The sequence below is a fragment of the Chiloscyllium punctatum genome, chromosome 1, assembly GCF_047496795.1.
Source record: "Chiloscyllium punctatum isolate Juve2018m chromosome 1, sChiPun1.3, whole genome shotgun sequence".
NCBI lineage: Eukaryota > Metazoa > Chordata > Chondrichthyes > Orectolobiformes > Hemiscylliidae > Chiloscyllium > Chiloscyllium punctatum.
The window spans coordinates 55,039,312-56,192,744 of NC_092739.1; the positions used below are offsets into that span (position 1 = coordinate 55,039,312).

The 1,153,433-nt window shown below is 40.9% G+C and overlaps 2 protein-coding genes and 1 pseudogene across 6 annotated transcripts; 1 reads left to right on the top strand and 2 right to left on the bottom strand.

The window, feature by feature from the left end:
- Positions 1–199,765: 199,765 nt before the first annotated feature.
- On the bottom strand, positions 199,766–925,244 carry ppargc1a (peroxisome proliferator-activated receptor gamma, coactivator 1 alpha). 4 transcript variants are annotated; one of them, XM_072563267.1, is made up of 15 exons: positions 923,458–925,244; positions 566,494–566,596; positions 338,507–338,686; positions 264,922–265,116; positions 262,582–262,704; positions 259,295–259,508; positions 254,939–254,984; positions 254,755–254,828; positions 230,002–230,959; positions 219,858–219,974; positions 216,351–216,471; positions 216,131–216,252; positions 214,339–214,425; positions 214,018–214,169; positions 199,766–200,871 (listed from the first exon to the last, which is right to left on the bottom strand). In XM_072563267.1, the coding sequence occupies exons 1-15, from the start codon at positions 923,520–923,522 to the stop codon at positions 200,768–200,770; spliced, it is 2,661 nt and encodes an 886-aa protein (XP_072419368.1). In that variant the 5' UTR covers positions 923,523–925,244; the 3' UTR covers positions 199,766–200,767. The 4 variants fall into 4 exon arrangements, with proteins under 4 accessions (XP_072419368.1, XP_072419460.1, XP_072419547.1 ...); XM_072563359.1 differs by lacking the exon at positions 214,339–214,425; XM_072563446.1 differs by lacking the exons at positions 214,339–214,425; positions 566,494–566,596; positions 923,458–925,244 and adding an exon at positions 341,752–341,880.
- Positions 419,148–419,813, top strand: LOC140482269 (leucine-rich repeat-containing protein 51-like; annotated as a pseudogene).
- A 98,139-nt stretch (positions 925,245–1,023,383) lies between the features above and the next one.
- Positions 1,023,384–1,129,290, bottom strand: dhx15 (DEAH (Asp-Glu-Ala-His) box helicase 15). 2 transcript variants are annotated; one of them, XM_072563632.1, is made up of 14 exons: positions 1,129,017–1,129,290; positions 1,092,072–1,092,429; positions 1,089,379–1,089,572; positions 1,087,650–1,087,809; positions 1,083,596–1,083,814; positions 1,066,213–1,066,380; positions 1,046,632–1,046,718; positions 1,045,143–1,045,292; positions 1,043,858–1,043,966; positions 1,041,577–1,041,768; positions 1,040,206–1,040,328; positions 1,030,420–1,030,610; positions 1,027,770–1,027,939; positions 1,023,384–1,024,053 (listed from the first exon to the last, which is right to left on the bottom strand). In XM_072563632.1, the coding sequence occupies exons 1-14, from the start codon at positions 1,129,085–1,129,087 to the stop codon at positions 1,023,936–1,023,938; spliced, it is 2,310 nt and encodes a 769-aa protein (XP_072419733.1). In that variant the 5' UTR covers positions 1,129,088–1,129,290; the 3' UTR covers positions 1,023,384–1,023,935. The 2 variants fall into 2 exon arrangements, with proteins under 2 accessions (XP_072419733.1, XP_072419809.1); XM_072563708.1 differs by lacking the exon at positions 1,129,017–1,129,290 and adding an exon at positions 1,128,715–1,128,890.
- Between the last annotated feature and the right edge of the window lie 24,143 nt (positions 1,129,291–1,153,433).

Sequence of the window (1,153,433 nt, forward strand, 5' to 3'; positions counted from 1 at the left end):
GATTGCCAAGAAGTTTTCATACTTCTGGGTGAATCAGAGTCTGCCAACCCAGCTCTGTTGGACAAAGAGCCTTTTACAGGTGTGTTAATTGACCAATTGTGGAACTAAGTGACTTATACATCATCAACAGTACCAGGTTTTTCAGAGCAGCAATAGACTAACAGAGGCAAACACTATAAAGAGGTTTATGAATAGGGTAAAAAGGTCAGGCCACCTCAAAAACTTGTACAGAACACTGCTTTGCCTTCATCTAGAACATGCCTCCAACTCTGGTTATCACAGTTTGGGAAGGCCATCGGGGATTTGGAGAGAGAACAAAAAGGAATTGCTAAAATATTAAGGGATTTCCTTTGTCCAACATGCAAATAATTGTTTATTGTATGTTTCAGAGCTGGGTTGGCAGACTCTGATTCACCCAGAAGTATGAAAACTTCTTGGCAATCAAAAGAATCCAACAACCTTAGAGTTTGTATAAGGTTTATATACATTAAACATCATCAGGCATGAAGCATGGACAAACTGGGGGAAAAAGAAACTTGTGTAATTTCCTTAAAGAGGAAGAGACTAAGAGGACATATCCTAAAGGTATTTAAAATCATTATTGGTTTTCAATAAAGTAAGTTTCCAGTAATGGAATGGTTGGTAACTGGAGAGCATTAATCAACTGCACAATGCTGGAACTCATGGGATCCTGGGCAAATACAGTTAGCAGTATGTGTCCATGACTCAAAGAGCTTCAATTCAGAGTTATTGACTTGGAGGCTAAGTTGCACATGCTGTCAAACTTCAGGGAGGGGGAAGAGTTACCTGGACACTTTGTATCAAAGAGGCAGTCAGAGCTTTCAGGATAGTATCTTCGGATTTGGTCAGTGGTCAGGGAAAGGAAGGTCTAAGTGCAAATGAGTCTGTTACTGTGATATAGTAAGTGAATGGGAAGGTTATTCAGTCTTCAAATCTATACAACAGGTTTCAAGATCTTGCAACATGTGTGAGTGAAAGTCATGGGCACAGGCAGGAAGAGGAAACTGACTGTGGGGCCATGGTACATGAAGTCATTCAAACAAGGAATATTCTCAGGAATGCCCTGGTAGTAGACAGCACTATAGTCAGGAGAATCGACATAGTTCTCTGCAACAAAGAGCAAGAGTTCAAAGGATTGTTGAGTAAAAAGGCTTGGGACATTTGCTTTAGACTGGGGAGGGACTTGGAATGGAAAAGGGAGGATCCAGTGGTTGTGCACTGTATTGTCAAATTTGATGAAAGGCAATCAGTGAGGCAGAATTCCAGGCACTTTTCTGTGTAGATAAACTTTATTAACCACTCAATCTTACAGCTCCTTCCATTCACCAGTCCCATCTATACCCATTTTTTTTGTCTACCCAGCCAATTAATTAACCAATTGACCCCTACATTCTGTTTCACTATTTGCTATATTAACAGATTTTCTGTTTGTCTTTAAATAAAAACTTTTCATTTGTGGGATGTGGGTGTCACTGACTGGCAAGCATTTATTGCCTGCCTCTAGTTGCCTTTGGAGGAAGTGGCGTGAGCTGCCTTCTTGAACTGTTGCCCCACCCCCCCCCCACCACATGCTATTAGAAGAGTCACATTGTCATTAAGGAAGGAATTCCATGACTTTGACTGAGCAAAAGTGAAATATGTCTAAGTCAGGATGGTGAGTGGCTTGGAGGGAAACTGGTCGGTGGAGGTGTTTCCATGTATCTACTGCCCTTATCCTTCTTTGTGAAATTGGTTGTGATTTGGAAGATGCTGACTAAGGATCTTTTGTACATTTGGAGGTACGCAACATTTCTTGGACAAAACTAATGAAAATTAAGCATTATAATTCAATATTCGATATATTACCTTGTTTTGATAAGGTAGCAAAGTTATATTATTTTATATTCGATATGAGACAATAAACCTTCACTTTCATTTTTGAACAAAGCAGCCTGAACAAGAATATACATTCTCAGATTTTTATTAACTCCTCATACCAGCAGACATCCTTCTTTGGAGATCTCCAGGAATTTTTCTGGAAGAGTCACCTTTTTTTGTGGGAGCTAATTACTGCTGATGTTGGATTCTGCACTGTGTTATGGACCAGGCCAGACCCCTTAAAACATTTCAAGAAAGTAGCCCAGACCCTAACTTTGCTTCTAATTTTAAGTAGGTGTACAGTGGATATTCCAGGAGATATGCAGTTGGTCAAACCACTTAGTTTTAAACAAAACAAAATGTATTTACAAGATTACTGAAAGAAACACAATCAAGAAAGAACAGAATACCGAAAAACTTAACCTATCAAAAAACCCAACAGACTATACCAACTTAATGATGTTGTTCCAAATACTTGTAATGATCCGCATAAACACCCTTGGCACAAAAGAAAAAATTAAGCACAGGGTCTTACAGAAGAGAAGTCAGGGAGAGAGTACCAGCCTGGGCCTGCTTCTTTGGGTCCAGCAGCATCAAAACTACTGCTAAATATCAAAGTAAACCAGAGAAAAGCTAAGCTAGGAGAACTGGCCACTTCCCTTTCATTGTACAAGTGTTTTTTTCTTAAACTTGAAAGCCTTCTGCCTGAGGCAGTAGATGTTAGCTATAATCAAATTGACTCTGAAAACAGTCAAACCCAGACTTTTCAGAGTCTGTGCCTTTTACGATCTCTCTGAAAAAAAAACCCAAGGACAACATAATCTTGTTAAAGGAGCAGCATCGTCACAACTGAAAACAAAAATGCTGGAAATCACAGCGGGTCAGGTAGCATCTGGGGAGAGAGATCATGCTAACATTTCAAGTCTAGATGACTCTTAACGTCAGCCCTGATGAAGAATCATCTAGGTTCTAAACATTAGCTTGTGAAACATTACATGAAGTGAGTTGAATTGAGGTGACTTCAATTGTTCCTAAACCAGAGATGTGTTATATTCTCTGAACAGGTTGATTAAAAAATATCTTTACTCTGATTAGCAAGGTTTGAGAAGTTTGGGTCCACTACGTGGATGACACCTTTGTCATCACTAAACAAAACAAATTAGAGGAAACCTTCAAGACCGTCAATAATACCCTTACATGCATAAAATTCACTAAAGAGGAGGAAAACAACAACCAGCTGCCATTCCTAAATGTCACAGTAGAGTGACCAGCCAATGGGGCACTTCAAACCAGCGTCTACAGGAAAACAGCACATGCTGACCAGATCCTGAACTACAGAAGCAATCATCCCAACACTCGCAAATGAAGCTGCATTAGAACATTGTTTCAATGAGCCACCACACACTGCAGTGCAGAGCAGCTATGCTGAACAGAGGAAAATCACCCATACAGTGTATTCAAAAAGAAGGAGTACCCGATGAACACAGTCCACTGATTTCTCGGCAACAAACCCCAACAAGCAGACAAAATACGCCCAGAAACCCTAGCCACTCTCCCCTACATCAAAGACACCTAGGAATGAGTGCCAGACTACTTAGACCTCTTGGCATTATGGCAGCCCACAAACCCATCAACACACTAAAATAGCAGCTAATGAAGTTGAATGACCCTATACAGACAACAAGCAAAACTAATGTCTATAAAACTATGAACAATATGAGGTCCAACAGCAGCAGGAACATTGTTTTTAAACAATGAGTGATTAGGAGTTGGTGTGGACTGCCCGATAGTGCAGCAGAAACATATTGAATAGTAGTCTTTGAAGAGGGATTGGATATATACTTTAAGGAGAAATAAAACAGTGATAAAGGAAAATTGTGGATGAGTGAACTTACTAGATTGTTCTTTAAAAGGATTAGCACAGAGTCCATAGGTTGAATGGATTCTTTTTATGTTGTCCTATTCTTTGATTTTCCAAATGTGTGGTTCAGGCTCCATGAAGGGAGGCCTGGTGACAGCCAGCGCAACCTTCACCATAGCAAGTAATGTTGACTTGTGCTTGTATTTTGTGTAACTGAACACCAGAGGGCACTGTGATGGCAGTCAACAATTAAACTTAAGCACTCTGATGTTATTTATATATCAATAAAGATGGCTTCTGAGAGAGGGAAATAAAAGCAACCATTGGAATACTACAACCACTTGAATGTTTATTGAACATAGAAGTTAGCAATGAGCATAATGAACAACGCTTTGTTACAAAGTTAGAATATCGAATATCTTTGTTACTTAAGTTGAGGCTGACATTCTCACTGCATTTTTACAATATCAGTCAGCATGATTTTGTCAATGAAGAATATCAAATCGGATTTAACTGACCCAAAGCAAATGGAAAGATGAAATTCTGATCTTGAGGCAAACAAATTTATAACAGATGCCAAAACAGAAAAGCATTTGGCTGACCTCAATTCATTCATGTGCTTCTAAATACTCACTAATTCCAACTCAAATTATGGATTCTAAGAGTTTGCGGACATTGATTAATATAATTTACTATTACCTTGTTTATCTTATCATTCTTGGACAGAGATGTTGGTAAGAATCCAATCTCATAGATAAATTTGCATATTTAGGTCAGATTCAAAAAAGATGGTCAGTCTTGGCGTAGGTAAAAGAATGTGTGAGGAAGCAGCAGATTGGCTGCAGAGCTTTACAAAATATAATCTCTTACTGAAATAACTTGGATGGCACAGTGGAATAGACAGAGAAGCAATTTCTTAAATTTGGCAAGGAAAGATGAGAAGATAAATTCCTAAATTTGCTAGTTTTAAGTTTATGAAAATTAATGTAGGCTATCACAAGATCATTTATAACAGACAAGAACTACATTACAAAATAATCCCTAATTCAGAAATAATTGATATTCTTCCACAAGCGTGACCAGAAGATTGCTGTTTAGGGAAATAAAAAAATGTCACATTGAGCAAATGAGGGTTGGGAAATGGTGACGAGTTTGGATTAAGGAATACAGAGTTTGGATTAAGAATTGTGTGAGAATAGATTAGAAAGAACTTTATTTTGCTCACAAAGGATTAAAATGTTCATTTCACAAAAACATCATTGGTTACCACGTTTAACTCTGTGCCTGGGCATGGAGCTGTTTATCAAAGTTAAACGCGATGTCGATCCTTCATTGCCATATTCTGTCAGTTGAAAACATTAAGACAACAAAGTGATTGCCCTGAATACATTGCAGAATAGTGTTTAACAGAGGCAGGACAAGCAGCATGAAGACGATCAGCTAATTTAAATATTTGAAAGAGGTTGAGAGCTTCTGATTAATAAATCAGCTTTGTGAAGTTTAATCCCTGCCACCTGAATTTAGAATTAGAATTAGGTTTATTGTACTCAAGTACAGGAGTACAATGAAGAGTTTACAATGTCACCTTTCATCTTAGGTACAAAATATCTAGGTACAAATCTTAAATACAAAAAGAGGAATAAAGAAAGTAAGTTGCATTACCTTACAGTGATTTATAGTATAAGATAGAAATAAGACAAACATTACAGTCAGATGAGCAGATTACAGATAAACATTACATTGCTGTAGATCAGTGCAGGGATTTCCACAAGTGGTCTGACTGGCATCGCAAGCCACCGACTGCTCGCACCAAGCCCCAGTCCAAAAGCCGGCCCCGATCCACTCAGAGTCTCCTGGCCACTTTGCTCCAGCTCTCAGCCACTCCACTCCATGCCTCCAGCCCCCTCTGCACTGGTTCTCTGCTGCTCTGTACTACTTCATGCCTCTGGGCCAGGTTGCAAAAAACCCAGCAGTTGAAGGGAACTGATGGATGTGTGTCAGGAGAAGATATGTGCTTCCCACCACTGCTCAAACATCCCTCCCACAATTGGACCACCTCCAATACACCGACCAGAGAGCTCACCTGAGGAACTGGGAGAGGTTTTAGACCCTAATCAATATTAGGGATCGGACCTCTAACCTGGCTTCTATACCCTACTAACAGCAATAAGAGACCCACACTTACTCTTATTTCTTATCTTCTTGAGTGCATATCATTGCAGAATGTGGACATTTATCCTACAATTCCCATTAATGGTGTTTGAAAACATTCAACTTGCATCAGTCTATTGTTTTTTCTCCCATAGAGTGACTTTTTTTTTCAAAATAAGCTGTTTTTCATCAGATTGCGTTCTCAGAGTGAGTGGATTTTAAAGAATTTTCACATATAAAAGTCACGATGAGAACATTTAGCTAGCCACTTTCAGAACAGGATCTGCAATGGATTGCCAGTTTTATGCAGGATTACCCAACAGTATATATATAACTCCTGTTGAATTGCTTTCACTATTCCTTCCAGCAGTACATCCCAGATCATAACTCACTGTGTTATTTCTTCTCATCATCCATCTGGCTCTACTCCAGTGCCTTATAGGATCTTATTAAGAACGAAGAGGGCCATGGAGCAGAGGAAAGAATAAACAAATGTGTTACTTACCTTGAGTAGATACTGTAAATCATCCATGGGAGGTGAAATAACTCCACTGAGGCTGTTATCCCATCACCAAGTAACCTTTTATTTACACCTGCATAGTACTTGACACTGGTCAAGTGTCCTCAGAGCCAGCTCTGAGTGAACTGAACCTCTGACACTCCTGTTTATATCTGTCAACCAGGGCTCCCTAATTTGACCAATTTAACAACTCCAATCAGGGAACTCATATCCTATGAGGTGCACCTGGCTGACCTTGTTACAATCACCACAGGAAGTTATACAAATACTAAATAAAACAATAAACTAAATAACTGGGAATAAGACTTTTGAGGCAGATACTTTTTTAAAAGTTATCTTAAGTTGATTTTGTAAGATGATATGTACATGCTAGAAATTTACAAACGTGAGTCTATATCTTTCACTATTAGAAAATAAGGATTTGTTTTTATTCATTGACTTTCACAGCCTCAGGATATCTTAAAGTCTTTACAATCAATTTTGAAATGTCTCAATAAGGCATGTGAAATCTTTACCTTAAGGTAGTAATATAATATATTGCCTTCAGATATTTACTGTATTACATTCTAACCAGTGCCATACTTAGGCTTTACCAGGATTGCAATCAACATTAAAACTGCACTCCACATTTCACAGTGCATGTAAACGATTCTACTGAAGGTCTGTTGGCAATTTATTAAATGGATGTAACAAGATGAAGCTGGGGTGAAAATCATTTATGGACTTTTCCACTAGAATGTTAAAAAAATCTAATGAAGTCAAGTACTGAATGGATAACTATTTTATTGTTCAAATCCCCTTAGGGTATATAAACAATATGGTGCGAAACAATTAATTTTGATTTAATGCCCAGCTATTGAACTGTTGACATTTTGTTGTATAGCTTTAATACAAGGCTTACCTTTTCCCTTTTGTCCCTGTTAGCAGATGAATCATCATATCCTCCGTACAAGGGAAATGAAAATGATAGAATCTTAATCCTTGCATGGAATCTTTTCAACTATTGACTTCAACATCAATGAACTTTATCTTATGATATTTGGCATTTCAGTATTAGAGATACATTTTGGATTATTCATGTTCTAATAATATGTTTAATGTTACTCCTAGTACCAGCTGAAGTTGAATTCACCGCCGTGAATTATTAACCCTAAAAACATGAGATGGTGGATGGATGGAAGATACACTCAAATTAAAAGTAGTTCCACCTAAATTTAGTAATAGAAATGTATGTATATACCATGTAGACTTCAAACAATGAAGAGCTGCTGAGGGTCATGTAAGGTGTCCCTGAACATTTATTATTTAGTTGATTAGTCTTTGTTTTCAATTGTTAGAAATGAATAATTCATTCAGAAAACTTTTAAGCCATGTGCAAGTCATACACTGACAATTCTCTCCTGCAGACTGAGTCAACAGAGCATAGCAGATGCTTATGCACTACAAAGAGGATTTCACTGATGTGAAATATGTAAGACTGATTTGGTTATGGATTCAGAATAAATCTGTGTAAATGAGAAGATGTGTCCCCCTGTCGATTCAGATAGTTTCTCTTGGTTCAAGAAGTTGCCATCGATGTGTAGCGTCTTCCCCAGAGACCGAAAAATGTGGTTGAGAATGTTAGATCCAGGATGGTCTCAGAGCTCCTCAGAAAGTTCAATGAAATCTGCTGCCTCTGTTAAAAGAGCGATTATCTTGACTTTCATTACCCTAGGGGGATTAGCCTATGATTCAGGTTTGGATCCCACTTTCACTTGTTGAAGTTTTGGCCTCATTTCAGCATCACGTAGAGCCAGAATTAGAAAAAAAAAGCTACTGAGCAGGAACAGTAGAAGTCTAGCTACCATTTCCATTTTTGGGAATTTTCAGAAATACAGGAAAGAAGCAAGACAAGAGCATCACATGTTACTGGTTACAGGTCACTGGTACCATTCCAGAAGTGGCCATTTCCGAATGTCTGCAATTTTAGTCAAAGTGGCTGGGTTTTGAAAGCTTTCCTGAATCATATCTGAAGAATGGAGGCATGAGCCATCAATGGAGGCAGTAAGTGTATAAAAGGTGAATACTTCCTTTATAGTTCAGCGTTAAATGCTATAGCTTCACTTATGTCTAAGTTTACGGAAGTACTTGAAGATTGTGTTCTGCTTGGAAAAGGTAATTAACCATTAAATAATGTGAATACCAGGATGTTACTTAGCTGTCAAGGGATAGAGCAGCAGCATTGTAAAAATGGAAAAGTCTTCAAATGCATCTGGTTAGATTATCTGCTACATTAGGTGTTAATTGAATTGTTCATAATGAAAGGCTCACCAAGTGTGAGATCCAGAATTAATTATTTCATCTCACTCCATTATTGTCATTCATTCTTTGCAGAATTGATCAGTCATCTGTTTAGTTGGTTGAAAGTGTTGATAGATAAACAGGTGTTAATTCAGATCGTCGCAGCTATCTGCTTAGCTGTTTGAAAGCTGTCACATATATATCAGCCTTTCTTTGCCTTCAAAGGCATTGATAGATTCTATACTTTAGAGTGTGGTTACATATGTGTCCTGGAGAATGTGCGGATAATGGTTTGGCTGCCTTGAAAGCCACATTTTTGATTCTATACTGCAGAGTTTTTCTACACAGCTATCCTGGGAATTTTCATTTGCTTATTTTGATAAATTTATGAGCTTCTAAAGAGAAAGTGTTTTTGAAATGCCTATTTACATTTTTTTTTAAATCTGAAAACATGCATTAAATTTTCAAAATGCTATTATGGGGCTTGTTAATTCTGTTTTCCAAAGTGGATATTGGATGAGTGGGTGTCAGAATTTGATAATGAGAGGATATTAGTGGTGAAAGGGAAATTAAAGGATTGCATGGTTCAGGCAGACAAAGGTGAGGAAGGAATTGAAAGCACATAAAGGAGTTGAGGAGATGAGGAAGGACGAGCGTTGCTGATAAGGATAAACCTGATTTATCAGAGAGATGAATGCATTGAGATAGATTAATGAAGTGGAGGGAGTAAATGAGAACAATGGAGTTTAGGAAGTAGGACAATGAAGAACTGAGCCAATATCTCTGGGAACAGAGGAAAATCTTTTAACCTGGCCACTTTGGAATTGGTCCACCTCCGCCTCCAGAAGATGAAAATTAAATGTTGAGACAATTCCCCAAGCCCCAAGACCTTCATTTCCATGATGAAAATTCAGCCCATGTCTTTTTCAGTACATCAGCTCGTGGTTCTATGTCCTAATGATCCCGGGCCAAGGATTCTCTTGTTCTGGGAAACTCTAGCCTTAATCCTTGCTGGGAAAGTTCTGCAAGAAATGTTTGGTGAGCATAAGGTCTGAACGTTACAAATGACAAATAAGGAACTCTATAGGAAGGTTGTGTCTTGGCGTGTTTAACTAACAGTAAGAGTGTTTCAGAAGGGCAACAACTTTTTGGCTCCACAACTATCTCATTGGATCTAGTGTTTAGAAAGAACTTATTTTTGTAGTGTTGCTGACATTGTCATCTGGATAAAACTTTTTCAAAAATTCTTTTACATAGTGTGAACATCATTGGCCCAGTCAGCATGTGTTCTCCCGGCTTCATTGCCTTTGAGAAGGTGGTGGTGTCTTCTCAAATTGTTGCAGTCTTTTGATATAGACACATCCTCAGTGCTATTAGGGAGAGAGTTCCTGGATTTTGATCCATCAACAGTGAAAGAACAGTGATAAAGTTCCAAGAAATGATGGCGTGTTGTTTGGAGGGAACGTGCAGGTGGTGGTGTCATCATGCATCTGGTACTCTTGTATTTCTAGGTGGGGTAGAGGTCACAGGTTTGCAATGTTCTGAGGAAGAGGTTCTAGTGAGTTGCTGCAGTGCACCTTGTGGAGCAGGGTGTGAATTTTGAAGGAGGTTGATGGGATTAAAGTCAATGAGATTCATCCTGCATGGTGTCAGCTTTCTTGAGAATTGTTAGAGCTGCACTCATCTAAGCAACTGAAGAGCATTCAAGTACTCTTGACTTCTGCCTTGTAGGAAGTGGATGTACTTCGGGGGAATCATATATTCAAAGATATATTCATGGCAGAACTTCCAGCCTCTGACCTGCTGTTGTAGCCACAGTATGTATATGGTCCTTTTCAATTTCTGGTCAACAGTAATCCCCAAGAGGTTGATGGTGACAGATTTAATGATGGTAATACTGTTGCATGTCAAGGGAAATCGATTAGATTCTTTCCTGGTGGTGATGGTGAGTGCTCAACACTTGTGGAGCCAGTATATTATGCTCCAGTTATTAGTACCAAGTCTGGATGTTGTCCAGACCTTATTTATAAGGGTACAGACTGATTCAGTATCTGAGAGCACAATTATCAGCGCACATTCTTTGACCTTATGAGGGAGGGAAATGTGGCAGGATTTTGTATCCAGTATATCATAAACAACAATGAAGTGATCACCAAAAGAGAAAATGCTGGAAAATCTCATCAGGTCTGGCAGCATTTGTGAGGAGAGAAAAGAGCTGATGTTTCAAGTCTAACTGACCTTTTGTCAAAGCTGAAGTGAACAAGCTGCCTTCTTTCAGGAGGGAGCAAGTTCGACAAGGCAAATGTTGCCAACTCCCTGCTTTTCTTCAATAGTGTGTTAAAATGGTTAGTGTCCACTTGAATTACCATAACAGAGATATCTGAAGTTTAATGCACTATCTAAAGTAAGGCAGCTCTGACAATGCAATACTTAATTTATATGTCAGTTCTGCAATGATCGTTAAACTACAGGTTCTGAATCCTGAAATGAGCCTTATCCATGATCTTCAGACACAGAAGTGAGAATCTAACTAAATATTGCAGACATTTAAAGAAGTACAAGTGGGAGAAGTTCAAATTTCAGTAGTTTATAGGAGACAGTATATTTTTTCCCATACCTGGGGGCTATTCGATTAATGAAACGTGCTGTGAACACAGAAACATCTGGTTGGGGAAAATTGTCCTTTGAATGGGCACTGACTTGACTTCCTTTCGTTATTTATTTAAATGAGAACTCGGACAGTAGGAGTTCAAACGTTAACATGGAACATCTACCATGTTAAACTGAACTATTTCTGATTTTCATTTATACTTGAGAATTAGTATTATGTTATTGTGTTGTCAGCACATTTATTTGAAATGTACTGAATATAATAATGCTTTTTAGTAGTGTGATTCCAACCAGTACAGTAGTAAGATCATACTGAATAATGAAGCAATTTCTGATCTTTTCTGTTATACTTAATTCACAGTTGCAATTATACAATTGCATGTACACTACTGGCTAACAGCAATCACTCCACTTAATGATCTAAGCACACCAATCAGAGTTTCTTTCCTTGCATGGAAGGAAACAGAAAGGAGTGTTTGATGAAAATTCTGTAGACAAACAATATCTTCTGCTGTGTCAGCTGGACAGAGGTAAGTTAGCCCACAGTATAATAAGAAATCTCAAATTAAGTTGTACCTCATGCTGCGCTGCTGCACAACTTCACCAGCTTCTCAATGAAATCATAGCTGGCATTTCAATAAATGGAGAGCTCTGTGAGATAAATGGCAATGGCACATGACAGGACCTGTGAAGCAGTTATTGAGTTACAGTGGCAAAGTTTACATTACTCTAGATTTAGATAAAAGACAACATATAGAAGACAAATGACAAGACGACATCAAACAAGATTGTGTTTATGCAGTGACAGCAGTAATTCAATTGAAGGAACTGGTGATTTCCCTGTGGCAGAGTACAGTTTCCCCTGAGTGATTTTTATTAAAAGGGTGGAAGCCATATATTGAGCCCAATAGAAACAAGACATAGCTAAGCATTAAGCAATTGTTGTTCTTCCCAACTGCTGTCTTTCAATACATCAGCTGTCAATGTTAATACAGCCTGTCAAACATAAGATTTGTAACTTCTGATTTCACAGATTATGTTTTCCTAATAATTAATGCTTGCTGTTCATTCAACAAGAATAATTTTTTAAATATCTGTCAAGTAATTTTACAGTTATACAAATAATCTTGTGTGAGCAATCTGATCTTTGAGGAATTTATAACAGAAAAGAAGTAACAACGCTTAAGCTTAATGGGCTTTTGAAAAAAATCACAATCAAGTTTTCTTTAAAGAATCTGAGACTTGCACTTATAAAACTGCCATTTAGATATCAGCATAGGCTTTGTGCTGTTACTGCACTTTTGAACTATAATTACTGTTCTAATGTGGGGTACCTGGATTTCACAGAATCAAAGAAGTACAGAAGTGTTACGATGCACAAGGAGGTCACCGGCCCATTGAGTCTGCTTCAGCTCTCCAAGTGATCATCATGATTTAGTACGATTCTCCTGCATTTACCTCAGACTTTTGCATGTTGTTCTAATTCAAGTAATTATCTAACACATCTTGAATTGCTCAATTGATCCTTGCCTCTACAGTACTTCCAGACAGTGCATTCTACACTTGAACCACTCAATGCAGAAAAATGTTCTTTCTCATATCACAGTTGGTTTTTTTTGCAAATCACTTTAAATCTATGCCTTCTCATTCTTGTTTCTTGTAAAAGCAGGAATTGTTTCTCCCTATTTGCTCTATCCAGAGTTCTCATGATTTTGAAATCAATTTATCAAATCTGCTCTTAGCCTTCATCTTTTGTTATCAGTGATAGGCAACATGGCTTTGTGCAGGGCAGATCGTGCCTTACCAACTTAATAGAGTTCTTCAAGGAAGTGACCAAGTTGTTAGATGAAGGAAGGGCTGTTGATGTCATATACATGGACATTAGTAAGGCATTTGATAAGGTTCCCCATTGTAGACTAATAGAGAAAATGAAGTCACATGGTGTGCAGGGTGTTCTAGCCAGGTGGGTAAAGAAATGGAGACAGAGAGTAGTAGTTGAAGAGAGTTTCTCGAAATGGAGAAAGGTGACCAGTACTGTTCCATAGCGATCAGTATTGGGGCCACTGTTGTTTGTAATATACATAAGTGATCTAGAAGAGGGCACTGTTGGTATGATCAGCAAGTTTGCAGATGACACAAAGATTGGTGGAGTAACAGAAAGCATAAGGGACTGTCAGAGAATACAGGAGGATATAGATAGACTGGAGAGTTGGACAGAAAAGTAGCAGATGGCTTTCAATCCAGACAAATCCAGTGGGTGGCACGGTGGCACAGTGGTTAGCACTGCTGCCTCACAGCGCCAGAGACCCGGGTTCAATTCCTGCCTCAGGCTGTGTGGAGTTTGCACATTCTCCCAGTGTCTGCGTGGGCTCCTCCGGGAGCTCCGGTTTCTTCCCACAGTCCAAAAATGTGCAGGCTAGGTGAATTGGCCATGCTAAATTGTCCATAGTGTTAGGTGAAGGGGTAAATGTAGGGGAATGGTTGTGCTTTGGCGGGTTGGTGCGGACTTGTTGGGCTGAAGGGCCTGTTTCCACACTGTAAATAATCTAATCTAAATGTGAGGTGATGCATTTAGGCAAGTTTAATTCCAGAACGAATTATACAATGAATGGAAGAGCCTTGGAAAAAGTTGATGGGCAGAGAGATCTGGGAGTGCAGGTCCATTGTACCCTGAAGGTTGCTGCACAGGTGGATAGAGTGGTCAAGAAGGCATATAGTATGCTTGCCTTCGTCGGATGAGGTATTGAGTATAAGAGCTGGCAAATCATGTTAAAATTGTACAGGACATTGGTTCGGCTGCATTTAAAATACTGTGTACAGTTCTGGTCGTTACATTACCAAAAGGATGTGGATGCTTTGGAGAGGGTGCAGAGAAGGTTTACAAGGATGTTACCTCGTGTGGAAGGTGCTAGCTATGAAGAAAGGTTGAGGAGGTTAGGTTTATTTTCACTAGAAAAAAGGAGATTGATGGGGGACCTGACTGAGGTTTACAAAATCATGAAGGGTATAGACAGGGTGGATAGAAACAAGCTTTCTCCCAGGGTGAAGGATTCAATAACGAGAGGTCACACTTTCAATGTGAGAGGTGGAAAGTTTAACGGAGATACATGCGGCAAGTACTTCACACAGAGGGTGGTGGGTATTTGGAACGCATTGCCAGCAGAGGTGGTAGAGGCAGGCACGGTGGATTCATTTAAGATGCATCTGGATAGATGCATGAGTAGGTGGGGAGCAGGGGGATACAGATGCTTAGGAATTGACCGACAGGTTTAGACAGTGCATTTGGATCGGTTCAGGCTTGGAGGGCCGAAAGGCCTATTCCAGGGCTGTAAATTTTCTTTGCTCTTTGTTCTTTTGAATGAGAACAGTTTCAGCCCCTTCAATCTATCCTTTCAATTCAGTTTCTCATCCTTGTCACCATTATTGTTCACATATTGTAAACAGTACTCCAGCTAAGGTCTAGCCGAGTGTCTTATACGAGTTTAATATCATTGCTTCTGTACTTTAAGTTCATATTAATAAAGTCCAGATTGCTGTATTCTTCATTATTCTTTATATTCTTCATAAACTGCTCTCACCACCTGGCCTGCAACTTTTCAATGAGTTGTGTACTTAGACATCTAAGTCAGGGTGATTTCGTCTGCCACTCAAGCTCTGAAACCCAGAGCTCAAGTTTCTGCAGTTGGCAGGATTTCCTGCACATGTGGTTGCTCAGGATACCAGTAGGGTCCAGTAGGACTTCTCATGTAAACTAGGCCACACATTCCACTAGATTGATCAGTGCTGCTTTTACAGTAACTTTATTCTGCTTTAGATTACTTATATTACTTTACCACATTTGCCCTGATCCCTTATTCCTTGTGTTTCTCACTTAGATCTAAGGACAGCTACTTAGTTAAAATTTATAAATTCTCTTAATTTACAGAAATTTAAAGACAGGCCCTACAAACAGTTTCTTATCAACCAATTAACTTACTGAAACAGAGTGGAGAAAAAGAACTGCTCCCTGCTATTCACCAAACACCCTACTAAGTGCATTCTAATTCTTGCAGTCGACTTTACTTATTGCACCTCTTTACTCCTCTGCACCAGAGGTCATAGCAATAAGGTTTCGCAAACAACAGTGGGACAGTGAACAGGTAATCTGTTTTAATGAAATTGATTGATGGACAATTATTGGTCTAGACACCAGGGAAAATTTCCTTTTCCTCTTCAAATAGTTTCTTGAGATCTTTAATTGCCTTCTTGAGCGGGTAAGAATAGGTCTTGGTTTAATATTCACCTGAAAGGCTCCACCAATACAGAATGCTTGCAATGCTGTTTTGGAATTACAGAATAGATTTTACACTCAAGCCTTTAAAATGGGGCTCAAGTTTGCAGCGTCCTGATCCAGAAGCAAGATTGCTATCAACCAAGTCATCCATCGTCAATACACACGGAGCATCTATACTTATCATGGTTATAATTGGAAAAAAAAACATTGTTTCTTCTGGATATCAATATCATAATTTTAAATAATATTGATTTGTTGGTCTGCTAATGGTAGCTTATTTATATTCTGGCAGAAAATCTTGAAATTGAATTCTAAACAAACCAACTTGCATTGCTTTGTTGGCTTGATTCAGATGAATTCCATATAATATTAATAGTAACCCAAGCTTATACGACTGCTGCAGCATGAACATCAATAAGACATTATTGATTGAAAGAAAACTTTTAATTAGTGTAAGAGAGTTTGAAACAAACTTGGTATTGATCATAACAAACTTTGTAGCATAATTGGATACAATAGTGCCTATTTTTGAGTCAGTGAAGACAATCAGTGAAAGATGGTAATTAGGAGTGGGGACAGAATGGGAAATCTAGAAAAGTTTCCTTGATGTTCTATAGGACTCCACAGCAGCATATCATTTTGTCTCCAATAGGTTTCTTGTTTGACTGCCTGGCTGACTGATGGGCTTGCTGACTGTTAGCCAGGAAATCAGTTCTGAATTGGTAAGTGGCGAGATTCAGAAGTGATGTGACAGAGGCACAATTAGAAGTAAATGGATGTGATGTAATTGCCATTAAGGAGATTTGATTTTAGCATCACCAAACCTAGGGACTGAATACTCAAGGATATTTGACATTCAGAACAGACAGGAAAAACAGGAAAAGGATATGGAATGATGTGAGAGCAACATATGGAATCAGAGCATTAATGAGAGAGGATCTTAAATTGGAGGAGCTACATATAGAATCTATTGGGGTGAGCTAAGAAGTGGCACATTTGTACAAGTTGTTTGTAAACCACCAAACAGTAGTGGTAATATCAGATATTGTGTAACTCAGAAAAACTGAGTTGCACATAATAAGGTAATTCAGTGCCTATGGTCACTTCACTCTAAATATAGATGAGATAAATCTAATGAATACCAATGCTGTATATAATTCCAATTCCTGGAAAGGCTATGGGATGATTTTCTATAGCAGTATGCTGAGGGAATAGATTTGAGGAAGATGATCAGTCATGACATAGAATGGTGGAGCAGGCTTGAAAAACGAAAAGGCCTATTCCTGCTCCTATTTTCCTGTGGTGGGTGGAATATTTGGATGTGGGGTTTGGAGATCACTGTGAGGTGAGAATAGAGATCGTGTGGCCAGGCAGAGCTCATCCTGGGAGGTTGTGAATCAAACAGAGTTGGGATTGGAGATTGCACAGGTTCGCACATATTTCAGCACAAAACTAAGTTTGTTTGACCCAGCTCCTACTGAGGGAAAAGGCTAATTTAAATATTATTATGCTAATTCATAATATTTTTTGCAAACGTTCATTTTATGAGGTGCAAGAAGAATTAGTATTTGAGCCCCCTCTGTAACATTTCCAAGTTTGCAGATGACACAAATTTAAGTGGGAATCTGTGATGTTAGAATGATGCAAAGAAACCTTAAGGGGATTTATACAGTGAATGTGTAAGACAATGGCAGATAGAATATAATGTACATAACTATGAGGTTATCTACTTTTGTAGGAGCAACAGCAATGTGGAGCATTAAATAGGCAGTATTGATGTACAAATACCCCTGTTCATAAGTAACTAAAGGATAAAATGCAGTTGCATGAATCAACAAGGAAGGAAAATGGAGTTTTGGCCTTTGTCACAGAGGATTTACATATAAGAGTAAAGATGTCTTTCTTAAATTGGATATAATCTTGGTGAGACTTTAGCTGGAGTAGTGAGTGCAGTTTTGATTTACTTATCTAAGGAGATACCTATCATAGAAGCAGTAGTGGTGGTTCACTAGACTGATTCCTGCAATGGTAGGACCATTCAATGAGGAGAAATTGAGGAGACAGGGCTCATATACTCTAATATTGAGAAGAAGAGAGAAGAAGAGAGTTTAAAACACACAGAATAAAAGGGCTAGCCATTTAAGATAGAGATGAAAAAGAATTTCTTCACTCAGAGGCTGTTAAATGTTTGGTATTCTCTACCCTGGAGAGGTGTGGAAATTCAGACATTAAATATGCTCAATATAGAGATTACTAAATAGAATTCTAAATCCTAACGGCATCAATGAATATTGGGGAATAGATTTGAGGAACATGATCAGTCATGATATAGAATGGTGGAGCAGGCTTGAAAAAACTAGAAGTTCTATTCCTGTTCCTATTTCCCTGTGGTGGGGCTGAATATTTGGATGTGGGGTTTGAGAATAGAGATTGTGTGGCTAGTAAGAGGTCATCCTGGGAGTTGTGAATCAAACAGAGTTGGGATTGGAAATTGCACAGGCATGGATATATTTCAGCTCAAAGCTAAGTTTGTTTGACCCAGCTCCTACTGAGTCACATGCAGCACTGTAAATGCACCCACTTTATGAATCCAGACCTTCTTACCTCCTTTCATCCATTCATCCTCAAGCTCTGGGAAGCCTGGCTGATATAAGTTTAAGGTTAAGAAAGAAACTACAAGTATGAAAGCATATGGCCTCCTTAAAAGACTTTGGCTGTCTTGATATTTGAGAGTAGTTTGGTCACCTGCCACTCATTCTGTCCCTCACCTCTATCTACCGCATGAGAACAGATTAGCCAGAGACACCGAATACTGCCTCCGCAACTATCACAGCCTGTAAAAGCAGAAGAGGATCTGCTGGAGGCAAACTGGATTTCTTTTTCAATTTTACTTCCCAAGCAAACAAGACTGTCAATTTCTATGGATTAAACTTAAATTTCCCCACTTTCATTTATAGATCTCTGGCATCAGCTGGAAATGAGCTTCAGTGACATCATAAAGAATTATTTTCCATATTAGGAACAGAAGACTATTCGCTTGATTTTTTTCCAGCATTTGTATCACAAAAGTGATGTGATCCATTATTGAGTACATTAACAGGAAGATTTCACTTGAACAAATAAAGTCAAGTTTCCAAAGGCAGTATTTGCATAGTGAAAAAAGGATTTGCTTTAGCATATTGCCAGAAGACTGGCTAGAAAGAAATATTTACATGGCTGGCGAGGATAGTGTATGCTCAATTCTTTCTGAAAATGCATCTGAAATTTGGAAAACAATAGAGTGAGCTGCTGGGATCGCACAGAGACGCACAGATTCATTGATGACATCCAGATAAATCCTGGGTGTTCACTGGTAACAGATCGGTGCACCATTCTAGGGAGAAGTGAAGAGAGTTGCTTGGGGTAGGCAGCAGGGGTTTGGTAGCCAGGTGGGGAGGAAAAAAGTCAGGGAAACACACATTGGTGGAAGTTGCTAATAGAACACTGAACTGCAGTTTTAATATTGGTATGCTACATATTATGGCACAAGGGTGGCACGATGGTACAGTGGTTAGCACTGCTGCCTCACAGTGCCAGGGGCCCGAGTTTGACTCCCACCATGGGTGACTGTCCATGTGGAGTTTGCACGTTCACCCTGTTTGTGTGTGGGTTTCCCCCGTTTTCCTCCCTCAATCCAAAGATGTGCAGGTCAAGTGAATTGACCATGCTAAATTGTCCATAGTGTTAGGTACATTAGCCAGGGGTAAATATAGGGTAAGGGAATGGGTCTGGGTGGGTCACTCTTTGGAGGGTCAGTGTGGACTTGTTAGGCTGAAGGGCCTGTTTCCACACTGTAGGGAATCTAATAAAAATTACAAAATTAGACACACATGTAATGCAAGTGATTTAATAATAATCGACAACTTCAATTTGCATATAGACTGAGCTAACCAAGTGAGAACTAATACAGTAGAAGGTAAAATTCTGACGTGTGTACAAGATGGGTTTCTAGAGGACTATGTTGAGGAGACAACTAGGGATTGGTCTATGTTGGATTTGTTATGCTAAATCTTACATCCTTTATCTAATTGCATTTTAGGTCCAGCAAGATTTCTTGCCTTGTCTTACCAAATGCATTTTATTAACACCCTACCCTGACCCATGGCATCCCTGACATTTGAATCTAGCCCCATCCTTAGCACATACATTTCCCAGTAAATTCCACCAGTCAGCAGATCTCCACTGAATAACCAGCATCCCTCAGGCCTGTGTTAGCTTTAAAAACCTGTTGTGCACCATACAAAAACTGTCAATTCCTGACATTTGTCCAGACATGGTAGAAATAGGGGAATTGTCACCCAGCATGTGGGGCAGAGACCTGGAGATCCTGCTGGATGAAGTGGTGTAGATTTGGGACTTCCCCTTTCCCCAGGAATAGCAGCAGAGTGCACAACAGTAGGCTGTGCCAACCTAATCTGAGTTTCCCACTTGGGCCTCAGCGAGGAATGGACAACATTGTAGGAAAGCAGTTAATACCCTTCTTCACTGCGGCAGCTCCACTCTGATATCTCACACTCACTCTCTCTTGACAACTAGACCCACCTCCCACCATGGTCATGCTCCAGCACTCCTGGCATTACTTTGAACATCTTCCTTCATTTGCTGTCACTCAGCTCAACCTCCAACATCATGAACCCTGTGTGCCCTCTGTGCTGCCGACTCGCTTGGGACACTTTGCCACCTGCAACAAAAGTAAAAACTACGCCACCCATTTTCATTACTCCCTGTTTCTCATTCCAGGAGGAGAAAGAGTGAAAATGGGTGGTGGACTGCCTGACATTCATCTCTTCATCTCTTATATGAAGAACATCCCATGCCTGTGCTGACTGATTGGTTCAAATGTTACCCATGATGTACTCTGCTGAGATAATTGACTGAAGGCTAGTCTCCCTTGACTTGGTTGAGGCTTGCTGACAACTGTGAGAGGTTCCCTGCCGCTGTGTCTGTGCTAAATGGCAAGGTAAGAGAAAAACATGATCCTGGTATCTCTGGCTGAGGGGGCAAAGTAATACAGGAATGTGTGAACATCCAGATGGGCTAGGTGTAAGGGAGTGCTATGTCAGGGAGCAAAGAGCCTGGAGGTCCCACCTGATTCAGTCCATGAGCTGGGTACGTGCCCCTACATGCACAATGTACTTACTACAGCATTTAAGTGATGGTTACTAATCAGCACTGACATGTAGAAACATACTAGAAGTGGATTGGAAAAGGCTTGGTAAGGTGGGAAGCTGAATATTAATGAGTTGAGTTGGATTTCTCCTAATTGGTAACTTTCTAGTCAGAAACTCTGCTTGTCATATGCATAAAAGATGGCATAAAATGCTCTGAAGTCCAAATCGGCCTTGGCAAATGTCTTGTCTAATTCTGCCACCCTGAGTCGAATGATAGGCCATATCATACAGACCTCTATAAGATTCTGCCTGATGTTCTGTAATGAGAAAGAGTTATTTAATAACTTTGCTTTAAGGTGTATCAAGAGAAATAGTGACTCTAGTATAATAGAATTTTACATTAAATTTGAATGCAATATAGTTAATTCTGAAATTAGGGTCTCAAACCTAAGCAAAGGAAATGATAAGTGTGTGAGTGACACATTGGGTGAATTGAAAAAATATATACCAAAAACTTTGATGGTAGAAAGGTAATTGCTAGTATTTAAATAAATACTTCAACACAATAGAGGCATAGCACCGAAAAAGGGAAGCTGAATCAACTATGATTATTGAAATAAATGAAAAACTGCATTAGACCAAAGAAAGTGGCTTATAACAATGTGAGAAAAAATGGTAAGCCTGAGATTGGGTGCAATTTATAACTCAGCAAAGGATGGCCAATAAGCACACAAAGAAAGAGAAAACGAATATGAATGCAAGCTAGTGAGAAAACTAAAGTTGGACTGTAAACGCTTCTATTGATATGTGAAACGAAAGAAATTAACAAAGATACATAAAGACCCACTTTGGTGGGAGCAGGAGAACTAATAGTGGAGAACCGGGAAATGGAAGAGAAACTAATCAGTTACTTTGAATCTGTCTTTGTGGAAGAAGATGTTAAAAAAAATCCCAGCACAAGAAGACAATTAAGAGACTTGCATTTTGGAAGAGCTGAAAAAAATTAATATTAATGAGGAGATAATATCTGAAAAAAATGTTGATTTGAAATTAATAAATCTCCTAGACCAAAGCATTGAAGAAAAAACAAAAATAATAATGGGTGTATTTATGGTTGCTTTTTGTAATCCTATACATTCTGAAAATGGTTCTGCTAAATGTGAGGTAATAAATGTAACCCCACTACTTAAGAGGGAAGAATGAAGGAGCCTGGAAACTATAGACCTATTTGCTTGATATACTTTGTGGGTAAAATGTTGGGATCTGTTATGAAAGATGTGTTAACAGAATGTTTGGAAACAAAATGGCTGAATGGGCATTCAACATGGATGAGATAGATTTTGGAAATGACGTTATAGTTTACAAACCTGTTGGAGTTTTTTTGAATATTGTACTTGAAGCGTACATAAATGAGAACCTATTGCTGTGATCTATTTGGATTTTCAAAAAAACATTTGATTAGATCCCACACAGGAGGTCAATAAGTAAAATTAGAGAACATGGGATTTTTACAAATTGGTTAACAGATGGAAAGCACAGAATGGCAATAAATGGATCATTCTGTCTGGTAGGCTACTTCTAATGGGTGACTGCCCAAGGATCATAATTATTCACAGTCTAAATTACTTATTTGATGTGCAAACCATATGCAATATTTTCAAATTTGCTGATGACACCAAACTGGGTGGAAATGTAAATTGTGAGAGGGGCGCAAGAGGCTTTGAGAGGTCTTGGACAGGCAACATGAATGACATAGAACAAGGCAAATAGAATATAATGGAAGTGGGTGTGAAGTTAATCACTCTTAAAGGAAAACAAAATCACAGGAAGGCAGAACATTTCTCAAATGTCAGGGAGTTGGGAAGTGTGAGTGTCCAAAGGGATCTGAGTGTCCTTGTCCATGAGTCACTGAAAATAAAAATCAGTAGTAAGCAATTTAAAAGGAAAAACGTATGTCAGCCCTCATTCCAAGAGCATTTGAGTAGAGAGTAAAGATGTTTTGTCTGTAAACATGTGAAGCCTTAGTGAGACCTCACCTAGAGTATTGTGTAAAGTTTTAGTCTCTTTATCCACTAGGAGATATACTTGCCATAGATAGAGTGCAATGGAAGCTCACCAGATGAATTTCTGGAATGGTGAGTTTGTTTTATGAAAAGAGATTGTGGTTGCTGGGTCTGTAATCTCTAGAGTTTTGGAGAATGAGAAATGATCTCATTGAAACTAACAAAATTCTTAGAGGATGACTGGGTGGATGTTTCCCTCTTATTCTTGAAGTCATCACAAAAGTTAAAGGTTTTATCAAAATACATAAAATTTCCCAATTTACCTGTCTTTTAGGCCCAGGTTGACATAAAGTGCGGACAACTTTGTGTACTTTCCATGAATTCCTATATTTTGCAAATAATTAATTTTCATCTACAAGTAAACAGCTATGGAAAGTCAACATATAAATCTCTTAGATTAAAACACTCATTCCCTTATAAAATAACCCCATACACACAAGACAGGCACAAAAACAACATTAGTTATGACTGCAGGGAAACTCTGGGGAAAGGCCATTTAATGGTACCAACAGTGTTTGCCAAGATAATCCTTTTATCTTGTTAGGATTCACTATTTGTCAATCTCCCTCTTGTCCAGGTGTTTTCAATTGCACGCTGAAGGCACAAAGTGACTGATTCATAATTTATAAAATCTCTGATTTACAAAGAGTTTTTTGTGATCTAGTGGAGGTATCCCTAGCTCTCAGCAAGAAGGGCCAATGTTAAATCATATTAGCTCCAGAGATGTGCCATAACATCTCTGAACAGGTTCATTAGAAAATATCTAAAATATCAGACTTATTGGTTAAAAGCTGTAGCTTATAATAAATAATCTGGGAAAGACAAATGGTTTTTATTGCAGAGAGAAAGACAGCTTATCCCTTTCCAGGGGTCCAAAAGCTTCTGCCCTTATTGTTCATACCCACGAGCTGTTCAGCTAGCTGGGAGCTGATCACAGTTGACAGGCAGTATGCCTGTGTCATCAACAATTGGTCACCACTCCACAGGACACTCAGCTACCTGTTGCAATCTGAATTTCATTTTGTACATATCCCATGGCGCCTTCTCATCTGCAGCAACATTCCCTTAATGCTTGAGCAACCAGCAGTGAAAATGGCATTTACGGTGGATGTCAGCAACCTACCTTCAGAATCCTTTTTTTTTGAAACAATCCTGTTCTCATTTCAGTCTGCAGTCACCAATATGGTGAAAAAAGTAAGATATGACCTTAGAGAGGTCTTACCCATTTCCAATTTAGGGTGGCATGGTGGCTCAGTGTTTAGCACTGCTGTCCTACAGTACAGGTACCTGGGTTCAGTTCCAGCCTTGGGTGACTGTTTGGAGTTTGCACATTATCTGTGTTTGTGTGGGTTTCCTCCCCCAGTCTAAAGATATCCAGGTTCAGTGGATTGGCCATGGGAATTTCAGGGTTACAGAGATGGTGTGGGTCTGGATGGGATGCTCTTCAGACGGCTGGTGTAGACTCAATGGGCTGAATGGCCTGCTCCCACTCTGTAGGGGTTCTATGCTAGCATTATGAGATGGGTTTTATGATGGATAGAAAGGCAGTGAGCTGGCCCCTGTCATCTTTTGTTAGCTGAAGTCATGCCTGGAAGAAAAGGGTAGGGGAATAAAATCCAACTCACAGTGTTTAATATCTGCATGGTCTTCATGTTGTCAATGCCAAGCAGAAAAACAACTTGGCAGTTAATCTTCCTCTTCCTCTTCCTTTCAAAAATGTACTCAATGTTCATTTACAAAGCAGTGGCAGAACAGAAACTACCTGTGACAGACATGTATAGTGGGTCCTTTCCTACAATGAAATCTAATCACTTCTCATTGAAATGTCATGACAGCAGATTTCAGCATTCATCATTACCAGAATGGTTTATATGAACAATTAATGGTTTCAGCATTCAATCTTTTTGAGCAATATCTATCATATAATAGTGTTTCCTTTGAGATGATAGATTTCTCTTATACATAAAGGTGGATGAGTAATAATAATTGATATTGGTTTGTGGATCTCATTGGTTGCAGATTTACTGTCATGGCAGTGCAGTCACTTCAGACAAGCCCTCAAATCTAAAGAATGAGAATAATTGGCCTGCCAGATTTTCAGCTTGAAACATATTGGAGGTAATTTTGGCTGCATATGATATATGTTGAAATAGACCATGTGTTGAAAGCATTATTAAAAAATGGGGAGAGAAATGATTTAGACATGAATATAGGAGGTATGATTAGTAAATTTGCAGATGACACGAAAATTAGTGGTGTAGAAGACAGCAAATAAAGATACCACAGAGTACAACGGGTCTTCGATCAGATGAGCCAATGGGCTGAGGAGGGGCAGATGGAGTTTAATTTAGATACATGTGAGGTGCTACATTTTGGTAGGTCAAATCAGGATAGGACTTATACACTTAATGATAAGGTCCTGGGGAGTGTTGCTAAACAAAGAGACCTTGGAGGGCAGGTTCATAGTTCCTTGAAAGTGGAGTCCCAAGCAGTTAGGGTGGTGAAGAAGGCATTTGGTATGCTTGCTTTTATTGTTCAGTGCATTGAGTATAGGAGCTGGGAGGTCATGTTGCGGCTGTACGGGACATTGGTTAGGCCATTTAAATCTGATTTCCCTGTTATAGGAAAGACGTTATTAAAATTGAAAGGGTTCAGAAAAGATTTACAAGGACGTTGTCAGGGTTGGAGGGTTTTAACTACAGGAAGAGTCTGAATAGCCTGCGGCTTTTTTCCGGGAGCGTCAGAAGTTGAGGGGTCACTATATGGAGGTTTATAAAATCATGAGGGGCATGGATAGGCTGAACAGTCAAGGTCTTTTACCAAGGATAGGGGAGTCCAAGATATAAGAGGGACCTAAGGGGTAACTTTTTCACAGAGATGGTGATGTGCATGGAATGAGCTGCCCAGAGGAAGTGGTAGAGGCTGGTACAATTGCAACATTTAAAAGGCATCTAAATGGGTATATCAATAGGGAGAGTTTAAACAGATATGGGCCAAATGCTGGCAAGTGGGACTAGATTTATTTAGAATGTCTGGTCAGGATGGATGAGTTGGACCAAATGGTCTCTCTCCATGCTGTACACCTCTTTGATTCTATGACTCTAAGTACAATGAGTCATTATTGCTCATTTTATATGCTCAATGTAAAAAATACCCTATTTTAATAAATTTGGAAATTTGTAGGACTTTGTATTTGTAAGATTTTGGATTTAAACATATGAACTATGCCCTAAATTTTTCTAGGAGAAAGTGAGGACTGTAGAAGCTGGAGATCAGAGCTGAAAATTCCTGAATTCTTCAGGAATTCCTGAAGAAGGGCTCATGCCTGAAACGTCGATTCTCCTGCTCCTTGGATGCTGGCTGACCTGCTGCGCTTTTCCAGCAACACATTTTCAGCTATGCCCTAAATTTGTAAACCTAAACATATTTTACATATTTCAGATGCCAAGATGATGCTTAATGGTCATTTAATAATGAGCGCATCTTTTAGATTAAGGCATTGAACAATTACTGAGCAATATAAGACTATTATTTTAGGCCTATGTGGGCATGAACACCAAGTTTGCTGAAGTGAACTGGTGCAGTAAGCTGTGGGTAGGTCAATTAGAGACACAGTGGCAGACATTTAAGGAAATATTTCAGAATACTAAGAATAAATATATTCCTAATTCAAAAATTCTAAAAGGAGTACCCACCGTCCATGATTAACTAAAAAAGTTGGGAAAAACACCAGACTTAAAGAAAATGCATATAATTACACAAAGATGAATGAAGGCCACATAATTGTCCAGAATATAAAGAATGGCAGAAAATGGTTAAAAAGTCAATCAGGTATATGAGAGAATACTAGCTAGAAATATAAAAATGGATAACTACAGTTTCTGCAATTACTTAAAAAGGAAAAGAATAAGTAAAGTGAGTGTTGGTCTTCAGAGAGTAGGGATAGAGAGTTAATTGTAAATAAGGAAATATTAGATGGATGAATATTTTGCTTCTTCACTATAGAGGATCTAATTATAGCTGTAAATTAGAAATATGGAAGTGAGAGAAGAAATTGGTGAAATTAAGAACATAAAGCAAGTGGTACTGAGCAAATTGATTAAGCTGTGCACTGACAGGTCTCCAGGTCCAGATGGACTTCATTTTAGGGTATTAGCAGGGTAATTAGCTCAGTTAGCTGGATGGGTGGCTTACAATGGAGTGTGAAGTTAAAAGTGTAAGTACAGGACCCTCTCATGGCACAGTAGTAGTGTCTCTACCTATGAGCTAAGAGAGGTAGGTTCAAATCCTACATACTACAGCAGTATATATTAACATTTCTGAACAGGTTGATTTGAAAAATGGTTAATTTGTTAAAAGAAGTATGGGTACAGTTTCTGTATTGGTGAGGTTACCATAAAGGATTCTCCTTTTCAATCTTTCTTCTTGCCAGAAGTATGGTAACCCTCAGATGAAACTGGCACCAGTTGTTTCTTTCTAATGAGAAAGCAAACCTATGGTATTATAAGACCATGGTTTTTTATATTAACACAGGTGTCTAGTAAGCTCATTGTTGCGTTGGTGTTAATCTTCCAAAAACCCATCAACTCAGAAAATGTTCTACCAGACTGGGAAGTAACTCTTCTATTCAAAAAGGAGGGATGCAGAAAAACAAAATACAGGCCAGTTAGCTTGCCATCTGTCATGGTAAAGGTGGTAGAATCAATCCTTCCATTTATTCTGTCTTGCTTGTGATGGCCATTTAACACAATATGCAATTTAACAGATTCAGAAACTGTCTGTATCCAAATGTAGCAAGAGCTGGACAACCTTCAGGGTTTGGGCTAACAAATGGCAAGTAACATTCATGACTAACAAATTCCAGGCAGTGACCATCTTCAAAGAGACACAAACACTGACATTTAATGACTTTGCCATTGATGAATTCCCCAGTATCAACATCCTAACATTGACCAGAAACTGAATTGGACAGCCACATAAATGCTCAGCTATAAAAGCAGGTTACAGGCTCAAAATCCTGTAGTGAGTAATTCACCTCATGACTGCCTAGTGCTTGTCTATCATCTAGAAAGCACAAGTCAGGAGTGTGATAGAGTATTCCCCACCTGTCTGGATAAGTGCACCTCGAACAACATTAAAGAAGATTGCCATCATCCAGGACAAAGTAGGTGACTTGATTGGCATTACATTCACAAACATTTAATGCTTACACCACTGGCACTGAGTTTCAGTGGTGTGTGCCATCTAAGAAATTTGCCAAGTCTCTCGAGACAGCATCTTCTAAATACATAACCACTGCCATCTAGAAGGACAAGGGCAGCAGACACATAGGTATACTATCACCTGCAAGCTCTTCTCTAAGCCATTCAGCAGCTTGACTTGGAAATATGTTACTGTTCCTCCACTGTGGCTTGGCCCACATCATGGAACTCAAAGCCCAACAGTATAGGGGGTGTATCTACTTCAAATGGACTGCAGCAGTTCAAGAAGGCAGCTCACTACAATGATATCAAGGCTAACAAGAAATTCACAATAATTGCCCACATGCCATGAATGGCAAAATTATTTCTACTTGTGTTATCTGTTCATTCATCTTATTTTGAATGATTTATAAAGGAAGAGGCTTTAAGTTTGATTCTTTTACCATTTTCAGAACTCAGATCTGATTTGCAGGTGCAATCTTATCCATAATTTATATCCTTCCTGTCACACTCTTATCATTCCCCTGCATTATTGTCCTTTTCCTTTCTCTTTAACTTGCCAAATCTCACCACAAGTGAACTGTCCCCCTCACTATTTAACTCAAAGCTCTCTGTCAGTACTACTGCATATGGAGGACCTGCTGGCCTCTAATTCTGCATTGATCTTAGGGGAGAAGATGGCCTAGTGGTACTATTGCTAGGCTATTAATCTAGAAACCCAGTTAATGATCTGGGGAGCTGGGTTCAAATCCTATCATTGCAGATTGTAGAATTTGAATTGAACAGAAAAAGAGTAACTGGAATTAGGAGTCTAATGATGGCCATGAAACCATTGCTGATTGTCAGGAAAAACCTATCTGCTTCACTAATGTCCTGTAGGGAAGGAAATCTGCCATTCTTACCTGGACTGCACCGCATGTGATTCCAGATCCAAAGCAATGTGATTGACTCTTAAATGCCACCTGGGCAATAAATGCTGGCTGGGCCAGGAACACCCTCATCCTGTGAATGAATGTGTCAATAGTCTGAGTGACACACAATATAGTTAACCTTGCTCAAAATAAGTGACATGACTCACCATCCAGCAGCTGTTGCCTCCACAAATTCTGCTCCAGAACCTTATTATCAAAGAAGTTGTAACAATAAAATAATGTAAACAAAGGAATGATACAGTGGGGTTATTTGATTAGTGTCATCAAGACTTAGTGACCTGAGTTCTTTTACATTGGTTCTGAAAAATGAGTCCATGAGAGCATAAGGCATAGGAGCAGAATTAGGTCATTTGGCCCACTGAGTCTTCTCCACCATTCGATCATGGCAGATATGTTTCTCAATCCCAATCTCCTGCCATCTTCCTGTATTTCTGGCTTAAATACACTCAATGACTTGGTCTCCACAGCCTTCTGCAGTAATGGGTTACATTGATTCATCACCCTCTGGCTGAAGAAATTCTTCCTCATGTCAGTTCTAAAGCATTGTCCCTTCACTCTGAGGCCTACTCTCTTACTAGTGGAAACATCTCCACATTTACTCTATCTGAGTACTGCGATCCAATGACCCAGCATTTTTTTTTAACTGGTGTTCTTGGTGGCGGTATTTCTTCGGAGGCTTTTGACCCAATGATATGGCGTCCCAGCGTTTCAGTTTTTGTCACGTCATGTCGTTCTCATTGTGGATCTGCTTTCTTCAAGACCAGGAGCCTTTCAATGGGTTTTGTTGAACGTTGTCTTATATTTACTTTATTTTACTTAACTTTGTAACTTGTGATTTTATCACAACTTCTGTCATTATAGGCGCCATGGTAGAGCGACTTAGAACACTTCTCATTGTATTTTTATTGTAAAAATACATATGACATTAAATTCTAATTCTAATTCCAGATATTTCAGTATTCTGTAAGTATCAGTGAGAATCCCCTCATCCTTCTAAAATCCATCAAGTGCAGACCCAGCGTCCTCAACTGCTCCGCATATGTCAAGCCCTTCATCACCAGGATCATTCTTGTACACCTGGTCTGGACCCTCTCCAATGACAGCACATGTATTCTTAGATACAAGGCCAAAATGGCTCACAATATTCCAAATGCTGCCTTATACTGCCTCAGCAGTACCTCTCTGCTTTTGTGTTCTCGTCCTCTTGAAATGAAAGCTAACTTTGCATTTGCCTTCCTAACTGCCAATTGAACCTACACATTAACCTGAAGAGAATCCTGAAGTATCACTGCTAAGTCCGTTTGTGCTGCAGATTTCCAAAGCCTGTCCCTAGTTATGAAATAGTCTATGCCTCTAATCTTCCCGCATAGCTTCACACTTTCCCATATTTGTCTTCCATCTGCCACGTCTTTGTCCACTCTCTGAGCCTGTCCCTGACTGCTCTTAGGAGGCCTGTACATAACTCCCATTCAGGTCATTTTTCTCTTTATGGTTCCTCAACTTTACCCACACAGCTTCAACAACTTTCAACTCTATATCACTTGTTGCTATCAAACTAATTTCTTTTCTTACTAACTAGGTAACCCTGTCCCCTCTGCCCATCTGCCTGTCCTTTTGATAGGACGCATATCCTTGAATATTTAGTTCCCAGTCCTGATCCCCTTGCAACCATGTCTCTGTGATAATCACAATGTTGTACCTGCCAATTTCAATCTGCCCATTTACCTTGTTTCATGTACAGCATGGATTTAGGTGCAGCACAATCAGTCTGCATTGACTGCCCCACTTCTCATAGATGTCCCCTTATATGCTGTGCCTGAAGTGAGGTCCTGACCCTTTCCATGCTCTCTGTCTTATTACTAGTTCTGGAAACTTTAACCTCTACTTTGCCATCCGCCCTTTATCTATTTCCGTAATTTTCCATATAACTGAACCCACGCACCCAACTATTTAGTTTAATGCCCTGTCCCAGTCCTAGTTTTTCAATTCACAAGGATTCTAGTGGTGGACGGAGTGCTGCTTGTGGATGTGGCGCCAATCAAAATGGCTACTTTGCCCTGCATGATGTCAAATTTCTTGAATGTTGTTGGAACTGTGCTCATCCAAGAAAATGGTGAGAATTTCATCACACTCCTGCATCTCATCTTCTCGATTGTGGACAGGCTTTGGGAGTCAGGAGGTGAGTAACTTGATGCCATGCTCCTAGTTTCTGACCTGCTCTTGCAGCCATTGTATTTATGAAGCGAGAGTCAAAAAGGGTGGTGTTGGAAAAGCACAGCAGTTCAGGCAGCATCCAAGGTGCAGGAGACACAACGTTTCGGGCATAAGCCCTTCATCAGGATATTGATAGTGGAGGATTCAGTGATAATAACTCCAATGAATGTCAGTTAGATTGTCTTTTATTGGATATAGTCATTGCCTGACATTTCTGTAGTGCACATGTTTCTTGCCTCTTGTCATGCCAAGCCTGGATATTGTCCAGATCTTGTTGCATTTGAACATGGACTGCCTGAGTATTTGAAGAGTTGTGAATAGTGCTGAACATTGTTGCATCATCGGAAAACATCCCCACTTCTGACCTTATGATGTGTTCAGGACATACTTGAGCAATTTTCCACATTGTCAGGTAGATGCCAGTGTTGTAACTGTACTGGAGAGCTTGGCTAGGGGAGCAGCAATTCTGGAGCATAGGTCTTAAGTATTATTGCTGGAATGTTGTCAGGACCAATAGCCTTTGCAGTATCTAGTGCCTCTAACTATTTCTTAATATCACATTGAATGAATCAAATTGATTGAAAACTGCCATCTGTGATCCTGGGCATCGCTAGAGGAGGCCAAGATCACTTCTGGTTGAAGATTGCTGTGAATCCTTCAGCCTTATATTTTGCACTGATGTGTTGTTCTCTCTCATCAATGAGGATGGAGATATTGTTTGACCTTCCTCCTTCAGTCAGTCCTTTAATTGTCCATCACCATTCATGTGGCAGGATTGGCAGGATTGCAGAGCTTAGATCTGATCCATTGGTTGGGGAATCACTCAGCTATCACTTGCTGCTTATGCTGTTTGGTAGTCCTGTTTGGTAGCTTCACCAGATAGACACCTCATTTTTAAGCATGCCTGGTAATGCCCCTGGCATGCCCTCCTGCACTGCCCAGATCCAGGGTTGATCCCCTGGCTTGATAGTCATGATAGAGTGGGGGATATGCCAGGCCATGAAGTTACAGATTATGTTGGGGTTCAATTCTACTGTTGTTACTGGCCCACAGTCTCTCATGGATGGGAATTAAATTCACCCTTTCCAGTAATGCTTTTGTGTTATTTAAAGCTAAATCAAAATTTTTCTTCTGTTCATGGTTATAACAGTTATTTTAAATGGATGATAAGCTGAACTCCCAAGGCAATAAACCTGATCTACAACAGTCAGACAGTTGCTAATAACATTTGTTAAATTGGGATTCTTGTTGACACATTTTCACACTCTTCCCTTGAAGAATGGTGTTGTGAATAGAGAGAAAAAAATGGAAGGATTTGTAGACTGATGGACTGTCAGGCAGGTGATGATATGAATGTGATAACTATCATTAGAGTGCAGAAAGGGTGATTAATCTTCTATGGCAAAAAAGCCTCCATAACCAAGCCAATGAGGGTGTACAGATTTCAACAATATGCATTTATATTTCATCATTAAGTGGTTAAAATGTCCCAAGCTGCTTTACAGGAATTAATTAGCAATCAAAATTTGATACCGAATCACATAAAAAGAAATTTGAGTGGTTTGTCAAAAGTTTAATGAAAGAGGTTGAGATCTGAAGAGGTTGGAAATGCTGGATCTTAGGGCCTGGGTAAATGTGGACATGGTGAGGTAATGGGAGATGAAATTGAGAAAATCAGGGCTGTACAAGAGGCTAGAATTTGAGTACTACAGAAATCCTGGAGAGTCGTATGGCTGGAGGAGGTTGCAGTAATGGGAAAAGTTGAAGTTCTACAAGGTTTTGGAAACAAGGATGAGAATTATAAAATTCAGGCAGATCATGCTGGATGTCAAAGTTCAGAGGCGAAGCTCTGGTTTCCATTTGCCAAAAATGGGATTTAAACCAGCACCTTCACACATAATAGTGAGCATGCTCCTATGAAGCCATAGGCTATTAAATTGACATGCAAGGCTCTGTAGCTTATAACAGCCTATAAGAACCATTGCTAAAACAATGTTAGAATCGAAAAGCACAGGAGGTCAGGCAGCATCTGAGGAGCAGGAGAGTAGACGTTTCGGGCATAAGCCCTTCATCAGGAATTCCCACTTTGCTGATGAAGGGCTTATACCCACTCCTCGGATGCTGCCTAACATGCTCTGCTTTTCCAGCACTACCCTTTTCCACTCTGACTCTCCAGCATCTACAGTCTTCACTTCCTCCCTAAAGCAATGTTAGTTGAACCAAAGCCAACTAACACCTTTGTCCTTTTAGGAAGTAGAACATTTGTGTTGTACCATCAAATCTTCATGTTTTTGGCTTTAATCGATTGATAAAACTGTATGCTTTTCAATACAAATATAAGATGCTTCCTTCAATAAAATTACTAAAAGAAATCATGCTCTATTTTACTAAGGATTCAACAATGAGACCTCTGGTCTCCCAAGTGCCTATCTGCCATCTACAACAAACAAGTCACTACCTGGCCTCCACTATTTAGAAGGGCAAGGACAGCAGATACATGAAAACATCACCGGCTGCAAGTTCCTCGACAAGTCACTCACCATCCTGACTTGAAAAAATATCATAATTCCTTCACTGGTGCCAGCTCAGGTGGTGGGCTATAGTGGTGCAGTGGGTAGTATCCCTACTTTTGGAATAGAAGACCTGGGTTCAAATCCTACCTGTTTCAGAGGTGTGTAATAATGTCGTTGAACAAGTTGATTAGAAATAGCTTTTGAACTCCCTTCCTAACAGTATTTTGGTAATGTAAATCCTAGAGGACTGCAATGGTTCAAGAAAGCAGCTCACCCCCATCTTCTCAAAGGCAATTAGGGAGGAACATTAGATTCACAACTTGTCAACTATTCTCACACCTATAAATGAAGAAAAAAATATTGTCAAAGTTTTCCCAGCATTTTACATTTAAGGCATAATGAAAATAAATTCCTGCCTTTTCCCCATAACCTTTGATTCCCCTACTGACTAAAAGTCTGTCTACTCAGCCTTCAATATACTTAAAGAACCAGCTTTGACAGCACTCTGTGGTAAAGAACTCCACAGGTTCAATACTTTGAGAGAAGAAAATTGTCCTCATCTAAATCTTAAATGTGGGACCCCTTATTCTGAGATTATGCCCTTTGTTCTTTGACTTTCCTATAAGAGGAAATAATCTTTCGGCAACTGCCCTTTCGAATGTCCTAAGAATCTTTTATGTTTCAACAAGATCACCTGTCACTTTTCTATAGTCTAATCAGTGCAATTTACTCAACTTCTCCCCAGAAGACAGTCCTTCCATATCTGGCGTCAGCCCAGTGAACCTTCTCTGTACTGCCTCCAATGTCAGTATATCTTTCCTTAGATAAGGGGCCCAAACTGTTCACAGTATTCCAGCTGTTGTATGACCAGTGCCTTGCATAGCTATAGCAAAACCTCCTCTTGTGTAGCTGTAGCAAAATTCAGCACATTTGGATTTGCCTCTCTTGAATTTTAAGGTGTCGGAATCATGGTTAGGCCCAGATATACAAACTTATCCAGGCTGAAGCTGGATCTCACACTTCCTTTTTGTGAACTTTTTCAAGATCTCCTCATGTATGACCTCAATAGACTGAAGTAAAGCCTCCCAAAATTTCAAAGAAAACTCTTTCTGTAAGCAAAGAGATTGGGTTCATCATGCTGCCACTGATTTTATAATTGTCACCGTAAACGTGCCATTGTAGACATGTATATGTCTATAACAAAGACGAAGTAGCATATCTCTAAATGAGCCTTAGGTCAGTCAGTCATTACAAGAGGCTCCAGCATTCCAAACTCAAGAAGATGAATGGCAGAAGATCCTGATCACCACTTCCATGCAGCATCAGTGAGGCTATGCTCTTGTCTTTCTGAGTGGAATAACTTCTGCCATCTGTAAAGGTATCAGTATGCCTCACAGGACAATGCTGCACTAATTCCAATGTGTAACTTTGCCATTTCGGCTTAATGGAAATAAAAATCCAGAGAACTGTAAAGGGACTATTGTTTAGTCAGTACTTGTTTTACTTGCTTGCATAAAGTTAAGACTTACCTCAGTGACTTGGGTTTATGAGTGGTTAATCTGCAGCCACCAGAGTGTTGTAAAAATAGTTTGCCCTCTCAACAATATTAAGGGCTAAAACACTTAAGAGGAATGCTTCTCTATGTGATTATACAGGAGATCTATCTTGTTAGCAATCTACTCCTGCCAAACTTTTTTCCCTGCTTTACTGTCTCCTCAGTGGGCACATTGGCAAGACAGTGAAAGTCAGGATAGCAAGGGCAAAAAAGAGCTTCACTATCATATCTACGTACAGACCAGATAGTAACCATTCACTCACCTCTGGTATCTCTTCAGCAGTGACTATGATTGATCTTTCTTGTATAATGAGATTATCGACTGAGAAGGGCCCCATAATGACTCAACATTTAATTTCACTTTCTATAGATGTCCAGGAATCCAGGAGTCAGGAAGGGTTAATGTAACACCTCTGTTTAAGAAGGAAGGGATGCAGTATATGCGAAATTATAGGCTGGTTAGCTCTACCTCGGTTGCTGGTAAGATTTTAGAGCCCATTATTAAGGATGAGATTTCGGAGTACCTGGAAGTGCATGGGAAAGTAGGACAAGTCAGTACGGCTTCATCCAGGGGAGGTCATGCCTGAAAAATCTATTTTTGAGGAGGTAATGAGCAAGATAGACAAGTGAGAGCCAGTGGACATGATTTATTTGGATTTCCAGAAGACCTTTGACAAGATGCTAAACAGAAGGCTGCTAAATAAGATAAGAGCCCATGGTGTTAGGGGAAAGATATTGTTGTGGATTGAGAATTGACTGAGAGTGGGGATAAAGGGACTTAGGAGTCATAGTTCAAGATTTTCCTAATGTTTGCATGCAGCTTCATTTAGCAGTTAGGAACGTAAATGTTATGGTAGCATTAGTTTCTAGAGGACTAGAATACAAGTGGCTGTATAAGGTTCTGGTCAGACTGCATTTGGAATATTGCAAGCTGTTTTGGTCACCGTATCTAAGGAAGGATGTGCTGACCTTGGAGAGGATCCAGAGGAGGTTTACAAGAATGATCCCGGGAACAAAGGGCTTGTCATATGAGGAGTGGTTGAGTGGTTGAAAATAGAGCTGTTTGTGTGTTTTTGTGTATCGCTTGCGAATTATCTTCTATTTATTGATTCTTGCAGTTGGCACATTTGATGCCCAGAGGTAAGTCCTGATCTTGCTTTTTAGCTTAAGAAATATGTTATTTCTTGTGGCTTCTCTTACCTTAGGCACGCTTGGAATGTCAGTGAACTGCATCTAGCACAATCTTGATATTAGTAGATTAATTGAAGCTGGCCTCGACTGCATTGACCAGCTCCCTCTATACTGCTTGTTTCTGTCAGGGTACAGGGCATGAGATCACAACTGTGGGATAATGTTCATGGTCAAGTGAGGGGTGATTGTCAGTGTGGGGACAGAGGTTACAAGTGAGGGAGGAGTGATTATTATAACCGGGGGAGAGATTGTGATTGTGGGGAAAGAGATTGCATTTGATGTGGTGAGGCTTACATGTAATTACATGAGATGGAGTAATTAGCAGTTGGGGAGCTGGAAACAAAAAGGTTTGCTGTACTGCCCACCTGACCCGTACAAAGTGATTATAATGCTTTTGCCAAATATATCTGGCATCTCTTCACCACTTTTTCGTTGTTGAGTTTTCAGAGGCCTAGGAAACACAGATGAAATATGCTAAAATTGAGGCATAAAACTTTTTAAATGCTTCTACAGACCAACTTATCTCCTAATTGAGACCTAGGTTCAAGTCCCACCTGCTGTGGACGTGTGCAATAACATCTCTGTACAGATTGATTAGAAAAATAGGTGAACTAAAAGCATTAAAACAAATTCCAATCATGTTTCAATTTCCTTTGGTTAAAAAAAATTGCCTTACTGATTACTTTAATTTCACATCACAAACATTTCTGTAGAATACAGTGAGTCCCTCTTTTATCACAAGATTTGATTATTCAAAGTAAGTGGAATCTTCAACAGCTGTTCCCAGATCTTGTGATGCCAAGCTGAGTCATTTATAGCTGTTATGCTCTGCTTACTATCTTCTGCTTCTGTTGGGCATAAACAAGTTTAACTCTTACATTCCTCAGCGAGCAACATTCAATTTTCATGTGTCTGGACTATATTTTCCTATGGTTTTTATTTATAAGATATAATGACCTGATATCAGAAATGGTAGATGGAAACAATTTTTCAATGGATCTTTTCATTTATTTTATTTGAGCTGGGCATCTGGCCAATCAGACGGTGTCTCAAATAACTCTCCGGAAGTGAAGTGGTTACTTAGTTGGAATGAAAGATGAAAAGGTCAGTAATTTGTCTAGTAATTGGTTCTTTTGGAGCAGCGCTAGTATCTCTACCTGCAGGCCAGAAGAACTGGGTTCAAGATCCACTTGCCGTTGAGGTGTGTTGTAATAGATTGATTAAAATACTTCAGTGACTCCATTGTAAATTGAGAGAAGTCTACTTCACCTGTATGCCCTTCATGACATAGAATTTTCAAGGAACACAAAAAGTTCTGAATAGTTCAACTGTTTTGAAGTGGATTCCCAAGAAATAAATTATAAATCTAGAAGCTATTGCTTGTAATATTAGTATGTAAATTTAGTAGCTTAAAATAAGGATGGAAGAATGTCATGAAAATGTTGTGTTATGGTACTTATATTATAGGCATTAACAGCTCAGGTAAAAATCTTTAGAGATAATGGATTTTATTTTAAAAGATTGTTTTGTTAATTGCAGAGTGCTATGTTGAGCAGGAAGACAAAAACATCTCTCAGGTGTTATCAACACAGAAAGAAGTAAATGCGATTCAGATTTGAAATCTGCATACAAAAGTAAACAGCGCTTTGTCTTTTCCCAGGTCAATAATATGGAATATGAAGATGGTGATTAAAAAAAAATAAAGTCCAACCAAACTCCTAGACCCAGGTTGCTGCTCTGCCGTCTGCAACTGGATCCTCAACTTCCTGACCCAGAGATTGCAATCAGTGAGAACAGGCAACAGCACCTCCTCCATGATAATCTTCAACACTGGCGCCCTGCAAAGCTGTGCACTCAGGCCATTACTGTACTCCCTACACACTCATGACTGTGTGGCCAACTTTCACCCCAATAATTTTGCTGATGACACCACCATTGTAGGTTAGAACTCGAACAATGACAGAACAGAATACAAGAAAGAAACACAATACTTCTCTTCCTCAAACACCAGCGAAATTAGAGAGCTGCTCATTGACTTCAGGAAGCAAGGTGGAGGGAACACCCTTGTCTACATCAATAGTGCTGAGGTGAAGATAGTCAAAAGTGTGAAGTTCCTACGAGTGATGATCACCAATAATCTGTCCTGGTCCACACTATGGTTGACAAAGCACAACAATGTCTCTACTTCGTCAAAAGGCTAAGGAAATTTGACACATCCATAAAGACTCATCAATTTTTATTGATGCACTATAGGAAGCATTCTATCTGCATGCATCACAGTTTGGTAGAGCAATTGCTCTGTCCACGACTGTAAGAAACTACAGAGAGTTGTGAACTCAGTCCAGCCAGTAACGCAAGGCAACAACTTTTTTTTTCTCAGTGTGGTAACCCATTCATTTTGAAGATGATTTTGATATTGCATAATCAGCAAGAGAGAAGAAGTATCTATTACATTGAAGTCAATTTCAGACAAGAAATAAATTTCTTGACAACTGAACTAAAAGTTGGTTTAGAACTCACCGCTTTGAAAGATATAATGTTGAAACCCAGACTCATTATGTAATTTAGTTCATAATTATTAATATCTCCATCCCAGTCTGATTTTAGGATCCTTGCATTCTTCAATGATTGAGAATCCACAATATCCTCAGGAAGACGGCATTACTATATTTTATGTTTTCATGATGTTTTATTACATATTCATGTCATGATTTTTGAATTTCTTTTTGAATGTTCCTCTACTTCTCTTATGACATTACTGTTTATGGGATCTTGCTATGTGCAAACTGGCTGCAGCAACAACATTGACTACTTTTCAAAAATACTTTATTAGCTTTAAAGCACTTTGGAACATCTTATCATTTTGAAATGTGTGACATAATGCAATTTTTTTTCAAGATGTCACTGTATAAAATGTCACTTTTTTATGATCCAATCTGATAAATCTAAATGTAACATTAATCATCAGTATTCCATCAGCAAAACAAACACACAATCTCATGACAATGATTTTAAACACTGACACCTACTCAACTGCATCATTGTCTACAGTCCTTTGCTTGACCAATGTCTAATTCAGCTGTATCATGACAGGCACAGATATAGTTGGTTGGATCATCACCTTACTTGACATACCGTCTCCAATAATCTGGCTCTTAAACAGTGGAGGCAGCAGGAGCAATGTTGCAAGAAAGTTCACTTTGAAGACCTCAAATATGTTACCCAGGCAGCCCTTATCAGTTAGCGTCTTCCTGCCAACATCTCGCTCACTCCAGGAATAACACTATGTCCATAGTGTCTTGTCAATCATAAAGTTCATGAAGAGAAGCAACAACATTGAGGTCCTCAGTCTCTGTATCATGTAACATGACTGGTTATGACAATGAGATATAGGACTTAATTGAGCATAAGTGCAAAGCTTTTATAGCTCACAATTACACTATTGCTTAAAAAGAACTGTGCAATAGGCAGCTGAAAGAAGCAGTATTGTATAAAATGGTAGGTAGTAAGGGCTCCAACAACATTCAGACACAATGATATTTATCCTTTCCATTTCAAGTTATCCAAACCCAACCACCAAAGGGCCACTGACAGTCAAGCAAAGAGGGGAAATCATCAAAGTCAGGGAGGCAGTCTGTGCGACTGGAAGAAATAGTTTTAACAATTCCTTAATTGAAATTATGTCTTTGATGTTAAGGTGTTCAACTCCACTCGTCTAGACCTCACCCATTTGGTTTGGGTGCTATCCTGATCGAGACCAAGATTGCAAAAGCAAATCAATGGCTGAAAAGCAACAAGGTCTTTGGAGTAGTAAGGATTCCTGTTGGAATTCTGATAGATTCACTCCAGGCAAGCTCTGCAATATCATAACCCTCACTTGGGAAACAGAGTGCATACCCAGCAAACTCAGAAAGGCTGTGATCATGACTATATTTGAGAAAGGAGGCAAGTCTGATGACAGTAACTGAAGAACAGACTCCCAGTTGTTGGTCAAAAGGAAAAGTCTTGCAAGGTTATTCCTCAATTATTGCCTCCCAGTGGAGAACAAACTCCTTCCTAAGTTGAAGTGTGGCTTTTCACCCATCAAGAGGCACCACATATGTAATCTTCATCAAATGACAAATTCAAGAAAAATACAAGGAGCAGCACTAAACACATGACCCTTTTTTTCAGCCAATGAACTTTAACAAGCTTAAAGTTTTGTGAATTATTTTTATATTTGGCTGCCTTCATAAATTTATCACTATCCATTGTCTACTCCATGACAACATGCAAGCCATGATCGCCACCAGCATAACCACCAGCTCGGTGAAGACTGGGGTGAAGCAATGTTGTGGCATTATTACACCAACTGTCTTTTTCATTTTCTCAACACTGCACCTCACCTGCAGAAATCTGTTCAACCCACACCACCTTCCATCGAAACTATGATCAACATAACTCCAGTCACAAGCATTACTATCGAGATGACGCTTGTGAGTGCACTTACTCAGGAACTGAAGTCAATTGACTTGTATTAGCATGATGCTTGTGACACTATTCTGAACATTAAAGAGATAGATAACCTTCTCTATTCCCTACTTTGTGATCTGAATTGGTTTTCTCTTGCTTATGAGTAACTGCTATCTGACAGGTGTGGGTTACAGTAATTCATATATTTACAGTATTATATATGATTGTCAGTCATCTGTCAGTACAGACTATTATATCCTTTCTTTGCAATATCTTGAAGAATGTTGTCAATTTTATGATATCCATCATGATCTCATTATCATATCCATTTTTGTTATTTGACACAAGTCAATGTTGACTCCTTTTTTTTAAATAGATCTGTCCTTTCATTAAACACACGGAAAACTAAGATCCTCTTCTAACCAGTTCCAATGACACATCATCTCCACCTGGCAAACCTGGATGATATTTCATACCTTGGCAGCCTCTTCTTGATGAAAGTGGACATTGATAACAAGCCAGATCAGGCATTGGCTCCCTGGCACCAAGAGTCCTTGAGGACCAGGATGACAAACCTAATACTAAGTTGTTGCTTATTTGTCTCTCTAAGTCATGGTTCACTGGCAGCAGTATTCATATGCTCCTGTTTGCTTAATAGAATTGAATAACCTACACCAGGCATGTTAGAGCACTGGAGAAGTACATCAGCAGTGCTTTTGCAAGATTCCTCAAATCTAATGCAAGCAAGGCAGTTAAAGAGCAGCACCTTTTTCGAAGACAAATGCTCAGCAGCAAGGTGGTAATCATGCAAGACCAACTCTGCTAGGTGAGACATCTCATTTATACACCAGGTTCCCAGAGCAACTGTTCTACTTAAAGCTTAGTCATGACAGGAGACTCACAGCAGAGGTCATGTTTAAGGTAGATCCTGAAATAATCCCTCAAGAGATCAACTATACCCTGCATCTCATAGGACTCCCTGACATATGTCTTCCCAAAATGGTGAAGATTCATCTGGGAAGGCATTAAACACAGCAAGCAGCTTCATCAAGAGCAGGCCGAAATGAAGCTGAGGGACAAAATTACAAATACCTTATTTGTCTGACCTTCAAGCACCACATGCCTCATATATTGCAGATTCACACTTTGAATTTATCAGCAATCTCATAAAACATCAAGTCAGAATAGAAACAAATCATCTTCAGTCCTGTGGGACTGCCCAAGAAGATGTAAGTTAAATAATTTCTATCCAGCTCCAAATGAATAAAGACCCAATGTCTGAAACTTATGTTAAATTAACAATAATTACTTATTACATGCAGAGGTAAAACAAAAATACCTGCTGCATCTATTCCTATCATTATGTAGAATGTTAGATAGGAAGTAGAAGGGCTAACAATCAACACTTTGTCTGGAATGCGCAATTTGACCCAGTCACTATGATAGACTTCATAGTTATGAAGCAGTGCCAACCTCGCCAATTACAAAGAGCTGACATTACCAACACAGTGCTAAAATTACCAAGTTCAGGGAGTACATGTCGCTGACATTAAGAGGTTCATGGAATGTGCAGATCCAACACTCTGGTGTTCAGAAAAAATGCTGCACTAACACTGTCAAGCTCAGAGTGTACAACGCTTACATTACTGTTTTAGAAAACAAACAAAGCTAACACAATCCAGTTCAGACAGTGTGCAATACCAAAATGATCAAATGCAGAAAGCAATGACTTTAGCACAACTGCGTTCAGTGAGCACACAGCTATAACACTGGCAGTTAGAGAACACATAAAAACATAAGAAATAGGAGCAGCAAGTCAGACTGACCCTCAACGTACCCCACTATTCGGCAACATGATGCCCGATCTGCCCCAGACCTCAACTGCTTTTTTGTGCCAGATCCTCATTGCCCACAACTTCTCAATATTTCAAAAATCTATTTTTAAATACTTTCAGTAAAAGAACATAATGTTCATACTGGTGAAGTCAGAGGAATGGCATTACTAAGATAATTGATTTAGAGAGAGGAGGTTCAAGGTGATGAGCTATTGCAACATGTGGAGAAAAAAAAGTTTTAGAAAGAGCAGAGCCCAAAGAGCAGAGTGCAAAGTTAATGTTCTCAGACAACACAAATAAGTTGCCTACAGGTGGCATTGCAGGACGGAAAATAAAGTATCCCCTGTATGACAAAATAAAAAGTTCATTTAATTACGTTGATTCTGTAGCTAATCTCTCTACTTTATGAATCCTTCTCCCCCTCCTTTCCAGGTACTGCTCTCCCCTCCCTTACCTCACATACTGAAAATTGAGTTTTTCATTTTCCCTAGCCTTCCCCTTTCTCCTTGGCAATAGGAGTCTGGCTACTGATACTGTCTCCTTGCCCCTATTCCCCACCTTGCTCCAGGTGCAGGACAACCCTGCTCATCGTGCTCCCAGATCCCAGTCCAATCTGGGCCATATCTGGTTTTGAGTATTTGAAGTCATGCTCCTTGCGTGTAGTGAATTCATCTCCTTAAATTAAAGTTCTTCCTGCCAATCACATTGATGAATGGCTTGATGGAAAAATATTCTCCTGCCTGTTCAGATGGCCGATCCTCCCAATACAGCATGATGTGATGATGTTGGTATTGTACTGGGGTGGATGAATTCAGAAGTCACACGACACTAAGTTTTAGTCCGACAGGTTTATTTGGAATCACAAGCTATTGGAGCACTGCTCCTTTGTCAGGTGAAGGAGAAGCACTCTGAAAGCTTGTGATTTCAAATAAACCTGTCAGACTATAACTTGGTGCCATGTGACTTCTGATGACAGCATGAAATTATGTCATGGAGTCATGTTCAGTTCCTAACAGTATTGTGCCCAATCACTATAAAATGAAAAGTGATCGGAGTATGAAATCTGAATACAACCTGCTTTATGATAAAGACCAACTAGAGAGTATGTGAGTTAATTATTCAATTAATCACAAATTTTTATTGTCTTGTGATTTGATCTTTGCTGTTCTGACTCCATTGGCAGTGAAAATCATGGCAGGATTGAGTTAGCTGTGCAAAGTGAGATAAAAAGGCTCTAGCGAAGACGATAGTGCAGAATTAAAGGCTGGAGTTGAAACTGGAGGTGAGTGAGTGTCCTTGACTTCATTTTGTACACAGTTGTGAAGGACAGCCACTAAAGATTCACCTTTAAGTGAGTGATTTGGCAACAAGGCTACAGCCAAGGAGGCACTATTGCAGAGAAGGCAGACGGAAAGGAGTCATAGGGAGGGGAAGCTATAGATGTAGTTCATTTTGGCGGAGACTACTAAACAAGGAACAGAGAAAGAGGAGGAGGAGGAGGAGAACAGCTGGCCAAATGCAGCAATAGCTTTCTGGCTCACTGACTGAACAGCATGATATTGCTGAAAAGCTGGGAGATTGCAGGGGGTACCAATGGCTGCTATGTCCAAGGAAAAAAATATTACTTTGAAAGAAGAGATTGCAAACAGCTATCAAGTTACTTAGTATGTCTGAGCATCCACACCTGAGGTAGATGTAGTTCTCCAGGGAGGTAGTCACACCTATTTGCCAGATGCTCACAGATCCACTGTGTGGATGACTATCAATGCCTGTGGTGCTGAAGGTCAGAGTTGGATTGAATTTTGTTGCTCGGGGTCCTTTCATGGATCAGCAGGAGATCTCTGCAGAATATCATAATCAGCAGCGGAGCTTGTGAGTGATGCAGTGATCAGGAGGTTGGACAACTTTATAAAGTTTGACAACTTCATTCAGGCATTTTCATCACTATAACCAGACCTAACAGAAACTCCATGTTGTACAGACTTTCTCTGCAAATTCACCCAGACTGGATTTTTTTTCTTTTCCAATTATGCAGGTGGAGAACCTATTGTTTGCCCACAAACTGTAAGAAGACATGCAAAACGTCATGGCATAAGTCTGGGTAGGCAGATGTGTAACCATTTCACTAGCCTTTAGAAAGTGGAGATGGATAACAGTCATAGTGAGCTCCTCAAGAGGACTACCTCGTCAGGAACTGCAGTGGTACCACTGCAGCATATACTCAGAACACCTGCAAAGTTCAGTCTGTTCCTGATGCTGCTCCTCATTTGCTTGCCGCTCACTACCAGCAGACACTTTTAACTCCCTAATTGCAGCTCCTTCCTGGTCAGTACCATTTCCTCCTCTCTGCTCTACATCCTTCCCTTGGTCTCCATTCAAAGTCACAGAGTCATAGTGTCATACAGCACAGAAACAGATCCTTTGGTCCAATCAATCCATGGCAACCATTATCCCAAACTAACTAGTCCCACTTGCCAGTGCTTCACCCATATCTCTCCAAACATTTCTTATTCATGCACTTACCTGAATATTTTTTGAACATTGTACATATCGCTGCATCCACCACTTTTTCTGGAAGCTCCTTCTACTTGCTGAGTCTTATTTTGCAGCCATTAATTGACTGTCAGAGCAACTAGAGGATTGGCTGGGAGCAGGTGCACTATCCTCACATCTATTGCCAATGTCACCAATCTGCTGAAGGTAATATTCCCGAAGAGTGTGCAGAAAGTACTTATTCAGCATTTGAAAGCATCAGTGCATGGCAGGTTATATATAATTATTTCAATTCATACATTATAAGATATAAAATGGATGCCTTATCTTTTCATTTACTGACATAATTATTTCCAGTACTGGCATAAAAAGATTTCTTTATTCTAAGATTTGATAGCTACCTTGAAAATGTTTACTCGCTTTGCATTGCTCATTGCAGAAATGCCAGAGATTAACAATGCAACTTCAATACCCATCTCTGTATGTTCTTTAACAATAGAAACTGCATTTGCATCATCACAGTCTTTCTTGGCTCATAATATTTTACAATATAAGGGGGAACAAAATCACTAATGTGATCAGTTTCTAACCTTCAGGTTATTATACACAGCTATAGGATATTCATTCTAATCTTCAAGATGACATTTTTAAAATAGTCTTTTTCAAATTACATTCTAGCAATAGTTGAGCAAGAATGGACGAAGTGGAGTTGAACAGGCTCTAAGTGAACTTTGTTGGAGACTCAGGTGATTCACTGAGGGGTGACAATGGTCTGGTGGTGTCTTTGCTAGAGTATAACTTCAGCAACATACAGAATATCCTGGGAACATAGATTTAAATCCTTACCATGGTAGATGGTGGAATTTGTATTCAATGAATACCTGGAATTCAAACTGCAATGATGACTTTGTCTGATTGTTGGAGGAGAAACTCAGGTGATTGGTTGTATAATACTTAGAGGCAAGAATTAATTCTCTGAGCACAGATAAGCTACTCAAAGGAAATGTTTGACGCTGGACTTTGGCCTGTGGAGTAGATGGGAGAGGTGTGTAGAATCAAGCAAGTAGTAGCTCCTAAAATGACAAATCAAAAGGATATCTGTGGTGGCGGTAGACAAGCAAATTAATTTTTCATAATAATACAGTCAAGAGAAGGGCTCAATTTAGCTCTGAATAATTGAAGATCCCATTTCACGAAATGTACCAAATGAACATGGTCCTATTTAGAACTGAGTACCTTTGCCTTCTAAAGGCATAGAGGTGGGTAACTGATAGAGTCAATGCAATTCACAAATATAACTGCCATATTTGGCCACAATATAATGGTTGTCATACTTCAAAGTAATTGATTTTATCTGAAGAACTTGGAAATGGTACTGATTCATATTTTAAAGATTTTTATTGAAGCAAATTGTTATTTTCAATTTGATAATTAGTGTGCTGAGTTGTTTTTTTTTTCAAAATAGAATACAGCCAAACTTCTGAAATGCATATTATATATCATACAGATCAAATGTGTAAGGAAAATTCTTTAAAAACATCTGATATCACCTTGAGCCAATGAAAAACATTACACTCAGAATGAAGCAAACTCATCTAACACCCGGATTGAATTCTGTAGCTTTACATTTTTGTCTCAATTTCACCCTACATAATCTCAGGTTCAGACTGGACCTTCATTTTACACTCCACTTGATTTTAGTGCACCAATGAATACTACAATCAACGAAATATGTATGCAATGTGTTAAACAGGTCCCTGACCTAAACTTGCACAGTGATTACTTGGGTTACATTAATTTTGTGCTTTCCTTTTATATGGTTTGAGATATGGTTTGAAATCAGCTCTGGTGGCATGGCATCCATTCAGTTTGTGCCCACTGAAAGCATCTGGAATGCTTTCGATTCACTGCTACAAGCCTTCTTCTGGTATAAGTCTAAGTTACAGACAGGAGATGTAGTCTCTGGCAACAGATAGACTCAATCTTTTTAATAATAAATTAGATTATTACATAGTGCTTAATACTTGGTTGCATTAGATCTGAGATATAAGAATCCTTTGTAGGACCTCAGGCTATGCTTAAGTGTGAGAATTCATTATAGCAAGTAAAACAAACTAGTGCACAACTTCATAACAACTGAACAACTGGTTGGCTCCTCCCAGGAACAGTCTTTTGTTTCCTGATGGAAGAGCAGTGGGTCTGTCCATCAGATCCTTTAAAAGGCAGATATGCAGCAGGGGTACACACTAACATTAGCATCATGCATGAAAGCAAAACTGGGAAATGGACAGTCAACTTTTACATCTTATATCTTTCACAAACACAGTATTCTTAATGTGATCTGATGACTATGTCATTGCGTCATTGCTTACCTTCTGCAGTCTTGTCTACTGCCCAGGTATTAAAAAGTGAACTTGCTGAACTGTTGCTGCTTGCCCAACTGAGGCACAAATCAGAGAATTAAATATAGACATCAGTGTGTCTTGTTTTTAGCAAGGTGGACTTTCTGAATTCTGAGGAAGATCTGATCCATTTTGACGATAGATCCTCAGAGCTAGGGGAAACTGGAGGTGAAAAATTAGTCTCATTAGGCAACCTGCTAGTTCTACACTGCTACAAATTCTTATTGCAACTGATTGTACTCCATCCAGGAGTAAGCATATGCTGTGCTGAGAGGTCCGTTCTCAGGAAGAGATTCGAAGATAATTTTGTGCTTTCCTTTTATATCTTGAGATATGGTTTGAAATCAGCTCTGGTGGCATGGCATCCATCCAGTTTGTGCCCACTGTATATCACTGTATTGCAATCTGCAGATTAAGAGGTCTCAGTAGTTTGAGATTCTTTCATCAGCACCTTCCAAACACATGACCACATGTCTAAAAGGACAGGATCAGCAGATAAATAGGAAATAGGTCAAAATCTTGGAATTCTCTCCAACAACACTGTGGACATACCTATGCCAAGCAGACTGCAGCAGTTCAAGAAGGTATCTCATTACCTCCTTCTTGATGGCAATTAGGGATAGGCCAGCCAATGAGACCCACAATCCATAGATGTCAGAATTTAATTAGAATAAGATTCCAATTTGCTGCACCACGAATGCTCAGTTGAATGAGAAGAAAGACGAAAGGAGAAACATATTGATAGGGGATTTGTTATTTAGGAGAACACACATATTTCTACATCTTTAAGTGTGACTCCAGGTTAGTATGACTTTGGTAGGAAGGGAGGTCTAGTCCAGCAATCTGAATTGCAGTTTCTGTGAAGTCAGATAAGCTTCACAACGACTTGATTCACAGCTTCCACCATAGCCTAGATGTTGGAAGATTTTGAAAGATAAAATCAAAACATTTTAAACATGACTCTACTTATTTATGACCCAGCCCATCCCCATTGACTCTTCACACACTCCATGCTAATTCATGACAGTTCCAGGCCAATTCACCAATTAATTCTTTTATAACAATGTCGTCTGTGGAGATACTTGTAAAAAAAAATGACTTTTAAAAAATTGGGTCTGTTTTCATTAGAACAGAGATTATGTGATTGCTTGGTAGCATTGCCAACAATTTTGAAGGGATGGGACAAAATAGATCACAACAGACAATTTCAGCCCAGTGATTGAGATATCTAGAATAAGGGCTCATAAGGATAAGATTAAAGATAAAAGATTTCAAACAAAGCAAGGCTGTATTATTCCATCTCGTTAAGGCATTTTGTTTATCAACATAATTCCTTATTTACTGCACATATTTTGTTTTCTACCATTCGGAAAAGCAACTTGCTGTAGAAAAATCTTAAAACAGCCCAAAAGAATACTTAAGATCGAAGATACCACCCTGACACAATGCGCACACTCACATTCTTGTGCACAAACATGAATTAGAACAATATGTAACTATAGGAGAAAGTGAGGACTGCAGTTGCTGGAGATTAGAGTCAAAACATGTGGTGCTGGAAAAGCACAATCGATCAGGCAGCATCCGAGGAGCAGCAGAGTCGATGTTCGAGTATAAGCTCTTCATCAGGAATGCTGAGGGACCCAAGGGGACTGAGAGACAAATGAGGAGGGGACTGGGGCTGGAGTAAGGTAGGTGGCCATGCGATAGCTACATGAAGGTGGGGGGCAATGGTGATAGGTCAGAGCAGGAGTGTGGAGCAGGTAGGTGGGAAGGAAGATGGACAGTTAGGACAGTTCAAGAGGGTGGTGCCGAGTAAGGGGGTTGGATCTGGGATAAGGTCAGGGGAGGGGAGATAGGAAACTGGTGAAACCGACATTGATCTCATGTGGTTGGAGGGTCCCAAGATGGAAGGTGAGGTGTTCTTCCTCCAGGCTTTGGGTGGCTAGAATTTGGCAGTGGAGGAGACCCAGGATTTTCATGCCCTTCGTGGAGTGGGAGGGGGAGTTGAAGTGTTTGGCCACAGGGAAGTGGGGTTGTTTAGTGTGTGTGTCCCAGAGATGTTCTCTGAACTGTTCCACAAATTGACATCCTGTCTCCCCAGTGTAGAATAGACCACATCGAGAGCAACAGACACAATAGATGACGTGTGTAGAGATGCAGTAAAATCTCTGTTGGATGAGGAAGGATCCTTTGGGGCCTTGAATGGAGGTAAGGGGGGATGTGTGGGCGAAGGTTTTACATCTCTTGCAGTGGCAGGGGAAAGCACTGGGAGTGGAGGGTGGGTTGGTGGGGGGCATTGACCTAACAAGGGAGTCATGGAGTGAATGGATTCTGCAGAACTCAGATAAGGATGGGGAGAGAAATATATATCTGGTGGTTAGGTCTGTTTGTAGGTGGTGGAATTGGTGGAGGATGATGCATTGTGTCTGGAGGTTGGTGGGTGGATGGTGAAGACCGGGGGTTACTGTCCTTGTTGCGATTGGAGGGGAGTTCAAGGGTGGAGGTGCGGGAAGTGGAGGATATGTGCTGGAGGGCATCATCGACCACGTAGGAGGGAAATTTGTGGTTCTTGTAAAAGGAGGCCATTTGGGATATTTTATGGTGGAATTGGTCCACCTGGGGGCAGATGTGGTGGAGGCGGAGGAATTGGGAATAAGAGATAGCGAAGGACACCTCCCTCTCCTTCCTAGGAAACTTCACGAACACCTTCCACCCTGATCTCAAGTTCACCTGCACCATCTCGGACACCTCCCTCCCCTTTCTGGAACTCTCCTGCCGATCCAACCTGTACCCTTCCACTGACATACTCATTCAATTGGCTGAACTGGTCCTCACCCTCAACAATTTCTCCTTCAAAGCCTCCCACTTCCTCCAGACAAAAGGGATATCCGTGGGCACCCTCATGGGCCCAAACTACGCCTGCCTCTTTTTCGGGTAAGAGGAACAGTCCATCTTCTGCAGCTACACTGGCATCATTCCAAACCTTTTCCTCTGTTACATCGATGACTGTATTGGTGCCACATCGTACTCCCACGAGGAGGTTGAACAGCTGATCAACTTCACAAACACTTCCACCCTGACCTCAAGTTCACCTGGACCATCTCAGACACTTCCCTTCCCTTCCTGGACCTTTTCATCTCCATTGTCAGTGACCGACTCAACACCGACATCTACTTCAAACCCACCCACAACTACCTAGACTTCACCTCCTCCAACTCTGTCTCCTGTAAAAATGGTATCCCTTATTCCCAATTCCTCCGTCTCCATCACACCTGCTCTCAGGAGGACCAATTCCACCACAGAATATCCCAGATGGCCTCCTTCATCAAGGGCCATAATTTCCCCTCCCACATGGTCAACAATGCCCTCCGGCGCATCTCCTCCACTTTCCACACCTCCATCCTTGAACTGCACCCCTCCAATTGCAACAAGGACAGAACCTCCTGGTCTTCACCTTCCACTCCACCAACTTTCAGATACAACATATCATCCTCCACCATTTTCACCACCTACAGTCTGACCCCATCACTAGAGATGTAGTTCACTCCCCACCCCTATCTGCATTCCACAGAGACCATTCCCTCTGCTATTCCCTTGTTAGGACCATGACCCTCACCATAGAGACATAGAGATGTACAGCATGGAAACAATCCCTTCGGCCCAACCCGTCCATGCCGACCAGATATCCCAATCCAATCTAGTCCCACCTGCCAGCACTCAGACAATATCTCTCCAAACCCTTCCTTATTCATATACCCATCCAAATGCCTCTTAAAAGGTGCAATTGTACCAGCCTCCACCATTTCCTCTGGCAGCTCATTCCATACATGTACCACCCTCTGTGTGAAAAAGTTGCCCCGTAGGTCTCTTTTATATCTTTCCCCTCTCACCCTAAACCTATACCCTCTAGTTCTGGACTCCCCAACCCAGGGAAAAGACATTGTCTATTTACCCTATCCATGTTCCTCATAATTTTGTAAACCTCTATAAGGTTACCCCTCATCCTCCAACGGTCCAGGGAAAACAGCCCTAGTCTGTTCAGCCTCTCCCTGTAGCTCAAATCCTCCAACCCTGGCAACATCCTTGTAAATCTTTTTTGAATTCTTTCAAGTTTCACAACATCTTTCCAATAGGAAGGAGACCAGAATTGCACGCAATATTCCAACAGTGGTCTAACCAAAGTCCTGTACAGCCGTAACATGATCTCCCGACTCCTGTACTCAATACTCTGACCAATAAAGGAAAGCATACCAACGCCCTCTTCAGTATCTTATCTACCTGCGACTCCACTTTCAAGGAGCTATGAACCTGCACTCCAAGGTCTCTTTGTTCAGCAACACTCTCTAGGACCTTACCATTAAGTGTATAAGTCCTGTGAAGATTTGCTTTCCCAAAATGCAGCACCTCTCATTTATATGAATCAAACTCCATCTGCCACTTCTCGGCCCATTGGCCCATCTGGTCAAGATCCTGTTGTAATCTGAGGTAACCCTCTTCGCTGTCCATTACACCTCCAATTTTGATGACATTTGCAAACTTATTAACTGTACCTCTTATGCTCGCATCCAAATCATTTATGTAAATGACAAAAAGTAGAGGACCCAGCACCGATCCTTGTGGCACTCCACTGGTCACAGGCCTCCAGGCTGAAAAACAACCCTCCACCACCACTCTCTGTCTTCTACCTTTGAGCCAGTTCTGTATCCAATGACTAGTTCTCCCTGTATTCCATGAGATCTAACCTTGCTAATCAGTCTCCCATTGGGAACCTTGTCGAACGCCTTACTGAAGTCCATATAGATCACATCTACTGCTCTGCCCTCATCAATCCTTTTCGTTACTTCTTCAAAAAACTCAATCAAGTTTGTGAAACATGACTTCCCATGCACAAAGCCATGTTGACTATCCCTAATCAGTCCTTGCCTTTCCAAATACGTATACATCCTGTCCCTCGGGATTCCCTCCAACAACTTGCTCACCACCGAGGTCAGGCTCACCGGTCTATAGTTCCCTGACTTGTCCTTACCGCCCTTCTTAAACAGTGGCACCACGTTTGCCAACCTCCAGTCTTCCAGCACCTCACCTGTAACTATCGATGATACAAATATCTCAGCAAGAGGCCCAGCAATCACTTCTCTAGCTTCCCACAGAGTTCTTGGGTGCACCTGATCAGGTCCTGGGGATTTATCCACCTTTACCCGTTTCAAGACATCCAGCACTTCCTTCTCTGTAATCTGGACATTTTGCAAGATGTCACCATCTATTTCCCTACAGTCTATATCTTCCATATCCTTTTCCACAGTAAATACTGTTGCAAAATACTCATTTAGTATCTCCCCCATTTTCTGTGGCTCCACACAAAGGCCGCCTTGCTGATCTTTGTGGTGCCTTATTCTCTCCCTAGTTACCCTTTTGTCCTTAATATATCTGTAAAAACTCTTTGGATTCTCCTTAACTCTATTTGCCAAAGCTCTCTGATATCCCCTTTTTGCCCTCCTGATTTCCCTCTTAAGTATACTCCTACTTCCCTTATATTCTTCTAAGGATTCACTCAATCTATCCTGTTTATACCTTACATATGCTTCCTTCTTTTTCTTAACCAAACCCTCAATTTCTTTAGTCGTCCAGCATTCCCTATACTGACCAGCCTTTCCTTTCATCCTGACAGGAATATACTTTTTCCGGATTCTTGTTATCTCATTTCTGAAGGCTTCCCATTTTCCAGCCATCCCTTTACCTGCGAACATCTGCCTCCAATCAGCTTTCAAAAGTTCTTGCCTAATACCGTTAAAATTGGCTTTTTTCCAATTTAGAACTTCAACTTTTAGATCTGGGCTATCCTTTTGCATCACTATTTTAACACTAATAGAATTATGGTGCCCTGCCACTGCAAGGAGTGCAAAACTTGTGCCCACACCTCTGCCCTTACCTTCCATATCTGACAGAGATTTTCCTGCATCTCCATGTATGCCATCCATTGTTTCCGTTGCTTTCAATGTGGTCTCGTCTACATTTGTGAGACAGGACGCCAACTTGCGGAATGTTTCAGAAAATATCTCTGGGACACGCACTAAACAACTCCACTACCCTGTGGCCAAACACTTCAACTCCCCCCTCCCACTCCACCAAGGGCATGCAAGTCCTGGGCCTCCTTCATCGCCAAATTCTAGCCACCCGATGCCTGGAGGAAGAATGCCTCATCTTCCACCTTGGGACCCTCCAAGCTCATGGGATCAATGTCGATTTCACCAGTTTCCTCATCTCCCCTCCCCTGACCTGATCCCAGATCCAAACATCTTACTCGGCACCACCCCCTTGAACTGTCCTGTCTGTCCATCTTCCTTCCCACCTATCTCCTCCAGCCTCTGCTCCAACCTATCAGCATCACCCCCCACTTCCATCTACCTATTGCGTTCCCAGTGTAAATATCTGGCTTAGTTCGAGGCATTTAGAAGCCTTTAATGATATATTTGTTTCAGTTACTTATAATACAATGCTATACTTAACCATTAACTAGCACAGTGTGTAGTGCAACCCTTGTATGTACGAACAAACAGTGGAAAAGTACTGAGTACGTCTGACTTGTAAAGATGTGCTGATGTGACCACACAATAGAAAAAAACCGTTAACGCAGATCAGAATGTGCTGGACTGATTCCCATATCTGGTAAAAGAACCTCATGTACTAACGGCTTAATGAGAGCGGCCACAGTTGTGGTCAGGGGAATGAGATAAACAGCAAGGGTGTTACTGCCCTGTGCGGACAGATACGGGATGTGTGGTACTCTGTGGTTGCAAGAGGAGGTCACGTGGAGACTGTTTCGCGCGCAAGAGGAGGTCATGTGGAGACTGTTTCGCGGGCAGAAGGAGGCCACATGGGGTTAGACATCGGGAATGCGAGAAGGCGGAAAATGGAGTCAGATCAACAGCTAATCAGAAGACAATCCCACCTCAGTGATTGCATGACGTTCTGTACTGTATAAACGACTGGGTCAGGGACAGGAATACCTCGGACTTCGTGAACTGACACACTTTGCTGTTTGTCAGGGACGGGAAGTCCTAGACCCAGAGCTCTGTATACTTTATCCACTTACTGCTAAAATAAACTAAAAGTTTGAGACCGAATATCTTCTCCTATTGCTTCATTAAAGAAGATGCAGGACTCGGCTCACACATAGAGGAAAGTAAGCTGGTAGATCGAGCCAAAGTCCGACACCAGCTACTTTCTCCCCTGCCCCACCTCCCTCCCATTTATCACTCAGCCCCCTGGGCCCCCCATACATTCCTGATGAAGAGCTCATGCTCAAAACATCGACTTCCCTGCTGGATGCCGCCTGACCAGCAATGCTCTTCCAGCACCACACCTTTTGAATATGTAACCATATACAAAGCATGGCTGACAATGCTAGTTCCTTCAAAATGTCACTGAAACAATTTGCTCTGGTATCGAAAAATCTATATATATTCATACTGGATTTTAAATTTTATGAGTATATTTACTTTAGACTTATTTACAAACTTGCATAGACTTGTGCCATAATTCATTAAGAATAATTCTCCTGATCTGTGTTCTCATTCAAGATAATGGTCTTGTGATTGCAACTGATTAAAAGCATATGATTTCAAGGTTCTTACTGGAATTTACTGAGGTGTTTTAACAATAAGGAGTAATAAGACTACGGTTTTGGATTTTCCTGTTTTGAACTCAATGTAATATACAATGGTAGAATGCAAAATAAATAATCTGGGAATGATTGAGGAGGAATTGCACTAAGTTTGTTAATTGTAAGTACATGGACTTGCCTGTGGACTACTTGTCCTGTAATCAGCTTCATCAGGGGACTAATAGAGGTCAAATAAAAGGACAGACACTCTAACATGAATGTACTGTGATCAAATTAGCTAGGTGGAGGTCAAAAATGATGCATTTAATATAGAACATAGCTCAAATGAAAAATAACCAGAAAACTTGTCAAATTTACAAAAACCACATATTTTCTTTGCAAAAAGCATTTTAAGTATCATATGTACACTTGCAGCCAAAAACTGCTTGCAAAACAATTTGTTAGTCGAAGACACATTCCATCATGTGCAACATGCATACATGTCTGGGGGGGCGGGTCTATCAATAGAAGGGCAGCTGACACCAGCCAACTCTATTTTACATAGATCCTGATTTCATTTCAAAGAGGTTGAATTGTTAATTAACTTTGAGGGCAAGGACACAAGCCACCTCCTTTGACATTCCTTGCTTCATAGATCAGCCAGCTTTTACTTGTGAGGGCTGCAAGAGGGTATGTCATCCTGCAAACACTTAGGAGATAGAATGATTCAATAAGAAAATTAAATTAGCACAGGCAGCAGTTTCAAGTTGATTAAAGGTCCGGAAAGTATCTCTTTGATAGTTTGTGTGGGCTGTGTTTCAAAGTGTAACAAATCAAATCTGCATGGTATCACCATTCCTTTAAAGTTAGCCTTTCATCGCAGTGACCACTTCTTTCTCTTTTTTTTATTAATTCACTCATCACAGTGATACCTTGAAATGATTTGCTGCCTGTAAGGAGAGCAAGCAAATCTGTTTTTTAATAGTGAGTAATATTAATTTATACATTTAATTACAGACCAACAAGGTTTGAACATATTTACTCAATGTTTGCTTTCATGCTTTTAACATTTCCACGTGCTAGATTTCACACTCTAGTAAAAATTTAAAGACATTTCATGCCAAGTTGATTGGAAATTAAAATGGTGTGACTTATGATTGTAAGCCAGTATTTACTTTGCTATAAAAGAAACACTATGACTGCCAAGTACTGCGCTTGTGAGGGTTTATTGCTTTTGACACCCTACAAATTTTCACAAGGTCAAACCCATATTAAGGTCTGATAGAAAGGCCATTTCATTCTAAGAGACGAAAGTAACTCTACTGAAAGATTTTGATGCGTTTCTAAAAATTGTTTGCTAGAATGCTCGTATAATTATGCCACAGAATATTTATCAGACCCAAATAAATTATTCTGTAACTATGTGACTCCCAAACTGAGTTATGATAATCCTCTAGTCAGCTTTATTCTCTTCTTTCTCTCATGTAGTGTTCTGTGTGTACTTTGATTTTCTCACTGAATCTATGATCTGCACGATTCTAATCTTATAAACAAAGAAGTTCCATTCACTTCTTTCCCTTGCAGGCCAATGGTGAACATATTAACACATTGCAATTCAAGCGTGATAATGATCAGCCTGAAGTAATCTTATAATACAATGGCAAAATAACTATTGAACCAGTATAGCAGTTATTTGATACCCAGTTATTTCTTCAATTTTTGTATTCCCCATCCACCCAACCCTCCCCCACTCCACTCCTCAAACGATATTGTTAATACCATACTCTCTTCTCTTCTGTCATGGCTACAAAATTGCAATCTTATATATTTTTGAATTGTCATTTGCTGGTGCAGAACTTGAGCATTGCTGAGAAATGGCATATTTTTACTTTATTTTGCATTCATCAGGACGTTTCTAAAACTGCTAATGTAAAGGGAAATTACATTTTATACTGTGTGAGAACAGGGTGCTGTTTGGTTGGCAAGTGAACTCCATTGGAGACATTGTGATAGAGAATGCTGCAATTAGATGATGACTGACAGTTAATTGCAAAGCTTTGTTCAAAGTTAAACCATGCAGGCGGATTCTGATTGATCATGTCATCCCCTGAGGAATGCATCAGGGAATATGGTCAGCGTGGAGTGGCTAGACTGAAAGGTCTGTTTCTATGCTGTATGACTCTGGCTCTATGACCATGACCATAAGTTAGCACTCAGCACATGATCCAGCAAATATTTCCATATATCCACTAAACATGTACCTAAAATTTAATCTATTTCCATCCTTGTGTAACTGTACAGCAGGTCAGGCAGCATCCGAGGAGCAGGAGAATCAATGTTTCAGACATAAGCCCTTCATCAGGAAAGATTTTACATAGCTTATTTTCAGGTCCATATCCTTCCAAACCGTTCTTATTCAAGAACTTGTTCAAATGTCTTTTAAACATTGCCTTTGGCAGTTCATTCCGCACGTGAATGATTTGCTTTGTAAAAAAAGTCACCCTTCATGTCCTTTTTAAATCTTTCTCCTCTCACTGAATAGTATACCCCTTAGGGAAAATATTTTTTGCTATTCACCTTATCTATGTCCCTCAGGATTTTATAAACCTCAATAGGGTTACCTCTCAACCTGCTATGCTTCAGTGAAAAATGCCCCAGTGTTTTCATTCTTTTTATTTGTATCACAAATCCTGTATTCCTGGCAACATCCTGGTAAATCTTTTCTGAACCCTCTCCTGTTTAATAATATCCTTCCTATAACATGGCAACCAGAAATGCACACAGTACACCAACCCCCTGCACTTAGCAACAGTTCCTGTGGAGCAAGGTAAGCCTAATAAAAAGTCAGTAAAATATTAAACAGAGTCAGTGTGTGATTTCTTGGATTAGTTAATCACTAAAACGGTCAAGGTGAAATTTTCCAGATATTTTCCCTAATTAGCCTTGGGTTTGTAGGTTATTTGCCTCTTACAGGTAAGTGTGAAGTTGCTGCTGGATATATTCGAACATTGTTCTTAGATGTATTGTTCTGAGAGGTATTTAACTTGTGTGACTAGAATTGGGGTCAATGGATTGTAGGTAAAAGCTTTCAGTTGCCATTCCTAGTGTCACTGAAAAAAACTGACATTACTTGTCCCAGAATTTGCTCAAAGCTGTTCTTGTTCTCCAACCTGCATGCAATGAAAACCTCCCTCTAATTAATGTAAATCTCCATTCTGGCAACAAGGTTATAGTGGAGAAAACAGAGTAGGGCTGAGGAAATTCTCAACCTTCAAGCTCCAGCACCAAAACTCCTAAATAAAAGGCCAGACTTTTATGGTCCCAACTGGGGCTGAAATAGAGATGAGTGCTTAGAAGTAAAATCCTTGCAGATACCCAATTCCCAATATCAGCACTTTGTTCTGGCATGGGCAAGAGTGTGGGGTTTGTGATGCCTGATATGACATGCCAGCATGATGTGATATAGTGTGATATACTGATATTCTGCTGCTATCACACAGTGATATCAATGTGGCTTGCATAACATAAGGGCAGCACATAGATCACATAGTACTGAAGAATTCAATGAATTTTTATTAAAGCACTTTGTATGTACATATGTACATTACAATCACAGGCACCTGCATTTCTGAGCTGAAGCAAAGCAATTGGATCTAACGTAGTACACTTCCCTCAGCATGTTATAGTACTAGACAAAAAATCCCAGTCAGATGGAGACTGAGACTTTTACACCATTGAACCACATGATATGGGGAAGACTTTGTGAGCATGTTCCTTAAAGTTATATTAAACATATACTGACACAGCTCCCATTGGGATTAGCAAACAGTGAGAGAGACCGACCTCATAAGCTTTGATAGATGGTCCATTTTCTTCTTGATTTTCATGGAGGCAACCACTATGGGGAAGACTTCCTGATTTATTGCAGATAGGTGGGGTCACTGACTATGACCTGGAGATGGCAGGAATGATTTCCTCTTTGCTGTTTAATTGGAAATGCTGCAATTTGAGGTTTATCTGCACCATCCTCAGACAGAACTGACAAAGCTTTAGATGGGGGTGTCTTGTTTTCTGGTGTTAATTTAACTTTTTTAAAAATTTTGACAGTTCTATGGGAACTTGAAGGAATTGCAATGCATTATAATATGGCAAAAAGTAAAGCCTTGAGTGAGTAAATGATGGTGAGGGTTATTTATTAAGGATGAAAACAAATGAAATGCAGTTTTGGGAGTGAAGGGGATGAAAAGTGATGCGTATCTAATAAACTGACATGCATTGTTTTATTTACTATTTTAAATTGCTAATATCTCATCTACAAAGATGGCCCTCAAACATGGGCTGCATAAGCATTGATCCTCTGGTCTGGAACTATATCTGCTTTGGACCTGCCCCTGGATCGAGGTGGACCTGTCTTCAGCCTCAACATGGGAATAGGGCAGGTGGGTTCCTCCAAGACAAGATGGCATTGTGGGGTTAGGACATTTCTTGACACCCAACAACAATATTAATGAAGGGATGGCAGTGGCATGGTGGTAACATCACTGGACTTGTACTCCGGAGCCACAAACTAATGTTCTGGAGACAATGGTTTGATGCCCATCCTGGCAGATAGTGAGATCTGAGCTCCATAAAGAATTGGAAGCTGATTGTAATCATATCACAATTGATTCAGAAACCCATCAGGTTCGCTAAAATGTTATTAGCTTTTAAAGCTCCCTGAAGTTCATCAATGTTCCTGGAAGAGCACCTTCCAAGCCCATGACTCCTGTCATGATTAGATTTCCCACAGTGTGGAAACAGGCCCTTTGGCCCAACAAGTCCACACCAACCCTCCAAAGAGTAACTCATCCGGATCCATTTCCCTCTGACTAATGCACCTAACACTATGGGCAATTTAGCATGGCCAATTCACCTGACCTGCACATCTTTGGAATGTGGGAGGAAATTGGAGCAAACCCATGCAGACACGGGAGAATGTGCAAACTCCACACAAACAGTCACCCAAGGCTGGAATTGGACCCTGGCGCTGTGAGGCAGCAGTGCTAACTACTGAGCCACCATGTTGTCATCTAGAAAAAGCATAGTAGATACATGGGAATATCAGCACCTGCAAGTTCTGATCCAAGTCACTCATCATCCTTCCCTAAAAATATGTTACTGTTCCTTCAGTGTCATTGGGTCAAAATCCTGGAACTCCCCTCCAAATGGCATTATGAGTCAACCTACATAAAATGACAACAATTGTTCAAGAAGATGGCTCATTGTCACCTTTCTGAGGGCAAACAGAATGGACAATAAATATTGGCCGAGCCAGTGAAGTCACATCACACAAATGAATAAATAAAATGGCCTAGAGAGAGCCAATAGGTTCAAGGGCGACTAAGATTTAGGCAACGCAGCTTGTCCAAGTCAGCAACACACACATTGCATGAAACTCTGATCCATAATGCTTCTTTGTAACACTGTTTTGCACTTACTGTTTTAAAATATCAAATAAAATTGCAAAAAGGAGGAGAAAAAGGCTAGGGACAATCCTTACACATGAAGAATTTGCCTTCTTCTTTAACTGAAGAAATGTTTTGTAATTCAGTAAAATGTAATTTTCCAATAATTGAAAATAGTATCTTTGTATCATGTGGCCTTTAGATAGCTAAAGGTAAAAGTTGCTGCGGCAAAATACAAAATAACTTGAACTGGTAGATAACAATCCAAGCATTAATCTCCATAATTCCTAATTAAGCCCATTAAAGTTAGCTGATAAATTACAGTTATGTGCTCATGAACAACCACATGGTGTGTTACTAGTCCAAACCAGATCAAAAGAAAACTTATACAGCATACAAACTGTAAGCTAAAAATCAGAGTTATAGCTTTTACAATTTCACAATGAAAATCAGCTCTCCTTTATTGTAAATGAAAGGTTCAGAAGTAACAAGTGACCTTGTCAATAAGTCAAGGCTAATGTGCAGGTGCAGCAAGCTATGAGGAAGGCTACTGGAATGTTAGTCTTTATTGCCAAAGGATTTGAGTACAGAAGTACTGACTCTTTGTGAGTAGCCCTCACACAGACAGGATTAAATTCCCTGCAATTAGACACGTCCATCTCATAGAATATTGGAGCCCTGCCTTACCTGATGCAGTGATCTCCTCCAGTTTGCTCCCTGCATGATTTCAAGCTAACCCCATCAATCAGACTGACTTACAAATGTGGAAATTCACACAAACGCACACACCCTATGCAGTTAAAACCTCACTGCTCACAGGGCTTCCCTGACCTCTGGCTCCTTCGAACTTCACTTGAGTAAAGAAATTAAAGTTGTCCCTTTGTGTTCAAGGCTCTAGAGTGGGTACTGAACCCACAACCTTCTGAATGGAAATACATTAACTATTTCTTTATATGTACTGGATATTGTAAGATTACACTGGTAATGTTGACACTGTTATATTGAAAATAAAATGCCAAATTAAATTACCAAAAAACTTTGGTCACAAAATTATGCTGGTAGATGTCATGGTGGGTTGGGAGTAGAGAACATGAAATAGGTGATTAATAACTTCTGACCATTTTGAGAAGTGTGAGAGTGTGGCTGGGTCATATAAGGTATCAGTAACATATCTCATGCTGAGTGACACCATATCTGCCTTTTTAAAATTCATTTATAGGATGGGGGTGTTGCTAGCTAGGCGAGCATTTATTTCCCATCTCTATTTGCCCAGTGGGCAGTTAAGAGTCAACCACATTGCTGTGAGTCTGGAGTCACATGTCGGCCAGACCAGAAAGGGATAACAGATTTCTTCCCTCAAGGACATCAGATGGGTTTTTGCCAACAATCAAAAATGGAGTCATAGTCATCATTAGACTCAGATTTGACAATAGACAATAGACAATAGACAATAGATGCAGGAGTAGGCCATTCTGCCCTTCGAGCCTGCACCGCCATTCAATATGATCATGGCTGATCATTCCTAATCAGTATCCTGTTCCAGCCTTATCTCCATACCCCTTGACTCCACTATCTTTAAGAGCTCTATCCAATTCTTTCTTAAAAGAATCCAGAGACTGGGTCTCCACTGCCCTCTGGGGCAGAGCATTCCACACAGCCACCACTCTCTGGGTGAAGTAGTTTCTCCTCATCTCTGTCCTAAATGGTCGACCCCGTATTTTTAAGTTGTGTCCTCTGGTTCGGCACTCCCCCATCAACGGAAATATGTTCCCTCCTGCCAGAGTGTCCAGTCCTTTCATAAGCCTATACGTTTCAATCAGATCCCCTCTCAGTCTTCTAAACTCAAGGGTATACAAGCCCAGTCGCTTCAGTCTTTCCGTGTAAGGCAATCCTGCCATTCCAGGAATTGACCTCGTGAACCTACGCTGCACTCCCTCAATAGCCAGAATGTCTTTCCTCAAATTTGGAGACCAGAACTGTACACAGTACTCCAGGTGTGGTCTCACCAGGGCCCTGTACAGCTGCAGAAGCACCTCTTTGCTTCTATACTCAATCCCTCTTGTTATGAAGGCCAGCATGCTATTTGCCTTCTTCACGACCTGCTGTACCTGCATGCTTGCCTTCATTGACTGGTGGACAAGAACACCCAGATCTCTCTGAACAGCCCCTTTACCTAACTTGATACCATTGAGGTAGTAATCTGCCTTCCTGTTCTTGCCACCAAAGTGGATAACCAGACATTTATCCACATTAAACTGCATCTGCCATGCATCTGCCCACTCACCTAACTTGTCCAGGTCACCCTGTAATCCCCTAACATCCTCATCACATTTCACCCTACCACCTAGCTTTGTGTCATCAGCAAATTTGCTAATGTTATTGCTGATACCATCTTCTATATCATTTACATATATTGTAAAAAGCTGCGGTCCCAGCACGGATCCCTGCGGTACCCCACTGGTCACTGCCTGCCATTTCGAAATGGAGCCGTTAATCACTACCCTTTGTTTCCTATTAGCCAACCAATTCTCTATCCAATCTAGTACTTTGCCCCCAATCCCGTGCGCCCTAATTTTACTCACTAACCTCTTGTGTGGGACTTTATCAAAAGCTTTCTGAAAGTCCAGGTACACTACATCCACTGGATCTCCCTCGTCCATCTTCCGAGTTACATCCTCAAAAAATTCAAGAAGATTAGTCAAGCATGATTTCCCCTTCATAAATCCATGCTGACTCTGTCCTATCCTGTTACTATTATCCAGATGTGCCGTAATTTCATCCTTTATAATAGACTCCAGCATCTTTCCCACCACTGAGGTCAGACTAACTGGTCTATAATTTCCTGCTTTCTCCCGCCCACCCTTCTTAAAAAGTGGCACAACATTAGCCGCCCTCCAATCCTCAGGAACCAACCCCGATTCTATTGAACTCTGGAAAATAATCACCAGCGCATCCACGATTTCCCGAGCCACCTCCTTCAGTACCCTGGGATGCAGGCCATCAGGTCCCGGAGACTTATCAACCTTCAGACCTAACAGTCTCTCCAACACCAAATCCTGGCAAATAGAAATTCCCTTAAGTTCAGGTCCTTCAGCCACTGTTACCTCGGGGAGATTGCTTGTGTCTTCCCCAGTGAACACAGATCTGAAGTACCCATTTAATTCCTCTGCCATTTCTTCGTTCCCAGTAATATATTCCCCTGCTTCTGTCTTCAAGGGCCCAATTTTTGTCCTAACCATTTTTTTGCCTTGGACATACCTAAAAAAGCTTTTACTGTCCTCCTTTATATTCTTGGCCAGTTTACCTTCGTACCTCATTTTTTCTCTGCGTATTTCCTTCTTACTAATCCTCTGTTGTTCTTTAAAAGCTTCCCAGTCCTCCGTTTTCCCGCTTATCTTTGCTAAGTTATACTTTTTCTCTTTTAACCTTATATGTTTCTTTACTTCCCTTGTCAACCACGGCCGCCCATGTCTCCTCCTGGGATCTTTCTTCCTTTTAGGAATGAACTGATCCTGCATCTTCTGCATTATACACAGAAATATCCGCCATTGTTCCTCCACGGTCTTCCCTGTTAAGGTATTAAACCATTGAACTTTGGCCAGTTGCTCCCTCATAGCTCCATATTTCCCTTTATTCAACTGAAATATTGTCACTTCAGATTGTACCCACTCCCTCTCAAATTGCAGATTGAAGCTTATTGTATTATGGTCACTACTTCCCAATGGCTCCTTCACTTCGAGGTCACTGACCAATTCTGGTTCGTTACACAATACCAGATCCAGAATCGCCTTATCCCTGGTCGGCTCCAGCACCAGCTGCTCTAAAAATCCATCTCTGAGGCACTCCACAAAGTCTCTTTCTTGAGGCCCGATACCATCCTGATTAACCCAGTCTACCTGCATGTTAAAATCCCCCATAACAACTGTAGTAACAGCTTTGCGACAAGCCAATTTCAGCTCCTGATTCAACTTACCTCCAACATCCAGACTACTGTTTGGGGGCCTGTAGATGACTCCCATGAGGGTCTTTTTACCCTTAGTGTTTCGAAGCTCTATCCACACTGACTCTACATCCCCTGACTCTAGGTCCGCCCGCGCAAGGGACTGAATATCCTCCCTTACCAACAAGGCCACCCCACCCCCTCTGCCCGTCAGTCTATCCTTACGATAACACGTGTAGCCTTGAATATTCATTTCCCAGGCCCTGTCCCCATGAAGCCACGTCTCAGTTATCCCCACAATATCGTATCTGCCAATTTCCAAAAGAGCCTCAAGCTCATCCACCTTGTGTCTAATGCTTCGTGCATTCATATATAGAATTTTTAATTTGTTACTGCTCTCATCCTTCCCCTCAACCCTTATTTCACTCAACTTTACAGCATGATGCCTTTTCCAGTTTTCTGCCTCCTTGATACAGTTGTCTTTCTTGACTTCTCTTGTTCTAACTACCCCTTCAATTTCCTTTTTAAACATCCAGCTTGTCCCCTCCCCCCCGCTACTTAGTTTAAATGTAGCGGTGTTGCAGCAGAAAACCTGCCTGCCAGAATGCCGATCCCTGTTCTATTAAGGTGCAAGCCATCTCTCTTGTAGAATTTATGGTTACCATAAAATATACCCCAGTGATCCAAGAACTTGAAACCTTGCTTCCTGCACCAGTTCCCCAACCACACGTTCAAGTCCATTATCTCCCGGTTTCTGGCCACACTAGCCCGAGGAACTGGAAGCAAACTGGAGATAACCACCTTGGACGTCCTGCTTTTTAGCCTTCTTCCTAGTTCTGCGAAGTCTCGCTGTAGTATGTTCCTCCTCTTCTTCCCGACATCATTTGTGCCGACGTGTACCACCACCTCGGGCTCTTCACCCTCGTCCTTGAGGATGTCCTGCACTCTGTCCGCGATGTCTTTCACTCTAGCACCAGGAAAGCAACACACCATCCTTAAATCCCGTCTGCTGCCACAAAAACCCCGGTCAGTTCCTCTCACGATGGAGTCCCCTATTACCACGGCTCTATGTGATGTCTGACTCTTCCGCTCTGCTTCTGCGGCAACTTTTGTTTTATTATTGAATTGAAATTCCACTATCTTCCTTAGTGGGATTCGAATCTAGGTCCCTAGAACATTAGCTGGGTCTCTAGATTAACAGTCAAGATTAGAATGGTGCTGGAAAAGCACAGCAGGTCAGGTAGCATTCGAGTAGCAAGAAAATCGATGTTTTGGCAGGAGCCTTTCATCAGGAATCTGTGATATTACTGTGATGATGCTGTCACTTTAAAAGGTTATTTTGGACTTTTTTTTGTTGAAGAGAGGTTGTAAAGCAGAGGTACAGAACTAGCTATTAAAGACAACAGCATGTGAGGCCTTGGGTTTTTTTCAAAAGTTGGAACAATGGAAGCAGCCTGGGTGTGGCCACCTCTCACAGACCAGGCTTTCTAGCTTTTTTTTGGCTTTACGCAGCAGAAGGCATTGCGGTCTCAAAAGAGTTGGAAGCTTCAGTGAATGACTCCTTGCTGCTATTCTCTCTGAATATTCACTTGATGTTTTTTCCTCCTGGATTGGAGAACTACATGTAAGAATCTGTGTCTGAATTTGCCTTTTTGCCAAGAGGTGTGTTTATGGGACGTTACTATATTGGAACAGTTAATTAGTAATAGGTACTGTATCAATTAAAGTCATAGAGTCATAGAGATGTACAGCACGGAAACAGACCCTTCGGTCTAACCCGTCCATGCTGACCAGATATCCCAACCCAATCTAGTCCCACCTGTCAGCACCCAGCCCATATCCCTCCAAACCTTCCCTATTCATATACCCATCCAGATACCTTTTAAATTTTGAAATTGTACCAGCCTCCACCACTTCTTCTGGCAGCTCATTCCATCCATGTACCACCCTCTGCGTGAAAAAGTTGCCCCTTAGGTTCTTTTATATCTTTCCCCTCTCACTCTAAACCTATGCCCTCTAGTTCTGGACTACCCCACCCCAGGGAAAAGACTTTGTCTATTTATCCTATCCATGCCCCTCATAATTTTATAAACCTCTATAAGGTCACCCCTCAGCCTCCGACGCTCCAGGGAAAACAGCCCTAGCCTAATCAACCTCTCCCTAAAGCTCAAATCCTCCAACCCTGGCAACATCCTTGTAAGTCTTTTCTGAACCCTTTCAAGTTTCACAACATCTTTCCGATAGGAAGGAGACCAGAATTGCACGCAATATTCCAACAGTGGCCGAACCAATGTCCTGTACAGCCGCAACTTGAACTCCCAACTCCTGTACTCAATACTCTGACCAATAAAGGAAAGCATACCAAACACCTTCTTCACTATCCTATCTACCTGCAACTCCACTTTCAAGGAGCTATGAACCTGCACTCCAAGGTGTCTTTGTTCAGCAACAGTCTCTAGGACCTTAACATTAAGTGTATAAATCCTGCTAAGGTTTGCTTTCCCAAAATGCAGCACCTCACATTAATCTGAATTAAACTCCATCTGCCACTCCTCAGCTGATTGGCCCATCTGACCAAGCTGCCATTGTATTCTGAGGTAACCTTCTTTGCTATCCACTACACCTCCAATTTTGGTGTCATCTGCAAACTTACTAACTATACCTTTTATGCTCACATCCATTATTCGGTTAAGTTTTCCAATGGTTAAGTTATACTCAATTCCTCTTTCTTTGGTTTGTATTTTAACTGTACTGTTTAAATAAATTGTGTTTTGGTTAATGCCAAGTAGTCTGACCAATCGCATTGTAACTAGAGCATGGCACTTCACATCTATCTTTAAAATAAGAAAAGATTGGGGTCTAGATGACCTTCTTAAAATATTTTGAGGGGGTCTGGTCTGGTCCATCTCAGATAATATCACTAGAGCAGCACCTCCCCTTAAATTTAGACATTGCAAGTTTTGTTAATGACCTCTTTTAAAGACTAACTGCAAATTCAGCTGCACAAGGTATACCCAAACGTGTTCTTTCTAAATGTTTCAATGTTGAACTTTCAAGTGAGGTGTTTTTGACTTTCTTCTGCTAATTGAATCTACCCTGTCATTCAAGAAAATCATGGCTAACCAGATTGGAGCCTTAACACCACTTTCCTTCTTGTCTGTATATTGATTTTCTTGAGCAGCAAAAATATGTTTGGTTCAGCCTTGAATATTTAATGACCGAATCCCCACTCTGGAGAAGAGAATTCTAAGACTGAAGACCTTTGAAATGAAAGAGCATTTACTTTTGAACTGTATCCTATGGTTCTAGATTTCAGCATGTACAGAAACCTTTTAGTATCTGTCATATCACACCCCCACAGAAAATTATAAGTTTTAATGAGATCATCTCAGTACTACTTCACAGTTCACCATTGTTTAGGTGCCATCTCACAATGTCTTGCACAGTTGCACTAAGTGTTCCCTGCTTTTAAACTCCAACCCCTTACAATAAAGGCAAACATTCCATCCTAATTACTTCCTGTGCTTCTGTGGGAACTTATTGTGATTCTTGCGCAAGATTCACGCAGATCTCACTATACTGCATGGTTCTTTGGTCTCTTAATTTAAAAAAATTCTGCTTTCCTATCCTTCCTGCCAAAGCAGACAACTTCACATTTTCCCATTAGATTAGATTACTTACAGTGTGGAAACAGGCCCTTCGGCCCAACAAGTCCACACCGCCCCGCCGAAGCGTAACCCACCCATACCCCTACATCTACCCCTTACCTAACACTACGGGCAATTTAGCATGACCAATTCACCTAACCTGCACATCTTTGGACTGTGGGATGAAACCAGAGCACCCGGAGGAAACCCACGCAGACACGGGGAGAACGTGCAAACTCCACACAGTCAGTCGCCTGAGGCGGGAATTGAACCCGGGTCTCTGGCGCTGTGAGGCAGCAGTGCTAACCACTGTGCCACTGTGCCGCCCATATTACACACTATCTCCCAGATTTTTACACAGTCACTTATACAATCTAGATAATTTCTTGGGCTATTATATTCTTGTGGACTCTCACAACATGCTTTCTTATGTACCTTGGTATCATCAGTAAACATGGCTATAATACTTCCCTTTACTCAAGACTTTAATGAAGATCATAAATATTGGTAATCCCAGTACTGATCCCCGGGGACGTTGTTGGTAACAGATGTTGGAACAGCTTTAGTTTCTACTGTGCCAGTACTTCTCAGCATTGTCTCCTCCAAACAATTCAGGTAAAGTAGGTATGCCTGTCCCCTGATAACTCTCTGCTGCTTTTTGGGGGCCATTTTTCCCCTGAAAAGGAGAGAGAATAGTGTTAGTGAATGTGTTGCAATGTTTGATTGATATACCTGTAGTAGCTGAAAACATGTGGAAGCTGCAGGATGAGGGTGTGAGACTTCAGCATGGTCAGTGAAGTGGAGCATGTATATGTGAGGTTGCTACAAGTTACTAATGTCCGAGTGCTAGTGGTGTGGTATGTTGATTAATTTGTGGGTTTGGTGGTGTGGTAGATGGGAGATGGCATTTGAAGAGGCTGCAATTACACTCCTCATATAAGGTTTTAGAAACTTTATGTCACTGTATCCAAGTCCTCTGGGGTGCACTTCTTTGCGTTACAAACTACACAGCAGTTTAACCTTTAAGCTGTGTGAGAGGCCCTTGTGAAGGTTGTTGTTTCTGCAAAAATCATAAGGCTGAGTCATGGGGGGTGGGGGGGGGAGCAGTGGGGGGGATATATGTTTAGCTAGATATGCTTGCAAGCAGTTACAAGTAGCTGCATCTTGTTTCGGCAAAAATCGCAAGGGGGAATCATGAGGGTATATTCCAAGAAGTAACTAACTGAACAGGGAGGTGGTCGACTGGTAGAAACAGATGTATTGACATGACTGTTGCAATTGTCACACACATAGGGAGTTAGTATGAACAAGATAACCAAATAAGACCCTGTGTTGCATCAGCAAAAGTAATAAGACCCAGCTATCAAGACGGAGGGGGGGGGGGGGGGGGGTGGTGGGGGGGAGGGGGTTGCACGCCACAGACAGATGTGGTAAACAGATTAGATTAGCAGAAGTAAGAGGGTAGTACCAAGAGACTCAACTGAACTGTATAAATTGTAATGTAACCTCCTGATCCGGTGTACCTCCTTTATGGTCACCCGGCTTGCAAGAATGTATGAATAAAGACTGCTTCAGAATTTGACATGGACTGAAATTATTGAACAGTGAGCTTCATTTCTCACAAGCTGCAATCATGTTTCTTGAATAAAATTCTGATTAATAAATAGCACTGTTAAGAGATTTGAGAAAAATATGAACTGGACAGAACAGTAAAATTTAGGCAGAAGATCAGTCATAACTGTTTTGAATGATGGAATAGGTTCAAAGATTCATAAAGTCAACTCCTGCTACTATTTTTTATGTTATAAGAAACAGCATAACTTGTGGAAAATTAGGATGGACTGAACATGTTATTAGTAGAAAAAGTTTTGAGGTGGTTTTTCAAGTAGGAGTTTAGTAAGGTAAATGAATTTAGGTGGCAATAGTTGAGAGGCCAAGGCAGAAAGACTGGCATTGAGAATTAAGTGAATACACTAAACCAATATCTATGAAACAGAGCATATGGTTTGTTGAGGTGAATACATGAAAGTTTTGAAGATGTGACCAAAGACTTTGAAGTCAATTCAAAGGTATATCGGGTCAATGGAAATTGAACAACGTTCCAATAAGTGTGGATGAGGTAGTGGATTACAGCATTCAGTATTCACCAGTTTGGGTGAGGGATGGAGGGAGGTTAGTTAGGGGAGCATTGAAAAGCTGATGAATCTCAAAATGATAAAGTAATGAAAAAGGTGATGTGAGTGTAAATCAGATCTGAAAACAAAACATTATGTTGCAAAAGTGCAATAGGATGTCAGTTCTTGATCAGGAAAGGATTTAAACGCATATATTGTGTGCACAGGTGGACTGAAACCAGGAATCACTTAATTAAAAATGTAAAAAGTTATTGGCAATTTTATAGACTGGTATAGATAGTGTTCAGGATGATGGAGTGCCCCATGAGACATTAATTATATTCAGAGCACGTTATGGTTATTATTTTCATGATTATTTCATTATATAGATATTGGAAGAGAGTGCACTGATATTGTGTGATAATTCACTGAAACACTTATAACTTGGAAGCAAGCAAACAGGCTGTGTGACTCCTAGGAGCCATGCAACGTAGGGATATTTTCACATTTTTAAAAAAGCTTGAAAAGGTCTCCAGACAAAAGAAGAGATTTATTTTTACCAAATGCAGAGTCACCATCATTAGTTTAATCACAGATTACATTATAATTTCCAATGCAGAAAACTGATGAGAATAGCATAGATTTTTCATTATGACCAGGAATGGAGAGTACAAAATAGGTAAAAATAAAACAATTAGTTAATTCAGGCAAAGAGTTGATAGTCTTCAACCAACAAGACAAAGTGAAAGTGCACCAAAGCAACTATTAAGATTGAAAGTTTTTTTGGTTATGATCACATTTTGGTCAAGGTTGGACTGAGATAATACTGATAAAAGAAAAGTCACTGTATATTATGCACAATTTATGTCAAAAATATAGGTTTAAGTATCATTATGCATGTGTAACTAAATATTTACTATAAAGTTTAAACTTTAGCAAAAAATCTTTTAGGCTTATGGCTTAGCATTCATTATCTTTTCATACAGTCGTTCTCCTATAACATGCGTTTTCTCAATGCGATTTGGCTGAAACGCAATTGGTGAATTGGGGAACGATTTTTTTTAAAAACACAAACTCCTGTTGGCTATTACATGATTCCATACCTGATTACTTTAAGTCCACTCTAGGTGTTTACTTCAAGTTAAGCAAAAGAGTTTGGATGACGGGACACAGTTTTTTGGACCTTTTTGTTGATATATTCGAGGATGTTATTAGAAATTATTGCAGGAGAAAGATTTGGATTTCAAGATTCTCCTCATTCTGGACAATGCACCAAGCCATCCTCCCACCGTCAGTGAACTTTCTGAAAACATCAAAGTGCATTTCTACCTCCAAGCGCAATGTCTCTTATTCAACCCATGGGCCAGGGTGCAATAGCAGCATTTAAAGCTTATTATTTATTTGTATTCATGAAGCTGATTGCGGCTACTGAGGGGGATAATGAGGACAGTGTTCTTCAATTTTGGAAGAGCTTTACCATTGAGAACACTATTGACATCATTGTGGAGGCCTGGGATGATGTCGGTAAGGACTGGTTGCTTGCAGTTTGGCAGAAGCTTGTCCCAGATTTTCTTCATGATTCTGAAGGCGTTGAACCATCAGAGCAGCTTCCAGCAATCAAAGAACATTGTGTCAGTCTTACAAAGCAAGTTGGATTTGAAGAAATGGAGACAACTTGCTGCTGTGGGGGAAATTGAAGTTGGAGATGAAGACGATGAACTCCAGGATGCAGCACCAAGAGAACTTTCCACTTCTCTTTTGTCTTCTACCCTGAGGGAAGTTGAGAAGAAGCTGCAGCTCTTAGGAGACAATGACTACAATGCAGAATGCAGCAGGATAGTAGTCTTATCTGGCTCCCTATGAACAGCTTCTTCATGAAAGAAAGTGGCAAAGCAGTAAAAACTAGATATCGTTTTTAAGCCAAGCCCCCAAGTAACAGTCTGAGGACAATGAACCACAGCCATCCATTTATAGAGTCATAGAATCATAGAGATTTACAGCACGGAAACAAACCCTTCAGTCCAACTCGTCCATGTTGACCAGATATCCCAACCCAATCTAGTTCCATCTGCCAGCACCCGGTCCATATCCTTCCAAACCCTTTCTATTCACATACCCATACAAATGCCTTTTAGATGTTGCAATTGCACTAGCCTCCACCACTTCCTCTGGTAACTCATTCCATACACGTACCACCCTCTGAGTGAAAAAGCTACTTCTTACATCACTTTTATACCTTTCCCCTCTCACCCTAAATCTATGCCATCTAGTTCTGGACTCTCCCACCCCAGGGAAAAGACTTTGTCTATTTATCCTCTTCATGCCCCTCATAATTTTATAAATCTGTATAAGATCACCCCTCAGCCTCCGACGCTCCAGGGAAAACAGCCCCAGCCTATTCAACCTCTTCCTAAAGCTCAAATCCTCCAACCCTGGCAACATCCTTATAAATCTTTTCTGAATTCTTTCAAGTTTCACAACATCTTTCCGATAGGAAGGAGACCAGAATTGTACACAATATTCCAAAATGGCCTAACCAATGTCCTGTACAGCCGCAACATGACCTCCCAACGCCTGTACTCAATATTCTGACCAATAAAGGAAAGGATACTAAACACAATCTTATCTACTTGCAACTCCACTTTCAAGGAGCTATGAACCTGCACTCCAAGGCCTCTTTGTTCGGCCTGGGACCTTACCATTTCTGCACTAAAATCTTTTTTGTCATAAATGTGCACGCAGAACTGCACCTGAAAGTAGTGATGCTGCTGCTGATGACCATCATCCCTGTCTTCATACAGTACTGTAACTCAGCAAACTCAGCTACCCCTTAAAGTGTTACATTTATTGTATCATTTCATTTAGATATATGATTTTAGCATTTACTTAGACTGGGCTATCATTTATATTAGGCTAACTACTATTTTTGGTTCGATGTTTGCTGATATTTTTGGTGGTTTGCCCCTACCCTGTTTTCCCCATAGGCCCCATTATTTCTATTGCGCGATTTTCTATAATACAAGATTGCACAAGAACATAACTACTGCGCTAAAGCAGAACAGACCTTACTAATAGCATACTTTCATAAAAATACACTCAAATGCCCTGGCACAAGTCTCTCCAGAAGCACTTGAAGTGTGTAATACATGCAGTTCTAATTCCACATAAAGGAACTTATTAGCTTAATGAAGATATTACTGTGTTTGGAAGAGTACTGAGAGCTCATGCCGACATTCTCTTTTGAGTGAGTAATACCATTCATTCTGATTTATCTGAGTAGCCTCTGTAATACTAGATAAGTTTATAGCTCTCAACACTGGAGATGAGCCATAAATCTTTCCTGTCACTTTCAGCCATGGCTTACAGAACTGAAGAAAACAAAGCAGAAAAGTTTACTCCTTGAATAACTAGTTGTGAATGGCCTCATGTTTGAAAACAAAAGCTTTTTGATTTGTAATTAAAGCAGAATTCTGACATGTATTGGAAAAACCAAAGTTTATAAATGGCTTGGGGGCGATGCTAAAGGGTTGGAGAATTGCAAACTTTACATCCTCATATTAAAAACAGTGTGAAAATAAACCCTGTAACAACAGGCATGTCAGTTTAAATTTGGTGGTGGAAATAACAGTCCCTTTGACAAAGGCAGATTAATAAAGAAAACCTAAAATGGATTGGTTATAGACAAATCATGTTTAATTAACTGATTGAGTTTTTTTTAATCAGGTAACAGACAACATTGACTAGCAGAATTGATGGCTTGCACATGGACTTCTAAAAAGCATTTGATAAACAGACACATGATAAGTTTGTCAGCAAAGATGAGACCTGTGAGATAAAAGGGTTACTGGAAGCCTAGATATAAAATTGGCTGAGGGACAGGAAATGAAGAGTAGTGCTTAATTGATCTTCTTTGGTCTGAGGGATGATACACGGTGATATTCTCCAGGGGTAAGTCCTAGGAACATTGCTTTCCTTGATATATAGTAACATCTTAGACTTTGGTGTACCAGTGCACAATTTCAAAATTTGCAAATATTTGAAACACCTCCAAACTGGAAAGAGGATGGTGACAGACATACTAAGGACAGAGACATATTGGTAGAATGGACAGATATATGACAAACTTAATAAAAAGAAATGTGAAGTAATACATTTTGATAGGAAGAATGAAGAGATGCAACAAAATAAATTGTATGAATTGGGAAATGATTTCAGCAACAGAGACCTGAAGGTATGCATGCATAGATTGTTGAAATTGTCAGGGAGATTGAGAAAATGGTTATAAAGGCATGTGGTATGCTCAGCTTTATAAAGAATGTATGGAAAAGTAAAACAAATGTTGTAATCAACTTCTATAAAGGAGAAGGCTGTGGTGAAGTGACATTATCAATGCACTAGTAATACAGACCCAGGTAAATATTTGAAGGGACATGGGTTTGAATGCCACAGTGGAAGATGATGAAATTTGAATCCAATAAAAATCTGGAATAAAAGAATTAACTCAGTGGTGACCACTGTGACTTGTTATAAAACTTATCTAGTTCACTAATGTCCTTTATGGAAGGAAATCTTCCTTTCTTAAACAAAACAAAGATCTGCAGATGCTGAAAATCAGAAACAAAAACAGAAATTGCTGGAAAAACTCAGCAGGTCCGGCAGCATCTGTGGAAAGAAAGCAGAATTAAGAAAGCAATTCTGAAGGGTCACTGAACCTGAAACATTAACTCTGCTTTCTCTCCACAGGTGCTGCCAGAAATGCTGACTTCCTCCAGTAATTTCTATTTTTGCTTTAATCTTTCTTCCTCATCTGGTTAAGCCTCCATATTCCTCCAGACCCTATGGTTGATATTAACTTCCCATTGGACAACAAATGCTGGCTGAACCATTGATGCCCAAATTCTATGCAGGATTAAAAATAACTTAATTTAGCCCCAGTTAGAGTATCACATTCAATTCTGGGCGCTGTACCTCAAGAACATTGGAAAGGGTTTAGACAGAGTTTAAAAAATGATTTACAAGCTGTTTCTTGGGTTGAGAAACTTCAGTTATGAGAAGTTTGGGCCTTCTTCTTTAAAAAGAGAGAGTTGAGAGGAGATTTGGTAAAGGTGTTTGGAACCATCAGGGTATACTCAGAATACACAGAGAGAAAGAACTTAATTTCAGAGGGGAGGTGAGACTGACAGCCATAACATCAAAGGCACATTCGACTGAGTGTTGCATCAGGAGACCCAGCAAAACTGGAATCAATCAGTATCAGTGGGAAGACTCTCTGCTGGATTGGAGTCATGTATAGCAATTGGGAAGATGGTTGTGTTTATTGAAGGTCAGTCAGCTCAGCTCTAGGACAGTGCGGCAGGAGCTCCTCAAGGTAGCGTTCTTGCTCAACCATCATCAACTGCTTCATCAATGATCTTCCCTCCATTATAAGGTCAGAAGTGGGAATGTTTGCCAATGTTTAGCCTCATTCATGATTCCCCAGACACTGAAGCAGTCAATGTTCAAATGCACCAAGTCCAGAAAATATCCAGGCTTGGACTGACAAGTGGCAATTAACATTCACACTACAAACGTCAGGCAATGAACATATTCAACAAGAAATGATCTAACCACCACCCCTTGACAGTCAATGGTGTTACCATCTCTGAATCCCCCACTATCAACATCCAGGGGGTTACCATTGATCAGAAACTCAACTGGACTCACCGCATCAACACAGCGACTGCAACAGCAGATCAGAGGCAAGGAACACTGTGGTGAGTAATTCAATTTCTGACTCCCCAAAGACTGCCCACCATATACAACACGCAAGCCAGGAGTGTGATCAAATACTCCCCACTTGCCTGGATAGATTCAGCTCCCACAACACTCAAGAAACTTGACATCATCCAGGACAAAGCAGCGCACTTGATTGATACTACATCCACACTGGACACTCGGTACCGCAGTGTATATTATCTGCAAGATGCACTGCAGAGATTCACCAACGGTCCTTGGATAGCACCTTCCAAACCCATAACCACTTCTATATAGAAAGTCAGGGCAGCAGATAGGTGGCAGCACTACCATTTGCAGGTGCCCCTCCAAGCCACTCTCATCATCCTGGCTTGAAAGTAATTGTCATTCTTTCACTGTCACTGGGTCAAAGTCTTGGAATTCTCTCCCAAAGGGCATTGTGAGTCAACCTACAGTATGTGGACTGTGTAATGTTTGTTATGAGGTTAGCTCAGGTGGACCTCATAGAATATAAGCTCCCTGATTGGACCAGATTAACTTGGTCCAATCAGGGAGACCTGGCTGACAGAAATAAACAGGAGTGTCAGAGGTTCTGTTCATCAGAGCTGGCTGTGAGGAAGCTGGACCAGTGTCAAGTACTATGTACATACAAATAAAGTGTGACTGGGTGACAGGATACCGGCCTTTATGGAGTCATTTCAGAATGCAGTGGTTCAAGAAGGCAGCTCACAACCACATTCTCGAGGGCAATAAATACTGGCCAGCTAGCAACACCCATAGTCCACAAGTGAGGACACATACTTAAAGTGATTGACAAAAGAGCAAACAGTGTCATGAGAATTTTCTTTTGCTCAGCAAGAACTGCTGGAACTGAAATTAACTGCCTGAAAGTTTGGTAGAGATAGGTTCATGCATGGCTTTCAAATGGGGTACCATGTAATCATTTGAAAAGAAAAAAACATGGAGGTTTCAGAACATTCAAGGCTTTGGGCCTAGTACTGGAAGGTGGGACTAGAGTAGATGTAGCACAGCTTTGGCAGCACACGGCCTCCAATGTATTATATGATTTGATAATTACAATATTCTGGGAGAGGATGGGATGGTGGTAACAGCTGGATTATTCTTGAAGAGAGCACAAACTCCATTTTTTCAAATACACTATTTATGTACTGTAACCATTTTCCAATTGTACAATTGCATGATATTAAGAAATTTATTGGTGTTGCAAATTGATCACACTAAGAGTATTAAAGAAATTTTAAAAATTAAGATATTTCAGCCTCTGGAAACTTATAACTCCAGTTCATCCATTTTCCTATCAAGGCCTCAAGTTGTAATGTTGCGAACCAAAATATCTCTTACCAATGTCACCTTGTTTGGTGGTTTATTGTAAAATTCATCACTCCTTTAGTAAAAACATTTTTCTTGATATTTACCACAACTTTAGTTTACATTAATTTACAATTTTATTCTCTTGCTCTGTCATGGAATTTGGCTTTATCATATCTGAACATTTTAATATTTATTTATCACACAAGATCTTCTATTTACCACTTCTTTTAGAACATAATGCTTCAAGTTTTAATCTTTACTTGTTGTTCATTCACTTTGCATTTGGCAATAGTCCTGTTCCTCTTCACTGTTCCCCTTCAATACAAGTATAAGTCTGAAAATTACTCTTTGTAGTATTTGAATTTTACTAATTCTCCAGTTGTCACAAAGTGTAAAATGGAGCAAACATCTGCGACGACATGGTTCTGGCACTTCTATATTGCCCAGCATTTCCAAATATTTTCTCAATAAAAAGACCTTGATCCCTTTCCTTATAATTGACCCAAGTTCAGCTATGAGCTCAAGCATTTGTGATGGGGATAGATTTCCTGATCATTACACAGCCAGTTGAACTTGCATGAAGAACATCATCAGGACAAATCATTTGTCTGATACTTTAAAACCAAGCAAATAGAAGGACCTAACAACAAAACAACCTTTTTGCTTCCCCAGTAGGTACTTCATCGCTTGACCTATTCTGTTGCTCTTCTTGAAGTCATCAGTTTCATACCAGGACTACTATCTCAGGAGTTTCAGACCTGCATTCTATTCTGGCTGGGCTGCCAATCCACCAAGATGATCCTAGAGTCACCAGGATCTAATTACTCTCAGTGGTACTGCTTCAAGAAACCCAAAAACACCGAAAATCTAGACTGTTAAAATTAATTAGGTGCCTTTTGTTCTATTTGAAAACCTTTGTTTTAGTTACGTTGAAAGTTTTGGAGGTGGAAATAAGGACTCCACTAGGCAGTCTGGTTGGACACAGTAAGTCATGTGATGCCACCTCCAGGAATGTGCCCAACTTATTTGCATTTTGGGTCTGTTCAAAAGCAGACGGGCATTAATACCATGTGCGAGAGCAGAACGGGAGAATGGACAATCAATCTTTAGATTTTATATTTGTCATGAACACAGAATTCTCAATGTGATATGATGACTATATCTTTGTTTAACTTCTATAGTCTTATATAGTGCTCTGGTATTAAAAGGTAAACTTGCTGAACTTAAGTTGCTTACTCAATTGAGGCCCAACTCAGAATTAAATATAGACATCAGTACATCAGGTTTTCAGCAAGATGGACTTTCTGAATTCTGAGGAAGGTCTGATCCATTTTGAGGATACAGCCTCAGAGCGGGGTGTGCTGGAGGTGAAAGACGAGTTGCATCAGGCATCTTGCTGGTTCCAGACTGCTACAAATTCTTGCAGCAACTGATTGAACTCCATCCAGAAATCAACATATGCTGTGCTGAGAGGTCCATTCTCAGGAGGAGATTTAAAGATAAACAATGTCCTACGTATATCATTCTGTTCTAATTTTCATATTAGGAGGGCTGCAGAAATTTAAGACTTTTCTTCCAAACACATAACCATTGCTGTCCAAAAGGAGAGGGGCAGCAGATACAACATCATCAACTACAAGTGACTCTCCAAGCCACTTTCCACCCTGACTTGGAAAGATATCACCATTCCTTCACTGTCACAGGATAAAAATCCTGGAATTCCCCCTCTAACAGTATTGTGGGTGTCCACACACAAAACAGACTGTGGGGCTCAAGAAGGCAGCTCACCACCACCTTCTCAAAGGCAGCTAGTGATGAAAAATAAATGCTGGCCAACGATGCCTATGTCCCCTGAATGAATAAAGGAGGCAATTGACTTACAGGAAAACTCTGGCCATCCAGTGGCATTTTCTTCTGATCTTGGTTTTTAATGAAGAATGGGAAAGGAGAGGTAAGCATTGTCCCCTCACATGAAATGTGTGACCACCCTGTTTCAACCCAGCATTTCAGTGGGAATCACTGCAGTCTCTCAATATTTATATTGTATATTTAAAATTCTGATCAGTTGCTTTGCAGCATTTTTAAGACATTGATGGTGATATGTTAATGATACTTCCCAAGACCTGTTCAAGGATACTTTGTGATCATTTGCTTCCATTTGTTGTGTAGTACACCCCACATATCTTATCTATGTAAATAATACTTTACATTTATCAGTATTACATTTCAACTGTCATCTGTCTTCCCAATTTTAAATCATATCAATCATCTTTTAGTTTATCTGGTGTCTCTGCTGTTCTCCATATTTTTAAATAATTAGATTTGACCAGCATGTAGTTGGTTTCATTAGTTATTTAGATTAAAAACAATAGGGTTCCCAGAATAAAACTCTGTGGGACTTCAATCAACATTTGGAGCAGCCTCACATCACAATGCTTTAATTTTTGTAATTGAAAACAGAAAATGCTGGAAACATCTAAGAGGTCAGACAGTGTCTAATAAGCAGGAAGGTAGTGTTAGCATCTCAGGTTTCAACTTATTTCTTATTCTCTTTGAACTATTTGATTGGCATTGGATATCCACTGCCTGTTTTATTTGGTTCCAATGTCAGGAATTGCCTTCTGCCAGAAAAGCCTCAGCCAACATTTTAATAAAGAGATTGTGAGGATTGTGAGATCCAATGTTACTGCCACTCAGAGTGAGTCCACTGTCTTCAAAGTATGAACCTCATTACTCAAAGGGGCAGGCAGATGTTTGCAGCAATCTGTCTACCAGCAGATTCCTGGGATTATTGAGGTGCCAGACATGAATGTAGCAGTGGCACATAAAGGTGATAGGCACAGTGCCTCAAATTTGTCTCTATCAGCACAATATTTTAAATTTCATTGCAATAGATGTTAGTTTTTAGAATTAATTACACCGATTGCATCAATATTCTGTTGCTTCTAGGAGTGGTAACAAAGGAGGTTGGAGTGTGGGAGGGAGAATGAACATAATTGAGTGGGAGGACAAAAGTCAGTTTCAAGGCAGACCAAACTACCCAATGTTAAGTGTTAGCCAAACAGTCTTACGTGTATTTCCATGTCATATATGTTAGTTAAAAGGCAATCTTGTCAGAGTTAAATTTCCTTTCCCAATTTAGTAATGCTCTAGCATACAATACATGCCCTTAAATTTATAACTATATTTTCTACACACCTTTGGGGTTATCATTGACCAGAAATTGAATTGGATCAATCATACACATACTGGGGCTATAAGAGCAGATCAGAGGTATGTAATTCTGCACTGAGTAATTCCTGTCTGTCCTCCCCAAAGACTGTCTACCTTCTGCAAGGCACTAGTTTGAAGTTCTTTTATATTTCACAATACAAAAGGAAGCTTGAAAGCATGAAGGACAAAACAGCCTATTTGATTGGCTTCCCATCCACTAATTTCAATATTCTGTCCCTTCATCTGTACAAAGTGAAAGCGGTGCATATCGTCTGCAAGATGTACTTCAGCAACTCACCCAGGTTCCTGTAACAGCATAACTTCCAATCTTAGCTTCTAGCACCTCGAAGGACAAGGGCACTATCACTGGCAAGATCCCCCCCTAGCCACACACCATCCTGACTTGAATCTTTATCACCTTAGTTCATTGTCAATGGGTTAAAAACTGAGAACTCCATTCCTTACAGCACCATGACTGTCCCTACACCCCAAAGATTTCAGCAGTTTAAGAAAGTAGTTTACCACCAACTTGTTCAGGGCAATTAGGGATGGGCAATGCCCTGTATGAAACTTGGGCGAGTAGCTGATGATTTCTTCCCCTTGCAGAGTGCTGTTCAGCAATGCGATGGTTGAAGTCAGGTAGAGGCAGTCTAAGGGCCAGGGGCAAGAAGACAAGCTGAGGGAAGTATGGAGTCAGGGGCAGGCAAGGTAGTCCAGGGAGAAAGGAAGCCTGGGGCAGGGAGGCTGGCCAAGGCAGGAGCTCTGTGCAGGGAGGCTTGCTAAGGAAGGGCAGGAGTTTGAACAGGGAAGCTAGTCCAGAGTTATCAGAATCCTGGGTGGGGAGGTTTGCTGAAGGAGGGGGTTCTGGGCAAGAGGTCTGGGGCAAGGATGCGTGAGGGAAGGTGGAGCTTGGTGATCCTTTGTGTGGGCCAATCCAAGATTAAGGCCATCCTACTTGTGCATCATATACTACTCAGACAATATTGCAATATCAGTTTCCTGCTGATCCTGTCTGTCAGTGACAATGTCAACTTCCTGATTTTGTAAGGGGAAGAAGCACTTAGAGAAGGTCAAATTGCCTCATCCCCACAGGTCTAGCCATTGATGTACTCCACCCCTGCCGTACACATATCTGGTAGCTACTATGTGTCCTCTACTATTCTACGTTGTCCATAGTGGCTGCTATTCTCTCCCATGGAAGTAGACAGTGCTCAGATGTTGGCACCATGACAGTAGCCATAATACGGACAGATTCTCACAGCCTTCACTCTAAATGGTACATGGTTATGGAACATCTTCCAGATATTTCCCATCTCTGCATCTTTATCAAGGCTGAATTCAGAAATTCATTGTCTGCAGAGGGCTCAGCAGATACCTGATATTCAGCAATCCTTCGAATATCAGAGAACTCAGCTCTCACATTCTATGACAGCCCAAACATGTTTAAGATATGTTCAACAGATTACAACTCTGAGTTCACTTTTTGTGGTGAATGCACCATCAGCCCTGATGGTGCATCCTTTGAGGTTTCTGAGATTTCATCCTCAGTGGAATTAGAACTGAAAGTTGATCTTGGGGACATCTATCTCTCCCATTTGGTCTTGCGGCTGGAATCTGCATTGCAGAGCAAAAAGAATTAGTTGTTGGTTATGCACAAACTTTTTTCTCAATGATGCTTCAAACTTTAATCCTGTAATCCATTGGTCAACAGCAGCCTCACTGGAATGCTGCGAGATTTGAATCTTTCTAAATACATAGGCTAGTTCCTGTTCCTCTATGGCAATGTCTATGGGCTCCTCCACAAAGGGGTAAGGATTCTTCTCTTAAAAGCACCTTTACTATCTCCAATTGTAAGGATTATTCTCCTGCAAAGAGTGTCATCCCAATGGAATGCTTGGCAATTTATGAATATGCATGCATAACCAGTTTCGTGAGCCCTCTGCATTAAGTGGTTGGTACCCACACTGTCCTGCAACTGGTACCATCTTCAGTTAATAAGGTGGCTTCTACACATTCAATCAATATGTTCCATCTGCTGCTGAGGCCTACTATCTAAACTTCTTTCCAAATTCCGTCCGCACCCACACACTTAAATTGCATCATGTCCTTACAAGTGTCACTACACAAAGCCATTTATCCTTGCAAAGTGCAACAGATCATTCATACTTTTCCTACACTTCACCCGGGCTCTGGAGTGGGCCCCACCACTGCTAACCCTCACTCATACCTCTGTGCAGACTGCCTTTGTCAGATGGGAGGGCCATCCAGACACTCCTGAGAAACTGGACCTCCCAGTTTTCCTTGATGGCGTGTTGGAGAATCAGCAGTGAGGTATCACTAAACCATGGAGCCACTTGTCTTCTGAGACCATATCAACAGCAAGACAGCCAGAGGTGGGAGGGGCAAGTCTTGGGGAAGGAAGAAAAGATTCAATTGCAGTACAAAAGTCAGGGAGATGCTCCTGCCTTGCAGAGGATTAATGGTTTTCCAGATACCCTTTAAGTAAGCTGTCTAGACCTTAAATCTGTGAGGAAGTGGCAGGGGGATTGCCTACCCTGATCACAACATTCACCTTATTCCTTGTGCATCCGTATCTAATAAGCTGCCCACAGTATAATCATGTGGAAAAAGGCATCTCTCCAGAAGTGAAAGCTTTACTTTTCTCCAGTTCTACTGAATTAAGAACAGAAGATTCCACATTGTCTTTAATCAATTTTTGAGGATGTGAGCCACACCAATTTGTTTGAATCTGTTGGTGTTAACTAACATATGGAAAAAAATATAGAAAAGATTTCTGCTCACAAACACCATTCCAAGTATAATAAAATGTGTCAGTTCAAGGAAGTAATCTCGATAAGAAGTCAGATGCAGTACTATACAGCATCATCTGAAGACCTCAAGGAGCTTATCACTTGTAATTATTCACAAGTTTCTTTTATTATTCTTTATATAAACATATTATTATATTATTTTATATAATTTAAAATGAGGTTCTTGTGAGTGATGTATTTCTTTTACGTGTATTAACTATTTAGCAGGACACTTGAGTAACCTTTTAGAAAATATTGCATTGGGAGAAATGAAACCCTCCTGCTAGCACAGATTAATGAGAATTTCAAAATGGTTTAAATATCGTGGAGGACAATTTATATCCAGGGAGAATCTTTTATTCTCTCCACTGGTGAAATTAAGTAGGCTCACATTGCTGGAATTTTCTCTCTAAAGTTTTTCTGCCTCTCTGTCTTTCTTACCTACTTTAAAATTGCTTATTAAAACCTTACTTGCTGGCCAAACCTTTGGTCATTTTCCCCAAATATCATCTTTTGTGATATGGTCAAATTTTGTTTGGTTACACCTCTGTGATATGCTTTGGGATGTTTTACAATGTTGATAGCACCTTATAAATAAAAGATATTGTTAAGGGAGAGAATTCTACAAGAATTATTAATGTAGGTTGATGATATCTGATATTTAAAATAGCACAGTGAGTTTCATACAATCATGGTGGTAATGTTACTGTAAAGTAAATGCACAGAAACTTGAATAACAAGTAAATTATTTTTGAAAAGCTGAGAATTTATGGTACATCTGTATAGAGCCTTGGTTAGACAATACTTGCATTACTGAGAACAGTTCCAGCTTCCATTTTATAAAAAGAGTGACAGGCACTTGAACAGAAGAAAATGAATGACTAGAATGATACAAGATACAAATATAATTTTCCAAAAAAAAACAAATAAGCAAAATGTGTTTTTCTCCTAAACAGGAGTTTTCGAGTTGCCAAATATAAGGCTTTAGGGTTATGGAAGCTATTAATAGTTTTCAAGAAGATGCTTGTGGGCAAGACTAGAACTGAGAATAATCATTGTAAGATAGTCACCAATAAATGCATTGAGTAATTGAAAGGAAACTTATTTATTACTATAATGATTGGCAGCTTGGGTGCTAATTGAAGCAAATAGAAAAGATTCATATAGGAGGAATCAGGATAAACACTTGTGAAAGAAAGGAATATAAGAATATACAATGGAGTTAAATGAAGGATATTCTGTATGAGATGCTTGAGCATAATATAAAGTCGAATTAGGTTGAATGGCCTGTTTCTGTGCTGTAAGCATTTTTGAATAAGAAGAGAATTTCTTGTCCATATGTTACTTCAGTCTGTAATTTCTACAGAACATCTGAATACAGTAATCTTCACTGCAGCCATTCAATTGAGTTACTATCGTGGAAGCAGTTAGCGAAGACATGCACTGTTAGTATAAGATCCCTCTCTCCTACATTTACTCCCAATATAGCTCGGTTTTATTTCTGACCAAAATTTTAATCATTTACTAATTTTTAATTTTATGCCATTTTACCTTTTCAAATCCATTATATACAATTTAATACAATTTTCCCCTTTCTTCCTTATATCTTTCAAATTCTTACATTCCAGTCTATTCCTTCATTTTTCTTAGAAACTGTTTCTTTTCTTCAACGTTGTCCATTGGAATATGAATTTTAATTAGCCCAGTGGTTGGGAAAGCAACTTAATTTCAAAACTTTCCCACTGGCACTTTTAGTCAAACAGTTGAAATGAACTGGAGTAGGATATTTGGGAAGTGGGGTGGTGTCTTAAGCAATCTGAGGTGACACTGTCTAATCTTTTCTCTTTTTTTCCTGTGAAGGATTTCTTTTGTATGCTTTGAACTGCCTATTAATATTTGGTATACATAAACTCAGTCAACAATCTACCCCTGTCCCATGATAAATGGTCAAAAACTCAGTGCCTGAGACAAAACATTCTTTTCTTATGACATAATGAATGGGATGCATCTAAGGACTGTACTACTGACATTTACTTGCTTTTATTTTCATCTCACTGTTCTGAATTTTTTTTTAATCCCAACATCTGTCTTCTTCGCTCTATGCTATTTTTTTCACTGCAGAGTTCATTGACTCCTGGATGACACAGCATCTGCTCTCACTTCAATTGAACCTAATTTATCAGCTCATCTACACCTGGACCATCTCAAACAAAATAAAAGTCATACTATCCAAAGTAACATTCCAATTCTGAAAATGTTTGCTAATATTGTTGTTGCAGAGAGAATTTCAATGACATTTGCCAGTTGGAGATAAAAGGTGATTGCCATAAGTAAAGGAAGGCAATGAAATTAAATTGTTCTAGTTATACCAATACCATGACTTTTTAAAATTGCATCATTCTTTTCTCAATAAAAAAACTTATTTTTCTTTTTGTCAGCTGTTCACACACCAAGCCCACAGTTTCTGGATAAGCCATGAAATGACTGAATGGCAGAAAAAGCTCAACGGGCCGAACAGCCTCACCCTATTCCTATTTCTTCTGGTCTTAACTTATTTCTTTACTCAGACAACTAGTTTAAGGGAAGTGTTCTGCAGTGCTCCACAAAAATTGAGAAAAGGCAACAAGGTGAGTTTGATAAACAACCAGACGACAACAATGTTGGATATTACAAGCCTGAGTTTCTGATCAACTTTTGTGACAGCTCTGGGTGCAGGAGGGGTTCAATTTCCAATGCACAAAGGTTATAGAGTCATAGAGATGTACAGCATGGAAAAAGATCCTTCGGTCCAACCCATCCATACTGACTAGTATCCCAACCCAATCTAGTCCCACCTGCCAGCACCCAGCCCATATCCTTCCAAACCCTTCCTATTCATATATCCATCCAAATGCCTTTTAAATTTTGCAATTGTACTTGACTCCACCACTTCCTTTGGCAGCTCATTCCATACAAGTACCACCCTCTGCGTGAAAAGGTTGCCCCTTAGGTCCCTTTTATATCATTTCCCTCTCACCCTAAATCTATGTCCTCTAGTTCTGGACTCCCCCAGCCCAGGATAGTCTATTTATACTATCTATGCCCCTTGTGACTTTTGAAACCTCTATAAGGTCACCCCTCAGCCTCCGATGCTCCAGGGAAAACAACCCTAGTCTATTCAACCTATCCCTATAGCTCAAATCCTCCAACCCTGGCAACATCCTTGTAAATCTTTTCTGAATTCTTTCAAGTTTCACAACACCTTTCCAATAGGAAGAAGACCAGAACTGCATGCAATATTCCAACAGTGGCCTAACCAATGTCCTGTACAGCTGCAACATGACCTCCCAACTCCTGTACTCAATACTCTGACCAATAAAGGAAAGCATACCAAACGCCTTCTTCACTATCCTATCTACCTGTGACTCCACTTTCAAGGAGCTATGAACCTGCACTCCAAGGTCTCTTTGTTCAGTAACACTCTCTCGGACCTTACCATTAAGTGTATAAGTCCTGCTAAGATTTGCTTTCCCAAAATACAGCACCTCACATTTATCTAAATTAAAATCCATCTGCCACTTCTCAACCCGTTGGCCCATCTGATCAAGATCCTGTTGTAATCTGAGGTAACCCTCTTCGCTGTCCACTATACCTCCAGTTTTGGTGTCATCTGCAAACTTACTAACTATACCTCTTATGCTCATATCCAAATCATTTATGTAAATGACAAAAAGTAGAGGGACCAATCCTTGTGGCACTCCACTGGTCACAGGCCTCCAGTCTGAAAAACAACCCTCCAGCACCACCCTCTGTCTTTTATCTTTGAGCCAGTTCTGTATCCAAATGACTAGTTCTCCCTGTGAGATCTAACCTTGCTAACCAGTCTCCCATGGGGAACCTTGTCAAATGCCTTACTGAAGTCCATATACATCACGTCTACTTCTCTGCCAATATCAATCCTTTTTGTTACTTCTTCAAAAAACACAATCAAGTTGTGAGACATGATTTCCCATGCACGAAGCCATGTTGACTATCCCTAATTAGTCCTTGCCTTTCCAAATATATGTACATCCTGTCTCAGGATTCCCTCCAACAACTTGCCCACCACCAATATCAAGTTCACTGGTCTATAGTTCCCTGGCTTGTCCTTACCACCTTTCTTAAACAGTGGCACCACATTCGGCCAACCTCCAGTCTTCCAGCACCTCACCTGTGACTATCAATGATACAAATATCTCAGAAAGAGGCCCAGCAATCACCTCTCTAGCTTCCCACAGAGTTCTAGGGTACACCTGATCAGGTCCTGGGGATTTATCCACTTTTATATATTTCAAGACATCCAGCACTTCCTCCTGTGGAATACTTTCTTCAAGATGTCACCATCTATTTACCTACATTTTATATCTTCCATGTCCTTTTCCACAATAACCCCAGTTAATAACTGGAGTTGTTAACAACTCCACTTAACAACAGCCTATCAAAAAAAAAGCTGAACGAGAGCATAGGTCTGGAGGAAACTGTGATTGCCATCCACCAGATGAAGAGCAGCAAAGCCCCAGTGCAGTTGCACTTGAAGTCTTGTAGTGTGATGGCCATGTCATACACATTAACCTCCAAGAGATTTTCATAGCCTGCTGGGAGCAGGACAGGATTCCACAGGATCTTTGTGATGCCATTATCATCACATTGCACAAAAGCAAAGGAGAAAAGTCAGATTGCTCCAATTACCGTAGAAATCACCTTTCCATTGTTGGGAACATCCTGGATAGATTACATCTGAACAGGCTCGTGGCTACCTTCTAACCTCATCCTTCTAACCTCAAGTATATGCAAGCCCAGTCGCTCCAATCTTTCAACATATGATAGTCCTGCCATTCCGGGAATTGACCGCATGAACCTACGCTGCACTCCCTCAATAGTCAGAATGTCCTTCCTCAAATATGCAGACCAAAACTGCACACAATACTCCAGGTGCGGTCTCACCAGGAACCTGTACAGTCGCAGAAGGACCTCTTTGCTCCTATTCTCAATTCCTCTTGTTATGAAGGCCAGCATGCCATTAGCCTTCTTCACTGCCTGCTGTACCTGCATGCTTGCTTTCATTGACTGATGTACAAGAATACTTAGATCTCATTGCACTTCTTTATCTAACTTGACTCCATTTAGATCGCAATCTGCCTTCCTGTTCTTGCTACCAAAGTGAATAACCATACTTTTATCCACATGAAACTGCATCTGCCATGCATCTATCCAATCACCTAGCCTGTCCAAGTCACCCTGTATTCTTATAACATCCTCCTCACATTTAACCCTGCCACCCAGCTTTTTGTCATCAGCAAATTTGCTAATATTACTTTTAATATCTTCATTTATGTCATTAACGTATGTTGTAAACAGCTGCGGTCCCACCACCAAACCTTGTGATACCCCACTGGTCACCGCCTGCCATTCTGAAAGGGACCCGTTTATCATTACTCTTTGCTTCCTGTCAGCCAGTCAATTTTCAATCCAAGTCAGTATTTTGCCCCCAATACCATGTGCCCTAATTTTGCTCACTAATCTCCTAATTTATCAAGGCTTTCTGAAAGTCCAGGTACACTATATCCACTGGTTGTCCCTTGTTCATCTTCATAGTTACATCCTCAAATAAATCCCAGAAGATTAGCCAAGCATGATTTCCCCTTCATAAATCCATGATGACTCTGACCTATCCTGTTACTGCTATCCAAATGAGTCATAATTTCATATTTTATAATTGACTCCAGCATCTTTCCCACCACTGATTAGATTAGATTACTTACAGTGTGGAAACAGGCCCTTCGGCCCAACAAGTCCACACCGCCCTGCCGAAGCGCAACCCACCCATACCCCTACATTTACCCCCTACCTAACACTACGGCAATTTAGCATGGCCAATTCACCTGACCTGCACATCTTTGGACTGTGGGAGGAAACCGGAGCACCCGGAGGAAACCCACGCAGACACGGGGAGAATGTGCAAACTCCACACAGTCAGTCGCCTGAGGCGGGAATTGAACCCGGGTCTCTGGCGCTGTGAGGCAGCAGTGCTAACCACTGTGCCACCGTGCCACCCATGTTAGGCTAACTGGTCTATAATTCCCTGTTTATTACTCTTTCTCCTTTCTTGAAAAGTGGGACAATATTAACCACCCTCCAATCCACAGGAACTGATCCTGGATCTATAGAATATTGGAAAATGATTACCAATGCACCCATGATTTCTAGAGCCACTTCTTTAAGTACCCTGGGATGCAGATCATCAGGTCCCGGGGACTTATCAACCTTCAGACCTAACAGTCTGTCCAACACCATTTCCTGCCTAATATACATTCCCTTCAGTTCATCCATTATTCGAGGTCCTTCAGCGACTATTACATCTGGGAGATTGCTTATGTCTTCCCCAGTGAAGACAGATCCAAAGTACCAATTCAACTCTTCTGCCATTTCCTTGTTCCCCATTATAAATTCACCTGTTTCTATCTTCAAGGGCCTAATTTTAGTCTTAACCATTGTTTTCCTTTTCACAGACCGAAAAAAACTTTTACTAACCTCCTTTATATTTTTGGCCAGTTTGCCTTCGTACCTCATTCGTTCTCCACGTATTTCCTTTTTCGTTATCCTCTGTTGCTCTTTAAAAGTTTCCTCTGGCTTCCCCTCATCTTTGCGATGTTATACTTTTCTTTTATCTTAAGTCCTTAACTTCCCTCGTCAGCCACGACCACCCCTGCCTCCCCTTAGGATCGTTCTTCCTCTTTGGAATGAACTGATCCTGCATCTTCTGCATTATATCCAAAAATACCTGCCATTATTGTTCCACTGCAATTCCTGCTAGGGGATTGAACCATTGAACTTTGGCCAGCTCCTCCCTTATAGTTCCATAGTTCTCTTTGTTCAACTGCAATACTGACAGTTCCAATTCTACCCTCTCCCTTTCAAACTGCAGATTAAAGCTGATTGAATTGTGGTCACTACCTCCTAATGACTCCTTTACTTCGAGGTCCCTGATCAAATCCGGTTCGTTGCACAGAATTGCCTTCTCCCTGGTAGGCTCCAGCACAAGCTGTTCTAAGAATCCATCTTGGAGGCACTCCACAGCCTCCCTTTCTTGGGGTCCAGTATCACCCTGATTCTCCCAGTCTACCTGCATGTTGAAATCCCCCATAACAACTTTAGTAATACCTTTGCGAAAGGCCAATTTCAACTGCTTATTCAACTGACATCCTACATCCAGACAACTGTTTGGGGGCCTGTAGATAATTCCCATTTGGGTCTTTCTACCCTTAGAATTTTTCAACTCTATCCATACTGACTCTACATCTCCTTATTCTATGTCCCCCCTTGCAAGGTACTGAATATCATTCCTCACCAACAGGGCCACCCCACCCCATCTGCCCATCAGTCTGTCCTTTTGATAGCATGTATAGCCTTGAATATTCATTTCCCAGACCCTGTCCACTTGAAGTCACCTCTCAGTTATCCCCACAGCATCGTACCTGCCAATTTCCAACTGAGCCTCAAGCTCATCCACCTTATTTCTTCAGCTCTGTGCATTCATATATAATATTTTTAATTTGTTACTCCCCTCACCCTTCTTATCAATCCTTATTTTACTTGACCTTACTGTATGATGCCTTCTTGAGTTTTCTACTCCGTTAGTTCTGTTGTCTTCCTTAACTTCTCTTATTCTCACTTTCCCTTTCCCTTTAACTTCCTTCTTGAATTTCCAGTTTGTCCCCCCTCCCCCCATTACTTAGTTTAAACACATCTATGTTGCAGTGGCAAACCTGTCTGCCAGAATGCTGGTCCCCCACCTATTAAGGTGCAACCCATCCCTCTTGTATAATTTAGAACATACCTACTTAAGTAGCACTCACTAACCTTCCCAACAGCCTCTGTACTTCGACCTCACTTCCGCCCAGCTCCTGCTGCTCTCTGCTGCAAAAAAGATTGCTGGCTGTGAGGTACGTACTTAAATAGCTCTCAATAACCTTCCCAACAGCCTCTGTGCTCCAATCTCACTTCTGCCCAGCTCCTGCCACTCTCTGCTGCAAAAAAGCAAAGCAAAGCATGGTTTTCTGAGGCGGTAAAACTCGTCGGACTAAAAGTCAGTTTAAAGAAATCAAAGATCCTGTGTCAGCCTGCATGCTGGGAACTGAGCTCAATAAAAAAAGTCTGGGATTAAGACTCTAATGAAGACTATGAGGCCATTGCCAATGTCAGAAAATCCCATCTGGTTCAATACTATCTATCAGGGATGGAAATCTGCCATCCTTACACAACCTGGCCTACATGTGACACCAGACCCACAGCAATGTGATTGACTCTCAACCCCGCTCTGGGCAATTAAGGATAGGCAATAAATTCTGAAACAGACTGAGGATCAGTTGCTAGTAGAAACTAACACAATGGATGCAGTAACAATATAGTAGTCCTTTTAGGCAAAAGGAACTGACAGCCTTGAGATCAGAATGCAGGGGGTGGATGTTATACTCTCCTGATTCAGTAATTACAAGCCTTCCACATTTTTTCAGAGAGATTCCCACTGTAATTATGTTAGCATCATTAACACCACTCCATCTCAAGAATCCCACATCCAGACCAAGGTCAATCAATAGATGTACTAACTGATTACAAGGAATCTCAGATTTGGCCTGTTGCTGAATCTCACTGCATAGTAACAGGTGATGTCCACATCTGTGAATGAGTGAGTTTAAGAAAAATGCCATCGAGTAATTTACCTATTTATGGTATATTGTCTTGCTAAATGTTGCCATAAACAAGGAAGTGGACAATAGATTTTCAAAAGCAAACAGGGCATTCAGCAGATTCTACAACCAAGTGTAGAGCAACCACAGCGTGGAGACAGGCCAAACTCAAAAGCTACAAACCTGTAGTCCTCACCACCCTTCTGTATGTTGCTGAATCATGGGGCCTTTACCCCATGAAGTACACTTTCTGGAGTATTTCCATTGTGCTACCTCCACAGGACCATCAAATTTCGCTGGTGTGATCATATTGTAAACAGCCAATATCATCAACATCAATGCAATCCATCTACAAAATCAATTTTATTGGATAGGCAATTATTGCCTGCTCAAGAACTTACTGTATGGGGAGCTGGCCACAGGTAAATAAAAGAGAGACTCCACACAATTGTTTTAAGGACGCCCTTTAGAAGTTCCCTGCTGTGTGCACATCAATCATCATCAGTGGAAAGCATAGTTCATAGATCATGATGCCTGATGACCTAATATTAGGATTGGTACAGACACCTTTGAGACTGAATGAAGAACCAACTTGAACGGTATGCAAGACAAAAGAAGGAGAGAAGGACAACTCTAATTGTTTCCAATAGCAACTGCACTGTCACATTTCCAGAAACACAAGCACAGATTTAGGAGTTGATAACAGATTCAAGACATTTGATTTGAAAAGGCAGTGATTTGTGATCTAGAGTTTTTTTTTAAGGAAAAGGGTGATGACGGCAAATTTCACAGTTTGGAGGAGAGCGCCTAATGAGAGAGAAACATTAACAATACCAGCTAACCTGGAGAGGAAATTGAATGATCAGCAGTTGAGTGGGAATAAGGTCAAGGAGGAGCAGTTAGATATCATGGACAACATTTAGTTGAGAGGGACGAAACTACAGAAACAAAAGTTGAGTGCTGGAGCAACCGTGTACATCAGGAGTTTGGCCCGGTGGGATAATGGAAAAGAAAGGCATAACAAAGGCCGTTGATAGCATGATCTTGAGGGAAATAACAAAAAATTCTATGACCTCCTTGCATTTATTCTTGGGGTTGAGACTAGTGGAGACAGGAGAGAGAAAATTACAAGGACAGTCTGCAGTTGAGTAAGGAAGGGTTATCTTTGTATTCCAGGTGATCCAGGTTTTATATGGCCCAAAGAGATCTGGTGGATAACAAAATCAATTGTCCACCATATTCTTTCAGAGCTGTGCAGAACAATGATGCATACTGGTGTGATGATAATGTCAATGTCACCAGATTGTGCAGAGAGATCTGAAGGAGGCAGAATCTGCATCAGAATGTAATAATTTTAACTGAACTACAGTGGGGATGTAATGGCCTAGTGGCATCATCAAAGGACTGTTCGGCCAGAGACCCAGGAATGTTCTGGAGACTGGGGTTGAATCCCACCATAGCAGATATTGGAATTTGAATTAAATAACAAAAACATCTGGATTAAGAATCTAATAATGACCATGAATCCATTGTCAATTGGCAAGAAACACTCATCTGGTTCAATACTGTCTGTTAGTGAAGGAAAGCTGTTATCCTTCCTTGATTTGGCCTACTTGTGACTCCAGATGCCCAGCATGGTCAACAGATTGTTGACCCGTACCTACCCTCAGCAATTAGAGATGAGCAATCAAATTGTGGCCTAGCCAGTGACCCAGTTATCCTGCAAATGAATAAAAAAACTTACAAAAATGTACTTTCCAATTTGCTGTGGTCATGTGACTTTTACCATGAGGCATACACAAACTATCTGCATCTTAGGTTGAACACACTGCTGTGTTGTACAGTCTAATCATAGTGTCAGAAGTTGCACTTAGATGACTATTGCAGAGCTGCAAGGAAGCAGTTACTGTCAGAAAGACATTGGGATGTGGAGATCTCTGAGCTGCGATTAAGATGAATAAAAAAGACAAACAACAATGCAAGCAACAGTTAAAAACATTTGTTAAGAGAAAATGGCTGCAGCCTTTCTGCCCCAGTTGACCTATCATCTCGGCCTGCTCCTGCCACCTACCCAAAATTCACAAACATGACTGCTTCACTCGACCTATTTTCTCAGTCTGCTCCTGCTCCACTGAATTCATCTCTACATCCCTTGGCACTGTTCTGCCTCTGGTTCAGGAATTCCCCACCTATGTTTGGAACACCACCACGCCCTCCACCTCCTCCATGACTTTTATTTCCGTGGCCCCCAACACCTCATCTTCACCACGGACATCCAGTCCCTATGCACATCTATCTGCCATGATGAAGGCCGCCAAGCCCTCCATTTCTTCTTCTTCCATTGACTCCACCAGTACCCTTCCACTGACACTCTCATTCAATTGGCTGAACTGGTCCCTACCCTCAACAATTTCTCCTTCCAATCCTCCCACTTCTTTAAGACCAAAAGGGGTAGTCATGGGCACTTGCATGGGCCCCAGCTCTGCCCATCTCTTCGTCGGGTATGTGAAACAGTCCATCTTCCGCAACGACACTGACACCATTCATCACCTTTTCCTCTGCTACATCGATGACTGTCGGTGCCACTTGTGCTCCCATGAAGCAGTTGAACAGTTCATCAACTTTACCAACACATTCTTCCCTGACCTCAAGTTCATATGGACCATCTCAGACACCTCCCTCCCCTTCCTGGACCTCTCCATCTCCATCAATGGCGACCGACTCAACACGGACATCTTCTGCAAACCCACCGACTCCCACAGCTATCTGGACTAAACCTTCTCCCACTTTCCTCCTGTAAAAATACTATCCCTTACTCCCAATTTCTCCTCCTCCACCACATCTGTTCCCAGGAGGACCAATTCCACCACAGAACACACCAGATGACCTCCTTCTTCAAAGACTGAAATTTCCCCTCCCACGTTGTTGATGATGCCCTCCAGCACGTCTCATCAACTTCACACACCTCTGCCCTCCAACCCCACCCCTCCAACCTCAACAAGGACAGAACTCCGCTGGTCCTCACCTTCCACCCCACCAACCTCCGGATACATCGCATTATCCTTCACCATTTCTGCCACTTACAAATGGACCCCACCACCAGAAAACTATTTCCCTTCCTATCCCTGTCCACCTTCTGTAAAGAACATTCCCTCCGTGAGTCTCTTGTTAGGTCCATGTCCCCCACTCCCGACACCTTCCTGTGCCACCGCAAGAATAACAAAACCTGCACTCACATCTCCCCCCTCACCTCCATCCAAGACCCCAAAGGATACTTCCACATCTGTCAGAGATTTACCTGCACTTCCACACACATCATCCGTTGCTTCCGATGTGGTCTCCTCTACATTGGGGACACCTACTTACAGAATGTTTCAGAGAACATCTCTGGGACACATGCATTAAACAACCCCACCGCCCTGTGGCCGAACACTTTAACTCTCCCTCACACTATATCAAGGACCTGAAGGTCCTGGGCCTCCTCCACTGCCAAACCCTTACCATCCGATGTCTGGAGGAAGAACGCTTCATCTTCCGCCTTGAAATCCTCCAACTACATGGGATCAATGTGGATTTCACCAGTTTCCTCATTTTCCCTCACCCCAGTTTATCCCAGATCCAACCTTCTAACTCGGCACTGCCCTTTTGACCTGTCCTACCTATTCATCTTCCTTCCCACCTATCCACTCTACCTTCCTCTCTGAACGATCACCTTCACTTCCAACTTCATTTACCTATCACATTCACAGCTCCCTTCCCCCCAGCCCCACCCCCTCCTCCCATTTGTATATTAGCCCCTTTGGGACTCCCCCTTATTCCTGATTAACGGCTTATGCTCAAAATGTCGACTCTCCTGCTCCACAGATGCTGCCTGACCGGCTGTGCTTTTCTAGCACAACACTCTTCGACTTTGATCTCCAGCATCTGCAGTGCTCAGTTTCTCCATTGCAGCATTTCACCTACCTGTTCAAATGGAGTAGGCAATGTAAAATAACACTTAACATTTTTTCCATGCACATTGGCAGAATTATGAAACAGCAATAGATTTGTTCGTCAAGGAGAACAGTTACAAATTGCTACAGCGAGAAGATGCTGTTTCAAACATATTCCACACAAAGTCTCTTTGACGAACAGAGAAAAAACAGCAGCTTTGAAGGTATCCTATGAATTCAAAATGAACATTACTTATGATGATATGTGTGCGATATCAAGAACCAATGTGAAAAAAATCCATTGATCAATATGTAACGTCATAATCTCATCTTGCTGAAAGCTGTAAATCTGTGCAACTAAATGATGAGCTAATCAAAAGTTGAATAATTTTAGACATAAGAGATCCACCATGACAGTGTTGCTGCTCCAAGAAGAGAATCTGACTTTTGAAGGTGTTATAAACATGCACAAAAGCTGAGGCTATAAATCAACAGCTACACCATCTGGTGGCAGCACAATGGCTCGGTGGTGAGCACTGCTGCCTCACAGCGCCAGGGACCTGGTTTCAATTCCCGCCTCAGGTGGCTGTCTGTGTGGAGTTTGCACGTTCTCCCCATGTCTGCCTCAGTTTCTTCCCACAATCCAAAGATGTGCAGGCCAAGTGAATTGGTGATGTTAAATTGCCCATAGTGTTAGGTGCAAATGTAGGGGAATGAGTGTGGGAGGGTTACTCTTCAGAGGGTCGGTGTGGACTTATTGGGCTGAAGGGCCTGTTTCCATCCTGTTGGGAATCTAATATGCATGGACAGAATCAGGGAAATTTGTCCACAATTTGGAGATGCAGCCCAGACCTATGTATCATGTTGATAAGCATCCTACATTTTGTCAGGACCAACAATGTCGAGAAAAGCAGCCAAGCATCCATAGAAGAGCCAACAAAAAAAAAATCAAGCTCAAAGGATAAGTTGTAAGTATTGTGGATGTCATCCAATAATGTAAACTTAAGTAAGGTTAGTATGGAAAAAAATATTTTAACTACAAGAAGCAAAATTATTTTGTATATTTAGCTCTTACATTTAGCTCTGTGGGCGGCATGGTGGCACAGTGGTTAGCACTGCTGTCTCACAGCGCCTGAGACCCGGGTTCAATTCCCGCCTCAGGCGACTGACTGTGTGGAGTTTGCACGTTCTCCCCGTGTCTGCGTGGGTTTCCTCCGGGTGCTCCGGTTTCCTCCCACAGTCCAAAGATGTGCCGGTCAGGTGAATTGGCCATGCTAAATTGCCCGTAGTGTTAGGTAAGGGGTAGATGTAGATGTAGGGGTAGGGGTATGGGTGGGTTACGCTTTGGCGGGGCGGTGTGGATTTGTTGGGCCGAAGGGCCTGTTTCCACACTGTAAGTAATCTAATCTAATCTAATTTAGCTATGAACCAGAAAGGGAAGTCTATAAGGATGATTAAGGTGATTGCCATAGAGATATCAGATCATGATTTGATCAAATCAACAATGGGTTCCAAAGAAATGTCAAGTGAAAATTTGGATAATTCAAACTACACTTTAGACCAGGTTGGCATTGTCAATTCTGAAGGAAAATTTAAATTGCAATGATTGTAATGAAAACAGCAGAATGGGAACATCAAATGAATATCAAAAGCCAGATGGACACTGGTGCTTCTTGCAACATTATGAGCTTTGCAGACTTGAGTAAAGCTACACCAGATGGCAATCCGTAAGTGAAACCCTCAAGCTAAACTTGAGGCTCTGTGATGAAACAATTCTCAACCTGAGAAGATAATTTCTTCTGAGAGTTCATTACTCTGGGATGGATGTACAGCCACAAAAAGACATGACCCACCCTCACTAGTATCCTTACATACAGATAAGAAAGGACTCCACTTCATCTACACATCCATCCAAGGACAAGCCAAACAGAAACATACACGAGAATCCCTAGAAGCTTGGCATTCCAACCGGAACTCTATCAACACACACATTAACTTGGATCCCATTTACCATCTCCTGAGACAAAGAACAGAAAATTATATCACCACAGGAAATGACACCACCCCAGGAAATGGCATCACCAACCCAAGGAAACCATAACACATAAATAAAAAGCGGTCATGCCACCAGTGCTTCATCCAGAGGCTCACTGTTGCTGTTACCTAGTATGGTGATGAAACGTCTGAAAATGAACCTTCTTGCTCAGTGAGCAAAGCTACATCTGGGAATCCAAACAGTTAATATGTAGCTTGAATACAAAAATCCAATGATCTTTTTTAAATTTATGATTTGTAATCTACAATTTTTATTTTTGTTACATTTAAGTTTGTCCTGTTAGAGTGAAAATGAACTTACAAAGTAGCATAGGGGCGGCACAGTGGCACAGTGGTTAGCACTGCTGCCTCACAGCACCAGAGACCCAGGTTCAACTCCCGCCTCAGGCAACTGTCTGTGTGGAGTTTGCACATTCTCCCCGTTTCTGCGTGGGTTTCCTCTGGGTGCTCCGGTTTCCTCCTACAAACACAAAAATGTGCAGGTTAGGTGAATTGGCCATGCTAAATTGCCCATAGTGTTAGATGTAGGGGAATGGGTCTGGGTGGGTTGCTCTTCGGAGGGTCGGTGTGGACTTGTTGGGCCGAAGGGCCTGTTTCCACACTAAGTATTATATATATAAATCATATGCAGTATGTTAGCCCCAAAAAGAGGTTCTTATTTCAACTAAAATGCAATATTGGTTATTTGATTAAGAACTGAAAATGTGTTGCTGGAAAAGCACAGCAGGTCAGGCAGCATCCAAGGAGCAGGAGAATCGACGTTTCGGGCATGGGCCCTTTTCAGGAATCAGATTCCTGAAGAAGGGCCCATGCCCGAAACGTCGATTCTCCTGCTCCTTGGATGCTGCCTGACCTGCTGCGTTTTTCCAGCAACACATTTTCAGCTCTGATCTCCAGCATCTGCAGTCCTCACTTTCTCCTATTTGATTTAGAACTTAACTTGTTTGTGCAAAATATTTTAAGATGTAAATCCAGTAAAATTCAGATTAAGAATTAAGCATAAAATTTAAACAATAAAGCAGCTTGGCAGAATTATTGATCTGTAATGTTTAGAGCATGACCAACTTTAAGCTCAAGGTTATAAGTCAATAGTAGATTACCTTTTTTTAATTAGTGCAGCTTTTTCTGTTAAACTGTTGTTCTTTCAACACTCAACTGGGAATGAACTTAACAGTGCTGCTCAAGGTTAGCATTTGGGGTAAGAAAAACAAAATAAAAGAAATAATGGCAGTTAAAGAAATGGATGTTTTACATATTTATGAACACAATTTTTAATTTTAATTTCTAATAATTAATATTTTTATTTTAATGCTACCATATGTTGAATCCATAAGAACATAAGATGTGAGAAGTAGACCGCACAGCTCCTTGAGCCTACTCTGCCATGAATACAATAATTAACCAGGCATGGACACTGAAACCACAGGCTGTTAATAAATGTGCTGAGATTAAGAACTGGGAAGATATAAAAGTGCCTCAAAGGAAAACAAGTATAGCAGATGTCTGAAACAGAACAAAATACTCTGTGCACACTGAGTCAAAGCCATACCTTCAAAGTCTTACCTTACACCAAAACCTTAAAGGAAATTAAGAAAGTATTGTTACTAAATTTAATTTATATCTGTAATTTGAAAAGAAAAAGAAAGTCAATTGTAATCAGCCAAAGTATGCACCAAGATTTTATTGTTTGCTTTTTAGTTTTGAAGTTGGTGGAATTGTAAATAGTTTGTTGAGATAATAATGTATGTTTTATTAACAGGAACAAATGTAATATATTCATATTACAGTACTCCTGTAATGTGTGGTCTAGCAGCATGCTGGGATAGCTAATGCATCATCTTAGAAGACTACCACAGGCTCCATGATGTATGCACCTGCTCTCTTCTCTTTGAGATATCAGCATTTGTGCTCCTGCCAGTGTTTCAACTGGAAGCTATTCCATTATGGCAGTTCATGCACAGCATTGCTCCCTAAATATCCTTGATGCATGCAGGATTTGTTAGAGACCCTTTCTCTTCTTATCCAGTCCTTTGACAATGTTTTAAATTATATATTTAACAAAGAACAAAGATATGTTCCAGTGATACTAAAAGGCAACTGTAGCTCGTTTGACCATATATTTGAGGCTGGCTTTCTTGCATTTTCCATCAAGGACTGAGTAGACAATGGTGATTGTTCAGGTGGTTCAGCGACTCTCAGCCTAGTTGTTTATTTTGTGGTGCTGTGGAGTGTTGTAGACAATGTGGACATTGGTTGTGGGCAGTTGTATTCCCTGCTTACTTTAAAGATTTGTATTTGTTCTTCTGAATGGATTTCAGTCCCAAACTCTTCAGCCTTGGGAACTCTGTGTAGGGAGGAGAGGAAAGGCAAGGGGTAAGCATCGGCCTGCTTCTGGGCTTCTCATAGTCGCCATCCACAGATCCACACAGTGAACCGCAGATGAGATTGTGAATGCTGAATGTGTCTCCTTTACAGCTGTCTTCGTGCCCTGACATCCTTGGAGAGAGAGAGAGAGAGTGCATCAATACCCTTGGGGCATTTAGAAACCAGGGCAGAGCAGAAGCTGGAGTGTATTATTTCCCCCTCTGATTCCATGGCACAGTAGCACAGTGGTTAGCACTGCTGCCTCACAGCACCAGAGACCCGGGTTCAATTCCCGCCTCAGGCGACTGACTGTGTGGAGTTTGCACGTTCTCCCCGTGTCTGCGTGGGTTTCCTCCAGGTGCTCTGGTTTCCTCCCACAGTCCAAAGATGTGCAGGTTAGGTGAATTGGCAATGCTAAATTGCCCGTAGTGTTAAGTAAGGGGTAGATGTAGATGTAGATGTAGGGGTATGGGTGGGTTACGCTTCGGCGGGGCGGTGTGGACTTGTTGGGCCGAAGGGCCTGTTTCCACACTGTAAGTAATCTAATCAAATCTATTCTCCTCCCTCTCTTCCTACTTATCCTTCACTGTGTCATTGTTATATTGCCCCTAGTGGGCAGAGCTTGTTAATTGTTTGGAAGATTTGGTGGTGGTATATATAAATAAAAAGGACTGATCTTCTGCAGTAAGGAAGCAATTTGGAGTTTCTTTCAAATGATTAAATGCAAATAAACAGTCTTAAAAGACAGACTGACTCCTGCTCAGAAAGTGGATGGCTAAGTGTTAGAGAGAGTAGCAGACGATTAATTTTGATCTCAAAAGAATAAGATGGAAACGTAGACTTGGATTACTTTCCTAACCATGAGGAAGAAGGAGAAAGTGAGGACTGCAGATGCTGGAGTACCAGAGTTGAAAAATGTGGTGCTGGAAAAACAGAGCAGGCCAGGCAGCATCCGAGGAGCAGGACAATCGACGTTTTGGGCATAAGCCATTCCTGAAGAAGGGCTTATGCCCGAAACGTCGATTCTCCTGCTCCTCGGATGCTCCCTGGCCTGCTGTGTTTTTCCAGCACCACATTTTTCAACACTAATCATGAGGAATGATTTGGAGATGCCGGTGTTGGACTGGGGTGTACAATGTTAAAAATCACACAACATCAGGTTATAGTCCAACAGGTTTAATTGGAAGCACACTAGTTTTCAGAGCGACGCTCCTTCATCAGGTGACAGTGGAGGGCTTGATCGTAACACAGAATTTATAGCAAAAATTTGCGGTGTGATGTAACTGAAATTATACATTGAAAAATTGATTGTCTGTTAAGCCTTTCATCTGTTAGAATACAGTGATAGTTTCACTTCTTTCATGTGTAAATCACAAAACCTTTTTTTAAAAGTTGCATTCTCGGGTTAGCTGTTAACAATGGTGATAGCTAGACAATATGTTGAAGGTGTTGGCCCCCTGTGTTCTCTGTCTATCACCTGATGTTTAGATTGATTCTAATCTAAAAAGTGAGATAACAGAGTTTTACATAAATTCATGCAGTTTTTGAGCTCAGAGTTCTACATGAATGTATGCAGTTTTTGAGCAAAGTGCAATGTAACTCTGCAAGTACAAATTCACGGTGAATACATTACTTTTATGATCCACTTGGGAAAGTGCACTGATTCTGAAGCTCCACTGCTCCCTGGATTGCCATGAAAGTTAATGAGTTAATCAAAACACAAATTCCCTAATCTATTGTCTGCTGAAATCAAGTTAACAGAGAGAAAAAAATATCAGGTTCCTCTAGTTAACAAGAATCCCTATTGATATCAAGTCAGTAAATTCTAATCACAAGTTAAAAACTAGGAGATGTTATCATGTAACTCTGCTAGTTAAGACTGTAATCCCTTTTGTAAAACCCACATACAGAAGCAGACAAAAATACCATCAATCAGCAGAGTTCAATAGCATCAGTCCACAGGGTTCCTTCTGACCTGTCAAGTTCTTTCACTTCTTTGCAGGAGGCACCAGTCAATTGGTATACTGACTACAAAGTTTCTTAGTTACTGGTGAAATGCACCAACTTACAGCAAATAATGAGAAGGAAAATAAATGAGTTGATTCAAGCATTTCTACTGCAGTGACAGAGACACACAGCCTGACCTTCAAGCAGTCCAAAGACTTCTCCCTGCATCCATCACACCCAAAAGTTATTCAGGAGCCAGAGTTATCACCAGGCTGCTGAACTTTGGCATCCAAGACTGGTCACCATTGCACAAACCAGCTACCTGTTACCAGCCACCAGTCAAATCTCACTCTGTACATGCGCCACCAACCAAATTGCAAAACCAATTTGTCGACCCATCATTCCAAAAACATAAAACTACTCGAGGATCCCAGAGTTGTAGATAAGGAATATGAATCCTTTGTTGAACAAATCACATATCATGTGAGATATACATATATATATATATATATATATATATATAGATATATATATCAAATAATGTGAGACAGCATGGTGCCCTATTATAAGTGTCTCTCATTGCTTAGGAATTTCATAAAGTGATGGTATGTTCTGAAAGTATAGGACAAAAGTCAAAATATGTTTGTTTCACTTTGTAAAATGGTCGCCAAATTCAGCATTACCTAATAAACAGCAAGGACTAAGAGACAATAATGGAAAAGGTTATGGAAAAATGGATGGGAGCAAATGGAGTGACAACAAAACTGCTAACAGAACAGACAAATTTAGTGAATTCTGATTTTACGACATATGTGAGCATTAAGTATGGTAGTTATGAACAGTGATGCAAAAGGTCCATTCAGCCATGGTTTGTGTGAAAATCATCCAGTAGTTGATGAAATGTTCCACAAGTTGCTGGTTGATCAACAAACTGCAAGTTGCACGTAGCACTGGCATGGGCAGTACATGCCAACAATTCTTTGCAAAGGTATCAGTGTCTTCTGTATTTTTTGTAATCCTCTTTCCCTAAAAGGAACAACTATTAGCTCCACTTTTTCCATTCACTTAAATACTCTACATACTGACAAGGAAGTGTTTATTAAAGCTGAACCATTAAAACATTTGATGAGCTATACGACATTAGAAGACCATTTAGGTGAGACTTTTATTATTAGAATCAGGGGTATAGGGAATTGATACGTCAGGAAAAATTATAGGATATGATTGGAGAAGTCTAGTAGGACAAAATGAGAATCAGACCATGAAAGCACATTCCCCCAAGTAGGCATGCATTGTGAATTTTCAAAATTGAACATGAAACAGGTGATATTGATGAGCCATGTTGTACTTCACATTCCAATCTATTTTGAGTCAGACTTAGATCAGGAGATTGTGTTCAATAGTTCTGATGCAATAAATTTGCTGATCATGACGGACAAGAATAACTCCATAGAGGCTGGTATCCCATCACCAAGTCACCCCTTATTTACACATAGAGTCCTTGACAATGATCCAGCTCCCTTCGAGCCAGCTGTCAGAGTGACAGGATGCCTGACACTCTGGTTCTCATCTCACAGCCAGGGCTCCTTGATTTGTCCAGATTAACCATCCTAATCAGCGAAGTCATTCTCTATGAGGTCCAACTGGTTGACTTCATTACAATCACAACAACCCTCCCCTTCTGAGTCCAAGAATGTAGGCCAGTTCCTTTTTTTTGTAGTTCCTCCTGGGGTGTTTTAACACCAATTCCTGATGAAGGGCTTTTGCCCGAAATGTTTATTTTCCTGCTCCTTGGATGCGGCCTGACCTCCTGTGCTTTTCCAGCACCACTCTAACCTTGACTCTAATCTCCAGCATCTGCAGTACCCACTTCTGCCCTGTTTTAACACCAATTCTGCCTCTGATATGGGTGGTGCCTCTAATGCAGAGTAGCTAGCCTTTTGCGCACAGAGCATCTCGGAAGAAATTCATTCTCTCCTTCAATTAGCAAAAGCATCGAGGCAACCACGACATCCACTTTATCCATCACAGATTCTGAGGTATTCTGAGAACAGCTAGAAACACTGTTGAGAAGCTGGACACATTTTGCTGCTGCACCTTTTGTGAGTTTGCTGCTTTCATTTGGTCCATATTCTTGCTTAGTACTACTGCACCTATCTGAACCTTATACATCACTGGACCTGACCTCGCATCAACTATACCTCTTACCCATGCAGAGCCATTCCTGTGGTTCCTATATCAAACTTCATCTCCTGAAGTAAACTGTTTCTCTATCTTAATGGAGTCTTGTATTGGGCATTAGCATTCCTGATGTTGTTTCACCAACCCCCATCCCCCACCCCAGTGTGGAGTCTTCTCCCATTAGCTATTTGATCAGTTGAATGAGGGGTAGTTCATAGTCAAATAGGAATTGGGACAGTTTGCTACCTAGTGAAGCTATAGGCTGTTCCTTTAAGCCTGCCTTCAAAGTTTGGACTGCTCTTTCTGTCAGACCATCAGCTGATGGATGGTATGGAGCTGTCCATATATGTTGAATATCACTCTACTTTAGCAAATACTCAAACTAGGAGAAAGTGAGGACTGCAGATGCTGGAGATCAGAGCTGAAAATGTGTTGCTGGAAAAGCACAGCAGGTCAGGCAGCATCAAAGGAGCAGGAGAATCGACGTTTCAGGCATAAGCCTGAAGAAGGGCTTATGCCTGAAACGTCAATTCTCCTGCTCCTTTGATGCTGCCTGACCTGCTGTTCTTTTCCAGCAACGTATTTTTCAGCCCGACTACTCAAACTCTCTGCTTGTAAACAATAGCCTGTTATATGTGACCATTATATGTGACCAACACTTCCAGGAGTCCATATATTGCGAAGATGTATGCAGTTTTTCTGTCATCACCCCCATATTAGACTTCCAGAAAGTCTACTTCTGGGAATCCTCATCTTTCTGCAATTGCAGGTACACATGCCACCTGGCCAGATTCGTAAAGGACAGCCCTCCCTGCCAGCTTTGTGTATAAATCCTTTATGTGAGGAAATGGGTATGTATCCAGTTGTGAAAAGCAGCTAATCATTTGTTTAAAATTTCCACAAAGGAAAAACAACCTGCTGGGTTTCACAATGGGTACGACTGGTACTGCCCTTTCCGCAAACTGGACAATTTTGCTAATTGAAGGAGAGACCGAATTTGATGATTCCTTCGCTTTCCAACCTCCTGATTTCTGCCTCTACATGTGGCCATTAAGCAAATAGCTGAGGTCGCACCTTGCAGAATCATAGAATTGCTTCCTGTTCAACATGTAAGGTAGCCTTAGCTCCTTTGATTGTCCCTAGAATTTCCTGAAAATCTTTTGGGTATTTAATTAGGACTTCACTCAGGCAGCCATTTTCTAATTGAAAAATGATGAGGCAATCAAGGTGAATCTTTCTCAACAAATTTCACCCTATTAAGCTTGGGTCCCAAGACTTTTGCTAGATTAGATTCCCTACAGTATGGAAACAGGAACTTTGGCCCAACAAGTCCACACCGACTCTCCAAAGAGTAACCCACCCAGACACATTCCCCTACCCTATATTTACCTCTGACTAATGCACCTAACACTGTGGGTAATTTATCATGGCCAATTCACCTAACCTGCACATCTTTGGATTGTGGGAGGAAACCCACACAGACACAGGGAGAATGTGCAAACTCCACAAAGACAGTCCCCCAAGGCAGGAATCAAACCTGGGTCCCTGGCACTGGGAGGCAGCAGTGTTAACCACTGAGTCAGCATATCGCCCATAAATCAATACTACAATCAGGGTTAACTGAACCAGCTGCTTCTCACAAGAGACCGGAACCAAAGTTGTCCCCTCAATCTGTAAACATTCCCCGGTCTAGGTTCCCAATCTAGCCAAGGTCTTGTACAAACTTATGTGTTGGAGTCCAGAGCAAAGTTTTAATAAAGACTTTTAGATTAGATTAGACTTACAGTGTGGAAACAGGCCCTTCGGCCCAACAAGTCCACACCGACCCGCCGAAGCGCAGCCCACCCATTCCCCTACATTTACTCCTTACCTAACACTACGGGCAATTTAGCAGGGCCAATTCACCTGACCCTGCACATCTTTGGACTGTGGGAGGAAACCGGAGCACCCGGAGGAAACCCACGCAGACACAGGGAGAACATGCAAACTCCACACAGTCAGTCGTCTGAGGCGGGAATTGAACCCGGGTCTCTGGCGCTGTGAGGCAGCAGTGCTAACCACTGTGCCACCGTGCCGCCCACTTATTCTGTGATCACTGAAGTGGCTGCGCCAGTATCAACCTTTATATAGAACTGGTGACCATTTAAGTGGATGATTATTTTGATTGGTTCTGATCTGGGTGTTGATAAGCAATTTCTCCTGGATCTCCTGGATACCAGCCAATAAGTTCTCCTATTCAATTTAGGTCTAGTGGAACTCTTTTGCTGTCCCAAGTCCACACAATGGCAGCAACTAGAATAGCTTGCCAGCTCGGATCCTGAAGAAAATTTTAACCGTTTGACCGAGGCTTGGCTTTGTTTTGGCGTTTTCCTGTGGCTGATCTAGAATCACTCTATTCAGGATATGGCCTGACTGAGGCTATGCAATTGCCTTCACTCAAGTGGTATTCCCCCAGCTCAGTCAGACTGGCCAGGGTGTCCACTTCCATTGGAATACACTGCAATTTATATGCTCCACTTGCTGCATTTTCAAATGACACCGCCAGTTGTAATGCCTGTTTGAAGTCCAGTTGGGCTTCAGCAAAAGGCACTTTTGCATGGTTGCATTATTAATCCCACATACCAAATGGACTCTCAGCATCTCATTAAGGGTTAACCCAAGGTCACATGTCTCTGCCAGTCATCTTAACCTAGTCAAAAATCCCAATATAGATTCCCCAGGTTCTCAAATAGCCGAGTAAATCCAAGAGCATCTCAGAATCAGAGGAGACTTGGGGGTCATAATATTCCTTTGCTAAACTCATCATCTCTTGAAAGGTTTTAATTTCTGGTGCCTCAGGGAAAATTAGGATTGTAATAATTAAAAAGGCTACGTGTCTACAAGCTGTCATGATAATTACCTGTTGCCTTTCATCTGCCCCAATGTCATTTTCCCAAAAAGAAAATCTTTCCTCCTGGACCCAGTCTTCGATGGTTGGATCAAACAGGTCCAGCTTCCCAAATAATGGCATGATGCGAGAAATGCATACTCAAATTGAAAAATGACTGTTTTGAGTGAATTTTTTCAGGAGCATGCTTTTCTCTCACACCACCAAAACTCCATAGAGGCCAATATCCCTTCACCAAGTCACCTTTTATTTATGTGTGGAAAGTCCTTGACACTGATCCAGCTCCATCAGAACCTCTGACACTTTTGTTCTTAGCTGTCAGCCAGGGATCTCTGATTGGGTGTGTTAATGTGTTCCAGTCAGGGAACTCATATTCTATGAGGCTCACCTGGCTGACCTCATTACAATCACTAAACTAAGATGGAAGTTTACACCAACAATTTAATTGGACTGTGTCAATTCCATCTTAATTGATCATGCCAGATCCATACAAAAAATGATGTGGCTGCCTCCAAAGGTGAAATGGAGGAAAGACAGTTCAATTGGTTAGGCAGATAGATGAGACCACAGACAAGCTTTGAGTTAGAATTTACTTTTGTTTTGAGTAATCCTAACATTGAGTACAATTAAAATGTAAAATATTGAAGACTGTAAACTGTAATTTCCAGTTTTGGATGCTTTCAAAATCAAAAAAATGATTAAAATCATAGAATCCCTAACTGTGGAAGCAGGCCATTCAGCCCATCAAGTCCGCACTGACCCTCTGAAGACCATTTCAACCAGACCCATCTCCCCATCCCTTCCTTGTAACCCTGCATTCCCCATGGCTAATCCACCTATTTGGCACATCCCCAGACACTATGGGCAATTTAACATGGTCAATCCACCTAACCCGTGTATCTTTGGACTTTGGGAGGAAATCAGAGCACCTGGAGGAAACCCACGCAGACACAGGGAGAATGTGCAAACTCCACACTGACAGTCACCAGAGGCCGACATCAAACCGAGGTCCCTGGTATCATGAGGCTGCAGTGATGACTACTGAGCTACCATGATGCCCATTAGTTTTAATGATGTCTTGCATGCCAACCTTAGTGATGGCTTGTGTAGGTTCATGATACTTTGCATGGGAGAGAATGGAAGAAGTTGCTTTTTGGATTGGGAAGCCAAAAATAAAGAGTAGTAAAGAGCACACTGACTGATAATTTAACACTCATCGGTGCAGTGAATCTGGTCCTTTATTTATCCAGCAATATGTGTAATATAACATGTGAAGAAATATTGTTTAATGCCCAAAGGGAGGTAGATCCTGATTTCAAAATATTACAACTTATCTTGTTTTTTTTCAAAATGGACACTGGCTGGATTTCAGAATGACTTATCGAATACAATTTGCAAGTTCATTACCTCAAGAAACAACAGCAAATACCAGGACAAAAGCAAGACCATGTCCCCCTGGAATGTCACATTCCTAGCAATGTGTTGTTTAAACATTACAGCCAAGTCAACATAAAGGAACTGCAGATGAAAATGTCTATGGCAGCCATTTCAGAACAAAAGAAACCATTGAAGCACACTTATTCTTGACTCTGTGCTAATGGCTCCATGGCTTCCTGAAGAAGGGCTTATGCCTGAAACATTGATTCTCCTGCTCCTCAGATGCTGCCTGGCCTGCTGCGCTTTTCCTGCACCACACTTTTCAACTCTGGTCTCCAGCATCTGCAGTCCTCACTTTCTCCTAATGGCTCCATAGCTTTCTGCTACAAAGCGCAATGGGTTTTCATGAAGAATAACAAACTTATCTCATTGAAACACAGAGAAGGCTAGAGAACCTCCACAGGTCTGGCAGTCTGTGTGAAGAGAGAAATTGAGATGTTTTGAGTCCAGTTTGACTCTTATTTAAGGACTCAGCTAGGAGTGGTATTATTGAATCACTCTTTGTGATGGACATTGAAATCCCCCACCCAAAGCACATTCTGTGCTGTTGTTATCCTCAGTGCTTCTGCCAAGTGCTGTTCCACAGGAAGAACTAATCCCACAGCCAAGGTTTGTCAGAAGGTGGTAATCAGCAGGATATTGGAAATTAGGCAGGAGGTTAAAAAACGGGTCCTCATAGGTAGTAATATCTGGATTACTCCATTGCCATCTGCTAGTAAGACTCGAACAGAAGGAAACGGAGGCTGGTCCAGTAAAGAAAAGGAGCAAGTTAAATAATCAAGGTAGGCAAGAGCAAGGCAGAAAATGAGACAAGACTGATAAATTAAACTGTATTTATTTCAATTCAAGAGACCTGACAGGCAAAGCAGACTTAGGACATGGCTAGGAACATGGAGCTGGGGCACCATAGCTATTACAGAAATTTGCCTTGGGGAGGGACAAGATAGGAAGCGTAATGTTATAGGAAGGATGGAAAGGAGGACAAGGGGTTAAGGATATGGCTTTACTTAGGGAGGATATTCCTGGAAGATCTTCCAATAGGTGGAACTGAGAAATAGCAAAGGGATGATCATCATATTGGGATTTTACTATAAGTTCCCCAAAACTGAGTGGGAAATTGAGAACCAAATATGTAAAGGGATCTCAGATGTCTGTAAGAATAAAGGGTTGTAATAGCATGGGATTTTAACTTTCCAAACATAGCTTAGGACTGCCATTGTATTAAGGACTTGGATGGTGAGGAATTTGTTAAGTGTGTCAAGAATGTTTTATTATTCAGGTTTTGGATATACCTACTATAAAAGGAGCAAAACTTGACCCTCTCTTGGGAAATGAGGCAGGGTAAGTGACTGGGGTGTCAGTGGGCGAGAACTTCGGGGCCAGTGATCACAATTCCTTTGGTTTTAAAATAATCATAGAAAAGGATAGACCTGATCTAAAAACTAAAGTTCGAAATTGGAGTAAGGCCAATTTTGGCAGTATTAGGCAAGAACTTTCAAAAATTGATTGGGAGAGGCTATTAACTGATAAAGGGATGGTTGGGAAGCAGGAGGCCTTTAAAAATGAGATAACGAGAATTCAGAAACTGTATGTGCCTGTTAGTGCAAACTACAAGGCTGGTAGGTGCAGCAAATGCTGGATGCCCAGAGAAATTGATATTCAGATCAAGAGAAAGAAGGAGGCATATATCAGGTATAGACAGCTGGGATCAAGTGAATCACGTGAAGAGTATAAAGGCACAAGAGTATACATTTAAAGGAAATGAGGAGGGCAAAAAGGAGACACAAGATATCTTTGGCAAATAGCGTTAAGGAGAATCCAAAGAGATTCTCCACATAGACTAAGGGGAAAAGAGTAACCAGGAAGAGAATGGAGCCCCTTAAAGATCAACAAGGCCATCTGTGTGTAGAACCACAAGGGATGGGTGACATACTAAACAAGGATTTTGTGCCAGTATTTATTGTGGTGAAGGCTATGGAAGCTAGAGAATTTGGGGAAATAAAATGTGATAACTTGAAAAATATCTATCTTACAGAAGAGGAGATGTTGAATGTTTTAACATACATAAAGGTGGATAAATCCCTGGGACCTGAACAGGTATTCCGGAACTTTATGGAAAGCTAGGAAAGAGATGGCTGGGCTCCTTGCTGAGATATTTGTATCATAATAGCCACGAATGAGTTGCCAGAAGACTGGGGGCTGGCTTTTGTGGTGTCATTTTTTAAGAAAGGCAGTAAAGAATGGATAGAGAACTATAGACCAGTGACCCAGATGTCAGTGGTGGGTAAGTTGTTGGAAAAGATTCTGAGGGACAGACTTTACATGCATTTAGAAAGGCAAGAACTTTTTAGGGAGAGTCACTATGGCTTTGTGCGTGAGAAATTGTGTTTCACTAACTTGACTGAGTTTTTTGAAGTGACAAAGAAGATTGATCAAGGTAGAGCTGTAGATGTTGCCTATATGGACTTCAGCAAGGTGTTTGACAAGGTTCCACATAGCAGACTGGTTAACAGGGTTAGATCACAGGGTTAGAGGCATTGCATACAAAATTGGCATGACATTCGGAGTCAGAGGGTGGAGGAGGGTTGTTTTTCAGACTGGAGGTCTGTGACCTGTGGTCTGCTGCAATGAGTAGTGCTTTGTCCACTACTTTTTGTCATTTATATAAATAATTTGGATGTGAATGTGGGAGGTCTGGTTAATAAGTTTGCAGATGACATCAAAATTAGAGGTATAGTAGACAGTAAGGAAAGATTACCTCAGAGTGCAATGGGATCTTGATCAGATGGGCCAATGGGCCAAGGGGTGATAGATGGAGTTTAATTTAAATGGCTATGAGGTGTTGCTTTTTTGTAAAGTAAACCAGAGCAGGACAAGATAGTTAAAGATAGGATCCTGGGGAATGTTGCCGAACAAAAGGACCTTAGAGTACAGATGCATAGTTCCTTGAAAGTGGAGTCGCTCATTGACATGGTGTGAAGAAGGCATTTGGTAATCTTGCCTTTATTGATCTCTGCACTGAGTGTAAGAGTTGGGGGTCATATTGAGGAAGTACAGGACATTGGTTAGGCCATGTTGGAATAATGCATTCAATTCTAGCTTCCTTGATATAGGAAAGATATTGTTAAACTTGAACGGGTTCAGAAGATTTATTGGGAAAGATTGATTAGGCTGGGGCATTTTTCCCTGGAGCATTGGAGGTTGAGGGGTGACCTTATAGATCTTCATAAACTCATGGGGGGCATGAATAGGGTGAATACCCAATGTCTTTTTTCCAGAGTAGGGGAGTCCAAAACTACAAGGCATAGGTTAAAGGTGAGAGGGGAAAGATTTAAAAGGGACCTGAGGGGCAACCTTTTCATGCAGAGGGTCATGGGTGCATAGAATGAGCTGTCAGAGGAAGTGATGGAGTCATGTTGGATAAGGCTGAAGACAACAGCAACTCATGAAAGGCTTTACAGTGGGCTGCTACATGAGTGGAATTGTGCTGAATCATTCAAGTCTGCTAAGTGCTAACATTGCAAGAAATCAGTAACTGCTGTCTCCACCAAACTTGGACACAAATTTAGGATTGGTCACGTGCATGGATAATTCCAAATAAGGTATACACTTAGTACAGGGGTCTGTGTCAAAGAAGCCCACGAAATCCTTGAATTTCAACAGGACTTCGAAGAATAATGTTGCAAGAGGTATCCTACGTCAGGAGGCCTTGAGAAGAGTTTCAACCTGGCCAGCTGACAACTTGCCCAGGTAATAATGTTTGGGGTTAGTTACAGAAATCAGGGTGTGAAAGTCAGTTGTTGAGATATCTCTAGTCATTAAAAGTGAGTGTTATTTGTTTAAGTACTTTATACATTAATTGAATTTTATAGAGTTCTAAGCGTCTCTATTGTGTCTTCGCCTATGTATGTACTGTTGTCTCTCAGAGATAGGCAGCAGAATTTAGTGTCCCTGGGTGGGCATCAATAAAAAATAGCTATAAGTTACCCTGATGCCAGACCTAGTCACTTCTGAATTTTCCAACATCCTGGAGGAGTAAGTGGATGTGAGAACAAAGAGGTGGAAATTTGGGAGTGAGAAAGATAAAAAGAACTGCAGATGCACCAAAGAAGTTAGTGCTAACAGAGAATGGTGGGTCCAGGGGACTGTGACTAGAGTGGATTTCTCCAACAGTACCTGGATGGGAAATGGGGAAGCACTGTGAGTATACCGGTCGGATCGGTACAGGAATGGGAATGCATAGGGATACTCTCTGGAGTATGGCAAAAAACTATATGGGAAAAAGGATCTTTAAGAATATTCAGAAAGCTGTAGCAGTAGGCTGTATGTTGGAAGACTGGGCTAAAAGCCAGCAGCGAGAACTAAAGCTTCAAACAGGGGTTGCCGAATTTAGAGAAGAGATAAAGGGACTGACTGAGAAGGTCAGGAATTTACAATGTCAGAGAGATACATACCTCGTGCTTCTGAACCAGTATCAACTGCAGAGTGAGAAATTGATGAGGGAAAAGGAGAAAAATGAAAAGGATACTGAAAGGGCTCACCTGCAAACTGAAGAGTTAAAAGAGTAGTGATTTGAAAATGGCTATGAATGTAGTACACAAGTCAGCACAGGAGCGAAACAGGACCTCAGGCAATCATACAAAGTATATGAAACAGATAGAGAAGTTACAGAGTCAGATATCAGCATAAAGACGAATAATATGTGTGTTTACAACCCCACCCTTTATGAAGGATAGAAGGAAGATGCTGATGTTGACTGGGGAGGGCTAACAGATGAAACAGCTAGACATGCCCCTATGGACCCCTGATCACGAGGAGACAACAGACAGCAGTGCAAGGAGGCCAGCAGTCTCCCGATATCATGTATACCACCCGTTATGATGTTCAACAGCTAAGAGATATAGTCAAGTGTGAAGGAGATTGTCAGCCTCAGATGACTCCAGGAGCTGTTCCAAGCTACCCACAAGCAGCAAACCATACACGAATTAGATAATAAGGAGAAGAAAAAATACCAATACTGATGAGTCTCCATTCCACTGTTCATGCAGTTTTGCCCAAGCCAAAAAAATTCAAGAGGGGAAACATTAGATGAGTTGAAGGAGACTGTGCTGACCACTGTGGGAGCTAACAGAGAGGACTTAGTGGAGGCCTTGAATAAGTGTAGACAGAGGGAAAGGAATCACTCAACTGCATTTCCTGCGAGACTTTGGCTAGTGTTCCAGAGTGTATATGGCCCAGGCTGAACCAACGAAATTTGGCTGCACATTTTGACAATCAATGCGTCTATACATAGGTGTCCAATGGGACAGACAAATTGCGAAAGGTGTGTGATATGTTTGACCCCTCCAACAATACATACACGGAGGGGTGGGTGTTGAGGAAATGGTCAGAGCTTGGGAAAAGGAGACAAGAGGACTTATGACACAGGGAGGACAATAACACCTCTTAGAGATCAAGGAGCAGCATGGAGAAATGAAGGAAAGGGACCAGTGCCAAGGGGACCACTGCCGCCCTATCAAACGATAAGAAGGGAAAGCAGGTGTGGATGAGAAGTCCTGCCTGAGGCCATAGGGAGTACTGGACCCTTGGGGATCATAGAAGTGCCAGAGATTGTCCAAACCCCGGAGGGGCAGGGCAAATCAGATGCAGGCCCAACCCTTGCCACTAGAGGGACTCCAGCCCACGCCACAGAAATTGCAACCAATTGAAGCAACAAGTGTGTTGTACCCAACCCAGAATGACAGTCTCAGGCCTCTCCAATATGGATGTGTGATGCAAAATGGGATGGGAGAGAGACCCTTAGTAGATGGGACCATGGGGGATCCCACATCACCCTGAACACATCTACTGTAAATAGTGATGAATGGAAAATAGAAACAAATAATTGAGGGGTTTCACAGGACATTCTCAAGTCGGACAAGTGTTAATAAAACTCGCAACAAATCAACAGATTATCCTGGGAAGTGATTACTTAGCCAGAGTAGAGCTCTACTTTGATCCAATAAACTGCATGATATGGCAAATGCCAGGAATAAGTGAGGAGCAGTTTCTTTTGCTGAAATCCCTGTAAAAGACAAATAAGACGAGATTGTGTACTGTGGGAGAAATGTGGATCAGAGCTACTGACATGAGTGAGGACCTGATGGTACAAGAAATTATTGGACAAAACCAGGAGGTGTTTGCTGAACGTAAGCATGTGTGGACAGATGCAAGGGGAGGTATGCATACAGGGCCCAGAACTAAAACCCCAAAAGCAATATGGCTTCCCCAACCAGGCTGAGGATGATTGAAATAACCGCACAGAGGTTGGCATCCTGAGACAAAGTCACCCTTTATTTACATGATCACCAGCTCAAAGCCAGTCCCTAGAGTGAGGAGACCTTCTGAATTTCCCTTTTATTTTTGTTTCTTTTTCCTTTTACAAGTTACCTATTATTTATTTTTGTGCACAGCACACTGACTGTGGCCAGCCAGCTCAGAGTCAGTCCTTGAAGTGAGGAAACCCTCTGAATCCCCTGTTTATATATTCTTTTTATTTTATCAAACTGTACTAAATAAAAAAAAGCAGTTTACAAGAAACAGCAATTTACAGGGGAAGGGACAGCAAGGCCAGACCCCAAACCCCACCCTACAACCATTTCACAGGGAAATTCAGAAGAACATCAAATCCCATTTTAACTCAAAGAGGAAGCAGTATACACAAGCACATACAAAACAGTCTGACCAACCGAACAATAAAACAGTGCGTATGACACAGCCACCCCTGGTAAACCAGCACATGGCACGTCCTTTCCAACTTCTGGCCACTCAAAGGCAGCCTACTCTTATGCCTCTTCCTGCTCTCAGGCCACCCTGAAACACCTTCTGGCCACCTCCAGGACGGCCTGTTCCTATACCTCCTCTGGACGACAGCACTTAGGACAGCCTACCCACCTTCCAGTTCACGACCTGCCCCTATAGACCTTCTGGTTCTCGGTCTGCTCTGACACCTTTCGGCCACCTCTAGAACAGCCATACCACACCTCCCTCAGGACAACGGCTCTCAGGACAGCCTACCCAACCTCCAGCTCTCAGGGTGACTGGCATCAGGATGGCCTACCCACCTTCCGCTCATGGGAAGGAGTACCCACCCTCTGGCTCTTGGGGTGACAGCTTTCGGGCTGACCTATAAACCTTCTAACTCACAATAAGACCTGCCAGACCCAGGGACACACAAGACCCAGTGCAGCTGATAAAACCAACCAGCAAAAAAGACGAGTCCATTACCAGAAACAAAGCCCACTCCTGAAGGCAGAGTCCACTCCCAGAGGCAGCAAATGCTCACCTCCCAGCACACATGCAGATGTGTCCAGTCCCTACAGAGGCCTGGTCCATCCTCAGAGGCACAGGCCCACTCACAGGGATACTGTTCATTTGTAAAGGTGCAGTTGACTCACAGGGGCTCAGTCCAAACATCAAACAGTGAAAACACTTGCAAAAAAACAAGTGCAGTCTCTAAAAACCATAGTGAAAGGGCTGAGTGCTGGCCCAAAATCACCATTGGCCTTGCTCAAAAGAAAACACAAGCTGCAAGCCCCCAGCCAGTGAAACAACAGTTCCCGAGTGAGAACTTAAATACAACAGTAGCACACTGACTGTGAAGATCAACCAGCTCAGAAATCAGTCCTAAAAAAGGAATAACAATAACAAACTGGCTGTGTAGATCAGCCAGTTCAAGAATCAGTTACCAAAAAACCCAACGGCAGTACACTGGCTATGACCAGCCAACTCAGAGCCAGTATCTAGAATGAGGAGTCTCTTTGAATCTCCTTTTTTCCTTTTCTTAACCCACACTACCACTTAACAGCAATAATGCTTATTTTTCCCCGCACCCATGTTATGTGTGCAGGTGTTGGACACAGTGAAAAATGACAAGTGTGTAAATCTTTATTTATATTCCATCACCAGGAAGGAAGGAAACACCTGAGTGGCCAGTGACAAGCAATGCTCTTCTCAAAGGTCAATGCTGTGTGATCAAACAGTGAAGGGGAGGGCAGGGATTAAATCAAAATGGAGTTGGAGGGGGAATAATACACTCCACTCCCTGCGGTGCCCACCTCTCCCTGAAAATCTCAAGGGTGTTTGTGGACACCGTGTGCTCCTTCTCCACAGACACCCGGGCTATGACATAACGTGGAAGAGGGGCAGGCAATTGGCCCTAACGACCCCCTCCACAACCCGCTGCCTTGACCTGTTTATTGCCAGTTTGGCCAGGCCCAGAAGCAGATCTACAAGTAGTCTACTGACCTACGCTCCCCCTCCGCACAGGGTACCCAAAGATCAATCCAAGATGGAGGATGGGAACAATTTCTGGCTGTAACAGCTGCTCCTTTTTTGAGGTATTTTAGGTGCTGGAGGTGATTTCCTCGGATTCCAGGAGCAGCAATTACCGTTTTATATGCTGTTATATTGTTACAGAGTCATAAAGTCATAAAGATGTAAACAGACCCTTCGGTCCAACCCGTCCATGCCGACCAGATATCCCAACCCAGTCTAGTACCACCTGCCAGCACCCGACCCATATCCCTCCAAACCCTTCATATTCATATATCCATCCAAATGCCTCTTAAATGTTGCAATTGTACCAACCTCCACCACATCCTCTGGCAGCTCATTCCATACATGCACCACCCTCTGCGTGAAAAAGTTGTCCTTTAGGTCTCTTTTATATCTTTCCCCTCTCACCCTAAGCTGAAAATGTGTTGCTGGAAAAGCACAGCAGGTCAGGCAGCATCCAAGGAGCAGGAGAATCAACGTTTCAGGCATGAGCCCTTCCTCATTCCCGAAGAAGGGCTCATGTCCGAAACATCGATTCTCCTGCTCCTTGGATGCTTCCTGACCTGCTGCGCTTTTCCAGCAACACATTTTCAGCTCTGATTTCCAGCATCTGCAGTCCTCACTTTCTCCTCTCACTGTAAACCTATGCCCTCTAGTTCTGGACTCCCCGACCCCAGGGAAAAGACTTTGTCTATTTATCCTATCCATGCCCCTCATAATTTTGTAAACCTCTATAATGTCACCCCTCAGCCTCCGACGCTCAAGGGAAAACAGCCCCAGCCTGTACAGCCTCTCCCTATAGCTCAAATCCTCCAACCCTGGCAACATCCTTGTAACTTTGGAAAAAAAGTCAAAACAACAGCAGCTTTAAAAGGGAGAAGAACAGACAAAGGAAACACATGGTGAGGTCAGTACACGAGAGAGAAACAAACTGACACGGCCTTTGCTGTTTGAATTCATGTATCGCTGGACATCGGAGTGCGTCTGGGAAAATTAACAAACAGTGAAATTCACAACTGATCTTGGAGGAACTGTTGGGCAAAGTTCACAGCACAGAATCAGGTAAATGCATTATTGTTTTAAATTTGGCCTACAGAACGTCTGCAGTAGTGAGTAGAGTGGGTTCTTTCTTGAATATATGTTTTTGGAGATAGGTCTCTTGATTAAATTTAAAATATAACCCATAACTATGAATTTAACCTGGGGCAGTGTTTGTAAAGATATAAGATGGTGTTATTTTCTGGGTCTGTAGATTGTGAAGGAGCAAAAATGTCCTTTAGTAGAGTGATATGTGTTTCTTGTCAGATGTGGGAGGAATTTGCAACAGTAACACTATGTGATGAATGGCAGTTATAGGAAGTGGGGAAAGTTTCAGATGCAGTCACATAGATGGGTTAACTCCAGGAAAAGTAAGAGAGGTATGCAGCTAGTGCAGGAGTTTTTGTGCTATACCCATTTCAAACAGGTATACTGTTTTGGAAAATGTAGGGGGTGATGGATTCTCAATGGAACATAGCATGAACAGTCAAGTTTCTGGTATTGAGACTGGCTCCAATGCAACGAGGGGTATGTCGGTTTCCAAGAGATCAATTGTGTTAAGGGATTCTCTAGTCTGAGGTACAGACAGACGTTTCTGTGGCCAGCAGCAAAACATCCCTGGTGCTTCCCTGGTGCCAGGATCAAGGATGTCTCAGAGACGGTGCAGAATGTTCTCATAGGGGAGATGGGCCAGCAAGAGGTCATTGTCCATATTGGAACCAATGACATAGGAAGGGAAAAGGTTGAGATTCTGAAGGGCGATTACAGAGAGTTAGGCAGAAATTTAAAAAGGAGGTCCTTGAGAGTAGTAATATCTGGATTACTCCCGGTGCTATGAGCTATTGAGGGCAGGAATAGGAGGACAGAGCAGATGAATGCATGGCTGAGGAGCTGGTGTATGGGAGAAGGATTCATATTTTTGGATCATTGGAATCCCTTTTGGGGTAGAAGGAGGACAGATTGCACCTAAATTGGAAGGGGACGAATATACTGGCAGGGAAATATGCTAGAGCTGCACTGGAGGATTTAAATTTGTAAGGTGTTGGGGGGAGGGGGGGGGGGGGAGGGGTTGGGACCAAGGGAGATAGTGAGGAAAGAGATCAATTTGAGACTGGTATAGTCGAGAGCAAAAGCAAGTCAAACAGTCAGGGCAGGCAGCGACAAGGTAGGACTAATACTTTAAACTGCATTTATTTCAATGCAAGGGGCCTAACAGGGAAGGCAGATGAACTCAGGGCATGGTTAGGAACATGGGACTGGGATATCATAGCAATTAAAAGTATGGCTCAGGGATGGGCAGGACTGGCAGCTTAATGTTCCAGGATACAAATGCTCAGGAAGGATAGAAAGGAAGGAAAGAGAGGAGGGGGAGTGGCATTTTTGATAAGGGATAGCATTACAACTGTACTGAGGGAGGATATTCCCTGAAATACATGGGTGGAAATATTTGGGTGGAACTGAGAAATAAGAAAGGGATGATCACCTGACTGGGATTGTATTATAGACCCCCCCCAACAGTCAGAGGGAAATTGAGAAGATCTCAGCTATCTGTAAGAATAATAAGGTTAGGGGATTTTAACTTTCCAAACATAGACTGGGACTGCCACACTGTTAAGGGTTGAAATGGAGAGGAACTTGTTAAGTGTGTCCAAGAAAATGTTCTGATTCAGTATGTAGATGTACCTACGAGAGAAGGTGCAAAACTCGACCTACTCTTGGGAAATAAGGCAGGGCAGTTGACTGAGATGTCAGTCGGGAGCACTTTGGGGCCAGCGACCATAATTCTATTCATTTTAAAATAGTGATTGGAAAGGATAGACAAGATCTAACAGTTGAATTGTTATATTGGAGAAAGGCCAAAATTAACAGTATTACGCCAGAACTTTCAAAAGCTGATTGGGGGCAGATGTTCGCAGGTAAAGGGACGGCTGGAAAATGGGAAGCCTTCAGAAATGAGATAACAAGAATCCAGAGAAAGTATATTCCTGTCAGGGTGAAAGGAAAGGCTGGTAGGTATAGGGCATGCTGAGTGACTAAAGAAATTGAGGGTTTGGTTAAGAAAACGAAGGAAGCATATGTAAGGTTTGGACAAGATAGATTGAGTTAATCCTTAGAAGGGTATAAAGGCAGTAGGAGTATACTTAAGAGGGAAATCAGGAGGATGCAAAGGGGACATGAGACAGCTTTGGCAAATTGAATTAAGGAGAATCAAAAGGGTTTTTACAACTACATTAAAGACAAACGGGTAACAATGGAGAGAATAGGACCTCTCAAAGGTCAGCAAGGCGGCCCTTGTGTGGAGCCACAGAAAATGGGGCAGATGCAAAATGAGTACTTTGCATCAGTATTTACTGTGGAAGAGGATATGGAAGATATAGAATGTAGGGTTATCAATGGTGACACCTTGCAAAATGTCCAGATTACAGAGGAGGAAGTAAAGGTGGATAAATCCTGATCAGGTGTACCAAAGAACTCTGTGGGAAGTTGGAAAAGTGATTGCTGGGCCTCTTGCTGAGATATTTGTATCATCGATAGTCACAGATGTGGTGCCGGAAGACTGGAGGTTTGCAAATGTGGTGCCACTGTTTAAGAAGGGTGGAAAAGACAAGCCAGGGAACTATAGACCTCAGTGGTGGGCAAATTGTTGGAAGGAATCCTGAGGGACAGGATGTACATGTATTTAGAAAGGCAAGGACTGATTCGGGATAGTCAACATGGCTTTGTGCATGTCTCACAAACTTGATTGAGTTTTTTTGAAGAAGTAACAAAGAGATTTGATTAGGGCAGAGCAATAGACGCGACCTATATGGACTTCAGTAAGGCGTTCAACAAGGTTCCCCATGGGAGACTGATTAGCAAGGTTAGATCTCACAGAATACAGGGAGAACTAGCCATTTGGATACAGAACTGACTCAAAGGTAGAAGCCAGGGGGTGGTAGTGAAAGGTTGTTTTTCAGACTGGAGGCCTGTGACCAGTGGAGTGCCATAAGGATTGGTGCTGGGTCGTCTACTTTTTGTCATTTACATAAATGATTTGGATGCGAGCATAAGTGGTACAGTTAATAAGTTTGCAGATGACACCAAAATTGGAGGTGTAGTGGACAGCGAAGAGGCTTACCTCAGATTACAACAGGATCTTGACCAGATGGCCCAATGGGCTGAGAAGTAGCAGATGGAGTTTAATTCAGATAAATGCGAGGTGCTGCATTTTGGGAAAGAAAATCTTATCAGAAGTTATACACTTAATGGTAAGGTCCTTGGGAGTGTTGCTGAACAAAGAGACCTTGGATTGCAGGTTCATAGCTCCTTGAAAGTGAAGTCGCAGGTAGATAGGATAGTGAAGAAGGCATTTGGTATGCTTTCCTCTATTGGTTAGAGTATTGAGTACAGGAGTTGGGAGGTCATGCTGCGGCTGTACAGGACATTGGTTAGGCCACTGTTGGAATATTGTGTGCAATTCTGGTCTCCTTCCTATCGGAAAGATCTTGTGAAAGTTGAAAGGGTTCAGAAAAGATTTACAAGGATGTTGCCAGGGTTGGAGGATTTGAGCTATAGGGAGAGGCTGAACAGGCTGGGGCTGTTTTCCCTGGAGTGTCGGAGGCTGAGGGGTGACCTTATAGGGGTTTACAAAATTATGAGGGGCATGGATAGGATAAATAGACAAAGTCTTTTCCCTGGGGTGGGGTAGTCCAGAACTAGAGGGCATAGGTTTAGGGTGAAAGGGGAAAGATATAAAAGAGACCTATGGGGCAACTGTTTCACTCAGAGGGTGGTACATGTATGGAATGAGCTGCCAGAGGACAGAGGTTGTGGTGGAGGCTGGTACAATTGCAACATTTAAGAGGCATTTGGATGAGTATATGAATAGGGAGGGTTTAGAGGGATATGGGCCAGGTGCTGGCAGGTGGGACTTGATTGGGTTGGGATATCTGGTTGTCATGGACGGGTTGGACTGAAGCTTTTGTTTCCATGCTGTACATCTCTATGACTCTCTGACTATCAGGAGTGTGAGACTGAAGTGCAACCAAAAACAGAGAAGAAGGTTTATAAGAAAATCAAAAAGGGAGTGCAAGCACCCACACCCATTGCATACATAGTCCACAGACTCCATAGCAGCACAGAACAATCAGTTGGGCTGGGAGTCCATGAATTACCACAATCTGCGGTAGCAGGGGACTGCCACATGCAGCACCCTCCACCCCAGATCCCCTCCATTGGGGATTCTATCACCTGGTGGGAAATGGGCACACCAAGGGTATTTCCGGATGGTGGATGAATCTTCTGTTTATTTATTTTTCCTTTTTTTAGCCCCCACACTGTGGCCTAACTGCGGTAGTGCTTATTTTTTCCCCAGCACCCATGTTGTGTGTGGGTGGGTGTGAGACACAGTGAAAGACACAAGGTGCATGAATCTTTATTCAGTTTCCACCACCAGGAATAAAGGAAACACCCGAGGGCAAATGCTGTGCGATCAAACAGTGAAGGGGAGAGCAGGGGTTAAATCAAAATAGAGTTGGACGGGGAACTAATACATTCCACTCCCTGTGCATACAATACAGCCCCCCAGAAAACCCAGCAAGCCCCCCGTCCCTGCCACCTTCCGGCCACTCTAAGGCAGCCCGCCCCTACCCACCTTCCGGCTCTCGGTCCAGCCCATGCCCCTTCCAGTTCTCGGTCTGCCCTGACACACCTTTCGACCACCTCTAGGACAACCCACCCAGGGTGACAGTGCTGAGGACAGCCTACACGCTTTCCGGCTCTTGTTCTGCCCCTACATACCATTGGGCTCTCAACCACCCCGATGCACCATCTGGCCCATGGACTGCCCTGACACCTTCCGGCCGCCTCTAGGACAGCCCATCCCCTTCCCCAGAGATGACAGCGTGCAGGGCAGCCTACAAGCCTTCCTGATCTTAGCCTGCACCTATGCACCTTCTGGCTCTTGGCTGGTTTGACACCTTCCGATCACCTCTAGGACAGCCCGAACTGATCACCCCTTCTCAGGATGACAGTGCTCAGAACGGCCTACCCACCTTCTGGCTCTCAGGGCAACTGGCATCAGGGTGGCCTACCCACCCTCCAGCTTTCGGGACAGCCTACTAACCTTCAGGTTCACAGGATGGCCTATCCATTCTCTGGCTTTCGGGATGACAGCTTTCAGGACGACCTATGAGCCTCCCAACTCACAGTAAGGCCTGCCAGACCCAGGGACACACAAGACAGTGCAGGTGACAACCCCAACAAACCACATGACAGAGTTAATTATCAACAAGCAGAGTCCTTTCTGTTACATAGAGCCCATTAGTGTAGACAGTTCTCTTCAAAATGTTGAGTCCATTCCCAGGAACAGAGTCCACGCCAGTATACAGAGCACATTGTCAGAAATGGAGTCCACTCCAAACTGCAGAGTCCATTGCTAAAAACAGAGTCTACAACCGAGGGCAGAGTCTACTCCCAAAGGCAGCAAATGCACACCCCACAGCACATAGGTATTCAATCTCCATGGAGTCCTGGCCCATCCTTGGAGAACCAGGCCTACTCCACAGGTACACAGTATATTGTAAAGGTGCAGTTAACTCACAGAGGTTTGGTCCACTCCTGAAGGAAAGCTCTTCTCCTAAACTCCAGGATCCAACAAGTGCTCGCCTCCCAGCACACACACACACACACACAGATGTTCGATCTTCAAAGGCCCAGTCCAAGGGCTAGGCCTCTCCATAGGAACAGCTCATCTGGTAAGATGTATTTCTTCACAAGGTCTCAGTCCAAACACCAAAAAACAGTAAAGACACATACAAAAAAACAAAGAAAACTAGAGTCCAAGGGAAACACATTGTGTGCACCAAGAGTTTAGAAATCTCTCTCTCTCTCTCAATCAAAGTTCCAATTACTATCGTGTTATGTAAAAGGTAGTGTAAAGCCTAGTAGCACAAGAGGTATTAAGACAAGTCACGTCTCCAAAATATTCACCTATTTGGCCAGTTAACAAATTAGATGGCAGTTGGCCACTGATTATTGATTATTGAGAACTAAAAAATGGTAACACCCTCAATGTCATCCACACTGGTTACTAGCCCCAAAACAATGATTAAACAGAGTGAATTGGCCACAGTGGTTTACGATGTTGGAGATAAGTAATGGATTTTGGTCAATCCCCTTAACCAAAAACTGTTCATATAAATTTCCATTTACCTTTAAGAGACAGCAATATACATGGACAGCTTTGCCAAGGCAATTCACAGTTTCCCATCAATATTTCATCAATGTTTAAGTAATAGATTGCTGGATTTCCACAGGCCAGACTGCCTGATACAGTATGTTAACAGGAACCAAACAGAAGCATTATCGGCTCCGAAGTGAGTTGTTGCAACTACGAGAGGAGCTTGGGTTAAAAGTGAACATGAAAAAGGCTCAGAAAATGAGGCAGGAAGTGAGTTAACTAGGAGTGGTTTTTAACTCCAGGATAAACAGAGATAGACAAACAATAAAACAACAGCTAGATTTCCCATTTCCACAGATGTAAAGGGATTAAGACCATTTTTGAGCTAGATTCAGTATTGGAGAGATCATATTGAAGGTTTTACTACACAGGCAGCACCACTAATGACATTTGTAAAGAAAAATGATCCATGGGAATGGAAGCCAGAACACACACAAGCAATAACAGCTTTGAAACAAGTCTTACCGAGTGCTCCTGCCCTAAAAACTCCAAATCCAGTTGAGCCATTCTCCTTGAAGGTGGCTGCAACACAGTCTGCAGTATAGGCTGTCTTATTGCAAGATGGGCACGGTCAGTTGAGACCAGTAACCAAGATTCTCACATGCTTAGGCTAATTCAACAGGGGTGCACAGCATGTGAACAACACTTATGGACGGAGGTGTTCGGGACGATACAACGTTTTACCTATATTGTAGACTTGAACTCATCGACAATTTTGACAAAACATACACCCATTCAGATGCTGCTGGATGGTAGCATTAATGATGACAGGGTGACCCAAAACAAAATTGCGAGATGGATACTGTTATTTCAAGGGTGAAACATAGAGGTAAAACGGGTTACAAGTAATACCATGTTAATTTAACACGGGACACCCCATGAGTGTCAGGAGGTGATCGAAAATAATCCCAAAGGACCATTTGTATCAAAACAAAAAGGAGGGAGTACTGGTGAAGAGAACACAGAGAATGCCCAAGGCAAGAGACAGATAGAAATAGGAGAACAGCAAGAGAATGCCCAATGGAATGCCACATCACCCTTAAAAATATTTATGGACAGCTCTTCATCTGTACAGGTTGAAGAATAGAGAACTGGCTGTGGGATCCACACAGAAGATAAAGTGTATCCAGGACTTTGTGGGAGGCTAGGGAGGAAATTGCAGGGCCTCGAGTAGAGATACTTGTATCATCAATAGCCACAGGTGAAATGCCCAAAGATTGGAGGGTGGTTCACGTTGTACCTTAATTTAAGAAAGAATGCAGGGAAATGCCTGGGAACTACAGACTGGTGAACCTAATGTCTGTCATGGGAATGTTGTCAGAGGGGATTCTGGGAGACAGGATTGACAGATGTTTGGAGAGGCAAGGACTCATTTGGGATAATTAGCATGGCTTTGCATAGGAATACGTATCGCACGGATTTGATTGAGATTTTTGAAGGGGTGGCCAAGAAAGTAGATGAGGGCAGTGCGGTAGACATCTACATGGACCTTAACAATGCCTTTTACAAGATACTGCATGATAAGTTATTGAATAAGAGTAAATCTCCCAGGATCCAGGGAGATCTAGCCAATTGGATACAAAATTGGCTTGATGGAAAAAGACAGAGAGAGGTGGTAGACGGTTGTTTTTTTAGACTGGAGGCCTGTGACCAGCAGTGGGCCACAGGGATTGATACTGATTATTTATCATTTATATCAATGATTGGATGAGAATTTAGAAGGTATGGTTAGGAAGTTTGTGGATGACACCAAGATTGGTGGTATAGTGGACAGTGAAGAAAGTTATCTGGGAAATCAGTCAGATCACTGAGTATAGGAGTTAGGACATCTTGTTGCAGCTGTACCAGACTTTGGTGAGACCACACTTGGAGCACTGCATGCAGTTCTGGTCATCCTACCATAGAAAGGACATTATTAAACTAGAAAGAGCGTAGAAAAAATTTACAAGGATATTACCTGGACTGGAAGGTTTGAGTGAAATACAGCCTCAGTTGACATTAGTCACACTGAATGAACCCTCAACTAGCATTATTTGAAGTGGGGAATAAGACAATACAAAAGCATTATTGCTAAAAAGACAGCTTTACATTTGAAATTGTCCACAAAGCTGGAAAACCTAGTAGATGTGTTATTGCTATTTTTCCTCCATTTTCTTTAAGTGGAAGCTTTTGGTCCGAGGGTGGGGAGGCTGGACTCATATTTAATTAGGCAGGCTGATGTAATAAAACTCTGTTGCCTCCTGCTCTCCATTCAATTAACTCCTTGGCGGTAAGCCCCATGGTTGCCCCTCCCATCTGGTGAAAAGCAAAATATTGAGAGTGCTGGAAATCTGAAATAAAAACATAAAATGATGGTTTGTAGCACAATTTTTCCAAGATCCCTTGAGTTCTGAAGAAGAGTCATATTGGACTCAAAATGTTAACTCTGTTTCTGTCTTCACAGATGCTGCCAGAACTGAGTTTTCCAGCACTTTGCTATCTTGGTCCCCATCTTGCTGCCAATTGTGGCCCTTAATTTGCCAATACGACCATTTAAGGGCCTCAGCCTGCTGCCTCTGGGGTTAACCCAGCTTCAAGAGGGCCTGTCACCATGCAGGCTGCCAAGCCATATGAGTTGCTTGTTATCTCAGGTCTGGGCAGCAGGGGGTGCCTTCAATGACAAATTAGTAGCCGATTTGTGGGATTTGTGCTGAGAATCAACTCCAATCCTTGCTTCTGACTTCCTATGAGTTCCAATCTGAGAACCTCCTACCATCCCAACTTATCTGGATCCTCCACAATCCTGGAAGTCTGGCTCTGGTCTTTCAACAGCAGTTTTCTCCATGATGCTGCTGAGCATAATGCTGACCTCTGCTCAGTTGGTACCTCTTGCTGAAAGAGGTTTTGGTTCCAGCCTTCCAGTGGACTTAACTCATCGCTGCCTCAACCAGATTCCATCTTTCCTGACCATTCTAAAATGAATCATTATTTGTAGTTGAAACACCTGAGGATGATCCAAGACACTTAATAGAAACTAATACTTAGTGCATTTGCTCAGATGTGATATTTTTTACAAGCTGAAGTTGAAATAACTCTGCAATGAAATGTAATCAGTTTATGGAAATGCATGCTAATTCATTTCAAGGCTTGAATTTCTCCCGGAAAGAATCGGTAAGTTCAAAAATGGAACAAGTTCAAACATTGCACCAAATTAATCACAGCAAGTTCGATTTCCTGTGGGAGGAAAAAAGACTGTGTTAATAATTAGGAGTTCAAATTATATGATAAATTTTCTGGGATTTTTTTTCAGTTGCTCAGCAATGATTTCTCTTCCCACTTCTGCATTATTGTCTCTGGTGTCTTCCATGTCATAATATCAAAACACCTGTGAGCAAAGACACAAATGGCATATGACTGTGAAAACATTAAATTATCCTCATCCTTCTTGCTTTGTCTGTAGCAATTCACACAGTTAACCATACCATCCTCCAACAACAAATTTCCACTGTTTTATCTATTTAATCGCAGCCAAAGAATCATGCACAATGATTTCTCTTCCCTCCCACATATTCCCTATGGACTTGTCCTTGGCCCCCTCTTAAATTTGATCACTCTGCTGCATCTTGGCAACATCATTCAAAAACATAGTTTTTTTCCTCATGTGTCCTATTGACTCCCAGGTCTACTACATCACTACCTCTGACTAAACGTTCTCTTTACTTATCATTGTTTCTCTGACAGTGACCAGATACTCTGCCACTTAGTACCACTATTCCAAGTGCCCAGACATTAACTTTGGATAGCACCAAACACATCCTTATCACCCACTTCTCTGTGACACACCCTGCCAAGCCATCAGCCCAAATGCTCAAGGAGATGGCAGAATGTCCTGCCAACTTCACCATTTCCCATCGTTGCAATAACAGTGCCCACACCTTCCCAAGACAGTGGTCTTTCTTTCCCTCTCCACTATTACATCCTTTCCTGACCTTTTCTCACTAATCCTCCTTTTGATGTGCTACTTTTGCTCAAGTCGGAAAACCCACAGCCCAGCTCAATCATTAACCTTCAGACAGGATCACTAAAAGGGCAGAGCAGTAAATATTTACTCCAAAGTCAGGAGGAAGTCAAGCTCATAAATGCACACTCCTTTCTACAGTCGGATTTATGAAAGCAAAGATTTCTTGACTGTGTGAAATTTAATTGAAATGGGACACTTAATTCTGACAAAACCAGCTTTTAATAAGATACAAATACAAACAGATGAGCTTCCCAACACCTGCTATCAGGAAGGTCAACCTGTCTTTTAAAGGTTTAAGAATAAATTGTAAATGTTAATCCTGGAGCTAAGATTCTGAATTTTGAATTCTCAACTGATCAAGACTCCCATTCACTGTTCTCCTTACTTTCTCCTCAACCAAAAGGAATCACTTAAAGATTCCATTTCAGTCTCAAAGTGAGGGTCAATAACTTATCTAAACAATGAAATAGAAATAACAATGGGTTCAATCTTAACATGCTTTGATAGAACATTCCTATCATCGAGTTCATAGGAGGATTGTTCTCTGAGACCAAGGAAGTTTTCTAATGTTAAAAAACATAGAACATTACAGCGCAGTACAGGCCCTTCAGCCCTCGATGTTGCGCCGACCAGTCATACCAATCTAAAGCCCATCTAACCTATGCTATTCCATGTATGTCCATATGTTTGTCCAATGATGACTTAAATGTACTTAACGTTGGCAAATCTACTACCATTACAGACAAAGCATTCCATACCCTTACTACTCTCTGAGTAAAGAAATTACCTCTGACATCTGTCCTATGTCTATCACTCCTCAATTTAAAGCTATGCCCCCTCGTGCTCGCTATCACCATACCTGGAAAAAGGCTCTCCCTGTCCACCCTATCTAACCCTCTGATTATCTTATATGTCTCTATTAAGTCACCTCTCAACCTTCTTCTCTCCAACGAAAACAGTCTCAAGTCCCTCAGCCTGTCCTCGTAAGACCTTCCCTCCAAACCAGGAACATCCTAGTAAATCTCCTCTGCACCCTTTCCAAAGCTTCCACATCCTTCTTATAATGCGGTGACCAGAACTGTACACAATACTCCAAGTGCGGCTGCACCAGTGTTTTGTACAGCTGTAGCATAACCTCATGGTTCCGGAACTCGATCCCTCTATTAATAAAAGCTAAAACACTGTATGCCTTCTTTACAACCCTGTCAACCTGGGAGGCAACTTTCAAGGATCTGTGTACCTGGACACCGAGATCTCTGTGAAAAATGTGTTGCTGGAAAAGCGCAGCAGGTCTGGCAGCATCAAAGGAGAAGGAGAATCGACGTTTCGGGCATAAGCCCGAAATGACGATTCTCCTTCTCCTTTGATGCTGCCTGACCTGCTGCGCTTTTCCAGCAACACATTTTTAAGCTCTGATCCCCAGCATCTGCAGTCCTCACTTTCACCGAGATCTCTCTGCTCATCTACACTACCAAGAATCTTACCATTAGCCCAATACTTTGCATTCCGGTTACTCTGACCAAAGTGAATCACCTCACACTTGTCTGCATTAAACTCCATTTGCCACCTCTCAGCCCAGCTCTGCAGCTTATCTATGTCTCTCTGTAACCTACAACATCCTTCGTCACTATCCACAACTCCACCGACCTTAGTGTCGTCTGTGAATTTACTAACCTACCCTTCTACGCCCTCATCCAGGTCGTTTATAAAAATGACGAACAGCAGTGGACCCAACACTGACCCTTGCGGTACACCACTAGTAACTGGACTCCAGGATGAACATTTCCCATCAACCACCACCCTCTGTCTTCTTTCAGCAAGCCAATTACTGATCCAAACTGCTATATCTCCCACAATCCCATTCTTCCGCATTTTGTACAATAGCTTACTATGGGGAACCTTATCGAATGCCTTGCTTAAATCCATGTACACCACATCAACGGATTTACTCTCATCTACCTGTTTGGTCACTTTCACAAAGAACTCAATCAGGTTTGTGAGGCACGACCTACCCTTCACAAAACCGTGCTGACGGCCCATAATCAAATTATTCTTTTCTAGATGATTATAAATCCCATCTCTTATAACCTTTTCAAACACTTTACCAACAACTGAAGTAAGGCTCACTGGTCTATAATTACCTGGGTTGTCTCTACTCCCCTTCTTGAACAGGGGAACCACATTTGCTATCCTCCAGTCTTCTGGCACTATTCCTGTAGACATTGACAATTTAAAGATCAATGCCAAAGACTTGGCAATCTCCTCCCTGGCTTCCCAGAGGATCCTAGGATAAATACCATCCAGCCCAGATGACTTATCTATTTTCACACTCTGCAGGATTTCTAATACCTCTTCCTTGTGAACCTCAATCCCACCTAGTCTAGTAGCCTGTATCTCAGTTCTCTTCGACAACATTGTCGTTTTCTAGAGTGAATACTGTCGAAAAATATTCATTTAGTGCTTCCCCTATCTCCTCTGACTCCACACACAACTTCCCACTACTATCCTTGATTGGCCCTAATCTTACTCTTGTCATTAAATACCTTTTATTCCTTCAGTACCTATAGAAAGCCTTAGGGTTTACCCTGATCCTATCCGCCAACAACTTCTCATGTCTCCTCCTGGCTCTTCTGAGCTCTCTCTTTAGGTCTTTCCCGGCTACCTTGTAATCCTCAAGCGCCCTAACTGAGCCTTCACATCTATTCCTAACATAAGCCTTATTCTTCCTCTTGAACAGAGATTCCACTTCCTTTGGAAACCACGGTTCCCATGCTCTACAGCTTCCTCCGTGCCTGACAGGTACATACTTATATAGTACACTCAGGAGCTTTTCATTGAATAAGCTCCACATTTCTGATGTGCCCATCCCCTGCAGTTTCCTTCCCCATCCTTTGCTTCATAAATCTTGCCTAATCGCATCGTAATAGCCTTTTCCCCAGCTGTAATTATCACTAAAGTAAACATAACAGAATTGTGATCGCTATCACCAAAGTGCTCACCTACTTCCAAGTCTAACACCTGGCCGGGCTTGTTCCACAGTACCAAATCTAATCTGTACCAACCCCTTGTAGGCCTGTCTACATACTGTGTCAGGAAGCCCTCCTGCACACACTGGACAAAAACTGACCCATCTACAGTACTCGTACTATAGTGTTCCCAGTCAATATTTGGAAAGTTGAAGTCCCCCATGACAACAATCCTGTCTCTCTCACTCCTATCGAGAATCATCTTTGCTATCCTTTCCTCTACATCTCTGGAACTATTCGGAGGCCTATAGAAAACTCCCAACTGGGGTGACCTCTCCTTTCCTGTTTCTAACCTCAGCCCATACTACCTCAGTTGATGAGTCCCCAAACATCCTTTCTGCAACTGCAATACTGTCCTTGAACAACAAGGCCACACCTCCCCCTCTTTTACCATCTTCTCTGCTCTTACTGAAACATCTAAATCCTGGGTCCTGCAACAACCATTCCTGTCCCTGCTCTATCCATGCCTCTGAAATGGCCACAACATTGAAGCCCCAGGTACCAAACCATGCTGCAAGTTCATCCACCTTATTCCGGATGCTCCTGGCTTTGAAATAGACACACTTCAAACCAACTTCTTGCTTGCTGGTGCGAATCTTGCACCCCTGAAACTTGATTTTGGACCTCCCTACTCTCAACCTTTTCTATACTCAAACTACAATTTTGGTTCCCATCCCCCAGCTGGATTAGTTTAAACCCACCCCAAAAGCCTTAGCGAATTTCCCCCCCAGGATATTGGTACCCCTCTGGTTCAGATGAAGACCATCCTGCTTCTAGAGGTCCCACCTACCCCAGAAAGAGCCCCAATTATCCAAGAATCCAAAACCCTCTCTCCTGCACCATCTCTGTAGCCACATGTTCAACTCCTCTCTCTCCCTATTCCTCGCCTCACTAGCACGTGGCATGGGCAATAAACCAGAGACAATAACTCTGTTCATCCTAGCTCTAAGCTTCCATCCTAGCTCCCTGAATTTCTGCCTTAAATCCCCACCTCTCTTCCTACCTATATCATTGGTGCCTATGGGGCTGCTTGGGGCTGCTCCGCTTCCCCCTTAAGGATCCCAAAAACACGACATCAGAGACATCACGAACCTGGCACCTGGGAGGCAACACAACAACCATGAGTCTCTCTCATCCCCACAGAACCTCCTATCTGTCCCCCTAACTATGGAGTCCCCGATGACTACTGCTCTGCTCCTCCCCCTTCCCTTCTGAGCAGCAGAGACAGACTCTGTGCCAGAGCCCTGTGCTTCACTGCTTTCCCCTGGTAAGTCGTCCCCCCCAACAGTATCCAAAACGGTATACTTATTGTTGAGGTGAATGGCCACAGGGGATCCCTGCACTGCCTGCCGGTTCCCTTTCTGTCCCCTGACTGTAACCCATCTGCCTTTTTCTTGACCTGAGGAGTGACTACCTCCCTGTAACTCCTCTCAATAACCCCCTCTGCCGCCCGAATGATCCGAAGTTCATAGAGCTCTATCTCCGGTTCCCTAACGCGGTTTTCAAGGAGCTGGAGTTGGGTGCACTTCCCGCAGATGTAGTCAGCAGGGACACTAGTGGTGCCCCTTACCTCCCACATTCTGCAGGAGGAACATTCAACTGCCCTCACTGCCATTTCCATGATTCTAAATTCCCAAAGAGACTTGAAAAAATAAGGAATAAAAAATAAACTCGTTACCTTAGCAATCTGGCACACAGAACTTTTTTTGGTTAGAAGAGGAGGATGGGTGTGAGATACTACCCGAGTAGTGTTTCGGGTAACGCAACCACACAAATATATGACTTCCCAGAAGTCCTTTGCTCTTCCCTCGCACCTCTCAGCAAATGGAGGCCCGACTTGTGAGATAAGTCCATTTTAATGCGGGAAATCTCACCCTTCCCAGCAGCCCTCGCTTCACCACTCCTTCTCTCCTCGCCGGTCTGGCAAAATGTTATCATCTCACTAATTACGTACTCCACCCCTCGGACCTGGCTTATCGGACTCTGCAACAGGCTAGCAGTAATTGCCATTTTGTGGATATCACGGCACATATCAACATCCTTGAGGCCAGTGCCATATTTAAATGCTGTTATGCGACTAGTTGAGCACTGGCCCTCTGGAACTTCCATGTCCAGTTCCATACATTCTTCCAGGGCAAGGTAGTTGAGGGCCAAATCTGATTTGCCTATAAGCACCTCAAGGTTCTGGTGGATTGGGCGGTTGTAGGGTAGGGCCTAGAGGACCATCAGAGGGGGCTGCATCATCAGACCTTGACAGCCTGATCAGAGGTTGCCACTGGATCAGTGCAGTCTGCATGGTGCAGTGTGACAACCAGCAGTGTAAGATGAAGCTTAATAACCTGCTAAAGTAAGTGCTGCCATCTTGTCACTGCTACCTCACATTCATTCTATCTCTGTTACTGCCAAGGTTTGTGCTCTACCACTTGCATTATTGCATGCAACATCTTCCCTCCCTTACTCCTACCCACCCCAACACCAATACACCTACTTGCCCTCTGCCCTGCCTACTCTTTCTGACACCTCACCATTTTCATCACTTGCACCAGCACCAACAGAAATGCAACCCAACTTCACGTCATTCAAACCTTCCTTTTCTCTCATTACAGGAGAAAATGGCTCATAATCATGTCAAAAGAGCCAAGATGGGTAGTTGGGTGCCCGACATGCATTTCCTCACCACCTACAAGGAGAGGACCATAGTGTGGTGTACTCCTGAGAGGGATGCAGAAACTTCCATGCCCTGGAAACCAAAAATAAAGAAGCATTATTCAGTGTTGTGCTACAAACTCATTGTCTCACTGTATATTTATTGCTACTATGTCGTAACTTCTACTCCTTGGTCACTACATTCTCTCTCTTGTCTCCAGCAGGTACCAAAGGGATGTCTGTGGTACTCGTGCTCAAGAAGGCTGCCCCACCCACCTCCCCTCTGAGGAAGGGAGCACAGATGTCTCAGGAAACATCAGTAATGTAGCCTCCCGCACTCTTCACTAGCTCTAATATTGACACCTTTGAGGATTAAATTTAGGGGAGAAAGGGGAGAACAAACAGATATCGCTGGCAAAACTCAGCAGGTCTGGCAGCTTCTGTGGAAAGAAAGTAAGGTTAATGTTTTGACTCAGAACATTAAGTCTGCTTTCTCTCCACAGCCGTTGCCACGTGCTGTTGAGTTTCTCCAGCAATTTCCGTCTTTCTTTCATTTCTTCACCATCTGCAGTTCTTTGTGTTATTTTAGAGTTGGAAGAACCTGCTGGTGAGCATATAACTGTGGCATCACCCCAACTGGTTAAGGTAGAAGCCCCTCAGGTTGCTGGCACTTTGAGGACTGCCTGGGACCGGGCACCTGCTCAGCCGCAAGCAGGAGAGGACCCCATGGTGTCAGCAACTAACAACTTCATAGAAATGCACGAATAGCAAGCAGGTTTTTTGGGAACACTGGACAGCCTATCATAAAGACCGTAGGATTACAGCAATGCAGTGAGGACCCTACTGCCTCAGGTACGCACTCATTTGGTTACTTCCAAGGACAGGTGCAATAGAGAGCCAAGTCTAGCATTCTCAGTCTACTGGATATGCACATGGACCTGCACTTCATCTCTCTAGGCATTGATACTTAGCACCAACAGCAAGGCAACAGGGGCTCTAGTGACTTGGACCTCACTCAAACTGCTCCTAACTCACAAACAGACAAGGCACTACCATGAGGGAACTAGCCAGAGGACAAACAACGTGCACCTTGCCTACCCCAGTGGTCTCCTTCCAGGACACTCCAGAGGAGGCTGGACCTTCTAACGCCACTCTGCTTGCCACCCTCAGCTCTGTGGGAGGACAAGCCTCTGGGGGCACCTAACCAAGCCTTCAAGATCAATAGACTCAGGTGTACAGCTTGGATATATTGCAGTCAATTTGATCGTGATGTCCACAGTTCACCAACAAGTGAAGTAGGTTTTTGGTAAATTATATACAGCCAGTTCAAATTTTCAATATGCTCTGTATATGAGGCTCCATACAGAAAGTACAGCATTAGAAAATTGCATTGACAGCATGGGTCAAATACTGTAATAATTTTCTTGTGTTCAACTGACTAATTTGCATTTTCTGACTTGTGGCATTAATAATATTGATGGAACTTGGGTACGCAGGGATCAGGAAAGTGGATGTCTAATAGACCTGCCAATCTTCACCAATCTGGTACATGTTCCCATTGGAAGTTTACGGACACTTTAGTTCATTTTTATTCCTTTTGGAGAGACCCCTAGTGGGACTTCCATTTATCTTAATCTTGAGGTAAATGGGAGCAGTTTGTTAAAATCCTAGTTCAAAGGGTCTCAAGGAGTGAATTGCAACAGTGCTTTGTTTTTTAGAAAGAAAATTGGTTGGAGTATTTTTCAATGTTTTGCATAGATTACAATTTTTTTACAATTATTTTCCCCAGTCCCTGTGCAATATTTTCTTTTAAATTTCAGCCAATGTTTAATGTGTTTTTCCTTAAAGGACAAAATCTATTTACACAATGAGGGGAGTAGCAGGGCCAATGTTAACAATAGCACAGAGAAACTGCTCATACATTAATTCCTCACTGAGTAATCTCAGGACAGCAGGATATTTTTTAAAAAATGCATGATCTGCATCTTCCATAAACATATCATTCAAGCCTCCTTAGGGTGCATTACTGTTCCTGGAAGATATGCTGAACTTAGTGCCCTTTTACGATGCAACTAAGGGACACTTGCAAACATTAATGAAATGCCCTCAGGACATTGGGACATTCTGGTCCACTGGCTGTATTAGTAGACCATTTTCTCACCTTATCCCCTACAATAAAGAAGCTAATGTTACTGCAGAGAGAAAGCAGAGTTAGCATTTCTCTGAAGAAGGGTCACTGGACCCAAAACATTAACTCTGCTTTGTCTCCAAAGATGCTGCCAGACCTGCTGAACTTTTCCAGCGATTTGTTTTTGTTTCTGATTTCCAGCATCGGCAGTTCTTTTTTTCTAACTATTGTTAGTATCGTGTCCATCAAGAGACTTTGTCTCACAGAGTTCACATGATAAGTCATTTTAAACATTTTATACATTGTGTGTGTTAATATAATTACTTTATTGTGTAGGATTGAATTAAAAGACAGGGCTGTGCATCTATTAACCTGTAGGTATTGGGGGTCAAAGTGTTAGAAACTGTCTCCTTTGAAGATGAGATTTTGCTCCTCCAATTTGTGAAATGATTCACTGGAGCATTGCAGCATGCCGAGGACAGACAAGTGGACATGTGAGCAAGAAGCTTTGTTAAAATGACCAGCTACAGGAGTATACAATGTATTGAAAATTGCACTTTGCATTTTGTCCATTTAAAGCCACCATGTACATTTATACCAGCAGAGGAATGCCAAGACATAAGGAGGGATAAATATTGTAAGAGCACACATTCTGTTGTTTTTATTCATTTGTGAGATGTGGGTCTCGCTGGCTTGTCAGCATTTATTGTCTGTTCCTAGTTGCCTTTGAGAGCTGCCTTCTTGAACCACTGTAGTCCGCCTGCTGTGGGTTGACCCACAATGTCTTTAGGAAGGGAATTCCAGTATTTTGACCCAGCGGTAGTAAAGGAATGTTGATATATTTCCAAGTCAGGATGGTGAGTTGCTTGGAGGGGATCTTGAATGTGGTGGTGTTCCCATATATCTGCTATCCTTGTCCTTCTAGATGGAAGTGGTTGTGGATTTGGAAGGTTCTGTCTGAGGATTTTTGATGAATTTCTGCAGTCCATCTTGGAGATAGTACACACTGCTGCTACTGAGTGTCAGAGGGCGTGGATACTTGTGGATGCAGTGCTGCTTTGACCTGATGGTGTCAAGCTTCTAAAATGTTGTTGGGGCTGCACTCATCCAGGCAAGTGGGAAGTATTGTGCCTTGTAGATGATGCACAGGCTTTGAGGAGTCAGGAGGTAAACTACTCGCTGCAGTATTCCTAGCTTCTGACCTGTTCTTGTAACCACTGTGCTTATGTGGTGAGTCCAGTTGAGTTTCTGGTCAATGATAATCTCCAGGATGTTGATAGTGAGGGCTTCAGTGATGGTAACACCATTGAATGCCAAGAGGCGGTGGTTAGATTGTTTCTTAATTGTGATGGTCATAGCCTGATATTTTTGTGGCACAAATGTTACTTGCCACTTGTCAGCCCAAACCTGGATATTGTCCAGATCTTGTTGCACTTGAACATGGTCTGCTTCAGCATCTGAAGAATTGCAAACTGTGCTGAATATTGTGCAATCATCGGTCAACATCCCCAGTTCTGACCTTATGATGGAGGGAAGGTCATTGATGAAGTAGCTGAAGATGGTTGGACCTACCCTGAGGAACTCCTGCAGTGATGACCTGGAGCTGAGATGATTGACCTTCAACAACCACAACCATCTTCCCATGTGTCAGGTATGAGTTTGCCCTCTGATACCCATTGATTCCAGTTTTGCTAGGGCTCCTTGATTTCACACTCTGTTGAATCAGCCTTGATGTCAAGGGCTGTCACTCCCACCGCACCTCTGGAACTCAGCTGTTTTATCCATGTTTGAACCAAGGCTGTAATGAAGTCAGGAGCTGAGTGACCCTAGTGGAACCCAAACTGGTTGTCACTGAGTAGGCAATTGTTGAGCAGCTGCTGCTTGATAGCACTGTTGATGACACTTTCCATCACTTTATTGTTGATTGAGAGTAGACTGATGCGGCAGTAATTGGCCAAATTGAATTTGTCCTGCTTTTTATGTACTGGACGTACTTGGGTAATTTTCCATACTGGGGTAGATGCCAGTGTTGTACTGAAACAGCTTGGCTAGGGGAGCTGCAGTGTCTGGAACACAAGTCTTCAGTACTATTGCTGGAATGTAGTCACGGCCTATAGCCTCTGCATTATCCAGTGTCTCCAACTTTTTCTTGCTATCATGTGGAATGAATCGAATTGGCTGAATACTGGTATCTGTGATGCTGGGGACTACTGGAGGAGCCCAAGATGGATCATCCACTCAGTACTTCTGGTTGAAGATTGCTGCAAAAGCTTCAGCCTTATCTTTTGCACTGTTGTGCTAGACTTTTCCATCATTAAGGATAAGATATTTATGGAACCTCCTCCTCCAGTGAGTTGTTTAATTATCCACCGCAATTCAGGAGTAGATATGGCAAGACAGCAGAGCTTAGATCTGAACCTTTGGTTGTGTGATCACTTAGCTCTGTCTATCACAAAAGATCTGCTTTTGTTATTTGGTGTGCAAGGATTTCTGTTTGGTAGCTTCACCTGACACCTCATCTTCAGGTATGCCTAGTGCTGTTCCTAAATTGTCCTCCTGCACTCTCCATTGATCCAGCATCGATTCCCTGGCTTGATGGTAATAGTCGAGTGAGGGATATGCCAGCCCATGAGGTTACAGACTGTGCTGGAGTACAGTTCTGCTCTTCTTGATGACCCACAGTGTCTCATGGAGGCTCAGTTTTGAGTTGTTAGAGCTGTTTGAAGTCTGTCCCATTTAGCACGGTGATAGTGCCACATAACACAATGGACATTATTCTCAATGTGAAGGCAGGACTTGATCTCCACAAAGACTGTGCAGTGCTCACTCTTACCGATATAGACATGAACAGATGCATCTGCAGTTGGCAGATTGGTAAGGTTAATGTCAAGTATGATTTGCCCTCTTGTTCATTCCCTCACCACCTGCCACAGACCCAGTCTAGTAGCTTTGACATTTAGGACCTGACCAGCTTGATCAGTAGTACTGCTGCCAAGCCACTCTTCGTGATGGACATTGAAATCCCACACCCAGAGTACATTTTGTGCTCTTGCCAGTCTCAGTGCTTCCTCAACATGGAGAAGTAACAATTCATCAGCTGAGGGAGGATAATATGTGGTAATCAGCAGGAGGTTTCCTTGCCCATGTTTAACCTGGAGCCATGAGTCTTCATAGGGTCTGGAGTCAATGTTGAGGACTCCCATAGCAACTCCTTCTGACTGAATACCATTGTACTGCCACCTCTGCCAGGTCTGTCCTCCAGTGAGACAGGACATATCCAGGGTTGGTGATGGTGGTGTCTGGGACATTGTCTGTAAGGTATGATTCCGTGAGTATGAACATGTCAGGCCGTTGCTTGGCGAATTTTGTATAAGCCCCCAGATATTAATGAGGAAGATTTTGCAGGGTCAACAGGGTCTACTGTTGTCTTTTCCGGTCCCTGGGTCAATCCGAGGTGACATACCTGTTTTCATTTCTTTGAGACTTTGTAGTGATTGGTACAACTGAGGGCTTGCTAGGCCATTTCAGAGGGCAATTGAGAATCAACCACATTGCTGTGGGTCCAGAATCGCATCTAGGCCAGATGGGGTGAGGATGGCAGATTTCCTCCCCTGAAGGACATTAGTGAACCAGGTGAGTTTTTCCAACAAGTAACAATGATTTTGTGGTGATCAACAGAACATTAATTCCAGATTTTTTTAAAGATGAATTCAAATTCCACTAATTGCCGTGGTGTGATTTGAACGTGAGTCCCCAAAACATTAGCTGAACTTCTGGATCAACAATTAATACCACTAGGCCATCGTCTATCCAACATATAGTTCTGATTCTGTTTGCTTCTCTGTATATCTCAATGTTTCAATGGCAACAAGGATGAACAATAGGAAAAATGTCTTTCAAATAAGAAACTTTAAGAAGGTGTTGATCTACTTTTGGCAGGCAGCAACTTAGGTCAGAGAGAAACTGTTTGATATACTCAGATTATCAACAGGGAAGACTTCTGAGTGGACATAAAGACTCTAATGTATAAAAAAAATCAAATACAATTATTCATGAGTTATTGAAGAGATTTTTTTGAAAGGAATATGATCTTGGATCCTTGGTCATGCACTATCATAGTGTTGATCAATATGGTATGAACTATCTGAATTTACTAACTTTTCAAGTGCATTTAAAAACATTCCTACATTGGCAAAAGTAACTGTGGCATTTCAGAAGAACACTATCAGATTTTGTGGTTACAAACGACAAAAGAATAAAGACCTAACTTCATCATCATTGAGGTTAAGAACTGCACCTGAGCAAAATGATTGTGACTCTGAGTCATAGAGTCATACAGCACGGAAACAGATCCTTCGGTCCAACCCGTTCTATCCAAACATAATCCCAAACTAAACTAATCCACCTGCCTAATCCTGGCACACATCCTTCCAAACCTTTCCTATTCATGTATCTATCTAAATGTCTTTTAAACATTGTAATTGTACCTGCAACCACCACTTTCTCAGAAAGTTAATTCCTAACGTGAATCACCCTCTCCGTAAAAAAATGGTCTCTTATGTCTTTTTTAAATTTCCATCCTCTCACCTTAAAGATTTGCCCCCTAGTCTTGAAATCCCTAATCCTAGAGAAAAGATAACTACTATTAACTCCATCTATACATCTCATTATTTTATAAACTTCTTTTGGATTGCCTGTCAACCTCTTACGTTCCAGTTAAAAAAAATCCCATACTATCTTTTGTTATAACTCAAATCATTAATACCCAGCAACATCCTGGGTAGATCTCTTCTGAACCTTCTCTAACTTGATAATATCCTCCCTATAACTGGGTAATCAGGATTGGATGCAGTATTCAAGAAGAGGCCTCACCAATGGCCTGTACAACCTCAACATGATTGCCCATCTCCTATACTCAAAATGAATGAGCAATGAAGGCAAGTGTGCCAAATGCCTTTTTAACAACCCTGTTGATATGATGCAAACTTCAATGAATTATGTATCTGAACCCCTAATTCTCTCTGTTCTACAAAACTACCCACGGCCCTACCATTAATTGCATAAGCCCTAAATAGTGCACTAATAACATATTATATGACCAAGAAATATAGAATAAACAAAGGAAGCTGTCTTCAAACACATTAACAAGAAGGAAACAAGGCAATAGGCTAATATTACATCAATTGAGGCAAGTAACAACCACATGTGACTTCAGTGTGTTTGATGTTTTGAAAGAGAAATCAAAACACAAATAGTTCTCTGGTGAGGATGCCAAAAAACACTTGAGAAAGACAGAAAGCTATTGCTTCTTGCTTTTGTATATTGCATCTCCTGTTTCAGGTACCAGTTTTACCAGCTTTTAATTAACAGCCCAGTTAACCACTCAATCTACAGCAACCCCACCCACTAGGCACTTGTTTTTCCTCTTCTTCAGCCTAAGGATACTTAAATATTTATCCTTCAAATTAAACCAGAATTCTCCAGAATGACATTAAAATATACTTTGTTTTAGTATCAATAAATGAGTATGGCATTTTAAAAATCCTGAGAATTTTCAAAGGTTTGTCACTGTTGCAAGGGAAACTTAATTTTCACATCTCCTGGTTGGCAGACAATGGGACAATTCTGAAATTTATTAAAGGTTTTGGCCCTCATGACATTGATAGATGCTCAAGTATTTAAGAGATTATTTACATCCAAGCAGCCAAGTGAGTAACATGTAAGGCTGGTTTTTGCCTTTGAAAGAAGGATAAACATATATTCTAGGTCATCCACCTCTACATTGATTACGCTCTGTTGTAGTTTTGCTGTGGCACACATTTATGACACCCCTCTGTTAGTATTGATCTTAATACTTGATCGTGCCAATAGGTGCCATAGAGTCAGTCTGGGCAGATCAAAAACAATCACCTAATTATTCTAAATCCATTTTCCAGCACTTGACATTGAGAGCACACATCTAAATACTTCTTAACTGTTATGAGGATTTTTTCCTCTGCCACCTTTATAGGTAGTAAGTTCCACATTCCCACCACCCTCATGGTGAAACAGTTTTCCTCACATTTCCACTAAACCTCTTCCTCCCCCCTTAAATCTATGCCGCCATAAGACCACAGGATATAAACGCAGAGTAAAATAGCAATTTATTGTCACTTGTATTTATGAAAATACAGTGAGATGTGTATAAGTCACCACAATTTGATGCCATTTTAATTACAGAAATTAAAGAAGGAAATAATTGAGACAAAGTTAAGAAAACGTTCATCATTTGTTCCCTCCAGGGCTCCTGGGTTTCTACAGGACATCCCTGCCGAAGTTACTCCTGTGGCCACCAAAGCAAGCATTCCTGGACCGGACCCCTCTATGCTGCCACCACCGAAGTCAACACTGAAGCTACTGCATCACCACCATAGCCAGGAGGAACAGTAAGGACCCATCGAGTTGTCAATGCTGAAGTTGTCACTCAAAACATCACCATTTCAGTTGCCGCCCAAAGCCACCATTTTGCCGCCATAGCCGTAAGGAATGAAACGGACCACCATGCCACCATAGCTAAAGCCACCGCTGAAACAGCTGGACCAGACCCACCGACAATGAAGCCTTCAATACAGCTGCAGCCCCCATGGCCAGGAGAAATGGACATCTAGATCCACCTAGTAACTGCCTTCATCCACTGAATTAGGCCATTCAGCCCATCAACACTGCTCTGCCATTTGATCATTAGCTGATATGTTTCTCATCCCTAATCTCCTGACTTCTCTGTTGATCCCCCTACAGAATCTACCTATTTCTGTCTTAAAGATACTCAACAACTTGGCCTCCAAAGCAGCAATGAATTCCACAGACTCTGGCTGAAGAAATTCCTTCTTATTTTAATCCAAAATGATCATCCCTTCACTCTGAGGCTGTGCCCTCATGTCCTACTCTCTCCTACTAGTGGAAAAATCTTCTCCACACTCATTCCATTCAGGCATCTCAGTACATGTAGACTCCGCTGTCCAAAAGTAGAGCGTTCCCAGGAAACCTTTCATAAGCTGAAAATGGCGTAAAGCAAAGGTGCATGTTTTATATTGGAAAAAGTACCGCCATTTCTTGTAAAAGCGAAAATGCTCTTCAGACTGGCAAAAACAGGTACTAATGTAGGTCTTTCGTAAAAGTGAAATTGCATAAAGCAAACATTCAAAACGTGGGGGATAACTCTGTTCTGTAAGTTTCAATGAGAAACTCCCATATCCTTCTGAACTCTGTCAAGTTACAGACCCAGCATCCTCAAAAGCTCCTCATATGACAAGCCCTTTATCCCCAGGGTCATTCTTGTCAACCTCCTCCAGATCCCCTCCAAGGCCAACACTTCCTTTCTTAGATATGAGCCTCCAAACTTGTTTACAATATTCCAAATGCTTTATGTCCAGAGCCTTATAAGGCCTCAGCAGTACAAACCTGTTCTTGTATTTCTAGCCCTCTCAAAATGAATGCTGATGTTGTATTTCCCTCACAAACTGCCAACTGAACCTGCATTGATCCGTCCATCAAGGGGAAACATGTTTTTCCTGTCTACCCAATCTGTGTCCCTCATAACTTTACACACCTCACTCATGTCCCCTCTGAATCTTGTCTGGTTTAAGGAAAGCAACCCCAGTCTGTTCAATTCTTTACCAGGCAACATCCTGGTAAATTTTCTCTGCATCCTCTCCAATGACATTTTATCCATCCTACAACATAGATTCCAGAACTGTACACAATACTCTAGCTGTGGCATAACCAACATTTTATACTGTTCAAACATAACCTTCCTTCTCTATTGGACCTTCCTCTATGCCTCAACTAATACAGGCATATGACTTCTTATCCATTTTATCCTTCCATCGTAAGCCCTTAACGGAGTGGTGTACGTGCTCACCAAGGACCTGCTGATCCTTGCTGCTTCCCTGCGTCCTAATGTTCAGTGTATATTCCCTTTCCTTGACTCCAGATCTACAGCAACGTGGTTGACTCTTAACTAAAAAAAATTTTTAAAACTCATCTGATGATGGAAAAAGACAGTTATGGCTTGCTAACACAGTTATTTCTCGGACCATAGGTGATTGGATGATTGAATATTTATACTCTCAGTCAAAGCTCATTTTATGGATATTTTAGATTACAAACATAAAGCAAAAGGTTTTTATATTATCATTGTTATTCTAAGTAATATGATCATAAAATAACATTATGAAAAGAAGACGTGATTGAAGTTTCCTACAATTTAATGCTTTTGGACATGCTGGAAGCTATATATATGAACACTTAGGACCCTGTTTTAAGTAGGCAAAAGGAGTTCATACATACATTAGACTTTCCTCATTGGGAAAAATCAAAGAGGTCATGGAGAAGGTCAATTTTTGCTGCTTGCCAACGGTAACACACTGACAAATCGAAGTCTATCTACTTGGCCTCCGAACCAAGATTGGCGATTGACTGCTCCTGTTGTATTTCCATGCCAATGATGGCCCAAAGAATCAACACCTTGTCCTCATATGATATGAATTTTCATCCGTTTCTAATCAGTAGCTTCAACCCTCATCTTGATGAGTGCAATGTGAAAAACTGTGACTTGATGTCTCCTTTTAGCAACATATATAAATGCTTCTATACATTCATCTTCATGATTTCCGTTTTTTTTATCTGTGCCTCTCTGAGAGTAGGTAGACACTCCTATGATTTCAAATCTTCTTCTTACTTAATGAAACTAACAATTAGCGTTTCCCCATTCTCCTCAACATTTTCACAAAGACACTCAGGAAGTAATCTAGGGAGATTTGAAGATCTGAACCACAGTAAATTTCATAAATTGAGTGAAATGAGAAAAAAACAAAAGCCAGAAGATTTTTGACAAATCCATGTGGATGAGTGTACTTTGATAATATCAGAACTCATGGTGGCACAGTGGTTAGCACTGCTGCCTCACAGCGCCAGAGACCCGGGTTCAATTCCTGCCTCAGGCGACTGACTGTGTAGAGTTTGCACATTGTCTGCGTGGGTTTCCTCCGGGTCCCCAGGTTTCCTCCCACAGTCCAAAAACCTGCAGGTCAGGTGAAATGGCCATGCTAAATTGTCCGTAGTGTTAGGTAAGGGGTAAATGCAGGGATGGGGGTGGTTTGTGGTTCAGTGTAGACTTGTTGGGCTGAAGGGCCTGTTTCCACACTGTAATCTAATCTAATTGGCTGACAACAGGCAGTTCTTAATCTATTAAATCTCTTTTTTTTTGATAATGATTATAAGGTCAATTTCCAACTGAATAAAATATTTAACTATTTAACTCTAGCACCTGTTAAACATTTGACTTTAGAAGGAAAGAAGTGTTGCATAATCTTGAATGGGTGAACATCAGGGTCACGGGAGGTTTTACAACTTTTTTGTATGATCGCTGTTATAGCAAAACTTCTGTACAATGCTATCTTCAACAGTTTTAAACAAGGTGACATCCAAAATTATGTCTGCCAGTACTATAATCAATTTGCAAATTTTAAGTGGTGATCAGTGAATTGGAAATTTAAAAGACTCGTAAATATTTTCAAAGGACATGAGAGCCTTTGAGGCAAGAAAGTGGTTGACAATAAGAGAGTGGATAGCATGATTAATATAGAAGCAGGAAGTGGAGTCCTGAAAGTAAATTTAACAATCAACCAGAAGCAATGTGCGATTTCTTCCAGCTCATAGTATTGGAATCTCTAGTGATTGTTTTTATTTAAAACACTCTGTAATACTAAAGTTACACTCCAAGAATTACTTGATAATGCAGATCTATAGTAATATAGATTGTAGTTAGATAACCGTGCAAGATTTGTTCTGTGTGCTACATGTCTTGGTGTAAAACATATTATTAAAAATAGGAGCTAGAAGTTCGACACTTTCTTGATCTCCTGCCATGTCATTGATTGATATCAAAGATCACTGATATGAAAAAGAAATGATGAGAAAGACAATTTACAGTGTTTCCCCAGGATTTATAAAGGTGAAAGTCTTGGCTTTCTTGTGGCTGTAAGATGCTTTATCTAAAATAAGTTTGGCAAATTCAGCCAAGATATAACTGAGTCCAAACTTCATAAAACAGGCCACATTTCAACACAACTTGACAGTAATTAAATATTCTCAGTGTCGAGGCCATTAAAATGACTGGCAAAGGAACAGAGCATATTCACAGTGTCATTAAATGGGTTGTTTAGAGGCTTTGGTCGAAATATGTATTTTTACTTAGATGATGAGTGCTGTACTTAAACTGAGGGCTCATATTTAGAGAATATTTGCATCGACAATATGATTTATGCTGATGTAAATGATCTTAATCCGAAACTATGTTTGCTGCTGACCTCAGTATTTATGTTGTCAAGAAATAAGCACTGAGCAAAACTGCAACAGATTTAAATTTTCACAAATATTTTCGATATTTCCAAACAGCAATTACTTGATGGCGGTAAATTAGAAATTTATTATACCATTTCGATGGAAATTATTGCTGCTGATGGTTAGCAATTTTTTTGAAAATAGACTTTGAAATTAGAAAGGCAAAAGTGAGGATTGCAGATGCTGGAAATCAGAGTTTAGATTAGAGTGGTGCTGGAAAAGCACAGCAGGTCAGGCAGCATCTGAGGAGCAGCCCTTCATCAGACTTTTGCCTGAAACGTCAATTTTCCTGTTCCTCAGATGCTGCCTGACCAGCTGCACCTTTCCAGCACCACTCTAATCTAGACTTTGAAATTAGAAAATTTTGTAGCTTCAAATTCTCATACAGTTACTGAAAATGTTTTCATAAAACAAGGCTAACCAATGCTAGGCCAACAGTCATTATTCTAATGCAAGATCCTGTGTAATTCACATTGTATCATGCTCTGACAGAATTGGCAAGGAAATTGCTAGCCAATTCCTTTATATATGGAACCCTTAGAAATTTAGTTTTCAGAGAATTCTAATGCAATTAAATAAAATAGTTACTTAGGAAAAGTAAGACTATTAATTGCATCTTCTAAATTCTTTGTAACTATTTAACTGACCCGATAATTAATTCATACACTTGTGATTCCACTTCCCCTGATCTGACCTAACGTTCCCCCTCCCAAACACTCCCTATTGGACCTGATCCAACCTGACAGCCCCTGGGCTGGATCAAATCCATAGACCCCAGACCCATACCTGAAACTTCCAAACCCAACACTGGATTTGACCTGATCTGCCAGACCCAGACGCTTCCTCGCCCTCTGACAGGTCCAACCTGACCTGATCCTACCTGATCCTACAAGAACCCACCCTGATTTACTCCAAACTATGCATAAATGTTCTTTCCACTTCACACCCTGGCACCCTACCCACTTTGCAGCCAACCCACTTCTCACTAGCCATTCTTCCTTGTTGGTAGTCTACCCCAATCCCAAGTGACAATTTACAAATCTGATATCATGGCACTTTAACCACCAGACTCCCTGTTTCCCTACCCTCTCTGCCACTCGACCCTCCCAGATTCTAGCATCATATTTACCTTATGACCTTAGGCTTTGACAGCGGCTGTCAAATTGGCTGAGCCTCTACATTTCAGACGACTGGTCTGAAATGGGAGATATGGCTTGTCTTGACAGCTACAAAAGAACTGCATTTCTGAAGAAGAGCAAATTAAATCTAAGAGGGGATTTGATGGAAGTTTTCAAAGTCATGAAGGATGGACAGAATAGATTAGGAGAGCCTGTGACCACTCATAAATAATCAAGAACCAGAGAGCAAAATTTTAAAGTATTTTGCAAAAGACACAAAATAATGTAGAAATAAACTTTTGTCACACAGCTAGGTTGTATTAATTCTTCACGCGGCTTGTTAAGATCCAGATGTCACTGTTTGGAAATGTGGTGGATTCAATTGAGGTCTTGAATTAAATGATTATTTAATTTGAAACAATGTGCAATGTTATGGGGGAAAACCAGGAGATTGATACTAAGTTAAAGTGATCAGGTAGCCAGTGCGGGTATAATGGGCCAAATGGCCTCCCTTTGCACTGTAACAATTTGGTGATAAATCACACTTTTTTATTTTAGTCTGGTATGCAAACAGATGTTTTTGATTTATTCATGGGATGTGGTGTTCCTGGCTAATTTGGCATTTATTAACTATCCTTAACTGCCCTGGAGAAGAGGATGGTGAGTTATCTTGATGAACTGTTGAAGTCCTTGTGTGTAGGTGCACTCACAGTTCTGTTACAGTGAGACCTCCAGGACCTTGTTAGTGAAGGAATAGTGATTTAGTTCATAGTTAGAATAGTGAGTAGCTTGGAAGAAACTTGCAGGTAGTGGAATTGCATGCGTCTTCTGTCCTCTTTATTCCATCTGGTAGGGACTGGAAGGTGCTACCAGAGGAGTTGCAGTGCATCTTGCAAATGGTATATGCTGCTGCCACTGTTCTTTGGTGCCAGAGGAGTGAATGAGTAAGGTAACATGCCAATTAAATGAGCTGCTTTGCTTTGGATTACATCAAGCTTCTTCTCTATTGCTGGAACTGCACAGCTCCTGGTGAATGCAGAGTATTCCATCATACTCCTGACTTGTGCTTTGTAGCATTATGAAGTCAGCTGAGTTAATCACATGAGTTAATCACAATTGTGTGCCATGTATGCTACTTTCCACTTATCAGCCAAATCTTGTTACATATAAATACAAGCTGCATATATTGGAAGAATTGCAATGGTGCTGAACATTGATGAGACCATCAAAGAACATGCACATCTCTGACATTATGATGGAGTGAATGCTATTGATAAAGCAGCTGAAGACAGTTGGGCCTTAAACACTATCCTGAGGAACTCCTGTATGGTGTTCGGGGCAGAGATAATGATGTCCAACAATCACGATCATCTTCCTTGATGCTACACTTGATCAAATGGTGCAAAGACAGGCACTCTCACTTCACCTCTGGTGTTCAGCTTTTTGTCCATGTTTAGACCAGCATGGTAATGACAGTGAATGGTGGTGAAACCCAGACTGAGCATTTGTGTGCAGGTTATTGTTGAGCAAATGTTACTTGAAATGACTTGATGACAAATTCCATCATGTTGCTGATGATTGAGAGTTTATTGATAGAATGGGCTGGGTTGGATCTGTGCTGTTTTTTGGCAGAGGACGTATCTGGACGATTTTCATATTGGTAGGTAGACAGAATTATAACTGCACTAGAACAGCTTAGCAAGGGCCATGACTGGTTTTGGAGCACAAGACTTCAGTGCAACGCCCGAATGTTATCAGGGCACATGGCTTTTGAGGTATTCAATGCCTGTAGCTGTTAATTAATATCATGTGGAGTGAATTGGATTAGCTGAAGTCTGGTATCTGTGATGTATGTGATGGGATAGTTGAATTCCAATAAAATTTTTAATGTGACTTTTTAAATTTAATTCCTCATTATTTTTGAATATTTCTTCCTCCATCACCAGCCCACTGTTAGGTGGACTATATAATACCTCAATTCATTTAATGAATCCTTTGTTACATTTTATCTCAATCTATATGAATTCTATTTTTGTCTTGCTGAATACTGCCTCACTTACTTCTAATGGCAGTATTTTATTGCTGAAATTATAAGTTCTTCCTTCGCTCTTTTCTTCCCCTCCATTTTTATGATATTTTCTACAATAGGCCTGGTTAGCACAAATTTTATAGTTAACTGCTCAGACCTTTCTTGATCTTAAACATTGGGATTCTTCCCTAGAACGTTTCCACCATAGTTTCATAACTCACCATGACATTATATCTCTTTGCTATAATTCTCAAACTTCTCTCCCTGTCTGTTATTCTGCTGTCCAATTTATACCACTTTGAGATTCATCCTTTTTTCTTTACAGATCCTGTTTTCATCTGCTTTATGCCTTCCGCCAGCAGCACTTTTTAATTCAATTAATAAGTGTAGCCTTCTGTGCTATCATAGATCTTTCCATTTTGATATTTCTTGCCCTTGGTTCCACATGAAATAACTGCACAGAGGCTAGTATCCCATCACCAAGTCAGCCCTTTATTTACACGCACATAGTGTACTGGCCATGAACGGCCAGCTCAGAGTCAGTCCCTGAAATCAGGAGACTCTCTTAAACCCCTGTTTATGTCTATCAGCCAGGGCTCCGTGATTGGCCCAGGTTAACAAACCCAATCAAGGATCTTATAGTCAATAAGATCCATCTGGTTCTAATCACGATGCACATTTGCTTAAAAATAGTTCACTTCTAACACGTTTTTGCATTAATGAAATTTCATTAATGTTGGGCAAGACTTTAATTGTGCCCCTGGACTGGTCTGGGAGGTGGAGAAAAACATATAATGTGGTGGGAATGAGTGGGTAGAGTGCCCATCACCTTCCTGATTCCTCCTATTATGTGCAGGTGGGAAAAGTTTAGGGCAACCTATTCATTCAGAGGCCATCTGAGGGCTTTAATTCTGAACTGCTGCTGGAAAATTGCCCAGTGAAGACAGGACATCTATTGGATTTAATCCTAACTTGGGTTCAGGATATGGCCACAACAGTGTACCAATGATTCTCCACTTGGGGGACAGGCCCAGAGCCACAATCAGTAAATTCCATCAATTAACTCTGTTTCTCCCTCCATAGATGCTGCCTATCCTGCTGTATTTGTTCTAGCAATTGCTGTTTTACTTTCAAATTCATAGCATGTACAGCATTTTGCTATCATTTACACTTGAAAGGTTGCTAATTTTCAAATGATCTTTCTGAAAAAATGGTTGTAAACGCTAGAATGTGACAGTAATGCTTAACCCAATTAGACTTTTCTGTCCACCTTAGCTGAGATATTAAATCACAGATAATGATTTCTAGACATTAGGAGCTTTTTAGTTTTAGGGTAGATTTTGTCAGGTCTCAACCTTTTACAGGCAGACAAAAGCTAGAAGTATTTTGAATTTAGAAGAGAGCTATTCACTTGTATTTGTCTACAAAGTTAACTTACTTAAGATCACAATTAGCTCTGTCTCATACTCTATGATGTGATATATTTAATGGGGTCATTTGATAATAGGGGCTGGATTTTTAAATGGGTTTGGAATCCAGATTGGAGACAAATGGGTGCTATTGGGTTCTGTGTGCAAGTTTGCCATAATGATCCTGTCCTTTAGCCATTTTCAATGAGGACAGCTCCAGCATGGATCATTTCCCATGTAGCAGTGGTGAACAGCCAATTAAAGCTAATACTCATTTATTTTGAAGCCTATGAAGGAACTGTTCCTGCACCAATTGTAATTTCTGGTTGACAAAGTGGAAGTCCATGTTGACCTGGATCATATCTAAGACAACACGGTGGATATAGGGTTGGGGTAGGGTGCAAGCCACAATAGGTCAGGCAGGAGAAGCGTTGGGTGAATTGTTAACTCAACCTTTACTCTCATGCTAGCTGCTGAGCAGGAGCAGAGAGAGCTGTGTCAATATGGCATCTGATCACATGAAACTGGGACCTGAGTGTGTAGTGTTCCAGAGATGTCCTCTCTGGTTCATTCTAGTACATAGTGCATTTGCTTAATAAATATTATTAATATTTACTGACAAAGGTGTGGACTCAGACAGAATCTTGCTACATGATGGCAAATGGAGGCCACACCCCACAGAACCAGCTGCAAGTGCCTAAAGAGAAATATAATGATGGTTAAGTGCAACAGGTAAAGGACAAGGCCAGCCCAGCAATCTGACCACAGAAAAGGTGAAAGGTCTGAAGAGAAGTCCCAGAGAGAGATTTAACAGCAGGTGAAGGACTTTGAGGCCAACAGAGTCACTAGACCAGTCTAACAACTAACGTAGACAGCAGCATAGAAGACATGAACTTTGAGTAAAATGTGCAATAAATTTGGCTCTAAACTATACAAGAACTTTTCAAAAATGTAGAGAGCCTTAGATAGAATCAGCAAGAGTAAAACAGACATAAGTCTTTATAAACCATTCTCTGTGGAGGGTGTAGAACCAAAATCACACCTCGATAGCAACAGGAGAAGAACAAGAAAAAGGCACCAACTCCCATTTTCCAGCTCCCATGATGTTGTGAAGAAGGTCCACCTGTGGGAAGAAGGCCCACACTCCAGAAAACATTTTTGAAAGACAGCAGATGCATTACAGCAACATATCACTGATTAAAACCTGTATTGATAGAATCTAGAAGGAGGCACTTCAGCCCATTTTGTCTACACAAACCCTCTGCTCATTTTAACCTACTGCCAATCTCCTAACTTTTCTCCATAACCCTCCATATTGCTTCTATTCAAACCAGAGTTTAGATCAGAGTGGTGCTAGAACAGCACAGCAGGTCAGGCAGCATCCGAGGAGCAGGAAAATCGACGTTTTGGGCTAAAGCCCTTCATCAGGAATGGAGGTCAGGCCTTGTCATGCTTTATTCTCATTGGACACTGTAGAGAAAGGTAGATTGTTATTTAGATTGTGCCATATTAGGAAATGTGAATGCACAAAGGGATCTAGGTTTTCCTTTTCCACCAGTCAATGAAAGTAAATGTGTAGGTGCATCTAGCAATTATGCAGGCACATTGCAAGAAGAAATAAGTTCAGAAATAGAAAGGCTTTACTGCAGTTATATCGGACATTGGTATTATGACATTTGGAGTATTGTGAGGAATTTTGATCTCCCTGTGTAAGAGAGAATGTACTTGCCATTGACAGTGTGGACTGAAAGTTGACTACAGTGATACTGGATGTGGTTGAACGGTTGTAAGAGGTGAGATTGATTTGACTGGGCCCGTATTCACTAGAATTTAGAAGAATGAGAGGGGAATCTGGTTGAAACATATTAAATTCTAACAAGGCTAGTCAGATTAGATCCAGAGAGGATGTTTCCCTGGTTGGGAAGTCTAGAACGAGGGTCACAGTTTGAATGGAGAGAAGGAAACATTTCTTCACTTAGAGGTTGGTCAACTTGTGGAATTCAATACCACATAATACCGTGGAGGCTGATTCACAATACAGTCAAGGAAGAGTAGATAACACTTTGGATATTTTAATACATCAGTGGAATGGGGAGGATGCAGGAAGATGGCATTGAGCTAGAGGATTAACCACGATTATATTGAATGGCTAAGCAACCTTGAAAGACCATATGGGTTACCCCTGCCTCTAGTTTCTATGTTTCTATACTTAAAGTAGAAGCACTCAACAAACAAGAACCAGCCAATGACTTTCAATAACAATTTCTAAAACTCATTAAAGGCCTGGGGAAACTGAATACTACATGTCACATCACACAGAGAGCAGATGCCAAAACCATCTGTGTTTTTACACTTAATAAAGTCCCAAGTGCACTTTAAACAAAGTTACAAAATGAAATTGAAGCTGTTTAGTTTTGTTTGTCACACAATCGTCCATATGGTGGTAGGATTTGATAGCACTTCCCAAACTGAATGGGTGCACTATGAATTATGTTGACTTAAAACATTTGAACAAGGCAGTACAAGGGGTACATTCAATGATGTCTATTGATAAGAGTGCAGCTAAACTTGCAAACAAAACAATCAGTGGAGAGTGTCAAAGTTCACTGGATGAACAGTCCAAATTGCTAACCACATTTACAACACCTCCCAGTGCCAAATTTCATAAAAGTTTGCCTTTTGGGAGCATGTGTGTGTTTAAGATTTCCACTGAATGATGTCCAACACGCTTATAAAGCATGAAAGGTATCAAATGCCACATGGATAATAGTCCCATCATTGATTCACTAAAACATAACATGATAAAAGAGTTGAGAGAATTTTGCAAAGGTTACAAAATGCCACATGGATGAATAATAAAAAGTGTGAATTCTTAAAGTTAATCATGGAATCCCTATAGTGTCGAAGCAGGCCACCAGCCCATCAAGTCCACACCGACCCTCCAAGGAGCATCTCACCCAAATCCACTGCCTTATCCCTGCATTTTCCATAGTTAATCTACCTACACAATCCTGGACACTACGGGGCAATTTAGCATGGCCAATCCATTTAAACCGCACATCTTTGGACTGTGAGAGGAAATCAGACCACCCAGACAGACACGGAGAGAACATACAAACTCCACACAGACAGTTGCCCAATGCTAGAATCAAACTTGTGTCCCTGGCACTGTGAGGCAGCAGCTCCAACCACTGAACCACCATGCCCCCCTTTGATAAACTTTGTCAGGTACATTATCTAGGCAACAAGTATCACAGCAAATTCACAGATGACAGAAACTATTAGGCTATATCCTCCACCTCAGGAATATTATAAAACTCTCATGACTATGGGAATGATTAATCATCTTGGAAAATTCTTATTTCACCGAGCCCAAGTCAATGAACCTCCAAGGCAACTTTTGAAACAAGACCAGATATAATGTTAGTCAGAGCATTAACAGATATCATTTGACTAAATCGAAGAAACGTGTCTCTGTTCAGGAATCAATACTGATTATGATCTCAAGCTTTCAACTAGCTTAACAATGAATGCACCATCTAACGCTCTAGAAGCATCTTATTCCAATTCAGATGCCTCTTCAAGACACCTCACTAAGTTGGAATGACACTATACCATCATGGAGAAAAAGACACTCAAAGCAACTTGGGCATGTGAGAACTTTTCTGACTACAGGGCGACCTCCATATCCGCAAGTCCGGTTTCCATGGTTTCAGTTATCCACGGTTTATTATGGCCCGGTCATATTACAGGGAACCCTCCAGCACTAGGGACCAAGGAGCTGCCAGGAAGGTAAATTTCCCATTTAAATGATAGGGTCGCTACTATCCATGGTTTCGGGCTTCCGTGGTCGGCCTTGGAACTTTTCCCCCACTTTGTTTTATTAAATACAAAGCAAATTATAAAGAGACCACCCAGACTCCTGAGATATTGTTCATGGCTCATACAGTTTGATCTGGTTGTGAAGTTTGTTCAAGGAAAATGACAGCCTACAGCTGACACCCTATTAAGGATATCCATTAACTGCTGAGGTAAAGAAGACCAAGGGTTTGTCCAAGAATTCAAGGCATTTGTGGTTTTAATCACTCACTTCTTATAAACCAGAGCAAAGGAATTTCATGAAGCTTATGTATTTTGAAGAATGTGTAAAAATGTATGAGCCATGAACACTATCTCAGGAGTCTGGATGACCTCTTTATAATTTGTATTTAATAAAATTACTGAGGGCTGTGGTCTGTATTTATCTTCACTGTAAGATCTCTGGTTTACAGTTGTCCCCCTGTACCTGCGGGGGATAAGTTCCAAGGCTGACCACGGAAGCCCGAAACCATGGATAGTAGTGACCCTATCATTTAAATGGGAAATTTACCTTCCTGGCAGTTCCTTGGTCCCTAGTGCTGGAGGGTTCCCTGTAATATGATCGGGCCTTGATAAACCGTGGATAACTGAAACCATGGAAACGGGACCTGCGGATATGGAGGTTGCCCTGTAGTCAGAAACGTTCTCGCATGCCCAAGTCACTTTGAGTGTTTTTTTCTCCATGATGGTATAGTGTCATTCCAACTTAGTGAGGTGTCTTGAAAGGCATCTGAATTGGAATGAGATGCTTCTAGAGCATTGGATGGTGCATGTTGTGCCCTGAGGTCTGGCCAGACTCTGTCCCTAATAACCGTGGCCTGCAACATTCATTTGAACATCAGATCAGAATTATCAATGATGGTTTGATCTTTGAAGAGTGATTCATTGTCTTGTCAGCTCTTTTGCTGGACATCCTCTAGACGATCCACTTGAACATCCTGATACTTCCAAATGTCAGTCCAGGTTGCAGTCTTGGCTTTTAACCTTCTTCTCTCAATTATTCAACTACCATGCCCACAGTTACAGATTAGCTTTTCCCCATGTGGAGTTTTAAATGGGCCATAGGCTGTGAGCGCAACATCTCTCCCTTCCTCATACAGTAATGTTAACTGTCCCGATGCAAACCATGAAAGGTATTACAGAGAAAGAAAATGCTATTGGGTAGCTCAAACCTGCACCTTCAACCAGAGACACATGACCTGTGCATATTGGAAATTAGAGAAAAAGTGTATCTCAGGAACCAGGAGTGGAAGGTTATCGTAATTCTGTGGTTGTAACAATCATGATTGTCTATTATCTGAACATTGAATGGCATCATGTGATTTCACTGAAAAAGAAGCCAATCTAGCAACTCAACCCATGAGATGTTGTAGGTCATTAGTAACATCAAAATTATACTCAATCATAGTCTGTAATCTTTTATAACAGCAGGTAGGAACCCCAAAATACTACGGTGTTTCGTCCCCAAATTCCAATTTTTTTAACGAAGTGGACAGCTACATAGACAATATCATTGCAGGTGTAAAATCATTGTGTGGGACCATTGGATCGTAACACCTAAAGGTGTTAAAGATACTTCAGATAGTCTGGACTATGACTTCTTGTGACCACAGAGATAATAATGGTTTGATGATCTCTACTCAACAGCAAGTCACCCATGTACTTTATGTCCCAGATTACAGACACAATTTGTTTCCTTTCCATTGAAAATATGCAAGGACACGGGATAAAAAGCTAGTTTCAACTTAGCTGAAGTCTACTAGTAAAACTGAATGTTTACACTTGTACCAGCCTCCATGCAAGAATTAAAGTGTTATGAAGTTCATAGTTGAAGAGCTATCCCCTAGTCACCCTTGTGTAGCAGCTAATGAGTTTATCTCACTCTGAGGGCTAGACGTCAGCTAGTTAGCAGAACTGCAAAAGGGAGACCCTTTCTCACTCAGAGTACCAGCTAACCAGTTAAAAAAAGCTGAACCTGGGCAAAGAACTTCAACCAGTGTACAAAACCAAGCATTGTGAAACTGACCATTTAACTACCAACGTCAATACATTTGGTGTCTTTCGCTGTAATAGGCATAGTACATTGGGGAAAATGCAAGTGAACTGTTCTACGATTGCCCTGGCCCATCTGTGCATTGCATTACAATGCTTTGCCACAGTAGAAATCCTACAACCATAACCTCAGCAGAACCAATCTGGCCATTTGGTGGAGACCTCAAATAGCTGTGGGAGTTGGATGTTGCATAAAAGGAAGGATACTTGAAAGCTCCCAGGAGAACAAGTACACGTGCATTTTTTTTCTTATAATCAAAGCTGAATGTTAGGGAAGTGAAGACCCTCTAACTTACAAATACAGCTGGCTGTTCCCAGAGATTTCTAATGGCCATGTGAACGACTCCTTGCACTTGAAGGAACCACATGAGGCCCCTGAAGCCAACTGTTATTAGGACTTAACTATCAGCATCAGCTGTGAAACAAATGAATTTGTTGGGCTTTCTGATCAAGTTATTAGTTACCTTCCCAATGCATTTATGTGTTGCAGTATGATAATTGTTTTTATTCATTTATGCAGTATGGACATCGTATCTGTTGCCATCTCTAATGGCCCTGGAGAAGATGGTGGTGAATTGGCTTCTTGAACCACTGCAATGTTTCAGGAGTAGATAGATGACAATGTGACCAGGGAGGAAGGGCCAGGACTTTGACCCAGCAGCAATGAAAAACTTATATTTCCAAATCAGGAAAGTGAGTGTTTTGGAGAGGGAATTGTATGTAGTGAGGTTTCCATGTCTATCTGCTGTCCTTGTCCTTCTAGATGGTGGAGGTCATGAGTTTGGAATGTTCTCCCATGTAGCCTTGGGTGAGTTACAGAACAGCTATTGCCAATGCCAGTCAGAGGTGGATGAAGTGAATGCTGAATGTGGTGCATGAGAAAACCAATCAAGTAGGTACTTTGTCCTGGAAGATGTTGAGCTTTGTGATAGTTGGAACTGTACTCAGCCAGACAAGTGGTGAGTCACATTCATGACTTGTGCCTCATAGATGATAGACAGGATACGGGGAGACAGGAGGTGAGTTACTTGCCACAGAATCCCTCGCACCTGATCTACTCTTGCAACCATAATATGTAAATTGAGAGTAAATTTCAGCTATTGATCAATGGTAACCCCCAGGATGTTGATAATGGGAGATTCAGCAATGCCAATGCCATTGAAAGCGAAGGGTTAATTGTCAGATTTCATGTTGTTGGAGGTGGTCATTTCTTGGCATTTCTGTGACATAAAAGTTATTTGCTATTTGTTAACCCAACCCTGGATATTGTCCAGTCTTACTGCATTTGGATATGGACTAAGTCAGTATTTGAGGAGACACAAATGATGTTGCACATTATGCAATCATCAATGAACATTCCAACTTCTGACCTTAAGGTGGAGGTAATGTCATCGATGAAGCAACTGAAGATGGTTGAATCAAGGACATTACACTGAAGAACTCAAACAAAAATATCCTGTGGCTGAGATGATTGACTACCAATTATCTTTATGTAAGGCATAATTCCAACCATTGGAATGTTGTCCCCTTAATTCCCATTGACTTCAGTTTGTGTAGGGCTCATTGATGCTACACCTGGTCAAATTTTGCCTTGATGTCAAGGATAGTCTCACTTCTCTCATTGAGTTCAATCCTTTTGTATATGTTTGAATCAAAGTTCACAGCTGATTGAGCCTGACCAATCCCCTAGTGAGCTAGTTGTTATTCAGCAAGTGCTGCTTGATAACACTGTCAAGGGCATCTTTCTGATTATTGAGAGAGGACTCATTGGCCAGGTTGGGCTTGTCCTGTTTTTATGCATGAAGGCCATAGCTGGGCAATGACCCATATTGCCAGCTAGATACCAATATCAATAGTGTATCTGAGCAACTTGGTGAGTGGCACGATTAGTTCTGGGTCACAAGTCTTCAATACTGTTGTCAAAATGTTACCGTGGATGATGTTTCCTCCAAGCTGCTCAACTGCATAGGCACTCTGATTTTTCACGTAGGCCAACTGGTGTTCTGATACATTGAATCCTGGTTTCAGATGTTGCTGCTGTGTACAGACTTCAGAGTCCATGAACTGAAAACACATTTGAGGAAATATTTGATCAGGTCCTTTAACATTTGCAATAGCCAGTACTATTTCTTAATATCATGTGGAATGGCTGAAGAATGACACCTTTGGTGTTGGTGGGGGAGGGGATGCGGTAAGTGTTAATCAGCAGGAGGTTTGCTTGCCCACATTTGACCTATTCCCTTGAGAGTTCACTGGAACTGGGATTAATGTTGACTTTGAGGTCAACTTCCAGCTTTACTGGTAAAAGCACATATCCGTTTTCTTACTGAAGTCCATTTCTGCACTCTGTACCATACCAAGCCAAATATATTCAGAATATAAATAATTAGGGCCTATCAAGTTCCCTAAGCTTCAACTAATAATTATTCATGTATCCCTTACTTACACTGGGACTCAATGCTTTTTATTATACATTGCTTGTAACTCAGGTGATAACAAAAGAGGTAGGATGAGCCTCTGCTTCCATGTTGTAAATGAAAGAAATTCCCAGCAACTGCTCATGCTAGTCTAGTTCATATCTTGAATTCACCAGAGGTAAAAATGTGGGCATTGCCCCAAACCACATCATTTTGCAATACAGATTGTACAAGAGGTCTTTAATTACCTACTAATAACAGATAATGTCAGCAAGACACATGCTTTGGAGCCAAATAATACAACTGGGATCCTATTTGAGTCATTCTCTGGAATTCACTGCTACTTCTGTCATTCATGAATTACAGGTTTGGTGATTTAAATAGTATCCAACAGTCCTCATTAATGTCATCCATAAACTTGAACCTTATTTCAAAATCAAAGTAGTTACATTTGCACTGATTTTCCATGTTCCTGTGCTGTTTACAGAGCCTTTGTCTTCTTAACAGAGGTTGGAGCATTTTGAGAGCTAGGAAAACCTATGAAGCCTGAGCATTTGGACCTGGTGTCTGAGGAGGAATGAATTGTGCTGAACAATGTGTAGTCATCTCCACTTTTGACCTTCTGATGGAAGGAGTATCATTGATGAAGCAGCTGAAGATGGTTGGGCCGAGAACACTACCCTGAAGAACATCAGTTAGGATAATTGATCTCCCTTGCTCTCAACTGTCTTATTTTTGTGCTAGCTATGAATCTAGCCAATTTTCCCTCAATTCCCATTGCTTCTAGTTTTGCTTGATGCTGTGCTTAAGTGAAATGCTGCCTAGATATCAAGGCTGTCACTCTCACTCCCTCTTGGGTTCATCTTTTAGTCGACATTTGAACTAAGATTGTAAGGAGGTCACGATCAGGATGGCTCTAGTTGAACCTAAACAGAATATCAGTGAGTAGGTCATTCCTGTTTTCAACTACTTGATACTGCTGCTAGTGGATCCTCTGTCACATTGTTTTTTTATGCACTTATCACACATGGACAATTTTATACATTGTCAGGTAGTGACTGCTATCGCTTTAACTGTACTAGAGCAGTTTGTTCAGCTAGGATGCAGCTAGTTTCATACTATTGCCAGAATGTTGTCAGTCTATAACCTTTGTCAGATCTAAATTGTTTGAAGACTGGCCTTTATGATATGGATATCAAGGAGATGGATCACTAACTCAGAAATTCTGGCTGAAGAAGCATAAAAAATAGGAGCAGGAGTCATTCAGGCGTTCAAGCCGTGTCCCCCATTCAATAGGATTATGTCTGATAGGGAAGGGTACTCCTTTAGATATAATGGTAAGCAATGCGTATAGAAATCTTTTTGAGGGTACTTCAGTGGCATGGGTATTTCATTAATGTACAACAGTCATAACATCCATCAATAAAGGCTCACTTTCATTGTTCTATCATTTACCATAGTCTCATTTCTCACTTGGTGCCTATGTTATTGTCTGTAGTGAAAGCACTTCAGGTGAAGCACACAAGGTGATGCTGCCTTTCCTTTGGGAAACCTTTGAATGTCCCACTGTATCAGTGATGTCTACGTCTGTACTCGTTCTTATAATCTAGAGAACCATACACTATTTAAGGAGAGCAGTCACAGCTCCAAAGGTAGCATTCGGGAACTGCCATCAGTTCAACACCAGGATTTGAGTCTAGGACAGTCATTAATAGTGGATCCTACTCAGGCAATTTATGGAAGTCACAGAGGGAGATGGCCAATGTCTACTGGGGTACACAGCCAAAGGCCTTCCTCCCTTGGCTGGTCTCCACAGCACTTCTCAGTTTGTGAGGTAGGCAGAGTACCAAGAGATAACACTCACCATTCCTAGTGAGTAGTTCTCTTTAGACATTTGACATTTCTGCATGTCTGGAAACTTAATCAATAAGAACATGCTGTCACTGCAATGGTACAGTGTATGGTCCTGACATTCTCATGGCCACAAGGAGAGATGGCAAATGGGACCAATCACAGTAGATAGGATATCACAAAGCTGGAGAGCCTTCTCCAGGGTGAGTACTACCTATTAGGCCTTCTCTTTAATGGAGAGGTGGCCAAGAATATTGCAGCTCTCTGTGCACTCAGTTTGCAGGAGAACCATCTGTGTTACTTTGCAGTTAACACAGAGCTCTCACAGCTAGGCTATCAAAAGTAGATAGAAGAAGAATTTTGCTTTTGTTCTAAACAAAGGTGCCAAATGAAACACTTCTCAGACAGAGGCATGTTTAATAGTGCACACAGTGGTGTCCCATTGTGAAAACAGCATAATCAAAGAAACAAAACCTAAAGAGGCCAGGTGAATTGGCCATGCTAAATTACCCATAGTGTTAGGTGCATTAGTCGGGGTAAATATAGGGTAGGGGAATGGGTCTGGGTGGGTTGCTCTTCGGAGGGTCATTATGGACTTGTTGGGCCAAAGGGCCTGTTTCAATACTGTAGGGTATCTATCTATCTATCTAAACTCAGCAGGTCTGGCAGCATTTGAGATGAGAAAGTTCTTCTGAAGGAAGGTCGGAATATTACCTCTGCTTTCTCTCCACAGATGTTGTCAGTAAAAGAAACATGTCTGTGTAGCTCAGTCCCAGGAACTGGTTGGCTATGGAGTTGTCATGTGCTCTTTGGGATCATAGGCCAGTCATCCTGGCACCTATGAGGGCCCTCCTGAGCCATCTCAGCATCCTCAGTATCAGCTTCCTCCCCAAAGGCGATCGCCCGTTCCTTCATCTCATCTTGTCCTAAGACATCTCCACTTTGTCAAGTGAGGTTGTGGAGAGCTATGATGTTAGACTCTGTGCTTACAGCATTACACCATCTGACTGGCCCAGGCCTGAACCTCATCTTCAGCAACCCAATGGTCTGCTCCACAATGGCCTTTATGGAAGTACATGGAGTGTCATATGTCTTCTTAGCATCTGTGTGGATTTGTGAAAGGTATTGCAAAACAGGACATGAGGTGTTAGTCCTTGTTGCTGACCTGTCATCCCTGTATGTGCTATTAAGGGCTGAACTAACATTCCCTCTCATTTTCATTATGGCTGCATAGCCCTCCAAGATCAGTGAGTGCCAGATACTTCTGTAACCGGTTGCCACTACCACCATTGACATATTAACACAATTATCATGATGGCACCTTGGAGGGCACCATTCAGAGGGAATGTTGGTCGGGATGTTTGAACATTCCAGGATGTAGCCATTGTGATACCTTGTTGGATAATGTGCACAGACCTGCTACTGGTTGGATCTGAACAAACATGGAGTGAAAGTTTTTCTGCTCCTGGTGGTTGATAGGACTCTGGTGGCTATGTGATACAATCAATTGCAGTCTGCATTTGTAGAAATCCTGCAACAACAGCAAAGTGACCACCCCAGCTGTTTAACTCCAAGTATCCAAGTGCAAGTTAATAAATAGGTGATTGTTCGCAAATGGAATATCAATGACTCGCGAGGTACATTTCCAAATGAATGATGCAGAGACTCTGCAGAAGTCCACAATGGCTTGCTGAAACGATCCACTGGCATAGAAATTCAGGGCTGATGTCACCTTCAATGCAATTGAGATCAGCTTGAGGGAGACATGAGGGATATGCTGAGTTGTTGTATACATTGAAATTCTGTCACGTGCAGAAAGCCACATTAAACCCTGTAGACACAGTTTCAGGCCAAGGATCACCTCCGACACAGGCGTCTTGTGTAGACTGTTGCCCCTCTGCAGTCTGCTAATGGTTCCAGCTGCTGCTGCTGTCTTTCCTGCTGTTTCCATCAGCAAAGTTGATGAATTCTGCGGTTTCTTCTGAAAAGATGACCAGAAGAATAGTTGTTTTGATCTGGGCCATCTTGATGTATCTTTCTATGGAGACTATAATGTTTGCAGAGAATTCTGTGTCTCTTTGATACTCAGGTTGCCCCCATCATGCCAAGGAGTGTCTGTCACCTCACAATGTTTCCTGCCTGGACTCCTCCCCAATAAATTGTGTTCCATGGGAAACTGCAATCTGTACAGCTACAAAGGACAACTCCTTATGAGCAACATGATATGCACACAGTGGCAGTATGCATTACCTCAGGTGCCAAAAGCAGTCTGTGTATCCTCTCATACACAATAGTTAGCCTGTCTTCAGCGCGGTTGAAGCAGAATATTTCTAATGTGGCTTTGCCCATGATGATGCGTTCCACAAATAACTCTCTCCACCTTAACCGACAGCTTTTTCCACCTGCCTTCCTGTGAGACAGTGACCTATGGCGAGGATTGCCAGCAATCACAGTGCTTGTAATGGTTGGCTTGTGCCAATGTGTCAGCATATAGATTAAACTTGCCTCCCTTGCTGCATTGATTACTGGATATCTGAGAGATCACAGTGACAGTCAGGCAGAAAAATAATTTGGCACCATGAGTTCAAGAGACTTCAATGGAATTTAATTCCTGTTGATGTAGAACATAGAACATAGAACAGTACAGCACAGAACAGGCCCTTCAGCCCACGATTTTGTGCTGACCACTGATCCTTATGTATGCACCCTCAAATTTCTGTGACCATATGCATGTCCAGCAGTCTCTTAAATGTCCCCAATGACCTTGCTTCCACAACAGCTGCTGGCAACGCATTCCATGCTCTCTCAACTCTCTGTGTAAAGAACCCGCCTCTGACATCCCCTCTATACTTTCCTCCAACCAGCTTAAAACTAAGACCCCTCGTGTTAGTCATTTCTGCCCTGGGAAATAGTCTCTGGCTATCGACTCTATCTATGCCTCTCATTATCTTGTATACCTAAATTAGGTCCCCTCTCCTCCTCCTTTTCTCCAATGCGAAAAGCCCAAGCTCAGTCAACCTCTCTTCATAAGATAAGCCCTCCAGTCCAGGCCGCATCCTGGTAAACCTCATCTGAACCCTCTCCAAAGCATCCACATCTTTCCTATAATAGGGCGACCAGAACTCGACACAGTATTCCAAGTGCGGTCTAACCAAAGTTTTATACAGCTGCAACAAGACCTCACGACTCTTAAACTCAATCCCCCTGTTAATGAAAGCCAAAACACCATATGCTTTCTTAACAACGTTGTCCACTGGGGTGGCCATTTTAAGGGATCTATGTACCTGCACACCAAGGTCCCTCTGTTCCTCAACACTGCCAAGATTCCTATCCTTAATACTGTACTCAGCTTTCAAATTCAGCCTTCCAAAACGCATCACCTCACATTTATCCATCTGCCACCTTTCAGCCCATCTCTGCATTCTGTCAATGTCCCGCTGCAGCCTACAACAGCCCTCTATACTGTCAACGACACCTCCAACCTTTGTATCATCTGCAAACTTGCTGACCCATCCTTAAATCCCCTCATCCAAGTCATTAATAAAAATTACAAACAGTAGAGGCCCAAGGACAGAGCCCTGTGGAACACCACTCACCACTGACTTCCAGGCAGAATATTTTCCTTCTACTACCACTCGCTGTCTTCTGTTGGCCAGCCAATTCTGTATCCAGACAGCTAGGTTCCCCTGAATCCCATTCCTCCTGACCTTCTGAATGAGCCTACCGTGGGGAACCTTATCAAATGCCTTGCTGAAGTCCATATACACCACATCCGCAGCTCGACCCTCATCAATGTTTCTAGTCACATCCTCAAAGAACTCGATAAGGTTTGTGAGGCATGACCTGCCCCTCACAAAGCCGTGTTGACTGCATTTAATCAAGCCATGCTCTTCCAGGTGGTCATAAATCCTATCCCTCAGAATCCTTTCTAACACCTTGCAGACGACAGATGTGAGACTTACTGGTCTGTAATTGCCGGGGATTTCCCTATTTCCTTTCTTGAAGAGAGGAATTACATTTGCCTCTCTCCAGTCCTTAGGTACGACTCCAGTGGAGAGCGAGAATAAAAAGATCTTTGCAAGTGGCGAAGCAATTGCATTTCTTGTTTCCCAAAGCAGCCGAGGACAAATCTGGTCCGGGCCTGGTGACTTGTCAATCTTAATGTTTGACAAAATTTTCAGCACATCAGCTTCCTCTATCTCTATCCACTCCAGCATGCTCACCTGCTCTTCAAAGGTTTCATTCACTACAAAGTTCGTTTCTTTCATAAAGACAGAAGCAAAAAACTCATTTAGGGCTTCCCCTACCTCCTCAGACTCCACACACAATTTCCCTATGCTATCCCTGATCGGCCCTACTCTTTCTTTGACCATTCTCTTATTCCTCACATAAGTGTAAAATGCCTTTGTGTTCTCCCTAATCCGTCCTGCCAAGCCTTTCTCGTGTCCCCTCCTGGCTTCCCTCAGACCATTTTTAAGCTCCTTCCTCACCTGCCTGTAATCCTGTAGAGCTGAGCTTGACCCTAGCCACCTCCACCTTATGAAAGCTACCTTCTTCCTTTCGACGAGATGCTCCACCGCTCTCGTCATCCAAGGTTCCTTTATCTTACCACTTCTTGCCTGTCTCAGAGGGACATATTTATTCATCACTCGCAACAACTGTTCCTTAAACAGTCTCCATATGTCTATAGTGCCTTTACCATGGAACAATTGCTCCCAATCCATGCTTCCTAACTCATGTCAAATCGCATCGTAGTTTCCTCTTCCCCAATTAAATATCCTCCCATTTTGCCTAATCCTCTCCTTCTCCATAGCTATGTAGAATGTGAGGCAGTTGTGGTCACTATCACCAAAATGCTCTCCCACCACAAGATCTGATACCTGCCCCGGCTCGTTTCCGAGCACCAAGTCTAGAATGGCCTCTCCCCTCGTCGGCCTGACAACGTACTGAGTTAGGAAACCCTCCTAAACACACCTTTCAAAAACAGCTCCATTCAAATCTTCTGCTTGAAGGAGGTTCCAATCAATATTGGGAAAGTTAAAGTCACCCATTGCAACAACCCTACTACGTCCACACTTTTCCAAAATCTGCCGGCCTATGCTTTCTTCAATCTCCCTGCTGCTATTGGGGGTGCTGATGTGCTGGCAACATCGTAACTGCAGGCAGATGTATCTTTCTGTCCTGCCACAGCACTCTGGATAGCTAAGGGGCTCCTTCAAATGGCCGATCCTTGCAAGGTGTAACTCTATCCTCTCAAAGGAAATCTCCTCCCACTTTAGGTTCAGCCATTTCTACTGTGATAACTCTTAGAGAGTATTCTCAACAGCTCTTTGGCTGTTCAAGTGCCAATACCACCCCTTGTTCCAGCTATCCTGTACACACTCCCACCGCCCCCCCCAACCATCTCCATAACCGTCCATCCAGCCCTCCTTCATGTGCTGGCAATGTTATCATCATTAATGACCCCACCTATGCCCCAAAGCACCTCAACATTAAATCCTATTGCATGAGCTGAAGTTTATCCCTCCCTAATGGACGCTACCAACACCCTGATGTTTCTTGTCTCACCCCGAGGAGCAGGAAAATCAACGTTTCAGGCAGGAACCGAAGGACTCCTGCCTGAAATGTCAATTTTCCTGCTCCTCAGATGCTGCCTGACCTGCTGTGCTTTTCCAGCACCACTCTAATCTTATCCAAGGACTGTTCAAATGCCTCTAATGTGGCTGCATTAACTACATTAGCAGGCAGGGCATTCCATGGCCTTACCACTCTCTGAGTAAAGAACCTGCCTCTGATATCTGTCTTAAATCTATCACCCCCTCAATTTGCAGCTATGCCCCTTCATACAAGCCAATGTCATCATCCTAGGAAAAAGACTCTCACTGTCAACCCTATCTAATCCTCTGATCATCTTGTATGTCTCTATCAAATCCCTTCTTAGCCTTCCTTTCTCCAATGAGAACAGACCCAAGTCCCTCAGCCTTTCCTCATAAGACCTTCCCTCCAGATCAGGCAACATCCTGGTAAATCTCCTCTGCACCTTTTCCAATGCTTCCACATCCTTCCTGTAATCGGGCGACCAGAACTGTACACAATATTCAAAGTACGGCTGCACTAGCATTGTGTACAGTTGCAGCATGACATTCCGGCTCCAGAACTCAATCCCAACACACTGTACGCCTTTTTAACAGCACTGTTAACCTAGGTGGCAACTTTTGGGGATTTATGTACATGGACTCCAAGATCCCTCTGCACACCCACACTACCCAGAACCTTTCCATTCACCCAGTATTCTGCCTTCCTGTTATTCTTCCCAAAGTGAATCACCTCACATTTATCTGCATTATACTCCATTTGCCACCTCTCAGCCCAATTCTAAAGTTTATCCAAGTCTCCCTGCAACCTGCAACATTCTTCCACACTGTCCACTACTCCACTGACTTTAGTGTCATCTGAAAACTTACTAACCCATCCACCTATGCCTGTGTCTCAGTCATTTATAAAAATGATAAACAGCAGTGGTTCCAAAACAGATCATTGTGACACATCACTAGCAACTGGACTCCAGGCTGAATATTTTCCATCAACCACCACTTGCTGTCTTCTTACAGAAAGCCAGTTTCTAATCCAAACTGCTAAATCACCCTCAATCCCATGCCTCTGCATTTTGTCCAAAAGCCTACCATGTGGAACCTTGTCAAAGGCTTTACTGAAGTCTATGTACACCATATCAACTGCCTTACCCTCATCCATTTGCTTGGTCACCTTCTCAAAAAAACTCAATGAGGTTTGTAAGACATGATCTGCCCTTGACAAAATCATGTTGACAACTCCAATCAAATTATGCTTGCTAGATTATTATAAATTCTATCTCTTATAATCCTTTCCAAAACATTTCCTACAAAAGATGTAAGGCTTACTGGTCTATAATTACCTGGAGCATCTCTACTGTCATTTTTGAACAAGAGCACAAAACTTGCAATCCTCCAGTCCTCTGTTACTAAACCTGTAGACATTGATGACTCAAAGATCAAGGTCAAAGGCTCCACCATCTCCTCCCTAGCTTCCCAGGGAATCCTTGGATAAATCCCATCTGGCCCAGGGGACTTATCTACTTTCACATCTTCTAGAATTGATAACTCCTCCTACTTACTAACCTCAATCCTTTCTAGTCTAATAACCTGTATCTCAGTCTTCTCCTCTACAATATTCTCCTTTTCCTAAGTGAAAACAGATGAGAAATATTCGTTTAGCACCTCTTCGATCTCCACAGGGTCCACACACAACTTCCCACGTCTGTCTTTGACTGGCTCTATTCCTACCCCAGTCAGTCTTTTATTCCTCACAGTTCTTGAGGATCAAAAACATCCAGGCAGTACAGTGATAAAAAGATTCTAAACAAGCTGTCGTCTCACAACCGAATGGAAATGGAAATACTCATTTACATGCCTGCACAATATTTCTGAAACACTGTCCTTTCTGTTCAAGTGCTCTGGGAGCTGTAACCTAGGAAAATGCCCACATTTATTTCACCTATGAGTTTAATTGTTCTCGCAATTCCTTGCTGCTGATCTGATGCTGGTGCCATTTTATATTTTGAAATATCAAGTTCTGTATGTCACAATATGAATGAAGCAACAGAAATATGCTTGGCTGAACTTTGCAAATAGTTTACGTGTTAAACCTGAGCTCATTAATAACTTGGCAGTTTGATTTTAAAATAACCTGATCAACTGAAACAGAATAAGATCCACATCAGCAAAAAATTGGAAACCTATCGAGATAAGAAACTGACTCTTCAGCTAATCTTGCAAATCTGAATTTGATATAAAACAATATGAGAGCCACAGGACAGAATATCTGTGCTCAGGTAATTTATTTCAGCCGGGGCAGATGATGAAACATTATTACTGGCTTTAGTGTCCCTGGACCAGGCATTTGATAGTCAGTCATGCACAATCAATCTTGCATATGATCCTGCTGTTCAGTCTGTACATCTGTGGAAGAGTTGAAATTAGACATGGACTCAGCTGCTGTTTTTCCCTCAAGCACCATAACCTGCCAATATTCACTCCTTTGGAAGAAGCACTGTTCCTAGAGAACATGGTAGTTTATTGCATGACAGTATTAAGCACAACTACATCACTAATCATGCATAATTCCTGACTCTCTCAGGAACTGTATAGAAGAGAGCTGCACCCTAATAAGGCTATTGTAGAGCTTCCAAGTACCACCCAAAAACTATATGACATCATCAAATTGGACAAAGTTAACAAACCTTAAATATTAATGCTTTCAGAACTATTATTTCATACAACACCACCCTAGCCACCTGCTAACCTCACTCACCTAGCACCTCACATGCCTATCACCTCAGCCACTTGTCACCTCGTCTACCTATTATCTCAGCAATGTGCCAACCTATCTAGCCTCCACAGCTATCTTCCAACTCTTCCAACTTATCAATTTACTCATTCATTCATGCATCCTGGGGACTGCAAATGCTGGAGATCAGATCGAGAGTGTGGTGCTGGAAAAGCACAGCAGGTCAGGCAGCATCCGAGGAGCAGGAGACTCAATGTTTTGGGCATAATTCAGGCATAATTCCTGATGAAGGGCTTATGCCCGAAACGTCGATTCTCCTGCTCCTCGGAAGCTGCCTGACCTGCTGTACTTTTTTGGCTCCACACTCTCGACCTTAACCTTATTGAATAGCAGCTATTAAAAAAGGCGGCATTCTGTCATTGAACCTGATTCTCCTCCATTTCTAAGCTCTAAAGGAAAATTGCACTCCGCATTCCTGCTAAAGCCTGGGCTAGGAAGAAAGTCTGTGAATATTTTAGCCAAATGTCAATTGAATAATTACTGCTGCTCCTCAAAAGATACAGATCATGGGTTAATGGTTCATTTCTTTTGTTAACTACAGAAGACTAAGTTTTGTTGTTTTCAAACATATAGGTGAAGAAATTCATTAATGAGCCCCAGGCGATGATGCCATTGTAATGTATGCCTGAGCAGGGCATAATCCTAAATTGGACTTCAGGCCTCATCTAGTACAAGTTGAAGAGTTACCAGCAATTGTCAGAGCTCCACAGGGATATGACCCATCTGCAGGTTTGAATTTCAGATTGCTTCCCTTACAGTAATGACTCACTAAGTGCTGGAATGGTATAGTATGGGAGAATGCCAACTGCAGTCAGCAGTGATGCTGAGGAGTGGTGTGGAGCCAGCAGGCTCACTACTTCATATATTTCTTCTTAACATTTTGTTAAGGTCATATTCAAGCAGCAAAGCTTAAGTGGAGCAGCCTGGCAACAAATTCCTTGAGTGGTCCTGAAGCAAATATTATACTCCTTGTTGCCAGCTGCTTTAGGAGGTCATTCTCTGATCTTAAAAATTCCAGCTAAATACAAATGAAGGTTTGATGTGAATACATGAGACAGTTACACAGCGAAACAAAACCGAAATAACAATGAGACCAAACTGGAATGCAAATCTTCTAAATACAATTTTTCATTTCCTATTATTGGCCATCTACAAACAGATTTTCATGTTCATTTCTTTGTTAATTCACAGTGTGTTTTTTGATACTAAAAATTGTAAATCCAAAATGAACAAAAGCTGACCCGATTTTCAGTTTCACATTACGGTGCAGGGTTTTGAATATGAAGTTTTTTTTTTCTATTTTTGATATCTCCTTCTCTATTGGTGAGGCCAGAACTGTGTATTTCGATGATGTTTCGTTTTGATATCTAAGAACAGGTGAAGTCAGCGTGCAGTAATCGAGAGGAGGAACCTTAGCTAATTTCTCTGAGCTAGTTGTTCTAGCAGTGTCCTAATTAAGATAACCATTGATCAATTTTGGTTCTTTCAACTCTGTAAATTTTAGTACTAGGCTGACTGTTGCATTTATTTGTTGAGCCATCAAGTTGCAGATATATTTTCGAGATGCACAATTGACCAAGGGAGAAAAACAGGCATTGCACTTAAATAAAATTTAACTGGAGACTTTTTTCCTCTCATTCAATGTACACATGTTTGATTTAATTCCAGTTGAAAACTACTATACATGTTTTGGGAGGATAGAATAAGGATATTTTTCAAGTCAGCTTGTTTCTGACATTTGACACAAAGGTAGTATAATATATGGGGTATAATATATGGGTTATAATATATGGGGTAAAATATATGGGGTATAATATATGAGGTGGTATCTTTCCAGCTCAGTATGAAGTGATTCATAGCAAGAAAGTTGGAAAGGTGAGATGTCCAACAAGGACAAGGTCCAAAGATGTGCAGGTTAGATGGATTGGCCATTCTAAATTACCCCATATTGTTCAGGGATATGCAGGTTAGATGGATTGGCCATGGTTATATGTGGGGTTACAGGGATAGGGTAGGGGCGTGGGTCTGAGTGGGATGCTTTTTTCAGGGTCAGTGCAGACTCAATGAGCTGAATGGCATCTTGCTGCTCTCGAGAGATTCTAAGATTCTAAGGACCTTCTCACTGTTTAGACCAAAAGTCTCATTTTTTTAACTAAGTCCTGGATAGTGAAATTAGATTTTTGCTCAGGAGAGATGAGAAGCTAACTTACATGGATAGTACTCATTATCTCCTGCATCATTACCCAGTCTTGCCTCATTAATATGCAGTTTCCCATTTTTTCACCTGCCAGATAGAAACTAGATACTGAGAACTCCCAACCTGCAAGTCAGGGTGTGTACCTGACCACTCTAACTTGCTGCTTGTTCCCCTAGATCTCTATCTTGAGTACCTAGCACTGGCATCTCAGGGCGTGGTCGATGGGGACCAATATCATGTAGCCCACATCCATGGACTTTGGTATCCAACAGGTACCAGCCTCAGCCTTACCACCTCATGGCAGATCTCAAATCCACTACAGTATGTGTCTGAACTTTAATACCACACTTGGAATGCATCAGTACCTCCCTTTGCAGTACTACTGCAAGGACACTTTGCACATACCGATAGGCGCTTACCTCATGGATTTGGCTGGAATGCACCTCAAGGCTTCTTAGCACTCACTCACTTTGTGCCTATTTTGATGTTCGATCCAGGTGCTCTTCCTCACATTGAGACAGGGCAGTGCCAGTAAGTATCCAGCTGGAGGAGAAAACATGAACAGATCCACAATATCTCTTTTAAGACACTCTGGGGGAGGCTGGGCCTTTCACCTCTATCTTGCATGTACTCTCAGCTCTATGTGAGGGCAAGCTGAGGGGAGTGCACCTGCCTTTGGGCAGGAGATACTCAGTATGTCTGGGCGTTCTCGCTATAAAAGCCCTCGGGGCAGCCAACTAAAATCCAAGGCCAAAGGCTCTATTTAAGGACCAAATTGTGACTGCACTGAGACATAGTGGGAAGAAAAGAAAATATATGTTCACTTTCCTTCATCAGCTGTGTGCACAAATGTCTGTCTATCTGCAACTAAAATATTGAAGGTAGAAGGTAGCCAGCCTTAGTGCTGCATGATGTCCAATAGTCCAAGATGCAAAGTGAGCAGCTCCTGAACCATGTACAGACTGTAGAAATTTGTATGGTGGCTCAGGTAATGGGCAAGTTCCTACCTGACTGCTTAGAGTTGGTGGACTGGCCCATCTTCAAGAACACATCCACTACCATCACAGACTTCATCAGTAAGTGTGCAAAGGGCTGCGTTAATCCGAGTGTTCCCCAACTGGAAACTGTGGATGAACCGGAAGATCCAATCCCTACTGAAGTTCTATCTGAAGCATTCAAGTCAGGTGACCATAACCTATACAGAAAATCTAAGTGCAAAGCCATCAGGAATGCCAGGAGACAATACAAGACTACACTAGAGTCCCAGACTAACCACATGAACACACGTTGACTGTAGTGAGGCCTACATGATATAATGCAGTACGAAGTGCAGTTAATTAGAATGACTGATAACAATGCATCTCTGTCTCTCTGATGAGCTCCATGAATTCTCTGCTTGTTTTAAACAGAAGTTCAGCAAAATAATGTCACCTGCTCTGACAACCTTGTGTGCAAGTGTACTCACGGTCATTACTGCAGACATCAAATCAGCCTTCTTGATAGTGAATCCACAGAAAGTGACTGGCCCAGTTGGAGTCCCCAGCAGTGCACCCAGATCCTGCGTGGACCAGCTGGCTGGAGTATGTGCAGCCATCTTTACCTTCTCGTTACTACAATGTGACACTCCCACCTGCTTCAAGAAGACCACTATCATCTCAGTGCCAAAGAAAAATCAGGTAATGGACCTTAATGACTACTGCCCAGTGGCTCTGACATCCATCATTTTGAAGTACTTTGAGAAGTTAGTAATGGCACACATCAACTCCAACCTCCCAGAGTACCATGACCCACCATAATTTGCCTACCACTGTAATAGGTCCACAGCAGACACCATCTCCCTTGTCCTACATTCATCCTTGGAACAAGGCACCTACATCAGATTTGTTTTGGTTTGGCTTTAACTGCACCTTAAACACCATAATTCCAACAACACTCATCTCCAAACTCCAAGACCTGGACTCTGCTCACCCTTCTGCAACTAGGTTCTCAACTTCCTGACTCACGGACTGCAATCAGTAAGGACAGGCGGGAACACCTCTTCCACAATAATCCTCAACATTGGTGACTGACAAGGCTGTGAACTCAGCCCCTTACTGTACACCTTATACACTCACAATTGGGTGGCCAAATTTAACTCTAACTTCATTTATAAATTTGTTGATGACACCACCACAATAGGTCAAATCACAAACAATGTCAAGGCAGAGTACAGGATGGAGATAGGAGAAAGTGAGGACTGCGGATGCTGGAGATCAGAGTCAAAAGGCATGGCACTGGAAAAGCACAGCCGGTCAGGCAGCATCCGATGAGCAGGAGAGTCGACGGTTCGAGCATAAGCATTCCTGATAAAGAGCTTATTCTTGAAACGTCAACTTTCCTGCTCCTTGGATGCTGCTTGACTGGCTGTGCTTTTCCAGCACCACACTTATTGATACAGGAAAGAGGTAGACAGCTTAGTGGCCTGATATCAAGACAACAATCGCTCCTTCAATGTCAGAAGAATGAAGGAGCTAGTTGTCAACTTCAGGAAATAGAATGGAGGACACATCTCTTTCTGTATCAATGGCGCTGAGGTGGAGGTAATCAAGACCTTCAAGTTCCTAGGAGTAAATATCACCAATGATATATCCTGGTCCATCCACATCAATGCTACAGTCAAAAAAATCACACCAATGCCTCTACTTCCTCAGAAGGTGAAAGGAATTCAGCATGTCCACAATGACTCTTGCCAATTTTTATTGATGCATCATAGAAAGCATCCTACCTGGATGCATCATGGCTTGGTTATGGCAACTGCAGTATCCAACATCGCAAAAAATTACAGAGAGTTATGAATGCAGCCCAACCTAGCTCTCCTTCCATTGACTCTGTCTATAATTCCTGCTGCCTCAGGAAAGCAACCAACATCATCAAAGAGCCCTCCCTCCCTGGTTATACTCTCTTCCACTCTCTTCTGTCAGGCAGAAGATACAAGAGTTTGAAAGCACATACCTTCAATTTGAAGAACTGTGTCTCCCCTGCTGTTATCAGGCTTGTGAATGGATCTCTTCTATATTAGAGTTAATCTTTCTCTGCATGTTCTCTGTTGCCACAACATTATATTCTACATTCTGTTCTATTACCCTGGTGCACTTATGTAAAGTATGATTTGGATAGTTAGTGTGCAAAACAATATTTTTGACTGTATCCTTGCACATGACAACAGTAAATCAAATCAAATAAAAAAAAACTTTGGAAACTAGGCAGCCTTGCCAGTTTATTCTCTGAAGTATCTGTGCTCTTTTCCTCTGAGGTAAAGGAACGGACGCCCTTTAAGGGGCTGCTCTTTAGATAGCAAAGACTGTGACAATTCCACTTTGCACGTGTAGGAGTCAAAAGAGAGAATACATTGTTTCATGTAACAAGTTCGTTCACGGTGGGCTAATAGGAGAATAGCACAATAATGCTTGGTTGCCAAGTCATGGATGTTTTCGTGATCCCACAGGACTTGTCCTAGTTCTTATGAGCCCAGAACCCCTTTTCGTAGGGGTGAGGTCATTGTCGGGCACCTTCCCATCTTGACTCTTTTGGCTTACTGTAAGCTATTTTCTCCTGAAATGAGGTAAAGGGAAGGGTTGGGTGAGATGAAAGTAGTTAGCACAGCTGTAAGTGTTGGTGCAGGTGGGGGTAAGGTGAAGAGGTGTCTGAGTGAGCAAGCAGTGCAGACACCATGCAGAATCAATAGTGTGGGACTTCAGGCTGGGTGACAATGGGTGAGGGAAGATGTTGGCATGCAATAGCGGCAGTCGTGGAGCATTATTCTTGGTGAGATGCAGCTGCAAGAACAGAGATAGAGTAAGAATGAGGTATCAGTGAGAAGACGGTGACACTTACACTGGCAGTGAGGAGAAGGCCATTGACTATACTTACCCTGGTGACGATCTCAGGCCAGCCAGGCAGAGCCTAGTGTTGTGGGCTCTTCTGCTAGTCCTGCATGACAATGGCCCTTTTTTACACCACCCCCATAAACCAGGAGCCCTTGACCCCTGTGCACAAAGTATCAAATGAGGCAGGCACCACAGGCATTTGGTACATTGTTAATTAGGTAAGTTTGGGACAATGGGGCAAAAAAACCCATTAGTTTTTCCCTTGACGGGAGAGACACTCTCTGAAACTGATGGAAATGACAGCCAATTTCTGGTAAGAATCCATTCTTTATGAATCTGTAATGCTGCTTTCCAGCATGAAACTTTTTGATAACTATGTATTTGTAAATTTCAGAGAATGTTATCAAATCATATTAAAACCAAACTTCAGTTATGTTGGACTCATTGTTGACCCGGACAGTTAGAGAGCCAGTGTAAGACCCATATTACCTCTTCCAGAGAAGGCCAGCAAAACCAGACTCCAATCAGGCAGAGGCAAGGTCACCAGCATAACACAGAGGACCTAGGATAAAGGTAAGTGAAGTGATAGGATGGAGAGTCTTGGACTGGGGGTCACAGGAGGGGAAACATGGAGGCTGGACGTAGGGGCAAGTGGTGGCTCCACCAGGCACACCCATGCCTGATGTCAATCTCTTGATCGGGCAGCGATTGCCTTTGATTGAGGACTTACCCCATTGTGTGATGACAAGCCACCTGTAGGTGAATCATATCATGATCACTGCACAGTCCCAGCAGTGGCCAAATGAGACCATTAAGCAGTCCTTCAGTGACCACTAAAAGACTTTAGTTGGTGATGGGGCTGGAAACTTGATCATGGATGTTTCCCTCTGAATGAAGTTCTGGTAAAGGTGAGATGATGGAGTGGTTTGTGTACACCAACTTGGTCTAATTAAGTTTCCTACTTACCTCTAAACTCAAGGCCTCCAGCTGCAAAAGTCTACTTTTGTGTGAGTCAGGATTGGATAGAATTATAGAATCATTGCATTTTACAGGACAGAAGGAGTGTATTCAGCCCATCATGTCTGTACTGGCCCCTGAGCTAGTCCCAATCTCCAGCCCTACCTTCGTAATGTTCTAAATTAATCACGTTCAAATATGTATCCAACCCTTTTGTGGAATCCTCCTTCACCACTTTTCTGAGCAGCAAATTTCAATCCTAACAACTCTGAATTAGGAAGTTTCTCCTCATCACACTCCGAGCTCTGCTGCTGAAAATCTTAAAATTGTGACCCTATTTACTAACATAACAACTAGTGGAAAAAGAGTATCTTTCTTTCCCCTGTCAAAATTACTCATCATTTTGAACTCCTCAATAAGGTCAACCACAACATGTCATGGCAACCACTGCAAGACGTGTCAGAGTATCGACATGGATACCACCATTACACAATACACCATGGGGATGGCCTCAACCAGGACCTTGGGATCATGTCACACTAAAGGTGACCCCACTACACTATACATTTTCTTTCTATCTCTCTCATACACACAAAAGCACACACATACATAACTCACACACTCATGCAGACCTCTCTTATACACACGCTCTCTCTCATACATACACATACCTCCCACACTCACACCCATGCAGACACACTCTCACAAGTTTATGCTCCATCACACTCACACACACTTTACCAAGCATGCACACACGCAAACACACACTCTCTCATGCGCACTCACACTCACATGCAGACACTCACACTCCCTCTCTCTCTCTTATGCATGCACACGCACATATAAGTCTATGGGGGTAAATTTGTATTTGCAGAATTATATTTGCAGATACATTCTATTTTGCTCAAGGAGTGCACAATCTGCAGGCAGTTAATCCATATAATATTTTATAAATTCCACTTTGGAAATAGAGCCAGTCTGACTTAAGATTGGGATACAGACAGACTCTGACCTCACACCTTTAATGCATTGTCTGAGCTGAGATGTCTTTTTTTTTGGTAAAACTTTAAGTTATCTTGTGAATGTGACTTAAAAGAAGTTCTGGGATTTACACATTAATGAATCAAAACCTGCAACTCATTCTAAAAGGTGAAAGATTTAGCAGCAATCTAGGTTTGTTCAATATATCATTTCAGTTGCATGGTACTGTAATCTTTTGCAATAAATTCTGTGTCTTAAGATGCTGCTGCACAGATACCTGATGAAGGAGCAGTGCTCCAAAAGCTAGTGCTCCCAAATAAATCTGTTGAACTATAACCTGGTGTTGTGTGATTTTTAACAATGCACAAAATGTGGTCTGACCAATGATTTGTAGACGTATAGCATCACTTATTTGCTTTTGTACTCTATGCTTCTATTAATACACCCAAGGAACTTATAAGCTTTCTTAACAGCAGTTTCAGTTTGCCTGGCCATAATTCAAAGAATTATGCACTTGGACCCTGAGGTCCATCTGCTTCCATACTCCTCTCAGAGTTGTACCATTGAGTCAGTATTGTCTCTCGATGTTACTTCTACCAAAATGTTTTACCTCACATTTCTCTGCATTGAAGTTCATCTGCCAGATGGCTGCTCATTTGGCCAACTTGTTAATGTCTCTCTGAAGTCACTCAGCATTATCCTCACTATGCATATAAAAAAACTGAATTGTTTCAATGCAATTATCAAATTTGTCAGATCTAATCATTTGTCCAGATACACAGATCACTTTAACAACTCACTAAGTATCTCTACACTTTATTTTATATCATTTGTTCTGATTGAAAGGTGCAAGCATTCAGATAAAGAGGTGATATGGCATTGTCAACAATTTCATTGGCAGTTGAGAGAGTTAATGAGTTGTATATCCTGGCAATCCAATGACTTTGTGAATTTGCTTTGTTTCATTACCTTGATTATGCTGTTAGGCTTATAGGTTTATCTATGCACAATATCTGATGTTTCTGGCAGAGGAGTAAACCTATGCAACTACAATTTCGACTTGTTTGGCAGTCCAATGGGTTTATGTATCCATGGTATTTGATTTCCCTTGTGTTGACATAGTGTAAAATTCTGACTTTGTTGGCAGTGTAGATTATGCATCTGCACTGTCTGGTCATCCTGAGAGGCTTGTGAGTGTGTCCATAAAATCCAATTTCCTCAACAGCACGGCACATCAACATAACATACGTGCCTGATTTCTTCAACATCAAGTACAACGTTAGAACAGACGTCAAGGAATTTTTTTTTACACAGAAGGTGGTCAACAAATGGAATGCATTACCAAGATGTCTGATCAGGAAAAAATAAATGAAACAGTGTGAGGCCTTCTACAATATTTTTTAATTTAATTTTTTTAGTTCCCACATTTTGGATTGTCCTTCTCATGAGTTTCAAATCTTGATGCCTTTATAAATATATTCACCAGCCTGCATATCTAGGTTAACCTTTGTTAGTGGTCTAAGATCACTAACTTCTGTGCTGACTATTTTAGCCACCAAAGTTATTCTGTACCTCTTCAGAATCTTTTCCCTATCTTTAATAATCTGCAGAGAATTAGTCAGCCATGCAAAGTTTGATAAAACAGTACACAAAAACATACAGAGCATTAAAAAAAACAATTAAAGGTCAAAGCACACAGTAAATTGCATGTGGTCAGAACATGAGAGTTGTACAGTCTGTACAATACAAAATGTTACAGTATTTTGATAAAATGCTCTGTGGTTGTCATTTGCATATTATTTTCATATTAAATCACTTCCGCTTAATGTTGAAGAAAGTTTCATTATATGAACCTTAAGATATTTGGCATTTCCTCATCAGCACTTAACTCGCAATGAGTGTCTTCCCTGTCTTGGGGTTTGATTGCTGTCCCTCTAAATGTATACAACAGTATGGTTTCCTCATTCTTACACAGCGCAGTGTTACCCTTCAGTAGAGTGTGTTCATATGTGAAACATTTCTGGATGTCAGGTTTTCCTGACAAAAGCTGATAATGCACTCAAAATGTGCATCTATTGGCAATTGTTATAAAGGACTAATGCATTCAAAGTGGATCAACACTTCAAACTGGCCACAAGTATACCTATGTGAGCTCAACTATGTGAGATTCGGTTACTTAGTGATGAGATAGATTTATAAATGCTGAAAACATTTGGCAGTGGATTCCTCCTGTGATATGTGGATCATATGGATGATTTTTGAATAGCCAATGGAAAGTGGAAACCTAGTATCATGTGCAATGGCGATATACTTTAGTGTGGTGGTTATCTTCCTGGACAAGAAAGCCAAAAAGCTGACGAAATACCCAGTTGAATTTCAGTCAATTGCAAGCAGTTAGATGCCTGAAAAACTGAATTCAAATTTGTTTTCTAATTCTTCTGTGAAGAATTTTATTACATTAAAGGTGCTATATAAATATAGGTTATTGAAATCAGTGAAAGTGACTGTGATACTATCAATTTCTATTATCAATCCAACTAGTTCACTGATGCCTTTAGGAAAGGAGATATTCTGTCTTTACTTAGTCTGAGCTGTATGTGATCTAGTCTCCACACTCTGTGTTAATCTAATACAATTAAACAGGCTGGTAGGACATTTTAAAAAGCAGAAACAAAGCTGTAGGTTGATTAAAAAAAAATGCACCTATCAAAACGCCATCCTTGACAACTCAAACTGTGCAATAAATGTTTACCCTACCAGTGGATGATTCTTTTTCTAAACACTAAAACATTTTACCCCAAACTTTTTGTTTTATGGAAATCACAACAACACATTTTAGAAAGGATTTGAAAGAGATGTTCAAAATCGTGGATGGCCACGACAGTCAGAGAGAAACTTTTCTTTGGCGGAAGAGTCCAGGCCATATTGATTTTGAGGCACTTGGCAAAAGAAGTAACAGTGATATGAGAAAAAAAAATGTTTATGCATTAAGCAATTAAGATTTGGAATGCATTACATGCAAGTATGGTTGAGGCGGATACTATCAGGGCATTTAAAAGGGCACTGGACAAACACCTTAAAAGGCAGAACTTGCTGTGCCCGAAGAAAGAACAAAGGAGTACGATTAACTGACTTGATCTTGCAGAGAGCTGACAGAAATGCAATCATCCAAATGGTTTCCTTCTGTGCTGTACTCATTTTATAATTCTAAAAGTTGGCTCCTTGGATGCTGCCTGAACTGCTGTGCTCTTCCAGCACCACTAATCCAGAATCTGGTTTCCAGCATCTGCAGTCATTGTTTTTACCTAGTAAAAATTAATGTCATCACAATCAAACATGTACTTTACATGAGTGCAGGAGACAGAGAGGTCTGCAGATGCTGGAGATCAGAGTTGAGAGTGTGTTGCTGGAAAAGCATGGCAGGTCAGGCAACACCCGAGGAGCAGGAAAATCGGCGTTTCTGGCCGGAGCCCTTCATCAGGATTCCCGATGAAGGGCTCCGGCCCAAAACATCGATTTTCCTGCTTCGCATGAGTGCAAGCTATCAAGGTGACATTTCTGCTTTGCAATGTCAGAGCGATGCAGCCACACCTGAAGAAAAGCTGTGATTGTTCATGCACTTTTGTTGTGACTACAAATAACAGCACCATGCTGCATTGCAGAATTCTGGAATTCACAACCACCAACAGCTTTAATTATATTCCAATCATGCTCGTGCAAAACATGATGGTAATTTGATGCTTCGCTTTCTCACAACTTGCGCACTTGTGTTGATATTAGGTAGCAGTTTGCTTGGGTACAGTTTGTGTAAAAAGAAGTTTCAATGCCATTAAGAATATCTTTGATCACGTTATTGTAGTGTTTGTGGCTCACTAGAATCATAAATAGAACACAAGGTAGTCAAAAAGGAAATTTGAACGGGAATAATTTAATCACGTATTCTCTCAGCTCCACAATCAGTCCTGGACTGCCCCTCAAGGTCCCACCTCCAGGCCACCTGACCTGCTCTCTTAAAGGGGCAGCACACAGCCAACTACATACGTAACACACCTCCCCTTTTATTTCAATACTTCTCCTTTCAATCAACAATTAAAACTATTGTACAGGGATTGTAGCTATCATTTGTCCATTGTCAGGAATATTTACAAAGCAAAAGCACAGAAAAAGAAAACAATCCTTCTGTAGTTTACATCGACATGATCAGTCTCTCAGGGGATGCCTTTCTTAGAAGACCATCTCCCTGTCTCAGGAACGTCTTCTACAGCAGTCTCCCAGGCTTCCAGTAGCTCCTGTAGTTCCATAGGGGACATCCCTCTCTGTCTGTTGTTGCCCTTTGACACTGCTGTTGTCTCCTCTCTGGGCATGGCCAGCCCTGGCACAGAAACAGATGAGTCAGTCAACAACACTGGTCCCATTTGGACTGGCACGGTGTTTTGAGGGACATTCCCCTGTTGGTGTGGTGCAGTGACCAGCTGGTCCACATGTCTCCTCCAGATCAGTTCATCCTGAATCTGTACTGTATATGACAATAGTTCTGTTCGAGTCACCACAACTCTGGGATCCATTTTTCCCTAGACATATTATTACAGGGCAATATGGTCTCTCACCTTTAGGAAACCCTCAACCATGAGGTTTCCACCCTTCTGCTCTTCTTGATTTCACTCTACTATCTCCTGGTGTCTTCTGGCCACAGTAAGCTAAACATTGTTCACAGCTGGCAGTTGAACATTGAGAACATTGGCAAGCACTGGGCAATTGCATGTGGCATGTTCCTGTATATACTGAGGAACTTATTGAGTCACTGAGTGATCCTCCCCTTTGTGAGGCCTTTAAGGCCTGCTTCAAGGTTTGTACAAATCTCTGTGCCTGACAGTTTGTCACGGGGTGATACAGAACTGATCTCAAATGTCTGACTCTGTGATTTTCCAAGTACTCCTTGGGGAACTCTTGCACCACAAACTGTGGATCATTCTCACTCACAACTTGGTCAGGATTTGGAAACTTAGCAAATATTTTATCCAATTAATCTATCCTTGCTTCTGCTGATACTGACTTCATAATCACCATCTTGAACCACTTGGAGTGGGCAGCCATGATCATTAGTAACACCTGTCCCTCTACTGGTCCTGCAACATTGAGGTGAATCTGTTGCCATAGTGATTGAGGCCACTCCCATAGGTGAAGGGGTGACAGCAGTAGTGCCTTCCTTACTAATACACAGGATTTGCATGATCCCGCTTTTTCCTCAATCTAGGAGCCCACCTTCAGCCACCAAAAGTAGCTCCTGGCTGTTTCTTTCATTCGCATTATACTGCAGTAGCCTCAGTGCACCTATTCCAGCAACTTTTCTATGTACCGGGGAGAGATAACAACACTCATTCCCACATTAAACACCCACATGAGACAGACAACTCCCACCTACTGGACAGTTAAGGGTGTAATTCTCTGACAATTCATTCCACTTAGGACTAAGTCCACCACTCAGCTCAAGACTGGGTGATTCCGGGTAATATTCCACACTTAACTTGCTGACAATGGTAGCTTGTCTTCCTGGGAAAATTACATCATGTTCAGGTTTCAATTGGGAACATCCTTATTTTCACAGTAGTGCTATCCTTAACAAAGCATCTGCATTGCTGTGCTACTCCGACTCTCGGTATCCGATTTCATATCAATAGACTGACAGAGCCAGTGCCCCATCTCTGCAGACATGCTGCTGTCATTGACGGTATTCCCATAAATGGAGGGTCAAAAACAGAGGCTAGTAGCCTGTGATCAGTCAGTAGCACAAAGTGCCTGAACTAAAGGAGATAGGTGAACTTCTTAACACAGAGCACAATGTCCAATTCATCATTTTCTACTTGGGCACACTTCTCCTCCATCTTTGTCAGTGACCTCGAGGCAAACACAATGGGCCTTTCTGCTTCATGCAGCAAGATGTGTGACAGTACAGTGCCATAAGGCGAGGCGATGAGTGCTAACTGCAGTGCAACTTCAGGTCAAAATGAGTGAACACTTTTAAGGCTTGCTTCACCACCTAGAAAGCCTCCTCATATTCATGGATCCAGTTCCAATGCTGCCCTTTTCCCAGCAACTGATGCAGGTGTGTTATCATGGTTGCCACATCAGGAAAGAACTGGCCATAGTAATTTACAAGTCCCAAAGACAATCTCATTGAGATATCGTCTCTGGTCTAAGAGCTTTCACGACAGCCTCTACCATCTTGGGGTCTTCTGCAATCCCTTGCCATTGATTACATGGCTCAGGGACTTGATTGAGTCTTTACAAAACTTGCATTTCTCCCTGTTAATGTATAATCTGTGCTTCTGCAATCTTCATGGACTTTCTTCCTAAGTTTCTCAAATGCTCATCTACAGAGGATCCAGTAACTAAAACATTGTCCAGATAACACTGGACACCTGGCACATATCTGTCATTCTTTCTCTATCTGATCATTTTGGGATCTATAGTATAATACTTAACAAACTGATTGTCCCTCCTCTATTTTAGCTTCTACTCATATGGCCTAATATGTGGAATTTACTACGATATTATTCTTTCTGGCTCAGTAATTGACCCTGAATCAATAAGGCAACACTACTTCTTCTTATCCACACCACCGTGGTGCGCGCATGCGCACACACACACCTCTCCATCTCACGTATACTATATCCCTGAATACTGAACTGCCATCATACCCCTACTTCAGCCCTATCTCTGTGACAGCAATAATATCACGTCTCCGTGCGTTAGCTAACACCCACAATTCAACTACCTGACTCTCAAGGTTCCTTGCATCAAAATAAATGCCATGCAGCCTTGCAATATTCCCTTGTGCTTTAGCTTGATTATATTCACACTGCCTTCTAGACCCACTGGGTTTTTCTCCTGTAGCTATCTGAGCAACCCCCACTCGGCACCTCCACTCTGCATCCCATCCCCTTACCAGATTAATTCAAACACCCATCAACCACATGAGCAAAGTGTATCCCCGCAATGATGTCAGTCCCTTTCTGATTCATTGGACTAGCATTGCTCTCACGTCTAAAGCCCTCCATCCTGTTCAAACTCTTCAGTCATGCATTCACCTACTCCTATCCTCAGTAACATGTGACATGGGTAGTGATTCAGAGATGACAACTTTTGAGCCCCTGCCTTTTAATCTGCTGCCTAGCTCCTAAATTCCCCTTGCAGGACCTCAGCCCTCTTTTTACCTATGTCATTAGTTCTGAGGTGAATCAGGATCTCTCACTGTGCACCTTCTAACTGGTGAAATGTGAAGGGGATGAAGAGATGCTTCAGTGTGATTTGGACAAGTTGAATCAGTAATTGGTTTCACTTACGTAAGACCTATGATTAAAAGAACTAGTATAACACATAACTATTCCCTATGTTCATTAGTGTATAAAATTATAAACATGTTGATTTTGATATTAATGGTGGCCTTTTGGGTTAAGCTGGGGCAGTGGAAGAATTGGGAGAAATGTTGCTTTATGTGCTAATTGAGAGATGGAATTGTTTACCTGGTGAGTTGCTGACTGAGCTGCTCCGAAGAGCCCTGGCTGCAATCGGATGCTGGTGCCCTCTTGTTTCCTCACCATTGCCTGTCATTTGTGTCATCTCCCCCATTCTACTATTGGTCACTCATCCAAAACCAGTTCCATGTGTTGTCCTTGCTGTAGGGAAATCTTGTGCAACAAGCAGTCAACCTTGTTCAAAAAAAGTTTTAAAAGATTAGCCCAGCAATTACAAATCAATTGGTTTAACTTTGATGTTGGAGAAACTTCCAGAAGTTATTATTAGGAATCAAATTAATAGTCATGTGAATCGATTTGAAAGAGTAGGAAATGATGTTTTTAGGGAAAATCATGTCTAATTATCTTGCTGGAGATTTTCTTAGGAAGTAACAGAGATGTTTGATGAGGCCCAGATTATTGATGTGGTGTATATCGACTTGCAAAAGATGATTGATCCAGCGCCACGCAATAGATCTGTGAGGTCGTGGGATAAAACAAAATAAAACCAGTAACATGGATCCAACATTGGCTGAGGGATTAACAACAGTGTTGGGTTAATGAGGTTTTTTTAGACTGAAAGCAGTTTTGCAGTTAAATTCCCAGAGGTTGGTATTGGGATAACTATTTTCCCTGGTATTTATATCAATGATCTAGATCTTGTTGTGGAAGGGACAATTTCAAAGTTTGCAGAAAACACAAAACTCAGGAGAATTATAAATTGTGAGGGGCACAGTACAGAACTTCAAAAGGACATGGACACATTGGTGGAGTGGCCAGATAATTAGGAGATGGACTTCAATGCAGAGAAGTGTGAGGTGATGAACTTTGGTACAAAGAACATGGAAAGACTGTGTAAAATAAAAGGCATTATTCCAAAAGGTGTGCAGGAGCAGAAAGACCTAAGTGTATAAGTATTTAAGGCATTAAAAGTGGCATGACAGGTAGAAAGAGTTGTTAACAATGCATGCAGCATTCCAGGCTTCATAAATAGGATCTTAAGAGGACAAGAGCATGGGAGGCGATGACCTTGTGCTATTAGTGTTAAACTATTAAACTATTAACCCAGATAATGTTCAGGGAACCTGGGCTCAAATCCACCCAAACATCCAAAGTGTTGGGTTGATTGATTGGTGATTTTAAAAAGCGATTTTTAATGGTGCTGTGGTAGCTTCTGTATCTCTGAGCTGGGATTCCAAGGTTCAAGCCCCACCTGTTCTGGAAGTGCTGAATGACATGTCCGAACAGATTGATTGGAGAATATCAATAGTACAAGAGCAAGGAAATTAACCTATATATCATTGTTTAGATTTCAGATGGACACTGTGTACAATTCTGGATATCACTCATGTCAGGAAGGATGTGAATGATGTGGAGAGAGTGCAGGACAGGTTTACAAGAATGGTTCCAGAATGCTTCAATTATGAGTTAAGATCAGAGAAGTTGGGATTGTTTTCATTGGAGAGACGAAGGCAAAGAGAGGATAGAAATTTTCAAAATCATGAGGTGTCTGGACAGACTGGATAAAGAGAAACATTTCCACTTGTAAATGGATCAAGAACCAAAGGGCACAGTTTTAAAGTGTTTTACAAATGAAACAAATAGGAGATGACAATGTTTATTGACAGACAAGTAGTTAAGGTATGGAGTGCGCTACCTGGAATTGTGATGAAGGTAAGTTTAATTGATGCATTCAAGAGAGCTTTGGATGATTATTTAAATAGAATGGAATGCAGGCTTATGGGAAGAGGCAGGAGACTGGCACTAAGTTAAAATGCTCAGCAAATTGATGGAGAAACGCTGGGCCAAATGGCTTCCTTCTCCACCATAATGATTCTGTGGTTCAATGAGAGGGAACACTACTTGTGGACTATACTGTAAGAAACAGCTTGATCTGTCCAGGAATCAAAATCATTACTTGAGGACTCCAATGGTCTCTTTAAAGAGGGTTTCACATCAACCAGGGATATGATTGCAGTCCACTTCCCTGACTAAATTCCAGGGAGAAATCATGTGACGCTGTTTTGGCAGTAGAACATTGTCCCAGTCAGTCAGCTCTTTCTCACTGAATAAGATCAAAGCATTTAGCGCATGGTGGACTGGCACAGTACGGAAATCTCCCAGCAGCTTCCAGAAAAATAAGTACAGTCCTGCATGATGCACTGCTAGTGAACACATACCAGCTGCTATGGAGTGGAAGACTTTACTGTTTATGAAAGCAGCAGCGTTTATTATCAGGACCCTTTGTGCACAGTCAACAACAACCTAACACAGTATAGTAATACAGACCTATTTTCATACCTGGATTCTGCCTGTGAGAATGGGATGAATCTGTTTTCAAATTGATCTGTTCAGAGAAATTATCATGTACCTTTGGAGAAGGTGGGACTTAAACCTAGGATTCCTGGCTCAGTGGTAGAGACACCACCAGTGCCCCACATGAGCCCTGTGCACGAGACTTTCTTTCTCTTTACATCCAGAAGATTTACCACACACAACTGAGCAGCTTTCTTCCCATCACCAAATCGCCTGTGGAACAATTCACCTATTATACACCAGCACTAAATCACCTGTGTTTCTAATTCATCAAATTACATACAATGACTGGCAATTGCAATACAATACCACCAAACGTGAGAGAGAGGTAGCAGAGAGGGAGAAGGCTAAATTAAAATGGAGTTGGAATGGGACATGAGTCTGTTTGCTGCTGTGAACATAACATCAGTCACATGTTACATTTTACCACATACTGTCAACTGATGTTATTTTTGAAATTCCTCCCCATCCCTCACTCATCCCCAAGGCACTATCACTGCTGCTATGATTAAAATTGCTATTATTTCATATATACGTGGCTATGGTTGAATATTCCTATAGTTTAAACTGTAATTAAAACTGCACTTAGGGGGCTATAGTTACTTAACTAGGCAATTCATTTCCAGTTAATACAATTGTTTGGAGGTCTGGTTTTGGACGAGACAGGACCAGACAGCCTTTCAAGAGAGTTGCAGCCTCCTCTGAAGACTGAGGAGACGTTATTCTGTGTTATCACATGGTGTTCATGAGGTAAGGATGTCTCGAAGTTCTTACTGCTCTTTATGGTCTCCCTATAACCAAAACATCAATTGGTTTTCTACCTGTCATTCTTGGTCCATTTCCTGGAATCAGAAACTGACAGTCATTAATGACACTCATTACCTAAAGGCTTCTCCAGCTTCAGAGATTGCTGACATTATTGTACGAGCCTGGAATCAGCAGGCCATTCTAAGGAGTTTGATTTCTGTCCACAGTCACAAGTTGAAGTGAATCACTGTGTTTCAACATCAAAATATCACAATGTTTTGGCTGGGTTGAATATGACATAGCATTTCATTTTCTGCTGACTGTTGCAAATCCCACTCTAACTCTCAATTGGGAAACCAGTGAATGAGTAAAGCAGCAGATCTGGCAAGTTATTTGTTGCAGCATTGCAACCTATGACAAAACTTGGTGTTTATGTCAACAAACCTCACTGCCAATTTGTATATGTGGAAGACCTCAGAGGTGATAATGAGATAAATCAATTATTAATCTCTTTTGGATGCACGTAATCAGTAACAGTTGATTTGTGGTACTGTCTAAAATGAGTTTCAAATTGATTGTCTTTATATTCGATACTCCTCCTGTCTGTATTCACACCAGTCAATTGTTGCTTCCCTAATCAACCCTATTAGCTCCTGTTGTACAAAATACTTTTGAAAACAAACAACATTTATTTTTCATTTCCGCATGGAATAGAAATATTAATAAAGAACTGACACTCTTATTTGAAAGATGGTCAATCCATGACACACGATGTATACATGGATTTCAACAGGCAAGTAGTTAATTTGAATTCCTAAGTATAATTTTGTTGTTTGTCACAATTACATGTACCCAGATGTTCCTATCTCCCACCATTCACTGATCTTCAAATACCTTTCCATTTCTTATTTCAGGTTAATCGGCTCTGCTTCAGTCAGTGCCACATATTGTGACAATGTAAGAAATGTTCCTTGATGATTCTGTCAAAGATTGTGGTGGAGTAGGATGTTTCAGCCAGAGTTTGTTTACCCTGTCCCTTTTTTTGTTCTTTCTTTCTTTCTTCTTTCTCTCTTGATGTTTCATTTCTTCTTTTATTCACTCCCGGCCTTGATGCAGACCGGTGAGGTGCACTCTTGCTCGGCCCAGCCCATGGCAGTCTCTTAATCTGGTCTGTCAGTAGCACATGGTAGTCTCTCAGCCTGGTCTCTCAGCGGCCTGTGGCAGTCTCTCAACCTGGTGAGGTGACATCTTGGCAAGCAAGTGGGTCCTGCCCGGGCGTGCATGAGATCGGGAGGTGGCAGCTTCAGCAATAGCAATGGCATTGCAGACCAAGGCAGAAAGTGTGAGCAGTGAGGGAAATCACCAGGTATGTGCAGCGCGGCATCAAGAACAGGCAGCTGCGGTCTCCCAGAGAGCAAGATAAGCAGAGGACTCATCAAAGACAATTGAACTTCTAACTTTATTCCTTTATTTTTCTAGTTTGAATAAAGAAGGACTTTAATGTTAATTATTACCTTACTTCTTTATTTTCCTACTTATTCTATGAAGGTAATGCTTAACATTTTTAACTTTGTGTCTTTTACTACTTTGTACCTGAGTTTTTTATACCTAGATACCTTTGTAACTAAGACAGCACCATGTGTGGTGACATTGTAAGTTTTTCACTGTACTCCTGTATTTCTGTAGTTGAGTACGCGTGACAATAAAATTAAAATCTAAATCTAAAATTCCCCTTTGGTGGTTGAGGGAGGAATGTTAGTGAGGACCTTCTCAGATCAATAGCTCTTTTAGTCTCTTGTGCAAACAAACAGAGCTTCAAAGATGCAGCACTGTCCTAGAGTGTCAGTCTTGATTTTGTATTTTAGTGCAAAATGACACTTGGAATCAAAGTTTTCTGGCTCAAAGGAAAACAAAGTGCTACCATCTAAATAAGGACGTAAAGAAAGCAATCACTCTTATGAAGTTAATAGTCTAACAATCTAGTTATTCAAATCAAAATAATGTGAACAGCATTGGAGTCATGGATTCTCTGAATATTTCTGTGACATGTAGAAATCAGACAAGGCATTGACAGTCATGGTATAAATGGAGCAGATCTGATATTTATCACAAGTGGTGCCATCCTCCATTGCAAATGTAAATCAAATCATACAGATCATGGGAAAAGGGAAAAATGTACATCCATTTAAAAATATCAGCAGATGTTAGCGAAATAAAATCAGAACTTAAATTTGAATAAAAGATTTTATTTTTAACAACCTAATGTTTCAACCATTAAGAAAATCAGTACAGCAAGTAGCACAGTCCACTGTCTAATGGCAATGTAAAAATATATTGATCAAATTTTATCAAAATCTATGGATTACATTTGCTGGAGTTTATAACATTCACTGATATTCTTACCATTTTCCCTTCAGGGATTGCTTTAATTTACTGGTCCCTGCATTATTGATTCAAATATGTTCAAATGGCAGACAGTGTGTTCGATTATTTCGATTTCCTCATTTTGAATTGACAGAACGGAAGTACTTATGCCAGAGTCAGAATAACTTGTTTCTGTGAATGAATTTTTCTCTGCACCATAGATGGAATAGCTTTTTTACATTTGAGTGAAATTCTTCACATTAATAAAAACAAAGAGGGACTTGGGAGAGGAAAAGACATCAAGCATAGTCAGCCTTTTTTTTTAAAGACCTAGACATGAATTAACCCATCAGTGCAGAATCCGGCACAATAGTTGATAAGTGGAGAAATGTTTCTAGAACATGTTTATTAATTTTATTGGAACTTACATTTTAATGGTTTTCTTCTAGGTGCTGTAGGCAATCTGTCACCATCTGGGTATATGCGAAAAGGTTAGGCATATCGTGCAGAAGTAGAGTAATCAGCATTCAATTGCGATGGTCATTATTCCAACGTAAAATGTAAACTCTGAATTTGATATTCAAATGTATGATTTGATGAGGTATCAGAGTGAAATCTCCTAACATTTTGATGAATACACACTACCAATGAAAGAATCATCAATTCAATTGCAAACTAAAGACCAATCAAATCATTGAACAAGCAAATCCGAGAGAATAACATTGTGGGGCATGGTCGTTATTTCAGCAGAAAAGGAAAATGGATAAATGTGGAAGAGAAAATTTAGGTGCAGAAATATAACAAAATGCTTGTCATGACAGTTGTTATCCAAAGCTAGACTTTTGAGAAATTTAAAAGCAGAACTTGGAGGAGCTGACTGATGCAATGGTCTAAACATGTACCTCTTTGTTGCTGGCATAGTCAATTATTGACTCCAGTGAGTAGATGAAATCACACAAAATCTCAGACTAATTGAACTGTTACAGTGCCGGAGGCCATTCAGCCCATCAGGCCTTCATTGACTCTTCAAACAAGCATAAAGACCTAGTGCCTATCTTTATTTATTTCTCATACCCTTGCACATTATTTCCATCCAATTCAGCATTCACTGGCCTCTTGAATGCCACAAGTGAACCTGCCTCCAGAATTCCAGCCTCCAAGCCCTCCGTTTTTTCCTCTCCAGACGTCCCCAACAGTACCCTTCCACCGACACTCTCATTTCATTTGGCCGAACTGGTCCTCACCCTTAACAATTTCTCCTTCGAATCCTCCCACTTCCTCCAGACCAAAGGGGTAGCCACGGGCACATGTATGGGCCCCAGTTATGCCTGTCTCTTTGTTGGCTACGTAGAGCAGTTGATATTCTGTAATTACACTGGCACCACTCCCCACCTCTTCCTCCGCTACATTGATGACTGCATTGGCGCCACCTCATGCTCCCGCGAGGAGGTTGAGCAATTCATCAACTTCACCAACGCATTCCACCCTGACTTTAAATTTACCTGGACCATCTCTGACACCTCCCTCCCCTTCCTGGACCTCTCCATCTCCATTAATGACGACCGACTTGACACTGACATTTTTTACAAAACCACCGACTCCCACAGCTACCTGGATTACACCTCTTCCCACCCTACCTCTTGCAAAAATGCCATCCCGTATTCCTCCACCTCCGCCGTATCTGCTTTCAGGAGGACCATTTCCACCACAGAACACACCAGATGGCCTCCTTCTTTAGAGACCGCAATTTCCCTTCCCACGTGGTTAAAGATGCCCTCCAACGCATCTCGTCCACATCCCGCACCTCCGCCCTCAGACCCCACCCCTCCAACCGTAACAAGGACAGAACGCCCCTGATGCTCACCTTCCACACTACCAACCTTAGCATAAACCAAATCATCCGACATTTCTGCCACCTCCAAAAAGACCCCACCACCAGGGATATATTTCTCTCCCCACCCCTTTCTACCTTCCGCAAAGACCATTCCCTCCGTGACTACCTGGTCAGGTCCACACCCCCCCTACAACCCACCCTCCCATCCTGGCACCTTCCCCTGCCACTGCAGGAACTGTAAAAACTGCGCCCACACCTCCTCCCTCATCTCTATCCAAGGCCCTAAAGGAGCCTTCCACATCCATCAAAGTTTTACTTGCACATCCACTAATATCATTTATTGTATCCGTTGCTCCCGATGTGGTCTCCTCTATACTGGAGAGACTGGGCACCTCCTAGCAGAGCGCTTTAGGGAACATCTCCGGGACACCCGCACCAATCAACCAAACCGTCCCGTGGCCCAACATTTCAACTCCCCCTCTCACTCTGCCAAGGACATGGAGGTCCTGGGCCTCCTTCACAACCGCTCCTTCACCACCAGATGCCTGGAGGAAGAACGCCTCATCTTCCGCCTCGGAACACTTCAAACCCAGGGCATCAATGTGGACTTCAACAGTTTCCTCATTTCCCCTTCCCCCACCTCACCCTAGTTCCAAACTTCCAGCTCAGCACTGACCACATGACTTGTCTGGACTTGTCCTACCTGCCTATCTCCTTTTCCACCTATCCACTCCACCCTCTCCTCCCTGACCTATCACCTTCATCCCCTCCCCCACTCACCTACTGTACTCTATGCTACTTTCTCCCCACCCCCACACTCCTCTAGCTTATCTCTCCATGCTTCAGGCTCTCTGCCTTTATTCCTGATGAAGGGCTTTTGCCCGAAACGTCGATTTCGCTGCTCCTTGCTGGCTGCATCAACTCTGTGCTCTTCCAGCACCACTAATCCAGAAAGTGACTTCCTTACCCTAATAATAGTTTTAAGGTGAGAGGGGAAAGAGTTAAAAGGGACATAAGGAACAACTTTTTATGTAAGGATTGCGCTTGTATGGAATGAGCTGCCAGAGGAAGTGCTGGAGGCTGGTGCAATTACAACATTTAAAAGGCATCTGGATGGGTGTATGAATAGGAAGGGTTTGGAGGAAATGGGCCAACTGCTGGTAAATGGGACCAGATTAGGTTGGGATATCTGGTCAGCATGGACGAGTTGGACCGAAGGGTCTGTTTCCACATTGTATATCTCTATGACCCTAACTCACGTGCGAGTTTTTAAAATATCATATCACCCTTGCTTTTTTTAATATATCACTTTAAATCTATGTCATCTTATTCTTGTTTCTTTCATGAGCGGAAACAGCTTCTTACTATCTACTCTAGTCCGCCTGTTCATGCTTGTGAAAACTTCTATCAAATTTCCTGCCAAGCCTACTTCTCACCAAGGAAATCAGTCCCAACCCTTTCAATCAATCCTCATAACTGAAGTTTCCCATTCCTGGAAGCATTCTTGTAAATCACTTCTGCACTCTGTCCAATACATTGGTATATTTCTTGTAATGTGGTGCCCACAACTGTACAAAATACTCCAAATGAGGTCTAATAACTGTCTTGTGCATGTTCAACATCACCTCCTTGCTCTTATAGTCTATGCCCCAGTTAATAAAATAGTATAACTGCTCTCTTCATCTGTGATGCCACTTTCAATAATCTGTGCACATATACACCCAGGTGCTTCTGCTCTTGCGCCCTTCTAGAAGCATGCTGTGTGCGTTATTTTGTCTTTCAATATTCTTCCCATCAAAATGCATCACCTCACACTTCTCTGCATTAAACCCAATTTACGTCCTATCCACCAACTTGTCAATACCCTTTTGGAGTTCCACACTGTCCTCCTCACAGTTTACAATTCTTCCAAGTTTAATATCATTTGCAAATTAGAAAGTATTCCCTGCACACCAAGATCCAAATCCTTCATATATATATATATATTTTATATATATATATCAGGAAAAACAATGACCCCTCAGAGGACTCCACTATAAACTTTCCTCCAGCCTGCAAAATATCTAGTTTTCATATTATTTTGTATCTTTATATTATTTTCCAGAATTCCAGGCAAAGTTCTGGGGACATGTGTTCAAATTCTAATATGGAAAGTTTGAATTCAATAAAAGGGGAAAAACAGGTCTCTAGAACAGAGTGGTTTAAAGAAAACTATGTAACCATTGTTGATTGTTGTATAAGCCTATATATTTCAATAATAATCTTTCAGGAAGGAAATCTGCCACCTTTCCTTGGTCTGACTTATATGTGAATCCATTCTAACAGCATTCCCCAGATTCATAGCATTATAGGTTGCACCCAACCAGTACAGTCATCACAGAAATGCTTTCATTTAAATAATATTCAAATTATACATGACAATTGATGTCAAATTGTGGAGGTCTGTGACAGATATCCTGGGAGCTGCTAAAATGATCTTTCCACACTGGAGAACTGACAGATTTCCTACCTTCTTCCAAAGTCATTGAGTCAAACAAGGGTGGCTGCTAGAAAAGCAAAGTCTTCCTCCAAACCTGCTCAGTACACATTTATGAAATGCTCAAACTGACGCAGGATGAACACTGTTCTCATTTCCATCTGAGCTGTAGTAGATCAGTCCATAGTTCTTCTGATGAGATTTCACCATGTGGAAACTTACAGTATAGCCCAGAAACATGTGCTGCACCTTTGCAGCATGCTGTACCCTTCAACCTGGAGTTGACAGGTCAAGGATGACCTAGAGAAAGAGAAAATGCTAGGGGAGATGATGACAACAATCTTTTGAGGATGAAGATGAAGATTAGGACATTGACTGATAGGACCACCATGAGCAGGGCAGACCAGTGAATTATTGAACCTGAGGTAAGCTGTTTGAAATACTCTGCCGGATGAATGTGCCGGGTTTGAACTTTATTTAACTATTCAACATGCCGTTGTTGGCAATCTGTTAAGTAGAACCTCCTCAGTGCAAAGAACAGAATCATGTAAATTTTAAGGTGCTAAAGGTCATTCAGCGCATATTGTCTGCACTACGCTCTCAGCATTTCAACTTAGTGTCAATCTCTGCTTTTTCCTCATAACCCTGCACATTGAACCATTATTTCAATTGAATCAATGCGCTCATGAATACCTCAATTGAATAGGCTTCCACCATACTTACAGGCAGTGCATTCCAGACCCTAGTTATTTGCTGTGTGGAAATGTTTTTGTCACCTCACATTTGCTTCCTTTGCACAACACTTCAAGCGTGTAGACCTTGTTATTTTTGCAGTCCTTGATCTTTGTGTTGCTGAATAAATGTCTTGTTATCTGTCTGATTGTATGCTTGGAATTCCACTATTAAGTGTCTACTTATTACATGTCTGAATGATCACCAGGGAAAGAACAGAGTGCACTAACATCACAAGGTACTGAGATTAAATAGCTCTTAAGGTTATCATCAGGATATCACATGTACATTTTATGCAGGGTTATGATATTTAATATAATGTATGATGTGATTATATAATCTTTTCTAATGCCCTCATTATTGCCTGATTTATTTTCCGTCCTACAGAATATTGCATTCTAATTAGTTACTAATAATATTACAGTAGGATCCCTATTCTTTACTTTTCAAGACTCCTAAACACTATTGGAATTTTCCCTTCTTTTAACAGAAGTAAAACGTTATTTATAATGCCCTCACTAAGTCAAAACGGCTCAAAGGGTAGATATTTTCTAATCAACCTGCCCAGAGATGTCATTACACACTTCGGCAGCAGATGCGACTTGAATCTGGGCCTTTGCCTCAGAGTTAGGGACACTACCACTGCGCCACAAATGTCTTAAGAATATTGATCTAGGTCAAACCACTTACTCCATTAATGACCTTCCTTCCATCATAGGGTCAGAAGTGGGTGTGTTTTTCAGATGATTGCACAATGCTCAGCACCACTCATGACTCTTCACAATGCTACAGCCCATATTATTATGCATTAAGACCTAGCCAACATTCAGGATTGAGTTGACAAGTATAAGTAACATTTGGACTACAAAAGAGACAGGTGATTGCCATCTTAAATAAGAGAGAATCTATAAATCTATTCTTAATTTTCAACATAATTACTATTGTTGAATCATTCACTATTGACATCTTAGTTGTCATCATTGACCAGAAACTGAACTGGCAGTCACACAAACATTGTGGCTACCACAGCAGGTCACAGGCTGGGAATTCTGTGGCAAGTAACTTTCCTACCGATACTTTAAAACCCTTCTTCCATCCATGCAAAACATCAGAAATAGAATATTTTCTACTTGCCTAGAAGAGTGCAGAAATAACACTGAAGAACTTCAACACTAACAAGGGGTATGCAGCCCACTTGATTAGCTCCACAGTCAACCCCTTCAACATTTACCTCCTCACCACTAACACACGGTGGGAGCAGTGCATACATTCTACAAGATGTGCTGCAGAAACTCACCAAGGCTTCTCTGACAACACCTTCTAGACTTGTAATCACTACCACCAAGAACAGGGGTGTTAAACTTTTCAATGTAAGGGACAGATCTAAAATTTTTTCTCACTTCCAAGAGTCTAAAGTGCACATTTTGGTAAGATAACTTCATACTTTGAACCAAATGTTAAGAAAAAAATATCAATGTCAAAAGCAATAAATATGACCATTAAACACTGCCAAGCAGCAAAGCTAACCAATAAAAAATATTTTGCTTCTTTGCTGAAGCAGAAATGGAAGCAGGCAGACTAACAACCCAAGCATAACCAGGGAAGGGGAAAAGGACTGTTTACTAGCTTATGCAGTTAGGTTTAACTAACATTTATCTTGCACGTACCTCTGGAGGCACACATTATCAACTCAGTTTTGTGGAATATATAATGAAAATGAGGGTCAGAAATGGGTTGCCTTTTAACCTGACTCCTTTCCTGCCTTGGCCCTGCATGCAGAGTGGGTCTTGCAGGAAGTGAAGTGGAAAGGTGTGTGCGTGTGTGTACGCACATTCACGCATGATTCACCCCTCGTCTCAGGGTATACACAAACACACAGACACACAAATACAGACATTCTATCTCGAGGTTTGGACATGTAATTGATAAGGAAGAACTCCTTGCAGATAGGTCACTTTCACTAACCAATATTTTCACAATAAATGTGCAAGCTGGATTATCATGTACGACCAGCTGGATTCTGCCCCAAGGGCCATTTAGAGTCAGAGTTATCGAGATGTACATCACAGAAACGGACCCTTTGGTCCAACTCATTCATGCTGACCAGATATCCTAATTGTTGGCTAAATTTGACTAGAAGAACAAGAGCAGCAGATGCATGGAAACACAACCATCTGCAAGAACCCCTTCATTCCACCCACCATCCAGACTGTAGCTATATCAGCATTCTTTCACTGTTACTCGGTCAAAATTTTGTAACTTTTCTCCTAACAGCACTGTGGTTGTACTGGTTCAAGAACATGGCTCATTGTCACCTCGTCAATGACAAGCAGGGGACAATAAACACCAAGGTAGCCAGTGACATCCACATCCCCTGAGTGAGATAAAAATATCGCAGGACATCTCAAACCACTTTCAAGTTACACAAGTATTTTTAAAAAGTAGTTTCAGTTGGAATGCAGAAAATATTAAAATTAATTTGCATACAGCAAGCTCCTGCAAATAATGTGATGATGACATTGATCGGTCTTTTTTGATGTTCATTGAGGAAACATGTTGGTCAAGGCACTGGGGATAACTCTCCTTTAATTTTTCAAAATAATGCTACAGAATGTTTAATATTCACCTTGGAGTACAGACAGGGCTTTGGTTAATATCCTCACAATATTGCATCTCCAACAGTGCAGCATTCCCTCAAGAATTCACTGGAGCATCAGCCCAAATACTTCTACTTCAGTCACTGAATTGAAACTTGAACACATTAGTTTCTGACTCTGTGCTCAAACTATGTCATAATTTGTATGATAATTATGCACAAGGGACAGCATTTGAAACATTGTTTCCCTTTATTAGTCTGGTGAGGTTGATGAGAACTGCACATTTAGAAAAAAAATTACAGTAATTCTGTACAATGGTTCAACCACACTTTATAGGTAGAAGTATCAAACAAAGGAAGCTCACATGGATGTTCCTCCTCACATGTCCTGGTCAGTACAGTTCCATCAACTAATAAATCATCACCCACAAACCTAAAAGCACAGTGTCCTCAGAATTTACTTAAATTAAAATTAAGAATAGTTAACTGATATAATACATTACTATTCTAGTTATTGTACAGAGCAAATTTTATATTACAATCATTAAAATTCTCATCACGTTTGCCAGACAGGACAAAACATTACCCAAGTTGTAAAGGATAGCCAAGAACTAACATTAGCTACAAATGCACAGTTTCACTTATTTTGTTTGGGCTAGCCACTGCTAAGCACAAAACTATGAAATACTGTAGTAGCAAAAGGTCAGAAATTTAACGCACAGTAAGCACCTAAAGAAGCTGGGTAATGTGCCTGCCCTCTACTTCAAACATGATATGCTAGAATTAGATTTTTAAAAATAAACATTTATTGCTTTTTTTTGTATTTGTTTTTACAACCTTGCTATTACAATTGAGGAGAATATTCAAAATCCAGGGAAGAAAATGTAAACCTCAGTTTGGCATCATGTGATAAAATGAGTTAAAAAACCTGAAATGTGATCTAATAGTCGTCTGAACAGAGATTAAAAAAAACTAGAGGTACCATAGGTAATGAATGACTAAGTCAAAAACTTTTATATTGCTATTAGTATATAGTTACAAAGTTGAGAACTCAGTTTAGCAAATATATGAAGTTAATTTTCCAATGACAGACATTAGGTTCTCTCAATATAAATTAGTAATGGTCAAATAAACAAAATGCCACCTGCTAGAGCCTGAAGCTAAATTAGTTTAAAAGAACAGTGTAACTGGGATATGTTGGTAAAAACAATGACTGCAGATGCTGAAATCCAAATACTGGATTAGTGTTGCTGGAAGAGCACAGCAGTTCAGGCAGCATCCAACAAGCAGCGAAATCGACATTTCGGGCAAAAGCCCTTCATCAGGAATAGAAGGGCTTTTGCCCGAAACGTCGATTTCGCTGCTCGTTGGATGCTGCCTGAACTGCTGTGCTCTTCCTGCAACACTAATCCAGTATTGGGATATGTTGGTGTTGAGCAAGATGGTGTTAACACTATTCACAGGAATCTTGTCACGTCTTTTTTCAACAAATTTATTTACCAAGGCTTCAGTGTTTTTAATTTTCCTTTAAAATAGAAGGCATTTATGGGATAATGTTATTATGTGTTAACAAATAATTTAGAACACATTTGACATTTTTACATGAATCATGAGTAAACTTTTCATATTTTTCTCCTGATTTAGTAACACAAATTTAATTCAATGTAAAGGGCAAAAATGAAAGCATTTTTAATGATTAAACATTGTCATGGGAGTGGTGAAACGATTCATTTTCTAAGTTGTTCAGTTGCAAGTTTATTGTAAAGCTACCTAATGGGAAATAAGCATTGGCCCATGTGTTCAGCAGACACACAGACAACTTTTACCCATTTCAGCTTTGCACCTCTCCAAAATTTTAAATATAACAGTGTACACTAGTGTCTATCTTGTGGTTACATTCTTGGTTTAATTATTGAGAGAAAGGCTGCATTTACAGTGCATAGCTGTAACAAACAAAACATTATCATATTTACACAAAGTAAAAATAATTCAATTTTAACATTAGTAAATTCGAAACTACATTTCAGCATTAAAGTAACTAAAATATTTGAAACACCCCAGGGTATTTAATCCCAACTCTTGTCAGTAATGTAACACCACATCCAAATGTCAGATAAAATGCTGAACAAGCTGCGTATTCCACCAGTTAAATTATTGTTTATATATATGTGTAGAACAGTGTTAACTTATCAGAACATTTCAATTTTCTTTTTGTTGAATACCCATCAACTTTCCTCATATACTGCAGCAACTGGGTTCATGTAAACTTCATTTATACAGAGTGTAAAGAGGGATAAGATCCCAAGATGATTAATGCAAATTCTTTGATGTCAAATGGAAGGCTGCCTGCAAGGTTCTGGACCTTCTTTCACGAGTAGCACATTTGGCATTGGTTACCTACGCAGGCTTCGTTGGGCTTCTTTCAGCAAGGTGTCAAAATCCATTGAATCATACTTGCTTTTAGTTGAAGCAGGGTCAAAGTCATCTGAATTGGGGTCTGTAACAAAACATTGTTTCATTAATCCTATTTTTCAAAAAAGCTTTATAAAATCAATTTGTTTTAATACACATGGGTGATGAAAAGTAAAAACAAACATCAAAGTAATTTAGGTATTTTGGACTTAAAAGACTCATGATTCTTGGTAAATAAAAACTGACCTTGTGCATTCAAAGGAAATGCAAGTTTTTAAAAAATCACAAAGAACTGGGTTAAGCCACCCAAAAAAGGTTAATCCAAGTAAAAAAAAATAAGTATTCTGATTTTCATAAACTTAGGTAATTTGCGTTATTGTCTCAAATTTATTTATTTTTCAATAGTACACAACTAATTGTGGCTCAGATTTTTTGAATATTGTAATCACAAGATTTTGTTCCTAGTATACAGAATGTTTGCAGTTTTCCACTGAGCTTCACATTAAGTGTGTGTGAACAAGACACTGGCAGTGAAGTTAGCCAATAGTAATAGCACAAAATGGCTGGTAGTGAACTGACAGCTTGCCCTTCACCAGAAAAGAAAACCGAATGAAGCATAAAATAAGTTACCAACTTGCAATCAGACGGTTTGTACTAATGTTGTTAACTGATTGCATTTGATCTATCTCTAAAGGAGAAAAACTGAAATAGGTCAGTTTACTCTATTTATAATGGCTACTCCATCAGACTAGCTTAGGATAGAACTTCTTGCTCCTTTGAGCACTGTGGGAAATGGGAAGAAATGTATGAAAACATGGTGAATTTTAAAAAAAATCTTAAATGGTAAGAAATAAAATTCTGATTTCCCCTTTAAGGTTTAAATAGTAATTTCAGAATCTCGCCAATGAGTGATGACTAACTTAGTTCCATGTATTTACATATCAATGTGAATTCAACTCATCTCATTTCCGTGCAGTTCTCAATTCTCTAGTTCTTTGCCAAGAAAACAGAAAAGGCTGATTAAAAACATACAAGTAAGGGCAGTTACCTAGTGATACTAGCTCATTGCTTACTTTCACCAGACCTTAATCTAACTTTGTCTTCACTGAAACATCCCTGCATTCTGAATTCTGAAGCATCATCTCTGGGGACCTGAAATGTTAACTATTTTCTTTTCACTGATATGACTAGATCTGCTGAGCTTCTCCAGGAATATATATTTTTGTTTTAGATCTTCAGCAACTCCTCTCTTTTGTTTCATTATCCCTGTATTCTCCAAGGACACAATTCTCTTCCACTCCTTGTGCACGCAAGTTGGCATCGGCTAATCTTTGGCTTTATCACATCATCATAGTTAATTTTAGACCAACTCAACCCCTCGTGAGTTCAATTCGAACTCAGGGACACTCACAACCTGCATGCTTCTGCTCGGTCACTTTGCACACAGGGACACACCGATATAATTCACAGGATGTAATTTTGGCTCTTAGTTTCACCTTTGTGCTCACTCGCTCATGCTTACTTTGAGGATCCTGACCTCCATCTAACTCACATTGACTGTGCACTAAGAAAGTACTGACTTCAGCACTCACTTAGGCATTGCTGCTTCATTGTAGAATTCTCTGTTCTTCACCACTGGAGCCGACAAAGGATAGATGTCTGGATGCAGAGGAAATGGGGGATTGACACCAACGTTCTAAGGATGAAAAACATGGGAGGGACCTGGGAGGGACATCCAAGAGAGTAATAATAGACCAATTCATTGTTGAGTGCGAGAACCTCATGGAAACCTATTTAATACTCATATCCAGGATGAAATAACTGAGATTGGACTTTACTTGTGTAACTTGATACTGATTATACAACAAGCAACCCATGCTGTATGAAATTACAAGTGTACCTGATTATTTTTATATTCCTTAAATTTTTCGGCTGCTGAATAAATGTTTCATTGTATGTTTGGCAACTTTCGAGTATCTACACTTTATAGGTCCTATTCACTGTTTGGGAGGAAGTAGCATCAGTGAGACAGGACACTAACATTGTATGGTGTTTCGGTTAGTTTTTTTTTAGGCTTCAGTCGGCATACGATATTTGATTATTGCACAGTGAAGCTTATCATCATAAACAACAAACTGCGAGGAATTCTGAGGCTAATCTTTTATTCCTTCCCTCAACAGTTGGCCTTCAAAGTTTTAGAGTTTACACAGACTGCTAAGCAGCCCTGAAATGCTTGAGCATCCTGGAGGACAATATTTAATATGAGAGAAACACTTTGTGCAGCTTCTCTCTGCAGACCTACATGCTATGGGGGAGAGTAAACATCTGAATTTGCCTTGTACACCTCAGTCATGAATGCCAGTCCACTTCCTTGAAAAGATGATAGATAGAACGAATCATTGCTATCAGATTTGTGGCAAATCACCACTGATTCCATCGTGTGGAAGAAAAGTATAGGGCAGGCTTTAGCTCTGTCCCTGTACAATATAATTCACCTCAGTGTTGCCTACATTAAAGTAAAATACCTTGTCTACAGTCATCAACGTCACAGTTAAAAGATCCCTGATATTGTTGACAATTGATTACTTGTGAGAAATAAACAATGACTATAAGACCATAAAACAAAGCATTAGAAATTAGGCCATTGTGCCCATCAAGTCTGCTTCGCCATTCAATCATGGCTAATAGGTTTTTCATCCCCATTTTCCTGTTTTCTGCATGTTACCTTTGATCCCCTTAACAAGCAAGAACAAAAAAATCTGTTTTAAATATACTCAATGACCTTCTGTGGCAATAAATTCCACAGATCCTCTGGCTAATGACAGTTCTCCTTATATTCGTTCTAAAGGGTCTTCCCATTATTCTAAGGTTGTGCCCTTGGGTCTTCATCTCTCCTGCCAATGGAAATATCTTCCCAATGACCACTCTGACCATGCTGTACAGTAAGTTTTAATCAAATCCCTTATCATCCTTCTAAACTCCATCGAGTATAGTCTTAGAGTCCTCAAATGTTCCTCATATGTTAAGACTTTCATTTCTGGAATCATTCTCATGAACCTCCTCTGGACGCGCTCCAGGGCCAACACATCTTTTCTGAGGTCTGGGGCACAAAATTGCTCACAATACTCACAAAAGGATAAATGTGGTCTGACCAGAGCCCTATAAAGCCTTAGAAGTACATTCCTGTTTTTATATTCTAGTTCTCTCTAGATGAATGACAACATTGTATTTGCCTTCCTAACTACTGACAACCGTCAAGTTTACCTTAAGATAATCCTGGACTAGGACTCTCAAGTCCTTTTGCACTTCAGATTTCTGAATTTTCTCCCCATTTAGAAAATAGTCCATGCCTCTATTCGTCTTAGTCTATTCTACTAAATTGCATGTCCTCTCACTTTCCCATGTTGTATTTCATCTGCCTCTTTGTTGCCCACTCTCCTAACCTGTCAAAATCTTTCTGCAGCCTCCCTGCCTCCTCACTACAAAGTGCCCCTTCACCATCTGGCATTACAACTTCTTTCACCCTTTGGATGTCTGAACAGGCTGCTATTCTCCTAAATAAGAACTGGAAGAACTGCAGATGCTGTAAATCAGACACAAAAACAGAGGTTGCTGGAAAAGCTCAGCAAGTCTGGCAGCATCTGTGGAGAAACATCAGAGTCAATATTTCCGGGTTGAGTGACCCTTCCTCAGTTCTAACTTTTAACTCTGTGTAAGTGGGTTTTGAGTGGGTTAAAATTAGGCATTTGAACTGTATATATGTAGGAATTAATTAAGTTAAAAGGAAATGAATTCCAGCCAGGAAGTAGACATTATGGGCATTACACAGGTTTCTGAGATAATGTGCTGACTTTATATGTTATATTGGGAAGCCAGGGAGGAGATTGCTGAGCCTTTGGCATTGATCTTTAAATCGTCATTGTCAACAAGAATAGTGCCAGAAGACTGGAGGATAGCAAATGTGGTTCCCCTGTTCAACAAGGGGAATAGAGACAACCCAAGTAATTATAGACCAGTAAGCCTTACTTCAGTTGTTGGTAAAGTGTTGGAAAAGGTTATAAGAGATAGGATTTATAATCATCTAGAAAAGAATAATTTGATTAGGGATAGTCAGCACGGTTTTGTGAAGGGTAGTTCATGCCTCACAAACCTTATTGAGTTCTTTGAGAAGGTGACCAAACAGGTAGATGAGTGTAAACTGGTTGATGTGGTGTATACGGATTTCAGCAAGGCGTTCGATAAGGTTCCCCATAGTAGGCTATTGTACAAAATGCGTAAGAATGGAATTGTGGGAGATATAGCAGTAATTGGCTTGCTGAAAGAAGACAGAGGTGGTGGTCGATGGGAAATGTTAATCCTGGAGTCCAGTTACCAGTGGTATACCACAAGGGTCGGTGTTGGGTCCACTGCTGTTCATCATTTTTATAAACGACCTGGATGAGGGCGTAGAAGGGTGGGTTAGTAAATTTGCAGATGACACGAAGGTCAGTGCAGTTGTGGATAGTGACGAAGGATGTTGTAGGTTACAGAGAGACACAGATAAGCTGCAGAGCTGGGCTGAGAGGTGGCAAAGAGAGTTTAATGCAGACAAGTATGAGGTGATTCACTTTGGTTGGAGTAACCGGAATGCAAAGTACTGGGCTAATGGTAAGATTCTTGGTAGTGTAGATGAGCAGAGAGATCTCGGTGTCCAGATCCTTGAAAGTTGCCACACAGGTTGACAGGGTTGTTAAGAAGGCATACAGTGTTTTAGCTTTTATTAATAGAGGCATCGAGTTCCGGAACCATAAGGTTATGCTACAACTGTACAAAACACTGGTGTGGCTGCACTTGGAGTATTATGTATAGTTCTGGTCGCTGCATTATAAGAAGGATGTGGAAGCTTTGGAAAGTGTGCAGAGGAGATTTACTAGGATGTTCCTGGTATGGAGGGAAGGTCTTACGAGGACAGGCTGAGGGACTTGAGGCTGTTTTCATTGGAGAAAAGGTGGTCGAGAGGTGACTTAATAGAGACATATAAGATAATCAGAGAGTTAGATAGGGTGGACAGGGAGAGCCTTTTTCCAAGTATGGTGACGGTGAACACGAGGAGGCGTAGCTTCAAATTGAGGGGTGATAGATATAGGACACATGTCAGAGGTAGTTTCTTTACTCAGAGAGTAGTAAGGGTATGGAATGTTTTGCCTGCAACGGTAGTATATTTGCCAACTTTAAGTACATTTAAGTTGTCATTGGACAAGCATATGGATGTACATGGAATAGTGTAGGTTAGATGGGCTTCAGATTGGTATGACAGGTCGGTGCAACATCGAGGGCCAAAGGGCCTGTACTGCACTGTAATGTTCTATGTTCTATGGAATTAGTTTAGGATCATTCCTCTGCAGGAAACTCAATAATCCCAAATATGTGGGCATTCTCTTTGGTTAATAACAATTCTTCTATAACAAATCATCAAGCTGAATCTTAATTTCCAGAAACAGTTGATTGGAGTCATGTTGTTGAAAATGCAAAACATCTGGAACAGGAAGTGAACCCAACTTGAAGTCCAGCAAGATACATCTCATCATTGAGAACATCTTGTCCCATCATTTACACTTTTAACAAGCAGCAAGACCGATCCCTACTGGACTGCAACAAGTTACCAATTGCATTGATTAACACTTGTTAAGGTTTTCTTCTGATTCCAAACTCATCTCATTAACATTCCAATTGCGATCTTACCAACACTGCTCATGATATTAGATTCCCTTACAATTTGGAAACAGGCCCTTTGGCCCAACCAGTCCACACCGACTCTCCGAAGAGTAAACCACCTATACCCATTTCACTCTGACTAATGCACCTAGCACCATGGGCAATTTAGTATGGCCAATTTAGCTAACCTGCACATCTTTGGACTGTGGGAAGAAACCGGAGCACCCAGAGAAAACCCTGCAGACACAGGGAGAATGTGCAAACTCCACACAGACGGTCACCCAAGGCTGGAATCGAACCTGGGACCCTGGTGCTGTGAGGCAGCAGTGCTAACCATTGAGCCACTGTGCCATCCCTAAGATATTAGGAAAACCCAACATGGAAACCAGAGTTGTGCTTAGCGAGGTGAGCATGCTGCTAACTCCAAACAGCCTCCATGTTGGAGACTAGACACCATGTTATCCAGCCACACGTTCCTTAAGTCCATGAGCATTGCATCTTTCACGTGTCAGGCTTGAAGCACCTCATGGCACATTTCCAATCCACTTTTTCATAGAATCCCTACGGTGTGGGAAACTGGCCATCCAGCGCAATAAGTCAACACCGACTCTCTGGATGAGACATCCCACCCAGACCCACCTCACCCTATCCCTGTAACCCTGCATTTCCCATGGCTAAGCCACCCAACCCACACATCCGTGGACAGTAAGAGGCAATTTAGCATGGCCAATCCACCTAACCTGCACGTCTTTGGACTGTTGGAGGGAACTGAAATATAAGGAGGAAACCCGTGCAGACACAGAGAGAATGTGCAAACTTCACACAGTCACCCAAGGTTGAAAGTGAACCCTGGCACCATGAGGCAGCAGTACTAACCACTGAGCCACCATGCCATCTCACTTATGGGACTCTTCTGCACTTCAATGGTGTAACTTGGGCTGTACTGAAATTATAATTACAGCATTGCTGCAAGGACACTGTGTGAAAAGAGGCATGCATCAAGCTCGTGGACTGGGCCAGGTTGCATCTCCGAGTTCTTAGCTCGCTGTCATAGTGCTCACTCACTGGACCTACCTGACTGCTCACAGCATTTTCTGTCTGGCATTGCCTTGCCTTTTTTTTTGTATTTTGTCCCCTCAGCCAGACCAGGCAGTTTAATGCAGATACAAAGACAGGAGGCTTGTAATAGTTGTCAGTCAGATTCAGTAAATTCAAGGTGAGTACTTTTTGCAGAGGAGATCCAGGCACACTAAGGCAAGGGCTCAGGTCCAACGTTCTGGCTTCTGCTGCTGGACATGGGGAAAGTGGAAATGCTGCCTGTGCACTACCCCGTTAGCAGAAATTCTAGGATCCTGACCACAGAATAGGGTGCTGATTTCCCCACCTGCCATGTTCAAAATAAATGAGCTGAAAATGTGTTGCTGGAAGAACGCAGCAGGTCAGGCCGCATCCAAGGAACAGGAGAATCAACGTTTGGGGCATAAGCCCTTCTTCAGGAATTGGGTTTATGCCCAAAACGTCGATTCTCCTGTTCCTTGGATGCTGCCTGACCTGCTGCGCTTTTCCAGCAACACATTTTCAGCTCTGATCTCCAGCATCGGCAGTCCTCACTTCCTCCATGTTCAAAGTAAATGACAGGATCCGTACATGGCAGCTTTCAACTGACAATATTTGTCTGGCTACATGGTACATTTTAAAATGGTCTCTGCCTGTCAATTCCAGGACATCAGTGAGTAAAGTGATTGGTAAGATAGAGCATAAATTTGGCGTGATACATGCCACCGAAATGGAAAAGGCAATTAACATGGCAAGCTTCGTAAGATTCTGCAAGAAGTCACATTCAAAATTGCAGCAGGAATCCATTCAGCAAATTTGTTCCAACTTTCATTTAGCCAAAAAATCATAAGATTAATTTTGTCCTGCTAATGCTGAGATTCCTTTTCCATTACATATCTTTATGATTTCTTTCACTTCTTGTGCTGCTGATACATAACAGTTTTTTCTAGGCAACTATAGAAAACTGCTAACAAGAGTCTGGCAATTATAAAGAAACATCACAGATGAATAATTTACCTGATAATTTTCAAAGAGTACTTATGCAACATTTGACTTCAATTGGGATTAAATGAAATGCGCATCAGCCATGATTGAATGGCGGAGTGGACTCGATGGGCCGAATGGCCTTACTTCCACTCCTATGTCTTATGGTCTTATTAAGCCCGTAAGGTGCAAGGTGTACAGAACTCATGGAAAAAAAAAGAGTCAAACATTTTTGTTTTTATTTCTATGACACTCATATTGTAATATTTCACCTCAAATATGACCTTGTAAAGTGAACACATTTTTCAACATGACGACACCAGTCAGGCAGAGGACCAAAACCCACGCTCATCTCACCCTCAGCTTTGTTGGCTACCTTCTCAAAATTCAAATCATCAATTCCAGAAGGATATCAATTTCAGCTCTCTTTGTAGCTAAAAAAAATTCCCTTTTCCTGTTTCTAATCTTTGAATAAATGTTTAAAATTGCAGTTGCCATGAAACCCATAAAGAAAAGGTAGGGTATGAGAGTAAACTCGCTCATAATATAAAAAACAGACAGCAAATGTTTCCAAAAATGTATAAAATTAAAACGGTTGGCAAAGGTAGGCACTGGTTATTTTGAGGATGAAAAAGGGGAATTTTATAATGGTAAATGAGGAAAAGGCTGAGGTATTTTGTGTTAGTCTTCACAATAGAAGACATAAATAACATGCTAACAATTGATGACAAAGAAGCTATAGGGTGAGAACCAAGAAATGGTCGTTATCTCCAAAGATTGGGCAAGCTAATGGGGCTAAAAGGTAGACAAGTCTCCTGGCCCTGATGGAATGCATCCCAGGGTGCGAAAAGAGATGACAGGGGCAATATGCTTGTGGTAATTTATTAAAATTCAGTGGGCTTTGGGATGGTTCCAGCAGATTGGAAAACAGCAAATGTGGCACCACTGTTTAAAAAAGTAGACAAAATAAGTTGTTACTATTGGCTCATTAGCTTAACTTCTGTGGTAGGAAAAATGCTTGAATCTATCATAAAGGAAGAACTAGTGAGACATCTGGATTGAAACTGACCCATCAAGCAGATGCCTACGTTCATGAAAGGAGGTTATGTTTAACTAATTCACTGGAATTCTTTGAGGACATTGTGAGCACAGAAGACAGCAGGGAACCGGTGGATGTGGTATATTTGGATTTCCAGAAGGCATTCAACAAGGTGCCGTACAAAAAGGCTGTTGCATAATATAAAGATGCATCCTGTTTATGGGTAATGTATTAGCATTTATAGAGGACTGGTTAACTAACAGAAAGCAAAGAGTGGAGACAAATGGGTGTTTTTCAGCCATGAGTGACTAGTGGTGTGCCTCAGGGGTCAGCGATGGGATCATAATTGTTTACAATTTACATTGATGATTTAGAGTTGAGTACCAAGTGTAGTATGTCAAAGTTCTCAGATGATGTTAAAATGAGTGGTAGAGCAACGTGTGAAAAGGGATATAAATAGGTTAAGTGAGTGGACAAGAGTCTGGCAGATGCAGTACAATGTTGGTAAATGTGAGGTCATCCATTTCGGTAGGAATAACAGCAAAATGGACTATTATTGAAAAGGTGAAAAATTACAGCATGCTGCTGTGCAGAAGGACCTGGGTATCCTTGTGCATGAATCACAAAAAGTTGGTTTGGAGGTGCAGTAGTTAATCAAGAAACCAATTGGAAGATTGTCTTTCTCTGCTGTGGGGATGGAGTTTAAAAATAGGGAGGTTATGCTGCAGCTGTACAGGCTGCTGGCAAAGCCACACCTAGAATATTGTGTACAGTTTTGGTTTTCTTACTTGAGAAGGGATATACTGGCACTGGAGGAGGTGCAGAGGAGGTTCACTAGGTTGATTCTGGAATTGAGAGAATTGGCTTATAAAGAGATTGAGAAAAATGTGATAATACTCATTGGAATTTTGAAGAATGAAGAGGGATCTTATAGAAACCTAAGATTAAGAAAGGAATACATAAGATAGAAGCAAGGAGATTGTTTCCATATGTGGGTGAAACTAGAACAAGGGGCATATCCTCAAAATAAGGGGGAGCAGATTTAGGGCTGAGTTGAGGAAGAACTTCTTCACAAAGATTGTAAATCTGTGGAATTCCCTGTTTGGTGAAGCAGTTGAGGTTATCTCAGTGAATGTTTTCATGTTGTTAGTTATTATAGTTCAATATTTGCCATTTTACCACTTCCTTTTGTTGAAATTGTTTATTGTAGCCTTTAAATTCTATGATTTGGAGATGCCGGTGTTGGACTGGGGTGTACAAAATTAAAAATCAAACAACACCAGGTTATAGTCCAATACGTTTAATTGGAAGCACAGTAGCTTTTGGAGCGACGCTCCTTCATCAGAAGATAGTGGAGGGCTCGATCGAGCCCTCCACTTTCACCTGATGAAGGAGTGTTGCTCCGAAAGCTAGTGTGCTTCCAATTAAACCTGTTGGACTATAACCTGGTGTTGTGTGATTTTTAACTTTAAATTCTATAGTTTGATATTGCATATTCTGATAGCTGTATATAGAAGCTCTTTTCATACTCCAATACGAATCCCAATTTTTTCTTCAATGTCATTTACAGAAACTTAAAGTTATCATTTAACTTTTGTCTGTAATATGCTTTAATACATTGTGAAACCAGAAAAGCATAGTGCCTATCAATCAGTAAGTAACAAGATCATGCGATGTTTGAAACAAGAGGAAAGAAATATGACTTGTGCCTAAAATGGATGCAAAGTCAACAAAGTAGCTATTACAACATTGGTCTGTCCCTGGCATGGGCCAAAGCTGAATTCAACTTTACCCTTATTTAAGTGCCACTAGCGAGTTGCAAATGCTAAATGGAGAATGTCTGGTCTGGGCGAAGAAGAATATCATAGGACTTGGGAGTCACGTGGAGTCGTGATGGGTGCAGTAGGGCTGGTAGTGGATTTATAAGCAAGATGCTGCATCTCTGAATGTCCTTGGCCACAGAAACCGAAAACAAATTCTGACATTGTCTGCAAACTTTTGCCTGGTCTGATTCTGCACCCATCTCTGCTAGCCTCTCCCCAGAGTGAGGGTACATTGCAACTCCTGACACAAAAAAAGAAATGTCACCCACTTCCTGGGCTTCTATCAGGAGCCATGCTCTTCTTATTAAGTCCCACTCATTTTGCCCCTTCTATATGTGGGCTAATTTTCATACAATGCCACCATTTATTTTGTAGGTATAGACCAGGCCACAGGGCTGCCTGGCATCTGATTGATTTTGAAGTGGAAGGTAAAGTCGCCATAGTCCTATCAGACAATACAATTGCTCTCTCATTACAGAGAGGTGGTGGCTTAACCAAAAGGTCACAGAACTCAGGTGAGGAGAGAAATTGAGAAGGAGAGTTTTTCATGGTAACTTCAAATGGTGCAGGAATTGAACCCACACCATTAGCACCACTCTGCACCACAAAATGGCAGCACACACTATTTAATTTGATCCAGGTCAAGCAAAGAAACTCCTGTAAGTGCACTACCACTAACATCAAGAGCGATGTTTGGGATTAACTACTGACTATGATTCTGTGTCAACAGATCATCCCAGAAATTTCAATTTGTGATTAGGAGTTCTAGATTGAAAATCCAGGCAGAGGACATGACTCTGCTTTTTCAGGTCCTGGGACAATATCTTGTCCAACTGCTGTACTCCTGTGTATGAATTGCACTGCTTGAAACACAATACTTCGATCCTAAAATTAATTTACCCTAACAATCTCTCAAAGAACCAATGTATTTATTGGTTGTTTTGTCTGATTCCTAATAAAAGCCTCACTTAAATATGATTAGCCAAAAACTTAATACAGGCTCAGTTGTTTGGATGGCTGGTTTCAAGGCAGACTGACATCAATAGCACAGAATCAATTTCTCGACCTAGCCCCTTGCTTGAGTGGGAGAATTTAATCTGAGGCTCACTACCAGTTCTCTTTCCAATGAGAAAGCAGATGACAAAAACTCCCAATGACCAGGGAGTCTAGAAACATGGTCGCAGTCTAAAGATATAGGGTAGGACTGAGATGAAGAGAAATTTCTTCATTCAGAGAGTGGTCAACCTGTGGGATGCTTTGCCACAGAAGGCGTTGAGGCCAAAACACTGAATGGTTTCAAGAAAGAGTTAGATATTGTTCTTTGTGCAAAATGGTTTAAAGGTATGGGGAGAAAGTGGGAACAGGATACTGGGACAAATGATCATACTGAATGATAGAACAGGCTCGAAGGGCTGCATGGTCGACTTGTATTTCTATGTTTTAGACTATGATGGCTTTAACTTTAGTTATTGCCAGCTAATGTTTATACTTACCTATAAATCCCTGACAAACTAATCTTTTAGATGCAATGAAATACTTTTAAGGGATTCAATTTTCTAACAATATCCTTAATTAGCCATTTAAGTTTCACTTTACCATGCCACATATGAAATAAAAATAATTCAGTTTCCTACTGTTATCACAGCTATTCTTTCCTTAAACATATTATAATGTGCCTTTCCTAAATCCTGCCTGTAAGTAAAATTTAGTCCAATTGCAATTAGTCAGTAACATTAAATTAAATTATTGTTAGATTCGTGGTATTCTAAGGTTCTCTCACATGGAGACATGTGAAAATATACTAACCATATAACTCAATTTTTGACATCTCCAAGACATAAATGTGAGATAATATTTTGCCCAGGATACATTATGGACATTTCTAATGACACATTATGATTTTCTATTACTGAACACACATTTATGCATAATTAAATCAGAAGCATTGTTATTAACCAGAGCAAACCCCTCAAAATATATTATGAAGATAATATAATAGACTTCAACTTTTTCTTATTTTAAAGACAAGTGTAAGGCCTTGTGTTTTGGATGCAATTTGATTGGTCAAACTCCCAGGCTTGAAGCAAAACACACTTTAAACTGAAACTTTAGATAAAGTGTAAAAAAAAATTGGAACAACTCTATTGAAAAATTTAACAGAGTAATGGATGAGTGAACTACTAAACAGGCAACTGCTCCAATATAGTAACATCCCATAAACATATCTTTGGCAAAGACAAATTCAGTAAAATAGGTAGTCTCACATGTAATTCTCCAGTCCAGGAGGAAAGAACATTCAGAGAAAAATGAGAGTGCAAGGGAGCAAGAGCAAGAGAGAGAGAGAGAGAGAGAGAGAGAGAGAGAGAGAGAAAAAGAAAGAGAGCGAGGGAGCAAGAGCAAGAGCAAGAGAGAGAGAGAAAGACCTCACAATACGTTACTTTATTGGCTTGAAACAGACTGCTTGAGACCTGTCTCAACCTCTCTTCATTAAAAAAAAACCCAGGTCAAAATATGCCTCTTAAAACCATAGTATCATCACAGCATGAAAATAATAATAATTCAAAGCCACATTTAGCTCAAATATCCATACGGACTTTGAAAACATTAGAAACATTGTTTTGTACAGTAATCTCACCTAGGTCTGCATAGTTAGACTTGTAGAATTGTCTACGGCCACCGAAGCATAATTCAAAAGGGGGCTCATTTGATCTTCGCAAAGTGTTTCCATTCTCAAGGGCAGCAAATGCATCACAGGTGTAACGATATGTGATAAAAGCATAGTTGTCACTGAAAAGGATTAGAGCAAATGTAATTCATGTCACTCACTATGGAAAACCACAAATTATGTCAGACAAATCATAATCCAGTGAGTTTTCATTTGTTAGGCAGTAAAGGAAGTTTTGTTTCTATTATAGAGAGATTATGAAATACTTCACATATGCTGAATCATCCTTACCTGGCCCTGCATACATGTAACTCCAGACCCACAGCACTTGGATGACTCTTAGCTCTTCTCTGGGTTATTAGAGATGGGTAATAAATGCTGACCTAGCCAGAGGCATCCACATCCCATGAATGAATAAAAAGAATGTTAAAGTGCTATGCCAAGGCAAACATAGCAGAATTTTACAGTCCTCTATGGTCAAGTTGGGAAGCCTATCCTTCCACCAACCCATTCATCATAATCTGGCCTTGACTTAAAATCTGGTTGTTAAGCCCTCAAACAGATTGTGCATTTTTACACCAATTGTGGCTCTTAAGTAGTTCCACCTGGCTGCATTTTATCAGCCAGAAAATCCTATGGGGGCTTTGAGTGGGAGATGCAGATTGTGCCTCCTTCATAATCTCCCTTTTCTAATCAAAGCCCTCACTTTAAGATCTGACCCTTACACCACACAAACATGTGCATCCCAGGTCCCACTCCCTTCACCTTGACCCACCAGGTCAGGTACTCCAGCCTGTAGACAACCCACTCTCAAAAAATGTAGCTGTCCTTCAGCTTCTGGTTCTTCACCTTGGAGTGTAGACATTTTGGTAGCTCCATCAGGACTAGGGACCTGCAGACAAATCAAACTGGCCAGCAGCTCTTGGAGGTAGTTCTTCTTCCCTAGTTAGGGGCATAAAGTCCTTCCCTCAGAGCTTCAAATGACTACAGGGCTGCCCATCAGTATAGAATGAATTTGATGGCAATGTATTCAGTAACAGAGCATGAATTCAATCATCTATTAATTGCTGCCAATGGACACAACCTTTCAGAGAGAAAAATCCCAAAAATGACAATGAAATGAATAATTGGTTAATTTGTTTTCAGTCAAGTTGACTGTGGGAGAGATGTTCAACAGAACACAGAGAGAAGGCCCTCTTCATTATAGAATGTGGACATGGCACTTGGAATAGGTGAAAAACAGCAACTTTTTTAAAAAAGCTACATGCTCCAGCATCTATTTTAATTGGTTTTATGTGGCTTTAACTGGGTAGTATCAGCCTTTAAATAGGTTCCGTAGGTAGGTAGTTTTTTTCTTCACCCTGACAATGTGACTGCTGGCATTTTGAAAGAGATCTACACTGAATGCCTTAAATATTTATCTATTTCAGGTGGTAGTATTAGAAATGGATTTTGTTTCTAACAGTAGACCACCTAGAATCTCAATTTTCATTTATCATTTTAAATGTTGGAGAATGCAGAATGAATATTCCCACCATAACCACATATGACTAAATTGAATGTTGATATTATTCTGGTGTTGCCAAGAGGAACAAAAGCACTGCTCAAGGATGCACAAAAATAATCTGGCTCCTAGTCACCTGGACCTTGACTTCTACTACCATAACCTCAGCACTTTTCCTATTGATAACTGAATATTGGTCAGGGAGAAAAAAGTGAGGACAGCGGATGCTGGAGATCAGAATTGAGAGTGTGGTGCTGGAAAAGCACAGCATAAGCCCGAAATGTTGATTCGCCTGTTCCTTGGATGTTGCCTGACCTGCTGAATATTGGTCAGCCTTAATATGTTTTAGGAGACCTATTTGGCACCTGACATTCCACCATCTTGATATAAGTAAAACTGAGTACAGATGACTGGAGGGAATTTTAAGCTTGTTAGTCACTCACAAGTCAATAACAAGTCAATTCCAAGTCCAAGACTGAGATTCTACAACAGTTGCATCATTGATTTCATGAAAAAAAAAGGATTTTAGATTTTCTGGAGCATGTTTATGGTGTGAAACATAGTAATTTTTAACATTACCCATCTTCACGCAAATGGACAGTGCATTCTTCGATTTCACCAAAAACTTCAAAGCGTCTCTTCAGCTCGGTACGGGTTATGTCTGCTCTGACTTTTCCTAAATAAATAACACGACGTTCCTCCTGGAAAGGTTTAAAAAAAAAATCTATGGAAGTCAAAAAGTCATGGTTCTTACATTCACAGCATTTCTAATTAGAGTAAAAGCTACAACAATGCTTACAATTGCCTTTTGCCTTTGTCGCTCCCTTTGCTTTGCTCTTTCAAATTCACGTTTCTCATAGTCTCTTCGATATTCTTCCCTTTTCATCCTTTCACTTTCATATTCCTCATAGCTGTCATATCTGAATAAATTTAGTTTGTAATGAAACAAATTAAAAATGTTAGGTCAAAATTGTGCACAGTGTTTTGCATAGCAACATGCTTCATTTAACATTAATGCGCTTATTCCACATCACAAACATTTTAAATTATTACTGAATAACAGATATAAAGTATACTTCAAAGCTGAACTAGGATGCTCAGAGTGAAAATGAATGTCTTTAGGGATTCTGCCATTCAACTGTCATAACTTTAATGGCAGCACTATTTTAATGCATAAGCTAAAGATACAATAAATTTACAGCAATAGAGTGGAAAATGCCTCAAGAAAATTCTTGGGGATAAATCTCACAATGATCTTTGCAATATGACTTTTTCTTGAACTTCATATGAAAAGGTAAACATTTCTCAAAGGATTGTGATGAAATTTTACAAGTTGCAATCTCTGTAGTTGTCTTGTCATCTGGCATCTGGCTGGTGTCCTCCAAGATGATCATGATTTGCCATGATGAAAGAAGGCATTTCCTCTGCATTGAACTCATGGGCAGCCATGCTCTGAGAAGTGCTTGGTTATCCCTTACTACCTGAAACTTTGGTCACCATGAACTAGTTAGAGAAGTGGGTGTAAATGCCAGGTTCAACATTTCCTCAACTATTTACAGCTCCCTTCTTGTAAAGGGCCTGCTGGTAAAGCATCCTGTTAAAAAATTACCAGATTTGGGAATCCTAGCTGTTTTCTTATCCTTTTGAACGCCTATTCCCAACTCCCTCAAACAAATGGGTTTCACATGTGAGTCTCCTAACTGGAAACAAAAATGAAGTTTTCCTTTCAGTATTCCGAATGATTTCAGTCAAAATTAAACAGCTAGAAGAAATTGGCAAGAAACTATTCTGGATTTCCTGTCCCTCTCCTCAGGCCATAAATGATTCAGATGTTTTCTGTTTTAAGCAATTAACCTGTGCTTGGGATTTGTGATGTGTTGAACTCTGAGCCAATCCAAGGTTGGAGATTTCTACTGATGTTGAAGTGGGGTTTTAAGATTAGTTCACTGGATAAGCTTTTCTTGCCAATAAGGTAATAAGAATATAATAAATAGGAGTACACATTGAATTTGCTCCACAATTCAATAAGCTTTAAGCTCATCTTCTACCTCAAGCAAATTTCCCACACTCCCATATATCCCTCGATGGCTCATAATATCCAAAAATATATCAACCTCTACCTTAGTGAACAATTGAACCTTGGTGGCTTCTAGGATAGGATATTTCCTAATCTCCAGTTCAAAGAAAAGCAGACAATTTGCCTTTACTATTTCTGCTAGCCACAAAGAGTAGCCACAAATCTGGCTATTCAGCTGTGAATCAATTACAGAGCAGAAAATCATTTGGATAAATGTTGCATTCCATTCTTCCATAGGACATTAACAAGGTACCAAAACACTGATATCACCTCACAGTGCTGTCTTTTGTAAATTAATACTATAATTTGTTTTAGCACCTTCTATCCAGGTCTTACACGGAATGCACTAAAACATTAATTTTTCCCATTGAAGCAGAACCTATTTAATCACTTTGCCACTGATAAATTTACAGTACTGATCAAACACTACAGAAGTAGGTCAGTTACACTGCACAGAAAAAAAACCTGCAAAAGAAAACTTCAAATAATCGTCTCAGCATTTTCTCATAATTTAAGGTGCTGAACCAACAGAAATCTATCACCAACTTAAAAGCAATTGAGGAGACCTGTACTATCACAATAACTCTGCTTTGTCACACCAGTGTTTAACTCAATCCTTTAGTGTTTTAAGTTTTAAGTTCTTATGCTCATCAACATGAGGGATATCAGTGCTAAGGAATTGATCATCTTTCATCTTTGGGACCCTGAAACAGATTGAGTATCTAATCAAATTTACTTTACAAAAATCAAAATATTGGAAGACTGAAGAGGAGCTCTGAAGAAGACTCCTTGAACTCTCTTTCTCTCGCTGCAAATGCTGCTAGACATGTTGAGTTTGTCCAGCATTCTCAATCTTTATTTAATCTCTTTTTAGGTGTTGTATGACATACTGAATGTTTCCAACATGCTTTGTTTTTATTTCAAAGTTCCCTTTCACTTGTGACAACATGCAGTGAAATTTGAAACCTCGGATAAATGTATCTTATTGCACCTTCTTTCTAAAACATAAATTGCCTGTAGCTTCTTGGAACAAGGTTAGTAATGTGTTGCTAATTAGGACATATTATTATTTGCTTCTTATTTGGAGCTCAGTTCAATATGTCCACGTGTCTTTCACATAGAACTCTTGTATACACCAGACAGACTAAATGTGAAGGACTGAATGTAGTCTTTCCTAGAACTTACACTAATAGCTTTCCTGCATGCATACAAGGTCTAATTCCTGCTTGCTGACATGTCGAGAATTTGAAGCACTTACTCAATGGACAAACTTTTATTTGTTTTCCCTTTCTTTTCTGCTCTAAGTGTTCCATAATCTGCCAAGTAACTAATTTTTATTATCTCCTTAAAATAACTCTATTTTGTTCTGCCCCCACAGACTGCCTGCAATGAGAACAGATTGCGATCACACCATGAGTGAATTAATACAGACATGCCTACCAATAGATTGATTAATCTTTCTTGATTGCTATCGTCATTTTATAAGAGCAAACAGAGAGGAGGAGTTAGGAGCCTGATGCACATCTGCTGGGATGTAATGGGAGCTAAGTGCACACATTTAGTGATTCCAAACTGACAGGACTCAGAGGAATCATGGCAACAAGGAACTTGCCAGTATCAGAAACATGGTTATTGAATCAGGATGAAAGGAAAATGGAAAATAACTAGTAATACATTGGGTGGCCAAAGAAAATACATCATGGCCAAATGGGCAATTACCCTTTTCTATCAATTAAATATTCAAGTATCAAATGCTGCTTTCACTAATTTTGTCACTGGATAAGCCTCAAGAAAATTCTTGGGGATAAATCTCATAATGATCTTTGCAATATGACTTTTTCTTGAACTTCATACGAAAAGGTAAACATTTCTCAAAGGATTTCTACATACTGTAACTACATTATCTCCTAGATATAGCAGATAATACATGCTACATTTAAACATGGCAAAAGGCATCTACATAACTAATAATTTCAGATATTTAAGTTAGACATTCATTGATTTATAGAGCACCTGTCCAAAATTAAAATGTACCAACTCTGATTTTATCAAGGAAGCCAAGTTTTGATGTTTCAGTACATTTATCTGGTTAAGCACCAACCTGGAATTGTCAATGAAATATTAACATATCTAAATTAATATTAAAATATTAACATTAGGAAGGAGTGCACTAAATAAAAATGTATCAAAGGAAACATTAACAGATTCTACACTATTATATTCCCTCACCTGGGTCTACTAAAGCGGCTGTAAGGTGATCTGGAGCGTGACCTTGAATACGAACCGGGGCTTCCACGAGATCTATGTTGTACCCGACTGCTCCCTGAATCAAAGTAGTGATGTGATCTATGAAGCAAAATAAATGCAAATACATGATCACTGAAAATAACACAAAAGAGTATACTTTTTAACATATAACTTTTATTTAGTGTTTATGAAACCACTAGAAAACAGAGGATGGGATTTCATTCTTCACATGTGTAGCTGAGCCATAAGGGACATAATGAGCACAGACTGAGCACTTCCACATCAGAAGGTTGGGAAATATTGAGACACCTTTTAGCTACCTTGTTAGTCAGCAAAACTGATAACTGATTGCCTCAGGACTAGGGGATATCATGATGGAAAAGTCATTAATGGAGGGGAAAAATAATAAAAGAACTTTAAAGTATTTCCTAAATCAGATTTATGTCCTAACCCATGCAGAAGTGTACAGCACACTTAATGAAATATATACCACTACAAATAGTCTTGAGATGGAATATCAGATGCCTTGGTCATCATGAAGAAGAAAGTGAGGACTGCAGATGCTGGAGATCAGAGTCAAGAGTATACTGCTGGAAAAGCACAGCACAAAAAACACAAATGAGGCTCATTCCTGATGAAGGCTTCATGCCTGAAATGTCGATTCTCCTGCTCGTCGGATGCTGCCTGACCTGCTGTGCTTTTCCAGCATAACACTCTTGGCCTTGTTCATCATAGCCAGTGACTTCAACCAGGCCAACCTAAAGAGTGTGTTACCAAGATTTGATAAATCAGACCAAAAGGTTGTGTTCCTTCTCCCCGCCTACAAGCAGAAACTGAAGTGTGAGGATCTGGTACAGGAAGTCGTACATTGCTGGTCTGAGGTAACAGGCAAGCTTTGACATGATTACTTGGAGTCAATGGACTGGTCCGTAATCAAGAATTCAGTGGCCAGCCTAAATGAGTATACAATTACTGTCAGACTTCATCAGTACGTGTGTAAAGAGCTGCTTGCCAAAGGAATTAACCTGAGTGTTCCCCAACCAGAAATCATGGATAAACTGAAAGATCTACCCCCTATTGAAGTTCAGATCTGAGGTGCTCAAGTAAGGTGATCCTAACCTATACAGGAAATCCAGGGACGATCATTGCAAAGCCTTCACGGAGGCCAAGAGACAATACGAGACTACACTAGAGTCCCAGACTAACCGCACAAACACAAGTTGAATGTGGCAAGGCTTACACAATATAATGGATGACAAAGCCAGTCTAATAGAATCACTGACAACAATGCATTCCTATCCAATGAGCTCAATGCATTCAATGCTTGATTTAACCGAAAATCTGTGAAATTATGTCGTCTGCCTCAACACCCTTGGTACACCTACACCCACAATCACTGTCGCAGACATCAGATTGGCTTTTTAGCGTGAACCCACAGAAAGCATCTAGCTTGGATGGAGTCTCCAGCCAGATACGCAGATTCTGCGTAGACCAGCTGGTGGAAGAATTTGTAGACAGCTTTCACCTTTTCTTACTACAATGTGAGGTTCCCACCTGTTTCAAAAAGACTACTATCATCCCGGTGCAAAGAAAAGTCAGGTAATGGACCTTAATGACGACTGCCCAGTGGCTCTGACATCTATCCTTATGAAGTGCTTCAAGAGGTTAGTAATGGCACACATCAACTTCAGCTTCCCAGAGTACCATGATCTACTATAATTTGCCTACTATTGTAATGTATCCACAGCAGATGCCATTTCCCTGCTCCTACACACATTCCTTGAACATCTGGATAACAAGAATACCCACGTCATTGATGTTAGCTCTGCCTTCAACACCATAACTCTCACAAAACTTATCTCCAAACTCTGAGATCTAGGATTTTGCCCGTCTGTAAATGGAGCCTTGACTTCCTGACTCACAGACTGCAAACAGTAAAGACAGGCAGCTACTCCTCCTCCACAATAATCCTCAACACCGGTTCTCCACAATGCTGGGTACTCAGCCCTTTATTATATATAATCCTTATACACTATGATTGTGAGGCCAAATTTAACTCTAAGTCCACTGACAAATTTATTGATAACACCACTGGAGTGAGTTGGATTTCAAACATCAACGAGACAGCGTGGGCGGCACGGTGGCACAGTGGTTAGCACTGTTGCCTCACAGCGCCAGAGATCCGGGTTCAATTCCCGCCTCAGGTGACTAACTGTGTGGAGTTTGCACGTTCTCCCCGTGTCTGCGTGGGTTTCCTCCAGGTGCTCCGGTTTCCTCCCACAGTCACAAAGATGTGCAGGTTAGGTGAATTGGCCATGCTAAATTGCCCCTAGTGTTAGGTAAGGGGTAAATGTAGGGATATGGGTGGGTTGCGCTTCGGCGGGGCGGTGTGGACTTGTTGGGCCGAAGGGCCTGTTTCCACACTGTAAGTAATCTAATCTAATCTAATCATCAGTACAGGTAAGAGAGACACTTTAGTATCATGGTATAAAGACAATAATCTCTCCCTCAATGTCAGCAAAATGAACGAGCTGGTCATTGACTTTAGGAAGCGGAATGGAAGACACGTCCCTGTCTGTATGAATGGTATTGAGGTGGAGATGGTTGAGAGCTTCAATTCCTAAGAGTAAATATCACCAATGATCTGTCCTGGTTCATCCACATTGATGCTACAATCAAGAAAGCAAATTAAACCTCTACTCCCTCAGAACCTAAAGAAAATTTGCATGTCCACAATGACTCTTACGAATTTTTATCAATGCACCATAGAAACCATCTTATCTGGATGAATTACAGCTTGGTATGGCAACTGCCCAGCCCAAGACTGCAAGAAATTACAGAGAGTCATGTGAGCGCAACACAGTCCATCACAGAAACCAGCTTTCTTTCTATTGATACCATCTACACTTCCTGCTGCCTCAAGAAAGCAGACAGCAAAACGAGACTTTTCCCCACACAGGTCATACTCTTTTTCATCCTCTTTCATCAGGCAGAAGGAACAAATGTTTGAAAACATGTATCAAAAGATTTAACAACAGCTTCATCTCCACTGTTATCAGACTTATGAACGAACCTCTCACATATCAGAGTTGAATTTTCTCTGCACATTCTCTGTAGCTGTATCACTAAATTATGCATTATTCTATTATCCTGACGTACTTATGTAAGTTATGATTTGTCTGGCTAGTACACAATACAATACTTTTCAATATATCTCGGTACATGTGTTAATAATAAATCAAATCAAATTATACTTCTCCCAATGGCTTGTAAGTAAATGTATGATGCACACCAGCAGATGTAAATTCAATCTTTGGCCTTTGTTGAGCCAAATGATACCAGCTATAGGAAAATAAGTATCCTTTGTGAATAAAGAGAAATATTATTAGGCTTCCTACCTTTCTGATGATTTCTGTAATTCCATATGGTGTACGGCTGAAGACATATACATAAGATTAGCTCAAATTGCAAAGCTTTTCAGGGATGAACAGCCAGCTGCTATTCATTAGCCAGGCTCAGGTATGAAGAATGGGGGTCTAGATTAGAGTGGTCTAGATTAGAGCACATCAGGTCAGGCAGCATCGGAGGACCAGGTATGAAGAATGCTGACTAGGGCATGTTATTAAATGGCAAACTGAAATCTTGGCCGAGCAAAGTATCATCTTTATGAGAGGAAGGGAGATACACAATTTTCTGAATTCACCATGCATTGCTTATGATGTCAATCATTGCTTATCAAAGACAAGCACAGCAAGATCAATGGTAAAAAAAATCTCTTAAGTGGAACAGGGTTTAAAAAAAAAGTCACACCCTGTATCCAAAGAAAATTTTCTTAACATGAAGTAAGTTTTTATATAAATTAATAAAATACATTTATCAGGAAAGATCATTAAATTTGCTGTAGTCTGTTCAGGCTCACCATAAAATGCTGCAGGGCTTAATGATGTGCACTCAACGTTCTTTTCTCCTTGCCTCTCTCCCCTTTATTGTTAATTTGACTGCTGGTTGAGTACATCTCTTAATAATTATGTCAAACTCACACATTCATATCATGCTGTCAGTGCACAAATGGCACAATATTTTAGTAACCAACTCTGACAGTGGCAATATTAGCAGTACCAAATAATCATTGTAGCATGTACATAATTCTGTCGAGTCATAGAGATATACAGCATGGAAATAGACCCTTCGGTCCATCTTGTCCATGCCGACCAAATATCTAACCCAATCTAGTCCTATTTGCCAGCATTTGGCCCATATCCCTCTAAACCCTTCCCATTCACATACTCATCTAGATGCATCTTAATTGCTGTAATTGTGCCAGCCTCCACCTCTTCCTCTGGCAGCTCATTCCATATATACACCACACTCTGTATGAAAAAGTTACCCCTTAGGTTTCTTTTATATCTTTCCCCTCTCACCCCAAACCTATGCCCGCTCGATCTGACTCCCTCACCCCAGGGAAAAGGTCTTGACTATTTATTCTACCCATGCCCCTCACGATTACTTAAACCTTTACAAGGTCATCCCTCAGCCTCCAACACTCCAGAGAAAACAGCCTCAGCCTATTCAGTCTCTCATAATAGCTCAAATTCTCCAACCCTGGCAACATCCTTGGAAATCTTTTCTGAACCCTTTCAAGTTTCACAATATCCTTCCGATTGGAAGGAGACCAGAATTGCACGCAATATTCTAACAGTGGCGTAACCAATGTCCTGTACAGCCACAATATGACCTCCTAACCTCTGTATTCAATGCTCTGACCAATAAAGGCAAGTACACCAAATGCCTTCTTCATTATCCATCCACCTGCAATTCTACTTTCAAGGAACTATGAACCTTCAGTCCAAGGTCCTTTTGTTCAGCAACACACCCCAGGACCTTACCATTAAGTGTATAAGTCCTGCTAAGATTTGCTTTCCCAAAAAGCAGCATCTCACATTTATCTAAATTAAACTCCACCTGCCACTCCTCAGCTGATTGGCTCATCTGATCAATGTCCACTACGCCTCCAATTTTGGTATCATCTACAAACTTTCTAACTGTACCTCTTATGCTTACATCCAAATCATTTATGTAAATGACGAAAAGTAGAGGACCCAGCACTGATCCTTGTGGCACTCCACTGGTCACAGGCATCCAGTCTGAAAAGCCACCTTCTATCACCACCTTCTGTCTTCTATCTTCGAGCCAGATCTGTATCCAAATGACTAGTTCTCCCTGTATCCCGTGACATCTAACCTTGCTAATCAGTCTCCCATGAGGAACCTTGTCGAACGCCTTACTGAAGTCCACATGAATTATGTCTACTGTTCTGCCCTCATCAATTCTCTTTGTTACCAAAAGAGAAAATGCTGGAAAATCTCAGCAGATCTGACAGCATCTGTAAGGAGAGAAAAGACCTGACATTTCGAGTCTAACTGACCATTTGTCAAAGCAGCTTTGACAAAGGGGGTGTGGAAAGGGGAAGAGGGAGGGGGAATGGGAAGGGGAAGGGGGGAGGGGAAAGGGGAAAGGGGGAGGGGGGTAGGAGGAGAGGGGGTAGGGGGTAGGGGGTAGGGGGAAGGGGAGGGGGGGAAGGGGAGGGGGGGGAGAGGGGAGGGGGGGAAGAGGAGAGGGAGTGGGAGAGGGGAATGTGGGGGGGGAGGGGGGAAGGGGAGGGGGAAGGGGAGGGGAGGGGGAGTGAGGTGGAGGGGGAGTAGGGGTGAAGGGGGAAGGGGAAGGGGAAGGGAGGGGAGTAGGGGTGAAGGGGGAGTAGGGGTAAAGGGGAAGGGGAGAGGGAGTGTGGGAGGGAGAGGGGGAATGGGGAAGGGGAATAGGGGTGAAGGGGGAATAGGGGTGAAGGGGGAATAGGGGTGAAGGGGGAAGGGGTAGGGGAGGGGGAGTAGGGGTGAAGGGGGGAGGGGGAGGGGGAATGGGGAGGCGGAGTGGGAGGGTGAAGGGGGAAGGGGGAAGGGGAGGGAAGGGAAGGGAAGGGGAGGGAAGGGAAGGGAAGGGAAGGGGAGGAGGGAGGGGGAAATGGGGAGGGGAAAAGGGTGGGGGAAGGGGGAAGGGGAAGGGAAGGGGAGGGGGAACGGGAGTAGGGGTAAAGGGGAAGGGGAGAGGGAGGGAGGGGGAGGGAGGGGGAGGGGGGAGGAGGGGTAAAAGGGCAAGGTGAGGGGGAGTGGGAGGGTGAAGGGGGAAGGGAAGGGAAGGGAAGGGGAGGAGGGAGGGGGAAATGGGGAGGGGGAAAGGGTGGGGGAAGGGGGAAGGGAAAGGGGAGGGGAATTAGGCCTGAAGGGGAAGGGGAGGGGAGGGGGAGGGGGAAATGGGGAGGGGAAAAGGGTGGGGGAAGGGGGAGGGGGAAGGGGAAGGGGGGAGGGGAAGGGAAAGGGGAGGGGTGGAGGAAGGGGAGGGGAGGTGTGGAGGAAGGGGAGGGGAAGGGTGAGGGGGAAGGGGGAGGGGGAAGGGGGAGGGGGAAGGGGGAGGGGGAAGGGGGAGGGGGGAAGGGGGAGGGGGGAAGGGGGAGGGGGACGGGGGAGGGGGGAAGGGGGAAGGGGGGAAGGGGGAGAGGGGAAGGGGGAGGGGGAGGGGGAAGGGGGAGGGGGGAAGGGGGAGGGGGAGGGGGGAGGGGGAAAGGGGAAGGGGGAGGGGGAGGGGGAGGGGGAAGAGGAGAGTAGAGGTGATGGGGGAAGGGGAGGAGGGAGGGGGAAATGGGGAGGAGGGAGGGGGAAATGGGGAGGGGGAAATGGGGAGGGGGAAATGGGGAGGGGGAAATGGGGAGGGGGATGGGGTGGGGGAAGGGGTGGGGGAAGGGGTAGGGGGGAAGGGGGAGGGGGGAAGGGGGAGGGGGGAAGGGGGAGGGGGGAAGGGGGAGGGGGAGGGGGAAGGGGGAAGGGGGAAGGGGGAAGGGGGAAGGGGAAAGGGGAAGGGGGAGGGGGAAGGGGAGGGGGAGGGGGAGAGGGAGGGGGGAGGGGGAAGGGGGAGGGGGAAGGGGGAGGGGGAAGGGGGAGGGGGAGGGGGAGGGGGAAGAGGAGAGTAGAGGTGAAGGGGGAAGGGGAGGAGGGAGGGGGAAATGGGGAGGAGGGAGGGGTAAATGGGGAGGGGGAAATGGGGAGGGGGAAATGGGGAGGGGGGTGGGGAGGGGGAAATGGGGAGGGGGAAATGGGGAGGGGGAAATGGGGAGGGGGAAATGTGGAGGGGGAAATGGGAAGGGGGAAATGGGGAGGGGGATGGGGTGGGGGAAGGGGTGGGGGAAGGGGTGGGGGAAGGGGTGGGGGAAGGGGTGGGGGAGGGGGTAGGGGAAGGGGGTAGGGGAAGGGGTGGGGGGAGGGGGTAGGGGAAGGGGGTAGGGGAAGGGGGTAGGGGAAGGGGGTAGGGGAAGGGGAAGAGTAGGGGGAAGGGGGAGTAGGGATAAAGGGGAAGGGGAGGGGGGGAAGGGGAGGGGGGGAAGGGGAGGGGGGGAAGGGGAGGGGGGGAAGGGGAGGGGGGGGAAGGGGAGGGTGGGAAAAGGGAGGGTGGGAAAAGGGGAGGGGGTAAGCGGGGAGGGGGGGAAAGGGGAGGGGGGAAGGGGAGGGGGGAAAGGGGAGGGGGGAAAGGGGAGGGGGGAAAGGGGAGGGGGGAAAGGGGAAAGGGGAGTGGGGGAGGGGGAATGGGGGAGGGGGAATGGGGGAGGGGGAATGGGGGAGGGGGAAATGGGGGAGGGGGAAATGGGGGAGGGGGAAATGGGGGAGGGGGAATGGGGGAGGGGGCGTAGGGGTGAAGTGGGAAGGTGAGGGGGAATGGGGAGGGGGAGTAGGGGTGAAGGGGGAAGGTGAGGGGGAGTGGGAGGGTGAAGGGGGAAGGGGAGGAGAGAGGGGGAAATGGGGAGGGGGAAATGGGGAGGGGGAAATGGGGAGGGGGAAATGGGGAGGGGGAAATGGGGAGGGAGGGGGGAGGGAGGGGGGGAAGGGGGAAAGGGGGAAGGAGGAAAGGGGGAGGGGGAAAGGGGGAGGGGGAAAGGGGGAGGGGGAAAGGGGGAGGGGGAAAGGGGGAGGGGGAAATGGGGAGGGGGAAATGGGGAGGGGGATGGGGTGGGGGAAGGGGTGGGGGAGGGGAGGGGAGGGGAGGGGAGGTGGGGGGAGGGGAGGAGGGGATGTGCGGTGAGGGGAGGTGGGGAGGTGGGGAGGTGGGGAAAGGGGGAGGGGGGAGAGGTGCAAAACCTTGGGATGCAGAGGAAACCCATTAAAATAAGATTCCAATCTGCATGTTGGCAGCCTGTTCAGGGCTAGTGACTTAGAGTAACCCTCACCTATTGCTAACTAATTGCATTAGTGCTAAGTGAGCAATAGTTGGCAGTTTAAGGGCTAGTACTGGTCCACTGCAGAGCTGCTGCACAGTAGCAATGCCTCTTGGTGTAATTGTGAAGAAGGGACAAGCTATTAATGAGCCGACAGACCACCCATTAGATTTAACATACCCTCCCCTCTTCAAAACTGTCTGCACGTGAGCTTTAAATCCAGCCAATGAGTTTGTCCATGCTGCAACATTGGAGGTTTGGCCTGACACTGATAGAGGGGAAAATCCTAGAATTCATTATCAAAGACTTACTGACAAGGCACCTGGAAACCAGTTGAAAACCTGAAAACAGGATTGAACAGCATTGTCATGGATTTATGAAAGAGATATCATGCTTGATGAATCTACTGGAATTTTTTGAGGATCTAACCAGTAGAGTTGTAATGAGGAACCAATGGATGTGGTTTATTTGAACTTCCAGCAGGCTATCAATAAGATCCCATATAAGATATCAACATCTAAAACTAAAATGCATAGAGTTGGGAGAGGAGAAGTGACATGGGCAGAGAACTGGTTAGCAGACAGGAACTAAAGAGGAAGAATCGATAGGTTTTCTTCTGAGTGTCAGGCAGTGACTGGCGGGATACTGCAGGGATCAGTGTTTGGAGGCCAACTATTAATATACATTCATGATTTAGATGAGGGAATGATACCAAGTTCTCAGGCAACACAAAGCTGTCTAGGAGGGTGAGCTGTGACAAGGACGCAGACATGCTTCAGTCTGACTTAGACAAGTTGGGAGAGTGGACAAATGTATGGCAGGTGAAGATGATGTGGATAAATGTGAGGATATGCACTTTAGTTGCAAAAATTGGAAGGCAGATTATTATCTGAATGGTTATATATATTTGGAAAGGGGAAGGTGCAACAAGACACAAGTGTCCTTGAACACCAGTTTCTGAAAGTGTGCATGATGGCAGTAAAGGCGGCAAATGGTACCTTAGCCTTCATAGCCAGAGAATTAGAGTATAGAAGTAGTCTTGCTGCAATTGCATGGGGCCTTCTGTGCACTTCTGGTCTCCTTATCTGCGGCAGGATGTTATGGAGGGAGTGCAAAGAAGGGTTACCAGATTAATTCCTCGAATGGAGGACGAATGTGTGAAGAGAAATTGGATTGATAGGGCCTGTATTCACTGGAGTTTAGAAGAATAATGAGGAATCTCATTGAAATCTATGCAATTCTAAAAGGACTAGACTAGGTAAACACACAAAGGTTGTTGGTGATCAGCAAAGAGTCCAGAATCAGGGATCATAATCCAAGAATATAGGGTAGGTGACTTAGGACTAAGACAAGGAGATTTTGTTTTCCCCCAGAGAGTGGTGACCTATGGAATTCTCTGCCACAGAAAGCAGTTGAACCCAAAACATTGATTGTTTTCAAGGAGGAGTTAGATATAGTTCTTAGGGCTAAAGAGATCAAAGGTGTGGGGAGAAAGCAGAAACAGGGTACAGAATTGGATCACATTGAATGGCAGAGCAGACTCAATAGTTTGAACAACCCACCCCATTCCTATTTTCCACACTTCCAACAGAAGATCTAAAATACAATGTTTGGAAACGGGAACATAGACAACTTGTCAGAATTGTAACACTACCATATAAAGGAATATTACGTTACTATCAATATTTACACAATTTTATCATAGACAGAAAATTTCACCTATTAATTTTACTAATGTATCTGTAAAATAGACTAGAGACAAGATTAAAATCAGTTTTCATATAAATCTTGTTGTGATTGTGCTAAAACAAGTTGGTCAACACAACATATTCTTATATACCTAAATTAGGCATAGATTTATTTACTTACCTGGAAGAGGATTTATGATATGGTGATCTTGATCTGGAATGAGAATATGGGGAGCGAGAATAAGCTCTACGTCTGGGGTAGGAATTAGATCTAGACCTTGTCCTGACTATTCCTTGAGAAGGTGCATAAGTCTTTGGCGAGTAAACAGAGTCACTGCAGGGGGAACTGGACAGAGAACGAGAACAAGGTCTTTCTAACAATAACCCATCAGGTGTTCCATCCCACGGATACAGAAATTTTTCAGTCTCATCATCACTATCATCAAATACACCATCAAGAGACATTCCTGCATTGAGATAAGTAGGCAACTTTGAATAATATTCATGACAAAGGTCTTTTTCTCTTTGATGACTTTCTTTATCTTCTACTTCATCAAAAAAGGCTTGACTTGGATGCCCAAAGTGCTTGTTTAGTTCTGCTCGAATCTCTTGGTCTTTCAGTTGTATCCTGGTATTAGAGTAGTTGATAGGATGTATATCCAGCTGCTGACTTTCCTTCTCATATTCCTGTTCATCACTAGTGGAAAAAAAGGTTTGTTTGTGCTCCCCTGACAAGAACTCTCTGACAGGGTGATGTTGGAGTTTACCAATTTTAGGTTCTCGTTCCTTGCAGAACATTCTGGTATTTAATAATTCTGCCTTAGCATTTATGAACTGACAGTAATCATGGTCACCAAAAAGCCTTGTGCTTGACCGTTTCATCTTTCTCTCTTCATTTTGGGTAATAAGTGCACTGGATAAAGTTGAAGTTTTATTGAGCTGGGCATATAGTTCAGTTTGTTCAGGGCCCTTCTTTACAGGACTGCTCAGTTGAGAGTTAGAAGCAGAATCATTTAAACGTGATTTCTTTGGTGGTGCACTATGTACTGTAGAATTACAAGATATCTTGCATTTGACCACAGTCTTAAATGGATTATCTTGGTTAGCTTTATGTGGAGGAGTGGTTGGTGGTGTTAGACCTGAAATAAAAATGACAATATATAATTTTCTCACTAAGTGATAAGAAGTCAATCAGAATCAAGAACATTTTCATACACTACTTTAGTAAGTAACAAGGTACTCAAAACTAAATTGCATTGTGATATATTCAGTATAGCATTGACTTATGTAGCTGACAACACAATTTGCATTAATCCAGCGTGCAACAGATTCTAAATGACTTGATTACAATGTTCCTGTTTCATTGCTGCTCATTGTTTAAATGACAGGTTCACTAAGTTTTCTAAATGATATTGCATTTTCTTCAGATATGCAATATATAGAGATGCATATAAAACAAGTAATAAAACAATCTCAGCTATAATACCACATATAGGTAAATTTGTCTGAAATGTGCTTAAATAGGCTAACATGGCTCATTCAAGAATGCATTTTAAAAAATGCACAAAATCAGCTAAAAAATGACAGCTGCTGAAACAATAATTTCTTGTCTATTTCATTCAAATATTCTTGATGTCCTATGCTTTGTGGTATTAATCACTGCTGACAAATATATGTAAAAACCTATGATATCTTATGCTAATCTCAACAAATAGTGGTTTCTTATAAATATATATATGTGCACAAAAACCCTGAACTGTTCTAGAATGTCATTCAGGCTATTGTTATTCTATAATCTCTTTGCTCCCTCTGTACATGCTGCCTACTGCACTTTGCAATGAATAGGTCATATCTATTACACAAGGAATAGGTGCATTGGCAAATCATTTTGTGCAAACAATATCAGTGATGCTTAATATTTTCAAAATAGTTTTTTTAGAAAAATGGTCTTTTATGACAATGTAATTTTGCATTTGTATTCATATTTTGAATTATTCATGCACACCTGCGAATGACCTCTCCACTGAATGTTATTCAGAGTCTCTCATTATTCTGCCTTTCTTCAGATCGATTTAATAGACACTTGTCAAATGTCACAGAGAATGCCATTAGCTATAATTTCTGAACACTGAGCACCCAAATTCTTAAATGTGACTGTTTTTCATGCTATCACAAATTTTGGCGTGCAAGAGGTCAGAATATTAGGAAATCTTTAAATGTATATCTGTAGCAATGTAAGAACATTAGGAAATGCAATTACAATAAATTGCATCTACAATCTTCCAAACTACTGATTGAAATGTAGGACTGAATCTTATAGGAGTCTGAACAATGCGAGGTATGACAAGATTTGTGACAGAATTTGATAAGAAATCTGGCAAGGCCCATCTCTGCATTGGGAGTGTCTCCAGCCATCTTTTATGCTTTTCACAAGTAGCACAATGAGTTTTTCATTCACTGCGAGTTGCAATTAAGGGGCAGCATTGCTTGTTAAACGCCTTGTTGGTGACACAAACCACCTTGCAAATATTCAGCTTTTTATTTTACCAGATGGACCAAACAAGCTTGGTATTGAGAAAACCCAATGTGGAAACCAGAGCGGGTTCGTGGCAGCTCACCACTTGCTGCAATGGACCTCCACACCATGTATGGCCACACATCATCACAGGGCACGATACTGAGGTACCAACCATATACACCCTTCATCAATGAACATTGGTATCTGACATTCACCAATCTGACATGACCATCATGGCACCTCTCTGATACAGTGGCAGGACACTTCGAAAGCAGGCTTTCACTGCAGTGTGTATTGGCAGTTAGCATTTAAAGGCTGCAGTAGGGACACTTTGTTCATGTGAACAGATGCCCAGCTCATACACTGGACCAGGCTGCATCTCAGGCCTGCTCACTTGTATTTTTAGTGATCACTCACTTAGCACCTACATGCATGCAGTGTCTATGCCTTGCCATGTTAATTAATGTAATCATACAACCAGGCAGCTTGTCTTATTGGTAAGCAGTCCTCAGTCAAAGGTCATACATCTTGCTGAAGAGCAGTGTGCTAAACAATCTCACATCCAACAGTTTATGCAGAAATGCACCATATGTGCAGCAAGTAAGCATCGGGGCGTATTTGTCACTGAAGTCTATGTAAGCGTCCATCAGTCAGAGGGTCCCAACACAGTAGCTCCTGATGAAGGGCCTATGCCCAAAACATTGACTCTCCTGCTCCTCAGATGCTGCCTGACCTGATGTGCTTTTACAGCACCACCCTTTTCAACTCTCACTCTCCAGCATCTACAGTCCTGACTTTCTCTGTGCAAAGGTGGCCAAGCCGCAGGAAGGAGACCCAGCAAGTTATCCATCAGGACTGGGTTATGTAGGTGGTGCAGAAAGGGTGATAAATATTGTGATGGGGAGGGGAAACAGTCTCTTCAAGAGACCATATAGATGAGTAGGACAGCTGATCCATGGGCAGGAGCACCTGGTTTCAAGTTGGGTGGGGAGGTGGTGAGGGGATAGGGTGGTGGTGTTGTGTGAAGTAAATGACCACATTTAGCATGGTCACATCATATGCCAAGAACTGGGAGGGAAAAGTGGCCAGGAGCAGGTTCAAATGGGCAGGTTTGGTGGGGTGTGAATCCTATTGATTTACAGGAAGAACTACCAGGGATTTGGATAGTTAGGGGCTCACTGACAATTTGACATGGAGGCTGCAAGCTACTGGCTGAGGAATGTTCATTTTCGCCTTCCATCATGCTGGAAATGAAAAGTACATAATTTAGGGTCAACATGGTTACAGACTTGATCTGTGATGGAGGGGGCAGCAGGACCCACCAATGTTAGGGCTTTTAAACAGAAAAAAAAATCACACCATAGAACTATGCATTGTACAGAACAAGAGCTGTGAGGCCTCTATTCCCTGGCCATCCATTGCTCTCCCTGTGTGTTCTCATTCATAGACAATGCCAACCAATTCATTCACACCAATACTTTTGGAGGTAGAGGCTATGAAAGAATAGGGATTTTGTAAGAAGAGGGGTGAAAGTGTCAGCACCATCCAAAACCCTATATAGGTCTTGTCCTCCTTGTTTCTAGTTGATGCAGCAGGCTCTCAGCACAAACTGCCATCGTCAGTGACCATGAAATCATGCCTCATGCTGTAACAATGACAGTTGGGCTCACAGACACAGACAAACAACCAGATGTAAGGTAAAATTAGTGGCATTTCTAAAACTCTGCAAAGTCACATACACTGTCAGCCATGCCTCCAAACTGCCCACAAAATGTTTTCATCTTCTGCTCCTTTCCTCTATTTCCTAGTGTAGTCCTAAGCTCTGCAGATGGGTGAATGAAGTCTGATTGGTAGTGGAGCCCATTATTCCTGGAAGTTTGACTGGGTGATACAGGATTGACACAAAGCTGAGGGCTTTCATGCCACAGGTCAGTTTACCCTCCTTGAAGTTAACTTCCAAGAGATAGAAGACAGCAGACAGGGTGGAGGTGAAGGCACCAGCCACCTCTGGAGTGTCCTGTGCAGAGACATCTGAGGCGGATATGTGTTGTTCCTCCTCTAGCGAGGTGCCTGCTGATTTAGATTCCCTTGAGAGGAAGGATCACCTGGAGTTTGTACCACATTCTTTGTTCTTCACTCACCATGCCATCGATCTCGAGGACCAAGGCTAGGGTGCTGCAGTGCAAGTGTGTATCTCTTCAGCAGTGTCTGAGTTTGATGTACCAGACTCTCTTTGGTAGCCACAAAGTTCCAATGAATACAGGCCCAACCTATTCAACTTTCCCTTACAAGATAGTCCTTCCATATCCGCCCAGTGAACTTTCTCTGTACCACCTCCAATGGCAGCATAACACCCTCCCGCCTTTCAGTAAGGGGCCTTATATTGTCCACAATATTGTAACTGTGGTCTAACCCATGCGCTGCAGAGTTTCGGGCAAGTCTTCCCTCTCTTTATACTCTATTCCCTTTGATACACATACAGAGACAATAGAGAGGAGGGCAGGTATTGCCATATTGATCAAGGAAACAATGATAGCAGTGAGAATGGATGACATCTTGGAAGGTTCAATAAATGAAGCCATGTAGATCGAAGCTAAATATACAGAGACAAACATGCTAGGTCTGTATGTTAGGCCCCTAAACAGTCAGAAAGTCATCAAGTCCCATCATTATCAAACTTGATGATAGCAGTTCAAACATGTAATTGCATTTCAAAGAAACATAAGAAAATAAGGCAGTCATAGTCAGGGATTTTAAGTATTATCTGGACCAAATAATTGGAAATGAGCCAAGGCAAGTGAAAAGCTTAACAGTAGAGGAACATTTTGGAGATAGCAACCATAATTTAGTTAGATTTAGGATAGTTATGGCAAAGTATTGGAATGAGTCAGGAATAAAAGTTTTAAACTGGGAAAAGACTAATTCTACTAAGAAACTATTTGGACCAGGAGTAGGTATTGATGATAAAACTGTGTCAGAACACTGGGAGGCATTCAATGAGGAAACTGAGAATACAGAGTAAATATGCCCCCATTAGGATAATAAGATCATGAACCCTGGATATCAAGGGACATAAAGCTTACGATTAAGAAAAAAAGATAGGCTTATGATATATACTGAGAGTTCAATACAGCAAGTCCATTGAAAAGAATATATGTGCAAGGAGGGAACTCAAAATATAATTAGAAATGGAAAGAGAACGCATGGTAAAAACAGTGGTGGGTAGAATAAAAGGAAACTCAAAAGCAGTTATTTAAAATGTACAAAAAAAAAATAACTAAGGAAAGAGTTGGGTTCATAATGAACTATAGGGACAATCTTCTTGTAGACCCAGAAGAAGACAGCAATGACTTTGTGTTGATCCTCACAATGGAAGAGGACGACAAGTATAGATATCGGATGGAAGACTGTAAAATTATAAACAAACCTAATATAGAGACAGGAAGTACTAGCAGATTTAAAAGCTTTAAGGGTGGATAAATCTTCAGGGCTGTATGAAATGTAAACAGGATATTTGAGGGAGGCATGTGAGGATATATCAGAGGTTTTAGCTGTAATTTTAAATCCTTGCTGGCTACAAGTCAGGTGGCAGAGAATTGGAAGACTGTTAGTGTTGTCTTATTATCAAAAGTTTGTCTCCTTTTATCAGTGCTTCCCTAATTTCAAATGTCTCATCTGAAAGATGGTACTTCCTACATTGCAGCACTGTCTTGTGGGATGACCCTAGATTATGTAGACCAATGCCCTGAACGCACAACATATTAAATTTCTCAAACCTTTTCCAATAGTATTGTGAGACGTTGACCAAATAATTCCACACTACACAGAAGGCAAACAAGGGTTCAGGTTTTATACATGGAAGTAATTACCTCATTAGTTGTAAAAGTTTAAGTCATTACTCAAAAAAGATGGCTACATTTCCTGGATTCAAAATTTCACACAGCTAAATGTTAGTATTTAAATTGTTACCTCTTAAAAAGGTATTTCTAAAATTACAGAGTTTCACTTGATACTTATTATCTGGATTCTTAGACATATGAGACTAGTTTCTTCATTATATCTTCAGGCATTGTCATTTTTCCTGGAACTCTATATTTAATAATTTCAATGAAGTTTCTACCAATGCCACAGTACTGAGATAGTTCTTATCAAAGTCACAAAAGGTATCAAATATAAAATTGTGGCAGAGGTAAATGTTCCTTCTTCATTCATCTCAACCTATCTAAAGCCTTTGATAGGCTTGATCACACCATTTTCCTTTAACACCTTTCCACTGTTGTCCAACTGGATGGGACTGCTCTCAACTGGTTCTCTTCTTACCTTTCTAAACATAGCCAAGTTATCAATTTCAATGACTTATTCTCCAGCACCTATTTTGTAACCTCTGATGTTCCCAGGCCTCAGTCCTTTAATTTCCCTTTCCTATTTCTCATCTACACGTTGCCATTCAGTGATATCGTCTGAAGGCATTTACAAGGATGACACTAGTGGTAAATTACTATTATCTCTCTCAACTCTTTCACTGTTGGTAGATTACTTTTCTGACATCCAGTATTGGATGAGCAGAATTTACTCCAAATAAATCATGGCAAGAGTCATGACCAGAGGGTATGAAGAAAATCAACCTACATTGGTTCTGCACCAAGAAACGTCTTGATTTAAAAATTCTCATCCTTGTTTTTAAATGTCGCCATGACCCCACACCTCCACGTCTATGTAATGTCATCTAACCCAGTTCCACAACCTTCTTTGATATCTGTACTCTTTTAGTTTTAACTGTCTGTGAATCCCCAATTTTAATTGCTATACCACCATTGTTGGTTGTACCTTCAGTTGCCTAGATGCCAAGTTCAGGAATACCCTCTCTACATTTCTCTCTCTCTCTCTCTCTCTACTTTGCTTTCATCATTTAAAAGGTTTGTGAAAAACTTCCATTTTGACTAAGGTTTTGGTTATCTGATCATGTTCCCTACATCTGGCTTGGTGTCATTTATTGTTTTATAATGGTCCTGAACAGCAACCTGGGATATTTCATTGTGTTAATGGGGCTAGATACATAGAAAAATGTTGTTTCATCTATCATACCTTCATAAGCATCATTATCTGTCTCAAGTGATCATGTCAGACTTTGAGTTTGACATATTCTTAAATCAATGCATAAATACAGAGGCCCTCCAGTTTTTGTTTTGAAATGCATGGATAAAATCAGTGTAGCGTTTACAGCTCGGCAAGCATCATACTAGACCTGTGGTATTTCACGCCACAAATACTCATTTACACAGAACAGTTCCCAATAAAGTCCTACGTTTAAAATAAAGTCAGTTATACATGAGAATCTTGTGGCATGCAGCTCACACTGTGACATGCATCTTTTGGCTTCATACAGTTGCATTTAAAGTCAGTAATTTTCTCTGTTTAAGTTTATAGCATGAAGAAGGAGAACAGGAAAACAAACTCTTCTTTGAAGACTTGGAACTGATAAAGATGAGTCAGTGGTGATTAGCTATGAAGAGTGGGATCAGGACGTGGAGCATGAGGAGAGGAAAATAATCCAGGGAACACAGAAAGATGGTTGGGGGCACAGAATAGCAAAATGTAAAGGGCCTGGTCTCCTGGTTATGCTGGAGATAGCCTTTTAGACACCTAATGTTCTTATTTTGATGACTATGTCAGTTCTACCAAAATGTGTGTCCATCTCAGGTTGTTAACTGGCAGAATGCTTACTGGCCTTAGAGCTCCTCCACAGTATTTTAATTATCTGCACTGAGAATTTTCTAGGACGTTGTACTTTGCAATGCAAAGGAAGGAAGGGCTGGCGGAATCTGCAAGCATGCCATGTGGCGAGTTCAACACTGAACATTAATATGAATATACAATAAAAAAAGATTGTTTCTGTTGGTGAAGAATCTAGAAAAAGGAGGCACAGCCTCAAGATATCGAGTCATAGAGTCATGTAGCATAGAAACAGACCCTTCAGTCCAACCAGTCCATGCCAACCACAGTCTCAAACTAAACTAATCCAACCAACCTGCTCTTGGCTCTTACCTCTCCAAACATTTCTTACTCGTGTGTTTATCTAAATATCTTTTAAACATTGTAACAGTACCCACTTCCTCTGGAAGTTCATTCCACACACTTTATAAAATAATTGCCCGTCGTGTCTTTTGTAAATCTTTGTCCTCTTACCTTAAAAATATGCCCCATAGTCTTGAAAGCCCCCATTCTAGGGGGAAAAAAAACAGCCATTCACCTTATCTTTACCCCTCATAATTTTATAAACCTCTATAAGGTCATCCTTCAACCTTCTATGCACCACTGAAAAAAATCCCAGCCTATCCAGCCCTTTCTTCTTACCCAAATCCTCCATTCCCAGCAACATTCTGAATCTCTTCTGAAGCTTCTCCAGTTTAATAATATCCTTCCAATAACTGAGCAACCAGAAATGGACACAGTACTCTAGAAGAGGCCTCACTAATGTCCTATAAAACCTCAACATTACACCCCAAATCCTATACTCAGATGTCTGAGCAATGAAGCATGCTAAATGTCTTCTTACTCACCCAGTCTACATGTGATGCATATTCAAAGAATTATGTACCTGAACCCCAATGTTACTCTGCTCTACAACACTACCCTAGGCCCTACATCACTCTGTTCTACAACACTACCCTAGGCCTACGTTGAACTGTATTAGTCTATCCTTACTTGTTTCACCAAAATGCAATACCTTGCATTTATTCAAATAAACCCTATCTGCCAAGTCTCAGCCCATTGACCCAATTGATCAAGATCTCTTCATAATCTGAGATAACCCTCTTCATTGTCCAATATACCACCAACTTTGATGTCTAAATATTCCTTATTTATTCTTATCTAAATCATTTATATAAATAACAAACAAAAGTGGACTCAGCACTGATCCTGTGGAACTCCATTGGTAACAGGCCTCCCATCTGAAAAACAACCTTTCACCGTCAATCGCGGCCTCCTTCTGTTAGCCCAATTTTGTATCCAATTGGCAAGCTCACCCTGAATCCCATGTGATCTAACTTTTCTAATTAGTCTAGCATCCAGAACCTTGGTAAAGGCTTTACTAAAGTCTAAGTAAACAACAGGTACCGCTCTGCCTTCAACAATAATCTTGGTTATATCCTCAAAAAACTCAATCAAGTTTGTGAGATGCAATTTCCCTCACACAAAACCATGCTGACTATTCCCAATCATTCATTGCCTCTCCAGATACATATAAAATCATATCTTTCAGGATCACCTCCAGCAAGTTACCCACCAGTGAAGTCAGACTCTCAGGTCTGCAGTCCCCAAGCTTCTCCTTTACATCCCTTCTTAAACAAAAAACAAGAAATTAGGCACTCTCCTGTCATCTGGCACTTCCTAAGAGTCATAAAGTCCTACAGTACGGAGTTGGGCTCTTCAGTCCAAATTGGTCCATGCCAACCAAAGTGTTCATCCATGCCAACCCTACTTCCCTGCACTTGGCCCATATCCTTCTAAACCTTTCTGATCCACATATTTGACCAAATGCCTTTTAAATGTTGTTAATGTACCCGCCTCAACCACTTCCACTGGTAGCTCATTCCACATGAGTACTACTCTTTGTGTAAAACAGTTGCCGTCCAGGTTTCCTTTTATTTTTTCCCACTCTAACCTGAAACTAATTTCCTTTAGTCCTTGGTTCCCAACCATGGGAAAAAGACTGAGTGCCTTCGTCCTATCCATGCCTCTCATGATCTTATACACTTCTATCAGATCCCCCCTCAGTCTCCTATGCTCTAAAGAAAAAAGTCCTAGCTTGTCCAACCTCTCTCTATAACTTAGACCTTTGTAAATTTCTTCTGGACTCTTTCCAGTTTAATAATACCCTTCCTACAGCAAGGTGATCAAAACTGAACAGAATACTCCAACTGTGGCCTCACCAATTTCCTGTACAACTGTAACATAACTTTTCAACTTCTACACTCAATGCCCTCACTGAAGGCCAGTGTGCCAAGAGTCTCCTTCACTGCCCAGTCTACCTGTGACTCCACTTTCAGAGAACTGTGCACCTGAATTCTAAGGTCCCTCTATTCCACTACACTCCTTAAGGCCCTACTATTCATCATTAAACTCCTACCTTGATTTGACATTCCAAAATTCAAGGCCTCACACTTTTCTATATTAAACTCCATTTGCCATTTCTCAGCCCACTTCCCCAATTGATCATGGTCTTGCTACAATTTCTGACTATCTTCCTCACTGTCCATTATATTGCCAATTTTAATGTCATCTGCAAACTTATTAATCAAGCCTTGCACATTCTCATCTAAATCGTTGATCTAGATGACAAACAGTAATAGGCCCAGCACCAAACCATGAGGAACACCACTAGTCACAGGCCTCCAGTCCAACGAGGATCCTTCCATTATTACCCTGTGCTTCCTACCATCAAGCCAATTGTATCCAATTTGCTAGCTCCCACGCAGTCTAACCTCTCAGAATAGCCTATCATGTGGGACCTTATCAAATGCCTTACTGAAATCCATATAGACTATGTCTACCAACCTGCCCTTGTCAGCCTTCCTGGTTACTTCATCAAAGAACTCTAACAAATTTATTAGGCATGATCTCGCATACCCAAAGCTATGCTGACCACTCCTAATCAAACCGTGTCACCCATAGTTAAAAGTGATTCTAATCATTAAAGGGGTATTGTTGAGCAAACTTGAGGGTCTAAAAGGTAGATAAGTCCCTCAGTCCTCATGGAATGCATCCCAAGGTACTGAAAATATGGTGGAAGTTATTGTAGCTATGTTAGTGATAACTTACCAAACTTCACTGAACTGCAGGCAGGTCCCAGTAGATTAGAAGACAGCAAATGTCACACTGCTGTTAAAAAAGGATGCAGGCTAATAGGCCAGTTACCTTAACATCTGTAGTTGGGGAAAATGCTGGAGACTATCATTAAAGAATAGTGAGATCTCTGGATAGAAAGGGTTCCATCAGGTAGACACAGCATGGATTTAGGAAGGGAAGGTTGTGTTTGACAAGCTTACTGGAGTTCTTTGAGGATGTAACAAGCACAGAGGATGGAGGGGAGCAGGTGGATGTTGTATACTTGGATTTCCAGAAGGCGTTCGATAAGGTGCTAACTCATTCAGAAGTTAAAAATGCATGGAGTTGCAGGGAATGTACTAGTATGGATAGAGGTAAAAACAATGACTGCAGATGCTGGAAACCAGATTCTGGATTAGTGGTGCTGGAAGAGCACAGCAGTTCAGGCAGCATCCAAGTAGCTTCGACATCGACGTTTCGGGCAAAAGCCCTTCATCAGGAATAAAGGCAGTGAGCCTGAAGCGTGGAGAGATAAGCTAGAGGAGGGTGGGGGTGGGGAGAAAGTACTCTATGCTACTTTCTCCCCACCCTCCTCTAGCTTATCTCTCCACGCTTCAGGCTCACTGCCTTTATTCCTGATGAAGGGCTTTTGCCCGAAACGTCGATGTCGAAGCTACTTGGATGCTGCCTGAACTGCTGTGCTCTTCCAGCACCACTAATCTAGTATGGATAGAGGACTGGTTAATCAATAGAAAGCAGAGAGTTGGGATAAATAGGGGTTTCTCTGGTTGGCAATCAGTGGTGAACAGGGTGCCACAGGGGTCTGTGTTGGTCCCACAACTGTTCATGATATATATATAAATGACTTGGAAGAAGAGACTAAGTGTAAGATATCCAAGTTTGTTGATGACACTAAATGAGGAGTGGAAAGGCAAATGGTGCAGAGGGTGTGGAGGGTCTGCAGAGAGATTAAGATAGGTTAAGTAAGTGGCCAAGGGTCTGGCAGATGGAGTACAATGCTGTGTTGGTTATCCACTTTGGAAGTAAAAATAGTAGGTCAGAGTATTATTTAAATGGCTGAACATTGCAGCACGCTGTTGTGCAGAGGAACTTAGGAGTGCTTGTACATTAGTTGCTAAAAGTTGATTTGCAGACGCAACAGGTAATCAGGAAGGCAAACAGAATATTGGCTTTCATTGCTAGTGGGACTGAATTTAAGAGCAGGGAGGTTCTGCTGCAATTGTACAAGGTGTTGGTGAGGCTGCACCTGGTGTATTGTGCGCAGTTCTGGTCTCCTTATTTAAGGAAGGATATACTGGCTTTGGAGGCAGTGCAGAGGAAGTTCACCAGGTTGATTCTGGAATGAGGAGGTTACCATATGAGGAGAGGTTGCCTGGGATTGTACTTGCTAGAATTCAGAAGAATGAAAGGGCTTCTTAGATAAACATATAAAATCATAAAAGGGATAGGTAGAGACAGGCAAGCCGGTAGGTGAGACTAGGACTAGGGGACATGGCCTCAAGATTAGGGGGAGTAGATTTAGGACAGAGATGAGTGAGAACTGCTTTTCCCAGAGAGTTGTGAATCTATGGAATTCTCTGCTCAGGGAAACAGCGGAGGCAGCTTCATTAAATATATTCCTTACACAGTAGGATGGGTTTTTGCACGTTAGGGGAATTAAGGGTTATGGGGATAATGCAGGTAGGAGGAGCTAAGACGATGGAAAGTTCAACCAAGATCTTTATGAATGGTGGAGCAGGATCGACAGGCCAAATGACTCAGTCCTTCTATTACTATGAAACTATAATACAAATATTTATGAAAGGAGTCCTGTAATTTTCTCCCTAACTTCCTGAACCATCTAGGAGCAAGATGAGGGGAAATATCTTCATTCAGACAACTGTGAATCTTCTAAAATCCATACTCAGGGGATCTCAGATGCTCCACAATTAATTGTTTTCAAGGCTGAAGCAAATAGATTTTTCGTCACTCAAGGGATACAGATGTAAAAGTGAAACTGTGGTAGCAGATCAGTCATTATCAGATTGAAAAGTGGAACAATGTGCTATTTCGTGAACTATTGCATCTATTATTTGTTAATTATATTTTGGGACCACTGATTGCTGTACATCCAATTATGCAGATCAAGAGCTCTGCAATGTTCCAGTACTGCAGGCACACACATTCATTTGGGCACAAAAGAAAATTAATTTGGGAATAAAGGTTTTTTAAGATAGGAAACAATGTGTAAAGTCAAAGAGCAAAAATAAACATAAGAGCTATTATACAGAATACAACTAAACACTGCCATTGTAGGTTTCAACTATATTCAATTTTATGTTTCAACTGTTCCAATTAGGTATGTAATTATTTGATTGTACCACCTTAGTTGGGTGTACTGTGCCATTTTAACTCTGTTTTAATTCCTAAAGTGATTGTTTGAAGTGCTTCTACTGTTACATGCACTAATTTGTATGTGGTCAATGGAAAATATGCAGGAAGATTGTATGGAATGCCAAAGTCACGAGTAAGTCTCTCATAAGAGGGAGGCATTCTTCATAACATGGCTCGCTATTGAGTATTCAGTTTAGTGAAGTGTTTAGTCTAACAGCTTATTGAAACAAGAATGTTGAATAAATAATAAAGAAACCTAAAACTGCAAAGACATATCAAAATGCTTATAAATTACTGGGCAATGTGTAAAATTTAAAATCCAATTTCAGCTTTCATGGCTGATTTGATGAGCACTTATATGGGGAAATAAAACTTTGTTCAGAAATAGCATCTAGCCACCATATCTTAATCCTAATTATCATAAGCTCCAATGTTTTCATTTTGAAGAGCAAAAAGCTCTTACTATTTAATTAACAATATCAAGATAGCACTAGATATTTAGTTTTACATTAGTTTTGCTTTACAATTAACACTTAAATAAAAGGAAAATTTCATAGCAAGCATATGGTTACTTAAAAATAAAACATTCGTGATGATGTTACTTATGAAAACAACATTCTGTCTACATCAAAGACTGTCACCCTTCATTTCACCGGTACACTTATTTAATTGTGCACATGCATTTGCTCAAATATCCTATATCACTGTTCCCAAAGTGAGAGATTCATATTTCTGCAGCTATGGCCAATGTCTCTAAGAAGTATTTTATTCTTCGTTATTGTAATACCACATTTCTAGTGGTGAAAACCTTTTTCTGACCTCCACCTCTCCATCTCTGTAGTCCAGGGGTTCCCAAACACAAGTCTCTTTGTGTTCCCAAACACAAGATGCTCAGACTCTTATACCACCATTCACTTTCCCACTGTGCAGTTCTCTTCTCAGAGGGACACAATTGAGATGCAGTTGTATCTGCTTACAACAAGCGGAGGACAGAAACTCCCTATAATTGGAGGAATAGCGAACAATAAGAAGGTTCATGGTGCCATATGAATTTGAGCATGAGCACGGCAGAAATACAAAGCCAGCAGCTGCTGAGTTGTTATTTGAATGTGAGAAAAGGCCACTTGACTCACAGGTCAATCTGGAACTATCTAACAAAAGGTACAAGAGAATGAGTGGAAGTAGGGAGTTGGAAAGACAGGATATTGAGTGAGAGAGTTAATGGTGGGGAGTAACAGTAGAAACATTTAGGGGACAGCGATCACTGTATCAGAAGTTTTAGGATGAAGGTGGAAAATTTCATTGGTCAATCCACAGTGAAGTTAATTAACTAGCAGAGAGCAGAACTTCATGGGGCAAGAATATAGCTGGGCCAGATAGACTGGAGTCAAAGTTTGGCACAAAAGACTATAACTGGACAATGGGCTTCCTTTAAAATGTAGGTAAGGTCAAGCAGAATCATGGTATATTCCCTCAAAAAGGGAAAGGTAAAACAAAGAAATTCTAAACTCTCTGCATGACAAAGGAAATAGTAATTAAGTTAAAGAAGGAAACGTGTGCTTAGAGAGGAGTCAGTTAGGATGCATGACTGAGATTCAAACTAAGAACAAAAGATTCACTCGGGAAGTGAAAAAGCAAATATAGGAAGTGAAGTGGGATTATGAAAAGTACTGGTAGCTAAAGGGAATCGTAAAGTCTTCCATAACCACATCAATATAAAAATGCTAAAAGGGGAGTTGGGTCAATTAGGAACTGAAAAGACGATTTATATTTAAAGGAAAAAGTCGAGGTTGAGGTATTAAATTAATACTTTTGCATCTATACTTGCCTACAAGACCAAGCCATGGTGGTAAAGGAGGAAACTTATCAACTTTAAATTGTTCCAGTGACTAAGAGGGAGTGAACAGAGGAGATGTCAACATTAAAGGTAATTACGCACAGAGGACTACATGCGATACATCTAAGGATAGTGAAGGAAGAGGGTGGAAATTGCTGAGGCACAGGCAATTATCTTTCAGTCTTCCCTGGGGATGGTAGTGAATGACTGGAGAATTGCAAATATAGCCCCCTTATTCAAAAAGGTTATAAAAATAGTTCCAGAAGTTACAGATGAGTCAGATTATATTTGATAGTGGGTAACTGTCTAGAAACAATTATTTGGGATAGAATTAATAGTAACATGGGATAATGTGGGTTACTTTAGATGTTTTAGCATGGATTTCATGAAAAATGGTATCCAACTAATTTGGTAGAGTTTTTCAAAGACTTAATGGAGAGTAGTAATGAGGGCAAGGATGCTGGTAGGTGTATTTATACTTTGTTCTTATTTATTCACATGATGTGCATTACTGACTAGGACAACATTTATTGCCCATCCCAAACATCAGTTCAGAGTCAACCATGTTGCTGTGGGTCTGAAGTTACATGAAGGCCAGACAAGGTAGGGATTGCACTTTTCTTCCCGGAAAGACATTAATGAATCAGATGGGTTTTATTCCCTCCAACAATCAACAATGATTTCATGGTCACCATTAGAGTCTTAATTCCAGATTTTTATTGAATTCAGTATCCATCATCTGCTATGGCAAGATTTAAATCTAGTCCCCCAGAACATTTCTTTGGTGTCTGGATTAATCACTTTTCTAATGTATGTTGTGTACAGAGGACAATTTCAAAGCTCACAACTGACACAAAACTTGACAGAATTGTAAACTGTGAGGATGCAGTCCTTCACAAGGACATTGAAAAGATACCTGAAGGTCACTTCACCTCAGGCAAGAGGAGAGTGCGAGAAGCAGAGCCCTTCATGGTAACCTCAGCCAGCGTGGGAATTGAACATTATTAGCATTACACGGCATCACAAACCAGCCAGTGTGTCTAGTTCTGGACATCAAACTATAAGAAGGATGTGAATGCATTTCAGAGTGTGCAGGAGAGGTCAGCGAGAATGTTTCTAAGTTTGAGATACTTCAGTTATGAGAACCATTGGACATGTTCAGACTAATTTCCTTGGAGAGAAGGCTAAGTGGATATTTTCTAGAAGTTTTCAAAATCATGGGGCATCTTAAAACAGTAGATAGATAGAAATTGTTGCTCTTGATAAAAACCACACAGTTTAGGTGTTTTCTGGAAAAAGTCAAATGGGTGAGAAATATCTTTTGCAACATAGCAAGTAGAGTCAGAGATATGCAGCATGGAAATGGACGCTTCGGTCCAACCTGTCCATGTTGACCAGGTATCCTAAATTAATCTAGTCCCATTTGCTAGCATTTGGCTCAAATATATGAATCATAGATCAATTGGTTTGCAGGTGCAGCAGGTAATTAAGGCGGCAAATGTAATATTGCCCTTGATTTTGAGAAAAACGGACTTTAAAATCAGGGAGGTTATGCTGTAGCTGCATACGGTGTTAGTGAGGCTACACCTGGAGTACTGTGTACAGTTTTGGTGTCCATACTTGAGAAAGGATCTACTGGCACTGGAGGGGGTACAGAGGAGTTCTGGATTTGGTAGTGTTGGCTTGTAAGGAGAGATTGATTAGACTGAACTATACCCTTTGGAAGCTGGAAGAATGAGGAGAGATATTATAGAAACTTTTAAACTTATGAAGAGATTAGATAAGGTAGAAGCTGGGAGGCAGTTTCTATTGACAGGTGAAATTAGAGCAAGGAGGCATAGCCTCAAAAGGGGAGCAGCCAAAGGGTTGTGAATCTGTGGAATTCCCTGCCCAGTGAAGCAGTTGAGGCTACATTGTTGGATGTTTCTAAGAAAAGATAGATCAATCTTTGAACAGTAACGAAATTAAAGATTATGGTGAACGGGCATGTAAGTGGAGCTGAGTCCATAAAAAGAGCAGTCATGATCTTATTGAATGGTGTAGCAGGCTGGAGGGACAAGATGGTCTACTCCTGCTCCTCACAGTGCCAGGGACCCGGGTTCGATTCCAGCCTTGGGGACTGCCTGTGTGATGTTTACACATTCTCCCGGTGTCTCCGTGGGTTTCCTTCTGCAATCCAAAGATGTGCAGGTTAGGTGGACTGGCCATGCTAAATTGCCATAGTGGTCAGAGATGTGTAGGTTAGGTAGTGGCAGTGGTAACTATAGAATAGGGGAAAGTGAGGACTGCAGATGCTGGAGATTAGAGTCAAAATTGGAGTAGTACTGGAAATGCACAGAAGGTCAGGCAACATCCGAGGAGCAGGAAAATTGACGTTTCGGGCAGAAGCCCTTCATCAGGAATGAGGGTGGAAGCCTCGGGGGTGGAAAGATAAATGGGAGGGGATGGGGCTGGGGAAAAGGTAGCTGGGAGTGCAAGAGATGGATGGAGGATAGGGTAAAGGTGATAGGTCGGAGAGGAGGGTGGAGCAGATAGGTGGGAAGGAAGATTGTCAGGTGGGACAGGCCATGAGGATGGTGCTGAGCTGGAAGTTTGGAACTGGGGTACAGTGTGTGTGGGGGCGGGGGGGGCAGGGTGTGGAAATTAGGAAACTGGTGAAGTCCAACTTGATGCCCTGGGGTTGAAGGGTCCCGAGGTGGAAGATGAGGCATTCTTCCTCCAGGCGTCAGGTGGTAAGGCAGTGGCATTGGAACAGGTCCAGGACCTACATGTCCTCGGCAGAGTGGGAGGGGAGTTGAAATGTTCGGCCCCAGAGCGGTGGGGTTGATTGGTGCGGGTGTCACGGAGATGTCCCCTGAAGCGCTCTGCGAGACGGCATCCAGTTGCCCCAATATAAAAGGAGTCTGCATCGGGAGCAGCGGATGCAATAAATGACATTTGTGGAAGTGCAGGTGAAACTTTGATGGATGTGGAAGGCTCCTTTGGGGCCTTGGGATGGAGGTCAGGGGAGATGTGGGCGCGGGTTTTGCAATTCCTGCAGTGGCAGGGGAAGGTGCCAGGAGGGGAGGGTGGGTTGTTGGGGGCGTGGACCTGACTAGGTGGGTAACGCTCTTTGTGGAAAGCGGATAGGGGTGGGGAGGGAAATATATCCCTGGTGGTGGGGTCTGTTTGTAGGTGGCAGAAATGTCTGCAGATGTTTTTGCGGATAGTTATGGTGGGGTGGAAGGTGAGGACCAGGAGGTTCTGTCCTTGTTGTGGTTGGAGGGCTGGGGTTTGAGGGCTGAGGTGCGGGACGTGGATGAGATGTGTTGGAGGGCATCTTCAACCACATGGGAGGGGAAATTGCGGTCTTAAAAGAAGGAAGCCATCTGGTGTGTTCTGTGAAGGAACTGGTCCTCCTGGGAGCAGATATGGTGGAAGCAGAGGAATTGGGAACACAGGATAGCATTTTTGCAGGAGGTAGGTTGGGAGGAGGTATAATCCAGGTAGCTGTGGGAGTCGATGGCTTTGTAACAAAATGTCAGTGTTGAGTCAGTCGTCGTTGAAGGAGATGGAGTTGGAGAGGTCTAGGAAGGGGAGGGAGGTGTCAGAGATGGTCCATGTGAATTTATGGTCGGGGTAGAATGTGTTGGTGAAATATAGGATAGAGGGAAGTGGAAAGGATCTGGGTGGGTTACTCTATGGAGAGTTGATGTGGATTTGTTGGGCAAATGGGCCTGTTTCCACACTGTAGGGATTCTGTGATTCTCTAAATCCTTCCTATTCACATACCCATTGAGATATCTTTTAAATATTGTCATTGTACCAGCCTCCACCAAGTCCTCTGGCAGCTCATTCCGTTCACACATCACCCTCCGTGTGAAAAGGTTGTCCCTTAGATCCCTTTTAAATCTTTCCCCTCTTGCTTTAAACCTACACCCTCTAGTTTTGAATTCCCTGATCCTGGGAAAAAGACATTGGCTATTCACCCTATTCATTCCCTCATGATTTTACAAACCTCTGTAAGGTCACTCCTCAGGCGCCAATGATCCAGGGAAAATAACCCCAGCCTATTCAGCTACTGTCTATAGATGAAACACTCCAACCCCTGCAAACTATTCTGAATCCTTTCAAGTTTCCTATAGCATGGAGACCAGGATTGAACACCGTATTCCAAAAGTGGCCTAACCAATGTCACATACAGTTGCAACAGGACCTCCTAACCTCTATACTCAGCGCACTAACCAATAAAGGAAAGTGTATCAAATGCCTTCTTCACTACCCTGTCTTCCTGTGACTCCACTTTCAACAAACTATGAACCTGCATCCCTCAATCTCTTTGTTCAGCAACACCCCTAGGAACTAACCATTAATTGTACAAGTCCTGTCCCGATTTGCCTTCACAAAATGCAAAGTTTCACATTAAATTCCATCTGCCACTCTTTGGCCCAATAGCCCATTTGGTCAAGGTCCCATTGTACTCTGCAATAACCTTTTTCACTGTCCACAATACCACCAATTTTGGTATCATCTGCAAACTTACTAACCATATCTTCTATATTCACATGCAAATCATTTATACAAGTGATAAAAAGCAGTGGACCCAGCACTGATCCGTGTGGCACACTGCTGGTAACAGGCCTTTGGTCTGAAAAGCGATCCTCCACCGCTGCCCACTCTGTCTCCTACCTTCAAGCCAATTTTGTATCTAAATGGCTAGTTCTTCCTGTATTCCATGTGATGTAACATTGCTAATCAGTCTACCATGTGGAACCTTGTCGAACGTCTTTCTGAAATCCATATAGATCACGTAAACAGCTCTTTGTTACTTCTTTAAAAACCTCACTCAAATTAATGAGACACAATTTCCCTCACACAAAGCCATGTTGACTATCCCCAAGTCATTCTCTTCCTTTCCAAATACATGAAATCCTGTCCCTCAGAATACCCTCCAACAACTTACCCATCACAGATTCACTGGTCAGGCTTCCCGGTCTTTGCTTCCCTGATTTGTCCTTACCACTTTTCTTAAATAATGGAACCACATTAACCAACCTTCAATCTTCTGGCACTTTGCCCGTGGCTATCGATGATTAAAAGTCTCAGCAAGGGGCCCAGCAATCATTTCCCTAGCTTCCCACAAAGTTCTGGGGTACACCTAATCTCATCCTGGGGATTTATCAATCTTTATGCATTTTAAAATGTCCAGCACCTCCTACTCTGCGTAATGGACATAGTTTCAAGATACCACTATTTATTTCTCCAAGTCCTCTAGCTTCCATATCCTCCACAGTAAAAACGGACATGAAATACTCATTTAATACTTCACTCATCTCCTGCAGTTCCACATACGGAGAGACTTGTTGTTTAAGAGGCCCCATTTTCTCCCTAGTTACTCTTATGTCCTCAATGTATTTGTAGAATCTCTTTGATTTCTCCTTAACATTATTTGCCAAAGCTATCTAATGTCCCCTTTTTGCCCCCCTGACTAACCATCTAACCTACACATCCCTGAACACTATGGGCAATTTAGCATGGCCAATTCACCTAATCTGTACATCTTTGGATTGTGGGAAGAAATCGGAGCACCCGGAGGAAGCCCATGGAGACACAGGGAGAAAGTGCAAACTCCACACAGACAGACAGTGGCTGGAATCGAACCAGAGTCCCTGGTGCTTTGAGGCAGCAGTGCTAACCACTGAGTCACCATGCCATCCCATCAAAATTGGCCTTCATCCAATTTAGAACTTTCACTTTTAGATCAGGTCCATCCTTTTCCATAACTACATAACTATTTTAAGACTAGTAGAATTACGATCACTGGCCCAAAATGTTTCCTACTAACACTTCAGTACCTTGCCCTGCCTTACTTCCCAAGAGAAGGTCAAGTTTTGCTACTTCTGTAGTAGGTATATCCACATACTGAAGAAGAAAACTTTCTTGCACACATTTAAATTCCTCTCCACCCAAGCTCTTAACACTATGGCAACTCTAGTCTATGTTTGGAAAGTCTAAACCCCCTACCATTACCTACTTTTTTAACACATATCTGAGATCTCCTCCTTACAGATGTGCTTCTCAATTTCCCATTGAGTACGGTGGGGGGGGGGGGGGTCAATTATACAATCATAATAAGATGATCATCCTTTCTTATTTCTCAGTTCCACCCAAATAACTTCACTGGACTCCCAGGAATATCTTCCCCACGTATAGCCGTAATAAGTACATTAAAAAAAAGGAGCAAGAGTAGGCCAACTTGTCCATTGAGCCTGCTCCGCCACTCAATAAGATCATGGCTGATCAGTTTGTGGACTCAGCTCAATTTACGCACCCACTCACCATAATCCTTAATTCCTTTACTTTTAAAACATCTATCTTTGCCTTAACAAAACATGCCACTCCCCCTCCTTTCTATCCTGCCTATAGCACCTTTACTTTGGAACATTAAGCGGTTAGTCCTGCCCATCTCTGAGCAATGTTTCTGTAATAGTTATGATATTCCAGTCCAGTGTTCTGAACCATGCACTGAGTTCATCTGATTTGCCTCTCAGGCCCCTTGCATTGAAACAAATGCAGTTTATTTTTTCAGTTCTATCTCATTCTCTGCATTGCTCTTGAGTGTTTGACTTGCTCCTCTTCTCAACTGTACCAGCTTCAGACTTATCTCTTTTCTCACTATCTCTTGGAGTCCCTCCCATTGCCCACTACTAGTTTAAAGCCTTCCGACTAACACTAGCAAATCTCCCTGCCAGTGTATTAGTCCCCTTGCAATTCAGGTGCAACCGGTCCTTTTTATATAGGTTACTTTTACCCTAGAAGAGATTCCATAGATCCAAAAATGTTAATCCATCTCCCCTGACCACCTGCTCAGCCATGCATTCTTTTGCTCTATCCTCCTATTCCTACTCTCACATGTGGCACTGGTAGCAATCCAGATAGCACTACCATTAAGGATCTACTTTTTAATCTCCTGTCTAATCTCCTACATTCTCTCCTCAGAACCTTGTCTCTTTCTCTTCCTTTATCATTGGTACCAACATGTACAATGACCTTCTCCTAGTCACTCTTCAGTTTGAAAGTATTCTGCACCCTCTCCAAGTCATCCTTGACCCTGGCTCCAGGGAGGCAAACTCACCATTCTGATGTCTCACTGTCAGTTGCAGAAACGTCTGTCTGTGCCTCTGACTATACAATCCCCTAACACAATCAATTGTTTGTAACCTGATATACCCTATCAGATTTAAACGGGCATTGGATATGCATATGGAGGATAGTGGGCTAGTGTAGGTTAGGTGGGCTTGGAACGGCGCAACATCGAGGGCCAAAGGGCCTGTACTGCACTGTATTTTTCTATGTTCTATACCCCTTATTACAGTACAGTACCAGTACAGTCTTGGTACCGGAAACCTGGCTGTCAGTGCTAAATTCTCCTGAGAACCCATCACCCTGACATTTTCCAAAACTGCATACTTGTTTGAGATGGCGATAGCCACACAAGACTCCCGCACTATCTGCCTATTCCCCTACTTTTCCTGGAGGTAACCCATCTACCCAACTGTATCTGAGGTTTTTCTACTTTGCTGAAACTGCCAACCATTACACCCCTAACCCCAGTAGATTCCTCATTGCCTCTAACTGCTGCTCCAATTGATCCATGTGATCTGATAGGATTAGTAATCAAATACACTTCCAGCAGACATAATTTTCAGGAACATTGAAATTCTGCCTAATCTCCCATATACGACAGGAAGAGTACATCACACTACTAAAGGCCATCTCTGCATTTTAACAATCTACAGACGAAGAAAATAGCACAGTCTTACTGTTCTAAAATCACTGCTCTAGGACAACTTAATACTTACATTTTATATTGAAAAAATGTTTAATCAAGAAACAGATCCTAGTAAAGTTCACTCTAGTCACTATTGTAGATTTACAAAAAAATTACAGATTAAGATTAGCTGATCCCCAAGTGTGAGTAGTTCCGGTAATGAGTTATCTCTTAGATCAGCAGTGAAATTTCATTGTTTGTTATTCCTTGACTGAACTCTAATTCCACAGATGCTTGTAACAAGACAGCCAGTCAGCTGTGGAAGTTCACTGCTCGTTCTTTTTCTGAACTCGACAGCTGTTCACTGACCAACCTCCCATGTGGCCTTCACCTCTCTCTCTTTCTCACCTGGTTAAAGAACTGTTGTTTTGACCTTTTTTTCAAAGTTCCAAAAATAAAGAAAAACTTATCATCAATAATTACTGCTCCAAGAAATTGAAGAAATCAGCTCCAGCACTGAAAAAAGAATAAAAAAAAAGGAGCAGCTCTTAACAGCCACAATTCTGTCCTGTTCACCATTTTGAAATCCTATCTTAAGAACTATTTATCTTAAGTAGTTGGGGTCTAGAATGCACTCCTTGCTAGTGCAGTGAGGCAGGGTCAATTCAGGCATTAGAGAGGATGTTGGATGATTACTTAAGAAGAAACAATATGGAGAGTTACAGGGAAACAGCAAGAGGCTGGCACAAAATTAATATGCAGACAGTGGGGCAAATGGCCTCCTTCTTCACTGTAACAATTCTGTGATTCTGTTTTGGAAAGAGGCGATGCTGATTATATAAGAGACATGGAGATGGACTTGCTGAGTGAGTAAGGGTGAAGAGGAGTATGATAGAATGGGAGTTCATTGATACATCTGTTAACTCACAAATGTTTTCAAAATGTACTGATCAACATAGTACAACAATGAAACAAATTGCACAATTAACAAATAATATAGCTAAGATATTTAAATAATTTTCAATGATCTAATAAGCATACATTGAACACAGAACAAAATGCAAGTTTGTTTCCAATGATCATACAACATGGCATCAGATGGTTTGAGCTTTTCTTTTACAATCTTTTCAGTTGTGGTTATTTTCACCAGTTCAAGCATGTTATCATTCATCTCCAGAGCAGATGGGACTTGAACCAGATCTGCTGGCCCAGATGTACAGCCAAGCACTACCACTGTGCCATAAGAACATATCTTCGCAATTGTAAACTTCCTGTTCACTTGAGGGGTAGTTAAAACAATCAACTGCAAAACATTCATAAATCTGAACAGTGTACATAAGCAAAAAAGTTTGGAAATCACTGTCCTATTAAATGTTGTGGCTACTAGTACCAGGAAGAATCATTACCATTTTTGTAAAATACACCAATGAGAACAGAGTAGTATGCAAATAAACAGATGGTAGCATACGACAACTTGGAAAATATATCAGGGAAATCTCTGCTTGGAATAATACCACAATTTGGAAAATATAATCTTAGTACTGAATTGTTGATACATTTCCTAAAGAACAATCAATAGTAAAAGTAAAGCATTAATATGTCTTACCAGCAGTACCAGAGAGTTGGACACTCAGGGTACGTTCAATAGTCTTGGTCTCAAATGGGGAACCTTTAGGATCACTGAAAAAGTCATTTTGTCCTTTTAATTGTATGATTATTTTGCATTAAAAATCAAATGCATTGCTTTCTTCAAGCATGAGCAGTTTAAAAATATTTTACAAACATCTTACTTTGATGATTCTGGAGTCAATGGCAGGGACAGAGTCGTCGGTCGAGCTGTAAAAGGAAAAAACAAAATATCTTAGTTACTAATCCACTATGGTGGACTTTTCCCTTCGTTGGTGTGGTGTGAGCAATGGGGAGATTCATGGGATGTCAAGAAAAAGTTTTGCAATTTTCCCGTAAGCCTGAAATAAAGACATCAGAACTTCATCTCTGAACAGCAACTACAGCAAACATTTTATTAACCACCAAGGGACCAGGAGGATGCTGGTTGATCAAATATTCCAGATAATCAAGAGGTACACATAACGTCAGTAAATCTTCACTAACTAAAGCTTCAAGACACCAAAAAAGCAATGTAGAAACACACAGTCTGTAATAGAAATGTAATGCACGGGTATACACATCACTGTTATATTGTATATACAGCATAAATACTCTAATATCGTGGTATTTGAGGTATATAACTATACTCAGTTTATTAAGAATACTGGTTGATAAGGTGCCGTTAAAACAATGGTACCTTATTTCTATGTATTTCTATTTAAAACCTCACCTCATCATATTTATACATCACTTCCAATTATCTTTTCCTTTACCAAAAAAGTAAATGGCACATGTAAGTGAGAGCAGACGTTTGGACACTACCGCTCTCAGATTCCTTGCCCTGGCCATCTTCCAACTATTTGTTCACCACAATACTTTGCATGCCCCACAGTGCACCATCCTCCTTAACCTTTCACCTTTGCAAGTTGATATCAACAAACCACTAGCCCCACCATGTCAACATATCTACTCTAGGACCAACATTCACACCACTTTGGCTTTTCAACATTTTAGTTTGTAGCTTAGGGATCCCTCGAACTTGCATGCTTCTGCCATGTTACTTTGTGTGCAGGGATACAGATACAGCTCATGCATCTGTGCAGGATGCATCTTATGGCTTGCTAGTTTGCTTTCATAGTGCTGTTCACTGTGTGCTTACTTGCAGACTGCCAGCCTTCTTTTACCTCACATTGCTTTCTTAGTGTACACTGCCTTCAGCATTGACATAGAGACTTGCCAGCCACATATGAGTCTCATTGCATTTGAGAAAACAGGATCTTCAGTGCTCAATTACAGACGACCAACCTTGGTGGTTTGCATTGCTTTCTGGCACACAGGCTTTTCAGTGCTCAGCTGCAGGTTGTCAATCTCTGTGGCTTGCACTGATTTTTTGTGCAGAGACAGAGGGAGACAATCTGTCACAATTTGGAACACTGAGCAGTCAAGAAGGTTGATATGTTACTTTGTGATGCCATGCAATACGCATCAAGTGTACACTACAAACACACAGAATGTGCTTCAAGCAAATTGCCATGTGTGACAATCAAAGGGAGTAGTCTTTAGGGGCTCATGGTTAAATGAGCAAGCAATTCTATCCTACCAAGTCAGTCCTTGGGGTTTTCTGAATAACGGTTAAGGGAATTATCAGGAGACAGTACACAGAATCCTAGGGAAGGCAGAGACTCAAGTCTGGGAATTAACATAATTATAAGAATTTGCTAAGGCAACAGTCATTGAGATATTAGGTAATTCCAGATAGAAGCATGGTACCTCAAAGAACGAGTGGAAACTAGGAACTCCAAGTCGGGACATTCTTATGCTCACTCAGTCCTCCACATAGGGTGACGGAACATTGGAATTTCTAAAGTCATGGGTTCTCAAGAAAAAATGGACACATTAATTGTGGTATGAAATGTGTTTTATGAAGAAAGATTAGTTAGGCTGGGTGTGTTTTTATAGAGATCAGAAGAAAGAGGAATAAATTGATTGAAAGTTATGAGAGCTTGACTGGTCTTGATAAGGTGGATGCAGCAAGTATATTTACTTGTGGAAAGTCCAGAACTAAAGCACACAGTTTTGAAATTAAGGATTATCATTTTAGAACAGAGTTGAGAGCATTTTTTTCTTTCTCAGAGGGTTGTGTAACATTGGAACTCTCTCTCAGAAAGTAGTGGAGGCAGGGTTATTGGATACTTTCAAGGCAAAAGTAGGTAGATTTTTGTTTCGCAAAGAATCAAAGATTATTGGGTATAGGTTGAAAATGGAATTAGGAATACAAACAAATCAGCTGAAATCTTATTGAATAGCATAGAAGGCTTGAAGGACCAAATGAACTACTTAGATTGCTAATTCATGTTTATATGCATGTTTGTATTTTGTAACATGAGAGTACAATGTGGCACAGGGATTTTAATGAAGGTCATCCAATTTGGACCTTAAAGAGATAGAACTTTCTAAATGGTGAAGTGAGAAACAGTGGAGGTCAAGGAAGCCAGATCATGAAATTTCACTATTAAGTGCAGAAAATAAGTTAAAAAGAGCTACTGGAATTATTATCTTCACACGAGAAAAACAAAAAAGTTAAAAATTACATGAGTTACATATCGAAGGAGCAGTATTCTGAAATCTAGTACTTCCAAATAAACCTGTTGGACTATAATCTGGTGTTGTGTGATTTTTAACTTTTTCCACCCCAGTCCAACACAGGCATCTCCATATCAAGAAAACAAGAAGGTAAAGGTAATACTTCCCTCTACAAAGCTCTGGTTAGAACACACCTCGAATGCTACTAGTAGTTTTGGATTGCACCTTAGGAAGGATAAATTACCCTTGGTGGGAGGGCCATGCAAATTGTTTGAAAGATATTTAGACTCCAAGAATTAAGCTATAGATTTTTGAAGAAAGTGCGTAGGATCCTGGACTTTATAAAATAGAGGCGTTGGTTATGAATGCAGAGAGTTTACGATTAGCCTTAATGAAATACTGATTCAGTCTCAACTAGAATGCTTTATGCTTTAGAAAGGGTGCAGAAAAGATTTATGAGAAAAATGCCAGAAATAAAGGACATTATTTATGGTGTAGATTGAAGAAACTAGAGTTATCTCTTTAAAGAAGAGAAGGCTAAGGGATGATTTGATAGAGGCATTAGAAGTCATGAGAATCTGGACAGAGTAGTGGAGGTTCAAAAACAAAATGCATGCACATGCTTGAACTATGAACTAAAAATAGAAAATGCCAAAAAAACTGAGCAGGTATGAAGAAAGAAACATATTTATTGTTTCAGGTTAAAAACATTTTGCCAAAATCTACCAGATAGAGATTAACTGTGCTCATTGGTGGAAGAACTGAGACCCAGAAAGTATTTACAGTTTTAAAAAAAGACTATCAATACTATACCTTCCATCATCTGATTTTTCTTCTGGAGACCTTTCACAAGATAAGCATGATTTTAAAAAAGAGACATATTGACCTTAAAGGCTGCAGTGATCACCTGGCCACAAACTGGGGCAATCCAGCAAAATTAAATGGAACACATGAAACCAGCTACATTGAATTACCACTTTAATTATGAGGTACTAAAATTCTGGAGAGGCCAAGAAATTTGCATCTCTTGTTTTATTCACACTAAAAGGACGAATACATATATTGGAAGGTGAAAGGTTGTCTACAGCTACTTGGCTTGAAATGAAATAATGACACCATAAATAGTGACAAGGATATCAGAATCTGCAAAGGAACTGTATACAAAGAGCAGCCTTTGAGTAACAACGGAGTAATAAAGTAATATCGACACATAACAGCAAGAATAATAAAAGCTCTTCTCTCCCTTTCCCCTCAATCTTAGAAACCAGCATCGGTGGAAAAGCAACTTGGAAAAGTTACCATTCATCCACTCATCCAGGTTATCTGCAAGCTTAATCACTCCTGAAGAAAAAGGACAACAGCTAAGTTGTTGGAACTCAGGTTTCATTCCTGCTTTAAACTCAACTACCCTTACATACCTGTCTATATACAGAGATCTTCCCTTTTGAAGCTTATTCCTTAGGTTGTGTGTTGGTGTTTGATATCACTTTTACACCTTTTTTCAGGACCTTATTAGGTCACAAAATTCCTCTTTCTTTTATTTGAAAAGAACTGACTCCTTCATTTTGACTGAGTCAATTAAGTTTTGCTCCTACATTAAATTTTAAATGCTGTAGGTCAGTGCAGCATTTGCCCAATGAAGAGGTGGTTAAAAAGAGAATAACTGATCATCCCTTCTCCCCTGGTTTTAAAACTATCAATTTCATTCTATTACACACTTGTTTGACTCATCTTTGGAGAAATTAAAGTTGTACATTTACAAAATGCATGAATGTCTAGTTTGGGCTACAGAGGAAGCCCAAAGTCCAGACGTTACACTGTTGTACAAGTAATACAGGGTAGCATGGATCAACTATGAAAATAAAATGTCCGGTGAATCCAAGAATGTCTCTATGAAGGGCACTTATGAAAGGCTCGAATCTGTAACATTTTTATCTGTCAAAGCTTATTCTTACCTTGTAGGTTATGTGACTGCTGTGATTGCAGCTGTATCTTCCTTTTGGAGATGCTTTTGGCTCTATTGTTAATTTTATGATTATTTATTTTGGACTGAGGTGAATCATCACTAGTAGTCAGGTATTTGAGCAATTCAGTGCAAGGACGGCGCTGGACCTGTAACTTCTGCTGCTGCCAAATATTTCTTGCCTTGATACTTGAAGTTGACTCCACCTAATAAAAATACAAGAAAGCATCATTACTAAAAAATGTGAATACAATATATTGAACATACCACTTGAAAAATAAAGTATGTGTTACTAAATTACTTTCATAATTAGATAGTTGCTCCTATGGTTTTTGTTTTGTGTATTAAAATGAATAATGGAAAGTAGCAGCTAGTAATAATTTTGACAAGGACAGATAATTACACAAAATTAACGCTGGCGATTGTTAAGATCATGGAAAGACTTGATGAAAACATATAAGGGATTCTCTTTTTATGTTAAAATTCTTCTGTTTCTTTAAAAAAGGGACAAAACCACAAGATCTTTTGATTATTTTCCGACATATATAAATGACAGCTTGATGCTTGGACATAATTGTGTTGTACCTTGCTAACCCAATCAAAATGTTTGAGAGGCTGATGCTGGAAGAGCATAGCACATCGCGCAGCATCCAAGGAGCAGGAGAATCGACGTTTTGGGCATAAGCCCTTCATCAGAATATTCCTTGATAAAGGGCTTATGCCTGAAATGCCAATTCTCCTGCTCCTCGGATGCTGCCTGGCCTGTTGTGCTTTTCCAGCACCACACTCTCAACTCGGATCTCCAGCATCTGCAGTCCTCATTTTCTCCCAATCAAAATGTTTGCCAAATGCCTTCTAATGAAGGCAATGACACTTTCAGAAAATACTGGATCTTATTTAATTGTGGACACTGACAAATTTTAGAAAACAATAAGAAGCAATTGTTGGAAGCTAAGTGTTCCGGTACTATCTGCTTCTACAGCTATCGAAAATTCTGCCCACTGTAACTCTTCAACAATTTCAGTTTCTAATAGGTTTGCAACTAGTTAAGCATGCAGCATGTATACTATTGTAGTCTTTATTATAACACAAGTATAAGGTGGTGAACCACCTTGTCAAACTGCTGCATTCTGTATGGTGAACATACTGTCACAGCATTGCTAGGTAAGACGTTCTGTAACGGGAACAGCAGTGGTGAAGACACAATGAGATGTCTCCAACACACTGCGACTTGGAGGGGAACTTCGAGGTGCTAGTGTTCTCATGCACTTAATGTCATTGCCCTTCCTGGTGGTACAGGATACAAGTTTGGGCTGTACTGTGAAAGAGAACTAGGCGCATCGTGTGGATAGTACACACTGCAATCAGTGAGCACATCACGAATGATTAAGATGCTGGATGAGATGCATCAAATTGTTTGCTTTTTTCCAAGATGGTATTGAACTTCTTGAATGTTATTGGAACTGCATACTTCCAAACAAATAAGGAAACAGTGATTATTCCATCACATCCTGACTTGTTCACTGTAGATAATGAACAGACTCTGGATTGTCAGGATATGAATCATTCATTTCAGAATAACCAGCCTGTGCTGTGTTCTTGTAGCTGTAATATTTATGTAGTTGGTACAGCTAAGTTTTTGATCGAAGGTGTCCTCAGAACCTTAATGTTAGGAACTCAACAATGATAGTGCCATTGAACAGGATGGAGAGATATTTAGATTTCCTCTCCATAAAGTTGGTCATTGCATGGTATGAATATTGCTTGCCCGTAACTAGTCCAAGCATGAATGTTATCCAGCTATTGCTGAATATAGATACAGACTGCTCCATTATTGGAAGACGTGTAAATTTTCAGAGAATGGCAGAATAATGACAATGTTACTAAATTAGTAATCCAAAGGCTTGGACTGATCCTTGAGAGAAACGAGTTCAACTCCTACCTAGGTAGTTGGAGGAAATTAAATTTAATTAATTAATTTTAAAAAACTGAAACTGAAAACAAAGTTTCAGTATTAGTGACCATGCAATTACTGGATTGACATACAAACACATTTAATTCACTAACTTCCTTCAGGGGAAGTAATCTGATGTCCTTACACCTTTTGGCCTGTCCTCCAAACATACATGATGTCATTGACTTTTAACTGGTATCTGAAAACAGCAAATAGTTCTATCAGACGTTAAGTAGGAAGGCTTCCACCACTATCTCAAGGGCAATTGGAGACAGTAAATAAATGCTGGCCTTGATTGTAATTTTCTCCCTTAAATTAAAGGCAAAACCATGTGCAATCATCAGTAAACAACAACTTCTAACATGATGAATGGATGAAAGCTCAATGGTACGGTAGCTGAAACTATTTGGGTGGAAGACACTACTCGGAGGAACTCTTGCTTGGATGTCCTGGGATTGAGATGAATGGTTTCCAACAATTATAACTGTCCTCTTTGTGCTGTGTGCAACTATTCCTGATAAAGACCTTATGCCCAAAACATAGACTCTCCTGCTCCTCAGATGCTGCCTGACTGGCTGTGCTTTTACAGCACCACACTTGTTGACTCTGATCTCCAACATCTGCAGTCCTTACTTTATCCCTGTATGAGATCATAGACAGTGAAGAGTTTCCCCAGATTTTCAGTGAGTTTGATTTTACTCAGATTACTAGCTGCCACTCAATCAAATGCTTCCCTGATGAAAAATGTATCAAATTTACTTCACCTCTGGAAATCAGCTTTGTTAATAATGTTTGGACCAATGCTCTAATCAAGTCACAATGCCATGGTCCCAGTGAAAACTAAACTGAATCACTAAGTTGTTCGAGAACAAAGTAGACTATTTGGCTTGTTGAGTCCATATCAGTTCTTTGAATGAGCATTTTTCCTTTTCAGTTAATAATCCAATTCCGTCTTGAATCTCTCATTTGAATCTGCCATTAGTGAGCAGGCTGTTGCTAAGTACCACAATAACACGGTTCAGGACCCTTTCCATCTTACTGCTGATAATAGAGGGTTAAATAACTCACACTAAAAATCTAATTCAAACATTTTGAGGTCCAATATTGCTATAAATATCCATGCTTATGCTAGTTTGTTCTTTGGCACACAAGGAAAATAAATAGTTCTTGTGGCTTCTTAAAAAGCAAAGTTAATAATCAGGAAGGTTTTTCAAAACTTTCCAAAACCAATCTCATAAGTTTGACCTGAAATTACTCTCAAGCTTTATGGCATAAAATGTTTTATTCCTTACACATAACATTGTGATGACAGCACTGAAGCGTACCTTGACAACAGCCGGGCTTGGCCTAATCCTGTTATTATTGGTCACGTGGGTGTGGGTGCTGCCTCCATTGCATTCATTGTAGATAAGCTGTGAATTGGCTGGAGCTAGCAAGAGCTTCTTCAACTGGAAAAGTACAACCAAAATACAGGGACATTTAATGAACCATGAAATAAACAAATCTACCGGTGAACAACTTCTTAACAAATCATATGTCATTCAAACTAGTCCAGTTTCTCATTACCATGGTATGCTGTTGTTTTTAATCATTTTGAATACATTTTAACAAACCATGGTGAGAAAAACATGTTTTCACATGCTAATATGGTAAGAAAACCATATTTTAACATGCAAATATTTAGAGACCGTAAGTAATATTGCACCCAATATACAACAAAATAAACATTACAATTATTACGATAACTGGTCATGCTTTGAAACTGTAACTTTACATTAAAGCAAAATAAAGGGAGATCAAGTGACTTGTGAAGTCTGCCTGACACTATACCTGATGGTTTAATTGTTGGGGATGAAAAGGGGACCCAGACTGCCTTACTCTGAAGAAGCACAAGGTGTTTACACTTGGAGACAATGGTGAATCATCCTGCTGTAGGATCAGAATTGCCACTCATAGCAGGACAGCAGGTTGTCCTCCAGTCTGTCTGAGAACAGCAGGAGTCCTAGTTTTCAGACCGGCAGCGAGAAACCGTGTCCCTGATTTGACCAGTTTTGACTCGTGAAGTACGCTATACTTAGCATCAGTCGCACATCTTTTTCCACTCACCCCACTGTAGTCAATTTCATCCTCAGGTTTCATTGCAGGTAACCCTTATTGGTGTAACAGACATGTCCACAAATACTGAGAACCTGAACCATTCTGCAACTTCTGAAAATCACATTTTACTTTTCCTCATTGACGCCCAACCCTTCAGTTACTAATAACTTACACCTGCCAGCATTAACCCTCCCCTATCATCCTGTGATCTTAATTCTGAAGGTCCATCCATCCTGTGGGAAGCTGGCTTTTGGTCTCCTGCACAATTAAGTGCCCGTGAATGCCTCATTCCTAGCAGTTTCACAAGATTCTGCCTAATGACTACCAACATTTGTGCTATCAATGGTCAGATTGAGTCTCAAAGTCCCAGAAAGGTGTTGAGAATGCCAGATTGTAAATAATTGTGCATTAAGCAGTCTATTTACTTCAAAAGATAAAATAGAGTCGGAGTCAAAAAGATAGCTAATCATCACTTCTACTTGCATACAAGGCTCGTGTAAGTTATATTGCAACGGAAATGACCTTTGAGCAGGGAAGGGTCATGATACCTTGGAAAGCTCACAAACAAGGTTAATTTGCCAGTCATCAGGAAAGTGAGAACAAGTAGAGGCTAAAGGTCTCTCTGGTTCATCATACAGGAATGTGGATGTGAGTCTTGGATTGAAAAGACTAGATTCATGCGGGGTAAAAACAAAGTTGGAATTGCATAGCTTGTTCCAAATGAAAAATCTCTGGGATAAAAAAAAACAGGTTTGAAATTTTAAAAATTCCAAATCTGAGAAAGGGAAATCCCTGGGTGATAAAAGTACTTTTGAATTGCATCTGGGAGAATTGAATATCCACTTAAGGAACTGTGCAAAGTACGTTTTCAATTGTGCTAAACAGTAAAGGGAAATATTCTGTTTTATTGTTTAAAGTTTAAGGTTTCTACAAAGGTAGTGTTTACTCAATTGTACTTTTGTTGCAATTGAAGTTTTAAAACTTGAAATAGAGTCATAGAATCATAAGAGCACAGAAACAGACCTTTTGGTGCAACTCATCCATGTTGACCAGATATCCAAAATAAATTTCATTCCATTTGCCACCATTTGACCCATATCCCTCTAAACCCTTCTTAATCATATACCCATCCAGATGCCTTTTAAATGTTGTAATTGTACCAGTCTCTACCATTTCCTCTGGCAGCTCATTCCATACACACACCACCCACTGCATGAAAAGGTTCTCCCCCTTAGGTCCCTTTTAAATCTTTCCCTTCTCACCTTAAACCTATGCCCTCCAGTTTGGGACACTGCCCCCCCCCCCCCCCCCCCAACCAAAATGTTTTCATTTACTATTTGCAAGTTTGAATTTAACTTTAAAAGTTATCATTGCATAGATTATAGTACTCTGTTCTTAAAATGCAGCACTGAGCTTCCCGATGTTACATTTTTGTAAGCATGAAATGCTTTCATATTTTTTGTGGCGTTAATTTAAAAATCCAAACCTTATTTTGATTACATCATACCCATGCAGCGGGTAGCCAGAGGCTCATCCAATTCTTGTTAAACAGTAGGAAGGATTCTTACTAGAGACGGCTCTTCAGCCTCCGGATTCGGAGGAGTGCCGTCAGGCTTTGAGGGAGGGCCGGAATCATTGACAGTAGTCACATCTCCATCTGACAGTGCATCAAATGAAGGCAGTCCGTCCTCATCTATTGGGATGCTGTCCAATGTCTCCGTTAAAGCAGCCAACAAGTTAGCCTCATTTTCTTCATCCATCTTCTGCCAAAAAAGAAAATATCCTTTAAAACCTTATCATGTAAATTATTAAAGAGACGTATAATTTTGGATAAATGCAGTTTGCTAAAGAAAACACTGGCGGTTTAAAAAAGTATGTGGTGAGTGATACTACTACTGTCAAGCTCACATTTTCATTTTATGGAAGTATGCAAATTGAGTATATATTTTTAGTCATTTTATTTAATACATTTTATTAGTATGTTAATATACTTGTGCACTGTACAAGGCCTCAACACTTAACTCTTATTCTCTCCACTGGGAAATGCTCAGACCAGCAAGTAAAATGAGATGTAAACCTAGCAGATTTGTTGCTTCTTTGCAAGTTAATGCTTAACACAAATCTTTCAATTGATTAACCAATTTTCAAAGTAACTACTTATTCAGTATTTCATTGCATCACCCTCTTGGCATCTGCAATTATTAGGTAACTGTAAAGTTTAATGCTTTTCATAACTCTGGTGGGAACAGTGCACTGGAAATTAGGCCCCACTATCTTACAAGTTTTCACAAATGTGAAATACACCTATCTAAGAGTGGTTAATTCCTGTTTGTGATCACTACCAAAGATAAAGAATCTCATACCAGGTTTCATCAATAGACAAAACAACAAAAATGTATTAATTATCTTTTTGTAAAATACAACAAAAACAGATTATTAATTGTTAATTATGAACTTAAACTACACCCCCTTTAAATCCAAACACACACACATTCATACAGAGAATGGACAACACAGATGAGACACTCTTTTGCAGAAATAGCGTGGGTGGAAAATAAAGACAACCAGTTTGCTAAACCAAGTCCAAAGGGGATGGAATGAAGTGACTTCCTTTCGGGTTTTTTTTGGTTTTTACAATTATTTCTCACTGTTGTCAACTGCTGTCAATTCTTTAGCCAGTCAGTTGAGCATAGGTTTGGCTTGAGTTAGTTCTTTCTTTCTGCAAAACATTTTGAATATGATTTCTTTTCCACTCACAGAGGGAGAGGAAGAGACAGACAGTGATTGTGCTTACTGCTAAGTTTTTTACTGGTCTGAGTCACAACTGCTCTTTATCTTCTCAGTTCTGTGACAAACTGCCATATACAACTAATCTGTCGGCTGTTTATGGGTATTTGCATTTTATGTAGCTAAGGCAGGTGGCAGAGTAGCAGCATTTGGGTTCCTGCTCTGCTGTTTTTTTCCATCCTTTTATCTGTCTTGTTTTCTTTCTACTTTTCTTTCCTCTACAATTCTCTCTTACTTTCGGCCCTTGGAGAGCTCAGCTGCAGGTGTATCAGCGATGGGAGTGAGTGTTGGCCCAGTGGCAAGAGATGGTGCCAGAGTGTGTTAACACTGATGTTGGTGGGCACAATGCAGGACTTGAGGCAGTGGTGGTGGCACTGACATTGACCGCAGCTCTGACGTGGGTGTTGGTTCAACTCTTGCATTTGTTCTGGAAAGTTGTGGACTTTCAATTGATCTCAAGGTGGCGACACCACTGGAGATGTGGGCCCAGTGGTGAATGATGGCGCCAGAATATGCAGACTTTGACATTGTTGGTGGGTCTGCACAGGAGGCAGCAAGGCACAGGACTTGAGGTGGTGGCATCAATGACAGTGAAGCAGCCATTGCAGTAGTGGCAGCATTGCTACACTGATACATCCAGCACAGGGTGATGTTGGTGCGTCCAGCTCAAGACTCATGGCAGCAGTCGTGGCGAGGGTAATCTGAACATTTTCCTTTTGTTTCTGTTTCTTTAGTTTCTGCTCTTGTTTTTAATTATAACTATTGCATTCTATCATGGTGCCAGACAGTGACAACTGTATACACTTTTCACTGTACTTCTGTACTCTTGACAATAAAATCTAAGTTCATATACATTTTGTTTCAAAGATACCTAATGCTGGCAATTCTCACAGAAGTATCAAATCCAGTTTCAGGAAAAAGCAGTTCCACTTTTCCCTTGATTTGTAAAAACAACTTAATTTCCTAGATTACATGAGGAATGCTGTGTTTTTTTGACTGGCTGTTGTGTCAGATGTTTTGAGGGTTTTTCACCATGATGCCTAGTGAGATTTCTTGCCAAGTCTTACCGAACTCACATCAATAACTATCTACATTATCCCGTGGCATCATTCATTCCAATTCTAGTGCCAGCTGTTATTCCCAATACCGGTTGCGCACCAATATCCACCATGAAATCAGCATCGTTTGTATCTGTGCCACCTGTATGCCTGGTCAAGCGTTGACAATCTAGCCTTGGCCCACATAGCCTCCATATCCTCTTTAACTCCAACACCCCTCCCAGGGCTTCTAAATTCTACACCAATAGCCACCAGAGTCTCCATGCTCCCTTTAATTGCAATAGCCCTAAGAGCTTCCATTTTCCCTTTGACCCTGAGCCCATTTCCACCTAGCCCCCATGTGGAGACACATCATATTAAACTTTGGCACATTGTAAGAGGAAATGCATGGATGCTGCAAGCTTGCAGATAGATATGAAGTAAGACAGCGCAAAGAAAACAAGCAAACCCCTCTGAGATGTGGCGTGAACTGGATGCTTGTCCAAGTGCACAAATGTTTCCTTGCAACAGCTTTTAAATGCCATTGCCAGTGCTCTCTGCAACACAGGTCTATGCTTTCTGAGCATCCTGCAATTGGATCAGGGAAATGACATGAGGATCACGAGATGGCGGCAAATGTTGGATGCTAAAATCAATGAATGAGGGGTGTATGTGACTGTTATCCATGATTCATGCCCTCAGATGCTGTTTCATGCTGAGCAACTTGGTGGTTCTTTTCAAACAACAGTAAAATGTAATCGCCAGATACCAGCTGTGACTTCAAGTCAAGAATTCTCAAAGTCTTGTTTACTTGGCACATTTGGTAAGATAGGATGCTGATATTAATGAAGGATTTGAATACAGAAGCAGGGATAATTTGTTGTATTTTTACAGGGCCTTGGTGAGAACCTGAAATACTGTGTGCAGTGTTGTCTCCTTATCTGAGGAAGGATGTTGTTTACCAGACTGATTCTACAGAGGGAGTGCAGCAAAGGTTTACCAGACTGAAAGGGTCAAATGGCCTAATCCAGTTCCTATTTTGTACATTCCATGTTTGTATGAAGCCCAGTCTCTAGACAATGATTATTTCCAACAAGATAGAATCTAACCATCTCCCCTTGACATTCAATGACCTTACTGTTACTGAATCTTTCAGAATCAATAATCTGCGAGTCCCCATTGATCAGAAAGTTCACTGGAGTTGGCATAAATGTTGTGAATACAAGGACAGGTTAGAGGCTGGGAAATATGTGCAGTTAACTCACCTCCTGACTCATCAAGACCTATCCATGATCCAGATGGCACAACTTAGGAATATGTTTGAATATTGGCCACTAATCTGGATGAATGCAGCTCCAACAAAACTCAACATGGCTATCATCCAAGACAAAGCAGCTCACTTGATAAGGAACTCATCAATCACCTTCAACATTCATCATCAGCATACCCTGATGGACATATGCATCATCTGCAACATGTACTGCAGCAATCATCAAGATTCCTTCAACAGTAACTTCCAAACCTGAAACATTGACCACTCGGAATGATAAGTAGATACAAGGGAACATTGCTCCACCTACAAATTCTTCTACAAGTCAGAGACCATCCTGAAAGGGAACAAAGTCACCCTTCATTCACAGTCACTGGGTCAGAATCCTGGAACGCCCTTCCCAATAGCACTTTGGGCATAACTATGCCCAGATGGAATGCAGCAGTTCAAGAAGACTCAGCACCACCTCTGAAGGACAATTAGGGAGAGGCAGTAAATGCTGACCTTTTCACTGACACTTATGTCAAGATTAAATGTACGTACACAAAAAGAAAATACTGGCTAACAATTGTTCCTACTCCATGTTGTATGAAAGTAGGGTGGTGCTGTGGGGTCATCAGCCACTTGTCAAATCTGTAATAACTTGATCCTGCCATAGGTCAGCAAGAATCTTAACAACTGAAACCGGCTGTCAGTTAAAAAGATTCTAGTGTGACATTTCTAAATGCCACAGTAGATGAAAATCAAACAGAAAATCAAATAAGCAATCTAGTCTGACAGACTATTGCCCATGTGATGAAGAGAAAATTGTGCCCCAGGCTATCTGTTGCAAGTAATTGTTTATACAGTTCCTAGCAATGTAAAACTTTTACAAATGAACAATGAGTGTCTTTTAGAGAGATTTTAATATCAAACCAGTTGTCTTTCAAGTTGTCCTTGCCTCTATAAATATTTTGCAGCTTTCTAAAAAGATTTTTAATCTTCTGATATCTATTTCTAATTGCTGCCTAATCTTAATCGGCAAATATATAGTAATCATCTGAGCTACAAAACATAACATGATTTTAATTTTTTATCATAATGCAAACTGTTCTCAAATAATTCAACTCTGGGTCTCCATGTTAGCTGACATTATCACCCTTCAACTTTCTCAACCTTGCTGCAACATTGAATAGAGCTTACTACATTGTTTTGCAGATAACTTATCATCTAACTCCACAAGACTACCCTTTCTGCATTCCATCCCTACTCAACTGAACTAGCCAATATCTGTTCAACTATGACTTCTCTTCCTCCGTGCAATGTCATTTCTGAGATCCCTCAAAGATCTCTGCTCGGTCCCCTTTCCCTTTTCTATTTGTTTAATAACGTGACATTGACATCACTGGCTAGACCTGCATTGATTCCTTAATCAAATTGCCTTTGAGAATTTGTTGGTGAGTTGCCTTCTCGAACTGCTGCAACTCAGTTTGCAGCCACAGTGCTGTTAGGAAAGCTGTTAATGGATTCTGACCCAACAACAGTGAAAGGACAGTGTCAGCAAGGTAGTTGGCTTAGATGGGAATTTGCAGATGGTGGTGTTCTCAAGCACTTGCTGTCCTTGTTGATATAGATGGTAGAGGTCACAGGTTTAAGAAATCCTTTTGGAGAACTAAGGTGATTTGCTGCAGTACCTCTTGTCAGTGGGACAGATTGGTGATGGATGACGTGAAGATAGTGAAAATACCACAAGGTCTTCTTTTTGTATTTTTGATTTGGACTAAAATGGGAACAGAATTATTTTACCACCAAGGATTGGGGAAGAAATTGCTGCACTTTTAAAAATAATTTACTGAAACTAATTGTAAGCTGTGTTTACACTGTTACTTTGCAAGCAGTGGGGGAGGAGAGATAAGACAACATGGGATTCGGGTGTATGTGTGTAGATGGTGATTTGGCCAGGAACAGATTGCTGATTGGGTTGATGCAACTGTGACCATTTGTGGATGCAAAGGATCATTAGCTTGACAACAGGTCTATCACTGGATCCTGGGCAGCTAAACAACTTTTGTGTGAATACAGGGGCAGAGAGTCTACAGACTAAATGAAACAGGGATTGTCTCTAGATCTCTGCAGCAAAGTAACTTAAGCCCCTTTTGTATATGCTATTGCACCTAACCAGTGATTGTGAAACTGAACAATTAATCTGTGACTCTCCTGGATTCTCAGCAAAGAACTGAGAATTGGGAAAGAAGGAGAGCCAAAGGTCTTGGGAAGAAAAAGGAACACCATATCAAAGCTTGTAGACTGGTAAATTGAACTGTGATTCCTCAATATTTTTTCCTCCCTCCAGAAACACCACAGTATATTTTGTCTATCCATTTTTGTTGTATGCGTGTGTAGGAGTTTCAAACAGGGATTTAGAATTTCCGCTAGAATTATATGATGGTAGTTCACACTTGTTTGCTTGTGTTTAGAATTTATTTATCTGTAATAAATAGTTGTTTGTGTAAAGCAAATAAACCTTGGCAATATTTTCTGTTAAATTGCATCTATTAGTCACATGAATTTGAAACTTTACATTGTTTATAAACAAAGTTTTTAAACTTTGTGATGAACGCAGGACTGTTAGGGCTTGAACATCAGTGCACTTTCCCAAAAGGGCCATATCAATGGGATGGCAATCACGTGGGATTTTGTACTGGATAGTGTCTAGCTTTGTCCTAGAGAGCTTCAAGTGTCGTTTGAGCAGTACCTATCCAGTTAAATGGAGAGTATTACATCACATTCTTGACTTGTGCCTTGTAAATATTGGAAAGGCTCTGTGGGAAGTAAGGATGTGAGTTACTTACTACAGAATTCCTTGACTCTGACCTGCCCTTCTAATCACAGTATTTGTATGGCCCATCCAGTTATGTTTCTGTCCAATGATCACCACAAAGATTAGACGGGGAGGTAACCAGTGATTGTAATGTCATTGAATTTCAAGGGGACATGATTGGGTTCGCTCTTATATGAAAAGATTGTTGCCTGATATTTGTGTTGTATAAATATTATTTGCCACTTACCAGTCAGGCCAGGATGCTGTCCAGATTCTGCTGTGTATGGATAAAAAACATTTCATTACCTGAGGATTACTGAATAATACTGAACATTCTGCAGTGTTCAGTGAACAGCCACACTTCAGACCTCAGGGAAGCTTATTTATGATGTTGCAGAACACTGTTGACCCTAAGACACCACTCTGAGAAACTCTTGATTCAATGTGTAGAACTGATATGATTGATCTGCAACAACCACAACTGTATCTTGTGTACTAAATAGGAGTCCAACCATAGGTAAGTTTTCTCCAGATTTCCATTGACTTCAATTTTGTCAGGCTTGTCAATGCCACACTTGGTTAATTGCTTCCCTGTGACTTCATTTCACTTCTTTGTTCAGCTCTTTTGTCCATGTTAGGCTCAATGTTGCAATAAAGTCAGGAGTTGAATGGTCTTAGCAGAAACTAATCTGAGCATCACTGAATAGGTTGCTCAGTGACCTATGCAGCTTGCTATCACTTTTGACGGTTTTCCATCATTTTGCTGATGATTGAAAGAAGTCTGATAGGGCAGAAATTGGCTAGATTTGATTTGTGGGCAGGACATACTTGGGCAATTTTCCACATTGATAGGCAGATGCCAGTGTGGTAGCTGTATTGAAACACTTGGCTAGTAGCACGGCTACTTATGGAGCACAGATCTTTGGTACTATTCTCTCATGTCCTTTTAGAAAAGAAATCTGCTATCTTTACCTGACCTGGACCACAGGTAACTCGAGACCCACAGCAATGTTGTTGGTTAATTAATGCTCGAGGCAAACTGAAGGCTAGTCTTTAGCACATGAGCATTCGCGTAAGGAGTAGTGAGGGGTTGCTTCAATTGTATAGGAGCTTGGTTAGACTACACCTGGAGTACTGGTTTGGTCTCGTTATATCACAAAAGATATTCTTGCCATAGAATAAATGCAAGAAAAATTCACCAGACTTGTTCCCAGAATGATGGGACTGGTCACTGAAGCGAGATTCAGCAACGGAACCTGCATTCTCTGAAATAATGAAGAATGAGAGGTGATTCATTCAAACTCACAAGATACTTAAAATGGATAGAGAGAGTAGATGCAAGTGGTATGTTTTCCTGGATTGGGGAGTCTAGAACCAGGGGCACAATTTAAAATAAGGGGGATGCCACATTGGTTTGAGAAGAGATTTTTTTTTACTCAGTGTTGTGAATCTTTGGAATTCTCCACCTCATACGGTTGTAGAAGCTTAGTCTTTGTCTCTATTTAAAGTAGAAGTTGACTTTTTTTTATTTTTAATGGTATATAGGGTTATGAGGATGGTGTGGATTAAAGCATTAAAGTGTTTGATCGGCTATGACTTGTGTTGAATGGTGGACCAAGGCTCCTTAGGCAGCACGTCCTAAACCCATGACCACTTCCATTTAGAAGTACAAGGACAGTAAACATATGGGAAAACTACTACCTGCAAGTTTTCCTTCATGCCAGTTAGCATCTCAACTTGGAAAAGTATTGTTATTTCTTTCCTTTGGTTGGGTCTAAATCCTGGAATTTTGTCCTTAACACTATTGAAGGTGTATCTACACCAAATTGAATTCAGTGATTCATCAAGACAGCCCACCATCCACTTCTCCAGAGCAATTAGAGATGGGCAATAAATGCCCAGCCAGTGATGCTCACGTGCTCTGAATAAATTAAAGTAAATCAATAAATAAACAAGTAGATGATGATCTGGTCAGCAATGCTCACATCCCATGAATGAATTTTTAATAAGAAGACATATTGGTGTTTCTATATCTAGTCTTTCCAGCCTCCTTTGATATCATGTAGAGTGAATGAAATTGGGTATGAGATGCTGGAGTCTGCAAGAGGAGAGTGTGATGCATCATCCACTCAGTACGTCTGGCTGACAACAGTTGCCAATGGTTCATTCCTTATCTATATTATTGCCCTCTATATAAATACCTGCAGATTCAAGATCAATATTTAAAACATATCAATTCTAACTCTCTCTAGCAATTGATAATCTCTATATTTTCAAAGAGGTTGTCCAGGATGACTCATAATATTCTTGATGTTGGTCTGAAAGAAGTTAAGAAACCCTAAGTTTACAGCTGTAGCTTCTGACACAAACTCTTATCAGCCCGGTATACTGAAGACATATGGATGCTACCCCGATAAGTATTCAAAACATGTCTGAAAATGAGTTAGAAATCCAAAATGAACTTTCAATTGACTGAAAAAAGCAAGAATAGTGATTTTCTGGGACAGGTGTACGGGGGGGGAGGGGGGCGGGGGGGAGAAAGAGATGATCAATAGATTAAAAATATGATTCAAAGCTGTCCAAATAGCAGATAGGGCTAATAAATAATCTTTTTTCTGAAGGATGTAGATCAGATTTAATACTCAGGCAATGATCAGTAAGCTGATCTAAGTTGCAATATCCTCTGAGTTCCTCAGACATTTGTCTTAGTCTCAACCACTCTCAGCTGTTTCAACAATCAAATTCTTTCCAATATAAGGTCAGAAGAAAGAATATTCATTGCTGATTGCACAGTATTCAGCAATATTTGCAAGTCTTTAGATAATGAAGGAGTCCATATCTGCATGCAACAAGATCTGGACAACATTCAAACTTGAGGTGATAGGTGGCAAAGTATCATCTACACCACACAAGTGCCAGATAATGATCATGTCCAACAAAATGCTGTTATAGCACTAGTGTTCTGAATACAGGATTGAAAATGCACGAGACTTCCTCTTGAGGGGAAACAAATGCAATCACCTTGCAGCTAGGCAATTATCAATGCCGAGATAAGGGACCAGCCAATGTCTGGTGGAAGCAACAACAAAGTCACCAGCCCTGTCTTTAACTCACAAGATGTCAAGGTCATGATTACATAGCTCCCAAAAGAGCTTCCATTTTCTGAAATTTGGAGCAGCCTTCTGCTTGTTATTCTAGAGATTTGTTTTTTTTCCCCCCGAGAAGTGCTGAAAACTGCCTAATTAACCCCTTTGTTCCGTGGAACTGCAGCTAACTCCGGGCCTCACCACCAAACCATTAATCCCCATCATATGCAGTCATTTCATTTAAGTAATGAAGAATATTGCAGCACAGATAATGAATGGCCCCACAATGTACTGATGCCTCACTGTATGTTCCTCTTCAAGCCATCCAAAAATGGCAGGAGATTCTGTTTCCCAATGTCAGCAGAAGGAGGCCTTCCAATCTGACTAAGATGATTGAGGCAGAGAATGCAATGGTAAAGAGTGATGAGTTACAGTAACAAGCTCAGGAGGTGTCTGGCCCTGGCAAATCCATGTGAAGCAGTTGTAAGCAAGTTATTGCTGCGTAAATGCATTTTAGTAACTCATTAGCAACTGTTGGATTCATAAGAGAAAAACTGGATTTGACTCCACAAAAGGGAGAATGATCTCGTGACCAAAAATTTGTAAGTGGCACAGCATAGTGGCAATGCAAAGTGAGAATCTTAAAAGCCTGATACAATGTAAATTTGTGAGTCAAGTATACCAGACAGGAGTTTGTGCTCTAAGAAAATCTGCACTGAATATGCAGGAGCCCTTCATGCTGTGAATGTTATGCCAGATATAGAACACATTCAAGATAGGTGACAGGACAATTTTGAAGAAGTCATATTCAACTTTAGAGAATAACTCTTTTTCTCTTTCTACAGGTGTTGCCAATTCCTTTGAGTATTTCTTGCATATTGTATTTTTATTAGAAATTTCTATCATCTCCAGTTTTCAGAACTTCATGGCATCAGAGTAAGGATTTCTGTGAATTTGAACTCAAAATTCAGCATATAGGATATGCATGTGGTAATTGATATGAAAAGGTATTGTGCATAACAATGCATTTTATTTTGTATTCTCCACAATAGGTCCTTACAGCCAGGAGACATAGCAAATTAAACCTGCAGCAAGCTTAACCGTCATTTTTGGGATGATGACATAGATTCTCAGAGCATGCACCTTTGCAGCACACCCCTGTGCTCTCCAGCTGTGCAAAAGCATTTGTCTTAGTGGATACATATTCACAATGAGACGTGGGGGTCACAATCTGGTCAGAACTTCACAGACACATACTGCAGCTAATGGAGCATGTGATAGCACAGATTTCTAACGGTTGAAAGAATGTTAGAGAGAATTGGCCCATACTGATTATGCGTGTCCAGTAATAACTGTATGAAACCACTGAGACAGTCAGGGAAACATTTGACAGAGATGCACAATGCTGAGAGAATGTTGGAAGAACCCATGCATGGCCACAGTACAGACATAGCTTCAGCACACAAGTGCAGTGTCCTTCATGGAAGGGCTAGTAACCAGCTTCTTTGGACACTTTGCAAACTGTCAAGACTTTTTAAAAAGGTGATCCATCATTGATTATTAGGGATGAATGCTATGGAGCCATGGGAAGACCGTTTAGTCTGGGACCTTGGTAGCAGTGTCTTTTTAGGCATGCAGTGTTTCTATGATTGTCACCAGTATAAAGTTGGGAGGTATGAAAGAGCTGACTTGGGTGAGTGACGGAATCCAATTCTATCCATGGCCACCTTTAACACTGACGCCCTTCTGACCTGAGCACTTTGACCAGTAAGGAGTCTGACATTTTGCAGCAGTCATCTTCTGGTCTACATGCACTTTACTTTGAACAACCCCATCGTCAACATATTCTGGTGATGTCTCTGTGTTGTTGATGATATGTCCTTGGACTCCCACATTGAAGTTGGTGCTGGATGACATCCTTCCCTCCAGCACATTTGATCCTCACTCTATTATCCATGATCTGATTCTGGTGACCTTTCTTCCATCCACCAACTGCCATTCACCTTACAGCTACCCTCTGTCACCATTGATCAGATCCCTGTTCACTGAAACTGGCTCCTGTTACCCATGATCTACAATTTGCATTCCTCAACCCTCCATCTATTACCCTTGATCTTCCCCTCATGCCCCAAAATCTCAGGACTACTGCTGTCTCTACACTTAGATCTCACTACAATCTATTTGACCTCCCTATATAGTTTATGTTCCTATTTGTCCTTTATGCAAGCTTTCATAGCACCACCACTACCACCCTCCCTCGCTCCCACAGTTAGACATTCCCAAACCTCCTTTACACCTATCACTCTATCCATCCTCACGCCCATCTTCCTAACAGGCCATACCCTGATTTCACCGCATAGTCACCAGCTTCTCTCCTCCTCTTCGTCAGCCTATGCCTGAACCCCAGCGCAGCAACCACACTCTCTCAATTCACCAATGTTTCTGATCCTCCAGTCCAAGAAAGCCACCTAATACAAGAAAAACAGCTTCTCTTCAGTCATCATCCTGCAGGAATATCACCTCACCTATTGTACAATTATATTAAAGAGTTATGAATCCAATTTCAGAAGTTTCTTGCATGTGTCAGAGTTAATTGCAAAATGTATGATTTTATCTGGCAAACAACTGTTTAAATGAGCATGTATTATGATTACATTAAAAGTACGTTGCTAGTGCTTGTCATTAGGAAGCATGATCTATCTTCAATCCACCGCCTTATTTCATTATTTTTATCTCTGCAACAGGAAGCTTACATTTGCCTTTGGCAATATCAGCATTTGTTGTCCAACTGCACTTGAACTGAATGATTTGCTGGGCAATTTCAGAGGGCAGTTAAGGGACAACTACATTGCTCTGGATGTGAAGGCTAATGTAGGCCAAACCAGGTAAGGATCGCAGATTTCCTCTGCTAAAGGATAGGAGTGAACCAGATGAGTTTTTACAATAGTCAAGGATAGTTTCCTGAGCACTGTCATTGAGACCTCAATTTCTCTTTTTGGTAAAGAATTCCATGGATTCACTATCCTGAGAGATAAAATTCCTCCTCATCTCGGTCTTAAATGTATGTCCCATTACTCTGAGATTATTCCCTTTGGTCCCTCTCACAAGGGAAAACAACCTTTCTTCATTATATTTTTCAATAAGTTTTAACTTCCAATAAGAACAGTCCTAACTAAATTAAATTCTTCCTATAAGTAAATCAACCCAGTGAACTTCTCTGGACTGCTGTCAATGCCAGCGTAGTTATCTTAGATACGAGGACCGAAACTGTTCACAGGTATGGTCCAACTCATGTCTTGCATAGCAAAACCTCCCTGTTTTTATACTTCATTTGCTTTGAAATAACTTCCTATATCCCATTTGCCTTTCCTACTACCTGAACTTGGATGACAGCTTTTTGTGATTCATGAATAAGGACCACAGAATCCCGCTATACTGCCACTTTCTTCAATCTTTCACCATTTAAATAAAATTCAGCTCTTCTACCTTAGATACCTCACATTTTTCCCACATTATATTCCATCTGCCAAGTTTTCGCCTATTTGCTTAACCTGGCTACATCCCTTTACAGACACTATGTCATCTACATTTGCCTACCCAACATTTTTTTGTCATTTGCAAACTTTGCGATATTACAGTCAAATCTGTCACCTAAATCATTAATACATGCAGTAAATAATTGTAGACTCAGTACTGATCCCAATGGCCCTCCACTATGTACAGGTTACCATCTGGAAAATACACCTTTATTCCAACTTCCTGTCAACTATTAGTTAGCCAATTCTCTATCTATGCGAATGTACTACCCTCAACACCATGAGCCCCTTCTTATTAAATAGTTTTATGAATGAATTATAAATTCAAATTTAAAAACTTGTTTGAAATTTGTTAGAACTTTTTGAAAATGTGTGTGGATGAGGGAAGTTCTATCAATATGGATTTTAGCAAAGCTTTTGACAAGGTCCCAGCTGGGAGACTAACTGTTCACAGGTAGTGTGAACAGTTAAAGTACATGGAATTCAGCGAAACTTTGAACAGAGACTGGCTAAGTAATATGACACAACGGGTAGTGGTAGAAGGCAGTTTGAATGACTGCAGGCTGGTATCCAGTGGTAGACCACAAGGATCAGTACTAGAATCCTTATTGTTTGTTGTATACATGAATGACATAGGTGAAATTTGGGGAGAATGTTAAGTGAATTTGCACAAGACACCAAGATTGATTGAGTGGTAATAATAAAGATGATGATTGTAGGTTACAGCAAGATATAGATGAGTTGATCAGATGGGCAAACCAGTAGCAGATGGTATTTAACCCAGTTAAGTATGAGGTGATGCACTTTGGAAGATGAAACAAGATGAGGGTGTATTTAATATATGGCAGGACACGAGAGGAACAGAGGTATCTTAGGTTAATTATTCACAGTTCCTGAAATCGGCAGAGCACATGAATAGATTAGTAAGAAGGTATCCATGACATTTGTTTTCATCAGTTGTAGCATAGAGTACAAAAGCAAGGAGGTAACGTTTAAGGTGAAAAGAGCATTGGTCAGGCCACAACTGCAGTTCTGATCACCTCACTTCAGGAAGGATGTGTTGCACTATATAGGTGGTACAGAGGAGGTTTACCAGGATGTTGCCTGGGATACAGAAATTGAGCTATAAAGAGACTAAATAGGGTTGGATCATTTTCTTTAGAGAGTAGAGAAGACTGAGGGGAGGTCATGATTGAGGTGTATAGGATTATGAGGGGTATGGACAAGGTGGATAGAGAGCAGCTATTCCCTTTAGTTGAGGGCACAATCCCAAGGGTAAAGGGCAGGAGATTCAGAGGCGATTTGGGAAAAAAACGTTTTCACTCAGCGGAATGCACAGTCTGAGAAGGTAGTGGAAGGTGGACATTTTACAATCTTTAAAAAAAAAATTGGATGAGTACTTGAAGTATCATAACATTCAAAGATATGAGAAAAATACAGAAAATTGGGATTTGCACACTTTTTGTGGTAGTATATCGGTGCAGACTTGATGGACCAAAGTGTCTATGATTCTGGGACACCTTATGGAACACCTTTTGAAAATCCAAAAGATGTTACAGCTACTTGTTCCCCTTTATCTCTCTCCTCAGAACCTGCAATAAATTTGTTATGTATCGATTTCCCCTTTCAGAATCTATTCTGATTCTGCTTGATTATATGATACATTTCTAAATGCTCTCTTTTTACATCATTTGTAATAGAACATAGAACATAGAACAATACAGCACAGAACAGGCCCTTCGGCCCACGATGTTGTGCCGAACTTCTATCCTAGATTAAGCACCCATCCATGTACCTATCCAAATGCCGCTTAAAAGGTCGCCAATGATTCTGACTCTACCACTCCCACGGGCAGCGCATTCCATGCCCCCACCACTCTCTGGGTAAAGAACCCACCCCTGACATCTCCCCTATACCTTCCACCCTTCACCTTAAATTTATGTCCCCTTGTAACACTCTGTTGTACCCGGGGAAAAAGTTTCTGACTGTCTACTCTATCTATTCCTCTGATCATCTTATAAACCTCTATCAAGTCACCCCTCATCCTTCGCTGTTCCAACGAGAAAAGGCCGAGAACTCTCAACCTATCCTCGTACGACCTACTCTTCATTCCAGGCAACATCCTGGTAAATCTTCTCTGCACCCTCTCCACATCTTTCCTAAAGTGAGGCGACCAGAACTGCACACAGTACTCCAACTGTGGCCTAACCAAAGTCCTGTACAGCTGCAACATCACTTCACGACTCTTGAATTCAATCCCTCTGTTAATGAACGATAATACTCCATAGGCCTTCTTACAAACTCTATCCACCTGAGTGGCAACCTTCAAAGATCTATGTACATAGACCCCAAGATCCCTCTGTTCCTCCACCTGACCAAGAACCCTACCGTTAACCCTGTATTCCGCATTCTTATTTGTTCTTCCAAAATGGACAACCTCACACTTGGCAGGGTTGAACTCCATCTGCCACTCCTCAGCCCAGCTCTGCATCATATCTAAGTCCCTCTGCAGCCGACAACAGCCCTCCTCACTGTCCACAACTCCACCTATCTTTGTATCATCTGCAAATTTACTGACCCACCCTTCGACTCCCTCATCTAAGTCATTAATAAAAATTACAGACAGCAGAGGACCCAGAACTGATCCCTGCGGAACTCCACTTGTAACTGGACTCCATGCTGAATATTTACCATCTACCACCACTCTCTGACTTCGACCGGTTAGCCAGTTTTCTATCCAGTTGGCCAAATTTCCCTCTATCCCATGCCTCCTGACTTTCCGCATAAGCCTACCATGGGGAACCTTATCAAATGCCTTACTAAAATCCATGTACACTACATCCACTGCTCTACCCTCATCCACATGCTTGGTCACCTCCTCGAAGAATTCAATAAGACTTGTAAGAAAAGACCTACCCTTCACAAATCCGTGCTGGCTGTCCCTAATCAAGCAGTGTCTTTCCAGATACTCGTAAATCCTATCCCTCAGTACCCTTTCCATTACTTTGCCTACCACAGAAGAAAGACTAACTGGCCTGTAATTCCCGGGGTTATCCCTATTCCCTTTTTTGAACAGGGGCACAACATTCGCTACTCTCCAGTCCCCTGGTACCACCCCCGTTGCCAGTGAAGACGAGAAGATCATTGCCAACGGTACTGCAATTTCCTCTCTTGCTTCCCACATAATCCTAGGATATATCCCGTCAGGCCCGGGGGACTTGTCTATCCTCAAGTTGTTCAAAATGTCCAACACATCTTCCTTCCTAACAGGTATCTCTTCTAGCTTATCAGTCCGTTTCACACTCTCCTCTTCAACAATACGTTCCCTCTCGTTCGTAAATACTGAAGAGAAGTACTTGTTCAAGACCTCTCCTATCTCTTCCGACTCAATACACAGTCTCCCACCACTGTCCTTGATCGGACCTACCCTCGTTCTCGTCATTCTCAGGTTTCTCACATACGCATAGAATGCCTTGGGGTTATCCTTGATCCTATCCGCCAAGGATTTTTCATGCCCTCTCTTAGCTCTCCTAATCCCTTTCTTCAGGTCCCTTCTGGCTATCCTGTATCCCTCCACTGCTCTGTCTGAACCCTGTTTCCTCAACCTTATGTAAGCCTCCTTCTTCCTCTTTACTAGACATTCAACCTCCCTCGTCAACCAAGGCTCCCTCACACGACCATTTCTTTCCTGCCTGATCGGTACATACATATCAAGGACACGTCGTATCTGCTCCTTGAAAAAGTTCCACATTTCCACCACATCCTTCCCTGACAGCCTATGCTCCCAACGTATGCTCCTCAAATCCTGTCTTACAGCATCGTAATTTCCCTTCCCCCAATTGTAAAAACTTCCTTGTTGTGCGCACCTATCTCTCTCCATAACCAAGGTGAAAGTCACAGAATTGTGGTCACCATCACCAAAATGTTCACCCACTAACAAGCCCACCACTTGTCCCGGTTCATTACTGAGTACCAAATCCAATATGGCCTCCCCTCTGGTTGGACAATCTACATACTGCGTTAGAAAAGCTTCCTGGACACACTGCACAAACACCGCCCCATCCAATCTACTTGATCTAAAGAGCTTCCAATCAATATTTGGGAAGTTGAAGTCGCCCATGACTACGACTCTGTGGCTTCTGCACCTTTCCAAAATCTGTTTCCCAATCTGATTCTCCACATCTCTGCTGCTATTGGGGGGCCTATAATAAACACCCAACAAGGTGACTGCACCTTTCCTATTTCTGACTTCAGCCCATGCTACCTCCAGAGGCAGATCCCCCTCAAACTTCCTTTCTGCAGCCGTTATACCATTTCTAATTAGCAATGCCACCCCCCCTCCTTTTTTACCACCCTCCCTAATAGGTTCTAACAATTTCTCAATGACAGATGTTAAGCTAACTGGCCTACATAACTGCTTTTTGTCTCCCTCCCTTTTTGAATAAGAATGTAAAATTGGCAGTTGTCTTGGACTTTTTCAGACCTAAGGATTCTTGGAAGATTACTAATCCAAGTGTATACACTTTCTCAGTAGATACATAGAATCATAGAGATGTACAGCACGGAAATAGACCCATCTGTCCAATTTGTCCATGCCAACCAGATATCTTATATAAATCTAATCCCATTTGGCCCATATCCCTCTAAACCCTTCCTATTTATATAGCCATCCAGATGCCTTAAGTCTTGTAATTGTACCAGTTCCAACATTTCCTCTGGCAGCTCATTCCACACACACACACACACACACTCTTTCTAAATGGAGACATTGCCCCTTAGGTCCCTTTTACACCTTTCCCCTCTCACCTTAAACCTATGCCCACTAGTTTTGGACTTACCCACCCTGGAGAAATGACCTTGCTTATTTACCCTATCAATGTCCCTCAAAATTTTACAAATCTATAAGATCACCCCTCAGTCTCTGATAATCCAGGGAAAATAGCTCCAGCCTATTCAGCCTGCCCTTGTAGCTCAAACCTTCTAGATCTGGCAACATTTTTGTAAGTCTTTTCTAATGGGGGGATTGAGTTTTGGAGACACAAGGTCATGCTTCAGCTGTATAAGACACTGGTAAGGCCACACCTGAAATACTGCGTGCAGTTCTGGTCACCGCATTATAGGAAGGATGTGGAAGCTTTGGAAAGGGTTCAGAGGAGATTTGCTAGGATGTTGCCTGATATGGAAGGGAGGTCTTATGATGAAAGACTGAGGGAACGGAGGCTGTTTTAGTTGGCGAGAAGGTGGTTAAGAAGTGACTTAATTGAGACGTATCAGATAATCAGAGGATTATATAGGATGGACAGTGAGAGCCTTTTTCCTTGGATAGTGAAGGCTAACAAGAGGGAACATAGCTTTAAATTGAGGGGTGATAGATTTAGGACAGATTTCAGAGGTAGATTCTTTACTCAGAGTAGTAGGGATGTGGACCAGCCTGCCTGCAATAGTAGTAGACACGCCAACATTAAGGGCATTTAAATGGGCATTGGACATATGGATAATATTGGAATGGTGTAGGTTAGATGGGCATCAGATTAATTTCACAGGTTGGCACAACATCAAAGGCCGAAGGGCCTGTACTGCGCTGTAACATTCTATGTTCTTCAACCCTTTTTAGTTTCACAACATCTTTTAATATCCCAGATAAAATCCTTCAGGTCCAGGGGACTTATTGGAATTTAGCCACATTATTTTTCCTAGTGCTTTTGCTCATGTGATAATTATTGTACTTATTTCCTCCTCATATTTTGATGCATTGTTTAGTATTTTTGGAATGCTATTCATGTTCGCTACCATGACGATTCATACAAAATATTTACGTAACTCCTCTATTATTTCTTGGGCTTCGTTATTATTTCCTGATCTTCATTATTTTTTCCCCAGTCTCATTCTCTTAGGGGTCTATGCTCATTTTGGCTTCTCTTTTGCATTTTACATGTTTAAAGAATCTCTTACTGTCCATTTTTATAGTTTACTCTTAAGTTTTATTATCTCTATTAAATATTTTATGACATCTTTTGTTGGCTTTTAAAATTTACCTAATCCTTTGGTTTACCATTAATCTTTGCCACATAGCCAGTTTTTTTTGATATTTGATACTATCAATTTAAAACTATCCCTTTTGGCTAACCTTTATCAACTGATCTGCTTCCTACAAATCTTCTTCCTCATTGGTGTATATCTCTATTTTCTAAAGCACCTGCCTTCGTTCATGCCAACCAACTCTGTCCTCATTCCTTTGCAATTATCTTTATTTAAATTCAGCACAATTTTTTCTGATTCAAGTTTCTCATTCTCAAACTGCTAAATTCCATCATGTTATGGTCACTATTTTCTAGGGGATCTTTTACTTTCAGATCCTTTATTAAATCTGTCTTATTTTACATGGCCAATGCAAAACAGCTTGATCCTTTGTTGAATCAACAACCTATTGTTTGAGGTTACTATCACAATGCTCCTTTTTATTTCTGCCAATATCAGTATCTATACCCCTGATTATACTGTCCCCCATCACATTCCTATTGCCTCCACCTAATTGAATGGCCTCCCTCACTACAGTCAATGGTCAGTTTGTTCATTACCCCTGTTCTTGCTCATAGAGCTTGCAGGAGTCAATTATTGAAAATTCTCAAAAACTTCCCTGCAATCCCCAGACAGGCTTTCAATTTATATTCTTTAACAGAATTTGAATTTCAAAAGTTGTACTGCTGGGATCTGAACCAGCATCCCCACAGTAATAGCCTCAGTGTCTGGAGTACTAGTCCTAAAATATTGCCACTGTGCCACAATAGCTAGGCCCATTAAGTGCTCTTAGTGCCTCCAAGTAGCAGCATATGATTCTAGCCAGACTCTTAATACCTCTTCTTGACATTCAATGACATTCACTTCTTTTTTTCATTATAGCAACTTGAAGGTTAGGAACTTGGAGAGGACTAGCTCATCACCTGACTTTCCAATGCTTGTCCACCAACTATTAGACACACAACAGGAATAGGTGAAATTAGGTACTGCAGATGCTGGAGATTAGAGTCAAGTTAGGGTGGTGCTGGAAAAGCACAGCAGGTCAGGCAGCATCCGAGAAGCAGGAAAATCAATATTTTGGGCAAAAGCCCTTGATTATCCTGCTCCTCGACTGCTGCCTGATGTATTGTGCTTTTCCAGCACCACTCTAATCTTGACACAATAGGAATATAATAGTATAGGGTCATTTCCTTTGATGAATGTGGCTCCACATCACTCAAAGAACTTAATGTCATCTATGGTAAAGCAGCCCACTGATCAGTAACTATCCACCACCCTAAATATTCACTTGCTCCACTGCCAGTGCTCATTGACAGCAATGCATAGGATCTACATGCTAGATGCAGTGCATCAACTTGCCAATGTGTAGGATCTGGATTCTGGGTAATCCAAGATGGAGGACGGGAAAAATTTCTGGCTGTAACAGGCTGCTCCTTTTTTGAGGCATTTTAGGTGTTGGAAGTGATTTCCTCGAATTCCAGGAGCAGCAATTACTACTTTATTTGCTGTTGCATTGTTTTGGAACTTTGGAGAAAAAAAAGAGTCACAACAATGGCACTTTTGAAAGGGAGAAGAACAGACAAAGGCAGCACATGGCGAAGTCAGTGCAGGAGAGAGAGAGAGAGAAAGAAACCCACACTGCTAACTGACACAGCAGTGAACCTGCACCAGTTACTGCCTTTTCTGTTTGAATTCCTGTATCGTTGGACATCAGAGTGCATCTGGGAACATTAATGAACAGTAAAATTCACAACTAATCTTGGAGGAACCTGTTTGGGAGAGGTCACAGCATAGAAACAGATAAGTGAATATTTTAAGTGTGACCTTACAGTAAGTCTGCAGGAGTGAATAGGATGGGTTCTTTCTTGATTATATCTTTTATTGAGATATGTCTCTTGATTAAATTTAAAAATATAAGCCATAAGTATTAATTTAACTTGGAGCAGTGTTTTGTAGAAGAATAAGACAGTACTATTTTCTGGGTCTGTACACTGAAAGAAGCAAAAAATGGTCATTAGTAGAGTGATATGCTTTTTTTGTCGGATGTGGGAGTTTAGGGAGAGCTTACGTGTTACTGAGGCTTATATCTGCAATAAATGTCGTTGGTTGCGAATCCTATCAGATTGAATGGATTGGTTGAACAGACAGAGGCAATAAGGAATTTACAAGAGCAAGGGGATGTGATGGATGGCAGTTATAAGAAGGGAGAAAAGTTTCAGATATAGTCACATAGATGGGTTAACTCCAGGAAAGGTAAGAGAGGTAGGCAGGTAGTGCAGGAGTCTTCTTCAAACAAGTATGCTGTTTTGGAAAATGTAGGGGGTAATAGATTCTCAGAGGAATGTCGTATGAACAGCCTGGTTTCTGGTATCGAGACTGGCTCTAATGCAATGAGGGGTATTTCGGATTCCAAGAGATCAATTGTGTTAGGGGACTCTCTGGTCTGATATACAGACAGACGTTTCTGTGGCCAGCAGTGAAAAATCAGAATGGTGTGTTGACTCCCTGGTGCCAGGATCACAGATATCTCAGAGAGGATGCAGAACGTTCTCAAGGGGGAGAGGGACCAGCAGGTGGTCATTGTACACATTGGAACCAATGACACAGGAAGTGAAAAGGATGAGATTCTGAAGGGAGAATATAGAGAGTTAGGCAGGAATTTAAAAAGGAGATCCTTGAGAGCAATAATATCTGGATTACTCCCAGAGCTGTGATCTAGTGAGGGGAGGAATAGGAGGATAGAGCAGATGAATGCATGGCTGAGGAGCTGGTGAATAGAAGAAGGATTCACATTTTTGGATCACTGGAATTTCATCTGGGGTAGAAGTGACCTGTACAAGAAGGACGGATTGCACTTAAATTTAAAAGGGGACTAACATTCTGGCAGGGGGATTTGCTAGAGCTGCTCAGGAGGATTCAAACTATTAAGGTAAGGGGGCGGTGAGAGCCAGGGAGATAGTGAGGAAAGAGATCAATCTGAGATTGGTACAGTTGAGAAAAGAAGTGAGTCCAACAGTCATGGACAAAGCAGAGGACAAGGTAGGACTGATAAATTAAACTGCATTTATTTCAATGCAAGAGGCCTAATAGGGAAGGCAGATGAACTCAGGGCATGGTGAGGAACATGGGACTGGGATATCATAGCAATTACAGAAATGTGGTTCAGGGATGGGCAGGACTGGCAGCTTAAATGTTCCAGGGTACAAGTGCTACAGGAAGGATAGAAAGAGAGGTATGAGAGGAGGGGGAGTGACATTTTTGATAAGGGATAGCATTACAGCTGTACTGAGGGAGGATATTCCTGGAAATACATCCAGTAAAGTTATTTGGGTGGACCTGAGAAATAAGAAAGGGTCAGTGGAGGGGCACTTTGAGGCCAGCAACCATAGTTCTATTTGTTTTAAAATAGTGATGGAAAAGATAGACCAGATCTAACAGTTGAAGTTCTAAATTAGAGGAAGGCTAATTTTGACAGTATTAGGCAAGAACTTTCAAAAGCTGACTGGGGCCAGATGTTTGCAGGTAAAGGGATGGCTGGAAAATGGGAAGCCTTCAGAAATAAGATAACAAGAGACCAGAGAAAGTATATTCCTGTTTGGGTGAAAGGAAAGGCTGGTAGGTGTAGGGAATGCTGGATGACTAAAGAAATTGAGATTTTGGTTAAGAAAATGATGGAAGCATTTGTCGGGCATAGACAAGATAGATCAAATGAATCCTTAGAAGAGTATAAAGGCAGTTGGAGTATACTTAAGAGGGAAACCAGGAGGGCAAAAAGGGGACATGAGATAACTTTGGCAAATAGAGTTTAGGAGAATCAAAAGGGTTTTTACAAATACATTAAGGACAAAAGGGTAACTGGGGAAAGAATAGGACCCCTCAAATATCAGCAAAGCAGTCTTTGTGTGGAACCACAGGAGATGGAGATACTAATCGAGTATTTTGCATCAGTGTTTAATGTGGAGAAAGACATGGAAGATATAGAATGTATGGAAATAGATAGTGACATTTTTAAAAGAATGTCCATATTACAGAGGAGGAAGTGCTGGATGTCTTCAAACGCATAAAAGTGGATAAATCCCCAGGACCTGATCAGGTGTACCCCAGAACTCTGTGGGAAGCTAGAGAAGTGATTGCTGGGCCTCTTGCTGAGATATTTGTATCATCGATAGTCACAGGTGAGGGACACTGGAGGTTGGTTAATGTGGTGCCACTGTTTAAGAAGGGTGGGTAAGGACAAGCCAGGGAACTATAGACCAGTGAGCCTGATGTCAGTGGTGGGCAAGTTGTTGGAGAGAATCTGGAGGGACAGGATGTACATATATTTGGAAATGCAAGGACTAATTGGGGTAGTCAACATGGCTTTGTGCATGGGAAATCATGTCTCACAAACTTGATTGAGTTTTTTTCAAGAAGTAACAAAGAGGATTGAAGAGGGCAGCATCCAAGGAGCAGGAAATCGATGTTTCAGGCAGGAGCCCTTCATCAATCTGGAGTTCAGTAAAGCGTTCAACAAGGTTCACCATGGGAGACTGGTTAGCAAGGTTAGTTCTCATGAAATACAAGGAGGACTAGCCATTTGGATACAGAACTGGCTCAAAGGTAGAAGATAGAGGACGGTGGTGGAGGGTTGTTTTTCAGACTGGAGGCCTGTGACCAGTGGAGTGCCACAAGGATCGGTGCTCGGTCCACTACATTTTGACATTTACATAAATGATTTGGCTGTGAGCATAAGAGGTACAGTTAGTAAGTTTGCAGATGGCACCAAAATTGGAGGCATAGTGGACAGCAAAGAAGATTACCTCAGATTACAATGGGATCTTGATCAGATGGGCCAGTGGACTGAGCAGTGGCAGATGGAATTTAATGTAGATAAATTTGTGGGGCTGCATTTTGGAAAGAAAATCTTATCAGGACTTGTACACTTAATGGTAAAGTCCTAGGGAGTATTGCTGAACAAAGAGACCTTGGACTGCAGGTTCATAGCTCCTGGAAAGTAGAATCACAGGTAGATAGGATAGTGAAGAAGGCATTTGGTATGCTTTCTTTTATTGGTCAGAGTATTGAGTACAAGAATTGGGAGGCTGTACATGACATTGGTTCAGCCACTTTTAGAATACTGTGAGCAATTTTGGTCTCCTTCCTATCAAAAGAATGTTGTGAAGCTTGAAATGGTTCAGAAATGATTTACAATGATGTTACCAGAGTTGGAGGATTTAAGCTGTAGGGAGAGGTTGAATAGGCTGAGGCTGTTTTCCCTGGAGCATCGGAGGCTGAGAGGTGACCTTATAAAGGTTTGTAAAATCATGAGGGGCATGGATAGGATAAATAGACAAAGTCTCTTCTTTGGTGTGAGGGAGTCCACAACTAGAGGGCATAGGCTTAGTGTGAGAGGGGATAGATAGAAAAGGTATCTAAGGGACAACTTTTTCATGCAGAGGATGGTACGTGTATGGAATAAGCTGCCAGAGGAAGTGGTGGAGACTGGTACAATTGCAACATTTAAAAGGCATCTGGATGGGTACATGAATAGGAAGGGTTTGAAGCGATATGGAGCTGGTGCTGGCAGGTGGGATTAGATTGGATTTGGATACCTGGTCAGTATGGATGAGTTGGACCGAAGGGTCTGTTTCCATGCTCTACATCTCTATGCCTCTATGATTCTACATGCTAGGTGCACTGCAGCAACTTGCCAAGGCTCCTTCAACAATACCTCTAGTATCCACAAGAATAAAAGCATAAAATACATGGGAGCACCACTACCTGCTATATGCCCTCCAAGTCACACACCATTCTGCTTCACTACCATTGGGTCAAAATCCTGAAACTAAGTTACCGTAAAAGCTCTTTGGATATATTCTCATTGCAAGAACAATCAACTGGAAAAATGCAGATCAGTGATAACAGGGTACAAGGTTAAATTCTAACCATTCCAGATTGACTCATGCAAATAAAATGGTTTATAAAAATCTCAAATTATAGCAATTCAAATTGGGAATACCAGAAATTTTTAAAAACATTTTGGTAGAGAATAAACTTATATCAATTATCATGAATAAATAATCAGGAAATCAAAGAGTTCATGACAAAAGGCAAAATTTATAAAATAATTCCACTTAGTTACAGTACCAAACCACCATTTCCAGCATATGCTGAGTAATTTTGAGTACGAAAATACATGAACCTTTGCTATCTGAAATACATACAAAATCAGGCTGTGATGACTTTCACTGTTGGCTTGCCCGCAATAAGCACTATTCAATCTAACCTATCAGGAATAGTCACTTTGACAGGGTATCAAACAGTACACAAGCAAGAATTTTTACTCTAAAATGGGAACAATTAAATGCATTTTCCCAGGGTTCAGGAAACTCAGCAGTGAAATGGAGCTGGAGTTTTTGGATCAAGAAAGTTGTGAGTCTTTTACAGAGTCCTTGTAGACCGAGAAAAACAAGATGCCTTTCCTTGTCCCTCGAGGAATCTTCAGGGTTCCCTCTCCCAATTCTGGCACCTCAATTTTACTCCTGCTGTTATCTCTGACCTCCAAACCATGATCACATTATCCATCCTTGCAGTGACGGCCTGTCCTTCATCTTCACTAACTGCAATCTCTCACTCCCCTCTCTCCCACAATGTCCTTATTCACTAAGCTGCAATCTCACATTCCTTCATTCTGGGGATGCTTTCTCTCACCTATAGCCAAGCCTGAAACACTCACACCCTTTATTCTCATCGAGAAGGATACATGGCTGGGGCTTCCTGCTACTGCTGATTTTTGTTCTATCTTGCCATTCAATTCAGCTGGATCTCAATATCACAGGGGGTCTTGATGGGTTTCGTCTGGGTTGCCCAAGACTCTTCCTGTCTTCCCATAATTATCAGGTAAATTAAGGTAAATCTCAAAGTAATATTTTGTTGTCATGAGGATCATGGAAATAAGAATTAAGAAGTTCTACAGTTCTGATTTTCATAAAAAATAGAATTTTTTGGGTCGAACGCAATGAAACAAAAGACATTATCAAAACAATTTTAGAATGTTTTAAGAAAGCATGAATTCAATTTGAGGCCAAAGAAGATCATCAGACCAAAAATGTTAATAAAAAAAGACTAAGGGCAACATTGTCAAAAGTATGAGATGACTGATGTTCATCAGAGTTATGAGATAAATGGAAAAAATCATTTGAAGAACTTTAAAGAAACAAAACTTTCACTGACTTGTAGAAAATCATACAGAAGATTACCTATTGTAACATGGGCAGTAATTCTGAGGATGGAGGACATGTCAGTCATAAGTTGATAATTGGATAATTAAATCATCAACAGCATGTTATCTTTAAGTTTCCTTTATCGTTTTAAATCTTTCTTTTCAATATTCCTTCAAAAATATATAAAAGACAATGTGAATTCTCTTTAACATTCTACGTGAATATAAGGCTGATAAAAGTGTACAGTTATAAATTGTTTTCTTCTTTGTGCTGTTAAGACTGAATTAGGTTGATCACTTTGTGCCCCTCTGCTGTAAATAAAGTTGTACAGGCAAAATGTCATTCTTCTTCCCCAGTGACGTCCACCTATAGATCTCACACAAACAGGTCAAAATAGGTAGTTAATTAATCGCAACTTTATCTATTTGACCTTTGTAATATAAGAAACAAATCGATGCAGAAAAATGCAAACCACGTCCCACTTATTGTTTCATGTTCTAAAAGTTCCAAATTTGGACTTCAAAGTTATGTGCAAGTTAAAATGTTATATTATTATTAAATTATACTGCATAGTATGAACATGTAAAGGCAGTCATAAGAGCTGATTAAGGGACAGCAGGAGGGGTAGCTTATCCCCAATGTCAATGTTGGAGATACGTAGCATGCCTAAAGAAAGGTGACCACCTCAATGGGAAGGAGTTAATCATTACCAGATCTGGGTAGCCAGCAATCACTTAATGAATGTTTCCAGCCCATAAACAATTCAAATTAATTTAAGATTCTGCCCTATTAGTAACAACAATCCATGAAGTGGAGGACATTTGATGGCACTGAATTAAAAATAGACTTATGACCTGGCAGCTGGTGAGATTTAACACATATTTGCCCAACTTGACCTGATGCTCAGCAATATCACAAAGCACATGGCTTCAGCTAATCATGTGACCACCTATTGTTGATTTGCAGAATTTCTTTCAGCTTGTCCCTATGCAGCATTATTCTTTGTGTTCCAGGCTTCATCTTTGCAGTTGAGACTGGGATTATGTATTTTAATGTGAAAATCATCGACTGCAGCCCCAGTTAGGAAATATTACAAATAGAAGTTTCCGAGCCTCTGAATGATATGGGCATTGATGAATCAGTTGGGAAAATATGATAAGTTTGGAAAAATGTGATTCTCAATATCGAGGAAAAATCGCCCAATTTTGCAACTGCGTTTGAACTGAGACATAAAGTGGCTAAAGGAATATCAGCATGCATTATCATGCTGTTAGTATCTAATCTCACCTCATTAATATACAAATTCCTAACCTTTCATGTACAAGATGAGTTAGATGCCACTAATTCAGGTCAGATTGAGTTTTTGGCAATTTCACCATACCACTTGTTCCTCTGGTTCTCATCTTGGATAACAGCTCCCAACAATTCCAGTTATGTTCCATAAGCAGCAAATGACACACATGCCTTCCAACACCCTGACCCTACCTACCCATCTGCAAAGTTTGGCAACAGATATATACTGGTCTCAAATAATCATTAGTGCACACCTTTGGCTTACTTTGAATACTTTTCCAGTGCAATACTGCAACATGAGCAACTTTCATTGTAATGCTGGCAGGCTATTCTGCATGCAGGGAAAAGCATCCACCTCCTGGGTGCATCTAAGGGCTTCTCATTTGCTCTCTTAGCACTCTCACTCCTTGCCTACTTGGATGCTCACAGTATTTCTGCCTTATCTTTTTGCCTAATTCAGAGCTTAAATGCTCTCAGTAAATCTGTCTAGATTTGCCTTTTAGTACAGACACAGAGCCAGTCAGCTTGTCATTGTCAACAACAATCAGTCAAGGGAGTGGACATACTGCTGCATAGCACCACACTATATTAATGTCACATCTACACACATGCCACCTTGTGCAACAAACACACTTCATCTGCTTGCACCAAATGGCCATGTTTGAAAGTCTAAGGGGTATAGTTTCAGTCAGGCTAAGAGAAACAGACTTCAGTCAAGACGTTGTGGCAATATATACAGTCATAGTCATAGACAAGGATAGCCTACAATATCAGTCTAGGGCTTGGGCATAGTCAGGCAGCTGCTTGGAATTGTCAGGGTTAGGGAAGCTGCACCTCTACACTCTGGGATGTGGATCATAGTCAGTCCTGCAGGTCTGGTTCAAACAGCCCAGGGATTCATGGTGATCAGTCAGGAGTTGCACAGATATCAATGAGGGATACATTTTACTTCTCAATCGGGGCTGTCACTTCAAGATGGCCAGGGGAATTGGCCATGGTCAGTCCAGGGGTTCAATGCAGTGAAAGTCAAGGGGGCTTATCATGGCGATGCTGCATAAGTCAATTGTTGGGATTAGAGGCGGCATGCTGAGATGCAGAGGGAACGATCAATATGATCTTGATGATGGAGGGTGTGGAAGGGCAGTTTTTCACTGAAAATATTCCCAAAACTGTCATATACTTCATGGTAGCTCTAGTCTTGTCAAATTGCTCTACAATTCTCTGTATCTAACTAGCTACTACTCAAAATACTGTTCAAAATATTCCCCAGTACCTGCACCAAAGCTTGCTCCTTCTTTTAATATGGTCATTAAGTCTTACGAGTTATAATCAGCTCAGAGGGAGTGGGAAGGTAGTTGGGGAAGCCACATGATCTATTTTACTTGCACCGTCACTAAAAATATATACTATTTAGTCTAAAATTTAAACCACTGCACTCACCATCAACTGAGGTGGTGGTATTGTGTGCAATCCTGGTCTCCCTCCTATCAGGCGGATGTTGTGAAATGTGAAAGGGTTCAGAAAAGATTTACAAGGATGTTACCAGGATTGGAGCATTTGAGCGACAAGGTGAGGCTGGATAGGCTGGGACTGTTTTCCCTGGAGCAGCGAAGGCTGAGGGGTGACCTGATAGAGGTTTATAAAATCATGAGGGGCATGGACAGGATAAATAGACAAGGTCTTTTTCCTAGAGTAGGGTAATCCAGAAATAGAGGGGAAAAATTTAAAAGGGTTCTGAGCGGCAACTTTTTCATACAGAGGATGGTGCAAGTATGGAATGAGCTGCCAGAGGAAGTTGTGGAGGCTGGTATAATTGCAGCATTTACAGGAATCTGGATGGGTATATGAATAGGAAGGGTTTAGAGGAATTTGGGCCAAGTGCTGGAAAATGGGACTACATTCAGTTAATCTCTCTCGAGTTGGACCGAAGGGAGTGTTTCCGTGCTGTACATCTCTAGGACTATCTAAGAAAGTCTATCCATCTGGGTTTTTAATGACCTTAGTTTAAATGATGGAGTAATTATAAAACTAAGAATACTGTATGTAAGAAGTAAGGGTTAATATAACTGTTTTTAAAATTTTTTTTACATAACACAATAAAAATGTTAGGTGAAATTAGATATGTTCTTTGTCATAAGTGTTCCTATGTATTTGGGAAATTGCATTTATGTTTCTGAATCTGAACAGCCACAATAGGTAGAGTATGGATTGTACAACCAGCTAAAGTTTGCAAACTAGGTATGCAGGAGCCAATATTAAATGTTTTCCCTGATTGGACATATAATGAGGGATCCCAAGTGTGTCAAAAATTATGCTAACATCCAATTTGCAATGGGGTTCACTTGTGTTTGCTAGAAGTTGCAAATATTCATACACAAGGTCATATCCTCTAGAAGCAAAAGCAACCTGTCCAGGCCTATGGTGTTTTCAATTAAACAAAAGCTTTGGGGGACAGCAATCCCTAGAGTCTGTTGAGAATTATATTAAAGCTAGGAAATAACTACAATCTCCAAAGCAATACCTCTGAGTGCCTTTATGCAGCATAATCCCTTTGAAGTGTGGTATCCTTGTGATGCTTACCTGATGAATGAAAAATGTAAAACTTTAACAGCATGTCTCTTGCTTCAGCAACAATCTGGAGTGTGTACATCTAGTACCAATTTCACTCCTCACTCTGTCATTTGATTTCTCACATAATCATATTACAGTTGATAATTCACATCTCACACAAGCAGATAAATTTTATGAGGCTCCAATCACCAATTGGCAGCACGGGGCTCAGTGCTTAGCACTGCTGCCTCACAGCACCAGGGAGCCGGGTTCAATTCCCATCTCGGGCAACTGTCTGTGTGGAGTTTGCACATTCTCCCCATGTCTGTGTGGGTTTCCTCCAGGTGTTCTGGTTTCCTCCCACAGTCCAAAGATGTGCAGGTCAGGTGAATTGGCCATGCTAAATTGCCCACAGTATTAGGTGCATTAGTCAGGGGTAAGTGTAGGGGAATGGGTCTGGGTGGTTTGCTCTTCGAAGGGTCGGTGTGGACTTGTTGGGCCGATGGGCCTGTTTCCACCCTGTAGGGAATCTAAAAAAAATAGAGAGCCAATGCACTTTAGAAATTTATGAGCACCCTGACCACAACATTTTCATCATGGAAACCATGCTGTACTTTTCCTAGGTACAAACACTCAAAAGTATTCCTCCAACAAAATCCAGCTTGATCTCTGGAGTATGCCTTCACCTGAGCTGTTTTGTTGCATATCCAGAATACAAACAGAAAATATTCTTAGGTTATTAAAACTAAAGCTTATATTATGTCCCCTTATGTACCACTCCCCTCAAAATGAGAATAAACAATGTACTAGTCTACAATCTTGACTATAAACTGTCAAATAAATTTATTAACTATAGATAAAAAAATGGAAGTAAGCAAACATTGTGGGCTTAAAGTAATTGTCGGCTTAACCATTCACCTTTAGATCATATATGTTATAATTAAAAGGTAATGTTATAATTAAAAGGCATTTATTGATGAATGACAACAAAAGAAAACAAGAAAAGCAAAGGGAACTATTTAACTAAAAGGGTGGTAAACATGTGAAACAGATTACAGGTACAGATTGTGAAACAAGTAACTGTGATAGATATGAAAAAGAACTTCAAATTCTTCTTAATTAATAGGATGCAGGTTTAAAGCATGCGAATATTGCAAGTAAGAAAGTTTAATAGACTGGAGATTGATTGCAACTGACACTACCTGCAGAGATTCAATTCCTATACTGGCTGAAGTTGCCATGAAGATCCTACGTTCTCAACATTTCTCTCAACTGAGGCTTGGTGACCCACATCTGTGTGGATAGGAGCATTGCTGAAGAGGTCAGTGACAGGACTGTGTTTCTTTGCCGCTGCAGAGTGTCTCAAGAGTTTCAATAGCCTGATCAGGGCAAAAATGGGGACTCCTCACATCACTGTCAGAAGCAGCTCATCAGATACATACTTACAATATTATACCAATCCCTCACAGAGACTCCAGAAATACTGTCTACATTCTCTTTAAATATTTCACTTCTCACAATCATTTGACTTTTCTTTCATGCCTCAGAGAAGACAGCACAGATAGCAGGGAGAGGCAGAAAACCAGTCATCACTATATTGACATTTGTTGAGGACGACATATGGAGATAAGCCTGGTCTATGAATGCTTGGCCACTGGAAATTGAGAGATGGGATTTCTAAACAATATAGTGACAAAATTAAATATAGCACAGCTACACGGGAAGCAGCATTCGCTCATATTATCTCAATGCCAACCACCACTGAAATATGGTGATTTAGACAATCCTGACTTAGTTATCTCTCATCTTGGCTCAGATATTTCCTCCTGAGACTCAGGGTGAGAATTGGGAAATGTCAAGATCTTCATCCTGGGAAGGTGGGTGTTGAGTAAACATATGCCTGGTAGTTCCGGGTGCAGATCTGAAGGATTACAGGCCCTACCAAGGTGATTCATTTAAAAGGCTTGCCATGGTCCTCTGGGACCTTGTCCCTGTTGTTTGCCACTTTTCTTTATGCTTCAGTTCCCATCTACTCAAATACTCAAAGACCATCTATGTTGATCATGTCCCCTAACCTTCCCAAGATCCCTTACAACACCAATGTCAATTTAATGCCAACCAATGAAAACTCACTTTGCTCTTATATTTCAGGTTATCTCAACTAGTACACATCATGGGTAGACCTCAAGAGACATGGTGAGGTTAAGTAAAGTTCTGAATATCTGTTGTATTCTTCGCTATACAAAAAAAAACCCTCTCACTTATGAAATCTTTTCAAAACTTTGAAAATCCCTTCAAGTACTTTACCCCCTTATGAAAACAAGCAAACTTATATTTATAACTATACATCAAAGACAGCTAATCCTGTAATAAACTTTTTTGTGTTGTTAATTAAAATGTGAATTCAGGACCTCACAAAGTAATTATAGGTCCTGGAAAGCAGACAAACATTAACAATGACATAATGATAGCTTTTAGAGTAATGTTAATAAAAATCTACTGTAGCTGCTACATGTTTTTTATTACCTCTTACAGATATAAACAACCTATTTTTTAAAGGAAGGAGCATTAATATAACTTACCAGTTTGAGAGACTGTATGCACTCTTCAAGTTCCATTATGACTATACTAACAAGTCATAACGCCCAGGCTATGCATTATGGCCCTTGCTACGGTGAAAATTAACTGACCTCAAGTGGGCCATTGCTTATGGTTTATCATCATATGAGTCATACCCACCTCCTTCCTCCATCAGTGAAAATGGCATCTGTCAAAAATAAGGGCAGGGTTTCTGAATCTTGGTCCCAACCCCCATTCTAGATGTTCGATAGAATATCCATGACTCCATAAGAAGTTGGGTCATTGTCTGTTCTACTTTATGTCTTTCATCTCCCATTGGCAATGTAGTTGTCCCTCAGGAGCAGTGTAAAAAGAGGAGGAAGAATCCTTGGAGGAGGTCGTTCCCTCTGCTGAAGCAAAATGAGGTGACATTTCCACATCCTAAAATAGCTCGGATGCAGAATCTATAAGACCACCCGAGGCAGGTAATTGGAATTACCTACAATGTGGAAACAGGCCCTTTGACCCAACAAGTCCACACTGATCCTTTGAAGGATAACCCACCCAGACCCATTCTCCTACCCTATATACCCCTGACTAATGACCAACACTATGGACAATTTAGCATAGCCAATTCACCCGACCTGCACATCTTTGGATTGTGGAAGGGAACCGGAACATCTGAAGGAAAGCCATGGAGACATGGGGAGAACGTGCAAACTCCACACAGACAATCGCCATAGGCTGGAATCGAACGCGGGTCCCTGACGCTGTGATGCAGCAGTGCTAACCACCGAGCCACTGTGCCGCCCTCAAGGATAATTGGGTAATTATGTGGAATTACACACATTATATCTGAGCAGGAGCAGGTAGTGGAAACAGATACAGAAGTGAAGTCTCTGTTGAAAGGCGAAGGACCCTTCAAGCCCTAATCGGCTATATGCAGCTGCTGAAGCTCAGGGGTCATCAACGAAGGAGACAACTGGGAGCAGCGGTAGAAGATGTGTGAGCTCATGTTAGCATTTTCAAGGGCACAGTGTATTATTAGAGAGAAACTGATGGAATCCAACTATAAGTATGATGATGTGTCAGGCATTGCACCGATGTGTGCATCTATGGAAAGGCTACATAAAGCACCAAACATTACACAGCAATCATGTGCATTGCGGCCTTGATCAAAGATCTGCACATCACTTTGTCACCTTAAGTAGGATGCAGGAAAACCTCACCTCGGCTCTTCAACCTCTTATTGCAGCACAGCAAATTGCCTCCAGTTCTTGATTGATAGGAAAATATATGAGCGGGCCATGAGGGACAAATAGAGAAAATACATGCAAGTGGGGAGTCCACACAAAGTACTTAAGCACCTCAACCCCTTACTACCACCATTCCAAAAGCCTCCCAAACTTCATCTGACATGTCACTGTTAGGTGAGAATTTTAGACAGAAAATTCCTGGTCAGATGCTTGTGGAACTATACAAACAATATCCCCCAACCCCCGATTCTTCATGTGACATTACAACTCCTTCTGATTCTCCAATGCCCTCTGAACAGTTCCACTGAACACAACCTGGTACCCTACTGCCCTACCACCTGATAGTACCCTACACAGCTTAAACCATATGCACCTAATCACTCTTAGCCCACCTAGTTGACACGTTACCATCCTGCCACCTAATACCCTATCCAGCTGGCGCCTAATCAATCAATTACTTTACCAACTGATTTCCTACCCTCCCCTACCAAACTGGTACAGGATTTATGCTATCTCACTCATACTGCTCAACCAACACATTAAAAACTGTTTAGAGATCCCAAAGCTTTCAATGCTGTCTTGAAATAACTTCCCAGAATTAGACAACTTGTAAAAGGAGGCATTGATTGCCTTTACCCAACGATCCAATTCTATGAAGAAGAACTCTGATTGAAAAGACCTTTTGCATGTCTGTAGAGGTAGAGGTTATGGAGATTTGGCTAAAAATATGGCACTCCTCACAAGATTCATTTTGATCTGTGGAATGGGCATCGTCCATGTAAACAATACAGCATTTAAGGACAATAGACCATAGGTGCAGGAGTAGGCTATTCTGCCCTTCGAGCCTGCACCACCATTCAATATGATCATGGCTGATCATCCTTAATCAGTATCCTGTTCCTGCCTTATCTCCATAACTCTTGATTCCACAATCCTTGAGAGCTCTATCCAACTCTTTCTTAAATGAATCCAGAGACTGGGCCTCCACTGCCCTCTGGGACAGAGCATTCCACACAGCCACCACTCTCTGGGTGAAGAGGTTTCGCCTCATCTCTGTCCTAAATGGTCTACCCCGTATTTTTAAGCTGTGTCCTCTGGTTCGGCACTCACCCATCAGCGGAAACATGTTTCCTGCCTCCAGAGTGTCCAATCCGTTAATAATCTTATATGTCTCAATCAGATCCCCTCTCAGTCTTCTAAACTCAAGGGTATACAAGCCCAGTCACTCAAGTCTTTCAGTGTAAGGTAATCCCGCCATTCCAGGAATTGACCTCGTGAACCTACGCTGCACTCCCTCAATAGCCAGAATGTCTTTTCTCAAATTTGGAGACCAGAACTGCACACAGTACTCCAGGTGTGGTCTCACCAGGGCCCTGTACAGCTGCAGAAGAACCTCTTTGCTTCTATATTCAATCCCTCTTGTTATGAAGGCCAGCATGCTATTAGCCTTCTTCACTACCTGCTGTACCTGCATGCTTACCTTCATTGACTGGTGTACAAGAACACCCAGATCTCTCTGTACTGCCCCTTTACCTAAATTGATTCCATTTAGGTAGTAATCTGCCTTCCTGTTCTTGCCACCAAAGTGGATAACCATACATTTATCCACATTAAACTGCATCTGCCATGCATCTGACCACTCACCTAACTTGTCCAGGTCACCCTGTAATCTCCTAACATCCTCATCATACTTCACCCTGCCACCCAGCTTAGTATCATAAGCAAATTTGCTAATGTTATTGCTAGTACCATCTTCTATATCATCAACATATATTGTAAAAAGCTGCGGTCCCAGTACTGATCCCTGCGGTACCCCACTGGTCACTGCCTGCCATTCCGAAATGGAGCCGTTTATCACTACTCTTTGTTTCCTATCAGCCAACCAACTTTCAATCCAAGTTAGTACTTTGTCCCCAATACCATGCGCCCTAGTTTTGGTCACTAACCTCCTATATGGGACTTTATCAAAAGCTTTCTGAAAGTCCAGGTACACTACATCTACTGAATCTCCCTCGTCCATCTTCAGAGTTACATCCTCAAAAAATTCCAGAAGATTAGTCAAGCATGATTTCCCCTTCATAAAACCATGCTGACTCTGACCAATCCTGTTACTACTATCCAGATGTGTCGTAATTTCATCTTGTATAATAGACTCCAGCATCTTTCCCACCACTGAGGTCAGACTAACTGGTCTATAATTTCCTGCTTTCTCTCTCCCACCTTTCTTAAAAAATGGTACAACGTTAGCCACCCTCCAATCCGCAGGAACTGATCCCGAATCAGTGATTTGGGATCCCGAACCAGGAGAGGCAGTAGTGCAGGGTAATATGACTAGATGAGTAACCCAGACCACAGGTAAATGTGTTTTGAATACAACATAGCAGGTAATATAAGTTGAACTTAAAAAAACAAGTTGGTCATGTAACCTCTGCCAATTGTTATCAAAATCCAATGCATCACTAATATTATTTAGGGAAATAAATCCACAGATGTTTCCTCTTCTGGCTTTTATATGACTCCAGACTCAGAACAATGAGGTTGACTCTGAACTAGCCTCTCAGCAAGCAACTCAGATCAAGAAATAATTAGGGATTGGAAGTAAATGTTGGCCCAGCCAGCCATGCCCACATCCCATGAAAAAATAAAAGAAATAAATCAGAACAGGACATGTTCAGCCACCATAAAACCAATGAGATCAACTGATTATTGTGTTGCGGTTACAATAGGAGTCTAAGACTTGTAATTCAACTTTTGGATCAGTTTATCAACAAGCCACTCAAGAACCATACTTGTGTCAAATAGAATAAGTGGATAGTTGATGAAGAAAAATTCATCACTGGAAGGGGACTAGAAATATGCACACTGCCCCTAAGAAATTTCTTCCAGTATGATATAGTCTGATTGCTGCTATACATTAACTCATATATCACAAAATCAGGTTCCTGGTGATGCCTTGAAAGTTATGAACAATATTAACTATCCCATATGTTTATTTAATCATAGATGTGTACTCAGTATGGGTTCATGTATTCGTTGATGTTATTGTATACCATATACACAACTGAATACACTACACTTACTCCATTGCACTGAAAGAGTGGCCAAAGACAAGGCACATACCCTTATTCTGGATTGTCATAGATCTTATTGTCATGTGACTATCTTAAACTGTCTGGTCTGGAATCCATGCATGAACACAACTTGATATTTTGAAAGTTTTAGTATCAAATCACAAGATGCTATTGGTGCATCCAGTATTATTAGATCTTTTAGAAAATGTACACTATCATATAGAGGATGATGAGGATGGTGATTTGTTGTGTAAGGATGATTCATAAACTGAAAGCACTATATCCAATCCAAGTTGAGATCCTATAGTCAAAGCAATGTAGAATTAATCTGATGAACTATTTATGTTGGATACCAAAGACAAGCAATTTTAGCAGTATTATAAAATTGCTTTGATTGATAGCTCACTGTCATCTTCCCATGGGCAATTAAGAATTGGGAACAAATTCTAGTTATTCCAGTGTCACCAACATGCCATAAAATAAATTTCAAAAATTAGTTGGGCAGATCAAATTAACATTGTTTTTAAAAACAATCTTCCCTGCTTTGAGATTAAAGATATTTTCGATGTTGGGAGCATCATCCCAGGAAAGTAGTCAATGAGGTAAGAAAATTCTCTTTGGTCTTAAATTCATCTGTGAGATGCATCACATAGAAATTCCAGTAACAGCAAACATTTGCATTTGCACAAGATATGGATACATGTAGTTAGATGGTGTCAGAATGTAAAGTTTTTGATTTATATATGAACCACATACATATTATTCTTGCATATCAATTTCAGTCCTTAGTCACTCGATTGCTGGTTGGCAAGTAGCCTTTACAATTGTTTTGTGATGAATCAGAAAGACATGAATTAACACTACACAAAGTGGGGGGCTTTGAATGGGAATCTTGATTATTTAGATCAAAAATAGAAATTGGTAGTGAAACCCAACATGCCTGGCAGCATCTGTGGAAGGATACAGAGTTAACACTTCGAGTCCAGTAACCCTTCTTCAGAACTGTTAGCTAAAGGTGGTATTTGTGTTGATGACAGAGAAAGAAGTGAGCAGATGGGTGGAGACAGACTTCAGAAAGAGACAAAGTCAGTTAGACAGACAAAGGGATGAATAGTATTGGACAGGGAAGGAGAAAAGCTGACATTGAGAACAATCAGTAGGTAAAAATAAGTTGCCTAGGCTGAAAGCAGGCTGTGTCACAACAGGACTTGATGTGCAAGGGTGGGTAAACATCATGAAAGGAGTGATCAGGCCTCAATATTGAGTCCTGAAGGGTATAGAATCCCCAGGCAGAAGATAAGATGTTGTTCTTCCAGCTTGCACTGAGTATTAACAAAGCACTGCAGCAGGTCTGAGACAGAAATGATTACCAGGGAATATAGTGATGTGCAGAAAGAAACTAGCACACAGCACTCGGTGTGGGCTTGTAAAAAGCCCTTTGGAATAGCACCAAGATTTTCTTACTCTTGCCCTGCAACCCTTTTCCAATACAGATTAACATATCATTAGATTTTCTCCTTGCTTTCTGTAACAGCACATTGACATTTTGTGTTTCATAAGGTGAACAACTAAGATCTTTTTCTGAGGGTAAGGGACTCCAGAACTAGAGGTCATAGGTTCAACTTGAGAGAGTAAAGATATAAAATGGACTTAAGGGGCAAGTTTTTCACACAGCATGCATGGAATGAGCTACCAGAGGAAGCGGTGAAGGCTGGTACAATTACAACATTTAAAAGGCATCTGGATGGGTACATGAACAGGAAGGGTTTAGAGGGATTGGGCCAAATGTTGGCAAATGGGACTAGATTAATTGAGGATATCTGATCAGTGTGGACAAGGTGGAGTGAAGGATTTGTTTCTGTGCTTTATAACTCTACAGGGACAGTCAACTCCTCCTGAATGCTAGCATTTAATTGTTACACACTATTTTAAATTTTCTTTCTGTTTTTCTGAATAAATAGGATTTCATTTTGCAATCTTCTTGAAGAGTAATACTGAACATGAAATGAAAACACTTTTTCTCTCTATAGATGCTGCCAGATCTGAATTTCTCCAGCATTTACTGTATTTATTTCAGATTTTCAGCATTTACAGTATTTTGCTTTTCAAATAATTGAATTTTTTGAGGAAGGAGAACTGATGAGGATAAAGTAGTTTGTGCTGTATATATGGATATTATGGATATATGGAGAAAAAGAAAGGAAATGACATCACCACAGGAATGACATCTCAACCCAAGGAAACCCAAACATATGAATAGAAAGCAGGAAATACCAGCAGTTATTCGTCTGGAGGCTCATTGAAGATGTTACCTAGTATGGTAACCAAATGTCTGAAAATGAACCTTCCAGCTCAGTGATCAAACCTACATCCAGAACCTCAACCTGAGCTACAAATCTTCTCAAAACTTGCTAATATGGATATTAGAAAAGCTTTCAACAACATTCTACATGGTACATGATCACCCAATGCCCTCTTGAATGTCACCACAAGACTTCCAGAAAACACATTTCGTACCCTAATTACATGCTGAATGAATAAGTCTTTTTCTCACATCACCCTTGCTTCTTTTGTGCCTAATTTTAAATCCACGGTGCTACACTGTGCTCCTTTTACAAGCAAAGCATGTACCTTACATACTTCTACCTTCAGCCTATTCAATATCCCTGCCTCCACCACCTCTGAAACAGTGAATTCCAAAGCTCCATAACCTGCAGGGGGAAAAAAAAATCTTAATCTTGGCCCTAAATGCGTGACCCCTAATTTTTAAATTGTGTTCCCTAGTTGTGGACTCACCCATGAGAAGAACCATCTTTTCCATGTCAACCTTGTCAAGATAAGTCAGAATCTTATATACTTTATTCATGTCACTGTTCACCTTTCACTCCTGTGAAAAGACGCCCAGTCTGTCCAACCTTTCTTCATAAGATAACCCTTATTTACAATATTAATTTGTTAAATCTCCTTTGAAACTCTTTCAATTCATTCATACCTTCTTTAGACAATTCAAGAGTTGGTCTCACCAATATCCTGTATAACTAAAACATAAAATTCTTCATTTTAATATTCAATTCCTCTTGTAACAAAGCATTGCATTCCATTAACTCACTCAATTATTTGCTGTATCTGTATGTGAACGTTTTTGTAACATATATATGAGAATACCTCAATACCTCTACATCTCAGAGTTCTGAAGTTGTTCTCCATCTATTCTGCTTTCTTATTCCTCCTGCCAAAGTGAACAATTTCACATAATATATTCTTTCCGAAAGATTTTTGCCCACTCATATCTAAATATGTCTGCAACTCCTTACATTCTCTTCACAACATTCTTTCCTACCTATCTTTGTGTCATGAGCAAATTTCACAGCCATGTGTTTGCTCCACAGTATAATTGACACAAATTATTGAGTTTCAGCTTGCTCTTTGGTTGGTTCCAGAACATGCTGTTCTAAAAATCTAGCTTCAAAGCACTCCATGATCTCCTCATCTAGATCATAATTGCTAATCTGATTTAACCAGTTTATTTCAAGTTAAAATCACATATGATTATTGCCATCACTTTACCACAAACACCCAATATTTTTTCTTGATTGTGTCATCTCACATTGTGGTCACTTTCAGGGAGCCTATAGACTATTCCCATTATTGACTTCCTTCCACCATTATTCATTGTGTCCACCAAACCAATTCTATATTCTGATAATCTGAACCAATATCATCTCTAACTATTTCACCAATTACATTCCTGGGTAACAGTACTATTCTTCTACTTCTAGATCAGAGTGGTGCTGGAAAAGCACAGCAGTTCAGGCAGCATCCGAGGAGCAGGAAAAAAAAAAATCGACTTTTCGGGCAAAAGCCCTTCATCAGGAATAGAGGCAGAGTGTCTCTAGGTGACATCCTCAATGCTGTGGAGCCTCTTGTGATGCGCTGCTGTCCTGTGTCAGTTGGAATTTATGTGGTTTCGTTTCTGCTGCTTCCTGTTGTCGGTTCCAATTGTTCGTTGCTGTGGTTGATATATTGGGTCCAGGTCAATGTACTGATTGACCTGAGGTCTGTAGAGGAGTGCCATGCTTCTAGAAATTTTCTGGCTGTCCTCTGTTTATCTTGTCCTATTTGTGTTGTGATGTCTTGCTCAAATTTGTGGTCCTTGTTTTTTGTATGTATTAGCTACTAGGGACAGCTGGTCATGGCGTATAGTGGCTAGATGATGTTCATGAATGCGGATCACTAACCACTCTATCTTTTATTTAAAAACTCTCTGAATTGACAGCCAGGCTTCTCTGACCACTCAGATTCATGATAACACAAAAACTGACAGCCACGCTCAGACAACTCACCAGAACAAAAGACCCAATACTCATGTGCAGGACAGATGTGATGTACAAGATTCCATGCAGGGACTGCATGAAACACTATATAGGACAAACAAGCAGACAACTAGCAATCTGCACTTATGAACATCACCTAGCCAGTAAACACCATGACCAGCTGTCCCTAGTAGCTATACATACAAACAACAAGGACCACAAATTCAACTGGGACAACGCAACAATAATAGGACAAGCCAAACAGAGGACAGCTAGAGAATTTGTAGAAGGATTGCACTTAGCCACAGACTCTATCAATAAACATATTGACCTAGACCCAATAGACCTATCACTGCAACAATCAGAACTGACAACCAGAAGCAATGGGAATGAAACCACATAAATTCCAACCAAAACAGGACAGCAGCGCTTCACAGGAGGCTCCACAATATTGAGGATGTCACCTAGAAAGAGGTCAAAACATCTGCAACCCACGTTGCCAGCTTGGTGAATTTACCCAAAACAACTGCAACCAACACCTAAGCTACAAATCTTTACATAAACCATGTTTACCCTTAAGTTTCAGAATATTACCTCTAACAAAATTTGACAAAACTGCCCAGTTCAATACAGGGTAGATTCAATACTAAGGGAAAGAAATTCTCCGTTATATCAATTATTCAAATAATTCTGTTAGCCTGGAAATTATGTTTGGTGAGGTCAACATCAAACTAAAGCACTTTTTTCCACCCTTTTGAAACCTTGAAGATTGTGCTTTGGAAACAAAGAGTCAGTCAATTTGATATGTCAAAATTAACAAAATGCAGGAAAATCAAAACGTTCAAACCTTTCCTTACAAATTTAGCTTGCTTTCAATATGGAGAAGAAAAAATAGTCATGGGAACCAAAAGCTTTAAGGGTAAGTGGGAATGTGGATTTTGAAACACCAACAAATCAGCCATGATCTTATTCAATGATTTTAGGGCAGCCCATTAGCTCAATGGTTAGCATTGATGCCTCACAGTGCCAAGGACTCGCTTTTGATTCCAGCCTTGGGTGACTATGTGGAATTTGCACTTTATCCGTATTTGTATGTGTTTCCTTTGGGTGCTCCAGTTTCCTACCACAGTCCAAACTGGGCAGCTTAGATGGATTGGCCTTGCTAATTTGTCCAGTGTCCAGGAATGTGCAAGCTTGTTGGGGTAGCTATGGGGAATGCAGGGTTACATGGATGGGGTAGTGGGGTGGATCTGGGTGTGAAGCTCTTTGGAGAGTTGGTATGGATTAAATGGGCAGAATGGCCTGTTTTCACATTGTAGGAATTCTATGATTCTATGGAGAGACTGGAGGGGCCTAATGGCCTACTTTGCTCCCATGTATTCCCATTAGTGTTTACTGCTATACAATGCAATGGTTCAAAAAATACTAACAATGAAGACTGCATAAAGTTGCACCAATCTGATTGTCAAAAAGGACTTGGTTTGGGAAAAGCAGAACATCCTAGGATCTCAAAAGGTACTGACTTTTTATACTTATAACAATTTCCATTTTTCTGATGTAAGATGTGATTAGGTTGTTGAGTTGATGGCAGTGTAGTGGCACTGACACTGGCTGAGGAAGCCGGGGGCTCTGCCTGCATGTGTTCAACTCGACTATGGCAGCTGTTGGTATTTCAATGTGATTAATAAACATCTAGAAATGAAAGCTAGACTGGTGATCATGAAACTATGATTGATTGTTGTAAAACTTATCTGGTTCAGCAATTACCTTTAGAAGTTAGAGAAGATCTAACCTGCATGCACTCCAGACCCACTGCAATATCTCTAACTTAATCTTAACTGCTTTCGGAAATGGCCTAACAAGCCAATTATTTCAAGGCAATCAGAAATTAGCAAGTTGCCAGCAATGCTTATAAAAGAAATAAACAAGTTGAAGGGATATAAAACTCAAACATTCTTAGGCAAACTTCCATAAAAGTCATTTTATGTTTAGCAGTCACAATGTAACATTACTGAGCAGTTTAACAAGCTAATAATTATATTGTATTTGTCAATGTAAATTTTAGTGTGTTCTATCTACATTACAGAAACTGGGCTTGCATTGTCTGAAATAAAAATTATGGAATGATGAAAATTCAAGTGCTACAAATTTGCAGAGGCTTGACTGACATTCCTAAGGCATTTTAATCAATTTTTCATACATTACAGAGACTAGACTAGCTTGTAACAAGACAGCTGACCTGATACCACCATGTATATGGATTGTGACTGTAGAACACTGTGTCCTCTATGAAAGAACTGAAGGCCTTTTATAATTAGATCGACCATTTGTCTCCAGTTTTAGTAAGGCTCAGAAATTCTTAGAGGCTCTAGTAGCATGATGGCAATTGCCCTTTAACAGATAAAGTACTGCCAAGTTGCAGTGGATTAGGTAGCACATGCTCTGGCTGAGGCAAACGTGAATGGAAACATGAAACTTCAGAACTGCCAAGTGAAGTGGTAATGAATGTGGTGGAATGTTTGCATAACAGGACTGTGACCTGCACATTTGTACTTTCCACATCACGTGCCATGAGTGTAAGGCCGTAGCTGGGAGAGCGGTTAAACACCAAAGTTGACACAACTGTTTCATCTTGATTTAAACACATGAACAAGAGCACAGTTAAAACAGGATCAAATTGGTTCTGTGTTGCAAAACATGGACATGACCAAATATGAACAACAAATTCTAAAAAAAGCTTTATGCCAAACTCCTGAGACAACTGATTTTGAATAATTTAGTTAATATACAGGACTAGTTTATGTTAATTGCAACAGTCTATTTAGAATAACCTGCAATGAATCCAAAATGTTAAAAATAAAAATGTTTATTATGACAGTGCTGAGGTGATGTCACATTGTTCTGAGGGCTATATTTTTACCTTCTCTGTAATCTTAATAGTCAGCTGAAATCTTTTTCTCTGCAAGTAACAGACTGAAACAGATTAAAGTGTTGCTATTATTGAAGAAGCCAGGGCTGAATTTTCAAACTAGCTTGGAACCCATTGCCAAGAACATTTCCCTGTCCCAAGTCTAACATACATCAGCATTAGAGATGTGATATGATTTTGAAATGTGAAGTGGCTAATTGACTAAGGAGCAGGTTGGACAAATAGCAGTCTGAAGAAGGGACATAAAATTGAGGGCCTGATTTGACAGCCATGTTTACTATCTACCAATGAGTTAGCACACAAGAGTTCACAGTAGGCCAGCATTGGCTCAGGAAGGCATGCAAGGTGGGCCCAGTATTTTTTTAATACTTTTCACAAGGTATGAACTGATGATGTTGCAAAGAGGTAACTGATAATGTTCTTGGGGTCAGCTAGAACAAAAACTATATAGTGACACGTACAGGACCTAGATGGAGGTGGCTGAAAAAGTCGGACACAGAGCAGTAATGAGGAAAATATGGGTCCAAAGTTGTAACAGACTCAATAACCTGATAAATTCTGGAAAGATAGGTGGCACGTGACAGCAATAAAAAACCAACCTGTCAGTCTGATAACTGCAGCATAAACACAGATTGACTTAACTGACTGCCAATAGTTCTCACAAACATTGTCAGATTAAGTGACCAGTTGCATCACTGTGACATTAGCCATTCTCATACATGAGGTGACATTGAAAAAGCAGCATCACTATGTAGTATACTAAATAAAAAACAAAAGAACTGCAGATGCTGTAAATCAGAAACAAAAATAGAAATTGCTAGTAAAGTTCAGTGGGTCTGGCAGCATCTGTAGAGCAAAATCAGAGTTAACGTTTTAGGTTGATTGACCCTTCCTCAGAACTGGGTTGCTTGATACGAAAAATTAACTTTGATTTCTCTCCACAGATGCTGCCAGATCTGATGAGCCTTTCCAGCAATTTCTACTTTTGTCACTGAGTAGGACATAAACTCATGTTATGTTGGAATAGGTGAGAAAGGGTGGGCTACTCAAAAGTCATGCAACAGACCACTTGTTTGGCAATTCTTCAAACAGTGACTCTCTTCACCATTGATGCACAGTAGAAGCGCTGCATACCATCTACAAGATGCAGAAATTCACCAAGGCTTCTTACATGGGAATATCACCATCTGCAAGTTCCTCTCCAGCCAACTTACCATCCTGATTTAGAAACATATCACAGTAACTTTTATGTCACTGGGTCAAAATCCTGGAATTCCCTCCCTAATAGCACCATAGGGATAGCTACATCAAAAAGGGACTGCAGCAGTTCAAGAAGCCATTGCACCACTACTTTCTGAAGGACAACCAAGAATAGGCAATAAATGATAGCCCAGACAGCGAAGCTCACATCCTCTGAATGAGTCAAATAAAAAATTCTACAACTGTTGATAACTATGGATTAGTTAAACAATAGCACCTCCTGAGTAACTTCAGTTTTCATCACTACCTTTTTGTGTATCATAGAAACATAAAAACAGTGTAAGAGTAGGCCACTCAACCTTTCAAGCCTTCTCCATAACTTAATATGGTCATGGTTGATCTTTCCACTCAGTACCCTGTCACCACTTCCTCCATATATGTTTTGATCCCTTTAGTCCTATGAGCTGTATCTACCTTTGTCATGAAAATATTCCATGTTTTGCCTTCAACCACTTTCTGTGGCAGAGGATTTTACAAGCTCACCACTCTCTGGGTGAAGAAATTTCTCCACATCTCAGTCCTAAATGGCCTATTCGATATCATTAGTTTGTGACCCCTGGTTCTAGACCACCCCCCCTATCATTAGGAATATATATCTTCCGATTACCCAGTCTAGTTCTATTGGAGATTCATAGGTCGCCATGAGATACCCCCATATTAATCTAAACTCCACTGAGTATAGTCCTAGTCAATCCAGTCTCTATTCATATGTCTCCTGCAACTCCCAGAATTTGTCTGAAGTAAAGCTTCATTGCATTCCTACCATAGCAAAATATCTTTGCTCAGAAAAGGAGACCGAAGTAAAGTACTCCAGGTATCATCTCATCACAGCCTTATACAATTGCAACAAACAATCCCCACTATACTCAAATCCTCTCACTATGAAGGTCAACATATAATTTTTATTCTTCACCAGCTGCTGCAACTGCATGCTTATTTTCAGCAACTGGTGTACAAGGACACCCATGTCTCATTGCACCTCCATCTTCCCCATTTTATTGCCATTCAGATAAAAAAAATCTGCATTTGTGTTCTTGCTACCGAAATGGATAGCCTCACTTTTGTCCACATTATACTTCATCTGCTATGCATTTGTCCCACTCACCTAAGTGAACCAAATCACACTGCAGCATATCTGTAGCTTCCTTAAAGTTCACCCCCTTACACACTCCATGCCAGTACCCAACACCACCTCCTCCCCCCACCCCACCCCACCAATTCCATCATCTAAATAATGGATACATACTGTATTGTGAATATTGGGGATCCAAGCTATTATTTTCCTCTATTACTCCACTGGTCGTTAGCTGTCATTCAGAAAATGAACAGTTTATTCCTATTCTTTGTTTCCTATCTGCCAGCCTGTTCTCTGTCCAGATCGGTACACCATCCCCAATTTCACATACTATAGATTTAAATGCTCATCTCTTATGTGGTACCTTATGAAAAGCCTTCTGAAAGTCTAAGTAAACCACATCCACTGGCTCCCCCTTATCAACTCTATGAGTTACGTCCTCAAATAACAACAATAAATTTGTCAAACATGATTTCACTTTTGTAAATCCACACTGATTCTGCCCAATCCTTTTACTGCCTTCCAATTGCTCTGATTTTAGACCTTTTGTAATTATCTCTATCATTTTCCATCCTACTAATGTCTGGAAAACCGGCCTTTTTTAAAAAAAAACTCATTTGTGGCTTGTGGGCATTGCTGGATGGCCAACATTTGTTGTCTGTCTCTAACTGCCCTCCAGAAAGTGGGAAGCTGCCTTTTTGATCTGCTGCAATCCACCTGCTGTGGGTTGACCCGCAATGCAATCAGGGAGAGAATTCCAGGATTTTGATGTGGTGACAGTTAAGGAAAGGCGATATATTTCCAAGTCAGGATAGTGAGTGGCTTCAAGGGGAACTTATAGATGGTGGTATTCTCATTTCTTTGCTGCCCTTGTTCTTCTAGATGGAAGTGACCAAGGGTTTTGAAGGTGCTATGTGAGGATCTTTGTTTAATTTCTGCAGTGCTTCTTGTAGATTGTACACACTGCTACTCAGTGTCGGTAGAGGGAATTGATGCTTGGGGATGTAGTGCCAATCAAGCGGACTGCTTTGTCCTGGATGGTGTCAAGCTTCTTGAGTGTTGTTGGGGCTGCACTCTCCAGGCAAGAGGGGAGTATTCCATTACTCTCCTGACTTGTGCCTTGTAAATAGCAGACAGGCTTTGGGGAGTCAAATGGTGAGTTACTCACTGCAACATTCCTAGCCTCTGACTTGCTCAAGTAGCCACTGTGTTTAGGCGGTGAATTTCTGGTAAATGATAACCCCCAGGATGTTGATATTGGGGGATTCATTGATGGTAATGCCATTCACTGTCAAGGGACAGTAGACAGATCACCTCTTATTGGTGATGGTCATAGCCTGGCATTTATGTGGCACTAAATGTTACTTGCCACTTATCAGCCCAAGTCTGGATATTGTCCAGATCATGTTGCATTTGAACATAGATTTCTTCAGTACCTGAGAAGTCGCAAGTGGTGCTGAACATTGTGGAATCATTTGCAAACATCCCCACTTCTGTCCTTATGATGGAGGGAAAGTCATTGATGAAGCAGCTGAAGATTGTTTGACCTAGGACACTATCCTGAGGAATTCCTGCAGAGATGTCTTGGAGCTGAGATGACTGACGTCCAACAACCACAGCCATCTTCCCATGTGTGAGGTGCGTCTCCAATCACCGGAGAGTTTGTCCCCTGATATCCATTGATTCCAGTTTTGATAGGGCTCCTTGATGCCACACTCAGTCAAATGCAGCCTTGATGTCAATGGCTGTCACTCTCACCTCATCTCTGGAATTCAAGATGAATTCTTTTGCCCATATTTGAATCAAGGCTATTATAAGGTCCAGAGCTGAGTGGCCCTAGCAGAATCCAAACTGGAAATCACTCAGCAGAAGCTGCTTAATAACACTGTTGTTGACACCTTCCATCACTTTACTCATGATTGAGAGTGGACTAATGGGGCAGTAGTTAGTCGGGTTGGATTGGTTCTGCTTTTTATGTATAAATCATACCTGGGCAATTCTCCATATTGTCGGGTAGATACCAGCATTATAACTGTACTGGAACAGTTTGGTTAGGGGAATGGCAAGTTCTGGACCACAAGTGTTCAGTATTATTGGAAAGGGCCCATAGCCTTTGCAGTATCCAATGCATCTGTTTCTTGATATCACATGGAGTGATTCAAATTGGCTGAACAGCGGTATCTATAATGCTGGGAATGACTGGGGGAGGTCTAGAATACTCTGTCTTCTGTGTACCTCGTTCTTTAAATAGTGGGGTTACATTAGCTACCTTCCAATTCATAATAACTACTACAGAGTCTGTAGAACCATGAAAAATGACCGCCAATTGTCTACTATTTCTAGGGGCATTTCCTTAAGTACTCTCAGATGTAGATTATTGCACCCTGGCGATTTGAGCCTTTAAGCCATCAATTTCTCCAACACCATTGCCCAATTAATACTGATTTCCTTCCATCTCTACCTGTCACTAAGCCACATGTTCCCAACATTTTTGGGAAATTATTTTTTCCTCCTTTGTGAAGACAGAACCAAAGTTCGTATTTAATTGGTCTGCTGTCTCTTTGTTCCTCATGATAGCTTCCCCTGTTTCTGATTGTAAGGTCATGATGTGGAGGTGCCAGTGTTGAACTGGGATGGACAAAGTCAGAAGACACACAACACCAGGTTTTTGTTGAAGTGCACCTGATGAAGCAGCACTCCAAAAGCTTGTGATTTCAAGTAAACGTGAATGACTATAACCTGGTGTTCTGTGACTTCTGACTGATTGTAAGGGATCTACATTTTGCTTTACCGAACTTTTCCTAATTTTTTTCCTAGAAGGTCTGCAGTAGAGGGGTAGCACCAGTGTCCCACTGCAGTTATGACTCTACAAAGTCAGCACTATTGTGTAAGACACCTGCACCATCCAACAACATGGCCATAAATGTCTTGGTTCTTGTCTCCAAGCAGAACAGTCCTAATTTCTTCAACCTATCCTCATAATTGAAATTTCTCATCCCTAGAAACATACTTGTAAATCACTTCAGCACTGTCTCCTTAGCATTCATATCTTTCCTAAGACACCCCGAACTGTGCAGCTGAAGTCTATCAAATGTCTTATACAAGTTCAACATCATCTCCTTGGTCTTGTAGTCTATGCCCCTACCAATAGAGCTAAGGATAGCATGTTCTTTTGTTAAATCCTCTCCCAACCACCTGCCACCTTTTATCATCGAAGCATCTATAAATCCAGATTCTTTTGCTCATGCATATCCTTTAGAATTATACCCTGTATTCTATATTGACTCAATGCTCTACCTACCAAAATGCATAACATCACACTTGTCTGCATTTAACCCCATCTGAAACCTATCAGCCCACTCCACTAACCTGTTTGTGTCCTTTTTGAGTTCTACACTGTCCTGCTCACAGCTTATAATTCTTCAAGTTTGTGTCATCTGCAAACTTTGAAATTCTTCCCTGCTCACCAATATTTAGGTAATTAATATAAATCAAAAAAAGGCAAGGATCCCAAAACAAACCCTGGAGAAATCCACTACAAACCTTTCTCCAGCTTGAAAAATAGCCATTGACCACCAATGTATTTTTCTGAACACTCAGCCAAATGTGTCTAGACATTGCTGCTGCTCTCCTTTTCATTTTTATGATTTATAACATTCCTTAGACATCTGTTGTGGGGCACTGTATCAGACACATGCTGGAAGTTCAAGTAGATCACATGAACAGTGTTAGCTTCATCAAGTTAATTCTTCAAAAACTCATGCAGGTTAGTTGTGCATAATTTCCCTAGAAATTCGCGGTAATGCTTCCTCACCGACCCACCTTTTTCCATGTGACCACTAATTCTATTCCAGATAATTATTTCTAGAAGATGACCCACCACTGAAGTTAAACTAACTTATCTATAACTGTTAGACAATAATAGACAACAGGTGCAGTAGGCCATTTTGCCCTTCGAGACTGCACCACCATTCAATGTGATCATGACTGATCATCCTTAATCAGTATCCTGTTCCTGCCTTCTCTCAAGGATTGTGGAATCAAGGGTTATGGAGAGTTCTATCCAACTCTTTTTTAAATGAATCCAGAGAGTAGGCCTCCACTGCCCTCTGGGGCAGAGCATTCCATACAGCCACCACTCTCTGGGTGAAGAAGTTTCTCCTCATCTCTGTCCTAAATGGTCTAGTGGGTGGCACGGTGGCACAGTGGTTAGCACTGCTGCCTCACAGCGCCAGAGACCTGGGTTCAATTCCCGCCTCAAGCGAATGACTGTGTGGAGTTTGCACATTCTCCCCGTGTCTGCGTGGGTTTCCTCCGGGTGCTCCGGTTTCCTCCCACAGTCCAAAGATGTGCAGGTCAGGTGAATTGGCCATGCTAAATTGCCCGTAGTATTAGGTAAGGGGTAGATGTAGGGGTATGGGTGGGTTGCGCTTCGGTGGTTCGGTGTGGACTTGTTGGGCTGAAGGGCCTGTTTCCACACTGTAAGTAATCTAATCTAATCTACCCCGTATTTTTAAGCTGTGTCCTCTGGTTCAGCACTCACCCATCAGCGGAAACATGTTTCCTGCCTCCAGAGTGTCCAATCCTTTAATAATCTTATATGTCTCAATCAGATACCTTCTCAGTCTTCTAAACTCAAGGGTATACAAGCCCAGTCGCTCCAGTCTTTCAGTATAAGGTAGTCCCGCCATTCCAGGAATTGACCTCGTGAACCTACGCTGCACTCCCTCAATAGCCATAATGTCTTTCCTCAAATTTGGAGACCAGAACTGCACACAGGTGTGGTCTCACCAGGCCCCTGTACAGCTGCAGAAGAACTCAATCCCTCTTGTTATAAAGGCCAGCATGCTATTAGCCTTCTTCACCACCTGCTGTACCTGCATGCTTACCTTCATTGACTGGTGTACAAGAACACCCAGATCTCTCTGTACTGCCCCTTTACCTAAATTGATTCCATTTAGGTAGTAATCTGCCTTCCTGTTCTTGCCACCAAAGTGGATAACCATACATTTATCCACATTAAACTGCATCTGCCATACATCTGACCACTCACCTAACTTGTCCAGGTCACCCTCTAATCTCCTAACATCCTCATCACATTTCACCATGCCGCCCAGCTTAGTATCATCAGCTTATTCTTACAACCTCTCTTGAACAAGCAATAATGTTTGCAATTTTCCAGTCCTGCTGGCACTTCCACTGAGTCGAGGGAAAACTAAAAGACTAAGAGCAGTACCCTTCAAAATCTTTGATAACATCTCATCAGATCCTAGTGTCTTGTCAATCCTGATGCCTCCTAGTGACAGTGACAAGATTTATAGATGGTGGACAGGCTTTTGCAAGTCAGGAGGTGGGTTACTAATAATACATAGTCCAGTTTACTTTCTGATCTGTGGTAAAACCCAGGATACTGAAAGTGCAGGATTTTGTGAAAGTAATGCCATTGTACAAATGTTAATTGCAACTTGCCAACCCAAACCTGATATTGTCCAAATCTTGTTGCATTTGAACATGGAAAATTCAATATTTGAGATGTCACAAATACGATTCACATTGTGCAATCATCAGCATCCCCTTATGAGGGAAGGAAGGTCATTGATGAAGTAGATCACTGAAGTGTTAGACTTGTTCAAAGTCTCCCCTATTTAGCATGATCATAGTGTCACACATCAAAATGGAGAGTCTTCTCAATGTGAAGATTAGATTTCATCTTCAAAGGACTGTGCAGTGGTCACTTCTGAGATTAAACCCTCATCCCTCAGCAGCCACCGACAGTATCTAGAGGTTAGCCTGAAGAGGCTTGACATAAGGCCTCTCAGAATGTAAAGGTACCATGATGCCTGTCTGGTATCAGGGCACAATCTGCAGATGGAATTCTTGTGGCCTCAAACCTGCTGGATATTCAGGGAGTGGAGTTTTTTTTAACTCTTCAGGCATAGTTGCTTTGGATGTCAGTGTCTTAATTGCAACATGGGCCCAATTACTGAATTACTAGACCTAAGCAAAGCCACCAATGACAACAAATACCAATGCCCTTTGTGTAAGAATTAGTTTATTGGTCTCAAAATGCAGACCCCTTGAGTCCAAAATAAAATGTCCACGTGCCGTTCTGACGGCATGATGTTCGGGTGACTAAGATATGCCAACCAGGTCCACAACTGTTCCCTGGAATGTCCTGGATGCAAAGAAATTCATTCCCATAGGATCAAGGACTCCAGGAATAGCACTTCCACCCATACTTGCACTGGCTGACAAAGGGGAAACAGCTATTCTGTACTCAGCAAAATAAAGGTAATAGCTGCAGCCAGTACCACATCCACCTGAGGCCTCAATTCAAGGAGGCACTGCAGCACAATCATGTGAGATAACTGTAGGATATTTACAGGTAGGGGTCGTGCTTAAAGGTGGGGGAGGGGGCACTAAGTACTTTTGAGCAAGTGACTCATGCTCACTATTGCTGGATTGATGTCAGCCGTGGCTGGATGTCAATTGTGTTTTTCTCCATGAGTGTTCTTGCCAAGGTCTTAATCAGAGTGATGGCAGTCATGTGATGGACCCACCTGCCACCCCTCCCCATCTGATTAAATGCTCCCCACTGTCAAACCTGTTATGGGGGAAGGAACAAGATCTTTTCCCAAATGTGTCCTTACCACATAATAAAAATGAATGAATCAACTTTTTGCAGACATGTGTCATTATACAATGAACCTATTGGAAACAACACTTAGTAGATAACTTCAATGAATAATCATCCATAAATCCTTTTACTTTTCTACCTTTGTGAATGACCATTCTCTCATTAGACCATACAACTCAGAGCAGTAATCAACCAATCAAGTCTGCTTTGCTATTCAATGACAGCATGTCTGATCTGATAATCTGCAACTCCACTGACTATCTCAGCCTTGAATATACTTAACAACCCAACCTCTCTATAGACTCTGTGGTAAAGAATTCCATAGATTCTGGTCTTACTCTCCCAAAAGGCCAAACAATCCTTCCCCATCTACATTGTCAGGTCCATTAAGAATCTTACATTTTTCAATGAAGCTGCCTCTCATTCTTATAAACTCCAATGAATGCAGGAACAACCTACTTAATACTTCCTCATGAGACAGTTCCTCTTCTCCTGGGGTCAGCCTAATGAGCCATCTATGTACTGCCAATAAATCTTTCTTTAGATAAGAGGATCACAGTATGTCAGCTGTGGGTTGACTAGCATATTTGATAGTTATAGAAAGACCTCAATTTTTATGGAGCAGCAGGTCAGCATGTGGAGTGATTTAGGAGAAGATTGACACAAATGGGAAGAATAGGCCCGGCCAGGTTAATGAACACAGAGGTCTGAAGTGTTCTTAATGAAAGGAATACAACAGGTAAAGCAGATGAACTGACAGCCTAGATTAGTGTATGATACTACAATGTGGTCGCCATTGCAGAAACTTGATTGAGGAAAGGCAGGACTGGCAGCTCAACATTGCAGATATTAGATATTGCAGGTGAGATATTGAGTGATGTGAAAAAGATTGGGGATTCCATTGTCGATTAAGGAGAGTGTCACAGCTGTACTAAGAGAGGAAATCATGGAGGGATCAATTAGCAAGGCCATGTGGTTAGAATTTAAGAATAAGAAAGGTGCAATCACTGTGATGGGGTTATACTAAAGGCTTCGCAATCGCCTGCAGGAGATACAGGAACAGATATATAAGCAGATCACGGAAAAATAACACGGTTGTTGTACTGGATGACTTTAACTTTCACAATGTTGACTAGGACACCCTTAGTGCTTCTGGTTTAGATTGGGCAGAATTTGTTAGGCACTTCAGGGAAAGTTTCTTGAAACAACACGTAGATAGTTCAACCAGGAAAGATCACACTAGGCTTGTAATAGTGCACTTGACTGGCCAGGTGATCAAAGTTTTAGCCGGAGAGTATTTCGGGAACAGAGATCATAATTCAGTAAGTTTTAAGATAGTTATGTATGAGGATAAGATTGGTCATCAGGTGAAGGTGTTCATATGGTTAAAGGTTATTTACTGCAGTATTATGTAGGAAATGGGAGGTGGAGTTGGAGGGGGAAACTGTTTGAATGTAAATCCACATGATGTGGAAATTTTTAATTAGCCAATTGATCATAGTTTAGAATTGGCATGTCCCTATGGCGATAAAAGATAAGGATGGGAAAATTCAGGAATCTCAAATGACAATAGATATTGAAAGTTTAGTCAAAAAGGAAAATGAAGCATAGGTAATATTTAAGAAAGTGAAATCAGACAAGGTCCTTGGGGAATATAAAGGAAGCAGCATAGAACTAAACAAGAAATTAGGAGAACGAGAAGAGGTCATGAAATGTTCTTGGCAAGTAGGATTAAGGAGAACCCCAAGATATTTTATACATATAATAGGAGCAAGAGTGTAATAGGGAAAGGTTAGATCCACTCGAGGACAAAACAATGGAATGTTTGTGTGGAACCACAAGAGTTCCTTAATGAGTAGTTCACATTGGTATTCACAAAAGAGGACGTGGATAATAGTAAGATTAAGGAGGAATATGTTGATGTTCTGGGGATGTGAATATTGAGAAATGTGTTGGATGCCTTGTAAAACATTGAGGTAGTTAAATCCCCAGGACCTGATGGAATCTGCCCCATGATACTGAAGGAAGCAAGGGCCTTGATAGAGATCTTGGTCTCCTCTTTAACTATTGGCAAGGTCTCAGAATACTGGAGAATAGCCAATATGGTTCATTTGTTTAAGGAGGACAACAGAAATAATCCAGGAAATTACATTAAATTGAGTCTTATATCAATTATTGGAGAAGATTGTTAGGGTCAGGATTTACTCGCATTTAGAGAAGAATGGCATTATTAGGGAGAATCACCATGGCTTTATGTGGGGAGTTATCTTGTCTCAAAAATTTGATTGCGTTTTTTGGGGGTTGGGTAATGATGTTGTCTACATGGATTTTACTAAAGCATTTGACAAGGTCCCTCATGTAGGCTGATCCAGAAGATTAAGTCACATGGGATCCATGTTAAGTTGGCAAATTGGTTGTAGGAGACAGATGATAGCAGGTGTTTTTCAGTCTAGAGATCTATGACCAGTGGTGTTCTGCAAGGATTAATGCTGGAACCTCTGCTGCTTGTAATATACAGAAGTGACTTAGATGAAAATGATTCATAATGCAGATAACATGAAAATGGGTAGAGTTGTGGATAGTGAGGCAGATTATTAAAGGATTCATCAGGATATCGATCATTTGGAAAGTTGGTTGATAAAAGTTGGACAGATGAAGTTTCAACTGGACAAGTGTAAGGTGATGCATTTTGGAAGGTCAAATGCAAAAGGAAAGTACACAGTAAATGGCAGGACCCTTGAGAGCATTGAGAATACAGAGGGATTTTGCAGTGTGAGCCCTTAGCTCCCTAAAAGTGAATAACATGGTAAAGAAGGTTCAGGCAATGAGTATAAAAATTGGCAAGTCATGTTGCAATTGTATAAAACTTCAGTTCGACAAGTTTTGGAGTATTGTTTGCAGTTCTGGTTGTCACACTGTAAAAAGGAAGTGGAGGCTTTGGAAAGGGCGCAAAAGAGGTTTACCAGGATGTTGCCGGATTGGAGTGTACAAGCTATAAGGAGAGGTTGGACAGACTTGCATTGTTTCACTAGAGCATGGAAGGCTGTAAGGGCGACATGATAAAATTTTATACACTTCTGAGAGGCATGAATAGGACGGATTGTTGGAGTCTTTTTCCCAGGATGGAAATGACTAATACTGGGGGCATAGGATAAGACGAGAGGGGAAAGTTTAAGGGAGATGTGCAAGGCAAGTGTTTTACAAAGGGAGTGATAGATACCTGGAATCTACCACTGCTGGGAAGGTGGTAGAAGCAGATATATTAGCAAAGTTTATTATGTGTTCAAACAGACACATAAACAAATGGAAAATGGAGGAATATGGATCAGGCAGGGAGATGGAATTAGTTTAGAATGACAGCATGGTCAGCACAGGCATGATGGGCTAAAGGGCCTGTTCCTATTCTGTACGATGTTCAATGCTCTAACATTGAGCTGTTGGGTCTGGTTCCTTCCTGCAATAAACAGCAACATTTTATGCGTGTACTTCTATTCTGTCTTATACAGCCTTAGCTTGCCACAGTTAGTAGACTCTGCACTAAAGTTGCCGGTTTAAGTCACACTCGAGTAATTATTCTGTGTCAGCTGAGAGGCCAAACTGTCACACATCTTGACTTCTGGATGAAATGTGAAACTAGTCTCTGCCAGTAAATTTGCTACTGATGATTTTTTTTTTCATTTTAAAATAATATTCATAGGATGTGGGTGTTGCTGACTGGACCAGCATTTATTGCTCAGTCCTAATCCTTGGGAGGTGGTGGGTCTTGTGGCAACTTTTGTAAAAGGCTTCTGCCCAGCCAAGATCTTTTCTCCAGTGAACATCACGAAATGGGCATTAAATTATCACAAGTGACCACAGATTGCAACTCTCTTCTATTAGTTGAAGATATTGCTCCTCAATGTTTGTTTGCATATATTACATGTGATGGGTGCAGTGGTGGAGGCTGGGAAGCAAAGGTTGGAAAGCAGATAAAAGGACATCTTCATGGTACATTCCTAAAAACCACTATTCACAGGTTCAGGATACACAAACTACTGGGGAAGGCTATTCTAACTGTGTGCCTCTTTTAATAACTTGTTGCCTACTGAAATGAGATTGCATGATGTCTATTCATTCACTCATAGTTTTCCATGACCAGCAGACACCGCAGGAACACAATCTTGGGTTTCATTGATGAGAACAAAACTAGAATTTAGTATAGGTACAGTCAAAGAGCTGCTGCATCACATTTTTCATAGTCTCCTCTTTCTGGGAATAAAGAATTTATGTGCAGTTATTTTATTTTGGTGCCATTCAGCAAGAATAGCCATGTGAAAGATGACTACTATACTTCAAAGTTATTAATTTGTTGTGAAGTATTTTAGGTAGCTTCTGAGAGATGTGAAGCAAGAACTTTTATCATTATTCAGGTCCATTTTTAACCTTTCAGTAAGTAGACAATAATGATGGTGCAGATAGCATTTTCTGCATAAATACAAAGTCCTTTTTTTGCCAAGGGAAAGGAGTTTGGAATGCAGAGATTTATAAAGCTCATCGAGAGGAATTTTTCTCTCCCTGGTGTGGCATAAACAATGGTGAGAAAAGTGGAAAAATATGCAGAGAATGAAAAAAATCAAATTCTTTACATTTAGAAAAATTTTTCCTTAAGCCATAAGTGGCAATTTCAGAATCTCATCAAGTGACAACTCCTTTATTTTCATTCATTTGCTTCTCATTAAAGCCCCAAACTGGCATTATTTAAACACTACTTCCAATTCCCCTCTCCTTTCCTGAGGAACAAGGTTGCCACAAATTCTCTACATGTATTTCAGAGCAGGTACCCGACAGATGCAACATACTGAATATTTGTCCCATCATGCAACTGCTTCTTCACAACACTGTCCCTGCATGCTCCTTGCCCTCCATCCACCTTAACTCTTTGCCCATGTAAGTCATCATCAGCAAGCTACTATAAGACATGGGAGCAAAAGTAGCTAATTCAGCCTGTTGAGTGTACTCCACCATTCAATGAGATCATGGCTGACCTGATAATCCTCAACTCTCCAAAGTCTTCCTCATCTCTGACTGAAATATGGCATGATGTGGAGGTGTTGGTATTGGACTGGGGTGGACAAAGTCAGAAATCACACACCATATCAGATCATCGACGTGGATATTACTATCACACATGGGAACACCGCCTACCATATACACAGCAGATACTCATGTGACTCAGCCAATGTTGTCTGTCTCATGTGTAGCAGGCAAGGATGTCCTGAGGTATGGTATACTGGGGAGACCAAAAAGACACTACGATCATGGATGAATAGATACTGTGCAACAATCGCCAGACAGCAATGTTCCCTCCCAGTCAGGGATCACTTCAGCAGTCAAAGACATTCAGCCTCCGATCTTCAGGTAAACATCCTTCAAGGCAGCCTTCTAAATACACAACAGTGCAGAACCACCAAGCAGAAACTGATAGCCAAGGTCCATACCTGTGAAGACGACCTTAACCATGATCTAGGGTTCAAGTTGCACTATCCTGCTTTGACACAATCACCTTGATAAATTATTATTATCTCTCTACCTCAATTAGTTTGTACAATTTTGGATTACTTATTACTTTGATCAGACCTTCAGCATGCGACTCTTATACCTATCATGTATTCCAGTCATTTGGTTTGTTTCCAGCATCTTATTTTTAATGTTTGTCATTATCTTACTGCCTCGTTTGATCAGATTATAGGTCATCCCTTTGCTTGTTATTTAGTTGTTGAACTTTACTCACACTGTCTGACACTTTTGATCGCCTGCAGAGACTTATTATTCGACAGTCCACTCATATCATTTGTGTGATCTATTCAGCTCCTTGCCCTTGATCTCTCTGCCTATAAATTCTGTGTCTGTATGCTTCTCTCTCACTTCACCTGACAAAGAGTCTATGCTTCAAAAGCTTGTGATTTCAAATAAACCTGTTGGACAATAACCTGGTGAAATGTGTGATCCCTTATTCTGAGATGATACCTTCTGGTTCTAGACTCTCCTGAAGGGGAAACAAACTTTCAGAATCTACCCTCTCAAGTCCCTTAAGAAGGCTAGTTTCACTAGCCTCACCATCATCATTGTGCTTGTGCATAGCCCAACGCAGACAGCACGTCCGCCCTTGAATGCTTTGTTTTGAAATTGCTTTCCTAGAGCACATTCACAGACTTCAGCTCTTACAGGTTGTCACCCCCCTCATTGTTTTCTGAGCACACATGGTCTTCAGTACACAGTTACATATTGTCAGCCTCCACGGTGTGCATTGCTATCTTAGTGCAGGAGGGGAAGGTAGGCAGTTTGTGATGGTTGGAAGCAGTGAAAAGTCACATGGGTGGACATCTTGCTGAGTGACATTCCATGATGTCAAAACATGCTAGCAGTTTACATAGCAGACACAGTGCTTGTGGGCAAGCAAATGGCTGTGTGTGATAGTCAAAGGGGATTGGTCTTTAATGCACTAAAGGGAGTGTACTATAAAGTTAGGGTACCACCACATTCAGTCAAGGACTTCAACCAGTTCTAAGGGCTTAGCCATGGTCAGTCAGACACAGTCTGTGAATTGGACCATGGTCAGTCCTGCAGATCAAATGCACCTAGTGCAGAGATTATAGATAGGTCAGTTGGGGTGTTAAGAAGACATCAGGCTCTGGGAGTGCGCATTATCAGTCGGAGATGTCCTACCAAGTCAGTGCAGGGGGTATGCCACAGTCAGTCCTGTGGGGTTGTTGAATAATATTTGATTTAATTTGATTTATTGTTGTCACATGTACCAAGATACGAAAAGTGTTGTTTTGTGTGCTGTATAGGCAGATTGTGCTAATAGGTGGCTTAGGTTGTACCACTTTTTAAGAAAGGTGGGAGAGAGAAAATAGGAAATTATAGACCAGTTAGTCTGACCTCAGTGGTGGGAAAGATGCTGGAGTCTATTATACAAGATGAAATTATGTCACATCTGGATAGCGGTAACAGGATAGGTCAGAGTCAGCATGGATTTATGAAGGGGAAATCATGCTTGACTAATCTTCTGGAATTTTTTGAGGATGTAACTCTGAAGATGGACGAGGGAGATCCAGTAGATGTAGTGTACCTGGACTTTCAGAAAGCTTTTGATAAAGTCCCACATAGGAGGTTAGTGAGCAAAGTTAGGGCGCATGGTATTGGGGACAAAGTACTAACTTGGATTGAAAGTTGGTTGGCTGATAGGAAACAAAGAGTAGTGATAAACGGCTCCACTTTGGAATGGCAGGCAGTGACCAGTGGGGTATCACAGAGATCAGTACTGGGACCCCAGCTTTTTACAATATATGTTAATGATATAGAAGATGGTATTAGCAATAACATTAGCAAATTTGCTGATAATACTAAGCTGGGTGGCAGGGTGAAGTATGATGAGGATGTTAGGAGATTACAGGGTGACCTGGACAAGTTAGGTGAGTGGTCAGATGCATGGCAGATGCAGTTTAATGTGGATAAATGTATGGTTATCCACTTTGGTGGCAAGAACAGGAAGGCAGATTACTACCTAAGTGGAATCAATTTAGGTAAAGGGGCAGTACCATTTAGGACAGAGATGAGGAAAAACTTCTTCACCCAGGGACTGGTGGCTGTGTGGAATGCTCTGCCCCAGAGAGCAGTGGAGGCCCAGCCTCTGGATTCATTTAAGAAAGAGTTGGATAGAGCTCTCAAGGATAGTGGAATCAAGGGTTATGGAGACAAGGCAGGAACAGGATACTGATTAAGGATGATCAGCCATAATCATATTGAATGGTGGTGCAGGCTAGAAGGGCAGAATGGCCTCTCCTGTACGTATTGTCTATTATCATACAAAGTGCATTAGATAGCAGAACAGAGTGTAGACTACAATGTTACAGCAGCAGAGAAGGTGCAGAGAGAAAGAGAGATGAATGTTCAAAAGCTCGATAACAGCAGGGAAGAAGCTGTTCTTGAATCTGTTCGTAGCTAGCTACCTGACGAAGCAGCAGCGCTCCAAAAGCTTGTACTTTCAAAAAAAAACCTGTTGGGACTATAACCTGGTGTTGTGTTATTTTTAACTTTGTCCACCCCAGTCCAACACTGGCACATCCATATCTTGTAGATACAACACACTGCTGCTACGGAGCATTGGTGGTGAAAGGAGTGAATGTTTGTGGATGTGGTGCCAATTATGCAGGTTGCTGTGTCCTGGATGGCTCAAGCTTCTTCTTTGTTGTCAGAGATACACCAATCCAGGCAAGTGGGAAGTATGCCATCATACTCCTAATTGTGCCTTGTAGATGGTGGACAGGCTTTGGAGAGTCAGATATTGAGTTACTTGCCATAGTATTCCTAGCCTCTGACCTTCTCTGTAGCCACTGTGTTTATGTGGCAAGCCCAGTTGATTTTCTGGTCAATGGTAAACTCCCACAATGTTGTTACTGGTAGTTTCGGCAATGGTAACATCACTGAATGTCAAGGGGTGGTGGTTAGATTGTCTTTTATTGGAGATGGTCATTGCTTGGCATTTACATGGTGTAAATGTTTCTTGGTATGGGAATTTCCAAAGTAATGTGCGCTAGGGGTAAAATGAACAGATATATATATAAAAAGGGGCTGTAGAGGGAAAAGCTCATTGAGGCTTCAGGGTCAGAAATATAAAATGAACTATGAAGGGTAGACGGAATTCTTGATTCAAAGGTGGAGTCTGAAACTCACTCACTAGAACAAAGTTGGAACCTTGCACATCTGATCAAAGGGCAATTAAGCAATATCTGCTCAAAATTGCTGACACGACATGCAAAGTGGGTGGAGCTAGTTGTTTTTTCTTCAGGAGCAGAGTAAAATTCTTGGATTTGGAAGCCTTGCCAAGAGCAGTCGCAGTAATCATGCCTTATTCAATAAAACCATCCATGGTTTCAGTTTGAAATTCATCAGCAAGTTCAATTTGAAATTCATCAGCAATTCATAGTCCAAGAGAGGACCTTAAAAATTATAGCCTTGAAAATGCATATTCATTACACTGTGCACTAAGTACCTCTGTGACATGTCAGCTGAGCAACTGTAATGAGCACAAGACATTTAAAAGCACCTGAAGTTCACATTTGACAAATACTCACCACAACAAGCATTTGGAAGACAACGTTGTGGAACTGTAATATTTGTATACTGAACTATAAACATGTAGGGACACTCTCGTATGTAAAAAGGAGCCTCTTCTTGGTGACAAGGAAGAGGGCAAGCTACCACGACGTCTCATTGACAGAATTCTTCTCCCATTTTAGAACTGAAATTTTATGTATGCAACATACATTTGGATAAGGTGACATCCTCCGAAATTCCTTATGGAGGCATGACAATGAGTTCCTTGAGAAGCCTTCATGCCATATTGTGCGATGGCATGAGACTTCATTGCGATATGATCGATCCAGCAGTTCCTACAATAAAAAAAAGTCTTATTTTTCTGACATTCCCCATAGATTGTCCATCCATCAATCCCACATGGAGATATCAATGTCTGGAGTCATTGTGGCCTTGATATTCTGAAGACAACTTCGAAGGGTGAAGTAATTGCTATTTTGTGATCAAGTCCAACAAGCACAGCAAACTCCAGCAGCTGACACACAGCCTCAAGAGGGAGAGGCAGCACCTGAGGCTCCACCAAGAAGGTGCTGGTATATGTTGAGACCCCTTAACCATAGGTTTCACTGTCATTTTGTTCAACTCTCTGATAGATAATTTAGGCATGGATTAAAGATGTCCTAGGCGATTAAAGAGTTGTTATCTGCGAGAATAGGACTTGAATTCAGAATAACTGGGTGCCAATCCCATCAAGCCCTGAAGTTTGTGGCAGCAACTCATTCTAAAAGGTAAATAGGGACCTGTGTGGCATCTACGAATCGTCAGCTCATAATTCCAGAATATAACTGCTGTTATTTTCTACTGAGCACATTTTGCATATCCTTCCCTTGTGTCAAGAAGATCAAGCAGCCCAAACAATGTGATAATTCACCATCACTGGCTTCGTGCAGGCTGCTATCGATACTGTGGGGAGCCCTATCAACAACCAGCAGATTATGTCAACAGATAAAGATTGCACCACAAAGTTCAAATTATACGTGACCACTGATGCAAAATTCTGGAGGTCTGCATATGATAACTTGGAAGCTGTCATGACTCTTAATACACAAGAGAATTCACAGATTCCTACCCCCTTCCCAAGTCCTTAGGACATATAGGGATGGCTGCTGCGGGAACCAGGGGTACTTCCTCCAGACATGGCTCATCACACCTTTATGATACCCTCAAATTAACGCAAAATGTCTTGTTATCCATCTGATCATACACTTGAGATCTTTGGGTGATCCCACTTTCTAGTATCTGCACATTACAGGTGCTACTGAGCATTAGGGAGAAAAAAAAAGCAGCAGTCCATGAGACAATACATCTAATGTCATAAGGCTTTAAAGTTATGTTAACTCAAAGTTTCCATTAGAATATCATATCAGAGTGTTGTGTAGTAAAAATCTGTCATGATAGCCAACAAGTTGAGAAGAATCCTGATGAATCTCAGTTTGACCTTGTGTTATCAGTAATTCTTCAATGTTTCACAGTGCACATAAAACATTGCCAAAATGCTTCCGCAACCTGCAGGGCAGTTCTGAACCAGAAAGAGGCACCACTTTGTGCACAATATTGTGTTATGAGGGAGAATGGACAAGTGAGCTGCCCAATATACATCTCCTGCTTTTCGTGACCTTGCATTCCTTTGAAAAGCTGATAGATAAAATGAAAATTTTCTTTCATCCAATGAATCATTACTGATTCCATGCTTTCACTCACAGGATGGATATAAATGTGGAGTAAAGTATGCAAGTGAGGTCTTAGCATAATCCTTGCAAATTGCATTTAGCCTGCCCACATTAAAGTGCAATGCCTTGGCTGCAGTCCTCACCATAATGATCAAGAATCCCTGATATCTAATGCATCGACAGTAAAGAGGACTGTTGTTTGTGAGAAATAAGTAATGCTTGGCAACTACACCTGCTTACATTCTTGGGTTGTCTGAAAAAGTTCCTCATTTCTCACATGTCCTGCTTCAACAGTGAGAGTTAAAATGTCAGCTCCAGATTAATAGTGCAAATAAACATAAGTGAAACATTGTTTGCTATGATGTTTCACCCATAGTACTTATGCACCCTCAGTAAATGCATCATCAGCCTCTCACTGCATCGGAGTGCAGTTCTTATGTCCGCAGCTGAGTGGACAAGCCTGTTTTGCAGTTGTCCTGTTGGCTTGGAAAAGTTCAGTGGTTGTTCCTTGTTGTGCATTTGGGCCCAGAGGCTAAGAGTCTCCTGCTCAAGTGCAGGCTTGCTTTCCAGCCTTGATCTACAGCAAATTTGGGATTGCAGACAGGAAAATGGGGCCAGGCAAATCTGCAGTTCTCAGAGAAGCTTTTGGAGCTTTTGAAGCTTTTGGTGCTAGCCTCTAGTGGAGGTTCGCTGAGGGCTATACATGCATACAAAAGAGAGGGGAGAATTTGCCGTCTACAAAGAATAAAAGCTTGTGCAGATTAAGAATAAATTAACATTGACGGCAATGGCAGGTCAGCACACCACAACGAAGCTTATTGGGTTGGCCACTGAAGTCTTCCATATCCACGCAAGTGGTTGTGCACTTCTTTAAAAATCCAAAATTTTCTCCTTATAGGGAACCCCACTCAATAAAATGATTGATTTCATATAATTAGCTAACATCGCGTACACATAACAATAGCCAGTCATGCTGCATGTAACAAACATATGTTACAACTTGAATTACATATACACTTTTTAAAACACTTACAGATTTGTCATTCTTTTGGAATGTTAAACACATTTGTACGATAATTTACCATTCTATTGACCGGAGCAGATTCCTGCTATTGTTAGTTGCCACATGAGTCATGATGCAGTGATACTGTTGTATCACCTGATTTATACTTCAGTGATGTGCTTTATGTCACAGCATATAAAAATGTTATTTATACCATAAAATATAACTTTGGTACATGCAATATTTTATGGTAATGAAGAAATTCAAGGGTATAGATGTTTCTCAAATTTTTGAAAGCTTCCAAGGTTTCTACATTATCTCATCCTGTGGTCAATTTGGAGCATCAACCATGCATCTGAGGTAGTTTGCAGTTGCTAATTTCCACCACTCTCAGGCCATAGCATTGCACTCTATGCTTATTTTAAAGCTTTGTGTAACTAACCTGAACTGAATATTCAGAATGTCCCAGCTTCTTTTTAGAGAACCAATCTTCTTCAGCTGAGATTCAGATGTGTCCAGGTTTCAAGATATACCATTTACCGATACAGCATGAAAACATGTCACCTTGCTGTACCTGTGTAGTTCAAGCCTCCTTACAGTTTTTGCAGCAGAGTTGTAAAAATCTACACCATCGAAAAATGTTAGCCAAATTATAATCAAGGTTAACATGTTAACCTAGCAACACAAAAAAACCTTCTTATCTTCTGTTAATTGCACTGGCAGAAACTTCTTACTGATAATGAGATTGGAGGCTGGGTACCATTTCTGAACCCCACCACATTCTCATCTCTACCAGAATTAAGTCCGGTCAAATTTCATCTCTTATCGGCCAATTAAGGACCACTTAAGGGTCTCAGTCTGTTGCTGCTAGGATTCACCCAGTTGCAAAGTGGACTGTAGCCATACAGCATGCACAACAGGTGAAACTATGTGGGCTGTTTGTATTGCAGGGTGGCAGAAGAAAAACACTTGATAAAGGCAGTCAGAACCTGATCATAGGACTACAAAACAGAAGGGGAGTGTGAGTACCATAAGAGTGCCCACTGCTCTTGCCTCTGACCACCTTGCCACATACATGCCCTGTGAAATTTATTCTCCCCATAACAATACTTACCTCTGGCTTACCTCCATAATGCTAGGACCCCAAGTAAATGTTTCTCCAGCAGCAGCCAAAGCCTCCACACTGACACTGCAAGCACAAGCATTGCCAGCCTCTGATTGATTGGCAGGCAAGGTTGTACTTCCACTCTGGAGGTCTTGTTTCAGAGGTAGGACTGACAATAACCTATTTCCTGGTTAATATTTGCTTCACTTGGCTTTCCTAGAAAGAGGCACTGAGGGTTTCCTGCTGGCTCTCCAGCTGGAGGGTGAGACCTCTGATGCTGCAGCACAATTCTGTGTATCATTTCCATTTTCCAACCGTATTCATAGTAAACACTCCATGATATAATTGAGACGGTTTCAAGTTCACCATAGCACACCTAAACTGAAAACCTGCATGAGAAACATGTAAATGATTTCTAAACATACAAATCAGGAGCAGGAGTAGGCATTTGGGCCTTTGAGGCTGTTTTGTCATTTAAGATCATGGCTGATTAGATTTTGGCCTCAACACTACTGTCTATCACTCATAACCTTTCATTCCCTGGTCAATCAAGAACATACCTAGCACTGCCTCAAAAATATCCAATGAGCCAATCTTCTAAACCTCCTGCTCCTTACTTAAATCAATGGCCCCGGTCATTGGTTCCTCCATCATGGGGAAAAATGCTTTCCTGTCTACCCTATCTCCTCTCCTCAATTTTTAATATCTCAATCATGTCCCATATCAAGCTCCGATCCAAAGGAAAATAACCCCAGTCTATCCAGTCTCCCTTCACAACTAAAATTCTTCAACCCAGGCAACATGCTGGTAGATCTCCCCTGCACCCTCTGCAATGCAATTACTTATGAGATTGGGAGAATGTTGATATGCATACTTTTACTACTGGGGCACAAAATTCTCATACTATCCACAATGATGAAAGAATCCAAAGTGTTTAATAAGCAAGTGGACAAACTTTTGATAATGAACATTTTAAAAAGAGGAAAGGAAGAGCAGAACAGTACTATCTCGATTCATTCAAACACAGTACAAACAGCAGCCTCATCTTATGGTGTGAAATTCTAAGAATTTCAGCATATGCAAAGTTTGCAACAATGATCCTGTTTGCAATTTTAAGCACATGGGACACATTCACAGCAAGTTGCATGGTAGAATTATTTTAGTCTGTGTAAGAAAATTGCAGGTGATTCAAGTTGTCATTCACAATAAAAAGTTCATATCAAGAATAGTAAAATAGCACTCAAAATTAATTTAAGTAGATGGCTGAAAACTTAAGTATTTTTGAAATGATGAAAGTCAAAGTTTACACAACAGAAAATGCTAATAAATAAAGGACCAACATCTGGACATTTTCTGATAAGAGCATACATGTCAAAGGCAGAGGCCCCAAAACCTAAAGAACAAAGACTGACTGGCAATACTATTAAGGAGTTAGAACATGATTACCAGCATTTTTAAAATATTTACCAACTCAATTTCTTTTGGAGATTGTACCTGTCCAGTTGGCACTAACAATTTTTTGCCAAAGAGATCAGTCTGCATGAGGGAGCATCTAAAGTGACTATCGTAGCATGCATCACAATCAAATCTAACCCTTTCCTAATCTGGCAGAAATGCATAGACATACTTCACAGGAAAGATCACTGAGAAGTGACCATTCGTAGAAACTAAGGTTTTTTTTTTCTTCTCTCTGATCCTGGGCAATAAAAACACCAAAATGTTAGCACAGGTGGAAACAGCTAATTTCACAAAGAACAGGAGCTGCAGTTCTGATCTGCTTAGGCAATATAGAAACAGTGCCATCCAAGTTTCTATTTGATGAATCCCGAGCTTGATAAATCTGAAATTCATGCAATTGGGTGCATTTTAAATATGTATGACCATATCTGTTTTCTCAGTTCAGGCAGTCCAAATCTGAGCACTTAAAATGGTTAAGGCTTATTTGGAATGGCTCTAAATTAAAGAGGTTTGTTAATTAAAGGCGGCAATAAATTTCTCAGTTCAAATTGAATGAGGCTGCTCAGGCTCATGCGACAAGAGTCATCAAATGTTGTAAGGTCAGGAGCACGCACTTTCACTGCTACGTCATAAAAATTGCTTCAAACGCACTTTCATTTATTTCGAGAAGTCTGTTCACTGTCCCTTTACAGATCATTGGTTATACTGTTCCATGTGATAGAACTCTAATTTGAATGAGCTAATGAAATTTCCACATTTTTCTGAGGGCACAGAGTCACCTATTTTGAAGCCTTCACCAAAATGATATGTTTACATTTTTGTTGTACCTCAACCCTATTGAAATCCAACAGGAAAAGGAGCTAGAATGCACATAGATGAAAGTGAACTTCCATATCATTTATCAAAAAAAATAATTTTTATATATCTAATTATAATGGGTTGGATTTTCTGACTTATTGGAAGTCAGGGTGAGGATAGGGATAGGAAAATGCGGACAGCCAACTTGGGACAACCTTTCAACATCTTTCCGTTTTCAGTGGAATTCTGAGGGGTGCACCTTGAACGAGATTGGCTGCCTGTTCACTATAATGTCTGGCAACCAATTAGAGCATTTTTGTCTGCCTGCCTTCCCTTCTTTTCTAATAGTGCTGTGAGTTTGATATTGCTGCAGAATCTTTGAGTCAGCAAAGTTGGAAGCTTATCTATCATCTTTAATAGGACTTCAAATGCAGAGATAGCCAATTAGGGACTGCCTCTAATTGTTACACCACTGGACACACTAATGACGTGAGAGATTGAGACTCCCATGTGGGTCCTGGCACCCACCAAAAAAATCAAGCCCAATGTCACAAACAAGACACCATTTAAAAATAAGTTCAAGGACTCATTCTGCATAAGTTGTGGCTCACCAGAAGACTCTCCAGTTCTTAAGATCTATTTATTATAGGCATATTGAAAGTTTCTAATCAAACTATTTGGCTTCATTAGGACCTCAAGAGGGCTGTCAAGTTCTGGAATGAGACTTGAAAGCAGACCTTCTGTATAAGATGTTGGGAAACTACCACTGTGCCACAATACTTCCACCTTTACTCCAATCATTCTAAATTCTGCATATTTTATTCCTGGTTTACAATCAACATTTGCAACAGCTATCCATTTGATATTAATTAATGTTTTAAAATTCAAATAATGTAAGTGGCTGTGAAAGACAACTTAAGTCCCATTTGAGCCAATGACAATTTGTGTTATCAGGTCAGTTCATTCATGGACTACAAATCAAACTACTTGATTTTTTCAAACAACCAATATCAACTTTGTTGAAAATTTGTTGTATCTCAATTTTGTCTACAATATTTCAAATTCCAGTTGTTAAAGAAAAAAACATTTTGAAAATTTCATTATTCTGAATGGTTCCTTTGCAAAGGTTCCCTTTAAGTAACCATTTGCATTTTGTAGTCTGTAACAAAGCAAATGTTTTTAAAGAAGCTGCCCACAAGGATCTAACAATCTTTGTAGCATAGATTTTACCCTTCCCAACTTGCAGCTAATGCCAAGGCAAGGGGAGTTCCAAACATCAGAAAGCCAAAAACAAATCCAGAATCAGTGACTCCCTCAAGCAGGGTAAACAGCCTGAAGATATCTTACAGACAGCAAATAAGCTAGCAAAATACTTAATTCTTATATTTGATTATTTTGCTCATTGTAAAAATTAAGGTTGGAACATAAATTGTAAAAGTTGAAATAGCAAGACAAGCTTTCTTTAGGAAGTATTTGAAGAAAGAGCGAGAGAAATAGGCTTACAGTAATAGGGGATTTCAATTTTGCTAACATTAACTGAGATCACATTCATGTTAAAGGATTAGCGAAGGTAGAATTCTTAAAATGCATCCAGGAGAACTTTTGTGCCAGTACGTATATAGTCCTACTAGAGATGGGGCAGTGCTAGCCCTAATCCTAGAAAATGAAGTCAGACAAGTAGTTGACATGTCAGTGGGTCAATATTTTGGGGATAGTGATCATAACTCTATACGTTCCAAAATCTTTATGAAATGGATAGGATAGTGCAGACATTAAGTGTCTAAATTTGGGGAAGGGAAATTTCAATATCATTAGACAGGATCTGGCAAACATAGACTGGGAGCAGATACTTGCAATAAGTTTACATTTGAAAAGTGGGAATCTTTCCAAGGACAGCATATTTCTCTAAGAGGGAAGGGCTAGGGTAGCAAGTCCAAAGAAGCCTAGGTATCAAGGTATATCAAGTATTAGATAAAAAGGAAAAAAGGAAGCATTATTAGGTACACAGCGCTAAAAACAGGGGAAGTATTTCAAGTTTATAGAGTGTGTAAGGGTGTGCTTAAAAAATGAAATTAGGAGACACTCTGGTGCCACTAAATATCTTAAGCAGTCAGGATTAAGGAAAAAACATTTTCTAAGTATATTAAGAGGAAGCGGATAATAAGGAAAAAGTGGGGCCTATTAGAGACCAAAGGGGTTATCTGTGCACGGAGCCTGCAAACGTGGGTGCATACTTAAATTATTAATTCTATGTGTTCACAGTGGAGAAAGGTACTGTAGCTGGAGATTTCAGTTGGGATGGTGAGGTTCCAGAACATGTTAAGATCAATAGAGAGGAGGTTTTATGTTTTAGCAGACATAAAACTGCATAAATCTTCAGGACCTGATGAGCTATATCCCAGGCTGCTACAGGAGACAAGGGAGGAGATTACTGGGGCCCTGGCAGAGGTATTTAATACTTTGGTAGCCACAGAAAATGTGTCAGTTGACTGGAGGATAACTTATTTGGTGGATAGAAGGGCAGCAGAGATAGGCCAGATAATTACAGAGCAGTTAATCCATCATCAGTGGCAAGGAAATTATTAGAAAAAATTCTGAGGGACAGAATTAATTAACACTTGGAATGGCATGGATTGATTAAGGATAGTCAGCTCAGATTTGTTAGAGGGAGATCTTGTCTAATTTGTAGGAGTTTTTTTTTGATTAAGAGTGATGATCTGGTTTACATGGACATCAGCAAGGCCTTAGACATGGTCCCACATGAAAGGCTGGTCCAAAATGGGATAACATGTTGGCAAACTAGATCCAAATGTGATTTGCAAATAGGAGGCAAAACATGATGGTGTAAGGTTGGAAGTCTGTGACCAACAGTGCACCACAGGGAACAATGCTGGGAGCCTTGCTGTTTGTGATGTATATTAACAACTTTAACATAAATGTTGAAGGTAAGTTTGCCCATGACACAAAAATTGGTGCAGTTGTTGACAGTGAGGAGGATGGTCTCAGGCTACAATCTAATATTGATCGGATAGTAAGTCGGACAGAGAATAGAATTTAATTTTGATCAGTGTGAGGTGATGCATTTTGGGAGGTTTAATAAAGGATGGATTTACACAATGAATGAAAAGTCCCCACAAAGTACTGAGGAACCAAGTGACCTTGGTGTATAAGTCCATAGATTCCTGAAGGTGTCAGCACAGGTAGATAAGGTGGTTAAGAAAGCATATATGATGCTTGCCTTCATAAGCTGAGGCATAGAATATAGGAGCAGGGAAGTTTTATCACAATTTTATAAAACAATTGTTAGGCCACAGGTGGAATATTGTGTGCTGGTCTGGTCACCACACTGTTGGGAAGCCATCATTGCACGAGAGAGGATGCAGAGAATATTCACCAGGATGTTGCCTGGGATGGAAAGTCTCAGTTCTGAAGAGAGACTGGACTGACTGGGTGTGTTTCTCCTGGAGCAGAAGAGGCTGAGGGGGGGGGGGGGGGGGGGGGAAGTGATGAGTGTTACAAAAATATGACAAGCAGAGACAGAATCTTTTCGCCCAGCAGATAGGTCTAAGACCCGAAGGCACAAGTTTAAGGTGAAGAAAAAGTGGTGAGAAAAAGAGGTGATCTGACGAAAATGAAATTTCACCCACAGAGCGGCAGAAGTATGGAAGCTTCTGCCTTTTGAAGGCAATGGAGGCAGGTACTTTCAACACCTGAATGAGCACTTAAAATGTCAGGATATTGCAGATTGCATTGAAATGGGATCAGTGCTGGGACCGCAGCTTTTTACAATATATATTAATGATATAGAAGATGGTATTAGTAATAACATTAGCAAATTTGCTGATGCTACTAAGCTGGGTGGCAGGATAAAATGTGAGAAGGATGTTAGGAGATTACAGGGTGACCTGGACAGGTTAGGTGAGTGGTCAGATGCATGGCAGATGCAGTTTAATGTGGATAAATGTATGGTTATCCACTTTGGTGGCAAGAACAGGAAGGCAGATTACTACCTAAATGGAATCAATTTAGGTAAAGGGGCAGTACAAAGATATCTGGTAATCTTGTACACCAGTCAATGAAGGTAAGCATGCAGGTACAGCGGGTAGTGAAGAAGGCTAATATAGCATGCTGGCCTTCATAACAAGAGGGAGTGAATGTAGAAGCAAAGAGGTTCTTCTGCAACTGTACGGGGCCCTGGTGAGACCACACCCAGAGTATTGTGTGCAGTTCTGGTCTCCAAGTTTGAGGAAAAACATTCTGGCTATTGAGGGAGTGCAGCGTAGGTTCACGAGGTCAATTCCTGGAATGGCGGGACTACCTGGAGCGACTGGGCTTGTATACCCTTGAGTTTAGAAGACTGAGAGGGGATCTGATTGCGACATACAAGATTAAAAAAGGATTGGACACTCTGGAGGCAGGAAACATGTTTTCGCTGATGTGTGAGTGCCGAACCAGAGGACACAGCTTAAAAATACGGGGTAGACCATTTAGGACAGAGATGAGGAAAAACTTCTTCACCCAGAGAGTGGTGGCTGTGTGGAATGCTCTGTCCCAGAGGGCAGTAGTGGCCCAGTCTCTGGATTCATTTAAGAAAGAGTTGGATAGAGCTCTCAAGGATAGTGGAATCAAGGGTTATGGAGAGAAGGCAGGAACAGGATACTGATTAAGGATGATCAGCCATGATCATATTGAATGGTGGTGCAGGCTAGAAGGGCAGAATGGCCTACTCCTGCACCTATTGTCTATTGTCTATATAGTTTGATGTTAATTGGCCAGCATGGAGACAGAGGGCAGGAGGGCTTATTTCTATAACTTTAATCTATGTAATTTTAATCATAAATGAAATAATGTGATACGAAACAAACATAAAATTAGATTTTCATGGCCAGAGAAGCTGTTCAGAAATAATTATGATTTAATGTAGCATTAAAAATTCCAGCTTCAGCTTATTAACAAGTTATAACATTTCTGAGGAGGGCGAGAGTTTAACAAATATGACAACATTAAAGGGGAAGTTATAATCAGTTCAAGATTTCAAGAACCTGTGTGTCTACATGGGCTTTAACAGTGCCGATTACGCGGACATATTGTACAGGGAATTACTAACAATAACAAGTGAGTTTCCTCATACAGCTGTGCATGCGTGAATAGAAGAAGTTGCTACTAGTATTGCAGGGAATGGAAACAGGAATTATAGTACCTCTATTATTACAATTGCAAAATCTAGGCTTCATTGTACTTAAATATTATCCCATAAACCTGAAGGTAAAGTAAAACTTTGGATATTATTTTAGTTGCTTACCTCAAAGAGGTCAGATGATTCATTCCCATATTGGTTGGAAATTATTCCAGATTGGTCACTGTACCACTTGAGTCCACCCAGAAAAGTTTCTGTGTCCAAGTCATTTACATCGAGCTCCGAAAGGTCAAGTTCAGGGAGATCTGAACACAGTGGCTGGTCTTCACCAACTAATGCAGCACACTACAAGAAAACAAAGGAAAGTATGTTTTAAAAATAGTTGACATTGCTGTACCAGCAAATAAATATTGCAACTTGCTACAGCATAATAGTAACTTCATTTAAAAGGTGCAGTGTCTTGGCAATGCGGTTTCAGCCAATGCTACTATGTAAAGTACTGTTAACAGGGGTGCAAAAGTAATGCAGGTTAACTTCCCCTTGACTTTCCCTGATGCATACTCTATGTAAATGACCTCATTTGAAATTGGCAACTTCCTTTCAAACTTGTACAATAAAGACTTGAATCAAAATATGCACTGTTTTTGAATTTTTGCCATATTAATGTTTAAAGCTATGCTGTTTTTAGTGCAAAATGGCTTTGATAACAGGGAAGATGAAAGAGAAAACAAAAAGCTATGACTGCCAGGTGAGGGACTGATTGACCTCATGGTCCACCAGGGAGCAAAGCAGGTTTGACAACACTTGACTCTACAGAGCTTCCCAGTGAATAAATATACTATAGTTGGAGTTAAAAATAGAAGTTTGTAATAAAAAAGTACAAACCAATTTTGACTGCAAGAATTAACAAAACATTTTGGTGCAGCTCTATACAATTCAGTGATGCTGAAAATCCTTTGCTATCTGTACATGATGCAGTAGGAGATCAACAAAGTTGGGCTCAAGGTTTGCATTGCGAATATCCAAGAATCCACCCAAAAGTGAGTTGAGTCTCTGATAACTGAATAGCAAAATATCTCAAGCACGTGCTGGATTTTGACAGCTGAGTGAATGTCAGATTATTAGTATAAATGGGCTTTTAAATAGCTAACAAGGATTCGGGAATTAACAAGTGAGAAAATTGTGAAGAAAACTACAGCTTGCCAGTTCATGCATATCTCATTGCTAGGTCCACACAGGTGCACTGAGCAGCTGATTCTGGTGTTTTTTTTATTAACTGAACTTCACTTATTAGGTAAAATAAGCAAACTTTATTGTCCTGCTCATAAAGCAACTGACAAATTTTACATTGCAAGTTATTCCATAAATTTATGCTCAGTAAAAATTTTACCTATATTCTCATAGTCGTAACTACCCTAAAAATAGATAACCATTTTAATCCTGTTGGATGATCTCTCACAATATTGTAAAATATATTTCTATATATTAGCTAAAAATGCTCATGCCCATTACAAATTTTGCTTTATAGTTTGACATTACCAGATTGATGCAGCCTCAGAAAATCGATTTGTGCAGAACTTCTCTTGACATGAAATCATATACCTCCACTCTATGACATCATGAACAGAGAATGCTGCCCATAATTCACTGCTTCCCATTCATAAATAATATCATTGGAACACAAGTTTAAGATATCACAACAAGGGGGAGGTCTACACAATACATTTGCTCTCAAGAAACTACTATCCAACACAACAGAGAAAACAAAGGACAACTGAGTGACTGAAGTACATAGGCATGTCTTGCAATAACCTTTATAATTATGGAGCAATTTTATTGGCTTTTAACTGATCTCTTTCTAACTTCGAATTGAATAGAATAGATTTTAAAATGTAGATTAAAGAATAAATGAGACATTTGATCATTTAAAACTTTTACTTTTGCCCTCTAATGAACTTCAGTGGACGAAATAAAAACAAATTTTGCAGAAAGATCCTTAATTGCTACTATGACTAAATGGTAAAATAATATAAAATCTACTATACTGTACTTTTGCACTTAATAATTACTTCCCCTTGCTGTCCTGAGAGAAACAGGCGAGATGGCAAAATATTCTTAGTGATATGGCAAAATATTCTTTACTGTCTCAAATTAAATTCTTTACTCAACTCTGGTTCACTCAAAACTAATGCATGACTGAAGAAAACAGATTTGCAAATACTGAAACACATTCTTTGCCAAAACCACTCAACTGCTTATTAACGAAGAGAGGCATCAAGAGGTCAGCAGATATTCCCAGTGCCTATGTAAACTGGAATGCAAGGTTTATGTACTGGAAGGGGCTGATGAGCAATCTATATAAAACATGCAATAGTGCTAATGCAATTCATGCACATGCAAGAATAGAAAAAAGACCTACTGCAACATTCTGAAAAATACTGGAATAGAATACAAAAAGCAAATAAAAACACATGAACGATTACACAGCTTTTGGCACAGGAAAAAATATATGCCTTCTATCAATTGTCTCTCAAGATTATCACAAAACCTAGCTGGAATCATCTTGGCATGTGTGCATTTCCTGGATTTGAACATAAATACATAAAATCCCCTTACAGGACAAAACGTACTATGGGTATATCCGAAGGAGCAGCCGTGAACCTTTCTGCCTTTTTTAAAATGAATTGTTCCCTTGCAGGTGATATAGATTTAAAAAGTCAGTGCTTATTTTTATATTACCAGCAGCAGCCTTTCCATACAAACATTCTGGAGCAGTTGCACTCCTACAGTGGATGACTTAGATTTAAATTTAATGTTTAAAAATAGTTATTCTAAACCAAGACTATTGTGAAAATATATGAGTTTGTACAATGAAAACCTGAGAAAACACAAACTATAAATACAAATCTTTGGTTCACACATTATGTTATCTAATTCACTCTAACATTTTGTTTGTGGCACCAGGCCAAACCAATTACCAAATGACAGTAAAATTTCAAGTTAAATCTGAACCTTATGACATAAGTTGTTTCGTAAATGAGAATTGTATTAAAAAAAAAGTCAGCGTCACCTTTAACAGCATTGAAATCATAGGTGTGTGGCTGCTTTCCAAATGAAAGAGACAGATAAAATCTAAGATAAAATTTCTGCCTGCTTATCATAGTGCAAGGTTATACAAAAGTTTTTAGGCAAGTTTTTAAAAAAGGATCAGTAAAGCTAGCTCCTCTCACAGAAGATAATGAAAAGAGCTTGTGTGTAACATTGTCTCAATCATTTACTGGGAAAACAAGTTTGAAGCAAATTGAGGCTCAGGTGAATACTCTTTCAAACAGCATTCCTTATTTATTTAGACATAAGTTCGTTTATACTCACTACTGATGAAAAGATCAGTGAATTATACCACAGCTCACCTCTGTTTCAGTCCACTCAAAGTCTTGGTTGCACCTGTCCCACTCCATTCAGTTTATGCCTTAAAATCTCAATAAGTCCACAGGCACACACAGCAGGCACACATGTGGGGTGCTGGCCCCTTACTGAAATTGAACTGAAGGCACCTGTCTTACTACTACACTAACGCTACTGTTCAGTGTCACATGACAAGGTTATTAAAAGGAGTTAGTGCTGTCAGTCAGAGGCACTATTCCATGATAACACCAATGACGTCTAAGAGGGTGGAGCTACAGTTAAGTACAGTAAATCTTTAAACTACTCAACCTTTGAATCTTTAGTCCCGTGCTGTGATTAAATTCCACTTTAGGAACCACGTCTTTATAACAATTCTGCCAATTAAAGAAATTAAATGATAATGACATTTTTTTTTAAATCTTGTTGGAAGAGTCTTAAATGACATGAGGTTAAATACTATTTCATAGTCTAAAATTGTTTTCTTAATTTATTAGAAAATAGAATTTTACAAGAATTAGAATCCCTACAGTGTGGAAACAGGCCCTTCGGCCCAACAAGTCCACATGGACCCTCCAGACCCGTTCCCCTACTCTATATTTGCCCCTGACTAATGCGCCTAGCCTATGCATTCCTGAACACTAGGGGCAATTTAGCATGGCCAATCACTTAACCTGCACATCTTTGGACTGTGGGACGAAATCCATGTAGACATGGGAAGAATGTGCAAACTCCACACAGTCTGAGGCTGGAATCAAACCTGGGTTCCTGGCGCTGTGAGGCAGTAGTGCTAACCACTGAGTCACCCTGAAAGAAATCAAACTCTTTAAGCATTTGCAAGGATTACACAATTTGAAACTCTGACTAATTTTCTTCCACTTCATTTTCTGAATTATAAACCATACAAATGTTGAAGTTCCAAGAAACTGCAATACAGTACTGAAATCATCACAATAAATAAAATGTTTTAGTTTTTTCTAAGCTGAATGAAGGACAAAACTGAATTTTCAGAAAGATTTGATACATTGAAAATTACCTAAGCCTTTACTTTCGCAATAACCTACACGCATAGAAACAATACAACAATATCATCTGTGTTGACAGTCAAAATAGAAAGGTGCAGAATTACATTATGATTTTGTGAAATTGGCATGGATTTCAAATATAAACAAGATTTTATTTTAATCAATGTGAAAAAAAACCATTAATGCTTCTGTAAGCATTCTAGTAAGAAAGCATTCTAGTATGATTCTAGTAAGTAAGGACATTAACCTCTGCATCCAAAAGAGCAGAAATCTGCCTTAGGTACAGACCAAGATATTGGTCATAAACCTGAAAAATGTCTGATGAAGTGATTTCCCCAAACTGGCTGATTATTGATAAGGGGCAAACTTGGTGTCCAATTAAGGATGGCAGGCCAAAGACTTAACATTTCCAAAGCTGATTTAACAATTCTGAACTGGACTTTTCTAGTTAGCCTGAAACAATATGTCTCAATAGCCTTTAACTCACAAGGTTAGTGGGCGGCACGGTGGCACAGTGGTTAGCACTGCTGCCTCACAGCGCCGGAGACCCGGGTTCAATTCCCGCCTCAGGCGACTCTCTGTGTGGAGTTTGCACGTTCTCCCCGTGTCTGCGTGGGTTTCCTCCGGGTGCTCCGGTTTCCTCCCACAGTCCAAAGATGTGCAGGTCAGGTGAATTGGCCATGCTAAATTGCCCGTAGTGTTAGGTAAGGGGTAGATGTAGGGGTATAGGTGGGTTGTGCTTCGGCGGGGCGGTGTGGACTTGTTGGGCCGAAGTTTAATATCTGCAAAATGCCAGAAATGCAAAATGGATAACCTGACTCGGTCTTCTCCAGAGGTCCCCATAACAGGCTTCAGTCAATTTGATTAATTTCATGTTATATTAAGAAACAACTACGAGCACTAATACTGCAAAGGCTATGGCCTTGATACCAACCCAGTTTCAGCATTGAAGACTTGGGCTCTGGAATCATTTGTAACTTTGACGAGACGTTTTCCAAAAAAGCTGCAACATTGGCATCTACCAGACAATGTGGATAATTACCCAGGTACCTCTTGTAAACAATTCAGCCAATTAGCACCTCCTCAAGCTATTCTCAATCATTAGCAACATTATAGAAGGTCTAAAATACTATTAGGTGGCACTTACACAGTGATAACTTGCTCACTGACTGTTTGGGTTTCACCGAGGCCATTTGGTTCCAGACTGAATTACAACCTTTGTGCAAACATGGAACAAAAGAACATGATCCAAGATATGAGGCGAAAGTGACTGCCCTTGTCATTAAGGAGACAGTGGCAAAGTGACAATGCCACTGCACTAGTAATCCAGAGGTTCAGGCTAATGCTTTGGCATGTGTTTTCAAACCCCACTATCATAGCTGGTGGAATTTAAATGCAATATGATTAAATATGGGAGTTGAAAGCTACTATGATTAATGACGACCATGGCAACTATTATTTATTGTTACAAAAACCCATCCAGTTCACTAATGTACTTTAGGAAAGGAAATCTGCCATCAGTCTTTTCAACCTGCAATTCCAAGGACGCAGCAATATGATTGACTTTTGACTGCCTTCTGAAAAGGCCTTGCAAGTCACTTTGTTCATGGTATGGGCAATAAATGCTAGCCTTGCCAGTAAAACCCAAATCCCATTAAAGAATGAAGTAAAATTTGATCAAGCAATAGGAAGGAGCCTCAACAAAACTGAAGTCAATGGGGATCAAAAAATAATTCTCCAATGGTTGATGCTATAGCTATCATAAAATAAGATGGTTGAGGTTGCTCGATTCCTAATTAACCCAGGGCATGGACATTACTGCAAGAATTCTTTGAGGTAAGTCCTGGGCCCAAACATCTTTAACTTTTTCATCAATCATCCTTGCATCCTAAAGTCAGAAGAGGAGGTGTTTGTTGATGCTTGCACAATCAGTACCATATGTGACTCTTCACTTATTGCAGTTCCTAATCATGCAGTCGGCTCTGCTGTAACGCACGTTTCTTTAATGCAAATTGGCTATAATGTGACTGAAGAATTTAGATCATTATTTGTAGAACGCAAACTTTCCTTACCTGTATTGGCTTAATATGATTCCAGACCCATTCGTTTAAATGGTGCTGCAAATTTATTAAAATGTGAAATCGCATGGGAATAGAACTATTGTGTTATATCAGAACAGACTGTATACAGGAAGTTCTGGACAATATTCAGCTTTTTCACTTAAAGGTAACACAAGTACAAGGTAATGACCATTTCCAGCAATACAGAATAACTTTTTCCCTTTGAAATTCAACAGCATTCCCATTGCAAATCAACCACTATCAATACCCAATGGGTTCACATTGTACAAAAACATAACTGGACAAATCATATAAATGATGTGCCTATGATAACAGGTCAGAGGCTGGGAAATCTGCTGTGAGTAACTCATTTAATGCTTCACAAAGTCAGTCCAAAATTGACAAGACACAAATCAGTATACTTTCCACTGGCCTGGATGAGTGCATTTCTACCAAAACTCAAAATTCTCAAGACAATCCAGGACAAACCAGCCACTTATCTTACAGTCATAGAGTCATAGAGATGTACAGCATGGAAACAGACCCTTCGGTCCAACCCGTCCATGCCAGCCAAATATCCCAACCCAATCTAGTCCCACCTGCCAGCACCCGGCCCATATCCCTCCAAACCCTTCCTATTCATATACCCATCCAAATGCCTCTTAAATGTTGCAATTATACCAGCCTCCACAACTCCCTCTGGAAGCTCATTCCATGCACGTACCACCCTCTGTGTGAAAATGTTGCCCTGTAGGTCTCTTTTATATCTTTCCCTTCTCACCCTAAACCTATGCCCTCTAATTCTGGACTCTCCCACCCCAGGGAAAAGACTTTGCCTATTTACCCTATCCATGCCCCTCATAATTTTGTAAACCTCTATAATTTTTAGATTAGATTAGATTAGATTACTTACAGTGTGGAAACAGGCCCTTTGGCCCAACAAGTCCACACCGCCCCGCCGAAGCGTAACCCACCCATACCCCTACATCTACATCTACCCCTTACCTAACACTACGGGCAATTTAGCATAGCCAATTCACCTGACCTGCACATTTTTTGGACTGTGGGAGGAAACCGGAGCACCCGGAGGAAACCCACGCAGACACAGGGAGAACGTGCAAACTCCACACAGTCAGTCGCCTGAGGCGGGAATTGAACCCGGGTCTCCGGCGCTGTGAGGCAGCAGTGCTAACCACTGTGCCACCGTGCCGCCCACAAATGTCACCCCTCAGCCTCTGACACTCCAGGGAAAACAGCCCTAGCCTGTTCAGCCTCTCCCTATAGCTCAAATCTTCCAACCCTGGCAACATCCTTGTGAATCTGAACCATTTCAAGTTTCACAACATCTTTCTGATAGGAAGGAGACCAGAATTGCGCACAATATTCCAACAGTGGCCTAACCAATGTCCTGTACAGCTGCAACATGACCTCCCAACTCCTGTACTCAATACTCTGACCAATAAAGGAAGGCATACCAAACGCCTTCTTCACTATCCTATTGACCTGCTACTCCACTTTCATGGACCTATGATCCTGCACTCCAAGGTCTCTTTGTTCAGCAACACTCCCTAGGACCTTACCATTAAGTGTATAAGTCCTGCTAAGATTTGCTTTCCCAAATGCAGCATCTCGTATTTATCTGAATTAAATTTCATCTGCCACTTGTCAGCCCATTAGCCCATCTGGTCAAGATCCTGTTGTATTCTGAGGTAACCCTCTTCACTGTCCACGACACCTCCAATTTTGGTGTCACCTGCAAACTTACTAACTGTATCTCTTATGCTTACATCCAAATCATTTATGTAAATGACAAAAAGTAGAGGACCCAGCACTGATCCTTGTGGCATTCCACTGGTCACAGGCCTCCAGTCTTAAAAATAACCCTCCACCACTACTCGCTGTCTTCTTCCTTTGAGCCAGTTCTGCATCCAAATGGCTAGTTCTCCCTGTATTCTTAACTCCACTCAACAACGTAAACATTAATTCTGTCAATTATGAGCATACTATGGTTGAAGTGTGTATCTACAAGATGCACTGCAGCAACTTGGCAAAACTATTTTGACAGCACCTTCCAAACTCCTAACCATTACCATCTTGAAGGACAAGTGAAGGAAACACATGGTAATACCACCATTTGCCAGTTTTCCTTCCAAGTCTCACACTATCCTGGTTTGGAACTGTGTCATCATTCCTTCATGGTCACTGAGTCAAAATGTTAGATCTCCCTTCTTAACATTACCTTGGATGTACCCTATGTCTACTGGATTGCAGTACTTTAAGAAGGCAACTCATTAACACCTTCTTAAAGTCAATTAGGAATGAATAACAAATGCTGACCTTTCCATCAATGCTGAAATTTAATAAAATAATATTTTAAAGTTAGTTACCAAACTGGCAGACCTATCTTTGTTGGACATTTCTAAGCCTGCTAGATTCTGCACTTATCCCAACTGTGACTGAAAAGTTTTGCCTTCAGTTGCAAAATATGGATTCTTCCTGGCAGTCTTTGACATATTAAATTGACCATGTCAGTCAAGTTCTCACAGCAGAAATCATGTGGAGGCCATATGAAATTAGACTCTAATCTTAGACAACATCCACTTAACAAGCATATGGCAGATAGTGTCATAGAATCATAGAGACGTACAGTATGGAAATAGACCCTTCAGTCCAATTCATCCATGCCCACCAGATATCTTAAATTAATCTAGTCCCATTTGCCAGCATTTGTCCATACCTGGCTAAACCCTTACTATTCACATACCCATTCAGATGCATTTTAAGTTTTGTAATTATACCAGCTTCCACACTTCCTCTGACAGCTCATTCCATACATGCACCACCCTCTGTGTGAAAAAGCTACTCTTCAGGTCCCCTTTAAATCTTTTCCCTCTCACCTTAAACCTATGCCTTCTAGTTCTGGACTCCGCTACTCTGCAGTGAAGATCTTGGCTATTCATTCTATCTATACCCTCATGATTTTATAAACCTCTATAAGGTCACCCCCTCATACTGCAGGGAAAAGAGCCCAGCCCATTCAACCTTTCCCCATAGCTCAAACTTTTCAGCCCTGGCAACATCCCTTGTAAATATCTTCTGAATACTTTCAAATTTCACAACATCCTTCCTACAGAAGGGATCAGAACTGAACGCAGTACCTAAGTATTGAATATAGGAGAAAGTAAGGACTGCAAGATGCTGGAGAGTCAGAGTCAAAAAGTGTGACCCTGGAAAAAGCACAGCAAGTTAATGCTCAAAATGTTGACTCACCTGCCTCCTTCGATGTTACCTGAACTGCTGTGCTTTTTCCAGCACCACACTTTCCAACTCTAAGTATTGAATGTGGCTATTTTAGAAATATTAACTTCCTTCTTAATAAAGTACAAGCAGTGAGCCATCTGCCTGACATTAGACTAATTTCAATAGCCCCAAGTTTACATGCAGTGAAATTTAACTGTTTTTCAAAGTACTCTTGGAGGCCTCCACCATAAAGATAAACACTCAAGATTTATAGCAATCTTGAAAATGGTTCTTGGCACCAACTTGGCTTTAACTGCCCAATTGCCTTTTGATTGTCTCTTTCTTCATAATTGCTTTCCTTATAATCTCCCAAATCCAGCATAATCATTGCTTCCTGTCCTCCAGATCTCTTCCACCTCCAAACAGTCATCTCTCCACAAATCTTTCACTTCCAGATAGCTTCTCCAAATGCCTCTACACCCTCCTGATTATTTACACTTATCCTGGTGGCTATCTCCCTATTCCTGATTGTTTGCCATGCTCTGGATCCTCAATTCTCTCTGGGTTCTCTCTATGTCTCTAGATCCCACATCCCTCCAGGTTACCTTTCCTCCAATAATCACCTCTACATCTCTTCATCATTACTTTTTCCCCACACTGACCACTTTCATTCTTACATTAATCTCCATCCTCTCAATTGCTGCCCAATCCTGGATCCTCTAACTTCATGATTAGAGTGGTGCTGAAAATGCACAGCAGGTCAGGCAACATCCAAGTAACAGGAAAAATCGACATCAGAACTTTCCTGTTCCTCGGATGCTGCCTGACCTGCTGTGCATTTCCAGCACCACCCTGATCTTGACACTAATCTCTGGCATCTGCAGTCCTCACTTTGGCCTCCTCTAAATTCATTCATTCTCTCCCCATCCAGATTACCTACCATGGTCAGCCCAACCCCACATTCCATCTGTCGTCTTGACACAATAAATCCTCTGTGACAACTGGAACCTCAAGCTTTTCCTGATCGCCTTCCCGCAACTCCTTCCAATCAACTTTCTCCTTTCTATAATCTACAGTAGCCTGCCACTCCTATGGCTTCCTCCCCAACCCTTTACTCCACTGAATCATCATGACTCCTAATTATTACCTTATCCCCTCTAATCACCTGTGGAAGCTTAAACACTTGCCAACCTTGAAACACCCCTCCACAGCCAGGATGTACCTATGAGTTACATTGAATGGTGCAGTGGTTTGAAAATGAAATCTATTTCATCAGTAAGCTGCTTGATATTGCCTAGCCAATCTGAATCAAGAGAAACTCAGAATTCAAAGTAAAGGCTGTCCCGGGCCTGCTGTCACAGATATAGAGTTATAACATATTTTTTCAACAAAGTTAATCTTTCTTTAAAATGGGCAAAAGGGACTGAATTGTATAAACTTTTGGCCAAGTGTCAGTTTTGTCAAGTTTCACGAAGGGTTTCTCACCACAATACTGAGTGTGATCTCTTGCTACATCCTACCAAATCCACCTTATCAAAAACCTTTTCTATTCCATGGCACCTTTTTTGCTTGATTCTAGCCACATGTCACCACTTGCTGTTCCAAGGACAAACAGCAATTCAGCAAATATTTGTCAAAACGTCACCATCCCTGGTGCCTAAGCCATATTTAAAGTTTGTTATGCACCCAAATGAATACTAGCAATCCAAAGCTGCTCAGCTCAATGATGGACAGTCATTCTAAACATGTAGGAGAGGGAGAAAATAGTACTGTGATCTTCTGACAGGGACCTGCATGTCCTAGTGGATGGAGTAATGGAGGTGTGTCCATTTCCTGGAGGAATAAGATCATAACATCAGACCCTGGAAACTGGTCAACTCACTGCAGTCTCCAAAATCTGGAGAAACAGCCAGAACTGATGCACGAAGGTCAATAATGCCTACAATCTGTCATGTAAGTGACAGGCCCTTCTGTCTATGACCTTATATTCTCTCTGTCTCTGCTATTGCTCCTAACAAGTCTCCACTCTGCTACTCTTACTATACCCCACAACATCTTCCCTACTCGCTCTCACTCCCCCAACTTCTCACACCATTATGACTGCATGGCCTCTGTGCTGATACTCACTTGTCCAGGATTTATCACCACCTTTTGACCAACTGCAACAACACTAACAGGTGTGCTACCCATTTTCATCTCATTAAATCACTCCTCTCCTCTCATTCCAGGAGAAAAAAGCAGGGTGGAAAGAGCATGAATGGTGCAGGAGTGCCAACAGTAGAGGATCAGGACTGTTGCTCTGGGGATGCCAAGACATCCACGTCCCACCAACTGAGAAAATATTGCAACCCCCTTTTTCACCTTCTGAGTCATTCATGATACACCATTTCCAACCATTGGTTTCCTCAGAGGCTGAAGGGTGACCTTATAAAGGTTCATAAAATCATGAGGGGCAGAGGTAGGGTAAATAGACAAGGTCTTGGGTTGGGGCAGTCCAGAACTAGATGGCATATGTTTAGGGTGAGAGGGGAAAAAATTAAAAGGGACCTAAGGGGCGACATTTTCACAGAGGGTGGTGCGTGTATGGAATGAGCTGCCAGAGAAAGTGGTGGAGGCTGGTACAATTACAACATTTAAAAGGAATCTGGAAGGGTATATGAATAAGAAGGGTTTAGAGGGATATGGGCCAAGTGCTGGCAAATGGAACTAGATTAGGTTAGAATATCTGGTTGGCATGGATGAGTTGGACTGAATGGTCTGTTTCCATCCTGTACATCTCTATGCCTCTGACTCTATGGTCAGAATGACTTCTATCTCTTGTGTTTCGCAAGTACCAGCAGGTTGTCCATAGGCTTTGTGGAGAAACCGCACACTCCGCAAAAAACCACTTACTTGGTCTCTGAGAAAGAGTTTCAAGGCCTGAGAGGAAGCATTGTCAAAGCTGCCTTCTGCATCCCTTATCAGCTCAGATATTGAATCTTGGTTGGAAAGTCACAGTGAAACACTTTGGGAGTACAAGCTGGTGAACACCTCACTGTGACAGATCTGTGGTTGGCCCAGAACAAAAATGTCCCAGACTCCGAAAGACTGCCGGAGACCAGCCACCAATGGAGGAGAGGACCCTGTGACAACAACAGTCAGGAATTTTGTGCAAGTACCTAGAGGGGAACAAAAACTGCAGACAGGAACGAGGGTGATAATGGTCCTTATTACCCAGGAGGTAGTCTGGAGGAAGTGTAGCTATGGAGACCCAGCTGTCTCAAGCATGTAATCATCTAGTTGCCTCCCTGGACAGGTTGACAGCTTACATAGAGGGTCAGGTCAGTAGCCTCAGAGTCTGCTGGATTTATGCATTCACTTACACTTTGTTGGCCCAGTTACTGATCCTCATGACCAAAGAATCACCATGGCGGATGTAGAACATGACATGAACTCCACACCATTCCTCAAAAGGAGAAAGAGGAGGGTTCGTGGTGACACCTACCTGGAGCACACACTGGACACAGGCCACTCAGGACACTATTGAATTTCTTGGACCTCTACCCTTTCTGACCCCATTCAACCTTTGGAAGTTCAACGCAAGGAGGATGCATTTGCAAGACCCTCAGCATGTCTGGGCTGCCCACACAAAAAATGCTACCAAGATCACCCAATCAATGGGCCAACAATTCCACTGTCAGGCTTCCTCCACCTTAGCTGCAAATACTGTGACAATACTGAGATACAGGGAAAGAAAGAAAAATTTTTTTGAGGGCAACATTCCCTTTAATTTTCTTACCAGCTGCGTGGGCTGCAACTTCTAGAACTAGATGTCAATGCTATAATTGCATGCCAATCCAAATCACTGTGTGTGGAACATTGGAACAGCTGCACTTACACAGCTTAAGACAGAACATTGTTTGATGGCATGTGTAGCAGCATACTGTATGTAAAGTATCATACTTGCACAAGTATTACATCTGTTTGTTTGAGTCTCAGACTCACCTTGACTGTAAGTGTGCTAGTGTGATGATTAACTTCATGTCTGTATCTGATGTACCATAGATTTATGTTTATTGATGAGACCCTACTGCAGCCTGTGAAGGAAATTAAACAAGGTGTATATAGGGAAATTGGTTTTATTGGCACCATTGCTCCTCTTGGTCAAACATCACTATCAATTCCCTGGCCTCTTTGTGCAAACGTGTTGGTGCTAAATACATTTGATGGGGTTGGAGAAGTGTACAGCACACAGACACCAATGCTTCATGGTTGCCAAGGATTAGGGGACCCGCAGGTCTGCATCCTGTATAGTGCGTAGTCTGTGTGTTTTATTCTTGCACTCTCAAGGACTTCACATCAGTGGGCTTTGTCAACTTCTCCCTCACAGGTCAAGACATTTTCAGCATCCACTCTGGCTGTGGTCACTGTCATTATCTTTCACATTGAGTAGTTTTGCATGATGGAAGGTCAATAGTAAAAGGATAGTAAAAGGAGGAGTCGGGTGAATTAGAGACCAAAAAGGGATTTACATGGAGGCAAGAGGCATGGCTGTGGTATTAAATGAATACTTTGGACCTGTCTTTGCGAAGGAAGCAAATGCTACTCAAACCATGGTGGCAGAGGAGGGCTTTGTCAGTATATAGAGTCAAAATTAATGAGAAGAATGTGTTATCAATACTTAAAGTTGACAAGGCATCATGACCAGATGGATGCATCCAAGGATCCCAAAGGAAGCAATAGTGGAAATTGCAGAAGTATTGCCTGTGGATCTTCAGTCTTCGAGGTTCAGGGGAAGTGTCAGAGGACTGGAGAATTGAAGTTATTATGTCCTTATTCAAAAAGATTGTAAGGATAAGACCAGCAATAACAGACCAGTCAGTTTAATTTCAGTGGTAAAGTTTCTGGAATTAATTATTCTGATAGAATTAGCAGTCACATGGTAAAAGGTGAAGATGTGGAAGAAAATCACCTGGACACATACTCAAAAAGAACAGTACCCAAAGACCATAATCCATCAATTTCTCAGCCACAAACCCCAAACAAGCAGACAAAACACACCCAAAATCCCTAGCCACTCAAAGAATTCTTGGAAATGACTGCCAGACTACTGAGATCTCTTGGTCACCCACAAACCCACCAATACACTAAAACAGCAGCTAATGAACTTAAAATACCCTATACAGCCAACAAGCAAAATGAACATCATTTACAAAATACCTTGCTAGAGCTGTAACAAACACTCTATTGGATAAGCAGGCAGAAAACTTGCCACCAGGATGCATGAACATCAACTAGACACAAAAAGACATGGCCCACTGTCACTAGTATCCTTACACACAGATGAGGTAGGATATCACTTTGACTGGGACAACACATCCATCCTAGAACAAGCCAAACAGAGACATGCCGAGAATTCCTAGAATTCCATTTACAACCAGAAGTCTATTAACAAACACATTGTCTTGGATCCCATCAATCACCCTCTGAGAAAAAAAAGAATAGGAAATGACATCACCAACACAGGAAATAACAACACCACAGAAAATGACATAACTGACCCAAGGAAACCTAACACAAATAGAAGGTGGGCCATAGTACCAGTGCTTCACCGGAGGCTCACGGATGATGTTACTTGATATGGTGATGAAACGTCTGAAAATGATACTTCCAGCTCAGTGAGCAAACCAACATTGAGAACCCAACCTGAGCTATAAATCTTCTCCAAACTCACCAAGGTGAAGATGCTTAGGGAGGGCCAAACTTGGGCTATATTGTGTTTGACTAACTTCCTGGACTTTTTTTGCAAAGGTAACAGAAAGGGTCGATAAAGATAATGCTGATGATATAATCATAGAGTCCCTAAAGTGTGAAAGCAGGCCATTCATCCTATCGGCTCCATACTGACCCTCCAAAGAGCATCCCTTCTAGACCCACCCCCCCCCCCCATTCCCCGCCCCACCATCCTAATCCTGCAAATCTGCATTCTCCATGGCTATTCTACCTAATCTGCGCATCCCTGGACACTATGGGCAATTTAGCATGGCCAATCCATCTAGTCTATTTACCTTTGGACTAGGGAAGGAAACTGGAGCACCCTGAAGAAGCCACACAGACACGGGAAGAATGCGCAAACTCAAAACAGACTGTTGTCCAAGGGTGGAATCAAACCCAGGTCCCTGGTGCAGCAATGCTAACCACTAAGCACCATGCCACTCCATGGTATGTGTGGACTTTTGAAAGGCATTTGATACAATACCACACAATAGAACTGTCAGAAAAATTACGTATCATGGAATAAAAGTAACAGTACTAACATGGATCCATAATTTGTGGAGTAAAAGGAAACAGAGAGTAATGGACAATGGATGTTTTTGGGCTGAAGGAAAGTTTAGTAGTGCAGATCCCTGGGGGCCCACATTGTCCTCCATGCTTTTCTTTAAACTAATGATCTGGATCTTGGTAGGCAGGGGACAATTTCAAAGATGGTACAAAATGTTTTATAACTGTGGAACCCCAAAAGGTCACAGACAAGTTGTTGGAGTGGGTGGATGGCTGACAAATGATGTTTAATGCACAGCACTGTGAAGTAATGCATTTTGGTCAGAAACATATAAACAGAGAATATTAAAGAAAGGGTACAATACCAAAAGGGTGCAACAGCAGATCACTGAATGTGGCAAGACAGGTGGACAGAGAGGCATATAACATCTTAGGCTTTATTAATTGGGTTATAAGTCAAGAGCAATTAGATCATACTGAACTTATACAAGGAACTTTTTTGACTTCAGTTGAAGTACTGTTTTAGGCACCACATTATAGGAAGGATGTGAACACATTGGAGAGACTGCCAATGAGGATTACAGAAATGGTTTCAAACATGAAATTATTTCTGAGGATAGATTGGAGAAATTGGACTGCTCTCCTTGAAGAAGAAAAGTAAGAAGATAGGAATTTTCAAAATCATAAGAGGTCTGCATAGAATGTACAGAACAAAACTGTTTCGTGTGTAAAAGCCTCAAAAACAAGAGGGTATAGATTAAAAGTAATGTATAAATGTAGAAAATCTGATGTGAAAAAAATCCCTTTCACATAATGAATAGTTTGAGTCTGGATGCATTTGCCAAAGTGTGGTGGAGGCAGTCAAACGAGGCATTCAGGGGGACATTTAATAATTACTTATATAGAAGAAATGTGCACGGGTATAGGGAATAAAACAGCCAAAAGGCACTAAGTTATCATGCTTGTTCAGAGTGAATGCAGCCAGGTTGGACTGAATGCCATTTGTGATGCACTGTTTTCTTCTAGCTCTGTCGTATTGCATTTTTCTTGACCTCTGTAAAAATTTATTTGAAAAACAAAACAGTTACTGAAAACAAATGAACAAATGAGCTACGGCTTGTATCCTTTCTGTCAATTTGGAGGCTGCATATTAAGGCTGCACAGCTGAAGAAATCTTGTCGTAAGACAAAGTTCAGCATCTGTGGACCTGAACATATTGAACGTTGGAGGAATTCGACTCAGATAGCAGTAGTTAACTCAGTCAATTATTACTAAACATATCAACGTGTTCAATCTTCAATGCTATATAAAATAATATGTGGCTAATATCCACTCTGACAAGTTTTTGGAAACAAAGTGATTTTTCCTCCCCTCTGACAACAGTATCTTATTCTTTTTCCTTTTATTCCTCAAATCCCTATGAGTATCCAGAAAAGATACTTGCTCCAAGTTGATTTCAAATTTACTCACAGTGAGTCTGTGACTATTTTGCATAGACTTATGTCTGAGAGAACAAATCAACATAAAAAATAGCCAACAACCATTTCATAAATGGTTCCAGACTTGCAGTGTTCTGTCATGCTACATAGTCGCAACCCAAGTTTCAATGTTCATAAAGCATGCAAAACAAGAAGGAACACTCATAACTTACTTTTGTCAATATCAAATAATTCCAGTCTTTTAGACATGATGGACAGATTATTGTGTTATTAGGGATCTCATCAGCTGGCTGGAGAACCACACTGTCTCTTCCAGGAAAGGCCCACCTGACCATATGGCAAGAAATCAGTAACAAGACCACCAGTGAGAATTCACCGAGAATCAAGAACATCGAGCATCTGATTGGTTGGCTCTTCGGGAGCACAACTGATGGGTCCATGGCTGATGCCAAAACAGCAGCCATGGAGTTCAAGGATCATGAAGGATCCAAGACCAAATGTTTTGTGGGGTGTGTAGTTTCATGGGTTAGTAGACGAGGAAAGAAGGCTAAAGGGGATTTAATATAAGGGCAGGAGTTGACCTACAGAAGGTATTGTTTATGGGTCTAAAAGGGTTAAATACGGAGGAGTGCCACAAGCACCATTCACAATGATGATATCATATGGATTTCTGGACAAAGTTAAAAATCACAGAACACTAGGTTATAGTCCAACAGGTTTATTGGGAAGCACTAGCTTTTGGAGCGCTGCACCTTCATCAGGGAACAGAATGACTTGGAAGAATTTTGGAGAAGTGAGACCAAACATCTGGTCCTCCTCAAAGTCTGTATATCAATGTCCATTATATCAATGTGGCCTGCAACTAATTGCTAATGAACAATAAATGACGTCTCATTACCTACATTCCAGTTAGATCAGAAAATGTTTTTGCTTTATCATTCAGGGACAATTAGACCCTGCAATTTCTTACATTCAAAGAGGATGGTTTGTACAGAATACTGAATTGTTATGTCTAGAACATGGTAAGCAGGCGTCCACATTTGATTTGACTGTTTATACAACATGTGGTGAGCAGTCGTGTGAGATCCTCAGACTCATAATACTCATACAGCAATATCAGCAGCTGGAGGGAGCTTAAAATTTAAGAATCCTACAGAACAAATCTTTGCAGCAATCCTCAATGAGGAAGAATACACCGTGAGCGGTAAAAACATTTCAGACCTGGTAAAAGATGCACTGCAACAGCAGAGTTAGCAATTTCCTGGCTATGAAGAATTATTAACTCCAAAACAGATACAGGCTGCATCGTAAGCTGGTGATCTTTGGGAGTTGTCCAACTCTCTGCTAAATGTTGAGTTAACAGACATCGAAAGCTTCATGACTAAAGCTTCAAATCCCTGATAGACTGGGGCAATTTTAAAGTGGAGCAGTAATCTTGGCTAGAAAAACAATGTTAAAAAAAACTACTTACAGATCAGATCATGGTGAATGAGCACAAGGCATGGCTACAGAAATGGTAGCGAACAGCCAAGACAACATGTTGACCTAAGGTCACAAACCCAGCAATTAAAGTTATAACATTGAGTAGTTTAAAAGCCTAAGCAGACCTAATCTAATGGGAAAAGAAAATATGGGAGACATTATTAAGGCTGCATAAAAGGTGGAGATTTTTACAGCTGTGATAAAGGCACAATCATTTATTTAAACTATGCAGAGTGGGAGTCATGCAGTAAAACTGTGATCAAAATGGGAATCATTTATTAAAGCTTGGAAAAGTTGGATTTATACAAGGAAGCGGTGAGAAAGGTAGGAATTCATTATTTCACTTGTGAAGGACAGGAATTAAAGGTAGGAACCCTCCATTTTAGCTAGGAGAAGGTTTAAATCCTCTATTTTGCCTACAAAAAACTGGAAAACCCTCCAGTATAGCAGCAAACAGCAGAAGCACTACCAAAACTGTGAAATAAGTATTCAGCATGAAAAACATATAATCACTCTAGGGAGACATGGCATCAGAAATACATCAAGAACACTTAATTTCAGGGTAGGTCAAATACAACACTAATTCGACATGTTGGCGAAAACAGTTTTTGTAACTTAAGTTGTATACTAAATCAGAAGTTGTACAAGCAAGTACACTTCTATGTACAATTGGGAGCATGGTTGATGTTGCAACAGCTCAACAAGGCATAAATGAGCAAGAGATACTTTTGCAAAACTGTTGACAGCTTTTGATAATTACTTCCAAACTAATGCAGTTGTTTAAAAAGATTTAATTGAACAGCTCAGCATCCAAAGGATCCACAGATGGTTTCATTAATAGTCTCTATAGATTAGTGAAGAAATATGACGATTGTATAATAGATCAATTGATATAGGAATTGCCAATGCAACATTGCCAGATTTATTACAACACGAAAGAGACCACACTCTAGAGAAAAGCATTCAGATAGTGAGTGAAGCAGAAGTCTGGAAACAATAAAGATTAATATTCAAATGAGAAGTTCAACCTTGACAGAGGAGATCAACAGAATCCATTCAAATCATAAGGTACAAAACCATAATCAACACATATGAGAAACCAATACAGTGGTTAGTTCTGGCCTAAAAGTTCTTGTTAGCACTGTAGAGCAAAGAAACCTCAGAGGCATAAATCATATCCAGGTATTATAAGTGAAGGCTTTAATGAAATGTTAACTCTGTTTCTCTCCAGAGAGATGTTGCCAAACCTGCTGAGTTACTCCAGCACTTTGTTTTTATTTCACCCTTCCATCACCTATAGTATTTGCCTTTTATTTGAACAAATTATCATCTTTCACTTGCAGTTTCACCTATAGGTGCTAGAACTGAATAATCAAAATATTAAATTTAAACATTTGTGTGTTTCAACATAAATCTGCAGGTGAAAATAAAAATCTACGGACACAAATTGAAGATGCAGTACAAAATTACAGTTTTGGAAATTTAGGATACTGCAGAGAAGAACTATTTTATTGTTGAACATTGATGGCAATAGGAGCATTTGTTGCCCACAACCTGACTGCCCTTTAACAGAATAACCTGCTAGGCTATTGCAGAATGCAGTAAAGTGCCCGATACATTGTTGTGGGTTTGGAGATGCAAGTAGGCCAGATCAAGTAAGGAAGATAGATTTCCTTCCCCAAAGTACATTAGGGAACAATTTTCTTCAAAGCAATAAATGACAGTTTCAAGATCACCACTTCTAAAGACTGGCTAACAATTTCAGATTTATTGATTTAATTCAAATTCCACTAGCTGCCATGGTGAGATTTTCACACATGTCTAGATAGCATTAGCCTGAACCTCTGGATTACTATTTCAGGGAAACTTTCTGTTTCAACAGGGAAACCGTCTTCCATGAAGGAAATCCAAAACATTATAAATCTTCCAAATGATCCAAAGGAGAACTATTTGTTTCAGCAGGAAAGATGTCCTTTGTGAGGGAAATCCAAGAGATTAAAGGTTTCACAGTTAAAAGGGACCTACAGATCTCAGACTGTTAGGAAGAAAAACAAAAGCAACGGTCAGTTCCCAGCAAACTACCAGTCTTCAAAGTCTGACTAGAATGTGATCTGCGAGAATAGTGAACCCTTCAAATCACCTGAATTTATAAAGTCAGAGACTTGAGAGGATATAGGTCGGTTGTAAATGTAATTATTTACATAAATGTTTAATATTAATATGGAGAAAATAAGCTTGAGGAAGAGTATTTGTATATTTGTCTGAAAGGGTTAATATCAAGGAGTGCCATAAGTGCTACAGAAAGTTATGATGTCTGATGGAATTCTGGACAGACAGGATACTAACAGAATAAGTTTCCTCCTGGAAGTCTCTGTACAATGTCTAGATTAGCGTGCTGCTGGAAAGCACAGCAGGTCAGGCAGCATCCGAGGAGCAGGAAAATCAATGTTTCGGGCAAAAGCCCTTCATCAGGACTCCTGATGAACACTGCTTGCCTGACCTGCTGTGCTTTTCCAGCACCACTCTAATCTAGACTATGATTTCCAGCACCTGCAGTCCTCACTTTTGCCTAGTCTCTCTACAATGTCAATCTTATCAATGTGACCTCTAATTCATTGCTAAAATACAATAAACTACATGTTTCTAACTTCTTGCTAGACCAGGAAGTGGTTTTCTTCTACCAGATGAAACAGAATTCAAAATGTCCTACACTTAAAAAAGGATAGCAACCTTTATCATGCGCTACACACTAAAATAAAACAAAGAACTACAGATGCTGGAAATCTGAAATGAAAGCAGTCTTGCAGCAGATCTGCTAAGTTTCTCCAGCAAATTTTCTTTTTGCTTCATCATGAGCTGCAGCTGTTACAGTATAGTAACTTGGCATGCTCATCGAGCTATTGACACCCCATTCAGTCCTTCGATCAGGCACTGATGACTTGGCGATCAATATATATGCAATGAAAACTCTTGAAAACATATCAGATTCTTTAGCAGACAGAACACTAAAAGGGGGACAATTTTCAGTTCGCTCAGTTGGCTGGATAGCTGGTTGTGACACAAAATGATGCCAACAGGTTGGGTTCAATTCCCAAACCAGCTGAAATTACCATGAAAAACCCTCCTCAACCCCTCCCTCTTCTGAAATTAAAACTACCACCAGTCATCTCTCTTTAACGAGAAGGTGGCCCTACAACCTAATACTACTGTGGCGACTCTAGGTTTATCTTATCCCCATCTGAGGCCTAGGATTAAACAGTTACCCAGACAGAAAGTGGGCCGAGGCAAAGAGAGGTGGAAGGGGATCAATAATAACTTGCAGCAGGTGCTCTTTTCCAAATATTGGGTCCCTTATTCAGGCACCTAGTGCTTTTGAACAAGGTTACATAATCACCACTAATCCATAAGCAAACACAATAGAATTTGCTTGCCATGCTCCCTATGTGGCAAGTTCCCCACTTGCCAGTGGGTTAGTGTCAGGAACAGAAGGATGATAATTAATTGAGCATTAATTGTCCACTTAAGGGATTCAATTGTTGGCAGGGTGGAAAGCGGTCCAATGCTTTCTTACCCTAGACTTGATCAGGGTGGAAACAGGAACGCAGTGGGATCCCAGCTCATTAAATCTTCCCCCTGCCATAGAACTCACCAGAGGGGAGAGCTGAAGATTCCGCCCACAGATGCAAATCATAATGAAATGCATCACTGCATCAAATATGTCACTTTGATTAAACTGGTCTCAAGCTTTTCTCTTCTTAAACAAAAAAAAGTCACGTACAGTCTAAAAATGAACACAGACCTTATTTAACTTCATACCATTTCATAGTGCCCGAAAATAGTCATTCAAAGTGTAGCAGGTTCCCATGACTGGATGACATGACTGCACTAATATTATATCAGTCAATCAGTCGTCATAACAAGGTTCACTACAGACACCACAAGTCCACATCATTTGCTTCTTTGCCAGTTCCCGCAGCTGTCTGTCCATTGTCACTCTTCTAAACATTATACCACATGACTTATATTGCAGTAGTCTGGGGCTGGATATTCTGCTGGGAACCAAATTAACTATGAATTTTCAGCTGTTTTACATGTCTGTAACAGTGTTCATCAAATAAAAGCTTTCTCTCAGTATAACTTAGTTTAGAGATTGTAGTTTACTGTCAATTTGGCTCGAATAGGATAATTGAGAATAGGTTAGTGGTATCAATCCATACATCCACAAGAATGAAAATAAATATTAAATTGCTTTTGTCACCAGTAGAACTTCTCTCCTCTATTAACAGGCAGGAATTCAGCAGGACAGGTTCCAAGCATCGAGATTGCATGGCACTCTGGTGGTGATAGGAGTTTGGTGATGGTGGTGGTGCTGGTGATGGGGGCAGAAAGAATAGGGGGATTTTGGATTGAAAGTACAAGCCAAAATATTTAACTTTCCTCACACCTTGAAGTTATCACTGCCTTCCTGCTGGCACCCTCACTTTTTTTCTGACAACCAGATGCCAGCAGAATATTCAGGTATGTAAAATATAACCTTGCCATCAGCAGTGGAAAATTTAATTGTTTATTATTGGCAGTAAGACTTGTTGCTTGACCAAAGTTTAGATCACAGAGTTTTCTTTTACAGATATTCTTAGACTTAAGGCTGCTGGCTGTGTTTAAGAAAATGTTATGAAAATATTCCTCTGTATTCTTTTGAAGCTTCCCATGTACTTGTCATATATACTATTAAACATACAGTGGCTGAAATCTTTCAAACTTCTAGGTTTTTGGAGATGGGATATGTTTTATGCATGTCAGGTCACTCCAAAAGTCTTGATGTGCACCACGAAGTTTAAACTTTCGATGGGCTGATTCCCTCCGACTTGGTACTATTTGAGACTGTTCTAAGGGCAGAGGCATGTGCTAAATGCCTGAGACATACCTGTGTATGTAGCCTGGAAATTTTAGACAGTTTAAACATTGTCAAATAGCTGGATAACTTTACAACTGACCCCTTAATTATCCCCACATGCCAACGAGCTGACTAATACCAAAAATCGACACGACTATCCCAACCAGTCAAGTACACCATCAACACCTGACTAATCCATTGAACATCCAACTATCATCTAACCTGACCTCCCCTGAGCACTTGATTACCTGCCAACCACCCTGATCATCTGACTACCCACTCTGATTCAACCCAACAAACCCTTCAAATTAATGCAACTATTCATTCAAACAAAAACGTAAATTGCTGGAAATGGTCGGCCGGTCTGGCAGCATCTGTGGAGAGAAATTTCTGTTCATGTTTTGGGTTGAATGACCCTTCCTCAGAACAGAGGAACTAATCACTCATCTACCTTAAACCTACCCTTTCACCCACCTTATCTATTCATCCACTTCACCCAGTCATCTATTCACTAACCCACACTCTTGTATTAAAAGAATTAGAATTTCAAAAACTTCTGCGAGTATGGCAGCTAGTGCCATAAAATGGGGTATGATTTTTCCCTTCCCTCACATTATTATAATTCTTATGCATAAGTTAAATATGCTAATCACAATATACCATTAATCAGACTGTAATGGTATATACAACATTATTTGACTGTCTCATATTAACTCTATTATTTCATATTAGACATGGTGTCTTGCTTGAGTGTCCAACACCAGGTTATAGTCCAACAGGCTTATTTGGAAGTACAAGCTATTGGAACACATCTCCTTTGTCAGATAACTAGTGGGGCAAGATCATAGGACCGAATGCTTGTAATTCTAAATAAACCTGTTAGACTATAACCTGATTTTGTGTGATTTTAAACTTTGTCCACCCTAGTCCAACACCAGCACCTTCACATCATTGCTTAAGTACCAAATAGCATCCCAACGGGTAGGCTTATTGATAACCTGATGGAGGTATTCAAGTTTATAAAATACTGTCAAAAGGTAAATTTCAATGAAAAACAAAAATTACTTCAATCATTCACCATTTTGCAGTTTCAAATTTTTCTACTTTGCTTCTTTACTCATTCTCAATAAAGGACCACAATTATCCTAGTTATTAGTATTGACTGCCTGTGATAGGTTCGTTATTAAAAAAATTGCAGTAGGGCTCTCTGTACCAGAAGAGCCCCACTGCTACTTTTTTATGTTTAACATATCACAAGCAACCAATACTTGCAACCAAATCAGAAATTACCGGAAAGATTCAGCTAGTCTGGCTGCACGAGGAGAAAACAGAGATATAATGTTTTGAGTCCAGTGGCCTCTCTTCAGAACCTACTGTAGCTAGGAAAAGATTGTTATATTGCTGAAAATGGGGTGAGGGGAACGATGAGGAATAAATGATTGGTGGATATGGAATTCAGAGAGAGGGAACAACAGCTGGACAGACAAAGGAATGGGGGGGGGGTTCTAGATTAGAGTGGTGCTGGAAAAGCACAGCCGGTCAGACAGCATCCAAGAAGCAGGAAAATCAAGACAAAGGAATCGGTAAAGATCAGCTTTGGAGAATCAATAGTTGTTAATAGGGACCATTAGTAGCTGACAATGGGTTGGCTGTGGTAGCACCCCATGTGATGACAAAACCTAATGCGTGGGGACTGGAGTAAGGAGGTGAGGGGGGGGTGTTCAGGTCCCAAAATGATTGAATCCAATATTGAGTTCTGAAGGCTGTACGGTCCCCAAACAGAAAATAAGATGCCTTTTTTCCAACCTGTGCTGAGCTATGCTGGAATACTGCAGCAAGCCCACGACAGAGATGTTGGCCAGAGAACATGGTAGTGTGTTGAACTGACAGGCAACAGGAAATCTCAGTCATTTTTGTGGACAGAATGTAGGTCTTTTGCAAAGCAGTCGCCCAATCTGCATTTCGTCTCTTCAATTAGAGAACACATTGTGAGCCACAAATACAGCAGACTAAGTTGAGTGAGGTGCAGGCAAATTGCTGCTTCACTTGGAGGGTGTGTCTGAGGACTTGAATGGTGACAAGTGAGAAAGTAAATGGGTAGGTGGTACACCTTCTGCAACTGTAAGGCAAGATGCCGTGGGGATGTGAGGAGATGTTGGGAATGGAGGAGGAGCGAACCATGGTGCCTTGGATGGAATAGTCCCTGTGGAAAGCTGGCAAAGGAGGGGAGAGGAGTATGTCTCCTGCTGGAGGTAGTGGAAATGGTAGCTAACAATACTTTGTTTATGGATGCTGGTGGGTTGGCAAGTGAGGACAAGAGGGTCCCTATCGCTGTTGTGGGAGGGAAGAAAAGAGGTGAGGGCTGAAGTGCAGGAGATGGGTCAGACACAGCTGAGGACCCTGTCAACTACAGTGGTAGAAACTTCTCGGTTTATGAAGAAGGTAGATATTTCAAAGGTCCTCTTGTCAAAGCTGGCATCATTGGAACAGATGTGATGAAGATGGAGAAATTTAGAGAATGAAATGGACTCTTTACAGGAAACAGCGTGTGTGTATGTATAGTCCAGGTGACTGTGGGAGTCAGTGGTTATATAGCGAATATTGGTGGCCAGCTTATTCACAGAAATGGAAACAGTGATGTCAAGGAAGGGAAGGGATGAGGCAGATATGGACCAGGTTAACATGAGAGCAGGGTGGAAAGTGGAATAAAAATTAATCTACTTTTCTAATTCCAGATGAGAGGGAGAAGCAGCAATGATGATGTAATCGATATACCAAAGAAAGACTTGTGGTTGGAGACCAAAGTAGGATTGGAACAAGGAATGTTCCATGTACCCCATAAAGAGACAGGTAAAACTGGGGCTGATGCAGGTACTCACGGCCACCCCCTTGACCTGAAGAAACTCTTTAATATACCAGATGGTAGCATTTCATTCCATTTCTATATGTGGAACAAAATAATTAGTGATTGTGATTGTAGAGAGGTTAAATTGGACTTGATCATAGCTAATTATGATTGTGAAAAGGAGCAAGAGTTTTAGAATGTGTCCAGACCCAAAATCTACAGATCTTTGGAGTTAGTACCAAAATATATCCACCTCTGACCTCAGCAGCAATCCTGTCAAAATGCTGGTATCATGAGGTGTCACTTAATTAACACTTTTTCAAAGGTCAACCAAATTACAGAGAGAGCACCTTCCTTTAAAAATCATAGAAATTGGCCTAATTAACAATCATTTTCCAAACTACTGCTCATTTTACGTAGCAATACATCAGAAGAGCTATGCATTTTCAACTCTTAAATGTTTAAAAATATTGACTTTTCTTCCATTCTCGTGTTCAATTCAGGCCGTTGATGTTTGTTGGATCAGTAGACACTTACAGAGAAAGTACTGCAGTGGCTTACTGTTGCCTTTTAATGGACAGCTGACCAGGAATCATTACCATGCTGACAATCAACCTGTTTGACCATGTTCCAAACACAGCTTCCATGATTAACAAGTATGAGAATGATTCATGAAGTCAAAACTTCTGACCCAGACATATGGGCACTACATTGCATCATAATACCTCCTTCTAAAAAATGTGTGAAGGGAAATATCATTATTTATAATCTTTTAAAAATGGTGTTTATCCTTCTAACAAATTTTGGCAAATTTTACAGCACTGCTTCTGTAAGAGGGGATTTTTTAAAATAGAATCCCCACAGTGTGGAAGGAGGCTATTCGACCCAACAAGTCCACAACAACACTCCGCAGAGCATCCCACCCAGACCTATTCCCCTGTCCTGTCCCAGTAACCCTGGATTTCCCATGGCTAACACCCCTGACCTACAATCTCTGAACACTATGCATAATTCAGCATGTCAAATCCAACTAATTTGCATATTTTTGGTCTGTGGGAAGAAACCGGAGCACCCGACGGAAACCCACACAAACATGGGGAGAACGTGCAAACTCCACTAAAGCAGTCGCCAGGGGCTAGAATAGAACCCAGGTCCCTGTTTTCTTTGAGTCATAGAGTCCTTTAGCATGGATGTAAACTGGTCCATGCCAACCAAAACATCCATCGGCCCAAACTGGTCCACACCGACACCATTTCCCTGCACTTGGCCCATTTTCTTCTAAACCTTTCCTATCCATGTATTTGTCCAAATACTATATAAGTATTGTTAATGTATCTACCTCAAAGAGCTCCATTCAGCTCATTCTATTTGCATACCACCCTCTGTGCAAAAACATTGACACTCAGATCTCCTTTATTCTTTCCCTTCTAACCTTAAACTGACACCCTCTAGTCCTTCGTTCCCCAACCCTGGGAAAAAGACTGAGTGCATTCACCCTACTCATGCCTCTCATGATCTATAGTATCACCCCTCATTCTCCTTGCTTTAAAGAAAAAAATCCTAGCTTGTCCAACCCCTCCCTATAACTCAGTACCTTCAGTCCTGGCAACATCCTTGTAAATTTCCTCTGCACGCTTTCGAGTTTAATAACATACTTTCTGTAGCAAGGTGACCAAAACTGAACACAATACCCCAAGTGTGGCCTCACCAACATCCTCTACAACTGTAACATAACTTCCCAACTTCTAAATTCAATGCCCTGACTGATGAAGGCCAATGTGCCAAAAGTCTTTTTCACTCCCCTATCTATCTCTGACTCCACTCTCAGAGAACTATGCATCAGAACTCCAAGGTCCTTATGTTATATTACACTCCCTAAGACTCAACCATTCACCATGAAACTCCTGCCTTGATTTGACTTTCTAAAATGTAAAACCTCACACTTTTCTGTATTAAAATCTGTTTGGCATTTCTCAGCCCACTTCTCCAGCTGATCAAGGCTCTGTTGCAATTTCTGAAAATCCTTCCTCATGACCCAGGATACCACCTATATTAATGTCATTTAGTGCATTATAGCTACAAAAGTATGCCAATTAAAAATGACAAAGGTCACTGATAAAACAAATGACATTGTCGAATTAATACCTTAGATTATTACCGATATTTACTTCTCTATCGATATGTCTTTTCACCCTGGTTCTAATTTCATCCTATAATATTTTTACAGTTGAAATAGTGAGAGTTTTCAAAATATTTAGTCATGGGAGATGGGAATGGTTTTTAGTTCTACCTGAGGGATACTCCTAGACTTAACCAGAAATGGTGTGGGTGTCTGCACAGCTTTATTTGATACCACAGTTGAGTTGTTGAAAATTGTCAGTATGAGACCCATTGTCTGGCAATTGTGAAAGTTATGGATATTGATGGTAGTGACTCTAAATTTCTTCTATCATATGGCTGACCAAAACTTTCACCTGCTTGTAATAGCTGCTATTGGAATATGCTAGAAGAATTTACAGGTTGTTACCTGACATTTTTGGCCTCATTATGAACGTAACTTGCTTGGCTATCAGGTTCTGGAGTGGGACTTAAACTAGAGTTTCTCATTGCGAGGCAGGGACACTACCGACTGGCACAACAAGACATCTTCACAATCCTTCTGTAACAGTAGCTGAATTGCAAATAAAATAGAATAGTTAAGGGCTGTGCCTAGATTAGTGTTTCTTGAGATGGGAGTTTTGAGAATTGGATTTATTTTCTAATGCTATGATAATCCCAATTTCTGAAGCCTTGGACAAAATATTCTGCAGTCTTCCTTCGCAAAGCCACACTCCTCATGGATGAATAAGTATTATAGCCTATGAAAATTAATGCGCTAGTGTTTGTTCTGTTTTAATTTGTTAGATGCACATTTTGCTTACATTCAACATTTCTGCCATACTTTCAATAACTTGTCAGAATGAAAAAGAATTTAGGAGAAAGTGAAGACTGCAGATGCTAGAGATCAGAGTGTGGTGTTGGAAAAACACAGGAGGTCAGGGAGCATTCAAGGAGCAGGAGAATTGACATTTCGGGCATCGTTCCTGATTAAGGGCTTATGCCCAAAATGGCAATTCTCCTGCTCCTTGAATGCTGCCTGATCTGCTGTGTTTTTCCAGCACTACACTCTCGACAGAAGAAAAAGAAAGTTGAGTTCATATCACAGTCTAATCTCCTCAAAATGTCACAAAGCACTTAAAAATTTCACGACTTTTGAAGACTACTGTGTTATGTTGGTTTTGTAATAGCCTTTTTTTCAAACACAGTAAAGTCCCACAAATGAGAAATATGACAAACAACTTGTTAGTCTGATTTGGTGACTAACAGATAATGTTGGCCAAAATGTTTATGTCCAATGCGATTGGCAGACAGGGCCTAAATCTGATAATTCATCTAAAGATGGCACCTCCGCCAATGGAACAATTCTCTTATGACTGCACTTGTGTCAAACTATTATTTAATCATGTCACATGAGTAAGATGTGAGCCAACAATCATCTGACCCAGAAGCAAAAATGCTATCACTGATCCAAGCTAACACTTTAGAGTAAAATAATTCATATCACTTTTAGGCCGACGGGTGCTGCAAATATAAAATAACAGCAATAAAAAAATGCTGATGTATATTATTATTCAATAATCTCATGATACATTCTTTCACAGGTCATTGCTTTGTTTGCTGCTCACATTTCATCACAAAGATAGCTGTCATTAGGATATTGGGCTTGGTATGAATGACTAAAAGTGACCAAGCTACAGCACATTTTGTATTTTCAAAGACAAACTTTCACTGCAAGCACTTCAGTTAACAATGTCTGCATCTCAGACTTCGTGGCCTAGTATTAATCATGACCAAACTGGTGTATGCTTTGGTGTAGTGCACACTGCCTACTCTGGATGGGCTCAAGAATAGGACCACAGAAAATTGATCTGCTGGCTTTATTAGCATTGCACTAATGAATTGCAAACAGCAGAGGTAACAGACAGGAGGTGTCAAGAAGATCAAATGGCTCAGATATTGCAGAGAATCCTAGGAAAGCCATTACATGAAGCAACCAGGAATGAACAACGAGGAACTAGCAATGCACTGCAGTTTGAATATGGAGCTGCAAGGTGTTTGTACATTTGGTCCCACAAAAAAAATGATAAATTAGCAACCTATCTTTTCAGTAACAGACAGCTGAGATTTCTCTGAGAACCATTGATACAGCTGATGAATGCCTGGAAAACTCTACTTTGGCATTTAAGATGTATACTCTGTTTGTCTAAATACTAAATTCTCAGAGTCTTGAAACAAGCATTAGTCCAGAATTTTTAAAAAAATGTTTTTAACAAGATAAGGGCATTGCTGGCTAGACAGCATTTGTTGCCCATCCCTAATTGAGAGTCAACCACTTTGTTATGGGTCTGGAGTCACATTTAGGCCAGACCAGGTAAGGATGGCAGACTTCCTTCCCTAAAGGATGTTAGTGAACCAGGTGGGTTTTTCCTGACAATTGGAAATAGGTTTTTATAGCAGCCATAGATTTTTAATTCCAGATATTTATTGAATTCAAATTTTATCATCTCCCATGGTGGGATTCGAACCCAGGTCCTCAAAACATTATCTGGGTCTCTGGATTAACGGGCCATCACATCCCCTGACATAAATTATGTGTCTAATATTAGTTTCAGGTGCATATCCTGCTGCTAGCAGATGTCTACCAGGCAGTCTGGTCCAACATGGAATGCAGCACATTTTTAGCATAAATAGGGTGCAGTGCAATCCATTTCCAAGTTGACATTAACAAAAAATACATCAAGAATTGTAAGAAATGAATTTGTGTCAAATGCATGTGTTGGACCTTGAGTCACAATTCAGATTTAGCAACAAGTTAGATTTTACTGATGATATTTAGTGCTTAACTGGAATGAACAACAGTTTGAATTAGTATCTCTGGAAAATGGAGTATAATCATTGGGTCATTACTGATCATGAAATTCATGATGTGCTCTCTTGATATGATGAATATCAACATTTCATAATCTAAAGAGCTGCATACTACAGGTTCTGTTTCAGTGCTGTTGTGGGCCAGCAAAGTGTATTAAATATTTTGAAAGAGATTCCTGGACGCACAGCACAAGAGATGTGATTTTGTTTCCAGCATGCACGACATTTTTAACCATTTGCTTTTCAACCACAAGTATAGGAAAATTATTTATACAGCAATAATATAGGTGATTAGAGCTAATTTGGCTTGACTAGGATTTTGCATTGGGTATGCTCTACTTTTCACTTGATATTTATCTGATTGTTAAAGAGGTGTCCTTTAGTTATAACACCTGTTGACATTCAGTGTTCACTTACATTAAGTGTTCTTACTCATTCTGAAAGCCCATGTAAGCTGCTTACTTTCTTGAGGGGTTAGCAAAAGAAAAACCCTCGAGTTATTGAATAATCTGTGCTTCCATTTCATAACCATTGAACTTACATTTTTATACTTGTTGATGCAAGGTTATGCAACAAACATTTTTGTGTTATGTAGAACTACAAATCTTTCAAATTTTGGACTAAAATAATCAGTAGGACTTGCCTTGCCTATTCAGAGTATACCTCATGTCAGATAACACAGCAACATTGATGAAGAACTGTTATTTTGTCAAATATAACTGTCAGGCCATACTACAGAGGAACCTCAATTATGCGAATGAGGTAGGCGGGCAGTATTTCATTCGGATAATTCATTATTTGGTTAATTGATTCAATGCCCCTCCTCTGGGGCTGAGAGTTTTCTGAAGTTTCCTTCTTCCTTCCTCTGCCTGTCTTGCTCCCTCTGTCTGTCTCAGGGCTAGTTTCTGAGCAGATACACATGTATGTGTAAAGGACCTGCAGCATTGCTGAAACCCCCTGCACCCCCACCAAAAAAAAATCAGTTGAATGGGATTGACACAGCAAGCACTTGCTAAGTCCGCTCCCCATTCAGGAGACTAAGCAGCAGCACACTGCACGCAAGCCCTCATCTGCCTGCCTCCCCACCCCGTCTGTCCCCCCAACCCCATCCAACACTGCCCCCACCTGTATCCACGCCCCCATGCACCCCTGCCCCATCAGCTCCCGTGAGACTGCGTCTGCTCCACCCCCTGCCACCCCCCACTCTGGAGCAGTTGAACTGGACACCAACAGTAAGACTGCTGCTGCCTTTGGAGGGTGAATCTCAAAATAGTGCACACACAGCCCCCCACACACAACTTTTTATTGCAACGTTTTGACAGGTTCCACCTTTGCCCTGTACAAGACAATGCTCGAGAGATTATCTGGGGAAGGAAGTTTTAGGGTACAGCCCTGTGTAGAATGCCAGAGAAAGTTTGGTGGGGGGTGGGGGGTAGAGAGAGAGTGAGAGGGGAGGGCGGGCAGTCAGTCATTTGGAGACAGTGCCTGGCCTCCCAGCAAGGTCCAGAACTGTTGTCAGCAGCATTTCAGTAAGCCAAGTTCATTTTTAATCATTTTAAACAAAAGACGCAATCAGTGTTGAAACATCTCCTTAAGGTAATGTTTCTATCGGGACCTTGAGATCATCTTTGGATAATCTGAAATTTGGATAATTAATATTCGGATAATCAAGGTTCCTCTGTATTGGCAAATTGGCATTATTACCAATAAAATATATAGATGTATGGAATGCACAAAATCTATGATTTTTGACATGATCTGGAACTACAGATAGGCTAAACTTGTGTAAAGCATCTCAAAAAAGGAGAACTTGCAATTTTATAGCCCCTTTCATGAATTCAGGATGTGTCAAAGCCAATGAAATAATCTTGAAATGTATGGTATATCTTGAGCTGCAGGCAACATAAACAGACAACCAATCAATGTGATCATGGTAGAGAAATGCAGCCATAAATTCAGGCATGAACTCAAACAGCAATTACGTTATATCCAAATAATCTATTTTAGTGATAACAATTGGCCAGGACACAAGGAGATTCCCCCCCCACCCCCCTCCTTCATAGTAGTGTCATGACATTTTTAAAACGTACTTAAGTTTGAAGAGTGACCTTATACAGGTTTATAAAACATCAGCAGCACAGATAAGGTGAACAGCAAAGGTCTCTTCCCATGGGTAGGGGAGTTCAAAACTAGAGGGAATAAATTCAGGAGAGGGAGTAAAGATTTAAAAGAGATCGGAGGGGCAACTTTTTCCACAGAGGGAGGTGCACAAATTGAATGAACTGCCAGAGGAAGTGGTCAATACAGGTACAGGTACAACATTTAAAAGACATTTGGCCAGGAACATGAATAAGAAAGATTCAGAGAGATATAGGCCAAACGCAGGAAAATGGAACAAGATTAGTTTGGGAAAACTGGTCAGCATGAACAATTTGGATGGAAGGGTCTATTTCCATACTATATTACATCTGGTTCTCAGTTTCACTTAGGGAGTGAAGTCTCTGTGCTTACCCAATCTCACCTAGATATTCCTTAATCAGCCTGTTCAGTGATATTATTACACACCACTGGAGCAGGTGGGACTAAAATTTGGATCTCCTGGCTCTGAGATAGGAACACTTCCATTGTACCACAAGAGACACCCCTAGTTTGTCTTATGAGAGATTCCAGACACAGATTAATATGGTTGACTCTCAATCATCCTCTAAATATTACATATGAAGCAGGGTATATGACAAAAAGAATCTGCAGAGAGATATAAACATAAAGTCACAGAGATGTACAGTACAGATACAGACCCTTCGGATCCAACTCATCCATGACGAGCAGATATCCTAAATTAATCTAGTCCCATTTGTCAGCACTTGGCCCGTATCCCTCACAAACCTTCCTATTCATATACGTATCCAGATGCCTCTTAAATGTTATAATTGTACCAGCATCCACCACTTCCTCTAACAGTTCATTCCATACATGCACCACCTTCTGCACGAAAAAGTTCCCCCTTAGGTCCCTTTTAAATCTTTCCCCTCTCACCTTGAGCCTGTACCCTCCAGTTTAGACTCCACTACCCTGTGGAAAAGACTATTCACCATTCCAAGCTCTGCAGGATTTTATAAACTTCTATAAGGTCACCCCTCAACCTCCGATGCTACTGGGAAAATAGCACCAGCCTATTCAGCCTCTCCCTATTGCTCAAACCTCCAACCCTGGCAAAATCCTTGTAAATCTTTTCTGAACCCTTTCAAGTTTCATGATATCTTTCCTACAGCAGGGAGACCAGAATTGTACACAATATTCCAAAAGTGGCCTAATCAATGTCCTACTGCAGCTACATGACCTCCTAACTCCTAAACTCAATGCCAGTTGAGAGAGTGGGCAAAACATGTCAGATGGAATATATTATGGCAAATGTTGAGGTTTGTGTTACTTTGACAGGAAGATGAGAACAGCTGAATATTATTTCACAGGAGAAAGACTTCTGAACTGTACAGAGCAGAAGGATTTATGAGTCCTTATTCATCAGTCTCAAGAAGTTAGCATCCGAGTTCAATGGATAATAGGGAAGGCAAATAGAATGTTAGTCCTTATTTCAAAGGAATGGATTATAAAAGTGAGGAGGTTTTGGTAAAACTATATCAGATCATAGCTGGAATACTGTGAACAATTTTGATCCCCTCATCTAAAGAAAGATATACCGGCATTGGAGGGGAAGATGCAGAAAGATTTTATCCCCTTGTGGGAGAAACTAGGATTAGAGGGCATTTCCTCAGAATGAGGGGTTGCACATTTAAGAGAGAGATGAGAAGGAATTTCTTCTCTCAAACAGTAGCTAATCTGTGAGATTCTTTACAGTAGATGGTTATTAATGTTGGGTATATAGCTGAGATAGATAGATTTTTAATCAGTAAGGGAATCAAGGGTTATTGTAAAAAGGCAGGAAAGTAGAGTTCCGGTTAATCAAATCAGTCATGATCTCAATGAATGGTGCATTCACTTGATAGGCTGAATGACTTACTTCTGCTTCCATAACTTATGGTCCTATACATGAAGCTCATGAAAGATGTGAATATGGCAGGTTTGAAAATATAACTTGCAAGTTCACTGTCCGCCATGGTCAGATATTGGGTGTACATGTCATGCAAAATATTATTTGTATAGGAACAGAGGAAAGCCATTTTGCCTATTAATGTTTATAATGATTCCATTCCAACGCTATGGATTTGTCTTTAAATGTTAATCCATATTTGATCTATATACTGTAACTGCTCACACAACATATTGCAACGATGGAAGGAACGTTCGATGATCCCAAATCCACATACCACCTGGAGAGGGATCAATGACTTCACTGCCCATTGTATGAGAAGATACTTCCTGATTTCAATTCTGAACCACCTGTCCTATGTAACGGAAAATGAAAATATTTAACATTTACTGTGAAATCTGAAAAGCTTTTCTGACACTTTGCAACTTTGCTGAAGTCTGCAGTCGAGGGTCAGCTTGTCTCTGTGGAACTTTGTAAACATTCAAACTGGCCTTATGAGCAGTCAATTTCAGATTTGAGTTAAGGAAAACATAAGAACAGTATGTCTACAACAAGGGAATGAAAAATAACCACTCAAGTCTTCCCAATCTTTGTCCTTGAGAGCGTGACAAGAATGGTATAAGAAGAGTATCTGAATTATGCTCAAATACCCTTATAACAAGGTATTTTTTGCCAAGCATATTGGTCGAGTCAAATTAATTTCCATGACAGTAAACTTGGGGACTTGTCTGGGATCCCGTGACTGGGTGGGATTCTGAGGATTCCCAGGAGGCGCAGGCGCCAGCGTCTTGAAGGTCTTTCACTTCATCTCGAGCGCTGAATTGGCCCCTTTGCGTGAGAGGACTGGGAATCTGTGGATCGCCCCAGCACCAAGGTTCGAATCGAATAGGGTTGGAGTAAGAGTCGTGGCTTACGCACTCCTACATAGATACTCATTCTAAGAGAATAAGTGGATCAGGAAAAGGGTTCAGGAGACTCTCGCATGGTATTTGAGCAAAACCTAAGGGAAAGGATTGCCGTCTCTAGAGTGTTTAAGAGACAGCAAGTTTAAGGGTGGTTTTAGATTTGGAACCATCATTGGCGGAGTTAGACTCGCCAAAGACATACCGGGAACGTGGTTTCTTGGTTTACGAAAACCAAGGTATTGAGGCCGACGCGCCCAATATGAGAGGGGACCTCAGAGATAAAAAGCAAGTAAAAGGGAAAAGATAATAGTACCACGCGAGAGAGAGAGAGAGAGAGAGCTGAACACTTTTCCAGTAATGCTAAAAATGGGCTCCGGCAAGAGCAAACAAAAAGAGGGTCCACAGAGGATTTGGAGTGGCCAACAAAAAATACAGTACATGCTAAATAATTACGACCCAGAGCCTGTAAAGCAGTTAGAATTGTGGATCAAGGAATGTGGTTTTCCAGAGGGGGGATGTTTTAGTAAAAGGCAGTTGGAAATATTGAGGTCGAGGTTGGAGGATAGAGAGAAGGAGAAATGGAAGGGAAAAATAGAACCTGTGAATTGGAGCGCTTATAACATGTGGAAGGCTGAGGCTGATATTAGGGAAAGGAAATCTCAAGTAAAGGATAGATCAAATACACATACAAACACTAGTGCACATGCAGACGCATGCAGAAAACACCTAATGAAGCTGTACAGTGTCTTAAGTCTGTTTCAGATCCTGACCTTGATGACTGCCCTCCAAGACCTACAGCCCCAAAACGAGATCTACCTGGCAAAGCTTCCAAGTCAGCGGCTGTCGCCTCAGGGTCTGCTGAATCACCGATAGCATGCCATACCCCGCAACCAATTGAAGCAAGAAGCCCAAAAGAAGGATAGCCACTCCAAGATGAAAAAGCATCTAGGGCCTGTTCACGATCACTCCATGACGGATGATGAGTCAGACAGCGAGAGTACTGACGTAGGATCATCTAACCAGGTGGTTCTGCAAGCCCCAGTGGTTGAAGTTGCCGGTCCAGAAGGGTATCCAGTGTTGGTCCACTGACCATGGACCATAAAGGATTTGGAAAGTGCCTATGGGCAGTTGCCTGACCCACGCGAGGTTGGAGGTAATAAGCTCGCTGAAGAAGTGATAAAGTTCTGTATTGAGTTCCGTCCCACGTCACATGAGATGAGACATCTCCTGGGATGAAAACTGGGTGCTGATGTCACCAAACTCAAGTATAAATGGCCAGCTGTAAACGTCCATGCCAGAGTAACCAACCCGCAAGCGGAAGAGAACGGAAACTTTAATGCTTTTGTTGCAGCGCTGGTGACCAATCATAGGGAGGCATTCCCAGTGCGAATGGACATGACCAAAATAGCAATGTGTAAACAACGAGAAGGTGAGACAGTGTCCCAGTACCTTACGCGCCTCACTGAAGTCCATAACACCCATAATGGACTGAGACCACCTGAAAACATAATGCCATATTAGGCACACCTGAGGAACAGCTTCATCAATGGAATGAAGGATGAAATAGTGAAAAAGGTAAAAGACACATGTATTACCTGGGACACGGGAAAGCTGAATTTGATAGAACATACGATACATGCTGAAAAATTGCTTACCCAAGAGAAAGATAAGCAGAAATTGAAGATGTAACAGCAAGCACATAAAGCTCAGCTTACTATGATGCAGATGGTCGCCCAGCCGTTGGAGGGAGGTGCTGCAGAAAAAGAGAACGGAAGAGGCGCTGGCAGAGGTAGATCTGGCGGGTGCTTTGTTTCTGGAGCAATCGACCACTGGGCGAGACTGTGCCTGCACAAACAACCTCAATTGGCCCTGGAGGCTGGACAGCAGGGTAATTAACAAGGGAAGGCTGAGGTGGAGGTGGGCAGCCCACAAGGCACAGGTAAACCTCTTTCCCTTATGCTTAGCAATGAAGACTCGCTTATGTTAATTTCTTCTACTAACCTTACGGACATGGAAACAAGTCCCACCCCTATATTGAGCGCTGAGATCGCAGAGCATGGACCATACGTTCAGTACAATGATGATGCGTATAAAACAATGCCTACCTCTATGTTTTATGTGGAAGGTACACCAGTTACCTTTTTTGGTAGACACAGCGGCATCCCTGAAAGGCTTAGTAGTGACAATGGGACACCATTTGTCAATAATGCCATACAGCAGATCAGTGATTATTTGGGAACAAACATGAGACAACATTGTGCCTACCACCCTGCGAGCAGTGGAAAGAGAAAATGTTACTTTAAAAAAATAAATTGACAAAATGTTGTGAGGAACTAGGGGTGACATAGACTTCCGACTGTGCTAATGTATATGAGATCTAGGAGGAGAGGAAGAGCTAATCTTAGTCCATTTGAGATTTTGTTTGGTAGGCCGCCCAATACAGGAATTGACCCAAGACCTAAGGTAAGACAGATAACAGGCCACCGTGAGGATGAGATGTTGTGTTGCTGTATGAAACTCTCTACGCTTTTGTCTGAAATACAGAATCAAGTGAAAGCAGCACTACCCCAACCAGCAGAAGGGAAGCTGCATGTTCTAGAACCTGGAGACTGTATAGTGGTGAAAGACTTCAGAAGGAAAAACTGAAAAGTGAAGAGGTGGTTAGGACTGTTTCAAATGCTCCTCACAACACAGACAGCTGTTAAGATCGCTGATTTTTAGCTATCTGGCTCTGTAGATTTTTTTTAAGTCTGGTTCTACTTTTTGTTATCCTTGTTGTCATAAAATGACAAAAAGGGGGAAAATGTAATGGAAAATTCACAAATTTAACATTTACTGTGAAATCTGAAATGCTTTTCTAAATTTAAAACTTTTCTGACACTTTGCTGAAGTCTGCAGTTGAGGGTCAGCTTGTCTCTGTGGAACTTTGTAAACATTCAAACTGGCCTTGTGAGCAGTCAATTTCAGATTTGAGCTAAGGAAAATATAAGAACTGTATGTCCACAACAAAGGAATGAAGAAAATAACCACTCAAGTCTTCCCAATCTTTGTCCTTGAGAGTGTGATAAGAATGGTATAAGAAGAGTATCTGAATTATGCTCAAGTGCCCTTACACAAGGCATTTTTGCCAAGTGTATTGGTCCCTCTGCATGCAGAGGTTAAAAAATAATAAAGTTCTTTTTCTTTGCTCTTGCTAATAGTTGAGTCAAGTCAATTTAATTTCCACGACATTTATGTCACAGGCAAATACTGACCAATGTATCAAGGTAAACTCCAAATCTGTGCAACTTAAGTTTTGCTAATAATCTAAAGAATTAATAAAATGCCATTAGCTACACCAACAGGAACAAAGAACAATACAGCACAGCAACAGGCCCTTCAGCCCTTCAAGCCTGCACTGCCATGTTTTTGCCGTTCCATGCTAAAACTGTGTTCACGTACAGGATCCAGAGCCTTTGTATTTCTTTGTATTCATGCATTTGTCCACCATATGAGAAACATCTGCAGACACTCAAAATTATCATGCCAGTGACCAGCTCAAATTAAAAACTGGATTACTGATGACCTATCCTTTTCATATCCATTTCTCATTGACCAGCTCACAAGTCAAAAATGATTAGTTACTTGCCAAATTCACCCTTCATAGGGGAAACTTTGCCCTTATCATTCTTGTTCTCTTAGTATTTTTTATAAAAGCTGGGTTACTTTTGCACCCCTTTGATTTTTTATCATGCTCTGGTCTTTAACTTGTCTTTACGTTCATACAAGATTTTTTTTCTCCCAGCATAATATTGGATTATCTTGATTGTTAACCATGGTTTTAAGTTCATACACGGAACTATTACCTTTTTGGATAAATACTGTATCATGTTGTACTGTATTATATCAAAAGTGTCCTTGAAATCCTCCCACTGTTTTAGCTTCAGCCAGGATAATCTAAGTATGTTGTATTATCATTCCCCGCAAAGCTTGCTTTGGCATTTAAAACAGAACAACTTGCAATCATTCATTCATTGCACAGCAGGTCTACTTTGTCAACTAAAAAGAATGGTTAGTGGGCAGGAACATTTCAGCACTTACCCACACATTATGTTTTGTGTCACGTTATTAACATTTTCTGCCCATTAGTTCTCCACTGTTACTTCATCATCTCATATAATTTTTCCAAAGACCAAAAAAGTTTCAAAATCGGGTTCAATATTTTGTATCTGTCCCTTTCATTTACATGGTTAGATCTCTTTATTTTACCTTAAATGGTTACATATTTATGCCATTCTGCAGGGTTACAATGTTTAAGCACATGAATAATAATGATATTCAGAATCACCACCGAAGTATCTGGTTACTTATACTGTTCTCATGACCTGTGGACAGTATTAAATCTACCGGTCACCTCCTGCACCTTATTGTGCATTGCACTTCCTTGGGTATGCATTGTCCTCATTGAAATTAATTTGAACCTTATGAAGTAATTCTGACAAATTCTTTAGGTTCACTTACAGCAGCCCGAAATATTTGAGATCTAGGATTTTTGATGCCAAGTCTTGAAAAAAAAATTAAAGAGAGAAGTCAAATGATCTAGCTATCTCAAAGAAGATATATATATAGTATCCTAGTATATTTCATTACCATGCAAGGTCCAATAAAGATGTCCTCATCAGTGAATTAAAACAAGAAAGACAACAATATTTATGCAAGTTAGGCACTGCCAGACCATTTCCAGAAAAAAAAGTACCATGTGTTAACATTCTGAAATAAAAATATCTGATATTCTTCAATTAAGAAAATGTCTTCTTGTTGCCATTAGGTCAAGGTTAGCAATCATGTTAGTTATTTGTGATATATTATAGAGGTGGGGAGGGGGGTGGGGAGGGGGAGGGGTGAGAGAGAGAGAGAGAGGGATAGAGAGAGACAGAGAGAGAGAAAGACAGAAAGACAGACAGAGGAGTATTTCCTAAACCATACCCTGGCATTCTAGATTACCCCACATGAGGAAACATTCAATATTTACTCCCTTGCTGTCATAGTCCTCCTAAAATGCATCACCTCACACTTTTCAGGATGAAATTCTATTTGCCATTGTTCAGTCTATCTGAGCAGCCTGGGATGTGATAGATATGTATGGTAGAGACATCAGGAAGAGACTTCTGATTGAAGGTGCTTGTAGACTCTTCAGCCTTGTGTTTACACTCATTAGCTGTGCTATGTCATAATTGAGATGGGTATGTTCTTAGAATATTCTCATGTAACCTGTCAACCATCACTCACAGCTGGATAGGGAAACCCAATGTTTGAGACCTCATGCACCATGAAGGAAATCCAGGCTGAAGAATTTTTGTACCAGTTTGTACAAAGAGTGCTGACAACTTGATGTCATTTTGCAATGCTCAAGAAAATGTAAACATGTCTTTAACATAGTTATTAATGATAGGGTTCTGTTTAGAAAAGATAATTGACCACTAAACTGACCAGTCCTGTTCATCTGTATTGACCAGTACTTTATCCAATTGTACAGGTTCATGTAGCATGAGAGGAATAGTAACTCTGAAAATGAATTGAAATGTCCATTTAATTGACTTGTTCTATCAGCATGAAATAAGATTTAAACCCCAATGAAAAAAAGTTTTTATATACATACATATCACAAGGAAGGAATTACCTCTCTCACAGGTTCACAAATCTGTGGACTTCACTACTAAAGTGTGGTAGATGCTTGGACATTGAGTAAATTTAAGGAGGAGATAGATAGATTTTAAATTAGTAACAGGTTGAAGGGTTATACAAGAAAGCAGGCAGGCACGTTGGAGTTGAGGCCAAGATGAGATCAGCCAAAATCATATCAAATAGCAGAACAGGCTCAAGGGCTGAATTGCCTATCCCTGCTCCTCATTCATAAGATATTATGTGTGGTTGAGGAATTAACAAAAAATATAGGAAAGTGCCATGTACATGTGATTTGGACTATTGTTCAAAAGGATTAACATTAAAAATAGAATGATCAGTCTAAACATAGGTTTATGCTTTATGTCCATCATGTACTGAAACTGTTGCTGATGGTGTAGACCTTGCACGTTCTTTCTTGCAAACATCTGAGGACAAATACAAATTTGGGAGAGCTGCCTCAAAGACTAGTCAAGCAATGGCCTGATATAGTCATACTCATGCAATCATACCTTACATACAACATCATTGGCCAAGCAACACCACCACCATCCTTGGTTACCTCTTGTCCCTCCAGCATGACAAACCGTGCAGAGGTGGCAGCACAATGGCATACAGCTGGGAGAGAGTTGACCAAGGGGTCCGCAAAGTGAAGTCTGGACCTTATGAAGTCTCATTACATCAGGTTGTACACAGGTAACAAAATCAGCTGTTAATTACCAAGCACACCCACTTCCCACCGTCCCCACACCTGAAACTCCTCCATCTAATGAACCAGTACTTTGCCACATTGAACAACATTTGGAGGAAGGATTGAGGGTGGCAAGAATACAAAACATACTCTGGATGGGAGACTTCTATGTCCAGCACCAAGAGTGGCTCAACACCAACATCACTAACTGAGCTGATTGAGCCCTAAAAGATATAACTGCTAGACTAGGTCTGTGGAGATGGAGAATCATGAGGGAACTAACAGAGGGAAAAATATACTTCTGTCCACTGCAGATGTGTCAACGATAGTGTCAGCAAGTGACCACTGCATAGTCTTCGTGGAGACGTAGCCTCTTCCTCTCATAGACAATACCCTCCATCATGTTGTGTGGCACCATCACCCTGTTAACTGGGATAAGCATTGACCAGATCTAACAACTCAAGACTGGGTATCCATGTGGTACTGTGGGACATGAACAATAACAGAACAGTAATCTCCTTCACAATCTGCAACATCATGGCCCAGTGTATCCTTCATTCTACCATTACTATCAAACCAAAAGATCAACCCCAGTTCAATATAGAATACAGGGGGGGGAATACCAGGAGCAGCACCAGACATACGTAAAAAGGATATGTCTACCTGGTGAAATTTCAAAACAGGACTATTTGAGTTCCAGCACTAGCATCTATGTCACTCACTGTAATCTCATTCATTGGTCCCTTTTTGTTCATTGCAGGAGAATACATAATGGGCAGTGAAATCCCATATAGATAGGAAGGCACACGCCATTTATGTCCACACCCATTTTGAGGAGACAATCCTGGTCCTCATAGGAAAATATTGAAACTGCTTCTGCAGGGATGCCAAAACACCCATGTGCCGCCAAGCAAATAAGAATCATACAATATTCCACAGAAACTTTCTCATTAACTCTGCTGTCAGTCTCAAACATTGCACTGGTCACATTGCCTTCCTTCTCATTTGACTTACATTCTGTTAACTTGTACATGAGCTCTGACAGGAGTCAGTGCTGGAATCTCTGCTGTTCATGACATACATAAATGATTTGGAGGAAAACATAGTTAATCTAATTAATAGGTTTGCAGATGACAGAAACATTGGTGGACTTGCAGGTGGTGTGGAGGGTTGTCAGAAGATACAGTAGGATATAGGACAGTTGGAAGCATGGGCAGAAAAATGGCAGATGGAGTTTAATCCAGATAAATGTGAGATAATACATTTTAGAAGGTCAAGTACAGGTGGAATTTATACAGTGAATAGCAGAACCCTTAGGATTACTGATATGCAAAGGGATCTGGGTATACAGGTTTCCAGATCACTGAAGGTGGCAGCACAGGTAGATAAGGCAGTAAAAACTGCCTTATTGCATCCTCACCTTCACTGGAAGGGGCATTGAGAATAAGGATAGGCACGTTATGCTGTAGCTTTATAAAAACTTTCGTTAAAGCACACTTGGAATATTGTGTACAGTGCTGGTCACCACACTACCAGAAGGATGGCGGATGCTTTGGAGAGGATACTGATGTTGGCTGATATGGGGGATCTTAACTATGAAGAAAGCTTGGCTAGACTGAGTTTGTTTTCATTAGAATGCAGGAGATCGAGGAGCAATTTAATAGAAGTTCACAAGGTTGTGAATAGCATCGATAGAGTGGAATGTATGAGGCTTTTTCCCATGGTAGAGGGGTCAATTACGAGGGGATACAGTAAATTTATATATTTTGGTTTCTTAAATTTGGTCGTTACATGCCCTCCACTCTCCATTTGGCTATTTTTTCTAAACACGACCATTTTTACCTGTATCCTTTCAAATGGCAACTTCCCAAACCAAAATCAAGTCAGCCATGTCCAGTCATGCTAGGCCACACCCATTCGCCTGAGCCCGGGTCTCCAGAGAAGTCGGATACTAGTGAAGCCATGCTACGTAGCATAAAGGACACGATGGACGATATGTGGGCTGAAATCATTACCAAGTTTGAACCTATAATTTCAGAGACAGTTAAAAAGGAGGTAACAACTGCTCTGAAGCCATTGGAGGATAAAGCTTCTTCGCAACGCAGGACTATTTTGGACCTGGAACATTCGGCGAATGAGCATGATAACTAGATTCTGGATTAGTGGTGCTGGAAGAACACAGCAGTTCAGGCAGCATCCAAGGAGCAGCAAAATCTAGATAGCTAGCCTCCAAGCTAATGTTAATGTGTTATCTGCTATGGTCGAGTCTCTGACTAAGAAATGTGAATAATATTCCAGGTGGAATAATATTCAACTTGTGGGTTTACCTGAGGGATTGGAGGGTCCTCACCCCACAGAATTTATGGCCCAACTTTTATAGGATTTGGAGGAAGTGGGGAATGCAGATACTGGAGATCAGAGTCAAAACGTCTGGTGCTAGAAAAGCACAGCCGGTCAGGCAGCATCCGAGGAGCAGGAGAGTCAATGTTTCGGGCTCAGACTTGAAGTGAAATCCATGTTGGATAGGGCTCATTGCACATTATGTGCTAAACCAAAAGAAGGCTAGTTATCTTACTCGATGGTTGTCAGGGTGAACCAGTTTCAAGTGAGAAATCACATTCTACACGGTGCTGGAAATACTTCTCCCCTTGTATATAATGGAAGGAGAGTATTCATTTTTCTGGATTTCACTTTGACTGCGGCTAAGTAGCATGCGTTTTTTGCCTCAGTAAAGAAGGAGTTACACTTATGTCCTAATGTTAAATTTGGCCTTTGTTATCCAGTGATATTACATATCAAGTGGCCTAACTCATAGGTTTGATGACCCGGGTCGGGCTATGGACTGTGTAAATAAAAACCATAAAAAGGTTGCGGTTCCAGAGCCAGATTGATGCTTGGGCCTAACTAGGCTGATTAAACATGAGCTTTATGCTACCACGGACAAAGACTGCATTTCCCACTGTGGAGATCAAGATGATCAGTATACTGTATTTATGGATTTGGATTTGGTATTCTTCTTATAATTGACTTCGTTCGTGAATAAGTACATGTTGTTTTACTCAAGATTTTATTTTTTTGAAATGTTGCTTTACTGGTACCAAAGAATGTAGAGTTGAATTGTTTAACTATACACAATATATATTTTTATTACATTTACATTTTCACTCACTTTTGCTTTGTAGTTTTTGTACAGTTAACTTACATTCCCCGAGGTCGCCGTGTAGCTTGCTTGAGCTACAAAAGATGACAGCTTCTTTTTACTATGGGGGAAAGAGAGCACACACCCGTCTCGAGGATGCTTCTGCTGGGAGGGGAAGGGTTTGGTTGGAAGGTATTCCATTTGGAGGGATACTGCTATGGCGGGGGTGGAATTTGTTTTGTTCTGATGGTGATGGTGATGGTAATGGGGTTGGGGTGGGGTTGGTGCGGCACATACCTCACTTTTACAAGGTTTACATTTGTTTATCTATTATTGCACTTTTGGGATTTTACATGCAATTATTACATATGACACAGTTCAATGCTTCACCACCTTTGGTAGGTGGGGACATTAAATTTGCCAGTCTGAATTACAAGGGTCTGAACAACCTAATTAAATACAGTAAGGTTTTACATTATTTACGCCAGCGTAATGCCCAAATAATTTATTTACAGGAAACCCACTCAAAAAATATAGACAGGCCTAAGTTGAAACGAGGTTGGATTGGATAAGTATATTTTTCCCCCTTTTCAAGCAGATCTAGAAGAGTTGCTTTCATTTACAGCAGATTTTTGACTTTGGTTAATATTTATGCTCCCAACTGGGAAGATGAGGATTTTTGCAGACAGTTTCTTTCAATGGTACCGAATATATCTTCACACCAGTTAATTTTAGGAGGAGATTTTAACTGTTGATTGAATCCTCACTTAGATCGTTCTTCCTCTATTCCAAGTGCCCAGTCCAAATGTGCTAAAATAATTAAGACTGTTATGGAGGAGTTTATTGTTGTTGATCCCTAGTGGTTCTTTAATCCCTCTAGCAAGGGATTTTTTTTTCCACACGTCCACCACACTGTTACATGTATTGATTTCTTTTTGGTGGATGACAAACTGCTCACATCTATTTCTGATTGCAAATATGATTCAATTGTTTTATCAGACCATGCATCTATCTCTGTGAATGTTCGCTTTCAGAAATTTTTTAATACATGCTCACCTTGGCATCTCAATACAAGCTTACTCTTAGAGAAAGATTTTGTTAATTTTGTCTCTCAGTGGATAGATTTTTTTTAAAGTAACAAAATCCCAGACATTAGTTTCCTTGCTGTGGGAAACCCTGAAGGCATTAACCAGGTGTGAAATAATTTCTTATGCAGCACATGAGAATAGATTTAGGAAAGAGAAATTGGCATGGTTAGCAAACGTCTGTCTCAATTAGACTCTCTTTATGCAATCTCTAAGTTTTCAGACGTATATAAATAACACATATCCCTCCAGGCCGAGTATGACGTTATAATGTCACAATGCACCACTGAGCTTTTACTTCACTCCAGGTCTAAATTTTATGAACAAGGAGACAGAACTAGTAAATTGTTGGCACATCAGTTGCGCGAAATGTCCTCATACCAATGAATCCCACAATTAAAGATAATCCAGGTGTCACATCAGAAATCAACACGACTTTTAAGGAATTTTACATTTCACTTAATACATCCAAATGTTCTTCTGCTACAGCAGATATTGATACCATTTTTGATAAGATTAATGTTTCTACTATTGTTCACAATGTAGCAAAGGAATTGGAACAACCAATCACAGCAATAGAATTTGATGTTGCAGCTAGATCACTACAAAGTAGTGAAAGTCTTGGACCCAATGGTTTTCCAGCTGAGTTTTATAAAACATTTTGGAAAAAGCTGGCTCCACTTTGGTAGATGTGTTTGTTGAAGAGTTTAATTCTGGCTGTCTTCCTCAAACTTTAACTCAGCCATCAATTTCTTTACTTTTAAAGAAAGGCAAAGATCCCTTAATGTGTGGTTCATATCTTCCCATAATGTTGACTTTAAATCATTGTCAAAGATATTGGCCTGACGTTTGGAAACCATCCTTCCATCTGTCATATCCTTGGACCAAACTGGATTTATTCACAACAGGCACTCCTTTTTTTATTCTATACGGGCATTTAACATTGTTTACAATTCTTCCCCTCCACTCACCCTGAGGCTTTGATATCTTCAGATGCTGAAAAAGCCCTTGATAGAATGGAATGGAATTTTTTTTCTTAAGTTTGGAGAAGTTTGGCTTTGAGGAAAAATGTATTTATTGGGCCTCTGTTAGGACAAATAACCTGAATTCTGATTACTTCCACCTTTATCGTTCCACTAGACAAGGTTATCCTTTTAGTCCACTGCTGTTTGCCATTGTAATTGAACATCTGCCTATTGTTCTATGGATTCATCCTGATTTTTCTAGCATTATTACAGATGGTGTGGAGCTGAAGGTTTCCCTCTATGCAGAGGACCTTTTGCTATTTGTCTCGAACTTATCTCTCTCCATTCTTTTAATTTTAGAATTTTTCAGTAAGACTTCTGGGTATAAATTGAATTTTAGCAGAAGTGAGGTATTTGCTGTCAATAAATCTGTCAGGGAATACCCACTAGATAATTAACCATTTAAAACTGTCAAATTTGTTTATCTTGGTACATGTGGCAAATACATAAGGTAAGTTGTACAAGAAAGATTTTGAACCATTACTGATACAAATTAAACAAGACTTTGAACGATGGTCTTTCCTTAATTTATCTGTTACTGCTCGAATTAATTCCATTAAAATTAATATTTTATACAATTTTCCTATTTATTTCAATGCGTATCAATTGTTTTCTCTCTTTCCTTTTTCCGGAAAGTAGACAGTCTCATTCTTGAATTTATTTGGAACAATAAAAACTTCTAGGTTATGAAAACAGTTGTTACAGAGGCCTAAGGTATAAATGGAATGGCACTGCTGAATATTTTGTTTTATTACAGGGCAGCAAATATTAGAAATTTGAACTATTGGCTCCAATATGAGAACCTTGATACTTTCCCAATTTGGTTGACTATTCAGGCAAATTCGACCCATCGAGTAACATTGAAGGCTTTATTGCAATCACCTCTTCTTTCTTCAACCTCTATTTACACGAACAATGTAATTGCTTTATCCTGTCTAAAAATTTGGTTTCAATTTAGCCACCACTTTGGCTTTCAGTCATTTTCCACTAAGGCGGCAAGTCAATATTTCTCCCCTACTTTTTGTGGACAGTGCCTTTTCTGGTTGGGCTAAGTTAGGAATAAAAACTGTGAAAGATTTATATGTTGATGGTGTTTTTGTATCTTTTCAACAATTAGTTGATAAGTTTTCACTTCCTAAAAGCCTCTTCTTCAGATACCTCCAAGTTTGCAGTTTTGTCCGTAATTCATTTCAGGTTTTCCAGCCCTTCCTAATGATTCTGATATTGACATCTTTCTAGAACCGCTTTCTTCATTAAATGGGGCTACTTCAGCTATTTATTTAAACATTCATAAAGTATGCTCAGATTCTTCTGATTCTATTATAACTTTCAGGAAGCAGATCTGGAAGAGGTAATCCTGGGTGATGTGGGGGGTGAGATTTTACAAACGGTGCACAGATCTTCTATCTGTGCAAAACATTGTTTTATTCAATGCAAGATTCTACACCACGCCCACTACACCAAAGCTTGACTTGCAACAATATTTGAGGAGGTGTGTTCATCCTGTGATCAGTGCCAATAACCCCAGCAAATTATACACACATGTTCTGGCTTTGCCCTTCTTTAAGTAGATATTGGACTGAAAACTTTGACATCTTATTTAAGATATCTGGTGAAAATCCTACTCCTAATGTTATTACTGCTTTGTTTGGTGTGTCACCCTTTTTACATAATCTTTCTTCCTCTAAAAAAGACATGATAGCATTCACTACCCTATTGGCCAGAAGATTGATATTGTTAAAATGGAAATCCCTAATTCTGCCTATTCATACACACTGGGTTAGAGATGTTCTAGATTTTCTTAAATTACAGAAGATTAGATTATCCTCATCTGGCTCCTCTAACAAATTTCCAAAAATCTGGAACCCTTTTCTTTCATATGTTAAGGGTGTTGTCATTTTAACTGTTCCAGACAGAGATATCTACTGTTCTGGCGATTTTTTTTTATTTTATTTTCTTTCGCTAATGTAATTATCTTACTGCAAGTCTAATTTATTATGGTTTTGTGGTTTGTATATGTTTATATTTATTAGGATTGTTTGTCTTTTTTTCTGTGTGTTTTTGGGGGAGGTATATGCCGTCGGGAGGGTGTTGGGGTTATGTTTACAGTTGTTTATTGCTTGTGATTGCACCTTGTTCTGCTGTTAATCTTTGGAGAAAAACCAATAAATCTTTTTAAAAAGATGTGCAAGGCAAGATTTTCACACAAAGAATGGTGAGTGCCTGGAACTGCTGCCAGAGGAGGTGGTGGAAGCATACACAACAGCAGCATTCAAGAAGCACCTGGATGAATACATTAATAGGAAGGGAATAGAGGGATACGGATCCTGTAAGTGAAAACGGTTTTAGTGCAGAAGGGCAAATGCGGCAGTGTAGGTTTAGAGGACTGAAGGTTCCTGTGCTGCATTATTCTTTGCTTTTTATTCTTCCTGTAACCCTTGATCCCCTTATCAATCAAGAACCTTGAATACACTCAAACTTGGCCTCCACAGCTCTCTGTGGCAATGACTTCTGTAGATTAACCACTTCTGGCTGAAGAAATTCTTCATTTCAGTTATATATGTTTGCCCCTTCACTCTGAGGCTGTGCCTTTGGGTCCTAGTCTTATATTGAAAGCATCTCTACATTCACTTCATCTAGGTTTCTCAGTATTCTATCAGTTTCACTCAGATCTCCCCCTCCACATCATCCTTCTCAAACTCCATTGAGTACAAATCAAGAGTCCTCAACCGCTCCTCATACGATAAGCTTGTCATCCCCAGGATCATGCTTGTAAACTCTGCTGGACTCCCTCCATTGCCAGGAGACTCTTCTTTAGATACAGAGCACAAAACTACCCACAATATTCAAAATGCAGCCTGACCAGAGTCTTATACAATCTCAGCAATACATCGCAGTTCTGGTATTGTAGCCCACTTGAAATGAATGTTAACATTGCATTTGCCTTCCTAACCGTCAACTGACCCTGAGTGTTAACCTGAAGAGAGTCCAAGTCTTCTTGCTTCAGATTTCCAAAGCTTTTACTCATTTAGAAAATAGTCTAACATCTCTATTCTTCCTATCAAAGTGCATAACCTCACAATATCCACTTTGCATTCTATCTGCCACTTGCCCTCTTTCTTAACCTTTTCAAGTCCTTCTGCAGTCTTCCTGCTTCATCAGCACTATCTGCCACTACAGCTATCCTTGTGTCATCTTCAACCTTAGCAACAATGCCCTCTGTTCCATTGTCCAAATGGTTAATATATAATGTGTATAGTTCTGGTCCCAACATGGACCCCTGCAGAACTTCACTCGTCACCAGTTGCCATTCTGATAAAGACCCCTTCTGCCAGTCAGCCAATCCTCTAGCCATGCCAGTATCTTGCCCCTAACAACATGGACTCTTATTTTATTTAGCAGCACTTTGTCAAAGGTCTTTAGGAAATCCAAAATAATCACATCTACCGGCTCTTCTTTGTTTAACTTAATCCTTATCCCCTCAAAAGAAGTCTAGTAGATTTGTCAGACATGACTTCCCCTTGATAAAGTCTTGTTGACTCAGCCTTATTTTACCATGCACTTCCAAGTACTCTGCAATCTCACCCCTTATAATGGACTCTAGCCTGGTTAACATGACCTCAGTGTTGGTAAGATTTTATAGTTTCTTGCCTTCTGCCTCCCTCCCTTCTTAAGCACGGGTGCTATATGAGCGTCTTCCTGTGCTCAGAATTCAACTCAAAATGGTATACTTTGTTTCTCACTTTGTTGTACACCAGTCTTTTGAAAATGTTGCTTATTAAATAAGCAAATTGAGTAACTCGTTATGGATTGTATAGAAGTCACAGATAACAATTTAGAGTCTTAGAAAATCCATCATAGGAGACTAATTACAATTCATTATTTGTGCTGGGTTCCCAAAATTAATACAACATTTAACAGCTTACAGTAATCTGGTAATTGTATTTTACTGGAAGTCTGAGAAGATGCCTTAAAATATAATTGAGTTAGTATTTATACAGCTAGATACTCCCAATAATTTATTGCTCTTTTACTTCTATTTCTTCTGTCATTTGGGACCACTCATTAACAAATGCCTCTTAGGTAGATCACAGCAATATGCTACAACTCAACAGATAGCTTCAAAACTATGCAGCAAGTCAGATCAGAAATCAGCTCATTGCATTCCTTTTGTTCGCACTGTCATAAAAGGGTGAACAGTCTGTTGCCATTTTTATTCAACTGATTGCTAAAGCTATTTTAATTTCATTCCATTGACTCACACATTCCTGCTTTAATATGAATCGACTGGGGTTCTGTGAAAAAATGAGCAAAATACAAAATATTATTCTGCTTTTGAATATTTTCACTGTGATTTTCCTCAGTTTATTAGTTAATATTTACAATTTGCAATTGTGGTTATAACTACTAATTTCTGTAATAGGGTAATGCTTCAAAAGAGTTAATGTTAGAGAGCATGATCTAATGATCTCATCTGATCTTGGATGAGTCAGAGGAATCTAGCTTTAAAACTCAATGAGGCTGGAAATGTCAGGTCCTGCTCCTGTTAGTCTTTCTCGATAATGTCATTATCCAATGTAACTTGTATATAACACTAACACATAATTAATTTCATCTCGCTACTAAGGATGTATCTCTTCTCGTTAAGATCCAACAGGGAGTTTTCCTTCGTCTCTGTTAACCAAACATACCCTTAGACATAGAATGGAAAATGAGAATTGGTGACAATACTCTACTCAAACCACAAGCTGCCATTAGCCCATATTATAAATATGGTTACCAATGGTGAGAGATGTTAAGAAAAAAAATGGGTGAAAAGAAGAAAAAAAAATCAGAAAAGAGCACCAAATAAAGAACACTGCTGTTTCAGAATACTCAGAAAGCCAGTCAATAACTACAAACTGCAGAAACTAGTCTGCAGGACTTTTCGAAAGAACAGCTACACAAAAGCTGGGCATCAGGCTAAAATATTCATGTCAGAGATGGTAAGGGAAGCAGTGCTAGAATGGCTAGGAAAAGAGCAAGAGGAAAAGTCATAATTCACAGTTTTTTTTTTAAGTTATATAACAGAAGAAATTGTAGGGACAGTCCGAATTCAAGGTTTGGTTGATAAACATTCGTTTCAGAGCTCTGAGAAAAATGTTAAATTAATGGCACAAAAGATCAGGTTGACAAAAATAGAAGGTAAACATATGAATAAATCAACATAGAAACAAGTAACAAGAGTAGGCCACTCAGTGCTTTGAATCCGCTCCACCTTTCAAAAAGATCATGGCTGATTTGATTTGAATCTTAATTCTACAATCCTGCATACACCAAAAATCTTTCATAAAGAGGATCACTGACCATTGACAGTGAGCATTGCCAGTATATAAGGCATGCATCATGAGGTACAGTTCCAGTAATAAGGACCATTAAATTCATTTATATTCAGTTCATATCATCTATAACACCGTGGAGTAGATTTAAGTTGACAGAAGTGCAATATAAAATATTGCAAACACATGGGAAGATATTGAAAAATTTTAAGACAACGATAACATTAGGGAATATAAATAATACACTGTGCCGCCTCCTCCAAATCTTTAATATCAATGGTAAATAATTGAGGCCTTCGGACTGTTCCTTATGTCAGTCCACTATTTATGTTTTCCCAATACGAAGAAGACCCATTCATCTGTCTTCTGTGCATTTACTAATCCTTAGTCCATGCAAATACATAATCCCCGATAATGAGAGCTCCTATATTGTCCCTTTTATGTAGCATCTTATCAAATGCATTGTAGAAATCCAATACACTATATCTGCCAGATTCCCTATATCAGCTCAACTTGTTACATCTTCCAATGAACTGTCACAAATTTGTCAAACAAAATTTCCATTTCACAATGTCATACTGGCTCTGTTTGATAAGGTTAAGTTTTTCTAAATGTCTTGCTATTTCTCCCTTAATAATGGACTCCAGCATTTTCCAACAATATATGCTAGGCTAACTGGCTATAGTTACCAGTTTTCTGTCACCTTTGCTTCTTAAACAGCATTCCTACTTTAGTGGCTTTCCAGTCCATAGGAACCCTCCAGTGAGATCAGGAATATTTGAAAAAATATCTCCACTATCTCTGTAGTAAATTGCTTTAAAACCCTTGGATGCGGGCAGTCAGATCCTGCTGCCTTGACTGCCTTCAGTCCTATTAGTTTGTTCAATATTTTGTCCTTCTTGATAGAGACTGTTAAAAAAAACCTTCTTCCTGCCAGCACATTGCTTATCTGATATCTTTGGGATGTTTATAGTGTCCTTCATCACTTCTGCTAATAAAAAATATTGGCTGTTATTTCCCTTTTATCCATTATCAATGTCCTAGTCATACCTTCAAAAGGATCATTTTATCTATTTTCTCCTTTATATACCCATAGAAGCTCTTGCTCTTTTTTTTATATTTCTTACCAATTTGCTTTGACACTGACTTTTCTCCACTTTTATTGACTTCTTAGTTATCCACTGCTGGTTTCAAAAACAATCAAATCCTCTGCCCTACCACTAGTGTTTCTACTTCGTATGTCTTGGTTTTTGATTAAGTGCTCTCCTTGACCATCTTTGTTAACCACAGTGGTTCATCCTTCTCATAGAGTCTTCCTTTTTCCCAATGAATTTTTGCAGACCATTATGAAGTATCTGCTTAAATGCCCACCACTGCTCATCTACTGCTCTCTTCCCTTAGTCTATTTTCCCAGCCCACTTCCAACAACCCTTTCTTCATACAACTGTAATTGCCCTATTTAAATAGGGGACTCTGGTTCAAGACCTGAATTGCTTTCCCTCAAAGTGAATTTGAAATTCTACCATGTTGGGATCTTAACCCCTTCAGAAGATTGTTAATTACAGGATTTCCTACTATTCCTAGCTCATTATTCTTTAGGGTGTAGGTTTGCTCGCTGAGCTGTAGGTTTGATATCCAGACGTTTCATTACCTGGCTAGGTAACATCATCAGTGGCGACCTCCAAGTGAAGCGAAGCTGTTTTCTCCTGCATTCTATTTATATCTTTCTCCTGGATGGGGCTCCTGGGGTTTGTGGTGATGTAATTTCCTGTTCGTTTTCTGAGGGGTTGATAGATGGCATCTAGATTTATGCATTTGTTTATGGCGTTGTGGTTGGAGTGCTAGGCCTCTAGGAATTCTCTGGCATGCCTTTGCTTAGCCTGTCCCAGGATAGATGTGTTGTCCCAGTCGAAATGGTATTTTTTTCATCAATGTGTAGGGCTACGAGGGAGAGAAGGTCGTGTCTTTTTGTGGCTAGCTGGTGTTCATGTATCCTGGTGGCTAACTTTCTTCCTGTTTGTCCTACGTAGTGTTTGTGGCATGGAATTTTGTAGATGACATTGGTTTTGTCCATGGGTTGTACTGGGTCTTTTAAGTTTGTTAGTTTTTGTTTGAGAGTGTTGGTGGGTTTGTGTGCTACTAGGATTCCGAGGGGTCTTAGTAGTCTGGCTGTCATTTCTGAAACTTCTTTGATGTATGGTAAGGTGGTTAGGGTTTCTGGCTGTGTTTGGTCTGCTTGTTGTGGTTTGTTTTCGAGGAATCTGCACACTGTATTATTTGAGTATCTGTTCTTCTTGAATACGTTGTATAGGTGGTTCTCCTCTGTTTTTCGAAGTTCGTCTGTGCTGCAGTGTGTGGTGGCTCATTGGAATAGTGTTCTAATACAGCTTCGTTTGTGTGTGTTGGGATGGTTGCTGGTGTAGTTAAGTATTTAGTCAGTGTTTGCCGGTTTTCTGTATACACAGGTTTGTAGTTCTCAGTTATCCGCTCTTTCGACTGTGACGTTCAGGAATGCGAGTTTCTGTCGGTTTCTTCCTCCTTGGTGAACTTTATGCCTGTGAGGGTGTTGTTGATGATGTTAAATGTCTCTTCTATCTTGTTTCGTTTTGTGATAACAAAGGTGTATCTACATAGTGGACCCAGATTTTTGGTTTGATGGTTGGTCGGGCTGTTTGTTGTAGTCTTTGCATTACAGCTTCTGCTATGAATCCTGATAGCGGAGATCCCATGGGTGTGCCATTGGTTTGTTTGTAGACTATGGTGTTGAAAGTGAAGTGGGTGGTGAGGCACAGGTCCACTAGCTTCATGATGCCTTCGTTGGTAATGTGATTGATGATGGTTGGTGTGTGTGTGATGTTCTCTTCTAAAAGTGTGGTCTAATAGATCGAAAATAGATTGTTCTGAGGAAGTTGTGCAAGATATTATTCTAAGAAATAATCCCTGATGCATCCTACAAATTCATCTTCCTTGTTAATTTTGTCTACCTGATTTGTGCAGTCAATAGCAGGTTAAAATTACCCATGCTAATTGTAGTGCCCTTCTTATATGGTTCCAATAATACTTGATACATACTTTGACCTATAGTGAAGCAACTCTTTGGAATCCAATAAATGGCTCCCATCCATGACTTCTTTTCTTTGCTATTCCTTATTTCTATCCAAACTAATTTCATATCATGATCTATTGCAGGACATTACCCATCACTCCACAGATAGTTCCTTTTACTAACAATGCTATCTCATCTCCTTTTCCATTTTATCTATTTTCCTGGAATATTGAATGCCCATGAAAATTGAGTAAGTCACCCAGCAACCACATTTATTAATAGCTGTCAAGTCATATTCTATTTGTTTCTATTTATTTCTATTTGTGCCTTTAACTCATCTACCTTGACAGAAATACTCTGTCCTTACAAATAGATCCTTAAATTTTGACTTTACTTTTATTACTATTCTATTCTAATTTCTGCTGCACTCTTCTGCATTTATTTCCTGCACCTTTGATCACACTTTGATCGTCGCTTACCTCTTTACTATCTCTCAGCTCTGTTCTCTCATTTCTTTTTTGATGCGTTTTAAACTTACCTTCAATTGAACTCTCCCCTCCACACCCACACACTAATTAGTTTAAAGTCCTATTGACAGAAAAGAGATACAATCCTTTGACGAATTATTGATGAGTTTCTTGTTATGACTGTGATGGGATGAATGCGCTAAGAATCAAGAGCCATTACTTCACTAAGAAAACAATTTAGTGCAAATTTTTTGATTCAATTAACAAATGACAAATTCTTTCCTCTTTAGTACTACAGGTAGTTCTTGGATAATGTGCCTTCCGGCAGCACGACTTGCTTATAATGTTGATGAGGAATTAAGGAATAGTATTTTCGAGAACGCTTACCTCTTCTCACAGTAGCACAATTCAAATGGTGACCGTTTTGCGCACCTCTTTCTGAGCATGCGCCAATGTCAGCTACTGACAGAGCAGCTTTCTGAGAGAGTACATTGAGCAGTTTCCTGTGAAAGGTACACTATTCCTATTTATCCCTTTTTTTGTAAAGATAGAGGGGCATAGTGACAAGAATGTTACAAAAAGCAACCTGGTGATAAAATTGCAGGTAGTGAATGCAAAAGAAGTCTATAACACTGGAAGGGAAGCTACATATTATAAAGCATTTGGAGCGGAATGGGAAAATGTGATTTAGCTTGCTTAACAGGAAGGAAAGAGTTTATCCTAGGCACCATGATGAACCTCTGTCCCTGCATTAACAATATTTTTTAAAACTGCCATGTTAAATTTGCTTTTGTTTTATTGATAAATATGATCTATACCTTCATTCAGGCTGTGTTATACTTTGCATTAGACGTTTGGGTGATTTTTGAGCGACCAGGAGTGATATTTTTGCTGGTTTGCTCCAACCCCACTTTTCCCATAGACCCCATTATTTATATTATGCAATTTTCTATTAAGCGAGGTTTCACTGGAATGCAACTTCGGCATTATACGAAAACTACCTGTATTGTCAAAAACAAAAGAAAAACCCAACAGACTTAATGAATTCAAAATAATATGTTTACTATGAGCAAAATTAATTCTTAAATTCTCAACCTCTGCTTAACCCTAGAGAATTAAAAAAATGTGATCCTTTTACCCCATACATAGATACACTCATACAACACAAAAAAGGACATGTCTTGGCAATATAATTAAAAACAAAGCAAATTTGAATGAATAATCCCTGTGTAGCAAGGGTTTGGATACAAAGGATAAAATGTGATGATTTCTCACATCTGCTGAACTTCCTATCAATTTCAGGATAGAGCCTTGCAACTTTTGTGGTTCTTCTTTACACACAGACCCCTGAATCTGTAGAATTGAGCTCCATGTACAGACAGGGTTGTTAGGCAACCATTAAGATAGGGGCCCCAGTCCTCTCCAAGTCAGTTTTCTAGGAATTAAACCAATTTTTGACTTTAGTTTCCCAGAAATAATATGACAAAATCCTTTCAAAACAGAGATTGTCCAAGTAGACCAAAATCCATAACATAAATTTGCAATCTGAACATTTTACGATCGTTCAAGGCTTTAGGGAAAGCTATTCAAAGTGTGCTAGAAGTAGAAACCCCAAAAACGCTCAGATAATTTCTGAGATAAGAAGGACAACCTTGACTCAGGAGACTATCAGGACTTATCCACTTTATAAGTTACAAACACTCTACAAATGCACATGATAAGCCAACACAAAGCGTAGACAAATAGTCAGTGTCAGTAGGAAAAAATTCCTGCAGGTGCTGGAATCTGTACTGAAAACAACAAATGCTGGCGATCACAGCGAGTCAGACAGCATCCACAGAGAGAGTGTAAGCTAACATTTTGAATCTAGATGACTTTTTATCAGAGCTGAAATGATGTGTGGAGGGGATGGAGGCAGGGGTGCTGTGGGGGTATTGGGTGTAGGTTGGTGGAGAAAAGATGTTGACAGTTCAAATAAAGCATTTGGAATTTCAGAATGGCAGAACAATGGCGTGTCTCCTGCCAGACTTGAAAGGACAGTGTCAAGGGTGTGGTGCTGGAAAAGCATAGCAGGTCAGGCAGCACCAGAGAAGCAGGAAAATCGATGCTTCAGGCAAATGCCCTTCATCAGAAATGAGGTTGGGAGCCTCAGGGATTGAGAGATAAATGGTGATGGGGGGGGGGGGGGGGTGGTGGTGGGAGATTGACAGGCGTGACATGTCATGAGGACGGTGCTGAGTTGGAAGGTTGGAACTGGGGTAAGATGGGGAAGGGGGGGGTGCAGGGGAAATGAACAAACTGATGAAATCCACATTGATGCCAAGGGGTTGGAGGGTCCCGAGGCGGAAGATGAGGCATTCTTCCTCCAGACATCGGGTGGTAAGGGTGTGGCGATGGAGGAGGCCCAGGACCTGCATGTCCTTGGCAGAGTGGGAGGGGACGTTGAGGTTTTCGGCCATGGGGGTGGTGGGGTTGACTGGTGCGGGTATCCTGGAGATGTTCTTTGAAGCGTTCTGCAAGTAAGCGTCCTATCTCCCCAATGTACAGGAGATAGCATCGGGAGCAACAATGAAAGGACACTAACTAGGATGAGGGAGGGGAGGATATGATAACAAGCTAAAAGAAAGGGAAGACGTGGTTCACAAAGGTGTTAGACTCAGTATTAAGTCCAGAAAGCTACAACATTCCCAGCCTGGAGATGACATGTTGTTCCTCTAGCTTGTGCTGTGATTCACTGGAACACTGCAGCATGCCAAGGACAGACAAGTGGGCTTGCGAGCAGGATTCTGTATTAAAATAACTGGCTACAGAAAGGCTGGGATCATGCTTACGCGCGGTCACCCAGTCCATATTGGTTTCTCCAATGTAGAGCAGACCTCATTGGCTACACAAGAATATAATACACAAGACTGGAGAAAGTGCAGGTGAAATATTGCTTCACCTGGAAAGACTGTTTAGGCCCTTCGATGGTGAGAAGGGAAGAGGTGGAGGTGCAGGTGTTTCACCTTCTGTGGTTACATGGAAAAGTGCCATGGAGTGGGGGAGGTGGTTTGGTGATTGTGGAATGGACTAGGGACAAACCCTGCGAAATGCAGAGGGGAAGATGTTTGGTGGTGGTGGTGTTCTGCTGGAGTTGTCTGAAATGGTGGAGAATGATTCTTTGAATACAGAGGTTGGTGGGAAGAAAAGTGAGGACAAGAGGAACCCGATCACGCTGTTGAGAGTGATGGGAAGGGGCAAGAGCAGAAGCACACATGATAAGTTGGATGCAGTTGAGGCCCCTGTCAACCACAGTGGGTGGAAAACCATGGTCATGGAAGAAGCAAGCCATGTCAGCAATGCTGTTTTGGAAGGTGACAAGATCCAAACAGATGCACTATAGAAAAAGGAATTGAAAGAATGGGATGGAGTTCTTGCAGGACGTGGGATTTGACGAGGTGTAGTCAAGGTAGCTATAAGAGTCAGTGGCTTTGTAGTGAATGGCATTGGGCAGTTTATTCCCTGAAATGGAGACAGAGGTCAAGGAAAGGAAGGGAAGCATTAGAAATGGATGATATGAAAGTTAAAGAGGGGTGGAAATTGAGAAGAAAATGAATGAAGTTTTCAAGGACCTGGTGGGAGCGTGAAGTGACACTGACGTAGTCGTCAATGTACTGAGAAAAAAGTTGTGGGAGAGGGCCAGTATAAGACCGGAACAAGGATTGTACCACATACCCCATAATGAGGCAGACAGTGTCAGTGTTGTGAAAGAAAAATGCCTCACAATCACTAGTCCTGATCTGACAAATGGTTGCTAAATCTGTAAAACTATAAGTCTATTCCAGAAGATAGACAGAAGTCACAGTTTTAGAGAAGCAGAAAGCAAACTTATTACACATACAAAGATATTCACCACACTGGAAAAGATAGCAGAGGCACTTCTAGGGGAAAATGAATGATTTGCCTGGCTCAATTTGAAAAGAACATATGTCTGTCAATTGATAGCTCATTAATTTTAACTTTCACACAGGATTGAGCGTCACCATCCTGTCGGCTTAGATACCATAACAGAAGAAACAGAAGTTACAACATACACAGATGAAACTTTGCAATACAGGTGAAATAATTTCCAAGATTAAAGGAAAGCTGCAACTGTGCCTGCAAAACAAAGAGTATGAGAGTTGAAAATGTATACATAGTTCACAATGATCACCTCTCATATTTGAGCCTGCACACATCTTGACCTCAACATCCTTATCACAGCAGAATGAGCTAAGCTAGATCAACATTCCAAATGCAGTTATGACAGTGGCATCTAACATGAGAATGTAGAAAATTGCCCTGGCATGTTCTAACCCAGGGCAAATCTAACCCAGCCAATTACAACCCATCAGCCTATTCTCAACCATCAGTAATGGAAAAGGTCATCAACAATGGGTATTAATCATAAAGCCAACAGAACTGTGGATGCTGGAAATTAGAAACAAAAACAAACTGTTGGAAAAACTCAGTGGGTCTGGCAACATCTTGGAGAGAAAGCAGAGTTAAAGTTTTGGGTCCAGTGACCCTCCTTCAGATGGTTCAGATGACCTAAAATGTTAACTTTGCTTTCTCTCCACAGATGCTGCCAGATCTGCTGAGTTTTTCCAGCAATTTCTGGTTTTGTGTGTTATTAAGCAGTACTTGCTCAGGAATAAACTTTTCTTCCATGCTTAGTTTGGAGTCTGGAAGGGCCATTCAGCTCTTACCACATTACAGCCTTGGTTCAAACATACACACAACAGCTGAACTCCAGGAGGTACGGTGACAGTGCCTGCCCTTCACATAAAGGCCACATTTGACTGAATGTCACATCAAGGAGCAGTAGCAAAACTAATGTTCTGGGAATGAAAATTGGGGGAAAACCTTCCCCTGGTCAGAGTCATCATTGGCACAGAGGAAGGTGATTGTCGTTGTTTGTGTCAGTCATTTCAAATCCAGGACATCTCTATAGAAGTGTCTCAAAGCAGTGCCTTAGGCTGAACATTTTCAGCTGCTTCACTAATGACCTTCCTTCCATCATAAGGTCAGAAATGGTAATGTTTTCTGATGATTTTGCACAACATTCAGCACCGTTTGTGATTTGTTAGAGACTGAAGCAGTCTATGTCTAAATGCAGCAAGACCTGGAACATGTTCAGCATTGGGCTGATAAGTGGAAAGTAACATTCGTGCTGCACTTGTGCCAGGCATTAAACATCTCTATCAAGCCAGAATCTAAGTATTGACCCTTGACATTCTATGACATTATCATCACTGAAACCCCAGTAATCAGCATCCTGGATGTTACCACTGAATAGGAACTAAACTGGGCTAGTCTTATAAAACAGTGACAAAAAGAACAGGTCAGAAGCTAGGAATTCTGCAGTGAGCAACTCACCTCTTAACTCTTGAAAGCCTGCCCAACACATATAAGGCAAAATCTACACATCTACAGCAATTTGATGGAATACTCCCCACTTGCTTAGATAAGTTGTATCTCTAAACACATTCAAGAATCTGGACATGATCCAGGACAGAAGAGCCCACTTCATCGGCAACTCATCCATAAATATTCACTCCTACTATCATCAAAGCTTAGTGGCACTAGTGTGTACCATCTATAAGATGCACTGTTGAAATTTACTTGGCCTCCTCCGACAGCACCTTCCAAATCCATGATCAGTAGCATCTGGAAGGCCATTGGCAGCAGGAACATAGGAATACTGCCACCTACAAGTTCCCTTCCAAACAATTCACCATCCTGGTTTGGAAATATATCACCATTCCTTCAGTGTTGCTGGATTAAATTTCTGGAACTCTTTCTTGAACAGCAGTGTGGGTGCACCTACTCAAAGCGGCCCACAGTAGTTCAAGAAAGCAGTTCACCACCACCTTCTCCAGGACCATGAGGGGTGGGCAATAAATTCTGACCTAGCAAATGGTGCCCACATTGCATAAATTAATCAAAAAGTTTCAAGGAGACAGCAATGGAACAATGACAATTTCACTGGACTCATAATCCAGAGTCTGACATAAACGTTTTAGGAACATGGTTTTCAAATCACACCACGGCATATACTGAAATTTGAAATCAATAAACATTCACCACAAAGGTATACAGGAAAACCACACACACAGACCAAGTCCCGAACTACGAAAGCAACCACCCTAACACACACAAAAGAAGTTGCATCAAGACACTGATCAAAAGGGCCACAACACACTGCAGTACACCAGAACTGCAAAAAGAGGAAGAAGAACACCTCTACAATGTATTCACCAAAAACGGATACCCCTGCAATTTCATCAACAGATGCCTAAGGGAAAGACAACGGAATGAGGACATGCCACAATCCAAAGGACTAGCCACATTACCATATATCAAGAACATTTCTGAACTGACAGCCAGACTACTACGACCACTCGGGCTCATAACAACACACAAACCAACAGCCACTCTCAGACAACATCTCACCAGGACAAAGGACCTGATACCCAGCATGAGCAAAACCAACGTAGTGTACAAAATCCCACACAAGGACTGCACAAAACACTACATAGGACAAACAGGAAGACAGCTAACGATCCGTATCCATGAACATCAACTAGCCATGAAACGACAAGACCAGCTATCCTTAGTAGCCACACACGCGGATGACAAGCAACATGAGTAGACTAGGACAACACTACTATTATAGGTCAAGCAAAACAGAGAACAGCCAGGGAATTCCTAGAGGCATGGCACTTGTCCACAGATTCTATTAATAAACACATCGACCTGGACCCAATATACCGGCCACTGCAGCGGACAGCTGGAACTGACAACCGGAAGCGGCAGAGACAAACCACTATAAATGCTGGAGGAAACATCACAGAAGCGCTTCTCAGGGGGCTCCCAAGCGCTGAGGATGTCACCTAGACAGGGGACGAAACGTCTGCAACACAAATTCCCAGCTTGGCGAACAGAACAACAACAAACATATCTGGAAAGCTAGTGTAATGGCAGCCATGTAACTTTTGGCCATCTAGTTCATTAATGCTTTGTGAGTAAGGAAACCTGCCATCCTTACCTGATCTGATCCACATGTGACTCCAAACCCAATGTTGTTGACTCTTAATTACCCTCAATTTCCTTTAACAACTCTAATTGCCCTAAATAAGCTGCTCAGTTCTAGGAAAATTAGAGTTGAATAATATGCTGGTCCTGCCAGTAACACGCATACCATGAATGAATAAAAAGAAAGAAAATCTAGTCTAGGAATAAAACATTGTCAACAACCAGTATATGGACAACTGTAGAAGATTTAATTTGCCTTTCTGAACTCATGGCAGAATAGAAAAAGGGATTACAGCCATAAATGCAAAGCAGTAATATACCCGTATAGATGAACATTAAGAACTGGAACAAAAAATACCTTTGGAGATCTGCTGTCTAAGGTCAAGGTTCTGAAAGTGTTAATGTGGAAAATTGTATTAGACTCCACATAATGTGATGATGCCATATAGTCTTGCATGGCAAACTGAGTCTAGCTCTAAATCGCAAAAGTTTAGTCGTCAGCTCTTGCTCCTGTTAGTCGATGATTATGTTTAACAAGCTGATGTAACTTGCATTTAATGCTGTCATGCTATAAACTATTTCTTGTTGTTAAGATTCACTAATGGTTTATCCTCTTCTATTATCTGACGGGCCCTTAGTATAGTATAGAGTGGTGAACTGGGAATCAGTACTGTACTCCAACAGTAGAGTACAGTGCTGCAAATTGTTGGCACGACAACAGACAACATTAACCCCATTGCTGCTCTGTAGCATTATCATTCAAAACCTTTTTAAAAATAAAGGGTTTTGATTTTCAAAGGCTTTTCCTTTTCATCCACTACAACTTTTATGATAAAAAAAGTATACAAAATAGCATGATCACCATTCACTAGAATTGGTAACAGTATTCAATAGCAACCACAAGCTTGCAATGGTTGGCATCACAACATACAACACTTCGCTCATTTCTCATCTGTAACATAATTATCCCACTGCAAGTATATTCTACCACAAATGGCAGAAGCAAAAGTGTTGAGAATCTGAAATAATAACAGAAAATACTGGAAATGCTCATGACAGACAAAAGGTCATTGACCTTAAATGTTAACATTGTATCTCAATATTGTTGTTGCTTAATCTTTTAATTCAAATTTTATGTTTTAGTCACAATTAAAAGAATAAAAGTCAGTAATTTTATAACTATGTTGGGTAAAACAAAGGTTATTAAGAATATTATGAAAAAGTGGATGTGTGGGAGTCAGTGTGGGTACATTCCCACAAAGATGATCTCTTTAACCTGCTTGCTCTATTTTATCAGAAAGGTAAGTCACACATGTAGTGAACTGGCTCTCATACTATTGCGTAGTACTGCTTGTGAATCAAAAGAATGAAATGAAACTCTAATAAAGTTACAAAGTAATACAGCATGGAAACAGAACCTTTAGCCCAACCAGTCCATGCTGAACATAATCCCAAACTAAACTAGTCCCACCTGCCTGCTCCTGGCCCATATCCCTCCAAACCTTTCCTACTCATATACTTTTTGAAATTTATTTTAAATGATCTGATCCATTTTAAGATCAACTTGAACCCCAGAGTGTAATTTTAAAAATCTCTGTAGATTGTGAAAGAGCTCCATTGTGCTTTTTTTATTTCTCACAAATATAATTAAAATGTCTTTTGAGTGTCAGCTGCAGTGCAGCACTTGGATCTATCATGTCTAAAGCAAACGGGAGTGGGGTTTCCTTCCTATGATCCACATGCATTACAATTTGTTGCTGTTAGGGTCCTCTACAGCCTAGTTCTTAATTCATTAAAATGTGTCATAACAGTGCTGCAACACCATATCCAATGACAGGCATATTAAAGGTCATACTTGCAATTTGTTTCTCTGGAAAACTTTTTTGCATTTGTTTAATGTGATCAAAATGTTCAAAGCTTGAAATACTGTAATATGAAAGTATAACCAGTATAATTATTTGCTCTGATAAATCTAACATGCCAGGCTAGCCACTTGCTCCCTTGTTCATTCCTTTGACAGCCAAACTGAACAAAACTGCAAAATAAGATCATACACATTCTTTCTTGTCCTAACATTCATTAAGTAATGCTCTATTCTACTAATTATACTTTTAATCAGACATAATGTGATCTGCCGTACATGAAAGGTTTCTTGTTGCATTTTAATCCAGTTTCATGCAGTTTGGACTGGTTTGGTTAAAATATGATAAAGCACAGTCCAAATGACTCACCTGAATGTCACACGACTCTGAAGTAAAGATACGTCCTTCAGCTGAACTTTGCCTTAGTTACTCAGGGGAGAGAAGAAACACGTGCAAAAGGCTATGGCTTTTCAGCTGTTACACTGTACCGGAATATTTGTCTCATGACAGATGCAGACTAGAAGTGAGAGCAGAAGATACAGTACACAGTCAAAGGCCTAATGGGATACATATCAAAATGTTCTATGGTTGTAAAATGCCTCTTACAAGAGAAACTCAAGTCAGCTGTCATCATGCAGATATACTAGACACTTTGGTCCACCTTGTGAGGTGAAATTAAAAAAAGCCTTTTTTTGTCCTTGAAAATATCCTTTGGAACACCAGGCTTTTAGAGCATTATGCCATGTGGTTTCTGATTTCTGACTTAAAATACCAAAAAAAATTAATTCAGGAAAGATAGAAACAAAAGGACTAGGTTAATTTCTTACTTACAAGCAATACAGTGAGAGGCAGAAGCAAAATAGCACAGGCCTTAAAAATCTGAAACAAAAAGAAAATACTGGAAATGCTCATAGAAGTGAAAAGCTCATTGAGCTAAGTGTTAACATTGTGTGTCTGTTGCTTAACCTGCTGCTTCCAGCATTTTGTTTTGATTTAGAATCAAAAGACAAAAGTCGATAATTTTAGACTGTTATGTCAACTATATTCAGTAACAAACATTATTAAGAATATTGTTATAACCAAGTCCAAACTGTGATTTACTGCTTCATGTAAGTAAATAATTAATTAAAAACTCATTAAGAATGGTAGTACAGGTGGTGTGTCAAAGCTTCACTATGTAGGAGCTCAAGCATGTGATCCAGAGCAAACATCTCTGGCAGTAAGTGTTTGAGGTTTGAGCAGTTTCAGCTCCATTTATGAGCTGCAAGGTGAACTACAGACACTGTGGTGCAACAGGGGGAATGGTACCTGGATTCTTTGTAATAGGAGGCAGTCATGCCTCTTAGGTAGGATACAGTGTTATGATGTGATCAGTAGTTGGGGACAAGAGGCTGGTTATAACAAAGAACCTCAAACTTGTTTGACAATTGCAGAGACTGTCACTTCCATACTCCTGTCATCTGGGTCCCTTTACCTGTGCCACTTACAGTCACACCCTCTTGTGTCTGACCATGGCCATATGAAACACTGTAACCTAAGAGGTGTGACTGCCTCCTGCTACAAAGAATCCAGGGACCATTTCCTGTACCTGATGCACCACAGTGTCCATAGTTCACCTTTCGAGCTGAAACTGCTCGAACGTTAAACTCATACTGCCAGACATGATTGTACTCAATACACGCTTGAGCTCCTATGTACTGAAGCTTTGACACACCATCTGAACTACCATATTTAATGAGTTTGAATTAGATATTTACTTATATTATCCACTTAATTATATTGCCATTTAGTATTAAAGAAACATAGAATACAGGAGTAGCAGTAGCCAAATTAGCCCTCAAGACTGCTCCACCATACGATATAGAATCATAAAATCTTATAGTGCAGAATGAGACATTCAGCTCATCAAGTCTGCACTGACCCTTCGAAGAGCATCTCACCCAGACCCAACCGCCTCACCTAAGCTCTGTAATTTACCATGACTAATCCATCTAAACACCCAATCCCAGACAACCTTCAGATGTCTGGACACCATGGGGAAATTTAGCAATTTGGCTAATCCACCTAACCTGAACATCTTTGGACTGAGGGAGGAAATCAGAGTACTGCATAAACCCACCCAGACCCAGTAGAATGTGCAAACTCCACACAGACAGTCTGGAATTGAACCTGGGCCCCTAGTGCTGTCTGATAGCAGTGTTAATCACTGAGCCACTATATTGTTCAACTGACCATAATTTAATTACAGATTTAACTGAATTTAAATTCTGCCATCTGTCAAAGTGGGATTCAAACTCAACAACCAAGAGCTTCTCAATTGCTCGTCCCTGAATGTTTCTACTACGCTGTCGCCCTTATACGATCCTGTCTGATTATTCAACCCACCACCTATTCCTACTTTTCCCCCATATATTATGATCCCTTTAATCCATAGAACAATATCTATATCTTATTTTAAAGTCTTCAATGTTTTGGCCTCAGATCTTATCGGAAGCGACAGCTGAGGTAGTTGATCCACTATTTATAATATTCCAAAAATCCCTGGAGGTGGGAAAAGTTCTGCCTACTGTTGTAAAAGGTCCACTGGAGATGTTATCTCCCTGGCTCTTCAAGTACATCTGGAACACCTAAATAACAAGGACACCTGTGTCAGACTCCTTATTTATTGACTTCCACTCTACCTTCAATACTATAATTCCAACTAAGTTCATCTCTGAACTTGGAGATGTCGGGTTCTGCTCCCCACCTCTGCAACTGGATTCCTGACCCACTGACCACAAATCAGTAGGGATAGGCAATAACACCTCCTCCACGATAATCCTCAACATCCCAGTGCCCTGCAAGGCTGTACACTCAGCCTCTTACTATACTCCTTATACACTCATGATCTGAGGACAAATTCAGCTGTAACTCCATTTACAAATATGCTGATGAAACCACTGTAGTGGATCAGAACTCAAACAATGACGAGACAGAGAAGAGAGACAGTTTACTGGCATAGTGTAAAGATACCAATCTCTCCCTCAATGTCAGCAAAATGAAGAAGCTGGTCATTGACTTTGGGAAGCGGAGTGAACGACATGCACTTGTCCCTGTCAATGGTTCTGAGATGGAAATGCTTAAGAGTTTCAACCTCCTTGGAGTAAATATCACCAATAATCTGTCCTGATCCATCCACATTGACGCTACAGGCAAGAAATCACCTCTCCACGTCCTCAGAAGGCTAACAAAATTTGGCATGTCCACAATGACTCTTACTAATTTTTAAAGATGTACCATAGAAAGTATTCTATCCGGATGCATCACAGCTTAGTTTGGCAACTGCTTTGCCCAAGACTGCAAGAAATTACAGAGAGTTTTGAACATAGCCCAGTCCATTACACAAACTAGCCTTCCTTCCAATTAACTCAGTCTGTACTTCCTGCTACCTCAGGAAAACAGCCAATATAATGAAGATTCTTCCCACTCTATTTCAACTCTCTATCACTGTCTTCCATCATGCAGAAGATACAAACGTTTGAAACACGTACCAACAGATTCAAGAACAGCTTCTTCCCTGCTGTTTTCAGTCTTTTGAATGGACTTCTTATATATTAGAATTGGTCTTCTCTGCACCTTCCCTGTAGCCCTATAATTTGCATTTTGTTCTATTATCTGAAATAACTTGACAGAGGCAATTATCCTGCCACCAAGTCACCCTTTATTTGCACATGTTGAGTCCTTGACACTGATTCAGCTGTCAGAGTGAACAGAACGTCTGACACTCCCATTCTTATCTATCAGACAAGGCTCCCAATTAGATAAGATGTACAGCCCCAATCAGTACCCATTTTGTGAGGTCCACCTGGCTGAGCTCATTATAGTCACAGTATTACACTAACGTACTAATGCAAGGCATGATTTGTCTGAATAGTACGCAAAACAATACTTTTCACTGTATCTTGGTACACATAACAATGATAAATCAAATCAAAGTTGATTAGAAAAATGCTAATATAACACCCATACTCAAAAAGGAAGGCAGAAAGTAGGAATCAATAGATCAGTTAGTTCAACATCTGTCATTGGCAAATTATTAAGGAAGTATTAAGAGGACATTTGAAAAGTTAAAACATAATCAGTGGGGGTCATCAGCATGGTTTTATGAAAGGAAGTCATGTTTGATTAAATTGCTAGAGTTCTTTGAAGACGTAACAAGCAAAGTGAATAATTGGGAATCTATATATGTAGTATACCTGGACTTCCAGAAAACATTTAACAAGGTGCCACACAAAAGGTTTATACACAATCTAATATCACACGGTGTTAGGGATAATGTATTGATATTTTCAAATCAACCTGTTCAGAGATGTTTTGATATACGTCTGGAGCAAGTGGGATCTGAATACAGGCCTCCTGGATAAGAGATAGGGACACTAACACTGCACCACACAAGTCCTTAGGGCTAATTTATTAGCTATGGATAGAGGATTGGCTAACCAACAGACAATAGACAGCTGGGTCTTTTTTATCAATGGTAAGGTGTAACTAGTGGTGTGCCTCAACCCCCGACGATTTAAATCTATATATATGACTTAGATGCATTGACAGAGATATGATAGCAAATTTACAGATAACACTAACTAGGTGGGAAAGTAAATTGCATTAAAGAATTGAGAAATTTACAAATGGATATTGATAGCTCAGTTGAATGAGTCAAGTTTGTCAGATGAGCTTTAATATGGATAAGTATGGAGTTATCTATTTTGGTTGGAAGAATAGAAAGGCAACTTATTATCTAAATAGGGAGAAACCTCAGAGAGCTGCAGTGTAGAGGGATCTGGGTATCTTTGTGCATCAATTGCAGATAACGAGCATGCAGGACCAGCAGGTAATAAGGAAGAAAAATGTAATTTTGGCATTTATTGACAAATAAATAGAATATATAAGTTGAAATATTGCTGAAACTGTACAAGGCAGGAGTGAGACTGCACCTGAAGTGTTTTACTTACTTGAGGAGAGAAGTAGTTGCTTTGGGCCATTCAAAGGAGATTCACTAAATTTGATTCCAGAGGAGAGGGGTTTGTCTTGTGAAGAGAGATCAAGCCATTTGGCTTATATGCTCTAGAGTTTAGAATAGATCTACTTGAGGTATACAAAATGCTAAAGGGGATTGACAACATAGAAATAGTCAAGATGTTTCTTTTTAGGGGGTAACCTAGAACTAGACATCACAATTTTAGGATAGGTAGTAGCAGATTTAAAACAGAGGAGAAAAGCTTACTTCTCTCAAAGAATCATGAACCTATGAAATTCACTTCCCTAGGGTGTGGTGGATGCTGGGACAATCTTTAAATTGAAGGAGGAGAGAGATAGATTTTTACTTAGTAACTGGTTGAAGGGTTATGGATAACAGTCAAGAAAGCAGATTTGAGGCTAAGATGAGATCAACCAAATTTGTATTGAATGAGGCTCAAGAGGCTGAACTGCCTACTCCCACTTCTACTTGTTACATTTTAATAATGGTAGAATTTTAAAAGTTTCATTCTTCTAAACTCTAGTAAACACACTTCTAACTAATTCAGTATCCCCTCTACATGAGGCCCACCCACCCCAGGAATCAGTCTGGTAAACCTCCTTTTTAATCTCTCAATAGCCAGAACATCCTTCCTAGACAGATACCAAAACTTCATACAATGCTGCAGGCGTAGTCTCAGAAATGCCCTATACATTTGTCACAAGATATCCCAGCTCCTGTACCCGAATTGTCTTGCTATGAAGTCTAACATACCATTTGCTTTCGTTTGCACCTGCATGCTTACTTTCAGTGACTGGTGTACAAAGACACCCAGGTGTCATTGCAACTCCCCCTTTCCCAAACTATCTGCCTGTCTGATTTGTTACCATGTGGATAATCTCTCATTGATCAACATTATATTACATCTGCCATGTATTTGACCACTTACTTAATTTAACCAAATCACACTGGTGGTATGCTAACTTTACCATCAACATGTATACTATGATAAAACTTGAGGTTAAAATAAATGTTAACTAATTAACACATAATCAACAAAAAGCTAGTTCCTTTTTGCTGTAGTGGAGCAAGAACCAATTCCTACTGATTATCTCTTGGCTTTGTGCTGTCATCATTTGCATCAGCCTTTTGAATCTGAGATGTTGATGACTCTCTATAGGTGTTTAGATTAGAATGGTGCTGGAAAAGCACAGCACATCAGGCAGCATCCGAGTAGTAGGAAAATCGATGTTTCGGGCAAAAGCCCTTAATCAAGAATAGAGGCAGGAAGCCTCCAGGGTGGAGAGATGTAGGGTTGTCTGCTCTATAGGTGTTGTCTGCTCTCTCTCACTCTCTCATGGTGTTATACTTTATGCCCGCTTTTTCCTATGTGGTGTTTTATCTGATGTCTGCACTCTCTCCCTGTCTATCATAATGTTTTACCTGATACTGCATGACAGAGACAGCAGATATTTCATTTGTGGTCTCTTCTCTCAGCTGAATGGCCTGCTTCTGCTTCTACATTTTATAATTTTAACTATTTGGAGACTTTCCAACATGTAATGCTCCCACACTGAACAACAAGAAGATTTTATGCTATATTTAACATTAAGGCAAGAATGACTTCCTTAGACAGGCTCCTAATATAGGATGGTGCTAAGAACAGGTCGGTTACGTAGCTTTTTTCTTGCAACTACAGTTACAAGGACAGTCAGTCAGACATGTATTGATATAAAGTAAAGTAATTATACACTTATGAATGTGATATTTTGTTTCCAATGAAGTGTCACCTTACCAGCTAGATACCCTCAGAGCTTTTCTTTATCATTTCTCTCCCACCATCTGTACAATGTACAATCTGTACATGGCTAACAGTAACTGATTGTTTTAATAATTTCAGAATGGTGACTGCTTTCATTTTGTAAAATATATGCTAAATACAAGGTGAAATTTTTCTGCATGTCACCACTCTACACATACATTTGCTAGAAGTGCGGCAGAAACACTCTTTACTGGAGTTTGATATATAGCTATAAACATTGGAATTCAGACATGTTTGAGAAAATTCACACATCTGTCCATTTTATTCCATGAGCTATAATTGTTCAAATCTGTGATGCAGCACTGTATTAAATGCCTTCCGCAAGTCCCTGTCTAGCAGTTCAACATTATCACTCTCATTGACCCTTTTTGTTAGTTCCTCAAAACATTTCAGCAAGTCAAGTAAACACAAATTCCCTTGTAGACATCCATTCTGACTCTTCCTCATCAATCCGCAAGGTGACTACTAATTCTAACCTGAAGGATAGATTCTCAAGTTTTTCAATGAAGTTAAACTGAATGATCTATAATTATTCGCCTTATCATTGAATGTCACAATTCAAAAAAGGTCCAATGGCCCATCTGTGTTACCAAAAATATTCTCCTATATACACTAGCCCCACTCTCCTGTATTCGTCAGCAATCATTTGCTAATGAGTTTGATTGTGCACCTAGGATATTCTATGTCTCTTGTCTTGGAGTCTGTGGGTCCTTGTGTGGCTGATGAGCTCTATCTTGGAGCTGCATTTCTGAAAATACATTTAGCAGGGGTTTCCAGAAGGTGGACTTGGTCCTTGGCCTAGAGATCATTGGTATTCCTCTCTGGTTCCTTTTCTCTACTTCCTCTTACCACCGGCTCACCTGAGAGAATTGAGAGCCTTCATTCAGGAATTTCCTCTAAGTCAGTTTCTTCTGAATAAGGATCTGCCATGCATTGACATCGATATCTCATTTCTTGGGTGAAGCCTTTAGGGAGTTTTTAAAATGCTTCCTTTGTCCATTTTTTAAAAATTGATTTGTATGTGTGGACCCTGGTTGGCCAGCATTTATTGTCTGTTCCTAGTTGCCCTGAAGAAGACAGTGGTGAGCTGCCTTCTTGAACTGTTGCAGTCCACCTGCTGTGAGTTGACCCATAATATCATTAGGGAGAGAATTCCAGGATTTTGACCAAGTGGCAGTGAAGACACACCAATATATTTCCAAGTCAGGATGGTGAGTGAATTGGAGGGAAACTTGAGGGTGGTGGTGCTCCCAAGCGTCTGCTGCCCTTGTCCTTCTGGACGAAAGTGATTGCGGGTTTGGATCTTTAGTGTTCTCCTCTTGTTCAAGCGTTTCCCTTGAGCTGGACGAAAATGATTTGCTTTGGTAATCGGAACTTAGGCATCCTAAGCATGTGGCCAAACCAGCAGAGTTGTTTTCAGATGATCATGGCCTTGAAGCTGGTCCTATTGGCCGCTCAAGAACACTCAAGAACGTCTGTGCTGCCAGCTGATGGAGAGAATCCATCTCAAACAATATTGATTATACTTCCCAAGGGTCTTGAGGTTGCATTTATATGTAGTCCAAATTTCAGACCCAGTAAAAAGGATGATTGCTTTATACAGAAGGATCTTGTTATCAGCACGGATGTCACAGTCTGAGACTGTTATTCTTAGGCATCCGAATGCAGCACTTACAGATAGGATGCTATGTTGGATTTCTGCATTAACGTCAGTCTTAGATGGAAGTTGGCTTCCCATGTAGGGGAAATGTTCCATATTTAGGAGGATTCTCCATTGATCTTAACTGGAGGGATAGATCAAAACTTGACTAGAGATGGGTTGATGAATAATGTGAGTCTTCTTGAATTTGAGACTGAGACCAATTCTTTGGTACTTTTCCACAAAGACATAATATGAGGTTGGAAGATTCTCTTCCAAGAGCAGGGCAAAGACATTGCCATCCATTTACTGAAGTTCTAAGGCAAGTGACATTTTCTTCTGAAATTTCAAACATTTAAGGTTGAACAGTTTTCTGTATATTCTGTAGATGATGACCATACCACTGGGAAACATGTTCTTGACCAGATGAGGAATTGAAGATGAGGCATTGAAGATTGGAAAAAAAGGTGATGACATATCCCTGCTCGATGCCTCTCTTGACATCAAAGGATTCTATCATATTACCATTAGCAAACACCATCACCAATATTTTGTCATGAAGGAGACAGAGAATGTTGATGAATTTCATGGGACTGCTCGCCTTTGACAGAATTTTCCATAGCATTACCCAACTGAGTCAAAAACCACAGTCAGGTCAATTAAGGCCACATTGAGTGGCTAGTGTTGTTCCTGGCATTTCTCTTGGAGTTGCCAAGCAGTGAAAATAACGTCCATTGTTCCAGAGTTTGCCAGAAACCACACTGGTTTTCAGGAGGATTTCTTCTAAGTTTGGGAGAAGGCACTTAACACAGATTTGGACTATGACTTTCCTGGTGATGGTGAGTAGGGAAGATTCCTTGTTAGTTCCCACAGTCTACATTGTCTTCTTTCTTGAAGACAGTGGTAATGGTAGCATCCCTGAGATTGGCAGCGATTTCTTCTTTGTCCCAGATTTTCAGGACCAGTTTATGGAGGTGACAGGTAATCTCTGCTCCTCCAAAATTTTAAAATCTCTGTTGGTATCCTGTCTGTTCCTGCAGCTTTTCCAATCTTAATGTGTCTAATGGAAGTTTTAACTTCTGCCTGACCAAGTGGGAGCCCAAGACAGGGAGTTGGGGTATTTCCTTAAACTTGTCCCCATCAAAGATTGTATTGTAATTTCAGAGTTCTTTGAAGTGTTTTCTGCAGAGGAGGCTGATGTTCTCCCTGTTTCTTAAAAGGGTGTTATCCTTACTGTGCACTGGTTTGAGGCCAAGTTTTTGGGTCTACATATTGCATTGGTTTTCTCTTAGCTTGATTTTCTCAGTTTACCACGGGCTCTCAATTTCCCTAGTTGTTCTTTGTAACTCCACCTTTGCTGTTTGATGAATTCTCCTCTTTGCCTTGTTGGTGATGTTGTTTTGCCAGGCCCATAGAATTTGCCTCTCCTTGTCGATTAGATCTTGGATGGCGTGATCATTCTCAATTATTCCCCAGTCCTGTTTCCTGATCCTGTAGCCAATAGTTTCTTTACAGCCTGAGCAGAAGGCTGTTTTTAGCTCTTTCCATATTTCCTATATTAAAATGAACTCTTTAGAGATTTTAGGGAAGGCATTATTGGAAGTTCATTAGTCTGTTTGGTTCTAGAAGCCACTCAAAAATTGAGCTTTTTCCTGAACTGTTTCTTAGTCATCAACTGCTTCTGGTGACATTTGTTGAAAATTAATGAGTGGATGAGCTGATGGTCTATATGGCAGTCGCCTGCACTGGTCATCGTTTTAGTTAGAAGGATATCCTTTGGGTCTTGGGATTGAATGATGACGTAGTCGATCATGTGCCAGTGGTTGATTATGAATGCATCGTTTTGAACTTGTCTTTTTGGTAAACAACATGATGATGATGATCAGCTGGTATTCAGAACATTGGTGAGCCGGAGAACCTCACTAGTGTTGCAATTCCCAACTCCTTCCTTTCTAGAGTTGAGTATCCTTTCCAACTTTGGCATTGAAGTCAGCATGGAGGATCATTTCATCTCCCTTAGGAATTTTGGTGAATAGAAGGTGGAGTAGAAACCTTCTTTGGACTCCTCCATGGCATCAAAGGGTGCGGAATAGACACTTACGACTAATGCCCGCTGGTTCACAGCAGGTTTTAGACAAAGAGTCATAAGGCGATCATTGTTACCAACAGGGAGCTCAGAGCGTCGGTTTATGAGTTTGGTCTTGATAGCAAATCCACTTCATATGCTGAGTCGATCCTCTGGTCTTCCTCTCCAGATGAACTTGTAACTATCGCCACCTTCTTCTCTAAGCTGCCCTCCACCTGCTCTTTGAGTTTCCTACAGGGCAGTGATATCAACTTTGAAGTGTCCGAGTTCACAAGCAACCAAGGTAGTTCTTTGTTCCAGATTAATGTTTTGGAATGTCCATGAGGATTCACACATTCCAGGGTTCACAAATAAGTTTGAGTTTGACTGCAGGTAGATAGGCACACTGAATACAATCTTCTAACTGGATTGGTTACTGAACAGACTATTTTTAGGGCACCTTTTCCATGTAGGGTGAGAAGACAGAATCCCAAGAGGGGACTGTTCAGTCGTGACGAAGCTGCCATAATGCTCTCCTGGTCTTATTCTGTGAGTGAAAATACTGAATCAAACTCCACCACCAACTTGCTAGTCCGAAGCTAGGGACTTACAAAGCTTACAATCCTGTCCCCGTCACCTCTCTCCAATCACCAGAAGGCTTGAACTGTATGTGAGGTGGGGAGTTGAATTCCCTTAGGTAGAGTTCTTTAATGTGGGAATGCTGTTGCACATCATCAAACACACAGTCCTTGACAGAAGTCGAATCAGTTCCAGTGCGATGAAACCTCAACTACAGGGATCTCCCTGCTGTTGCAGCCTCCATCCATTGCTGCAGCCATTGATATCACATGATTATCATTTGCTTGGATTGCTGTTGAAGACTTGTTTCCCACACTAGCCCCATAGCCTTGAATATGATGACACTTCAAGTGCTTGTCTAAGAACTTTTAAAGGTTGCGAGGTTTCCTGTTTTAACTAAGCCTCTCCGGCAGTGCATTCGAGACCCCTTTGCGTGAAAAAAATTGTTTCATCGAAGCCCCTCTAAATCTTTTACCTTTCAATGTAAGATTACGCTCCCTTTGTTATTGACCCTTCAACTCAGGGGAACAGTTATTTTCATTCATCCTGCCTATGTCACTCAATCAAGACCCCCTTCAAACTTCTCTGTTCCAAGGAAAACAAACCAAGCTTCCCACCCTCTCTTCATAGCTGAAATATTTCCTTCAGGTGAACTTCCTTTGTACCCCTCCAGTGCAATCACTGCATTTCTATAGAATGGAGACCAGAACTGCATATAGTACTCTAGCTGTGGCCTGACCAAAGTTCTATGCAGATCCCACATAATTTCCATGCTGTTATAATTTATGCCATGACTGAAAAAGGCAAGTGTCTTGCATGCCTTCTTAACTATCTTGTTAGCCTGTCACACCACCTTCAGGGATCTGTAGTCAAGCACCCTCAAATCTTTGTTTCTCTGAGCTTCCTAGTGTCTTGCCCGTCATTGTTTACTTTCTTGTCTTGTTCATTCTTCCAAAATGCATCATCTGTCACTTATCAGGATTAAATTCCGTCTACCACTGATCTGTCCATCCGACCAATCTGCTTATATTCTCATGCAACCTAGTATCTTCCTCTTCACTGTAAAAAGCGGCCAGTTTCATCCGCAAACAAAGTTTTCACCCCCACCCCCCCACCATACTCCCACCTACATAATTTATGGTTATCACAAACAGTAATGGATTCAGCACTGATCCCTGAGATATGTCACTGCATTAGTAGGTCCCAGTCATACAAACAGCTTTCTACCACCATATACTGTCTCCTGTTACTAAGTTATCTTGCCAAGATACCATGAGCTTTAATATTCCTTATCAGTTCCCACGTGGGACCCTGTCAAAGGACTTGCTGAAAAGTTAAAGGCTTTTATTGTTCTAAATTTCATTGAACAAAGAGTTTCTCTATTCTTCTGGCACCTCCCCTGAGTCGAGGGAAAGCTTAAGGTTAATAGTTAGTATCCCTGCAAGCTCTACTCTCACTTTATTCAAAATCTTTGGATGCATCTCATCTGGTCCTGTTTTCTTGTCAACTTTAAGTGCCACGATTCTATCCAGCACTTCTTTCTTATCAATTTTGGACACTTTTAGTGACAAAGTTTCTTCCTCTGTCACCATTGTCTGAGTAGTATTTATCTCCTTAGCAAAGACAGACACAACATTTTAATTAAATATCTTAGCAATGCTCCTTGCCTCCATGTATAAATTCTCTTCTTGGTATCAAATTGGCCCTACTTCTCCTCATGTCACTCTTTTGGGAGTCTGCTTTATGTTGACTGCCAGACTTTTTCATGATTTCTATTGTTTCACTAATATGCTTTTTCACCTCCCCTCTGAACCTTCAGCATTCCTTATACTTCTCAAATGCATTTTCTACCTAACACCTGCCATAAGTACACGTTGTCTACATAAACCTTATCATTTCTACCTCCTTTCTGATCCAGGAAGGTTTGGATTTGTTTGTTCTATCTTTCCTGCTTGAGGACATATATTTTCTCTGTATCCAAACCATCTCCTGTCCAATGCTCAAGCACGGTTTATTTCCGAGAGCCAGTCCAAAAATGCATCCTTTCTTGTTTGATTAGACATGCACTAAAGGAAATTCTCCTGAACACAATTTTGCTACTTGCTGCTCCTTAAACTATCATAATCCACTACTCCAAAAGTTGATATTTCTTTATAATTTCCCTTGAGATATGTTCCCTGACATTCTTCCCATTAGTTGCTGGTCTATAGACTGCACTAAGCCAAGTAATTGTACTTTTTTTTGTTCCTTAGCACATTTAAATTTCATAATTTTTAAATGATACAACCAAGAACACATCAGTACTCATTTGAAATATTATACATGCTTTAAGTTAAAATTCTGCACTGCTGAAATTATTTTCACCATTGAATTGCACTGGATCACAGATTAGGGTACCTTGGTTACTTTTTTCTTCAATCCCCTACATTCGTTATAGAGAGCTATTAATTATTTTGGCAAGTTAAGATAGAAACATACAGAACCATATGATGGATTTTGACTTTATGCAACAATGTAAAAAAGGCCAATAGCAAGTTGCCAGCTTGTTTATATCTCTCTGGATTTTATTGTTAAATGATATCAATTGAAAAAAAATGCAAAAGAGGCTACCAATCTACTAGAATTCATTGTACATCATTGCAGAAAGTCAAAGTCTACACCCATGAACAAGACAGTGACCACTGCATTACATCTGTTCTCTGCACAATGTACAGAATACAAGTTGCTATATGCAGGACTCTGACCCACTTATTTACATAGTTACTGTCTGACCATCAAGTATCATTGGCTGAAACACTTATCCGTTCTCATGTTCAGTCATTCTCTATGAAATTTCTCCATCCTGTATACCTAACGTGATTTAAGTATAATGTCAGAACACATGTAGATTATTTAATCTCTCCAGTCTTTCAATTAGATCATACCCGATGATTATTTTAACTCCACCTACCTACCTTCTTTCTGTATCCCTTAATATAAGCTTGCCAAGCTATTTTGAAATTTTCAAATGCAAAAGCCAACTTTTAAAAAATGCTCCAATTTTCCACTATCCCTGAAAAAGACACTGTTTTGTTGAAGCTTTTCGTCTTGCAGTCATCAGAACAACACACAAGCTAACCAATAAAGGGGAAAACAACATTTATACTACAGAAAAGGAAAATCTTCATTGGTTGGCAAGGAGTATCTGATGCTGCTGGTTCATATCAAACTGAATATCCCTTAAACTGTATTCAACAAGTAAGGTACAGACAATACTTGTGCAGCCTGCACTTACAAAACTCACTATACAGTGCCCAACATTAAATATGATTCAGTAAATAGACAACATTTGCTGGACAATCCTGAGTATGTGAAGAATTATGTTGACAAACAATTTAGGACTGTTAATTTGGGCTTGCGATGTGGTGTATTTGCATGTTATGGAAGCCATGTATTTTAATACACAGGCCATGCTCTTTGCATAAGGAAATAATGTATGCACTTGCTGTACATCTTTCAACTGAACAGATCAGATGACACCATTCATTCATCCATTTTTCAGGCCAATACCGTCAACAATTAAAGTCAACCTGCATGCTTTAAACCCTAATCAAATCCTTGCCGTTAACAGTGAATCATCATTAATTGCTGCATTCATTACAGCAATGTGTAATGATTGGCACAGCTGGATCCTGTTGACTATGAGTTCTTTGACTGGAGTTGTTAACTTGGGCGGGAGTAAGTCGTGCGTCCACCGAAAGCAGTAGCCGCTGAATACAGCAATAAGCAGTGGCTAGATCGATAGAAATGGAGGTGGTGGATAGTGACACAAGTCAATGGGTGACGGATGAACAGGAGGAAAGCACCTGACCCTCGACGTCGCGTGGTATCGCCGGGTCTATTAAAACAAGAGAGTTCGATTCCATCTTGTACGGTCCAGTTGTGGATTATTCGTTCAGAAATCTGGAAGCTTTATCTGACTGCGTCAAACTGACCCCACGGACTGGCTTCAGACCAAATGAGTACACAGAGAATAAGAAGCTGAAGAGCTGCTCCTTGCGTCTGAGCCGCAACTGTCTGTGTGACCTCAGTGGACTGCAACGGGTAGTTGTTGCCTTGCTTGTGGAACCAGAATGTTTATTTTGGATTGACCTCTCCTTCAACAGCTTTCCCAATATTGACCCTGTCCTCATCCAGTGCACCAAACTGCAAATTCTCAATCTATACGGTAACCAAATCAGTGAGCTGTATGAGGTGGATAAGTTGGCCTCATTGCCTCACCTACGGAGCCTGACACTACATGGCAAACCTCTAGAACTGGTCAAAGGATACAGGAGTTATGTGGTGGGGATTGTCCCACAGTTGAAGTCACCAGACTACAGCACAATCGCCAAACAGGATCGTTCTACTGCCACTGTCCTGAAGTCATTCACCAAACACAAGCACGTCGCTAGAAGAAAGTATGATGACTGATTCCCAGGCGCTGTCTCATTGGATTTCTCCTGGTACATGATCAATCTGTATTCCTGGCTGGATCAAAGCCACAGAAATAGAGAACTCTTTCTGCAACTTTCCCTAATTAATATCAAAAACACTTTGTTGAGCACTTATTATTCTTAATAAGGTTACTCAATGTGTCTTCACAAAAAAATAAACTGAGGATTTGCATGCACTGTTTATGTAACTAGATTAGCTTTTTATGTACAAATGTCATTGTCACTGTCTTGTCATATGTGAAACTGACATTTGAGGTTAGTCCTCCTCTCTCTGTAAACTGGCTGCATGGTAAGGTTTGGGGCCTGGCTTTGCTGCTCCTCTCCCTTGTAAAATTGCTGTTGTATACAGCTGTAAATGTTAACTCTTTTTTGTAAACTGTTCTGTAATTTGTTTAATAAAATATTATAAACTGAGGATTAAAGTTTTCTGCACTAATTTTTTTTCACTGTTTGAAACCTGCATGCACACACGACATGGGTTCTGGGAAAAAAATGCACTACCGTAGTTAGGCGGCAGTGTGGGGGTTTAAAAGAAACAAACAAAAAAATATAAAAATATATTTAAAAAAATGTACTACTGCAGTTAGGCGGTAGTGTGGGAGTAAAAATATTTTTAAAAATACACAGAGGATTAAAGTTTTCTGCACTAATTTTTTTTCACTGTGTCTGAAACCTGCATGCACACACGACACGGGTGCTGGGGAAAAAAAAATGCACTACCGCAGTTAGGCGGTAATGTTGCGGTTCATGTAAAGAAAGAAAATAAAGTATAATCAGGGGACTAAAAATAGGCACTACTGCTGTTTGGCAGTAGAAACAAATATATAAAGTGGGAATTCTGAATCTCTTCAGTTTAGGGACTGACTCTGAATTAGCTGGCGACAGTTAATGTACTGTGCATGGTAAATCAAGGGTGACTTGGTGATGGGGATAGCAGCCTCTGAGCAGTTATTTCACAATTCTTCTATAAATCAGAATCCATTGTCCATCCACACAGTCACCCGAGGCTGGAATTGAACCCAGGACCATGATGCTGTGAGGCACCACTGAGCCACCATGCCACCCTACAGTTCTGCACTACTAAACAACTATTTGTCACACCCTCTGAGTGAAGTGCTTCTTGATATTACCCATGAATGGCTAAACACTATTTAAGCTTTTGTTCTAGACACCCTCACCAGATGAAATAATTGATTGCCCCTCTTCACTCCTATTATCATCTTAAATATCTCAATTATATGATTTCTTTTAAATTTTCTCCATTTAGATGAATATGAACACTGCCCTCAGTTTGATTTGTTTAGCATTGGTATCATCCCAATGAATCAGCAAACGATTGAAATCCTCTGCAACGAACAACTGAGAACTGAGCGCAATACCCTAAATGGAGTCTAACTAGAGTCCTGAACAGTTGTAGCACAAATGCACCCTGTAGGTTTTTAAAACATCTGAGAAAAAGTCAATATTTAATATGCCTTAAGTTATGCTTTTGTACCTGTGGCCTATTTTTTATAAATGGTTTTAGTGCTAATTGCAACTGGAAATCTTTCTGCTGCGCTGTAGCACCTAGCTCCTTCCCATTTTCTTACATTCAAAGTGTAAATCCAAATACAGCAAATCACTAACCATTTTCAGCTGTTTCATCAATAATCTTCCCTCCATCAAAAGTTCAGAAGAGAGGATATTCACCAATGATTACACAATGTTCAGCACCATTCATACTTCCTCAGATATTGAAGCAGTCCATATTCAAATGCAATAAGAACTGGACAATATATAGCCTTGGGCTGACAAGCGGAAAATAACATTCACACCACACAAATGCCAAGCTATGACCATCACCATGAAGAGATCATTTAACCACTGCCCCTTGACTTTCAAGTGTTACCATCACTGAATCCCTCACTATCAACATCCGGACAGGACACCATTACCAGAAACTCAACTGAACGTGCCACAAAAACATAGTGGCAAAAAGAACAGGTCAGAAACTAGGAATACTGCAGTGAGTAACTCACTTCCAGACACCCCAAAACCTGTCCACCAAATACAAGATACAAGTCAGGAGTGTGATGGAATACTCCCCACTTGCCTGGATGGGTGCAGCTCCTACAACAATCAAGAAGCTTGACACCGTTCAGGACAAAGCAACACGCTTGATTGGCACAACATCCACAAGCATCCATTCCTTCCACTATTGATGTTCAGTAGCAACAATGCATACTACTATCTACATGATGCGCTGCAGGAATTCGCCAGATAAGACAACATCTTCCATCTCAGGACTTCTTCCATCTAGGAGGACAAGATCAGCAGATACATGGGAACACCACCACCTTCAGGTTCCCCTCCAAGCACTCACCATCCTGACTTGGACATTTCTCACCATTCCTTCACTGTCTCAGGGTCAACATCCTGGAATTCCCTCCATAATGACATTGTGAGTCAACCCAAGCAGGTGCACTTCAGCTGTTCAAGGAAGTAGCTCACCACCACCTCAAGGCGACTAGTGACTGGTAATATATGCTGGTCAGCCAGCAATGCCCACATCCCACAAATGATTTTTTAAAAAAGGTTAGCCCACTCTGCTCACTGAGCTCTAGGCATCTTGCCTAAATAATGCTGCCAAGACATGAAATTTAAAATGGCTTTGATTGATAGCTTGAGTACTTCACAAACTACATGCCAAACCAGACAAAAGTTCAAAGTCCTCAATCCAATATTCCTATAAACTGCTGTGCACCCACCCCAAGTTAGCTGCTTTAAGTGACTGCACATCTGTTTGTGTTCTACCTGATACTTAATCCTATCTAATTAAGGTCCACTGAAGCTTGACTATATGTCAGTAAGGGAAGATGCTCAACTGAAGAGCTGGTGCCACACGCCTGAATGGTCAACTTCTGTGCCATAACACTTCTGTGATTCTATGACACTTCTGTGTCTTTTCTCACTGCAGGGAAATCAATTCTAATATTTTTAATCACCAAGTTACTCTTCAAAACCCTGAGCAACTCGTCTGACTTTAGCCTTAAACATACCATGAGGAGGAATTTCGGCTGTGCATCTCAATCTTTGTGATAAAGTTAGCTGTTCCTATCTGATATAGCAGTGTACACATCAAATTCTATCCAGCTTTCCAACTATTTTTGTTTGACATTGTTTATCAACTTACTCTGTAATGTTTTTAGTAACCACTATAAGTTTTAGTCGGAAGGACCTACTTCTTGCTGAATCGCTGGCTTGTTTTGTTGTCTTTTTTCTTGTCAAACTATGACTTCTATTTACCCTATCTAGTTCTGGATTACTACAATATGATAGCTCCCTCCTGTGATCCAAATTCTCTTCACCAGTCCATCAATATTTCCTAAGAACCATCCATTCCAGACTCCCTTTCAGAACTGTCATAGAGTCATACAACACAGGAAGACCATAAAACGATAAGAAATAGGCTGTTCAGTGACTTGAGCCAGCTTCACCATTCAATAGCATCATGGTTGATCCAACATTCCTCATGTCTATTTTCTTGCCCTTTCTCCGTGACCCTCGATTCCACTACTGATCATGAATCTATCTCAGCCTTAAATATACACATGGGTTATGTCCCCACAGCTGTTTATGACAAGGAATTCTAAAAGCTCACAACAGAGAAGAAATTTCTTCTCATTTCAGTCTTAAATTGGTACCCATTTTTCCTGAGACTATGCTCTATGATTCTACCCTCTTGCATGTGGGGAAACATCCTCTCAGCATTTGCGCTGTCAAGTCTCTTGAGGATCCTAAATGTTGCAATGAGGTGACATCTCATTCTTCTAAAGTCCAGTGAGTGGAGTCCTGATAAGCCTTTGCTCATAAGACAAGATTTGGAGATGCCGGTGTTGGACTGGGGTGTACAAAGTTAAAAATCACAACACCAGGTTATAGTCCAACAGGTTTAATTGGAAGCACACTAGCTTTCAGAGCAACGCTCCTTCATCTATCACCTGATGAAGGAGCGTCGCTCCGAAAGCTAGTGTGCTTCCAATTAAACCTGTTGGACTATAACCTGGTGTTGTGTGATTTTTAACCTCATAAAACAATTCCTTCATACTGGGGATCATCTTCGTAAAAGTTCATTGAACTGGGAGAAAGTAAGAACTGCAGATGCTGGAGTCAAAGAGTGTGGTGCTGGAATGTGGTGTTCCTGACAAACAGCTTATGCTTGAAATGTTGACTCTCTTGCTCCTCGGATGTTGCCTGACAAGCTGTGCTTTTCCAGTGCCACACTATTTACTGAACTGTTTCTAATGAAATTATATCTTTCCTTATATAATGGGACCAAAACTGCCCACTGTCCTACAGATGTGGTCTCACCAGCACCTTGTACGGTTGCAGTAAGACTTCCTTACTCTTATACTTCACTCCATTAAGATAAATGTCAACATTCCATCCTTCCTAATTACCTACTGCACCTGTCTGCTAGATCTCTGAGTTCTGCTTTCAGCCAACCATGTTTCTGCCGACTAACAAATACCAAATTATATTAATTCCATTTGCATGCATTTGGTCCACAGCTTACAGTTCCCTGGTATTTTAAATGCTTGATGAGATGCTTCTTTTTAAATATTGAGAGAATACCTGCCTCCAACATCCTCTTAGGAAGCGCATTCCATATTTCTACCATGTCCTGGTTTTCTTTATCTCTCTCAGATTCCCTCTAAACCATTTCCTCCTCCCCTAAACTTATACATTCTGGCCTCAGACACACCTCCCCATGGAAACAATTCTCTCAATCTATTAGATATATGGCTCTCAATGTTGTATGCCTCAATCAGATCCCTCCCCTCATCTTTCTCTGTTCCAGAAAAATATTTCTTATCGAGGCTCTCCTCATAATCTTGATCTTTCCATCGTACGGAACATGTTGGTGAATCTCCTCTGCACCATCTCCAGGTAATTCACATCCTTCCATAAGACATAGGAGTAGAAGTAAGGCCATTCAGTCCATCGAGTCCACTCCAGCATGTAATCATAGTTGATAGGCATTTCAACTCCACTTACTCGCACTCACTACGTAGCCCTTAATTTCTTGCGAGATCAAGAATTTATCGATCGCTGCCTTAAAGACTGTGCTCCGTGGCAATAAATTCCACAGGCCCACCACTCTCTGGCTGAAGAAATGTCTCCTCATTTCCGTTCTAAATTGACCCCCTCTAATTCTAAGGCTGTGCCCACAGGTCCTAGTCTCTCTGCCCAATGGAAACAACTTTCCAGTGTCCACCCCTTCTAAGCCATACATTATCTTGTAAGTTTCTATTAGCTCTCCCCTCAACCTTCTAAACTCTGATGAATACAATTCCAGGATCCTCAGTTGTTCATTCAATGTTAGGCCTACCATTCCAGGATCATCAGTGTGAATCTCCGTTGGACATGCTCCAGTGCCAGTGTGTCCTTCCTGAGGTGTGGGGCCCAAAATTGGACAAAGAATTCTAAATGGGGCCTACCTAGAGCTTTATAAAATCTTAGAAGTGCATCGCTGCTTTAATAGTCCAATCCTCTTGAAATAAATTACAACATTACATTCGCTTTCTTAATCAAGGACTCAACCTGCAAGTTAACCTTTAGAGAATCCTGGACCAGCACTCCCAGGGCCAAGGGGGATAAGAACACACACGTAGATGACACATCCTCAGTGAAGACTTGACCTGGCCCAGCAGTGGAGCTGTGACCATGAGAGCGAGAGCGAGAGAGAGTGAGAGCAAGAGCGAGAGTGAGAGCAAGAGAGAGAGCCACAGAGAGACAGCCAGACATTCAGACATCGGAGAGGACAGAGATTCTAATGGCCCAGCTCAAACATGTGGATCTAAGCTATGGATAATATCCTTTTTCAGATGGATAGAGTTAGATTACGAATAAATATTGTTTTGGGAATTTGGGAAATTCTGACATGGTGTTTTTAATAATAAAGAATATTTTGTTAATAAAATCGAGTAAAATCTATACTCATTAGAGGAATTTTTAACCAGTGACCAGATGGATTGGCAAATTACCAATGCAGTTTTTAAAAAAAATGTTTTTTTTGCTATAAGATCATATTCTCTGATGTCATTATTATTTCTTTATTGCTTTGCTTGGAGAAGTTAAGTTTGGTTGGAGAGATAAAATAACACCCAGATTGCTAACTTGCAATCTACTGACTTTCCAAAGGTGGTTTTACTTTTTTATTGACTGCCGACTCAACAGTGAGCACCTTTCACTTTATATCACCTCAGTGCTATGATGAAGTGGTTTACTCCTGCTACGTTATGTGAAATTCTAATGGCATGCAATTGAATACATCCACAACTATTACATTCATTGCTGGGCTGACACTTCTTGTGACCAACAAAATTCCTTCTGCCTAAACAGCATCATCCTCTTTTCCTTTTGAACCTTTTATGTTGCATGTAATTTCTAAAGTCTTAGGACAACTCAATGAATAATGAGATTTTAAATTCACAACTAAAATTACTGTTGACCATTTCCCAATCATTTCTGATGTTAATTCCTCTGTGAAAACTCATCAGTTCCTGTCATCTCACAGAATCATAGAGATATACAGCATGGAAACATATCCTTCACTCTAACTCATCCATGCTAACCAGACAGCCTAAATTAGTCTAGTCCCATTTGCCAAAGTTGGCCCATATCCCTCTAAATCCTTCCTATTCATATACCCATCCAGATGCCTTTAAATGTTGTTATTGTACCATAAGATGTTTCTCTCATCACTTATTGGGTGATGATATTTCTTTTATATTGAGCTTGCATCCCAAACCTGGACAGCTTCCAAATGCTGCTAAAATTGAATCCACCATTTATCTTTTGGTACGACTAAATGTCCCACTTGAACCTTGGAACCTACAGAAAATTAATGATTTTCCAGCAATTTAAGCCTTCTGACAGTTTTCAAAAGCATATGTTTACCTGAAATTTTTTCTCTGCTAATATTAGAAGTCTATCCAAGTTACATTAGAGATAACATTTTGAGTCAAGAGTGTGTTGCTGGAATAGCACAGCAGGTCAGGCACATCTGAGGAGCCGGAAAATTGATGTTTCAGGCAAAAGCCCTTCACTCTTGACTCTGATCTCCAGCATCTGCAGTCCTCACTTTTGCCTAGATAACATTTTGATTCCACTGTTCTGCTTCAGAACCGACAGTAGCTAGGTAAAGATGATATTTATGCTAATGATAGGGAGTGGGCAGATAGGTGGAGAGGAAGCCCAGAGAGAGAAAGATAAAAGAGTGGCAAAGCAAAGGGACTCTTGTAGTATAGTAAGCCAGGGAAGAAGAGAAGCTTGATAGATGATAATGGAAACTAAGAGTTATTGAAAATGGGTTGGCTGCACTGAAAGCAACCTGCTTCATGAAAGGACCTGTAGTTAAAAGTTGTTAATAGAGATGGAAAGAGATGGTCTTGCTCTAAAATGGCTAAATTTGATGCGAGTCCTGAAGGCTGTAATGTCTCCAAGTGGAGGATGAGCTATTATTTAGGTAAAAGCAATGTCTACAGATGCTGGAAACCAGATTCTGGATTAGTGGTGCTGGAAGAGCACAGCAGTTCAGGCAGCATCCGAGGAGCGGTAAAATCGACGTTTTGGGCAAAAGCCCTTCATCAGGAATAAAGGCAGAGAGCCTGAAGCTATTATTTGTCCAGTTTGCATTGAGACTCGCTGGAACTACAGTGGGCCTGAGAAATGTTGGATGGGAACAAAGTGGTATACTGAAGTAATAGACAATTCGAAGTTCGGGATAATTTTTACTGACAGAATGTAGATGTTCTGCAACTTGATCACCCAGTCTGTATTTTCTTTCCCAAACACATTTTCTTTTAGGGAGAATTTATTGACTTCTTAACTCTTTTCTCTCTCATGCTACACACAATCTACAGGTGTTTCCATATTTGTGCTTAGATAATTAATTGTCCTTCTGTTTCTTCTTAACCTTGATGAAAGATATTAACAAACTTAATGTGATTAACCAGACATTATCACCAACCTGGATTTAATACTCTGATTGTGGTCTAACTAACACCGAAGGCCAGTTCACATTCCTGCTTTTGTGTCCAACAACACTGGCTCTAATATCCAAAACCTTACTCATATGCCTTGCTAATTATTGCATGTTCAATATGTCCTAAATTCAACGATCTACAAACACCCACCTTCAGATCCCTTAGTTCCTGTCTTTAAACTGAGCCATCTAATCAGTGTTGTGTCTTCCTATCCCTTCTACCAAAACGAATCACTTCACTTTCCTGTGCATTAAATTTAATCTGCCACAGGTCTGTCAATTCTCCTAGTATATCACTGTTGATTGATATAATCCACACTGCCTGTCACATCTTAACAATTTGTTTCAATTTCCAATACAGTGCTACTCTTTTTTCAATCATATATCTCAATGTTACTGAAAACTAGTTGTCTTCTAAATGCTAAAAAACTAACTGTATGAGAATAGTGCAGACTTGCTGTGCTATAGAACAGTAACTTCATGTTACCTGTGCTGTATTTTGGGCCATCCTGTACAAAACTAATTTTGCAGGTTAGCTGTCTCTGCAGAAAATTAAAAATAAAGTAAAATAAAGATTCGCCATGTACACAAACTACTAATTTTATGCTTTGGTGCCAAGTTGGAATCCAAACCCAGGATTTCCAAAACACTGATGTTATAGTTAAGGCTTTCATCCAATACTTTCTTCCTACTCTTGCAGTTTATCATTAATTCCCAAAAGCATAATAGAAACCTTCATCCTTATACATGATATTTATAGATCAGCATGTTTAGTAAGTATATTTTACTGTACATTGATCATTAGTTGTCTGAGCATACTCTTCTGTCCAATAGGCAGGAAATAGTATGCCATCACAAAATGCATACACATTAAAACTATCTGGTCAATTTTATTCAATGTTTAAACAAAAAACAGAAATTTTCAGAAAGACATTAAAAAACTATATCATAACAAAAAAAACCTAGAATAATTGCACAAAAAGATAGTAGGCCCATTTTTAATCAGTTTCCCTACAGAATTTGGTCAGCAGCTTGGCTTCTAGACAAATCAGTTCTCTTTGTCAAACTTCAAAAGTAATGTTGTATAATCAACACAAATTTCAGTTTCCATGGATTTCAAATCTATCATTAGAACTAAAGTTGAGGAACCAGAGCAGAAACTTATGCTAAGGGATGTAATTCATTTCCTTGATGTAGATAAACAGACCAAAAGTTGAACAGATCTTACATCTTCAGAAGTTAGACCATAATGTTTGGAAATCCAATTCTTCCATAGATTCTGTCAATGCCTACAATTAGTGATTGCAATTATTTATTTTTATGCCTTTCAATCTACATATATTAATATCTGCAACAAGTCTTTCTTGCTAAAGCAAACTATTTAACTTAATTGTTCTTTTTACAAAGACATATAACATGGCTGGCAGGGCTCTCTTATCTTGACATGATGTTACCATATTGATCAGTAACTCATGTTCTAATAATGAAACAATTTTTAAAAAGACATATAGATCAAATGGCTGGATTGTATTTAGTTGGAAGTTGGTTAGCTCAATTTGTTGGATGACTGATTTACAGTGCAGAATGGTGCCAGTGGTGTGGGCTCAATTCCTGTACTCACTGGGGTGACCTGGAAGATCCCACCTTCTCAACCTTGCCCTCACCTGAGCTGTGTCCCTTAGGTTAAAGTTATTACAAAGGAGCTGAACTCCAGATGTGAGGTGGCCTTGGACATCAAGATCATTTTTGATTCTTCAGGTACTGAAGCAGTCTATGTCCAAATGCAGATAGACCTGGAAAATAGTTAGGCATGTGCTAACAAGTCGGAAGTAATATTTGTGCCACAAATGTGCCCATCCATTACTTTATCTAATACAGGGCAATTTAATCATCACCACTTCACATTTAATGTCATTATCAAGGCTGAATTCCCACTATCAGCATCATGGTGATCCCATTGACAAGAAACTGAACTAGACTAGCCATACAAATACTGTGGCTGCAAAAGCAGGTCAGAGGTTAGTAATTCTGCAGCGAGAAACTCACCTAACTCCCCAAAGCCTATTCATCACCTGGAAGGCACTTGTGGGAAATGTGATGGAATACTTCCCTGTTGCCTGGATGAGTGCAGCTGCATCAATACTCAAGAAACTTTACACTGACCAGGACAAAGCAGCCTGCTTGATTGGCACCACATCCACAAATCCCTCCAGAACTGTTGCTCAGTAATAGCAGTGTACACCATCTTCAAGAAACATTGTAGAAATTTACCAAGACTCCTTAGACAGCCTTCAAAACCCATGACCACCTCTATATGAAGAAATGAAGAAAACATTACAATCCAGTGAAAAATACTATGAAGTGTTCTGCTCGCTTTTGCTGCCATTATAAAACTAACCTATGGATAAAGGAAGTCTAACTATGTTCCCTTACATTGCTGATAGGCTCTTTGCTTTGAAAACGAATTGAGGATTTTTTGGTCTTTCCTTTTTTCAAAAGTGATCTATTGTATATAGATTTGTGACTTTGCTGAGTTTCAAGTGCATTGTAGGCAGTTAATTCACATAAGAATGAAAGTCAGTTTCAATAAGATGTAAAACAGATTATTCCTATAAATTGGTTGCTGGTTTGTTGACGCAGCTAATAGGTTTACAAATATTACAAGTGCTTATCACATGGCAGAATGCAATTTTTCTTCTATTTCAATTATATTAAAGTTTTGTTTTCAAATGGTAAATTCTTTTCCCATGAAATGTAAATTATTTTGATGACATTACATAAACTAGAGGACTGCACATAGTGTATACTCACTAAGTTACTATGGCAGAGTCATGTGAGGAGTGAATATACCTGGCATAGCTGATCTGAAGAAGTATGGAGGATATGTGCATAGCATTGAAGTGATAAGGATGGAATGGGGTGGATAGAGGATGTACAAAGTGAAGGGTGTGGTTTAGAATCCTTTCAACACACTTGGGTGCAATGTTGAAGAACTGAGGGAGGTCTTCTCACCAGCCCATTTTCTCACACATGCTGTTCATGCACTCCATCATGACTTACAAAATGGACTGCAAACTCAAGCCCTGTGTGAACAACAAACAACATGTGATGTCATTGATGGGTCAGATGTGCAGTTTTAGAGTTGGGGAAATATGCAGACCAGAATTTCATTAGCCCAAAAGGAAGATTTGGCCCAGGATCTCAAGGCAACAAGGATACAGAAAACAGCAATAAAAAACACTTTTACTATTGATATGTAAAGTTGCAGTTAAATGTAGGAGGAATTAACCGAGGAGTAATGGCCATAGCATTATTAAAGAAGATAGCAATGATTGCACTGGAAAATGATAACAAGCTTTTTGTCATCCTCTTTCCTGTAGTATGAGAAAGTTAATGAAAGCTATCGGAGCTGTTATCAAATTTTACACACATTTGAGTTCACAAAAAAAAGTGGTGGAGAGTTTGGAATAAAAAGCATAAAGAGAGCAAAAAAATCCTTAGAGAAAGCTTTAGCAAAAGTATACAAATTCAACTTGAAACTAGAGAAGTTAATGGAACCAGAAATGCGAGTAGATCAAAAACTACTAAGCACGGAGGCATTAACATTGGCACCACAGGCACTAGAGTGTATCGTCATCCCAGACAATACTATTTCTACTGACTGATATTTGTAATTTTGTTACAGAGCAGTTAAGGGTTGTTTAACTCAATTTTGGCTTGTTTACAAAAAAATAGAAACATAAACATATTCTTTGTTTAGGCTAAAAAACATTCCAAGAAATTATGGGCTGATCAGTTTTGTACATAGTTGAGACATCTTTAACTCTACCAGTTAATTTAAATGCTTTTACAGTTTTGTAATTAGGGTTTGCTGGGGTCAGCCACCAGTAAAGGGTTAGCAAAGTTCTGAGTCCAAGCAGTCACATTTCAGGAAGGCTTCCAAATATAAATCAGTAGCATATACTTTGTTCATTTGTTCAAACCTAAAACTTGCTGCACATCTCCATGCTGGAATGTTGAGCCAATTGGATGCATGGCAAGCTTTAGCTATCTAACGCATCATAATAAAGAGACCTGGTGCAGATGCAGTGGTCTACAACGAGAAATGGACATTGTTTTAGCAGCCTGTGTATTTGAAAAATTGAAAGCAAAGGAAAATTGTCATTGGTCTATTTCAGCAGTTGTGAATTGATGTGAAATGAGGCAAATTGTGGAATATAGCATGAATAAGATTGCATGGTAAGTGGAGGTAATTAACATAAAGAGAGAGCAGTGCTGGGCAATACAGCGGAAATGAGAGAAACTGCACAGCCAAAAAAACAGAAGGCAAAGCCTGAATCATTAGCTACTCTGAGCAGATAAATTTAAGAGGAAGTAAACTGAATATTCATTACACAGTTTTAGTGGAAAACTGTGTCAAACAGTAACTGGCTTGTAAGTGCAATGTGAAGTCCTTGTCAGAAGCTATGATGATAACCAAGGCAATCACAAATGATTCAACGTGATTTTCAAAAGCCACATTCCAGCTATAATAATCATTCAGTATATCTGGGCTAATCAGATTCCCTTGACAGTATCCACTGGCTAGTTGCTTCTTATAGAATCCTTAGTGTGGAAGCAGGCCATTCAGCCCATTGAGTCCACACCAACCCTCCAAAGAGCATTCCATCCAGACCCACCATAACATATCTTTACATGTGACTTGATTTGTGTGATATTACTTAAAGTTTTATGTCAAAAATAATTATCTCAATTTAGATGTAAACCTGATAGTTAATATCCATGGTGTATTCCTCACTTCACTTAAGGGGGAAGAAGGTGAAGGGGGATGGTGACGTCTCAATGGTGAAGATCAGTACTGTGGGCTTGCACCATATTATTCAGACTATTCCATAGGATGGTAGGAAAATCATATGCAATGTATATTCCAAATTTCTGTTGTGCATTTTTGCAGGGTAAGCCCCCCATATTGGAATTGAAAGGTATAAAGTATTACCAGAAGTGTGTTGGCTTTTGCAAAACCATTTCAAGACGTTGGAATCATCAAGGACAAAATAGCCAGTTTGAATGGTACCCAATTAACAGCCTTAAACCCATATTCCCTCCACTATTGTTGCACAATGCCAGCAGTGCAGCAACCTATCGAGGCTCATCTCACAACATTATCCAAACTTGTGACCTCTACTTCCTAGGAAAGAAATGGTAGCAGGCACATTGGATTTCCCCTCCAACCCACACACCACCCAAACTTGGAACAATATAGCCATTGCTTCACTGTCGCTGGGTAAATCATCTAAAAAGTTTGCCCTGACTGCAATTCGAAACCAACCCTACGTTATGAAGCATAATCGATGAAGAGTAATAAATGCTGGCATGACATTTACACTGTATGTTACACTATCAAGGTGAATGAGATTATGAAGCAGAATTCAAATTTTAATAAGCCCTCACATCACAATTGGTTTCCTCAGTTTTCTTTTCTTCTGTAAATCAAAACAAACAGAACAAAAGTAGTGAAAGAGGTCCTGATACTCCACGAGTTTGGATCCATTGCTAGACATTCAGTAAAGCAGAATGCCAACTGTTGATTCAATCCAGCACTCATCCAAAATTCTAAATAGGGGAACAATTATGCAGAATTGGCTAGTGCCCATGTCATTCCTTCCCGGACACCCACTCAAGAGCAGACCAGGAATACTGGAATAGAATATTAGAGCAACATCATAACTTAACGCCATTAATGTTAGCCATTTCAGATAATACAGGAATGTCTTATTTAAAATCAATCTGTCCAGATATTTTATGATCCATCTTGGTTAGTTGGACTTGAACCCAGACTTTAAAGCTGAGGTAAGGCCAATACAATTGCCTCAGAAAGGCACTTCCAAGTGTGATAATTGAGAACAACAGGCACCCCCTTTCAGTGTCAATGAAAATACAAACAGCAGAAGATCCTTTGTTAGCTTCTTTCCCCACAGACGCAGTCAGACTTGCAGAGCTCCTCCAGCAGTCTCTGTTTTCATTCTGTATAGAGAAACCCTTGAAGGGCGAAGAAGAAATTTTCTTAATGTGCAGTCAGGCTGCTGGGCCCTGACAAACATTAGGGTGAATCTTTCAGCTGCAGTGCCACATTAGTGGACAGATCCATTTTCGCAGGGTGCTCCTCCAAGGACCATGGAGCACCCAGAAAAGAATCTTCCACCTCTTCAGCTTCTAATCCAATATAAATGGGCTGGTAACATCACAGCTTTTGATTTGGCATGGGGGTTAGGGTGGAATTGTTTTTCAATCTATAATGCAAATAATTCTCATTGAATGATGCTCCATAACTTAACTACAGATATATATATATATATATGTTTTTTTCTCATGTAGTTTGAACAGCCAACATTTTAGAGAATTTTTCCATTATCGTCATTTATCACCTTAAACCTTAACCTTGTAAGTATTTCTGAATATAGTTCTGTGAACCATTAATCAGCACTTTGGACTTTAGTGGATTTATCCACATGGGAAATAAATATGGCAAGAGATAATCACAGAAAGTCCACTGTACTGGACTCCTCTAGCCAGACCATTTGGTTTGAGCATCTTTGTCGAAAATGTGTTGCTGGAAAAGCATCCAAGGAGCAGGAGAATCGACGTTTCGGGCATGAGCCCTCATTCCTGTTGAAGGGCTTATGCTCAAAACATCAACTCTCCTTGGATCTTGCTTGCCCGGCTGTGCTTTTCCAGCACCACATTCTTAAACTCCACATTCACCCAAGGCTGGAACCAAACCCGATCCCTGTTACTGTGAGGCAGCAGTGCTAGTCACTGAGCCACCATGTCACAACTTCAGCATAAATGCCATTTTTCTCTAGCCGCTAACTGTTCTGATGAAGAGTCACCAGAGTTGAAATGTTAACTCTGTTTTCTTCCAACAGATGCTAATATAAACAGCAATTTCTGTTTTTGTTTCAGATTTCCAGCATTTTATTATATTGCCAACTGTATCTGTTCTGGAAAACCTCTTCATTTCATGTTTACACATTCTTTCCCTTTTGAATTTCTCTTTAGGCATCAGCCTAGAGATGTTAGAATGCTGCCTTTTTAACTCTGACTTTGTTATACCCGGCAATAAAAGCTCCTGATTTTCATTCTAGGATATCAGTTATTGCAGCCCTGTTTTTGTAGAACTAATTCAGGTGACAAAGATGCTCAAGGAGAAAGTGAGGACTGCAGATGCTGGAGATCAGAGCCGAAAGTGTGTTGCTGGAAAAGCGCAGCAGGTCAGGCAGCATCCAAGGAGCAGGAGAATTCACGGTTTGGGCATGAGCCCTTCTTCAGGAATGAGGCATATGCTTAAAATGGCAATTCTCTTGCTCCTCAGATGCTACCTGATCGGCTGTGCTTTTCCAGCACCACACTCTTCAACTCTGATCTCCAGCATCTGCAGTCCTCACTTTCTCCTGAATGTGAAGTTTGCACATTGTGACAAAATATGGCTTCAAGAGGGACTTGCCCTGTCCTATTTCTCTTGAAAACAAGTTTTGTAAACCTGATGTCAAAGTGTCTGCTCCATGAAAAGCAGAGTAAATAGCTTTGTATATTTTTCTGAACAGTAGATAAAAGAAGCATAAATGGATGAAGTCAAGCTCACACAGCCCCAAGGTTTTAGATTTTGCATTCAGTTTTTGGAGTGGGTGTTTTGGAGGAAGCTGCAAGATACAGTTTTCTTAGCTGCTGCTGAAAAAAGCTTGAGTTCTGTCTCTGCTGCTAGACTCATTCTTTCAGTTTTCACTTTCTCCAGGACTGCAGAAGATAGCAAGTGAGGGAAATCTGTTTTGCTGAATGCCAAGGATGTGTGTGTGAGATGCTGCGATATTGGAACAGTTGATGAGTAGCAGTTAAATGATATATGCTAGTTAAGTATTTCAATTGAGTTAAAGTTATGCTAATTCTTCTTTCTTTGTTTGTATTTTATTTGTGGTGTAAGAAAAAAGTGTGTTTTGCTCAAAGCCTAGTAATAGTCTATATTGTGCTAGGATAAAAATTGAGGATATAAGTTAGGGTCAAGGCTATCTCCTTGGTATGAAAAATGTGTTGCTGGAAAAGCGCAACAGGTCAGGCAGCATCGAAGGAGCAGGAGAATCGACGTTTCGGGCATAAGATATCTTAGCCTGCTTGGCACACCTTCCTCATTCCTGAACAAGGGCTTATGCCTGAAACATCGATTCTCCTGCTCCTTCGATGCTGCCTGACCTGCTGCGCTTTTCCAGCAACATATTTTTCAGCTCTGATCTCCAGCATCTGCAGGCCTCACTCTCCTATCTCCTTGGTATGTTTGAGGGGGTTTTGTATGTCCCATAACAGCATTTTCCTGGTGTCTCTATGAGTTTCCTTCCAAAGTCCAAACAGCAGGTTAGGTGGATTACCGTAGTAAAAGTGGAGTGATGGGGCTTGGTCTGGCTGAGGGTCTTGACTTGACAGGCTGAATGACCTCTTTCCGCACTTTAGGGATTCTATGTGATGGGAAGAAAAAGCCCAAAAGATCCAACTACAAAGTGTTTTGAGTTACTTGTTACGGCTAAAGCGTACAGAAATTGGTGAGATAAAATATACTAGCTTTCTCAATTGGCTTCTATCTAGCTACTTTGGTAGAAAGACACAATCTGCCCTTGAAATATTTTAAAGACTTCTGCCAGTATTGTTCACACCCACAGCTGCTAAGCTAGACAGGAGCTGGTGGGTTTTGGTATACACAACTGATCACAACTCCACAAACTATTAAGCAACATGTTGCTGGCCACATCTCACTTTGTATACATGCACTGGAGCCATGCCATTTCTTTTTATACCTTCCCCCGCTGATTGCAAAGCAACAGTGTAAGTATGACCACAATGGGTTTCGGTAACTTGCTTTTACAAAATCAAAGTGCATCCACAATTTTTTGTTGTAAAACAGTCATTATCCCAATTCAGTCCATCAACAAGTACAGAAAATGAAATGATATAGTCTTTACAACATCATATTGGACTTGAAATATTAACGCTGCTTCGATCTCCACAGATGCTACCAGACCTGCTGAGTTTTGGCAGTTTCTGTTTTAATACTAGGGACTCCTCATTACATTAAATGACCTAGCCAAAGCATTCTACTCAGTAAATCCCAAGATTCTACGGATTGTGCTCCATAGATTTCAAGAAACTTCACAGCAATCTTGTAATTGCTTCATGAATATTTAATCAGCAGATTCAGAATTCCAGAGTCAAGAAATAATCTCCTTATTTTCTGAGTATATGATGATTGTACCAGCACTTAGTCTGTAGAGGGAACTGCACTGTTCAGTTCAGTCATAATGTACATAACTGCTTGTGTCTTTCCACAAATGCACAAAAAGTTTTTATAGACGCTTCAGTGGTGGAAGATGGCTTCACAGGGGCAGTATCTGTCCTGAATCTGTTTAGCAAGTGTAGTTTATTTCCATTTTTAACTTCATGATGATATGACCGCAACTTTCGGGATCAGGAGATTTGAAACAGTGATCTTCAAAAGCAGGACCAGGATCAAGTAAGGCTATGTGATTGTCCGCCTATTATTTAAAATCTACCTGCCAGTAGGTATTAGACTCAAAGGTCAACTACTATCTGGTCTCAGCATTAAAAATAGTGTAATGGAAAAATTTACTCTAATTCACCCCTTCCCAAAACGTGCTGACCACCATTGATATATATGATCTACAGTTTGCAGATGACTGCAATGTTATGCTTGCTCTACAACAGATTTGTGAACCTCTGCAATGTGCATTCAGAAAGTGGACCTATCATTGAATGTTTCCAAATCAAAACTCGTCTCAATCTACTCCTTGTCAGCCAAATATTCTACCTTCCATAGATTCATTGTCACATGTATATTGTTATAAAATACAGTGAAAAGTACTGTCACCACTCTCTGACACCATCTTAAAACTCAGAAAAATTAGAACAAAACATAGAATACAAAAGCAGAAAAATTATGAATTAAAGGAAGTGTCCAACTTTACAGTCCTTCTTGTTAAGTGCTCGGTCTTGGGCCTGGCGGCCAGGCATGAGTCCCCTTTGCTGTGATGCTACTGCTGGAATGAAAGTTGCCACTCTTTGGTGCCATCTCACCTGTAGCAATGCCCTCACTACTATAAATCCTTGAAGAGTCTTACTATTGATACTACTGATGCTGCCAGGTACTGTACAATCCAAACTTGACTCTGCCGCTATCATGTGTCTGCTTCAGGCCAACCTCTCTGATGTAGCTGCTGCTGAGTCTCATCTTGGGCCTAGACTCATCTCCACCGACACCTCCATGAATCTGCGCAGGAATAAGATGCCACCAGGAACCTAAATTTGTCTCCACAGCAGCCATGAGTCAGTGTTACGACCCCTTTTTCAATGTGGAAGCTACCGGGAACCCAAACTTGCCTCCGATATTGCTGCCACACGTTCATGCTGCTGTGCTCACTCACACGACCAATGCAGTCACTGTGTCAAAGCTCTTCACCAAGAGGAAAATAAAACAGAAGAGGAAAAGAATTGAGAAGAAAGAGAGAAAAAAAGAAAAGAAACAAAAGTTGGACGAAGTGGACATGCCCTGGGCTCAGAAGACCTACTCCACTGCCAGCTTACCAAAGTTTATGTTGAAGGAAAGTTTCTGGAATATCTCCAGCAAGTGCTATACATTCAGCAGTCACCTCTCTCTTTCAGTGACTTTTTGTTCATTCATTCTTGGGAAGTGGGTGTCACTGGCTTGCCAGTATTTATTACGCATCCATAATTGACCTTAAGGTGGTGGTGAGCTGCCTTCTTGAATGACTGCAATCCATGCGCTGTAAGTTGACTCACAATGACATTAGGGAGGGAATTTCAAGATTTTGACCCAGTGACTGAAAACACTTTGATATTTTTCCAGGTCAGGATGGTGAGTGGCTTGGAAGGGAACCTGAAAGTGATGGTGCTCCCATGTATCTACTGCCTTTGTCCTTCCAGATAGAAGTGGTCGTGGGTTTGGAATGTGCTGTTTAAGAATCTTTTATGAATTTTTGGAATGCATCATGTAGATAGTATGCACTGCTGCTACTGAGCATTCGGGTGAAGGGAGTGGATGTTTGTGGATGTGATAGTAATCAAGTGGGCTACTTTGTCATGGATGGTGTTAAGCTTCTTCAGTGTTGTTTGAGCTGCACTCATCCAGGCAAGTGGGGAGTATTCCATCTCACTCCTGATTTCTGCCTTGTAGGTGATGGACAGGCTTTGGGAAGTAAGGAGGTAAGTTACTCGCTGCAGTATTCTTAGTCTCTGACATGCTCTTGCAGCTAGTGTGTTTATATGATGAGTCCAGTTCACTTTTTGATCAATGATTATCCCTAGGATGTTGAGAGTGGGAGTTTCCAGTGATAGTAAAACCACTGAATGTCAAGGAACGATGGTTAGATAGTCTCTTATTGGAGATAGCCATTGCCCAACACTTGAGTGGTGCGAATGTAATATGCTATTTGTCATCCCAAGCCTAAATGTTGTCCAAATCTTGTTACTTTTGAATACTGACTGCTTTAGTACATGAGGAGTCATGAATGATGCTGAACATTGTGCAATAATCGGCAAACATCCCCACTCTTATGACCTTATGGTGGAGGGAAAGTCATTGATGAATAACTAAAGATGATTAGGCAAAGGACATTACCCTGAGGAGCTTCTCCAAAGATACAGTCTTGAGTTGCTAGATTTATTCATCATCAGTCCCATTTAGCGTGGTGATAATGCCGCACAACAAGATGGAGGGCATTTTCAATGTGAGGTGGGACTTTGTCTCCACAAGGACTGTGCAATCGTCACCTTATTTATACTGTCATGGACAGATCTATTTGCAGCCAACAGACTGGTAAGAATGAGGTCAAGCATGTTTTTCCTTCTTGTTGGTTCCCTCACCATCTGCCACAGACCCAATTTAGCAGTCATGTCCTTTACGACCCGATCAGCTGCTATAAAGCAATTTTTGGTGACAAACATTGAAATCCCCCACCCAGAGTACATTTTCTGCCTTTGCCACACTCAATGCTTCCTCCATGTGTTGTTCAACTTAGAGAAATTCCTTTCTATGTTTATCCTGAAGCCGTGAGACTTCATTGGATCCAGAGTCAATGTTGAGGACTCCCAGGCAACTTCCTTCCAACTGTATACCACTGTGCTGCCAGCTCTGCTAAGGGGGCACGGGACATATCCAGGGATGATGATGGTTATGTTGATTAGGTATAATTCCATTAGCATGACTGTGTTTGGCTGTTGCTTAACTAAAATGTAATTTTAGCACTCGTCCCAGATGTTACTAAAGGAAGACTTTGCATGGTCAACAGGGCTGCTTGTGCCATTGTCTTTTCCAGCGGCTAGATCAATATCAGGTCGTCTGTCAACTTTATTTCTTTGTTGAGGCTTCGTAGCTATTGAAATAACTGAGTGGCTTATTAGGCCATTTCAGAGAAAAGTTGAGGGTCAACCACATTGGTGTGGTAAAAACAATGACTGCAGATGCTGAAAACCAAATACTGGATTAGTGGTGCTGGAAGAGCACAGCAGTTCAGGCAGCATCCAACGAGCAGCGAAATCGACGTTTCGGGCAAAAGCCGGGCTTTTGCCCGAACCGTCGATTTCGCTGCTCGTTGGATGCTGCCTGAACTGCTGTGCTCTTCCAGCACCACTAATCCACATTGGTGTGGATCTGGAGTCACATGTAGGCCAGATGAGGTGAGAATGGCAAATTGTTTTCCCTGAAGGACATTAGAGAGACAAATGTTTTTTTTCTTATCATCGACAATGATTTCATTGTCATCAATAAATGATGAATTCTAGATTTTTTCTTATCAAATTCAAATTCCACCATCTGCTGTAGCAGGTTTTGAACCTAGGTTCCCAGAACATGAGCTGAGTTTCTGGATTAGTAGTTTAGCGACAATACCATCTCCCTATGAAGAGGTCAATAAAAAAAAAGTTTTTTTCCTGTTCATCCTTCAATAAATCACTGTAACAATTATTTCAAAAATAAGGCCTTAGCAAATCAACGAAAGTCCTATAATACAGAATAGCTGTTATCATCCAACTCCTGTACTGCAGTGAGACCCCCGAGCTGTATACCAGCAGAGTACTAGAGAAATTCCAACAACAGTGCCTCAGAATGAGTGGGAGGATCATAGAATGAATGTTAGTGTCTTTCTTGAAGCCAGCTCCACATACATTTAGCAAAATTGTCATTGATATACTGGACATGATGTCCAGACGGCCAAAGACATCTCTCTTGCCAGGTTCTGTTTACTCAATTCAAATAGCCAATGTTTAATGGGAGGACACAGAAAACGCTTCAATGACACTCCAAAGCTTTCCATGAAGCAGTCTGCATTGACATCTACCAATCATCCAGAATGTGACAACTTGTCCATCAAGCTGCATTAGCCTTCAAGTCACAACGTCTTAATATGAAGGAAGATCACAGAGAAAGAATAAATGAAAACAAATCCAGCATTCTGAATCCCACCATCTCATCAGACATCTTGCTCCTTGTGCCAAAGATCTGTGTTTTGAGAAGTGGCCCAGTCAGTTACATGAAGATCATGGCAGAAATTCATGACCCAGAGGAGACATCATCCCTGAACTGAGACACAGCCAACAATTCAAAAAACAGCAGTCTATAAGGAGAGATTGGCCCACAGAGTCATCAGCATTGACTCAAGACTCTATGATAGCTCATTAGGTCAAACAGGGCAAGTAAACCTCCTGCTGATTACCATCTTCCACCCTTTCTCAATTGATATATCAGTACACCTCCATGTTAAACACTATGTGGAAAAATCAATGAAATTAGCAAGGGTTCAGAGTGTACTCCTGATAGGAAGATTCAATATTCATTAAAGAGTGATTTGGTTGCACCACTACTGATGCAGTTGTTTGAGTCCTGTAGGATCTATCTACAAAACAGGATCTGTGCAGGTGAAAAGAAGACTAACAAGAGGAGTAACTTGCATGACTTTATCCTTACCAATCTACCTATCACAGGTATTAGCATTTACTAAATGACACAATTGGTAGGAGTGTCGCTGCATAGTTTTTGTATAAGTGTAAAAGACATTGGAGCAGAATTATACCAACCTGCCCATCAAGATTGCTCTGCTAATCAATTAGGTCATGGCTGATCTGATAATTCTCAACTCCACTTTTTGCCTTTTACCCATAACCCTTGATTCCCTTACAAATGAAAAATCCCACATGCTAGGTTTGAATATATTTATCAGATTAGCCTGGAAAGCCTTTTATGATAAAGAATTCCACAGATTCACCACTCTCTGACAGAAAAAAATCTTCCTCATCTCTGTCTTAAAGGGTGATCGCTTAATCTTAGATAATGCCCTCTGGTCCTAGATCAGACGAAGGTAAACATTCGTCTTCATTTTGTGGAAATCTCTGTTTTGTGCTAGGAGACTACATACCAAAGATGCAGAGGCTCCTGAAGGTTGCAAAGGCTTAGTACACTTTCTAATGAATTGGCATTCTCTATGAATCCCTGGAATGTGTATTCACGTCCAGGACTGACTGATCTACCCAAGAATATTTCTAAATAAGAATGACTCTTTAAAATAAAAAAGTTACAGAAAGGCAAACGGAGTAAGTCTTCCATCTTTGTACAACATTATAGGTATTTAGTATGGTTTACTGTTTCAAACTTCAGATTTATATTTGGTGATGAGATGCCGTTCCTAAGCAAGATTGAAAATGAAGCATGCAAATACCAGGAGCCATGTATAGGTTTTGTCAAGCAAAAATGATATACACTTCTGCACCTCGGGGAAAAAAAAAGAGCTTATTAAGGCTCACATTATGATTTATTTGTTGTTCTTAAAAATAAGTTGAGTCTTATATTTACAGGTCCACACAAAGAAGCCTCCTCACACATTTAGCCAAAGTTCTCTTAAACCAATACTAAGAAATAGATGACAGCTGTCCAAGTAATTGCCTTTCAATCTTCTCTTTTTCTCTGACAACACATCAAATCAGCTCTACCTTTGACAGCAGAAAAAATATGGAAACCTCCCATGACGAATTGTAGATATCAACTTCTTAGTCTGAACAAACTGTAGCATCGATACTCATTATTCTAATGAGTGCACAAAATGCTAATTTACAGGAAACTACATATAGATTCAGAGATATACAGCATTGAAACAACTATTTGGTCCAACTCATCTGTACCAACCAGATTTTCTAAACTGATCTAGTCCCATTTGCAGCATTTGGCCCACATCCCTCTAAACCCTTCCTAATCAGGCACCCATCCAAATGCCTTTTAAATGTTGTAATTGCACCCAACTCATCATCTCCTCTGGCAGCTCATTCCATACATGAATCTCCCTCAGTGTGAAAAAGTTGCCTCTCAAGTCCCTTTTAAATCTTTCCTCTCTCACCATAAACCTATGCCCTCTACGTTTGGACCCCCTTAATGTAGGAAAAAGGCCTTGGCTATTCATTCTAATCATGTCTCTCATGATTTTATGAATCTCTATAAGATCGCCCCTCAGCCTCTGATGCTCCAGGAAAAAGAGGCCCAGCCTATTCAATCTCTCTGGATAGTTCAAATCCTCCAATCCTGGCAATGTCCTTGCAATTTTTTCCTGAATCCTTTCAAATTTCACATCTTTTCTCTAGCAGGGAGACTGGAATTGAAAACAGTATTCTAAAAGTGGCCTCACCAATGTGTTGCACCGGCATAACATAACATCTCAACTCCTATATTCTATGCACTGATGAATGAAGGCAAGCATGCCAAATACCTTCTTCACCTGTCTACCTGGAGCTCCACTTTCAAGGAATTATGCACCTGCATCCACATGTCACTTTATTCGGCAACATTCCCCAAGACCCAACAATTAACTGCATAAGTCCTGCACTGGTTTGTCTTACCAAAATGCAACACCTCACATTTATTAAAATTAAACAGCAGCATCTGCCACTCCTCGGCCTATTGGCCCATCTGATCTAATCCCATTGTACTCTATAATAACTTTCTTCACTGTCCACTAAAGCACCATACCTCCTATATTCATAACCAAATTATTTATATAAATGATGAAAAGCAATGGACCCAGCACCAATCCTTGCAGCACACCACTGGTCACAGGCTTTCAGTCCGATTTATGCAAATCAAGTACATTGCCATGAAGTGTGCCCATGAGTGTCCTTTTAACATTTCCATTCATGTGAAAATGAGGTGGTGGTAGTGTGGACACCCATTTTGCACCCCAATCAATTTTCCTTTCCATTATCAAGCAAAGTGAAAATTGGTTCAAAAATAATAAAAGAAAAGTTGAAATTTGACCCTATGGGAAGAATTTTCATTCTAATATGGAGATGAGAATGGATGCAGGCAGTCAAGTAATTCAGCACTGCTATTTGGCATGCCAGGTGCTACCCATCCCACCCCCCACTTGGTGGTTGTTTCATGGGCAGAATGATCACACACCTACATGCAACAGGTCGCTAATTTAAATGATTTAAAGGCCAATGACCAGAAGCTCACCGTGATCTCTCAATTGGCCTCAGGCTCCCTCTTGCATCTGAAACACAGGAGAGGAAACTTCGCTATGGCAGACTAGGGATCCAAGATGTTTTTGAGACTACCTCTCAGCTGTTTTGTCATAGCTAAGGCCACAGACCACTCTGTGAAAGGGTATCACTTCCACATTTATGACGTGGCAGTTGTGATCTTTTTTTATTACTGAATTTTTAAAGTTGCTGAGGTGGTGCCTCAAGATGTAGACACTCTCTCTCTCTTAACTGCAATAACAAATTGGAGCTTCTTAATTTTGATATCTTTATTTTAGGAGTCTGCTCACCATTCTTAACTAGATGATAAATATGCCCACAGACCACTACTTGACTAATTCAGGCAAATCTCACTATCAGATGCCTGCTCTTAGCCGTAGTGCCAGGAATTACATTTAACTATGATCTTGGCACCCTACGGCAACACAAAATTGTGTCCACACATTTGAATATACTTCACTGTTCAGCCTCCTCTAGATTACCTTGGCCTATGTATGTGTATTGATCTAGTAAATCTCTTGAACACAACTTGTTATAGACAAGTTTGTGACAAAAGCAATAGGCACAACAAAATTTCAAGTTTGTTTGCCAATAATCCAACTGGTATAGTAACTAATTTTTAGTGGTTTAGGGCTGCTCTGGGGTAGGTCTGAACCTGCTGAACTGAGTAAGGTGTTCAAATTACTGTAAAAGCCAATGAGTCTATGACATTTTATTTTAAAACACCTATTTATATTCATAAAGGCTTCAAACAAGTATAAATCCCCATTGCTATGAATATTCCTGCAGCATTTCATAAAATGACATTTAAAACACAAACGCTGGAAAACATATCTTTCACTCAACTATGAAGTGCTCCATTAAAAAAAGGACAAAAAGGTATCTGCAGCAATAGACCTGTGCCTTCAGGCTGGGAAATAGTTTATGTTTTTTTTAACATGTTAATTAGTTTTTTAAACACATTTTTTACATATAGGTCTGAGATGATGTTCAAACATGAAAATCCTATCTCTGATACTACAACATAGGAATCACTAAGTATAAACAACTCAATCTATTGTAGCAGCACATTAAATACACTAAAGTTGCATTATATGCAAAATATGTTCGGATATTCCCATTGATCGTGTAACTTAACTGAAACCTACTAAAAAGATTAAAGCCTAATGTTAGCCACTGTCTACCTTCCCAGACCTGTCAGGGATTCCAAATGAACACTCCCTGCCACTTTTTGAAAGATCGGAGGACTTGTTTCAAAGAACAAACAAGCAATGGCTTCCACTCATACTTAATGCTCAGCCAATTATTCCCGATGCTCAGCTCGCTTGATCTCTAATATATCATCAATATCACCACCCTTTTATATATCTAATAATAAGGTAAAGTTGCCATAGTCATACCAGAGCTAAGGACTGCTGTCTCCCTAGAGAGCAGAGGCTGGTAGTGGTTTAACCTGAGGATCACAGTGCCTCAGCCGAGGGGAGAGATTGAGAAGGAGAATCCTTGATGCTAACTTCTAGTAATAGTCACAGCATTAAAAAAAATGAGGCAATTGACTCCACAGCATAAGAACTTGATTATATCAATTATATTGTTTGATAGTTCAATATAACCTCACACAAACAAAACGCAGGAGTCACAGATGCACAGAATTATTATGGGGCAGGAGGAGGTCATTTGGTCCATCATGCCTGCATCATTATCTAGTCTGGCTCTCATTATGTTTGTGCTTCATAAAACCATAAATAGAACATGAGGTAGATGAAGGCGAAACATAAACAGGGAATACTTTATTGTGCATCCTCTCAACTCCACCGCCAATTTTAGCTTGCTTTACCTAGCTTCCAGATCACCTGATCCATTCTCTTAACAAGGCAACACACACATATCTATACATGAATAACACCCCTCCCCCTTGATTCCAAAACTCTACTTAATATATATACATCCAACAACCATAACTATTACACAGACATTCTAGCTAATATATGTATATAGTCAGGAATATTTACAAAAAAATGGAAAAAGAAAATAATCTTTCTGTACTCTACACTGGGATGGCGATTGCTAGAAGACTGTCTCCCTGTCTCAGGAACCTTTCCTTGAGTAGTCTCCCAGGGTTCAGAAAGCTTCGGTTGTTCCACAGATAAGTCCCTCTCTGGCTGTTGTTACCCTGTGACACTGCTGACACTGCTTTTGAGACACATGACTTGGTTAACAGCACAAGTCCCATTTGGACTGACTCGGCATTTTGGGGGAACCACCCCCCCCCCCCCCATTTGTGTGGTGCAGTGACCAGCTGGTCCACATGTCTCCTCCAGATCAGTTCATCCTGAATCTGTACTGTATATGACAATAGTTCTGTTCGAGTCACCACACCTCTGGGATCCATTTTTCCCTAGACATATTATTACAGGGCAATATGGTCTCTCACCTTTAGGAAACCCTCAACCATGAGGTTTCCACCCTTCTGCTCTTCTTGATTTCACTCTACTATCTCCTGGTGTCTTCTGGCCACAGTAAGCTAAACATTGTTCACAGCTGGCAGTTGAACATTGAGAACATTGGCAAGCACTGGGCAATTGCATGTGGCATGTTCCTGTATATACTGAGGAACTTATTGAGTCACTGAGTGATCCTCCCCTTTGTGAGGCCTTTAAGGCCTGCTTCAAGGTTTGTACAAATCTCTGTGCCTGACAGTTTGTCACGGGGTGATACAGAACTGATCTCAAATGTCTGACTCTGTGATTTTCCAAGTACTCCTTGAGAAGCTCTTGCACCGCAATCTGTGGATCATTGTCACTCACAACTTGGTTGGGGTTCCGAAACTTAGCAAATAGAGCCATAGAGATGTACAGCATGGAAATAGACCCTTCGGTCCAACCTATCCATGCCGACCAGATATCCTAACCCAATCAGTCCCATCTGCCAGCACCCGGCCCATATCCCTCCAAACCCTTCCTATTCATATACCCAACCAAATGCCTTTTAAATGTTGCAATTGTACCAGCCTCCACCACTTCCTCTGGCAGCTCATTCTATACACGTACCACCCTCTGCATGAAAAAGTTGCCTCATAGGTTTCTTTTATATCTTTTCCCGCTCACGCTAAACCCATGCCCTCCAGTTCTGGACTCCCCCATCCAAGGGAAAAGACTTTGTCTATTTATCCTATCTATGCCCCTCATAATTTTGTAAACATCTTGAAAGTCAGCCCTCAGCCTCCGACACTCCAGGGAAAACAGCCCCAGCCTGTTCAGCCTCTCCCTATAGCTCAAATGCTCCAATCCTATCAACATCCTTGTAAATCTTTTCTGAACCATTTCACATTTCACAACATCTTTCCGATAGGAAGGAGGCCATCAATCTGTCCTTGCTTCCGCTGATACTGACTTCATAATCACCATCTTAAACCACTTGGAGTGGCAGCCATGATCATTAGTAACACCTGTCCCTCTACTGGTCCTGCAACTTTGAGGTGAATCTGTTGCCACAGTGATTGAGGCCACTCCCATAGGTGAAGAGGTGACAGCAGTAGTGCCTTCCTTACTAATGCACAGGATTTGCATGATTACACTTTTTCCATAATATAGGAGTCTGCCTTCGGCCACCAAAAGTAGCTCCTGGCTGTTTCTTTCATTCGCACCATGCGGGGGTGCCCTCAGTGCACGTATTCCAGCAAATCTCTTTTGTACAGAGGAAGGATAACAACACTCATTCCCCACATTAAACACCCACATGAGACAGACAACTCCTATCACCTGAACAATTAAGGACATAATTCTAGGTGGTTGTATTGACAAGACCTTCTTTTCAGGACTAAGTTCACCACTAGGCTCAAGACCAGTTATTCCGGTGTTGTTTCGTATCTGAGTCACTGATCCCAGTATCATACCTTCCTGGGAAAAGTTCATAATTTTCAGGTTCCAATTGGGAACATCATTATTTTCACAGTAGTGATATCCTTGACAAATGAGCTATATTGCCTTGGTTCTCCAACTCTCAGTATCTGATTTTATATCAATAGGCTGACAGAGCCAGCACCCCATCTCTGCAGACATGCTGCCATCGTTTTACAGTGTTCCCATAAATGGAGGGTCAAAAATGGAGATTGTTAGCCTTTGGGCAGTCAGTAGCAGGAAGTGCTTGAAGTAAAGGAGATGGGTGACCTTCTTAACACCGAGCACGACACTCAATCCTTCCTTTTCCACTTGGGCATACTTCTTCATTTTCGTCAATGACCTCGATGCAAACACAAGGCACCTTTCCTCTTCATTCAGCAAGCTATGTGACAGTGCAGTACCAACCCCATAAGGTGATGCATCACATGCCAGCTGAAGTGGCAACATCGATTTGAAATGAGTCAACACTTCATACATCGTCACTCAACCGTTTTGTTTTGCTGATGGCCAACTCCATTAAGGCAGCAATTTCGAAAGCTGCCTCAATAACCAAGTCTCTCCTTGCTAGTAGCTTCCAGAGAATGGCTTCGTGTTGGAGGACACAAACCAAATGGTCTTGAAAGGAATCTTATACAAACCTTCTGAATTTGCACTGTTCCGCTAATCCCTTTAAAGCAAACAACACTGGGTGATGAACTTTCCTCCGTGCTGTGCCTAATTATAAAAACAGAAATGTTCGTGATCATCAAGTAGCTTAGGAACAAAATAACTCCTCAATACTTCACTCTGTTCTTGGTTTGTTTTCTCCATGGGTTTCTCTGGTGGCACAGCTTTATTAGAATCACAAAGGTTTTTCTCCCAATGATACTCAAGAAAGCTAGTCCCATTATGTCTTCAGCCACGAATTTTCCTTTAAATATGCAGAGTGTGTGCTAGAGGAAGTGAGCAGATGAGGAAAATTGTGTGGAGAGAGAAACAGTTAATGTCTAGAGTCTGATCTAACTCTTGTTCAGAACTGAAAGGGGCTGGAAAATTCAGGCTTTTAAGTTGACGTCAGAGAGGAAGTAAGAGTGAGGGGAATCAGATGGTAAGGGTGCCCAGGGTGTAAACTATCAGGTAATGATTTAAGGTGAAAGGAGAAAGATTAAAAAGGGAGTTGGGGGGCAACCTTTTCACACAGAGGTGTGTGTGTGGTGTGTGTGAAATGAGCTGCCAGAGGAAGTGGTGGAGGCTGGTACAATTACAACTTTTTAAAAGCATCTGGATGGGTATATGAATAGGAAGGGTTTGGAGGGATATGGGCCAAAAGGGTGAGATTAGGATGCCCGGTTGGTGTGGACGAGTTGGACCGATGGGTCTGTTACTGTGCTGTAGGACTCTGTGACTCTATTTAAACGTTTGGTGTACAATGTCCGACATTCTGTCTCTTTATCAAGTGACTCAAATCAATCACTCCAAATTAGCCCACTATATTGTTTTCCGACCACTTGAGTCTCTCTGCATTGGCCGCTCCCTCACCGACTCTGTCATTGCATTGTTCTTCCCAGGCATTGCACACAGCCAGAGTCCTCTCACGACAACATCAGTAGGCTCCTGGGTGAGTACATCCTTCTTCAGCCTGAGTCCCTTCATGACAGCTGCTCTTGTCCTGCTGTCCTGTGTGTACCATTCTTCCCTGGCATCAAGCGCAATCCGAGTCCCCTTGTTGTGGCTTCCCTCAACATAATCTCACAATCCCACATCGTTTTTGAAGTACAGGTAATTTCCTTCTTCCACAAACACACACACACACCATCTCTCATACACAAGCTCTCTCTCATATGCTCACACATAAACATCACGCATGCACCCTCTCATAGACTTATACCCCTTTACATTCATACACATACACACATTCTCTCACAGACACTTATACCCCCCCAACCAACGCATGCGCGCGCACGCACACACACACACACACACATATATATAGGTTTGTGGCGTGAATTTGTACTTGAAGAATTACATTTTATTTTGCTCAAAAACTGCGTGAACAAAGTAAGATTCTGTAAATCCCTTTTTTAGAAATAGAGTGAGTCTGAACATTGGGGCACAGATAGCCTCATACAGGGCACCTCACACCTTCAATGCATTATCTGAGCTGACATAGCACCTATTGTTAAAATTCATTTGAGAATATAACTTTAAAAAGAAGTTCTGGGATTTACATATGAAAGAACTGAAACTAACATGGTCATTCTAAAAGCTGAGAGATTTAACAAACAATCCAGATTTTTTTCAATATATCATTTCAGTTGACTCACACCATAAACTTTTGCTATAAATTCTGTGTCTCATGATCTTATACTCTACAACCACCTGATGAAGGAGCAGTGCTCCAAAAGCTAGTGTTTCCACATAAACCTGTTGGACTATAACCTGGTGCTGTGTGATTTTTAACTTTATATACCCCAGTTGAACACCAGCACCTCCAAATCATCTCTCATTACAAGCACGTCTTATTGTTACTTCACATCATACAGTGATATCCTTTACTCAAAAACTACCTAGGTAGGGTTGTCCATTTAGTTGGGCAAAAATTTAAAATAGCAGTCTTAGATGTCATTTCCTTTCATGTAAAATTCAAACATATCATGGCTGACACCCAGGGTGTCTTTACTCTGAGGCCATTAATTATTCCTGTCAGTTTACACAATACTGAGACTAATCTAACCTGCTCTCTGGTTGATTTCATAACATGCTGTTCTAATTAAACCACCTCCACAGCACTCTGTGAACTCCTCATCCAGGCTACTACTGCCAATCTTATTTTCCAGTTTAAATGTAGATTTAAGACACCACAATTCTCTTTCTTGTATAATTTGTCCCACATTGTGGTATCTGTTAAGGGGACCATAGGCCACCTCCATTAGTAACTAACTTCACCTACAATTGTTCACTTCTGCTCAGATTCTACATCCTGATCACCTGACTAAGGCTCTAATCTAAGGAACTAATCTCTAGCTGTTGCAAAGTATTCCACAGGGTCACCACTTCCTTGGTGTAGAAGTTCCTCATCCCAGTTCTAAATGACTTATAATCCCTGGTTCTGGACATCCCAGTTATTGGGAAAGTTCTTCCTGCATTTAACCTGTCCACCCCTGTAGAATTTTATAGGTTTTCATGTGATTTCCTCCCTCATTCTTCTAAACTCTAGTGAATACAAGTCCTAGCTGATCCAATGTCGCTTCATACGTCTGTCCTGCCATTCCAATAATCAAGCAGGTAAAACTTTGCTGCACTCCCTCCATAGCCAACACATCCTTCCTTAGGTAAGACCAAAACTGCACACAGTATTCCAGGTCTGGTCTCACCATGGCTCTGTACAATTATAGCAAGTTATACCTGCATCCCTCTACTTAAACCCTCTCACTATGAACGTCAACATATCTTTGCTTTCTACATCACCTGCTGCACCTGTATACATATGTACTGTGACTGTGTACAAAGACACCCAAATCTCATTGCACATTCTTCTCTCTCAATTTAAAGCCATTCAGATAATAATCTGCCTTCCTGTTTTTGCTGTTAAAGTGGATAAACTCACATTTATCCACTTTATCCTTTATCCGCAAAACAGTCGTCCACTCCACTCCAAATCACATTGAAGCAACTTTGAATCCTCCTCACAGCTCACCTTCCCACCGAACCTTGTGTCATCTGCAAATTTGGAGGTAATGCATTTATTTCCTTCATCTAAATCCTTAATATGTATATTATGAATAGCTGGTCAAGCATTGATCCCTAGCATAGCTCGCTAGTCACTGCCTGCCATTGGGAAAAAGATCTGTTTATTCCTATTATTTGTTTCCTGCCTACCAACCACTCTTTCCATTTCAATACATTATCCACAAATCCAGGAGTTTTAATTTTACATGCTTATCCCTTATCTGAGACTTTGTTGAAAGCCCATATAAACCATATCTACAGACTCCCACTCAGGAGTGAATACAAGTTACATTCTTTAAAAAATTTCAGTAGTTTTGTCAAACATGATTTTTCTTTCATAAATCTATGCTGACTCTGTTTGATCCTGCCACTATTTTCCAAAAGCTCAGTTATTAAAGCTTTTACAATGAACTCTCACATTTTCCTCACAAGCAATGTCAGGCTGACTGGTCTATAATTTTTGGTTTTCTCTCTACCCCATTTTTTAAATAGTGGGTTTACACTACCATCTAATCTGTAGCAACTATTACAGAGTTTATAGAATCTTGGAAGATGACCAGCAATATGCTCATATGTCTAGGGCTACTTCCTAAAGCAGTCTGGGATGCGGATTATCAGGTCTTGGAGATGTCTTTACCTTCAATCCTGTCAATTTCCCCAATACCATTTCCTTACTAATACTGATTTCCTTCTGTTCCTCCCTTTCATTAATTCCTGTGTTTCTCAATATTTCTGGTGCATTGTTTGTGTTGTCGATAAATACAGAAGTATATATTTATTTGGTCCATTTCTTTGTTCCCCATTATAAGTTTCCCTGAATCAGCAATCTTTTTCTCTTCACATACTTATAGGAACTTTTACAGTCCAATTTTTATGTTCCCTGTAAGCTTATTCTCATACTGTATTCTCCCTTTCTTAGTCAAGCCCTTTGTCCTCCTTTGCTGAATTGTAAACTGCTCCCACTCATCAGATTTTTTTTTCTGGTCAATTTGCATGCCTCTTTCTTGGATCTAATACTATGTCTAATTTCCCTCGCAAGCTATTGTTTGGCCACCTTTCCCCTTTTCTTTTTGGCAGGAATGAGTAATTATTGCAGTTCACCCATGTGCTCTTTGAAAGTTTCCTTTCTAACATCATCTATTTCAGTAACATCCCCAATCTGTCATAGTAAACCTGCACTTCATGTCACTGTAATTTCCTCTTTTAGGTTCAAGACTCTAGAATCTACTACTTCATTTTGTACCTTGATGAGGTATTCTATCATATTACGGTTGCTCATCCCCAAAGTGCCTTGCGTGGCTAGACTGCCAGTTATTCATTTCTAATTATACAATACACAATCTAGGATGACCTGTTCTCTAGTTAGTTCTTCAGTTTATTGGTCCAGAAAACCATGTCATATACAATCCAGAAATTTGTCCTCTATGGCATTGTTGCTAATTTGATTTGCACAATCTATATGCTGATTAAAGTCACCCAAAGTTACAGATATTCCTTTTCTGCACATGGCTCTAATTTTCTGTTTAATTTCATTGCTAAAATCACACCTGCAGTTTGGGAATCTGTATACAACTCCCACCCCCACCCCACTAATGGCTTTTTAGCTCCTTGGTGTTTCTCAGTTCTACCGATACAGATTTCATGTCATTGGAGCTAATATTCTATCTCCCTACTGCATTAATTTCCTTTTTAACCAGCAATACAGCTCTACTGCCTGTTCATTTTTGTCTGTCCTTTATAAATACTGAATATTATTGGATATTCAGTTTCCATTCTGGTCACCTTGCAACCATGTCTCCATAATCCCACTATAACAAACCTGTTCCATCAATTTGTGTAATTAATTAATCCAGTTTATTGTGAACGTTCTATACATTAAGGTACAAAACCTTAAGGCTCTACTTGTGTGATTCCCATTATGTTTCACTCTGTCCCTGTTCGATTGGGCCCTTGATTTCCCTATCACCTTTCTTATCCCTTTGATGTCTTTTGTTCTTGTCCTTGATTCCTCTTTCTTTGACTTCTTACACAGGCTCCTATCCCCTTGCCATTTTAGTTTAAAGCCTCACTAACCACTCTAGCAAATATTACCTCAGGACATCCATCCTGTTCCTGCCTAGGTGTAATCCATCCAGTTTGTATTGATCCCACTTCCCCTAGAAATAGTCCCAATGCTCAAGGAATCTAAAAGCCTTCCCCTCACACCATGCCTTCAACCATGTGTTCATCTGACATATCCTGTTATTCCTTACTTTGACCACTTGAGATTAATATTGTCCTCAGAAATTATTCCAATATTCCAATTATTCGTAGCTCAGTGGTTAGCACTGCTGCCTTACAATGCCAGAGCCTGGGTTCAGTTCCGCCTCAGGTTTCTGTCTGTGTGGAGTTTGCACATTTTCCTTGTGTCTGCATGGGCTTCCTCTGGGTCCTCCAGTTTCCTCCCACAATCCAAAGATGTGCAGGTTAGGTGAATTGGCCATGCTAATTGCCTGTAGTGTTAGGTGCATTAGTCAGGGGTAAATATAAGGTAGAAGAATGGGTCTGGGTGGGTTACTTTTCGGAGGATCAGTGTGGCCTTGTTGGGCTGAAAGGCTTGTCTCCATACTGTAGGGAAGCTAATCTAATTTACATTTCACCAAAGGCAGGCTGATGAGTCAGTAATTATTTATGTTTAACTCTTTCTCCTTTTCTAAAAAAAAGTATTTCAATAGGAATCCTCCAGCCAAGATTATGTAATGATGGTTAGAGCCTGTGCTATTTCCTCAATTGCTTCTCTTAACAATGGAATACATTTTATCTGGATTTATTGACTTTCAAACATATTAAACCCCTTAATATTTTCTCCTGTATTATATTTATTAAATCCAGTAGAATAATAGAATGATTAAAACACAGAAGCCATTCAGCCACCTGTATCCATACTGGTTTTCTAGAAGAATAACTCAGCCTACCCCACTCACCTGCCTTTTTTCTCTGGCCCTGCAAACTCTATTAATTCAGTTAATTATACAGTGCCTTTTTAAAGCTCACAATTGACTCAGCCTTCACCATATCATTCACCACTTGCTCCACTGTGCATTCTTCATCCTAACCACTGGCTCCATAAACATGTTTTTTCTCATGTCACCTCTGGTGCTTTTATCAATCACTTCACATCACTATCCTCAGCCCCTTGAGGTTTCTTTCTGTACAAGTCAGTGAAGAGACTGCGACCTCACAGATACCTGGTTACATAATTAAGTATCAATGATTCAGATGACATTACAATGTTTCTGAATCCATTGAAGTGTAAGTGTCTCTGCAAATGGGACAGTTTCTCCCTATCTACTCTTTCTAACACCCTCATGATTTTGAGCCCTTCTATCAAATCTCCTCTTAACCTTCTCTTTTCTAAAGAGGACAATCCCAATTTCTCCAAACTATTGACGTAATTGAAGTCTTTTATTTTTGGAACTATTCTTGTAAATAACTATTGCAACCCCTATAATCCCTGCATAGACTGCCTAAAGTTGGATACAATACTCCAAATGAGACTGATTTGGTGTATTAGAATGGTCCACCTAAACTTTCTTTCTTTGTACTTTATGCCTCTTCTTATGAAGCCCAGGATTTAGTGTCTTCACGTACGAATCACAGATTAGTATGCAATCACAGCAAGTAATTAGGAAAGCTGATTGAATGTTATAATTTATCTCAAAATAAATTACGCACAAACTTAGGGTGATTATGCTTTGGTTATGCAGGGCACTGGTGAACCACATCTGGAATACTGAGCACAGTAGGGTGAAGTGGGATGTAATGGTAAAGCCACTGGAGTATTAATCCAGAATCCACATTCCTGATGAAGGGCTTATGTCCGAAACGTTGATTCTCCTGCTCCTCAGACACTGTGTGACCTGCTGTGTTTTCTAGTGCCACACCTTTAGACTCTGATCACCAGCATCTGCAGTCCTCACTTTCTCCTATTAACCCAGAACCCCAGGTTAAAGTACTAGAGACATGGGTTTGAATCCCACCATGGCATATGGTGCAATTTGAAATGAATAAACACCTGGAATACAAAGAAAATCTAATGGTGACCATATAACCACTGTCAATTGTCATAAAAATCCACCTCGTTCATTAATGTCCTTTAGGGAAGGAAATCTAGCTCCTTTACCTGGTCTAGCTAACATATGACTCCAAACACACAGCAATGTTATTGTCTCTTAACTGATTAACCAATTAGGGATGGACAATAAATGACACCCACATCTCATGGGCCACCTTGTTTAAAGAAAGATGTAAATGCATCAGAGGCAGTTTGTAAAAGGTTTACCATATTAAATATTGTATGAAAGAGTTGTCTTATAAGGAAAAGATGGACGCATTAGGCTTGTGTCTGTTATCTTGTCATTTATATTAGAAGACATAACTTAATTGAAACATATAAGATCCTGAGGAGCCTTCCCAAGGGAGGTATAGAAAGGATATTTCCTCATATGGGAGATTGTAGTACTTGGGGTCACTTTAAATAAAGGTGTCTCCCATTTAAAACTGAGATTAGATGAAATGCTTTCTTGAATCTTTCTATGGGTTTTTAGAACTATCTTTCTGGAAAGGTCGTGGAAACACCATCCTTGAATGTTCTTAAGACAGATAAACTGATTCTTGTTCAGCAAGGGATTGAATATCCAGTGTATTTAGGAATGCAGATTTGTCAGATCAACCGTGATCTTATGAACGGTGGAGCTGGCCTGAGGGGTTGAATGGCCTACTTCTGCTTCTAATTCATACTATCATGTATGTTTTATTAACTATTTTATCAACTTGCCCACAACCATAATGATTTGTGCACTTATATATCCAGTATCTGCTCATGTGCCCTCCTTAGAATTGCATCCCTTCTATTAGACTTCTTCTGCTTAACTACATGTCTGCACTTTCCATCCGCTCTGTGAACTAAGATATAAAGTATTCTTAAGAACCAAGCTTACACCTTCCATTTCCACACACAGATTGTTTTGATTTTGAATAGACACACCTCTTTCCTTGATCATCTTGTTGTCAATTATCTGGTTATGAACCTTATTGACCAATACTGTCTGAACATACTCATTTGTGAACTGTGAATCAGCAAGTGAAATGTCAATTAACCTCACCTAGTTAAGTCATACTATCTTTGCCAATGGCTGCTAAGCATGTGTACTGTGACAGAGCACTCTCAGGAGCAATCAGCTCATCTGACAAAACATTATCTGGGATATCCATTAACTTCTGTGCAGCCATCTGCTGTCACCTAATCTCTCTACAGTCAGCCCTGTCCCAGTTTAGGGCCACACTCTCTCAGAACTGTAAAGCACCTTTGCTGTTTTACATCCTCAGAAGAATTCACACAATCAACAAACTCTTTTTCTACACCATATCAGACATCAAAAACTGTAAGTACAACAAACTTTCATGTACCTACTTCAATATTCTGAATTCCTCAACCATTCCAGAAGCTTCCTCAAGCTTCCGGAATGACTCGGCCACCATCAGCCACGCAGCCACTCCAGCCATCACAAGCACCATGGCGAACGATGATGTCACTTCCATCCCTGCCGCCCAACAGCCCACAGCCACGGCTGACTATGCCACCTCCACAACCGCCAGCCAGACAACCACCTCCGCGACCATAAACTGCTGTGGTATACATGAAGGTCTTGACAGACAGAAATTACATGAAATAGAATTGGGAAGATAACAATACCGCAAACTTAGCCTGACAAGGATCATTCAATTTCACTTGTTGCTAAAATCATGTCAACTTTATGGAGTAGCCTTGATATATGGATCATCGATATTTAATTCTGTAATAAGGTAGCTGCCAACTCCTGCTCTCCCAATTTCTGATGGTCAAGAATGTCAAGATATCACAAATCCCTTGTGTCTTCTCCTTTATGTTTGGCAATTGCACAATCTGTGGGCTGCCCACCCACCTGTCCTTTTTCCTTTCCTTGTATTTTGTATGGTCTTCTGAAGCTAGGTTAAGACGGACCATTAACTGGATACAGTGCATTTAGTGGAAGTTATTATCAAATAGTATATAGATTACATGAGTGACAGCAGCTATCCAGAAAAGGTTCAAAAGTGTGTGGAAAGAGAACAGAGGATAGGAATGCAAGTTGGGTGACTATGAGCAGGGTTGCAGCAGAGTAAGATTGAAAAGGCAGTGAGAAGTGTGGTTGGTGTCCACAACAGGAATGACTGAATGAGTGATGGATATGTAATCATATTTTCTTACGGGCATGGTCATTAAAGCACCTCTTGCACTGAATCCTGATTAGGCTACTATATTCCTTTGGCTGATCTCCTTAGCTATCTCCTTTCATACCTTTTTTTTGCAGCTGTGGATTTTTCAGACTGGAAGGAAAGAGTTTCTTTCTCTTTCTCCTCACTGCAACTAAGCAATAAATCAAGCTGTCTGTAGCAATTCTGAACCCATCACAACACTTGTCCTTTAATTTGCTGCAACTTTTAACTCCTCCAAATTTCACATAGTCATTTCTTCACATTTTTCAATTCCAATCATGTTGTTAGGTTCTGCACATGCCACTACACTAAACATGTCAAACTTGGAAATAAGATTATGCATGTGGAGCACTGATTTTGCAATTCCAATGTGTCAGATTTTGTACCCAACGTCATACCTTCCTACAGCCCCACATCCCTAGCCAGCTCCAAAAATGTCTAAGTCTCCATGCATCTTTACTGTTTTTATAGTTTTTATTCTATTGTTTAACAAAATACCCTATTATTATCTTATTTAAATCACTTGACATATACATGAACTTTTGGATGAATAATTGGGAAGAAGTAAATCCTTTCTCTCAAGCCAAATCAAAATCCAATATTACCAGCTTGTCTTATGTTCTACAAGCATAAGAAAATATCCTTGCACCCATTTAAAAACAATATGCATTGAACAATAACATTAAAAAGCTATAGACATTGACATATGCACATAAATAGCAATCTTTGAATATAAAATCATAAAATTTACAGTACAGAAGGAGGCCATTCGATCCATCATATCTGTACCTGCTCCTGAAAGGGTTACAAAGCCAGTCGCATTCTCCAGTCCTATCTCTGGAGCCCTCTAAATCCATCGCTCTCAAATATATCCAGCTCTCTTTTGAAACCTCACATGGAATCCTACTTCTATCACCCTCCCAAGCAGCATAATTGAAATCCTAACAACTCTCTGAGTAAAGGAAATTCTCCTCATATCACTCTTAGCTCCTTTGTTGTCAATGTTGAAATTATGAAGTTATAAACATACCAACTAGGGGAAATAGAATATTCCACTAATAGCTCATAAATTTGAACACCTCGACAAGTTCATCTCTTACTTTTCTCTTCTCCAAACAGAATAAGCCCAAATTCTCTAATCTTTCCTTCATCCTAAAATCCTTCAACCCAGGTATCATTCTAGAAAAATCTCCTTGTTACACTCTCCAGGGCTTTAACATCCTTCCTTAAATAAGGTGCCCAGAATAGAACATAATATTCCAAATGCAGTCTAACCAATGATTTGTGGAGGGTTTGCATCACTTCCTTGCTTTTATACTTTATGCTTCTTTTTATAATCCTTAGGATCCTAATAACCTGCTCAACAGCTGTTTCAACTTGCCTGGCTACCTTCAATGAATTATGCGGTTGAAATCCAAAGTACTTTTGCTCCTGCGGTCCCCTCAAATTTGTACCATTGAACTTGTATTGTCTCTGTGTTTCTTTGACCAAAATGCATGACCTCGCATTTCTCTGTATTGAAATTCATCACCCTGATGGCTGCCACTTGGCAAACGTATCAATATCCTTCTGACATTGCTCAGTGTCATCCTCACAACTCACAATTCTCCCTAGCCAAGTATCGTCTGCACATTTAGAGATTTTTGCCTTCAACCTCCTCCCCCCATCTCCAAATCATTTATATGAATCAGACAAAGCAAGGGTCCCAACACTTATCCATGGGTTGCTGCTTTCACCTTGTCTCCAGCCCATCTGTACCTACCCTCGGTTTCCTATCTCTTAGCCAATTTCTAATCCATGCTGCCAAGAACCCATCAATCCCAAATATTCCTAATTTGCTAATGAAATCTGCCATGTGGTTCCATATCAAATGCTTTCTGACAGTCCAAATACACAACACCCAAGGAATTACCCTCATCCACTGTCAGTGTCACCCAAAGAACGCAATTACATTTGTCAGACATGACCAGCCCTTGGCAAAGTCATGTTGATTCTCTTACTAACTCACTTCAGCTAAACTATTTTTCTCTAAGTGGATATTTACCTTAATCCATATTATGGCCTCCGTCGGATTTCTTACTACTGTTATTAAGCTGTCATGTCTGTAAATTCCTAGGATATCCCAGTAACGGTGTACGATTTGCAATCCTCCAGTTCTCTGGGACTAATCTTGTGTTCAGAGCAATTTGCTCCTTAATTCTTTCAGTAATCTAGGATGCATCCCATTCGAGCCTGGCGATTTCTCTCACTGGAATGCTGCTAGCCCTTTTAGCACTTCTTATTTATGTATCATTGTACTGTTCAGCTGCTCAACATCTACATTTTCAACTCAGCCGTTTTCACTACTTTCTAATGTGGTAAAGACAGAAGTAGTTCTCCTATAATGCTGTAGTTGCATTCCAGTGAAACCTGCCTGAATGAAAGTTGAAATCATAATTATAATGAAACAAAAATAAATTAACACAGTACATTTAATAAATATAAAAAAGCTGCACTCACAGAAATCTGTCTGTCGGCAGCTGATGTTGGCGCATATGCAGAACGGCATAGCCACCGACACTGATGTCGTACATGCATGGAACAGCATGGACATTGACGTGTGCGCAGAACAACGCAGAGGTTTCAGTGCAGGCATTGGCACATGTGCAGAATGAAGCACACGAACCGATCCCTGCTGGAATCGTGCTGTTGCCAACAGCGAAAAGTGTTCTCGAAAATACTGTTTCTTAATTCTTTAGCGACTATATAGTTAAACTGTGCTGTCAAAATGTACATTATCCCAGAACTACCTATTTTATTCCAGTGTGCATCATATGCCTGTGTCTTCTTTATTTTCTTATCAATATCCTTAATCTTCCATAGTAGTCTAGCTTTGAATAGCTTGTATTTATTCTTCATGGGCATATACCTAGTTTCTTTTTGCAAGTCTCCCATTTTTCATACACTGTTTAATCCACCAAAATGCATTTCCAATCAACTTGCTCCATTTCAAATTTTAGACCCCTAAAATCTGCCGTTTTCCAGTCTGGAATCTTAATCAATAAATGATTTTTTTATCCTTTTTCAACTTAGTATTGATCCTTATTATATTGCTTTTTCCTAAATGCTCCCCTCCTCTGATGTTTTCCACTTAGCCTATCTCATTTCTTAGGATCAGATTGAGCAAAGCTTCCTCCCTGCAAGGACTGGAAATGTGCTGTTCCAGAACATTCTTCTGCACATATCACAGGAATTTCTCCCCTTACATGGCACATGCTCTACCTTTTTCCCAATCTACCCTAGGGCAATTGACATCACCAACTATAACAAATCAACTTGTCCTGCAGATTTCCATAATCTGCCTACAAATGCCTTCATCAACTTCCTCCTCACTATTTGGAAGTTTATAATAAATATCCAACAAGGTCACTGGTGTCTTCTTATTGCTCACCTTCAACCATAAGAACCACATCTCGTTCAAGGGTAATGATGCTAGCTTTGGCCATGACTGAATTTCTACTAAAAACCTCATAAGGTTAAGTACCCAGTCCTGTTTCGACTTGAGTCACGTTTCTGTAAATGTTACTGTCATATCCCTCTAGAACAATTTCTGCTTCCCAGTGTTGTTCACTATACTTCATGCATTCGCACACATAACAATTTAACCCTGCCCTTATCTCTTTCTTGCCAACTGGAAGACAATAATTTCTTCGTTCACTGTCAACACTGGAGCTTTCCCTTGATTCCTTTTCCCTGTTCCCCATCTTCTCTCTTTTAGTCTCTCTCGTATATCCAAAACTGGGCCATTGGTCAACCCATCCTTGCCTTGGAAGATTAAATCCACCTCACTTCACTAACATGGTAACATCATGAAAGGATATAAGGAATGCCTCCTCTGAAATCAAATTCATATGCACTCCACAAATAAATATTGATTTCTGCAATTAAAAAAAATCTGTCAGATGTTAATTGTGTGTAACCAATTGCAAAACTGCTGCAAACATTCTGCAACCAATTTTGCACTGCCAAATATCACTATAAATTGTTGAAGATCAAATCTGATCAAACATACTTCACAATTCTTTTAATTCTGAAACTAAAAGAGACTTTATTACTTGCACCCGATGCACATAATTAGATTTTCAATACCATGGCTTTTGAATTTTAAAGTGTCACAAAAACAGAAATGGTTGGGAAACTCAGCAGATATGGCAGCACCTGTGTGAAGAAAGCAAAGATAATATTTCAAGTCTGGTGACTGTACATGAGAAATTATAGCAGCTCAGAAAATTTGGTATTTATGTTGAAGTTAAGATTTGGGGGTATGAGGGGAAAGGTGAGCAGATTGGCAGAGTTAGATCCCAGTTAGACAGACAGAAAGCTATGAAAGGGGTAGGCAGATAAGAGGTTAATTGATAATAGACCAGGACAAAGTTCTGTCATCAAACCTGTCGATAAGCATGCTGCTGCTGTCTGGTGTACTGAACTGTACGCTGCAGAGGCTGAGTGCCAAATCTCAGTTACCTCCCCCGTCTCTATGATGTCACAATCAAACAATTGTGTCTACAACCTTATCTCACCTGGAATGCCCCCCCTGTGAAAGCCTCCCAGATCACAGCCCCCCAAACCTGTACAGCCCGCTTCAACCTTCTCCCCAAAATCCACAAACAAGTCTGCCTGGGAAGGCCCATTGTTTCTGCCTGTTCCTGCCTCACAGAACCTATTTCTTCACAACTTAAATGTTTCTCCCCTTGTCCAGTCCATCCAACTTACATCAGTATTCTTCTCATGTTTGACATCAGTTTCAAAATTTCCAGTTTGCAGACACCAGCTGACTACTCTACACCATGGATGTGTAATCTCTTTATATGTCCATCCCCAATTGGGATGATCGCATGGCTTTCCACTTCTTCCTGGAAAGAAGGCCTGAACCATTCCCATCACCACTACCCTCTTCTGCCTGGCATAGTGCATCCTCACTTTTCCTTTAATTCCTTTCACTTTATTCAGGTCAATGTTGTGGCCATGGGTACCCACATAAGCCCCAGTTATGCCTGCCTCTTTGTGGGTTACATGATCATTCCTTGTTCCAGACCTAACTGACCCCCACCCACAAACTCTTGTTGATATCATTGGTGCTGTTTCCTTCTCACGTTCAGAATTGGAAACATTTATTAATTTCTCTTCCAATTCCATCCTGCTCTCAATTTCACCCAGCCCACCTTTCCTCTCCTTGACATCTCTGTTTCCATTTCTGGGAATAAGCTGGTCACCCATATCCTTTACAAATTCATCAATTCCCACAGTTACCTTGATTATACATCCTCACAACCTGCTTCCTCTAAGGACTCCAACTCATTCTCTCAGTATCCCCATCTCTGTCATATCTGTTCTGATGATGCCACCTTCTGCAGGAGTCATTTGAAATATCCACCTTTTCCTCAACTGAAGATTCTCCACTACCATGGTTGTCAGGGCCCTAATCTATTTTAATCCCTCTCTCACCGGCCTCCGCATCCAAAGGATCATAAGCTGCCATTCCTATCACATCCAGTAGGATGCCATGACCAGACATGGATTCTCCCCCCTTCCTTTGTCAGCTTCCGCAGGTATCGTCACTGCCAGGAAATGACAGTCGACACCTCCGCCACTTCCAACAGCCCCACAGCATTTTCCCATGCAATTGCAGAAGGTGCATGTTTACCCTCCTTCCTCACTATCCAAGGCCCTCGACACACCTTCCACGTGAAGCAGCAATCTACCTGCTTTTCATTTAATTTTGTCTATTGCATACGCTGCTTACAATTTGGTTTCTTCTAGGGAAGCCAGAGAACTCAAGGAAATGAATAGTAAGTTCACATTACAGAAAAATAGGGGCTGGCGCTCTTAAAATCCATAAAGGTAGATAAATCCCCAGGACCTGATCAATTGTATCCTGTAGGACATTGTGGGAAACCAGCGAAGACATTGTAAGGCCTCTAGCAGTGATATTTGTATCAATGACAATCACGGACGAGGTGCTGGAAGACTGGGAGTGTGGCTAGTATTGAATAAAGGCTGCAAAGAAAAGCCGGGAAACTAGAGACCGGTGAGCCTGACATCAATGGTGGGTAAGTTGTTGGAGGAGATTCTGAGAGATAGTATCTACATGCATTTGGAAAGCAACGACTGATCAGAGATAGTCAGCATGGCTTTGTGCATAGAAAATAGTGTTTCAAAACTTGATTGAGTTTTTTGGAAGACCAAGAAACTCAATGAAGGTAAAGTGGTAGACATTGACTACACGCATTTTAGCAAGGCCTTTGACAAGGTTCCATGTAGTAGGTCAATTAGTAAGGTTAGATCATATGGGATCCAGGGAGAGCTAGCCAATTGGAGACATATTTAGCTTGGTGGTAATAGATAGAGGGTGGTTGTAGGGGGTTCTTTTTCAGACTAGAGGCCGATGGCCAGTGGTTTTCTACGGGGATCAGTGCTGGGTCCATTGTTGTTCATCATTCATATCAACAATTTGAATAAACATATAGGAGGTATGGATAGTAAGGTGGCAGATGACACCAAAATTTGTGATATATTGGACAGCGAAGAAAGTTCCATAACTTTAGAGCATGGTTCTGTCCTTCCATGTTTGTTTACCCATCCCCACATCCTACTCCTGTCATGATATAGGTTACTTTCAGCACAGCCAACTCATCCTCTACTCCTACCTCTCATTAAAACTTAATCAGTTTCTCTTCTATTCTGATCTACAAACAATAATCCCCTTCTCTCTCTATCCCCTTCATATCTCTGTTTCTCTGGGATTTATCTTGACCTACTAAACTCCACCGCACCGCAAAACCTTGTCTTCAGCAAATACACACTTTTTTGCTACCTGCTAACGGTTCTGATGAACAGTCACCAGACTCGAAATGTAAACTCTGCTTTCTCCCCACAGGCGCTACCAGACCTACAGAGTTTTACCAGCAATTTGTTTTAGTTTCAAATCTCATGCATCCATAATTCTTTGTTTTACCTTTTATTTTGGATTTTTTCAATTATTGTGTTGCTTTGAAAACTTAGAGTCCTTTGCCCTAAATGCAATGTTGTAAAAGAAAACTATTTAGATTATCTATTTAGCCAACATGAAACTATTAGGTTTTCAATTTTGGATCATGTTGTCACAAGCAGACGGTGTTGTAATAGTTATTAGTAGTGCCACTATTGAGTTAATTTTAGCTCTCAATGGGTTAAAGTCACAAGACAGTACAGCTGGCAGGTGTCAATTAGATTTCAGATAGGGCATGAATCAGTATGGTGGTTAAAAATAAAAGTCAATTTGGTATTCCAAGAATCATTCACACCCATTGCTGCTGTGACAACCTTATTCATGTGAACTCAGCAGAGGTCAATGCAAAGTAAGACTATTAAAACACAAACGAATATTTTTGATTTTAAGTTATCTTCACTCCATTGGAATTAAGAATCAGAAGATCAGAAATAAAATTTCCAACAAAGAGAGCTCAAAACTGTGAGAAGGATCAAGTTGAAGGAAGTTAAAAAACTACTTTTCAGTTCAAAAGAAGATGATTCCCCCTAAAGTGGTGTGGCGTAGAATGTTCATAATTTTTTATATATTACATTGCGACAGAGAGAGTGAGCTATGAGAAGGATGCAGAGATGCTTCAGTATGATGTGGACAAATTGAGAGAGTTGGGACATACATTACAGATGAAGTATAAAGTGGATCAATGTGAGGTATTCCATTTTTTTTGTGGCAAAAAAGGAAGGTAGATTATTACCTAAATGATGATATGTTGAGATGGGGGAGATGCAACGAGACCTGGGTGTTCTTGTACACCGGTCACCGAAACCAGGTGCAGCAAGTGATGAAGAAGGAAAATGATATATTTGTCTTCATAGCAAAAGGATTTGAGTACAGGACCAAAGATTACTACAAATGCACAGGGTCTTGGCGAGACTACACCCGGATAAGCTTGGTCCCATTACCTGAGGTAAGGCAGTTCTGACTACGGAGGAAATAACAAAAGCTTACCAGGTTAATTACTGGGATGGCATAAAGAGACACTGGATTGGTTAGGACTACATTCACTGGAGTTTAGAAGAATGATGAGGGACCTCACAGAAACCTATAAAAATCTAACAGGACTGGACTAGAAGGATGTTCTCAGTGACTGGGATGTCCAGCAATGTTCAGAATATAAGGATATGGTATAGACCATTTAGGAGTGAGGATGAGAATGGTGACCCTGTGGAATTCTCTGCAGCTGAGCAGAGAACAGAAAGCAGCTGAGGCCAAAACATTGAATGTTTTCAAGAAGGATATAACCAAACATATAGTTCTTGAGGCTAAAGGGATCAAAGGTGTGTTAAAGAAGTGAGAACAGAATAGACTTAGTTAGATGGTCAGCCATGATCTTATTGAAAGCCAGAATAGCCTTGAAGGGCCAAATGACTTACTCTTCCTAATTTCTAAGTTTCAATACTTTTGAAGTAGATTGAAGACAATTTGAATGATTTTATGAGGAAGGCAATAAAATACAGTGAAAAGCTTTACCAGTATCACCACAATCCATCACCATTTTGAATAGTTTCAAGAATAAGAGAAAAATAAAAGGATATAGCTTAAAAAGAGAACATCAGCTCTGAACTAGCTCATTATCAATGTTGCCTACACCACCATCCCTCCTTCATTGCCTCGTCACCATCGACATCATAATCAACCTTGAAAATGCCACTCTTCAGGCACCAGCTTTCGCTTCTGAGCCGATTTGCCTCTGCTACCATCTTGCCGCTATCTTTTGACCACCATGAAGTCCTGACCACTTCACTGATACTGTTTATAATCGTAATTAGTGCTCCTGAGAATGTTTTTACAGAACACTAATCCTTGTAATCAAAAGCTAAAATTTATTAATAATAGTCATTTGGTAGTGTAGAAATCTGGTATTGCTGAAAATACACATTTTGTTAAAGCTTTTCATCTTGTACTTATCCAGTCAATTTGCAAGAATACCAATAAAGGGGAAAAAAAACAACATTTATACTGGATGAGAGAAAAATACTGATAAGTTGACAAGTGGACTTTGATCATCACAGAAGTTACCATGGAAAATGAAAGCGGTTTATGATAATTGGCAGTTCACTGTCAGGCTTTTAGATTTTAAACCAGACAGGTTGATTCTGAATGGTCATGGTATTACAATGAGAAATGACCCAGCAAATGACTGTAACCAATCTTGTTTAGCTGAAACAGGTGCAGTCTGTCTGCAAAGAATAAGGACTTTGTATTAACATATGTAGATTCTAGCACACTCCTAATCAGAAAAGTGTTGACAAAATTTGTATTTAGTCAGTAATTTATTAAATACTAATTTGTATTAAAGTCTATTAATGTATTGTTTGTAGAATTATTTAAAAATTAGCCAAGGAATAGGCACATGAAAGCCTTTCAACCTAAATTCAAAGTGGAAGCAAATATAATATTCTGATAATATATGTCGTGAAATATTTTAAGTGACCTATGAACAGAGTTTGTGTTTGTAATAGTACACTCTAGGATGTTAGAGTTGTGTTATGTTGATACCTGTTAATTTATTTATTTAGCACTTGAAATTAAAGTTAATTTGCTATTCTTGAAAAATGCACTCTGTCAAAATGTTTATCTGCTAATCAACAATTCTTTTTACAATTTACTGAGGGTAAATAGACTCAATTGGAAAGGAGGGCTTGTATACCTTGCTGCTTATATTTGTATTTTATGACTTATTAGCAACAACAATAGAATAAATCAAGATGTTATATATAGGTACAATGGTTAGTACTTCTAGCTTTGGTGTCCTTTGCAATTTTATTGTCAATATGCCAAACTTATATTAAAATAGTACTCCAGATTGTTTGAACAAGCAGTTTAAAAAGTCCATTAAATACTGAGCTATGAGAATTTTATATAGAGTACAACAGGCTGAAGCATATTTATTTAAATATATTGCAGGAGTACATATTTCTAGCTAGCAGAAACAATGCTCCAGTAGAAATTTCAAGGTTCCAAATATAATTTATACTAAGATTGCTGAGATTCAAAGAATGGCTGCAGAATCTGTGCCAGGAATACAGCCAGTTTAAGTTACCATGGGTCATAGTGGGGATTACTAATCATTGCAACAAATACAAATTCCAGACCAGACAGTGTCTGTAAATCATAAATTGATTTATAGCAGATTGAATTGCAAAGTCTACTTTGAAGGTTGCTTTTAGAACAATACCTGTATCCAAACAAATTCTTGGCTATGATCTTTGCCATGCACAGCATTCATCTCCATAATTGACCAGAAATTAATTAGAATTTATAGAAATCTTTCTAACATCAAGTTAATTTTGCCTTTCCTAGTTTGAGAACCTACAAAATCTACCTTGCTCATTCTAAATCAGGCCTGCAGATCAGGAATAACATTGTCAACTCACCACTTGTTTAGATAATTGAAATGCACAAGAATTCACTACCATCACTTCTAATAAGCCATGGCAGCAGTTTTTCTTGAATTTTTGAAACATATGTGACACATGGTATAATGTTCTTTATATTTAAGGTTATTTTTGAAATGTCTTTAGGAATATACTTGATTTGTCCTTTATGAAGATATATAACAATTCATCGGATGTATCAGTGAGTCTTAAGCTATACAAAAATGGATTTATTCACTGTACAGAAATACAGCTTAATAGAACCTAGCAACCAAAATGGCCTTCTTTCAGTTAGCTATAATGTGCAATTTAATAATCTTAAATACGAAGTTGAATTGTGCAAATGGAGATTTGTAACACTCGTTAAAAAAGTTAATTTTTCAAGTTGCATGTAAAGTGAGTGCATGCCTTTAATCTCTCTCATTGCTAGAGGCAAGATCAGAGGTACGAGATCCATATACCCTTTGATTCCTTTAGTCTTAAGAACCATATCTCTTTCCCTGGTCATCAGGAAATCTTTCCTGCCATTATCCTGACTAGTGCTGTTAAAATTTTATAGGTTTTTTGAGAACACCCCTCATTCTTCCAAACTTCAGACAATATAGTTCTAACTGAGAGTGTGGTGCTGGAAAAGCACAGCAGGTCAGGCAGCATTCGAGTTGCAGGAGAATTGATGTTTTGTGCAAAAGCCCTTCATCAGGAACGTCTCAACTGTAAGCTCCAGCATCTGCAGTCCTCACTTTTCCACAGTTCCAACTGATCCAGTCTCTCCTTGTATATTGTCCTATCATCCCAGAAAGCAGTCTAGTAAACCTTCATTGCATTCCCTCCATTGCCAGAACATCCTTTCACAAATAAGGAGACAGAAATTGTACACAATATCTAGGTGTGGTTTCATGAAGGCATTATACAATTGTAGCAAGACATCTCTGCTCCTGTTTTCAAATCCTCTTGCTATGACAGCCAACAGCCCATTGGCCTTGTTAACCACCTGCTGCACCTACATGCTTACTTCCAATCAATACTATCCCCCATTCAAACATGTGGAGGTGTACTTCCTTTCTGACAGTTCATTTGCAGCAAAGAACTGTCAGAGGAAAGCAAACAATTCCCCATTAACACTGCAGTCAATTTCATAATATGAACTTGAAAGGTCATGGCAGCTACATTGGCAACTACTATCAAAAGGTACACAAGTAAGTGTGGTGTTTGATTACTGGGAGACTTGGGTGCTAGACTAGTAGTGATAGTGCGCCAGATAAGCTAGGTGCCAAGGAAGGGTGCCAGGGTGTCAGCGACATAAGGTCTGCCTGGGGGGAGGTTAGGTGCCAGTAGGTAGGATGTCCGATGGGTAGGGGACCACTAAATGCCAGGTGACTAGAGTCCCACGGTGCCAGAGTGTTAGGTAAGTAAGGAGGGAGTAATAGGCTTTATGGGGTGGTTTAATGTTTATTCACTGATGGGACATGGATGATGCTGGCCGGCCAGTATTTATTGCCCGTCCTGATGGCCTTTGAGAGGGGTGAGGGAAAGGGGTTGGGATCTGGGGATGGCTGTTATGATGGGTAAGGGTTGACATTCTTGGGTTAGTTTGGTATGGTGGGTGTCCCAGAGCGGATCAGGTCCAGTGGCAACTTGGTTCAGTCCAGTGGAAGAGGGGTTTGGATGCAAAACAGAATGGGGTGTGCTGGCTTTGTGAAAAGGTGATGGGTCCTGGATTGAGGGTGATTGAATGTTTGATGCCAAGGCTGGGGGTAAGAGTGGGGGTGGGGGGTGGGTGGGTTGAAATAATCAGGTCCCAAAGATGAGTTAAATCAGGGAAGGGGGCTGTAAGGGGTCTAAGGATTGTGAGTGAGGTATGAGATCGGTTTAATATTTACTCAGGGGTTATCCTATGTATTTAATAGGCTAATGTTTCCTGAGTAACTATTTGACTTTATTTCATCAGTACCATCTGAAGTCTTTGATTTTAATGGATCATAGAGGAATTTCCCATCAGAATATTCAATTTCCCACACAATTTGTTTGGATAGTGCTATCACAGGGATTCCACAGGATCACCATGTGCAACTCTCCAATTTACAGCCACAAATGACTGTCTAGCTAGCAAAAAATCTGTCCAAAAATTTTATTTGCAGAAGAAGGGATCAAATATGACATGTAGGTAGGGAAATCACAGCAGCATAAGTAATTGATTCCCACATTTTATGTGATCTTTTGAGGTTTCACATGAAGAGGATACTTTTTAAATTCTCAGCCTTCTGTAAGTGAGAGGAAGGGAATTTTGCCAAGGGAAAACGTATTTTGATTCATTCTTGAATCAAAGCTTTGCAAACAAGGATACTATTTATTGATGAATCTCAGTCTATAAGATGGTTTCACAGTGTTACTATACCACAGAAATATATCATTAGCCTTTATAATAGTGGGCTGTCTATCAAAAGCAGGTATCAGGTTGGATACTACTGATTGTCTCACTAGACAATAAGAAGCAAAGAACAAAGAACATTTACAGTCCAGGAACAGGCCCTTCAGCCCTCGAAGCCTATGCCGATCCAAATGTATTGTCTAAACCTGCCGGTCAATTCCTAAGCATCTGCATCCCTATGCTCCCCACTTACTCATGAATCTGTCCAGACACATCTTAAGTGAATCTACCGTGCCTGCCTCTATCACTTCTGCTGGCAACGCGTTCCAAACGCCCACCCTCTGTGTGCCGCGTGTATCCCCCTTAAACTTTCCACCGAAGCACTTCAACTATATACATTGGTGTGGGGATGATGTCACATACAAACCCAAGCCAAGACGAGACAGCAGGTTCCCTTCTCTAAAGGTGATGCGACACCATTTAATCTTTATGGCAATCTAATATTTTCATGGTCTTAATCTCTAAACTTTTCTTAAAAATTCTCAATTTGCTCTGGTGGAATTTAGATTTCTATCCTGTAAATTACAAAGGCCATATAGAAAGAGCATGATTGTGCAGATGAATAGGTTGGTATTAATTTCTGGATTCTGGATTAGTGGTGCTGGAAGAGCACAGCAGTTCAGGCAGCATCCAACGAGCAGCGAAATCAACGTTTCGGGCAAAAGCCCTTCATCAGGAATAAAGCATTCTGGAGACATTTTTCCATTTTTAAAAAAGTGAAACTAGAATTTATGTACCAATAGAGTATGTCACTGTTAGTTCAAGATATTCTCATTTGTATTTGGTATAGTTGTTTTATAGTGTGCGTGATATTCAAGTCTTTCAGATACTAGTGTCCAGATATTGCTGATTTCAAAGAAGTAGAATGTAATTATCGGACAAAGCAGTGGTTGTGAGGTGTATCATACAGGAACTTGAGAATTAGATGAGTTATACAACAGAGGAATAGATTGCAAAAGGCAAAGTTTTGCTAAACCAATAGAAAACAATTAAACCCCTTCTGTTTGTGACTATGATTCCCAGACCTAAGCATCTGAAGGATGTTGGAAGGGATCGAATAACGTGTGAAATAGCATGGCCAATGATTTCTCTCGCCAGCCCTGTGGGAAAGGTGAGGGGGATGGGGGGCAATTAAAGTAAGACAATTAGGAGCATAAAGTGCAGTGTCAGTACAGTGGCCCTTCAAGCAAAGCTAAGATATTCAGTTTGTATTTAGGTCGCTCATCTTTATCTTCTCTGTTTTCATATAATTAGATTGTCAAGTATAAGATTGATATTGATATTTAAAAAGAATAAAATTCATTACAATAAAGTATATACTACAGAGATTTTGGAATAATTAATTACTTAAACATAATAGAGACAGCAGAATGGGTGTGGTGTTGGTGTTGCAGCATATGGAAGCTGATGGAGGGCAGACACATCATTATAAAGTGTTTGCAGCATAAGAATCTTCTTGGTGGCTGGTGGTGGGGGTAGGTAGATACAGTGGGGTTGAGGTGTAGGTTACAATGGGTGAAAGAGAGGACACAGAGCTGACAACATTGGTATAGGATAATATTCAGGCCTGGCAATATTTGCATAATTATTTCCAAATCAACAAATTTGTTGCTTAGTTCTTAATTCTTGGATATTTGAGATCAGCTTTAGCATTATCAAATGTCAACTAGTTGAATTCAGAATCGACATATTTAATAGGAGCATGATCTGGAAAGCCCTATGAAAGAAAAATAGTTTGCAAGCCAAGTACTACCCTAAAGACTTTCTTAGAAGTATATCTCTCTTTGTTGCAAAACAGAAATAAATTTATTTAAATCTGGTGATGTCCTTTGTATTCTGTTTTGTGGTGAACAAATAAATAAGTTCTGCATTCACTGTGTAAATACAGAACTACTTAACTTTTCTTAACAATGCTACTTTGGGCGGCACGGTGGCACAATGGTTAGCACTGCTACCTCACAGCGTCAGAGACCCGGGTTCAGTTCCTGCCTCAGGCGACTGACTGTGTGGAGTTTGCACGTTCTCCCCGTGTCTGCGTGGGTTTCCTCCAGGTGCTCCGGTTTCCTCCCACAGTCCAAAGATGTGCAGGGTCAGGTGAATTGGCCATGCTAAATTGCCCGTAGTGTTAGGTAAGAGGGGAATGGGTGGGCCGTGCTTTGGCGGGTTGGTGTGGACTTGTTGGGCCGAAGGGCCTGTTTCCACACTGTAAATCTAATCTAATCTATATTATTTTAAATACTGGACCAAAGTAAGACATCAAGCACCATGAAAAATTCACATATAACAATACCTTAAAAATGCACATAACAACAAGCATTGTTAAGTTAATTAAAGCATAATTAACTTCAAATGATGACTCAGAAGAACCAAGGAACTTGAAGTTGCAAATAAAATTTTTAAACCCCTCATTAAAAGTTTAAATGATTTTAACCTTCTCATTAGAGGGAGTTTTTGATCCCAACTGCGTTGACACCAGAAAACAGTTAGGTAGATGTGGTCGTCAGGAATCCTGGAAGAACTAAATTTCCCAAGGGCAATACTGCTCAGCTCAATTTCCTAACCAGCAGCATGCCAAATTAAAAGGCTCACTAGTTGTCAGGCTATGTTACTAGGCTATCTCTGTGTATGGAAAGGAGGGATTGAATAATTGTAAGTTAGAGGGATATTATTTGAAACAGCAAACAAAACCTGAAAGTTGAAGGAGCTGGAGTTAGTTGTCAGAATTGAGTCTAGACAGATTAAGACTATTCTTCATCTATACATAAATTTGCTCTTAGGAATTTGAGGAATCATAGAACATGTAACATAGAAAGACATCATTCAGCTCATCATGTCCACACTGGCTCATTGAAAGATCAGCAATGTTAAGTTTATTTTATTGCTTTTATCCTTAATCTTCTAAGTTCCTTGACCTCAAATACATGATCAACTTCCTTTAAGAATCATGTTTGGAATAAACTTCCATTACGTTTTCTGAAAGGTGCTCCAGATCCCAATAACTTTTTGTCCATGTCCACTTGAAAGCTATAACAATCCTGATCACTATTTATTATTTTGTCATGTTTTGCACCATCTGCAAACTTTATGATACCATTTCCTAGAATCAAGTAAAAGTCATAGATGTAAAATCATGCCTTCCATTTTTTCTGCATTTTTGATAATGGGACTGAAATGAAAAAAGAACTGGTTTAAAAACTAAGGATTGTTGCACTTTTTGAAAGCAAGTAATCTGACATTTATTAAAACATAGAACATTACAGCGCAGCACAGGCCCTTCGATGTTGTGTTGAGCTGTGAAACCAATCTGAAGCTCATCTAATTTACACTATTCCATTCTCATCCATATGTCTATACAATGACCATTTAAATGCCCTAAAGTTGGCGAGTCTGCTATTGTTGCAGGCACGCCCCTACTACTCTGAGTAAAGAAACTACCTCCGACATCTGTCCTAAATCTATCACCCCTGAATTTAAAGCTATGAACCCTCGTGCTAGCTATTGCCATCTGAGGAAACAGGCTCTCACTGTCCAACCCATCTAACCTGCTTATTGTAAGTGCAGTTAACATAGTTGTTCATTCAAGCAGCAACAAGAGGTTTGCAGATGGACATTCAGCCAGTAACAAGTAGCTGAATGCTCTGTAAAGTAGTGACCAGTTATCATTGACAAAGACCTTCTGCCTGCCAACACTGATTGACTCACGGTTCACTAAACAGTGAGAGGCTGTGAAAAAGAAAGGGAGAAGCCATCATATCTCGGGAAGTTCAGGTTCTGTCTCTGTGTTCTGCAAAAAACAAACACATTAGGCCTGAAAGGCCAGTTTGATTTTTCTTCATTACCGTAAACTGTGAGGTATAATTAATATGTCAGGGACATTTATGAACTGATCACACTGCACCTTGTACAAAAAGTAAAAGCATCTGGAGATAGAAAATCAGCACAGGAATGATCTCAGCAAATATTTTTAACAGGCACCAGTAAAATGTGTTCAGTTTTCCCTCCATCCATAACACTTTTTTTTCCCCCTTTGTTTGTGTCTGTCTGTGTGAGTGTAGAGATAGGGTGGTTTATATTGGGGTAACAGTTTCAACTAGGGAGTACAATGGCAACACTTCATAATTGTTTATCTGTAACTAAAGTATTTATTTGTAATAAATACTAGTTCTTGTTAAGTACAAAAACTTGATCGTGTTTTCTGTCAACCTGGGTCTGAAACCTGGGGAATTCAAAAGCTTCCTTTTTTGTGACATTCTGGGAATAATCGTATTTGATTTCCAGCATGTTGCCCCAGTGAGAGATAAAAGTTAGAAAAATTGCAAAGAGTGATGGACACCAAAGTAACCTTTTGGGAATACCATGACAATCTTCCAGTCTAAAAACAACGATTCATAACCAATTTTTGATTTTAGTCAGTGAGCCAATTCCATGCCTATACTATAACTTGTGCCTTGATTCTATGTGCTCTTCTTCTTAAGAAGCGTCCAAGTGTTTATTTGTCTTCTGACAATCCAAAAATATAACATGTACAATGCAATTTTGATCGTCTTTCTCTAAGATAACATCAAAAAACTCAACTGAGTTAATCAGGAACAATCTACCTTTAACATATTCATGTTGGTTCTTCTTGAATATCAAATACATTTACAAATCAAAGTTCACATAGGCATTTTATGATGATTTTCACTGACTTCTCCACCACGTTATGAAGTTGAAGGAGTGTACTGTACCTTTAAGAGAGTGTGAACACTGTTTTGCACCGAGAGCTTACAAGCACCTGTCATATGACTAGCTAGCAGTCTCAGAGAGTATTGGAAAATTGAAAATATGAAACATTTGGCTGTGAAATAGATACCTGAGTTGGTTGCTGTTTTGACAACAATTTGAATTTAGCCTATCAGTTTAAATTATGCCCCAGGATATTAAAACACAATGGAGTTTGAATTTATTGTTTTTGCCAATATTGAACCAATGAGATGATCTGATGCTGGAGATATAAAAAAAGCAGGCATTTTGAAAGTCAGACAGACCAACTGCCATCAACAGAGTAACTGCCATCAAGAAAGATGCCATTCAAAAACACTATCAATATTACCTTTTTCCATCAGAAAAATATTCGCAGTAAAAGAAAGCCACTGACCCAGGGAGATCTTCAGCTGGAAGAAGAAAGACAGCCGACGACAGCTGCTGTGTGGTTTTGAAATTAAGTTGATGTAATTTTAATATGAGTTTTTTATTGGAACAGTACATTGTTAAGAGAAAGGGGAGCTTAGAGTTGTGAATAATTGTTGTTTAATGTTCAGTTTTACAGTTAAGATATAAATTGATATTATTTTCTTTAAATAGTGGAATTGGGAGTTCTCTGTCACACATATTTTAGCAGATTACGAGGCGAGGTGAGCGTGTCATAACAACCACTAATGTTAGACTATCTGGCCTGTACCTTGCAGGGTTATCCTCTTCTATTTCTTGAACATCAAAACACTCCAATAATCCAACAATAGAATTGTTCCAATGAGTGTTAAAATACTGTGACCAATGCCTCTGTTATTTCTAACTTTGCTTCTATTTGTAAGCTAGGGTGCATTCCATCTGGACCAGGTGAGTTACCAAATTTCAGTGATGCTAATTTTGTTAATACATATTCTTTGTTATTATCCTATCCATGAATTCCTGATCCTATTTTAGTATAAACTTCCTATTATCATTTGTACTCAATATGTATGTATTCAATAGTTTAGCCACATCCTCTGTCACTCCACGAAGATTTTCATTTGGGTCCTACATGAGCCAATTTCTACCCTAGTAAAGGATTTATATTTTATTTGGAGGTTTTGTCAGACAAGCTATGGGCCCAACATTGGTCCAACAAGTTGAAAGCAACACTAACTTGCTCATTTGTGGGAGCATTGGTGAGTTTGAGGTCCATCTTACAGACAGTAAGCTTGTATTGAATCTCCTGTCCCTTTAAGGGATGATAACCCACTCAAAGAGATGTCATCCACTCAAAAGGCCAATAGTTTTACAATTTCAGCTGTGCTATTATTAATAGTGGTTAGCACTGGGATTGCATCTAGCTGAGACACAGCAATGAACACCACTCTCACAGTAAGGTAATTGTTCGGATGTAGTGGGTCAGTCAGGTAAGGCTCAAAGGTGTCAAGAATTCATTGATCAGGGCAGTTGACCTGACAACATTCCATGGAGGCAGGATGGCAATGGGCATTCTATTCCACAACACAGTCTCATTATTTTACGGCTACCTGCAACCTTTCTGGTTCTTGCAAGCCCCCTAAAATTCAGCCATACACATTTTGTAAGTTGAAGAGACGATCAACAGGAGAAAGAAGTCAATAATTGAGACTATACAAGGATGGTTTAAGGCGGCAGAGGAGTCCACTCTGTTGAATTCAATGAAGAAATCATTTTAATAGTCCAAGCACATTTGGAAAAATGAATGCAATTCATCTATACCCTGCCATACATGCTACTGTACATTTTCAGCTTATTTTATCCACCTCTACCATCACATTGATTCTCACAGTACTTAAATTGCACATGCTCTAATCATTCTTATCAAATTATACATATGGGAAATTACAGGCTAGGAGCCTTACATCAGTGGTAGGGAATTATTGTAGAAGATTCTTAACTATAAGATTTACTTATAAACAAACAGTCACAGAATCAGAGTTATACAGCATGGAAATAGACCCTTCAGTCCAATTAGTCCCCACTGACCATGTACCCAAAATAAATTTGACCCATTTGCCTGCATTCAGCACATATCCCTCCAACACTTTCCTATTCATGTACTTATCCAATTGTCTTTTAAATGCTATAACTTTACCTGTATCCATCACTTCCTCTGACTATTCATTCCAGGCACAAACCATTCTCTGTATAAAAATGTTGCCTCTTATATACTGCTTAAATCTTACCCCTCTCACCTTAAAATATATCTGCTAGTTTTTAACTCCCCAATCCTAGGGAACAGACCTTTGCTATTCATCTTATCTACGCCTCTCATGATTTTATAAACCTCTATAAGGTCACCCCTCAGCCCCCTACGCTCCAGTGAAAAAAGTCCCAACCTATTTTTATAACTCAAACCCTCCATTCCCTGCAACTTCCTGGTAAATCTTTTCTGAATCTTCTCCAATTTAGTTATATCCTTCTTGTGACAGGGTGACCAGAACTGCACATAGTATCCAGAAGAACAGTAACATTTGAAAAAATATGATTTTATTCACAGCAGGCAACATAACTTTGTATGGGGAAGATCATGTTTCTTAAACTTGATTGAGTTTATTTGAGGAGGTGGCAAAGATGATTGATGAGGACAAGGCGGTTGTTTATAAGGACTTTAGCAAGATCAACGGTCAAGGCAGGCTGATACAAAAGGTGAAGTCACAAGGGATCTGTAGGAGTTGGTAAGATAGATACAGAACTGGCTTAGTCATAGAAGACAGCAGCGGTGGAAGGGTATTTTTCTGACTGGAGATCTGTGACTACTGCTGTTCTGCAGGGATCAGTACCTGGACTCATGTTTTTTGTAATGTATATAAATAGTTTGGAGGAGAATGTAGATGAACTGATTAGTATGTTTGCAGGAGCTGCTAGACAATGTATTTTGGAAGATCTAATGCAAGAGAAAAGTCTACAATAAATGGCAGAACTGTTCATAGCACCAAAATACAAAGGGATCTACGTGTACAAGTCCACAATTCCCTGAAAGTGGCAACACAAGTGGATGAGGTTGTCAAGAAGGTATCTGGTATGCTTATCTTCATTGGTCAGTGCAAAGAGTACAGAGATTGATAGGTTATGTTGCAGCTGTATTAAACTTTAACTTAGGCTAAACTTGGAATATTGTGTCCAGTTCTGGTTGCCAAACCCCAGAAGGATGCAGAGGCTTTGTAGAAAGTACAGAAATGATTTACCAAGATGTTGCCTGGTTTGAAGGACATTAGTATAAGGAGCGATTGGACAAACTTGGTTTGTTTTCACTTGAATGTCGAAAGATGATGGGCAATCTGACAGAAGTTTACAAAATTATGAGAGGCATTGATAGAATGGATAGTCAGAGTCTTTTTCAAGCAGGGCTTGATTTCTAGCATGCTACCCCAGTGAGACATAACAGGGTAAAATAGAACTAAGAAGTGCAAATTGCAGTCAGCATACAAATCCAAATTTATGTGATTTTGGATAATATCGCCAAGTAATTTATTAATTGAAGACTGGAACTCTCTAAAGTTAAGGAGAGCAAAACAAAATTGTTCTGAAAAGATAGCACTAAAGGCTGATTAATATCCAGGATCTGTAATCCAGCCAGGTTTTTTTAAAAATAGAAAAAAAATTGTAGGTGATCGAGCCATAGTCTTTCACAGCTCTCTTGATTAGAACATAAAAGATAGAACATAGAAAAGTACAGCACAGAACAGGCTCTCCACCTACGATGTTGTGCTGAGGATTAATCCCAATGTAAAATAAAATAACCGTACCTACGCACCCCTCAATTCACTGCTGTCCATGTGCATGTCCAGTAGTTGCTTAAATGTCCATAATGACTCTGCTTCCACCACCACAGTTGGCAACGCTTTCCATGCATTCACAACTCTCTGCATAAAGAAACTACTTCTGACGTCTCCTCTTTACCTTCCTCCTAATATCTTAAAACTATGACCCCTCGTTCCAGTCAATCCTACCCTGGGGAAAAGTCTCTGGCTATTGACTCTATCCATGCCTCTCATTAACTTGTATACCTCGATCAGGTCACCTCTCTTCCTCTTTCTCTCCAGAGAGAAAAGTCCAAGCTTAGTCAACCTCTCTTCATAAGACAAGCCCTCCAGTCCAGGCATGATTGAGAAATAAAAACAGGAGGAAACTAATCAGCTTTTCAAGCATTCTCCACCATTCAACAGGATCATGTCTATTTCAACACTTCTAATATCCCCTTTCCTGCCCTTTCCTGATAAACCTTGATTCCCTTACTGATAAAGAATCTATCCGCTGGCAAATAGAACATTATTATTTATGAAAAATGAATGGGAAATCTGAAATTATATGTTGCCTAACATGTTGTGAATATGTATTTTGGAAAATATTATCAAGGTTAGCATGACTGAGCACTTAAGAGAAACTTAGAATCAAACAAAACTAATGGAATTTTATAAAAAAGCAACTGAAGTAATAGAAAAAGGAAATGGATGTAAGCACTGCAGAATGTTCTCTCATGATGTTCAATGCTGAAGTGACTCTTCCTCATTAATGTAACAATTGCATGATTGAATTTTGTGATGTTTTCTTGTGTGTGCCTGAAAGTGTTGTATAGGGGTATGAAAGGAATGCTGAGGAATGCCATAAGCACCACACACTATGGTGATGTCCAATGGATTTGAGATCAGAACAGTTTGGAATCTTGCAGAAGTGAGATCTAAACAGCGTCCTGCTCAAAATCACTGTAATTTGTCCATCATATCAATTTAACTTGTAACTGGTTGCTAACCTACAACAATTTTCATTTTTTAAGTACAAGAGATTCCTAGTTAGACTAGGAAGTGGCTTTCCTCTTCCACACTAGCCCAAGCTGGCCATATAATTTCCTACAATTACAGAGGATGATGGTAGTAGCTTTAACCATGACTGGCAACTCATACCGTTTTGTAAGTTGGCATGATCATACATGATAGTTATTGGTCTGGCTTTGATTTGACTGCCTGTGCATGTGAAAGGATTCTATAGCGATAACATGGAGAAAATTACTGACCCACACTATCACTGTCATGCACTACAGACAGTTAAAAGTCGACATACATCCCTCATTTATCTGAAATCTTCAACACTGGTCTGCCATTAATTCCAGTTAGTTGCACTTACCTTGGTAGATCCTCTAGCTAAAATAGTTTGTTCTGTTTCCTGAGCCTCCCCTTAAGTCCTTTTTATTTCTAGATCACCTTTTCTCCATTGAAGCATGGATTATTGAGTACTAAATATCAAGAAATGAATGTTGTGCCTATGTCATTGAAATTAATTTTAGTTTGCTTGTCAATCTGTTAAAACTGCATGAAACTAAATCTAGAGTCATAGCAGTCTACAGGAGAGAAAAAGGCTCTTCGGCACATCAGATTAGATTACTTTACAGTGTGGAAACAGGCCCTTCGGCCCAACGAGTCCACACCGCACCCGCCAAAGCGCAACCCACCCATACCCCTACATCTACCCCTTACCTAACACTACGGGCAATTTAGCATGGCCAATTCACCTGACCTGCACATCTTTGGAGTGTGGGAGGAAACCCACGCAGACACGGGGAGAACGTGCAAACTCCACACAGAGTCGCCTGAGGCGGGAATTGAACCTGGATCTCTGGTGCTGTGAGGCAGCAGTGCTAACCACTGTGCCACCGTACCGCCCACAATCAAGTATGCACTGATTAAAAACAACCACCTAACTCTTCTAATCCCATCTTCCAGCGCTTGGTCCATAATCTTGTATGCTTCAGTATCACAAGTGTACATCTAAAACACTTCTTAAGTGTTATGAGGGTTTCTGCCCCTACGACCCTGGAAGGCATTAAGTTCCAGATTTCCACCACCATCTGGATGAATTATTTTTTTCCTCACTTCTCCTCTAAACCACCTGCCCGTATCTTAAATCTATGCCTCCTGGTCAATGATCCCTCCACCAAGGGGAAAAGTCTCTTCCTATGTACCCAATCTATGCCTCTCATAATTTGATACATCTCTATCATGTGCATCCTCCGTCTCCTCTGCTTGAAGGAAAACAATTGCTGTCTGTCCACTCTCTCTTCATAACTGAAGGTCTCCATCCCAGACAACATCTTGCTCTACTCCAATTCAATCACATCTCTCCTATTTGAAGAACTGCACACAATACTCTAATGGTGGCCAAGCTAATGTTTTATACAAGTCCATCAGCAGTTATCAGTTGTTTGTTACATTTTATCACAAAATCAATGCAGCAAAACAAGTTTATGCCAATTATCAAAAGACTAGTTTGGTATGGACATTATACAGTGGTCAATGCAGATAATGGGGGTTTCATCCTGTGGCTGGAAAAACAGCAAAAGCCCTGTATCACCTCTTTCATGGAGGATCTGGGTGGGGGGGCGGTTGTAGAAAACCTACTAATATTAAATGTTTAAGGCACTTAAGTGTCCATCTAAATTAGGGCCTTCTCTGGTATCAAGATTAATTACATTGCCAAAAAAAGGAACTGATGTTCAATGGAAACCACAGTAACTTGGCACATTATACATGGAGGACAAGATTAGATTAGATTCCCTACAGTGTGGAAACAGGCCCTCCGTCCCAACAAGTTCACACTGACACTCCGAAGAAAAACCCACCCAGACCCATTTCCCTCTGACTAAACACCTAACAATATGCTAAATATGGGCAATTTAGCATGGCAAATTCACCTGACCTGCACATCTTTGAACTGTGGGAGAAACCGGAGCACAGTGAGGAAACCCACACAGACAAGGGAAGAACATACAAACTCCACACAGACAGTCACCCAAGGCTGGAATTGAACCCGGGTCCCTGGCATTGTGAGGCAGCAGTGCTAACCACTAAGCCACCATGCTGCCAACAAGTTGAATGACTTCAGTCAGTGGCAGACTTCAACCCAACACAGTGAAAGATATGGGAATTTGACATCAGCAATTAAACTGGAATCAGTCAGCAAAATAACCAAACAGCACAAACCAACTCCAGTTTGTGCCAGGGTAAGAAACAGCCATGGATGCTCTAGTATGGGGGAAAGAGGTCATTTCTGGTCAAACATCAGGGATTTGGGGAAACTACTTCATCACTCAAATAACTCAAGCTCAAAAGCCCTGTTTCTCAATCAAAGGCTGGCACTTATCATTGCAGGCAGCACAAATGGGACTGATGGCAGTAACTAGCAATGCATGCAAAGAGAGGCATGAAATTATTCAGGGATCCAGCCCCCAGGTAAGAATGTAGGGTAGGGGCTGTATGGTAGCATCATGAGAGAGATGGAAGTTGGCAGAAAGAATAGGGAGTGTCAATCAGTGGGTCTCCACATCTTCTGATGGTGGGTCCCTATACCCAGGACTGAGTGACTGTGAACACGAGACATGCACACAAAAGATTTGTTGGAGTTCTCGAGTGGTGACAATTCTGTCCACCAATGGTTATATGCAAGTGGTGACGGAAAGAATCCTTTAAGTGAACAATAATTTCCCAGTTAAGGTTCTTACTTGCCATTGGAACAAAAGGTCATCCATGAATTTTCCTACCCAGGGTTTATCATGGTAAAGGAGAATATGCGAAGCAAACCCCATCGAGCACCCTGATTAAATGCTTCCAACTCTACATGTGCCTCATGATAGGGTGTTAAATTTCACTCTAGAATCTAAATGTTTATTGATCAATATTTCCTCTACTCACTCTGACATTTGGTAAAGAATAGCTTCTGAAATTTACTCAGCATGTCACATAACTGTTCATGTGATTACAGACAAAAAGAAGTCTTCAGGCTTTTCAGCTGTGAAGAGGACAACAGCCGAACCTAATCATATTCTCATCCAGTCTTGACAGAGGTCTACTTTTCTTTAGCAGAGGTTACTAGACAGTGATGAAAAGCAGAAATCCTGAGTATTTTTTTCCCTCCTTCCAAATGTTCAGAAAGCATAGACTAGTCAGTGTTTCCATTGTCACTCCATTTACTCCAGCACTGAATTTGGATTAAGCCTGGTAGCCTACTGGACCAAGAAATTGGATTATACTTCAAATGTTTTACAGTGTAACAATTTGTACTTAACATGCAACACATGTGGGAGGAGTATGCATGTTTATCCATGTTGAAAATGCACAAATAGCCACATTGGTTAAACCTTTGAAATAACTGCAAATGCTGTAAATCAGAAGCAAAAATATAAATTGCTGGAAAAGCTCAGCAAGTCTGGATTCTGAGGAAGGGTCACTTGAGCCAAAACATTAATTCTGATTTCTCTCTACAGATGCTGCCAGACCTGCTGAGCTTTTCTAGCAATTTTTATTTTGGTTAAACCTCCTCTAGGTTGCGTGCCTTTTTGATTAAAACAATGAACCTAATGTCTGTATGAAACCACACCTGAAAAACTTTATTGGACATGGCCAAGTCATGTAATGTGAACCCTGTGGCCAATTTCTTCAGGGTGATCAGTCACAGCTGTGGAAAATAAAGGCACCACTCCAGGTTATGTCTGAAAAGTTAAGATTCAATTTATTTACTAACCCAACGGAAGAAGCATAAAATTCCACGTCCACCATGCCTCCATTTGCCTCCTCCTGATAAGCCAGCTTCACATTTGGCTCTTGGTTATATTTGAACCAGCAAACTTTTATTCCTATTCCATTCTTTTCCACCCACCTTTTCCACAACTACTGAAAGATCACCAGCTTCAGTAGCTGACCTATGTGTGTTGAACCAAGTTCTTAACTGAATTCACATGTAACAAGATAACTCAAACTGAGTTAGCACAATTTAATGTCAGAGGTTTTGCATTTACCCACTAAGACATTATGGGAAGTACAAGGACTGCATATTTATTCTGCATAGACTTGCAACCTTATAGGTTAACTGACTTTGAAATGCTTTTGGAGCTTTTGGTGCTGAAAAGCCACATCTAACTCTAAATTATTCGTGTTGTGCAAGCAATAGAATTTAAATAATCAGAAGCAAGACTAACCAAGCTACTATCATTTGCCAAGTAACTGTTTAAGTCTATTGCCTTAAATCCATTCAGCTTTTGTTTTACTTACGCCATACGGGACAGTGGAGGAATTATTGCCAAGAAGGAGGTGGCTAATTTGAAAACAATTAATTGTACTGTCACAATGATTCTGCTGGGATTTTATATGGGTTTGCAGATAATGCAAACTTAACTCTGCTGATACCCAATGTGTGTATGTTGACTGCTCAGCTCGCTTTAGAACGTTAAGTTACTGTTTCCTTTCTTTAGTTTTGAAATGTATTCTGAACATTAAATAGAACTTCGCATTGCACTTATTCTTTAATCAACTTAGCATTCCTTGTTTTGGGAATGAAAGAATACATTATGAGCAAGTATTCTGAGAATTCAAGAACCAGTAACCGATTCGTTTCTCTGGACTTTCAAGATCACAATCATTTTCAAGATCACATGGTTTCTATTAGCTAGAAATAAGTCAATGGTATTTATATATAGCTTGTCACTAGGTTTAACAACATACAAGACTTCAAGCTCCTTTATTTTGATTTAAATGTTATCAGTGTGATCCCAACTGGATGTGTATAATAAGAAAAATGACTAATGTCAAGCCTTACATAGCTAATTACCATCAGATTGTGAAGATTCATTTTAACTCTGCACTTCATTATGACAGGCATTAATTAGAATTTCTAGGACAAGCTGTTTAGTTTTGAGCGGTCATTGTCCTTCCAGTGACATCATGTTGCTGTACGTAAGCAACAATGGCACTATTCCCACAAGCTTCCTTTGTCGGGGCAAAATAAATTTTTACTTCCACCTTCTTGTTTCATGCTTGGATAATTAGATCCTTCACTGTCAGTTTCTGTCACATTTCTCTTTCCTCTGAGATGGTTTAAAAAAAAATTTACCCTATATTTGGAACAGACTTAGCAATCTATGACAGCACATGCAGTTCCTTTTCCTGATGACATACAATAGATTATAAATGTTATGTCTTTATTTCAAAATCACAGCAAATGTTTGTTAAAAATGTTTTTAAATCAAGAGATTTTATAACTTCATTGCCTAACTTTTTAACAGATAGAAGTTTAAGCTAATATGAGAAATGACATATCCCGTTTATAGATAAAGACAATAATAGACATTTTTCTGTCAGATTGTACAGATGTCTCTTAGTTGGTCCAGCCTCAACTATTATTAATTTTGCATTAATAACCACGCTAAAACAAATTTTAATCTTGAGTGATTTCTCTGCTGTAATACAAACCTAAAATATTTTTTGCAATTTCCTGCTAAAGTAAAAATTATAAATGCAATGACAACTTTAAATGTACAAGTCAATATGGAAAAATATCATTTGTACTTGGTTCAACAGAATCTCATGCTAAAAGCTCTCACCTAGGGAATGGATAGAAATAACATTAACACTGATGATGTCAACCCAGAAAAAAAATTAAGTAGATGCACTTAAAACAGCATCCTTCCACCTGAAGGCCTATATTACCCAAGTTGATCCCTATGGTATCAGAAAAAATAACTTACCTAAAACATACAAACACGTCTGTATAGAACATGTATATGAACAAATATAATTCCTTACTTGCAGCAAATACATACTTAACTTACAGTAAATATATACAACAAATGCATAAATTCTGACTCATTTTCACAGTGCTGATGTTGTCTGATGACAACAACTAATTTGTTGACAACCTTAAAAAGTTGGAGTTAAGTTAATGATCTGAGGGATCCTGGATGGTTCAGCAATTTTAATCAGTGAATAGTTGAATTACGTAGACATTTTGAAGGACCTAAGTTCAATCACTCATCTCTGCTGAGTTAGCTGAATTTAAATAGGACAGTCATAAGAAAACAATGGGTGGTTTCAGAAAATTCAGGGATTCAGCTAGGTAGTTTCAGTCTTAATTTCAATGTACACGTGCAGGCATGGATAAGGTCTTACCTGTGAAAGCCCCTTACTCCTGTTGAAACAATTTTCCAATTCTTAACCTTGAAGTACCTGCATGAATATTAGTCATTTGCCAAGACATCTACTTCATGGGAATACCCTGCAACTTATGTTCCACTTGCTGTATTTTCCAATGATAAAGCCAGTTGTATTGCCTGTTTGAAGTCCAGTTGGGCTTCAACCAGCAGGAACTTCTGCATGGTTACATCACTAATTCCACACATCCTCTCTAAGCATCCCATTAAGGGTTAAACTAAAGCCACATAGCTCTGCCAGAAATCCCGATACTGATTCCCCTGGTTCTCTAATTGCTCAGCAAAACCGATAGTGACTCAGAATTAGAGGAGGCTTGGAGTTGTAGTATCCCTTAACTAAATCCTTCAACTCTTGTAAGGTTTTAGTGACTGGTGCCACAGGGAATGTTAGTCTCCTATTAACTGAAAAAGCCGTAAGTCCACAAGCTGTCAGGAGAATTATTCATTGCTTTCACCTGCCCCAATGTCATTTGCCTTCTTTCCACATTCTGGGTCCAGTCTTTGAAGGCAGGATCGAATGAGTCAAGCTTCCCAATTAATGGCACCTTGCCAGAAATACCTACCCCAACTCAAAGACAACTGCTGCGAGCACATTTCTTCAAGAGCATGCTTTTCTCGTCGCCACCAAAATAATTTCAGAGGCCAATATCCAGTCACCAAGTCAGTGTGTATTTATATGTGGAGAGCCCTTGACAATGATCCAGCTCCCTCAAAGCCAGCTCCCACAGTGAACAGGATGTCTGACACCCCTGTTCTTATGTCAGCCAGAGCTCCCTGATTGGACCAGATTAACAGTCCCAATCAGGTAACTATATTCTATGAAGTCCACCTGGCTGATCTCATTACAATCATGACAGTCACATGGGAAAAGGATAAGGAAAGTAAAAGCTCATGGGATCCAAGGTAACTTGGCAAGTTGGATCCAAAATTGACTTAGAGACAGGAGACAGAGGTCATCAATGATGGTAGATGGCTGTTTACCTGGAGCCCAGTGTGCAATGACATACCACAGGAATCGGTACTGGGTCCCTTTGAATCCCAGAATGGTTGTATATTCATAAATTATGTAGATGAAAATGTGTTTGTGTTGGAGGGGTGAGCAGGTGGTGTGGGAGTGTGGTGGTAAGCAAGCTTGTGGATGACACAAAGATTGGTCTACTGGTTGACAGTGAGAAAGAAAATGTTGAGTTAGAGGAGAACTAGATGGTCAGATCAGTGGAAGATGGAAATTAACCCTGATAAATGTGAGGTGATTACTTTGGAAGAAGGAACAAGACAAAGGAGTGCTCAATGAATGGCAAGATACTAGAGAGATCTTGGGGTACTTATCCATAGACCCCTGAAGATAACAGGACAAGTTAATAGGGTGATTATGAAAGCAAATGGGATGCTTGCTTTACCATTAGTTGCAAAGATTATAAGAGCAGGGATCATGTTGAGGTGCTTGGAAGTTTGATTAGACCACCGCTGAGTAGTGTAGAGTTCTGGTCTCATATCATAAGAAGCATATGATTGCATTAGAGGATGTGCAAAAGAGATTCACCAAGATGGAGCATTTCAGATACAAAGAAAAGCTGGATAAGCTTAGTTTGTATTATGCAGAGCAATGAAGATTGAGGGGGAACCAGATAGAGGTGTGTAAGATTGGACAGGGCATGGACAGGGTGAATTGCGAGCAACTGTGCCCTTAATCAAAGGGTCAATAACAAGGAAGCATAATTTTAAACTGAAAGGCGAGAGATTTAGAGGAGATTTGAGGAAAAACATTTTCACCTGGGTGGTGGGAACTGGAAGCACTATCAGGAAGGGTAGTAGAAGCAGGAAACCACATAACCATTGAAAAAGTAGTTACAGTGCTTGAACTGTCATAACATTCAAGGCTAAGGGCCTGTTGGAAAAGTGGGACTGATGTAGGTAGCACTGTATTCTGTGTATTGCGATACAGATTTGATAGGCCAAAGGAGACCTTGTATACTGTATGATTCCCAGTTTGGAGTTGAAGATATTTTGTATTCCATCTGGACATTGGTTAGGCCATGTTTGGAATACTCTGTGCAATTCTGGCCTCCCTCCTTTCAGAAGGATGTTGTGAAACTTGAAAGGGTTCAGAAAAGATTTATAAGGATGTTGCTAGGATTGAAGAGTTTGGTCAATAGAGAGAGGCTGAATAGGCTGGGGCTGTTTTCCCTGGAGTGTCAGAGGCTGAGGGGTGACATTATAGAGGTTTATAAAATCAGGAGGGGCAGGGTTAAGATAAATAGACAAGGTCTTTATCCTGGGGTGGGGGAGTCCAGAAGTAGAAGGCATAGATTTAGGGTGAGAGGGAAAAAAAGTTAAAAGGGTTGTAAGGGGCAACTTTTTCATGCAGAGGGTTGTGTGTGTGTGGAATGAACTGCCAGAGGAAATGTTGGAGGTTGGTACAATTACAACATTTAAAAGGCAGCTGGATGGGCATATGAATAGGAAGGGTTTAAAGGATATGGACCAAATGCTGGCAAATGGGACTAGATTAGTTTAGGATATCTGGTGGGTATGGATGAGTTGGACTGAAAGATCTGTTTCTGTGCGGTACATCTCTCTAACTCTAACTGTTGCTTGGGGAAGACTCTAGCCCTATTTTTCATTCCCAATTTGGGAAGATACAGATGGTGTGTTTGCTGACTGCACAAAACCAGAAACAGGAAATTTGGCATAAAAGTCAGATTTTCATATAAGGTGGCAGAATTCTTTGGGAAGTGAATAAGGCGATTTCAGAACATAAGTGGAAGCTGTTAGCTTGGGATGCACACTAAGCACCAGATTTGCTTTCAAGCTCTGGTATTGTACTGTCGTTTAATTGAAAAAAGAGAATGAAATGAAAAACATCCTCCCAGACTTCACCTTTCAAAACTCCTCTATCATACCTACTTCCTACGACACTTTATGAGAGGAATGATGGCTTCTCATAATTCCTAAACCACTCAATGACCCTCTACCAAAACTTCATACTCTAAATGCCAATGTATGTTCCTCTATGCTTCTCCCCACCAAAGACCCTCAATACCCAATACTAACTAAGGGTGTTGGCCCGCAACCTGGTATTTTACACCCCTTATGCACTTGGATCCATCACACTAGCCGTTTAAACCTCCTATGCCAGCTTAATGCCAACTCACCCCCAATCACTATGCTCCACCCTTCCATCCATGCCTACTCAGCTAATATCCATCATGAGCAAGTGTCAGTCTTGTCTTCATGTTTGATAATGTCATGATTAAAAATAAATATTCTTATTGATAAAATAAGAATTTAATACTTTGAAATTCTTTCAGTTAATTGCTTATGAAAACAAAAAATTGTATTCTAAGCTTTGATAGTTCTTTTTCACTTCCAATGGGTTTTAAGCACTTTGTTGTCACAGTCGACATCTCGCAATACCAAAGGATACTTGATGCCTCACCCTGAAGGTTACCTGACTCCCTCATCCAAGTGCAGCTGACCACTCCCTCAAGGGCATTTGACTTTCTACAAGGTGTCTTGCAACCACATTCACAAAAGTACTTCGCCAAAGGGCTAAACTCACAATCCAAAACAAATTCATTGCACTGCTCTGCTCTGACCTGGCTTGTTCTCCACATTCCAGGTTCCAGACAAAATGGGGTATAAATGGAGACAGCTGATCACTTAAATGGCCCATTCCAAAATCCACACTTTTGTGAAGCCTGCAGATACGCAAAACCTGCCCTTCTGAAACTCAGAAAATACATATTTTGAACCGGGATTTCCAGTTTTTGGCAACTTATACCATTTTCACTATGATGTAAAGATTCTTTATTACGGCAGAAGACTGAACCACTTAAGTTTCTTTATTCAAAGATCTGACCAATTTTTCAATCTCCCTTGCCATAGAAATAAGAGGGCAAGGATATAGCATAGCAAGGTATGGAGATGTCCCCATGGTCCAAGGTGTAACTGATCGCACACATCTTGTGTAGTAAATGCTGAATATCAATCGAAATGCACCATGACTAAAAAGCATTCAACTCCTTCAACATTCAGCTGTTATGTGACCAAAGGCAGCAAACCATGCAGATCAATTCCCTATTTATTGGCAGCAAATAGGATGCCTCCACATGCAGCAGTCCACTGCGTCATTACACAATTTATTTTCTGCTAAAATCTGCACAGATGGTAACTGATAAAATGGGACTTCAGTTACCTGCACAATGCAATATTCAAAAGCAATAACTTCTGCAAAGTCATCTTCTGTAGGAGCCTGAAAATACCATGTAATACGTAGCTTGAGAATTAGTGACCTTCACTGACATTTGATTGTCCTGGTTAATTATCATAGACCAGGTTTCAGGCCTCAACATCCCTGCCAAACAATTGTTAAAGACTTGCTAAAGATCTATTTTAAGAATCATGTTCAATTCTGCTTAAAGAAGGGCAACATATAAACAGAAGAATTAACAGAATAGTCTATCAGAAAGTAAACCTTATTGTGCATTGATCTTCTATCATTTTGAGGTGGGTGATTCGAGTTTGGTAACTGGGCTAGTGATGAATTTCCTATGACCCCAAATTGTTTGGATTGCTCTATCTTGAACACCCAGCCAACACTCTGAGAGATTGAAATGTATTATACGATTCACTCCTGACAGTTATGCTGATCCATCTAAATCTTGTCCTTCCTTTGTGTGACTAACTTACTTTCAAAAATGCAGTTCAGTCTTTTTTAATGCTTCCTTTCCCTAAATAAAGTTGAATATAATTCATAAAATAATGATGTTAACTATTTGCTTTCCTTGTAAAATATCCTCATGATAATTTTGAGTCATATGGTAAAAGTTACACTAAATGTAAAATGGAAGAAAAGCCCACCTCTGCTTTTGTTCACCAGCTTGATTACTTCGGCTATTAATATCCAGACCAAGATATTCCCAAAGATGATCATTAAAGTATTCACCGAAACCTGATAAAAATCCAACTTATTGGATCCTATCATAAGTAATTTTAGAGGTATTTAATGTGTGGATGGCTTTTTAATAATTATTTTATTTTGGTTAATTTAAAATAAAATAGTTTTCAACAGTTTCTTTTTCAAATTGCATGCAGCAACTTTGGCATTTCTAAGTGATATAGTCCTACAGGTGCAGAATTTATAAAAATAATGACATTTTTACTCTTCTCCCAGCGAGTATTAGTAAAGACAATGCTGTCAAATTTTGTAACACCATATGGATCTCGCAAGTCAAGAAATAAAATGTAGGACTGGTTAACATTTAATAACCCATTCATGAAATTGGTCTCTTGGTTTCACCGCAAGACTTGATCCTGACCATTTCCTTCTCCTTTCTGCTAATCAAGAGAATATAATGTGATGAGAGCAAGTCAGAGAACAACATACAAGACAGCATCCAGTTTCCATAAAAAGGTGATTGAAGCAGACAATGTAAGTTTACCTTCAAACTGGTTAACCAAACTAGACAATGAATTCAAACCTTGAGGATATAAATATCAAACAGATAAGCCTCAAACAAAATGTAAGTTCATCAGGATTTTCTCTGAGAAATAACTGATTATGTGGAATCAAGTCTGCAACAAAATAATGTTGTGTTGATTAATATCTTCCACAAAGAGTTAGATAACCTCCTAATTAGAAAGGAATGGAGATTGCAAGGCCAAGTACAGATAGTATAATCGAATGATGGTTTGGACACTACTGAGATTATGCAACTAAAATGTTCACAAAAGCCAGAGTAATGTCTGCAAGATGAGGTCAGTATTTTAGAATTTTCTTTCGTGTGGATGAAGGATGGAGAAGAGGGACACTTTTTAAATCTTTCCTTCGGAGATTAAATTACACGGTTGCTATGATAGAACTTATTTTTCATAGGCTATAAAAGAAAGAGCATTTTAACTCTCATATATAGGGTTACATAGTAAAATTGCAAAGAATTTTTGGCCATTATTTTTCAAAGCAATGGTCAGGTCACAGTAATAATACATTGTGCAGTTCTATTTAGCCTACTATAAAAAGGATGTTGAAGTTATGGGTAAAGTGCAACATGGATTCATCAGGATGATGCCAAGGACAGACAACAAATTATGGAGAGACTGGATATACTTGGATAATTGTCATTTGAACAGAGAAGATCAAAAGGTCTAAACTGTGAAGGGTTTCTTTTGCCCTTCAGCTCAAAATATCTTACACAACCACTTTTTGGGAATTCAGAACAAACTGTGTCTCTTAACCATTGAGATTTAAGGTTAGAATCATAGAATAGTCACGACATAGAAGGAAGCCATTCAGCCCATATTTGTGGTTGCTTTCTGAAAAAAACAGCTCAGCTAATCTCACTTCCTACCCCTGGCCCTTGCCCAATAGTCCTGATTTTCTTTTTTCTCCTTGCTGCTTATAGAACTACCTTGTGAAAGCCCTGGTTTCTTTGGTTAAAGAATCAGTTATAAGGATTCATCAAGTTAAATTTGTCATTAATGAGTTAGAACAGGGAATGATAGAAATGTCTTTATATAGGAAGTTATTAGAGCATAGAATGGTGTGCTACATGGAATAGTTGAAGCTTACCACAGTGCTTTTTTTTAAGGACAGCATAGACAAATATTGTAAGGAGGAAACGTACACAGTTCAAGGACTAATTTTAGATTGTTTCAGCAAAAGCTGGGACAAAGCGCTGTAAGTCAAATAGATATATTCTTTGCCACAAATGTAATAGTTATACATGGTCTTAGAAACTGAATTAACTCTAGTGCCAAGTAATGAGCTAAAGAAATATTTCACTTAGAAAATCTCAGATTCACAGAATTTCACAGTGCAGGAGGTCATCATTTGGCCTATCATACCTGCACTGGCTCTATTATCTAGTCAAGCTCTATTACCTAGTGTCTACCTCCTGTCTTTTCACCATATCCCTAAACACCATTACTATCCAAAAAAAAAATGCCCCCTCGAATGCCTCAGTTTAACTTGTCCCACCAAATTGCCCAGCAGTGCGAACTAAATGTTAACTACCCCATTGTGAAAAAATAATTTTCTCTCATCAGCCTATTATTCTCTGCACTTTATATCTATCATTCTTGTTTCTTTTATAAACAGAAACAGCTTCTCCTTATCTATTCTGTCTATCTGTTCATGATTTTGAGAATCTCTATCAGATCCCCTCTCACCCTTCTTTTCTCCAAGGAGAACTGCTTCAATCTATCCTCATAGCTGAAGTTTCTCATACCTGGAACCATTCTAGTAAATTGCTTCTGCACTCTCTCATGCATTTACATCTTTTCCCTAAAGTGGCACCCACATTGTGTACAATACTTCTACTGAGTCAAAAAGTGTGGCGCTGGAAAAGCATAGCAGATCAGGCAGCATCCGAGGAGCAGGAGAGTCGACATTCCGAGCATAAGCACTTTATCAGGAATGTGAGGTCTAACAAGCGTCTTGAACAAGTTCAATATCACCTCCTTGCTCTTGTACTCTATGCCCTTATTAATAAGTCTAAGAAAATGTATGCCTATCAATTGCCCTCTCCATCTGACCTAGCATCTTCAGTGATCTGTGCACCTATATACCCAGGTCCCTCTGTTTCTTCACCCCCTTTAGAATTTTACCCTTTTACTTTATATTGTTTTTCAGTCTTCTTCTAACCCAAAATGTATCACCTCTCATTTTTCTACATTAAAACTCACCTATCTGTTCATTCTACCAACTTATTAATGTTCTTCTGAATTTTACACTGTCCTCCTCACAGTTTACAATTCTTCCTAGTTTTGTGTCATCTGTAAACTTTGAAATTGACCCTTGCGCACTAACATCTAGACTATTGATATATAATCAGCAAAGTAAGGGTCTCTTTCACTGGATCACACATATCTTTCACTTTACTGGTAGCCTTCAGTATATGCTTTATAGTGCAATGATATTTCTGAAATTTCTTACCTCTGTCCAAACAGGTTCTGTCCTTCACTTCTCCAAAATATCCCATCTCTTCAGAACCATTTTAGTTTTCTTAATCACTACTGTCACCCCTCATCTTTGTGGTTGAATTTCAAACTAGAGGACATAGTTTAATCATAAGCCTTCACGGTTTAAGGGATTTTAGAGATGAGGAGAAATTCCTTCTTTTGGAGGGTTGTTAGTTTTTGGCATTCTCTTCCCCAGAAAGCATTGAAAGCTGGATCATGTATATATATTTGGCTAGAGACAAAAAAACAGTAGATGCTGGAATCCAAGGTAGACAAGCAGGAGGGTGGAAGAAATCAGAAAGCCACGCAGCATCAGGAGGTGGAGAAGTCAACATTTCCGGTGAAACCCTTCTTCAGGATCGGGGATGGGTGTAAGGGGAGCTGCAGATAATGGTGGAGGGGGGGAAAGCGGGGTGGTGAGATAGGGATAGGTGAGCACAGGTAGAGGTGTGACTTGGTTGGTTGACGGGTGAAATGAATCTGGTTGGTAATTAGAAGGAAGAGTCGATTAGAGGAATGGAAGGGAGTTGGGGGATGGGGAGGGAGGTTATTTGAAATTGGAGAACTCAATGTACAGCCCGGAGGACTCAACATTGAATTCTTCAATTTCAAATAACCTCCTACCCCACCCCCAACTCGCTTCCCAGCCCCTCCCCCTCCCTTCCATTCCTCCAATCGACCCTTCCTTCCAGCTACCAACCGGATTCATTTCACCCGTCAACCAACCAAGTCACACCTCCACCTGTGCTCACCTATCCCTATCTCACCACCCCGCTTTCCCCCCCTCCACCATTATCTGCAGCTCCCCTTACACCCATCCCCGATCCTGAAGAAGGTTTACACCTAAAATGTTGACTTCTTCACCCCTGATGCTGTATGGCTTGCTGGGAGCATGAATATATGCAAGCCTGACTTAAGCAGATTTTTGAATTAAAAGTGTCGAAGGTTATAGAGAGCAGGCAGGAAAGTGGAGATCAGGCCACAATCAGCTTAGCCACAATCTTATTGAATAGTGAGTGGATTTAAGGGGCTAAATGGCATACTCCTTCTCATGTTTCTTATGATTTCCTCTTTTCCTTCCCATCTTTTCTGACTATCATGCATCGATGGATATTCGTATCAGATATTTCCTCTTTAAGAACCATGTCTTCTTTATTACCACAGCAAACAACTTAATCAAAGACCTCCCCCACCACTCCCTGGTTATGCTCTCTTCCACCCTCTTCCATCAGGCATAAGGTACAAAAGTTTGAATCCATGTAGGAATAGTTTCAAGAACAGCTTCTACCCTGCTGTTATTATACTTCTGAAAGAACTTCTCAAATTTTAAACTTAATGTTGATCTTGTTTTCCGTGTACTTCTCTGCAGCCATAACATTGTACTCTTCACTCTGTTCTATTACCCTTACGCACTTTGTATGGTATGACTTGCCTGTACTGCACACAAAGCAAAACTTTTCACTGTACCTAGATATATGTGTCAATAATAAATCAAATTAGTAACATATTTCCAAATGTAGCTAACTAACCTTATTTACCATGCTTCAAATGTATTGCAAATCTTATTTGAAAAGATCAGGATTGATGGAGAAGAAAATATCAACTAATATCAACTTAGCTACAGGGAAAAAAAAGAGAGGGAAAGCAAGGTTAGAGTAAGGAGAGGAGAAAAGGAATACAGAAGGAAGTGTTAAAAATAAAACAACTTGAAAATTTCAAAGAACAATCTTCCTATTTACAGAAATAACACTCCTGTGCTTAAATTCCCCTCTTTTTCAGCCAGAAAGAATGACTAATCTTAAACAAATAAAAATCTTATCCTTGTTAAGTACCAGCCCTGATTCATATGCATTGAACAAATGCAGTAATTTTTATAGACTCACGGGGAAATTGAGGATGAACTGTGTTTGCAAGTCTAGTGCCAAGGCAGTGCAAACTAGTCAGCAATTAGTGACAATTTACAGTGCTTGGTCAACTTAGCCTCACCACAAATTGCAATTTACACACTAACATATTGTATGCATTAAACTGGTCATCTATTTTCCTGCAAATTCTAGACCATTATTTTGTGACAAAAATTACACTGCTCAATATCTCACAATCCTAAACCAACTCTATTAACTATATTCATAATGTTGTATATTCCAAAAAAACCCATTGAGTTGGAACATTAAATATATTCAAGGCTGAGACAGACTATTTTTTAATCAGTGGCAATCAGAGGTTATGGGGGAGTGAAGGGGAGTTGAGGATTACCATATCAGCCATTATCACATTTAATGGCAGAGTAGACTCAATGGGCCAGATAACGTAATCCAGTTCCAAAGTCTTAGGTCTAACATTTAAATTATTGTATTTTCAGGATTTCTGAAGAAGGGTCACTGGACCCAAAATGTTAATTCCGCTTTGTCTCCACAGAAGCGGCCAGACATGCTAAATTTTTCCAGCAATTTCTGTTTTTGATGTTGTTTAACACTTTGAGTCCTCTGACACGTCTTCAGAGCTAGAAGCAGCTAGGACAAGGCTGATAAAAGTGGAGAAGGAGTGAGTGAACAGTTGGAGAGAGAGCCCAAAGAGAGAGATTAAAAAAAAGGTAATAAAGGGAATGTTGATAACAGGCCTGGAAACAAAAGAAGCTAGACAGGTGATAATGGAGATAAGATTAGCAGTTGGAATTGGACTGGCTGTACTGAAGCAACCCATTTGTGACAAGATCTAGAGTTCTCGGGGTAGTTATAGAGTCATAGAGATGTACAGCATGGAAACAGACCCTTTGGTCCAACCCGTCCATGCCGACCAGATATCCCGACCCAATCTAGTCCCACCTGCCAGCATCCGGCCCATATCCCTCCAAACCCTTCCTATTCAAATACCCATCCAAATGCCTCTTAAATGTTGCAATTATACCAGCCTCTGGCAGCTCATTCCATACACATACCACCCTCTGCGTGAAAACGTTGCCCCTTAGGTCTCTTTTATATCTTTCCCCTCTCATCCTAAACCTATGCCCTCTAGTTCTGGACTCCCTGACCCCAGGGAAAAGACTTTGCCTATTTATCCTATCCATGCCCCTCATAATTTTGTAAACCTCTATAAGGTCACACCTCAGCCTCCGACACTTCAGGGAAAACAGCCCCAGCCTATTCAACCTCTTGCTGTAGTTCAGATCCTCCAACCCTGGCAACAGCCTTGTAAATCTTTTCTGAACCCTTTCAAGTTTCACAACATCCTTCCGATAGGAAGGAGACCAGAATTGCACGCAATATTTCAACAGTGGCCTAACCAATGTCCTGTACAGCCGCAACATGACCTCCCAAATCTTGTACTCAATACTCTGACCAATAAAGCAAAGCATACCAAACGCCTTCTTCACTATCCTATCTACCTGCGACTCCATTTTCAAGGAGCTATGAACCTGCTCTCCAAGGTCTCTTTGTTCAGCAACACTCCCTAGGACCTTACCATTAAGTGTATAAGTCTTGCTAAGATTTGCTTTCCCAAAATGCAGCACCTCGCATTTATCTGAATTAAACTCCATCTGCCAATTGAGCAGATGTTCAGAGTTTGATGTTATTAAACTTGATGTTGAATCCCGAAGGCTGTAAGGTACCTAAACGGATTATGAGGTGTTGTTCCTCCAGTTTGCGTTGAACTTTGCTGAAGCATTACAGCAGGTCTGAAACAGAAATATTGTCATAGGAACATGGTGGTGAACTGAGGTAGCAGCAACTAGAAGCTCAGGGTCATTTTTACAGGTAGAACACAGATGCTCCGCAAAGCAGTCAGCCGGTCTGTGTTTCATCTCCCCGATGTAGAGGAGACTGCATAACTAGGGCTTTAGACTACATTAGTTGGTGTGCATGTGAATCTTGCAGAGGGGTTGGTAGAGGATAATTTGCATAGAAAATAACAAAATCAAAGTTAAAGGTGAGGCTGCACTGTGATGAGGCAGATTTTTAAATAAGAAAATAAAAGAAAGGAACAGAATGTATGACAGTCATATTGCACAAAGGAATCGCACACAAGCACGGAAATTTGATAATAGAATAAACGTAAAGGGTTTGTATCTGAATTCATGAAATAGTTGGAATAAATGATTTATCTGTGCAAATAGAAACAAAAGGATATGAGTTGATGGTAATCACTGAGATGTGGTTGCAGGGAGACCAGGCTGGAAATTAATATCCAAGGGTACTCAATGTTTTGAAAGAATAGACAGGAAAGGAAACAATGTAAATTTATTCATAAAGGAAGAGATCATGTTGTAGTGAGAAATTATATCAGTATTGAAGATCAAAACACAGAATCAGTCTAAGAAATAACAAGGGAAATAAGTTTCTGGTGTGTGTAATCTATAGTACTCCAAGCAATAGTCCTGCAATGGTGCACTGTATATCTGTACCAAGAAATTCTGAGGGCTTGTAAGAAAGGTGGAACAATAATCATGACTGATTTTATATGCATATAGACTAGAATTGCAAGGGTAGACTGAAGGGAGAGTTCATTGAATATATTAGAGATTTGGTTTTCTTGGAGAAATATTTTGGAACCAACTTTTCTGGATTTAAGACCATAAAAATAGTACATGAACAGGCTATTCAGCCACATCAGCCTGTCTGTCAATAGGATCATTGCAGATCCAACATTCCTCACATCCACATTTCTGCCCTTTCCCCATAACCCACGAGTCCCCTGCTGATCAAGGATCTATCTCAGTCCTAAATATACACAAGGACTCTGCCTCCAGAGCTCTCTATGGCTGCCTCCAAAGACTCTCAACTCTCTGAGAGAAGAAATTCCTCATCTCAGTCTTAAATTGCTATTCTTTATTCTGAAACTATGCCCTCCAGTTTCCTCCATGAGGGGAAACATGCTGTCAGCATTTACCCTGTCAAGCCACTTTAGAACTTAATGTTTCAATGAGATAACACTTCATTCTTCTAAACTCTAATGACTAGAGTCCCCACCTGTTTAATCTTTGCTCATAAGACAATCTGTCCATACCAAGCACTATCCTCATGAACGTTCTCTGAACTGCCTCCAATAAAATTAAATGTTTCCTTAATTAAAGGCACTAAAACTGCTCACAATCCTCCGGATTTGGTCTCGCCAGCACCTTGTACAATTGCAGTAAGACTGCTCTCTTCTTATACTCCCAATTCCCTTAAAATAAGGGATAATGTTTCATTACCCTTCCTCATTACCTGTTGCACCCCTCTGTTAGCTTCCTGTATTTTCTGCACAAGTACCCCCCAAGACCCTTTGTGTTTCAGCTTTCTGTAGTTTCTCTCCATTTAAATAATATTCTGTTCATTTGTTCTCCCTTCCAAAATGAACAGCTTTATATTTTCTGACACTATACTCCATCTGCCACTTCTTGTCCACTTACTTGACCATCAATATCTCTCTGCAGACTGTTTGTATCCTTCTCACAACCTGCCTTTCTACCTATTTTGTCTTGTGTAATGAGGTTGGATTAAATAATAATCTCAAGATAAAGGATCTTCTGGGGAACAGCGATCATAGTATGCTAGAATTTCAAATTCAGTTGGAGGGCAAGAAACAGAAGTCCCGCCCTAGCATTCTGGAGTTAATAACTGGTATCTACATACAGATAAGAACCAGGGGTTTGAAGACTAAAAGGTAGGGCAGTTGATGAGCAGTGGCAGTTTAAGAGATATTTAATTTCTCCCAACGAAAATATATTCCAAGAAGGAAGAAATCAATGGTGGCTTTGCAAGTAAGTTTAAGGTATTATAAAGACAAGAATTAAGGTAGAGCTTATTGCAAAGATGAGTGGCAGGCTGAAAGATTGGGAAAATTTTAAAGTCCCATCCCCTATCATCAGCATAAACATCACCTTTACCTTCTGAAGAGGGATCACTGGACTCAAAAGTTTAACTCTGTTTTCTCTTCACAGATGCTGCCAGACCAGTTGGGTTTCTCCAACAATTTATGTTACAGCTTGTTTCGGATCTCCATCATCTGCAGTTCTTCATTTTATTTCCCATTGGAAGGAATCTTTCCTCTAGCTATCCTTTATGATTCTTTAATCATTTTACAGCTTCCTATTTCTTGATTTATAAATGTAGTGAAAAACTGAAGTCCTAATACAAATCTCTAGGAGAATCTACTAGTCACATCTTAGCATCAAGAATGTTCTCTCATCAAATGTTAAGATCACAAATTTATATGAATCCTAAAATATTAATACTAATCTAAATTTTAGGTCCTTTTTGACTATTTCATTTGCATCTGATTTATTTAACTTACTGATTGTCTTGATATGACATAATTACTAGAGAGAGTAAACATATTCAGATAGTCAAGATGAATTCAAATTTAAATAAAGTTCATCTAGATAATGACTTAATTACATAGTAGAACTGTCTTTAATCAACAACTTTATCACTTGGATGTCACAAATTACTTTACTAAGTTAGTAGCATCTCTTTGTAACCAGAAAGTATTGCAATTCAGAGATCTGCTTTTACAGTTAGAACTCTTAGGCAGTTACTCCAACTTGTATATGTTTTATAACAGCATTTGCTCTTCAAAAGGAATTTACTGACTGCCAAGTGTACCGAAATGTCCTAATGAAAGGCACTCTATAAATGCAAATCCTTTCGTTTCACAGCTTTCTGTGAAAGTTTCTCTTCCATTGACCATTTGGAGAGGCTACTATCTGTTGTTGTCTACAGAAGACTTGAATATTCTCAATCTCATAGTTAAACCAGGCAACAACTCCTTTTTGAACAATGTTCAACATACTATATTGAAAAAGAAATTGCAAATGCATCAAATAATTTGGAATGTAATAGCTTGACTTTGCAATTTTTGCAAATTTTCAAATTTTATCCCAACTCAAGAAGCAATGCATGTTGGAGGGGTGTGGAGAAGAACTTGTAGCTGGTAACACTCCCGTGTGACTGCTGACCTTGCCTACTGATCTCCCTGGCATGTTTTCTCACATCCTGTAATGCTTTATCAATGAAAAACTAAAAAGGTATCTTCAAAATTAATGCCCATCAATAATTTCACCTTGCACTTCTGACCACCTATAGAACTTTATAGCTGGCAAGCAAACACAGAAAAATCACTATTAAGATTTTTTTCTTAATGATTCCTTTATCGTCCACTTCTAATTTGTGAGAAATTTGCTAATGTATCAATTAATTGATTGTCCAGTAATTTAGTGCACTGTATTTGTTTATTTTAAGATTAATTTAACTGTAACCTTCAATTATAATAAAATTAAAACGTATATTAGTAGGGCCCAAACAATTAAAATAAAACATTTTTAAATTGTCAAAGTCAGTAGAATCATAAACGTGAAAAAATGCACCAATAAACCGCACATCAAAAGAAGGCAAAGTGCATCCTCCCATTTCAAAATCACAGAGCTTCCCTTAGGCTTAGTTCAGGTTGTCTTAGAAAAGAACCAGTGCAATCACAAAGGTAAAGCTCGGAAATTACACCAGTCTATTTAGGTATTTTTCAGAATTCTGAAATGCTGATCATTTTGAGGCATTCACAGAGTTTGAGGACACTTTAGCCATAATTCCATCTGTACAAAATACATAATTAGAAAAATATGCATAAAGGCTGTTCACCTTATTTTTCTGTCATTGATCATCCAATTCACATTGCAGCATCTGGTGAAGGGAGTCAGAAAGAGCAGTCTTATATGCCATAGAAAAGTTAAACTGCTTGGATATTAATTGAACACAGGCAGGTGTGGGAAAGTCATTAAAATGTTCTGCCAATTCTTATCCTCCATAATGTTTCTACTCCTCCTCCCCGTGCCTGCTGCCACTGTACCATCCATGGATTTCTGATCTTTAACATTGGATGTGAACATATGAGGCACAGTTAGTAAGTTTGCAGAGTCGAGAGTGTGGTGCTAGAAAAGCATAGCCGGTCAGGCAGCATCCGAGGAGGAGAATTAAAGTTTTGAGCATAAGCTCTTCATCAGGAAGACCTTATTCCTGATGAAGAGCTTATGCTTGAAACATCGATTCTCCTTCTCCTTGGATGCTGCCTGACCAGCTGTGATATTATCCAGCACCACACTGTCGACTCTGATCTCCAGCATCTGCAGTCCTCACTTCCTCCTAGTAAGTTTGCAGTTAACACCAAAATTGGAGGTGGAGTGGACAGTGAAGAAGGTTATCTCAGAGTACAACGGGATCATGATCAGATGGGTCAATGGGTTGAGGAGTGGCAGATGATGATTAATTTAGATAAATGCTAAATGCGAGGTGCTGCATTTTGGAAAGGCAAATCAGAGCAGGACTTATACACTTAAAGGGAAGGTCCTGGGAATGTTGCTGAACAAAAGCCTTGGAGTGCAGGCTCATAGTTCCTTGAAAGTATAAGTGGCAGGTAGACAGGATAGTGAAGAAAGCCTTTGGTATACTTTCCTTTATTGGTCAGAGCATTGAGTATAGGAGTTGGGAGGTCATGTTGCAGCAGTGCACGACATTAGTTAGGCCACCTTTGCAATACTGCATGCAACTCTGGTCTCCTTCCTATCAAAAGGATGTTGTGAAACTTGAAAGAGTTCAGAAAATATTTACAAGGATGTTGCCAGGGTTGGAGGATTTGAGCTATAGAGAGAGGCTGAACAGGCTAGGACTGTTTTCCCTGGAGCATTGGAGGCTGACAGGTGACATTACAGAGGTTTATAAAATCATGAGGGGCATGGACAAGATTTTTTCTCTGGGGTGGTGGAATCCAGAACTAGAGAGCATAGGTTTAGGGTGAGAGGGGAAAGATACAAAAGGGACCTAAGAGGTGACGTTTTTACACACAGGCTGGGGTGCGTGTATGGAATGAGCTGCCAGAGGAAGTGGTGGAGGCTGGTACAATTACAGTAATTAAAAGGCATCTGGATGGATATATGAATAGGAAGGGTTTAGATGGATTTGGGCCAAGTGCTGGCAAATGGGACTCGATTAGGTTAGGATATCTGGTTGGCATCGACAAGTTGGGCCGAAGGGTCTGCTTCTGTGCTTTACATCTCTATGACTCTATGATTCCAGTAATTATAATGTGGTTAATACTTTCTTTAGATCATTCCTGCTGTTAGCTACAACGTGCTCTATTACTTTTTCTCTTACCTCATTTAATTATAGTTGTGCTCCACCAATATTTGTTTAACTCCCATCTTGAAGAGAAATTCGATTTCATTGTACCAATTTTTGGTAAAAAAAAGATTGTAGTAATCATATCTTATCCTCCTTTGAAAGTGCACCAGATGTCAAATTTAAAGCTGGCAACTTCCAACTATTATGATTTGTGATTTAGGACCTAATATGAAATTATCAGAACATTGAACAGAGCAAAGCATATCTTATTCCAGGTCTATAATGGCCTAGTGAATTGCCCTTTAAATAGATTGCTGAAGGCTGTTCATCAAGTATGCATTTTTTTTGTCTAATCAGGAGCAGGTAGCTGCTAAGTCTTGCTCACATTTTCTCATGTATTACACATGGTTGGAATTCCTAAATCCTGATCGATGAGCTGCATCAGGAAGCCTGATTGACAATCCACTACTTATCAGTTTTATATGGTTGACAGCTATGGTGCAGCCTCAATCATGTTAAGACTGATCACTTTGCATTATGTGATCGTTACACCATCCATTTTACACTGGAATCTGACATAATCTTCAACCTATTAACTTTCCTTTCCAATAACAATCAACTGTCTAGCTTTTGGCCCTACATTTGCAACACATTTCTGCATATAATGATTTGCACCTTCACCTCCACTGTTGATGCTTTAGTCCTCAACAAAGCCATTATTGACCTTCAACTTGGACATTTCTCCTAGTATAGTCTTAATTATAACGTACTTTTGGGACTCCTCATCCAGTCGCAATTGCAGGCAGGTGTGACTCATATCCAGCTTCATAAAAGACAGTCCCCCTACCAACTTGTGTACAAGTCCTCGATGTGACAGATCGGCTATTTATCCAGCTGCAAGAAGCATCTTACCATTTGCTTAAAATCCCCACAAAGGCAAAATGAGCCATCAGGCTTCACCATCGGTATGACCAGCGCTGCACATTTGGCAAACTGTACTGGTTTGATGATTCATTTGCTCTCCAGCCCTCTGATTTCCATCTCTACTTTTTCCCACAAAGCAAATGGCACTCTGCGGGCCTTGCAATATCTTCCTGGCCAACATGTAAAATGTCTTTGGCTCCTTTTGCAATCCCAAGCCCTTCTTGAAAAACTCCCGGGTATTTCACTAGGACTTCACTGAGGCGGCTATTTTTCAATCAAAAAATGTTGAGTAAATTGAAGTGAACCTTTCTCAACCAATTCCAACCCAATAGGCTTGGACTTGAGCCTTTACTACCATCAGTGGTAATTGCACCAACTATTTCTCATGGGAGACTGGAACCGAAGCCGCACCCTTAATTTACAACAGCTCCCCAGTGTTTGTTCTCAGTCTGGCTGAGGTCTTGTACAAATTTAAAGATTGGAGTGGCAAGTGAATCTTGTTAAAGACAGATTCTACAACCACAGATACAGTTGCACCAGTATCAACCTTCATGGAAACTGGGTGATAATTTAACTAAACATTAATTTTAATTGGCTTTGATTTGGGTGTTACTAAATAATTTAACTGTTCAAGCTCATGCAGGAGAACGTCCCAGGGTTTGCACTCTCCTGGGTACTGGATTCTGAATCTTCTTACTCAAGTCAGGCCTTTTAGGACTCCTTTGCTATCTCGATTCCGCATACCAGCAGCAACTACAATGGCTTGTTGGCCCAGATCTGAAGAAATATTTAGCCACTTGGCTGAGGCTCAGCTTTGTTGTGGGGTTCTGCTTTGGTTGGCCTAGGTTCCCTCTGCTCAGCATATGCCATCCGCGAGGCTCTGTGATTGCCTACTCTCGAGTGGAGTTCCCCAAATTTAGTTGGACAGGTGAGGATGTCCACTTCCATCAGGATGTGCTGTAGTTCCCATGCTCCACTTGCCACATTTTCTAATGACACAGCCAGTTGTAGTGCCTGTTTGAAGTCCAGTTGGGCATCAGCTAGTAGGCACTTCTGCATGGTTACATCATTAATCCCACGTACCAAACAGTCTCTCAGCATCTTATTCAGGGTTAACCCAAAATCACAGTCTTCATAACCTTGACAAAAATCCCAATACGAATTCCCCTGGATCTCTAATAGCCAAATAAAACAATAGTGTCTCAGGATTAGAAGAGGTTTGGGGTCATAATATTCCTTAACCAACTCTTGATAAGTTTTAATGTCTGTGCCTGTTGGAAAGTTAAGCCCCTTATAACTGAAACTGCTGCTGGTCTACACGCAGTCGGGATTGCTCATTGCTTTCCATTGCCCCAATATCATTTTCCTGGAAAAATATCACATTCTTTCAAGTCTTCGAAAGCAGGGTCCAATAAGTCAAGCTTCCCAAATATAGACATGATGCCAGAAAAGCTTATCCCAACTCCAAGATGACATTTGCAAGCAAATATTCTTCAAGAATATAATGTTTCTCCCCTCACCATTACAATAACTTCACAGAGGCTGATGTCCTGTCATCAAGTCACCCAGCTCGGAGTCAGTCCTCAAGTGAGGAGATTCCAATCTCCTGGTTATATTAGTCAGCCAAGGCATTCCTAACTAGCCCAGGTTAATAACCTTAATCAAGAACCTCATAGTCAACAATGTCCATCTGATTCTAAGGTCCTTCTGATGCGTGGTGCATCCCAGAGTTTTAACATTCATTATATATTCACTTGCCGTGCTTGCCCTGCCCATGTGCATTACCTCATACGTATCCAAATTGAATTCCACTTGCCACTGACCTTCCCATCTGACTGTAATCTAAGACTTTCCTACTCACTATTTACCACTTCATCAATTCTTATATCATCTGTGAACTTACTGATCAACTCTCCCACATTCAAACCTAAATCAATTATATATACAACAGATAGCAAGGGCCCCAATACTATGGAACCCCATTTGACACACGTTTCCAGTCACAAAAACATCCTTTGACTATTACCCTCTGCTTCCTGCCACTCAGTTAATTTTATATCCAATTTGCCAAATTTCCTTGGATCTCACGAGCTCTTACCTTTGCTATCAGTCTCCCATATAAGACCTTATCAAAAGCCTTGCTGATGTCCATGTAGACTACGTCAAAAGCATTGCCCTCATTGTTGCACCTGGCCACCCTTTCAAAAATTCAGTCAAGTTGTTCAGACATGATGTCCCCTTGGAAAAAAAACCACGATAACCATGATTGACTAATCCCTGTATCTCCCAGTGCAGATTGATTCTGTTGCCAGAACTGTTTCCAATATTTTCCCCACTACTGAGATTAGATTAATTTATTTTTTCTTCATTCTGCCAAAATGATCAATTTCACACTTTCTTACATTGTGCTTCATTTGCCAGATCTTTGCCCAGTCAATCTATCTGTATGCCTTTGCAGGTTCCTTAGTTATTTTCTATTGTTACACTTGGTTCTGTTAACATTATTAATCTCTTTGCACCCTCTCCCACCCCTGCCACCTCCTTATTCTTTTCAACTTCACTAAACCTAATACAGCTGGTGGTGTAAGTTGGCCACACATCTGGTGTGACAGAATTCATCTGTGAAGAAATATCAGGAATGAATTGTATGTTTTCCATTCAAGATCTCAACCATCAATTTACCCTTTTAGGCCCTTGTAAAGCTGTTCACCTCCTTGTGAAAGCTTATCCCAACCTGCATATCAGGGTGTTGCCTCTATGACAATATCCTGAAGCTGCCAAGTGTAAGGAATGTGGCCCTGATCTTCTCATTCCATTGCATGCATGTGTCAATCAGCAATGAGTCGAGAGTGTGGTGCTGGAAAAGCACAGTGGGTCTGGCAGCATCCCAGGAGCAGGAGAACCAATATTGCAGAGATAAGCCCTTCCTGATGAAGGGCTTATGTCCTAACCGTCGATTCTCCTGCTTCTCGGGTGCTGCCTGACCTGCTGTGCTTTTGTAGCACCACACTCTCGACTCTGATCTCCAGCATCTGCAGTTCTCACTTTTTCCTCAATGAGCAATGAATCTGATTCTTGTTGGCTTTCATTAGCCCTGCAAAATAGCCCTAAAACCTTGGGTTGTACAGCCTGCACAACTGCTTCATCTCCACATCCTCAACTTTCATATGTATATTGCATGTTTCTGTGAATGTTACTGAATGGTTGCAAATGGAATAAACCCCATCACCCACCCACACCTACCCATCCACCAATAACAATCTAGCATCATCAGTACTTTCAGTAATTCTAAGGTGTCATTCTTATCAACCATTAATAAATGGGGATTCCAGACGGTGGCAATCTGAATAGATCTGACTTGCTGAGTTCTGCACCCCAACCCAGCAGTAGTGATATTTTTACTCCCCCCCACCCCACCTTTTTTCAGAGATAATTGATGTTAAATGTTTGTGAAACCCGCTTACATCCATTTGCAGTGGAGCCTTGCTTTTCTGAGTGAGACAGGCGGGGAGTTCGGGTGGCTGGAAACAAGTGTGCTGGTTGTCCTAGTGTCTCTCGATTATCCGGCAATTTGCCTCTCACTTATCTGGAAATTGATGTCAAGCTTTTTTGAGGAGAAAATTAAGGGACCTTGGTATTCAAAATTCGATGAGATACTCAGCGGTATTTCACATTACTCATAAGGAAACAGTGCAGTCATTTGACTCCTCAGAACGTGAAAACTTTTTTGGACATTTTAGAATAATTTAGATGGACTTGTATCCAGGACAATGATGTTTGGTTGTGTTTTTCTCTTGCTATGTTTCTTGTAATGTTACCCTTTTCTTTAAGAAGCTGCTGTTGGTATTTTTTTCTCAGAGTAGGATTGGTGTTGGCATATAGTTGGGGGTGCACAGAGTGCTCATTATTTTGTCTGTTTCCTTCTATTGCTTGGGTCTGGGGTGCAGCTTGAGATAGAAAGGGGAATGGAGATGTGTGTGGAAGGTGTAAGCGTTCTCTATGGGCAGGGGGTAGCACCCCCATTAACTGCCTTTTGTGTTTTGTAGTTAGTTTAATGATTTGATTTTTCATAAATAGATTCCATGAATCTTCTTTTGAATATGTCCAGCGTGCTCGAAGTCAAATTTAAGGATTGTGGCTAGCAGTGTTCTTACATGGTGCTCCTGGAATATTAGAAGGATCCATTCACCAGTTAAAAGGAAAAAGTTGTTGTCAAGCCTTAAAAAGGAGAGGTTAGATGTTGCCCTGTTGCAGGAGACTAACCTTAATGACACGGAACACTTGAAGTTACAGCAGGGCATGTTTGATCAGGTGTTTTTCACGTCCTTTAACACTAATAGCAGGGGGTGGCCATACTCGTCCAGAAGAATCTTCCATTTAATTTAATAGATTGTGTTAAAGATGAATGTGGCCAGTTTGTTATCCTTAAGGCCCTAATACGTGACAAGGAATATGGCATTTTGAATGTCTATTGTCTTCCGACCCTACCCCTTAAAGTTTTGACTTATGCACTGTCTGTTGTCACAGCATTTTGTTATAGGGAGGGACTTTAATTGCTTTATGGATCCTGTGCTGGATAGAATGTCCAAAGGCACCCCCCACCCCCAAAGCTTTCTCTGCAATCTAAACAGTTGGGTGATCTATGTGTGGAACTGGAGTTGGTAGATGTTTGGAGACACATCCACTGCACAGGCACAGACTTTACATTCTTTTCCAATCCTCATAAGTGCCATATAAGGATTGATTTTTGCCTAATTCCCACAGCTCCTCTAGATTCGGTGGTATCTTGTTCAATTGGGAATATTGCCACCTCTAATCACACCGCAGTAAATTTAGTGGTCATGCTTAAGGATAATACAATGAGCTCACAGTACTGGCGAATGGATCCCTTCATCCTCAAGGACAGTAAGTTCGTTGAGTACTTTGTTAGGGAATTTGAAGCATTTTTGGACACCAACTCGGGTACAGGTGGTAATCTGTCCATTCTTTGGGAGACTGCTAAGGCCAATACTAGAGGAATAATTATCTCATACTCAGCCAGTCAGAAGCGATGGAGGGGAAAGCAGCATTATCTGCTTGAGGCATGATTGATGCCAGCTGAGACAGCCATATTGCAGTACACCATCAGTTACTAATTCTGATTATAAAATTTTGTCCAGGACTTTGGCATTGAGGTTGGAAGGGGTATTCCCCGCTATTGTTAAGTAAGATCAGACAGGCTGTATTAAGGGTTGCAGATCCTCAAATAATATTAGGAGGTTGCTTAACATGATTCAAGTGTCTCAGCTGCGATTGGTTCAAGGGTTGATGCAGAGAAGGCATTTGATTGGGTGGAATGGCTGTATCTCTTTTATACTCTGCAGCAGTTTGGCCTGGGTGAAGTGTTTACTAGATGGGTAAGGGCCATTTACGGTGATCTTCTGGCAGCAGTTATCACCAATGGTATAAGGTCTGATAAATTTAACATTGGTAGGGGCAGTTGGCAAGGCCTTTCACCTTTGCATTTCACATTGGTGACTGAGCCATTGGCGGAGGACATTCGTAAGTACTCTAACATAGCTGCCCCAAAGGTGGGGTGCAAGGTGCATAAGATTACGCTGTATGCAGATGATCGTATTTTTCTTTCAAACCCGGCAATCTCGGTGTCCTGTTTGACACGGTGTATTAACTAATTTGGTTCTTTCTCAGGTTACAAGATTAATTTTTCAAAGTCAGAGGCTATGCCTATGGGGGGGGTCTTAGCGGAATACCTGATGTGGAAGGTGGGTTCCCCTTTACGTGGGCACAGGAAGGTTTTCTTTACTTGGGCCTCTCTGTCACTTCTAACTTTGATCAGTTATTCAAGGCTAATTTTATTCATTTGTTTGACAAGATTAAACAAGTCCCTTCAAAGATGGGGGGGGGCCCTTCCACTATTATGGTTGGGTCGAGTCACTCTTATCAAAATGAATGTTCTTCCTTGCTCATTGTACTCTTTGCAGATGCTTCCTTTACTCTTTCTAGGCAAATATTTTGGAAATTGAATGGCTGGTTTAGTTCTTCTATTTGGCGCTATAAGGGGCCCCTTATTAAGTATGCAAAACTGCAAATGCCCCAGGGACTAGGGGGAGTGGACGTCTCGGACATTATAAGATAACAACTGAGCTACCTCCTAACTTTTGTAAGTGACTGGGCCTGTGGGGACTCAGCATCGACATGGTTAGATATTGAGGTATCCCAGACGAAGTGTCCTCTTATCAACCTGTTATTTTCAGCTAAAATGAGGACAGTTGCGGAACATTGGCGTAATCCAATAATTACTTAACACGGTCAAAGCATGAAGGGCAATGAGGCAGATGGAGGGTATTATGTTTAAAACATCTTTTTTTACTCCCATAGTTGGCATGTCGGGTTTCTGGTCAGGGACAGTGGATCCCGGGTTTAAATTTTGGGTGGATAGGGGAGCATCTTGTTTGGGTGATCTGTTTGAGGGTGAAACATTGATGTCATTTGATCAAATAACTCTGAAATATGGATTGTTGAATTGGGACCTCTTCTGTTTCTTTCATATTAGAGATTTTATCAGAAAGGAGACCATGCTTTTGACTGAGTGTTATAGATCTGATATAGAAAAGAGGCTGATTCAGGCTAAGATCACTCTTTCAGCGAGTACCCTCTATCATTTGTTGGGGGGAGATTCCTCAGGTGACATGAGGTCAGGGAGAGAGTGTTAGGAGTTGAAATCACTTCGGAAACATGGGAGGATATCTGTGATAATGCAAGGAGGATTTTGATATGTAAAAGGACCAATGGTATGCAGTTAAAGGTTCTTCATAAGGCTCATCTGGCCCCAGATCATCTTGCAAAATTTAAGCAGGGAGTATCTTCATTGTGCCCCAAATGTAAAATAAACATGGGTACCCTCACTTATCATCTGTGGTCCTGCCACAGGCTCCATGCCTATTGGAGCGCTGTGGCGGGAGTAATGGAGTGGGTCTTGGGGACCAAAGTCAAGGTGGAGCCGATCTCTTAGCTCCTGGGTTTGCCGAAATTACCTCCCTTAAGTGTACGTGGGAAGAAGCTTTTTAACATTCTAATTTATTATGCGAGGAAGAACATTCTGATGTGCTGGGTATCTGAGAACCCCTGGGTCTGTCAGGGTGGCCCAAGTTAACTATGGAACACATTCCTTTAGACTTTCTTACAATATGGTGCACCAGAAAACAGACAATTTTTACAATACTTGGCAGCTCTTTTTGAATTATTTGGAAGCAGATTTGTCCACCATTTTGATCAGGGCTTTTGTCTAGCCATGTTTGATAAACCTAATGCCATAAGAGGAAGAATTTCAAACACAAATGTGGGTTTAATAATTGATGCTCTTGAAGGTGAGGGCTATGGTCTTGCTGCACTGAGCACATATTTATGTATTGATTTGTAATAAGTGTAGTTTGATTTCTTTTGTAGATTAGATAGGAGTTGGTTTATTGTTTATTGTTGGTTTTGATGTTATATAGAACATAGAACATTATAGTGCAATACATGTCTTCAGCCCTCGATGTTGTGACACCCTGTGATACCAATCTGAAGCCCATCTAACCTACACTATTCCATTCTCATCCATATGCCTGTCCAATGACCATTTAAATGCCCGGAAAGTTGGTGAGTCCACAAATGTTGCAGACAGTGGGTTCCACACCCCTACTTCTCTCTGAGTAACTACCTCTGGCATCTGTCCTATATCTGTCACCCATCAATTTGAAGCTATGCCCCCGCATGCTAGCCATCACCATCCTATGAAAAAGCCTCTCACTGTCCACCCGATCTAACCCTCTGATTATCTTTTATGTCTCAATTAAGTCACCTCTCAACCTCCTTCTCTTCAACGAAAAAAAGCCTCAAGTCCCTCAACCTTTCCTCATAAGACCTTCCCTCCATACCAGGCAACATTCTCGTAAAGGTCCTCTGAACCTTTTCGTAAGCTTCCACACCCTTCCTATAATGCAGTGACCAGAACCGCACGCAATGTTCCAAGTGCGGCTGCACCAGAGCTTTTTACAGCTGCAACATAACCTCATGGTTCCAAAACCTGATCCCTCTACAAATAAAAGCTAACACACTGTCTGCCTTCTTGTCAACCCTATCAATCTGAGTGGCAACTTTGAGGGATCTATCTGCTCACCTACACTTACCATTCGCCCAGTATTATGCATTCCTGTTACTCCTTCCAAAGTGAATCATCTGACACTTTTACACATTAAACTCCATTTGCCACCTCTCAGCCCAGCTCTGCAGCTCATCTATGTTCCTCTGTAAACTACAACATCTTTCGGCACTATCCACAACTGTACCAAACTTGGTGTCATTTGCAAATTTACTAATCCATCCTTCTACACCCTCATCCATGTTGTTTATAAAAATGACTAGCATCAGTGCACCCAAAACAGATCTTTGTGGTACACCACTAGTAACTGAACTCCAGGATGAACATCTTGCCTCAACCACCACCTCTACCTTCTTTCAGCTAGCCGATTTCTGATCCAAACCGCTAAATCGCCCTCAATCTCATGCCTCCATATTTTAGGCAGTAGCCTACCATGGGGAACCTTATCAAACGTCTTACTGAAACCCATATATACCACATCAATGGCTTTACCCTCATCCACCTGTTTGGTCACCATCTCAAAGAACTCAATAAGGTTTGTGAGGTATGATCTACCCTTCACAAAACTGTGTTGACTATCCCTAATCAACTTATTCCCATCGAGATGATCATAATTCCTATCTCTTATAACCTTTTCCAACACTTTACCTACAACTGAAGTAAGGCTCACTGGTCTATATTCACCAGGGTTGTCTCTACTTCCCTTCTTCAATAAAGAACAAACACGCTATCCAAGAGTCTTCTGGTAGTATTCCTGTAGACAATGACAACATAAAGATCAAAGTCAAAGGCTCGGCAATCTCCTCGCTGGCTTCCCAAAGAATCCTAAATTCAATCCCATCCAGCCCAGGGATTTATCTATTTTCACATTTTCCAGAATTTCAAACACCTCCTCCTTGTGAACCTCAATCCCATCCAATCTAGTAGCCTGTTGCTCAGTATTCTCCTCAATAACATAGTCTTTTTCCGGGGTGAATACTGACAAAAAATATTCATTTATCGCTTCCCTATCTCCTCTGACTCAGCACACAAATTCCCACTATTGTCCTTGATTGGCCCTAATCTTACTCTAGTCATTCTTTTAGCCCTTATATACCGATAGAAAGCTTTCAGGTTTTCCCCGATTCTATCTGCCAACAACTTCTCATGTCCACTCCTCGTTCATCTTAGCTCTCTCTTCAGGTCTTTCTGACTACCTTGTAACTCTCAAATGCCCTAACTGAGCTTTCACATCTCATCCTAACATAAGCCTTCTTCTTCCTCTTGACAAGAGATTCAACTTCCTTAGTAAACCACAGCTCCTGTGCTCGACAACTTTCTCCCTGTCTGACTGGTACATACTTATCAAGGACACAGTAGCTGCTCCTTGAATATACTCCACATTTCTATTGTGCCATCCCTGAATTTTCCTTTCCCATCCTATGTATTCTAAATCTTGTCTAACTACATCGTAATTGCCTTTCCTCCACCTGTAGCTCTTGCCCTCCACTGTCTACCTATCGGTTTCATCACTAAAATAAACATAACTGAATTGTGGTCACTATCACCAAAGTGCTCACCCCTACCTCCAAACCTAACATTTGGCTGGGTTCATTACTCAGTACCAAATCTAATGTGGCCTCACTCCTTGTTGGCCTGTCCACATACTATGTCAGAAAACCCTCCTGCACACATTGGACAAAAGCTGACCCATCTAAAGTACTTGAACTATAGTATTCCCAGTCAACATTTGGAAAGTTAAAGTCACCAATTACAACTATTCTGTCACTCTCGCTCCTATCGAGAATCATGTTTGCTATCCTTTCCTCTAAATTCCTAGAACTATTCGGAGGCCTATAGAAAACTCCCAACAGGGTGACCTCTCCTTTCCTGTTACTAATCTAATTATGATGCTATATTTTCATATTTTTGTAACTTTCTAATTTTGTAAAGAAATATTTTTCAATAAAATATTTTAAAAAGCATTAATAAATAATGCTTTAATAAATAACAGGACATGACTACAATGTTGTTGTTTGGAATTGAACCTTTATTCTTCAATGACTGCTTCCCTTCACTGCAAACTAAATACTCAATATAGTTGTATTTTTCAAGTTTCTGCTCCAATTGCCTTATTTGGGTATATTTGCATTGTGCAAAAGGATCTTTCCACTTACCTTATGAATCCAGATTACCTGATTTACTCACCCCCATATTCCATCGCTGTGAATTCCACACTCCATTAATATGGCAAATCTTTCCACAAGTTTCCAATCTTCCCTCTATGATCTCCCATTCAACAATCAGCCTGCCTTATAAGGATTTGTATTGCACATTTACTAAGAGTATTCCTCTTTTGAAAAACAATGATGGAAAAGGTGATTACCAACTTTTCCCTAAACTCTCACATTCTAAACTCCCTCTTTAGTACACACTTCTTCCCTCCGTAACTGTAGATGTGAACTCATCCTTTCTTCTGGCATTCACCTGTCCTTCTTCAATATTTCCCTACAATAATAGCTGATTTGGGTATCTCCCTCAATATTCCTTCACTTGCCCTGATCCCATTTCCATCCTGATCTTCAAGCCCAGCCTCACCCTTATGCCACCCTCCTTATTCAATTTACCTGCTGATACTCCCATCACAGTCCACCAAAATTACCCCAGAGGACTCCCCACCTAATGTGCAGCTCCCACACTTCATTGTCCCTACTGCCTTGGGATGTGAGGGAAGCACAGCCCCACATCCTGTTTTGTATATGGTTTATGTAAAATCACAAGCTTTCATAAAGTCATAGAGCTATATAGCATGGAAACAGACCCTTCAGCCGAATTTGTCCATGCCGACCAGATATCCTAAATAAATCTAGTCCCACTTGCCAGCATTTGACCCATATCCCTCTCAACTCTTCCTATTCATAAAACCATCCAGATGCCTTTTAAATGTTGCAATTGTGCCCACATGCACCATTTCCTCTGGCAGCTCATTTCATACATGCACCATTCTCTGTGTGAAAACATTGCCCCAAAGGTCCTTTGTAAGTCTTTCCCCTCCCTTTAAATCTATGCCTTCTACTTCTGGACTCCCCCACCTCAGGGAAAAGACCCTGTCTATTCACCCTATCCATACCACTCATTATTTTATAAACCTCTATAAGGTCACCCCTCAGCATCCAGTGCTCGAGGGAAAGTATCCCCAACCTATTCAGCCTCTCCCTAGCTCAAACCCTCCAACTCTGGCAGCATCCTTGTAAATCGTTTCTGAACCCTTTCAAGTTTCACAACATCCTTCCTATATCATGGAGACCAGAACTGCACGCAGTATTCCAAAAGTGGCCTAACCAATGTCCTGTAGAATCCCAACTCCGATACTCAATGCTCTGGCTAATAAAGACAAGCATACCAACTGCCTTCTTCACTCTCCTGTTTATCTGGAATTCTAGATTCAAGGAACTATTTATTCTACTTAATATAATTCAAACATATCATCTATATGGCACTTTACCCAAATGATCTTTTTTAGATCATAGAAGTTCAAGTAAGTCTATTTCTAACTTTTTGCAGTTAGTAAACTGCTGCAAAGCCCTTTGTATCTGGAGAAGGCTTGTTAGGCAGCAGGCTTTCTACGTCTGATTCAAAATGTTCAACATGACATCAACAATTGATCGTAAATTGAAAGCAAATAAAACCTCATCTTAGAGTGCTGCTCCTTCGTCCTCTTGACCTGATGTAGTGTGACTTCTGATCTTGTCTACCCTAGTTCAAACACCAGCATCTCTACTTCCTATTTTGTCTGAGTTGCTTCCAACACAGCCAATCCATTTCCGACCATTTACACCTCTTGTTAGTATCCTATCCAGCATTTATCTCACTTTTAGCTTATCACCAGCAAACTCGTTGGTTGCCTTTCCCTTTTCTTTCTCTCTTTGGACAGCATCTCCATGAATGCTTTTCACTCCTTTCACATTGTCATCAGCATAAATTCAATGTTTTCTCAGCTATTTTCAAATCTGATGAAGGACTCCTGGATTCAAAGTATTGACTCTTATTCTGTCTATAGATGCTACCAAAACAGCACCTTCAGTTTTTGGACTAGGTTTCATAAGTTTCCTTTAACATGCAAAGGAAAGGATAAGAGTTTCTACGTCTGTAAGTAGAGACCCTTGAGTAATATCTGATATAGACAAATTCTTCAGTTATCAAAGAACCTGTCTTATTTAAAATGTGGAGTGATTTTGGAGTTCCTAACAAAATCTCCATCCTCAGCAATTTGTTTACATGATTCAAAATAACAAGAGACACAACAGCACAAAATGCAGGGAGAAAAATAAATCAAAATATCAATACTTCTTTAAAGACATTTGGTAAAATCTTTCCCAAAATAAACCTACCTTTAAAACCTCAATTTCTTTAGGCCTGACTAGTGATTTTTCAGCACTCTTTTATATAGTCAAGGTAAGTAATCATGCTAAATGTCATCCAAAGAATATGGAATTCACTGTGGGACTTGGCTATCATACAATCAGCTAACCACAATGAAATTGGCACTGGTCATCAGCACAACATCTTTTTATTTGGCAATTCCTTTACCATGATGAACAGTACACTGCAAATCAAGTACACAAGTGTGCCTGGATACCTGTCGAGTGCTCCAGTTTCTTCCCACAGATGTGCAGGTTAGTTGGATTGGAATTCTTAATTGCCATGTAGTGTCCAGGGATGTGCAGGTTAAGTTGATTAGTTATGATAAATGCAGTGTTACACGGATAGGGGCTGGATCTGGGTGGTATACTCTTTCAAGGGTTGGTGCAGACTCAATGGGCCAAAAGGCCTCTTTACGTGAGTAGGGATTCTAAGATCCTAAGCATCTAAATCCTTGAAAAGCAAAGTTAATATATATTTCTGATTTTAAAACTGATTGTCCAAATTGCCAAGTGATTATTTTTATCATGCAAAGGTAATGTAGAGTTAATCAAGGTTGGTTAAAATGCCAGCATTTCTCAGATAACATGAAGCTAAATTAACCTTTTTACATCAGAATGATGGTACAGCTCAGAGAAAAGCTCACATAATTCTAATAACTGAGCTTCTCTCTGTTATCCTTTTCAATGAATACATAATAGTTGCAAGTGAATAAGGACACATTTCAGCTCAGTACCACAGGAACAGTTTGTAACAGTCCTGGCAGGAATTATAGAGCACACAATGAAAAACTGAAAAGCTGGTTCACACTGATGTTTGGAATGGCTGTGGTAGTTAATCCAGGCAACATTCAAAATTCTGTTGTATTTTTATCTACAACTTATGTGCATAGATCATAAGGTATGGTCATGTATATTTCCTGTCTTTTAAACAAGGACCCACAAGGAATGCCATAACTAAATGCTGTGATATCAACGACATTGCAAATGTCATAACCATAAGACCATAAGACCATAAGACATAGGAGTGGAAGTAAGGCCATTCGGCCCATCGAGTCCACTCCGCCATTCAATCATGGCTGATGCGCATTTCAGCTCCACTTGCCAGCGTTCTCCCCGTAGCCCTTAATTCCTCTAGACAACAAGAACCTATCAATCTCGGCCTTGAAGACATTTAGCGTCCCGGCTTCCACTGCACTCCGTGGCAATGAATTCCACAGGCCCACCACTCTCTGGCTGAAGAAATGTCTCCGCATTTCCGTTCTGAAATGACCCCCTCTAATTCTAAGGCTGTGTCCACGGGTCCTAGAGTCCTCGCCTATCAGAAACAATTTTCTAGCATCCACCTTTTCAAAGCCATGTATTATTTTGTACGTCTCTATTAGATCTCCCCTTAATCTTCTAAACTCCAACGAATACAATCCCAGTATCCTCAGCCGTTCCTCATATGCTAGACCTGTCATTCCAGGGATCATCCGTGTGAATCTCCGCTGGACACGTTCCAGTGCCAGTATGTCCTTCCTGAGGTGTGGGGACCAAAACTGGACACAGTACTCCAAATGGGGCCTAACCAGAGCTTTATAAAGTCTTAGTAGTACATCTCTGCTTTTATATTCCAACCCTCTTGAGATAAGAGACAACATTGCATTCGCTTTCTTAATCACAGACTCAACCTGCATGTTTACCTTTAGAGAGTCCTCGACTAGCACTCCCAGATCCCTTTGTGCTTTGGCTTTATTAAGTTTCTCACCATTTAGAAAGTAGTCCATGCTTTTATTCTTTTTGCCAAAGTGCAAGACCTCGCACTTGCTCACGTTAAATTCCATCAGCCATTTCCTGGACCACTCTCCCAACCTGTCTAGATCCTTCTGTAGCCTCCCCACTTCCTCAGTACTACCTGCCTGTCCACCTAACTTCGTATCATCGGCAAACTTCGCTAGAATGCCCCCGGTTCCCTCATCCAAATCATTAATATATAATGCGAACAGCTGTGGCCCCAGCACCGAACCCTGCGGGACACCGCTCGTCACCGGAACAGGACTAAAATATGTACACTTTTGTTAAGGAATCTCGAGAAAGACAATGAGACAATCTTAGCAAAAACAGCAGTACCACTCTACATCTTATAAATGGAAAATATTACAGAATTGGATAAGTTCAAATGCAACAAGATCTATAGAAGCTTGGGATGACAAGTGGCAAGTAATATTTGCCCAACACAAATGCCAGTCAATGACAATCTCCAATAAGAGATGATCTAACCACCGTCCCTTGACATCCAATGACGTTAGCAAAACTGAATCCCCCATTATCAAAATCATGGAGGTTACCATTGACCAAAAATGCAACTAGACTAACCACATAAACACAGTGACTACAAGAGCAGTTCAGAGTCTAGGAGTGCTGCATAAACTAAGTCACCTCCTGACTCCCTGAAGTCTGTCCACCATCTGCAAGGAGTGTGATTGAGTATTCCCTACTTACTGGATGTGTGCAGCTCCCACAATATTCAAGTAGTTTGACACCATCCAGGACAAAGCAGCCTGTTTGATTGGCACCACATTGATAAACGTCCACTCCTTCAGTATACACAATGTGATCTAACCATGGTTCAATATAGATTTTACGCATTTTAGCAGGATTCTGAACTTGCAGCTTCTTGTTTTTCTTTAAGTTTTCACTCCAATATATAATCACGTTAGGAAGAAATAATATCAGAATAATAAATTGCCAGGAACACATAATCTTAGTTAAAGGCGATCTGGTTAAACAGTACATAATTGAATATCTTCAACAGAATAATTAATGATATACAGAATATCTTTCAAGTCAGATACTAATTCAGAAGTTGAACAACAACGCACAACTGAGAGCATGGATGGTGATATAATAGCTCACCAAGGATGGAAGAAGCAAGGGTTACTTTTGACGAAATACTAAAAACATTTGACAATTACTTTAACATTGAAACTAATGAAATTGTTGGAAAAGCACAAATTAATAGAAGAACTCTGCAACTAGGAAAATCAACAAATTATTTCATTAATGACGTGTCATTATGTGTCAGGATGAGTGAAGATATTCAACTATGGTGAAAACAAGTCATAATTTATGAGAGACAATATTATTTTAGAAATTGCTGATGCATCTTTGCCAGATTTATTACAGGAAAAGAAAACCTGACTCTTGAGAAGGTAATTCAGATGGTGAGTAAAACAGGGCATAGCACAGATTGATCCTAACCACAGGATTGGTAGAATTCATTCAGTTCATAAGATACAAAACCAAAATACATATAAGAGCACAAATACAGTGAGTAGGACAGATTACCAAACACTAAAAGTCCTTGTTGGTACTGTAGAGCAAAGAAGACTCACGGACATAGACAGTATCCAGCAATTATCATGAATTCTTTATCTATGAAACACTAGGCTCCTCTTAGAAAATATACAAAAATAAGACATGTTTTCAGAAAAAAAGAAACTAAATAGCTACCCACACAAATAAATTATTCAGGTCGAACAATCTGCAAGAAAAGAAAATTCCAAAGTGGGTAAATAGGTATTCTTATTGCTTAGCTGATATTTATATCAATGCTAATTTCATAATTTCATGTTAGATATGGCGGCAAGTCCCACTACCCTATTAAATACTGAGCCCCCAGCTAACAATACTGTAACTGTATGGTCCAGGAGGTATTGCACTTAGGATGAATGGCATGCTACAAACAACTGTCTAATGTAGAAAAAGCCAAATATTCAAAAGCTCTAAGTATTTCACAAACTAAGAAACTCTTGAGAAAATGTCATGACATCAATTGTCTTAAAGTGGTGGAAGAAGTTAAACTATATAAAGTTAAGGAACAGCCAGCCAAAGAACAAGTAAACAACAGTTGGTCACAGGGCATCTGTGAGAAGATTTCACAGGGCTACCTGAACCCAAGGTAGCACAGAAACAAAAAAATCCAGAGTCCATTGTGATTAGTTATGTTGGCATAAGAATATTGTGTCAATAAGACGGGAAGCTGTGATTATATTAAAGTGGCACAAATATCTTCCACTGTTATCAATACTGAAGAGCACTTAGAATGTAGGAGCCATAATGTGGAAATGCCAATTTTGGACTAGGGAGGACAAAGTCAAAAGTCACATGACATCAGGTTACAGTCCAACAGGTTTATTTAAAATCGCAAGCTTTTGGAGCACTACTCCTTCGACCAAATATCTTAAATTAATCTAGCCCTGTTTGCCAGCATTTGGCCCAAATCCCTCTAAACTCTTCCTAATAATGTACACATCCAGATGCTTTTTAAATGTTGTAATTGTATCAGGCTCCACCACTTCCTCTGACAGCTCATTCAATACACGTACCACCCTCTGTGTGAAAATGTTGCCCCTTAGATCCCTTTTAAATCTTTCCCCTCTCACCTTAAGCCTATGCGCTCTAGTTTTGGACTCCCCTACCCCAGGGAATAGACTGTCTATTCACCCTATCCATGCCCCTCATGATTTTATAAACCTTTATAAAGGTACCAGTCAGCCTCCAATGCTTTAGGGAAAATAGCTCCAGCCTACTCAGCTTCTCCCAATAGCCCAAACTCTCCAACCCTGGCAACATCTTTGTGAATCTTATCTGCACCCTTTCAAGTTTCAAAGGATCCTTCCTGTAGCAGGGAAACTAGAATTGAATGCAGTATTCCAAAAAAGTGGTCAAACCAAAGTCCTGTACAGTCACAACATGACCTCCCAACTCCTATGCTCAATGCTCTGATCAATAAAGGCAAGCATACCAAATGCCTTTTTCACTCTCCCGTCTACCTGGACTCCACTTTCAAGCAACAATGAACCTGAACTCCAACATTCCCCTAGACCTTACGATTAAGTGTATAAGTCCTTCCATGATTTTCCTTTGCAAAATGCAGCGCCTCACATTTATTTAAATTAAACACCACCTGCCTCGGCCCTTTGCCCTATCTGATCAAGGTCCCGTTATACTCTGAGGTAACATTCTTCGCTGTCCACTACACCTCCAATTTTGATTTCATCTGCAAACTTACAAACCATACCTCTTATGTTCACATCCAAATCATTTATAGAGATGACAAAAAGCAGTAGACCCAGTATCAATCCTTGAGACATACTGCTGATCACAGGCCTCCAGTCTGAGAAGCAATCCTCCACCACCACCACCTTCTACCTTCAAGCCAGTTCTATATGCAAGTGGTGAGTTCTCCCTGCATTCAATGTGATCCAACCTTGCTAACCAGTCTACTGTAAGGGATCTTGTGGTGTGCTTCATTGAAGTCCATATAGATCATCTCCACTGCTCTGCTCTCATCAATCCTCTTTGTTATTTCTTCAAAAAACTCAATCAACTCAGTGAGACAAGATTTCCCAAGCACAACATCACATTGAGTATCCCTAATCAGTCCTTGCCTTTCCAATAACATGTAAATCCTGTCTTTCGAGATCCCCTCCAACGATTTGTCCACCATTCATGTCAGGCTCACCGGTCCATAGTTCCCTGGATTTTCCTTACCATCTTCCTTAAATACAATAGTGGCACCACATTAGCTGATCTCCAATCATCATTCCTGATGAAGGGCTTACGTCTGAAACGTCGACTCTCCTGCTCCTCGGTTGCTGCCTGATCTGCTGTGTTTTTCCAGTGCCATACTTTTTGACTCAATCTTCTGGCACTTAACTTGTGGTTATTGCTTCCCACAGAGTTTTAGCTCACACACCTGATCAGGTCCTTGGGGATTTATCCGCCTTTATGAGTTTTAATACATCCAGCACTTTCTCCTCTGTAATATGGACATTTTACAAGATGTCGCTATTTAATTCCTGAAATGTATTTCTCAATCTCGATCTTCCATATCTTTCTCCACAGTAAACACTGATGCTAAATATTCATTTACTACCTCCCCCATCTCCTGCAGTTCCACAGACAGCCTTGCTAATCTTTAAGGGGCTATATTCTCTCCCTAGTTACTCTTTTGTCCTTAAGGTATTTGTAGAATCCCTTTAGATTCTCCTTAACCCTATTTGCCAAAGGTAACTCATGTTGCCCTTTTGCCCTCCTGATTTCCCTCGTATGTATACTTCTACTGCCTTTAGATTCTTCTGGGGCTCACTCAATCCCTGCTGTCTATATCTGAAATGTGCTTCTTTCTTTTCCTTGACCAAAACCTCAATTTCACTAGTCACCCAGTATTTCCTATGCATTCCAGCCTTGCCTTTCACGCTCAGTTTTGAAGACTTCCAATTTTCCAGCCATCCTTTTGCCTGTGAATATCTGCCCTCAATCAACTTTTGGAAGTTCTTGTCTAATACTAACAAAATTAGTCTTCTTCCAATTTAAAACTTCAACATTTAGATCTGGTCTATCCTGTTCTATCGCTATTTTAAAACTAGTAGAATTATGGTCATTGGCCCCAAAGTGCTCTCGCACTGACACCTCAGTCCTGAGACTGAGGTGTTTGACCTCAAAAACCACAGCCATCTTCCTTTGTGATAAATATGACTTCAACCAGTGGAGAACTTTCTCCCCAATCCCTAATGATTTTAGTTTTGCTAGAGCTCCTTGATGTCACAGCTGTTCAATTGTTGTCTTAATAGCCACATGCCCAATTAGAAATTGACTGTGTATATGTTATCCATTCTAAATTCCTGAAATAAAAATATGGCTAGCAGCACTAGCAGGAGTTTAATGGAATAGAGGAACCTTAGAGTTTAGGTGCATGGTTGTCTGAAAGTGGAGTCACAGGTTGACAGAGCAATGAAGAAGGTTTTTGCCACACAGGCCTTCATCAGTGTGGGCATTGAGTAAAGAAATTGAGAAGTTATGTTGCAGTTTACAGGATGTTGGTGAGACTGCACTTCGGGTATTGTGTTAAGTTTTGGTCACCTTGCTATAGATAGCATGTTATTAAACTGGAAAGACTACGGATGAAATTTACAAGGATATTGCCAGGACTCAAGGGGTTGAGTTATAGGGAGAGGTTTGTCAAGCTAGGACTTCTTTCTTTAGAGCTTTGGAGACTGAGGGGAGATCTTATAGAAGTATATAAGATCATGAGTGTTATGGCCTGTTTCCGTGCTGTGGGGATCGATGGTTCTATGAGCACTCCTTTCAAAAGGGTCAGGTCTGTCAGTTCCATAAGTTTCCTGACTTGACCTCCTCGTCCCTACATGAAAATCTTCTCTGACTTTCTTCAAGCCTTCCTCGGTCCATGTTTCAATGTTATTAATCAATCTTATCTATGCTAGTTTTGTATACTTGGTTACCTTTCTTTCTCTAATTATATTTAGCAAACGTTTTGATTTCTGATCTGCTAGTTTTGATATAACCAACACATTTGAAATTATGCTCATCCGGATGATTTTGATCATTCTGCCAGTCCTACACCATAAAAGTTTCTATCCTCCTTTCATCCTCTTTCTTCAGAGTCAAAATCTTACAATCATAAAGTGAAATATTCCACACTAGTGGCGTAATTATATATTCTTTCAGCTTTATGCTGTTGCTTTTGGACTTGCAGACACTTCTTAAGTGATTGGTTTCCTTATGCAGCTGCTTCCAAATTCCCCCAGTTTGCTTCCCAACACTATGAGCATTGCAATATATGCAAAATTATCATTTTCATTCGCATTAAATGTTACTCACTTTCTGTTGGGTTTTTCTCTGTCCAAACCAACATCTTGTTTCCAGATCTCATTTTTTTTTCCTTCTACAACTAGTTGATTGATTTTTATTCCTCTACTTCATGTTATATTTCTGCACTTTTCTCTCATTGATTAGCCTTTTTTATTTCTGCAAATTCAACCTGCTTTTCCTGTTTTTCTTCCACTTCTTTTCTGACTTATCCTGATCTTGTTTTTCATGTCATTCATTTGTCAGTTAAATAGATTCCTTCTTGATCTGTATCAGAAACTAGTATCCCTGGTTGATAAGATAGATTCTTTCCCCTGATACGTTGAACTATATGTTGAAATCATTGACCTCCTCATCATTCTCTATTCCAGCATATATCTGGGAGAATAAATATGCAGATGATTATCCTTGGTATTCTGCTGCTGAGTCAGCTTGTTATTCTCATAATTCACTTAAAATGGACTTTAGGCATTTAATTTCCTATTTCAATAGCTCTCATATGAACCACAATGACTCGGTGCTTATTTCTCAGGCCCTTCTATAACTTTTCTGCTTTACCATAACAACCAAGGTTCAATAGAAACAGTTATGGTATCTAACCACCAGTCTGAGTTGGAATTATTTCCCCATTCATCCAAGTAACCCACCCTGCTAATGTTCTGGCTGAGAAAATTATACTATAGACACTGTACTATTAACAAACCAATACTTGCTTTGGAAATGAAGGGAGAGCAAAACTCACATGTGAAGCTTGTGGCAGGAGCAAAATTAATTGATATCACTGACAAGATCAGCTTTCCAAGTAATTGAGTCAGGCTGATCATGATGATCTATGATCTGAATATCCTTTTAAATTTGAACTGACATGTAAATATCACACTCTGACCATCTCCAGGTGTGATCTTTGTGCATGAAGGTAACTTCATTTTTATCAAATATTTGCTTTTAGTCCTGCAATGCATCTTACCTACATACCTACATCAGAGTGTATCAACTCAAACATTCAACCAGGCCTTTATCAGGCAAGGATTGATTTCTCCACATTATTTTTGCTACTATCTAAAGTTCATTCTATGTAAACTCTCAAATTGTTCAGCATTCTTCACAAACTAAGTTTGGCAAAGCTGATATGACTGTTTATTAATTTCCCACTCCCCTGTGGAATGATTTTAAAACCCTGTTTTCATTTTCAAATCCTCCACTGCCTTGCTCAAATTTACTTCAGTATGTGCTACAGCACACACATTCCATTCTTCCAGCTTTGGTCCCCTGCATGCAGTTCCATCATTTGCTGCACTATTCATCATAGAACTTTGAATGAAAACAATTTGCAATCTATGAAATTTTTAAAAAAACTTAGCAGTTTTGTAAAGAGTAAACACTGGTTATTGATAGTTACAGGAAATAAATCATGTACCACTGCCAGTATAAACCTGTATACTGGTAAGGATACAGGGTACGTCATTCAGAAAACAGATGAAGAAAAATCCTTTTCACTCAGAACATGGTGAGCCTGTGGAACTCTGCCACAGAAAGAAGTTGAGCCCAAAATACTGAATGTTTTCAAAGAGTTAGACACAGTTCTTAGAGTTAAAGGATCAATGTACAAAGGGTAAAAATGAGAACAAGGTACTGAGTTGTGTGATCAGCCATTATCATATTGAATCGCAGAGTAGGCTTGAAGGGCTAAGTGGACTAATCTCCCTATTTCTTCCTATGTATGGTGTTACACTATCAACTGAGCATGGAAGAAGGTAGTTTTAATTTACCTGTCAACAATTGAAAGAACTTCCCTTGTGACATCCTCAGTGGAAAATAAATATACTTACGTTATGAGAGCATTAACAAAGTGCATCTTTGTTCATCTTTGCTGTCTCCACATTTAAGTTCTTCTGAGATTTTTTAATTAACACAAAGGTTTGGTAAAGTTTTCAATTTTATTTTTAATTTTCCATTTTTGAATATTTCTTTTTGATGTACAGGTACTTATTCTATAATACAATGGTTGCATTCTTGTGCAACTCCATGCTGTAGAAAAAGCACGCTTTAGAAACAGCACTTAAAGTTAATCACATTACAACCAACACAAGTTTCTAAAGTGCAAACTTTTAAAACAATCTCCCCAATTTGTCAATCACGTTACAGTGAACTTGCATTAAAAAAGTACATGTTATAGCAAAATGACCTGTATTTATTAACTTTTCTTTTTTTTCAATTTAATTGTATGGTCTGCTGATGCTGCAGTTTCCCACTTGAAACACCTCACTAGTAGCCTGTTTCAGTGGTAGCTTTGTTGTTTCAAAGTGTTGGACATAAATATGTAATCTTGATTGATATTTCACAGCAGTTTAGAGGAAGTTCTGCATTGTTCAAGCAATTATCCTTCAACTGAGTTGGGAAAGCATTTGTCTGCTTGCATTAGTGTTTCAAGTAATCTCACAGTATCTCACAGGAAAAGCAGGGAATACTCTTTGTGACTGAACCATGATTCCACGACAAAGCACATAAACAGATCAATCACCTCTTAATTGATATGATAATTTATAGCTTCCAAATAACTGCAATATTTTCTCATATTACTGGCCTGAATATCATCAGTATTATATTATGCCTCACTGTCAGAACATTAGTATAATTTAAAAGAGATATGCCCATGGCATCATCACAGTAACAAAGCACATGACCTGAGTGGATAAAAATTTCAGACTCTATCTTAACTCAGATCACATAAAGCATAACATGCTATAAGAAGCGTGCTGCTTTGCACAACTTAAAGTAAATATTAACTCAGGCACTTGTGTCTGTAAATGTAATCCTTGTATATAATAGCCAGTTATAATTAACACTGGTTAGATTCTTTGGTGCCATGTGATCCGTGTCTAGTTTCTTACGTTATGATGGATAATATAAGCATTGTCACAAAGGTAAGTAAATCACTAGAACCAAAAGTCACTTTGTGGTTAGTGGCAATGGTCATCTATAAAAAAGACTCAAAGATCACATTTGTAAAATTAATTCATGGCCAAATGACTAGCAGCTTTGGACATCAGAGAATTTAATCAGCAGCATGAGTTTCTTCAAGTATACACAGCCATACAGATTTGTAGTTATGGCATTCACCAGTCATAAGACAGAACTAATGCATTTTTGACTCTAAGATGTCCTTGTACAACAGTAAAATGGCTGAAGTTATGAATATAATCAAAACTAAAGGTGAAAGACCTGTACACTGAGTTCCTAAACTTTCTCTTTCTCTTTAAAAAAAATGAACTGAAAGACCAGTAATTGAATTTTAAAAAAACACAAGTAAACAAAATAGTTTCCTATATTAAGAACGCTCATTTGTGTCCACTTCTGTTCTCCAAATTAGTGCAAAGATAGAAGAGGCCCACATGATGCCATTATTCTTTATTTAGCATGAACACCACCTATAGGAAAAAATCTGCTATTCTAAGCCAGAAATTCTTAAACAACAAGCCTGCAAGTCTCAAAGCAATTGTTTTAAAAGCACAAGGACTAGTAAGAACAAAGGCCAAAAAGAGCACAGGAATAGGTCCTTCGGCTCTCCACGCCTGCTCCAACACATTTTGCCCTTCCATACTAAAACTGCCTTCACTTTCAAGATCTGTATCCCTCTATTCCCTTCCTATTCATATATTCATCCAGGTGCTTCTTGAACGATGATATTGTGTCAGCTTCCACCACCTCTTCTAGCAGCGTGTTCCAGGTACTCACCACTGTTTGCCTGAAAAACTTGCCTTGCACATCTCTTTTAAACTTCCCCACCCCACACCTTGAACCTATGTCCCTTAATAACTGATCCCTCCACCTGGGAAAAAGCCTCATACTTTCCACTCTATCCATGCCATTCACAATCTTATAAGCTTTATTAGCTTGCCCCTCACTGTGTTCCAGTCAAAACAAACTCAGGCTAGCCACCCTTCCTTCATAGATAAAGTCCCCCATACCAGGCATCATCCTGGTGAACCTTTCCTGTACCCTCTCCAAAACATCCACATCCTTCTGGTAGTGTGGCGACCAGAACTGTACGCAATATTCCTTATACTTGTGTCCCTTCTAATGAAGGCAAGCATGCCATAGGCCTTTCTTACTACCTTGTCTACCTGCACTACCACTTACAGTGATTATGAATCTGCACAACCAGAACCCTCTGCATATCTATACTCTTAAGGGTTCGGCCATTCACTGTATAATTTTCACTTGTACTTGACCTTCCAAACTGCATTGTGTCACATTCACTCCACCAATCATTGTGTTGTTCGTAAACTTCCTAATTAGACCAGCCACGTTTATCCCCAAATCATTTACGTAGACTATGAACAGCAGATATCCCAGCACTGATCCCTGTGGAACACTACTAGACACAACCCTCCATTCTAAAAATCATCCTTCCACCGCTACTCTCTGTCTTCTATGACTAAGCTAGTTCTGTATCCATCTTGCCAGCTCACCCCAATACCATTTGGCTTCAACTTTTGTACCAGTCTGCCATAAGGCACCTTATCAAAGGCTTTGCTGAAGTCCGTGTCGACAACATCAACTGCTTTTCCTTCATCAATTATCTTGGTCACCTCCTCAAAAGATTCGTTCAAGTTAGTGAGGCACAATGTCTCCTTTGCAAAATCATGTTGTCTATTGCTACTAAGTCCATTTGCTCTAAATGTGTATAGATCTTGCCCCTGAGAATCTCTTCCAATAGTTTCCCAACCAGTGGCATGTGGCTCACAGCCCTATAATTTCCTGGATTATCCCGGTTAACCTTTTTAAAAATATGGGACAACATTGGCTATTCTCCAATCCTCTGGGACATCACGTATGGCCAAAGAGAATATAAAAATGTCTGTCAATGCTCCAGCAATTTGTTCTGTTGCCTCCTTCAATATTCTGGGATAGATCCCATCAGGACCCAGGAACCTTAATACATTATAAAAAAAAGAACCTCTTCCTTTTTAATGGCAACTTGGTTTAGAAATTCAACACTCCCTTCCCTGAGATCATCTTCCACCAATTCCATTTCTTTGGTGAATACCAACATAAAGTATTTGTTTAGGATCTCACATACCTCTTCTAGCTCCACACATTGATTCCCTCCTTTGTCCTTGAGTGGCCCAACCCTTTCCCTGGCTAGCTTCTTGCTTTATATATATGTATAAAAGGTCTTGGGATTCTCCTTAATCGTGTTTGCTAATGATTCTTCATGACCCCTTTCAGCTCTTCTAATTCCTTTTTTAAGTTATTTTCTACTTTCCTTATATACTTCAAAGGCTTTGTCAGTTCCCATCCTCCTAGACCTTACTTATACTTCCTATTTCTTTTTGACCAAGGTCATGACATCCCTGGTCATCCAAGATTCATGTAACTTGCCATACTTATCCTGTATTCTCGCAGGAATGTGCACTCTCGAACTCTTATCAACTGCTATTTGAAATACTCCCATATGTCAGATATGGATTTACCCTGAAACAGCCACCTCTAACCAAAATTCTCCAGTTCTTCCTTAATATTATTGTAGGTTCAGCTTCCCCCAGTTTAACACCTTCACCTGAGGATGCTATCCCTATCCATGTGTATCTTAAAACTCACAGTTTTACGGTCACAAAAGTAACAACAGCCAAAAAAAAGAAATAAAGTCAAAAAGGATGATAAAAAAGCATGTTGAATTAGGCATCCAGTAAATTACAACTACGCAAACAAGGATATAGTTCCATTTTATAGTCCGAGAGATAGATCATTCTGAGAAAGGTACTCTGAAAATCTTGCCTGTCACTGAAAATGAGAAGCTTCATGGAGTTAACACATCCAGCCTTAACAGACTCCAAATCATATGGTACAGATTATAACTCCAACAATCAATTGGCCAGTTTGTCAAACATTTGCAGAAAATGGCATGAGTGTCACTTCGCCAAAGTGGAATTGTCAGAAACGCTATTTAAATCCTTAAAGAGGATATTTGGGTAAGAAAATTGTATTAATTGAGAATGGACACAAGTATGAAGCTTTATTGGCAGGCCAATAACAATGAAATGCTTTAGTTTGCTATTGTCTACAAAATGCACCAAACCAATAAAATATATAACACTTATGGTTTACGCACCTACCTAAAAACAGATAAGACTTCCTGGATATCCGAAAAACGTATGGTACCAAGGGACATTGGGCATATACAGGAAATAGCATTCCAAAAGCCAAGCCAGATCCAAAAGAAAAAACTGGTGACCAATAAGATTTTACAACACTGCCAGCAAGGCAAGTTGCAAGAAGGTGCATACATCCAAACACATTGAGGAATTTCAGAGCAATCGAAGCAAAAGGCAAATTTCAGAAGATGACCAAACTTTCCACATTAACCATACACAACATGTTGGCAGTATAGCATGAACAGAAGCTTTTAAAAGTATTAATATCATATGTCCTAAAATGGCAAGTCAAAACTTATTAAAAGCTAAAATTGACATGGAGTTAGTGTCACTGGTACAGGTCCGTCACTTTTGGTTTTGATTGCACTCATAACTTCAGCTGCTTTATTGTCAACATATTGGTTACATATCCTGAAACACTTGTACCTTCAGCAAGCAATCTACAAAACAACCTGAGATCTACCTACATCATATAATAGATAACCAATTCCCTACATTAGCAGAATCACACTACAGTGCCATTACGCAATCTCATCTTGGCTTCATGCAACTTCTACCAGGTGATTATCAACGGTTCAGTAGTGGCATTACTACCATATGCACAGACCTCAGTATAATCACAAGTCATGAGATATAAACTGCACCCACAGTGGCCAAACAGACTGCAATTTAATTAGCTAATGATCTCAGTCTCCTGTATCCAAACACCTGTACGCAGACTGCTTCAACAAGTTCTGCAATTTTAAGGATGATGCAATATAGTATTAAATTATGCAACCCCATTTATTGGTCCTCCAAGGAAGTGAAGTATTCATGTTCAAGAGAAGCTTTGAGCAGAAATGAATGAAATGAAGCAACGTTGTATAATTTGAAAGGTCAATGACCAGATAGATTGGTATAGCTCCATCGCATGTTTTAAAGATAACACCATAAGAGTATGCTGAGATCTAAGATATTTGAATGTTCCACTTAAAAGATGTCAACAAAAATACTTGTGTTGAAAAGATTATATCCTAAATTTTTCATGGCAAGATTCTTTTCAAAGCGAGGTGTGAAGCATGTATACTGATTTGTCCATTTAACAAAAGAATCCCAAGAACTTATAGCACTTAAGACTACAGGTAACTCTGGGATAATGTACGTTTTGGCAGCAGAATTTGGTTATAACATCGCTGAAGAATTAGGGAGTGGTATTTTCAAGAACGCTTATCTCCATTTGTAATAGCATGATTCCAGTGGGGATTGGTTCAACGCTTCATTCTGTCCGTGCCAAAATCGCCCTGTCGGTCTGCTCATGTGTGATGTCTGTGCCTTTCTGTTCATGCGTAATGTCAGCGCCAGTCTTCGTATTGCACATACGCCAATGTCAGCTGCTGACAGAGCAGCTTTCTGTCAGAGATACTGTACAGAGAGCAGCTTTCTTACATTTTTTTTAAATGTACTGTGTTAAATTTATTTTTGTTTCATTAATAAATATGATTTCAACCTTTATTCAGGCTGTGCTATACTTTGCGTTAGACGTTTGGGTGATTGTATGTGTTATTTCTTGCTGGTCTGCCCCTAACCCCACTTTTCTCATAGGCCCCTTTATTTCTATTAAGCAAAGTTTCGCAGGAACACAACTACAGCATTATAGGAGAACTACCTGCATTTAGACTGTACAGTTTCTGATACTGACCATTTGAGCTCTCAGTTAACCAGAACACATTTCAGCTGCACGTGGTTATAAATATTGAAAATGTACCTGGCTGTTGATATTGTGTTAATGAGTATGACAAAGGCACAGCATAGTCACAAAGATCATCTCTGATGATAGCTACTCAGTGACAAGTATTGATCTTTAACAGCATTGAGTGCCAGGTCAAAGTCAGCCAGATAAACTGACTTAGCTTCAATTACTCCGCCAATAGAGTCTGGCCAGATCCAGGAAAGATTGAGGATGTTAAAAACCTGTCAACCTTAAAGGATAAAAAGGATCTGTGACAATGCCCCAGACTTTTAAAATTCCTCTTACCAAATATTTCTAACTCTGCAAACAAGGTATCTCTATTCATAGATTTTCACAAGAAGGATGACTATGTCCCAACAGCTAAGTAGATTGCTCAAACCACACAAAAGCCAAAATATTCCTTTTAATCTACATATTGATGTTCTTGACTCTAAAGTTGTAAATGTTCATAGGACTGAATTATTACATTTTAGCCATAACCAGTTTGAACAGATGGAATGAGCAACTATTAGGATTTTAAAAGATCATTAACTGGGGATGGTCTGACAGTCGGATCGAGTCTACAGGATTCTTAGGAGCGAAAGTGAGCTGCCAGAAGTCGTGGTACACATTGGTACCAATGACAAAGCTAGGGAAAGGGATGAAAACCTGAAAAATGAAAATAGGGAGCTAGGCTGGAAGATAAAATGCAGGATGAGCAGTGTAGTAATCTCAGGATTGCTATCGGTGCCACAGGCTAGTGAGGCTAGAAACAGAGATCAAATACAGCTGAACATGTGGCTGCAGGGCTGGTGTAGGAGGGTGGGCCTCATATATGTGGATCATTGGGATACCTTCTGGGGAAGGTGGAACCTGTACATGGAGGACGGGTTGCACCTGAACTCGAGGGGCACCAATATCCTGGGTGGGAAGTTTGCTAGAGCCCTTTGGGAGGGTTTAAACTAACTTGGCAAGGGAATGGGAACTGGAGATACAGATTAGAGGATGGGGTAACTGGTGAACAGGCAGATACAGTGTGCAGAGAGAGAGTCTGTAAGGAAGGATAGGCAGTTGGTAAGGCAAAGTTGCAGTCAGTGCAATGGGTTGAAGTGTGTCTATTTTAACGCAAGAAGTTTCAGGAATAAGGGTGATGAGCTTATGCATGGATCAGTACTTAGAGTTATGACGTTGCAGCCATTACAAAGACTTGAATATCACAGGGGCAGAAATGGTTGTTGGATGTTCCGGGGTTTAGATGTTTCAAATGGAACAGGGAGGAAGGTAAAAGAGGTGGTGGAGTGGCATTGCTAATCAGGGATAGTATCACAGTTGCAGAAAGGGAGGTTGTCAAGGGGGATGGTTTGTTTACTGAGTCAGTATGGGTGGAAGTCAGATACAGGAAAGGAGCAGTCACTTTATAGGGAGTTTTCTATTGATCCCCCAATAGCAACAGATACATAGAGCAGCAGATTTGGGAAAGGTGCATAAGTAACAGGGTTGTCGTTATGGGTGACTTCAACTTCCCTAATATTGATTGGAATCTCCTTAGTGCAGAGAGTTTGGATGGAACAGATTTTGTCATGTGTGCTCAGGAAAGATTCCTAAATCAATATGCAGATAGGCTGACTAGAGGGGAGGCCATATTGCATTTGGTGCTTGGCAATGATCTCTTGATGGGAGACCATTTCGGTGATAGTGATCTTTATTATAGTCGTGGAGCTGGATAGGAGCAGATGGTCTGGGAAAATATTTAATTGGGGGAGAGGGAATTACAAAGCTTTTAGATAGGAACTGTGGAGCATAAATTGGAAACAGATATTCTCAAGGAAATGCATGACAGAAAAGTGGAGGTTGTTAGGGAGCATTTGCTGCTACTGCTGGATAGGTTTGTCCCACTGAGGCAAGGAAGGGATGGTAGGATGAAGGACACTTGGATGATGAGATGTGGAATATCTAGTCAAGAGGAAAATGGAAGCTTACTTAAGGTTGAGGGAGCAAGAATCAGATAGGGTTCTACAGGGTTACAAGGTATACAGGAAGGAACTGAAGAATTAACATAGGAGAGCTAGAAGGGGGCATAAAAAAACCTTTAAGGAAAACCCCAAGGCATTCTACACTGATGTGAGGAACAAGAGGATGGCCAGACAGAGGGTACAGCCAATCTGAGATAGTGGAGGGAACATGACTGGAATCAGAGGAGGTCCTTAATGAACACTTTACTTCAGTATTCACTACTGAGAGAGACCTTGTCATTTGTGAGGACAGCGTGAAACAGCCTGATGTGCTTGAACAGGTTGACGTTAAGGAGGAGGATGTGCTGGAAATTTTGAAAAATATGAGGATAGATAAATCCCCTGGGCAGATGGGAAAAGTCCAAGTTACTATGGGAAACGAGGGAAGAGATTGCAGCGCTTTGGCGATGATCTTTGCACCCTCACTGTTCACTGGAGTAGTACCAGATGATTGGAGGGGGGCAAATGTTATTCGTTTGTTCAAGAAAGGGAATAGGGATAAACCCGGGAATTATAGACCAGTCAGTCTTATGTCAGTGGTGGTCAAATTATTGAAGAGGATTCTGAGAGACAGGATTTATAATTACTTGGAAAAGCATAGTTTGATTAGAGAAAGTCAGCATGGCTTTGTGAAGGGCAGGTCATGCCTCACAAGCCTTATTGAATTCTTTGAGGATGTGACAAAACACATTGATGAAGGTAGTGCAGTGGATGTGGTGTACATGGATTTCAGCAAGGCATTTGATAAGGTTCCCCATGGTAGGCTCATTCAGAAAGTAAGGAGGCATAGGATATAGGGAAATTTGGCTGGCCCATGGAAGACAGAGGGTGGTAGTAGATAGCAAGTATTTAGCCAGGAGCCCGGTGACCAGTGGTGCTCCATAGGGATCTGTTCTGGGATCTCTGTTCTTTTTGATTTTTCTAAATAAGCTGAATGAGGAAGTGGAAGGATGGGTTAGTAAGTTTGCCAATGGCATGAAGGTTGGTGGAGCTGTGGATAGTGTGGAGGGCTGTTGTAGGTTGCATGGAACATTGACAGGATGCAGAGCTGGGCTGAGAAGTGGCAGATGGAGTTCAACCTTGAAAAGTGTGAAGTGATTCATTTTGGAAGGGTGAATTTGAATGGAGAATACAGGGTTAAAGGCAAGATTCTTGACAGTGTAGAGGAACAGAGGGATCTTGGGGTCCACCTCCATAAATTCCTCAAAGTTGCCACCCAGGTTGGGAGGGTTATTAAGAAGGCATAGGGGGTTTTGGCTTTCATTAACAGGGGAGTTGAGTTTAAGAGCCGCAAGGTTATGCTGCAGCTCTATAAAGCCCTAGTTATAGCACACTTGGAATATTGTGTTCAGTTTTTGTCACCTCGTTACAGGAAGGATGTAGAAGCTTCAGAGATGGTGCAGAGGAGATCTTCCAGGATGCTGCCTGGACTGGAAAGCATGTCTTCTGAGAAAGTTGAGGGATCTAGGGCTTTTCTTATTAGAGTGAAGGATGAAAGTGGTCTTGATAGAGGTGTACAAGATAACAAGAGGCATAGATAGATTAGATTAGATTAGATTAGATTACTTACAGTGTAGAAACAGGCCCTTCGGCCCAACAAGTCCACACCGCCCCGCCGAAGCGCAACCCACCCATACCCCTACATCTACCCCTTACCTAACACTACGGGCAATTTAGCATGGCCAATTCACCTGACCTGCACATCTTTGGACTGTGGGAGGAAACCGGAGCACCCGGAGGAAACCCACGCAGACACGGGGAGAACGTGCAAACTCCACACAGTCAGTCGCCTGAGGCGGGAATTGAACCCGGGTCTCTGGCGCTGTGAGGCAGCAGTGCTAACCACTGTGCCACCGTGCCGCCCACAATAGAGTCGATAACCAGGGCAGAAATGGCTATCACTAGAGGGTATAATTTTATGGTGATTGGAGGAAGGTTTAGGGGAGATGTCAGAGGTAGGTTCTTTACACAGAGAGTGGTGGGTGCATGGAATGCACTGCCAGCACTTGTAGTAGAGTCAGATACATTAGGGTTGAAAAATGTGTTGCTGGAAAAGCGCAGCAGGTCAGGCAGCATCCAAGAAGAAGAAGAATCGACGTTTCGGGCATAAGCCCTTCTTCAGGAATGAGGAAGGTATGCCAAGCAGGCTAAGATAAAAGTGAGGGAGGAGGGACTTGGGGGAGGGGCGTTGGGAATGCGATAGGTGGAAGGAGGTTAAGGTGAGGGTGATAGGCCAGAGAGGGGGTAGGGGCGGAAAGGTCAGGAAGAAGATTGCAGGTCAAGAAGGCGGTGCTAAGTCCGAAGGTTGGGACTGAGATAAGGTGGGGGTAGGGGAAATGAGGAAGTTGGAGAAATCTGCATTCATCCCTTGCGGTTGGAGGGTTCGTAGGCGGAAGATGAGGCGCTCTTCCTCCAGGCATCGTGTTGCCATGGTCTGGGGATGGAGGAGGCCAAGGACCTGCATGTCCTTGGCGGAGTGGGAGGGGGAGATAAAGTGTTCCGCCACGGGGTGGTTGGGTTGGTTGGTGCGGGTGTCCCAGAGGTGTTCTCTGAAACGTTCCGCAAGTAGGCAGCCTGTCTCCCCAATGTAGAGGAGGCCACATTGGGTGCAGCGGATGCAGTAAATAATGTGTGTGGATGTGCAGGTGAATTTGTGACGGATGTGGAAGGATCCCTTGGGGCCTTGGAGGGAAGTGAGGGGGGAGGTGTGGGCGCAAGTTTTGCATTTCTTGTGGTTGCAGGGGAAGGTGCCGGGAGTGGAGGTTGGGTTGGTGGGGGGTGTGGACCTGACAAGGGAGTCATGGAGGGAGTGGTCTTTCTGGAACGCTGATAGGGGAGGGGAGGGAAATATATCCTTGGTGGTGGGTTCTGTTTGGAGGTGGCAGAAATGACGAAGGATGATACGATGTATCTGGAGGTTGGTGGGGTGGTAGGTGAGGACCAGTGGGGCTCTGTCCTGGTGGTGATTAAGGGGCGGGATTCAAGGGCGGAGGAGCAGGAAGTGGAGGAGATGCGGTGGAGAGCATCGTCAACCACGTCTGAGGAGAAATTGCGGTCTTTGAAGGAGGAGGCCATCTGGGTTGTTCGGTATTGGAATTGGTCCTCCTGGGAGCAGATGTGGCGGAGGCGAAGGAATTGGAAATATGGAATGGCGTTTTTACAGGGGGCAGGGTGGGAGGAGGTGTAGTCTAGGTAGCTGTGGGAATCGGTCAGTTTATAGTAAATGTCCGTGTTGAGTCGGTTACCCGAGATAGAAATGGAGAGGTCTAGGAAAGGGAGGGAGGAGTCTGAGATTGTCCAGGTAAATTTGAGGTCAGGGTGGAAGGTGTTAGTAAAGCGGATGAACTGTTCAACCTCCTCGTGGGAGCACAAGGTAGCGCCGATACAGTCATCAATGTAGCGGAGGAAAAGGTGGGGGGTGGTGCCAGTATAACTGCGGAAGATGGACTGTTCCACATATCCGACGAAGAGGCAGGCATAAATGGGGCCCATGCGGGTGCCCATGGCTACTCCTTTGGTTTGGAGGAAGTGGGAGGATTGGAAAGAGAAGTTGTTCAGAGTGAGGACTAGTTCAGTCAGTCGAAGGAGGGTGTTAGTGTAATGGTACTGGTTGGGTCGGTGGGAAAGGAAAAAGCGGAGGGCTTTGAGGCCTTCGTGATGGGGGATGGAGGTGTACAGGGACTGGATGTCCATGGTGAAGATAAGGCGTTGGGGGCCGGCGAAGCGAAAATCATGGAGGAGGTGGAGGGCGTGGGCGGTGTCCCGAACATAGGTGGGGAGTTCTTGGACTAAGGGGGAAAGGACCGTGTCGAGGTATGCAGAGATGAGTTCGGTGGGGCAGGAGCAGGCTGAGACAATGGGTCGGCCGGGGCAGTCAGGTTTGTGGATTTTGGGCAGGAGGTAGAAACGGGCGGTGTGGGGTTGTGGGACTATGAGGTTGGAGGCGGTGGATGGGAGATCCCCTGAGGTAATGAGGTTATGGATGGTCTGGGAGATGATGGTTTGGTGGTGGGAGGTGGGGTCATGGTCAAGGGGGCAGTAGGAGGAGGTGTCCACGAGCTGGTGTTAGCCTCCTTGGATGCTGCCTGACTGCTGCGCTTTTCCAGCAACACATTTTTCCGCCCCCACCGACTATGCAGCCTCCGTAATTGCTGCCCAGACAACCGCCTCCACGATCACCAGGAAGACCATCACCGACAGATTCGTGGCCTCCGCACGGTCCACAGCCACCGAGAACAACACCGTTTCTGCCATCGCCGCAACCACTTCCGCCCCCGGAGTTGCCGTTGCCGCATCTACTTCTGCCCCCAGTGACGTCACTCACCTGCACAATGACCACCGACCACGCCGCATGCTTCTCCGTCTCAGATACATTAGGGAAATTTAAGCGACTCTTGGATAGGAACATTGATGTAAGTAAAACGAAGGGTGCTTTGGTTAGTTTGATCTGAGAGTAGGACAAAAGGTTGGCACAACATCGAGTTTGAAGGCCCTGTACTGTGCTTTACTGTTCTATGTTATGAAAAACGTACCTATGATGATCATTCATTTTGGCCATACAGATGTGAACGTGGTGTATCATTTTCAAAGGCAGACAAGTCCTAACACAAAAAGTATTGTGTCAAGAAATCATGTCCTTCTTACACGAAGTCAACATGGATCCTGAATGCACAAGATGGCTAGCACGTGTGTCTGTAGATTGTCTCATGATGAATCAATATATTCAATGGATCATAAATTAACATGAAGCATGCCAAAACAATCAACCCTAACCTTTACATCCACATGATGTTCACTCCGTTCATTCCTTGGATGAAGTTAGTAACTGATCTATTCACAGCATTCAAGCAAGTTTGCATCCTAGAAATGGATTGCTTCTCTAAATAACTTCTATGTAAGATGTAACAACACAACAAATTCTATTCTTATTGACATATTGAGTGGTATTTTGAGTTTTGTTTTGGCATACTGGACCATTTAGCACCAAACAATAGATCACAATACACTGGCAAACCATTTCAAGACAGTTAAGTGTACTCAATGGGGTCTGCCCCATATCACTTTGTCATCCCTTCATCCACACTCAAACAGTCTAGCTGAACAAATGGTACATTCTACCAAAGCAACAATCATTACATGTTGAACATCAAAGCAAGATTTACACATTATATTGTAGCATTTTTGTGCGATACCGATTGAGAAAAGATTACCATCCTCAGCTCAATGTATGAACAAGCTTGCCCAGTATCCAACTGTCTCACATTCTGAGACGTAGGACATTGTTTATTAAAGACAGGGGGGAATGAAAGAAGTGTGCTACAAGCGATCCAAAACTGTACAATGGGCAGAACATGCAAGTTAGAAATACAAATGCAAATATTTGAAGAGCAGTAAAGGTTTCTGGAACATATAATCAGCTCAGATCATGCAAAGTCATTGCTGTTCTTGAAGCTACATGACAACGGAATAGAAACCAGTTCAGACCATATTCAGTAAATCAATCACGCACCAGGTGAGTGAGAAAAAATATTTTGACAATGATTGTACAACGTTGATGATAGCAACCAGCAGCAAAGCAATCAGGTTGTCAAATAAATGTAACAAAGAATAATGCCTATGTCTTCAGACAGTACAAGATCACCAGATCATGAGTTTTCAAACACCTAAGTGTTAACTTGATCTTTGAAATATTGATCTTGTAATTTCTATTGTTCCTGTTTTTGTATACATATTGAATTGACAATATGGCCTGAATACCATCATTGAAATCTTGTGGGTGCCAAGGCAAGATTTTCACTATAATGATGTAAGTTACTTATTAGGAGGGATTATTGTTTGTTAATTATCTTATTAGCTACACATTTCACTTCATTAACATGCAGATTCCTATCCTATCACCAATCCTGCACAAACTAGATGCCGAGACGTCTTGACCTGGAAGTCAAAGTGGATACCTGGTGACTTCGGTTTGCTGCTTGCTGCGAAGAGGCTTTATAGATTAGATTAGATTAGATTACTTAGATTAGATTAGATTACTTACAGCATGGAAACAGGCCCTTTGGCCCAACAAGTCCACACCGCCCCGCCGAAGCGTAACCCACCCATACCCCGACATCTACATCTACATCTACATCTACCCCTTACCTAACACTATGGGCAATTTAGCATGGCCAATTCACCTGACCTGCACATCTTTGGACTGTGGGAGGAAACCGGAGCACCCGGAGGAAACCCACGCAGACACGGGGAGAACGTGCAAACTCCACACAGTCAGTTGCCTGAGACGGGTATTGAACCCGGGTCTCTGGCGCTGTGAGGCAGTAGTGCTAACCACTGTGCCACCGTGCCGCCCACAATGTTGCTCACCACATCACAGCATCTCAGGACATAATCCGTGGACACCAATCACACAAATCAGTCACCTTGGATAATGTACTCAATACTTGCCAACACCTTCAGAAGTGCCAACCCTGGGTTGCATTTCAGGGCTGTTTGTTTGGTCTCTTCATGTTCTCACTTACACACATGCTTACAGCATCAATGCCTTGCCAAGATATGGCATCATTGGCATGGTGGCATTCCAGCAAGAGTCTAAAAGCTATCAGTACTGCTGTATTGATATGCTCTTCTGTCCAAATAAAACAGACAGGCTACTTGTCACACCTGTCAATAGGACTGTGTCTGGTGAATGGTGGAATAGACATCTTGCTGTATGGCACACAGAGATGGCAACCTAACACCTACAGCATTTGCCAGCAGACTGCGTGGCAAATACACTGTACATTTATTCATCCAAATGGTCATGTTACATACGAACTTGGAACAAGAGTAGGTCACTCAGTCTTTCAAGTCTGCCCCATTATTCAATAAGTTCATGGCTGATCTAATTTTAACTGTAACCCACATTCCTGCATATCCCTACCATCCCCTTAGTAATCGAAAAGATGTAAGAAATAGGTTTTTTTAACCTGTAATAGCAATTGACTATAGTCAGGCATTACAGAACAATTGTTCTTCTTCTGGGCAAGTTTCGTGTTGCAGATGTCAGAAGACCTTGAGGTGAATCTAAAAGAAAATCAATTTGAATCTCAAAGCAAAGCACAGGTGTTAAATCTCTGCAAATAAGATGTTTGATCTGTTTGGCTGTGAAGGTGGCATTAACACTCAATAATGTTCTGTGCTTTAAAACATTGCATTTTGAGGCAGCATCATAGTGGTCTTCAAAAATGCAGAATAATATTAGTTCTAGATATTAATTCAACAGGTTTATCTTCTTACCAGCATGTGAGTAGTTTCTATATAGTATGTAACTCAGAAGATTCTATCCTGATTAATTAACTGAGCAACATCTAAGCCATTCCAGTGTAGCTATAATATTAGGATTAATACATCAATATGCAAAACTGTCCCCTAACAATTATTGTCCTATCAGGCTCTTCCCAATCATCAGCAAAATAACAGAAGGAATCATCAACAGTGCCATCAAATTTACTCATTCATAACTTGTACTCAGATTCAGATCCAATACAATTGCTTAGCTTGAACAATAGGTTAGGTTAGATTAGATTACCCTACAGTATGGAAACAGGCACTTTGGCCCAACAAGTCCACACCAACCCTCCTAACAGTAACCCACCCAGATCCATTCACCTACTCCCTACTAACACACCTATCACTATGGGCAATTTAGCATGACCAATTCACCTGGCTCGCACATCTTTGGACTGTGGGAGGAAACCAGAGCACCCAGAGGAAACCCACGCAGACACGGGGAGAACGTGCAAACTCCACGCAGACAGTCGCCCGAGGCTGGAATCAAACCCAGGTCCCTGTCGCTGCAAGGCAGCAGTGCTAACCACTTAGCCACCGGTAAGTATAATTCTTCCTGCAAGTCAGAAGAGAGTTAAATAGCTTGTGTCATGCTAATATTGTGGTAATATTTGAGTGAGTTTTACACCAGGGGTTTTGAGCAAACTGAAATCATTAGTAATAAAAGGTACACCCTCCAGTAATAACTGACAGGAAAAAATAATCACAGTTATAGAAACATCATAAGTTCAGGATATTCCTGCAAGAGTTCCTTGGCTAGACCATCTTCAGTTATTTCAACAATGACATTCACATAGCCTAAGGTGTGGATTGGGGCTATTGCTGAAAATGTTACAGCATTCAGCTTTATTTAAAAATCCTTCAATAATAAAGCATCTTATGACAACTTGCATCAATCTTTGAATAACTGAATAACATTCAAGCTTTGGCAACAAACATTTGTGCCACATTTATGACAGGCAATGAGTAGTAGCAATGAAAGAAATTATATCCCCTAACCCTAAATAGTAAAACTACTATTGAGGTCCCTACCATCAGCAGTTTGGAGACAACCATCAACTATAAAGTCCAAGGGAATAGATTGAAATAGATTGGTTCCTGTGAATGAGAGGTAAAGAAAGATGATAATATCAGGCAGGAAAACAACTTTCTTCCTTGTCGCCCACCTATCCATGCTATTCTTGTTTCACATCTGTGTCAATAATTGTTCCTCAAATTTCCCATTCTTTTAGTGAAAAATAATTGTATTTGTGTCAGCAATTTAAGCCTGAGAGCAGAAGAACCTTTTTTAACATAAAGGAACAAATGTTCATTGACTCCTGTGTTTCAATATAGTGTTTACAATTTGTGATTAGCCTATGCTGATGTTGTAGATAGCATGCAAACTTCATGTTGACTGTTAGTTTTAATAGTGATAAAGTTAGGTGGTCTATTGTTCACCCTGCTGACTGAACACTCAACAGTGGACCCAGTAGTATACACAGCTAGCATTATAAAAAAGCTGCAGCTGACCATATGTATAGAAGTGACTATGAGGAGAAGGACAGCAAATGGTGCAACAACCAAAAGAGAGCCATCTTCTGGAAAGTGACTTGAATCCAGGAGGTCACAGGAGGAGAGAGGCCCTAATGGAACTTCATGTCATACCGAGGCAGATATGTCCTCAATATTTGATTAAAGTGTGATTTATTTCAATCCTGGTAGTTTCACCAATCGAATTGCATCTGGAACACAATGGCTCACCATGACCTTTACCAAAGAGTGCAACAGAGAATAGGGGTGGCAGCTTCATGAAGACTGGACCCACATGAGAATGGCAGCAGTGCCAACAGATAAAAAACAGTGTCAGAGAATTCCTTATTCTACTTGTCAGAGCCAAAGCGTGATGTCACAGGAAAACAGGTAGGTGCCTGGTGACTATTTTCTGATAGGTCCCTTTTGATTGGCTAAGTGATTTAAATCAAGAAACATACTTCAGCTGAAAAGTGCAGTCAAGAAATTTACTTTTAGAATATTTATCCTGCAAATTAGTTAATGAAGTACAATAGAGATGATTGGGGAAGTGATATATTGTAGCTATGGCATGTGAAAGCTGGTAAATGCTGGTGTAATACATGGTCACCACATATGTAGCAAGTATTGGCTGGTCATAGAAATTCAGCTCAGGGTGGATGAGCTGAAGTCTGGACTGCAGACACTGTGATACATCTGGAAAAAGGAGCTGGACCTGGACACTGTGCTTCAGGAGGCAGTCAATCCCTAAAATTAATTATATCAAATTTGATCCATAATCATGGACTGGACAATGTGATAGCAAGTAAAGCAACTCAGGGGATCCAGAGTTTAGCTTTAGAGGAGCCTTAGCCAGTGCTCTGCCATAGATATGAAGTTCTTGATCTGGATGTGGATGAAGCCAAAGATTCCAGGAAAGATGAACTAATTGATCACAGTACTATGTTCAGAATGCCTGTCAAGTGAGGGAAGAAAAGAGAAATGTAGTAGTAATAGGAAACAGCATATTTAGGAATATAAACACTGCTCTCTGCAGCAAAGATACAGAGCTGTGAAGACTGTACTGCGTATCTGGTGCCAAGGGTCAGAACACATCTTCAGGACCAGAGAGAACTTGAAGTGGGAGGGTAAGAATCCAGTTGTTGTGGTCCAAGTAGATACCAATGTCATAAGCAGGACCAGGACAAAGGTTTTGCTAAGGGAGAGTGAGCAGTTTGGATCTAAATTAAAAATTACAAAGGTATTTTGGTCTCTGGATTATTACCTGAGACACATGGGGAAGAAAGATTAGGGAGGTACAAAGATTGGTAAGTAAGAAATAGATTCTGATTCATGAGGCACTGGCAGGAGCAGTGTGGAGAGAGCTGTTCCATTGGGATGAACTTCATCTGAACCATACTGGTATCCTGGTCAATCATATAACTAAGGTTATAAGATAGGACTCTAAACTAATTAGTTTGGGGGGGGTTGTAATGTTCAACTGAAAGGAAGTTTAAAACTAATAAAGAAACAAAAGAGCAGAGGCTCAGTGAGTGAAAAGGCAAATGATAATCAATAATTAGAAGGAGAGGGCAGAAGAACGCAGCAGAAATTAGAACCAGAGTGAGTAATAATGGTAAGATGTCAAAGCTTTTGACACTTAATCTGAATGCATGCAACATTTGTAAAACAAGATAAATATGTTGACTGCACAAATAGGAATAAATTAATATAACTTTACAGCTGTCACAGAGATGTGATTGCCGGTTGACCTAGATTGGGAACTCAATATTCAAGGGTCAACATTCTGCAAGAATGGGCAAAAAGGAAAAGGAGATCAGTTAGCTTTGTTAATGAATAAAGGTATCAATGTGGTGATGAGTAGAAAAATAAGAGACATAAAATATAGGAGCAGCAGGCCATCCATCTCTTTAAATCTGTCCTGCTATTCAGCATCCTGCTCCTGCTTAACTCCGTAACCTTCGGTTCCTTTAGCCTGAAGTGCTAGATCTAACTCCTTTTTAAAAGCATACAATGTTTTGGCCTCAACTGTTCTCTGTGGTAGTGAATTCCATAGCCTTATCATCATCTGATTAAAGACATGTGTCCTCATTTCTGTCATTCATGGTTTACCCCATATCCTTAGACTGTGAATAGTAATATGGGTGCAATAGACAATGATTTGGATTTAACTTGGATGGAAATAAGGAATAGCAAGAGAATGAAGTAGATGCTTCGGAGTCATCTAATGCCCCCAAAGAGCTGCCTCACTTATAAGTTGTGAAGTGGTGGAGACATACAAGAAGGGGCTACAACTGTCATTGTGAGTGGGGGGCTGGGGGCTGATTTTATTTTGCATACAAGTTGTTCCAAGGTTGCAAAGGGGTTCCGTTCCTGAGTCCGTTTGCAAGTTGATTTGTATACAAGTCAGAACACATGTCAAACGATATAACGCAGCCACTCGTAAATACAGGAAATGTTTACATGCCAGGTCTTAGTCTAGTAAAGTGCAGAACTTGTCTGGGAACAGGCTGTTTTGGATTCAGAAACATGTAATGAGGTAAGATTAATAAGCGATCCATGAAGGATTCTCTAGCAATCAGAGTGGTAGAATTTCAAATTCACTTTGAGGGAGAGCAACTCGAGTCTTTGACTAGTGTGCTCAATTGAAATAAGAGTAATTACAGAGGTGTGAAGAAAGCGTTGTTCTAAACAGACTAGGAAATTAGACTAAGGGAAAAGATGGGGAATGGCAGACAATTCATAATGCTTAGCAAGAAATTACTTTGGTCAAAAAGAAAGACTTGTTGAAAAGAATGAACCACACAGGGTTAACAAAGGCAGTCATGGACAGAAACCAATCAAATTCTAAGGCAAACAAAGTGGCAATATCTAGTGGTGGACTAGAGGATTGAGAGGTTTCTTTTTAGCAGCAGGCAATTAAGAAATGAATAAAGAACAGTGAGTATGAAATGACCTTGGCAAGATGTATGTAAATAAGCAGCAAGACCTTCCACCATTCAATAAAACAAGAGTAGCTAAAGTAAGTAATTCCCCAGATGCAACTGGAGAATTAATAACACATAATAGGAAATAACAAATAACTTAAGCTAACATTTTTCATTGGTCTTCATGACAGAAGACATTATAAACATCCCAAAGATATCAGAGAAGCAAAGTGATAATAGAAGGAAAAACTTGCAATAGTCTCTATCACAAAGCACAAAATATATGGCAAACTAATGGAACTAAATACAAAGAAATCGCCAGAACCTGATAGCCTGCTTCCTGGGGTTTTAAGTGAATGGCTGCAGACATGGTGGAGTCTTTGGTCAATATATTTCAAAACTCATTGGATTCTAAGAAACTATGAACATGACACTCCTGTTCAAGAAGGGATAGAGACACAAAGAAAGAATCAATCGGCCAGGCTTTTGTTCGGAAAATGCTAAAGTCCATTATGAAGGAAGAAACATCAAGATATATAGAAACAGTTCATACAATCAAACAATGTCAATGTTGTTTTGTGAAAGGGAATTATGTTTGACAAATTACCTGAAGTTTTTTGAAGATACAACAATCAGAATTAATAAAGTGGGAGATATAGTTTATTTAGATTTGAAGGCGGCATAAACAGTCCCATGTAAAAGTAGATTGCATAAAATAGGACCTCACAGTATTAGGGATAATGCGAGCATGAATTAAGAATTTGTTAAAAGACAGAAGACAGACAATCCAGAATAATAGCCCTTTCTCAGGTTGGAAAGAAGTTTCTATTCCAGTGTCACAAGTCTCAATTATTCACTATCTAGAATGATGACTTGGACAAGGGGGCAGAGTATAATGTTTGCAAGTCTGCTGATGGTACTATCGACAGAAGAACAAGTTGTGATGAGATCATAAGGAATCCACAAGAGGATATAAATACTAAGCGGGCAAAAACTTGGTAAATGGAGTTTAATGTAGGAAAGTGCAAAATTGTGTACTTTGGATGGAAAAATCAAAATGCAGATTATTATTTAAAGGGTAGAGACTCTAAAAAGGTGCAATACAGCAGAATTTAGGTGCTCTTCTGCATGAATCATAAAAATGTTAGCATGCAGGTGCAACAAATCATTAGGAAGGTGAGAAGACATTTATTCATGGGGTGTGGGGTGTAGGGGGTGGGGTAAGTAGAGTTTTACAACAGGGAAGTGCCTTTATAACTGTACAGTACGTTGGTGAAGCTTACTGTATTCTGTTCTGGTCCCCATATTTAAGAAAAGGTGTGCTGGCTTTGAAGGCAGTTGAAGAGAGATTTACTCAGCTTATTTCTGGGATAAAGAGGTTGACCTATCAAGAATGACTAAACATCTTAGATCTTTATTCATTAGACTTTAGAAGAATGAGGAGCGATCTTATAGGAACATTTAAATTCTCTGATGTTTCCTCTGGTGGGGGTATCTCAAACTAAAGAAGATAGTTACAGAACAAGTGGATATTAATTTAAAATTGATGCAAAGGAATTTCTTCTTCTAGAGGGCAATGAATGTCTGGAATTTGCTACCTGAGAGAGTTACAGAGGCTAAAGAAAAGATTAGTAAAGATAAATAGAAGTCCCTTACAGTCAAAAGCAGGGGAATTTATAACGGGGAACAGAGATGGCAGACCAATTAAGTATATACTTTAGTTCAATAATGAAGATGTAAAGAACATCCCAAAAATATGGCGGAGCACAGGTCTTAATGGGAAGGAGAAATTGAAAGAAATTAATATTAGTAGGGAAATGGTGTTGTGGAAATTAACAGGATTATAAGCAGATAAATCCAGAGGGCTTAATAAGCTTCTTCCCAAGTGCTTAAGGTAGTGATCCTAGAAGTAGCAGATACACTGGAGGTTATTTTCCAAAATTCTATAGATTCTGGAGCAGTGCTTATGGATTGCAAGGTAACTAATGTAAGCCCACAATTTATGAAGGGAGACAGAGAGAAATAGTGAATTTTTGACCAGTTAGCTTGACATCAGTAGTGGGAGAAATGCCAGAGTCCTTTGGAAGATAGTGACAAAATTGGATGAGTCAACATGGATTTATGAGGGGGAAGTCATCCTCAACAAATCCTCCAAAATATTTTGAGGATGTAACTAACAGAGTAGTAAAGGGGAACTAATGGATGTGGTTTACTTGGATTTTCAGAAGGCTTTTGAAAAGGTCCCATATAGAAGATTAGCATGCAAAATTAAAGCACATGGGACAGGAGGTCATGTCCTGAATTGAGCCCGGTTGGCAGACAGGAAATAAACAGTAGGAATAAATGGGTAATTTTCTGAGTGGCAGCCATTAACTTGTGGGGTATTACAGGTATCAGTGCTTGGACCCCAGCTATACTCAATACATTAAGGATTTAAATAAGGAAGCTATCTGTCATATCTCTAAGTTTGCAGATGACACAAAGCTGAGTGGGAACCTAAACTATAAGAAAGATGCAGAGAAGTTTCGGTGTGATTTGGACAAGTTAAAAAGTGGGTAAACACATGGTAATGCAGTATTAGTTGGATACATGTGAACTTATCCACTTTAGTAGCAAAGACAGGCAGGCAGCTTATTAACTGCACTGTGGCATATTGAAACAGAGGAGGTGCAATGAGACCTTGGTGTCCTTGCATAATAGTCAGTCAATGTCATTGTGCAGATTCAGGAGGCAATGAAGATGCCAAATAGTATGCTGACGGCATGGCAAGAGGATTTGAGTACAGGAACAAGGATGTCTTGCAGTAAGTGTACAGGGCATTGGTAAGACCACACCTGGAGTACTGTTGTCAGTTTTGGCCTACTTTTCTGAGGAAGAATATTCCAGCTATGGAAGGAATACAGAGAAGGGTTAACAGACTGATTCCTGGGATGGTGGCATTGACATACAGAAAGAGATTGGATCACATGGGACTATACTCCCTAGAGTTCAGAATAATGAGGGGGATCTCGCAGAAACCTATAAAATTCTAACAGGATTAGACAGGAACTCTCTGCTGTAGTATGTTGTTGAGGTCAAAATACTGAAGACTTCCAAGAAAGATATGCTTCTTAGGGCTAAAGAGATTACAGGAAAGAGAGAGAACTGAGATCAGAGTTCTGATTGAATGATCAGCCGTGATAATGTTGAATGGTGAAGCAGATGTGAAGTACTGAGTGGTTCTACTTTTGCTATTCTTGATCCTATATACTATATTTCAAAGTTTATATCAGTGAAAGTATTTATAGAAGAAGTAAACAGAATTTTAAAATACCCGCAAGTTGAACGCTATGTCGAGCTGGCACAAAAAATTGCTTGGATGACTTCTCATTGAAATCCATTCTGTGGTGTTAAGTATATACATAAACCACCAAATCAAGCATGATGTTTTTCAAGGGCTTGCTTTCAACTCACACCTGGCTTTGGAGGCACAATGCCTGGGATTTCTTTTTGCTGGCTTGGCTGGAATATTCACATTCAAGAAAGATGGTGAGTTAGTTTTGTCATGGCAATTCAAGAAATTTCTGGAAGCAGTCAAATTCCCCTTCTGTGTACAGCAGTCATTGTAAATACAAGAAGATTCCAAATTGTCTAAAAACACAATTTAGGGTTTTTCATAGCTTCCATCATAACATCAGTCATATTGACACCTACAAGAGGAGGCAGGATCTCTTGTTTGCAAAGAAATTCAATAAATAATAGGTGCAGGAGTAGGCCATTCTGCCCTTCAAGCCTGCACCACCATTCATTATGATCATGGCTGATCACCCTCAATCAGTAAGTATCCTGTTCCTGCCTTATCTCCATAACCCTTGATTCCAAATTCAGCTGATACTCATTCAAAGTCTCTTCAAAGTTTACAAGATTCACCTCACGAGTACAGCAGGAATGTTAATTGCTGCATGTGCTGCGATGCCAACATGTACTAGTCTCTGGTTGGGATAAATTGCTAACAGCATCCTTTTCCCTTAACTGAGTCTTAGGGCCTAAGTTGAATTATGCTGGGAGAGAGGTGAGTGACTAGCAAGTATTAACAAAGATAGGCTCTTGTCTTAAACAAGATTTAGTTTACTACATGATCAGGTACAAGTTACATTAGTAAGTTAGGCATTACTGCTATGACTTTTGAGAGACTGGTGGACACAGGTCTTTACCCTATTAGATCCTAAGATAATTAATCTTTTCTCACCTCGTCCAAATGACATCAGATTGGGTGGAACACAATACATTAACCCTTACATGGCATACAACAGATCAGATTATAACCATGGCAATGGTCTGGCATGGAGATTATCAGGATTGTTTTAATTCTCAACCATAATACACAGATGATCTTAACTGTCAGGTCTCATTACTATACCCCAAGAATGAGTCATGTATTGACCGCAATGGAATTCATATGATTCTCATTGGTCATGGTTAGAAAACATGTGTGAACAGTCCACGGTCAGGCATTGAAGGACAGAATCCCCAATAATGTAAGGGCAATAAAAGATCCCAGAAGAAGTACAAAGAGGGTGAGCTGTTCCTTTGAAAAATTGCAATTTGTTATTACTTAGTAATGTATATAATTTACAGCAGCTTTCCTGACCATAATGTAAAATTTATGTAGTCTGAAGTTAAAATAGTGTTGGAGTTTGAATAACGTCAACAGACCTGCATGTTTTAATATTTATAGTGCCCTCATCTGGCTGCAGTGTGGGATTCACAAATCTTCTGAAATCCAGAAGTAAAAGTGATACAAGATCAGTATGAATTTGGATAAAATGATGGAACACTGTGGTAATTTGAACCCTTATACAACCTGTTTCAGTAAAGCATTGTGGAATTAAAAATAGTGCTAATTTACCCTACATTCTTAAGTGTTAGGTAGCAGGACATGTCTACCGCCTGTTATGACATGAAGACAAACAGTCAAAGCAAATCAACATTTCTACCTCCGTATTCACAACACATTAAAATTAAAACTTCAAAGACTCTCTTAAGCAGATTTTTCAAATAACCAATCCTAGACTCTGCGAATAACCAATTTTCAGCACTAGTTTATAGCTTAAATGATAGATTTAGTAAATTCATAAACAATGTAGTAACTTCAGTAAAATTAAACAATAATCTAACTGACGTTTATGTTTAAACCCTATACCTTTGTTTTCAGCCCAGTTTACAAAAATGACAAACAAATCCAGTTAAAATGATAAATCAAATAAAATTACAAACTGACCAGATCACTTTAGTGGTTTTTCATGATGCAATGTCCCATAGGCATAAATGATTGTTTACATGGTTTATTTTCTGAAGAAGTTGATCAGGGCCACCTTTTCAGCTCACTCAGAAGTCAACAGTATTTATAGGTCAATTTCTATTCTCTGAGCTTCCAACAGCTAATAACAGGTGGTTAGGCAGGAACCATTCAAATCTTCATGCTGTTGCATCAACAGTCGAACTCCTTCTCCCAGAAAACACAATCCAAAACCCAATTCAAAACTCTAGCCTCTCCTGATTGAACTGACTGTGTCCTACAAACTCCCAGTTACCATTCAACATCTGTCAGAGGCCACAAGCTCTCTCCAAGACTTGCTGGAAACAATTCTTAGGCACTAGCCTCATTAGTGGCCAACATCTGCTATTGTTTAAACATATTGCTCTCCCCTTTGTGTTGGAGTATCTGTCAAAACTTTTTGATTAAGATCAAACTTGCAATTAATTCCCAGGTCTGGCCTCCCAAGCAAACCGCAGCTTGTTTGTTCTGATTTTTTTTCAAACACAAGCTGCTGTCCACAGTCCAAACATCATTTTCAGCTCACAGTTGTCAGTTCCAAACTAAAATTGATATAAGAACAAAATAACAATAAAGAAAAACCTGTAAGGGTTCTAACTCTCCAAAAGAACAATAAAATGAAACTCCTATCTATATGAAATTAGCAATTTTGCTACAAAGAGAGAGGAATTCAGTTAGAATAGAAATTTAATGTAGTTTCAATTTTATACAGCTCATTTTACACTAGTCAAGAGGACTTTTAAGTGTGGAAAATTAGTCTGTTACTCCATGGGAGAAGTTGAGGGTTTCATTATATCGATATGACGTTGCTTTCATCTTGCTGATATCATGCAAATTATATAACTAGGACATCTTGGGAAAAAATATCTTTTCAGTATGAAACTGAACTACGTTTAAATGCTAACCTTTATGAGGACTACATTATGTGAATCAAAAAACACAATGATACATTTCAATCCTACAAAAATACACTTTGTTCATGTTGACAAGCTGCCTCATGTGATCAGATTATTAAACTTTCAATTTTTACATCACGTTTTGTATTGATGTTCATTTTTCCATTGTTCATGTCCTGTCAAAGGAGATCATGGATGTTATTTTACTTGCTTGGTATAGCCACATATTTTTATTCCAGCTCAGCAACAAGACTTGTACTTCTTTTGATTTAGCATGATTATAACAATGTACAGGAAAACATTATTGCACAGTAAAACAGTTTAGTTATCTATAGCATATTTCAGCAGCACTCATTATGACCAGAGTGCTACCTAAAATAAACCATTAGGGAAACTCCTGTTAATAAAAATACAAAAAGTCAGATTTAATATTGTCTGCCATCTAGAAACTTTCACAGTTCCAAATCTTTTCAGATCTTGACTTGCTATGCCACTAAAAGTTTGGTGGACATTTAGCGGAAAATCCAAAGAAACTCAGGTTTTATTTTAAATAAAAACTCCCTTGGATATTCAATAAAGAAAGCAATAATAAAAATCTAGTGTTGGCTTACAATAACTTAATGACAAATAATTTCTGTTTTTCTTAAATATATTCTTTCTTCCATTTTTGGTTTTGTCATGAATTCATTACTATAAATTCTATGACTTCCAGCTACTGTTAAGAACCTTATGAATAAGGTGCATATATTATAAATAAATCACAATATTTGAGCCTTAGAAGAATGGAATAAAATTTGTGCACTGAGTACTCCAGAATTTTCAATATATCCTCTCAGCAGGTAAGGCTCCTGATCAACAAAACAAATTAAAAGGATTACTCTTCATAAATAAATTACAAAAAAGATGCATGCTCTTTAATGGAAAGAGCTTATAATTATTGAAATTGGATTTGGCAAATCAATTCACAATTCTAACTGTACTTAAGACTTCCGTAGCACTGTTAACTTCTTTAAAAGTAATAATTTATGTTATTTTTGCTATAATGCAGAATACACACAGGTATCACGCTCTATCATTCTTGCAACATTTTAAGTTCACTAGAAGATGAGATAGTGAGGACTGCAGATGCTGGAGAGTCAGAGTCAATAAAGTGATGTGCTGGAAAAAGCACAGCAGGTCAGGCAGCATCTGAGGAGTAGGGGAGGTGACATTTTAGACAGGACCTTTCATCAGGATTGTGCTTTATCCAGTGCCACACTTAATCAACTCTGTCATAGATTGGCAGCAAGGATGACTTTATTCACCAGAACTTCATGCTGCATCATCACAATTTCAGTAACTATAGAACATGGGGTCAGATGCTAGGCTTCTTCTGCAACTTGCTTCTTAGACTCACGCTTGCTTGTCTTGTATATTACTGAGATTTGTTTTGTCAAATTAACTTCCTGTTACGTTAGTACATATAGTTACTGACCTATTAACTGCACCAATTTTAGCCTAGAAGTTTTCAAAATCCAATCCATACATTTGGTTGTTTCCTGTTAAAGGCCTATTCCTGTTGCATGATCATTTGACGTTCTCATCATGATGGTCATTCGAATAACAGACAGGGTGCAATTATATCACTGGTGCCTGATTAACATATTGTAATAAGGACCTGACCTGGCTATGGTGAGAATTTAGGCCACCTGCCCTGCAGATTGACTCAAAATTATAGACAGCAAAATCCAGATATTTAGCAGCAAAAGACTTTCTATTTCCCAGTCACAATTAGCTTCAAGATTTCAAAGTGATCAGATAAATGACTTAAAATGTGTAAGTGTATGGAAAACTCTGAGAGAAACAACCAATGACAATTCATAGATAAGAAAGCAAAAAATTACCCTGCTCACCACCTGGTTTAAAGAGTTGGAATTGTCCCTATTGTGACAGCTAATAATAGCAAAGTTATACCATCTATAGGGGATCAATTCCGAAAGCAAAGCCTAACACTGACTATCATTGATATCAGTGAAACACTACTTAGCACATTTTTATGGTGATCTTTTCTCTAACATATTAAAAGGAATGCTTACTTGTTCAACTAAGTAAGTCAACAACAAGCTTAAAAGAGCATACAGAAGGAAATTATATGAATGCAATAAGCACTCAACAGCCTACATTATCACCAGTGTATATTTATATAGAAATAAAATTAGAAAGGATTTCTACAATGCATATAGTATACCATTCAACTGGAGCACGTTATTTGCTGAAAGCATGTCAGAAAATGTATCTGCATAAACAATGTTTCTTGCAAATTATGTCCCAGAACAGGCAAGAGAAAGAAAGTGATGTGCTATATTCTCACTTGTCCAAGTCCTGTGTCACAAACTGTTCACAAGAGCCCTAGGACCCTCGATGAAGAAGATGGCCCTTAAATAATCTTAATCAAAAACACTTCCAAAATACAGTTAACAGCTTTAAAACTATAGAGAGATATACTTGATAAAAAGGATTACAGAAACAAAAAGAATGAGAATGCAAAAGCAAGCAATGAAAGAAAAGGAGAAGAGTGCTGTATAACATTCCACAGTCTTTATGTACTTATGCCTTTAAGAGAAATGTTCATAGTATAATTACTGTATCATAGAATGTGACCTGCGGGTATAAAGGTCTCATGCTCCATTCTACTTCAGTTGACTTGAAGCATGATAAGCTTTTGAAAGCATACTGCTCTGTTGTAACCGATAGTTACCCCAACACTTAGGTGCATGCGAATATAATTCGTCCGCATAACAGTAGCGCAATAAATGTCTGTTGAATTCTTTAACACCACAACATTCAACCTAGTGTCTTACATTACAATTGTTAACATAGGCATTGCTATATTAAATAAACCAACACATTTGAGGCAAAGTCACATCATGCTAACAATGGTGGACATCTACAAAAGATATCCATATCTTCATGGGAGACATTTGAAAAACTAATTAAAGACCAGTCAGACAACAGCTTTTGACAGCATAGAATTCAGAAAAAAGGACATTTTCTCACTCTCCAGCTGCTGCAGATTATAAGAGTACAGACATGCAATCAAATCTAAGGATAGTGCATTAAAAATTCTTTCAAGATTCAAAAAATTTAGAAGTAAAGGCTATAGATCTGCACTGAAACAATGTGAGTATCTGACCTTTGTAGCTTCCTTTGAAGAAAATCAATTACGTGGTCTTGACAATAAATGCCAAAGTGTTCCAAGAAGACGTTAGTTATTTCTACTATTTTCTGTCTTCAAAGTGGCACAAGAATGAAAAGAAAAATTGTGACATTTTAACTCCTTTTTTGTTATGAATGTCACCTACAGATAGAAAGCTAATACTACAAACCTGTATGTTTTAACATGAAAACTTGCAATCCTTAAAGGAAAAAAAGGGATAATAAGAGGAAGAAAAAAAATTGAAAATAAATGCAGAGAAAATAAAAGAAATATATACTGCATTCCACTTAACCTGAAAAGAGAAATGGAAGGCAAAAACTTAATTAGGAACTGGGAATTCATTGCCACCTTTATTGAATTACAACTACTTAAACAACATAAGCAGTTCAATTTTACAGAACAAATGCCACTGCCAAGGAGGAGCTTTGCATAACTAACACATTCAGTCTTTCTATAACTAATCAGAAAAATTCAGAAAAGATCTGGGAATTTCTTGAAGACCAGCTCAAGGTAAGAATTAACTTGCAGATTAACAGACTCTGATTCAGATCACAAGATAAACACCTCAAATGGGTATAAATGTGACTTTCCAAACAGAACTGTCATAGAGCCACTTTAGATTGGCCACCAACTTACATCAATTAAAGCCTTTAGGAAAAATACTTTGAGAAATAAAAGAGCAAAATCATTGAAGCATTACTTGTCGGTGGTTGCAAATATTAAGCAATAGTGTCAGATCAACAATAATTATATACTATTTATGCAGTGAACACTATTGGTATGATCAGCAAAGTGCGCCAAACAAATTAAATTTGTAATAACTGTGGTATGTCAGACCAACACAAAAGTTTTCCAACTTTTCTTGATATCTTAAAACATGTGATGGCAAAGGTCACTGGCCATACATGTGCACAGAATCTGGTTCCAAATACTAACCAGACCCCAAAACAAAGCACAGCTGATGGACAAGATGATACACGCCACTACACTGGCAGCCAGTCAGGAAGTTAGGAAGGCATACTAACCCAAAGACATCAAGGAGATTTAGAATCAAGCAAATAAAAGGCTAATTTCAGGAGGTGACCCAGCTTTCCAGACTGTTAACCTCATTTACCATGTTGACAATATAAGACAATGAGAACGTTTTGCAACCATTAGTATCATATATCCTGAAAAGGAAGGACAAGACACACTAGAAGTGAAAATTGACATGGGAGCAAGTGCCAACATATCATCATTACATATCTTGAAAAACATGCAGGTTTTACAGTATAGTCTATGAGAGACTGGCTCACAGCTCACATTCACACGATGTTCCATCCACACCCTGGACAAAAGTAGATTCACAACCAACCTTTATATTATACATGGGAAAAATTATATCCTTATCATGGATTACTTCTCTAAATTTCCCTCTGTTTAATAACTTAGCAACACAACATGCATGGTCACTGCTGACATAATGAACACTATGACCAGTTTAGTGCATACCCCAGAATGGATATTATTTGACAACGGACCACAGGTCATCAGCAAATGACTTCAAACTTTCGTATTGAGTAGAGAGTCTCCCTATTACACTGTACCTCCACTATACATGCTCAAACAGGCTTGTACAATTCTATGACCATTAGTTATCAGTTAAGGTCTTCACATTCCATTGTTCCAATTTCATGCAACACTGTTGAAGGGGTTGCCATTCTCAGCACAGTTTATACTCATTATCGAGTGAGATGGACCTTGCCCAGAAACTGGTCATCTAACTCTTCCAAGACACCTGACAGTCTTCTTAAAAGATAGAGAAGAATGAAAGGAATACACTACAAATGAGTAAGCAAAGAATTACCAAAGCTATGCACTGAGCAGAGAATGCTAGTGACAGAATATACAGAATCCCTGCAGTACGGAAACAAGCCCTTCGACCCAACGAGCCCACACCAACCTTTTGAAGAGCATCCCACTAAGACCCATCCTCTGACCCTATCCCTGTAATGCTGTATTTCCCATGGACCTAACCTACAAATCCCTGAACACTATTATGGGCAATTTAGCATGTCCAATCTAACTAACCTGCACATCTTTCTATTGTGGGAGGAAACCGCAGCACCTGGCCAGAAACCGCACAGACTGAGGAGAATGTGCAAACTCCAAGCAGTCAGCAAGCCTGGGGGTGGAATTGAACCCAGGTCCCCAGCACTGTGAGTCAGCAGTACTAACCACTGAGCCGCCGTGCTGTCCTTAGAATTACAAAATGTAAATAATCAGATACCAGGAAAAGGTTTCTTGAATATGCAGCCAGCTCAAATAATTTGAAGTCATTACTGATCATGGTATTAAATTGCAAATGAACAGAAGGCAATTCAGCAAATAATCGGACACCAACCATGCACAAAAAAAACCCTCCAATGATGGTGACTGAATGATAGTGTTAAGTAACAGCAATCAGCAATAAACAACCAAGTTGTCAAACAGGTGCCACAAAGTTAATGTATATCCCTCTAGGTGGGTGCATGATAACCAGATCAGGATAATTTGCCAAAACTTCAAAGCATTATATTAATGTTTGAAATATTGATCTTTAAACTCTATTGTTCTGTTTGTATAATTAGCAAATTGACAAAATGTGCCCATGTACAATCATGTATTTCTGTTTTGGGTATATTTTTATCTTGGGTAAAAGAGAGATGTTGCATTATGCCTCATGGTCAGTATGTCAGTATGTCATCTCTATATGATATCATGTGGCCAAAGGATGTAGAGAATGGATAAGAAAAACAGACACATATTAACCTTCTCAGCAGGACATAACAAATCGTGAGTTGCATTTTGAAAAAGTGCAGTTGAGTTGTTGATTTGGCCAACATTTATCTTTCCACTTGCAAAACAGATTACCTAATAATTTATCCAATTTCTGGTTGCAGAAACACACTGATGACATATTGTCTTCAAAGCACTATATTAGCATTTTAGTATTTTGGCACATCCTGAGGTTGTCAGATTTACATTATATATTGTTCAGTATAATGTATGACTTATGGCAGCTTTAATTCAACACAGTCAACTCAGTTCTTGGGCTGACTGAAAGCAAAATACCAGTGTATATATTCACAATCTAAGTCATTGCTCATCCTATGATTCTTTACTAATTACAATTGTACAATCAGAGGACTTCAGAAAACAAATAACACACTCAGCACATTTCCTCCGGGAGAAGCCAACATACAATGCAAATGAAGTTCAATCTACAAGAGAACTCTCAACAGCATTTAGATTTTGTTACCACGTAAAAATGAAGCAATGATCATCATTAACTCCCATTCTGTGAATGCCTGGGCGAGGTAAGGGAGGTGTCCTGATAATACTGTGGTGGAGAGGGAACTTCCATTTCTGGCATTACAACCTCTGGGAATCCACTGGAAGGTCACTCAAGTTTATATGAAAGTATCCCATGCAGCAGCAGGTCAACTTGATGCCTGCAAAATAGCAATTTGGGTTGGAGGTGATCCTTAGTTGACCCCTTAATTGACCCTGTTGGCCACACTACTGATGTTCCTACTATTGTTAACATGATACAATGGCAGGAAAAGTTCAGGTTCCTGTCCCTAAGCCATCTTCTACCATTTTATGACACATTCCATCTTTCAGTTCATCACCAAATGGCTTGTAAATCCAGCCTTCTACATCTCCATAATGTTTGCACCTGTTCTTTTTAAATGCTCCCTATACTCACCAGTCACTTTACAACCACCATTTTTCTCAAAGGGAAGACAGATGCTACACAAGCACACCAAACAAAAATTTCATTTTCATTTTTAGATTGAAGCCAGGAGATAGTGGAGCTGATTTCTGCACAGTAAAGCCGAGCACTCTATCTCCAGCAACATTGGTGATCACTCATACACTGCCAACATTTACCTGCAAACCGCAATCCATCAGTACCCAATCAAGCATTAATAGTTAGCAGAGAATTCCCAACATTTTTTGACATAAAACAGAAGGTAACCTGATGATGTAAATATCCAAGTAGGTTCTAGTATATTTGAGCAGGAGCCAAAATGTGTATGACCTTGAACCAGAGAAAAAACAAATAATGATTTGTTTACAGAGCTTGAGATATATTTTAATGTTCATGTAATGTCTACCAAAAAGTCACGGCAACTGATTAGGAAAACAGTTACGCATTAAAATCCAGACAGGTCTAAACTCACTGCAGGATAACTTAGCTGAAAATGTGTTGCTGGAAAAGCTTATGCCCGAAACGTCGATTCTCCTGTTCCTTGGATGCTGCCTGACCCGCTGTGCTTTTCCAGCAACACATTTTCAGCTCTGATCTCCAGTCCTCACTTTCTCCTCGCAGGATAACTTAGACCAAATGACAACTGCAGAATCTGCAACCTTCCTCTATTTCTTCAGAGGACAAGGCAATCACTTAATTCAGTATGAAGAATATAAGCAAAATACTGCAGATGCTGGAACTGGAGTTCTGAAGAAGAGATCAATTAGAAGAAAGTGAGGACTGCAGATGCTGGAGACCAGAATTGAAAAATGTGGTGCTGGAAAAGCACAGCAGGACAGGCAGCATCCGAGGAGCAGGAGAATCGATGTTTCGGGCATAAGCCCTTCTTCAGGAATGAGGCTGGTGTGCCAAGCGGGCTGAGATAAAAGGTAGGGGAGAGGGAATTTGGGGGAGGGGTGCTGGGAATTCGATAGGTGGCAGGAGGTGAGGGTGTGGGTGATAGGCCGGAGAGGGAGTGGGGGCGGAGAGGTCAGGAAGAAGATTGCAGGTCAAGAGAGCGGTGCTGAATCCGGGGGTTAGGACTGAGATAAGATGGGGGGAGGGGAAATGAGGAAGCTGGAGAAATCTACATTCATCCCATGTGGATGGAGGGTTCCTAGCCGGAGAGACCCCAGACTCAAAACATGAACTCTATTTCCTCTCCATTGATGCTACTAGACCTACTGAATCTCTCCAGCATTCTCTCAATACTTCAACATAACTCAATATGAAGGCTTTGAACAAAGGCTGCAGATCCAAAGGACAAAGGAGTATTCAGGTGACTCAAGCTTAATGATTTGAGCATTGCTCAGAACCCACATTGATTATAAATCTTGTATGGATAGGGTTGACAGTCAGAATCTTTTTTCCCAGAGTTGAAGTGTCTAATATTAGGGGTCATGCATTTAATTTGAGAAGAGGAGGGCATGAAGGGCAAGCTTTTTTTTTACACAGAGAGTGGTAGGAGTGTGGAATATGCAGTGGTGGTGGAGGCAGGTATAATAGGGGCATTTAGGGGACTTTTAGATAAGCACATGAATATGCAAGGAATGGAGGGATATGGACCAAAAGCGGACAAAAGGGATTAGTTTAATTTGATATCATGTTTGGCACAACAGCATGGGCTGAAGGGCCCGTACCTATGCTGTACAGTTCTATGTTTTATTAGTAGTATCTAGAAACCTAGTAGCCAAAACATTTACATACTCTTGTAGCAATAGCACAGTAAGCACTCAGTTATCCTCTTGCAAGCAAAGTTTTCAATGACCAGGAGCTGCCTAGGATCCCTGGACTGAAATCAGTTCAACCCATGTCCATTCCAAGATCAGGAGATTATGGCCATCTATATCCAGAAAGGGATATTTTTCAGCTGAAGTCTACATCAGGTAAAAGGCAGAAAACGTGTTAGAAAATCTATGCTATGATAACGTGTTTCTGCAAATGATGGTAATAAATCACTGTAATATTTTATGCAAAGATTACTTGATGTCTGGACTTTTTGTATGGCATTAAGGAAAAGATAAAGGACTGGTGTCAGGTCTCAAGGTTGAAATGTGATAATTTTCTGTGAGAAGCAAGGATTTTACTTGGACCATGATGTATTTGGCAAAGGAAGAAAAACTTTTGAAGGGTGAAACTTTCTAATAATAGTTCTGTACTCATCAGTGAAGATAAGCTCAATATCAATCTTGTAACTACAACGCAGCCATTGCTATTGCCCATTTTCTTGTTCTTCACTGGTCAGGAATTCAACAACAACTTAATTATCACATTCTAAGGTTGATAAAAAAAAACCTTTACAGCGCTTTGAAATGAGTCTGTAATCTGAACTTTAGCACAATGCTAACACTGTGTGACACAGTGAATGCTGTTTGTACTTTACACCTTGGTTGCAGAACCTCTCCCCAGCAATCAGCTGAGCTCCTTCAAACAATTTTGGAAACACAAGAGGTAAATCTCCTGAGAAAAATCTCAGAAAGTGCACCTGGGTCTACACATCCCAGTGGATACAAATTGTTGGGATGTCTAGCTTTCCATTATTGCTACCTAAGTAATCTAGTTTCCCCTACAGTCTTCTGGCACTAAGTATCTCTGGCAATACAGTAAACAAAGTAAGATTCCATTTGGGCATTCATTGTGTAGATTTTCTCGTCCTCAGTATTTATGCAAATTTGGAATGCTTTCCAAAGACACAACTAAATGTCGAATCGTAAGATCCCTACAGTGTAGAAAATGGTCATTTGGCCTATCATGTCCACACCAACCCTCTGAAGAGCATCCCACCCAGTCATAAAAATGCCCCATTGTAACCCTGCATTTACAATGGCTAATACACCTAAACTGCACATATCTGGACACTACAGGGCAACTTAGCATGGTCTACCCACCTGACTTGCACATCTTTGGATTGTGGGAGGAAACCAGAGCACCCAAAGGAAAGCCACACAGACATGGGGAAAATGTGCAAACTCCACAGACAGTCACCCAAGGCTGGAATTGAACCTGGGATCCTGGCGCTGTGAACACAGAAGTGCTAATCACTGAACCACCATGCAGACTCCTGAGATGTAGGAGATGGATTCTTGAGAAATGAGTAAAAGTACATGTAATATGGGCAAACACCTGAACAAAATTCTCAATGGTCTGTGTTCCACTACCAAGATTTTTAAACAGTGGTGCACAATGTCAAAGACAATAAAGGGCAGGTAACTAGCTGTATCATTTATGTTTGACTATCATTGGTTGTTTAGGGGGAACTTCACTGTACACATAATTTATATTCAGGTGCTTCTCCAGTGGAACCACAGCATGAATCAGCTCAGTCAGATTTTGATGGCTCCATAAATGCACAAATCTCAAACTTTATTATCCACCAAAGCATGAATTTCAGGCCACCAAGTTGAACATGCTGCAATCGAATTTTGCATAGCAAGCACTGTTGTTTATTGAAAATAAACAAAACTTTGAATTGTTTTGAGAAATGTTTTATTAAATAAATACACATTTAATGGGATGAGATGCTCTTCAGAGACTCAGTGTGGATGTTTTGGGTCAAATGGCTCAATGTTTCCACACTGGAGGGATTCTATAAAAAAAACTCAGACTTTTCCCACAAAGCTGGTAAAATGTGCAGCTTAACTACAAAGATAGTCAATGCTGATAAGTAATTATGATAATATGATTGAGTAAAGTTCTTCAATTTACACAATTGTAAGGCATTGCTTGATTTAGTGTTAAACCATTTTGATCAGTAGATCCAGAAATGGTATTGAATTTGTTCATCACATTAATAGCAGCAACTGGCAGGGTGCAACTGGCCTCTGTATCCCTGCAATAGAATGGAAAAGGTCAGGCAGAATTCCTTACCCTAGTTGCTAGCTACTCAGCTGTAACAATGCTAATGGTAGATTAGGCTGCAAACATTTACTATCAAGAATTCTACATGAAGAAAGGTTTCTTAGGTGAAGTTCTGAAGAGGCTGCCAGAACCAATCAAACAGTAACCAAACACGAAATATGTAGAATCCTTCTGAGAGAAGGGAACTGAAGCAGATAAAACATGAGCAAAGAGGGGAGGGGATGAGCAGTTTACAAAAAGAGTCCACTAACCAAATTGAAATGCTATTAATAACCAAAAAAAGTACCTGTACTGCTGCATGTTCTCCTCTTAATTATGTAAATATTTAAGGTCAAACATAAAATTAAAAAATTTTAAAAATCTTATTACTGGAGCTCTAACAGATATTGCTTCATCACAATTTGGGTCTGACATAAACAATTAGTTCCAGAAGGTTGAAAGAGAAGAATCATTAAATAACTGCAGGTCGTGAATTTCCAAAGAAATATACCTAACCACTTTTCTTTATCTGATATTAATCACTGAAGCTTGAAGTTAGAAGCATCTATTAAACAAGGAAAAATAAGTGGGTAAAATCCAAATAACTATTTAATACATTTTTCACATAGTCTGATTGTTTCATCTTATATTTCAATGTTGCATCTCAGGATATATTTTATAAGGCTTCTAAACCCAGTGCTGAGCTCTATGATGTATTCATTCTGCAGAAACTTAAATTACTGTATTCAATGAAAGACAAATGGCTATTCAGATTGTAGACCAGAAAATAATTTAACTTCACCAATTAAATCAATGGTAAGTGAATTAAAGAACATTTTTTTATTAAGTTTGATTAAGGCAAATGCTGAAAGAGCCAGATTTTTGCATGAAAATGGCAAGATTGGTTGTCTCCACCATAACCACAGCAATCTGTGCAATTTAAATAATAGACTAAATCCAAACCATAAAATACCAATGTAGCCTATTTTGTACATCATTAGCATTTGTGTGTACTTCAGTGCCTCACATAAAGGTATGGTGCATTAGTTTGTAATCTAAACTCAATTTATTCCATTCAATACACCCCTATTACCTCTTGAATTTGTTTGCCTGCTTGTGTTCCAAAATGATTAGCACATGTTTGCATATTTTTATCGTGATAACTTAGCTTTTACACTAATTTTCAAGGCAACTTATGTTGCAACACAATCTTCAGTCCGCTAATGTGTTTTTGAATAATATACCAAAACAGAAATAAAAATAATTAAAAGTTGAGTGATTACGCAAATCTATAGCAGATAAAGTATAACGTGAATAAATATGAGGTTATGTACTTTGATAGCAAAAACATTGTAAGACAGATTATTATCTGAATGGTGATAGATTGGGAAAGGGAGAGGTGCAACAAGGCCTGGCTGTCTGGATGACCAGTGAGCCCAGAGTCAGGGGTCACAGTCTAAGGATATATTTAGAATTGAAATGAGAATAAATTTTGTCACCCAGACAGTAGTTAGCCTGTGGAATTTGTTGCTACAGAAGTGGTTGAAATCAAAACATTGAATGTCTTCATGAAGGAGTTAGATATAGTTCTTTGCACTCAAGGGATCAAAGCTAGAATAGGGTAATAAGATAGTCAGCCATGATAATACTGAATGATGCAGCAAGCCGAAGTGCCAAATGACGTACACCTGCTCCTATTACTATTATTATTGATATATAATTAAGTAATATTACATAATACAAAAATACTAATAAATGCTGTAATTTTCTTGCAATTAAATGTAAACAAATCAAAGCTACTGATTGCACAATTGGTGCTTGTAAATTTATCAGTAACTTTTCTTTGTTTACATTTATTGCAAAGAGTACAACATTTTGCCAGTAATGCTGAAACCTTCTCCAGAACTAGCCCCAGTCATATGTTCCAGTATGCGAATGTCTGCTGACACCCCAAAAATATTCTCAGTGCACATGTGTAAAATGTGCAGTAGATCTGCCATTACTGCATGATATTGTTCCATTAATGTTCACTCATACTTATTGTACTTACTTGGGTGCAATGAAGAATTACCATATTGATTCCCAGGATAGCAGGACCAACTTATGAAGCAAAATTGGATTGGTTTGGACTACGTTCACTGGAATTTAGAAGAATGAGGAGGGATCTCATAGAAATCTATGAAATCCTAACAGGACTAGACAAAGGTGAATGCAGGAATGATGATCTCATTGACCAGGGAGTCCAGAACCAAAGGTCATAGTTTAAGGATATGGGTAGGCCTTTTAGGACTGAGATGATGAGAAATTTCTTACCCCATAGAGTGAAGAACCTGTGGATGTCTCTGCCACAGAAAGCAGTTGAGACCAAAACATTGATTGTTTTCAAGAAAAGTGTTAAATACAGTCCTTAGAGCTAAAAAGATCAAAGATCATGAGGAAAAAGTGGGAACGGAATACTGAATTGGATGATGTGCCATGATCTTATTGAATGGTGAAGCAGGCTCATAGGACCTGCTCATATTTTCCATATTTCTATGGCTACATCCTTGACACCATAACCCAATTATTTTCACCTATCACCTTACTCAGTTACCCAGCTTACCCACCTGCCCACAACTAACATCTCACCCACCTCACTAGCTATCCATTCACTCTCTTATCTACTTACTAATTTGACAATATTTAAAAACTGAACTTTTAAACTCACCATATGGCAACTAGTGCTGTTAAGGGAGGGGTTGTCTCTGTCTTCTTCGATTCTGCTCCTCTCTAATGGAGTAGGAATGTTGCACTTCACATTTCCTTGACAACTATGAATGAAAGATGCAGAAGAAATACAGAAAAGAAGCAGATTGGAAAAAAAAATTGAGCACAGCAGCAATCTGTTCATCACTGAAATATTTCAAGCAATATATAAAAAAGGACCCAACTCAAATTAGGACATGAGCAGAGGGACTGGAATGTTTATGTGTATAAGTCATTGAAGGCAGTAGAACTGAGAGAACCATTTAATAAAGCATTGAGCATCCTAAGCTTTATTAATAGAGACTTTGATTAAAAAAAAGCAAGGCAGCTATATTAAATTTGTACAGAATACCAGTTCAGCCTTTACTGGAGTAGCAAGCAGTTTTGGATATTAGTAGGAGTGACCATGCACAGTTCTTTCACAGACAAAGTCTATCCACACTGGGATCAATAAAATGATCAAAGACATCATCAACGGTGTCATCAGCAGTACTTGTTTAGTAAGCACTGATGCTCAATTGTGTTCCACCTGGGCTACTCCATTCAATATCTAACTAGAATCTTGGTTCAAACACAGAGAGCTGAATTCCAGAAGTGAGGTGAGAGTGACCCAATTTTGACTGAGTATGGCAACAAGGACACTGAGCAATATACTCCATCATGTCATGTGGCAGCACCGCCATGCTAAATTAGATAGACTTCAAACAGATCTAGCAACTCAAAATCCACAAGACATCAATGAAGAGCTGTGATTCTTCAGCAGCAGAAATGGACTAAATATGATTTAGAATATCCCTCATTCTACCCTTTCCATCAAGGCAGGGAATCAACATAGATTCAATGAAGAATGCAGCAGAACGTCAGGGTCAACTGAAGGTATATATAAAATGAAGTTGTCAACATGGAGAAGCTGGAACACAGACCGACTAGCTGTCAAACAGCATGCTGTTTACTCTATGACTCTGATCGACAGAGGTAAGGAATTCCATAACCAAAAGATCAGATAGAAGCCCTGCATTCTTGTCATGCCCAATCATGAACAACAGTTGACAACTACTCATTCCAGGAGGAAGGTCCACAAATATACCCATACTCAATTATCAGGTTCCCAGCAAAAAGTAAGGCATTTGAAGTATGTGCAACGATCTTCAGTAAGAAGTGCTGAGTCGATGATCCATCTCAACCTTCTAATCATATTTGGCAGTCTTCAGCCACTACAATTCTCTCCACATGATATCAAGAAAAGGTAGAAGACACTAGATATTATTAAGTTTGCTGATGACACAATGGTAGTGGGTCTCATTAGCAGGAATGACGAGTCAGCATACAGAAAGGAGGTGCACCGGCTAACAGATTGGTGCAGAGCCAGCAACCTGTTTCTGAAGATAGACAAAACAAAAGATGGTTGTTGACTTCAGGAGGGCATGGTGCGACCACTCTCCACTGGACATTGGCGGCTCCTCCATGGAGAGCGTGAAGAGCACCAAATTTCTTGGCGTCCACCTGGCAGAGAATCTCATCTGGTCCCTCAATATCAGCTCCACAGACAAGAAGGCACAGCAGTGTCTCTACTTTCTGTGTGAGTTGAGGAAAGTGCATCTCCCATCTCCCAAACCTTCCAGATTCTACAGAAGGTTCATTGAGAGTACCCTAAGCAGCTTCATCACTGCCTGGTTCAGGAATTGCACCGTCACAGATCATAAGACCCTACAACGGGTAGTGAGGACAGCTGAGAAGATCATCGAGGTGTCTCTTCCCTCTACCACAGACATTTACACCAAACACTACATGGACAAAAGAGCTGAATTGCAGAGGTGAGGTGAGAGTGACAGCTCTTCACATCAAGGCTGCAGTTGACTGAGTGTGACATAAAGGAGCCTAGGAGAAAGTGAGGACTGCAGAAGCTGGAGAGGTCAGAGTTGAAAAGGGTGGCATTGGAAAAGCATTGCAGGTCAGGCAGCATCCAAGGTGCAGGAGAGTCAACATTTCAGGCATAAGCCCTTCAGAGCAAAAAGAGTTAATGGGAATCTGGGGAAAGCCCTCTATGTTTTGGAGTCATATATAGAAAAAAGAAAGGTGGTTGTGGTTGTTTGAGGTCAGTCATCTCAGCTCCAGGACATCTCAGCAGGTGTTCCTCAGTATATTGTTTGAGGCCCAACCATCTTCAGCTGCTTCATCAATGACCTTCCCTTTATCATATGATCAGATGAATAAATGATGTTAATGAGCACCATTCATGACTCCTCAAATACCAAATAAGACCATTTGCAAAAACAGCAAAATCAAGGTCTGTGTTCAACTGTGAAATCTGTTATAGGCACATGGAATTTTACTTATTTTATTCCATTTCTGAAATGACTCTTAGCATTATGGCTCCTAAGGTCTGTTGATGGCAGATTCTGGATGAGTTAGCATGGAGGGTGAAAGCATTTAACATGAAAAGTTGCCGAAGAATGAATTGGCACTGTTTGAATAGGGGCTGGAAGGCACTATGGGGATGCTTGGGAGATAATGGGTTAGTATGAAGGTCATAGGAGGTGACTAAATTGAAACAAGTAATATCCCGAAGGGACATGCCTGAGTCGATGTTCAAAGATTTTGTCTCTTGAGGGAGAATCTAGAGCTAGGGGCCACAGCTTAAAAATTAGGGGGCAATTTTAAAATTGAGATGAAGAAACTTTTTTTTCCTCAGAGTTGTGAGATTTTGGAAATCCCTTCCTCAAAAGGCAATGGATACAGAATCTATAAACACTTGTAAGGCAGAGGTAGATTGATTTTTGATGACCAAGGGCATGAAAGATCATTGGGGATATACGGCAACAAAGAGATGAGGTTAAAATCAGAACAGCCATGATCATAATTGTAAATCTGGACCCCTGGGAGAGGCCTCTCATTTCCACGATCGGTCAAATAAACACTAGCAGCTCGGTCTCCTTTAGCAAGTTTTAACAATTTATTACGACGCTGTGCATAGGTTATCCAGCAATAGAAGGGTTAAGCACCTCTGTGTATTCTGGAAAAGCTGTGCAAAATTACTTGAAACAAAGACAACTTTTATATGGTTCTTAAGAAATAGTAGAGACTTAATTACAGAATAAATCCAATAAAGTGTAATAAAGTGACATTATGGACAGCAGGTTAACCAAATAGCATTTCCTCGGAATCAATGTTGTTTTGCACGTCATATCTGTGCACCTGCGTCTCTAACGTTAGCTAAGATGGTTAGTAATGTCCTATCTAACTTGGTTAATTCCATACTGTGAAGGGAGAATTGTCTGCTCATTTTTGATTCAGTTAGCTCAGGAATGTAGCTTTTAGCAGGGTGAAAAGCCATTTTAAACACAGTGTTAATTTGCAGCCTAAAAGCCATTTTATGTTACTTTATGTGACTTGCATTAAGAAGCCACTTTGTAGTTAGTAAAAATATGCATTAAATGGTTGCTTCTGACAACAGCCTAGATCCAGATTTTAGATCCTCATAATGAATGGCGGAGCAGGCTCAAAGGGCTGAGTGGTTTATTCTTCTTTCTTGTTCATACATTTGTCTGTCAGATGTTCATTTGAGCAATATATTCCTGGGTGGGTGGTGAGGTGGGTTGGGGGATAGGGTGGAGGATGGGTATAAAGTTAAGAAATATAGGGTCAGTTATTTCTCAAAACTATTGAGACAAAGTCACAGACAACCTAGGTGGGCATCTTAACCAACCAGTTTCAGGATGTGGCAGCCAATGTAGTCAAACTGCAGCCAGTGTAGTGCACTTGACTTTAATGTCCAATCTCTGGAATGAAATTTGTGTAATTTGGGACAATTTTTCTAGGCTTGTGAGCTGGGCTGGAACATTTTGCAACTCAAACTAATCTCGCAATGGTAAAAATCCAGCTTCTCTCCTCTGACTTGTCTTCCATTATTTTATAAAACAAAGAACTGCGAATGCCATAAATCTGAAACGAAAACAGAAATTGCTAGAGAAACTCAGGTCTAGCGGCATAAGTGGAGAGAAAGCAGATTTAGTCTTTCAATATAGTGACCCTTCTTTGGAACAGAGTCCAGTTATGATGTTTGCTTCAATTATTATATTCTAATTATCATAGGCAAGAGTCTCCAAATCTGAAAGTAAATAAAAGATACTTAGACCATAGGAGCATGACATTGGAGCAGAAATTAAGCCATTCAACCCATCGACTCTGCTCCACCATTCAATCATGACTGATAAGTTTCTCAACCCCATTCTCCCACTTTCTCCCCATAACCCTTGATCCCCTGGATAATCAAGAACTTATCTTATCTCCATCTTAAACATACTCAATGACCTGACCTCCACAGCCTTTTGTGGCAATGAATTCCATAGATTCACCACTTTCTGGCTGAAGATGTTTCTCATTATTTCCATTCTAAAGGTTCTTCGCTTTACTCTAAGGGTGTGCCCTCGGGTCATTGTCTCTCCTACCATTGGAAACATTTTCCCAATATTCACTCTGTCCAGGTCATTCTGTATTCTGTATATTTCAATGAGATACCCCCCATTCTTCTGAACTCCATTGAGTATCGACCCAGAGTCCTCACATTTCATTCCTGCGACCATTCTTGTGAACCTCCTCTGAACATGCTCCAACACCAATACATCCTTCCTGAGATATGGCCCCCAAAACTGCACACAATACTCCAAATGTGGTCTGACCAGAGGCTGATCCAGCCTCAGACGTACACCCCTACTTTTATATTCAAGTTCTCTCAAAATAAATGTCATCATTGCATTTGTATTCTTAACTACTGACTCAATCTGCAAGTTTACCTTGATAGAATCCTGGACTACAAGTCTCAGGTCTCTTTATACTTCAGGCTTCTGAATTTTCTCCCTATTTAGAAAATATTCCATGGCTCTATTCCTTCTACCAAAGTGCATAACCTCATACTTTCACACATTGTACTCCATCTGCCACTTCATTACCACTCTCCTAAACCATCCAAAACCTTCTGCAGTCTCCCCACCTCCTTAGTGCTACCTGTCCCTCTACCTATCTTTGTATCATTTGCAAACTTAGCCAGAATACCCTCAGTTACTTCATCTAGATTGTTAATGTATGAAGTGAAAAGTTGTGGTCCCAACACTGAGCCTTGTGGAACACTATTTGTCACCAGCTGCCATCCTGAGAAGGACTCTTTTATTCCCACTCTCTGTTTTCTGCCAGATAGCCAAGCTGCTATCCATGCTAGTAATTTGCCTCTAACACCATGGGCCCTTAACATAAGCAGTAACCTCCTGTGCGGCACCTTGTCAAAGGCCTTCTTGAAGTCCAGGTAGATAAAATCCATTGGCTCTCCTTAGTCCAACCTGCTCGCTATATCCTCAAAGGATTCTAGAAGATTTCTCAGACATGACCGCCACTTGATGAAACCATACTGACTTTGCCATATTTTGCCATATTCTTCCAAGTATTCAGAAATCTCATCCCTCACAATGGATTCCAGGATCTTACCCACGACTAGGCTAATTGGTCTTTAATTTTCCGTCTTTTGCCTTACTTCTTTTTTCAACAGGGGTGTAACATTAGCAATTTTCCAGTCTTCTGGGACCCTTTTTGATAGATCACCATTAATGCCTCCACTATCTCTTCAGCTATCTCCCGAGGAACTTTGGGGTGTAATCCAGCTGGTCCAGGTGATTTATCCACCTTCAGGCCATTCAGTTTTTCGAGCAACTTCTCCTTAGTGATGTCCACTATACTCAGCTCTGCCTCCTCACTCTCTTGAATTTTTGGGATATTACTTGTGTCTTTCACCATGAAGACTGATGCAAAGTAATTATTCAGTTCCTCAGCTATTTCCTTGTTCCCCACTACTACCTCTCCAGGATCATGTTGCAATGGCCAATGCCTATTTTTGCCTCTCTTTTGCCCTTTATATATCTAAATAAACTCTTACAGTCTTTCTTTATATTACTGGATAGCTTACTCTCATATTTAAACTTCTCCCTCCTCTTTTTTGTGTTTCCCTCTTATTGGTCTTTGTAAGCTTCCCAATCCTCTGGTTTCCCACTACCCTTCACCATATTATATGCTTTCTCTTTGGCTTTTATGCTATCCCTGACTTCCCTAGTCAGCCATGGTTACTTCATCTTCTCTGTATTATGCTTCCTTTTCCTTGAGATCAATCACTGCTGTGTCTCCTGAGTTACTCCCAGAAATTCCCATTCAGGTTTTTTTCCTAGTTTGGTTTAGTTGTGAAATTCAGAAGATGCTGAAGTCCAAGAAAGATTGCAGCTTCATTGAATGATGCCTGACTGACTTTCTCTCTGAAATCTCTTTGGATGTTGTTTCCTCCTGCCTGTAAGAATCTGTGTTTCAACTTACCTTTTTACCAAGGGGTGTGTTTATGGGAGGTTACTGGATTGAAACAGTTCCTTAGTGAAGTTGCTATATCGAGTTGGTTAAATTTTCCAATAATTAAGCTACTATAAACTTCCATTTTCTTTTGTTTGTGTTTCAACTGTAGTGTTTAAATAAATTGTTTTGCTTCAAGCTGAGTGGTTTGACCAGCTGCATCACACCTGGAATATCCACCTCACATTTGCATTCAAAATAAGAAAAAGTTATGGTCTACGCTACCTTCTTCAAATATTTTGATGGGGTCTGGCCTCGTCCATAACACATGCTAATTGCATAATTTGGGTTTTTTTTACCCTGAGAAGATAACTTTACACTTATTCTTATTTCATATTTAATTGTTTGCCTTTTTGGAAACAATATATTTTTAAATTAACATCAACCTTAATCCAATCAAAATCAATTCTTTATTTTTCTGAAAATTCAAAACAGAGCAAAGGATATTAATATTTAGATTTTCCAAAGTTGGAATGAATCTAAAGCCATTTTGAAATTATGATTCAATTCTGGATTCCTAACCCCATTCACAACACCCCAAATTTGCTGACATGGGATAACGCACACCTAGCAATTTTACACCCTGCATTCCCAGCCTGACTGGTTCCATTGCCTAGCCCTTTGCAAGTTCTCATTCAACTTAGTGCCAACACATGCTCCCAACTCATTCCCATGGCTCTTCATAGAATCATGCTAATTCAGACAACACATGGTCACTCCATGCTATTCTCCCAGCTTACACTATTTACAGAACCAAAGAGCTAAATAGTAACAATGGTATGCAGGGAACTACTCAGGAAAGAATCCCCTCACAAATCATTTTTTCTTGCAAAAAGACTGCTGTGCCTGCAACCCTATAAATATGCTGATCAGATAGACTATTAAAGTATCTATAACAGAGTCAAACACATAACTACTCCTAATCTTATGCAATTAAATGTTTATATACTGGTCAAAGAGATGTCAGAAAGAAACACTGATTACAACCACTGAAAGATGTCAATCACCAAAGTCATCAATTCCCTTCACATAACAACACTAAGATAATCCTATTATGTGTCTAGTCAACCATAGCAGTCTATTATTTTGGAAATTTGACTGCAAACAAGGACTTGGGGGGGGGGAGCTGTAAACGTCGAGGTGGGGCATGAGGGGCGTGGAGTGGGTTAATATGACAATATAACTGGGTCAAAGTTCCGAAGACAGCCCTATCTTATCTTATATCCACTCCCCCACCTAATTTAGGTTATTTCAACCGAGATGAATGAGGCATGCCATGAGATCTCCCAATTTGAGATACCTGTCTTGGTAGTGAAAATCCCAAGCACTTTTAAGTTCCTGGCATACCAGATATAAACATTTCAGTGTGGTTGGCTGCTTGCCATCTCAGCTTCCATGCACAATAACATCACCTTCTCTTGGTGTTAGATTTGAACTGTCACTGGGAAAAAGATAAATCACACCACAGGGATCATTATCATTTTAATGAACCATTATTTTAATAAGTTTCAAAAAAGGTTCTTAAGCCCTGGACTTGCACATATATATCCTGTATTGTTTTGCATTTTTTATGGTTTGACCAAGATGTCTGAAAACCCAACCTTATAATTTGTTTCCATTTGAACAAAGAATCATAGAGACTGGGAGCAGACATAGGCCATTCAGCCCTTTGAGCCTGTGCTGCCACTCAACACAACCATGGCTTACCCTCTGTCTTAATGCCATATTCTTACTTTCTCTCCATAGCCCTGGATGCCCTTAAAATCTGAAAAAAAAACTTTCTTCTGTATATTCAGTGTCTTGATCTCGACAGCCTTCTGTGGTAGCGAATTCCACAGGTTCATGATCCCAAGTGCCAATGTTGGACAGAGAAAAACTATTCTAATACTTGGGTAACTGGACAATTCACACCCAGTTCCCCTACACCTTGACTACCAGATTCCTTGCCTGAACTCCCACCACAACTATTCTCTTGACACACTAACTCCCAATTCACTTCTGACCTGACATGACCTGATTTGGCCCAAACCCAACTCTTTATTGGACCCATAACAACTGACCCTATCACCAAACCTCTCCTCCAATCCTCCAACTGAACCTAACATCTCATCCTGATCCAACTATTTCTCAAGTCACACAAAACACCTCACTCATCAACCTGCCCTACCCACCTGCTACCCTACCCAAGTGCCAGCCTAATTCCTTACTGACTTACTTTCTCTGCACGTCTTTTCAAATAAAGTCCAGAATGTTCAAACTCTTCAATTACTAGAGTTCAGCATATTATGCCCAAACAAGGGGGAATAACTTCTAAGTGAATTTTCTATTCTTTGTCCTTTGAAGGTTCCTGCACTGAGATTCTGAAGGATCTTTCATTGAGAGACACTCTCAGAAAAATCAGAGATAACCACAGTCAGAGTGGTTTCAGATCCAAATTGGATGATATAGCCTGATTTGTCTAATGCAGTAAGCTTTATCATATTTTGCTCACTCCTCAAATTTTATTGACTTTTTATGGTGCTTTTGTCCCATGTTTCGTTGCTTGAAATTCACAGTATGTGAAAATGATGATATTTTGTGCTAATTCTTAATAAAAAATATACCAACTCAATTCAAGATGAAAACAGAGCCAGCAAAAGAGAACTATCAATTTAGGTTCAGGGACTGTTCATTTAGAGATGTAGCAGCAAATATTTAAGGGGATATGCTAAAAAGGATGGAAAAGATACATTCCAACAAGAAAATTGGAAGTAAAATTCTAAGGGACAGATCTGTCATCCATGATTGAATAAAAAGTCAATGATAGCATCAAACTCAAAGAATTCTGCAAAGATAGGTAGCAGATCAGATGATGTTACAGAAAAATAAAACAATGTAAAAAATTACAGGAAGATTAATAAGAAGGGAAAAATTCAAGCATGAGTGAAACATAGCTAAAAATATGAAACTGATGGGAGAAGTTTCTTCTAATATTTAAAAAAGAAGTTCAAAGTAATTAGAATTGAAAGGGTTCAGAGATGACTTACAAGAATGTTACCAGGATTGGAGGGTTTGAGCTATAGGGAGAGGCTAAATAGGCTGGGGCTATTTTCCCTGGAATGTGGAGGCTGAGGGGTGACCATATGGAGGTTTATAAAATCATGAGGGGCATGGATAGGGTGAATAGTCAAGGTCTTTTCCGCAGGCTGGGGGTGTCCAAAACTGGAGGGCATAGATTTAGGGTGAGAGGGGAAAGATTTAGAAGGGATCTAAGGGCAACTTTTTCACGCAGAGGATTGTGCATGCATAGAATGAACTGCCAGAGAAAGTAGTGCAGGTGGGTACAATTACAACATTTAAAAGGCATCTGGATGAATATATGAATAGGAAGGGTTTAGAGGGATCTGAGCCAAATGCTGGCAAATGGGACTAAATTAATTTAAGATATCTGGTCAGCATAGACAAGTTGGACCAAAGCCTCTGTTTACTTGGTGTATATCTCTATGACTCTAAGTGTTGGTCCATAGAGATGTACAGCATACAAACAGAGCCTTCAGTCCAACTCATCTATGCCTACCAGATATCCTGACCTAATCTAGTCCCATTTGGCAGCCCATAACTCTCTCAACCCTTCCTATTCATATACCCATCCAGATGCCTTTTAAATGTCACAATTGTACCAGCCTTCACCACTTTTTCTGGCAGATCATTCCATACACGCAGTACCCTCTGCATGGAAAAGTTGCCCTTAGGTCTCTTTTAAATTTATTGGAATTATATGAAGAAGTAACTTGTGCTGAAAATAAAGGGGATTTATTGTACTTAGATTTCCAGACAGCATCTGATAAGATGTCACACTAAAGGGTATTGCAGAAGATAAAAAGCTCATGGTGTAATGGGTAACATATTGGCACAGATAGATGATTGTCTTGCTTACAGGAAGCAGAGAGTAGGAATCAATGGGTCTTTTCCAGGCTGGCAGGACGTCACAAGTGGTGCGTCACAAGGGATTGGTGTTGGCGTCTCAACATTTTACAATTTACGGCAACTAAATTTGCTGTTGACACAAAGGTTGGTAGGAAAGTGAGTTGTGAAAAAGATGTAAAGAGCCTACATATGGATATGGATAAGTTAGGTGAGTGCACAAAGATCAAGCAAATGGAGTACCTTGTGGTTACGTGTGAAACTGTCCACCTTGGCAGAAATAATATAGAAGAAGCATATCTAAATGGTGAGAAGTTGCAGAATTCTGATTTGCAGAGAAATCTGCAACCCCTAGTGCATGAATAACAATGTTCATATGTAGGTACAATAAATAATCAGGAAAGCAACTAGAATGTTATTGCTTATTGCAAGGGGAATTGAATGCAAGAGTAGGAAGGTTATGCTTTATCAGGGTATCAGTGAGATCACATCTGGAATATTGTGTATAGTACTGGTCACCATACTTACAGGAGGATGTTAATGTGTTGGAAGCAGTTCAGGGTAAGTTGACTAGACCAATACCTCGAGTGAGCAGGTTGCCTTATGAGGAAAGGCTATATAAGATAGGTCTGTATCCTCTGGACGTTAGAAGAGTCAGGGTGACTTAATTGAAACAGGTTAAGATCTTGAGGGGACTTGACTGGGTGGATGTTGGAAAGATGTTTCCTGTTATGGGAGAATCTAGAACTAGGGATCATAGTTTAATAAATAGTGGTCAAATTTAAAACAGAGATGAAGAAACATTTTTTTCTCACAGAGGGTTGAGTCTTTGGAAATCCCTTCCTCAAATGGCAGTTGGTGCAGAATCTTTAAACATTTTTAGGGCAGAAGTAGATAGATTCTTGATTACCAAAGGGAGGAAAGATTATTGGAGATATGCAGGAATTTAGAATTGAGATTAAAATCAGATGAGTCATGATCTTATTAAATAGCAAAACAAGTTCAAAGGACTGAATGCTTTATTTTTGTTCCTTGTTCAAATGTTCACAAGTCTGCTTAATCTCAACAGCAACATGACAAGTGGACCAAAATCATGGGTCTGCCCTATTCATGCTAACTCACATAATGACTGAACCTTAATTTAAACAATCTATAAATAAGAGTATGCATTTGGTGATAATGCAAACAATATGCTGCAGTAAATTATGAAATGCTGCAAGACATAAATAGGTTAGCAGAGTGGGGAGATAGGTGAAAGAATCAGTAAGTACAATGTAGAAAAGCTCTGGAGATTTTTTGGCAATAATAGGGTCTAGAATTACACATTAATTGCAAATGTTGAATGTACAAATATACAAGCCATTATAGGTGGAAGCACAAATGGACAATTTCATAAAATAAATTCTTGATTTTGTATCTAAAGACATGAAAACAAGTGTAATTGGGCTTCAGCATTACAACAGTTGAAGTAGTGTTAATATATTAGGTGCCCCATAATATGAGAGATCTAAAAGCAATGGAAAAGATGCAGTATCATGAAAAGAAGCTGGGCAATAAGGGATCATTTCACTTAAGGTCTGAAGTTCTGACTGTTTGAAATTTTCCAACATTATGAAGGCCTTAAAAAGGCAACTAAATTGTTTCTACTGTTGCAAGTGGGGGTGGGGATGGGGGTTGGGGAAATGTAGTAGTAGCTCTCATAAGCGAGACTACTTCATGAACTAAACACGGTAAGCATTAGATTCATTTTCATGAATGGAGATTTTTTTTCAAGATAATGTATGAAAAGTTAATTCTATGGGAAGCAATTAGATGAGTAAGGTTGAACTAGGTGTCTTGAGAGAATCACCACCATGACTTAATAGACAAAACAGTCCCATTTTTTGTTGTAATGCTCTATGATTCTATAAAGAAATTGCACAACACCAGGTTAGAGTCCAACAGGTTTAATTGGAAGCACTAGCTTTCGGAATTGTAAAACAGTGAATTTATAGCAGAAGTTTACAGTGTGATGTAACTGAAATTATACATTGAAAGATTTTCAATGTATAATATTAGTTACATCACACTATAAACTTTTGCTATAAATTCTGTACCTTACAATCTTATACTCCACAACCATCTGATGAAGGAGCAGTGCTCCGAAAGCTAGTGCTTCCAATTAAACCTGTTGGACTATACCCTGATGTGGTGTGATTTTTAACCTTGTACACCCCAGTCCAACACCAGCATTTCCAAATCATAAAGAAATTGGTCTATGTACTGTTTTCCAATCACATAGAGAAAGTTAATTCCTAGATCAAGATAATTAAATGGAGTGATCAAAAATGAAAACAAACCTGTGATTATATACTTGTAACAGTAATGACCTAAGGGCCCATGTCTGGACATAGTAATAAGCAAATAAACATAGGGCTGTACATGTGAATGGATAACAACAAGCAGACATCAACAAGAAAATTTCCAATTTAAAGCCTTTTGAGGCAGAGATTAAAAGTATTAGAAGCAAAGAAATCTTGATTTTTAATAGTGTGGCCACTAAAGATTAATAATTAGTGCCAAAAGTTAATAATAAGAAGAAAGAATATTTGGATATAATCCTAGGACAGTCATGTAGAATGAATTATGTCTCCTCAATTGATGAGAGAAATAAAAAAATATAATAGGTGTAAAGGAGAGATGGAAGAATTTTACCTGGCTTAAAAAGCCTAAGTTAACATATTATAGACAAAAAGCTAGGTCTTTCACTCAAGAAAAATGCATACTTTGGAGAGATTTTATACTGGTCTTTAGGATAAGGAAAAGTTAATATTTGTCCTTGTCGATAGACTATTTGGTTAAATAAATAAATGTTTCAGCACCTGCTAAGTTCCAAAATCATTAGGTGTCAAGAGAATTGTTTTAGACAAGGGTCATTGATCTTGCTAAATGACTTCATGCACTCAAAAGGTACTGGCCAAGTTCCTAGTCAAGACTGATATCATATTAGGGAAAATATATTGGATGAATAGAGAAACATAGAAACCAGGAGCAGGAATAGACCATATACACATCTGAGTATCCACCACTCTGCCAATCAATATAATCTTGGGTCATCCTATATCTCAGTGTCATGTTCCTACTTCTTCTCCATGACATCTTTAACATTTAAAAATGTATTTGTCTCTTTCTTGAATATACTCAGTGATCTGGCCTTCACAATCTTCTGTGATGGAGAATTTCACAACTGACCGTTCTCTGAATGAAGAATTCTTTCCTTATGTCAGTCCTATTGAGACTGTAGACCCTGGTTCAAGACTGCCCAACCAGGAGAAACATCCTTCTTGCATTTAGTCTGTCTAATACTCTTAGAATTATTTCAATCAGATCTCCACTCAATCTTCTAAACTACAGCCCTAGTCAAACCAACGTCTTAACAAACGACTGACAAATGACAATCCTGCCATCCCCATTAACTGCTTAGGGAACCTTCATTGCACTCCTCCTATGGCAAGTATATCCACTCTTAAATAAGGACACCAAAACTTCATTAAGTATTCTAGGTAAGGTCTTACCAAGGTGCAAAAGAATGCCATAAGACATACATACTTTCAAACTCAAATCCTCTTGCAATGTACAGCAATATACCATTTACTTTCCTAAATGCTTGCTAAAACTGCCCTTTTACTTTTTTTGATAGGTGTACAAGGACAATTAGAATCCTTTTTTACATTCACATTTCCCAATTCAAAACCATTTTAATAATACGCTGCCTTCTGTGTTTTCACTGAAATGTATAACCTCATGTTTACCCATGTTATACTGTATCTGCCAGCTGTTTGTCCATACATTCAACTGATCTGGATCACCCTAAAGCCTCCAACCATCCTCCTCATAACTCAAAGTCTCATCCAACTTTTTGTTTTCAACAAACTTGGTAACATTGCATTTGGTTTCCACATTCAAATCATTTATATATGTTGTGAATAGCTGGGGCCCAAGCAATGATTCCATCTTTTGCCTTCATAAATCATTCATCTTTTCTCAAAAGAAGCTATTAATGTATCTTGCATGTATAGTTTTGTAATCTATTTTTAGCCTTTTGATCAATCTTTTGTCTTTTTTTGCTAAATTCTAAACATAACCCAGTCCTCAGTTTACTTTTTTCCAACCATTTTATATATTTCCTGTTTGGATTCAACACAATCCTTTATTTATTTTGTAAGCCACAGTTAAGTCACTTTGCTGTTTTATTTTTGTGCTGGATATGAATGAATAATTGAAATGAACACAGAACACTAGAGAAACTCAAGAGGTCTGGCAACATCTGTGGAGAGTAAGGATTCCCAATCCATCTTTGCCAATGTACTACTCATACCATTGTAGTTCTCTTTACTTAGATTCAGGACTTTAGTTTCAAAGTCAATTACTTCACTGCTAATCCAAATGAATAATTCTAACATTTTCTGGTTGCTCTTCCTCAGCAGACCCAGCATATTATGATTATTAATTAATTATTTGTCATTGCATAATGTTCAATCACTGATAGACTTCTGTCTAGTTGCTTCCTCATTTTAGTCTAAACAAATCATGATAAATACACTCTCAGAAATCTTCTCACAATATTAATGCTAGTTTGGTATGTCTAATTCATATGTAGATTAACAACACTCATTCTCAAATTGTATCCTTATTATATGCATCTCTAATGTCCAGTTTGATGCCTCCCCTTTCATTTCCATTACTATTTGAGGGCAAATAGACATCCCACCAATGTTTCCTGCCCCTTGGTCTTTCATATCTCTACCCTCACAGAATCCACATCATGATTTACAGAACAAAATATCCCTCCTTGCTATTACATTGATTATCTCCTTTACTAATAATGTTACCCAACCTTTTTGTTCTATGGTGTCCTTCCTAAATATTGAATACTCCTAGATGTTTAATTCCCATTCCTTGGTAACCCTCCAGCCAAGTCTCCATAATTGCAACAATATCATAACCATGTATATCTATTTGCATGGTTTATTCATCCATGTTGTTGTGAATTCTCCACGCATGAAGCCACAATGCTTTCAGATTTGAACTATTAACCTTGTTAGTGACCTTAGCTTCATTTTGTAATATTGCTTCATTACTTTTCACCTTTGCTTCTTACTTTTCTGTTTTTCATTTATATCCTTGTTTTTTTACTGCCTCCCTGCTCAGCTTCACATTCTCTTCAGCTCTAGTTTAAATCCTGACATTACTCCTTTTGATGTCCCACAAATTAATTTAAATCCTAACTGTTCATACTCAGCTTGTAGAACCTCCCTTTTTTAACCTATGTTGATGGTATCAATATGTAGTATGACCTCTGGCTGTTTATATTCCCCTTCAGAATGTCCTGCACTCCCTCTCTGTGACATCTCTGATTCTGACACCAAGCAGGCAATACACTGTACAAAACTGAAATTGCTGGTGCAGGTTTGACAGTATCTGTGGGGAGAAAACTCATTTTGACTCATTTTGAGCCTGATGACTCCATTCTGTTTAATTCTGCTTTCTCTCTACAGATGCTGACAGACTCATTGAGCTTTGCCAGCAACTTTTGTATTTGTTTCAGATCTCTAATATCCACAGTTCTTGGTTTTATTCTAGGCAGCCTCTTTAGTGGTCATAGAAATGTGAGTTCCCTTATTAAGGGATCACTTTTCACTGTTGCCCAGCCAGTCTTCTTCCTCCCATCTTGTGCAGGAGAACTAATAATCATGCCATTGATCTTGTTCCCAATCTTATCTGCTGGGAAGTTGTATCTCCCAACAGTATCCAAAACAATATACCTATGAGACAGGGGAAAGGAATTGGGCATCCTGCCTGCTTCTAGTTGGCCTGGTGGTTACCCATTCTCTTTCTATTTGTTCACCGTGTGGGCGGCATGGTGGTACAGTGGTTAGCACTGCTGCCTCACAGCGCCAGAGACCCGGGTTCAATTCCCGCCTCAGGCGACTGACTGTGTGGAGTTTGCACATTCTCCCCGTGTCTGCGTGGGTTTCCTCCGGGTGCTCTGGTTTCCTCCCACAGTCCAAAGATGTGCAGGTCAGTAGTGTTAGGTAAGGGGTAAATGTCAGGGTATGGGTGGGTTGCGCTTCGGCGGGTCGGTGTGGACTTGTTGGGACGAAGGGCCTGTTTCCACACTGTAAGTAATCAAACCACCTCACTAAGCATTCTGTTCATGATAAATTCAGCATCACAGTGAGTCTACCCGAAGCTCCAGTTCTGAAATGCAGTTAGCCAGTAACCACAGCTAGAGACAATTCCTGCACTCATGATTGCCTGGGACCATGACTACACACTGAACACAGGAGGTGCATGACACAGGTGTGAGATTTCTTCCATGACCTGTTGAAATTAAGCTATTTCGTTACTCCCTTTAAAGTATACTCCAAACACAGCGGTTTAATTCGTATAAGTTAAAATACTCACCTGACCATACTCCAGATAGAGTCATAGAGTCATGGAGATGTACAGCATAGAAACAGACCCTTCGGTCCAACCCGTCCATGCCAATCTAGTCCCACCTGCCAGCACATGGCCCATATCCCTCCAAACCCTTCCTATTCATATAACCGTCCAAATGCCTCTTAAATGTTGCAATTGTACCAGCCTCCACCACGTCCTCTGGCAGCTCATTCCATACACATAATACCCTCTGAGTGAAAAAATTGCCCCATAGGTCTCTTTTATATCATTCCCCTCTCACCCTAAACCTATGCCCTTTAGTTCTGGACTCCCCCACCCCAGAAAAAAGACTTTGCCTATTTACTCTATCCATGCCCATCATAATTTTGTAAACCTCTATAAGGTCACCTCTCAGCCTCCGACACTGCAGGGAAAACAGCCCCAGCCTGTTCAGCCTCTCCCTATTGCTCAAATCCTCCAACCCTGGCAACATCCTTGTAAATCTCTTCTGAACCCTTTCAAGTTTTACGATAGGAAGGAGACCAGAATTGAATGCAATATTCCAACAGTGGCCTAACCAATGTCCTGTACAGCCGCAACATGACCTCCCCATTCCTGGACTCAATAGTCTGACCAATAAAGGAAAGCATACCAAACGCCTTCTTCGCTATCCTATCTACGTGTGACTCCACTTTCAAGGAGCTATGAACCTGCACTCCAAGGTCTCTTTGTTCAGCAACACCCATAGGACTTTACTGTTAAGTGTACAAGTCCTGCTAAGATTTGCTTTCCCAAAATGCAGCACCTTGCATTTATCTCAATTAAACTCCATCTGCCACTTCTCAGCCCATTATGCTCCTTGCCAGCACAATCTTACCAAATACATCACTCTCCATTCATGCTGCCTTATATTGAGTTCATTACTCTCCTCAAGCACTGCTTAATACATAGTTCCTCTCAGTTCATTCCACAGCAATACTGATTCAATGCATACTCATCACAGTCGTTTTTACAGAAACAAGAACAGAGGTTGAGGAATAGAACAGAGGGAGGGTCACTCAAAATGTTAGCTGATTTCTCTCCACAGATACTGCCAGACCTGCTGAACTTTTCCAATAATTTCTGTTTCTGATTTACAGCATCCACAGTACCTTCTGTTTCACAATGATGTTAACTGCTGCACACTCTTCCAGTCTACCTACATAATTGCTGACTATTTCACACTCTTTGCAGTCTGCTTCACAGTGATGCTGACTTTACATTTGTTTCACTCCACATCACAGCAATGCTGTTGACTGCACACCCTTCCTTGTCCACTTCACATCAATACTAACTATTGCACATTCCTCCCAGTCCACTTCACAGCAATGCTCACAAACTGCACACACCCCTTCCAGTCTGCTTCACAATGATGCTCACTGCTGTTCATTCTTTGGATTACACTTCACAGCAATGCTGACTGCTGCACAAAGCTCCCATCCACTTCATGGCGAGTCTGACAACTGTACACTTGTCCCAATCCATTTAACAATGCTAGCTGTTTTACATACCTCCCAGTCTAGTTCACAGAAATTTTGACTCACTGCACACTTGTGCCAGTCCACTGCACAAGAATGCTGACTGCTCCTCATGCCTCAGAGTTTGCTTCACAGCAAAGCTGACCATTGCACATTCTCTCAAACTACTTCATGATGATTCTGACATCTGCACACTTGTCCCACTCCACTGCACGACATAGTTGCACAGTCCTCCAAGTTTGTTTCACAGTGATGCTGACTGCTGGAAATTCTCCCCAGTCCACCTGTAAAAGGTGACTTTTTTTTTCAAAAATATATTTTATTCATAAAATATCTTTTGTTATTTGTACAGTTGGCGATGCCGTTCATATGTATACATTGCATGTCTTTACACACAGAGATCAGACTGAGTCATTTATATAGGTAAAAAATGGTCATTGATATTTACAAGTCTGTACATTAATCATCCAGCCTCTTGGTATTTAGCTGAGGCGTCAGCAGGGCCCAATTATTGAGTGGACACCCCATTCTTTTTCAGCAGGCAGACTTTACACGGTGGTCTTTCCCTACCATGCCTTGGTGCCAGCTGCCCCAAGCTTCAAGGCATCTCTTAACACATAGCCCTAGACCTTGGAATGTGCCAGGCTGCAACACTCAGTCGGGGTTAACTCCTTCAGCTGGAAGACCAACAGGTTGCGGGCAGACCAAAGAGTGTCTTTCACCGAGTTGATGATCTTCCAGGGACAGTTGATGTATGTCTCAGTGTGCATCCTAGGGAACAGACCGTAGAGCACGGAGTTCCGCGTCACAAAGCTGCTGGGGACAAACCTCAACAAACGCCACTGCATTCCTCTTCCGACTTTCTTTGCATAGGCACATTCCAGAAGGAGGTGTGTGACAGTCTTGTCCCCTCCACAGCCGCTTCGAGGGCAGCGTGCGGTGCAGTAGAGAGTCCAGGCATGCACAAAGGATCTCATGGGCAGCGCCCTTCTCACCACAATCAAGCCATGTCTTGGTGCTTGTCTGGTGATGAGGCATCCTGCCAAATGACTTTGACAGTCTACCCAGAGAACTGCTCAATAGTTCTCCTTTTCCTGAAGGGTCTCTCAAGGATATTACGTGCTGACCACTTCCTCATGGACTTGTTCATTTTCTTCATAAATGGCTCCACGAAGGACAGGTGATATGAAATGGTCCAACTACTTGGAGCATTCCATGGCAGCGAGGTCAGGCCCATCCTTTGCAACACTGGGGACTGGTAGAACCTCAGTACGTAGTGACACTTAGTGTTTGCGTACTGGGGATCCATACACAACTTGATGCTGTCACACACAAAGGTAGCCATCAGGGTTAGAGTGGCATTGGGTGTGTTTTTTCCCCCCTTTGCCCAGATCTTTGTACATCGCCTCCCTTTGGACCAGTCTATCTTTGACCTCCACATTAAGTGGAAGATGGCCCAGGTGACTGCGGTGACACAGATTCTGGGAATAGGCCACACCTGTGCCAATATAACAACACTGAGTACCTCTCACCTGATGACTGGGTTTTTACCCGCAATGGAGAGTGACTGTTGCTCCCATCTGCCCAGTTTCTGCTTTACTTTACTGATACGCTGATCCCAAAACTTGGTGTACGCCCCGGTGCCCCCCGAACCAAATACCCAGCACCTTCAGGTGGTCAGTCCTGATGGTGAAGGGGATACAGGATTGGTCGGCCCAGTTCCCAGAGGGCATGGCCTCGCTCTTGCCTCGGTTTACCTTGACTCCCGAGGTTCATTCAAACTGGTCGCAGATGTACATGAGTCTGTGCACAGACAGCAGATCCGAGCAGAAAACGGCATCATCCATGTACCAGGAGGCCTTAACCTGTAGGCCCCCACCTGCCAGAAACAATCACCTCTTTCAGGCTCGCATCCTTCCTGATGGACTCGGCAAATGGCTCTATGCAGCACACAAACATGGCTGAAAAGAGACGGCAGCCTTGCCTGACTCCAGATCTGACTGGAAAGCTGTCTGATTCCCACTCATTGATTGAGACTGCACTGATAGTGTTGGTGTAGAGCAGTCAGATCCAATTGCAGATTCCCACCCCAAAGCCTATTTTGGACAGAACACATCTCATGTATGTGTGCGATATCCTGTCAAAGGCTTTCTCCTGGTCTAGGCTAATAAGGCAGGTGTGCACCCCCTTGTTCTGTACGTAGGTGATCATATCCCAGAAGAGTGCGAGACTCTCAGCAATCTTCCTGCCTAGTACAGCCTGATATGCTTTCTCCCGTAAACCTTGATCCCCTTACTAATCAAAAACCTATCTATCTCGATCTTAAATACACTCAATGACTTGGCTTCCATAGCTTTCTGCATCAATGAGTTCCATAGATTCATATCTTCTGGCTGAAGAAATTCCTCCTCATCTCAGTTCTAAGGGTGGTCCCTTCACCCTAATATTGTGCACTCAGGTCCTAGTCTATCCTACTAGTGGAAACATCTTCTCCACATGCATTCTATTCAGGCATCTCAGTGTTCTATACTTTTCAATCAGATCACCCCTCATCCTTTTAAACTCCATTAAAGTATAGAGGCAGAGTTCGCAACCCCTCCTCATATGACAAACTCTTCATCTTCAGGAACATTCTTATAAAGGATCCTCTGGATCCTTTTCAACACAACACATCTTTCCTTACAGAGAGGGCCCCAAAACTGCTCACAACATTCCAAATGCAGTCTGACCAGAGTCTTAGCCCCAGCTGTACATCTCTGCACTGCTTTTTAGCCTCTTGAAATGAACATCAACTTTACATTTGCCTTCCTAACTGCCAACTGATCCTGAAGAGAATCCTGTACTAAGATTCTCAAATCCCTTTGTACTTCAGATTTCTAAAGCCAAACCCTATTTAAGAAATAGTCCACACCTCTATTCTTCCTTCCAAAATGCATGACACTTTGTCACATTGTATTCCATCTGCCACTTCTTTGTCCATTTGTCAAGCACGCCTAAGTCATTCTGTAGCCTTCTTCCTCAATTCTAACTGCTCTTCCGTCTATCTTTGTGCCATCTGAAAACTTAGCAACAATGCTCTCAGTTCCTTCATTCAGATTGTAAATATACGAAAACAGAGAGAACTGTAATTCAGAAACAAAAACAGAAGTTGCTAGAAAAGCTCAGCTGCTTTGGCAGCATCTGTGAAATCAACATTAACGTTTTGGTCCAGTAACCCTTCCTCAGAACTTATGGTGGCTAGAAAAATGTTAATTTATATGCAGAAGATGGGGGGGGGGGGGGGGGGGGTAAGGAGTAAATAATAGGTATACACTCAGTGTGCTCAGATCTAACCCTGACATTGTTATTAAGCCTGCCGATAAGAGTGGTACCATTGTAATCTGGCATACTGACTGATACATTGCAGAGGCTGAGTGCCAGCTCTCAGATACCTCCTCCTATCTTCCCCTGGATCATGACCTCATCATGGCACATCAGGCTATTGTATCAACTACAATCACTGACCTCATTTCATCTGGTGATCTTTGCCTCTAAGCTAATAGTCCCCCAGCCCCACACAGCTCAATTCTACCTTCTCCTGAAAATCTATAAACAGGACTACCTGGACAGACTCATTTTTCAGCCTGCTCTTGCACCTGAGAACTCATCATTTCCTACCTTGATTCAGTACGTTTGAGATTCCTCTGACGCTTTACGCCAGTTTCGCAATTTCCAGTGTACAGGCTCCAGCCACTTGCTCTTTACCATGGACGTGCGATTCCTTTACACATCTAACCCCCACCAGAATAGTGTCAGGGCACTCCACTTCTTCCTGGAACAAAGACAGGGCGGCACGGCGGCTCAGTGGTTAGCACTGCTGCCTCACAACGGCAGGGACCCGGATTCGATTCCTGCCTCGGGCGACTGACTGTGTGGAGTTTGCACATTCTCCCATCTGCGTGGGTTTCCTCTGGGTGCTCCGGTTTCCTCCCACAATCCAAAGATGCGCAGGTGTGGTGTATTGGCCATGCTAAATTGTCCATAGTGTTCAGGGTAAATATAGGAGAATGGATCTGGGTGGGTTACTCTTTGGAGGGTCGCTGTGGACTTGTTGGGCGGAAGGGCCTGTTTCGATACTGTAGGTAATCTAAGACCTGACTGTCCCCACCCATCACCACACTTCTTTGCTTGGCTGAACTTGTCCTCACCCTAAAAAACTTCTCTTCCAACTCCTCTCATTTTCTCCAGGTCAGAGGGGTGGCCATCCGTACTTGCATGGGCCCCACTTATGTCTTTTTCTTCATGGGATACATGGAATATTCCTTGTTCCAGTTATATTCTGGCTTCCATCACAACACTTTCTCTGATTTATCAATAATATCAGTGTTGCTTCCGTATTTTGTCTGGAATTGGAAAAGTTCATTCAATTTCACTTCCAATTTCCAATGTGCCTTCACTTTCACCTGATCTATCTCTAACTCCTCCCTTCCCTTCCTCAACATCTATTTCCATTTCTAGGGATAGACTGGCCACTAATATCCACTATAAACCGACCAACTCCCACAACTACTTACATTGTAAATCCTTGCATCCTGTCTCTTGTAAATACTCCATTTCATTCTCTCAGATCATCCATCTCCATTGCGTATGTTCCGATGAGTCCAACTTCAACAAGAGAGCCTCCAAAATGTCTACCTTCTTCCTCAACTGAAGACTCCCCAGCACCATTGCTGATAGGGCCCTCAACTGGGTCCATCTCCTGCACTTCAGCCCTAACACCTTCTCTTCCCTCCCGATAGGGTTCCTCTTGTCCTTACCTACCTTACCTAGCATCCAAATCCAGAAGATCATTAGCCTCCATTTCTGCCACTTCCAGCAAGATGCTACCACCAGACACATATTCCACTCCCCTCCCTTGTTTGCCTTCCACAGGGACCATTACCTCCAGGATATCCTGGTCCACTCATCCTTCAGTCCCAACACCCATCCACAGCAATCGCAAAGATGTAATACCTGCCCATTTAACTCCTCACTCCTCAGTATCCAAGTGCCCAAACATACCTTCCAGATGAACCAGCACATTACTTTCATTTCTCACAATCTAGTCTACTGCTTTCGATGCTCGCAATGTGGTTTCCACTATATTAAAGTGTAGACTTGGTGATCACTTTGCAGAACATCTATGTTCTGTATACAAAAGAGACTCTGAAGTTCCAGTTGCCTGCCACTTTAATACACCATCCTGTTCCTGGCCAACATCTCCGTCTCAGGCTTGCTGCAGTACTCCAGTGAAGCTCAGCCCAAGTTAGAAGAACAACACATCATTTTCCACTTGGGAAGCATACAGCCCTCAAGGCTCAATATTAAATTCAATAATTTTAGGGCCTGAACTCCTCCAAGTCCTAGCCCCCTACCACACACACCAGGCCTTGTTATCACATAGTCAGCTATTATGCACTATCCACTGTTAGCCACTAACAGTCTCCATTAACAACTATTCACACTCCTAGCAAGATTGTTATCGATTCCTTTGTCTGTCCAACTGTTCTTCTCCCTCTTTAGGTTCTATCCATGCCTATTATTCACTCCATAATCCTTAACCATCTTATCTTCTGCATATAAACCAACATTTTCCAAGCTTACCATGAGTTCTGAGGAATGGTCACCAGACCTGAAATGTTAAGTTTGATTTTTCTTCATAGAAGCTGCCACACCTGCCAAGCTTTTCCAGCAACTTCTGTTTTTGTTGTTAATGTTTAATGTCCATAGTTGTGGTCCCAGCACTGACCCCTATGGAACTCCACTACTCACAGTTGCTTCCTGAAAAATACCCTTTATCCTTACTTTTTGCCTTCTGCCAGTCAACCGATCCTTTAACCATACCAGTACCTTGCCCCTAACACACTGGGCTCTTAATTCGCAGCCTCCTATGCAGTATCTTGTCAAAAGTCTTCTAGAAATTCTAAATAGATCATATCCACTGGATCTCTTTGTTGAGCTTTCTTATTACCTCCTGAAAGAATTCCTCGCTTGATGAAGTTACGCTGCCTGCACTCTATTTTACCACACACTTCCAATTACTTTTCAATCGCATCCGTAATAATGGACTCTAAAGTCTTACCAAACAGCGAGGTCAGGCTAACTGACCTATAGTTTCCTGTCTTCTGCCTCCCTGCCTTTTTACATCAGCTGTTCCAATGTTGTTTGTGTGGCTTTAACTATGACTCCAGGCTAGTCTGTTGCGTCCCTGGTGCCAGGGTCAAAGATGCTGCTGTCCAACTGCCGTACAATCTTCCAGAGGTGGGCATCAGTCAGAGGTCTTGGTCCACATTGGTACTGATGACATAGGTAGGAAGTGGGATGAGTTCCTATAGGGACATTTCTGAGAGTTAAGAGGCTGGGACCTGTAAAAGCTGAATGGATTACACCTTAACAAGACTGGGACTAATATCCTAGCAGGTAGATTTTTAGATCTTGTTTCATGTATTGAAGGCTAATCAAGAATTTTGTTGTGAAAGAATCTTGTGAGAGACCACAATATGATAGAACTTTCCATTACATTTGAAAGTGAGGTATTTCAATCTGAAGCAACAGTGTTAATGTTGAAAAATGGAAATTATAAATTGGCTGAGGTGGATTGGAAAGATACATAAAACACATGATGATATATAGGCAATGGATAGTCTTGATTAGAACTACAACCTACATAACTATAGATTCCCTCATTTGTTAAAAATTGAAAAAAGGGTCAGCCAACAGCAGCTAACAAAGAAAGATCAGGATGGTAAATGAATATAAGCAAGTCCTATAAAGTTGCCAGAATAGTGGTAAATCTAAGGATTAGGAGGTTTTAACAACACAAAGGAGGACTAAGAAACCAATCAGGAAAGGGAGAATAGAATATGAATGAAATCCAACAAAAAACATAAAAACAGACTGTAAAAACTTCTATTGGGAGGTAGAAAGGAAATGTTTGGCTAAAACTGATGTGGATACATTACGTGCACAGTCAGAAAAAAATATTATAATGGGGATTAGATAAATGGCAGAGAAGTTAAATTATTACTTTGTGTGTTTTCACTGAGGAAGATGCAAGAAATTTCACAGGACTAGGAAGTTAAAGGAAATTAATATTATTAAGACAATTATACAGGGGAATTTATTGAGCAGAAAGTTGATAATTCCCCTGAACCTGAAACTCTACATCCCAGAGTGTTGAAGAAGGTGATCATAGAGGCAGTCGATGCATCAGTGATTATCTTCCAAACTTTTACAGGTTCTGGAATGATACTGATGAATTAGAAGGTAGTAAATGTCATACTACTGTTCAAGAAGGGAGCAAGAAATAAAATAAGAAACTACAGATCTGTTAGCTTTATATCAGCAGTAGGGGAGATGCCAGAACATGTTATAAAGGATGAGACTGATGGTCACTTGGATAATAATAATCTGATTGGCATGAATCTGCAAACTGGAAATAGTGTTTTGGAATTTTTCCAGGATGTTACGTTAAAAAAAAATTCTGATTTATATAAATGATTTGGAAATGGGTGTGGAGAGCAAAATCTCTAAATTTGCAGATGATACTAATTTAGGAAGAATAGTGGATTGTGAGGATGATACTGAGTGACTTCAGAGGGACATTGACAAGTCGGCTAAATGAGTAGATACCTGGTAGGTGAACTTCACTGCAGACAAATGTGAGGTAATGCATTTTGGTAGAAGAAACATGGAGTGACAATACAGCATCATGGTATGATTTGAAGAGAGGAGAGGAACAGAGGGACCTTAACAGTTGTTAAGAAGGCTTATAGATCCTTGGATTTATAAATAAAAGTACACAGAATAAAAGTAAGGAAGTGATGCCATACTCTGACAAGTTATTGATCAGACCACATTTAGAGTATTGTATTCAGTTCTGGGCACCTTTATTGAAGGAAGGATTATAAAGCTCTGGAGACAGTGCAAAGGAGATTTACTGGAATGATTGAGTATTTTTAACTAGTGTATTAGAAATAATAGTAAAGGTGAATCAGAAATGTATTATAATTTATCATGCAATTCCAGCCTCAGGCAACTGTCTGTGTGGAGTTTGCACATTCTCGCAATGGCTGTATGGGTTTCCTCCAGGTGTTCCGGTTTCCTCCCACAATCCAAAGGATGTGCAGGTTAGGTGAATTGGCCATGCTAAATTGCCCATAGTGTTCAGTGACCTGCAGGTTAGGTGCATTAGTCAGGGGTAAATGTAGAGTAATTGGGGAGGGGAATGGGTCTGGCTGAGATACTCTTCAGAAGGTCGGTGTGGACTTGTTGGGCCAAATCACCTGTTTCCACCCTGAGGGATTCTATGATGTTTAGTGCAGTTTCATCTTTAATTGATCAGTGGCATACAGAAGCAATTGTGGACATTAGGGTAAAGGATATGGGAAGCAGAGTGTGGCAAAGGAATAGAACCCAGTGATGGACACAGGAAAATATAAGAGCAAAGTATTAAGTTCACAAATAATTCAACCTGTTTTATATAGGGACATAGAAACAAAAGACATTCAGTTGATCTAGTCTGCCCTTCTGTATAATTTAATCACCGCTGATCAAACACTTCAATGTCTTTTACATACACTACTGCTATAACCTTTTACATGACCATAATAAATGATTAATAATCACCACTTTAAATATATGAAGAGACTGAGCTTCTACAGTCCTCTGCAATGGAGAATTCCAAAATCTTCACAACCCTGTCAGTAAAATTAATTCCTCATCTCAGTCCTAAACAGCATCTCATTTACTTTTAAGCTGTTTCCCCAAATCTAGACTCCCTAATTAAGGAAAACATCTTACCGTCATCTACCTTGTTTATTCATTTAAGTAGCTTGTAAATTTCAACAAGATCATATCTCATACATAAAAACTGTAGAGAGAGGAGGCCCAGTATGCTCAATCATTCTTCATAGAACAATCCCATCATCCCAGGAACATGTCTAGTGAACTTTGTAGTAGACTGACAAAGCAGTATTTGGCCAGTTTGGATTTGTCCTGGTTTTTGTGCACAGGACATGCATGGGCAATTTCTCACATTATCAGGGATACAATGCTTGTTGGCAATATGACTTCATATGATGGCTATGTTTTTAATTGAAAATAAAGTATTGGAATGCGATCGTATATGATGTCTGCCTGGAACCAAACTAATGTGAGCTGGATGCCATGGGGCCAGTAAACTAGATCAAAAGTTACTGAGAGTACTGGGCCAAATTTAACACCTGACCACAAATGAAAAGAGACCTATTTTGCTACTTTTACCCTCACAGGGCCAGATTTTGCAGGGCATCATGATTCCCAGCGTCCACCCTTCCTTCAGCTTTCAGTTAAAAAGTAAAAGGGGACCCAAACACCATCTTGATGGCTGCCTTGCTGCAACTTAACACTGGCAGCAGCATTATTTGGTTAAAGGCAAGATATCCTTCCCTTTTGGAGTAAGCAGTCACATTTTAGCTTCCAGTTTATTGGATGGCTGGTGGCTCTAAAGTTGCAGCAGTGCCACGAGTAACCGCTGCTTGGACAGCATGCAATCTCCAATGCTGAGGTGCTAGGACAAATAGGTAAATACAGGGTCAGGGGTCAAAATCAATAATACAAAAGGCATGAGGTGTGGAGGTGCAGGGTACAAGAAGATAGTTGGGCAAGTGTTAAAGGGGGAAATGCCCTTGGAGGGAATACATCCAACAGGCAAAAGGGTCCCCAATAGAAGATCACCCAATTTGTCTGACACCAGTCACGTAGCTAATGCTACCAGGCTTCCTGCATGACATGATCCTCCCACACCCCACCCCAAAGGTGAGCAAGCCGTCCAACACTTCCCTCTTCCCCCATAAAATTTCAGATAAGTTAGGGTGTGAAGTTGGGTGATGGGAGGGTTACACACTGGATTTAACATGTCCTCCCAACTTCAAACACACCTTATGGGGAGCATAAAATCTAGGCCACAGAATCTCAAAGGCAGTCAGAGTTAAAGACTTGGGCAAGAAAAGCCACAACAGGTACTGTTATACTAGACAGAACAAAAGACTATGTTTGGATTAATCACCAGTCAGAGAGATCCTGTTCAAGAAAACAAGGATTGTGAAAAATTAAAGACAGTGATTTGATTCTTGGAACAAGAAGTCTATTTGATTACACTTAAAGGTTTGTGTGACTTTGTTAAAAATAACACTGGAAAATTCACCCTGTTAAGGCAGACAGAAGAGTCCTGTTAAACCTGGGAGGAGTTTTAGACGTATAAATACAAGCCTGTAATTCTGAAGACAATACAATATATTGTAAAAATATAGCTTGGAATTCTTGGTTGAGTTAAGAAATTCAGCTATTTAAGTACAGCTATTTAAGGATCAAAAAGGAGCTTTGACTATGACTGAGATATTAAATGTATACTTTAGATCTGTCTTTACCAAGGAGGCAAATGTTGCCCAGGCCATTAGGACAGAGGAGGAAAATCAGGCACTGGAAGGATTCAAAATTGATAAAGAACTATTGGATAAAATGTTGGCATTTAAAGTTGACAAGTCACGTTATTATGGACTAGGCCAGACCACTCAAAACATTCTCAAGCAGGCAGCCCAGACCATAACTTTGCAATTTGTTTCAGTAAGTGTACAGTGAAAATTACCCGGATTAGATTTGTGAGGTTGGTTACTAGATTTTAAAACAGACAAAAAAATTTATTCACAAAATGACACAATGAAACATGAAGGACAGAATAAAGAACGCCTACAGAATTCAGTCTATCCAAACTAAACTGAAGTATGCTGTTCTGAATATACATAACAGTCCCAATAAGCAAGCCCCTTTTAAAGCACAGTACAAAAAAAATTAGATGTTTACATGTTGAAGGTAGAAGGCTAGAAGAGAGAGTTTCCACACAGCTCACTGTTGAACTCCCAACCAGTTCTGGACTGAACAAAAGGGGCTGACCGCTCTCCTTTCGTTATACAGGTCACTTCTAAAACATGACCACTTTGGCCTGAAATCTCATCTGTTTACATATAAACAAAAGGCCTCTCAAAATCCTTTTCATCTCCAGTCTGATTGGAGCCTGGCCTGGTTTATTACCCCTCTGAAAAAGATTAAGGACAGAGTATCATTGAGCCAAGGAACAGCATTTAGACAAAAAAAGGGGACTAGCTTTGTGACAACGTAGACTGGATGAGATGCACCCTAGGATATTGAAGTAACCGAGAATGGAAATTGCAGAGTCACTGACTGTAATCATACAGTCTCAGGGATGGTCCGGAGGATTGCAGAATTGCAAACATGATGCTCGTATTCATAACAGTTTACAAGGATAAGCCTAGCTTTTACAGAGCTGTTTAACTTTAGCAGTGAGAAGGCATCTAGAAACAATTATTTAAGATGGAATTAATAATCACATGGAAAAAAAAGACTAATTTAAGAAATGTTTCTCCAGCCTGGAGGGATATAGTGGGTCAGTGGTTAGCACTGCTGCCTCACAGCACCAGGGACCCAGGTTTGATTCCAGCCTCGGGTGACTATCTGTGTGGAGTTTGCATATTCGCCCTGTGTCTGTATGGGTTTCCTCTGGGTGAACCGGTTTCCTCCCACAGTCAAAAGATGTGCAAGTCAGATGAATTGGCCAAGCTAAATTGCCCAAAGGGTTATGTGCATCAGTCAGAGGAAAATGGGTCTGGTTGAGTCACTCTTTGGAGGGTCGGTGTGGACTTGTTGGGCCAAAGGGCCTGTTTCCACATTGCAGGGAATCTAATCTAATTTGTAGTGGAGCTCCCCCAGGGTTGGTATTGAGGGACTGGTTTGACTGGATATATGTTCATCATCTAGATATTTGTGCACAGGGAAATAATTTCAAGGTTTGCGGATAACGTAAAACTTGGAAGCATTGTAGGTGGTAAGAGGGGGTAGTGTGGAACAGGGAAGTAGGCAGGTTGATGGAGTAGACAGATAGGATGCAGCTGAACTTCAATGTAGCAAAGTATGAAGTGATTCAACTTGATAGGAAGAGCATGACATAACTAAAAGTTAAAATTCTAAACATGGGGGAGGAACAGAGGAGCCTGCATCCCTCCAAACCCTTCCTATTCATATACCCATCCAAATGCCTCTTAAATGTTGCAATTGTACCAGCCTCCACCACGTCCTCTGGCAGCTCATTCCATACAAGTACCACCCTCTGTGTGAAAAAAGTTGTCCCTTAAGTCTCTTTTATATCTTTCCCCTCTCACCCTAAACCTATGCCCTCTAATTCTGGACTCCCCCACCCCAGGGCAAAGACTTTGCCTATTTACCCTATCCATACCCCTCATAATTTTGTAAACCTCTATAACGTCACCTCTCAGCCTCCGGTGCAGCAGGGAAAACAGCCCCAGCCTGTTCAGCCTCTCCCTATAATTCAGGTCCTCCAACCCTGGCAACATCCTTGTAAATCTTTTCTGAACCCTTTCAAGTTTCACAACATCTTTCGAATAGGAAGGAGACCAGAATTGCATGCAATATTCCAACAGTGGCCTAACAAATACCCTGTACAGTCACAATATGACCTCACAACTCCTGTTCTCAATACTCTGACCAATAAAGGAAAGCATAACAAATGCCTTCTTCACTATCCTATCTATCTGCAACTCCACTTTCAAGGAGCTATGAACTTGCATTTCAAGGTCTCTTTGTTCAGCAACACTCCCCAGGACCTTCCCATTAAGTGTACAAGTCCTGCTAAGATTTGCTTTCCCAAAATGCAGCACCTCGCATTTATCTGAATTAAACTCCATCTGCCACTTCTCAACCCATTGGCCCATCTGGTCAAGATCCTGTTATAATGTGAGGTAACCCTCTTTACTGTCCACTACACCTCCAATTTTGGTGTCATCTGCAAACTTACTAACTATACCTCTTATGCCCACATCCAAATCATTTATGTAAATGACAAAAAGTAGAAGACCCAGCACTAATCCTTGTGGCACTCCACTGGTCACAGGCCTCCAGTCTGAAAAACAACCCTCCACCACCACCCTCTGCCTTCTACCTTTGAGCCAGTTCTGTATCCAAATGGCTAGTTCTCCCTGTATTCTGTGAGATCTAACCTTGCTAATCAGTCTCCCATGGGGAACCTTGTCGAACGCCTTACTGAAGTCCGTATAAATCACATCTACCGCTCTGCCCTCATCTATCCTCTTTGTTACTTCGTCAAAAAACTCAATCAAGTTTGTGAGACATGATTTCCTACGCACAAAGCCATGTTGACTATCCCTAATCAGTTCTTTCCAAATACATGTACATCCTGTCCCTCGGGATTCCCTCCAACAACCTGCCCACCACTGACATCAAGCTCACTGGTCTATAGTTCCCTGGCTTGTCCTTACCATCCTTCTTAAACAGTGGCACCACGTTAGCCCAACCTTCAGTATTCCAGTGACTATTGATGATACAAATATCTCAGCAAGATGCACAGCAATCACTTCTCTAGCTTCCCACAGAATTCTCGACTACACCTGATCAGGTCCTGGCGATGTATCCACCTTTACCCATTTCAAGACATCCACCACTTCCTCCTCTGTAATATGGACATTTTGCAAGATGTCACCATCTATTTCCCTACAGTCTATATCTTCCATATCCTTTTCTACAGTAAATACTGATGCAAAATACTCATTTAGTATCTTCCCCATTTTCTGTAGCTTCATGCAGAGGTCGCCTTGCTGACCTTAAAGGGGCCCTATTCTCTCCCTCGTTACCCTTTTGTCCTTTATCTATTTGCAAAAACTCGTTTGATTCTCCTTAATTCTATTTGCCAAAGCTATTTCATGTACCCTTTATGCCCTCCTGATTTCCCTCTTAAGTATACTCATACTTCCTTTATACTCTTCTAAGGATTCACTCTGCTGTCTATACCTTACATATGCTTCCTTCTGTTTCTTAACCAAATCCTCAATTTCTTTAGTCATCCAGCATTCCCTATACCTACCAGCCTTTCCGTTCACCCTGACAGGAATATACTTTCTCTGGATTCTTGTTATCTCATTTCTGAAGGCTTCCCATTTTCCAGCCGTCCTTTTATCTACGAACATCTGCCCCCAATCAGCTGTAGAAAGTTCTTGCCTCATACCATCAAAATTGGCCTTTCTCCAATTTAGAATTATCCTTTTCCATCATTATTTTAAATCTCATAGAATTATGGTCGCTGCCCCTAAGTGCTCCCCCACTGACATCTCAGTCACCTGCTCTGCCTTATTTCCCAAGAGTAGGTCAAGTTTTGCACCTTCTCTAGTAGGTACATCCACATACTGAATCAGAAAATTGTCTTGTACACACTTAACAAATTCCTCTCCATCTAAACCTTTAACACTATGGCAGTCCCAGTCTAGGTTTGAAAAGTTAAAATCCCCTACCATAACCAGCCTATCATTCTTTAAGATAGCTGAGATCTCCTTACAAGTTGTTTCTAAATTTCTCTCTGACTATTAGGTCTATAATACAATCCCAATAATGTGATCATCCTTTTCTTATTTCTCAGTTCCACCCAAATAACTTTCCTGGATGTATTTCTGGGAATATCCTCCCTCAGCACAGCTGTAATGCTATTCCTTATCAAAAATGCCACACCCCCTCCTCTCTTGCTTCCCCTTCTATCCCTCCTGTAGCATTTGTACGATGGAACATTAAGCTGCCAGTCCTGCCCATCCCTGAGCCATACTTTTGTAATTGCTATGATATCCCAGTCCCATGTTCCTAACCATGCCCTGAGTTCATCTGCCTTCCCTGTTAGGCCGCTTGCATTGAAATAAGTGCAGTTTAATTTATTAGTGCTACCTTGTCCCTGCCTGCCCTGACTGTTTGACCCGTTATTGATCTCAACTGTACCAGTCTCAGATTGATCTCTTTCCTCACTATTTCCCTGGGTTCCACCCCCCAACCTGACTAGTTTAAGTCCACCAGAGCAGCTCGAGCAACTTTCCCTGCCAGTAGATTAGTCCCCTTCCAACTTAGGTGCAATCCAACCTTCTTGTACGGTCACTTCTACCCCAAAAGAGATTCCAATGATCGAAAAATATGAAGCCTTCTCCCACATACCAGCTCCTTAGTTATGCATTCATCTGCTCTATCTTCCTATTCCTGCCCTCACTAGCTCATAGTACCGGGAGTAATCCAGATATTATTACTCTCGAGGACCTCCTTTTTAAATTTCTGCCTAACTCTTTGTAATCTCTCTTCAGAATCTCAACCTTTTCCCTTCCTATGTCATTGGTTCCAATGTGGAGAATGACCTCTTGCTGGCCCCTCTCCCCCGTGAGAACATTCTACACCCTTTCTGAGACATCCTTGATCCTGGCACCAGGGATGCAACACACCATTCTGCTTTCTCACTGCTGGCCACAGAAACGTCTGTCTGTACCTCAGACTAGACAGTCCCCTAACACAATTGATCTCTTGGACCCTGACGTACCTCTCATTGCATTAGAGCCAGTCTCAATACCAGAAACTTGGCTGTTCGTTCTATGTTCCCCTAAGAATCCATCACCCCCTACATTTTCCAAAACAGCATACCTGTTTGAAATGGGTATATCCACAAAAAGACTCCTGCACTAGCTGCCTACATCTCTTACCTTTCCTGGAGTTACCCATCTATGTGACTGTATCTGAGACTTTTCTGCCTTCCTATAACTGCCATCCATCACATACTGTAGCTGTTGCAAATTCCTCATTGTTTCTAACTGTCTCTCCAACCAATCCATTTGATCTGATAAGATCCGCAGCCAACAGCATTTATGGCAGATATAATCGGCAGTAACCCTTAAACTCTCTTTAAACTCCCATATCTGACAAGAAGTACATATCACTCTATTAAAGGCCATTTTTGCTCCTTCACAATCTACAGACCCAGAAAATAACACCGTCTTATTCCTCTACATACACTGACCCAGGTTAACTTCATATTTATGGGTTATATTTTAAGTTTAATCAAGAGACATATCTCCAAAAACATACAATCAAGAGAGAACCCACTCTACTCACTACTGCAGATTCTCTGTAGGCCACACTTAAAACAATGATTAACTTATCTGATGCTGTGCTGTGAACTTCACCCAACAGTTTCTCCAAGATCAGTTGTGAATTTCATGGTTTGTTAATTTTCCCAGGTGCACTCCGATATCCAGCGATACATGAATTCAAACAGCAAAAGCAGTAACTGTGCAGGTTCTCTCCCTCACTCTCTTGCAATGACCTCACCACGTGCTTCCTTTGTCTGTTCTTCTCCCTTTTAAAACTGCTGTTGTTTTGACTTTTTTTTCTCAAAGTTCTAAAACAATGCAACAGCATATAAAACAGTAATTGCTGCACCTAGAATTCAAGGAAATCACCTCCAGCACCTAAAATACTTCAAAAAAGGAGCAGCTGTTACAGCCAGAAATTTTTCCTATCCTCAACTTGGATTACCCAGAATTAATAACACAGACAGTATCCTGGAGTCTATTAATGATGCATTGAGTACAAGACCAAGGAGGCTATTGTGACAACACAATAGCTTTAAGAGGTGCATTTTGTCCTTTTTTTTAAAGGAAGAAAGGTTGAGACAGAGGTACCAAGCAGTCTGCTCAAAGCCAATAAATTAAAGAGATTGTGAGGCCTTGGGTTTTTTTCAAGTTGGAACAATAGAAGCAACCTGAATGGGTGGTGTCAAACTCCACAGAACCAGGATTTTTAGTTTCAGCTTTCTGCGGTTGTTGGGCTCTTTAAACTGGATATGGAAGCTCTTATTCCTCGCTTCCTCAAATTCTAGGTGTAGCAATTACTGTTTTATATGCTGTTACAGATAAAAACTGGGGTACTCTTTCTGCTGCTACACAATTTATTTTACTGGATTTGCCTTTGGCATGCAATATTACTATATTGGAATTCTTCATTAGTAGCAGTTAACATACATGTCGTGATTGGAACAAGGTTGGTCAGGTGGATCTCGTTAAATATGAAATCCCTGATTGGGATTGTTAACCTGGGCCAACTGGGGCACCCAGGCTGAAATATATAAACAGGAGTCATTTCCTCAAATTGCTGAATTTAAATGACTTCCTGTGGGAGAAATTCTTTCTCAAACTTAAAAAAACCCTTCTCAGCAAACAGGAGGTTCTGTTCACTCAGAGAGCTGGCTCTCTCGTGTTGAGAACGAGAGGGGAGGGGAGACTTCTGAACAGCCTGCAACTACAAAAAGACAAACTGCAGTCAGCCGGAAGGTGGACAGGCCATTCGAAGCACCGTCCTACCGAGAAGGGGTAATCAGGACGGGCTGTCCGATAGATAGCCGAAGATGTGTCAGAGCGGATCGAGAGCCAGAAGGGGCATGTGGTGGACCAAGAGCCGGAAGGGGCAAAGGAGTGGATTGCCTTAGAGTGGCCGGAAGGTGGGAGGGATAAGTGGCTTGCTGAAGGCGGGGGGGGGGGGGTTCTGTATTCTATGCGCTGTTTTTTATTTAACTGGACTGTCCTGTACGTATTTGTTACTGTTTTGTGATAACTGAAAATGGGATTTGAGGTTTGTCCTCATTTCCCTGAAAACTGGTGGAACGGTAGGGTTTGGGGCCTGGTTTTGCTACTCCTCTCCCTTGTAAAATTGCTGTTTCTCTGAGTACAGCTGTTAACATTAACTGTTGTGTAAACTGTATTGTTTAATAAAATAAAAAATATAAACAGGAGTAACCTGGAAGGTGAATAGGCTATCCTGAGCACTGTTGTCCTGAGAAGGGGTAATCAGGACAGGCTGTCCTAGAGGTGGCTAGAAGGTGTGTAGGGCGGACCAAGAGCCAGAAGGAGCATGTGGCGGATCAAGAGCCGGAAGGGGTGTAGGGGGGGGCTGCCTCAGAATGGCCGGAAGATGGGAGGGAAGCGTGGCTTGCTTTGGGGTGGTGGGGGGGGAGTAGTCTGTATTCTGTGTACTTTTTAAAAATCTAATTAGACTGTCTTGTATGCATTTGTTACTGTTACTGTTTTGTGATGACTTAAAGTGGAATTTGAGGTTTGTCCTCATTTCCCTGAAAACTAGTTAAGCGATAAGGTTTGGGGCCTGGCTTTGCCGCTCCTCTCCCTTGTAAAATTGCTGTTTATCTGTGTACAGCTGTTAATGTTAACTGTTTTGTAAACTGTATTGTTTAATAAAATAAAAAAAGTATATAAACAGGAGTCTCAGAGAGTCTCCTTGTTCTAAGAACTGACTCTGAGCTAGCTAGTCAGAGTCCATGTACAGGGCATGTGTAAATAAAGGATGAGTTGGTGGCAGCATAGCAGCCATTGTGTAGTTATTTCAATATATATTATTTTATTAAGCACTCTGTTAGAGTTAAAGTTAAGCCTTTTTTCTTTTCTTTTCATTTGTACTTTAACTATAGTGTGAAAATAAAGTGTGTTTTGCTTGAAGTCAAGTATTGCTTAAATTCGACAACTGATTTGGATCTGGAAGACAACATCATACTCTTGCTATTAAAATAAGGAAAAGTTAGTGTTTAGGTCATCTTCTTAGTACATTTTGAGGGGACTTGGTCGAGTTCATAACAAACTGGGGGCTCTTGTCAACATTAAAATCTCTAATTCCAGATTGAAAGTTGAGTCACAGGCAGACAGGGTGGTGAAGATGACTTCTGGTACAACTGTCTTCATTGGTCAGAACATTGAGTGTTGGAGTTGAGATGTCATGTTTATGGCTGTACAGGACATTAGAACAGTGAGTTCAATTCTGGTCACCCTTCTATGGGAGGATGTTGTTAAACTTGAGAGAGTGCAGAAAAGATTTACAAGGATGTTGCCATGATTGGAGGCCCTGAGCATAAAGAGAGACTGAATAAACTGTGGTTTTCCTCCATGGAGCATCAGAAGCTGACAGATGAGAGCAACTATGCTGTTTCAAGCTGCTGCCCCCCTCCACCCCCCACCCCCACCCCCCCCCACCCCCCTCAAGAATATTCCTGGCAAACATCCAAGCTATTGAAAACAGAATGGATGGCCTCAGATCTATGCAAAAGATCTAGGGACTATCAAAGGAACCAAGGCCACGCTGCATCTTGATGAGGAAGCAGCTCCACAATTCTGCAAGGCCCTTGTAATGCCGTTTGCCTTATCAGGCAGTAATCAGTCAGGTGGAAAGCAAAGGAATCATCAAACCAGTATGGTTCAGGAATTGACAGCACCAGGTGTATTGATTGTAAAGCTAATGAGTCACTTCACCTTTTCCAAACAGTAAACTGCTTTTCGCACCTGGATAAATACCTAATCCCTCGCAAAGAGGACTTACATGCAAAATGGCAGGAGGGCTGTTTTCATGAAGCTGCCCATGAGCCATGTGTACCTTCAATTGTGGTTAGATGAGGATTCTCTAAAGAATGCTACAATTAATACCCATAAAAGTTTGTACCAATATACAAAATAGCCATTTGGGGTACCATTAGCCTGTGCTATTTTTCAGCGGATGATGGCGAACTTTTTACACAGTATACCCTAAGTCACCAATTTTCGAGATGATGTCAATAACAGGGAAGACCAATAAAGAGCACTTGGAGAACTTGGACATATTCCTTAAACAATTCTCCAAGGGTGTGTATTTCTTAGTGGGAAAAAATGTGTGTTCCAGGCACTTCAAGTGACCTACTGGGGCTACAGAATTGACAAGACCAGGTTAGACACATTAGAAGATAAAAGGAGGGCAATCAAAGGTGCCCCTTCTCCCACAATTGTACTGGAGCTTGGGTCTTTCTTTGGATTGGTGAGTTATTACAGTAAAGTCATATGTAACCTGCCCTCCATTCTGGCACGCTTTGCTATTTCTCAATCTGCTATTGAGAAAAGTCAACCTTGAAATGCTCTCGAGGCCAAGATGTAGCCTTCAGTGCAGTGAAGAAACAGGTACCATTGATTAAGGTATTGGCACATGTGATCTCAAGCAAAATCTGGTACTGACATACAATGCCTCGCCATACACTATCAGAGTAGTGTTGGTTCACAGATGGTCCAATGAAGAGGAAAACCCAATAGCATATGCTTCCCGGGCTTTGGCTGATGCAGAGCACAAACACACCCAGATTAAGAAAGAAGGTTTGGCAGCATATTAAGTGTGGGAAGGTTCCACCTACACTTTACGGATGTAAATTCGTAACAATAACAGACCACAAACCCCTGCTAGTGCTACTCAAAGAAGACAGGGCAATGATGCCCTTAGCTTCAGGTCAAATTCAGCAGTGGGCTCTCATTCTAAGTGCGTACCTGCTGTGCTTTTCCAGCACCACACTGAGCTAAACACTATCTGGGAGGCCAAGTAGCAAATGCAAATGCCTTGAGCCGCTTCCCACTGGCAGAAACACCACTGGAGATGCTGCCACTGGAACAGTCCATTCTGGTTTTAAACTTTCTGAACACCTTTCTAGTCACCACTGACAATATCAGACTGTGGACACAAAAGATCAGGTCCTGGAAAAACTAAAACAGCCAGTGATAATGGGGGAAACAAAGAGCCATCACATCCAGAATTGAAACCTTTCTGGAATCGGTGAGACCAGATCAGCGTAGAGGACGACATTTTATTATGGGGAACAATGAGTTTCCCCCGCAAAGGTCACCAGCAGATACTGACTGAACTCCAAAATGAAAACGTTGGCAAGCAGTTACGTCTGGTGGCCAAGATTGGATGCTGACACAGCTGCATTGCTGGGGCAGTGCCCACAGTGTCAACAAGATTAAAAATTGCTGCCAACAGCTCCCCTACATTCATGGGAATAGCCAGGTAAAACCTGAACACGGTTACATGTAAACTATGTGAGCCTTCTCACGGGCTCAATGTTCTTGGTTATTGTGGATACCCACTCAAAGGGAAGATGATAGAAAAGCTGCAAGCATCTTTTACAATACATGGGCTCCCCAAAGAGCTTGTCACAGACAACAGGCCATCATTTGCCAGCATGCAATTTGAGTATTTCCTTTAGTTGACTAGCATGCGGCATATATGGACAGCTCCACACCATCCATCGTCCAATGGTCTGGCATAAAAAACAGTCCAAACTTTGAAGGCAGACTTAAAGAAACAGCCTACAGCTTCACTCGATAGCAAACAATCACAGTACCTATTTGCTTATTGGACTAACCCTCATGTAACTACAAGGATTGTTCCAGCTGAATTGCTAATGGGGAGAAGACTGAGCACCTGTTTAAGCAGAGGGACTTGGAGTGCTCATACATGAATCGTTAAAAGTTGATTGGCAGGTGCAAAAGGTAACCAGGAAGGCAGATGGAATATTGGCTTTCATTTCTGGAGGGACTGAATTTAAGAGCAGAGAGGTTCTGCTGCAATTGTACAAGGTGTTGGTGAGGCCGCACCTGCAGTACTGTGTACAGTTCTGGTCTCCTTACTTGAGGAAGGATATGCTGGTTTCGGAGGCAGTGCAGAGGAGGTTCACCAGGTTGATTCTGGAGTTGATGGGGTTACCCTATGAGGACAAGTTGAGCTGCCTGGGACTGTACTTGCTAGAATTTTAAAAAATGAGAGGGGATCTTATGGAAACATTTAAAATTATGAAAGGGATAGGTAAGATAGAGGTAGGCAAGTTGTTTCCGCTGGTGAGTGAGACTAGGGCTAGGGGGCATGGCCTCAAGATTAGGGGGAGTAGATTTAGGACAGAGATGAGAAGGAACTGCTTTTCCTAGAGAGTCGTGAATCTATGGAATTCTCTGCCAAAGGAAGTACTAGAGGCAGTCTCATTAAATATTTTCAAGATACAGTTGGATGGGTTTTTCCATGTTAGGGGAATTAAGGGTTATGGAGATAATGCAGGTAGGAGGAGCTGAGACAATGGATAGAACATAGAACAATACAGCGCAGAACAGGCCCATCGGCCCTCGATGTTGTGCCAACCTGTGAACTAATCTAAGCCTATCCCCCTACACTATCCCATCATCATCCACGTGCTTATTCAAGGACTGTTTAAATTTCTGTAATGTGGCCGAGTTAACTACATTGGTAGGAAGGGCATTCATACCCTTACCACTCTCTGAGTAAAGAACCTGCGTCTGACATCTGTCTTAAACCTATCACTCCTCAATTTGTAGCTATGCCCCCTCGTACAAGCTGACGTCATCATCCTCATAAAAAAGACTTTCACTGTCTACCCTATCTAATCCTCTGATCACCTTGTATGTCTCTATCAAATCCCCTCTTAGCCTTCTTCTTTCCAATCAGAACAGACCCAAGTCTCTCAGCCTTTCCTCATAAAACCTTCCCTCCAGATCAGGTGACATCCTGGTAAATCTCCTCTGCATCTTTTCCAATGCTTCCACATCCTTCCTGTAATCGGGCGACCAGAGCTGTACACAATATTCCAAGTGCAGCCTCACTAGCATTTTGTAGAGTTTAGAATAGATTATTTGCAGTGTGGAAACAGGCCCTTTGGCCCAGCAAGTCCACACCGACCTGCCACCCACCCAGACACAGTCTCCTACATTAACCCTTCACCTAACCACTAGGGGCAATTTAGCCTGGCCAATTCACCTAATCTACACATTTTTGGATTGTGGGAGGAAACCCACACAGACACAGGGAGAGTGTGCAAACTCCACACAGAGGCGGGAATTGAACCCCGGTCTCTGGTGCTGTGAGGCAGCAGTGCTAACCACTGTGCCACCATACCATCTATTCCTACTTCTATTCCTAGGAAACTATGAAACTTTCAGAGGATCCCTAACTAATGGGTCAGTATTATTTAAATGGTGAAAGATAGCAGCATGACATTTTGGCTCCGGAACATAATCCCTCTACCAACAAAACCTAACACACCATATGCCTTCTTAACAGCATTATCAGCCTGGGTGGCAACTTTCAGAGATCTATGTATGTGGATTCCAAGATCCCTCTGCACATCCACACTACCAAGAATCTTTCCACTGACCCAGTGTACCGTCTTCCTGTTATTTTTCCCAACTGAATCACCTCAAATTTATCTGCATTGAACTCCAGGTGCCATCTCCCAGCCCAATTCTGCAGTTTATCCAAGTCCCCCTGCAACCTGCAACATTCTTCCACACTGCCCCTACTCCATTGACTTTAGTGTCATAGATCAGCCATGATCTTAATGAATGGCGGAGCAGGCTTGGTGGGTCAAATGACCTATTCCTACTTCTGTTCCTAGGAAACTATGAAACTTTCAGAGGATCTCTAACTAGTAGGTCAGTATTATTTAAATGGTGAAAGATTGCTGTTATGCAGAGGGACTTAGGAGTGCTCATATGTGAACTGTTAACAGCTGATTTGCAGGTGCAAAGAATAACTAGGAAGGCAAATGGAATATTGGCTTTTATTGCTAGAGGGATTGAATTTAAGAGCAGGGAGGTACTGCTGCAATTGTACAAGGTGTTGGTGAGGCTGCACCTGGAGTACTGTGCGCAGTTCTGGTCTCCTTACTTGAGGAAAGATATACTGGCTTCAGAGGCAGTGCAGAGATGTCACCAGGTTGATTCCAGAGGGGGTTACCATATGAGGAGAGGTTGAGCTTCCTGGGACTGTACTTGCTAGAATTTACATGAATGAGAGGGGGTCTTATGGAAACATTTAAAATTATGAAAGGGATAGTTAAGATAGAGGCAGGCAAGTTGTTTCCGCTGGCGAGCGAGACTAGGGCTAGGGAACATGGCCATATGATTAGGGGGAGTAGATTTAAGACCGATTTGAGAAGGAACTGCTTTTCCCATGATCATTAATTATTCCTGTCTCATTACACAGGACCAGATCTAGGATAACTTGCACCCTTGTCGGTTCCATTACATTGTTCAAGAAAACTATCTATATACATTCAACGACCTCCTCTTCATTTGACCAACTGACATGTATATTTAACTTCCCAATGACAATTGCCATACCATTTTTACAGGCATTAGTTATTTCTTTGTTTATTGCCCGCCCCTATGTGATATTATTATTTGGTGGCCTATAGATTTTGCCTATCAGTGACATTTTCTTCTTAGGATTTATAATTTCCACCCAAACAGATTCAAACTTATTCTCCAGAGAACCTATATCATCTGTCACCACCTCCCTGATGTCATCCTTAAATATCAGAGCTACACTACCTTCCTTACCTTCCTGTGTTTCCTTCCGAATAGTCTGATACCCCTGAATATTTAATTCTCAGTCATGACCATCCTGCAACCATTCTCCGTAATGGCTACAAAATCATATTCATTCGTGATGATTAGTGCCATTAATTAATCTACCTTATTACAAATACCACGAGCAAAGTGCCCTTATACGCGTCTTTATGAATTCCAACATTTCCATTAATAATCTCTTGAGTTTTCCTTCGTTTTTATGTCTTTCATAGTCTACCATGTAGTTAAACCTTCCTTCATACATGCTACCCTGCTGCTGACCTTTTTATTTACAATCATACCTCCTGTCATTTTTCCCTTCCCTTCTCCCCAATTCATTAGTTTAAAATCCTGGTGACCACCCTATTTATCCTTTTCACCAGAACACTGGTTCCAGATAGGTTCTGGTGGAGACCATCACATCAGTACAGATCCCTCCTATTCCAAACCTGATGCCAAACCTCATGAAATGGAACTCCTCCTTCCCAAACCACTCCTTTAGCCACGTGTTTACTTCCCTAATTTTCTTATCCCTAAGCAAATTTGTTCATGGCTTGGGTAGTAATCTGGAAATTATAACCCTTAAGGACCTGTTCTTTAATTTTGTAGATAGTGCTTGAGAATCTACAAACAGGTCCTCCTTCCTAGCCTTGGAGGAGAAAGTGAGGATTGCAGATGCTGGAGATCAGAGCTGAAAATGTGTTGCTGGAAAAGCGCAGCAAGTCAGGCAGCATCCAAAGAACAGGAGAAGGGCTGAAGAAGGGCTGATGCCCGAAATGTCGATTCTCCTGTTCCTTGGATGCTGCCTGACCTGCTGCGCTTTTCCAGCAACACATTTTCAGCTCCTTCCTAGCCTTGCCTATGCTGTTTGCCCCAATATTGTTTGTCTCAGGAGAGAGACAGTTTACTTCAGGGGGATGATGTTTGGTGCCAAAACCATGGAAATGGCCCTATATGAGTAAGAGGTTTGGTCGATGTGAGGTCAAGTTCCATGAGCTACAAAGTTTGAGTAGGTGAGGCAGTACTGAACTAGCACATGAACAACATAAAAGCTAAAACCTTGCAAATAGGGCAGGATCAAAACATACCTGACCCCTCAGAACAGCCAGAAAGGCTGTCAGAACATGTGGATTCTCCCCCTCTGTCTAGCATAGAAGAAACCTCGGTGTCTGAGATGGACACTGTGGATGTCTCAGCCCTTACACTTTTACCACCCGAGGAAGAGGATGAATTTCTTCTGAGTGCAAACAGCGGTCTATGGTCCTATACACACTGCCCTTACCTGAGGTTGAGTTGGAGAACTGGACTTGGTGCAAAAATGCCCCAGGAAAGGCTACAGGCTTTGGTTCCCAGACTTAGAGGGGAGGGTGTTGTTATTATAACAAGTTCCGCTGGGTGGATATCATAGAATATGAGTTCCCTGATCAGGGCTATTAACATGGTGTAATCAGGAAGCCCTAGCTGACAAACATAAATAGGAGTGTCAACTGTTCTAAGAGCTAGCTCTGAGGAAGCTGCACCAGTGTCAAGTACTATGCACATGTAAATAAAGGGAGACTTGGTGACAGGATATAAGCCTCTGTGGAATTATTCCAGCAGGGTTTAGAGGGATATGGATCAAATGCTGGCAATTGGTCTGGGTCAGACTGAAATGGCTGGTCAGCACAGACAAGCTGAAGTGAAGGGTCTATTTTCATGCTGTATGATTTTATGGCTCTATGAAAAGGGAGAAGATTTGTACTAAGTCTTAACATTTATTTGGAAAACTAGTGTAAATACGATGGGCCTATTGGCCTCCTTCTGCATCATAGCAATTCTGTGAAATTTGTGGAGTCTTGCCATAATCTATTGAATGCCTAACTGAATTAGAATTCCTACAGTGTGGAAACGGGCTCTTCAGCTCTTCAAGTCCACACCAACCCTCCAAAGAGTAATCCTTCCAGACCTATTCCCCTACCCTATATTTACTCCTGACTAATGCACCAACCTACACATCCATGAACACTCTCGGGCAATTTAACATGGCCAATTCACCTAACCTGCACATCTTTGGATTGTGGGAGGAAACCGGTGCACTAGGAGAAAACCCACGCAGACAGGAGAGAACGTGCAAACTCCACACAAACAGTCGCCCAAGGCTGGCAGGGTGAGGCAGCAGTGCTAACCACTGAGCCACTGTGCTGAATGTTAAATGGCTGGGAGGCAGTGGATTTTCACTTCCAAGTAATTTTTTGCCTTGCAGGTGGGAAACCCTACCATCTAATAAATCCTGCCCATGGTTCAGGTAAACCTGCACCAAAAACAGGCCAGCCTTTCACTTCCATTCTAACACACCCCACACCTAGCTGATATTTTTTCTCTAAATTAAAATCAGGCTTGAGACTTTATTCTGCTTCCATCATTATGTGTAACTGGTCGACAGAATCCAAACTACTTTTCACTTTGATTTTAAAGTACTATGGGTACTATACAAATAGGATCACTAAAGTGCAGAAAGAGGCTACTTGGCCCATCGAGTGTACATTGACTCTCCAAAGAGCATTCCACGCAGACCCAGACCCTTACCCTATCCCTGTAACCCCACATTTACCATGGATAATCCACATAACTTGCACATCCCTGGACTCAATGGACAATTTAGCATGGCCAATTGACCTAACCTGCACACGACTGTAAGAGGAAACCAGCACCTGGCAGAAGTCCACAGTTACACAGGAAGAACTTGAATACATCACACAGACGGTTGGCCAAGGCTGGAATCAAACCTGGATCCCTGGCACTGTGGGGCAGTAGTGCTAACGACTGAACCAACTTGCCATCCAATAAGTGCAATATTAATGCAACATTAGAAGCTTGGGTGATCAAGATTTTAATACTTGCGCATGTTGCTTCAGCCCCCTTTTCATCACTGAAGAATAACATTCACAGTTAGTTATACTTTCCAACCACATTTTTATTCTAATTAATTTGAAATTTTATGTTTACAAAATAATGCAATGTAGATATGAACCAAACTATCAGCAAAATGCAATCAACATGGTCTGAACTTTTAGGACTGCCCTTCCCCCACTCAACACCAAGGCTTGAGGCTCCCCAAAATATTGATGCCAGATTGTATGTCAATTTCAATGTGCCAATCCCAGCACCAGCAATAATGAGTGGCTTGGGGGAGCAGAAAAGTAGAGGGCAATGGTGGCGATCACAACTGGATAGTCACTTGCCCACATAGGAGGCTCTAGCTCCAATAGGAGCATGACTGTCATATTTTGGGCACATTGAGGGGCAACACATTCACTGGAAGGGAGGGACCCTAGGCATCAAGAGGGATAAAAAATGAGATGCAGAAAGGCATCAGGGGCCAAACCCTCAACACAGGATCAGGGTTCACTATGGAGCTATCTATTCATAGCTGAGAACAGTGGCACAAGGTACTGAAACTGTCCAAGCAGATGATCATAGAAATCTGTGCACTGGTTGCTGAAGGTCTTACACCTCACAGCACTGTTGTCTTACCCTGATATGAGTTGTCAGAGTCAAGGTGGCCTTAATATGATTCTATGATTAATATTCTTCACTTCTAACTCCTTCTGTAGTGATTGGCATCAGGTGGATCACATTGACAACTTGATTGGGGTTGTTAACCAAGGCCAATCAGGCTGACCCACATAAATAGGGGATAAATAAAGTGTTTTTAAAAAACATACAAATAGGGGATATAGAATCTCCTCAGTTCAGGGCAATGACTCCCAGCTGGCTGGCCACACCCAGTGTACTGTGCACACCCAATAAAGGGCGACTTGGTTATGGGATACTGGCCTCTGAGCAGTTATTTCACCTTTCAAGTATCAGCTCCAAACTTCAGTGGTATCTCAAAAATGAAAGCATATCATTGGTTACTTATACTCTTTTTTGATGGAATTGGAACTTATCTTAAATAACAGGTACAATGGACATTGGTCCTGCCTCCATCACTGGATATCTCCAGAGAGGAGAGCATCATTGGTTGCACCCATGTGGCCATTAAGGCACCTAGTGACTGTCCAGTGAGATCCATCAGTAGGAAGGGCTTCCATTCCCAAAGTACACCTGGTCTATGATTGCAATGTAAGTTTACTTCATGTGTCTACATGCTTTTTTGCCAGCTACCACAGTACCTACATCTCCTGCCATTCCACAATGTGTCAGATCTTGACTCCCAATATTTATGTAAAGATTCCAACAGATAAAGGAAAACATATTGAAGGAAAATACTGTCTCCTCTGTAGGAGTCCCTGAGAGAGGCGCCAATGATACAACCAATGCCACCTGCTCAGCAGGGCAATGATAAAGCAGGCCATTGGGTTTCTGAAGATGCAAGTCCAGTGCCTAAACCAGTCAGGTATAATCTCCAATAACCTCCAGTAGGAGTCTCAGTCATTGTGGTGATCTGTTGCATTCACCTTACCATGACCATCTAGGCAAGAGTGAAACTTAAGGACATTAAGACAGTCAGAAAGAGTCAGATCAATATGCAAGGAGCAGAAGAAGGAAGTAATGGAGGAGAGGAAATAGAAGGAGGTTACACCAAACAGAGAGCTATCCCTGCTGCATGATGCAATGGCCTAAGTAAAGGGCCATCTTTTTCTCCTATACAACATTCGGTATTAGCTCTAGACCAATAGCAATGAAGCCAGGGTCTTCCCTGTCCCATGTGCCAAGCTTCATGCTCCTCTTTGATATCTTACTTCCCCCAGTATAGTGAATGAAGCATGAAATGAGCAGATCTCTTCTTCTAGATTATGGGCTTCAATGATGGCAATTATGGGGAGTCTAAATGAGTCCCACCCTAACCACTTCTTTTCCCTTGCTCAGCATGGCAAAATCCTATTACATTATGGGCTTACTCTCTAAAAATTTTAATCAGTTTCCATCCCAGAGGCAAGCTTCTGACCCACAAAAAGAACTGGCTCTATTTCCTTGCTGTGTGTCAAAAATGCCTTTTTGTTGTTGTTGCTGTGCAGTACAATCTGCAAAGCAAACATCATACTAAGGAAAAAATGATAGTTTATCTCAAACTTCTATGCTTTTTGATTTACATATCTTGTTGAAGCATTACATTTTGCTTGTTACTGTAAGACCTGCTGCTGTTTCATAGCAAAAACAATATTAGAGTGAAGTAGGTGGTATGTTCGCTGCCTATACTGCTTGAGACTACAAGAAAAACAGATTTTTTTTTCATTCTAATGCACAGTCATATCATTGTTCTATTACAAACAGTTATAATTCATGATTCCAGCAATCTGAGAAAATAGCCCAAAAGTTGATTTATTATATTAAAACCTTCCCACCAGCTGCATTCACTGTCTCTTCCATACATTGATGATAGCCTTCAGGCAAGAAGGTTGCATTTTCAGCAAAGGAAAATGCCAAGCTAGGTAAAATGAATTCCCCTGCTGTCTGAAAGCAATTTTGAGTTTCAAAGAATTTTTAAAATAATTCTTTTACACATAAGACACATATTGTAATTGATCAATAACAGACTATATTTGTAGTCAATTTATATTTATATGTCAATGTCTATCAAGCAGCAATTATTTTTGGACATTTGTGTTAAAGCCAGCAAACATTTGTAAAATAAAGTCATATGCCATCTGAATAGATAGGTTAAAAATAAACAAATCATTTGAATATTTAAACTGAAAGTAGCCAAAAGAATGACATGACTAAAATTTGTGTTACATAGAACTACACAGAACGCACAGCACAGAAAGAGAAAATTTGACCAAAAGACCAAGTCACTGAGGCCAACCAACTGGTTTATTTTCCATACAAGTCTCCTCCAACTCCTCTTCATTGTAACTCCATTGGCATAAGTTATACTTGTCCATTACTTGTACATTTATCTAATAGTCCACTAAATAAATTTATATTATCTGTACTCCCTGTGATAGTGAGGTCCATATTGGAAGCTCTCTCAGAATAAAGGTGCTTCTTCTGAGTTTATTACTGAATTACAAACCATATTTATGGCTTTGTGTTTGTTCCAGTGATCAAGAGCACAACCAGTCTTTGATCCAAACTATGCCAAAGGTAGCTGCAGAGGAACCGGACAGTTCCCTGAAATAGAGGGAAGAGAGTGATGTAATGAAAATAAAATCAACAGGCAACTGAAAGCCTCACCATATTTGTCTACCTCAAAGTTGATTACAGATTACAATGCCATAAATTCCAAATAACAGGAAACTTGGGGTGGCACAGTGGCTAGCACTGATGCCTCACAGCGCCAGGAACCCGGGTTCGATTCCAGCCTCAGGCAACTGTCTGTGTGGAGCTAGCACATTCTCCTCACATCCGTGTGGTTTCCTCTGGGTGCTGTGGTTTCCTCCTACAGTCCAAAGATGTGCAGTTTAGGTGAATTGACCTTGCAAAATTGCTCCACAGTGTTCAGGATGTGTAAGCTAGATGCATGAGTCAGGGGAAATGTAGAGTAATAGGGTAGGGGAATGGGTCTGGGTGGGGTAGTCTTCAGAGGATTGGTATGGACGTGTTGGGCCGAAGGGCCTGTTTCCACACTGTAGGCATTCTATGATTCTGTATTGCACACTAGCTCAACTTAAAAAAGGACTATAGTTGCCTGCCCGGTATGGAAGCCAGCACTGAAATTTTACTTTTTTTGTTTAAATGGTGATCTACACCAAATTCGCAACATGCCCAGAAGAGGTGGAGCAGCTACAGAAGATCCATCAAGCACTAAAACATGAACACTCCAATTCTGCAGATGTTCATGCTAATCCAGCCTCAGAGTTTTCCGTCATGAAAGAGTTCACAGAACAGGATCATTTCACTTATAGATTATTCATAATCCAATAACAAGAAATCCACGACCACTCAGTACCAATGCATACAATTCATTATAAATTGCAGCCACTAAATGTTGCCTTTGAAATTAATGACAGTTAATGACAGACTTGGAACCTACTACCAGAAAATAATTACATTTCGGTAGTTACCATTTTCTGAAAAAGATCAGATTTCTCGAGCATATCTTTGTTTCAGAAGTGCTAGAGAATTGCTGTTTTAAAATGGTATTATTGTAGATGAGAAGACATGATACGCAATTTAATTAAGAAACCAAGTACTGAAACTAAACAGAAATGTCAAAATGCATAAGATTATTCTGTTCTTGTGGATGTCACACCATGTTAATGTATTGAATGATTTATAAATTAAATATGTTAAAACAGCAATTCAGCCTTTTATTACAACTGATGATCAAGTGGGACAATTATAATTAATTTGTAACAAACTCAGAAACTGCTGGAAAAGCTCAACAGGTTGGCAGCATCTGTGAACAGAAATCAGTTAATGTTTCGGGTCTGGTGACCCTTCTTCATAACTGATAGTCGCTAGGAAAATGTTGGTTTATTTGCAGAAGATAGGGTGGGGGAAGAGGTAAGGAATAAATGGTAAGTGGGGAGAGAGACCAAAGAGACAGACGTGGCAGGCAACCCGGAAGCTCAGGATCTTTTTTGCAGGCAGAACATAAGTCTTCTGTGAAGCAGTCACCCAGTCTATGCTTCATTTTCCCAAAGTAGAGGAAACAACATTGTGAGCAGCAAATGCAGTAGATTAGATTGTGTGAAGTGCAATTAAAAGGCTGCTTCATTTGGAAGGGATGTTTCGGAACCTTGGATACTGAAGACGGAGGAAGTAAATAGGTAAGTGTTATACCTTCGGCAACTAAAAGGGAAGAGACCATGGCTCTGTGGGGTTTGTTGGGAGTGAAGGAAGAGTGGACCAGGGTGACCCCCAAGTGAATGGCCACTGCAGAAGGCGGACAAGGGAGGGGAGGGGACTATGTGTCTGGTGTTGGCACCTCACTGGAGGTGACAAAAATGGAGGGTAATGATTTTATGGATGTGAATGCTTGGACGGTAAAGACAAGGGAAACCCTATCATTAGGGAAGCCTATCGGTGAGGACTGAAGTGTGGCAACTGGATTAAACCTAGTTGAGGGCCCTGTTGACAACGGTGCTGGGAAATTCTCGGTTGAGGAAGGAGGTGGACATTTCGAGGGCTCCCTTGTCGAAGTTGGCATCATTGGAACATACTTGATGGAGATGGAGGAACTGGGAGAATGGAATAGAGTCTTTACAGGAAGCAGGGTGTGAGGATGTATAGTCCAGGTAACTGTGACAATTGGCGGGTTTATAGTGGATATTAATGGCCAGTCTATCTCCAGAAACAGAAACAGAAATGTTGAGGAAGGAAAGGGAGGAATCAGAGGTGGAACAGGTGAAAGTGAGGGTGGGGTGGAAACTTCAAGCGAAATTGATAAACCTTTCCAATTTCAGATGAGAGAGGGAAGCAGCACATATGATATAATCGATATATCAGAGAAGGAACTGTGGCTGGTGGGATGGAATAGAACTGGAACAAGGAATGTTCCATGTACCCCACAAAGAGACAGGCATAATTAGGGATCATGCAGGGACCATTCCCTCTGGGGTACCCTGGTCCACTCCTCTTTCACTCCCAATACATCTCAAGGCACTTTCCTTCTAACTGCCGAAAGTATAACACTTGCCCATTTACTTCCTCCCTCCTCAGTATCCAAGGGTCCAAACATACCTTCAAGGTGAAACAGTGCTTCACACAATTCAGTCTAAAGCATTTACTGCTCACAATGTGGGGGACAAAGCATAGACCGGGTGACCGCTTTACAGAACATCTATGTTTTGCCTGTAATAAAGACCCTGAGCTTCCAGTTGCCTGCCACTTCAATGCACTACTCTGTCCCATGGTCAATGTCTCTATCTTAGGTTTGCTGTGGTGCTTCAGTGAAGCTCAGAGTAAACTGGTAAAGCAATCCCTCATTTTCCACTTGGAGAACCTGCAGTCATCAAGACTCAATAACAAGTTCAATAGGTTTAGGATTGAACCTTCCTATGTACAGCCCCCCCATCCCCCACACACCAGGCCTTGTTATCACACCGAAACATCAATTCTCCTGCTCCTTGGATGCTGCCAGACCTGCTGTGCTTTTCTACTTTGATCTCCAGCATCTGCAGGCCTCACTTTCTGCTATTACACACAATCCACTGTTAGTCACTAACAATCTATATTAATAGCTGTCCACAATCCTAGCCAGATCATTATTCACTCCTTGGTCTGACCAACTGTCCTACTCTCCTTTTGGGCTCTATCATTTACTCCATACCCCCTACCCCACCCTATTTTCTGCATATAAACCAACATTTTCCTAGCTACCATCAGTTCAGAGAAATGGTCACTGGAACCAATATGGAAACTGAGTTCTCTTCACAGATGCTGCCAGACCTGCTGAGCTTTTCCAGCAATTTCTGTTTTTGTCAATTTACAGCATCTGCAGTTCTTTGGGTTTTTATTCAGTATAATTAATTTGTGTTTTTTGAACAAATCTGATGTCAGAACCTATACAGAATATCTCCAGACTTTTATAATTTATTGATTTTAAAACCTAAAACAATAATATCATCTTGGAATTGACAGAAAGTATAATATTAGAAAGAAGAGTCACTAGACATGAAATTTTAACTCTGTTTCTTTCTGCACAGATGCTGACAGACCTGCTGAGTTTATCTAGCAATTTATATTTTTGTTTCAAAGTATACCACCATAATGTATGCTATAATTATGATGTTGTGGCATATTGAATTGTGTAACTTTGGGGCTGAAAAAACATTTGGAGATTACTCATGCTGGAACTGTGACCATCGCATATATTTCATGTTGAGCTTCCAGCTGTACCCTCACACAGAACAAGCAAAACTTTATTTTAATATGTTAATAAGCAGCAACGAAATTGAAACAAATGTAGGAATAATTTCCTCAATTCTTTTGTGAAAATGCATTTACAGTTCGTTCACCTGTCCATAGGACAATGAGAGTCAGGCACATTTTGGTTCACAGAAAGTCATTGTCAGTCAGGAATGAGGCTGGAAGCCTCGGGGGTGGTGAGATAAATGGGAGGAGGGGTGGGGCTGAGGTAAGGTAGCTGAGAGTGCAATAGGTGGTTGGAGGTGGGGGTAAAGGTTGGAGTGGAGGATGGAGCGGCTAGGTGGGAAGGAAGATTGACAAGTGGAACAGGTCATGAGGGCGGTGCCAATCTGGAAGGTTGGAACTGGGGTAAGGTAGGGGGAGGGGAAATGAGAAAACTGGTAAGGAGATAGTAGATCAAATGGTTAAAAGCTTGATCATAGAGGTAAGTTTTAAAAGGGTATTAAGGGAAGAAAGCAAGATACAGCAGTGTAGGAAGGGAATTCTAGAGCTTGAGGCCAAAGCAACTCAAAGCATGGACACCAATAGTGAAGAAATATGGTAGGAATGTACAAAAGAACAGAATTAAAGAAACCCAGAAATCTCTCAAGATTATGGAGAAGGATGAAATTACAGTGGTAGGGAGGCCAATAACATGGAAGATGATTTAAAAAGGACAAGAATTTTAAAAGCAAGATATTGCTTGAATGGGTGGCAACGTAGGTCAACAAACTAAGAGGTAAAAGACAGACTTGCTACAAGTTAGGATTGGGACAGCAGTGTTTTAGATGACCTCAAGCTTATGGAGAGGAAATGAGAGAGATCAGCGAGCAATCTGTTAGAATAGGTGGGTCTATAGATTACAAATAGTTGAGACATTCAGCAGTTCTAGTCATAGGATATTGCAGCACAGAAAGAGGCTCTTTGGCCTCTCATGTCATGCTAGTCAACAAGCACCAATCTATTCCCATTTTCCAGCACTTGACCTATAGTTTGTTAGGTAAGGTGATTCAAGTGATCATCTAAAAACTTACTAAATATTATAAGGCTCCTGCCTCTACCACCCTTTCAAAGAATTCTAGATAGCTACCACCATTTGGGTGAAAATATTTCTCCTTAAATCCCCTCGAAACTTTCTGCTCTTTACCTGAATTCCATTTCCCCAAGCAATTGACCACTCAAGGGAAAAGTTTCCTCCTATCAACCCTACCTATGCCCTCATAATTTTATTATGTACCTCAATCAGGGTCCCTGCTCCAAGGAAAACATAGATAAAGCATTCCAGTCTGGGCAATATCCTGGTCAATTTCCACAGCACCTTTTCCACTGCAATCACATCCTTCCTCTAGAGTGGTGACCAGAACTGCACAACTTCAGTTGAGGCCAAGGGAATGTCCTGTACAGGTCCATCATAACCTCCCAGCTAGTGGATTCAATGTCTTGACTAATAACATATCCCACATATCTTCTTAACCACCCTATCTACCTGTCCTGTTGCATTCAAAGACGCACACTAAACGCCCCTGCTGTCCTCAGTAGTATCCAGGGACCCACGATTCATCATCATCGTCTCTTGTTCATTGTCCCAAAATGCATCATTTCACAATGTTCAGAATTAAACTCCATCTGCCACTTGTCAGCCATTATAAATGATAAATGAACCAAGATAGGGATAAAGCTGAGTGATATTCCAGAGGTGGCAATAGGTGTCTTAGTGATCGCATAAATGAGAGGTCAGAAGTTCAAGTGTAGATCAAGTGTGATATGGTTGACTCTCAAATGGTTGACTCTCAAATTATAGCCAGGGTGAGGGAAGGAGTTGACAGTTTGGGAATTGAATTTTGAAGAGGAATCAAAAACAGTGTTTACATTCTTCCTAACATTTATTGTGAGAAAATTTCTAATCATCCTGTACTAGATATCAGATAAGTAGTCTGACAATGTAGCAATAATAAAGAAGTGATAGAGGACGTGGTGAAGTGGAGCTGGTGATCATACAGACAACCACATTTTCAAGATGGCACTACCAATGGCAGTCAAGGTCACCTTTGTGTCTCATTACAAATTATCACAGATCATCAGCAACACCAGTCAATTCAAGTGCTCAGATGTATTAAAGTAGTTCAGCACTCAGCAGACTACAATAAGGTTCAAGACCTCAACAGGACCAGATTGTAAGATGCTCTTTCAATTTCTGTCCAGGCTTCTGTAGAATTAATTAAGAATTATTTTGTCATACTTGTTGACCAGCTGCTGCTCGCACATCAGTATAAAGACAAGGCTGTAGCATTTGCAACAACCTTCAGGCAGAATTGCTGAGTGGATGATCATATTAGCCTCATCCTGAGGTCTCCAGCATCAGAGATTCAAGTCTTTCAGGCAATTCAACTCACCCCACATGAAACCACTGGAGAAATTGGATACTGCAAAGGCTATGAACCCAGGAAAGCTTAAATAAACATAGGAAATAGGAACAAGAATAGGCCATTCAGCCCTTTGAGACTGCTCTGTCTTTCAATCTGAGTAGGCTGATCATTCTATTCAATACTCTGCTCTTGCTTTCTTCACATACGCTTTAATCCCTTTAGCCCTAAGAATTATATCAAACCACTTGAAAGCATTCATTGTTTCAGCTTCAACCATGAAGAGTTGTGTGACAGAGGATTCTACAGGCTCACGAGTCTCTGGGTGAAGCAAGTTTTCCTCATCTCAGTCCTAAATGGCATTCCACATATCCTTAGACTGTGACGCTTGATTCTGGACCTCCCTGTCATTTGGAACACCCTCGCTGTATTTACCTTTTCTACTCCTGTAGAATTTTATAGGCTTCCATGAGATAGCCCAACATTCATCATTCATTCATCAATCCTCCTAAGCCCAGGTATCCATCTCGTAAGTCTTTGCTGCACTCCCTCCATAGTTAGAACATGCTTCCTCAGATAAGCAGACTGCACCCAATAGTCTAGTTGTGGTTTGACCAAATCCTTGTACAATTGCAGCTAGATATCCCTTCTTCTGTATTCAAATCTTACTATCTGCCAACATACCATTTGCCTTCTTCACCGCCTGTTGCACCTGCACGCTTACTTGCAGCGTTTTAGATACAAGGACACCCAGGTCTCATTGTACCTTCTGCATTCTTAATCCATCAGATTCACATAATAATCTGGGCTCCTGTTTTTGCTCCGAAAGTGAATGACCTCACATTTATCTACTTTATACTTCATCTGCCATACATTTGCCTGGCAGATTTCTCTGTATCCTCCTCACAGTTCAGCTTCCCTTTCAGCTTGAGTCATAATAAGATCTGGGGATATTACATTTAGTAGCTTTATGTAGTCATTAATATACAGTCAGTTCTGATATAATGCATTAGTTCCGTTCTTGTGTGATCTCATGTTATATGAAAATCACACAATAGCCGCACCATTTAAAGTAATGGGGCTGGAATTGAGTTATAGTCAATACAGTTAATAAGGAAAGTTCACGTTCTACAAATAACAGTCTAAATTCTTCATTCACATTAAAGCCAATTCGCATTGAAGAAACACATGCTATCGCAGAACTAACTATATACTGTAAAGAGCTGGCGCCCAAGAACTGATCCCTGCAATACCACACCGGTCACTGGCTCTGAAAATGATCCAGTTGTTTCCTGTCTCCCAACCAGTTCTCTATTTATGTCTTTTTATAACCTCATCCCCCATCCCATGTGCTTTAATGTTACATGCTAATCTCTGATGTGAGACCTTATGAAACATTTTCTGACCATCTAAGTAAACTAAAAACCGGAAAAAAACTGTGGATGGTTCACTGAAGAAGTGAACTTTGGTTGTGAAGAAGGGTCACTGGACCTGAAACATTAACTCTGTTTTCTTTCCACAGATGCTGCCAGACCTGCTCAGCTTTTCCAGCAATTTCTGTTTTTGCTTCTAATTTCCAGCATCCACAGTTCTTTTGGATTTTTGTTTACTTGTATAGTCAAAGGGAGTTTGATAAGACCCCATCTCACTCAATCAACACTAAAGGTTTCCTTCAAAATATTCCAGTAGATTTGTCAGGCATGATTTAACTTGCATAAACAGATAAAGGAGCCAGCTTCTCTTCCATTGTTTTTCCTGGATCTGCCTCCCCAGGACCTCACGGGATTTGTCCAGTTCCTCAACCAGAGTCTGGTGAGTAAGCAAGCCTGCTGCTTCAGAGGGCTGGGCCATGGCCTCAGCCCCGGGTGAGCTTTCTTCTTTTTTGGCCTTCTCCAGCTGCAAGGACAAAGGTAAGTTGATTTTTTGGGTTTCTACCTCCTTTACTGTGTTTTTACTCACAGTAAAATGTTTGGGATGGGTTCCAGCTCTGTCGGGTCTGTGTTGCAGCGCGGAGCCCAGTGGAGCCCAGACTATAATCAGAGTCTGTACTGTCTACCTGGGTGGCCATGTGATGTCCAGCAGTTTGAACAAAGCCCCTTGTGACCACTGGACATGCCCTGCATCTCAAATCCTCATTGACCAGAACAGGTGTCAACACCCAGATACATTTCTGTTCATGTCGCCAGTTAAGGTCAAATTGTTCATTTTTAAATCACTTGACTCAGTCGAATTCTGTCATTTGGTACTAGTACCAAAGACATTTACTACAGATCTTGCCATACCCTTATCAAGCTCTCCCAGTCCAGCTACAACATTGGCAATGTTTCAAAAATGTGGAAAATTACCCAGATACATCTGTGCACAAAATCAGATTAAATCAGGTGAATTATCAGCTCATCACTCTATTCTTGATCATCAGTAAAGTGATAAAAAATGTCACCAACAGTTGTATCAAACATCACTTGCTTAGCAAGAAGGTGCTCAATGACACTGAGTTTGTGTTCCACAAAGGACACTCAGCTCCTAATGTTGTTAGGGTCTCAGTCAAAACATGAACAAAAGAGTGAACTGAGGCAAAAGTGATTGCCCTTGACATCAAGGACACATTTGATCAAGTATAGCATCCAGACACCTGAGCAAAACTCAAGCCAGTGGGAATCAGGGTCAAAGAAACTCGCCACAGGCTGAAGTCAAACCTGGCAAAAGGAAGATAGTGGTAGTTATTGGAGATCAATCATCTTAGTCCAGGATATCTTTACAGGAGGTTCTCAGGGTACTGTCCTTAACCCAACGACCTTCAGTGGCATCAACAATGATCTTCGCTTCAACAGAAGATCAGACATGAGGATGTTCACTGATGATTAAACAATGTTCAGTTCCATTTGTGACTCTTCAGATACTGAAACAGTCTATCTGCAGTGCAGCAAGACCTGGATCACACCCACTCATGCCACACAGGGCAAGGCAATGTGATCTCCAACAAGAGAGAATCTAGCCATTGCCTTTGACATTACCATCACTAAGTTCTCCAAATATTAACATTTTTGGGGTTGTTATTGACCAGAAACTGAACTGGACTAGATATATAAATACTATGGCAAAAGTGGGTACAGCAGGTGTTGAATATTAGAGTCAACATTAGAAAAGCACAGCAGGTCAGGCAGCAGCAGAGAAACAGGAAAATCAATGTTTTGAGCAAAAGCCTTTCATCAGGAATCCTATATAATTACAATGGCCATAACAGCAGCTGAGAAGCTAGAAATCCTGCAGTGAGAAACTTATCTCCTAATTCCACAAAGCCTGTCCAGCATCTACAAGACAGAAATGCAATGGAATACTCCCCACTTGCCTGGACAAATGCAGCTCCAGCAACACTTAAGATGCTGACACCAACCAGGACAAAGCAGCCTAGACACCTGGCCACACCCATGAACATTCATTCCCTCCACCACGGATGCTCAGTTTCAGCAGTGTGTACCATCTACATGCTGCGGGACAGAGGCTCATTGAAGCTCCTTAGATAGCATCCTGTTAGGATCATGTTTGCTGGGGTCCGCGCTGCAACACCGACCCAGCAGAGCTAGAACCCATCCCAAACACTTTACTGTGAGTAAAAACATAAAAAAGGAGCTAGAAACCCCCAAAAAATCAACTTACCTTTGTCCTTGCAGCTGGAGAAGGCCAAAAAAGGAGGAAGCTCACCCAGGACTGAAGCCACGGCCCAGCCCTCTGAAGCAGCGAGCTTGCTTATTCACCAGACTCTGGTTGAGGAGCTGGCCAATTCCCACAAGACCCTGGGGAGGCAGATCCAGGAAAAAAAATCAAAGAGAAGCTAGCTCCTGTATCTGCTTTGCTGCAAGACTTGAGGAAAAGGACCAATGAGCATGAGCGCTGGGCTGCAGAAGTAGAGGCAGAGACTGACTCATCCAAGAACCAGATTGAAGCCCGAGAAACACAGGTCCGTAGTCTGTTGGATCTTTTGAATGATCTTGAAAACAGGCACAGAAGAAAGAACCTGCATATTGTTGGCAAAACGGAGGGGATGGAAGGTGAGCGGCCAATGGAATTCTTCGAGAAGTGGTTCCCAGAATTCCTTGGTTTGGAGGTTGAGAAGGGAAGGATAATAATTGAAAGAGCCCACTGGATCACAGGTACAAAAGCCAGGTGCAGATCAGCGCCCACTCCCTATCCTGGTAAGGTTCCATCATTATATGAAGCCTCAAGAGAACAGGGGAGGGATTCAAGGGCGTTGGTATGTGGTGGCTCCAGGGTTATGCTTTTTCAAGACTTCTAGGTGGCAGTGGTCCAGAAAAGGAAGTCCTTTGATGGAGATTGGGAGAGCTTGGGATCCAGTGTTCTCTAAGATACCCAGTGGTGCTTCGGATCAATCATAAAGGATCCATACATTTGTTTGACTTGACAGCGAAAGCGAAGAACTTTGTGGGCATGTTGAATTAAGTTTAACAGCCAAATAGGCATAGAGGACACAGTTGTTCAAGTTTGTTTTCCTTTAAAAAGGACTTGGTAGAGTCTCCTTTCTGGTAATAGTTGCATGAAATGATGTCCGGAATGGAGAAAATATTTACCGTTAATCTCTAAGTTATGTTAAGGAATGGGTAACATATTTATTTTTAGTTTATTTGTCTACAGAACTAACCTTGCTCTTGATTTTTTTTACCTCTACCGGGTATTCAGAGTATGTGGCGAGACCCTAGCTGGTAGAAGTTAAGAGGCAGTTGGGATGATTAGTGGGATTGTAGGAAGTGTAGAATGGAGGGTAAATTCCTCCAATCAGTGTCTTTGACGATTTTTTTTGTTTTAATGTTTTTGATGTATATAGTTTTTCTAAACTTTGTAGATTTGTTGGCTGTAGTTATTTTAGTCTGTAGTTTTTGTGATTCTTTTGCATTAAAGCTCAGCAATCTGTAGTTCGGGTTCTTCCTCTTTGGAGTCTAAATGGTGCTATAGAAGGTTATGGCTAAGGATGTGTTTAAGTGGTGCAGCTGGAATATGAAGGGGAGTCATTCACCTGTCAAGAGGAAGAAGGTACTTTCTAGCCTTAAAAGGGAGAGGGTGGATGTTGCCTTCTTACAAGAAACACATTTGGATGATGCAGAGCAGCTGAAGCTGCAACGGAATGGGTATGACTGGTTTATTTTTAATCTTTCAATACAAGTAGAGGGGTAGCCATTTTAGTTAGAAAGAATCTCCCATTTAAGTTATTAGAGTGCATTAAAGACAAGCACGGGAGATTTGTAATCTGTAAAGCTTTGATGCATGAGGAAGAATACAGGATCTTAAATGTTTACTACCCCATGGCCCACCCCCTTAAATTCTTGACAGATGGACTTTCTAGACTGCTTCTCAACATGTTATCTAAGGGGAGATTTCAATTGTCTTAGAGACCCTACAGTTGACAGATTGCCCAAAGGCCCGCCGATATCTTCTTTGAGATCAAAACAATTAAGGGGTTTGTGTGCTGAATTGGGGTTGGTAGATGTTTGGAGATGCATTCACCCTACTGGCAGAGACTTCACGTTCTTTTTGAACCCACATAAATGTCATACCAAGATTGATCTTTTTCTGACTCCCGCAGCAACATCACAATTTCCAATCAGGCCCCGGTGTATTAATGGTTAACAGTAATGATACTGTGGTAGGTTTAAGGTACTGGCAACTGGACCCCTTCATCCTCAAGGATACCAAGTTTATTGAATTCATTTCTACGGAATTCAGGGTTTTTTAGATATTAATTCAGGTTCAGCCAGTAGCCCATTCATTCTTTGGGCAACATCGAAAACCTATGCTAAGGGGTTGGTTATTTCCTTTTCAGCAAGTAAGAAGCGGCAGACAGGTGAGCAGCAACGCTTGCTTAAGGTGCATCTGAAAGTGGCTGAAAAGGCATACTTTGACAGGCCTTCGCTAGTTAAACTGCAGAGGATCATAGCAGTTCAGTCTACACTGAACTCCACACTCACACGGACAGCCAAGAGGGAGCTTACATTTGCAAGTCAAAGGCTGTTTGAGCATGGGAATAAGCCAGCCATGTACCTAGCATACCTTGCTAGGAAAAGGAGTGTCCCCCAAACCATTATCTCAATCAGAGAGGACACTGAAAATTTGACCTATGATTCTAAAGGGATTAATGCAGCATTCTGGAAATTTTATTCTGAATTATACCAACCTGAAAGCTGAGAGAGTGGGCGGGTTAGAATGGAGTCTTTTTTTAAGAATTTGGACCTTCCTGAACAAGAGTCTCTTCTCAATGCCCCAACATCAGGGCAAGAGGTGCAGGAGGCTGTGACGCAGCTCCAGAATGGAAAGGCGCCGAGTCCTGGCAGGCTCCCCAGTGAGTTCTTTAAGGAATTTACAGGTATATTGTCAGGCCAATGCTTAGTATGTTTAATGACTCACATTGTCGAGGCCTCCTCCCACTATTTCTAAGAGAGTCGAACATCTCTCTCATTCTTAAAAAAGGGAAGATCCCAGAGGGCTGTGCTTTCTATAGACCCATTTCACTCCTGAATGTCAACTTCAAAATCCTATCTAAGACTCTGACATTAAGGCTAGAAACTGTACTGCCCTCCATCTTGAAGGAGGACCAGACAGTGTTCATAAAAGGTCACAGGTCAACAGATAATCTCAGGAGATTACTTAACACGATCCAAGTATGTCAACAGTGAACGATATACGGATTGGTGATCTCCCTAGATGCAAAAAAGACATTTAATAGGGTCGGGTGGCCATTTTTTTTTCATTCTTTGAAGCAGTTTGGATTGGGAGAGACCTTCATCACGTGGGTGGAGGTTTTGTATAGTGATCCTCTTGTCACGGTCCTCACCCATGGTGTATGGTCAAGCTATTTTAATATTTGTAGGGGCAGTCGACAGGGCTGTTCCTTGTCACCACTGCTTTCCACAATGGTGGTCAAATGGTGGAGAAGGCAATATGTAGGGATTCCAACATAAGATCACTGTATGTGGATGATGTTCTTGTCTTCTTATTAAACCCAACAGTCTCAGTGCTACACCTGATACAATGCATCAATCTATTTGGTGGCTTCTCGGTTGTAAGATCACTTTTGCAAAGTCAGAGGCCATGCCCATCGGTGGTCTCCTGAGAGTGCATGATCATGAGGTGGATCTTAGTTCCCCTTAGATGGTCACAGGAAGGCTTTCTATACTTAGATATATTTATTACTCCCATTTTCGATGGGCCATTTAAAGCCAATTTTGCCTATTTATTCAACAGAATCAAGCAGGACCTTCGTAGATGGGAGGCGCATCTGAACATTCTGCCCCGCATGTTGCATCCTATGCAAATGCTTCCTCTGCTTTTTACTAAGCAACTATTTAGAAGATTGAACAGCTAGTTTAGTTTTTTATCTGGTTTCACAAGCGACCCCTAATTAAACTGACTAAATTGCAGTTATTTTGCAGACTGAGAGGAGTGTGCCACCCAGATGTCAAAAACTATCAGTTAAGCTTGTTGCTATCTTACGTGAATGATTTGGCCGGGGAGGGGGGAACCCTCACTCGCTTTGGTTGGTCATCGAAGCATCTCAGACAAGATATCTCCTTATTAGCCTGTTGTTCTTAGACAAAATGAGAACAGTTAAAGAATATTGCCATAGCCCAATTGTCATCAATACTGTCAATGTATGGAGGGCAATGAGTAGGTGAGGGCAAATTGCCAAAATGTAATTTTTGACACCCATAGTTGGTCAGCCAGGGATGATGGATTCTGGATTTAAACTATGGCCATTTAGGAGTGTGACTTGCCTGGGTGATTTATTCGAAAGGGTCAGATTGATGTCCTTTGACCAGATGGCTCAAAAATATGAATTGCCCCTCTTTAGTTTCTTTCAAATTAGAAATTTCATACAAAAAGAGACCACATTTCTAACTGATCCTCATAGGTCCAACATGGAGAAGTGAGTGTTGAGTGCTGAGGGTACATTATCTATGAGCAACGCTTATCATCTATTGGGAGAGGGTTCCTCGGACAAGACCAAACAGCTCTGTAAGGTATGGGAGAGTGAATTGGACATTAAGATCTCTTCTGAAATTAGGGAGGATATCTGGGAAAATTCAAGAAGGATCTTGATTTGCAACAGGACACATGCTTCCACAATTGAAGATTCTCCACACGGTCAATGTGGCCCCAGACTGCCTCGCCATACCTAAAGCGGGGGCATCTCCATGTGTCCTAAATATAAAGTGAACATGGGCACATTTACTCATTGTCTTTGGTCCTGCCACAGACTGCAAGCATACTGGAGCGCTGTAGTGGGCGAAGTAGAGAAGGCCTTGGGGATGGAGGTGGAGATCGACCCGTTATCTCTTCTCCTTGGCTTTGTTAATTCACTTTCATTAGATGCACACACTAAAATAAGGCTTTTCAATATCCTCACTTTTTGTACATAAAAGAGCATTCTATTAGGGTAGGTGTCGGAAAATCCCCCTGGGCTGGAGGGCTGACATAAGCTAGTCATGGAATACATCCCCTTGGACTTTCTTACAATCATGGTGCACTGTGAAACTGAGAATTTCTATAAGACGTGGCGGCCCTTTTTGGACTACCTGGGTACAGATTTGTCTGCCATGGCAATTCTATGTAATGAATTTGGTATCCAGAGGGGAGAAACTATGAACATATGAATATGTATAAGCTTATGTGCTCGATGATCAAGGGCTATTGGTTTGTTTTGCTGAGCTGTGTTTTATGGTTATTATGATTCTTATTATTGTTAAGAATTTCCTTTTTCAGCTTAGTTACTATTTATGCAATTAGTGAGTTTGTTTTTTAAAACTGGTTTGAATTTTTGATTTTGTATTTTTTTAAAATTAGATTCCCTACAGTGTAGAAACAGGCCCTTCGGCCCAACAAGTCCACACTGACCCTCCGAAGAGCAACCCACTCGGACCTATTCCCCTATATTTACCCCTGCACCTAACACTTCAGGCAATTTAGCATGGCTAATTCACCTAACCTGCACATCTTTGGACTGTTGGAAGAAACCAGAGCACCCAGAGGAAACCCACGTAGACACGGGGAGAATGTGCAAACTCCACACAGACATTTGCCCGAGGCGGGAATTGAACCCGAGTCCCTGGCGCTGTGAGGAAGCAGAGCTAAGCACTGAGCCACCGTGCCACTCCCAGTGACAAATAGTGTTTCAGGGCAAAACTAACCACCCTAGCTGGGACTTGAACCCACAATCCCTGGTTTAGGAGGCCAATGGCTTATCCATTAGGCCACTGAGGCCATTTGTTGTAATACTCAAAAGAAAAACTTTTCCTTTTTTTAAACAAAAATATATTTTTAAAAAAAGACTTGTTAGACAGCAGCTTCTAACCCTATGCCTTGTACCATTAAGAAGAACAAAGTCAGCAGATACATGGCAGCACCAGCACCTGCAGGGTCCCTTACAAGCCATTTAACAATCTGATTTGGAAATGTATTGGCATTCCTTTATTATCAGGCTAAATTTCTGGGATTACATCCCAAATGTAAATGTGAGTTCACCTACATCATATGGAGAACTGCTGTTTAAGAAATCAGCCTACCACCACTTTCTCAAGGGCAGCTAAGGATGGTCAATGAAAGCTGGCGCAGCCAGCGGCAATGACATCCCATAAATTATTAAAAGAAACAAGAAACCAATAGCAGACGATGAATGAGGTAAAACGTACCTCTAATATTGCAGGGGCTTCCTGATATTTTGGAGTGAGGAATAACTTTATAGCTATCTACAGTCACAGCACAATAAGCACAACAAGCACAAAACAATATTCCCTGAAAAACTCTGCAGCCTGGAACAGTTCAGTATTTGGCCATAAACCAATCCTTGCGAGATTTCACTAGTTAACAGTTTGCTTGTTCAAAAATGAATCATGTTCATTGCTTCCTGTCTGTTAATCGATCTTCCCTTCATGGGATAATACAATGGGCATAGATAAACGATTGTTTAACAGACAGGAAACAAATAGTACAGGTGAGCCGAGTATTTTTAAGTTGGCAAGTTGCGAACAATGGAATAATACATAGATTACTTCTGAAATTTCAGCCAGTTAAAATCTATAGTAATAACAGACAAAAAGATAGAGTAAGATTTTTTCAGATGACAGGGTTTCTGTTCACCATCAGAGAAGGCAGAAGGAAATGTATCCTTGCTGATACCAGCTATCCACAGTCATTTAACCCTCAGGGGAGCATGAATTAGTTAAAGACAAGATATTTGCTCCTCATTCAGATGTAGTTCCCACTTTGGAAAGCAAGAAGGCAATTTGATTGACTGGTTGTAGTATAGTCACAGCAACATTACTGAGAACAGTGACCACTTCTAAGGCTGCAAACAACAGCCAGAATCGAAGTGTTAAGCATCAGACACATGAATTGCAGATTTCCAGGGTGTGAAAATGGATACAGTTGTTTATACAGTAGTATAGGCATTGTGATATGAAGGACAGGAGGGGAGACAGCATCTGGAAATGCAGACTATGGGGGTTCTTAATGTGAAAAGGGTGCCTGAAATGGAGGTGCCCACTGTCTCCTGCCTCATGCCACAGCAGGATTATTTGCCGTGCATTTCCATGCACCCTTATTCCTCAACCATTCTTGAAGACTTCATAAAAAAAGCTGGAATGGAATGCAACTGCTTAAAGGAGGAATTAATTAGCCACTTAAGAGCCTCAATGTCACCATGAGTGAGCAGGCTGCACTAGTCCTTAACCCTCAGCTAAATTGGGGGTTGGGGTTGGAAGGCTGCCAAGGAGTTTTACTGACTCTGCCACTGCCACTGGAGGCCTGTAAATATCTGTCCATATAATAATGTACAGTATCTACAATTTCTAACAGTACAAAATGATGTAGGTATATAGGCTGTGAGGAGGACACAAAAACAATGTAACAAGATATTGACAGAGAGAACAAGTTGAAAACAAGATGGCCGATGGATATAAGTAAAGAGCCTGTGCTCATTGGAGTTTAGAATAATGAGACATGATCTTATTTAAACACATATGACTCCGAGGGTACAGAGTTTGACAGAGTGGATGTTGACATGATGTCTCCTTTTATGGAAGAATCTAGAATTGGGATTTAAGATAAAGACAATGAAAAATTTCTTCTCTCAGAGTTATTAATTTTTGGAATTCTCTTTCACAACAAATGGTCGCAACTAGGAAGAGAACATATTAATTCGAGAATTGGGCAGATTTTTAATAGGCAAAGGAATCAAGATTATCCAATGTAGCAAGGAAAGTGGAGTTAAGGCTAGAATCAAAGAGATAATAGCAATAATAATGAGTTCTTAATGAATAGCAGAGCTGGCTCAAAGAGTTGAATAGTCTACTCCTGCTTTGCTTTCTTATGTGGAAGTTAGTTAGTCATTTTAGTAATAAGAACAGAAAAGCAATTTTTTTAATAAAAAAGCTTGGGATTTATAAATTTCGATCTTCAGAAGGATTTGAATGTAATCATGCAAGCAACAGAAATGTTAGCATCCAGGTACAGTAAACAATTAGGTCAGCAGATGTCCAGTAGGTATTCATTACAAGAAAAATGGAGTCAACCTACGATTATGCATGGCTTTGGTGAGAACACACCTGGACTACTGTGGCAGTTCTAATTTCCATATTTAAGGATGGATATATTTGCTGGAAGCAGTACAGTGAAGGTTCACTAGACAGACCACTGGGACAAAAGAAGGGCTGTCCTACAATGACAGATGGAGTACACTGGGTTTATATTCTCTTTTGAAAAGCAAAAAGTAATTTCATTGAAACTTAACACTTAGATTGTTTGCCCATATGAGGAATACAGAACGTTGCGTACAGTTCAAACATTTAGGTCTGAGGTGAACAGAAATGCTCGCACTCATAGGCTCATAATTAAAACCTAAAGAGTTGTAGATATTGTGTGATTAAATGCATTGAAGGCTGAAATAAAATTTTGGACTGTAAAGGAACCAAAGGATGTGGGCAGTGAGGAAAAATGTGGCATTGAAACTGATAATAAGCCATAATTTACTGAATGATGCACATGTCTCAAGTTGCATGTAGTCAACTCTTATGCCAAGTTCTTTTGCTATATTTCAAGATACAAGGCCATGATCATTGCCAGCATCAACAGATTAATAGGGAAAGATGAGAGTGGACTTCACCAACATTAAGAACACCCTGCTGGCTGCTCAAAGTAGCCATAGTCAGAGATGTACAGCATGGAAACAAACCCTCCTGTCCAACTTGTCCATGCTGACAAGATCTCCTGATTTAATCTAGTCCCATTTGCCTAAATTTGGTCCATATTCCTTTAAAACCTTCCTATTCATATACCCATCCAGATGCCTTTTAAATGTTGAAATTGTGCCAGCCTCCACCACTTCCCCTGGCAGCTCATTCCATACTCACAACACCCTCTGTGTGAAAAGGTTGCCCCTTAGATCCCTTCTAAATCTTTCTCCTCTCATCTTAAATCTATGCCCCTGAGTTTCAGACTCTCCTACCCTGGGGAAAAGACCTTGGTTATTCACCCTATCCATGCCCCTCATAATTTTATAAATTTCTATAAGATCACCCCTCAGCTTCAGACACTCCAGGGAAAATAGCTCCAGCCTATTCAGCCTCTTCCTTTGGCTCAAACTCATCAACCCTGGCAACATTCTTCCTGAACCCTTTCAAGCTTAACAATATCTTTCCTGTAGTAGGGAGACCAGAACTGAACTCCAAAGTGGCCTAACCAATGTCTTGTACAGCTGCAACATGACATCTCAACTCCTTTAATCAAGAAAGACAAGCCTACCAAATGCCTTCTTCACTATCTTATTCATCTATGACTCCACTTTCAAGGATCTATGAACCTGTAGTCCAAGGTCTCTTTGTTCGCCAACATTCCCCAGGACCCTACCAATAAGTACAAAGTTTTGCGCTGATTTTTCTTACCAAAACGCAATACCTCACATTTATCTAAATTACAATGCATCTGGCACTCCTCAGCTCATTAGTTCATCTGAAGGTTACTCTCTGGTAACTTTCTTCATCGTCCACTACACCTCCAACTTTGGCGTTATCTACAAACTTACTATCCAAACATCTTGTATTCACATCAAAATAATTTATTTAATGACAAAAAACAGTGGGCCCAGCACCAATCCTAGCCATCATCTTAGCACTTCAACCATACATTAGTATGCACATTATACAGAGTAGGTATACTATATTCATTACAAATGTCAAGAAATTTTTGTCAGCCATTTCTCTAACATTTATTGAAGAGATCAAATATTTTCGGTATCAGCAAATCTATATAAAATTAATGCTATGGTTTAGAGAGATAATGGTGTAGCAAAGGAGTTTCGATCAGTCAGGTGGCCTTTAGCTGTTTTCTTCAAAACTGTGTCCCATTCATTTCTGGTGATACAACCATTTATATAGAATCCATACAATGTGGAAACGGGCCACTCGACCCAACAAGTCCACAACAATCTTCCGAAGAGCATCCAACCCAAACCTATCCTTTTACCCTATCCCTGTAACCCTGCATTTACCATAGTAACATACCTAACGTATGTATTCCTGAACACTGTGGGTAAATTAGCATGACTGATCCACCTAACTTGTGCATATTTAGCATTTACAGAAGTAATAAAGGGAGTTTTGGCGTAATGGAGTTTTCAAAATCAGCATGTGCATGAAGACACATTTATCATGACAAATAAAAGTTGAATGATGCATTAATTCTGTTCCTATTTGTTGTTATGAATAAAAAATTAAAGATCATCTTAACCAATAAACCTGCAAGCTGCATTTCAAATCACATTTTTCACAAATCACAGTTCCACAACTCAGTAGTAATGGGGACACCAATTATTTAATGTCTTACATCTTTAAAAAGACATTATGTACAAGTTACATACATTGGAATATTGAAGTATTGTAGGTTATCAAGTGAAGTAACCAAGGAGGAGTTAGAGACTCAGTCAGTTAGGCTAAGAGAAAGGAACAGAGGAAAAACAATAACTGCAGATGCTGGAAAGCAAATACTGGATTAGTGGTGCTGGAAGAGCACAGCAGTTCAGGCAGCATCCAACAAGCAGCGAAATCGACCATTTCGCTGCTTGTTGGATGCTGCCTGAACTGCTGTGCTCTTCCAGCATCACTAATCCAGTAAGAGAAAGGAACAGGCAAGGAGAAGTTACTATCATGACAAGACTGACAGTCTGAAGTGTATTTGTTTTAAGATGGGAAATATGACAGGTAAGGCAGATCAATTTAGAGCTTAGATTAGTACATGTAGCTATTATAAGAACAAAGAACAATACAGGACAGGAACAGGCCCTTTAGCCCTCAAAGCCCTCCAATTACAGGCAGGATCCGTATCTTTCTATTCCCTTCCTATTCAGGTATTCATCCAGGTATGTCTTGAATGCAGCTATTGAGTCTGCTTCCACCACCTCCTGTGGCAGTGTGTTCTAGGCACGCACACTCTTTTGTGTGAAAAACTTGCCTTGCACATCTTTTAAATTTCCCTCCTCACCTTGAACCCGTGTCCCCTATTAATTGACCCCTCCATCCTGGGAAAAAGGCTCTTAACATTCCACTATGCCATTCATAATCTTATAAACTTCTATCAGATTACCCCTCAAGCTCCTGCATTCCGGTGAAAACAAACTCAATCTATCCATGATGATGCATCAAATACAGAGACTTGGTTGAAAGAGTGTCAAGAATGGCAGCTTAAAGATCTGGGATTTAGAAGTTTCAGATGAGATAGAGATAGAGATAAGATAAAAGAGTTTGGGGAATTGTGTTATAAATTAGAAAGAATATCACAGGTGCACTGAGGGAGGACACCACCTTGGAGGGCCCATCCAAGTAAGCCAAATGGCTAGAGTTCCAAATAGGAAGGATGCAATGACTTTCATGGAGGTTGTTCTCGAGGCCTGTCTGATGTGGAGGTGCCAGTTTTGGACTAGGGTGGACAAAGTTAAAAATCACACAACACCAAATTATAGTCCAGTATGCTTATTTGGAAATATTAGTTTTCGGAGTGCTGCTCCTTCATCACGTATTTGTGGTCTCCCAACAGCCATTGGGAGATAGAAGAACATATATGTGGAGAGATTATGGAAAAGTGTAAACAGGATTGTTGTTGTGGGTGATTTTAACTTTCCCTATATTGACTGGAACTTGCTTAATGCCAGGGCTTGAATGAAGGTCAATGTCACCCCAAGACTGATATTCAAGAGTGGTCTTGATGAGCAATGCAGCCTTGTCCATGCCATGTAATAGGGTTCTATCCATCTGTAGTAGCTGTCGCCACTGCAGCCATGTACAGCCGATTGCTAGTATGCCTTACTAGACCAATTTGCCCTTGTAAAAGCAGAGCTAGCACAATGCATGCAGCTGGTGCTGGTGAATTATGACCTGCTTTGCAGTTTGTGAGCAGGACAGAGGTCTTTTGAAGGAAGTGACAAACTGAATTCACAAAGAACCTGCCCCAGTTTCCATGTTGAGTTTTCCTAATAGCTTATTATGTGGCAAGTAATTGTGACCCGTGGGCTTTAAACAAGCCATTTAACAAGTAATGATAAGTATCAATTGAGAACCTTTACCATGCAAGAATCTCACCATGTTGCTTGAGAAACATGAATAAGATATAGCAAGATGGCCTCACTGTTGAGATGTCTTTTGCCAAATACCTTGGCTGATTCTACCACTTATTTCACCATAGCTCAAGTTGCTCAGAGTTTAGTACAATTTAGTCCAAAGTTAGTAATATTTGAGCAGAACTGGGAGAAATAACATAGGTATCAAGTTTTTGACAAATAAAAGTAGACAGGGAGGGAGAGAAGAGAAACAAAAGGTAAGGTCTGTGATAGAGTGGAAAGCTGGAGAAGATTTTATGGTGCAAGACCAAAGAGAATAATAATAGTAATAGCAACAACAACAACAATAATAGGACAAGTAAAGGTATGAAATATGTTTCTAGACAAAGTGTGAATGACAGAATAGCTGCCACAAAATGCACAGTATAGGAAATTTATAAAAGCAATGATCGAGAAAGCCAAACCAGCGAAGAAAAAAATTATGTGAAGGTAGAGATACAATATAAATCACTGAACTCAGTATTGAGTCTTGAAACAAAAACAAAAACAAAAATTGCTGGAAAAACTCAACAGGTCTAGCAGCATCTCTGGAGAGAAATCAGAGTTAACATTTCAGGTCCAGTGGCTCTTCAGAACGGGTTGAGCCTAAAACCTGCAATCTACTAGAATCCTTTGAGGAGGTAATACATGCCGCGAATAAAGGGAAACCGGTGGATGTACTGTACTTTGATTTCTAAAGGGTATTCGATAAGGTGATGATTTGATAGGTGAGTAGGTGTAAATGAGTCTTTTAGTAATAATTTATGTGTGGTGTACCACAGGACTCAGTGGTAAGACCCCAAGTGATTACAATTTATATGAATATCTTGGCTGAAAAAAAACAAAAGGTACAGTTATCAAATTTTCCAACAATACAGAGGTAGGCAGAAATGTAAGTTGTAAAGAGGACACATGAAAGTTTCATAAATGATATTGATATGTTAAGTGAGTTGGCAAAGATGGAATAGAACGTGGAAAATGTAAAAACATCCATTTTGACAGGAAGAATAAAAAATAAGCACATTATCTAAATAGTGAGAGATTGCAGAGCTCTGAGATGCAGAGGGATCTGGTTGCCCCCATACATAAATTCTAAAAGGTCAGTTTTCAGATATAGCAAATAATTAAGAAAGCTAATAAAAATCTTCAATTTTATTGATCAACTTATTTAAGTAAGGATGTGAGTGAATTGGAGGCAGATCAATGAAGACTAGACTAGGGACATGAAAAAAACATAAGCGGGCCAAATTAGGGAGAATCCCAGGATATTTTACAACTATATCAAGGGAAAGGGAATAACCAGGCAAAGAATTGGGCTCATTCAGGATCAAGTGAGAAATCTGCATGCAGACCGAAAGGACATTGGTAGAGAGTTAAACAAGTACTTCACATCTGTCTTTACTCAACAGAAAGAGATGTAGGTATAGAATTTGAGAAGATGACGGATTCTGAGGTTCTTGAGCAGTTTGATATAAGGAGTGAGGAAGTATCAGAGATTTTGGGGATTTAAAAGTGGACAAATCCCCAGGTCTGGATTACTTGTATCCCAAGATTATAATGGTGCTGGAAAAGCACAGCAGAATAGGCAGTATCCGAGGAGCAGGAAAATCGACGTTTTGGGCAAAAGCCCGAAACATCAATTTTCCTGCTCCTTGGATGCTGCCTAATCTGCTGTGCTTTTCCAGCACCATTCTAATCTTGACTGTAATTGCCAGCATGGCATAGTGGCACAGTGGTTAGCACTGCTGCCTCACAGCGCCAGAGACCCGGGTTCAATTCCCGTCTCAGGCAACTGACTGTGTGGAGTTTGCACGTTCTCCCCGTGTCTGCGTGGGTTTCCTCTGGGTACTCTGGTTTCCTCCCACAGTCCAAAAAAAATGTGCAGGTTAGGTGAATTGGCCACGCTAAATTGCCCGTAGTGTTAGGTGAAGGGGTAAATATAGGGGAATGGGTCTGGGTGGGTTGCGCTTCAGAGGGTCGGTGTGGACTTGTTGGGCCGAAGGGCCTGTTTTCACACTGTATCTAATCTAAAAAGGGGACTCTCTAGTCAGAGGCACAGAGACATTTTTGCAGCTAACAGCAATACATCAGAATGGTGTGTTGCCTCCCCAGTGCCCGACTCATGGATGGCTTAGAGACAATGCAGAATATTCTCAAAAGGAGTGACCAGCAGGAGGTCATTGTACACATTGGTACCAACGACATAGGAAGAAAAGAAGACAAGGTTCTGAGGACAGAATATAGGAAATTAGATAGGAGGTTAAAAAGTAGGTCCTTGAGAACAGTAATATCAGAATTACTCCCAGCGCTATTGAGAATAGGAACAGGAGGAGAGAGCAGATGAATGTCTGGCTAAGAAGCTGGTCCGGGTAGAAGGATACACGTTTTTGGACCATTGGAATCTCTTCTGGAGTAGAAGTGACCTGTATAAGAAGGATGGGTTGCACCTGAATAAGAAAAGGACTAATATACCCGTGGGGATATTTGCTAGAGTTACTCGGTAGTATTTAAACTAGTGGGAAGCAGAAAGATAGTGGAAAAACAGATCAGTCAGAGGCTGGTGAAATTGAGAAAAATACCAAGTCAAACAGTCAAGGCAGGCAAGAGCAAGGCAGAGAGTGAAGGAGGACTGATAAATTAAACTGCATTTATTTCAGTGCTAGAGACTTGACAGGTAAGGCAGATGAATTCAGGGCATGATTGGGAACATGGGACTGGGATATTATAACTAAGACAGAAACATGGCTCAGGGATGAACAGGACTGGCAGCTTAATTATCCAGAGGACAGATGTTATAGGAAGGATCAAAAAGAGAGCAAGAGAAGATGCGAAGTGGTGTTTTTGGTTAGGGATAACAGTATGGCTGTACTTAGCGAGGCTACTCCAGGGAGTATGACCAACAAAGTTATGTAGCTGGAACTGAGAAAGAAGAAAGGGATGATCAGCTTATTTGGACTGTACTATAGACTACCCAGTAGTCATCAGGAAATTGGAGAAGCATATTTGTAAGGCAATCTCAGTTAGCTGTAAGAATAGTAAGGCTGTCGGGATTTTAACTTTCTAAACATAGAATGGAACTGCCATAGTGTTAAGGGCTTGGATAGACAGGAATTTGTTAAGGGTGAACAAGAAAATTTTCTTATTCAGTGTATGGATGTACCTGCTAGGGAAGGAGCAAAACTTGATCTTCACCTGGGAAATAAAGCAGGGCAAGTGACTGAGGTGTCAGTGGGGTGCACTTTGGGGTCAGTGGGTTTTGAAATAGTTATGGATGTGATCTAAATGTGTAATAAATGTGATCTAAAAGTTAAAGTAGTAAATTGGAGGAAGATCAATTTTTTTGGTATTAGCACAAACTTTCAAAAATTGATTGGGACAGGATATTTGCAAGTAAAGGGACAGTTTTCAGAACTGAGATCATGAGAGTTAAGAGATGCTGGATGACTCGAGAAATTGAGGCTCTGGTCAAGAAAACGGAAGAAGCACTTGTTAGGAAAAAACAACAGAATCAAATGAATCCCTAGATGAGTATAAGGGCAGTAGGAGTATACTCAAGAGGGAAATAAGGAGAGCAAAAATGGGATATGAAATAGCTTTGGCAAATAGGGTTAAGGAAAATCCAAAGAGATTCTACAAATACATTAAGGACAAAAAAGAGAATAGGGCCCCTTAAAGATCAGCAAGGCTGTCTACGTGTGGAATCGCAGGAGATGGTAGAGATAATAAACAAGTATTTTGCATCAGTGTTTACTGTGGAGAAGGATATGGATTCTAGAGAACATGGGGAAATAAAAGAGATCTTAGGAAGTGTACATGTTAAAGGTATTGTTGGTGTCTTAAAATGGACGGGCAGTATTTTGTTCAGATAATTGATTATTCGGATAACTGATTCAATGCCTCTCCTCTCTAGGACTCTTAAGTTTCCTTTTTCCTTGCCCTGTCTGTCTTGCTCCATCTCTCTGTCTCAGTACTTGTTTCTGAGCAGACACATACTTGTGTATAAGGGACCTGCAGCATGGCTGAAGCCTCCCGCCCACTCCACACCCCCTCAGTTCAAAGTGATTGACACAGCAAGCACTTGTTAAGTTCGCTCCCCATTCAGGAGACTAGGCAGTGGCACACTGCACATGAACCCCCGCACACTGTCCAACCTGGCCGCCCCCACCAGCAAGGATGGTGCCATTATAATCTGACAGACTGATCTTTCCTTGCAGAGGCTCAACGTTTCTTGTACTTCTTTCTACTTTTCCCTGGACAATGACCTCACATCCGAACATCAAGCCATTATTGCTAAGAATGTCACTGACCTCACTACCTCTGGAGATTCCACCCCCACCCCACCCCAGCCCCACTGCCTCCAACTTTATAGTCTTCCAACACCAGACAGTCTACTTTTACCTCGTTCTCAAAATCCACAAACCAGATGTTCCCAGTGCTCCCATGTCAGCCTGTTCCTGCTCCACCAAACTCCTATCTTCCTCCTATCTTGACTCAATTCTCTCTCTCTCCTTGTCCACATCTGACCCACCTACACTCATGATTCCTCCAATGCCCTTCTCTAACTGCCTCCTCTTTGCCTACATTGTATCTGTTCAGATGATGCCACATTCCAAAATTGCACCGCAAGCATGGCTTCCTTCTTCTATAACTGCAGTTTCTGCCCATTGTGGTTGACAGGGCCCTCAAACACACCTATATTTCCGCCCTTGCCCCTTCCCATCACTCATGACAGCGTGATCGAGTCCCCCTTCTCACTTTTTATCCTACCAGCCTCCGCATTCATAGAATCAGCCTCTGCCATTTCAGACAATCCCGGCAGAATGCCTCCACTAAACACATCTTCACTTCTGCATTGTCTGCATTTTACAGGGATCATTCCCTCCTGGACACTCTAATCCATTCCTCGACCACCAACATCAACCACCCCCCCTCACCCCCATTCTCACGGCACCTTCCAGTGTAACTGCAGAAATAAAATGCCTGCCCCTTCACCTCCTCTCTGCTCATCATCCAAAGGCCTAAACAGTCTTGCCAGGTGGAAGCAGCATTTCACCTGTACCTCCTCCAAACTGGTCTATTGCATTCGCTGCATCCAGGAATCCAGTGAATGAGTTGGCGGGAATGTTCGAGAGGCTGGGTGCAGGATTAAAGTACGGAGGTGGAGGAGTGCCTCTGATGGGCATGGAGGACCCTCAAAGGAAGTCTCTCTCCCACCATGCCTGACATGAGCTTGCCAGGCTACTTGGTGGAGGATTCCCCTGCCACAGTTAAAATAGTGGTGGGGATTGGACAAGGTACTTAACTGGCCAGTAATGGAAGACAAACCAGTGGTGGATAGGTAGGCAGTGGGCAGGCAACATGTTGCAATTTATGAGCGCCTCCAGATTTCACACCTAAGGGTCATAAAACTCTGTTGAATCTTAGTTAGAGAGTTAGGTATACTGTCATGTCTCATCGTTGACACACAATATACATTCAGAGGGGATTAGAAACAGCTTGGAAGAAGCATTTGTTTGCATTCACATTTTATGCATCGTAAAGGAATTTGAGATCATTCTCAGCAGGGATTATTGTAGGTGAACTCAAGAGCCTTGTAAGCACTCTGCTAGCCACTTTCCTGAGATGGACTCTTGTGAAGAATAGTGATTCCATCTTTTAGGTTGTTCATTGTCTTATCATAACTGATTATCCTCATCATTTTTACCACCACTGGGGAATGCCAGCTCCTTCCTACCTCACTGCTTCTTGATCCCGACTACACCCTCTGACCTCACTTATATCCACTTCTGCTCCAAGCCCATGATCTCACTTCAAAACCCCACCTTTGCTCTGACTTACCCTTGCTAGTCCCGAGACTCCATGCAAGCTGCCATTCTCCTGCTCCTTTCCCCATTACTGCAGAGTTTAAGCCCTGGAATTTACACTCCCACCTAATCATCATTCAATGTTGCAGTCATCAAAGGAGCAAGAATAATAGAAGATGGAAGTCCTGATTCAAATAAAAATGTGCCTCACCAGCTAATTCTTCAACAATTTATATACAATTTTGAAGATGTGATAATTCATATTCTAAATGCTACTTTCTTTTTATCGTTTCCTTCTTTAAAGCTTTGACAAGATTCTGCCAAAAAAGCTGAAAGTAGTTTGGATTTCAAGTCAAATATTAGGAAATTGCTCTGAAGTGCAGAAACAGTAGCTTGCTAAGATAGTCATGTCTGGACAGGAAATAGTGCTGAATAAAATTTCCAATGATCTGTATTGAAATTATTACAATCTTTAATTTATATCCATGATTTGAAAATAGATGAGTTGTACAATGGATAAATGAGCCACCCTGCCAGATCACTGCCTGGTCTGTGAAGATGAAAATTAATCCCAATACATAGATAACCAATTTCTAAAATATCGATGGTCTTAAGTTTAACATATTGATTTTACAATGGGATGGGATCAAAAATGCAGTAAGTGGTCTCACGGAGCAGGTGAACTTGAATATTTGGGAAATGTGCAAACTTCTGGGGTGACAGTGGTGCTGAGGTAAAAGCAATAAATTGCCCATAGTCTTACCAGACCATGGGGTTGCTCTCTTATTAGAAAGGGAGAATGGTGGTGGTTTAACTGAAGGTTACCATACCTCAGGCAAGGGGAGAGATGGGAAGTAGAGTCCTGCATGGCAGCCTTAACCAGTGCAGGAATGGAACCCATGCTTAGGGTGTCACTGTGCATTGCTTCCAGCTGTCCAGCTAACCAAGCTAACCAAATGCTCTAAAGATGAGAATAAGTGATTGATGTAATTTTGTGAATTAAATAATTCACATAGAAATAAAGTTAACTTTGCAGGTGAGAATGGAACACCAGGAAACAGAGGCATAGCTAAACTGTTAATCGTAGAAATAAGAATGTGACTTATCCTTATTCTCTGGGGCGATAGAAACCAACAAGCGTACAAGTTAAAGTACTTTGGTGGTTCTTTCATAGCCCTGCACTATTACAGTTGGCGTGGAAGGATCCATATTAAAGCGTAAAAGTAAAAAACCTTTGTGCTTTCTAATTTCTTTGAATGCTTTTAAACCATTTGCATTCCTGCTTCAGTACTTGAGTAAATAGCCATTGTCAAGACAGTCTCAACAGGAAAAAAGTGTGTCATTATCCATGTGACTGTGCTTTTCTTGATTTTGTTTTAATGATGTATATTTTGTTTCATATTTTATGCCAAGGATCTTATGGTCACTAATGAAGAATAGCTATTTGGGAATATTATTGATTAATCCACAGATGATATTAGATTAGATTACTTACAGCGTAGAAACAGGCCCTTCGGCCCTACAAGTCCACACCGATGCGCACCCACCTAATGCTATGTGCAATTTAGCATAGCCAATTCACCTAACCTGCACATTTTTTTTGGACTGTGGGAGGAAACCCACACAGACACGGCGAGAATGTGCAAACTCCACACAGTCAGTCGCCTGAGGCGGGAATTGAACCCGGGTCTCTGGTGTTGTGAGGCAGCAGTGCTAACCATTGTGCCACCGTGCCACCCACCAAAGTATACTGGTTGCAAGAAAATAATTAAAACTTTATCAGCAGTTACTAGCAAAGCAGATAATGTTTTTCAGATCTGCCATATAGGATTATCTATGAAGTTGTATCTTAATGCATTTAGAGTCATGGTATCACAGAGATGTACAACAGTTACAGATCCTTCAGTCTTACTCGTTCATGCTGACCAGACATCCTAAATTAACTAAGTCCCCATCTGGCCAGCAAATGGCTCAAAATCCCTCTAAACTCTGAAAACAAAACATGCTGAAAATCACACAGCATCCATGGAGAGAGCAAGCTAACGTTTAGAATCACAGAATCCCTACAGTGTGGAAACAGACCCTTCAGCCCAACAAGTCCACACTGATCCTCTGAAAAATATCCTACCCAGACCCATTCACCTACTCTATTACTCTACATTTACCCCTGACTAATGCACCTAGCCTACACATCCCTGAACACTACGGGCAATTTAGCATGGCCAATTCACCTAACCTGCACAGCTTTGGATTGTGGGAGAAAACTGGAGCACTCCACCATTCCAAACCTGCTACTGGTGAAGGAACACAATTCTGTCCACTATCCCCTTGTGCGCTTAACATCATTTTTGTTTTATAATGCTCCTATAAAGTATCAAGGGACATTGGATTACATTAAATGCGTTTAACTATTTAGTTTGTTGTTTATAGTGTGGGAACAAGCCCTTTGCTCCAACAAGTCCACATCGACTCTCTGAAGAGTAATCTGCACAGGCCCATTCCCGTCCCCCTATTATCCTATACTTACCCCTTATTAATGCACCTAACCTATACATCCCTGAACACTATGGGCAATTTATCATGGCCAATTTACCTAAACTGCACATCTTTGAATTGTGGGGAGAAACCGGAGCACCCGGAGGAAACCCATGCAGACACGGGGAGAAAGTGCAAAATCCACAGACAGTTGCCCAAAGCTAGAATTGAACCTGGGTTCCTAGTGCTACCAGGCAGCAGTGCTAGCCTGAGTCACCATACCGCCCAAATCCAGATAACTCTTCATCAGAACTGACCTGATGTATGGGGGAAGCTGCATTTATGCAATAGTTGGGGGTGGAGTGCTGTAGGAAGAAGGCTGTTGATAGTGCAGATTAAGTGATTCGAATGTGAGAATGTCAGAGCAATGGTGTTTCTAACCATGAATCTGGAAAGAACAGACAGTGCCACTGGAGTACAGCAATGGGACAAAGCAGATGGTGACAAAGAATGCAACAAGAAAAGCTAAAAGAAGGGAAAGAAAGGGAGTGGGCTCACAATCTGAAGGTGAACCTCAATATTAAGTCCAGAAGGTTGTAAAGTGCCAAATCTGAAGATGAGATGATGTTCCTCAAGCTTACTCTGTCATTTACTGAAGCAGCTGAGGACAGACAAGGGGGCAGCTATGTGTTAACATGAGCAGCTATGGAAAGATTGGAGTCATGCTTGCACACAGACTAGCGGTATTCTGCAAAGTGGTCACTCAGGCTGCCTTTGGTTTCTCCATTATAGAGTAGAGGTCATGCCTGACAAATTTGTTCTTTGAGGAAGTGACAAGCAAGTTAGACAAAGGTGGATGTGATCTATTTGAGTTTCCAGTAGTCCTTTGAAAAAGGTGTTTAACATCAAAAATCTGAGTGGAGGAACTGAGGGCATTGTTGTTAAATTTGCAGATGGTACAAAGATAAATGGAGGAAGAGGTAGCGTTGAGGAATGGGGAATGCTGCAGAATGACTTGGAAAGACTTGAAAATGGGCAAAGAAGTCACAAATTGCAAAGTGTGAGGTCACACACTTTGGCATGAAGAATAGAGGCTTAAATTATTTTCTAAATGGGAAAAGGCATCAGAATTCTGAAGTGCAAAGGGACTTAAGAGTCCTAGTTTCAGATTCTATCCATGTTAACGTGCAGATTCAGTTGCCAGTTAGGAAGCAAACACAATGTTAACATTCATTTCAAATGGACGAGAATCCAAAAGCAGACATACTGCTGAGTTTGTATGAGTTCTGGTCAGACCACATTTGAAATATCGTGAGCAGTTTTGAGCAAAGTATCAAAGGAAGGATGTGATAGAATTAGAGGGAGTCCACATGAGGTTTACAAGAATGATCCCAGGGATGAAAGGGTTGTCATATGAGGAGCTTCTGAAGACTCAATAAAGTTTGGAAGGATGAAGAAGTTTACAAAATACTGAGATGCCAGAATAATGTGGACCGGAGATGTTTCCATCAGTTGGATAGACGAAGAGACTAGTACTCGAGGTTACAACCTCAAAGAGACAACACTTTAGAACTAAGATGAGGAAGAATTTCTTCAGGCAGAGGGTGGCGAATCTGTGAAACTCATTGCTGCAGAAGGCTGTGGAGGTTAAATGTATTTAAGACAGAAACAGATAGGTTCTTGATTAGTAAGGGTTATGGGGAGCAGGCAGGAGACTGGAGTTGAGAAAGATAGCATCCATGATCATATGATGGAGCAGACGCAATGAGCCGAATGGCCTAATTCTGCTCCTATATTTTATGGTCCTCCGCACAAGATACACTGCAAATTTTCACCAACACTTCCAAAACAGAACTTTCAAAACCCAAGAGCATTACCATGTATAAAGACAAGGGTGAAAATATATAGGAACACCCCACTCCCTTCAAGCCACTCACCATCCTGACTTGGGACTGCATCACAAATTCATCACTGTCACTGAATCAAAATCCTGGAACTCCCTCCCTCACAGGATTGCGGGTACACCTATACCAAACTGTTTGCAGTTATTTAAGAAGGCAGCTCACCGCCACTTTATCAAGGGCAATTAGGGATAGGCAATACACATTAGCTTGGCCAGTGAATCCCACATCCCTTATTATATAAAGAAAAGACACCCTCCTGATGATAGAATCCTTCCGAAGAATCCATTTTGCATAATTAATAAGCTCCAAATGAGGAAAATTGACAACTTCACAAAATGAGAATTTTCTCTTAATAAAGTATAGGTTTTCTTGAGCCCACTGAAGTTAGCAATTCACCGAGAAGGTTAAGGAGGCTTGTTCATTTATGAAAAATTATGGTGGACAAGTTATAACTTTACAAATAATTCATGAGTTTATTCCTGATGATCTATCCTATTGTTTTACCCAGCATTCATGCAAGATTATTTAGTCTGTAATTGTTTTTATTATCTTTCTTGAAAATGAATACCACTTTAATTTATTGCCAACCTAGCAAGAATTCTCAGTATACACCATGATACCCATCAAGACCTTATAGATCAATGTACTCTTTCATCATAGGAATTTGTCTGCCTTGAACTATTTGAACCTGTCCAGAACTGTATTTCATTGATATTGAAGTCACTTACGTTATCATTAATCTTACTTTGACAGCACAATGCTTGACCAGCAAATAATTGAAGGAAGAAATCACTGAACATATTTTATGAATGTCTATTTTGCCTGTTAGCATGTTCTTGCAATGTAGAATTGAATTGAATTTATTTCAGGTGCACCAAGGCGCAGTGAAAATCTTTGCCTTGCGAGCAGTACAGGCAGATCATATAGTTGAGTAGCATAGACAGTAAATAATAGGTAAATAGCAGCAAAAACAAAAAAAAACAGGTACAGGCGAATGTTAAGAGTTTGTGAGTCCACTCAGTATTCTAACAACAGTAGAGTAGAAACTGTTGCGAAACCAGCTGGCGTGTGTGTTTAGGCTTCTGTACCTTTTCCCCATTAATAGAAAAACATTGCCAGGGTGGGATGGATCTTTAAGAATGCTGGTGGACTTTCCTTGACAGCAGGCCTAGATGGATTCTATATATGGGAGGTTGGCCTTTGTGATTGTCTGGGCTGAGTTCACCACTCTCTGTAACCATCTCCGATCTTGAATGGTACAGTTGCCATACCAGGTAGTGATACATCCACACAGAATGCTCTCGATGATGCACCTATAAAAGTTGGCAAGGGGATTCACCATCATGTCAAATTTCTTCAGCTGCTTGTGGAAGAAGAGACGTTGTTGAGTCTTTGTAACCAGTACATCCACATGAAGAGTCCAAGAAAGCTTGTTGTGGATAACCACTCCCAGGAGCTTGACACTCTTCACTCATTCCACCTCTGTGCTGTTAATGTATAGGGGGGGCATGAGTAACATCCCACCAAAAGTCAATAATGAGTTCCTTGGTTTTGCTGACATTTAGAGCGAGGTTGTTCTCAGTGCACCATTTTTCCAGGTCTTCCACCTCCCGTCTGTATTCTGTTCCGTTGCCATCTGAGATTCGCCCAACTCTGGTGGTGTCATCAGTGAACTTGTAAATGGCATTAATCTGGTATTTGGCAATGCAGTCATGGGTATACAGTGAGTACAGTAGGGGGCTGAATACTCACCCTGGGGGCTCCAGTGTTGAGTATTAGTGATGATGAAATATTGCCCCCAATCTTCATTGATTGTGGCCTGTGGGTCAAGAAACTGATGATCCAGTTGCTGAGAGTGGCGCTTAATCCGAGATCACTAGGTTTAGTAATCATTCTCAAGAGCATAATAGTGTTGAAGGCTGAACTGTAGTCAATGAGTAGGATTCTTACCGAGCTGTTCTTGGTGTCAAGATGTTCTAGGGAGGAATGTGATATGGCATCGGACATGGTCCACAAAGCAAATTGGAGTAGGTCAAGAGTAGTGGGTAGACTGGAGTTGTTTAATGCCATGATAAGCCTGTCAAAGCATTTCATGGCCACCGAAGTTAGGGCCACTGGGCAGTGGTCATTGAGACATGCTACATGAGACTTCTTAGGCACAGGGATGATGTTGGCCCTCATGAAACAGGCAGGGAGAGTGGCCTGCTGTAGGGAGAGGTTGAAGATGTCCGAGAAGACCTCTGCCAGTTGATCTGCGCATGCTCTGAGTGCACGGTTTGGTACTCCATCTGGTCCCATCGCTTTCCTTGGATTCACACCAAGGAAAACGGATCTGACCTCTGATTCAGTGACTGTTAGGATAGGTTCATCAGGACTTGCCGGAATACGAATTACCAGTCTGCCAAAATTCTGCTCAAAGCAAGTATAGGTGTTGAGAGGATCTGGGAGGGATATGTCCTCATCTGTTGTTATCTTGGTGGAGTGGATTCTGACTGCATCCAGTTCAGTGATCCATCCTAAGACTCTGTGGAGCAGGTAGGTTGCAGAGGGTCTGCTTGGGACCCAGTGTAGCAGATAATTTACTGTGTATTTTTTTTTAAATGGAGGGCATGTGCTTAGGACCCAGTGGAGAAGGTAAGTTTCTGCTTGTGCTCCGATTTGTCCAGTTAGTTCCTGGTATCAGTTGCCTCCGATTTGTTGCTTCAGGTACAGCCACGTTTTTTGCAGAGGTGTTTGGGCTGCTCTCTAGGTACTTGTTTGAAGCTTCAAGAGAAGTTGTGGTTTGGCAAGACCTACCCTATTTCTTATATTTTTGTTCTAACTCCTCACAGTTCTTTCACAATATTGGTAGGTTCCACATTGTCATCATGTTGTACCCCTCCAACTTCACATTTGCCATTTAACTTATCACCATTTCCAATAACTGTTCCATGATCCTATCACGTACATCTTCTCCAAGAAACAATAAACATGTGCATCATGCGATTTTCTGGATCTCCTTTTTCTTACACTTCTCATTCAGCTGCGACTAATACTTATTTATATCTTCCCAAAACAATGTTCAATACCTTAAATAGTACTTTTGAATGAGACAATTGACAACATATATTCCCTCCCACCCACAATGTAGTCTCCTTCATACTGGATAAGTTAAATGTCAGATAGAAAACTGTTCTATCAAATATCCCAACTTTGTTCCGGAAAGCAATCCGCACTCTACCATTCACTACTTCATTGAACCTCCTGTTCTTGCCATTGAATTCTTTAAGCCTAATCAGTATTGAATCCTAACTGATTTCTAACTTACTTCCATCTACCTATATTGCTTCTAAATCCCTTAGTATTTGCCTAAAATCTAATAATCTCAGGTCTGCAATGTTGTATCCATTTCCACTCAACAATTTTGTGGAAAAGAGTTTCAGATTTACATCTGTTTTGTACAAGGAAATGATTCCAATCATCACCTATGAACAGCCCAATTCTACTTTGAAGGCTAGGACTTGTTCTGGATGCCCCATCAGAAGATATGGTTTTATTCTATCTACCCTATCAACTCCTTTGATAAAATTAAACACCTCAATTAGATGACCCCTCAATCTTCCATATTTGAGGAACCCAAAGACTCATCAGTGCAATCTGTCCTCATAAACTAATCTCTAGATATAAAATTCAAGCTCATAGTATCTACTCTGCCCCCTGGGCATTCTGCAGCCTGCTCGTTTGAACACTGAGTTTCTTCCATTTTCGAGTCAAATTATCTCACCCACCTGCCCCATCATTCCTCTTTGAGGTTTCTTTGTACTGTATCTGATCTCTATGTTTTATCATTGCTTACTCACCTATGCCAAGTCATTCCGCACCATTCATATCTAATCCAGTCATGCCAATCTGCAAAATGCACAATATTAATGTACAATAAAATATCTTACAGTCACAAAACAGCTGATAGCTGAGCTGACAACTAAGGCAAAGTACAATTAAAATAGGTTTCTGAATAAAGGCCATGGCCAATGTCACTGTTTAAGTGAGCACGTTCATTGTATTAGATCTTAAGTATTTATTGTTATGAAGAATCACTTTCCAAAGTTTGTTTTTTATGATATGAAATCTGTAATTCAAAGTCCTTACTTAAAAGAAAAGTAGTTACTGTATAGCCATTAGCAGCAGGCTTATTAAATGCTCCCATTAATTTTAGCATCAGGACAAATGTGAAACTTTTGCAGCATTGAGTCATAGAGATGTACTGCATGGAAACAGACCCTTCGATCCAACCCATCCACGCCGACCAGACATCCCAACCCAATCTAGTCCCACCTGCCAGCACCCGGCCCATATCCCTCCAAACCCTTCCTATTCATATACCCATCTAAATACCTCTTAAATATTGCAATTGTACTAGCCTCCACCACATCCTCTGGCAGCTCATTCCATACATGTACATCCTCTGCATGAAAAAGTTGCCCCTTAGGTCTCTTTTATATCTTTCCCCTCTCACCCTGAACCTATGCCCTCGAGTCCTGGACTCCCCCAACCCAGGGAAAAAATGTTGTCTGTTTATCCTATCCATGCCCCTCATAATTTTGTAAACCTCTATAAGGTCACCCCTCAGCCTCCGACGCTCCAGGAAAAACAGCCCCAACCTGTTCAGCCTCTCCCTGTAGCTCAGATCCTCCAACCCTGGCAACAGCCTTGTAAATCTTTTCTGAACCCTTTCAGGTTTCACAACATCTTTCCAATAGGAAGGAGACCAGAACTGCACACAGTATTCTAACAGTGGCCTAACCAATCTCCTGTACAGCCACAACATGACCTCCCAACTCCTGTACTCAATACTCTGACCAATAAAGGAAAGTATACCAAAAGCCTTCTTCACTGTCCTATCTACCTGCGATTCCACTTTCAAGGAGCTATGAACCTGCACTCCAAGGTCTCTTTGTTCAGCAACACTACCTGGGACCTTACCATTAAGTGTATAGGTCCTGATAAGATTTGCTTTCCCAAAATGCAGCACCTCGTATTTATCTGAATTAAACTCCATCTGCCACTTCTCAGCCCATTGACCCATCTGGTCCAGATCCTGTTGTAATCTGAGGAAGCCCTCTTCGCTATCCACTACACCTCCAGTTTTGGTGTCATCTGCAAACTTACTAACTGTACCTCTTATGCTCGCATCCAAGTCATTTATGTAAATGACAAAAAGTAGAGGGCCCAGCACTGATCCTTGTGGCACTCCACTGGTCACAGGCCATCTGTCTGAAAAACAATCCACCACCACCACCTTCTGTCTTCTACCTTTGAGCCAGTTCTGTATCCAAATGGCTAGTTCTCCCTGTATTCCATTAGATCTAACCTTGCTAATCAGTCTCCCTTGTCGAACGCCTTACTGAAGTCCATATAGATCACATCTACTGCTCTGCCCACATCAATCTTCTTTGTTACTTCTTCAAAAAACTCAATCAAGTTTGTGAGACATGATTTCCCATGCACAAAGCCATGTTGACTATCCTTAATCAGTCCTTGCCTTTCCAAATACATGTACATCCTGTCCCTCAGGATTCCCTCCAACAACTTGCCCACCACCGAGGTCAGGCTCACCGGTCTATAGTACCGCCCTTCTTAAACAGTGGCACCATGTTTGCCAACCTCCACTCGTCCGGCACCGCACCTGTGACTATTGATGATACAAATATCTCAGCTAGAGGCCCAGCAATCATTTCTCTAGCTTCCTACAGAGTTCTCGGGTACACCTGATCAGGTCCGGGGGATTTATCCACTTTTAACCGTTTCAAGACATTGGATCAGAATCTTTTAAAGAGAGAACAGCGAACTGACATTCAGACTTAATTTATCAGCACAAAGAGTTTGAGCTCATGTCTCTCAAGTCATTTTGATATTTTTCACACATTTTCTTAATTTTAGCGTGTATTGTCATTTCTTTTGGAAATAAATCTGACAGCAAGTAAATTGACCTTAAAGTATAGCTGCTAATAAGATCAAGTCCGATGAAATATCAGTGGACTGACATGTTCATCCTAGCACTCTCATCACAGATGTTGCCTGTTTTGCAAATTGTTTCTAGTTATTTTCATGTTTCTATTTCAGATTTACATCATCTAGAATAATTTTGCTTCTTATCAAGGTATTAGAACATCAAAAGTATCACCATTCAGGAATGCCTGAAATAGATTCTTCAAGGCAAGCCAGTTCTTTATTGTTCAACACACTTTAGTGAAAACAAAGAAATTACAGGTGATAACTCAGAGATTCAGTGAGTCATTGGTATACCATGACAAATTCTTTGGACAAGACCATAATTCTTGGGTAGTATCTAGAAGTTGCTTAGATGAAATATGGAGTTCAAAGCTGAAAGAAAAAAAAAGAACATAAGAAATAGGAGGAGGAGACAAATCACACACCCCAAACCTGCCCCATACATTCATTAAGGTCATGCCTGTTTTTAAGTCATACATGGGAAATGGCCAGCATTTATTGTCCCTCTCTAATTGTCCTTGAGAGGTGGTGGTGAGCTGCCTCTTGAACCATTGTAGTCCATGTATTATTGGTATACCTAAAATGCTGTTAGGGAAGGAATCCAGGATCCAGAAATGTTTGACCCATCAATCAGCCCAGACTTTTACTTCTCTTTCATATGAGCTCATCATCACCATCCATTTCCTGATCCTTAAAAAGAAACCTATTTACCTCCCCTTTAATACTTTGTGATCCAGCCTCTACAATTCTCTGGGATACAGTTTCAGAAATTCGCTACTTTCTAAGAAGACATTTCTTCAAAATAGTTTAAATAAATGTGTCCTTATGCTGTAATTATGACCCATAGCTCAAGATTTCCCCACAAGTGGAAACATTTTCTCAACATGTATCTTGTCTAATTCAAAATCTTTTATGATTCATGAGTACCCCATGTTTTTTGAAACTCTAACCTGCCAGCTTTTAGTAAGACAACACCTTCACCCCAGAAATCTGCCTTGTGAATCTCTTTAGAACTGCCCCCAATGCCAGTATATTCTTGAAGCTAAAAGTTGCAGCATCACCAAAATGGTGTCCAGTGTCAACAAGAATTCCCTAATTTTAAAACTCCAAACACCCAGCAATAAAGGCCAAAATTCCATTTGCCTTCTTAATTACTTACTGAACCTCACAAGCTAACTCTTTCTGTTTCATGCATAAAAGCAATTAGATCCTCTCTGTACTGTAAAATCTTGGAGTATCTCTTCACTTTAATAAAAGTCTGCCACTTGATTCTTCCTCCCAAAATTCATGACCTCACACTTTCCAATATTAAACCCATCTGCCAGGTTTTTGCTAGTCACTCAGCTTCTCTATCTCTTGCAGATTTGTTGTGTTCTCATGATGGATGCATTACACTCTGGCCCCTCCTGGAAATCATGAATATACATAGGAAAATTGAGTCCACAAGATTTCTTCTTATGGCATTCCACTCATTAAATATTTCCAACATGGAAAACAAACAATTAGTCCTGATTTTGTCTCCATTGTGTTAACCAACTTCAACCCATGGTAATTAATTACCCCAATACAGTGAGCACCTATGCATTAACGTTTTCCATGGCACCTTGTTCACAAAATCATGTTAAGTCTGTTTAATCACACTAAGCTTAACTACATGTTCTATTTGTTCTTAGTGATGGTCTCTGGAATTTTCCCAATAACATTGTAGACTTCTTGCTTTCTGTTTCCCACCCTTCCTGAATAGTAGCATCACAATAGCAGCTTCCCAATCTGCTAGAAATTTTATGGAAGCCAAATGAGTTCAGGAATATAGTGGCTCCACAAATTCTTTGAAATCCATGGACGTAGGCCATTTCGTCCTGGTGACATATCTGCCTTCAGTCCAATGAGCTTGTTAAATACTTTCTTTTGCATGATCATAATTGTTAAGTGATCTTTCCATCAGTTACCATCTTGCTTATGTGTTATCTTTTTGATGTTTATAGAGTCCACCACCAACAAAATCATTGCTAAATGTTGGTTTAAATTATCTACCATTTCCCTAAATCCCACGATAAATTCCCCATTTGCATCCCCAAGAGACCCACACTTACATTTGCTACTCTCTTTCTAAACCATAGAAGTTCTTAGAAGCATAGAAACATAGGAAACAGAAGAAAGAGTAGGCCATTTGGTCATTTAAACCTACTCCATTAATCTACCTTGCGCCTGCTTTCTCCTTGTACTCTGTGATCCCTTTAACACCAACAAGAATATTTAATTTTAGCCAGAGAATTTGGCAGAGAATTTCACAGGCTCACCATTCTTTAGTTGAAGAATTTCTTCTCATCTCAGTCTTAAATGACTTACCCCATATCCTTAAACTGACTGCTGGTCACTGGGAATATCCTTCCTGCATTTACAATGTCTAGTCCTGTTAGAATTTCACAGGTTTCTACAAGATCCTCTCCCTAATCTTCTAAATAACAGTGAATATAGTCCTAACCAAAGCAGTCTCGCTTCATATGTCAGTCCTGCCATCCCAGGAATGAGTTTAGTTTGTGTGGCGCATTTGGTATGGACCAGTTTGTATGGCAAGTTTACTAACATAGCAATCCATCACAAATTAAGCTGTTAACAAGATGTTGCACAAGAAATGAAGCATATCAATTGAGAACTCATAATGCTGACTGAGAATCTCACCACACTATTTGAGAAAAGCAAACAAGATGCATCAAGAGGAGTTGAATGCCAAATCAGCCTCAGCAAACATATCATCTGATTCTTTCACTCAACCTGCCATAATCTATTCTGCTCAGAGCCTAGTGAGATTTTGCCCTCAATTGCTGATCTATTTACTCTTTATGTATGTATTTTGTGACAATTCTTGGCTTTAAGAGGTGTATTTGTCCTGTTTTTATTTGAAGCAAGATTTTGGGTCATAAATGTGAAGCTGTCTATTCCAAGCCTACACAGTAAACAGCTGGTGAGGCCATAGGCCATAGAACAATGGAAGCAGCATGAATGGGTGGAGTCCGGCTTCTACAGAACCAGACTTTTAGTTTAGCTTTCAGCAGTTGTTGGGGTATTGAAGTTGGTTGTGGAAGCTGCCATATCTCTCTCTCTCTCTCTAGCAGAGTTTTCTCTTGGTGCTCTTTCCTTCTGGAGACATTGCATGTGAAACAATCTATTTTAAGTATTTTGCCTTTGCCAAGGATGTGTTTATGGAATGTTAATATATTGCAACAGTTGCTGCTTAGTAGCTAAATAATCTATTATTCTGTTAAGTTTTCCAATAAAGTTAAAATTATACCAACTTTTTAAAATTTTGTTTGTATTTTACCTATAGGGTGATAATAAAAAGTATTTTGCTTAAAGTCAAGTAGTGTTGCCAAACAAATTACATCACCTTACACTCACCTTTAAAAAAGATAAAAATTAAGGTGTGGCCTAAGTCCTTGATAGATTTGAAGGGGCTTTGGACTTGTTCATAACAAATTGAAGGCTCTCCCGAGATCTAATTAGATTAGACTCTCTACAGTGTGGAAACAGGCCCATCAGCCCAACAAGTCCACACCAACTCTCCGAAGAATAACCCACCCAGACCCATTTCCCTCCAACTAATGCAGCTAACACTTTGGGCAATTTAGAATTGCCAATTCACTTGATCTGCACATCTTTGGACTGTGGGAGGAAACCCATGCAGACACAGGGAGAATGTGCAAACTCCACACAGACAGTCACCCGAGGCTGGATCGAACCTGGGACCCTGGTGCTGTGAGGCAGCAGTGCGAATCACTGAGCCACTGTACCACCCTTTTCAGAATTCTCTAATTCCAAGTTGGGTTTAGGATTATTGCGCTCAAAGACAGTGAGTGGTGTTGTATTCTTTTTTTCAGTTGTTGCACTTGGTTGGTTTAAATAGTGTGTGTCTTGTGTAATAATGGCTTTTTCAATCTATGAGTTTTCTAGGGGTGAAAGAGGTCACTTTGGGTAGATTACTGAAAGTGAGCATGGCAAAACTTTTAGAACTGTTGAGTAAGCTGAAGTTGGAATTATCTGAGTCTGTGGGGACAGGGGAGATAATTGCAGCAATAGCTCTGAATTTACAATTGCCAGGAATGCAATCAGAATCATTGGAAATGGCTAAAATTCAATTTCAAATGAAGGAGATTGAAGTTAAGACCATAAGACCATAAGACATAGGAGTGGAGGTAAGGCCATTCGGCCCATCGAGTCCACTCCGCCATTCAATCATGGCTGATGGGCATTTCAACTCCACGTACCCGAATTCTCCCGTGCCCTTAATTCCTTGTGACATCAAGAATTTATCAATTTATCAATGCCTTGAAGGCATTTAGCGTCCCGGCCTCCACTGCACTCTGCGGCAATGAATTCCACAGGCCCACCACTCTCTGGATGAAGAAATGTCTCCTCATTTCTGTTCTGAATTTACCCCCTCTAATTCTAAGGCTGTGTCCACAGGTCCTAGTCTCCTCGCCTAACGGAAACAATTTCGTAGCGTCCACCCTTTCCAAGCCATGTATTATCTTGTAAGTTTCTATTAGATCTCCCCTTAATCTTCTAAACTCCAATGAATATAATCCCAAGATCCTCAGCCATTCCTTGTATGTTAGACCTACCATTCCAGGGATCATCTGTGTGAATCTCCGCTGGACACGCTCCAGTGCCAGTATGTCCTTCCTGAGGTGTGGGGACCAAAACTGGACACAGTACTCCAAATGGGGCCTAACTAGAGCTTTATAAAGTCTCAGTAGCACAACGGTGCTTTTATATTCCAACCCTCTTGAGATAAATGACAACATTGCATTCGCTTTCTTAATCACGGACTCAACCTGCATGTTTACCTTTAGAGAATCCTCGACTAGCACTCCCAGATCCCTTTGTATTTTGGCTTTATGAATTTTCTCACAGTTTAGAAAGTAGTCCATGCTTGTATTCTTTTTTCCAAAGTGCAAGACCTCGCATTTGCTCACATTGAATTCCATCAGCCATTTCCTGGACCACTCTCCCAAACTGTCTAGATCCTTCTGCAGCCTCCCCACTTCCTCAGTATTACCTGCCTGTCCATCTAACTTCGTATCATCGGCAAACTTCGTTAGAATGCCCCCATTCCCTTCATCCAGATCATTAATATATAACGTGAACAGCTGCGGGCCCAACACTGAACCCTGCGGGACACCGCTTGTCATCGGCTGCCATTCCGACAAAGAACGGTGGCACAGTGGTTAGCACTGCTGCCTCACAGCACCAGAGACCTGGGTTCAATTCCCGCCTCAGGCAACTGTCTGTGTGGAGTTTGCACATTCTCCCCGTGTCTGTGTGGGTTTCCTCCGGGTGCTCCGGTTTCCTCCCACAGTCCAAAAATGTGCAGGTTAGGTGAATTGGCCATGCTAAATTGCCCTCGTAGTGTTAGGTGAAGGGGTAAATGTAGGGGAATGGGTCTGGATGGGTTACTCTTCGGAGGGTCGGTGTGGACTTGTTGGGCTGAAGGGCCTGTTTCCACACTGTAAGTAATCTAATCTAAAAAACCTTTTATCCCAACTCTCTGCCTTCTGTCAGACAGCCAATCCTCAATCCATACCAGTAGCTCACCTCAAACACCATGGCCCTCACCTTGCTCAGCAGCCTCCCATGTGGCACCTTATCAAAGGCCTTTTGGAAGTCTAGATAGACTACATCCACTGGGTTTCCCTGGTCTAACCTACTTGTCACCTCTTCAAATAATTCCACAGGTTTGTCAGGCATGACCTCCCCTTACTAAATCCATGTTGACTTGTTCTAATCTGACCCTGCTCTTCCAAGAATTTAGAAACCTCATCTTTAATGATGGATTCTAGAATTTTACCAACAGCCGAGGTTAGGCTAATTGGCCTATAATTTTCCATCTTTTGTCTTGATCCTTTCTTGAACAAGGGGGTTACAACAGCCATCTTCCAATCATCCGGGACTTTCCCTGACTCTAGTGACTTTTGAAAGATCTCAACCCAATGCCTCCGCTATTTCCTCAGCCACCTCCCTCAGAACTCTAGGATGTAGCCCATCGGGGCCAGGAGATTTATCAATTTTAAGACCTTTTAGCTTTTCTAGCACTTTCTTTTTTGTAATGGCAACCATACTCAACTCAGCCCCATGACTCCCTTTAATTGTTGGGATATTACTCATGTCTTCCACTGTGAAGACTGACGCAAAGTACTTATTAAGTTCTCCAGCTATTTCCTTATCTCCCATCACTAGGCTTGCAGCATCAGTTTGAAGTGGCCCAATGTCTACTTTTGCCTGTTGTTTGTTTCTTATGTATTGAAAAAAACTTTTACTATCATTTCTAATATTACTGGCTAGCCTACCTTCATATTTGATCTCCTCCTTCCTTATTTCTCTCTTTGTTATCCTCTGTTTTTGTAGCCTTCCCAATCTTCTGATTTCCCAGACTCTTGGCCACTTTTTCGGATCTCTCTTTTTCTTTAATACATTTCCCGACTTCTTTTGTCAGCCATGGCTGTCTAATCCGTCCTTGGATAATCTTCCTTTTCTTGGGGATGAACCTCTGCCTTCTCTCTTTCAAACTGCAGACTGAACTCTACCATATTATGATCGCTGCTTCCTAAGTGTTCCCTTACTTTAAGATTTTTTATAAAGCCTGGTTCATTACATAGCACTAGGTCCAGAATAGCCTGCTCCCTTGTGGGCTCCATGACAAGCTGTTCCAAAAACCCATCCTGTAAGCATTCCATGAATTCCCTTTCTTTGGATCCACTGGCAACATTATTTACCCAGTCCATCTGCATATTGAAGTCTCCCATAATCACCATGACCTTGCCTTTCTCACATGCCTTCTCTATTTCCTAGTACATGTTGCACCCCTGGTCCTGACCACTGTTAGGAGGTCTGTACATAACTCCCATTATGGTTTTTTTGCCTTTGTGGTTCCTCAATTCCACCCACACAGACTCCACATCATCCGACGCTATGTCATTCAGTGCCATAGATTTAATTTTGTTCTTAACTAACAAGGCAACCCCGCCCCCTCTGCCCGCCTCCCTGTCTTTTCGATAAGTTGAAAATCCTTGGATGTTTAACTGCCAGTCCTGACCCCCCTGCAACAGTGAGGTAAAAAGAAAGAGAAAACATAATGAAGCCATTTGAATTATAATTAAAAGCAGAGATGGAAAAGAAAGAAGGAATTGCCTTTGCAAAATTAAAAGAAAAGGGAAGGATGATTCCAGCAGAAGAAAGGGAGAAAGACATAATTTTTGAACTTCAGAAGTGGCAATGAGAGAGAAAAGTGAACTTAAAAATGGCAGAGGCAAAAGTAGAAAGTAGGAGCTGTGATGATGGCAATGATGAAGAGCAAACCCATCATAGTCAAAAACTAATGGGGACCTGTTAAATATTTCAAACCATAACCAAAGTTTGATGAGAAGGAAGTAGAAGCCTATAGTCAATGTAACGAGATCAACCATGTAATCATTATGGACGTTCTCTTCTGAGAAGCGGCAGGTTCACTTACCGTTGATTGTGGTAAAATCTCAGGCCCAAGTTTCATGGGGTGAAATTGGTTGTGAAAGATTCATATAGATTGGCTCAACAATTTTTAATCAGAAAATGGCTGCCAGGGTGAAGTCCTAATTAAATATCTGAAAGCTTTTCAGGTAGATACAGGGACTATCAACGGAGCCAAGGCCACCTTGGACGTTGACTAGGAAGCAATTCCAAAATTTTGCAAGACCCATTCAGTGCCAATTGCCTTACGGGTTAAAAAGAGGTAGAATTCTGAAGGCTAGAAAGCGAAGAATCATTAAACCAGCCCAGTTTGGGGAATGGGCATTATCTGTCGGTTTGCCTTCGTAGGGATTTTAAACAAATGGTAAAACATTTTTTGCAGCTGGATAAATATCCAAACCCTCACGTTGAGGATTTATATGCAAAGCTGGCAGGGGGGCAGCACTTCACAAAGCTGGACATGAGCCATGTGTACGTGCAATTGTGGTTAGATCAGAATTCCCAGGTGTTTGCCACAATTAATACCCATAAGGGTTTGTACCAATATACAAGACTGCCATTTGGGGTATTGTCAGCCTGTGCAATTTTTCAGCAGACAATAGAGAATTTTACAAGGTGTAGCCCAGGTCACCATTTGCCTAGATGATGTGTTAATAATAAGAAAGACCAAAAAGAAGCACTTAGAGAACTCAGACATAGTCCCTAGATGTTTTGCCAAGGCGGGCATGTACTTTAGAAGAGAAAAATTTGTGTTCTAGACACTCCAAGTGACCAACTTGGGCTACAGAGTCGACAAGACCGGGTTACACCCGTTGGACTATAAGCTGAGGATGATGAAAGATGTCACGGTTCTCATGTCTGTACTGAAGCTTAGGTCTTTCCTTGGGCTGGTGACCTATTATGGAAGTTTCATACATAATCTAGACTCCATCCTGGCAATTTTTCTTTAACAAGGGTTAGCCTCGGAAATGGTCACGTAGCCAAGCCATAGCTTTCAGATAAATTAAGAAATAACTAAAACCCTCTAAAGTGTTGGCATACTAGGATCTGAAGCGAGATCTGGTATTGAGATACAATGCCTCTCTCTATGGCATCAGAGTAGTATTAGCTTACAGGTGACCCAATAGAGAAGAACGTCCAACAGCATGCATTCGCCGAAGTCATGGATGCAGAGTGTAAATACATGCAAATAGAGAAGGAAGATTTGGCAGTCTTATTTGGAATCAGGACGTTCCACCAAGATCTTGATAGACATAATAATAATTTCTAACAAACCACTGTTAGGTCTACTTAAAGAGAACAAAGCAATGCCACCCATATTTTAAGGCTGAATTCAGAGGTGGGCTCTAATATTGAGTATGTATAATTACAAATTGGAACACCGTCCAGAGGGCCAAATAGTAAATACAGATGCATTGAACTGCCTGCCATGGCAAATACACTGCCGGTGATACTGCCACTGGAAGAATCCATAACAGTTCTGAATTTTCTAGACACACCTCCGGTCATAGCTGACAATATCAGACTTTGGAAGCAGAAAGATCTGGTCCTGGCAAAACTGAAACAGCTGGTGGTGATGGGGGGAAACTAAACAGCTGTCACAACCAGAATTCAAACCATTTTTTGGAACCAGAGAGACCAAATTATAGTAGAAGGTGGCATATTAATATGGCAAGCAAGAGTGATTGCCCTGAGCAAAGGTCACCTCCTAGTGTCATCCAGGGGTTTGCAAAATAAAGATTTTGGCAAGAAATTACGTCTGGTGGCCAGGATTGGATGCAGTCTTATCTCCTTTGGTGGAACAATGCCCAGAATGCCAACAAGGGTAAACGTTACTGCCAGCAGTTCCCCACATTCATGGGTATGGCTGGGTAAACCCTAGACTCCATTATGCATCAACCATGCAGGTCCTTTCCTGGGCTCAATGCTCTTCATCATTGTGGACACTCATTCAAAGTGACTGCACATGCACAGAGGTTATTCATCAAACATGGGGATGATGATAGAAAATCTGCATGCATCTTTTGAAATACATAGACTCCTGGGAGTGTTGGTCACAGATAAATATTCATCCTTTACCAGCAGAGAATTTGAGTATTTCCGAAAGTCGAATGGTATTCGTCATACAAGGATAGTTCCATACCATCTATTATCAGAAACACAAATGCTGGAGAAAACCCTCTGCTAAGCAAGTGAGACCATTTATTTCAGGGGATGAGGATTGATGTATGAACCATGGGAATGGCTCTACTTGGGTAAGAGGTATAGTCAACACAAGGTCAGATCCAGTGACTTATAATGTTTGGTAGGTGAAATGGTACTGAACAAGTACATGGACTATATAAAAGCTGCAGATTTGCAAACAGTGTGGGAGTTAAACATGTCCGTCTCCTTGACAGTCTTTCCAACTGTTCTGCAAGCGGTGGGTCCTTCCTCTCTATCAAACAATGAAGATACCTTGGAATTTGAGTTAGACACCAATGGCGATATCACCAGCAGTGTATCTGCCAGTGGGAGGTGGCTCAATATATCCGTATTTACTACTTGGCCTCCTGGATAGTGTTCCAGTTTGTGATTACACACACTTAACATTAGGGCCCATCACTGAATTTGACGTGAAGCTATTGGTGACATTGCTTTGTCCTCTTTAAGAAGACCTAACAGTAGTTTGTTAGAAATTCTCAACGCCTTTGCTGCCTGAAGAAGAGAATTAATTTCTTTTCAGATGCTCTGGGCACAAGATGCTCTGTGTTACCCATCAGCTGTATTAGAGGCAGAGTTGGAGGACCCTGACCCTGTGCAAAAACACCCAGGATAAGCTACAAATAAGAACTTGCCTATGTTTTTGGACTCAGAGGGGAGGGATGTCATGACTGTAATGAGGTCAGCCAGGTGAAGCTCATAGAAGGAGTTCCCTGATTGGGGTTATTAAACTGCTCTAATCAGAGAGCCCTCCCTGACACACTTATATACGAGTGTCAGAGGTTCTGTTCCCTCTGGTCTGAGGAAGCTAAATCAGCGTCAAGGACCTTCCATGTGTAAATATAGAGTGACTTGGTTACAGGATACTAACCTCTGAGGAGTTATTTCAAAGTCATTTTCACTTAACTGTGAGATTTGGCTAAGCAAATGAAATGACTGGTGACCATGTGGATTCAAACAAAATCAGTAGCTAGAGCTGATGAGGTGTTTGCATCCCTATCAGAGGAGGTATCGGGGGCGTATGTTCAGATGAAAAAAGCCATCATAAGTGCATAAGAACTAATCCCAAAAGTCTACTGACAACAATTTAGGAATCTAAGCAGGGGGGAATCTAGATAAACATACCTTGGGTTTGAAAGGATCAAACACAATCTTTGTTCTTTGATAATTCGAGTTGGGCATTGAAAATAGATCAGACATACGACACTTTTAGAGACAGTTACTCTGGAAGAGTTCAAAAATTAACTTCCTGAAAGAGAACTCATGGAAGAGCAGAGTTAAAACTGCAAAATTAGCAGCTGAAATAGCAAATGATAGTAAGTTAGTTCATAAATCAAAATTTGGCTTCTGATATTAATTGCAATCTGTGAGGGATAGAAATTCAGGAAAAGAAAAATCCTCAGAAGTGAAGCAAAAAAAAGAGATCTCTGAAAAGTGTAGTTCAGGTCAAAAAGGAAACCCATGGCCGGGGGGGGGGTGCAAAGAAGTAAAAAATCTCAGAAGCTTTCACTGTAACAAAGTAGGATACATGAGGTCATGGTGTTAGTGATTTAAGAAAAGAACTGAGAATATAGATTTGGCAAAATAGGGTAAGCCAATGGGTTTACTGAAATGGTAAAGTGCTAAAATGACTACAAGTAATTCCTTAAAAGCAAAGTTTAGTGGGCCGAACCAAATTGAAAATAAACAGATATTTCAAGTGACTTATTTGATAAGGTTGCCAGATAGGAAGAGAACTCTCAAAATGTATCATGTGAATATGCTCAAGTGGTGTTTTGATAGGGAAGAAAAGCAAATGGTGAATATGGTACTTGTTACAACTTGAGTTACAACTTGGAGTTAAGAATCAAATCCAGACAAATTTGCATTCGATGTTCTTCTAATTAAATTGAATTATGAGGAAGTTCTCAAAAATTGGATAAATTATTGAATTACCTTCCAGAGGAAAATGAAAATGACCCGCAAGAATAACACAATCACAAGAGGTAATATGTGGGAATATGATGGGAAATACTAACATGATTAAGCATAATAGAGTCACAGAGTCATAGAGATGTACAGCTCGGAAACAAACCCTTCACACCAACATGTCTACGCCGACCAGATATCCCAACCCAATCTAATCCCACTTGCCAGCACCCAGCACATATCTCTCCAAACCCTTCCTATTCATATACCCATCAAGATGCCTTTTAAGTGTTGCAATTGTACTAACCTCCACCACTTCCTCTGGCAGTTCATTCCATACACATCCCACCTCTGCATTAACAAGTTACCCATTAGGTCCCTTTTATATCTTTCACCTCTCATCCTAAACCAATGCCATCTAGTTCTGGACTCCCCCACCCCAGGAAAAAGACTTTATCTATTTACCCTAGCCATGCCCCTCATGATTTTATAAACCTCTATAAGGTCACCCCTCGGCCTACCATGCTCCAGCGAAAATAGTCATAGCCTATTCAACCTTTCCCTATAATTCAAATCCACCAAACCTAGCAATATCCTTGTAAATCTTTTTTGAACCCTTTCAAGTTTCACAACATCTTTCCGATAGGAAGACCAGAATTGCATGCAATATTCCAACACTGGCCTAACCAATGTCCTGGACAGCCGCAACATGACCTCCCAACTCCTGTATTCAATACTCTGATCAATAAAGGGAAGGATACCAAACACTTTCTTCACTTTCCTATCTACCTGCGACTCCACTTTCAAGGAGCTATGAATCTGCACTCCAAGGTCTCTCTGTTCAGCAACACTCCCTAGGACCTTACCATTAAGTGTATATGTCCTGATAAGATTTGCTTTCCCAAAATGCAGCACCTCACATTTATCTAAATTAAACTCCATCTGCCACTTCTCAGCCCAGTGGCCCATCTGATCAAGATCCCATTGTAATCTGAAGTAATCTTCTTTGCTGTCCACTACACCTCCAATTTTGGTGTCATCTGCAAACTTACCAACTATACATCTTATGCCCACATCCAAATCATTTATATAAATTATGAAAAGTAGTGGACCCAACACTGATCCTTGTAGCACTCCACTGGTAACAGGCCTCCAGCCTGAAAAACAACCCTCCACCACCACCCTCTGTCTTCTACCTTGAGCCAGTTCTGTATCCAAATGGTTAGTTCTCCCGGTATTCCATGAGATCTAACCTTTCTAACCAGTCTCCCATGATGAACCTTGTTGAATGCCTTACTGAAGACCATATAGCTCACATCTACTGCTCTGCCCATCAATCCTCTTTGCTACTTCTTCAAAAAACTCAATCAAGTTTGAGAGACGTGATTTCTCACACACAAAGCCACGTTGACTATCCCTAATTAGTCCTTGCCTTTCCAAATATATGTACATCCTGTCCCTCAGGATTCCCTCCAGCAACTTGCCTACCACCGATGTCAGGCTCACTGGTCTATAGTTCCCTGACTTGTCCTTACCATCTTTCTTAAACAGTGGCACCACGTTAGCCAACTTCCAGTCTTCTGGCACCTCACCTGCAACTATCGATGATACAAATATCTCAGGAAGAGGCTCAGCAATCACTTGCCTAGCATCCCACAGAATTCTAGGGTATATCTGGTCAGGTCCTGAGGATTTATGCACTTTTATGTGTTTCAAGACATCCAGCACTTCCTCGTCTGTCATATAGACATTTTTCAAGATGTCACCATCTATTTCCCTACATTCTATATCCTGAATGTCCTTTTCCACAGTAAATACTGGTGTAAAATACTTGTTTAGTATTTCCCCCGTCTCCTGCGGCTCCACACAAAGGCTGCCTTGCTGATCTTTGAGAGGCCCTATTCTCTCGCTAGTTACCCTTTTATCCTTAATTGTGAAAACCTTTTGGATTCTCCTTAACTCTATTTGACAAAGCTAACTCATGTCCCCTTTTTGTCCTCCTGATTTTCCTCTTTAGTATACTCCTACTGCCTTTATACTCTTCTAAGGATTCATTCAATCTATCTTGTCTATACCAGACATATGCTTCCTTCTTTTTCTTAACCAAACCCTCAATTTATTTAGTCATCCAAAATTCCCTATACCTTTCACCCTAACAGAAATATACTGTCGCTGGACTCTCATTATCTTATTTCTGAAGGCTTCCCATTTTCCAGCCATCCCTTTACCTGCGAACATTTGCCCCCAGTCAGCTTTTGAAAGTTCTTGCCTAATACCGTCAAAATTGGCCTTTCTCCAATTTAGTACATCAACTTTTAGATCTGGTCTATCCTTGTCCATCACTATTTTATAACTAATAGAAATATGGTCACTGGCCCCAAAGTGCCCCCCCACTGACACCTCCGTCACCCGCCCTGCCTTTTTCCCAAGAGTAAGTCAAGCTTTGCATCTTCACTAGTCGGAACTTCCACATACTGAACCAGGAAATTTTCTTGTACATACTTAACAAATTCCTCTCTATCTAAACCCTTAACATTATGGCAGTGCCAGTCTATGTTTGGTAAGTTAAAATGTCCTACCATAAACACCTTATTATTCTTACAGGTAACTGAGGTCTCCTTACAAATGTATTTCTCAATTTCCCTCTGACTATTAGGGAGTGTATAATACAGTTCCAATCAGGTGATCATCCCTTTCTTATTTCTCAGTTCCACACAAAAAACTCCCCTTAATGTATTTCCAGGAATATCCTCCCTCAGTACAGCTGCAATGCTATCCCTTATCAAAAACATTACCCCTTTTCATCTCTTGCCTCCCTTTCTGTCCTTCCTGTTGCATTTGTATCCTGGAACATTAAGCTGCCAGTCCTGTCCATCTCTGAGCCATGTTTCTGTAATTGCTATGATATCCCAGTCCTATGTCCCTAACCATGCCCTGAGTTCGTCTGCCTCCCCGTTAGGCCTCTTGCATTGAAATAAATAGTTTAATTTATCAGTCCTACCTTCTTCTCTGCTTTGTCCCTGCCTGCCCTGACTGTTTGACTCGCCTTTGTTCTCAACAGTATCAGTCTCAGACTGATCTTTCTTCACTATCTCCCTGGGTTCCCACCACCACCACCCCTCCACCCGACCCCACCCCCTCATCTAATTCATTTATATCCTCCCAAGCAGCTCTAGCAAATCTCCCTGCCAATATATTAGTCCCCTTCCAATTCATGTGCAATCCGTCCTTCTAGTACTTATTGATATCGGAAATGCTATTCCAACCGAGGATCATACTTATCGGCTTAACTCTCTAAAAAAGTGGCAGTTTCAAAAAGAGATTGAAAGCATGCTCAAAGACACTATAATGAAAGTAAAGTACAGTGAACTTAGCTCACCCATACTTATGGTGCCAAAATCAGATGGCAACCAATGCATGTGCATTGATTACGCAAAATCAATGCAGTTACAAAATCTGATTCATACCCTATTCCATGGCTACTGATTTAAAATTATGCCATTTGGTATGAAAAATGCCCCAGCCACATTTCAAAGACCAAACAATGGAGTCATTTGTGGATTACTCAATTGTCTTGTGTATATAGATGATCTGGTGATTTTTAGTCACATGTGGAAGGTGCATTTGGAGTATCTATCAGAATTGTTCGATTGACTTCAGAAGGTGAGCTTGGTGACAAAGCTGGCTAAGAGTAAGTTCGCAAAAGCCCAAGTCATGTTCTTTCAGCCTATCATTGGACATGTACAGATGGCCCAATGGGATGTAAAAACAATGATTATTGGGGGGCTTCCCATACCATTAACTAAGAACATAGTAATATGATTCCTGGGACTAAGTGATTTCTGTTGGAAACTTGTAGCAAATTTCAGCAGCGTGGTTGCTTCACTGGCCAAATTTTTTGAAAAGTGCAGAAAATGTTATTGGATGGAAAAATGTCAGAAGGCAGGTGACAGCCTGACACTGCCTCAATGTTAGCCACACCTAATTATGCAAAGCCATTCAAGGTGACAATCGATGTGAGTGATGTAGGTGTCAGTTCTTTCGTCTTGCAAAAAAATGTTGAGAAGATAGAAAGACCTATTAGCTATTTTCCTGGACATATGAATATTCATCAGAAGAAATATTCCACAAATGGTGCTGGTGTTGCTCGAAATGTGCACGAGACAATTGTATACATTGATCATAATCCCTGAACATTTTTGGAAAAAATATTAGATAAAAATACCAGACAGTTCAGATGGAGTTTATTGTGAGAACCATTTAATTTAAAAATTACACACATAGCAGGATTAAAGAACATAATTGCCAATATGTTGTAACAACGTTGACGAAAGAAGGCAAAGGTGTTTGAACATCGAACATAGTACTGCACAGTAAAGGCTCTTTGGCCCTCGATGTTGCACCAACCTTTTATCCCACTCTAAGATCAAACAAACGTGCATCCCTTTCATTTCACTATCATCCATGTGTTTATCCAAGAGATACCTAAATGTCCCTAACGTATGTGGCAGTGAATTCATGTACCCACCACTCTTTGTGAAAAGAAACAACCTCTGACATCTCCCCAAATCTTCCTCCAATCATCTTAAAATTATGCCCCATTATGATAGCCATTTCTGCCCTGGGAAAAAGATTCTGACTATTCGCTCTATCTATGTCTCTCATCATCTCGTACGCCTCTAACAATTCATCTCTCACTCTACTTTGCTACAATGAGAAAAGCTCTAACTCCCTCAACCTTACCTCTTAAAACATACCCTCCAGTCCAGGCAGCATCCTGGTAAATCTCCTCTGCACCCTCTCTAAAGCTTGCACATCCTTCCTATAGTGAAGCAACCAGAACCGAACACAATATTCCAAGTGTGGCCTAACCAAGGGTCAAAAGAGCTACAGCATAACCTCGCATCTCTTAAACTCAATCCCCCTCCTAAAGAAAGCCAATACACCATACGCCTTCTTAACAACCCTATTAACTTGGGTGGTAACTTTGAGGGAAGTATGGATGTGGACACAAAGATTCCTCTGTTCCTCCACACTGCCAAGAACCCTGCCTTTAACCCTGTATTCTGCATTCAAATCTGACCTTCCAAAATGAATCATTTCACACTTTTCCAGGTTGAACTCCATCTGCCACTTAACAGCCCAGTTTTGCATCCTGTCAATGTCCCGTTGCAACCTACAACAGCCCTCCACACTATCCACAACTCCTCCAACCTTCCTGTCATTGGCAAACTTACTACTCCACCTTCCACTTCTTCATCTAGGTCATTTATAAAAATCACAAAGGGCAGAGGTCCCAAAACAGATCCCTGCGGAACACCACTGGTCACCAAACTCCAGGCTGAATACTTTCCATCTACTACCACCCTCTGTCTTCTATTGGCCAGCCAATTCTGTATCCAGAGACGCAAACCTCCCTGTATCCCATGTCTCCTCACTTTTTGAATGAGCCTACTATGGGGAACTTTATCATACGCCTTGCTAAAATCTATGTTCACCACATTCACTGCTCTAACTTCATCAATGTGTTTTGTCACATTCTCAAAGAATTCAAAAGAGCTTGTAAGGCATGACCTGCCCGTCTCAAGGCCATGCTGAGTATCTTTAATTAACCTATGGTTTTCCAAGTAATCATAAATCCTGTCTCTCAGAATCCTCTCCAATAATTTGCCCACCACTGACTCAAGACTGACTCGTCTGTAATTCAGAGGATAATGGTCTAGATTAGAGTGGTGCTGGAAAAGCACAGCAAGTCAGGCAGCATCCGAGGAGCAGGAAAATCAATGTTTTGGGCAAATGTCCTTCATCAGGAATGAGGCAGAGAGCCTCTGGGGTGGAGAGATAAATGGGAGATGGGTGGGGCTGAGGAAAAGGTAGCCAAGAGTACAATAGGTGGATGGAGGTGGGGATGAAGGTGATACGTCAGAGAGGAGGGTGGAGCGGATAGGACGGAAGGGAGATTGGCAGGTAGGACGGGTCATAAGGATGGTGCTAAGATGGCAGGTTGGAACTGGGGTAAGGTTGGGGGAGGGGAAATGAGGAAACTGGTGAAGTCCACATTAATGCCCTGGGGTTGAAGTGATCAGAGGGGGAAGATGAGGCATTCTTCCTCCAGGCGTCAGGTGTAAGGGAGTGGCGGTGGAGGAGGCCCAGGACCTGCATGTCCTCAGCAGAGTGGGAGGGGCGGTGGGTTTGATTGGTGCGGGCGTCCTAGAGATATTCCTTAAAGCATTCTGCAAGGAGGTGTCCAGTCCCTCCAATGTAAAGGAGTCTGCATCAAGAGCGATGGATACAACAAATGACATTGGTGGATGTGCAGGTGAAACTTTGATGGATGTGGAAGGCTCCTTTGGGGCCTTGTAGAGGGGTGAGAGGGGGAGGTTTGGTTTTGTAATTCCTGCAGTGGCAGGGGAAGGTGCCAGGAGGGGAGGGTGTGTTGTTGGGGGAGGGGGGGGGGGGGCGTGGACCTGACCAGGTAGTCACAGAGGGAACGTTCTTTGTGGGAATTAATCCTAATTCCCAGGATTATCCCTATCCCCTTTCTTGAACAAGGGAATAACATTTGTGCTCCTCTCCAATCATCTGGTGCTACTCCAGTGGACAGTGAAGACCCAAAGATCATCACTATAAGTGCTACAATCTCTTCCCTCGCTTGCCACACCAACTTGGGGATATCCTGTCTGGCCCAGGGGACTTTTCGAACCTTATGCTTTTCAAACTTTTCAGCACATCCTCCTTCTTAACATCAATCTCTTCAAGCATACCCAACTGTTTCATGCTGTCCTCACAAACTGTCCCTCTCAGTAGTGAATACTGAAGTAGTGTTTATTAAGGACCTCCCGTACCTCCTCCAATTCCAGACAAAAGTTCCCTCTGCTATCCCTGTTCAGCCCTACCCTAACTCCGGCCATCCTCTTGTTCCTCACGAGTGTAGAATACCTTAGGGTTTTTCTTAATCCTACCCACTAAAGCTTTCTCATGTCCCCTTCTAGCTCTCCTAAGTCCATTTTTCAGTTCCATCCTGACTACCTTGTAACCCTCAAGAGCCCTGTCTCATCCTTGACTCCTCCGCTTAAGTAAGTTTCTGTCTTCCTCTTGACCAGATGTTCTACATCATTTGTCACCTCAGGTTCCTTCACCCCACTATCCTTTACTTGCCTCAGTGGGACAAACCTGTCCAGCACGATCAGTAAATGTTCCTTCAACAGCCTCCACATTTCTGTCATGCATTTTCCTGAGAACATCTGTTCCCAATTTTGGCATCCCAGTTACTGCCTAATAGCATTGTATTTCTCCCTCCCCCAATCAAATACTTTCCCATACTGTCTGTTCCTATCTCTCTCCATGACTATAGTAAAGATCAGAGAGTTGTGATCACTATCACTGAAATGCTCTCTCACTGAGAGATCTGACACCTGGCCTAGTTCATTGCACCAAATCCAATATGGCTTCCCCTCTAGGCAGTCTCACTACATATTGAATCAGGAATCCTCCCTGGACAAATCTGACAAAAACTGCTCCATCCATACTACTTGAACTAAGGACGTTCCCAATCAATATTGAGGAAGTTAAAATCACCCATGACAACAACCTTGTTACTTCTGCACCTTTCCAAAATCTTCCTCAAAATCTGCTTCTCTGTTGCTACTGGGGTCTATAGAAAACTCCCAATAAAGTGAATGCTCCTTTCCTGTTTCTGACTTCCACCTATACTGACTCTATAGACAAACCCTCCTGGACGACCTCCCATTCTGCAGCTGTGATACTATCCTTGATTAGCAATGCCACACCCCCACCTCTTTTACCTTCCCTCTATTCCTTTTGAAACATCTAAATGCTGGATCATCCAACAACCATTCCTGCCCCTGTGATATCCAAATCTCCATAATGGCCACAACATCATAATTCCAAGTACTGATTCACACTCTAAGTTCATCACACTTATTCCTGATACTTATTGCATTAAAATAGACACACTTCAACCCATCATACGGACTGCAACTTTGCCCTATCAACTGTCTATCCTTCCTCACAGACTCTCTGCAAGCTGTATCTAGCTGTTCACTAGCTACTCCATCCTCAGATCCATAGCTCCAGTTCCCAGCCCTCTGCCAAAATAGTTTAAACCCTCCTGAAGAGCTATAGCTAACATCCCGTCCAGGATATTGGTGTCCCTCCAGCTCAGATGCAACCCATCCTTCTTGTACAGGTCCCACCTTCCCCAGAAGGTATCCTAATGATCCACATATTTGAAGCCTTCGCACCTACACCAGCCATGCAGCCACATGTTCATCTGCATTCACTCTCTGTTCCTAGCCTCACTAGCCTGTGGCACCACGAGCAATCCTGAGATTACTACTCTGCTTGTCCTGCCTTTTAGCTTCCAACCTAACTCCTTATATTCACTTTTCAGCTCCTAATCCTTTTTCCTAGCTACATCATTGGTACCGATATGGACCACAACTTCTGGCTGCTCTCCCTCCCCCTTAAGAATCCTGTAAACTCGATCAGAGGCATTCCTGACCCTGGTACCCAGAAGGCAACATACTATCCAGGAGTCTTGTTCACGACCACAGAATCTCCTGTCTGTCCCTCTCATTATTGAATCATCTATTCTCCCCGCTTTTCTTCTAAGCCACAGAGCCAAGCTCAGTGCCAGAGACCTGGCCGCTGAGGCTTTCCTCTGGAAGTTTGTTCCCAACAGTATCCTAAATGGTATACTTATTGTTGAGGGTTACAGCCACTGGGGGTTCCTGCACTGTCTGCCTATTCCCTTGCCCTCGCCCGACGGCCAGCCAGGTTCCTTTATCCTATAACTTAGGTATGACTGCCTCCTTATAACTCCTCTCTATCACCCCCTCATAGTGCAGATGATCCAAAATGATCTAAATGATCCAAAGTTCATCCAGCTCCAGCTCCAGTTCCCTTACGCGATCTGTGAGGAGCTGGAGTTGGGTACACATCTCATAGGTGAAATCAGCAGGGACACTAATAGTGACATTTACCTCCCACATCTTGCAAGAGAAGCATGCTACTGCCCTAGCCTCCATCCCCTCTGCTCTAAATTGCCAAGAGCGATTGAATAAATAGAAAAAAAACTTTACCTTACCAACCCTCCCACAGGATCTTTTCTTTCGGTTAGAGGAGGAAGATAGTTGGAAGAGACTACACATGTAGGGCCGTGTTTAGCCACTGCCCAAATATATCAGTTCACATACCCAGCAGTCCCTATGTCTGTGTCCACTCTTGTTATTCATGAAGTAAGTATTTAACAGGAAAATTTACCTTCCTGGCAGCCCCGCGGTCCATGCACTCACCACTCCTGCTGCTGCAATATAGGCTGCTGATCCACGAGTAAACGTTTAGCAGGAAAACTACCTTGTTTGATGGCAGAAGAAATTGATTGAAATGTACTTTAGTATTGAAAGTTTGCATGCTTATATTCAATGTAATACGTTATGATTTGTAGCTTACTAATAATGTAACACTGAAGGTTTTTGAAAAAGAAAGCCACCTTCATATATTAATGGGTTTTTTTTAAGGAGGAGGTGTGATGAAATTTTGGCTTTAAGAGGTGTATTTGTCCTTTTTTTAAAAAGAGATTTTGAGCCACAGGTACAGAAATGTCTCTTCTAAGTCAAAAAAGTAAACAGGCTGTGAGGCCTTAGGTTTTTTTTAAGTTGAAACAATAGAAGCAGCATGAATGGGTGGAGTCAGTCTCCCATAGAACCAGAGTTTTAGCTTATCTTTCCACAGTTGTTGAAGTTTTGAAATTGGTTATTGAAGCTGCCATACATCTCTCTCACTCTCTACACGAGAGTTTCTTCCTGGTGTTCGTTCCTTCTGGTCTAGGGAAAGATTGAGACAATCTATTTTACTGAATTTGCCTTTGCCAAGGGTGTGACAAAGAAATGGCTGAGCAACTGAATACATATTTTAGCTCTGTCTTTATAAAAAAAGGATACAAATCAGATACCAAAAATGTTGGAGAATGCAAGATTTAGTGAGAGGGAAGAGCTGAGGCAGATCAATATTAATAGAGAAATGATGCTAGGAAAATTGAGGGGATTGAAGGTGGATAAATCCCTAGGGCCTGATAATCAACATCCTTAAAGACATGGCTGTAGAAATATGGATGAATTGGTGATCATCTTCCAGGATTCTATAGATTCTGGAGGAGTCACTGCAAATTGGAGGGTAGCTACTGTTACTCCAGTATTCAAAAAGGGAGGTAGAGAATATAATGGAAAATTAACGTTTATTATGAAATCTATAAAAGCATAGGGAAACAAAGAAGTAAGGGCCTGACTGAAACTAGGGGCGAGTATTGCAGACAGACAGAAAAAATGTAAAGGCAATCTGACCCAACAACAGACTTACAAGGCCAGTTAAACAACCATGTTAAACGAATGAGATAAACAACTCCATATATGGAAAGGAACTCGAATGTTCCAGGCCCCTGACCTTGACATGTTGATAAGAATAAGTGAATTCTAGTATAAAGGGAATATGTGAAGGCTATCAGGCACCCCTTACATAAGGCATCTTGCCAATGTATCGGGTCCCTTTGCAAAGGACAAGAATAAACCTTTTCTTTGCACTTGCTAGTAGTTGAGTCGAGTCGATTTAATTTCCACGACAGTAAATTTGGGGGCTTGCCCGGGACCCTGTGACTGGGGATGATTCTGAAGATTCTCAGGAGGTGTAGGCGCCAGCGCCTTGAAGGACTTTCACTTCATCTCGAGTGCTAAATTGGTCCCTTTGCGCGAGAGGGCTGGAATCTGTGGATTGCCCTGACGCTGGGGTCCAAATTGAATAGGGTCAGGGTAAGAGTCTTGGCTTAAGTATTCCTACACAGAGACTCATTCTAAGAGAATAAATAAATCAGGAGGAGGGGCAGTGAACTCTCACGCAGTATTTGAGCAAAACTCAAGGGAAAGGATTGCCATCTCTAGAGAGTGTTTAAAAGACAGCAAGTTTCAGGATGGTTTTAGACTTGGAACCACCACTGGCTGAGTTGTACTCACCAAAGACATACTGGGTATGTGGTTTCTTGGTTTACAAAAACCAAGGCATTGAGGTGGACGCGCCCAATGAGAGGAGACCTCTGGATGTAAAAGCAAATCATATTGGCAAAAAAGATGACAGTACCGCAAGAGAGAGAGAGAGAGAGAGAGCTGAACACTTTTCCAATAATGCTGAAAATGGGCTCCAGCAAGAGCAAACAAAAAGAGGGTCCACAGAGGACTTGGAATGGTCAAACAATAATACAATACATGTCAAATAATTATGGCCCAGAGTCTGTAAAGCAGTTAGAATTGTGGATTAAGGAGTGTGGTTTTCTGGGAGGGAGGAAGTTTTAGTAAAAGGCAGTTGGAAATACTGAGGTCATGGTTGGAGGGAGATGCTGCTAGAAAAGAGAGAGGCAGAGGTGGAGGTCGTGGAAGAGGAGCCATTAGAGGAAGAGCAAGAGGGACTGGCAGAGGTAGATCTGGTGGGTGCTTTGTTTGTGGAGCAATGGACCACTGGGTGAGGCAGTGCCCGCACAGACAGCATCAGTCAGCCCTGGAGGCTGGACAGCAGAGTGACTGACGGGGGAGGGCTAAGATGGAGGTGTGCAGCCCACAAGGGACAGGTAAGCCTCTTTCTTTTATGCTTGGCAACGAAGACTCGCTTATGCTAATCTCTTCTTACAGGCACTGAAGCATGTCCCACCTCTATATTGAATGCTGAGATTGTGAAGCGTGGACCATATGTTCAGTACAATAATGATGCATATAAGTGAATGCCTACCTCTATGTTATATGTGGAAGGTACACCAGTTACCTTTTTAGTAGATACAGGGGCAACACATTCAGTCCTTAAATCAAGCCAGTTCAGAGCGTCGACGCAAATAAAGATGAGTGAAAGGTTCCTAAACTCAATGGGTGCACCAGGAATCATGATACGAGAGAGATTTACCGCACCCCTATTGTGCAAAACCAGTAGTGGGGAAATATTCCAATTCTCATTTTTGTCATTGGAATTCTATTCTTTAAATCTGATGGCTCGGGATCTCATAGTGAGACTGGGATTGGATTTGCTCAGTACCCTGACAGGCTTGCAGGTAATACGAAAAGAAGGTTTACCAGTGCAGGCTGTAAAACACGACTCATGACCCCCAGTGTATGTCTATAAGTGGCGATTAAGCCAGAGAGCGATAAGTTCAGTGAGCGAATCACTCGCCCTAGAAGCCAGTAACCATGTTAGTCCTATTAACACCGATTTCCTTGCTGGGGATATGCTGCACTGCACAGCACACATACACCGCGATGGCCCTGACAAATCATATGAGAGGGATTGGTTCAGGAGATTGGTTAAACTAGATCAGTTGTTATTGTGCGAATTTTCTTGGAATGATCACAGATGTGCAGTTAGTTTGAACGTATCTAAAGTCTCTGTGACGGGAAGTAGACCCTACCTTTCTAATGTGGAAGGCTCTTTTCCTCACATGTCATCCAGAGACAGGGGGCAGGATTTGGGACCATGGGTACTAAAGGCACAAAAAAACGAAAGATTGTGTCTTAAGGGACAATGAGGGTATATGGTTCAATGAAGATATGTGGACATACAGGAAGAAACTAAATTGGCTAACTCAGGCAGATAGGGCAGTCTAGGAGAGTAGTTTGGCGTTTTCCTAAGGTAGAAGTCTCAGACCCAAGATTGAGAAAGGTCCCTACTGAGTTGTGGGCAAAAGGCAAACATTATGTGGCTCATACGAGGCTGCGAACGCATAAGAATAACCCCAAAGTCTGAGTATCATCCTTGCAGAGCGCAATGCCTGTTAAAATACCCAAGGCTATAGAAGGAATTACTCCAGTCTTTGAATCCCTCCTAAAGGCTGGAGTGATAATCCCCATTTTTACCCCACTGGTAAGAACCCCCATTTTTCCAGTCAAAAAGGCAAGCATTCCAGGTGAACCGGATGAATGGAGGTTCTTTCAAGATCTGCGGGCTGTCAATAATGCTGTTGTTCAGTGCGTTCCAAATGTTCCGAACCCCTATATTATATTGGCTCAAATTCCACCGGACAGTAAATGGTTCTCTGTTGTGGATTTAGCAAATGCCTTCTTTAGTGTACCGGTACACCCAGATAGTCAATTCTGGTTCGCTTTCTAATTCAAAGGGAAAAAGTATACCTTCACGCGACTTTGTCAAGGTTACTATGAGTCCCCACCATATATAATGAGGCTCTACGCAGGAGTCTGGAGACTCTTGTTTTAACCCCAGGGTCAGCGCTTCTGCAGTATGTAGACGACTGCTTAATAGCAGCACCAACAGAGGAACATTGTGAGAGAGATACCCTTGCATTGCTCTGCGATCAAGCGAGGGAAGGGCACAAAGCTAGTCTCTCAAAACTACAATTTGTGCAACAGGTGAAGTTCTTAGGTCACTTAATATCTGAAAAAGGGAAGGCAAGAGTTCAAGCAATGTAGCAAATTCCAAAGCTTCACACGAAGAAATAATTATTATCCTTTGTGGGCATGTACTCCTACTGTAGAATGTATATCCCACATTACGCAACCCTTGAGGCGTCCCTAAGTGACATAGCCCATGGCAAAGGGTTGCAGAGCCAGAGTCCGTTGCAGTGGACCCCAGAGGTCGAGAGTGCCTTAGCTGAATTGAAAAAGGCACTCCAAACTACATCTACACTGGGGATTCTGAATCTAAACAAGCCTTTTATACAAACGGTAGATGAGAAGCGTGGCTGCATGACATCTGTGCTGTTGCAGGATCATGGGGAAAATTGAGGCCAGTAGCTTATTTTTCGGCTAAACTAGACCCTGTAGTGGCAGGATTACCTAAATGCTTGCGAGCCGTGGCTGCAGCTGAAAAGACTGTTGTAGTGTCCAGGGACATAGTCGGCTATGGTGAATTAACCCTATTGATCCCACCTGCAGTATCCTTACTGCTTTCTGAGCAAAAGACAGCACACACATTGGCAGCACATTGGCTCAGATACAATACTGTGTTATTGGAGATGCCTAACATTACAATAAAGCGATGTAGCATCCTTAACCATGCTAGCCTTCTCCCCACAGAGAACGATGGAGACCCACATGACTGTGTCGCTGTAACTAATGAAATTTGCAGCCCTAGACCAGACTTGCAGGATTCACCACTTCAGAATCCAGATATGGAGTTTTTTGTGGATGGGTCAGCATTCAGAAGCAAAGGGACAGGCCAGAATTGTGTTGGGTATGTTGTAGTAACTACCCATAAGGTAGTCAAAGTGGGATCACTCCCTTCTCATCTATCAGCGCAAGCAGCTGAGATGATTGCCTTGACTGAGGTGTGTAAATTGGCTACGGGAAGGACAGTGAAATATTTACACCGACAGCAGATATGTGTTCAGGGTTGTACATGATTTTGGAACCCTGTGGAGACACAGGGGCTTCTTGACCTCCACCAGAAAGCCCATCACACACCATGGTTTGATTTCTGACCTCCTGGAAGTGGTCCTATTGCCCAAATCAATCGCTGTGCATAAATGTGAAGCCTACACGAAAAATAACAATTCCATTTCTCAAGGCAATGTGAAGACGGACTCAGCGGCAAGGACGGCAGCCCAGCAGCTGCCAAGTGATCAGTTTGACATGTGTTTGACAAAAATTTGTACCCCAACAGCAGACGCACGGGAGTTACAGTCACAGGCCACGCCAGTGGAGAAGCGTGAGTGGACAAGGGCAGGGTGTAGCATGAGGGTTGGGGTGTGGTGTGGACCCAATGGTAAACCCTGTGTACCATGATCATTATTCCCATTCTATGCCAAACTGACACATGGTAAGGGCCATGTGTCAAAAGGGGGGGCGGGGTGTACGACAGTATTTCGGCACACAGGTACACTAAGGGATATACTCACTACTCCCAGAAATATTGTGAACGACGTGTTATCTGTGCCACTAATAATGTGGGGAGAGGAATACAGATGATTTAGGCAGCACACCTCCAACCCCAAAGACCCTTTGAACATTTACAGATGGATTTTATTGAACTAACACCCAGTGAAGGGAAAAGGTATTGTCTGGTAATAATTGATATGTTCATCAAATGAGTGGAAGCATTCCCCACATCTAAACAGGATGCCAGTGCAGTAGCCAAGGCTTTGCTAACTAAAATAATTCCAAGATGGGGCATCCCTGAAAGGCTTATAGCGACAATGGGACACCATTTGTCAATAGTGCCCTCCAGCAGATCAGTGATTACTTGGGAATAAACTTGAGACAACACTGTGCCTACCACCCAGCGAGCGGCGGAGCAGTGGAAAGAGAGAATGCTACCCTAAAAAATAAATTGACAAAATGCTGTGAGGAACTAGGGGTGACATGGACAAAGGCATTTCTAATTGTGCTAATGTATATAAGATCTAGAAGGAGAGGAAGAGCCAATCTTAGCTCATTTGAGATTTTGTTTGGTAGGCTGCCCAATACAGGCATTGGCCCAAGACCTAAAGTAAGAAAAATAACAGACCACCAGGAGAATGAGATGTTATGTTACTGTATAAAACTCTCTACACTTTTGTCTCAAATACAGAATCAAGTGAAGGCAGCACTACCCCAACCAGCAGAAGGGAAGCTGCACGATCTAGAACCTGGAGACTGGATAGTGGTGAGAGACTTCAGGAGGAAAAGCTGGAAGGCAAAGAGGTGGCTGGGGCCATTTCAAGTGCTCCTTACAAAACAGACAGCTGTTACGATCGTCGAAAGAGCCACATGGATACACACTAGCCATTGTAAACATGTAGCTGGACCTGAGGAGACATCGGACAACACTGGAACCAAATAAGTGCATGTAGTGAAACTCCGATAACCAAATTGGACTTATATACATAGAGATTGTAAGGTTGCTAGATGCCTCATGTTAATTTGGGGCTGCCCAACTCACACGGTCAGTAAGTGCCTTGGCAGGACTATTCGTAAGGGCAGGGGCATCTGGGATACAGCCGCAGATGGTAATTTTAACCCAGGGTGCTAAGGGGACCTTTACATGCGACCCATGGTCATTAAGTAACCAGGACAACTATAAATGGGACGATAAATATTTATGCAGGGATCCTTGTGGTCCCAGTGACTGGCACTTAGTAGTAGCCACCACGGCTACAGGGACACCTGACACGGAAAATACATATTCTATTATCAAGGAAGGAAGTGCCAGGGCACAGGTAATAATAACCAAGATTCAGAAGAGTGATGAGGGACCCTGTTGGTGTGGAATAGGTAGACCCTTCTCTGACATCTATTGATAGGTACAGTCACCACCCTACCCTACCCCCCGCCCCCCACCCACCCCAAGATGCAGTGCAGAAGGTCCTACAGGAAATAGTAGCACCAGGGCACGACAACCAACCAAACCAAATCATGGACCTAACCCCAAGCAGGGCAATCGGCATTAATGTCACGCCAAAACCTGGAGGGAGACAGCGAGGGCTCAGGAGCAAGTTTAACTCGGTAGTGGAATTGGCCCTTTATGAGATAAATGGCGTAAATGCGACGCCAGTAGGTTGGGAGGTGCAAAGCAAATCGCTAGATGTGAAGGGAACAGATCTTTTACCTTGGCCCTAATACAACACCGGAGATTAGAGGTTGGCTACCCTTGTTGGATATGTTTGCACACAGCCCAATGGTGGACTGCTGAACCAATTACAGAGAGCCCGGCAAGAAATGCTAGCTGCCTGCTTCTGTGGGCGGCGACTATCCTGACCCTAATAGGGGGAGCAGTTAGGGCAAATCTCGCGCCACCACCCGAACTCAAGGCTAACTGCAGTCCCAATGCTGACATGTTGCCGACCACAGCCTTCCATATAGTGGAAGGCAGGGGGGAAGCGTGTATTTGCACAAATCGGGGAGACTCCATATAGGGATCTCCCAGCGTACTACGACATTGTACTTGAACAATGACTCTTGCTCAGCAACCTATGCAAATGGTACGATCATCAACATTACTTGTTCCTTTATCAATAATCAGACCATGATGGTGGGTATAATATGGGCCGGTGGAGAGAGGGGCACCACCACCTCCCCCGGGATGGAAGGGGTGGTGCTACCTCACGATACTGTCTACTGGCGCGACAGTGTTCATCCCAAAGGCCAGTAACAGGTGAACCCAAAGGGACATCCCACGACATTGGAATGGGCACACACTTGCAGACCCCTGGACTATACCAGGAGCGAACATTGGGTGGTCTATCCTCTTCGGAGCAGGGACAACGGTGGCAATAAACAAGATTAATGGCCTCGCATATAGGCTATTACTGTTAGCAAATGAGACGGAGGAAGGTCTTACACTCATTAATACTGAGCAGTAAGGGAAGCAGTGATACAAAATCAATTAGTACTATACATACTGACGGCAGAGAGAGGGGGCATCTGCAAAATGTTAGTTACCTCATGCTGTTTCAATATTCCTGAGGAGACCCAGAATATCACCAGTGTAATAAATCATATGAAGGCAGCAATGAGACTGCCTCCCCAGCAGATGACTCCTGGTTCCAATGGCTTACCTCCCTTTGGAGAGGATGGAGGTATTGGATCCTACACACTGTACTAGATATAGAACTGGTCATATCCATAGTGCTTTGTATAGGACCCTGCTTGTGTTCCTGTCTATGGTATTTGCTTATGAGTGCAGCAGGATACCAAATGGTAAAACGATCAGAAGCCCCACAGCAGGAAGATCCAATTACATGGATCCCACCATACTGTAATGTTGAAGTATGTGACGTGTGAAAAATAGGCTATGTACAGGGCACACCAGAGCAAGTGACAATATCACCAGAAACCTGTGTTACATGTAGATGGTGTCTGAGGAAAGGCCTGGTGCTCCCTAAGCAGTTTGAAATATAGCTATCTGGCTCTGTATTTTTTTTTGTCATTGTTGTCATAAAATGACAAAAAGGGGGGAAATGTAATGGAAAATTAACATTTATGGTGAAATCTATAAAAGCACAGGGAAACAAAGAAGTAAGGGCCTGACTGAAACTAGGGGTGAGTATTGCAGACAGACAGAAAAAAATGTAAAAGCAATCTGACCGAACACCAGACTTACAAGGTGAGTTAAACGACCATATCAACAGTCAAGGAATGAGAAAGACAACTCCATATATGGAAAGGAACTTGAATGTTCCAGTCCCCTGACCTTGAGATGTTGATAAGAAGAAGCAAATTACAGTATAAAGGGAATATGTGAAGGCTATCAGGTACCCCTTACACGAGGCGTCTTGCCACTGTATCGGGTCCCTTTTTCTTTGCTCTTGCTAGCATTTGAGTAGAGTCAACTTACTTTCCACCACAGAGAGAAACCAAGGAATTATAAACAAGTAAGCCTAACATTGATAGTGGGGAAAATTCTTGAATCCATTATCCAGGACTTTATAGTGGAGCATTCAGAAAGCAGTGGCAGAATCAGGGTAAGCATAGATTTATGAAGGAAAAAAGTTACTTGACAAATCTATTGGAATTCTATGAAGGTATAACTAGAAGAGTTGACAAGAGGGAGCTAATTAATGTGGTATATTTATACTTTCAGAAAGCATTTGACAAAGTCCCACAAAATAAATTATTGTGCAAGATTAAAGCACATAGAATTGGGGGAGTATAGAAATGGATAGAAACTAGTTGGCAGAGAAGAAACAAAGAGTAGGAATTAAGGGGTCCTTTTCAAATTGGCAGGCAGTAACTAGTGGGGTGCCATAGGCATCAGTGCTAGGACTTCAGCTATTCACTATATATTACTGATTTGGATGAGGGAACAAAATGTAACATTTTAAAATTTGCACATTGTACCAAGTTGGGTGGGAGGGTGAACCGTGACAAGGAGAGTGAATTGTGACAAGGATGCAGAGATGTTTCAGGTTGAGTGAGTGGAAAAATCAATGGCAGATGCAGTATAATTTGAAATGTGAAGTTATTCACTTTGGAAGCAAAAGCAAGGAGACAGATCATGACCTGAACGGCTACAAATTGGCAGAGGGAAGTGTGCAGCGGGATCTGGGTGTCCTTATACACTAGTCGTTGAATATAGGTATGCCGGTACAGCAGGCAGTTAAGAAAGCAAATGCTCTGTTGCCCTTCATTGCGAGAGGTTTCCAGTACAGGAGCAGATACATGTTGCTGCAGGTACACAGGGCCTTGGTGAGGCCACACAGAGAATATAGTATGCAGTTTTGTTCTCCATTTCCAAGGAAGGATACTCTTACCCTTGAGGTAATGCAGTGAAGGTTTACCAGGCTGATTTTGGGGAGGCAGGACTGACATTTGAGGAGAGACTGTCTAGGTTAGGATTGTTTTTGCTGGAATTCGGATGAGTGAAGAGGGATCTCATAGAGACTTATAAAATTCTAACGAGTAAAACCAATGTAATGTACAAAATCCCATGCAAGGACTGCACAAAACACTACGTAGGACAAACAGGAAGACAGCTAACGATCCATATCCATGAACACCAACTAGCCACAAAACAACACGACCAGCTATCCTTAGTAGCCACACACGCAGATGACAAGCAACATGAGTTCAACTGGGGCAACACTACTATTATAGGACAAGCCAAACAGAGAACAGCCAGGGAATTCCTATAGGCATGGCACTCATCCATAGATTCTATCAACAAACACATCAACGAGTTGGACCAAAGGTCTATTTCCGTACTGTACAACTCTATGACTAAATATTCATATAGTATCTTTAAAAAGCTCAGGCTATCTCAATGTAATTTGCAGTGAGTTGCATACATTTCTTAAATAATAATCACTGTGATGAAAGAAACATTATTGCCAAATTGCAGACAAGGAGATCTCATAAATATTAAATGTTGAAATGAACAGGTAATGTGTTTTTTTCTTTCTAATGTTAGTTAATGGATAACTATTGATCAGAACATCAGAGAAAACTATGTTTCTTCTTTGAAAGTGTCATGGGATTTATTGCATCCTCCTGAGACAGCAAGCAAGGCCTTAGTTTAACATCCATTTTGAAAGGGGTCACCTCCAACAATGTAGCACTTCCTCAGTATGGCTAGATTTTGGTCTAGATTTTGTGCTCCATCCCTGGAAGTGGAACTGAACACACAACCTTCTGCTTCAGAAATAAAAGTCAGTCACAGCTGACTCCTGATTTAATGGCTCTAAGTATCAACTTATTAAAATCCCAGCCAGAGTCTACTACACTCTTGGCAGAATTTTCCTTCTCTCCAGCAATGTGCTCACTTGATGGCAGTGTCCTTCCAGAAGTTCATTTTGAATGCCAATTATCCAAAAATGAAAATGTAATTGAAATTACGCAGAAATAAGAACATAGGAACAGGAGGAGGCCATTCAGCCTCTTGAGCCCGTTTCAACAATCAATGAGATCATGGCCAATCTGTGGCATAAATCCATGTTCCTGCTTTTGATCCATATCCCTTAATATCTTTGCATAACAAGAATTTATCTATCGCAGATGTAAGATTAACAACTGAACTAGCATCAACTGCCTTTTGTAGAAGAGAGTTCCAAACCTCTATCATTCTTTCCATGTAGAGTGCTTCCTAACAACTCGCCAGAATAGTCTGGTCCTAATTTTTAAACTGTGTCCCTGGGTTCTAGATCTCCAAACAATGGGAATAACTTATCTTTATCTACCCTGTCATTTCCTGAAGATTTCCAATACCTTGAAGACTTTCATCAGATCGCCTCATAATCTAAATTCTCGAGAAAACAAGTCTAATTTGTATAATCTTTCCTCATAACTTAACCCCTGAAGTCAAAGTATCTAAGGTGTGGTGCCCAGATCTGGTCACAATATGCCAAATGGAGTCTAACCAGATCACAGCAATGTAAGGAGAGAGGATATATGCCATAACTGACAAGAAAATAATTAAGACCAATATGTTTAGAATTATTCTTCAGTGAGTCAATGATATTAAAATAAATAGTTGTTTACCCTCAGCCGAACACTGTTATAAGCTTGGGCATTCACTTTTCACAACTGCCCTAAAACATTATGGAGGCTTTAAACAATATAGAGTACTAAGAATAATTACGAGGATTACTTACCAAAACACTAATACAACTCAAAAATAAGCAAATCAAGCAAAATCTCCATAAAAACAGCTAATTGATATACACAGTTATGCTTGCACACATATCCATGTACATTCAAAACTTCATTCCTTTAGAAACAAGGCATCAATTTGATGACATCATAGGCATCATAAATTGAACAGTTTTGCAGTATTACTACACAATACTGTATCCATACTGATTCCACTTCGTGACTTTCTGAATCAAGATTTTTTTCTCAGTAATGTCCTTATGTCATCCTTTACCAACAGAGCTATCCATCCTCCTTTGCCATTCTTTCAATCTTTCTGAAATATTGTGTACCCAGGAATAATAATTTTTAACCTCAATTACCTTGCAGTAATGTTCTTGTAATGATAATTAAATCTAAACACATGCCACTAGTTCATCTCTATTACTGAAGATGCTTTGTGTATTTTGGTAAAAAAACCTTTAATTTCATTTCTTTCTTCTATTCCTCCAACAACATTGCATGCTGATCTACAATGTGTGTTAATTTTTCCCTTCCAATTCCACTCTGTTTGCCTTTACTCACTTGCCATACAGTTTCATTGCATCTAATAGGATTTCCACATCTCCCTTCGTCTGACATCTCTGTCCCCAAATTAAAGTTCTCTCCACAGTCCTATCTATGCAATTAGATAAATTACTGATCGCGGCACAGATTAAGTAGAATTTATCCCAATGAGAAAACTCCATTTTCTGTGAGTACTGATGCCAGAGCCTCATGAATTGATATGCCCTCTTCCCCCAACACTATTTGAGCCATTACTTAATTTTCAATCCTACTTGACCCTCTCCTAACTGGAACGTGGCTCTGTTAACTATCCAGGGTTGATTATCTTTGATGTTCTGCATTTTAATTTGAACCCTCAAACTCTTTGAAAAGAATTATTCTTTTGTCTTTGATTGCCAATCAGACCATGACAACTGGAACTTTCCCCACCCACTCCAGATTTCGTTGTAGCTATGGAGATATCCTTAATGTAACCTTGGCATGAGGCAGGCAACACAACCTTCAGAGTTTCAATTGCATCTCCAAAAAGTAGTATCTAGCCCCCTCAGTAAACCGTCTCCTATCAGTACCAGATTCACTCTCAACTTGAATGGCAATCTGAAATATGGTGATAAAGTCAGACTGCTCAACCATCTTGCAACCCTTTTCATCTGCACAAGCAAACACCTTGTACTTACTGGACAAAGTCAGGGGCTTTGCTCCATTCTTACATATGGATTCTTCACACCCTCCTATATTTTACCATTCATCAATTCTAAAGTTTTGCTTAATCTTAGGGGTGTTACTTCCCCCGGAACAAAGAGTCCAGATAACACTCTCTCTCCTTGCTACTCTGCACTGCAGACTCCAGCTCAACATGTCCAAGTCAAAGTTGTGCCAACTGCAAGCATTTGCCCTGGTGGCCTGGGTTCAAGTTCCACCTGCTTCAGTGTGCAATAAGTTAATTAGAAAACATCTTGAGCTGGATTGAAGGGCATTCCATAGATTTTCACATGTTATAGTCACTAAATGACTAATTAGTAATTAATTGATACATTAAAGTAATAAAATATTACACTTTCCTAGACCTGAGACAAAGCAACAAGACACATCAGGTATTAGGAAGAAAAAGGAACACCTGTTTCCTCCTCTGCATTGAATGCCCATATACACCAATCTAAACATTTCATTTGGTCTACATTGCGCTCAGCTTAGTCTCCTTTCCACATATCTCCTGCAGTTTGCAAATGCCTGATTTTACAGAAAGTTGAAGATTTGCTCCCAACTCACCATATCAGTTCCTTTTCTTACTGAAATAATCAACACCTATTCGGGCAATGACTTCCAACTAATTCGCAAGTTATACTGACAGATTGTTTTTGTTTTAGTAAATTCCTCGCAAATTTATAAGTTCTGCATCTGATTTTAACTTTAATCTACCTGTAAATTGAAACTTAAGGTTGTACTACAGAGGTACCTCAATTATCCGAATACCAATTACCCGAAAATCAGATTATCCAAAGGAGATCCCGAGGTCCCGATAGAAACATTACATCAAAGACGTGTTTCCAACAGTCAGCGCATCTTTTGTTTACAGTGATTAAACAGGCACCATCTCCAAACAACTGACCGCCCGCCCTCTGTCTCTCTCTCACTCCCCACACTTTCCCTGGAGTTCTACAGAGCGGTGTACCTTAACACACCACCGCCCCCACCCACCCCCCCCACCCCCCCCCCCCCCCCACCCCTCCACCCCCCCACCTCCCCAAATAATCTCTCCAACATTGTCCTGTACAGGGCAAAGGTGGAACTTGACAAAATGTTGCAGTAAAAAAAATTGTGGCTGTGACTGTGTGCGTCTGTGTGTGTGCGCACGCGTGCTTTAGTTGGAGACTTACCCAACAAAGACAACAGCAGCAGCAACAGTACTCTTGTTGGTGTCTAGTCCGGCTGCCCCGGAGACAGGTGGGGGCAGGCGGGGGGGGCGGTGTTGAATGGGGTTGGGGGGCGGGGGGTGTTGGACAGAGTTGGGTGCAGGGGGTGGTGTTGGATGGGGTTGGGGCAGGGGTCGGTGTTGGATGGGGTTGGGGGTGGGGTGTGGTGTTAGGGACTGGGGCCAGTGTTGGATGGGGTTGGGGACGGGGGATGATGGACAGGGTTGGGGGCAGGGGGATGTTGGACGGGGTTGGGGCAGGGTGATGTTGGACAGGGTTTTGGGGGCGAGGACGGTGTTGGATGGGGTTGGGGGCAAGGGGAGTGCTGGACAAGGTTTTGTGAATGTGGGCAGTGTTGAACGAGTTTGGGGGCAGGGTGGTGTTGGACGGGGTTGGGGGCAAGTGGAGTGTTGGATGGGGTTTTGGGGGCAGGGGCAGTGTTAGACGGGGTTGAGGGTGGGTGGACTGTTGGGCAGGAATTTGGGGCGGTGTTGGACGGGGTCGGGGGCAGGGGGAGTGTTGGACAGGGTTTTGGGGGTGGTATTAGATGGGTTTGGGGGCAGAGGAGTGTTGGACAGGGTTTTGGTGGTGGGGCGGAGTTTTACGGGGTTGGGGCGGGGGTGTTGGACAGGGTTGGGTGCGGGGGCAGTGTTGGAGGGGGTTGGGACAGGGTGTGTGTTGGATGGGGTTTGGGGGCAGGGGCAATGTTGGACAGGGTTGGGGCAGGGGGGAGTGTTGGACAGGATTTTTTGGACAAGGGTGGTGTTGGACGGAGTTGGGGGAGGTGGGGCGTTGTTGGATGGGGGAGGGGGATGGTGTTGAACGGGGTTGGGGGTGGGGTCTCACACACAGTTTGCTGCTGCTAGTCTCCTGAACGGGGAGGAGCCTTTAAAAACTCTGAGCCCCAAAGGCATTTAATCAATTAACCAAATAATCAATTATCCAAACGAAATAGTGCCCGCCCATCTCATTCGGATAATCGAGGTTCCCCTGTACTGCATTGTATTGCCTCTCCAAAATCTCCCTGCCAAAGTGAATGGCCTCATAATTATTGGTGTCATATTTCACTTGGCAAGTCTATATTAGAGTCATAGAGATGTACAGCATGGAAATAGACCCTTCGGTCCAACTCATATATGACAACCAGATATCTCAACCTAATCTAGTCCCATTTAGACAATAGACAATAGACAATAGATGCAGGAGTAGGCCATTCAGCCCTTCGAGCCTGCACCGCCATTCAACATGATCATGGCTGATCATTCCCAATCAGTATCCTGTTCCAGCCTTATCTCCATAACCCTTGACTCCACTATCTTTAAGAGCTCTATCCAATTCTTTCTTAAATGAATCCAGAGACTGGGCCTCCACTGCCCTCTGGGGCAGAGCATTCCACACAGCCACCACTCTCTGGGTGAAGTAGTTTCTCCTCATCTCTGTCCTAAATGGTCTACCCCGTATTTTTAAGTTGTGTCCTCTGGTTCGGCACTCCCCCATCAACGGAAATATGTTTCCTCCTGCCAGAGTGTCCAATCCTTTCATAATCCTATACGTTTCAATCAGATCCCCTCTCAGTCTTCTAAACTCAAGGGTATACAAGCCCAGTCGCTTCAGTCTTTCCGTGTAAGGCAATCCTGCCATTCCAGGAATTGACCTCGTGAACCTACGCTGCACTCCCTCAATAGCCAGAATGTCTTTCCTCAAATTTGGAGACCAGAACTGTACACAGTACTCCAGGTGTGGTCTCACCAGGGCCCTGTACAGCTGCAGAAGCACCTCTTTGCTTCTATACTCAATCCCTCTTGTTATGAAGGCCAGCATGCTATTAGCCTTCTTCACGACCTGCTGTACCTGCATGCTTGCCTTCATTGACTGGTGGACAAGAACACCCAGATCTCTCTGAACAGCCCCTTTAGCTAATTTGATACCATTGAGGTAGTAATCTGCCTTCCTGTTCTTGCCACCAAAGTGGATAACCATACACTTATCCACATTAAACTGCATCTGCCATGCATCTGCCCACTCACCCAACTTGTCCAGGTCACCCTGTAATCTCCTAACATGCTCATCACATTTCACCCTACCACCCAGCTTTGTATCATCAGCAAATTTGCTAATGTTATTGCTGATACCATCTTCTATATCATTTACATATATTGTAAAAAGCTGCGGTCCCAGCACGGATCCCTGCGGTACCCCACTGGTCACTGCCTGCCATTCCGAAATGGAGCCGTTAATCACTACCCTTTGTTTCCTATTAGCCAACCAATTCTCTATCCAATCTAGTACTTTGCCCCCAATCCCGTGCGCCCTAATTTTACTCACTAACCTCTTGTGTGGGACTTTATCAAAAGCTTTCTGAAAGTCCAGGTACACTACATCCACTGGATCTCCCTCGCCCATCTTCCGAGTTACATCCTCAAAAAATGCAAGAAGATTAGTCAAGCATGATTTCCCCTTCATAAATCCATGCTGACTCTGTCCTATCCTGTTACTATTATCCAGATGTGCCGTAATTTCATCCTTTATAATAGACTCCAGCATCTTTCCCACCACTGAGGTCAGACTAACTGGTCTATAATTTCCTGCTTTCTCCCGCCCACCCTTCTTAAAAAGTGGCACAACATTAGCCGCCCTCCAATCCTCAGGAACCGACCCCGATTCTATTGAACTCTGGAAAATAATCACCAGCGCATCCACGATTTCCCGAGCCACCTCCTTCAGTACCCTGGGATGCAGGCCATCAGGTCCCGGAGACTTATCAACCTTCAGACCTAACAGTCTCTCCAACACCAAATCCTGGCAAATATAAATTCCCTTAAGTTCAGGTCCTTCAGCCACTGTTACCTCAGGGAGATTGCTTGTGTCTTCCCCAGTGAACACAGATCTGAAGTACCCATTTAATTCCTCTGCCATTTCTTTGTTCCCAGTAATATATTCCCCTGTTTCTGTCTTCAAGGGCCCAATTTTTGTTCGAACCATTTTTTTTTGCCTTGGACATACCTAAAAAAGCTTTTACTATCCTCCTTTATATTCTTGGCCAGTTTACCTTCGTACCTCATTTTTTCTCTGCGTATTTCCTTCTTACTAATCCTCTGTTGTTCTTTAAAAGCTACCCAGTCCTCAATTTTCCCACTTATCTTCGCTAAGTTATACTTTTTCTCTTTTAACTTTATATGTTTCTTTACTTCCCTCGTCAGCCACGCCCGCCCATGTCTCCTCCTGGGATCTTTCTTCCTTTTAGGAATGAACTGATCCTGCAACTTCTGCATTATACACAGAAATATCCGCCATTGTTCCTCCACGGTCTTCCCTGTTAAGGTATTGCACCATTGAACTTTGGCCAGTTGCTCCCTCATAGCTCCATATTTCCCTTTATTCAACTGAAATATTGTCACTTCCGATTGTACCCACTCCCTCTCAAATTGCAGATTGAAGCTTATTGTATTATGGTCACTACTTCCCAATGGCTCCTTCACTTCGAGGTCACTGACCAATTCAGGTTTGTTACACAATACCAGATCCAGAATCGCCTTATCCCTGCCAGCACTTCGCCCATATCCCTCTCAACCCTTCCTATTCATATACCCATCCAGATACCTTTTAAATAATGCAATTGTACCAGCCTCCACCACTTCCTCTGGCAGCTCATTCCGTACACGCATCACCCTCTATGTGAAAAAGTTGTCCCTTAGGGTCGTTTTATATCTTTCCCCTCTCACCCTCAACCTATGCTAGGGAAAAGACTTTATCTAATTACCTTATCCATGCCCCTCATGATTTTAAAAACCTTTATAAGGTCACACCTCAGCCTCCTATGCTCCAGGAAAACAGCCCCAGCCTATTCAGCCTCCCCCTATAGCTCAAATCCTCCAACCCTGGCAACATCCTTGTAAACCTTTCCTGAACCCTTAAAAGTTTCATAACATTCTTCCAATAGGAAGCAGACCAGAATTGCCTGCAATATTCCAACAGTGGCCTAACCAAAAGTACTGTACAGCCACAACGTGACCTCCCAACTCCTGTACAGAATATTCTGGCCAGTCAAGTAAAGAATACCAAACACCTTCTTCACTATCCCATCTACCTGCAACTCCACTTTCAAGGAGCTATGAAATTATACTCCAAGGTCTCTTTGTTCAGCAACACTCCCTAGGACCTTACCATTAAGTGTATAAATCCTGATAAGATTTGCTTTCCCAAAATGCAGCACCTCACATTTATCTAAATTAAACTCCATCTATCACTTCTCAGCCCATTGGCCCATCTGATCAATATCCTGTTGTAATCTGAGGTAATCTTCTTCACTGTCCACTACACTTCCAATTTTGGTGTCATTTACAAACTTTCTAACTATACTTCCATTGTTCCTAACCAAATCATTTATATAAATGACAAAAAGTACCGAATAAGCACTGATTCTTGTGGCACTCCACTGGTCACTCCAGTCTGGAAACCAACCCTCCAGCACCACCCTCTGTCTTCTAACTCTGAGCCAGTTATGTACCAAATGGCTAGTTCACCGTTTATTCCATGAGATCTAACCTTGCTAACCAGTCTCCATGGGGAAGCTTTTCAAACACCTTACTGAAATATATAAAGATCACGTCAACCGCTCTGCCCTCAATCTTCTTTGTTACTTTTTCAAAAAATTCAATCAAGTTTGTGAGACATGATTGCCCATGCACAAAGCCATGTTGACTATCCCTAATCAATTCTGGCCTTTTTAAATATGTATAAATCCTATCCCTCAGGATTCCGTCCAACAATTCCACTACCGACAGGCTCACTGGTCAATAGTTCCTTGGTTTGTCCTTACCACCTTGCTTAAACAGTGGTACCACATTAGCCAACGTCCAGTCTTCTGGCACCTCACCTGTGACTATCGATTAAACAAATATTTCAGCAAGTGGCCCAAAATTCACTTTCCTAGCTTCCCACAAAGATCCAGGGTACACCTGATCAGCTGCTGGGACTTATCCAGCTTTATGTGTTTCAAGACATCCAGCACTTCCTCCTCTGTAATATGGACATTTTTCAAGATGTCACCATCTATTTCCCCACATTCTATATCTTCCATGTCCTTCTCCACATAAACACTGATGCAAAATACTCGTTTAGTATCTCCACCATCTCCTGCGGCTCCATACAAAGGCTGCCTTGCTGATCTTTGAGTGGCGAAAGTGAGAACTGCAGATGCTGGGGATTAGAGTCAAGATTACAGTGGTGCTCAAAATGCACAGCTAGAATGGTGATCCTGATAAAGAGATCCTGCCTGAAATGTTGATTTTCCTGTTCCCCGGATACTGCCTGACGTGCTGTGCATTTCCAGCACCACTCTGATCTTTAAGTGGCCCTATTAGGTCGCTAGTTACCCTTTTGTCCTTAATGCCCTTTGGATTCTCCTTAACACTATTTGCCAAAGCTATCTCATGTCCCGTTTTTGCCGTCCTGATTTCCCTCTTAAGTATACTCCTATTGCCTTTATACTTTTGTCAAGATTCACTCAATCTCTCCTGTCTATACCTGACATATGCTTCCTTCTTATTCTTAACCAAACCCTCAATTTCTCTCGTCATCCAGCATTCCCTACGCATACCAGCCTTTCCTTTCACCCTAAAAGGAATATACTGTCTCTGTACTCTTGTTATCTCATTTCTGAAGGCTTCCCATTTTCCAGTTGTCCCTTTACCTGCGAACATCTACACCTAATCAGCTTTTGAAAGTTCTTGCCTCATACCGTCAAAATTGGCCTTTCTCCAATTAAGAACTTCAACCTCACACGTGGTCTATCCTTTTCCATCATTATTTTAAAACTAATAGAATTATGGTCACTAGCCCCAAAGTGCTCCCCACTGACACCTCAGTCACCTGCCCTGCCTTATTTCCAAAGAGTAGGTCAGGTTTTGCACCTTTTCTAGTCAGTACATCCATATACTGACTCAGAATATTTTCTTGTACACACTCAACAAATTCCTCTCCATTTAAACCCTTAACATTATGGCAGTGCCAGTCTATGCTTGGAAAGTTAAAATCCCTGACCATAACCACTCTACTATTCTTACAGGTAACTGAGATCTCCTTACAAGTTTGTTTCTCAATTTCCCTGTGATTAATAGGAGGTCTATAATACAATCTCAATAAGGTTATCATCCCTTTCTTATTTCTTAATTCCACCCAAATAACTTCCCCAGATGTATTTCTGGGTATATCCCCTAAGTAAAGCTGTAATGCTATTACTCATATGTCCACATTCTCCAGAACTCTATTACTATCCTTCTTCTTTGGCAGTTCCCCATATGGTTGAGGATGACTTGCTTACACTCTTGGGGAGGGGTGTGGGGTGCAGTTGCAGATTCTGCCACCATTGGGACAGGTAGTGCTTGATGAGGTGTGTGGGTGAGAATCTGTAGATGTGATAAAGCATGTAACTCTGTCCACAAATTGAAAATGGGTGGCTTGATTTGGTGGAAACACTCCTCAATAAGTTGGTACCTAAGTGGATGTATGATGCACTGCACTGTGTACAAGGCAATGTGTGGATAGTCTACAGCATCTTGCATCTTGGAGAAGCCTACTATGCATAGGAAACCTAGCAGTCTCCAATCATGCTTTACTCTATCCAAGATACATGTGCTCTTACTTTGTAACTTCCCCATTTTACGTGTACAGCTACAGTGAGATGTAGCTGAAGTTACCAGTTGGAACCTCAAATAAGACTGTGGAATACAAGGTGAGGACAGTGCTGATCTTGGCAACCACAGACAATGCATTCTATGCCCTGGTATGAGGCTTGAGTTGTGTCTCAGACAAGTGACATATTTAATAATATTCTCATCGGTCAAGTACACACCTATAATTTAGGAGAGGTAGGCACTGTGGATATGACCTTGAATACTGTACGTTACTCTTGAAAAAGCCAGTTGGCTCCACGGGCTGAAAGGCCAGCATAGATTAGATTAAAGAAACGTACACAGAGTTCAATCCCTGTTCTGACTAGGGTGAATTCAGGACATGCCTCTTTGTGGTATCTCTGGTGGAGTTCATGGTATTGAGGATCAGTATTTCAATCCCAGCTGATGGCAATACCGAATAAATCAAATTGCAAAGCAAAACCTGGCTTAACGGATTTCTTTAATTTTTGCAGTTGCTTACGCTGCTGGTTGGTCACTTAAATATCACACAACGATGTATATCTTTTTTTTAAAAACAATGGAATACAGTTGTATTCACAATTGAGAAACTGTCAAACAAGGCTAAAGATAAAGTGAGAAGTCACACAACACCAAGTTATCATAAACAGGTTTTCCCTGAAATCACAAGCTTTTAGAGTGCTCCTCCTTCGTCAGGTGGAGTGACTTCTGGGAAGGTAAATAATATAAAAACTTACCTCGTGGATTTGCAGGCTTCACTTTAGGACCACATCTGATCAGGAGTGAACGGAGAGCAGCCTGTGAAGGTAAATAATATAAAAACTTACCTCATGGATTTACGGCCTTCCCTTCGGGAAAGAACCTGAACAGGAGCAAAAGGAGAGCAATCTGGGAAGGTGAATGACTGGTTCTGAGGGTTTCCACTGAGGAGGAAACTGAAAGGTGATGTTACAGGAGGGCTGTGATTTGATTGGCTAAAAAGGGGTACGCTAAATTTGAATGTGTAAAATTGAAATTGGTTACAACTTAAAAGCAGATGTACAATAACAGTTAAAAAATTTTTAAAAAACAATTCAAAACGAATTAAACAACATAAGGATGCAGGACCGGGCACTGTATTGTTTCTGCATGATGTGGGAGTTGGTGGACCCCATTGTAGTTCCCAGTGACCATGTCTATAGTAAATGTTGGTTGCTGGGAAAACTCTGGGCTCAGAGTTGATGAGCTGTAGTCTGAGCTTCAAACACTGTGACACATCAGGGAGGGGGAGAGCAACCTGGATGCTGTGTTTCAGGAAATAGTCATAACCCTTAGACAAACTAACTCAAATTCGGCCAGTGGTCAGGAACAGGAAGGTGTGGCTGTGCGTGAGGCAGATACAGGGATCCAGGAGGTCAAGTTGCAGGAGCTTCAGTCCCCGTCCTTGTCCAACAAGTTCAAGAGTTTTGCTTCCTGCGAAGATGGAAATGGGGACTGCAGGAAGGATGAGTTAACTGACCACAGCAACGTGGTGCAGAGATAGTATACTTAGAGGCATAGACACTGTTCACTGTGACCAGGATTGAGAGTCCCGAAGGTTGTGTTGCCTGCCTGGTGCTTGCATTCGGGATATCTTATCCAGACTGCAGAGGAACTTTGAGTGCGAGGGTAAAGATCCAGTGGTCATGGGTCATGCAGATACCAACGACATAGATAAAACTAAGGCAAAGGCTCTGCTAAGGGAATATGAACAGCTAGAGCTAAATTAAAAAAACAGAACCAAAAAGGTAATAATCTGTAGGTAACTACCTGCACCACGAGCTAATTGGCACAGAATCAATAAGATTCAGCAGGTAAATGCGTAGCTCATGATGTGCGAGAAATGGGACTTCGGCATCAGAACACGAGACCTGCTCTGATGGGACGGTCTTCATCTGAACTGTGCTGGAACCAGAGTCCTAGCGAATCACATAACTAGGGCTGTAAACGAAATTAGATTACTTACAGTGTGGAAACAAGCCCTTCGGCCCAACAAGTCCACACCGACCCTCCCAAGAGCAACCCACCCAGACCCATTCCCCCCTTCACCTAACACTACGGGCAATTTAGCATGACCAATTCACCTAACCTGCACATCTTTGGACTGTGGAAGGAAACCGGAGCACCTGGAGGAAACCCATACACAGGGAGAATGTGCAAACTCCACACAGACTGTCACCTGAGGCTGGAATGGAACCTGGGTCTCTGGCACTGTGAGACAGCAGTGCTAACCACTGTGCCACCGGGAGGAGGAGGGTTCAATTATAGGGTAAATTAGAAAATCCAAATCAGAGGAGGAGGTAAGAGTGCAGAACTCAGGAGAGGTTACTAAAATCTCCATCACAGACACAAATAGGACACAGTGTTTGGAAAGTGTTAGCAATCAAACTTCAAGCACACTGGACAAATGAATGAAATTGAGAAGAGGGATGGTTAATACAGGACTTAAGGTGTTCTATCTGAATGCACGCAGTATAAGGAATTAGGTAAATGAGCTTGTAACGCACATCGAAATTGGTAGGTATGACATGGTGGGCATCACGGAGATGTGGCTGCAAGGGGATCATGATTGGAAGCTAAAAAGATAGGCAGATGGGCAGAGGGAGTGGTAAGAAATTAAATTAAATCAATAATACGAAATGCAGTCAGAATCTGTATGGGTAGAATTGAGAAACGGCAAGGTAAACATATCATGGAGTTATCTACAGGCCTCCAAACAGTAGGCAGGAGCTGGGGCGCAAGATATATCAGTATATAGAAAAGATGAGTAAGAAAGGCAAAGTTACAGTGATCATGGGGAATTTCAAAATGCAGGTGGACTGGAAAAATCAGGTTGGTAGTGAATTGCAAGAAAAGGAATTTGTGAAATGTCTACGAGATAGCTTTTTGGAGCAGCGTGTGGTGGACCTCACTAGGGAACAGGTAATACTGGATTTAGTGTTGTGCAATGAGGCAGACTTGATAAGGAAGCTTAAGGTGAAAGAACCCTTAGGAGGTAATGATCATAATATGATTGAAGTTACTCTGCAATTTGAGAGGGAGAAAACAGAATTGACTGGGAGGTAGCAGTATTACAGCTGAAAAAAGGCAAATACAGAGGCATGAGGGAGCAGCTTGGTAGAATTAACTGGGAAAGGAGCTTAGCAGGAAAGACAGCAATAGCAAGAGTTTCTGGGAGTGATTCAGGGGACACAGCAGGGATTCATCCCAAGGAAAAAGAAGCATGGTACAGGGAGGGTAAGGCAGCCATGGCTGACTAGGGAAGTCAGGGTTACCATATAAGCAAAAGGGAAAGCATATAATGTGGCAATGGGCAGTGGAGAAAGTGGGAACTGCAGATGCTGGAGATCAGTGTCAAGAGTGTGGTGCTGGAAAGGCACAGCAGGTCAGACAGCAATCGAGGAGCAGGAGAATCGATGTTTTGGCCACGGGCAATGGGAAACCAGAGGATTGGGAAGCTTACAAAGACCAACAAAGGAAACAAAAAAAGCAAAAAGGAAGGAGAAATCTAAATATGAGGGTAAGCTAGCCAGTAATATAAAGGAAAACTCTCACATACACATACTCATCTGTCTCTCCTGCGCACGCAGACATATAAGTTTATGGGGTGGATCTGTAATTGCAGAATTACATTTTATTTTGCTCAAAAACTGCATTAATCCATGTAGGATTCTGAAAGTCCCACTTCAGAAATAAAACTAAATCAGCATTGGGACAGACTTTAAAGTCCACACCTTTTATACAATGTCTGAGCTAAGATAACACCTATTGTTACATAAACTGAAGTCACCTTGGCAATGTAACTTAAAAGGTTAAAAATCACACAACAGGGGGATCCAAGATGGTGGCGACCCAGCAACTCTGAGTCTATAGTGCTCTTCCCAAGACTTGGGTAAAGTGGGTCACCCACCCCCACCACACTCACCAAATTATTCATAATAGCTGTTAAATTTAAATAGTTGCTTAGTATTACATTTAAATAGTCTAATATTTAGTAAAATGACCAAAGGGAAGGGAGCCCGCAGCTCTCAGCAAGCAGGACTACCTCCCCCACCCTCTCCCTCTTCAGCTGCAGCAGAGGCATCCACAGCCGCCCCGGGGTACTTACCGACAGTAACAAGTCTTGTGGAGATGATCTCCAAACTGGACGCGAAGATCGACGCTTTTATCGAGGAGTCCCGAAATCGATGGGACTCACTCTCGGCCGCGCTGCAGAAGCACGACCGAGACATCCAGGAAATCGAACGCGGAGTTAAAGGCCGTGACCTCTGAAACTACAGCGCAATCGGCCGTGGATCAGGTCCGGTCTCTCGAACAGAGAGACCGGACCTTAGAGAATTACATTGACGACATCAACAATCGAGGTCGTCGAAAAATATTAGTTTGCTGGGCCTTCCCGAACGGGAAGAGGAAGGCCAGCTTACAGCATTCCTGGAGCAGTGGCTGCCACAGCTTTTAAATCTGGAAGCTGGATCAGGCCAGGTAAGGATAGAATGGGCCTACCGGGTCGCAATACGCGGGCCCGGCTCGAACCAGCGCCCATGCCCAGTCCTGTTCCAGCTGCAGAGCTATAGGGAGAGGCAGATACTCCGAGAAGCTTCTAGAAATCTTGGAAAAGACCCCTAAGCTATGATCGAGAAAGGATCCAAGATCATGTTATTCCAGGACTTTTCCCCAGCTCTGGTCCGAAAGAGGAAGGCATTCGACGAGGCGAAGAAGCGTTTAAGGGACTTAAATATTCAGTACTCCTTACGCTACCCAGAGACGCTACGCTTTAACCATGAAGGATCCGTGTATAACTTCGGATCACCAGAAAAGGCTAAGGAATTCTTGGACTCTCTTAGATAAACTGTAAGAGATAATTGCCTTTCCCCCCACTTTGGTCTATATCCCCTTTTTTTTCTTACCTTACTGTTTAATATTATCATGGGGGGTGGGGAGAGGGATTTGATTTTCTCCCCCCCCCCCCCCCCCCCCACCGGGGTTGTTTGCTTTTATTATTTTATGTATATATGTGGGTATGTATGTATATGTATATATAAGCTGGTGCGTTTGGCTAATGTTGGTGGGGGGAGGTGGTTACCTTATTCTATTTTACCTCTGTCTTTAGGAGCGGGGTTGTTTCTCCCTTGTTATTTTGTATTATTATATTTAATTATTATTTGTTGAGGTTGTAATTTTATAGTTATATATTTATATATGGTATTAACATTACCAAATAGCTTTGTATTATACCTGAATTCTCCTCATTTTACTGAGGAGCGCCTGGGTCAAGGGTGGGGCATTGGTTGGGAGAGGATATGATGGACTTTGGAGAGGAAGTGACACCCCCTGGGAACAAGGGGGAAAATCTCCACTTCGGTACGTATTATATTTTTTTTTATTTAGAAATAGTTTTTTATTATACTGTTGTGAGTGTATTAGAGAGCCTTTATTTTTGTAAATGTTATATGCCGTATGCTCGGGATGTTCTAGATTGGGTTTCCCCTCCCGAGGGGTCTCGGATTTGCCCAGATGATTATGGTTGATCAGTCGGTTAAGTGGTGCACCTGGAATGTCAAGGGGAGTAATTTGCGAGTCAAAAGGAAGAAAATATTATCAAATCTTAAGAAAGAAAGAGTTGATATAGCTCTCCTACAGGCGACACACCTGTCGGATAAAGAACATTTGAAATTACGACAGGGTGGATTTGATCAGGCCTTTTTTTCTTCTTTTAGCTCAAAACGCAGGGGAGTTGTTATTCTTGTTCGGAAGAATTTCCCTTTCAAAATCCTAAATCAGATAAAAGACAAATCTGGACGATATATTTTGATCAAAGCCCTCATAAATGGAGAGGAATATGGGATTTTAAATTTGAACTGCCCCCCACCACACCCCTTTAAATTTATAACGGAAGCCTTCTCAAAATTGATGGCTTTTGGTGCCCATCATACAATTATAGGGGGAGACTTTAATTGTATTATGGATCCGGAAATAGATAGGATTCCCAAGAGTACTGTAGGAGTATCTCCCAGATCTAGACAATTGGTGGATCTGAACAAAGAATTAGGATTAATAGATGTATGGAGATGTCTTCAACCACAGGGCAGAGATTTTCCTTTTTATTCCAACCCACATAAATGCCATACCTGAATTGATATGTTTTTTGCCCCCTCGATTTTTTTAAATTCCATATCATCCTGTAAGTATAGTAGTATAGCAATTTCCGACCACACTGCTATATATATGGAAACTAAGGCGAGGAACAATGGGACATCCCTCGGCATTGGCGTATGGACCCCTTCCTAAAGAAAGATAGTAAATTTGTAAAGTACTTCTCTCAAGAATTTTAAACTTTTTTAGAAATTGATTCAGGTACGGCTAGCAACCCATCAATGATGCGGGAGACCATCAAAGATTACACGCGAGGTTTGATCATCTCCTACTCAGCGACCCAGAAAAACTTGAAGGGAGAACAACAGCGTCTGCTTGAAGCTCGCTTAAAAGCAGCTGAAACAGCATACACTAATAGACCTTCTATTATTAAATTGCAAAGGATTACGGCTCTTAGGACAGCTCTAAACACTACGCTTACTCAAACGGCTAAGAGGGAAATATTATTTGCAAAACAAAGGTTATATGAATATGGCGACAAACCGGGTAGATACTTAGCATTTCTTGCAAAGAAAAAAAAGGCCCCTCAAACTATCACGTCTATCAAGGAAAGTACGGGTATTTTGACTCATGATCATAAAAAGATTAATGCAATCTTTAGAGAATTTTATTCTGAGTTATATAAATCGCAGGATTGTGAAGATAGGACTCGGAGGATGCAGTCATTTTTAAAAAATTTGACCTTTCCTGGTCTAACTCCGGAACAGGTATCAGTCCTAAATGCTCCTCTAACAGTCCAAGAAATATTTGATGCAATTAGGCAACTTCAGAGCGGTAAGGTACCGGGCCCAGATGGTTTTCAAGCTGAATTCTATAAAGAATTTACAGAAATATTGGCTGGTCCACTTATGGACATGTATAACTATGCATATAGTTAGGGCAGTCTCCCGCCTTCGCTGAAAGAGGCAAATATCTCTCTTATCCTTAAAAAAAGGAAAAGATCCAGAAGATTGTACGTCATATAGACCAATATCCTTGCTAAATGTAGATTTTAAAATCCTTTCTAAAACGTTAGCACTGAGACTAGAAAGGGTACTGCCATATATCATAAAGGAGGATCAGACGGGGTTTATTAAGGGCCGTAGATCATCCAATAATATTAGAAGGGTTTTGAATATGATTCAAGCCTGTCATCAGGGAAAGATACCAGGAGTAGTAGTTTCATTAGACGCGGAAAAGGCATTGATAGGGTTGAATGGTCATATTTGTTTTACACATTGGAAAGGTTTGGCATTGGACAGATGTTTACCAAATGGGTCTCAACATTGTATAGTGATCCCAAAGCAGTTGTGGTTACCAATGGATTAGGTTCGGATAGCTTCAGTGTGGGTAGGGGCTGCCGTCAGGGATGTCCTCTCTCGCCATTGTTATTTACGCTAATAATTGAACCACTAGCAGAAGCTATATGAGCTGATCCTAATATAACGGCCCTGAGGATTGGTACAGGTAAACATAAAATTACCCTTTATGCAGATGATGTTCTTTTATTCCTCAGTAATCCTCTGATGTCCGTACCTCGCCTAATCCAAGTTATTAATATATTTAGTGCATTCTCAGGCTATAAAATTAATTTTTCAAAATCGGAGGCTATGCCAATGGGTGGCCTTGCTATGACACCCCACTTAGTGGACGGATCCCTTTTTCCCTTTCGTTGGTCCCTAGAGGGCTTCTTACAGTTAGGCATTTTTATTACTCCAGTATTTGGTCAGTTGTATAAGGCTAATTTTGTGCATTTACTGGAAAGGATAAGGCAGGACCTCCAGCGATGGGGAGACCTTCCAATTTCCTGGTTGGGTAGAATACCACTAATTAAAATGAATGTTCTGCCCCGTCTCCTATATCCTATGAGAATGCTTCCGATGATGCTGCCGAGGATGGCTCTACGTAAATTATATGGCTGGCTGGGTTCCTTTATTTGGAATCATAGACGGCCCCTCATTAAGCTGAAGCAGCTACAGCTTCCACAGACAAGGGGAGGACTGGACTTCCCAGATTTTAGGAAATATTAGTTAAGTTCCCTATTAAGTTACATAGCTGATTGGGTCTTGTCTGATCCACAATCAATCTGGTTGGACATCGAGGCCTCTCAAGTAAAATACCCACTTATTAACCTCTTATTTTCAGATAAGAGGAAAATCATTACAGATCACTGTAAAAACCCTATAATACTAAACACAATTAAGGCTTGGAATATAATGCGGCAAAATGAGGGTAATTCACATAAAACATCCCCCATGCACCGATAGTGGAAGCATGGGGATTCCAACCGGGGTTTACAGATGCCACTTTTAAACTCTGGAGATCCAAGGGTATCTCATGTCTAGGGGACCTATTTAAGGATGGGGTCCTGATGTCTTTTGAACAGCTGCATCAGAAATTCGGATTACCTAATGGAGACCTCTTTCGATACTTCCACATTTGAGACTATATACAGAAGAAGACTACATTATTAGATTGTCTTTATAAATCAGAAAGAGAATGTAATGTCCTACGACCATTGGGGACATCCTCCGTCAGTACTATTTATCATTTACTACATGATGAAGTATCGGGAGATATGGACAATCTGCTTAAAACATGGGATCAGGATTTGGGACTAGAAATCTCAATAGAAACGTGGAATGATATTTGGGAAAATGCTAGAAGAATTACTATCTGTAACAGAACCCAGGCTATCCAGCTGAAGATACTTCATAGGGCCCATATAGCACCGGTTCGATTGGCAAAATTTAAGGCAGGAGCATCTCCAATGTGTCCCAAATGCAAAATAGAGGTGAGCACTCTTGTACATTGCCTATGGACCTGTCATAAGATCCGTAGATATTGGACTAAAATAGCAAGTACCCTGACAGAAATTTTAGGAACGGAAATTAAAGTGGACCCTGTATCTCTCCTTTTGGGCTTTTCAAACTTTCCCTCCCTGGACATGTACGGAAAGAGACAAAAGATGCAAGATTTAATCATAAGTTTGTTCAATATATCATTTCAACTCCGTGACTCTTTTGCTATAAACTCTGTGTCTTCTGGTCCTGCTCCACAACCACCTGATGAACAGGCAGCACCTAAAGCTAGTGCTTCCAAATAAACCTGATGGACTATAACCTGCAGAGAATCTTTTCAAATAAAATAACAGATTATGGACTATATAAATACATCTCTTCAGAGTTCTTCAATATGTAAATGTCAAGTTCATGTAAATTTAACACAAGTCTCAGTGTTCCCTTCTCCATCATATATTCCTGTTGACAAACATTCAGGCTTTGAAGGGAAGAAATGAATGGCCCTTTGATTTCCATCTCATTTTCTTGTAGTAAAATAGTACCCACACCACAGCAAAATTAAATAACTTCCAACAGGGCTCTGAAAAACCACAGCTTTCACATTTGTGACGATACTGTGATACTCTTTTCTCCATGCATGTTTTTGACTTCCTTCAATAAAACTGTTGAAGGAGCCGTTACGTGCTGAAATTTAGAACAAAAGCCAGGTAAAATCCACTCATGCCAATACATCACAGAATTTTGCATTTTGTCTTAGGCATGGGAACATCCAAAATAGACCTAATTTTTACCTTTCTTGATGCTACCTTACTGTGTCGCAAAATGTAGTCTAATAAGTCATTTTGCTTTGCTAATTTCATTTTTAGCCAGATTTATGTCCAAATTAACTGTACCAGGTTAACAGTTAGTTCAGGTGGTGTAATTATTCTTCTCAGATTTAGCTGAACACAGCTCAGTTGTTGGTGGAAACAAAACTTTCAAATAATACATCAATAACTTTGTAGGCTAAGCACTGGAAAGTTGATAGTGCAAGGTTCATTCCATTTGGCATGACTTTGCAATGATAACGTCCATCTCACGTTACAAAAGTCTGTATTCATTTGACCCTGCAAACAATAGCACTTGGCTTTTAACAAGTTAATCTTAGTAATAAATTGGACTGATCCAATTCTTTCAATGTATTCTTCTAGCTTTAGAACTGGATAAGAACTAGCTTGGGTTACCACATTCATTTTACAATAATCAATACCATTCAGATTTGGAGACATCACAATAGGTGAGCTCCAGCTCAATAATTTAACAGTCTTTCATGAACTTAATCTCAAACATCACTTGAACGGATTTCTCTTCTGTGAGTCAGAAGTCATGGTGTTTTATGGCTAACACATCCACTTCATGGATAGGGAAAAAGGCCATTATTCCCAACTTTTTCATTTAAATTTATGAATTTACAGTATCTTATTTAACGTCACTTCAATAGTTCTCTGGAAGATAATTCAATATTTACTTAAACATATTAAACATCTGTGTTCATTAAATGTGATTACTGGAGGATAACTTTAGAATTTCCAATATTTGACACATAGTCTAGCGGTTTTGAAATTTTTTAATTTTTGTGGTACTCACCACATAATTTACATCAACTTTAAAGTGCTCACACCAGACTCTTTTCTATCACCCATGTATAGGTAGTTAGTCTATAAAGCGATGGTTGTGTTCTTATGCAACCCACGTTATAGAAAATATGCGCTTTAAAAACAGCAGTTAAAATGTTGGTGATGCAATCATGTTACAACCAACACCTATTTTAAAAGTTTGTGCTTTAGAAACTATATCACATTTTAACAAAATGTGTGTTATAGTAGAATGACTTGTAGGGTTTAATTTAATTGTGAGTTCAATTGCCAGTCTGGAGAATCTGTTAGACTCTTCCTGGAGTCTTCAGAAAGCTAATCTTAAATTTTCTCAACTTCAAATAACTCCTTCAAGGTTTTAAACAAACACTGGATTTCCTATTAAACTTCTTACACTGAGGTAACCTATTTTTAATAATTCCACATGATCTTCTTCCTTTCTCAAGAGCTTTACACGTCCAATTTCAGTCAAGAACCTTGCAGAACTACACAAACTGAAATCAGAAAAACCTTTTCTTTCAAGCAAAGAGTGTTTCCCTGAATCAAAGAAAAAAATCAATCCCTGACTTTCCAAACTAAAGACTAGTGCATAACTGTTTACTTTGTTCACTCAAAGTTCTCTCAATGTCAACAAAAACCCATTATTCTCCAGGATGTCTTTCTCCCACTGTTTTAAAAGAAATCACCATAGTTACACTACTTCTACTTAGAAGTTCATCATTAACCCCTTTCAGACACAGGGAAAACCACTATGTCACGAGTTCAAATTCAAAAATCCAAAAACAGAAATAAATGATATCAAAACATAGACTTTTATCCTCACAATCTCCTTAATGTACTAGCATAACATAACCGATCATGTGATACACACCTTATAATTTACATCAATTTGAAAGAACTCACACCAAACTCTTCTCACATACCTTACATCACAATACTAACACCTTGTCTCCAGGAACAAAATTCTGAATTTTAGTCTTTTTAATCTACTCTATTTTTCATTGTTTGCAGAGTACTTTTCAAATGTGTTTTGACCAAAGCAAACACTTTGTCAGTCTGACATAGCATTGGGACACAGACAGACTTCACACCTATTGTTTAAAAAATTGAGCAATCTTCAGAATGTAATTTAAAAGAAGTTCTGGGATTTACATATCAAAGAACAGAAACCAGCATATCCCAGTATAACAGATGGAAGTTTTAATCTAAGATTGTTTACTGTATCACATCTCCATAACTAACGTTGGACTCCTATGGCTATAAAAACGGTGAGCATGATCTTAACCTCCACAACCACCTGATGAAGGAGCGGTGCTCCAAAAGCTAGTGCTTCCAAATAAACCTAATGGACTATAACCTGGCATTGTGTGCTTTTTAACTTTGTCCACCACAATCCAACACCAGCACCTCCAAGTCACAATGATTAATGTCTCTCTAAAATTAAAATATAGACTCAATAGACACAGTAGGCTCTGAGCCCTGGTTTATGAATTTCTCTTTAATCAATATAAGGGACCCACTCATGTTTTGATCACATTTCAGTTCCAAAGATCTAAATCCAGTACATTCATTAGGAACAGCCCTAGTGGCAAACAGTAACAAGGAAATTTGTTTATTCCGATCATTAAGACATTCCTGACAATAAGCTCAAATGATAGAACTCTTTGTTAAGATGGAGAGCAACAGAGTCCATTCTGAGACGAGGATCCTGAATGAAAATACAATAGAATAACGTGCAAGCTCACTATGGTTGATTAGGAAACATCACTTAAAGGGGTGATGGTGGATAAGGAATGAAAAGTATTTTAAAGAGTGCATGGATGAACTGCAACAATTATTCATTTCTGTTTAGTATAAAAATAACATCAGAAAAATGGCCTAACAATGGCTAACAAGTGAAATTGAGGGTAGTATTAGAACCAAGGATGCGGTATACAAATTGGCGAAAAAACTGCAGACGAGATGATTTGGAACAGTTTGGATTTCAACAAAGGAGGACAAAGTGATTGATCAAGAGAAATCAATAAACTATAAGAGTAAGCTCGCAGGGATAATACAAACTGATTGTAAAGCTTCCGTACATGTGTGAAGAGAGAAGATGAACATAGTTCCCTTAGAGTCAGAAACAGGGGAGTTATATTGAAGAACAAAGAGATGTCAGACCAATTAATATATATTTTGCTCCTGTCATCACAAAGAAGAATATAAATAATGCCCCCAAAAATGTTGGGGAACGTAGAAGGATGTTCTGGCTATGGAGAGAGGCTATGAAGGCTTACCAGATTGATTCCTCAGATGCCAGAAGTGACATGTGAAGATACTGGACCAGTTAGCAATGTATTCACTCGAGTTTTGAAGAAGCTGGGGCAATCTCATAGAAACCTAAAGAAACCCACTAGACAGGTAAACACCAGAAGGAAGCAGTAATGACAGGGGAGTCCAGAAACAGGGGTCAAAGATTAAGGGTATGGGGTAGTCCATTTACGACAGAGATGAGAAGTTTCTTCATCTAGAGAATGGTGAGCCTGTGGAATTCACAGAAACTGGTCGAGGCCAAAACATTGAATACTTTGTAGTAGAATTCAGACATATTTACTAGGATTAAAGAACTCAAAGGGTATGGGGAGAAAACAAAAACATAATACTGACTTTGATGCTCAACCATGATCCTAGCGAATGGTGGAGCAAGTTCGAAGGGCCTACTCATTCTGCTGTTTTCTGATTCTATGTTACTCATCGTGGTCTTCAAGTTTGATGCTATCTTTCTGATGTTCCTTGAGATTGTGGATGATAAACTGATGCATTAACTGATTTATTCCTCAACTATTAATTACTTCACTGAATTATTTTGGCATAAAATTTGGACCTTGATCTGATTGCATTTATTTGAGTAATACATATCTTAAGTATTAATACTAAACTGACTGCTTAAGAAAAAATATTGAAACATCCACAGTTGTCAAAAGTTATTGATTTCTACTCCTAGTTTAAGTAAGGATCCTAGACAATCTATTAAAACCTAGCTAAATGTTTGATAGTCGACACTGGAATAAAGGCACAGTGGTTAGCACTGTTGCCTCACAGCGCCAGAGACCCGTGTTCAATTCCCACCTCAGGTGACTGACTGTGTGGGGTTTGCACATTCTCCCTGTGTCTGCATGGGTTTCCTCTGGGTGCTCCGGTTTCCTCCCACAATCCAAAAAAAAATGTGCAGGTTAGGCGAATTGGCCACACTAAATTGCCTGTAGTGTTAGGTGAAGGGGTAAATATAGGGGAATGGGTCTGGGTGGGTTACGCTTCGGCGGGTCGGTGTGGACTTGTTGGGCCGAAGGGCCTGTTTCCACACTGTAAGTAATCTAATCTAATTTAATTGATGATGGTTTCCCCACTCCCTGATATATACATCACAGTTGGCAAAATTTCACCACATCTTTAGTAATTGTCGACAATGAAAATGCTTCCAAATTTTAGTCTGTGTCTTTTACTACTTAAGTAGGTTGTTTGATATAAACTTCTCAAATCAGGATGTGTTGGTTGCTTTTTTAGTAAAGAGGATGGACTAAACATGTAAGCTTCACTTTCATCATCTTCATTTGTTGGTTACAACTTTTGCAAATTGTGAATTCAATAATGTGATGAAATCACTGATGCCATAACATTATTTTGTCTTACAAATTTGACAAATGTTTAGTTAGCTTCCTTTCTTAAAGTTCTAAATTTTAATTGATAAGCTCCAGGAACAAGCCTTTTGTTTTGCTTTTTAAACACTTTCACAATCTGCAGTTTTGTCTTCTGATTATCTATGTATACATTCATAGACATCATGTCAAAATGCTCTGTAGCATTAAGGCTCAACATCTTTTCTCTCCTGGCAAACTACCTTTTCAAATTAGATCAAGTATCTTTCTACTTCATCCTCTGTAAATTTAGGCATGAGTTCTCTTGTTAGAATCAGAATCATCTTCTGAGGTATTACTTCTACTTTATTCCTTTATTATAAGCTTCTCTATATTAAGTCGTGTTATTGGAATTTCTTATCTCATTGCAATTGAAGCTTTTTAATTCACTCTCACCTTCTATTTCTCTCTTTTTCTTTCTCATTTTGCTAGTTATTTTTGTTCTTCTCTCTGTATCGGACATTGGTGAGGCTGCTTTTAGAATGCTGGATACAATTCTGGTTGTCCTTCTTGAAAGGGTTCAGAAAAGATTTACAAGGATATTGCTGGGACTAGAGGTTTGAGTTATAGGGAGAGGCAGTATAGGCTGAGGCTTTTCTTCCTAGATTGTCGGAGGCTGAGAAGTGACCTAATAGAGGCTTATAAAATCATGAGGAGCAAGGATAGGGTGAACAGCCAAGATTTTTAGATTAGATTAGATTAGATTACTTACAGTGTGGAAACAGGCCCTTCGGCCCAACAAGTCCACACCGCCCCGCCGAAGCGCAACCCACCCATACCCCTACATCTACCCCTTACCTAACACTACGGGCAATTTAGCATGGCCAATTCACCTGACCTGCACATCTTTGGACTGTGGGAGGAAACCGGAGCACCCGGAGGAAACCCACGCAGACACGGGGAGAATTTGTTTCCAGGTGTATGTGAATCCAAAACTAGATAACAGGTTTAAGGTGAGGGGAAAAGATTTAAAATGGATTCAAGGGGTAACCTTTTCATACAGAGGTAGTGCCTGTATGTAACAAGCTGCCATAGAAAGTGATGGAGGCAGGCACAATTACAACACTTAAAAGAAATCAGATATTTGAATGGGAAGGAGTTAAAGGGATATGGGCCTTATGTTGCCAAATGGGACTAGGTCAGATAGGGATGTCTGGTCGGCACAGATGAGTTGGACCGAAGGGTCTATTTCCATGCTGTATGGCTCTAAATACTGCAAATTATTCTGAAGACCATTATTTGCTATTGCTGCTTCATCTAATGCATCATCAAAAATACAGCATTCCCACAATGCTACACTCCTTCAATGCAACATTCAATTCTACTCTGAGCACTGTGGCTCAGTGATAAGCACTACTGCCTCACTGTGCCAAGGATCCAGGTTCAGTTCTAGCCTCAGGTAGTTGCCTGAGTGGAGTTTGTGTGGGTTTCCTCCGGGTGCTCTGATTTCCTTCCACAGTCCAAAGATGTAATAGGCTACAGGAAATGCAGTGATAGGGCAGGGGTGGAATTTTTTCGGAGGGATGGTGTGGACCAATGGGCTCAAAGACCTGCTATCACACTGTAGGGATTTTATGATTATGTTTTCTCACATCCTAGACTAAAATGTAAGCTCACAAATTCTCAGAATTAAACTAATTTTTTTTATTCATCACCAGCATTTATTGCCCATCTCCAATTGCTCAGAGGGCAGTTAAGAGTCAGTCACATTGCTGTGGGTCTAAAGTCACACGTTGGCCAGACCAGGTAAGGATGGCAGCTTTCCTTCCGTAAATGACATTAGTAAATCAGATAGGTTATTCCTACAATCGACAATGATTTCACAGCAATCATTTGTCCTTAAATTCCACATTCTTTATTGAATTCAAACTCTACTATCGACTTATACGCTTAATAGTAAGGTCCTAGGGAGTGTTGCTGAACAAAGAGATCTTGGAGTGCAGGTTCATAGCTCCTTGAAAGTGGAGTTGCAGGTAGATAGGATAGTGAAGTTGGCATTTGGTATGCTTTCCTTTATTGGTCAGAGTGTTGAGTACAAGAGTTGGCAGGTCATGTTGCGGCTGTACAGAACGTTGGTTAGGCCATTGTTGGAATATTGCGTGCAATTTTGGTTTCCTTCCTATCAGAAAGATATTGTGAAACTTGAAAGGGTTCAGAAAAGATTTACAAGGATGGTGCCGGGGTTGGAGGATTTGAGCTACAGGGAGAGGCTGAAGAGGCTGGGGCTGTTTTCCCTGGAGCATCGGAGGCTAAGGGGTGACTTTATGCAGGTTTACAAAATTATGAGGGGCATGGATAGGATAAATAGACAACGTCTTTTCCCTGGGGTGGGGGAGTCCAGAACTAGAAGCCATAGGTTTAGGGTGAGAGGGGAAAAGATATAAAAGGGACCTAAGGGGCAACTTTTTCACGCAGAGGGTGGTATGTGTATGGAATGAGCTACCAGAGGAATTGGTGGAGAATGGTACAATTGCAACATTTAAAAGGCATTTGGATGGGTATATGAATAGGAAGGGTTTGAAGGGATATGGGCCGGGTGCTAGCAGGTGGGACTAGGTTGGGTTGGGATATCTGATCGGCATGGACAGGTTGGACCGAAGGGTCTGTTTCCATGCTGTACATCTCTATGGCTCTATGACTATGGTGGGATTTGAATCCTGATCCCCAGAACAGTAGCTGTGTTTCTGGATTTATTGTCGAGCAATAATACTACTAAGCCATTGGCATCCCTTTAGAATCTCTACATTGCGAAAAGAGACCATTTGACCCATCAAGTCTGTGCCAACCCTCTGAACAGCATCCTACCCAACACCCTACCCTATTCCCATAACCCAACATTTTACTATGACTAATCCACCGAACCTACACCTTCCTGGACACTACGGAGCAATTTGGCATGGCCAATCAACCTAACCTGCACATCTTTGGACTGTGGGAGGAAAACCAGAGCACCCAGAGGAAACCCACGCAGACACAGAAAAAATGTGCAAATTCCACACAAATAGTTAGCCAAGGCTGGACTCAAACCTGAGTCCCAGGCACTGTGAGGCAACAGTACTAACCACTGAGCCACTATGCCACCCCAGCATCTGCAGATCTTGTAGATTTATACTAAAAATTATATTTATTTTCTTCCAAAGCAAAGAGAAATAATATATAAACACATATTTGAAAATTACACAAAAGGATTTTACTTGATTATGGGAGGCTGGAATAAACAAATGCAGTGAAGTACAATGAAGTGCATTGAGTTTCACTTGGGTGATTTTCAAGAAACAGGTGTTAAAAATCTTGCTCAGATTAACAAATAAAAAAGACAATTGGTGCAGAATAAATATTTGAAATAAATACAAATAACATTTTAGTAATGTCTCAGAAATCTGAAAGAGAAATACAGATTAGTATTTCAGCTGCTACAGAGCATTCAGATATCTTTGACTTTAAGATGCTGACGATCAAGCTGGCCTTCTGCAATCTTTCTGTCTTCATTCACATATGTTTGGGAACCTGGGATTCAATTTCTTTATTGTAAGTAGCTAACAGGTTATGAATACTCCCTGCTGATTGGCATCAGACTTACATTATTTGGATACTGTGGATCAGACCACTGCAAACTGGTGATTTGCAGCTGTAAGTAGAAAAGACTAAGATACACATGAAAAATACATTGTTTTAAGTTACAAGATGAAAAACTGAAAATATTTGTGATGGATTAAATAAGAATGCCAATTTTTAAAATATGAATGTAATACAGTGGTTAGAATGTAATTTATTGTTCCAATAGCTGTAATCACTAAATTAAAGTCAACATTTGAAAAATGGAGTTGGCTCCAAAATAAAACAATTAGGAAGGTTTTACATTAGTCTTAGACGTTACATGAAATGTCTTCAGGGCATATATTGGCAAATAAAATACAAGTCAGATGCAATTTTATTCATTAGAATAATTGTAAGTATAAATTTAATGTATTTCATTGAATAGGTGCCCAAGTGCTGTGCTAAATGCTGGAATTATTTCTTTGCACAATTTAATTTATTGGTTCCAACTACATTCTACACAATATAGTAGGACATGCTGCATAGTGTAAGTAAAAGAAATGATTGTTTTAACTTTCATTTATCAACACTAGAGAGGTATTATTCACAATTAACAGTGCAGTTACAAATAGATCTCAAAGAGTTTAGCCATTCATCAAACCTATCAGGAAATTAAAAATGATTACCTTATCTGCCAAAAGAAAATAATTGCAATACACTTTGAGTTTGCAATAATGATAATGAAACATTTAATCAACATTCTAACAATTTGTTAATTTCATCTTATAAATGAATGTGACAACTTCAAAAATACTCAGCTCGCTCTTTTATGTCTTTATCCAAGTTCGAGCTGAGAATAAGTGTGCCCACATGTATCAATGGAAACTAAAGACTAAGTGTCAACTTCAGAGACTTTCATGGAGGATTTCCATGTTAAGCCCTCTGCCAAAGTCATTTCAAACAATTTTACACCGCTCACTTCACTGCACAACACCTCTATGACACCTCTATCATACTATCTTATGTTTGCCAGTGGCAGAAGTACTTGCCATGCTGGACCTTCCCTCAACTACGTGTCTGATCAATAGCTCCAAGCCAGGCATTGCCCTTCACAATTGGAGGATGGAATCTTCCCAGACCCTGCATACACTGTCCCAGAGGCAGCATTACATGATAGGTGACAGCCCCAAAATGACCCCCAGGGGCATTGGCAGGAAAGTTGGCAATAACAAGATTCTTAACATTGACAGTAAAATGTCCAGTTCTCAAACCAAGTTTTGAACGGCGAGGTGAGAATCTCCATAGAGAGCAGCAAAGGGCTTATTTGTATCTGTTCACTTGGATTGAATGCCGTTATTACCTGGTCTCACCTCAGTTATATGGAGTTTCACATTCTCCCTTTGCTGGGCAGAATTTGCCAACATGAAACTCAGAATGGTTTCCTGTCAGGTCCAGTTTACTGCTTACTCCTACAGCCCTCCATTCTGATAAAATCATCAATATCACAAAGCACATCCCATAGGCAGTGACCACCTGCTTTCTCAGGTATCTAGGTTGACATCAGGCACGTACTGCCTCATGGCAGGTCTCTGATCGAATTAGAATAAGGTCCTTCATTTTTTGCCACACTTTGGAGCATAATGGCACCTATCTTGGAATGCTGCTGTTAGGACAATGTATGCAGGATCAAAGTGCATATCAGGGCTTCTAATTTGCTATCATAATGAATTTCACAGTGCAGGTTGAAGTAATTTGTACACAAAGCATCCTACAGGTGAAACAAACATTTCCAGTGTGTGATACACATTCTGGTCACATGCAATCTTGATCATATAATTGGTTATTGCGGATCGAAGAAAGTCATCTCTGTGAAGCAGGGGTAATCTCAGGTGATCTTAAAACTGGCACCGCCATGTCACAATCTATAAAGGCAATCCAAAACCTAAAACAGACGGCACAACAACAAGGAACTAACCTCTCACCTTCAACTGTAAATATTCGTCAACATGCCTCATCTACAATTCTGCCTTTCTTCAATGATATAAGGTTGAGTGCACATAGTACTTACAAGCTTATACTGTATTTGCACAACACAGCTCTCTGGCCACAGAAGAGGTGCCAGAGGACTGAAGGTCAGGTGTTACGGTTCGATCTTTCAAGAAGGTTAGTAAGAATGAACCAGAGAATTACAGACCAGTGAGTCTCGCAACAGGGGTAGAGAAAATTCTGAAGGAGAGTATTAATCTCCCTGAGGAAAGGCAAGGTTTGATTAGGGATGATCAATATGGCTTTGTCAGGGAGATATAAATGCCCAACCATGGATTGAACTTTTCAAGGAGGTGGGCAGCCCTCCACTCCCCCGCTCCAATTCTAACCGCACCATCAAGCCAGTGGAAACCGCCCCCTCGACCATGACCCCACCCTCCCATCACCAAACCATCACCTCCCAGACCATACAGAACCGCACCTCAGGAGATCTCCCACCCACAGCTTCCAACCTCATAGTCCAGGAACCCCTCACTGCCCAATTCTATCTCCTTCCCAAGATCCACAAGCCTGACCACTCCGGCTGACCCATCATCTCAGCGGCGCCTTTCCCCACCGAACTCATCTCCACTGACCTCGATACTGTTCTATCCCCCCTAGTCTAGGAACTCCCCACATACATTCCAGACACCACCCAAGCCCTCCACCTCCTCCAAGACTTCCATTTCCCCCAACGCCTCATCTTCACCATGGACATCCAATCCCTCTACACCTCCATCCACCATGACCAGGGCCTTGAAGCCCTCCGTTTCTTCCTCTCCCAACGTCCCAACAGTACTCTTCCACTGACTCGCTCATTCATTTAGCTGAACTGGTCCTCACCCTTAACAATTTCTCCTTCGAATCCTCCCACTTCCTCCAGACCATAGGGGTAGCCATGGGCACCCGTATGGGCACCAGCTATGCTGGTCTCTTTGTTGGCTGCATAGAACAGTCCAGCTTCTGTAGTTACACTGGCACCACTCCCCACCTCTTCCTCTGCTACATTGATGACTGCATTGGCGCCACCTCGTGCTCCCGCGAGGAAGTTAAGCAGTTCATCAACTTCACCAACACATTCCACCCCGACCTTAAATTCACCTGGATCATCTCTGACACCTCTTTCCCCTTCCTGGACTTCTCCATCTCCATCAATGACAACCGACTAGACACTGACATTTTTTACAAACCCACCAACTCCCACAGCTACCTGGATTACACCTTTTCCCACCCTATCTCCTGCAAAAAATGCCATCCCGTATTCCTAATTCCTCCGCCTCTGCAGTATCTGCTCCAAGGAGGACCAGTTCCACCACAGAGCACACCAGATGGCCTCCTTCTTTAGAGACCGTAATTTCCCTTCCCATGTGGTCGAAGATGCCCTCCAACGCATCTCATCCACATCCTGCACCTCCGCCCTCAAACCCCACCGCTCCAACCGTAACAAGAACAGAATCCCCCGGTCCTCACTTCAACCCTACCAACCTTCGCATAAACCGCATCATCCGCCGACATTTCCGCCACCTCCAAACGGACTCCACTACCAGAGATATATTTCCCTCCCCTTCCCTTTCCGCTTTTCGCAAAGACCGTTCCCTCCGTAACTACCTGGTCAGGTCCACGCCCCCCAACAACCCACCCTTCCATCCTGGCACATTCCCCGGCCACCGCAGGAATTGCAAAATCTGCGCCTACACCTCCTCCCTCACCTCCATCCAAGGCCCCAAATGAGCCTTCCACATCCATCAAAGTTTCACCTGCACATCCACCAATGTCATTTATTATATCCGTTGCTCCCGATGCGGTCTCCTCTACATTAGGGAGACTGGATACCTCCTCGCAGAGCGCTTTAGGGAACATCTCCGGGACACCAACACCAATCAACCCCACCACCCCAACATTTCAACTCCCCCTCCCACTCTGCCGAAGGCATGCAGGTCCTGGGCCTCCTCCACCGCTGCTCCCTCACCACGTGACGCTTAGAGGAAGACTGCATCTTCCACCTCGGAACACTTCACTGCCAATCTCCCTTCTCACCTATCCGCTCCACCCTCCCCTCTGACCTATCACCTTCACCTCCACCTCTATCCACCCATTGTACTCTTTGCTACCTTCCCCCTCCCTCCTCTCTGACCTATCACCTCCATTCCTAACCCCATTCACCTATTGTACTCTTTGCTACATTCTCCCCAGCCCCACCCCACCCCCACCCCCATTTATCTCTCCACCCTTGAGACTCCCTTCCTGATGAAGGGTTTTGCCCGAAACGTCGATTTTCCTGCTCCTCGGATGCTGCCTGACCTGCTGTGCTTTTCCAGCACCAGTCTTATCTAGACTCTGGCTTCCAGCATCTGCAGTCCTCACTTGCCTTTTTCAAGGAGATGGTCAGGCATATAGATGGGGGCAGTACACTTGAAGAAATTTATATGGGTTTCAGCCTTTGACAAATTCCTACATGGGAAACTGACAGAGAAGGTAAGAAGAACATAGGATCCAAGGTAATTTGACAACACAGTTCTAAAATTGCCTTATTGGTTGGAGACAGAAGGTGGCGGTCGAATGCGGTTTGTGTGACTGGAGACTAGTGTCAGTGGCGTATCACAGAGATCAGTGCTGAATCCTTTATTGTTTGCTTTATATATAGATAAGATTGTGGAGGGAATGCTATGCAAGTTTGTGGGTGACACCAAGATTGGCCAGCTGGTTAACAGTGAAGGAATCTTAGATTATAGAAAAATATAGGAAATATAGATAGAGTGGCCAAAGCAGCAGATCAACTGCTGATGGAATTTAAACCTGAAAAGTGTGAAGTGATACACTTTGGAATAAGTAATAAGACAAGGGAGTACTCATTGAATGGCACTAGCAAACTCAGGAATAGAGAGATCATGCAGTGCTTGCCCAAAGAAGTGGCAGAACAAGTTAATAGGATGTTTAGGAAGGCATATGTGACTCTTGTCATTATCAATCATGGCACAGATTTTAAAAGCAGTGAAGCTCTATTGTAGGTATACAAACACATTAGGACATAACTGGGGATATGTGTGCTGTCCTGGTCACCACTCAAAAGGAGAGATGTGATTGCACTGGAGGGGGTAAACAGGATGGAGCCTGGTTTGGAACATTTTAGTGATGAAAGAAGCTGGATAGACTCAGATTGTCTTTAGAGCAGAAAAGGCTGGGGGATAACTTAATTGAAGTGTGTAAGATTATGACTGGCATGAATAGTGTGGATAGAAATCAGTTGTTCCCTTTAGTTGAAGAGTCAGTAATGAGAGGACGTAATTTTAAGGTGAAGGGCAGGAGTTTTGGAAGGAATTCGAGGAAAAATGTTTTCACCCAGAGGGTGTTGGGAATTCAGAATGCACTGTGTGAGAGGGCAGTAGAGGCAGGAAACCTCACAACTTTTTTAAAAGTGCATGGATGAGCTGTTGAGATGCCATGACTTTCAAGGTATGGGCGAGTGTGGAAAGTTGGTTTAGCATCGATAGGTGGGCGCAGACACATTGAGTCAAAGGATCTCTTTTATTCTCAATGATTATCCCCTCAGGACATCATTTCCTTGTTCAGTTCTAAAGAGGAGCTAGAAATACCTCAGAGGAAGCACAAGTAAGGCTGCAACCTGCACCCTCCACCAGCTCAGATACTGATAACTCCATGGAAACATTTGCTAAAGTAGAATTGGGAACACATTCAAGCATGCACATCACCGCTAAAATCCACAGCTGGCCATGGGAGAAACACTTCTGGCTGCTGGCCATTAGAGAACTGCCAGAAACAAAGCACCTGCTCAGTCCTGTGCAGGAGAGGATCTCATGGTGTCAGCCATTGATTCAAATGCAAAAGCAGAAACAGGAGAGGCAGACAGGTTTGTCTGAGGCACTTGGGAAACTGCCTCAAAGGTCTGAAGTGTTCAACTATACTATTTGTAGTATGCTGCCTCTGACATGCAAGAATTTGGCTTCCTCCTTGAGTAGGTTGGCAGCTGCCATAGAGAAGCAAGTCCAATAAGGGTGCTGTTTTATTGGAACAGCATTGCCAACTTCCACCTCATGCACAATAGTATTAGTCCTGCCCATCTTATTCCTGCAAATGTCCTCATACTGCTGCAACAAACCTTTTAACTGGGTTCTTTGCTCCTGGGATAGAAAGTTCACTAATCTATCCCACTCCTCAAGGATTCCCTCATCATTTAATGTATTTTGAGGCACATCAAACTCCACAACATCTGGATTTGATTCACCATTCTGTGGGGGATTAACTAACACCTGTTTTTCTAGCTCACTGTCTATATTATAGTAAGGTTTCAACATATTCACATGATCTACCTGATGCAGTCTTTTTCTATCTGGCATCTTTACTAGATAGTTTATCTAACTCAACTTTTTCACAATATGATAGGGACCACTAAACATGGCTTTGAAAGGATCTCCTATCAATGATAACAATACTAATTCATCATCCCCACGGGAGAGCATCCAAATTTTAGAGTTTTTATCTGCCACCTTCTTCATTCTAGGCTGTGCCTTCTTTGGGTGCTGTTTAGCTAACTCACCTACCCAATTTAATCTTTCCCTCACCTCAGATACATAATGCAAGTGCAAGATCTCTGACTTCAGCCCTATCGATTTTTTATTAATTTCAAAGGCCCTCTCACTTCATGTCTCAATATTAATTCAAAGGGAGTAAACTTGAGTAGATTCATTTGGGGCATCTCTAATGGCAAACAATACAAATGGGATACCCTTATCCAAGTCATTCAGGTAATCCTTCATCAGGGCTTATGCCTAAAACATCGACTCTCCAGTTCCTCAGAGGCTGTCTGAACTGCTGTGCTTTTCCAGCACCACACTTTTGGACTCTGATCTGCAGCATCTGCAGTCCTCACCTTCTCCTGATATGTTCTTCAACCCCATTCTCCTGCCTTCTCCTTGTAATCTTTAATCCCTTACTAATCTCCTTTGAGTTAATGTTCAGACATGAGGGGAGAGGGCCTTTGAAATTAATTAAAGAAAAATTGATAGGACTGAAGCCAGAGATTTCACACTTGCATTATGTATCTGAGGTGAGGGAAAGATTATATTGATCCCTTTTCCTGCCTTCTCCTGTAAGTGGTGTCCTTTGTCTGTGTGTAAGGATATGAGTGATAGCTGGTCATGTCTTTTGGTGACTAATTGTTCGTGTATCCTGGTGGCTAGTTTCTTGCCTTTCTGCCTGATGTAGTATTTGTTGCAGTCCTTGCAGGGTATTTTGTAAATAACATTTGTTTTGCTGGTTGTTGGTACAGGGTCCTTTAGGTTCATCAGTAGGTGTTTCAGTGTGTTGGTAGATTTGTTTGCTACCAAGATGCCAAGACATCTATCCTAGGATAGGCTAAACAGAGACACACATGGGAATTCCTACAGACTTGGCATTCAAACTGGAACTCCATCAATAAACACATTGATCTGGAACCCATTTACCAACCTCTGAGGAAAAGAACCAGAAGTGATATCATCCACCTTAACAGACCAAGAACACCAATGTTTCAACAGAGACTCACTGATGATCTTACCTAGTATGGTGATGAAACGTCTCAGAACAAACCTATCAGCTCAATGAGCAAACTTACAATCTGAACCTCAACCTGAGCTACAAATCTTCTCAAAAATCACAACAGCTCTTCATCTCCGGGATCATTCTTGTAAACCTCAGTTGGACCCCCTCCAATACCAGCATATTTCTCCTCAGATGCAGGGAGCAAAACTGTTTACAATATTCCAAATGCAATCTGACCAGAGCCTTATATGGCTTCAGCAGTACATCTCTGGTCTTGCTTTCCAGCCCTCTGCAAGTGAACGACAACATTGCATTGGCCTTCCTAACTGCCAAGTGAACCTAAATATCAACTTTAAGAGAATCCTGAAGTAGGACAGCCAGACCCCTTTGCACTTCAGAATTGTGAAGTTTTTCCCCATTTGGAAAATAGTCTACACCTCTGTTCTTTTCTAAAATGTATAACATAACACATTCACACATTGTATTCAATCTGCTACTCCTTAGCCCACTTGCCAAGCACATCCAAGTCCTTCTGCAGCCCCTCCATTTCCACAACACCTGTCCCTCCACCTTTCTTCATGTCATCTGCAAACAATAGCAACAATGCACTCAGTTCCTTCATCCAGATTGTTAATGTATAATGTGAATAGTTGTGGTCCCACCGGCTGCCATCCAAAAGAAGATATCTTTATCCCCACTTTCTACCTTCTGTTAGTCATCCAAGCCTCTATCCATGCCAGTACCTTGCCCCTAACACCTTGGGCTTTTACTTTATTTAGCAGTCTCCTGTTCAGCACCTTGTGATAGGTAACTTATCCAGAAGAGGAACCACAAAGGCAAAGATCCCACTTCTTTGCTTTTGTGTAGACCTCCGAAGTTTGTGAAACAACAGTGACTTCTACCACCAAAATCAATGCCAGGAATGGCGCCTGCATGTCAGCTGATCCCCACAGCAAGAATCATTGTTTGCAGGTCCCCCAAAAGCCTCCTTTCAGGACACTGCAGAGACACCCAGCTCCACCATCACCACTCTGCCTGCAATCACTAACTCTATAGGCATTCAAGCCGTGGATGGTGTGATCACATCTGGGCTAGACATGGTCAGGGTATGTGGGCCCTCCAGCCACAAATGCCCCCAAGAGACCACTTGGAATTGGGATTATACTGGGGATGTTGGCATCAGCAGTAACAAACCACTTACAATCAGCGAAAGATGATTTCACACAACTCAGTTGCATTGAATATGGTTCACAAAGAAGGTTTGTCCATATTGCTTTGGTTGGCACTTCTGCACTGAAGCATGCTAAAGGTGATGTTCTGCCAGAAGAACGTCCTCACGGCCTTACTCAGCACAGTGTGGTAGCTTTTGCAGATCCTCATTGCTTTCATAGCTTCAGTGTGTTTTCCAGCTGTGCACAGCAGAGAATCTAAGCATTAAGCAGCATCCTGTATCTGCACTGGAACTAATGCCCAAACAGGACCTGCATGGAAAACTAATGTGGAGTAGGTATCTCATGGCCCTCATCTCCAGTGGAAAAATATACTGGACATCATGACATGGTATTTTGACCGCAATCTCCAAACAAAGCATGGCAACATTGCCATTCTCTCATCTGTACGAAGTTCTGAGGAAGGCAAGAGATTGTGGCTTTCATGCACTTTTGCCACACCATGAGAGCACCAGTGGCTAAGCTCGGCATTAGGAAACAGATCTATATCCACCGCGGATTGATGCTGGCCCTGCTATCCAAATATGAGTGTTTCTCATCCATTTGTGAGGCAGCTTTTAATGTAGCAACCACACAGACATTCATAGCTTCGGTGCATGGATCAATTGTGGATTGTTCCAAAGAGCCTATGGAATACAGTCAAAGGTAGAAGTGAGCAGCTTCTTCATCTTGTGCAGGCTCTGAAGGCTTGTAAGGTGCTTTTGACAACTAAAGTTAATCTTTACAGCCCACATGACATGACTTGTGTTTCACAGCCATCAGAAGGATTATTTTGTAATGCTGAATAATGTTGTCAAGATTGCTTGTGGCCAGAAATTTTAGGCAGGCAGTAGGTCAACGCATGAGGTTCACTTACAGCATTGTGTGATATTAGCTCACCTTGTAAACTGTGAATCTCTGTTTAATGGCATTTCCATTCACAAACCTCACATTGCACAAAAGTGAAGCTTGCCCACTCTGAGGTTAAAAAAAACTACTCTGCCCACTTCAGAAGCAGTAGCAGCCATTTTTACTTCAATTACAGCTGTGCAATTTGAATGAGGATGTAAGTCAACATAATTAGATATTCACAGAATGAGCTAGTCTCAACCTCTTGTTCCAGATGCTTTCCAAACCACCATATTGCTTTCTGCTTGGCTTCTGTATCAACCCATTCAGTTTTGACCTTCCCTATGCCCCCATAAAATCTATATATTTAACTGCTTATCTCGACACATTACCCCTTGAGACCGAGGCATATTGCACATGTATGCAAAACATAATTATGCACTGTACCCCAGTGAAATTAGAGTGGCGATGACCATCAATGATGACCTGCCTCACTATACCCTTTACCCTCACATGTTCTGTCATCTCCCACCTTTGTATGTTGAGTTGCCCCCTTTATAATTATTATGTCATCTTCATCCCAGCATTCTGCCTCTAATCTTCACAATAGGCTTGCCCAACCTGTCCAGTGACTCCTGAGGACTCCCCTTCACTTTCAGTGAAAAGATGCCCTGGACTGATGGTTGTGAGGGAGGGGCACAAAGTGACCAGGCATTTGTGCATTTCCATGACCAACTTTGTAAATCCCTGAATGCACTAGACATGCAGAACTGACCATGACTCACTCCCCAGACATTAGAGATATGGACCCCCTGACCCTGAATGCCCCAACTGCCCAACTTAACCATATCAAAGTCCATGCATTGAGATTGATCGATGCCCTTGCCTTACTGTGCCACTACCTGTGGCTGAAGACAGTGCCCATAGACTTAATTGAAAATGACCTCCTTTGACTTTGGGACATAGCCACTTCATTGAAAAACATGCAGTACGTTTGCCTCATAAGCTGCCAACACATGCTGCAGGCATGAAACTGACATAGCATAATGTTGTGCAGCAACTTGCCCACCTCCTGAATGATCACTGCTGACAACCATGACAAAATGTCTGGTTTTGTGTCTGTGCTAGCTTTTGAATATGGTGACAAAACACAAAAAGCATGTCAAGGCTTCACAAAAATGTTGGGAGCATCCAAGTATATGCAAAATGAGTGAGCAAACAAACTAACAACTGTGAGATGCACCCTGCTCCAATCCATGAGATGGGTGTTTGTCCCTACTTCCAAAGTAGCTTGGAAGCAGAATTAAAATGAAAGGCATCTGTGTGCTCGGAATGTAGTTAAAAATGGTGAGCTGCATTCTAAGCGAGTTGGAGATTTGCCATGAACATAGTGTGTGGCTGCTGAGTGCCTGATGCCAACATCAATGAACAGGGTTGTAGGCAATCTCAAGCGATCAAGCCTGCCCAGAAATGTTGGGATCTGCTGGCGATAATGGAGGCCTGGAGGGCTAAGCGGAGCACCAGGTAACTATTCTGAATGTCATGTCGGGAATTGGGCCACCTAGTTTCATGCCACTGCTTCAGAGAATAGCATATTGCGTATAAATGAGGCAAAAATAAGACATAATGAGACATTAATAGATGCAAATAAATATCTCTCTGCTCAGTAGGAAGATTCATATCTCTCCATTCAAACTTTAGGCAGCATTGGACTTTGTTTACTTCCTATTCAGAATCTCATTTTTTCAGTCTTGGCATAGTTTCACATTGATACTACCTTTCACATCATTCAGGACTGGGAAAATTCAGCCCTAAGTGACTGATTCTTTCTCACAGTTTTAATAGTCAAGATTCTAAGCATTCATTATTATAAGTACTGACAATTGCGTGATGAGATATTATTTTCATCAATTTATAAATGAATGAACTTTGATCCATTTGTAAAGAAACAAAAGCACTTCACATGTTCCTCTCTCTTAACACGTCTATATTCTTGCAATAACTGAGAGCTTAACACAGAGCATTGGTCCACAGTATCAAGCACCATGGCCTTATACCCATGTATTTTACATTTTGAATCAACTTCTCAGCTGAAACATGTCTTTGACTTTCCAAGTCAAAATCCAAAATTGTCTCATGCTTCCCTGATATATGGTTACAAACTACTGGGCATAATTCCAGAATGTCTTTGTGGAAACAACACATCTCTGTCAGGGAAGGAAATATCAATAACTGCATCATATTTTAATGTTAAATAGTCAATAGATAGAAAGTGGTTGGTATTAGAAAGGTTCTCGTGGCCACTGATAGAATGCAAAGTAGTCAATGAAAAGTTCTTTCCTCATTTGGAAATTAGTTAGTAAAATATGAATGGAAGTGATCACATGATAATTTCTCCAAGGTCACTGATGTCATCACAGCACAAAGCACAAAAATAAACAGTGGTTAGGGCTTAATTTAGATCAGTTCAAGATATTTATAGGCATGAGATTCGCATGTGACTATAAGTCTTATTTTGATCTGCCACTGAGACTACAAATTCCAGGATACTGAAATATAATCTTCAATTTGCAAGACATTGAGTTTACTTCCAACCAAGCTGGTGTCTTATCTTTAACTGTCAACATGTCATTACCAACCTAACCAATTCTTTTTTTACCCACAATGAACATGCTTGGTAAGTTGTTTTACATAAAAGACAACAAAACAACTGCAAATAAATTACTCAACATGGAGATAAAACAGGAATTCTGTAATTTCATAGGATTTATTCATATGTATAAGCCCTTGAATTTTTAATATGCTGCAATTTAATACTTTTTCTCCAAAAGAGAATTGCCTTCTGTTCATCTATGGTCAATATTCATTTTTGATTGACCTTTATCTCTGTGACCATGATATTGCGCTCAGTACCTCATGTCATAATTGCACTGAAATGCAGCTACCATGATAAAATGAACTCCCCACATGAATCATGATCTTGCATGTCACAACCTCAGGAATTGCTCATAAATCAGTTTTACTGAAATTTTATTACTGAAATGATTATTTCTTAATTCAATAGCAATTCAAAAATTATAGCAATAATGAAAAATTTGAAAATTGCTGAAGAACAACATAAATAGAAGTCACAACCATTTGATAAAAAACTAAACTGAGTAGTTTCAAACATTTTTAAAACATACTTTGCAAATTCAGAAGGGAATTGTTGAAGCTTTAGGTGTATTGTATAAAATTGTTTTGTTTCCCATTAATTAATTGATAGGATTGGGTGTTGCTGGTACTCAGCATTACTTATGGAAACAAAATCTCATCTTGATCCTCCAAATGCAAGACCGCACATTTTTCCATATTAAACTCCATTTGCCATTTCTCGGCCCAGTTCCCCAGCTGATCAAGGTCCCGCTGCAATTTCTGACAACCTTCCTCACTGTCCACGATATCGTCTACTTTAGTGTCCTCTGCAAACTTACTAATCATGCCTTGTACATTCTTATCCAAATCGTTGATATAGATAACAAACGATAAAGGGCCCAGCACCAACCCGAGGCACACCACTAGGCATAAGCTCCGTCCAACAAGGATCCTACCACTATTACCCTTTGCTTCTTACTATCAAGCCAATTGTGTATCCAATTTGCCATGGATTCCATGCAATCTAACATTCCAGAGCAGCCTGCCATGTGTAACCTTATTAAAGGCCTTAATGAAATCCATATAGACCACGTCCACCACCCTGCCCTAGTCAACCTTCCTGGTCACTTCACCAAAGTAGTTGTGAGGCATGATCTCCCATGCACGTTTCCATGCTGACTGCTCCTAATCCAACCCTATCTTTCCAAATGCATGTATATCCTATCCTCCAGAATTTTCTCAAGTAACTGACCTAACACAGATGTCAAGCTTACTGGTCTATAGTTAACAAGTTTTTTTTTGCAGTCCTTCTGTTACCCTCCAGTTTTCCAGGACCTCACATGGCTATTGATGATGCAAAAATATCAGGCAAGACCCCTGCAATTTATTGTTGCTCATTATTCAGTTAATTTAATTTACTCCACTTTATTTCAGTAATGACTATGGCCCATATAGTATCCACCTGTAGAAGAGAAAACCTAGTGCACCAAAACAAAAGAGAATCTAACCATCATTCTTTGACATTTAATGTTATCACCATCACTGATTCTCCTATTATCACTATCTTGTGGGATATCATTGACCATAAATTGACCTGGACTAGTTACTCTGGGTACAAGAGCAGGTCAGAGGCAAGGAATACTGCAGTGAGTACTAGTTGACTCCCAAAGTCTTTCCACAAGATGCAAGTAAATGGTATGATGGAATACTCTCTAATTTCCTGGATGAGTGCAGCTCCGACAGCACTTAACACCATCCAGGACAAAGCAGCCCACTCAACTAATACCAATCCATGAACATTTGATCTCTTCACCACCAATACTGTGTAGTTGGTATGTGCACCATCTACAAGATGGAGTGCAGAAATTCAACAAGGTTCCTTACAGAACATCTTCCAAATGCATAACCATTACTAACTTGAAGGACAAGGGCAGCAGATACATAGGAATACCAACACCTGCAAGTTCATCCCCAAGTTATTCACAATCCAGACAGGGAAATATCCTTCAGTGTCCCCAAGTCAAAATCTTCAGCTCTCTCCCTAAAGTAAGTAGTAGTTGTGCTCTTGCCAAGCTTTTCCATTAGAGCTGGGACACTGAGTTGATATATCACTTCTGAGCTTCCCTCATGTTTAAGTCATGACCTGCCTCCTTTCCTGTAACAGAGAAACTGGAATTTGTCAGAAATCTTTTCTTCATTCATGGAATTTGGGCATCCCAGTCTAGGCCATCACAATGACTCATCCCTAATTGCCCTTGAGAAAGTGGTGGGAAGCCACCTTCTTGAACTACTGCAGTGCATGATGGATAAGTACACCCATAGTGTTGTTAGGAAGGAATTCCAGGAATTTACACATGTATTTCCAAGTAGGATGATATATGGCTTGAAGTGTAGTTAGTGGTGGAACTTCCATGCATCTGCAACCTTTTACTTCTAGGTGATGAAGGCTGAGAGTTTAAAATGAGCAGTCAAAGGACTGTGTCGCTACAGTGCATTTTGCAGACAATACACATATCTGCCACTTCTGGATCCATGTTCCATCTGTCATTTTGGCATGTATGTTTTAAAATGCATGCAGAGGTCTTCACAATTCACCAAATATCCAGCAGAAACCAATGAGCAACCATGAAAAATCAATATTCTAGACCAATATGCTCTAAACTATCTTCACAATAACTAACATTAAAGAGACAAAGTAAGGTTTAGTGCCTGAAATTTTTTTTTTCTAAGTTTGGGAGAAGATTTGTAGCTCGGGTGCTTGTTGTTGTGGTTCTGTTTGCCGAGCTGGGAATTTGTCTTGCAAACATTTTGTCCTCTGTCTAGGTGACATCCTCAGTGCTTGGGAGCCTCCTGTGAAGCGCTTCTGTGCTGTTTTCTCCGGCATTTATAGTGGCCTGTCTCTGCCGCTTCCGGTTGTCAGTTCGAGCTGTCCGCTGTAGTGGCCGGTATATTGGGTCCAGGTCGATGTGTTTGTTGATAGAGTTTGTGGATGAGTGTCATGCCTCTAGGAATTCCCTGGCTGTTCTCTGTTTGGCTTGCCCTATAATGGTAGTGTTGTCCCAGTCGAATTCATGTTGCTTGTCGTCTGTGTTTGCGGCTACTAAGGATAGCTGGTCATGTCGTTTCGTGGCTAGTTGGTGTTCATGGATACGGATCGTTAACTGTCTTCCTGTTTGTCCGATGTAGTGTTTTGTGCAGTCCTTGCATGGGATTTTGTACACTACATTAGTTTTGCTCATGTTGGGTATCGGGTCCTTCGTTCTGGTGAGTTGTTGTCTGAGCGTAGCTGTTGGTTTGTGTGCTGTTATGAGTCCTAGTGGTCGCAGTAGTCTGGCTGTCAGTTCAGAAATGCTCCTGATATATGGTAGTGTGGCTAGTCCTTTGGGTTGCGGCATGTCCTCGTTCCGTTGTCTCTCCCTTAGGCATCTGTTGATGAAATTGCGAGGGTATCCGTTTTTGGCGAATACCTTGTATAGGTGTTCCTCTTCCTCCTTTTGTAGTTCTGGTGTGCTGCAGTGTGTTGTGGCCCTTTTGAATAGTGTCCTGATGCAACTTCGTTTGCGTGTGTTGGGGTGGTTGCTTTCATAGTTTAGGACTTGGTCTATGTGTGTGGCTTTCCTGTAAACCTTTGTGGTGAATTCTCCGTTCGGTGTTCTCTGTACCATATGGAGCACAGGAGGCTCCCAAGCACTGAGGATGTCACCTAGACAGGGGACAAAACGTTTGCAAGACAAATTCCCAGCTCGGCGAATAGAACCACAACATATTTTTTTTCTGTCTTTGCCTCTTGAAAGGTTCACAGAATAACAGTGGTTTGGGAATTTTGCTATGTTTCCTTTCAACTCAATTGTTAAGGAGGCAGGCACTACACTATTCATCAGTTGGAATCTGAAAATATAAAAAAAATTGAAATTAATTTCTACATAAAATATTCAAAATATGAAGAGACAAAACGGTGACACTGGCAGTTGCCCTGACATAAGCAGTGGGGAATATTCAGAAGCTGGTATTAAGTACATAGAGCTGAAAATGTGTTGCTGGAAAAGCGCAGCAGGTCAGGCAGCATCCAAGGAACAGGAGAATCGACGTTTCGGGCATAAGCCCTTCTTCAGGAATGAGGAAAGTGTGTCCAGCAGGCTAAGATAAAAGGTAGGGAGGAGGGCAGCAGGTTAAGATAAAAGGTAGGGAGGACACACTTCCTCATTCCTGAAGAAGGGCTTATGCCCGAAACGTTGATTCTCCTGTTCCTTGGATGCTGCCTGACCTGCTGCGCTTTTCCAGCAACACATTTTCAGCTCCGATCTCCAGCATCTGCAGTCCTCACTTTCTCCATTAAGTACATAGAAACAAGGCATATGAATCATGACTGTTTCCTGTAAAATTATGATTGATAAATCTAAATTTTTTGAGGTTCTAACTAGCAAGCTAGATAAGAGGAAAACTCTTGGTGCCATAATTCGATTTTTAGATGACATTTAGTAATACGTCACATAAAAGGTTATTGCACCAGATCAGGGCTCATGGATTGACAGTAACATATTTGCACAGGTTGAGGACGGTTGAACAAACAGTACAGAGTATAGGAATAAAATAGATAATTTTCAGTACGCCAGGGTCTATGGTTAGAGCAGAGTCACAAACGTCAGTGCTTGGGCTTACACAATTTACTATATATCTTAAAGAAGGGCACTCAATGTAAGTAACCACAGCCAAATTCATTGTTGGCTCTGCTGTATGGGAGAGGAGAAATAAGTATGGGGAAAGCTACAGTAAAAGGATATTCAACTGTAATAGGAATAGATGGATGTTTCTGTGGCTGCAAATGAGACTCCATGTTGGTATTATAACGCAAGTGCCAGGATTAAGAATTTCTTTCAGCAGCTACAGGACATTCTGAAGTGGGAGGCTGAATAGTCTATGGTCATAGTGCACATCAGAACCAACAACATAGATAAAGAAAAGGATAGATCCTAAAAGCTGAATATAGTGAGTTCGGAAGCAAGTATGATCTCAGGACGTTACCCAGTGACACGTGGTTGTCAGAATAAAAATAGCAGAATCTATCAATTGAATGCGTGGCTGAAGAGATGGTGCTAGAGGGAGGGTTTCAGGGGATTCCTGGGACATTGGGACCAGTTCTTGGGGAGATGGACAAGTATAAGCTGGATGAGCTGTAACCAGGCAAGAATGGAACTAATGTCCTCGGGGACTATTTGCTACTGATTTTGAGAGGATTTAAACTAAAATGGCAGGGAGATGGGAATCTATACACAGAAACAGAAGAGAGTGAAATAGGGCAAAAAAGACATGAATGGGAAATAAAAAAGATGATTTGCAAAGAATTCAAGAGCAAGAATAAGGACTAAAAATGTCCAAAAGACAAGCCGAAAGGCCTTATATCTTAATGTGTGGAGTATTAGAATAAAGTGGATAGACATAAACATGCAAATAGATATAAGTGGATATAATATAGTTGAGATTAAGGAGACATTGCTGCAGGGAAACCAGAGAACTGATTGTCCAGAGGTATTATGGAAAATAAAGAACATGAAAGCATGGGAAGGGTTAAAGCATGAAGACCATTGGGAATCTGTATTCTGTGGAAGGCAGGATGGGATAACCATAGTGGAACATTCTTACACCAATTAGCAGAGTAAAGTTAAGGCTGAAAGGTCATTATGACGAGATGAAATAACACAAGTAATAAAGCAAGTTTCTCTGTTAAGTGTTATTATGATAGGATTGGGACAATAAATATTTGGGACATGACATTAAAATATCTAATTAATAGTTAGTAGAGTCAGCTTGAGACAGGAGACTATTGTAACAGATGGAATAGCTAAATATCTACCATGACAGGTTAGTCAGGAATGGAAAGATCACTGTAGCACAGTTAGCAATAAATATCTAACCATGACATTAGAATAACATTAAGTGGAATGTACAACTAAAGAGATAATGGGAACTAACATCACTGGTTTATTGTGTAGCTAGAGTGAGGTACTTTGATTAATATAGTGAGACATGCTAATAAGCTAACAGAAATATGATACAAGAAAATATAAAAATCCACGGACCCTGAGGTTCGTGGGTATTCAAGAATCTGCTTTCTCAGTGTCACGGTTTTATGTTTGCAAATAAAAGACCTACTTCTTGAAGAACTCTCTGCGTCTCCTGGTGGTTCTCTATATTTTCTCCACAACAGTATTCAGTTTTTAGGAAATACAAACATACAGAAAAAGGAGCTCGAGTCATATTGCTGGTAAATACAATAATGAGGTCAGGAGCTGAGTGGCCCTGGCAGAAACCAAACTAGGTATAAGTAGGTTGTGGCTAAGCCAGTTCTACTTGGTAGCACTGTTGATGAAACCTTCCATAATTTTACTAATGATTGAGAGTCGACCGATGGAGCAATAACTAACCGGGTTGGATTTCTCCTGCTTTGTGTTTACAGAATATAACTGGGCAATTTTCCACATTGTTAAGTTGATGTCAGTGTTGTAGCTATACTGGAACAGCTTAGCTAGGGTTGCAGCAAGTTCTGGAACACAAGTTGTCAGTACTATTGCTGGAATGCTGTCCGGTCCCATAGCCTTTACAATATCCACGACCCCCAGCTCATTTATTTTGCCCTGAATTTTCATCAAGTTAGGATTAAACAAGTGATGCTCATGCTTGAATTGAATTTATAATCATCAGAACAAGAATATTCTTTACATAAGAAAAGTTTATAATTTTGCTCGCTAATGCTTGCTAATGCTTAGCATAACAACAGACCTAAGGAAGGAAATCAGGATAATTTCTGCATAATTCAAGACAGCCAACATTTGTACCAAGCATGGCTGATGCGCAATCGGTTGTGATGGAAATCAGTTTCTCAATTGGAATGTTTTTTTCAAACATATAACTTTTGAATTCATTATAGATAGCTTCATCCCTTGTTCAATCTTTAAGAGTAAAAGTGTGCGAAGACTGTCTTTAGTCATTATATGCTTAAAAACCATGCACACAAAAATAATCAGCTGGGCTGTGTCAATCATGTTGATGGATTCATCAAACTGCAGTGAGAACCATTCACAGTCCTTCAGGTCTTGCAATAGTTATTGAAGAATGTCTTCAGACAAAGATTCCACTTGTCTGGCTCTTGCAAAAGCACTGTATGACATGCTCCGGATTGCTGTCATTAATTTTCTTTGTTCTTAAAGTCTTAGAATAGAGAGTGGCCACCTGTAAATGATTTTATATGCTAAAAGATGGTAAACACAAAACAATGCTTCAGTGTAAGCTTTACCTTTTGCTATTCATTCAGAAAATATAGATCATTGGGATGCCTTCTGGGGAAGGTGGGACCTGTACATGAAGGACGGGTTGCACCTGAACTGAAAAGGGACCAATGTCCTGGGTGGAAGGTTTGCTCAAATTGGTCAGGAGGGTTTAAACTAGTATGGCAGGGGGGTGGGAACCTGAGCTATATACTGGTGGTGAGAGTTGATGGAGATGAGGCAATAGCAAGAGGTAGCACAGCCAGTGGGAAGGAATTTCCTGGAAAAGAACCAAGGAATCGGTTAAAGTGTGTTGGCTTTAACGCAAGGAGTATCAGGAATAAAAGTGATGAGCTCAGAGCATGGATCAGTACCTGGTGCTATGATGTTGTGGCCATAACAGAGACATGGGTTTCTCAGGGGCAGGAATGGTTGCTGGATGTTCCAGGGTTTAGAACATTTAAAAAGAATAGGGAGGGGGGGGGGGGGGGAAGAGGACTGGGTGTAGCACTGCTAATCAGAGAGTATCACAGCTACAGAAGTTACCATTGTCAAGGAGGGTCTGCCTACTGAGTCAGTATGGGTGGAAATTAGGAACAGTAAGGGAGCAGTCACCTCATTAGGGGCTTACTACAGGCCCCCCAATAGCAGCAGGGAGATTGAAGAAAGCATAGGTCAGCAGATTTTGGAAAAGTATGAATGTAGTAGGGTTGTTGTAATGGGTGACTTTAACTTTCCCAATATTGATTGGAACCTCCTTCGAGCAGATGGTTTGGAAGGAGCTGTTTTTGTAAGGTGTGTTCAGTAGAGTTTCCTAACTCAGTACGTTGACAGGCCGACGAGGGGAGAGGCCATTTTTGATTTGGTGCTCGGCAATGAGCCAAGGCAGGTGTCAGAGCTTGCGGTGGGAGAACATTTTGGTGATAGTGACCACAACTGCCTCACATTCTACATAGCTATGGAGAAGGAGAGAAGCAGGCACAATGGGAGGATATTATATGGGGAAAAGGAAACTGTGATACTATCAGACGTGAGTTGGGAAGCATGGACTGGGAGCAATTGTTCCATAGAAAGGGCACTATAGACATGTGGAGACTGTTTAAGGAATAGTTGTTGCGAGTGATGCACAAATGTGTTCCTCTGAGACAGGCAAGAAGGGGTAAGATAAAGGAACCTTGGATGACGAGAGCGGAGGAGCTTCTCGTTAAAAGAAAGAAGGCAGCTTACGTAAGGTGGAGGAAGCAAGGGTCTTGCTCAGCTCTAGAGGATTACAGGCAGACGAAGAAGGAGCTCAAAAATGGTTTGAGGAGAGCCAGGAAGGGGCACCTAAAAGGCTTGGTAGGAAGGATTAGGGAGAATCCAAAGGCATTTTACACATATGTGAGGAATAAGAGAATGATCAAAGAAAGAGTAGGGCCAGTCAGGGATAGCATAGGGAACTTGTGTATAGAGTCTGAGGAGGTAGGGGAAGCCCTAAATGAGTTTTTCACTTCTGTCTTTACTAAAGAAAAGGACCTTGTAGTGAATGAAACCATTGAGGAGCAGGTAAGCATGTTGGAACAGATAGAGATTGAGGAAGCTGATGTGTTGAAAATTTTGACAAACATTAAGATTGACAAGTCGCCAGGGCCGGACCAGATTTGTCCTCGGCTGCTTTGGGAAGTGAGAAATGTGATTGCTTCGCTGCTTGCGAAGATCTTTGTATCCTCGCTCTCCACCGGGATCGTACCTGAAGACTGGAGGGAGGCAAATGTAATTCCTTTCTTCAAGAAAGGAAATAGGGAAATCCCCGGTAACTACAGACCAGTCAGTCTCACATATGTCGTCTGCAAGGTGTTAGAAAGGATTCTGAGGGATAGGATTTATGACCATCTGGAAGAACATGGCTTGATTAAAGGCAGTCAGCACGGCTTTGTGAGGGGCAGGTCATGCCTCACAAATCTTATCGAATTCTTTGAGCATGTTACTAGGCAAGTTGATGAGGGTTGAGTGGTGGATGTGGTGTATGTGGACTTCAGTAAGGCATTTGATAGGTTCCCCATGGTAGGCTCGTTCAGAAGGTCAGGAGGAATTAGATACAGGGAAATTTAGCTGTCTGGATACAGAATTGGCTGGTCGACAGAAGACAGTGAGTGGTAGTGGAAGGAAAATATCCTGCCTGGAAGTCAGTGGTGAGTGGTGTTCCACAGGGCTCTGTTCTTGGGCCTCTACTCTTTGTAATTTTTATTAATGACTTGGATGAGGAGATTGAAGGATGGGTTAGCAAGTTTCCAGACGACACAAAGGTTGGAGGTGTCGTTGACAGTATAGAGAACTGTTAAAGGCTGCAGTGTTACATTGACAGGATGCAGAGATGGGGTGAGAGGTGGCAGATGGAGTTCAATGTGGATAAATGCGAAGTGATGCATTTTGGAAGGTCGAACGTAAAAGTTGAGTACAGGATTAAAGACAGGATTCTTGGCAGTGTGGAAGAACAGCAGGATCTTGGTGTGCAGGTACATAGATCCCTTAAAATTGCCACCCAGGTGGACAGGGTTGTTAAGAAAGCATATGATGTTTTGGCTTTCATTAACAGGGGGATTGAGTTTAAGAGCTGTGAGATCTTGTTGCAGCTCCATAAAACTTTGATTAGACCACACTTGGAATACTGTGTCCAGTTCTGGTTGCCCTATTATAGGAAAGATGTGGATGCTTTGGAGAGGGTTCAGAGGAGGTTTACCAGGATGCTGCCTGGAATGGAGGGCTTATCTTACAAAGAGAGGTTGACTGAGCTCAGACTTTTTCATTGGAAAAAAAGAAGGAAGAGAGGGGACCTAATTGAGATGTACAAGATAATGAGAGGCATAGATAGAGTTGATAGGCAGAAACTTTTTCCCAGGGCAGAAATTGTTAACGAGGGGTCATAGTTTTAAGCTGTTTGGCGGAAAGTATAGAGGGGACGTCAGAGGCAGGTTCTTTATGCAGAGAGTTGAGAGAGCATGGAATGCGTTGCTAGCAGCAGTTGTGGAAGCGAGGACATTGGGGATATTTAAGAGACTGCTGGACATGCATATGGTCACAGAAATTTGAGGGTTCATACATTAGGTTTACCTTACATGAGGATCAATGGTCGGCACAACATCGTGGGCTGAAGGCCGTGTTCTGTGCTGTACTGTTCTATGTTCTCTATGTTCTCAAACAACAACTGTCGGGCTTTCAAAACAGCCTTTACCTAATTAACTTTCTTTGTCTGAAGCATGCTGTTCAAGGAAAAACTACCGATGAATTTACTGTGCATCATTGTATGGTGTCATTCAAATTCCCCTTTTCACTTGTCAATATACTTTGGTATATGTCAGATAAAAATCTTCTGTTACAGTTGTAAACAGGAATTCATTTTCTCATTTTGCACAGAAGCTATACCTTTTTGGCTTCTTTTTAAGAGAGGCCAGGTTTACTCATTATTATTGTTTCACCTTGTAGTTCATGATGTCTCTCTGCCCAGTCACGCTACAACTAGGCCTCTGGATCAGTGTCTCCAAAACATCCGGAATGCTCCTCACTTCCTTCCAAGTGTGAAGGAAATGGAGGTCACTTCTGTGGTTGCAATTGTTTCACTTTTGTTGAAATAAATTCAGTGTGGGGTATTGCAGTTTGGCCCATAGCTTTTGTTTTTTTTCCCAGGTCATAAGTTCTCTATTTCAAACTCAGTCAAATGGAGAAACAGCGATTTTGGTCAAGATTGTAGAACTGCTAATGTCAAAGAATGCAGATGGAGTTTGAGAATTTCTCAGCTGTGCATCATCAGAGCTAAATAATGGATATTCTCCAGTAGGATTACTGAATAGAAGAAAATTAAAAACAGAAACACCAATGTTGAAACGTGATTGTAAGATGAACGTAACCTCTCACAACTATAAGAAAGTAATGATCATGGAGAAACATTACAGAACAAAGTAGCAGAATTAGTCAAATTCATGTATTAGTCAAAACACAGGGCAAGATCACTTTCAACTTTGAAACCAGGTCAGAAGGTCTAGTTAAGAGACAGAAAAATATAGTTAAGTCATAGAGGATCAGATCAACCCAGATTATATATATAGTCAGAATGCCTGAAGAACATTAAGGAAGAACAAAAAGTTATTGATCCTATTCCAGCCAACTTGCAAGACAGAATGTAATTATCACAAGATGACAAAGAGCGATATGAGACAATCAAATACTGCATAGAATGATACTACAGTTCCAGAAATGATAGAGGACCATCACCTTATAGAAATCAGTGAACTGCATTGGGCGTCCAGTCAGAGTTCCAGATCATTTGAACTTGTAAAATTGGGACAGGGATTGGTGGAAAATGGTGATAATGATGTTCATAATGATAAAGACAATATAAGTAATTAAAAATAAATGGCTAGAAATTTTAAACCAAGAAAGAGGAAAAACTTGGGGAGAGATGGCAATAATAAAATATACAAATGATGATGACATGACTGATGATGTTACTCTGACATCAGAAAAGATCAAAGGAGAAAGAGTAGAAGCAAGGGAGAGAGGGATCTTAGACACTACACTAGCTTCAGTAATATTTAACTGAATAAGGACAGTAGTACTAAAGACAGTCAAAGGGCCTTATGAGGGATGCTAGAGACCAAGACAAATAATTAACTAGTGGAAGCTAGCAGCTTCTCAGAGTATTTGTGTCAATACCCATTTATTGGGGATATTGAGGATAAGCTTCTAAAAATGCTCGCAACAAGGTTCACTAAAGCATGTTGTAGAGTACAATTCAATATATTTGCCAAAAGAGTCATAGACATCATGAGGAAAATCCTTTTGAATGCAATAAGTAATTAGGATTTAGAATAGAACTGCTCTTTCCAAGAGCTGTTGCTGACTCAGCTAACTAAAACATACAAACACATGGTGATATTCTCTTTATTTGCCATTCTACTTGCCCCAAGATAATGCTATACATTTGTAGTCACCACTTTTTCCACAAAGAATTGGAAGTAAACAATCAGTAACTGCCTTAATGAAACATTGTTCTCAAAAACAGGACATATGACACATTTGCAGACCAAAGATTATGTGTAAAAAGGTGGTCACTCCTCACATTCCATAGGCAAGGAGGTAATGGAAGACCACCAGGCAGAGAAAGAGAAGTAGATATGAAGTGTAGGAGTGCCTGTGGTCATTCCCCTGAAAAACAGACATACTTGGTTTGGACATTTGATGGTGAAATTGCCTCTCAGAAGAAAGAAGCAACAGCCAAATTTGACTCTGCTGCACAGGAGAGGACGAATAACTGTGAGAATGCTATAGTAAAAGTGGATTCAGTTGTGTGGTGAACAGATCGACATTAGTGTGACCACAAACAAGAATCCAGGATGGTATTATGCCTCCTGAATTCTAGGGTCAAGAATGCTTCTGAGTGGCTACAGGACATTCTGGACTGGGAGGATGAACAGTCTATGGTCATGGCACACAATGGTACCAATAACATAGGTTGAGAAAGGAAAGAGATCCTAAAAGCAGAGCATAAGGAGTTAGGAAATGCATCAAAAAGTAGAACCTCAAAAGGTAGTGATCTCAGGATTGCTACCAGTGCCATATTCTAGTCAGTGTAGAAATAGCAGGATAAATCAAATTTATAAGTGGCTAAGGAATTGGTGCAAAGCAAAGGCTTCCAGATTTGTGAGATTGGTACTGGGGGGAGATGAGGCCAGTACAGGCTGGATAGGTTGCCTTCAGCTGGACCAGAACTGAAATTCGAGGATGAGTATTTGCTAGTACAGTTGGGTTGGTTTCATACAAAAATGGGATGCATGTGGGAACCCACATAGGGTGACAGAGAGAGAGACTGCGAGAGAAAGAGACAGACAGACAGACAGACAGAGACAGCGAGGGGAACAAGAGCAAAATCAAAGTACAATGGGAAATAAGACAATTGATAGGCAAAGAATTCAAAGGAAAGAGTCAAACAGGGCCAAAATGCAAATTAATGTTAGTGGACTAACAATTTTAAAAAGACAAGATTTAAGACCTCGTGTAAAAATGTTTGGAGTATTCGCAACAACGTGGATTAATTAGTCACACAAAGAGATGTAAACAGTTGGAATTACACTGACGTGGCTGTAGGGTGACCAGAGATGGGAACTCAATAGCCAGGGATATTCCGTTTTTGGAAAGAAAAGGAGACAGTCAAAAAGGAGAAGGGGGTGGGGGCGCATTGTTGGTTGAGGAGTGGCAATAGTGGAGAATAGCTCCAGTGAAATGAAATCTGAAAGGATGGAGCTCAAGTGCACCAGAGAGAAAATGATAGTGGAGGGTGTATATAGATGTCCAAACTATAAAAGTAACGTTTGTCGAAGTCCTTATCTTCATTGCTAAAAATACATCAAATAGAATGACAAAAAGAGAGGCAGGCTGTTCAAACCAAGGTGAAAGCACATTGGATAAAGATAGTGCAATATTTTGATACATATACAGTTCAATTAATGCCATTTGTAACAGTTTTTCAAGATCCTTTCTTAAAATAAGTGCACAGAGGCCAGTATTCCATCACCAAGTCACCCTTTTTTACTTGTGCACTAGCTGTCGCCAGCCAGCTTAGGGTCAGTCCCCCAAACTGAGGACATTCTGGATCTCCTGTTTTATTTTTTTTCAGTCCCCTAGACTGAGGGGATTCTGTACCTCCTTTTTTTAAAATGTATATACATTGGTCAGCCAGGGCTTTCCTGATTGGCCCAGGTTAACAACCCCAATTAAGAAACTCAGTCAACGAGATCCAACTGGTTCCAATCACTATACTTTTAAATGATGAAACACCAAAACGTTACAGATGGGTCACCATAGCCATACATCATTATAAACATATAACCAGGCAATGACTGAGTTATTGTTATGGATACAGCAAACTTTTACAAAACTAGACTTTTTAGGTGCAGAAATATACTTGAAATGCATTGATAATGATTGGCTCAGATAAGAACATATAATACAATTGTAAATGGAATTTGACTCATCTTTCAAACCACATTAACTCAGCAATTCATAAACTTTAAGTGCAAAAGTAGCACCAGTTTCAGAAAAGAAATAGCCTTTTGGTGATTCTTAGCTGATCACCATGCACAAATCTAAAACAAGACAAAAGATACTGCAATAAATGTGCATCTGTCCATTGTCAAGCCATTAGTCCCAATAGCAAAGTATACTTTATTCACCACAGATATATTGTTTCCTCTGGCAATGTTAGATACTCCTTGATGATCATTGTTTCTTTAATTTTGCAATTTGTTCTTCCATACCTCATTTCTGTTTTTCAAACAATGACAATGTCTGTCTACGATACTACTTTGCAATATCCATTAGCTTGTCCATCAATCAATAAGAAGAAAACCATATGTGATGTATGACAGGTGGCTGATTTACTACTGTCCATTTTCCATCATATGAAACTGCCATTTCACCCCTACCTCTCAAGGATATTTATTAGATGCATATTGATATGTTTATTTTTCTTTTTGCATGCAGTCACATAAAATGTGCCTTTTAATAAAAATAGTAGATCTTCCATTTCCACACATCACAACTTCAATGTATGCACATTAAAGGGTAAAATCAATAATGTTCCACACTCTGAAAAAAATTAAAGTTTTAAAGACTGTCTTTCAATCCGATAGTGCCAACTTTCCTGTTTTTTTGGTTGCTTTGGTTTAAATATTGAGAGTAGTGGTGACCTTCCATGTTAAGAACAGTGCTATGAAAATAGTTAGTTATCCTTGTACGTATTGAAGACCAGATCAAGACTGAGTAGTCTTTTGTAACACTGAACCAGCTGCTACATGTACATTTTTCTGCTTCTTTTAATTTTATTTCTAACCTCTTAATTTTCTCTCCTACTCCATAAGATCTATATCACACAAAGCAATCATTCACCCCATTATTTCTGTATCAACCGTTATCTAAGACAGTTAGTCTGACCTAAAAGAGTTAACTGACGTCACAAGACAACCTCTGGCTATCACAACATTAAAAAAAACACTCCTTGAAAGAGATAATCAGCATTCTAAGGAGTTCTTCAAGAGTTGTACTGAATTCTGCCAACCTTCACCAGGATGCATATAATGTTTCAGTGGTTAATTTTAGTGTAAACAACATGTAGCAAAGTTAAGTCTGATGTCTTGCAAGAAACAATTGGGTATCTTACATGTAATGTAACTAGCTATTGAATAATATGGAATCAACCCATAACGTAAAATCAGCACGGAGCCTACCATCTTTCATGTGCATTGTGTGGGCGTCTTTCCCCACTTGGTATCAGTAGCCTTACCAATACAAATATGAAGGAATGGTGGCAAAAAATATTTTTTTCTTATTCACTCATTGGGTGTGGGAATCACTAGCTGAACCAGCATTTATAGACATTTCTGGTTGCCTTTGAGAAGATCATGGTGAGCTGCCTTTTTGTACCATCTTCTGTTGGTAAACCCACAATGTCATTAAGGACAGGATTCCAGAATATTGACCTAGTAACAGTGACGAACTGCTACATATTTCTAAGATGGTGACTGACCCTGAAGGGACCTTGTAGGTGGTGTTTTTCTCCCCATGTATCTGCTGTCCTTGTCTTTCTAGATGGTAGTGGTAGGGTCATGGGTTTGAAATGTACTGTCTCAGGATCTTTGGTGAATTTCTGCAGTGAATCTTGCTACTAAGTATCGGTAGTAGAGTGACTGAATATCTCTGGATGTGGTGCCAATCAATGGGCTGCTTTGCCCGGGAGTGTGTCAAGATTTTGAGTGTTGTTGGAGATGCACACACCTAGACAAGCACTCCAACGCACAGCCAACTTATGAATTGTAGACAGTGGGCATAGTGAGGACTGCAGATGCTGGAAAGTCAGAGTCGATAAAGTGTTGAGCTGGAAAAAAGGACAGCAGGTCAAGAGCATCAGAGGAGCAGGGGAGTCAACATTTCAGGCCAAAACATTTCATCAGGATTGGGAAGGGGCAAGGGGGCTGAAAAGTCAATAGAAGGAGAAGGTGGGGTTGGGGTAAAAGGTAAGTGGGATGACAATAGGTGGGTGCAGGTAGGAGATGATTGTGATTGATCGGTGGGAAGGGTGGAGTAGATAGGTGGGAAGGAAGATAGTCAGACTAGGTCAGGTCAAAGGAGCAAGTGGAATGAGGTGGGTGTTGGGGTGATTTGAAAACTGGTGAATTTTGTGATAAGGCTGTATGGTTATAAGGTCCCAAGATGGAAGGTGAGGTCTTCTTCCTCCAATTTGCATGTGGCCTTATTTTAGATAGTAAAGAGGCTTTGGGTAGTCAGGAGAGAGTTACTCACTGCAGTGCTCACTGAACCTCTGATCTGCCCTTGTAACCACTACATACCTTGGCAATGTTCCACATTGTTGGATAGATGGCAGTGTTGTCACTATACTGGGATAGTTTAGCTAGAGGTGCAGCACGTTCTGGAGCACGTCTTCAGGACTATTGCTGGAATGTTGACAATGTTCTCTTTAGTGACTGTAATGAGGTCAGCCAGGTGGACCTCATAGAATATGTCTTCGTTAATCTGGTCTAGTCAGGGAGCACCGGCTGACAGATAAGAACAAGAGTGTCAGACATCCTGTTCACTCCAAGAGCTGGTGCTGAGGGAATTGAATCAGTGTCAAGGACTCTCCATGTGTAAATAATGGTTGACTTGGTGACAGGCTACCAGCCTCTGAAGAGTTATTTCAGTAGCAACAAGAGAAAAGCATGGTCCTGAAGAAATTCACTTACAACAATCATCTTTGAGTTGAGGTAAGCATTTCTGGCATCACGCCTTTATTTGGGAAGCTTGACTTGTTCAATCATGATGTGGAAGACTTGTCCCAGTATGTGGAAAGAATGCATTATTTTTCCAGGCAAATGTAAACCAATGAGTAATTCTCCTGACAGCTTGTGGATCTACAGCTTTTTCAGTTATTAAGAGTCTAACTTTCCCTGAGGCACCAGATACTAAAACCTTTCAAAAGTTGATGGATTTAGTTAATAAATATTATGATGTCATGCCTCCTCCAATACTGAGATGCTATCGGTTTTACTCGGCAATTTGAGAACCAGAAGAATGCGTGTCAGGATGTTTGACAAGGTTAAGACAACTGGCAGAGGTACGTGATTTTGGTTTAACTCTTAATGAGATGCTGAGAGATACATGGGATTAATTATGTAACCATACAAAAGCATCTATTAGCTGAAGCCCAACTGCATTTCAATCAGACACTACAATTGGCTTTATCATTGGAAAATGCGGCAAGTGGACCATTTGAATTGCAGGGTATTCTGATTAGAGTAGACACCCCCTTCAGTCTGACTGAGATTGAGGAACACCATTTGAGTGAAGGCAGTTCCAGAGCCTCACTCATACCATATCATGAATAAAGGGACTTTAGATCAGCCTACAGCAAAACCCCAAAATAAAACCAAAGTGGCAAGTGGTTAAAATTTTCTTCAGGATCCGGGCTGACAAACCATTATAGTTGATGCCAAAAGGCAGACTTGCGACAGCAACAAGAGTCTCACTCGACCTAAGTTGTGTCAAAGAACTCATAGGCCAGTATCTGGGAGAGTGCACACCCTGGAAGTTCACTATATCTGGTTTGGAACAGTTAAATTGTTTCGCAACATCCAAATCAGAACCAACATAAATATCTGGTTAGATTGTCACTTGATTTTGACGGAGGTGGATACTAGCATGGCCATTTCAGTGATTGCAGAACGAGTCTTTAACAAAATTCACTCTGGACTCCAACCCTTAAGTTTGAACAAAACCTTGGCTTGACTGAAAATCTATACAGGAGAACATTTACATATTAAGGGTACAACTTCGGTTCCAATTTCTTATAAAAAGCATCTGGTTCAGCTAACCATTGATTGTAGTAAAATCTTGGGCCCAGGCTTGATGGGGCAAAATTGATTGAGGAAGATTCACCAAGCTTGGCTTAACATGTTTTAATTAGAAAATGGCTGCCTGAGTGAAGTCCTAACTAAATACCTGCAAATTTTTAAGAAAGGTCTAGGGACTATCAAAGGAGCCTGGGCCACCTTGCATGTTGACAAAGAAGCAATTCCACAATTCTGCAAGGCTCCCCAGTGCCATTTGCCTTATGGACAAAAGTAGAGGTAGAAATCAGAAGGCTGGAAAATGAAGGAAATATCAAACCAGTTCATTTTTAAGAATGGGCAGCACCAGTCATATTGAACGTGAAGCCCGATTGGTCGGTTCACCTTTGTGGGTATTCCAAGAAAAAATGGTAAATCACTTTTTGCAGATGGATAAATACCCAATTCCCTGCACTGAGGATTTATATGCAACACGGCAAGGCAACTGTCCTTCACGAAGTTTAGATGAGGATTCCCAGAAGTACGCTACAATTAATACCCATAAAGATTTGTATCAACATATGAGACTGCCTTTTGGGATATTGTCAGTCTGTGCAATTTTTCAGATGATAAGAAACCATTTTATGAAGTCTACCCTAGGTTGCTATTTATCTACATGCATGCTAATAACAGAGAAGACCAATAAGGGGCACTTCGAGAACTTGAAAATAATCTTTAAACGTTTTTCCCATGCAGGCATTGCTAGGAAGGAAAAAATGTGTGTTCCAGGCATCCCAAGTGACCTTCTTGGGCTACAGAGTTGGCGCGATTGGCTTATACCCATTGGAAGATAAAATGAGAGTGATCAAAGGTGCCCTGACTCTTGCGTCAGTACTGGAGTTTAGGTCTTCCCTTGGGTTGGTGAACAACAAAAAAAAATTCACAAGTAACCTGGCCTTGATCCTGGCACCTTTGCATCAACTCTTAAAAAAGGTGAGCCTTGGAAATGGCTGTATAGCCAAGCTATAGCCTTCAGAGAAGTGAAGAAACAGGTATCATCTTCTACGGTGTTGGCAGACAACAATCAGAAGTGAGATTTTGTATTGTCATGTGATGCCTCTCCATATGGCAAAGGGGTATTGTAGCGCATAGGTGGCCCATTGGAGAGGTATGCCCAAGAGTGTATGCACCCGGGGCTTTGGTTAGTGCAGAACGTAAATACATCCAGATCGAGGAGGAGTGCTTAGCAGTCATTTTTGGAATTAGGAAGCCCTACCAATAGCTTTATGGATGTAAATTTGTAATAACAGACCACAAATCCTTGCTGGATCTACTTGAAGAGGACAAGACAGTGTCTCCCACAGCTTCAGGCCAAATTCAGCAATGGGCTCTAATAGTATTATTACAAGTTAGAACATCATCTGGGAGGAGAAGGTGAGGACTGCAGATGCAGTCATCATCTGGGAGGTCAAGTAACAAATGCGGATGCATTTATCCGCCTCCTGCTGGCAGATACTTCATCAATGGTACTACCACTGGAAGAGTTTGTAATGGTTTAATTTTTCTGGACATACTTCCCCTCACAGCTGACAATATCAGACCCGGTTACACAGGTAGTTTCATGATCTATGTTCTTAGTCATTGTTAACACCCACTCAAAATGGCTAGACATGCATTGAGTTCATTTGTCAAACACAGGGATGCTGATAGAAAACCTGCATGCACCTTGTGCAATACATGGACTCTCAAAAGCGTCCACAGATAATGAGCCATTGTTTACCAACAGGGAATTTGAGTATTTCCTAAAGTCAAATAACATTAATCAGATACAAACAGCTCTATATCATCCATCATCCAATGGGCTGACAGAAAAAGCAGTCCATACATGGAAGATTATTTCTTTAAGCCTGTCTACAGCTTCACTTGATACTACACCTGGGTAAGAGACATGGTCAAAGCAAGGTCAGGTCCAGTGACGTATAAAGTTTGGGTTGGTGTGACAGTCCTGAACAAGCACATGGACCATGTGAAAGCTGCAAACTCACAAACAGCACAGGAGGAAAATGTACCCAACTCCTAGACTGCCTTTCCAACTGTTCTAGAACCCATAGGTTCTCCCTCCCTGTCAAGTGTTGAAGATACCTAGGAATCTTAGATGGACATGGCAGATGTTGCTGTCTTGACACTTTTCCTGTCTGAAGAGAGCTAATTTCTTCTGAGAGCTACTGCGCATTACCTACTGCCCATATCTGAGGCAGAGTGGGAGGAACCTGACCCAATGCTAAAATGCCCCCGGAAGAGCGACAAAAATAAAAGAACTGGATTGCTTAGTCTATCACTTGGTGTTTATGCTTTTTGGCATTCAAGTAGCCCTGTTTGGTAGCTTCACCAGTTTGACATTATTTATAAGTATGCCGGGAGCTGCACCTGGCACTCCCTCTTACACTCTCCATTGAACCTGGGCTGATCCTCTGACTTGCTTGTAATGGTAGAGTGGGGAATATGCCAGGCCATGAAAAGCTGCAGATTATGTTAAGAGTTTGATTTTGCTCCAGCCGATGGCCCACAGGGCCTGAATGACTTGGATCTGTTCAAAGTCTGTCCACAATTGTCTAAAAGGGGTGGCACAGTGGCTCAGTGGTTAGCACTGCTGCCTCACAGCACCAGGGACCCGGGTTCAATTCCAACCTCGGGTGACGGTCTGTGTGGAGTTTGCACATTCTCCCAGTGTCTGCATGGGTTTCCTCCCGGTGGTCCAGTTTCCTCCCACAGTCCAAAAAGATGTGCAGGTCAGGTGAATTGGCTATGCTAAATTGCCCATAGTGTTAGGTGCATTAGTCAGGGGTAAATGTAGGGAGATGGGTCTAAGTGGGTTGCTCTTCAGAGTGTTGGTGTGGACTTGTTGGGTCGAAGGGTCTGTTTCCACACTGTAAGGAATCTTAAAAAAAAATTGAACAAACTACGACGTTAGGTATTATCAATGTGAAGGCAAGACTTTATCTCCACAAGAGGGACTGTGCAATGGTCATTCTTACCAATACAGTCATGGACAGATACATCTGCAGCAGGTTTATTGGCAAGGATGAGGTCAAGTATGTTTATTCCCTATCGTTGGCTCCCTCACCATCTACTGCAGACCCAGTCTTGCAGTAATATCCTTAAGAACAGCTTAATCAGTACTGCTGCTGCCAAGCCACTCTTGGGGTGGACACTGAAATCCCCAACCTAGAGCACATTTTGCACCTTGCCAGCCTCAAGTGCATCATCTAAGTGTTATTCAATATGGAGAAGTAGAGAGTCATTAGCCAAGAGAGAATAATTCTTAGTAAGTCAGCAGGTTTTCTTGCTCATGTTTGACCTTATGCCATGAAACTTCACAGTTTCTGGAGTCAATGCTGAGGACTCCCAGAACAAAACCCTCCAGACTCTATGAGGTAAAAACAATGCCTGCAGATGCTGGAAACCAGATTCTGGATAAGTGGTGTTGGAAGAGCACAGCAGTCCAGGCAGCATCCAAGGAGCTTTGAAATCGACATTTCGGGCAAAAGCCCTTCATCAGGAAGTATGCCCATTGTGCCATGGGATATTGATGGGCCTGACCTGCCAATGGGAGCAGGACATATCCAGAGATGCTGATGGCAGTGTCTGGGCCATTGTTTGCAAGATATGATTCTGTTAGCATGGCTCTGTCAGACTGTTGCTTGACTAGTCAGTGAGGCATCTCTCCCAACTTTGACATTAGCTGCCAGCTGGAAGTAAAGAGGACTCTGCAGGATCAAAAGCACTATTTATGCTGTTGTTATTTTGGGTGCCTAAGTTGATGCCAGGTGGTCTGTCCAGTTTCATTTCTTTTTTGAGACTTCGCTGTGATTGTTACAACTGAATGCCTTGCTAGGCTATTTAAGAGGATAGGTAAGAGTCAACCACATTGCCATAAGTCTGGGCTCACATGTAATGACAGATTTCCTTTCCTGGAAGACATTGGTGAACCAGGTAGGTTTTTTTTAAACAAGCAGCAGTGATGTTGTGGTCAACAGATACATAATTCCAGATATTTATCTGTCATAGCTTAATACAAACCCAAGTTCCCATAATATTACCTGATTTTCTGGATTCTGTTTGAGCTGTAATACCACTAAGCCACTACGTCTCTTTTTAATATGCTGGCAGTGTAGACAATCAACATTATAAGATGTTTCATTCTTGGAGGTGGCATCTTTTAAAGGAGAGATTTGAGCCATTGCTCCAAAGGCAAACATGTACATTGGAGAGCTTGTCTGATTTATATTTTAAGTCTGATTGATTTCATTGAGTATACAAAAGTGCAACACAGGATCAGACCCTACTGTCCACTGATAATGAGAATGAGATATATAAAAAAGAAAATCAGGCACACTGTATAATGGATAAATAATCTAATTTGCCAGGTATCTGTCCAGGAAGTAAAAGCAAATAGTTACACCATGACAATGATACCTCAGTGAAGCTTTTAAGATGCATGAAAAGGATACCGAGGGAGATAGATCAGCAATAAAACTAGTGATGCTGGCTCATGTACCAGTTCCCTGTTTCTATTCCAAACATAGATAATATTTCCACAGACAGGATGCCTCCATAAGCAGTAAGTAGGCCACTAAACTAATTAAAGGCCTATTAATTCCAGCTTCCTGTAGACAGCAGTGGACAGTTTATCTGCCTGGAAGACTCCCAACAATCGACATGGAGACCAGTTCCCCAGAGAAGTTCAGCAATCACCACAGGCTGAACTGTGGAGGAGTTCCACTCCAGTAGCAGTGGCCTGCAGCTGCTGAATTCATTTCTTGTTTAAAATTTCAAAAAGGTAGAAAGGTGCCTCCATTCTTGGGTTTCCATTCTTTTGCTTACCTTGAATGGTGCGAGTTCCATACAAAAGTGCTCGTAATTGATCTGCCAGCTTGGACAGCCTACTCACAGTCCTTATTTGGCTAATTTGGGGAAAATCACAGGTGGTTAACTCCTGGAATAGGTCATAAACTTATAAAACTTCCAAGGGTTAGCACTTCACAGCAATTGTCGCTAACTGGGACACTCTATTTCTTTAACTACCTGCCATAGATGTTTGTTAGCTCAGTTGGCTGAACATTTTATTTCACAATGCAGATTGATGCCAAGAAGTTGAGTTTAATTCTTGCACCAGCAAACATTACCATGAAGGACTCTCCTTCTCAATCTCTGCCTTTGCCTGAGATGTGATGACCCTTAGAGAAAACTGGTGATGGGTTAACCTATTACAAGATGCAGACCTTGTGTCTGGTAAGATTATAGTGATTTTCTCTTTTATAGATGTATTGGGAGAATTTACAGGCTAATAATCCATCAGTTTACCCATGTTATTGGAACTGAGAATTTAGGAGCAGAAAAAGGCCTTTGCCCTTCAACTTCTCAGGACTGCTTTGCCATTTTGATCATAACTGATCATCTACCTGAACACTATATTCTGCATTATTCTCATATCCCTTCATCTAATTAGCAAATAGAATGCTCTCAATCTCCGTCTTGAACTTACTTAATGACAGAGGCTCCACAGATCTCTCCATTAAAAAATTCCAAAGATTCAACATCCTCTGAGTCAAGGGACTCCTCCTCATTTCAGTCATAAATGACTTGCCTTTTATTCTGAAAGTGTTTTCTGGTTCTACACCCCACAGGTAGGGGAAATATTCTTTCTGCATCTATACTACCTCTAAGAACTTTGTAAGTTTTTATCAGATCACCTTACAATCCTCTAAACGTTAGAGAATTCAGGCCCAGACTCCTCAAGCTCTCACATTAGGACAATCCCATCATCTCAGATATCAGCACCTCCACTGCACTCCCTTTTATGGTAACCATATGCTTCCTTAGGGTGGTAGCCTGGCGGAGCCGTCTAAGTAAAGGGTTAATGGTGCAGTGGTATCTCTGGGTCAGAAGGCCTGGGTTCATATCCAACCTGTTTCAAAAGCGTGTCATAGTATCCCTGGACAGGTTTATTAAAAATACCTAATCTTTCAAACTGAGATGGTAAAATGGACCAAGGGAGAAAACTGAAAAGTCAATTCAGTAGTTTTAATCACAGGCACTATTGTTGAGATGAACCTTATTGAATTTTCTACTGGCCAGCACGTTGCTTTAATCAGTTTTCTCCAGTTTCTTCTGCTGGTGACTAAGAGACACAAGGTAGCTAGTACACTTATAAAAATCTCTAACTAATCAGTTGAAAGTCACAGCACACAACTGGTGGAGGAAATATAAACTAGTTTTCTTCAGATTTACAATGACTTTTGACTGCAGAAAACAGAAAGACAAACTGGACAAGAACTGACCACTTCTCTCTCATTATAACTTGCTCCCAGATTAAACTTTTGAGAACCAATAAAAGTTGCTGGCAGGCAGGAAGATCTCTGTCATTGATAACTGGTCATTCGTCCATAGTCCAATCAACTTCTTTTTGCCAACAGAAGCTACATCAGTACTCCACATCTGCTCCAAATCATCTGTAACCCTGCAATTACTGCATTTTCAAACAGCCGTTAACATAATGCTTAAAGTGGATGTCGTCTTGATTACTTTCATTACAGCAGCTTTCAAACATTTATTTTTAAACAGCTCTTTCTCATTTCAGTCCACAGTTTTTAAGGACTATATGTTTTTATTTTGTGTTTTTACAGTATCAAGACACACCGTTTACCATTATCCTACTGAGAGTCTCACCACATCCTCTTTGATAAATTAAACAACTTTCAAAACATGACTTTGTTTTGTTGCCTTCCAAGTCAATGGAAGTATATTATGTCAAACCTTTGGGACCAAACCCAATGATTTTACCAAAAACCCATTTATGGTATTTGGTAACAATTTCAACAATGCACGGCCATATTGAGGTTAAAAAACTGTTGCATGAGCCAGATGAAATTAGGTGGGAAATAGAATTTGATCCACAGATTGGTACATGAAGTAACTTGGTCACAGCTGAGCCTGTGAATTTAAGCCTCATCAGACACAACTACTCCACAAGTCAACACTCCCAATAGATTTGCTCACTGGATTTAAGTTATATTTGATTCCTCTTTGATGATGTCTACATCACAGGGATGTTTGTGCTCAGATCTATCAAGTGGCTAAAAGAGGCACGAGTCTGTAACCAAAAGTCTGTAGATCACTTAATACTTTTAAGTCATGTTGCATATTTTCAAATTAATTCCAGATCAGCATATATACTAATTTCTAGCTGGTCATTATCATTCCAATGTAAAAAAACTACTTCACTTTCTCAACAAGATGGTAATAATCAAACAATTCATTTTCCTCAATTTTCACTTAGACTTCAGCATTTCAAAGGATAGAAAATGTTAAAACAGAATGAATATTATCATGAGGTAATACTGCTAAAATTTACCCAGGTTATTTCCATTTTCAGAAGTAATCTGCGGTCAATAATAATTTATTTTAAAAAGAAAAAGTATTGTATGGTTAGTAAGCAAATTTCTCATTTATCTCTTTACTATCTTCTGCATGGTCCAGTAATTTGATTCCAGACATAAAACTCTTGAGGCTTACAAGAAATTAGCATTCACTATTTGTAGCAAGTGCAGTGCAGAAATACACATTGTGTCAAACATGTACCAAACATTGCAAAAAACAGATTAATTTGTTAATTGAAATGTCCAGTTAGGTAAAAGTGAAAAATTAATTCTAAGGAATTTGCTGACAGTTTCATTTTTATTGTTTCAAAACATTTGTCATAGAGTCACGAATCTGATCACAATACCCTGATGTTCTTTAGAAAAGTAATTGGAATATTATACACTTTGATGTTGAATACTTAAACTATTGAGTTGCATTATTAGTTTCATTGACAAAATCCATATCAATTTTTATGAAGTACACAGTTCTTCTATAATGCGATGCTTGCATTCTTATGCAACCCAGTGTTGTACAAAATCGTGCTTAAAAAACAGCGTTTAAAATGTTGGCAGCAAAATTGCATAACAGCCAACGCAAGTTTAAAAAGTTTAAGCTTTAGAAACAGCGTCTTCTATTTATCAATCACATTACAGCAAATTTGCGTTATAGCAGAATGACATGTTTACCAAATAAAAATATAGTCTTGGAATAGAAGGGATAAAAGGACTAAATCCTGGAGGCCTCACAAATGTGCAAAATACCATTAATCCAACTGAATCTTTAGCTGGGGGAGGCCAAATCATACTATTCACTGCAGCAACAGCTATACCGGTAAGTTCATTTATTTGCTAACATACTGAACAACTGTGAGACATTTAAATAGCTTTTCCTGTGTTAGTGAATGAACATGAGACTGGCTGTGGGTTAATGGATGAGCATCTGGCGTGAGTGAATTGAGTGGCAGTGTAACAAGGAGGCAGGGTGGCTAGGGACGGGTTGGGGGTTGCATCAAGTGGTTGGGAAGAGTTGGATTTGGGGGTGGTGGGGGGGGGGGGGAAGCGGTAAAGGCTGGGGAACCTCAGGGGTAAGGGTGGTGTTAGGGTCAGGAAGGATGGGAAAATGGTCAGGTCTGGGTAGGGATCATGTTCAAGTTTCCCACTAACAGTTAGTGATCAAATTTCAAGGTTGGGTGTCAGATTTAGAGCAGTAGGATGTTAGAGAGTGATATTAACCATCTAAATTTTACTGGCTAACATTTAAGGTAAGTGAGTAAGGAACATTCAAACTCTTTGATTTTAACTCAGATTTGAGTACTTTTTCAGAGTTCCAGCTATCTGGTAATTGCTCATTGGACATTTCAACGTCCTAGCAAATTATTAATTAGTCAGTGCATCAGAGCTTCCAAAAGGTTCCAACATGTATATTTTAGGTGCCCGCGTGGTTCCTCCGGGTGCTCTGGTTTCCCCCAACAGTCCAAATATTTATCTTCTTTCAGCTACATAATCACTTACAATGATTAACATTGCATTCAACTACATATTCTTCATAACAACAAGCGTTTGTATCAGAGTTTCACTTTGAAGTGTCAATGACTATTGAGATCAGTTAATAAAACTGTAAAATGGCAGAAACTCTGTTGTGATAATGAATATGGCAACAATCTGCTAATGGTAGCCTCAGGCAATGTCAACAAACAGCAAAACAGTAGACAACGATTTTTAAGACATTGTCATCAATAGTTTAAAGTGCAGAAGATTTAAATGCCTTGTCACTTTTGATAGTTCTTGACTGAAGGAGCATAGACAACTTCCAGGAGCGGAGTCAGCAAGATCAACAAGAAGAATGTCTACTCAAGCAACAGAGAAAGAGAGGGTAAGGTTTGGGGCTTTCACTCACCTTGAGGAGTCAGAGTCATGGGGCATAGATACAGGCCCTTTGGCCCACCATGTCTGTGCTAACTAACAAACACTGAATTACACTAGTACCATTTACCTGCATTTAGTTCATTGCCTACTCTACTTGGTATTTTAGGTACACATCCAGAAGCTTCTTAAATTTTACAAGAGTATGAAAATCCACCACCCTCTCAGGCAGCACACTCCATACCTACCATCCTCTGGGTGAAAGCATTTTTCCTCAGATCTCCTCCAAAGTCACTTACTCCTCAACTATGCCCTTTGGTCTTTGGTATTTCTCTCATGGAAGAGATTCTCATAGTCTATTCTATCTCTGCCTCTTACCCTTCAATTAGATTTCTTTCAGCCTCCTCTGTTCCAAGGAAATCAAATCCGGCCTAACCAGTCACTCCTTATAATTGAGACCTTTCATTCCAGACCATAAACTGGTCAATCTCCTCTGCGCTTCCTTGATTGTCTGGTGACCAGAACCACACATAATATTGCATCTGTGGTCTAACCAATGCTTATGAAGTTCTAACCTACTGGTTCCAATTTTCTATAGCCCGGCTAATGAAGGCAAGCATCCAGTATGTCCTCTTGACCATCCTGTCTACCTGTGCTGATGCCTTCAGGGATCTACAGACGTGTACACCAAGGACCCTTTGTTCCTCAGTACTTCCTAGGGATCTACCATTGATTGTGTATATCCTTTTCTTCTTAGGCCTTCCAAGATGCATCACCTTGCACCTATTAGGTTTAAACTCCATCTGCCATTGCACTGCCCAATTTACCAGCTGATTAATGTAGACTGATACCATCTTTCTCGCTATCAGCAACACCCCAATTTTCATGTCATGTGTAAACTTACTAATTAACTGTTCTACATTCACATCCACATTGCTAAAGTCCATTACAAACAGCAAAGGTCCCAGCACCAATCCTTGCCAAGGAGTCGACTTGTTGGAGACACCTGTAGAGAATGAATGCCCAGCAAATTTAAAAAGACATACCAAAATGACACATAAAGCAAAGAGCTGACCGATAGAAATTGACTCTTAGTCCAGAACAGTGAAATATACCTGTTGGTTGAGGTATTATTTTAAGCCTGTTTTATTCTCAGGTTTTAATGTTGGATATGCAGAGATGATAAAGTTAATATAATGCATTAAAGCAACATAAATAAGTAAGCAATATAACTAATTAATTAATTAAAAACTCATTAGGAATGGTAGTGCAGGTGATGTGACAAAGCGACAGTATGTGGGAACTCAAGGATACCACTGTGATCCAGAGCAAACATTTTTATAGAGTCATAGAGAGAGTCATACAGCAAGGAAAGTTATCCTTCAATCCACTTGTCTATGCTGACCCAGTTTCCCAAACTAAACTAGTCCCAACTGCCTGCATTTGGTTGTCTCTCAAAATCTTTCCTACTCTCTGTTCTTTCTTTCTATCTTGTTCTTTAGATTTGTACCGCGATACTTGTACCTAAGATGGCACCTTGTGTGGTGACATTATACATTTTTCACTGTACTTTACGGTTGAGTATACGTGACAATAAAAATCAAATCAAATACCTGGCCAAACATTTTATAAATGTTTTATTTGTAACTGCATCTGTCACTTCCTTTGGCAGTTCATTCCGCATACAATCCACCCCCTGTAGGAAGAAGGTCCCTTTTAAATCTTTTTCCTCTCACATTACAAATATGTCCCTAGTTTTGAACTCCCCTACTCTGGGGGGATAAATCTTTGCTATTCACCTTATCTAGGTCTCACCATTGTCCTGTGCAACCAGAACATGATGTCCCAACTCCTATACTCAGTGACCTGAGCAATGAAGGCAAGCATGTCAAACATCATCTTTACCATCCTGTCTACCTGTGACACAACTTTCAAAGAAACATGTACCTCAGAGTTTATGAGCTGAAGGTTTAAATATTGCAATGCATGAGAATGGGTAAAGTTAGCCAGGTATTCTGTACCAGAAGGCAGTCACAGCTCTTAAGAGTAGACTGTTTTTAGATAATCAGTAGTCAAGGACAACAAGGTGTGACTGCAAGTGAGGCAGGTAGTCAAAGGACAGGAGTGCAGGTGTGTCAGCCTCTGCAATTGTCCAACAGGTTTGAGGTTCTCCCACTTTGTTTCAATGAGAGCAGACCTCAGAGATGGATGAGTTAAATAACCATAGCACCATGGTTCAGGAAGTCATTCAAGTGGGTGAAGCCAAAGGAATGCAGTGGTATAATCAGGGATTGACATTGTTCTCTGCAGCAAAGAGTGTGAGTACAAGTAGCTGTGTTGTCTGTCCAGTGTTAAGTTTAGGATACCTGCTCTAAGCTGGAAAATAATTTGCAGTAGCAAGGGGAGGATCCAGGTGTTGTTGTCCATGTAGGCACCAACGATAAAAGGTAGAACTAAGAAAAAGGTTCTACATTACCAGTATGAGGTGGTAAACACCAAATTAAAAACAGAAACAGACACCTCAAAAGGTAGTACTGTCTGGATTATTATCTAACCCACATGCAAGTTGCTATAAGGTCAACAAGAACAGAGATGAACGCTTGGCTGAAAGGTGTGGGAGAAGTGGGTTCCGTTCATGAGGCATGAGCACCAATATTGGGGAAAGTCTGATCTGTATCTTTGGGATGGTCTACATCTTAACTGTACTGGGAGTAGTGTTGTTGTGAACCGAAAGTAGAAGGTTTTAAACTAAATAGTGGGAGCAAGAGGCGAAATTTGGGTAGTCTCAATCAGGATGAGGTGCATCTGTCAATTTTCAAAGAAGTGAGAGTAAAAATTTCCTGAAGAAGGGCTCATGCCTGAAACGTCGATTCTCCTGCTCCTTGGATGCTGCCTGACCTGCTGCGCTTTTCCAGCAACACATTTTCAGCTCTGATCTCCAGCATCTGCAGTCCTCACTTTCTCCTAAAAGATTATGGGGGCAATGGCCATAATCTTTCGATCTTCCCCAGACACATGGGAGATGCCAGAAGATTGGAGAACTGCAAACATTATGGGATTATGCCCAAAATGTTGATTCTCCTCCTCCTCGAATGCTGCCTGACCTGCAGTGCTTTTCCAGTGCCACACGTTTTGATGCTGATCTCCAGCATCTGCAGGCCTCACTTTCTCCTCTTGCAACATTATGGATTTGTTCAAGAAAAATTGCAAGGCCAAGCCCTGAAATTATGAACTAGTCATTTTAATTTGGTATTGTGATTCCAGATGACAGAAAACTTGGAAAAAGTGAAAATTATAAGGAAGACAGTGTGGAACACCTCAAGAACATGGACAAGTTGTGGAGTGGACAGATAGATAGCAGCTGAGGTTCAATAGACAGAAGTGAGAGATGATACACTTTGGTCAAAAGTGCACTGAAAGAAAATATAAAATAGGGGACAATTCTAAAGATGGTGCAAGAGCAGGGAGACCTGCATGCATATAAATACACATCACTGAACTTGGCAGGACTAGCGGAAAGAAAAATTAATCAAGCATACATTGTCCTCAGCTTTATTAGTAGGGAGCATAGGGTACAAGAACAAGGAGGTAATGTTAACTTGGAAAAGACATTTGTTCAACCTCAGTTGGAGTACTGTGCACAATCGTGGGTGCTCCTTTAAATGAAAGTTGAAAATCCATTGGAAAGAAGGTGCAGGAGCAATTTACAAAAATGGTTCCAGAAATAAGAAATTCAGCTATGAGGACAGATTGAAGCTTTGGAGAGAAGACGGTTGAGAGGAGATTTGATAAAGATTTTCAAAATCATGAGCAGGTAGGGTAGAGTAGATAGGGAGGGAGAAGTGTTGTTGCTCATGAAAGGAACAAGAATGAGGGGCATAGTATAAAATGTTGTGCAGGTGAAGCTATGTAATGTTAGCAAAAAATTTTTGACACAGCAAGTGGTTAGAGTATGGAACCCACTGCCTGGAAATGTGATGTAAGCAGGTTCAATTGACGAATTCAAAAGAGCATTGAATTATTAGTTGGAAAGAAGTGGTATGCACAGGTATGGGGAAACAACAAGAGATTGGCACCAGATAATGACACTCATTTGGGAGAAAAAGTAAAGGCAACAGAGCAAGAAATTAATGTGAGCTATAATAAACACAATAGCAGGAAAGGACAGAGAATGCAAATCTAATAGTAATTCAGCTAGATAAGACAAGAAGATAAAAGAATAATAAACAGAAAAAACTTACGGCATTGTATTTAAATGCACATCTGAATCAAAACAGAAAGAACTCATAATACAAATTGAGATGAATAAGTATGATCTAGTGCCCAGTACTGAGACATGACTACAGGATTTCCTTGATTGAGTTCCAAGTATTTCAGAAGGACAGAAAGCAACAAAAGGGTGGAAGAATAACTCTTAATTAAATATTATGTGAGCACAATTGCAATACATGACCTAAATTCAGGAGCAGTCTGGGTAAAGATGAGATCTCTTGTGGGAGTTCTGTACAAGCTCCCTTACAATAACCATATGAGAGGACAGGGTATCAAGGAAGAAATAATGAAAGCTTGTCAAAAGTTACAGTGATTATTACTGGGGCCGGTGGGGGGGGGGGGGGGGGGGGGGGGGGAGAGGTGGAGGATGGTGGTTTAACTTCCATGTAGACAGGAGAGATCATATGGGAATAAGTAGTCCAGACAAGGAATTCATTGAGTGTTTTTGGGACAATTTCTAAATAGCATCTTATGACACTACCAGAGCGCAGGCTAAACCAGACCTGGTTTTGACCATGACATAGGATATCATTCTCATCGTGAAAGTGCACCAGCAATGAAAATATGATTGAAGTTTACATAGGGTTTAAGGGAGAGAAGTGTGGGTCCAAGATTATTATTTTGAAATTAAACAAGGGTATTTATATTTGAGCAAAAAAGCATAGTTAGCAAAAATAAACTGGTAATTTTGGTTAAGGGATAGGTCATTTAGATGCAGTAACAAACATTTAGGGAGATATTCCAGAAAGTAAATAATAGACACTTTCTGACAAATGAAAAATTCTAAAGCATCCATCCATGTTTAACCAAAAAGGTCAAAAATAGTATCACAGAAAAGACATACAATTTGTAAAGACAGATGGCAGTATAGAAATTGGACAGAACATAAAAGACAGTGAAGAATTACTAGAAGATTATTAGGGAGGGAAAATTAAGTGGAACTGAGTTTCTTCAGATATTTAAAAAATAAAAGAGTTAACAAGTGTTGATCCTTTAGAAAATGAGTCTGAGAGATTAGCAAGAAGGATAAAGATATGATTGATGAATTCAACAGATATTTCTTCACTACAGATGACACAATTAGCATCTCAGAAATAGCTATAAATGAGAAACTACGGGAAAGAGGCACTTAGTAAAATTACAATTACGATGGAGAGGTACTGGGTAAATTGAGATGACAAGTCTCAGGGTCCTGATGGATCTCATCCTAAGATTTTAAAAGTTGCAGTTAGTGAGATAATTCTGAGAAAGAGCTATACCTGACTAAAAACATCAGCCCTGTGTCTCTATCCACAGATGTTTGTGCTTTCTCTGTTTGTTATAGGTAGTGAGAAGGTTGATGAAACACACAAACACAGAAATTGTTGGAGAAACACAGTAGGCCTGGCAACATTTGTGGAGAGAAAATAGGTTTTGAGTCCAGTAACCCCTCCTCAGTTCTCTCCATAGATGCTGCCAGACCTGCTGATTTTCTCCAACAATTAATTTTTATGGGTTTCACATATCAGATCCTCAGTTCTTTCTTTTTATGTTTCAGATCTTTGATGAGTGAGTTTTAATCTTCCAAAGCTCTTTAGATTCTGGGAAGGTTCTTTTAGATTGGAAAATGGCGAATGTAACTGCTTTATTCAAAACAGGAGGGAGGCAGACGGCAGGATACTCCAAGCTAGTTACCTTGGCATCTGTCATGGAGCTGAAAATGTGTTGCTGGAAAAGCGCAGCAGGTCAGGCAGCATCCAAGGAGCAGGAGAATTGATGTTTCGGGCATGAGCCCTTCTTCTGTCATGGAGAAAATGTTAGAAGCTATTACGGAAGATATTATAATAGGACACTTGGGTAAGTTCAATGTAATCAGGCAGAGCCAGCATGGTTTTGTCAAAGGATATGTTTAACTAACTTATTGGAGCTCTTAGGTTGTATTGTACCTAGAATTCCAGAAGACATTGATAAAGTACCATATTAAAGACCAACACAGAAAGCAAATCTTATGACATTAAGGATAACATATTGGCATGGATAGAAGATTGACTGGCCTGCAGGAAGCAGAGAAAGCAGGAAGGAATAAATTGAGCTTTTGCATGCTGGCAGAATATCATGAGTGTTGTCCCACAGAGGTTCGGGCTGAGGCAAAAACTTTCTAAAATTCATATGATTCATTTGGATGAAGGGACTGAAAATATCGTTGCTAAATTTGGGATGACACAAAGATAGTTCGCAAAGTGAATTGTAAAGAAGACACGATGAGCTTAAAAAGGGATATAGATAGTAGGTAAGGGGGCAAAAATCAGGCAAATAGTGCATAATGTGAGGAAGTGTGAAACAATTTTGGCAGGAAAGAATTAAAAAGTATATTATCTAAATGTGAGAGGTTGCAGAGTTCAGATGCAGATAGACCTGGGTGTCCTCATGCACTAATTGCAGAAAAGTAGCGTGCAAGTACAAATAATGAAGAAAGCTAGCAGGATATTATGTTTCATTGCAAAAACAATTAAATTCAAGAAAAGGAAGGTTATGTTTCAGGAATACAGGGCATTGGTAAGACTGCATCTGGAATATGGTATTTAATAGTGGTCACCTTACTTACAGAAGGATGATAATGTTCTTGGAGCAACTCAGAGAAGGAATAATAGACTAATACTTAAAAGAAACAGGCTGCGTTTTGATGAAGGGTTACACCAGCTAGGTCTGTATATTCTAGAGTTTAGGAGTGTCACAGAGACTTAATTGAAACATACAAGATCCTGAGGGACTTTACTGGGCAGATGTGAAAAGAATCTTTCCTCTTATGGTAGAACCTAAAGCTTGGGGTCATAGTTTAAAAATAAGGGGTCTCTCATTTAAGACAGAAATAAAGGAAAAAATTTGCAGAAGGTTGACTGTTTTTGGAATTCCCTTCCTCAAACAGCTGTTAATGCAGAATCTATAAATACTTATAAATTCTTGATTTTAAGGGAATGGAAGATTATGAGGGGTATGCAGAAATGCAGAGTTGAGGTTAAATCCAGATTAGCCACGACCTTATTGAACAGTGGAGAAGGCTCAAACGGCAGAGCATATGTATAAAATGCAACCGTTCTCTATTCCCACACCCATGAAATGGTGTCATGTTCAGGGGTGGGACTTTGGATCTCAGCCACACCTGCCATCTTTGCAACAGTGGAGAAATACTTCATTATTTTGAAAGCGCAAGCCTTATTCTTTTGAAAATATTGCACAGCTCCTTCTGTGATATGTCAGCTTATGTTCAATCGTTAGTTGAACTTTGCTTAAGCGAAGTTAACCATTCTAATGCAATTCAGATATATTTGTTAATTGTAAATTAAAGACAAAAACAAATGCTTTGCTAACTACACATCATGTTTAATGTCTTTTATTGAGCCACATTGGCATTTTCAAAGAGTTTGGAATAGAATGTCATTATTCAATTGGGAGTTATCTAAACAGATGGGGTGTGGAGTTTAAAGTTTACATTTGGGTCAAATAGACCAGGGTTTTGTCCAATCTGGTCCGGCTAAAATACATGGTCAGGCAATATATGGAATGCCAACAGGGCAAAATGTAATAAATATGTTGTTGTGGCAATTTGACAACATTATACCCATAGATCGTTACATGATTTCAGTACCATCACTTAACTCTAGTTAGTATTGACTTTTTAAAAGATTTCCTCTGGTTTAGCTGATGAATTTTACTTATCATTCGATAAGCATTGTTCAATTGTATAATGAATAGTTATATTTGAAATTATGATTATGAGTTAATTATAACAATAAGAAATGCTATGAATGAGACAAAGGAAGATTATTGCAATTACATCTGAAAGTAGGATATCCTTTGAGACAATCTTGAATATGTTATCGTCAAGAGAATATTTTATCAACACCAAATAGGATCTCTGCTCATTTCACCCACGCTAACCTGTCTACCTCTGAACTCAATGCAAGTCTGTTCTATCAGACATTTAACCCTGACTTTATAATCAAACCTTACCTATCAGGAGAAGGAATACTCAAAACTGACTTTAGCTGAACTAGCTGATCTCAGCAGTTGCAATGATCCAAACATTACAAGTTGACTTCAACGTTTCACTACTTTAAAACAAAATTCAAACTGTTGCATTTGTTCATTACCAAATCTTTCCTTTAAATATATGGAAATAAAACGAGAATAGGATCTGAATCTGCTTTGGTACCCTCTATAGTTGACTAGTCTGTATGAGTCAAAAAGTGTGGCGCTGGAAAAGCACAGCAAGTCAGGCAGCATCCAAGGAACAGGAGAGTCGATGTTTTGGACTTAAGTTCTTCATCAGGAATGAGAATTGATTAACATTCAATTATTAATAATAGCTAGGCAAAAGCAAATGCACACAGAGCAAGGTGCCTCACTGCGACAAGGAGCGGTACACCTCAGAAGGTCAAATCTCTGTTTCCACCTTCTGCCCAACCTATCAAACAGGCAACCGACAGTGTTGCAGGCTCATTCAGAGTTTGTCTGAGGAAAGTTGTTTCATTTTCTGGGAGATGGTCAGACTTTAGAACTTGCTGATTTTACACCAGTTGTGGTCAGGCACAGAGCATAAAAATTGGTAAGTCATGTTGTAGCTGTACAGAGCTTTAGTTAGGCCATGTTTGGAATATGGTGTACACTTCTGGTTGCTACACTCCAAGATGGATGTAGACACTTTAGAGAGGGTACAGAAAGTTTCCAAGAATATTGCCTGGTTTTGGAGAGTATTAGCTATGAGGAGAGATTGGACAAATTTGTTTTGTTTTCTCCTGAACATTGAAGGACGAGGGACGACCTGAGAGAAGTTTAAAGAGTTGTGAGAGGCATGGATAGAATGGATAGGCTTTTTCCCTGGGGTAGAAATGTCAATTATTAGGGGACAAAGATAAAAGAGGGTAAGTTTAAAGGAAATGTGAGGCAAGATTTTTTTTTACACAGAAGGAGGTCAGTGCCTAGAATGCACTGCTAGAGGAGGCAATAGAGATGGATACAATATCAACTTTTAAAGGGCATCTTGACAAATACATGAAAAGACAGGAAATGGAGGGATATGGACTGCGCAGAGGCAAATGGCTTTTAGTTTAAAAAGGCATAATGTGTTGCCACAGTCTTGGTGAGCCAAAAGGCCTCCTGTGCCTCACTGTTCTTTCTTCTTTATTTAAAAGGGACCTAAGGGGCAACCTTTTCACACAAAGCATGGTAAGTGTATGGAATGAGCTGACAGAGGAAGTGGTGGAGGCTGGTACAAGTGCAGCATCTAAAAGGCATTTGGACGGGTATATGAATCAGAAGGGTTTAGAGATATATGGGTCAAGTGCTGGCAAATGGGACTAGATTAGGTTCGGCTATCTGGTCGGCATGGACAAGTTGGACTGAAAGGTCTGTATCCATGCTGTACATCTCCATGACTGAGCTTGGGGAACACGACTTGAGTGCAGGCAATCACAGAGTGTCACGCAGGGCATATTCTGAGCTGAGGGACCATAGGTCAGCCCACAGCAAACCCAAAAACAAAGTTGAGCCTTCGCCAAATGGCTAAAATGTTCTTCTGGATCCGATCTGGCAAGCCATTGCAGTTGCTGATGGTATGTGGACTAGAGGCAGCAAAGATGTCCTATGAGGCCTGGCTTGAATAAGAGAATTCATTGGCTGGTATCCAGGAGAGTGCACACCCTGGAAAGTCATCTACACGTGGTTGGGAAAAATTCAATTGCTTAGCAACATCCATATCGGAACAAATCAAAATAACTATCTGTTTAAATGGTCACCCAGCTCTTATGAATGTCAATACTAGTGCAGTTGTATCAGTGGTTATACACCAATCTTTAACACGATTTGCCCTGTTGTGCAGCCCTTAAGTTTGTGCAAGACTTCAGCCAGATGGAGAACTTATACTAGGGAACCCTTTCAAATGAACATAAGTACTTATTAAGGGTACTTTGGTAGAGTCTCCTATGAGAAGCAGTCGTGCAGTTACCACTGATTGTAGTAAAAGAGCTTGGCCTAAGCTTGATGGGGCCGAATTGATTGAGAAAGATTCACCTTGATAAGCTTAACATTTTTAATTAAAAAATAACTGCCGAGTGAAGTACTAATTAAATGCCCAGAAGTTTTTCAGTCCCTAAACCTTCCTATCATAGGAGCCAAGGCCATCTTACATGCTGCCCAGGAAGCAAATCTGTGATGCTGCAATGCCTGCCCAGCGCCACTTGCCTTACAGGCAGAAGTAGAGCAGAAATCAGGAAACTGGAAAGCAAAGAAATCATCAAACCATTGCAGTTTGTAGAATGGGCAACATTGGTCATATCGATTGCAAAGCTTAATGGCTGGGTTCACCTGTATGGGGCTTTTAATAGACGGACGGTGATGGGGAGGGGGTGCTGTCCATCACAACATAAGCCATGCATTCCTGCATTTGCGATTAGATGAGGGATCCCAGATATATGCCACAATTAATACCCATAAGTGTTTGCACCAAAATGCAAGACTGCCATTTTGGATACCATCAGCCGCACCCTTTTCCAGTGGACAATGGAACATTTTACGATGTCTATTCCAGCTTGCCATTTTTCTGGATTATGTCCTAATAACCAAGACCAATTAAGAGCACTTGGAGAATTTGGACATAATTATTCAATGTTTCTCCTGGGTGGACATACGCCTGAGAAGATAAAAATGTTTGTTTCAGGCACCCCAAGTTATCCACTTGGACTACAGAGTCAACAAGACTGAGTTACATTTGTTGGAAGATAAAGCAAATACGGTCAAAACTTCCCCGGCTTCCACATCTGTACCGGAGCTTAGGTTTCTTTGTGTGTTGGTGAATTATTACAGAAAATTCATATGTAATCTGGCCTCCATTTTAGAACACAGAACAATTTAGCGAAGAACTGGCCATTCAGCCCTCAATGTTGTGCCAACCTGTGAACTAAGCCCATCCCCTAAACTATCCCTTCATTATCCATGTGCTTATCCAAGAATTGTTTAAATTTCACTGATGTGGCCGAGTTAACTACATTGGCAGGCAAGGTATTCCACGCCCTTACCACTCTCTGAGTAAAGAGCCTGCCTCTGACATCTGTCTTAAATCTATCACCCCTCAATTTGTTGCTATGCCCCCTTGTACAAGCTGATGTCATCATCCTCAGAAAAAGTCTACCCTATCTAATCCTCTGATCATCTTGTATGTCTCTATCAAATCCCCTCTTAGCCTTCTTCTTTCCAATAAGAACAGACCCAAGTCTCTCAGCTTTTCCTCATAAGACCTTCCCTCCAGACCAGGCAACTTTCTGGTAAATCTCCTCTGTACCTTTTCCAATGCTTCCACATCCTTCCTGTCATCAGGTGACCAGAACTGTACACAATATTCCAAGGGCGGCCGTACTTGCGTTTTTTTACTTGCAGCATGACATTCCAGCTCCAGAACTCAATTTGTGTACCAATAAATCCCAACACACCGTATGCCTTCTTAACAGCACTATCAACCTGGGTGGCAACTTTCAGGGATCTATGTACATGGACTCCAAGATCCCTCTGCACATCCACAGTACCAAGAATCTTTCCATTGACCCAGTATTCTGCCTTCCTGTTATTCTACCCAAAATGGATCACCTCACATTTATCTGTATTGAACTCCATTTGGCACCTCTGCAGTTTAACAAAGTCCCCCTGCAACCTGCCACCTTCTTCCACACTGTCCACTACTTAACCAACTTTAGTGTCATCTGCAAATTTACTAATCCATCCACCTATGCCTGCGTCTTAGTCATTTATAAAAATGACCAACAACAGTGGTCCCAAAACAGATCCTTATGACACACCACTAATAACCAGACTCCAGGCTGAATATTTTCCATCAACCACCACTCACTGTCTTCTTATAGAAAGCCAGTTTCTAATCCAAACTGCTAAATCAGTCTCAATCCCATTCCTCTGCATTTTCTCCAACTGTCTACCATGTGGAACCTTATCAAAGGCCTTACTTAAGTCCATGTACACGTCATCTGCCCTACCCTCATCCACATGCTTGGTCACCTTCTCAAAAAACTCAATGAGGTTTGTGAGACATGACCTGCCCTTGGCGAAACCATGTTGACTATCTGCAATTAAATTGTTGTTTGCTAAATGATTATAAATTCTATTTCTCATAATCATTTCCAAAATTTTTCCTACAACAGAAGTAAGGCTCACTGGTCTATAATTACCTGGGTCATCTCTAATGCCCTTCTTGAACAAGGATACAACATTTGCAATCCTCCAGCCCTCTGGTACTAAACCTGTAGACAATGACGACTCAAAGATCAAGGCCAAAGGCTTCAACACCTCCTCCCTAGCTTCCCAGAGAATTCTCAGATAAATCCCATCCAGCCCAGGGGAATTGTCTACTTTCACTCCTTCTGGATTGATAACACCTCTTCTTTACTAACCTCGATCCTTTCTAGTCTAATATCTCATATCTCATTCTTCTCCTCTACAATATTCTCCTTTTCCTGAGTGAAAACAGATGGGAAATATTCATTTAGCATCCTCCGATCTCCACAAGGTCCACACATAACTTCTCACTTCTGTCTTTGACTGGCCCTATTCCTACCCTAGTTATCCTTTTATTCCTCACATACCTATAGAAAGCTTTAGGGTTCTCCTTTGTTCTCCCTGCTAAAGACTGCTCATGTCCTCTCTTTGCTCTTAACTCTCTCTTTAAATCCTTCCTGGCTAATCTGTAACTCTCCATTGCCTCATCAGAACCATCTTGTCTCATCATCACATAAGCTTCCTTCTTCCACTTAACAAGAGATGCAATTTCTATAGTAAACTACAGTTCCCTTATCTTATCACTTCCTCCCTGCCTGACAGGGACATACCTATCAAGGACATGCAATATCAGTTTCTTAAACCAGCTCCACATTTCAACTGTCCCAAGCCCCTGTGTTTTGATATCCCATTCTATGCACCCTAGGTCTTGCCTAATTGCATTATAATTGCCCTTCCCCCATCAATAACTCTTGCCCTGTAGCATGTACCTATCCCTTTCCATCACTAAACAAAATGTAACTGAATTATGCTCACTTTCTCCAAAGTGTTCACCTACCACTAAATCAAACACCTGGCCTAGTTCATTAGCAAACAACAGATCCAGTGTGGCCTCCCCTCTTGTCAGCCCTTCGACATACTGGGTCAGGAAACCCTCCTACACACATTGGACAAAAACCGATCCATCCAAAGTACTAGAGTTATAGCATTTCCAGTCAATGTTGGGGAAGTTAAAGTCCCCCATAATGACCACCCTGTTCCTTTCAGTCCTACCCAGAACCATTTTGCCGATCCTCTCCTCCACATCCCTGGAACGCTGTGGAGGCCTATAAAAAACTCCCAGCAGCATGACATCTCCACTCCTTTTTCTAATCTCAGCCCATACTACCGCAGTAGATGAGTCCTCGTCAAAAGTTCTTCCAGCCATCGTTATACTGTCCTTGACGAACAAGGCCACACCTCCCCCCCTTTTACCACCTTCACTGTTCTTAATGAAAGATCTAAACCCTGGAACCTGCAAATTCCATTCCTGACCCTGCTCTATCCATGTCTCTGAAATGGCCACAGCACCGAAGTCCCAGGTACCTATCCATGCTGCAAGCTCACCTATCTTATTTTGGATACTTCTGGCGTTGAAGTAGACACACCTCAAACCAGCTTGCTGTCTGCCAGCACATTTCTGTGACAGTGAAATCCTGTGCATGCCCTCCCTACTCTCATCCTCCTGTGCAATGGGAGGCACCCTTATATTTCCTATTGAAAAAGGGTCAGCATTGGAAATGGTCATGTAACCATGAAGTAGCCTTTAGGGAAGTGAAAAAGCTATCACCATCTAAAGTGTTGGCGCACTACAGTCCTAAGCAAGAGGTGGTGCTGACATGCGATGCCTCCCTGTATGGAAACAGGATAGTGTTAGCTCACCAGATACCCACCTGAGAGGAACGTCTAATAGAAGTGCTTCCCAGACTTTGACTGATGCATCACAAATACACCCACATAGAGAAGGAAGGTGATCATCTTTGGTGTGAGAAAGTTTCAAAATATACCTCTACAGACTTACATTTGTCAAAAAAATAGACTACACAACCTTGCTAGTGTTACTTCAAGAAGACAAGGACATGCTGCCCAAAGCTTTTGGTCGAAATCAGCGATGGACATACAATTACAAGTTGGAACATCACCCAGGAGGCCAAGTGGCAAATGCAAATGCCTTGAGCCGCTTCCCACTGGCAAATATGCTGCCAGTTATCTCCCTGGAAGAGTTTGTTCTGGTTTTAAACTTTCTGGACATCCTTCCTTTCACCGTTGACAGGAGAGTAAGGAGGTAAGTTAGTCACCACAGAGTTCCCTGCTTCTGATGTGTTATTATAGCCATAGCATTTATATGGCTAGTCCAGCTCAATTTCTGGTCAATGGTAACCCAAAGAGTGTTGCCGAATCAGTGATGGTAATGTCTCTGCATTTAAAATACAATGGTTAGATCCTCTCTTTTGTTTGAGATATTTAGTGCCACTCATGTGATGCAAATATTACTTATCAGCCCAAGCAAAGGATGATGGACGGAGTTGGAAGGGTTGGCATTAAGTTGGAATTGGTGTATAAATTGCTATGTGCTGTGTGGGATTAATGGGTTGGCATGGAAGAGGCATTGGGAGTGGGATAGGAATGATGATAAATTGTGAGGAATAAGGGCTAAGTGATCTAATATTTATGAAAACAGGGTGGTCCTTTTAAATAGCCTATATTGATGCACTGGCACTCAGCAGTCCCTTTGGCCATGTTCCATCTGCATCTTGGGGGAATGGGCCTGATTCCATCCTGTACCCAGCTCTCTGAAACAAGCTACATATCATTCAGGTTACTTGACACAAACATACCAAACTTAGGAGTGAAAATCTGGGTTTTTATGTCAAAAGGGTAAGGGTATGTGACAGATAACTTTAAGGATTCCCAAGGAATTGGTGCCCAAAAGCATGTAAAACCAAGCTCAATTTTTTATCAGTTAAATGTAACAAATGTTACACGCAAACGTTTTACAAATGATCAGCAGATGCCCCTTGGAATTGCTCATGGATGAAGTGTGTTCAGCTGTGCAATACATAGCATTCTTCTGGTGCGATGAATATATATTATATCTAAAGTAAGAGGAATCTTATGAGGTCTGAGTAACATGGGTTTAGTAAATGTTGGGACAAAATCCAGCAAGACGTCTGTCGAGTCCTATCTCAAACTTGGGTAAAACTTGTGCATCTTTTGTGTTTGCCAAGTGGCAAGGGGGTTTCTCATTATCTGATTGGTTCCTGAGTTGTTAAACATCTTGTGGGTGTAGACAATTTTGCCAGAAGCCACTAGACTGCTGTAATTGGCAGATGGTGTGTCATTCTCAACAGTAAAATACCTAAAGCCTAATGAAAGCCAGTTTCTTTACCCTCACCAATTGCTGTAATTAGATTAGATTCCCTACAGTGTGGAAACAGGCTCTTCAGTCCAACCAGTTCACACCGACCCTCTGAAGAGTAACTGACCCAGTCCCATTTCCCTCTGACTAATGCACCTAACACTATGGCCAATTCACCTGACCTGCACATCTTTGGACCATGGGAGGAAACCGGAGCATCCTGAGGAAACCCACGCAGACCCGGGGAGAATGTGCAAACTCCACACAGACAGTCGCCTAAGGCTGGAATAGAACCTGGGACCCTGGCGCTGTGAGGCAGCAGTGCTAAACACTGATCCACCGTGCCACATTAACAACCCAATTCCCCTGTGTAGAACCCTCACATCTGAATCCAGCCTCATCCTACAAAGCACTGTTAGTAGAACAACTTGGGTCTCACTGGATATCTGTACAAATACCAGCAACCCTGCATCAACAATTTTTTTTTAAAAGGCTGCTGTGCACCGAGATGAGCATGGCATTCCGAAGGTGCCCTGCTCAATCATCGACTTTCCAGAAGATGTCAGAGATTAGGAAAAATAGCACTACATTTCCCCAACACAGACTTGGTATACCCAGTTAAGGAAAGGAGGTGAAAAAGAAAAGAGCCTTCTTCATGGAGGACCAACAGAAGACATCACTGTTGGAGCTCAGGGCCATTTTGTCAATTTGAGAAAATAGTCATCAGTGCCTCAACAAGGTCCATGGCCCTTCTTACTGCAACAATTTAAATACTCTTGTCTCTGCTACCTTACACTTATCTCAGCTCTGCTCCTGCACCCATCAAGGCTCAAGCTTTCCCTTTCTCATGATTGCCTCCCACCTCTTTGCTCATCTTTAGATTAGATTAGATTAGATTACAGTACAGTGTGGGAACAGGCCCTTCAGCCCAACAAGTCCACACCGACCCGCCGAAGCGTAACCCACCCATACCCCTAACCTAACACTACAGGCAATTTAGCATGGCCAATTCACCTGACCTGCACATCTTTTGTGACTGTGGGAGGAAACTTGAGCACCTGGAGGAAACCCATGCAGACACGGGGAGAATATGCAAACTCCACACAGACAGTCGCCTGAGGCGGGAATTGAACCCGGGTCTCTGGCGCTGTGTGGCAGCAGTGCTAACCACTGTGCCACCGTGCCACATCTCATATTCCTACCTCCCACACCACTCACTATGCATGCTCTGAGAAATCTACTCAGTCACTCGGGTCACCTTACAACTTTTTGCCCACCTATACAGCACTAACAGCTGTCAAGAAAACCTGTTCAAAACTAACTTATTCACTGATATTCAGCCTGGGTTCTTACAGGTCTACCCAACCCCTGACCTCATTATTATCTTGGTCCAAAACAAAAGATCTGAACGCCAGAGTAAGATGCAAGTGTCCTGTCAGCATTTCAAAAATGCTGACAGGTATTAAGGAAACCTAACAAAACTGCAGTCATTGGAAATTAGAAGTAAAGCTTTCGGCTGTTTGGAGTCATACCTGGCACAAAGGAAGATGGTGCCATTGGTAAAAGTCAATGGTATAAGTCCAGTCCAAGGAACTCCTTAGGGTAGTGTCCTAGGGCTAGTTATCTTCAGCTGTTTGATCAATGATCTTCCTTCCATCATAAGATTAGAATAGGGGGATGTTCACTGATCATATCATGATTTTCAGGACCATTCATCATTCCTCAGGTTTTGAAACGGTCCATGGCCGTTAGCAAAATGATCTGGACAAGATCCAGGCTTGGGTTGATAAATGAAATGTATCCTCCACTAACAGCTTTCTTAGGGTTATAATTGACGAGAAACTGCACTGGACTAGCCATATAAATAATGTGGGGACAAGAGATGGTCAAAGCTTCTGTAGTATGTAACTCACTGCATGTCTACCATCTAAAAGACATAGGCCAAGAATAATCTCCACTTGCCTCATTAAGTCCAGCTCCAACAACACTCGGGAAGCTTGAATACTCGACACTATCCAGGACAAAGCACCCACGTGATTGTCACCATATTCATGACCTTCAACACTGAGTACTTCCACCACCATCTGCAAGATAGCCATTCACTAAGATTTCTTCAACAGTACCTGTCAAGCTCATGACTTCTACCATCTTCTATCTATGTACCATATCCAAATTTGCAGACAACACTAAAATAGGTGAAAAGGCAGGTTGTGAGAGGGATACAACAACTTATAGAGGTACATTGATAGGTTAAATCAGTGGTCAAAGAATTGCCAAATAGATATTAATGTGGAAAAATGGAAAGTTACTCATTTTGGAAGGAAGAACAAAAAAACAGAATGTCATTTAAATGGAGAAAAACTGCAGAAAGGTACAACCACAAAAGGACTTGGGGATATGAAATAACTGAACAGAGGCTGGTGTCCCATCACAAAGTCATTCTTTATTTAAATGTGAACAGTACATGGATTCTGACCAGCTAGCTCAGAGCTGGACCCTACAGTGAGGAAACTCTCAGAATGTCTTGTTTATATCTGTCAGCCAGGGCTCCTTGATTGCCCAGGTAAACATCATAACCCAAAGAGATTCTACAAATACATCAAGAACAAGTGGGTAAATAGAGAAAGGGTTGGGCCTCTTAAAGATCAAGTAGGTTCTCTTTACATTGAACTCCAGGAGTTGGAAGAGATACTAAATAAATAATTCACGCCAGTTTTTACTGTGGAGAAAGAAATGGAGTCCAGATAATGCAGAGAAATAAACTTTGATGAGTTAAAAACAGTTCACATTACAAGAGAGGAAGTTTGGACGTTCTTAGAGAATACTGTATAAACGTGGGCAATCTCCAGGACCTGATCTAATGTATCCCAAAACGTTCCCGCCTCAGGTGACTCTGTGTAGAGTTTGCACATTCTCCCCGTGTCTACGTGGGTTTCCTCCGGGTGCTCCGGTTTCCTCCCACAATCCAAAAATGTGCAGGTTAGGTGTATTGGCCATGCAAAACTGCCCGTAGTGTTAGGTGAAGGGGAATGGGTCTGGGTGGGTACGCTTCGGCAGGTCGGTGTGGATTTGTTGGACCGAAAGGGCCTGTTTCCACACTGTAAGTAATCTAATCTAATCTTATCTAAATTGTGGGAAATGAGAGAGGAAATTATGAGACCCCTTACAGAAATATTTGCATCATTGATAAATATGGGTGAGTGCTTGATGACTGGAGGATGGCTAATGTTGTACCTTTGTTTAAGAAAGGTTGTAAGGACAAACCGGGGAACTATAGACCAGTGAATCTGGCTTTGGTTGTGGGTAACATGTTGGAGGTGATAATACAAGACAGGATTTATGGTCATTTAGAGAAGCAAAAATTGATTAGCGATAGTCAGCATGGTTTTGTGTGAGGAAAATAGTGTCTTACAAACTTGAGTTTTTTGAAGAGGGTTGATTGCTGAGCAGTAAACATTGTTTATTTGTATTTTACTAAAGCCTTTGACAAGGATCAGCATTGTAAACTAATTAGTAAAGTTGGGTCACAGAGGATTCATGGTGAGCATGCCAACTGGATACATAATTGGCTTAACAGTAGGGTCAGAGAGTATGGTGGAGACTTGCCCTTCGGGCTGGAGGCCTAGGATCAGTTGTGTTCTACCCGGATTGGTTCTGGGTCCTCTTTTGTTTGTTATTTACATAAATTATTTGGAGGAGAATATAGAAGGCATGATTAGTAAGTTTGCGGATGATACCAAAGTTAGTGGCATTGTACACAGTGAAGAAAGTTTTCTAAAATTACAGAAGGATAATGATCAAATTGGTCAATTGTGTGAAAAATGGCAGACGTAGTTCAATCTGGATGAATGTGGGGTATTGCATTTTGTACAACAAACAAGGGCAGGGCTTATACAATTAATGATAGGGCCTTGGGTAGTGTTGTAGAACAGAGGGAACTCGGGCTGCAGATGCATAATTCTTGGAAGTTTGCATCACATATGGACAGAAATAATTACCTTCATTGGTCAGTCCTTTGAGTATGAGAATTGGGGCGTTATGTTGAGGTTGTATAGGATATTAGTAAGGGCTCTTCTGGAATACTGTGTCTAGTTCTGGTCGTCCAGTTATAGAAAGGATATTATCAAGTTGGAGAGGGCTCAGAAGAGATTTACCAGGAAGTTGCTGGATATGGATGGTTTGAGTTATAAAGAAAGGCTGGATAGGCTGGGACGTTTTTCACTGGAGCATAGAAGTTTGTCAGCTGACCTCATACAAATTTATAAAATAATGAGAAGTATTGATAGAGTTGATGGTAGTTGCCTTTTTCCTAAGATAGGGAATGTCAAGACAAGGGAACATTTTTAATGTGAGAGGAGAGAGATTTAGAAATGACATAAAAGGCAAATTTTGTTTACACATAGTTGATTCATGTGTGGAATGAACTTCCTGAGGAAGTGGGCGATGGAGGTACAATTACAATATTTAAAAAACATTTGAATGGATGCATGAATAGGAAAGGCTTGGACGGATATGGACCAGGAGCAGACAGTTGGGACTAGTCAAAGGTAGAAGACAGAGGGTGGTGGTGGAGGGCTGTTTTTCAGACTGGAGGCCTGTGACCAGTGGAGTGCCACAAGGATCGGTGCTGGGTCTACTACTTTTCATCATTTATATAAATGATTTGGATGCGAGCATAAGAGATATAGTTAGTAAGTTTGCAGATGACACCAAAATTGGAGGTATAGTGGACAGCGAAGAAGGTTACCTCAGATTACAACAGGATCTTGATTAGATGGGCCAATGGGCTGAGAAGTGGCAGATGGAGTTTAATTCAGATAATTGCGAGGTGCTGTATTCTGGGAAAGCAAGTCTTAGCAGGACTTATACACTTAATGGTAAGGTCCCAGGGAGTGTTGCTGAACAAAGAGACCTTGGAGTGCAAATTCATAGCTCCTTGAAAGTGGAATCACAGAAAGATAGGATAGCGAAAAAGGCGTTTGGCATGTCTTCATTTATTGGTCAGAGTATTGAGTACAGGAGTCGGGAGGTCATTTTGCAGCTGTACAGGACATTGGTTAGACCACTGTTGGAATGTTGCATTCAATTCTGGTCTCCTTCTTATCGGAAAAATGTTGTGAAACTTGAAAGGGTTCAGAAAAGATTTACAAGCATGTTGCCAGGGTTGGAGTATTTAAGGAAAGGCTGAACAGGCTGCAGGGTGACCTGATAGAGGTTTACAAAATTATGAGGGATATGGATAGGATAAATAGTCAAAGTCTTTTCCCTGGGGTCAGGGAGTCCAGAACTAGAGGACATAGGTTTAGGGTGAGAGGGGAAAGATATAAAAGAGACTTAAGGGGGAACTTTTTCACACAGAGCATGGTACGTGTATGGAATGAGCTGCTACAGGAAGTAGAGGAGGCTGGTAAAATTGCAACATTTAAAAGGCATTTGGAGGGATATGGGCCGGGTGCTGGCAGGTGGGACTAGATTGGGTTGGGATATCTGGTCAGCATGGACGGGTTGGACCAAAGGGTTTGTTTCCATGCTATACATCCCTATGACTCTAGAGTATAAAAATAGGGAAGTCTTTCTACAACAGTACAAGATGCTGGATGAGACCACATCTGGAATATGAAATAACTCCATAAAGGCCATACCTTTTCTTAAATAGGGAGATAAGGGAATCAAAACTGCTCATAGTACTCTGGAGTGATTGTAACAAAGTCAGCCAAGTGGACTTTCACCATCACCAATCACCATTTTTAACACGTGGACAGTGCTCAACACTGATACAGCGCCAGTTGTCAGCATGAACAGGATGTCTGAAACTCCTGTTTTGATTGGGGTTGTTAATCTGATCCAATCAAGGAGCCCTGGCTGACAGATAAGAATAGCAGTGTGTTCTGCTGATCAACTCCAACACTGCAGCTTGTTAAAATGCTGTTTCGGTCCCCATTGTATTTCCCTTTGGAGATTGGATCATTTTGTGACTGTGACTCTGTGTGTGTGTGTGTGTACGTAAAAAAAAATAAACAACTGTCACGCGGTGTCCACCAACACCCTGGAGTTGTGACTGGCCACTCGGGTGTTTTCCCCCCTTCTGAAAAAAAAAGAAAAAAAAGATAAACAACTGTCAGAAGTTCTGCCCACCGGGGCTGGCTCTGTGTTAGCTGGGTCAGCAGAAGAAAAAAAAATTTTAAAAAAGGATTAAAAAAAAGAATAGCAGTGTGTAGCATTGGTGCTCATTTGTTTCCCACCAGCCCCAGGCTGAGGTGACAGTTGGAGGCACATGAATTGACCATGGGCTCAAGGTGGCAGCGCAGGGTGCTCTTGCTGGTGGCGTTGCTGGCACTGAGTCCCCAGGTACAGAGGGAGAAGAACTCCGAACTGAATTGCGGAGGTGAGTGAGTAAGGGGACTGTATATGGCATTGCACTGTCATTTATTGCACCAACTTGCAAATGTCATTGAGAATACTGTCAAAAACTCGTTCAAAAACCTGCGGAAGGGGCTGACATGGATGAATGAGAGCTGACCTCCAGAGAAAGTTTACTTAGAAATACGGAAGATAAGTTATCCGCAGTCCCAGCAAGCACCGCACACTTCACCAACTAAAGAACAGGTCGTTTGAAAAGAAGATGAAACTTGCATGCAATCTGTAGCTGGCATCGATGTCATAAGTGATACACTGGAAATCTGAAATAAAAACAATTCCAGCCTTTGTTATATTAAAAAAAGAACAGCAGTGTGGGGTGAGGGGGGGGGTCTGTTAGTTCACAAGGTGGGTGGAGACTAGGCAGCCAACAGTGTGCTCATAGGAAAGCTGGTCAAGTGAGGGGCAGCCAGTACATGGGCTGACTGGGGGCTAAAGGGTTGATGACTGGCCTGGAGGAAAGCAGGCCGGGAGGAGCCTGTCAGTACGTGGGGCAGGTGGGAGGCAATTGATAGCATCCTCAAAGGAAAGCCAGTATAGGGCAGGCACTCTGTACGCGGGGAAGCCGAGCCAGATGGGGGCTGTCCTAGAGGTGGCCGGAAGATGTGTCAGGGTGGACAGAGAGCCTGAAGGGTCATGGGGCAGACTGAACCGGAAGAGACGGACGGGCAGGCTGCCTTACAGTGACCAGAAGGTTTAACCCCAGAAGGTGGGAGGGACAGGTGACTTGCTGGGTTGCTAGGAGATCTGTATTCTATGCAGCTTTTTTACCTAATTGGACTGTCTTGCATGTATTTGTTACTGTTGCTGTTTTGTGATGACTGAAGGCGAGATTTGAGTTTTATCCTTATTTCTCTGAAAACTGGTTGAACGGTAGGGTTTGGGGCCTGACTTAGCTGCTTCTCTCCCTTGTAAAATTGCTGTTTCTCTGTATACAGCAGTTAATGTTAACTGTTTTGTAAACAGTATTGTTTAATAAAAAAGGAAAAAAATTAAAACAAAGAACAGCAGTGTCAGACATCCTGTTCACTTTGAGAGCTGGATTAGTGTCAAACACTCTGCCCTTGTGTCAGGGGAATGACTCCAAGCTGGTTGTCCACATCCAATTTGTACTGCTGCTATTAGTTTCTGTCTTTTCTGGGGGGAGACACTATTCCTGAACTGGCTGGTTTATACAGCCAGTTTTGTTAACCTTTTTTTGTTGAGAACTGATTTCTAAACTTGCTGATCTACCCAGTCAATGTGTTTCAGGTGTAACTCAGTTCTCATTAGGGAACTGTTGTTTCACTGGCTGGTTACAGTATATGTGTTACTCTTTTCTTTTTTACTTTGAAAAAAGGACAATGTTGATTTTGTGGCAGGGCTTAGCCCTTGCACTCTTTCATGCATTTCTTTTTTGAATGTGTTTTAACTTTTTTGGTGTTTGGACTGACCCCTGGTGAGAAAACACATCTTTCCAGATGAACTGTTCCTGGAGGTAGACCTGGCTGTGGTCGGTGGACTTGACCTCTTTAAAGACTGAACATCTGTGTGTGTGCTGGGAGGTGAGCTTTTGCTGTGTCCTGGAGTTTGAGATTGGACCAAATCCTTGTGAGTTAACTGCAATTTCACAACGTATTGCGTTCCTGTGAGTGGACCTGGTTCTCTGTGGATAAACCAGGCCTCCATAGAAACTGAGCACTTGTGCTGTGTGGTGCGCGGTGTGTATTGTTGCCTTCGGGAGTGGACTTTGCCTTTGGTTATAGACTCTCTGATAATGCATTCTGCATACTGGGCATTGTCTTGTGTGCTCCTGGATCTGGCAGACCTCGCTGTGAGCTGGAAGGCTCATATGTCATCCCAAAAGCTGTCACCCTGACAAGCAGAGGGTGATAGTTCATCCAGTGCACCAGAAGGTAGATAGGCCACCCCGTTGCCAGTTGCACCGAGAGCCAGAGGATTGTTCGGCCATCTTGAGAGCCAGAACATGCGTAGGGGTAGGTTGAAATCTGGAAAGCTTGTGTTCTGCCCTTTGTGCCATAGTCCCAGGGAAGGGGACGAGCTGTCCTAGAAGTAGCCAGAAGGTGTGTTAGGGCAGTCCACAAGCTGGATGGTGCATCAGTGTGAGAGCCAGATGGTACGTAGGGTCAAATTGAGAACCAGAAGGCAGGAAGGCCGTCCTCAGCAATGTCACCCCAGGCAGGTACCGGGGCCAGTTGTCCTAGAGGTATCCAGAAGGTGGGTAGGCCACCCTGGGGAAGTTGGGAAAACTGGACAGGCTGTCCTAGAAGTGGCTGGAAGGTGTGTCAAGGCGGACCAAGAGCCAGAAGGGGCACAGGGGCGGGCTGCCTTAGAGTGGCCAGAATAAGGGAGGGACGGTGTCTTGCTGGGGGTCTATAACTTATGCACTGTTTTTTACCTAATTGGACTGTCTTGTATGTATTTGTTACTGTTACTTTTGTGATGACTAAAAGTGGGATTTGAGGATTGTCTTCATTTCCCTGAAAACTGGTTGAATGGATAGGGTTTAGAGCCTGGTTTTGCCATTTCTCTCCTTTTGTAAATTGCTGTTTCTCTATATACAGTTGTTAATGTTAATTGTTTTGTAAACTGTGTTGTTTAATCTTTTTAAAATAAACAGGAAAAAAAACAGCAGTGTCAGACATCCCATTCACTCTGAGAGCGCTGAATTTGTGCCAGGGGACTGACTCCGAGCTGGCTGCCCACATCCAGTTTGTACTACTGCTGTTGGTTTGTCTTTTTTTTTCGTGGTAAACCTGATTCCTGGACTGGCTGGTTTATACAGCCAGTTTTGTTAACTGGTATTCCCTTTTTATTGAGGACTGATTTCTAAACTTGCTGATCTACCCCATCAATGTGTTTCAGGTGTAACTCAGTTCTCATTAAGGAACTGTTATTTCATTGGCTGGTTACAGTATGTGTGTTACTTTTTTTCTTTTACTTTGAGAAAAGGACAATGCTGATTTTGTGGCAGGGCTTAGCCCTTGCATTTTGGTTTTGTTGTGCATGTGTTTTCATTTTTTAGTGTTTGGACTGAGTGTTGTGAGTTAGCGCAACTTTCCAGATGAATTGTTCCTCTGTGGGTAGACTAGGCCTCTGTAAAGACTGAACACCTGTGAAGGTGAGCATTTGCTACCTTCAGGAGTGGACCAAACCCGTGAGTTAACTACACCTTTACAATGTACTGTGTTCCTGTGAGTTGGCCTGCTTCTCCATGGATGGACCAGGCCACTATGAAGACTGAACACCTGTGTGTGCATTTGCTGCCTTCAGGAGTGGACTCTGCCCTTAGTTGTGGACTCTTTTTGGCAAAGGATCCAGGATATTGAATTGCACTCTCATTCTGATAATGCACTTTATATACTGCAGTGGACTTTGTTCCTGGGAATGGACTCTACATTTTGAAGAGAACTGTTTATGGTAATGGACTCTGTACCAGAAGGGAATCTTGATAATTGACTCTGTCTTGTTGTTTCTTGGGTTACTCTATGCACTGTTTCTTGTCAATTGGACTGTCTGTTATGCATTTGTTACTGTTACTTTTGTGATGACTAAAAGTGGGATTTGAGGTTTGTCCTTATTTCCCTGACAACTGGTTGAATGGTGGGATTTGGGGCCTGGCTTTGTTGCCCCTCTGCTCTGTAAATGGCTGTTTCTCTGTGTACGGCTATTTATGTTAATTGTTTGTTTGTTTGTAAACTGTACTGTTTAATAAGAACAGAAGTGTCATACATCCCGTTCACACTGAGGGATGGCTCTGAGGGAGCTGGATCAGTGTCAAGTACTGTGTGTAAATAAAACATGACTTGGTGATGGGAAAGTCCACCAGGTAGATCTTGTTACAATCACTACAGAGTACTATGAGAAGTTTGGATCCTCTTATTTCCTTATTTAAGGAAATGTATCATTTCATGATTTGGAGGTGCCGATGGTGGCTTGGGGTGTACAAAATTAAAGATCATGCAACACCAAGTTATAGTACAACAGGTCTATTTGGAAGCAGTTCAGAGAAGGTTCATTAGGGTGATTTCTGGTATGGAAGGATTGTTTTATGAACAAATGTTAAACAGGTTGGGACTGTAGTCATTGGAATTTAGAAGAATGAAGTGTTATCTCATTGAAAATATAGGATTCTTAAAGGGCTTGACAAGGCAAAAGCTAAGAGAATGTTTGCCCTCATGGGAGTGGCTAGGACAAAAGAGAATAGTCTTAGAATTAATGGGTGCCAATTTAAGACAGAGGAGGGAGAATATCTTCTCTGAGGGTTGAGTGTTTCGGAACTCGTTACCACAGAGAGGTGTACCGGCAGAGTCACTGTGTATATTTAAGTATTTAAGATTATTATTCAGTCGGGAGATTAAGGTTTATGGGGAAATGGCAATAAAGCAGAGGTGAGACATGTTGGATCAGCCATAATCCTACTGAATGGTTCTGTAGGCTTTAGGGAGCTAACAGCCTACTCCTATTCCTAATGTTAGTCTTGTAAGTATAGTCTTATAAAAGGAAGGGGCAGTAGGTATATGAGAACACCACCCTCTAACCCCCACACTAACGTCAGCCCAAATAGTGAGTGAAGGGGAACAAAGGTGGGGTGAACAGCAGCAGCAGGATAAATACCTGAGGAGTGGGGCCTGGATCAATCTCAGTCTGAGCAGCAAAAGAGCAAACCTGAGGGTGAACAGCAACAGTGGAAGCAAGTTAAATGTCTGAGGAGTAGGGTCAGTGCTAGCAAATGTGGAGCTGAATCCAGGGGCAGAGCTCTGAAGGTGACATGGTGACTGCAACATGTAGGAAGTGTGTTCAGCTGCAAATCCTGATTTGTTGCATGGAGTGTGTGGAGTTGTGGATGGATTCACTACGGAACATCCATGAGGTAGAAAATGTAATGGATCATGCATTTAGTCAGCTGGTCACACCACCAGTAAGGGCTACATAGAGAGAAAAGAATTGAGTGACCATCAGGAAGAGCACTAAGAGTGGGCAGGCAGAGTAGGCCATTCCTTCCTCAAATCAGGTATGCTGCTCATATAGAAGGAGCAAGAAGGCAACTAGAGGAAGGGTTGGTCTGCTCAAGGACAAAGGAGGAAACATACGCGTGGAGTCAATGAGTGAGATCCTTTAATGAGTGCTATGTCTCAGTATTCACCAAGAAGGACATGACAGATGTTGAGATTAGGGATAGATGTTCAATTGCTCTCGGTCAAGTCAGCATAAGGAGGGAGGAAGTGTTGGGTATTCTAAAAGGCATTAAGGTGGACAAGTCCCCAGGTCCAGATGGGATCTATCCCACATTACTGAGGGAAGTGAGAAAGGAAATAGTTGGGGCCTTAACAGATATTTTTGTAGCATTCTTGAACACAGGTAAGGTCCCAGAGGATTGTAGAATTGCTAATGTTATCCCTTTTAAGGGTAGCAGGAATAATCCAGGTAATTCTAGATCAGTGAGCCTGATGTCAGTGGTATGGAAACTGCTGGAAAAGATACTGAGGGATAAGATCTATTTACATTTAAAAGAAAATGGGCTGAACAGTAATAGACAACATGGTTTTGTGCAGGGAAGGTCATGTCTTACCAACTTAATAGAATTCTTTTGAGGAAGTGACAAAGTTGATTGATGAGGGCAGGGCTGTAGATGTCATATACAATGGACTTCAGCAAGGCATTTGATAAGGTTTCCCATGGTAGACTGATGGAGAAAATGAAGTTGGATGGGGTCTATGGAGTACTAGTTACATAGATACAGAACTGGCTGGGCAGCAGAAAACAGTGTAATCGGTTAGATTACATTTCCTACAGTATGGAAACAGGCCCTTCGGCCCAACAAATCCACGCCAACCCTCTGCAGACTAATCCACCCAGACCCATTCCCCTAACCTAAATTTACCCCTGACTAATGCACTTATCACTATGAGCAATTTAGCATAGCCAATTCACCTGACCTGCACATCTTTGGATTGGAGGAAGAAACCAGACCACCTGGAGGAAACCCACACAGACACGGGGCAAATGTGCAAACTCCACACAGAAAGTCGCCAGAGGCTGGAATCGAACCTGGGTACCTGAAGCTGTGAAGCAACAGTGCTAAACACTGACCCACCGTGCCACCCCATACTTGGCATAACCCTTTTGAATTCAGTTTATCTTGTCTGTTTCCTTAAATTCTGGAATCTTTGCCTACAAAAATGAGAATAAACCTTTCCCACTCACTGGTGCATTTAATGTCAATATAATAATCTGATTACAAGAATGTATCCTGATCAGCGACACAAGTAGGAAGGTAGTAAATTGGTCAGCTTTTGGAAATTGGAAAAAGAGGCAGAATAAAGGCATGCAAAAAGTGTAGAAGCGAGTAAGACAAGGAAGAAAAGGCAGATCAATGATGGTACGAGTCAAGTAGAAAGTTATCATCAACTAGTGGTTCGGGAGGAAGGTGGCCACCATCCTCATGTGCCACCAAATGGGGTCAAGGCAGAGGCTGTGGGGAATAAATCAATCTCTAGTGGCTACTATAATTGTGGCCAGCAGAGTCACTGGGCTAAAAATTGCCCAACATAATAGCTGGCTCAGCAAACATGGTGGCGTGAGGGCTATAACAACTCAAGCCCAGGTTCACACCAGACCACAGGCAAAGTTTACTGTTCAGAATCTGTGGGGGAATACCAATAAGGCAAATCAGGTGAGACAGCAATGTGGCCAGGGCCAGGTGCACCCTTACTTCTCAACTCTCTCAGCCCAGCCATGCGCAACTATTGCCTTGTATGTCTGCTCAGGGAATTAAAAAAAACAATTTGAGATAATTATCAGGGGAAAGAAAGTTTCCTTTTTTGGTTGATGTTGGCATCACCATTTCTGTCTTAACCAAGGACTATGCAAATGGGAGTCAAAGCATTTCAAGACACTTTTCTGTAATGGGACTCTGCATGACTTCACAAACAATGTCATTCTCAGAGCCACTAGCTGTCCAGGTTGGAGACTTTAAGGACGTGCACACCTTTTTACTATCAAAGGACACCCCTTTTAATTTATGTGGGCGGGATCTGCTCTGCAAGATGGAGGCTTCATTAATTGCTCCAAAGAGGGGAGAGAGGTTCAGGTCCCAACCAATAGATGTGATTTAGACCTGCTCCAAGTTACAACATCCCCTATGCTATATGCTTGGCAACATTATGGTATCCACACAAACAAGACCCTCAAACTGTTTGTGGGATCCCTACACTGCACCTCCTAAGCAGCCTCTGACTACTAAAAGGATCTAGGTTTAGGCCATTGGAATTGAGAATACATTGTACAGCCTTTTATGATTCCACAGGCACTTTTTCCCCAATCCATGTCAATTATAAACAATTTCTACTAAAATTATATTGGCTGTAAATTCAGACTGTCCTAATGGGACCAGAGGGTGTTGCTGCAGCAGTCACCCTGCCCAACCAAGCACAAGAGCTATTTGGAATCCCAACAGTTTGCTCAAATGCATGCTAACTGTTGCAGAAGGATGGATGCCTCAAGATACAGAGCCAATGACCTCGAAGATGAAACACTTGGAAGTTGACAAGCAATGGCAAAATGTACAAATACAGTATAATCAAGCGCAAAGGTTTGGCCTACTTCTCCATGAGTCCCTTTGCCTTGAGGGTATTTTTGAGATGTTGAGTCTGGTCCTCACTTCTTCTACCAGAACCTGAGAACCTGTTAAACCAGATTCCCAGAAACTTAGAGTCATAGAGATGTACAACATTGAAAGAGACCCTTCGGTCCAACCCGTCCACGCTGACCAGATATCCCAACCCAATCTTGTCCCACCAGCCAGCATCCACCCCTCCAAACCCTTCCTATTCATATACCAATCCAAATGTCTTTTAAATGTTGCAATTGTACTAGCCTCCACCACTTCCTCTGGCAGCTCATTCCATACACGTATCACCCTCTGCATGAAAACGTTGCCCCTTAGGTCTCTTTTATATCTTTCCCCTTTCATCCTAAACCTGTACCCTCTAGTTCTGGACCCCCCGACCCCAGGGAAAAGACTTTGTCTATTTATCCTATCCATGCCCCTCATAATTTTGTAAACCTCTATAAGGTCACCCCTCAGCCTCCAACGCTCCAGGGAAAAAAGCCCCAGCCTGTTCAGCCTCTCCCCATAGCTCAAATCCTCCAAACCTGGCAAATTCCTTGTAAAACTTTTCTGAACCCTTTCAAGTTTCACAACATTTTTCCGATAAGAAGGAGACCAGAATTACATGCAATATTCCAACAGTGGTCTAACCAATGTCCTGTACAGCTGCAACATGACCTCCCAACTCCTGTACTCAATACTCTGACCAATAAAGGCAAACATACCAAACGCCGCCTTCACTATCCTATTGACCTGCGACTCCACTTTCAAGGAGCTATGAACCTGCATTCCAAGGTCTCTTTGCTCAGCAAAACTCCCTGGGACCTTACCATTAGGTGTATAAGCCTGCTAAGATTTGCTTTCCCAAAATGCAGCCCCTCGCATTTATCTGAATTAAACTCCATCTGCCACTTCTCAGCCCATTGGCCCATCTGGTCAAGATACTGTTGTAATCTGAGGTAACCCTCTTCGCTGTCCACTACACTCCAATTTTGGTGTCATCTGCAAACTTACTAACTGTACCTCTTATGCTTGCATCCAAATCATTTATGTAAATGACGAAAAGTAGAGGTCCCAGCACCGATCCTTGTGGCATTCCACTGGTCACAGGCCTCCAGTCTGAAAAACAACCCTCCACCACCACCCCCTGTCTTCTACCTTTGAGCCAGTTCTGTATCCAAATGGCTAGTTCTCTCTGTTCCATGAGATCTAACCTTGCTAACCAGTCTGCCATTGGGAATCTTGTCAAACGCCTTACTGAAGTCCAGAGATCACATCTACCACTCTGCCCTTATCAATCTTCTTTGTTACCTCTTCAAAAAACACAATCAAGTTTGTGAGACATGATTTCCCATGCACAAAGCCATGTTGATTATCCCTAATAAGTCCTTGCCTTTCCAAATACATGAACAACCTATCCCTCAGGATTCCCTGCAACAACTTGCCCACCATCGACGTCAGGCTCACCCCAATCAGGTGAAAGTGAGGACTGCAGATGCTGAAGATTAGAGTCAAGATTAGAGTGGTGCTGGAAAAGCACTTCTCGGTGAAGGGTTCCTGCCCGAACCGTCAATCTTCCTGCTCTTCAGATGCTGTCTGACCTGCTGTGCTTTTCCACCATCACTCTAATCTTGAGTCACCCGAATCAGTCATCCCTCAAAGCAGTTACCAAGGAGACCTCAGTTACCTCTTTCTTCCGCAGTCACTCAAGTGATTGCACTGATAATCAAAATTATTGTTGGACCAGGACACCAGAAATACTGACAAAAAGCCCCTGCAATATACCATTCCTCCCAGTTCAGACACCCAATGGGAGGTTGCGATTTGTCCAAGACCTCCAGGCCATCAATGAGTCAGTCAGTCTTTCCCACCTATTCTGTCATTCCCAATCCAGTGACTATTCTTACTAGTATCCCTTTCATGTGGACTCCCAGTTCCTTTCTGCATTCACATACAAAGGATTTCATGACAAATGCACATGACTCCGATAGGGCTACATCAAATGTCCCATAATCTTTTCCCAGTGCCTGAAGAAAGACTTGGAAAACCATGTTAGCTGTAGGTTCAAACCTTGCACAGTACGTAGACTATCTTCTACTTGCCTCACCCAGTAAACAGGCTTGCGAGATGGTAACTCAGCTGGTAACAAAGCCACGGATTAATCTGAATGAAACCCCTATGCACAACCCAGATTTGATTTATTTTGTGGCTTTAAGGGATGAACAATAGCTGTTGTTACACATCATTCCACCTTTGAAGCTCCAACATGACCAAATACAGCGAAGAGTATTCATGCGTACATTTTGGCCAGAGATGATCTGTCAATATGTACACTGATTAATGGTACTCATGTGGCAAAACAGAGACACCCCAGAGAATTCCTTGAAGCCTGGCATTCAACAGGAGCTCAATCAATAGACACATTGAACTGGACCCCATATACAAACCACTCAGATACAGAAGTACCAACAAACAGAGACATATAAATACCAGGTGGGACTACTACCAACACCTTATCTAAGACACACTGATGATGTCACCTAGTGAGCGACAAAACATTTGCAGAAAAACATATCGGCTAGGCGAATAAATCCAAAACATCAATTACTGATGTATTTTCTGAGTGGATTAAAGCTACTGTTGCTAATTACATGTTAAAAGAAATTGTGCCATGATTTGGCATACTTGTACAGCTTTCAAGTGATAATGGATCACATTTTATTGGGACAGTTATGAAAGAAATGTGCCAAGCATTGCGAATTAATCAACATTTTCATTCAGCTATCACCCGTTAGCTGGACTAGTAGAGAGATATAATGGAATGCTGAAAAACAAACTGGTGGGGGAATGCAAGATGGCAGCGATGTGAGAAGATCGCATTGCAGAATTTCGCATGGCAGCACAAGCAGGACGGACCTTTAACCAACCCAACCCAGGCCATCGTGATATCTTGGGACTCTGGAAAGATTGTGGAGTCCCAAGAAACATCTAAAACTTAACTTACCTATGTTTCCAGCCATCCAGAGATGCTGAATAAGGGAGGAGGAGCATCCGAGGCCAGGTCTGCAGTTCAGCCTGCAGGAGCCTCACAGCCAATTACTTTCCAGGCCCTGGTGAATGAGTTCTCAAAATTTCACGAGACGCTGGGGAAACAGCTGGAAGAGAAGTTGGCTCCAATCTCTCTCATGCTGCAGAAGCATGAGCAGTAGCTAGGAGACCTGGAGAAGAGGACAGATGAGGGGGAGCACAGGATCACAACAGTAGAAGGTGATGCCAGTTCATCCAAGCCCTGGTAATGTAGATTCGTAATCTGCATGACCCAGTGGATGACCTTGAGAACAGGGGCAGGAGAAACAACATTCGGATCATCGGTCTGCCTGAGGGTAAGGTAAGTGAGTGGTCTGCGGAATTTGTTGAGGACTGGCTGCTGAAATTCCTTGACTTGGAGGCTGTCATGAGAGGATTGAAGATAGAGAGGGAGCACTGGGTCGCAGCGCGGAGATCGGGTCTGGGTCAACGTCCTCATCTTCTCCTGGTGCAGTTCCATCATTACCAGGATAAGGAGAGAGACATGGAGGCTTCAAGGGGAAGGATCCGAACGCCCTAATTTACAAGGGCTCTAAGATCATGTTCTTTCGTGACTTCTCGGCAGCAGTGATCCAGAAATGAAAATCTTACCACTGTGTCAAGAGAAGACTGAGGGAGCTTGGGATTCAGTACTCCCTGAGGTATCCAGCGGTACTTCAGATCACCTTAGATGGATCCATACATCTCTTGACACATCGGAGAACGTAAGAAACCTTGCGGACAAACTAACCTAATTTGAACAATTCTAGTATGTATAAATAGTGTTGGTTGGGTACGTGTTTATCATTTTGTCAAAGAAACGGAGGAGGTCTGGTTGGAGCTATATCTTTCTTTTTCTTTCCTCAATTGATAATAATTTGGTTTAAGCTATTTAAAGTTTGGGAGAAGATTTGTAGCTCGGGTGCTTGTTGTTGTGGTTCTGTTCGCCGAGCTGGGAATTTGTCTTGCAAACGTTTCGTCCCCTGTTTAGGTGACATCCTCAGTGCTTGGGAGCCTCCTGTGAAGCGCTTCTGTGATGTTTCCTCCGGCATTTATTGTGGCCTGTCTCTGCCGCTTCCGGTTGTCAGTTCCAGCTGTCCGCTGTAGTGGCCGGTATATTGGGTCCAGGTCGATGTGTTTGTTGATAGAGTCTGTGGATGAGTGCCATGCCTCTAGGAATTCCCTGGCTGTTCTCTGTTTGGCTTGCCCTATAATGGTAGTGTTGTCCCAGTCGAATTCATGTTGCTTGTCATCTGCATGTGTGGCTACCAAGGATAGCTGGTCGTGTCGTTTCGTGGCTAGTTGGTGTTCATGGATACGGATCGTTAGCTGTCTTCCTGTTTGTCCTATGTAGTGTTTTGTGCAATCCTTGCATGGGAGTTTGTACACTACATTGGTTTTGCTCATGTTGGGTATCGGGTCCTTCATTCTGGTGAGTTGTTGTCTGAGAGTGGCTGTTGGTTTGTGTGCTGTTATTAGTCCTAGTAGTCGCAGTAGTCTGGCTGTCAGTTCTGAAATGCTCCTGATGTATGGTAGTGTGGCTAGTACTTTGGGTTGCGGCATGTCCTCGTTCCGTTGTCTTTCTCTTAGGCATCTGTTGATGAAATTGCGAGGGTATCCATTTTTGGTGAATACCTTGTATAGGTATTCCTCTTCCTCTTTTTGCAGTTCTGGTGTGCTGCACTGTGTTGTGGCCCTTTTGAATAGTGTCTTGATGCAACTTCGTTTGTGTGTGTTGGGGTGGTTACTTTCATAGTTTAGGACTTGGTCTGTGTGTGTGGCTTTCCTGTAAACCTTTGTGGTGAATTCTCCGTTCGGTTTAAACTATGTCTGGCGGTGGATGAGATGTATATTTTCAATTTCTAAGTTAGGAAATACCAAAGGATGGCTGAGGTATTTATTCCCCCTTTTTAAAAAAAATTTTTTAAAATTGGTATTCTGTGGGGTGTTTATTCTTTTCTGCTTATGTTTGCGGTGCGGCTCTAGCTGGGAGAAGTGAAGGTGGTTGGGATGGTTAGATTCTGGATTAGATCTATTTCTGATGAAGGGCTTTTGCCCGAAACATCGATTTTCCTGCTCCTCGGATGCTGCCTGAACTACTGTGCTTTTCCAGCACCACTCTAATCCAGAATCTGGTTTCCAGCATCTGCAGTCATTGTTTTGACCTGGGATGGTTAGATGCCTACTTATGGGCAGTTTGGGATGGGTAGTTGCTCCCTCTGGGCAGGGAGTGAGCTCCCCTACTCAGCGCTGTTGGCACTTTATATGTTGGTTTGTTTTTTGGTTTTTGTTGTTTTTTACTCTCCATAGTTTTGTAGGTTTGTTAAATGTAGTGATTTTAGTTTATGTAGTTTTTATATTTGGTGGATCATGTGACACTAGGGCTCAGCAGTTTGTGGTTCGGGTTCCTCCTCTCTGGAATTTAAATGTTATTGCAGAAGATTATGGCTAATGATTTGATTAAATGGTGTACCTGGAATATCAAGGGAAGTCACTCATCAATTAAGAGGAAGAAGGTACCCTTGAGTCTTAGAAAGGAGAAGGTAGATATTGCTTTGTTACAGGAGACACATTTGGATGACAATGAGCATTTGAAATTACAGGAAAATGGCTTTGACCGAGTTCATTTTTCATCATTTAATACCAGAAGTAGGGGAATGGCTATATTGGTTAGGAAGAATCTCCCATTCAAGTTGTTGGAGTGTTAAAGACACACACAGGAGGTTTGTGCTTCTTAAAGCCTTGATAAACAGGAAGAATATGGTATTTTAAATGTTTATTGCACTCCAGCTGATCCCCTTAAGTTTTTGGTAGATGCTTTTTCTAAACTGATAAGTTCAAGTCCCGGCATATCATTATAGGGGAAATTTTAACTGTCTCATGGATCCCACGTAGACAGGGTTGCCCAAAGTCCCTCGATACCCTCTGTACAAACTAAACAATTAGTGGATCTGTGTGGGGAGTTAGAGTTGGTGGATGTCAGGAGGCATCTCCACCCTACAGGTAGGGATTTTACATTTTTCTCCAATCCACACAGATGCCACATGAGGATTGACTTTTTTTCTGGCCCCTGCAGTAACCTTGGATTTGGTGGCATCTTGTATGACTGGTAATATTACCATCTCTGATCATGCTCCAGTGTACCTTATGGTTAAGATTAAGGACGTTACAGTAGGTTCAAGATACTGGCAAATGGATCCCTTTATCCTCAAGGATAATAAGTTTGTAGAGTATTTCAAGGGAATTTCAGGCATTCCCAGACATCAACATAGGCTCGGTTGATAGCTCATCCATTCTCTGGGAACTGGCAAAGCCTATGCTAGGGGGTTAGTTACTTCATATTCCACCAGTAGGAAGTGGCAGAAGGATGAGCAGCAACATCTCATTGAAGCACAGTTGAAGGTAGCTGAGAAGGCCTACTTTGACAGATTCTCGTTGGTGAAATTACAGAGGATTACGGCACTGCGGTCTGCATTAAATTCCGTGCTCACGCAGACAGCAAAGAAGCAGCTGACTTTTGCAAAGAAAAGGTTATACAAGCATGGTGACAAGCCAGGCAAATACTTAGCATATCTTTCCAGAAAGAGGAGTGCCCCACAAGCCATTACAGCGATTATGGAAGGGTCTGGGAACCTAAAATGTGATTCTAAAAAGATTAATGTGGCGTTTCAGCGATTTTACTCTAAGTTATACCAATCTGAGGATTATGAGGAGGGGCAAGCCAAAATGGAATCCTTTTTCAGGGATCTGAAGCTCCCGGGTGTGACTCCCAAATAACAGTCCTTTCTCAATGCCCTATCATCAGAGCAAGAAGTGCAGGAAACTGTGAGGCAGCTTCACAGTGGAAAGGCACCCAGTCCTGATGGACTTCCCAGGGAATTCTATAAGGAATTTATAAGTACACGGTCAGGCCCGATGCTCAATATGTTTAATGATTCATACAGTCATGACTGTCTCCCACCATTTCTGACAGAGGCCAATATTTCACTTATCCTTAAAAAAGGAACCGAAGACTGTGTTTCGTACAGGCCCATCTCGCTCTTAAATGCGGACTTTAAAATCCTCTCTAAGACTCTCGCATTAAGGCTGGAAACTGTTACCTTCTATTATTAAAGAGGATTCAGGTGGGCTTTATAAAGGGTCGCAGGTCCTCCAATAATGTTAGGAGGTTGCTTAATGTAATTCAAGCATGTCAACAGCAGTCAATACAGGGTTTGGTGATTTCTTTAGATGTAGAGAAGGCATTTTACCAAGTTGAGTGGCCGTACCTTTTCTATACTGTAGAGTGGTTTGGTTTGGGCGAAGTCTTTCTAAGATAGGTAAAGATTCTCTACAGTGTACCTCTCACAGCGGTCACCACCAACGGGGTAAGATCAAGCAATTTTAATATTTTTAGGAGCATCCGGCAAGGCTGTCCCCTTTCACCATTGCTTTTTACGTTGGTAATTGAACAATTGGCAGAGGCCATCCTTGGGGATCCAAATATATCAGCTCCAGAAGTGGGGGCAAAATTACATAAGATTTTGTTGTATGCAGACGATGTCCTAATTTTTTTGACAAATCCAGCAGTTTCAGTGCCTCACCTGATACAATGCATTCGCTTTTTCAGGGTAGAAGATTAATTTTGTGAAATCAGAGGTTATGTCTATGGGTGGTCTTACAAAGGAGCTAGCTCTTGAGGGCAACTAAAGATTCCCATTTAGGTGATCACGGGGTTTTGTGTATTTGGGCATATTCACTACTCCAGTTCTGGACTAGCTGTTCAAAGTCAATTTTATCCAATTATTTGGAAAAATTAAACAAGATCTTCAAAGAGGGGAGGCACTTCCAGTCTCATGGTTGGATCGGATAGCACTTATTAAGACAAATATTCTCCCTCGTTTGCTATACCCTATACAGATGCTCCCCCTGATTTTCAATAAGCAAACACTCAGGACGCTGAATGTCTGTTTCAGCTCCTTTATTTGGCATCGTAAGCGGCCCCTCATTAAATTAGCCAAACTGCAGCTGCCTCACAGATTGGGGGAGTGGACCTTCCAGACATTAAAAATTACCAATTATGCTTGCTTTTGTCCTACGTGAGTGATTGGGTTTGTGGAGATCCTCTTTCAATATGGATAGATACCAAAGTCTGCCAGGCACGGTGCCCCCTTACCAGTTTGCTGTTTTTGGAGGACAGTTAGGGAATAACCCAATAATCATCAATACTGTTAAAGCATGGAGAGCAATTTGGCAGAGGGAAGGCAATATTGGCAAAACATCTTTGTTTACACCTTTAGTGGGTATGCCGGGTTTTCAACCGGGGATGATAGATTCGGGAGTTAAACATTGGGCAGCTAGGGGTGTGTGTTGCATGGGCGATTTATTTGCGGGAGACGTAATGGTGTCCTTCAATCAGTTAGTACATAAATACTGGTTATCTAATAGAGACCTCTTTTGCTTTTTTCAAGTTAGGGATTTTATTCAAAAAAAAGGCCACATTTTTGACTGTTCCCTGCAGATCCGACATAGAGACGGGGGGGTGCTAAATGCTAAGCATACACTCTCTGTCAGTACTTAATATCATCAATTGGGGGGTGCCCCTCAGATGAGTCTGATCAGCTCTACGGGATGTGGATAAGAGAGCTGGGTGTTGAAGTCTCCTCAGAGGCATGGGAGGATATTTGGGAGAATGCAAGGAAGATATCAATTTGCAATAGCACCCATGTTTTACAGTTGAAGATTCTCCACAGGGTCCACTTGGCTCCGGACTGTATGTCAAAATTTAAACCGGGGTATCTTCAGCATGTCCCAAGTGCAAGGTCTGCATGGGCTTTCTTACCCATTATCTTTGGTCTTGCGATAGGCTTCAAATATATTGGAGTGTTGTGGCAGGCGCAATGGAGAGGAATTTGGGTGTAAGGGTAGAGAAGGACTCTCTCTCTCCCGTTTTCGGCCTGCTCACTGTATTTCCTGCAGACACACATAAGAAAAAAACTTTTCAATATTCGCACGTTCTGTGCAAGAAAGAATATCTTGCTAGGTTGGATATCCAAAAACCTCCTGGCCCTGTCGGGTTGGCGGAAGATTGGTGTGGAGCATATTCCCCTGGATTTTCTCACAAATACGGTGCACCACAATACTGAGAATTTTTACAAGATATGGCAACCCTTTTACATATACCTTGACATGATTTATCTGCCACACTAACAAGGGGTTTTATATAGCCATAACGATTGTGTTTTACAAGTCCAATATCCAGGGAGGAGGAACTGTGAACGTATGAGCGTTTTGTTTGGCTGGGCTGAGTTGTTACTATTTATTAGTTTATTGTTGGTTACTTATTTATTTAGATAAATGGCTAGTTTGGGGTCTCTCTTATTCTACATTTTTCTATGTATGTTTATACATTTGTGCATGAGGGTGGGATGGGGATTTTTTAAATTTGGGTTTTTTTGTACTGTTTTAAATTGTATTGTTTTGTACTTGTAGTATTAAAAAATCTATTTTTTTCAATAAAAATATATTTTTAAAAAAAGCAAACTGGCAAAACTTTGCAGTGAAACTGGACTCAAATGGGTTGAACTGTTGCCTTTAGCATTAACGGAAATGCGGTCAGCAACAAACTGAACAAGTGGATTATCACCACACAAAATCATTATGGGGCTCCCAAACTTTTGACTTTTTCTGTAAATAAAAAGGATATTCACAAAGATATACTAAACTATTTGTAGTGCTTTAACAAAATGTATTTTTAATTTCCGTTCCCAGGTAAAAGCAGCTCAGGTTGATCCCACTGACAGAAAATGCCATTACTTTGAGCCATGCAAGTTCATGTACATGAAGGTGTTCAAGAGGAAAAGTAGTCTTTGCCCAAGATTTGAAGGTCTGTTGCCGGTCCTGTTAACTTCCAACACCACGATAACAGTAAGAGAGTGGCCGACATGGATCCGTGTCTCTCATTGCAAGAGGGCTTCAGATCCTGAGGAAAAGGAATCATCAGCACTACCAGTTAAAAGGAAGTGGACATTACGACTATACTTCCTCGTGACACTTATAATACTAGTAATGTCTGAACTGTCCTGATAAAACGTTGCTGTGCATGACTAGTAACCACAGCCTTACCAACAGAGGCAGCCACTATGATGGTAAGAACAACCCCAGAAAACTCAGAGTTACCATGGAAATGGAGAGACTTTGTAAAATTCTGTTGAACTAAAATTATTGCCCTTTGAACAAAAGGGAGGAAATGTGGAAATATAGAAAAAGGACCGTTATAGATTGCTTTGCTTGCTGAGATGTTATATTTAATCAACTTAGAATTAAAGCTCACTTCAGCAAATAACATCAAACAAGCTGTCAGCAGTTGTAACTATGTGCAACAAAAGCCACCTGCATTCCAAGCTTATAAAGTATGACCACAATGAAAGCAACACCAGACACTGAAACATAGCAAAGGAGACTCGGAAATATTTGTCCCTATAGGGATTAACTATAAGACGACATTACCCAAAAACAAATGTTAATTGGATAACATCGTTCCTCCTATTGAACAGATAAGAATAACAATCTTAAGAAGATAGTTGAAACGTGGTGAACTCTATACTATGAAGCAAGCTGCTTTAATAACATTAAGGAAGAACCATTACATGTAGTCTTACAGAACTTATGAGAGTGTATAGAAATGCTACTGGAACTGATGATCATTGGAGTTGCTAGCCTAGTCTTTGGCTGGGCACTCTCCCCTGTGTACAAGTAAAACAAAATAAGCTGCAATCTGACGGTCAAGTATCCTTTATGGGTGTCTTTATGGGAGTCAAACTTGGAGTCAAGATTTTGACAGTTTGTGGTCTCAGGTTTACTTTCTCTGCCACATGCTGGTAAGGCTACGAATAGGAAGATAGTTCAGTTAAACGTGTGGCTACACAGCTGATATGGGAGAGAGGGTTCCAGGTATGTGGATCGTTGGGATGTCTTCTGGAACAGGTGAAACCTGTACAAGGACAAGTTGCATCTAAACTGGAGGAGCACCAATTTCCTGGCAGGGAGGTTTGCTAGTGCCACTTGGGAGGGTTTAAATGAGTGTAGCTGAGGATAGGCAGCCAGAGCAGTAGGTCAGCAAGTTAAGGAGGAGTCTGAGACTAAGGTCACTAAGACAAAGAGAAAGAACAAACATCGGGAGGTTACTGAACATGGCAGGACTGTTGGTGGGAAGTCTATTTGTTTTAATGCGAGGTGTTTGATAGGCAAAGCAGATGCAACTGGAGCTTGAATTAATACATGTAACTATCATGTTGTAGCTATTGTAGAGACTTGGTTGAGCGTGGGATAAGACTGGCAGAATTTTCTAGGATGTAGATTTTTCTGGATGTCATAGAAAAGGATGTAAAAGAGATAGGGGAGTTGTATTGACCTGATTCAGGGAAATATCATAGCTGTACGCAGGAAAAACACTTTTTAGAGGGCTTATCCAGCATAGCCATGTGGGTAGAGCTCAGGAATAGGAAGGGTGACTTTGATTTTATTGTACTAAAGGCCAGCAGGTGATAAAGGAACACACATGGTGAGATTATGGAAAAATATAAAAACAACTGGATTGTTGTGGTGGGTGAATTTACCTTCCCTATATTGACTGGGCTTAGATGGGGGAACATTTTTAATTTATCCAAGATGGGTTTTTGAAACAATATGTAAATAGTCCAACTAGGCAAGGGGCCATTACCAGATCTCATATTGACAATGAGCCCTTTCAGGTGATCAAACTAACAGTGGAGGACCATTTTGGGAACAATGACCATAATCTGTAAGTTTAAAGTTATGAATGGAGAAGGATAAAAGTAGTCCTTGGGTGAAAGTATTAAACTGGGGGAAAGCTAACTACCAAGATATTAGGCAGGAAATGGGGAATGTAGACTGGGAGCACCTGTTTGAGGGTAAATCTACATCTGGCCTGTGGGAATCTTTTAAAGGTCAGTTGATTAGAGTTAAGGACTAGCACGTTCCTATGAAAAGGATAAGGATGGTAAGATTTAGAAACCTTGGATGATAATAGAAAGCTTACTCAAAAAGAAAAAGGAGGCATATGTAAGGTTTAGGAAACTGAAGACAGACAGAGCCCTCATGGAATAGAAAGATAGCAGAAAAGAACCAAAAAATGGAATTAAAAGGGCCAAGAAGGGGCCATGAACTGTCTTTGACAAACAAGGTAAGAAAAGTCCCAAAACATTTTATAGATATAAAAGGAGTAGACAGTAGCCATGGAAAAGGCAGATCCACTCAATGACAAACGAGGGAATTTATGCGTGGATCCAGAGGAAGTGGATGAGGTCTTTAATGAATCTTTGCGTCAGTATTCACAAAGGAGAAGAACCTGGTGGATATTGAGTCTCGGAGAGGGGTATGTTGATATTCTGGGATGTGTCAATATGAAAAAAGATGTTGCATATTTTAAAAAACGTTAAGGTAGACAAGTCCTCAGGAGCTGATGGGGTATATTCAAGAATAGTGAGGGGGGCAGGTGAGGATATTACAAGGACCTTATACAAAATCTTTTTATCCTCTTTAGTCACAGGAGAGGTCCCAGAGGACTGGAGAAAAGCCAAAGTTGTTCTTCATTTAAGGGGAGCAACAGGGATAATCTAGGAAATTACAGGCACATGAGCCTTCCAGCAGTGGTAGAGAAATTACTGATGATGATTTTTAAAAATATGATTTACTCACAATTGGAAAAAAATAGACTCATTAGCATTAGGCAGCATGGTTTTGTATGGGGAAGGTTGTGTCTCAAATTTGTTTTTTGGAAGTAACAAAGATGATTGATGAGGGCAAGGTGGTAGATATTGTCTTTAGCAAGGCATCTGATAAGGTCCCTCAAGGCAGGCTGATGCAATAGATGAAGTCACATGGGATCTGCAGTGAGCTGGTAAAATGGATGCAAAACTGGCTTAGTCATAGAAGACACAGTAGCTGTGGAAGAGTGTTTTTCTGATTGGAGATCATGACCAGTGATGTTTTGCAGAGGACAGTCCTGGGACCTCCATTGTTTATTTTTATATAAATATATAATCTAAATGAAAAATTATTTGGAGGAAGTGTAGGTGGCTTGATTACTAAGTTTGCAGATGACACAAAGATTGGGGAGCTTTGGATAGTGAGGAAGATTGCCAAAGGATACAGCAAGATATAGATAAGCTGAAAACCTAGGCAAAGAAAAGCCAGATGGACTTTAATACGGACAAATGCAAGCTGATGCACATTGGAAGATCTAATGCAGACGAGAAGTATAAAGCATTAGGAAACAGACTAAACCCCCTCGAATTTTCAATAAAAACTACTCAGTCCCAGAAATCATGGTACTTTCCTCTTGTTCGACAGTATGAGAAACTTGCTAAAAACAATGACTGCAGATGCTGGAAACCAGATTCTGGATTAGAGATGCTGGAAAAGCACAGGAGTTCAGGCAGCATCCGAGGAGCAGTAAAATCAATGCTTCGGGCAAAAGCCCTTCATCAGGAATACAGGCAGAGTGCCTGAAGGGTGGAGACATAAATGAGAGGAGGGTGGGGGTGGGGAGAAAGTAGCATAGAGTACAATAGGTGAATGGAGGAGGGGATGAAGGTGATAGGTCAGGGAGGAGGGGTGTGGAGTGGATAGGTGGAAAAGAAGATAGGCAGGTAGGACAAGTCATGGGGACAGTGCTGAGCTGGAAGTTTGGAACTGGGGTGAGGTGTGGAAAGGGGAAATGAGGAAACTCCCAGGGCATTGATGGCCTGGGGTTGAAGTGTTCCGAGGCGGAAGATGAGGCGATCTTCCTCCAGCCGTCGGGTGGTGAGGGAGCGGCGATGAAGGAGGCACAGGACCTCCATGTCCTCGGCAGAGTGGGAGGGGGAGTTGAAATGTTGGGCCACAGGGCGGTGTGGTTGATTGTTGCAGGTGTCCCAGAGATGTTCCCTAAAGCGCTCTGCGAGGAGGCGTCCAATCTCCCCAATGTAGTGAAGACCACATCGGGAGCAACGGATACAATAAATGATATTGGTGGATGCGCAGGTGAAACTTTGATGAATGTGGAAAGCTCCTTTGCGGCCTTGGATGATGGTGAGGGAGGAGGTGTGGGCGCACATTTTGCAATTCCTGCAGTGGCAGGGGAAGGTGCCAGGATGGGAGGGTGGGTTGTAGGGGGGTCGTGGACCTGACCAGGTAGTCACGGGAAGGAATCAGATTCCAGAGTCTAGATTGGAGTGGTGCTGGAAAAGCACAGCAGTTCAGGCAGCATCCGAGGAGCAGGGAAATCAACATTTCGAGCAAAAGCCCTTCATCCAGAAAGAGGCAGAGTGCCTGAAGGGTGGAGAGATAAATAAGAGGAGGGTGGGGGTGGGGAGAATGTAACATAGAGTACAATAGGTGAGTGGGGGTGGGGACAGAATTCCCCCTGGTGCTCACCTTCCACCCTACCAACCTTCTCATAAACCAAATCATCCGATGACATTTCCTCCACCTCCAAACGGACCCCACCACCAGGGATATATTTCCCTCTCCACCCCTTTCTGCCTTCCTCTTAGTCAAATTTATCACCAAGCAAGCCTATTGAAGTTGATCAAACAAATCTGTTAGACACTCCAAATGTTCCTTCCATTGGTGACTAAAAATCATCAGATCATCTATGTACACCACACAATTGGGTAATCCTAAAATGGCTTTATTGGTTAGTCTTTGAAATGTGGCCAGTGTATTCTTTATACCAAACGGCATGATTTTAAACTGGTCGAGTCCATCTGGTGTCACAAAAATTGAAATTTCCTTCATTCTTTCAGATAAAGGTACCTGCCAGTCTCCTCTGAGTAAGTCCAACTTAGAAATATAAGTTGCTTGTCCCATCATTCTCAATACAATCTTCCAAACATGGAATAGGATAGGAATTGGATTATGTAATTGCATTGCCTTTGCAATAGTCCACACATATATATTGGAGACTATCTGATTTTGGCACCATCACAATGGGTGAGCTCCATTCACTGCAACTCTCTTTGATTATATCACTGAGCATGCTTTCAATATCTTTTTGAACCTGTGTCAATTTTAGAAGGTTAGCCTATAAAGATGTTGTTTAGCTGAAACAGCATTTCCTATATCTATATTATGCGTAATCATGTTGGAACTTGCCAGCCCATACCCACATATCTCTCCATGTGACTATAATAACTCTTGCGGATCACTTTGATTTTCCTTGATAAGATAAGTTAATGATTTATCCCAATTTTTCAGAACTCTCTCATTGCCCAATTTAATTTGAGAAAATGTCAAATTCAGAGTAAATCAGGATTTGGTTCTTCATCGAGTTGCAACAAGTAATACATTCTCCTTTTGGTTTTCCATCCTTGTCAAAATACTTTTGAGCATATTCACAAGACATAGATTTCTTTCTATCTGGCATTATTTATCAAATAATTCACTTCACAGATTCATTTCAATTTGACAAGGCCCACTATATTTTGTCTTTAAATGTTCACATACCATTTGGAGCAACCAGCAAAATTGCGAATTTTTCATCAAATGCTGTGCTACTCTTAAGTGCTGTCTAGCCAACTCATCTACTCTCTTTAATCTCTCCCTAACATTTGACACATAGTCCAATAATGTAGTCTGTAAACTCCGACTCACCAATTTCCCCTTAATTAATTTCAGTGGTCCTCTCACCTCATGCCCAAAAACTAATTCAAATGTACTGAATTTAGTTGATTCATTAGGTGCATCCTAAAGTACAAATAAAATTCTTTTATCACAGTCCCCTGGAGAGTCTTAAATATAGGTCCTCAACACGATGCCACCGTTCTAATATTCCCTGCGTTCCTGGATGGTACAGAGTTGATTTGAATTACTTTACTCCCAAGCTATCCATAATTTCCTTGAATAACTTTGATATAAAATTTGATCGTTGATCCGATTGTATCTCTATGGGCAGTCCATACCGAGTGAAAAAATTGAGTAACTTCTACAATCCTTTTAGCTGTGATACTGCATTCTGGAATGGCCTCTAGAAGTCTAGTAGACATATTTTTAAAATAGTCACATTCTGCAACAGACTCATTCTTCTTCAGTATTTGCTTTTTGATACAACTGCTTTTTTTTAAGTGATCTTTCTGTTGTAATCCAGCTAACTTTTCTGAACTAAATATCCACTTTGTCTTCCACTTGCTGTGTTTTTTCTCAATCATTTGATCAACATAGTTTCTGTTAATTAAACTTCACTTTCCTTAACCTTAATCCTTGATTTCTCCTCCTGTTACAACCTGTGGCTTTGTTACCTTGTTATCTCACAGTCAGGAAATACTTCCTGCAATATCTCCATTGTTTGATTTTCCATTGGCATTTCAACCACAGTAGGCATCACTCTCATCTGTGATCCAGCTACATTATTACAGAGGATAAACTGTATATCTGGAACAAAGAATGTATCTACAACTCCTTCCACCATATCACTTTTCACCAGACTTTCCAACCTCACTCATACAATGGAACACCACTCTTTTCACCACAAAATCCACATATTACCACCTTTTCGAGTAATACTCCTTTCGAAGTACACTCTCCTGGTCTATCAGAGATTGATTTGCTCCTGCATCTCTTAAAATTTTAATTTCTTTACCTACTACTCCTCCTGGTACACATGAGTAAACCCATGCAAGTAAATTCTTGAAGGAAATCTGACACTTTCTCACTAATCAACTTCTGACTAGGCTCTACATTCTCTTGCAACTCTTTTGCTGCAACTGTGCTATGCTTTATCACCTTAACAAAATCTACTGGCTTATCCTGTCCTACTTTATTACAGTGAAAATACCTGAGTTTTTTTTTAAACATTTAGTCCCCCACCCCATGGCTTTCTTTTTTAAGATGTGGTAAACTATCTTCAATGAGGTCTCCTGTTGTGGGCAAAGCCTTAGGGAGAATTGTAAGGAATAGGACTTATGAACATCTGGATAGGAATAATGTGATCAAGGATAGTCAGCATAGTTTTGTGAAGGGCAGATCGTGCCTCACAAACCTTATTACATTCTTTGAGAAGGTGACTAAGGAGGTGGATGAGGGTAAAGCGGTAGATGTGGTGTATGTGAATTTTAGTAAGGCATTTGATAAGGTTCCCCATGGTAGGCTACTGCAAAAAATACGGAGGTATGGCATTGAGGGTGAGTTGGAGGTTTGGATTCGGAATTGGCTGGCTGGAAGAAGACAGAGGGTAGTAGTTGATGGTAAAAGTTCATCTTGGAGTGCAGTTACTAGCGGTGTTCCGCAAGGATCTGTTTTGGGACCATTGCTGTTTGTCATTTTTATAAATGACCTGGAGGAGGGGCTAGAAGGTTGGGTGAGCAAGTTTGCGGATGATACGAAAGTCGGTGGAGTTGTTGACAGTGAGGAAAGATGTGGCAGGTTACAGCGGGATATAGATAAGCTGCAGAGCTGGGCAGAAAGGTGGCAAATGGAGTCCAATATGGGTAAGTGTGAGGTGATTCACTTTGGTATGAGTAACAAAAAGATGGGGTACTGGGCTAATGGTCGGATACTTGGTAGTGTGGATGAGCAGAGGGATCTTGGTGTCCATGTACACAGATCTCTGAAAGTTGCCACCCAGGTAAATAGTGCAGTGAAGAAGGCATATGGCGTACTGGCTTTTATTGGTAGAGGAATTGAGTTCCGGAGTCCTGAGGTCATGTTGCAGTTGTATAAGACTCTGGTGCGGCCGCATCTGGAGTATTGTGTACAGTTTTGGTCGCCATACTATAGGAAGGATGTGGAGGCACTGGAATGGGTGCAGGAGAGGTTTACCAGGATGTTGCCTGGTATGGTAGGAAGATCGTATGAGGAAAGGCTGAGGCACTTGGGGCTGTTTTCATTGGAGAAAAGAAGGTTTAGGGGAGACTTGATAGAGATGTACAAGACGATTAGGGGTTTAGATAGGGTTAACCATGAGAACCTTTTTCCATGTATGGAGTCAGCTATTACGAGGGGGCATAGCTTTAAATTAAGGGGTGGTAGGTATAGGACAGATGTTAGGGGTAGATTCTTTACTCAGCGAGTCGTGAGTTCATGGAATGTCCTGCCAGTAGCAGTGGTGGACTCTCCCTCTTTATGGGCATTTAAACGGGCATTGGATAGGCATATGGAGGATAGTGGGCTAGTGTAGGTTAGATGGGCTTGGATCGGCGCAACATCAAGGGCCAAAGAGCCTGTACTGCGCTGTATTTTTCTATGTTCTATGTTCTATGTACTCCCTTACCTCCCCTGAGGATTTCTTTTCCCCACTTCTATCCCTCACAGACAGAAATTGATGTCAGAAGCCAAACTTTGATTTATGAACTAACTCAATCATCTGCCATTTCAGCTTCTAATCTTGCAGTTTTACATCTCTGCTCTTCCACAAGTTCTCAATACTTCAAGAAGTGAATTTTTGAACTCCTCCAAAATTACAGTTTAACAGCATTGTATGTTTGATCTATTTTCAATGCCTTTACCTACCTACTAAAGTTATTTTGTTTGATCCTTTCAAATTCCATGTACATTTAATCAGGTGCCTCCTCAGATTTTTAAACATTGTCTGTATGTTTCTAGTACTAGTTCAAAATGCACTTATGATGGCTTGTTTCATCACATCATACTCCCCAGATACCTCTTCTGATAATGATGCCCAAACCTACCAAATTTGTTTGAATCAACAATACCCACATGGCCAGTGACCATTTTATTTGCTTAGCCACTTTCTCAAATTAAATGAGAAAGGCTTCTACGTCCTTTTCGTCAAACCTAGGCAATACTTAGATCCCCATGAAGCCTTTGGATATGAAGGATTCGCACTTCAGCACTGTCCTCATCACCATTCCGACCATTTGCCTTTACCTTCACCATTTTAAGTTCACTTTCATTTTTCAGGTCAAACGTTCAAAAGTTCTCTCTTTCTCCCCTTTTTACTGCTTTCAATCATAACTCATATTGCATTTAGTCATAGAGCTGTACAGCATGGAAACAGACCCTTTCAGTCCAACTCATCCATGCTGATCAGATATTCTAAATTAATCTGGTCCCTTTGCCAGTATTTGTTCCAAATACCTGTAAACCCTTCTTATTCATATATCCATCCAGATGCCTTTTAAAATATTATATTGTATCAGCCTCCACCACTTCGTCTGGCAGCTCATTCCACACAAACACGCACACCACGCCCTGTATGAAAACACTGCCACTTAGGTCCCTTTTACATCTTTCCCTCTCACCTTAAACCTATGCAGTCTAGTTTTGGACTCCCCATCCCTGGGGAAAAGACCTTGGCTGTTCACCCTATTCATGCCCCTCATGATTTAAAAAACATCTTTCAGGTCAACCCCTCAGTCTCTGACGCTCCAGGGAAAATAATCCCAGCGTATTCAGCACGCCCTATAATTCAAACCCTCCAAACCTGGCAATATCCTTGTAAATCTTTTCAGAACCCTTTCAAGTTCACATCCTTCCTATACGAGGGAGACTAGAATTGAATGCAATATTCCAAAAGTGGCCTGACCAATGCACTATACAGCCACAACATGATCTCCCAAATTCTATACTCAATGCACTTACCAGGAAAGGCAAGCACACCATTCATTTTCATATTCAAGCTGTTTTCATTCTTTGCAAGTTGTTTCATTCAAATTATCTGTCTCTTTTGTTTTTGCCTCTAATTCAAACTGCTTCATTTGCAATTGAAGTGTAGCCATTTCCAACAATTCAGATTGCATTTCTGACAATTGTAAATGCTGAGATATTGCTACAATCATCCTCACTGTCTTCATGTGCACAAGCAACCTCAATTTTAGCTCATCTACCAATTCCTTAAGCTTTGCCTTTCTCACCTTCCATAAACCACTCCAAGTGACTACTTCCACACCCAGGAAACTCTTACTACAAACCGACCAACTCACACAGCTACCTAGATTACACCCCCTCCCACCTTGCCCCCTGTAAAAATGCCATCCCATGTTCCCAATTCCTTCGCCTCCGCCGCATCTGCTCCCAGGAGGACCAATTCCACGACTGAACAACCCAAATGGCCTCCTTCTTCAAAGACCGCAATTTCCCCTCCGATGGGGTCGACGATGCTCTCCACCACATCTCCTCCACTTCCCACACCTCCGCCCTTGAACCTTGCCCCTCCAATCGCCATCAACACAGAACCCCACTGGTCCCCACCTTCCACCCCACCAACCTCCGGATACCTCGTATCATCCTTCATCATTTCCGCCACCTCCAAACAGACCCCACCACCAAGGATATATTTCTCTCCCCACCCCTTATCAGTGTTCCAAAGAGACCACTCCCTCCGCGACACCCTTATCAGGTCCACACCCCCCACCAACCCAACCTCCACTCCCGGCACCTTCCCCTGCAACCGCAAGAAGTGCAAAACTTGCGCCCACACCTCCCCCCTCACCTCCCTCCAAGGCCCCAATGGATCCTTCCATATCCATTGTAAATTCACCTGCACCTCCACACACATCATTTACTGTATCCACTGCACCCGATGTGGTCTCCTCTACATTGGGGAGACAGGCCACCTCCTTGCGGAACGTTTCAGGGAACACCTCTGGGACATCCGCACCAACCAACCCAACCGCCCCGTGGCTGAACACTTTAACTCCCCCTCCGCCAAGGACATGCAGGTCCTTGGCCTCCTCCATCGCCAGACCGTGACCACACGACGCCTGGAAGAAGATGCCTCACCTTCCACCTTGGAACCCTCCAACCACACGGGATGAATGTAGATTTCTCCAGCTTCCTCATTTCCCCTCCCCCCACCTTATCTCAGTCCCAACCCCCGGATTCAGCACCGCCCTCTTGACCTGCAAACTTCTTCCTGACCTCTCCGCCCCCACCCCCTCCCCCTCTCTGGCCTATCACCCTCACCTCCCTCCACCTATCGTATTCCCAGTGTCCCTCCCCCAAATTCCCTCCCTCCTACCCTTTATCTCAGCCCGCTTGGCACACCAGCCTCATTCCTGAAGAAGGGCTTATGCCCGAAACGTCGATTCTCTTGCTCCTCGGATGCTGCCTGGCCTGCTGTGTTTTTCCAGCACCACATTTTTCAACCCTTAGCCACCAAAAGAGCTATTATTGCACAAGGCAAACCTTATTTAAACCAATTGAATGCAATACCTGAAGAAAGAACACCAATGCTTACCACTCACTGTCTTTGAGTCTAATAATCTTAAACCCAACCTGGAATTAAAGATTCTGATCTTTACAAGGGCTCCCAATTTGTTATAAACCAGACCAAATTCCCTCAAAATATGTCAGAGATAGTTCAGACCCTAACTTTTATCTTAGTTAAAGCAGAGTGTAAGGCGCTGCGTTCCAGATGTGATTCCATTGGTCCACTACTAGGTTTATGAAGTTGAAGGCATGTACTGTACCTTTAAGAGAAAGTTAATGCTGTTCTGAACTGAGAGCTTATAAGCACCTGTGATAGGACTAGATAGCAGTCCCAGAGCATGTTGGAAAATTGAAAATATGTAACATTTGGCTGTGAAATGGAAACCTGAGTTTGGTTACTGTTTTGACAATAATTTGAGTTTAACTAGTTTAAATTATGTCCCGTCTGATATGAAAACCTGATCGAGTTTGGGTCGAGTTTGGCAAAACAATAAATTCAATGAGACGATCCCATGTTGGGGGAATATAAAAATGTAGGCGTTTTGAAAATTGGAAACGGAACAACTGCCATTGAGAGAGACCCAAGAAATTAGGAAACACTCTATATCAAAGGCACCTTTTCATATGAAACATATTCGCAGTAAAAAGAAAACAGGACGGCCAGGGAGATGTTCAGCCAGAAAAAGAAAAACACAGAAGATGACAGCTGCTGTGTGGTTTTGAAATTAAGTTAATGTAATTTTAGTAAGTGTCTTATTGGAATAGAATATTGTTATAGAGTTTGGGGCAGCACGGTGGCTCAGTAGTTAGCACTGCTGCCTCACAGCACCAGGGTTCAGGTGACTGTCTATGTGGAGTTTGCACATTCTCCCTGTGTCTGTGTGGGTTTCCTCCGGGTGCTCCGGTTTCCTCCCACAGTCCAAAGATGTGCAGGTCAGGTGAATTGGCCATGCTAAATTGCTCATAATGTTAGGTGCATTTGTCAGAGTGAAATGGGTCTGGGTGGGTTACTCTTCGGAGGGTCGGTGTTGACTGGGCCGAAGGGCCTGTTTCCACACTGTAGGGAATCTAATAAGCAGCTAAGAGAGAGGGGGCTTAGGAGTCATGAATAGTTGTTGTTTAATATTCACTTTTAGAGTTAAAAAATAAATTGATGTTACTTTCTTCAAGTCATGGAATTTGGGAGTTCTAGGTCACTAATATTTTAACAGATTACAAGATGAGGTGAGCTTTTGAGTGTTTGGTTTAGTTAACGGGGGGGGGAGGGGGTGGGGGGTGTTCACTGCTGTTTCGTAAACATTAGGCTTTAAGTAAAACATACTTTATTCTTACAACATAATTTTAGCTTCATTGAAATACTTCACTAAATAATTAATTATTTAACCCTTACTAATCATTAACTGTTCCAATACAGCAGCATTCCATAAACATATCCTTTGCAAAGGTAAATTCAGCAAAACAAATTTTCCTTACTTGCTATCTCCCTCAGTCCACCGGAAAGGAACACCAAAAGAAATAATCTAGCAGTAGAGGTGTAGCTGTAACTATCAGCTTCAAATTCCAAATTAAACTGAAAGCAAAACCAAAAGCCTTCTTTTGTCTAACAACACTCAGGGAGCTTTAAGCTGTTTATCCATTGCTTCTGAAGCAGATGTTCGGCACCCCTTTCAAGAGAAACAACACAGAACAAATCCCTATTAAAGGCACAGAAATGTCACATCAGAACATAGCAGAACCCCGGTAGCAATGTACACTGGGATCTGGGCTACAGGTCCACAGTTCCCTGAAAGTGGCAACACAAGTGGATAAGCACATAAATGCCCTTCGAGCCTGCTCCGCCACTGAGAAAGATCATGGCTAATCTTTTTGTGGACTCAGCTCCATTTACCCGTGTTTTCACCACACCCCTTATTTCCTTTATTTTTCAAAAAACTATTTATCTTAGGTTTCAAAGCAATTACTGAAATAGCATCAACCACTTCCTTGGGCAAGGAATTCCATAGATTAACATCCCTTTGGGTGAAGAAGTTCTGTCTCAGTTCAGTTCTAAACCTGCTTCCTCTAATCTTGAGGCCATGCCCTCTTGTCCTGGTTTCACCTGCCAGTGGAAACATCCCCTCATCCTTCTTAATTCCAATGAATATAATCCAATCTACTTAGCCTCTCCTCATAAGCCAACCACCTTCAACTCCGGAATCAACCTAGTGAACCTCCTCTGCACCCCCTCCAGTGCCAGACATTCTTTCTTCAGAAAGGAGACTAAATCTGCACACAGTACTCCAGCTGTGGCCTCACCAGCACCTTGTACAGCTGTAACACCACCTCTCTGCTTTCAAATTCAATGCCTTTAGCAATGAAGGACAACATTTTGTTTTCCTTCCTAATTACTTGTTGTACCTGCAGAGCAACCTTCTGCAATTCATGCACAAGGTCCCTCTGCAAATCAGCAGGTTGCAACTTTTTACCATTCAAGTAATAATCTATTTTGCTGTTACTCCTACCAAAACGTATGACTTCATATTTACAAAGATTGCATTCCATCTGCAAAGTTTCACAGTCCTCTGCACACTTTGCTCTGCCACTCATCAGCAAAGTTTGACACAACATATGTCGTCTACAACTCCAAATCATCTATATAAATTGTAAATAATTGTGGTCCTAAACTGATCCTGAAGCACACCACTAATCACCGATTGCCAGCCATTTATCCCCAGTCTTTGCTTCCTGTCGGTCAACCAATCCTCTATCCACACTAATACTCTACCCCTAATACCATGCATACTTATGTTATGCAGCAGCCTCATGTGCAGCACTTTGTTAAAGGCCTTTTGGACGTCTAAGTACACCACATCCACTGGGTCATTGTTGTCCACCTTGCTTGAAATGTCTTCGTAGAATTCCAAAAGATTTCTGAAACATGATCTGCCCTTCATGAACCCATGCTGCATCTGTACAATGGGACAATTTCTTTCAAGATGCCCTGCTATTTCTTCCTTGATAATAGGCTCAAGCATCTTTCCCACTACAGAGGTTAAGCTCATTGGTCTGTAATTCTTCATCTTTTATCTACTTCCCTTTTTAGCAGTGGCGTCACATTTGCTATTGTCCAATCTACTGGGACTGCCCCAGAGTCCAGGCAATTTTGGAAAATTACTGCTAGTCCACCTGCTATTTCTCCTGCCTTCTCTTTTAGTACCTGGCAATGCATTCCATCAGGGCCAGGAGACTTGTGTATCCTTAGCTCCATTAGCTTACCCAACACTAGCTCTTCCGTAATAATTGTTTCCAGGTCCTCACCTACCTTCATCTCTTCGTCAGTTACTGACATGTTATTAGTATCCTCCACCGTGAAGACCAATACAAAGTACCTGTTCAATGCCTCAGCAATTTCATCATATCCCATAACTAACAGCAGCTTTTCATCCACTAAAGGATCAACATTTACTTTTTCCTTTTATATATTTATAGAAACTTTTGCTATCTGTCTTTATATTGTGCTAGTTTTTCTCATTCTCTTATTTTTCTTTATAGCTTTTTGTGGCTTTCTGTTGACTTTTAAAGTTCTCCCAATCTTCAAGATTCCAGCTGCTTTTGGCCACTTCTCTTGCCTTCTCTTTCATGTTGATAGCCTGCCTCATTTCCTTAGACACCCATGGCAGGTTACCCCTCCTCTTATAGTCCTCCCTACTCACCAGAATATACTTTTGTTGAGCACTTTGAAAGCTTTCTTTGAAGATGCTCTACTGCTCATCACCTGTCACACCATAGAGTCTGTTTCCAATCTACTTTAGCCAGGTCCTCCCTCATTCTATCATAGTCCCCCATATTCAAGCACAGGCCCCTGGTATTGGATTTTATCTTCACACTATCCAGCTGTACTTTAAATTCCAAAATATTGTGATCACTCCTTCCAAGAGGATCCCTGACTATAAGGTCATTAATTATTCCTGTCTCATTATACAGGACCAGATCTAGCACAGCTTGCTCCCTCGTCAGTTCCATTACATGCTGTTCAAGAAAACTCTCACAGATACACTCAACTTCCCCTCCTCCAGGCTACCCTGACTGAGCTGGTACAAGCAATCTACATGTAGATTAAAATCCTTGATGATAACAGCTGTACCATTTTTGCAGGCATTAGTTATTTCCTTGTTTATTGCCCACCTCAATATGACGTTATTATTTGGTGGCCTATAGACTACACCTATCAGTGACTTTTTCTGCTTGGAATTCCTAATTTTCACCCAAATGGATTCGACCCCATACTCTATAGAACCTATATCATCTCTCAGCACCACCCTCATGTTGTCCTTGAATATCGGAGCAACACCACCTCCCTTGCATTCCTGTCTGTCTTTCTGAATAGTCTGGTACCCCTGGATATTTAATTCCCAGTCATGACCATTCTGCAACCACGTCTCCATGATGGCTAACAACTCACATTCGTTCACAATGATTTGTGCTGTTGACTCATCAACCTTGTTGCAAATGTTACAAGCATCCAAGTAAAGTGCCTTTATGCTAGCTTTCTTACCATCATGATTCACAATATCTCTAATATCTCCTGAGTTATCCTTCATTTTTGCTTAAGGTGTTCAAGAAACTATATGGTATGCTTGCCTTCATCAGGTCAGGCCACAGAGTATAAAAATTGGCAAGTTTGCAGCTGCACTTCAGTTAGGCAACATTTGGAATATTGTGTACATTTCTGATCTCCACACTCTAAGAAGGGTGTGGAGGCTTTGGTAACGGTACAGAAATGGTTTACCAGGATGTTGCCTGGTTTGGAGGGTATTAGCTGGGAGGACAGATTAGACAAATTTTGTTTGTTTTCATTTGAAAATCGAAGTTATGTGGGGTTGACCTAATGGAAGTATGCAAAATGACAAGAGACATGGACAGCATAAATAGTCAGAGTCTTATTCCCAGGACAGAAATGTCAATTACCAGGTCTAAGATAAAAGTGGGTAAGTTTAAAGGAGATATGAGAGGCCAGTTCTTTTTTAAACAGAGTGTGTTAAGTGCCTGGAATGCACTGCCACAGGTGGTGGTGGAGGCAAATCCAACAGTGGTAGTTAACAGGCATCTTAGAAGTCATGTTGAGGTTGTATAGGACATTGGTGAGACCTCTTCTGGAGTATTGTGTCCAGTTCTGGTTGCCCAGTTATAGGAAGGATATTGTTAAGCTGGAGAGGATTCAAGAAGAGACTAACCAGGATGTTGCCAGGAGGAGAAGATTTGAGATATAAAGAAAGGCTAGATAGGCTGGGATTTCTTTCACTGGAGTGTAAAAAGTTGAAAGGCAACTTGATAGAAGTTTACAAAATAATGAGGGATATAGATCGAGTTAATGGTAGTCATCTTTTCCTTAGGATGGGGGATTTCAAAACTAGGGGCCACATTTTTAAGATGAGAGGACAGAAATTTAAAAAGAAATATGAGGGACATTTTACATAGTTGTTGGTTCACATGTGGAATGAACTTCCTATGGAAGTTTTAGATGTGGGTACAATAATACAGTTTAAAAGATATTTTAATGAGTATATAGATTGGAAAGGTTTGGAGGGATATTGGCCAGGACCAGGCAAGTGAGACAAGTTTAGTTGTAATTACATTTGGCATGGACTGGTTGGACTAAAGGGTCTGTTTCCATGCTGTATGACTCTATGATAGATATATGAATAGGCAGAGAATAAAGGGGTACGGATTGCATAGAGGCAAGAGGTTTTTAGCTTAGAAAGGATTCACATGTCGATGCAGTCTTGGTCGACTGAAAAGCCTGCTCCTGTGTTGTAGTGTTCTTTGCTCACTGTTCACTATCCTGACTTGAAATTGTATCATTGTTCTTTTGCTGTTGTTGAGTAAAAATCCTGGTACTCCCTAACAGCACTGCAGGCATTCCTATACCCCAAAGAATGTAATAGGAAGGCTGCTCACCACCAACTTTATAAGAGTAATTACACACAGGCAATAAATGCTACCCTAGCCTGAAACACCCCAATCCCATGAATGAATAAAACAAAACAGATTTACTCTGCAGTAAGAATGCAGAGCAATCATTATAATTATACAGGCTTTTTCAACATGGTTATAGGAAAGACTACAAAATAATTTGTTTTATGTGCTTCCTAACATCAGTGGGTTAAACATCCTAACATCCTGTTTAAAAAGCAGCCCAATTGCCAGCAATTGTTTTTGTTTTCTCCTTTCACACATGATGGTGATTGCATTTGCTGAATAACTCCTGACAAATGCCAGAAGGAAGAATCTTCCAAAACATTACAAGTGAGGTAATTATCAATCATTTAGACAGACTAACAAATTGTGTACTATTTTGTGTCACTTGGGATAACACTTTAATGAATTAACATTTTGATAACCTTCAGTCTCAGTGCCTTTATTTATGTGAATAAAAAAAGTTTGCTTTAAAATGTAGTCTTAAGTGTACTTCTCTTGTCTGAATCAATGATTCAATGAGGGAAGTAGGACAGCCTCCTAGAAACTGCAACATGTACCTAAAAGTAGAGTGTAATGTAGTATAGCTATAACACAGGACTTTGCACATGCCAAACAGATGCCAAAGTTCTGCAGATCCTGGTGTATCACAAATGTTGATAGATAACTAAGCAAGTAACCACTGAAGAATCTCCACAAACATCCCTATCCACAAAGAAGATGGTGTACAGCACCTCAGTGTAAACGACAAAAGTGAAACATTTATAACCATCTCCATTCAGAAGTGTTGATTTGATTATCTATTTTGGCCCCCTGTTGTGCTTCCCCCCAGCATCAGAGATGCTAATTCCATTCACTCTACACTCATGACTCCAGTCTAAAAATGGGCAGGTTAAGTAGATTGACCATGCTAAATTGCCCATAATATCCACAGATGTGCAGGCTAGGTGGATTAGGAATGGGAAATGCAGGGATACAGGGATAGGGTAGGGGGATGGGAGTGGATGGGATGCTGTTCAGAGAGTCAGTGTGGACTTGATGGGCCTAATGGCCTGCCTCCACACTTCAGGCATTCTTAGATTCTACATGACACCCAGGAATGTCACTAGATACAGTAAACACTACAGGTTCTGATAACATACTAGCTAATGATTTGTGTTCTAGAATACGTTACACCAATAACTAAACTACTCTTGTACAGCTACAAGACTAACATTTACCTGACAATGTCCTTTTCACAAAGAAATAAGACAATTATAATCCAGTAAATTACTGCCCTATCAGTCCACTGCCCCAAAGTCTTAGAAGATGTCATTGGCATTGCTATATAATGGCACTTACTCCACAATAAATTGGTCACTGATGCTCAGTTTGGGTTCCAGAAGGGCCTGACCACTCCAGACCTCAATAAAACCTTCATCCAAACATGGACAGAGGAGGATAAATTTCAGAGATGAGGTGAGAATATTTATTCTTGAAATCAACACTCCATTTGATTCAGTACGGCAGAAACAGTCCATAATAAAATTATGTTAGAGAAAATAAGAGGGAAATCTCTGCATTGGTTGGAGACATATCTATCATGAAGGAAGATAATTGTAGTTGTGGAATATCAATCAATCAATTAAGCCCTAGAACAATGCTGCAAGCATTAATCAGGACAGTGCACTAGGTCTATATACACTCAGTTGCTTCAACAATGACCTTTCTTTCAACCTAAGGCTATAACTGGGGATGTTCAGTGATGATTGCACAATGTTCAATACCATTTGCAATTCCTCAAATACTAATGTAGTCTGAGAATGCATGCCAGACAACATTCAGGTTTATACTGATAGATGGTAAGTAACATTTGTGCCAACAAGTGTCAGGCAATAACCTCCTTCAACCAGAGAGAAATTAACCATTGTCCTGGATATTCGATGGATCACTGAGTCTCTCACCTTCAACAGCCTGACCAGTTTAGCCATATGAATATTATGGTTATAAGAGCAGGCAAGAGGCTCCAGTTTTGGCAGTGGATAATTTACCACCCGATTCTCCTAGGTACGTCCACCATCTACAAGGCACAAGTATGATAGACTATCATTTCCAATTAACAAGCACAGATTCAAAATCACTCAAAGCTCAACGCTCTCCAAAACAAAAAAGGTCCACTGGATTAGCTTCTATCCATAACACAGATGTGGGAATACAATAGCTTGCAAGTTCGTTCCAATCCATGTTGCTTCCTAACTCCGAACTATATAACCTTCTTTCAGTACTGTTGCATCAAAATACTAGTATGTCTTCACCAATAGCTCTGTATCTGTGCCATATGCATTGCAGCAGTTCAAGATGGTGGCATATCTCCATCTTCTCAAGGGTAATCAGACAAAAGTGCATAAATTCTAGCACAACTCTCAGCTTTTAGATAATCTTTCTATTTCTAGCCCACTGTTATCCCTACATCTAATTTTGAATAGCATTCTGAACTAGAGAAGCTTTTTTTCCTATTAAAGTGCTATATGTATATTCAAGCATTTGTATTGTCAGCACATAAAATCAGTGTGGTGATTATACTAAATCATTAGAATATTTTAAAATCCTCATCACTACACATGATTTACAAAATTGTCAACTTCACCATTGGGGAAAAATGGTGTAAGAATATGAAAATAACATTTTCTGATTTTAATTTCCATGGGGAAAATCCATTTTAATCAAAAGTTTCTAACCTTTCCAATATGCATGTTTCATATGAATCATCCTCAACAATTACATGTAGTACAATTAATATGTATGCTGTTGCTGAACAATAGTTTGAACTGCCATTCTGTAATCCTCCGCTCTATATTTTGTAATCCATTTTCAAAATGATTCTTCCTTTTGCTCCATTGTCCTCGAAAAGAACATGATGAATGTCAGTGTATTTGCAACCCTAACTGCAAAAACAATCTGTATCTCTTGTACAAGTACTAACTTGACCACAAGCTTCATCAGGAGATTTACAGATTGCTTTTAGATTCTTTAGTTGCTCGAACAAAAATGCGTGTACAGAAACAATTTGGGCCTCTAACTACATTGATCTCCAATAGCAGTAACATATTCCAAAAAGATCATTGCTGACATTGATTATGGAATACCAGTGCAATTCTGAAGTGCAGAAGGACTTGAGTGTTCCAGGTGATGCGTCACAAAAGTCAGTATGCAGGTGGCATATACTTTCAAGAAGGTATGTTATTCTTTATTACAACAGGATTTGAACTTAAGGATGATCTGCTTAATTTCTTGATGGCAATGGTGAGCTAACCTATTGAATAATATGTGCAGTTTGCTCCTTGCGTTAGAGACAGTACAGCACAGGGTTACTAGATAGATATCTGTAATTATTGTGTTGTCTTATGAGGATAGGTTAGACAAGCTGGGTTTGTTTCTACTGAAGTTTAGAAGAGTGAGTGATGACTTGATTAAGACCAAGAATGGTTTTGACAAAGTGCATGGGGAAAAAAATGTTTCTTCTTGGTGGATGACTCCATAACTAGGTGGTACGGTGTTAAAACTGGGGTATCCTTTTTGGACAGAGATGAAGCGATTTTTTTTCCAGATTGTACTTTTTCCAGAAAGGCAGGGTCACTAAATATTTTTAAAGCTGAAATAGACAGGCAAGGGAATCAAAGGTTATAAGAAGTAGATAGGAACATGGAATTTGAAACACTAATAAAATCAATCATGATCGTACTGAACGGCAGAGCAGTCTTAAGGGGCCAAGTCGTCTACTTCTGCTTCTATTTGTATGTTCATATATTCTGCAGTCTGGTTAAGTCAATATAGTAGGAACTCCCCCTCCCACTCCCCCAAGGACATGCAAGGCCGTGGCCTCCTCCACCGTCAAATCCAAGCCACCTGACAAGTGGACGAAGAACACCTCATCTTCCACCTGGGGACCATTCAACCACACTGCATCAACATCGACTTCACTAGTTTCCAAATCTCCCCTCTCCTCATCTCATTCCAGATCCAACCCTGCAACACAATACCACCCTCTTGGCCTGTCCTACCTGTCCTACCTGTCCATCTTTCTTCCCACCTATCTGCTCCACCCTCCCACCAACCTATCACAATTACCCTCCACCTGCATCCACCTATCACCTTCCTAGCTACCTTCTCCCCAGCCCCCCACCATGTTTATCTCTCAGTCCACCCCTCACATTCCTGATGAAGGGCTTATGCCCGAAACGTCGACCTTCCTGCCTGACCTGCTGTGCTATTCCAGGGCCACACTTTTCGACTAAGTCAATTTAATGTCTAGCATCAAAGGAATAACAAAAAGTCCTCACATAGCTGGTGTTGATAGCTCATGACTTCAGGTGAAACAATATAACTCATGGCTGATGACCATGTCCATGCTCAGGCAATGATTCCACTCACTGGATTAGTGGTGCTGGAAGAGCACAGCAGTTCAGGCAGCATCCAACGAGCAGCGAAATCGACGTTTCGGGCAAAAGCCCTTCATCAGGAATGATTCCACTCAATTGATAGATACATACTTGTTCATGTTGACCAACAGTTGTTGGAAACTCTGAGGGAAGCAAGAGGACAGTACATAACTTTCTCTGGATCTGGGACTCCAATATGCATCACTAAATGAGATTCAGTTGCTTCTCTAACAACCAAATTCTGAAAATCAGAGCTCCCAGACCAGTCTGCTACAGGTCATGGGAGAAACAACATGAGTGGTCATGTAGTGTAGTTCAGAGTCAAAATTCCAGATGAACAGCTTATGCCTGAAGTATCATCTCTCCTCCTCGGATGCTGTCTGATCTGCTGTGCTTGTCCAGTGCCACACCTTTCAACTCTGATCTCCAGTATATGCAGTCCTCACTTTCACCTAGTGTAGTATCCTCACAAATCTAACCAATGCTGACATATTAAAGGCATATGTGGTTGAAGTAACCACTGCATAGTGTCTATGATATCAACTACTGGATTAGTGGTGCTGGAAGAGCACAGCAGTTCAGGCAGCATCCAACGAGCAGCTCGTTGGATGCTGCCTGAACTGCTGTGCTCTTCCAGCACCACTAATCCAGTATTTGGTTTTCAGCATCTGCAGTCATTGTTTTTAGCATCTATGACATCAACGTCTAGCCTCAAAAATTAGAAATAAAAACAGAAATTGCTGGTGAAACTCAGCAGGTCTGGCAGCATCTGAGGGAGGAAAGCAGAATTAACATTTCTAATTTGGTAACGGAGCTAGAGAAGAGTCACCAGATTCACATATTAACTCTGCTTTCTTCCCAGAGATACTGTCTGACATGCTGAGTTTCACCAGCAATTTCTGTTTTTTGTTCAGATCTCCAGCCTCTGCAGTTCATTATTTTATATTACTCAAAAGTTAGAACATCCCCAATCATTAAGTGTTACCTTTCAAAATGACACAGATCGATGACAATTTGAACAACACCACACTGAGCCTTCTAAGACACTGTGCGGGCACCAGTCGCAAATCAGTATTGTATTACAATTTATAACCTCATGGCTAATACATCCGTCACTTCTTCATTACAATAAAGCTGGAATATCAGCTTTGATTCAAACAAAAGTCTAAAAGGGAACAGCTACACATATATTTTCCCAAAGGTTACAGGGGTGGCATGATAGCACAGTGGTTAGCACTGCTGCCTCACAGCACCAGGGACCCAGGTTCGATTCCAGCCTTGGGTGACTGTGTGGAGTTTGTGTGGGTTTCTCCTCGTGTCTGCGTGTTTCCTCCCACAATCCAAAGATGTGCAGGTTAGGTGAATTGGCCATGTTAAATTGCCCATAGTGTTAGGTGCATTTGTCAGAGGGAAATGGGTCTGGTGGGTTACTCTTCGGAGGGTTGGTGTGGACTAGTTGGGCCGAAGGGCCTGTTTCCACACTGTAGGAAATCTAATCTAATAATGCAGTACAACAAAGAACTACTTGCTTGCTATGCATAAAAAGCAACAGACAGTTTTAGTTTTCTTTACTTTTTTCATGGGATGTACTGCTGGTTTGTTGTCTATCCCTTGTGCCCTTCAACTGAGTAGCTTACTAAATGATTTCAGAGAGCTGTACACAAACAAACACACATACAAACTTAAAGCCAATGTATTGTACTAATTACATTGAATTATGTAGCTTTGTATTTTAGTTATTTCCTATTAATGAATATAAACTGATTATGATGAAGTCCTGTGTCTTGTGGTGGAGGAACTGGAATATCAAAGAAGAAACTGGTACCCGACCAAAGACTGCATCATGAGTATGACAGCAGGAAGCAGGATGGGAGGATATTGGCGGAAGTGCAGATTTTTACTAAAGTCTACAAATAAATTTTAAAGGCTATGCTGGAGCTATGAGAGTACTATAGCACATCGTTCCTTTGACTGTAAAGATGTGCCCTTCTTCACTCTAGCAAAAATGATAAGAGAATGGAGATAACTCCCCAGGCAGCTGTCCACGTTTATTCAAGAATGACCCTGAATAGTAGACCAGAGAAAATACACCTGGCCATAACTTCAAATAGGAGTGGTATCATTAAAGCAGGGCCAGAGACAGGTATTACCTTATATTGCTCACACTCAGTGCATGAAAGAGGCATTAAAAAAAAAGACTTTGTAAACAACTTGCTACTGCAGATAGGTGGAGAGTTTAGCATCTGCTCTAAAGTTATGCCAGGAGATCTGTTGATAGATTGCCCACCTAAGACAGAACTTGGTTCATGGGACTTCTAAGCAATTAGTGCCATCTTGAGAATATACTATTGCTTAGTAGCTTAATAAAGATATCACATTTAGTGGAATGATATCCTTTTTTTTGTGTTATTGATCCCTGGCTAGGTGGGGTGGGGGAGCAGTGCTTACAAATAGGAATAAACCACAATACTGTCTGCAGGTATACATTGACTAATCCACACAAATACATCAGATTTCTTTTACAAAAGGACATTAGTAAACCAGATGGAATTTCACAACAATAGTTCCATGGTCACCATTGCAATACAGAAATTAGCTTTATATTCTGGGTTAATTAATTGAATCTAATTTCCACTTCTGCCATAGTAGTACATGAATCTATGTCCCTAAGCAATAAATTGAATTGACTCAAATTAGCTTTATTGTCACATGTACTCAAATGAGTACAGTGAAAAGTTTACACAGAACCTAGGAACAGATTCTACAGTACAAGTTCTTAGGAAAAAAAATTCTAAAAATAAAAAAAAATCCATAATTACAGATTGTACGAATAAATTAGAAAATAGAGAAATAGAAGTTCAGAACAACAGTCCTTCTAACCTTTCTAAGCTGGCATTTAGCCTCCAGTCGGCATAAGGCACTGGCTCTAGACCATGCCAGGCTTCACCTCAAGGCTCTCAAGACCAGGAGACACTCTGGAATTACCTTGAGACTTGAAAGTCCATGCTGAGTCTACGATGGGCAAAAGACCACCACTGGCCACCAAAAGACAATGCTGTACCAAGACATTGTCACACCAGTCTGCTGACAGACTGCCATGCCAGGCTGGGAGATCACCATGCTGGGCCGGGGGACTGCCAAGCCAGGCCAGCTGGCCTACTACTCCAATGACGCTATTATTCATGACAATTCATGAAGTTACATGAATCCAAAGCCAAAAGATTAAAGCAAGGTTCTACAGCTGTTTTACAATAAGTTATGAATGTTAGGCAATTAGTAGTAGGAGGAGGTTCTATAAACTATTCCCATCATAAACATGGCGTAAGAGACAAGTCAATGGTACCTTTTTCCAAAAGTGCAAATGGATCATACTTTCTCATTCCCTCACATCATTTCCACTGTAATAGATTCTAGTCAGCCACATGCAACTACCTAAAGCAATGGTTATGCTCCCTACATATGTGAAAATGCGCTAAACGAATGTTTTCAGGCCCCTTGCTGGATTCTGGTGAGTAAGGCAGGCTTCAGTTTGGTTTCCTAAACAGTCACCCAACTAAAGGTAGTGCTTTGTAAGAAATCTTTCTGCAGAGACAATGTTCTCCCCAGTTCCATAACATTCTTCAATGCTTCAATCCACAGTTACAAAGCACCATCTCATCGTTACTATGTCAACCCTCAAACTACCACCACCACTTTAGCTAAGAGCACTGCCAGTGAGAGAGATGTAGATGACCTTAACTTAATTGTTGCAGAAAGGCCAAAGGAAGTGCAACAAACACTGGCCAGTTGCCCACATTATTAGATAAGGTCCAGGGCCTAGCTTCAAGCAAGCCTCCTTATTCAGGTGTGCAAACTAAATTCAAGTCCAGACAAATTTTTATCCCATCATATGGTGCGGTATTAAGTTTCACAGGTCAAAAGATTCCAGGCACTTGTATCTGACTAATGCTAAAATAACTGATCATTGTAAGTGTTGCACATTGTGATTCATTCCAGGTTATGAAGCTGAGTTCCGAATTCATATTACTGTCAGGCGACTTTTTCCTGGCATTTGCATGCATGCACATCAGTTGAAGACAGGGTATATATAATATGACCATGCTTCAAAAAAATGGTCACTTGGGGTTTCTATTTGCCCCTGAATCATATCTCAGCATTTTAAGGAAAGAAAAAAAATGAGGTAGTGGGAATTGGAAAAGAGAGAAAAAAGGCAAATAAGCATTTTTATAATTTCCAATGTTTTCACAAATTGCTGAAAATCAGTATATAAAACTGTAGAATAATTTGCTTTAATAATACATGATAAAAATGAAAATTACACAGCTTGAATAACTGATTCTGGACAATGCATGTTTGATCATTTAAGCAAGAGGGAAGATACATCTATTTAGAGTCTTATTTGTTTGCTTTTTCAGACGCATGTTCATGATACAAATTTTAAACAGTTTTATCCATTTAAAGGAGATCTTCAGGTTTTAAGTTTAAAAGTCATTATTGTTAGTCAACTAGCAATTATATTGAAGAAGGATCAGCTTCCAAAGTCCAATTCAGCTTATACAAATAAATGCACAGTGCAGCATTTTGTGTCTCAGAACATTTCACATGGACTCAGAACATTTCACATTAATCAATTTCAGTTCATGGCTATTACCTAATATAGACATGAACAAAACTACTGTCCTAATTGCTAAACTCTCAAATCAAATTACACAAACATCAACTAACCACTGCAACAAAACCTTTAACACTTCTAATATAACCCGATCTGACATTCTAAATATACAAAACTCCCATATGGCAAATAGGGATGTCTGCTATAAATGGTGCAATCTACACAGGCTGTATAATCTAACATGTACATCATGAATTTAGTTTTTTTCAAGGGTTATTTTTAGCTCAATTATAAGAATTACCTATTAAAATAGAATTAATTCAGATAAAAATGGAAAGGGAGTTTTCTCTCTATACTGTAAAGCAGCAACTTGTGGCTAATCAAATTTATTCTTTCCCTCAAGTATAGTAATAATCCCATTTGTAAATTTGAATTTTGTAACTCTTAAAAAAACCAACATCCTTTTAAAATTATGATTTGATATCCAATTTAATTGAATACAAAATATACATTTTGACTTCAACACAAGGAACCTTTAATATTTCCCAAAAAAATGAAAATATTTTAAGTCAGATCAAAAGACTTCAGAGACCATATAAGATGAATGCAAGGACTGAAAGTGTGTGCAAGTTTACATTCTCTTGGGATATTGTGTCATCTAAGTTACTTTTTTAAAAATTGTACTGCATACAGGCTTATACTCAACTAGATACATTGCACACATAGACCAGTGTAAGACTTAAATGAGAGGCAACATTCTACATACTGGGTTACTGTTGTGTTTGGTCAAATTTCCCCCTTCAGGACTTAAGAATGGAATAAGGAAATCAATCCTGAAACAGGCTACTCTATATACCTCTAGATAAACACATCATCAATAAAGCTTTTGCCCGAACCTTTCCTTCGCACTAGCCTACAATAGATGATATGGTTCTGTAATCTCGACTTCTAAAATGATTATGCTGACAAATATATAACCCCCAAAAGCTGATGCTGAGAATTTAAACTGTACAAAATATTCAAATTACAGGAGTATTTATATTCACAATTGCTTAGATAGAGAAAGCTGAGCAGATTATGAAACTTTGATTGACATAAAGATTAAATATCCTTTTGCAAATTTGATTTCATAGCAATAATGTGATGTTATTCTCCTGGAACAAATTTTCTCTCCAGGCTGGGAGCTATGTAGTCAATGGCACTATATAAGGGAAGACTGTTTTATAAACAGAACTATTCTTAGAATGACCATCAATCTCTCTGAACTCCCACGATATTTTGATCCCATGAATGACGTTCATAAATTAAGTAGAAACTCCCATTGCATCATCAGAGGTTGAATGAAGTACAAGGTAAATACTACTGAACACATTCCTCACATTACTGTTTCAGAGATGAATCACTATTTTTACAGTAAGTCCATTTTCAAAAAAAAATTCCTAAGTGTTTACAAGTATGTTTTCACTTATTGAGAAATATGAAAATATGCATTGCTTTACATGAGCTTAGATTGATCTTATTTTAAATTACACTTGGCACCATGCCTAGGTCATAAGACCAAAGAAACATTACACCAGTTTTCTTTGTACAGTCATGTCCTACATGGAAGTGGCACGTGTCTAAGTTGTATTTTTGGATTGCTAGTTGCAACTGCAGTCCTTGTAGGCTCTCAGTATGCAACAGTACCAAACTTTGTAAGCATTCAAGCATCAGTTATGATTCACAAACATTTCTAACAAATTTAATTGGAAACAAATTTATACATCTGTACACAACACATTCAAGTTGTAGAACAGCATTCATGGTTATACGAGAAAGCTACTTAAGAAGGCTAAGCAAATTTATAGGAATTTGTATGTCTAGTTAGTAATGCATTATTTGATACATGCATTTTATTATTACAATTGTTCCCACTTTTCTAAACAAAATCTAACATTTTCTATTGAGTATTCCTAACTGTGATGTATGAATGTGTTATTGTCACATGTACTTCACAGTAAGAATACAATAAGTCAAATTTGAACAATTTAAGAATAAGGAGGGAAAAAAGTATAGCTTAAAGGGAGTCAGTCCTGAGCCAGCTTCATTCAACAACAACTATGCTGCCATCCCTCCTCCAGCACTTCACTACCGTCTTCATCAGACCAAACCAACTAAGTTGCCAATCCCCAGGTGCCATCTTTCACTGCTGAGCTGGTACCCCTCCATTGCCACCCGCGCTGGATTAATCAATGTCAGAGTTATGCCTCTCACTGCTGGGCCCATCTCAATGTTGTTACGAAGACCTTCTGCCACTGCCAGCGCTGAAAACAACCAATGACAAAGTCACCTACCTTCGCCACAGGGCCTATCTTGTTGATGCCGCAAATGTAGCAGTTGTTAATTCTGATGCCAGATCCTATGATCGCCCCAAAAAACTAAGCTCTCATTTGAGGTCTGGGCTGGGCTCGCTTGAGGTCTGTGATGGGCTTTAGCTATCAATGCTATCAAGTAGTGACAGAACAACATAGTATAATAAAACTTAAGATCATAGAGAAAAGTGATATCCACAATTTGAAACTACCCTTTTACAAACATTTCCACTCCAGGTAAGCAATATGATTATCAGGTCAGATTAGAGATTCCATCCATTCAGCTTCAAATACAAAATTAAAAAGCTTGTAAGGTCACTGAAATTAGATCATGTATCTGAATCAGTCAAATTATGCCTACTCTGCAGACTGTAAGAAAAGTCTTACTCATAAATAAACCATGCAGGTTATAGAACACAAAACACTAAAAAAAACTGCAATAGTTTAAAACAGTTGATTGGTCAGCTAGTCAGCAGGTTTTTTTTATTTCAAGCTTTCAGATTTGCAAGTAGTCTTTATTGAATCATACAGCATGGAAGCAGACCCTTTGGTCCAACAAGTCCATGCCGACTATGTTCCCAAACCAAACTAGTCCCACTTGCCGGAGTTTGGCCCATACCCCAATAAACCTTCTCTATTCATGTACTTATCCATATGTCTTTAAAATTTTTTAATTGTACGTGCATCCACCACTTTTTCTGGCAGTTCATTCACAAATGAATCACTCTGTAAAAAAGTTGCCCCTCATGTCTTTTTCAAAACTTTCTTCTCTCACCTTAAAAATATTCCACTTAGTTTTGAACTGCCTCTCCCTAGGGATTAGACCCTTGCTTTTCACCTTATCTATGCCCTTCATGATTTTATATAAACCTGCATAGGGTCACCCCCCAACCAACTATGCTCCAGTGCAAAAGGTCCCAGCCTATCCAGCCTAAGCCAAACCTTCCATTCCTGGCAATTTTTTTCTGAACCTTCTCCAACTTAATAACATCACTCCTATAAGATGACAACCAAAACTGTACACAGTACTCCCGATGAGGCCTTATAACAACCACGACATGAAGTCCCAACGCCTACATTCAAAAGGTCAGAACAATGAAGGCAAGTATGCTAAACATCTTCTTAACCACTCCATGTATGTGTGACAAATTTCAAAGAATTATGTACCTGAACTTCTAGGTTCCTCTGTTCTACAACACTATCCAGGACCCTACTAACTGTACAAGTTCTGACTTGTTTTACCAAAATACAATACCTCACATTTATCCAAATTAAATTCCACCTGCCACTCCACAGCCCATTTACCTAATTGATCAAGATATTTTGTAATCTTAGATAACCTTCTTCATTGTCCACTACACCACCATTTTTGGTGTCATCCACAAACTTACTAACCATGCCTTTTATACTCTCATCCAAATCATTTATTTAAATAACAAACAATAGTAGACACAGCACTGATCCCTGTGGAACACTGCTGGTCACAGGCTTCCAGTTCGAAAAACAACTCTCTGCCATTACCTTCTCTCCTACCGTCAAGCAAATTTTGTATCCAATTGGCAAGTTCTCCCTGCATCCCATATGATCTAACTTTACTATTTAGTCTAATGCAGAAACATTTGGTAAAAGGCTTTACTAACATCTGTGTTAACGTTATCAATCTTTTTGGTTAGTTCCTCAAAAAGCTCAAAACAAGTTTGTGAGGCACAATTTCCCTCGCACAGTCATGCTGACTATCCTTAATCGTCCATGCTTCTCCAAATGCATGTAAATCCTATCTTGCAGGATCATCTCCAACAACTTACCCATCACTGAAGTCAGACTCACACATTTAGAGTTCCCAGGTTTCTCCTTATAGCCTTTCTTAAATGCAGGCACAACATTAGCCACCCTCCAGTCCTTCAGCAACTCACCTATGGTTATAGATAATTAAAATATCTTTGCTAAGGGCCCCACAATTTCTTTTCTAACTTCCCACAATATCGTGGGACACACTTGATCAGGTCCCAGATATTCATCTACCTTAATGTTTTCGAAGACCTTCAGTATGCCCTCTTTTGTAATATGAACTGTTTATAAAACATCAATATTTATTTCCCTGAGTTCTCAAGCTTCCATTTCTTTCTCCATAGTAAGATCTGGTGCAAAATATTCATTTAGTATCTCTCCCATCTCCTGAAGTTCAACAGGTAGATAAAGTCATAGAGTCATAGAGATGTACAGCACAAAAACAGACCCTTGGGTCCAATCCGTCCATGCCGACCAGATATCCCAACCCAGGCCCATATCCCTCCAAACCCTTCCTATCCATATACCCACCCAGATGCCTTTTAAATGTTGCAACTGTACTAATCTCCACCACTTCCTCTGGTAGGTCATTCCATACACGTACCACCCTCTGTGTGAAAAAGTTGCCCCTTAAGTCTTTTTTATATCTTTCCCCTCTCACCCTAAACCTATACCCTCCAGTTCTGGACTGCCCCACCCCAGGGAAAAGACTTTGTCTATTTATCCTATCCATGCCCCCCATGATTTTGTGAACCTCTATAAGGTCACCCCCTCAGCCTCCAATGCTCCAGGGAAAACAGCCCTAGCCTAATCAACTTCTCCCTATAGCTCAAATCCTCCAACCCTGACAACATCCTTGTAAATCTTTTCTGAACCCTTTCAAGTTTCACAACATCTTTCCGAAAAGAAAGAGACCAGAATTGCATGCAATATCCCAACAGTAGCCTAGCCAATATCCTCTACAGCCGCAACATAACCTCCTGTACTCAATACTCTGACCAATCAAGGAAAGCACTTTCAAGGACCTATGAACCTGCACTCCAAGGTCTCTTTGTTCAGCAACACTCCCTAGGACCTTACCATTAAGTGTATAAGTCCTGCTAAGATTTGCTTTCCCAAAATGCAGCACCTCGAATTTATCTGAATTAAACTCCATCTGCCACTTCTCAGCCCATTGGCCCATCTAATCAAGATCCCATTGTAATCTGAGGTAACCCTCTTTGCTGTCCAATAAACCTCCAATTTTGGTGTCATCTGCAAACTCACTAACTATACCTCTTATGCCCATATCCAAATCATTTATGTAAATGATGAAAAGTACTATGCCCAGCACCAATCGTTCTGGCACTCCACTGGTCACAGGCCTCCAGTCTGAAAAACAGCCCTCCACCACTACCCACTGTTCTCTACCTTTGAGCCAATTCTGTATCCAAATGGCCAGTTCTTCCTGTATTCCGTAAGATCTAACCTTGCTAACCAGTCTCCCATGGGGAACCTTGTCGAACCATACCACTCTGCCCTCATCAAGCCTCCTTGTTACTTCTTCAAAAAACTCAATCAAGTTTGTGAGTCATGATTTCCCATGCACAAAGCCATATTGACTATCCCTAATCGGTCCTTGCCTTTCTAAATACATGTACATTCTGTCCCTCAGGATTCCCTCCAATAGGGAGGCACGGTGGCTCAGTGGTTAGCACTGCTGCCTCACAGTGCCAGGGACCTGGGTTCGATTCCAGCCTTGGGTGACTGTTTGTGTGGAGTGTGCACATTCTCCCCATGTCTGCGTGGGTTTCCTCTGGGTGCTCCGGTTTCCCCCCACAGTCCAAAGATGTGCAGGTTAGGTGTATTGGCTATGCTAAATTGCCCATAGTGTTAGGTGCATTAGTCAGAAGGAAATGGGTCTGGGTGGGCTACTCTTTGGAGGGTCGGTGTGGACTTGTTGGGCCGAAGGGCCTGTTTCCATAATGTAGGGAATCTAATCTAATCTGAAAAAAACTTGCCCACCACTGGTCTATAGTTCCCTGGCTTGTCCTTACCACCTTTCTTAAACAGTGGCATACTTTAGCCAACCTCCAGTCTTCCGGCACCTCACCTGTGACTATCAATGATAAAAATATCTCAGCAAGAAGCCCAGCAATCACATCCTTAGTTTCTCATAGCGTTCGAGGGTGCACCTTATCTGGTCCTGGGGATTTATCCACTTTTCTGCGTTTCAAGACATCCAGCACCTCCCTCTTTGTAATCTGGACATTTTTCAAGATGTCACCATCTATTTCCCTACATTCTATAACTTCCATGTCCTTTCCCACAGTAAATACTGATGCAAAATACTCGTTTAGTATCTCCCCCATTTCCCGTGGCTACACACAAAGGCCGCCTTGCTGATCTTTGAGGGGCCCTATTCTCTCCCTAGTTAGCCTTTTGTCCTTAATGTATTTGTAAAAGCCCTTTGAATTTTTCTTAACTCTATTTGCCAAAGCTATCTCATGCCCCCTTTTTGTCCTCCTGATTTCCCTCTTAAGTATACTCCTACTGCCTTTATACTCTTCGAAGTATTCACTTGATCTCTCCTGTCTATACCTGACATATGCTTCCTTTTTCTTAACCAAACCCTCAATTTCTTTCATCATCCAGCATTCCCTACTAGCCTTTCCTTTCACCCCAACACTGTCTCTGGACTCTCGTTATCTCAGTTCTGAAGGCTTCTCAGTCTCCAGCCATCTCTTTACCTGTGAACATCTGCCCTCAATTAGGTTTTGAAAGTTCTTGCCTAATACCATCAAAATTGGCGTTTCTCCAATTTAGAACTTAAACCTTTAAATCTGGTCTATCCTTGTCCATCACTATTTTAAAACTAATAGAATTATGGTCACTGACTCCAAAGTGCTCCACCACTGACATCTCAGTCACCTGCCCTACCTTATTTCCCAAGAGTAGGTCAAGTTTTGCACCTTCTCAAGTAGGTACGTACGGAATCAAAGTTTTCCCGTACATGCTTAACAAATTCCTCTCCCTCGAAACGTTTAACACTATGGCAGTGCTAGTCTATGTTTGGAAAGTTAAAATCCTCTACCATAACCATCCTATTATTCTTACAGATAACTGAGATCTCCTTTCAAATTTGTTTCTCAATTTCCCTCTGACTATCAAGGGTTCTAATACAATCCCAATAAGATGATCATCCCTTTCTTATTTCTCAGTTCCACCCAAATAATTTCCCTGGAAGTATTTCTGAGAATACCCTCCCTCAGTACAGCCATAATCAGTAAAGCCTTTGATAAGGTTCCACATGGTAGGCTGATGGAGAAAATGCAGAGGCATGGAATTGAGGGTGATTTAGCAGTTTGGATGAAAAACTGGCTTTCTGAAAGAAGGCAGCGAGTGGTGGTTGATGGAAAATATTCAGTCTGGAGTCCAGTTACGAGTGGTGTGCCACCATGATCTGTTTTGGGACCACTGCTGTTTGTCATTTTTATAAATGACTTTGACTCAGGCATAGGTGGGTGGATTAGTAAATTTGCAGATGACACTCAAGTCGGTGGAGTAGTGGACAGTTTGGAAGAATGTTACAGGTTGCAGGGGGACTTGGATAAACTGCAGAATTGGGCTGAGAGGTGGCAAATGGAGTTCAATGCAGCTAAATGTGAGGTGATGCACTTTGGAAAGAATAACAGGATGGCAGAGTACTTGGTCAATGGAAAGATTCTTGGTAGTGTGGATGTGCAGAGGGATCTTGGAGTCCATGTGCATAGATCTCTGAAAGTTGCCACCCAGGGGGATAGTGCTGTTAAGAAGGCATACGGTGTATTAGGTTTCATTGGTAGAGGGATTGAGTTCCAGAACCGCGATATCATGCTGCAACTATACAAAACGCGGGTGCGGCTGCACTTAGAATATTGTGTACAGTTCTGGTCGCCCCATTACAGAAAGGATGTGGAAGCATTGAAAAAGGTGCAAAGGAGATTTACCAGGATGTTGCCTGGTCTGGAGGGAAGGTCTTATGAGGAAAGGCTGAGAAACTTGGTCTGTTCTCATTGGAAAGAAGAAGGCTAAGGGGGGATTTGATAGAGACATACAAGATGATCAGAGGATTAGATAGGGTAGACAGAGAAAGACCTTTTCCTAGGATGATGCCGTCTGCTTGTACGAGAGGGCATAACTACAAATTGAGGTGTGATAGATTTAAGACAGACGTCAGAGGCAATTTCTTTACGCAGAGAGTGGTCAGGGTGTGGAATGCCCTACCTGCTAAAGTAGTCAACTCAGCCACATTAGGGAGATTTAAACAATCCTTAGATAAGTATATGGATGATTTTGGGATAGTGTAGGGGGACGATCTGAGAATAGTTCACAGGTCAGCGCAACATCGAGGGCCGAAGGGCCTGTTCTGCGCTGTATTGTTCTATGTTCTAATGCTGTCCCTTATCAAAAATGCCACTCCCCCTCCTCTCTTGCCTCCCTTTCTGTCCTTCCTGTAGCATTTATACCCTGGAACATTAAGCCTCCAGTCCTGTCCATCCTTGAGCCATGTTTCTGTAATTGCTATGATACCCCATCCCGTGTTCCTAATCATGCCCTGAGTTCATCTGCCTTCCCTGTTAGGCCTCTTGCATTGAAATAAATGCAGTTTAATTTATCAGTTCTACTTTGTTCTCAGCTTTGTCCCTGCCTGCCCTGAATGTTTGACTCGTTTCTGTTCTCAAGCATACCAGTCTCAGATTGATCTCTTTCCTCACTGTCTCCCTGGTTTCCACACCCACACCTTACTAGTTTAAATCCTCCCAAGCCGCTCCAGTAAATCTTCCTGCCAGTATATTAGTCCCCTTCCAATTTAGGTGCAAACCATCCTTCTTGTACAGGTCACTTCTATCCTAACAGAGATCCCAATGGTCCAAAAATGTGAATCCTTCTCCCATACACCAGCTCCTCAACCATGCACTCATCTACTCGGTCCTCTTATTCCTGCCCTCACTAGCTCGTAGCCCTGGAGTAATCCAGATATCACTACTCTTGAGGACCTCCTTTTTAAATTCCTACCTAACTCTTTGTCATTTCCCTTCAGAATCTCAACTTTTTTCCCTTCCTATGTCGTTGGTTCTAGTGTGGACAATGACTTGCTGCTGGCCCCTATCCCCCTCGAGAACATTCTGCACCCTCTCTGAGCATCCTTGCTCCTGGCACCAGGGAATTCACGCACCATTCTGAATTTTCACTGCTGCCCACAGAAACATCTATCTGTGCATCGGACTAGAGAGTCCCCTACCACAATCAATGTCTTGGAACCTGTGTACTCCTCATTGCATTAGAGTCAGTCTCAATACCAGAAATTTGGATGTTCATGTTACATCCCCCTGAGAATTCATCACACCCTACATTTTCCAAAACAAAAGTATACTTGTTTGAAATGGGGATAGCCACAGAAGACCCCCTGCTCTACCTACCTACCTTTCTTACCTTTCCTGGAGTTAACCCATCTGTGTGACTGTATCTGTGACTTTTCCCCTTTCCTCTAACTGCCATCCATCATATCCCCTTGCTCTTGTAAATTCCTCATTGCCTCTAACTGTCTCTCCAACTGATCCATTCAATCTGATAGGAGTGGCAACCAAAGGTATTTATTGCAGATATAATCCTCAGTAACACGTAAACTATCCCAAAACTCCCACATCCAACAAGAGCATATCACGCTTCTAAAGGCCATTTTTGCTTCTTTCAATCTACAGATCCAGAAAATAGCACCGTCTTATTCCTCTACAAAACACTGTTCCAGGTTAAAAAATATAAGCCATAAGTATTAACTTAAGTTTAATCAAGAGACATATCTCAATATAACATATAATCAAAAAAGAACCCACTCTACTCACTACTGCAGACTTACTATATGGCCACACTTCAAATATTTACTTATCTGTTTCTGTGCTGTGACCTCTCCCAAACAGATTCCTCCAAGATCAGTTGTGAATTTCACTGTTTGTTCATTTTCTCAGATGCACTCCGATGTCCAGCAATGCATGAATTCAAACAGCAAAGGCAGTAACTGTATAGGTTCACTGTGTCAGTTAACAGTGTGGGTCTGTCTCTCCCCTGCACTGACCTCACCATGTGATGATCCTGTTGATTTTTAAGGGGCTCTATTCTCTCCCTGTTGCTTTTTTGCTCTTAATGTACTAATTGAATCTCTTTGGATTATTCTTAACCTTATCTGCCAAGGCTATCTCATATCCCCTTTCTCCCCTCCTGATTTCCCTCTTAAGAATGCCCTGTACTATTTATATTGATTAAGAGGTTCATTTGAACCCAGTTCTATATCTAAGATTCTCTTTATTCATCCATTGTTCCTTACTCTTACAAGCCTTACCCTTCACTCTAACAGGAATATAATACCTCTGAACGTTCATTACCACACTTATGAAAGCTTCCCACTTGTCAGGCATGCCTTTACCTGCAGACAATCCACTCCATTCAACATTTGCAAGTTCCTGTCTCACATCATTAAAATTAGCCCTACTCCAATTAAGAACTTTAACTTCTATGGAAGGCTTATTCTTTTCTAGAACTCTTGCAAAACTAATAGAATTGTGATCACTAGTCCCAAAGTGTTCTTCTAATAACATTTCAGTTACTTGCGCTGCTTTCTTTTCCAAAGCGTGGAGGTGCCGGTGTTGGACTGGGGTAGACGAAATCAGAAATCCCACAACACCAGGTCACAGTCCAACAGATTTATTTGAAATCACAAGCTTTCAGAACATGATGAAGGAGCAGTATTCCAAAAGCTTGCGATTTCAAATAAACCTGTTGGACTGTGACCTAGTGTTGTGTGACTTCTGATTTTATTTTTCAAAAGAAGGTCAAGTTTTCCTCCTTTTCGAGTAGGTACATTTGCATAATGATAAAGAAAATTATCTTGAACACTTAAATTCCTCACCATTCAAGCCTTTAACACTCTGGCAGTGTCAGTTAATATTTGGAAAATTAAAATCCCCTACTATTACAACCGTATGACTCTTAGATATATCTGAGATGTCTCTACATATTTGCTTGTCAATTTCCCTATGACTATTGGAGGGGCCTAAAATACATTCCTATCAAGGTGACCATCTCTTTCTTATTTCTACCCATATAGCTTCTCAGGACAATCCCTCAGAAATATCCTCTGTACAGTATTAATGTTATCCTGAATCAAAAACTCAATCCCCCCCCCCCCGCCTCTCTTTCTATCTTTATTATTACCATTCTTTACTACACACACTAACTGCTGCTCAATTTAAGTCACCAAGAAATAGTAGGCTCCATTGTCCTAAAGAACTCAATACATTGTGTACTTAGAAATACGAAATAAAGAAACCTTTGTAGAATAATATTGGTTGTTCTAATATTTCAAAGCATCAGTGTTCGACCAATTGACTGAATAGCATTAAATATTTCAGACTGTGGTATAATGGCACAAACATAGGAGGTATAGTTAATAAGTTTGCAGATGACACCAAAATTGGAGGTGTAGTGGACAGCAACAAAGGCTACCTCAGAGTATGACAGGTTCTTGATCAGATAGACCAATGGACCGAAAAGTGGTAAGCGGAGTTTAATTTAGATAGACGTGAAGAGCTGCATTTTGGAAAGGGAAATCAGGGCAGGACTTACACACTAAATGGTAAGTTCCAAGGGAGTGTTGCTGAATTAATAGACCTTGGAGTTCAGAGTCATAATTGTTTGAAAGTGGAGTCACAGGCAGATAGGATAGTGAAGAAGGCATTTGGTATGTTTGCCTTTATTAATCAGTGCATTGAGTATAAATGCTGCGAGGTCATGTTGCGGCTGTACAGGACATTGGTTATGCCACTATTGGAATACTGCAAGCAATTCTGGTCTCTCTCCTATGGGAAGGATGTTGTGAAACTTGAAAGGGTTCAGAAAAGATTTACTAGGATGTTACCAGGGCCGGAGGGTTTGAGCTATAAGGAGAGGCTGAATAGACTGTAGCTATTTTCCCTGGATCGTCAGAGGCTGAGGGGTGAACTTATAAAGGTTTATCAAATCATTAGGGGCATGGATAGAGTATATAGCCAAAGTTTTTCCCCCAGGATGGGGCAGTCCAAAACTAAAGGACATAGGTTTAAGGTGAGAGGGGAAAAATTGAAAAGGAACCTAAGGGGCAACATTTTCACACAGAGGGTGTTGCATTTATGGAATGAGCTGCCAGAGGACGTGATTCAGGCTGGTATAATTACAATATTTAAAAGGCATCTGGATGGGCATATGAATAGGAAACATTTAAGAGGGATATGGGTAAAGTGCTGGCAAATGGGACTAGATTTATTTAGGATATCTGGTCAGCATGGACTGAAGGGTCTGTTTCCGTGCTTTACATCTCTGACTCAATCTGTTGGTCAAGATAATGTTGGTTTGACTCTCTAACAGGTTTATCGTAATATCATAAATTATATTAAAAAATTGAGAATTTTAGGTCTGTGGACCAATAACCCTACTGTGGTTCTGCTTTTTTATTCTCAAGGCAGGTAATGGGAGTTGGAAAATTCCCTAGCTGAGGCTACCTTCCCATGAAATGCAGCCACAAAGGCAAGATCTTCATTGCTAGTGGGCATGGGTATGCTAACTCAGAAAAGGGGTGGATGCAGCCTCTCAGTTTGCTGCATATCAAGATTAGCTGTTTAAAAGGCCTGACTCAGTGCTGTAGGACTTTTCTCAAGTAACAGATTAGGTAAAGATGTAGATTTCTTTTCCTACAAGAAAAAGGGCCTGAATGAACCAGGTGAGTTTTTAAAACAATCGAAAACGGTCACTACTGAAGCAGACTTTTATTTCCAGTTTTTTTTAAAAAAGAAAGAAAATTCAAACGCTACCACATTTGCTTTAGTGGTATTTGAACCCATGTCCCCAGAGCATTCACCTGGGCTTGTGGACGACTGACCTCATGACATTACCACTATGCCACTGCCTCCACTTATGACCAAACAAGGTTTTATTTTTCTAGTTATGATTAAATAAAGGTGTTGTATTTATAAGATGCATTTTAAAATATTTTGAATCATGTTAGAGCTAAAGATGTACTTCTAAGTGTAGTGTTTGCTACAATAAGAAATTCAGCAGCCAACAAGAGCACAGCATGATTCCAAAAAAAAAGATAAATGATCATTTAGATGTCAGCTGAGGGATAATTGGTAACTAGGCACATCTCTGCCCTTCTTAGAATAGCATCATGTGATCTTTTATGGCTATCTAAGAAGGCAGATGGACTCAAATTAATACCTCAACCAAAATATAGCACTTAGGCTGCAGCACTTCAAGCATTGCACTGGAATGTCAGCCTAGGTTCAGTTTTGTTCAAGCAAGCTTGCATCTTTAATGTTTAAGATATTCTTAAATCAACATGTTCAGAGCTTTTATTACATTCCTCTGGTACAGGTTGTCTTGAACCTGGACTCAGAGGTAGGGACACTACTATTATTTCACAAGAGCCCTGCCTTTAACATTTAAGCCTAAATTATATAAGCAAAAACTACTTGGGTTTAGTTTACAAATTTGGAATGTGCTCGTTAGTTTCAGGTTACGGTTTAGAGACACCAAGCATTCAAATATCATTTGCATCTGCAATGAAGTGTCCGATCTGTGCATACCAATGCAACTTTTTTTAATATATTACAAGCATTTCCTGTTAAGTTACACAATGCATAGCTTTATGGTAGAAACAACAATAAACAACTAAAGTTTCTGAATCATAGAAATACATTACAGGTGTTTATAGAAACATAATCAGATATAAGTCAATACCTCACCAAATAAGGTCATATTTGGAGGATGGCAAAATGTTTGGTGAAAGAAAAACCACAGTATTTTAAGAAATATTTTAATAAAAAAGAGATGGAGAGTTTACGGAGGGAATTGCAGAGTTTAGGACCTAGATAGTTGAAGGCATGACTATCAATCACAGTGGAAAACCAGTAGGGAAGGTCTTTAAGTGTGTTATGGAGCCAAAAAGATTGCAAACGTAGGGAAGATAAGGTTATTAAGAGATCTGAAAACAAGAGATGAGAATTATAATTGAGGTATTGTAAGATCTGCTGCCAATTAAATCTTCGAGGAGAAAGTGAGGACTGCAGATGCTGGAGATCAGAGCTGAAAATGTGTTGCTGGAAAAGCGCAGCAGGTCAGGCAGCATCCAAGGAACAGGAGAATCGATGTTTTGGGCATAAGCCCTTCTTCAGGAATGAGGAACGTGTGTCCAGCAGGCTAAGATAAAAGGTAGGGAGGAGGGGCGTTGGAAATGCGATAGGTGGAAGGAGGTCAAGGTGAGGGTGATAGGCCGGAGTGGGGTGGGGGCGGAGAGGTCAGGAAGAAGATTGCAGGTTAGGAAGGCGGTGCTGAGTTTGAGGGATTTGACTGAGACAAGGTGGGGGGAGGGGAAATGAGGAAACTGGAGAAATCTGAGTTCATCCCTTGTGGTTGGAGGGTTCTGAGGCGGAAGATGAGGCGCTCTTCCTCCAACCGTGGTGTTGCTATGGTCTGGCAATGGAGTCGTCCACGGACCTGCATGTCCTTGGTGGAGTGAGAGGGGGAGTTGAAGTGTTGAGCTACGGGGTGGTTGGGTTGGTTGGTCCGGGTGTCCCAGAGGTATTCTCTGAAACGTTCCGCAAGTAAGCGGCCTGTCTCCCCAATATAGAGGAGGCCACATCGGGTGCAGCGGATGCAATAGATGATGTGTGTGGAGGTGCAGGTGAATTTGTGGAGGATATGGAAGTATCCCTTGGGGTCTTGGAGGGAATTAAGGGGGGAGGTGTGGGCGCAAGTTTTGCATTTCTTGCGGTTGCAGGGGAAGGTGACGGGAGTGGAGGTTGGGTTGGTGGGAGGTGTGGACCTGATGAGGGAGTCACGGAGGGAGTGGTCTTTTCGGAACGCTGATAGGGGAGGGAAGGAAAATATATCCCTGGTGGTGGGGTCTGTTTGGAGGTGGCGGAAATTACAGCGGATAATACGCTGTACATGGAGATTGGTGGGGTGGTAGGTGAGGACCAGTGGGGTTCTGTCCTGATGGCAGTTGGAGGTGAGGGGCTCAAGGGCGGAGGAGCAGGAAGTGGAAGAGATGTGGTGGAGGGCATCGTCGACCACGTCTGGGGAGAAATTGCGGTCCTTAAAGAAGGAGGCCATCTGGGTTGTACGGTTTTGGAACTGGTCCTCCTGGGAGCAGATGCGGCAGAGACGAAGGAATTGGGAATATGGGATGGCATTTTTACAAGGGGCAGGGTGGGAGGAGGTGTAGTCTAGGTAGCTGTGGGAGTCGGTCGGTTTATAGTAAATGTCCGTGTTGATTCGATCGCCAGAGATAGAAATGGAAAGGTCTAGGAAGGGGAGGGAGGAGTCTGAGACGGTCCAGGTGAATTTGAGGTCAGGGCGGAAGGTGTTGGTAAAGTGGATGAACTGTTCAACCTCCTCGTGGGAGTACGAGGCAGCGCCGATACAGTCATCGATGTAGCGAAGGAAAAGGTGGGGGGTGGTGCCAGTGTAGCTGCGGAAGATGGACTGTTCCACATATCCTACGAAGAGGCAGGCATAGCTGGGGCCCATGCGGGTGCCCATGGCTACTCCTTTGGTTTGGAGGAAGTGGGAGGATTGGAAAGAGAAGTTGTTCAGGGTGAGGACCAGTTCATTCGAAGGAGGGTGTCAGTGGAAGGGTACTGGTTGGTACGGCAGGAAAGGAAGAAGCGGAGGGCTTTGAGTCCTTCGTGATGGGGGATGGAGGTGTACAGGGACTGGATGTCCATGGTGAAGATAAGGCATTGGGGACCGGGGAAACGAAAACCATGGAGGAGGTGGAGGGTGTGGGTGGTGTCCCGAACGTAGGTGGGGAGTTCTTGGACTAATGGGGACAGGACCGTGTCGAGGTATGCAGAGATGAGTTCGGTGGGGCAGGAGCAGGCTGAGACAATGAGTCGGCCGGGGCAGTCAGGTTTGTGGATTTTGGGCAGGAGGTAGAAACGGGCGGTGCGGGGTTATGGGACTATGAGGTTGGAGGCGGTAGATGGGAGATCCCCTGAGGTGATGAGGTTATGGATGGTCTGGGAGATGATGGTTTGGTGGTGGGAGGTGGGGTCATGGTCAAGGGGGCAGTAGGAGGACGTGTCCGCAAGCTGGCGTTTAGCCTCATCGGTGTAAAGGTCGGTGCGCCAAACTACTACCGCGCCTGCCTTGTCTGCTGGTTTGATAGAGAGGTTGGGGTTGGAACAGAGGGAGTGGAGGGCTGTAGCAAGCACAGGGGTAATGAGTGAACAGAATCAAATGTTGAATACTCAGTTTCAAGCTTGCAAAGGGAACATTATACAGGTACTATATAAATGACAATTTCTTTCCTGTTAAACCACAAGTACAAAATCTTCCATACAGCAGTGACCAATTACAATGATGTAAGCACTGAGCAAGTTCACTTAAATATGAATTAAGGGAATTTTAATATTCTTACAATACTTTGTAGACTTGAAGAATTCTCTGGTTGCTGAATAGTTTTGTTGCAGGTTGCCAAAGAAACTGGTCTGTGGCATCAGACAAACAGCAGCTTTTAACTGATGAAAAATCATTGATTTTTTTTTAGACTAAGTGTGACATGGACCCAAAAGTAAGAGGCACTTATATTCTTTAAGCTCACTGCATATGCCCACATAGGTAAATCACCCTTCCTTCAAAAAGGAAGAAAGGAAGTGATGCCCCTTCTGGGACATTCCAATCTTCAACTTCCAGGAACAATATTTAACAGGCACTCAGCTAGCACATCACTCTCTGAAACCAGTAGCACTCAACTTCTGCTCATCACCACCAACCACAATGCAGGTCCCCACCCGCTGCTCCAACTGTACAAGAACCAGGCACAAAGCAGCACCATGCTTCAGTAACTCTTCCATTGACATTCTTCTGGAAAATGTTAAAGAGAGAAGGTACATTCTTTTCCTTAGGGATGACAACTGCAGACTATTCCTAATGATGAAGGGAACCTGGATACTGGGAGGTCCCAGTGGTCAGTTGAGGCTACAGCTGATGGCTCAAGAGAATCTGGCTTCAATAACACAACAGAATTCATGATCTGATGAGCTCTGTCAGATACGTACTACTATCTACTAAACACTAACTCATAACCATAGGGGCTTGAAGCATTTCACATTTGCACTACAGCAGATATTTCCACAGATGATTGGGTACTTGGCATGGAACAGATGTTGCTTAACTACAGCAACCCACATAGCACTATTTGCACCATAATGTCTGAGAAGAATGGTCTGTAGTTAGCACTGCAGCGAAACAGTCTGGGAACATGTCCCATATTCATCATTGCAGTGAAGTGGAATGGGAACAGTGGCTTATATTCAGCATGGCAGTGAAGTAAAAAGGTAGAAAAAGAATTGCAGATGCCAGAGATCTGAAACAGAAGCAGAATTTGCTTTAGAAACGCAACAGGTCTGGCAGCACCTGCCAGGAGAAAACAGTGTTAATGTGGGTGGAGAGTGATGAGCAGTTAGGTGGAAACAGCCCAAAGAGAGGAATGTATAACATAGGTACAACTAGGAAAGAGGATCTACACTGTCAGTATGAGGAGCTAGACACCAAATTAAGAAGCAGAACCTCAAAGAGTAAAACTCTCTGAACTATTACCAGAGTCATTTGCAAATTAGCATAGGGTAAACAAAGTTAGAAAGATGAACACATGGTTGAAAGCCTTTCAGTATAGGAGTTCGGATGTCATGTTGCAGTTGTATGATGCATTAGTAAAGCCTCTTCTGAAGTAGAGTGTGCAGTTCTGGTCACCCTGTTATAGGAAGGATATTATTAAATTGAAGATAGTTCAGAAAAGATTTACCAGGCTATTGCCGGAAATGCAGGATTTGAGATGGCTTTCATTGCAGTGTACAACGTTGAGAGGTGATCTAATAGAGGTTTATAAAATCACGAAGGGACTAGATAAGGTGAATAGCAAAGGCCTTTTTCCATAGGGTGGGGGAGTTCAAAACAAGGAGCATATTTTTAAGGGGAGAGGAGAAAGATTTAAGAGGGAGATGAGGGGTAACTTTTTTTTTAAACACACAATGAATTGTGTGTAAATGAACTGCCAGGGAAAGTGGTGGATGAAAGTACAGTTACAAAGTTTAAAAGATACTTGAATATGTTCATGAATAGGAAAAGTTTGGAAGGATATGGGCCAAGCACAAGGAGGTGGGACTAGTTTAGTTTGGCACATGGTCAGCAAGAATTGTTTAGACTGAAGAGTTTGTTTCCATGCTATATGACTGTGAAAGATTGAGTGAGAGATGTAGGTACTGATTAGTGGAACACTGGCAACAATAATGCGAGAAGTGGGATCTTTACAATTGGGACAGTCTACACATGATCCATACTGGGACTACTATTCTTGTGAAGCATTAACTCGGGAAGTAGGGAGGATTTTAGACGAAATAGTGGAGTCAATGGCTCACATTTGTGAAGCTATGGTAAATCAAAGAGTGGGGAAAATGCAACAGAAAAAGAAATTAATGTATCAAATGGTTTACACAATGACAGAAAGGTACACAGAATGCACATCTAAGAGTAAATCAGCAGACTACGTGAAATTATAAAAAATAATAAAAGTATAAAATATAAGGGACTGTACTTGAATGCATGTAGCATTCTAAATAAAACAAGTGAACTAAGTAACACAAACTGAAATAATTATATTGGATCTAGCAGCTATAACTGAGACGAGGCTGAAGGTTGACCTTCATGGGACCTGACCATTGATGGGCATGTATCATTTCAAAAGCACAGAAAGCTAGATAAGGTTGGAGGAGTAGGCTGGTTAATTAAAAGATTATATTAGCACAATAGAGAGGGGTGACTTAAATTCATGAAACCAGGGCACAGAAGCAATCAGGGCAGATGTATGGAATGATATAGGCTCCTAAACTGGTGACCAACTGGTAGAATAGGGTATCAAGGAAATAATAATGGAAGCTCAACCAAGGGATGCAATAATTATAATGAGGAATTTTATAAAGGCTTAAAGATTGACTTAAAATGGGGAAGATTGGAAGGATGGGAAAAAAAACCTAAATCAAAATGTTTTGGGGACAAATTTCTTAAACAAACTCGTAATGGCACTAACCATAGAACAGGCTATACTAGACATGGTTTTGACCAATGAGATAGGATTAATTACTAACCTCATAGGGAAAGCACCCCTGGGTAGCTGCAACCATAATATGATGAATTTTACATGCAGTTTAATGGATAAGTGTGGGCCCAAGACTATTTTGAATTCAAACAGGGGCAAACATGAAATCAGAACTAGCAAAAGTGAACTGGCAATTTAGGTTAAGAGAAGATCGTTAGAGATCAGTGGAAAACATTTAAGGGGATATGCCAGAAAGCACAAAAGAGATAAATTTCAAAAAGTAAAAGAAAAATTCTAACGGGCAGACATGCCATTCATAGTTAACTAAAAAATTCAAAGATAATAATCAAACTCAAGGAAAAGATATATAAATCTTTAAGTTAGGTGACAGGTCAGTAGACTAGTCAGAATAAAAAGAAAGACAAATTAATAAAAGATTAATGAGTAAAAGAAAAATTAGATTACAAGCGAAAGTTAGACAATAATATAAAAACCGATAGGAAAAGTTTCTTCAAATACTTAAAAAATATTGTTCCAGCAGAAAATGAGCCTGGAGAATTAGTATTGAATGAAGAAATTACATGAGAACTAAACATACATTTTACATCAGTCTTCACTTGAAAGGAAGTAACGTCCTAAAAATAGCTTTCAATTCAGGAACTGAAAAGGGAAGGAAGGAACTTAAAATTATAATTAACAGAAAAGTAATATTGAGTAAACTGTTGGAACTAAAAGTTGACAAGCTCCCTGGTCATGATGGAATTCATCCTAGGTCTTAAAAGAAGTAATGAATGAGATAGTTGATGCATTGGTTTCAATTTTCAAAAACTTATCAGATTCAGGAAAGGTTCTAATGGAAAATACCTAATGAAACTCCTGTAATCAGAAAGGGGGGGAGGCAGAAAGCAGAAAACTACAGGCCAGTTAGCTTAACATCTGTCATAGGGAAAATATTGGAAATTATTGCAAAATGTCATAACTGGTCAGTTGGATAAGTTTACGGTAATCAAGCATAGCCAACACGGTTTTATTAAAAGGACAATTATTGAAAGTTCTTTGAAGATGCAACTTGCACTGTAGATAAAAGGGGGAACCAGTGGATATATTGTACTTAGGTTTCCAGAAAGCATTTGATAACGTGCCACAAAGATTATTGTGAAAAAATAAACATGTTTTTTAATTCATTTGTGGGATGTGGGCATTGCTGGCTGGTCAGCATGTTTTTGCCTATCCCTAGTTGCTTTGAGAAGGTGGTAGTGAGCTGCCTTCTTGAACCACTGGAGTCCGCCTGCTGTGGATTAGCCCACAATGCCATTAGGGAGGGAATTGCAGAATTTTGACCTAGCAACAGTGAAGAAACAATGATATATTTCCAAGTCAGGATGGTGAGTGGCTTGGAGGGGAACATGTAGGTGATGGTGTTCCTATATATCTGCTGCCCTTGTCCTTCTAGATGGAAGTGGTCGTGGGCAGAAGGTGAATTTGTACAGTGCATCTTGTATGTAGTACACACTGCTGCTACTGACTGTCAGTGGTGGAAGGAGTAGATGCTCATGGATGTGGTGCCAATCAAGTAGGCTGCTTGTCCTGGATGGTGTCAAGCTTCTTGAGTGTTGTTGGGGCTGCACTCACCCAGGAAAGTAGGGGGTATTCCATCAAACTCCTGACTTGTGTCTTGTAGATAGTGGACAGGCTTTCAGAAGTCAGGCGTTGAGTTACTCACTACAGTGTTCCTAGCTTCTGACCTGCCTCTCGTATGTCTAGAGTGCTCTACACATTACCCACTGTGTTTATGTATTGAATCCAGTCAAGTTTCTGGTCAATGATAACCCCCAGGATGTTGATAGTGGGGGATTCAATGATGGTAACACCGTTGAATGCCAAGAGGCAGTGGTTAGATTGTCTCTTATCCGTGAAGGTCATAGCCTGATATTTGTATGGCATGAATATTACTTGCCACTTGTCAGCCCAAGCCTGGTTATTGTACAGATCTTGTTGCATTTAAACATGGACTGCTTCAGTATGAGGAGTTGCAAATGGTGCTGAACATTGTGCAAATCATCAGTGAACATCCCCACCTCCGACCCTATGATGGAGGGAATGTCATTGATGAAGCAGCTGATGATGGTTGGGCCTGCCTGGAGAAAGTACTGCAGAGATGTCCTGGAGCTGAGATGACTGACCTCCAACAACCATGACCATCTTCCTGTGTGTCAGGTATGGCTCTAACCACCAGATAGTTTGCCCCTGAAACCCATTGATTCCAGTATTGCTAGGGCTCCTTGATGCCACATTCAGTCGAATGCAGTCTTGATGTCAAGGGCTGTCACTCTCACCTCACATCTGGAATTCAGCTCTTTTGTCCATGTTTGAGCCAAGGCTGTAATGAAGTCAGGACCTGAGAGGCCCTAGTGGAACCCAAACTGGGCATCACTAAGCAGGTTATTGGTGAGCAGGTGCTGCTTGATGATGTCTTCACTGGTGATCATGAGTAGACTGATGAGGTGGTAATTGGCCAGGTTGGATATGTCCTGCTTTTTACCTACAGGACGTACTTGTGCAATTTTCCACATTGTCGGGTAGATGCCAATGTTGTAACTGTACTGGAACAGCTTGGCTAGGGGAACTGCAAGTTCTGGAACACAAGTCTTCAGTACTACTGCCAGAATATTGTCAGAGCCCAAAGTCTTTTCAGTATTCAGTGCCTGCAACTGTTTCTTGATATCACATGCAGTGAATCGAATTGGCTGAAGAATGGTATCTGTAATGCTGGTGGAGAAGGCCCAGATGGATCATCCACTTGGCACTTCTGGCTGAAGATTGCTGCAGCCTTATCTTTGCACTGGTTGCTGGGCTCTTCCATCATTGAGGATGGGGATATTTGTGGAGCCACCTCCTCCTCCACTGAGTTGTTTAATTGTCCACCGCCATTAACGACTGGATGTGGCAGGACTGCAGAGCTTAGATCTGATCTGTTGGTTATGGGATTGCTTAGCTCTGTCTATCACTTGCTGGTTATGCTGTTTGGCCTGGAAATAGTCCTGTTTAGTGGTTTTACCAGGTTGACACCTCATTTTCATGCCTGGTGCTGTTCTTAGCAAGCCCTCCTGCACTCTCCATTGAACTACGGTTTATTCCCTGGCTTGATGGTAATGGTTGAGTGGAAGATATGCCATGAGGTTACAGATTGTGCTGGAGGACAGTTCTGCTGCTGTTGATGGCCCACAGCATCTCATGGATGCAGATCTGTTGCTAGATCTGTTCGAAGTCTGTCCCATTTAGCATGGGGATAGTGCCACACAACATAATGGGACATTATTCTCAACGTGAAAGCTGGACTTAGTCTCCACAAGAACTGTGCAGTAGTCGCTTTTATCGATGCAGTTGGCAGATTAATAAGGATGAGATCAAGTATGATTTTACCTCTTGATGGTTCCCTCACCACCTGCCACAGACCTAGTCTAGCAGCTATGTCCTTTAAGGTCCAACCAGTTGGATCAGTACTACTGCTGCCAAGCCACTTTTGATAGTGTACATTGAAAATCCTCTACCTAGGAAGACATTTTATGCCCTTGCCATCCTCAGTGCTTCCTCGAAGTGTTGCTCAACATGGAAAAGTATCAATTCCTCAGCTGAGAGAAAATGGTATGTGGTAATCAGCAGGAGGTTTCCTTGCCCATGTTTAATCTGGAGCCATGAGTCTTAATAGGATCTAGAGTCAATGTTGAGGACTCCCATAGCAGCAACTCCCGACTGTATACCACTGTGCCGCCACCTCTGTTGGTTCTGTCCTGCCAGTGAGACAAGACATATCCAGGGATTGTGATGGTGACGTATAGAACATAGTTTGTAAGGTATGATTCTGTGAGTATAAATATGTTAGGCTGTTGCTTGGGGAGTCTGTGAAACAGTCCTCCTAATTCTGGCATAAGCCCCCAGATGTTAGTGAGGAAGACTTTGCAGGGTCGACAGGGCTGTTTCTGCCATTGCCTTTTCCAGTGCCCAGGTCAATGCCAGGTGATCCATCCAGTTTCATTTCTTAGAGACTTTGTAGCAATTTGTACAACTGAATGGTTTGCTCGGCCATTTCTTGGGGCAATTGAGGGTCAACCATATTGCTGTGGGTCTGGTGTAGAGTCACATGTAGGCCAGACCAACTGAGGATGGGAGATTGCCTGCCACGATGGACAATTAGTGAACCAGATGGGTTTTTCCGACAATGCACAATGGTTTTATGGTGATCAGTAGATTCTCAATTTCAGATTTTTAATAATTTTTATTGCATTCATCTGTCATGGCGGGATTCAAGCCTGGGTTCCCAGAACATTTATCTGAGCTCCTGGATAAACAGTCCAGTGATACTACCACTGGGCCTTTGCCTATTGACATGGACAGAAGACTGACTAACAGGAAGCAGAGAATTGGAATAAATGGGTCTTTTTCAATTGGTAGGATGTCATGGTTGGTGTGCATAGGGTTCAGTGCAGTGGCCTCAATTCTTTACAGTTTTTACAAATAATTTGGATGAAGGGACCAAAGGAATGTTGGCTAAATTTTCCAGTAAAGTTTGAAGAGGATATTAAAGTCTACAAAGGAGTATAAGTAGAGTAAATGAGTGGGCAAAAAAACTGACAAATGACAAATAATGTGGGAAAGTATGAAATTGTCTATTTTAGTAGAAAGAATATAAAACTAAAATGATGAGAGAGCTGAGGTGTAGAGAGACCTGGGTGTTCGAGCACATGATTCACAGGAGATTAGTATGCAGGTACTGCAAGTAAACAGGAAAGCTAATGGAACATTATATTTTATTGTGAGGGGAATTGATAACCTTCTTACTCTTGTAATGGTTCAGTTATATAGGACATTGCTGAGACCTCATCTGAAGTATTATATATACTACAGATCACCGTATTTATAGAAGGACGTTAACATGCTGGCAGCAGTTTAGAGAAGGTTTACTAGATTCATACCTGGAATGAACAGATTGCCTTATGAAACTATATATTTGGGTGTATAAAAGTCAGAAGTGACTTAATCTAAACAAAAGATCCTGCGGGGACTGGATCAGGTTGACATCAAAAGGATGTTTCTTCTTGACAGAATATAGAACTATGGGCCACTGTTTAAAATAAGGTGTTTCCCATTTAAAACAGAGATGAGGAAACATTTTTTTTCTCTTCAAAGGGAATGAATACAGAATTTTGAAATATTTTTAAGTCTGAGGTCTATAGAGTTTTGATCACCAAGGAGATAAAAGATATCAGGAATATGCAGGAATATAGAGGTAAAATTAAAATCAGATCAACCATGATCTTAATGAATGGCAAAGCAGGTTCAAAGGCTTGTTCATATGTATGTTTGCAATGATATAGCCTCTCAATCATGGACTATGGTTCATAGTGAAAACATAAAAGGAGCTTCAACATTTAGTAGCTCAAGCACTATCTGATCACTGATCTTTTATCACAACTAGAAGAGTATGCACACCTGATAGATTGTCAAAGGATTGGGTGGGGCAAGGGCACAATCCCAAAAGATTAATTTAAGCTGAACACAGGTATCACAGTAACACATGTAGGATGCTTTATTGGCTTCCAGCAACTATAGCCCTTTGACAAGATTAATTCACCACTCAGTCAGATCCCTTCAATATGTAACTTCCCCACACTTCCAAGTTATGCACACAGACAATCACAGCTCTGAGACTGACATTTCTATCTGTACCTACAAATGTAGGCAAAAGTATCCATGCTGATGCCTCTTAATGCTCCTCAGTCTATAGGAGAAGAACAGGCACTATAGACAGGACCATGCCCAATCAAGGAGGGTGAGAAATGCCTGACATAAGGAAATGCAACCCCTTTGAGGAGCAGTAGGAGAGCAAAGGGAGGATTGCAATGCTGAAGGGGAGATTGGATATTTTCAGCCAAAGTTTGGTAGAAGATTTGTAGCTCGGGTGCTCGTTGTTGTGGTTCTGTTCGCCGAGCTGGGAATTTGTCTTGCAAACGTTTCGTCCCCTGTCTAGGTGACATCGTCAGTGCTTGGGAGCATCCTGCGAAGCGCTTCTGTGCTGTTTCCTCCAGCATTTATAGTGGCCTGTCTCTGCCGCTTCCGGTTGTCAGTTCGAGCTGTCCACTGTAGTGGCCGGTATATTGGGTCCACGTCAATGTGTTTGTTGATAGAGTCTGTGGATGAGTGCCATGCCTCTAGGAATTCCCTGGCTGTTCTTTGTTTGGCTTGCCCTATAATGGTAGTGTTGTCCCAGTCGAATTCATGTTGCTTGTCATCTGTGTGTGTGGCTACTAAGGATAGCTGGTCGTGTCGTTTCGTGGCTAGTTGGTGTTCGTGTATACGGATCGTTAACTGTCTTCCTGTTTGACTGATGTAGTGTTTTCTGCAGTCCTTGCATGGGATTTTGTACACTACATTAGTTTTGCTCATGTTGGGTATCGGGTCCTTTGTTCTGGTGAGTTGTTGTCTGAGCGTGGCTGTTGGTTTGTGTGCTGTTATGAGTCCTAGTGGTCGCAGTAGTCTGGCTGTCAGTTCAGAAATGCTCCTGATGTATGGTAGGAGCATACATCAGGAGCATTTCTGAACTGACAGCCAGACTACTGCGACCACTAGGACTCATAACAGCACACAAACCAACAGCCACGCTCAGACAACAACTCACCAGAACAAAGGACCCGATACCCAACATGAGCAAAACTAATGTAGTGTACAAAATCCCATGCAAGGACTGCAGAAAACACTACATCGGACAAACAGGAAGACAGTTAACGATCCGTATACACGAACACCAACTAGCCACGAAACGACACGACCAGCTATCCTTAGTAGCCACACACACAGATGACAAGCAACATGAATTCGACTGGGACAACACTACCATTATAGGGCAAGCCAAACAGAGAACAGCCAGGGAATTCCTAGAGGCATGGCACTCATCCACAGACTCTATCAACAAACACATCGACGTGGACCCAATATACCGGCCACTACAGTGGACAGCTCGAACTGACAACCGGAAGTGGCAGAGACAGGCCACTATAAATGCCGGAGGAAACAGCACGGAAGCGCTTCACAGGAGGCTCCCAAGCACTGACGATGTCACCTAGAGTAGGGACGAAACGTTTGCAAGACAAATTCCCAGCTCGGCGAACAGAACCACAACATATTTTCAGCCATCTAGTGAGAAAGCTACAAATATCAGATTGGAGGCCATGTATGAAGCAGCAATGTCATAACGAAACCTTAGAAAAAGGCATGCAAAACTAAAATATCTTGGTGCTTTTCTGTGCAGGTTCTGGGTCCTATTGTCACCCAGGACAAAAAAAAATGAAGGCTCCAGTCCCAAGTCCTATCTTTACCAGAAAGACAGTCACAAGCCTCAGATGATGCATTTTCAAGATTCTATCACTGCAGACACATTCACCTTGTCCCAAGCTCTTCCAAGTGTCCCATTACCTCAAAATGTTAGGGAGCTGTCATTGCACACTGACAAGGAGAAAAAGCAATAGACAGGCTTCAAGGATTTGTGACCTCACCTCCTCTCTGTCAGGGAATCAAGTACTTCTATAATGTCAGACTGAAACTTTACATAAATATAGTACTTTATACTATGATCCAATGGTTCTTTACAATCTCTTATTATTCTGACTGTTTCTGTTTTTTTTCCCAGACTACCTTAAAGGACTATTGATATGCATCATATGGAACAGTGCAATGAGCAGTGAGGCAGAGATTATCGGTCCCTCTGGGAGGAACGTTACTTTTGGAAAGCAGAAACATAAGATGTTTGTATTTTAGAGCAGAGTTCTGCCCATCTACATTTCTGAAATAGATGAAAGCACCTTGCACACTGAGGTTCATGTCATACAAGCATAACTCGCATGCAATTCTGCATAACTTAATACTGATGCACTGTCAGGAAACTGATCAGGAGGTTACTGATGTAAAGGGAATAAGTAACTTTACAAGCAAGGTTGGATTACAGATAAGATCACCCCTGTGCCATAATTGACTCATAGCTCTGAGTGTCCACATAGGTTAATACAAAGTAATTCCTCCTCAAATCTAACCATTATTAGGTTATATCAGGCAAACTGCTTCATCTCATTACTGCTCTGGCTTCTTTATCCATTTTCTCTGGGAATACCCTTCAAACTAGGAGCCAGCCCTGGAAATCAATGTGGGAGAGCAAATATTCATGGAATTTTGCAGAGTCATGCAGAAATGAAAACATTGTGAGAGCTCCTGGAGAGCATTTGTTCCCATAAAACAAGCTGGACATTTATTGAGTGAAGTCCCTCCCAGCTCAGGAATGTGGGTAGATGATGCCAGCGAGCTCAGAGTGCCATATGTGTGCATTCAGTCACCCACTGGAACTCACGGAACTCAGCAATAGCTGCAAATCCAACACATTAGACTTTATGACTCTTGGGTTCATGCTGAACTGAACAGCTGTATTGTTTTCCTGCATATGCTATCAGTGACCTCACAAATTCACTTGTGGGTTGCTAATTAGGAGACACTACATAAGTCTATAGCTGATGTTTGAAAGAAGATAATGGCAAGCAAGTTCAATTCCTTTTCTGAACTTTAGCATAGGCACAACGTTACCTCTCAAGCCACATATGTTCCACCTTCTACAAATTGATCTACAGATGCAAGTGATGGTGTTCCTAGTCATGCAAAGACACCTCCAGCACTGTCATTCACTCATTTGCAGGTAGCTGCAATGTTTTCAGTATGCCTTTTGAGCGGTATACTGCTCAGTGTTGAATACCCAAATTTCCCTCTTCAGATGCTTCTCATTCATCTACAACTGCAACCTTTGTACATCCCGTGTTTCTGGTGCTGTTGGTATCAGGAATCCTTCTTCTTCTGTTCCTGAATTGGAACAAAGTGAGTATGGTTATTGAGTTAAGTTGAAAAAAAACATGGGGCACAGATCTGTGAATAAACATCAAGAATGAGATGTTGATTTCCTTTTGAGATTTTGACATAGTCAAGCTTTTTTTGAGCCCTTAACAGCTTGTCATGTCTTGGATGAAATCCTTCCTACAGCTGCATCTCCAGTACCAATCATTGGTTTTTCTCATCCTCATTCTGCAACATATTTGTAGCCTTAACCTTTATATGGCTTTTCGTGCATAATAGAACATAATAGCCCAATAGAACATAAAACATTACAGCACAGTATAGGCCCTTCAGCCCTCAATGTTGCACTGCCCTGTGAAACCAACGTGAAGCCCATCTAACCTACGCTATTCTATTCTCGTCTATATGCCTATCTAATGACTATTTAAATGCCCGTAAAGTTGGTGAGTCTACAACTGTTGCAGACAGTGCATTCCACAGCCCTCCCATTCTGAGTAAAGAAACTACCTCTGACACCTGTCCTATATCTATCGCCCCTCAATTTGAAGCTATGCCCCATCGTGCGATCCATTACTGACCTAGGAAAAAAGCTCTCACTGTCCACTATTCTAACACCCTGATTATCTTATTTGTCTCAATTAAGTCACCTCTCAATCCTCTTCTCTCTAATGAAAACACAGTCTCAAGTCCTTCAACCTTCCCTCAGAAGACCCTACCTCCATACCAGACAACACCCTAATAAATCTCCTCTGAACCATTTCAAAAGCTTCCACTGCCTCATATAATGTGGTGACCAGAACTGCACGCAATACTCTAAATATGGACACACCAGAGTTTTGTACAGCTGCAGCATGACCTCATAGTTCCGAAACTTTATCCCTGTACTAATAAAAGCTAATACACTGTATGCCTTCTGAACAACCCTATCCACCTGGTTGGCAACTTTGAGGGACCTATGTGCATCGACACCAAGATCTATCTGCTCATCTACACTACCAAGAATCTTACCATTCACCCAATACTTTGCATTCCTGTTACTCCTTCCAAAGTGAATCATGTCACACTTTTCTGAATTAAAACTCCATTTGCCACCTCTCAGCCCAGCTCTGCAGCTCATCTATGACCCTCTGTAAACTACAACATCCTTCAACATTATCCATAACTGTATCGACCTTAGTGTCATCCACAAATTTACCAATCCATCCTTCTACACCCTCATCCAGGTCGTTTATAAAAATGACAAACAACACTGGACCCAAAACAGATCCTTGCAGTACACAACTAGTTACTGAACTCCAGAAAGAACATTTCCCATCAACTACCATCCTCTGTCTTCTTTCAGCTAGCCAATTTCTGATCCAAACTGCTAAATTGCCCTCAATCCGTATTTTATGGAGTAACCTACCATGGGAAACCTTATCAAATGCCTTATTGAAACCCATATACACCACATCAACAACTTTACCCTCATCCACCTGTTTGGTCACCTTCTCAAAGAATTTGATAAAAGTTTGTGAGGCATGACCCAGCCTTCACAAAACTGTGTTGACTATCCCAAATCTACATAATCCTATCTCTTGTAACCTTTTCCAACACTTTACCAGTAAGGCTCGCTGGTCTATAAATTACCAGGGTTGTCTCTACTCCCCTTCTTGAACAAGGGAACAAGATTTGCTATCCTCCAGTCGTCTGGTATTATTCCTATAGACAATAACAAAGATCAAAGCCAAAGTATCGGCAATTTCCTCCCTGGCCTCCCAGAGAATCCTAGGATGAATCCCATCCGGCCCAAGGGATTTATCTATTTTCATATTTTCCAGAATTTTGAACATCTCCTCCTTGTGAACCTCAATCCCATCTAATCTAGTAGCCTGTTTCTCGGTATTCTCTTTTTCCAATGTGAATACTGACAAAAAATATTCATTTAGTGCTTCCACTATCTCCTCTGTCTCCATGCACAACTTCCTTCTACTGTCCCTGATTGGCCCTAATCTTAGTCTCATCATTCTTTTATCGCTTATATACCTATAGAAAGCTTTAGGGTTTTCCCTGATGCTATCCGCCAACAGCTTCTCACATCCCCTCCTCGCTCGTATTAGCTTTTTCTTTAGGTCTTTCCTAGCTACCCTGTAACTCTCAATTGCCCTGAGCCTTCACATCTCATCCTAATGTAAGCCTTCTTCTTCCTCTTGACAAGAGATTCAACTTGCTCTGTAAACCACAGCTCCTGCGCTCAACAACTTCCTCCCTGCCGGACAGGTACATACTTATCAAGGACACACAGTAACTGTTCCTTGAATAAACTCCACATTTCTACTGTGCCCATTCCCTGCAGTTTCCTTCCCCATCGGATGCATCCTAAATCCTGTCTAATCACATCATAATTGCATTTCCCCCAGCTGTAGCTCTTATCCTCTGGTGTATACCTATCCCTTTCCACTGCTAAACGTAAACATAACTGAATTGTGGTCACTATCACCAAAGTGCTCACCCACCTCCAAATGTAACAACTGGCCAGGTTCATTATCCAGTACCAAATCCAATGTGACCGTGCCCCTTGTTGGAAAAAACGCTCCTGCACACAATGGACAAAAACTGACCCATCTAAAGTACTTGAGCTATAGTATTCCCAGGAGAAAGTGAGGACTGCAGATGCTGGAGATCAGAGCTGAAAATGTGTTGCTGGAAAAGCGCAGCAGGTCAGGCAGCATCCTAAAGAAGGGCTCATGCCCGAAACGTCGATTCTCCTGCTCCTTGGATGCTGCCTGACCTGCTGCGCTTTTCCAGTAATACATTTTCAGCTATAGTAGTCCCAGTCAATATTTGGGAAGCTGAAGTCCCCCAAAACAATTACCCTGTCACTCTCGCTCCTATTGAGAATCATTTTTGCTATCCTTTCCTCTATATCTCTGGAACTATTTGGAGGCCTACAGAAAACTCAAGGTGTGACCTCTTCTTTCCCGTTGTCACAATCACCTGATGAAGGAGCGTCGCTCCGAAAGCTAGTGTGCTTCCAATTAAACCTGTTGGACTATAACCTGGTGTTGTGTGATTTTTAACTTTGTACACCCAAGTCCAACACGAGCATCTCCGAATCATACCTCAGTTGAACTGTCCTCAAAAGTCCTTTCTGCAGCCATAATACTGCCCTTGACTGACATGGCTATACCCCCACCTCTTTTACCATCTTCTCTGTTCTTACTGAAACAACGAAATCCCAAAACCTGCAAAAACTATTCCTGTCCCTGCTCTACCCACATCTCTGAAATGGCCAGAGCAGAGCATTGAAATCTCAGATACTGACCCATGCTGCAAGTTCACCCACCTTATTCCGGATGCTCATGGTGTTGAAATTGACACACTTCAAACCAACCTTTTGCTTGCCAGGGCCCTCTTACAACCCTGAAACCTTATTTTGGACCTCCCTACTCTCAACCTCCTCTCTACTCGAACTACAATATTAGTTCAATCTGACTCCTGAAGACTTTCATATCATCACTTGCTTTCCAACACACCTTCTGAATCTATAATTTGCACAATGTTTCATTCTCATCTTAACATTCAGACACAAGGGTCTGTGAAGGCTGGTGCACGTGGATCAAACCTCTCGCCATTCTTGGTAATTCTTGGCAGCCCTATTTCTCGGAATTAAATGTATCACCAAACATAATTGGGATGTTGGCAATCCAGAGCTTAGTTGCTTTTTGAAGTGAATGCTACACTTCAATGCAAAGGCAAAAACAGAATGCTCGCATAACAGAATTTTTGAATTTCTGATTAAATTCCCTCAATTTCATGTGTTTGCATTATGCAGGAACACATACAAGCAAATCTTAGACCCCTTCCCATTTGTGCTATGCATTCTCTGCAGGGCTTTCTTTTGTGACCATTTAAGAGAAACATTTTTTATCATTTGTATCTTCACCCTCTACCCTTTCCTTCTAACCTTCATCTTCCCCAGTGTAAATTGTTTTTTCCACCTTTGGTATCGCCTTTCACCTACTTCAATCTCCCCTGAGTGTTAGCCCTTTTACTATTTTCCTTCAAATTCATGCTCATCCTCTAATCTCACTAGTCCAGATCCACATGCCTAATCTAGGCCTTATACCAGCCCTTATTCAATTCATCTGCTCTTTCTCACTCACCATGATACCTAATTTCCCCCATTGTACTGCACACACTATTCAGTTCCCACACGTTCTGCACCCTGTTATCCTTATTATAAACAGTCCCCACTGCATTGCAACCTCCCTCAAGTCCCCATGATTCTTTCAACATCCCCAAAACTATGCCAGTTAACTTACTTCCCTTCCCTTTGTTGATACCTTCTCACCTTCATATGAACCTCATCTTTTCAACTCCCCAGTTTTCAGCCACGTTTGCCTACCCCAATCTCGCTTACTGGTGTCACTCAGTGTAACTGCTACACGTGGAAAAGCTCAGACAGGCTTCATCTTTAAAATCGTACATGCTTGTACAAAGAAATATCCTCTATATGAAGGAGCCAGTTTACTCAAAATGTTTATTCACCATAATTTGGAGGAAATTTCTTACCAAATCAGTGCATACATCGTGCATACAGACCCACTTGTAAATACATTAATTATAATTGCCTGATAAAATTGTAATCATGAAGATAAATCCAAATGGCTGGAGTCTTTATGAGTATTCATGATAGGCTCATGAATGCAAACTGGATTCCTAATCATCAAGGTCAGAAGAGCCAACCCGCCTGAAAAGGTCGAAAGGAGACAAAGGCCGGGTGGATTACTGACTACTGTTGGAAATGTGGTTCAAAGTGGAAATTAGTTGCAAAAGAGGACAGAAATGCTTTAACTAAGGTTTACTGCATGTAGTAGACTCTCCAGAGCAAGTATTAAGTGGGAGACAATAGGTGTGGATTCAAGGCTGACTTGCAGTGACACCATCAGCAACTAACATCACGGGGTGTGATACAGGGAAAGAAGTATGATTGATGAGTAGTACTGGTGAATATTTCTAGTCTTTCAAGTAAAAGAACAACCTTCAGTTTGTACTTTGGGCTGCAGTGCTTTCCTTGATTTTCTTAAAAATAAGTACATTTGGGTTAGATTGACACTGGTTACGAAAACAATATATCAATATAGCAAAGTGTAAAGAGCAGAGAATCTCAAGTAATTCCTTTATATGTTAAATCAAATCTGACAGTGTTGGCAGGATGGGTAACGCATCACTATTACATCATGTGGAAGCTCTGGATACCAGTGTGATTCAAAGTAAATGCATCTGTAGCAAGTGCTTGCAGCTCAGGGAACTTTGGATCGGAGGTGAGGAGTTGAAATCTGAACTGTAGCTGTTATGCTATTTCAGGCAAGAGCCATGTTACCTGGACACTTTATTTCAGAGGGCAGTTACACCACTCAGATTATGTCATTCAAAATAGGTCTGTGATCAGGGACAGGAGGGCATGATTACAGGTGAAGCTGGTAATAGCAATCATGGAGTTTAACACTAAGAGGGTTTTGTCTCTTCAATTGCCCAACAATTACTGCAACTGAGAACAAGATTGAGGACAGCACAGAGAATAAGCAATCTGACCTCAGTTCTTTGGTACACAGAGCCATTCAAGTCGGGGAAGGAAATCTTTAACTTTTAAAAGGGGCAGCACGGTGGCTCAGTGGTTAGCACTGCTGCCTCACAGCGCCAGGGACCCAGGAGACTGTCTTTGTGGAGTTTGCACATTCTCCCAGTGTCTGCGTGTGTTTCCTCAGAGTACTCCAGTTTCCTCCCACAATCCAAAGATGTGCAAGTTAGGTAAATTGGCCAAGCTAAATTGCCCTTAGCGTACAGGGATGTACAGGTTAGGTGCACTAGTCAGGGGTAAATGTAGAGTAATAGGGTAGGGGAATGGATCTGGGTGAGTTACTTTTTGGAGGGTCGGGATGAACTTATTGGGCCAAAGGACCTGTTTCCATACTGTAGGGATTCTATGAATATAGCTGTAGTTGGAGACAATGTAATAAGGGGATAGATATTGTTCTCTACAGCATTAACAGGAATCCTGAAGGCTGTGTTGCCTGCCTGGTGCCAGGGTTAAGGACATCTCTTCAAGGCTGTAGAAGAACTTGGATAGGGAGAGGAAGGATCCAGTAATTGGTACCAATGACATTAGTAGGACTAGAAAGGAGGTTTATCTGAAAGACTTTAAATAGCTAGGAGTTAAAACGTGAAATCTCCAAGGTGATAATCTCTGGTTACTACCTGAACCAGCGGCATAAGGAAGCAGTGGTTAGCATTACAACCTCAGTGCCAGGGACCCATATTCGATTATAGCCTTGCGTGACTGTCCGTATGGAGTTTGTACATTCTCCTAGCATTTGCGTGGGTTTCTGCTAGGTGGGCTGGCTTCTTCCCAAAGAAATGTAGATTAGGTGGAGCGGCCATGCTAAAATTACTCCATAACATCTAGGGATTTGCAGGCTATGTGGATTAGCCATGGTTAATGCAAGGTTACAGGGATAGACTGTGGGGTGCGGATCAGGGTGAGGTGCTCTTTGGAGGGTTGGTGCAGTCCTCATGGGCTGAATGGCCTCTATCTGTGCAGAAGGGATTCTATAATTCTAAATAAAGTTGGGGAAGTGAATGATTGACTCAAAGAGTGGTGTGGATGGAATGGTTCATGAAGATGACATTAGTACTGGGATAGAAGGAACCTGTTCTGGTGGGGTGGGCTTCACTTGAGCCATACTGTGACGATGCTACTCCTTTAACAAGGTTATGTTGTCCTTGTTTTGTTTTGGGAGGGGTTGTAAACACATAGATTCCGAGGTGTCAGGTTTGTATGGGTCTTAGGGCCAACTTGGTTATAGGTAACAGATACTGCCTCAAGAAAAAGGCTTTCAAGTTTTAAAGAAGAAACACTTGTACAATGAAAGTGCAGTGGCCAGTTCTCCCAGCTCAGGTTTTCCCTGGCTTGTTTTGGTTTTAGGAGTCTGGCTATTCAGAGTTGCTGGTCAGTTTAAGCTGGGGGATCCAAAGAAACAGCTACAGTGGAAGGAGTGTCATGCTAAATTTCTCTCCTGTAAGAACCTGTGTGTGATTTTATCTTTTTGCCAAGGCCAGTGGGTTGGGGGGGGGGGGCTACTGTTGCAGGCATTTGGAACAACATCATTAAGTTGGAATAGTCTGCTGGGTTTTTAAACAGGTTAAGTTATTTTGTATTTTATTCTGTTGTTTGTGTGTCATTCAGTATTCTGTAAATAAATTCTGTTTTGTTTGAAACGGAAGGACTTTGACCAGCTGCATCACTCCTGGAATACCCACAATACACCTACTTAAAACAACTAGATAAGTTAGGATTTGGACTTCCTTCTTGAAATGTTTTGAGGGGGTCTAGCCTGGTCCATTACAGTGCCCTGATGAATCACATAACTAGAGTTGTAAAGAGAGTTTTATACTAATTAAACTGAGGCTGGTTTCGAAGATTCACAAGCTATGTTAAAGTTATAGGGCAACAATTTACATAACAAGACCCAGAGTGGGACAGGGAGAGAGAAACAGTATACAAAATGTAGAAAATCACAATATATAGGTTAAAAAACAGGCAAAAGATTGGGTCCAAGTTAAAACAAATGCCTGTTTACTGAAGGTGCAGAGTATTCAGAACAAAACAGATTAATTAATGGCATAAATACACGTTAATGGGTATATAATCATTAGAGACAGTTATAAAGAGATCAAAGCTGGGAACCAAATATTCAGGGGTTATGTGACTTTTTGAAACAATAGGAAAAGGTTGGTAGAATATCATTCTTGGTTTAGGATGGAATAATTATGATAGCAAGAAATAATTTTGAATTGAAATATGAAGAATCCATATAGGTGGAGATTAAAATTAAAAAGGGAAAGATAACATTTATAGTAGTCTATACACCACCTAACAGTAGCTATATGGTACAGAGAATAAATCAGGAGATAATGAGGGTATATAACAAAGGCACTACATTAATCATGGGTGACTTTAGTCTTCATGTAGACTGGGATAGTCAAATTGGCAGAAGAATTTATCGAATGTATTCCGAACAGTTCATTGAACAATATGTTGTGGATCCAACCAGGGATCAGGCTATTTTGGGTCTGGTCTTGTGTTATGAAACAGGTTTCATAAACAATGTCAGAGTAAGAGATCCCCTCAGAAATAGTTACCATATTATGATAGAATTTAGCATTCAGTTTAAGAAATAGAAACTTGGATCAGAAACCATTGTCCTAAGCTTAAATAAAGGCAGTTACAAAGAAATCATCATCATCACTGGTGGTCCCTCGCAGACAATGATCACTCTCTTCCACTCTTAGAATGAGTCCATAGATGGCTGCACAGATCAATGTGGATTCTGCAGGCTCTTTTACACTTGGGCGAAGAGGTGGTTGCGGGAAGGGGTGGGTGGAGTATTGGTATGGCAAATTTCAAGGTGCTTGACACCTTCCTGGATGCTCCTTCTCCACTTTGGAAAGTCTTGTGCCAGCGATGCCCAGGTGTCTGGGGAATTGCCAAACTTCACCAGTGAGGCCTTGAGGACATCACTGAAGTGTTTCCTCTGTCCACCTGGGGCTGGCCTATTGTTTCAAAGCTGGGAGTAGAGCAACTACTTGGGGAGTCTCATGTCAGTCACGTGGACAAAGTGCCCACTGGAGCCGATCGAGGGTGATCAGCGCCTCGATGCTAGGAATGTTGGCCTGGTTAAGGACACTGGTGTTGTTGCATCTTTCTTTCAAGTGGATTCACAGGATCTTGCACTGTGGTACTGTTCTAGCGCCTATGTCTCAGAGCCATATAGGAGGGTGGACACCACCACAGTTCTGTAAACCATAAGCTAGGTGTTGGATCTGATGATTGATCTGAAACACCCTTTTCTTCAGGCAGCCGAATGCTGTAGTCGCACACTGGAGGTGGTACTGGATCTCTTCATCAATAACTGCTTTGGCCAACGGGACACTCGAGGTACTGAAGGTAGACACTGTTCACTAAGGCCTCCCAACAGACTTTGATGATGCGGGTTCACTCCACAATGCTGGCCAAGGTTGGTGGAGGAATTTTGTCTTGTTGATATTTAGGAATGTGATAGAGCTGACTCCAGCAGACTGCAAAAGGAGTCTGGAAAAACACAGAAAGCCAGGCAGCATCAGGAGATGGAGAAGAACCCTCCTTCAGGAGTTGGGGTGGGTGTAAGGGGAGCTGCAGGTAAAGGGAGGGGGTGGGGGAGGGTTTTTGTGGGGAGAGGGGCAGAGTGGTGAGGTAGTGAGAGGTGAATACGGATAGAGGGTGCAGGCAGGTTGGTCGATGTGAGGAATGAATCCAGTTGGTAGCTGGAATGAAGGGTAGGTAAGAGGAATGGAAGGGGGGGGAGGGACTAGGGAATGGGAAGGGAGTTATTTGAAATTGGAGAACAGAAAGTAGAGTCCTCCAGGCTGTAGGTTGCCCAGGCAGATGAGGTTTTGCTCCTCCAGTTTGCAGTCGAATTCTCTGTGGCAACAGAGGAGGCCAAGGATGGTTATGTCAGAAACGGAATGGGAAGTGGAATTGAAATGGGTGGTGATTGAGAGGTTAGGTTGGCCCCTGCGGGCCTGACTGAGATGTTCGGCAAAATGTGCCCCTAGTTAATGTTTGGTCTCTCCAATGTAGAAAAGATCACATCTGGGAGCATCTGATACAGTAAACTAGGTTAGAGGAGAGGAAGGTAAACCTCTTTCTCACCCGGAAGGACAGTTTGGGACCCTAGATGGAATGAGGGGGGTGGTGTGCCTGCAGGTTTTGCTTCTTTTACGGCTGGAGGGGAAGGTACCGGGCATTTTGGGGGTTGGTGGGGAGAGTGGCACAAACCAAGGATTGGTGAAGGGAACGGTCCTTGTGCAAGGCAGAGAGGGGAGGGAATGGGAAGATGTTCTTGGTGGTGGGGCTGACCTGACCTCGCAATCACCACCCAGCTCAATTCCCCCTGTCATTCCCTCTCTGATATGACCATTCTTGACCTCCACCATTGCCATAGTGAATCAGACCGCACATTGGAGGAACAAGACCTCATCTTCTGCCTGGGCAGCCTACAGCCTAGCGGACTCAACATTGAGTTTTCCAATTTCAAATAACCTCCCTTCCCATCCCCCAACTCCCATTCCAGCCTCCCCCCCTCCCCCCCCCCTTCCATTCCTCTGACTGACCCTTCCTTAACCGATTCATTCCTCACACTGACTAACCAGGCTGTACCCTCTACCTGTGTTCACCCATCACTACCTCGCCACTCCTTCCCTCTCCCCACCCAAATCTTCCCCCATCCCCTTTTATCTGCAGCTCCCCTTGCACCTGCCCCCAGTTGTGAAGAAGGGTTACATCCAAAATGTTGACTTCTCCACCTCCTAATGCTGCCTGGGTTGCTGTGTTCTTCCTGTCTCTGTTGTCTACCTTGGATTCCAGCATATGCAGCTTTTTTTTTGTCTCGACTTGGGAAAGAAGTCTAGCAGCAAATACAGTTTGAGGAACAATGTCAGATGATGGCTCATAGCAAAGACATATTCCAGTAAGACAGGAAGATTCTAGGAAAAGGATAAGCCAACCATGCTTAACCAGGGAAGTTAAGAATACCATCAAATTGAAATAAAAGATTAGTATTAAGCCAGAGAATTTAGAAAATTTTAATAACTGACAAAAGATGACCAACAAAGGAGAAAATAAACTTGGAAGGTAAACTTGCAAGTAGCATCAAGACAGATAGCAAAAGCTTTTCTAAATGTATGAAAAAGGGAAGCCAAAGTGAGCTCTGGCTCCTGAGAAAATGAGCCTGGGGAAATAATGATGAGGAAACAGAAAATGGCAGTGGAATAAATACTTTTAGTCTTCACAATAGAAGATATTAATAGAATTCCAAAATTATTCAATATTTGAAAGCAAAAGGAGAAGAAATAAACAATAGCTATCACAGGAGAAAAAAAAGATGTTCAGCAAACTAATGGAGCTAAAGACCAAGAAGTTTCCTGGATCTATTGGCATGCATCCCAGGATACCAAAGGAAGTAGCTACAGAGATTGAGAATGCCAGTAGCAACCTTCCACAAGTTCTCATATTCTGAAAATAGCCCAGAGGATTGGAAAAATTGACAACATAAAGCCTTTATTTAAAAAAAGGAGAGACAAAACTATAGGCCAGTTAGCTTAATGGCTGTATTGGGAAGATGTTAAAGTCTATTATACAGGGAATAATAGCAGAGCATTTAGAAATACATGAACAAGCAGAGTCAACATGGCTTCATGAAAAGGGAAAACAATGCTGACAAACTGACAAGAATTCTTTGAGGAGGTAAGAAGAAGAATAGATAATTGGAAGCAGTGGATGTAATATATTTTAATTTTCAGAAGATTTTTTAATAAGATGCCACACATTAGGCTACTTAAGAGCTAATGATGTAGGAGGTAATATATTGACATGGATAGAGGATTGGCTGACCAAAAGACAACTGAAAAATGGGAGAGGGGAAGCATTTTCAGGATGACAACCTGTAACTAGTGGTATGTCACAGACATGGTGCCACAATGATTTATAATGAATTCCAAGGACCTGGATAAGGAAAGTATATAGTCAAGTTTTCAGATGACACAAAAATAGGTGAGAAGTCAAGTAGTGAAGATAATGTAAAAAGTCTGCATAGAAATATAGACAAGTGTGAGGGCAAAATCTTGTCAAATGGAATATAATGTGGGAAAATGCAAGGTTATGCACTTTGGCAGGAAGAATGGAAGAGCTCAACACTATTTAAATGAAAAATACTGCAGAAAACTAGAGAGAGGGGGATTTGGGAATCCTCATCCATCAATCACCAAAAGCTAGCATGAAAGTTCAGCAGGTAATAGGGAAGGCAAATTAAATGTAGCCTTTATTTCAAATGGAGTAGAAAATAAAAGTAGGGAGTAAGACAAAGGTATTGGAAATCTGAAACAGAAAATAAATTGTTGGAGAAAGTCAGAACTTGAGTTCTAAAGAAAGGTCACTGCACCCAAGATTTTAACTCTGCTCTCTGTCCATAGATGCTAACAAACCTGACAAGTCACTCCTGCAATTTCTGTTTTTGTTAAAGTAGTAGGGAGGTCTTGCTAAAACTACACTATACAAGGCACTAGTCAGACTGCAGCTGAAATATAGCAATTTCTTTTGGCCATTTATCTAAGATACACTTACATTGAAGGCAGTCCAGAGAAGGCTCACGAGACTGATACCAGATACAAAGGGATTGTCTTATGAGGTGACGTTGAGTAAGTTGGGTCTTTACTCATTGGAACTTTGAAGAATCAAAGAACCTTATTTCAACAGGGTATATGTGGAAAGGTTGATTCCCCACATGGGAGAGTCTAGGAGCAGTGGGCATCATCTCTGAATAAGGGGTGCCACATTTAAGCTAGAGATGGAGAGAAATCTGGTCTTTCAGAGGATAGTGAATCTGTGGAGTTCTTTATCACAAAAGGCTGTTGAGGCTGGGTCATTAGGTAGATTCAAGGCTGAGATAGACATTTTTTTTAAACCAGGAAGGGAATCAAGGTTATAACAAAAAGGCATGCAAGTGGAGTTGAGGATTATCAAGGCAACCATGTTAAAAATCACACAACACCAGGTTATAGTCCAACAGGTTTAATTGGAAGCACACTAGCTTTCGGAGCGACGCTCCTTCATCAGGTGATGATGGAGGGCTCAATCCTAACACAGAATTTATAGCAAGAATTTACAGTGTGATGTAACTGAAATTATACATTGAAAAATTGATTGCCTGTTAAGCCTTTCATCTGTTAGAATACAGTGATAGTTTCACTGAAATGAAACTAACAGATGAAAGGCTTAACAGGCAATCAATTTTTCAATGTATAATTTCAGTTACATCACACTGTAAATTCTTGCTATAAATTCTGTGTTAGGATTGAGCCCTCCATCATCACCTGATGAAGGAGCGTCGCTCCGAAAGCTAGTGTGCTTCCAATTAAACCTGTTGGACTATAACCTGGTGTTGTGTGATTTTTAACTTTGTACACCCCAGTCCAACACCAGCATCTCCAAATCAAGGCAACCATGATCTCATTGAATGGCAGAACTGTCTAGGGCTGAAAGGCCTACTTCTGCTCATATATCCTATGGTTTTAAAAACTTAATAGCAAAACTTCAACCAACCATCACGAAACTGATAGTTTTTTTGCCTCCCACCTATAACTCCAGCTAAACAGATTCTAGATCTTGATCACCTGAATCAAGGTGATTACTGTTACAGAAGTGCCATCTTTGATTAAGATTCTCCCTTTATCTGGCATCCTATTCTTCTTGAATGCCATTCATTCTTCAAAATTCAACTGGCAGTTCCGAGCAAGGGTCACCAGACCCGAAATGTTAACTTTGATTTCTCTTCACATATGCTGCCAGATCTGCTGAGCTGAGGGTGGTAAAGGTGGTGTTTGGCTTGCTTGCCTTCATTGCTCAGCACACTGATTATAGGAGTTGAGATATCAAGTTGAAGCTATGAAGACATTGCAGAGGCCACTTTTGGCATACAGTGTTTAACTCTCGTCTTCTTACTATAGGAAAGATGTTGTGAAACTTGAAAGGGTTCAGAAAGGATTTACAAAGGTGTTGCCAGGGTTGAAAGGTTTGAGCTACATAGAGAGGCTGAATAGGTTAGGGTAATTATCTCTAGGAGCATCAGAGGCTGAGGGGGTTACTTTAAAGAGATTTATAAAATCAGGACAGGCATGAATAGGGTGAATAGCCAAGGTCTTTTCCCCAGGGTAGGGGAGTCCAAAACTAGAGGGCATAGGTTTAAGGTGAGATGAAAAAGATTCAGAAGGGACCTTAGGGGTAGCTTTTACACGCAGACAGTAGTGCATCTATGGAATGAGCTGTCAGAGGAATTGAGAGGCTAGTTCAATTACCACATTTAAAGAGGCATCTGAATGGGTATATGAATAGGAAGGATTTAAAGAGATATGGGCCAAATGCTGGTAAATGGGATTAGATCAGTTTTTCTGATCAGCATGGACAAGTTGGAGCGAAGGGTCTGTTTTCCATATTGTATATCTCTATGACTCTATAACTGTTTAAAATGTGTCAATGGAATTCTTTGAAGTAGTATCATGTGCTATGGATAAAGGGAGCCCATTCAGGTACTAAGATTTCCAAAAGGCATACAAGGTTCCACATAAAAGATTAATACACAATGTAGGACCTCATGGTATAGTGGTTAAGGTACTAGTACACATAGAAAATTGTCTGGCTGGAACTCAGTCCCAGCTCTGTTCAGGCACAAACCATCTGGGTTGTAGAGGTATCAACTATCCTAGAGCCTCATTTAAATTCTGTTCTCACTTGCACACAGCAGGAGTTATCCACAAATTACTACTGTAATCCTATATGCTTAACTTTCTCTCCAGTAGGACTGACTACAGGTCCATATACCCCTTTTTAACTACGCCATTAATAATATGGTGGACCATTACCTTTGCCTTCACCCTTCCCTAGATATTCTATGACATCTCTGACCCTAGCACCAGGGAGACAACAAACCATCTCAGAGTAACATTGACGAGCACAAAAGTTCTCCTAACTAAAGAATCATCTTTCAGTACTGGTCTTATTCCTCTCCTCCTGTACTCCTCTGACACCTGCGGTGCCACGGGGTTGGCTTTTGCTCCACTCCAAGGATCCATCATCCTCACCAATATGCAGAATGGAAAACTGGTTCGCAAGCACAAGTTTTGGGGATTCCTATACCAATGCTTTGTTTCTTTAGGACTGCTGAATGGTCACCCATTCCCCATCTTCCTGCTTGCCCCTAACTTTAGCATGACCATCTCTCTGAATGCATTATCCTAATACTTCACTGCCTCGTGGATGTACCTAGGTGAATCTAGCCACTTCTCAAGCTCTGAAGCCTGAAGCTCAAGCCTGTGCAGTTGGTGTTGCTTCCCCCGATACATGGGCTCCTCTGGATCACTATGTCCTCACATGCCACAGAACCGGATTCTGCTTGGCTGAACTGCTCTGGCCTTCAAAACCTTTTGAATTATTTTACTTAAACATTGCTTACTTTTACATACTTTAAACTTAGAACATAGAACATAGAACATTACAGCGCAGTACAGGCCCTTCGGCCCTCGATGTTGCGCCGATCAAAGCACCCCTAACCTACACTAAGCCACTATCCTGCATATACCTATCCAATGCCCGCTTAAATACCCATAAAGAGGGAGAGTCCACTACTGCTACTGGCAGGGCATTCCATGAACTTACAACTCGCTGAGTGAAGAACCTACCCCTAACATCAGTCCTATATCTACCCCCCCTTAATTTAAAGCTATGCCCCCTTGTAATAGCTGACTCCATACGTGGAAAAAGGTTCTCACTGTCAACCCGATCTAACCCCCTAATCATCTTGTACACCTCTATCAAATCACCCCTAAACCTTCTTTTCTCCAATGAAAACAACCCCAAGTGCCTCAGCCTTTCCTCATAGGATTTTCCTACCATACCAGGCAACATCCTGGTAAACTTCCTCTGCACCCGTTCCAGTGCCTCCACATCCTTCCTATAGTATGGCGACCAAAACTGCACACAATATTCCAGATGCGGCCGCACCAGAGTCTTATACAACTGCAGCATGACCTCAGGACTCCGGAACTCAATTCCTCTACCAATAAAAGCCAGTACGCCATATGCCTTCTTCACTGCACTATTTACCTGGGTGGCAACTTTCAGAGATCTGTGTACATGGACACCAAGATCCCTCTGCTCTTCCACACTACCAAGTAGTCTACCATTAGCCCAGTAATCCATCTTTTTATTACTCTTACCAAAGTGAATCACTTCACACTTAGCTACATTGAACTCCATTTGCCACCTTTCTGCCCAGCTCTGCAGCTTCTCTATATCCCGCTGTAACCTGCCATATCCTTCCTCACTGTCTACAACTCCTCCGACTTTCGTATCATCCGCAAACTTGCTCACCCAACCTTCTAACCCTTCCTCCAGGTCATTTATAAAAATGACAAACAGCAATGGTCCCAAAACAGATCCTTGCGGAACACCGCTAGTGACGGCACTCCAAGATGAACCTTTGCCATCAACTACTACCCTCTGTCTTCTTCCAGAGAGCCAATTCCTAATCCAAACCTCCAACTCACCTTCAATGCCATATCTCTGTATTTTCTGCAGTAGCCTACCATGGGGGACCTTATCAAACGCCTTACTAAAATCCATATATACCACATCTACCGCTTTCCCCTCATCTACCTCCTTAGTCACCTTCTCAAAGAATTCAATAAGGTTTGTGAGGCACGACCTGCCCTTCACAAAACCATGCTGACTATCCTTGATCACATCACTCTTATCCAGATGTGCATAAATCCTATCCCTTACAATTCTCTCTAAGACTTTGCCCACAACAGAAGTGAGACTCACTGGCCTGATATAAACTTACTCTGATATAAACTATAAGCTTGAGATTAATTGAAAAGAGAAATTAATTGCACTTACTCACAAATCAGCTGCTTCCTTTGCTTATAAGTTTTATTTCTCTGTGCTAATTTAGAAATGTAAGTTTTCAAAAGAACTGGAGTTTCAAAATAACAAACAACAGTTGCTCAACAATCAATAAACTTATGATTTTCCTGTGATGTCCTTCAAACGTCCTTCTTAGACATCCTTCAAACTCAATTGAGTTAACAAGGCAAGTGATCCTTTGCTAGTCTGATACTTTTCACACCCAGAAGGTAAGGGAAGGGTCCTGAGCCTCAGCTTCTCCTTATCCAGCAGCTTCAAAACATGCTCCCTCACAGGTCACAACTCCTTTTGTCCCCAGAAAGCAAGTGACAAAGTCTCCTAGTCTTGCCGAACTTTAGCCTAGTGTCCTAAAAGTGGCTAATGAAGTATTTTTACATAGAACCTAATTTTTTAGAAATTAGGTTCTGGAAAGATTCCATTAGACCCCTCTTTCAAGAATGAAGGGAAGTAGTAAACAGGAAACTATGGGCCTACATATCAACATCTGTCATTGGGAAGGTGACAGAATTGATCAAGGTGGTTATAACTGAGCACTTAAGTAAAGTTCAAGGTAATCAGTAAGTGTTAGCTTGATTTTGTGAAAAGGAAAGCACGCTTAACCAATACATTGGAATTCTTTGGAGGAGTAACACATGTTGCGGATAAAGAGGACTTCTACAGAGAACATCTAAAGAGAACATTGACTTCTGCACCTCCTGATGCTGCCTGGCTTGCTGTGTTCTTCCAACCTCCTGCCTGTCTACTTTGGATTCCAGCATCTGCAGTTTTTCTGTCTATAACCGTGGCTAAAGAGGAGCCTGTTGAGGATTCTGAACAGTCATATCAGACTGAAAATATTAACTGTTTCTTTCTCCACAGATTATGCCAGATCTACTGAGTTTCTCCAGAACCTTCTGTTTTGATTTAAGATTTCCAGAATCCACAATACTTTGCTTTTATGTAAAAGAATATTATGCTTCAGTTAAAGGAGACACTACTGAGGCATCTTGAATACTGTGCGCATTTGTGGCTGTCTTATTTAAGAACATAATTGTATTAGAGCTGATTAACAGATTTTTTTTATTATATTGTCACTTGAAATGAATATGTTGTCTTCTGAGGAAAGATTAGACAGGCTGAGCGTGTTTAGACTGAAGTTTTTGAAGAGTGAAGGTGATTTGATTGAAGTTTTTAAGATTCTGAATAGTCATTACAAGGGTGAACATGGGAAGGATGCCTACTGTTGTGGATGAGTCAAGAATGAGAGGTCACATAAAATTTGGGACTCTCCTTTTAGTACAATGAGAGAAACATCTTTGTCTAAATGTTGTGTGACTTAACAATTCTCTTCCTCAGAAGGAAGCTATACAGGATTGGTGAATACTAAAAAGGCAGAGATAGACAGATACTTGATCGGCAAAGTTATCAGGGATAGATGTGGAATTTGACATACCAATAGATCAGCTCTGATCCTTTTAAATGGTGCAGCAGGCTTAAGCAGCTGGATGGCCTACCTCTGCACCTAACTTGTATGTTCTTATATGTTTTTATGAATTATACTTACGGTCAATAGTCAGTTGCTCTGTAGCACATCACCATGATGTGCACTCAAACTGTCTGAACAGTTTTACTGCAGCCAGTATTCTAATGAACTAATTTTACAGTTTCCACAGAGAATCGCAAACAATTTAGATTTGGACAAGCAGCTTGAGTAAAATGAACAAGATAAAACAGTGTTTAAATTTATCCGAGTCACATTAGAGGAATAGGGGAATGTGAGGGTAAGAACTAGATCTCAGCCTTCTTCCAGGTTGAGGGATGACCTTATGGAAGTTTATAAAATCAGGACAAGCATAGGTAGGGTGAATAGCAAAGGTCTTTTTTCCCAGGGTAAGGGAGTCGAAAACTAGAGGGCATTGGTTTAAGGTGGGTGTGTTGAAAAGATTTAGAAGGGACCTAAGAGGCAACATTAGTGGGTGCAACGGTGGCACAGTGGTTAGCACTGCTGCCTCACAGCGCCTGAGACCCAGGTTCAATTCCCGCCTCAGGCGACTGACTGCGTGGAGTTTGCACATTCTCCCCGTGTCTGTGTGGGTTTCCTCCGTGTGCTCCGGTTTCCTCCCACAGTCCAAAGATGTGCAGGTCAGGTGAATTGGCCATGCTAAATTGCCCGTAGTGTTAGGTAAGGAGTAAGTGTAGGGGCGTGGGTGGGTGGCGGGTCGGTGTGGACTTGTTGGGCCGAAGGGCCTATTTCTACGCTGTAATGTAATCTAAAAAAATCTAATTTTCACACAGAGGGTGGTGCATGTATGGAATGAGTTTCCAGAGGAAATGGTGGAAGCTGGTACAATAAGATTTAAAAGGCATCTGGATGGGTATTTGAATCGGAAGGGTTCAGAGGGACATGTGCCAAATTCTGGCAAATGGGACTAGGTTAATTTAGGATATCTGGTCGGCATGGATGAGTTAGACTGAAAGGTCTGTTTCCATGCTGTATAGCTCTATGACCCTCTGTGACTCTATATCTGTAAATCCTACATACATGCCTCAGATCTGCTTATGAATTAGAGGCTACCTAAGCAACACTCCCACTGCAATTAAGGTCTGTATCATGCACCTTCTAATGTAAAAGGCAATTTTAAAAATCCACTGGTATATATGTAGTTATGCATAACTCTTCTGAGAAATACAGTTTACTGTGGATCAAGTAACAAATTCAGTGGCCTCTACAACAGAAGTATAGTGTCTTTGTACATTTATATATTTGCTGGGTGGGTGAATTTCAGGATTGTTCAAACTACTGCAACAGAAAATTTTGGATTATAACCTGTAGCAGGCTCCCCCATAGTTGGGTTGGTGGAAATCAGAGAAATTGCTTTCACTATAAAAACACTCTCTACTGTGTAGTGTGGCATTATCATTACGCTAGATGTGATAGATTAAGGGTAGATATTACAGCTCAAAGCTGAGCATGTACAAGAATGTGAATCAACAACAAAAGCAAATTTGCATTGTTCCATATAAATGACCTAATTTGCTAGCATTTTTTTTTCTTATCATTAAACCAGGAGACAATCCTTGCTTCAATAAAACATATAGATATTATGCCTACAGAAGGACAAGATATACTTCAGAACAAGGTATGAACACAGTGACAGCTTCTCTGTGTGACAAATTGGTATAACATGTCTGTGAAGCCCTGATGATTTTATATTGCAAGATGTTCCCTATAAGTGCACTGTTGTAAATGTCAATAGTGGGCTATATTGAGGGCAAAAATGTTTTGGTTTCCATTTAATTTAAATTAGATGTTATTTACTTTAAGTATGTTTCATTATGTCTGTGTGTACTTGTAAGAAATATTAGAACTTTTGATCCAGCTGGGAGGCTTCCAGAAGCAAGGAAGCCCTGAGGTTGTTACAGAGAGAATTGTTTGAGGCTGGAACTCTGGGTAGAGTTTGCTTTTTGGATTTAAAAAGTCAGTAAGCAGAAGGTGGCTCCAATTTCGTCAAAGAATTCAGAGACCAAGGGATTTTTACAGAACTGGGTCAGACCAAGTAGCTTTGCAAACAGAGAAATCAAACTAAGGAGGTGCAAATAGATGCTAAGGGAGTATTTAAATGTGTCTGTGACATGCAAAGGTCAGCAATGTATATACTTCAATCAGGACATTGTACTGCAAAGGATTTAACATACTGTATTACCTCAGCTGTGACCTGTACAGCCAGACCCAAAACAAAAAAAAAGAACTGCTTTCCAGAATACAAATATGTTTAAAAATCTCTCGGTGACAGCCACACAGTAATAAAGATTAAATTCAGTGACCTATATGGGTTTGAATTAAGATAGAAATGTATATTATTTAGAATAATTTCTTACTTGATCAGTGTACCTATTTAGTTGTCATTTCTTTTGTTCAAATTTATAGTGTTTTTTTTGGTGTTCCAATTTAAGTATGGGAAATTTGCCAATTTACTATTTTAAAAAATTGTTGGTTCTTCCATGCAGTATATTACAGTCAGTTCTGCTATAATGTGGTAGTCCTTGTGCAATCCCGTGTTGAAAGGAAATCACATAATAGCAGGACCATTTAAACTAATGGGACTGGAATCCTGTTATAACCAAAACACGCTTTAAAACTTCACGCTTTAGAAACAGTGTGCCATATTTGTCAATCGTGTATTAGCGAATGTGTGTTAACAAAACACGCATGACAGCAGAACGACCTGTATTTAAAAAAGGATTATGGTCTATCAAGCCAGGTCCCAAATAAAATTTGGCTTTCAGTATTCTTATAATAAGGACCATAAAAGCATCTAAACTGTTTCTTCAAGCCATGAGTGTTTGATGATAATTTTGTTGGCTACATAGATTTTTTTTTAAACTTTCTTCACCTTCCTGTTGCAAGGTATCAGGAACACGGAATGAAAAGAACAACTTGCGAGTCAATCTTATACTTTCTCTACAAATTAGTCCAAATGAAGACTTTCTTAAAATTAAGGCACTATTGCTCCAGCCTAAAAAATAGGCATTTGCCAGTATTTCAGGAGTTGTAATCCTCATTGTTTGATTCACGGGAATGGTGCACTGAATCTTGATTTGTTTTTCAGTACACTACTGACAGTGTTTCATACTGAGTCTTGCACCCAAGACTTTAATCTGAGGCTTCTCTGCAGACTTCCTCAGTGACTTAACTGACATTCATCCCCCAAGAATCACCCAAAACAGTCAAAGTTGTCATTCATATAATTTGTTGTTTCTCAGACCTTGCTGCATACCATTTGACAACTATGAGTACATTTCAAAAGTAATTTATTGGTATAAAGCCTTTGGGACACTATGAAGATCTGAAAGGAGCTGCAAAAGTAGATGTTCTATGATTTATTTTTCTTGGGGCATAGATGGCCAAATATTTGTCATTAATAACATCGTGGAACTTGGGAAAGTCTGTAATGTTGTAAAACGATGGGCTGTTCTCATTCAGCTGCTAGTTTTCCCATTGGGAATATAATGGTGTTTATTGGACAATTTGCAAATGCTGGAAACTGCAAATAAACATAAAAGATTCATGTTTAACACAACATTCTGGATAAATATTAGCAATCATACATGAGAAAATCCAGGGTATAACAGAATAACTTGTACCAATTTGGATGTAGGTAATTCTCCTGATGAGCAAGGCTGTGTTGTCTGATGCATTTGCATGCAGTACTGATGTCAAAGTATTAACAATGACTTGGAATGAAATCTTGAGTGACCCTTCCTAGGATCTTCATTCAGCTAATTTGGGATTCTGAAGCATGAACAATTGTTAACTGTTCCATCATTAGTTACACATTAAGCTGCCTTGCCCGAAGCTCTAAAATTTCCTCATTAAATCTCTTGAATTCTATATCATTAATTCTTTAAAATGCTCCTTAAAACCACTCTCTTAATTTTAGCTTTCTTTCTAATTTTATTTTAGAATGCTCCTGTTTTATTAGATTAAAAGCATTATATAAATGATATCAAAAATACTGAATTGCAGGCAGTTAAGGCATTTCAGCAAATTACATAACACCCATCATTGTCTTATTTTCCCCTCAATATTCCTATTTAGGCATCCTGGCTAGAATTAAATGCAGACAGAGACACAAAGTTATATATTTAGAACTGCACCAATGTTGTCCGAGCTCCACATAAAAATTACCATTGTAATCCCTAATGGGCCTTATTTTTTCCCTAGGCAAAAGTGAGGGCTGCAGATGCTGGAAACCAGAGTTTAGAGCAGAGTGGTGCTGGAAAAGCACAGCAAGTCAGGCAGCATCCGAGGAGCAGGAAAATCGACGTTTCGGGCCAAAGCTCTTCATCAACTCTTCCTGATGAAGGGCTTTTGCCCGAAACGTCGATTTTCCTGCTCCTCGGATGCTGCCTGATCTGCTGTGCTTTTCCAGCACCACTCTGATCTAAACCCTTATTTTTTCCCTATTCATCCTTTTACACTTGATGTATTGGAACTCAATTCCTGTACAAGAGGTGGTAGAAGCAGAAACTCTCCTAACATTTAAGAAATATTTAGATGCAATACCAGGCTACGGGCCAAGTACTAGAAAATTAGATTAGAATAGTTAGATGGCTGTTTTGAAAATCAGAGTCTATTCACAATGAGGTGACACTTGGGCCACCTATGTGCCCTTGGAGCATTTCTTTTTCCTTGCCTTCCTACAACATTTCGATGCGGTCCCAGAGTCCACAGCTGAGCTGGAGGGGGCCTGCTCTGTCATGAACTCTGTTAACTGGAAGGTTTGGGTGAACAACTATAGGGTTGTTTCAAAGGGTGTTTAGTTGTAGTTAAAAGGCCAAGAAATGATTACAGAGGTCTTGTCCAGATGCAGGCTCACCCTCCCTGGCTGCAATATCCACAGGAACCTTATCTCTCTGGAATGTCCTGACAGAAGTCTTCAGTGAAGCCTGTGTGTGGTTCCTCCTCTAACATCGCTAATATAAGTTATGTTAGGAAGGCTAATGGAATGTTAGCCTTTATTGCAAGAGTTTAAGAACAAGCATAATGATTTCATGGTTAAACCACACCTCGAGTACTGTATGCAATTTTACACCCCCTTAGCCAAGATATTATTGCCATACAGGAAGTGCAACGAGGGTTCAACAAATTTGATCCCATGACAGCAGGACTGTTCTATGAAAAGTGATCAGGCAAACTGGGCCCATATTGTCTAGAGTTTTGAAGAACTAGAGGTGATCTCACTGAAACCTACCAAATACTTAAAGGGATAGACAGGATCAATGCAGGTACAACGTCTCCCCTAGTTGGAGCATCTAAAACTAACGGCACAGATTAAAAACAAAAAGGGATGCCACTTAGATCAGAGATGAATAGAAATTATTTTACTCAGAGGATTGCAAATCTTTAGAATTGTCTCCCACAGCAAAGATTTAGTCTTTGAGTATGTTTAAAAATGTACAGATTAATAGATTTCAGATTACCAGTGGTACAGAAGATTAGGGAGATGGAGTGAGTAAAATGCACTGAAGTGTTCACTCAGTCATGATTATATTCAATATGGGGTAGGCCAAATGAAATGAATGGCTACTTCTGTTCCTTTGTTCTTATGTCCGAGTACCTGCTGGTAATACCTTGTCTCCTTGAGAGACCAGGTTCCTCGAGTGAAGGAGAGGACTCATCCCCTATCACCTCATCATTGACTAAGTACCAATGATTAAAGCAATGTTTTACAGGTTTTTGTGCTGTTTGTGTGTGTAGAGGACTTTTAAGTGGGTTCGTGTTTTAACTTGGAAAGTTATGTCAATGGTTCAATTGGTTTATCTGTTCATCATTATGTAGCATGCATTTATTTGTAATAAATAGCAATCCTTGACAAGTACAGATACCTCATCTGTGCTTTCTGTCCACCTCAGTCAGAAAGAATAGTAAAATAGGGAATTCTGCATACTTTTAAAAATTCTTACATTTTGTGACAGCTCCAGGAATCACTGGTCTTGATTTCCAGTATGCCACCACAGTAAGGCATAACAAAGTTTGGGGGCTTATTCAAGCATAAGGTTCTAAACTGCATTTAAGATATGGCATGGGAAATGGCAAAAGATTTCCTGCAGGTGACAGAGTTGTCCTTACATTCTTAGGAGAACTTTCAAAGATCGGGGTGATTGAGGTGATGACTGAACTGGAGTTAGCATTACCTAATGGAGCTAGGAAGATCGAAATAGTTGGAATATTAACTTGGGTTTAAAGGATATATGACAGAGACCAAGTACTCTGGGTAGTGAAATTTCAGAATCAGATGATATTCAATTATGGTTAAAGCAACTTAAGCACTAGGAGAAAATAAGTAAGTAGAGCTTGCAAGAAATAGACAGCATAGCAAGATAGGAAAAGAAATCAAAGTTTTGGAAGGAATGAAAACTGTAAAGAATGGAAATGAGAAAACTTGAATTACGACTGGAAGTGTGAAATAATTACACAGAAGAGTTGACAGAGCAGAGGAAATTTATGCTTCACTGTCAGAAGATGGTTTCTCCAAATATGCAAGTGCAATATTGTTATATTGGACTGCTCACAAGTATGTGCCTAAGGCACATAGGCAAAGATACCAGAATTTAAGGAAACAGACAAGCTAAGCTGAATTCAAAAGGGCTATGCCAAGTATGGGGTGGCATGGTGGCTCAGTGGTTAGCACTGTTGCCTCACAGTGCCAGGGACCTGGGTTCGATTCCAGCCTCGGGCGACTGTCTATGTGGAGTTTGCAAATTCTCCCAGTGTCTGCGTGGGTTTCCTCCCACAGTCCAAATGTGCAGATCGGGTGAATTGGCCATGCTAAATTGCCCATAGTGATAGGTGCATTAGAGGGAAATGGGGTGAGTGGGTTACTCTTTAGAGTATCGGAGTGGACTTGTTGGGCCGAAGGGCTTGTTTCCACACTGTAGGGAATCTAATCTAATCTAGTTTTGACAGATGAATACAAGTATTTTAAACTAAAACCACATAAGCTCTTGGAGAGATTATTCTCTTAAAAGGAATTTAAACACTCACCGCCTTCCATGATAAGAAACCATATTGAGAATCAAAGGCTTGTAATTGCGAAACAGAAAGCAGGAATGGCTAATGATTATGAGCTAATCCGTAAACCTAAATTTTAAAGGGATAGAAAATGGGAGAGTGGAAGGTAGCCAAGGTAAGGAATGGATAGCTGACAAATGCCACAAGGCCTCCCCTTCAGAGCAGAGTACTGAGGGTAGAGCCAAAAATCAGAAACAGCAGTAGTAATAAAGGTGGGACACATTCATTCAGAATGCTGAAAGTTGCAAGAAACACTCATGGCACCGACTGGGACTCATAAGAACGAGCCCAAAAAGGAATATCTAAAAGTCACTGATCAGTTTCTATCTTTACCACAAAGAAGAGACCAGAGGTAAACACTGCTACGTGCACAGAAAAACACAGTAGAGGAGAGGTGTGAAAGGGTTTTTACGTACAGGGATGATAATTCCTTTTCAAAAAAAAAATGAAAGCATCCGAACCCATAATAAAACTAAAGAGACAGACAACTACTCAAATTTTACTGCTAGAAAATAAATTAGTTCTTCCTCCAGAGAGTTCAATTAAATAAATGGTAAAGTAGAAGAGTTCCAAAGTCAAAGTGGAGTGTGAACTGTTATTTGGACTAGTGGTAGTCAAAATGATTAAGAAATTAACTGTGGACAGAGTTGATTTATTTCTGGAAAATGATTCAGCAGAAGTGAAAGTTATAGCTTTGCCTGCATTAATGTAAAATCCAGTTGAAGCTAATGTGGTGATACTAAGGCTGTTAGAGGTTTATTTTGTCCTTTTTTTTTGAAGTGAGGTTTTGAGTCATAGGAGCTGAGCTGCCTCCTCCAAGCCAATAAAGTAAAACAGCTTGAGGTGCCTTGGTTTTTTTTTTAAAAAAGGTTGAACAATAGCAGCAGCATAAATGGATGGAGTCAGACTCCACAGAACCAGGGTTTTAAATTTAACTTACAGCAGTTGGTGGGGTTTTGAAGCTGGTTGTGGAAGCTGCTAGTCTTTCTCTGTTATGGCTAAAAACTTGGGTTCTCTTTCTGCTGCCAGAATCTGTTTTACTGATTTTTGCCTTTGCTAAGGGTGTGTTAATGGGATGTTACTATTTTGGACCAGTTACTGTTTAGGGTATAGTTAAATAATCTATTATTCTGTTAAGTTTGCCACTAGAGTTGTTATTCCAATTCATCATTCTTTTGTTTATATTTTAACTGGGGATAAGAATAATGTGCTTTGGTTAAAGCAGAGTAGTGCGACCTACTGAATTACACTCAGAACACAGCACCTTACATTGCCTTTATGTAATATAAAAGTTTGGGTCCAGGCTATCACCTTGATATATTTGCAGGGGATTTAGTCTGGTCCATAATACTAAAGACTTAGTTGCAATAATAGCTTCTAGGTATATTTCTATCTTAGGTGGTGACCAAAGCAATGGCTAGTCAAATACGATCACTGGGAGTCTACTGCAAACACATGTAGGATAGCTGAAGTTCTTAAGAAAGACCATGTAAAGGTGCTTGGTATGTCTTTTTAACCGAGGCTCATGAAGCAAATTCAAAGTAAATTAGCACAGGCGCTCACACTGAAGCCAAGACTGAAGGAGCTCCAGAGTACTATTGCATTAAACTCAGAGTTCTGATGAGTAAGTGGAGACATTTTCACAGATCTGTAGTTGGAGAACGGATGACTGTGTATCAAATAATGGTACTGTCCAGATGTCATTGGGCAACATTGAGAGTAGCACATGAATCTCCAACAGCAGGGAATATAGGAATATTGAAAAAGCAGACATTGATAACAGGCATTTTACATGATCAACAATTTCAAAGATGTAGTGCGGTTCTATAAAACATCACACATATCAGACGTTAGGATAACCTCAACATGTAATCAAGCCAGCAAGTTTGACACCTATACCACTTTTAAGTGCTATTCAGTCCAGTGTTACTGGATTGTATAGGAAACATACCAAAAATAAAAGTAAGTCACCAAAATATTCTCTTTAACACCTTGTAGTCTTGGTAACAAAAAAATACCAATTTACACTGATCATAAACTACTGACTTTCATTAAACTATTTAAAACTTGGAATACGAGATGATTCAGATGGAGTTTTTTGTTTTAACCATTTAATGTAAAGATTATTCACATTGCTGGAGAAGATAATGTCCTTGAGTGTAAAATGTGTAAAAAAGTCAAAAGGTTTAAGAAATGTTGCATAAGTTTATGTAAAGTGGAGGTAGAATGAGTTGATGTAAACCTGGTGTTTTGTTGCTTGTGTATCATATATTTTGTATTGAAATGCATTTTTGAAACGTTGTTTAAATTTTTAAGGGTGGAAAGACATAAATCCCATCTCTTTTCATTTTTCTGTATTTTTAATTTGTGGGCTGAAATGGGAAAATGACTGTTTTGAAAGCCAATGATTGTTGAAGAATTGCTTTACTTTTTGAAAGCAAGTCACCTGACATTCATTGTAAATGTTGTTCAAGTTGCTGTTGGTTCAAGAGTGCAAAATGCCTAGTGACAGTCGAGCTGGAGTTAGGGTGCTGTGCTGTTTAAGGGTGATTCAGCAAGTAAAGAGTAGCTGATTGGTCTGTGAAAATGGTAACCAGTTATTGATGTGTTGCTGGAAAAGCGCAGCAAGTCAGGCAGCATCCAAGGAACAGGAGAATCAGAAGAAGGGCTTATGCCCGAAATGTCGATTCTCCTGCTCCTTGGATGCTGCCTGACCTGCTACGCTTTTCCAGCAACACATTTTTCAGCTCTGATCTCCAGCATCTGCAGTCCTCACTTTCTCCTAACCACTTATTGATGACAAAGGCCTCCTGCCTGTCACCAACTATGGGATTGGCTTCCTGCAACTGAATGGCTTAACCATGGGAACGTTGGGTCAGAAGCCATTGAACCTCGAAGGGAAAAAGTGGAGTTTTATAATTGTGAACCAGCTAGCCTATGTCTTTGGCCAACAAGCAAAGGTAGCTGGGGATTGAAGAATGAAAAGCAGTGCTCTGGTCAGCAAAGAATCATCTCAGCAAACCCTGTGGCCAAGGACTATAGAACTGCATTCCCAGTTTTCACTCCAATGTGTGTCTGCATGTGTAGAGGGGGTAGTTTTATAACAGGGTTAGAATTTTAACAAGCAGAGTAATATATCACTAATTCATAAATGATGATATTTAATCATAATAAAAAACAATTCTTGTCAAGTACAGAAACCTGGTCCACGCTTTATGAATCTGAGACTAAATGAAAGGTAAATTAGGGAATTCTGTTCTGCTGACAATCATTAAACTTTGTAATATAATATCTGGGCTTGATTTTCAGTGTGCTACCCCATGTGACGCAGAACGTTACTCTCAGAAAAGCCACTCAAGTGCAGAAGCATTGTAAATCAGCAACTAGAGTATAGTCATGACAGAACAGAACAGGTCTTGCATTGTGCTGATCGATACCCCATTGCAAAGGGCGAAACAATCACAGGAAACAGCTGGTTGCAAGTCCTGTGGAAAATATCATGCGTTGAAGGTGACACGTCCACTGTGAGGAAAGCAGTATTCTCACTGCAAGCAGCCAAACAGAAACATAGGAACATTAATCTGCATACAAAAGCTTAACCACAGTAAATGTAACAGATGGCCACTGGTGAGATATTAGCCAAAGAATTTTATGAATCACTGTCCACCACACAACAAATTGGTTCAATCAGGTCAACAGGTGATACATAATTGTGACCACTGGAAGGAAGACTGCAGAAGGAGAACATCATTTAGCATAGCTATTGGAAAACTCAACTGACTTAACACAGCAACTTAATTCAAGGAGCTGTTCCAATTCCCGCAACATTCCATAAACACACCCCTTGGTAAAAGGTTAATTCAAACAGGTTCTTACAGGCAGGAGAGGTTTCAGAGAGAAAAGTCAGCTAGGGGTCATCTACTGAAGCTTGGAATCTTTTTGTACTTCAGCAGCTTCTGTGACTACTACAACTAAACCAAACTAGAAAAAAACCTGAGCTAGAAGAACTGGCCATTCCCCTGCCATTGTGAAGCTAGGCTCTTTCTAGACCATTCGGCACCTCTGCCTTTGTGACCTCTCAAAAAAAAACCCAAGGACAAAACAACTGTGTTAAACTGACAGCATCGTCATACCTCCTCTCTTCAAACAAAACCATCAATATACAAAGATGGCTTCATTTTAAACCCCTTAGTCTTGCTCTGTTATTACACTAGAATACATATACATTATATTGACTATAACCATGGAAACAGGCATTACTATTTTCTTGATGAAGGGCTTTTGCCCAAAATGTTGATTCTCCTGCTCCTCGAATGCTGCCTGACCTGCTATACTTTTCCAGCACCACACTCTCGACTAATCTCCAGCATCTGCAATCCTCATTTTTGCTGACATTCTAGTTCAGTCGGTATACTCCTGCCACCGAAAACCTTTGTTTATTTATCCAAGACTCGACAATGCGCTAGCAATTACATTTTCTCATCCTGCCTCATGTATAATTTTCAACTTGAATGACTGCAATAATGAGCTCCATCTATGGGCGGCATGGTGGCACAGTGATTAGCACTGCTGCCTCACAGCGCCAGAGACCAGGGTTCAATTCCCGCCTCAGGCAACTAACTGTGTGGAATTTGCACACTCTCCGTGTTCTTTCGGGTGCTCTGGTTTCCTCCCACAGTCCAAAGATATGCAGGCCAATTCACCTAGTGTTAGGTAAGGGATAAATGTAGGGGTATGGGTGGGTTGCGCTTTGGCAGGGCGGTGTGGGCCGAAGGGCTTGTTTCCACACTGTAAGTAATTTAATCTAAAACAGTTTAATATTTTTATCCTTAAATTTCTTCAAAAACTTTCATGGGTTCTGATCAGTATACATGATTATCTCAGACACATTACTGGCAATACAAATGTTGAAATATTGTAAACGCCAACACTAAATTCAAAGTCTCCTTTTCAATCATTGATTATTTCTGCTGATGAATGTTCAATTTCCTGGAGAAATATCTAATAAATCTTTCTATCTTCTCATCATCTTCCTGCAAGAGCACAGCACTAATTCCCACATGACTTGTACCAATAGCCACCTTGAATGGGTTTGCGTAATTAGGTGTGGCTAATACCTTGGCAGTGGTTAACACAGCTTTCAGGTTGTCAAATGCCTTCTGACAGTCTGCTGTCTACTGAAACTTTCTGCATTACATTAGTAATTCAGTGAGTGGAGCAACCACACTGCTAAAATTCGGTAGAAACCAATGAATTCCAGGAATCATAGTACTGCACCCATCGTTGATGGCATGGGAAACTCCCCAATAGCCTTTGTTTTCACATTCCGTGGAGTCATTTGTCCATGTCCAGTAACATGGCCCAGGAATATGACTTGGGCTTTGGCAAATTCACTATTAGCAAGGTTTATCACCAAACCTGCCTCCTGGAATTGATTGAATAATTCTGATAAATTCTGCAAATATTCCTTTCATGTGTGACTAAAAATCTCCAGGTCGATGAATACCACACAATTGGTTAGTCTTTGAAACATGGCTGGGGCATTTTTCATACCAAATGGCATGAGTTTAAATTGGTATTACAGAAACCAAAATTGTCTTTACTCTTCCAGATAAAGGTACCTGCCAGTATCTTCTGAGTAAGTCCAACTTAGAAATATACGTTGCTCGCTCACCTTCTCAACACTGTCTTCCAAATGTGGAATCGCAAATGAATCAGACTTCGTATCTGCGTTGACTTTGTGATAGTCGACACACAACTGTCTGGTACCATTTGGTTTTGGCACCATTACTACGGGTGAGCTCCAGTCACTGCAACTTACTTTGATTATGTTGTCTTGGAGCATATGTTCAATCCTTTTTTAAACCTATACCAACTTTAGAAGGTTAAACCTACAAAGATATTGCTTAATTGGAGCATTTCCTATAGCTACATCATGCATAATTAGATTAGTACTTCCCAACTTATTTCCATATACCTCCTCTGTGATTGCAATAACTCTTTCAGGTCATTTCGATTTTCCTCTGGAAGGTAACTCGATAATTTATCCCAGTTTTTGACAACTTCCTCTTTGTTCAATTTAATTTGAGGAATGTAAAATTGAGAATCCTCTGAGCTTGGTTCTTCACTGTGTTGTAACCAGTAACACATTCTCCTTTTGCCTTCCTTCCTTGTCAAAATACCTTTTGAGCTTATCCACAAGACACACTCAGATTTCTTTCTCTCTGGAGTCCAGATCAAATAGTTCACCTCACTCAACCCACTTCCAACTTGATTAGGTCCACTAAATCTTTTAAAGGTTCACCTATCCCTGGAACTAACACCTATCAGTAATACTAACACTTCATCTCCATTAGCAAAATTACAGGGTTTTTATTTCTTGTCTGCTTCCTGTTTCATTGTTTATTGTGATACTTTTAATGCTGTCTAGCCAAATCTCCTGCTCTATTTAACTATTCCCTAAAAATTGACACATTGTCCAAATATGTGGTCTTAGAATTCTGCCTCATCAATTTCTCCTTATTTAATTTTAACGATCCTCTCATGTCAAGCCCAAAACTAATTCAAATGGACCAAATTTGGTTGACTCATTTGCCACATCTGACCACAAGTAATACAAACAGAATTCCCTTATCCCAATCATCTGATAGGATTGATTTTAAGCCTTCACCATGGTCTTTAATGTCTGATGCTACCTTTCTAGCACTATCATTCTGGATGGTACACAATGGATTTGAATTCTGTTATTCCTAAACTGTCCATAACTTCCCTGAATAATTGACATAAAATTTGGACATTGATCGGATTGTATCTTTCTGTATCTAGTGAAGAATTTGAGTAACTCTTCTATAATCTTTGTAGCTGTGATATTGTAATGGCCTCTGGAAATCTAAAGGACACATCCATTATTGTGGGAATCAGTATTTGTTAACTTTGTTTTAGGTAGGGGTCCTACACAATCAATTAAGACTCTTGTAAAAGGTTCCTCAAATGCAGGAATGGGTATTAAAGGTGTGAGTTTTATTACTACCTATGATTTTCCACTTACTTGACACGTATGATGTATGTGGCAAAACTCAACTATATCCTTATGCAGTTCAGGCCAGTAAAAATGTTCTTGAGCAGTGCTCAGGGATACATTCTGATTCTTCTTCAGTGTATCCTTTTAGATACAGTTGTTTCAGTTTTTCATCTTACTATTGTAATTCGGTTAATTTCTCCAAACTAAAAATATCCACTTTATCCTTCACCTGTTCCTGTTTTGTCTCAACCATTCGATCAAACATGGTGTCTGATAATTCTACTTCAACTTTCTTATCTGTAATCTTTGATTTCTCCTCCTGCTTCAACTGGTGACTTTGTGACCTTGTTATCACACAGTCAGGAAAAATCCCAGGATATGCTTCAGTTGCCTTATTTTCCATTGGCATTTCAACCACAGTAGGCAGCACTCCTACCTGTGACCCAGTTATATCATTAGCAAGGGTGAATTGTATTCCTGAAACTGAGAGTTCTTCCAGTACTCCTACCATGACTTCTCCACTTTTCATTGAACACTCCAACCTCACTCTACATAATTGACCACTTCTTGTCTCACTGTGAATTCCATGGTACTAGCACTTTTTCTGGCAACAGATCTTCACATACCTCCTCATTTCTCAACAAAGGTTGACGTGATTCTGTAGCTCTTATTGTAACCTCTTTACCAGTTGCTCCTGGCCTATGCAAGTAAATCCTACCTTCACAAGTACATGGTTTTAGAAGATCTGGCACTTCCTCCTTAACCAACCTCCGACCAGGCTGTACATTCTGGTGCAGCCTTTTAGCCTCCACTGTGCTTTCCTTTACTATTTCAACAAAATTCACTGGCTTATCCGGTTTTCCCACATCAGTCTTGCTCCCAGTGTTTTTTTCTAACCCACCACTCTGACTTCATGCAGCCCACTTTATTGCAGTGAAAACATCGGACCTTTTGAACTTCTCTTTCCCCTTAACGGGTTTCCTTTTTACAGTGTGGCAAATTATAGATATGATCTTCACTGAAATCTACATTTCCCTTACCACGTGAGGATTTCTCTTTTCCCCAATTTCTATCCCTCACAGATTTAAATTGGTGTTTGAAGCCAAACTTTGATTTGATTTATGGACCAACTCATAATTATCAGCCATTCCAGCTGCTCTACTCTTCCACGAGTTCTCCCTACCTCAGGAAGTGAATTTTTGAACTCCTCCAAAATAATAGTCTAAGAGCATCATATGTTGAACCTATTGTTAATGCCCCAACCACCTATCAAAATTACTTTGTTTGATCTTTTCAAACTCAATATATGTTTGACCAAGGTACCTCCTTAGAGTCCTGAAATGTTATCTGTAGACTGCTAACACAAGCTCAAATGCACTTAAGATGGATTTCTTCACCTTCGCATCCTCCCCAGATACCTCCTCTGATTGTGATGCAAGTTCCTCAGTAGCTCTACCTACCAGCTTTGTTTGAATCAATAAAACTCACATGATCACTGGCCAATTCATTTGTTTAGCCAATTTCTCAAATGAGTTGAAAAAGGCTTCTACATCCTTCTCATCAAATTTAGGTAATGCTTGGATATATTTAAATAGATCCCCACCAGGCCTCTGGCTATAATGGGGTTTGCTTATCCTCACTATCTTCCTCACTATGCTTACCTTCTATCTTCATCTCTATCCTTTTAAGTTTAATACTCTCAACATGCCAAAAGAACTTTGCAAACTGACTTTGCTCTTTAAACAATTGACCATGGAACAGATCCTACAGGAGTACAAGGCATTTACAGGTTTAGGATGTCCTCCTAGAGAATATCATCTCAAAAGTTGGTGAAAATGTAAAACCGATTCAACATCTGTCGAGGGAAGTTCTAGCTGCCCTCAAGGGGTAGATGGGAAAATGCTTCAATCCAAAGGATCTAAATTTAATCCTGAAGAGATCTCACTAACCCATGCCAATCATCAAAGGAATTTTGCCACATCTTGCAAAGACAAACATCTTCACTATTGTAAAAATAAAACTGCAATTAAAAGATGTCCGAAGTCAAGTACAGAAACCATATACAGACACCAAAAGGCCACTTCCTAGATCATGAAACAATGATGTAGCAGTGATGCATTAATCAACAGATGTTCAGATCAATGCTTTGATTTGTCAGATTCACCAACTTGGGGTGAGGGGTGGTGTTTGACAGGGGCTGCGCATGAAGGGTAAGATAATGACTTTGGGGGGGATGCATGCTTCCTATTGAAAGTGTCCTACAAAAAAGGAGATTTCTCCCCTTCCTTGCTTGGTACCAGCCCATCTAAAGCAGCTAGGCTTCCCATCTGATATAAGCTTCAGTGTCACTATGTTAGCTATCTGCTATGGTCTTTTACTCAGCTATTATATGGTCATTCAAGGGCCTCTATAAACCAAAATGCAGCCAGCTACCCAACATTACCCATGCTAGCATAACTTAAGACATTTGGAACAGTTGGGTAGGTATCAGGATGGCTACAAGATTTTACAAGCCTTCTACTTTCAAACAGCCAATGGAGGAACGTAAAGAACAGCACGTGGTGTAAGTAATTATAATAAATACTATAAAAGATGGTGTGTTGCTTTATATTCAAAGCATTGGTCAAAGGTGTTACCTTTCTGGACCTTTCCTACTGATCCTGTCCTTGCAAAACACGCAGCAAGATATGTCTATCATGAAAAGGACCTGTTTTCATTCAAAGAATCAATATCCAAACATGAATGTTGAAAAATTGATAGTCTAGAAGGCAACCTGGAGATTGTCTACAGATTGACAATAGTTGATGAAACACTTCAGCACTCCCTTCAAAGATTTCTAGAGAGAAATCTCAAAACAAGTTCTAACTTGTGCCTGCAGTCCACAGGGAAATAAACTTTTGACGTACAAGTTCATATACAATACTTGCAAAAGGAAGTATTAAAATAAATTGCCGTAAACATTCTCATGTGTGTGCAGTGTTGTACACTTAGTTAAGGGCTCCAAAACATCACAAAACAAAAATATACCATTTTCTACAGAACTGTCTGGAACTAACTGGAGTATGGGGTAGATGTCTTCTCTGCCAATATGTCCAGGTTCTCAAAATTCATCCTTTACTGCCAGACTCAAAAGGCATCTGAAACTCCAGTCTTGATGTTGCTTAATTACCACTTTATTTATCTTATTTTTTGTACTACCAGTTTAAATCCCAGTAGTATCCTGCAGTATCCACTGTAATCTTTTAATCAGCTTTTTAAGTTTTAACCTATTTTCTCATGTTGCAGCTGTTGATATTTGTAAAGGCAAGTCTACACTATTACCAGAATTTTTCCAAGTAAATTCCCAACTGAACAAGTTTCCAACTTTGTCTTCTGCATTTCAATTCAAGGAACATTGCTTCCAATAAGCCTCAGGCCTACAACTCCTTCAATTTTCTTAATTGCCCTACTCTTCTTTTTTTACAAGGCTCAAACGTTTTGCACTCTCTTCAGGGAACTCAAATTCTTTTGTGCTTTGCCAATTGAAGCATCTAATAACAGAGGTCTTATATTCCAACTCGTGCCAAACGTGTTACTTTCATTCTTCAGGCTATTTGACACTGGGTGCTATGTTTTGAAATAGACACTGCAGCAAAGCCCCATCTGCCTTCTCAGATGGATGTATAAAATCCCGTGGCATGACTTGAAGAGTAAAGAAGTTATCCATGGTTTCTGACGAACATTTAATTCTCAGGTCAACATCTAAGGTAGTTTCCCAGGAGCTGCCTTGGAGGAAGGTTGACTGCCTACTCCGCAATTTGTCTAGTTAAGGCCTGAATTATGGGCAATTCTACAGTGAAGCTGGAGAGCTATCATAGCCATATTGATAAGTGTGGTCTGCATGCATAAATGACCAAGATATCCAGCAGATGGGGACTTCCATTTCACTCAAGCGGCCTTACAAGAGGGTGGCATGGCAGTGCTCAGTGGTTCGCACTGTTACTTTAAAGTGCTAGGGACCCTGGCTTGATTCTACTCTTGGGTGACTGTGCAAACTCTATGCAGACATTCTCCCAGTGTCTGCAAGAGTTAGCTTCAGTTTCTTCCAACAGTCCAAAAATGTGCAGGCCAGGTGGATTTGCCATGTTAAAGGTGGGGTTACAGGGATACGGGTAGGGAGGTGAGTCTAGGATGCTCTTCGTAGGGTTGTTGTGGACTTGGTAGGCTGAATAGCATGCTTCCATTCTGTAGGGATTCTAAAAGGTAGCATGGTGGCTCAATGGTTAGCACTGCTACCTCTCAGCACAAGAGCCTTGGGTTCAATTCCACCCTTGGGTGACTGTGCAAACTGTGCACAGATATTCTCCCACTGTCTCCCTGGGTTTCCTCCAGGTGCCCGTTTCTTCCCACAGTCCAAAGATGTGCAGGTTAGGTGGATTGGCCATGCTAAATTGCCCATAGTGTCCAGGGATATGCAGGCTAGGTGGATTGTGCTGGGGAATTGGGGGATGAGGGGTAAGTCTGATTGGGATGCTCTTTGACGGATTAGTATGGAAATGATCAACTGAATGGCCTGCTTTCACACTGTAAGAACTGTATGATACTAATTTCAATCTCAGAATTTAATTTTACACCTTTTAGGACATATCCTCGCAGTCTGACATTTCTCACCAGCTTCAACTTCCCCAGGTGTGGTTGCTAGGCTCAAAGGGAGCCTATCCGCTATTCTCAATGGGATGGTGAGTGCAGAGTGACCAGTAGGAGATTATCTCCAAATACGGCTACCAGCAATAATAGTTTCAGAACCATTATATGATTTCATCATTGGGATTTCATTGCCCACAGTAAAATCTTTTTCATATACATGTAGTCCAAATGACCTATTTTTAAATATGTACAAGATAGATATCTGCTAAAGACTCTGGATTTCTTCCAACACTTTCAGACAAATTCCTTGGAATGCAGCATTTGTTCCAATACATTCAGTAATCTAATAATAATTTTCAATGCACCTGGTGGCTTGCTTGCCCTGCAATTAAACCATGGGAACAGCAAGGTTTTAATTCCTTTGATGTCGAAGTTATTTTTATTTTAAGATCATCCTTAGCAGCCAACATTCACAAGCTAATACAACATCTTAAACTTGACAATGACATTCAGTCAATGATCTAAAATGTTCACATAAAACAAAATGCAGGAATTAGTAAAATGGGCTGTTTTAGGCATTGAGTCACAAACTTCCTATAAACAAAACACTCATTTAAATGCTGTGATAAAGTACAAAATGTCACTCAAAAAAATTGTGCAATTTATCAACTGTCAGGAAGTTAACCAATAATTCCAACCTCTATACTTCAAAACATCCAAATTTCAAACATTTTTGATAGTTGTTGTTTGATCTTATTATTTATCAAAATAATAAGATTGTATCAAATATCATTACAGAAAAATGTTGGCATCCAGAATGAAATGTTTAGGAACAGGAAAAGACCATTAAACTTGAACAAATACATCACTTTGTCTACAGTAGTCCTCTATCCTACCTGTCTTCAGAAATGCATCCAATTGCTTCGCGAATGAATACATATCCCCTAGGTCAGTGATCCACAGTAACTTATTTATTGACAACAACCTGCACCTCTAAAGCAGTTTTAACACAGAAAACCTATCTCATGGCACACTCAGAAGCATGAGGCAAAAATTGAACACAGAACCAAAGAATGATATTATAAAGAAATGTGATTAAAAAGCTTGGTGGAAGAGATGGGTTTCAAAAAGTATCTTAAGGAAAGAGTAAAAAGAAATGTCAAAATAGGATGAGGCCATTGAATCCCTCAAGCTGACTATGCATTCAATCAGATCACGACAGATCTGTACCCCAATTCCACTTGCTAATTTCTACATTCCTCAAATCTTACCCACAAAAATATATTGATTAAATAGGTATTCAGGCAAGGCAAGGTATTTCATAAAAGCAAGATGAGGCAAGCCAAAGATGATGGGGTTATGAGCAGGAGATACATGAGACACCAGATTGAAAGGAAAGAAGAGTGCTTTGGGCTTCAGTTTTTATTCATTTACTGGATACAGGCTTTACTGGCTCATCCCTAATTAACCTTGAAGGTGGTAGTGAGTCACCTTCTTCAATCACTGCAGCCAATTGTTATTTGTACACCAATGCTGTTTGGGGAGAAGTTTGAGAATTTTGATTCAGTAACCATGAAGAAACAGGTATGTATTCTAAGTAAGGATAATAACCGACTTAGATGGGAACTTGCAAATGGTGGAGTTCACAACTCTATGCAGACAAGATAAGTCAGCAAGAATAAGATAATATTGCATACTCCTTTGTGAAAAGTTTTGATCTGACTCACCTTCAGAATTTTAGCAAGATTTATTTAATATTAACTCTTGTCTGATCACTAACTTAATTATAATTCAACACAGTCACATGAAATTATGCTTAACCAATTTATTGGAGTTTTTGATGATTTATTGGAGTTTATTGTATCCATTCACTGTTGCTAATGGTCAATTGTAATGAACAACTGTTTTTGGATTTCCAGAAGGTATTGACAAAGTAGATGTAAAGGGTTAACATGCTACATCGGATAGAAAATTAGTTGGCTGGCAGAAAACAATATATGCATAAACGAGTCTTTTCTTGATTGACATGATGCAATGTATGGAATTCCAAAGGTATCAGTGCTGGGCTCTCAACTTTTTTAAAATTTACATCAATGACATGGTACCTAAATTTACACATGACATTAAGATAAATGGGGAAGTATGTTACAAAGAGGACATAATGAGGATTCAGATGGATATTGATAGTTTGAATTGTTAGGAAGTCTGAACTGAAAGACTACAAGCACCTGTGTATGACTAGCTAGCAGTCCCAGAGTGTACTGGAAAATTGAAATGTGTAACATTTGGCTGTGAAATTGATGCCTAAGTTGGTTGCTGTTTTGATAACAATTTGAATTTAACCAGTTTAAATTATGGCCCAAGATACTGAAATCCAATAGAGTTTGATTTATTGTTTTGCCAACATCGAGCCAATGAAACGATCTGATGTTGGGGAAATAAGAGCAACTGCAATCAAGAGAGATCCAAGAATTTAAGAAACACCATTAAAAATGCACTTTTTCATATGAAACATATTTGCAGTAAAAAGACAGATGACTACCAGGGAGATCTTCAGCCGGAAGATGACAGCGACTGTGTGTTTTTGAAATTAAGTTGATATAATTTTAATAAGTATCTTATTGGAACAGCATATTATTATAGAGTTGGAGGCAGATAATTAGCAGTTAACAGAAAGAGGGGCTGTGAGTGGTGAATAGTTGTTGTTTAATGTTCAGACCGATTTTTAAAAATTGATGTTATTTTCTTTAAATAGTAGAATTTGGGAGTTCTCTGTAACTCATTTTAACAGATTACGAGGTGAGGTGAGCTTTTCTGAGTGTTTGGTTTAATTAACAGAAGGGTTCACCGCCGTGTCATAACAGAATGAATGGTAAAAGTCTGACAGGTGGAGCATAACATGGGGAAATATGAAACTGTTCACATTGGCAGGATAAAAGCACAGTAGTACTTAAACAGAGAATGGCTGCAGAAATCCAAAATGCAGATCAATCTAGAAACTGCAGTTTATAAATCAATAAAACTTAACATGCAGCTACAGCAAGTATTTCAAAAAGGCTTAATGGAATGCATTCTTTTCTCACAAAATGATTTGAGTATAAAAGTTGGATGTTCTGTTTCAGCTATACAGAATATTGGTAAGACTACATCGGGTTCCAAGAGATCAATCGTGTTAGGAGACTCTCTTGTCTGAGGTACAGACAGATGTTTCTGTGGCCAGCAGTGAAAAATCAGAATGGTGTGTTGCTTCCCTGGTGCAAGGATCAAGGATGTCTCAGAGAGGGTGCAGAATGTTCTCAAGGGGGAAGAAGGGCCAGCAGGAGGTCATTGTACACACTGGAACCAATGACATATGAAGAGAAAAGGTTGAGATTCTGAAGGGAGATTACAGAGAGTTAGGCAGGAATTTAAAAAGGAGGCCCTCGAGTGTAATAATATCTGGATAACTCCTGGAGCTATGTGCTAGTGAGGGCAGGAATAGGAGGATAGAGCAGATGAATGTTTGGCTGAGGAGCTGGTGTATGGGAGAAGGATTCACATTTTTGGATCATTGGAATCTCTTTTGGGACAGAAGTGACCTATACAATAACGGATTGCACCTAAATTGGAAGGGGACCAATATACTGGCAGGGAGATTTGCTGGAGTTGCTTGGGAGGATTTAAACTAGTAAGGTGGGGAGTGGAACCCAGGGAGATATAGTGAGGAAAGAGAGCAATCTGAGACTGGTACAGTTGAGAACAGAAGTGAGTCAAACAGTCAGGGCAGGCAGGGACAAAGCAGAGAACAAGGCAGGACTGATAAATTAAACTGCACTTATAACAGTGCAAGAGGCCTACCAGTGAAGGCAGATGAACTCAGAGCATGGTTAGGAACATGGGACTGGGATATCATAGCAAATACAGGAACATGGCTCAAGACTGGACAGAACTGGCAGCTTAATGTTCCAGGATATAAATGCTACAGGAAGGACAGAAAGGGAGGTAAGACAGGAGGGGGAGTAGCATTTTTAATAAGGGACAGCATTACGGTTGTACTGAGGGAGGATATTCCCAGAAATACATTTAGGGAAGTTATTTGGGTGGAACTGAGAAATAAGAAAGGGATGATCACCTTATTGGGATTATATTACACATGCCCTAATAGTCAGAGGGAAATTGAGAAACAAATTTGTAAGGAGATTTCATTATTTGCGTGAATAATAGGGTGGTTATGGTAGGGGATTTTAAGTTTCCAAACATAGACTGGGACTGCCATAATGTTCAAGGTTTAGATGGAGAGGAATTTGTTAAGTGTGTACAAGACAATTTTCTCATTCAGTATGTGATGTACCTACTAGAGAAGGTGCAAAACCTCACCTACACTTGGAAAATAAAGCAGGGCAGGTGACTGAGGTGTCAGTGGGGGAGCACTTTACAGCCAGTGACCATAATTCTATTAGTTTTAAAATAATGATGGAAAAGGATAGCCCAGATCTAAAAGTTGAAGTTCTAAATTGGAGAAAGGCCAATTTTGACGGTTTTAGGCAAGAACTTTCAAAAGCTGATTGGGGGCAGATGTTCGCAGGTAAAGGGACGGCTGGAAGATGGGAAGCCTTCAGAAATGAGACAATGAGAGTCCAGAGGAAGTATATTCTTGTTAGGGTGAAAGGAAAGGCTGGTAGGCATAGGGAATGCTAGATGACTGAAGAAATTTAGGATTTGGTTAAGAAAAAGAAGAAAGCATATGTCAGGTACATACAGGATAGATCGAGTGAATCCTTAAAGGCAGTAGGAGTACACTTAAGAGGGAAATCAAGAGGGCAAAAAGGGGACATAAGGTAGCTTTGGCAAATAGAGTTAAGGAGAATCCAAGGGATTTTTACAAATACATTAAGGACAGAAGGGTAACTAGGGAGAGATTGGGCCCCTCAAAGATCAGCAAAGCGGCCTTTGTGTGGAGCTGCAGAAGATGGGGGAGATACTAAATGAGCATTTTGCTTCAGTATTTACTGTGGAAAAGACATGGAAGTTATAGAATGTAGGGAAATAGATGGTGACATCTTGAAAAATATCCATATTACAGAGGAGGAAATGCTGGATGTCTTGAAACGCATAAAAGTGGATAAATCCCCAGGACCTGATCAGGTGTACCCTAGAACTCTGTGGAAAGCTAGGGAAGTGATTTCTGGGCTGCTTACTGAGATATTTGTATCATCGATAGTCACAGGTGAGGTGCTAGAAGATTGGAGGTTGGCTAACATGGTGCCACTGTTTAAGAAAGGTGGTAGGGACAAGCCTGGAACTATAGACCAGTGAGTCTGACATTGGTGGTGGGCAAGTTGCTGGAGGGAATCCTGAGGGACAGGATGTACATGTATTTGGAAAGGCAAAGACTGATTAGAGACAGTCAACATGGCTTTGTGTGTGGGTAATCATTTCTCACAAACTTGATAGAGTTTTTGAAGAAGTAACAAAGAGGATTGATGAGGGTAAAGCAGTAGATGTAATCTATATGAACTTCAGTGAGGCGTTCAACAAGGATCCCCATGGGAGACTGGTTAGCAAGGTTAGATATCATGGAATACAGGGAGAACTGGCCATTTGGATACACAACTGGCTCAAGGTAGAAGACAGAGGGTGGTGGTGAAGCGTTGTTTTTCAAACTGGAGGCCTGTGACCAGTGGAGTGCCACAAGGATCAGTGCTGGGTCTACTCCATTTCATCATTTACAGAAATGATTTGAATGTGAGCATAAGACGTATAGTTGGTAAGTTTGCAGATGACACCAAAATTGGAGGTTTACTGGACAGAAAAGAAGGTTACCTCAGATTTCAGTGGGATCTTGATCAGATAGGCCAATGGGCTGAGAAGTAGCAGATGGAGTTTAATTTAGATAAATGTAAGGCGCTGCATTTTGAGAAAGCAAATCTTAGCAGGACTTATACACTTAATGGTAAGGTCCTAGGGAGTGTTGCTGAACAAAGAGACTTTGGAGTGCAGGTTCATATCTCCTTGAAAGTGGAGTCGCAGATAGATAGAATAGTGAAGAAGGCGTTTGGTATGCTTTCCTTTATTGGTCAGAGTATTGAGTACAGGACTTGGGAGGTCATTTTGCGGCCATCCAGAACATTGGTTAGGCTACTGTTGGAATATTGCATGCAATTCTGGTCTCCTTCCTATCAGAAAGATGTTGTGAAACTTGAAAGGATTCAGAAAACATTTACAAGGATGTTGCCAGGGTTGGAGGATTTCAGCTATAGGGAGAGATTGAATAGGCTAGGGCTGTTTTCCCTAGAACATTGGAGGCTGAGGGGGTGACCTTATAGTGGCTTATAAGATCATGAGGGGCATGGACAGTATAAATAGACAGAGTCTTTTCCCTGGAGTGGGGGATTGAGAACTAGAGGGCATAGGTTTAGGGTGAGAGGGGAAAGATATAAAAGATTAGATTAGATTACTTACAGTGTGGAAACAGGCCCTTCGGCCCAACAAGTCCACACTGACCCGCCAAAGCACAACCCACCCATACCCCTACATTTACCCCTTACCTAACACTACAGGCAATTTAGCATGGCCAATTCACCTGACCTGCATATCTTTGGACTGTGGGAGGAAACCTGAGCACCCAGAGGAAACTCATGCAGACACAGGGAGAACGTGCAAACTCCACACAGTCAGTCACCTGAGGCAGGAATTGAACCCGGGTCTGTGGCGCTATGAGGCAGCAGTGCTAACCACTGTGCCACCGTGCTGCCCAAGAAACCTAAGGGGCAACTTTTAAACATAGAAGGTGATATGTGTATGGAATGAGCTGCCAGAGGAAGTGGTGGAGGCTGGTACAATTGCAACATTTAAAAGGCATCTGGGTGGGGATATGAATAGGAAGAGTTTGGAGGGATATGGGCCGGATGCTGTCAGGTGTGACTAGATTAGGTTGGAATATCTGGTCGGCATGGACAAGTTGGACCAAAAGGTCTGTTTCTGCCCTGCCCATCTCTATGACTACATCTCAAATACTGTGTGCAATTTTGGTCTCCTTATTTAAGTTAAGCAGACAGTTCAGAGAAGGTTTACTCGATGGCGGTAGTGGTGGGGGTCCCTGATTTTGAACCAGTGACACAAAAGGTACAGCTGGCTATTTGCAAATCAGGAAGGGGAGTGACTTAGAGAGGAATTTGCTGTTAGTGTATCCTTCTATATTGTAGTGGTCAAGGGTTTGGAAGGTGCTTTCTAAGAGCGTTCATGAATTCCTGCAGTGCATCTTGTACATTGTACACACTGCTGCTACTAAGTAATATTGAATGAATGTTTCTGAATGTTGTGCCAATCAGGGTGGGTGCTTTGTAATGGATAGTGTCAAGATTCTTCAGTATTGTTTGAGTTGTGCTTATCCTGAAAAGAGGGGTGGATTGGGAAAATTAAGGTGGTAGTGGATTGCAAGAAAAGGAATTTGTGGAATGTTTACAAGATGGCTTTTTGGAGCAACTTGTGATGGAGCCCACCAGGGAACAGGCAATACTGGATTTAGTGTTGTGCAATGAGGCAGATTGCATAAATGAGCTTAAGGTGAAGGAATCCTTCGGAGACAGTGATCATAGTATGATTAAAAATTTACTTTGCAATTTGAGGAGTAGATCAATTCAGAGCTAACAGTATTACAGCTGAGTAAAGGCAACTGCAGAGGCATGAGGGAGGAGCTGAGTAGAACTGGCTGGAAGAGGAGCCTAGCAAGAAAGACAGCAATGACAGGTGTTTCTGGGAATAATTCAGGAGACACAACAGAGATTCATCCCAAGGGAAAAGAAACACAGCAATGGAAGGATGAAGTGAACCATGGCTAACTAGGAGAGTCAGGAATAGCATTAAAGCAAAGGAGAAAGCATATAATGCCTTGAAGCGTATTGGGAAATCAGAGGATTAGGAAGCCTACAAAGACCAAAAGAAGACAACAAAAAACAAATAAGGAGGTTAAGCTAGCTAATAATATGAAGCAACATTGTAAGAGTTTCTTTCAATATATGAAGGGCAAAAGAGAGGTGAAAGTGGATATTGGGCCACTGAAAAATGACCCTGGAGAGATAGGAGTGGAGAACAAGGAAATAGCTGAGAAACTGAATAATTACTTCTCGTCAGTCTTCACAGTGAAAGACACAAATAAAATCCCAAACATTCAAGAGAATGAGGGGATAGAGCTGAGTAAGGTGGCCATCACCAAGGAGAAGGTGCGAGAAAAACTGAATAGCCTGATGGTGGATAAATCACCTGGACCAGATGGACTACACCCCAGAGTTCTAAGGAAGATAGCTGAAGAAATAGTGGAGGCATTAGTGGTGATCTTTCAGAAAGCACTAGAATCAGAGAGGGTCCCAGAGGACTGCAAAATCGCTAACATGACACCCCTGTTTAAAGAGGGAGTAAGGCAAAAGATGGAAAATCATAGACCAACTAGCCGAATCTCGGTCGTGGTCAAGATCCTGGAATCCATTGTGAAGGATGAGATTTCTGAATACTGAGGAAGCATCTGGTAAAATAGGGCAAAGTCAGCACATTTCAAGAAGGAGAGGTCATGCCTAACAAATCTGCGAGACTTTTTTGAGGAAATAACAAGCAGGCTCGACCAAGAAGAGCCAACGGATGTTATCTACCTGGACTTTGAGAAGGTCTTTGACAAGGTGTGGCTGAGAAGGCTACTGAGTAAGATAAAGGGCCTGTGGTGTTAGAGGCAAGATGCTAGCATGGATAGAAGTTTAGCTGTCTGACAGAAAGCAGAGAGTGGGGATAAACTGGTCCTGCTCAGCATGGCAGCTGGTGACAGTGGTGTTCTTAAGGCTCAGTGTTGGGACCACAACTTTTCACTTCATACATTAACGATGTAGATGAAGAAACTGAGGGCATCCTGGTGAAGTTTGCAGATGATACAAAGTTGGGAAGAGGGACAAGTAGCATTGAGGAGATGGGATGCTACAGAAGGATTTGGACAAGTAAGGAGCTTAGGCAAAGCAGTGGCAGATGGAATACAATGTGTCAAAGTGCGAGGTCATGCACTTTGGTAGGAAGAATAGAGGCATGGACTATTTCTAAATGGGAAGAAAATTCAGAAGTCTGGAATGCAACCAGACTTGGGAATTCTAGTCCAGGATTCTCTCAAGGTAAACTTGCAGGTTGACTCAGTAGTTAGAACGACAAATACAATGATGGCATTTATTTTGACAGGAATTGAATATAAAAAGAAGGAATCTACTTCTGAGGCTGTGCAAATCTCTGGTCAGATGACAGTTGGAATAATGTGTGAAGTTTTAGGCCCCATATCTCAAGAAGGATGTATACAGGGGGCTCACAAATATAGTCCCAGGAATGAAAACATAACATATGAGGAATGTTTCAGGACTCTGAGTCTATGCTTGATGGAGTTTAGAAGGGTCAGAAGGGATCAAATTGAAATATACAGAATACTGAATGGCCTGGACAGAGTAGATGTTGGGAAGATGTTTCCATTGGGATGAGAGACTAGGACCTGAGGGCACAGCCTGAGAGTAAAGGGAAGACCTTTTAGAATGGAGATAAGGAGAAACTTCTTCAGCCAGGGAATAGTGAATTTGTGGAATTCATTGCCACAGGATGCTGTGGAGGCCATGTCATTGAGTATCTTTAAGGCAGACTAGTTAAGACTGGTTCTTGAGTATCCAGGGGATCAAAGCTTACGGCAGAAAGCAGGAGAATGGGGTTGACTTATCAGCCATGATTGAATGGCAGAGCAGACTCGAAGGGATAAACAGCCTAATTTCTGCTCCTATATCTTATAGTGTTATTTCATCACATTCCTGACCTTTGTCTACCATCTCCATAGCAATCTTAAAGGAGTTATGAGGAAAGCTATTTGCTGTCATATTCAAATCTCTGACCTGCTTGTGAGCTAAAGTATAATTATGACTATTCGAGTTCAGTTTCTACTCAAGGTTAAACCCAAGACGTCCATAAAAGGGGATTCAGTGATAGTAACCCTATATACTGCCAAAAGGCGACGGTTAGATTCTCTCTTATTGGTGATGGTCATTGCTTGGCTTTTGTGTGGCACAAATATGATTTGCCACTTGCCCACACAAACCTGAATATTGTTACATTTGAAAAAGAACAGCTTTAGTATCTAAAGGAATCGTGAAAAGAAATGAACCTTATGCAATCGTCAGTAAACATTCCCACTGTGGCCTTACGATGAAGGGAAAGTCATCGAAGACGATGGTTTGGCCATCAGAATTAAAGCCACCCTTATTTTTTTTAGGAGAGAGATAAAGACTTTTCTTTCTTCTTCTGAGGGCTGAGCGTCCATGAGAGAAGGTGAAGGAGACTGTGTCATTAAACATTTTAAGCTGGAACTTCCAGGTTGCCACCTAGGTCAGTCTATTTTCAGACATCTGGAGGGATACAAAACAGCGTATGAAGAAGGTCAGAGTAAATGCTAGCATCTTCTTTCCAAAACCTCAACCTTCTATCTAGCCTACTGTGACCATGCCATACCAAGGCTCATAGTTGACCACTCACTCAAAGTGGAAAGATTTTCTCATAAGGAGAGGGTGAATTAGTTGGATGTGTACATCATTGGAGTTTAGAAGAATGAGAAATAATTTTATTGAAACTTACTAGATTTTTATTGAGCTTGACAGGATAGACTCAGAGGTTGTTTTCCCTTACAGGAGAGTCTAGATCCAGAGGGCCAAAGTTCAGCCTGAAGAGTCACTCAGTTAAGACACAGCAAGGAGGAATTTCTTCTGAGGGTAGTGAATCTGTGGATTTTTTTTTTAACCACAAACAGCATTAGGAGTCATGAAGTATATTCAAGGCAAAGAGTCTCAGAGTTTTACTTTTATATGAAGGAGGTGGTAGCGTAGTGGTATTATCACTTGATTATTAATCCATTAACTCAGCTAATGTTCTGGGTCCTGAATTTGAGTCCCACCATGACAGATGGTGCTATATGAATTCAATAAGTGTCTGGAATCTCATTCACTAATGCCTTTAGGGAAGGAAATCTGCCACCCACACCTGATCTGGCCTACATGTGAAGTACAGAACCACATCAATGTGTTTGACTCTGAACTTGCCTCTGAAGTGGCTTCGCAAGCCACTCAGTTGTATCAATTACTACAAAGCCTCAACACATAAGTGAACCAGACAAGGCCGCCTCACATCAATCGCGGCACTGAAAATGACAATGGCAAAAAACAACCCTGTCAACACTGCAAACCGTTTCTTACTAATATCTGGGAGCTTGTGCCAATAAAAAAATGGGAAAGCTGTCTCTCAGTCTAGTCAAGCAACAACTTGATAGAGTCAAGGTCTCAGAATCATACCTTACGGAAAATGATGCAGTCACCACCATCATCATCCCTGAATCTGTCACAGAGTCACAGAATCATTCAGCACAGAAACAGACCCAGGCCAAACATAATCACAACTAAACTAGTGCCCACCTGCCTACTCCTGGCCCATATCTTTCCAATCCTTTCTTATTCATGTACTTATCCAAGTGCCTTTTAAACGTTGCAACTGTGGCTGTATCCACCATTTCTGAAAGAAATTCACACAAACCATCCTCTGTGTAAAAAAAATTGCCTATGTCTTTAAAATTTCTCTCCTCTCAGCTTAATAATGTCTTGAAATCCTCCAATCTAGGGAAAAGACACCTGCCATTCACCTTATCTATATTACTCATGATTTTACAAACCTCTACAAGGTCGCCTCACAACCTCATATGCTTCAATAAAAAAAGTCCCAGCTTTTCTTTATAAATCAAACCTTTTATTACCTGGCAACATCTTGCAAATCTCTTTTGAACCCTCTTCCTATAATAGGGTGAGCAGAACTGGACACAGTAATCCAGAAGAGGCTTCAATAATATCCTGTACAACTTCATCATGACTCCCCAACTCCTGCACTCAAAGGACTGAGCAATGAAGGCAAGTGTGCTAACTGCATTTTTAACCATCCTATTCATATGTGTCACAAACTTCAAAGAATTATGTACCTGAACCCTTGCGTCTCTCGATGCTACAACACTACCCAAGGCCCTCCCACTAATTTTATACGTCCTGTTCCTGTTTATTGCATCAAAATGCAATACCTCGCATTTATCCAAATGGAACTCCGTCTGCCGTTTTTCAACCCGTTGACCCATTTGATCAAGATCCCTTTGTAATCTTAGAAAACATTCTTCACAGTCTATTATGCCATCAATTTTGGAGCTGTCCACACAATTACTATCCATGCCTTCCATATTCTTATCCAAATCATTTATATAAAATGACAAACAAAATAGGACCCAGCACACATCCCTGTGGAACACCACTGGTCACAGGCCTCCAGTCCAAATGGAACCACTCTGTCTCCTGCCATTAAACCAAGGGGCAAACTCACCTGAATCCCATGTAACCTCACTCTACTAATTAGTCTATCATGCAAACTTTGTCAAGGGCTTTACTGAAGACCAAGTAAACAATGTCTACTGCTCTCCCCTCAACCCTTTTGGAAACTTGCTCAAAAAACTCAATCAAGTTTGAAAGACACTATTTTCAGGACACTAAACCATGCTATCCCTAATCAATTTTTGCCTCTCCAAAATACCAATAAACCCTATCTTTCAAAATCACTTCCAACAACTTATCCACAAATTATGTCAGTCTCACAGGTCTATAATTCCCCAGTTTCTCCTTACAACTTTTCTTTAAAAAAGGGCATAACATTAGCCTACCTCCAGTCATCAGGCATCTCACCCATAGTTACAGATGATGTAAATATATCTGCAAGATGCCCCACAATTTCTTCCCTTATTTCCCATAGCGTTGTGGGGTGCATTCGATCAGGTTCGGGAGATTCATCCATCTTTATATTCCCGAAGGCCTCCGATACCTCTACTTCTGTGATGTAAAATGCTTTTTAAACATCAACATTTATTTCCAGGAGTTCTCTCATTTCCATTTCTTTCTCCACAGTAAAAACTGGCATGAAATATTGAGTTAATATCCCTCCCATCTCCTGGGGTTTAACACAAAAATGACATTTTTGATCTTTAAGGGATCTTACCCTCTCTCTAATGTACTTGTAATAGCCTTTGGATTATCCTTAACCTTATCTACCAACGCCATCTCATATTCCTTCTTTGTTTTCCTGATTTCCTTCTTAAGAATGCCTCTGAACTCTTTATAATGATTAAGAGATTCATTTGAAACCAATTGTCTCCATCTAATAAAGGATTCTCTTTAATGTTGTTAGAATCTAAACATCTTTACTCATCTACTGTTCTTTAATCTTACCAGCCTTACTCTTCACTCTAACAGGAACATAATACCTCTGAACTCTTGTTATCACTCACTTGAAAGCATTCCATTTGTCAGACGTCCTTTTATCTGTGACCACTCCAACCAATGTTTGAATATTCTTGTCTCATACCATTTAAGTTGGCCTTACTCTAATTAAAAACTTTAACATTCATAGAAAGCTTATCCTTTTCCATAAGGAGTTTAAATTTAAATCACTAGACCCAAAATGTTCCCTACTTTCATTTCACCTGCCCTGCCTTGTTGCCCAAAAGAAGATCAAGCTTTGCTCCTTCTCCAGTAGGAACATCTGCATATCGATAAAGAAAGTTTTCTTGAACACATTTGACAAATTATTCACCATCTAAACCTTTAACACTATGGTTTCCCTAGTCAATGTTTGGAAAACTAAAATCCATCACTATTATAACTTCATTGTATCTGTATATATCTGAGATATCCCTCCATATTTGTTTCCCAATATTTCTGACTGTTGGGGGACCTACAGTATGATCCTATCAAGGTTATTTTTCCTTTCTTATTTCTACCCATATATTTCTGAAACATCGTCCAGTGAAAATATCTTCTCTAGTTACAGCAGTAATGTTTCATCAAAAAAGACACTCCTCCTCCTTTCCTGCTCTCCCAACCTTCTAATCGGGTTGCCCTTTTCACATTCTTTTGATTTACACTGCTACTTAGAATTCCTTCACTTTCCCCCCTTCGCCGCACTACCCCCCCCCCCCCCCCACCTTTCAAGCAATATAAAGTCTCCCTTGATGGAACGAACAAATCTCCCCACAAAGATGTTGGTCCCTTTCCAGTTCAGGTTAAACCCATTCTTTTTTTTAAAAAAATAGATATTTTATTGAAAATTTAACATGTTTTTTACAAGCTTACAAATAAAAAAAAAGCGTAAACACTAATATACAATTAAATATTAAATAAATAATAGCCAAAATCTGTCAAACAAAAAAGAGATACAGAGGAAAAAAAGAAAAAGTCAAAACTCAACTAACTACTAATCTAACCTATAACTACCCGGAGTGTATAATGAAATAACCTTGATTACTGAAGAAAAAAGAAGGATAACATAGTAATTAAATAGTGAAGTACATGCTCAGAACGAATTAACATCAAGTCATAATAATGCCCGTATTCATGCGGATTCCTCCCCTGAGGGGCCCCGGAGCAGCCAGAACCGCTACTACAACTAGATGAAAGCCCTTGACAAAATGACCGAAATATCTGTATTTATGTAATTCAAGAAGGGCTGCCATATTTTATAGAATTATTCAGTTTTTTGGTGCACCACATTTGTAAGGAAGTCAAGGGGAATACATTCCATGATTAACCTGTGCCAATTCGGAAGTCCTGGAGGGCCCTCAGCCACCCAGTTTACTAAGATATTTTTCCTTGCACAAAAGGAGAGAATGGAAAATAATTTCCTCCCGTGTACATCCAGGGAAGGCAAGCTCGAGAGGCCCAGGAGAAGAGATACTGGATCTACTCTAATATCCATTCCCAAGATTTCTGTAAAGGCATTTGCTACTCTGATCCAGTATATGCAGATCTTATGGCACGCTATAAGCAGTGTGTGAGTGTGCCCACCTCTATTTTACATTTGGGACACACTGGAGATACTCCTGCCCTAAATTTTGTGAATCGTTCCGGTGGTATATGAGTCCTATGGGGTATCTTTAACTGAATAGCCTGGGTTCTATTACAGATGGAGATTTTTCTGGCATTCTCCCATATGTCATCCCACATTTCTGTGGAAATTTCCAACTCCAATTCCTGATCCCATGTTCTAAGCAAACGATCCATGGTTTCCGACACTTCATTATGTAATAAATGATAGAGAATGCTGACCGAGGGTACACCCATTGGCCACAACACTCTATGTTCTCTATCTGATTTATAAAGGCTATCTAATAGCATAGTCTTCTTCTGTACGTAATCTCGAATTTGGAAATATCAAAAGACGTCTCCATTTAGTAGTCCAAATTTCTGATGTAGCTGTTCAAAAGACATCAGTACCCCCTCCTCAAACAGATTCCTTAACAGGAGATACCCCTGGACCTCCAGGATTTGAATGTGGTGTCTGTGAGGCCCGGTTGAAAACCCCATGCCCCTACTATAGGAGTATAGGGGGATGTTTTATGCGAACTACCCTTGTTTTGCCGCATTATCTTCCGGGCTTTGTGTTTAATATTATAGGGTTTTTACAATGGTCCATAATGATTTTCATCTTATCTAAAAATAAGAGATTGATAAGAGGGCACTTTACTTGAGAAGCCTCAATGTCCAGCCAGATTGATTGCGGGTCAGGTGAGACCCAATCGGCTATGTAGCTTAATAGGGAACTCAGCTGATACTTCCTAAAGTCTGGAAAATCCAGCCCTCCTGTTGCCTGTGGAAGCTGTAGCTTCTTTAACTTAATGAGGGGCCATCTATGATTCCAGATGAAAAAAACCCAGCCAACCATACAATTTGTGCAATGCCGGTCTTGGCAGCATCACCAGGAGCATTCTCATAGGGTATAAGAGAAGGGGGAAAACATTCATTTTAATTAGAGTTATTCTACCTAGCCAGGAAATTGGAAGATTCCCCCCCAATGTTGAAGGTCCTGCCTTATCCTTTCCAGCAGATGCACAAAAATTGACTTTGTATAGCTGGCCAAATACTGGGGTGATAAAATTACCTAAATATAAGAAACCCTCCAGAGACCACCGAAAGAGAAAGTGAGATCCATCCAATAAGTGGGAAGTACTAGCGAGACCACCCATCGGCAGGGCCTCCAATTTTGAGAAATTAATTTTGTAGCCTGAGAATGCACTAAATATATTAATAACTTGGGTCAAGCAAGGCACTGACATCAGAGGATTACTAAGAAAAAGGAAAACATCATCTGCATAAAGGGTAATTTTATGTTTACCCGTGCCAACACTCGGGGCCGTTATATTAGAGTCAGCCCGTATAGCTTCCGCTAGTTGCTCAATTATTAGTGTGAATAGCAACAGTGAGAGAGGACATCCCTGACGGCAGCCCCTACTTACACTGAAGCTATCCGAGCATAATCCATTGGTGATCGCAACTGCTTTGGGGTCATTATACAATTTTGAGACCCATTTAGCAAATACCTTTCCAACGCCAAACCTTTCCAATACATAGAACAGGTATGACCATTCAACCCTGTCGAATGCCTTCTCTAGGTCCAATGAGACTACTATTCCCAGTATTTTTTCCTGATAACGTTGAATCACATTCAAAAACCTTCTAATATTTTCAGATGATCTACGGCCCTTGATAAACCCCGTCTGGTCCTCTTTTATGATATATGGCAATACCCTCTCTAGCCTCAATGTTAATGTTGTAGAAAGAATTTTAAAATCTACATTAAGCAAGAATATTGGTCTGTATGATGCGCAATCTTCTGGGTCCTTTCCTTTTTTGAGAATGAGGGAGATAGTCACCTCTTTCAACAAAGGCGTGAGGCAGCCCTGACTATATGAGTAGTTATACATGTCCATAAGTGGACCAGCTAATACTCCTGTAAACTCTTTGTAGAATTCAACCTGAAATCCATCTGGGCCAGGTGCTTGACGCAATCAGGCAGCTTCAGAGCGGTAAAGTATTTCCTGGGTTGTTAGGGGAGCATTCAGGACCGATACCTGTTCCGGGGTTAAGCCAGGAAAGGCCAGGCTTTTAAAAAAGGACTGCATCTTCCTGGCTCTATCTTCACAATCCTGCGATTTATACAAATCAGAATAAAACTTTCTGAAGATTGTGTTGATCCTTTTATGATCGTGAGTCAGAGTATCAGCACTTTTCCTAATGGATGTGATAGCTTGAGGGGCCTTTTTTTTGCTTTGCGAGAAATGGTAAGTATCTACCAGGTTTATCGCCAAATTCATGTAACCTTTGCTTTGCAAATAATATTTCCCTCTTTGCCGTTTGGTAAGTGTGGTATTCAGGGCTGTCCTAAGGGCCATAATCCTTTGTAATTTAGCAACCAAGGTCTATTAATGTACGCTGTTTCAGCTGCCTTTAAGCGAGCCTCAAGTAGACACTGCTGTTCTCCCTTTAGTTATTGCCGGGTCGCCGAGTATGAAATGATCAGACCGCACTTATAAGCCTTAATGGTCTTCCACATCATTGACGGGTTACTAGCCGTATCTGAATTAATTTCCAAAAAAGTTTTGAATTCTTGAGAGAAATATTTTACAAATTTACTATCCTTCATTAAGAAAGAATCCATACGCCAATGTCGGGGAGATGTCTCATTGTTCCTAGCCTTGATTTCCATATACACAGCAGCATGATCAGAAATTGTTATATTACCTATTTTGTAGGATATGAAATTCAAAAAGGTCAAGGGGGCAAAAAAAATATCAATTCTAGTGTGACATTTATGTGAATTAGAGTAAAAAGAGAAATCTCTGCCTTGCGGGTGGAGGCACCTCCACACATCTACTAATCGTAACTCTTTATTCAAATCCGCCAATTGCCTGGATCTGGGGGATACACCCGCAGTATTCTTGGGTATCCTGTCTATCTCCGTGGCCATAATGCAATTAAAGTCTCCCCCTATAATTGTATGACGAGCCCCAAGAGCCATCAGTTTGGAGAAAGCTGCCATTATAAGTTTGAAAGGATGCGCCGGGGGACAATATTCCTCTCCGTTTATAAGGGCTTTAATCAGTATGTACCGTCCAGATTCATCTTTTATCTGACTTTGGATTTTGAAAGGGAGATTCTTCCGAATACAAATGACTACTCCCCTACTTTTTGAGCTGAAAGAAGAAAAGAAGGCCTGATCAAATCCACCCTGTTGTAATTTCAAGTGTTCTTTATCCAGTAAATGTGTCTCCTGTAAGAGAGCTATACCAACCCTTTCTTTTTTGAGGTTTGATAGTATTTTCTTCCTTTTGATTTGTGAATTTCTCCCCTTGACATTCCAGGTGCACCATTTAATCGAATGACTAACCATAATTGTCCGGGCAAGTCCAAGACCTTCCGGGAGGAAGAACCCCATCTAAATCACCCCGAGAATAGGCCATAGAAAATTCACAAAAATAGAGATTCTTTGATACACTCACACCAATATAATAAAAAAACTATTCCTAAATAAATATAAAACATATTTAAACAGAGATTTTCCCCCTTGCTTCCAGGGGGCATCACTTCCTTTCCGAAAACCCATCATATCCTCTCCCAACCAGTGCCCCACTCTCGACCCAGGCACCCCATAATAAAATAAAGAAAATTCAAGTGTACTACAAAGCTAAAGTTAACAGTGAGTACCCTACCCGCCCCCCCACCCACACCAACACCTAGATACATTTGATCATGTTAATACCATGTATAAACATATAAAACTGTAAAGTTGCAGTCTCAGCAGATAATAATTAAATATAGTAACACAAAATAATAGGGGGAAACAACCCCACTCTAAAAGAAAGAGATAAGGTAAGACAAGGCAGACACCCCTCCTCATCTGAATCAACTAGACCACCTAGCTGATATATTAAAAAAAAGAAAATCGCATAGTGGAGAACAAATAAGTAAGCCCCACTCCCTAACCCCCGGAGATGATATTAAACAATAAAGGTAATAAGAGAAAAAAAGGGTAAACCGGGGGGGCAAGGGGGGGGCAGAACAGTATCATTCATCACACGAATTAACTCTTACAATCTATTTAAGAGAGTCCAAAAATTCCTTGGCCTTCCCCAGCGATCTGAAGTTATAGACAGACACTTCATGGCTAAAACGCTGCGTCGCTGGGTAGCACAGGGAGTATTGAATGTTTAAATCCCTTAGACGCTTCTTCGTTTCATCAAACGCCCTCCTCTTGCGGACCAAAGCTGGGGAAAAATCCTGAAACAGTATAATCTTAGATTCTTTGTAAGTCATGGCCTGGGGATCTTTCCCGAGATTTCTGGAGGCTTCCAGGAGCATTTACTTCTCCCTGCAACACTGAAGCCAGAACAGGGCCGGGCGGGGGTGCTGGTCCAACCCAGGCCTGCGTATTGCAACCCTGTGGGCCCATTCTACCCTTACCTGGCCTGATCCAGCTTCCAGCTTCAACATCTCGAGGTCGTTGATGTGATCTTCTAAGGCCCGGACTCCTGTTCCAGAGTCTGGACCCGACCCACGGTAGATTCTGCAGCAGCCTCAGAGGTCGCGGCCTTTAGCTCCGCCCCTCTGACTCGATGTTCAATTTTTTTCTAAGTCTCGGTCGTGCTTTTGCCGATCTTCTCTTCCAGCTTCGTAATCACTGCAACAAGGCTCGCCACTGTAGGTAAGTGCCCCCAGGGCAGCTGCGGATGCCTCTCCTGCAGCTAGGGAGGGTGGGGGAGGGGTTCCTGCATGCTGCGAGCATTCTTTCCCTTAGTCATTTTAACAAAGCTACCCAGGATTAAATAAAAGTTATTTTAAATGATTTGGCAGGTGTGGTGGAGTTGGGCAGCCCACTTTGCCTGAGTCTTGGGCAGAGCACTACAGACTCAGACTTACTGGGTCACCGCCATCTTGGATCACTAAACCCATCTTTTTGAACAGGTACTTTTTGTTTGCCCTCAAAGAGATTCCAATTGTCCAAAAACCTGAATTCCTGAACAATACACCACATTTTCAGTTGTTGACTTATCACTTTTATCTTTTTGTTCCTTCTCTCATTCAAGTTTGGCATCAGGAGTAAACCAGAGATTACTACTTTTTAAAAGTTCTATTTTTAATCTTCTAGGTAAAAACAATGACTGCAGATGCTGGAAACCAGATTCTGGATTAGTGATGCTGGAAGAGCACAGCAGTTCAGGCAACATCCAAGTAGCTTCAAAATCGACGTTTCAGGCAAAAGCCCTTCATCAGGAATCAATCTTCTACCTAACCTCTCATATTCATTCTGTAAACCTTTAATCTTTTCCCAAAAATTACTAATCGTACCAATGTGTACAATATATCCAGCTTCTTGATCTCCCTTTTCACAATATGCTTGAAATGTTTATAGACGTCCTTAATCATAGCACCAGGAAAGGAACATATCATCCGAAATTTACCTTCACTACCACAGAACGTCCTGTCTGTGCCCCTGACAGGAGAGTTGAAAGGTGGGGTGCTGGAAAAGCACAGCAGGGCAGGCAGCATCCAAGAAGCAGGAGAGCTGACGTTTCCAGCATAAGCTCTTCATCGAGAATGTGGGGGGGGGGGGGGGGAAGGTGGTGAGAAGGCAACAGGTAGGTACAAATGAGTGGTGATAGTGATACGTCAGAGGGTAGGGTGTAGCAGAGAGGTGGGAAGGAAGATGGACAGGAAAGACAGTGCAGAGTTGGAGTGTTGGATCTGGGATGAGATGTGGGGGCGGGTGAGAGGGTGGGAAAGATAAAGGAAACTCGTGAAATCAATGTTGATGCCATGTGGTTGGAGGGTCTGAAGGCAAGTGTCGATGAGGCATTCTTCCTCCTACAAAAGATGTAAAGCTTGGATTTGAGGGTGTCCTATGTGGAATGGGAGGGGCAGTTGAAGTGGTTAGCCACAGAGCAGTGGGGCTGTTTGATGCGTGTGTCCCAGAAATGTTCCTTGAAACATTCCGCGAGTTGGCATTCTATCTCCCCAATGTAGAGGACACCACATTGAGAGCAATGGACATAGTAGATGAGGTGTTTCGATGTGCAGGAATATCTCTGCCGGATGTGAAAGGGTCCTTTGGGACCTTGGAAAGAGGTCAGGTGGAGGTGTAGGCATAGGTTTTACACCTCTTGCAGTGGCAAAACAAGAGAGTTCCTACAATAATATTCTTTTAAATTCTGTCAAATGCTGTCTAACATAAGAATCATTCCTAGTGTACGATAACTGACCACCTCTCCTATTCTTTTCGGATAGACTATCCCTTTCAACAGTACCAAAAGCTGAATATCTTTTGTTCGAGAAATAGCCACCAGAGAACTAACTTCTTACTTTCCCTGACAGTCACCCATCTATCTGATTGATCTTGCTATGTAATCACTTTTCTAAATACGCTAGCCATCTCACTCTGTGCCTCCTTTATGCCCTCAATATCATTAAGCCAGAAAAAAAGCAACTTTCAAGAATACCTTAAATATAAAATAAACTACCTTCCATTATCTCTTAATGTAAAAATGCAAATGCAAGAAGTTTTTAAAAAATCAAACAGATACATCTTAAATAAAATCAACCACTTAGTTGTTCAACGGAATTAAAACAACTCCTCTTCAATAAATTCCTTGGATTAAAAAAAAATCTTCTCCAGAGCCAGCCACATGCAGGACTCCCCAAAATTAAAACATAATTCCAGTTAAAAAACTACTCCATGGTTATTCAAAAAACTCTTGCAATGTAAAGAAAAACCTTAAAATGCATGTAGTTATTTTTAAGCTTTTAAATTTATAAAAAAATCTTCAGCTGTACACTGTAGGCCTCTAAAAAGCTTGTTTTAAAAAACGTCTGTTTGGTTTTTTAATGTTAAAGAAACTAAATGTATTTTAAAAAAGCTTAGTTACAAAAATATAATAGCTGTAATGCATCTATAAGTAAGCCTGCAATCTTAGGTGTAGCTGTAAGATCCAGCCAGAGTTAGTGGAATAATGTACATAAGTCAGGAGGGAATTGCCGTGAAATCCTCAACATTGATTCCAGACCCCATGTAGTCTCATGGCATGAAGCCAAACATGGGCAGGAAAACCTCTTAACACATACTATCTTCCCTCAGCTGATGAATTAGTACTCCATGTTTAACAACACTTGGAGGAAGTGCAGAGGGTGATGAGGGTACAGAATGTACCAATAAGAGTTGCACAACAGCACTACTGATCAAGTTGGTTGGGTCCTAAAGGACACAGCAGCTAGACTCTGTCTCAAGCAGGTTGTGGGAAGACCAGAGAAAAACATACTTGACCTCATCCTCACCAATCTGCCTGATGCTGCATAGCATCTGCCCATGAAAGCATCATAGAGAGTGACTACCACAGAGTCATCATGGAGACCAAATTCCACCTTCACTTTCAAAATACCTTCCAACATGTTATGTCTTACTAGCACTGTGCTAAATGGGACAGACTCCAGGCAAATCTAGCAATTCAAGACTGGGTATCCATGAGGCGCTCAAGGCTATCAATAGCAGCAGAATCATTCTCCAACACAATCTGCAATCTCATGGCCAGCATATTCCCCCATTCAACTCAAAGTCAAAGGATCAACTCTGGTTTAATTGAGTGCAGGAGGACATGTCAGGAGCAACACCAGGCATACCGAAAAATGAAGTTTTGATCTGGTGAAAGTACCAAACTTGCATGCCAACCAGCATAAGCAGCAAGTAATTGACATAGCTAAATAATCCTACAACCAACAGAACAAATCAAAGCTCTGCAGTCTTGCTGCATCCAGTCAAGAATGATGGACAAATAACTCACGAGAAGAGGAGGCTCCACAAATACTCCATCCTCAAATGATGGGAGAGCCCAGCACATCAGTGCAAAAAAGCATGAAGCAGTCACAACAACCTTTAGCCAAAAGTGCCAAGTGGATAATTTATCTTGGCCCCCTCCAGCAGTACCCAGCACCATAGAAGCCAGTTTTAAGGTAATTTGATTTACTCCACATAATATCAAAAAATGACTGAAGGCATTGGTTACTGCAAAGGCTATGGGCCCTTACAATATTCTGGCAATAGTACTGAAATTTGTGCTTCAGAACTTGCCACATTCTTCCAGCACAGCCACAACATTGATATCTAGCCAACAATGTGGAAGTTTGCCCAGTTCTGTCCTGTACACAAAAAGCAGGACAATCCAAACCAGGCCAATTACCACCACCTCAGTTTACTTTGATCATTCATAAAGTGATGCAAGGTGTCATCAAATGTGTTACCAGACAGCACCAGTTTAGGAGCAATCTGCCAATTGATGCCCAGTTTGGGGTCTACCAGGGCCACTTCGCTCCTGACCTTGGAGGAAAGAAGTGAATGTACTGTAATCAAATTTGCAGATGTTACTAAAATAGGTGGAAAGTCAGGTTGAGCGAGATACAAACAGTTCACAGAGAGATATCAAAAGGTTAAGTCAGTGGGTAAAAGTTGTCAAACGGATAATAATGTAAAGTTGTTCATTTTGGAAGAGAAAACAGAAGAACAGAATATGATTAAAATGGAAAAAAAATTGCAGAAAGCTGCAGCCACAAAAGGAAATTGGAGAAATGTGCACAAACACAAATGTTGCACTTCTGCGCACCAGATAATCAGGAAGGATAATGGAACATTGGACCTTATTTCAAGGAGCTCCTATAAGAATAGGGAAGTCTTTCCGCAACTGTACAAACTGGAACTGCTGGTGAGACCGCATTTAAAGCGATGTGAGTAGTTTTGGTCCACTTAAGGAAAGATATCATTTAACTGGATACAGTTCAGAGAAGGGACACTAGGATGATCCCCAGTATGGAGGGACTGGCTGAAGCAAAGGTAACATAGGTTGGGACTCTATTCATTGGAATTTATGAAAACAAGAGATGATCTCATCCAAACATACAGGACGCTTAAGGGTCTTGACAGGGATGTTACCTCTTATGGAACAGTCTAAGATCAGAAGGCACAGTCTCAGAATAAAAGGTGCCAACTTAAGACTGAGGTGAGAAGGAATTTCTTTTGATGGTTTAGTGTCTTTGGAATTCCTTGCCACAAAGAGCTGTGGGGCAGAATCCTTGTGTACATTTAAAGACTGAGATAGATTCTTCATCAGTGACGGAATCAAGGGTAATGGTGGGAAAGTGGCCATGAGGAACGTCAGATCAGCCATGATCCTATTGAATAGGCTTCAATAGGCTGAATGGCCTATTCCTTTTCATATGAACCTCATTATAGCCTTGGTTCAAACATGGAACACAAGCTGAATTCCAGAGATGGAGTGAGAGTGACAGTCTTTGACATCAAGATTGCATTTGACTAGAGTAGCCCAGGTAAAACTAGAATCACTAGGGACAAGGGGAAACTCTCCACTCGATGGAGTCATATCTGGCATATAGGAAAATGGCTGTGGTATTTGGAGGTCAGTCATTTCAGCTCCAGGCTTCTCTGCAGGAGTTCTTCAGGGTAGCGTCCAATGCCAAACAGTCATCAGCTGCTCCAGCAATAAGCTTCCTTCATTATCATATGGTCAGCAGTGGGGATGTTTGCTAATGATTGTGCAACATTCAGCGTCATTCACGACTCCTCAAATGTTGAAGCAGTCCAAGGCCAAACACAACAAAATCTGGACAATATCCAGATATCTATTTGGGTTGACAAGTGACGAATAACATTCACACCACACAAATATCAGGCAATGACCATCTCAAATAAGAAACAATCTAACCACTGTCCCATGATATTCAATGGCATTACCATCACTGAAACCCCACTAGAAGTGTAGTTCTTTCTTCTGAAAACATTTTTCTTTGTTCCAACTTTTGCTTCTCGGCAACCATTCTCTGAAATTTTGCATTCCAGAAATCCAATTATAGAAGAGTAGAATTGGAGGCATTTTTTATTTACATTGTAATACATTCAAAGTATACATCATCTGCCACAGCAACCACAATTTCAGTATGCATCAATTTGTAGGGAACATGTGAATTTCCAGTACTCAGCACCTGCATATAATTAAACAAGTTAGTGGGGTTCTTGTGGTGAAGGAGTAATGTCCCTACCTCTGAGCCAGGGGACTCAGGTTCAACTCCTGCTGCTTCAGGTGTGTATAATAATTAGAAAATATCTATAAAATTAACAGAGTGTGAGGCATGACACATACCACTAACCTGACAAGCTCTCCTGAAGACCTGGATCCTCATGGTGAATGTTCCAAATATGAAAGAATCAGAAATGGTTGAAAACATAAATGGTTGGAAAAGTTATCCTTTGGCTCCTATCCTTAGAAGAGCTCACCTGCAATCCCATACATTCCACAGCAGGAGGTCTAGATAAGAACGATATCTGGAAAGCAACCTTTTCAGGTCTCCTTTCCGCTCCTGATGCCATCTCAAAAATCCAAGTGCTAGTGAGCCATTGCAACAAATATTGTGGTTCCTTGAACTAAAAATCTGTCACCCATCAAAATTGCTTTCTTTTTTTAAAAATGTAGAAGTCTTCTGTTAGTATTTGAAAACATCAATTTGATCATTTATTCAACAAGAAACATTCACCTTTAGTCACATGATTTTATAAATATATTATAGTAATTATTTTCTTTAGAAATGAGTCCCATGTGAGAAAAGCTTTTATCATTCTCTTTAAAGTATCATGAAGTCCATAATTGCTCCAATTGTCTATCGATTTAAGACCTAACATACATCAATCAGTCATGATGTGAACTTTTGGCACTTTACAGTTACAATTCTTTACCTCCACTTCAACACAACTAATGCCATGTTTGTGTAATTTTCTTGTCAAAATGGTTCAGGTCATAATTCAATTCTATTCTTTGAAATGAGTGGCAGTTAAAATACTACTTTTTAATTTTAAATAGAAATATCAATTGATCTGCATAACATTCATAAAGTATAGATCCAAAGTTGATTAATTTCTGGGACCAATGCAACTTCAGGCTACACAATCTGCCTTTAATTTTCATCTTCGGCAAATAGCTACATGTCTTAGTAATAATTTATTTCAAAGCATTCTGCTTTTTTTTCTGAATTTTGCAGTAATTGTTATTTGTCACTTCATAGATTATGTCACTAGTATCATTATTCAGCAAGTTTAATTTCCTGAAACTCATCACAATCTGGAACAACCCAAGTCTGACATTTACAGCTTAACTTTTTCTTTAAAAAAATTTTAGTTCCTAAAATTACTGGTAACAGAATTTCAAGCACATTGGCCTATTTTTAAATGATACTCCACTAGAACTTAATTATAAAAATAAAATGGGAGATATTGCACAGAATAAGTGGTATTTATCTCAGTTAATTCTTATCTAGATTCCATCTGGTACATCATATGGATATGTCATCAGGATTTTTAAAATATTCCAGCTAAAATAAAGGCATTTATATAGATAACCAGATTTTAAGAAAATATGTTATGATATAATCAACTACTTTATTACCATAAAAGAGAAGAAAAAAATTTTATGCTTGAGCATCCTAGAATACATGCTTACTGGCAAAGTCTTTCAATACTGAGATGCAAACCAAGAGCCTAGAAGAGAATAATGTTATCAGTGACTTACAATATTAGTAATAACTCTATTCAGTATGAACTTACATATTCAATGCAGAATTATAAAAGAATCAGGGCACATTAAAATACTAATATTGAGAAAATTAATGTTCTACGTGGCATTTAAAAATCACTGCCCACTGAATTAATTTATTTTTCACATTTTCACACTATCATTTTCAAACAAAACCTCACATTGATTACTTCATAACTTTCTGTTTGAAAGTGAAACAAAGCTCTGGAGTTGCTTGCCCTTTAAGGCAAGAAAACTCACCATGGCATTTGCTATAATTTTGATGGAACGCAATGGATGCATTGAAGTCCTTTGGTGAACCCATCACTTTTATCTGGCCTACATACACGTGACCTAGACCATTATGGTTTATTTTATGGCAATGAAGTGATGTACAATTGTGGTTTTCTAGAAATTATCACTCAAGAAAACATCTCTTCTCAACTTTTTTCAAATCAGTTTGAAATAGATAACACTAGCAATGGCAATATTGTCATTTCCATGAAAAATAAAACTTGCTTTTCTCAAATGAAAAATTAACTTATTACCTTATGTTTCATGTTAGAGATAAATAAAAATTGTCACTATGCTATGCTACTGCCCTTGAAACATACAAGCTGCCTTTGCACCATTGACATTGTCCAGTAAAGTCTACGTTGACAGGAAAGTCTATATTTTATAATGAAAGTTCTCATAAGGAAAAAAACTCATCATTTGGCAAACTTTCATAACACTCATGAAGCAATTTGCAACAATTTGCTGCATGAAGGTACTTTATAAATACAATTCGCTGGTAACAAGTGTATTAGAAATACACAATATTTTTTAAGTATTTTATTTTGATTAGCATTGATGCACTAATTTGTAAATTGCCCTCAACCCTTATGAATATTATTTTACTAAAAATATTGAACATTTATATAGTGCTCTAATGTAAATCAATCCCGTAGATTTAAGTATACTACCATTTATTACAGTTCTATTAATATTACATTTTGTTACACAGGTTAAATTACTCTTCAGAAAAAGATCCTTAAATCCTCCAAGTAATTTAGAAGACAAGTAGCATGTTAGCCTTAATACATTAGAATTTGAGTTTAAAAAAAACTTCTTGCTTCAAGTGTACAGAAGACTTATGAGACTGCACCTACAATATTAAGTGTAGTTCTGGTCCTCTTGCCAAAGGAAAAAAAACTCATATACCACAGGGATACAGTCTTGTGGTATAGTGGCAGTGTCCTACCTCTAGGCCAGTGGTTGCAATGTCTTCTGCCTCAAGGGGAGAGCCAAACTCCCAAGTAACAGCCCATCCCCACAGAGGAAAGTTCCTCAACTTCCCCAAAACATCATGGTGAATCATTGGAGGAAGCATCATTGTTACTGCCTCCTGGAGTCCCCAGCAGCATAGACAATGACATGCTACTGAGATCTATGAAGCTGCCGAGGTTAGGCTTAAAGTCAAGTTGACAAACAGCCGAATTACACAACTGCATCACCGCACATAGGGAGAGAGAAGCACACCAGTACAATTGCAGTCAGTGGACTGCTGGAGACCAGGAACCTGCTGAACCCCTGATAGGAGTCTCAGCCATAATGGACTTCATACAGATACACAATGTGAAGCTGGGGCAGACACGCATTTAGGGCACACTGGCCTCATTGCTAAGAAACTGGAGACTTGCAGCACCTTCATTAACTCACTATATATCATTGCTCAAACACTGCAGCAGTGCAATCAGTCCATCAACACACTGCCTGTTATCACTCAAAATGTTGCAGCAGTGAAGCCATTTGTGCAATTATCCATCTGCCTGCATAGACAAATTTGTGGCTCCCATATAAAGCCAGGCTCAGCACACAGTGGTTGCTGGAAAGACATCAACACCTGCATTCCATTGTCCTGTGCATTGGTCTTCAGGACTTAATGGAAAGTGCAAGTGTGGGACAGACAGCCTTGACTGTAGTCCAGGTGCTTGCCCCTCACAACAGGGCAAGAGTCGTCATGACAGGAGATAGCCATTCACAGGAGGAGCTATATATAGGGCCTCCATGGTTTTCACTCAAGAGGTGCAGGGGTAGCCAGGTCCCTCACCTCTACCCTGCCTACTCCCATTCAACCCTAGGAAGTTCTAGCCAAGGTGGACCAAGTTGACTGACAAGGCCTTAGCATAACTGGCCTGGCCAGACCCAAATATTCCTGGGGTTACCTATCCAAACCTCTAGGGCCAGTGCGTTTGACCACAGAGCAGCCTCCTTCCACCCACGTGTGGAGCAAGGAAGCTCAAAGAGACAGAGCAGGCAGGACAGGAAGAGAAAAATGCAGGTGACAGCTGTAAACTTTGTACATTGGTGATCAGTATATCAAATGTAAATAGCCTGTTTAACCACACGCTCTGTTATATCATCACTTCATTCAGATAACATCTTCATGTTTAAGGTTTATTTCACAAACACTATGCAAATAGTTAAGATTTCATGAACCCTTATTTTTCACCATTCATGTGATTGTCTTCATCTCTACTGTAGCTGTAAATGCTTTGTAATGCCCTGTGCTATCACTCTTTAGTCATTAACAAGGTGTAAGTTTTAAGGTTCTGTGAGGATCACCAAATACATCATGTGGCAGCAGGGGTAGCAATGCATGTTCATCGACATCTTGCACATCCTCACCCTATCGTTCAGCTAGCAGCATGCACAGGAATGCATAGATCAGAAAGTGCCCCAGCAGTGATATGAAGGAGGCGTAGCTGAGCTGATCAATGCAGATAGTCAAGAAATAGACACCCTGGATGCTTGTGTGACAAACTTAATCACATGTTGTTCAAAGAATTATAGACTGATACACTACAGAGGCGGCCTTTTGGCCCATCAGGTCTGCACCGCCAAAGCTGTACTAAATCTATTCTAAGTCCCATGTTCCAGCACTAGTGATCCACTGGCTTGAATGTTATGACATTTCAAGCACTTATTCAAATACTTTTAAAAAGGTTGCAAGGATACATCTCTTGGCTACCCGCCCAGCCAATGCATTCCAGACATATACTACCCTCTGGGTGAAAGAGATTTTTTCCTCAAATCCCTCTAAACATCACGTCTTCCAACTTGAAAATATGCTCCCCTCGTTCTCTTGCAAGTGCACAGTGAACAGTTGGAAATACAGCTCCCTCCCTCACAAGCCTGCTCACCTACACTGCCTATCTGCAAGTCCCTTCACTACCATTCTTCTCAACACTGCATGCAATTCATGCACTTCATGATTGGTACGACCGCAAATAGTTTGCTGTGAGCACCTTTCAGCCTGAGCATTAGAAAGGGGCCTTAGTGACACGTTAATGTCCCATTCTATTAACTCCACAGGCTTCATAATTCCCCAATTCATCACCCAAGTAATGTATATGTAACTGCACTGGCTACAAGGCCCCACCTTTATGCAGCCCCACAGAGAATCTGGTTCCCACCATGTAATGGATGCCTTTCCTTGTTCAGTACCTGTACATAATGCAATTCATACACTGATGGAGGCTGGAATTTCCTCCTAGAGGAGCCTGCCCTTTCAGGGCACAGGGCTAGTGCATTGGAGGCGCTGAGATGCTGCAATGCCTCACTGAAATGGGAGCGCCAATATCTGTGGTGGAACAGTATGTGCCGTTGGTATTGGTGGATCATGCCCTACTGTCCAGTTTGACCATGCCATTATGAATCTCTTGGAGTCAGTGGCAAGTTGAATCCAAGAACCTGCTCTGGTTTCCATGAGCAGTTTCACAACAGCTAGTTTGTATGGTACATTTGATAAGCAGGTCAGGCTATCAACAAACAATTTAATGTGATAATTAACTGATAGTTAACTGGGAACCCCTCCTCCCTAGTGACACTCTCACCACACTACTTGAACAAAGGGGTAGTTTTGTGCCGAGCTTTACCACTCATTGCACCATGACTAATAATGGGTCATAACATTAGGTAGACCTACACTAGAGAAGCCAAACAGGAGGATGTCCTGGGGCAAGCATTTCTGTATCTTGGGACTGAAGAACAGGAGTGTGCTTCAGTGGAACAATGTTGAATAGGGATAAATATCTACCCTAGTATGTAATATTATACACAAACCACAAATTAAAATGGAACTAATGTGCCTGTGCATTTCATGTCAATACCTATCATGATTATTCCCTACAACAAAGTGAAGGTGCTAATGTTGGACTGGGGTGGACAACGTTAAAAATCACAATGCTTGGTTATAGTCCAACGGGTTTATTTGGAAGCACAAGCTTTCAGAGCACTGCTCCTTCATCAGGTAGCTAGTAAGGCAGGATCATAAGACACAGAGTTTATAGTAAAAGATCAAAGTATCGTACAACTGATGTGATGTATTGAACAAACCTAGATTGCTGTTAAGTCTTTAATCACTTAGAAGGGGTTGCAGGTTTCAATTCATTAATGTGCAAATCTTAGAACTTCAAGTCACATTCCCAAGATAATTTAAGGATTTTAAAAGAAAGGTGACATCTCAGCTCAGACAACACATTAAAAGGCGAGGTTAGAGTCTGTCCATGTTCCAACCTTGAGTCAGACTGGTTCTATTTCCAAAGTAAGAATTTATAAAATATCACTGACTGCAGACAGATTGTGTACTTTTCGAATAAAATTTAATTTATATTTGCAGATACATTCTTTCTATAGACTCGTGTATGCGCATGCACGTGAGGGAGAGGGAGAGTGTGCATGAGTGCGACGGAGTATATGCCTGTGAAGATGTGCACGTGAGTTTGAGTGTGAGGCTATATGTGTGTCTGAGAGAGCATGTGTGTGACAGAGGGTCTGCATGAGCATGAGACAGTGTGATTGTGTCTATAGTGTAGTGGGTCCTCGAGTGTGACATGAACCCAAGATCCCGGTTGAGGCCATCCTCATGGGTACAGAATTTGGCTATCAGCCTCTGCTCGGCAACTCAGTATTGTTGCATATCCCGAAGTCTCCCATGGAGGATAGTCATCCGAAGATCCAAGGCCGAATGCCCTTGACCACTGAGGTGTTCCCCCATTGGGAGGAAGCATCCCTGTCTGGCAATTGTTGCGCAGTGTCCATTTATCCATTGGCGTAGCATCTACTTGGTCTCGCCAATGTACCATGCCTTAGACAACATTGGCTGAGTCACATGAATACCAGCCTTGCACATGGTATGTGGTGTCCCCATGTGTAATGGTAGTATCCATGTTGACACTGACATGTCTTACAATCCTGTCATGGCAGTCGGTGTATGGTGGTATGGTCAATGTTGTCCTGAAGGTTGGGCAGTTTGCTGTGAACAATAGTCTGTTTAATGTTTGGCTGTTGTTTGAGGGCGAGAGGTAGAGGCATGTTGAAGATCTTGGCAAGGTGCTCACGCTCATCGATAATGTGCAGCAGGTTGTGAAGAATATAGCGTAGTTTCTCTGCTCCTCTGAAGTACTGGACAACCAAGAGTAGCCTAGCAGTTGTATCCAGTGTCTGTCCTCTGAGGTCATTACGGTTTCTCGCTGTGGCACATTGGAGTTGGGCATCATATTCTGTTCTTATGAGGGCATCCTTCAGGTGTCTGTTGTGTTCCACCTCAGAGGAAATCCTGTAAGTGATCTTTTACCATAAACCATGTCTTACGATTCTGCCCTACTAGCTACCTGCCAAAGGAGCAGCACTCCAACCTATTAGACCATTCCCTTAAACATCCATGAAGGTCTCAACATTAAATTTCAGGAAAATTTATTTTAAAAATCATTGTCAACTACAAAAATCTCACATCAAGTACATAAGCTCTGCATTTGTTATGAAATCAAGCCTAACATGAATGAGATGCATTAAACATAGTCAAGCTAGCAGACTCATACTAGCCTGAATCTTCCAAGAATTCTTGGAATTATTGATATGCTCTCAAATTTTCATAATCCTGGTCCCAACATATTGATGCATCTTCAAGCCTGGCTTTACCTGAAAGTCAAAGTGCAATATCCTTCAGAAAACTCAATTGCAGTGCTCTAGAATTGGAAGTGGGGAGATATGTCCTCTTTCTATCACTAGCTGTCATATGACAAGTTTAATGACCCTAAGTGAAGGTGTACAGATGAATAAGTGAATCGATACTGTCTTACATAAAAAGATTGCATGTTTAGTATAGTAAAGAATAGAACAGCATACATAAGTGTCAGCTAGCATGTATTTGAAAGTTGAAAAAAAATCAAATGTAAATCAAATCTAAAATACAAATAGAAATATTCAAATTATAGAGCAGTTTCTGTGAAGTCAGAAGCAGAATTAATTGGAAGAATCTTCTGCTCTTAATCCCTAAGCAAATGACAGAAGCAGGGTCAGGTACCAGATTTACTAATTGGTAGGATTAACAGAGGTTCATTCGCAGTGACATAGAAATAGCATCCCACTTTCAGGTTATTTGTCTCCTCAGAGTAGATGGGGTAATGGCCAAATGGGTTGTCAGAAAAGAAAACAGACAGTAGAAAATGGTGTCTCATAAGGATCAGCACTCAGACAATTGCATTATATAATTTACATTAAAATGACTTCAGCTTTGAAATCTAAAGCTCAACTTTTAATTATGTGGACATCAAATTGGAAGGTTTTTTTTAAATTCACTTGTAGGCCATGGGCATCAGTTGGCTGGCCAGCATTTATTGTTCATCTCTAAAAGGTGGTAAGGAGCTGCCTTATCAAATTGCTGCAGTCACTGTGCTCTAGGTAGACCCACAATGCCATGAGGGAGTGAATTCCAAGATTGTGACCCAGGTGACATCGAAAGGATAGCAATATATTTCCAAGATGAGGAGTAGCTTGGATGGAACTTGCAAGTGGTAGTGTTCCTATGTAGCAGTTTCTCCTGTCCTTATAGATCAGTGTTTGAGAGTTTGGATGGTGCTGACTAAAGATCTTTGGTGAATTTCAGCAGTGTACCTTGGAGGTGGCACGCACTGTGCTACTGAACAGTGGTGGAGGGAGTAGATGTTTGTGGATATAATACCAAACAAGTAGCTGCTGTGTCTTGGATGATGTCAAGCTTCTTAAATGCTGATGAACTTACATTCCTCATTTGAGCCTTGTAGATGGTGAACAGGCTTTAGGAAGTTCTAGTATTCCTTGTCATATAGGCACTGCATTAATATTGCTAGTCCAGTTCAGTCTTTGGCCAATGGTAACTCTCAGGCTGGTGCTATGGAGAGAATTCAGTGATTACAATACCACTGAATATCAAAAGGAGGACGGTTCAGTCATTTCTTATTGAAGATGGATGTTGCCTGGCATATACGAGTGATGTAAATTTTATTTTGCACTTTTCAGCACAAGCGTGGATATTGTCCAGGCTCTGTTGTATTTGAACACTGATTGCTTCAGTATCTGAGTTACAAATTATGGTGAACATTTTCATTCCTGATTGCACAGTGAAGCAGCTGAAGATGTTTGGGTCTAGGACAAAAGTCAAGCTATTGTAGGACTCTTGTGGTGCAGCAGTATCTTTGCTACCTCTGAACAAGCCAGCCTAGGTTCATGTCCCATCTGCTCCAGAGGTGCATAGTGACATTTCCAAATAAATTAGGGAAAAAAAAAGTTAATACTGTAGAGGACTGCAACAAAACGTCACAAGAGCATTAATAAACTTGCAGAATTGGCATATAATTGGAAGTTGTAAGTCTAGGTAAGGTAGAGAGACAAAGGGATCTCAACATACAAATTCAATCAATCAAATCAATCACTAAAAGTTGCACAACAGGTTAGCAAAGCCATTTTTTAAAAAAATGTTGACTTTATTTCTAATGTGATAGAAGCAAAACAAAAGGTCTACTAAACTTGTAGCTTCTGTCCAACCACAACTAATAGTACTGCATAAAGTTCTAGGTGCCACACTATAAAAATGGATAACAAGGCACTGGAGAGGGTTCAGAGGACATTCACAAAAGTAATATTAGAAATGCAGAACAAAACAATAGGAAAAAGTTTCTTTTTGTTTGAAAAAACAAATGTATTCAAGCTAAGTGTAAGAAAAGCTTAGCAGGTCTGGCACCATCTGTGGAGGGAAAGCAGAGTTAACATTTTTGGTCAAGTGACACTTCCTCAGAACCAAAAGGTTAACTGATTTCTCTTCACAGATGCTGCCATACCTGCTGAGGTTTCCCAACAATTTCGGTCTTTGTTTCCAATTTACACCACCTGCAGTTCTTTGGGTTTTTACAGGCCTGAGTGTTTCCCGGTACATGGAAGTGCAAGGTTATTCATTCTAGGGAGGTGAAGTAAGGAGACCATTTATTTCTTGAAATTAAGGTAGAGTTACAAAAGAGATCGGAGATTAGAGATACATAAACTGTTGAAACTAGCAAACACAAAAACAAGAGTCCAAACAAAGTAATAGGCTCATTTTCAAAATACAATTGCCATGGAAGAAAATGTTAAAATTTATAAAAAGCCTTGATCAAAACAAACTTTCAAATTGTATATAGTTCTGCTCTCCATGCTTAAAACAGAAATATAGAACATTAAGTTTTATAAAATTTACAAGCAGCCCTAAAAAAACACTATTTAATACCACTAACATTAGTTTATTTTGTTCTTATAACTGAATAGCAGTGGATTGACCATTATGAGCAGAATGTAAACCCAATCACATGCGGTACACACAATATTGGAGGCAGAACCAGATGTAAAATTTGAAAATAATATGCTGAGTCATTATCTGGCACTTTGTTGCCTCGAGGAAATTTTGTTGGAGGTAGGTTTGATGTGTGGCAGTTAACAGTACTTCCAATAAAAAAAAGTGAACAGGACAGGTTTCTGGTACTGCCAGGTGGTTCTTGTTGTCCAACTCTGCTGCCCCCCGCCCCCACCCCTGCCAAGCTGAAATATACCTGGAGGCCGCAGCAGTTTCCAGACAGCAGGCTGAAGCCACTGACGTCTTCTCTATGACTCATGGAGCTACTGTGAAGAGGAGACCCTAAGCCATCCTGTCAAAGAGTTTCTTTCCTGTCTTCTGTAACAGCTGTAACCACTCCAGGGAGAGCCTCATACTAAATTCCTGATGTAATTATGAGAAATAAATTCAAGTCCTATATGCACTTCCTAACGTTTGGTACAAATTAGCACTGACACAGGTATATTGCTGGTTGCAGCACTGTTTCACTGCTAGAGGGTTATCCATTTGGACATGCCTTCTCCTTCCTGCCTCGGTAGTGCCTGATACTCCCGGTGAGTTGCTTACATGTCTAGCATGTTATGACGATGGGTATACTGGCTTGAGAGTGCAAAGGTTCATCAGAATGATTCCTAGATTGGCGAGTCCATGGGACTATATTCACTGGGAATATGGAAGAATAGGGGTGGGGGTGCGAGGGGGTGGTGAAGAGGCTTGCTGGAAAACAAAAAAACGCACATAAATTCCTAACAGGATTAGACAGACTAACAAAAACACAGGAAGGATAGAGTCCAAATCCAAAAGAAGGTTACCGTCTGAAGGATGTGGGGTAGGCTATTTATGATAGAGAGGATGAGGAATTTCTTCACCCATAGAGTGCTAGATCTGTGGAATTCTGTGCCATGGAAAAAAGTAGAGGACAAAATGTTGAATATTTCAAAGAAGGAACTGCATTTTAGGGCTGAAGGGAGCAAAGGCTATATGGAGAAAGTAGAAAGAGGGGATTAAGTCAGACAAATCAGCCACGGTGGCTTAGTGGTTAGCACTGCTGCCTCAGTGCCAGGGACCCGGGTTCAACTCCAGCCTCAAGTGACTGTCTGTCTATCTGGTGTTTGCACATTCACCCCGTATCTGCATGGGTTTCCTCCAGGTGCTCTAGTGTATATGACCAGATTTTTGGTCCAGTGTTCAAAGTTAATAAGATTATCACAGTCTGCGAGCTTTTGGAAAGATTTGAAGATTGAAGGAAATCTTGATTCAGAGATGCTGTGTTGGACTGGGGTGTACAAAGTTTTTTTTTTAAAAATCACAACACCAGGTTATAGTCCAACTGGTTTAGTTGGAAGCACTAGCTTTTGGAGCGCTGCTCCTTCATCATCAGGTGGTTGTTGAGTACACAATTGTAAGACAAAATCTTGCCAGAAGACTTGCTATCTTCTGTGATATTTAGGTCTAAACATTATACTTTTTGATGCTACAATATCTCTAGGCAATTTCATAATCTGCTTATTTCCACTTTTACTTGCATCTCTGTAGCTGCATGTCATCTCCAGCTGTGAAACTGGGCTGGCAACCAACAATAAACTATGCCATTGCTGATTTGTAACCAACATTAGGAAACATAAAAAATGATCTGTTATTCTAAATTTCATTACAAAAAGGGGCAGAAATTATGACTTGCATTCAATAAAATCTCACAGTTTCATACGTTTCACTCTCCCAGAACTATAGTTCTGCTGCATCTGTACATCACCTGTTTCACTAATTTGTAAAGTTAACAGTACAAACTGACAATTGTAATCTGAGAACACTAATTTTATTAAATATCTATGGTAAAGTTTATAATAAAATGCAAAAAGAGTTTCTATGGATCTGAAGAGTGGTTTGCTCAGAGTTAAACTTCAAAGTCATAATTTCCAGCATGCTTTCTCAACAACCAACTTGCATTTTAATAGGAGCAAAATTATTGCATATGTTGAATTCCATACTGAAAAAAATGCTGCCTGACCCACTGATCTTCAGCACTTTGTTTTCAGTACATTTCAATAGAACCTTTGGTGCAACAAAATATTCCCGAGTGATTAAAAATCTTGAGTATCAGAAATTAAAAAGGGCTTGTGTTGAACAAGCCCCTATATGAATTCAATGATATTATGAAAATATCAAACTTTCCCTTAAAAGGTAATCAGGCATTATGTGGAAATTAAATGTAAATATTCAGTGTTATCCAAGTGATATTAAACAGTTCTAACATTTATTGACATGAAAAACAAGCTTTCATTACAATATAAAGTTACTTTTACAACATTGGGATATCCAAAGCATTTTAAAGTCAATTAACTGCTATCGAAGTATTGTTACCATTGTAAACGTAGGACCAAAGGTTGGAACAGGAGTAGACAATCTAGTGCAATTGGGCAGACAACTTCTACTCAAAAAGAACACAAATTAACCTACATTAGTGGTGAAGGAGAAATGTTTACCAAGGGCAGAACTCTTGTTCTGAGAATTGTATCCTGAGATTTTTATATCAACCCAAGGAGAAAGCTGGGATCTCAGCTTACTGAACATTCAAAAGACCACATAACCAATAGGAACAGTTTTCCAGAGTTATCAGCCAAGATTTTAATTCTCAAGGCTCGGAGTGGGGCCCGAATTCAAACCTTCTGACTCAATGCAAACACTAATCATTCTGACACCCAATTAATGCAAAATATATTTTAAAACTTCAGTTATAACATTAAATATATCCCAACACAAAATTTTATACGCCCAAACAGAATAAATCAGTTTACATTGCTCTATGGTTGACCTTAGAAGCTTCCTTAAAAAAATTCAGGAAATGATTTAGAATTTCATTGAATCTTTGCAAACAATGGGTTAATAAGTTTGCTTGGCAAGAATGATTCTTGAACATGTGGGACATCTGCCTGTCAGAATAAGTAATGTAGAAGATGCACCAGCATCATGGAGAATACCATGAAGCGAGTTCGCTTACTCCAAACCAGGTTTGTTCACACTCAAATCACCCTTGACTAGGCCAACATATGACAGCCTGCGACAAGTGACAGGCAAGCACGTATTGTCCATTAAACCATATTTCGATGAAGTGTAAACTTCATGCACATAGTTTTTAAGAAATGTAAGTATTTTTGTTGGAATGGAAGTGATTTTTGGGGAGCAATGCGAGCAAACTGTGGCAAGTTGATGTTGCTCTCATCTATATTTATGCTTTATATTTTATTTTCTGAATCTGTTTTTAAGTTAAAAATTATTCAATCTAACTTGGTTCAGCAGTATGACCTTAAGCAAACAACTGTGCTTGTGCAACATCGAGTCGATTAGATATACATTGCATGGTTGTTAGTCCATAAATTATTTTGTTTAAACTGGAGTACGTTATTTACTAACAACTGTGACAAAGCCGCAAGAATCGGCCTTTTATTTTGTCTGTCCCTCCGCGATGTTTTCACCAAAGTCACTGCATCTTTCTGCTCTTTTGCAATAGCCAAGAAGTTGAAAGGCACTTCCGAAAGTAATGAATCTTTGATGTGTTTGGAGGTGATGTCCTCGATCTAATGGTATGGTATCATCCGAGGGTCTGTGGTGCAGCGGGAAGTGTGCCGTCGATCCCGAAGGCGTATCTTAACAGGATGATTAAAAATATACCCGCCATCACCGTTGTTAGATCATAATGTAATCTTCGATCTTTTTTGCATAGTCCTTTCAATTCCAATGACATTTCACCGCCTACATTTTCCCTCCTTCAAATATTGCGTACGTCAAATCAATATTTAAACAAACAAATCTTTCAACTTAATGCGGAACAAGGCTGATCGCTATCCAGAAGCGTGAAAAGGATTAGATGGACAAATCCTTCAGACTAAAATTATTCGGCTTGGTTACTGAGTTTTGTGGCTCGACTGACAGTGAGAGAGAAGCCAACCTCTTAATTATAGCTACTCCCCGCTGCCAAGGAGGTCCGGATTTAATGACATCCCCAGTTTCGGATTTTTGTTTTAAAAAGTACACAAAGTTCTTCAGTACTTTAGAAGATTGAAACCGCTGTGTAAAACTTTCTCCACGCCCAGAATTTTTGAAAACATAATGCTATCTTAATTATTAATCGTTAACCACCAGCTCCTGTCAATCCCCTCGTTCCCGTGTTGATCCTGGATGGAAGATCCCTGGATTTATCTGTATGTTAGATCCCAAGTGACCTGCCATTAGGATGCTAACCGTCCACAGAGACACCGCTTCCTGGTTACACGACTCTTTGGTTTGCCCAAGTGTGAAATATTCGGATGTGTATGATCCTTCCCGAGAGGGCCACACGAACTAACGTGTCTGACTCGGAACTGCGCATCACTTTCAACCTTTGATTCAACCTTAAACTTGTGACTATTTAATCGTACTTTAACATTTTCAGACAGCAAGACAGACAAAATACACAGTAATTTTATCTACAGCATTAGGTCTGGGGGGGGGGGGGGGGAAGGGTGTAAATTTCTCAGTCAAGTTGCACAGTTATAGGCTACTTCGAATGTGCAGTAAATTAAAATCAAGCAAGCAGTCAATACATAAGCGACTCCAAACAACAACATTTTTGTCTCCCAGACTTGAAGCTCCTGGCGCCTCCTCCTGCTCCTGTCATCCCTGTAATGTATTATTAACCGGCGTTGTTGCTCGATCAGGCTTTGGTCAGTAACATTACACTGGCAACGGGAAGTTTGGTCTCCAGTCTCCTAGAGACGTTCACCCTGGGTTTCCTCACCTTTTCCATGAAATGAGCAACACACTTTTATGGAAGAAGAAGAGGAGGAAGAAGAGGAGGAGGAGGAGGGCTGCTCGGAACCGCCGGTAAAAATTATAAATCCAGCCGTGGAACATAGACGTACGCAGATCCTTTGAAAGTGAAGTTGCTCCAGATCAGTGGAAACGTGCTCATTTCTTACAAATAAAACTGTCACCTGTCCAACCGCCTGCAATGCACTTTATACAGTTCTTACTGACATATCGTTAGGAGTAACACACACTGCCAGTTGATTGCTGACAAAATGACATAACCTGCCTCGGACACGCTCTCGGCTTTTTTTTGGTCGAGCAAGAACTCTTATTAATGTATTGCACACATCACCGAACGATCGCACTGACAAGTTCATTTTGCTTAGACACAGACGAACTCTCGACCCCTCTTTTTATTTTGGGTTCAGTAATGTTGAAGTGGTATTTTTTTCGATCTCTGAGCAAAGAGCATCTCCCAGACAGCAAGGCTTAGATTTTTAAAAACCGTTTCTTCCCCCACCTCCCCCCCATCACTCCGCTTCGTGTTCCCTTACCTGCTGAGTGAACGGGTTCTCCTTGATGTAGCTGAAGACGAACGAGGAGAAGAGGAGGTCTTCATTTAGTCCATAACCTGCCATCGTCCGCAGGAGATGGATGGAGGGATGGAGGGAGAGAGTGGGAAGGTGGGATGACGGATTGATGGGGCTGACTGCGAGAGAGAGCAAGCAAGCAACGGCCGTTGGTGTCCGAGCCGCAGTCACGTGAGCGAGCGCGAGCCTCCCGGGTCCGAGTTCCAGATGGCAGCCCGCGCGCCGCTGGCCGCCTCCTCGATCAGCAGCAGCAGCACCGCCTCGAGCACCACCTGTTGCAGCCTCCCCTGTCGCCCTCTCGCAGCAGCCCGCACCGCTGCCCCAAACCGGCGTCTTCCTCAATCCCTCCTGCAGTCAGTCACGTGCGCGCACGCCTCCTTTTCCACCCCCACTCCCTTCACCCGCTGGCGTGACACGAGTCCAGAGGCAGCGAAGCCAAAGAGGATGCTTTGGTGTGCGAGCGGGTTGGCTGACAAAAACCAGGAGTGTAGGGCACAAATCAGTAACGAGATTTCAAATGGTGCTCACTGACACCATGGAGTTAAAATTGCCAGCAAAATGCAATACAAGAGACTTTTTCCCCCCCTTTCTCCCCCTGGTTATTTCTACTCCAGGGAAATAAGGCAAAAGTGTCACGTGTGCGGTCCCAGCTTCCTGGCAAGTCCAGCAGAGGGGGTTGGAAATGACAGGTAGATTGTGTTACAATTAGTCGCCGAGTCCTGTCAAGGATTGAGGGATTCCAGATTGGGTCTGACTGAGAAAGAAACAGAACCAGTTAGTTAATTTTCTTGATTGATCTTTCCTCGCAAGCCTTTCCCTTATGGTCACCAAAGCAGACGATGCAAATGAGGCACCATTTATGGTGTTAACGCAGCGTGCTCAGTACAGTCCAGCACCTGAGATTTCGGTTGTCCTTTTAACTTTCACTTTCAGTCCCAGGAGACACTTGCCCACCAACCGGCACTTTTCAGAGCTATAATCGGACCAGATTCCACGAGGAATGTAATATGATTAAATGAATCAATTCCCACCAGGGGCCATGTTTATACAGCGTTTCAAAGATGATCACTTATTCTCTGCGGAACTGTTTTCACAGTCTTCGCACGAGTCCAAAGCCCGGAGTGGATACGAAACGGTTGTGATAACGCGCTGAGATCGCTGCAAAATTGGTGCTTTGATACTAATCAGCTACTGCAATGTTTCCTGCCGAAGATTAACCCTTTTAAATGTAATCCAATTTTCAATCTTTATAGAATGCGAAATCCAGAATGCACACTAAACTTAAGGTTGCACACTTTTAACCAAAGTCACTCCGGCTTTTTTACCCCCTTCGAGGTTCTGCTGCTTTACCACTCGAACCCAAGAGCTTGGGGCTGAATTCTTTAATTATCAGAGCTAGTTAGATCGGTCATGGAGCTACGGATACCACAATCCTACGTTGCTCACCTAATTCTCGGGAGAGATAGTTATTCCGACCAGCACTTTCCTTCAGATTAGAAATCAGAAATTGTTTGTAAAAAGACTGGAACCTCACACCGCCTCTTTCCTCGGCCGCCAACCTTCTTTTCCAGGCAAGAAATCTGGTGTGCCGATAGTCTAAACAGTGTTCGCCGGCAAGATTATAAAAACGTTCTTCACGTCTAGCTCTAATTTAACAGCTACCACGATGTTTCCTCCTGACTGCCCGGGTTAATATAAAAAGCGTGTTTCCAGGTCATGTGAGGATGATGAGCTGGGTGTCTATGCAGGTGCTGAATACGTAATGGAAAACGACTGAAACCTTGGAGAGTTCCGTTGCTATCGCCCAATACTCCACAACAATATAGTACAGCCTACTACTGCACGCAAACCAGCAGCCGCGATCTCACAAGATTTTTATTACGGCACAAAAGCCGACACTTTCAAGCCAGACCGTTTGGAGGGTCCAGCTTTCAACTAAAACCAGCAGCAAGAGAGGGAGACGAGGTCGCCTGTTTTAAGAGGAAGCAAAGTTTACGTTCTCAATCCACTTACTCGGGTAATGAATAAACGCGCCGTGCACAGAATTCTCTTCCAAAAATAACACAACGTATCGTGGGAAAACACAGTAAGACTATTACTGGTTTGTGGAATTAGCTGCAGACCGTATTGCTTTCCTACCACTGAAAAGCGAAGTACCATAACAGCGCTTGAAACCCGTGCACCGATTTAGCAACATTTGCATAAGCATTATGCTATGTAGTCATCCACAGACAAAAATGTTACTAAAACTATAGATATAAATAAATTTGCGTCTAAAGTTTACTCACTTATTGAAAGGAATTTGCGCTTAGTTTTTTTGGCTTCAGTTCAGTAATAGGCTTCGAATACTTATTACCGGTTCTAGTTTCACATATCTCGAAATTCACTAACTTTACCACATTTAGCAACGCACAATGGAATATCGAAGTATGTTGCTCTCATGAAAACTATTTCACAAATAAACTGTGTTTTGTATAAATAGGTCTGCAGGTTGCGTCTGGAGTTATGCTCCTGGTCTATTTGGCATTTCCTTTCGATATTAATTAGATACGCTGTAGGGACTCGTTGCCATGTGACTGCTCCTGCTTTCTCCTCGTCCTGCTGCATTGGCAGTACGTTAAGCAAGTTAGTTCGTGCACAGGCTGCACGAAGCCGGGTGCAAAGTGAAATCCAGACTTCCGACATTAATCTTTGAGTCAGCTTTGAACAGGCGCGAACTCAGAATTGAAAAAGGCGCACATTTGCTCTATTCTAAATACGGTTTACTTTCTATTTGACAACAACAACAAAAATTGAAACTCCACTTTTAACAGTATTTTGTAAAACGTCGTTATCAAATGTTCCCTTGTTTTTATACTCTATAGCACTGGCATTAGCGATTTTCAAATTTCATTTGAATTCCTGATCACCAATTTAAAATACAAGGGAGAGTTTATGAATTATTCCAAATAATCTTCTACAGCGTGTCTCGATACACACAGGGGAAGAATGATGACAGGGCCTATTCACACATCGCTCTCAAAAATTTCTACAGCTTTTATAGGTAACCTAATCCTTGAATATTAAGCATGGAGACCTCGCCATTTTAAAGCCACCTTTCCTTCTAAGTAATTCTTTCGAAATTATCCTTCTCACACGTAGTGCCGTCAATCTGCTCACCATATTTTGTGGGCTTATACCTTTGCATTATAAGTCTATTTTGGTATACCTAGTGTTGTTTTCAGTACCTTGCTAACTAATGTGGAACTATTTCTGTCCCTGGCACTGACCAACACTCTCTCACTTCAAGTATGGCATTCTTTTTCATCATCATCTCTAAGCTGGTGCCCATTCTGCTGCCACTTCAGTTTAAACCCTCCACAACCATACTAATGAACTGTCCCACAGAGACATTGGTCCCAGTACTGTGGAGTAATGAACTGCCCATTTTGAGTAGATACCCCTGTCTCAGAATTTGCCCCAATACCCTAAGTATCTGAAACTCTCCTTCCATATCTCAAGTCACACATTGATCCTCGCTATTTTATTTCTATTCTCTGCATGGTGCTGGAAATATCCCTGAGATTATTACCTTCAAGGTAATTTTAATTTCCTCCATAGCTTCTGAACGTCTGACTTTAAGACCTCAATACCTGTCTTCTCTATGTCATTGGTACCAAAATGTGCAGAATTTCTAGCACCCTCTCCAGGATGCTTTTACCTGGTAACACATCATTCAGGACTCATGATGGGGGTTACAGAAATACCTGTATGTCCCCTAACAATGGGAATCCCCTACAATAATTGCATTTCTATTCCTCTTTGTTCTTGTGCAGTTCCCTTTCTCATTAGTGCCATTGTCTGAGCTGGAATTTTTCAAGATGTTGTAGTCTCCAAAGCAGACATGTAACACAGCAAACATTGTAAATACTCTTGTACTTCCCAGTCTTTTTGATGGCCAATCACCTTGAACTCCTATTGTATACAGGGTGGCTACTTCCTAGAAAGTTCAATCCAGGCAATAATCATCCACTGTGGTGCTGAAGGTTGTGATAGCTTCATATATGACTCCACAATTACCATCAATTCATCACATGAAACTGAATGTAAACACAAAAGCTATGATGTTCAAGTTGAGTGTGCAAACAATAGCAACAACAGAGAACACCAAACTGCAAGTCTACTGAGCCTGCATCATTTGCAAATTCCTCTACAACATTGAAACTTGAATCTATGTTATACAGGAGGAAATGCAAAACAGTTTCCATCTTTGCTGTCTCAGACTTACCTTTGGTACTTCATTGCCAAACATAGTCACTAATTCAGGTCCTCCATCCTGTTAATTAACTGCTAAAACAAAATCTCTGCTGGTCTGACCATGTTTATCAGATATATAACAATATACACAATGTAGCTGAAAAATGTGTTGCTGGAAAAGCGCAGCAGGTCAGGCAGCATCCCTTGAATGCAGGGATGAATGCAGATTTCTCCAGTATCCTCATTTCCCTTCCCCCCACCTTATCTCAGTCCCAACCCTCCGACTCAGCACTGCCTTCTTGACCTGCAATCTTCTTCCCGACCTCTCCGCCCCCAACCCCCTCTCCGGCCTATCACCCTCACCTTAACCTCCTTCCACCTATCGCATTCCGAACGCCCCTCCCCCAAGACCCTCCTCCCTACCTTTTATCTTAGCCTGCTTGGCACACCCTCCTCATTCCTGAAGAAGGGCTTATGCCCGAAACATCGATTCTCCTGCTCCTTTGATGCTGCCTGACCTGCTGCGCTTTTCCAGCAACACATTTTTCAGCTCTGATCTCCAGCATCTGCAGTCCTCACTTTCTCCTATAGACACAATGTAGTCAAGAAACCACAGACCCAAAATTGGACATTCTAAATTGATCCACAATGAGAGAAATCAGTCCTAACTGAAAATTGCCCAAACTAAATTAAAAGAGCAGCCAGCAGCTGTCAGTGGTAGAGAACAGTGGGAATCAAAATCAACTAGGTTGAAGGGGTACCAGTTACAACCAGAGCAAGAGTTGTGTACTGGAGAAGTGTCAACCAGAAACTCTAGCACCTTGATTACCTGCGTATATGTACTTTCCATGTCCCAGCATGGCAACAGTGAAGGACATTGGTGTGGCCCCATTGAATGATTTGATCCCAACTCATAACCCCATTGGCCAAAGGTCACAGAATATTCCTGAAGATCTGAGGGATGGAGAGGGATAAAAACACACACTTGGAAGCCATCCCCCTACGTGAAGGCTCAACCTAGCCCAACCACCTGTAGAGAAAAGTTCTGCCTTGACCTGTGAGAGTTTTGTTTGTTTCTATTCATTCATGGGATGTGGCAAACATCAGTCAGGCCTATATTTATTAACCATACTTAATTGGTCAGCTCTGAAAATGTGTTGCTGGAAAAGCGCAGCAGGTCAGGCAGCATCCAAGGAACAGGAGAATCGACGTTTCGGGCATCAGCCCTTCTTCAGGAATGGTCAGCTGGCAGTTAATTGTCAACCACACTGTTTTGGGTCTGGAGTCATATGGAGGCCAGACCAGGTAAGGATAGCAAATTCCTTCTTTCCCTAAAGGGAATCAGATGAGTTTTTCATGACTCAACAATGGTTCCGTTGTCACCATTAGACTCCTAATTTCAGATATTTATTGAATTCAATTCCATCACCTGCCATGGCAGGATTCAATCCCAGGTCCCCAGAACATTACCTTGGTCTCTAGATTAATAGCTGCGCAATAATACCACTTTGCCAACACCTCCCCTGACCTAACTTCATGGAAGTTAGCCAGTCTAATGTTGGAGAAGAAGGAACTTCCAACACATGTCCAGATCAAACACATGGATCATTGTGGGTAAAATCCTTTCTCAGACAGATAGAGCTAGACAGAGACTAAATATTGTGGGAATTTGGGAAATGTTATTATAGCATTTTTAAAAAGGAATATTTTGTTCATAAAATTGAGTTGAACCACAAACCAAACTTCATATCCATTTGTGCAGCTCACCAACAAAAGTGCTTAAGTACAGTGTTATTTAATACATAAACTGGTCAGTGTCCAAAGCTCAGACAACGTTGGTGTCCCTGGGAGGCCTTCAATTTGAAGTGATTGTGTAACCTTTAAAATTGAACCCCACTGACCTTGAACTCTCTGATATCATGCCTGAGCCTTATTTAAGAGGGCAGCTGCCCACGATGGCAAGGATTCGTGGTTGAAAGAGGGTGAAGATTTTTGACTAATGATCGGGCCTTAAGCCAAGTGCTGGTAACATGAGGAGGGCAAAGAGCTAAAGTCAATGCAGGGTCAGAAACCAGCAGAAAATAGTGACAAAAAAGGGGAGTATGGGATCAGATGACGAACAAGGTGGTGAGAATCCAACTATAGGGGTCAGGAACTCACAAGAATACAGAGAAGCTAGAGTAGGGCAGGAACACATAAGGTAAGAGATGGTGAAAAGAGTCAGGGAGAAGCTAAAAAAAAGCTAAGATAGGGGCAAGTATCCACAAGAGTGAGAGAGAGCAATAAATTGAAAGAAAGCCAGAGGAGAGATGGCACTGTGCCCAGAGTGGGAAGCAACAACACTAAGAAAGTACCTAAATAAGTGCTCCAGGTGGTTCAAACACTGTAGTGAGCAGATATTGGATCCAGGACCTTGGGACAGATGATCAAGGTAGCAAGGAAACTTAAGGGAAGTGCACTTTAAAACTTAAGGCTAAAATGATAATCAGCTGCATGGAGCAGCTAAGAGACAGAGAATGAGAGAAGATGAAGCTAAGTAAGGAGCTGGAGTTAGTGAACCACAAACTGGAGAAAGTAAGAGTGAAAGCAACAGCAGGAGAAGAGGAACCAAGCAATAAAACTTGGAACTGTTTCAGACCCAGTGCAATAGAGATTACCAGAAGCACAATAAGCAGTCAGTGATCAGGATGCAACCCAAAAAACTGTAGATGAGGTAACTGAGAAATGCAAAGACCAACAAGTTGTGCTCAGAGTCCTGCACCTGGCAGGCAAAGAAAACAATGCCTACGTGAGATTAAAAAATTACATTCCCAACCTTTTGTGCAAAAGATATGCACATTTGGGACAATGGGATCAGATGAGGGCAGCAAGTATGGGAATGACTGGGAGGAAATGGAAGAACAAGCCCATAGATTCACCAAGAAAGGGAGTAGATCTTTCAGCACCCCATGATTTTACCCTGCTCCAACGAACCCACTGACCATAACTTGTCAGGATAGCTAGAACAACAATCCAATTACTTACACAACCCTACTCGCAGTGGTGCAATTGGCTGAGACTACAAAAGAAATCTCCTCATTTGAACTCACAGCTGACCCCCTGATATTTTATGACAGCATCCTCCAACAAAGGGTTCTCCACGGGCTCAACAATGTTGAGAAGGTAAAATTAATGTCAACATGCCTGAGGAGAAAGTGAGGATTGCAGATGCTGAAGATCAGAGCTGAAAATGTGTTGCTGGAAAAGCGCAGCAGGTCAGGCAGCATCCAAGGAGCAGGAGAATCAAGCCCTTCAGGAAGGGCTCATGCCTGAAACGTCGATTCTCCTGCTCCTTGGATGCTGCCTGACCTGCTGCGCTTTTCCAGCAACACATTTTCAGCAGTCAACATGCCTGAGCCCTGCAATCCATTCTGCCTTACCAATCCTCAGAATCTGTGAGTAAAGGAGCTGCAGGCCGTGAAAGCAATTCCTGATCCCAATCCAGGAATACAGGCCAGGATCTTGGACCTGTCCTGGACAGTGTCTCTCCCAAGGCTCCAACCTTGGGAACCAAAAGACAGCTGGCCTTGCCAATTCAGGCCAGAAGAGGCAATCCTTGGCGCTGATCAGCTCTCAAGGTAAAGAGATGGTTAACCCATTCAAGAAAGCGCTCTAGCCCAGAGAGACACAGCTCCTTTACGAAGGCTGCCAATTGTCCCACTAAGTCATGGCGGAGGAGCAAGTGCCCAGCAGCTAGAGACCTCCCACTTAGGCAGGGTACCCAATTCTCATATATAATACATGTGCGTGTGTGCATACACACACACACTACACCCCCTCTTCAGTAGACCCCAAACCTGATGTTCCATTAATCCATCCTGGTCATAGAGGGGCATTGTCATAAATGTCTGCTACCACTGTAACCCAGATATGTCGGTGCATCCTGGTCATACAGGGCTACAGCACCATATAGTATGATAGATAGCCACCATCATCAATTTTGTCTCTTGGTTATTTTTCATTTAGTCTTCTAAATTCTAATCATCTGGGCTTCTGACAGTGCCAATGCACTGACCCACTTCTACCTCTCCCTTTTGGGATTAACAATTGTTAGGCCTGAAGTGAGCCTTAACACACATGCTATTGACTGATAAGAGGAAAATTTGGAGAATTTGATAAAAGCAAACTTTAGGAGGAGTTTAACCAAGCATTAGCCCAAGGCCAGACAGAGTTAGAAAAAAATCTCCACAGATGGAGAAGAGTGGGGAGGTATCTAACCTTGGTCAGTTACTGTAAAACAGATGCCACCTTGATCCCGTCCCCAGGATGATGATGTACAGCCTGTGGATCTACATCATCGGCTGCATTGCCAGGATGTAATTGTTGGGAGCGTGAGTTGGGCACAAGTATACATATCCTGGCTATATGTAGTTTACCCCACTGGAAGCAAGACAATGTGAGGATGATGTTTTGTGGGTCTATCCCAACAAATCCACAACATTTGGGTGTAACAACAAATGGGTTGTTTCTAGGAAGACAGATGGGAGCTCAGATTAGTGCTGCCCAGACTCCCAGGGTGACTGGTTGGGTTTTTTCACAAATAGATTTAAAGAAATGGGATGTTTCACTACCGGCTGGAGAAAAGGCTAGAAATTGGGCAATAATGCCTTGGAAAGTTCATGGCAGAGCTATGCCCGTACAAAATTAAATTGAGCTAAATTCCGTCAGAAGTGTACCCTGAGGACTACCCCAGAAATACCCTATACAACAATGTAAACATTGCTCAGAGGTATTTGGAGTTCCTGGTGGATGGAATGGTGCAGCAAAGAGATTATTTCTCATCCTAGAGGACCATTGGAGGAGATTGCATTGCCAGAGGATGCCAGCCTTGTCACAGGTCACCACCTTGATCAGTACCATCTTCAAAGGACTAAGCTGCAATGCAGAAACAAGGTCAATGACCACTTCATTCCACCAGGGTAAGTGCCAAATGCAGCTCTCTGCCATCTCACACTCACTCCATCCCTGCCACTGCACCCACCTTCCATCAAGGCTTTTGTCCCATTGTCCTCTCTGTTCTATGCAACACCTGCTCTCTTTCGCTCATCTGACCCCAACCATCCTATACCATTTACCCTGCATACCCTGTGTGCTTTCTCCTCAATCCCTTAGAACACTTCTGCATATTGCATCCATATGCACCAGAACTAACAGCTGTGCTATCTACTTGCATCTTTCTCATTAGCTTCCTTTATGTCACTTCAGGAGAAGATATCCCATAAATGGGTGGAATGACAATGGATTTGTAGTGGGTTCCCAGACATCTATGTCCTCACTCCTATAAGGAGAGAATGCTTGACCTCATAGGAAAGGAGCAAGACTGCTCCTGTGGGATGCTGAGACATCCATGTCTGGGCATTCCAGGATTTTGACTCAGCAACAGTGTAGGAACAGTGGATCCCATTTACCACACCCTGAGAAAAATAACAGGAAATTACATCACCACAGAAAATGGCATTACCAACCCAAGGAAACCTAACACATAAATAAAAAGTGGGCCATGCCACCAGTGCTTCATCCAGAGGCTCACTGATGATGTTACCTAGTATGGTGATGAAACGTCTGAAAACAAACCTTCCAGCTCAGTGAGCAAACCTACATCAGGTGTAGAAACAATATATTTTCAAGACAGAATGGTTGATAGCTTGGAGGGGAATGTGTAGGTGATAGTCTTCCTAGGCATCTGCTACCTTTGGGCTTTTAGGTGGTGGAGTTCTCAGATTTGGATGGTGCTGTCGCACAGACTTGGGAAGTTGCTCTAGTGCATTTTGTAGATGGTACATAGTGCTGTCATAGTGCATCAATGGTGGACTGAGTGCCAGTCAAGCAAGTTGCTTTGTCCTGGATGGCATTGAGATTCCTCAGTATTGTTGGAGCTGTATTCACCTAGAAAAAGTGTACAGTATTCCATCACACTTCTGACTTGTGCCTAGTAGGCAAGCCTAGGAGGTACAGGAGATAAGCTACTTGTGTGCGTGCTGTGCCTTTAAGAAACACTATCCTTAAGGACACTATGTGCTGTGGGTATACAAAGTCATGACTCTGCAAAAGTGAGGACTGCAGATGCTAGAGATCAGAGTCTAGATTAGAGTGGTGCTGGAAAAGCACAGCAGGTCAGGCAGCATCCGAACAGCAGGAAAATTGACGTTTCAGGCAAAAGCCTTTCATCAGGAATGAAGGCAGGGAGCCTCTGGGGTGGAGAGATAAATGGGAGGGTGCCGGGGCTGGGGAGAAGGTAGCCAAGAGTACAATAGCCAAGAGATGGAGGTGTCATGACTCCACCTAGCAGTCAGCCTGGCAAGGATGTGCTCATAAAATCACCAATGTTTGATCTTATAAATAACTAAACTTCCTCTTGGAAAGGAGGGGAACATTGTACCTCTATGTGTACATTGTTTTAAAGATATTTCACCTTTAAAGGACTTCTGCACTGTGTGTCTACATTATAGTTACTCCACCTACCAAGCAGGCTCAGTTGGGTGTGCAATCCATACACACAGAAACCAGTTGTTCTGCTGTAATGTCTGATTTGTAACTTACAGCTTGTTTTGCAGTTTAAATAAATTAAGGCAAGGAATTAGACAATCATTGATGACTGGTCGATTATTAGACCAACATCATTAGCATGACATGGTGCCATCAATGAACCTTCTATTAAAAACTTTGAAAGAGCCAACAGTGTAAAGAGTCCACACAAAGTGATAAGAGAAAAAGCTGAAGGAAATTCTGTGGAGGAATATAACCTTTCTGCAATATGGATTAAGAAAATAGTAGGTGGATAGACCTAAGCAAGTGCTTAAACTGAACACTGAAAGCAATAACTGCAGAACTGAATTGGAGCTGTAAGAAAGCTATGCTAAATGTTAAAATTAATCAGTCAGACCAGAAAAACAAGTCTGAGGTCTGATGATTGTTTTCTAAAAAGCACAAGATTTTTAAAAAGTGGAAAGTCTGCAATATGCAAATGGAAAGGTCCCAAGTTAAAGAGAAACTAAAATGGCCATTCCTTTGCTATTTTAAGAAGATGAATATTTAAATACTTTGAATCATTTGAAACAAAATCAAGATCTTTATTGAAAGAGTATTGCTACATTTAAGAAGTTTGGAGCTTCAGTGTAATACAGCAAATTTTACAAGAAGAAAACAATTAAAAGGCAACAGCAAACAACAAGCAAGGGAAGGTCAATGGCCTTTTCAAAAGAGCCACATAATTCCTGAGTTTAAATTGGGGAACAACAGCTCACCTAACAGAATTTAAAATGTTCAAACAGTGTTCAGATCAATAGTTTTTAGGCTCAGATGTATCCAATGTGGAATAGCAAGCCATTAAGATCTGCTTAGCAATTGGGAATGGAGAATCTATACACAATAAACACTGAATAATAGCAAAATAATGATTAACAGCTAAAGAGCTAAAAGATACCTGAAAGATATGGATCTCATTAGAAGAGTAATTCAGAGTCAGGGTAAACTTTTGTATTCATCAACTAGAATTAATGTCATTTAGACAGAAGCCGACAGAATCCATTGACCACTTCTTGAGTAGATATAAAGAAAAGGATTCTGAAATAACTGCACAGAGGCTAGTATCCTGTCACCAAGTCATCTTTTATTTACGCGAGGAGAGTCCTTGACACTGATCCAGCTCCCTCAGAGGCAGCTTTCAGAGTGAACAGACGCTCCTATTTTTGTCATTCAGGGTTCCCTGATTGGGGCTGTTACTCCGGTCCAATCGGGAACTCATATTCTATGAAGTCCATCTGGCTGACCTGATTAAATTCACTGCATATCACTCCCTCTGAGTCTGAGGACATAGGCTAGTTTTTCTTTTTGCAGCTCCTCCTGGGGTGTTTCAGCACCGGATCAGGTTCCTCCAACTCAGCTTCTGATACAGGCAATACATAATGCACAGAAGCTTGCCTCTTGGTGCCCAAAGTATCTTGGAAGAAATTTATTCTCTTCTTTAGGCAGCAAAGGCAGCATGGCGGTGACATCTGCCATGTCCAAATGAGATTCTAAGGCATCTTCAATGCTTGATGGAGAGTGAGAAGCCATGGGTTCTGGAACAGTCAGAAAAGCTGGGGCCGATACAATTTGCAACTGCTCCTTTTGGGAGTTTGTACCTTTCTTCTTGTCCACTCGCTTGTTCAGGTCCATCGCAACTTCCCAAACATCATACATCACTGGATCTGAACTTCTGTTGACCATGCCTCTTACAAATGCAGAGCCATTCCTGTGGTTCCAACACCAGACTTCATCCCCTGAAGTAAATTATCTCTATTGCTTAGTGGATTCTTGTGTGCAGTATTGGCATTCCTGATGCCATTTCACAGTCTCTGTCCCCCCCAGGTCTGGGAATATCAGGTTTAACCTGGTGCGAAGTCTCCTCCCCGTTAGCAACTCTGCTGGAACTAGTTGCATGAAAGATGGTATCTAGTGAAGCGGTGGGCAGATACTTTAAGCCTGCCTTTAAAATTTAGACTGCACTTTCTGCCATACTATTGGATGATGGACAGTATGGTGCTGTGTCTATACTTCGAATACCATTTGACTTTAGTTAAAAATCAGACAACACCAGGTTATAGTCCAACAGGTTTAATTGGAAGCACACTAGCTTTCGGAGCGACGCTCCTTCATCGGGTGAGAGTGGAGGGCTCGATCATAACACAGAATTTATAGCAAAGATTTGCAGTGTGATGTAACTGAAATTATACATTGAACAATTGATTGTCTGTTAAGCCAGTCTGTTAGAATACAGTGATAGTTTCACTTCTTTCATGTGTAAATCACAAAACCTTTTTTTTAAAGTTGCATTCTCGGGTTAGCTGTTAACAATGGCGATAGCTGGACAATATGTTGAAGGTGTTAGCCCCCTGTGTTCTCTTGTTATCTCAATTTTTAGATTAGAATCAGAGTTTTACATAAATTCATGCAGTTTTTGAGCTTAGAGTTCTACATAATGTATGCAGTTTTTGAGCAAAGTGCAATGTAACTCTGCAAGTAGAAATTCACCCCACAAAATATATGTGTGCATGTGGGTCTTTGTCGGTGTGTGTCTGTCTGTCTGGGGTGGGGATTGTGAGTGTGAGAAAATGTGTGTATATGTGTGTGTGTGTGTGTATGTGTGTGTGTAGTGAGTGCAGAGTGTCTTAAGTCTGTGAGGGAGTGCATGTGTGAGTGTGGGAGTCTGTGTGTCTCTAAGGGTGTGTGTGGGTGTCTGTGTGTGCGTCTGTGTGTATCTGTGTCTGTGTGTATGTGAGATTGTGTGTGTGTGTAAGAATATCTGTGTGTGTGTGTGTGTAGTGCAATGGTAATCACCTGTAACATGACATGAACCCAAGGTCCCGGTTGAGGCCCTCCCTCTGGGTACCGAACTTAGCTATCAGCCTCTGCTCGGCCACTTTCCTCTGCTGCCTGTCCCGAAGTCCACCTTGGAGGATGGTCACCCGAAGTTCCGAGGCTGAATGTCCTGGACCACTGAAGTGTTCCCCAACTGGGAAGGAACCCTCCTGTCTGTTGATTGTTGTGCGGTGCCCATTCATTCGTTGTCATAGCCTTTGCTCGGTTTCCCCAATGTACCATGCCTCCAGGCATCCTTGCCTGTAACGTATAAGATAGACAGCGTTGGCTGAGTCACATGAGTACCTGCCATGTACAAGGTGGGAGGTGTTCCCACGCGTAATAGTGGTATCTATGTCCACAATCTGACACGTCTTGCAGCGTCCACCGTGACAGGGTTGTATGGAGTGTGAAGGCATCCTTGAGTACTTCCAGGTGTCCGTCACGTTCCTCCTCATCTGAGCAGATCTGGTGTATGTGTAGGGCTTGTCCATAGGGAATGGCTGTTTTAATATGTTTTGGCTGGAAGCTGGAGAAGTGTAGCATTGTGATGTTGTCTGTGGGTTTGAGGTAGAGTGTGGTGCTGAGGCGTCCATCCTTGATGGAGACGCATGTGTCCAAGAATGAGACAGACAGTCGAGAGTAGTCCATGGTGAATTTGATGGTGGGATGAAACTTGTTGATGTCACTGTTGTAGTTTTATCAGTGACTCCTCGCCATGGATCCAGAGGAAGAAAATGTCATCAATGTACCTGGTGTACAATGTTGGTTGGAGATCCTGCATAGAGAAGAAATCTTGTTTGAACCTGTGCATAAAACTGTTGGCATATTGGAATGCAAATTTGGTCCCCATGGCTGTTCCACGTGTCTGGATGAAGAATTGGTTGTCAAAGGTGAAGACATTGTGATCAAGGATAAAGTGGATGAGTTGTAGGATGGTGGTTTGGAGACTGGCAGTTGTTGGTGTTGAGTACTGAGGCTGTTGCCACGATGCCGTCATTGTGGGGAATGCTGGTGTAGAGTGCGGAAACGTCCATTATGATGAGGAATGTTGCCGGTTCGACTGGTCCGTGGGTGCTGAGTTTCTGTAAGAAATCCGTAGTGTCGCGACAGAAGCTGGGGATCCCCTGTACAATAGGTTTCAAGATGCCTTCCACATAGCCGGAGAGATTCTCACATAGGGTCCCATTGCCCGACACGATGGGACGTCCCGGTGTGTTGGCTTTGTGTACCTTTGAAAGGCAGTAGAAGTCACCTACATGAGAAGTATGTGGGATGAGGGTGCGTAGGGAACTCTGAAGGACTTTAGGTCATGCTCAATTTTCCTGCTGGTAAATGGTGGCTCGTTATCTGTGACCAACACTTCCAGGAGTCCATGCATTGCAAAAGATGCACAGTTTTTCAATCGCCATCCCCATGTTTGACAACTGAACTCTATGCACACCCAGCTATTTTGAGTAGACATCCACAATGACTAAGAACATTGAGCCCATGAAATGACCTGCATAGTTGAGATGTAATGAGTCCAGAGTTTACCCAGCCACTTCCACGAATATGGGGGGACTGCTGGCAGTAACTTTTGTCCTTGGTAGCACTCTGGGCACTGCCCCATCAACATAGCTATGTCTGCATCCGATCCTGGCCACCAGACAATTTCTTGCCAACATCTTCATTTTGGAAACCCCTGGATGACCCTGGTGGGGTTCAGCAGTATATAGCTTGGGACAATCACTCTTGCTCCCCACAATAATGTGCCATCCTCTATTGCGATCTGGTCTCCTGGGTCCAAAAATGATCCGGTTCTGGTTGTGACGGCCTTTTAGTTTCCCCCATCACCACCCAGCTGTTTCAGTTTTGACAGGACCGGATCTTTGTGTTAAAAGTCTGATATTGCCAGTTGTGATGAAGTGTGTCCAGGATATTTAAAACTGTTATGAATTTTTCCAGTTTTGGTACTACCAGTGGTATATTTGTTAGCCAGAGGCACAATGCATTAACTATTTGGCCTCCCAGATGATGTTCCAACTTTTAAATATACGCATTAAGAACTAGAGTCAACCACTGAATTCAGCCTGAAGCTATGAACAGCACTGCCTTGTCCTCTTCAAGTAGACGTAGGAGGGGTTTGTGGTCTGTTATTATTACAAATTTATTTCCATAAAGGTATTGCTGGAACTTCGTGACTCCAAATATGACTGCCAAACCTTCCTTCTCTACCTGGGCATATTTACACTCTCCATTAGCTGAAATCCAGGATGCATATGCTTTTAGGTGTTCCTCTCCATTGGGCCACCTACGAGCTAATACTACGCCAAAAGCATACAGCGAGGCATTGCATACCTATACCAAACCTGCATGGGGTCACAGTGTGCCTACCCTTAGAGAATTATAAATGTTTCCTCACTACCCTGAAAGCTATGGCTTGGCTATGTGACCATTTTCAAGGCTGACACTTTAAGACTTGATGAAAAGGTGCTAGGATGGAGGTCAGGTTATATGCAAACTTTCTGTAATAATTCAGCAGCCCAAGAAAAGATCTAAGCTTCATTGCAGATGTGGGAGAACATTGATCATGCACATTCTGTCTTCCAACAGGTGTAACTCGGTCTTGTCAACTCTATAACCCAAGTAAGTCAATTCAGGTGCCTAGTACACACATCGTTCCTTCTAAGGTGCACAGCCATCTAAGACAACTGTCCAAGTTCTCTCAGCTTGTATTCAACAGGTATTCATCTTACCTGTTATTAATACATCATCTAGATAAATGGCAATCTGGGGTAAACATTGTAAAATGTTCTCCATTGTCCACTGGAAAAGAGCACAGACTGATGCTACCCCCAAATGGTAGTCTTGTATATTGGTACAAACCTTATGGGTATTAATTGTAGCATACTTCTGGGAATCCTCAACTAACCACAATTGCAAATATGCACAACTTAAGTCCAGCTTTGTGGAGGACAGCCCTCCTGCCAGTTTTGCATATAAACCCTCTATGCGAGGGATTGGTTATTTCTCCAGTTATGAAAAGCTGTTTACTGTTTGTTTAAAATTGCCACAAAGGCAAACCTAGCCATCGGGCTACACAATCGGTATGACCAGTGCTGCCAATTCCATAAACTGGGCTGGTTTGATCAATACTTTGTTTTCTAGCCTTCTTATTTCTACTTTTGCCCATAAAGCAAATAGGGTTTTGGGCAGGCCTTGCAGAATCGTCAGATTGCTTCCTGTCAACATGTAAAATGGCCTTGGCACCATTGATAGTCCCTAGACTTTCCTGAAAAGCTTCCGGGTATTTAATTAGGACCTCAATCAGGCAACCATTTTCTAATCAAAAAATGCTGAGCTAATCTAGGTGAATTTTTCTCAATCAATTTTTCCCCATCAAGCTTGCATCTGAGCCTTTTATTACTAATTAGTAGTAACCGAACCTGCTTTAATAAGAGTTCAGAATTAATGTTGTCACCTTAATCTGTAAAGTTTCCTCAGTATAGGTTTTCAATCTTGCTGAGGTGTTGCACAAACTTAAGGATTGGAGTCCAGAGTGAGTTTTGTTAAAGACTGGTTCCGCAATTACTGATACATTTGTGCCAGTATCGACCTCATTAGAACCGGATGAACATTTAAGAGTTGCTGCAAAGGTGTCAGGTGGAGACCAGGTTATATGTGAAGTTTCTGTAATAATTCAGCAGCCCAAGGAAAGACCTAAGCTTTGGAACAGATATGGGATCACCTTTGATCATCCTCACTCTGTGTTCCAATCGGTGTAACTTGGTCTTGTCGACATTTATTTTGATTGGTTCTGATTTGGATGATGCTAAGCAATTGATCTGTTACAAACCAGATGTAGGAGACTTTCCAGGGTGTGCACTCTCCTGGACACTGGCCTGTGAGTTCTCTGATTCAGTTTAGATCTAGTGGGATTCTTTTGTTGTCTTGAGTCAAGCTACCAGCAGCAACTACAATGGCTTGCCCGTCCTGATCCTGAAGAAAGTTTTAACTATTTAGCCAAGGCTAGGCTTTGTTTTGAGGTTTTGCTGGATGTTGATCTAGAATCCCTCTGTTCAGGATATGTTCTGAGTGGGGCTATACATTTGCCTTCACTCAAGTGGTATTCCAGAAGCTCAGTCAGACTGGTGAGGGTGTTTACTTCCATCAGCATACACTGCAACTCATATGCTCTACTTGCTTTATTTTCCAATGATTAAGCCAGTTGTAGTGCCGGTTTGAAGTCCAGTTCGTCTTCTGCTAGTAGTGCTTTTGCATAGTTACATCATTAATCCCAATACCACATGGTCTGTCAGCACCTCATTAAGGGTTAAACCAAAGTCACATTCTCTGCCAGTCATCTTAACCTAGACAAAAATCCAGATACGATTATCCTGGTTCTAGAATTGCTGAGCAAAACTGATAGTGCCTCAGAATTAAAGGTAGCTTGGGATCATAATATTCCTTAACTAAATCCATTAACTCTTGGAAGGGTTTAGTATCTGAAGCCTCTGGGAAAGTTAAGCATCTAGGACCTGAAAAATGAGGGGGTTCACAAGCTGTCAGGAGAATTACTTGTTGCTCTTCATCTGCCCCAGTGTCATTTGCATGAAAAAAATACATATTCTTGCCATGTACTTGGCCCAGACTTTGAGAGCCGGATCAAACTAGTCAAGCTTACCAAATAATGGCATGATGCCAGAAATGCTTACCAAAACTCAAAGACAACTGTTAGCAAATTTGTTCAGGAAGGTGCTGTTCTCTTGTCATTATTTAAATAACTCCACAAAGGCTGGTATCCCATCACCAAGTCACCTTTATTTACACAGTCCTTGACATTGATCCAGCTCCCTCAGAGCCAGCTGTCAGAGTGAACAGAACCTCAGACACTCCTGTTCTTTTTTTTAATTTTATTAAACAATTACAAAAGAGTTTACAGAAAAATAGTTAACATTTACAGCTGTATACAACAGCAATTTTAAAGGGAGAGGAGCAGCAAAGCCAGGCCCCAAACCCTACCATTCAACCAGTTTACAGGGAAATGAGGACAAACCCCAAATTCCAGTTTCAAATATGAAAAGACATCAACAATAACATTTGTACATGAGACAATCCTGTTACATAGGAAAGTGCAGACAATACAGACCCAGCAAGCCACCGTCCCTCCCACCTTCCGGCCACTCTAAGGCAGCCCGCCCCTACGCTCCTTCTGGCTCTCGGTCCAGCCCATGCCCCTTCCAGTTCTCAGTCCGCCCTGACACACCTTTCGACCACCTCTAGGACAGCCCGCCCCAGTACCCGCCCGGGGTACACTCCTGTTCTTATCTATCAGTCAGGGATCCCTGATTGGACCAGATTAATAACCGCAATCAGAGAGTTCAAATTCTATGAGGTCCATCCTGCTGACTTCATTACAGTCTCATTATATGATTTTTCAGATGGGAAGCTAGCAAACAGAATTGTTGAATTAGTGACCATATCCATCTCCAGGAAAGCTTTACAACCCAGTTTGCCGGACAAACAAAAAAGTTACAGCATGAAGAGCTACTGAATGATGGGTGTAAATAGAAAGCAATCCTCGCAGGTTGACAAAGCTCACATGTCCTAAGTTCAAATTCGATGATTGACACAATCAAAGAACACTCAAACAAAGCAAGACATATGGAAAGCATGGCCTTCTGAATACACCAAGGAGATGCCTAACTTTCAATCAATTTTGGAGGGCATGTGATTGAAACGGCCATTGGCAGAGGCAATGTACTACACAAAGGCTGGTACAACTACAAAGAGCCATGCACAACCTAAACAGGACTGCCTTTTAGTTCCAACTCAGACTATTTAATATTCTACCAAAGGCATATACATGAAGTGGTGACAAACCAGAATCAGATAATGCCCACAATGCGACAACATAGAACAACACATATTTTAAACATCAGTGTCATCAAACCACTCTAAGTGTATGAAAATATTTAAATTAGCTATCCTGGCAACTATTAATTATTACTTATAACTTCACAGGATCAGGTGTCATTATATTACCCTTGGAAATTAAAATAAATGTACCCACAGACACATGAATTCACTTTGAAGCACTAGAATAGCCATGACTAGAAGCATCAAACTTAGAGACAAGTACCCTGAAGATGGATGCTTCACAGAGAGGTCTGGGAGCATACATATTATTTTAAGATAGAATTCCTACAGAGTGGAAACAGGCCCTTCAGCCCAACAAGTCCACACTGACCCTCCGAAGAGCAACCCACCCAGACCCATTCCCCTACCCTATTACTCTACATTTACCCCGAATAATGCACCTAACCTACACATCCCTAATTACTATGGCCAATTACTACAATTTAGCATAGCCAATTCACCTGATCTGCACATCTTTGGATTGTGGGAGGAAACCGGAGCAAACCCACGCAGAGACGGGGAGAATGTGCAAACTCCAGATAGACAGTCGCCCGAGGCTGGAATCGGATCTGCGTCCCTGGTGCGATGAGGCAGCAGTGCTAACTACTGAGCCACTGTGCCATCCCTACAAAAGAAAAATAAATTGCATTTGCTTCAAAAGCTCTGTGTGAAACCTAGACTAACTACTTAAAAGAGCAGGAAATATTAGTTCTGGTTATTGGCGTCATGCATTTCCAAACATGGCTATTCAAAAAAGATGCAAGATTGATACCAAACATGGACTATCCAAGTTTGTTTTGTGAGAAACTATTGACCAATGCACTGCCAAGATTGTAGGCCCTTGTGGGAGAATCTAGGATCAGAGGGCATAATCTCAAAGTATCCTGATAAAGGTTCATGGTTATGACAGTGATATTAGGTACAGCCAGGCAACCTGATGGTGAGATCAGAAACATTTAGCAAGCTACCCAACCTAGTGAAACAGAAGAAATATGCTTCAATCTGCAAGTTGACTTCATTGACATTGAGGTAAAAACAATGACTGCAGATGCTGAAAATCAAATACTGGATTAGTGGTGCTGGAAGAGCACAGCAGTTCAGGCAGCATCCAACGAGCAGCGAAATCAACGTTTCGGGCAAAAGCCCTTCATCAGGAATAAAGGCAGTGAGCCTGAAGCATGGAGAGATAAGCTAGAGGAGGGTGGGGGTGGGGAGAGAGTAGCATAGAATACAATGGGTGAGTGGGGGAGGAGATGAAGGTGATAGGTCAAGGAGGAGAGGGTGGAGTGGATAGGTGGAAGAGAAGATAGGCAGGTCGGACAAGTCAAGGAGACAGTAACTGAGCTGCAAGTTTGAAACTAGGATGAGGTGGGGGAAGGGGAAATGAGGAAGCTGTTGAAGTCCACATTGGTGCCCTGGGGTTGAAGTGTTCCGAGGCGGAAGATGAGGCGTTCTTCCTCCAGGCATCGGGTGGTGAGGGAGCGGCGGTGAAGGAGGCCCAGGACCTCCATGTCCTCGGCAGAGTGGGAGGGGGAGTTGAAATGTTGGGCCACGGGGCGGTTTGGTTGATTGGTGCGGGTGTCTCGGAGATGTTGAAGATGTCCTCTGAACTCTGTCACCTGATTCAAATGCTAGCAACCACAAGAAGAAACAGCAAAGGATTTCACACTTTCAGAGACAATGGAAAAACATTGTTGAAGGGTGACAATGAGGAGGTGACACCATTTTGGCATTTTCCAAATGAGCTGTATGTCTCTCCACAATTCATTTTGAAAAGAAGGCAGATATTCAGACCACAATCTTTTACAATCTAGTATTCTGAAACAAATGCTTCACTCACACCTGGGCAAAGATCAGATGAAAACTCTCACAAGCATATCAGTGCATTAGTTAGGTGTCAGTAGAAACATTAAAATCCTTGCTACGAACTGCAAGACATTTCAAGAACATCACAGCAAAGACCATAAGAAGACCCCATCCTTCGTTGGTCCAAAATTACATTTTTTCATGTTCCTAAAAATTGTAATTGTTGATTACTTTACCAAGTACATATTGTAAAATATATCAGCACAACTCTTGTGCACATTCTAAACTCCAATTTATTTTATTTCGTACCCGTAGAGAAATTATAACGGAAAATGGCCCACAACATATTGGTAAACCATTCCAGGACAAACATGAGAAATTTTACTTCTTCTCCACATTATCCTAAGTCCAACAGTCTAACTGAATACACGACTTGCCTTTTCAAAAATCTAATCGTCAAATATAGATAGACAGTGCACAATCTACACATTGTAAAGTTGCATTTGGTAATTACTCTTCTGAGTGTAATCATTTTATCACTGGCAGAGGCCCTGTTTGGCAGACCATTGCACACTAATTTATTGACTCATCCAAACTATTGTATTTGAATCTTGATAGCAGCTTGTAAAACTGCAGGAGAAGGTGACCGATATGCTCAATAAAAATGTGGGTACAACATTGGAAAATTACACATGGGTCATTATATTCACACCTAGGATCTCTCAAAAATACTTGACAACTAGCGAATGTCACAAGAATGTGCTCAGAGCTGAGATCCTAAGATGGCCATACAAATGATGAGACAATGGTAAGTTAGATAGAGAACAAATTAGAAACAAAACCAGAAATTGCTGGAAAAGCTCCTGGCAGCACGTGTGCAGAGAAATCAGAGTTAATGTTTCGGGTCTGGTGACCTTTCCTCAGTTCTGAGGAAGAGTCGACAGACCTGAAGCATTAACTCTGATTTCTCTGCACACGTGCTGCCAGACCTGCTGAGTTTTTCCAGCAATTTCTGTTTTTATTTCTGATTTACAGCATCCGCAGTTCTTTAGACAATAGACAATAGGTGTAGGAGTAGGCCATGCTGCCCTTCAAGCCTGCATCATGGCTGATCATCCTTAATCAGTATTCTGTTCCTGCCTTATCTCCATAATCCTTGATTCCACTATCCTTGAGAGCTCTATCCAACTCTTTCTTAAATGAATCCAGAGACTGGGCCTCCACTGCCCTCTGGGACAGAGCATTCCACACAGCCACCACTCTCTGGGTGAAGATGTTTCTCCTCATCTCTGTCCTAAATGGTCTACCCCGTATTTTTAAGCTGTGTCCTCTGGTTCGGCACTCACCCATCAGCGGAAACATGTTTCCTGCCTCCAGAGTGTCCAATCCTTTAATAATCTTATATGTCTCAATCAGATCCCCTCTCAGTCTTCTAAACCCAAGGGTATACAAGACCAGTCGCTCCAGTCTTTCAGTTTAAGGTAGTCCCGCCATTCCAGGAATTGACCTCGTGAACCTACGCTGCACTCCCTCAATAGCCAGAATGTCTTTCCTCAAATTTGGAGACCAGAACTGCACACAATACTCCAAGTGTGGTCTCACCAGGGCCCTGTACAGCTGCAGAAGAACCTCTTTGCTATCAGTTTTTATTGAGAATAAATTCGATCCGTTAGACAATCTTGACGGCCTCACAATCTTGTTGCATTGTATCAAGAACCCAAACACAAATAGACCTGACAGACAACACCTCAGGTGACAAGGAAATCATTGATACTTCCACATAAAATCATGAGTTCTGGACACATCAGCAAACTACCTACATATTATGAAGACTTAAAGGCTTAAGTCTTGTTGTAAATAACTAATTTTTTTTTTGGAAAGGAAGAGGATGTTGTATGTGTACCTTGCTTTTAAGAGACTTCACTTTTAGGGAATCTATGCTGTGATATGCAATGTTGTGACTCTCCCTCTCAGTCAGTCTAACTGGGATGTGCAGGCTGCACAAATTGAAACCAGTTGCTCTGCTGCAATATCTTACAACTTGTTTTCTTGTTTGAAATAAACTATAAAATAGAATTAGTTAATCCTTGATGAATGAGTGATTATTAGATTGATGCCACGAGCATGACAGTACTCACTGCAAAGTTCCCAGCTCTTGTGATCACAGTATTTATATGGTTCACTTCATATTCTGATCAATGGTATTCTTCGGGCTTTTGCGAGGGGGCTTCAGCAATGGTACTGTCATTGTTCATCGAGGGGAGATGATTTAATTCTTTCTTGCCGGATATGGTACTTGAGTGTCTTTCATGTTACATGTCACTGATCAACCCAAGCTTAAATGTTGTCCAAGTGCTGTTACACACTGATGAGAATTGCTTCCATTGTCTTTTTTATATTAATGAGAACAAAATATTTCCTAATCACATTTCCTTATGTCAGAGGCCATGATGCATTTGATAACTTTAAGATTTATTCTAGAATTATTGTATTCTTTTATGTTTGCCTCAATTTTAAAAGTCCCTTTGCACTCAGAATAAATTTCTGACTGACACTTATAAACAATGCTGCATTTCACAAACATGTCAAATTTTTCAGAATACGAGCCATAGGATAAATGTCAGAATGGTCCATAACATTTTTTTTTGTATTTACCAATAGTGCATTATTTATGTTATTTCAATAGCTGCATCAGTCTTGTGTTAAACATAAGCATTTATCTGTTATATCTTAGGAGTTACACTTTATATGTAAAGAATGCATCACATTAATTAATGTTGGTGTAATAACAAGAAATCATAACTGAATAGGCAAATAGCATATTAATAAGCAAGTCTGAGGTGAGAACAAAACTCACCTCACCTCAATTGATCACAGTTGAAGAATATAAAACATGAACAGTCAACAAACAGTTAAAGAGAAGGAAGAAAGAGAAATGCTGCATATATTTTGAATATCCTATGAACTACTGAAGCAGAACCTTAATGCTGGGAATAATATTTGCAACATAATAGAAATGTTTAAAAGATCACAAAATTCTTACAAGAAATTGGTTAACCTTATCTATTTTATTATTTCCATTTAGAATACATCCACTGTATCTTTTCAGTGGATATCTAAACTTCTTAGTAGCCGAGAGCATGAATTCATGGCTTGTCAGAGCTATAATAATCAATTGAATGAAAAGGATGAACAATTCAGATGCTAGGACTCCTCCACATATTCCACTTTTATTTACAGTTGACAACATTGACAGACTACCACAGTATGTGTTGTTTGGATACCAAACAGTTTCCCTTGCCCCTCCAAGAATGGAAAATGCACAAGGATCACCTCCACCTCCAACCTTTTCTACAAAGACTGTTTTTAGTAGCAGTGAAATTAATAAATTTTCAATTTTTGGATACAGGTCAAAACAAAACAAGACATGCTTTTTGATTTTTTCTGTAATAACTCAACTGAAGAAAAATCCATGTTCTTATGATCAGTGCTTGTTTATTTAGCACAAATGTTCCAGTTAGTGCTAAACAAAAACAACCCAAGAGCTGCAGATGCAGCCACAGATGCTGCTGGACCTGCTGAGTTTTCCCAGCAATTTCTGGTTTTACACCAGTTAATGGCCATTTATAGAAAGAAAAAGTCTAGCCATTTCTCTCCAACTTTCATCTGCACCATTGCTGCAAAGTGATTTATCATTATAAAATGATGCTTTGAGCCTATTCTGCCATTTAATAGGATTATGATTAGCATTATATATCAAGTCAACTTTCCAAACCCATAGCCTTAACTCCTGTACTATCCAAAGCCCTATGATCTTAGTTTTTGAACTAACTGAACAAATGAGCATTCACAGCTCTGTGGAATAAAATAAATCAAAGATTCTCAACCTGCTAAGTGAAGAAATAATGGTTCATTTCAGTATTAAATGGCCAACCCCTTATACTGAAACTATGATCACTAATTCTAGACCCCAGCCAGGGAAAAAAAGCTTTTTAGCATCTGCCTTGTTGAGTTTGCTAAGATTCTTACACATTTCTATGAGATGAGCTCTAAGTTTTCTAAACTGCAGTGAACATAGGGCTGTCCTACACAATATATCCTCATTGAACAATATGCTCATTCGAGAACTTATTCTATGAACCTTTCTGTATCCCCTCTAAGGCAAGCGTATTTTTTATTAGGTATGGAAGCCATCATATACATTGCAGTCCATGTGCAGTCTCACGAATGCCCAATATAATCACAGGAAGATGCAATACATTTGTGATTCATTTACAATGATCCTCTCAATTTAGAGACAATCTAACCACCACTCTTTGATATTCAATGGATACTACCATCACCGAATCCCCCACTAGCAACAACCTGTAAATTACTATCAACCAGAAACTGAATTGTACTTGCCATATAAATGTGACTACAAGTGCAGGTCAGAGGCTTGGACTCCTATACTTCCTGAGTCCCCATAATGTATACATCATCAACAAATCACAAGTCAGGAATGTGATGGAATACTCCACATTTACCTGAATGAGTGCAGCTCCAACAACACTGAAGAAACTTGACACCATCCAGGACAAAGCAGCCTGTTTGATTGGCACCACATCCACAAACATCCAGTCTCTCAACCACTGACACTCAGCAGCAGCAGTGTGTATCATTTACACACTCTACTGCAGAAAATCACCAAGACACCTTAGGCAGTACTTCAAAACTACTCACCACTTGTATCTAGAAGGACAAGGGCAGCAGAAACTTGAGAACACCATTATGTGCAAGTTTCCCTCCAAGCCACTCACCATCCTTCGTTGGAAATACATTAAGTGGAGGCTTAGGCTAGTGGGTGTGATCGCCAAACTGTAGAGACCCAGCTAATGTTCTGAGGACCCAGGTTCAAATCCCACCACAGCAGATGGTGAAATTCCAATTTAATAAATATCTGGAATCGAGAGTCTAATGATGACCATGATTTGATTGTCAACAAATCCCATCCGTTCCACTAATGCCTTTTAGGGAAGGAAACAGCCGTCATTAGGTCATCTGGCTCCAGACCCACAGAATTGTGGTTGACTCTTAACTGCCCTCTGGGCAATTGTAGACGGTCAATATTACTGTGAATGAATAAAAAAAACCCATTGCCACTCCTTCACTGCCATTGGGTCAAATCTCTAGAAATCCCTCCCAAATGGTATTGTGGGTCTACCAAGAGCATGTAGACTGCAACAGTAGAAGAAGGCAGCTCACTAACACCATCTCAAGGGTAGCAATGACTTATATTTTAAATTAATTGAATAAGTTGTCCCAAGACGCATGACAGGAGCAATATAAAACAAAAATGACAAATTAGTCATGTAAGAATATACAAGCTTACATTACCAAATTCTTGGCCAAAAAAGTAAGTTTTAGGGAGTGTATAAAAGAAAGAATGTAAGACCCAGAAACAGAATGTTGCAGAGATGGGATTCCAGAGCTCAGGACCTTGACAATTAATAGTATGCCAAGAGCAGATTAGAATCAGGGATGCTCAAGAATTAGACAAGTGCAAATATTTCAAAGGTTTCTAGTACCAGAGGAGGTTGCAAAAGTAAGGAGTGGAAATGTGATGTAGTGATTTGTAAACAGAAATGAGCACTTTAAAATCAGATAATACATGTCAGATTCAACACAGGCGATTGTTGAACAGGACTCAGATGAAGTTTGAATATGGACAACAGTTTTAGATGGCCTCTGGTTTACAGAAGGTAGAAACTCATGAGGAATACATTTAAATAGTAAAATCTAGAGATAACAATGGCATAAATGGGTTTTTTGGCAGCAGATAAACTGAGACAAAGGTAAACTCTTATTATGATATGACCTATACAACAAGGACAGGTTGCACCAAAACTGGATGGGCACCAATATCCTTGCAGGGAGTACTAGTGCCACTTGGGAGGGTTTAAACTAGTGTAACAGGGGTGTGGGAACCAAAGCATTTGGTCAGCATGTGGAATTATTGAAGAGAAGATCAATATTAAGTCAAGTAATTCGTATGAGAAGAACAGGCTGGATTAGGTTAATGAAAATGGTGGGACTGATAGTCTGAAGTGTAATTATTTTAATGCAAGAAGTATATAAGGTAAGGCAGATGAGCTTAGAGTTTGAATTAGTATATGGAACAATGATTTTGCATGATTACAGAATCTTGGTTGAGAGAAAGGCAGGATGGCAGCTCAACACTTCAGGGTTTAGATGTTTCAGACATGATAGAGAGGGATGTGAAAATGTGGAGGAGTTGCAGTACTGATTAAGGACAATGTCACAGCTCCTCCAAGAGCGGACATCTTGGAGGGCTCAGCCAGTGAGGCCAAATGGATAGAACTCAAGAATAAGAATAGTTCAATTACTATGATGGGGTTATACACTCAGGAACAGAAATGTAAAGATGTAAAAAAAACTTATTTTAGCTATTGAATTTAGGATTGTTTTAGCATGTGATTTTAACTTCCTGAATATTGACTGAAACTGCTTTAGTGCCAGGGGCTTAGATGGGGCAGAACTTGTCAGGTATATCCAGAAATAATATATAGATAATCCAATCAGGGAAGAAGCCATACCAGATCTTGTATTGGGGAATGAGCCTGTCCAGATGATCAAAGTTTCAGTGGGGGAGCATTTTGGAAATTGTGATGATAATTCTGTACATTTGTTTTTGTAAATATATATATTAGCAAAATCTTTTTAACTTTACAAACATATAAAGTTATTAAAAAATAAAATTAGATTAGATTAGATTAGATTACTTACAGTGTGGAAACAGGCCCTTCGGCCCAACAAGTCCACACCGCCCCGCCGAAGCGCAACCCACCCATACCCCTACATCTACTTCTTACCTAACACTACGGGCAATTTAGCATGGCCAATTCACCTGACCTGCACATCTTTGGACTGTGGGAGGAAACCGGAGCACCCGGAGGAAACCCACGCAGACACAGGGAGAATGTGCAAACTCCACACAGTCAGTCACCTGAGGCGGGAATTGAACCCGGGTCTCTGGCGCTGTGAGGCAAGTATCAGTATAATAACAAAAAAAAGCACAAATTACAATATAATTACTGTCTACTAATTACTAACCTACCCTATAATACAAAACAAACCCTAACACTGTGCAAAGCAACACCAATAAATAAGTAAATAACTAATTGTTAAAAAAAATACCAAAAGAAAACACAACAAAAAAAAACACAAAATACAAAACAGCTATGCTTGGTGCAAAGCTCCCAAACAAAAAAATGGGAGCATTGTATATATACCTGTATTAACACAGGAGTCCCCCCTCCAGGGCCCAGGGCTCAACAAACCTAAATGTCCTGGTTAAACAAACACCCTAGTTAAGATAGCCAACAAATCTATATCCAAATAACTCAAATAGGGCTGCCATGTCTTATAAAAACGGTCTGTTGTTTGGTACACCATGTTTGTAAAAAAGTCCAAGGGAATGTGCTCTATAATTAATTTCTGCCATTCCAGCAAGTCCAGCAGGATCTCAGATACCCAATTCATCAGAATATTCTTCCGAGCACAGTATACAAGAATATTAAATAGTTTCTTCCAATGCCTGTCTAAAGATGGTAAATCCGGTAGATCTAAGAGGAGAGATATCAGGACTACTTTAACTTCAGTCCTCAATACCCTCCCTATCTCTCCCGCCACAGCGCTCCAATAAACACAGAGCCTGTGGCATGTCCAGAAGCAATGGGTAAGAGTACCTACACTTATTTTACATTTGGGGCACATTGGAGATGCCCCTTTTTCAAACTTTGCCAAATGGTTTAGTAAGCAGCATAATCTTCTTCTGGATGAAATCCCTAGCCAGAAGAAACGGAAAAGATCTCTGCTGGGCAACCCGTATTTGTGGCTCAGTTGCTCAAAAGACATCATAACGTCCCCCTCAAACAAGTCTCCCAAACTGGAAACTCCTCTTGCTGCCCATAGTTTGAATCCTGAGTCCATCATCCCTAGTCGGAATCCTGGCATACCAGCTATGGGAGTGAGTGATGAAGTCTTGGATAAGCAACCCTCTGAAGCATTGCCCTCCATGTTTTGACCATACTAATAACAATGGGGTTCTGGCAGTGGTCCATAACTGTCCTCATCTTATCTATGAACAACAGGTTTATAAGAGGGCAGTTTGCCTGGGAGGCCTCAATATCCAGCCATATTGAATTCTGATTGTTACCTACCCAATTGCAGACAAAGGACATCAGGGTACTCAATTGATACCTCTTGATGTCTGGGAAATCAAGTCCTCCCCCTCCTTGAGGCAACTGCAATTTAGTAAGTTTGATGAGGGGCAGCCCATGATACCAGACAAATCTCCTTAAGGAATCCTTAAGGAGAAAAGGGTCCAAATGCTAGTGCCGCAAAGCTAGCCTGTCACTCTTGGCCTTAACCTCCAAATATACTGTTGCGTGATCAGAGATAGCTATATTCCCAATTTTACAACCCATAATTGAATCCAAAAGGGCCGAGCAAGCTAGAAAGAGATGAATCCTTGTGTGACATTTATGTGGGTTTGAAAAAAAGGTGAAGTCCTGCCGGTAGGGTGAAGACATCTCCAAATATCCAACAGCCCCAACTCCTCACATAAATCAGCCACCTGCTTAGCCTGCAAAGAAATGGTCGGGGGCCCACTAGACATCTTGTCCACTGTCAGATCTAAAATCCCCCCCCTATAATAATGTGCCGTGTTTCAAGGGCTTAGAGAAAGCACTAATCAAAAATTTGAGGGGATGCGCCGGAGGACAGTAGACATTTATAATGCCATATTCCTCCCCAACTATCAGGGCTTTAAGTATCACAAACCGTCCCTGCTCATCTTTCACCTGCTCTAATAATGTGAACGGAAGATTTTTCCAGATAAGTACTGCCACTCCCCTACTTTTAGTAGAAAACGATGAAAAGAATACCTGGTCAAAACCCCCTGTCATAGCTTCAGGTATTCCCCATCATCAAGATGGGTTTCCTGCAACAAAACAATATCAACCCTTTCCCTCTTAAGGCTAGAAAGCACTTTTTTTCCTTTTAACAAGTGAATGAGTTCCCACACTTAACCATATCCCCTGTCAAAGACCCTTGAACCCCAGGGAGGGAGAACCCTGCTTACAAAGCGCCGAACACAAATTAATAAAGACTCATAGAGTCGAAGAATTATGAATCCAAAAACTACTCTATTAAAACTACAAACAACTATTACTACCAAATAACTACAAAGAAAACCAACTATAAAACCTTGAATGGAAGACCCTTCCCCCTGGCCATAGGGGGCACTCACCCTACCCATCCCCTCCTTCACAGCTCCTTCAAGCCTGGACTGTGCCCCAGCCTTAGGCAAAAAATAACAAGGAGATGATCCTTAAATCAACAAAAAAAAAGACAATCAGGATGAGCACTCCACCCATCCCTGGCTTCATGTCACACCTACTTGTGACTAAAAGAGAAAGAGAACAAACAAAAAAAAAGGGAGACAACAAGAACATCCACAAAATTTCCCATCAGAAAATCCAGTTATAAAAAAATAGGAACAACATATTCCAAATTTTTTTTCCATGAAAAATTTATTAGGGAGAAGAGAAAGGAAATCTCCTCAATCATAGCCCCACCCTTGGAGGTACATCTCTTCATCACTGTAGCCAATTTCTATGAGTCTGTCAGTCCCCGGGGGGTTCAGGAAAGGCTTCTGCTGCTGCAGTCTCTGGTATGCCTGGTGCTGCAGGGGAGTGTCCTCCCTTCTGCTGTTTGCTCGTTCCTTTTCCCTTTGGCATCCTTCCCACTCCCAAATATTAACAAATATATGTTCTGTAAGGTTTTAAACTAATAATTCCTCCACATAAGTTGGCCAGAGATGGCAAAAAACACCAATATGCCTTGGCTGTTAAGCAGAGCTGTCCATGGCAGTTCTACAGAATCGCAGCCATCTAGCCAAGTCCATAATTCTGTACACTTTAATGTAGTTATAGATAAGGATAAGGATATGACTAACCTTCAGGTGAAAGTGCAAAATTGGGGAAAGGCTTATTACAACAGTGTTAAGCAGGAACTGGACAAATTGGATTAGCAGTGGCTGTTTGAGGGTAAATCCACATCTTACTTATGAGGTTTCTTTAAAGGCCAGTTGATCAGTGTTCAGGACCAGCATGTTCCTGTGAGGATATAAGATAAGTATGGAAGATTCAGGAACTCTAGATGCCAAGAGATATTGCAAATTTAGTCAAAAATAAAATGGAAGCGGATGGATAATTTAAGAAACCGAATTCAGACAAGGTCCTTGAGGAACATAAATAAAGCAAGAAAGAACTTAAGCAAGAAATTAGGAGGGTCAAAAGGGACCAATGAAATGACGTTGGCAAATGGAATGAAGGAGAATACCAAGGCACTTCATATGTATATTAGGAATAAGAGTGTAGCTAGGGAAATGGGTTGCTTCATTCAAGGACAAAGGAGGGAATTTATGCATGGAGCCAGAGGTCCTTAATGAGTACTTTGCATCTGTATTTACCAAGAAGGAGGACACGGATGATGGTGAGATTAGGGAGGGATATATACATATTCTAGGACATGTTGATATTAAGAAGGAGTTGGAGTTGGGTATCTTGAAAAATATTAAGCTTGTAAAGTCCCCAGGGCCTGATGGGATCTATCCCAGGGTATTGAAGAGGCAAGAAAGGAGATTGCTGGGGCCTTGATAAAGATCTTTGTGTCCTCTTTAGCCACTGAGGGTTGCAGAGGACTGGAGATAAGCCAACATTGCTCCTCTGTTCAAGAAGGGCAAAATGGATAGTCTAGGAAATTATAGGTCAGTTTGCCTTGTATCAGTGATCAGGAAATTATTGGAGAAAGTTCTTAGAGACAGAAATATTATGGATACTCAGCATAGTTTTATGGAGGGAAGGACTAATCTCACAAACTTGATTGAGTTTTTGAGAAAGTAACAAAGTTGACTAATGAAGATGTTGCAGTGGATGTGGTCTGCATGGAATTTACTAAAGCATTTGACAAGGTCTGTCATGGAAGGCTACTTCAGATAATTAAGTCACAGTGGATCCGTGGTAAGTTGCTAAGTTGGATAAAAAGGTGGCTTGGTCATAGAGATAGAGTGTAGTTGTGAAGGGGTGTTTTTCTGACTGCACATCTGTGACCAGTCATGTTGCACAGGATCAGTGCTAGGACCAGTGTTATTTGTAATATATCTAAATGTTTTGGATGAAAATAATCGGTAGTCTGATTGGTAAGTTTGCAAGCAACATGAAAATTGGTGGAGTTGCAGATAGTTAGAAAGGTTATCAAAAGTTACAGCAGGACATAGATCAGTTGGAAGTTGGATGGAGAAGTGATAGATGGAGTTTAATCCAGATGAGTGTAATGTGATGCATTTTGATCGAATGCAAGAGGAAAATTCACAGTAAATGGCAGACCCTTGGGAACATTGATATACAGAGGAATCTTGAAGTGCAAGTCCATAGCTCCCTGAAAGTGGCAACACAAATGGATAGGATGGTAAAGAAGGTACACAGCATGCTTGCTTTCATCAGTCAGAGCATTAAGTATATAAGCTGGCAAGTCATGTTGCAGCTGAATAAAGCTTTAGTAAGGCCACATTTGGAGTATTGTGTGCAGTTCTGTTCACCACACTATAGAAAGGGTATAGAGGCTTTAGAGACGGTGCAAAAGAGCTTTACCAGGATGTTGCCTGGATTGAAAGTGTTGAAAAATGTGATGCTGGAAAAACACAGCAGGCCAGGCAGCATCCAAGGAGCAGGGATCCTCTTCCTGAAGAAGGGCTTATGCCCAATTCTCCTGCTCCTCTGGTATGCCAGCATTTGCAGTCCTCACTTTCTCCTGGATTGAAAGTGTATTAGCTATGAGGAGAGGTTGGACAAACTTGGATTGCTTTTGCGAGAGAATCAAAGGCTAATGGGTGACCTCATAGAAATAAATTAAATTATGTCAGGGTGGGTGGTTAAAATTGTTTTTCAGACGGGACATGTCAAATATTCAGAGGCATAGGTTTAAGGTGACGGGGGAATTTTTAAAGGAGATGTGAGAGGCATGTTTTTACTCAGAGGGTGGTAGCTGCCTGGAACATACTGCCAAGGGTGGTGGTAGAAGCAGATATGATAGTAATGTTTAGGAGGCATTTAGATGGATAGATGTAGAAGCAGGGAATAAAGGAATACAGACCTTGTGCAGGCAGATGAGATTTGTTTAGAATGGCATCACTGTTAGCACAGATATGGTGTGCTGAAGGGCCTGCTTCTGTGCTGTACTATTATATGTTCTAACTACATTAACTTGTCAGTTATATAGCCATCAGTTTTTTTTTCACAGGCATTGCATACAAAGCATGGAAGATGTTAGGGGTCTGAGTGATGTGGGTTATTGCAAGTTCAAAAGAAGAGTCAGGTGAGGCATCTCAACATTGCAAGCTACACGCACCATATTTATGTTTTTTGCAAATGGCATGGCAAGATTCTCTCCAGGCAGCAGTGAGATGCCAATTGTTAGTGATTATTCCTTTCTAAATGCCTTACTAGTAACATAATTTGCCTCTTTAATATGCAACCTCCCATCTTACCAAATGTACCACACAAGTTCAGGAAACGTTGAGATACAAACCAGAACAGATTCATCCCAGCACTCATTTGAACAAACTCAAAATTACCTGCAATCAAACTGTAGCCTAGAGCATGATTCATGGATACCATCCACATGCACCCGGGTCCAGCATCTGTCAACTCCTCACAATCATCCTGGCATTTTTCCAATGCATTGACGTTGTGCTCTGGAAATACAGATTTGCATTGCAGAGTGTACCATCAAATAGCATCAAAAGGCTTCAGTGGGGACACCTTGTGCAATAGAAAGTAAAGGGGTGGGGTAATAAGTGAGAATATTGCACTTGCCTTGGCTGTTAGTTCTGGTGTATGTGGAAGAAAGATGGTATGATGTTCTGAAGGACTGAGAACGCAGTATGGAGGGCATGCAGGCTTAGTGGTGTCAGAGGTGGTGAGGTAATGGGAATGAGTGAGAGAAGGTGATGACTGCATGCAATGGTAAGAGTGGCAAAGCATGGGAGAAAAGCAAAGAAAGAGTGAGTATGAGGTGGCGGTGAGAAGAGTGTGGCACTTATCCTTCAGAGCGGTGATGGTCTCTAACCTTCATGCAGCACTGCTGGCCGGTTCTATGCACCCTGGAGATGGCACTGTCTCAGTTGGTGACAACAGACTAGGCTTCCAAGGTATGGTGGCATTGCCTCTTCTACTGGTCCATTAGGAAGAGGATGCCTTTCCTCTGGTCCAGCTTGTCCACCAGGACCCTCTAAGCCCCTGTTGGAGAATTTTGGAGGAATCTTCCCCTTCTTTGCCTTGTTCCAATTCCAAGTGTCAATGGGCAAGATAGCTTTAAATGCCAGTGCATGTCTAGGTGCACAGTGGACTTTTAAAGATGGATATGTGCTGAATGTTTTTATGGGTAGCAACACATGCTAAGATGGAGCACAAACCAGACATTGGAGACATCACAGGGACATAGTATATAATTAATGGGTTGAATTTGGTAAGATACAGCAATCGAACTCACTTGTCCTCATGGTGACCAACCCACCAAATCATTCAATGCATCTTGGAGTTAACCAAAGAAATGTTAAATTCAGCCTATAGTCTTTACATCACGCTAGTCTTCTAATGATGTGGGTGTTCAGCTGCGATCTGTTCGTTCCTAGGGTAACATTCTTTTTCCACGGTGTGTCAATTCCATGCAGAATGGTGTTGCCTATTGCCATGGTAACTATTGGTACTGATACATTTCCATTTCTGGGGAACGGTGGGCCTCTAAGACAGATGATCATTCTGTACTCTGTATAGGAGGTAATAATTTTCCAATTCATTCATGAAATGTGGGCATTGTTCGCTAGGACAAAATTTATTGCCCATCCCCATATATCATAGAGAAGGTGGTGGTCAGCTGCCTTCTTAATCTACTGCAGTCTTTGGGATGTCAAAACATCCAAAGTTCAGTTAGGGAGGGTATTCCAGGATTTTGACCCAGCAATACTGAAGGGTACACAGCGATATTGTTTCAAGTCAGGATGGTATGTGGCTTGGAGGTAACTTGCAGATGATGCATTAGCGGCCCTTGGCCTTCTAGGTGGTAGAGGTCACAGGTTTGGAAGGCACTTTCAGAGGAGGTTTGGTGAATTATTGAAATCTTGTAGATAGAACAGACTGCTGCCACTGTGCTTCAGTTATGAAGGGAGTTAATGTTGAAGGTGGTGTCAATCGAGTAGACTGCTTTGTCCTGGATGGTGTTGAGCTTCTTGGATGTTGTCGGAGCTGCATTCATCTTCACAACTGGAGAGTATTCCATTATTCCTGATTTCTCCACTGTAGGTAGTGGAGTGATGGTGCATTGCAGAGACCAGAGTGAAATATTTGCTACAGAATTCCCAACCTTTGAGCTGCTCTTGCAGCCACTGTGTTTATAAGGCTGATCCAGTTTAGTTTGTAGTGTCGAGGCCTTGCTGCATTCGGATGTGACTGCTTCAGTATCTGAGGAGTATGAGGATGCTGAAAATTGTGCAATCATCTGGGAATATCCTTACTTCTCACCTTAAGATGGAGTGGACTTTATTGATGAAGCAGTTGAAGATAGTCGATTCTGGGACACAACCCTGAGAAACCTTTGCAATGATATCCTGGGACTGAGGTGATTCAACTCCAACAGCTTCAACCATTTTCCTTGTAGCAAGTGTGATTCAAACAAGTGTAGACCTTGCCTCATAATTCTCACTGACTCCAGTATTGCTTGGGCTCCTTGATGCCATAATCAGTCAAATTCTGCATTGACATAAATTGCAGTCACCCTCACCTTCCCTCTGGAACACAGCTCTTTCATTCAAGTTTTGATCAAAGCTGTAGTGAGGTCAGGAACCAAGTTGTCCTGGCAGAACCCAAACAGGGCATGACTGATCAGGTTATTTCTTTGCAAAAGCTTCTTAATAGAACTATCGATAATGACTTCCATCACTTGCTGATGATTGAGGGTAGACTTTTGGGGCATAATTGGTTAGGTTGGATACTTTAGGCTTTTGTGCACAGGACACACCTGGACTATTTTTTACCTTGTTGGGTAGACAGTGTTGTAGATTTACTGGAACCACATGACTCGGGGCACAGCTAGTTCAAAAGCTTCCTTTGTCAGTAGTTTTGCCTGAACATTGTCAGAGTCCATAGCCTTTGCAGTATTCCATGTTTTCAGTCTTTTCCTCAGGAGAGACCTCAGGAAGAAGGCAATAGGGATCAGCAACTTGGCACTTTGATTGAAGGTAGATGCAAATGCTTCAGCTTGGTTTTTTGCACTCATGTTTTGGGCTTCCCAGTTATTGATGATAGTGATATTTGTGAAGCCTCCATCTCCTGTTAGTAATGTAATTGTCCACCACCATCCACAACTGGATATTGCTTACACTGCAAAGCTTACACCTGATCTGTTGGTTGTGGAACTGTTTTGCTCGATCTATTGCATGCTGTTTCCACTGTTTAGCATACATGTAGTCCTGTACTATTGCAACATATTTTTATATATCCAAGTGCTGTTCCTGGTGAGGTCTCTTGCCTTTCAATTGAACCATTGTTGGTCTCCAGGCCTGATGGTAATATAGCGTGGGGGACATGCTGGTCTAGGCGGTTATAGACTGTAGTTGCAACTCCTGATGTCCCACAGCACCTCATGAATGCCTTGATCTTTTCAATCTTTGTCCCATTTAATCATTCTTTTGACACGACTGGCCAAAATTGGATATAAATACTTTCAGCTTTGTCTTTTGCACTGATATGCTGCACTGCACCATCATTGAGGATGGGGGTATTTGTGCAGTTTCAACCTTTTGTTAATTGTTTGATTGTCCACCATTATCCAACTAGATTTGGCAGGGTGAAGAGCATGGATCTGATTCATTGGTTTGGGATGGCATGTGATGCGATGGCTACTCATTGAATGTTTTAAGACAAAGATTGATAGATAGTTGAACAGTAAAAGAATTAAAGGTTATGGTGAGTGGGTGGGTAAGCAGAGCTGAGGCCACAAAAAGATCAGCTATGACTTTATTAAATGACAGAGCAGGCTCGACAGACCAGATGGCCTACTCCTGCTCCCATTTCTTATGTTCTTAATTGATTAATGAGTCATTTCTTCCTATTCAGCTGGCAGCAATGAAGGTTTAACTTCCCTCATTGTACATAGATATCTATGGTTGCAATAATATATGGTCTTTGGTATTCAGTGCATGTGATCTGGATGATAGCTGCAAATCCCAAGCTGTTGAATGGGCTGCCTCTTTTTAAAAGCATTGAACTAGCTATCAGAGAGCTAGTCAGAGAGTTCTCTGACTGGCTCTCCAAGGCACTGTTCAGCAATGATTTGGCAGTTTCATTAAAGAGAAATTTGACTTTCTGCCACTCACACCAGTTACTCTAAGCTTCAGTAGTTTCTTCACTGTTGGAAGAATAAGTTTGTTGAAGCTTCACATTAATTGTTTGATCAGACTTCATTCCATGGCTTTAGTGCATGTATTTCTCCACTCAAGGATTGCCTTCTGCAAGTCAGTGATGAATTTGCTTTATTTCTTTATGATTCCTTTGATGTTATTCATTGCCACCTCAACATTTTCATTCAACAGGAAATAGTGTGCAATTGACAGATAGTGTTAAATTTCTCATCCATTATGTAGCAATTGAATTCCTCCCTCATGAATATGAATTGAGAGCTAATGTTACTCATCACAAAGTCTGAAATGCCACAATGGCTAAAGTATGTTTTTCAGGTGTTCTACAATCTCACTGGTAATCATTAACACATCGTTCTAGTTCCCAGTAGATCGAGTTTTAGTCAACAGTAAAAGAAGCAAGTTCTTTGAGAGTAAAGAGGTCAACTCAAATCTTCATCCATGGTCTACCCAGGATGTCATATGTCATAAGTGGCTTTTTAGCTTCCTTAGCTTGATATTATTTACGGGCACTGCACTGGCTGATGTGGTCTTTAGGTGAAATTGAGTACTGCAGATTCTTATTCTCATTGCTCATGTTGGGACAGTAGAGTATTTCTTATGCATTTGTCAGACCAGACATAACTGAAATGGATTGGGAACTGGTTGAGCAAAGATTGAGAATGAGTCTTTTTCTAAGTGGCAAGAAATGACTGGTGGGTACCACAGGGATCAGTGCTTGAACACCAGCTATTCGCAATATATATTTAAGATTTAGATGAGGAAATCATGTGTAATATCTCCATGTTTACAGAGTACAGGGTAATGAGCAAATTAATGGCAGATGCAATATAATGTGGATAAATATGAGAATATCTTCTGTGACAGAAAAACAAGGCAGACAGATTATTATCTGAATATCGATAGATCAGGAAAGGGAGAGGTGCAATGAGTCCCAGGTGTTCTTGTATACCAGTCATTGAAAATAAGCATGAAGGTGCAGCAGGCAGTTGGCCTTCATAGTGAGAGGCTTTAAATACAGGATTAAAGATATCTTGCTGCAATTGTACAGGGCCTTGCTGCGACCACAACTAGAGTATTATGTGCAGTTTAGTCTCATCTCAGGAAGGATGTCCTGGCTACTGAGGGAGTGCAAAAAAGATTACCAACCTGATTCCTGTGATGATTGGACTGACGTATGGTGAGACACTGGATCAGTCAGGATTGTATTTATAAGAGTTTAGAAGAATAAGGGAAGATATCAAAACCCTGTAAAATTCTAACCAGATTAGACAAGGTAGATACAGGAAAGATATTCTCAGTGACTAGGGAGTACAGAAACTGGAGGCAGAGTATATTGATAAGGGTAACCTTTTAAGACAATGATGAGGAGGATTTTCTTTACCAGAGAGTGGTGAGCTTGTGGAATTCTCTGCCACATGAAACTGATGATGCCAAACTATTGAACATTTGCAAGGAAGTTATAGATATAGTTCTTAGGACCAAAGAGATCAAAGGATATGGGAAGAAACAAGGAACAGCATATTGAGTTGGATGAGCATCCATGATTGTATTGCATGGTGGTGCAGGCTTAAGGGGATGAATGGCCTACTCCTGCTCTATTATTATTCTATGCTTCTATGTTTGTAATGTTTTAGGACATGTTCAGCAGCCAATGAATTGGTGCCCTGTGAAATGTTGCAAATCTATTCTGGCATGTTACTAATCCATACTTCCTTCAGCTGAGATGAGTAGATTTTGCTTAATATATATTATCTGGAACTTTATATCTTCACTTTTCCCATTGCATCGATCACTTAATGTGTTCTTTTGACATACGTATCATTCAATGATACTCAACCTTGCTTTTGAGGGCTTCACTTTTGGGTCATTATCTTGAGCCACTTCTCACAGATCTGCAAAACTCATGATGTTGCATAAAGCATCAGTGTCATATTTGACACTTCACACACACTTGACGCTATTCTTCAGCAGTCATCATCCTTTACAGTTACAAAACATTTATCATCTTTAGACCTAGTGATGCCACCTGTTATATGATTTAGTGTGATTCATCATAATCATTGGCTGACATTTCTCTAGCAGCCTCCTTTGTTGTGCTTGTCTTACGTCTTCCCAGCTAAGCACTTAGTGCAAACTATTTCAGCTTCTAGCTGTTACAGCACAATTTTCCTATGCATGTTTCCTTCCCATTTTATGTGTTGCCTTCCATAATACTTCAATCCTGTCTTCTGGCCTTGATCTTTCTACTAGCACTTTAATAAATATTCCTTTGATTTTTCCCTAGATGTTGTTCTCATTTGGCCTATTATGCTTCTCAACATATGAAGCCTTGATTATCAGCTAGAATGTATTGAATCAGAGACAATCAACACATTATGCTGGTTTTCTTTGAAGTAAGTTTCTCGTCTTTCAATAGATATGCTCTCATTGAAGAATCTTTTAGGCCCACTTTAGGAATATCTGCGATGAGATCATCTTTCAATTATCCCAATTTATAGGAGCTGGCTAGATGTATCAGTACAGTAGTACAGTCACATACTGGTTGGTGGTCTCCCTCTCCCTCTGAGCTCTGATGTTTAAAAATAACCATTTATAAGTAACATTAACATGGGATTCAAAGTGTGACTTCAAAGCATTCAAAATCTCCCTGTCTGGCTTTTCTGTTTCTCAGTGTAATCCAGGCTGTAGAACTCTTTCTCAACTAGTGTTAGGTAAGGTAGTGCTAGGTAAGGGGCAAATGTAGGGGTATGGGTGGGTTACGCTTCGGCGGGTTGGTGTGGACTTGTTGGGCCAAAGGGCCTGTTTCCACACTGTAATGTAATCTAATCTAATCTAATCTAAACTATTGATAGCAGGGTTGTTACACTAACCTGCTCACTTTAATCAGTCCATAGCTGAAATAAGTTTGTCACTGAGTGGAAAAAAATCAAATTAATCTCATCTCTCCTTTCATTTCCACTTTTTTTTCTGCAGAATAGCTTATCCATGAAGCAGAGAGGTTTTGTTTTATCATATATCATCACGGGCAAGTTAGCTTAGTTGGCTGGTGGCTGGTTCATGATATCAACAGCAAAAGTTCAATTTCTGATTTTATCATGAAGGTCCTGCCTTCTCAACCTTACCTGAGGTTTGGTGACCCTCAGGTTAAGTCCACTTCCCGTCATTGCTTTCTAATGAGAGTATGGGACTATGGTGACTTTACATCTACCTACCATTCTCAATGTTCAAGCAACAGGGTCAGTTGACAGTTTTGCAAAGGATGACCAAGATTACTAAGGTTCCTTTAATCCTGTTCAATGAGTTTTATAACAGTCACTTGTCTGTTGAAAATGATCTTCATACATAATATTTTTGAAGTTATGTCTTTTAACTCAATTTTAAATATATTTAAAATTTAGTTCTAGTCACAACTGATTGAACCACATCAACATTAACGGGGTGTGGATTTTAGCTTGTAGCAGGACAAACTTTAAAGGTCCAAATCATTGCTTAATGGGCCATGCTTTTATATTTTGTTACAGTTGTCAGCATGGTGTCTTTAATTTCAAGTGACAGCAAAACATAAGTATAGTCATTAATGCAACCTACTGCCGTACATAAATATATTAACTACCTCTACATTCCGAGGAGCAGGAGAATCGACGTTTCGGGCATAAGTCCTTCTTCAGGAATGAGGCTGGTGTGCCAAGCGGGCTGAGATAAAAGGTGGGGGGGCGGTATTTGGGGGAGGGGTGCTGGGAATATGATAGGTGGAAGGAAGTGAGGGTGAGGGTGATAGACGGGAGAGGAGGTGGGAGTGGAGAGGTCGGGAAGAAGATTGCAGGTCAAGAGGGCGGTGCTGAATCCCGGGGTTGGGACTGAGATAAGGTGGAGGGAAGGGGAAATGAGGAAGCTGGAGAAATCTACATTCATCCCATTCATTCCCAGCGTCCCTCCCCCAAATTCCACCCCCCCCCCCCCCAGCTTTTATCTCAGCCCGCTTGGCACACCAGCCTCATTCCTGAAGAAGGGCTTATGCCCGAAACGTTGATTCTCCTGCTCTTCAGTTGCTGCCTGGCCTGCTGCGCTTTTCCAGCACCACACATTTTAACTCTGATCTCCAGCATCTGCAGTCCTCGCTTTCTCCTAGTTTACCTCTACATTCCCCCAACAACGTTATTCTAAGATTGAAATTTAAACAACAAATTCTATTGCATCAGTAAGACCTTTCTATGTCCCATATTGGCAATGCTTTCCGTCTATCTGAGTGCAATTTCTGATTGAGTGCCCACATTAGCATCCACTGGGGATGGGGTTGAGAATGCTAAAATCCATTATAGCTGGAATTCATACAATTATCAGAGTAGGATTATAATCACATCAGTCAAGGAGGTTCCAAACGCAACTTTAATAGATGAAATGAGAGTGTTTAAATTCACTACGTCTCCAATTGAAGGTTGTTTTTAGGAATAGAAAAAGAATGTTGGGTTACCAATTAAATGTCACAATACACCATTTAAAACAAAAGCACTCTAAGACATGAAGAAATTACTTACACTTACATATTTGTTCCAATTCACATAAAGACTGAAAACATTTTTGAGAAAGTTAATTCCCAGTTACCAATCTAAAGAAATCATACAATGAGATTTCAAGTTTAAGATTATTACTATAACAAGGTAAAAAGCAATATTGTCTAAACATTATTTAGTAGACAGCAAATACTTTAAAGTACAAAAAACACATGCCCGTTAGTACTTTAGCACATTTCTAAATTTCATGTCAAACTTATGTTATAGCACACTCTGCAAAATTGCAGACTTTAGAAGAAGCATTCCAAAGTTCCTCCCAGCTTCCAATAGGTTTGCCCCTCTTCATTTTAGAGTCATAGCGTCATAGAGTTGTACAGCATGAAATAAACCCTTCGGTCCAACTCATCCATGCCAGCCAGATCTCCTAAATGAATCTACTCCCATTTGCCAGCATTTGACACATATCCCTCTGAAGTTTTCCTATTCATATACCTGGCTGGATGCCTTTTTAAGGTGTAATTGTACCAGATTCCTCTACTTCCTCTGGCAGGAAGTACACGCACCATCCTCTCTGTGAAAAAGTTACCCGTTAGATCACTTTTAAATCTTTGCCCCTCACCTTTTTTGTTGAATTGTAACATGCAGTGACCATCAAATATCTTTTCCCTTAGTCAGCTGAGTAACCTCAAATTGTCCTTCAGCAGTACAGGTCAAATCAATGATTCTTTCCTCAGGTTACCTCAGGATGAATTTTCCAGTGACCTTAGATTTTTGAGTTCTGTCACTTCAAACAGAGAATGTATTTCCACCCTCAGTTTGGCTGAAAGAAAGCAGAAAGCCATTGCTGACTGGAGCAATTACTGTCTCTTTTTCTCCTTCATTGTTGAGCTTGGGTTTTAAATCTGAATGTCTGAGAGTCTGTAAGTCTGCACAAGGCAAGAACAACTGTCTCCCTTTGTGTGCAGGCACCTGTTTCTATGGTAATTGTCACCTGAGCAAGAGTCCAAAACTGCGCCACACCACTCCCTCTTTCCAGGGCACCCTGATTACCATAAATTAAAAAATAAGTCCAAAAACACACCGACTTTATAAAATCTTACATTCATAGCAGAATGCTTTTTACATCTTCAGGATACTCTAAAGTGCTATATCAGCATTTAAGTACCTTTGAGGTAGTCACTGTTGTGACATAAGAAAACACTGCAGCTAGTTTGCACAAAAAAGGCTTCACAAAAGCAATGAAATAAATTACTAAATCCTCGGTTTTAGTGTTCTCAGATAACTGCTGACCAGTATGAATACAATTTAATACACATAATATATAACTTATAAAACTGCTTCTCCTCAAATGGGCAATTCTGAAAAATAGAACATAATTCAAAAAAGGGAAAAAAAGTCAAAACAACGGCACTTTTAAAAAGAGAGAAAGACAGAAAAAGACAGCCAGCACATGGTCAGCGAGGGAGAGAGAAAAAGAAACCCACATTGCTAACTGACACAGAAGTGAATCTGTGCAGTTACTGCCTTTGCATTCATACATCGCTGGATGTTGGAGTGCATCTAGAAAAAATTAACAAATAGAGAAATTCACAGTTGACATTGGAGGAACCTGTGTAGGAGAGCTCACAGCACAGGAACAGATAAGTACATAGTTTTTAATGTGTAATCTTGCTATAAGTCTTCGGTAGTGAGTAGAATGGGTTCTTTCTTGATGGTATGTTTTATTGAAATCTGTCTCTTGATTAAATTTTAATAATATAAATCTTAAGTACTAAGCTAGTGTGGAGTACTTTTTTAGAGCAAAGTCACGGTGCTATTTTCTGGGTCTGTAGATTGTGAGGGAGCAAAGATGGCCTTTATTAGAGTCATATGATTAGATTAGATTACTTACAGTGTGGAAACAGGCCCTTCGGCCCAACAAGTCCACACCAACCCGCCGAAGCGCAACCCACCCATACCCCTACATTTAGCCCTTACCTAACACTACAGGCAATTTAGCATGGCCAATTCACCTGACCTGCACATCTTTGGACTGTGGGAGGAAACCGGAGCACCCAGAGGAAACCCACGCAGACACGGGGAGAACGTGCTAACTCCACACAGTCAGTCGCCTGAGGTGGGAATTGAACCCGGATCTCTGGCGCTGTGAGGCAGCAGTGCTAACCACTGTGCCACCATGCCGCCCACATGTATGTCATGGAATACAGGGAGAACTCACCATTTGGACACAGAACTGGCTCAAAGATAGAAAACAGAGGGTGGTGGTGGAGGGTTGCTTTTGAGACTCGAGGCCTGTGATCAGTGTAGTGCCGCAAGAATTGGTGCTGGGTCCCCTCCTTTCATTATTTATATAAATGAGTTGGATGTGAGCATTGTAAGTATGGTTATTAAGTTTGCAAATGACATCAAAATGGAAGTGTAGTGGACAGCGAAGAAGGTTACCTCAGAATACAATTGGATCTTGATCAGATGGGCCAATGGGCTGATGAGTTGCAGATGGAGTTTAATTTAGATACATGTGAGGTGCTGCATTTTGGATAAGCAAATAAGAGCAGGACTTATACACTTAATGGTATGGTCCTAGGGAGTATTGGTGACGAAAGAGACCCTGGAGTGCAAGTTCATAGTTCTTTGAAAGTAGAGTTGCAGATCGATAGGATTGTGATGGATAAGTTGGACCGAAGGGTCTATTTCAGACCCACAAAGACTGTCCAGCATACAACTACGACCAGAACAACCAGTGAGCATGCTGAGGAAACTTAGCTGATGTTGCTTTATAAGTTGCAATTCCTCCCAGGAACAAATGATCAAATCATTTCAGAACATAAAAGCACAAGCAATGTCCATCCTTCAAAGTACATCTTACCTAGACAATATTGTACCTCAACACAATACATTTCCTTTAATGTCACTTCAATCGCTTGTACATTTTTCATTATCTGTTCCTCAGCTATGCTGCAATTGTCAAAAGCTTCCATAATTATTCAGGCAACATTTGTTGTCTGGCTTTACTAGGTGCGCTGCTGAAAATTAGCAAAGCAAAATGCTCCCCAGGTACAGTGTAATGCGTAACTTTTATGTTCCAAAATTTAGAATGATGCATAGGGTAATAAAAGTCAGCTATATTTTAAATTTAAATGCAAATAGATCAAAGCCTGAATTAACTCAAGGATTAGTCAGTCTGTCATGTTAATTTTTAATGGAGCCCAAAGGTGTCCAGCTCAGCAAGTTGGCAAGAAGGACTTGTCGTAATGACAGGAGTGCTAAGAGCCTCAATGCTAGATAAACAAACTTTAACAATGTGCAAATCAGAGTTTAACAGCTCAAAACAGTGGTTCACTAAAAAAAAATTCAATGATACCTTTGTAATTGGTCCATTTTGTATGTGCAAATGATAAGCCCAATATAAGCAGCCAATCAGGGAAGTAATAGATGAGCAGTCTTCCACTAAAACGTCTAAATACATAAGATACTCAAATTACTAGTGTGGGGCTTGGTGACTTGACAATCTTATTCTGAGAACAGAATGCTAGTACTGACCCAATTTGGTTGGAAAACCTATAAAGTAAAGTACAATGCAAGCAATCTATTATTGTGAAATATTTTGTAATGATGCAAAACATTTCATTGTCTATATTACCAAGTTCATATTTGTAAATCATTTATTTTGCATAAATTTGCATGCAATTTTCTGACAATTTTTTGAATTCTATGAATATTGATAGTATAAACTACAATAAACATACAAAAGTTTGGTGCAAACAGTTTAAGAAGGACAAATGATTTCCGTTCTATTCTCCAAATGATAATTTCTAGTCTTAACCTCCAAATATACTGTTTACCCTTTGTAAGGGTAAAGGAGAAAGAAAAACCTATGTAACACATTATTGTATTATGTCTCACAGTATGTCATTATGCCTTTAGGAGACTGCCTCATTCCATGTGATCAGAGGGTTGACAATCTGTTTCTAAACCTTACCTCTCAAATCACCTAAAGCAAGACACTTTAATGGAAACATGCTCCTATTGTAACCTAATAGCTGAATATTAGCCCTGGCACTCACATGCCTGAGAAATATAATGCTTATACAAAATAATAAGTTGTAATAAAGGTTTTTTGGATTTTTCCTTACTAGTTTCTTACATTACAGGAGATAACATAAGCATTTTCATATCATGAAACACCATGTTGAAGGCAAACTCACAACATAGTAGTTGCAGTGACTGCCTGTAGAAGACTATAATCTTGGTGGCAGATATTTGGATAACTAACAGGAAACCAACTAAACCATAGTTTTGAACAGCAGAGAATTCAGAGAAAGAAAGGTTTTCTCACCCTTTAGCAGTATCTGTTTCCATAAGTACAGATAGCTGTATAGTTCTGTGGAGAGGGCATTAACCATTAATAAAACAGAAGTAATTTAATTTTGATTGGAATTGTAAGTTATTTTGAAATAAAACACATTTCTAAAATTTCCTTAATTAAAAAGTGTTGAAGTGCAATCTTGAGCTAGTCCACAAGGCTAGTGCAAAATCTTACAGAATGCTAGACAATGTTCCTTAGAGTTGATAGGTAAGTAACAGTCTCTCATAACTTCAGTTACAAAGTCTTTGTTCTTTAGGAAGAATCAGTTTTAATTTACATCAAAACAAACTTAGGAACACATAGTTTAGGTGGCAAGTACAATGATTTTAAGGTGGAACTGTGGATAACAGAAATCACATTATGGACTGGGCATTCAGTTGTATCCTTACTGAATTACAACAGTTCAAACAACATACTCAATTCTATTTTATAGACCAAGTGATAGATGATCCTAAGAAAATAATCTAAAAATCTTGCTTTCCATTGGCAAGGAGGGAATTCACAGAATTAACAGATCTGGTCCTTCCAGAAAAAGGAGGTGTATGTAAAGTTGAAGAAACTAAAGACAGGCAGAGTCCTCAAAGAATACAAAGGTCACAGGAAAGAATTTGAGAAGAATTACAAGGGCTAAGAAGGACCATGAAATATGTTCGGCGAACAGTATTAAGGAAAATTCCAATACATATATGAGGAGCAAGAGTGTAGCTAGGGTAAGGGTAGGTCAAAGACAAAGGAGGGAATTAATGCATGGAGCCAGAGGAAGTGGGTTAATGAATACTTTGCAGTTGTATTTACCAAGGAGAAGGACCTGGTGGTTGGTGAGTCTTGGGAGAGGTATGTTGATGTTCTAAGGCATGTCAATATAAAAAAATTGTTGGATGTTTTGAAAAGCATCAAGGTGAACAATCCCCAGGAGCTGATGGGGTGCATCCCAGATTACTGAGGGAGGCAAGTGAGGAAACTATCGGGGCCACGTATGAAATCTTTATTTCCTCTTTAGTCACAGGAGACGTCTTATAGGACTAGAGAAAAGCCAATATTGTTCTTTTGTCTAAAAAGGGCAACAGGGACAATCCAGGAAATTACAGACTAGTGAGCCATCAGTGATAGGGAAGTTATTGGATAAGATTTCCTCACATTTGAAACAATATGGACTTATTAGTGAAAGGCAGCATGGCTTTGTGTGGGGAAGGTTGTGTCTCACAAACATGATTGAGCTTTTGAGGAAGTGATAAAGATGATTGATGAGGGCAGGACTGTAGATGTTGTCTATATAGACACTAGCAAGGTCTTTGACAAGGACCCTCATGGCAGGCTGATACAAAAGGTAAAGTCGCATTGGATTAACAGTGAGGTTGTAAGATGGATACAGAGCTGGCTTAGTCATAGAAGACAGACAGTAATGGTAGATTGGAGATCTATGACAAGTGGTATTCTGTGGGATCAGTCCTGGGACCCCTGATGCTTGTAATACATATAGAAATGATTTGGAGGATAATGTAGGTATCCTGATTAGCAAGTTAGTGGACAACACAAAGATTGGGGGAGCTGCAGATAGTGAGGAGGATTGCCAGTGGGTACAGCAGGATATAGATGCTGGAGACATGGATAGATGAAGTTTAATCCGCACAATGTGAGGTGATGCATTTGGGAGATCTAATGCAAGAGGGAAGTATGCGGTAAAAAGCAGAACCCTTAGTAACAACAACATATAGATGGGTTTAGGAATACAAGTCCACAGTTGCCTGAAAGTGGCAATACGAGTTGGTAACTAAGGCATATGGCATGCTTGCCTTCATTGGTCAGGGCACTGAGTATAAACATGGGTGAGTCATGTAGCTGTATAAAACTTTAGTTAGGCCACATTTGGAATATTGTGTACAATTCTGGTTGCCACAACACCAGAAGGATGTAGAGGTTTTGGGAAGGGTACAGTAACAGTTTACCAGGATGTTGCCTGGTTTGGAGGGTAAAAGCGATGAGGAGAGATTGGACTAACTTGTTTTGTTTTTAGTTGAACATTGAAGGATGAGGAGTGACCTGATCAAAGTTAATAAATCATGAGTAGCATGGATAGAAATGCTAGTCAGAATCTTTTTCCCAGGGTAGGAAAGTCAGTTACTGGGAAGATAAGTTTAATGTAAAAGGGTAAGTTTTTAATGGAGATGTGAAAGGCAGGTTTTTGCAGAGAGGACGTTAAGTGCCTAGAATGCACTGCCAGAGGAGGTGGTGGAGGTGGATACAATAGCAAATTCTAAGAGGCATCTTGACAGATTAGATGAATAGTTGAGGTATAGAGGCAAAAAGGTTTTTGTTTAGGAAGATGTCATGTGTCAGCATAGTCTTGGTGGGCCAAAGAGTCTGTTCCTGTGCTGCACTGTTCTCTATTTTGTCTTCTTTGTTCCGTGGATGATCTGGAATGTTCCCAATGACCAGCTCAATATGAAAATTAACTTCAGGATTAACAGACTTCAACTCATGTCATATAGATAGCAACCTAAGATTTCATTGATTAGTTTTTCAGAAGACACTGCTGCAAAGGGCATAGGTATGACTTTTTTGAAGAGGAACTATCGGAGAGGGTCGTTACATTAGTCATAATCTCTACACAAATAAACCCTTTGGGAAGGACTCTTTGGACAACAAAAAGGGCCATACCATTCTCACATTACTTGAGGATGGATCTGGTATGAAGCCATAATGGCAGCCAACAACAGTGACATACTTTAGGTTCAAAGAACACTATTGCTACTGTCAGCAAGGTGCACCAAACCAACAAAAATCTGTAACAGATGGGGTTTCTCACAGTTACCTAAAACTGTACAGCATGTCACATTGTACATAAAGCATATGTCTCCAACAGACATTGGGCATACTTGTACATAAAATCTGGTTCCAAAGGCCACTGCAGACCACAGAAGAAACCCCAGATTACCAAAAAGAGGTAGAGCAACACAAAACCAACATCAAGAATTTTTTTAAGAAGGGGCACACATGCTAACAATGAGTTTCAAAATTAACCAAATAAAAGAAAAATTCAGAGGATGACTTATATAAACTTTCAATCCCACACATCATGCTAACATTACAAGGTGATCAGTAAGAGCTTCAGCGCAGAGGGATCGAATCCCTGGGCAGCCTGCCTCTCAGTTTCTCTTTTCTTTGCTTAACCAGGGCTCGTAGTGACTGGGATTGATCCAGAGCCTCAGCACAGAGGGATCGGATTCCCGGGCAGCCTGTCTCTCAGGTCCTCTCTTCTTTGCTTTCTAACCAAGGTGATCAGTAACTTTTGCAACCATTAATACCATATGTCCTGAAACAGACAGAACGATTCACATTAAAAGCAAAAATTGATCCAGGAGCTGGTACCAAATTATTTCCATTATATGTCCTGAAAGACATGCATCACAGCAATTGGTATCTCTTATTACAGCCTACAAGAGGCTGTCTCACAGTGTGTGTATGATTGCCGATTCCACGGATGCTGATCAGTCCATTTAGTCAAAGAGTCACAAGATCTCACAACATTTCGGGTGTCATTTGGCAATACCATTTCAGATTGTTACCACTTGGCTTCTCAGATGGCCAAAGCCTATTCCAAAACATAGACAGGATTTTGAGGATATATCTGTTTGTCTTTGTATGACTAATAATATCACAGGCACGAGTGAGACAAAGCCAGAGCATAACCACAATGTTCACCTACTGATGCCAGCAATGTAGCAACAAAGATTGAAATATGATAGCACAAAGTGCCAGGTCAACATCAGCCAAGGCTGTGATCAGTCTGGGGGTTGTGACAACTAATCATGAAGGGGTGAGGGAGTTATCAGTGGTTGGTGCTGTGGAAGAAAGGCTAAGGAAATTAATGGTGAGGAGTTGGGGGAATAATGCTGAATTACAAAGTGAAGGGGGACTGCTCAATGTATAAGTTGAGAATAGGGTGGTAAGGAGTCATACAGGAGGGGGTGGTAGAACATGGTGAGTAGCATCCTAGCTTCCAGGGTTGGGGACAGTGAACAATAAGACCTGGGATGTTACCCCCAAATGGCTGGGCTGGTGGGAAAGGTGGGCAGATGCAGACTCAGATTGGCAGGTTGGGTGGGGACCTGAAGAAATTGGGATTGACAGGGTGGCCTACCATGAAGGGGGATGGGTTAGGATTATGGTTAGGAAGTTGATGTTTGGTGGTTTACCTACAGGGTGAGATGGCACCTGGAATTCACAGTTCAAAGGGTGGTCGCTGTTGTCTTTCATCACCTTGTAAATTACACATGAGCAATGGAAATAAAAATGGCTGCAGCTGGGGAGGCAAAGGCCTAATGGGATTACCAGTAGCCTATTAATCCAGAGACTCAGGTACTGTTTTGGCATGCTGGTGGAATTTGAATTTAATTTAAAAATCTGGAATTAAAGATCTAATGATGGCCATGAATCATTTGTTAATTGTCAGAAAAATCCATCACTAATGTGCTTTGGGGAAGGAAACTGGTATCCTTACCTGCCCTAGCCTACTCTAGACATACTGTAATGTGATCGACTTTAACTGCACTCTGGGAAATTAGGGCTGGGCAATACTAGCCTAGCCAGTGACACCCACATTCCACAAATAGAAAAACACCTCAAATTGGATGGGGTATGTGTTGCGCTGTAAGGGGAGGGTGCTGCAAGTTTTGACAATGGGCATTTCTTCAAACAGCAGCAGCACAGGTACACCCCTAAACACTGAAAGTGAAACACATTTATGAGCTCAGCATTCCTCATGACTCTTGGACATCAGCTGACTGTGAGCAGTCCAACTGTTCGACCCAAGCTCTCCCAACCATTTCATGAGGCTCATGGCTGAACCTCACTGATTACTCAGCATTCCATGTTGTTTCACTACTATTGTGCTGCTAATCTACTCTGTAGTAGTTGTCACTCTCTTGATTACTTCCTTCTTTTCCAGAACTTCCATCTTGTCCTTGACTAAAGCTGCAACTTTCCTTAGCAGCTGCTGAATCGCTATTATACTTTCATATAATTCAAGATGATATTCTCCTGGAAGACATCCTAACCCTATGAACATGTGGCTGTACTCCTCTAGGACCTATTTTGTGGTCAGTTGTTCAATTTACTGCAAAATATTGCAAATCGTTTTTGGCACATTGAGGGTTATCAGTTCAAGCTTTAGGTTTGCTACAGCTGAAATGAGTTGGTTTCGCTTGACATCTACAGTCAAGGACTCTAGCTCTTCAATTGTGTTATTGCAATGAGTTACAAATTAATCTGTCTTCTTGGCACAGTCACAGTACCTATAGCCTCAACAACACGTTTGAGAGTTTCATTTTTGGATTACCATGTTGAGCCATTTTGCTCAAGTCTGTGACAGTATCTTTATACTGTTATGAAACAGAGACAGACAGCTGAACTAAATCAACCTTTTTACCTCTAAATTCACAACACAGTAAAATTAAACTGTTGAAGACCCTCAAATAGTCACTCTAATTGCTCCTAAGCAGTTAACCAAACCCAGACTTTTCAAATAATTAATTTCCAGGTACTAGTTTGTACATTAAACAAAGGACTTAACTATTTATTAGACATACAATAATTTTAGCTGAGAAAATATGGAATCCTGATTAATGTCTGTGCTTTAAACCTGAAACATCAGTTTTGAGTTCCCATTTACAGAAAGGACAGAGAGACAAACAAACGCAGTTAAGGTACAAGTGAAAAAAAGGACCAGATTAAAATGGTTTTCATAATGCATTATTTCTCAGATATAAATGTGGATTTCTTGGCTGCTTTACTGAAATGTTGATAAGGGTCACCTTCTTAGCTCACCCAGGCAAAGTCAGCAATACTTCTAACTCAGCTTTCTACTCTTTGGGCTTCTGGAAGCTGGTGTAGCAGATTAGGTGGGGAACTTTCAAATGTTCATGCTATCTCAGCAGCAAGAAGGTAGCTCTCCACTCACAGATACAATATCCAAAGTCTTTGCATAATGTGGTTTGGGATGCATACATATGCATAAGGTATAATATCTCAGAGTCCTATGGAGAGGCATTTCATGGTAAGTGTAAGGTTATCTATTTTAGACTGAAAAAGAATAGATCAGTATATTCTTTTTTCTAGATGACATGTAGTTAGGCACAGTGGAACTCCAAAGAACTTGGGTATAGATCTTTAAAATATCTCCAACAGATACAGAGACTGATCAAGAAAGCTAATGGGATGCTGGGCTTTCTATCAAGAGGACTGGAGTACAAGGGTGAAGATGTTATGCAGCAAATGTACAAAACTCTGGTTGGAGTACTGTAAGCAAATCTGGGTGCCACACCTTAGGAAAGATATATTGGTTTTGAAGGGACAACAACATAGATTTACAAGAATGTTACCTGGACTTCGGAGGTTAACTTATGAGAGAGAAGTTATGGGAGAGATTATACAAATTAGACCATAATATAGAGAAGCAGATTTAGGCCATTTGTTCCACTGAGTCTTCTAAATTATTTGATCATGGCTGATATATTTCTTGATCCCTTTCTCCTGCCACTCCCCATAACCTTTAATCAACTTACTAATCAAGAACCTATCGATCTCTGTCTTACATACACTTAATGACTTGGCCTCCACAGCCTTCTGTGGCAATGAGTTTCACAGATTCACCACCCTCTGGCTGAAGAAATTCCTCATCATGTCAGTTCTAAAGGGTGATCCCTTCACTCTGAGGCTATACCATCAGGTCCTTGAATCCCCTACTAATGAAAGTATCTTCTGCACATTCACTCTGATCAGTCCTCTCAGTACAGAGGAACCTCAATTATCTGGCATTTGATTATCTAAATTTCAGATTATCCGAACAAGATCACAAGGTCCCAATGCTTGGCGAAACTGTGTTGTCCGGCATTCGATTATCCGAATATTCGATTATCCAAACAAAATACTCCCCACCCATGTCGTTCTGATAATCAAGGTTCCTCTGTATTCTGTAACTTTGAATGAGATCCCCCATCATCCTTCCAAGTTCCATTGAGTACATACCCAGAGTCCTCAACTGCTCTGACAAGACCTTTATCTCTGGAACCCCCTTCACCAGCACATCTTTCCTTAGATACAGGACCAAAAATTGCTCACAACATTCCAAATGTAGTCTGACCAGAGCCTTATACAGTCTCAGCAGTACACCTCTGCTCTTGTATTCTATCCCTCTTGAAATACATGCTACACCACATTTGCCTTCCTAACTGCCAACTGAGCTTGTATGTTAACATTAAGAAAATTCTGAACTAGGACTCCAAAGTCCCTTTGCACTTTAGATTTCCAAAGTCTTTTCCCATTTAGAACCTAGTCTACATCTCTATTCTTCCTACCAAAGTGCATAACCTCACACTTTATCCCATTGTATTCCATCTGCCACTTCTTCGTCTACTCTCCTAGCCTGCCCAAGTTCTTCTGCAGCCTCCCCACCTCCTCAACACTACCTGTTCCTCTCCTTATTTTTATGTCTTCTGCGAACTTACTAATTATGCCCTCAGTACCGTTGTCCAGATCATTAATGTATAATATGAATAGTTGTGGTGCCAATACTGACATCTGCAGAACTCCACTAGTCACCAGCTGCCATCCTGAAAAAGACCCCTTTTATCCCCACTCTCTGCCTTCTGCCAGACTGTCAATTCTCTATCTGTGCCAGCACCTTACCCTTAAAACCATCGGCTCTTAGCTTATTTGACATCCTCCTGCATGACACCTTGTCAAAGTACTTTTGGAAATCCAAATAAGTCAGTGGCGACTGCAGCTTCAGCTGCACAGTGGACCAAGACTGGGACTCCTAATGACATCAGCGAGATGGGACAAGTGGAGCCCGGGGTGTCCTGGGGCATCAGCTGAACACCAGAACGGGGATTCATTGCAGCCCAGGCTAGAACACATTACAGAAACCCTAGAAGACCTTAAGAAAACCCAGAGCTGTGCTTCACAAGAAGGATTTTAAAGATTAGCATTATTTCTTATTTTTCTGCCTTTGTATTTTTCTTACAAGTGAACAGAATGTGAAGCTCTGTTTAAAAAGTTTCTTTTTATTCATTTTGTAATCCAAAATGGCACCAGATTATGGCAACAATACACATTTCACTTTATTTTCCCAATTACATGTGACAATAAAATCAGTCATTCATTCAAGTGATGTCCACTGGCTCTCCTTTGTCTAGCTTTCTCATTACCTCCTCAAAGAATTCCAACAGATTTGCCAGGCATGACCTTCTCTTGACAAAGTTGTGCTATCTCAGTTCTATCTCACCAACCACTTCCATGTACTCTGCAATCTCATCCCTAATAATGAATGCTAAAACCTTACCCAACATCTGAGGTCAGGCTAACTGGCCTATAATTTCCCTTCTTCTGCTTCACTCCCTTCTTAAACAGGGATGTTACATTAGCCATTTTCAGTCCTCTGGGACCCTCCCTGGGTCCAGTGATGCCTCAATAAATTTCTCGCCTTTCTCCTTCAGAACTCTGGGATGTAGGGTATTTGGTTATTTATCCACCTTCAGATCTTTCAGCTTCTCCATAGTGATGGCCACTACACTCACCTCTATCCCCTGACTCTTTTGAAGTTCTGGTATGGTACTGGTGTCTTCCATTTTGAAGACTGATACAAAGTACCCATTCTTCTCCTCCACCATTTCTTTGTTCCCTCATTATTACTTCTCTAGCCTCATTTTCCAATGGTTCAATGTTCACTCTTGCCTCACTTTACCTTTTAAATATCTAAAAACAAATTCTTGCAATCTTTTATATTACTAACTAACTTAGACTCATATTTTATCTTCACACCCGAATGGTTTCTTAACTATCTTCTACTGATTTTTAAAGTTTCCCCAGTCCTTTGGCTTCCCATTAATCTTCAACATGCTGTATGCTTTTCCTTTTCCTTTTATGCTATCTCTTGTCAGCCATTGCTACTTTGTCCACCCCATGGTAGGTTTCATGTTCCTTGGGATGATTTTCTGCTGTGAATCCCAAATTATCCCTGTAATCCCTGTGATTGCTGCTCCACCACGTTCCTTGCTAAGTCCCCTTCCAATCAAAACTGGCCAGTTCCTCCCTCAGGTCTTTGTAGTGTTGTCTGTGTTTTTGACTTGTAGTTTATGCATGTAAAACCCTTTACCCAAGTGCTCTTGTCAGTAAGGCAGACAAAGGGACACAGAATTCAGCTTGCAGCTCAACTCGCTTTTAATTAACAAAATATTCCTTATGAAAATGAACATATTCCAAATTTCCACAATATTTACTCTCTTTTTAGCTCGGTTGGTCTGAGAAAGGATATAACCTGCAATGATCCACATGTTTAAACTGAGCCATTAGAATGTCTACCTTCTCTGATGTAGAGTTGGCTCTTTTCCACGAAGGTGGGTCTTGCTGGTTGAGGTAAATCTTCTCCTGGCTTGCTGCACAGCCTTCTGCCACAGGTCTTGCTGCGAGTCTTCCCTGAAGTCTTCACTGAGTTTTCACTACGTCTTCATTGAGAGGGCAACATCCAGGTGTGTGTTTTTATCCCCCTCACCACCAACCTTCCAGAATGGCCAATGGTTTCATGAGCTGGATTTAAATCAGCCAGTGGGGTCTTGCTACCAGTCTTCACTATTGCTATGCTGGGGAGTTTTAAAGTACATGGCCTCAGCGACTAGCTGGATGTCAAGACGCCCGGAAGTCTGATTGAAGCTCCTTCAATACATAATCCTCAGGTGGGTCGTAACTGACCCATCCTGAACCTTTGTAACCTCTTTGGCCTTGGTTCCCACTGGTTTCTCTAGCTGATAGCTGCTATTTAATTTAGTTTAGCCAATTTTCTGTTAGGCCTGATTTCTTCAGCTATGAGGCAATTTAAAATGTCCAATTTGGGTCTGCGGTTGCTTGACCACAGTTGTTAACTTTCCTCAATAGTAATGTGGTTTCATCTGATTCCAGCTTCTCCCACTCAAACCGCACATTGAATTCTATCAGATTATGGTCACTGCCCCCAAGGGCTTTCTTCACATTCAGCTCCTTAATCAAGTCTGTCTCATTACACATCACCAAATCCAGAATTGCCTATTCCCTAATGAGCTCTATCACAAGCTGCTCCCAAACGCCATCTCATAAACATTCCACACATTTATTTTGCTTGGAAGCTGCTACCAGTCTGATTTTCCCAGTCCACTTGCACATTGAAATCCACCATGATCATTGTAATTGTGCCTTTCTTACCTATCTTTTCTAATTTCTTGATTTACATTCTGCCGCATATCATGCCTACAGCTCGGAGGCCTGTACAAAACTCCCATCAAGGTCATAATCCCTTTGCAGTTTTGCAACTCTACCTACAGACAGTCTGCAACTTCTGGCCCTATATTGCTACTTGCTAACAATTTCATTTCATTTCTTACTAACAAGGCAAACTCGCCCCTTGCCCATCTTATGATAGGATATGTATCCATGGATATTTAGTTCCCAGCCATGTTTCCGTGATACACACAACATGACACCTGTCAATTCTAATCGCACTACACCTTTTTTGTTTATTGCAACACCTTCAGTTCTACATTGCCTTCCTTCTCATAGTTATCCACTTATCAGCTGTGCTTGAACTTTGATTCCTGAGCCTTTCCATACTCTCTGTCCTATTACAATTGTTCTGGAATCTTTAATGACCTCTGCTGAGACCTCCCCACCCTTTTAAATGTTTTCACTAATTTCCATGCAACTGAGACCCATTCCCCACACTTAGTTTAAAGCCGCAACCTTAGTTATGCGATTCATCAGGATTCCAGTCCCAGCATGATTCAAGTGGAGCCCATTTAATTGGAACAGCTCCCACCTTCCCTGGTATTGGTGCCAGTGTCCCATGAATTCAAACCCATTTCTCCCATTGCATTCTTTGAGTCACGCATTTACCTCTTTAATCTTGTTGATCCGCTGTCAATTAGCTTGTGGCACAGTTAGTAATCTGGAGATTATTATCAATTTGGTTTTCCTTTTAATTTAGGCCCTCACTGCTTATATTCCCTCAGCAGAACCTCTTTCCTCTTTCTACCTATATTGTTGGTACGTATGTAGACCATGACAACTGAATCTTTCCCCTCCCATTCCAAGTTCAGCTGCAGTCCAGATGAGATATCAGAATCTGGACACAAGACAGGCAACCGTGTCTTTGAGATTCTTGATCAGAGAACAGTGTCTGTTCCCCGACTATATTATTTCCAATTAAAACTACATTTCTCTTTTCTCCCCCCTTCTTAAAAGATTCCCTGTCCCACAGTACTATTGGTCAGTTTGTTCATTCTCCCTACACCTTGCTTTTTAAAAAAGCAAGAATCTCAAATTTGTTAGACAAGCTAAATGAAGGGTACTTGCCCGAAATGTCGATTCTCCTGGTCCTCGGATGCTGCCTGACCTGCTATGCTTTTCCAGCACCACAGTCTTGAGACAAGCTAAAAGGAGATGGTCAAGAATTAAAGTCAACCCATTCAGGAGAGATGTTAGAAAACAACTTCTGGATGTCTGGAACTTTGTTCCATAAATGGCAGAAGATGCTGGATCAGTTGTTATTTTAAAATCTGAGATAGGTAAATTTTTGTTTAGTAAATTTTTGTACTAAGAAATGCGTGTCAAAAGCAAGTACATGGAGTTAGGCCACATATCAGCTATGATCTAATTGAATAGTGGAACAGGCTGGAGGAGTTGAATGGCCTACTCCTGTTCCTATGTGCCAGAGGCATCTATGTCATACTGTGTCTTAGGTTATAGTAAAGCCTTATTTGTATTTGATATGATTGGCCAGGAATCACAAGACTGATAAGTTGGTAACTTTTTGATATTGTCTTGTAGGTTCATTGCACCCATTCAAAATGAATCCAGCATTGATGGGTGCTATTGCCACTTTGATTTAAAACAAAGGCAAATGAGGAGAATCAAATGAATCAGCAAACTCAGGAACAACTGCAACCTCTAGCAGATACTAAGCACCCTCTACATGAAGAGCCACAGCAAACACTGTCCCCAGGATGGGAGGGATTATAGAGGGACGATTGTATACTGATCTCACCGAAATTTCCACCAGATGACCGAAGCTCAGTGCAACCACAAATTTTAAAAAGCCCTGAGACATCAAAATAGAAATAAGTCATCTGCTGGAGCAGGACTTGCACTCTGGAGGATGGGTGACCACCCCAATCCAGTGCCATCAAGGTAACAGCAGCATTTTTTTTATATCTGACTAGCACACTCCAATCATTCACTGGGGATCTGGATGGAATCTCCCAATTCATAGCCGACAAATACATCAAGAATGTTACAAATTCAATTTATGCAAGATCACACCACTTCATCTCTTTTCTCTGTGACAAGATCAATGCAATTGCCCATGCAACAGGATTTGCAAATGCTGCTGACTTCCCCCAGGTGCAGGGTGCAATGGGCTGTACACATATCATGTTGAGAGTGTCCTGTTATAATGTGACTGAATTCATTAACAAAAAGAGATTCCAGTCAATCAGCATCCAACTCATCTGCTGCCCAAATATTTAAGACCAACAACTTTGCTTATTCTGATAGAAACTAACTTTACTTTCTCTAGTGCCTGAGTCATTTGGAGATGCCAGTGTTGGACTGGGGTGTACAAAGTTAAAAATCACACAACATCAGGTTATAAGCTAGTGCTTCCAATCAAACCTGTTGGACTATGACCTGGTGTTGTGTGATTTTTTAACTTAGTTTCTGAGGCTTCCTTAACAATCTAGTAGCAAAAGCTGTGCAATGAATTTTGCCATGGCTATTATCATATTGAAAGGCATCCTAACAAATCCTTTCATTCAGATGTTATAATTCAGCCTTCAGCATCTGGAATTTCATATATACTGCTAAATTAGCATGCAATGCTAGTAGACTTCACTACAACATCAATTGTGGTTACAAAGTCATCACTTATAACCATTTTCCAATGATAAGAATGAGTCAGAGTTTGAATGTCAATGGGGTATTGGACATCACCCATCCTTAAAAGAATGTGTGCTCCCTTGTAAGATATCGAGATAGAATGAACTTTTGTCTCAACCAAGTATGTAATCATGAATGAGCACTTAGTCACACACGCAAAGTGAAACATGAATGCAGCAAGGACCTTTCACAGGGCATTCCAATTAACTTTGCAGTCAATAATCTCATCACCAAAGTACTAAGTCTTGCCTGCAGTAATGCATGAAAGGGTTGAATGATTTGTTAAATCTGTAGTTATCTGGGATGTTTCTCAGAGATAAGCAATTCCTCTCCACTATAGATCCTATCCTCCATAGGATGTGTGAAGAGTCTGCTTAACTCAGGCATTGTCCCCACTTCGCACAGTCCTATAGCTGAAAGGACAGGGGATCAGAGAAGTGAGGGTTGAAAGTGTATATTTTTCCTGATGTGAGATTTACAAAGTAGTGCCACACTGCCATCTATATGCCCTCAGAGGGTTTGTTTTTCTTGCCATTCCTTTTCAATTGGGTGCGGTCCAAGGATCCACAGCTGGGGTGGAGATAGTTTGCTCTGTAGTGGATCCTGTTTGCTGGGAAGATTTGGGCACAAGATCCCAGGGATATTTATGGCTGAAGGCCCCAGGTACGCTGAGAATGACTTGCCTAGATTCAGGCTTACCCACCTCACCTGCAACTTACACAGGACTGAGAATCTCTCACAAGGTGGAGGGGGCCTAGCCATCCACCTCTGGAATGTCCTGAGAAAAGATTTCTGGAGGACTTTTGTATGGTATCTCCACTGTCTGGGTGCCTGCTGACACCAACCTGTTTCCTTGAAAGAAAAGAGCACCTGGGGAGTAAGGTCAAAGGCCCTCATCCCCCTTCTCACCTTACTATTGATGCTAAGAACCATTAGCCAAAGTGATGGAGTGCAGGTCTGCATGTGCTTCTGACAGCCATTGAATGTTCTTCTGAACCTGACGTTCCAGGGAAGCCACCAATTTGTCTATCCATTGAGATAGCCAGACACATGCACACCAGAGCCAGCATGGTTCTGATGGCATTGGTGCATTCTTCCTACCTTCAATCCCAAGTGTTTTGAAAAACCTTCTTGCTGCTTCTGAGTCTACCTGTACATTTACACAAATCTATTAATGACTGACACCATGGGATCATCTTCTGCTTGAGTCTTAGGAGGTTGTCTGAGTACCAGGGACCTAGAGTATTTCTTCCTCAACCAGCCAAAGAGATATGCTGATGATGTATTCAATACATTGTACTTCCTAATCTAAACTAGATAAAGTACCCTTCCAGTTAAAAATAGTAAGCTAGTTGAGGGTATAGGAGGAAGCCTTGTTACTGTATCCCTTAGGAGATTTGTGGTTTCTTCCCCAGAGATGGAGGACGTGCAGATGGCTAGAGGGGCTAGACTTTTAAGGGAAAAGGCTGTGTGAGTGTCATCACTGCCTGCATACGAAAAGAGGGAATTCATTGTGCAATTGGAGTTGAGCTTTGAGCATGTTACCAAATTATTCACAGTGATAGTAATGGGAGAGCATCACAACACAACGTAGGTTTCTTGGTTGCCTAGATATGGAGATTACCAGACTTGGTGGGAGATGGGTGCAATAACAGAGTTAGAGTCAGTGTGATATAGCAGACAGAAGATTTTGGTACTTACCATTGCAAAGTACACAATATTATTAACCTTCCTGTGGCATTGCTGTACATTGCTCCAGACCATGGACTGTGGTGCTATGGTCTCCTCTGGCAGTCCTGAGGGAAGAAAGCATTGCTCCTCTTCAACACCCCATCCACGAGGCCCACTAGATCTGTGTCAGTGAGGTGTGCCACCAACATCCTTTTCTTGACCATTTCCTTTCATAATGAAATATAACAGCAGAGTCTTTTAAGTGATGCTAGGGTTTAAATATAGGGCCCAAAGCTTCAGTGCCAGATCGTCCCAACAGCAGTAAACACTTCCCCCTCAGTGAGTTCACCATTCAATAGGAAGGGCGCTGTGGAGGCCTGTTGTCTAATTAATGACAGCAACGGAAGAGCGAGTAAGAAAAGTCATTAGAGATCACAGAGGGAACCCTCCATGAAACTCCCCAAAATTGACACTTCGCCGAAATATGAGAAAATTCAGTTCCAAGTTTCAATTCAAACCAAAGATACTAAAGATGTTAAATCCTTCAAAAGTAAAACTGAGTGTTTGATGCAAAATCATAAAATCCAGAGATCTCAAATGATTTACATGGAGTCCTCTGGATGTGAACAGGTTCAAGTCTGGACTCCATTCGGAATTGATTTATCCATAAGTCGGAACAAAATGCAGGACAACATCATATAGCTGTTCATAAGTACAGGCTGTGTTTGTATGTTGTTTCGTTAAAATTGTACCCTGGTATGGGATCACGTTTATAAGTGTGAACCCTCTTAAGTATGATGTTCGTAAATTGGCAACCCCTGGTATGTTGAATTGGCTATGTATAAAATTACACTAAGAACTCCAAGTTTTGTAATGCATTATTTCACCTCTTTTTGCTGACTAGGCAATGACATTCTTGTACATAAGTAGGACTGGATACTCATTCACATGTTAGAAAGGTAAAAATTATGATCTGACTTGTTCAGTTGGCTACCTGACTAACTTCATTTGATCTGAAGAATATTGATGGTGAGTATATTTGAAAAAGGAATCAGTTGCTTTGCATGTTAAATCAGTGAAATATTATAGATGGGAACTTTACGGTACAATAAAACTAGAGTAAAATAAATTACCATTGAAAAATGCATTTGATCTGGTCAGTTTTATAGTTCTCGTGCAGATTCTATTAGAACCTTCAATAATACATAATTAATGCTGGGGCTGTTGTATTGTGTATTTGGAGTTGTACTCTGTTTAGTGTCCTAATACTGCTGGAGTATGAACCTTCTTCACAAACTCCTTCTATACAGCTTGATCTATACACACACATTATCCTCACACTAGATTAGAGTTTCTGCTCCATTCCAGTTCTCTATACTTAACCCAGTGACATTATGTATGCTTCCAATAACTTTGCAATATTTTCATTTGGACTCCCTGAAAAAACAGGCACAAAAGAGGAAATTTGCCCAACTATGAGCTGAAAGCCTGAGTTGAGCAGGTAACCAAGTCTGCTAACAAATTATGTATCTCCCCCCACATCAAGTACTGGTTCATCAAATTGATTGAATTCTTTCCTGCTGCAGAAGAGATAACACAGAGGTCACTACCATTTTATTTATATATCATGTACTAAGTACATGGAGATTGAATGATGATAGAATCACTTCATGGCAGAATTAATACAGAAAATCTGGCTTACCCTGGAAGTAAAAGAATCTTTACACAACACAGCATCCACAATTTTCAGGGTAAGTATTAAGAGTCAGGAGCATGTGGTAAACATACTAAAGAAAACATTTCCTCTTTTAGAAAGAATTGATATGGCAAATTATCCTTTGAATACCAATAAGTCTGTTCCTTTTAAGTTATTGGAATGCCTCCATTTTAAATAAAAAAGGAAACTCTTGCACATTGTAATATAGAGCAATGGCAAACTGCCATAGTGGAATATTTGGACAGCTATTTCAAAGGCAGATACAATGGGCTAAATGGTTTCATTCCATGACATTTGATAAAGGTTTACAAGCATTTTTAAAATTGAGCATTCAGTAGTACAGTTAGCCTAATACAAAGCTATGAAGCTTACAATTTAAAGACAGTAGTTGCAATTTACATGATTAAAACATTGAGAAGATGTTCTTAAATTTTGCTGAAGGTAGACATATGGCATAACACTTGAAACTTTCTAATTGTCACCAAACACGATAAAAACATAGGAAAACATTTATTTCCAAATTTGGGTTTGTGTGTTGGACTTTAATAGATAGTTGATAAGATATCACAGGGCACACTGGTACAAAAGATAGAGTCTCATGGGATCCGGGTTGAGCTTCCCATTTGGCTACAAAACTGGCTTGTTCATAGAAGACAGAGACGAGCGGTGGAAGGGTTATTTTTAGAATGGAGATCAGTAACTAGAGGTGTTGCACAAGGATCAGGGCTGGGGCCTTTGTTGTTTGTAATATGTATGAATAATCTGGAGGAAAATGTAAGTGGTCTGATTAATAAGTTTGGAGATGACACCAGATAGCAAGGAGGATTGTCAAAGGATTGAGTGGGATATAGATAGATTGCAGATTTAGGCAGAGAAATGGCAGATGGAGTTTAATTCGGACAAATGCCAGGTGATGCATTTTTGGAAGATCAAATTCAGGTGCAAATTATACAGTAAATTGCAGAACTCTTAGGAGTATTGAAATATAGAGGGATTTGGGCGTACAGGCCAAAACATCCCTGAAAGTGACAACACAGGTGAATAAGATGGTAAAGAAGGCATACAGCATGCTTGTCTTTATCAGCCAGGACATCGAATATAAAAGTTAGCAAGTTATGTTACAACTGTATAAAACATTAGTTAGGCCACATTTGGAATATTGCTTGCAATTCTGGTCATGACACTGCCAGAAGGACGTGGTGGTTTAGAGAGGGTGCAGAGAAGGTTTACCAGGATGTTGCCTGGTCTGGAGGGTTATAGTTTAGATTATTTTCACTGGAAAGAGAGAGGCTGAGGGGTGACCTGATAGAGGTCTACAAAGTTATGAGAGGCATAGATATGATGGAGAATCAGAAGCTTTTTCCCAGGGTAGAAAGGTCAACTGCAAGAGGCCACATTTAAGGCACATCTTGATAGACACTTGAACAAGAGGTGAACAGAGGGATAGAAACTGTCCATGGGCAATAAGAGGCACGTTTAAGTAAGGACTAAGATCGGTACAGACTTGGTGACCAAAGGGTCAGTTCTTGTGCTGTATTGTATTGTATATTGTATTAAGACAACGAAGGAATACACAAGAAAGCCATCAAAAATGGCTGCTGATACATGTAAAGTTAGATTTCCAAAGGTCGAAGAGTATAGTGAACACAAAAGTAGTTGTAGCTAATTGATATAAACTCTATTTGAATATAATAAAAATTACTTCATTAATTGAATCAGTTGAAACCACAGGATAATTTTTAAAAGACTGAACAGCATCTTAAGTAACTTAAACAGCAGTTTACAAGATGTCTAAACAGTTATTTCTCCATACCTGACAATTTGCAAAGCTATCAGAACAGAAATACATTGTCTAGAAGTAACCCAACAGAGACGATCAATTTTAATGAATATGAATGACCCATCTTCTAAATCATTCTTAAAACATCTGGATAAAAGATGTTTATTCAGGTGGATGTGAACTAAGCCATGAGGCTCAACCATTTTGGACAATGGATCCTGGCTGAGAAAGTAACTCCAATGGCAATATAACTCAAAAGTTTGTCCACAAATAGACTTGGAACCTGTTTATGATGACCATGTTTGGACAACTGGCCAGTTTTTGATTGCTAATCACAGAATTACCTATGAATCCTCTTTTAAGAAAGGCTCAGTTTCATAGAAGCACTCAAGGCCATGACCTGCAGAAACCTCACCTGGCAGTGCTGCACCATTGCAAAGTGATGAACACAGCTGCCTTTCAACTGGCAGGATAGTCTACTCAATCTTGAGCACTCAGTGAGGTGTGGTGTCCTTTGTGCTGTTATGTGGAGGAGCCAGTGCTAGTTACCTGATGAAGCAGCAGTGCTCCTAAAGCTTGTACTTCCAAATAAACCTGTTAGACTAGAACCTGGTGTTATGTGATTTTTAATTTAGTGTTGTTAGCAGTCCCCACAAGTCCAAATCGGCAGGCAGCCTATCTTTCCCTCACCCAATGTTAGGAGTTGCTCATTTGCACTGCTCATTAGTGGTTACTACTTTCATGGCTTTTGCCCCACTCTTGACCTGTGCCATCTCTCCTGAACTTTGTCTCCACTCATAGCTTTTTGCCTGTTCCCAGATTCTCAGTCCCTGGCTCCCCTGGACATGTGGAACTGCTGCCTCAGCAGGGACAGCTGTGCAAGTGCAGTCCGCAGTGGTGTACAAGTGCAGATCGATTTTGGCTTACAGAAATCTTTGGCCAATGTCGGTATCACCGGGTCTATTGGTGCATGCACAGGTACCATTTTGATGGCCATCTTTACAATCATGCTAATTACACCATTTAAGAAATCTTTTTTTCCCAGGCCAATTACAGTGTAGCCAAAAATATTCTGAGATAGCACTTTCTTTCTCCAGGCATCCTTCAAAGATTGTGCCCTGCCTGTTTTCTGATCATTCACACACTGTGAGACACACATTAAACGTGAACCCAGCAGCTTCTGACTCCAGAACAAAAGGAAAAAAAAAATCATCAACAACTTTAATTTGTCTCAACACAGAATCCAAGAAAGATCATTGAGCTCAAACTGAAACTATCCCAAATTTCAATCTACAGGAAATTGGTTATTTTAGACTTTTAAAGAATTAATCTATCCTCTTAGTTTGTAACTTACTATGATGTGAGCTCTTGAATATGTATGTGAAAGTTGGGGCATTTTTGTTTAGATCTGGTCTTAAGTACAATGGCTAGGATTTTCCAACAGTCAGTTAGTCATTATTTCAGTGTGTATGAGGGTTGCACATGGGGACCCTGCAGAATGTCCAGCATAACAGATTCTGAAGAAATTGATTGTGTTGTTGAAGATTTCACTGGGGAATTCCCTTCCACTTGGAATCTTCTGACAGTTGGAGAATTCAGAGAAATCCAATGGAATTAAGTAAATAATTACTCAAAAAAAGTTAGACAATTAAATACATATGAACATACACCTCCCTCAGACAACTTATGCACTCAGACTCTGCCCTGAAAACCCCAGGACCTAACACCACCTTCCTTTTCTCTGAACTACTACACCATTCTTCCACTCTGGACTCACTTACCCCTTCTGCCGCTTCAGACCAACACCCCACTTCATGCAATTCAGACCGAAACTTGCTTCATTTCCCAAGGGGATTTGACTCCCCCCCCCCATGCCTGCTTTGGACCTGACACCCCTCATCCTCTTTGGATCTCATCCCCTTCACCCACTCTAGACCTGATGCCTCTTGCTCCACCCCTGCTCTGGACCCAAATCTATCCCTGCCCTACTCAGGACATGCAACTTGCCCACCTTTCTTGGTTTCTGACCCAATCTGCCTCCATTATCCCAGCCTTAGGACCCACACCCCTGCTTCTACAGACCTCTAAACCCAAAACCTACCCTTCCTAACCCAACCCAGACCCAATTTCTGCCATCCACCCTGAAGTACCCTGCCACTGCATCACCAATCTGGCCCCCTTTACACCTTACAACCTGGTATCTTAACCACCAGGACCTTACACCCTGACACTGTACCCCAAAGCACATCCTACACATCCGAGTTTATAAGGGGGAAGACAATGGATATGGTAGAGAATGGATATGATGGAGAACTAGTTGGCAGACAGAAAACAAAGAGTAAGAGTAAGTAGGAGATTTTCTGAGTGTATCTAAGCAATCCCACACCATCCCTTAGATTAGATCCAAGCTCTGCAGTCCACCACATCTAGCCATGAATGGAGGTGATCAATTAACTCACTGGAAGAGGAGGCTCCACAAATATCTCCATTCTTAATGATGCAAGTACCTGCACATCCCCAAAAAGTGCAAAAGTCAAGGCCAAAGTATTTGCAACAATCTTCAGCCAGAAGTGCCAAGAGGATAATCCACTTTGACTTCCTTCTGTGGTCCCCAGCATTACAGATACCAGTTTGTAGCCAATTTGATTCACTCCATGTGATATCAATAAATGGCTGGAGACACTGGATATTGCAAGGATATGGGCCCTGACAACATTCCAGCAACAGTACTGAAGATTTGTGTTCCAGAACCTGCTACTCCCCCAGACAAGCTGTTCCACTACAGTTACAATATTGACATCTAACTGACAATGTGGAAAATTGCAGTGACAGCCTCTGGAAAAATAGTTACATATCTCTGATGCCTTATAATTGCAGGCTTGGGATCCCACGTTTGGTCTGGGAGCATCAGGATCTTGAAGGCCACTGAATACTCCTGCCCTAAATGTCAAATGTACTTTGGTGCTTTTATCTGGAGCATTGTTCATGAATGCCACATACACAAAACAAATCAATGTAGTAACCAAAATACTCTACATTCATAACTTGGAAAGTCTGTAAATGGAACGACATAGAATCCAAATTAAGAGTTGCCAAAGCTAAGAGAGTGAGTTGTCTTGTTATTTATTTTGCACATTACCATTTAAGTTTTGTAGAGACATCAGGTATGATAGCAAACACCTGATCTTACAAGAAATATTATCTATTGGGTGGGAGAGATGAAAGCAAAAAGAAGATAATGTGACAAAGTTAGAGACTAAGTGACCTGTGGCCATGCTCTCTTACTGGTAGCTTGGGCAACAGAAAGGTTACATTTAATCATTTTCATTCCCATATTTTCATTAAGCGAATTGCAGAGAAAAATATATTGCTCTGAGCACACTTATGGTTACACATAATCCAGTAAAACAGTGACATATCATTAAAAAGTCACACAAATGTCAACTGAATATTCACAATTTTGCAACAGGCCCATGGATAGCATTTTAATGATGAATTGTTGGAGGCCCTCCTGTGTCAAAGAAGGGTTATCCATTTTTGGGGGGCTGAAGACCATTTCTCAATAACAACAAATATGTAAACTCTATGGGAGGCAATCGCTAACTTTTGGAATACAATTAGACCATTCAACCCTCAAGCCAGTGTCATCATTCAACCAGATCGAGAATCATCTGTTTTTCAACTCCATTGACTAGTCTTTACTTCAGATCCCTTTAAATCCTTACCTAATAAACATCTGTAAATCTCAGTCTTAAAATGTCAATTAATTCAGCTTTTTTGAGGGGGTTGCTGGGCAGTGAAGAGTTCCATTACTTAGAATGCGGGGAAAAAGGGAGTCCTGACTTCATTCTTCAATAGTTTAATTGTAATTTAAAGATTAGATTCTCCCAGAAGATGAAATAATTCCCCTCCACTTATGCTATCAAATTCCTTATCATTATAAAGACATTAATTAAATCATCAATCAATATTAGAATTCAAGGATATATAATCCAGGATTACACACAGTAATCATAGTTTGATTTAAAATTATTGTATCATTCTAGTGAATCTCTGCACTATATTCTACTCTGCACCACCAGTTAATTTGTGTTTCCTGAAGTTTTATCAATACAATCAACAAGGTCACTTGAGACTGACTCGAACTGAAGTGAAGTAAGTTAGTATAAAGAAAAATGTGAAGGTAGTTATTCTCCTTAACTGTGCAAAATTCTTTTATGGTGTCCATTGACCAGGGCCTTAAGCTCTGGTCAATGGACTCCTCTGAGAGATATCCTTTGAAACATTGTACATAACTATTCCTCTTTATTTGTAACAATGCTATCATACTTTATTAAAGGTAAAGGCAAAGAAGCTGTGAAACGACAAATCAATGCTGAGGTATGTGGTTTAATGTACAGTTTACCTGTTGGGAGATTTCTAGATGAGAGCAATAGCCAAGGATCAAAAAAAAATCTATGTTATATCTGTAAGACAACACCACCCTGAGGTTTCTCTTCATCAAATAACATACAACACTACACAATGAAGGCATTATATTTTGTTGTTTGAGGCAGAAACTATGTCAAGACAAATTAGGATACATGAACAAAAGAAAATAGATACCAGGGTATGGCAGTAGGATGGGCCAATGTGTTCAGGAACATTTGCTTTGTATGCGAACAAGATTCAATGAAGAGGGAAGCATGCCAGGAGCAGCACCAAGCATATGTAAAAATGAAACGTCAATCTGTGAAGTGATAGCACAGGATGCCCTGCATGCAAACAAGTGTAAGCCTCATGCATTGGACAGAACCAATAAATCCCACAAGAAATGGAACAGGTCTAATGTCTGCAGTCCAGCCACATCCAGTTATGAACAGTGGTGGATAATTAAACAACTCAATGGAGGAGCTAACTGCTCAAAAAAATTGCCGTCCTCAATGATGAGGGATCCTGGACCATTACAAACATAAAACTAAGGCATTGAAATCCATCTTGAGCTAGGAGTGATGGGTGGCTATTCCATTTTGGCCTCCTACTGAGGTCTCCAGCATCACACCCAATGCAATTCATAGAACATAGAACATAAAACAGCACAGCATAGGAACAGGCCCTTCAGCCCAACATGTCTGTGTTTACCATGATGCCACTGAAAATCAATCCCATCTTCCTGCACATGGTCCTAAACCCTTATTCCCTGCCTATTCATGTGTCTGCCCAAATGCCTCTTAAATGTTGCTATCTCCTTCTACTGCCTCCCTGGCAACAAATTCCAAGAACCTTCTACCCTCTGTCCTCACACATCTCCTATAAACTTGCCCCGTCTCACCTTCAACCTATGCCCACTAGTATTGGACATTTCTACCGTGGAAAAAAAGACTCCAACTATCCATCCTATCCACACCCCTCATAATTTTATAAATTTTGATGAAGTCGCTACTCAGCCTTCAATGCTCAAGCAAAAGCAATTCAAGTTTTTCAAACCTCTTCTTATAGCTAATACCCTCCAACCCAGGCAACATCTTGGTAAACCTCTTTTGCACCCTCTCCAAAGTATCCTTCCTATAAGTAGTGACCAGAACTGCACACAATACTCCAAATGGGGCCCAATAAAGTCTGAAACAATTGCAATGTGACTTGCCAACATTTATATTCAATGCCCTGAACAATGAAGGCAAGCTTTCCATACACCTTCTTTATCACCTTATCCACTTGTGTTGCCACTTCCAGGGAGCTATCGACTTACTCAAGATCCCCCTGCATATCAATGTCCCTAAAGATCCTGCCCTTACTGTGTACTTCCCTCTTGCATTTGACCTCCAAAATTGCATCACATCACACTCATCTGGATTAAACTCCATCTGCTTTTTCTCCACCCAACTTTCCAATTGACTTATATCCAGCTGTATCCTTTGACAATCTTCCTCACTATCCACCAACTCCACCAATTTTCGTGTCAGCTACAAACTTACTAGTTAGACTACTTACATTTTCATCCAAATCATTTATATATATTACAATCGGCAGACGTCCCTGCACTAACCCTTGCAGAACATCATTGGTCACAGACCTCTGGGTCGGAAAAATACCCCTCCATCGCTACTCTTCTGTGGCCAACCCAATTTCAGATCCCAGTTGCCAACTCACTATGGATCCCATGTGTCTTAATCTTCTGAACCAGCCTACCATGAGGTATATTGTCAAATGTTTTATAGAAGTCCATTTAGACTGCATCTACTGCCCTACCCTCATTAGTCAACTTCTTTACTTTCTCAAAAACCTCAGTATGATTTGTGAGACATGTCCTCCCCGATATATACCCATACCAACTATCTGTAATAAGTCAATTTTTCTCCAAATGCCAGTAAATCCTAAGAATTTTCTCCAATAATTTCCCTATCACTAATGTCAGGCTCACTGGCCTATAATTTAATGGATTATCCCTGTTGCTCTTCCTAAACAATGGAATAAAGATCGGGCTTTTGCCATCTTCTGGGACCTAGTCTATAGCTAAAGAGGATGCGAAGATCTCTGAAAAGGCCCCAGCAATCTCCTCCCTTGGCTCTTTCAGTGTCCTGAAATAGATCGCATCAGGCTGCAGACTTTGCTCCTTTAATGTTTTTCAAGACACCCAACACCTCCTCCTTCCTAATATGGCATGCTCTAGTAGACAAACCCCTCCTCAATCTTAGCATCATCATGTCCTTCTCCTTCATGAATACAGATACAAAGTTCTCATTAAGGATCTCACCCAATTCATCTGGCTCCAGGCATAAATTCCTTTCCTTGTCCTTGAGTAGACCCACACTTTCCCGAGCTACCCTCTCACTCTTAATTTATTGTAAGATGTCTTAGGATTCTCCTTGATCCTATTTGCCAAGGACATTTCTTGGCCCTTTCTAACTTCCCTAATTTTCTGTTTAAGTTCATTTCTGCTTCCTTCATACTCCTCAAGGACCTTATATGATTTCAGTTTTCTAAACCTTATGTATATTTCCTTTTTTTTTGACTAACCTTTCAACATCTCTCTTATCATTCAAAGTAGCTGAAAATTGCCATCCTTGTCTTTCAGTCTCTTGGGAACATATCAGTGCTGAACTCTTATCAACTGGCCTTTAAAAGACTTCCATATGTCAAATGTGGATTTACCCTCAAACAGCCAACCCCCAGTCTAATTTCTCCAATTCCTACCGAACAGTGTAGTAATTGGCATTCCCCCAATTTAGCACTTCCACCAAGGACATTATTACTATCTTAAAACTTATGGAATTATGATCACTGGTTCCAAAATACTCCCCTACTAAAACTTCACTCGTCGGGCCAAGCTCATATCCCAATGCAAGGTCCAGTACAGCCCCGTGCCTAGTGGAACTATCTACATATTGTTTCAAGAAACCCTCCTGTATTCACCTAACAGATTCTGCCACATCTAAGCTGCAGGCACTAAAAGGATCCTAGTAAATATTGGAGATATTAAAATCACTCACTACAACAACCCTGTTGTTTTTACATCTTTCCTTGATCTGCTTACATATTTATCCCTCTTTCTCCTGCTGACTATTGGGAGGCCAAAAGCATAACCCTACCATATTGACTGTACCTTTCTTAGAGCTACAGAACCATAGAAATGATACAGCACAGCAGGAGGCCATTCAGCCCATCTTGTCCATGCCAACTCCTATTCTTGAGTTCTACCCATAAAACCTTGCTTGTTGAGTCTTCCTAAGTATTTTCTCTTACTGCAGCTGTGACATTGTCCTTTGTCAGTAAAGCAATTGTCCCACTCCTTTTATAAGCCTCTTTATCTCACCTGAAACATCTAAACCCTGGAAAATTAAGCTGTCAGTCCAGCCCTCATCTCAACAACGTTTCTGTAGTGGCTACAACATTATGGACCCATGTATTAACCCAGGCTCTAAGCTCACCTACTTTACCTACTATAATGCTTGCATTAAGATGAATACACTTCAGACCACCAGACCCACTGTGTTCTTTAAACTGACTCTGTTTGTTCTTCCCATTAGACTTAGTTGATTTAACATAGACATTTTCCTCAATTATTCCACATGCCGCCTAATGCTCTGGCTCTTTTGCCACGCTAGTTTAGAGCCTCCCAAGTGGCACTACAAAGATATTGATGCCCCTCCAGTTTAGGTGCAAGCCAACCTTCATGTACAGGTCCCAACTGCTGAGAAAAAGATCCCAATGATCCAGATATCTGAAGTCCTCTTTCCTACAGCAGCTCTTTAGCCAAGCATTCAACTATATTATTATTTCTGTCCTCACTAACATGTGGCACAAGGAGTAATCAGGAGATAACAAGCCTAGAATTCCTGCTTTTCAACTTCCTACCTAGGGCTTCACCTCTCTTCCTACCAACATTGTTGGTACCAAAATAGACCACAACCTCCGGCTGCTCGCCTTCTTCTTCCAGAATGTCTTGTGCCTGATCAGAGACATCCTTGACCCAGGCACTAGAGAGGAAACACACTGTCTTGGAGTCTTGCTCATGGCCACAGAAACACTCACCCTGACCAGAGAGGCCCCTATCACATTTAAAGGTATTTTAAAGACCAACTTACACTTCCAACTTAAAGTTCTTACACTTCCAATTTGGTCAATTTTGTATTTATCATTTAGTTTTGAAAATTCTAACTTATCCCATAGTTTCAAATTAATTGCTGCAGGATGGTTAAATAAATTAGTTTGTTTCTTCTTCTTGGCTTTAGCTGCAATGCAATCAAAAGCAACAGCTGTTGTAATAGAGTAAAAGCCACAATCAAAATCGCAAATGTTCATTAATCAGGAAATCATGATCTTGTCAGACACGGCTTCAGTTCCACACCATTTCCTTCTTAATCTTCAAAGTAAAAGTTACCTTTAAACCAGGGTTATAATGTGTAGCAGCAATTATTTCAGACTGAGTGTAATATCTATTTGGAATTAATGGATCAATGGATGGAGTACACAGTAGTTTTCACTGAATACACACAATAGAAATTTATAGTATTTCATTTTCTAAGCAGATTCACTGCTTCTAGCACTTTCTCTTCAATCAGGAACAGATTGTAGTTATAGTATTATATCAATTTTGCTTTGACAGTTATTTGAGATAAGTGGAAATTCATCACTGATAGTCTTCAAACTAAGCAGACGAATCTACAATTGTAGAATGTCTATTTGTGTAATGCAGAAAATTCATACTATCGTGTACTTATCAGCATCTAAATTGTTCAGATGTAGGTAAGCAAAATTAAGTCTTGGAGATGACAAGCATGTGTAGGGATACTGTTGGAGATTAGAACTACACAATTTATGAACAGAGGGCATTGGCAATGTCCACACTGTTTGTTTTAGTCTCCTCTTCATTAGATCATTGAATTGCAGAATTCTCTAGAAGCATATAGGAAGAATGCCATTCCTGATGAAAATTACCTTCTTAGTTCTAGTAGTTAATATCTTGTCAATTGTTAAATATTACTTTGAGTACTGTGGACCTAAATGACTCAATTACAGGATTACAAGGTTACTGCAATCATTGGATAGATTTCAATTTTTGTCACCTGGGAAATAGTTCATTTCCAAGGAGACACTACTTACTGTTTATCAAAAGGAAAGGAAAGTTAAATAGTGTATTTCCATCATTAAAAAAGTTTGAACTTTATAATTTGAAAGAGAAACATTTTACATATCTCCTATCCTTCAAGAGATGAAATCATAGCTAAACTTATATCTACTTCAGGGCAGAGAGGGATACTTGTTTAAATATATTATATCTTCAGAATGAGAGCTCATAACAAATGGCTAGGATGAAAGATTTATGTTTACTATGGATGGGAGGCAATTTAAGTGAAGTAGATTAAAGATTTTGAGGGTGGGCATACCAGTAGAGAAAGGTCTCAGGGAGTCTCAGGGAAATTAAAATCACCAAAAAAGATAAAGAACATTAAACAGTGTCTAAGAGAAAAATATATATTAATTTAGAAAGTTGGTGGAGATCTTTGGAGAATGATATATGAAGAATATTTGAGTGAAAGTCAGAAGTACTAGAAGAAAGTAAGGCATTCTAAAAATATGTTAATGAAGAAGTGAAGAGGCCTAAATGGAGCTTACTAAGTGTTATGCTGCTGTCATGGTGAATCAAATGTGATTAATGGTAGGATAACTAACCAGATGGGAAAAAATTTGGTTGCTGGGAGTGTGGTGGTGACAGGAGACAAGAGTCACTACTTGTAGGGCTGGCTTATGTAATCACCAGGAATTAATATATCCTTCCACAATGAGTTTAGGGAATGATAATGAGATAGGGATGAGGGTACTGAAAGATTTAGAATGATTAACATTCCCACTTCTACCCAACCCCAGAATGAGTTTGGTGACAGCTTGCATTTATATAGAAAATTTAGTAAAATCCTAAGGTACCTAAATCACTGGAACAAAGGATAAGGCAGCCATGCTCTATGAAAGCTAACAATGGATGTTGCAATAAACAAGGCAAAGAATAACAGGAACAAATGATAGTCATGGTGCTATTTGAAAGAAACTAAGCTTTGAACAACAAAAGCGAAGCTACGCTAAGCAGTACATGTCAGATACAAGGTGAGATCAAGGTATCACATAGTTATTATGAGCAAGAGATAAGATATGATAATACAGTATTGCAGACAGTTGTGACAGAATAGAATTAATATTGAGTTAAAGGAGGGCTACTGTAGCCTGTAATACCACTGAGAAATAGTATCTTCAGGTTTAAATGAGATTTAATTTAACAATGAAATGTGTGAGGAGCTGAAAAAATAGCTTGATTCCTAAACAGTATTGTTACTGAAGTATTATCCTGCCTTAAAGCTTCTCCCATATTGTATTGTACCCATAATTATAACTAAGTATTAGGATAAAAATACTCAGCCTATATTATAAGCATAAGTTTTTTTCCCAAAGTAAGATCTCCATAGCTATAAATTACCTAGACTCAGCAGCAGAGAAACAGATCGTTCAGTCCTCATGGTCTGTGATGGTATTCATGCCCAACAGAAGCATCATCCCATCGCTGTTCATCAAACTGCTTCATACATTCCTTGTGTTCCCTTCTCCCTTATGTTTATCAGTAGCAGCAATGATCTGCCTGAGGGCAAGTCCTCAGCTCTTTTCTCCCCTACCTTGCAATCTTAAACTTTCAGCTTCAGTTCCTTATAGGAGACTTCAAATTCCAACTTCAATTTCAAGCTAACATCATCATTTTCTTTCTCCCTTTTGGTTTATATCACTAAAATCTTGTTCACAGTTGTTTATCTAGCCTTCCCTTAAATGCATCAATTAGCTACTTCATTGCAGACATGAACAAAAATGCAGGAACTAGATTCGATTTTGTAACTTACACAAGGTTCTGTTCCCCGGATATTTGATGGAAAGACATCTTGATGATTGAGATGCTCATGTGCAAACAGTGGAAAAACAGAATAATTGAATTTAATTCAGCGAACTTTGCATCTTATTGTCTCTGAATGAAATGATTTACATTGTAATTTTATTTTGCAGGAGCTATTTATTTAGCATTGAGCCATTGATTTAATTGGAGAATCTTGCCATTGTAATTTAGAACAATTTAATAGCTGTCACAGGTAAGAGATCCAGCTCTACGAAAGATTTAATCAACCAAAGTTCAGTGAAGTGCAACATCACTACTTACCACCGGTAATCAGAAAGTTGTCAACCACAAACGTTCTATTTCATTCACAGTAACTAGTTCAGTCATTATCACATTTACCCTGTGCTGTAAGTGGTAGGAAATGGCAATAAGAGGTAGGTGTCTTTCTCAAACCTGTTGTTTGTTTATTTAAATGTGCCTATTCCAATAAGGGAACAACCACCAACTTGTTTCAGGACAAGTATTATACAGCATTTTCCTCCCTAACAAAAATAAGGATTATTTCTTTCTTGAATAATACTGCCATTTCAATGTACCATAATTATTCACAATTCAATCTATATGAAAATTTACAGTTGTAAAACAGCTATTATGATATTACACTGTCTGATGGGTGGGCTGACTTTGAAAATATGTACTTGCTGACAAATAGCTTCAAAGAAAATGTTTTCTTGTACAGTGAATTTTTTTTGCAAAGTCAGCTCGAGAAATTTTGTTCAAGGTATTTTAACTCCCACTTTGGTGCACTTTTATATGAGAATAGGTAAAGAGGGTCTAAAAAGTAAGGGAGGTTGAAATGATTGGTTTTAATGATATATTTTCTGCTGCTTTGACTATTTGAGTTGTCCATTAATACAGAGACCCAGAAGAAAGATTTTTACATATATCTACAAAATATGTTACATCCAATTAATTACCTTTTGAGGTGTCATTAACTGTCAGAATGTGATAACAAGCTCCCACAAACAGCAATGTGATGATGAATAGATAGTTTGTTCTTGTGATGTTGATTAGGAAGTAAATAGTAACCAGGACAACAGAAATAACTCTCTTGCGCCTCTTCAAAATAGAACCATTTGATCTTTAGATTAGATTCTCTAACAGTATGGAAGCAGGCCCTTTGGCAACAAGTCCACACCGACCCTCTGAAGGGTAACCCACCCAGACCCATTTCCCTACCCTATATTTACCCTAGACTAATGCAGCTGAAAATGTGTTGCTGGAAAAGATGTTAGTGCTACCAACTCAGCCAATGACTTAGGCCCACACAAAGCAGAGCCTGGTCTCCACTCATCTTGGACATTCATGCCACTAGACTAAGACCTTGCTCTTTCAAAGTTGTGTGGTAGTTTGTGCGCAATAACCATCTCACATAAAAATAATTCATGCAAAGGCATCTTCTACCCCTTGAAATGAAGTTTGTAAATCAGAACCCTAATGGGCAATCCCAATAATGATAGACTAGGACGGCATACTGTTTCTGTAGCTTGAAAGATCAGATGTTTCAGCATAGACATCATCGCCGACAAGGAGGCCCAGTGGGCATGGGAAGGTCAGCTCATGGAACAAGCTGGCGGTTACACCTTCTTCAACAAAGATACATCAGAAGAAGAACACAGCTTCCACAGGCTATTTGTTATTTCAGACACTCCACGTGTTGGATTAACAAATGTCCAATGTCACTACCTCAGTGGTATGCTACAGTTCTCAGCACATACATCCCAGCATTAGGTACTACAAATGAGTCAAAGGAGGAATTTTACACCAGCCTCAAACAGTCCCTGACCCAAGTGCCAGCCAGTGACAAACTAATCCTCTTTTCTCACATCAATGTCAGATTTAGAAAGGACACCAACCTCTGGGGAGATTAATCAACAGAAGTCCAACTCAGTGGCACCCTGCTCCCAACAAAATCACTTGGCCATGGCTTTATCATAACCACCACCTTGTTCTGTCAAAGAGATAAGTACAAGGTCTCACGAAACACTCTTGCTTCAAGCACTGGCACCTGCTCCACAATGATGTAGAAACATAGAAAATAAGTCAATTGGCCCTTCAAGCCTGCATCATCATTCAATACAATCATGGCTGACCATACAATTTCAGTATCCCATTTCCGTTTTCTCTCCATACCCCTTGATGCCTTTAGCTGCAAGAGTCATATCCAGCTCCCTCTTGAATATATTTAATGAAATGGCCCTAACAGCTTTCTGTGGGAGAGAATTCCACAGATTCACAACTCTGAGTGAAGAAACTCTTCCTCATCTCAGTCCTGAATGGCTTACCTCTTATTCTTAAACTGTGGCCCCTAGTTCTGGACTTCCCCAACAGCGGGAACATTCTTCCCGCATTTAACCTGTTAAGTCCCATCAGGATTTTATATGTTTCAATGAGATCCCCCTTATTCTTCTAAATTTAAGCAAGTACAAGCCAAGTTGACCCAATCGTTCTTCTAATGTCAGTCCTGCCATCTTGGGAGTCAGTCTGGTGAACTTGTGCTTGACTCCTTCACTAGTAAGAATGTCCTTTCTCAGGCTAGGAGACTAACACTGCACACTATGTGTATATCACCTGCCATGACAGGAGCAAATCACCACTGGATGGCCCACTACCTAATTCATTCAACGTCAATGTTATCCAAAAGCAGCAATAGCAACAAAAATAACGCCACAGCAAAATTAATGCCAAACTATTCAAAGACCTCAATCAGGAAGCCATAATTCAGTAAAAACCTCATTACTCCCCTGTGGATTCCCAGTGACACAGAGAGCTCTTGAGACAACTGAAGGGCTGTGGTCCAGCAAAATGTCGGGCGGAGAAAGCAGAGAAGTTCCAGCACAATAACCACAATATGAGTGGTTTCTGTAGTGGATTCAAGATTCTCTCAAATCACTCATTGAAGATCCCATTTCACTGGTGGCTAAGAACAGAGAGGAGCTCATCAAGGACAGAGAGGCAATCAGTGCCTGCTGGAGGGAGCACTTCAAAGATCTCCTTAACAGAGACTCGGTGTTTAACACAAGCATCATCAATTCCATTCCACAACATGCTACTCACTGCCATCACACTAACACAAATCAGCACAACCAGCAAACGGGCCCCACAAGTACAGAGAAAAACACTTCAAGGACAACAGTAAAGCCTTCTTAAGAAAGTCCAACATTCCGATCAATATCTGGGAAACCAGGCCTGAGTCCACCCAAAACGGAGGGAAAGTATCTGGGAAGGATCTGCATTTCATTGCGGATGACAAGCTGAAGTGAAGCACCAACAGAATGAAGAGCACATAGCAACCCGAGCATCCCATTCTTCAATTCCTGCATCACCATCCGCCCCATTTGTAACAGAGGCTGGAGGCTGTGCATTGGATTCTTTTGTCTCCCGAGAACTCATTGCTAATGTGGAAGCAAGTCAGTCTCAGTCACAAAGGATTGCCTAAGCAGAAGAAAATAATTAAAACGGTAGGCCTAGGACAGAATTTTAAGTATGAGAAAAAGATGCTGCATTGAAAAACAAGAAATCAAAAGGTTAATGCTTGAGGACTGAGTGAGTGTTCCACAAAATATTGTAGTCTACACTGGATCTTTCCAGTATGGAGGAGACTTCGCTGTGAGAGGGGAATATAGTGGATTAAATTGGAAGAAGTGCAAATAAATCACTACTTCACCTGAAAGATGTTTTTTGAGCAATGAAGAGGAAGGTGGTGAAAGGGCAAAGCTCCACCTGCAACAATTACATGGGGTGCAAGGGGCCAAGGGATGGAGATGAGGTGCTGGGGTGACAGAGGGGTGAGGAACAATATCCCAGCGGGAGCAGTCTCTTCAGAATGCCAATAGGACAGGGCAGAGAAAAATGAGTTTGGAGGTAGTGTTATGCTGGAGATGTTGCATATGGCAGAGTATGATGAGATGGTACGATGGCTCAGTGGTTAGCATTGCTGTCTCGGGACATGGGTTCAATTCCACCCTTGGGTGACTGCCTGTGTGGAGTTTGCACGGTCCTTCCGTGTCTGCAGAGGTTTCTTCCCGGTGCTCCAGTTTCCTCCCACAGTCCAAAGATGTGCTGGTTCGGTGGATTGGCCATGCTAGATTGCCCATAAAGTTCAAAGAATGTTGTAGCATAGGTGGATTAGTCATGGGGAATGCATGGTAACAGGGATAGGGTGGGTCTGGGTGGAAAGCTCTTCAGAGGGGCGGTATGGACATGATGGGCCAAGTGATGTGTTTCCACTCTTTAGGGATTCTATGATAAAAAGAAATCTATAATGATGGTCCTTGAATATGGATTGGAACATGAGGAGAAAGAGCAACAAACCACAAAGAGAGCATAGGATTCATTCATGGCAGCTCCGAATCCCAAGCAACCTTTGACTGTTTCCTGACTGAGTGTTGTGCATCTTGCAGGCACAAACATTACTGACCATTTCACACAAGAGCAACATCTTTGGCCAGAGGCCAACAGTACCATTCCAATGCTCAAGCACCTGGGCAAAAGGAGGCTAGTTTCCAGAGATCCTTCAAAACACAATGTCCCCATATATTGTGCAGCAGCTACTCGGGTCAGGCATTGCTCCATGGAACATCATGTAAACTGAGGCCTGATTTCACATTGGCAATCATTACAGTAGAAGCTACACAAAGACAAGAGCAAATAGATTGAGCATGATTTAAAAAGTATCAGGCTCTATTTGCAGTGAAATGTCACCTGTGCCACTAATGGGCACTCAAGGTTTTCTTTTTAATCTTTCTTTCCCACGATGCAAAAGTGCAGTTCCAGGTTTCAGAGCCAGACTGCCCTGCACGGGTGCCCTGTGGCCTTGGAGGTATGTTTAGGAGACTGAGAGGCCTTTGTATCCAGAAGGACCAGATATGCTGAAGGTTTCCTTGCCAAAAGCAGGCAGAGCTTCCTCAGCTGGGACTTCCTCACGTGTGAGGGTGGCATTCCGGGGTGGAGGTAGGGTGCCTGTCTTCTGACAGGAGACATCTGGGGGTTCTGTTTATGATTCCTCCTTGGCTGGCACTGCCCTGTCTCCTGGTGAGGACTAGGTACCCGGAGTGAGGTCTTGGAGGCCAGTCCCTTGTCACCTTGTCATTGCTGCAGGGGAGATGGAGTGCAGGTCAGTGCATATATCCAGTAGACCCTGAGCCTGCTGAAAATATTTCTCCAGGGCAGCCACCATCCTGTCCATGGAGTCAGACAGAGGATTGTGTTCTTGAGGCAGCTGGGTCTCCAGACTGTAGCTGTGCTACTACAGCCTCTGGGCAATAAAGGGTCATTGCTTCTCTCTTATTTGCCTGCCACTCCTATTCCCTGCTGTGGATATGGTTGAAGTCGCTGATATCTGGACTACAGGGTCCTCTCCAGGAACACAGTTCACACAGAGGTGTCAGTATCTAAACTGACCCAAAAACTCTGTTGTTGCAATTGTTGTATCTACTTAACCTCACTCAGACTTTATGATTACAAGCAAAGCTATGGCATCCACTCCTTGCTAAATTGCTCCTCAGAAATAAGTCAAGACAAACCATAGGAAATGTATTAACTACTCTGATTATCACTGATCCAGATGGCAATTCACACTCCAAATGAATTTATAAAATGGAATCAGGATATATTCCCCACTTATCCTATTTGCTGTCACTTTGGCATTCATTAAACTCTGGAATTTCAGTGCTGCCCTGTGGGTTGCCTGATATTTTCCCCAAATATGGTGGACAAAGGAAGGAAAACGATATCCTTTTCAAGCCAAAGAGTTTGTGTAGCCCCTTTCGTCCTTAATATAGTAATAGGCTTGGCTGTATCAACTGATGAAAATGGGCTAGCTTCACCTCAGACAAAAACTCTTTATTCTCTCAACTAGCCTATTCACTTCTTCTGCACTTACAGGAATGTTTACCTCCTGTCTTCCAGTTGTTGTAAACGCTACAATTTGATCCATGACATTTTTCTTTGAGTTCTCTTTCAAAACTCATTCTCACGAAATCCAGTAAGTTCCATTGACTTCTTGCAATCTCCAGCATTCCAAACTAATGTATCCAACCCTGTTACCATTTAAGCCTTTGATTTTCATTTCCATCCTGGATACTTTCATTTCTGATTTGAGAAGGAGATCTTAGGCCATTCCTAGCTATCCAGTCTTTACTGTGCCTTCCTTTCACTTTCCCACTCGCTTTTCTTTATGAATTTATGAGCTTGATGAGGGAAAAAACAGATTTAATATTATGTTACCAGTCTAACAGTTTTAACCCTTTTGTCTTCAACAAGGGTTCTTATTACAGAAGATATTTTGCTGTATTATTTTATTTCCTATATTTTACAGTATTATTCACCGTAAAATGGAAGTGACAATGAGTCATTCAATCACTGAATCAAAAGGTAGTGAGATTTAAATTCTTCCAAGAGAATAATCTCTCTAAAGGCTTCATATGTGGTTTCAACTTCTAATGTTCTTACTCACTTGTCAAAACTGTTTTGCTTAACCATTTCAAAGTCAATGTACATTTGCCAAGACTGCTACTTAAAGTCCAAAACAGTTGCCTATGTGCCTCAGACATGAACTCCTTCGCATCCAGTATAATAGCATCTTCTTATACCGTCATAATCCCTAGAAACCTCTTCTGATTGTGAAGCACAAATTTCCTGTGCTTTTCCTGTCAATTTACCTTGCATCTGTAATTTCCAAGGTTACCTTGGCCAATTAATTTGTCTTGCTTTTTTCTTAAGTGATATAAAGAATATCTCCACATCCTTTCCTTCAAAGTTTGGTAAGGCCTGTACAAACCTAAACAGTTTTCTCCTGAACTTCAGATTAAGGCCAGAATTCTCTCCAGTTGAGACCTCTTCAGCTTTTGGGCTCTTCTTTTAACTATACCATTTTAAGCCTAAATTATTTATCTCCTCTTTCTCTCTCTCTCTCTCTCACACACACACACAATGCACATATCTCTAGTTCTAGATTCTTACATTCCATTTCCTTCCTTTAAATTTCTAATGCCCGTTGCAATTCCTTATCTTTCACAACTCTTTAGAATTCCATTTCCAGCATTTTTATTTTAAGTTGCTTTAATTTCTCCTCATACCCACACTGCTTCAACAGTGACTCAATATTAACTAATTCCAAAGTTTTATTATTCAGAATACCTGGTCACTTCTAAGTTCTATTAAACTCAAATTCATTGGTAGCCCTTTGCTTCTGTTTCAAGGTAATTCTGGACAACTCAATTTCTTGTCACAGTCAATTGGGAAAATGCTCTGAGACTCAAACCCCACAAAACTTATCACAAAAATTAAATATTTAATCAAATAACTCAAAGGGCTTTAGCAACTGATCTGATGGACTTATTAACAAAAAAGACTATCTGATTCTAGAATTAACATGCAATACTATTTATTACAAATAAATTGATACTAACCAAAGGGAAAGGAAAGTTATTGATTATCACATATGATTCTATTAGTTGAGACTCTAATTCGTTCTTCAAAAGCCTTTACACATGCAGACTGACACAGGCAAAAATCAAACATGGATTGATTTGGGGCAGTCCACAATACTGCTCTCTCCACAAATACTGTTAAATGCGTTGAACTTCTTCTGCACTTCCTGTTTTTATTTAGACTAATTTCTGATCCATCAATCTAATTTCAATAACCAGTAAAAATGATGGAAGTCGTCATTGGTAGTGCTGTCAAGTTGCACTTCCTCAGTCTGGGCTCCTTACCTCACAATAGCAGTGATCCAACATGAACTAAAGAGCTGAACTCAGAAGGGAGATGAGAGTGACTTCACTTTATATGAAGTCAGTCTTTTATCAAGTATTGCATCAAGGAGCCCTAGAAAAGCTGATGTCAGTGGGAATTAGGGGGAAGCTCTGCACTGATTAGAGTCAATCTTGGTTGTGGTTGTTGGAGGGTAATCATTTTAGTTGTAGTTATCATCGCAGAAATTCCTCAAACTGAAAACCTAGGTGCAGGATCCTTAGGCAGCACCTTTCAAATACATGACCACTTTTATCTAGCATAAGGGCAACAGATACATGGGAACATTACGACTTACAAGTTCCCTTCTAATCCACTCACCATCCTGATGTGGAAATATATTGCTGTTCCTTCACTGTCATTGGGTCAAAATCTTGGAATTCCCTCCCTAACAGCATTGTGGGTCTATCTACATCACACGGACCACAGCAATTTAAGAAGGCAGCTCACACCCACTTTCTCAAGGGCAAATTCGGACTGACAATAAATATTGATCCAGCCCACAAAACCCATATCCCACAAGTCATCTTCAGCTATTTCAACAATGGCCTTTGTGCATCCTAATGTCAGAACTAGGAATGTTCACTGATTATAACATTATGTTCAGCAACATTCACAATTCCTCAGATACTAGGGTAGTCTGTGTCCTTATGCAAAAAACACTGGATAACGTTCAGGCTTGGGCTGAAATGTGGCAAATAAGATTTATGCTATACCATTGCCAAGTGTGACCATTCCTAACAAGAGAGAATCTAAACAATGCTTTTAACACTCAGTGCTAATCTGTCACTGAAACCCCACTATCAACAGCCTGGAAGTTACCATTAACTAGAAACTGAATAGGACTCGCTGTATTTACCACTGTAAATACAATGGCCATAAGAGCAGATCAGAGACTTGGAATTTTACAGCAAATTACTCACCTCCTGGCTTTCTAAGCCCACGTTCACCATCAACTAGGCACAAATCAGGACTGAGGTGGAATAACCCGACTAGCCTGGATGAGTGTAGCTCCAACAACATTCAAGAAGCTCAATGCCATCCAGGTCAAAGCAACCCACTTGATGGTCACCACCCATAACATATTCAACATTCACTCTCTCTATCAATGTCTCCAGTTGCAACATTGTATACCATTAGCAAGATGCACTACCACAATGCACCAGTACTTCTTCAACAACACCTTTGAAACCTGTGACTTTGAGTATTGAGCAGGACAAGGGGGACAGATGATTGGGAATATCACTATCCTGACTTCAAACTTATACTGTGGTTCTTTCCCGGTCATTGGGTCAAAAACCTGAAAACCTTCCTAACAGCAAGAGTATGTACACCCTTGAAGATTGCTATCATTCCAGAAGGTGGCTTACTACACCTTCTCAAAGGCAATTAAGGATGCTCAATAAATGCTAGCCCAGCAACACTAATCATCCCATGAACATTTTTTAAAAAGACATTTTCTCCTGCCTGAGCCTGACAGTGCTAGAAATTTCATTTAATTCCCCTCCCTTACCTCCAACTCTAACCTAACCCCACATTGTGACCAATCATAGTAGCTTTATATCCTAAAAGTTGCTTTAGAGGAAATAATTAACTTCTGCGGTATTCAGTTAATGTTGAAGATTTCCTAACTCAAATACTTTGATGGTGGTCTCAGAAGAAATGAATGGCAATCTGCCTTTGCAAATTATTCCTTAATCTTACCTGCAGAATGATTTCCTGCCAGTTTGTAAAATGTATAATTTAGTTCTTTAATGAGCTACATTTGATACCATGAATATCTAATTGAGAAGATGTCTGAACAGAATTTGATGCATTTATTCAGCATTCTTGTACCTTTCACGACCTCATTCATAACAATCAGTTTCATTTTTCTTAGTGAGAGAAAATGATGCTCCATCTTGAGCCATATGAAAATGAGATACCACAGAGCAAGATTTGGGAAGGGAGCTTATTACTGTGCTGGGTTTTTGCTAACGGAATGATAGAAATTGCAGTTTGGGAGGCCTTTTACCCATTTTACTGATGTTATTTCTTCCACTCGAGTTACATAGTTTAATCCCATAGCTCTAATACCTTCCTAAAACTTTAGTAAGTTATTAAACTGAAAAGGGTGCAAAAAAAGATTTACCATGATGTTGCAGGGACTGGAGGGTTTAAGTTATAAGGAGAGGCTGGATAGGCTGTGACTATTTTATCTGGAGCATAGGAGGTTGAGGGATTGATAAAATCATCAGGTGCATAGATAAGGTGAAAAGCCAAGGTCTTTTCCATAGGGTATGGGAGTCGAAAACCAGAGGCCATAGTTTTAATGGTCACAGGGAAAAGATTTAAGAGTGACCATGAGGGGCAACCTTTTCTCACACAGCTGCCAGAGGAAGTGGTAGTTGCCGACACAATTACAATAGTTAAAAGACACCTGGATAGGAAAGATTTAGGTGGATATTGGCCAAATCTAGGCAAATGGGGATAAATTAATTTAAGATATCTCATTAGCATGGATGAGTTGGACTGAAGGGTCTGTTTCCATGCTGTATGATTCTAATCACAGAATTATTACAGCTCAGAGGGAGGCAATTCAGCCCTAGACTATCTATTGTTAATCTCCTGCCTTTTCACCGTATCCCTGCATACCATTGAGAACAAAAAAGTCCAATGACCTCTTGAATGCCTGAACTGAACCTGCCTCAACCACATTTTTCAGGCAGTGCATTCCATAGCCCAACTACTTACTGTGTATACATGCTTTTTTCTCGCATTAATCTTGCTTTGTTTACACATCACTTTAAATCTCTGACCTCTTGCTCTTCCTTCTTTTCTAAGTGCAAACAGCTTTACTATATCTACTCTCTCTAACACATGCATAACTTTGAAAACCTCTATCAAATCTCCTGACAGCACTCTTCTCTTCATGGAGAACAATCCCAACTTCTTCAATCAATCTTCACAGCGGAAGTTTCTCATATTGTATCTGGAAATAGTCTAGCAAATCACTTCTGCATTCACATCTTTCCTCTGAGATGCTGCCCACAAACTGTATGCAATACTCCAGCTGAGGTCTCACAAATGTCATGAACAAGTTCAACATCACTTCCTTGTTCTTGCACTCTAAGCCCCTATTAACAAAGCTGAGAACACTGTATGCTTTATTTACTGCTTTTGCCACTTCTGAAGTTGAGATGGGGTCCTCAAGAGTTGGTTTGGTCTCATGGTTATGGTGGTGGCTGGAGTATCAGCAGGAATGAAGCAGCTTTGCCAGAGACAATGTTCTTGGTCCAGTCAGTGGCAGCGTCGGAGACCATGGTTAAGAATTCACAGGGGAGGATCCGAATGCTGGAAGGCCAGGTTTGGGACCTGCTGGACCATGGTAATGACCTCGAGAATTGAGATCGAAGGAAAAACTTACAGTTAGTCAGGCTCCTGGAACATGAACAAGGTGAGGGCCTGGTCAAATTCTTGGAGCAGTGGCTCCCACAGTTTCTATGGTTGGGAGTCGATTTGGGCTGGGTGTGTGGGGAGCAGGCCCCCCAGATCGCGATGTGCAGGTCCAGGTCGGATCAGCACCCCCACCCGGTCCTAGTGCGACTCCAGTATTATAAGGAAAAGCAAATGATAATGGAAGCCTCCAGAAGGCTGGGAAAAGACCCACAGGCCCTAGTGTACAAGGGGTTGATAATTATGGTTTTTCAGGACTTCTCTCAAGCTGTAATTAAGTAGTTTGACGAAGTCAGGAAGAGACTGAGAGACTTGAATATCCAATAGTCTGTGAGGAACCCGGTAGGATTGTGCTTCAGCCATGGAGGGTCTGTTTACAATTTGATAGCAGAGAAAGCAAAGGATTTCCTAGACTCTTCAAAATAGATGGTCTGGGTCAGAAAAATGATGGACAATGGTATATCCTTTGCTCTCTTGGTCATTGGTTTTATATGCTGGGCATTGCTCGGATGTAACATTCCTTTTTGTTTTTTTCCTTTCTTTTTTGCTAATTCCTGTTATTCCCTTGTTTTTTTTTTCTGGGTGTGGGGTGGTTCTCTCTTTTATTAAAGATAAATGGGATTGACGTATGGAGGATGGGTTGGGCGTCCACTTCTAATTTTTCACGGTTGTAAATAATAGGTTTTCTTTGCCTCTGTACTGCTCTGGTTTGGGGCGCGGCTTTCGTTGGAAGGAACCAGGATAATTGTATGGATGGGGATGAGACCCCCCTATGGGTTAGGGGGGAAATCTCTAGTGATTTGTTTGTATGTTTGTTTGTTTAATTTAGGAGTAGTGGTTAGTTTTTTTAAGTTTTTGTAGTATTTATAGTGGTCGTTTTTAGATCCTATGAATCCTATGTTGTTTCCACCCGGTGCACCATGAGTAAGCTTCTTCCCCTCAGGGGCCTGTGACCCACTTTGCACGGTCACAGTTAGTGGTTTGTTTAGTTAGTGCACCTGGATTATAAAAGTCATTTCCTGATCAAAGGGAAGAAGGTGCTCTCAAACCTCAGAAAGGAGACAGTTCACATTGCCCTGCTATAAGAGACACATCTGAGTGACAAAGAACATTTGAAATTACAGCAGAGAGGGTTTGGTAGGGTATTCTTTTCCTGGTTTAATTCTAAAAGCAGAGGAGTGGCCATAATAGTACAGAAGAACCTCCCATTTCAGATAATAGACCAAATTAGGGACGAACATGGGAGGTTCATCATCCTTAAGGCCTTAATACATGGGAAGAATATGGCATCCTGCGGCGCACCCCCTTAAATTCTTAGCTCATGCATTCTCCAAATTGATGGCTCCTGGGTGGACACTTTAACCGTCTCATGGACTGTGAGGTGGATAGGATGCCAAAGGGTCTTTCAGGTATTTCCCCGCAATCCAGACAGTTGGTGGGTTTATGTGGGGAGTTGGGGTTGGTGGATGTGTGGAGGTGTCTCCACCCTAACGGTAGGGATTTTACCTTTTACTCCAACCCACACAAGAATTGATATGTTCTTTATTCCACCAATCTGTCTGGATTCGGTGTTATCCTGCAGGATTGGGAATGTAGTCAGTTTGGACCATGCAGTAGTGTACTTAGATGTTAAGATCAGACGTAGTGGGATAGATACACGGCATTGGTGCATGGATCCATTTCTTTTAAAGGATAGCAAATTTACAGAACACGGCCAGTCACCTATAAATGCTTTCGGAGAACATCAAGGCTTACTTAAGAGGTTTAATAATTTTATATTCAGCATCCAGGAAGAGGCAGAGTGGAGAACAACAATGTATGCTTGAGGCCCAGCTGAAGGCCGCCGAGTTGGCATATTATGACAGGTCGTCTGTGACTCAATTACAGTGGGTCACAGCTCTCTGGGTTGCTCTGAATTCAGAACTTACCCAGCCGACGAAGAGACAGGTTTCCTTTGCAAAGCAAAGGTTGTTTGAATATGGGGATCAGCTAGGTAAATACCTGGCATATTTGGCCAGGAAAAGTGCCCTGTGGTCCATTGTCTCCATTAGGGATGGAACTGGTACTATCACTCATGAGTCCAAAAAGATTAATATGACATTTAGAAAATTTTACACAGAGCTATACTGGTCGGCGGGCTGTAAGGATGGAGTAGCAAGTATGGAACCCTTTTTTGAGAATGTAGACCTCCCAGGTATAAATGCAGAGCAAGCCTCTCTTTTGAATGTACCCTTAACAATGCAAGAGATACAAGAGGCAGTAAGGCAGCTCCAAAGTGGCAAAGTACCTGGCCGAGATGGATTTCAGAGTGAGTTCTACAAGGAGTTTATAAACATGTTGGCTGAGCCAATATTGGGTATGTACAATCACTCATACAGTCAGGACTGCCTTTCACCCTCTCTTAGGGAGCCAATATCTCCCTTATGCTAAAGAGAGGGAAAGACCCTGAAGACAGTCCCTTGTATAGACCTCTCTCACTGCTGAATGTAAATCCTGTCTAAAACACTAGCTTTGAGATTGGAAAAGGTATTGCATACTATCAGAAAGGAAGACCAGACAGACTTTAATAAGGGTTATAACTCCTCCAATAATATCAAGAGTGTGTTGAATATAATACAGGTAGGTCAGCAGGGGTCAATTCTAGGCTTGGTGGTTTCCTTGGATGTGGAAAAGGTGTTTGACCAGGTGGAGTGGCTGTATCGTTTTGGTGTCCTGAAACGTTTTTGCCTTGGAGGCAGCGGGGACGATTGTGTGTGGGGTAAGGAGGGGGAGCTTTCGCTAAGTGGGTGACAGAACTGTATAACAAACCTATGGTAGCAGTCCTGACAAATGGTATAAAATCAGATAACTTTAGCATTGAGAGAGACAAGGGTGTTCTCTCTCACCACTACTATTCACCTTAGCAATTGAACTGCTGGCGGAGGTTATTCAGAAGGACTATGAAATAGTTGCCCCAAAAGTAGGAATGGGAGAGCACAAAAATACTCTTTATGCTGATGATGTTCTTCTCTTTCTGGCTAACCCAGAAGTGGTCTTGATGTCTTATGACCAGTTAAGTCACCAATATGGGCTATCCAGTAGGGACCTCGTCTGTTATTTTCATGTTAGGGATTACATACAGAGAAGGACCGTTTTAACTCAGTCCGACATGTCTCACATGGAGAGGAATGTGGTCTGTTACGTAGATACTCTCTCAGTCAGCTTAGAGGATAATGGAAAGACTCTTATGGAGTCTAGAGTCAGGAATTAGGGGTAGATATTTCATCTGAAACATGGGAGGACATATGAGAGAATGTGAAGAAGATCCCAATATGCAATAAAGTGCAGGCTCTGCAATTGAAGATTCTTCAGAGCCCATATGGCCCTGGAGCGATTAGCAAAATTCAATAAAGGAGCATCTCCAGGGTGCTCTAAATGTAAAATAAGCACCAGCTTATTTGTCTGTGGCTGTGTCATAAGATCCGTAGGTACGGGGGTGCCACAGCAAATGAGGTGGAGGAGATTCTGGGAATTGGAGTTAGGGTGGATCCAGTATCCCTTTGTTTGGGACTGCCGAATCTGCCTTCATTAGATGAGCATGGGAAGACATTATTTAAAATACTTACGTATTGTACAAGGAAGAACATGTTAATGAACTGGACCTCAGAATCCCCCCGCCAGGTCTTATAAGGTGGTGTAGACTAGTGGTGGAGCACGTTCCTCTCCATTTTCTTACAAATGCAGTGCACCAGAAAACGGAACTATTCTATAAGATGTGGTGGCCCTTTCTAAATTACATAGACATGGACAACCATATTGAGCAGGGCCTTTATATGGTTGAGGGCTGGATTGGGTGGTCCGGGGGCCCTGGGGTTTGGGGGGGGGGGGGGGGGGGGGGTGGAGGGAGGCAGGAAGAAGCTTGACTAGATACAGGTAAAATACCTAATGCTCCTGTGGATGGGAGCTTTGGCGGGGATGCACCAGGTAATGTAACTTAATTTAATATGACTCGATTTAAGTTGATCCAATCTTGTTTGACTTGATCTAAGTTAGGTTAGTTTAGTATAGTATAAGGTAAGCGAATTTAACCTGATTTGCTAATTTCAACTATTTGTCAAGTTGTAACGTGGAAAGATTGTTCCATACCTTCTTAATAGTTTTGGTTTGTTTTCTAGAGTAATAGGAAGTTTGTTGTTTAATGTTTTTGCAATATAAGATTGTTATACTAACTTTTGTACTTCTCATAACTTTGTAAAAATTAAAAATCTTTTTAAATAAAAAATGGCACTGACTTCTGGTAACTTAAATACATAACAATAAATTACTAGTACTACACCTTCACTTTCTGTGCACATATACATAGGTTCCTTTGCTTTGAATATGAATTTGCACTCCTTTAGAATTGTACCCCCTATTTTATACCATCTTCCAGTGTTCTTCTGACGAAACTGCATCACCTCATACTTCCCTGCATCCGCCACCTATCCACCCACTCAAGCACCTTAGAATATTGGCTAAATTAAGCCCAATTGCTAAGTATTAAAATGTAATTAGAGGTTCTTTTGGATTTCACACCATCCTCTTCTGTTTACAATTTTTCCAAGTTTAGCATCCCCTTGCCACTAAAACTCAGATCATTAATATATATCACAAAAACCAAGGGTCCCAACATTGACACCTAGGGAACTCCACTACAAATCAACTTCCAGCCTAAAAACTGTCTGTTGACCATTACTCAGCTAATTTTGTATCCATGTTGCTACTGCCTCTCCTATATCATGGCCTACAACTTTCCTCAAGTCTGTTGTGAGATACCATATCACATGTCCTGTCACAGAATAGGCACTACCTTCATTAATCCTGTCCATTAACTCTTCAAAAAACTTCAAGTTAGTTACACGTGACTTCCCCCTTAGAAAGTCATGCTGACCCCTCCTAAGTAACCTCTTCTTGTCCACACCACTACTGATTCTACCCTGAATAATTGTTTCCAAAAGTTTCTCCATTACAGAAGTTAAACCAACTGGTCTGCCATCACCAGGATTAGCCTACAACCTTTCTTGAGCAAAGCCACAATGTTGGCAGTGAAGCAGTGAGTATACTTTGTAGAATATTCTAAGATTAGAAATGTTATGGAAAAAGTAAATCCAAACAGTAGGGCAAGGGGCAGAGTTTCAAAGTAATTAAAACATTTTTAAAGGATTTGCAGATTGATACAGAGGTGAAATTTCTGTAAATAAATTACATTAGAAAAATTTTTCTGAATGGCTGAGTTTAGTTAATAATTAGCCTTTCTTGTTCATAAGTTTGAGTTTCCAAATCTGATTATATTTTGATACTGTACACTGAGAATATTGGCTAAATTAAGCCCAATTGCAAAGGTAGATGTTTAATTTGGAAGGACGACAACATGAATTATAGCTCCAATCATGATTAGTAGAGGTGGAAACAAGTTTTAATTCAATCTCATGTCATGAGTAAAAGCAAAAAGCTTTCTAGACTACTTTCATAAATGCAAATCCCTTAAATACGTCCTGCAGGGAGAAAAAAAGACACATCTATTAATAGACAAGCCCAAGGGTTCTTATGTTTCACAATCAAACAGACCATAAGTATTATGTGATGTAATCTAGGTTAGAAAAACCTTTTATGTTAATCTTGTTTTCCCTATATAAGCAAAATATTTGTTAATTTGCAAATTCATATTCAAAGCAAAGAATCAAGTGGATCACTCCTAAGAATTCAGAGAGCTTTTCAAAATTATTTGGTGCCAGAATTATCCTGGTTTCTGGGCTAATGAAATATTGTTATTTATATTCAACTCCTGTCAGGGCAACTCAAAACATCATATTCAGAGAAATAAATTAACCTGGTATGGAAAGGAAGCATGGACAGTATTGAGCTTGTAACTACCAAATTGACATGCACTCCACAACAAATTGTGTCCTTCGTGGTTTCAATACAGCTAGAAAACAGATGAAACTTTTAAGTGAAAAGATTGCCCAGGTATGTGTTATAAGCAAAAGTAAGAACTGCAGATGCTGGAGATCAGAGTCTAGATTAGAGTGGTGCTGGAAAAGCAGAGCATGTCAGGCAGCAACGAAAGGGCAGGAAAATTGATGTTTCGGGTAAAAGCCCTTCATCAGGAAGGGCTTTTGCCCGAAATGTCAATTTTGCTGCTCCTCTGATGCTGCCTGACCGCCGGGTATGTGTTATCCCAATCCAGCCAAAGCCTCAGTCCACTTTCAAACATCAAGGTGAAGAGAATCATCGCTGTCATGTAGGAGTCAGTCAACAATAACCTGCTCAACAACATGGTGTTTGAGTTCCAACAAGATCATTAGGCTCAAGAACTTATTATCGAACTAGCTTTATTGTCATATGTATTCAAATGAGTACAACGAAAAGTTTACAGTCACCACATAGCAGCACCATCTCCGGTATAAAGGAACCTAGGTATAGATACTTAAGATCAAGATCTTAGGAAACAAAATAAAATTGAAAAGAATAGTTCAGCATTGTAGGTCATAGCAACAAATTAGATAAAATGAAGTAGCAACAAGTTCAGAACATCAGTCTTTCCGACCCAGTGCATGCTGGCACCTAGCATCAAGGGAGACATCCACCATTGCCACATGCACCGGACTCACCAACGTAGAAGTCACCTTACATTAGGCTCAATCTCTTTACCGCTGAACCCACACTCACCCTGGTCTCACTGCCAGGCCACGTGTCCCACTATGGCTGCAGATGTGGCCTTGTTGATGCTACCATCTTGAAGAGTCTGCTGCTGCTGCCATTGCCATCCCTGATGACTGGAGGTGTTTTGCTGCCACTGACCTCAAATGCCAGCACAACAAACTCGCTGCCACCGGTCCTAACCGCTGGGAGAATGAACTGACTGCCACTGGCCCCAAACAGCAGGAGAACGCACTCGTTGCCTCCTATTGTCAGGAGAAGCCACAGCCACCACTCCTCCTGTAGCCTGCTTCCATGCCAGTGCTGCCGACCAACCCCTCATTGAAGAGAGGAAAATAAAGCAAAAGAGCAGAAGCAAAAGTAAAACAAAAAAGGAAAGCAGATGAGAGCACGTAGGCCCTATGCAAGAGCTCACATGCAGCCCTGCTATGCGACTGCCAGCTTGGACCTTGCCTGAAGGAGGGTTACACCCAAAACATCAACTTCTCCATCTCCTGGTGCTGCCATGTTTGCTGTGTTCTTCCAGACTCCTGCCTGTCTATCTTGCATCATTGGTCAAAATGAGAAAAATACAGCTAAGGTCCAAAGGGAGACATGAGTGAGAGCATTCAACATCAAATGAACAATTAGCTGAGCAGTGTTAAAAGAGTCAGCAAGTTTGAAGTCAATAAGAATCAGGAGTGAAACACTATGGATCAAGCATATTGAGCAAAGGAAAATTGTTCTAGTGATTAGAAATCAATTTCCTCAGCATAATATCTTAAGCCCAATGATCTTCCACTTTTTAAAAAAATGATCCTCATTCCATCATAAGGTCTGAAGGAAGGTCACTAATGACTGCATTTTTCAGCACCATTCAAAACTCGTCAGATAATGAAGCAATCCATTTGCGAATGAAGCAAAAGGTCACTAAAATTCAGGCTTGGGCTGATTGGCATTTATGCAAACTTATCATCAATGATCATCTTCAAAACAGTCTAACTTTCTCCTCTGGACATTAAACATTAGCACTGAAATCACTAATATCCTGGGATCACCTTCAATGAGAAATTCAACTGGATCCACAGAAAGACTGTGGCTAAAGCTGTTCCTTTAATGTCATCAGATCAAAATCATGGTACAGGTAGTTCTTTGAAAACTCGATGGTTGCGTTCTTGGGTAACTCCATGTTATAGAAAAATTGTGCTTTAGAAACAGTGCTTAAAGAATGATGTAATCATGTTACAGCCAACACATTTTATAAGTTTGCGCTTTTGAAAGTGTCAATTTGTCAATCGCGTTACAGCAAATTCACATTCATGAAATGCACATTATAGCAGAGCGACCTGTACTTCCTTCTCAACAGCTCAGAGGACGTGCTTATTCCCAAGTACATCAGCAGCTCTCCATCACCTTCTCAAGAGCAGTAGGGATGGATGCTCTATGCTGGCCTTACCAGTGGAACGCTCATCCCAAAAACACAGAAGACTACAGAGCATTAAATAATGCTTAAACAGTTAAATCTTATTTAATATTGCTGAAGAAAGTCACATTTTGTCAAAGGTTTTTCACTTTGCACTAATCAGGATATTTCACAAGAATACAAATGAGAGAAAACCAACACTATGTTGCATGAGTGCACTAATCAGTTGGCAAGTGGACTCCCATTGGTAGGGGCATTGGAATGGAGAACGTATCCAGTGATATTTGATCCGACAGCCAGCAGCCAGGCTGTTTACATTTTAAAGCTGACTGGTTACGACATTACGCTAAGAAATGAATGGCTGTTATCTATTTTACTGAACTGAGGCAGGAGTAGTATGTATTCTTTTATTGATGGGTGGGTATGACATTCAAATAAGTCTTACACTCAGACCCCTTTTTCCACCTTCCTTGCATGAAAGTATCTAAGAAGGGAAATGGGATATGCGTAGCTGTTCTTGTTCAATCGATGGCAACAGAAAATTAATGCTAAAGGCAAGTGACACTTCATGGCCGAAAGAAAGCATGGGGAAAGGAGGAAATAAACAGCAGTTCTGTTATAGGTAGTAGAGATAACAAAGGGATGGCTGCAAATGGTAAAAAAGGTAGTTATGCAAGAATTAATGAGGCAAGAAATGGGTCTGTGGGGCAGACTAATGATCAGAAATCAGTGCGGAAAGCAAAAAGTGCCCAATTGAAATACAAGGCATGTCTCCTCGAAGCCATGACCAGCTTCAATGATACTGTGTAGGAGAGTCTAGATCAGCCTAGAGCCCAGGTCAGAATCAGAGACTGATTCAATCACAACTTTCACAAGGAAATTAAACAAATCTCTCAAGAGAATAACTGTGCAGCATGAGAACAGGGGAGTGGGCCTGGATGAGTTATGCTTGCTGAAATCTAGCAGAGGCAGATGAGCTGAAAGGTTTCAATCTATGCTATCACCATTCTACAATTCTATGACTTACAGGAAACTATTTCCACATGCTGCTAAAAACTTAATCAAGTGATTTTTAAAAAAATGAAAATATCACTGAATATATATTGAATCCAGTAATGGTAGCTGAACAAATAGTCTATAGAACACAAATTACTGTGTTGCAAAGATCTCATGTAGATGAAATAATAGGTATATCATTCAAATATTTAGTTTAAAAAATTCCTGATTTATTTCAAAATAAGAATTAGAATTAACTGCAAATGGGAGGGGACGGAGGTAAGTAGATAAAATATTCCTATTGAAATTTGGACATAGTCTTTTCGACATAATTGACCATGTCATTCAGAATTAAAGTATACAGACACACAAGTTATATGAAAGATACAAGGCCAGGGAAGCACAGCTGGCTGTTATGGCCTACTTTATACTCAACAGTTAAAGGAGGAGTTCTGCATTAAAGCTTCAGGGTTCCAAGTGTTGTGCATGTTGCCTTATTTATATTATGACAAATTCCCACAAGATGGAAAAGAACTGTATACAATTGAAACAGTAAATGCTTGAGGTGCAGATACCAGGAATTTAATTAGAGTCAGGGAGCAAACATAGTCCAGAAATGACAGTTGTGGTGGTAGGGCTAAAAAGAAATCAGACGTAAAATATAATTGTCACGAGTGATAATTATAATTTGTCTCTTGAAGTTGAAAGCAAGAGCTATAGGCACAACGTTCTATCACCATGTGCAGCTGAAAATGCTGAAAAAAAATTAAATCTCAAGTGAAAACTAAGGTTTACAGCAAACTTGCACATTTAAAAAAAATTTATAAAGTTAATCCGGAAAATAAATTACTGTTTCATTAAAAATGTGAAAACTTCATTACATCAAGTTTCAGGACACATCTTATTACAGATAACCCCCATTATTTGAAAGTAGAGCGTTCCCAGGAAACTTTTTGTAAGCTGGAAATTGCATAAAGTGAAGGTGCATGATTTATATGGGAAAAAGTATCACTGTTTTTCGTAAAAGTGAAAATCCTCTTTGGATTCAGGAAATCATGTATTAACATAGGTCTTCGTAAAAGCAAAATTGCTTAAAGTGAACGTTCAAAAAGTGGGGGATACATGTACTATTTTTCTCAGAAGTTTAAGTTAGTTGGTTGAAACCCACAATAATCTACAGGAAGCAAGGGCTGCTAGGTATAAGGTCCCAGCTCAGAAAGGTTCAGGTGGCTTGCTGATTGTTTTTTATTCTTTCACAGACTCTGGATGAACATCAGACAAAAGACAGAATCAGATACAGCTATATACCCTCAGCAGCTGAACAGCTTTCCATCATTCTCAATTAAAGCTTACAGGTGGGTATTTGGGCTACATGCTACAGAACGGTCAGGACTCTCCCAGCAAGGACCAGAAAGAAAACAATTAAAATTTAAAACAATATTTGCAGAACAAAATTAAATACTCTAAGTGTGTGTATTTGCTTTTACACATTGCTAGAAATGTTCAGAGTAAAAAGTAATCAGCTTCTGAAGTTCCTTCAGTTGGAATGCATATTTAATCAATCAGTAACAGAACAAATAAACAGCAAGTCTATAGTCAGAATACTGATGTCAACAACCATTTTTGATTTATACCAAAGCATATCAGTGAAGTACTTGTTTCAATAAATAAAGCTTGTGTTTCATCCAAGCTGTTTATTAGTATAACTGTTCCAGTTATAGGAAATTTCAGAACTGGCCTATTTGCTAGCACTAAACAATGTACATCACTTACCTTAGTCTCATTTCTTTTTCATATTTTCTGCTCAGGAGGTCCACCACTTCAATTTAACAGATAACATTTACAGTTGGAAAGATTCACCAGAAAGAAAGCATTTCCTCCAGCACATTCTGAATGGGAAACATTCTATGTACAGTATATTATTAACATCTGCTGTTGTATTCCTTTTGAAGGAAAAGGTAATTTGGATAAGTCTGCGGAGAGGCAGAGGCATGACAGTATTTTGCATCATTCTTCACACAAGGAGGGAGTAGAGATACAGAATACGATAAAATAAAGAGAAACCATGCACCAAACAGGTTGTCTAACAAGCCAACGTTCCACGTAGGATGTTTCTCAAATTGCTGAGGAAAGCAAATGGCGAGATGGAAAAAGCTTTGACCACAATTTTTCACTAACTCAGATATAGTTGAAGAATGATGGATTGCAAATATTAGACCCCAATTCAAAAAGGCTTACTATCCATCATCCCTCTGCATGTCCAACTTTCGTTCTCTCTGGACTCCACGCCCACAATGTGACATATGGTTTCTTTCTGTTCTATATTAAAACTAAGAACCTCAAACACCTCATTCTTATGATTTTAACTGCTGAGTGAAAAGTGAATTCTGCCCTTCACTATTGTCTCATACATGGAGGAAGCAGCAAAATGGAAGGAAATTGTTTCAACTTTTCCAAATGCTAAAACCTCTTCAAAATCTTGGCTGCCCCACACAAAAATCTTCATCATTTTGGTCTCTCAAAACATATTAGCTTTCTTTCACAATAATACATCTCCAAGATGATATCAAACATTAGCTACATGAACTGACTGCACCTACCATAGTTGACAAAGATCAAAAAAGGCCAAACTCAGCATAAGTTAATAAAATATACGTAAAGTTGAAGTGATCAACAGACTGGCCTCAAAACAGAATATTGTCAGGAATAAACATGCCTCTTTTGTACTATTTTTTTCACAGAATGTGGGTAGGCATGCTCGTATTTATTGCTCTTCTCAAAGTGCTCAGAGGGCAATTCACAGTGAACCATATTGCTGTGGGAATGGAGTTACAAATAGGCCAGACCAGGTAAGGATATATGGGGATGCCATCGTCTTCAAGTTCCCTTCCAAGGCACTCACCATCCTGACTTGGAAATATATTGCTGATCCTTCACTGTTGCTAGGTCAAAATCCTGGAATTCCCTCCCTAACAGCATTGTGGATCCACCCACAGCAGGTGGACTGCAGCAGTTCAAGGCGGCAGCTCACCACCACCTTCTCAAAGGCAACTCGGGACAGACAATAAATGCTGGCCAGCTAGCGACGCCCACATCGCCCAAATGAATAAAAATTACTGAAATGGGCCAGATGCCAATGGAAAAATGACCATACAATAATGCTGAAACAGAAGACAAATAACAGAAGTTACATGTACTGAGCAAGAATAAAATCACTTAAGGTCAAGTGCCATTTATGCAATTTCTAAAAAATTGCTTGGCTTACCTGAAATATATAGGGAATCAATGATTAAAATTTATTTCAAACTACCTCATTTTTCAATAAGACACCATATACACATAACGTAACTTGTCACTATACCTTTATTTAAGTCAAAAATTGGTGTTGGGAAAATTCAGAGGTGCCTACATATAAATTTTCCAAGTTCTTTGAATCTCTACAACTTTCTAGTAAGAATGTCAACATGGGCAGGATCATGCAGTATGTGGTTGAGAAATACATACTTTAATTGCCAACTCTGAATGACTACAAGAAATTCAGATAGGATTGCAATAATGATGAAACTCTTTAAAAATTAACAGTTACAGCATTATTCTGAAACCTTTGCCCACCCCAACCCCTTAAAACCCAACAGGGTTTGTGACAAAAGTCAACATAACAATAAAAAAGCCACATAACACCAGCAACATACTATGTTGCTCAACACAGTGTTACACAACCTGTCATAAACAAGGATTTTTAAAAAATAAAGTGAGGAATTGTCCAGCCTTTTGAAGAAAACATCCATAGGTTTTCCTTAATAGACAAATTAAATTTGTTATAATGGGCAGAATCTGAAGTCCATATTTCTTCAATATGAAATCTGCATTGGTCTGCTTTCCTACTTGAGAATTACTTCAGTATTGAGAATATTCCTTGGATTGAAGTTTGCCAATTATACGTTCCAGTTGTCTTTTGGCTTCGCACTGGGGAAAGTTGCCCATTTCATAGTATTGAGGAGCAATTTTCACCAACCTGTTAAAAAGGACAGATTTTGTTATCTCTGAATATTTACCGGTCAGACGCAAGACAATCAGCTGACAGCTTGAATTCTGATATTTGCAACTTGTGCACTCCCTAGATAGGTACAGTACAGTCATGACAGAATACTTGAATTGACACACATGAAATCAAAAATAAACACAGCAAAATTGTAATAATAAAACACTGGAGGAAAACAGCTGGTGAGAATGATGAAACACTGGATACAATAAAGGAGACCACAGAATGGTTTTCAGCTATAATTGCCCATGAGGGAAAATGAGGGGATGGAGTGCAGGAGTAAAGAAGCTACAAGGGAAGGAGGCAGCGAAGAAAGAGGAAGTGGTTGGACAGAGAGGAAGGCTGCATAAAAGGATGGACATAGAGGCTACAAAGGAGAGAGAACAGTTCTAAATCTGTTAACAAATGAACACTGAGGCAACAAAAGCAGGGAAACTTGAAATTGCTAGAGATAACGAATTGCCTGCAATGGAACGAAGGCTGCAATATTCAGGAGCTACTACATAGGAACACTGCAGTCAATGCTGATGCAGTGAACATGATCAACTGTTAAACTTGAATCTGAAACAAGGATTGGAGACACAACAAAAGGGTGGCAGCTACCTTGTTAACAGATTCCAGCTGTTTGAAGATGCAGTGGAAACCAGTTAACTGCAAATATACCAATCTGAGAGGAGCGTTTAGGCGATGGCTTTTAGTGTGTCAGTTTTAGTGTGACATCTGCTTTGGTTATTTAGAAAATAAAAACTCATTTTCATCGTCTTGTAGCAATTTAAATCTGTGATGCCTAGGAAGTCTGCACTCTCTTCTAACCTCTGGACTTTAAATGCAGCAGAAAGTTGACCATTATTGAATATTTTCATAGAGTTCCTACAGTGCAAATGCAGGCCATTCAGCTCATCTAGTCCACATCAACTTCTGAAGAATGACCCATCCCCCACGCTATCCCTGTAACCCTGCATTCCCCATGGCTAAGCCACCTAGCCTGCACATTCCTGGACACTATGGGCAACAAAGCATGTCCATTCCACCTAACCCGTACATCTTTGGACTATGGGAGGAAACCAGAGCATCCTGAGGAAACCCACGCAGACACAGGGAGAATGTGCAAACTCCACACAGTTGCATAAAGGTCCCTGGCGCTGAGAAACAGCAATGCTAACCACTGTGCTGAATTCTTCTGGTTCTATTTCTGTTGGGAATCGAAATAACCCATATGTTAGCACAGATACAGAGGCTAACGTTACTAAGATTGTGTCATGTAATAAATGAGCTGATGAGACTGAAAGTGGAGCTCCTGAAAACCAAAAAGTAGTACTCAACGAAAAAAAAATGTCATTGTGTCCTACTGGAAGGGCATTTAATAGAAATAGGATCAAGAAAACTGGAGGCACGTCCTGTGGAAAAAATGAGATCAGAGGGAATGACAGAGATAAGTTAAAGAAAGAAACAAGTTGAGGACAAGGGCAGGGGATGAGCTTGGCAAAATGTGTCCTAGTGGCTCTGGAAAGGGATGGGAATAGCAGCAGCCACTAAACAGACAGTCCACAATCCTCCTAACAAAATAATCCATGGACTAGTCGGCGGGCAGAATCGAAGGTGGAGGCAAGATTGAAGACGGATATTTGCAACAGATTTTTAATTCAAAGTAGTTTAAAAAAAATCATATGGCCTGGAATTCTAGTCTGATACGACCAATGACAAACAAGGTATCACTGAAAGGCAAAACAGGTTTAAGTGGCTAAATGGCAAACTCCTGTTCCTACATTTTTGTTTTCACTCTCTTCATGGCTGGAATGCTATCAACAGCAAAACATGTGAGGAGAAACAATGCATAAATTGCTATTCAGGTCCCTTATAAGTTTTTATTTATCTTTCCTGCTTTATTTTTAAAGGGTATTTTACTATTACTTCCTATAACCTTTTAAGTTCAGACTATGTTATCACTTTTTTTCAGTCTTGGCAGCTGCTCTTTTCCTTTCTATTTCTTATCTACAACTTACCATTATATCCTTCAACCCTATCTACTGAAGTTCTTTCTAAAAGAGCAACTTCTACCTGAAGTACAAGACTGTGGTAATTAACTTTCTGTGCTTATGAATCAGAAGCCTGGATATTACTGCTGACTAAACATTATCCTTGACATAATTTCCCAAAGCAAGATTTTACTAGGTTCTTAGAGCGTCGCATTTGTAAATAGTCCAAAGTCAGGTTTTTTCTACTGCATTTTTAAACAGGATGATGACATACATTTATTTTTAACCGCAAGGCTTTCTTACCCAAGGAAGCCTATAGAACAACCCAGTGAAGCACAGGAAAAACTAGATCACCATATGCAACTTACATCTACTGATTTCTGCAATTTCATTGACATTCAGCCACAACTACAGATCCAAGCAAATTCAACATACAAACACTATAAATTACACAGTCTCAGTCATTTAAATGTGATTGATCACACTGTCTTCAGCCCAATTATAGCTATTTAGTAGTAACTAAGTATCACAAGTGGATAGTTTTAATGTCCATTAGAAAGATGTGCCAGCAATGGTAATCATAGGTTTGAGCATTATAAAAGCTTCACTTATATAATTTTCCCTACTTTTTAACTTTTCCATTGACTCCGTGAAACAGTAAGTATAAAACACTTGAAGCAAGCCTGCATCAGCATGACCAAAGCAATGACTCTTGATGGTTTATCATTTAACTCTTTTGTCATATTAAAAATCTGCTGTTGACTTCTTTTGGTCTAGGTGAAACCACCGATGTAAAAGGTAGAGGTCAACAATTATTATTTGGTCAAGGTAAGTAATTACATTCAAGCCTGGGTTTGGAGCTATTTTATGTAGAGTACAGCACGGAAAGAGACCCTTCGGTCCAACCCGTCCATGCCGACCAGATATTCCAACCCAATCTAGTCCCACCTGCCAGAACCCGTTCCATATCCCTCCAAACCCTTCCTATTCATATACCCATCCAGATGCCTTTTAAATGTTACAATTGTACTAGCCTCCACCACTTCCTCTGGCAGCTCATTCTGTACACATACCACCCTCTACATGAAAAAAGTTGCCTCTTAGGTCTCTTTTATATCTTTCCCCTCTCACCCTAAACCTATGCCCTCTAGTTCTAGACTCCCCGACCCCAGAGAAAAAAAACTCTATTTATCCTATCCATGCCCCTCATGATTTTATAAACCTCTTTAAAGGTTACCCCTCAGCCTCCGACGCTCCAGGGAAAACAGCCTTAGCCTATTCAATCTCTCCCGAGAGCTCAAATCCTCCAACCCTGGCAACATCCTTGTAAATATTTTCTGAACCTTTTCAAGTTTCACAGCATCTTTCCGATAGGAAGGAGACCAGAATTGCACGCAATATTCCAACAGTGGCCTAACCAATGTCCTGTACAGCCGCAACATGACCTCCCAACTCCTGTATTCAATACTCTGACCAATAAAGGAAAGCATACCAAATGCCTTCTTCACTATCTTATCTACTTGTGACTCCACTTTCAAGGAGCTATGAACCTACACTCCAAGGTCTCTTTGTTCAGCAAGTTCACTGCCATAATTTTGGCATCCAATAAGTTTTAAGTTTTAATTTTGGCATCCAATATTAACTAATAAGGCTATAGGCAGCTTTCAACAAAATAAAATGCAGAAATACAAAATCTGTATTGCTGAACCTTACCATTCAGGTTTGATGTCTGTACAGGTGCGGATGTAATTTTTAGTGGTAAGTACAAATTCATTGTAGAGCACCCACTCAGGTTTGTGGTCCAGGACAGTAGAAGGATGAAGCTGCACAACCTGGTTATCTTTCACAGTCAAATAGTGGCCTGTGCGTTCCAAATGAGCCACCTAAAACAAAGACAGAAAATAGTCATTACTCATGACACAGAATACTGGTAAAAATCTGGGGAAGAGGTAGGCAGGATGGAAACAGAAGGGAAAAAAAAATCTTTTTGTGCATTTATTTTTATACAATGGTTAAAATTAAGTTATAAATTGAAACAACAATTAAACTAATTGGGCAAAATAAAATAACTTGGAACATTCTCTGGGATATGTACTAATCCTTGCAAGGTATAAAATGAACGGTACAAGCCAAACATCTTAGGATGTATTCAGAGCATGTCAATAAAGCAACAAACATGTTATCCTGCAATTTTTTTTGTAGCAGTGAAGCTTCCAGTTGAATAGCATTTATTCTTTACTGCATATTATTGTCTTAATTTGATCATATGTAACTTCATCAAGATAAATCTTTCTCCTTCATATGAACAACTATGGAATTTACAGAAAATCTTATCACCTTTCAACATGAGAAATGTTTTATAACTTACTGAAGCATGAAGAGTGCAGTTCTTACAAAATATTCAAATAGCTTGACAAAAACTAAACAATTCAGACATTCACAAAAATTACTTTCCACTTATCTGGCAAGTGTTCCACTTACACCACAACATATTTCTGACCCTACAAGGACCTGGTTACATCACTGTCAAGCCACAGAGTCCTGCTGAATTATCAATATTTCCCATCCTTCTGAGATGCATGAGTCACAGCTTTTTGAATAACTTACATCTATTGCCATGCTTTTTAATTCTGATGGTAGGTTTTTAAAAAAATTGATGCCATCTACTACTCAATTTGTTCCTATAATTCATTCTAGCATGTGCCTTTCACTTGTGTTTCAGCACACCCACAACACACCGAGAAAAGCAACTAAAAACGACAGATAAGTAATAAACATCATCTTTAACAATACAATAATCCTGTGCAAACTTGGCAGTTTCCATTTCTACTGAAGGGCAAATAACGTTTTTAATTATATTGAAGTAAAGCAATTTTTGCCAGACAGGAGCTTCTTGTGATTATATCAGACCCGATTTAACCTGCTCACTCATCAAGTTCTTAGATATGATAAAAGAGAGGCAATATCAGAGCACAAACTTTTGATTAGGAAACCGATAACTCCTTTCAAATCTGCACAAAATTTCTTTGAATGAAGGAATCCTTTGTAAATGGATTGGTAATCATGATCTGTAAAACAGAGGATACACTGGAGGAGAGAAGGATAGCAAAATAATGGAGAGGGGTGTCTGACCACCTCTCTAGCCACCGGTTTATTCCTAGATGGTCACTTACTTCACCCACATGCGGTTGACCCATCCTAGAAAGGATCTCCAAATACTCATTTAGTAATAATAGCACATTACTTTTCAATGCAAAAATCCACATGTTTTATTAGCGAATCCCTTGTTATCAAGCTATATGAAGATCAATAACAAAGCTTCAAAGAAAGAGAAGTTTCAAATGAACCTATAATGGAAAAAAAAATGGAAAAAACCCTGCAAGAAGAAAGGTTGATAGTATATTTCAAAATGGAGACCTACATACGGACCCTCACAACTACATCAACAGCTTAAATTTCACCTGGCTCAGATCAACAAAAAGTCCTAATTTGTTTTGATTGTGAAAATATAAGCCAACAAATGTTTCCATTTATAGCACTCTAATTCTGAATTAATCAAGTAGTCATGATCAAACTAGAACTACTGATAAGTTCTCTTCCAATTCCAAAATATAAAATGTTATAAAAACATTACCACACAAGTCAAGACTATAGAAGTATAAATAACCCCATCCAATTGAAATGAATGCATTAATCAGTCATTATCTATTTGAACTGTGGAATAGCTTAGAGGGAGTTAGTATGATAAGATCAGTGAAAGATCTAATACCTACACTGAAGTTTTAAGTTCAGTACAAAATGATAATCCCAAATCCACAAAATAAGTTTCTGCACACTACTTTATACTTTCAGGCGGCTTGTCTTCTGAAAGTACCAACTCTTAGTAACACAAGAGTTGGCTGCTGCATCTGATGTTGAACTGGTTTTCAACCAGCTAGTACTCTCCAACAGATAACAGTCAAAGAATTTTGTACTTGCCAGTCTCAGTATTTGGCAAGTCTCAAGATCCTCACACTGATCTCCTCTTAATATGCAACTTCTATAGCAATTTTTATTTTAAATTTCATCCCATTAGAGAGACACTTCAGCTCCTTTGCCAATATTCTCCATTCTTTCATTTTAATCTTCCTGCTTCATCTTCTTTCATCACAATTTTCTCCTGAAGTGCTTTTTTTTGTTTCAAAAGAAAAATTTGTTCCCATGAACAGTTTGCTTCAACCACTGTGCAAATAAACAACACATGTAGCTTTACGCTCCATTCTACAGCCAGAGATTTAATGTTTTAAATGAACAATACAGACTCCATATGTTGAATTGTACTATATTTCTTAAAAATTAGGAACAGCAATCATTTTTACTATACCTGCATGAAGTAACCAGAAACCAGCGCCTTTCTAATATTTATGTAATAATCTCGACTTGTGAATTCTGTACTCCTCCGAGGCAGATTGAATCTGTCCATGATTCGTGATAATTGTTGACGTACATTGTCAGCAGACATCAAGGATCTGTAGTTAATGAAGTTGTCATAGCACCACTGAACCGATTCATGGTCTAAAAATTAAAAAAAGAGAGTGTATCATGATTAATATAAAAACTGCAATTAAATTCTGGCTTTATAAAGCAATCAAAAAGCCACTGCAGCATAAAAATAGCCCTTTTAATGCAATGCGCCCATTCAGGTCATTAATTTGCAAGTACCCAAAGCAAACTGGTGCCTTGAAAACAATTCATTCTGTTTTGAGGAAGTGCCAAATGGAGGGAAAGTACTTTGCCACAGGCACAAGGGAAAAATCACAAGAACTCACTCTAGGTGTTTTCAAGTTCTTTTCCCTCATGTCAGGTTTCATAAAAGTGTAACTACCACAGGCAGATCACCTATTCATTCAGTCACAGCGATGAATGACTGAATGCAAACCATAAAACTACACGGCCACACTTGACAGTTTGTAAGGAAAATGCTATTAGAAATTAGATTAGCCTCAACTAAAATTAGCCACAACTACTGCGAGCAAAAGCCAAATTTAATAGTTTATACAACTGCCAGGTCTGAAATGTCACGAATCCTAAGTGGGAGAAAGCAATCGGTTTGCTGCAATTATTTTGTGATACTGACAATTCTACTTTTTAGAAAACTTTACCAAATTTAATGAAGGGATGAAACGATACTCTGAATTTAAAGTCACAATTCTAATTATTTGATAATTAAATTCTTTTGTGCTAAATTATCATTTTGATGGATTATTTATTTTGCTTAATTTGAGCTACTCAAATTTATATTTTTCAAAAACAGCAATATTTATAGAGTCAATTCACTAAATTGATACTACAACAGATCCATGTTGATGGTGGACTTCCTAATATGGATGGAGGAGTTTTATACAAAGTCCAAACAGAATAAAAACACCAATGTCCAAACTAGCAGGAGATGCACCTTTGTTCACAAGGTCATCGTGATACTTTCTCTCTAAAATAACACCATTGGGATTTTAATGAAAGTTAAATCACAAATTGCTGGAGCAAAGCACTTCGAGTGCTGTGATTATAAACCCAAAAGCAGCCACATTTGCTAAAAATTATTAGATACTGAAAATAAAGAAGAAATTGTGAAAGCAAGCCTGGACTCAAAAGGTACAATCTCAGATTGTACTATAACCTTTTATGTAGTAGTCTATCAAATACCTCTGGAAAACCAAGTACAAATCAGGAGCAGGAACAAGCCATTCGGCTCTGCTCCACCATTCAATATGGTCACAGTGGATCTTCTCTCACAATCCAAATGCCCACTTTTCCTCCATACAATTGATGCTTCTAATACTTAAAAATGTTAACCTCTCTCTCTCTCGAATATACTCAGTGACCTAGCCACCACAGCATTCTGTGATAGCAAACTCCACAAATTGGCCACCTTCTGTGTGAAGAAATGTTTATATATAAATTTAAGTAGACATGAGTCGCCAAAAAACCTATCTGCCATTCAGTAAGATCATGGAAGATTTGTTGTCCCACCTACCCCAATAACTTTGGATTTCCTCGTCAATTTCCACCCAAACTAAATTCTACAACCCCACTTCTACTGCCTTCTGAGGGAGAATTCCAAATTTGCACAGTCCTCCAAATAAAATTCTAATAACTGCCCCAAAACGGCAACACCTAATTTTAAACAGTGTTGTTTACTTCTGGACTCATTCACAACAGGAAACATCATTTCCCCATCCACCTGGTCAAAACTACTGAGGATTTGTATTCTTCAAAAAAAGTCACCCCTCACTTCCAAATGGAAATCAGCTCAGGCTGGGCAACCAAACTTTATTAGATAATCAATCTAAAACCTCCTTTGAGTTGCCTGCAACGTGGTTACATGGTCCCTCATAAAGACCAGAGCTGCACACAATATTACAGATGAACTATAATATGCTTGCCTTTATAATTAATTTCTCTTGTAATAAACGACAGCAGCCACATTAATTGCTTGCTGCGCCTTCATAGTAATATTTCCTGACTCATGCACAACACCTAAATCCCTATGCACCATGAAATTCTGTCTATCAGAATTCCCATAATACTGAGATCAGTCAGATTTTTGTCCACTTACTCAACCAACCTATATCGGCCTGTAACGCCTTGTTCATAATATATTTTATGAGCTAACTTTGTGTTCTGTCAAATGCCTTTGTACTCCCCACCTCCACCATTGATGTGAATTGTAAAAACCTGGGGCCCTCCACATCTTGCCAATCTAGAAAGATCCATTTACATATAATCTATTTTCTGACAACCAAACTTCCAAACATGCTCATATACTACCTTCCTATGATGATCTCAGATTGTACTATAACCTTTTATGTAGTAGTCTATCAAATACCTCTGGAAAACCAAGTACAAATCAGGAGCAGGAACAAGCCATTCGGCTCTGCTCCATCATTCAATATGGTCACAGTGGATCTTCTCTCACAATCCAAATGCCCACTTTTCCTCCATACAATTGATGCTTCTAATACTTAAAAATGTTAACCTCTCTCTCTCTCGAATATACTCAGTGACCTAGCCACCACAGCATTCTGTGATAGCAAACTCTACAATCTGGCCACCTTCTGTGTGAAGAAACGTTTCCTCATCTCGGTCCTAAATGGCCTACCTTGTATCCTGAGACTGCAACCCTTGCTTCTCGATTCCCCAAACATCCTCCATGTACATAGCATGTCTCACCCTGCTAGAATATTTTATGCTTCCATCAGATCCCCTCTCATTCTTTTAAATTGTAGTGAATATTAACCCAGTTGAACCAATCTCTCCTCGTTTACCTGTCCTGCCACCTTTAGGTAGGGAAACCAAAACTGTACACAATAGTCCAAGTGCAGACTCACCAAGACCCTACGTAACTGCTGTAAGACATCCCTATGCATTTGCAATGAAGCCCGATATACCATTTGTCTTCCTAATTGCTAGCTGCACCTACCTGTTTACAAGGACACAAGAGCCCTTAAACGTTATATTGCATCTGTAATATTATCACCCCACATACAACTCAACTAGATTGGCCTGAAGCCTCCTTGCATCCTCCGCACAAACCTGTCGGCAAACTCAGAAACAAGCCATTTGATTGCCAAATAATCCAAATATATTAGTTACCTACAAAGCCATTAGGGAAGCTAAAAGACCTCAAAATATTTTAGCCCACACCTTTATAAAATATTTTTCTCAGATGGCCAGGGAAGATGAGCAAAAGATGCACACAGTGAACATTCAGACCATATAACCATAAGAAATAAGAACAGCATTAGGCCATTCAGCCCCTCGACTCTGCTCACCCGTTCAACAGGATCATGGCTAATCTGACATTTCTTGCGTTCACTTTCCAGCCTTTTCCCCATAACCCTTGATTTCCCTATTGCTCAAGTTACCACAACTTCTAGATCTGTCTCACTTTAATTTGAAGTCATCATGCAGTACTTGCGTTCCTTGCTTTGCTCTAAACATGGATGCATGCTGCAGACAAATGTAAAATAAACTTGTAAAAACTGAAAAAGCCCAATTAAGAACTCAAAGGTCTGACAGTGCAACTTTCAAACACTATACTCAACAGAACAGATAACCCCTGAACAATTCAAGTACTAATGGGCCATGAAATACAAGAAAACAAAGTAATGTTGCAAGGAACTGGGGTCTAACTAACAGATGGCATGTTGAATGCCCAGAATATACAGGACATCATGAGACAGAAATAATCAACTTGATAAAGCACCATTGTGAAACACATTACTTTATTATGAACTCCATTGATGGGAATTTAGGCTTTATAGCAACAAGCAATTGTAATTTCCTTAGAGATGGCTTGTTTTTGCTTTATTCTAACAAAGGTATTACACTTAATTAAGATATCTCCCACTCAACATACTGTCTAAGCTGCGTGCGCAGCTGTTCCATGTTTCAGAGACAGCCGTCAGCATCGGCAGCCTCCAGGTGTCACTGCCATGCATGAGCCCTCTGATACCTGTGTAGTCGGTAAGAAAATAGAAGGAATGCTGCTACCACTGATTTTTTTCAGTCATCTTTTAAAAAAGCAAACTGTCTCCATTATTCCAAAATAGCCTAACAGCCTTAACTGGAAGGGTACTAAAGGGTGATACTGCATGTACAACAGACTAGGTGTTGCTAGATTCTTTGGTTTATAAGCTCAAGTTTGTTTTATGAACATGGCATGCAAAAATGTAATGCCACACTTTCCTTTATGATAATCATCTGAAATCAGTGTGAAATTTTCCAAAATATTTCAAGGTCTTCGGAAAAAAAACAGGGTTTGTTTCTGATACAGGCAATGCCTTGCCTGGGGCAGTGGCAAAGGGCATATTTATTAACGAAGGCAGCACATGGAGGAGCCCAATATAAATTCAAAATGTGTGCTTTAAGACTGGATGAGATTATCTTGTGATCTTCCATTTTTACAGTTTTCATGGAATGGCAACCAGTTTTTATGTCCACAAAATGCTAGGGGTCATCAAGTGGCCAACTTTCTGCTAATATCTAATGTGGTCTCTTTCTTTACAGGATGAAGAAACCAACCATAAAACTTCACAGTGGTAAAGGTCCAATGTCACCATTCAGTCATCTGGTACAGGAGTGAACTGACAGAATGGTGCAGGTTCTGGGAATCAAGCAGGACATGCTGAGCAGCACCATCCGTCTACAATATTCAAACATGTTGCATGCTCAGCACATGCTTTCTCTGGAACCCATCGATCTCAACTTAACTCTTATGCTTGGCGGACATTGTGAAAGAGAAAACAAGGTCCGAAGAATATAGAGAGCTTTGGGTAAAGTAATTATGCCCTGTGCGATTAATGGTACATTAGTGCATTAGCATGTGCTTCAACACAGTCTAGAATACATTCAATGCAGGTGATCATTAGCGAAGACCATCAGCTGTAGGGATTTTTTTTGTCCTAACAGCAATGAATTAGTTTCTTGGAATGTAAGAAGTTCAGAGCTGACTTACAGTTATGGCACTTGCTAATATACAGCCAACTGAAGCATTTAACAAGGTGCTTGACATGTGAGGAGGATCATTGTACCGATGAAAATTTCATTTGTAACTTGACATATAATGTACAGTAAGTAAACAAGAGCTATACTGGCAATCTTCTAAAAATGACTTATGCCCTACAGAGCAATGGAACGTTTTCTTTATCAGCACTTGAATCACATGGTGTTTGAAAAATTAAAGTGATCACAATAATTTAAAGTCAAATCAAAAATTTAAATTACCATACAACTTAGAAAATAGGTCAGGAATACATCGTGGATTTTGCTAAAACAAAGATGATGCAGTGTTACTTTTCTAAAGTAAAACTGCATTTGTGGACTGTTCTGTTCTGGGGCATCAATCGTTCACCATATTTATTAAGATCATTGTATTATGGAACTACGTTTGCAACTTTGCAGATGATACAAAAATGTGACATTGTAAGTAGTGCAGAAAGAAATAAAAAATTACACTGGGAATAAGAGGAGGTTAAGTGAATGGACACAGTGCGATGAATGGATTTAAAACAGACAGAGATCACATTTTGATCTAAAAAGAATAGAAGTGAGTAGTGCTAAATAGTGAAAGTAATTTTTGCAATGGAACTCAAAAGAAATTTGGGGGTGCATAGATATAGATCATTAAAGATGCCATGGACAGAATATAGAAAATAACTAAAGCTGCTGAGAGAATGCTGACGTTCACATCTAGAGTTTTCCTTCATATTAGTTCATGGCATGTGGATATTGCTGAGAGACAGCATTTATTGCTCATCCTTAACTGCCCTGGTGAAAATAATGGCAAGCTGCCATTTGGAAACATTACAATTTACAGATTTGAACAAAGGGGGGCTAAAAATTTCGCTAATAATGATACAAAGCCATGGTTAGATGACACCTGTGCTAACTACCTTTAAGGGAGGTTATATTTTACATGTAAGGAATCTAGTGTAAATACATCGGAATGACACCTGCACGGCAAGGCTTAAGTTCCTATGAGAAATCAAGCAAACCCAAGCTTTATTTCTTGAAACTTAGAACAGCAATGGAGATATGAACTAAGTTTGAATAATTAAAGGAAAATAATACAGTTCTAGATAGGCTGGGATGTTAGACGAGGGGACCGTAGCCGAAACATTAGAGCCTGATCTTTCAGAAGCAAAAGCAGGAAGCACTTTTACATGGAATACAATAGAAGTTTGGAAACTCTCAGCTACAAACAGCATTTGATGTAGGAGGAGTTAAATTTAGAATGGAGATTTAGATACAGAACAAAAAAAAGACGACGCAGGGTCAAAGATGAGTATGTAAGTGTTAGGACACGCATCAACCATGGATTTAACTGTTTTAGACACAACTGTGGAACAGATTTCAAGAACTAAGTGTCTAGCCCAGACAATTGCTCTTTCCATTCATTTATGAAACTAAAACCATTGTAGGTAAACACAGCAGTCAATCTGTGTAGTGCAAAGCCCTAGCAATCCATAAAATGATAACTCATCAGGTATTTGGTTCTTGGAGATATTAACTGAGGGACAAATATTGGTGAACGGAACAGGGAAATTATGCCAGCTCTTCAGCAAGCAGTGCCATAGTATGTTTGCCACCTGATAGAGCAATGTTAACAGCTCAAAGAGAGAGAAGGTACTTCCAAAAGTGCAGCACTGTCTCCATAACATACCAAAGCAACAAGCTAAATTAATACTTGCATCCAGAGCATGGACTGTCTTCATGATATTCCCACTTTGGAAAGGACAGTGTATCTGAATGACTCAATGCTAATATCACAAAAATGTATATTAGCATTTGTTTTAAGTATTAAATGTTGATCAGGGCAGATAGCTCAGCCTGTCTTCTCAACGATGTGGGATTTTTAAAACTCTCTCCTTTAACCAGAGCCATTTAGTTAAATGCCTCATTCAGAAGAAGAAATCTCTGACAATGTAATACTTCCTTTTTAACTACTGCAGCAATTATTGCCACAAGTCCCTGGAGTGGAACTTGATTAACCTTCTGATTCAGAATGTGCGCTGCCAACAGGCCAATCTGCCATTCAAATGTTTTGTTTCTAAAGAAAAAGGTTTCTGTTCTGTACAATGTTTCCCTATGCAATATTGGTGTTCTATAATTAAAATATCTAGTCACTCAAGCCACAGTAAAATGAATACAGCAATCAATTTAAAATTCATAATAGCAAACAAAAACCCAATGGAAATGAACAAAATAACATGCTAACACAAAAACGAAAATGCTGGAAATGCACAGCAGATAGATCAACTGGATGTAAGTGTGCTCGCTGCACTGGAAGATTCGTTTTCAGACATTTCATCACCATACTAGGTGACATCATCAACGAGCCACCGGACGAAGCGCTGGTGTTATGGCCCGCTTTCTATTTGCGTTTAAGTTTCCTTGGGTTGGTGATGTCATTTCCTGTTCTTTTTCTGAGAGGGTGGTAAATCCATTTACCGCCCTCAGAAAAGAACAGGAAGTGACATCACTACAGGAAATACATCACCAACTCAAGGAAACCTAAACACATATAGAAAGCGGGCCATAGCACCAGTGCTTCACCGGAAACTTACTGATGTTACCTAGTATGAAGATGAACAGCTGAAAACAAACCTTCCAGCTCAGCGAGCAAATTTACATCCATAACCTCAACCTGAGTTACAAATCTTCTCAAAACTGACTAAGATAGATCAACGTATAAAAACAAATATTTATTTGTGCATAAATTATTTTTTTCAGAAGATGGTATTCTCCCAATCCCAAGGTTCACCATACAGTTTCTGAAGTCATCAAGGGGACTGCAAAAATCAAGAGGCTAAACAATTTTGGATTGTTAACAAAACTACACATTGCAAAACCAACATAAAACAATTTCTCCAAATGCTGAGTTGAAATTAAAATCAAAGCAACATTTGGGAATTTCATTGGGGAAAATGAGAAACTTCTAACTGATCATTTTGTTAGATTGGTAACAAATAACACAAGGAAGAGTCGCTATCTCTTTGAATTAATAATGAGCTATTTTGATTCAAATAAAGAACAAATTGCAAACGATCCAGTTCAAATTTAGTAATTTAAAATGAAACACCTTTTCACAAATTCCAATTCTAATATTTTTGCTCTTCCTTCATTTCCCACCTACTTAGTCACTGCCATGGTACCTCTGGCCATGCTTTCTGTTCCCAACTTGGTATCCACGAGAACACAATCACTACATCACCTCATCCCTTCTCCTTTCCCCTGCCAAAGATACAGCTTTAACACAACCCCCCCATTTCCTCATCGGTGCACAGCTTCATGGTAACATCATTCAAATTTAACTTCCACATCTACACTAATATTATCCAGCTCTCTTTTGCCACAACTTGTCGTTCAACCTTCCCACTATCACTGTGCTGTTGGACTATTTATCTATCATACCATACTCTGGGATTTCTTCACTAATGCTGTCCACCTTTCCCTCCATTTGGAAGGCTCAACTCCCTTGCTGACCACCCTTTACTGTATCCCCTCCCCTTTGGTTTACTGTCTAGTGTTGTGACATGTTTGTAAAACTTATCTCAGAATGATATTTACTTTAAATATGTAATACAAGTATGCAGGTTATTCAACTTTGATTTGAGTCACCAAGTCAAAGGGCACTCCGCAGATGTGCATTCCCACACAGAAAGATACCCTGGGAATTGCATTGCATTTGTACAAATGTCTAATTTTCCAATTATTTCAATGCACTGAAAATCGAGAAACATGAGAGGATTTATGGTTTTCTAACTGTCACAATCTCCAAGTGCTGCTCTATGCAGCAGTGTCCAACCCTAAACCCAGGCTTGTGCAGACCTCTAAACAAATTTCCAACCAAAAAGAATCCAAAGAATTCTTGAGTTCTGTCCAGTTTGAGCCTAATAATGATACTACTAGTTTCAAATTAGTTACTGCATGGAAAACATTCCTTATTCAATTTATGAATATCCTGGTTTTAGTCTCAAACATTTTCCTATTACAAATTAGACTGCAAGTAGCACAGCTATACAGTTCCACGTTCCTTAATGAGAATTGGAAACGGTTATGTACTGAAAGAAAACTACTAACACAAGTGCACAAGTCTATATTTGCAGTAAAGTTGCAAATGGGAAACACCGCCTCCACTCAATAGCTTAGTGTTACTTGCCTCCCCAGCACCCTCATCACCAACCACCCCTCCCCAAAAATAGTTTAAAGATGAATCCAAAATAAATTTGAGATTTACTGATTTTTGATGTGATTAAAAAGTCAGAACGTTTTTACAAGCAAGTCTCAGAAGACAGGTGACAATGAATATCATTGATAGTTGACACAGGCAGGCCTGTAGAATTAGTAATTTTAAACAAAAAATGCCAATATAAATTTGCTTCAACATTCGGTTTTATGAATGCAGTGATCTTCAAATGAAGTTCGCTTTAAGTAATAAAATGGGCACACAGGCAGCTGCACACCAATTTCTTGTTGAACTATTCTCTGATGTATATGCTGAAGTTTAATATTTCACAGCATTTTTTGTTACAAAAGCTACATGAATCCACAAAACAACTCCATCTGAAGATCTGCACTTGATAAACGGGAAGGACAATTTACTTACTCTGCTTGAAAGCATGGTACACGTTGAGCAGGGTCAGGTGATCTCCATCTATATGTGCGAACCGCATCTTGGCTTCGTCCGCTGCTTTCTTAGCTTCCGTTGGGCGAACAAAACACTGTGGGACTAAACAATGTTGGTATGGGCCCAACACAGACGCCCATATGGATGAGTCACTCATTCACAGACACAGGAACAAGGCCTAGCTAGGTCAGTTCAGAGAGCATTGGGCAGGGCATGATGGGACATGGTCACCAACTGCATCTTGGACTGTCTACTACCTTGGCTTGGTACCAAACATCAACACCTACTCACATCTGCAAGACAAGAGTGTTTCAGAAGCTACACAATTACCAAATTTTAGTGAAAAAGGCGGTGCATAGGGCAATACAGAACTATTATAATGTATTAACTGAGTGCCTTCTGCGAGCATTTTCCTAACCTGCTAAATATGTAACCATAAAATGTTTAAGTATTTTAAAGTGTTCAACAGATGACTTGAATCTCACCCTTGCAAATAGGTTAAAAACCCAAGAAGAACAAAAGGAAGCAAGGGTGAAATTCTGCCCTGCCCAGCTGCTCTGAATCTGATTTAATCTATTTAACCGACACAGAGTGCGAGTCTGTTGTCTTGCTAAACATTACTTACGAAAGCGTCATCAGGCCATTAATGGTTTTGTATAAGCATTATACAGGATTGAATCAATATTATTAATGAAATACAAAACCACAAGTTACCTCAGTAAGCAAGTGACCAATGTTAAGTCACAATGAGCATTAACGCTGCTCATTTCTGTGAAAGAGCTGCGCCAAAATTAACCATAAACTACCAAGCCACATTACTTGTTTTGAAGCTCAATTACATAAATAAGGATTTCAAATATGCCTCTTAGCCAATTACTAACTTGCAGATATTTTGTCAGTCTGGAGCCTTGGGCAGTTGGTTTGTAAAATTACTCTCGAATTACAATTCTAACACTGGGGGAAAAAAATGTTTCTTGTGCATAGAATATTAAAGCTTTTTGTGCTGAGCAGTCCCAATATTCATCAACACCACCTTCACTAAGCTCCTTCCTCCTTTGCTAAACATGATTGAACAGAATAAAATTATGGGCAAATAGAAGATTAGAAAATGGTTAAAAAATACCTGAAAGTAAGCATCAAACCTGAAAAATTGTAATCAGAATTAATTGCTTGACTTCTATATTCCCGAGCTTAAACTTTCAAAACTTCAATAATTTCTTTAGAACATTCAAATTATTTAATTTCGTTTGCTAAGTATCTATACAAAACATCAATCTAACAAATCCTGCTCAATAATCTACTTTGTCTAACTGCAAGTCATGTTCTGACAATTGCATCCCTGCTTATTACCTGACAACATTGCAGTAATGGAGAGAATCTCATTTGAACAGTTGTGTTCACAGCTGGCAATAACCATCTTGGCCAACTGTGGATCTAAAGGGAATTCTGCCATCATGGACCCAAGTTCCGTCAGGTCTCCATCATCATTCAGTGCAGCAAGATAATTCAAAAGCTCCAGGGCTCTCATCAGTGTCTCTGGGGCTGAAAAGTAAAATGTATAAAATTAGATATACGTTCTTTGATTAAATTTTTAAAAAATTACTTTATTTACTATTTGATCTCCCCAATACGTATAAATATTTAGATACATATCTTTACAAGGTGGCCTTCTGTCTCTCCTGAATTCATTGTGGGCAACTTGACACTTACATCAGACTATTTGGCTTGCGCTAATACAAATTCAAAAGCACTCCTGACAAGTTAAAGGATAATTCCATGGACCTGAAGGAAATGATTATCTGCTCTAGCTTGATATTTTTAAAAAAAACCTTAAGAACAAATATTCACAATAAGGATTACATAGTGCGGGCGGGATGGTTATGACGATGATTATTTGGGAGTTGACATTTGCCACTTCACCAGGAATATTCATTGCCAACAAATATGAGAGCATTATAAAACATCAATCACTGATGTCTTCTGGTAAGCCACCAGATTCATTTACATAAAATACAAACATGCTTCCAACTTTGCGAACATTTTGCTCTGCACACACAATATGCTACTATCACTTCAAGGCTGGAAAATTTCACCGGTTACATAAGTTACTTTCAGGTCCTGTCAATTTTCAATGACCAGTTTTCTCCAATCTTCAATTATCTTTTCTCGGTATTCCTGCTGGTGTAGTTATTAACCTTTAGTGTGTACTGGGCTCCAAGGCAGTACTCATAATTCAAGTCAAAATATCAGACTCGACCCCACCTCAGGGATGCAGCATGTTAACTAAGCTAAATAAAAACCAAAAGCTACGGATGCTGTAAATCAGAAGCAGCATCTATGAAAAGAAATCAGTGTTAGCGTTTTGGGTCCGGTGACCCTTCGGAGGAAGGAATGTTAACTCTGATTCTCTTCACAGATGCTGCCAGACCTGCTGAGCTTTTGCAGCAACTTGTTTTTGTTTCACATTAACTAGGCTGATACTTCACTGCTGCACTGTGTGAATATTTCATTGTAATGCTACTGATTTTCATATGCAACATTAAAACAGGATTTCAAATGCCTGCTCACGTTGATGTTAACAAGAAAAACTCCAAGGCATTAATGAAGAGAAATCTTTTTGATCCTGTCCACTCAGCAGCTCCTGGACATTCAATTACATTACCATAGCTGAATCCCCGACTATAAACATCTGGGGGGGTTACCTCTGACCAGAAACTGAACGGGACCAGCTTTATAAATACTGGTTATTACAGCACTCTAGAGTGCTAGGAATCTTGGAATGAGCAACAGACCTAATCTATTTCTTGGAGAGGTGCAGCTCCAACAACACAAGAATCTTGACACCATTCAGGACAAAGCAGCCCACTTCACGGGCACTCAATCAACAAACATTTGCTTCCACTACCTCTGACATGGAATAGCAGCAGTGTGTACCGAGTACAAGGTGGGCTGTAGAAATTCACCAAGGCTCCCAAGACAGCACCTTATTATTCTCCATTGACACCAGTTTGAAGAACAACAAACAAAGAATACCATCACCTGTAAGCTCCTCATTCAGTCACTCACCATCCAGACATGGAAATATGTCGCTGGTCCTTTAGGATTTTGACCCAGTGACACAAGAACTCCATGTCTAACAGCATTGAGGGTGTACCTACACCAAATGGATTGCAGCAGTTCAAGGGAGTACTTCAACTATCGTTTTCTCTAGGGATCGGCAATAAATGTTGGTCTAGCCAGCAAACACCCACATCCCACAAATGAATAGAAAATTCAGAACCTCATTGTCCTGCTTTATGACGGTAATTTCCTAGCATCGAAGCACTTCATAAGAGAGAATGATCACAAATTATTCCTATGTAACCTTTTATCAATATCTAGAATGATATTTTTGAAGTCATGAACATAAACTGCAAAAGGTATAATCTGTAGGCTTGGAGCAAACCCAAGATAACCCAAACTCCAACAGCATTACAGAGATGCAATAACAACCTTAAAGTTAGGACAAACTAAATAGGTTTGAAATTTGTAAAATAGATCTGAGAAGAGGTTTGGTAGTGGATAAAACTGCTATAAATGCTTCTATAAACAAAAGTAGAGTGGGAGAGACATCATTTGACCAGCTACTTACCTGGTGGATCCATGAAGTCAAAGTGTACCAGGTCATCAATGCCAAGTTTCTTCAGTTGAAGAACTACAGAACCCAGGTTTGACCTCAAAATCTCTGGGTAAGTATTGTCCTGTTAATTTAAATAAAACAAGACAAAGCTGATTAATGTTGAAAAAGCTAACACAATCTCCAGTATGCACAGCAAAAGAATTTGCAATTACTTAGCCACTTTAATGTAAGGAAAAGTCACTGCACACGATAATTACAGAACATAGTAAAACATACTATGCTGAAACCAAACCATTAAACCATATTAGCACAAATGATCGATGAGCTTGGTGAAAGACAGAGGTTTTAAGGAGCAGCTTAAAAAGGGGACAGGAGAGGTGGAGTGGTTTAAGACGAGAATTCAAAGCTTTCAGTCAATGCCACTAAATCAGGGTAACCAATGGTGGAGCAATTATATTCAAGAGATCAGAACTGGAAGAGCACAGTTATTTCAGAAGATTGAAAGGCTGAGAGAGATTACAGAGATGGGAAGAAGCTTGAAATGAAATGAGAACTTTGAAAATAAAGATACTGATTAACGGGGCGTCAGTGTGGGCTAACCAGTACAGGCATCACGGGGAAACAGGACTTGGTGCAAGTTCAAATGCTGGTGACATAGCTTGGGATGATCTCAAATTTACAGAGGGTAAAAATGGAGAAGACAGTCAAGTCTCGAGGTAACAAAGCCATGGATAAGGATTTCAGCAGCAGATAAGCAGAGACAGGGACAAAACTGAGCTATTATGGAATCTTCATTATTTTCTTCCTGTGGACATGTGTCTTCACAAGAGGACCAATGATGCTCGAAACAAATCCCTCAACAAAGTAAAAACAAAGTCAATCTTTGAAAGTAATTAAGAATGGGCGATAAATACTGGCAGCAATACCTCCAGCTTATGAATGAATTACATTCATTTTATAAAAGGTGATCAAATCTGAAAGGTAAAATGATTGAGACAGATACAGCAATATGTGGAGGCATTTTCAATTCAAAGAATAACGATGAATCCATAGACAAACGTTTTTTGGCACGTCACGTAGGTGAGAAACAAAAAATCCAGATAGGGTGGAAAAAAACAAATTGTAGCTCCACTTGATGCTACTCTTACGGTATATCCACATATATGCATTTCTAACTTTGTGACAGATAATCAGAGGATGCAAGCAATAGATAAAGCTGCAGCATCACAGGTGAAGTTTTAATAAATCTATGGCATGCCATAAGATGATACCAATTGTAAAATGATATTAAACTTGCCTGCATTTCAGTTTTATAGGCCTTTTCAGTATAGAGTCTAAAGCACTTTCCTGGTCTGGTACGACCAGCACGACCAGCTCTTTGCTGTGCAGATGCTTTGCTGATAGCAGTCACCAACAACGATTCAACTCTGATACGTGGATTATACACCTGTTGATCATGAAAAGAAAGTGAACAAAAATTGGAATGCAGATTAGTAGTTCAAGGGCAAGGAAATATTTTCATCTTTCATGTAGTCAAATGTGAACAAAGCATTAGTTCTTTAAAATGCAACATCAGATATCTATAACAATGTAATGAGTAAGATCATTTTAAAAAAAATTCACATCCAGGTCCATAATTTCAAAAGTAATGTGAAAAAGATATACATCGACAACAAACTGTCTGTACCCAGCATCATTTTCAAAGTCTTGACTTGCTTACTCTTTATGCAAATTCACCATCTCCAATATTACCATATATTTCCTACATTCGAGCAAAGGCTCTGGAGAAAAAGAAGTTAAAAAGAACCAGACACTGAGTAAGATTTAGCTTTAAATGGATTTTTACTCTGATGAACAAGATAGATTTATTCAATGGTACACATAATATTGTGAACGGCAGGGATATGGAGTTCAGAAATGGTTTAACCATGATCCCACATAGAACAGGCTCAAACAACTGCAAGGTTTATTCCTGCTCCTATCTACGGTACATAAATTGAGAAAAATAAACCATACGCTCATCTTCAGGATGGTAAATTAACTGTTATTTTAAACTATAAGCTCTGTACAGTTCAGTAGGGATGAATCATCGATTGCTCAGTATTTATTTTTAATGGCATCCGACGGAGGTGGGGATGATACATCACGTCAAATTTTAAAAACGGTTAGACAATAATGAAAAGTAAAGCTGTAATGGTCCATCGTAAAACAAAAAAGGGTAATCCTGTCTAGCTCTGGGCTAACTCTAAAGCTTTAATAAAATATGCCAGAAGATCTAAACTCTAAAGCCATATTTATAATATATTTAAATCCTGATGATTCACATTAATGTTACATCTAAATATAACTTTGCAAGATGCACAATTCAATGACCCTTCTGAGAAATACTTGGGATTTGTCAACCATCTTCTTTAGATGAAAACACAAATGCACTATCCACCTGGGAATTTCAAGCACATATTGGGTCAGATATCACCTGTGGACAATTCTACTGTATTATGTTAAAACAGTAAAAAAAACGGCTCATACAGATTCTGGGATTTGGAGCTGCCAACACCAACAGAACCCTCAGATAAAGCACAAAAAAGTCTACTTGTCAGACTAGGAGAAGGAAGGGTCAAAATGAAAATTGAGTTTAGTGAAATGCTCGTTATTTAACAAATGATATTACCAAGAAACACGGGATTTCAATAGCAGGGACACCATGGAATTCTAGTCAAAGCAGTGGGAGATAAGGGGATGGAAACATTTATTCAAAAGGGCGCCTTTCAGGGTTAAATACTTGCCTTCTGTTTAGCGAAGCCTGGATCAATCACAAAGACAACGCCATCAATAGTGAGTGAAGTTTCAGCAATATTTGTGGACACAACAACCTAAATACAAATAAATAAATCGATAAATAATGAGAACTCAAAAATTTCTGAACAATTCCAAGCTGTTCATATCAATTAAATAGTCAAGTATCAACAATAAAAAAAAAATCAACAAACCAAAATCCGTCAAAAATGAAAATGATCTGCAATAGATGTTTTAGTTCCTCAGGAACGTTAATATTTTATAAAATAAGCACATTTGGTATCTACAAAGGGTGGCCTCAGGCAGAAAATCAGCATTAACTTTTACACACACATCTATATTTTGATCCCACCTGAGGCTGATGAAATTAGTCATGAAATATTGAGATAAATCTGTTTCTTGACAGCTTACTAAGTATTCTTTATACACATGGAATTTTCCAAATAGGAGCAGACCATTCACTCTCTTGAACTGATCCACCATTCCAATAGATTATGGTTGATCAGCCTGCTCAATGCGGAGCCTGTGTTTGTTATAGAGTGCTCCCACTGTACTGTCTGATTACATTCCGTCCCAGCTCCCCAGACTCTGTGCTCCCATGCCTTCAGTTTGAACAAAGAGGTTTATGTACTGTCTGAAGAGGCCAAGAATATTTGCTTAGAGTCCAATCAGTGATCTGACAGACTGACCCTCCTTACAGATTTCAAGGCCAGAATGAGGAAAGATGTAAATGTTTGGAAAGCAGCATTCAAAACACATGGAGACAAGCAGGTGGATTGGTCCCCTAATACACCCAAGATTCCTGGGAAAATTCAATCATGGGTGTGAAAAGAGGAAAGCAATCCTATTTGTAGGATTGGTGATTTCAGTGAAGTGTGCTCATTCAATCAGAGGCAGGCTTACAGGTCAGCCACAAAATAGGAGAGCCCCTGACCACAAGCAGGTGGGACTAGTTTAGTTTGGGATTATGGTTGGCACAGACTGGTTGGACTGAAGGGTCTGTCTCAGTGCTGGATGATTGACTTTCTGTGTGGAGTTTGCACATTCTCCCAGTGTCTGTGGGGGTTTCTGCCAGGTGCTCCAGTTTCCTTTCACAAAGGAAAGACGTACAAGGTTAGGTGTATTGGCCATGCTAAATTTGCCCATAGTGCTCAGGGACATAGAACATAGAACAATACAGCACAGAACAGGCCCTTCGGCCCACGATGTTGTGCCGAACTTCTAACCTAGATTAAGCACCCATCCATGTACCCATCCAAATGCCACTTAAAGGTCGCCAATGATTCTGACTCTACCACTCCCATGGGCAGCGCATTCCATGCCCCCACCACTCTCTGGGTAAAGAACCCACCCCGACATCTCCCCTATACCTTCCACCCTTCACCTTAAATTTATGTCCCCTTGTAACACTCTGTTGTACCCGGGGAAAAAGTTTCTGACTGTCTACTCTATCTATTCCTCTGATCATCTTATAAACCTCTATCAAGTCACCCCTCATCCTTCGCCGTTCCAATGAGAAAAGGCCGAGAACTTTCAACCTATTCTCGTACGACCTATTCTCCATTCCAGGCAACATCCTGGTAAATCTCCTCTGCACCCTCTCCAAAGCTTCCACATCTTTCCTAAAGTGAGGCGACCAGAACTGCACACAGTACTCCAAATGTGGCCTAACCAAAGTCCTGTACAGCTGCAACATCACTTCACGACTCTTGAATTCAATCCCTCTGCTAATGAACGATAATACTCCATAGGCCTTCTTACAAACTCTATCCACCTGAGTGGCAACTTTCAAAGATCTATGTACATAGACCCAAAGATCCCTCTGTTCCTCCACCTGACTAAGAACCCTACCATTAACCCTGTATTCCGCATTCTTATTTGTTCTTCCAAAATGGACAACCTCACACTTGGCAGGGTTGAACTCCATCTGCCACTCCTCAGCCCAGCTCTGCATCATATCTAAGTCCCTTTGCAAACGACAAATGCCCTCCTCACTGTCCACAACTCCACCTATCATCTGCAAATTTACTGACCCACCCTTCGACTCCCTCATCCAAGTCATTAATAAAAATTACAAACAGCAGAGGACCCAGAACGGATCCCTGCGGAACTCCACTTGTAACCGGGCTCCAGGCTGAATATTTACCATCTACCACCACTCTCTGACTTCGACCGGTTAGCCAGTTTTCTATCCAATTGGCCAAATTTCCCTCTATCCCATGCCTCCTGACTTTCCGCATGAGCCTACCATGGGGAACCTTATCAAATGCCTTACTAAAATCCATGTACACTACATCCACTGCTCTACCCTCATCCACATGCTTGGTAACCTCCTCGAAGAATTCAAGGACCCTTCACAAATCCGTGCTGGCTGTCCCTAAACAAGCAGTGTCTTTCCAGATACTCATAAATCCTATCCCTCAGTACCCTTTCCATTACTTTGCCTACCACAGAAGTTAGACTAACTGGCCTGTAATTCCCGGGGTTATCCCTATTCCCTTTTTTGAACAGGGGCACAACATTCGCTACTCTCCAGTCCCCTGGTACCAACCCCGTTGCCAGTGAAGACGAGAAGATCATTGCCAACGGTACTGCAATTTCCTCTCTTGCTTCCCACATAATCCTAGGATATATCCCGTCAGGCCCGGGGGACTTGTCTATCCTCAAGTTGTTCAAAATGTCCAACACATCTTCCTTCCTAACAAGTATCTCTTCTAGCTTAACAGTCCGTTTCACACGTGCAGGCTAAGTGGGCTAGCTATGGTAAACACAGGGTTACAGTGATATGGGGGACAGGGGCTGGGTGTGGATGGGATGATCTTTAGAGGGTCATTAAAAACCTCTCAAGTATCCTCTAAACTTGCATTTTCCTCTGAAAAGAGCAGATATTTGTACCTATTGTGATATTATAGTAATCACAATTTTTTTCAGACATTTCTTCAGTAAATAAAACATAAGTGCAATAATTAGGGATTAAAATATTATCCTCAATTTAATAACCCAGGAATCCTTAATCTGATGTAACCAGACTCTCTCACAGATTCTCTGCAGCATGGTACAAATAGGTCTTTCAAAACAAATTCCCACCGTTTCACAGATTCTCTGAATTGCCGATCTGTTCAATTCTAACTTGCAAAAACAAGAATTATTTGATCTTTGATAGGTCTTGTATACCAAGATATCAGTAAACTATCATGGAACCCAAAAATCCTGAAAAGATAGCAACTCTGAAGTTAGTTCACCCATTCTCCAAAACCCTGAGCCTCAGGAATTGTGCACAAAACCATAATTTAAGCCATGAGTCAGATTGAACCAATTTAACTATAATTTTGCACAAACAAATCATGCCTGTGGGATTAATTGGTACCAGTTTACACCATCACCACTGTTGTGTTTCTTAAATCAGTGACTAGACTCAAAGTGATATTTACTGAAATTGGTAATGTACATCTAATTGGTTTTCTATTTCCACAAACCAGTCACAGCAATTCAATTTAGCGGCTCAATTTTTCCATTAACCTGGGAGGCAAGGCAAAGTTGTCCATTTCTTTTCTCTGCTGGATTTCCATCAGTACATTATCTTTCCTTTCTCCTAGATGTCCAGGGAATCTCACAGGATGGCAGCTTTGGGACCAGAACAACGGCTTCTTCATGCTTAGATCACATTTCGCTTCATGGACAGGGTTTGGGAGTGAGTCACTTCTAACCATATGCCCACAAATAAATTTACATAGATATTCAAGAATAACACAGTTCCAGCTCAATGAAGTGATGTTGGAAAATAAGAGCCAATTTACTTCAGCTAAGCATCTACCTGTCCATCAGAGCCAACTGTATCATCCAGAAATCTAGATTCGGGGACACTATTCATTTTCAAAGAGGGTATTTTTTTAAAAAAACTCTTCCCACAGGAGCGTTTATTGACGAGCCTGCTGACAAAATAATTAAATGAGCGAGAACCTCCAGTGTCTTGGGAAGAGAGGATATGAGAATTGAATTGGTGAGAGAAATCATTGGGTCTACTGTGAATATCTCGTTCATGGCTCACGTTTTACATAAAATATACAGTATTTAGCTTCAGAATTCAACTTTATAAAGGAGGAAATAGGATAAATTCAATTAAAACAAACGTTAAGGCTATTGAGCTTAAAACAAAAAAATGGGGTTGCACTTAAGAAGTTAACAGCTAGAAAAGGTAGGATCAGAATCAGGGCAGAGGTAAGATTAGAGTGGTGCTGGAAAAGCACAGCAGGTTAGGCAGTATCCAAGGAGCAGGAAAATTAACGTTTCAGGCAAAAGCCCTTCATCAGGAATGAGGCAGCTGAACTGTAGGTAGCATCTTCAATGCTTGTAATAATGCCAGTCCAAAGTGATTGACTTTGGAGTTAAAGCCAAATTAATTAAATGTATTATGTGAACTCTGAAAGGCTGTAAAAACCAATGACTTCAGTAGAACAATGAAGACATTGTAAATTGTTTTGAGGAAAACACAGGCTGAAATTTAAGTTAAGGATAGCTCAGCATAGGCTGCATCATCACGGAGTCAGATGAAAGTTAAGAAGGGTCTCTGTGGGAGTATCTGCTGGGAAAGTAGTTAGTTGCAGTTTGGGGGTGGGAGCACGATAAAGCAAAAGGATGGCAAGGCTGTACAAATGCTATTATTACTCCTCTCCAGGAGAACCACCGCAACTTTGCAATCAGTAGTAAAGTTTGTCATCCCTAGAACCAGTCTTGTTATTTTCTTCGACACACTCTCCAATATAGAGGAACCTCTATCATCCAAATTTTGGATTATCCGAACCAGATCGCAAGGTCCCGATACTTGGCTAAACTGTGTTATCTGGCATTCCATTTTCCGAAAAAAATACTCCTGCCTGTGTCCTTCGGTTAATCAAGGTTCCTCTCTACATTCACATTTTTGCTACACAGTGTGGCTTCCAGCCAAGGACTAAGTCGTGTTTTATAGAAAAGCACAACAGGTCAGGCAGCAGCCGAGGAGCAGGAGATTTGACGCTTCAGGCAGAAGCCCTTTCATCATTCCTGATGAAGGGCTTTTGTCTGAAATGTCGATTCTCCTGCTCCTCGGATTCTGCCTGACCTGCGGTGCTTTTCCAGGACCACACTCTTGACTATAATCTCTGGCATCTGCAGACCTCACATTCACCTAGTGTTTTATAGAAGGACAGCAAAACACCCTTCCTTATGTATGCTATGCCCCTATCAATAAAGCCCAGTGTGCTCTGCATTGGATCAATGTGCCCTCATGGTGAATTGGAGGTCCACATCAGGAACTTGATGCTGTCACCCCGAGATTTTTGTGGTGAATAAGCACCAAGAATAGATGTGAAAGCAAGTTGCGCGGAGGGTCCCAGTGATCAGGTGATCTTAGGTACACAAACTATTGACAACATAAAAGTAGGGGCTGTCACCAGTGACAAAGAGAGATTAGCAGACAGGGGAAAAGCATCTAATTTTAAGTTTTAAAATTCTCATCCTGCTTTTCAAATTACACAGGAACCTTCGATTATCCAGCATTCGATTATCTGAATTTTGGATTATCCAGCAAGATTGCAAGGTCCTGATGCTTGGTTAAACTTTTCTCTGGCATTCCATTATCTGACAAAATACTCCCTGCCCATGTTGTTTGGATAATCGAGGTTCCTCTGTAATCCATGACCTCACTCTTCCTATTTCCAAAATGTCCTCCAATACCACACGTAATTTCTTGTGCAAACCCAATTACAATCAATCCACAAATAGTGGCCATTGAGAACTGCCACTATTTCTTCAGCTGTTTGAGTCTTTAAGTTCTGAAATTTCTTCCTTAAGCCTTTCTGTCTTCCATTCCTCCCTAAAGCCAAATGGATCACGGAGGATGATTTGGTACATGGCTAAGGAAATAACCACAGCTTCCAAAATAGCAAACTGGGTAAATATTCAAAGCAAAGGAAGTGACAGGGAGACATGCAATAACAAATGTTAGGGGAAAGATTCTAGCAGCCAACATTTGGGGTGGAAGACAAGATGCAGAAGCTGATAGAATAAGCATTTCAGATGGTAAGCAAGGTCCTAGTGAGAGTTAACATTGCTCGCTGAGCAGCGGAAAGCCTTAGGTTTTATCTTCCAGTTGATTTTGTGCCGTTTCCCCTTGATTCGGTCTACCCCAAGGTGGGGGCGGGGGGAGAAAGATCAGGACCCCAAGTGAGGTCACAAGCTTTAATTTTGGAACCCCAGACTCTGACGCAGGTCAGTTCAGAGCTCCAACTGTCTTAACATACGTGCTACTGGGGACTGAAGGATGACAGCACAGGGTGTGTGTTGCTGGAAAAGCACAACAGGTCAGGCAGCATCCGAGGAGTAGGAAAATAGGCGTTTCGGGCCGGAGCCCTTCATCAGCACTTGAGTATGATAAATTTGCTCGATTTGTCCAAGGAATGATGCCCGAACTACTAATTTGGAACAATTTATTCAATCCTTTCATAGGTGGCAGGCAAAATCCAGTAAACAGCCTGTCATTGGTTTTACAACCATCTGGTGGCAAAGTAAGGTGCTAAAACCAGTTGAAACTCAGCCTCTGCTCCAATATATTGATGTGTCACATATTATTGCACCCACAAGTATCAACTACAACGCTAACATACAGGAATTGCACATTTGGAATCTGGAGATTATTTGCCCATTGTTAATATGCAGATATTCATTGTTTGTTATTAAATAGAAAATCTTGTATAATTTGGAAGGCAAATTTATTTCGGACTTGGAGAAAGCCTCAAAACCTGACCTAACAACAGGTCAGCGATTGACAGAGACTGCACAATATGGACCATGTTGACAGAGTTATAATTTTCTGGCTTGACTCAATGCTGAGAGCACAAACTAAGATATTGACCATAGTTTAGTAAAAGCCAGTGAATGTTTCTTGAGATACCCTGAAGAGACATCCATCGCACAGTCATGGCTCTTGATGTTCTCATCAATTTTGCATACATGGCAGCTTGCTAAGAAATAGCAATTACTGTACAGCAGGTTCAGTCCAAGCACGCACATTGATTCACCAAGTTATGACATTTATATGAAAATATTTTCTGCTTCGTAAGATAACCATTTTATTAGTTTAACCAGTATCTAAGGCTGCAGTATCCAAGTGGCCTCATCAGTTAATGAACTTGAACACACCATCACAGTTAAATAAGATCCCAAATGAATGATGCAGTCTATAAATATATCATGCATCCTTTAGCATACAAATAACTCATTTTCAATGTTTTTTAAATTACGAAATGTCATTTCAACAGTTTGTTTGCTGCATTTACAACTCTGTTGGAAAGCATGCTGCAAGACTAAATGGGGGAAAATGAAGAACCCATACAATCTGTAGGGCTTTAGGTGAAAACAGTAGGAGAATGATGATCATTCTTACCAAGAGTCAGCACAATCGGCTGCAGACAGAGACAGCAACTACTCTGTGCTGTATAATCTACATGTCCATAGTCTGTGCAGCCATTTGATGTCCTTCAGTTTCACTTCACATAGACAAAGGGAGAAATAGTTCCGTGGCAGGGATGCTGCTCACCATCAAGGTCAATTGGAAAGCTACCATACAGACTGCTGAGTACACAGAGCTGCTGACGGTGAGCACAGACAAAATACTAGGGAAGGCAGAGCTCCAGGTATTTCCCTTAAAACAAAGTGCCCAAAGCGTATTTGCAATTGAGACTCAAAATTCCTGGAAGGATGCTTAAACCTTACATGAAACATTTTAGAGGATCATAATTTACAAGCTTGATTTGAAAAGATCCCACTTTGTGCGATTATCAACTATAATAATGCAATTACAGGCACAAATTTCTACATTGTACCCATTCATTAAAGCAAAGCAAATTCAAATCTCACTATAAACACATCAAAGTCATCTACAAAAAGTCTACAAGATGACTTCGGTACCACCACTATCCTGGTTTCCAAAACAACCCAACAGAGCAAATGATTGCATTTATATAGCACCTTTGATGTCGTAAAATTTCTCATGGCTCCGCACAGGAGTTTTACCAAACATTATTTGTTGACTAGAAATGAGTTTATAACAGAAACCAGAGTTAATAGTTTCCATTTTCTCAACAGACAAGTAGCAGTGGTTGAAAGTAGATGGACTAAATTACTGCAAAGCACACAGAACGACCCACAAAATCTGCAGCACTCAATGAATTTGTTCAGTTAATAACTTAGCTAGAAAATCTCCAGATTCCACTGGCCATAAATGAATCTGAATCAATCAGCTGGCCAGAGAGTCAGGGTTGATCTTGCCATCTCTTGATTAAGGAGGGAAATGATATTGGGATCCTTGCTCCTTATCATACTCTAGTAACATTTCTGAATATTGAACACAAGACCATAGTGGCAAAAAATAGATTTACATTGGCTATAACACCGTCAGTACTGTACAACCTGCCGACTGATTAATACTCCATAATGCCTATTCTAGCAAAGTCCTGGTCAATGAGCCAATTCCTTTGAAATTGTATCCACGTTAGTAGTCAACACCACACGAGTAAATGGCCAGGGGGAAAAGCACGATCAGAAATAGAAAACACTTAATCAGCATTTCCATTAATTCCTGTCAGTACTTCTGCCCTCAGTATACCAAGCATATGGTTTGATTGTAAATCAGTGTTTTTGCCAAGAACACAGCAATTTTAACTGAGAATTCCTTTAACATATTTTTAGCCAGTATCCATTTTGAATATTAATTCAATGGCTCTAACCAAAGACCTTCAGTTAATTTTTTAAAAATTCTTTTAGTCATTTCCCTACTTTCCTTTCCCTAGCTATTCCAGAACATTTAAACATTACTTTCAGCTGGATAATTAGAAAATACTGTTTAAATTTAAATAGCATTCTCCTCAACACAAATAAGTGTTTTCAGAAATCAATTAGTATCAAGATTGCATGTTGTTGGGTAGGTTCCATAAATCTACCTAAATTAACAGTCTATAATAAAACTCACTTAAACACTTGGCATTCATCTTGAAAGATATACATGATGCAGAGTGAATTTTTAAACATTTGCATTACAAGCTGCTGGTAAATGTAGTTGTGACACAGAGAGAAATGAGCAGACATTCAAAACTCGGAAAGAGATTAACCCAATGTATCCTTGCGTCAATAATCACATGAATTTTCCATAAATACCACTCGACTCTCTAAAGTAAAAGAGCCAAGAGATTTAGATATATGACTCAGCTGCGCTCTGATTAAACATTAAAATATTCAGTTGTGTGCCTTTTACACATGGGACTAATCTCTGGATCCCTCCTATTCCCAAAAGCTTGCATGTCTATTTGATAAAGTTTGAAAATTTCCTTCAAAATAGATGAGAAACCTCCAGCATAAAAGAGAATGCTTAGTCTGCAACGGAGTATAAATCTGTGTATGAAACAGCCAGCTAAGGTTTTAACATGCTGAGAGAATTCACACTCCCAAACGAGCAACCTTCTTTAATAAGAAGAAATACTTATTTTACTGCAATTTAAGCAAGCAGAGGCCACTGCTTCAGAGTTCGAACTTTCAGAGTTATGCATGATTGTCAATAAATAATCATGTGCTGTCATTAGTAGGCTTTTAATCCTTTGGAAAAAATGCAAACCCTTTAACGTTCGCTATGATTCAACCCAACATAAGACTTACTGCTGTCTCCACAAATATTATTTCCATGGTTAAGCCAGCCTGTATTTTCCAAGTCCACATTACCATTTCGTAAACATAGCACTTAAAAGGTAACCTGCAGTGAAGCCTTCAAATCATTCTGACAGATGACTAAATACCTTCACCTCTTCTGTGCACAGTACTAATTATTCTTCAGGCAAAGGAACTGGCAACTGACTTAAACAGGACTCCATTCCAAAATTAATAGGTTGACTCTTAATGGCTTAGTAAATTGCAAAACTCACTGCGACAAAAGCAGAAATGAAATAAGTTGTAGACCAGTCAATAGCAACTTCAGCATTGGATTATGACAAGAATTGAACAACTCAGCCCAGTCCAATTGCTAACATTCTTTGCATTAACCTCTGGGCATTTAAATGTGAAAGTTTTCCCAGCAGCTTGATATAACCAATTTCAGAGAACCATACTACTCTGCTACATTCGCAGACTGCTTCATAATATTTCCAAGCAGAGCCGAGCCTTTCAGAGTTCAGGAATAGGAGAGAGTAAAGAGACAAGTATTAGCACACATGACCTGGGAATCGTGAACACATGACCTGACTCCCATTGCTACAGGCCAAAAACCTAACTGAAATATCCCACTAACTCCCAGCAACCAAACCAACATATCTGTTAAAACTCATGTGGATTATGTGAAAATTCACAGAGAGAACTAAAGGAACATAATGTATTTTGGGTGAAGAACTTCTATGTTTATCAAGAGCACTCAATAAAACTAACACCAAGCTGTCTGAGCCCTGCAAGACGAAATACTGTAAGGGAGCCAAAATAAAAGCAAAGGCTACTTGCCTTCATCCTCGCCATGCTTATCCATTTCATATCAATAGTGGTTTAGAGTAAGTAGTATAGTCTCAGTGAAGATCAAGTCTCGTCACCACAGTAGAAAACACCCACTATCACAGCTGCCATGCCAAGTGAGATACCAATTGCATTAACATGGTGCTTTGAGGATAATAAGACATCCCAACAGCAGATAAATTGGGAAACTCTGAGGCAGCGTGACCCATCAGCAGAAGCAAGTAACACTTTAATTTCTAACCTCAAGGTGTACATATGCAAGCCTGGACCAAGACCAGCCCAGACCTTGCACTGAACAACTGGTTTAGTGAGAAAACAGCATGCTGCTGTTGAACAGACACAGTTCAGCAGATCCAGAATAGTCAGACAAGAATAATGCAACATAAAGGAGGGTGCTCTGTGACCAGTCTATCAATAACCCATGGGAGTGGGCAAACTAATGATCCTACAAAGATCTTCAGTCAGCAATGCAAAGTGGGAAATTCTACAGTGACCCCTCCACTCGAGATGCCAGTAGCAGTTAGCTTTGCTGATTTCATCAAGTTATGATCTGGCTGCAGCTATGCCTCTAATATTATTCCAACTTTAAAGGTTAAAGATGACCTGCGAACAAATAATAACTAAGATGTAGCAGCAGAAGCAGAACTAGGCCATTCAGCCCATCGGGTCTGATCAGCATCATGAACATTCTATTTCATTGCAACTAATGACAACAACAATGGGGAAAATGACCCATTGTCTCATTCACAAAACACAGGATAAATGTAATTAGAGAGGTGAAGCTATTGGTATTATCACTGAATTGTTAATCCAGAGATCCTGGTAACATTCCTGGAATCCATTTGGAATCCTGCCATGGCAGACTGTGGAATTTGAATTCAATAAATATCTAGGATTAAGGGTGTATTGTTGTTAATTATCGGAAAAACCCATCTGGGTCACTAATATCCTTTAGGGAGGGAAATTGCCATCCTTACCTCATCTGAACTACACAGACCCACAGCAATATGGTTGACTCTTAACTGCCCTCTGGGCAATTACAAATGGGCAAGAATTGCTAACCTAGCCAGTGACATCCTCATCCTGTGAATGAATTTTAAAAATTAATATATTGGGAGAAGCGGATAGGCAGCGGTCAGTAACGAGAGGCTTGCATTTATTTAGCACCAGACATCTCAAATGTACTTCACAGCCAATGAAGCATTTCTGAATTGAGGTTATAGACAGGACCTCAGCTTAATGTCACATCTGAAAGTCAGCACTTCTGACAGTACAATGCTCCATTAATAGTGCGCTGGAGTGCCAACCTTCTCAAGCCCCAAAATGCAACTTGAACTTGGAACCTGTAGCTCAGAAGTAAGAATATTAACTACTAACAGCTGCTGGGACTATCAGCACCATTCATATGATAGCCTGTAGATGTTACCTACATAGAAATTCTCTGGCACTCAGACATTTGACAAAATTATTTGGCTCCAGATTTCACTGCAACTTGATCCCGATATGGATATAACAGTATTGTTTGCCTTCAGTCTGAGGGACTCTTGTAGTCCATTGGTAATGTCCACTAACTCTGAGCCAGGTGACCCAGTTTCAAATCCCACCTGCTCTGAAGTGTGTAATAACATCACTGAACAGATAGATTATAAAATATCTACAAAACCAAATAAACGAGAATAGCCAGAGCAATTCCCTTAAGTATCATAACTCCATTCAATCAACTATGGCAACAAGAAGCCCAAAACTGAAGACAATAGATATAACTTGAAGCTCTGCTGTTGCCAGCATACTAATGCAGAAAGGAAACTAGCTGCAGTCGTGCAAGGTCAGTCATCACAGCCCATCGCACCACTTCAGGGAATCCTCGAGAAAGCAACTTTGGAACAATCAGCTCCTACTGTTCTATGACTTTCCTTTTGATATGGAAGCTCTTCACTCATAACTGTAATGTTCAATTCAATTTACAACCTCTCTGATAATGATGCAGACTACATCAGTGCACAGCAGTGCAAAGACAACACGCAACAAACAGATTCACAGGAAAGCCATTTAGCCTATACCTCAAGAATTTTACAAAATTATGATTGATCAAGATCAAGGAGCCTAGCTCCTATTACTACACTTGGGACAATAAATATCTCAGTGCCAGATTAAAATCTTAACCTTATCCAACATCAATTCATTCAAAACTTCTATCAACCTTTGCAATGTTTCCTATAATGACAAGTAAGATTTGCACCACCTAAGTGCAAAATAATTGAGGTTTGCTTAAAAAGGGTAAACTATCGCCATTAAAAAAAAACAAACAGCACCACGTTGCAGAATCAATAACTGACATCAAGGCTTACCTTAGGGAGCCCAACTGTACCAGACATATCAAAATGCTGGCTACAAAGTGGGCTCAGTAGCAACGCAGACCATCGGTGTCGGCTGCAAGGCCCACACCAGAGTTTCACTAACAATAGACAATAGGTTTATTTCATTCAACTTGGGTGTCTACTGACCTGATCAGCATGCCAGTTGCTGATTCACTCTGCAGTTCTACACACGGACGCACAATAAGGTAGTATCGAGTGCACTCTCCAGAATGTACTGGAACAAACCACCAAGTTTATTTTCACCTGCACCTTCTCAGGCCCGGCAACCTTTCTCAAGGAAGACAAGCACAGGAATATCATAGCTTCCAAACCACCGGCCATGGTGATTTGTACATAATTACCTACCGTCACCCTAACGACAGCCGAATTTCAAAGAGGAGACCAATCACCACCTTCACAGGGAAACCAGATCGTAAATGCAGCTTTCAGAGAGCCATGCATACCCATGTAATGACTATAAAACTCTCACTCCCATACAGTACACTAGGGTGGAGATGCCTGGGTTCTTCAATCTTCAAACTACTTTTAAAAGAAACATTTATCACTACACAGCACCCAACTGCATTCTACTCACAACCACCTATAACATAGCCCCCCTGCCCCACCCTCAAAACCACATGTATTCAATTTCTGCACTTCCATGCCTTCCAGTCAGTGGCAGCTCCTTCTCAGCCTGAGCGTCACTACAGAAGCTTTAAAAATACATTTTATCTAAAATTACGTCTCTCTCACAGCAGCAACATCCAATTCCATTTCCAATTAAAGGTTTAGTTATCAGACAAAATACAATGAGTTTGCAGTTTTTATATCTAAGATTTTCGAGCACAGATTTCCCAAAATAGTATCCCTGAAGGACAAGCAGATAGAATCCACATGAAGAACGACCCTGGAGAAATGGGAAGCAGTTTGTTTAACGAGGGTGAATAATCAGAGGACTGTTTTAATATACTGCAGTTTTCAAAAGAAAGCAGAGATTGTGGAATTCAGATTTATAAATCTTCTAAAAGGTGAGACACAGGTTGATAAAGTTGCTTAAAGCACATGTGCAATTCTCAGTTTACTATGGCTTCAAGGGGTGTACTTTGTCCTTTTTATGAAGAAACATTGAGACAGTAGTATGGAGCAGTCTGTTCACAGGAAATAGAGTAAACAGCTTGCGATGCCTTGTAGATTTTTAAAATGTTTGAACCATAGAAGATGCCTGAGTGGGTGAGGTCAAGCTCCCACAGAACCAGGATTTTCAGTTTTAGCTTTGTGCAATTGCTGGTCGTGGAACCTCCTATTCCTCTCGGTTATAGCTAAAAGCTGGGGATCTGTACCTGCTGCTAGAATTGTATGTGAAATAATTTTAGTGAATTGCCTTTACCAAGGGCTTTTTTTATAGATGCTACTACATTGGAACAGTTAATTAGTAGTTTACATATTATTCAGTTTAGCATTTCTATAGTTACAGTTAAGCCAATGTTTTCACTTTTATTGCCTGTATTTTATCTGCAGTGTAAAAATAAAGTGTGTTTTGCTTAAAGTCAATTGTTTGACCAATTGAATTGCATCTGGAACATTAATGCCTGACATTTAGCTTTCAAATAAGTAAAAGCTAGGGTCTAGACTATCTCAATATATTTTGAGGTGTTTTGGTCTGGTCCATAATAGAGGCATTGTGTAGGTCATGGGCCATTAACTTAGTTTTTTGGTCATCTTGCTTCAATGTTGAGGCAACATAAGGAAATTCCTGTGGAGCAGTCACGAAGTGTTAAAAATCATGACAAATTTTAGTAAGGAAATAAAAAAATTAAAATAGTAAATTAGTTCCGCTAGCTTTCAGTCAGTAGCCAGCGGGTATTAAAAGGGACATGGGAATGTAGATAAATAAGAGACAAATTCATCCGGTAAAATAAACGTCAACAAGGCCTTGGTTTAAAAAAAAAGAGACAATGTGATCAAAAAAGGGATCTAGGTATACAGGCAAACAAAAGACTAAAAGCAGCAATCTTTTCTCATTCGTTCAACAGGACATGGCCATTGCTGACTGGCCAGCATTTATTGCCAGTCCCTAGTTGTGCCAAGAGAAGCTGATGGCAAGTTGCCTGCTTAAACCGAGGCAGTCCACATGCTGTAGACTGACCCACAATATCCTAATGGAGGGAATTCCTCAATTCTGACCCAACAACACAGAAATAACAGAGATACATTTCCTACCTAGTCAGGATAGTGAGGGGCTTGGAGGAGAACTTGCAGGTGGTGGGTTTCCCAAGTATCTGTTGCCCTCATCCGTCAAAGTGAACATGGTCATGGGTTAAAGGTGCTAAGGAGCCTTGTTGAATTTCTGCAGCACCTTTTGTAGATAGCACACACTGCTTTCTTATTCATTCACAGGATGAAGAGTTTTGTTGGCTAGGCCAGAATTTATTGTACATCCCTAACTGCCCAGAGGCCAGTTAAAAGTCAACCACATTGCAGTTGGTCTGGAGTCACATGTAGGCCAGACCAGGTAAGGGTGGCAGTTTCCATCCCGAAAGGATATTAGCACATCAGATGGGTTTGGAATCAGATGGAATTCAACAACAATTCATGGTCATCGTTCAAGCACAATTCTGCTGCTGTTAATGGCAGGCTAGCAAAACAATCAAAAAACACTAGCAAAGGATTGGGATTTATTTCTATAGGTAAAATCTTAACAAAAGTAGAGATATCGTATTACACTTGTAGAGTACCAGAATCAGACCAAAGCTAGGAATAACTATTCAGTTCTGGAAGCACTGGAAAGAATGCAAAACCAAAAAAAGGTGATTTACAGGGCTACTCCAGAGTTGAAAGATTGCACTGCTTTCTGGGAGGATGAAAATATTCAATTTGCATGAAAATATAATGCGAAGAGTCCTCTATAAAACTCTATTTTATAAAATTATGAATGGGCTTGGATGGGGCAGGTCTTTAGATGCTTTGAAAGAAAACCTTTGCATACACGAGGGAAAAAACAGTAAAGGTATTCGAAAAGTTGGAAGTCAGATTCCTGATGAAGGGCTTTTGCCCGAAACGTCGATTTTGCTGCTCGTTGGATGCTGCCTGAACTACTGTGCTCTTCCAGCACCACTAATCCAGTATTTGCTTTCCAGCATCTGCAGTTATTGTTTTTACCTCTTAATTATAACCACTCACACAGATACGCTGGCTCAAATAACATGTTTTCAAGTGGTACATTGTATGTAATTCTATGCTCAGCATCACCTTCAAGGGCAACTAGGGAAATGCAATTAATCTTGATAAGCCAGCAACACACATACCTGACTGAATAAAAAAAAATCAATGCAATACTAAAGTCAAGAGTCAGAGAGTGTTTAGAAGAGCTGCAAATTCAAAAAAAGTTGAAATATTGTAGAGATGGATGTTTTTATGTTAAGAGTGATTTAAAAGGGGATGATAAATTGTTTTTTTAAAATATGACTGAAATTTTGTTTTACTCATTCTGGGATGTGGGCATCACTAGCTGAGCTAACACTTATTGCCCATCTTTAATTGCTCGCGGGGTGGTGGTGGTGATGAGCTGCTTTCTTGAAGCACTGAAGTCCATTTGCTGTAGGTAGCCCTCCAATGTCTTTAGGGAGGGAGCTCCATGATATTGACCCCAATGGTATTGAAGAAATAGTGATACACATCATGGTGGTGAGTGACTGGTGCAAATGCCCTTTTTATTGGAAGTAATCATGGATTTAGAAGTAGCTGTCTAAGGACCTTGGTGAATACAGGTTTTGGGGAGAAAAATAGAAACTAGCAGCAGCACGGGGCCATTTGGCACTTCAAGTCTGCTCTATTATTGAATATGATCATGGGGTGATCCTCCATCTTTATATCACATTACCATTTTCTCCTCATAGCCGATGATTTCTAATGAACCTCTGATTAACTCTATGGTGCTTATATTTCCTTTTAGACAGGGAGATCAAAACGGTACTGAATACTGCAGGCGTGATCTCACCAAGGCAGTTAGACATCCTTACTCTGAACTCAAATCCTCTTGCAATGGAGACCAAAACAGCATTTTCCTAAATGCTTGCTGTAGCTGTTTGTTTACTTTCACTGGTGTACAGGACACCTGGATCCCTTTGTAATCCACCTTTCCCAACATGACCATTTAAATAATGTCTTTTTCACAAGTGTATAACTTTACATTTATCCATGTTATACTGCATCTGCCATGTGCTTGCCCACTCAATCAACTTACTAGATTTTCCTGAAGTCAATTTGCTGCTCCTGAACTCTCAATCCTATCTTGTGTTGCATTGTCAGCCAACTTGAAAATATTACATTTGATGAATAGCTAGAGCTCCAAGCACTGATCTCCCATGGTACACCACTACTCATGGACTGCCACACAGGAAGAAGATCCATTTACTGCCACTGTGTTCCCTATCTAACAATTCTCCATCCATGCCAGTATACTACCCTCAATCCTGTGTGCTATAATTTTGCCGACTTACCTCTTGCATGGGCCCTTATTAAGAGCCTACCTGAAATCCAACTGCTCTACATCCTTATCTATTCTACTAGTTAGATCCACAAAAGAAAACTCTAGTAGATTAGTTAAGCACGATTTTACTTTCATAAACCCATGTTGATTTTGAATTGTTCTGTTAAAATTTGCCAAATGTTCTGTTATTACTTTTATTTTTAAATCATAGCCTAACATTAGGGAGTGAGGAAAATGCTGGACTAACTGGTCTACAATTCTTGAAAGGGATTCAGGAAATGAGTTTCTCACTGCTAGATTTTTAGTTTCTGACCTGCAAGCATTGCAACATAGCCAACATCAATGTACAGGCAGGTCAGGGCTAACCGATTAGTTAATGTACTTTGCATCAGAAGCAGAGGTATTACACACAAAAAAGCAGTAGAGGAAGATTTCGAAACAGGTTAGACCCGAGTTTCACTGTGACTAAAAGGCAAGCTGTCAGATGATTAAAGATGAACAAAACCAAAATTCATTGACATGCCAAAAACATTGCAGGTTTCTATGTTCATGCTACAGGCAGTTGATGAAGACAACTACATTTATGAATGGCAGAAGCCACAGCAAACTGTGAACCTTTCAACTTGTCTGTGCATGATACACAAGTGTTAATGATGAAAAAACAAGTACTAGAAATTGTTCACTGCACCATGCAGATATAGTAGAGTCTCTTCTCCACACACACTCTGTGCCAAGATTCATACCAAGTTGGACCTTGTCAGAGTTCTTAGCTGACGTGGAGTAGTCTAAAATATTAATGAGTTCAGACATTGACTGATCCTGAGGCTGGAAGATATTTTGCCATCATCCTAATCACCCTTGTACAAAAGAACAAAGCTAAACATTTAATAAAAAGCCTGGGAACAAATGGAAGGGGACAAATGAAGGAGAAAAAAAATCACAAGTGCAGTTATAAGACCAACTGGGCACAGGAGAAGGAAAAAGTTATTGATAGTAGGGCTGGTAACCAACCCACATCCATCTATAAGAATGTGAGAAAGTCAATGGTAGCTAACAAGGATGATAGTAATGTTTCCAAGTGCTAGCAAGGTGTCCAAAGAGGAATTATCTCCCAGCATCTGCCTTTATGACACTTCAGGATCTTAGAAATTTCAATAAGATCATCTCTCATTCTTACAAACTCCAACAGATAGAGGCCTACTCTGCCCCATCTCCCCATAGGTAAACCCTTATCTCCAGAACGAGACAAATTACCTGCTCTGAACTATTACTACTACTACTACTACTACTACTACTACTGCTAATGTAGTTACATCCTTTTTCAAATACATTCGAAACTGCACGTAGTAGTTCAGATGTGATCTTGTAAAAGTACTGTACTTTTAAATACTGTGCATTAAAACTTCCCAAATTTTTTATTCCCCTGCAATAAATGCCAATGCTCCATTTGTTTTCCTAATCACTTGCCATAATTGTATATTAACTTATTTTGAGATTCATGGGATCCTAGATCTACTTAACAAAACAAAGTTGAAGACTATCTGAAATATAAAGTCTCGGCTATAAGGAGCACGAAGGTTCCAGGTGAAAGAATGTGTCCAATGCGGAGTTATCTGAAACCAAGGGAGCAGCAGTATTGGTGCGAAAAAAACACCTGGCTACATTCATCCAAGCAAAACATTTCGTCAGCCAAGCTCTCTGCTCCTCATCACTACAGATAGATGATAGGCATACACTTGAGTGGGCTCAGATATTATATTTAGTACAATTATCCAGTATATCAACACTCAGCAAAGTCCAGAGGACAGTGGTCATCACATGTAACTATATCAAAGCAAGGAAATCAAACGGTTTTCAAAAATGGCAAAAAGGAGAAAAATATCATCTGGAAATATTAAAATTGGTCTTATTTATTAAATGAGAAAGTAATTTGTAACTTCATCCACCTTTAAGATCATAAAAGATCTGAAGGTGCTTCTACTTCAGAATAAAATATGACAAAATACACTGGAGAATAAAAGAGATCGCTCAGTCTTCAGACTTAAAGAGGCCTTCTAATTAAGTTCCACATAATACCAGCACTAAACAATGCAGCCCAATGCTTCCAGATACAATGCATCGCATCAGAATCTCAAATCGTAGCAATCGTTTGCAAAGTGGTCATATTCGGCATGCCACAGACGATTGCCTCAAAACCACTGTACCTTTCTTCCAATGGCTCCATTTGGTTTTTTGGGAGGCGGAGGCTCAAATATCCTCTGCTGCTGTTGAGGTGGCAGTGTAGAATAAAGGGGAATGATTTTGATATCTCCAACTTCAGGCCCAAGGTCATCAATTTCCCGTTTTATCCGCTTACAAGCTTCATCAATTTCCTGTCAGAGTGATACAAATTTAAACAGCAATTAACTCCAGCAGAACTTCTTTTAAGAATTCATCCAAAACAAAAAATGAAATAAACTCCAGTCTTTTTTTAAAAAAAAACTGTACAATAAAGGTACTCAGGGATTTTTCTAAGAATTTAAATAACTGCTACCCAAAATCTCAATAATACCATAGTCTGGTGTTATGCCATAGTTTGGTTCTTGGAAGATGTGTTAAAATGCTGTTTTGCTTAAATCATTGGGCAATTTACATAATTTGCCTGCAAAATAGATTTTGAATTCAGAAGCTTAATTGCAAAAATTTTACTCCTAATTTATATAAGCATTGAATATATTTGCTACGATTCATTTTCATCACACTCTCGCTCTCTCAAGCTATATTCATTTATTCTTTCCACCTCTGCTCTTGCAAATTGGATTCTCATTCAAAAATAAAACAGGTATTCACCTTTGGGTGACATATCATACTGTCCTGTAGTCTAAGCCAATCACTGCATGTTAACGTGGTGTAAACGTCTTCAGAATCTAGAAACCTCGAATAATAACATTTAGATTGTACAGTTTTGAAAAAAAAGTCATATTATCACACATCCACAACACATTTAATGATGGTAATAGGTCCATGTTAACCTTTAATACGTTGAACAGGAAATAAATGCACATTAGAAATCTGTATGTGTCAAGCAGGGAATAAAACCTGTCCCTACGTAAACAATTCCCAAAGATAATCAAAAAGGTACCTGTTAATAGCATTCAGAACTCAAATACAATTAACATGGCTTCTTCCACATCCTCAAAACAATTCATATCTTATAAACTAACAATTCACATCTTATAAACTACTTGTTCACTGTTTACTATAAGCCACTGTTATTAGTGAGGAAACTAGCACACAGGTGCAGCAGATAATCAGGAAGGATAATGGAATGTTGGCTCTTATTTCAAGAGGGTTGGAGTACAAGAGTAGGGATGTCTTACTGCAACTGTCAGGGTGCTGGTGAGACCACATCTGGAGTACTGCAAGCAGTGTTGGTGCTTTATTTAAGGAAAGATATAATTTCATTGGAGAGAGCTGAGAGAAGTTTCATGAGGATGATCCTTGGAACAGAGTGACTGCCTTATGAGGTAGTTTACTCTGTTTACTCGCTGGAATTTAGAAGAGTGTGACAATTGACTGAAACATTTAGGGTTCTAAAGGGCCTGACAGGGTTAATACTGACAGGATATTTCACCTAATGGGAGAACCTGGGACCACGGGGGGGGAGGGGGGGGAGAGACTCAGAATAAAAGGGCACCAATTTAAGACGGAGGTGAGGAGAATTTCTTCTGTCTGAGAGGTGAGTGTCTTTGGAACTCCTTGCCATAGAGAGCTGTGGGGGCAGAGTCCGTGCATATATTTAAGATGGAGAAAGATAAATTCTTGAACAGTAGGGGAATCAGGTGCAGCAGGTAATCAAGGGTTACAGGGAAAATGCAGCAAAGTGAACATGAGGAATGGTGGATCAGCCATAATCCTATTGAATGGAGAAGCAGGCTCGAGCGCCAAATGGCCTACTCATGTTCCTAATTCTTATGGTCTTACTGTTGCACTGAAAGTCTGGCTTTAAAATTACACAAAGATCCCATATAAACAGCACTGAGAAAAATAACCAAAAATAAAAAAAAAGTGTTACTGAGGACATTGGGAGCACTCTGCTGCTCTTCTTGACCTTTCCAAACAGGTTGGTGGAGCAGCCAGGTAAACACCTCATCGAAAAGCTGGCAGTGTCATCTGCTCAGGCTAGAATAAGATCAACAAGACCTTGCCTAGTTTAGTGCTTTTCAATCATAAGGTGAGCTTTCACAAAAACAAAAGAGGTCTTGAACTTACACAAGGTTACCTAACTATCATGGAATTAGACTGTTTAAAAAAAAAGGGAGACTTTATCCTGGTTAGCACAATTATCCTTCCAATTGCACATCAACCTCCATCACAAACTAAGGTCAATGGCCCTGTTTACCTATTGGCTAGAAGGATCCAGTTATCCAGTATCAGTCCAATTGCGTCAAAGCACAAAAGTTTTTCAATAAAATTAAAGTTGTTTGCCAGTAACATAAATAATTATCGTGTTCATTTGAGAGCATCAAAAGCAGTGAAGTCACTCTTAAAAATCTACTTAAGCATAATCAGCACTTGGAGAGGTCATGACACTCAAATGCACAACTGGCAGAGAAAACAAATCATCTACCAGGTTCTTCTATCCCACAGAGAATAATAAAGAGCAAAACTGAACCGCACAATCCAGAATGGCATCAATATTGATTCTTGTAAGCCGACACAGCTCGGAGTGTATTACAATTGGCTTCAGTACTGCAGTGTTATGAAGGAGTCAGAGTAATTCCCACACCTGGCCACTGCACAGCGACACCTGCTGGAAGATCTAAATGTGATGTTGAACAAGGATAGATTCAAGCTCAGCTGTGACCCATCTGCCAACACTCTCCACTGAAGCCTGCACACACAGAATGCTCATTCAGGTGAGGAACAAGAGGACTAACTGTGCCCATGGCACTTTACATCAACATTAGTCACTGCACTTGACAAGAAAGAGAGAACAGGATAATGGTCAGGGAAGAAATCATGAATCATCAGTTCAAATCTGATGACTGAATTCAGGACACTCACTGTCAAAGATATGGAGATTGTGCCTGAATTCAAAAGCCTAGTAAATCAATGGTGACAGGATTTGAGGCAAAGCAACACTAATTTTTCCCCCTCCCTGTCAGGTTCATTCAATGAGGATTATTACAATAGAATGCATTTAAACTGCATCTTATTTTGTCAACCTCATTTCAAAACACTTCAGGCAATTAACCACTTTCAGAGTGGCATAAATAGCAACTGTACAAATTAATCCTCAGAAAGATGAGGTTTGTTCAACTACAAATACATGAGCATAAACTAATTTATGCTCTAAAGATGTGGACTTAAATTTGCACAGAATTTCTGTTCCGATCTCAAAAACTGTGCTGAAGTGTGTATAGATTCAGCCGCCAAGCCAAATATCAGCAGTCATGAAAATTAGATAAAACAATACTGAGAAGATGTGAAACACAAACAAATTTCTGTAGAAACTCAGCACATTTGACAGGATTGGTGGACAGAAGGCAGAGTTTTGAGTCCCATGGTCCTTCTTCAGAACTGAATATAACTAGAAATTGGTGGTGTATGCACTGAAGATGTGGGGGGGGGGGGGAGAGAGAGAGAGAGAGAGAGAGAGAGAGAGAGAGAGAGAGAGAGAGAGAGAGAGAGAGAGAGAGAGAGGGAGAGAGAGAGAGAGAGAGAGAGAGAGAGACAGACACAGACAGAGAGAGAGACACACACACACAGACAGACAGTTCACAAAGGGATAGATGATGGTAAACCAGGGAAAGAGAAAAGCTGATAATAGGGACTATATGGCAATGCAAAAGAATAGGTTGGCAGTGCTAAAAAAAAAGCCTGTACCATGACAGGGCTGGCTGCGACAGTGGCTCAACGAGGGCTTATATTCTAAAATTATTGAACTTGAAATTGACCCCGAAGACTGCAGGGTCCCCAAAAGAACAATGAGTAGCTGTTTTTCCAACTTGTGTTGAGACTCACTGGAGCAATGCAGAAAGCCTGAGACTGAGATGTAGGCCAGGGAACTGAAGTGCACGGTCAGTTCTATGGACACAACATTGGTGTTCCTTAAAGTGGTCAACTCAATGTGGAGATCACCACATTGTGAGCAACAAATACCGTTGACTAGATAGAGTGAAGAGCAGGTCTTCAACTGGAAGATGTGCCTGGAAGCTTATGTAGTGAGGTGGGAGGAGGTTGAAAGGCAAATGTTGCACCATCTGCAATTGCATGGGAAGGTGTCATGGGGTGTGGAGTGGTCTTGCAAAAGTATTTAATCAAACATTCAGAATCCTATGCTTTATCATTAGGGACACAGTACAAAACAAGATAGATAATTAAGCCTGTATAAAACACTCACTCAGCATTGCAGACTGCGTGTCACACTTTTGTACGGATGTGAAAGCATTATAAAGGGTAGAGTCAAATTAACAAGAATGGTTCCAACAATGAGAAGCTTCAGCTATGTAAATATATTGAAGAAACTGGGACTGTTTACTTTAGAGACAGTTGAGAGGACATATGTTAACAGTAATTCAAAATCCTGAGGGGACTGGATAAAGTACTTATGGAGAAACCCTTCTCATTTGAGAATTGGGTGGCACGAAATTAATTTTTTTTTAAAAAACGCAGCAAGTAGTCAAGACCTCAAAGGTGTAGCCAGAGTGTGTGGTGGAGCTGGGTTCAAGTGAGGGATTCAAAAGGGAACTTGATTATTATTTAAAGTGGAACAATGTGCAGAACTATGAAAAGGCAGGTAAGTGGCACTTGCTGAAGTGCTTCTTCAGAGAGTTAGCACAGACATGATGGGTCAAATAACCTCCTCCTGTGCTGTGTTGTTACTACTGTATGAGCTCTATTGCATTGGACAATAGCCAATCTAAAATAGCATATTCGCCAGTTGCTTTCTCAATTTACTCTTCGAGAAAACTGTTACATACATTCCATAAACTTGTCCTCCAAGCCACTTTTACCAATCTGGTTAGCCCAGCCTATAATAAGAATTATTGTATTACCCTCATTCTAAATGTTCCTTTAATTTCTTGACACCTACCATGCCCAATTTTTTGATTACCATTGGGGAGGGCCTATAAATTACACCCACCACTGTTTTCTGCCTTTTCTCACTTTAGAATGATTTTAACATCCTGCTTTTTTGGGCTAAAATCCTTTTTTTTTCCTGATGGAAATAGCAATAGACTGACCACATCTTTTCTGTAATTAGGTTAGCCTACATCGCAACCCTGTTTACCATGCAGCTATCTATCTGTGTGATGGCTACTAGACCAAACCTTAGTGGTATTCTTGTCAGTAATTTGTCTTGTTTGTTACAAATGTTTTGCAAATGAAGACAAAGCAATTATGATTTTTAATGATTTATTACATTACCTCAGAGGAAACCTTCATCAATAAAATGTTTACTGTTATATTAAACAATATAAATTTTAAAACCCTATATTTAACCTTTATTTCATAAAGCCAACAGGTACACGTGGCAAATTTTTCCCTCAATTAGAATTTGCATATGGAAATGAGCCTTTGCAGTATAAACAGTTGATTACACCTGCAAATAAATGAAGTCTACTTTCAAGGTTGGCTGCATAAATTAAGAAATATTTGCACATAGAATTGGGGAGGTAATTTAAATTAGTCCAAAAATAAGCAAACAAAGGGAGTGACATAAAACAAAGGGTTGTGTTTTATGCACTGGAGGTCAACAAAGACTAAAAGGATGCAAAGTAATTGAGTTTATTAAGAAACGTGCAAGTATAACAGAGGTGGTGGACAGGGTACAGCATGTGGCCCAAATAAGTATTCTTTATATAAATGTACAGCACAAAGAACAAACTGAATTACAATCACAAACCTGACTTGAAGGTATGGCAACATTAACTGTTACTGAGTTTCATGTCTGCAAGGTGGTCAGGAATGATAATTAAATATACCAGATTAAAGAAGATGTGCGGGAAAATTGGGAAAATAGAAGAGGGTATGGACTAATAATTATTATGGGTAAAACCCTAGTAATGCTTAATAAAATGATATAAATAAGACCTAAGCAAGTAGTAGGAAAACCTTCTTTGGTAAGAAATAGAAAAAGGGTTTTAAGACTGTAAGAGGAGCTGTGCAAAGGCTTCTCAGTGGCAGCTATGAAGTGGTAGGCCTAGATCAGTCACAATCACAAAATGGCTGAATAGGCTTCAGGATCAAAATGATCTCTAGCTGCTTGAATGTAATTACAATTAATAATGCACAAAATTGTCAAATGATGCAGCACAATAGGAAGACACACAGCTTTCTGTGCTTTAGTACTTATACGTTGAATAGCTTAGACCCCAAGAGCGAGGTCTTGCTCTCCTATTCTTTCCTCAAAGGTATGGAGGAATTTTTCTGAAGTATTTTTTCCAATTCCTCCTTTCTACCCAAAACTACTTTCATCACCATTGCGGCGAGTAAAGAAATGTTTCCTCAGACACCATCTCCAGTTCCTTTGTCCATCATCTCAAATCCTTATCTGATCACCTTACTGCCACTGGAAAGTTCATCCCTCTTTACTGTCCTGAAACTATTCATGACTGTGAATACCTCTCAGAATCTCGACTCATTTTCTTTTCTTGCTTTAAGAGGAGCTGTCCCAGGTTTTCCTATCTTTCCATGAAACTTAAGATCCTCATCATTGATTCTATCCTGATAAATCTCTTCTGCAGAAAATTAAATGCACAAACTTTTCCTCAGATGCTGAAACATTCAACAGTATCACCATCATTAATTCCCACACTACCATCCCTGGGGGACTACCATTGAACGAAAACTTAACAAGATTAATGATATAAATACTGTGGCTCCAAAAGCCAACCAGAGGCAGGAACTGTGCAGCTCCTGACTCCTCCAAGCCTGTCCACTATCTGTAATGCACATGTTACAATACGTGATGGAATTTTCCTGACTTGACGAGATAATTGCAGCTCCAACAACACAAAGCAGCTTGATACCATCTGGGACAACACTGCCTGCATGACATCCACATTCCGTCCCTCCATCACCAATGTTCAGTAGCAACGGTGTATACTATCTACAAATGCACTACTGAAATTCAACAAGACCCCTTGAACAGCACCTTCTAAACACAAAACCATCATCATCTAGAAGCAGATACATTGAAACTCTACCATCTGCATGTTCCCTTCTATGCCACTCACCATCCTGTCTTCAAAACAGATCAACCTTCTTTTGGAGTCACAGGGACAGAAGCTTGGAATTCCCTCCCTAAAGGCACTGAGAAATCTAGCTATAGCAAATGGACTTCAATGATTTCAAGAAGCTCACAACAACCTTCTCAAGGTAATTAGAGATGGGCAATAAATGCTGACCCAGCCAACAACGTCCACATTCCATGAATGATTAAAAACAAACTACTCCAACTTAGGTATAAACTCAAACTTCATGAGACTAAATACAACTTCCTTACTTTTGTTCTCTGTATCCCTTTGTAAAGAGAACTTTGACAGGTGCTTTTGTCACAACCATGTCAACTTGCCCTGCTAACTTCAAATGGTGTGTACACAAGTCTTCATGTCTCTATTTCCACATCCACCTTAAAACTGCACCTTTTATCTTTATATGTAGACTTTTCTCATTCCTTCTATCTAAATGAATTACTTCACATGTTCCTGCATTAAACTTCATATGCAAGGGTCAGTGTCAATTTCACCCAAGCTTGCTTAGTTGACATTTCCCAGTTTTAAGATAACCTTAAACTTTAAAGTTATGCCCCATATACCAAAAATCCAGCTTATTTATCTAACTTACAATCAGCAGTGGGCTTAACACTGGAGGAAGGCTAATTTTGACAGTGTTAGGCAAGAACTTTCAGAAGCTGATTGGGCGCAAATGTTCGCAGGTAAAGGGACAGCTGGAAAATGGGAAGCCTTCAAAAATGAGGGCTTTGGTAAATAGAGTTAAGGAGAATCCAAAGGGTTTTTACAAATACATTAAGGACAAAAGGGTAACTAGGGAGAGAATAGGGTCCCTCAAAGATCAGCAAGGCGCCCTTTGTATGGAGCCGCAAGAGATGGGGGAGATACTAAACGAGTATTGCTCATCAATGTTTACCGTGGAAAAGGACGTGGAGGATATAAAATATGGGGAAATAGATAGCGACATCTTGAAAATGTTCATATTACAGAGGAGGAAGTGCTGGATGTCTTGAAATACATAAATGTAGATAAATCCCCAGGACCTGATCAGGTGTACCCTAGAACTCTGTGGGAAGCTAGGGAAGTGATTACTGGGCCTCTTGCTGAGATATTTGCATCATCGGTAGTCACAGGTGAGGTGCCAGAAGACTGGAAGTTAGCTAACGTGGTGCCACTGTTTAAGAAGGGCGGTAAAGACAAGCCAGGGAATTATTGACCAGTGAGCTTGATGTCGGTGGTGGGCAAGTTGTTGGAGGGAATCCTGAAGGACAGGATGTACATGTATTTGGAAAGGTAAGGAATGATTAGGGATAGTCAACACGGCTTTATGCGTGGGAAATCATGTCTCACAAACTTGATGGGAGTTTTTTTGAAGTAACAGAGGATTGATGAGGGCAGAGCGGTAGACGTGATCTATATGGACTTCAGTAAGGCGCTCCACAAAGTTCCCCATGGGAGACTGGTTAGCAAGGTTAGATCTTATGGAATACAGGGAGAACTAACCACTTGGATACAGAACTGGCTCAAAGATAAAAGGCAAAGGGTGGTGGAGGATTGTTTTTCGGACTGGAGGGCTGTGACCAACTGAGTGCCATAAGGATCGGTATTGGATGCACTACTTTTCATTATTTGTATAAATGATTTGGATGTGAGCATGAGAGGTACAGTTAGTAAGGTTGCAGATGACACCAGAATTCGAGATATAGTGGTCAGCGAAGAAGGTTATCTCAGATTTCAACAGGATCTTGATCAGATGGGCCAATGGGCTGAGGAGTGGCAGATGGAGTTTAATTTAGATAAATGTGGGGTGCTGCATTTTGGGAAAGCAAATCTTAGCAGGACTTATACATGTAATGGTAAGGTCCTAGGGAGTGTTGCTGAACAAAGCGACCTTGCAGTGAAGGTTCATAGGTCCTTGAAAGTGGAGTCACAGGTAGATAGGATAGTGAAGAATGAGTTTGGTATTCTTTCCTTTATCAGTCAGAGTATTGAGTACAGGAGTTGGGAGGTCATGTTGCAGCTGTACAGGACATTGGTTAGGCCACTGTTGGAATATTGCATGCAGTTCTGGTCTCCTTCCTATCAGAAGGGTGTTGTGAAATTTGGAAGGGTTCAGAAAAGATTTACAAGGATGTTGCCTGGGGGAGGATTTGAGCTATAGGGAGAGGTTGAACAGGCTGGGGCCGTTTTCCCTGAAGCGTCAGAGGCTGAGGGGTGACCTTATAGAGGCTTACAAAATTATGAGGGGCATGGATAGGATAAATAGACAAAGTCTTTTCCCTGGGGTGGGCAAGTTCAGAACTAGAGTGCATAGGTTTAGGGTGAGAGGGGCAAGATATGAGAGAGCCAAGGGACCATCTTTTCATGCAGAGGGTGGTGTGTGGGGAATGGACTGCCAGAGTAAATGGTGGAGGTTAGTACAATTTTGCAACATTTAAAAGGCATCTGGATGGGTATATGAATAGGAAGGGTTTACAGGGATATGGACCAGGTGATGGCAGGTGGGACTAGATTGAGTTGGGATATCTGGTCGGCATGGACGGGTTGGACCGAAGGGTCTGTTTCCGTGTTGTCCATCTCTATGACTCTAATTAGAAATTCTGTGGTGAGTAACTCACCTCCAGTCTCTCAAAAGCACCTATCTGAAAGGCACAGGCCGTGAATGTAATGGAATACTCTCCACCTGTTTGCGTAGTCCTAAAAACACTTAAAATGCTTGACACAATCCAGTACAAATCTGTTGATTTGCAACCCATTCAACATCTTAAACATTCAGTCCCTTCCACACTACTGACAGGACATTGCAGAGCCCATAACCTTGGTTCTATTCGTTTTGCTCAGCTACATTTTGATCAGATGGAATAAATAGAAATAGCTGATGATCACTGGTGATAGTAGGGCCCTCAGCAGGATCGACTTTGCTCTTCTGGCTGAATATAGTGAGTGATAGAGAATTTGATTTGGATGAAGTGTGTTACAAATTTATGAGCAGGTAATAGTTGGAAGACAAAAGTAGAGACACTCTATTGGGTCATATCATGCTTCAACACCAAGTTAGTTCCATAAATACCTGGGGCAAACATGCAATTATCACCATATACTCTGGAGAGAGCCTGGAAATCATAATTCACATTGATGGAAGAAAGATGAAGTCAGTTTCAATTTATCCAGTTGCACTTTATAAAACTCTGGAGTTGGCGATGAGGAAGTGCTCAGCCCAAGGGCGGCTAAAAATATATTTTATAGTAATTCACAGAGAACATCAGGCTTTTCCTAATACCTGGAGACTTGGTTATTTCAAATCCCCAAGTAATTTTATAAAATACAGTTCTTTTAACACTGCAATAACCAAGATGATGAAACTATAAAACTTCTAGTTTTCTTCAGACATTTCTCTCCCTTGAGAAAAGGTCTTCCTGAAAATGATTAATATTTGAAGCTTAATTAGGACAGAATGACAATCACAACTGCAGTGAAGTTCCAGAAGAAAGTTATCTTCATTCTAACAGGCTACAAATTAATAGGACTTAGCTAACACAACCTTAATCTCTCTGGTACCAAAAATAGGAAATCGACTTTCTAGTTAGATCGTGCAATAGTATGTCAAAGTTAGTCTTTTGAAATTAACATATGGGCTAAATGAAGCAATAACTTCTGTTAATGGAATATTGAATATTGACAATTAAATATGAAATATAAATCTTAATACTGCACATGCGAGTGCCTGATGGAACATCCATCCTAGTTTACAACATGCTTATTTAAAAACAACAGAACAGGTCAAAATTGATCGTGTGACAGTCCAAGAATACAACACCAGAATTCTAGCCTATAAATTAAGGATCAAAACGTGAGGGAGCTACCATCTTCCATGATACTAAGATAGGCATGACGTTCATGAAGTTACAAGATGTAGCTTTGTCAAATTTGCACCCACATGTTGCAATCTTCACAGTCCTGAAGGGTTACACCTGAAATGCCAACTTCTCCACCTTCTGATGCTGCCTGGCTTCTTCTAGCCTCCTGCTTGTCTACACTGTAAGGATAGCTTTTACACAACACCTCACATAAGAATATCCAACATCCGAAATGATACAGCATCCTCCTCACAGAACATTTTTTGGCATTAGATTTCAGAACTGATTGTTCCGTTCTTGGTAAGCACGAGGTACGATGTGTGAATAGAACATATGTTACGTGTTATTTCCACCTCCTGAGGACATAACTAATTTGTTTCACTGTAGCGAAATTCCCAGGGCAGTAATGCCATGAAATTTATTAGAACTTGTATTTATACAGCAGCTTTAAAATAAAACATCACAGGGTACTTAACAGGAGTGTTATTAAACAAAGTAACACTCTGAATTGCAAAGGAAACAACGGGGCAAAAGACTGACAGCTTGATCAGAGACAGGTTTTTAAAAAAGTGTCTAAAGACATGAAATCCAAGGGAAATACACTGGCGTTTGGGAGGGATGTCCTGGGACTGCCACTCAGGCAAATGACAGCACGACCACTAATGGCAGAACAATTAAAATCATGGATGCTCGAGAGGCCAGAGAGAGAGAAAAGTGAAGATATTTCAAAGGCTGAGCGAGAGCTCCAAAACAGGGAAGAGCTCAGCTTCAAAAGATGAGAACTACGAAATGGAGAGCCAGGAAAAGGCCAGTGAAGTAGGGACTGAGAGTGAATGATATCCTGTACAAGAGGAAATGGGGCAGAGATTTAGATAACCTCCAGTTTATAGAATAGAGGTTAGACAGTGTATATTACAGCACTCTGATCTAAAACTAAGGAAGGAAGGATGGTTTCAGCAGGTTTTCTCGTTTTGACTGTGCATGTGAAAATACCATGGTTTCCCAACAGACCTACCATGGCAACAGCATGCTTACAGTTGAACGTTTTTCCTCAGGACTCACGGTTGCTCACAATCTGTTTTATTATTCATTCATGGGATGCGGGCAGCACAGACTGGGCCAACATTTATTCCTCAGCCCAAGAATCAACTACATTGCTGCGGGTCTGAAGTCACAGTCTAGATAAGGATGGCAGGTTCCTTCCCTCAAGTATGTTAGTGAACCAGATGGATTTTTCCAACAAACAGCAATGCATTCTTGGTAATTTGGCTCTTAATTCAAGACTTCTACTGAATTCAAATTTGAACCTAGCTCTCCAGAACATTACCAGCATCTCTGGATTAACAGGGGGCCAGTGATAATATCACTAGGCCATCACTTCCCCTTAGCTAGCAGCCATGGAGAGAGATGAGTTGATGGCATGGAAGTAGAGTTGGTGGCAGGCAGGAAAACAATGGTGTCAGTCTTGCCACTATTGATTTGGATAAAGTTTCTGCTCAGTTCAGTACTGGAGGCTTTCGAAATAACCCAACAATTCAAAGACAATGGAACACAGGTATGATTGGGTATTGTCAGCATACACGCAAAAACTGATAGGTTTGAAAGACATGGGCAAGGGATAGCACGTCGAAGCACATGTTGTTGGGAGACACCAGAGGTAACTGCAGGAATAGGAAAGGAAGCCACTGATGGAGATTTTGGAGCTAAATTAGATATGGACAAAACCAGAGGAGTGCACTTCAGCCGAACTGCGTAGCACTGGGAATGTGCCCTGTACAAGTGAAGCACGTCATGTCCCTACTTTTGATTCAATTCCCTTCATAATACACAATAACATTCTTTCGCTTCCCCAACTAGTTACTTACTTGCATAATGAATTGGCCATGCTAAATTACCTATAGCGTTCAAGGACGAGTAGGTTAGGTGCATTAGTCATGGAAAATGTAGGGTTATAGGGCAGGAGGATGGGTCTAGGTGAGATATTCTTTGTATGTTGGGCCTGTTTCTACATTGTAGGGACTCTATGTCTAAAAACAAACTAAATAATGGTTTGCAGCTTGTGTATGAGGACATCCAGTTTGCACTGCATTTCAAGGCTCTGTGGGCGGCACGGTGGCACAGTGGTTAGCACTGCTGCCTCACAGCGCCGGAGACCCGGGTTCAATTCCCGCCTCAGGCGACTGACTGTGTGGAGTTTGCACGTTCTCCCCGTGTCTGCGTGGGTTTCCTCCGGGTGCTCCGGTTTCCTCCCACAATCCAAAGATGTGCAGGTCAGGTGAATTGGCCATGCTAAATTGCCCGTAGTGTTAGGTAAGGGGTAGATGTAGATGTAGGGGTATGGGTGGGTTACGCTTCGGCGGGGCGGTGTGGACTTGTTGGGCCGGAGGGCCTGTTTCCACACTGTAAGTAATCTAATCAAAACCTCTTACCACTCAGCTTAAAACAAAATCACAAAAAAAAACTGGAGAGCAGAGGTGCACAGTAATGAAGAGGTGACAGGTCAGGATTACAAATATAGAGTGAAACAGAATTTAGAATCTGGTCAAGTAATAATGGTGACAAGTCAAAACTTAAGGCTCTTTAGGTGAATGCAGCACTTGATTTACTATGATTTGATAGATATTACATTGATGTGGCTGCAGTGTGACCTAAACTCAACATTTCAAGGTATGCAGCATTCCAGAAAAATGGGCAAAAGGAGGTGGGGTAAGCTTTGTTAAAAACAAAAGTGATCGCAGTGGTGCAGAATAATGATTAAGGTACAAAGATTCACAATATGGAATCAGCTGGGTGGAAATGAGCAAAAACAAAAAGTCACGGGTGGTATCTCTGGGCCCTCAAAGAGCTTCCTCACTACAGGACAATATACATTAGAGGAAATAATGTAGTGCCTTTCTTCCACATTCCAACTGTTATGGGTGATTTTAATCTGCATATTGACGAATCAGATGGACAAGGGTTAACATGAAAAACACGTCTGTAGAGTGCATCAGGGATTGGTTCTTACATTGTAGAACCTACCTAAATTTAGGCTATTTTAGAACGAGTGAGACCATAAAGTTTTGGAGCCAAATTAAGCCATTCAACCTATCAAGTCTGCTTCACCATTTAATCACGACTATGTTTCTCAATCCCATTCTCCTGCTTTCCTCTTGTAGTAACACATAATGAAGGAGGATTAATAAGAGATCGCGCATTAAAGATCCTCTAAGGATCAGAAATCACAACATGGTAGGACATTCAAATTCAGTTTAGAGGGAGAGCAACTTGGGTCTCAAACCAGTGTCATCAACTTAAATCAATACAATTACAGGGATCTAAAGAAAGCATCATCTAAAGTGGACGAGGAAAATAGACAAAGGGGTTAGTCAGTGGATGAGCAGCGGCAAACATTTAAGCAAATATTCCAAAACAGCAAAAGTTTATTCTGGTCAAAAAGAAGAATTTGATGATCAGGTTAACAAAAGGCAGTGAAAAAGAGCATTCAGTCAAAAACGCAAGTGTACAAAGCAATGAAAACTAATGGTAGGCCAGAGGACTTAGAATTGTTTAGTCATCGACTACTGGTTTCTAAAAAGGTTAAAGAGGGAGAAAAAAAGAATACAAAAGTAAATCGGCAAGAAATATACAAACAGCAAGACCTGCTATGGGTGTATTAAAAAAAGTCGAGAGAATTAAGGTCGGACCCTTGGAGGATGTAACTGGGGGATTAACAACAGGGAACAGTGAAATGGCAAATAATTTAAACTAATATTTTGCATAGGTCTTTATGGTGAAGGATGCAATAAACATTGCAAAGCATCAAATAAGCAAGGAGCTAACGGGAGGAAAGATCTAGTAACAATCTCTACCACATGGTACAAAGTAATTGACAAACTAATCGAACCAAGCACGAACAATTCACAAGGGTCTTAAAGGAAGCGGCTGCAGAGATTGCCCAGGCTTTGATCAAAATATTCCAGTGCTCGCTGGATTCCGGAGCACCCCCTATTCTGAGAAATAAGACAGAAAGCAGGGAACTATGTATCCGTTAGTCTAGCATGTGTTCTAGCTGGGTTGATAACAGGGAACCTGTAGATCTAGGATATTTGGACTTTCAGGTAGTCAATAAAGGTGCCATACACAAGATTACTGACCAAAGGAGGGGGCTCAGGGCCCTGAGGTAATTGATTAGTACGAATTGAATATATGCTAACACACAGAAGATAAAATCTTTTTCAGGTTGGAAAAATGAAACCATTAGAGTACCACAAAGATAAGCCCTTCTGCCTCAATTATTTGCCATCTATATTAATGCTTCACCCCCCCCCCCCACCGACAAGAGTGGCTAGCAGTGAATTCAGTTACTGTAATGCCTCGGACAACGATTCGAACATATCTTGTTGGTCTTGTGTACCTATCTTGTGTGGTGCAAATATTACATGTGACTTGTCAGCCCAAACTGGATAAGGTAAAAACAATGTCTGCAGATGCTGGAAACCAGATTCTGGATTCTCCATGCTTCAGGTTCACTGCCTTTATTCCTGATGAAGGGCTTTTGCCCGAAACGTCGATTCCGAAGCTCCTTGGATGCTGCCTGAACTGCTGTGCTCTTCCAGCATCACTAATCCACAAGCTGGATAAGGGTCTTAGTGCTCTAGGACATGACTTGCTTCAGTATCTGAGAAGTCATGAATGCTGCTGAACATTGTACAATTATCAGTGAACGTTCCCACTTCTCATTTTCTAATGGAGGGAAGATCATTAACGAAGGTGGTCAGACCTAGGATACCACAGAGGAACCTTTGCAAAAATGACCTGGAGCAGAGATGACCAACCTCCAACAACCACAACCATCTTCCTACGTATCAGTTATGATTCTAAACAGCAGAGAGTTTGCCCCCTGTTACTTAGTGATTCCAGTTTTGCTAGGGTTTGTCACATCACCTCTGGAACTTAACACTTTATCAATATTCGAATTAAGGTTATAATAAGATCAAGAGCTGAATGGCCCTGGTGGAACTCAGACCGAGTATCACTAACGGGTGCTGCATGACAGCACTGCTGACGACAACTTCCATTACTTTACTGATGGAGTGCAGAATGATGGGACAATAACTGGTCGGGTTGGATTTGTCCTGCATTTTATGTACCGGACGTACCTGGGCAATTTTCCACCATGATGGGTGGATGCCAGTGTTGTAATGGTACTGGAAGAGCTTGGTTAGAGGAGCAAGTCCTGAAGCACAAGTCTTCAGTTCAACTGCTGGAAGTTGTCAGGGCCCATAGCTTTTGATATTGCTTGGAGTGAATCAAGTTGGCTGTAGACTGGCATTTTGTAATGCTAACGACCACTGCAGCAAGGTGAGACAGATCACCCATGAGGTACTTCTAGCTGAAGATTACTGCAAATGATTCGGCCTTAAACTTTTACACAGATGGGATGGCACGGTGACTCAGTGGTTGGCACTGCCACCCACAGCACCAGGGAACTGGGTTCGATTCCAGCCTCAGGCAACTGTCTGCGTGGAGTTTGCACTTCTCTTTGTGTCTGCATGAGGTTCCTCCAGGTGCTCCAGTTTACGCAACAGTCCAAAGATGTGCGGGTTAGATGAATTGGCCATGCTAAATTGCCCACAGTGTTCAGGGATGTGTAGGCTAGGTGCATTAGTTAGGATTAAATATAAAATAGGGTAGGGGAATGGGTCTGGGTGGACTTGTTGGACTGACGGACCTGTTTCCACACTGTAGGGATTTTATGATTCTTTAAAGGTGTGTTGGACTCTCCCAAGGATTTCCTACTTGTCTTTGTGTCATCAGCAGAATTGGCAACTTTATCTTCTGTCCCTTCATCTGCATCTTTTATATAAATTGCAAATGATCCACGTGGCACACCACTCATTACATTGTGCCAATCAGAAAAAGATTTTCATTTATGCCCTCTCCGCTACAGCCAACCTTCTACCCATGCGAATATGCTGTCAGCTACACCATGAGTTTTTAATTTCCACAATAGCCTTCCATGTTGCGTTTTATTAAATGTGCATGGAAATGAGGTACAGTACACTCACCGGTTCTTTCTTATCCACAGCATGTGTTACTTTCTCAATTAACTCCAATGGATTTCTTAAAAATTATTTCCTTCTCACAAACCATCTGATTACTGAATCCGATTATTTTGAATTTATGCAAAAGTCCTAGAATAAATTCTTTAATATTAACTTCCAAACTTTTCCCGGACTGACATTAAGCTGACTCGTTCATCATCTCAGCTACCTTTGCTTAACTGACTTTGCCAGTCTTTACATAGATTAAAATATCCCATGATTATTGCTGTGCCTTTCTGTCAAGCTTCCCACTGTTTCTTCCTTCATGGTCCACCTTATTTTGAAGTTCATTTTAGTTACCTGGGCACCACTCCCAAACCATTTATACCTTTGTGACTTCTCATGCCTATCCAAATAGTTTGCACACACCCTGGTTTCCTGACACATTTCAATTTTGAAATGCAAATAAATCTCAATTCTTACCTCCTGACCTGTGAGGAAAAGCAGAACATCTCCCTCCTCTTCTTCACACATATGGATTTGAATTACTGTTCGAATCGCTGACTCTAGATAATCCCTCTCCGGTTCTGGGGTATAGAATATTTCTACAGGATGTGTACGGCCAGGAATGGTAAGCAGTGGGCAGCTATCAAAGTAGACCTGAAACTTGCCTGCATCAAGTGTAGCACTCATGATGATAATCTGAAAGAAAGTGTACAATTTAGTCTCAATTCATATTATAAAAGACAACCATTAAAATTTGCAAAATATAAAAATGTCTCATGGAAGCAATCTATTATCAAAGGAAGAATTGTAAAGCTGTGAAATTAAACATTAGCACTGAACATAAAAAAAAAGCTTTCAGGTTTCTCAGTTTAAACCACCTTCAAGAATAGAATAACCAAACCACTCAGCATGAAGCAGAACTATGCATCTAATATAGAGACTTATTTATCACTTGGTAAAATACAGCAACTGACTACTTGCTAGAATTTAACAGCTGCTAAGTAATAATTCATCAGGAACACAAGAGGTTGTCATTCGACAGATTGAAGCTAGAACCCTGAACAGCAAGACTTTTAAACAAATGTCATCTGGACCTTGTAGACAGTAGCACAGTTTTGACATGATGATCGGTCAGACTGGTTTGTGAAAATTTTATAAGGATTTACTTCGATCCATTGTATTATAGATCACCTGCACTTAAACTCTACATTTCATGGATTCAGTTTAGTAAATTTGCATGATTTTGATAAAGGTTCCTTTTGTCAATGACTCCACTTTTGAGACAGTACCACCTCCAAATAATCATCGTGAACTCAGACAATGCATTTTGATAACATATTTGACCTCAAAAGGGTGTCACAATATTGCCACATCCTGCCTTTAACCTAATATCCACAAAAACACATTCCTAAAATAAATCAAAGTCAAAGGATCAGAAATCTCAGGTAATTTACCCCTTTCACCTAAATCCAGGACATCATGGTCAATTGTAGAACCAGCAAAGAGGAAACATTGAAATGTGACTAGTTGTTTTATTTACAGAAAATCTCAAGCTGTACATTCATTCAAAAGATCTATTTTGTTTAATTTTAGTTTCATCTTTTCCCTCATTGAAAAGGGCATATCTGTCCCACTGTAGAGGTTTTAGGGTTTCACATTAATTACATAATCAGAAGGTGTTTACAACTTCAGGCACATGGTTCGCAGGTGGAAACAAAGTAAGCTTCACTTATTCTTCAACTGTAGCGAAATTAACATTGGATTTGATATGCAATGGTTTAAGTGTTTTTAACTGAACACAATACTTTAAAAAAACCTGACGATTAATCAAAAGTAAAAGCCAGTATCCACACTCTGTTTGAAGGACAGACACACAAAAGTGACCCAAGGCGGCAAAATGAGCTGATTCGAACAAAATACTGATTCCAACAGCACAGTCAGAAAGTCAAATTCAGTAGCAGTTTGCACAATGATTCACTTGAGACAGACTTATCACATACCCCTTTTTTTTTTTTGGTTAACTTGCAGAATGTGAAAATTGCTATCTGGGCCTGAGGGGGTGGCCAACAGCCATCGTGAACAGCTACAGGCCATTTAGTGTAGGTAGAGGTAGGGAGTACCAAGTTTTTGACCCAGTGACAGTAAAGGAACAGCTATATACTTCCAAGTCAGAACACAGTGTGGCATGGAGGGGTTTAGGCATCTGCTAACTTTGCCCTTCTAAATGGAGGTGGTTAAGAGTTTGGAAGGTGAATTTCACCAGAGCAATTGTGGATAGCACACATTGCCACTACTGAATACCTGTCGTGGAAGGACTGAATATATGTAGATGTGGTGCCAAATGGTTTTCAGGTAATGTAGTTATCCCCTAATGGCTTCAAACTTTGAATGCTGTTGAAGCTGCAGGTAAGTGCAAAGGATGCCTTTACATTCCTGATTTGTCCCCTTAGGTAGCAGGCCTAAGGAGTCAGGTGATGAGGGAATCAAGCCAAATATTCACATGCTTCATTTTTGAAACTTTCAGATGAATTCTTGACTAAAAGTATGAGAGTAGAGAGAAATAACTCAACTTGGCCCAGAGAACAGAATTGGAATAGAATCTACATAAGAAAGATGGGCTTTTGTACAAGGGCAACTAGGGATGCTCAATAAATGCTGACCCAGCCAGTGATGCCCACATCCCATGAGAGAACTCCAAGAAAAACTTCTGTATGGGGGATTGATGAAGGAAGGGAAAGCGGAGATAGAAAGGTAGATAGAGCAAGATAAACTGTCACAAGAGCCAGATGACCGGCCTAAATGGAGAAAACATTGCTGCATATACTAGAATAAAGGCAAAATACAGTCGATGTTGGAAATCTGAAACAAACAAAATGCTGGAGAAACACCAGAGTTCCAGTAGCATCCGCAAAAATAGAAAGAGTCAACTCCTCAAGTCGACATGACACCTTCTCAGAACTGAGCTCGAAGTCTCTCACTGGTAGAATATTTTTTTTAGATTACTTACAGTGTGACCAGTGATATCCCACAAAGGCTTGTACTTGGGCTTGTGTTTTAACTATTCATTAATGACTTAAATGCAATAGAAAGTCACTTATCAAAATTTGGCATTATTAAAAATAGGCGACACTGTTGGCAGTGTGAAGCATAAAACTCTCTCACTCCCTTGTTAATTTAAGTGATTGGACAAACATGCAACAAATGGATTTGCAACTAAGTACAGAAGGGCACATTCACTTTGGACCCAAAAAGGATAAAATAGGGTACACCTGCTGAATGACAAAAGCTTAATTAAAAAGCGGAGGTCCTGGTGCATAGATTGTTAAAATGTTACAGATATAGAAAATAATTTAAAAAGTTAATGGAATGCTGTTTAAATCTAGAGCAACAGAATACAAGTGTGTAGAAGCCATGCATCAGCTATGTAAAGGCCTGGTGAGACTCCACCTGCAGCACTGTGCGCATTACTGAGCAGCACACCTCAGGAAAGATGCACTGGCTCTGGGGCCAGTGCAGTGTACATTTGTTAGAATGATAACAGTTCTGCAAAGGTTAAATTTAGAGAAGGGATTACACCAACTACAGCATTACCTGAAATTTAATCTGGAGTGATTTGATCAAACATTTCACGCTCTTAAGGGAAATAGCTTTTTTGCTGGTTGCAACCCATTCTTTGCTGGTTGCAGCGTCTAGGAAGGGGGAATCGTCCAAAAACTTGGAGAAATACCTTTCTTTCTTCCCATAGCATCCTAGTTGTCAGAGGGCTAACATTGGATCAATCATAATGTAAGAATGGAGCAAAAGCAGGAAGACTGATTCAGTATGGAGACTAGAATAAAATCACTGGCATTATCCAGCAATACACACTAGCCAACCAAACAAACTGGCCCTAAGGCGCTATATTTTTCAAAAGTAAATGCGAGCATTTTTTTTCATGCAAAGGATGGAACTCTCCTCTTCAACTCACAATTGATGATAGCAATTGTTATTTTTAAAACTGGGATTGACAGATTTTTGTTAACCACAGGTATCAAGGGATGAAGGGCAAAGATTAGCCATGACCTCATTAAAATAATGGAACTAGCTGGAGGGGCTAAATGACCTGCTCCTGTGTCCAGTCCTAAAAATACTGAATTTGACCAAATGCTGAATCAAGGCCAACTCTCTGCTCTCAGGTGAATGTAAAAGATTCAAAGCCTTATTAAAAGAAACGCAGGAAATTCTGGATGATAATACAGCTAATGTTCATCCCTCAACCAACATCACTTAAAGCAAAAATTATCTGGCAATGCACTGCACTGCCATTTCCAAATGTGCCCATAGTCTTTTCCTTACATATTAGCAGTTGCATGTTTGTAAAGCACTTTGAGATGTTCAGAGATTTTATTTAAAGGCATCTTTTTTCCTTAGTCTTCAGACTAAAGCATCACACTGTGGTTGGCAAGTGATCAGTCAACAATTGTCTGAACTTAGGCCTCAGAAAAACAGATACAATGTACAGAACCTTCATTTTCTTGGTCTAAAACATTACCTTCAAATCTGATCTTTGCTTCACAACTTCTTTTAAAACACCCATAAGAATATCTGTTGCTAGTGTACGCTCGTGGGCTTCGTCAAGGATGATTACCCCATATCGCTCTAGTAGAGGGTCATTCATAGCTTCTCGAAGCAACATACCATCAGTCATGTACCTAGAAACAAAATTATACAACAGATCTCTACAGGGTTAACTCTATACACAAAATTCTAGTAGCAATCCAGTGATATCACCAAACAAAGCAAATAATCATGACATACCACAGGTTTGCTTTTGAAAATTTGAAATCCATAGTTCTGCTAAGCAATTTGAGGTATTAGTAAAAGTCAAGCTATGTATTAACCAAATAATGAAAATACTAAACTTAAATTTCACAATTCCAATTACGCAGCGGCCTGAAAAATTTATCACACAGAGTTTCACTGCTAGTCTTGCTTTAATTTATGACGTACTCTGTTGAACTATTTAAAATAAGGATGCTATGCTTCAGTTAGACAAAATACTGGAGAGAGACCACATCTAAAACACTACGTGCAGTTTTGGTCTTATTGAAGGGTGTGAATGCATCAACAATAGCTAAAAAGGAGGTTTACTAGTTTGATATCTCGAATGAGTGGGTTGTCCTATGCCAAGAAATTGAACACACTCAGCTTGTTTACGCTGGAACTTAGAAAAGTAAGGGGTGATGTGACTGAAGTGTATAAGATCCTGAACGGTCTTGCCAAGGTGGATGCGGAAAAAAAGTCTTCCTGTGGGTCAGTTCAGAACTAGGCGACACGGTTTTAAAAATAAGGAGAATGTTTCTTCTGAAGGTGACTTTGGAAACACTGCCACAGAATGTGGTAGACATAGGGGTCATTGAATAATTTTAATGGCAGAGATAGATGCTTACTAAGCAAGGAAATCAAAGTTTAATTGGGGTTATTTGGGAATGTGGAACTCAAAACAAACATCAGGCATGACCTTATTAAATGGCAGAGAAGGTTAAACGATCTTCTTCCATTCTAATTGTATACACTATGATCACATGTATTTCTCCATTTCATGATGCATACATCGAAGGACATTCACAGTATTTCTACTTGTTTTTAATTTTCATGCCAGGGTACTAGCTGGTATCCACAAAACAAATGGAGCAGTATAAATAGTCATTTACTAGGGTCTCAGAAGTCAACGGTATCAAGGCATTTTAAAATCATCTGAATTTCAGTGCATATATTTTAAGTGCAGCTATTAAATTTTACTAACAGCGCAATGACTTTCTTCCACTCTGGAAAAATCAATACCAAAGCCTGCTTAAGACTCTAAGACGTGATCATTACTATTGGTTACGGCACTCTATTGACCCTCCATTCATTGTAAATGAGATGGGAATGTACCTGTTCAAGCAGTAAGATAACAATGAGTGGGTATGGATACCAAAATGAAGAATGGGCATCAAATCTAATTTCAAGGTTCCTTCCGATTGAAAAAGGAAGGTAAAGAATTGTAATTAATTTCAATCAAACTATTCGGATATTTCATTGCACATCTCTGGGGAAGGTGTGATTTGAATCTGTACCTTTTGGCCAAGAGGTAGGGACAGTATCACTATGCCAAAGACCTTGAGCAAAGTATTATATAAAAACATCAGTAAAGTCACTTTTATGGAAATATATTTACACATTGGAAATTTTAACAAATTTTGATTGTGATTACCATAAATAAAAGTTCACACACTTACTTCAGACATGTTTTTGCACTGCTGCAGTCTTCAAATCTAATGGAGTAGCCAACCTCTTGGCCCAGCATCACATCCATCTCATCAGCTACTCGCTGAGCCACACTCATAGCAGCCACCCTCCTAGGCTGAGTACAGGCCACACCACGTTTGGGTCCCACCACTGCCCGCACATAATCAACACACCACTGAGGAATCTGTAAATCCATTCAACAGCCAGTCAATTGCTTGAATCTTCAACATTGAGTATAATGTAAGCAACACATACATTAAACTTCATTAAGCACATTGCTCTTTAAAGTGCTCTATAATTCCATATGTCAAAGCAACAGAAACCAGAAACTCAAAAGAGGAGGATTAATTCACACCCAAACAAATGTTTTTTGTCTCCATTATGGAAACTGAAACATCTTTCCTCTCCAAAAATAGAAGAGTTTCTCCACCATTGTATCCTGTTTAAGAAGTATTTTGTTTATTATATGAAACATGTTTGAATCGCTCCCATAAACGTAGCCAGCAGCATATCTTTGTAAATTACTGAATCCTGACTATAAACTGATACTGTATAATACATGCCGGAGTTAGAGACTATAAGTCAAGAGATCATAAATTAATTTGCTGTACATTCAACTCAGGTTACCTCCCATTGCTAACAGACAGTCCTTTTCATGTCCCGTACGTTACGATATGTTTCAGACAAAAAGTAACTATATACCGAATGAGTTGCTTCACTTAGCAAAACCTTTAAGCCACTTAAAAATAGTATTCAGTGCTCCACATGTAATGACAGACTGAAAGCTTACTACATGGAGCCAAAGTTTAGCTGTTAGAATTGGTTCCATGTGGTAGGGAACTCTGCAATAATAGGAATGTCAGATCTGGACTTAGGTTCACAATGCCTGTGGTTTAAAGGAATGATCTAAGGGCTCTAAGAGGCAGCACAGATTTACTGGGAAAGGACTAGCCTGAGGCTGACATGAGACCATCTAGAGTTGATGGACAGCATTATGACCAAGACACCCCAAACAGCAGCCAAACATTTAAAGGCTTAAAGTAAAAGGTGAGGTTATCCTTATCATAAACATAACATTACAGTTTTGAAAAAAATGCAAGAGCTTTGCCTGTCACCTGACAAACTCCATGAGATATTAAAATCCACATGCATTCTAGAAATTTTCACTACATTTTTAAAAATGAGAGAATACGTATCCATCAGCCAAAACAAAACCAAGGTTCATTTGATCAGTGGCCTATCCAACATTTGCACATTGTCTGTATCATTGTGGAACCCTTACAGTAACTTCCTACATTGGCACAGAAACCCTACAAGACACTGGTGTGTTCAGGAAGTACAATCCTCAGTTGACTCAGTTCTGCATTAGGAAAGCAGCAGAAACAGAAAATAAGATCAAACAGTTTAGTTCATTTTTTTTTTCCCCTTTCAAAGCGGTCTTTCAAGGCACAGGTGGTAGTAAAATTAAATTAAAATCATAAACTGTGATAATTTAAAATGCAGGCAGCTTTTAAAAGAATTAAAAATACAATATCCAGCAGTTTTCAATCAGGGCCAAAATGCCCACCACCAGTGAACAGCAGCTGGTTTTAAGCCGTATCCACTTCAAGGTATGAAACAGTCTGTAGCCCTATTGGTACTCCACAGGCACATCAATAACAAGAAAGTCAGCTGTTACGGCTCAGCTTTTCATCTCTCCCTTCAATTCAAGAACAATCTTAATTTAAAGAAAGAGAAACATTCTACAGATTGAAGATCTCTCTTATTACCAATTGAAATTGATGACATGGGGTCAACACAATGTTTCCTAATTGATGCACTTAAAAATGTAGGAGAAATGTAAAAAGAGAACAAGTGAAACAAAATGTGGACAGATAAACAGCAGACAGAAAGGAAGAGTGCTTTGTTAGCTTGGAGACATGCCAAAATTTTCAACTGGAATCAGTGAAACTGCTTCAACACTTTCGGGATGGTAGGGGGAGGAAAGAGAACTGGAGAACATCAACAGATGGCTGAATTAATACAAACCAAGAAACATACTTCTTTAAAAAAACAATGAAACCACCATTATTACATACTTGGACCAAAAAGTGCACAATGTTTACACAGAAAACTGGAATTTGGATCTTGGCCAGCTGTAGGGATGACTAGCTGGGAATAGAAGTACCCTCTGTTTAATGCTGACTGCCCTGACAGCAGATTACTTTGTCCACCTTCACCATTGTATGTTAGGAACAAGCAGACCATAACCCAATTATATTGCATCCAATTATAAAACCAGTTCTTCAAATCATTAACGTAGACATCACCCACAAGCTGGAGGCAAAGCAACTAAATTTAATACCTTTACAATATACATGAAGCATTTCAAAAATGACTACAGTTTGGTGCACAGCACTGGAATATTGATCAAGCCATCCCAAAAGCATTCTCAAATCAAGAACTGCACTACAACTAAAACATGTTATTGTATAAAACAGAACCTATTTTTCACTCCCAAACACACTCACTTTCCTGTGGTTAAACTCATTGACAAGTTAAATACAATCTACTCTTTGATCATAATCAATAAATTCACACTTCAATGAATTGCAATTTATTTTGTGCAAAAATAAAGTATTTATATTACCCAGGAGCCTGTGTAGTTGCATAATTAATTTCACAACAACTAAAAGCCACCAACCTGTGTAGTCTTTCCAGATCCAGTCTCCCCAACTAGTACAAAGGACTGGTGTTTGGTCAGGATTTCGGTGAACCTTTCCTTATAATCCCATACAGGCAACTGAAGTCTCTTCTTCAGGATTTCATAATACCGTGGAGTATGGGGCAAGTTGGTAAATGGATTGATAGCCTGTTGGTGAAGTGCTGGGGTTGCAATGAGAGGCATGCCACCTCCTGTAGTTAAAGTTGGATTGGACGAGTTCCTTGAATCTTTATCTCTATCGCGATCTCTATCTCGGTCTCGGTCTCTGTCTCTGTCCCGATCTCGGTCCTTCGAACGATCATAATCTTTGTCCCGATCTCGGTCTCTATCTTTCCTCCTGATTTAAAATAGAAAGATTTATAGTTGACTTATAATTACTTGCGTACAAAATTTACAAAGCACTTGCATTCTTAAAACCTGCTCCTTTTTCTTTACAGGATTAGAAATAGATGCATAATATCAGAAGGGTTATATTTCCATTCAATTAACAAGATCCTACTTGACACTGTAGCTTGGTAATGTGTCACATGGTTTTCCAAAATATCTGATTATTTAAATCATTAAGTCGAACAAAACAAAAAACACCGCTGGCTTGCTCACTTGCAAGTCCCCTTCCCAATTTCAGATCAGACCAAATTTCTCAACCTTCATATGACAAGATCAAAAGTCACACAACACCAGGTTATAAGCCCAACAGGTTTATTTGAAATCTCAAGCTTTCAGAGCCTTGCCCACTTCATCAGGTGACGAAGGGGCAGTGCTCAGAAAGGTTGTGATTTCAAACAAACCTGTTGGACTTATAATCTGGTGTTGTGTAACCTCTGACCTTATTCACTCTAGTCCAACACTGGCACCTCCACTTCAAATGACAAAACAGTCCAATTGGTAATCAAAAGAATTAACATGTCTAACCAATGAAGAGTGCCAAACAAAGTAAAGAATCATGAGTGATATTAGCCAAGTTACAGCAAGTTTGAGGCAAGTACACTGCAGCTCAAGTGCTGTACCTGTGATCAATACACAATGAAAACGTTCAAACTGAGATGGAAGTACACAGAATGATTTTCCAGACTACAGGTCGTTCTGCTGTAACGCATGTTTCGTCACCACAAATTCACTAACGCGACTAACAAATTGGGGATGCTATTTCTAAAGCGCCAACATTTAACACGTATGGAACACAATTACATTGCCATGCTTTAAGTGCTGTTTCTAAAGCAAATTTTTCTATAATGTGGGTTTGCACAAGAACACAACCATCGCTTTGTAGAAGAACTGACTGTATTACGTTAAGGAACCAAAGGAAGAAAGGCCATCCTGGACTAGGTATTACGTAATGAAAAAAGAATAATTGGCAATCTAGTTGTGAGAGGCCCCTTGGGGGATGAACAAACATAATACGAAAGAATTATTCATCAAGATGAAAAATGATGTAGTTGATTCTCAGACAAGGCTCCTGAATCTACATAGCGGAAATTACCATGATATGAGGCACGAGCTGTTTATAAAGACTGGGAGATGTTATCTAAAGGGATGATAGGGAAAGGCAATACCAAATATTCAAAAGAGCCAGTGAGCAAAGTACAACAATTATATGTAAAATTAAAACAGGAAAAATGGCCAAATCATGGCCTAGAAAGAAAGTTAAGGATAGAAAGAAGGAAGAGGCATACGAATTGGCCAAAAAATAAAGCTGAGTAGAGCAGTTTAGAATTCAGCAGAGGACAAAGGGATTGATTATGCGAGGAAAAGGAAAAATGAGAATAAGCTAATAGGGATCGTTACAACTGATGACAAAAGTTTCAATAAGTATGTGAACAGAAAAAGATTAGTGAAGACAAATCAAACCCCGAAGCAATCAAAAAACAGGGGAATTTATAATGGGAAACTTGAAATGACTAAATAGATACTCCAGCTGTGTTCATAAAGGAGTTCACAAACAACAGTGAACTGAAGGTGTGGGGAAATTGAAGGAATCCCTAGTACCTGATAATCTATATCCCACAGTACATAAGGAAGTGCTCTAGAAAATGGGCTGGAAATATTTGGTGGTCATCTTCCAGATTCTATTGATGTTGGAACAGTTCCTACAGATTGGAGGGTAGTTAATGTAACTCTGCTATCTACAAAAGCAAAAGACAGAGAAAAGGAAATCAGGCATTATAGACCAGAGTCTGACACCATTAGTGGGGAAATTAATAGAGTCCATTATAAAAGATTTAATAGCTGAACACTTTGAAAATAGTGGTAGGATCAGAAAGTCAGCATTGCTTGATAAATCTGTTGTAATTCTTCAAGAATGTGACTCAGAGTAGATGAGGGAGAGCCAGTGAATGTCGTTTATTTGGACTCTCGAAAGTTTCTGAACAAAGTCCCATATTAGAGGTTAGTAAGTAGAACAGAAGCAAATGGAATTGGAGGTTAGGATATAAAGATGGACAGAAAACTGGTTTGACAAACAGGAAACAAAGAACAGGAATAAACAAGTCTTTTTCTGAATAGCAGCTAATATCTAGCAATCAGTGCTAGGAACCTGTTGTTCACAAAATACATTGATTTGAATGAGGGAACTAAATCCAAATTTGCAGATGACACAAAGCTGGGTGCAGGACAAGCTGTGAAGAGGGTGCACACATGCTTGGATAAGGTGAGCGAGTGGTAAATGCAGTATAAAAGGTGAAGAAATGTGTGGGTATTCACCGCTGCAGCAAAACAGAAAGAATGATATGATAATTGAGGGGGTGGAAACCACAACAAGACCTAGGTGTTCTCGAACACCAGTTACATAAGGTAAGCATGTAGTCACAGCAGGTGGTCAAGGCAGCAACCTGTATGGCAGAACCATACAGCACGGAGTAGGCCCTTTGGCCCACCAGGTCTAGATTGCCAGAGCTACATTAAATCCACATTTGTTCCACTTTCCTGCACCAGCCCCACAGCCTTGAATGTTTTGACATTTCAAATGCTCATTCAAGTATTTTTAAAAGGTGAGGAGGTTAACTGCCTCAACCAGCACCCAAGCAATAAATTCTTGATTTCCACCACTCTCTGGGTGAAAAGAATCCCCTCTAAATCTTGTGCCTTTCACCTCAAAATCATCAGCCTTTTTACTGACCTCTCAACTAAAGGGGGACAATTGCTTTCTATTCATCCTGCTCATGGTCAATCATCTACACCTCTATCAGGTTCCCCCTCAACCTTCTCTATTTCAAAAACAACTGGAGCTTATGTAGCCTCTCTCCATAGCTAAAGTACTCCCATCCCAGATAACATCTTGGTTAATGTCCTCTGCACTCCCTCCAGTGAAATCACATCCTTCCTATACTGTGGAGACAAGAAACGGCATTCACAGCAAGACTGGAGTACAGGAACAACAATGTATTGCAGAGATTATGCATGGCCTTGGTGAGACCGTACCTGGAATACGGTGTACCGTTTGGTCTCCTTATTAGAAGGTTGACATCCGAGAAGAGGTTGAATCAGTTAAGACTATATTTCACTGGAACGCAAGGGAGAGTGTGGGAGAGTACGTGCACGTGGGGAGGGGGGGGGCGCCAGTCTCAGAAACCTATAAAATTATAACAGGACTAGCCAGGGGTCACAGTCTAAGGATACAGGTTACATGTACGACAGACAAGAGGAGAAATATTTTCATCCAGAGATGGTGAGTCTGTGGAATTCACTAACACAGAAAGCAGCCAAAACAACTTATGATTTTCAGGAGGCGTTGGAAATCATACTCGTGACTCAAGGGATCAAAGGAAATGGGGGGAAAGCAGCAACAGGCTATTGATTTGTATGATCAGTGAAGACCATAATGAGTGATGTAACAGGCTTGAGGGGCTGAATGGCCTAGTCCTGTCTTCTGTGTTTCACTGTAGCGATTCCAATTCCAATTCTAATACCATTAAGTTGATCCCAGCATCAATTATTAAGGAATTCTCTGAAAAGCTGAAAACAAAATCAGAGTACTGCACCCACAAAAGATGACCAAGAACGGACTGCAAAACAGCCAATGATACAGAAAGGTAATAACACAGAGTGCACAAGCTGAAACCAGAAGAAAGAAATTTCTTGACATCAGGGGATTCTTGTATATGTTTAACACACTGATTTTGGGAGAGGGAAATAAGAATACATCTCTGGGATCAATGAACAAACAGTTCAATATTTGAAAAGGGAAGGAGTTGCAAGTTTTGTCCTGGAAGGACACAGTAGAGTGAATTTCAAAAGATAGTTAGCTTCCATGATGTTATAACAAAAGAATTTTAAAAATAAAATTTTATTAATAAAGAGAACCTCATTTTCAAACATAATTGGGGAACTATTGAATCATCTGACTCATGACATATTCAAGTCACATTTCACTGAATACCTCAAATGGACAAACATTAGGAGATTGCATTCAATCACTGCCAAGCGTTGTGCACTGGTAATACTCTCATCTCAGTCAGATGAATGTGAATTCAAACTCTGCTGCAGATCACAGAATCTCACTTACCACTTGCAATAAAACAGCTCTGAATTACTGCAGGACCTTATAAGATGGCATGTGTGATAATGGTGAACTTGAGAACCACAGTTACCAAGGCAGCTCTTTCTTTAAAAACACATTTTCAGGAGATAGCATAGAATTTGCAGTGGACAAACTAAATACACAGAAGATCTTTCAAGGCTGAATAGGATGTTACCTGAACATAATAACCTAAAAGGAGTCACATCTTGGTTCCATTATTTAAGACCAGACTAAGTAAAAAGAGATTTGCGCAACCAACAATGATCAAATCATAATTTTGGGAGCAGAAGCTGACTAGTGGACCCTCCAGCTTGCTTTGCCAATAAGTAAGACCATGGCTGTATTTCTACCTCAACTCCACTTTTTTTGCAGTATCCCCATTCAAAAATCTCAGCATCTCTCAGAATCATACAGTACAGAACAGACCCCTCAGCCCACTGAATCTGTGCCAACAAAATTTCACAACCACCTTCACAAGTCCCACTTTTCAGCACTCCATCTTCAAGCTCCTCACTATCCTCACACTAGATCTGCTGCTGAAATCAAGATCACATTGGTTGTGATTATTTGACTGCCAATATTTTTAACACTGGCAGCCAGTTTTGTCATAGAGAGCAGGGGTACATGCATCTCCACAAAGGTCTCGAATGAATGTTTTTTTTAAGATTAGATTACTTACAGTGTGGCAACAGGCCCTTCGGCCCAACAAGTCCACACCGCCCCGCCGAAGCGCAACCCAACCATACCCCTACATTTACCCCTTACCTAACACTACGGCAATTTAGCGTGGCCAATTCACCTGACCCTGCACATCTTTGGACTGTGGGAGGAAACCGGAGCACCCGGAGGAAACCCACGCAGACACGGGGAGAACGTGCAAACTCCACACAGTCAGTCGCCTGAGGCGGGAATTGAACCCAGGTCTCTGGCGCTGTGAGGCAGCAGTGCTAACCACTGTGCCACCGTGCCGCCCACAAATTCTTTAGTGTCAACAAATATACCCATAAAAGAACAGAAACACAAGCTTTGGGAGATTAGTAAAACAGAGAAGGTAACTGCAATTCAAAGGGTGGCTAGTTTTTATTCATTAAGGTCAGGGCTAATGGTCAGATTTGGAAGCATGAAAACACTGAACAACGGGCAACCCCTTTTTGACTGCTGGAGACAATATATCTACAGGTGTCTTTATAAGAGGCAAGTTGCTGATCAAAAAATGGTTTGAACACCAGGGAATTTTTAAAATTCATTCACAGGATGTAGACATCTATTGACCATCCTTCACTGTCCTTGAAAGTGTCAGTGAACTGCCCGCAAACTTCTGCAGCCCTTCCGGGTGAACAAGGGGGAGAGTCTTAGAATATTTAAATACTTTTCAGATCATAGATCAAATTTGAAAATTGATGCTAATTAATTGAAATCTCTAAGGCTAAGGTGGGCCAGGCTAATGCACAGCTACATTGCAGGGAGACAGATCTTGAATGGGGTTAATCCATGTGTTTTCTCACAGGAACAGGAGGAGAGAGCTTGGAACACTGAGGTGGCAACAGTATATATGCCAGCTACCAAATGATGGAGCAGTGCGGCCATTAAAAATGAAGATGTTCATGATCTAGCATCACTACGCAAAAAATGCAAGTGGGGGTTTATGCTTGTCATGAAAAGTTCAAGTGCGAAAGGAATTGAAATAGCCATGTGCTCCTGGTAAAGCAAGGGATTGGCAGCAGACTCCAACAAATCTCAATTTGGAAACATAAGTGCCAGAGTGGGAAACTGATGAGTGTCAAAGTGAATTAAGTGAAAGCTGTATATATTTGGTTTGGTCCCAGGAACAGTGAAGGAATCCTCAAGAGCCTGCAACGTACAGAGGAACTCGAGTGAATTAAGAACAGCAGCTGGTTGAGATTTTCAGGTTTAAATAACATGGGTTTAGTGTTAGATCATAAGTACTTGTTTGTTTACTGCTTGCGAATTGAGAGTTTCTGTTCACAAAATATCATAAAGAAGAGAGTGAGCACTTTAAGTAACTGGATTTCTAAGCTGCAGGAAAGCACTGAAGGGGTATGTATATATAAAGTCTAAACATTTTGTCACCTTGAACATTTACTCCAACTGTGCCAGTAACGTGTGGAAAGCATAATAATAGCCAGATTTTATGCTTATTTCAGACACTAGAATATTGCATGCAATTCTGGTCACGTTCCTATTGGAAAGATGTTGTGAAACTTGAAAGGGTTCAGAAAAGATTGACAAGGATGTTGCTGGGGTTGGAGGATTTGAGCTACAGGGAGGGGCTGAACAGGCTGGGGCTGTTTTCCCTGGAGCGTCAGAGGCTGAGGGGAGACCTTATAGAGGTTTACAAAATTATGATGGGCAAGGATAGGATAAATAGACAACGTCTTTTCCCTGGGGTCGGGAAGTCCAGAACTAGAGGGCATAGGTTTAGGGTGAGAGGGAAAAGATATAAAAGGGACCTAAGGGGCAACTTTTTCATGTAGAGGTTGGTACACATATGGAATGAGCTGCCAGAGGAAGTGGTGGAGGCTGACACAATTGCAACATTTAAGAGGCATTTGGATGGGTATATGAATAGGAAGGGTTTGGAGGGATATGGGCCAGGTGCTGGCAGGTGGGACTAGATTGGGTTGGGATATCTGGTTGGCATGGACGGGTTGGACCGAAGGGTCTGTTTCCATGCTGTGCCTCTCTATGACTCGATGTGGTGAGCGTGCTTTGGGAGTTCAAAGTACTTCTTAATTTATCAGACCACCTTTTTCATTAGGACTCCAGAGAACATAGTCTAATCTATATCTTCTCTCAGGAAACAACCTGAAGAAGCTTTATTACAATTCCTCTAGAGCGAGTATGTCATTGCTTAGTCAAGATGACCAAAACTGTATGTAGTACTCCAGGAATGGCCACAGCAACATCCTATCCAATCACAGACACTTATTTACTTTTACAGAGGCACCTCAATTATTCTAATTTTGGATTATCTAAACAAGATCACAAGGTCCCGATCCTCGGCTAAACTGTGTTATCCAGCATTCAATTATCCGAACATTCCATTACCTGAACAAAATTCTCCCCGCCCGTGTTGCTCAGACAATTGAGGTTCCTCTGTATACTCCAATCCCCTGTAACAAGTGGTAACTTACCACCTGCTTTCCGAATGGTTTGCTGTACTAGCAGGTGATCACATAGGTTACACAGACTCTCCAAATGTCAACATATTCTATCATTAATCGGTATTGACTCTGGGTCATCAACATTTGACTTTCTAAGTGCTTTGTAGTAACATTTCTAATTGATTCAACATTTTTAATCCTGTTAAACTGACTGTTCAATCATTCCTTGTTCTCTTTCTCCTACTTTTTAAAAATATTGTGGTTACATTTCTGCCTTCCAAACATTGTGAACTGTTGAGAATTTACTACCTCTGTTGTGATCTCTTAAAGCTTTCGGATCAAGGTTTGTTACCAGCGTCATTAATTTCTCTATCGTGATCTCTTCAAGGTCTGTAAATTCCCAAAACCCTTGGTGGTTTCCCTTCTTTCTGGAATTGTTGTTGCTACCATGAAAAACAAAAGGTACCCACAGAGTGTTTGTTTAAGGACAATGTCATTTCCTTATCACATTTTAATTTTACTGATCTCTGCCTCTCATTGGTCTATGTTAACTTTCAGGAATCTCGTCTTATTTACATACCTATAGAAATGTCTACAACTTGTTTCCGTGTCTCCTGATAGTCTACTTTTATCCTCTATTCTTAATAGATGATTGTAGAATTCAGCAAATGAGGAGCAATATTTCCAACTCCCAAGCTTATTACTTATTTTGGCACAATTACAAGCCAAATTCTTTGATGAAATTCTTTTGAATTTGTCTTGTTGTCACAGCGAGACGAGGGAAGCGATGGCCTAGTGACATTATCTCTGGACTGTTCATCTTGGGTTCTAGGAACCCAAGTTTGAAGCCCACCAAGGCAGAGGGTGGAATGTGAATTCAACAAAAATCTGGAATTAAGACTCTGATGATAACCATGAACATATCCCAAACATTGCAAATATCCATCTTGTTCACGAATATCCTTTAGGGAAGGAAACTGCTATCCTTACCTGGTCTGGACTGTGCGAGACTCCAGACCCACAGCAATGGGGGACCCACTACCCTCTGGACAATAAATGCTAGCCTAGCCAGTGATGCCCTCATCCTGTGAATTAACAAAAAAAACTGTCCCTATACTTTTTTTTCCTTTTCTATATACAGTCAAAATTGAAAAAGGTTTTGCAATGAATGTAAATGACATTTCTCAAGAAATTGAAAATATGATCGTACAGGCTAGATACGCGCTTCTCGAAGATGCTGTCACTCAACAATGAAATCCTTACAATAGTGAGTAAAAACAGGCTTTGGTTAAAAAGGTATCACTAAAGTTTTACTTTAGGCATCAAAAGATGGCTCTCATGACAAGCGAGAACACAAGTTTAAGAGCACTGCAAGATACTTAGATTACATTGGATTACATTCCCTACAGTGTGGAAACAGGCCCTTCGGCCCAACAAGTCCACACCGACCCTCCGAAGAGTAACTTATCCAGACCCATTCCCTTACATTTACCCCTGACTAATGCACCTAACACTGCAGGCAATTTAGCACGGCCAATTCATCTAACCTGCACACCTTTGGACTGTGAGGGGAAACCTGAGCACCCGGAAGAAACCCACACAGACACAGGGAGAATGTGTAAACTGCACACAGATAGCTGCCCGAGGCGGGAACTGAACCTGGGTCCCTGGTGCTGTGAGGCAGCAGTGCTAACCACTGATCCACCGTGCTGTCCCCTAATAGAAACATATTACATAATCCAAATATTGGATTATCTGGCAAGATTGCAAGGTCCCGATGCTTGGCTAAACTATGTCACGCAGCATTCGATTATCCGGAATTCAATTAAACAGATATAATACTTCCCACCTGTGTCCTTCGGATAATCAAGGTTCCTCTGCATATATATCCTCGAAAAAGATAAATCCCACAAAACAGAGGCAAGTCTAATTCTAAGAGAATATAGTCAGTCATCTGAACATGAAAGTATTAGAATAATTTATGAATAGAGAAAGAGAGAGAGAGAGAGAGAGAGAGAGAGACACTTTTAAGCATTGGGGTTGGACTCATCAGGACAAGCACAAGAATGGCACATTTCAAACAACTGAACAATTTTGCGATGCAAGAAAAGAGTCTGATGAAAGCACTGCCTGTATAATTCAAGAAAATGCACACGACATGAACATACTGGTTTTGTATGCAAAGATTGGACCCCCATGAATAGAGGGTTATAATGTCAGTTTTTAAATGTACCTTCTATGGTATAAATGGTTTAATAATTTAAATTTTCGCATTCTTAGACTTGCACCCATCAGTAAAAGATGAAAAATGTCACATTTTTCAGCATTAGTCATGTTTGACTCAAAGGAAGAATTACTAAGCCAACAGATGGGGATTCATTGTATCTAAGTCCCCAGAGATGAGTAGTCTTCCGAGAGGAATGACAGAATTAATAACACCTTCAAGCAAACTCAGGAAAATAAAGGTTCATAACCTTCTGGAATCTTTGATAAAGCTTCAAGTTCATCAAGAATAAGGTGAAGTAACTAGACTTCTAATATATCCAACCAACTTGTTCTTGAGAGTTGGTACACAATCCAATTCCTGATTGATAGTATAGCCAATGTCTAAGAATGCCAAAGTCAAAAAATCACAAGACACCGGGTTATAGTCCAACAGGTTTATTTGAAACTGCAAGCTTTCGGAGCCCCACTCCTCCTTCAGGCAGCTAGTGAACTACTAACTGCCCAAGGAAGGACCAGGACTCCAAAGGTTTGTGGTTTCGAATAAACCTGTTGGATTATAACCCCGAGGTAGTGTGATTTTTGACTTTGTCCAACAGGAGCACCTCCACATCATGTGTGCTATCAATGTAATCAGTCAAGCCTGGGCTATGTTGCGTTTCAATGATTGTAGTTTAAAACCTCAACTAAAAACATTTATGCAAAGACTTGTATATTAAGTGTAAATAAAGAAATTAATAAGTATTTAATAGTTTCCCTCCCTCTGACAATTTTAGCAAGATGTCACCATTTCAACTGGTTTACAGTGACCTAATTTTAATGCAGGATCAGCATTTAAGCAAAAATAACCTAGAACTGTCAATTTAAAATGGATAGAGAGAAAAAAAATTAGGACACTCAGTAAGAAATTAAAATGAGGAAGTGAAGGAAAAGTTATGTAACATCAAGCAACCACAGTATTATTCTTCTGAAAAGATAGTTTATGCTTTTCATCTGGCACTAATCTAGACGGAATTACAAAAATATCAAAGTTCAAAGAGAATAACAATTTATTCTACATGAGAAAAAGGTGTTAATTGGTTGGCAAATGGGACAATGTTTTCATGGAGAGACATTAGTATGGAGAATGCATCAGGTTGTTTTTCTAAAGCTTTTATTTAAATTCAAATTTGGCAAATAAACACTGATTGATCAAAGCATTTCCTTAAGTAATATCCCAGAGAAACTTTCTCCCCCAAGCTTTTGTTTAGTTACGAAAAGGCACAATGCCTGCACATGTCTGTGCTGTTTAGAGGATACAGCTCTACTTGTGAATATATGCAAGTTGAGAATAATTGTTGGCTGATGTGGTCTCCACGACAAAACCTCAACAAATCCATGGCACAAGGGAAAAAAGCCAAAAAGTGAAAGTTTGCACAGGGACTTGGAAATGGCAAGTATGATTCAGAGCAGAGAGGATTGTGGTATCAGTACAGAGAGATGTGAAATGGAAAGGACCAAACATCCTGAGTGCGATGATAGTGATATGGGGAAGTTAAGACAAAGTCACAGTAAGAAAATGAGAGGTCTAAAAAGGGCTGTGACAGTATAGTCCAAGCGAGTGCCCATCTCAGCAGGTTAGTTGTCAGAAAGCTTTGAATTTACTGACACCGAATTGCCCCTGCTGAGAATGTAATCAACAACATTCACAATAATGTATAGATGGGAGTACCAGAGAGTCTGCCATCTCAGGTACGTCCCAGAGTGGATGGTACAACACTGGACGCTAACATGAACATTTAAAGGAGTCCACATATTGTTTTTTGGGTTAATAAACTGAAATTGAAGTTGGGTTGCTATCTAGCTGAAATACCAGGCATGTTTTGCAACTTGAAAATCAAGAGCTGTATTTTTTTTTTGCTGTACCAATGTTTTTTTTTGAAGCAGTGAAGGGGACAATCTGAGATTGAGCAAAGTCTTTTGAGTTATGGAAATTCTACCTCACAACAGCCCTCTGATTAGTTGCACTGTAATGTTAAAATCTGCCAGAGCTAAGGCAGCAGACAGACAAAAACACAGTCAGAGCCTGCAAACTGAAAGCACCCATGTCTCATTGCGTATGGGAGAAGTGACAGAAAACCAAGAAAGCTTAAAAAGAACAAAAAAAATTAGATCCATTACATTTTTCAATTAACATTTAATTCTGTTTGCAGTGGCTACAAATGACATTTAAGTAAATGACAGGAATACTGGCAAAAAAAAAATTCAATATTGATTGATACATGGATCAAATCATCAAATTAAAGAATGGCCATCACTTCACAGACAACAGCACATTATCACTGCTAAAAATCAAAAACAAATGAGACCATTTAACTCACCTTTAAAATATGGACTTAATTCTCAGAATTTTGTTTACCCTGTCTATATTTCTTTCCAACACATAGAATCAACTGATGGAAGATTTCACGAATGAATTGCATGCTTTTTCCAAAGTTAAAAATCACACAACACCAAGTTATAGTCCAACAGGTTTAACTGGAAGCACTAGCTTTCGGAGCGACGCTCCTCCAATTAAACCTGTTGGACTATAACCTGGTATTGTGTGATTTTTAACTTTGTACACCCCAGTCCAACACCGGCATCTCCAAATCATGCTTTTTCCATGCAGGTTACTGGGACGTAAATTTTAATTATAATCACGTGGGAATAAAAGAGGAATAGACCACATGCAAATTCCAGTTGCAACTTCAGAAACAGCCAGCTATTGACTAAGTCCCCATCATTTATCTGTGTTATACTGTGACTACACTTCCAAAGGTTCAAGTATTGACAGGAGCCGAAGGTGCATGAAAAGTGACCCAAACCTTCAAATTTATCCTTAAACAAACAAACAATCTCTATAAAATAGGTAAAAACGTGGACTGCAGATGCTGGAAACCAGAGTCTGGATTAGAGTGGTGCTGGAAAAGCACAACAGGTCAGGCAGCATCCAAGGAGCAGGAAAATTGACGTTTCAGGCAAAAGCCCTTCATCAGGAATGCAGCATCTTTCCTGCTCTTTGGATGCTGCCTGACCTGCTGTGCTTTCCCAGCACCACTCTAACCCAATCTCTATAAAATAGCCATCATTTTACCTCCAGTTTTTAGTAAAGCACAGTGAAAATGTTTAGTGGTTGCCCCATCACCAGTTTAACCTTCGCTTACAGTTCAAAACAATGTCAGAGAAAGCTTCCTGGTCTAAGATAATCTTGTAAACTCCATACATTAGGATGCTGTACAACCATGAAATTTTATTTAAAAATAAAATTAAAAAGCAAACATTATTGCCAACTGCAAAGTTCTCTGTTTAAACTACAGAATGATATACACGAGCAGCAAAATGAATTAAAATTTATCCTCTTCAAGGGCTGTGGAGCAGCATATTCACTATTAATACACAAATGGCAAATTCTTCCATCGTGCAAATGCATAGGAAGGCTTTGGAGGGATATGAGCCAAGTGTTGACAAATAGGACTAGATTGGGTTGGGACATCTGATCTGCATGAACGAGTTGGACCGAAGGATCTGTTTCTGTGCTGTACATCTCTATGAATGATGGAATTCTTTCATGCTTCTCCACTTGCCCTTCCTTCATTACTGCCTTGTGCAAGAGAAACACATAATTCACTCCATGTACCAATCCAAACACATGACATTTCTCTTTCAGTATTCTGTCTTTTAGATACATTTCATTTACAGCTACTGCAAACAAAATTAATGAAGTTAGTGAAATTATAACGGTTTATTTGGTTACAAGTGGGGCAGCACGGTGGCTCAGGGGTTAGCACTGCTGCCTCACCGCACCAAGGACCTGGGTTCAATTCCCGCCTCAGGCGACTGTGTGGAGTTTGCACATTCTCATAGTGTCTGCGTGGGTTCCCTCTAGGTGCTCCGGTTTCCTCCCACACTCCAAAGATGTGCTGACCAGGTGAACTGGCCGTGCTAAATTGCCCACATGGTTAGGTGCATTAGTCAGGGGTAAACATAGGGTAGGGGAATGGGTCTGGGTGGGTCACTCTTTGGAGGGTCAGTGTGGACTTGTTGGACCGAAGAGCCTGTTTCCATACTGTAGGGAATCTAATCTAATCGTGCATGTCAAAAGGGTACACTAACTCCCATTTGACATTTATGATACATATGCAATGTCCAAATCGTAAAATTCTGGTACAACAACATTAACCAATACTAAATTTTTAGCTTGAATGTTAAGATTTTCCAGTAAATCATTCTAAAGTCCTTTGACCAACCAACCAAATGGTTCCCCCACCAGCCCTAGTCCTGAAACAAATAGAGTACAATACAAGCTTGAGAAATAACACTTCATTTCTCACATAGGCACTTTATAACCTCTTGGACTAAATACTGAATTTCACTACTTCAGAAACTGATCACATGGTGTCTGTTCTCCTTTTAACTTGCATTCTCCACCCCCTCCCCACCACTGCCACACCCACATTCCCCCAGCCCCACCTCCTCCCAACCAGCACAGTCTCCTTTTGTTTGGCTTTTTATTTTGTCTTCTTTACTTTGTTCTGTTATCCTTATTCTGCCTCAGGAAAAAATGTTTATTTTTGTAAAATTCCAATCCCTTTCAGTAAGAAAGAAGTGTCATACTGGACTCAAACATGAACAGTTACTGTCTCCACTGATGCTGACTTCCTCCAGCAGTTTGTATTCACTTTAGGTTAACATCTGCTACATATCAAATGGGATACTGAAGCACAGTATGTGCCCCTGTGCCTCGAGTTACAAGGCACCTTAAACTACTAGTTTAATTCAGAACAGCTATAGCACAACATCAGGGTCAATTTGCATACAGGAGTACATTCCTTGCGCCTATTTCTCCCCTCAAAACTCCGAGATGAGATATGGGAGCAGAAGATATCAGATTAGATGGTGGAAGCATCATAAATGTTAAAATTACTGGTGCAGTGATCCCATTAATACTGATACAGGAGGGCAGGTTATTGAGTTGTAGAGATATACAGCATGGAAACAGAAACTTCTGTCCAACTTGACCATGCCGAACAGATAACCTAAATTAGTCTAGTCCCATTTGCTAGCCCATATCCCTCTAAACCCTTCCTAGTTTTATACACATCCAGATGCCTTTCAACTGTTGTAACTGTACCAGCCTCCACCATCTCCTCTAGCAGTTCATTCCATACACACACCACCTTGAAAACATGTCCCCTTAGTTCCCCTTTAAATCTCTCTCCTCTCACCCTAAACCTATGCCCTCTAGTTCTCGACTCCCCCACCCCAGGGAAAAGACTTTGTCAATTTACCCTATCAATGCCCCTCATGATTTTGTAAACCTCTATAAGGTCACCCCTCAGCTTTCGACGCTCCAGGGAAAACAGCCCCAGCCTGTTCACATCTCCCCATAGCTCAAATCCTCTAATCCTTTTGGGTGGAGGTTTGCTCGCTGAGCTTAAAAAGGTTCATTTCCAGATGTTTCATTACCTTACAAGGTAACATATTCAGTGGCGAAGCAAAGCTGAAAACTCCTGCTTTCTATTTGTGTGTTTGGGAAACATAAATAGAAAGCAGGAATTTTCAGCATTGCTTCGCATGAGGTCCACTGAAGATGTTACCTTATAAGGTAATGAAACATCTGGAAATGAACCTTTCAGCTCAGTGAGCAAACCACCATCCAAAACTTCAATCTGAGCTACAAATCTTCTCAAAACTTGCTCCTCTAACCCTGGCAAAGACCTTGTAAATCTTTTCTGAACTCTTTCAAGTTTCACAACCTCCTTCAGATCAGGTACAAAAAAAAACTGAACATGTTTACTATGAGCTAATTAGCAGCTACGATTCAGACTAAAAGATCCATACGCTCCTCAATTTTACACAATTAAGCTAAAGAACATCAAAACAGAGATTGCAGAGGAGAGAAGCAAGAAAAACAGACATACACCGAAGACACAACAGCACCAAAGCACATCATCTGCGTAGCTGCACTGAGGGAAAAGACATACAGACACATGTACTCGGAAAGCATGAGAAATGGTCCGTTGTTCGCAAGTTAATGTAACCCAGGCTGAGATAGTGGTCGGGGAACTACAATAATCTTGCTACCAGCAAGAGGTAATATCATCTAGCTAGGAAATCAATATCACTTTTCAGTAAGTATATCTAAAATTGCTATCAAACAGAATAATTATTGAACTTCGTCCTAAAGCCATCATGGTTACCAGTCAGGTAACAGAATTCCCACTCAATTCGCCACAACGTTTGGAAACTTGGACAACCAGGAACTGCACATATCAAAAGGTCAGCATTTACAAGGCCTAAACTTCGCAAATAAAAAAGCTAAAAGTGCATATGATGTTGTAGCCTCCAATATGAGGTCATGGAAGTGCCTGTTGTACAATAGAAAACAGCCAACATCGATAAACTGTCTAGGCTCTGGTTGAGCATCACAAGGGAGTTGGTTGATTCTTAAATGGATCAATAACAGATGAAAGGAGATTAAAAGTGAGATTAGTGAAAACAACTTGAGACATAGAGAAATCTCTGGAGCTAACTAATTAAACTGGGTGTGGCAAGATTTCTATCTATAAAATGACCTTGAAGCAGAATAGCAAATTGCACAGACCGGAAGGCAAGAAGCAGAAGTATAATTGCTGCCTGCCAATAGTGAGGAATCCCTCAAGTGCAAGTGCTGAACGAATGCAAGAGATAAGTTTGTTCTCTGGCATATCATGAGGATGAGGATCCTGAAGGAGTGAGTTAGTTGGACCAGGCGGAATTGCAATAAGAAACTGGGTTGGAGCTATGAGAATAGGAGTGAACAGGCAGAGGAATCAATCAGCCAAGTTTTAAACAAGCTGCTGTCAGGAAGATCCAGACCTAGTTTTCCAGAAATATCTCTGTGCTGATAGTGACGAGAAAGAACTGCGTGCAGAGAATAGAAATGAAAACACAGAGGAAATTCTCTAGGATACTGTGAGGGCAGGCAAACACTCTATAAATGAAACTGTAAGCGCTTTTGCCCGAAACATCGATTTTACTGCTCCTCAGATGCTGCCTGAACTGCTGTGCTCTTCCAGCACCACTAATCCAGAATCAGGTATCTGAAACCACAGCAAAAATGTTGGAAATCATAGATCAATTAACAACTAAATGGAGAGGTTATGGAGGAGACGGTATTGTAGTAGTGATATCACAAGAGGAAGTAATTCAAGGCTCCAGGCTAACACTCTGGGGAAATGAGTTCAAATACTACCACGGCAGCTAGTGAATTTAAATGTACCTGATAAATGTGGGATTTAAAGATAGCTTCAATCATGGTAAACAAGAAAACAGTCCCCCATTGTTGTAAAAACCCACCTAGTTCACTAGTGTCCTTGAGGGAAGGGAGTGTGCATCTTTACCTGATCTGGCCTAATTGTGGTTTCACATCCACAGTAACATTGACTGTGGTTAACTCTGAAATGCCAAATCACTTAGTTCAAGAGCAATTAGAAATGGCCAACAGATGCTAACCTTCCCAGGGATGTCCACATCCAATGAAAAGCATTAGAAAAAACATGACGGATGCTAACTGATCTGCTGGTTTGTTTCTGGTGTGTCTTGTTACTCCAGTCGATTTGCTTCAAAAATGCTTTTACACCCTGGATTTGGTACAAATGTTAATGCACTTGCAGTGTTTCATCACAGCAGTACAAACATCTATTTTTCTTCAAATAGATTCCCATGCACCAACAGCTGGAAATAAAATGTTCTGGACGTTACCGGGCTGTTCTAAGAATTCTAATACAATTTAGATATACAAAACAAGTACTTTTGAAAATATTGCGTTTGGTATTCAGTTAAAGACAGATTTATTTTTCAAACAACAAGACAATTAGACAAGGCACAAGCTCCTGCTGGTGTGTCAGATTAATTTCCAGCTTTGCTATCGCGATACAGTTTATGCTCTGATTATCCTTCAACATCACCGACCTGCACCAACACAGATTAGTGCTTTTCTTCCAAAGATCATGTAGACATTACGTATTCATTTTTATTTTTGCACTCGCTCAAAGAGCCTGCTCACCTTATAGACAAAACTGGAGAACATTTGAAAGCCAGCAGTCTCTGTTCCCAACAGTACTGAACCTTGCACAACCAATCTGCATAGCCTCTTGTGTGGATATCAATTTCTCTCTAAAATTTCTTCTCATACCATATTGCCTTTTGGCACTTTACATACATTTGTCTTCCTTCATTGTTCGTTATGCATCTCGGTGGTCCCTAGAGTTACACTATTTTGTGTGCACTTTTCCCTTTAGTTTCAAGGTACTCGTCACCTCTTTCTTCAGTCATGGCTGCTTTTTCTGATATACAGATCGATTTCCACTGCGAAGGTTGCACTTCAAGCTACATTTTACATATCTCCCATTGTTTATTACATAGTTTTAAGTAAAGGTAACGTTGCCCTAGTCCTACCAGACTATTGTGCTGCGCTCTCAGCAGAAAGAAGACTGATGGTGGTTTACCATGAGAATCACCACGCAAGGGGAGATGGGTTGAGGACAGTCCATCATAGCAACTTCAGCCAGTGCAGGAACTGAAGGTTTGCTTCAACTCCTGAAGGCCTGAAATAGAAATGTTGGTATTGGAAGACAGTGTTGTGTTGAATTGACAGGCATGGGAAGCTAGGAATTATGTTCACAGACAGAGCATTTTGCAAAGTGGTCACCCAGTCTGCATTTTGGCTCCCCACCTCCAATTCCGTGATTCTATGTACAGGGACAATGTAGAACGTCCACACCACAACAATTCTGTCTCAGGCCAGCTGCAGTGCTCCAGTGAGTCTCAACGCAAGGTTGAAGAACAGCACCTCATCTTTCACTTGGGGACCCTACAGCCACTCAGACTCAACATCGAATTCAATAGCTTTCGAACTGAATTACATCCTTCCAAATTTTTTAATCCACTCCCACACCCTGGTCTTGTCATGATCAGTTCCTTTCAACACAACCTACCCATGCTCTCCTATTCCTGGCTCACATTATCACTTAGTCAACTTCTCTTCTGTCCTGACTTACTATCAATAACGCCCTTGACTGCTTAGCCCTTTCACTCTCTCTCTCTCTCTGGGCTCAGTCTCCACTTATCCACTTGCCTCTCTTTCCCCAGTCTTTAGCATAAATATCATTTTCTCCTAGCTGCTATCAGTTCTGATGACAAGTTGCCAGACTTGAATCGTTGACTCTGCCATCTCCCCACAAATGCTGTCAAATCTGCCGAGTTTCTCCAGCAATTTACAATTTTGTCCCAGATCGTCAGCATCTGCAAATCGTTTTATTTTACTTTACCTGATCCTCTCAGCCCCATCAAAATGTAATAACAATTCAGGGGCCAGAGAGAATACAAGCATTGATCCTTGATATTCAATGGCATTACCCCACTGCAGAATCCCGTACCTTCAGCTTCCTGAGGGTAGTGTTTCCTTTAATTCTCTTTCACAATGTGCTGGCCACAGCAACTTTCAGAACCGGAAGTCAATACCACTACTGATGTGCCATTGCTGATCACCATGCACTGAATCTTGGCAAAGTTCTCTCCAATATTTTTTCTAAATAGTACGAGGTTTGCAAAGTGTTGACGTGCAAAGGAAATCTCACATCTTCTCAATAAGCCACAATGCAGGTGCAGCATGATATTAACAAGTTTAATGGAACATCAGTCTTCAGTGAAGGAACATTCAAGTATAGGAGTTGTAATATCTAGTATCAGAGCTCAATTACACTGGAGTATTGTGTGCAGTTTTGGTCTCATCGCAGGAAAGATATTTTTCCTCATGGAGCACGTGGTGGTGGTGGGGGGGGGGGGGGGGGGGGGGGGGGGGGGTGCAATAAAGGTCTCCAAGCTTATGAACTGGGAGAGATACAGATCAGGTAAACTTGTTCAGTACTCTCTAGAGGTTCTCTCATTGAAAGTTAGAAAATAAGGAACAGAAAGGGCAGAGGGATGTAAGATTTTCACCTGTCTGGGGTGTCTCAATTTAAAAATAAGGAGGATGTCATTTCAGACTGAGATGAGGAGAAATTTCAAATGTAGTTCAAATGTGTCACTTAAAATACCTATATCTTCGCTGATCTGAAATTAAGACCGAGCACTATGTGTCATACTCAAATTATTTTCTTCGAAGGGTTCAAAACCATGGAAATTGCTTCTTTTATAAAAATGTTTCCATCTTCCAATATCCAACAGAACCCAAGTTTCACCAGGTCTGACCACTGCATTTCCATTCAGATCCACTTCTCCCAATTTTTTCAACCTGGCCTGCACTGCAGTTGTACGTAATTGTGTTATGGTCATAAATACCCTACAATGTCCTCAAGGAGATTTCCAAACATTTACTTATCAAGAGCATGCAAACTAGGTTATGCTGCTGACAAACTGAAGCCAATAATCCTCCACACATCCAGTTCTTCAAACACAAGTACTGCAGAAAATGCAAAGTGACTAGAGCACATGATAATCTATGAATACAAATTATAGATTACATACTCTAGTAAAGGTCAAGACCACAGATGGCTGACATAATTCCAGAATTCTATCAGTTATTTCTGCAGAAGTGCATTTTCAGACTAAAATAATATTTTATACAATCAAAATAAAATATTATGGCCAGTTTATGTATCACCCACTAACTTCAATCAGACCGATTTCTTGACGAGAGTGGAATCGTAAATCAAGTGTGCAAATGCAGCTAGCCTGAAAATACTTACATAATTTTCACATCAGAACAATGTTCAACATTTTTCTTTTGGCCAAAATCTTAAGTTTGTACTCAATGGATGTGAGCCAGGCCAAGTCGTGAGCAGCAGATTCACAGAAACAGGGTGGAAGTGGAGATACCTGCTGCAGCATCGTGCTGAAGATAATGAGACTGTCTTTACATTAGATTCCCTACAGTATGCATAAGTCCACACCGACCCTCCAAAGAGTAACCCACCACCCTACTTTATATTTACCCCTGACTAACACATCTAACACTACAGGCAATTTAGCATGGCCAATTCACCTGACCTGCACATCTTTGGACTGTGGGAGGAAACCCATACAGACACAGGGAGAATGTGCAAACTCCACACAGACACTCACCCGAGGCGGGAATCGAATCCAGGTCCCTAGCACTGTAAGACAGCAGTGCTAACCACTGAGCCACTATGCCACCCGTTCTCCAGCACACATCCCTGCTTTACATCATTAAGATATGGAACGGACTTGACTCTTTAACAGCCGAAACAGAAAATGGTACTAAGGCATTGGTAGTCACAGTCTACAGTGAGGGGGGTGTGGGATAGAAATTTATGCCCACAGCCTACCTATATTAAACTAAGTTACCAAGTGCTTCAGGTGGACATAGATCTTTAAGTAGTATTCAAAAAAAATTAAGAGATATTAACCTGATATCTGAGCAATATATATCCCTCAAATAATGTTGTTATACTAGAGTATCCAGGTCATTATTTCATTTGTTGGTGAGACCTTGCTGTCCATATTGACTCGGTAAAAACAATGACTGCAGATGCTGGAAACCAGATTCTGGATTAGTGGTGCTGGAACAGCACAGCAGTTCAGGCAGCATCCAACGAGCAGCGAAATCGACGTTTCGGGCAAAAGCCCTTCATCAGGAATAAAGGCAGTGAGCCTGAAGCATGGAGAGATAAGCTAGAGGAGGGTGGGGGTGGGGAGAGAGTACCATAGAGTACAATGGGTGAGTGGGAGAGGAGATGAAGGTGATAGGTCAAGGAGGGGAGGGTGGAGTGGATAGGTGGAAAAGGAGATAGGCAGGTTCGACAAGTCCGGACAAGTCAAGGAGAGTGTGCTGAGCTGGAAGTTTAAAACTAGGATGAGGTGGGGGAAGGGGAAATGAGGAAGCTGTTGAAGTCCACATTGATGCCCTGGGGTTGAAGTGTTCCGAGGCGGAAGATGAGGCGTTCTTCCTCCAGGCGTCTGGTGGTGAGGGAGCGGCGGTGAAGGAGGCCCAGGACCTCCATGTCCTCGGCAGAGTGGGAGGGGGAGTTGAAATGTTGGGCCACGGGGCGGTTTGGTTGATTGGTGCGGGTGTCTCGGAGATGTTCCCTAAAGCGCTCTGCTAAGAAGCGCCCAGTCTCCCCAATATAGAGGAGACCGCATCGGGAGCAACGGATACAATAAATGATATTAGTGGATGTGCAGGTAAAACTTTGATGGATGTGGAAGGCTCCTTTAGGGCCTTGGATAGAGGTGAGGGAGGAGGTGTGGGCACAGGTTTTACAGTTCTTGCAGTGGCAGGGGAAAGTGCCAGAATGGGAGGGTGGGTCGTAGGGAGGGTGTGGATCTGACCAGGTAGTCGCGGAGGGAATGGTCTTTGCGGAAGGCGGAAAGGGGTGGGGAGGGAAATATATCCCTGGTGGTGGGGTTTTTTTGGAGGTGGCGGAAATGTCGGTGGATGATTTGGCTTATGCGAAGGTTTGTAAGGTGGAAGGTGAGCACCAGGGGCATTCTGTCCTTGTTACGGTTGGAGGGGTAGGGTTTGAGGGCAGAGGTGCGGGATGTGGATGAGATGCGTTGGAGGGCATCTGCCTTAACTCTTTATATTTACAACAAGCACGAGACTCAAAGAATTCTGTTGGCTCAGAAGCACCTGAGGATGACCTTCACTGTTGTGAAAGGCACAATGCAAGTCAATTTGTTTTAACATTGGACCACGTGTTATTAATTATGTTCTTGGGCAGTTATTGCAAGCTGTGTTATACACATTGCACAGTTTAGAAGGCCAACAGCATATACATTATTGTAAAACTCAAAATGTGTAAATTTGTTGGAACAGGAAGTCATTCAGTAACTCAAGACTGTTTCACAGATACGTCAGGTCATGACTTATCTATCTAATTCCATATATCCATCCACATTCTCTGCTTTATGCCCCTTAACCAAATAAACATCTTAGTTATCTACACTCAACAGTTAACTTTTTTTTGGAGGGCAAAGACAGACTCAGACAAGAGGGGGAAAAAGACAGCAAGAGAGATAGAGGGTACAAAAGCAAATAAAACAAGGCACATTGACTGGATTAAAAAGAAAGAAGCATACAGCTCGAGATCAGAAACAAAAAATACTTAAAGCAGTGTGCAATGATTTACGTCGTTAGGGAAACTGGTAAGTTGCACCGGGATTCTACTGACAAGCAGGAAGACACCGAGAATTTTTTTTTATAAATAACACAAGTAAATGCTAAAAACAAAATGCAAAACAAGACAGGTAGCAATAAGGAAAACTGCAAAAATGGAAATTAGGGAGTGTGAGATAAAACTATTGCAAGCGAAGCTAGGGAAAAAAAACAGCTGAGGCTCAACTGAGATGTTTACAGAGCACTGAGGTGGCCATTTTCTAATTACTGCCAATCTGTCCTAATCAAACAAAACATGATGAGACTATCCATTCAGATTTTCACCCAGCGGATGTTGCAGCACATTATTTTAATCTGGAGTCCTTCATTATACACAAATGTTTAAGCGCAGCAAGTTGGGCAGCATCCAAGGAACAGGAGAATCGACGTTTCAGGCATAAGCCCTTCTTCAGGTTTATGCCCGAAACGTCGATTCGCCTGTTCCTTGGATGCTGCCGGACTTGCTGCGCTTTTCCAGCAACACATTTTCAGCTCTAATCTCCAGCATCTGCAGTCCTCACTTTCTCCACACAAATGTTTAAGCCAGGCAAACAGCAAGTTGGTCAATCAACCTGAATGCAAAAACTAGACAGAATAGTTAGCCAATCAAAACACAAGTCCACATTACCTGGGCAACAAATTGGAGCAACCAAACCTATTTTAAAAAGTATATCAGAACAAAATGAAATGGTGTAATGATAGCCACCATAGTACAAGGCCAGAAGGTCTAGATTAATGTCCTACCTGCTCCAGGTATGTGCCATAACATGTCTGAACAGGGTAATTAAAGTAACTCCAAACTCCTCACAGTGTCTTTAATATTGTGAAGTGTGGATGTACAAAGGAATATGTGTCCTTGCACATCAATGAAAGTAGACAGGCACATAAATTCAGAACATATATGGCCTGCTGGCTTGACTCAGAAGCAGAGAGGTCTTACTAAAGTCATACAGTGACCATACCTGAAGTACTGTGTGCAGGTATAATCCTCCTACCCAAGAAAGGATATATTTGCCATTAAGGGAGTGCAGTGGAGGTTCACTAGGCTGATGCTGGAGATGGCAGGACTATCATAGAGATCTACAGCATGGAAACAGACCCTTTGGTCCAACCCGTCCAAATATCCCAACCCAATCTAGTCCCACCTGCTAGCACCCGGCCCATATCCCTCCAAACCCTTCCTATTCATATACCCATCCAAATGCCTTTTAAATGTTGCAATTGTACCAGCCTCCACCACATCCCCTGACAGCTCATTGCATACACGTACCACCCTCTGCATGAAAAGGTTGCCCCTTAGGTCTCTTTTATATCTTTCCCCTCTCACCCTAAACCTATGCCCTCTAGTTCTAGACACCCCTACCCCAGAGAAAAAAAACTGTCTATTTGTCCTATCCACGCCCCTCATAATTTTGTAAATCTCTATAAGGTCACCCCTCAGCCTCCGATGCTCCAGGGAAAACAGCCCCAACCTGTTAGCCTCTCCCTGTAGCTCAGATCCTCCAACTCTGGCAACATCCTTGTAAATCTTTTGTGAACCCTTTCAAGTTTCACAACATCTTTCTGACAGGAAGGAGACCAGAATACCACGCAATATTCCAACAGTAACCTAACCAATGTCCTGTACAGCCGCAACGTGACGTCCCAACTTCTGTACTCAATACTCTGACCAATAAAAGGAAAACATACCAAATGCCTTCTTCACTATCCTATCTACCTGCAACTCCACTTTCAAGGAGCTATGAACCTGCATTCCAAGGTCTCTTTGCTCAGCAACACTCCTTCGGACCTTATCATTAAGTGTATAAGTCCTGCTAAGATTTGCTTTCCCAAAATGCAGCACCTCACATTTGTCTGAATTAAACTCCATCTGCCACTTCTCAGCCCATTGGCCTATGTGGTCCAGATCCTGTTGTAATTTTAGGTAACGCTCTTCGCTGTGCACTACACCTCCAATTTTGGTGTCATCTGCAAACTTACTAACTGTACCTCTTATGCTCGCATCCAAATCATTTATGTAAATGACAAAAAGTAGAGGACCCAGCACCGATCCTTGAGGCACTCCACTGGTCACAGGCCTCCAGTCTGAAAAACAACCCTCCACCACCACCCTGTCTTCTACCTTTGAGCCAGTCCTGTATCCAAATGGCCAGCTCTCCCTGTATTCCGTGAGATCTAATCTTGCTAATCAGTCTCCCATGGGGAACCTGGTCGAACGCCTTACTGAAGTCCATATAGATCACATCTACTGCTCTGCCCTCAATCTTCTTTGTTACTTCATCAAAAAACTCAATCAAGTTTGTGAGACATAATTTCCCACGCACAAAGCCATGTTGACTATCCCAAACCAGTCCTTGCCTTTCCAAATACATGTACATCCTGTCCCTCAGGAATCCCTCCAACAACTTGCCCACCACAGAGGTCAGGCTCACCAGTCTATCGTTCCCTGGCTTGTCTTTACCACCCTTCTTAAACAGTGGCACCACGTTTGCCAACCTCCAGTCTTCCTGCACCTCACCTGTGACTATCAATGACACAAATATCTCAGCAAGACGCCCAGCAATCACTTCTCTATCTTCCCATAGAGTTCTCGGGTACACCTGATCAGGTCCAGGGGATTTATCCATTTTTAACCGTTTCAAGACATCCAGCACTTCCTCCTCTGTAATCTGGACATTTTGCAAGATGTCACCATCTATTTCCCTACAGTCTATATCTTCCATATACTTTTCCACTGTAAATACTGATGCAAAATATTGATTGAGTATCTCCTTAAGGGAGAGATTGGTTTAATTAGGCATCTATTCACCAGCATTTAGTAGGATGAGGGGGGACTCTGATTGAGTATATAAATTCCAACAGGGCAAAGTCATTACCTACAGGAAGAATATCTTCCCTGGTTGGGATGTCCAAGGGACAGTCTCAGTGAATGGGATAGGCTACTTAGGATTGAGAAAGGGGATAATTGTTTTTCACGTAAGGGCTGTGAATCTCCCACAGAAGGCGACAAAGGCCAAATCACTGAACATATCAAAGAAAGAAAGTTAATTTAGATTTCAAAGGCATCAATGGGTACAGGGAAAAGGTGGAAATATGGCATTAATAGAGGGGATCAGCCCATATTGAACAGCAAGACAGGCTCAAAAGGGCCAAATGGCCTGCTCATGTTCCTCATTTCTTTGTTTCTATATAACAGACCGTGCCTTCAACCAAGGAGCTGATACACTGTAAAAAGCTGAAGCCCTAGCACATATCCTCATCAGACTTCACCAGTGAGGGCTTGTCAATTCAAATGACCCATTTATTCTCTCTTTCTGTCCTTTGTTTAACGTTGTATCCAGGCTGATACATGAACTCCAATCTCTTCAGCTCACTTTTTGCAGCAAAGTTCTGTGAGGCACTTTAACCGAATGCCTTCTAAATATCCAAAATATATCACACTTACTAGTTTCTTTGTCTATCCTACTAATTATGTCATCAAATCATTAAGAATTGTCAAATAGCATTTCTTGCTCATAAGATCATGCTATTCTACCCAATTATGTTTTGATGTTATAAGTGTCCTATTGCAATTTCCTTTGCGACAGATTCATTTCAACATTTTCCTAGTGACCGGCATCAAGCTGGCTTGCAGTTCCACTATTTCTCTCATCACCATTTTTAAAAAAATCAGCAGTGTCACATTAACTACCCTCCTCTCCTTTTCTACTTCATGAACCACACTTTTGCCCAAATTCCCCCAACATCTTTATAACACTCGTGTGAAGGGTCTTGGGATGTTTTATCACATTAGAGGCTCTATATAAATTGTTATTCCAGCTCACCAAGACTGTTCGAAAACTTAGGGAATGGGTCCAGGAGATTTGTTCCAATGTCTCTGCTTTGCTTTACTTCATGTCAATCAATCAATTAACGTCCTGTTTCATTAAACTGTGACTTGTAACATTTCTGACGTGTCTGCCTCCTCTGCAATGAAGACCACCAGCAAATACCCATACTTACTCAAACTTTAACGCTACTTTCTCTGCAGATGCTGCTGGAGCTGCTGAGTTTCTCCAGCAATTTGTTTCATACTTATTTAACATGTTGCCCATCCTAACTTATAGTCGTAGAGATGTACAGTACAGACACAGACCCTTCGGTCCAACCCATCCATGACCAAATATCACAACCCAATCTAGTTCCACCTGCCAGCACCCAGCCCATATCCCTCCAAACCCTTCCTATTCATATACCCATCCAAATGCCTTTTAAATATTGCAATTGTACTAGCCTCCACCACTTCCTCTGGCAGCACATTCCATACATGTACCACCCTCTGCGCGAAAAAGTTGTGCCCCAGGTCTCTTTTACATCTTTCCCCTCTCACCCTAAAACTATGCCCTCTAGTTCTGGGACTCCCCAACCCCAGGGAAAAGACTTTGTCTATTTACCCTATCCATGCCCCTCATAATTTTATAAACCTCTAGGAGGTCACCCCTCAGCCTCCGACGCTCCAGGGAAAACAGCCTTAGCCTATTCAACCTCTCCCAATAGCTCAAATCCTCCAACTCTGGCAACATCCTTGTAAATCTTTTCTGAACCCTTTCAAGTTTCACAACATCTTGTACAGCCGCAACATGACCTTCCAACTCCAGTACTCAATACTCTGACCAATAAAGGAAAGCATACCAAGTGCCTTCTTCACCATCCTATCTACCTGCGACTCCACTTTCAAGGAGCTATGAACCTGCACTCCAAGGTCTCTTTGTTCAGCAACACTCCTGAGGACCTTACCATTAAGTGTATAAGTCCTGCTAAGATTTGCTTTCCCAAAATGCTTCTCTTATCTCAGCCTCGAATGGACTTGCACTTAGTTTTGCCACTCCTTTCCTCTTCACAAACGTAAAAGCTTTTAAATTATTTTTTATATTGCTGGCTTGTCTATTCTCATTCAATCTGCTCTATCAATTTCTTAGTCATCCTACACTAGTACAGTTCTTAGAATATTCCCAATCCTCATTATTATACTATTGTTGCCAACAATTAAGCTTTTTAAAGCTAATATAAATTAATAACTTATTTGGTTAGCTGCAGATGGATCGATTGTCCCAAAGAGGTTTTGCTTCTCATTGAATCTAACTCTATTGTGAATTTATGAAATGTTTCTTCAAATATCCACTATTAACAATTTTATATCCAAACCAACTTGGCCAAATCACATCCAAAACTGCTTTGTTAAGAACTACATATTGGCCTTGGATTGCAATGTACATCAAGAATGATAGCTGATCTTGGAGGGTTAAATTACAAAGACACAATGACAAAGTGAGCTTGTATACCTTAGCATGTAATAAGGTAAAGGACTGATCTAAGTTTCCAAGATAGTAAGGTCAGAAAGAGTAGCTATGAACTATTTCTGCCAGCTAAGCAGTATAGGATTAAATAAATCTAGCTACAATTTGTTCACTTTCACAAATAAAGTAGGGAAATACCTCCACACAAAAAGAATCAAAGACGTTTTGATAGCTGTTCCACAAATGACAACTGATGCTATATGAATTGTTAATTTTAAACGTAACCTTGACACGATATGATGCAAAGACAGATATGTGGAGTTATTATCTTCCAGAAGAGTAGAACAGATTTATGATAAATGCTTTGCTTGTATTTGCCCCTCTGAACCCTCCGTCTCTAACTCCTTTCAGAATTACATTTTTTCAACCTGTTGGTCATCTGCTCTGCTGATGGGTGGCATGGTGGCTAGTACTGCTGTCTCATAGCGCCAGGGACCCGGGATTGATTCCAGCCTCGGGCGACTGTCTGTGTGCAGTTTGCACATTCTCCCGGTGTCTGCGTGGGTTTCCTCCAGGTGCTTGGGTTTCCTCCCACAATCCAAAGATGTGCAGGTTAGGTGAACTGGCCATGCTAAATTGCCCATAGCATTCAGGGATGTGTAGGTTAGATGCATTAATCAGGGGTAAACATAGGATAGGGGAATGGTTCTGGTGGGTTACTCCTCGGAGGGTTAGTGTGGACTTGTTGGGCCAAAGAGCCGATTTCCACACATAGGGATTCTATGATATCCTCCCACGGTTCAGGATCAGGTTTGACTGAGTACATTCTGGTAAGACAATTTGGGATGTGTGACCACATAAATGCTAAATCTTTGAGAATAGATTAGATAAGATTCCGTACAGCATGGAAACAGGCCCTTCGGCCCAACTAGTCCACACCAACCCTCCAAAGAGTAACACCCAGACCCATTTCCCTATGACTAATGCGCCTAACAATATGGGTAATTTAGCATGGCCAATTCTCCTGACCTGCACATCTTTGGACTGTGGGAGGAAACTGGAGCACCCAGAGGAAACCCACACAGACACGGGGAGAACATGCAAACTTCACACAGACAGTTGCTCGAGGCTGGAATTGAACCTGGATCCCTGGCACTGTGAGGCTGCAGTGATAACCACTGAGCCACCATGCCGCCCAATTGTTAATAATCGTTCATTGATGAATAATACTTTTTACACGTTTGCTTGTGAAATATTTCTCAGGCCTGCAGTCGTGATGTCATTTAAAACTCGCATGGATTGAACTCTTCCATTCTGCTTGGTATCCTGCAAAACCTACAAGTCCCTGTTAATAGTGAAGGTTTTCCAGACCATTTCCAAATCATCTGATACTAGAGATTTGACCTTCTATCCACTCCTTTGAGAGCTTGGATTTTTGAAAACATATTCTGTTAATTTCATAATATGGCTCTATTTGCTTTGTTGAGCTCTGCTCTTTTTGCCTTGAGCGTTTAATTATCAGTTCCAGCCCTTCCTTGAGCTATTCCAATACTGTTCACAAACCGCATTTTTTTTTCATTCAAAACATGCACAATTTTGCAGATATTGAATGTTTATCTCTGAGAATTCTTCCATTTGCAAACTATTCCTAACTCTTTGTCGTTCATTATTTGTTGAAATACAGTCATTCTTTCTCCTTTCTTGGACCCAACCTTTCATTATAATACAGAACTGGTGATGTGCAAATTTGACCAATATAGAAGTTAGACTACCTCGAATGAAAGAACGGTTAGGATATTGTTGGAAAGTACAGAAGCTCTGACAGTAAATTTCCAATGGTACAAGGATGATTTCAGAGGACTGGGGAATTTCAAATTTATATTTTGTTCAAAAGAAGATGCAAGTTCAATAACCACAGCCAGTTTAACCTTGGTGAGATTACAATGATCCAGGACAAAAAGACGTAAATCAATTGGAAAAATATAAATTAGAGGAGGAACAACTAATCAGTTGAGGTAAAACAAAATCAATTTTTAAACTAACCTGATTTGATTTGATTTATTGTCACATATACCAAAATGGTGAAAAATATTGTTTTGTATGCTAGCTAAAGAAATCATACTTTAGATAAGTACAGCAGGCTAATAGAACAGAATGCAGAATATAGTGTTACAGCTACAGAGAAGGTGCAGAGAAAAGATCAACTCTCAGCTGGACAGAGTTCAGAATTATTTACCAGGATGTTGCCAGTAATGGAAGGTTTGAGTTATAGGAAGAGGCTGGATAGGCTGGGACTTGTTCACTGATGCGTGTGAGGTTATGATACAAAGTTAGGTGGACAGGCAGGTAGTACTGAGGAAGTGGGGAGGCTGCAGAAGGATCTAGACAGTATGGAAGAGTGGTCCAGGAAATGGCTGATGGAATTCAATGTGAGCAAATGCGAGGTCTTGCACTTTGGAAAAAAGAATACAAGCATGGACTACTTTCTAAACGTTGAGAAAATTCGTAAAGCCAAAGTACAGAGGGATCTGGGAGTGCTAGTCGAGGATTCTCTAAAAGGTAAACATGCAGGTTGAGTCCGTGATTAAGAAAGCAAATGCAATGTTGTCAATTATCTCAAGAGGGTTGGAATATAAAAGCACCGTTGTGCTACTGAGACTTTATTAAGCTCTGGTTAGGCCCCATTTGAAGTACTGTGCCCAGTTTTGATCCCCACACCTCAGGAAGGACATACTGGCCACTGGAGCGTGTCCAGCAGAGATTCACACAGATGATCCTTGGAATGGGAGGTCTCACATATGAGGAACGGCTGAGGATCCTGGGATTGTATTCATTGGAGTTTAGAAGATTAAGGGGAGATCTAATAGAAACTTACAAGATAATACATGGCTTGGAAAGGGTGGACGCTAGGAAATTGTTTCCGTTAGGCGAGGAGACTAGGACCCATGTACACAGCCTTAGAATTAGAGGGGGTAAATTCAGAACAGAAATGCGGAGACATTTCTTCAGCCAGAGAGTGGTGGGCCTGTGGAATTCATTGCCGCAGAGTGCAGTGGAGGCGGGGACGCTAAAATGTCTTCAAGGCAGAGAATGATAAATTCTTGATGTCACAAGGAATTAAGGGCTATGGGGAGAATATGGGTAAGTGGAGTTGAAATGCCCATCAGCCATGATTGAATGGCAGAGTGGACTCGATGGGCCGAATGGCCTTACTTCCACTCCTATGTCTTATGGTCTTAGATTGAGGAGTGATTCTTTAAAATCATGATGAGTATGGCAGGTGTTGCTTCTCTATGGCAGGGGATAACAAGTCTAGTGTGCATATTTTTAAGGTGACAAAAAGATTTGAGGACGACATGAGGGGCAACTTTGTTTTTTTACACAGTTGTTCATGTGTGGAATGAACTTCCAAAGGATGTGATGGATGCAGGTACAGTTACAACATTTGTTTAAGTACATGAATGAGAAAGGTTTGGAGGGATATGGGCCAAACATAGGTAGGTGGGGTTAATTTAGTTTGAGGCTATGGTTGGCATGGACTTGTAGGACCAAGGGTCTGTTTCTGGGCTGTTTGACTCTACATGACAGGTCCATTCATAAATCTGGTAACAGCTGGGAAGAAACTTAAATCTGTCGGTGCGTGTTTACAAACTTTTGTACCTCCTTCCCGATGGAAGACAGTATAATAAAGCTTAGGAGGATAATGAAGTAGTGAACATGAACTCCCAAAGGGTGTTTGATAAAGTACTAGAGGCTTGTCAGCAAATGGCATAAAAGAGACAGTGGCCACAATTATAAAGTTAGTGGAGTGAATGGAATCAGACCAGCAAAGAACTAAAGAAACATATATAATGGAGATCCCAAGGGGCTAGTATGAGGGTGACCGCTTTTTAATCCATATTAATGACCTAAACTTTAATGTTTGAGGCATTATTGCAAAATTTGCAGATGAAAAAAAAATATGAAGCATTGTGAATCATGAGGAGGATGTAAAGAACACAGGGTGAAAGTGCGTACTGCAGATGCTGGAGATCAGAGTCAAGATTAGAGTGATGCTGGAAAAGCACAGCAGGTTAGGCAGCATCCGAGGAGCAAGAAAATCGACATTTCGGGCAAAAGCCCTTTATCAGGGTTGAACAGAGATAGGGTGCTAGACTGAGCTAACACTTCAACAGATTTACTACACAGATGTCTGAAGAGGTATATTTTCATAGGAAGAATAAGGAAAAGCACCGTAAAACACAATACAATTGTAAGGGAGTTGGAATGAGCTGCCAGAGAAGGTTGTGGAGAATGGTACAATTACAACATTGATAAGGCATCTAAATGAGTACAAGAATAGGCAGCGTTTAGAGGGGTATGGGCCAAGTACTGGGAAATGGGACTAGATTAATAGATTAATTTAGGATAACTGGTCAGCATGGACACGTTGGACTGAAGAGTCTGTTTCCATGCTGTACACCTCTATGACTCTTAAGTCCTGGAAATATATGTGCACAAATTATTGAAGGTGTTTAGGCATGTTGAGCGCACTGTTACCAAGGCATTTGAGATCCTGGGCTGTACAAAGAAAGAGGCATAAAATATAAAAGTCATCACTGGGCTTTATAAAATATTGATTTTCAACCTCAACTGAGTACGGTGTCCAATTCTGGCCCACACTTTATGAAAAACGCGAAGGTACTCAAGAAGGTATGGAAAAAGGCAGAGAACAACTCCAGGGTAAAGGATCAAGTGGATAAATTGGAGAAATGCGCTGTTCTCCTAAGAAGATTACAAGGTGATCAAAATCATGATAAACCTGCAGAGAGTAAACAGGATGATTTTTATTTCCATTGTCAGATGGAAACACAACACCAAGTTATTGTCCAGTAGATTTATTTGAAATCACAAGCTCTTGGATTGTAACGCCTTCATCAGGTGAAGTGAGAGGGAAGCACACAGAAAGAATCCATGGGCAGAGAGATCTTAAGATCATACAAATGGTGTGAGTGGACTGTTGAATAATAAGTCTCTGCAGGTGACCAAGAGTGTCAGACGACGTAAATGAAGTGTCAATAGCTGAGTAACAACCAAAGGAATAACCTATAATCCAATTAAATGAGGCAGACAGATAATTATAAAAAAGTTAAAAATAAGGTGGTGCTAGAGAAAACCAAATTAGTGGAATAACATGGAACAAAACCAGAAGCCGCTGGAAAAGCCCAGAAGGTCTGGCAGCATCCATGAAAAAATAACAGAGGCAGCAGCACCAGATCAGAAACATTAACTCAGATTTTTCTTCACAGACGCCGCCAAACCCATTAAGCCCCTCCAACAACCCCTGCCCCTGCTCGTGATTTACAGCATCCACAGTTCTTTTGGTTTTTATTTGACTGGATAACATGATAGGTTTTAAGAGTTGCTTACTGAGGGTTGAACTAAAGTAATGCATAATACAAAACTGAACAAACTAATTAAGGTTTAGAGCTCACAATTTATCAAGGTAATGGTGTCAAAGCAGGACAGTAAGGAAGATTTTACAGATATAAAAGTGCGGTAGTGTCACATGTAGCGTGACATGAATCCAAGATCATGGTTGAGGCAGTGTTCATGGGTATGGAATTTGGTTTCTGCTCAGTGATTCTGCAATGTTGTGTATCTCAAAGGCTAGGAGAAAGTGAGGACTGCAGATGCTGGAGATGAGAGCTTAAAAATGTGCTGCTGGGAAAGCGCAGCAGGTCAGACAGCAAAGGAACAGGAGAATCTACGTTTCGGGCATAGGCTCCTGTTCCTTTGAAGCTGCCTGACCTGCTGCACTTATCTCAAAAGCTGCCTTGGAGGATGCTTACCCAAAGATGGGAAACTGAATGCCCTTGAACACTGAAGTGTTCCCCGACTGGGAGGGAACATCCCTGTCTGAGAATTGTTGCAGTGTCCATTCATCCATTGTCATAGCATCTGCATGGTCTCACTAATATGCCATGCCTCAGGGCATCCTTGCCTGCAGCGTATCAGATAGACAACATTGGCCGAGTCACAAGTATCTGTTGTGTACATGGTGGATGGTGTTCCCACGCATGGTAGTATCCATATCGATGATCTGATGTCTTGCAGAGGTTGCCATGGCAGCGCTGTATGGTGTTGTGCTCGATGTTGTCCTGAAGGCTGGGTAGTTTGCTGCAAACGGCGGTCTGCTTAAGGTTTGGCAGTTATTTGAAGGAGAGAAGGCATAGGGATGATCTTCGAGAGATGCTAGTTTTCATCATGACATGTTGAAGGCTGCAAAGAATATGGTGTAGTCTCTGCACTCCAAGGAAGTACTGGACAACAAAGGGTACTCTATCAGTTGTATCTTGTGTCTGTCTTCTGAGCAGGTCGTTGCGGTTTTTCACTGTGGCATATCAGAACTGGCGATCGATGAGTTGAGTATCTGTAAAATCTTCCTTACACTCTTGTTTTGACATCATCACCTTGATAAAATTGTTATGATCTCTCTACCTTAATTAATCTGTACAGTTTTGGATTATTACTTTGGTTAGACCCTCAGCATGTGACTTTTATACCGGTGACACTATTGCAGTCAAATAAAAACCAAAAAAACTGTGGATGTTGCAAACCACGAGCAAGGACAGGAATCGCTTGGGGGGCGGGGGGAGGGGAGATGCTCAGCAGGTCTGGCAGTACCTGAGAAGAAGAATCAGATTCAGGTCCAGTGACCAGTCCTTTCGTTTTTCTTCACAGATGCTGCCAGACCCTCTGGGCTTTTCCAGCAGCTTCTGTTTTTTGTTCCATGTTATTCCAGTCATTTGGTTTGTCTCCAGTACCACCTCATTTTTAAATTTCTTGCAATTATCTGTTTGCTTCATTTAATCGGATTATAGGTCATCCCTTCTGTCGTTATTCAGCTACTGACACTTCACCAGCGTCGTCTAACATTCTTGGTGACCTGCAAAGACTTATTATTCGACACTCCACTCACCATTTGTATGACCTTAAGATCTCTCTGCCCATAAATTCTGTGTCTGTGTACTTCCCTCTCACTTCACCTGATGAAAAGGCTATAATCCAAAAGCTTGTGATTTCAAATAAACCTGTTGGACTACAACTTGGTGTTGTGAGATTTGTGACTTTGTCGAACCAGTCCAACACTGGCACCTCCACCTCATTGATTTTCATTGTCAGACGGGTCAAAATCAGAAGACACCCAGAGCATTGAAAGGGATCAATGAAAGGTCAAGTGCAGGAACAGAAACTGTTCATGCATCAAAAAATGCAGTGGATGCAAATGTGGTGGAGCTTGGCTTTGGATCCAGAAGCCAGATTACAAATTCTCACATTCAAATAGATAATTACACCAATAGAAAAGGTTTGCAGGGCTAGAGGGAAAACAGGACTAGGTGATTTGGAGGTGCCGGACTGGGGAGGACAAAGTTTTAAAAAATCACAACACCAGGTTATAGTCCAAAAGGTTCATCTGGAGACACTAGCTTTTGAAGGCGAGTTGTTCTCAGCTGGTGTGGCCTTCTGTGTTGATGGTTAAACCATAGTTAAGCCTACAAATCGCCAGTGGGTAGTCAGGGGCAATAAATAAATAACATTGGGTAAGACGTATTTTTAAGCAATGGAGCTAGAATGTTTCTACCTTCGAGAAAAGGAGGTAAAGAAAACGAGAACGAAATTATACGTTTTTAAAAAAATAATCCACACGTTCAAGGGACGTTGATGTGTTTTAGTAGTGGTTAGACTGTCAAGAGAGGCCTAGCTAGCAAGCCCAGTGTTCTCCCTACCTCCCGAGGGGGTGGGGGGGGTTGCACATTTTCGCTGATAAAATACATTGTACAAAATACCAATAAGTCCATATCTCCCTCATCATTTTATCTCCCCACAACTCCCAAACCTTAATCTCTGAAAAGAGAGGAAGATTGACATTCTTTCTGCGCCTCTTCTAGAGACGTTCAGGACGAACCTACACAAGAAGAAAAAAAAATAACTTCGAAAAAAGACACCGTTAGTAAATGTGTAGAAAAGTATTCCCGCCATGGCACTGGACATGAGAAAACGACGGAGAAAAACATCAACGATGCATTTCCTCCCCACTACCCCGAGGTATTCGATGTAAATCCCCAAACCCCGGGTGCGGCCTCGGAAACGTGGCCCAGCCATGTGCAGAAACAGGCGGAGGGCAGCGCCAATGTCTTCCTCAGGCTTTCCATACATTAAGAGAATCGAACAGAAGGCGCTGTGTTGCCAAGAGCGGCCAGAAACCCTGCAGGATCACCGCGGCGGCGGACACAAAAAAAACACACAGACACACAATTACCTGAAACGGGACATGAGCAGGAATGCTGCAGGCCGGCGGCACCAAGTCGGGGGGGAGGTGGCGGGAGGGAAGGAGCAGACAAATCGTAAGGCCCTCGGTAACTAACGCGCTTTCTCCGCAAGAGGCAGAGCGGAACCGCGGCGAGCCGCAGCCGCCCCTTCTTCCGCTCGGCTCAAGCCGGGCGGAACGCTGAGGGAGCGCCGCTTGACTCCACCGACAAGACCGAGGCCCGGGCGCCCAAGAGCCGCTACACAAGACGCAGCCAGCCTCCCGCCAGCGTCCCACTCTGCGGATTAACCTACCCGTCCGAGGTGGCGCGCTTCTTACTGGACGAGTAATCGTCCCCCAGGTCGACGCGATGCCGCTTTGACATGTCTCCGCGTTCTAGAGCGGTCCGGGCGCGTTCTGATTCTGTCCCTCCGTTCGATCCTCCTCTGTTCCGGGTTCCGTCCCGATTGTTGCAGAAGCTCGTGCGCAGGCAGCGGCCCCTCCGACTACCTTGCACCTGTCTCCTGCGCCTCTCCCGATACCCCTAACTACTTTCTTCTTCCCCCCCCACCACCGTCGACTGTTTGGTGGCTAAAATGAGCAGCCTCCAGCAACAGGCCCGGCGCAATGCCCGGCTTCTTCCCAGCACTTCCACAAGATGGCGGCTCGCAGACCAAGACGTACCTCGTTCTGGCACGGTCACGCCGCGGAACCGCAGCAAGATGTTTCAACATTTTATTATTGAATGACCCTTGCGGTTTTAGTTTCGTATCCCTGCTGTCCGATGTTGTGAACTGCCCTGAGTTATATTAAGTTAAAACGAAATGTACAGTTTCTGGGAGTAAGATTTCAAATCTACCTCATTTCCTGCCCTCAGCAGAAACTCGGGTTACTTCCCAGTTGTTTCAACGTTTGATGGACCTGTCTTTGAACCAGTTACATGATGGCCTTTGTAAGTTTTTGAAACCAGGCTAATATTCTTCACCCGATACAGATGGAATCATGCAAAAATGATAGTCACGATTTTAAACTGAACCGCGGGTCATCTTTATTCAATATTTGTGAGCGACTACATACCAGAAAACGTTCAAGAACGTTTTAAAATCATTTTCAAAATTCACTTGGACACTTGCAGTTTACCTACTTCAAGTTCAACTCAAAGTCAAATGACATTCGATCATGTATATAGAACAAAGAATACAGAAAACTACAGGCCCTTCGGCCCTCGATGTTGTGCTGGTCTTCAATCCTACTCCAAGATCAGACTAACCTACATACACTGCATTGTACTAATTTCATGTGCCTATCCAAGAATCGTTTAAATGTCCCTACTGTATCTGACTATCATACCATTCCATGCATCCACCACTCTGATTAAAAAACCTACTTCTAACATCTCCCCTAAACCTTCCTCCAATTACCTTAAAATTATGGCCCCTCGTGATAGACTAGTTCATTTTTTTTGTGGGATGCAGGCTAGCGAGGTTTGTTATTCCATATAAATGCACTTGGATGTATTGGCTTGCTTGGCCATTTCAGATGGCAGTTAACTATCAATCATGTTGTAATGGATCCAGTGCCCCAAAAAGGTTAGACCGAGCAAGAATGGCAGATTTACTTCACCAAAAGGATATTAATGAGTCGGATGAGTTTTACAATCTATGATAGATTCAGGGTCACCACCAGTGACACCAGTTTTCAATTTCAGATTTTATTAATTTGAATTTTAAATTCCACCAGCTGCTTTACTGTATTTTGAATCTATATCCCTAGAATAGTGATCTTCTAGGTTACAAAATCCAATGACATTACTATCACATCCATTATTGGGGAACTGAATTGTGATTTTGTGAGAACAGAGACTCTTGAATGGTATGTTGTCTCCATGGTGAAAGTGAGGACTGCAGATGCCGGAGATTAGAGTCGAGAGTGTGGTGCTGAAAAAGCACAGCAGGTCAGGCAGAATCCGAGGTTGTCTCCATGGTGCCAGGATCAGGGAATCTCAGAGCAGTTTCTGAAGGAGGAGGATGAACAGCCAGCAGTCATACAACATGTCTGTACCAGCGACTTAGGTAAAAAAAAGAAATGAGTTCAAGAACATGAATTTAGAGAGTTGGGTAGAAGCTTAGAAAAGAAGATGAAGATTATAATCTCTGGATTACTTCAAGTGCAACTGAGTATAGGAATAGAAAGATATGTCAGATGAATGCATCACTAAAGGGATGGTGTAGGAAGGACAGCTTTAGGTTTTGGACCATTGGGACAGCTTCTGGGATAAGTGGGACCTGTACAAGCTGGACGAGTTGCATCTGAACTGGAATAGGAAATTTGCTTATGCTGTTGGGCAGGTTTTAAACTAATTTGGTAGGGGACCACAGGGTAGATGTAAAATTGGAAGCAAGTTCCAATCAGATATAGAAGGAATGCTAGGACAGTCCATTGGGCAGAGAAGACATAGGCATGATAAAGCACATGGGAGGTCCAGAAAGCTAAATTGTATCTATTTTAAAGCAAAGATTTGACTGGTAAGGCGGATGAACTTAGACCACTGATAGGCACATGGTAAAATGATAATGTTGCAATTACTGAGACATAGTCGAAGGAAGGGTGGACTGGCATCTCAATATTCCAGGGACAATAGTGAGAGATGCAAGAGAGGTGGGGAAAGGAACCTATCACTGCAGTAATGAGGGAAGATGCTGTGGAAAGGTCTTCAAGCGAGACAATCTAGTTAGAGCTTAGAAATGTTGGGATTATACTACTGACCACCCAACCGTCAGAGGGCGATAGAAGTACAGGTATGTAGGTAAATCAGAGAGGTGTGAGAAAAACAAGGTTATAGTTCAAGGGAATTTCAACTTTGCTAACATTTAACTGGAATCACCTTAATGTGAAAAGATTAGCTGGGATAGCATTTTTAAGGTGCGTCAAGGAGAGCTTCTTGTGCCAGTATGTAGATGATCCTAATAGAAGTGGGGCTGTCCTAGACCTTATCTGAGGTCATGAAGACAGTCAAGTGATTGAAGTGTCCATGGATGATCATTTTGGGGATAGTAACCATAATTCCATAAGCTTTAAGTCGTTATGGAAAGGAATAAGGCTAGTACAGAATTAAATATCTAAACTGGGGGAAGATCAGTTTCAATATCATTAAATAGGATCTGGCAAACATAGATTTGAAGCAGCTATTTGTTTACATTTCGAAAGTGTGAGTCTTTTAATAGGAGTACAGTAAGAATTCAGGATCAGCATGTTCTTCTAAGAGTGAAGAAAGACCAGGCAGCGTGTTCAGCGAATCCTAGATGCCAAGGGAGTGGGATGGCAATGGCCTAATGGTATTATCGCTAGACTCCTAATCCAGAGACCCGATTCAAATCCCACCATGGCAGACAGTGGAATTTGAATTCAGTAAAAATCTGGAATTGGGAATCTAACGATGACCATGAATACATAGTTGATTGTCAGGAAAATTCCATCTGGGTCACTAATGTCCTTTTAGAGATGGAAACTGCCATCCTTACCTGGCTGGCCTACATGTGACTCCAGACCCACAGCAATATGGTTGACGCTTAACTGCCCTCTAAGCAATTAAGATTTACAATAAATGTTGGCCCAGCTAGTGACACCCATGTCCCATGAATTAAAAAAAAGGGTTTTCAGAGTCAGATAAACAAAACAAAAAAGGAAACATATATCAGGAACAAGGCAATAAAAACAGGGGAAGCCCTTCAAAGTATAGAGAGTGTAGGGAGTTGCTTAAAAAAATTAGGAGGGCAAAGAGGGGCCACGAAATACATTAAGGATTAAGGAAAACCCCAATGCACTTTAAGTATGTTAAAAGTAAGAAAATTACCAGGGAAAGAGTGGGGGCCTATTAGAGACTTGGAGGTAGAGGAGAAAGACAATGTACATGTGGATTTCAGCTGGGATGGTGGGAACATGTTAAGATTAATAAGGAGGAGTATTAGATGTTTTAGCGGGCATAAAGGTACATAAATTCCCAGGACCTGATGAGATGTATCCCATGCTGCTATGGGAGGCAAGGAAAGAGACTGCTGGGACCCTGGCAGAGAGATGTAATACTTTGCTGGCTACAGATGGAGTGCTAGATGTCTGGAAGATAGCTCGTGTGTTTCCTTTCTACAAAACCAGAAATAGGCCATGTAATTAAGACCAGATTGTATTATGTCAGTGGTAGGAAAATTATTGGAAAAACTTCTGAGGGACAGGATTAGACTTGGAAAGGCAGGGATTGATTAAGGCTCGTCAACATGGATTGGTAGAGGAAAATCCTATCTGACTAATTTGATTGTATTTTTTGAAAAGGGTGACTAAACATATTGTTGAGGGTAGTGCAGTTGATGTAATTTACATGGACTTCAGTAAGACCTTTGACAAGGTTCCATGTGGAAGGCTGGACCAAATGTCAAGAACCCATGGCATCCAAGACAAGTTGGTGAATTGGATCCAAAATTGGCTTAAAATAGGAGGCAAAAGATGATAGTGGAGGGTTGTTTTTTGTGATTGGAAGCCTGGAACCAGCAGTGTACCGCAAGGTTCTGTCCTGGGATCTTTGTTGTGTTTTGTGTACAATAACAACTTTAATATGAATGGAGAAGATATAACTAGTAAAATCGCAGATAATATGAAAATGGGTGTTGTTGTTGATAATGAGGATGATGGTCTCAGGCTATGGTCTAATTTTGATCAGCTGGTAAACTGGACAAGCTAATGGCAGATTAAATTTAATCCTGATAATTGCAAGGTGATGCATTTTGGGAAGGATATACACAATGAATAGTAGGTCCCTAGGGAGCACTGAGTATCATAGGGACTATGGTGTACGAGTCCACAGTCCACAGGTGTCAGCACAGGCAGATAGAGTGGTGAAGAAGGCATATGGTGTACTTGCCTTCATTAGCCAGGGCTAGAATATAGTAGCAAGGAAGTCATGTTACAACCTTTATAAAATGATTGGTTAGGCTGCAGATTGAATAGTATGTACAGTTCTGGTCACCACACTATCGGAAGGATGTGATTGCACTGAGAGGTTGCAGACCAGATTCACCGGGATGTTGCTCAGATGAAAAGTCTGGATAGGCTAGGTTTGTTTTCCTTAAAGCAGAGGAAGCTGAGGAGGGGGAATCTGATCCAGGTATACAGAATTATTACAGGCATGGACTGTAGACATCTCTAAGACCAGAGAACACAAGTTTAAGGAGTGGGGTATGTAGTTTAGAAGAGATCTGAGAAAAAACATTTTCACCCAGAGAGTGGTAGAAATATGGAATGCACTGCTAGAGATAGTGTTGAAGGCAGGTCCTCTCACAACATTTCAGAGATATCTGGATGGGCATTAAAAATGCCAGGCCACTGTAGGCTATGGTCCGAGTGCAGATAAATGGGGTTAGAACAGTTTGCCAACCAACAAACACCATAGATACACTAGGCCAAAGGGCCTGTTTCTATGCTGTGTGATTCTGTATTTTGATGATATGACATGGAATGTATATTGCAAATATTAATACAATTATATATTAACATTTTGTCAGGTAAACTTATACCATTTGGTTCATATTGTGTTATAATATTATACCTACCAAAATGTATTACTTCACATTTCTTGGTGTTAAATTTGAATTCAGCATTAAGAGATAGAAGCAGAATGAGATGATTCGGCCCATCGTGTCTGCTGTGCCATTCAGTTGTGTCTGTGCAACCCCATTATTCCCATAGCCCTTGATCCTCTTACTAATAAAGAACCTATCTGTCTCTGTGTCCTGGCCTCCACATCCTTCTGTGGCAATGAGTTTGACAGATCCAAATACTGAAATCCTGTGAAACTCCACTAGACACCATCTTCTATCCTGAAAAAGAACTCTTTATCCTCAGTCTCTGCCTTCTGCCAGTCAGCCAATCCTCTATCCATGCCATGCAAGCACCATGGGCTCGTATGTTATTTCACAGTTTTCTGTGTAGCACGTATCAAAGGTTTTCTAGAAATCCAAATAAATTACATCCACTGGTTCTCCTTTTTCTAACTTGCTCGTTACATCCTTAAAGAATTCTTATAGTTTTGTCAGTTATGACCTCTGCTTGATGAAGCAGTGCTGACTTAGCCCAATTTAACCGTGCACCTCCAAGAACTCTGCAATCTCATTCTAAATATTGGACTCTAAAATCTTACTAATGGCCAAGGCCAGGCTATCTGGTCTATAATTTCATGCCTTCTGCCTCCCTCCCTTCTTAAACATTGTTACATCAGCCATTTTTCAGTCCTTTGGGACCATACATGACTCCAGTGATTCCTGAAAGATCCCCACCAGTGCCTCTATAATCTTTTCAACAATCTCCTTCAGAACTCTAGAATGTAATCCATCTGGTCCAGGTGATTTCTCCACTCTCAGACCTTGCAGTTTCCTCAGCACCTTGTCCTTACTGATGGCCACTACACTCACCTTTGTCTCCAAACTCCTTTGAAGTTCTGAAATGCTATTTGTGTCTTCTACCATGAAGGCTATCTTCATATTTCATTTCCCCACTTAATGCCTTTTTAATTATCCTCTGCTGGTTTTTAAAGGATCTCAATAATTTTCACCACATTTTATGCTTCTTCTTCGGCTTTTATGCTATCTCTGATTCTCTTGTCAGCCATGATTGCCAATTATTTTGTTTCTTCTTCCTTGGGATGCATTTCTCTGTGCCTCTCGAATTACTCCAGAAACTCCTGCAATTGCTGCTCCCCTTCCAATTAACTTGGGTTAGCTCCTCCCTTTATGTCTTTGTAGTTACCTTTACTCAATTGTAATACCTGATTCCAGCTTCTCTGTTTCAAAATGGAAGGGTGAATTCTATCATATATGGTCACTGCCCCTTCTCCATTCCTTCACCTTAAGTTCCTGATGAAGAGCTTATGCTCGAAACGTTGATTCTCCTGCTCCTCAGATACTGCCTGACCAGCTATGCTTTTCCAGCACCACTTTCTGACTCTGATCTCCAGCATCTGCAGTCCTCAAGTTCTCCTCCTAATGTTCCCTCATCAAGTCTGCCTCAATAAACATCAGAAAATCAGAATTGTCTGTTCCCTTGTGGGCTCTAACATAGGCTGCTCCAAAATAACTATGTAATAAATATTCCACACATTCCTTCTCTTGAGATCTGCTACCAATCTGATTTCCCCAGTCCACCAACGTAGTGAAATCCTGATTTATTTTCTTCCTCACATCCTGATTACTGCAAGGATGCCTGGTAGGTAACTCCCGTTCTGGGTGTTTTTCCTTTGTGGCCCCTCAACTCTACCACTCAGATTCTACCCCTTTCAACTCTATATTGCTTCTTTCATTCGGTTTAATTTTATTTCTTAGCCCACCCCCACCCCCCTCTGCCTGTCCTCTCAGTAGGATATATATCCCAGCCTTGATCCCCTTGTAGCCACATCTCTGTGATACCCACAGCATTGTACCCGCCAATTTCAATCTGCACCACAAGCTCAGTTACCTTGTTTTGAATACTGCGTGCATTTATGTACACAGCGTCAGCTCATCGTTGACTGCCCCTTTTCTCATAATTGTCCCCTTATCTGCTGTGCCTGAAGTTACATTCCTGAGCCTTTCCATGGCATTAATTAGAGCCAGGGCATGGGTATGAGTGAAAAGGGATAGAGGGATCAAAGGTTTTTTTTTGAGGAAGCATAATTGACCGATTTGGAGGGAATGGTATCCAAGCATACACAACTTTTAAAGTATTTCCTATCATTGGAAATTAGATGACTAGCAGTTTAATGGGAATAAGGCTGAGGTAGCAGGAGGAGGCTCTCGTGGACAAGTTGAACAAAGAGTGCTGGTAAAGGAGAGAAAACAAAGGTGCACATTAGCACAAGGGCCATTAGAGGAAGCTGGCTTGCTGGCCTTGGGGAAGAAAGAGAGACAGCAGCAGCAGCAACTGCTCATGTGGATTTAACCCAATGACAGCAAAATCCATGAGCTCCTCTTACTTGTTGGAGTTGAGGTTGGTGGGGATCAGGTAGAAGGATATGAGAAGGTTTCAGTAGAGAATATAAATAAGGTCATCCTGGCAATCCAGCACAATCCCAGAATAACAGTTTTGCAGATGAGAGCAAGACCTAACAATGCTTTATATGTTCCAAAACTTAAATGATATACCATAGAACATACGCCAGTGGAATGAGAAGGAATATTGAGGCTGGAAGGAAGTAATCAGTACAAGGAGCTAAATGGGGGTTAGGTATTGGTTGAGCACATTGATTACTGCAGAAGGTGAACTGAGAGATCGAGAATCAGCTTGGACAGGTGAAGGATGTCAACATCAAAGCAGCTGAACCTGAATCTATGAAAAATAATGCTGACGTACTACATCTTGCCCTCTATGTCTAAAGTCTCAGCAACCTGGAGAATAAACAGAGAATTGTTAAGCCGAGGGCATGGTCCACATTCCTAATGACATAGACAAATGAGGAGGTGAAAAGTGGAAAATGGTGCATAACAGTGAGAAAGATTTAATATTTTGGTCAAATTGTTTGAGCAGAAGGTAGATCAAGACAGTTTCTCAAAGGAGAGATGAATGAAAAGTGTAGGAGAGGGACGCAAAAACAGAAATATAATGGACTGAATGTAGTTGACATGTGGAACATGAGTATTGCTGAAAAAAGACATTTATGTAAGACTTTCATCTTATAAACAGGCAATTAGGGCAATTTGCAAGAAATAGCCAAATTAAAAGGAAAAAAAACAATGATACTGTATAAGCAAAGAGTGCTGATTGGTTGGCAATTGAACGATGATTGATTTTCCTGAACTATATTGGTAATTGTTGTGCAGGAAACAATTTCAAAATTTTCACATGGTAAAGATAAGGTCACTATAGTTCTGCTGGACCATAGGGATGCTCTGTTATCAGAGAGAGACAACTGGTTATAGTTTAATATGAGGGTCACCACACTTCCGGTAAGTTTGAGAAAGACAGTCCTTCGTGGTAACCTTAGCCAGTAACAGGAATTGAACCCACGTTGTTGACGTCTCTCCAGACCATAAACCAGCCATCCAGCCAAGTGAGCTAACCAACCACCTGAAGCTTGCATATGACACAAAGCTTAGGGAGGAGATAAGACCAGTGAGCCTGACATTGGTGGTGGGCAGGTTGTTGGAGGGAATCCTGAGGGACAGGATGTACATGTATTTGGAAAGGCAAGGACTGATTAGGGATCGTCAACATGGCTTTGTGTGTGGGAAATCATGTCTCACAAACTTGATTGAGTTTTTTGAAGAAGTGATAAAGAGGATTGATGAGGGCAGAGCAGAAGATGTGATCTATATGAACTTCAGTAAGGCGTTCGACAAGGTTCCACATGGTTGACTGGTTAACAAGGAATACAAGGAGAACTAGCCATTTGGATAAAGAACTGGCTCAAAGGTAGAAGACAGAGGGTGGTGATGGAGTCTTGTTTTTCAGTGTGGAGGCCTGTGAGCTGTGGAGAGCCACAGGGATCGGTGCTGTGTCCACTACTTTTTGTCATTTATTTGGATGTGAGCATTAGAGATATAGTTAATAAGTTTGCAGATGACACCAAAATTGGAGGTGTAGTGGACAGAGAAGAGGGTTACCTCAGATTTCAACAGGATCTTGATCAGATGGGCCAATGGGCTGAGAAGTGGCAGATGGAGTTTAATTCAGATAAATGTGAGGTGCTGCATTTTGGGAAAGCAATATCTCAGCAAGACTTATACACTTAATGATAAGGTCCTGAACAAAGAGACCTTGGATTGCAGGTTCATAGCTCTGTGAAAGTGGAGTCGCAGGTAGGTAGGATAGTGAAGAAGGCGTTTGGTATGCTTTCCTTTATCAGTCAGAGTATTGAGTACAGGAGTTGGGAGGTCATGTTGCAGCTGTACAGGACATTGTTTAGGCCACTGTTGGAGTATTGCATGGTATTCTGGTCTCCTTCCCATCAGAAAGATTTTGTGAAACTTGAAAGGGTTCAGAAAAAATTTACGAAGATGTTGCCAGCATTGGAGGATTTGAGCTATAGGGAGAGGCTGAACAGGCTGGGGCTGTTTTCCCTGGAGCATCGGAAGCTGAGGCATGACCTTATAGAGGTTTACAAAATTATGAGGGGTATGGATAGGATAAATAGACAAAGTCTTTTTTCTGGGGTGGGGGAGTCCAGAACTAGAGGGCACAGATTTAGGGTGAGAGGGTAAAGACATAAAAGAGACTTAAGGGCCAACTTTTCCATGCAGAGGGTGGTACGTATATGGAATGAGCTGCCAGAGGAAGTGGTGGAGGCTAGTACAATTGCAACATTTAAAAGGCATTTTGATGGGTATATGAATAGGAAGGGTTTAAAAGGATATGGGCCAAGTGCTGGTAGGTGCAACTAGATTGGGTTGGGATATGTGGTCAGCATGGACTGGTTGGACTGAAGGGTCTAATTCCGTGCTGTACATCTCTATGACTCTGTGACATTAATTAGTTGGTGTAGTGTACAATTGAGGGCACATGGTGTGGGGTGGTGAACTTTGATAGGAAGAACATGGAAAGACAATATAAAATAGAAATTAAATTCTAAAGGTCGTATAGGAGCAGAGGGACCTACGTGTATATACTTACAGATCACTGAAAGTGCCAGGACAGCTGGAGAGAGCAGTTAATAAAGCTATTGTTTTCTTATTAATAGGGCCATAGAGTAAGATCAACGAGGTGATGTTGAGTTTATATAAAACAATTGTTAAATCTAAGCTGTCGTATTATGCACAGTTGTGGATGCCACATTATAGGAAAGATGTGAATGCATTGGAGAGGGTAATGAAGCAATTTGCAAGAATGGTTCCATGACTCAGAAACTTGAGCTATGAGGGTAGATTAAAGAAGCTGGCAGTGTTCTTCTTTGGAGAAAAGAAGGCTGAGAGGAATTTAATAAAGATTTTCAAAATCAGGTGGCACAGAGTGGATAGGGAGAAGCTGTTACCGTGCATAAAAGAAACAAAAATAAGGACATAGATTTAAAGTGATGCACAAAAGGAGGAAGAGGGATGTGAGAAAAATTGTTTTCACACTGCAGGTAGTTAGGGTATGAAATGTACTGTCTTAGTGTCTGGAAATGTGATGGAGACCAGTTCAATTATGGCATTCAGGAGGGCATTAGATGATTATTTAGATAGAAATGGTGTGCAAGAGTATGGGAGAAGTCAGGAAATTGGCAGTGGGCAGTATAAATGGGCTGAATGGCCTCCTTTTCTACCCATAGCAATAGCAAATAACAGTTGTGCTACCCATTTTCACCTCCCTTCATACTTTCCTGTCTCTCATTCCTGGAGAAAACCACCTACAATAAGGCAGAAAGAGTCAAGATGGGATTGGTGGCCTGCCTGATATTTGCCTCCTCACCGATGATGTGGACAACATCCTGAATCTGACCATATTGAGTGGCTGTCTGACCATCTCAAACCCTTGGAATGGTGTCAGAGGCCAACTCAATACCATGACAGTTGAAAATAAGCATACTGAATGCCTTCTTTACCATCTTATCCATATGTGTTACCACTGTCATGGAGCTATGGACTTAGACCCCAAGGTCCTTTTATATATCAATGCTCCTAAAGGTTCAGCTATTTACTGTATACTTTCTTCTTGCATTTTACCTCCTAAAACACTTCACTTGTCCAGATTAAATTCCTTTATATAAATTCTGCCGCGACCTTTGATATCCTTCCTCACTTTCCACCAATTTTTGTGTTATTTACAAACTTACTAATCAGACCACTGCCATTTTCATCCAAATCATATACTACAGTTAGCAGGGACCCCATCACTGATCCTTGCAGAATACCATTGGTCACAGGCCTCCAGTCAGAGAACAGCCTCACACAACCACCCTGTGTCTTCTTCTATGACCAAGCCAATTTTGTATCCAACTTGCCAATTCACCGTGGATTCCATACAATTTGATCTTGTGGGCGAGCCTACCACAAGGGACCTTGTCGAATGCTTCAGTAAAGTCCGTGGAGACAACATTCACAGCCTTGCCCTTATCAATCAGCTTCATCACTCCCTCAAAAACCTCAATCAAGTTGTGAGACAGGATCTCCCCTGCATAAAGCAGTGCTGACGATACATAATAAGTCCATTCTTCTCCAAATGCAAGTAAATCCTGTCTCTAAGAATCTTCTCCAATTATTTCCCAATCACTAATGTAAAGCCCAGTGATCTATAATTTACTAGACTGTCCCTGTTGCCTTTCTCGAACAAAGGAACAACATTGGCTAATCTCCAAGCATCTGGGACCTCACTTGTGGCTGAAAAGGATTCAAAGATCTCTGTTAAAGAAGCAGCAATCTCCTCCCTTGCCTCCTTAATTTTTATAGGATAGATCCCACCAGGCCATGGGTCTTTTCTAGCTTAATGTTTCTCAAGATATCCTAAACTAATGCAGTCCCATTTGCCAGCACTTGGCCTACATCCCTCTAAACTCTTCCTATTCATATACCCATCTAGATGCCTTTTAACTGCTGTAATTGTACCAGCCTCCACCAATTCCTCTGACTGCCTGTGTGTGAAAAAGTTGCCCCTTTGGTCCTTTTCATATCTTTCCCCTCTCAATCTGAACCTATACCCTCTATTTCCAAACTCCCCCACCCCAGGGAAAATACTTTGATCTATTTGTCCTATCCATGCCCCTCATGATTTTATAAACCTCTGTAAGATACCCCTCAGCTTCTGACGCAGCAGGGAAAACAGCCCCAGCCTCTTCCATCTCTCCCTATGGCTCAAATCCTCCAACCCTGGCAACATCCTTGTAAATCTTCTCTGAACCCTTCCAAGTTTCACAACATCCTTCTGATAGGAAGAGACCAGAATTGCACGCAATATTCCAAAAGTGGCCTAACCAATGTCTTGTACAGCTGCACCATGACTTCCCAAATCCTGTACTCAATGTCTGACCAATAACGGAAAGTATACAAACACCTTCTTCACTTTCCTATCTACCTGCGTCTCTACTTTCAAGGAGCTATCAACCTGCACTCCAAAGACACTTTGTTCAGCAACACTTCCCAGAACCTTACCATTAAGTGTATACATCATGCTCTGATTTGCTTTTCCAAAGTGCTCCACCTCGTATTTAGCTAAATTAAACTCCATCTGCCACTCCTCAGCCCATTGGCCCATCTGGTCAAGATCCCACTGTACTCTGTGATAACCTTCTTCGCTGTCCACTACACCTCCAATTTTGGTGTCATCTGCAAACTTACCAACTATACCTCCGATGTTAACATCCAAACCATTTATAAAAATGACAAATAGTGGACCCAGCACCAATCGTTGTGGCACACCACAGGCCTCTGGTCTGATAAGCAACCCTTCACCACCACCCTCTGTCTTCTACCTTTGAGCCAGTTCTGTATCCAATGGCTACTTCTCCCTATCTTCAATGAGATCTAACTTTGCTAACCAGTCTCCCATGTGAAACCTTATCAAATGCCTTACTGAAGTCCATATAGATCATGTCCAACGCTCTGCCCTCATCAATCTTCTTTGTTACTTCTTCAAAAAACTCAATCAAGTTCATGAGACATGATTTTCCACGCATAAAGCCATGCTGACTATCCCTAATCAGTCCTTGCCCTTCCAAACACATGTACATCCTGTCCCTCAGGATTCCTTCCAACCACTTGCCCACCACCAATGTCCAGCTCACCAGTCTATAGTTCCCTAATTTTTCCTTAGCACCTTTCTTAAATAGTGGTACCACGTTTGGTACTGGACCCCAAGAAAGGGAGGTTGTGGAGTGCCTCCAAGATGGATTCTTGGAACAGCTTGTACTGGAGCCTCCCAGGGAGAAAGCAATTCTGGATCTGGTTTTGAACAATGAACTGTATTTGATAAGGGACCTCGAAGTAAAGGAGCCATTAGGAGATAATGACCATAATATGATAAGTTTTTATCTGCAGTTTGAGAGGGAGAAGGGAGAATTGGAACTGTCAGTATTGCAGTTGAACAAAAGGAACTATGGAACTATAAGGGAGGAGCTGGCCAAAGTTCAATGGTTCAATACCCTAGCAGGGATTGCAGTGGAACAATAATGGCAGGTATTTCTGTATATAATGCAGAAGGTGCAGAATCAGTTCATTCCAAAGAGGAAGAAAGATCCTAAGGGGAGGCAGGGGTGGTTGTGGCTGATGAGGGAAGTTAAGGACTATGTAAAGATAACAGAGAAGAAGTATGACATAGCAAAGATGAGCGGGAAGCCAGAGGTCTCAGAAACTTTTAAAGAGCAACAGAGAATAACTAAAAAGGCAATACGCAGAGAAAAAATGAGGTACGAAGGCAAACGGACCAAAAATATAAAGGAGATTAGTAAAAGCTTTTTTAGGTATGTGAAAAGAAAAAAAACCATGGTTAAGACTAAAATTGGGCCCTTGAAGACAAAAACGAGTGAATTTATAATGGGGAACAAGGAAATGGCAGAAGAGTTGAATTGGTACTTTGGATCTGTCTTCACTGAGGAAAACACAAGCAATCTCCCAGATGTAATAGTGGCTGAAGAACCTCGGGTAATGAATGAACTGAAGGAAATTTACATTAGGCAGGAAATGGTATTGGATATCCTGTTAGATCTGAAGGCTAATAAATCCCCGGGATCTGATGGTCTGCATCCCAGGGTACTTAAGGAGGTGGCTCTAGAAATTGTGGATGCATTGGTGATCATTTTCCAATGTTCTATCGATTCAGGATCAGTTCCTGCCAATTAGAGGGTGGCTAATGTTGTCCCACTTTTCGAAAAAGGTGGGAGAGAGAAAATGCAATTATAGACCAGTTAGCCTGACATCAGTGGTGGGAAAGATACTGGAATCAATTATAAAAGATTAAATTACGACTCATTTGGATAGCAATATCAGGATGGGTTAGGGTCAGCATGGATTTGTGAAGGGGAAATCGTGCTTGACTAATCTTCTGAAATTTTTTGTGGATGCAACTGTGAAGATGGACAAGGGAAAGCCAGTGGATGTAGTGTATTTGGACTTTCAGAAAGACTTTGATAAAGTCCCACGTAGGAGGTTAGTGAGCAAAATTAGGGCACATGGTATTGGGGACAGAATACTGACTTGGATTGAAAATTGACTGGCTGACAGGAAGCAAAGAGTAATGATAAACGGGTCCCTTTCAGAATGGCAGGTGGTAACCAGTGGGGTACCATAAGGTTTGGTACTGGGACCGCAGCTGTTTTCAATATACATTAATGATATAGATGAAGGTATTAAAAGTAATATTAGCAAATTTGTTGATGACCAAAGCTGGGTGGCAGGGTGAAATGTGAGGAGGATGTTAGGAGAATACAGGGTGACCTGGACAGGTTAGGTGAGTGGATGGATGCATTGCAGATGCAGTTTAATGTGGATAAATGTATGGTTATCCACTTTGGTGGCAAGAGCAAGGAGACCGATTACTATCTAAATGGAGTCAAGTCAGGTAAAGGGGAAGTACAATGAGATCGAGGTGTTCTTGTACATCAGTCAATGAAAGCAAGCATGCAGGTACAACAGGCAGTGAAGAAAGCTAATGGCATGCTGGCCTTCATAACAAGAGGAATTGAGAATAGGAGCAAAGAGGTCCTTCTGCGACTGTGCAGGACCCTGGTGAGACTGCACCTGGAGTATTGTATGCAGTTTTGGTCTCCAAATTTGAGGAAGGACATTCTGGCAATTGACGGAGTGCATTGTAGGTTCACGAGGTCAATTCCCGGAATGGCGGGACTATCATATGTTGAAAGATTGAAGCGACTGGGCTTGTATACACTTGAATTTAGAAGGATGAGAGGGGATCTGATTGAAATGTATAAGATTATTAAAGGATTGGGCACTCTGGAGGCAGGAAGCATGTTTCCACTGGTGGCTGAGTCCAGATCCAGAGGACACAGTTTAAAAATAAGGGGTAGGCCATTTAGAACAGAGTTGAAGAGAAACTTCTTCACCCAGAGAGTGGTGGGTGTATGAATGCTCTGCCCCAGAAGGCTGTGGAGGCCAAGTCTCTGGATACTTTCAAGAAAGAGATGGATAGAGTTCTTAAAGATAGTGGAATCAAGGATTATGGGGATAAGGCAGGAACAGAATACTGATTGAGGATGATCAGCCATGATCATAATGAATGGTGGTGCTGGCTCGAAAGGCCGAATAGCCTACTCCTGCCCCATTGTCTATTGTTAGCCAACCTCCAGTCGTCCGGCACCTCACCTGTGACTATTGATGATGCAAATATCTCAGCAAGGGGCCCAGCAATCACTTCCCTAGCTTCCCACAGAGTTCTCGGGTATACCTGATTCACTTTTTATGGGGATTTACCCACTTTTATGCACTTCAAGACATCCAGCACCTCCTCTTCTGTAATATGGACATTTTTCAAGATGACACCATCTATTTCCCCACATTCTATGTCTTCCATATCCTTCTCCACAGTAAACAATGATGCAAAATACTCAATTAGCATCTCCTGTGGCTCCACACATAGGCTACCTTGCTGATCTTTGAGGGGCCCTATTCTCTCCCTAGTTACCCTTCTGTCCTTAATGTATTTATTAAAAGCCCTTTGGAATATGCTTAAACCTATTTGCCAAAGTTATCTCATGTCCCCTTTTTGCCCTCCTGATTTCCCTCTTAAGTATACTCCTACTGCCTTTATACTTAAAGGATTCACTTGATCTATCCTGTCCCCCTTCTTATGTCATTGGTTCCAATGTGTACAATGACCTCCTGCTGATCCCTCTCCCCTTTGAGAACATTCTGCATCCTGTCTGAGACATCCTTGATCCTGGCACTAGGGAGGCAACACACCATTCTGATTTTTTGCTGCTGGCCACAGAAACGTCTGTCAGTGCCTCTGACTAGAGAGTTCCCCTAACACAATCAACAGACTCCTCCCTAATCCTGACATCATCTATATTTTCCTCCTTAGTGAATATCAATGTGGAATACTCATTAAGGACCTCGGCCACTTCCTCAGGCTCCACATATAAATTCCCTTTGTTTTTGTGTGGACTTACCCTTTCTTTAGTTACCCACTTGCTCCTAATAAATGTATAAAATGCTTTGGGATTATCTTAATCCTACTTGCCAAGGACGTTTCATGGTCCTTTCTTGATCTCCTAATTGCTTGTTTGTGTTTTTCTCTGCTTCATTTATTCTCAAGACCCTTGTTTGATTTCTGTTTCATAAATCTTACAGATGCTTCTATTTTCTTTTTAACTAAATTTCCAATGTCTCACGTTATCGAAGGTTCCCAAATCTTGCCATCCTTATAGAACATAGAACATAGAACATAGAACAATACAGCACAGAACAGGCCCTTCGGCCCACGATGTTGTGCCGAACTTCTATCCTAGATTAAGCACCCATCCATGTACCTATCCAAATGCCGCTTAAAGGTCGCCAATGATTCTGACTCTACCACTCCCACGGGCAGCGCATTCCATGCCCCCACCACTCTCTGGGTAAAGAACCCACCCCTGACATCTCCCCTATACCTTCCACCCTTCACCTTAAATTTATGTCCCCTTGTAACACTCTGTTGTACCCGGGGAAAAAGTTTCTGACTGTCTACTCTATCTATTCCTCTGATCATCTTATAAACCTCTATCAAGTCACCCCTCATCCTTCGCCGTTCCAACGAGAAAAGGCCGAGAACTCTCAACCTATCCTCGTACAACCTACTCTCCATTCCAGGCAACATCCTGGTAAATCTTCTCTGCACCCTCTCCAAAGCTTCCACATCTTTCCTAAAGTGAGGCGACCAGAACTGCACACAGTACTCCAACTGTGGCCTAACCAAAGTCCTGTACAGCTGCAACATCACTTCACGACTCTTGAATTCAATCCCTCTGCTAATGAACGATAATACTCCATAGGCCTTCTTACAAACTCTATCCACCTGAGTGGCAACCTTCAAAGATCTATGTACATAGACCCCAAGATCCCTCTGTTCCTCCACCTGACTAAGAACCCTACCATTAACCCTGTATTCCGCATTCTTATTTGTTCTTCCAAAATGGACAACCTCACACTTGGCAGGGTTGAACTCCATCTGCCACTCCTCAGCCCAGCTCTGCATCATATCTAAGTCCCTCTGCAGCCGACAACAGCCCTCCTCACTGTCCACAACTCCACCTATCTTTGTATCATCTGCAAATTTACTGACCCACCCTTCGACTCCCTCATCTAAGTCATTAATAAAAATTACAAACAGCAGAGGACCCAGAACTGATCCCTGCGGAACTCCACTTGTAACTGGACTCCATGCTGAATATTTACCATCTACCACCACTCTCTGACTTCGACCGGTTAGCCAGTTTTCTATCCAATTGGCCAAATTTCCCTCTATCCCATGCCTCCTGACTTTCCGCATAAGCCTACCATGGGGAACCTTATCCAATGCCTTACTAAAATTCATGTACACTACATCCACTGCTCTACCCTCATCCACATGCTTGGTCACCTCCTCGAAGAATTCAATCAGACTTGTAAGGCAAGACCTACCCTTCACAAATCCGTGCTGGCTGTCCCTAATCAAGCAGTGTCTTTCCAGATACTCGTAAATCCTATCCCTCAGTACCCTTTCCATTACTTTGCCTACCACAGAAGTAAGACTAACTGGCCTGTAATTCCCGGGGTTATCCCTATTCCCTTTTTTGAACAGGGGCACAACATTCGCTACTCTCCAGTCCCCTGGTACCACCCCCGTTGCCAGTGAAGACGAGAAGATCATTGCCAACGGTACTGCAATTTCCTCTCTTGCTTCCCACATAATCCTAGGATATATCCCGTCAGGCCCGGGGGACTTGTCTATCCTCAAGTTGTTCAAAATGTCCAACACATCTTCCTTCCTAACAGGTATCTCTTCTAGCTTATCAGTCCGTTTCACACTCTCCTCTTCAACAATACGGTCCCTCTCGTTCGTAAATACTGAAGAGAAGTACTTGTTCAAGACCTCTCCTATCTCTTCCGACTCAATACACAGTCTCCCACCACTGTCCTTGATCGGACCTACCCTCGTTCTCGTCATTCTCAGGTTTCTCACATACGCATAGAATGCCTTGGGGTTATCCTTGATCCTATCCGCCAAGGATTTTTCATGCCCTCTCTTAGCTCTCCTAATCCCTTTCTTCAGGTCCCTTCTGGCTATCCTGTATCCCTCCACTGCTCTGTCTGAACCCTGTTTCCTCAACCTTATGTAAGCCTCCTTCTTCCTCTTTACTAGACATTCAACCTCCCTCGTCAACCAAGGCTCCCTCACACGACCATTTCTTTCCTGCCTGCTCGGTACATACATATCAAGGACACGTCGTATCTGCTCCTTGAAAAAGTTCCACATTTCCACCACATCCTTCCCTGACAGCCTATGCTCCCAACGTATGCTCCTCAAATCCTGTCTTACAGCATCGTAATTTCCCTTCCCCCAATTGTAAAAACTTCCTTGTTGTGCGCACCTATCTCTTTCCATAACCAAGGTGAAAGTCACAGAATTGTGGTCACCATCACCAAAATGTTCACCCACTAACAAGCCCACCACTTGTCCCGGTTCATTACCGAGTGCCAAATCCAATATGGCCTCCCCTCTGGTTGGACAATCTACATACTGCGTTAGAAAAGCTTCCTGGACACACTGCACAAACACCGCCCCATCCAATCTACTTGATCTAAAGAGCTTCCAATCAATATTTGGGAAGTTGAAGTCGCCCATGACTACGACCCTGTGGCTTCTGCACCTTTCCAAAATCTGTTTCCCAATCTGTTTCTCCACATCTCTGCTGCTATTGGGGGGCCTATAATAAACACCCAACAAGGTGACTGCACCTTTCCTATTTCTGACTTCAGCCCATACTACCTCCAGAGGCAGATCCCCCTCAAACTTCCTTTCTGCAGCCGTTATACCATTTCTAATTAGCAATGCCACCCCCCCTCCTTTTTTACCACCCTCCCTAATCTTACTGAAACATCTGTAACCAGGAACCTCCAACAGCCATTCCTGTCCCTCATCTATCCATGTTTCCGTGATGGCCACAACATCGTAGTCCCAGGTACCGATCCACGCCTTAAGTTCACCCGCCTTATTTCTGATACTCCTTGCATTGAAGTATACGCACTTGAGCCCATCTCTGTGTCCGCAAGTAGTCCCTGTCAGTGCTACCTTCTCCACAGCCTCCCTACAGTCTTGGACATCCTGACACACAGCTAGCTTACTTGCTGGACTACAAGTCCGGATCCCATCCCCCTGCCAAATTAGTTTCATTCTCACAGGAACATGCTGGTTTTGAACTCTGGTCAACTGGCTTTTAAGACTCCTACATATTAGATGTGGATTTACCTTCAAACAGCTGCCCCAAATCCAGATTTTCCAATTCCTGCCTAATACTGTGTAATCAGCCTTTCCCAAATTTAGCAATTTCACCCAAGAAAACAGTCTTGTCCTTTTCCATAACTATCTTACAGATTTATGATCATTATTTCCAAAATGCTCTCCCATCAAAACTTTGATTGCCTGCCAGTCTCTTTCCCCAATACAAGGTCTAAAATCGGCACTTCTCTGGTTGGACTACCGACATATTGCTTCAAGAATCCCTCCTGGATGCATCTAACAAATTCTGCCCCATCTTAGCCCTTGGCACTAAGGAAGTCCCAATGAATGCCGAGGAAATTAAAAACACCCACCACCAGAACCCTGTTGTTTTTACATCTTTCCATGATCTGCTTACATATCTGTTCCTCAAATCCCCACTGGCTATTGGGAGGCCTGTAGTATAACTCCATCATAGAGACTGCACATTTTCTAATTCCTAAATTCTACCCATATTGCATTGTTGGATGAGTCCTCCTAAATGTCTGCTTTTAGCTGAGCTGTGTCATCCACAAAGAGAGCTTCCCCCAGCTCAATGGTCTTTTGCTTATACAACTACTCCTGTTCCCCAGTTCTTCAGCATCTATCAAGTCACCTCATTGTCTGCTCTAATTGAGCAGAGCACAGCACGCCAGAACAGAGCAGCACACTGTGTGACTCTACTGGTCGGCCAGCCAAGTCCATACCAAACTGTGGACCCAGAATTTCAACAGCCCTGTTCCACCAGGACCTTGATCACAATAGGTGCACACCAACTTGGTGTAGATGTTGTCCCAGTTGAATGACCAACATATTCCATACAAAAGGGAATACCAGTTGTGCTCTGACCTCTTTCCCATCCCAGCCCACCTTAATGATTCAATTTTCCATTACTCTCATTAGAGTTGATGGCAATGCATACATGACATACGATGCAGTGATGTTCCCTTCATCCATAACACCCTTGGAAGTTCCACAAATGATGGTGAGCTTTTGCCCAGAATTTGTTTCCTTTTAAGTTATTAACATTAACTTCTGCATCACTGAGATGACAATATTAGTTAGACTGCTCCAATGGCTGAGTGTAATCCATCTTTTGACCAACATTTGACACATAGCATGTTCCCTCCACTTGCATTGCAAATATGCAAAGAAATGTTGTTGGAGCAAAGCCATGCTTCCAGTGTTTGCTCCAATGTCCTGATATACAGCAGAAATATGTTCCACATTTACCCAGTGAAGACTCTGTCCACACAGGCTCTCCTATCCAGGCCAGGCCACTTTTCATTGGCATTGCACATCTAGAAAAAGGCAGGTAATGCAACAGAGAATGGACACCATCAGCACCAGGTACCACGTGGTGTCTTGAAGTATTCTCAAGAGTCTCCATATCCCTTTTTCCCTGACAGCCTATTTCCACCCTCCCTACAAAGTGGAGACCCACCACATTGAATTTCACTTGCAGTTGTCCTCCCTGTTTCCTGAAACTTGACATTACACCTTAATCATGCCCAATCTGTTCCTCTATGCTCCCCCTGTGGAGGCCACAGAGATGGTCCTGCAATTCCGCCTCCTGTAATCTACCATTCCCTTGCTTGCTAAACTACATGCCCCCATACACCTTCAGCTTACCCACATCACCATTTTTATTCCATTTACACAACTGCCTCTTCTTTTCCCTCCAGCCATGTCTCCCCCAACCTTTTGGCTTTGATTCCACCTCCCCCCGCCCCCGGCTATCCACACAGTTCCCTTTGCACCCTCCTTAACAATTGACGGGCGGTCCCTAGGATAGTATTTGCCCAAAAACTCTGGTATCCTTCGATAAGCAGCCCCTCAACATGACTGACCAGATCCCTGACCGTTCTCTTTGCAGCTCTCCAACTGATGATACTCAACTGGATGCACCATTGTCCACTCCCCGAGCTATATTCAGGCAGTTGTCCTGACAGGGAGGTCCCAAGGTGATGACAGTCTGTTGTCAAGCCCCTGGACTGTATGTTGACTATGACAATGACTGACCATACTGTAACTCCCTGAATAATAGTGCATCCCACCCTCTGCTTTGACTGGACTGAGGATTAGCCCCAGACACTTTCTGACATGCCCATTTGGTTGAATACACAGCTCACCACTTAGCAAATGAATAAAGTGTGGCACAAAATGTTCCTGACATTGAGATGGGCCTTGCCAGACCTCTCATCTGATTCTGCCACAAATCTTACCACAACCATTGTCACTGATGCCCAGATAAGATTCTGCTCTACCTGTTAAACAAGGTGAACCATTAACTAGATATTCACAACTAGTGTTAGACAGGTCTAAATAAACCTGTAGCATCCCATTTTTCTATCTTAGATAGATTTACCTGTCAGAAACCTTCTTTAGTTTGGTGTCTAACAGATTTTCCAGCCTCTATGGTTTTCTAATATATATGGCATTAAGTGATGATTTAGAATGTTTAGTTTCGAAAATTATCTCTTTCTTTGCTTAGTACTGCACTTGTTCAATGCTCTATTTTCAGTTATAGAGTCATTGAGATGTATAGCACGGAAACAGACCCTTCAATCCAACTCATCCATGCTGACCAGGTATCTTAAACTAATCTAGTCTCATTTGCCAGCACTTGGCCTATATCCCTCTAAACCCTTCCTATTCACATATCCATCCAGATGCCTTTTAAATGTTGTAATTGTACTAGCCTCCACCACTTCCTCTGGCAGCTGATTCCATTAAATGCACCACCCTCTGTGTGAAAAAGTTGATTCTTAGGTCCATTTTAAATCTTTCCCCTCTCACCTTAAACCTATGCCCTCTAGTTCTGGACTCCCCCACCCCAAGGAAAAGACCTTGTCTATTTACCCTATCCATGCCCCTGATTTTATAAACCTCTATAAGATCACCCCTAAACCTTTGACACTCCAGTTGATTTGTTAATTCATTTATTTAAATGTGTATCAGTTCTTGGTCTCCATAATATTACAGTATGTCCCAATAAGTGCGCTATCTTCAATCAGGCTTTCTGTCAGAATCCATTTTTTTGTGTGGTTCAGGCGCAGTTGATTTCTCTTTGCAACTTCTTTATTTCTTCAGAGTCTTGATGCAAATTATTGAAATTATAGAATCCAAATGTTTTTATTGGTTTTTCAAACAACAACTATTCAGTTTCATTTAAGAACAATTTAATTTGTTTTCAAATGGCACAATTGGGTTTTCAGAGCCTCTACCTAAATAAGGAACTAATGTAAAGGTTCTGATGTTGTTTGGCTGATGAATGAAATGTGATGCAATTTTATAATGGCTCTATAATGTTCTATATTGCTTATAATTACTTTTTAAAATTATAGGAAAAGCACAGTTTGAACGGGTGAACTCAGACCTACAAAATTTCTGGACTCCCTATTTTTTATTTTCAAAAAGTGATTCTACAGCTCATGCAACTTTGTGACATTAAAGGCATTATGTAGATGCAAGTAGTTGGAGTTATTGAATTTTTTTGCTCTTTGTATTTTTATCAGGATCACTCCTGTCAGTGGTGCCACACTTTCCATTAGCTTTGCAGTTTGGTTGTTCAATTAATTTACCAACTCAGGATCTTGCACTCCAAGGCAAGTGGTTATACTTGAAATCGTCGAGATCCACTTCCTAAAATCCAACCTTTCATTATCAATTGATACAATCCCTTAGAATCTTTGACATTCTTTTCATCCAGCTACATTTATTAAACATCTTGTTCTATTACTATTACTCAGTAGTATTATAAGGAGTTTTCTGCATCACTCTTTGCATGAAAGCTTCAAGTATTAAATAAAAAGTGGTGAATTTTTTTAAAAAAACTCACACTTCCCATTTGAACTACATGAGTGAATGTAGTAAGTGCTTTACCACTTAAGTAGTTGTGTAAACTTTTGCAGCCCAGCTGTGTTTGATCCACTTCAAACGGTTTGTGATTAATTCAAAAGCCATTACGAAATCATAAATGCCCTGCCTGTCTTTAAAATTTGGTAAAGCTTTGGATGTCTATAGAATAGAATTCCCTACAGTGTGGAAACAAGCCTTTAGGCCTGACAAGTCCACACTGACCCTCCGAAGAGTAACCCACCCAGGCCCATTCCCCTACTATCCTATATTTACCCTGACTAATGCACCTAACCTAGACAACCCTGAACACTGTAAGGCAATTTAGCATTGTCAATTCACCTGACCTGCACATGTTTGGATTGTGGAAGGAAACTGGAGCACCCAGAAGAAACCCACAAAAACACAGGGAGAATATGCAAACTCCACACAGTCACGAGGCTGGAATCGAAGCCAGGTCCCTGATGCTGTGAGGCAGCAGTGCTAACCACTGAGGA

Coding starts and splice junctions, on each gene's coding strand:
- ppargc1a (XM_072563267.1), bottom strand. CDS start 923,522: ATGAAGACCTCCTCTTCTCCTCGTTCGTCTTCAGCTACATCAAGGAGA. Junction 338,687..566,493: donor ACAGCACTAGTTGCCATATG/GTGAGTTTAAAA, acceptor GTTTTCTTGTAG/TGTGCTGCATTAGTTGGTGA. Junction 214,170..214,338: donor TTACATGTATGCAGGGCCAG/GTAAGGATGATT, acceptor AATCCTTTTCAG/TGACAACTATGCTTTTATCA.
- dhx15 (XM_072563632.1), bottom strand. CDS start 1,129,087: ATGTCAAAGCGGCATCGCGTCGACCTGGGGGACGATTACTCGTCCAGT. Junction 1,087,810..1,089,378: donor AGTGCAAAAACATGTCTGAA/GTAAGTGTGTGA, acceptor TTTTGTTTCTAG/GTACATGACTGATGGTATGT. Junction 1,024,054..1,027,769: donor ACAGACATCAAACCTGAATG/GTAAGGTTCAGC, acceptor CCTTTTTAACAG/GTTGGTGAAAATTGCTCCTC.